Source organism: Ambystoma mexicanum, chromosome 7p (genome assembly GCF_040938575.1).
Source record: "Ambystoma mexicanum isolate Mex_15411 chromosome 7p, UKY_AmexF1_1, whole genome shotgun sequence".
Taxonomy (NCBI): domain Eukaryota; kingdom Metazoa; phylum Chordata; class Amphibia; order Caudata; family Ambystomatidae; genus Ambystoma; species Ambystoma mexicanum.
In genome coordinates this window covers 901274048-902427480 of record NC_090939.1, presented here as the reverse complement: position 1 = coordinate 902427480, position 1153433 = coordinate 901274048, and the positions used below count along the sequence as shown (strand labels likewise).

Below are 1153433 nucleotides of genomic sequence, written 5' to 3'. Positions count from 1 at the left end.
TCTTGATCCGACGTGCAGAATGAAACAGGCCTGTGACAGGCAAGCGTCACGCTGGCAGCCGAAGAAAACGCTAAGCACTGGGTGTGGCCCACGGCGGGGTTTATATAGCCCTGGGCCCACCCAGAACCAGTAGACCACCATAGAAACTAACACAGTGGACCTCTAGGGGCCATGTTGAATGTCACTGCCTGGTTCAGCCTGGGGGCCATCTTGGAAGGGGCTAAAGGCATATATAAGCCTGTGTCTGCGCCAGACAGCCAGTTTCTCGGTCCAGGTGCCTCTCTGAGCCTTAGGGGTTCCCAGAATCATGACAACCCCCTTGTATCCTTCTTGTTCCCATATTTTATCTACTCGCTCCCCTATTATTGCCGCAAACAAGCTTTTCATATCTCCAATCGCTAGGGAAACCCCTGCTGTCTCCTTCTCAAGAGCGCGTATCCACTTACTCCTGCCATAAGCGAGGTCAAGTAGAATATATCAAGTTGTCTCTGTCCATCAGTTGCCACGGTATGTAGTGTGTGTCTCTACTCCCTTTCTGCAACAGGGGCATTTGTGTTGCCTGAGGTCTTGGGCCCTCCCTGCACCTCGGGGCCTTCACCACTGCTATCTTCACCTTTCTACCGCAGAGGCTCCTAGACCAGTCCCTGGTCGTTCTCCCTCGATCCCCCTTTTTCTATTGTTTCTGCCCCCTCTCTTTCTTTCTGTCCACAGCTCAGCACTCGTCATCCCTGCTACTCTTACCTCGCTCCTTGTCCCCATTCGAGGTGAGTGAGTCCTCTTCAGGCGAGTTCAGCCCTCCCCTCGTCATCGGCCACCTCACTGTCCAATTTAAACATTATCTTTCCTAATGTCCACCCAGCTGTTCCCCTGGCTGCCCCATGTTGTTTCTCCTATCTCTTCACCTCCTTTTCTATTACCCTCTCGGCCTCCTTAAACATAGTGTCCAACTGTTGCTGAATGCTCTTTTCTATATCAGCCAAATACTTTTGGTCGCCCTTGTCCTTTTGTTCCCCTGCACTAGTCCCCTCAAGATTCCCTTTCCCCTTATCTGATTCCACCTCCCCTTCTTGGGGACATGCGCCGTGGGTCGATATACCCAGCAGCAGGTATCAAAACTGGGTTCAATGTGTAGGGAGGGGGCAGAATGCTAGGTGGCCCCGCATGCCACTGTCCTGCCCCCCCTCCTTTGCAGGCTCCTTCTTTTTCTCTTCGTAAAGCTTCCAGAGCCCTAGGACATTTTGCCTGCTTGTTAGTTTGGATCCTTTATAGGTGGCTAGTAAATATGAAAACATGCTTTCTATTATTCCACTTTGATATTGGGCAGCTTATTATAGTAAATGATCCAGGGGCATGTTCATTCTGAAAGCCATTCCCACCCCTTCTGTGCTCCGACTGTTCTATCGTCCGAAGCGCCCTCATCTTTTATTTTGAATTCCACTGTGTCCCAATTACCTTTTTCTTCTCACCTCCCCAATCCCCACGTCTCACTCTCACCTTTCATGCTGCCTTGCCATTTCCTCATACACTCATACTGACCATTCCTCCTGCTCATATCATATCCACATTCACTGGCCCCCTCGACGAGCCTGCCCACTCAAACTTGTCACTCTCACCGGCCTTCTCCACAAGCCCGCCCACTCACATAATGTTAGTGCATCAATGGACTTCTCCACCGACCACGCTGTTCCCAAATATGTGCTATGTTAGTAATCAAATACCTGGCCACACCCTCCTCCGGCCTCGTATTTACCACTACCTAGGCAAAGCGCAAATATATAAACACGTTAGCTCTAGTGTCGACCTCTCCACCTCTGCCGACCCCGACATAAAACACCAAATACTTCAAACACTTAATCCCATAAACTGCCAAAAACAAAGACAAACATGCCCAACAGCTACTATCCTATTGCAGTCCCCCCCAAATCACCAACACCCGCCCCCATACATGACACAACAATACAATCGCCTGCACTACACACAACTCCCATCTAATGGAGTCTGCCACCGTCTACGAACTTGTTGCTCTAATGCAGATGTGCCTGCCACACACCCACTCCTTATCAGAGGGGTGGAACACAAATCTAAGACTACTACGGCCGATCATACTCCCCCCTGTAGGATCTGTAGTAAACACCTTAAGAAATCCCTCCCTCCTCTGTGGGAATTCAACCACAGTATCGCGTGTTCATGCGAGGGTAGACTCACATGTCCTAGACAACCTCAAGTCCTCCCAGCACCAAGCCTTACCGATGGCTGGCACCTCCATATGAGCGTGGGTGATGCTAGCGACCAGGCAGATCTTCGTGTACTCGGCATCAGCCAGGCCTCCTCGGAAGGGGCGGACGGAATAACCTCAGCTGGCCGAGGGAACTGAAGATCTCACTGGGGCCTCCAAATGTATCAGGGTTCTTCCAAGGCAAGTAATGACTGGAACACGAAAGTAATCCAAAAAGGAGTGTACACCAAGAAGGAAGTAACACAGTTTATTTAGGCCCAGGCGCAGCTGGGAGAGAACGGTTCAAACAACACGGTGGAACACAACTGACTGAAGAGAGCTGTCAACTGCGGGCCTATTTTCTATACACAACCAACATCATTTGCATTCCTAAATTTTTATCATTTGTTACATCATCCTACGAAGCTAATTGGTGGGACTACATCAGACCCCTATATCTAAGCATACATTGAATAATGATGATTGACTCCTGCGATCCTGGTCCCCTCACCCAACACCACCCATCGTGATGTCACAAACCTTCCCACAATGACGTTTTAAAGCATTACGTGATTGTGCTGACAATGGAACTTTATTCATCTGCTATTGGTAAGTTCCCATTGAACACACAAGACAACCTGAGTTTGGCGAAGGGGAGACATTTACACGGCTTCCGACCAAGGAGGTTCCCGGCGGACATCGACAAGGTCACAAAACACTGTTGCGCCCTAGGCACATCAAAAGCTCTCGCAGGACTGGTTCCCCTTTGCTGGAACCCTCACCCCAAAGCCCTCTTCTATAACTATCTGCCAGGGGCTGATTTGAATCTGCTTACCCCAACATGGTTTGGACTTTAATTGCCTGTATTTAATTTGTAATCCTCTACACTTCCCAGCGAGCACCCAGGTGCCTGGCTTGCTGGCCTTGAATGTATCTGTTGGCTCCATTCCCCTGTGGCTACGTTCTCCTGAAAATAGCCAACTTGCAACATTTCTCCAGCACACTGCTGCTGCTGAGTGCTCGAGAAATTCATGTTTGCTAAGGGCACAAGGCCTACAGCTACGAAAAGACAAATGTTTTACTTACCTGCGGCCTATACTCCAAGATGGCTGTTATATTGTTCATATTGGGATACTATTATTTCTACCCACTACCCCTGCCCCTTATCCCTGTGCAGCATGCTCCCTTTCCCCATGCCTCCCTTGGTTCCTCCACTCTTCCCCACAGACTTCTCTGGCTGCACCTGCACATGGCGCATATATTACACAGCACAGCGGTCATGTGATGTCCTCACCTTCCGGTGTGCCCCCTCTCCTGCCCCACTGCATCCCCGGATTAGTCACGTAGGCGATAGGTACGCACCCCCTGGCAGCACTGAATTTGCACCTTTACCGCACTAATAACTCATACCACCCAAATAAAAATATGCCTGACTAATTACATTTAAAAAGGTGATATGTGTGCTTGTAATATCATCTTTGTGTATCTCTAGCATTATAGTATTCCCCTTCCTCCCGTTGCCACAGTGACTCATCTCATGGCCATTTAAAATCATTCTCCAAGGCATAATAAAAACAAAGTCTAGAAATCTCAAATGCACAGCTAAAGTTAAACAAAATGTAGGCAATGATTAAAGATTGTATTTTTCTATTGTCCTTTAAATAGTTAAGGGTGCTGGAGAGGTGAAAACATATCTAGCACACAGGAAGAATGACAAATGTGAAAATCTAGTATTCTTAAATTCAGGATACTCCTATCCGTTGCACACCATCTCACTGTAATCAGTCAAAGTCTTGAATGGATTATTAAAAGTGGTCAGGGGACTATTAGCAGCCTCCCGATGTACAGGCACGATGAACTTGGCCCTGTGAATCCCCTGCACCAAGAATGGGAGACTCAGCCATAGAGCAAAGTTCAACTGTCTTTATTACGCATTCAAATGGCAGGGATTGCAGCATGAACAACGTAACATTCTCCACGCTCACTCTCTGTCTAGGCAGTTGTCAGCTGGTTTTGTTCACAAATTATGTCACTAAATGCAGTTTCATCTCAGAAAACCTACCATGACATGGGTCAGAGTCAGTCGTTTTTCGACTAAACGAGCTATGGGTAGATCTTTTTTCGGATGGGGCCTTCCTCTGGAACAGCCTCCCTGCTACTCTGAAACTTGAGGAGAACCATCTCCAGTTCCGGAAGCACCTCAAGACCTTCCTCTTTGCTGCTGCCTTCTCTCCTCCACTCCCCTGTTGATCTGTACAGTCTCGGTATCGTGCACCTGGTCGCCCCTCTGTCTTTTGGGCCCAGGTAATTGCTCTCCCTGCCACCCACCCGCACTGCCTCCGGGTGACCCCTTGCACTGGCGTCTGTATCTGCAACTCTACAGCCCCCCCTTTCTCTTTCTGCACTTATTCAGACACACCCTGTCTGTTGCCTTATTCCTAGCACTTGCCACTTGCTGGCTGCACTACCGTTGCTTTTTGTTATTTATTTATTCGTGTTTTATTTTCTTATCCTTATTTTTGCTCAGCACTTTCCACCTCTCCCCCGTCCCTTGCACTTACCCCTCTGCCCCTCCCATGCACTTGAGCGATCTCATTGTCACTTGGCCTAGTAAGATTGTGGTCTCTGTCCTCCCTATGTTCCCCCTTCCTTGCCTCTTCACGCCTTGAAACACTTGTGTATAGGCACATGCACTAACACATATAGAAATGTTTATGTAGCTCATCTTATTGCTATTTTATTTGTATCGCGCTCATACACAAGTGTTTCAGAGCGCGACGAGGCAAGGGAGGGGGAACAAGGGAGCACAAAAACAATGATCTTGCTAGTCGCAATTAAAGTGTCTCTTACTAGTTTGCCACGGAAAGGAGTGATGGAGATTGGGCAATAGTTAGCAGGAGGGGTCGACTGAGGGTTTCTAAAGAGGGGACACAAGAGAGTGCTTCAGGGGGGAAGGGAAGACTCCAGTGGTGAAGGAGTGTTTGCAGAAGTCAGCCAGGGCATTAGCGAGGGTGGCAATGTGGTCCTTGATAGTTTTGGAAGAACAGGGAAGAACCTGTTTTGACAAGACTTACATAGATCGGACTTGTCTATAAACCTCATCAGGGGAGAACAGAGGAAAGGAAAAGAAAGGGGGAGGAGAGGTGGCCACAGGGGGGCCAGAGGTAGAGGAGAGAGTAGAGGGAGGAGGAGAGGACAAGAGGGTGGACAGGATGTCCTGGGTTTTAGAGATGAAATGAGAAGCCAGGGCAGTGCAGAGGGACTGGGAAGGGGACAAGAGGTGGAGACTGCAGCAGGATTGGCCTGCTTCCTGCAGACTGTAAAGAGTTTGGCCGAGTTGTTTGATGCTGCAGAGAAGCGGGCTTGGATGTGGGCTCTCTTCTTAGTGCGGACAGAGAGCCGGTATTGCCTTTGGAGCAGGCATATGTGGTGGCTCCTTCTGAGATCACCTCCAACAGTATCAAATACAAAGTTGCAGATTAGTGAAAGGTGGTTGGCCGATGCAAATTTATATAAACTCATCGGAATAGGTGACTAGGGATTGGACAAACCGGCTCTTCTCAGCCTTTGATCCTTGGACAGATACCAGGCCAGGTGCAACATTCAAGGTGGTGGGAATGACTCCAATGGTGCTGCATGTTCCCAATAAATTGCCTTCTCTGATCTCCTGTGGCGTGAGACAAAACAATTGTCTTTGAACTTTTGATACATTTGCAACTCCCTGTAGTCAGTCCAGTGGGGACAGCAATCTCTACCTAGATCGAATGAATAGGCACCATTTAGCAGGTTCAGCTCACATGTGTAGGGACCACGAAATGGCTTTCTTCACACTGTAATTATGTGGATTTTCTCCTTATCTAGGAACGTTCCTTCCCTCTGTGTCCTTGGGTATCGGTGCACAGTGGCTCTGCTCGCTCGGTCTGTCAGCTTTCTCAGTGTCTCGAATTCTCAAAGCTTCTCCCATTCAATCCAATGTACCTATGTCGTCCATCTTTATTTGTATGGCGGTCCTTGTTATTTGCATTAAGCTTCAGCAAGCTGTCCATGTGTAATGTTATGTTTATAAAGATGGGATAATTGTATTTTGCCAACCAAAGACTTAAAAGTAATAATGCCAGTTGCTAATAAAGAAATTTCTTTCCAATCTTTAATTATTTGTTGAAAAAGAAAGATGTTTTTTTTTCAGTCTCTCAACAAGTGTTTCACCATTCACTGTTCAAAATGGCTCATCAGGAGAGATGTATCAATTGTCCATCAATATAGTGATCCTAAAGGAATTTAAACAATAAATTACATACTCAGAAAAAAAAATGATCCCACATAGGTTAATTCTTCCTGTAAGGATGATTCTTGTTTTCAAGGATCAATCAAATTCTTTTTCTATATTCACAAAAAAGTCGAGTATTCATTAACTGGCAATAAACCTTTGGTGCCCCAGAGAAAGAACACGAGAGAAAATTACAGTATGTAGGTTAAAGTGTAAGAGGGAGTTGGGGGGAGATTTAGGGAGGAATTATATTGCATTTCAATTGGTAGCTCTAACATTTATATAAGTTCAGTATTGCACAATAGCTTGCTAAATAAGGCTTACCTTAGGTTTCTATTTTAAATATTCAAGAAAGAGGCTTTTGTTCGCCTGGCTGCATTCTGATGCTTCCTGTTGGAGGCATAGTTATGAAGTGACAGTTTGTGCTTTTTATAGCGCAATCCTGGTGTTTTTATGTGTAATGGCGTCATGCGCCGCTGCACGTAGTCGTGCAGCGACATCATGACATCATCGCACAATGGTCTCGCAGCCATTTTTTGTTTAATAAAGGCTGTGCGCTCAGAGAAGGAGAATTCATTTTTTTTTTGCAGGTTTTTTTGTTTATTATTTCGTTGTTTACTTTTTATGAAGGGGAGCTAGGTTCTCATGGACAAGAAACCTTAAATCCAGATAAAGAAGTAAGCTCATAGTTCGAAAGGGGAAAAATACACAGTGAAAAAATGTGATAATCAATAAAGTAGATATATAGAGGGATTATTAGATTGAATAAAGCAGAACATAGAGATGATAGAAAGAAATTAAAAGATATTGAGTGAAAGAATGTCAGCATTTTGCAGATATACAGTTACTTTTTGGTTGGCCAAGATTCAAAGTAACACATTTTTTAGGGTTAATTCGACATTTCTAAATTCTAACCAAAAATAAAATAAATAAAAAGATTTATAAAGAAGTTACTTATTTGGTGGCCTGAAATCAAAGTGACACTGTTTTAGAGCCAATTGTACATTTCTTAATCACCATTCAGACCACCTGCGCACAAGTCCATAACACAAATCCATTTTGCTTCCTTTTGACGCAGAAGGGTTACTCTATTCCCTCCTCTTGGTGGCTTTCTGATGCTTTCCAATCCAAACACTTTCAGGTTTTCAATTTTGAAATGTTCATGGTCTGAGTGCATGTAATGATAAGGGGTATCTAAGGTGCTCGTTCCTTATTGCCCTAAAATGCTCAAAGATTCTGATTTTTAACTCTCTTATATTGCTACCTATATAGATTTTCGTGCATGTACATTTAATCTAATCCCATATATAACATGTTACACTACGGCACCCACTCGGGGGGTCTTCTGTGTCTGTCATCGCACAATATGGATAGACCTAATATCAGGTCTTTCAGGCGAAGATTGTATGCTGACACGAGAGCCTCGTTTTCACCTGGTCACGCTTCCTCCCTGATTTAGTGAATGGCAGCTTACAGAACGCTGCTTCTGTTTGCAGTTTGCTAACAGGCACTTTCCTGACCTCCGTGTCAATACTTTTCGTACATCCTGTTTCTTGTGTACCAAACCCTGCAAAATGTTCACGGACTGCCTTTGGTTTCTGATTAAAAAAACTCATTTGCTTCTTGTGTACCGAACCCTGCAAAACGCCTACGGTTTTCTCTGGATTCTGATCAACTGCCGCTCGAGTCCTTGGAACTGATTTAGTCATAAAAGCGGGAGGTCAGACTGTCATTACCTCGCTCTCATTGTAAGCTGGTACAGCTCCCTTCTGCTGACTCTGTGGATTTGTTACCTAATCCTTACCGTCCACATCACCTCCTGTGTCCTAACTTTGGATTATACTGCGTTACCTGGAAAGCCTACATTTCAGTGCACACTGGGACGCTCTGCTGAAAGTGCACCATCCCGTCCCTAGTGCGCTCCTCGTGTCGCCCGGGCAAAAGTCACCTTACTAACCTTCCCCATTTCTTTTTTATACTTTTTTATACTTTCGTTGTTTTTTTCTTTGGATATTCAATCATCCATTTTCTCCAGCAGTGGTAAGAAAATCATATCCTCGTTATCCTTAAGGGGTATACTGTCTGATGGTCTTCTCTATTACTAGGGGGTGGCTATTATCCAGTTCGTGTTCCATCAGGATAGGGGGGAAAGGCATAAAGGTAACAATAGTCAGTTATTGACCTCATTATTCTTGGTCACTCATCACTATTCCTTTCTTTTCAGCTGGGTCTGTGGCAGTGCAGTTCTCTCCGCTCTTTTATGTGATCGGTCTCTCTGGTGGTTGCAAAGTACTACAGAGGGCCATATCGCAAAAAAAAGGTCCTTTTGCCCTCACAGAGAGGAGGCTTGGTTGGAGGCTCTAACCAGCCTCTTCAAGCAACTATCTGAACAATCCAGGCATGTTGCCTTTGGGTACTCTCCATCCGGTCAGTAACACATGTGTTGTGTTGCAATTTAAAAATTGCCTGATGTTTTTCAAATGTCCATTAGGGAGTAGGATATCTTTAATTCCATGATTCATCAAAGGGCATAGTTTGCAGTTACCGCATTTGTAGTTTCCCATTATTGGGTTCTGTGTAAACATTTCAAATGGTGTTGTTTTTGTAGTAGAACTCAGAAAACTTGGGCTAATTGTATTCCTTATTGTTGGAGCCCGACGATAACAGATACTAGGATGATCATCCAAGTGTTTCTTAACATTGGGATTGGTTTGGAGAATATTCCAATGATTTTTGGTATTTTGGTAATAGTTTTTGCTTCCGAGTTATAAATTGTAATAAACTTTGGTTTAATATTGATGGTGTCCACCTTTAGTTTATCAGTGAGAAGAAAATTCCTTTGTCTTTTCCGCTTTGCACACTGCTTTTTGTATAATTCCGGATCATATCCCTGTTTGAATTTAGACACAGTTTGACTAGGTTCTCTTGATATGTTGTGTTCATGCTGCTGTTTCTTTTAATTCTCAGAATCTCTCCATACGGAATATTATTTATAACATGTTTCAGGTGGTTGAATGTTGCAAATGATAGGTTATTACCGGCAGTTGGCTTAGAATAAAGTCTTGTTTGGATTTCAGAATTTTCCACATAGAGTTCCAAGTCCAGGAATTCTATATTTGTCGGGCTCTCTTTTTTTGTGAATGAGAGATTATACTCATTGATGTTGTGGTACTCCACATATGTATTCAAGGTTTCTTTATCAAAATGTCATTGAGATGCTGGAAATGCATTGGAGGGACAGGGCCTCTGAATCCTTGTCCTTTATTGCTTTATCATGTGTACTGTCTTGTTGGCGGTGCTGCTCTTCCTCTTTTTGGTTTGGTGAACAGACCGTTGGGATACCCTTATGGCACCCAGGGGTGGGGGTACGAACCTGTACTCCTAGTGTATGTTTTTGGGCACCTGTGTGTGGCCCACAGAGCAGGATACGGGCTGGTGGCAACTCCGTGCTGAATTGACATGTGCCCATATCATCCTCCATTTTGGGATGCCCAGTCCCTTTCAGTGGATTCCTGATAGGAAACAAGATGGCCCCTGTGGTCTCTTGCTTTCAATCGCCTTTTACCTTACTTTTCCCAAAGTCCCGGGAAGTCCTGACTCTGTCCTTTCCCCCTGACTGGCATTTTGAACATTGAATGGTGCAACACGTGTTAAGAGACTGAAAATAAACATCTTTCTTTTTGAACAAATATCTACCAAAGACTGGAAAGACATTTCTTTATTAGCAACTGGCATTATTACATTGAAGACATCGGTTGGTGCAAAATACAATTATCCCTTCTTTATAAACATTGTCTTTTTGCTGTGTGGCAGTCTCATAAGCGGGATAAACAATTTTGCATGACAACCATCTAATAACCTACATGTGGAATCGCTGTGTGCCAGCTTTTATAGACTGCACATTGATAGAAAAATTGCATGTGTAATCGTATGCGTCTTGCGATTTTGTACTTAGCAAAAGGTGTATGCGTCTGTCTTCATACTATGTGGGTCATGAGCATATCCTTCATATCTATCAGCAATACACAAAAATATCTGCGTAGCTAAGTGCAGGAATGCATATGTGCTTCATGTCTAATGTATCTATGTCATGATGTCAGTTGTGACGTCATCAGCTCTATGTGGCTGCAGTCAGTCAACTTTCTCTGTAGATTGCAGGCTTGTCTCTTCTGTGACATCATCTGGATATGGTCTGAATGGCTGTCTGAGTGAATAGCATCTCTCACACACCTGTGATACACCATCGATGAAGGGGAGGAGGGGCCATGAAGATGTACATCTCTGGTTTCTTTGTCAACGGGCTGAAAGTGGGATTAGGTGTAACTAGGGCGATGTTTAGATCTCCCCTCGTCAGATTCTTATTAAACAAGGTATTACGAATTTATATATTCGGCTGAATAAGTAAGCAAAGCAATTATTTAAACAATGATACTTTCAACAGATAATGTTGAGTAATATCCATGAAAAAATATTAAGAGAAGTCCATTGGAATTTGTAGAAAATATATTTATATTCAATCAGATTAGTTTAACAGAAAATTATCAGCGCAAGGCGTTCCATTAACATACATTAGATTCACATCAAAAGATATAGCACCGCTCAAAATCCATAAATTCAGAAGGGACACTTTCGATTATTTTCATGACATAGTTTATAGTTGGCAGGATTATTACTAACAGAATAAATCCACTAAGGCAAACAAATTTCTTCCTAAAAAAATACCACAAGATAATGGTGATCAAAGCAGTGAAGCGTCAATTAGTTTTGGGGAAAATACAAACTCAGATTGTTTCAGAGGTTTCTTCAAAAACAGAAGATAGTGACAGACGCCTTATCTACACAATCTACAACCCAAGGGCATACTGCATATTCTTTTTTAGAGTGCAATAAACAAGGCGAGGTTAAAAGAAATCTACGACCCAAGGCCAAAAGTGTGATTCCCTCATAATAAACATGTCCAGCAAACATCTCACCACCTAACAATTGAATTTAGCTCTTCCATTTGCACCTATCTGTAACACAACATTATTCGAGAAACGTTTTAATCTTTACAGATTAATTTGCAAAACGAGACTTAGTGGTTTTTGATTTACAACCTATTGATGATGATACCACTGTTAACTTTGATTATTCGGAAACTAAACCCAAAAGCACATTTAGCCCTCATATTAATAACCTGGTTCTCAACATGTTTGAATCGAAAGTAATAGGTGAATTGTAGAATGTTAATTGCAAGAGAAATAAAGGAAGTAACATCAAAAATAAACAGATGCAACTTATCAAAAACCTGTCAGATGACAATTTATTACTATTAAACAGGCTAGCAAAGGAGGAGCCATTGTTGTTAAGGACACAACCTTCTATGCCACAAATTGTTTGGATTGGGCAAAAGCAATATGACATACATGGAATTAGATACAGACTCTAAAGGTGAGGTTAAACAACTCATACAAGATGGCCTCAATCCTGCTGAAAAATAGGAGTGGATTACGCCCAAAACTAAATAGATTTTAAAATAGAGATTTGTCCTATTCTACATGCATTCTATGCTCTCCCCCAAAATACAGAAACATCCCACTAAGCCACCTCTTACCCAATTGTAGCAGGCACAGAAGGCATATTTGATCATCTGGTGATATAGTTATTTTTTACAGCCAATGGTCCAAAAACGTCCACACATTTCATATACCTCCCATTTCTTAGACATTTGGAACAAATTAGTTGATATACCTGAGAGTTGTTTCTTTTTTTCTTTAGATGTTCAAAGTGTATATACATCTATTGCACTCAATGAGGACTTTGAGGCATTTGAATGGCTCTTATTATAAGAGAATATATTTCCATCTGATTAGTATTAACAGTCGAATAACAAAGATTATTCTATTTAATAATTATTTTAGCTTTCCAGATAAATACTTTCTACATCTCTTCAGCACATTAATGGGACCAGCCATGGCCACAGTACACGTCAATATATGTATCATTTTGCAATTACGTTTGTCTTAAATCATCATACGTGGGCACCTAAACTATTGTTATGGAAATTATATATCGATGATGTCTTTGGAGTTTGGACTGGTTTGGAATAAGAACTAGCACATGTTGTGAGATACCTTAATGATGTTTGTCCTAGGATCAAGTTTCGTCGAGAAATTGGTACTCGTACCTTACATTTTCTTGATGTGAATATAAAATTGACAAAGGGGACCATATTGAGTAACATTTATCGTAAGCCCCCCGATGTTAACAATGTATTACATTATTGTAGTTTCCATCCATGTCGTATACAAAATAGTTTACCTTGCAGTCAATTCTTAAGACTAAGGAAAATTATTTCAGATCCAAATATTTTTGACACTGAATGTAAAATGTTTGATCATTTTCATTCAAAGAAGTTACCAACATGACATAATTGCAGATGACAGCATTGAACCAGGATAGAAAGCATTTACTTGTGAGTAAACCTAAAACAGAATCTATCCCTTTTTTACATGTTATGAAATATTCTAGCCAAATGCGATTATATTATTAGAATCATAAAGAATTGGAAAATGATCCAACTTGACCCACAACTTCACCAATTATTTCCACAACCACCTTACATTTGGCTTAGGAGCAGGGCCGAAACTTTCATGACTAATTGGTCAAAGCTGAAAGAAACTCTGGGCGCAAACGGACATTATGGTAAACTTCCAAATATGGTACTTTCTATTGGCTGAGTTGCAGCAATTGCAATAACATTATCAAAGATGAATACATAAGGCATCCAAGATCTGCATTTAAGAATAGATTACATCATTATACAATGTACAACATGTTGAATGTTTTTTGTATGGCCTATGCTGTATTTGTGGCCTTTATTATGGGCGTCAAGCATCCTGCAGAGCTGGGAAAAGATGAACGAAGCACATGTCCAATATCCACACTAGCAATTTGAAGTCACGAGTCACTCTGCACTTCATAGATAAAAAGCATAATATCGCACAGTTAAGATTTGTAGTTCTTGAGGTTGTACACAAACCACTGATGGGCCGTGACATGGCCCAAAAATGATTGCATGCAAATTATACTGGATTGATAGTTTCTATACAAAATACCCTTTAGGTAGGAATGATGATTTTAACGTTGGACCCTTTGACAAAAGGAGTATGTTCACTAACCTAATCTGCATTGACGATTTCTATACTATCAAATATATTTATTTAGTCTTAACATTCATAGACATTGACTTTTTATTTTCAGTATTATTATTGAATAATATGGTATATTAGTAACACATTCTTATGCTTATTCATATATCTCATTCAGTTCAGAAATCAGATTTGAAAGACTAAGTTTTATTCTGATACATTCATCCATAAAAGCAAAACATAAGTATCTCAAACATCATAAGAATAAGAACATCTTCAATAAAACATAATTACAATACAATATGTAAACATTGATAATGTAATACTAAGCTGATAGAACATTTTCCATAAAATGATCCCATGTGTACCATGCAGCATCTACAAAATGTGCAAAAGAAAATGACCTCAGGGCAGGTCAAAACATTATAGAACATAACAGGTTCCCAAGCACTGTAAATATAGTTGTAGACAATGCAAGGTATCTGATCTTTTCTCCTCATATTTTTATACAATGGGTAGTAGAACACAACGTGGTTCTGAAATTCCACAGTTGATTTGCAATGCAGAAAGCGGACATATCTTTGTTCAATTTTGCCCCTGTTTCTCCTAAGGTAAGTAAATCCCTCCTAAACTTTGTACATTTTTAACAGGCAAATTAACAAGTTGAGGTAGTTTACGCAGCCCTAGTACACTTTGCCATATAGCTACTTAATATACATATGTCACGGGGCAGGGCCTGACAGGAAATGAGGTTAAAAAAAAATACCTCTTTAATCTTAAATTGTCTTTGGTAAAACCACTACTTTAGTCTATAAATGAAACTGATCTAGAACTTTTAACATTTTTCTTTTTAACAAATTTGTCCATTTTCATTCACATCCCCTCCTTCTCGTTACTAAGTTCCCATAACATAGGTTTTTGGATTCTCAGTTTGGCTCTTGCATTTATGTGAAACCAAAACTGCAGCACTCTTTGCCAAATTGCATACTGAAGGAGTCCACACAATTTCTTAATATACTGGGATAGTAGGTGCTGGGAGAGTAGTAGCACCTTTCAGAAGACAAAGAGGATGTTTTAAAAGACTTTCCCCCCTAATTCTTTAATTCTTTCATTCCTTTAAACTTGAAAATCCCTATACTTCCACCCCATAAAGTGCTGATGGTCGTGCTTGCAATTTATACAGTTCGATGGATTCTATTGCAGCCCTCCCTCCAAACTTCTTAGAAAAGGTTAGGGTAGCACCAGATCATTGCCTCTACACTCATCTATTGTGTTCCATTTGTTTGCCCCAAGAACCATTTGCTGACAGACACCCAAATATTCTAAATGGTTGACCTGACCAATTTAGTAACCCCTAAATTTAAAGGTGATCTTTGATCTACTACTGATGTACAGATATTCCTGCTTGAGAACACTCTTGGCCTTTAGAATAATTATTGAGGATTCGGTCTGCTCTATACTTTAGAATAATGTATCTTAAGTGTGCTTTATTTCGCCCGTCTATCCAGACAATGAATTGCTTTACATTTGATTGTAAGTGAGAAATATTACTTTATGTTCACTAGTGTCTCAATTTTTTATAATTTCGGTCATAATTAATCTTGATATGTATTCGTTTTTTATTTTAGCATTTTTTCCCAGACCTCTTCTTTACAATGAGGATTTGATGACGTCATCACGTCATGTACGTCAACTCTGTATTTAAATTTGGCCATTTTGTGTAGTTTGCAATACAGCATTTAGTACTGATGAACTCACGGTTCATCAAAGTTTTGTCTTAAGCCTTTTACTTACTTGTAGGGTATGTTTCTTCCCCCAAATGGTTAACTCTGGATAGTATACTCTATATATCTTTTAGTATCCAGTTTACCAATTTTAAAAAATAAGTTTCTCGCATAGATGCTCCACTGAGTTTTATACAAACTCTCAAGTTGATTCTAACTTGAAGAAAGACATATTTATATACTCTTTTGGTCATTCCTGATATGTTTGACAACTTAACTTGTTTCCTATAGTAAAGAGTCATATTACTCCTCATTCTTTTCAGAGGAAGATTCCCTCACATTACTTTCCATGAACCATCAGGTATTTTGACACTGTTGATCACTCTGAACTCCTTATTACTCTTTCTTTTTGGGATTCACGATCAAGCCCTGGCCTGGATTGAATGCTACTTTGCACCTCGCCAATTCTCCGTCTCCTGGAGCAACAACACCTCTCAACTCACTCTTCCAACAGTTGGTCTTCCACAAGGCTCTGTCTTGGGTCTGCTCCTCTCTACACACTACACCTCTGCTCTTGGGGCACTAATCTCCTCCTTTGGGTTCTCGTACCAACTCTTCATGGACGACACACAAATCATCTTCTCTTTTCCTGAACTCTCCTCTGATCTCTCTACATTTCCAACTGTCTCGCTGCCCTTAAATATTGGCTGGCCTCACACACTCTGATGTTAAACTCTACCAAAACTGAGGTGCCCCTCTTCCCTGCAAAATGCTCTCTTGTATTTCTTCCTCTGCCTATCCAGTTCCCACCTGACACACTTCCCTACTCTTCTTCAGCTAGAAACCTCAGCGCCTTCTATGACCCTTCTTACACCTTCACTACTTTCATCTCCAAAACTGGAACAGCAACTCGCCACAGCTTCCTAAATAATAGGAAAATTGAGCACCTCCTTCCTTTCAACGCCGCTAAGCATCTCTTAACCACTCTTGTCTTCTGTAAAATGGACTACTCTGCCAGCATCCTCTTTGGTCTCAACAACTATGCTTTCTGTCCTCTCAACAAGATCAATAACTTCGCTACCAGGACTCTTTGAACCCCCTCACACCTACTTCTTTGTACCGTCACAAGGCTGGATGGCTAAGGATGCAAAACCGGGCCAGATTTAAATGTCTTCTCCTGGTTCACAAATCTATCCACAGTAAGGCACCACTGTATTTACCCTCCTATATCCAACTCTCGAAGCCGTCTCATAATCTCTGCTCTGCCTCCGCGACTACCGTTGTCGTTCCTCGCCCTCCGGTACTTCCTCTCGCTTCCGCTCCTACTTTCTTATTACTCCACTTGCATGGAATTCTCTTCGTCTGGACATCTGAGAAACAGTCCATGTGGATTTGTTCAAAACCAAACTAAAAGCCTACCTCCTCTCCTCCAAGTTACCCTCTTAACCTACTTCTCATCTGCCTGCTAGCTAACACTTTTCCCTCACCTCTAACTTGTCTGTTAGAATGGATTTCTGAACTCTGCTCTGGTGAAAAGATGTTCAGGAGGCCACCCTAGTTTAGTGAAACAGGGAACAATTCCGCAAAGTTAGCCAGGACAATTCAAGGTAGCTTAGAGTGCAGTCAAGGCTATCTTACGCTCACCTTGTCTCTGCAGAGGCGTTGGGTCACGGTTGCAGCCCTCACGGGGGTGAGGTCGCTTGGGTCCGACTTCGCCCTCTGCGCTTATGTGGTGACTGGTGGTAATAGGTGATGTTGCTCAGGACTGCTCCTGCATGGAGGATAGGGGGCGCGAGTATGCCAGCTTGTGCGCCTGGTCCCCTTCCAGACCTCTTCTCCCAAACCATGGTACCCCTGGGATGCGCTGTCCCTGGAAAGCTCACCTGTTGATTAGTTTTGGTGAGCACTCTGTCCTGCTGCTTCTGGCACAGGCGCTTGTATGATCTGGACTGAATTCCTTCACTGGTCCCTTGCATGTGGTAGTACAGTCCTGCTGCAACTAAGCCACTATACTTCAGGTACGTATTCCTGTTTGCCTTTGTCTTTCCTTGTCTGTTTTTGTTGTATTGTAAAGTTCGTTGTCTTGTATTGCTGTCCGTTCCACTTTTGATGTTTGCTCTTTTGCTTTCTTCCCTTGCAGGTGATGTTGCCGGCCCTGCAGCAGCTGAGGAGCTCGAGGCAACAGAGGGAATGAGGAACTAAGCTGCAGCGCTACAGTAGCTGGTAAGTTGTTAACTAGGGGGCGCACAGGGTTCAAATGCGGCACGGCCCTAGGACGGATGTTCTGACATTTTCTTTCTTCTTCTTCATAGGGTCCGAGTTTGTGGATGCAGAGTGTGGTGTCGGGATCAAGATTACTGGATGTCAGGAGATGAGTCTGCAGATGAAACAATGAAGCACCGGTTTCCTGGAAGCGAGTATGCAGGAGAACGCCTGGTTTCAAAGGTAAGTAAACTGGTCCAAGTGGCGGTAGGCATAACATTGCATGCGAGTGCACAGTAACGCGAAGCACGGGCCTTAAGGATGGAGCAGCTTATATAGCTGAGCTTCTGAAGCCACACCCACCAGGTTCAGCCTGCCTGCCACACCCTGCCACACCCAATGAGTCAGCACATGAGGATGTTCTCTGGAATAAAGGCTTTCAGCTCCTGGAAAGTTCTTGTAAAATAAAAGCACTCCTGCACTGAAATAAAGTAAAAGCACTCCTGCACTGAAATAAAGTAAAAGCACTCCTGCACTGAAATAAAGTGTTCCTACTCACATCTCTATATGAGTCTGGCACCAAAGGTTCCAGGACTGAGTCCAGGCAGGGCCCCTGTGTATATAGGTCCCAAAGGGACATAAGTGAGTCAAGTGACCCATTGCCCCATCACTAGATGGTGTAGGTTTTTGTGTTCTGTGGCCATGACAGGCTAAGACTCTGGAGTAGTGGGGGTGATCTTAGGTCTTGGATGAGCACACACAGTAGGACACAAGAATTACTCTTAGACAGTTTTATATCCAAAAATATACAATTTATTAGTCCTTTAACAAACGCATGTGAATAAAGAGGAACACAGTAATACCACTACTTAAATACACACTATGTAAAATATATGTACAGTCACTTTTCGGTCAATGCGGTGAAGTGCGGATTCCCACTAAAACCTGTGAGGAGGGAAAACACACAAACTTTAACACAATGGCCAACTCCAGAAATGGATATACCTAACTTAAGAAGCCCAGCCCTACGAAGATTGGAGCCTTGTGCTCAGTGTTATGTTTGCGCGTAAAAGCGCTTGTCGATGCATAAAGCCAACAAGGGACAAAGTTCAATGGAAAGGAAAAGTTAGAAGAGGACACTGGAGTGTGAGGAATTTGCTTCCAAGAGTCCGAGGTGGGTCTGCTACGGAGAACAAAGCTGTCCCCAACTTTCGGACGACTATAGGAAGCAAGAGCCACCCAAGTCAAGACAAGGACCACAAGGCACCCTTTGTGCGTAAAAACAATATGGATGAACAAGGGGACACCGGTAAGTAGTATGATTACTCACCGCCCTTAGCTCACTTCGGGATCAAACTTGGCAGGTTTGAAGAAGATCGCCTGGACTAAGAAATCCCCTCCTTGATTACGCTTCAAAGTGCACAGGCATTGTGGATGCGGCTCTGATTTACATCAGAAGCTGTATCTCTCGTCATGAATGCAGGACATTGAAAACACTGATGCAGCTGGTCTCAGGACACTTTAAGAAAGGTGGGAAAGTCACCAGCAGCGACTGCCACTGTTGCACAGTGTTGCAGTAGCACCCAAGTCTAACACACGCTTCTCTCTCCCAGACAAATCAGTAGGAACAACGAGATTTGGCAAGAAGGTGCCTTGCAGTCGGAGCTAGGGTTCTCCCAAAGCTTGAACCGAAACTTGACCTAGCAACACTCCAGCATGGGTGGTGCCCAGGGAAAAGCTGGCCAGTCCACTGGAGGGCCCAGGGACACTTCAGAGAAATCTCATTTTCAAGGCACCAAGGAGACATTGAGAGTGATTGTTCCCACCACTCCAAAGGGTTGAAGTACCTTTGCAGGTCTTTGGAAACAGAGCGCTCTACCGGGACGACAGCGGGCTCAGGGTGCCAAACCTTTTCTGCGTGGTTCCGGACATTCCTTGGGACTGCTTTGCTTTCCAAAGCGAGCGTCTGAGCCACAGAGGACACCATCTCCTTTCGAGGCGAGCATACTTTCATACTCCAGAGATCGAAGCCCCAATTTAGAGGAGCCTAGTGGGACCCCCACAGATGAGATTGGGTCCCCATCAGAGTGCCTGTGGCCATTTACTCCCATAGCACTCAACGAACATCCTATTCATACAGTACCCCGTCCTGAAGAAGGCCGTGTCAGATATGAGGCACATCAAGCCCACATAGACGGCTGAAACACCTCGGTGTAGACGCACCTTTTAACTACAGTGTATCATTCGTGTTCCCCGAAAGAAGATTTTTTGTCACTCATTATGTTGTTCTTTGTCACAAATGTTCACTTGTTCCCTATACAATACTGTCTTTCAGACAATGACAGTAAAGGACTTGCACCTTTTTCTAATACACAAGCAATTGTATCTCTGAGTTTGTATGCCCTTGTGTTTTTTTTTCCTGTATGACCGGTATAAAACACCCAGCGATGTTGTAACATTGTACCCCATTTTTATGTTGATTCATGCAACTTTATATAAAATCAAGAATCTGTCATACCTGGGTACAACTGATTGAGAGTTTTTTTCACAAACTCCTATGGTGACTGGGAAAAGGAGAGTGCCTGAGCAAAACCTCCCTGACCTATTCAAGTGTTTCCTTGTTTTCTTTGCTTTTTCAGGATACTTGGCTCGTGTATAAGTTGATTCAGAACTAGGGTGATCTGCGATCTTCACTCGTATCCCCTCCTCATATTCTAGAGTCCAGTGTGTGCTTGCACCCCAACTGGCCAATGAGGAGATCAGCCCCACTCCTGCATACTAGCAGTGGTCCAATCAGGGACCACTGCAGCTCTTATGCACACCAGACATCCTGGCACCAGTAGTGTGGTTTGGGACCAGACAGTCCCAGACCACTTCCTGGGTAGCCACGCATGTAACATGCAGTAGCATGCGAAAAGTGCTGGGTTTTATGGGTGAATGCATGCACAAATAAGGACTTCCCATGTCACAAAGAACAAGGGGAAGGCCAAAGGACAAAATGGCCAAAGGAGAAGACAAAAGACCTTGTGGCACGGTCTTGACGGACACTAGCCACAGTCATGAGCCAAATACGGTAAGCGCGATATGGCGCTGTAAAAGTTAATAAAAATACACGAAAAGCTCCTGCTTCCACTAGTCTACTCCTAGGCACATGTCCAATTACCGAAACATCCTTAAGGGATGTATACGCCTAAAAACGCAAGGACGCCAGTGTGCAGTTCTGTAATGTAGTTTTACGCACTAAAATACAGTTGCCAAAAGTGGCAACAAAGTCTTAAGACTAAGGGAAATAATGTTTCCCTGTACTGACTGCCAGAAGGACAAGTCGGTTTCCTCAGAACAATGAGCAAATGCCCAGTGAAGCTCAGCTGAAGGTTGCGCTTCCCTGGCAGAAAGTCAGGACAGGAGGCTGAAACGAAAGCAAAATGTTGTGGGGGTCCACAAATATAGAGGTAAAACAGCAGTACGTGATATTGTACCCAACACTTGCCCCTCCCAGACTAAGGACAAGGGGACTTTATCCACCCCTGGATGAGTCTCATGTTCAGGTAGGTTATACATTCTGGACAACGCATCAGCATTGCTATGACGGGCACCTGGCCAATGCTCAATAGTGAAGTCAAAGCCTTGGAGGCAAATGGACCTCCTGAGCAATTTAGGGCTTTCTCCATTCATCAGCCACTTTAAGGGCTTATGGTCAGTCTGTCATTCTGCACAATGTAGTGGGTCCCACAGAGCTAGGGCCTCAGCTTACATAGGGCCCACACAATAGAAACACATTCTTTATCTACAGTAGACCACCTGAGCTTGCTGTCCTTAAGCTGGTGACTGATGAATCCAATAGGGTGTTCCCTGCCTTTCTCATCTAGCTGTGATAAAACTGCACCCATCCCAGTGTCAGAGGCATCTGTGTGCACAATAAAACATTTCTGATAGTCAGGAGCCATGAGAACTGGGGCCTGGCACAAGGAGTCCTTTAAGCCTTGAAAGGCCTTCTCACACTTTTCAGACCAAGAGACCTTCTTGCGTTTCTTTTGGAGTAGTGAAGGCAATCATGGGGGCAGCTATGGTACCATAATCTGCCATGAAATTCCTGTAGTAGCCAGTAGGGCCCAGTAAAGCTCTCACTTGGGTTTGGGTTGTGGGGGTCAGCCATTCTTGTGCTGCTTGTACTTTATTGGGAAGAGGCTGTATTCTACCTCCACCAACCTCATACCCAAGGTAGACCACAAAGCCCTGTCCAATGGGGCACTTGCTGGCCTTTATGGTCAGGTGGGCCTTCTGAAGAGCCTGTAACACAATCCCAAGGTGTTTTACATGTTCCTCCCAAGTGGGTCTGAAGACTGATATATCATCCAGATATGCAATGCCGAATTCATACAACCCATTCAGTTGGGGGCGGGCGGTCTACAAATAAAGAGGTAAAACATCAGTAAGTGAAATGTTACCTAACACTCCCTGTCCCTCACTTCTTCTGCCTTCACTCTAGCAGGTAGGCTGTACCGCCTACCTGCACTTAAAAATGTCCAATATTCGTAGTCCTTAATCTATGTATGTCCTGTTATGTATTGTCCACAGTGACTGTTCCATTTACTCACCTCCACAACATGGTCAGAATGTCCCTCAAACTCATCCCATTTCAAGAAGCTCACTGCTTCCAGTCGAATTTGATTTCTTATCTATTGTACTTTCTTTTGTGATCAAAAGAGCCTTGTAAGTCCTGCATATAACTAAATAAATAAATATTTATCTTTAGCTTTCTTTGAAAGGTAATTTGATCTCATAAAATACCACATCTGACCCCTGTATATTTATTTAATGTTTGACATTTATATAGCAATTATTAGGATGTTAAATTTAAGTAACTACTCTTGAAGGTGTATGTATGTGTGGTTTATAAAAACATTAACGTATTCTATTTGTATACTGTTTAACAGATATGAAAACACTTCTCCCGATGAAGGGATAAGTCCTAAAACACGTTGAACTGATCATCTCATGTTAAACTAATCTGATGGACCATGAATATATTTCCTACAAATTCCAATAGACTTCTCTTTATATTCTTTCTTGGATATTACGGGACATTATCTGTTGAAAGTAACATTGTTAAAATAATTGCTTTACTTACTTATTCAGACAAATGTATACTACGGGTAATATCTTGTTTAATAATAATCCATTCAAGACTTTGACTAAATACAGTGAGATGGTGTTCACCAATACCCAATAAATTCTGAGTTGGGACCTCAACAAAGAATGTGATCTTTGGTCTTTAGGTTTCCACTCCCAACACCATCGTTTTAGCCCTCATGCGCAGCCAGCCCAACTTTGTGCCATCAATGACGGCCACCCTTGGCCATCTTTCCATAGTCCTCTCCCACACAGTAGAGTAAAAGAGATAACACAAGTGTATCACATATTAGGCAGGCTACATATTGTATAGAAACTGATGAGGGGTTATGGAGCGAGAAAGAGGGTACATTGTGAGGAATTAGCAGGGTGTTACCAATGGAAGGATTAAAAGCGGGGTTATCTTAAAATATCCTTATAACATAAGGTATGAAAATAACCCCATACCTTACGAAGATATTCCTAGTCACTGTGCAGCTTTGTGACCAAATAGAGGAATTAAGCCAAAGGGCAAGTTCGTTTATAAGGTCACAGAACTCTGAGGTGACTTGAAACAGCCTTTTTACGTATGGTAGGGTATATGTTACTCCTTATACTACATGGACAGGCACTGTCATGTCCTTTAATACATGGCCTCTTGCTTATTTTAACGCAAGAGATTTTTCATTTGCTGACCCATGTAATCAATGTAGACTCTTGGTTTCAAAAAAGCTAATATGCAACTACTAATGGACTGCAGAAAAATAGTTTGTCATTTAAGAATATGCATCTAAAACAAGTTTTTATTTTCTGCTTCAAAATAAGTAATAACATGCAGATTCTTGTTCACTGCTCCTAAACTCCAGCAGTGCACAATGTAAACATGATACTATATGTAGTTCATTGTCAATGAATGCTGTAAAGTGTCACAGAAAACTATTTTACAAGGAAGGAATTTGAAAAGCTTGTCACCGATTTAATAAAATATAGTGATGCTCAGTGACAGCCGGAATTCTGCTCTGTGCTGACTCATGCATTGTGACATCACAGCTGAAGCGTTATAACTGATTACAGAGCCTAGTGATGTCATAACTAACCTGTGATACAATTACATTTATACGGCTGTTGCAGGCTGCCATGTATTATATTAAAACATATTCTATGTGGTTTTAAAAACACAGAGTGAATTTTGCTCCTGTGGATTGGACATGGAGACCCACACATTAGAGCAGGTTACATTGAAGATTAGAATGGGGATGCTATATGAATGGTGGAGGGCTATAACTTTAAATATATAAGCAAAATATGCATACCTTTGCCCTACTGATTAGCCAAATGTAGCTGCTTAAACTTGCCGGTATTCTTTGATTTTCCTGCATTATAGTTTTGGGCTACAGAATGTGGGTCGGTGTTTGTTAGGCAGAAACCTGTGCAGTTCCCTTAGGGACCACTGCAAAAGATTTAAGACTACAGGTGTTTGGCAGTAAACCCACTTGGTAGCAGTCTGTACCACACAGATTCACTTGGTAGCTGTGGCTGAGCAGTGGCTTATCATTTAGTCAGACTAAATTGGTATGATAAGTTCAAAACACAATCACTATTATCATATGTACATCCTTGATTACTTGTTGGACAAGTCTTAGTTAACACCACTTATTTCCAGACAGAGGTGAGCGCTTAACGTTCGATGGCACTCCAACAAGTTAAATAAAAAGGGAGGGAAAAGCAGAATTATGGAAGTATACACACTAAACACTTTTTAAAGAACCACAGCAAGTTTAGGAAGGCACAGTCTACTGGTGAGCAAGGAAGTTTAGGCACCAGGCCCACTTTCAAGGGAGCCGGGCGGAAGATGCCCAAGATCAGACAGTTACACAGAGTCTTCGAAGTTTGTGGAGGTTGTTCGAAAAAGGTTTAGTTCACGCAGCAAAGTTAGCTAAGGTGTCCCAGGCTAACCCAGGTTCGAGAGACGAGGATTTAATACACCCCATTCAAACGGTTGCAAGGGAAGCCAGGCGGAACACAGTACCTTAAATGGAGAGGATCCTCCAGTGGGGGCAGTTGTTCCTGGCAGCGGTTGCAAGTCACAGCGCCGTCTAGAGGAAGAGAAGATCTCGTCGTGGAGGAAGGATGAAGGTCATTGCACTGCCAGGGAAGAAACCAGTCGCAGAGTTCTCCGGTACAAAGGTACTACCCTTTCGGTTCGCGGTAGTGGTGAAGACGTGGTATCCCGGTTGCCGGGGTGCTTGGCACAGGCAAGGCGGCCATGAGATGCTCCAGGAAGGCGAAAAGAAGGTAGACTGGTTATCCCCACCAGTCGAAGGAAGAAGACTCTCCGGGCTGGAGATCTCCTCTGTCGTTGGGAAAAGTGGTGAGACGGTTCAGCAGGGCTCCGCCGGTGGTGTCGTCGTTGCAGGCTGGCTCAGCTTCTCCCTCCTCAGATTCTTAGGTCCTGTGGCGACTTCTGAAGTTCCAGTCCCCAAAGCCCTGCTTTTATGCAGCCTAGCTGTCAATCAAACATGCTAAGTGGTGAGCCGGCCGGCTCACCACTTGGGCCAATCACACAAGAGTGCGACTTGAGTTACCAAGGTAACTCAGTCCAGGGTGCCTAAACCCCCTCCCACACCCCCTGTGGTACCCAGACGGAGTGCCACCACTTTTGGAGGCTTCTGTGGAGAAGCCCGCCAAAAAGTGGAACAAAGGGCTCGACTTGGGTTGGAGTCACAGAAGAGAACACAAACGCCATTTTAGAATCGAGTTCTGGCAAAAAATACCAACCAGCGAATGAATATTAATTAAATAAACCGGCGGTATGTTCGAGGCTATAAGAATTAAATAATTAAAGTTGGTAGCCTCGAACAATGGGAAAATCCCATAGAGATATATTCGCAGTCGAATATAAAAAGTAGTATCCACTGCCACCAGCCAAAACTCGATCAGGGGGGAAGGAGACTTGCCCCCTCGAACAACAGACCCCGGCGCAATCGAATTGCCCCGACCAGTTCGTCCATAATATGATTGTTTGTACTGGTTTCTGTTCATAATTTGGGACTAATAAAGCCAATGGTGACTTTACATGCCCTGAGGGACAGTAGTCAGTCCCAGGGTATGGAGTCTATGTTGGGGGGTCGCTACGACACCCCTGGGTTACGGCACGGAGGGTGCTGTGTAACTCGCATCAAAAAACACATGAGACCCTATGGAGTAAAAGACCCCATAGCCCATAAAACACATGGAAAGTTAAAGGAACACCTCAAATCATGTTTAAGAGTGGGAGCAAAAGAATCTCACTCTTAGCAGGAGAGAAAAAAATAAACCCCGAGAATCCAGCAAAGCTGCTGGGGGACTCACTAGGTTTGGGAAATTAGCCTTACAGAGAATTCTCCCTAACAGTGTTTTCAACAATCCTCCATGCTGGACAGCATGCACCGTCATGAATGAGCAGCTATGCTACTGTTTAGCCTGGCCGTCGTTTACTGGACTCAATGGGAGACGTTTTTAAGGGAGGGCAAAAGGGGCACTTGCCCAGGGCCCCCACCTTGGAGGGGTACCCCACAAGGCTGCCTGATCTAAAGAAGTAAGACTCATTGTTCACCAGACTTAAACAGCACACGTCAGGATATCTTATTGCATGCTGCTGAGGCTCTAAACCTATTGCCTTTCTGTTTTGACAAGTACATTCTGCCTTGATCAATTAATTATGTAATGCTTTCTATGTTCACTCTGGTATACATATTATGTGTGTTACTTATGGCAAACTCCTGTAGCATTCTTTCCTTCCTGAGGGAATTATGCTGAACATGTGCAGTAGCCAAAGTTGAAATGCATATTGATGTATTGAGTGCTGCAATGGTTCAGAAGTTAGCTCAGTGTGTTAAGCACTCATTGCAGGGATGTGTGTTCATATGCAAGATTGGAATAGCACATTCCAGCAAGGCTGGCTGAGCCTGTCCTATGTTTGAAGTGTATAAACCTGCCTGCATATGTACTTTGTTTTGCAACACAACAGGTGCTATTATCAGCAATGTACCTGCATCAGATAGGAGTTGCTATACAAACTAACATGTCATCTGTATGATGAAGGTCTAGAAACTGGTTTGTTCAGATGGGGTGTTGTAAAACTAGGCAATCACCTCCAATGATGAGCATAAACGTTTAGACCAAGTGGTGAATAAGTATCCAAATTCAAGGCTGTGCAACCAAAGCGTTCCTGCTTGTATCCTGGCTTTGCCAGAAGACGATACAGTGATCCTGGGCAAATCATGTAATATCTCTTACTAGTTACTTCTGTGATGTTTGCCTTCTCGCATGCTGGTGGCATTGTTTAGCCCATTACCAGTGGTACAAGTGTATGAAAAGAAATAGTGGAACTATGTTCCCTGCTGGCCTGCCTCCACACCCCACAAACCCCATCACCAAGTTACGCCCCACGCGCAATATAACCCCCCAAACAAATGTGCCTGCTGTTTAAGGGAACATTCAGTGCACTGCAGTGCAAGCTCCAACTTCTTCCTACACTTACATTCCGGAATGGTTTCTTTTTAAAAGAAAAGTATAGGAACAGTAAATCTTAATTAAAAAGAAAGTAGAGGAACAGCGCTCCCAACCGCTCCTGCTTTCATTGACCACTGGCCATTAGTTGATCTTTTTTCTTATGGAGGCCATTTCAGTGGAAGGCGTCGTAGTGTTACGCTCACCTAGCTCCCACAGGGGCGTTGATCGGAACTGGACAGCTGCGGTCTCCACCAACGTGACACGTAGTGCAGAGATGACAGATTGGACTGGCCCTCCTAATTTCGTCTGCTTGATCCGTAGAAGTATTTTCCTGAAAGTGGAGAAAGGGAATTAACCACCCGTGAATTTGAGTGATAACACCCCACTGTTCTTCCCACTAATCACCTCCGATATCTCCTTTCATAGTCTCCCCTTATGTTTATAAAAGATCAGCTCTCCATCCTGCGTGGAATGCAGGGGCGCGTAGATAACCAGTTACTTCACTGGTCCGAAGGAGTTGGGAGAGTTCCAGACAAATATTGACTCTGAGGTCCCTGGCGAGGAACCGTACGTATATAGTTCGTAAGAGTTCAAAAATGTCTGATATTCACTCTTGTCCGATTCCTTTTATCTTGCAGCTTGACCCAAGAGAAGATTGCCTCGTGGCAGCTGGTAGCGTTCAAGTAAGAGTCTGTATTACCCAACACTGTCCGGTAAATGATACCTGTGTTTAATCTGTTGCTTTCCCTCCTTTTACAGGTGCGGCGTGAGAAATTATGACGTCTTGATGAATAATGCCTCTGGCGGTAAAATCAGGTAAGTCTATGGTGGTAAACAGATTGTCTTTGTTCATTCTCTCGGCTCACCTTGCTGTTCTTTTGTTCCCCTTAGGTGCCGGAGTTCGGCGAAGATGAGATGGTTACTGCGCCGGACCGTGGAGATGAAAAATGCCTCCGGCGGTAAAATCAGGTAAGTCTATGGTGGTAACAGAGATTGCCTTTGTTTATTCTCTCGGCTCACCTTGCTGTTCTTTTGTCCCCCTTAGGTGCCGGAGTTCGGCGAAGATGTGATGGAGACTGCGGCGGATCGTGGAGGTGCTGCGAAGGTTGGTGAGAATAGTGCGGCGCTACAGCGGGCGATGCAACGCGTATAAAATTAACGTCTCTTTCCTTGTTTGAAGGCGCGATGGATCCGGAATCAGGTGAGAAATAGAAGTAATGTTCTTGTTCTAATCTTTCCTTCTCCTTTCTAGGAGCTCCAGACTCGAGGCAGGCGTGGCAGAAGGCTGGAGGCTGACTTGCAGGCACGGTGAGCGTTCCGCTGCTGGATGCAGAATAACGCAAAGCGTGTGCTGGTCTTCGGGCTTAAATAGCCTTCAAAGTAGTCCCAGGTAAGAAGTTCCCCCAAGACTACACCCGAGTAAGAAAATAGTCCCTGAAGTAAAGTAGTTCCTTCAGGCTTCACGTTGGCTTGGATTCTTAGCAGCATGGTCTGCATGAGGTAAGTGTAAGCATATGAGCCTGGCGCCTATGGCACCAGGACTGACCCCTTCTATGAGCCTGGTGCCTACGGTGCCAGGACTGTACCCAGATAGCCCCTAGCCGGGGCTGCTGGGCTTTTCCTAAGCATCTGGATGCCTGCTCCCAGGGCTGACGGGCCTGGCCCGGATGCCCGGAGCTAGGCATCATGACACATAGACAGAAGAGAGCTGACCAGATGTTGCAGGCGTCGGGCAAGCATATTTTAAGGTCTGCTCGGTTGACACAAAAAATGGTTTGCCTTTTTGTAAAAGTCAACGTTTTTTCTGCAAATGTATAAATTACAATTTCACAAATCAGTGTTTTGGAAGTATTTAATGCTTTAAAATACAAAAGACAACCCCAGATTAAATCTGTTAAATCACATTAATTGGTTCGCTGGTACTTATAAACTTCCCTTGGTGATGGAGAGAATGAAGCTAGAATCATTCCCATTTTGCGTAACACCCTTTCATAATACTTAGTTTTTAAAAATTGGCATGTTTGGTAATGTGTTTGTGTACTTTCCAAGTCAGTTTTATAAAATTAGATTATTTTAGTTCATGGTAATAACCGGAAAAGAAATTGTTCAAATGCAGAAATTGCAGAGTTGGGGCACATCACAGCTTCACCCCTTAACCAGTGTGTGATCCTGGGCATCTCATTTAATCTTGTATGGCCTAACTTCTCAAAATTGCCAGTCCCTAAACCTTTCAAAATTGTGAACCCTGCAGAGTGACTTCCTTTTTTTTAGGATATAATCTTCAGAAAAGCAGCACTCATGGTTTCCCTAGCTACAGTGTTGCTTACACTCTAATAGTGAGGATTGATACATTGCACACTACAGGCTAATGACAACACTATTTGAAAACAATGTCCCACTTCTAATCTCAGTCTGTCTGGATACAGACCCCTTACTGATAGCTGCTTCTAATCTGCATCCACTATCCATGCTATGGTATGGTATGTGTAGCATTCTCCTTCCTGGAGCCCCACAGGTGAGCCCCCATAATATCTTGAAGGCCCAAGGTCCTCTGTGAGCCCCCAGCAGCCCGCTCCCACCCCGCGCCCAGTTCCTGCTTCCCCAGCCCTCCCGACCCACCCATTCCCGCTCCCATTGGTCCTCGGACCGTGTGAGGGGAACCTAGCCCCACTGCTAGCGTCTCCATTAGCAGCAGAGTGCAGCAATGCCTGGAGCCCCACAGGTGAGCCCCCATAATATCTTGTAGGCCCAAGGCCCTCTGTGAGCCCCCAGCAGCCCGCTCCCACCTCACACCCAGTTCCTGCATCCCCAGCCCTCCCACCTCCCGACCCGCCCATCCCCGCCTCCATTGGTCCTCGGACCGTGTGAGGGCAACCTAGCCCCACTACTAGCGTCTCTGTGGCTCCATTAGCAGCGGAGCGCAGCTCCATTAGCAGTGGGAGCCCCACAGGTGAGCCCCCATAATGAGCTCCCACCCCGCACCCAGTTCCTGCTTCCCCAGCCCTCCCGACCCACCCATCCCCGCTCCCATTGGTCTTTGGACCTTGCACGCTCATATTGGGCCTCGAGCCTGTGGCTGCCGGGGTCCAGTGACCCAGCTCACACTGGTTTCCCCACCCACAGCGAGGAAGCCGACATGAGGTGAACCTGCCCATCTCTGGGCACTCAGTGTTCATTTGATGCCCAAACTAGGCCACAACGCCACCAGTAGCGCCCCTCGCCCATCCTGCACCCTCTTCCTTGTCTCTCTCTCCTCCCGCCCACCTGCACCCACTGCTCCACACGGCCCTCATCACTGCTCCCCCCAGTGCAGCCTCCTGCCCATGCAGCCCTGCGACTAGGGGCCTAGGGCCAGGGACGGCATCAACAGAGGTGTGTCCAGGAAGTGTCAGCAGGTGTCTGCAGGGGAAGCAGTGGCCAGCCGTCAACCATCATCTACAATGACCAGTAAGGTAGGAGTGGCCTGGGTCAGGAGTAGAGCAACTACTCTACCCTAGACCCGAGCCACTTACCAAACGCAAAGTAAAGAGGGTAATTAGCCCCCTCAGCATCTCGTTCCCTCGCCCTCGAACTTAATCATTATTTAATACTGTACCAATCTAGCCAGGCACAGACGCCTTTCCTCTGTATAGACCTATACAGGTTTCTCCAGTTCACCAGGGGCTCTGTCTCCAAATTGCATTGTATTATGTTCAGATTGCATTGACAGGCCTCTCTCCCACTATACAGGTCTCTCAAACTTAGCAGGGGTTCTGTCTCCAAATTACATTGTGTGATGTTTAGACTGCATTGATAGGCCTCCCTCCCGCTGTGCAGGTCTCTTAAGTCTAGCGGGGGTTCTGTCTCAAAATTGCATTGTGTTATGTTTGGATTGCATGGTTAGGCCTCTCTCCCACTGTACAGGTCTTGGGTTTGGCAGGAGCTCTGTTACCAAAATTGCATGTATGAGGTTTAGATTGCATTGATAGGCCTCTCTCCCACTACACAGGTCTCTCAAATTTAGCAGGGGTTCTGTCTCCAAATTGCATTGTATGACGTTTAGACTGCATTGATAGGCCTCTCTCCCACTACACAGGTCTCTCAAATTTAGCAGGGGTTCTGTCTCCAAATTGCATTGTATGAGGTTTAGACTGCATTGATAGGCCTCTCTCCCACTACACAGGTCTCTCAAATTTAGCAGGAGTTCTGTCTCCAAATTGCATTGTATGATGTTTAGATTGCATGGTTAGGCATTTCTCCCACTATACAGGTCTCTCAAATTCAGCAGGGGTTCTGTCTCCAAATTGCATTGTATGACGTTCAGATTGCATTGACAGGCCTCTCTCCCTCTATACAGGTCTCTCAAATCTAGTTGGCGTTTGTGTCCAGATTGCATGGTATGATATTTAGTAAGTCCTAGCTGCGCCTCAAACTCACTCCTCAACCCGTACATGACCCCTGAACCTACATGCCTAGCTCACTGCGGTTAACCCAAGGGAGACGCCCACTGTGCAGGACTCCCAGATATAGCTGTGTCTGGTATCGCGCTCCACTGCTTCAAATGATCCTCAGGTCTAGCTGTGCTTGGTATCGAACAGTACTACTTCAACTGACCTCAAATACAGTTGCTCAGTCTGATACCCTGTTGCTCTTCTAGGCGTGGGCCTCCTCCCTACGGTGCAGGACCCTTGAGTCCATCTGTACTTAGTATCGTGCCCCGCTGTCTCGGCTGACCCTCAAATCCACCAGTGATAGGTCCAGAACTCTGTCAACTCCTAAGTGTAAGCCTTTCTCCCATTATACAGAGCCCCAATCTAACTGCGCTTAGCTCAGTACTCTATTAATCCCGGAAACCCATCACTAGCTAGCTTAATCAAGTCCCATCCCACCAGACCGTTAAAAACCTAACCCTACCCGAAGGTGCACCCTTAGGAAACACACCCTACCCACTGACAGAAACGACAGACTGAGCTAGAAAGCACCCCAGCGTATCCAGAGAAGGAAAAAAAAACAAGATCACTGCGCCTGCACAACACAGCATAGAGGACCAACTACCCTACTATGCCTGCACCTTAAACTGAAAAATGACCCGAACCAGAAAAGGGTGCTGAAAAAGAGAACAAGATCGTGCAACAAGAGACGCGAACACACAACACCGACAGAACACAGAAGAAGCAGCCCCATTGGAAGGAAACCCGCCTAAAGCAACCACAACCGGAACAAAATCTGTAAGAGAAAAATCCTTATACCTCACACCTTACCTCGCGACAACCGCGGAACACCGACGCCTCAACACGGAAACCTCGAGTCATGCAAAGAATTTCCCGAAACACCAGGAAAAATGATGGGAGCACTCAACAAAAGAGTGGGAGAGCTCCAACGCCTTACATTACAAGTACAGAGGGGCACCATTGATTTCCACAACATCCCACACAATATGGCGAAGCACCGACAACCAACAATGCTATCTCCGACCCAACAGTCGGACTCAATGAAGAAGCCATCACTGACCTTCATCCGAGCAGCGTCACAGCAGAAACACCACGACTGATCAGCCCTGTTATCAACCTATTGGATCGATTCAATGAAGAAACAGCCATCAATGTTCTTCAACCTACCAACACCAATGCAGAAACACCACGACCAGACACTACAAACTTGAACAACGAATAACCACAAAACAAAATCACACCAAGAGAATCCACTGTAACTTAATAAACGCAAGGTCAATGTCCAAACATTCAACGGAAATATACAACCTCCTACCAGAAGGAGCCATAGACATCCTATTTGTAACCGAAACATGGCTAGACGACAAATACAAGATCACCCTCAACAACTGCCTGCCTGAAGACTTCAAATGCATCCAAGCAAACAGGAAATCCAAAAGGGGGGGGGACTAGCGATCATCCACAAGGAACAATTGGCCATCAAAGTGGAAGATCCTCTAAACATCGATAAATGCGAATCCTTAATACTACGGCTATCAGTAAACCCCAAAACTGACCTGAAATTCATACTGATATACAGACCACCAACCTACAATGCGACTTTCATAGACGCATTCACGGAAGCAATCACCATCCTAACCATCAAGTACAATCATCTGATCATCCTCAAAGACTTCAACGTCTGGTTCGACGAAGAAACCACAACCACACAAAAATCCTTAACCGCCCAACTAGCAGCCATGAACCTACAACAACTAGTCAAAGGAGCAACACACTCAGCAGGGCACACACTCGACGCAATCTTCACCAACAAGGATCTCATCACCAAGGCACCCCCAATTCAAATACTCTGGAGCGACCACCTCATCATTCCATTAATAATCACAACGGCCGCTCCAACAAAAAAGCAACAAGAAAAACCACTGATCATGATGAAAAGAAACTGGAGAACAATAAAAAAACTCCAACCTAACCGAGCTCCTAGAACTCAGCAAACCACAAGCATCAACCATGGAAGAAGCAGACCTAGACAAAAAAAGTTGCCCTGCTCCACACCTGGATCGCAACAACTCTAGAGAACATCGCCAAAGAAAGCCCTTCACCCCATCACGTAAGAAAACAACAGAAAAATGGTTCACTCCACTACTCAAAGCCATGAAAAGAAAAAACCAAAAACTAGAAACTGAATGGAGGACCAACAACACCACTGCAAACAAATTGAAATTCCTGCAACAGATTCGCTCATATAAAAAGGAAATACAAAAAGCAAAGAGGAAACATTACAACAACCGAATCTTCAAAGCAACAAACGCACAAAAAGAACTTTTCAAAATCAGAAAACGAAATAAAAAAACCACCGGGCTGCAACAACACACCAATTCCATCAATGAAATTTTGCGATGACCTAGGACAAACACTGAACCCAAAGAACCGACCACACAACAGACCATAAGATATCATGGAAAATAGCCATAAAAGGAGACCTCCAGAGACTGATCACATACTTGGACCCTGACGAAAGCCCTAAATGTCTCACTGACTCCCCCCCCCGGACGGACCATATCCAAACTGGCAGATGCATTTAGATAGAAAGTTTGAGAGGAGTCCGCTACACCAGCCCAGCACCCTAGGAGGAGAATAGACATCCAACCAGATTAATCAATCCATCAGCATTATAACACCTACAGAGCTGGCTAGAATAGAACGGCGAGGAGCAATCATAACACTTACAAAGCGTGTTAGAACAGCACAGGGAGCGCCCCACATAAACCAAACCCTGCCAGGCGTAGCCCATTTGCCCAACCGATGAAATTGGGAGGATTAGCGAATGCCACACTCGGACAGATTTCTGAATTTCTGTTAACCTTCATACAAACCGACTAACAAAAAACTCAGCATTTCTGCAGACGTATCTCACTCAAAAATCTCACACAACCATCTCTCGCACAACATCCCGCATGCACTTCACAACACCGCAACAACACATAAGCAACACCAACAGCACACGAAGACTGACATCGATCCAATACTTGCACCGAAGCTCAGCACCCGGTGTATACCGAGTTGAAGTTGCCAACAGAACACCACTCCTCTCACTATCCTACTCCCGCTTCACCTACTAACCCATCCCACCTTCTCATTTGCAGATCCGCCAGAGCGCCTGGGGACCAACTCTGTTGGTGACGGTGCGCAGTACAAATACCTTTAACATTTAACTTCCATCCATTTTGTCTCCTCTATCAATGCTTGAGCACTTTTACATTCTGTAATGCAGATAATGCGAGTTCTCTATTCTGGGTTACATGTACCTTTTACATAAGGTCCTGAATTAATACTACATACAGGCTGCATACTTTCCTGGATGTTATTGATAAAATGTATCCTGCATCTATACTAGAACAGAAGTAACCACTTCATAGACTGCTAATGTTGGTCTTCAAGTGCTACTTGTTTATCATTCTGATTAGAGCAAGAATGAAGAGGGTAAGGAGACTTAAAGGGAGTAAAGATGCTTATTTTGAATCACCTCATTTATTTGGTTTGCTGGGGGCGGGGCAAAGATATCCGTGCCCAGGGCCCCAAAAATTCTTAAAATGGCCCTGCTCAATGGGAGATTTTAGTAAGTTAACCAGACGTGCTTATTTGTTTGACTTCTTTTGGGAGAAACTCTCGCTGTCTTGTGGCTCGAGCAAACAAAAGGCTGGATCTAATGATTTTCTGGGGAGGCCCTGCTCAGCCCCTGGTGTCAAAGTGAGACAGATGGGCACGGCGTACGTCGCAGGCGGCCTTTTAAAGCTCGGGGCCTCGCCCAGGCCGCGTCTTCGCCACACAAGTGAGAGGAAGCATCAGACACGGAGCAGCGCACAGCAGCTGGGCAGAGACCACTGGAGAGCCGGGAGGAGAGCATCGACGCCTGGCAGGTACCGTGCTCCTTCAGCGCCCATATCAAAGGCCTTGCTTACATTTGTGAAAATTATAAACGATACTGTTAAAAGAGCTGTACTGGTAGTTATTTTGTGTCCACAAAAGGATTAAAGGCAGAGTTGACTGCGGTGATCTGGCCATTTTGTAGCACACCCAAACTGCTATGTTGTTTTACCGGGTAACACATTTTTTTACTTTCAAAAAACCTCTCTCCTAGTCCCTCACCTCGCCGTTTCCCTCAAACACGGTTCTTCGCGTCGTAGACTTCCTAGCTGCGCGTATTTATTGCGGCCGGCTTTTGTTAAAGCAAGTGCGTAGGCGCTGGAAACGGAAGATCCCATTTTTTTGTGTGTTCGAGGCAAACTTGCTCATTTCTCTCTGCAGATATTTCTATCCAACAAAACGAGGCTCTGGCGCACGCGCCCAAATATAACAACTGCAGGTGGTGTGGAGGAACTGTTTCGTTACTAGCGTTGTAACTTTAATCAGTACTGCGTCATAAAATCTACCACACAGAGATTGCTGTAACTTTCGAAATGATTGATACAATGAATGTTATTCCTACGTGTGAATGAACCGTGACAAGAGCTAGATGTTGGAATCTGTTCATGCACGCGTAATTATATGATGTTTATGTGTCGTGTTTGCCTCTTCGAAGCGCTATAAGGGGTGGGGTTTCGGGGCAGTTTCATTAGTTTGATGTACCCGTTTTAAACCTACGATGCTAAAATTAAGGATATAGTCATGTAGCGTACCGTATTAACATTTTAATTTCAGCACTGAATGACTGACACTGCTGTGTTTTCATGACATTGGGAAAGGGACAGCACTCAGCTAGTTTTGTTCAATACTATTTCTCGGGAAATCGATTAGCCCATATCCATTACATACTGAAATCTCCATTCGAAGCCTGTCATTATACAATGCACCAACAAATCAAGCAAACAATAGGTGAAATGTATATTCAAATTGCACAATTTGTCAACGGTTACATACCAGTTTAACATCACATTTATAAATCTGTTTGCCAAAAGCACCCAACACAAACGAATGCATAGCCTCACAAAAAAAATATATTGTTATATGTTACCCCAAGTTCAATTCCCGTTGGCTTTCAAATGTATATCCTTTTATCTAGTTAGAGATGCAATGTTTATTGAGGATTTACAAGTGGCCCTGAACAGGAGCCTTTTTCGTTTTCCGGTCATTTTTCTGGTCCTGCACTGCATCAGTGCAGGCCGGGTCGGACTGGGGCATGACATTGTCTCGGGCACAAATGATAAAGTGGCTCACAGTTGCAAATGGCAATTCATTCCTTTCGTGACAGTCTGTTTGAGTAGTACCCACGGGGTAGGTTTTGGAGATGTTTTTGTAAAAATGTGATGCAAATTGTGCATTTTAAAGAATATTCATTCAGTAACACTGGTCAAAATTAATAGCTGCATGGCAAAGTAACTTTTCAGTGTGGTCCACATGGCCCAACAAAATGTGGCCCACTTTGAGCCAAAAAACTGGCCCACACTAGCATTTTGCGTTTTTGGTTCGGGCGTTGCCCTATTGTGCTATAGGCCAGTCCACATGTCTTAGCATAGTAGGGACTGGTCACAGCCTTAGTTTCGAGTGCTCTGTCTTATTTCTTCCTCGTCCAAACACAGTTGCAGGCTAAAACATGCCTCCTTTTATTCAACGACCCAGATCATTGATTCTACTGTTGTAACCGATGGTCTGCCATTCACCCAACTGATTTCAAATGTTTTTTAAAAATCGGATGACGCCCTGGTAGGTCCATCCCATAACTTCTCTGAATTTAAGGAGAAGATGGCACCACTTATTCCCAGTAATAATAATGTATTTCTAATATAGCGATACACACCCATAGGTCTCGGAGCGCTCAAATAACAGAAGACATTATTATCCCATAGAGGGGTGCTCATTTTACCTACATCAGAAGGATGAAAGGCTGAGTTGACCCAGCCAGGATTCGAACCTTCATTGCAGGCTGCACACAGATATCAGGGGCGAGCGCTTAGCTCGCTGTGCTATCTGACCGGAATGTCAATGTTTTCCGTCTCTTAGTGCTCTGCTCCGCCATGTAGAGTTTGTGGAAGTATTTTAAGGGCAGTCCTACTTTCAGAAGTGAACTCTCTATATACAGACACATGAAGAGAGATGGAAAGCTTCAATAGAGGTCCATTTAGGCAGCCCTAAAGCTGGATTTAGGTCTGCCAGTTAGTCTTCCAAATCCCAGAGGTTGACCCCATACAGCAGCATGGGACTAATCCTATGAATACAGGCACTACACAAGTGCTACAGCATACCCCCCCCCCCCAATATGTCAGATACAAAACTTGAGCGATTGAGGGCAGGTTTTGAATTGGTGATTATCACTGGCACTGCTCTGAGCAACCCTTCAGAACATTGTTTTTCAGCCTGCCGTGCTATTACAGAAAGGGACAGGACATATGAAAATGAATAACCACCGAGGAGGGTGTTTTGTGGCCTGCCAATGGGCTGGAGCCCAAGTTAAAGGACAAAGCAGAGGGAGGGCCTTAACCTGTGCCCTGTGCCCTGGGGCAATTACCATGTGGTAATGCACCCCACGGCGATGCCTAGCTGCCACAACCATTCTCTACATCAATTTAAAAAGAATTTGTAGGATTATAACCCTTTCACATTTTTTGTAATATTACTTCGGACGGTCCTGGGATACAACAAAAAAACACTACCAATTAACCTCTTTGCATTTAAAAGTAGTTACAGCTTTATAAATACATCACGTTAAAATAACCTCACAATATCTCATTACAGGGTGTGCTCGCCTCAGAAATAAAAGCTGCGAGTCATGAACCCCTTTCCATTTTATGTTGTGATATTTGTATAGCGCCTGTCATGTTTTCAAAGCACTTCAGGTGCGCTGTGAGTTCTTTAGACTGCAGTCTGAACAAACATGATGCATTGAGTGCGAACTTTGCAAGATACATATGCCATGACATGCAAGTAACGCTTTTTTCACAGGTGACTAGTGCTGTGACGTTGGGTGTGGGGTTCTGTGTGATGTGTTATGGCAGTGAATGTGATTGTTGTCATCCTGCTAATCTGGAATGCTTCAATAAAAGGGGAGGGGGCAAACGACTGATGCAAGCGAGAGTAACCCTAGGGCAGTGGTAGTCAAACTTTTTTCCAAAGTTTTTTAAGCTTTTATTTTATTTATTATTTATCAATGGAACCGCAGATTGTATTCTTTTGTGTGGCTACTTTTTCTGTAATTTAGAATCCCTGCATAGCCCAATTAATGTGTCTACCTGTCCGTAATCGCAAGTAACCTGCTTGAACAGGTCGGAATGGACATTATATTTGTATATAGGTTGCAACTTTATAGAGATTATGTACACCAAGTATAAAGTACATAGCCTTGCAGAGGCTCTCCTGATATCTCCATGAAATGTGCTACTCCCGTGGCACGCCTCCCGCCATTAAGTGGGGCGCGCGCTGCAGGGAAATCAATGCAGAGTCCATCTGGAAATGAATCTACTGACAGCAGTGCCCGGGCGCAGCTCATTTATAATTTATCCCGCTCGCGACGAGAGGCCCGGTTCACACCAAGGTTTTTCTACTGAGGTCATGCACGCAGTGGCAGCTCTAAATAACACCCCGCCCCCAAAATCAGACTCTTGCTTCATATTTGTCTTTCGCAATATTGACAGATCAATGCTGCATAAAATGGACTCCTGCTCTTCCCCAGATTTGTTAAACAGTGCCACGTCTCCACCAGCCTAGCTGGCTTAATTAGGCAAAACATTCATGCTCGCAGCAGCACTGATATTTCGACACTTTCTCTCTTTCCCTACTGGGTTTCTTTTTTCGAGGAATCTTTTGCAAACCCTCCCGAAACCTGTCTGGCATTTGTGTAATGCATTTTTTTGTTCAACCTGGCCAGGCATATTTTTTGCCAGTGAAAGATGACAATGGACCAACTGACGGATTTGCGAACCGAGGAAAGGCTGCAGTGCCTATATTTTGCAATTTGAATAAGACTCCGTTCCAGCTTTTAATGATTTTGAAGCATGATCTGAAAGTGTATGCCCCAAAATCCAAAATGCTAACCATGCTCGGGGGTGCACAGCTTAAAAGAAATATAGGGGAGGCTATGTTATCCGGCGCTATAACCTGAAAACACTCCTACAGCTCTCATAGCCGGCAATAGTACCTTTGAGGTTACTAAACTGATATCTGAGATTGCAGAAGAGCACACAGTTCTGCTAGCTGGCCTTGCTCCTGCTGGAATACAAATATCGATATCCATTGAAATGGCATATTCGGTTATCCGGGCATCTGTCTTTTATATTGCACATGGATAACCATTCCTTAGGCTAGTGACTTTCAGTTTTGTGGGATCTGGTCTGAAGACCACTTTCTGTGAGAATGAGACGATCAGGAAGGGTTAGTCATTATATGCCAGACCACAAGGGGGTTACTTTACGTTGCAGATAACGTGCTCTGTTAGTGGTCGGATTAATGAATGCTGGGCTAATGCATTGCATTAACATACTGGATCTTGGCACTCAAGCAGTTAAGGTTTCATTTGCAAAGCCAGTATGAGCAGCAGAACAGTGATTTGGGCTTCTAATTGGACTTGGTTATTTATAACGCGCTTAATACCCAGAGGTTTCTAAGCGCGGACCCGGGGATCGAACCTGCGTTGCCACATGTCGTCTTGCTTCCAAGGCGTGCACGTTGCCCATTAGCTTTCCTACCTTGTCGGCCTCCATCCCACTAGGCTAGTTTCCACTTCATATACATTATTTGCAAACATTTTAATGAAAATAGTTATTAAAAAACAGGAATAGACAAAGCAAATAGGACCTGCTTTATGAAATTCCATTTGAAGCCTCACGTGTCCAGTGAATGCATCACATGCTCGGGGGCAGCCTTGTCTATTCAGATATTGCCATCATGTTTCAGATGCAGCCTCAAATACCCAGCTAGTGCCATTATATCTGGGTTAATCCATACATGCCGATCTAGACCCAGCACACATTATGCCAAGGATAGGATCTAAATTAGGCAGCATCAGTGAACGTTAATAATGGGGTAACTTGTGAAACAGATTTGCGAACCGAGGAAAGGCTGGGGTGCAGATATTTAGCAATTTCAACAAGACTCCATTCCAGCTTTTAATGATTTTCAAGCATGATCTGAAAGTGCATGGCCCCAAATCCAAAATGCTAACCATGCTCGGCGCAACACATCCTAAAAGAAATATAGGAGGCTATGTTATCCGGCACTATAATCTGAAAACACTACCTACAGCGCCTCTTTAATCCTTTAAGTTAACGGGACATGTTAAATTTGTATAGTGAAAGGAGATCTCGCTGCACAAATGGGTTTATAACGGTTCCATGTGTTCATATCCCTGCAAAAATATCGCCATACAAAAATATCGCCATATTTTTGCGGCAATATTAAGGTATGGAACCTGCGGGGGACACCCACGCAACCTCAGCATTATTTTTAAAGGAGTGGGGGACGCCCCCGCAACTTCCGCTCCCAAAACCCCCAAAAATATTGCCTATGGCCTACCAGACGACCAGATATACGACAATATTTTTGGTGGGGATAATATGTAGTGATACCGTTTATAACATGCTAAAATAGGCCCCGGACCAAGTCCAGGCTTGTATGCAGAGGTACAGTCATCATACGCCAGTTACATCCTCGTTTCGATTGCTACCATTTTTCAGAAAGAAAGTGGCTTTTTGATTTTTGAAGCAGAAATAAGCCTGTTGGTCTCTGTTATTTGTTCTATTTTCAAAGGCTAATTTGGAGGGTATTACAGTTGCCAGTAGTAGTTACATATTTTGCCTAACCAACATATTGAAAAGAAAGTAACTGCCAACATAATCCGATAGTTTAGGATAACATGCACAAAAATAGCATTTAAATAATATAAGATATTGTTCTCCAACTAATATAACGTGCTGTTTTCCATCTCACATGAGGCCTACATGCTTTCCTGACAGGTTGTTATAAAACAAGCATTCACCCCGGAAGCAAGGCTGGTTGAATTCAGCACTAAAAAGGTAGCTTCTTGATCTACATGAAGCCTGCAACTGTCGTTCCATAACCGATCCGTTCCTTCAACAACAAAAAAACCTTGACAAAACTGCCTCAGTACAACTGCAGGCCTTTACAGAAAATGGATGACGGAGGTCTTCGCCTCTTAATGCTTTTTTGGGCAGAATAACATTTTTGGGTGGTTGGCTGTTCCATTTTAGGGGACCCCTAAACTGTTTGCTTTCCCCCCTTTGTTTTCTAGGATCTCTGGCTTATTTCTGTCATCAAAGGGACTTCTACTGTAGTTCCCCCTACCGCTGCATCCCCTATTCATAGTATATGGTCCTAAGGTAGCCCAAATAGCTCATTTTGGCGCTAGGGTGATTTTACCACCTGGCTCTATTGGTATTGAGTAGGCTGGTGGCAGATATCATTTACTTTTGTCTTTACTAGGGGTGCAGCTGATTTTACCTTATTAGTAGCACAATGAACCAAGTCATTTCTTTTAAGTCCTGCTCTAGGACATTTTGTTTTTGTGCTAGTCTTTTGTTCAGGGAAACTACAAGCCTGGCCTAAATGGCAGTTGTGCAAACATGGGCTCACTCTATGCCCAGCCCTGCACCCTCTTATGTGGTTTGCACTAGTCCGCAGCCCTAGACAAGCCAATACACCTACTTTGTGTGTTTGATAGTTGTTGGGGCCTGCTTGAGTGGCTGGCTAACAAAAATCTTTGTGTGTGCGCTTTTATGTCTGATAGGAGGGCTGACGTAGGCCAGCACATGAAGGTTTGCTTTTATCTGGGTAGACCAAGACTCTTATTCAATGCTGTTGGAAATTTCAAAGGTTGGTTACCTGCCTTCTGGAGGATTTTCACCTCAGAGCCAGGTGCTGCAATTTTAGGACCAGGTAGGACCATACTGGCTGGGTCCTGTGTCCTTGCCCTTAGCTCTGGATTATGTTTTTTTGCTTCTGGACCCTCCCCGTCCTTCCTTGGTTTTCCTCACTGGCTTAGCTAGGAGTCTTGTTCTGGATCTGTTTCTGTGCCATTTTACTGCTGTCAGTCAGAGTTATCCCCTTGGTCGTGCGCCTTGGGATAGGAAGCTGCTGTTTACTAAAACGATGGTGGGGACACTACACCACCTCCTCCATTGTTTCTTTTGTGGGCCTGTTATCTTCTGGCTGGCCTACCCTCTTTGTACTTTAAACTGTCTGCATCTGCTTGGTGGGATTCCTCCATCTTACAGGGTTGCTCTTTGCCATTGTTTTCACTCCTGCATGGTTTGTTACCCTCATGAAAAGGCTCATCGCTCTTCTTTTTGGTCACCATTTGTCAGAGGTTCAAGTCCCTGGGTGAAAGGATCTCCCCTTCTCATATTACCACGGTAATAGTGCCTGTCTATGGACTCCAACATTGGTGTTATGTTCAGTTGACTTATACTGCGCACTGTTAACATTAGCATGGTCTCCAGGTGCTCACGTAGTTCTGTAAGAAAGTGGGTTGGGTAGGTTAGTGACGGAAGTCCGAGTAGGATAGAGGGTGTGCTTTTCTGTTGGTGCTTGTAGAACCAGGAGAAACTGGCGTCTGTGCAAGTTGGCTTTCTAGGGGTGTTTGCATTGTGCGCATTGGGGTTATTGTGTCCATAAGGGCAATGTCCAGTGACTGGGATGCTTGTTTTTGCAACAGTGCCTTTTTATGGTGGATGTGTGGGTTGTGTGTTTGTGTGAGGTGAGACTGATCCTTTAGATTGTGTGCTGTATATGGGGAGTATGCTGGAGAGGAGCTGGTAAGGTTAATGGTTGGTATGGTGTTTGTTTCATTGCAGGTTCCAGAATCCGTACTGTCATTGGATTATCTCGGGTCCCTGGTGATATTGCTGGCAGCGCACGTTTATGTTCATCATTGTGAGTTGAATAACCAGGTTTTCAGTCGTTTTCTGAAGCTGAGGTGCTCTTCTGTCATTCTTATCTCCTTCGGGATTGAGGTCCATAGATTGGCAATTAGACGTGTGAATGCAGTTCCTCCAAACTTCCAATTTTTGTATTGTTTACTTTCTATTTGGAGGTTGTCGCTTGATCTTATGTTTGTTCCTGGTGGGTAGAAGTTGATCTTGGCTTGGAGGGATTCGGCTCCTTGTCCGTGCAGTGATTTGTGGGTGATGCAGAGTGCTTGCAAGCTAACGTGTGTTTTTACTGGGAACCGGTGTAGGCTTCTCAGGGCTGGTGTGATGTGGTCTCTTCTGTCTAGTCTCAGGAGTATCCTTGCTTCAGTGTTCTGGCTGTGTTGGAGTTTTTTAGTGAGCCGTTCTGTCATTCCAAAGTGGGGTCTGTTTGTGTAGTCTATTCTTTATAATACTAGGGAAAGGAATGTGAGGGTTCTGTGTGGGAAGGCGCGGTAGGGCAGGATCACTCTAAGTAGTGGATTCTTTCTTCAGCTTTACTGGGGCAAACACGAATATTGATGCCTAGTATTTCTCAAATTAACATACTGTTTACAGATGCATGAAATTCACTTGCAATTACATTTCCCATCAACATTGTTCAAGAATATATATTTGTAGGTTACGCCAATGACAGCGACTCAGCAAAGGTCACAGCACGGGGAAGCCAGTCCAGACAGCAAGGTACACCGTGGAATAAGAGACTAGAAAAAGCACAGGCAGGACTTTCGGCAGCCTTAAGAAGAAACCGGGGCAAAGACAAAGGAAACCAGATCCAGACAATAAAGCCAAACCAGGCCCTCACATGCAGCAGCCCATTTTGATTGCAGTCCTCCAGCAATTTAGGAATACATCAAATGATTTGAGGAATCTGCACCGTCTTCCCTAGATAAACATTCATTCACTCACGGACCTAGGCCAGCACTCTAATTACACACCAGGCCGCCACAAAGGCTTTGCTGGTAACCAAACCAGGCTAGCCCTTACACTTGCTCATGTTACATTGAGCAAGTGCTTGTGTAGTGCTGTTCTGCTGGCAGGCTATCTTCTCGCGTGACCCCAGTGAACACTATTATTGCATTCCTTTGCAAACTTTGTTTGGACTCCTATTTGAAGGAAAATACCACTACTTTGTGGCTATCTCCGGCCACTCTAGCTCACCCCTCTAAATCTGGCATGCCCGCTTTTCGCGCGCATGCTTGTGAAGTGCTGTTCTGCTGGCAGGCTATCTTCTTCCCTTGACCACAGGTAAGGTGTCTATTGCTGCAATCCACACCATCTGCATGGACTTGGATTCTTGATTGTTTCGCCACAATTTTTTTTTTCTACTGCGAACAATATTATTGCATTCCTTTGTGAACTTTGTTTGGACTTCTATTTGAAGGAAAATACCACCACTTAGCAGCTAACGCTGTCCACTCTAGCGCACCCCTTTAAATTTGGTGTGCGCGTGTGAATTCAGTGAGTGCTTGTGGAGTGCTGTTCAGCTGGTGAGCAAACAGCAGCCAGTGATGCCTCTAGCTGCTCATGTGTACCTAGAAACCTGTCAATTCCATATTACCTTCATTTTGCATCTGAAATCCCAATTTTGGTGTTTCCACCCTCTTTTCAGTCACGTACACACTAAAATCAGCGATGCCTCTGGGTGCGGGTCAAATTGTTAATCTCTCTCCACAATCGGTCCCTCCGGCGACACCTATTCCTGCCGGCCGCGCTCAGGAATTCAAAGTCAAGAAACAACGTTCTAAATCATTATCTACAGACCATTAGGCATTACTGCCAATTGAATGCCTGCTGTGCCCCCACCCAATTTGTTCCACAGACTCCTTGTGCCGCTTCTGTGGAAGCGACAATGTATATACAGTCGAGTCTCAGACTTCCTGTCTTCCACCTGACTGATGACACACCAGTTGCTGTATTATTGGTGGAAATGCCTCAAACAAATCCAGGACCAGTACAGAATCTCTGAACAACTGCGCCTTCTATTAACTACACCAGCGAGGCTTTCCCAATTAGTCATCGATGGACAACTGATGTGCTAATTCATTCAGCAGATTCGCTTCATATACCTATACTTTATTCCCAAATTGTCCAACAGACCAATATCCCCTTGCCGTCTCAACATTTACTTGCTACATCTTTGCTATGTCAAGAACCCCCAATGACAGAAAAATCATCCTCTATTGTGTTACCTTCTGTTTTGTTGAACACTTCTGTGCTGGTCCAGGAAACTCAGAGGGGAATTGTCTGCCCCGCTTTAAACTTGTCTCACTCCCCAGTTCTTTACCATGATTCTAAGAACGCCTCTTTTAATTCCTCATTCAGCTTTCCGGCATAGTTGGTAAAACCTCTTCCGAGACCCTCATTTGGAATGAAGCTTCCGGTTAATCCCCTACTTGAGGTCACTTGGTAGCAAATGGTGGGGTTGTTAGCTCTAACTAAGCTCTTTGAGACTCTTGAAAAGAAAGTCAATGATCAAACACTACTCATTAACACAGTGCTGCAGAAAGTGGACATGATACTGCTGCAATTTGATACACTAATGCATCATTTACTAGAGCATCATGCTTCTTTTACACCCAATACAGATCTAAGTAACACACTTTCTGATATTCCTTAGCTAATTTCTGCTCCTGGAGTTGATCCTTACCAAATATATGCAATTTGTATTATAACTGACTCCCAACAATAACATTTACAAGACCCTATAGTCATTTCTCCTTGCAATTATAACAAATATATCGATGCCCCAGATTAACCGTTATTTGAGCTATTAAAAAATAAGAGACGTCATAAGAAAGGTAAAATAACAGTGTCATGATAAAAAAAACAAGAACCAATCTGCTCCACTCAAATCTACCATAAACGGTTCCATAAAATGTATAGAAACCTAGTATTTCGAAACAAGCAACACACCAGAATAAGTTTCTTGCCCTCCCTACCAAGGGAAAAAGGAATATACAGCGATCTCAAGCTCTTCAACCTTCTTCCCTGCAGGCTGATATATCCTTGTTTACTCCATTGGGTCTGCATGAATTAAATAAATCTTTGGACCCACCTATCGAGGATCAAGAATTGATGGATTTGTCCATCTACTCCAGGAAGCCCCTGTCCCCTTGTTCACCTCCATGTTCTCATTTAATTGCTCATGAGAATTTAGCCTTACGAAACAAGGTTGAGGATAGGAGGACCTTTGTATCCGACAATGATTTTATCACCATGAAACAAAGGAAGCAGTATCTCTTAGCATCATCTAAAATCCCTCAAATTAATTTTGGATCTTTATAACTGCGATAAGTCTTCTTCACAATCCTGGGGTTTTCCAGGTGGAGCAGCTGTTCCTTCATATACTATCCTAGAGAATATATTCAACATAAATATGACAACCGAGCTTTTGAAATCTATCACAACCACTGATCAACCTCAGGCTGCATCATTAGAATTAGAAAACCTAAGACATTCAGATTGTTTACACTTATTAATGAAAGATATGCAGAGGCATGAACCATATCCTAATAGAATGACAATTCTTACTTTACATAAAACAATTCCGAGCTAAAAGCCATTCAGACCGATGGCATTAAATATATTCAATTCGTAGACCACCACAAATTGGACAAAGTTTGATTGATAATTCCCTCGCGGTTAGTCAGGCAACTATTATGGGATGCAAAGGAACAACTTCGACACTCTGGCTTCAGTCTGAATATAGCTAGTGAGACATATCCCTGTAATGTAACCGCAAAAGCCCCCCTCTAAACATTTTTCTCCAAAGAGAAATCCAATTTCCTTAGCTGAACCACTATCTATTACTTGTCACGGTCCCAAGGGGCTCTCGCATGAGATGTAGTTTTCAGACGACCACTGCAAACATCCAGGGACTCTTCCTGGACATGGTTTGTGAAGGAAATCCAAGACAACACTACTCCCTTCACCAGCGGCACTCCTTACAGCCATTAAATTAGGTCTTGGCTATACCTTGTTTCCCTGGGCCTCTCCCCATCCATTTACTCAACTAACCAAACTTTGACCCTTGGCTATCTACCGGCCCCAGACTAAAAACACAGCTATTCTTAATCTGTACATTAACCCCTCTGCTATATCCAATGACAGTTTCTTATCATTTGTTGGTCACATGTTAGATCTAGCAATGTCTGATGACACAACTGATACCATCTTGATAGCTGGTGACCTAAATCTTCCAGGGTATATTCCCTCGCGACCCACCTGGCCCCGTGATTCCCTCATGGCCACGATAGATTAAATCTTTGTCACCAAACATTCTATTTCCTTACTGGAATCATTTGAGGTTCTTTCCATGCTTACGAGCGATCATAATATCTTGATTTTAACCATGCTTCAATCAAACCAATCGCCTTGTGATTATTATAAGCAAATCATACAAGTCCAAGGAGGCCCAAATATAATTAACTTTCTAACTTTCCCTTTGTTCCTCTCTATACTGAAGTTCTTCATCTTTTTACGGAAAAGTCGCTGAGCAGACGCCGCCCACTCTTTATCCATAAACTATCATATGACTATAAGATTGAAGACATGAAGACTTCGATTAGAAGAACTCGAAGGAGAATTGTTCCAGCAAACCTCCCGGATAAAGCCCATAAGCTAAAAAACATGAAAAGAAAGTATATAAATGGGTCTAAGTTGCATAGGTACAATACAATTCAACAAGATGGTGAAGCAATGCTTGTTGCATTAGTCTCCAAGTCTAGTGCCCAGATTTGCTCGCTTCTCAAGGTCGGTACCAACGATGCATCCTTTCTGTTGATGATTAATGTAATCAATGAACTGACTTGGTACCTTCATTTTAGCCCACTTTTTGTGAAACCCCTTGTTACATCCCCTATACCTCGGCTCTTCACAGTTGATCTCCATTGCCTCACTTTTGCACATGAAGATATCTTTTTAGAAATTAAGAAATTGAGCACGTTTAGAGCCCCTGGCCCTGATGACCTTTCTAATCGGACATTAAAAGTCTCGATTTATGGTCATCCATCCTTTTCCTAGTTCTTAATTCTGGCCCTATTCCGCATTCCTGGAAGCAATCTAGAATTATCCCAATATTTAAGAAAGGTGATTGTTCCTTACCATCTAATTATTCATAGATAGCCCTATTGAACATACTGGGAAAAATCTTTGCTCGACTAAGAAATCTCCTAAAATGGCTCTCGGCTGCCTCGTTATTGGACGTACACCGGTCTGGATTTGTTCCTAATGTAGGGACAAGAGTGAATTTATTTCAGGCCAACCACTATATTATGCTTTTATAGATTTTAAGCAAGCTTTCGATTCAATTCCCAGGTAACTGCTTTGGTCTAAATGGTTGAAAGTGGGTTGTCTCACCTATCTTCTTAATTTACTAATGCAATTTCACTCTGGAACCTCCATCTGTGTTAAATTAAATCACAAAGGCCTTCTATCTGAAGCGATTCCCACTTTTCGGGTTCTCAAGCAAGGCTGTATTTAGCATCTGTTCTTTTTAACTTTTTTATCAGAAATATTGGCATGTATTTAAATTCTGTTTCTTCTTTCCCCCCAAAGTAGGACATGTTTCTGTTTCTTGGTTACTTTATGAAGACGATCTTGTGCTGTTATATAAAACCCCAATAGGATTACACAGAACAATTACAAGCCTCAGAGCATTATGCCCTTGACAATTCTCTCTCCAGTAACACAGAACATTCTGACATTCTTATCATGACTACTCATAAATTCAAACGATCAAACCTGTTTAAATGGACCATAGATACCTTAAAACTCAGTGTTGTTCAAGAATACAGATATTTAGGTCAGAATATCCACTCTAGCACAGCAGATATTCCATATAAATTAGAATTGAGGCACAAGATGGAGTCTTCAGTGGCTCAAGCCACTATCATTCAGTGTAAATATGGAATGTTCTCTTATATTCCTATCCTAAAATTTTACAAACAAAATGTTGTTCCTATTATTGTTTATGCAGCACACACCAAATTTCCTGAACATTGGCCAAAATGGGACTTCCTGTCTATCTACCCCGGTCCTTGCCCATACAAATTATTTGACATGAGCTAGGGTTATTGTCCCTGAAAATCATTGTCGCCTGGCATACTCTTATGTTCTATCGGAAATGTGTCTTGAATCATCTCTCATCAACTTATTGCCAGCTCTGGCTTCTTCATTAGAAGACAAATATGAGAATGCCGTAAGTACTTGGAGGAATCATTGCCTTAATTTAATGCTCAGAGCTGACATTGAAGAAAACTTTTTTTTATACACCTTTGAGGGCCAAAAAAGAAACTTTGGAACTATAATTGGCATGTTACTTGGGATGAGTGCAATCAGTATAATTTATTCAAAAACAGGAATTAAGAAATGTTAAAAATGAAAAAGCTTCATCAGATCCCAATGTATTTACAGAAATTTCCTGACCCCAGTTATTGCAGTAATTACATGCGATTCACATTCAATCTTTAGCGGACTAACAACATTTTAGCGACACGCGCAACCACTTCTTGGGCCCAATCCTGGTGCAGATTTTGTACGAATGTTAATCTAACTGAAACATTAAACCATTTAATAGCGCACTGCCCAAATCTAGCAGACCAGAGGAAAAAAAGTTTTAATAGATTTTTCTCTGCATTTGTGCTCTTAACACCTAACTGTATGTGGAATATGATTATTAATGGGCATTCCATTGTGTTAAATTTGGCTGTGATAAATTATCTGCTCAAACTGAATTTGACTAATTAACCCTCCACAAATATTTATCACCTATTTCGGTTTTCGTTTAAATAATTGCATATCTGTTTTTATATCCTTTGTCTCCTTATTTGTCCTGGCTTGGGTGGCTGAGTGATTTTCTCCCCAAATCTCATTTTAAATGTTGTATTCGGATTAATTCAATTGTATTTTTAAATATTTTCGGAAGCTTATTTTCCCTTTTTAAAATGTATTAACAAAAATGTGTATTGGATGTAAATTGTATATTTTATATGTTGTAAGGTTGACATTTCGACCAAATCAATAAACACATATGTCATAATAATAATAATAATAATAATAATAATGATACTTGCTCAAGTCCATCCACACAGGATATGTATTGGCCATGACTTGGGCAGAAAACCAGGCTAACCTAGTTTAAACTGCGTGAGAGTGTGCAGTGTTCCTCTCAGAGTGAGCCCAAATGGGAGAACTGATCTCAGGCATGGTTAGTGGTCCACGAAGACAAAGTCCCAAAGGAAATTGCCAGGGTGGACATAAAAGATACATAAGTACCCCATTTTCTACCATACTATTACATAAGGCTACTAATGGGTATGAAGGAATTCACCCCTAGTGAAGGCTAAACGTAATTGGAATTGCCACCAGCCCCGTCCCAAACAGACTTTTAGGGTTGTTAAGATGGATTTTCAGAATCAACCAAGGGCTGGAGGGTCAGGGGGGTTGAGGAGGGATTCTGAGAGGCCTTCCTATTGTAGTGGAAATAGACTTACGTTTATCCAAACTATCAAGGTAGAAGACTGAGCCATAAGGCCTAGACTCTGGAAGATGTGGCAGTGTTGTATTGTTTCTATGAGCAAGAGTAATGCAACAATTCAAGTTAGACAGTAAAGTATAAAAATACAATATTTATTAGGCTTGAACATACTCATTGCAATGAAAACAGGTAAGTACTATCACTAAATCCACACATGGATGATATGCTGGCCTTCCCTGCAAGAGCACAATCATATTTAAGCTTTGGTTGTTTTGTCTTTTTTGGAGTGGAGCTAAAGTAGCAAACAACCTTCTCTAAAAGCGGACTGACTTCATGCACAAGTTCAATGAAGTCAGACAGGTGACCACTACTAAAGCATAGATTTTCGGTTTGCTGTCATTTTTTTTGTTTACTCCAGCCTTCTTTGTATAAACACCCTCTCATCCCTACTTTGCCATGGGTCACTCGGTCACATGCCCTCCTTCACACTAAATATACTGCTTGCTGTTGTCCTATTGCATGGTAGCGCCACCAGTTTTACAGTGTTGCTTTTTATTTTGTCTGGTCAATCTATCATGCTTTTCTACATCTTTCCTTCCGCCCTTCCTCTGAAAACTCCCCCCTTTGAAGAGCTCTTTCTTCTGTTCCAACACAATATAGTTGTCATCTGTATACAGCGAGTACTTCTCTATGGGGTTCCAATACCCCTATTGGCTGTCTCCCAACCAATGGCCTCCTTGATGCCCTTTCCACTATTATTACTGACATGGTAGACCCTTGTACTTCCCATCAATGGGCCATAGCCAATCATTTGAACAAGAACGGGTTTATAGACCTTCTTTGACTGCTCAAACTGCTAAAATATACCTGCCATAAAAGTTTTTTCTTTTCAAATACGCTTTGTATTCTCTTCTCCCCTGCCCAACCCATTCTTGGACAGGGGAGTTTTAATCTATTGTCCTTTTCCATTAGCATTCCATCCAGCCCCCCCACGGTGGGCTGAATGGTTTAGCCCTACTCAAAACACACACACAGAGGATCTCTGAATAAATAAAACACCCACTACACTAAAAACCTTTATTACCCTGGTGTCTGTGTCTTTATTATTAGGTATTCCCTCAGAGGCAAGCATACAGCCACACTAGCCGGGCCACAGGCTACATTATCATACTGCTTCAATCCCTCCATGGATGCTGGCAACCCTATTCCAGCTTCTACTACAGCAGCCAATGCTGCCACCTTTATCAGCCCCTTGACTTGATTCATAAAAAGCACCATTAGATCAAGCACAATTCAGTTGAACATTATCTTATCAGCCCTCTCCTAAAAAAAGAAGTCCAATCCCAGGTAGGTAAACACTAATTGTGCTCCATTTTAATCCTCATCCTACTTTACCTCTGCCAACCTTGACACAGTGGACAACATTCTCTTGTTTCATCACCTACAATCTGTGGCTGTACAGGGATTGTTACATCATAAATGTCCTTGCAAATCTAAATAATACAGACCACTGTGAGAAATTCAGAATGGGACAAACAGACTTAATACCGTTGGAGAGAAGATCATCTGTATTTATTAAATTTCCAGATATGTCCACAATGTTTTCAGCATAAAATTACCAAATAAATAAGAACCTTCCTATAAACCAATCAGACATTTAGTTTCCATAAAATAACCGATTTTAAAATGAACCCACAATAAAATGCATGTAATTTGCTAAAAAAAATATGTACGAGTTACGATGGACACATTGAGAACATTTAAAGATTTGCAATGGCAAAGGCTTACATTTGACTGAATTTAGATTTGACAGGTCTGTCTATGTGGTTCTGTAAGACATGAGCTAGCAACAGACGTGGGGATATTCTCCCTGTTCCTCCTTTCAGAAATCTCTCTCCTCCCTTGTCTTCCTCTTTTACTCATGCTTTCTCTTCTCGTTACTTTTAATCCTACCCTCATTTCCTCCTCCACTCTTTGTACCTCGCTTTTGCTGCTCATATCTTTCTTTTAGCACCTTAAGGCAGTTTAGCTTGTGCTGGACAAATCATTTAACATACAGATATTTTGATCTTGTGCCAATAAAAGATAGTAGTGTTATTCCTCCTGCACATTTCAACCAACTTCCTGTTGCAGCTACCCTTATACGCTGGGTGAAGTTGGGCAAGTCAATAAAGGCTTATGGCTGGCTCATGCCAGATATCTCTGTATTCCTCAGCGCTAGGCCATGTGTGAAGAGAGAGCCAAACCAGAGCCAAGGCAAGCATTTAGGGTCATGATCCCTCCTTTCACACAGGCCCATTTATGCTGATGGCGGTAAGATACTAGGTGCATAAATGACACCCCGGAGGCTCACTCTGGTCCCTAGATAACTCTGAAACTGTCAAGGCTGTAGAGATGATGCTATAAACATAAGGGTTGAGAGAAACCCATTTGGAGGGTTCAATCAGCATTTTACATTCATTTTGGTTGAAAGATTACTGTTTTGCTGCTGTGGCCCTTCAAATACTTTTCCAGTCCTTTGTCCCTACCTGGAAACTTTTATCGTTGACTCACTGGAGGGTTATTTAGAACATTATTTTGTAAACATTGATGAGTGAAGTCTGCGCAGTACCAGTAGGATACATTGGTGGCCATTTTATAGTCCCCTGGATCAGAAAAGCAAATTGTAAAACAGACGCAAGTCATTTATGCTTTACTTTTATGATCTCTGGCATATTCATGCCATTTTGAGGTGGAGTGGGGGCACAGAACGCAATATATATTGGCATGTCATAATGCTCTCCTGCTCTACATTCAAAGAGCATCATGGTTTTCCCACAGCATGGATTTTCATGCTGGCAGAAAACCAAAGAATTCCTATGGTATCCATATAGAACAAAGAAAAAATCCTTTATACAAAACAAATTAGATTTATTCTAAAAATTTCGCCCATCGCGTACTGTGACTGGAGTGAGACAAGACGCCTCAAGATTTACCAACGAGAGAAAATGTGTGACGGTATGTCATCAGGATCGTGGCAATGACCAGAGATTTGATCTGATCCAGTGCGTTACAATCTGCAGTATTACAAACAAAAAAAAGTCTGAGAGATCTGTCATCAGTCACATAACAGCTCGGCCAGGAAGTAGCCCTTATTGCCTGAGCATTTTAGATTTGATCCACCCGTTTGGACTACCTCCAAGACATGAATTGGAGATGCTGTCTCCTACTCCATGTACCCCGAAGTGCGACATAACGTGTACTCAGCTTCGGTCCTGAGGAAGGTTGGGATAAGAAAGGGTCATATTTCGTAGCCCCGAATAACCAACTGAAACATGGGTCGACAAAAAACCTCTGTTGAACAGATGGACGTACCAACATGAGAAAGGGGTGTTATTATATGCTGTGAATAACATCTGTTATATGGTCATATAAATTATGAAACCGAATGTCAATATGGAGAAATGGGGATCTAGTACGAATATTTGAGTGCGAGGGAGTGAATTTGGAATAGGAGTTGTATTTTACCATGCAATTGGAGCATTTGTTTTTGAAAAGCTTTGTGAATTGTGCTCTACCAAATGTTTATTTGTGTTTAGAATAAATATAATTTGGTTTGTATAAAGGGTACATTTTTTCTTTGCCATCCTCGACCTAACGGTCCACATTTGTGTTATATGAATTTATCTTACCTGGACGATCGTACAGTATCTCAGGTACTCCTTCTATTTCCTAATTCCTATGGTATTCGCCCGACGTTTTCACCTGGTGAAATCAGGTGGTTTCCATAGGAGTCTGTTGTAAATACCTCCTGCAAAGCATAGAATGCAGGCAGCATTTAGATTTCTTTGAAACAGATTGAAAAAGTGAAAAGGGAATGCGATTTTGCCTCTGTTTTACCCTTCACATTTCCACTCCGTTTTGAAAATGATTAAAATTGCATGGAGTGGACCTTTCACATATAAGTGACAAGGGGCATGGTTCCCTCCAGTTCATTTTAGATTTGTTAAATGACCACCATTGTAACATCCAAAAGTGTTGATGGCTCCACATATCATTTTATCGCAAACAATGACATTTTCCCATTACCTGCCGTCATGAAACGTTCAATAGCTGGATCACAAAAACAAAAAGATGAATACTGCCAAATGTGTATTTGTAATGCTCCATCCCTCTGGAACATGCTGCTTTGCTCTCTAAGATTGGGTCTGTTGCTATTCTCCTTTAAGAGATCCCTCAAGACTTTATTTTTCACTTGAAGGGGCTTGGTCTGGTCCTGGACTATTTTTATCCTGCCGATTTGACCATTTATGCTTCTTTGACCTGGAGCATGATTTAGTGATTTTAGTACCGTGTGTTTTATGCTTTTTATTACTGTTTTTATGCTCTTATTGTTTTAGGCGCTTTCTTTTGTGTTGCCTGATTATGATTTGTGCACCCGTTTGGCTTTGGCCCAAAGGAACTTTACAGGTTTCTAAACACACAAATCTATTAGTTTTCTGATGTAATTGAGAGAAATTAGGGTGACCCTGAGAAAATTGTTACCCCGCCTCTCATAAGGCATTGATGTGTCAGTAAGTGAGGGATTTCATTTAAACACTTTCATGGAACATTGTGTTTTAATGTATGATGTTTTAAACTTAAATCATTTTTAGTGTCTATTTAATTTGATACTGTGCATGCTTATTGTACAGCACTCTGATGCATTCATACCGTATTTGTGCCCTATAAAAACCTATAATAAGCATAATATAAATGAATAGGCCTTTGGAGGAATTGTCCCATGTCAACAGTGGGCAGCTTTTTTGGCATTTTGAACATTTCTGTCTAGCTTTTATAGTGGGAGAAGCAAAACTAGAGTAACATGGCCAAGTGATAGTTTAGTGGAAAAAATGAGTGAATCTGAAAAAGCAGCATAACCAGAGGCAGAGAGCTGCTTTCTTTATAGGCTAGCGGGGAACAACTGCGTTAGAGGTAAGTATATGATGGGTCTATCAAATATATACAAATAATCATTATAAATGATTACTTTAGTCTCTGCATTGACAATACAGTCAAAACACAGGCAGTTTAGCCTTGCATTTCTTGTAAGGCAGCATGTTCTGAAAATTATTATGCAGTAGATATTGTGTTGTAGCCGTTATATATTGATATCAGCAATATCTTGTACAGTGATATGGTAGGTTCTGAGTTGGGTGACTGATACCACCTCTGCACAGTTCCTTGTTCGATCAAGATGATTTTGTGACTATAGATCTGTTCGCTGCAGAGCAAGATGTGGAAATTCATGTTCTGTCGACAAGTTTAGAAAGTTGAAAGAATAGCACCACATATTGATGCTAGTTCACGATTTTGCTTTTAGGCGAAAGCTGAAACACCCACCTCATTATGTTCATAACAGGGGCTTTACCAATTAATTATGGAACTTGCCAATTGCCTTGAAAAAACTCCACTATGTCACGAAACATGGCAGCATTATGGCATCATGTAAATAAAAGCAATGTCTTGTGCAAGAATGACTATTTCTAATCTTTTCTTTTACCATCTTGTTTCCCCATTGATTTGCAACATAGCACATTAGGATATTTGCATAACATTTTCTATGAGTCAACCTGAACCTTATTTTTTTATGATTATTTTTGAGTATTTCTTGTGCATGAACCTAGCGTCATAAAGTAATGGAGTACTTTCCATTGGTAGGTGGTATAGGCATACATATGATGGCTATAAGGGAACAATTCTTAAAACACAGTACTTATATTAGAGTTGCAGGGAATAGTGAACAGTTACATGAACGTGGGGTTGTGATTTGGCTGTATTTGCACACCTCCAACTATGAGAGCCTAGTTGAGTGGGGAACAAAACTTGGAGAACCATGCCCTTGTATTGCTTTATGGTAAATTGCCTCACCACTTTAAACAAAGGTTAATATGTTACATTTTGAAGAAAGAGATCAACTTACATTTTGCTGCACAAGATAAAAGAAATTAGTAGCTCGTGTTTTTCACGAAGCTTGTGTTACCAGCAGATAAAGAGGTGGGTCCTGATAAAACTTGCTGTCCATAGTGGCATTAAAGAAGGGGGGGGGGCTAAAGCAGAACAGGGCAATAAAGGTCATTTAGTCTAGGAGAAGACCTCCTTGCAATGTTCATAATGTCTGTAGGGATGCAGCAAGTTTTGCCAGAGCTTAATTTCCCAGCTTGCGCGGTGGAGGGTACAGGAATTGTCACTTCATGGAGAGGAAACAACTTGGATCATGCATACTTTTTTCCCACAATAATCACTTTAATATTCTGACAGTAACCCACCCCTCTGCAATTAATTTCGAATCACATTGTCAAGAATGGTTTGTTCATTTTTCTATGATCATTATGTATGCATTTAATTAACTCATTTAGGCATTCTCCATAAAGGAGAGAAGACCGCTGTAAGTGATTTTCAGTATGTGAACATTTATTGAAAGTATGCAGTTGCTGTTCTCACAGTACAAGGTTTGTAGGGCATTCCTGCAATAAATTACATTTTGATCGATTGGCTGAAACAGAAGCATTTCACTACTGACAGCAAGCCATGTCTGCGTTCCATTAGCAATTAGCAACTCCGGCTCACAGCTAATTACAATCCTCCATTTCAAACCTTGGTACAGAGCCGACAATGCACAATGAATACGATTTTCTGACCACTTTCTAACCTCAAACCCCATTTGTACAGATCGCCTCATTTGGAATCCCTTTGTGTGTATTTATGCTACTTTCAAATTTAACCAGCGCGTTAGGATTTCAATCAAGTGAACTAAACATTGTTTGTCTACATCCATAACTGTGTGTTTCATCCGGATACGATTTTTTAATGGGAGTATTTCACTGATTATTTTTGGAAGTTGAGACTTAAAATTACCCTCAGCAAGGCTACTAGCAAGTGTTTTTTCCCCGAGGTATGGAAATCTCTATAATGAATTTTCAGGGATATACGTTTGAGGTTGGGTAACAACATATTAAAGTGTGAAGCAGCAATAATATTTGTGGTTCGTGCTATATAATGGTATGCAGGCATTGTACCATCAAAATGTTAGCGTTGAGCACATTTTAAAGTACCCATTGTTAAAAATGTAAATCGGTAAGATTAATGTAAAAAAATAAATTTTGAGGAACGGTTTAAGGGGATTTGAGGCAGAAGTGGGGGGAAGGCATGGGTATGAGGGATCCCCCACTAAGAAGGATAGGTCGATAGAGGTGAAAATAAATAATTTGTTAACCTGCTGTTGGAATATTACAGTTTGTGATGATGGTAATCGAATCTGCCATCTCCATTTTAGCTACTTAGTTATAAGCAATAATGATACTGCAGTGAGAAAGACAGCCATTTCACATTCTCTTGCGTTTTTTTTTAATGCTCTGGTTAGTTTAAATTGTTAGGATATAAATCAGCTTTCTTAGTATTTTCCTTGGAGGGTTAAAGTTGGATGTTGAAGAATTGTGCAAAGTGTAGGAAGTCAAACCGAATTCATCAACCAAATAAACATATTCAATATGTTGCTCCTTATATAGTTCTTATGCTTATCTGCCAATCCACTTAACAAAGAAACACCTCTTTGATATGGACTCCGATTAGGGGATTTTTATTCATCAGTCAGAAGGCCTGTCAGCAATGCTGACTGTTTAGCAGAGCTCATCTTCAAATATGCGGCTGGACTGTGCACTCAAATAGACTAAAGAGCTTTTGTTGAAGCAGCAGTTTGAAGTCTCAAAACAGTTAATATCACCTTAATTGCCAGCTACAAGATGAGCTACCCAAATTTGAGATACAAGAGGTTTCAAAAGTATGAGATCCTCGGAGCCAAAACCTTAAAATTGTTTTATATTATTTATACCACGCGTAAGCAAGCCAGAGGCATGATAGCGCCAACATGACCAACAAACATATAAAAAAAATTATCCAAAGGGGCTAGAGAAAAAGAGAAAACGATCATAGAGAATCACAGAGTCGAATTGTTGAAACAGAGGTTACTCAAATAATAGCAGGAATAGCTACATTTGTGAACCTCTTCTTGATGTGTAATTTGAAATGCTTGTGGCGTAGGCAAGGTTTATATTCTACTAGCAGATGTACCCGTGATTCACACAGTAATTCCTACTTCAGTCGTTGTTTGAAGTTTATTTAATGAACTAAACCAATGCTTCTTTGTAGACAATAGTGCTAGTCTTTTCTTTTCTGTAGGAGCTAGTGTGAACAAATTGTCTTTGTTTCGAACTCTGGAACAAGCCACATAAAGCTGACCATGAGAAAAGCATGAATCCCGTAAAACGATTCCAGCTCCTTTGAGTAGGAGCTTTGAGATTGCGTGGCAACATTATTGGTGTCCTGATCTACAGCCGAGGCAGTAGCGACCTCAACATAAGTGCCGTATGTGTAGGGCTTACACGAATGGCTGAAGCATTGTAAGCTTCTTACTGTTGAGATGGCATACATCCGTCAACTCATGTGGGAAACTAAGTTCCTGTAATTATCATGAGAAATCTGCCACGATGTGACGGACAACGTCATTGCAACACTATTAAAGAGACATGCACCGTTTCCTGTCACCCGCATTACTACAAAAGTACTGTTTTGTGTCACCCGCATGACTTCAGAAGTGAGTGCCGCTAATGTCAGATAAAATGCTGATAGTGTGGAAAGGAACAATGAATTGCAGAAGTTTACATAGAACTACGGCAGAACCACAGTGCTGAGAGCCATATGGTAGGGGTAAGAATTGCAGAGCGCTTAAAAAAACATAAACATTAGACAAATGTATATTTGAAACGTTTTACATTGTCTACACCATGGAACCTACCCATGGATTTGTATCATGTCTCACTTATAGCTTTGTCGAATTACTCCAATTGGAATCCATTTCTTCAAGACAGCTTGTGATCCGGTTGGGAATATTTCTGTATTTGGCTGATAAGCTTCAGATCTCTGGTGGCATTTGTGTGACTTGCAGTACTAATATTTTAAGACTTGAGAATACACGTGTATTCCCCTTTTTTTGTGGAAACAATGTTTCTCCTATTCTGTGGAACTCCCTGCTAGTAGCAGTCTGCATTTGTCCATTACACATGTCTGTTAGGAAGGAACAGAATACTTTCCTATCCTGTAATAGGAAACTACCTCTTACTATGGTATATTTTCTGTCAGTTTATGGATACAATTCTTGGGCATTACCCTATAGGTTTTATCTGAGGTAATACATTTAAATCGTTTGAATTTTCTTAAAGTATTGTCCACATTGTGATGTGTGATCCCCCTTTAAGGTGGTTTTGTATAGTTCTATGCTCCTTTACCCTTATGGGTTAGGTTTGCTTACTTTAACTTTATTTGGCTGTTAGGCCATCAAAGTACACAAATACATCATGACCATAACACATTACCCGCATACAATAACAATGACAATTGCCAGCGAAGCCCCCGAGTCATGAAACAAAGTCAGCCTTAAAAACAGCCCGGGGCACATTCCGATGTCAACTGCCTCTGAGGTAGTTAAAGACTGCTTAGTTGACCTCATAAAATGCTCCCAGGTCCATTAGTGGCCCCCATTGCTCCAAAGAACGGTAGGGCCTGGGGCCCAGTTCCTTTAGGGTGCGTGATTCCTGTAAAGTGGAGATTCTTGCAAAGGGGGATGCACTGATTTCAATTGAGCTACTTGGCGATGGGCAATGTCTCATTCCAATTCCTAGTATGTCAGTGGCCACTCTTTGATCCCTTAGTTCAATACAGATAATATCATAAATGCTTCCCTCATTATGACATGATTTTCTACAACTTGTAATGTCCTCTCTAATTAAAAAACGGCATCCATAGACTGTTCTGAGTCATTGTGTGCACTTAGTTATAAGGGATTCCCTGGTTTCAAACTGATTGCCAGGGCTTTTGGGAACTCAGTGCAGAAATACCCCCACCCCCTTCGGGACCCTCTCATATTTGCATGCTCCATGCCTTGGCCTTGAGCATCTTGCGATTTTAAAACACTGTGTAACTGGTTTTGAGACCGCTCTGTGATCTACATCATCAGCCTCACGCCCCCCCCGGATTGGGCCGGGCCCCGTGGACATCCTCCCCACAGTCCACCCACCGGGGCGTTTATACTAGTTTGTGTTGCAAGTTGTTAGTTGCTGGGCAAGTACCGGGTCAGTTTCTTTCCCAGACCCCTTTCTGGAGAACACATCGGTGTGATCAGTGGGGCCAGTCATTTCAGGCTGAGTTACATCCGTTTTTGGGGTACTGTGGGAATTCTCCACTGCTGGTTCAGGCCTTCTTATGTTGGCCTCGTTGATTAGGTGGTGCTCCCCTGAAAAACCTCCTCCTACACCACTGCAATTTTCCAAGATCTGCATTAGTAGTTTCTTCCGGGTCCGCCAGTGTGGTAAGGACAAGGGAACATTTGCAGCCCGATGATGGTTCCTCAGGGGTGAGGGCGGGGGGCATAGATAGAGGACATTCCTGTAGGGGCTGATGTATTGAAGAGATTGGCGCACAGAAGTTCCCTTTTCCAGTAGAGGAGCCCCGCACATCATCTACAAGGTGATCAAAGTCTTTTGGTGCCATTGAAAAACTGGTCCTAGACGGCAAAAACCTGCTCCTCTGTAACCCTATTTCAGAGAGACTGAACAATACATTCAGAGAAATGGCAACTGTGATTCCCTTTAGGTTGTAAATTGCAGGTATTGTGACGGCGGCGGTTCACAGGGTCATTAATGCAGTTCGCCAGGTGCCTGTTCTCAGGGTGGCCCTTCAGAGTTGTAGGAGTGAGGGGGGAGTCGATAGCAGCAAGAGATATAGGGGCTGTTGGTTCAGGTACCCACAAGACCTTATCCACGTCAGACCCCCCTCTTGTTTCAGCAGTTACAGGGAAAAAGCACAGCTTATCACTGGGGTGACTGCAGTGCGCTCCTGGCTACCATTCAATGTGCTATATATCATCGCTATGTAATCTTTCCTTTTGCCATGCATATCAGAACTGTCCTCTCTAGTGCATTCCATTGCATTACTCCCCATAGTGTCTGGGGCACTTCGCTGGAAATAGTTGATCTCAATCAGATTGTTGGCATCACCTGTGATCACCACGGGGCTGCAAGCCCTAATCATGGTGCTGCCTGAGTCAGAGACTAACGTGGGCGGATCCAACAACCTTCCTCTTATGGTGCAAAGCTCAGGAGGGCTTCATGGTGGTGAAAAGGGGCAGGGCCAACATCCTCCATGTCGGCAATTTCCCTCACCATACTATTACAGGTGAAATAAACGCAGAAGAAACAAGAGATTAAAATTAGCCAAGTCCGCATACATTGACAAGGGTAACAGTTTGAATAGGCCCTTCTCCCTTATCACCCTCCTAACCTTGCCTGTGCGATCAGCGGCCAGCAGCCTTCTTCTTTTGGTAAGCAGTGGGTTGCAGTGAGCGAACGGCCCCCTTCGGTCGCTTAACACCCTTGCAGGAGCTCCACACACTGTGCCCTTGTCCCGCCGGGCTTTGCCCTGCGGTTGTTCACAGGTCCTTGTAAGTCCACGGGTGTGTGGCCAGAGGTAAGGCAACAGAACGAATGAGAACTGCACAAGGAGCCCCTGGAGGAGCGCAACACCCCACGTCCCTGTGCTGTGGGCTTCCTTTTTGCACCTACAAAAGCGTATAAATAGTAAACATGGTATTTTTTACAATATTCAAACTGCTTCAAATGTAGTATGCCTGGGAGGATACTTTAACCGCTAAAGACTCGCCTCCCACATGGGGTCAGCTTGCACGTTGTCAGTTCGATTCCTTGGGCATCAGTGACTCAGCCTTTCAACCTTCCAAGTATGAGAAATTGGAACAATTAAATGGGGTAATAATAGCCCTTGTTATTAGAGGACTTGGAAGTGAATGAAATTTGGCATGAATGACTATATAAAAACACAAGCACGTATTTCAACCATAGGCAGATTAAACGCTTTGTACATATATTGGATATATTTACTGTTTCTTATTCCAACAATCTAAAGATATTCTTTGTTACAAAGATGTATGTTAACAGAGCATTTTTCAGGTATTCTAGCGTGTTTCATTACTGCATCCAGAAGGAGCATGAATCTGCTGTAAGTGAGTGACAGGCCATTTTCCCAGATCAGAAAGATCAAGAATTTTCTTTCCTAGACTCAAGCAATATTATAGTTAAATCTTAGCATTTAAATTGGTCTTTTCGTACTTCTAATGGCCAGGGGTGCCAACCTCACCTCCAAAGGTGCTAATGATATTAGCACCCATGGCAGGTGGTGAGTGTTGCCAACAAAGTAGACAAAAAACCTTTGATGGTGGGTCAGAAGTAAAAGAAAACCGAATAACCAAACCGTAGAGTCTCTCTCCCCTGTGCTGGATGGCCATGGGGAGCAGCATCTGCAGAGGGAGGTCGCAAATAAAGCAATCAGTGTGGTCAGGGCTGTTGCACGCCGGGAAACAGCCATTCCAGGTGGCAAAGTATCGGTTGAAGGTTCGCCTGCCCTAATCGTCAGAAGATGTGTACCGGCAGTTGAGAGGAGCAGGCCTCTGACGCAGGGTGAGGAAGAGCAGAGGAGTGACAGCAAAAGGCAGAATCAGCAGAGGAAAATAAGAGCAACTGTGGAACTGTGAGAAAAGGACATCTGCTCTACACGAGCATAAGGATGAATAGGGGCTAAACTGCTCACTCTGCCCCCACAAACCAACAGTGATCCCTTTCATAAAGGTGAAACAGGCACAGCTAAGAGATATACCTCCTTCTGCTTTTGTGATAACATCGCAAAAGGAAGGCTATACTCCCGAGATGTGGTGTGAATGTGAGCAAGAACAACCCAAAAAGCAAAGTACAACAGTTACAAAATGAAGGAATTTCCAATGAAAAGTCTATACAAATATATACTTTTAATTACACAAATCAATTGTACACTCCACTATAAAAGCCACACTTGTAAAGAAAAGAAAAGACTGAAAAATGCAGAATGGAATGATGAAACACCCTGGGTACTTTAGCAGGGAGGAAAAACGGGCAAGAAATGCAAGAAGCAATTCAAAATTATATATTCTTGGGGAAAGAGAAGTGAAAGGGGTTTGGCCAGTCTATAGGGCCCCAAAAGGTGGACCTGGGGTGAGAGTCAGTTCAAAGTATGTTATTCCGAGTTTATGCAGTTCAGTGGTGTCAAGCCAGGCTTCGAGCTGTTGTGCCAGTGGGCTGAACTGGATTCGGAGGCGGCAGGTTGTGGTGATCCCAGGTGGCGATTCTACATTGAGTCTTATTCGAGCAGGTGCTCCTTGCGGTTCGAGGTGGCGTTGAGCAATGCGGGTTGAATTGGTCACCAGGAGTGGTTAGATGATCAAAAATGGTTTGAAACAATGTGTACCACTGTCACGGGTCGATGAGTGACCTGAGGTTCAGATTGAGCTGCGATGCAAAGTCCTGGCAGTGCAATGCTTGGTGCAATGTGGCAGTTTGAAGTAAACTACTGGTGCTTGAGCCGGGCAAGTGATGGGGCTCTGTTGGGGTGATGCAACATCGAGCCAGTAGGATGATGGCAAGCACAGAGGTTTGAAAATCGAGTGAGTGCTGAAGGTAGCCCTCGTGGATACTTCTGGTTCAAGTGCAGCAACACAGCTTGAATGCTGCTCAATCGGTTTGATGCAGTGAGAATGGGGATCTTGGCTGCTCTAGCACTCGGGATGCTGTCAGACCCACTTGTGGTAGCTCTAGAACCGGTTGAGTCCTTTCAGGTTCTGCTCTCCAAACTTACTGAGGTTTATAAAGCTATGTGACTGGTCCTGGCCCTCAGCAAGAGTCAATCCCAATTTGCCCTGGTATTGGGTGGGGTGAAGAGCTTGCCTCGGCCTTGGAACACTGCTTCACCTCAATGGCTGAGGACTTTGAAAGATCAACTCTCCTAAAAGAAGTCCAAATTAATTTTATCATGAGGCCTGAATGGTTCACAAGTGAATCCGAGAAAGGGTGGGAGATGCCTCTTTGATAGGAAAAATGTCCCACAGAATTGGATGAAAGCAAGCCTGCTTTTATGGGTCCAATCCCCATCATTGTGACAAGTCGCCTTTGCCTGGTTAAATCCTACCCAAAGTGCTTTGTGCCAAAGGAAGGATAGGAGACAGGAAAGGTGGTGAGGTACAGAGAAAAACAAAATGGTGGAATCCTTACCCAGCTGTGCTGAGCTCCTTTGCACTGCACTAACACTACGCCCCTTCTCAGACCCATAGCATCATAAGCCCTTTAGTATGCAGCACGCTGGTGTGAGGCTAGTCCTTTTGTTTAGGATGTACCCTTTGATTCCTGTTTCCAAGGACAGCTCATGTTGAGCAGCTGTCCTGCTGGAGAGCGTTGTTCATCAACCTCACAAACGATCAAACGAGGGTCAGCCCCCACTGGCTAGTGCAGCCGGGACAGTCAGTCAAAAGAGCATACTTAAAAAGAATATATGAATTAATTGTTTACAGTTTTACATACCTTTAAAATATATCAGTCACACAAAAAAGGCAAAACTAAAATTCATTTTTTAAACAAATCTTACCAAATCATCACAGCCTCATATCTTAAAAACAACTTGGGGTCATTACTACTCATTTGATGATCTTAAAAAAGATATAAAAGCCAGGAATCAACACAAATATATTTGATTAAATCTCGGTATCATTATTTTTACATTTGACGGCATTAAGAACATTTAAAAGCGAGACAATGACTTGATTTAAGTGCCCAGACAATAAGTATGACCATAAAACCTCATCATTAATAACATTAGGCTTATATATAAAATGTTTGAAATGCACCTTTGGGCACCTAACTACGATGGGCTTAAGAGATTCCACACTATTGGGTTCTCTACAATATCTGCATTTTATAATTTCTTTCGAAAGAATACCCTGTCTTACTTGCACTTCATTGGTGTTTAGAATGTTTAAGCAAAACCTCATAGAAACCTGCTGTGCCCTTCCATTCGGGAATACACCCTTGGGTATGAAGGAAGTATTCCAATCATGTTATGCTCATAGCTAAGATGTTCAAGCGAGTTATATGTGTGTAGGGTCTCAATCGTATCAAACCAGTCTGCAGCAAACATTGCTTTCTTAATTTGCATTAAATTCATAGGTAACTCCTCCAAGGGAAAGCAGAGATCTTCCACAATCTTCGTACAAACAGTTACTAGGCCAGACAATGACTAATGTAACCCTTTTTTTAGAAGGTAACCCATATCCTTAATAAAGAGAATCTTTCGGGGGTCCAAAAATTTCCAAATTAGACTCAAATATTTCCAACTGAGTCTACTTACAAGGGAATTCAAACAAAATTCATACCTAATGAAAGAGATCGATCCACACTGTGGTAAATTAAGGGCTTTCCTCTAGGCTATTGCGTCCAGATGATCCAATTTGTCCGCCACCCAAAACTGCATTGCATCGAATTCATATAATAATTTCGGCACCACTATTCCCACATAGAAGAACAAAAGTGGTTTTACCGAAAATGTACAATACTATTTAACAGGCGTACCTGTGATCCCTTATATTTTAGGAAAATACATAATCTTCTTCCCCTTCGCCGGTTTATTAAAAATCGTGAATCCTAAACAAATAAAACTGTCTGATAATAAAAGCTTCTGATGATTTAAAACCAAGAATAATTTGAGTATTTATGAAAAGAACTAAAATCAATTATCTTAGTTTTACCTGGGTTAATTACAAAAAAGTCTTAGAATAAATAGCAAATGTGGAGATAAATCTGTGTAAACCTAATTGTGTGCAATCAAAAAACATGATATCCACATATGCGATCCAGTGATACCTATACAGTGCAAATTTAAGAGAGGTGAAAGGAAAAGGGGCTATTTAGATCTGATTAATATAAATTAAAAGGACCAGGGGACAAGATGGAGCTCTGGCGCAATCCTGTGTCCGTATATATCTTTTGTGATAGAAGACTGTCATTACTTAACCAAACCTGAATATTAGTGTTGTATGTAAGAGGACAATCAATCTAAGGAGCCCCTCCAGTATCCCCCAGCTTGTCAATTTACCCCAAAGTAAATTCCTATTTACTGAATCAAAGGCGGCAGAGAGATCCATTGAGGCGACAAAGATATGATTATACCTCTTTGATCAGGCCGAATCTTGCAGCAGCCTAATTATAAAACCATTCATCGAAGTGCCCTGTTTTTTTTTTACGAAGGCCCACCTGAGCTTTTTTCAATCTGCCCACCTTCTCAGACCAGGCAATCAGATTTTCCATAATATGACAGCACATATTTGGTCTGCATCCATAATCATTATGGGTCTATAATTACCTGAGTTACTTTGCTCTCCCTTCTTATAAATCCGTAAGAAATATATTTGCCACGAATCAGGAATCACCCAGGAGTTAACAATTTGTCAATCACGGATCAGGGTTGAAAGCCTGCGATCTAAATGTTTGAGGGAGAAAAGACCGAAGATTATTTTTCCGAAATAATCTTTGGTCTTTTCTCCCCTGAACATTTACAACTTGGCGCCCACCCACACCTCCACACCCGTACTTACCATGTGTCCCTGCGACGCCTGTTCCCTTTCACTTCCGTGATCGGGTACCGGCGCCGCAGGGTCCTTTTCTTTCTTTTCTTTTTTTTTCGGGACGGCTGCAGGGTCACTCTGGCAACCCCCGCTCACAATATAGTGGGCAAGTGTGCGGGGGACACCCCCGCAGCCCTCCTTTTTCCCTTTTTTCTTTTTCTTTCGGGATGCCTGCGGGGGACACCCCTGCAACCCCCGCTCACAATATAGTGAGCAAGGGTGCGGGGGACACCCCTGCAATCCCCAGCACTGATTGCGTGAACTTTACGGCTGTTCAGAATTATTTTTCCCAGCATTTTGGCTGATTCCAAAATCACTAAAATGCTGACCCATAGGTCTGGTGCGGCTTTCAATATCTGATTATTAAGGCCATTTGGACCAGAGGTTCTAAAGGAGCAAGGCCCTACAATGACCTTCCATACACGCTCATAGGTTACAATTTCACTAGGTGCTACAAACGCATCACTACCTCTGATCACCTCTAAGGCCACCAACCCCTTTTTTGTAAATGGACACAAAGTAGTCAATCCAGACATACTCTTCAATCGGATTCAATTCTATCCAGGATTGACAATTCTCCATGTCATTCACAACCTGCCAAAAACCAGAAATATTAAGTTGATTTAAAAGTTTTAGCATAACCTCCCCATCATTTTGCAACATTATCCACAGATGACTAATCAGCCCGCCCTTTTAGCCCTGTTTGGCAACCTTTATCTCTGTCTGTTTTTCCTCCAGCCCACCCCACTTTTCTGGATGAAGTGAACATATTGCCTTGAATGTTAGAAAGCCTTAAGAGTCTTAAAGCCTTCTAACATTCAGCAGTCATTGGATCAAAGCCATGAACATCTCTAACATTTAATTTATTCTTCTGTAAAAAGGGATTTATAATTACAATTACTTTCTCCAACATCCTCTTCACATTATAAGGGAATGAGGTCAATCCAATCCAATGTTGAAGAAGATTCTCATTAAGGAAGTGAATTGCTTTATTGGATATATATATCTTGTACCTCCCCCATATTAATCCTTACTTGACCCGCAGTCATAAACTCCCTTCTACCCAAAGGAATATTAAAATCTGTCACCAACATATTGTGGTCACTCAAGTCCGTCTTCACTGCTCTGAAACTCTTACAAAAATCATATAAAACATGATCCTCGAATACATAATCTATAATTGAATTCTAGTTCCCGCTTTCCCAGGTTGAATGTGGGGGCAAATATAACTTCTTTTGACCATTAAGAAACCTCAAACCCACAGACTCCATCATTAATTACCAACTTCCTCCTTGAGTCACTTTTTAGACTTAGTGGCATATACCATAAGATTGTCCTCCTCATCTATGAATGCGCAACTAAAGCAGTCCAAGTCCCCAGCCATTATTATAAGATTACTCCCTTTCTGATCGGACCAATCCAAGATCCAGGCTTCCAGGCTAACCAGCATATCTTTCAAGGGCAGTCCCTTTGTGCCAATACATATTCACAATTAAGCACTTTTAGCTAACAGCCTCTATTGTTATCAAGACGATTATCCCTGTAGCACCCTTCTGGATCATAACCTCTATTGCGCCCAACTCCCAGACAGGTGGCTTGATTTAATCGTAATCACAAGGCCCCCAGATTGGCAGCCTACTCGTTGAAACGTTGCTGATTGTGAAAAAATCCTAAAGCCATCCAACAGCCACGATTCTTGAATAAGGGTTATACTGAAACTCTTTTGCCACCCAATTCAGGGTTAGAAAAGAGATTACTATTTCCCCTAGAATTCCAGTAAATCATACTAAACTCTTCATTGCCCCTCGTGACATCAAAGAGATCGAATTTCCACCCTCTTATTCAAAGAAGAGCCAATCCACAACCAGTCCATTTCCTCTCCAAGAGGCGACATGATGTGCCCAGGAAATCTTACAACTTAGGTACCAAGGTTGTAGCCTTGGTATCTCAGCAAATAAGGCAATAAGGTTTCTACGATTATCAGCCTACTAGCTCCTGAGTCTGAGGTCTTGATACTGGTCTCTTTAGCCCAGGATTATTTCCCCATATCCCCCCCAGTCACCCTTCTAGCAGGTTGATCCCTTACAACGGACGACCTGGCCTCCCTGTAACATACTGGGTGGATTGACACCCCCACTTCACTCTCCTGTAGGGCCCGTCAGCCCCATGATGCTGGATTACCCAACTAGGGCCTTGGCTGCCTGACTGGGTGGAATCCATTTCCTCCCATCTATGGAAAGGGCCCAGGGGTCCTAACAGTATTCCAAGGGCCCTTTTACTAAATTGACCCCTCACTTGAGACCACAAGGGCCCCCTTAATGTGACGGGTAGATTAACGACCACCTTTGCCCCCAGTGGAGGCCCCATGACCTCACCATGCTGGATTACCCTACTCGGGCATTGCCTCCCCTGGGCCAAATCTGCCTGTAGTTTTCTCCCATCACATGTATCATGGTCCCCATCTCATTATCCACCCGATGGATGCACTAGAGGCCATATTAGCCTCTAGTTCACAAAGGCCAGTATTTTCCCTGAAGACCTCCTTAGTTTTTTCCGCAGTTTCCTTAGGAAGGTTCAGATTCCGCAATAACTTCCTCAAGGAATTACTATTACCTTTCTTAATGGTCAGATGTTTCGTTTTTCTGACCTGCTTCTCCCCCTTCTTTGGTACCTGTTTTATAGCTGGGACGCGAGGCATACACTCTTTTTGTGTGACGGTAATATCAATAATTTCTCTATTCAGGGATAATCTATTGACCAACTGGTTAGATGGCAACTTTTCGAGGATGGACCCCTTATCGGACCCTACAAGGGCACCGTCTTCCATGGCTACAATCTCACTTTGAGGGACATTCTGCCAATAATTACGGGTCGGACTCGCTGAGGCCTCATACAAAGATGATACATTATTTATCATTGCAGACTCACTCCATACTAATGCCCCCACCCTGATGCAACCACTTCCCGCTTTTCCATAGAAGGACTAATGATGGACTCCTTACACAGAGCCCTGTCCCCAGACCAGAACTTAAAATGATCCACCAAGTCATTTAAGAACAATGAGTGATGTGACACTTTTTTCAAAAATCTTGTCATATAAAGGTACAAATTCAGTCACGATCCTATTAAGGGCCACAATAGCAGAAGCATTTTGGTTGCCTCCATGCAAGGTTCGCAACATCGAGGAAAGGCCCCTTCGTGGATGTTGCACCAGATATTCCAAATACAAACTTTCATTGTCCTCCATTGATAGTTCTTTAAAAATGGGAGGAGTGTCAATATAACGATCAGTGGCTTGGCCCGAGATCTGACTCGAATTAATGCCCAATAAGTCAGCGTCTGAAATATAACCCTCCGGACCCTTCCTTCAAGGGGACCGCTTTATCCTTACCAATCCAATCAAAGAAAGCGGTAATTTTTGACAAGATTTTACTTTTGTTCGAATCCTGGGGTCTAAGTAACTCCTCCATCGTAGTTAGAATAGCTTCCTCGCCTGGTGAAGTCGGGAGTGGTAAGGCCCTTGCATGTTCCAATTATAGTGCCAAATTACACAGAGCCTTGGGACCCATATTCATTTTCCTTTTCCCATTGTTCCTTAGACCATGTGAGTGCATTTGGGACACTTCTGATCTTTCCTGATGCTGTTGTGTGGCCACACTGCCCGGGTGCTCCCTTTTTCACAGTTCTCCACACAGCAGAATGGGCCCACAATGTCTCAATTAAAATGTTGCTGTGCTAATCATAAGATTTTTCAAAGGTATGACTCAAAGGCTCTAAGGCCCACAGTCACCACCCCATCAGGATGGGCCTGCAATATCTCAATTCATATAATGCTGTCCTGATCCTGTTTTTCCAAAAGGACGGCTCGAAGGCTCTATGTTCCACAGTCGCCGCCCCAGTACCTCCTTATCGTGGACAAGGCACCAATGGATAGTCTCAATAAGCGAGTAGATGTCAATGGGAGTTTGTTTTACTTTCGCGGGACGTCTCAATGGCGTTTAGCCAGCAGTTGTCTTTCCAGAAACTATCGCTCATCAAAATATCGCTAGTTCCACACCGACTAGTAAGGGTTGCTGTCTCACCTGAGACAGTCACAACCACTTCCAGCACCATCGGGCAGATCTCCTCAGATCAGATCACAAGTAGGATCACTTAATGTTTTGTTGATTTTTCAATTTGTTACTGCCCCTGCGATACTCCGGCGCAGTAACCGAAGACCAACCATGGGCCCACCATTACTTGAAAGCACAATGATATGGAGAGCGGGTGCCGGGGGAAAAGCAATCAAGGTTCCTGCCCCCATGGCGCACAGGAACACAAGAACACTCTTCCCGCACTCTGCCTCACTGCGCTCGGCCACAGTATTTCACTGCCTCACTAGTATAGAAACAAGGGACAGGCTTCCGCCATTCACTCCGAGATTACAGCTTGGATACAAAGAAACACAAGAACACTCTGCCCACAGAGAGAATACACAAAGCCTGTCCCAGGCTGGCCTGGGCTCACATTGTTCACATATGTAAGATACTGATCAAATGTGGCTTTAATAATTGTGAATTACAAGCAATCATACCCCAATTCAAATATGGCATATGCTTAAACTTAAACATTAAACTGCCACCAAGATGATAGTTCATCATAGTTATGTCATTTTGCGACAGAGGTGCAGACTTAAAATGCATTCTGTGCTGTCAAGAGGGCATCTGTAACATTTGAAACGGCTTTGTGCCATTGTAGAACAGGGGCTGCAGATCAGGAGACTGATGCAGCATGGTACATGTCACTATGGTTGTTTCATGGATTGTAATGAGGAGGAGGGGTCTGGTTATCAGATCACCCTTTCTGAGGTGGAATTACATGAATCATTTTATTAATTTACAAAAATCAAAAAAGGCCAGGGCTTCTATACCCTTGCCAGATGGCATTTCCTCACAAGAACTTAAAGGCAGCAAATGAGTAAAAGGAGCAGGCAGGCGGGGCGACTGAGGAGAGTGGGTCAGAGCCCGGCTGTCAGAGGGAGACGGGAAATGTTGCAGGGCGATGAGGGACGTTTTTGAGTAGGCAGGCTTTTGTCTGGAGAAAATCAGGGCACTATAAAAGTTTGGTCCCAGGAGCTCCTGGTTCGTAACTGGCTGGCCAGAAATCTTCCATAAAGGGGGCTAAAACTAATTTTGTGATGGAATGCATCATCACTGCACTGCATGGTTATACTACATTACTGCACTACTAAATCAGTGATGCCAAGAGGGAGGGCACATGTGCAACAGACAAACCAGTCCATCAAATAGATCCAATTTGAAATTTGATTTACTATCACCAAGGCCGAAAATGTACCCTCAGGCTTTGTAATTATTAGCAGAGTCATCCATATTGTTAGAATGTAGATCTCTCGACACTTGAGGACGAAAACTCACTATGTTTTTGTCTAGTTTTCAGGATTTTGAAAATCACATGATAAAATGCAATTGCAAAGGCTTTGAGTTGGGCAAACCAATGAGGGCTTGAGTCTGGCGCAAGCCAATTGCCTGGGTCTGGCTTGGCCCTAAGTGTTCTGGAAATCAACAGGCAACCAGCAGCTGAGCCAGACATTAAGGGCTTTGCCTTTCTCTCTTCTCCTGGGCCCTTTTATATTGGGAGGGGTGTTCGCTTGCAGAGAACTTTCACGGCCTTGATTGGTTGTTTTAAAGTTGGGGGTAGGAATGGTGCAGAGAACTTTAGTCAATGTGTTTCACTGTCTTCCAGTATGCACCGCAGCATGGGCCGAACTGCAGGGCAAAAGAGATATTCACATGACTTTGGCCAAAGTGTAGTTCTGGGCATGATGCAGTGAACTTCACCTTCCGCTCTCCTCCAGATTGACGGAAGATCATGGACAGTTCCAGAAACTACTTAAGACCTTTCTTTTCCCATCCAAGCATACACCCTGCGTTTTTCTTCTTTTACGAAAATCTTGTTAATCACTGAACTGGTGCCTCAGGTTGATAACGTGAGTACCCTTTAATAACACAAAATACGACAGCACTCAAAAGTGGAATGAAGCTAGCATTAAGTACTATATAAAAAGGGATATTATCCTATCACCCAGACCCCATCCAGAATATGTGACTGCTGTACAGTTCTATGCAAATAAATAACATTATTTAGTTGTACTCCCTAGAGGATGAGAATGTAGCTTTTTTTATTGTATAGTGTATTGGCAACTACAACATCTCCAGTTACTGAATAACAGGCTGCCTAATTTAACCACATTTTGTCCAAAGCTCTTGGCTGTCTCATGTTTCTACTTATCTCCACCCAGTCGAAAGTGAAATTAATCTTGTGGTAGGACCATTGCGAATTATTGCTTCATTATTAGTTTGGTTACCCTTTATTTCCAGTGCCCCAGTGCCTATAAAATATGCCTTCACCCCAATGCCTATAACTGGGAGATTCTGAATTTGCCTTGCTCTGAGGTTTTTTGGTGAGGGATTTCAGACATGAGTCTGTGCACTCTGGGTTGATGGAAGAAAGGCACCCCTCCTCCTGCCCATAATATACAGGGCTTTTTAATAGGCGCAGTTTCCCCAACCAGCCAGTAACAGGATTACGAAGCTGCAAAGGGGCACCAAAGCAGAGATTCAGTAATTTTCTGTTGAGTGTTTAGGAAGTTTAAACGCCCTGGAAAACATTTCGTCTGTCCCTGTGAACCAGAAATGGGAGCAAATGCCTGTAACTGTGTGCGACCCTGAGTTTAGCACATGGTTGTGATGTGCATTTGTAATGTATGTTGCTTTGTCAGTATAATTGTATTCAACCACATCACAGCATGTGCAGATGCCCCTCCATGTTAAATTGTCCCTTCAGTTATTTACCAATACGCGACTGCCTAATTTACAGGATTCCCCTCCCACCACCCCCAATGGCTAGGCTTGTGGTTGGCCTTTTAGGGGCAAGTCAGTGACTTAGCTCTCGTTAGACATTTCTTGGCTTTCTCATACCTAAAAAGGCTGAGGCTCACTTAACTAACGTAGTGTTTTTTTTTCAGGATGTGGGGACCACGAGCTTTTAAAACCTCCCCAAGAGTTAATTCTGAAATAAATAGTCCCCTGCTGCCCCCATGTGAATTTATTCAGAAATGGAATCTCCACCAAAGAAATATTTTCTCCCCCATGATAATTTAATTTCCCCCATTTTAAATCATCCGCCATCTTTCGTTTTTTGATGCATTGTCTCTTCTGTTCCATTGTGGGGGGATCGGTGGAGGGAATGTAACAAGTCCTGCCAATAACAAAGGAAGGCTTTGTATCAGAATGGAACGTCCACCTTGAAAAGGGGACCCTAAGAGAATGAACTCTCCCCTTGAACGGGAAGGCTCTGACTGTATCTAAACAAACCCTCTCCCCAAAGTAAAATCCTCTAGAGGAGACTGATACCGGCCACACGTTGCAAGGCAATTTAGAGTGGCAGTGACTGGGAAGTGTTTACTTCCGAAGTGGCAACAGTTGGTCTCACTGTATTAAAAGCGTCCTGGTTTTGCACAGGGCTCTCGTTATGAGTACCAGTGCATTTACCTTGTGTTATTTTGAAAATGATGCTTGTGGCAGAAAATGTGTGGTGGTACTGCATTATTTTACCATCCTTTTGTGCTTAGAGATGAAAAAATTGCATTTCTTCTCTACTGGACGGCAACGTTGTTGTCTTCTTATACACCCCCATCATAGGGATGCCAAGGCAATGTGTTTTCTAGCATTTCTGAAATCTCGAATGCCTGGAAGTGTTTCCGCCTCTGTGAATCCAATGGGGTTTTGCTGTGGGAACACAGAAGGAAATACTGCAAGACCCATAATGGTCCATGCCGCTTTTTTTGTGGCGCATGATCTGTATGTATCATTAGGATAATTGTATTTCATACTCGGATATGAACGTATTTTTGTGTCCGGTTTGCTGCAGCTGATGTAGGTTTGATGGTCATTATAATCACTTTTCATGGCTGCTTTGCACGGAGTTGCGATTTGTCATGCTATGCAGAAGTACATCGTCTTGTTCCGGTCACCAACCATGTGTTCTCTGGACAGTGTGAGGGGGAAGGGACGCAGTGAGTTCCCTGCCAGCAGTAATGAAAGCAATCAGAGTAGTGCTGGCCAGGAGAAGCTCCTAGTGCAGCAAATCGGACGCCAGCTCAAGCTGCAGCCAGGGCAGTTTCTAGTCCGGTGGTCTACAACCTTTATGTTGGCAAGAGCTACTTGTAGTTACTGGCCAATAGACAGGAGCTCCAGGGGTGGTGATGTCCATGAGTATGAGAATTTGTACCAAGATTTCTTTGAGCTGTTTATTTTGCTCTTCATTTAAAAAAGGAATAACATATGCATTTACCATAATATTAATAACTTCAAAAAACATCTTTATCTCATTTTTTATTAGTAGCTGCATTCCAAAATTTGTCAAGCATATCAGAATGTGAATGCTGACAGTGCATGCTATCCACCGGTGGTAAGTAATCCAGTGTGTAGCTTGAAAACGCAACAGCATTCTGTGCTGTCAGATGGGATCAACCTTTTGATTTCTGGAAGTTCATGTCTGAAAAGTGCAGACATGCAGGGATAGACAGTCACATTTGCTGCTAGTGCAGATTCCCTCCTGCCAAAGTGTTTGCACCTAACTGCACACCTCACATGGCACAAACATACATTCGGGACAGTTTTTAAAATCTCTTTCACCAGACTCTGGCATGGGAGTCACTGCACCCTTCACAGTTGCACTATCTGTAAAAGTACATTTATTTTTCATCAAATGATTAGCAACTTTGAAGGATGTCCCTGTAACAGCAGTGGTGTTGCAGCATTTAGGATCTCAGCTTCCTTTGGGAAAATTATTTTCATGATTTGTGTGCATCATTGCAAAATGCTTATCAATGTTACCCTATTTTCCCACTGTAACTTGGACACTGTAGATTAAAGATGAACATTTTCTTTTTAACTTGGAAGAAAAAAATTGGTTTCCCACTCTGGATGGAAACTGTACATCTTTTGCCTTTTGTTGGATGCTACGTCTGCCTCCAGGATTTCAAAAAGAGTAGTTTATTTAGCAAACAATTCAGGAAATACCCTGTTCTGTTTTGTCAAAAAAAATCCACTGCCACTTTAGCATATCTCCAATTCATGCAAAATGCTCACATGCCAAGTTACAGAATCCAGACAAGCAAAAGTAAGCCAAAGCTTACTTTATTGTCCTTAAGTGTTTGTTAAAATAATTTGCAAAGACTGTGGGCGTGGCCAAGATGGTGGAGCAGTAAGATCTCTGTCCCGACCCCCTCTGCCCTGGGCCTGGCCTACAGCTATAGAGGCGAACCGGCACATCCTCCCCACAATGCCAACACGGAAATGAGTAGCGGCAGTTCAGAGGCAGCCTGGTTGAGCAGGGAGACCAGTGGCAGCAAGATTAGCAGGCTGAGGAGGGAGGTTAAGTCAACAGCCCTGCTCTCCAAGATGGCAACCGCCACAGACTCAGGACAGCCCTAACGTGCGAGAGAGAGACCCGCACATTGACCAGCGGATGGGCCTGGCGGAAGGCCCCCTGCTGCACTTTGGAGCACCCCCAGCCTTTCCGACACCACCAAAGATGGCGGGACAGAGGCGTGGTGAGTGGCTGCCAATCTGAGTGGGGAGGAGGCTGCAGGACTGTATGGATGTGTCTTCAACTTCCGTCAGTCCAAAGGGGCGCGGTTAGAGAGTCTAGCTCCACTGTCAGCGGTGCCGCCAGGGAGATCAATGCCCTGGGACTGCTGCCTTGGAGATTGACGGGAGAGTGAGCAGTGAGTCAGTGAGTCCCCTGCGCTACCTTTTTGATCTGTTTGGCTGCTGTAATTGAGAGGCAAACATGGAGTCCACAAAGCCAACCCAAGCATACTACACAATATTTTGAAAAAGCGTGATCACAGAGATCACTGTATTCCACTGAAAGAGAGGGGATTTCTAAAAGTTGAGGGACGGGTGGGCTGATTGATAGCACACTCAGCGGCTGAAGCAATAAGGCTGCAAACCCCACCTGCCCTGATAGCAAGGGGGCGCAAGATTCCCAAATATTCCAAAAAGGCAAGAGATGCCAGCATCCAGGTGTTTTTGGCACCACCCGCAAAGCATATCCAGTGGTAATCTTGCGGCAAAAAAGCCACAGCAGAAAAAGCCCATTTGAAAAAAAAATGCATTTTCTGATGCATTTATGTGTGGGGGTGGGTTATGGTTATATATATATATATATATATATATATATATATATATATATATATATATATATATATATATATATATATATATATATATATATATATATATATATATATATATGGGGGGTGGGTGCGAGTGCTCTCCCCCTGTATATAAATGTGTGGAAAAATGCATTTAAAACAGCAGCATTTTCTGCCACAACATTATCACATAGAACCCTGCAAAGTAGATTCCATGACCTGAAGCAATGGAAGAACACACAGGGACGGGCCGCAGCTGCCATCTGGAGCACCACTTCTCACACCAGACTTACTGACCCGGTCTCTCTACTAACTTAGACATGATATTAAGGACTCATTACATTCTGAGATTGCAGAACTTTGCACGGAGATGAAGGATTCTGCTGCCGAAATCAGGAAGGAAGTTGTGACTCTGTGACAGGTGGGCCATAATGAGCGCTCCCTGACCACTCTCGAGACAGAACTGAGAGAGGGCCAAGGAATGGTAGCATCCATCCAAGACAACAGCAATTTCCCGAAAACTAAAGGTAACAATTTAGCGAACAGGGTGAGGCAGGACAACCTCAGGATAAAGTTCCTCTGAGAAGGGACTGTGTGGAGGGGACATGGAAGACTCCGCCTGACAACTCCTCTCCCAGCTCATGCCGCATAACCCCCCCATGAGGCTATTAAGATAGACATAGTGCATAGAGTCGGACTGAGGAGAGAGGAAAATAACCATCCCCCCATGGATATAGTTGTGAAGTTTCATGACTATAAGGTTAAGGAATCAATCCTTCAGGAGGCAAGGAAAGCAAATTGAATTCATATCTTCCAGGATGTCTCCCAGCCCACACTGGTTAAAAGAAGATTGCTGAAGCCTGTCACTGAGGAGCTGCAAGGCCAGGATATCCGGTACCAGTGGACATACCCCTCTGCCTCCAGTTTAAGATGAAGGAAGCACTGCACCTTGTTTTTCACAGTCGAAGAAGGTGCTCTGCTACTGAACAGAACGCTGCACAATGAGTAATCGACCATAACTGCATCACGTAACAAGAGACAGAGGAGAAAGCTCCTGGAAAATGGGGCACTTGGCAAAAAGAGGGTCTTGCAATGAAATGGCATTGGTTCAGCTCAGATCCTTTCACACCGCACCGCTGGGCGATGGTAAGTCATGAGTGCCAAAAATGAGTACTGGTCTGCCTGCCGGAGTTGCTGTCCCCGACAGGTCTGACCCTGCCGGGCACAGCGGCCACGGTAGGCGGACTTGTCACAGGAGCACCGGCACCGTTGTTAACAGTGCCGGTGCTCCCGTGTCCTCATTCCCACTGGACTTGGAATAGCCCAGTGACACCGGGAAGTCAGGCGCCAGTAATTAATTCGGAGTCCGGCACCAACCAGGGTTAACTCCGGACTCGGAAGGAGGCCTTTTGTCTTTTTGGGACAGGAGCTTTTTTTGAAGCATCAAAACATTTATCGTTCTTCTTTTATTTTTACGTGGGGCCAGTGCGTGTGGCTTTAGCCCTGCCTTCCTGAGTCCTGCCCAGCGCATCGCCCTTCAGTCCTTTTCTCTGCGTGATCAGGATTGGACACACTTGTATCGTTGAGATGTTTGTTTTTTCCCTACTTGTCCTTTGTTTGTCTTTATACTGTGGTCCGCGGTCATTTTTATTTCCCTCCGCCTATGCCAGAGCATAAGGGGTTCGCCTTGTGTACTTCCTGCGGGCGTCACTACACAGCAGCAAATCCTCACATTCTTTGGCCCGAGTCCCTGGGCCCAGACCATCCTAAGGACGCATGCTTCTACTGCGACTCCCTCTTGGTCTGGACCCTCGAAACGAGGCTTGTCAGGTGGGAGGAAGTCTTCCACAGCTTGCCTCTGGTACACCTACGGAGCTTCATCAAAGAGAAGAGAAGTTGTCCGGTAAGTACTCTTCTTTTTAGAGCACCCCGCATGTGTGACTCGTTCCCGGTGTCATCCGGTCTTGGTAGGAGTCGCACCGGCTCTAGCGTTATCAGGGTTCGCCCTGAGGTGCCCCAAGCAGAGTCTAATCAGGATACGGGAGTTTCTTCTGAGGTTCCCCCTCTGGGGGCTAAGCGTACCGGGGGTCACTCCCTAGGTTCCCCTGCCGTGGGCTAAACATACTGGGGTCACTCCCAAGGTTCCCCAGCCAGGGGCTAAAAGGATCAGGGCCACTCCTGAGGTTCCCCAGCCAGGGGTTAAAGGTCCAGACGTTCTGCTTAAAGGGGCTAAAAGAAGCACCAGCAAGGCTGAGGTTCCCCAACCTGGTGCTAAAAGGGACCAGATTTCGCCTGAGATTCCCCTCATAGGTGCTAACCATAGTACTGGTCTAGCTGAGGGTGCGAAAAAGTCTTTCATTACCGGCTCTGCCGAGTATTCCTAAATGAGGGCTAACGTTAATCTCAAGGCTCATAAAATTCTAGTCAAGACAACTATGTTTTTTGATAGACCTGTGACACGTGTCACTGTAGTGGGTCTCAAGGGGCACTGTTGCGTGATGACCGAATTGCTGCAGCCTGAGAGAGCTACGGCTTCACTATCCTTTCTTTTTTTCTTGCTTTCCTGACGTATATAACCATACAGACGGCGCAATCTACTGCTCCCTACATTGGTGCTGCGATCTGCTGGGAAAACAGAGCTAGTCGGGCACGTCTGCGGCAGACTGAGCGGGACCGCCCATGGCATGGCCTGGGGGAGGCGAAGATCTCATCGGCATCGGAGTCTCCTGACCCCGTCCCTCAGGTGCATGTGTAGCTCTCCAGACAGGGCGTGCGGCGCCCTCTCCTGTGTCGTTCGTCACTGCTTGTCTGAGGTGTGACCAACGCGTACCCCCTACTCCACACTAAGAGGGTCCGCAGACTGATGTTGGTTGAGCCTCAGCAGGGCTCGAGATGCGCAGAAAACACTGCAGGAGAGTAGCGCCCGTCGTGGCTCGGCTCCTGGTACTCAATGGATCCTGGTAAGCAGCAATAGTGGGGGGAAACTCTCTGGTGCCACACGACAAGCCACATCTTTCTCCCCCCTTGCCCACAAGATAAGGAGTCAGTGGTCCAGCCTCAGACAGGAGCATTGTAATACTAGAGATCACGATGTCACAGCCACCCACCTCACCCTGCTGTGATCGTGTGTGCTGAGGATCCAGGTGGGGACTGGCCCCGGAGCAGAATCCAGGCCATTTAGTCCATCTATACCCGACGCAGTGTATTGCCCGTCGCCCACCTGCAGAATGCTTGTTGTGTGGGGCAGTGGAGTCTGTTGTGCTCTCCAATTGTATCCTTGTGGTTGGCTCGAGGCAGGAGCTGTATCCTTTTGTGCGAGGCACAGTGCTGGTGATCTGGCTTTAGCCACGGACAAACAACTCTGCAACACGGAAGATAATGTACGCTGGGCCCACAGGCTTTGTTGCTGCGGGCAGTGACAGAAAAGCCTAGCACAGTTCCTCCTTGGACACGGTACTCATCTGGGCCCACGAGGTGCGCGGGTTGCCTGTTGAGGCAGCTGCCTGGTAGCACCATGGAGCATTATTGCCACACATTAAAACTTGGGATAAACTGCAGCAGGGAAGGCCATGGTGAACCCTAAGAAACAGGCCAGAATGGACCAGTATGCTCGATCTGATGCAGTAACCCGTCACAGCTTGCTGACCCGGGCCCCTCCCAGCTGGATGTGGCAACCCTTAGCCACCCTTTGCTAGCTTAAAGAACAGCACAGACTCCTTGGGTAAAACAATTGATGCTCTCACTTTTATAAAGTGGATATCTGGGCTGTGCAAATTGACAAATTGTGTGGTCGGATGATGGAAGCAGAAAACCGAATCAGCGAGGGGGAGGATAAGGTGGTGGTTTGCAATGAGAGGTTTTCCAGCTACAACAAACTGTAAAGAAAATTGCAGCCAAAAAATGCCGATCTCGAAGGGAGGTCACAGCGTAATAATGTGCTCATCCTCGGAGTTCCGGAGTCTACTCCCATTGTCAACATGGAGCAATTTGTTGAAAAGATGCTTATGGAGGTCCTGGCCAACCCTCCAATCTCAACAATGTTCCTGGTGGAGCAGGCAGATCGCTCCTTGTGGCTAGACCCCCTCCTGGGGCTTTCGAGCTTTCAATCATTGCCCAAATCTTTAACTACTGGGATAGAGATGTTTTATTCAATGTGGCCAGAGAGAAAGGTGAGTTACGCTGGGGCTCTGCGACACTCTGGCTATTCCCTGACTTCAGTCCCCAAGTACAGGGACAAAGAAATACTTTTATGTCGCTGAAAGACACATTGCGCCCAAGGGCGACCCCTATGCAATGTTATATCCTGCTAAACTTCGAGTGATACATTTGGGCAAAATGTCTTTCTTTACCTCTCCCGTGGCAGGGAGCAATTTGCTTTGGAGCCACCTGACTCTCACCGTTCTCTAACCTCTACACTCTAGTGTTCATTTGGTAGCCATGGGAGGCGACTTGGTGCTCAGATATTTGCTCAAGCATCTCCACTATATACTTGATGCGGGTTCTTATGCTTTAGCATGACAATGTGTTCTTCTCAGGAAAGCTGAATACTGTGTTGCTGATTCCCGCACCACATGGAGCCTGTCAGCCGACGGCGGCACCCTTTTCCCGCAGTCACTGCAGTTGTTGTGGGTTTTACACTTGTTGTTATTGGGTTGTTAATTTGCGGGGATTGTGCCAGTATGGTTCGGCTTCTGGTGTGGGTGGGATAGTGTGGGTGGAGGGGTGGGGGGTTGTTGGGGTATATATTTATTTATTTATTCACATTTATAGAGCGCAGAGCAGCCCAGAGGCATCGTGGCGTTGTTACAGACAGAATGCTTAGTTACATAGTACAATGCATATTTACATTTAGAAAAACAAAATAAAAGTACAATGCATATTTACATTAATAAGATTAAAGGAGGAGAGCAGGGAAGGGAAAAAGGAGAGGACAGAGCGGTGGGTGGAAATGTGTTCAGTTAAAGAGTGTAGCTTTTAGCATTTTCCCGAAGGCTGGGAGGGAGGTCTCAGCTCTCAGAGCAATGGCTAGGGTGTTCCAGAGTTTAGCAGCTATGTATGGGAATCTAATCCCACCTGCGTTGGCCCTGTTGATGTGGGGGATGTGCAGTTGGTTAGAGTAGCAGGTTCTTGTGTGCCGTGTTGAGGTAGTTCTTGCGATGGTTTCCGATAGGTATGACGGGGCTGTGAAAGTTAAGCATTTGTGCGTGAAGGTGAGGATTTTGAAGATTATACAGTCTCTTACGGGACACCAGTGTACTGCCTGCCTGGTTTGTGTAATGTCTCTTTTGGGAATTCCCAGAGTTGCTCTTAGAGCATTATTTTGTGTGTCTTGGAGTATGTTTATAGTTTCAGCCGAGGTGCCGGCTAGCAGGGCATTGCAAAAGTCTAATTTGGCCCCAATGGTGGCTCTTGCTATTGACAGTTTGGTTTGGATATGTAGGGTTTTACTGTATTAAAAGCTTGGTGGTATGAGCGGAGGCCGAGGCGATGGCGCTGACCTGCCTAGTCATGGATAAGGTGGAGTCTATTTAGACCCCTAAAGTCTTTATTGACGGAGGATACGTGATGATGGTGTTATCTATGCTGAAGTTCGAGTATTGGTTGCCAAATCTGGCTAGCGTGGCTGTTGGTCCAAGAATGATGATCTCGGTCTTGTCTCCATTTAGACAAAGGCCGTTCGCTGCCATCCAAGTTTGGATGGTGGCGTAAATTAGATGCAGGGCATTAGCATCTTGGTCATTAGAGCTGGAAAAATGGTAAGAGTACTTGTATCATCAGCATAATTTGTGTATGCTATACCAAGTGCATCCAGCTTGTCGAAGAGAGGTTGGAGCTGTGCTGGTACTCTGTGGGACTCCACAGTGGATGGTGGTGGGAGCTGCACCAGCTTGGTTAGAGAAAACCTTCATGGCTCTGCCTTCCAGGAATGATGTAATCCAGGAGGCAGCTTCCTTGGAGAAATTAGCAGCATGGGTGAGATGTGATGTGAGAATCTTGTGATCCACAAGAGCGAAGGCAGCCGAGAGATCCAATAGTAAGAGAAGTGCTGGCTTGCCTTTGTCCCAGATTTGTGTGATTTGGTTTTTAAGGTCTACCATGCCATGACCTTTGCGGAATCCCGATTGTCTTTTCCCTAGGATAGAATAAGTTGTAAGAAAGTGTTGAATCTGGCTGTGGGCCGATTTATCCAAACATTTTAGGAGGAACGGGACGGTGGTTACGGGTCGGTAGTTATTAGGGAAGGCAGGGTCTAGAGTGTATTTTTTTTTTTTAAGAGGGAGCATACCCTTGCTTCTTTGAGGCTTGTTGTGACGGTGCCTGTTTTGAAGGAAGAGTTGATGAGAGCCGTGTGGAGAGGGGTGCGGGAAACAGCACATTCTTTAATGATATTAGGTGGACAAATGTCACCTTTGCAAAAGGAAGGTTTAAGGTGTTGGAGGAGGTTGTTGATTTTTGGTTCTGTGATATCACGGAAGGAGAATAGCAAGTCATTGGAGTTAACAGTGTTGGGGACTGGCTGTGGGGGCATGTGTTGGTGAGGGAGGGCTTTGTAGTGCTCCTGAATTTTATTTTGAAGTAAATCAATTTTGTTGTGCACAGCAGTCTGTATACTTGCACACCAGGCTTCATCTTTAATGATCTCAACCGGGCTAGTTGGATGAGTGATGAGTTCATTAAAGATGGCAAACATTTCCTTGGTTTGGGAGTTGGCTTTAGTGATCCGTGCGTTGAAGGAATTAGATTTGACTTTAGTGATGGCTTCCTTGTATTGGGTGGAGATCTGTTAGAAGCTTTCCTTGGCAAGGTCACTTGGGTTGGCGTGCCAATTGTTTAGTGCCTATTGTTTGCTCGTACGAGGAGCCTATAATTCCTTGGTGAACCAAGAGTTAGAGTGCAAAGACTTTTTCTCTTTCTTGCATTCGAATGGGGCTATGGCGTCGATAGCTTTAGTGAGGGTGTCCTTGTAGATAGCCGTCAGTGTTTGGGTCATTAGAGAATGGGGGCGAGAGTTCAGGGACTTCCAGGAAGGGGCGACGGTTTTCCTTATTGAGTTTTTTGGAGCTTCTTACCTGTGCTGGAGGCGCATAGGTGAGGGTTTTAGTGGCTGTGGAGATAGTGAATTGGATACAGTTGTGGTCAATCCACGGGTATGCAACATTAAATATGATGGTGGAGGAGCAGTTGTGGTCGGCAACCCAGTCCAAGGTGCTCCTTTGGTGTGGGTGTGGGTAGGGCTAGTGATTTTTATTGAGAAACCCAAGTCATTGAGTTCTTTGGCTAGGGCTGAGCCAGCTTTATCTTTCGGATCGTTGAGACCTAGATTTAGGTCACCAAGAAGGATAGTTTTAGTGGAGCTTTTAATATTATCGCTAAGTAGGTGGATGTGATGTCCTTGGAAGTCTGATGGTAGGCCGGGAGGGCGATATATAGTGTTTGTTAATGGTGCAGTTAGGGGACAAGGATAATTTGGCAGATAGGATGTCAGCATTGCCATCCCAGGGGCGGTTATTCAGTCTCAGAGGTAGAACATCCTTAGAGATGAAAGCTACTCCACCTCCTGACCGTAGTGGTTTATCTTGTCTGAGGATGGAGTATCCAGGTGGTAGGGCTAGTGCAATGGCAGGGCAGATGTCTCGGGCAGCCAAGTCTCCATGATGGCAAGTAGGTCGAGGTCATGGCTATTTAGGAGATTGTTGATTTCCAAGGCAGGAGCAGGGAGGGAGCGAAGGTTAAGCAGTGCACATTTGAGGGGGGTGATGGTATACTTTCCTTCGCTGGGTGAGCAGGGGCGGGCTGTGGTGGGGATGGTGGTGTGTGTTATGGAAGTAAAGGTGGATTTGGTAGCTGGGGTGTCAGACAGAAAAGGGGGTAGTGATTCCAGTGCGGAGAAGCCAATGTGGTGGGAGGTGTGTCTGAGAGATGAGCGAGAGCCTAACCTAAAGTTCCTGAAGGCTGTGAGTGTGGGACGACAGGTGTGTTGTAGAGTTAGGGTGTGGGCCCTCAGTCTAGTAAGTCTGGTGGCTGGGTAGACTGGATGAGACAAGGATGATGAAGCAGTCACTGTAGAGGCAGGGAGGTGCCAGAGGGGGGCCATATGTGTCGGTGGGGGTCATATGAGGAGTAAAGATCGGTGATGGTGCTATGATGCAGAGGCAGTGTGCAAGAGGAGAGGGTAGGGTTAGCAGTCATTAGAATGGGGGAGGCTATATGGAGGAGGGCAGTCCCTATGGCTATCAATACAGTCACTATAACGGCAAGCAGATACATTAATAGTAGCAATCACAGTAGCATTAAGGAAGTGCACTATCAGAACAGGTGCTATAGTGGTAGGCAAGTTACACACGCAGTATGCTTGGTACCGCTGAGAGGCCTACAGGACTGGACAAGGTTAATATATTCGTGAAAGACATGATTGATCAATTAGAATGGATCAGCAGAATACTTGAAGGAGAGGCTTGACTTAGCACACGAATAGGCAGGTGCTATTAGATTGCGGATGCTAGGGGAGCACATATGGTGGAGTGTAAGGCCTTAAGAGCAATTTGTCTCACAAGGCAGTGATATAGCGACAACAAGACAGTGCACGCTCCAGGATAGACAATAGGACCATATTGCATGATGCAGAGGCAGTGTGCAAGAGGAGAGGGTAGGGTTAGCAGACATTAGAATGGGGGAGGCTATATGGAGGAGGGCAGTCCCTATGGCTACAGTGAGGTGCAAGTAAGTGTGGTGAGGAGTGTGCTCAATTGTGTGTAGAGGTAGGAGGCTGGTATATGTGAGAGGGGTACCTGCGATCCTTGGGCAGCATGATTGGGGCAGGTCAAAATGCAGACAGCGCACTAGCAGCGTGCTGATGTAGTGGGAGTGGCAGGCACAGTAGCAGTGGGCAGATATACTAGGGGTGCAATCACAATGGTAGAGGCAGATGCAGTATTAATGGCGATCACAAGAACATTGGGGAAGTGCACTATCAATACAGTCACTATAACGGCAAGCAGATACATTAATAGTAGCAATCACAGTAGCATTAAGGAAGTGCACTATCAGAACAGGTGCTATAGTGGTAGGCAAGTTACACACGCAGTATGCTTGGTACCGCTGAGAGGCCTACAGGACTGGACAAGGTTAGTATATCCGTGAAAGACATGATTGATCAATCAGAATGGATCAGCAGAATACTTGAAGGAGAGGCTTGACTTAGCACGAGAATAGGCAGGTGCTATTAGATTGCGGATGCTAGGGGAGCACATATGGTGGAGTGTAAGGTCTTAAGAGCAATTTGTCTCACAAGGCAGTGATATAGCGACAACAAGACAGTGCACGCTCCAGGATAGACAATAGGACCATATTGCGCACAGTGTCGTGGCGAACCACCAGAGTCAGGCTTCAGTGCGTAATCGTGTGGGCACTCTGAATAAGAGCAGAGATGTGCAAACAGTGAGGTGGATTGTGCAAGAGGTCACTGCCCAGAGGTGCAGCCCAGTCGTGTGAATGTTTGTGGCACATCCAGTAAGCAAAATTAGGGCAATAAGATAGGCAGGTACCGGCAATAACGGATGGCAGAGATAATGAGGGGCTAATAATGTAGGGGAGTACAATATCAATTCTCAAAATTGGATCCATATTTAGAGCCAAACCAAGGTAGGAAATGCCATATGGGTCGTGAAAATTATTGGAAATGCCCGAGGCAGCATGTAAGTGATCTCAACCAAGCACTTCACCTAAGTCAATGCCTAGCGTGGGATGCACAAGTGCAACACTTAATTATATATTTTTGTCTATAAGTTCTTTTATTTCTGAATGATGTACCCTTATATCACGCCCCTCTCTTTGAATCCTCCCCGGTCTCACTGAACCAGGAAGCAGGCTGTTTTGCAAAGTTAAGATTTATTTTATGAATTTGCACAATATATTTATCACACTGTTTAATATTTATACAAGGATCACCAATGGGGTGATGTTACAATCAACAATCTCTTTAATCAGAAGGAGTATGGATAGGAAAACTAATGCAGCATAGAATAATACTTTGTGTGGGTTCAGTCAAATACAATGTCACTCTTTCCCCCTGCACACTACTCAAATTCCCCAATATGCAGTAAAAGATGGAAGGAGAGAAAACAGGTTTCAGGAATACAAACTCAACAAATAGTTTCAATCCCAATTTCCCCCAGCAAACTCAGAGAGAAACAGAAATGATTGCAAACATGTCCAAATGGTTTAAATGTGGCTTTGAATGAATGGTTAAAAACAGAGAAAGAAAATGGATTTCACTAAATTGAGTCAAAACTAGTGGGAGACACTTTGTATAGTTTCAGATAAACACTAGCAATGATTATTGAGTCACTAGCAGATTGAAAACTGAATTCTGAGGTCGGATGCAAAGAACAGCTGTTTTACACGTGATGAAATTGAGGCAAACGAAAAAGTTGCGGCAAACATTTCCGTGCGCGAGAAGCCTGATTGCAGAAAAACTATAAGGAATGACGTTTTGGAATCGTTGGAAAGCTGAGGATGTTAGCTTCAGTTTGACACTTAAATTTTGTTTCTAGCATGCACGGTAAGGAAGTTATGAAGGTTTTAGTAGAGGTCGGTTTTTCTCAGAAAGAGTCAAGATTTGTAAACAAGGTTGCGCTTTTTTAAAATTACAAACAGGTTTCTTATACTAGAGAGTCTATGAAGATACAAGGTACCCAACAGTACAGCCACCAGATCAGTGACGCCTCTGTCTGGCTTTTGCCCGCCGAGACACTTGTCTCTCTTCAGCAAATATATTAGCGCAAAGATGATATGATCACTACCATTATCAAAGGGTTATAGGGATGAGAGAAAGATTCAGGAAAGACAAAAGACTTTCTACAATGCAGTTCTGGATATGATAGAATGGGTTTGGGTAGGATTACTTAAGGATAAGATACTTGCTAGTGACAATTCTATGCTATACTCACTACTACTGTTTGGAATGGGCCCGTCAGGGATCTAGTCAAAGATTTCTGGACTGGAATTCTGCTAGCCCACCGGACAGGATTCAGGGCGCTCGGGTTCTGCCTCAGCGCGGCACTCTGGACACTGCACGGCACTCTGGACTAGATCTGACGGGTTGGTTCTGGTTCACAGCTATCTGGTTACAGCTCTGCTCTACTGGTTTGGATCTCTGGATTCTAGAGAGAGTTCATGGCAAGAAAGCAGAAACAGCACAGCCAGGCTGTTCTTCGTGGTGTTCCCCTTGGACGTCTGGGGTAAAACCTGGTTTCAGGATTTTAAAAGGCCAAGCTGAGAAGGGTTCAGCTTTGGAATTGGGCCTCTCTGCTTGCAAAAGTTCTGGAGCCTTGGATATGGGTTTCTCCTGCAAAGCGCTTCACCAGCAATCAGTTGATGGGTGAATGTGAGTGTTTCTAGGTCCTAAACTGTCTCTATTTATGTATTTCCAAAGGGGTGGGTAGGCTGAATTATACTAGGCACACCCTCTAGGAATCCTACTGGTTAGGGTCTGTCCTCTCCCCTGATTTGAGAAATAAATCTGGTGCCATGATGATGCTGTATTTTACAATCCAGGGAGACCCTCCCCTTTCTGCACAGTAAATCTATTTTTCATATAAGGCATATTTACAATATTTCCAACTTGCTAGCAATAACATGTTTAAATCACAGATGTAGTGAAGCAAGTATCCGTCTGAGTTCCATCTCGCTGAGAGCTTCGGTTCAGATTTGCCAGTTTTTCGTGCTTTTGATTGGGTACCGAATGTCAGATTTGTCCACATCTTTCTACATATATGCGCATGACATCTGGGCATAATCCTGTGAAGTTTCATATTTCTACCATCATCACAATTGCTACAAAATCACAATTTCTGCAGTCATGTCTCTGAACATAGCACAGAGTCCAGAGTAGTTTCAAACTGTGAGCAGAATTCTCATGTTAACAGTATTTACAGATTTTTACAAATTTTTACAAACAAATTTTGCACAGTTCTCTGCAAGTCTTTTTCAAAAGATACTTTTTTGTGGTTTACAGATACACATATCTGTCTGGTCCCTCCCCCAATGTTTTGCTGGGCCAAGAGCTATTTAGGCCTCTCTTCCTGCTGGCAGTAGTTTCTGTTGACACTTGAATTTGCATTCCTTTTCAATCCAGGAAGCCTATTGTGTCTCCCCAGAGAAGCAGAGCAAAATCTCCTCCTCCTTTCATTAGCGTCTAACGGAGAGTTCCTGGGAAGAGAGCAAAAGGAAGGCACTTTTGTTTGGGGCACGCTGTGGAATTTGCCTTTGAAGCTCTGTGGCTGGCATCAGTTCACTTTAAAACACTTTGTTTAAAATTGTCTTTGCTAAAACAAACTTTACATTTTCAAAAAGTAGACACACAGATCTCTAATTCCAGTCTTTTTAAAACATAGAAATTGAATAGTAGCAACCTATATTGCTTTTGATAGCAAGTCTCTTCTTTTCAACAATTTGATTTTAATGTGCAAGTTTAAACTCCGAGTGTAAGTAAATGACAGCTTTGACACAGGCGGCCAGCGGTACTGCGCCCATATCTGACAGGTTTTCCCAGGCAAGCGCCTTTTTATAATGTGGATAGTCTTGTGATGAAATCTGCTTCTCCTGACATTGTGCTTAGGTGGTTTCTTTAAATAAGGTGATGGTCAACACCCAACAAGGATGTTGGATCTTTTCTGATGTTTGGGAACCATTATTTTGCAAATTCAACAGCCAAGGAAAAACGGATTTTAGAGCACTTCTGGGTTTTCCTGGCAATGAAGCACTGCCTTTTCAGGTAGTTCCATTTGACAGGTTTTGGCAGTGGTGTCTCCTGTTCTACCACTGACACAGGCAAATAGATCGGCAGCCTATTTTTCCGGTTTCCCAGCGCACTTCTCAGAGGTTTTTAGCGCGCATAGGGCTTTTTGGCAGCCATCCTGTTGTTTCTGGTGAAAGCAGCTCACAGTGATGTCACAGGGCAGAGCCTAGTGGGTCAATGCATCCCACAAACAGAGTTGGAATTTTTCCTAGTAACATATATATGGAACTGGGATGAGTGAGGTATTGAATATAATGACATAGACGAGCCAGTGGCTGTCCAATAAGAAGACATTTCTACTGGTCATGAACCAAGCTAAGCGCCACAGGATTAATGTCCTCTGCCTGCAGGAGACCCACTTACCTGGAGATGCTGCACTGCCTGGAGCTATGGGATAGGGAATTCATAGATACAGCTCTTCATACACCTCACACTCTAGGGGGGTTGTGACATACATCCACAAATCACAAAATGTCCGCTTACATGTAATGGTCTCACATAAGGTGGGCCGTTTCCTGCTACTGGTGGGAGAGATTTCTGGTAGACCACTTGTTCTGGTTTAACATTTATGCTCTGAATGTCTACTCTCCCGATTTCTATCATGAATATGGTTCTCATTTGTACGGGTTTTACTCCTATGAGGTTGTCTTTGTGGGAGATTTTAATGTTGCTTTGTCACTATCTTTAGATCGGAGTGGATCGACTCTGATTATATTATGCTCTGTATGTTTCTGGCCAGACTGACAGATGAGATGCTAACTAGGACCCTATCCGACCACCCCCCAGTAGTATTTGCGATACAATGCCCTGCTCAGGAGCCAAAGTCACTGCACTGGAGGTTCCGGGCTCGTGACCTGGAAGACACTGTGTTTCGTGACAGTGTTAAATAGGATATACAGGAATTTTTTCAAATTAACGAGGAATCAGTTCCATATCCTAGAGTGGTATGGGAGGCGTTCGAAGTCTACATAAGGGAGTGTTGTATAACAAGGGAGGGTGAGGTTCTAAAGTCCTTGCGTAGAACCTTGGCTAAATTGGAGGGTGAGATTAAGGACCTCGAACTGAGACAAATTAGGGAACATGACCCTGATGTCCTCAAACTATTGAGAGAAAATTGGCAGGAGCACCTATAGGTATCACTTAGGGCGGAGAGATCTGGGTGACCCAATAGTGGCAAACCGCTACGGGGAAGGAGATAGACCAAGTCTGACTCTGCCATGGGCAATTCGTAGAGAGAGGAGAAATGAGAGTATACTTGAGGTGGAAGACTGTGATGGGAACTTAATCAAGGACTCCAAAGTGATCAACACAGTGCTTTGTGAGTGGTTTGTGAGTACCACAAACGGCTGTACTCTGCCCAGACATCCTTCCAGATCGAGTGGGATTCGTTCCGGGTTGATCCACTCAGAACAATTTATGACGACTGTTCACAGTGATGCATAATATAAATGACGAAATTCCTGTAGTGGTTGCAGCACTCGACGCAGAAAAGGCCTTCGACTTCATCGAGCGGCCCTTCCTGTTCGAGGTTTTACGTCGATCCGGCCTGGGTTTGGTGTATTTCAATGGGTCCGTCTCCTTTACACTGCCTCGCAGGCGATGGTATTAACAAACCGAACTGCATCCAATTGCATGTTCTAACTTGATGGGTCCGACTTGATGGTCGTGCAGTTATGTAATGCCTCCGTCCCCAAGTACCGCTCGAGCAGAAAGTAAATTACTGCCCAAGCAATCTTTGAGGCCACAGGTGGGAGTGTTGTCATCAGCCTGGTATCGGGAACGCCGGAAGGACCCCTGAGTACTGTAAGGCAAAGGGTTATAATCAAGGAAAACACTCAAAAAGGCAATTGGCAATGGACAGAAGGAGTAAACAAGATGCAGTGACACCAGCTTACCTAACAGGGGTGGAGTGTAGGTAAGGAACCTATGCAGGGGAACCCACAGCAGGCTGGAATGATGTAGTTAACACTCCTGAAAGCACCTGGTGGAGCAAGACTGGATCCGTGGCAAAGCGTGAAGCAATCCGAGGGTTGCAAAACAGAAGGGGCAATCCAAAAGCAAGTCCAGAGTACAAATAGATGTCAGATGTCCGGGAAATCCGAGAGCACGCCAGAGTCCAAGGGTAATCCAAGAGCAGTTCCAAAAAGCGTTCCGAGGTCGAAGCAAGGAGAGAAAACAAGAAGCAAAGGTAACGCCTGGCAGTCCTCCGTAGAAGTAGCTGTGAAGCAAAGAGTCTTGTTTGCCGGCTTCTTTTGAAGAGGCGAGCGGTATCACGTGACGCATCACGTGACTGCTCGCGCACGTCGCGTGGAGCGCAACGTGGCCAGCGATTGGGGCTGTCGGTACGTCCTGGTATCCTGGCGTTGCCGGCTGTGCTGGAGGCGCCATGGCAACCGCCAACGCGGAAAAGGGCGAAAAGAGGCAGGTCCGCCCAACATGGTATTCCGCCTGCCGTGTTTCCCCCGCTGGTGTGAATGGGAAATACGACGGCGAGAAGCGCCTGATGAAGGAGACAGGTGTGAGGGGGGAAGTGAGAGATGGGTTGCGTGAGAGGGCGTGACATTGCAGTACTCCCACCAGGGGCACTCGCCAGGGCTGCCCCCTGTCACTTATTCCATTTGCTCTTGCAATAGAACCTCTGGCGTGTATTATCAGGGAATATCATGGTTATAGACGGTTCAAGTTATGGTCACAGGTCTCAACCATATCCCTTTACGCTGAAGACATTCTGCTCTTTGTCAAAAATCCAAAGCTAAATCTGGGCCCTCTCATTCATAAAATCATTCAGTTTCGGGTCTAATCTCGGCTCTGGATAAATTGGTCTAAATCCGAAGTGCTGCCACTTACTGCATCGGTTGACCGCAGGGATATAGAAGGGAGCTTTTGATGGTGCCCTAGTGGCATAAGTTACCTAGGTATCAATCATCCCCAGCTGCGCTATACAAGGATAACTACTTTTCAGCACTAACATAACTGAAACACAAGGTGGAGGCATGGATTTACCTCCCGCTATCTCAAGTGGCCAGGCTTTCCTTGGCTAAGATGGTAATTGTCTCCAAAATGTTATATATGTTCAATAATGTACCAATCTTCCCCCCGCTCACAGTTCTGGAAACAGGCCAAGCGCCTGTTGCAGAGGCTGGTGTGGGCTGGCAAGCAGGCTAGGGTTACCCTTGATATCCTGATCCTCCCTTATGAGGATGGTGGATTGGAATATCCTGACTTGTTTACCTATTTTCTGACAGCGCTACTACAGTATGCCACCTAGTGGTGGCACCCATCGTTTGAACTCCCACATACTAAACTGGAAAAAGCAATAGCCTGGCCTGAAGACATGAAAGGGTTGCTTTGGGGGAAGAGGAGTACACTGATGAAACAGGAGGTGCAACTGACTGCTACTACATGTTGGGCCTGGGAAAGAGCCACAGCCATGGGCTCCGACACAGGAAGTTTACGTCCAGGTTTTGCTATATGTGCAGTACAGGGGGTTGGGATAACTCACAAGGCAGTGTTTAAGGCACACTTTCTCAGATTAGGTGTTCACATCCTTGGAGACATGGTACACGAGGTCAGATTCATGACATGGGATAGGTTGAAGGAGAGAGGTCCTTGGGATGCTGTGATGATGTTCTAATACTTTTGGCTTAGGGAGACTCTCCGGGCAATATGGCCGGGCTTCCCCGAAGCGCTGAAACAATCCCCCTTGGTTCAGTTTGTGGTGGCCCCCCAGAACGTCCAGGATGGTATCATCCCTCTATAAATTGATAAAGGTACAGCAAGGGGGGGTACAACATGCCACGTTCAAGACAAAATAGAAGGTGTCCTTGGGGAGGGTACTATCTAACTCCCAATGGCGAGGGATATGTTCACAGTCACAGAAGATATCATTGAATAATAGAGACCATCTCATGCATTTCAAATTCTTACACCAAACATATTACTCCCCTGAGCAATTGAAGAAATACTATCCAGATAGGTCTGCGGCCTGTCCAAGGTGCCAAATGGACCCACCAAACTATATGCATATGGTGTGGGTGTGTGCACGTATACAATCCATTTGGGTGCAGATTAATGGGATAATGGAGGAGATGATCACAATTTACCCCCCCTATCTCTGCCGAGGCTTGGCTGCTGGCATGATTTGAAGGGGTTGCCAAGCAGGAACAGAAGTTGTTGGGGATGACTTCAGTGGTGGCAAGAACCTTAGTGGTCAAAACATGGAAGAAACCAGCATCTCCCTCTGTACAGAGATGGTTGTCGACCTAGAACTTATGTGAGAGACCAGAAGTAGTGTATGCTTCTATGTTACCGGGTGGCAATAGGCCCCTGGACTATTGGCCCCCCCTTGCACTCATAAATGAACAGAGGTGATGTGGGTTATGTAGAGGCTGAGGATCAAGATGTGGCAGTTTAGCAGCTGAAAGCCCTTCCGACCCAATGGGGATGGGTGGGGGGGCGGGGAGGCAAGGTGCTGGTGCATAATTTAAGTGGCAAGAGAAGAGGGTAAGCGACTATATCGGACCCTGTTACAGCTGCATGGTGGGACCTCTGCCCTGCAATTAAGTTGGACAAGATCTAAAGCAGTGACATGATGTGCAATGGTTTGGCATGATTTCTGCATATGTTTGAGAGACTTAAATGTACTGTATCAATGTTTTGGGGTGGGGAGGGTGGTAACAGGGTGGGGTGGGGGCCTTTTGTCCCCTCGGATTTGGGATTTAATGCAGTTGGGAGTTTTGTGCTATGAAACATGAGAAAAGTAATAGAGAAAGTTTTTAAAAAGAGTGTCTCAAAATGGCGCCTCAGCCAGTGTCGACGGCATCTGCCATTTTGTTGGACCCTTCGTGTCGCCCATTTTGTCAGGGCACTCGGGGGCTTCAAGTCTAGAGGCTAGGCCGAAGTCTTTGCCGTTTGGGGAAAACCCTTTCAACACTGCGTTGGACTGAAATACGAGGATCCATCTTCTGCCAACAATATCGCTTCCACCGACATCAACCCGGCTGTACTATGTAGATATGTGAATAGGGGTGCAGCCAGTTTCGACTGACTTGTTGAGGTACAGTCGGCTGGACCACCCGATTCCTATGCCACAGCCTAGGCCCTTTAAAGCTTATTTCAGAGACCTCTTTAGGGAGATTTTCCCCAAGCCTCCAGAGCCTCCGGCCCCTAGAGAGATGCCTTCTCAACTGCCATCTCCGAAGCCAGTTGCAGTGCCTCCTCCACCGCTGCTCCCTCCGGTTGAGCGCCTCAGGAGACAAAAGATCCTGAGCCTGCACACTCCTCAGCGCCTGCTGATGATCTCACCAAAAGGGATAGGTCAGAGGTCGTAGGATAGCGAGGACCCGCCCTCTTCCATCAGAGCATTTCATGATAGCGTGTTGAATTTTATTATTTATTTTAGACATTCCCAACTCTGGATTCTCCAGCTCTGCAGGAGAGGGTTTTATCGGGGGCCCTTTCGCTAAAGTCGCAAGAGCATTCAGGATGCAAAAGGACATTTTGGCGGAAGCCCCTAAGGTGTTGGTAAAACCCCATATGAGCCATCACATAAACAAGAGGATTGACGCATAGGTACAAGCTTCAGGCATCCGAGGAGACTCCTTTGGCTACGTTTCCGCTTCCTTCTTCCACCGTAGTGGCTGCAGCGACTCTCCAGTGCAAATCTTCCTCTTCTTCCTCCTCCGCTTCACAAGTGTTGTCTAAGGAGGACAAAGTTCTACAAAGGGCAGGAAAAAAAGTATTTGCTAATGTGGGACTTCAGCTGTGTCAGGCAACTACAGAGGTGGTCCTAGCTGCAGCTAATCTGAAGTTATGGAGAATGTTGTCCGAGTTTGAGCAATCCATCCCTCAGGACAAACTTGAGGGTTTCAACGCCAGCTTGTCCGACGCCAGAGTGCTAGCCCAAGATTTGCTGGAGACTGCTGTGCATTATGTTCATAGCTCTGCACGCGGCCTTATGATTGGCGTTGATATCACCCGCCAAGCGTTGCTTCATGCAACCAAATTTTCAAAGGATTTTCAATTGAAGGTCCTGGATTTCCCCTTTGAGGGCAAGGAGTTCTTCCACAGGTCCACCAACGAAGGGCTGGTGAAGACTAATGCTAGTACCTTAATGGGCAAATCTTTGTCAGTCCTTGCGAAGCCTCCAACTGCCAGAGTGTCTTTCCCCAGAAGTTGGATTTCCACTTGACATCCTTCTCAGGGTTCTGGGGGTTTCAGGACCACAAGACGCATCAGCCAGACCTTTCTCCAAGCAGCCCTCAGTGCAAGCAGCAAAGGCAGTCTCGCCGGTTTTTCTCCCATACCTCAGCCTCATCTGCCAGGTTAAGTACACCCTCTGCTGATAAATCTACCAAATGATGGTTTCCAACGGTCCCATGTTACTCCGGTGGGGGTGTATCTCCTTGCACCTGGAGGCTTAGAGGTCCACGAAAAACCGATGGGTCTGGTCAGTCACCTGTTCTGGTTTCTGGCTGACCCTTCCAGTGATCCCTCCATCTCATCCTCCTTTACACCAGGCAGGGCCCCCCTCTCTCCGTGCCGAAGTTCAGAAGCTTCTGGACTTGGGGGTCAGTAGAACAAGTTCTTCCGGTGAGTTGGGCATGTGGTTTTATTCCCACCTTTATACAGTGCCAAAACCCAACAGAGACTGCCCTGCGCACTATCTTGGACCTGTCCGATTTCAATCTGCACATTCCCCAAGAAAGATTCAAGATGATCATTCCCACGCAAATCCACTCCTCCCTCCTCAAGGACGATTGGCACTGCATGGTGGATCTTCAAGATGTGTACTTGCATATACCAATTTGGGCCCAGCACCGCAAATACCTATGATTTTCGGTATGGGCAGAGCTTTTTCATAACCAGTTCATCCCCTTCAGGTTGAGCTTGGCTCCATGAGTTTTTACGAAAATAATGGCTGTAACTGCAGCATTCCTTGGGCCTCAGGTAGTCCATGTTTACCCCTATTTGGATGACTGGCTACTACGCAGTCATTGTCCCTGTACGGCAGAAGCCCATTTACAATTGCTCATCTGGCTGCTGTTCCGGCTGTGTCTCTCTGTGAACTGGCGGAAATTGTCAGTGATGGTCTTGCAGGACCTGATTTTCCTGGGTTTTTGTTTCAACACACTCAGTTTTAAGTATATCATGATCACACCATTTCTGATCCCGCAGAGCCTTTTTAATTTTGATTCCAAAGTCCACTAACCATCTATGCTTTAAATTAAAATCTACCCTTTCAAGGTTTTATGTTCTAAGAAGATAAAGGACCTTCACATTGTCCAATCATGATTACAAATATGTGCAACACTTTTGTTTGGGCAAAGGTTTGTACACATCAATCATGTTTTTGATATAGTAAAAGGAAAGTCCAGTCCATAGCCTTAAGCAGCCATTGCAAAGAGGCATCAAAAACATACTCTGTTTCACCATTCCTGGCCGACTGAACAGATCATTCATTTGTGGATTTTTCCAATGAACATTTCTGACATACTTTTTTCAATTGCAATGTTTCATGCCTTAATAATTCCTACACCAAGAACACGTCTCTACTTTGAATCCAGACAAATGATTCTTAGGAGAATGCCTGTTTTGCAAGTTTCTTTGTGCTTTTTCAAAGCTAAATATTATATTTATATATATACATATATATATATGTTAGAAAAACGAAACCTCCTTCAGAATAGAGATGTTAGGCATAGTTCATCATCTTACTTAAAGCTGAGGTAAGCATTTCTCATTAGTCTACGAAATGTAAAATACTTGGAAAAAACATAGGGAAAGGTTGCAGAATGTTTCGGTTATCAAAGCATTTGTCTCACGACATTTATTGGGCCAGGGTTTACTTATTTCACCTCTAATACATGTGATATGTACAACATAAATACACCTCACAAAATCATCTTCTCATCCTGAATTTATTTGACCAAGGCCTCTGTCTTCAGACAAACCCAGTGTCGTATTTAGGCGTTCTGCTGCCCTAGGCCCAATTAAGTGCATGCGCACCTTCACCCGATTCCCCCCCCCCTTCACGAGAGTCTGCCCTCTTGGCCAAACTACACCTCTTCACCACCTTCATGTTCCAGTTTGGCTCTATAACAACATAAGGCTGAGGAGATAAAAAAAATGTATTGCTTTCACTCTAATGCAAGCCTGTTATCTTCTATGGCATGTTCGTTGAAATAGTGTTCTCTGGTCTTCACTGGCAAGGATTTGGAGAAGAAAGGGTGTTCTACTGTTGATTGCACTAGAGCTACTTGTTGAGGCCATTTGACTTCCTTTGGTTCGATAAGAGAACCATCTTTAAGACGAAGAGACCAGAACGTATGCTTTCTGCCAACTGGACCCAAGTAAGAAAGTGTTGAAATGAGGAATTTCGGTTTCAATGGTAATATCTGGTTTCTTGCGAGTTGACTGCTGGCACCTCATGAGAAGCACCTCGACTGGTCTTTAATATGTTTCAGGCAACATAACTAATAATTTCTAAATGTGCTTGTGTCAAATGGTAAAGTTTAAATATGAAATACAGGCAGGTGGTAAAGAAATGTTGATTAAAAAGAACTAAATCTTTTCTCACAGTTCTAATGAGACGTTACTGCTCTTGTGTTAGCAAGGTGCATAACCAAGATAAGGCGGCTGCAGCCCATGCACCTCCAAGCCCTTGGGCTGGAACGCCATTAAAAGATGGAAAAATCACAAGTTAAATATGGAAACTGCTTGGACATAAAGAAATCAGTGGACTAAACACAGAGGGAGATGGTCCTAGGAACCTTTGACTGGGCATCCTCACGGTGGAGTAATGGGTAAGCGTGACTCTAAACATTCAGGGGTGGGTAGCAACAGTATTTCTCATTGCTGTAGTGCAGGCTTCTTTAATCAATTTAGTAAATACTGTTTACATCCTTACCCAATACCCCAATAGTGAAAGTGAGTAATGGGTCGGGCTATGCACACATTACTTTTGTGGGTGTGGTTGGTGTTAATGACTCCAATCAAGCATTCCCACTAAGTCAGTGCCTTGTCTGGGATTGCTCAAGGGAAGCCCTTATTTATATATATTTTATGACAAGTTATAATCTGGATGATGAACCCTTGTATAACGCCCCTCTCTTAGAATCCCCCTGACCCCACTGAGCCAAGAGGTAGGTTTGTTTTGCAAATTAAAAAGGTTTATTTGAAAAATGAAACAATAGATATATATCACACTTTTATAATAAATTAATATTTGATATCACACTTAGACATATGACAGTGATCAACAATGGATGATGTTATACTAGCACACTGGTTTAATTACTTAGGAGTAGTATAGAGGATAAGGTAGCTGAGAATGCTTTATGGTTTCAAGGAGATGCAAAGATGAATAAAAGGCAGTACAGAAATAAACTTGAAATGATTTCAGCAAGAGATAATATGATCACTTTTTCTCTGACAATTCACTCCCCCCTATGCAATGTAAGGAGATGGAAGTAACACACACAGTCTTTAGGAATACAATCACAGTACAATATGAATTCAGTTCCCCCCTAGCAAGCTTATAGCACCAGGGATGATTTTGAAACACAGGCGAAAGACTTTCAGGTGATTTGCAAGGGAGTGAAATATGCTAAAATTGATTTTAATTCCCTCTAGAGGTTCAGGGTGAGTGAGAGATACTTTAAATCAGTTCAGGTCCACACTAACAATGATTAATGAGGGATTATCAGGTTGAAAATGGATTTCAGTAATGGAAGCAAAGGACAGATCTTTCTACATGTGGTTGAAATGAAGCAAAATGTCAAATCGCGGCACTTTTCTTTCGAGTGAGTCGAGCGCAATTACGGAGGTGCTACAAGTTGGTTTAGAGCCTGTTGGAAAGCTGGGAATCTTAGCTTTACAATATAAGTTAAATTTCGTTCCTAGGATGCACGGTTCCAAAGATACAGACGATTTTGTAAAGGTAGGTTTTCAGAAATGAAATTACAGTTTCGGAATGACAGATGCGCTTTGAAAGGTTTCAATCAACAGGAGGAACACACGATTTCTCATGATGCAGTTCTAAACAGATTAAAATGTTTTGAATCAGATTATTTTAAGCTAAGAGATGGGTTCTGCACAGTTCTAGCTGGGTACTCACACTATAAATTCGAAAGGAATGGCCTCGCCACGGATCTGGTCAACAAGTTTAGCTGCGGTTCTCTCTGCTCGGCGGGTCAATCGGGCACCGGTTCTGTTCACAGCGGTCTGGTCTGGGTCTCTGGTTCAAGTGGATTCTGGATACCGCACTGCTTTCTGGGTACTAGTTCTGTTCTGGATACACAGGACTCTTAGCAAGCAGCAAACTGCACAGCCCGGCGGTTGAATAGTTTGCAAAAGATTTTGAAGCCTGCTGAAGAGTTCAGCTCTTTGGAGTTTTTGTTCTGGAGTTAGTCTGGATCTCTGGAGTTCTGGATTCTGGAGTTCTCCGTCAGCGTGCTGCGCAGGAATTCAGTTGAAGGTTGGAAAATGAATGTTCCTGTCCGGCTTCCAGTGGCTCTTTTTATGTCTTTTGAAAATGGGTTTGGATGCTAACTTTCTATGCCCAACCCACTCATGATTTGATAGGTCAAGGATTTCTCTTTGACCTGATTTGAGAAGGGAGCAGTGAGTCATCCTATGTCATCAGGTGTCATGTTTATGGCTCCAAAGAAAGAACACTCCCCTTTGCTTTTACCTTAGAAAATCATTTTCATAACTAAACATATTTCCCAAATACACAAGTGGTTGACATTACATGTACATATCATATATTACTTCGGGTAGGTCTCTGTTCCAACTTTGATGTTTCTAAGAGCCACGGTTCAAAAATGGCAACTTATTTTCGTTTTTAGTTGGTTTACCAATATTGGATTTTTACCAAAAATGACACAGATGTACACCACTTTTCTACACATATTCCAGTAAATTTTCATTTTTCTAGCGTGAACCCCGTGTTTGCAATCTCCATAATTCATGGGGTTTTGCCTCAGAACATGGTACAGAGTCCTAACACCTCTTAAAATGTGTACAGAAAAATCACAAGAATAATGATATTAATTATATAATGTTGACAAGTCCGTACTATGAATTATCCATCTTTTTAAAATTATGCTCTGGCCCAGAGGGGTGTGGTTTCCCAAAGCACATGGTGGAATTTCTGGTTTGTCCACTTCCTCCAACTCAAGTTGCTCACAGAGGCACTGCCCCTCCCAGTTTCTCTCAAGAGGAAGCCATTTACGACCCCCTCCCCCCCTAATTTAACATTTGCCTGAGCCAAGGAAGGCTCATTGTTCTGTTTCCCTCCAGTCCTAGGTGCTCCTCCCCTGATTCAATCAGAGAGGTGTCATCTCCTTTTGGTGGGGGCAGCAGAATGCAGCCAGGCCTGGGAAGAGTGGCTGAGCAAGTTTCAACTCCTCTCGGGGGTAGTTGCCGGGCAGAATTCACTCTCTTCAAGCCAGGCTTCAGCCAAATGTCACTTTTGTTACCAGTTTTTCTTCACTCAAATCAAACTTACAATTTTTACACATGCAGCTAGAATGCTGATTATAAGTTCAAAACTATGACATTTAACAGTTGCAAACTATGTGACACTCAACAGTAGGTCACTCATTTACTTTAAACATTTAGATTATAGTGGCTTTCAGTCCAATTTAACTTAAGCTGCTGACATCCACAGCTCAGCCAGTTTTGTTATAAACATTGTTTTGGGCTCTTCATCTTTCCAGATTTTGTATGCACACAAGACCACATTCTGCCAAATGTCTGCTGGTGTTCATTGAGATTTTTGAATATCTTGCAATGTTTAAAATAGGCATTTTTAGCTTGCATTTCAGAGAACATTTCAAAGCGCTTTCTGAGCTAACAAGCACTGCTGTTTTTCCTTTGGCACCACGTTTCACTCATGGCGCTTCTGGCCCACCACGCTCGCACTGGTGGGTGGCAGGTTAGGCGACCATTTTGGTGTGCGCAAAACCTGCACGGTTTTCCTGGATTCTGGCGCAATGTGGGCTTTTTCGGCCATCTTGGATTTTCTGAGCCCATAGACCCAAATGTTGCAGCATAATAACTTGAATGTGGGTCAAGACACCCAACAGTGGGCTATGGGGCTTGCCAGCTTGCATTTCATGTAATTTAAAATACTTGTTTTGTTAACTCCTCAAAACCTAGGAACATTTTAAAACTTGTGGGTTATGGATATAGAATTTCCTCACTGTCATTTGAGGTACTGATTCACAGTAAACGTCCTACCGGGTATTTAAAATGAATAGCCTTAGCTAATTCATGTAAAGGTTACTTATAAACATAACTCCTATGTGTTGTGTGGCATAATTTGCAGTTTTTCCCCTGGCAGTACTGAGCGTGCAGCTGAATGTCATGAAAGCCCTGGGCAGCTTCTATAACTATGGCATACAGGACAGGGCACTTCAGAAGTTTCTTCTTGATAGCTGTGAAATATGGTATGCATCTTTTGCACCCTGTATTTTTTCTCTTTCACTCTTTAGCTTTGTGTCTCATTACACCAGCTTTTTTATGCAGTTGTGCATTTAGATTTTCTCTTTGCCATTTTAACTTCTGTACATTTATTTTCATGCGTATTCTTTTTGGGTGCCCACAGACCTCTGAAAAGTGGAGCAGGGGAGGGAAAAGTAGTGTTTGCTTTTGAATATCATTTTAGTGCCCACCTGTGGGAACTCTCTGCTTGACTTAAACATAAGCATATTGTAAAATGATGCATCATTTATAATCTTCACTTTTCTGGAGGGTAAATCCTCATTTTGCAATGTCTTAAAAATGCACGTCATCTGTATTTGAACATGCAAATTATGGTGTGTGTGTGTGTGTGTGTGTGTGTGTGTGTGTGTGTGTGTGTGTGTGTGTGTGTGTGTGTGTGTGTGTGTGTTGAAAGAATTCCAGTGAGAAGGGGGAGTTGCAGTAATAAAACAGTGAGGTTCCGGGTGCTTTGCATATCAAGGGGCATTTTGGGAACATAACAATTACAGTATGGATTGTCCAATTAAATTAGAGCAATGATTTGGATATGATGCAACTTTGGACAATGAATTTGGTGCACTTGTGAAGGATCATTTGATGTATCTACACTGTTGCTCTCCATGCGGATTTTGAAAAGGGATTTGGAATACAGATTGAATTGCCTTGAGGACGACCCAGTGGGGGTCGAAACAAGTGTTGGCTGAGCAACTGTGTCAATGGGACAATTAAAACATAATTGAAAGCTAATATTTTGCTGATAACTATATTTAATTGGATGACAATCCATACTGAATTTCTTTTTACAACATGTTTCTCTGATAACCAAAAAGGTAGAGTTCTGACATCCAAGTCTCCCTTTACGGGGGGTCTGTGGGTCTTTGGAATATGCAGCCTCCCGTCTAAGCAAATTATTTTGGGCCCTTAGCGCCTTCCCCTCAATGATCGTACCCGTAGGCGGAGCAGGACGATTAGGCGTGGCCAGTTCGGCAGGGGGCGATTCGTCGCGGGCCGATTCGTCGCAACCGATTCGGCGGGGGAGCCAATAGGGTACGCCCGTTTTGGCGCGCCCAGTTCGGTGCTGCGACGTTTGGCCGCGGGGATGTTTCGGCACGAGGTGGGGGGGTTTGGGGAGATTCTCATATTTTTGCGTGGTTCGGTATTTTTTAATGTAAATTGCACAAATGCTTTACAGTATTTTTTAATGTGAATTGCGCAACCGCATTATAGTATTTTTTATTTTGAATTGCCCGAATGCTTCATTATTTTTTTTATTTTTATTATCAATTGTTCAATCATGGGAGTTAAATATATAACTTTTGCTGCCCCAGGCACAAGGCCAGTTTGGTCTTGTGGTTAAGTTCCAAGCCTCACAATCTTGCAGGCCATGGTTCGTGGCTGGGCTAAAGCTTTTAATTTTATTCTATTTGCAAAATATTGCATTATTTTTATTTAAAAGGGGAAATTAACGAAAGGTTCAGTTTATCCACAAACCATGGCCTGCAAGACTCTGGGGTAGAGAACTTAACGCAAGGCCACTACCTCCAGCGAATTTGGGAGGAGAGAGTTGGTAGTGGGCAGGGGATTAGAGGTGGTAGTTGGCAGGTGGTGGAAGGAGGGAGGTGTTAGTGGGCAGGGGGTGGAGGAGCGAGGTGGTAGCTGGCAGGTGGTGGGAGGTGGTAGTGGGCAGGGGGTGGAGGAGAGAGGTGGTAGATGGCAGGGGGTTAGAGGTGGTAGGTTGCAGGTGGTGGGAGGGGGGAGGTGGTAGTGGGCAGGGGGTGGAGGAGCGAGGTAGTAGCTGGCAGGCGGTGGTAGTGGGCAGGGGGTGGAGGAGAGAGGTGGTAGCTAATAGGGGGTTAGAGGTGGTAGCTGGCAGGTGGTGGGAGGGGGGAGGTGGTAGTGGGCACGGGCTGGAGGAGCGAGGTGGTAGCTGACAGGTGGTGGGAGGTGGTAGTGGGCAGGGGGTGGAGGAGAGAGGTGGTAGCTGGCAGGGTGTTTAGAGGTGGTAGCTGGCAGGTGGCGGGAGGGGGAGGTGGTAGTGGGCAGGGGTGGAAGAGCGAGGTGGTAGCTGATAGGGGGTTAGAGGTGGTAGCTGGCAGGTGGTGGGAGGTGGTAGTAAGCAGGGGGTGGAGGAGCGAGGTGGTAGCTGGCAGGTGGTGGGAGGTGGTAGTGGGCAGGGGGTGAAGGAGAGAGGTGGTAGCTGGCAGGGGGTTTAGAGGTGGTAGCTGGCAGGTGGCGGGAGGGGGGAGGTGGTAGCGGGCAGGGGTGGAGGAGCGAGGTGGTAGCTGGCAGGGGGTTAGAGGTGGGAGGAGAGGGGTGGTAGTGGACAGGGGGTTCTTTTTTATTGTGAATTGCCCAAATGCTTTATTATTATTTTTTTTTATTGGACTGTTCAATCATGGGGGTTAAATATGTAACTTTTGCTGCCTCAGGCACAAGGCCAGTTTGGTCTTGTGGTTAAGTTCCAAGCCTCACAATCTTGCAGGCCGTGGTTCGTGGCTGGGCTAAAGCTTTTAATTTTATTCTATTTGCAAAATATCACATTATTTCTATTTAAAAGGGGAAATTTAAGAAAGGTTCAGTTTATCCACAAACCATGGCCTGCAAGACTGTGGGGTAGAGAACTTAACGCAAGGCCACTACCTCCAGCGAATTTACAAATACTAGAGGGAGGGATACGCAAAACCCAAAACCCAAAGTCTCACTGGCCAGGGCACTTCAAGAAATGGCACACAGATAAAAAAAAACACCCCAATGAAATTACGAAAACACAGGACTGCAGGGATGATATGTTTATTATTGCAATGTGCACAAACACCTTAAAGTAGCGGGAAATGCATCTGTCTACTCCATTAAAAAATTGTAGGCAAGACCGCAGAGGTACCCCAAAACATCACGCTCGCCATAGCTCGCCACAATGTTCTGCACCCTCCTGCTCTGGTCCAGGTATCTCTTGCGCTTTGCAGGTGGGAATTCGCCACAAATGTATTCCTCGTACAGTTGATCTCTGCCCTTTTGTATGAACCGTACCCCATCTACAAATTTCCACAGAGTAGGGTGGTCCATAGCAAACTCAGCCTGCATCCTGCGGTGGGCAGCTTCCGCAAAGTTGTTAGTTCGTGCCTGTTCCTGGCAAGTTCTTTCATACACCGATCACATCTCTGGTGGGAACACAGCGCGGCAGCAGCTACGGTCAGGGTTCTGGCAGCCCATGTAATTGTCCTCGAACCAGCGCAGGACTGGCACCAACTCTTCAGGCATTGCGTTGTCCATTATGATCACGGCTCTGTCCAGGTCTTGAATTGGCACAAAGGCAAGTGCAATGATCATGCGTGCTGCCAGTGTGAATGCCGGTTCATTGTTTTACCTTGGGAGCAGACTGTCACAAATCTCTGATTTGTCTGCAATGTCTAGGTCACTTCCCAAATCGGTATCTTCCCCTGAACCCCTCACCTGAAGAAAGGACCTTCACCTGAAGAAAGGACCTTCTTAATCTTCTTCTTTCTTTCTTTGAGGTAGGTCCTCTTTTTTATTAGATATGGTCTACCGCAAAACGACGCCACAATGGTTTCCGAAAAAGTACCGGAAACCAGTGGCCCCGGATCCGCGATAACCGGAGGGGAAAAAAACAGGTAGGCAAAAAAAAACCAAGACTCCTTGATGCCAGAGGATGGAGTCCCGATAACTTTCAGCGGAAGAGGTTGGTCTTCGAGTATCCACGAGAACCGGGTAGTAGGTGCGGACTTCACCCGCAATGGAATCGAAGTTGTCTGCAGGCGAGGCGGACCAATGAAAGAGAAGGAATGAGGTCCGAGCATCCAGAGAGAAGCCTAAGGTGAGTACAGGCAGAATGACAGGAGAATGCCGGAATCCATAAACAATACGGAAACAGAGAGCCAGAGAGAACCGAGACGGGAGCCAAAGAAAGAAGGACCGTCCGCCTGAGGGGAACGGACGAGAGAAACAGAAGGAACGAGAGGGACGGGCAGGAGCCCAAGGCAGGACAGGGGGGCTCAGCAGAGCCAAGAGAGAGCACTAGCGTATTAACCAGCAGTAAGGAGCTAAGTTGCAACGTGAGTTGCTCGAGGAGTGAGAGCCCTGATAACCCTGGCGGCGGCCATCTTGAGAAAGACGAGCGCGCAGCCAGGCGTTGCGGCTGTAACATGGTGGAACATTTCAATGGCGGCCGAGCCTCCATCGAAACCAATGCCTCGTGAAAAAGGGGCGCATGACACAGACCTCCAGCAGCAAGCTTCTTGCGGACATTGAGGGCTAGGTGAAAGAGGCAGCCATGTAATTGCGCGCCTGGAAATGTTGCTCTTGCAGCCCCAATGGCAGCCTGTTCAAAATCCATTGAAATGGATGCCGGATCAAGATTAGACCACATGTCATTGACAGCCTCAAACATGCGCTGGTAAGTACCCCTTTCCTTGTTGGGCAGCAAGACATAGAGGACCGGCAGCACAAATTCTCCCCGCTCTGCCATCAGTACATAAATCTGCGCAAAGAGCGCTGGAGCCAGGCTGAATGTTCCATCCACATACAACTTCTCCATTTGACCAGCCCATTCCCTGTGCGACTCACGGCCAAATATGAGAATGTGGTTCTCATCATTCTCCCCCGAATCCCAAAGGAGAAAGCGTTCCTGCTGATTCGGTGTGGCATGGTAGACCCTGTAGGCTACTTGTATCCTGATTGCCGCTCGGTGTTGTGGTTGAGGTGGTACCCTGTGGGTTGAATTGCAACACCTCTGGATCACCTTGCGAATTGCGTCCTTCCTTGGCATCTTCCCTTGCAAGGCTGTTGATGTCCCCTGCAGAGCTCCATTGATGGTCGACGCTGGTGACTCCACTGTCCCCATCGCCCGCTCCTTGATCCCTGATAGGATGTGGCACACTTCCCCTTTTGCGGCATCACTGCCATGGCTATGCTCATGCATCCTATTCAACACCTGGTCATCCAGCGTTGCTGTGTGTAGGCGTGCTTTGCATTCACCTTTTTCCTCACAGCGTCAGAATATCTTTGACCGGTCGGCGCTGTGCCTATCAAAGATATACTGGTAACCCTCATGGAGAAAGTTCTGTTTGCCACGCTTGGAAAGTACGCCGGCCATGCTCCTGGAGACAAGTTGGAGGAAGGTTTTTTGCACTGTAACACAGCCCAGTCAGTGCAGCAGACTAAAGACCAACATGTCAGTGCACCAAGACTCCCTAAATACTACCATGGCAGTGACGGGAAAAGGCCTCATTAGTACCTCATTGGCCCAGTACAGTCCAGCAAAGTAGCAGCCCCTCCCACCCCTTCAGACCTTTGGCCTCCAGGTAGCAACCAAAAAATGGATCAGTGTGGGCCCTTGCACTGGTAGACAAATATCTATTTATGTTTATACATTCATTCATATAATGTAGTGTTCCTAAAAATATCATGCACATATACTAGGTGTACATGTACTTATATGTGCTTTACAGATGCAAACAATATAAAAAAGTAAATAAATAAATATCCACTTGCTTCCTGTTTATTTTTTTAGGGAGCTCAGTCTTCTACAAGCTAAATATGAAACTTGGTGATGTCACATCATTGTACTGCCTTTGGCCTAGTGGTTAGGTGTTGTGAGTTGAACTCTGGAGAGACTGCACAGATCTACAATCTAATTTCTTTCTTGCACTCATTGGCGCTTTGATGCAAACAATATAAAAAAGTAAATAAATAAATATCCACTTGCTTCCTGTTTATTTATTTAGTTTTTTAGGAAGCTCAGTCTTCTACGAGCTAAATATGAAACTTGGTGATGTCACATCATTGTACTGCCTTTGGCCTAGTGGTTATGTGTTGCAGGTTGAACTCAGGAGAGCCAGAGCTCAAGACTGCACAGATCTATAATCTAATTTCTTTCTTGCGCTCATTTGGCGCTTTACTTTTCGGGCCAGTAGCTAAATGTCGGCATTTAGCAGCTGCTCATGCCACCCGCTGGGATAAACGTCCCAGGTGCGGTGGTTCATGCTTTGAAAATGCAGCACGTTAACAGGCACTGTACCTGTCAACGTGCCACATTTGCAGAGAATTAAACTTTGGAATTTTTGCTAGCTGCTAAAAGCCAGCATTTAGCAGTTGCCCATGCCACCCGCTGGGGTAAACGTCCCAGGCGAGGTGGTTCATGCTTTGCAAATGCAGCACATTAACAGGCACTGTACCTGTCAATGTGCCACATTTGTAAAGAATTTTGGCGTGAGGGGCCATTGGACTAGCCACAGATGGGGGTGGGGGGAGGAGGGGTTGGTGAGGCACCAGAGACCCCTCCCCAGCATTGCTTCTGGGCAACTGGGCTGGACTTGACCAAGGGCGATTCGGTGTCCATGCCGAGGTATTTCCCGGCTGTGAATGAAAAATGGAGGGCTTGTGATATCAAGAAATCCGTGGCTCAGTGCATAGAGGATTGATGTATCATGGAACCAATGAGCGGCTCACACTGTGTCATGCTTACCACTGCTAGATAGATCCAGGGGTGCGTAGCTGGATATTGGGGAGGATAAACTGGTAAAAAGAAATGCTTGCTCCGCTGCCGTGGTGGGCAGTTAGTGGCTGCATGTAATTAGGGAGTGCACAATGGATGTGCTAGGCGTGGGTGGCATCATATTAGTCTGCATGTTCCCATAAAAATACCTCTATGCAAATAGCCGGTATCCTTACTTGTTCTTTCTGAGTCCTCGAGAGAGTTCACGTCTCTGCTATAGGGAGTGCTCCATGTGAACCAGTGTCAACAAAAGTTGATCGCCTAAACAAAAGTTTATAAAATGTAAGCGTTTATTGCAGGCGGGCATGTGAAGGAACAGGATGCGAATGCTATATCTCTCGTCTCTGCAGTCGCAGTGACTTTTCTAATGGCAGAAATTCGCTCGGCGTGTATGCTGCAAGACGCGGCTAGCGAGTTGTTTGTTCTGTCGCTATGGAAACCATCCGCCAGGTCTCTGGTAGTGGCTCAGGCGAGAACTCTGCCAGTCACTTGACCCCAAATTATTTTCAAATGCAACACGTTGTCAGGCACAGTTCCTGTCAACGTGCTGCATTTGAAAATAATTATGCTTTTAAATTTGGCATGAGGAAGTTTAGATGTGGCTGCAATGTCAGCCACCTCCAAATGTCCCTCGCGCCAAATCGGCGGCGCCAGAAAGGCTCCCGTGCCGAAATGGGCGCGCCAAACTGGCCGCTGCGGCCAAGTGGCCGCGCCGAACTGGCCCGCGGTGAAACGGCGGCACCGAAAGTGGGTGTACCGACCCGTAGGTACTTTCTTTAACATAATAATTACCACAGAACGTTATATCTGTCATATATGTCCGTGAGAGGGGTATGACTGAATCACTACACACTTTATGCACGCTGGGTTTGGTACACATTTCCTCCCCCGTCACCATAACAATAAAGGTTTTGTGAATATCAAGCATATATACTAGATTGGACAGGAAATCCTTTGGCTGTCAAAGTGCATGACTGCTAATATCTAACAGCATCCCCCTAAACAAAAAAGCAGAAAGACCATGAGTCTCTCATTGTGAGAAAGGAAATGTAGTCATCAGCCAGACTGGAGAAACAAAAAAAAGTTTCATTTAAAAACAAACAATATTTTGTAAATAAACAGGTATATAAATGCGGCTTTATTGCAATCTGCCAGCCTAGTCGGCCTAATTATAAATACGTAACTGGGCAAACCCAGTAACACATTTTCACGAAGCATATGCCCACAGTACATGTTAGCATTGTGGCTGCAAAACATATTTTTATGATGCATCTGCCCTCATTATATACCAGCATTTCCACCGTAACATAATGTCACGATGCATGTTTTCAGCCACGCACACTCACCCACCCCTTTGTTACGTATAGTCAGAAACATTGGTATTTTACTTATTTACTTACATGTCTTCTGCCTCACTCAACGGTCTGGTCCCTCAGATCCTCCATCAAGCCTCCAGCTTTGAATCCTGAAGCGTTTTGAGCCTTAAATTTGTGTTCCCTGGGCGTATAGACATTGCTCATCCCTGTTTTTCTGAAAATGTGATTTCCCTAATGCTTCAATGAGCTGTGTTGAGAGGAGGCGGCACAAGAGAATTGCTTCTCCATGCAGCTAGCACGCTAACATAATCTGTGGGCCCTGCCTTTGCGGGAGAGCTATATGTCTGTACAGCAAACCACATGTCACACACACGTCTGTGATGGCTGAACACATTTTCGAGAACATTTTGTTATCCACGCCTTCAAATTTCAACGTTTTTCGTGCCTTCAGATTGCAACTTTTTCTGTGTTTCTTTAGAATCATCGAATCTCACAAGTTTGTTCCCTCGTGAAAACGTACATATCCACAATGCCTGCGTGTATTTTGAACCATGGTTAGAATCCCTTGATAAAGGGTCCTTGGAAGTCTGCTTGGCAAATGGACAATCTTATTGAGCTTTTAATTTCTGATATCATTTTGTGTAATGGTAAAGATATTTTGCAAGCTTTCTCCCACGAAAAAAGTTCATTCCATATTTGGTGAACTCACCTTCATATTTTCCTTTTGTAGATATGGCAAACAGAGGACCAAGTTATGGCTTAAGTCGAGAAGTGCAGGAAAAAATTGAACAGAAATATGACCTGGAACTAGAGTCTAAACTAGTGGACTGGATTATTGCACAATCTAATGATACCAACGGACCCCCACAGCCGGGAAGGGTCAATTTCCAGGAATGGTTAATTGATGGAACAGTAAGTACTGCATATAATTACATAGTCAAATCATAAATGTGTTTAAAAAGCAGTCATCAATGTTTTGCTATTCACGTTCAGCTGACATTAAGCACACATTTCTGTTGGGCACAACTTTTCAGACTTAGATACAGATTGATTTGAAATCAGGCTAATGGTGAGCTCACAAGGCATGTTTTAAGTAATCCTGTGATGTTTGCTAGCTTGAAGCAGTTTGTTCACAGAAAGAATGGATGGATTGGGCTGCAGTTTATTATGTCCATACCATATTTCATAACACCTCACGTTGGTGAGGTAGTTTCCTCCTGAAGGCACGGTATACATAGGCTGTCCCCTCACAGTCAAAGCCATTATTACACTACCACTCTAACTCAACCCAATTTGTGCTGTTTGTGGCATGCCCACAATTCAGATAGTTACTCTGAAGAGCAGAAGACCAAGTGCAATACAGATTACTGGTAGCTAATCAGGCCAATCACTACAGGCCAATCAGGGATGGACTGGGAACCAAAAGGGGCACTGGACATCCTTTTCAAAGTGGCCCCATATTACACATTTTCAGCAAACCCAACCTTTCGAAATACCACACAAGAGACCCAGGTTGCATAGGCCTTCCTGGAAATCTCCAGAGTTCCCTATAGGCCAGCCCACCCCTGATGACTTTAAGTTGTAAACATATGCTCTAAAAATGTGGTCTTGCTTGGATGTATATGTATATGCACTAGCTTGGGGGGGACGTTAAATCCTCTATCCCAAAATTCTGGAGTAACATGTTTTTTCCCGTGATCACTGGTTACCGAGGATGCAAGATTTCAAAAAGGTTAAATTACTGTGTCCCTGATTACAGAATGAGACATATGTAGCCAAATGGTGAAGTACAACAATTATAATGCTTTCTTCTTCTGTAATGATTAATGGTTAAAGAAGAATGTAATATCTTGTTGTTAAAAAAGTTATTTGAGACATATGAGGTTGGATTATTGTCTTGTATTATTTGAGGCCTGGTAGCCATACGTTGAATTTGTTTACTCTCAAGGCCTCCCATATTTTGCAATCGACAATTTAGGACAACATATGTACACTGTAATGGAAGGAGATCCCCAACTGTATTATGCTTACACCAGCCTCTACCCTTCCTGGGTAGCACACCAGTTCTATGAAAGCGATTTGGGAATACATTTTAACAAACAAGAAACTCTATTTGGCCCTTATTTAGTTTGCTGCCCATACAGGAATGAAAAATCTGTGTCTAATGCACTCTTTGCAGAAGGAGAGGCACTCTGTTGTCGTTAGGCTACAGGCCAACAAGAGCTAGGAATATTTATTAAGATGCAACACAAATATTTGGACTAAAACAAAATTATTATCAATTACCCTTACAGAGGTATGGGTGCTCTACATGAACATCTTGCTTTTCAATATTGATGACAGAGCGCTTGAATACATGGACTGGAGGGGGCGTTTCAATAAGCTAAAGGCTCTTTGTAGATGGAACTTCAAATCACAACCTCAGACTCATTATGAGACAATTAAGTAACAGAGGTGGGGTTATCTTCAGAAACATCATTGCTATGTCCTAGTTGATCCAACCTGGACTACAGCCGTTGATCATTTGAAAGACAGAAGGGAACGGTTGATCACACCCTATTAATTGATTGTGCACACTTTTCTGTTTGAGTTTCAACAAAATTCTGAGTTTGATCCAGCTTAAAACAGTATGTTTTTATTTGTTATTTTGCATTAATTGTGTCATCCACATATTTATTTCCAGTAGAACAAACAAATTGAAATCTAAATGCTCTATGCAATTTGGATAGTAAAATCCTAATTCGAGGGCTCATGGCGCTCAAACAAAAAACAATAGTATTGTAGAAAAGAATGCAATGCACATACAAATCACAGTGATAACGAAAGACTACTTCCCCAATTCATTTCAAATGAAATAGCTCTAGATTATTCTCTCAACAATACTTTATGCTTATGTTTAGTAAACTAAAATGGGGTAAATTGATCTTAACAGTCTTTAATCAAAGCTTGTTGGTGAAGAGTCTAAAAGTCGAAAGCTGCAGAACAGTAAATCTGTGTGACAAAAGGATCTTACAGATTGGTTCCTTATTCTTGCATGCATATTTATTCTTCAACCGTAAAGAGTGAGCGGCTATTTCATGTACACTTCTCATTTATCATCTGACTGACAACACATTTGTGTACCATCTTTGCAGTAATGAAAATTGTGTTCTAAGAGTTAATAAAGAGAAACAAACCACATTATCTACCTTGTCAACGTTTGTGAAACTAGCAATGTCTTACAAAGTACGGCCCTTTAGCATCGTAGAACGGTCTTGACATTTTTCACTGGCCCTCTTTCTTCACTGTTCATTATCAACTACAACATTATCCATTTATATGCATCCACTATATAAATAAAAGAGTGTAACATTGAAAATGGCTAGATTTTGTTTCTCAATTCAAATGATTTGCCACAGGTAAGAAGTGGGAAGCCATTCTAATTTATTTTAAGATTTGAAGAATGGACTTTCCTTGCTCTTTCTTACAACATGCATTGCTGTATAAATACATATTCAACCAATGATGAGAATCAGATGTGGATATTTTGACTTTCTCACTTCAAATTATTCACCTAATATATGAGAGTGGAAGTCCATGTCAGTTGGCATGTACATTTTGAAATAGACGAACTTGTGGATTCAATTCTGAAATTATGTGATATGCTGTTATTTTAATTGAAACAACTGCATAAAAATATTTGTATTAAAGAAATTGTTTAAAAAAGACCGCAGCTAATGTGTAGTGTTGGTAAACTAATTCAAAAATTGAATCCCCCAAAGGTGTTCATGCAAGACATACTTATCGAGCTATGCAAATTAGAAATCCTATTCTTCTTTCATTCTTCTGGGTATAACCGCATCTGGCTTATCCACCGAAAATGCTGCACATTGATCAAATAGTTTTCTAATGTCTCATAAATCTGAAATTCTGTTTGATTTTAGTGGTTATGAGCATGAAAATGTCCCACCATTAGACTTGTACTAATTTCAGCATACTTTAGTGCTTATACTTGTCTGTCCCACACAATAAATGGCATAATTTTATCATGGGCTAGTCCTTTTGTGTGCTGCCAATACCTTTTGCGACAGATCTTCAAGACATTCTGTAGAGATTGGCTAGTATTACAAATTCTTCCTGCAAATGCAAATGCAAGGGCATTTTTTAACAGAGTAGTCAGCTTGGTGACATTTTGGAAAACACTACTTGTCCAAAATCATTTTTATAAATGGTCTTGCTTTCTGTTGGATATTTTGATATGTAACTTTCTTGTGGAATCATGTCTACCTTTCTTTGTGCTTCATCTATCTCTGGTTTAGGATAACCATGTTGTTTAAGCTTTACCTTCCTCTTTTTGTACTCTTGGGATCTTGCATAACAAATTGGTCTGAAATGTTTTTGCAATTATATTAACACCTAAAGTACATATACATTTTCTATGCTTGCAAAGGCTATTTTAATGGTAAATTGATTATGTGTGTGTATTGAATTCAGACAATCCAAGTAATCTGAGTTTGCTTTGTGGGCCATGCCAAGCACCAAAATAACATCAATATACATTCTCCATGTCATGAAATTAAAATTGTAAAGCTGTAGATGATCAGGGACCCGATATTGGATTGGGCAATTTCATATAAAACCAAATTGTTACTAAAGACATTTTGGGTGACTTTGCACATATATTTGAACTGTTTAGAGAAAACCTTTATGCTGGTAAAGTGAACAAGAACAGAAGATACTGATCCATTTTCACTGATCTTGTCCCTTAATTAAACACTTTTTAGAAAACACATGGCAGCATCTGGGGAGGTCTATGAATACTACGGGGCACATAGTTCTATTTCTGCTGGAAGCCCTCACAAAAGACCGTGCCAACCTCCACCACTGACCCAACACCCCCAACCGAACTGCGACTCTCTACTGGAAGCACTCAACACCACCCTCTCAGCCTCCATCCACCAATACATGCCTCTGAAACAACACACCTGTAAACCGAAACCGTGAGCAGCCTGGTACCTGCAATAACTTAATCGCAGCAAAAGAGTAATCAGGAAACAAGAGAAAATCCTGCCTCACTCCAGGACCGCATCTTTCACTCATGAAGGCTCTTTTCTTAGAAACCATTAATTCCTTATACTTTAATCACAGGACTCTCAGGATCTGACCATCTTTATAATTTGTTTCTTAGCTGCATGACAGGCTCTGTCATACCAAGATGGCACAACACTGCCCAGGCTCCTCTTTGCAGCTGGTACTACTGTAACAAAAAGGACGAGGATAGAGTTATTGGTGCAGGCGGGGCTCCGGGCGGTGGCATCCTTGTCCGGGCCATATGCGCCCTTCCCACTCTGATCCCTTGTGTGAGTGTTACAGCTGCGATTTCCTGTAGTAGCATGTCTTTTATGTAGTTGGTTGGATTCAGGCCTTCCTCACCCTCTGGGAGTCCAATTAGCCTAACTTTATTCCTTCAGGCCCGAGCTTCCGCCTCTTCTGCCCTGCTTTCAAGATTCCACACCTGTTGCTTCAGTATGGAGACTTCTTGGGAGTTTTCGTTGCAACTGCTTGTTATCGCCTTCACTTCTTTCTCCAACACGCCTGTGTGCTCTGGCAGTGCTTTGACATCTTGTCTCAAGAGATTCACATCTATACTAATAGCGTCAATCTTGAATTCCAGCGATGTCTTCAACTCTGCTATGCCTTGCAGTATTTGTTGATCCATTTGCCCAGACGCTTCCCCTTCTCATGTCCCTTGCGCCGTCATTTTCGCACGGTCTGTCAGCTGTGCCGGTTTGGCAAATGAGTCAATTGACGACTCTTTTCCTTTGCTCTTAATGAATTTAGTCGCCATTATGTCACCTCTCTGCACTTTACTGCTTTTTTCTGTCCCACTGCACATGTTACAAGATGTTTACACTGTCAGCTGAGAAACACATTAATTGTGTTGACTTGTGGGGACTAGCTCTTGCACTCACCCTTTTCTCTTACGTCGACCTCACCGCACGGTTACCTCTGCAGTTGGGGCTTTTAATATGATAACGGGTTCCCCGCATGCCCAGTCTCTTCCTTTATCTCCAGGTTTTGTAGTGGGCACAGTTAGGTCTGACAGTGGGTTCACAGCTCTGTCTGCTTTCTCTGATTTGTTGGCATACCTCTTCTCGCGGCTCAGCTACGTTTCACCCAGGTCTCGGTCATAAGTACTCTGGAGAATCAGCCCCCACCAGTGTGTTTGTTCACTTTCTGGTATAGTTATTGCTGTTCCCTGAGTTTGCTGGGGGCGCTATGGCTATCGGTTGGGTTCGTGCTATCGCTCTCCGGTAGACTTACCCTCTTCAGGGCTTGTTCTGTGGCTGCTGTTCTCCACCAGAACTATTTACAGCTTTGTGATCGACTGTGTCTGTACAAATCCCCTTTGACAAGCATATTCTTGTTTGTACCTGTTTCTGACTCCCAATCACTTGTTCAACTTCTGTGTTGTTTATACTGTCTAGGACCATTCTGCGCCAGTTCTCCTGCACCACAGTGTCCTATTTGGCTGGTGCAGTCTTTATTCAACTTGCATTAGCCTTCTATGTTCCTCTGGTTCTCTTTGCAAGCCCTCTAATCCATTTATTGACTACTCTTAATGTGTGTTGCACTGGCACTCTGGTGGCTATGCCCCCCAGCCAGCATTCAGCTTCTTCCTTATACACTTAGTACCTCTTCCATGCGGTCTTCCCACTGCGTTGTGCAGCCGCTTTCTCTCCACTATATGTGAGCTTTCATGCTGTTTGCTATAATAATAATAATGATAATAATCATAATATTTATTATTTTTGCCAGCTATCATGTCAGTTTCACCTTTGGCTGGCCTGATCACTACTTTTCCGTGTTTGTTACACTGCAACCATCCACCACCTGCGCCACAATATTCTTTTTGCAGACTGCCGGCTTCTATATTGGGGCTTTGTGCTTTCGCAGGACATAAGCTGTTCCATCGGGTGCTTCTGTACTGCCTCAAGCGCTCCGATCTCTGTCTTGCCAGCTCCTTTAATGTGTTCGGAGCCACACACGCCGTATAGCCATTTAGAATCTTTGGAGTGTAACTGCGCAGTCGTTCAATCCTTCCGTAGCTTTTCTGTCCTAATCCCCTGCAATGCGCACCTCGTCCGGTCACTGGGTCTGCTGTCCTCATCTACTGTGCTGCTCGTATGCGCATCACTGCTTCGCACCATTGGGTCAGCTTACCGCTCCAATTCGTATAATGAATCCTGCGCAGGGCTGCTTGTCATGAGGCCATCGTCTGATTCATTGCCTGTCCTATCCACATATATATATATGTGCCATTTAGGGTCGGTACTTGTTGGGCTGTTGCTCGCTCTCTTCCTTATGATCTTTTGGAATAGCTGCCTCATGGCTAATTCCTTTGTTCTGCTACAACTGCCATCTTGTCCATTTTCATAGCTAGGGTCAGACAAACTCCTCGAGCTCCCGATTTACATCCCGTGCTGCAATTCAACTCAGAGTTCGACTTGTGATGTGCTCCATATCTTCATGCTTCTGTGTATGCTTACATACACTGCCCAGTTGACTCTAAGCATCTATATTCCACAGGATCATCGGAAGATCAGCAGTAACTCATTGGAACCACATCCTATTTGTGACCATGTAGCCACGTCCCTCCAGGGACGAGAATAGAGTTGATCATCTCAAAATGTTCCAACAAGGAAAGAGGGGTGCTCTCAGTGGCACAGATCTTTGTTAAATTATTCATTATACTCTCATAGATGACCGATTTCTAGCCTCGTTCGATTACCATTGGCCTTTTTAATTGTTTTCGAGCTGTTAATGAGGCCATGATCCCCTGAGAGGTTTCAATGCGAGACACCATACCCTTTACTTGACTCATACTTATGACAACAGACAGGGTATAATGATCACTTTCAGCCATTCCAATAATTGCAATATCTGAAAAAATGTCCCATTGATCACCAGATACAAAAACATAGTCAAATAATGAAGAACCAGTGGAGCCCTTAAACAATTTCCTTGCCGGTTGGTCCTTTTGAAATCGTCCATTACACACACTCAGATTCAGCCTAGAAAGTATACTTGCTACTTCAGCAGCTAGGGAATGGGTTTTCTTTGGAGTGTCATCGATCAATTCCGGAATTCCTTAAGCCCTGTCTGGGTCTTTCCACAAGTCCACTAGGTTATTCAGATGTTCCACTTGCATATTAAAATCCCCTGCTACTATCACAAGACTGCATCTCCCCTTCAGTTCTCGGGCACTGGCATTCTCATACAACAAATTCAACCACCGCCATTCCCTTTGATCTTGAGGGTCTGTTATAGATGTTAAATAGCATCGCTTGCTTACCATTAGGCTGTTGGATTATCAAGAGTTAGTAAATCTGCTGATGCTCAGTCACTCTCCATCCCAAAGAGGAATCCAGCCATTTCACTTATGAGGGAATAAGCTTCTCCTGTGGGCTTTGTAGCAGACGCAGGTTGAGATGTTATGTCACAAGCGGTCAATAATAAGCCTATTGCTGGTATTTTCTTTTTGACTTTCAGTATTTTCCGTTGGGATAAAGGGACGGGCACAGTCACATTCACAGAATTCGCCAACAATTAATGTATCTCGGGAGTCAACATGGCCAATTAGTTCGCTAAGTGGTCTTTTAAAGTTAAATGTGTATTACACAAATCCTTTCTCACTTGGCCCTGTCACTGTGTCAACAAAGTAAAAAATCAAGGAATAACTGAGTAACTGTGTGACTAAACAACTGGTTTAATGGTCGCGTGGGCTCTCACCTGTCCTCTAGGACAGACTAACGTTTGGCTCAGAATTCGCTCCTAGCTCTTGACTTTGTGTATCCCTTTAGTCCAGACTCCAAGCTCACAAACGGCCATTGGACGTTGACAGGAAACAAATGATTATAGGGCAGAGCTGTTCTCGGCAGGCAGACATCAGGCAGGGTTTTTATCCAGCATCACAAGCGCGAACATCCTTCCCTCGCAGGCTTCACTTTGCAGGGGGAGACCGGGACTGAAGAGCAGAAGGAGGTATGGCCTGTGGTGCAAATTCCTGCTCAGAGGTGAGCTTGATGGCAGCAAACTCCTGTGCCCTTTTCCCCGCGGGATTCACCTTGCGGGGGGAGGCCAGGGCTGAAAAGCAGAAGGGGCGTGGCTTCCTGCTCAGATGCAGGCTTGATGCATTGATAGTTTCCTATCAGCAGATGCCGAACTTGTCCCATGTACATGCTTTACTTGCACTGATTGCCAAGTATGGCAGCACTGATGAGATGTGCGAGTTCTGAATCATCAAACATTTTCCCTCCAGAAAGCTATGTCATTTATGCTACAATTCAAACCTTTTATCTCCATCTTAAACACTTGTCCCTGCATGCAGATGCATGAGCTGACCGAGCTATTGACAGGTTTGGAACTCGCAGGTGAAACATTGATCTGTGTGGCAGGTTTATCAACCCACTGAACTAAGTTTCCTGACAGTCTTAGTCAGGAAACTAACTTGTCTGGAAGGCTTGTAGGGTTGGGGCATCTGCAGTTGCATGCATGGCTTACCTGACATAACTGGCTCGTCTCAAGCTCCATGCCTTTTTCAATGAATTACCCTACACGTGAAGCCGGAGATTTATAGAGGTACTAGAGATTTGGCAGTGTCACACAATAGTCGGACATGGGAGAATCAGAAGTTAGGAAAAGCGTAATACTGAGAGCAGCATGGCTTGAAGCCTACCACAGCAATGCAATCTTTCTCACATTGTCCACCAGCGTGCATACTACCACTCATGAGAATGGAGGAGAGAGCTTAGAGACTGTTTCTCTTCAGTGCTTTAGCTACATACTGAAACTGCAAACACATGTTGGTACAGCGTCATTAGAATGCCACTGTTGAAAAATGCAGGTGCCAAAACATAGCAGTCCTGCTAAGAAATCTGGTAATGATGCCACGAAATGTGCTTTAGCCCTGCTGTGAATAGTTCACATTGTCCCATATGGCAGCTCTTCTGAGTAGCTGCGGTTCTGTGCTTAAAGATATAGCAGAGCTGTTGAGAAGTTCTAGTACAGTCAACCCTACAAAAATATATACAGCAATGTTGGGAAATATTAACCTGGTCTAATTAAAAAAAATAATAGCTTGTCCTGATGGGGTAAGGACTGCTAATGTCCCATTAAAATTATGTAAAAGTCCATTAAAGAATTGCTGGTAGATTTTCACCCTCCCTATCTGTATGAATTATACTTGCTCAGTGCAGGGGACGGTGGGGCAATAAAAGTAACGTTCAGACCACGAGTCCAGCGGTACTTGGTCACTCCGCTGTGACTAACAAGTGAATATGCACTTGCATGTATGCACTCATACAGATGCAAATATGCAAAAACTTGCAATATTTTAAAACTATACCAAATGTATCTACTAATTTAACATCAAATGCCTCAAAATGAAAAATGCCCAACAGCTGCTTGCTCAGATGCTCTCATAAAACTAAAACGCATCAAAAACCTCAAGCCATTGAATGCCATTGATATGATTGTGAAATAAAGAGAAATCATAGTATTTAAATGTACATGCAAATCACTAGTAAACTTAAATAAATTATACTCGAGCAGAACCAACGAAAACAGCGGTAATAAACAACACAAAAATGCAGCCTTGCTAGAAAACACATTTACACTGTACTGCACCAAACTTCCAAATCAGGCTCAATAAGAATGCCAATTCTGATGAAACTTTCCAAAGTGTCAAAGCAATTTGCAATGCACATTAGCGATGCAACATTTTTAATAAACACTGTAACATAGAAAATCAAAGCATTTAAACAAAATGAAAAACACACACTAATGTATTTCCAGGTGTTACACTTTACAGACTCTAGAGGTAGTCACTAGATTAAACAGTCAACACAGGAATGTGTTAAATAAACAGATCATGTCTCAACCCAGTTGGATGTCAGCAGTGAACTCAATGATTTAGGGGGGTGCTGTTAAGGGATAGCCCCTTAATGGATACGAATAGGAAAAATAAAGGTGCCCTATTAACAAGAAATAAGTGCATAAAAAGGCCAGGTACGCACCTTATCTGGAGGGCTGCCAACAATCTTCTCCAAACCTACCAATCTGGGTTCAGACCCAGGTGCACCACGAAGGCAGCAACCATACAGGTGGTCGACGATATCCTCAACATTCTTGATGATGGCCACCCCACCTCCTTTTTCTACTCGACTTCTCGACCACTTTCAGCACAGTAGGCCACCAGGCATGGGGATCATCAATATTGTCATACACTGGTTCAAGTCCTACCCCGTCAACTACCACCAGTTTGTTCAGATGGACTCCTAGATCGCCAATGCTACTTGTTACCTGTGGAGTCCTGCATGGTTCCATCCATGGGGCCACTGGGAGCCCTCCTAGCCACACACAACACCCACATTCACCAAAATGCCAATGAAACCCAGTTGTACCTCAAGATCAACTCCATAAGGGTCATCCACAGGCTCAAAACCTTCCTTTCGCTGATCCAGTTTTGGATGCCCAGTGCATACTTGTAGCTCAACCCCTCCAGAACTGACTTCCTACTCCTCACCAACACCACCTAACACCCAGTCATACAGACCTGGCTATCAGCCATGAACCCTGAGGGGTTCACACCCAAGCTCACCTCCTGTGCCAACTCCACATCAACAAACCCCTCTCCTTCAATACGCACATAGCAAAGAAGCTTGGTATACTCTCTCCCTCCTGTGGAAAGTAAAGCCCTTCCTCCCTCTGGACAGCTTCAGATCCACTGTACAAGCATGGGCCCCTCCCACTTACATGGGGGCAATGCCCTTCTCGAAGGCTTGCGTCATCCTTCCTTGTACCCTTGAGAAGTGTCCTACACATGGCCTCACGACTCATTAAGGTTCTACACAGTTACGACCACATCACCCGATCCTCTTTAACCTGCACTGGCTCCCATTGCACAAGTCACCTTCATCATCATGCTGCATCATCTTTAAAGCAGTAGCCCAGCTACCTCACATAGAAACTCTGCATCTCTGGCAGACAGTGCACCACCCGAAGTCAGGAAACGTGCAGACTTGAAATCTGCTTCTTCAAAAAGGAAACATCAGAAAACAAGCTGCCTCTGCCCATGCACCAAGACTGAAACCATCTTCCCATCACCATCAAACTGGCCCTCATGCTCTTGCAACTCAGAAAAGAACTCAAGACCCACCTCTTCAAAGAGTCTCTCATCCTCAACACCTAGGTCATCATGTTGCCCCTGAGCCACCTAACTGGCTAGAAGCCGTCCACCCCTCTTCTCCAGGCCACCCTGTGCAGCTGTACCGCTCCTCTGTGCCCCTCTGTATTCTACCCACCTCTGTATACCTGTTCAGTTACCCTAATGGCGCTCCATTATGCATCTGTACTGTTGTATACCTCTGTAAAGCACTCCGTTGATTCTCGATGCTTGGTCCGCGCTCAATAAATACCATAATAATAAAATAAAAAGTTCTAAACTGAGCAGGTTGCCTGATTCATAAATAGTAGCTCATACTACCGCTCTAACTTTTCAAGGAAACCCAGGGATGAAATGGATCCATCTATTCTTGTATATATTAACTAGCAGGTACCGGTGCTTCACACAGTAATTCCTACTTCAGTCCTAGTTTGAAGTTTAATTAATTAACTAAACCAATGCTTCTTTGTAGATCATATTACTATTCGTTCCTGTTGGAGCTAGTGAGAACAAATTGTCTTTGTTTCTAACTCTGGAGCATGCCACATAAAGATGACAATGAGAAAAGCATGAATCCCTTAAATCGATTCCAGCTCCTTTGAGAAGGAGCCTTGAGATTGCGCAGCAAAAATATTGGTGTCCCGATCTACAGCCGAGGCATCATTGACCTCAACATAAGTGCCCTATGTTTTGGGCTGAAGCGTGTAAGCTTGAAGTGCCGTACCTGTATGTGTACGGCTGAAGCATGTAAGCTTTGTTCTGTTGAGATGGCATAGATCCATCAACTCTTGTGGGAAACTAAGTTCCTGTAATTATCATGAGAAATCTGCCACGATGTGACTGACAATGTCATTGCAGACACTATTGAAGAGACATGCACCGTTTCCTGTTACCTGTGTTATGACAAAAGCACAGTTTTGTGTCACCCGCATGACTTCAGAAGTGAGTGCCGCTAATGTCAGCTAGAATGCTGATAGTAAGCACAGTTTTGTGTCACCCGCATGACTTCAGAAGTGAGTGCCGCTAATGTCAGCTAGAATGCTGATAGTGTGGAAAGTTTAGGAACAATTAACTGCTGAAGTTTACATAGAACTGCAGCAGAACTATGGAGCCGAAAGCCATATGGCAGGGGTAAGCATTGCAAACTGCATAAAAAAACAAACAAATAGAAACATATATATTTGATACGTTTTACATTCTCTACATCATGGAACCTACTGTAATGCTCACCTGGTTCCCACGGGGGCGCTGGTCTAGTCTGGATTGCTGTGGCCCCTTCTAGCGTGATGCGCAGGACCCGGAACACTGATTGGACAGGACCTCCAAATCGTGCTTGCCTGGCCCGTAGGAATATCCTTCTGCAGATGAGAAAGGGGATTAACAGTCTGCAGAAATAGTGTGCTAGCTCCCCCCTCTCCCCCTTCATTCCTCTCTAACTTCCTCCAAACCCCGGTTTAAGCTCACCTTATGGTTTGGAAGGATGAACTCTCCATCCTGCTTCTGGTGCAGGGGCGCGCGTTCGTCCAGTTACTTCACTGGTTTTCAGAATGGCGCTGGCAAAATCCACTTGACTTTCCTGAGCGATGCGCCGTAAGTATGAAAGTTCAAAGTTCAAGTGAGGCCCCCTTTATGTTGTCTTTCTAACCTGTGATCTGTCCTTTATTTCAGGTGCAGAATGAAGGCGATGCATCGAGGGGTTAAAGTGCCGAGGTGAGTAGTGATGAGGGCGATCCCTCTAAATGTCCTTATCATTCCCCAGAAATGTCTCTTGTCCTTTCCCCATAGGGGCCGGGGTACGGTACCTGCCAACGGGGCGGCGCCGACCCCAAATGTGGAAGAAAAGCCAGTAAGTATTATGGCTGTTAATCAGGCTTTCCTTCTGTGTTCCTTCTGCTCACCTTTTGTTTCTTCCTCTCTCCCCCAGGTGCAGAGATGAGGCATCCGATGCTGACAGCCGCGATGGAGCCGGGAGATGTCTCGAGGACAGGTGAGTAAAGCGTGGTGCTGCAGCGAGCAACGCGATGCTTTTAAATGGAAGTCTTTCTTCAGGGATGCTGGCGAGAAGATTCTGGATGCAGGTAAGAAATTTGAAATAGTCCTTGGTTTTCACCTTTCTCTTCTCTTCCTTCCTTGCAGGTTTTCCAGGTTCGAGGCGGGCGTGGCTGAAGTCCAGGAGCAGGAGCAGACACGGTGAGCGTTAAGCTGCAGGAAGCAGAACAACGCGAAGCATGAGCTGCTGTCTGGGCGTGGCTTAAATAACCTCCAAAGAAGTCCCAGGTATGATTCCTTCCCTGGCCACGCCTGAGTGAAAAAATAGTCCCTATGAAAAAATAGTCCCTTTCAGGTCTCAGGGAGGCCTGAAGCGTGCAGCATGGTCTGCATCAGGTAAGTGCACAAAACACCTCCCTTTATGAGCCTGGCGCCAAAGGCGCCAGGACTGAGTCCAAAGAGCCCCTATAAGGGGCCGCTGGGCTTTTACCCGAGGGCATGATGCCTGCTTCCGGGGGTGCTGGGCCTGGCCTGGTGCTCTGGGGGTAGGCATCATGACAGCACTCCCCCCCAAGGCCCCTCCCAAGGTCGTTCCTTCTGGAGGTTTCGGTTTGTTTGGGAAATTCCGATGGAACCTTTTTACCAGCCGAGGTGCATGTACGTGATCACTGGGTTCCCAAGACCTTTCCTGAGGCCCGTACCCTTTCCAATCAATTAGATAGAAAAGTTTTGATTTTGAGATCTTAGAATCCAAAATGTTCTTCACCTCGAATTCAGGCTCCCCATCTATCTGAATCGGTTCTGGTGGCTTTGTTAATCTGGTTCCTGGGTGCAAAGGTTTCAAAAGTGACACATGAAAAACGGGGTGAATCCGCATATTAGCTGGTAGATCGAGCTTGACTGCCACTGGATTGATTATAGCTTTGATCGAGTAAGGGCCTAAATACCTTGGATTAAAAGTTCGAGGCCCCTTGAGTGATAGGTGTTTGGTAGCCAACCATACTTGATCCCCTATTTGGTATGGAGGCGCCTCTCTTCGATGCAGATCCGCATTCTTTTTGTATTTCCCTTTCGCATGTTGCAAATGTGCAGTTGCATCCTTGAAGGCTTGAGTAATCGTAGAATGCAAATGGTCCACTGCGGGCATTTCAAGGCTCAGAGGTGAGTCCAAGTCTGAAGTACGAGGGTGATGTCCATATAGGGTATAAAAGGGGCTCTGACCAGTTCCAGAGTGTATCGAGTTATTGTATGTATATTCAGCCACCCATAAAATGTCCTTCCAATTACCCTCCGATTGGTGCAATATACATCGTAGATATTGTTCAAGGGTCTTGTTCGTTCTCTCCGTCTGACCATCGGTCTGTGGGTGGTGGCTGGTCGAGAGTCTTACGTCGATTTGTGCCAGTTGACAACACTTTTTCCAAAAATGAGAAATAAACTGGCTTCCCCGATCGGAGACTAGTATGGACGGGAATCCATGCAAACGGATGATATTTTCGAAGAATTCCTTGGCAAGAACAAAGGCTGAAGGTAATCCTTTCAACGGAATAAAGTGGGCCATTTTGGAAAATAAATCCACCACGACCAGAATAGTATTGTAACCATTACAAGAGGGCAGGTCCGTGATAAAATCTAGAGACAGGGTGTGCCAAGGTGCTGGTGGAATGTTTAAGGGCTGAAGAAGACCGGCGGGTGTTGTCTTTTGACCTTTGTTTTGGGCACAAACTCCACAGGACATCACGAAAGATTTAATATCCTTTCGCCAGGAAGGCCACCAGAATTGTCGTTTAACCTTTTCCTCTGTTTTGGCAATGCCAGGATGTCCTTTCATCATGGTATCATGATGACGGGAAATAACCAGTTCTTGCAATTCCTTTTCTGGCAAAAATAAGCGTCCTTGGAAGTAAGGTAAGCCATCCTTGACTGAAAAGTTAGACCCCCTTTTGATCCAATCCTGCAAGGTTGAAGAGTCCAGGAATTGTTTCACTCGTGCTTGAATGTCTTCAAGGGTTTGTAAAGTGGTTATCCCCAAAATTCTTTGTTCGGGAATTATCGGCACAGGTTCTGAGTTTGTGTCTATTTCTTCCATTCCAATTTGGGATAGAGCGTCCGCCTTACCATTCTTATAGCCGGGGCGGTAGGTGATTACAAAATCGAACTCAGCAAAGAACAAAGCCCATCGGAGCTGTCGAGACGATTGAGCCTTGGCAGTTTTCAAATATTGTAAATTTCGGTGATCAGTGATCACGGTGATGGTTTGCCGGGCGCCGAGGAGATAATGCCACCAAGCCTTAAAGGCGGACTTAATGGCTAATAGTTCCTTATCGGTGATCGCATAATTTATCTCCGGCGGCGAGAACTTTCTGGACCAAAATGCTACGGGGTGCAGTTGGTTGGTTTCAGGGTCTCTCTGAGACAGGATAGCTCCCATGGCTAAACTGGACGCGTCGGTTTCGACTATATATGGGAGATCGGGACGCAGGTGCTTCAAAATAGGTGCGGACGTGAACTTAGCTTTCAACTCCTGAAAGGCCTGTTAGGCTTCCTCGATCCATTCAAAACGTTTATTTTTTCGCAAGAGTGCAGTGATGGGTTGCACCACACGTGAAAACTCCGGGATAAACCTGCGATAAAAGTTGGCAAAACCAAGCATGCTTTGGACACCTTTCACCGAACTAGGTGATGGCCATTTGAGGATGGCATCCACTTTCCGTGAATCCATTCTGACGCCTTTAGGTGTCAGGATGAATCCGAGAAACTCAACCTCGGTGGTATGGAAAACACATTTTTCCAGCTTGGCAAACTGTTTGTGCTGGCGCAGTTTCTCTAGGACGGCCCTGACATGCTTTCTGTGATCAGATTCCGAAGAGGAATACACAAGAATGTCATCGATATACACGACAACACAGACATCGATGAGTTCCCGAAGGACATCGTTCATGAAGAATTGGAAGGCTGCAGGCGCGTTGCACAACCCGAAAGGCATCACCTGGTATTCGAATAGTCCATATTTTGTACGGAAGGCCGTTTTCCATTTGTCGCCTTCTTTTATTCGTACCAGATGATAAGCCCCCCGGAGATCTAACTTGGTGTATATGCAAGCGTCCTTCACCTGGTCAAGGAGTTCAGGGATCAGAGGCAGAGGGTAACGATTTTTAACAGTTATCTGGTTCAATGTGCGGTAATCGATCTAAGGTCGCCTTCTTTTTTAGGCACGAAGAACAAAGCTGAGGATGCCGGGGACTTTGACGGGCGAATGAAGCCATTGGCGAGGTATTGATCTAAATATTGTCTCAAATGCAAATTCTCTGGTTCAGTAAGGGCGTAAATCCTGCTACAAGGGGGTTGTGCACCGGGCACCAGATCGATTTGGCAATCGTACGATCTGTGGGGAGGTAACGTGTTGGCCTGTTCCTTTTGGAAGACGTCCTGAAAGTCTTGGTACTCTGGAGGTAGTTGCACGGGGACAGAGGTTACTGATGCTAGATTAATCTTTGGATTTTCTGGGTAGCAGGTTTGTGCACAATCCGGGAAGGTTATTCTCTTCGCTCGCCAATCAATTCGAGGATTATGTGTCTCTAACCAAGGGATTCCGAGAATAAGCTGAAACTGTGGAGCCTTGATTACATCAAACACAACTGCCTCCCGATGGCCATCCGGACCTACAAGTGTCACCTCAGCTGTGGAATGTGTTACCGGTCCAGAGGCAATTTCGGTTCCATCTACTGTGGTGATGACATCTTTGTTGGTTTTAGGACGCAGAGGGAGGTTTATCCTAGAGACCAATTCTCGATCCACATAGTTTCCTATAGCCCCGCTATCGATGTATGCCTTTATAGCATGCAACCGTTTAGGCTGTTCCGGATCTACGAGGACCATTGGCACAATGAAATGCGAGGTCTGAGAGTTAGTTTTCAAGCTCGGCAAGCGGACCCCTACGCTTGCCGGGCGTGGTCGTTTCCCGATACAGAGTTTCCATGGATTTTATCAGCGGCTCCTACCACCTTCTTGGGCGGCTTAACCGGGCAATCTCGTAGAAAGTGTCCAGAGGACCCACAATAAAGGCATAATTGCATCTGTCGTCTTCTTTCCCGTTCTTTTTGAGTTAGGGGTCCTTTAACCCCTGCGATTTGCATAGGCTCCGAGGCATCAGCCCCCTTGGGGTTAGCGTGGGTCTTGGCCAACACCTGGGTTTCAAACTTGGACCGATCTGCTTTTCTGTTTTGCAGCCTGTGATCCAATTGGACCACTTAGTCTATATATTCAGTGCATTCTTGGGGCGGATTTACAACTCGTGCCAGGACATCTTTAAGTTCTCCGCGTAGACCTCGATAGAATAACGTGATTCTTTTATCCTCTGGCCAACCAGTTTCCACAATTAGTCTATTGAAGGTTGCAATGTCGGATAGAAGGTCTTGATTGCCCTGTCGCAGAGATAGAAGTTCGTCATCCAGAGCCTGTCCCTGGGAGTGTCGAGCAAATAACCTTTCCATGCTTGTTTGAAATACTTGAAAATCACGAAGAATCGGGTCATCTTGAGTTACCAGTGGGACTGACCAATCGGCAGCACAGCCGCTGAGAAATGACAACACAAAGGCTACCTTGGTCTGATCATTAGGGAAGGCCCCAGGTCTGCATAGGAAGTGCAAACTACACTGATACATGAATACGGCGAATCGTTTGGGATCCCCAGCAAAGCGTTAGGTGGGGCCAGCGGCATGTTTCCAGGTAGATTAATCTGCACCGGGTTACTGGAAACCACAGGAGCGGGGTTTCCCCCGGAACCGGGTAAAGGAGTTTGTCCAGCTTGACCTTGCAAAAGCTGTCTAGCCAGGTCATCAGCTCTATCCTTTATTACAATCACTTCCCTCCTGAGGGCACTAGTCTCTTGACGAGCGGCGTGTACTTCGGCCCGTAATTCCCCCAGTAATTGGGCCAACTGGTCAGTTTCGGAAGTTTCCATAGCGCCTGGGTGGGAATTTGTAGCAAGGCTTCGCGTTCTGTAACGCTCACCTGGTTCCCACGGGGGCGCTGGTCTAGTCTGGATTGCTGTGGCCTCTTCTAGCGTGATGCGCAGGACCCGGAACACCGATTGGACAGGACCTCCAAATCGTGCTTGCCTGGCCCGTAGGAATATCCTTCTGCAGATGAGAAAGGGGATTAACAGTCTGCAGAATAGTGTGCTAGCTCCCCCCTTCTCCCCTTCGTTCCTCTCTAACTTCCTCCAAACCCCGGTTTAAGCTCACCTTATGGTTTGGAAGGATGAACTCTCCATCCTGCTTCTGGTGCAGGGGCGCGCGTTCGTCCAGTTACTTCACTGGTTTTCAGAATGGCGCTGGCAAAATCCACTTGACTTTCCTGAGCAATGCGCCGTAAGTATGAAAGTTCAAAGTTCAAGTGAGGCCCCCTTTATGTTGTCTTTCTAACCTGTGATCTGTCCTTTATTTCAGGTGCAGAATGAAGGCGATGCGTCGAGGGGTTAAACTGCCGAGGTGAGTAGTGATGAGGGCGATCCCTCTAAATGTCCTTATCATTCCCCAGAAATGTCTCTTGTCCTTTCCCCATAGGGGCCGGGGTACGGTACCTGCCAACGGGGCGGCGCCGACCCGAAATGTGGAAGAAAAGCCGGTAAGTATTATGGCTGTTAATCAGGCTTTCCTTCTGTGTTCCTTCTGCTCACCTTTTGTTTCTTTCTCTCTCCCCCAGGTGCAGAGATGTGGCGTCCGATGCTGACAGCCGCGATGGAGCCGGGAGATGTCTCGAGGACAGGTGAGTAAAGCGTGGTGCTGCAGCGAGCAACGCAATGCTTTTAAATGGAAGTCTTTCTTCAGGGATGCTGGCGAGAAGATTCCGGATGCAGGTAAGAAATTTGAAATAGTCCTTGGTTTTCACCTTTCTCTTCTCTTCCTTCCTTGCAGGTCTTCGAGGTTCGAGGCGGGCGTGGCTGAAGTCCAGGAGCAGGAGCAGACACGGTGAGCGTTAAGCTGCAGGAAGCAGAACAACGCAAAGCATGAGCTGCTGTCTGGGCGTGGCTTAAATAGCCTCCAAAGAAGTCCCAGGTATGTATCCTTCCCTGGCCACGCCCGAGTGAAAAAGGCCTGAAGCGTGCAGCATGGTCTGCATCAGGTAAGTGCACAAAACACCTCCCTTTATGAGCCTGGCACCTATGGCGCCAGGACTGATGTCCAACATGAGCCTGGCGCCAGAGTCCAAAGAGCCCCTATAAGGCTTTTACCCGAGGGCATGATGCCTGCTTCCGGGGGTGCTGGGCCTGGCCTGGTGCTCCGGGGGTAGGCATCATGACACCTACCCACATGCCAAATGCCAGGTGTGTAGCATGTTGCGAAGTATGCTAAACATTTCAAACAGACACACACACACACGTCCACATATGGCAGGGGTAAGAATTGCAGACTACTTTAAAAAAAAATAGAAAATGGATATCTTATACTTTTTTTTTTCTTCAAGAAATAATTTTATTGAGATTTTACAACAAGTTCAGTTCAACATAAACTGTCAGAAACAAACAATACCAATCAAGAACCGAGGGGAATTTCATAGGAGAACAGCAGGAGGCATATTTGCAGTTTGTCATCATAGAGGCAGTCTTACATACACAACCTATGTTATAGGCATTAATAGGGGGGGCATTGGGAGAGGGGTCCCAGGGTGCCCTTGCAGCCCCATTTGCGGGCTGCCGTTTTTCAGCATTCCACTGTGTTTTTGGTAGCCGTTAGTGGGCCTGCGTTCGGGGGATCCTTGGGCTTTGTGATGTGTGGGAGGGTTGTGAGCGGTGCCGGGCTCCAAGTTTCCTCTAGTTCTTCCCAGTGGGGCTGGTTGGTGGTTGCCTGCCATGAGACGGCTTGTGAGAGTTGCACTGCGAGATAGTATCTGGAGATATCCGGCACTCCCAGGCGGCCCGTGCCCGCCCCTCGGAGCATGACACGCTTAGCTACACATGGTTTTTTTCTTGCCCCATACATATTTCCATATCCCCTTCTGTAAGTGTTGGAGCTCTCTCTCGGGGATAGTGACTGCTAAAGCCAGATTAGGATGGATTAATCTTGGGACCAAGTTCATTTTCAGGGCCGTAATCCTCCCTAGCCATGTTACCTCGTGTTTATGCCAGCACTCTACGTTTTTGTGCATTTCCCTGACTAATTGTGGGAAGTTAGCCTGATATACACACTCTATTTTATTTGGGAGCTGAACCCCTAGATAGCTAATGTGGGATTTGGCCCAGGGTATGGGTGTCTACCTGCCAGTGCTTCTCTGTGCTTTTGCAAGATATTAACGCCTAAGGCAGTGGATTTAGTGTAGTTGACCCTAAATCCTGATGCTTTGCCGAATGCCTCAATCTCCTGCCACAGGGCCTCCAGAGAGTTACCTACCTGGGTTAAGGTGAGAAGGACGTTGTCTGCGTACAAGGCTGCGTTGTAATAACTATTGCCCACTTTCAAGCCCTGTATGTGCAGGTTTTCTCGTATTCTAGTCGCAAATCGTTCCATAGAGAATGCAAATACTAGTTGCGAAAGGGGGCAGCCTAGGCGCATGCCTCTGGAGATATTAATTTTGGGTGATATGATAACGTTTATTCTCAGGGAGGTATTGGGATGCTGGTAGTTGGCTAGAGTCCATTTCCGAAATCTCGGGCCAAACCCAAAGTGGATTAGTGTTTCGCTTATGTACCACCAGTCTGGCAGGTCAAACCCCTTATGTGCGTCAAGTGAGAACTGTTAACTCTGTCCCTGTTCTGATTCCGCTTTCTATTAGGTTTAGGGTGCGTCTGATGTCCTGCGTACTGCGCCCTGGGATAAACCCTGCCTCGGGGTGAATCTTTGCCATTCTGGTGGCTAGGATCTTAGAGAAGATCTTAGCTTCGTTATTCATTAGTGTTATGGGCCGATATGAGGCACATTGTTCTGGGTCCTTACCCGGATTTGGGATGAGCACTGTTAGAGATTATTCCATAGAGGGAGTGATGCTGCCTGTTGTTAGGAAGGAGTTAAATAGGGTCGCTTTGGGGGGCCAAAATGTGGGCAAATGTTTTATAAAATCGAGCCGTGAGCCTGTCGGGGCCAGCGGCTATGTTTTTCTGATCTTTGATTGCTTCCACTGTTTCCTCTGTTGTAATTGGAAGCTCAAGGGAATCTAATTGGGGTGGGGAATCGCCTTTCTGGATGACTCAAATGTAGTGGGTTTGTGCCGTTTTCCCCATCAGGGTACCCAACATTATATCCCTGTGGTGGTTTATCATTACTGCTGCCTTGTCTCCCTCCGCATACCAGGACCGCTGTCTGGGCTTTTGAGTTTCTGGGTGTTATTTCGGGTGTGTATCTTTTTTAGTTTGTATACTAGCAGCCGGTTTTCTTTGTTGCTGTTCATATAGTAAAATTGTTTGGTGTAAGCTAGTGCTCGTGCCAACTTATTCACTAATTGCATTTCCAGAATGGATTTAGCTTTTTTAATATCTCTCCCTGTTTTAATGGATTGGTGTTTTTCAAAGCTTTTTTCCAGTTCAGCTGCCCTCTCCTCTAATCTGGTTTGATGTAATTGCCCCCTCCTCCTTTGTGCTGCAGCACAAGGAATCAGGACCCCTCGTACCACTGGCTTCATTGCGTCCCAGACTGTTGCTTCAGAGCACCCCATTGCAGTGTTTCCCTAAAGTAGCAGGTAAGTGCCTCTGATACTTTGGTTCTGATTGCTATGTCTTTATAGTATGGAGTCTTGCAGCTTCCAGTACGTTTCGGGGGGCGGGGGGAGGGCTAGGAGGCCTTGCACTATCACAATAGCCGTCACTGGGCCGTGGTCTGACAAGTCTCTAGAATGGATTTGAACCTCTCCGATACAGGGGAAGAGTGCACTGGACATCAGTCTTGGGTCTATTCGGGAGTGCCCCTTATGGACGTGTGAGCAAAAAGTGTAGTCGCAGGCCCCTTCATTAGCAAGTGTCAAGATATCTATAGCTCCTGTTTCCCTGATGAATTCTGCGAACCCTATTGCCTGGGAAAAATCTTCCCTTGTGGGCGGCAGCGTTTTCTCATTGTGCGGGTCTGGGAATAAGTTGAAGTCACCTCCTATCAGGAGGTGGCCTTCCGTGAATTTAAGTATGGATGGGAGAGCCTTCCGGAGGAAGCGGTCTTGGGCGCTTTTCGGGCAGTAAATGGACGCCACAGTTACTGGTTGCTCCATAACGAGTACCTTTACCAGTATGTATCGCCCCATTGGGTCTAGTTTTACTGTTAATGTGTGAGGGGGAACTGCCATCTGAAGAGAAGGGCTACCCCTCACTTTTTCTTGCCTGCTGTTGTGAAATAATGCCACAAGTATTAGTGGAAGTGGACACGCTTCTCATCCGCCTCCAGAGAGCTGGGCTAGTCTGTGCTCCACCGACTTTCTTTTCCCTGGGTAATTAAGGCCCTGCACATTCCATGTAACCATGCGTAATTCTTTGCCCAGGTCAACTGCCATGTCTGTACTCAGTTTTTATGCTTCGCTGCCACCCTATTATATCTACGTCCCCCAAAGTGTGATCAAGGTTGCCCTTGTTGGTTACCCCATTGCTTCCCTTATTAGGTGATTCCTTGCTTCTGTCTTTCGCTCCTGTGTATCCCCTCGAAACTGACACTCCCCAACTTACCCCCCACTTCCCTCCCCTCCCCATAAAGCAAGTTGTTGAACCCAGCTCTCAACCTCCGGGGCAACTGGCTCAAGCCTGCATACCGACTTTACTGGAGGCCAGCTGAGCCTCATTGCGAGCGTGGGGAAAACATTATACTTGCAGTTAGTTTAGTTTGTTTCATTAGGCGGTCATCACAGTTGTCTTTGTGGTTTTCTCCACCTCTGTTTGTATCTTTCCACCCCGTGCGTGGTGACGACGATTTGGGTGGGAGTTAGTCCAGTTCTTGCGTGACGGATGGTCGCCTTTTTGTGGGTGGAATGTTTAGAATCTATGGGGACATTAACCGTGTGGCCCCAGCGTTGTGTCGCAGCCATCTTTTTGAGGGAGATCCTCTCACTCAGTCTCTATCGCCCATCTTGCTTTTCTGGATCGGACCCTTAATCCTGCGTCTGCCATCCACCCTGATCCAAGGTTTTGCGGCGTCCCTACGTTTAATTTCATCATCTGCCATTCTCTTTTCGATATCTTCATTCTCCCCATTGGGCTTCAGGAGTCTTTCCGCTTCTTTCATGTTGCAAATTTGCCATCACTTGCCCTCTATGGTGAAATTCAATGCAGTAGGGAACCCCCATTGATACAGCACTTTCTTTTCCCAGAGCCATTCTTTTATTGGTTTTAGGGCTTTCCTCTTCAAGAGCGTGGTTGCTGCTAGGTGTTGGTACAGCATAATTGTTGCATCCCTGAATTGGATGCGTGTGGACGTTCTCGCTTCCTGCATGATCACCTCCTGGACCATGTAAATGTGTACTCGTGCCAGAACATCCGGGGGAGTGGAGGCCCACATAGAACAACGTTCTGTGAATCAGGCCCTTGTCTCTGCGGGTTCTGTGGACTCTGTCAAGCTCAAGTGGGGCGCTGTGAGGTAGTGAAGTCGGCTAGTTCCACATCTGTGATTGAGAGTGAGATGCCGGGCAGTGGGATGTTGCGCCGGGAGCGATTCTTTGAGTCTTCTTGCTTGAGTTCCAGAGATTAACATCTTGCTTCCAGTGCCAAGATTCTATCTGCCCCTTCCCCAATTTCAAAGATTTGGTCGCATATTGTGGTCTCTATCTTGGTGGTTTTGCTTTCCATCTCATCTATGCATTTGTCCAGGGCTGCAAACCTCCTCATTACTTGCTCTGTGCCCTTTTGGTACTCTTTGGTCATAACCGCTAGTAGGTCTTGGAGGTCTGCATTAGTTACTGCTTGTGTGGGGGAGACTTAGTGGTTTCTGGGTCTATTATTTGTTTCAGTGAGTCAGCTCATTCCCCATTCTTCGCTTTTTTTATATTGGGGGTTACTAGCAGGGTGGAAATGTCCATTTTCTTTGCTGCTTTAGACTTTTTTGCCATTTTCCCGCCTCAGTTGTTGCAGACTGGACCTTCTGGCTGTTTTTTGCACTTCGTTAGTGCGGGGTATGGAGGGGAACCGAACAGGTCCTTACAGCACAGTGCCCAGGCGCAGTATTTCGCTGCTGTACTTGGTTATGTCTGTGCTGTAGATTCCTTCTTGTGTGGGACCTAGACTTTATTTGCCTGGAATCACGTTCCTGACCAATTCTGCTCCTGTTGCTCTCGCGTCCGGGGTATGCTTCTATAAGGCGGATGTGTGCTGATAACCCTCAGGGTGGGCGTGCGGTTATTGTGCTGCTCAATGGTTCCCATCTAATGAGCAGCATCTCCACTGTTGCTGGTTTTGCGGTGCCTTATGCGCTCTTCATTCCCTCAATCCTGCTCCTAGGGTGGAGTTTCTACGCTAAGTAGGGATTTGCCTGGGTGATTGTGGGTGCCCATGGGCGGTCTCCGTGGCTTCTCCGGTGTGGGTGGGGGTGATGGAGGATCAGGGGAGCGGCGTATTTTCCTCCATACACCCGGTTGCCTTTTCCAGCTTCAAGCTCCCTTAAATGAGGGACAGTGCGCCTATGTGGCTTACCCCTAGGGCTCTGTTACATTAGCGGGTGATACCGAGATTGATGCATTGGTGTGTGGGCGCTTCTTGGACGGATTAGCTTGAATCCCCCATGGCACTCATGCGATGCAGTTGTCTTGGTGGTGGGTGTTCCATGTGGGATTAGGGGCCCCCAGGTGCTTGGGCCGCTCCAACTCGCCGGGCCCTGCTGCTCTGCCGTGCTTCCTCCCACACGCCCAGGACTCTGGGACAGGGAGGGAGGTGGAGTTGCTGTTGAGGACGGCTTTGTTGTTTTTTAGGGACACTTTGAGGGCGTATCTAGGCGCAGGGGCCCAGCGCTCCCTGTGATTACCCCTGCTTCGTCTGGAGGGAATGCTTCGCCCCATGGATCCAGATCTGGGGCCCGGGTATCACAGCCGAGTGCCACGTCAGGGGCCCGGGTATCACAGCCGAGTGCCACGTCAGATCCTACCTGCAACATCGCTCCTCACTTAGGCTCCAGGTTGATGTGCTTCTGATGCTGCTGTTGTGGTCGGGTGTGACCCCGGTGTGCCTAGGTTCACTGCAGACCACAGTATATTCCGAGGACCCGGCTCATGGATCGCTATGCTTTACCAGGTCCCTCTTACTTGTGGCGAGCTGTCCGGGTGCTGCTTCGGAACTACGCTAGTTGTGTGAGGGTTGCAACTCCCCTGCAGTGCTCATCTCCAAGCTGGTTCGCTCCCCCCAGCGGCATGAAGGCCAAAGTTGCATGTGTGGCTCGGCCGTTGGCAGGCACAACGAGCAGCATCAGGCGGTGTTCAGCGCACCGCAGGCTGCCTTTGTTCTGAGATTTCAGTGCGTCAGACCTCAGCCGCAATTTTGTTCGCCCTGTCGGGTGTGTGGCCGCTGTTAATCCACTGCCTGGTATAGCTGCATGGGATTGCTGCGTGTGCCCAAACTTCATCCTTTTATTCTATGTACTGCATATCTCCATATCGCTCGTTTGGGCCATTAATAAGGCATTAATACTGATGCTATCTTGTCGGCAGCAGGGCTCTGGCTGGGAGCTCTCAAGATGCTGTGCCACTCGTCACGGCTCCAAGCCACGCCCTTTTATCTTATACTTTTCTTTTCCAATATAATTTTTATTGAGATACCATACAACAAAGCCTGCACCATGCAACCTACCCACATGCCAAATTTCAGGTTTGTAGCATGTTGGGAAGTATGCTGAACATTTGAAAAACACAGACACACACACACACACACACACACACACACACACACACACACGTCCACATATGCAGGGGTAAGAATTGCAAACCGCTTAAAAAAATAAAATAGAAACATTTGTATCTTATACTTTTTACATTGTCTACACCATGGAAATAACCCACATGCCAAATTTCAGGTTTGTATCGTGTTGGGAATTATGCTGAACATTTGGAACGGATACACACATTTTCCCTTTTATATAGAGAGGAAAAGGAGGTGTATTTATGTGCTAAGACCCTATAAATTTGACTTAATGAAACAAAACCAATTTAATCCAAAATAGAAGATGATTTTGTTTTACAAAAGTTCTCATCAAAACTCCAAACATTCCTTACGTATTCCATATAAAAAAGACATGCATAATACAAAAATACACATACATTAGAAACCTGGGCTGTGTCCATACAATTTTGTGACCTATACCAATCGCTAGATATCGCTGCTGTACAACTATGTAGACGTGTTAACACTTATGACATGTTGTTGATGCTAAAGGTCATTGTTCAGGAGGACTCTCCCTTAACAACCCATATAATAATGTACATAAAATAATGTGTCTTCAAATGCATCGTATTTGTTGCTAAAGATTTCATGTTCAATTTTCTTTATATCTTTAGCAATTAGGCGACGGGCATGTTAGTTTTGATATGATTAATATGATGGTGTTTGAAATGTACGAGTGCATTCTTTGATAGGGTCTCACTGCTAATTAATTATTCTTGTTTATGGTAAATAGTGTGGTCTAAATAGTTGATTTCTACATTCTTCATATTTCATGTAAACATGAAATGCTGATTATGAGCATTAATTCATTGTACAAGGGAATGAGCTGATATGTCATCTCCTGTCCAATGATAGTCATCTATATGGAGTAGGTTATTTGCATAGGGTTTAGTGTCTATATAGTTGACTTTTCAAATGTTTCAACATAGAAATTGGCATAGCTGCCCCTGTTGCTGTTCCTTCAATTTGGGTATGGACCCATGAGGTGAAAATCATCTTTGGTGAGCGCTAACTTAATGAAGCGCATGATGAGAATTTGGAACTGCATGTTGATCTTGTCTCGGCCAAAGTTTTTCTTCCACTACTTATAGGGTTGCCTATTGCGGTATTCTAGTGCATACGGTTTCCATGTCCTCACAAAGTAATATTTCATGTTGGGATCAAAACCTTGTCAACCTAAACTGAGAGAACACCAGTGGAGTCATGTAGGTAGGATTCCATTGGTTTCACGATTGGGCTCAGGTAATCCACAAATTTAGACCGGGGTCCAATACATAAGTTGTGACTGCCACTATATGCTTACCAGGGTGAAATAAAGCTTGATTTGTGTATTTTCGTAACAATCTACAATGTTAGGAGTTTAGATTTATTGCTTATTAATCCATTCAGGTTCATATGCTTTTTTTACTTTTTAATTTCCTAGAGAAAATTTGCAGATCCTCTGTCAATATTTTATAATGATAATTATCTGATCATAAAGATTCCTTGATTTACATGTGTTTGTCTAGGATAATTATAGCACCACCTTTATCCGCCTTATGGGTAACCATATCTTGATTCTTACTTAAGTTCCGGGGGAAGATTTCCTGAAATAGCTTTGTCCACAAGGACAAATAAACCTTGTGCAAAACTAGAATTATAGAACATCGAAGATATCATAAAAATCACATTGAAACTGGGTATTGGTTAAATATTTTATGATGTGTGGCCATACATGAGGTCTTTAAGTGGACTCTAATACAGTAGATTAAAGGGCAGGGTCAAATATATATTAATAAACTTATTGGGGATGAACATTTTTTTAAGGCAGAGTCATGAATATGGTCTCAGTGAGGATATTGAATGGCATAACATCAGATGATATGAATTACATTCCAATGCATTGTAAATAATAGTTGTACTTGCATCAGTAAGGTGGTGGCAATCAGAATCGAAAACTACAATAATAATATAATGACATATGGTCAATGCTTGATGGAGTCCTTGGAGTAGTTGTAATGCCTTTCACACACAGTTCAGATGTTGATTTGTAAGAGTAAGGAAAAAGAGTTTTAACATTAAACTGTATTGAATGACAGCAATGAAGTGTTCACGTATATTTTAAGACTTTATTGATTGTAGAGAACCATCATGATATAGATAATCCATGCTCTGAGAGCACTGTAAGATGGAGTCCACGTAAGTAGTCCGGAGTATCAGTAAGTAGTTCTACATTGCGTGATTACACACTACAATACCCAAGATATTGCTATTATTATTTACTTTCTTTTCGATATAGAAACCATAAAAGTATAAACCAACAGTAAACAAAACTTGAATATGCATAATCACAATAAGAACTGAGGACAACCATTAAAAGATTTGGTAGTGTGCACTCCATTCATAACCGGGTAATTGATTCGGCCTAATTTAATCTGGTTCAGTAAAAACAATTACATCCTACAAGACAAATAAAACACCTTGCTGATCATGATCAAAATTGATTACATATTTGCCATTAAAAATGTTCCACTCTTTTTCCATGCACGCCTCGTATAACTGAGGATCAGATTTTCATTCAGTTGGTAATTTCATTGTTTACAGAGGTCCAGTGCACTACCCACATTCCTTATACCTTCCTGCAACATAAGCAGCTTCCACCATCGAGACCTTAAAGTTTTATATAAAGGACAAAAGAAGAGATTGCAGAATAGTTTTGTCTCTTGTTTGGCAATAGAAGCAATTTTTTGGTACACTAGAATCCCATCTAGAAACAAAATGGCCAACAGATAAAATCCCCAGTCATAATTTCAATAAGAACAGCCGATTCATAGCAACCCACCTATACAGATAGGGCTCAAACTCATTATATTCTTTGCTGCGTAAGTATTCTAAGGCCAAGCTATTCTTTGCCGAACACCTGCAAATCTCTGCATCGACCCATTGATCAAATGCCTTAATGAGACGTGTTTTAGAGTAAGGCCCCATGCATTATGGAACAGGAAAGTAATCTGAAAGGTGGAGTTTAAAAGGCATGTCTTTTACATATTTTAGCCATGATAGCATGGAGGCACGCGGCGACTCTGAGATTACTTAAAATCATCAAATAATCCTTAAGGATATCGCTGGTCCAAACCTTTACCTAGTATGTCCGTGGCTTTAGTTTTACTTTGTAAGAAATGCCAATCTCCAGTAATGTTGGAATCAATTGTGCATTTAGAGGCAGTGAAAGTAATCTTTTAACAATTGTGTTCTCTGTGTTTGTGGTTTGTGGCAATGTGGCCCCCTCCCATTGGGGGGTGGGGAGCATCTGCCGTAAGCTACAAAAAGAATGTTATTAGATCATTAATAAGACATTACATGGATTGAATACAACGATAAGGAAGCAGTTTCATGCGGGACTGCACATAGTGAATGGCAGCAGGCTGATACTGGTCTTGCAGTGTTCCAATTAGTTATAGCGCTCCTGCCGTGCTTCAACTAGCCATATAAAGAGGTAACTGCTAAGTAGAGGTTTTGTCTTTAATTCCAACCCATTTTTGGTATTAGATATTTTCAGTAATTGTTTTCTTTATTACTTTTAGGTTTTCATTGAAAATAAAGTCAGGACCATTTGAGTGCCATTCATAAGCTTAAGAACAGAAGTCCATTTCCAGAGTAATACCTAATGATTTATATAGTTTTATCACAAAACAAACAATATTGATTATTCCTCCTGATTAGGATTTTTCAGAATTAAGTTTCAAAAAAGATATTTATTAAGGACAGTTTCCTTTTTACACTTAATTAAAAGAGCACAAACATAATTATTATTATTTATTCAATGTGTTTAGTATACAAAACTTTGCACATTTTCAAAAAACAAATCTAGAAAAATGACGATTTACATAATTATATACATACAAATGAAGCCTAAAATGACGCCTAAAATCAAACCTAAAATTAATAATAAAATCTTTTCATCAAAGTTTATCCAAATTCATACCATCATAGCTTATTTCGTTTCATTATGTTACGTTCAGTTCATTGCTCTTCATATCAATAACACAAGCAAAATTGAAATCCATCACGCTTTGCAAAAATTAAGACAACCTTAACCTGCCCCATCTAAGCTGACCCGTTTTGACAGCGGCCTAGGGCCAATTTCAAATATATGGCAGATACGGTCCCCTCTTATAAATTACTGACAGACCCAGCCATCTGCAAATGCAGTTTTTCTCAAACTATTAACCAAATCCTAAGTAGGTCTAAATGCATGATTTTACTTTGGGTGTAACAACGTCACCAAAAGGAGTTTGTATTAATTGTGTCCAAACAATGTACGTATTCTCCCAAGTATCGCATATATATGGGACCTAAAGAAAGACACTCAGTTAAAACATGTTGTTGGGTCGCCAACACCATAGGATTTCTTCAAATTCTAAAGTTTCTCTCAGCTCTCGGAACCTTAGTTGAGCTGCCTGACACTGTGAGTAGCGGTAGCAATTTAAACGAAGTAGAAGTATAAATGGTTCTTAGATGGGCAGATGTCCAAGTATGGCTAGGGTTTCTTATAGAGATAGAGCATCTTGGATACAACACCGTAGCTTCTTCATGCAGACAAATGACAAAGAAATTCCCCAGTCCCATAGGTCAATATTTTTAACACAGTTCTTTTTTCAAATCATGAAACCCCTCCAGCCAATTTGGAGACCAACGCAATAATTCAAAGAGTTTAACAATGCTAGACTCATATCTTAAATGTCCTTTTATATTGCAAGTGTCGAGCCCCATGTTATGCAGAAAATGTGGTTCCGAACAGGTCTTTGTCTGGATAAATATTATGGCCTGTTTTTTTCAGAACTGTAGATTCTAAGGAAAGCAGCCCAAGTTCCAGGCTGATGATGGCCATCGGCACACATGAAGGGAGACCCAGCAACTTTCTCCAACATTTCCCCTCAATATGATGTAACCACTCTAGGTCAATTATGGTCTTAAAATGGTCATTATATGTCATAAAATTACATGCATGGTGACATTTTCCAGACCCTATGTAATGGCTGGGACGCAAAACTGTAGGTATAATCGTCTGGCTCCTTCAAGGGTAAACCACCTGTTCGAACTACAAACTGATGAACCAGGGATATCAATTGGGCTGCCTTTATTATCTGTGCAAATTTAAAGGCACTATATCCCTGCGGGGGTCTAATTCAACTCAATACAAAGATATTTGTATTCCGCAAAAATACTCGATTGTTTCTCTCTGGTCAGTCGTGGTTGGGCAGCTTTTTTTGTCGTAAATACCATCAATTTCGTTTGACTTCCGTTTGTACTCAAAGAATTTACCTCTGCATAGTTCCATAATACTTCAGCTGTTCGACTTAGCCGAGAAAATGAAATATATGATCTAGTAATACTAGATCATCAGCATAGGCTAATACTTGACAGTGAACAGTGTCAATCTTAGGAGGGCAGCACTCTGCTTTGGCTAGGTTGTCATGCAAATCAGCCAAGTACGAGTTGAAGAGCAGGGAGCCAAGATGCACCCCTGTTTTACTCCACTACCAATGGGAATGGGTGCTGTCAAGGCTCCCTCACCATCCAACTTCACCTTGACTGTATTATTAACATGAAGGAGTTTCACAAAATGAAAGATCCTGTGTGAAAACCAAATTGTTCCAATTTCGACCATACTTTGGATCTGTCAACAGAATCAAAAGCGGCTCTAAAATCCACAAAGAGATCATATATCCCAGGTGAGTCCGTCTTTTGTGGTCTCTTCATGATATAGCCGATCAGGCTGAGATTATATGACATAGAGTACCCGGGATGAAAGCCACACTGGAATCTATCAATGAGACCTGTATTGTCCACTCAGCTCTATAATCCCATTAGCAGGAATGTTGAAAATAGCTTCCCCATGCAATCAAGCATCGATAGTAGGTGATAATTGCAAAGGGATAGCAGAGACACCCCCTTAAGCACTGGGATCATAATGGATGTGCTCCAAGATAGGGGAATCCTACCTTTGATGGACATTTTTATCAAACATTATCTTCAGGAGTGCTGGCCAGACGTTAGGGTCCTGCTTGCAGATGACATTGGCTATACCATCGGGTCCAGGTGCCCTTGAAGATTTTAATCTGCCTACTCTATACTTTCGGTCGTCTTCATCAATATTGTGGAGGGGGCCACGAATGCTGGCATAAGTTATGCCAACCCGTATGGGCCCTTCACTTGAGATTCGCTCACATAGATGCTGTTCCCATATCTCCTCATTAATGGGATTTAGCACCCTTCCCTATTCTGCTGCCCTAAGCTTCACCCAATTGTGACCTTATATTTTATAGTTACCAGATGCAAGGAACTTGATCGTTCTTTGCCATTGGGTACAAGACTGGGACATATTGCACCATTGCCTCCAATTCCTATAGATGTTTTAACAGCCTTCCTCATGCGCTGTTTCTCAGATATGTTAATGTAACTAGAATTGAGTCTGCGCAATTCCTCTCTGAGTAGGCGCTTTCTTTCACGGATTGCGCTATCGTAGCAGACGTGATTGCCTTCTGTTTGACATTAATAATTCGGCCAGATGTCGCATATTGGCCAGAAAATTCTCGAAACCATGTCTCCAATTCGTCTGTCTTTTCCCAAAACTTCTGTCATACAAGTAAGATCATAGACATTGGTGGCCTCTTTTGCCCGCTGTATATTTTTTAATGACCAGCTAATTCGATTACTAGGGGGACTGACTAGGATTTCCCCACTCGCCTTAGCCCTTTTGCTTGGAGCGCATTCCAGGTTCGGTACCATGGCTGCATAGTCACTCCAAACATTCCATTGGACACTTAACCTGATTACATTTGAGAACGCCCCAGTGCTTACAAAAATTTAATTTAAAGTTGCGCTCCTCTGTCCCTGCCTCCACGTGTAGGCCCCTAGTTTATCCCCCTCAACACGACCATTAAGCATTTTAAAATCCCAATTTTCTGTGAACTGCTTCCAAATTAACCCAAACCTATTATGAATGTGATGTCTCATCTGACTCCGAGGACTTATTGTTTTCCAACCAATCAGTTCATCTCTACAGACACAGTGAGCATTGAGATCAGCTGTTAAGACGGATTTCTGAACTCTGTCCTGGTGGCGCAGAAGTTCAGAAGGCCAACCTAATTACTTGGAACAGGGTAACCTCTGGACAAGCCAGACCAATCAAGGTAGCGATCGCGGCGGTCAAGACTAGGTCTCAAGAGGGGTGAGGGTGACTGAAAGCCCGCAATGAGCACACAAAGCAAGAGCGCTTACAAACTACTCCAAACAGTTGTTATATCAAAAATAGATACACGTTTATTTTAAGGCCTTTAAAATAATGACCGTAGCGAGAAAATCACAATATCACAATATTAAACCAACCCATACCATATCAACACAATATATATACAAATACACAGTCGCAAGCGTTTAAAGCACGAAATATGTAGTCCACCTGAAAGGAAAGGAAAACAGGCAGTGCGATAACGCTTTAGACTCAGTTCGCCTTCAGAGGCACCTAACTAGATGGAAGTCCGAGCCATGCGAAGAGTGGAGCCTTGGGCTCAAAGTACCTGCCACGCCGGTGCCAACGGGCAAAAGGGGAAGCTCTTCGGAGGAAGTCAGGCAGTTCGGGTTAGTGCACAGCAGAAGGAGAACAGGTTCCGCAACTCAAGCGCAGCCTCCACAGCGGGCAGAAGCAGAGCGCGAGTACGGCCAAAAGGGTGCTGTTTTTACACAGCAGGGAAAAGCAATGGGATACTGCAGGAGGGCGACCAGATCCTAGCTAAACTACTCACCTGTCCCCGAAGCAAGCAGACCCAGGCTTCTCCACGTAGATTCAGCAGCTGGCAGGTTCAGAAGAGCAGGGAACGCCTCGTAGTCGTGTAGAGCAAAAAGACGTCCCAATCGACGAAACCAGCACAGTTTGTTGCCGCAGCAGGACAACGGAGCGGCCGTGTGTATTCGAGCCAAATGTACACTCCTCCCTTCAGACTTGGGAACGCCAAGTGTACGAAGCGTGGGAGAGTGACCAGGACTCGAAATACAACACAACCTGGCGGCGGTTACAGAGCAGGACTCCCTTGTAAACTGGTCAGTCAACTGGATGGCCCAGAGACACTTCCGAAGGCTTACTTGGCAGGAGAGGATGAAGTCGCCGGGAATAGCTGTTCCTGCTATTCCAAAGGTCGAAGCACCAGTACAGGCCTTCTGGTTCGATCCAAGGAGGAAAGGGTTTCACAGGACGACAGCAGTGCAAAGGAGGATTCCTTCAGCGGGTCACCAGCGATTCCTCGGTCCAGCCTCTTGGTTGCAGGATACTTGGCTCCTGTAATCCTTCGTTCGTGAGAACTCAGGAGATCGACATGGTAGTGGTGTTTCCAGCTCCCTCTTATCCACGGTTCCCTTCGCGCCAAAACGGAGGGGAGCCAATGGGAGATCCGCTCATCAACACACATATCATACGTGGACCAATCACGAACCACGGTGGTCCCAGGCATTCACACCACCCCAGACTCTCTGGCACCCAGGATGTGTATTGGGACCAGACATCCCAGCCCACACCCTGGAGGCACACAAACGACATGTAGAAGCCCACGAAAGCAACCACGTTTCGCGGGAAAGTACATGCCCAAATAAGGAAGGCCCCGGGTCGCCCGACCTGGGGAAGGTGAAGGGAGCAAGACGGTCAGTGGACAGGACAAAGGAGCCTCGTGGTCTGGCCATTTTGGGAGCCAGGCCACCATTTTGGGTTCAGTGCGAAAAACGTGCTCAGAACGCCAAAAGGAGCTCAAAATAAACAAAACGATCGCTGCCACCATTCCAGTCCCTGAATGACTTGCACCGATCAAAATACCATCCTAAAAGAGTATCTAGGGCCTGTAGAAGGCTAGAGACCCAAGAGAGCTGTAACTTAGCTTACAGTGCCCTCTTGTGTCATGTTGCACTAAAGCCGCAACATGATAAAAGAAACTACGGGAAACAGCATTCCCCGGTACTGACTGTCTTAAGGGCATGTCAGTTTCCCTGTAAGAAAGGAGCGAAAGCCCAGAGGAGTGCGGCAGAAGGCTGCACTTCTCTGGCAAAGTCAAGAACAAGGTGAAAACAACAGCAAAAAGTTTAGGGGTTGCCACATGGAAGGAAAATTCCCTACAATTACGAAATCTTTCCTAACACTCGCCCCTCCCAGACTATGGACAGGGGGAACTAATCCACCCCTGGATGAGTCTCTTGTTCAGGTCGGTAAAACATTCTGGACAACCCATCAGCATTGCTATGTTGGACACCTGGCTTATGCTCAATAGTGAAGTCGAAGCCTTGTAGACTTATGGACCACCTAAGCAACTTTGGATTCTCCCCCTTCATGTTCATTAGCCACTTTAACGGCTTATGGTCAGTCTGCACAGTGAAGTGGGTCCCATAGAGGTAGGGCCTCAGCTTCCTTAGGGCCCACACAACAGAGAAACATTCTTTCTCTACCGTGGACCATCTGAGCTCTCTGTCCTTAAGCTGGCGACTAATAAAACCGATAGGGTGTTCCTTACCCTTCTCATCTACTTGTGATAGTACAGCTCCTATCCCAGTGTCAGAGGCATCCGTCTGCACGATAAAAGGTCTTTGATAATCAGGGGCCCTTAGGACAGGGGCCTGGCACAAGGAGTCTTTTAAGCCATTGAAGGCCTTCTCACACTCGTCGGTCCAAGTTACCTTCTTGGGTTTCTTCGGAGTTGTGAGGGCAGTCAGAGGAGCAGCTATGGTGCCATAGTCTGCCACAAAATTGCGATAATACCCCGTGAGTCCTAAGAAGGCTCTCACTTGGGTTTGCGTAGTGGGGGTAGGCCAGTCTTGTACTGCTTGTACTTTACTGGGTAGAGGCTGTATCCTCCCTCCACCTACTTCATGTCCAAGGTAAACCACTGAGCCTTGTCCATTTTGGTGAGGGGCCACTCGGACACCCTCAAAAGAGCTTTCTGAAGGACTGCTTTTGAACAGGTCGGGGAGAGGTTCAGACTCCTCTTCCTCAACGTCTGAAGCAAATAGCAGTGCTGCGATTTCGCCGCTTGGGACGAAAGCCTTCAGCCTATTCACGGGAAACACTTTTGGAGCCTGTCCAGGCTTTCCAAGGTCCACTGAATAGTTAACCTCACCCAGGGGCTCCACCACTGGGTAAGGGCCTGACCATTTGTCCTGTAAAGCTCGAGGCCTTATGAGATTCATGATCAGGACTTGCTGACCAAGTGTAAAGTTGATGAGGGAAGCTTTCTGGTCGTACCAATGTTTCACCAGCGCTTGCCCTGCCTTCAATTTATCACTAGCCAAGCCCACCAGAAGTACCATCCGTTTTCTGAGCCCTAGCACATAATCAACTACATTGGTAGTAACAGGGGGAGTGGGCATCTCCCATCCCTCTTTGACGATGGCTAAGGGTCCCCGTACGGGATGACCGAACAGAAGTTCGAAGGGGCTGAAGCCAACACCCTCCTGTGGTACCTCTCGGTAGGCAAACAGTAAGCATGAAACAAGAAGATCCCATTTTCTTCTCTGAGGCTCCTCCAGAGCCCCAATCATGCTCGTTAACGTCCTGTTGAAACGCCCCCCCAGACCATCGGTCTGGGGGCGGTATGCTGAAGAGAACCTGTAGGTGACCCCACATTCTTTCCACATAGCCTGCCTATACTTCGAGATAAAGTTGCTGCCATGATCCGACACAACTTCTTTAGGGAAGCCAACCCTAGTAAATCTGCCGAGTAAAGCTTCTGCAACTGACTTGGCAGTTACAGTTTTCAATGGGATGGCCTCAGGATACCTGGTTGCATGGTCGACCAGCACCAGGGTAAACCTATTGCCTGAGGATATTTGCGGGTCAAGGGGACCAACCATGTCGATCCCTACCCTTTCAAATGGTACCCCCACAACTGGGAGCGGTACCAACGGAGCTTGGATTGTCGCGCCAACCTTACCAGACAACTGGCAGGAGGCACAACTCCTGCAGTGACTTTCTACTTGCACCCCCATCTTGGGCCAGTAGAAGTGCATGGATAACCTTTGCTTGGTCCTTTTCATACCAAGGTGACCAGCAAGGGGAACTTCATGCGCCAACTGCAGGAGGAAGGGCCTAACAGCAAGGGGAACCACCAACCTCCTATGGTCTCCTTCTGTAGACTCTGTGGGCTCACTATACAGGAATCCACCTTCCCAATAAATCCTATGCTTCCCAGGAGGTTCAACCTCAAGCTGGGAGCAGGCCTGTCTCCTTAGGCCTTCCAGAGATGGGCACTCACGTTGGCCTTTACTGAATTCGTCCCTATCAGGACCTCCTTCAACTAACAAGTCTTTTAGTTCAGGATGATTGTTGGGGTCGAATACTTCAGGCATCGCCACCTCCTCGTCAGGCCCGGGCGATTGACCAACTTCCTCCACCGCAGTGGTAGGCGAGCTCGGGGGAATATTCTCTTTCCCTTGTTTTGACTTGTAGACTCCTTTCGCCTTGGGTTTCCCCTTCGGCTGGGGCGGCGTATTGGACTTGGCCAATGCTGCCCGTGCTTGAGACCGTGTGTAGGGTCTTTCGGCAGTGTCTCCTACGAGCCCTAAAGCTCTGAGATCATTGCCCAACAAGACCTTTCCCGGGACGTTTCTCTGAATGCTCACTGGAATCCTGACTGCTGTACCATTTAAAGTAAGATTTACAGGGATCACGGGAAACATAAGGAGGGGGCCGTCAGCCAACTTAGTGGGCATCAGAGTAGCTCTGGCAACTTCCTCTGAGTCTACCAAGATAGAATCCACTACAGTGCGACTGCACCCACTATCCCTAAGAGCTGGAGTATCCACTCCATTGATCAGCACACTGTCTTTAAAGTAGTGCTTGGTATTATCCGGAATCCTAGCATAAGCCTCTGCGACTTTAGGCTCCCAGGAACCCAGGGACACTAAAACTACCTCAGCCTCTATCCCGCTGGGAAATGAGTCTGAGGAGAAGGATGCTCCTGTAATCTCTTCTTCCTCGTAGGAGGAGAAGGCCAGATTAGCGGAGTGGACCCCCAAAGGTCTAACCTTACACCGGGGATCCCCCTTCACATGGTCAGTTGCTCCACAAGAAAAACAAGCCCCAGTGGGTCTGTTTACGTAGGGAGGCTTATTGTAACCAGAGTTCTGTTTCGGAGGCGAACCTCCACTACCCTGTGAGTTCTCTTGTGTCTTACCCTTGTTTTTCTTTTTGTGGCCCTTATGGGAAGAAGATTTAGCCGATTCCCCACCCTCCATATCTTTGGACTTTTTCCCTTCCTCCTGCTTACCAGGATGAGTTTTGTCCTTATGGGACACTCGATGTGACACCCATAAGTCCGCTGCAATGGCCAGCTTCTTAGGATCTATCTCCTTCGAATCGGCCAAATGCTGCTTAAGCTCCGGGGAAGAAGAAGCAAAAATGTGTTCTAGCATGACAAGATTTATCATGCCTTCGAAGGTAGAAACCTTATAACCTTCGACCCAGCCAGTTAAGTTTTTCAAAGATTCAGCGACATAAGATACCCAAGTACCACCTTCCTTTTTCTTATACTCTCGAAAACGCTTTAAATATTGGGCCGGAGTCTTCCCAAACTTTAAAATGAGAGTTTGCTTTAACATTGCGAAATCAGCCCGCTCAGCCTTCGACATTTCCATAATGGCACTGCAGCCAGAATGGGGCAGTCTACTGAGCAACCACGCAATCTTATCAGCATTGTCAACTTCTTGAACTTTGCATGCATACTCAAACGCATTCAGCCAGTCCATAATGTCATTCCTTTCTTCATACACACTGAGCAGATCTTTCGGAAACCGTGGATGAGAGGAAGCCCCAGACCCATGTCTAGGACCCTTGGATCCATTTGCAACCTGAAGCTTGGCCAGTTCCAACTGGTGATCCCTGTCTTTCTGTTTTTCTGCCTGTTCGATTTTTAGTTTGGCTATGCTGAATTCAAGCTCCTGCTGCCTAAACCGCAGCTCTTGCTTCTTGAATTCAAGCATAGCCTCCCCATCAACACTGGCAGAGGAAACATTAGACATCACATCCTCCCTGTCCTCGTGGTCGCGATGGATCAGTGCAGCGGCAGAACCGTCGGTTCTACCAGTGAGAGCAGCCCCACCACCTTCTGCACTGTCCTCAGAAGTTATAGCGTCAAGCTGCACTTCTTGCCACGCCACGATTCTTTGGATCATTTCCAATTTTGTGCCTTGAGAGGAAACACCTCTCTCCGCACACATCTTCTTCAATGTTTCTGATTTGGAAGCATTTAAAGTTAACAAGGTATTTGCTTCCATACTGTTTGATAGGACTCTGGCCTTTTTAAAGTTATATTACAACAATTCACTACGTGCAGTGTTTGGAATAACCTGAAATGCCCTAGTTCGAGCGCAACACTGGATACCTTCAGTCGGATCCCACCGCTGTACACCAATTTGTTAAGACGGATTTCTGAACTCTGTCCTGGTGGCGCAGAAGTTCAGAAGGCCAACCTAATTACTTGGAACAGGGTAACCTCTGGACAAGCCAGACCAATCAAGGTAGCGATCGCGGCGGTCAAGACTAGGTCTCAAGAGGGGTGAGGGTGACTGAAAGCCCGCAATGAGCACACAAAGCAAGAGCGCTTACAAACTACTCCAAACAGTTGTTATATCAAAAATAGATACACATTTATTTTAAGGCCTTTAAAATAATGACCGTAGCGAGAAAATCACAATATCACAATATTAAACCAACCCATACCATATCAACACAATATATATACAAATACACAGTCGCAAGCGTTTAAAGCACGAAATATGTAGTCCACCTGAAAGGAAAGGAAAACAGGCAGTGTGATAACGCTTTAGACTCAGTTCGCCTTCAGAGGCACCTAACTAGATGGAAGTCCGAGCCCTGCGAAGAGTGGAGCCTTGGGCTCAAAGTACCTGCCACGCCGGTGCCAACGGGCAAAAGGGGAAGCTCTTCGGAGGAAGTCAGGCAGTTCGGGTTAGTGCACAGCAGAAGGAGAACAGGTTCCGCAACTCAAGCGCAGCCTCCACAGCGGGCAGAAGCAGAGCGCGAGTACGGCCAAGAGGGTGCTGTTTTTACACAGCAGGGAAAAGCAATGGGATACTGCAGGAGGGCGACCAGATCCTAGCTAAACTACTCACTGGTCCCCGAAGCAAGCAGACCCAGGCTTCTCCACGTAGATTCAGCAGCTGGCAGGTTCAGAAGAGCAGGGAACGCCTCGTAGTCGTGTAGAGCAAAAAGACGTCCCAATCGACGAAACCAGCACAGTTTGTTGCCGCAGCAGGACAACGGAGCAGCCGTGTGTATTCGAGCCAAATATACACTCCTCCCTTCAGACTTGGGAACGCCAAGTGTACGAAGCGTGGGAGAGTGACAAGGACTCGAAATACAACACAACCTGGCGGCGGTTACAGAGCAGGACTCCCTTGTAAGCTGGTCAGTCAACTGGATGGCCCAGAGACACTTCCGAAGGCTTACTTGGCAGGAGAGGATGAAGTCGCCGGGAATAGCTGTTCCTGCTATTCCAAAGGTCGAAGCACCAGTACAGGCCTTCTGGTTCGATCCAAGGAGGAAAGGGTTTCACAGGACGACAGCAGTGCAAAGGAGGATTCCTTCAGCGGGTCACCAGCGATTCCTCGGTCCAGCCTCTTGGTTGCAGGATACTTGGCTCCTGTAATCCTTCGTTCGTGAGAACTCAGGAGATCGACATGGTAGTGGTGTTTCCAGCTCCCTCTTATCCACGGTTCCCTTCGCGCCAAAACGGAGGGGAGCCAATCAACACACATACCATACGTGGACCAATCACGGACCACGGTGGTCCCAGGCATTCACACCACCCCAGACTCTCTGGCACCCAGGATGTGTATTGGGACCAGACATCCCAGCCCACACCCTGGAGGCACACAAACGACATGAAGAAGCCCGCGAAAGCAACCACGTTTCGCGGGAAAGTACATGCCCAAATAAGGAAGGCCCCGGGTCGCCCGACCTGGGGAAGGTGAAGGGAGCAAGACGGTCAGTGGACAGGACAAAGGAGCCTCGTGGTCTGGCCATTTTGTGAGCCAGGCCACCATTTTGGGTTCAGTGCGAAAAACGTGCTCAGAACGCCAAAAGGAGCTCAAAATAAACAAAACGATCGCTGCCACCATTCCAGTCCCTGAATGACTTGCACCGATCAAAATACCATCCTAAAAGAGTATCTAGGGCCTGTAGAAGGCTAGAGACCCAAGAGAGCTGTAACTTAGCTTACAGTGCCCTCTTGTGTCATGTTGCACTAAAGCCGCAACATGATAAAAGAAACTACGGGAAACAGCGTTCCCCGGTACTGACTGTCTTAAGGGCATGTCAGTTTATCCGTAAGAAAGGAGCGAAAGCCCAGAGGAGTGCGGCAGAAGGCTGCACTTCTCTGGCAAAGTCAAGAACAAGGTGAAAACAACAGCAAAAAGTTTAGGGGTTGCCACATGGAAGGAAAATTCCCTACAATTACGAAATCTTTCCTAACGTCAGCTCCCATTATTATAGTATCCTCGCCATCAGCCTCCCCCCAAACAATAAATAGCTCCTGTAATATTGTTTGTATATGGTCGCTATATAGCATCCATGGAGGATCATAGATATTGAGAATCAACACAGGACGTTGGAACATGCGAGGTGGAAATTCCACTACCACAGCTAAAACATTTTCTGTATCCAAAGTTGGCATTCTACATGATGTAAGGCTGTGGTAGACTCCCTATAATAATCCTCCATATGGTCTTCCCTTTTCTCCTCTCTTCGCCATAATCTGCTATAGAGCGTACCCATCCATATACATCTCAGACATGAGCCTTGTCTCCTGTAACAGAAAGACTTGATTTTGTACTAACAAATTCACAGTGCCCATTGGATTAAAAAGTAGGGTAAAGCCACAAGTATTCCCAGTCGTCTTAGATATGCCTCAATTCTGACGAGACATTACAGCCGATAGGGATTCTGCCAACCACTTCATACCATGTAACCATTCCTTGTAACTGAATATCCGAAAGTTGGATGTTTGCATTGTTTATATTCAAACAAGGGTTAATAGATCATCCTGGACTTTTAGAAGTTGCCTTATTTAGCAGGAGGGTGCTGTTGTCGTGGTTCTTATCTATGCCCAACTCAACCATGCAACTATAAAGAAGATCCATAAAACTGCCGAGTAGTAACACTGTTTCCGTGTTTTTACAGTGAATCATAGATGCATTTGGATTGATACACTTCAAGGGTTGGAAAAAAATCCAAATCCTCTGTGACCAGAACTTAGTTATGGTATGCGGCTCAACTCTGTTAAACATGTAGAATGACACAGCCACGCTGATCTATTCTTTTGGTTCTGTTTTTTTATTAAGTTTCCATCAGTCTTGGAAAACATCTCTTCAGATTTCGTACCAGTGACCTTTTGCACGGTTACAACTTGCCTCTCTGTCGCTTTGACTGTTGGTGTAAGTGACGCCAGATCTATTGATCCTTCCAAAATGGTGATGTCATAAAGATCCGGAGATAGATCGTTAATCTCTGTGGCAACCACGCACTCCTCTTCTGGTTTCGAAGTAGTTAACCAGTTAATCTGTTTTCTACTGTTGACATTTTTTGTTGCGTCCAATTTTCTTTTTTGCACGTTTGGAGTCCTTCTGCTGGTCACTCATTATAAGACACTTGGTCTCTGCAGGTTGTCTTGGCTACCTTGCCAGTGCTCGCTTGGCCAGACTTGTTTATTTATGGGAATAAAACAGATCTGGTTCTTCAACTGAAACGTTTGCCTCCTCTTGATTATAAATGACTTTGTTATCCGCAGGCCCTATCGGCACAATGAGGATGTTATTAAGTGTCACACAGTCTTTGTGAAACAACATCCTCCAGTTCTGGCAGACTAACTGGCAAAGGTGCTTCCAATTTTACAGTATAAAGATTCTTCCTCAGAGTTACAAGTTATCCAAAATAACTCCTTGCGCGCAGCCATCAGCATACCCAAAAGGCAACACAGCACTCCTGCCAGAAAGCAAGCACACTGGCTACCAATCAGAGAGCGGGTACTCTTCAAAGCCTTAGCATTGACCCACAAATGCATCTACCTTACTGCACCTCCATATCTATCCGCAAGAATACACCTCTCCACATCCACAAGACCGACCAGAACGCCGTACACAAACATGCTCACACTACCCAAAATCAAAAGGGCCAGAGCAGGAGGGGTGACCACTCATGTGAGCTGAAAGCTCTCACCTAGCATTCAGAAAAGCTCTAAAAACGTTGATCTTCACCTGATCACCTCTCAACGCACTCATTTATTCCTCACACACCGCTCCCATAACCTGGGACTCGTACCAAAATGAATATTGTATGATATGTAGCTGCTAGGTATACCATGCGTAAACTTTTTTTATTCTGTATTATATGTAACCTCACTGTCTTCTCACAAATACCATGTAACCATGCAACCATTCCTTGTAACTAAGCTCATCACAAGTAACAGCGCTGCAATGCCCACTGGCTGCCTGTGCGCTATACAAATGTAAAATAAATAAATAAAAAGAGTTTTATAAAAGAGTCTTTAAAGCAAACTGTACAGATTAGTTTATTTATTTATACCGCGTGCCGAACCCTGGGGTAACTGGGCGCCGGAGACTTGGAGTAGGTTACAGAAGAAAATAGACATACAAGATAGTAACAGTAAGTTTGCATTTGGAGCGACCACTATCTGGTATCTGCCAATCTAAAACTGCCTATTTACGTACACCAGCACAATCCCCATATCCAAGTAGTTAATAGAAACTTCAAAAATCTAAACAGGGCACAGATTAAGTCATGCGCTGATGAAATACTGTGTTCCTTTCAGGATCTCGACTCATGCGCAATCCTCTTAGACAAATACAATAAGCACGTTCTTGAGCTGGTGGAGGCAGAGGCCCCTCTCAAATCTAAATTAGCCAGAAAAAACAACAACTGCCAAAAATGGTTTACTAAGGAGCTCCACACTTTAAAAAAGGAAAAACGTACACTGGAGAGGAAATGGATCCTAGAAAAATCAGTGGATAGCAAAAATAATTGGAAAACAAAGGACAAGGAATATAGAGACAAAATAAAGTCAGCCAAGGCTAACTTCTTTAATTCAGAGATAGAATTTGCTGACAACAAGACTAGTAAACTTTTCGACATACTAAAGAGCATTGAAAAACCTGCTAGTCTCACACCCCCGTTTACGCCCACAGAGGAGGATTGTAATATTGTCTCTAAGGCTTTTCAAGCTAAAACTGATAAAGCACGACAAAACATTATCAAGGCTAGAACCTCTGTGAACCAGGAGATACAATCTATAGAAGCAGAGATAACCACAAGAGAACAGACTTTCAAATTTGACCCCATCACTGTAGCAGATTTGTTAGAGGTACTGAACAATATGAAACCCACCACCTGTGCAGAAAATATTCTACCACCTAGCATTATTCTGCAACATAAAGACATTTTTGCCCCCATTCTCCTGAGAATAGTGAATGCCTCGTTCCAGGAGGGTGTAGTGCCAAAGGAACTTAAGAAGGTCACCATCACCCCTCTTGTCAAAAAAGCCGGCCTGGATCCAAAGGACCCTGCTAACCTGCGCCCAATTACAAATTCCAACTTTGTTCTTAAATTACTGGACAAGGTCGCAACGCAGCAACTACAGAAATTTGTAGAGAATCAGGAAGCCTTGCACCAGCAACAATCTGGCTTCAGAGCATCTCATAGCACTGAAACAGCCATGCTGGACCTACAGAATCAGATGTTGAGCTTGCTTGACAAAAATAAGTTAGGGATGCTGATGCTTCTTGATTTAAGCGCTGCCTTCGATCTGGTAGATCATCAACTCCTCATCAAGGCACTCATTGAGAACGTGGGCTGCTCCGAAGGAGCTATTGACTGGTTATTGTCATTTCTATCGAACCGCCAAGCCAGAGTCCACTGGGGCAGCAACTTTTCTGATCCCTGCGATATCCTCTTCGGAGTGCCCCAAGGGGCCAGCTTGTCACCAATGCTGTTCAACATATACATGCGCACTTTGTGCAGCATACTGGTGAATGCAGGCGTGTCGTTTACGAATTACGCAGATGACACTCAATTTATTTTGGAACTGGGGGGCAGCCAGCACGCCGCTGACAGCGAAGTGATTGCAAGGGTTTATAAGACAATAGACGATTGGATGCAGGCTAACTGGATGTGCCTGAATGATTCAAAAACCGAACTGATGCTGTTTGGTTCCAGTCGTCAGTTGGCTAATCTAGGGGCAGAGTACAAATCCTTCCAAATTAAGGAAGCCATCATCTCGGTGGCCCCTAAAGTGAAAACCTTGGGCATGATGGTTAACTCTGCGGTAGATTCTCATGCCCAGACCAGCTATCTCCAAAAAAACACGGCTTATTATCTCAGGCTGATGAGATATATCAAGCCCTTCCTAAATGAATGTAACCTGGCGACCATTGCCAGAGCTATTATTTTATCACGGCTCGACTATGGCAATGCACTGCTGTTAGGGGCCTCGTCTAAGGATTTAGCGAGATGTCAGGTGATCCAGAACAGTGCGGTTAGGCTAGTAAAAAATCTGAAGAAGAAAGATCATGTCACCCCCGATAGGATTTCCCTTCATTGGCTAAGAGTAGAGGAACGTATAAAGTTTAAGGCTCTTTCTTTGGTCCACAAGTGCCTATATGGTAAAGCACCAGAGTATTTGAAAAACAGCCTAGTCCTCTACACACCCAGGAGAAGACTACGATCGGAAGGAAAGTGCCTCATGGTCGTACCCAATTTCAAGCTGAAATCGGGGTTGGGTAGATCTTTTCTGGTACTGGCACCTAAATTGTGGAACAGCCTTCCCGATTCACTGAGGTCAGAAGCAAACCACCTTGTTTTTAGGAAACGGATGAAGACACTCCTTTTCAGATAAGATCTCTAACGCTAGTGGCTGTCAGGTCTTCCATGCCAACTGCTTCACGTCTCTTTATGCCTGCTTTCTTCTCTTCTATGTTGTATTGTTCAAGCGCCCTGATGCCCTCGGGCTACCGGCGCTATATAAAAATATATACATACATACATACATACAAGTGCAATTGACCGGGTTACATGGCGGTCGAGAGGCAAACACAGGAAAACAGAGTACAGTGATTAGTTTGTCTGACAGTGGTAGGAAAGATTGCCTCAGTATATGCTGCCTGACTTTGAGTTGATGCCTCATCAGGCTGTGTGGGGAGGAATGCATTAAAACATTAGGTGACATGGATAATCAATTAGATTCTTTAATCAATTCAAAACTGGCATCCGCTCGAATAACTGGCGCTCCACCACTGTTGTTTACTATGTCAGTGGGCGCTGCCATAGTTTTCTGCAAGGCACAGACCAGATTTAGTAAAGAGTTGATATCAGTGTCATCAAATGACAAAAGATCTTTAGTTTGCAGGCCTTAGTCCATGTTACTGGGTTGACTCGAAATCGTAGGGGTCATGTTTGCGCTAAGTTTAGCAGCCGCAGGAACAGCTGAATAAAATGATGTAATCATACCCCTTTGTTTGCTCGGGTTAATTACTACAGTTTCGGACTGTTCATGCGCTGGATTAGCCACCTTCGATACTAATTCAGGTATTAATGTAGTATCCGTAGGCTCCTTTCCGCCCCTGAAGTTGTATCTAATGGACTTAGTTCTTTTTTTGGACACTCTTTTCATCTTTGTTGATATACGTATAGCAACTGAGACTTACTTGAGATAAGCAATCGGTCTCCACTCTAGCTCCCAGACAGCCGACAGCACTCACCATGCACTCGAGCCACTGCGCACGCGCCAATGCACGTGGAAACTGTAGATATAGCTCTTTCTGGTGAGGAGGCGGGACCAAGTAGCTTCTGGCCAATATATTGAATTCATTCCTTTGTGCAGGCCAATAAGGTTAAGTAATGGTGTCCCAGCAATATTCCCTGCTGGCAGTTTCTAGCAAATGCAAGAAAAGCACGTAATGAGTATACCTGACAGGTAAGCAGGAGCAGACAGCCAACAGCACTCACAATGCACTCAACCAATGCAAGCACGCAATTGCGTGCACAAACTGTAGATATAGCTCTTCCTGGGCAGGAGGCAGCACTAAGTAGCTTCTGGCCAATAGATTAAATTAATTTAGTTGTGCAGGCCAATCGGGGTTTAGTAATGGTGTCCCAGCAAATTCCCTGCATGTAGTTCGTAGCCACTGCAAGGAAATGTTTGAAGCTTGCCGTTATGCACGTAATGAGTATAGCTAGCAGGTAAGCAGGAGCAGACCACCGATAGCACGCACTCAACCCAATGCGCGTAACATAATTGAAGGTCAGGTTATACCAATGGCACTATTAACATGTTGAGAAGGGCAAACCATGAGATGTAGAGTAGAAAATGTTTTTCTTTTCAGATATAAAGAAAATTGAACACACAAGGTTTTTAAACAACAAATCTTATGTTGTAATTGAAGATTATTGTTGTACTTAATTAGATGGGCTACTTGAGTGTCCTACTGCTGAATGCCCTATATTATCAACAATGGACAGAAACATGACAAGGTGTTGCTTCCCGTTATGAACATCTCATAAGTGTAAAAACATCTATATATAGTGTTATAGCAGCAAAATCTAGCTATTGTATATCTTTGCTAAAAATGGGTCCTGTGGAAATTGTAAATATATACAGCCCATGCCTGAGGTTTGTAAGGTATGAGCATTTGTTCATCTCTAGTCTTTTTTTTCATATGAAATGAGTAATTAATTTCTTTAATATTGATATGAATTTTCGTAAGAATAAAATCGTTTTCTATTTTGTCTCGTACAACTATGCCATTCCCAGATGGGTTTGCTTAGCATTACTGGCAGCAACACGTGTGATTTGTGGGGACATAGAGGAACCTTCTGCAAGCCATCTAGTGATGCGAGGCCACATATAAAGGTTCTTCCAATTTGAGCTCTCTACAAATGACATTCATTCGGATGGAAGTTGCTTGCATGGCTTTATTTGGAGGTGAAAAGATGTGGTAATGGATGGAGCGGTTTTTTCACTGTGAGTGAGAACTGGATATTGCCCCGTTTAGTAAAAATAAATAAAAAAATAATCTAGTTTTTCAGAATGTGCTTTCCCAAACACACTGATCACATCGTGAAAACCGATACCAGTGTCCTGCCAAATGTATGAACTTCAACACGAAAACAGATCTATCGTGCATCCCACAAAGTTATATATCTTGTTAATATATCTCCAGCATAGGTCAGGCATCCATTGAGTCACATTATTTTAATGTCCGGACACTAGTTCATACTCCATGATGATTAGGAGTCCACAAGTAAATGCCATGGATGTAAAGGTTAGATGGCTTGTGAGGGAAGGGAAGGGGTACGAGGGGTGACGATAAAAGGGGAGAAAGCTCAAAATAAAAAATCTGGGGAGAGTTCCCCCCATTGTTTATACAATGTTGACTTAGAAGCCGCCTTTTCGCAGCTTAGTTGTGCAGATTATAAACATGTTCTGTTTGTCCTTCATGTGTGTTCAAAATAAGAAGATAGGTGGGTCTGGCTGTGTCAGGGATTTGAACCCTAGGCAGCTGATCCGGCATGTGTGATGCTCATGCCGCATACCTTGGAGATGAAATGTGCATTACTTTTCACGTGTTTACAGTCAGCATTAAGTAAGGCGATCTGCCAAGAAATAAATCATTACTAATGAATTGCATTAAAATGTCTCCAGTCTGATTCAGGCAATGCATTACGTTTTGAGCTATTTTTCAGCCATACTTGGCGCTTCCTGCATCACCTTGCATCGCATAGAAATCAATGTCTTTGTCCTTCAAGACTTCTACAGTGTTTTATTGTGTTTGACACTTTGGTTTGTTGCCATGTTTTAACTTTTTAACTGGGCTTCCTTGCACTGTTAATGGTGATCGCTTTTAACACACCCGATTGGGTCCTTTTGACAATGACAGTGTAGCATTTAATTAAACATTTCTGACATCTTCTTTTACATGCTGGCTGGCTCATACCTGTTAACATGAATTTGTAAAGGGTTTTTTAGCAGAAGATCACACTTATAAAGTATTTGCGCCCTGAGTAGAGCGTGGAATTCTTATGAGATAGTGAGGAATTATAGCTTCCGGGCATTTGCTGGTATGGCGACGTACCTGATGGCCCACAGGAATTCATTTCTTCTCGGGGACCTCTCAGTTCCAGTCCTGTCTCCTCCTTCCTGCTTCTGTGGCTGTCTCGTTGAAGGCTTCGCCAGCACCTCCACATTTCTATGCTGAAAGAGAAAAAGGGGCTTGGCCCATGTGACATGCTCTAATGGGTTCTTGTTCTCTTTTTCAGTGCATGATGACAGCCTCTGCTCATTATTGCTGTGTGGATATGGGGCAATATGGGCCTTTATGGAACTTTAGCCTTCCTTATGCAATCTCTGTTCACTCGGGCCCATAATTTGGTCTTCCGCCCTAATAAAACCGAGGATTGCCTGCAGCTCGGGCAAAAATGTTCAACTGTGAATGGAAGAAGTACATTCTATAGCGCCAGGCTTCCTGCAGAGAAGCACTGTTCTCCATTAGATGCTATTGTTGATGGACTCTGGGGACTTCATTCTAGAAGTCCTCCCGGTTCAGGAATGTAATGGCCCGATTCACAAAGAATTAAGCTTCTCACAAAGGTGCAAATGGTGCACCTCTTGAAATACCGGATTCTTCTAAAAGTCCTGTTCACCTTATCCGCAACAATGACTTGTGCGTTTAGAGGGGACTGTGCAGGCTGGCCCGATTAATCCTTCGGTGTTAGATGCTCACCGGATACTATTGTAATCAATTGCATGGAGAAATCATCTGAGCACTGCAAGTTCAATTCATGATGGCAACCTTGATGGGCCTGTCATGCTGTTTTGTAGAAGGCAGGATAATTTAGATCTTTCCCTGTTAGTGGGGTAGAAATGTATACAGCCTAATGTGACTCATGATACAGCTGTCCAATCCGAAGGCAATTTGTGAAAGGGGCGGAAATTACTCTTCTGTGCGTTCTCTTGTGCACAGCACTACATGGGTATTCTCATGCATGTATGTGTGCATCTACTTAGTGAGCACTCCATAATGCCCTTAGATTTGTGTGCAAATTTGACCATGCACCTAAATGTACCCATCTATGATGGCCACATTCAGATTCTCCTCTGTGAACCTCCTTAATCCTTTGATTACATAACTGTGAAATTGGGCACATTTCTGCATTCATAGAGAATCAAGCATCTCAGAAAGGCACATACAATGTCATCATCCGCTAGGGCACATCCTTGGGTCACAGCATGATGGGGCGTAAAGACCTAACCAATAAAAAAGATGTGTCTCAGGCTAACAAATTAAACATAACACTTTGAAGAAAAAACATTTATTTAGGCACTTCCCCAAAACAAAGACTTGTTACAATACAGTAGATACAAACGGTGTTGATCGCAAAATATCAAGAACAAAAGTGCTTCCCTTATTCCCACAAAGAGAAGTCACAACCCAATAACATGAAATAACATACAATAAAGAAATCGGTTCTCATATGGTCCAGAAATACAATGGTAATGAACCAACTTGCTAATTTATACAGTTGTCGGTCCAACAATATTGATGCAATGAAAGGAGATTTTTGAATCTAGCATTTTAGAAATGACAGGCTTAAAGACCTGTCATGCTAAATGGCAGGAAATGCATTTCTGCCCCATAAAATGTAGAACATTAATTTGAGATAGCAATGGTCCACGTCACTGATGTCCTCTCCTGCAGAAAATGTTAAGAAGAATCAGAAATGAACACTTTAGTGATTTGCCTTGCTCTGTTCCTTTGTACACATTCATGTGCACATTCTACTTTTGAGTACAGTTATACCACATAAATGCATCCAGGTGTGCACAACTACGCACCAAAGATAAAAGGAGCATGTGAATGTGCCTGATGTTTGCTGCACAAGCCCCGCCCTTATGTATTTATTGGCTTCTCCCATCCATGTTGGTCCTGGGATGCAATTCAGCATGGAGGATGTGTGCCTTGTTCTGGAAATCCATTTAAGGAATATCCTCTGCTGGGTCTTTGGGCATCATGGCTCAGGACCTCTTGGCACAGGACCACGCTTTCAGTGTAATTCTGTTTTGGATGCAGTAGCCGATGCATCCATCACCCTGATTTTGCTACTACTTAATCCATCAGGAGCTAAACAAAAATAACATTTATATGACTGGATAGAAAATCGAATACTATGCAAAAAATATAAGAACTTTGACATCGACGTCTTTGGACATAAAGCACTCCGTGAGACGGCGGTATATTTATTAAGATGCCCGTGTCCTTATATTCACCACCAATTTCTGAGGTTCCGATTAAATCTCTGGCCAACAAGAGAGGTCATGGCTAGGCGCAATTTAATTCCAAAAGAACTTAATTACTGCCGTTTTTGTGCTGATAAGTCAGAAAGAGAAACTCTAGAACATTGTATAATGTATTGTCCTATGTTACCCATCCAAAGGAAAACACATTTTAAAAAAGGTCTTCTGAATAGATATAGCAACATGGCATTGGATAGCATTTGGCATGATATATCCAATAATCCCAAATTGGGTATGCGTGTGTCAATAGTGCACTTTCTAGACGCAATCTTTCCAAAATGTCTTTCTGAAGAAGGGTTCATGCAAGCGTAGGTACTCCAATGTATTGACATAAACTAGAGCTTCATGAATTTTGCAAATCTTTTTGGATAAGTGCAGTAGGTCAATGTAACTAGTTGGATTTAGTTAGTCAAGGTTGTTGAAATCGAATATCTTTATTTTTACTGATAATGATGCATTTGGCATCAATGACAATTGTATGTCTTTTATCTTTCATTTTCCTTGTTCGCTAATCTACTTTGTGCATTTGTCTATACATTGTAAGCTGTTGTATATATTGCATTTTATAAATTCGTTTTGTATATTTGAAAGGATGATTGTATTATCCAAATCAAATAAAAAAAATTAAAAAATGCAGCATAAAAGGCCTTCAAGTGATTTTAATGCTAAATCACATGAATTCAGCAAAATGCATTTCTACCTCTGATACAGTGGTAGAAATATATGTGGGACATTGGGCTGTGCACAAAAGGATCAGAAATCACTGTTCTGTGCATTGTGTGAGCATTCCCCTCCACCTATTCAAATAGGCATGTATACGCCTTCCTTTGTGGTTATGTGCACATTCCATAAAAAAAAAAGACTGGATGTATATATACATGCAAATGCATGTTAATCGCCCGCTCAGATATGTTTATGCACAGCAGATACAAAGGGAATCTGAATGTGAGCATCCTTAATACACACCTTCAGGGTCCTCTTTGTTAACCCCCAGAATCCCTTTGGAGTTGGGTCACAAGAATCGGGGACTTGAAAAAAGTATAGATAAGGCATCTGTTTAAGGTGCCTGATTCTGGTAAATTAACAGCGTACTTTATTCATAAAGGAGACCTGCACATTTAGGGAGGATGGAGCAACAACCTCCAAGTGAGGCCCTTATGAATACACTGGTGTCCTGTGCACACGTGTCACTCCTACAACCCACGGTATCGGGTAATATTATCCGCACCAATGATATCGCCATATATATGGTCGTCGGAACTGCCATAGGCGATATTAGTGGGGATAGTTTTTGGGGCAAATGGGAGCAGGGGTTGCGCTCCCTTTAAAATAATATGGGGGTTGCAGGGGTGTCCCCTGCAGGTTCAATGGGTTAATATTGCTGCAGAAATACGCCACCATTCTTGTATGGCGATATTTTTGCAGGGATATTAACACATGGAACCCAATCCACGTGGTTTCATGGAGCACTGTTCAGAATGATTGGCCTGGTAGTCCCTTTCATGGTAAATTGCAAAAATGCAGGCACATAAAGGATAAAGGGCTACATTTATGGACGAGCACAATGGACCATGCTGTTGATAGCCTTGCTTTTCTGATAATACACAGAATTTTGAGAAATTCTCCTTTAGTGGATTGTGCATTCTCATGTACTTTTGTGGAAAGGTGCACATAGATATATTTGTTTTCCCGTGCATTTATTCTCCTTCCAGTTCATGAGCACAGCATTCAGATTCCACTTTGTGAATGCTTACATCTTTTATCACATGCATGTGGGATTCCACAAACGTATGTTTCAGTTGTCTGGAGAAACATCCTTGTAAAAAGCCCCTGTGAGTTGATTTTCAGAGTCCGCTTATAACCCACATTAGATTGGCGGGTGGACTTACATAGAGAGCATTGCTGAAGATCAAGCCAATGATTATAGGGGTAACATTTTTCACTACCAGCCTTGAACAAACAGTGGCTTCCTTGAGAACTCTCCTATGTAGGAAAGAACATAGCTAATTGGGGCAGTAGCTTTTTATAAGAGAGTTTAAGGCGGGTGGCAGTAGCTGTCATGTATTAGAGAACCACCACGTAAGGTGTGCAAATCTGGCTCTCCTAAAGCACATCATCTGAACAGAAGGACGCTGCACATACACACATGAATAGCACTTAGAAGCAGTAATAGTGTATAGAAGTAGTTTTCACTGCTGTACTTGACTAAAAGTAGACAGAAAGCCATGTTGAAAAGGTGTACTGGGTTCGGTATGGCTCAAAATACTCGCCTTCTTAAAGGGCAGTGCTTACATCGATTTCAAATGCTGTTCCCTTCAAGGCTGGAAGGTAGTCTGAGCAGCAAAGGGTAGATTGATACAACTACGGGGCTGGATTGAGGTAAAATCAATTTGCATACAAGTACCCATGCTCCTTATCATCAACCCACAGCAAAACACTTGAGATCTTAGTGTGCCACAGAGATGTCCCATGGATTTAGGGAGATCACTTTGATTGCACATTGGACCCCGTGAGAGAGAGATCTGATGACCATCATGGGCATGACCGGCATTGGGGGAAGGTTGTATCTATACTTAAACTAAGGGAAATATGGAGGTAATATAACCCCAACACTCAGGGTGGGTGGGAAGGTTCTTTTTATTAGTCTCCACACAACATTTACACCAAATTAGATTTTGATTCAAGGGAGATGAACACTTCCAAAAATGTGTAACCGCACAATACTTGTGCAGAACAATATCTGACAATGGTCCTCTACAGAACACGCTTCTATGGTTCCGAAGGTCCAACAGTAATATCAACTTGGAAACAGAGTAGGAGGCCCCGATGAATTCGGCATACTGGAAGAGTATCGGAATACTAGGTAATATGGGAGCCCTTCAAAGTGGTGGTGAGAGAGGAATGCATGGCAATATCTGCTGGGATTAGAGCCACGTTGACGAAGACACTATAGAGAATTGAGAAGATCAACGCTGCAAAGTCTACCTTAGCGTGCATAGAGGAAAATAAACCCTGCCTAATAAACTTGAGACAGGACTTTATGGAAGCCTGGGATAGACTAGACCATAATTATGTTGCATTTTCAGAGAAATTATATGAACAGGGAAATAAGCAAGGTAAGCTATTGGCTTGGTTATTAAAACGTACGATCCCATGGATGAACATAGTGGAGATAATGGACGAATGCGGACAGAAATGGCCAGCTGGTTTTGAGATTTAGAAATTGTATGGTAGAGCGATGCAGGTAGTCTTAGAAGAATTAGAGTATACGCTACAGAGCATCAACCTGCCTAGCATTTCGGAGAGCCAAGCAGTGGAACTAGGTGACCCCATGACTGAACTAGAAACATCATTAACAATATCAGAGGGTGTGAAACCCGCTTTAGGGCCCCCTTTTATATACCTTACCCCAATTTACCATCTATAATTTTGTGGTAAAACAAAGGCAGCAAAAGTGGCATATACATAAAAATAACAGGGGTCTTTTTAAGGTCTTTAATTAGTGAGCAGGCACAAGGTAGCACATGAAAATTAGAACCATACAAGTTTTGAATTTCGTTTGAACCAGTTTGAGAAAGAATTGTTTTCAGAATCTGTTTAGAACCACATAACTTAAGTTGCTATGTTAATCATCTTGCTCAGACCAGGAAAACGTTTTCAGTTAACAAGATATATTGCAATTAGCTTTATGCTATGTTTTGTCTAGACGCCAGTGGTCTTAGTGTGACCGCGGGCCAGAATATATTGGATGCATTGTTGAAAGCAAGAATTACAATCTAATTTTATTGGGAGGGAAAGTGTTGAGTAAAGCAGCAATCTCGAATAAATATCAGAAGGTTTTTATAGTAACTTAGAATACATTGCAAACCTTACACAGTTCAACTACTGTTTTGTTTGTATACCTAATTTCCGGTGACGATCGGCTTATTGCCTCCCTCGATCGAGTCCCAGTGTTATAGTTCCACTGTTATCAGCACGTCTTGCACTTACATTACGACCATAACAACATTTGATACTTGCTTAGGAGTTGTGCATTTAGACTGCGTGCTAACTGTTAAGTTTGATTTGTCTTAAATGATCACATACACATTTGCTTATGTTTGATACAGCTCTGATATATTCTGTATTTTCCAATTGTTGACTTAGTCCATGTTGTATTGATTCGTCATACAATTTATAATTTATTTTGTCCATATTGTATTTTTGTCATACAATTTCTGTTTTCAAGTTTGTATTATTTTCATACACTGGTAGTATCTTGGCACATCCTTATTAAACAAGACTTCAATATGCATCTCTCAACATGCGTTTCCCCAGAGGTGTTCCCATGGTATCTCGGGAGGATAGCTCAGGGCAACGTGCTCGCCTTGGAAGCAAGACGACACAGAGCAACACAGGGTTGATCCTTGGGTCCGCGCTTAGAAACCTCTGGGAATTAAGCGCATTATAAATAACCTATCATATATCATGGCTCATCAGGAGAGAGTCTGTTATATAAGGTAGTGGACATCAACAAACAAGATAGAAAATAAAAAGATAAGAAGAGGACAGAAGGTTATATATATGTTGTAAAAGGCTCTCTTCTTCACAAATGCTTAAATAGTCAAATCACCAGTTGTTTAAGGTCCTCACACCCAGTATTATGGTCTCTTTAGAGATCAAAAGAAGGTGGGTGTTCCTTCATTTTTCTTTTTAGGTACAATTTGGTCTTCTGTAATCAATCACCTATAAAAGTGAATGAGTTCATGTAAGTATTCTGATTAGATCAATTGCTAATTTCCACATGTTATTAGAGGGAACTTGTTGTGTGCTTCACAACACTATGCTGCTTACTATGTGTGCTCATGGATCAAGAAAACGTTCATATTAATAGTGATTACAATTGTAGAGGATCTCCCAAAGTTACATTTGGCTCTGGTCTGTGGTGATCCCTACTAGTCTAAAGTGCTAAACTTAAGCAAAACAAGCTGCTGCTTTACATTAATTGAAACCCCCTCATGATAAAAAAAAAATGTTTTTTACCTTGTGTTTGTAGCTGAATTGGGAAGATACGATTGTCTTCTATCACAGCACCCGATCCGCGTTGTGATCTCCTAGCTGTTTCACTTCCGCTTTTATGTGACAGCAGAGTGACATCATTGCATACGTCAATTTGATGTTTTTGTTACGTTTTGAGGCTTAATTGTTTAATTTCCATGTTCGTTTGGGATTTTTTACCCCCATTACTCCTGACAAGTATTGTAATTTATCCTGTAGATGTATTTTGGCTGTATTTTTTAAGTGTATTTTAGATTTGATTTGATGTGTTTCTTGTTGTTAAGCCTATATTAAAATTGAATGAGGACATTACTTGGCCTCATTCCATTTCAATAAGGAGACATGCTGCATCCATTTTTAATTCCCTTAATACATCTTAGATTTTGGCACTTGCAGTGTTGTGGTTTGGGCCAATTTGAAAAAGGAAAATAAAAGTGAAATTTGAGAAATCAAAGTGACAATAGGTTCCTTAATCATGACCCCAAATTATGCTTTGATACATTTGAAACATGAACTCTGCGGTGAACATTTCAGAGTATTAATGATACATACATTGTATTTGTACTGTATAGAGTATTGTACGTTATATTATATTCTATCTAATGGCAAAACATTTTATGAAACAAACATAATAAAGAGAGTCTCAAACTGAGCCATGTAGTGGGGTTAAAGCCTATGACAGACTTTTTCTTCTTGTCTTGAGTTCAAACTTTATTCTATCTGGGTCATTTGGTGTTCCGAATAAAATGTGTGGCCAACGGATATCTGTAGTCTCATTTTTAATTACTCGCATGTGTTCCATCAGTCTTGTTTTTAGAGCTCCTATAGTGCTGCCAATGTACATTCTGTTGCATACACATATGATGCCAAAAATGACAAATTTGATGTTGCAGTTGATAAACTGGTTGATTAATTTATTATTTCCATTTGGTAGGAATAGCTTATTCTTTCCATTAAGCATATGTGGGCAAATTATGCAGTTTCCACATTTGAACGTTCCTGTTGGTGGTGGTACAGTCAGAAAACTACTCGATGTGCTAGTGGGTACAGGTTTTAGAAAGCTGGGGCTTTCTGATAGATAATAGTTGGATTATTTTCCAGATATTTATTAATAGTATTGTCTGTCTTAAGGATATTGCAATGTTTTTTCAATATGCTTTTTGTGATGTATGAGTTTGTGATGTTGTGTCCCCAGCGCGTACTCTCCCGATGGCCGCCATTCCAATGGACTCTGTTTTCCCTTTCCATGGCGGCGGCCATTTTCTTGGTCGTTTTTTTTTCTGTTTTTTTCTGTTGAAACGCTGCAACATTTCGGGACAGAAAAAAATAGCTTTTAGTACCCAGTCACGCAAATTTTGCGGGCCCGGATACTAATAGCAATAGAACCCTCGCGGCGGGGGCATTACCGACTCTGGTAATGCCCCGGGGCCTTCGGTAAGGCCCTCGCTTCGCTCGGGTGCTATTGCTTAAATAATGTTGTCAGTGTTCTATGCTGAGAAGTCGTGAATGCCTGCAGGCAACTTGATTAGTCACTCATATCAGAATTCAAAGCTATTTCCTGACACCTCGACCATAAGTCTCCATGGGCAGCAACCATTCATGCCATCAGTCCGTTTCAATATACAGGCACACAATCCAATGGGAGGCTGACATGGGTATCCCCAAACTAATCATGTACTCTAAAAAGCAGTTGTTTCAGTAACTTTCCTGCCCTAATTTGAAACAATACTATGCTTCCAGGGTTTTGGTTAAACCAGTTACTCTTTATCCAAAGTAAACCCATACACCCAATAATGAGACAATAATGTAAACAAAATACCAAAAGCTCTAAAAATAGAACGTTTTTAATGGGCTAATACCCCTTTGACAGCTACCTTTATTGAATTGTGATGTGGCCAGTGGTGGCTGATGTGTTGGGGAACAAAGGAGCCACCTCCCACTGCTTGTTGTAGATGAAAAGACAAAAGTTTAGATTCAAATTCTAAATGTGCATCTTTTTCCTATATTAGTTTCTCGAAAGTCCTGATGCTGGTAGTGGTGGACTGGGCTCCATCTCAGCAGGGACGCATCTCCTGCGGTATAACTTTCCTCCCGTTGACAACAACGTGGCCTGTCCATTAAGATGAAGTCTTTTTGCAGGAGGGTCTTGTGTTCCCGGAAAAGGAATGTATAGTCCTCTGCCATATGATTAAGAAACCTCAGAGCATCTACTAGACTGCACTCATCCTTTAGCCTTTTAGGGCCCTCTTGTCTGGGTTGTCCCTAAGCGAGTCAAAGTGTGACCTGTCCATCATTTGGTAAAGATCCTCATTCAAATACCCACCAATCGGCAGGTGACTTGGTGCTTCTTGTAGAGCTTTCTTGATGCCAATCTTTGCCTGTCTGATTTGGTCCATACACCAGGAACGGTTTATAGTGATATTTTCGAATTCAATCATTTGGAATGCATTAATTTCGAATCAATAATGTCTAAAATAAAATGTTGAATTATTGTATTTTTATTTTTTTAATGGGGGGTTACCCCCCCAACCTCCAGTTTTTTTTAAATAACCCTTTTTTACTAGCCAAACCCCCCCAAAAAGCGTAAAATAAAAAAAGAATTTGACATTTTTTTTCGACTTTTTTTTGTCTCGCAATTAATGCATTCCAAATTATTGATTTGACATTTTAACTGCACACCACCAGGAACATCACCCATCTTCATGAGTCATTCAAAAGCATTCTTTAGTGGTGGGGGGCTGCCCGTTTATCAGTACTGAAACTCCATCATTTTTGGCAAATGTAGAGCTATAAAAGATTTTTGCTCAATATCTTTTAGTCATCTTAAAATGTTTGTTAGACTGGTTCTCGGGAAGGAGGACCACATCTTCTTTTCTTGCAGGTGTAGGAAAATATGTTGGTGGAGTTATTATCCCTTGTCCATGTAGCACCTGAGTACATTTAATGCACGCCAAGACATCAGGCATTTGTTCTTGCTCATAGTATTCCCATTCAATGCAAGACTAGAACCACTGTTCAGTTCACCTCGTTAGACTAAAGAGTTGCAAATCTGTCTCCGATCCAGTTCAGGGAAAGCTTGGCGCTCACCTGGTATTTAGTTATGAGATCCACATTGAATTATCCATTGTGTGTCAGACTCTGAGGGTTGTATTTTGATGAATTTTATTTCCTTTTGGGCTTTTGTTTAGATAATATAGAAGTGATGAATGTATAACACAGCTTAAAGACACTGGTGTCATTGCCTATAGTGCGAGTAATTTTGGATCATGCCTGTTCAACCTTTCCTAACTCATTTTTGGGTCAACCTTTTCCTCTAAAACGAGTGAAATGTTCATGGGTGATCTTAATCGGTCTCTTGTTAATTGTCTTTCCATTATTGTTTGTATTTCTTTCAGATTTGCTATGTCAAAGGTGCGGTTGTTGATTTGGAATCTAATATAATCTGGAAGGAACCACCCTGAATACCTTCTGACCTCATTCAACATGTGATGTTTTGCTTTCTGCAATGTACCATTTGCTCAGGGATCCATTTGCCAGATCTTCATAGAACCATATTGCATGGCCTTCCTACATGAGTAATTGTTTCTTCCATACTAATTGTAGAACCTCTCCCCTCACAGCATACTGGGGAAATCTAACCTGGATTACCCTGCGAGATGTTTACCTCATGTAGTCTACGTGCAAGGGTTATGTCTGTCCTGCCAATCACTGTTGGGTCCTTTCATTGTTGATGTAGTTTGGTATACAGGATGCAAGTTACCAACACCCTAATATTACATTCTTCACATCTATCTCGGAAACTGACATCTGACAATGTGAATGTTGTTCCTTTTTTCACATGATTTGAAGTTATGCTGGCATTCCGATAGATCTTGCGTATTGTTTATCAGTTTTGACTGCAATATTTTTGGGGGTATTTATTTTGTCTTCTAGCTTGGCCATACGATTTGCCACCTCTTCTAAGCACATCAGGTCTGTCCCCTGACTGTTATTTCTAATTTTTTAATGTGGCAATGTCATAGACTATGGCTTCCATCAATATGTACATTGTGGCTGTCAATGGGTCAAATCACCCAGAAACCCCTCAGTTTGCATATGTAATTTTTGCTTTAAAAGGCACAAGCCTCAGCACAGTAACTTCCTAGCACCACAGCTATATATCTTCTGAGTGGGTCAGTCCTGACATTTCTTTCTTTGGTTTTTGATCACGCCACAGTTTTTGTATGAGGAGTCGGTCACTCCTACGTCTGAATGACATATTTGTGTTAGCGGACTGTTCACCTATGAAAGTGTCAGTTCAAACAAGGGTAATACATTGCAAGAGTCTATTTCGTTTGCAAGGCATTTGCTACTATGTCACTTTCAAAGTAGAAAGTTATGTTTGTCAGGGTTGTGGCAGGCTGGTATAATCCCCTTTATCAATGCTGGGTTTACCTTTTAAAGGGAATGTTTAATCTCTATGGGAATATCATCACACTGAATATTGAAAAGGCATTCCTGAAGTCTTTCCTCCTTGGTTGGCCTGTCCTATCTCCACATAGTATATTTATTTTTGTGTAACATTGCCGGCCTAACTAAGAACATCCCTGATGATTTGTGGTCCAGGTTTATCGGAGCACACCACATTATAAGCTTTTAGGAATCTTGGGAAATTGAATTGACTAACTTCCCCAGCTGTGCTAATTATGATATCTCTGCATCCGAAGAACCAGGGGGAAGATCAAGTGGGGACCCATGACTTGGATGGATTTATCCTTAAATGTCTCATTTGAATTAGTAGACAGTGGTATTAAGGACTTGCAAGGGATGCACATAAAATTCAGGGATGGCATTGAATTCCTGCTCTTAAATCTGTATATTAGGCAGTGACATGGGAATGGGATTAAAACTATCCATTTTACAAAAACAGGTGTAGACGCCTGGGAGGAAAAACATGCAAGAGATTTGCACATAATTGTTGCAGGTGATATGATCCTCAATTCCAGCCTCAGGAAATAGCCAACGTGCTCTTAGATGATCTAGCGTGGGACATCCCAGGTTTAATGGCTGCATGCCCAAAGTGACAGTATAAGAATTGCCCAAGAGGTGGTGCCTGGTTCTCTTTCCATCTGAAAGCATGCAATGGGAGGGCAATTGGAGACTGAGCTGCAAAGTCAACTTTCTTTCATGGCAAAAATAGAAGCAAAATTAAGTATATTCTTTTTGATGTACTGGCATGGGTATAAATGAAGGGTTTTGTGGTTAGCCATCGATCAGACAATGATTAATGCCATCTCATGCTGTCATTAAAAACTCATTCACATAGTACAATGTTAAAAGCAGAGAATTTGAGGAGCATGCCATTTGGTATTTCCCGATACTCTAGGCATTCCATTAAATGGCATACTGTTGATAAGGTTACAGTATTACCACAAATATATCAAGAAATACTGATGCTTCTGGAGTTGGTGCTTATGGACCCATTGGCACCCAACAAGATAGTTCTGGGATTTTTCAGCCAATGGTCACTAAGCCGTGTAATGTGGATAAAGGATTAGCAACCAAGATGGTAATTTGGATCGTGATGACTGTAGGAAAGCCAAACAGAATCTGCTGAGTTGCGTTAAAAAAGCTGGGTACTACAGAAGGGGACGAATTGTGCCTGGAAAGGTCTAGTTATAAGAAACTGATTACCATGAAAAATAAAGAATGCACAGAAGGTTTGTGGGAGTTACTTCTTGGCGCTGTAAAAAAGGATAGTGCCAAGTTCTGGAAATTAGCGACCTTGGTACTCTAGACTATTCTAGACAATTCTGCGTGGCAACATCTCAGAGAAAACTTGGCATGACCACTTTAAAGAACTCTATAATAAACCAAGATCATCTAGAACACAGATGCATGTGACCCTGAATGCAGAATATCCTCCATCAGACCCCCTGTTGTCTACACTAGAAAATAGTTTCACTGCCGGAAAATTGCAAAGAAAAGTAAGAAAGCCCCCGGACCAGACAGGATACCTGTGGAAGCCGAACCGAGAATGTGGGCACCATTTGGGCACCATGTTTATTACGATTATTGAATGTTATAACTGCTTGCAGTGTAGTGACAAAGTCTTGGGCGAGAGCCAAAAGAGTGCCAATTTATAAAAAGGGCATGAGGAGTCCTCAAAATGTCATCCAATGTCTTTATTGTACTCTTTTGGTAAGATCTTTGCAAGGGTAGTGCTGTGCCACTTAAAGAACTGGTTGGAAGATAACAGACTCATAAATTATCTGCAGGCAAGGTTCCAATGAGGACAAAACACTACCGACCAAAGTATCAGGCTGCTCTTATTAATTGACAGATATGTGATCCTTTGGAACATTTATCTTTATGTATTGTTTATCTACCTCCAAACTGCTTTTGATGGCGTTCCATTAGCAAAATTCTGGAAACCATAAGTCAACTAGGGATTCCCTTACCCTGATCGCAGCCTTATAGTTGTTGTACTCTGGCAATGAAGCTGCATCAAGGTTGAGCTGAAATGGAGACACAACCTCACCGTTTGAAGTCCAGATGGGGGGTGTGGCAGAGCTGTGTATTAGTCCAGACACTTTTAGGCCTTTTCATAAATGGGTAAATCAGAGTATTATATCAGTCCCACTGATGCTCCTACTTTGGGTATGCATACGTATCCTCTGTTATGATTTGCAGATGATGCTATCCTTATATCCCCGACCCCTTCTAGGTTAAAAAACCAGCTTCTGTAATGATAAAGGCTGGAAAATTAATTACTCTAAGGCCAGGTCCATGGTTTTCACAAAAAAGGCAAAAACAGCCCAAATCAAGACGTATGGCTATTTAGGGCTAAGGTTTATGATCACAGGCAAATGGAACCAACAGCTAGAGAAAGCAAGTTTAATGCTCTTCAGGTACAGTGGGACTATTGCTAGGTTTACAAACTAACAAAGAAATGGGGCCGTTAAACCAACCTTGGAGATCTATAAACTGTTGGCAATATAGGCACCGTTTTATGGTCCAGAGCTCTGGGGGGATTGTGATTGTAACACATTGTGTCACAGAGAATGGTTTTCTCCCAAATAATATTGGGGTTATCTAACAGTACCCAAAGTATTCTGTTACAAGTGGAATGTAACCTGTAGGAATTAAACCTGCCTCACATTAGCCGAGCAATCACACGCAAACTCCTCCTGTACTGGTTTAGGCTCTGGAGTGCCCTAGCCCTACTTAAGAATGGGGATGCATCGCAAAGACCTGCTCATGCAGGAAGGTGGAACCTCAATACCATGGTGTCTACACATTCAAAAAATAAACTATTATATTGTTATGAAGAGTTGTGGACAAATCCTGCTGTGAAAAATATCAAGACCAAATGTACTGGGTTCCATGTGATAATGTCCCCGCAAAAAGTCTGTTTGGCAAAAAAGTCGCTGCAAAGAGGGTGTGGTTTGCAGCAACATTAATACTGTAAACCTGCGGGGGACACCCCTGCGAACCCTGTTTAATATGTTGTTTTCTTTTTTCCCCAAGGGGGCAGGGTATAGCCCCGCTACCCACATAAATGGTCACCATATATAATGTCGCCACAGCCTTTCCTGGCGACTATATGTATCGCGACTATTTGTGTGGGGGTAATATTACTGGATACTCTGGGCCTCATTAGGACCCTGGCTCTAAGTGTTTAGCGGCACCGTAAAAGGCTGTGGCGCCGCTAGACTCTTAGCGCCTTACTACGAGGTCCCTTTGCGGGACCCAACCTGAACGGCTGGTCTAGACCAGCCGTTAAAGTAGGGACCCGCAAAGGGACCTTGGTGCTAAGTACGGTACCGTAATTTGCGGTAACGTACTTAGCGCCTTCCCCATTCCCTTAGAGCCCTTTGGGGCGAAAATGGGAATGGGGAAGGGCCATGGTTCAATGGGGAATTACCACCCCGCCAACCTTGGAATGGGGTGGTAATTCCCCATTGAACCATGGTGGACCTGTTACAACACCGGCACCAACCATGGTGCTAATAGCGCCATGGTTTAGCGCCGGTGTTGTAATGAGGGCGTATGTATTGTTAAAGTACATTTTTTAACTATTGATGAAGAATGTCTCATGACTAAAAATCTCTAATTCAACATTGCTTTTTTTTGTACTGGAAGCATACGGTGGTAACGGGTTGCGAGTTATTTTGACATCATAACACCAAAGTTCATGCACTGCTTATACATTAAATTTAGGTTTGCAATATTACTGCTTGCTTATCAAATGAATATTTGAGAGAACACTGTGTTCGATGAATGTTCCTGTGGTAGGAACATAACTGAAACTGATATACATTTTCTGTTAATATGCCCATTATATGCGGGGTACAGAAAATCTTACTTGAAACAAAGGTTTATAGAATAAGAACCACCAAACAAGCAACGGCTCTTTTTGGAAGGACAGATGGTGAGGCTGCAGCATATACAGTGGCTAAATATCTGCACAGAGCCTGGTTTAAGAGGACATTATTTGTAAACTCAGTAAATGTAGACCTAGTTTGCACATCAGAAGTAATAGTAGGTATTTATTGAAGGTAGTATTTTGATTTGTGTGTTTAGATATGATGTGTGCATATGTTGTTAACTGCATTGGTGGTTATATGTGATGTATATGATGTCTTGAACGTTTTTGGATAAAGTTATGTTATATTTTATTTAATTATGAATGGTCTTCACTTTGTTATTGGTTTTTTAATGGATGTGTGTTGCCTGATAAATTTCTGTCGAGTAAAGGGGCAATAAATGAACATGAAGAATCTTACCACTTTTGGATTTCCAGTATGCTTTGGACTGGGAAGGGTATTTTTTCTATTCTATTTGGAATATCGAAATAGGATACTCTAAGATGCCCCAAAGTAACTTGCTAAGCCACTCAAACTAATTCAGAATACAGCAGCCATATGATGATGGGGGAATAAGAGACAGCAACCATAATCCTCAGCCCTGAATCATTTAAATTGACTGCCAGTGTACTAATGTATAATCTTCAAGGTTCTCTGCATTGCCCACAAGGCCTCCTAGATGATTGGACCAAAATATCTGCCCACCAATAAGACATTTTACTTCCCTATACATCTTTGGATTAAATGAAGGGGCTAAACCTAGTTTTGTTTGGTTTCTAAATGACTGTGAAGTAATTTACTTTGAGTAGGCTTCTTCCGTTTATTTCTCTTTTAATGAGGGGTTCACATTGGGAGTTCCTACCACCCACCTACTGACCCACGCCCTTACACTTTCCTACTCCTCTTTAGCCCCTCTCTACATATACCTATTTATTTTACCCCACAAAGTAAATCACAATGTAGTAAATTACCACGTAGTAAATGATTCAGATGAAACCATGGTGTGCACTAAACCGAAATGACATCTGGTCCAGTACATCCTCTATGCTGGGGAATAAATCACCTGAAGATCTGAGACCTTGGAGAGATCACAGAAAATTCAGGAAACTGCTGAAAAAGTAGTTGTTCTCTCTGGCATTCAGACCCCGGTTGGCCTGCTTTGTACCACCCGCTGCTCTTGGAGATGCCGACAGGGTTTTCAGAGTTCTGCAGTCAAGTAGGATCAAGTTCTCTAGCTACGATGCCTAGCACAATGAATGATATGTTAAATGCAATATATTTGGTTTATGTTGGAATGTTTCCCACAGTAGTGCTCTCCCATCCTCCTTTCAACCTGGCACAGAGAGTCTTCATTACAAAAACTTAGCTAATAAATAAATAATTACTAGTTGAGTAAAAACTGTACTGGAGCCGGGCATTGATGGGACCTGAAAAGAAAGTAACGGGAGCTTTCCAGGGACATGTACTACTGTGGATAGGGGCAGAAGTGGGATGGGAAATGGAGGGTGTGTAAGAAGTTAAAAAGTTGACATACTATGTTGACCTATTATGTTAAATATAGTATGTTGGCATTTTGATACACCATTTATGTTTATTAATGTAGATCAACATTCAAGGCCTTGTCGCATAAGATAAGATGCAAGTTATTGCATTGCTAGTGAGGGACTGTTTGTGATGACACCTGTTGCGGTACCTACGCGCCCCGTTGAATTAGAAGGATTTGTCCTTGAGAGTTAAGGTGACGTTGGAGATCTTGAGTCGCACCAGGTTTAGCTACTACGGAGACTTAGAGCCCCTCCACTCCGTATGCGACAATATGTATTGGTTGTGTTGAGCTATACCTTCGTAGTGCGCCGAAAAATAATGGAATAGGCAAGTAGTTATGATCAGAGTTATAAATTCCTTTTATTTTTGTGATATTAGAGCCTTTGTGGATGACACGTGTTTCGGCAGAGCTGCCTTTTTCAAATCCAGGCTTGTTAAATGAAAAGGAAATGGAAAGAAAAGGGGGACTATCGTAAGGGAATTGAGAACACACAAAAAGAAAAATTCTGTATGTATAGGTATAATCATCAAGCTGAAATGTATTATATGCAGAGATATCTAAGGTGCAAAAGTGTAACAGATTTCTGAATTTGTTAAAAAAACACTGTCTTTACAGGTGGTATAATCACCCATTTCACCATTTATAAAATAAAAGAAGAAAATGACAAAGGAAAAATTGGGGTGAGCGGTGAGTCTTGTGCTGAATTATGCATAAAGTTCAGAGCGAAAAAAGAGGGAGTTTAGAATCAGATAATGACAGTGGGAGACAGAAGTCTACCTCTAAATATGAGAGGAATGATCAGGTTGAGGAAAAAATATATAAACATGCACATGGCAGCTAGTTAGTGAAAATGCGGGCACTTTTTCTTACCTATATGGTTAGCTCATAGGTCACTGCATAATGCATGAAGAAGCTGATGTTCACAGGGATGAATCCCTCCTAAATGTGAAACATATGAAAAAGTTGTTGGAATAGGTTCCAGGGATGTGTTTAGTAACTGGTTTAAATGAGTGTTAGAGTTTAAATAGAAAAAACCCCACTATGTAAGCGCGAGCACGCAGTAAATACTATGAGAAAAGCTGTGTCAGTCATATAACATGTTTCAACAGTATAATTCATATCTAACTGGTAATTCGTAAAAGCAACCAGTGTTAATATATATTGTAGCGGTTTTAGAATAATGGCCAGACCTCATGGTTAAATCATTAATAGTTAAGATAGACTGGCTAGTTGGCTGGAAAGTGATAAGGTTTCACTTTTAAAAGTGAAAATGCAAAAACGAAAATGCATGGTTTTAGTCCACGTGCGTTTCGGTAAAGCGCACGTGTGTGGTTTATGAATAGCATCAAGTCTTTAAGGAAGCCCCCGTGCTCAGCACGCACATCAAGCAGGGTCTTACCTGGACAAAGAAGTCCTCCGTATATTCGAGTGTCCTGTGTTTACCGCATTGGGTGCAGTGAATAAAAGTGAAAAGTCCTATGTCTGTTACCATTACTGGCGGCCATAGTTTGGGAATGAAAAGCGTGTTTTGGCTGTGCATAGTGGTGGGTGTCCCATTCTATGATGGGGTTTCCGCATGTTTAAATTGGAAACACATACTAATACGAGTTTTGAGTATGGGGTTAGGCACAAATTATAAGGAATGATGTGCTGTAGTTACCTGTATAGGTGTTAAGAAATAAATAAAGAACACAAATTTAAATGCGAGTACAATTATTTGGATATAGCATGATGAGGCGAATTCGTGGCTGATCAAAACGAAAATAGGGTATTATGGGAAACGTAGTGTGTAACTGTTTATGGTGTTTTCCGCATGAAAAAAAAAGGGGGGATTGTGGGAAATGTAGTCAGACTCCCATGTTTGAATTGAAGGATGGTTTGAGAAAGAAAGGCAGTTTTAGCAAGAGAAATAAGTAAGAAATTGAAGACGTATCAAGTTACATGGTTACCATAGCATAGGTATAAGAGGCAAGAAAAATATATATTTTGGAAACGTTCGTGTTAGGAGCCGAAGAGTCAGCAGGTATTACGTATTATGCTATGTCAGAGAGGAGAATATATAGTAATACATTGAACAAATAAAACAAGTTGCATAATTTCAGAGGAAATGTATCATTTCATTGTCGGAGTTTAAACCCCACTCCACTGCTCGATGATGCCAAATCAGTCTTGCTTCGGCTCTTCTGAGAAAGAGTTCCTGGTTACCACCTCTTGTGGTGGTCTTGATTTTTTGTAGACCAATGAACTGGATGTCCAATTTATTGTCCATTTGGTGCTTTAGTTGCCAATGTTGTGATAGTGGCAAATTACTGTCTTGACTTCCGATTACTGAAAGATGTTCTCTTATCCGAGTTCTTAATTCACGAATGGTGGAACCAATGTAGATCAATTGACATGTGCATTGGATTGCGTATACAACAAATTTGGATCGGCAATTAATTTGTTGTTTGATCAAAGTTTTTATCCCTTTTGCATCTGTGAATACAGTTGTTGGTGAATGAGCATGTTTGCACATGTTGCAGAAGCCACATTTTCTGAATCCCGTCGGTTGTTTGAGCCATGTTTCTTGGGTAATTTGTTCTTGTTCTGGTAAGAAAGAGGGCTGATACACATTTTTAGAGTTTTGGCCTTTTTAAAGATTAGAGTAGGGGGTATCTTTGAGATTTTCTGAAATATGGGGATCAAGTTTGTGGAGATACCAGTTTTTCTTTAATGCTCTTCTGATTTCTTTGTTATGTTCACAATATGTGGTGATGAATTGTACCACCTCTTGCTGTTGTTGTGGTTTTGGTTTTGGAGTTAGTGTCATTCTTCTAGTCATTTGTATGGCCTTGGTTCTTGCCTTGTTAATGTCTTTTTTAGGGTACCCTCTGGCGATGAATCTTGTGGATAGAAGTTCACATTCTGATTGGAAAGATGTGGTATTGGTACAGTTCCTTTTAGCCCTAATAAACTCTCCTTTCGGAATATTTTTGATAACTGGTTTATAGTGACAGCTTGTGGCGTAGAGAGTGGAGTTTGCCTCTGTTTCTTTCCTGTAGGTTTTGGTTGTAAGTTTATTTCCAGAGACAGAAATTTTGAGGTCTAAAAAGTCAATCTCAGAATCACTGGATTTGCCTGTAAATTGAAAACCAAAGGTATTGTTATTGGCTTGTTCTAGAAAGTCCATGAGAGCAATTATTGGTCCGTTCCAAATCAGAAAAACATCATCTATATAGCGCGTCCATTTGACAATGTGATTGTTGTAGCCCGGTAATTTGTAGATAAAGAGGTCTTCAAACATGCCCATTACGAGGTTGGCAAGGGCGGGGGCAAATTTGACTCCCATTGCAACTCCGCAAGTCTGTGCATGTTTATATATTTTTTCCTCAACCTGATCATTCCTCTCATATTTAGAGGTAGACTTCTGTCTCCCACTGTCATTATCTGATTCTAAACTCCCTCTTTTTTCGCTCTGAACTTTATGCATAATTCAGCACAAGACTCACCGCTCACCCCAATTTTTCCTTTGTCATTTTCTTTTTATTTTATAAATGGTGAAATGGGTGATTATACCACCTGTAAAGACAGTGTTTTTCTAACAAATTCAGAAATCTGTTACACTTTTGCACCTTAGATATCTCTGCATATAATACATTTCAGCTTGATGATTATACCTATACATACAGAATTTTTCTTTTTGTGTGTTTTCAATTCCCTTACGATATTCCCCCTTTTCTTTCCATTTCCTTTTCATTTAACAAGCCTGGATTTGAAAAAGGCAGCTCTGCCGAAACACGTGTCATCCACAAAGGCTCTAATATCACAAAAATAAAAGGAATTTATAACTCTGATCATAACTACTTGCCTATTCCATTATTTTTCGGCGCACTACGAAGGTTTAGCTCAACACAACCAATACATAAGATGCAAGTTATTTTAATGCTTGGAGTAGCCTGTTGGAGTAGGATTATAAAAAGTAATCCTGCTATGCCAGGGTAAGCCTGATAAAAGGCTGAGAGGACTATTTTGACTTTGCTTTCCACAGGGCCATTAACCGGAAAACTCTCACCTGGGAAGGGGTCGCATTGTGGTTGAAGGGGATGCCCTAGCTTCTCTTCCCCATTCTTTGAGTTTCACCAATGCCAAGTCTACTCCACTCCATTAAATTGCCTGCTTTTAGACCAGTTCTATGCAGATATACATCTAGGCAGTTTTCACCTGGACTCCACCATCTCTATAGCATTGATTCAGCAATTAGTTGGCGAAATCAGGAGCACAGTGTATTAGCATGCGGCACCCCTGCATACTAATGCACCCCACCAACTCCCATTCTAGCTATGTTTCCTGACAGCTGGCTTTTCCCCCTGCAGCCTGTACTCGCAAATTAACCTGTGCTCCCTTCTAACCTTGGCACTCACACCATTTGCACTCCCAGGTCTCAGTCAGCACTGGCCAATGCTCCGTCAACACCACCCTGGAACACTGACTCATGCACACCTTGCTTGCTCTGGGCACTAGCCCATCACAGAATCTTCAGAAGTCTGCTTCAGCGGTTGATGACAAAGAGGACATGTGTGATGAGGCACAGTGATGGGGTAGTCCTCTCCATTGCAGCAACTGCGGTATAGAAAGAGACCGGACTACCATGTCCCACTACCTCCACTGACCACAATGTAGCTGCCCCCCGAATTGGGGCACTTCAGCACTGCAAACTAAAAGGAATGTTAACGAGGAGCCAGCCGTGAGTGCTGTAACATCCTGCCCGATTGTTAACTATAACCCTGCCCAAATTGCAGTGGCTTAATGGAAAAATGCTATCCTTAAAGTGATGAGCATTTGTGATGTTTTGTTGGACTTGTTTACTCATTTCTACCAGCCAGCAAACAATGCATTGATATAATTTGGATGTCTCTGAACTGAATATTAAAACACTGTTTTATCTTTCTAGCTGCTCTGTAAGTTAATGAACAGTTTGCATCCAAATGGGAAGGAACCCATCCAAAGGATTTCTGAATCGAAGATGGCCTTCAAACAGATGGAACAGATTTCCCAGTTCTTGAGAGCAGCTGAAGCATATGGAGTAAGAACTACAGATATTTTTCAGACTGTGGACTTATGGGAAGGTAACGTGTTAACACATTTTAAAATGGCTGTTTTCGAAATGGTGGTGCTTGAGGGATTGTGAGAGATTTTGCAATGAAAATACTTAATACACAAGTCAGTACGATAATAAAATAGTATTGTGCACCTGAACAGATATAATGGATTAAGGAGGACACAATTTGGGCAAAATTCTACTGTGATGAATGAATTGTGAAAAACAGATTTTGGCGATTTATTTTTATTTTTTGACATTGGGTGGATTATTTTCTAGCAGCTTTTATGAGAAAATATTCTAGCAAAAATAGTTTTGTAGCAGCTTAATTTAATTTTCCTTTGACCATTATTTTGCTTCTGTTTTTCTTACTTTGTACATAGTATTTATGCATGTTTGTAATTTATATAGCACAAACATAGCTAGAAAGCAAAGATTATCGTACAATAAATGGAGTGTAAATAGTGCGGGGGAGTATTATCTTGCCAGACTTTGGTCTACATTTTTTGGAGATCCTTGGATTCCAGTTTGATTATAGCTTTGCTTTTTGTGTTCCGTTGACCTCCTGAGATGGTGAGCCTTTCAGGTGTTATGGTGTGTTGAACAGTAGAGCTATGTTGGTGATGCAGGCGGTCTTGAAGGTGACGCAAGCTTGGAGGAGTTGTGAGTATCAGGAAGGGAAGAAGAGAGTGGGCCCACCCCAAACGCTCCCACCATTGGAAAAACCCCTGGAGGCCGGACACAAAACAACTGCAAAAGAGCAGCGAATAGGTTTTGGCTATTAATTGGTCCTGGGGCTTGTGCCCACTTAGGAGAAGGTCCGGAGGAGGAGACAGAGTGCGGCAACGGACGCCAGCAGAGGTGGAACAAGGTAAAAACCCTGACAGGTCAAGAGGTTACCAGGCCCCCCGGGGGGCAAGTCAGCGGGAACCACGGGGGTGAAGAGGCCCAAGGTTGCGACCCACATCGATTCTAGAGTAATCAGCCAGGAGTAGACGTAAAGATACGTGGAAAATGATCCCAAGGGAGTGGAGTTCAGGGGGTGCAACACACAGAGGAGAGACCCTCTTTCAACACAGGAGGCTGCGAGCGGGACTGATAAGGGCAAGAACTGAATCAAGTATACAAGACCCCACCTGCCCATGGGCTGGAAGGCAAAGTTGGGACAATTTGAATACCAGAGGCCGGGGGCGGAGAGGAACACTGCAGGCCCCACCATGTCGGAGGCAGGGGATGACGCCATGTCCACCAAGAGAGACATTGCCTCCCTCCTGGAGGAGAGAAGGGGGATGCGGGCTGACATAGGAGGTAAAGTGGATAGGATAAATGTCAGGATTGACAAAATGGATGAGAGACTTCAAGCAGTTGAGAACAACCAGACCTCCCTTGAAACAATGGAGATGCAAATAGACATGAGGCTGGTGGAGTTGGAGAGAAGGGAAGGAGAGGTGTCCCTGAATATGGACGATTTTGAGAATCGTGAGAGGAGGAATAACTTGCGATTTTATGGAATCCTAGAGAAGGAGGGAGAATTGGAAACGGCCCTATGGAGAACCATCCACGAAACAGTGAAGGTCCTATTTAAAGATGAAAACATAAAAAAGCCTAAAATCGACAGAGTGCATATAGCAGGAGTGTCAGGGAAGGGGCCAGGATCTGTGCTTGCACGCTTCCAGAACTACCCAGACAGACAAAAAATCCTGGAAAAAGTGAAGGGGGCAGGGCTCAGTGGTCCTGGGTAATGTAAAAATAGCAATCTACCAGGATCTGTCTTCACTAACGCTGACAAAGAGACGCCAGTGTACCCCCTCATGAAATGGCTTAATGAGAAAGGAGTGAGATACAGTAGGTCTTCCCCTTTTGTATATCCTTTGAAAAAGACGGGTATAATTACACATTGGTGACAGAGGACGATATTCAGAGGGGCATGGGAGAACTAATGGGAGGGGAAGCACCAATGATGGAAGGAGAGGAGAAAGACCCAGATGACATGAAACTCAACACTCCCCGAGCTGGTCATCTTGAACTCTAAGATAAAGGCTAGATGACTGGAAATGGGAATTGGCATAGCTGAAGGAGGGGCAGAGCAGTTTGTTTCTTTTTTTTTGGTGTGTTGAACGATATTGTGCTGAAAGGGGGCTCAAGTACAAGGATTTAGTTAAACAGGTCTGGGATAGAGGAGGACCGCTGGTGAGCTAATCCCCTTGGATGCTATGGATCTGAGTGGGTTTGGATGCCATGGTGGGGTTGGGAAGAGGAAGTTAAAGGGTGTTGTTGTTGTAACATCCGGGGTGTGGTGTTTCAAGTGGCTAGGTACACAGCATGGGCCTGGACATTATGGGCTCATACATGGATCTGTCTCGAGGGCGGGGGAAGTTATGTGGCGCTCCGACAACTGGGCATGCCTGGTTCAGGTGAAATGATTATCGGTTCCCTCAACGTCCAGGGGCCTCAACTCACTGAGTAAGCGATCTATGGTGCTCTGGGAATTTAAGAGGGCTCGACTTGATTGGATATGCCTCCAAGAGACACATTGGCAGAATGGTGGTGAGCCTCAACTGCGGTCCCAGGAGGTGGGAGAAGTGATCATGGTCTCTGATGTGAAAAAAGGCGAGGGGTCGTTGCCCTGATATCATCCCGGCTGGGTTTACTAGTGGACTCAGTATTGGACGACCTAAATGGTAGGTATGTGTTTGTTAAAGGTCATCTGCATGGGGTTAGGCTTGTGCTGCTGTGCTCCGTGTATGCTCCTAATGTAGGCCAGTGTTTATTCTGGGAGGGGGCCAGGGACAAGTTAATAGGGTTTGTGGAAGGGCAACTGGTGGTTGGGGATTTCAACATGGTATTAGATCCAATAAGGGACCGCAAGAGAATGGGGGAGAGACCGGCAATGAGGGCAAATATGGGAGACTCTGAGCGCTTTAAGCAGGTCAATGAGGTCTTGGGCCCAGGTGACTCCCTCACACCCCTGCAGGAGGGTGACATGCCATACACCTTTTATTTGGCAGTACATGACTCCTTCTCGCGCATAGACCTGTTCTTGGTAGACTCAATTCTAAAGGCACAAGTATTGGACACCCAGGTCGCCTGATCCCGTGGTCTGACCACGATATCGTGAGAGTTACGGTGGAAATGGGGAGGGTGGCTGGCCGTGCAGGGAGCTGGTGATGCACTGACTTCCTGCTTAAGGACAAGGAAGTGCAGCAGGAACTTCTTACAGGCATCAAGGAGTACTTCCTCTTTAACGATACGGGAGAGGTTTCGATCCAATCGGTCTGGGAGGTCTTCAAGGCAACCATCCGGGGAGTACTGATAAGGATAGGCTCAAGAAAGAAAAAAGAGGGGGCGTGAAGGAGAGCTTGCACTGCCCAAAAATAATGCAGATACAGCTGGGGGGCACCCAGGGAAAACACATATCACCTGCTGAAGCGAAAGAGCTCCTCTGGAGGTACAAAACACAATTGAAGGCCATCCTGACTCAGGACATGGAAAAGAACCTCCTGTTTCTCAAACAGAAATTATAGCCACAAAAGTGATGGGTGGAAGGTTTTGAATAAATCTGAACCACTGGCATTGCTTTTGGCAACCTTCCACACCAACGTTTATTAGCCCGTCTGCGCCATTACAAAAGGGGTCCTGCCATGGATCTGTCTCGAGGGAGGGAGAAGACATAGACCCAAGCTGCTCCTCACGGATGATGCCCAACAAGGCTGAAACATGTCTGGGGATGCATGTGGTCTCGTGCAGAAGGGATGTGACATAGCAGTTCAGGCTGGACTACCCCTTTGGGGGTGGGACCAAACCTGAATTGCATATTGTCTTTTCCCTTTTGTAATGGCTTGGCAGGCAAAGAACACTGGTCTGGAGGGTTACTTAAAACAATGCCAGAGGTTAAGATTTATTCTAAACCTTTCAGCCATCACCACTTTTGCTCTCAAACAGAAATAACATGAGAAAGGTGACAGAGCAAATAAGATCCTTGCATGGAGGTTGAGGGAGGAGAAGAAGCAGAGAACCATAGGGTCTATAAAGACGGAAGAGGGAGGGTCGGTCTATGATGCCAGGAACATTGGGAATTAATTTGCAAAATATTATAATAACCTCTATACATCGGAATGGAAAGGGGATGAGGCACAGATAGACATATTTTTGTAGATCCCCTTCTGGGGCTCCCTAAGGAAATAATGACGAAACTTGAGTGCCCCGTAACGGTAACGGAGGTCCTGCAGGCCATCAAGGGGATGAAGTCAGGGTCAGCACCGGGGGAGGATGGCTTCTCAATGAATTTCTATAAAATATTTAGGTCCCTATTGGCCCCATATCTGGTGAGGGTGTTCAACGCATGCCTGTAAGGGGAGGCCCTGCCCCCCATGATGCTACTTGCAATGATCGTGGAAATACCCAAGGAGGGGAAGGACCCCACCAAGTGTTCCTCCTATCGGCCCATCTCTCTCCTAAATGGGGATGTAAAGATCTTGGTGAAAATACTGGGAACAAGGTTGAAGGGGGGGACTACCACTTTTAGTTCACGGAGATCAAGTGGGATTCATAAGAGGAAGCCATGGATCGAACAACATCAAGAAAACTATTAACCTGATCCATAGTGCCCAAATGAAAGGGCAGGAAGCCTGCCTTGTCGCTGGATTCAGAGAAGGCCTTTGACAGAGTCGAATGGCCCTTCATGATGAAGGTCCTGAAGATGATGGGGCTGGGGTCTAATTTCCTGAGATGGGTAGAGGAGCTCTATAAGAAGCCAAGTGCCAGGGTCCGGGTCAACGGGAGCATTATGGAGACTTTCGTATTAACAAGAGGTACAAGACAGGGTTGTCCCCTCTCCCCACTGCTATATTCCCTGGTGATGGAACCACTGGCAATAGCGATTCGGACTGACCAAATCAAGGGTATAGACAATGGGGAAATAGAATGCAAACTCTTGCTCTTTGCGGACCATATACTGGCATACCTCGCTCCCTCCCGGCACTCATGACTCAGATATGACAGTATGGCCACCATTCGTGACTCAAGATGAATGTAGGGAAATCATGCGTAATGCCGGTTCTGGAATAGAGTCCACTTCTTGACTCGAAAAGGAGATACCAAGGCATGAGGGTCGACCAAAAGAGCATACAATACCTGGGAATTCAAGTGACTAGGGATCTGAAGGAAATTGCCACAGCCAACAACGTCCCCTTCCGGGCACACCTGACGATTTGACCAGAAGAGATGGCACCATCTCATATTGGCCTGGTATGGTAAGATGATATCAATAAAGATGAATGTCAGCCCCAGGTAGTCATTTTTGTTCACAGCCATCCCGAGACAGTTCCCAGAGAAGTTCTTCCTAGAAGAAACAGGAGAGCTTCACAGATTTATCTGGAAAAACAAGACACCTAGAATAGAAATGGTGACCCTGACACTCCCGAGGGAAAAGGGGGCATTTGGGTTCCCTGATACCCGCCTCTACTTTAAGGCGGCCCAACTCAGAGTGATGCTGGAACAAATACGGGAGGACCTGAGGACATATTGGACTTACTTGGAGGACCTAGTGGCCCAACCCCTGAAGGTGAGGGACCACAGTTGGTCCCCAAGCAGGTCCATCCCAGAACGGCAAAGGGGCCACTCTACTTTGGGGGTCTTTTGGGCAATATGGCATGAATCCAAGGACACCTCTGGATACACTACATGTCCCTCCGCTTTGTCCTCTGTATGGGGGCCCCCATTCCATTTGGGCATCAGGGGCTAGCCTTTTCACAAAGGTGGTCAGATAGGGGCCTCAAAAGGGACAGGACAACTATTTCGGGATGGAGTCATCCTGGAATTAGAAGCAGTACAAGAAGTGCTGGGGAGAGATTTGATCTCAGTGTTCGAGTATCTCTGCATAAAGGGTATATTAACGGACCCGAAGTGGGGAATATCAGTGGCAAGATAGTTAACGACAGTGGAGAAGGTAATAGAGCTATCCATCACAAGAAAGGGTATCCTATCAAAGTTTTATAAAGCCATGAATGAGACGTGCCTACAGGGAGACAAACTTTCCAAAGATACTGGGTGAACCTGGTTGGGGACGAGATTTTAGATGAGGACTGGGCACGAATTTACAAAGTCGCCTTTCGGGTGGCCTATTCACCTTAACGATGGACCAAAACTTTAAAATGTTGTTGGGTTGGCCCAGCGACCCCCTGAGGTTATCTAAGATGTTCCTAGGGGCATCAAGCACTTTGAAACACTTCCCATGTGTATAGGCGCTTTACAAATAAACAATACCATACCGTCCCCCATGTGCCCTAGGGGCTCTGGTTTAAAGGGGTCTCTAGCCCACATTTGGTGGTGGTGTCCCAAAGTGCAAATGTTCTGGAAGGAGGTGTTGAGTTGGATGGAAGAGGTCATGGGAATACATTTGGGGCTAGACCCACTGCAGATCTTCTTAGGGCTACCACAAAAGGACAGGAAGAACACAGACTCCCCAAGATGTGGGAAGAAATGTTGAGGGTGGGACGACTGGCCATAGCCCAGTGCTGGATGAGTGACACACTTCCATCGAAAGAAGTCTGGGCGGGGGAAAGTACACAATATGATGATAGTGGAGAGGCTGACTGCGGCAGTGAACGATGGGATGGTTGAGTTTCAAGTAGAGTGGTGTGCCCTGCTGCTCAAATGGAGACTTGCCTGAAGGACCCCAGGGAGTGTGTAAAGGTGAGGCGGAAGGGGACTGGCCGAAGACCATTGCTGAGGCTTGTTAGGTGCTTTTGCTGAGACCCAGGTGTTGGGTCCAAGTGAGAGTACTGATATAGGCCGGCAGGGGTTTCCTTGGCTTCCCGTGGCTCGCCTACTGATTGCAGTGTTTGAATAATCAAGTCAAAGCTCCCCCGAGTGGAACAGGCTGGGTAAGAATACAGACTAAAACATTCATGCAGAATACAGGTTACCACATTGATAATATGAATATAGGAATGTTAGACTTTGAATCTACCATATAACTAATTGAGAGATTACAGTACACTGCAGGCTCACAATCTTTTTTATGGTTTCCCTTGGCTTGGTACAGTCTGTTTCAGCCTATTCAGCAATGGTACAATTCTTCCTTGGACTAAGTGGAGCAGATGGACTAAATTGTTTTTGGTCAAGCGGGAAAGTATACTGAGGCCAAGTGGCTAGAATGGTGTGGAGGGGGTTAATAGGACTTGCTTTTGGAGCTGGCCAGGCACCTTCAAAAGAATTGTCATGCCTGAGGATTCCTTGTGCTCAGGTAGGTCCTTTAGGGTTCTCTTTCCCGTGGCTCGCCTACTGTTTGCAGTGTTTGAATAATCAAGTCAAAGCTCCCCCGAGTGGAACAGGCTGGGTAAGAATACAGACTAAAACATTCATGCAGAATACAGGTTACCACATTGATAATATGAATATAGGAATGTTAGACTTTGAATCTACCGTATAACTAATTGAGAGATTACAGTACACTGCAGGCTCACAATCTTTTTTATGGTTTCCCTTGGCTTGGTACAGTCTGTTTCAGCCTATTCAGCAATGGTACAGTTCTTCCTTGGACTAAGTGGAGCAGATGGACTAAATTGTTTCTGATCAAGCGGGAAAGTATACTGAGGCCAAGTGGCTAGAATGGTGTGGAGGGGGTTAATAGGACTTGCTTTTGGAACTGTCCAGGCACCTTCAAAAGAATTGTCATGCCTGAGGATTCCTTGAGCTCAGGTAGGTCCTTTAGGGTTCTCTTTGAGACCTCTTAAATGGTCAGGTACCTTGAGATTGGAGAACTTTAGGTGTTTCTGCCAGGTGTTTCTGCCAGAGCTGTCAGTTGCTCTGCATTGGTTTCACTAGCAGGTTTCCGGAGTTATTCTGGAGGTCTGGAGGTTCCAGTTGAATTGGAGAATAGCTTCAGATGGATCTTTAACCAAGAGAAACCTTTGGATGCTACATGTAAGAATATTCTTTGAAGTGTAATCTTTGGAGTGTATATACTTTTGGTTGTTACAAGTCTGGTTCTCCAAGTCAAAGGGAGTGTGCACCGTCCTTTGCATCACTACGGTACAGACAGATATGGTACCCCAGTCACTAGGCAGAGCGCCGCTTTCAGGAGAGTCCTTGAAAGGTTTCAGATTTTAGCACCTTTGGTCATGAGGCCTGCATTTCTTTCTAGTTAAGATGAGACCAATAACCCTGATGCATAGTAAGTACAGCTGTGTGGGCATGGAGGGAGGAACCCAGAGAGATAAGGAAGAGCTCATGAGGACACGGTAAGATACCAAAACCGTCCTGCAGAGAAACTGGCGGCATGGGAACCAGTAAGTCACCAAAGAGTGAGGGAAGCCAACAGCACCAGAAAGAGTGACTGCAACCCGACAGCATTTTCAGGAGAGGTAAGAGAAACGGGTGAGCGAGGCCATGGCTGAGACCATACACCAAGCCTCAGTCTTAAGATGACTCACCACTTTTGAGATGGCACCCCCAAGTGACGGATGGCCCCGGTGTGCAGAATGTAGGGAATATTTTGAAGACTTTATTGGTGCCATTGGAGAGGACAACTCAAACAGCAAGCTGAACATTTTCCTGAATGTTGTTGGCAAAGATGTCCTTGAAGTCATCGAAAATGCTGAGCCGGGGCGCTAGAGCCAGCCATTCAGCCCAGGAAATTCATCAAACAGAGAAACAAGGACTTCATATGCATCTTCATTTTCAATCGAATCAAGCAGCTCCAGTACAAAACAATAGACTAGTTACTCATCAGGCTTCAAAAGTTAGTAGACAACTGCGAATTCCATGCTTTTTCAATGAAGAGATAAGGCTCTGGATCATTGAAGAGTACACATCCTAGCCATTCCTCAAACGGTTGCTTAAGAAACCTCTTCCCCTCAAGGATATCATACATCTGGCACACATCTGTGAGAGTTGATACCAAGGCAGCGCAGATGGGGAAGCCCAACAGATGAGAAGTGCTGGCTGTGGCACAGGCCAAACAAAGACAGGAAAGGAGAAATCATGCCTCACCCCAGTAGAGACAACAACTCTGCCCGGTTCTGGATGCCAGACCTGCTGCTGGTGTGGCACTCCTCCCACATGAAGGCCCAGTTATCGTGCAAAGGTGCAGCAAATACAGGAGGGAAACCCATTGCAGATCTCTGTGCCTGGGTGACTGAACAACATACAGGGAAAATCAATATTCGGACAAACAGTCGTTTTCATCCCTGACACCAAAATTCCAAAACAGTATTATCACACCATGGTGTCTTGGTGGAATAATAAATCGACTTATGACTAAATCATCTGACACTAAAGTAGCGCTGTCCCTATAGCAGAAGCACTAGTCCCTAAAAGCAACGCAAATGTCCCAGGGTAGCGGTGGTGCAACGCCTATCTAAAAGAAAAGGAGAAGAAAGAATCTCCCTCCACTAAATCATCAGTAATGCTATTCATAACCCTGATAGAGGTACACAATAGTGGCGTAATTGTGAAGCAACCCAAAACCAATATGAATCTGTTAAAAGCACCTGAAAACCCCAGGACTGCATCCCAAACCCATCCTAGGGCTCAAACAAATAGCATTCCAATGGGGATTTTCATATATTTACTCACCCACACTGTAATATGTTCCAAAGTGTGTGTGCCTGGTGTTGTTAAAAACACCAAAAATACAGACACCTAATGAAAAGTATACTCAAAAAACACAAACAAAAACCCTATAATCCTCAGGGTATCCTAAACCAGTAAAAGGATATCCCATATAGAAATGGTCAACCTGTCATCTTCCTCAGGACCCAAACAACAATACTGGCGATTTACAAAAGGACCCACTGTGCTAATTCACTCTGACGTGCAGCATCCCGTAACCTGCATAAGGGGACAAGAAGGCCCATGTCTGTATTGAAGCCCACATTTGAGTTTCATTATTTCATAACTTGCATTTCTACTTATAATGATTGTTATTTAGGTGCATGGGATCAGGTCCCCTTTCCCCTGTACCCTGCGTACCTTATACCTATCTATCTATCTATGTATCTATCTATCGTATCTATTGTGGTTTTATATTGCGCAATATCGCCCATAGGCCTTAGAGTGCTTACATGGACGAACAACAAAAAAACAAATAATTAGACCTACAGCAGAGAATAGAGCATGGGGGATTTAGTTATTTCCCTCATCAAACAAGTATGTCTTCAATTGTTTTTTAAAGACAGCAAGGGACACAATGTTTTGACATACAAAGCCCATCATTCATCTGTGATTATTTCAGGAGTCGGGCTATGGTTAATGTTCTCCCTGTGCAGAGAAAACAAAAGTCAAACTATGTTTGAGGCAGGAAACATATATATGTACCGTTCGAAGAAAATTATGTATTGCCTCTAGAGCAAAATGTCCCGTACCATTATTGCCAAAGCTCACCTGTCGGTAAATAGCTCCTTTGCAACTCCGCTCCGAGTCTTCATCCGCCTGCATTAAACTAGACACAACTCGGTGCATTCTAATACACTGGCTTGCGTGTGATAGTCATGTGATCGCCACATTATCTCAACCGAGTTGCAGTGGCAGTAGTGCATTTTTCAGGTGCAATGTTGGAATAGTTTGTCTTCAAAGAATTCTGGGAAGTAACTCAATATTGCCACACAGGAATGGAGTTCTCACTGGACTTGCTACATTATAGACATGTGTGCATCATTGACGCCGCAATATTTATAAAGCCAATGCTAGTAGCAAACTTCTCCATCTTATTGTACAAAGTTCAAAAGACTCCACAATGTTTGTGTCACCCACCACAGGAATTTGTGATTCTTGAGGATGTTCAAAAGACCTATTTGCATAGCCTGTCCCCAGTCATCAGCATGGAGCGCAATGCTTTTCATATATGATATTTTGTTTATATCGCACACATACACAAGTGTTTGATGCACAAGCTTGGTACGTTCTGTCAGAAGCGTGGGTGTGGAACCAATCACCTGCTCACCACTATGTCTTATCCGAATACAATGGCGGTTGAGCATTTGATGGGCTAAATATTGGACGAGGTATCTACATGATGAAGCAAATAATCTCGTTCTATGACACCACAAAATTATTGAAAATCCGCTAAGTAGACAGAGGCCATTATCATGTGCTAACTTGACATTGCTTTTTGTGCCATTAAAGTGCTAGCATCCTACTGTTGTCAAAACCATCCGACTCTCCTGATGCTGTCCCATGCAACTAAGCCACTCCTGCAAGTACGAGTCTCCCTGAGAGGACAGTCACTCCCCCATGACTGCCTCATTTTTCCCAGAGTGCTACCTACAGGAGGGGAAGGATGGTGCTGCAGCATCTGTCGCTCAACATCAATTTCTGTGGGTTTGAGCTCCCCCAATTGGTAGGCATCAAGCAATACAAGCAGAGTGTGTCTGCATGATTCTTGAGGCGGTCATGTGGATTCTGCCCAAATGGAGGTGTTCCCACTGCCCAATGGCTTGTTGCCTCCAACCGGTTCTTGGGGTGACTTCTCCGACACATAACTGCTTGTGCTGACAGACACTAGTTACACTGGTAATGATTAGGCAGGGTTCGCAGGTATGGTGGTCATTCACTCCTTTGCACGGAGAGCCCGAGAATGTACACATATTGTGATGACTGCTGGAGGGGGCTGTGGTGTTGCAGTCACAGGTAGGGTGAGCGATGGTGGGGGATTCATGCACCCTGAAAATGTCTTTATACCGCTTGCAAATGTGATTCTGCACAGCCTTTGGTTTGATTTCCCCTCTTCACCCTCTTACCACACTTACCCAGCCATCCACCACACACTGCTCACCCTTGACTGTCCTCCCTGTTGGCAGCTCAGAGTACTGCCACACCCATGACCATGTGGGCTGTGAGGTCTTGGCACCATATGTCTCTCTCACCGGGGACTACTGAGCCTGCCTTGCCCCTCCTACACCGGCAGAATCATGGTGATTGCCGACCACCAGCTCATCCTTCTCCTCTACCTCAGGTAGCTCCAGTGCCTCCAGTGGCACTGGAGACCTCTCCACAACCTGACACTCCCCTAGGACCTTTACTTCATGTGTGCCCTCACCCTGCAGTGTTGCAACCTCCTCCTCTTCAAGGGACCTAAACAAGAGTGTAATTATTTCTAAAAAGCTCCTCCATGTTGCTTGTAGAAGTTGCCCCTTCCTGCTTCATGAACATACCCATGTAATCTTCCTTCGTTAACTGCATCAAGCCTCCCTGCTCCACCACCACACATCCTTTGCCCATCTCCATCCATGCTCAAAGGGGCTACCCCCAATGTCAATACCTCCAATTCCTCCTTTTTCTGAGGCTGCACCAATGCCTCAGCCCCTCCTGTGTCCTTGAGCTGTGGCCAAAACTTGAGGTAGAAATCTGGAATGTCTTTCGTAAATAGAAGAATAGTATTTCTATTAAGTACCAAATGCTCTTTTTTTGCTGAAAGTTGTTCAATCGAAACTCTAGGGAAGGCAAACAGCTGTGTGTTGTTGTCTAAGAGGTTCTGTTCCATAGGGCATTCCACTTGCACTCTTGAAGTAGTTGAGGGTAATATAACGAGAGACTGGGCAGACCCCGATAAGGAAGATGAGGGGTGGTATTTCTCTAGATGCGCCGTCCTTGCTTGAGACCTCTCCTGGGTTGTCATGCTATACTACCCCCTGCAATCACAACGTAGCAGATGCCACAGTTGACGGAACAGGATTCACTTAAGCATCTCTGGCCACTCTTCTGATTGTGACGGGGGAGGTATTGTTTGAGGTGGAGGTGGTGTGGGTGCTGGCATGACCTCCAGAGGGCTCCCCAGATGTGCTGGCAACTGCAGGAGTTGTTAATGCTACACCTGCTGTAGGGGAAGGATGAAACCAGTGCATGCCTACTCTTACATATATTATTACAGATAATTCAAATGCAGGCTTATTTTTAACAGACTTGGGTGCAGGTGAGGTAACACAACCTTGACACACGGATTTGTAATGAGGCCCAAGGACTTACATGCCAACCATCAGATATATCCTCATGTTACCAAGTTAGCCAATGTCGCAATCATGAAAAAGTTAATAACAATTGTGTACAAGGTAACACCTATCAGCCAAATCACCTTTACTAGTTACACATTTCACCACTGAATTTCCCATGTCCTGTGTTTCAGCTAGCTTGGCTACTATCATACATGATCTACTAGTTTTGATTTGAATTTAAGAACATGGGGTAAAAAACACACCGCTCGCCATACCCTTGACGGCCTCTGCTCCCCAGATTTATTGGACGATATTCTATTAGTGTCTCTAAGTTTCCCATTAGCTAGTCTGATCAACTGGAGTTTCTGTTTATATTTAAAGTGTTACCCCAACCAAATTAGCAGCCAAGTCAGACACAAGATGCTTTATCAGTAAATGTCCATTGATTACTACATAATATTTAAATAAAGCTCTGTCTTCAAGGAAAACATGGTGACAAATGATCCATGATTGTCACTTAATACATTTCAAGGGAATTTGCATTCAGACTGGGAGATTATAGCCCCATTTAAATCAGTGGTTTTGAAACCCAAGAGACTGTCACATAAATGATGCACACATGAGCTGTGGCATCTGATGTTGATTTTGAAATTCCCTAGAATTCCAAGATTTTGGTCTAGCTTTTTCATTTCACCCTTGGTTGCTGTCTGCCATTTGCCCTCTTATAGAAAACATATTATTTGCAGACTGGCTGCTTTGCTGGTGACAAGTGAATGACCCCACTATGTGCTGTGAATCCCTGTTGTGAGGCCGTAGAGCAGTGTTGGCAGCTGATGAGGCAACTGCGTGAGACAGCGGTTGGCAGACAGACGCCATGTGGATAGCCGTCTTAATTGGTGAGCAGTATAAGGGTACAGGATGTGTGCTAGGCCCTGGGTATCTGACCTCTTATGGTGATTTGGGAATGGGCTACTTCTGCAAGCAGTGTAATGCTTGAGGCGGCATGGAGTGGAGTGTCAATGAGCAACGTCAGGCCTCTTGGTAGATGGGAGTGCTTCTCAAAACAATTTGGATGGGATGAGCTAGCACCTTGCCCAACCAATGTTGGATGTGGCTCCTGCGCCCCCTACTCAACTCACAGCAGATAATTGAGACATGGCACCGGAACGTAGATGTTGCTTACTGGGCAGAGCGGCATAAGCAATTTGTTATAAGAGAATAAACAGTGTCTTTATATTCATGATAACACAACTGAAAAGCAAACAAACAGCCATAACCTGTATAGTTTCCTGTTTCTCTCCTTTGCTTAGCAGTGGCAGAGTGACCACTGGGGGGGTTCCAATCCAAAAATAAAAAGGCATAGCAATATTGAATCAACGGGTGCCAGTGCAGGCACCAGAAAAGCATGCTCAAGGGTAAGATAGCACTTCTGTGCAGCAGGTGACAGTCTTTCCTGTGTTACATAAGCCCACACTGTGCCAATCTTCCTGGAAGAGACTGCCATACAGTGCATCCCACCACCCACTGTTTCCCTGGTCAACTCAGTCTACCCGCGAGTGCAATGGAACAGGTAGCAAAAGAGTCATACAAAACTGTGAATGCAGGATGTGTGGCCAGCGATGGCAAACAAGGTAAAAGCTTTTACCTATGTATTGTAAGGTGTAAGGAAGGCATGGTATTAAACAGTAATACAGACACAAGTGATCACAGTTCAAGGGTGTTTATTGAACTTCAGTTGGGTTTGAAAGACGCCTATCTAATCCTAAATCTAAAGATGGGCCCAAGCTACGACCATCAAATAATAAAAACACAATCCTAGTTGAGTCTGTCAAAATATAAGGGCCTATACTAATAAACCTATTGCCAATCTTTACTTCTAAATACAAATGGTGTGGGAAACAATGTTATGCAAAAGAAACGTGTTCAAGAAATGATATGTCAGGATAGTTAAGCCGTTGACTTCCCTTCCCCATGTTTTCAGCATGGGACAAGGCGGCGCACTGAATCTTAGCAGACTCTGTGGTTTCTCTAGCATGAGGATGCAGTTAAAAACCTCAACATCAGGGCCTTCTGTGCCAAAGTCTCTTTGCCTTTCAAAGTCACTTATTTCAGTGGGCCTGATACAACACGACAAACATTAAAGTTCCATTCTTCTTAGGATTTCACTTATGCAACTTCTCAGGTGATTTACCGTTCACCGCGGGTCCCCCACCGCAGGGCTCAAACCCAATTTAACAGAAAACCATCAGTTGGTCTCCCTCTGCTGGGCTCGGTCCAAATGTATCTACTTTTCCAAACTTTCTCTACTTCATATAAATCAAAGACTTTCAACTGTGTGCAGGATTTTGCATGACCCGTCGCAGGATCACTTCAATCCACAATTACTCATTCTCTTCTTGATATACCCTTTTTCTCATTTTCACTTTTTCCACTTCTCAACTGGATACCTTACAGAGACCTATGATTGAGCACCCACGCAGTGTCGGACCACTCTGTCAAAGGCATTGTAGCTAACTTTTAAAGTTCAGTCACTCATCAGCAGTTCAACTTTACTTGCGTCCCTCACCCGGGTGATCCTCCCTCACCTTGGCTTCAACACAGTCTCACCAACTCACGGCTGTGTTGATTTCACTGATGCTGCTTTTTGTTCTTGGAGCCAAGGACGGTACCACAGCAGCTGGTGATTCTCCCCACTTGATTACTGACGTGGGAGGGCCCCAGGTATCTCCGGCACACACTGCAGGATTCTTCAGCATGGTTTCCTGGTCTTACGCTTTCTATTCTCACAAATGCGTGACACCTTAGAGCCTCATTTAGATCTGTCAAATAGATGTTGAACAGGCAGGGGGCTAGAATTGCACCCCTTACCTCACACCTCCTTCAGTGATGATTGGGTTGTTTACATTTCCCAGCCCATCTAATCTGACTTGTGAACTAGAATTTTCATGTAAGTGTACGAAGGGAGCCCCCATTTCAGGGACGTCATTTAGGGGTCGCCAGAGGTCGCAACTGCGACCTCTGAGGTTTCCCTTGTGTCCTCTGTGGTCTTCCTTGCGACCACTGTATAAAAAAAAAGTGTTTTCTTTTTTTTTTTCGTAATGCAAACTCCTGGGCTGTGGCCAGCACCATGTGGCCCTTTACTTCTGGAGTGGCTGGATTTCTTGTTCAGGCCCCTTAAAAAAAGAAGAAAAATAAGAACAAGAGTGCCACAAGTCTAACACTTTCAGCACTGACCCTAAATTAGAAAGAATAGGAATACCAAATAATGTGTCTTTCTGGAATTCTATACATTAATTGCTAGACTCATTAAAGGATATTTGAGGCACATTTCAGGGGGTGAGTCGCTGATTTAGTCTGTTCTTAAACACCTCAACTCAGCCTTTCATCCTTCTGGGGTCGATAAATGAGTACCAACACAGGTTGGGTGATATTGGGTGTATTTTTTTTTCTATATAAAGCGCTTAAGCGCAAGTGCTATATAATAACACATCATTATCATTTGGTCATGGACGTCTGCTTGCATTCACAGTAATTTGGTAATATGGGCCTATACACACTGATGTTAACGATACATATGGCGATCCATACTTGTAGGAAATGTACATCACATTATAATGATATCATAACCATATTTTTTGTAGTGCACAATGCTATGTGATGCCACTTCCTGTTTTGTCAACGGGTGAAAGGTCGTGTTCCATCGCTACCCGCGATATCACTTCGGGGTGTGGTCCAATGACCACTTCCTGTGATGTCATCAGGGGGTCAAGGGTCGCGTGATGTCACTTCCGCTACCTCTGGCATTTTGGTGAAATGACGTCCCTGCCCCATTTCCGTAACATATACCAAAGTCGCCCTCTATTGAGGGTATTGAATGCTTTCGATAAATCGATTAATGCACCATAGAGGGGTGGGCTTCCCTTCAACCAAGCAATACTCCTCATGATGTGAATGATCAGGCCATTCAGAGATGTTGACATGCCTTTTCTAAATCCAATACGAGCTTTGTTCAGAATCCCACTTTCAATGGCCCATAGGTCTAGTTCTCTGAGAATTGCTCCTGCAAACAACTTACTGTCTGCATCCAAGAGGGCGGTCGGGCGATAGTTGACTGGATCCGCCCGATCGCCCTTCTTATACATGGGAATTATGATTGCAGTTCTCCAACTTGGGGGGTGGGCATTGTTTCGAGCCAATCACAATATTGAACAAGACCAACAATACCTTTGACCATAGTGCTATATCTGTTTTAAAGATGGTATACTTTAAGCCATTTGGCCCGCAGCTCTTGATGGGGATGATTTTCTGATCAAGTCAGCTATGACCTCTGTGTCCAGTTTTAGCTCCCAATGTCCTGTGTTCTTCCATTCTCAGACATCACCAAACATATTCTTATAAAGGTCCCTAAAGTGAGTCGACTAGACATTTTCAGTGCCACTCAGCCTGTGTACCACCCTCTTGATTTACTAAGGACATTCTGTGAGTTCTTTGTTATGAGAATGCCCAGCATTAGTTTGCCCAATCTTAAGGGAGTGGTGTGCTCTCGCCCAGTTATTATATTGCAGGGACAGTTTCCTTTTCTCACTTTGGTGATCTGTTTTTGATAAATGGCCATTGTTAAGGGCCCAAAGGTTCTTTCTTAATTCTTTTTTCCTGGACCAGGTTTCGAGATCAAAGGCATATTTAAATTTAGCTCTGGCTTTCTGCCCAGTTGGTATCGGTTTATCCATTTCCCAGATTAAATCTAAGAAATGGGAAGGAGAGCATGCTCTGTAAAGCTGATCCCTTGTCAAGGAATTGATCCTATTGCCTAGATTTTTATTCAGCATAATGCCTCCAACTCTAAACTTAGACACTCTGTTTCCTCCAGGATTCACCACTAACCTTTCTTGGAGACCCACCTTGGACCTTGTTTCACTCAGGGAAAATTCGGCAGTCTCCATATTATGATCACTATATAAAGTGGCCCTTATCTCCATGGTTCTACAACAATCAAACATATCTCTTGATAGCACCATGTAATCTATAATCAAACTTGCAGTATCACTTTTCCATGTGTGAGCCAAATGGAGATCTCCCTCTGTACCACCATTCGCAAAGAGCAAGTCCCATTCTTCAAAGTAACTTGCCCATTTTTCCCTTTCTCAAAGGTTGCAGAATTTGTACTTGATGTTAGGCCAAGTAACAGGCAGTATGAATTTAAATCACCTGCTAATATTATCCCCAGTGAGCTATCCGAGGATGATACACTCAAAAATATGAGAGATAGGTTCTCCATGTATACTTTCAAGTTGGAGCACGCAGGGTTCCAATAGAGGTTCACCAGTATTAAGCTTTTCATTTTGTCTTCTACCTGATAATATAGCTAAGGTGCTTTGGGAGTCCATTGATCGAATTTTCGGATTTTATTATTGAATTGCATGATGCAATAATTAATCCCCCAGAAGAGCGACCTCGGTTGTAATGGGTCATATTTTGTTCCAAAGCTGAGAAACCATCTATTTTGAACTCTTTCAATAACCAGGTCTCCTTCAGTAGTGTAACATTATATTTACTAAATATCTCGGTTCTTATGATGTCATTAATGAACCTCCTATGGCCCCTCATGTTCCAATTTAACAAAGAAACTTTTCAATCAACTATAGTAAACCCCACTCTCCCCTAGTTTCCGGAATGAAATCGAAACAGGGTTCATAATTTACTATTACTATCAAATGGGGCGCAATTCTGATTTTGTTCACCCACTCCATTTCCCTGTGTTTCCCTGTCTTTGAGCCTGGTTAGGCCGGTGGCTTCTACAGAATCGATCTCTCCCTCCCACTATTTCTGCTATCATCTGGGAACCTTCTTTTTTCTTCTGTTCTACTATTCGAGATCGCATAACCCAATTTCTGAAACTGAGTTCCTGTGGCTAGAAGAGCATTGACCCTCATTTGAGATTTTTAAACGAACTTCCACAATATTTGTGCAATCATCGTAGGGGAAGTGTATATAGTCAATATCATGAGTTGATAGGAGGTAGAAATCTGGAATGTCTTTCGTAATTAGAAGAATATTATTTCTATTAAGTACCAAATGCTCTTTTCTTTGCTGAAAGTTGTTCAATCAAAATTCTAGGGAAGGCAAACAGCTGTGTGTTGTTGTCTAAGAGGATCTGTTCCATAGGGCATTCCACGTGCACTCTTGAAGTAGTTGAGGATAATATAACGAGATACTGGGCAGACCCCGATAAGGAAGATGCTTGCCTACTGTGGTTGAGTCTTCCAGCACTCAGATGTGTGTGTTCATCTGGTATGATCTCGTCTGTCTCTAATTGACCTGATGTGATTATTTCCCACTGGAGGATCTTTGGGACACTCTTCCCGCGATGGTCTTCACCACCTGTGATGCTCCCGAGCATCTCTGTGTAGAGTTGGTTTTACTTAGAGTTTCAGTCACATACCTACTCAACAATATTCCAAAATAATTTCCGGTGTGATGCATCGGATTAGTACCCTCCACACTCTGTTGGTCAGCATCTTTTATTATGGGTTTCTTCATTCGTCCCTCAGTGTTGCGATCGTGAAGATTTAATCAATTTTGCACAATTTGGCCCATTGGCAACTCACTCCCGCTTCAGGTATCGATCTCCCACAGAGTTACATTTTTGTCCTCGGGCTTCGTTTGGGTACTGCCATCTTTTTCCCCCTCTTTTGTTCTACTTACTGTATGAGAAGGACTTGGTCATAGACAACGAAGACCGGGGAGAAATTGAGCATGACCAGTCCCATCAGTGGCTCTTAATTGTCATCAGAGGTAGGCTCAGTGTCTCTACCAGGGTGAAAGCTGGCTTAGACAAGATGCAGCATGTTTGTTGGGTCAATTACTGGATTTGAGCAGTAACAGCTGACTCGGGGATCTTAGCTAATGCAGGGTGAAGAGAGAAAGGGCTAGGTTTGGAAGGGACCAGGGAGTCCAGAGAGGATTTGTTAAGAGGAGGTGACAATGGCTATTTTAAAGGGTAGTGGAACAGATGCAAGAATGACAAAGGCATGAAGAACCAGGGGTATGGCATGGCAGCAAGAGGAGCAGGGCCAATGTTTTCACAGGCTATAGGTTGAGGGGAGCCAGATTTAAATTTCAGAAAAAGGTGCAAAAAGATTTCAGAGTTCAGAATTCAAGAGTAGGAGTAAGAAAAGGTGGCAGAAGAGAGGGTCTATAGGAAGATGATCAGAAAGAGATTAGAAAAAAATAGCATTGATGTCAGCATCTTTGTGGAAGAGATGGCAAGAGTTCCCTGCCAAGCTCAGCTCAAAGTAAGAGTAGAGTTAATTTAGATCTGAAAAATGCTCTTTTTGAACACCTGAGTGGCTTCAATGTGAGGAAAATACAAATTCTTGGCTGAAGTAATCACTTTTTGTAGTTAACAAGTTGCCATAGGTAGTTCTAGATGGTTTGTATGAGTGGTGCCAGCAACATTCCATGTGTTTTTATAGCAGTTTTTAGGGTGGCAAAATCAGGCTCAGGGTGACTTTATGAAAACCGTGCAGGGAATACGATGTGAGTGAAGAATCAGTAGTGGAATTGATCCAATGATCAAAAGCAGACTGTCCATGCTGAAAGTACGGCAGCTAAGATGAACTGGAGGTCAGCAAGTGAGAATTGGAGGGGGTAAGGAGCGACCATGACAAAAGAGCACTTAGGAAGGTAAATGGAGAACAGAATGCACAGATTGTCTGACCAGATAAGTGGGAATGGGGGTCGGGCGGTTGGAGAGACAAGAAAAGGTGTGCTAAACATCAGATTAAGTGTGTGGCCAGGGAAGTAAGAAGGGAAGTGCACAATTTGCTAAAGGTTAGAAGTCAAAATGTTGTCAGTAAGATGGGGGTAGAATGTGGCAATCTGTCATACCCCTATGTCCCGTCCCCTTTCCTCCATACTTATGGGATATTCCTCTGTCCTGTGGGACGGGACCAGAACACTTTGTAAAAAGCATACAAAGCATAACATTTTTCAAAAAGGTGTCCTTCCTCTCTTTTTACGCAGGGTACCGCATGTGGACATAACCCCGCCCTTCTTAGCTCCGCCCAGCGCATCGCCCCTCAGTCCTTTTCTCAGCTCGATCGGGACTGGACGCACTTGCATCTTTGGAAGATTTTTTCCTTTCAGTGTTGTCCTCTCCTGCTCCAGTTTAGCGGTCGTGTGGCAGTCTGTCTTTGCCGTTTCAGTTAGACTTTCCTATTTGTTCTTCCTATCAGCGACGCTTCGCTAGGGCGGACCCCCATCCTCTTTGTTTAGAGTGTTTGGGTCCGGACCACCGGTGGGACTCATGTTTTTACTGCGATTCCCTTTCGGTCCGGCCGCTTCAACGTCGTTTAGAGCAGTGGGAGGAGGTGTTTCAGCACACTCCCCCTACACACTTTCAAACTTTCATTGACGAGAAGAAGAAACGCCCGGTGAGTTCTTTACTTTTTAGGGCACCCCGGCTGGGGAACTCCTTCCCGGGGTCTTCCCGGTCCGTGAGGAGCATCAAAAGCTCTGTTACTGGGGCTTGCCCTGAGGTGTCTTCTAGGCCTAAAATATGTACCAAAGTTTTCTCTGAGGGTCTCCGTAAGGGGCCTGTTGACACTGGATTACAATCAGAGTCCCCTCCTCTGGGGGCTGTTTGTTGGCCCAGTTCTCCTGAGGCTGTGGGTACCAGAGCTTGCTTCGAGGTCTCCTTGACTGGAGCTTCCCGTAAAGACACCAGGGTTTGCCCTGAGGCCTCTGTGGAGGCTTTCTGTACCGAACTAAAGTTCGAGGCCCGTCGTGAAGAGGCTTTTACCGGGCTCGGGTCCGAGGTCCCTCGTTTGGAGGCTAAGGTGACCGACAGTTCTGAGAGGCTTGTTAAGATCTTGTAGTTAGGTGTACTCTTCATCGTTCCCGCTCAAGCGGTGACACCAGTTCTGTTGAGGGGGCACAGAGAGAGGTCTCTGACCGGAATTCCTCTGTTACCGGCGTTGCCGAGGTCCTTCCGTTGAAAGCTATTCTGGCTGATAGCATGTCTCAAAAACATTCTAGACCACGCAGTTCCCGCTCGGCCGAGGTTCCTTGTGTCAAGGGTAAGATGAAGACCGCTGACCCATCCCCTGGGATTGTCAGATGCCAGGGTCCTAGCGCAGGATATACTGGAGCCCGCGGTGCATCATGTCGACACCTCGACCCGGGGCCTTATGCTTGGCGTGGACTCCTCTCGTCAGGCTTGGGTGCACGCTTCCAAGTTCTCTAAAGAGGTGCAGGATAAAGTTCTGGACCTGCCTTTTGATGGCAAGGAGCTTTTTCACTCAACGACAGATGTTGAGCTGACTAAGACTAAGGACAGCACCCAGACTGCCAAGTCCTTGTCTGTCTTGGTGAAACCACCTTTCAGGGCACAGAGAACGTCTTTGCAGCCTCGGTCTTCCTCTGGTTTTAGGGGATTTCTGGATCGGAAGTCCCGTAGGGTCGATTCCAAAGCACCCAGGTTTCACTGCCACCCGACCGATCTAAATTCCTCTGACCTGACAGGTGCAGGAGATCATTGCAATGCCTCCTGCAGAAGAGAACTAAATTTGAGGGGGAGCATACAAAAGCCAGAGGGAATGGCAGCCAAGATGGGGCTGAGGGAGGACCCTGAGGAATCTTAAAAAAGCCATATTTCTGTAAGAAAGAGAAGGTGAAGAGTACCGTCTGAAAGCAGCTTAACCATTTCAGAGGTGCATTGGAGAAATGTGTTCACATTGATGAGTGTGAAAGAGAGGGGAGGAGTCCATGGCACAGGAAGGGGTGGAGGGACAAGGAGCATCATGGGAATGTAGGCAGGACAGAGGTGGCACTGTGACGCTCAAGGAGGAGGTCTGCATAGGATGGAAGTTGGGCGGAAGATATTGAAAGAATGGGGTTCCAGATATCAAGAAGGCGTGCTCAGTTGTAGGAGTGTAAAAAAGGCACTTACGTGGGAGAATGAGAAAGCATCCCAGGGGAGGTCGTTGCATGTTAAGGAAACATAATGCATATCCCATCCTTTGCAGGGACGTGCCCACATGTGCTTGCTATTTGCACACCTTCAGCATTCACATGGACGTGCTTCTGAGTGGCAGATGTAGGGTGGAAGAGAGGACAGGTGGAAAGTTTGCTAATCCGCAGCCAGTGGGGGCCATCCTAGAATATTTAACATTTAGAACTATTTTAACACAAAATCAAAATAAAAAAAAATGGTGGTGAATGCCAGGCAGCACTATGGTGGTACAAAAAAAGCACCATGTGTAAGAAATACGCATATGTGTTTCAGAGTAGCACATGATTGTGAGGAGAGAGGTCAGGTGTCAGACCTAGCCCATAAGGGGCGGTGACGGCCATCTTAGTGTGGTAAATCTGTAGAATTTTTTTAAACTAACTAAAAACAAAAGGAATGTCTGTGGAGGGCAGGGAGCACTCCAGTGGAACATGTAATAAAATACAGAAAAATAAATGAGTACAGGTAAACCCAATTACTTTTGAAATAACTTGAAATGTGGCATCATGCTTGCATCTAACAGCAGCACTGATTGTATTTGAAGTTCTGGAAAATCTGACTAAATTGGACTGCGTATTACTAACCTGAAAAGGAACATTGGGCATCATTACGAAGTTGCCGTTCTGAAAACAACGGTACCGGTAAGCTTGCCGGTACTGTTGTTTCCGGACCGGCAAACTACGAGTTCTGCGAGCGGGTGCCTTTTGGCTCACCGACCTTGACGGGTGCACCGGCACCATTCACGAATGGTGTCGGTGCATCCGTCCTCCCCATTCCCATTGAGTACAATGGGACTCGAAATGGGAATGGGGAGAAACATATTTAGGCGCCCGGCAATGAGGATTTACCAGGACCGCCGTAATGCCCCAGTAAGTCCCCATTGCCGGGCGCCGGTAAAAAAAAGACTCTGGTGGCAGCTGTGCCTTTTTTACCGGCACGGCTACTGCCGGACTCATAATGAGGCCCAATGATGTGAACAAAATCTTCTGGCACAAAATATTATTCTAAATATTGGCTTTTCTGCATCAGCTTATGATATTCCTTCTGGCCCAGTCAGATCAGACCGGATTTATTCATAACCAGCCGACCAATTTTTCATGAATCTATAGGACTCTATGGGACTTTTTTGGTAGAATTACAGTGGTGGTAATTGCACCGATTTTGCAGATTTTTCAGCAGCGAGTTGGAGGATTCACTGCTAGCACGATGCTGGAGGTAAATCCTCCACTCCAGTGCCATACTTGTATATCGGAGCGGGAACATTGACGGTAATAACGTTACCGCCAATTTTTTCCCACTCCTCCATACTTGCAATGAGGCCCAATGTAACCAAAATACAGTGCGACCTCTGCCAGAATTTTGCTAGAGTGGGTTGCCTAGTGATCCCTCTCTAAATGGCTAAATAGCTATTCTAGATGCTGCAGCCTGTCAGGAATCATTTTGGGTGCATGAAGATGTTGTGTTGACGTATATTCACCTACGACACTGGATTAATCAATGGAAAATCGAAGCAGTATCCCAGCAGCTGACACAGTTTGGTATGCTTGTCAGCTAATGTTTGTCAAGTGCACTTTGATTATTGAATCTATAAAGCACTTAACACAGTCTTAATGCAAAATTGCACTATGTGAAGAAATGAGCTGAAAAGGTGGGTCCAGAAATTCCTGAATCTATGTAGATTTCAGGTCTGGCAGAGAGCAGTCAAGACGTTCGACCGTATCCAGCTCAGAGAAAACCTCAGTACGGCTCTCCACCACTGGTATTTGATTCCCATGTCACAAAATCTATGCTTCATCTCCTCGTCTGTGCTGGGGAACTGCGGTTCACTGGGCACAAACCTCAGTGGGGTTGCCCAATGTTTGTCGTTCCAGAAAGGTGGTATTGTTGGTGGTCAGAAGGGAGTCTTATGTTTCTCTACCATGGGATTCAGTGGTAGTTGTTATTCAGTGTAGTTGATGCGAATGACACTTTCCGACTGTGATCATTCACAAGCAGGCTGATTAGCCAGGTTCTCCTCACACATAGAATCAGTGTAGCCTGTAGCGTGTTGGTTAAAGATAATGGGTACTGCACCAATGAGTTTATTCTGGCAGAAATGGTGGCCCTGTACCAGGTATGAATGGATAAGCTCACCTTTGTGAGTCTCAATTCACACGATTATGTATAGATATACGGTATCCACTATTTTTTTCATTTATCTAAACCATGACAATCTAGACAGAACGGGGACATTGCAGCATTTCTTCCTATGTTTATTAATCCATAGCACTCTGTTGCAAGGATCCTAAGGGCTTGACCACCTCCAACCAGTGATTCCACCAAGACACCCTGAAACTGTGTTGAGAATTTTCTAAATGCTTCCAATTGTGTGGTGCAGTCATAGTCCTGTTCTTGCATATAGATTTTTATCTTTGCATGTGTGTCTTTAGGTTCTATTGTATGTTCTTTTGTTGCTTAATAGCAGCTGTTTATCTCCTGAAGGGTCCTTTTTAGTTTTCCTCTTGAATTACCATACGTTTAATGTACTGATTATCAATTTGAATTAATTATGCTCCAGCAAAAAATAAAAACCTGCTCACAAATGTCTACAATTGCTAGTTTAATTCAACGACAATATAAAAAGTCAAAAGACAACACAAGGTTTGGTGACTAGTTTTCATTGTTGAACAATTCAGCACTGCATAACTTTGCTGTATCCTTTTGTCAGAGACGTGTGTGTAACTCGCATATATATGGTCAATATTTGCTTTAGGGAGTTTTTGTTTTTTCACCAACAGAAGCAAGGTCATTCTGGTGGACTGACAAGAAGACAAACTTAGAGTAACTAAAGACAAGGGACAGAATGGAATTAGTCCTTGTTTGGAAAGGAAATGGTCTCCTTTGTTCATGGGTGATGCTAAAGCCCTCCCACTTTCAGGCATAAAGTATCAATTTGCTGTGAAGCACAATCTGGTCTCTGACGACAACATTTCCCAGAAAGCGGTGTGTTTACTTACTTTTAAAGGGCCATTAACGTCATTTGGCAACAGCATGAGCAAACATACAGTGGCAAAGGACAAAAGCCTGTCCAGGTATCAATGAGACCCACTATGATGAAGCTAAAGGCTTAACTGCTGGTCTCAGCTTTTAGATAGCCTTCTAGGAACGCCCATGCCTCCAATAACTTGCATTGCTTTGTTTAACTAAATAGCCTGTGAGTTGGTGTGAAAGATGCATCTAATCAGCCAAAGGAAGGCTATTCAACCTTTTGGGCTCAGAAGAAGAGTTGTGGAGGTTAAAAGCGCAACGGGTTTAATGGCTCCACTAACTACCAGCTTTGAAAACTTCCATCCAGCCACCCCCAATATTTTGAGGCTGGCTCCACCCCTGCCTGTGTAGAGCATACCTAATTCATTAAATTCATTCCAAACAAAACTTTGTCTTCATTCAAGTTATAAAAATGATTCTATAAGGAACATTATTAGGCAGTTTGATGTCAACAATGTGTTTTCTTTCTTTGTGAAACATTACTGTGTGCCAATGAAGTCATAAATTAAGGGGACAGACTTTGGGTTTCGGGCAGAAATTATTCTTGTCAAATTAGTGTCTGCTTAGCTGACCAAATGATGTGTTATGCATACTTTTCTCCTGGGAAGTGACCAAAGTGAGGGCCCAGAATGTGGGCATTACCCTGTGGTATTTCTCTGCTTTGCAAACCCTTTGTTGCTCCTTTCACTTACCGCTCCCCCACCCGCATTCGCCCAAGCCACTTTTTTGCCTCACCGCAAACCTCCTGGCTTTTCCATTTATTGCCCTGCCACTGCTTACTGCATACGTGTGACTCCTTTGCCCACGCCATCTTTTTCCCGTATGCCATCATGAAAGAAAATTGGGGCTCCATCTTTTCAGATGAAAGACCGATTTCTTCTTTCTGCGGCAGCCATTTTGGGTCTTTCATTTGCTGAAGCTGTGCGAGCTCAGAGTGAACTGTATTTTGAGCTTGCATGCACTGTAGGCTATACAGATCTTTTAATGTTCCTCTTCCCTTGTTAAATCTCTGCTTTGCTCTGTACATTAGATTGGACTTACATGCCATTGTCAGCCAGAACGGTCTGCAGGTGTTGGCTCCGAAGCTATAGTATTCCCACTTTTTCTGTAATGATCAACATGTCACAGCCTGCCTACTAAAGTCAATACTACATGGAATATCATAACTTACAGTATTTAAATTGTGTATTTGTAGGCAAAGACATGGCAGCGGTTCAAAGGACGTTAATGGCACTTGGCAGTTTAGCTGTCACGAAGGATGATGGATGTTATAGGGGGGACCCAAGCTGGTTTCGCAGGTAACAATTGATTCAATGTTTTCAATATTGTTTCACAATTTCGCAATCATAGACAGTTGGTGTCCTCATTAACATATGTTTAGTTAATTTATTTAAATAACTATGCATCAGCTTTTATGAAACCAACCATTTTCTTTTAAATCCAAATGCATACTTTTGAAATGTTTCAATGATTTATCATTATTTACTAGAACATAACTTAACTAGTGCACTTGCTCGAAATGTCATGTATGTGGTGTATTTTGATGATAGTTCTCGAAACTAAATTGAAAAATATTCAGTGGCGCATAAACGTAATGTAACCACACCAGGTAAAAGTTTAATTCAAGAATTAAAATCGCAACAATGTGTATGGAAATAAATGCTTAAGTGCAAAACGTTTTTAGTGCCATAAGGCATACTAGATTTGGCCAGCAAGCAACAGAGATTAGCCCCTCTACTGTTGAAAATGCGTGTGCCACATTTCTGGCACAATATTCCAGTTACGAATGTGACCTACTCGTTCTGAATGCATTTACTTCTAATTGTGCTTAGCTCCGAGGAAAAATGAATGCAGCAGTAACGTGATTAAGAGTAAACGTGCATTGAAGGGTTCCATGTGTTAAAATCGCTGCAAAAATGGCCGTTTGCACAACAAATCGCGGCAAAAAGGCTGTGGTTTTGCCGCCACATCAATGTAAAGGATGCAGGGGCCACCCCCGCAACCCCTAGACCCATTATACCATTTATGGGGAGCGGGGACACCCCCGCAACCCCCGCTCCTCTTAAATGGTATAATCGGGTACAACTTTACCGGGTCAAACCACAGCATTTTTGCCGCAATTCTATTACTGCATACCCATTGAAGTGAACAATGTCTGCATCCATGCCGCCACTTGCCTGGATGGCAAGGAGAACACACTTGGTGAGAAAATTGAAGGTTTCAAAATGCCAGTGCCCAAAGTTTAATGAATCAATTAAGGGGCAGAAGGTTAAAGCAAAGGAACGGTTATGGGAAGAAGTTAAAAAGGCTGTCAGCTTAAAGGACACAAAAGCATTTTGTACTTTTGTGAACCGCAGGACCAAGGATGTTATCCCTGAAAAGGCAGCATCATCATGAGTGCTGGTTGGAAAGAGCATTTTAGAATTCTATAAGGTAGCTTCAGGAGTTTTTATTCCCCACCAAATACCCACTAGGACAGATTGGCTTTTATCCCGCACAGATTCAACAATCTGAGGAAAAACCAACGTTTGCCCGGTTTAAAAAGATGCAAAGCCCCGGGAGAGGATTGGTATCCTGGAGAAGTTTTCATACTTCCCCTGATATCTGGACCCTAACCTATGCAGATACTTTAATTCAATTGTTGGCTCGGGGCTGATCTCCAAACAGCAGCAACTCTGAGTTGGTTCCAACCTTCAAAGAGGGACATAGAGGCCCAGAGTAACTCCTGCACCATCGTGCTTGGTATTGACTGCAAACGTTTTTGCAGAATCATGTTGGGGAGGTTGGTGAATATCCTGGATGAAGGGAGTATCAGTATTAAACTACACTGAGGTTTAAGGGTAGGCTCAGAGATCATCGAGCAGTGCCTGAGATTGTCCCTTTTAGGTATCAAATATTTCCTCCTCAGAGGGCAGCTGTGGCTTTTGTTTGTAGATCGAACGGTGGCTTTCAACAAAGAATAGATGCCTGGCTGATACTTGGAATTTTTTGTAGACATACAGTACAGACAGAAAAAAGGCTAGTATTGCCACTATAATAACATTCATGATGACTTTGTCCAAGTATTTCCAGTATTTACATTTTTAAGGATACACCTGCAATGGCTTTGCCCAAAAGCTGTCAGCCTTTGCCACTGTAAGGATATACCTGTGAAGGCTTTTTCTCAAATATGAACAGCATTTTTCCCTTTAAGCACTCTGCCATGGTAATAGCTCTGTCCCAACATGTTAATGTTAAAGGATATTTGTACCGCACACTATCACCACCGGAGTGGTCCCCTGGTGCTCTGGCGGCTCTGAAAAAGGGAGGGGGGGATGAGTTAGTGGGAGTAAGCTGGAAAAGTGCAAGAGAGCAGTGATGTGCTGTTGGCAGCCTCAGCCCGGTGTGTCCGTTGGCTGGGCTTGGGGTGTTTTGCGGTCGGCAGTCGTCGTGTTCTGTTGTGCAAGTCTGTGTGGTTTGTTTTGTTATTGCATTGTAGTGAAGTTTGTGCAGATTGCTGTGGTTTAGGCTTGTGGTTGTGTTTGGTTAGAGTTTGAGAGGTGTATGCAGAGGGATGAAATTGTTAGTGGATTGGTTAGTTGGCATACTGTCTTTTCAATTATGTCTAGGTGTGATGCTTGCTAACATTCACTATTTCATCTGGGTGCAGCACTTGCTAATTTTCAATATTCTGTCTAGATGGGACGCAGGCTAGTGATCATGATTTCATCCAAGTGTGGCACATGCTAACATTCACAATCCTGTCTAGATGTGACGCAATCTAAAGTTAAGAATTCCATCTAGGTGTGGCGCATGCTAACATTCACCATCCTGTCTAGATGCGACGCAGGCTAAGGTTAAGAATTTCATCTAAGTGTGGTGCATACTAACATTCACAATCCTGTCTAGATGCGACGCAAGCAAAGTTAAGAATTCCATCTAAGTGTGGTACATGCTAACATTTAAAGTTTCATTTAAGTATGGCGCATGCTAACATTCACAATACTGTCTAGATGCGACGCAGGCTAAGGTTAAGAATTCCATCTAAGTGTGGTCCATGTTAACATTCACAATCCTGTCTAGATGTGACACAAGCTAAAGTTAAGAATTCCATCTAGGTGTGGCGCATGTTAACATTCACAATCCTGCCTAGATGTGACACAAGCTAAAATTAAGAATTCCATCTAAGTCTGGTGGATGCTAACATTCACAATCCTGTCTAGATGTGACGCAAGCTAAAATAAGAATTCCATCTAAGTGTGGTACATGGTAACATTTACAGTTTCATCTAAGTATGGCGCATGATAACAATCACAATTCTATCTGGATGCGGTACAGGCTAATGTTCTCAATTCTATGTTTGGATACATGCTAATATTCATGTTCCATCTATGTGTGGCATGTGCTAACATTCATAATCCAATCTAGATGTGAGGCAGGCCAAAGCTAAGAGTTCTAGCTGGATGCGGTGCATGCCAACAAGCACTTTTCTATCAGAGTTCAATCAAGTGTGGTGTATGCTAGTCTTCCTAATTCCTTCTAAGTAGGCAGGTGCCGACTATTGCAAATCTATCTAGATGCGGCGCAGGCTAGCATCCACAGTTCCCTCCAGGCGTGACACTTGTTAACATTGACTAATGTGTTAGGAAGCAGTGCAAGGCCACATTTTAAATACTGTCATGGATAACATCCGGCTGGTGGAACATATCTTTCTAAGTATGCATGGGCTAAGTCTATGGCAGTCTAAGTCATGGGAAGGTAAGGTAGAGTGGCTGGGGCTTTCTGGTGTAGAGTAATTGCTCTACAACCCACCCATGCCACACTTACAGTTTTTGTTGGTGTCTGTTAAGCTGCTAGCTTCACTGGCTTCCGCTGCTGACACATGCAGACGCTTCTTTGGAGCCGCCTCTGTTGGAGTGGTTCTTTTCCTAGGGGTCCGTAGCCGTAGGGGCTGCCAGGCAGAGGGCTGCCCTAGGAGTGTCTGTTAAGGCCTAGATGGAGCACTAATCAGGGGACAGTGGGCGGGGAAGGAGGAGGGAGAAGACAAACAAGGAAGGCAGCGGGGCCTGAGGGGCTGCACACGTGCCTGGGGGCTGTGGGATTTTGCCAGAAAGTTAGATTTTGGGCCTGCTGGGCTTCAGGGGCGCGACACTCACCTGGTAAGATGTTACATACCAGTGATGGGTCCGAGGGGGGCCAGGCGGTCAGAGTGCGTCCGCTCACCTGTTGCCAAGCTGGAAAATGGCACAGTGAGCGGGCGTGCAGCAATATCCACCCCAAACCCACGGAGAAGGAGCTGGCCAATCAGGACCAGGGGGAGGCACAGGGAGGCGGGACTAGGGGAAGGGAAACTCCGGTGCTGCTTGGAAGCCTGCGAGGGCTCTGCCAAAACTGCCGCCGTCATGATGGTTCCGAGGGGGACCAGGGGGTCAGAGTGCCAGCATCTGCCCCCGTTTAGGAGCAACTGTCATTGCTTTGCCCGAAAATGCCAGAATTTGCCCTTGTAAGGACACATCCATAATGGGTATGCCTTAAAATGCCAGCATGTGCCACTTTAAGACACAACTGTGGTTGCGGTTGCTTTGCTCCAAATATTACCAGCATTTGCTCCTGTAAGGACACAACTGAGATGGCTTTGCTCCAAAATGCCAGAACGTACCCCTGTGTCGATGCCCCCCACACCCCAATTACAGCTTTGATCCAAAATACCAGAATATTTCCTGTTACAGAAACACCTGTGATGGATTAGCCCCAAAACACCAGCATTTTGTGACTTGGCGCCACATTGCCAGCATTTCCAGTTGTAAATATACCGGTTATGCCTTTGTCTCAAAATGCCAGCATTTGCCCTTTTAAGGAAACACCAGTAATTCACGACTGTGATGTCTTTGACCCAAAATGCCATCATTTGCCCTGGTAAAGCCAGATCCATGATGATATATCCCCAAAATGCCAGCATTTGCCACTTGAAGGACACATTTGTGATGATGATGCCCAAATATTGCCAGCATTTGTCCCTGTAAGGACACATATGAAATGGCTTTACCCCTAAATGCCAGTAGCAGATGGCTTTACCCTAAAATGCTGTAATTAGGCACTGTAATGACACACATGTGATGGATTTGTCCCTACATGACAGCAGTTATCCTTATAAGGACACACTGTTATGGATTTGCCCCAACATACTAGCAATTGGCAATGTAAGAATATTCAATATTTTTCATTGCATATAGACAATAGTAGAAAGAAGTCAGTTCACCAAGTTTAACTTAATTCTTTCTATTATATCTACGATTATTGCAATAATGTGCAAACCCCAACTTGCACTTACAGTTGAAAAGTATTTACTTGGTATATGGGCTTTAGTTAAGTACTCTGCCAAATTACAGTGAACTCTGAGATGGTGACATCACCATCTCAAAATGCACTGCAATTACACAGAAGATGTACATAATGCCTAGTAAATACCATTGGAGGCTGGAAAGGGTATGCACACTATTACTTTAAGCATAAACATAACAAAAAGACTTCTGTTCATCACAGTGAACAGAATGCTTTTTACCTTGCTTGCTTAATGCAACTATTGTAATGGGGTGGCCCACCACAAATAACCACACTGACCCAGATAGCGAGTCCAAGGGTTTTTATTGATGATTTGACAGATTGATTGGCCATAGAGTTCCTGTTGGCGATCTTAGCGCCTTCCGGATTCTTTAGGATGTTTGGCAGTAAGGCCGTCCCTCACTCTCTACTTCCGACTGGCTTACCCCCTCCCTAGCCCTAGCATACTTAACAGGATGGTATAATTACCACAAGGGAACACCTACCTATCTGTCTTTCTTCATTGTACTACTTGTGGTTTCCAGATGGCTAACTGAACTGGGATCAGGGTTGTTTGACCAAAGTCAAACAGTTTGTGGCGGAATTGGTCGTAGAGTATTCTGCCATCAATCTGGTTGACCTTCCCTGAAACAACCCCAATTCCTGCACTGGTAGCAGCCTCACACTAATCCCCCCTCCCCTACCTACCTTCTCGCCGGCCGCCGGTGTTTCTTCTACAGCCCTGCAGCGTCAGTTCTGTCCCCCTAACGCATGCCAGAGCTAACGCTGCAGGGTCCCTAGTTTTTGGGGGGAGTCCCCTGCAACCCCCAAAGCCCATAATACCGAACATGGGGGGCGGGGACACCCCCGCAGCCCCTGCTCCTCATGTTCGGTATATTAGGCTTTGAATAAAAGGTACACCCGAAATTCAATAAACATGTCCATATGGACAATTTGATTCAAACAAATTGGGTGTTATGCTGAACCGTAGGGGCAGACTAATCTTTTCCTGACCTAACCAACTTAGTCTTCAAGGAAGTTAGGGATAGTGCCTTCTTTCGCTCGGTGTCACTCTCTTGTCTCTCAGACACAGTCTTACTTGACCCTTCACTACACTGGCCTTAAGATGGTCTCCTCCCTCTGTATTACTGTCCCTATGGTCTCTCAGTCTGCCTTTCCGACTCCACCCTTAATTACTTCTCTTATTACTCCTGCTCTTACTATCAATCTTGCCTCCAACTACCAATCCACTGATACCCCCGCTGTTATACTTTCCTCCCTCGTATGATACCCCCTGGCTTCCTACTATTACCAACTCTCCTTTCTTACTGCTAGTTCTACCACTACTCCTGTTCTCCCACTCCATCGCTACTGCCACTGCTCTGCTAACACTACTCCCTCTCGCCATCACTACCCTCTCTACTTCGACTACCACTTGCTGAGACTCACTACCGTCTCCTATTAACAACTGCTACCTCCTACTCTACTCCTCACACTCTCCACTCTCACACACAAATACTCCACCGAACTCCTTTCTTCAATAGCTTCTGCACTCCTTTCACTTTCGCCTCCTCTGGTCTCTTGGACATCCTCCTCCACCTCCTGTCCTCACCCAACTAATCCACGCTGCACAACTCGCATAGACCTCTTTATATGGCCCTCCATCTCCCAGGATTGGCTACTCACCCTGTCCAATCACTTACCTGGCTACATGGGTGTGGCAGGGAAAGGGTTTAGTAGACTTAAAAAAGGGTTTGTAAGCCCACCCCCTTATCCAGGTTTTTTTGCAGCTTTTCTTGTAAAGCAAGTAAAAGACTTTCCGAGGGAGTGGAGTCCCGTTTGATAAGGCCTTCTGGTGGTACTTTTGCTGTTATATTTCCTTGAAAGGCTAGTGGGAGTTTCATTAATAAGGCCTCTCTAGAGGCCTTCCTTCATTAACAAGAATCCCTGGTGGGTTTGTGGTGCTGCACAGGCTCCATTTCTGGACTCGTAGAGTCTCAGCAGCATCCCTTTCTCTTGCGGCCAGTGTTGTACCTCTCGATTCTGCCTGCAGAAAAGTGCAGACCGCTGCAGTGTGGCTCCAGAGTCTTCCCCTGTATTCTCCCCGTCAGTGTTCTCCTGCGGCAGGGATGCCGCCATCCTCACAGGTAAGGAGATGGGGGGGGTGCCTGCCGGCACTCATTTCGGCCCTGCTGGTTGTTTGGTATGCAGGCCTTGTCACTCTATGTTTAGACAACATTTACTTGTTCCCTACCTTATCACCCCTCTGCCCCTAATTTATCTCTTCATGCATGTCAAGGGTACACAGCAGCTCCTACATCTGTCTCTCCATCTGGTAAACTGCCTCCTCACAAATGGGATTCCTCTGCCCATAGGATTCAATCGGATCTGTGATTTTCCCATTGAATACAAAGGCTGAGAGATTTTCCCCATCCGGTGGAAAAGAGTGTCCATCACTCATAAGCCTCAGCGATTTCACTGTTGGTAACTGAAAATTGAAAGAATACTCTGTTAATGTACTAACTTTATTGAAACATGATATTTGAAATATGTGGAATTAGTGGCCAAATTATGATTTGCGCATTAGAAATGTAGTTGAGTGGTTTAAAAAAAAATGTGTAACTTGTAAATTAATACAGAAATATGTGGTCCATTAAACCGACATCCAGTGTATTTGCATATTGTGTTAAGAAGGTGCTGAGCAATCCAGTGTATTTGCATATTCATCCAGTGTATTTGCATATTCATCCAGTGTATTTGCATATTGTGTTAAGAAGGTGCTGTCATGATTAGATGGCAATTGCATGAGCAAGCCCCATTGACAGGGTGCTTTACTTAGTAACAAAGTGGTAATTGGGTAAATTGAGTTCTGGTTTGATGAAGGGACTACATCACTGGCACATGGAGTAGCAAACAGCATAATGCTTGTCAGTGTATTCAAATATCGATGGTACTCATATGCAAGTGAGAAGGGGAAATATGGGAGGTTTGATGTGATGGGTTGGGATATTGATGCTTTCAAGGAAGTGGAGTTGAAGCTTTAGGGCAGATATAACTGTAAGCATTGCTGTGGTATATTTAATGTTGTGGCAGGAAGTTCCAGTCGAAATTGGCAAGGAAATCAAATACAGAAAACTGTGAGGGAGCAAGGTGGGACAAAGAACAGAGAATTTATGTAGTGAAGTGGAGAGATACGTGTGATTATGGGAGAAGCTTTGGCAAGCTAGGAAGAATCTATCCCATGGATACATCTGAATACTGTGAAGTAGCATTTGAAAAAAAGGATTTTGTGTTACATGGAGACACTGTTGGCATTGAAGTCAATTTGCAGAGGTCGGAGGGAATTTGGCATAGAGTATTAGCAAAGTTACAGCGGGGTGAAAGAATGGAGAGGAAGGACAAGGAGAAGGCAAGAACAATAGTACACATGCTGACCATCAGGGTTGAGATTAAACTTTTAGTTGAGTTGTAGGTTAGAAGGTGGCAGATTTTCCTGATGTTCTGGAGGGTGATGCTGGAAGTTGTTGTAGTTGAGGTTATTTTTCTTTGTTTTTTGTTTTGTTTTAGTTGGTTAAACAGTTAAACGTTTAACATTTCCACAATCAATTGCCTTTGGTGCTTATCGTTTGCTGGTGTATAATGTTCATCTTTCAATAGGGCCATATAAATGTCAGTTCCTCGAAAACCATTCATCTCTTCCCATCAGAGTTCCCCTCCCATCACTATGCCCAATTTCAGGGATTCAACACATTTCAAAGCATCTATTGTCCGCCCCACTTTATCCGCTGTCAATAGTCTCTCCCAATATTCTTCTTCCCTCTCTGGTAGGATTCCTGTCACGTAACTCCCCATTTACGTTAAACGTTTCGACCCCAAAGCCGGGCAGTTTAACATCACATGCCTGATACTCTCCAGTGAATCTTTGACTTTACTGAACCTGCAATACGATTCATTCTTTGAGATCAGTTTTCTCCTCAATTGTTCCTCTCTAGAATCCTAGACGCATCTGTAGGTCACTGTAGTGATACAATGGGAACTTCTCAAGTATGGAGGGAGGACGTTCAGGATTTTCCGCTCCCATATAATGTTATGGCAGAGATTTTTCTCCCTTTTTTCGTCTCCTGAGTTTCGTCCCAGTCTTTTTCCTGGAGGTTTCTCTTTGCCTTGTTTGGATTGTATATCAGAAGGTCACCCGGGATGTTTAGCTGTTGTTCCAAAAGGTTTTTGTATTTGCTCTTCCTGCGCTGTAGTGTCTTGTCTCTCTTTACAGACCCCTGATGGACCAAGATTTCAAATGGTGCCAGTGGTTGATCGGGGATACATTTCCGATAGAGGGATAGAGTTTTCCATAATACTATTGAAGCCAAAGATTGCAGCCTTATTTAATTTCTTATAATTTCCACTGACCTGGAGTTTGCTAATTTCAAGATTTTACGCCAGAAATATGACTCAGACACCCCAAATTTCCCACCGGAGGGCCAATAATGCCTCAAATCCATAGGTAATTACTGCTACAACCTTTTGTTTGTAGGAGGTTATGATAGGCGTCAAGTAAAACTTCCCATGTCTTCGATTTATAACTAGTCCATGGTTGGTTAAGGTCACTAGTTTTTCCCGGATCAATGCATATTGCCCCTCTTCATTGCTGTTTTTATTTATCATCACTTCTAGATATAATATTGTGTCTCCACTTCCAGTTTTTGATTATATAGCATCCAGGTGTAGTTTTTCTTTTTACTCTTTTTCCCACGCCACGGCTTGATTTCATTATTAATGATATTGATTTTTTTGTATTGATCTTCATACTATTTTCTGCTAAGTACTCTTTGAAAGCCATTATCCGCTGCTGGAGTCCAATAGCCGTCTGATCGATGAATACCACATTGTCAGCGTATAACACCCATGGAACTTCTGTACCATCGATCTCGGGGCAAACGCCTATACCATTCATTGTGAAGCCGTCATGTCGGCCTTGTATATGACAAACAGGAAAGGTGCCAATGCGCATCCCTGCTTTATCCCACTGAAAGTCTTAATCTTTTTCGTTACCGTCCCCTTTGCTGTTGTTTGGACCTGTATACTGGTGTTAGTATAGAGGGCTTGAATGGCTTCTAATAGGTCACCATGGCCACCCCAGCTTTTCATCTTCAACCATAAACGGTTGCGGTTTATCCCATCGAACGCCTGTTCAAGATCTATAAAGCCTAGATAGATGTTTCTTTTTTCTTATAGTGCTCTTGCTTTCAGTAGGTTGAGTAGGAACAAGTTCAGTGATGTACCAACACCACTAATAAAGGCTGTTTGCCGTTTATCCAGAATTTCAGTCTTTACCTCTCTCCACGATGCTGTAATTTTTCTGGTTCGCCTTATTTGTTGGAACAGCGGAAGTATTAAATCCGTCAATTCTTCGCAACTGTCCTTGAGCATCTTGTTTGAAATACAGTTGAGGTTATGAATTGGTGTCGTTTTAGATTACTGGCAAAGGGAACCACCAGAGGGCATAGAGGATTGATTGTTGATTAGGGAAAAAGAGATGGGGGGACATAAGGAGAGGTGGAGCCCGGGGCACCAGAAGGTAGATTATTTTATTTTTAGAGGAGTTGCGCATATGACTGAAGTACCTTCTGGTGGTGGATAGCAGAGAGACATTGATGCAGATGGAGAGTGCAGGGATGAATAAGTAGTTTTATGAGGTGAGGAGTGGGAGCTGCAGTCTTTACATCAGCGTGCAGTTAGGTGCATATTGGTTTTAAGGCACCATATCTGATCTGAGCATCATGGGATAGCAGGAGTAAAGTTTCAAGATTTTAGGTGGTGTTTGAAAGCCAAGCTAAGAGCAGAGTTGAAATTGATGAAAGCTTGCTTGACCGAAGGGGCAATTGTTGGGGAGAGAGCATGTAGAGAGGACGTGACTGCAGTTTGATAGGGATTTAGGACAAAGGATTTGAACTGACATTTGGTCACTGAGAAGGTAAGGGAAAGATACTGGAGGGGTAAACCTGACCTTGAAGTTGACAAGGGACTGGTCACATGGGGTAGAGGTCAGGGAGAGAATAAATTAGAGAAGGGAGGATGATGGGCACATTAATTGGATTTGCCATGGATAAGGGTTGTTGTTCATGGTAGCAGTTCAGGAGTGGTCAGAGAAGAGAGCATCAAGTTTGATTTGTTGAGAGGAGGATATTTTAGGAAGTCTCCTAGGAGAACAATCAGAGCCTCAATGAGAAATAAGTCAAGAGGTAGGTCCATATCAGGGATAAAGGAAAGGAGGGGAGCAGACAGCTTGCAGATGTGTATGATAGCGTGAGGGGTTGATGTGAGGAGTTGAGTGGCAGTGAATCAAAAGAGAGTGATAGAACATCTGATGCGATGGAGCAGATGGGAGAGTGGGTTAGCCTTATTAATCAGTTGTCCAACCTCTCCATCATGCCTTTTCAGCTGGAGAGGCATCATTTGGCAATTTCATTTTGGAGGGCAGCAAGCACTGATTTGCCTCCAGGAGAGATCAACCACTCTCAAAGCCGTAATGACAAGTGCAGGGTCATGGTACTGGAAAATATCATTGAGGAAGAAGGTCTTGTTACAAAAGGATAGGGCATTTCAGCACCCAATTGTAAGTAGAGTAGATGGTGGTGAGGAGAAGAAGGAAGAAGCAAGAGACTTAGAGGAAGGGAGATGTGAGGAGTAAATCATTTTAGAGAGAAAGAAATGGGGCATGGTGTTTTTTGTGAAAGGGACAAAGTATCAGGATAGAAGGTTTAAATGGGAGGAAGCGCATAAGTGAGTCGGGAAGGGGTGAAGGTAGAATCCCCTGTAAAAGATACGCAAATGATGGTGAGCAAGATTGTGGGAGCACATTGTAAACTGATGACGATACTTGCAAGAGACATTGGATTCCCAGTGCTGACGGACATGCTTTAGAGACCAGCATTCAGGGACAGGTGTATGGGACACATCTCCCTGCCTCTTGACAACCGTACGGAAAGTGCACCGTTCGGTCACTGCAGGCCAGGTCAATCCAGGGCAGTTACTAGAGATGGGTCGAGGAATGAGAAGGTGCCATCTCATTGTGTGCCAGGGAGGTTAAAAGCGGCACAGTGATGTGGGGGGGAATTCCAATAACCTGGACCCTACTGTAGAGCAGTTGTTAGGGGAGCCAGAGCCCCCAGAGCATGTCATCTCCTGGAAGGCAGACCCCTGTTCAACAAGGTGTTCCTCTCTGGAGCTGCTGAGACTCCTAAGATTGTGCAAGTCCCAGAGCATCTTTGTCTGGATGGTCTATTAGACTGAAGAGGTTTCAGGAATATCACAACCGGCACACCAAAGACAATAATCATGGTACCTCGTTGTATGGGGGATATGGGCTAGAAGGCACTGATGAATCCTGTAAGAGACAATGGGCCTCATTCCGAGTCGGGCGGTAAGGGTTAACGGTCACCGGTAACGAGACCGGTGCCGTTAAACCCTTACCGCCCTATTCCGAGTTCCCTTTGCGGGTTGGAACTTAACACCTGCTTTTTGCAGGCGTTAAAAAACCAACCCGCAAAGGGACCTTGGAGCTAATTACGGCACCATAATTTACGGTGCCGTAATTAGCACCTTCCCCATTCCCGTTGAGCCCTATGGGGCAAAAATGGGAATGGGGAAGGGCCCATGGTGAATGGGGAATTACCGACCCCGCCAACCTTGGAATGGGGCGGTAATTCCGCCATTCACCATGGCGGAGTCGGAAAGATAACGGCGTCAACCAAGGCGCTAATAGCTCCTTGGTTAACGCCAGGGTCGGAATGAGGCCCAATACCTTTGTTTTTCTTTAATGCACAGTATCCACTTGGCGAGATCCTGGTTTTCTTTATTGTGTAATAAACCTTAATTTTTTGTAACCCCGATCCTAGTGTCAGCCTCACTGTGCTTTTCACTTAGACCACCCTGTGACAAATAGCGTCAGAAGTCGAATGCGCAAACGCTGTTTTAAAAGCCAATGCAAATTGTTCTAATACATGAAACAAGGAGGGCCAGTGTATCCCAGCAACTAGCTCAGCAGGCCTAGAGTTATTTAGCATGGACCAGTTAGTGATTCCTGTGTTAGAGAGATTTTCCGTAAGTCAGGGTCTTTCAGTATGTATTCTTTGCTCGTACCAGGGATTCCCTTGAGCTTCACCAAGCTCTCTAAGTGGTAGTACATGAGTTGGGTTGTTATCAGGTTTGGTACACACGTTACACAAATACCAAATGAGAGACAGTCCACGCACTATATTTTTATTAAAAATGCATTCTTTATATAGGAAAAAACAAGAGTTAAAATACTTCACTAACAAGTAGTCACATTTTCAAAACAAATATCCAACACAGTAGCAGGTAAGTAGAACGTTTTTTTAGCATTCTCAATAGTTCAATAGAGTCTTTTCTATAAGGGAAAATGCAGTTACAAGCAAGTAAAATGCTTTTGCTACCTAAGGCAGTAAAGAGTATCTAAAGAGACAAAAGCCAACCGGTTTTGCAGATTTGTGACAGGCTTTTGCGAAATGTTACCTTTTGTGAAACGTGTCCAAAGGCGCAGCTTCTGGAGTGTCGGTGGAGGCTAGACAACAGTAGACAGTTGGAGTAGAAGAGGGGAAACTCAGGTAGAGAACCAGCTGAAGAAAGGACTCGCAAGCAGTGTCGAGATGTCAGAAGAGGAATACCCTGGCTCCTACAAGCAGTTCTGCAACAGGTGGGTTCACAGATTCTGTCACTGCGCCTTATGTGGCGACCACTGAGTGTTGTGGCAAAGACACCGCAAGGCAGGCGGGACCCCAAGACCTTTGGAAAGATAGTTATTGATGCTTCAGTATTTCTGAGTTCGATGTTCTGAAACAGAGGAGCAGAAAGGTGTAGAAGCTGCGGTTGGCATTAGTCAGCGATGCAAATGCGATGCAGCTGAAACCAATGAACCAACTGTGTACATTAGGAGATGGAGCGCACGTATGCCTGGGAATACATGCAAACCAAGGAATTATTCAAGATATGCTTTGTACTTAAAACCCAATAAATTACTCTGTGAGTAGGTGGAAATGCAACTAAATACGTACACAACTGTGTGCACTGGGAGAGAAGGGGGATGTGGGGCCCAAGGAATTACACAACTCCGCAGAGGAAGGGTTAATGTGCAGCTCAAAAAATTTACATAACTATGTACACTGGTCTAGGACAGGTGTGACTGCTCAACTTACAGATACACAAGCTGGGGTCACTAGGGATGCGGAGGGAGTATCATATGATTAATGCTTCCCAAAACCTACAACTGTATGCCTGGGAGAATGAACGTACACAACTGTGCGCCATGCCGTGCAGGGAGTGTGAGGTCAAGTTTCTTCAGCGCCAGTGCCCCTCCATTCTAATCTGCCCCTACTCCACTCACCATACCAGGTTCCACTTCCTGCCTATGTTATTCTGCCCCTCACTGTCCTTGCCCGCCCTGTCTCGGGGCGTGGAGCTTCTGTCTACCCCATGCTGGGGTGAAGGTGCTGGGCAAGCAGAGGGCACAGAACAGGACCAGCATGGGTGCTGCCATGGTGCTGCTGTCAGGCGTGGGGTGTGAGCAAGGGGGCTGGAGCAGCTCTGCCTTTGTAATAAAACAAATCACTGGGAGGGAGCAGGCCGGGCTGAGGCAGCCCTGCCGCTCCCTCCCAGTGTTTTGTAACACTGACTGCTGGCGCCATGGTGTCATGGCCTGTCGCATTCATCAAAGAAAGGTAACACTCCAGTGTTGCCTTTCTTTCGTTGACGAATGCGCCGGCGGGGCCGGAAAGGATCTGTAAGTTACAGATTGTTTGCAACTTAAGCGTCTGGCAGCAGCGAGGCCCTGAGGGCCGGTTCCTGAAGCCCACACCTGGGCCGGCCCAGGGTGGGCTTCAGGAACCGGCATTGTCATGATTTCGGCCAGGCCACAGACCGATTGACCGGTGGGCCAATCCGACCCTACCCCACATAACTGCCATGTAAAAGGAGGGTGGAGCTTTGGGTGGAACCCCTCCTCCATTTTGATAGTGGGCTTGGGTGGGCAGTGAGGAGTAGTGGGGTGACGCAGCAACCACAATTAAGGTAAGTAGGGGCTGCAGGGGAGGAGGTTTGGTGGACAGCAGAGAAGAGTGGAGAGCAGGAAGTAATATGGCTAGTGGATGCATCCACTGCGTGAGTTGGTCCGAACGTGGATTTGCATCGTGAGGTTCAGCTCAGGTTTGAAGGAACCTGGTTGGTTGTCGCCCCCGCTGAGGGTGCTAATAAATGACCAGCTAAAAAAACGAGATCCTTAAGCTCTGGAAATCGTCCAGAAAAGGCATCTTCTGAAGACTGGATAACCTGTATGGCAATGCTATTTGCTAGAGAGATAGTATCATATATGAAAAGACTCACAAGGGATGGTCAATGCAACATGGACCCCATTTAACGCACCCCCACATATCAGATTAATGACAATCAGTTGGTTAAAAGCAAATATATGAATACACTAAATCAAGACTAAAAATGTGTTCTCCTTTGAGGAAAATCAAAGAAACAGGTATTTAAATCCCACATTAAATTACTTGCCCATCTTCAAAGGTTTTAGCTCTCCTCAACCATTGCCCCAGTAGATGCATTGCAACACCAAACACTACAGGTTTGTTTTTGGCCCATTTTCACAGGGAAACTGTCCCAATCAGTGTACTAATACCATTGGAGCTACAAACTGGAGTCAACCAGTTTGTCCTTGTTCTTGAATAGGCAGGACACACAATTGAACTGGCATGCAAGGCAATGCCGAAGGACCAACCTGTGGTGTCCTGGACCCAGGGCACAGGGTCCAGGACACTGTTACTGGGGGATCCCATTCTGGATACATGCCGGGCTGATAGGATATGATAGATTATTTAAATAGCGCCTATACACAATGTGTTTCAAAGCACTTCAAGGCAAGGGAGGGAACAAGGGAAAATACATTAACATTCTTACAGGCCATGAACAGTAAGGATGTGAAATTAACTATCATCATCGGCCTGACGACATTTCCGATAGTGCAGGAGCTAAGAAATAGATGAGGAAGGGAGGGGGACAGTGGGAAGGAAATGGAAACACAGGCGACTACCGTACTAGGCCTGATGACATTTCTGGTAGAGCTGGAGAAAAACAAGAGGTGAAGGAGAGGGGTGCAGAAAGGGAGGGGAGGAACAAAACAAACGACTATCGTACTAGGCCTGACAACATTTCAGATAGTGCAGGAAGGTGGGGGGGGACAGGAAGGGGATGGGGTAGCGACAGACGAGGTTGCAATCATACTAGGTCCAGGGACATTTCTGATAGAGTAAGTGGAGGAGGGGAGGAGGTAGGAAAAGGAAGAGGGGAGGGGAGGAGAGAACAGAGAGTAAGCAGTCAAAAAGAGTTGAGAAGCAAGAGGGGAGAGCGAATACAATTGCAGAAGTCAGTAGTAGTAACACATGATGTTGCAAACCAGGATACAAGATGAAGATGGGAACAGCATGATTCAGGGCCACCATGAGTACAAGATGCAAAGGAAGTCCAGCATGTGAGTTGAGAAAGGGTGACGCACCGTGAATCAATGAATTCCATAAAAGTAAAATCCAGCATTGGCCACAAGACGTTGATGGTGAAACCAGAATGTATCAGGACAGACTCCTGTGTGCGGGAAGGGGGAGGCACAAGGGAACAACACGGGGGTGACCAGAGAGGGTGGGGCTGGCCTGTGGGGACAGAGGGTGTAAACACATGTAGTTGCATGCTTACCTGCTGTCTTAGCAGGCGGTCGGACCCTGGATCCTCCTGGTCCGAACAGGTCCAAACAGAAATTGGCCTTTTCTTTGACTGCCCTTCACTTTGGACGCCCGGGCGAGAGACGCCCTTGATCTAAGAGTTAAGAGCAGGAAGGAAGAGGCAGGGCTAAGAAGGTGGGTGGTGCTTAGGCCAGGTGACCTAGATCCACTTACACCTGCTCCCCAGCTGCACCTACACGTGCTGGCTCACAGGGACACGCACCAGCCCCAGGGGCAGGCCCGGCTCCAGAAATGTTTATCTGGTTGGGCCAGGTTTGTGATCATGGGGGCCCAACTTTTCTCAGATCCGTTATCCAGAAAAAAATGCCTTTCTGGATCTGAAAAATCAATTTGCCCTTAATTTGGTTTAGTCTGATAGATTGCTTTATAAGGTGTAGAAGCCTGGATTCAAACCCAGGTTGCTAGGACCAGGGTTGACACAATTACCTGCAAGACTACTTGAATGGCTGATAAAGATCCGTGTTGTTATTGCACTCCCTGGAAGATTGAAGGCAAAGGGATTCTTGGGCAAGGCTGACAGATGGTCCCAGGGAGGTGGGGCATGAGGGTGGAGCTTATGGTGGGAGTAGTTACTCGCTGTCATGAGTGCAACAAATGTTACATGTTTTTTAAGTTGGCTTTTTCTACTATTGTTTAGGGGTATGACTCTGGCTGGAAACAGCCTGTTCACCTCACCAGGTTTTGCTGACATGAGGTGATTTGCCCAGGTTCACTCAATTTGTTCAAATGGGAAATCTGCTCTTGACTTCCACCTACTCATCCCTTCCAAAATCACAAGCTCTCCAGTACCCCTTCCAAAGTCTTCTGCTCTCCTTCCATTTGCTCCTTTGTTTCCTTTCATAAGCTCCCTCAATACTTTGACCTTCCATTAGCTACTCACTTCATCTTCCATACTCTCTGCCATCTCCATAAGGGAAATGATTGCCAAAGCATAAGAAATGAAAGCTGTATACTGGAGAACCCTTAACAGGAGTCTGAGAGATTAATCCCAATTAATCATGCCCTAAAACAAATGCTTTGTACCTTTTTTCAACATAATGCTATAATTGAGATATTAAAAAAGAGAAGCAGAAATAATAGATTGGCAATATCACCCCCTGTCACCTTCCATCAGATCCCCCTGACTACCATTCCCATTTACAATCAATCCCACCTACCCGACCCTTCCCCCACCATGCCTTCTTGGCCTGGGTGGGGAGAATTGAGGATGATGCCGCCACCTCCTCTGCAGGGGCTGAGCAACGTGGCCCCCAGTCCTTATTCCATCTAAGATAGTGTGCGCTCAACAATACCACACTGAATACTGTGGCTACTCCTAGGAGGTCAAGTAGGAGGTGCTTGTGGTCCAGCTATTTTGTTGTGAAAGACAGCCCCCCGCCTCCTCGATAAATATTGAAGCAAGGAATAATATATTTTGTTTCTTAAACAATGACGTTTTGAAGCACATTGTATTTATTGTTGCAATTTTCAGCTAGTTTTAATTGAATTGAGTGTGTGTGGGAGTGCTAGCATGCAGGTGAAAGTGGGATCAGGAGGTAGACAGTATAGGTTGAGGGGTTTCCGGCCTCCTGGTATCACTCTTGGTTGGATGTGGCAGGGAGACGGGGCCGTCGCTCCCCTGCAACCTCCTATACATCATTGTCTGGTACACACCGTTTACATGTTGTTTATAATATGCAATTGTCCGTGATGACTTACTTTGTTTAGCTCTGTCACAATTTCGATCAATACATTTGGCCTTATATTTTACAAAGAAAGATGTGTGTATCTCACCCTAGCTGGCCCTGACCCCTGCACCGCTCATCTATTAAACCATGAGTGCTTTCTTTGGGTTTTTGAATAGCTCATACTTCAAACTGAATCCCTTCTAGGGGCTCCTAATTTTGGCAGGAAACGCACAAAGAGATTAAACGATTTTCCCAGGATTAGACACTTTGGTTAAGTGGTGAAGCCAGAATCTTAGCCTAGCCTGAAATGTAGATACTTGACCACACATCTTCCCAGCTCAAGTTGGTACAAATATGTATTACGGTTTGGTTTTAAATACCTAAAATATTACAATTCTGAGTCTTTGCGCACAAGTCACTTTTTGCACAGAATTTGAAATGGTACGTAAACCCTGCTTATCTTAGCTGGTACTCTGTACATAAACGAAACTTTGCGTGATAGGGACGATCTATAGGGAAACATGTTTTATTGTTATTAATTGCATACTTTTATACCAATGATTGTAAGCCATGAAAATGATATGTTGTTTATTGTAAGTTTCTGAACTCGATTGTTCTCTTTACTGTACTTTTTCCAGTTTTTTAGTTTCTTTTTCTTACTTTGCTAACTTATTTTGTAAAGCTTTGTAATTAACCACAAACAATAAAAAAATACTCCTTTTTATACAGATCACTTTAAAAATGCACAAGTCACATGATAAAACAATCTATTGGGGCCCATTGCGAGTCCAGCGGTAACTGTGCCGTAATAAGGTGGGAACATCTAGAAAATGGTGCAAGTACCTAGGCATATGACATAATTGTCTGGCAAATTCTTGTGTACTACCTATATGTCAAAACAGTTGGCTTTGTGATTGCTTGTTTTAGGATTCCAGTGCAAGGAAGTGATGCAAGGACACCATGTTGCTTTCAAATCTACTGGCTGAAAACACACCATGTTAAGAGATTTTTTATTACAAAGGGAATTCATTTACAGAGGCAATTAAGTCATTACACACTCAAAAGAATGCTTAGATCCAACACAAGCTGGCCCAATACAGCACAAAGTTTGATTTTACTTTGTGGGGGCAGTGAGTTGGTGGGAATACCATAGAGATTAACATGGCAATGGATTTGTAAACGACCAAATGTGTCCATTGAATGTGTTTCCCTCCTGACATCCTTTCTCCACCCTATCTGTGGTCCAACGCAATTGTTCTGTCTTAATAGCCTAATTCAAAACCTTGCCTCAAATCACTTATATTTTACTGTACTGCCCCCTGCGGAATTACATTTTTCTTACTACCGGCCTTATTGTTTTACTTATACTCAAGTTGTTCATGCAGCAGAATATATACCTTGAATGGGATTTGTAAGGGCCCTCAGTCTGATGGATGTAAGTCTCTGAATCAATATTAACCACTGGCATTGCTTTGGTCAGGCTTACATACCGTTATTTGCAAACCAGCCTTGGCCTCCCTGCCACTAATGTGAGCAGCCCTGCCCAAACTGCTGGACCACAAGCCCTAAAAATGCTTGTGTTATCTTGTGTTCCAGTGATTTCAATTTGTCATGCTGTGGCAGGACCAAAAAACATGAAATGTAATGTGATTGTACTTGTTTGGACTGACACTGAAGGCATCTATCGGTATGAGCCATCGGCCACATTTAATGAGTGTGCGACTCAACTGGCTCCACCCCTAGCTCCACCCCTTCTCCTTGTTTTCCTCACTTGTCACTACCCTACCTTCGTCACTCCCAACTTCCTGTGTTTGTTTAGTTTAGTGACTTTGCATTCAATTGGACACTTTCAATTGCCTTTTCCCACGGGCACCTGTCTCCCATACTGTCTTCTTCAGGCTCACACTGATATACAGGGCAATAGAACAATGTCCTCAGTGCAGACCAAACTTGCTTGTGTGGGGAGTTGTTTTGGCCAAAGTGGGTCTGTTTTTATGGCCAAAGTTGACCGTGTTTTGGCTAAAGAGGCCTAGTTTGGTGAGTTACTTCACTGTGCAGCTCTCAATTTTGACCAGTGTTACTGAATACATATTCTTTAAAATGCAGCACATTTTACGAAAAACTCCCCCTTGGGTACTACTCAGTCTGAAGGAAAAGGAAAGAATTGCCATTTTCGACTGTGGGACGCTTTTTCATTGGTGCCCGAGTATGTGTTATGCCCCAGTCCTACCATGGTCTTTTTGGTGTTTGTTCAAATTGATAAACTCAAACCATTTAACTTCCTATGGGCTTCATTATTTAAAATGTTGAGACTGCTAATCCATTTTAATTTCTATTCTTGCATACGTACGTGATCATACAAAGAGGGCGGTGTTATATCCGCCTTATGTCCCGACGCATCAGCAGGGAAGCCGGATCTAACACTGGCGACGAAGGAAGCGATCAGAACGGCACATGCGACGCCGCCGCACAGCATACAAAGCGACAAGGGCGACATTTTCGGACCACGGTGGGGGACCCAACCTCCATCTGAAAAAAAAATATTTTGTTTCCCTCTCAAATTATCCAAAACAACCCAGATAACACAGTGGACTATAACAGTAGTCCCCACAACTGCCACATAATTCAGCCCTGGGAGGCCCGACTCCGAGGGGGCAGACATCTTGGGGCCTATCAGCCAAAAAAAAAAAAAAAGAGGGACAGCAGAAGCCTGGTGCCCAACAATTGGACACACGACGAGGAAGCCAAGTGGAGTCGCCCACAGCACAACAAGGTGAGGGGGCATTGACACAAGTGCGCACCAACAGATGCCAGATCTACGCATTATGGTGACAGGCACATCCACTCCCAGGCCCGGCACGCCCTCCAGAATAGCCGCCAACCTGTCACCATCCGCGCTGCAAGCATGCCCGCAAGGAGGGACAACCATCGCACTCAGCCCCTTCGATCCATACACCGACCCATCATCGGTTGGCCCACGGTGGCAGCTATGGATACAAAAATTTGAGATGGCCATGGAGTGCAAAGACATTACCACGTCAAGGAAAATGAGGTCGCACCTCCTGCTGAACGTCAGGGACGAGGTTCTACGAATATTCAACTCGCTGGCGATCACAGATGGCCTCGAAGTCTACCAACAAACGAAGGATGCCCTGACGGCCCACTTCATGCCCCAGCTCAATCCAGACTATGAAACATTCATTTTCTGCACCACCATTCAACTGGAGGACGAGACACTGGATGCCTATCACACCAGGCTCTGGAAGCTCGTTATCTCATGTGAATTCACCAACATTGAAAAGGAGATCCGACGCCAGCTCATCAATGGAATACACTCAGAGAAGCTAAGGAGGATGGTGCTAAGTGAAAAAGGCATATCCCTGACCAGAATCTTGGAACTTGGCCATGAGAGGGAATTGGCACATGCCAGGGCAGCACATATGGGCACGACCTTACAGAAGCTCCAGCCGGCACGTACAATGGCGACCGTGGCCCAAATCACGAACCGCCAATACACGAGGGAGGAGGCCAATGGAAACAGCACACAATCCAGATGGCAACAAAGGATCCCAGGAACCACGGAATGTGGGTGGTGCGGAGGACCTCGCCACAGAAGACGCAACTGCCCAGCCAAAGGTACAACATACAGTGCATGCGGCAGAAAATACCACTATGCAAAGGTATGCAGATCGCCGGGACTGCCGCTACAACCCCAAACACCACAGGACAAAACCTCCGGAAAGAAAAAAAAAACAAGCCAGCGCTCGCTGAGTCGAGACTGCCATTCGTTGACCGAGGAGGAAGGAGATGATGTGACACGCACCCAACAAGAAGCTGCGAACGACAAATGGAAAAAGGAAAGAAAGTGTACCTGATCTCAGCACTAAATTACAGAGATACAACACCCAAAAGGAAACTGAGAAGGCGGAAATGCCATGTAGCAATCCAAGGACAAGTCACGCAAATGACAATAGACACTGGGCCATCCGTTAACGTCATGCCACTAACCGCATTCAGAAAACTACGGCCACAACCAGTCCTGAAAACAACGGACATGCTACTGTTTGCGTATGGGTGCAAAACTCCACTGCCTATAGCAGGCAGATTCCGGACCACACTCAGCAAGGGTGACAAGTCACTGCAGTCCAAAATCTATGTCATGAACGCAGGAATTGAGTGTCTACTGAGTGGAGACGTGGCAGAGGACCTCGGACTCATAAGCTTCATATGCGAGGTGACCGTGCCACAAGACATCAACAGCATTCTCGGGAAGTACCCGAACCTCCTCAAGGGGATTGGATGTCTCAAAGGAAAGTGCGTCAAGCTGCACATAGACGAGTCCGTCCAACCACAAGCAGTACGACACCGAAGAACGCAGTTCCGCATACGAAACCAGGTGGAGAAAGAGCTCCGGGCACTCGAGAAAGCGGGCATCATTGACGAAGTGACCGGACCAACATCGTGGGTGTCGCCCATGGTCGTCACCAAGAAACCCAAAGAATCCGGGAAGGTGAGAATATGCATTGATATGCGCCTCCCCAATGCGGCGATAAAACGGGAGCGTCACATCACCCCGACCCTCGATGAAATAGTAGTAGACCTCACAGGATCCAAAATATTCTCGAAGGTTGATCTCAATGCCGGATATCACCAACTAAAACTCCACCGTGATTCCAGGTACATCACGTTTTCCACTCACATAGGCCTGCGCAGATACAAGCGGCTCAGCTTCGGGATCTCCTCGGCGGCCAAAGTATTTCAGCAAACGATCCAGCAGGTGATAAGCGGCATCCCAGGGGTACTAAACGTCAGTGATGACGTTCTCATACAGGCAGAGAACAAGGAAGAACACGTACGTTGGCTCCACATGCTACTCAGCAGGCTAGAGAATGCAGGCCTAACAATCCACAAGGACAAGTGCAAGTTCCTAAAGGAAGAGATCTCCTCCTTTGGGTATACTTTCAACAGCGCAGGCATCTCGGCAGACCCCCAAAAAGTAGCGGACATCCAGGCTGCCTCACCCCCCACCACACCAACGGAGGTACGCAGCTTCCTAGGAATGGCAACCTACTGCGGAAGGTTCATCCCCAACCTGGCCACACTGTCAGAACCCCTAAGAGAACTCACAAAGGCCATCACGAAATGGGTTTGGGGCCCCACCTGCCAAGATGCATTCGAACAAATCAAGGCATCACTCTCGCAGACATGGCATATTACGATCCCACATTATCGCCCTAACTGTATGTTGATGCCAGCCCAGTGGGTCTAGGAGCCATCCTCATACAAGTGGCCAATACAGGAGAGTCAATGCCGATCGCATATGCCTCCCGCGCCCTGACACCAACAGAGCAACGGTACTCCCATATTGAAAAAGAAGTGATCGCAGTGTTGTGGGGCTGCCACCATTTTCATCTATATCTGTATGGCCGAAAGTTCAAGGCCTACACGGACCACAAACCGTTACTCCCCATTTTCACTGGCTCTTCCTCACATCCTCCAGGCAGGATCGGAAAGTGGCTACTACACTTACAACAATATGACTTTGAGTTAGCATATCAGCCAAGCAATGGAAAACCAGCTGATTTCCTGTCTAGACACCCGAGATCGGCCACACCAGGGGAAATACACGTAGCGGAAGAAACGGAAGAACACATTTGCCAGGTGATCCACACAATGAAACCATAATGAAACCATGGGCCATCGGCATTGAAGACATTGTAGGGGCCACGCAAGCCGACCCATGCTGTGACTTAGTGGAAGACACGATCATCTCGGGGGAATGGAAGTCTTTCCTACAGAACATCCACAATCGAACAGCCGAAGCAAAATAATTCCTCACTAGCATTTTCACAGTAAAACAAGACCTATCAATCACAGAGGAAGGGCTCATCCTAAGAGGGACCCGAGTCGTCATCCCCGCAAGCATGCAGGACAGAGTCGTGGTGTTGGCGCATGAGGGTCACCAAGGAATGGTAAGAACCAAGGCCCAGATCGGACACCGTGTCTGGTTTCCACAGATCGATGGAAAAGTGGAGCAACTCATCAACACATGTCTCCCATGCCAAATAACGGGGGCGCCGCCCAATCCCGAGCCCGTACTATCAGCGGAGCGAGGGTCCTCTAGATGGGACGCCATCAGCATAGACTTCTGCAAGATACAGGCGACATACTTATTGGTGGCAATTGACGATCACTCCAGGTGAAGTCGTAACCTCCACGGCGGCAGAGGTGGTCATACCCGCGATGGAGAAAATGTTCGCCACTCACGACCTCCCAAGGTGGATGTAGAGTGACAATGACCCACCATTCCAAGGAGAAGAGTTCCGAAAGTACATCACTGAACTCAACATTCAGTACCATCACATAATGCCCAGGTGGCCGCAGGCCAACGGCGACGTGAAATGATTCATGCGAACAATAAACAAAGTCTTGCTCCTGTCACGCATAAACTCAAGCCCCTGGAGAGTGGACCTCTACAGATTCCCAAGGAATTACAGAGTAACACCCCACAGCACAACAGGGATACCGCCAGCAGACATAATGTTCGGAACCATCATCAACTCATCCATCCCACATCACCCGAGCAGGAGCACAGACACGTATGACAGGGCACGCACCGAACTAAGAAGAACCGTGGCTAACGAGCACATGAGCAACAAGAGGAATGCGAGGAGAGGTCCCATCACCGAGTAGGCGACCAGGTGGTAATGATGAGAAACCCATCCAAGTCTAAACTAGACACACACTACGACTCCGTCCCATGGACCAAAACTCAAAGGCATGGGACCATGGTAACAGCCAGGAGGGGACAAAGACAAGTCACAAGAAATGCATCTTCGTTCAAGACAGTCCCAAAAGATCTATGGACGCATGGTGAGCTGCAACATGAAGAAGAAGAGGACCAGCCAAGGGGAGAGGGGCGTGATCCCCAGGAATGCGAAATGACCATGGACGACAGAGTGGAAGAACTGTCGAGTGAACCAGAGTTGGGTGAGCCGAACTATGAAGGTGAGCAACCCGAGGGAAATCAGTGGATAGCACCCAGTAGTGGACAGTATGAACTAAGAACTGCGCCCTGGCCCCCAGCCAGACTCAGAGACTATGAGTGGTAGAAGACCAGCCAGAGAGACTACCAAACCCATTGTCTGAAACAGTTGTCAAAAGAATGAATAATGTTTGTTAATGTTTAGTTAAAATAAAGGAGGAATGTTATATCCGCCTTACGTCCCGCTACGCGGTGACATAAGGCATCATGAATAAAAGCCCCACCCCCGCTCCGCACAGGCAGTTCCAGGGCAGGACAGCAACACACGTGTGTCCGTGTCTTCACTGCTCCCGCTGAAGCTGTGCAGCAGGGCCTTATAGCCCGAGGCACTCATCTCGTGCTTCCTGCCGACGCATCGGCAGGGAAGCCGGATCTAACAGGCGGTATGGGGACCTTCTCGTATTTGTACACGTATGTCTGCCTTCTACTGTTCTTTATGTAAGCGTTCAATAAAAAAAGTATATAAGAAATGAATGTTCATTTCCTATAAAACCATGCTGACATCACATTCATGTGAGTGTTGTCTTTGCTCATGGTCCTGTATCAGATTGAATTCTTTATGAGTCTGGTGGTTAGAGTAAGATTGTTACCACTGGGAACTGGGCGGAATATCGTCGGCCTAGTTGGTATTTTCTTTCTGCTCCCTTTCAGGCCAAAAATCAATCAAATTCATAATGACGACTAACATCTTGACTATCATATGTAAAATGTGTTATGGCCCAGGCCTGTGGCTTCGTATTTATGGAGTCTTGTGTACGCTTCAGTGTTCTAAACAAAGGAGCAACTCATTTGTCATTTGTTTTTATATTGTGCCATGCATAACCTCATACCCCATGTCAGGAAATCTTACTCTGTTGCATACAACATGTTTGGATGAATTATAGCTAAATTAAAATAAGTGACATTTTTTGACACAAAACGGATTCTTGCATTTGTGGATTGCTGTCTACATTTAAAAGGAAATTAGGCTAACCGGGTAGAAAATATGCAAAGTTTAATGTAGCTTTCGGGGCAGATTTTATCATTTTTATTCTTCTGACCTTTTATTGTGACAGGCACTAAATCCTTTATAATTAAAGGTTTGGATCTGTTTAAATTAACTTTTATTTCCTTGTAGTCTACAAAACATTACATTAAAACAATAATAAATAATAATAGTAAAAAGATGCTGGCGAACTGTCTCTCACATCTTCACAGGACCGGAATGTGTAATGCAGCATTTTGATCATCAAAAGTTAGTGTCTGCATCGACATCTGCATTCTATTTGTTATGGAGTATAGTGTAAAATATGCACAGATCTGTGGCATATGAGGATTTACAGATGTTCAGCTTTCAACCCCAGGGATATATTCCACCAGGGGGTTCTGAGGGCATCTGATTGACAACAGTGAAGCTCGAATTTTAAGATGTCACTTGGAAGCCATGAGTTGTAATTGGAATTGGTTATTTATAACGCGCTTAATGCCCAGAGGTTTCTAAGCGCTGACTCGGCGATCGAACCAGTGTTGGTCCACGTCGTCTTGCTTCCAAGGCGAGCAAGTTGTCCCTGAGCTATCTTCCCTGCCCGTGGAATACACCACACAGTTAAAAGCTCCCCATCTGTAATTTCATGTTTTGTATGCTTCTCGCCATCACAAGCAGAGACGTCTTTATGGGAGGGCAAAAGGGATGCGTCTCCCACCTCACCACCTTGGGCCCACAAGTGTTCATGATCTAAATAAGTCAGTTCCTAGTGTTCACTAAACTTGATGAGCACACATCAGCTTATTGTTGGCGTGCTGCAGAGGCTCTAAACCTATTGGCTGTCTGTTGTTGACAGGTACATGCTGCGCTGATCAACTATCCTGTACGGTTTTCATAGTTTGCGTGTTCACTAGGGCACAACTCCTGTAGCATTCTCACCTTTCTGTGTGGATTAAATTGATCATGTGCAATAGCCAAAGTTGAAATACATATTGACACATTTGAGTCATGTGATAGCTCAGTGTGTAAAGCACTTGTTATAGAGATTTGTGATCATGTGAAAGATCACAATACCAAATTCCAGCAGCCTTTCCTATGTCTGAAGTTGATACACCTGTGTATAGATGTACTTTGTTTTGTAGTGCAATATTTGCTATTTTCATCAATATACCTCCTCCAGATAGCGGTTGCTATACAAACTAGCATAGCTTCAGCATGGTGGAGGTCTAGAAATAGGTTCCTTAAGAAGGAGGGGAGTTAAAAACCATAGGTAGACAACCCCAATGATGAGCATAAAGTGTTAGGTCGGATAGGTGATTGGGTACTGAAATTCAAGACTCAAACCAAAGCGTTTATGCTTGTATCCTGGCTTTGCCAGCAGAAGATACATTGATACTGCACAAATCATCTTATTTCGTTGACCGTGTGATGCTGTATTCTGTGAAAAGCTTTGCCTTCTCACATGCTGGTGGCACTGTTTTAGCCCATTACTTCATTTTATTTTTTGTAGACTATTTGAGTGGAACGGGTTCTAGACAGAAAAGAGCGGGCTTTTTTCTGTCTAGAACAGGCTCAGAAAAGAGCGGGCTCTCTGGCTCCCCGTGGGGAGCCCGAGAAACCCAAATGGGAAAGCAGATTCAGGCAGAAACAACGCGGTTGTGTTGGAAAACGCTGCGGTTTTTCTTTCGAAGTTTCTCAGGCTCCTCCTTCCGCAATGCCGCGTTGTTTCTGCCTGAATCTGCTTTCCAATTTGGGGCTCTCGGGGAGCCTGAGAGCCCCAAATGGCAAAGCAGATTCAGGCAGAAACAACGCGGTTGTTTTCCGCAATGCCGCGTTGTTTCCGCCTGAATCTGCTTTCCCATTTGGGCCTCTCGGGCTCCCTCGGGAGCCCGAGAACCCCAAATGGGAAAGCAGATTCAGGCAGAAACAACGCGGTTGTGTTGGAAAACGCTGCGGTTTTTCTTTCGAAGTTTCTCAGGCTCCTCCGAGGCGGAGGAGCCTGAGAAACTTGGGAAGAAAAACCGCAGCGTTTTCCAACACAATAACGTTGTATTTATGTGTTTGCGGTCCCTTCAAAAGCGACCGCAAACATAAATACGTTTCTAAAGCTGCGGTTTTATTTCTAAGTTTTCCGGGCTCCTCCAGCCCGGAAAACTTAGAAAAGAAAACGCAGCTAGTGCTTATTTAAAAAAAAAAAAAAAAATAGCACTTACCGAGATTCACAAAATGGATGCGCCCATGTGCTTGCTTTTGCGAATTTTGAGCTTGAATAGCTCACAATTTTACATAGGAAGTTTTAAAAAAGAGAATGCTAGTATTTTTTTTATGTTGCCTATCTATTTTTTAAATAAAATGTTTTACTAGACCATCCCTTAAGGTTCTTCCGCGAGGTCAAACCATAACTTTCTCCCAACCTACCCGGAAGGTATGCAAGAATAGTCTTAATCCTCCAACTTTCCATTATTCCTTGGGCTATTTCCAAAGTGAATGCCCTGAAGGCGATGATGGCATGGCATCACTATAGAAATCCCATCAATAAATAAAAGTATCAGGAGATTCATGTTGTGTATGGCTTCCATTAGAAGCCACAGCAACTATTTAAATTTCCAAATGTCATAATAATCTTCTACTGTGATGAAACAGCAGAGGAATATGCAAAGTGACATCACAGCAGAGTGATACAACATTTTCTCTGCCTCCGTCAGGTCTCCTAATGCCTGAAGGAAGGGGGCCTGGGGATGTAAGGATGCCGGGCATTCTTGCTCTTTTTTTGGTGGGGTAACTCAATGTTTTACGCTCAATGCAAGTCCCTTATGGCCCCCTCACTGCCCCCTTTGAAGTTGGTCCATGGGATAGCAGAAAAAGGGATGCATGTGGTGAGGGGGAGAGGGAGGGCCATCTTGAGCACGTTTGGGGCCGGGGCAGGACACTTTGGGAGCCCCCATCCACCGACGAAAGAAAATGATGGGATCCAGAATATTTGGTTGCAGCCCCCTTGATGTAATCAAAGCCCATAGCTTGATATGTGCTGCATTGCAGACGTCAAAATAAGCATTGGTACTCCCCATGCCCTTACGCTCATCATTCTTGCTTTAATCAGAATAAATAAAGAGGCAGTGGTGTTAACATTAGAGAGCAAAGAAACAAGTGGCTGTGGTGTTCGATATATCAGTGCTCGCTATTATTATAGATGAAACAACACTATAGCCAGTGAAACCCTGAGTGAGACTTTTTTGAAGATCGTACCCTAAAAGCAAAATCAATTTGAAGGGCTGACAATTTTGAAACGTTTAGGAACTAGCAATTTTAACAGATCAGGCAATACAAGATTAAATGAGATGTCCAGAATCACACATTGGTTAAGAGGTGAAGCTGGGATGTGCACCCAAACTGCAATTTCTGTACTTCTCAACATACTTTTCGAGTTATTACCAAAATGCAAGTGATTCTAACTTCATTGGAGCTCATGTTCATCAGAGCCATAATGTTAATTCAAGGAGTAAAAGCTTTGCATAAGCCCTTCTAAATTCTGCTCACATGTCATGCAGGGTTTGATTGTAATTGGGATCATGGCAAGCGGTGTGCACCCTTAAAATTAAATGCTGATGCCAGGCAGCCTTTACTCACTTTGCACGGCGGAGTGGAAAAGTGCAGGACAAAAAATGGCGTACACTTGTGTATGCCGCTTTTTGGCTTGCACTTTTGCACTCCACCATGCAAATCACGAAAATTTGGCAGCGGGGAGCTGCCTATGTGTATATTATGATTTCATTGACCATGAGCTCCATTGTCTTCATCATCAAGGGAAGTATACAAGTACTGGCATACTAAGTGATGAGATCTTAAATTGTTTAATCTGGGGTTCTCTTTTATATTTGAAAGCTTTGAATGCACCCAGAATAAGGGCTTGTGTATTGAAGTCCATGATGTGCAGAAAACCTTTGAATTGTACAACACAGAAAACCTCATTTAATGTCAAATTCTCGGACCTTAAAATATGCTTGCGAGAGGCCTGTAGTATTTGGCCCAGGGGGAGCCCAAGAGCCCCAAATGGGAAAGCAGATTCAGGCAGAAACAACGCGGCATTGCGGAAAACAACCGCATTGTTTCTGCCTGAATCTGCTTTCCCATTAGGGGCTCTCGGGCTCCCCACGGGGAGCCTGAGAGCCCCAAATTTAGGCAGACACAACGCAGCATTTAGCATTTCCCATTTGGGTCTCTCAACTGGGAAATCAGCTGTAGGTAGAAACACTACGCGGCATGTAAACATAACCACGTTGTGTTTCTGCCTGCTGTGGCTTTCACTTTGGGTCTCCGGTGCTCCCCTGGGAGCACCGGAGACCCAAATTGATAGCCACAGCAGGCAGAAACACACGCGGTTGTGTTGGAAACCGCAGCGTTTTCCAACACAATAACGTTGTATTTATGTTTGCGGTCGCTTCAAAAGCGACCGCAAACATAAATACAACGTTTTTAAAGCTGCGGTTTTATTTCTAAGTTTTCCGGGCTCCTCCAGCCCGGAAAACTTAGAAAAAAAACAGCAGCTAGTGCTTATTTAAAAAATAAAAATAAATAGCACTTACTGAGATTCAGCTGCAGCTTTCCTGCTCTGGTCTCCGGTCCCCGTCCTCCGCCTACAGCACTAATGAAGGGAAAGCCACCCAGCGGTAGCTTTTGTTTACTACAGCTGGCTGGCTTTTCCTTCATTAGTGCCGCAAAAGCCAGCACAGGAGGGCCTCCATTTCACAAAATGGATGCGCCCATGTGCTTGCTTTTGCGAATTTTGAGCTTGAATAGCTCCAAATTTTACATAGGAAGTTTTAAAAAATAGAATGCTAGTATCTTTTTTTTTTATGTTGCCTATCTATTTTTTAAATAAACATTTTTACTAGACCATCCCTTTAGTCCTTATGGACAGCAATTTGGTTGTACAGGTAAAATCACTTTATTTTACTTGTTTTTTTTTCAATTTAAGGGCCCTGAAATTAATTTCTATAATTTGTCAGGATGATAGAGACAGTGCCTTGACTGTACAAGCAGTATCTACCTGGGCGAGCCATGGAATTTGTTGTACAGGGCACATCATTTCCGAACATAGCCTTGGGCTCACATCGGTCTTGTTCACCAGCTTCCAGTTCTTAAGAGTGTAAAAGTTAATGTACTGTTTGTGGTTAATGGGGCTTGTAATGGTCAAGGTCCAACATTCTTTGGCGCTAAAATCTGAGCACTCTTCCCCACCTCCTTTTTAAAGCTCCACTCTGCAGAGCCTTTCCACCTTCGCGTCTGGGAGTCTCACCTGAAAATAGTTCTTCCCAAAAAGGGTACAGAGGATCTGAAACTCTTAAGGGCCCGATTCACAGAAGCGTTTTATAATGGCAAAACCCCATGGGTAAACACTCTGTGAATAAGGGCCTTAGTCTCCAGAGTTATGCTTTTCACCCTCTTCTGTCACAATAGGCAGATAACTATAAAATCATTTTTGTTTTATTGGCTTCTCGCCAAAGGTAACTAAATCTAAATTCTAATCACTGAGACACTCGGTTACACTCACCCACCTGCTTAATTTTCATTTTACTCGGGCAGGCCAGTATCTAGGCTCTCATGTTTACCACTCAATCTTCACCCGAACTATCTCATTCTCTCTTTATCTGAGATTGCCAATTTTTAACATTCTACAACCATTCGCCAATAATTTCCCTTTTTAATATATGCATGTTTATTGTGGTGCCCAAACCTCACCTTGAATCAAGGCAACGTTGTTTTACACAGGAAAAAGGGTCCCCTTGCTCGGATTGAAGAGGGAACATTTCTATAGAATAAGCATTGTGTGCTTCACTATTGTGAGCTTAAAAACTGTGCAACAGGATGCTGCACTATTGACATTCGATATAGGAATCTAGGAGTTGTGCTTTGTTAAGTATTGATTGCATGTTTTAGTCTCTCCTGTCAAGCAGGGGAGTGGTCACTGGAGACCGATAATCCACCAGAAGCAAGGACATGTACAAACTTGACTTCCGCCACTTCAGGAAAGAAAGAACCAGAACACATGCCTCATCGGTCTACACGCCCAGACTCTGGAACCTCCTGCCTGTCAATACAAGACTTGCTCCCTCACTTCTGCATTTCACGAAGGACCTCAAAATCTTCCTCTTCAAGGAATGGCTCCTCCATAACGCCTTGGTCCACACACCCTGACTCCTAAAGACCTTGACACTGTGTGATCTGCTTCTTCCCTGTTTCCTCCCCTGTTTACTTGTGGATCCCTTGGTATCAAATTGCCCCCCCTGCCCGTTGTTATCTCCCCACTCCCTTGTATTGATCACTTACAATCTGCTTTCCTCACAGTGTTCTTCCCCCTATGACTTAAAGCGCTCTGTTGCTTCCCGAAACTAGGGCCACGCTCCATAAAATACCCTAATCATAACCCTAACATTTTTATTTTTGGCTAAATTGGGGACCACTTGGAAAAGAGATGTTGCGTGACAAGTTGTGGACATTATATAAAGGTTACAACCGATTTTAAAAATGTCATTTCATTTTTATAAAACAAGAGTAAAACGTTTAAGAAAGACAGTGTTGAGATAGCATAGGGCCAAGCATGTATTGCTGTCTGTTGAAGGAAGAAGTGTTAGGTTGATAGGAGTATGTAGTTTTCCTTACCCTGTTCATGCTTGATATGATAGGTTATTTATAACGTGCTTGATACCTAGAGGTTTCTAAGCCCGGACCCGGGGATCGCACCTGTGTTGCTCTGTGTTGTCTTGCTTCCAAGGTAAGCATGTTGCTGCTGAGCTATCCTCCCGAAACTTGTCAGTATAGGCCACCGAGAAGGAATTTTCATTAGCACCCTGGCATGGAGAGCCAGCCAATCAGGGGACTAGGAACACAGACCTGAATCAGCGATGAAAGCTCCCATGCCGCCATCTTTCTGCCACCTTCTGTTCCCCTTTTTGTTCATTTCTCCCCACCACAGTACCTTATTTCATGGTGGCAAGTGCCGCTGCCACACCTTCCCCTTTGCTCCCGCAGGCCGCCATGGAAAGGGAAGAAGGGCTTCCCTTGGTGGCCATCTTAAAACTGTATTTTCAGTCATTGAACGAGGCGTCCTGTTCAATGAATGAAAATACTTTTTTTTAGTACCCCGGGTTACCGTTTTGGTAGCCCGGGGTGCTAATGTCCTCAAGCCTGCGTTCCAAGGGCTGGAACGAGGGGGGTAATGGCTCTGAGCCCTCGTTAATGGCCCTTGCAATTAACCTGGACTCCCAGACCATTATCCCCTGTTCCAGCCCTCGGAACAGAGGCATAACTCCACCAAAGCACTTTTCAGTGCAGAAGCGAAGTACATAATTTATATTGTGCACCCTCTGCAACCATTCAATCCACAATTGACCATATATTTCTTGCCTCCCCCCTCAAAGCCTTTCACTGTACACATTCCAGGACTCAATTGTTCATTTTCCACCCTAAACCCCTCTCAATCGAATCCTATCTCTCTGGCAAGGACTTTGCTTTTAACTTCTAAAACCAATAAAATCTCTAAAATTAGTGCACAGCCCCTGCTTTTCTCCCCCTGTGCTTTTCTCTCCCCCTGACCCCCCTCCACCCCCTTTTCTCCTACCCTGCTTTTTCTCCTGCCCTTCACTTATCCGCACTCCTTTCTCCCTCTGATTTTTCACCAACTGCTCTGGCGGAACTGGCTCCAATCTACCTGTCTGCAAACACATTCTTTGCTTATGGTGACCGCTTCACCCCCACTGATCATCCAAGAACTAGCACCTCTTAGCACCTCTAGCACCTACCACTCCCCACTCTGTCCTCTGGTATCCTTTCAGCCTACTTTAAAGAGACCACTGTTTCCACTGATCTTCAATAAACCTCTGAAGAACCACAACAATCCTGCCGTCTATCATTGTCTATGTCTTCTTCCTAACTATTCCAAAATCTTAGAGCAAGTTGCTATTCATCCTCATGAACACCTACCAGAAACACACAGACTTAGTAACCCTCTTCATTCTGGATTCGGCATCCATCTCTGATATTAAACAGCACTCCCTCACGTCATTGACTTCATAATTACTGCTCATTAGTGCTCATTAGGCTCATCTGTCATATATCCTCATCCTTCATGATCTGTATGCTGCCTTTAATACCGTCAACTCCTCATATCTTCTTGCAGCTATCTCTCCCTTTAGATTCCAGGACACTGCCCTTGCCTGGATTGCCTTTTAATTTACTGTTCAATGCTTCTGCATCCCATGCAATGTATAAATATCCTCTCACTCCCTTTTCAGTTGGACCTCGCTGCCTCCTCACAGGAGGAAAGGGTAGCGGTCAAAATAAATTGTAATACGTGTTACTTTACATTTTACAGGGACTCTGCAGAGCAAGACAAAAGAACGAAAAAAGAACATTGTTATCCTTCCCGCTAGGTCCTTTTCCCCACCAAGCGCCTGCAAGAGAAACTTTGCTTTACCTGGAAACCCCCATGAAAAGCTAGAGGGTTGATATCCTTAATGGATGAATGAGTTGAACTGAGGAGTTACTGCTAATATTCCAAATCTTAGCCTGACTATGGTTGTCTCTCAAGGACTCTATTTGGAGATCCTTCTGATTTATTGTTCCTAGGTTTCTGGTGCCTTGCAAGAATGTGAGCTAGGTGCTGGTCTGAGAAGGATGAATGGAATGTAGAATGTGTGGAGCTGGAGGTTCTCTGAGTGACATTTGCTGCGGACTTCAGCAGGGGACCGTGAACTGGAAAGATGTGTTCTCTTTGTGTTCTGATCTGAGCTCAACTGTAACTGAAGAAATAAAGTACATACTTTCCTGTTTGTACTTACCATCTCCTGCGTGGTTCCTGCATTGTGTCCCCATGCTGAATACTACAGTGTTTAGACTAAAAGGAGTTATCTTCTTGCAGTTACACGGAATTACTAGGAACTCCATAGTCCAGTTGCTAATTCTTATCCTATAAATTGACTCTAAACTGCTTGTCCTAGTTTTGAAGTTTTTAAATACGCTGACCTATTCCTTACTAGCTAGTTTCCAACGTTCGCCGACTGTCCCTCACTATAACAATAAAATCAGGATTTTAAATTATTCTCTTTCGAATCTATTCTGCATAATCTTTATAACATAAGCAGTGGAATATTCAGTTTGAGGGAGATGTGTGACATGCAGGACTTACCCTTTTCAGTTTGAGTCAAGAAATTATCGTTGAATGCAAATATTGTTTCAGCCACGTCACAGAGGCACTGTTGTGTCCTTACATTCAGGACTTGTATCAGTGTCGGCGGATGTATGCTAACCACCAGGTTTACTTAACTCATATGCCACACACGGAGCTGCTGCAATGAACTTCTTCTTTATTTTAACCTTGTATTCACTCTGCCCAACCCCTTCCTGTCACATGCACACCTCACGTGTCTATCGTCTTATAGACACAGACAATGAGACAGGACACTACATCTCCCCCTTACATAAATCAATACATGTCACATTACTCCATTTCCTCAATCCACGTGGATGGTTTTCTGACCACTCTTTTGGATGGGCTCCTTGGTGCTGTCACCTCTGTGATTCCACTAATACAACTATCATCAGTGTCTACATCAGCATCCATGAAATCAGGGCAGCTCTTTGGGAACTTGATTACCTCCGGCAATACTTCATGAACTGGAGTGCCTTCTTTCGGCTTCCTAAAGAACGGCGAGTTCCTGGTAATGTAATGCACAGACCCTTCAGCTGATACCATTGACTCTTGAACTGCAGTCACAATCAATGAGTTAGGAACAAGCGCTGAAACAATTTTCTGCAACTGAGGTTGACGTACTAACACAGGATCACCTAGTTGGATGGTTGATTATTTTCGGGCTCTTCTCCGACCATCTGCATAGTGCTTCATTTTCTGTTTACTGGCCTCATCCTTCTTCCGAGCACACTGTTCTAGATACGAGCAGACCTCTGGGTCAGCCACATGCGGCAATCGAGTCCGCAATATCCGACCTAACATCCGTTCTGAGGGACATGCTCCCATGGAGCTGCGTGGAGTGTTCCTGTAATCCCACCTCAGCGTGAAAATGGCTTGCGTGAATGACCCTCGAGTGATAGCACATACTTGAAGAGTTTGTTTGATATTTACCATGAAATGTTCCACAGTGCCATTTGCCTGAGACATCTCATCGATAACCACTAGCACATATTTACCATTTGGCAATGGGCCAAGCATATCGACAGCCACTTCATCCCACACCTTCAGTGGCAATGTTGTCATTTGTAAGGGCTCTGGGAAAGTGTAGGGGGCGCTAATGACTTGCAGAATGTTTCTGTATTTTGTCATCCATTTTGTGAACCCAGACCTTTGTCCTGAGCTGTCTCTTACTGGAGACAATACTTCTGTGTCCCAGATGTGCAAGTTGAATTACTCCTGCAGAGGTACATGAATAATGATTCTATTCCCCTACAGCAGTAAACCCTGTGGGGGATATAGACAGCTCGACCTTCGTGGAATGAAATGTGTTCATCATCTTCCTCTCGTCCTCCCTGAGCGCTTCATCACCTTTGCATGACTCACACCACCTCCCGGACACTACCTTTTCTTTAACTCGAATCAAAATCGCATCTTGGCCTGATTCCCTGACAATCTCCTAAATAGTCAATGTCTTTCGAAGTGATTTGTCCACAATATAGTTGATGTACTGATCCGCCTTTGATGACTGGGCTTCTGCATTTGCTGAAAGTGGGTATCTTGAAAGCAAATCAGCCAGATTATTGTCCTTCCCTGGCGTATGATATCAAAGAAATATTCTTGCAGTCTCAGTTCCCATCTTGCAATCCACAAAGGCATCTTTGCATTACGTTTACCATAGATCGTCATGGGAGCCTGATGATCTGTGATGATGGTGATTACTTTTTTTGCCATACAGGAAAATATGATAATGTTCACATTCCCACACTACAGCCAAGCGCTCTTTTTCAGGCTGTGAATAGGCACTCTCAATAATGGACAAACCTCCACTTGCATACAAAACAATGCATCTTGGTGATGATGAGCCTGGTTTAAACTGTGCTAATTTGGCTCCTAAGCCTAGGGGACTTGCATCCACAGTTAGCTCCATTTCGAGCTCAGGATCATAGTAGGTCATGCAGGATGCTGAAGAGATGTGAAATTCCTGACCCTTGCTTGTGAGTATTCGCAATGGTGTACTGACCGAAGCAAAATCCTTAATGTATCTAGTACAATAACTAGCCATCCCCAGAAATGACCGCACTGCTGAGGTAGAGGTGGGAGTAGGTGTATCAAACAAGGCGTGCACTTCTGATGGGTCAGGCTTTAAACCTTTACTCAAAAATATACGTCCAAAGAATTTCTATATGGATTTGCTGAACTCACATTTGGCAGCATTCAGTGTCAAGTTAGCATCCTCGAGTGCCATACACACTCATTGGAGAGTGTAGTCATGAGCCTCCTGCGTGGCCCCAAAGATGAGAATATCATCACTGTAGTTGAGGCACTGAGGGATGTGTTGGATGACTTTATGAATATCATTTTGAAAAATCTCATCTGCAGATGAGACCCTAAAGCTGAGTCTTTTCTATATACACAGCCCCAAGTGTGTCGTAAAGGTAGTAATACAGCGAGACCCAGGGTGTAGTTCTGACTGGGGATATCGTTTGTTGAAGTGCAGTTCTGAAAATACCTTTGACCCATGCAGAAGATGCATCATGTCAGTCATTCTTGGAGACAGATGCCTTTCCCTTTCAATAGCAAGATTGGGCGCACGCATGTCTACACATATGCACATTTTGTCTCCATTTTCCTTTTTTGGCACTGGGACAATTGAGGAAACCCATGGAGTGAGGCCCTTTGCATGCTCAATGATGTCCTGATCTAGCAAAAATGGCATCTCATCTACCATCTGTTTTTGAATATTCAGGGGGATCCCCTGGTAGTGCTGCACAATGGGCTTAACATTAGGATAAATTTGCAGCTTGATTTGCTTCTCTTTCAGTTTTCCTAAACCTGAACAGTGGGGGAAACATCTTGACGACCATGTCTTTTGAATTTAAGTTGTAGACTGACATTATTTGATACATGATATGCACCAGGCCTATTTGCATGGGTGATTTAAAGCTCAGAACGTTTCCTCATGGTACTTTCCCTTTCACAAATTAAGTGGTCAGCTTCTCTGATTTGTCTTCATATGAGCAAGTTATCTCAAACATCCCCTTACACTTGAGACGCGTGCTCGACTCATACGGATATATATCAACGTGTGCTTTAGCCTTTTGTACATTGTTTCATTAATCACATTGACAGTGGCCCCTGTATCAATCAGAAAATTCCGGGCGCTTCCACTTACTTGAAGCAGCAGTTTAAGACTATATTTGATTGCCGTCTTATTGCCTATGGCATGGTCTTAGCCTCTCTTGCGATCACCACTCCTCCTGGCGTCTTGGTGTGGATGCTATGTATTGTAACTTCTGTTGTGTCAACCTCCTTCTGTGTTTTTCCGGCATGGACTCGTCTCACCTTCCCGTATATTTTCTAGCCCTCTGGGGAGATTCCTGACATCTTTCTGGGGAACATCTTAATATGGAGCGGGAGACCGTCGTTTCCATTCTCCTTCCTGAGGCCTTATGATCAGACGAGAGATGGATGTATTTAATGTTCTTAAACATGGACTGAAAGTGGTTCTCACCCCGCAGGCATCACACGAGTGACCAATGACCAGACACGGCCCAACATGAGGAAAATTATATCCACACCTGTAGCATTTGCGTTGTGGTTTGCTGGCCGCTTTATCGGTTTTTAGAACCTGACATATGGGTGCAGCAGCAGGAATCTGGAGTGATCTTGATATTTCCCAATGACTATACTTGGATGGAAATTGCCATGTGAGCTCTCGCTAGCATTAGAATTTCCTCAAGAGACCTGGTTTTCTGAAATCATTTCTTTTGTAACTCTTGGGGACTCACAGCCCGCTATCACTTGTGATCTCAGGGCTTCATCTTTCGAGTAGTTATCAAAGTTGCAGTATTTGAATCTCTCTTAGCCTCCTGACAAATGTGTCTAATGTGTCTCCTTTCTCCTGGGTGGTGGTGTGAAACAGATGCCTCTCGTAATCAATGTTCCTATGCATGCCAACATTTGTATTTAGTGAGTCAATTATTCAGAAATAATTGTCTGTGGCAACATCTGACATCTCAAACACAGTATCCGGTACTGATGGCCCTAGCAAGCACATTAGTATGCCATGTAATATTCTTTCTTCTCTTTTTTCTGTTGCATCAATGTAGATGTATAGTTCCTTTAACCATATGCTCCATCTGGGGGCAAGACTGCTGGTGTTTCGATATGTCAAAAGGTGGAACAGCTTGCAGTAGTAGAGACTCATGGCCTCCCTCCAACCGGCTTAGCAGGGCTGGCGAGGAAATTTATAGGGTAGCATTGACAGACTCGCTTTCTGACATGATGAGGCTGTGTGCGGGCTAGGCCTGCATCCTTGGGCCCAGTTTCTGACCCTCCTTGGGGTGTAAACCTCTGCAGAAGTACTTTCCCCCGCAACAGGAAAATTCTGCAGTGCCCACTGTAGTATGCCCACTGTAATTGCTGATTAGGGCAATGGAGGTCATGGTATGCGTCCAGCCCCTTTAAAGAATTCCAGTAGGAGCCACGCAACCAACGCGTGCTCTGTTGTGCATCAATTTTGTGTGCCTTTTGAAGTGGTCCACCAGCGGACTGTGCAGTAGACACGTGCCCCTTCTATTTGCGGCCTGCTCTTCACAGATAACGGAGCCCCCAGCTGGGCCGCTCCAAAATTATGGGCAAACGCACACCCGACAGCGTTGTGGGAGACGGCAGGGCCGGCACATAGTAAGGACACTGCACATGTCTGTGAGCCGCAGCCTCATCTGACTATTCGTATTGGGTCCAGCACCACTGTCAGCAGGAGGAAATGGCACATGGCGTATGCTATCGCTCATCGCCATTGTTGTGCCCTTACATGCAGGACTTGTATCATTGTTGGCTGATGTACGCTAACCGACAACTTTACTTAAATCATACGCCACACTCGGAAGAGTTGAAATAAGCATCTTCTTTATTTTAACCTTGCCTTCACCCAGCCCAACCCCTTTTTGTCACATGCACATCTCACGTGTCTATGGGATCATAGACACAGACATGAGACAGGACACTACAGGCACAGAGATGAGATCCCTATCTCCACTCATTCACAGCTTCAGCTACTGCTAGAGTCCAGAGATGAGTGCTGCAGAGCAAATGAAGGTGTGCATTCGCTACATGAAAACGCTGTCTCTCTAGGTCAGACAGGTAGCAACTTACCATTTACAGGATTTCTCGACCCGGTGAAGGAGTTTTGGCTTAAAGAAGGGTCATGTGCCACTGTAGCGATAAGCACTGCCTCTAAAGGAATTTCAGTTTTTACAGCATGAGCTTACAACAGTGGTTCCAGAGACTCACTATGAGACTTTCTGTCAGGACCGTTGCATATTTCTTCTTATGTTCAGTTCCAGGCCAGGAAAAATGAGGAGATTCACCAAATACACCCAGATAACACACACTGGATCAGATAAATGAAAGGCCATTGAGGTTTTTTAAAAATGTCTTATGTCAGAGCTCCTTTTCACTTGCCATCTCCAACTGCAAGATCTGCTTCATCGTTGAATGGTGTACCCTAACACCAACACCTTAATAAAGGAAAAGATCAACTTAGATATCAATGAAAGCCTAACAACCCAAACTCCCCACAAACCTTCTTAAACTACATTCCTCTTTCAGATCAAGAACCTAACATGGAACCATGCATATCGTAACCACTTCTTGACCATAACCACTGCTCTTGTGGGCCTGACATATACTTTCTGATTTACTGGTAGCATTGTGCGAGCACGGAGTATAATATTTTGTTTTCCCAACATAAGATTCTGTTGCCAGGGAATAGTGGAGTTACAATGCTGCTTCCTTTGTCAGTTAATCCGCATCTGGAAGCCGCAGGAAATATTTTTTCTGCAGGACAACCATGTTTTACGTTCCTGCAGATGTTCAAACATAATTCCTATGAGGTGCTGGGTGATCTGGCAACAGTACAAATGTACACACTATCCTCCTCCTCGTACCTTGATCTCACCCGAACAAACCACACTCCCTTGTTCTTCCCATCCCTTTTTATTCTCCTCCTCTACCTTCCATCGGTTCGCCTTCTCAGCTGGTTCCCCAGGCCATTCTCCTCCTTGCTTTTCCCCAGGGGCCAGGTCACAGAGATAGGAAGCTATAAAGCTCCCTTTAAGTCCCACCCCTTTTCAAACACAGATCAGCCGATGTCTCCCAATGATGACCAGCTCTAGCAAAATTCAATTTCAGAATTCGTATTTCAGGGCAGATGAGCATCCTGTTTGCTGGTTCACAATGCGCAACGTTCCGCTGGCTTGATGTTTACCACTTCATCTCTTGCTGGTGGGTTGTAGACTCCTGACCTCGCCGCAAGTACTACTGGGCTTGGTAGATGGAAGAGAAAAACCACTGGCCAGCAAAGGATACGGTTGTTATGGGATGATTGCAAGTGGTACTTTCCAACTGTAACCAAGCACATGTGGAAGGAACAGACTGGGGCCCTCCCAACTCCCTGAACCCACCTATGGGGCAGGACTATCTTTGGCAAAACACCATTGCAAGCCTCCTGCCCCATTTTGAGATGATTCCCCATCCCCTCTTGACAGGGTCAGATTGCAACGTGTCTGATGCTATCATTGGGCCTCATTACGACCCTGGCGCTAAGCGAAAAACGATGGCGGTAAATGATTACTGCCATCGTTTTCCGCTAGGTCCGATTATGACCCTTGACCGTTAACTACGATGCCATTAGCGGCATCGTAGTCAACGCTGCCGCTATCTGCGCCAAGGAGGCGCGCACGCGACCTCCCACACCGTACTTAGCGCCATGGCGGAAAGGTACGCGAATGCCGACCCAAGCGGACATGCACCTAACGCCATCTCCCAGCCCGTTAAGTACCTTACCAACATGGCGCTAAGTACGCCATCGCAAACCAACCGTAAATGGCCATGTAAAGTGAATCCAGCTGCCACAGGTGCACAGAAACAGCATAGGTGGAGGCAATACAGACTCAGGAAGTACAAAAAGAGCACACCCCACCCCTTCCCACACCCAGTCACACTCCACAATGATACCAATACAACTTGCAATGTTGGGGCTGGAGGACCTGATAGCAATGCAAGTGCTACTACAACAACAACAACAGGCAGCACAGAGGAGACGCAGGAGGAGAAGGAGGGCAAGGCAGGGCCAGCAAGCCCCACCAGCACAGCCAGTGCCACCACGCAGGCAGCCCCCAATCCCACGCATCAGAGCCAGTCCATTCAACCTCACTGCTGAGCAGATCCACACCCTGTACCGTTTGGACAGGGACACCATCACCGCCATCGTAGACATGACACACAACGACATCGTCAGCATGATAGAAAGTCCAACCGCCATCCCACCCCTACTGAAGGTAGTGTCTGTACTCCACTTCCTGGCCACAGGCACCTACCAGCACACAGTGGGGCACTTGCATGGCATTTCACAACCATTATTCTCACGTACACTTATCCAAGTGCTCGATGCCCTCCTCAAGCACACAGACGACCACATCTCATTACCACAGACTGCCCAGGAGATTGCAAACACCAAAGTGGGTTTCCATGCACTAGCCGGCATACCTGGTTGCATTGGTGCCATCGACTGCACCTATGTGGAATGCGATGGAGGTACCGTACCGCAACCGGAAACAATTCCACTCAATCAACGTGCAAATGGTCTGTGACTCCAACAAGATCATCACACATTGTTGTGCCCGATTCCCCGGATCAACCCATGATTCAATGGTCCTGAGGAACTCCACAATACCACGCTACATGGAGCGACATGCAGGCCCAAGATCCTGGCTACTCGGTGAGTCTAATGTCATGACCATGGAAATGTGAAGTGGGTAGGTGAACGACGTACCAATGCATACTCCACCTGGCTGAAAGGGGGGGGGAATGATGCATACTCCACCTGGCTGAAAGGGGGGGGAATGATGCATACTCCACCTGGCTGAAAGGGGGAGGGAATGATGCATACTCCACCTGGCTAAAAGGGGGGGGATGATGCATACTCCACCTGGCTGAAAGGGGGGGGGGGGAATGATGCATACTCCACCTGGCTGAAAGAGGGGGGGAATGATGCATACTCCACCTGGCTGAAAGGGGGGGGGGATGATGCATACTCCACCTGGCTGAAAGGGGGGGTAATGATGCATACTCCACCTGGCTGAAAGGGGGGGGGGTGATGCATACTCCACCTGGCTGAAAGGGGGGGGTGATGCATACTCCACCTGGCTGAAAGGGGGGGGGGGAATGATGCATACTCCACCTGGCTGAAAGGGGGGGGATGATGCATACTCCACCTGGCTGAAAGGGGGGGGGGGAATGATGCATACTCCACCTGGCTGAAAGAGGGGGAGGGAATGATGCATACTCCACCTGGCTGAAAGGGGGGGGGGTGATGCATACTCCACCTGGCTGTGAGTAGCAGAGAGAACGGAGACAGATCATACCCTAAAGCAACCCAAACTCCACCCAACACCAGTAAAGCCAATACCCAATGTATGCAGCCCTACCATGTGAATGAGGTTGTGTCCCAACCATGACACAACCATCTGCAAGTGCATTCTACCAATTCAGACCACATTGTCAACAATGAAATGCACCTACATGCACATCACCAAACACCATCAACCGAAAGGCCTGTCCCCCATAACTGCCCACGAAGGAGGCACATGACGAACAGAAACATCAACACACCATTACACAGACAGCAGGGCCCCTAAAATGTCCATATCAACATCAGCATTGCTCACTCGGGTCATGATGAGGCCCACAGCAATGTTGCAATGATGTGCGCATTGACATCACAGGACACGTGCCAGGCCAACAAAACAAACGGCATCAACGGACACAGTGGATGGGCACTCACAATGCACTCCACCCCTCTGCATACATTGGGTGATGGCATGCAAAACAGGCCATGAGAGCCATGACCATATACTGGTCGCATTGTGTGAATCAATTAGTGCATTTAGAAGTGGTCCAAAGTAACAGTTGGATGCAAGCCATGGTGGCACATCATGTTCTTGATCAGACGTCATGACTGACACAAACATTCTCACCTACATACAGGTGATGCAGGCTATCCCCTGAAGAGGTGGCTCCTTACACCAGTCCGGAACCCGCAGAACAAGCACGAGGAGGACTTCAACCGTGCACATACACGTACCCGTGTGGTCATTGAGCAGACATTCGGCCTATTGAAGGCACGGTTCCGATGCCTCAACAGGTCTGGTGGGGCACTCCTGTACCGCCATGAGAAGGTGGCAAAGATGGTCATGGCATGTGTCATGCTACACAATATGTGCGTCAGACGAAATGTGCCCCTGCCCCCTGACGCAGAACTGCAACCACCTGACGATGAGGATGAGGAGGGTGCAGATGGGGCCGCACCTCATGGAGGAGGCGATGCACAGTAGGGGCGTGAAATGCGTCAAAATATCATCAACCAATGCTTCTAGCACAAACGGCTGGTGTGTATCACATGGAGACGGCACTTGGGGCACTGTGTGTCTCTGGGACATGCACACTGTGGACTGTACACCAATAAAGCACACATATGCAATGAAAATGTCCACACATTTGATTTCGGAAAAAGGAAAAAGTGTATTTTAATCATAAATTGTTGTGACACACACCCTCCCCCCTCCCCCCTGCACACCCCAACACACCCCCTGTGAGTGTCTACAGATGCCTGTAACAGTGGGCACCAGGCTATTACAAGCCCCCTCTCCCAGCCCCCGGGGCACCCCTGCCTGTGGAGCGCAGGTTCCGTCCTGAACGTCGGACGGGACTGCTCTGGGCAGAACTGGCAGCAGAGGATGTCCCTGCCTGCTCCCGTGCATACATGTCCTGTAGGGTGTGGGAGAGCTCTGAGAGCACACGGCGCACCCCGGCAAGTTCGCCACAAATGTCCCTTGACGTGGACTGCATTGCATCCCTCACGGTGTCAGTGCTCTGCGCAATTTCGGCCCTTAGGGTCTCCGTAGCCTGTTCGATGGCTGCCCTAGCCCCCACACATTCCGCAGCATGCTCGGTGAGTAGCGTGGACAGCTGTTGCTGCCGTTGAATGATGTCCTCAAGGGACTGTTGCCCCTGCTGGGCCATGCCCATTGCCGGTGGTGTGATGGAGGGGCTGCTCCCCTCCTGTGGACTTCGAGCTGGGCATGGGGTAGATGGCCACTCCTCTTCCTCTGTGTGCCCCTGTGTGGGATCCTCATGGTGGCTGGCATGGGACAAACAGGGGGAATGTGGAAGGTCAGTGGGGCGTCTGACGTCATGCTCCTCAATGTCGGAGTCAGAGCATGCTGCAATGGCAGCTGATTCTCCAATGGTGCTGCTGACCGCAGAACCGGTGCCTTCTGTGGCAGGCAATGTTGGAACAGGTGGTGCTGCTGCTGCTGGCCTGCTGCCCACTGGGGTGCTTGCCGGTGGGCCGTCCTGTTTGCTGGCAGTGGATTGTGCTTGCTGTGGGGTCTGGCTCACTGCAGCTGAGGTTGAGGGTGCGTGAATGGTCATCTTGGCCTTCTTGGCTTTTTTTGTCGCAGGGATGTCCTCGTCCTCGGGGTGTGATTCTGAGCCTGTGGTGGAGCAAAGGAGGGAGAGCGTTATTGATGGGTCTGCGGACATTGGAATGACAATGATTGACATGATTTTGGTCAGTAGATGAGGCACATTTGAGACAGGGGCATGCAGGTTGTCTCCTTTTTGTGTGGAATGAGGATGGAGGTATGTGGGTGCCGGCAGTTAGGGTGTGCATGGTACATGTATACAGGGTGGAGCTCGCATGTGGCTGTGGGCAGTGTCCAGCTGATGTGTTGCATTTACACTCTAGGGCAACATTGTGCTACACATGAATGGACTTCAGTGACAATGGCATGTCTTGATTTGAGGCACCTACCTTCATCGCCTGATGTCGGTACTCCTCTTTCCATCCCTCCGACGCCTTCGATGCCTTCCATGCCTATCGTGCTGGCACATATTTCCTCCCACGGTTGGAGTTTCAGTGGGGATTCAGAACCTCCACTGGTAGCCAGGCCAAGGTTGCGGTTGGCGGAGATGATGCTTCTTAACGCGTAGCCTAAGGTCATCCCACCGCTTCCTGCACTGCTGTGGGGTACGGTCCCCACCGCGCTGACACGCTCTGCCACCAGGGCCCATATGGCCTTCTTTTGGGCTATCGCCGGCCTGGTCATTTGCGTAGAAAAAACTACGGCTGCATTGTCTTGAAGAGTCTCAGCAAGCATGCTCAGTTCCTCCCGGGAGAATCTGTCCTGGCGCTGGCGATCGCATGCCTTCTTGACAACTTTGGGCATTTTTGGGTGGTTAAGTGGGTGGGTGATGGGTTGGGACAGGTGTCAGGGTTGGATCTGGTGTTGTTGGGAAGGATGGCAATGGATTGTGTTTTTAAAGATGGCCGCCGTGCTGTTTCCCGTTCCGCCGCGATGACGCTATTTCCGGTTTTGCTTTTTTACGGTGACCGCTAATTACGGCCACCGCTGATTACGGTGGCCGCTGAGATGGGTGGCGGTAGTGCACCTTGTGTGGCCTACGGTGCCGGTAAGGGCCCTTTCCGCCATGGCGTTATTTACATTACCGCCATGGCGTAATGCTCGTGCGCGATGGGTCGGAATGTGGCACTCTTTCCGCCATCGGTCCACGGCGTAAACGTTCATTACGCCATGGCGGTAATGTCGGCTACTTACCGCCAGGGTCGTAATGAGGCCCATTGTGTGATGAATGGGAGCAATATGGTTATTTTTGCAGCTTGCATTAAAAGGAATGATACAGACAGGTTTTGTTGATGAGCCATATTACATGCAAGATTTTGATATCATAAGCAAAAATAGATCAAATTAATTGTGCACTATTTTGCTGCTATCGTAATTTGAAAAAACGACACTCGGAATGTACCCACTATTTTTTGTCCCAGCTTTCACGTTTGAAAAATGCATCAAAATGAGTTTTGCTCCTTAAGAATCGAGCAGGATATACCCCTTTTTCTGTCCCTACTGAAAATGTGAATAGTATTACCTGCATTTTGTGTGTGGTGATTTTGTAATTGCAGCCCTGCCCGATCAGATTCAGGCAAATATTCATGCAACGGTTTTTGTGAAGCTTCTGAAGTAGTATTTGGTGATCTCAGACCTCTTTTCTTTCTCTACATTCAAACAGAAAAGCGCAAGAAAATCGGAGGGCCTTTTCCACAGAGCAACTTCGCCATGGACAGAATGTAATCGGTCTCCAGATGGGCAGCAACAAAGGGGCCTCGCAGTCTGGAATGACTGGATATGGAATGCCGCGCCAGATCCTCTGAAAACTGTCCCTCCCCGCCATCACAAGGATACATTAGTCTAAGCATGACGCCATTAAAATTACTTTAGGCCCAACCACTATTAGACATCTCTCCTTCAGTAGTATGCCAACTCCAGTGTTTACCACAGAAGATCATTATTTGCCCAATATGTGCCAATACACACTGCGGATTCGTACTTATGGTTCGCTTTCTGACTATGCAAATATTTTTATTTATAAATATTTTTATTTATGTACATGTAAATGACCTTCTGTATGTATTGTGATCATCCGTCTTGTAGACCTCATCGTTGCATGCCCTGAAACTGATCTTATTTTTTTAATTATATCAGTGAATAGCATTAATAAATCAATAAAACATTTTGAAGACATTGTTTTATGAAAGCAACAATTGTATTGTGTTTTTTAATTAAAAAGGTAGTTATACATGTTTCAATTGTGAGCCTAATTCGAAAAAGTGTTTTCTTGAATCTTATTAGGGTCTTGGTTCTATTCACACTACTCACAGTTTTGAGTCTCAATATGTCATCATCCTTACTCCTTTTTGGTCTGCCTGACTATTTCTGCCTCTGCTTTCGGCTCCAATCTGTTAAATCTAATGTACTGTGTTCCTTTCATCAAACACTAGATCTGCCCCCAGAACCCCCTTCTGCAGCAATATCCCTGGATATACAACAACTCATCACAAACGGAGCCTACACTGGTAGAATCCTGTTTCACCTCAGGTTTTCTTAGGTGACTGCGTGCTTCCTGGACCTTGTACGCACAGAAAAGAGGCCAAAACAACCAAGTGCTATTTTCTGATGATTGTCTGAAAGGCATTTCCTTGTACTTTGACACACTGTCCCCCTTCCGCCTTACTTGTGGTGAGTTTCTGCATGCAAGGACGGGACCAGAGCCATTTTCTCAGAAAGAGAAACATTCCTCAATATTAATTTGTTAGCCGCACACATGTTCACTGACCGCACTAGTACTTTTCTCAGTGTCTGATAGAACAGAACCCTCAGCACTTGCTGATCTGCACACATCTGTTCCTAACGCATTTTCTCATTCCCTCCAGTTCCTGCTGGCACTGCCATGCCCCTCGCCTATGCTGTGTAAAGACGGTTTCTCTACATGTGCTGCGACAATCGGGTGACCACTGCAAACCAACTGTAGCTCTGCATGAAATGTCAGGGCCCGGATCATTGGTGGGATCACGGTTGATGCTGCAGAGTGCTCTTGGTTCCATCTCTCACTTGTCGGCTGCAGCGGAAGGAGCTGTGCTCCTTCTCATCACAGCACCTAAGGGACTTACTTGAGACAAAGAACCTGCAATAGGCTAGTACCCCTCTTCCTTTTAAGGCATCCTATCTGAGAGACTCCATCCCAGGAGACTCCCAGTCAGGAGGGTTACTTGTGGTTGCTTGGCTTCTAAAGGTTCAGCTGATGTTTCCTGTTCAGGGACTAAATCGAGGGGTGACCCGAGGCTCCTAGTTCTGGGACTGAATCCAGGCATATGTCTGAGGCTCCACTCTAAGAGGCTAAGACTCGACCAAGCTCCGAAGTTCCCTGGCATGGGGCTAAGACTATGCCATCACCAGAGGATCCCTTGCAGAGGACTAAAACCAAATGGGTTAAGTTGGCCAGCTCCACCAAGAGGGTTGCACCAGTAAAAACGTACAGTACTCGTCCTGAGGTTACCCAGTCATAGTCAGTTACTACTGCCCCTGCATGTGACTTTAGCAGGATTGGGCATATCGTAAGGCTGATCATAAACAGAGCTCCCAGTGAATCTGTTGGCAGTGTTGAGGCCCCGGATTTCTGCATCATGTCAGCAAACTCTGCAGCATCATTTGTCCCTATTTCACAAATGAAAATACTGCTGGTAAGAAAGAAAATTCCAGCAGTAGACATGTGGCCTCCCATATGTGACACAGAGGTTAATTCAGCGAACCTCATAAAGCCCTTGGAAGAAGCCTTTTCACTCATTAGTGAAATTAATTACTTCTTAGGATCATTTGGAGCCCCAGTCAGTATGAGACCCCAGGGGGAGGAGGCAGTGCTGCCTGTGTCACCAACGCCCACATTCAATCTGGAAATACCACCCACCCGTGCTCATTGATTGAAGGCTTGGGAATTGTATCGCAGCCAATGACCGTGGATGCCCCCAAAAACGAGGGTTTATTTATTTATTAATTTATGTTGACACTTGTAGAGTGAACCGAACCCTTAGGCATCAGCTCCACCAGTGGAAGCAAGCTAACCCGTTCCTGATACAAGTCCTAACAATGTAAGTGTTCTGATCTTGATGGTTGTGCCGATTAAAAAATACCTCCATCCCCAAGTACCACACAGACAGTAAAATATCCAATGCCTGTGCAATCTTTGAGGCCACAGGTGTGTAGTGAGCCGCCAGATCTGGAACCAGGAACAGCCAGAAGGACCCCTTGAGTGCTGTAAGGCAATGAGTAATTATTCAAGAGATGCAATGTGGCAGATAGATACAGTAAGAAACAATTGGAGCACCGCTTACCTAAACGGAATGAAAGTACTGCCCAAATGTGATGACAGCAGGGGCCAGGGACAGGGAATGTGAGGCAGGTTCCTGTGAGTGTTATGCGATGAACACCTGAAGCAATATGAAGCGCACACAAAAAACGTAGTTCGTGGCTGTCCAAAGTGCACAACCAGGTAAATGTAAGTAGAAGACCAAGAGCCGAGAGTTCCAAGCAAAGAATGATCCGTTAGACAGTCCGATATGCAGAAATCCGAGGTCGGGTACCAGAATAGTCGTCAAACGATGTTCAAGGCACTGGAATGCAGGGCAAAGACCAAGCAAATCCGTGTAGCAGTCCGTAGTTGAAGAATCAAGAATCCAAAAACGAACAAAGCGCCAACCAGTCCTGAAAAATCAGCTGTGAAGCACTGCTTCCGTGTCTTCCAACGCATTTAAACTGTTAGATGGTAATCACGTGGGAAGCGTGAGGGGTTGTCACGTGATACCAGGTTGTTGTGCTGGTCCTATCACGTGACGCATGGATCTCTGTGAACGATGTCGACTACTCCAAGCAAATGGGAGTCTCCATTTCAGCTGCCAACGGAGGGAAGGTCGGAATACTCCCGGTTTGCCACACAGCGATCTAACATGTCTGGTGAGAGGTCGTTGTTTCTGCGTGCGAGCCCGTGAGTATTGCATGCCCTGGTGGGTGGAGACTGAGACTAAAGGTGGGCTAATTCGTGCACCCTTGGAGTGTGTAGCAGGGTGTATGGTAGGAGACGTGACGGACCCCCCCGTCAAAGGCCCACGACCCTGTGGGCTGGAAGGAAAATCCTGATGAAAATGCGCAACCAGAAGTGGGGCATGGACATCCCGCGAAGGGACCCAAGAGCGATCCTCAGGACCGTAACCCAACCAGTCCACGAGATACTGCAGCCGACCCCTGTGAAAACGGGAACCCAGAATGGCACTGATCTCAAAAACATCAGGGGAGGACACAGAGACAGGGGCAGGAGGAGCACTGATACGGGTAGGAGCAGGGCAAGCCTTGAGTAGGGAAGTGTGGAATACCGGGTGAATACGCCAAGTAGTGGGTATAGAAATGCGCAAAGCCACAGGATTCAGGAACTTGGCAATCTTGTAGGGGCCAACAAAACGGGGTAGCAATTTGCGACAGCCAGGGATATGCAAATGGCGAGTCGATAACCAAACGCGGTCACCCACATGATAGTCAGGGGCTGCCACACGCTTCCTGTCCGCCTTCGTCTTCATTACCACCTGGGCTTCACGCAAATGGACAAGGGTCTGGGCATGAACTGTGACCAGGTCGCGGGCGCAGGCATTAGCAGCAGGAGTAGCAGAGGAAAAATTAGGAAAGGGAAGGGCACGTGGATGTTGGTCATACAAGGAGTAGAAAGGGGAAAAGCCAGTAGATGAATGCCACAAATTGTTATATGCACTTTCAGCAAGATGGAGTAAATTAAGCCAGGAGTCTTGATACTGGAGTGTTAAGCAGCGTAGGTACTGTTCGAGGGCTTGATTCACCCTCTAGGTCTGCCCATCGCTTTCCGGGTGATAAGCTGAGGAGAAGCGGGTATCAACACAAAGGAGTTTTGTAAGGGCTTGCCAAAAACAAGAAGTGAACCGCGAGCCGCGGTCTGAAACAATGACCTGTGGCAGACCAAAGAGACAAAAAACTGATTTAAAAAACAATCGAGCTAGTGTTGGGGCTGAAGGTATACCTGTACAAGGTATAAAGTGGGCCATTTTTGTATAGGAATCAACGACAACACAGATAGTGTCATAGCATTGTCTGCGGGGTAGATTTGTGATAAGGTCCATAGAGACCGTATGCCAAGGTCTGGGGGGAATAGGTAAAGGTTGGACCAAACCCAGTGGATGACCCCTACGTAACTTGCATTGTGCGCAAACAGAGCAGGTGTTTACATAATTCTCTACCTTTCGTCTCATCGACGGCCACCAACGCTGCAATAGTTCCAGGGTGCGTTGTTGTCCTGGGTGTCCATTGATAGCGGCATCATGTGACCAAGCAAGTGCCTGATTACGAACATCACTTGTGGGGATAAATAACTTTCTTTGAATGAATGGCAATCCCTCCTGAAGAACCATATCCCATTCCGCCAAGGCATCTGGATGTTGGGAGACCCATCGTCTGATGATAGATAGCATGGGAGGGGACGGAGTACACATACAGATGACATGGCCTTTACCCTGCAATGTGTCAGGGAACAGAGATAAGGGATCTCCCCCAGGAGAACGGGAAAGTGCGTCTGCCTTACCATGGGTAAGTCCAGGCCTGTGTTTCACTATGAAATCGAATGCTGCAAAGAACAAGTGCCAGCGTACTTGTCTGCTGTTTACGCACTTAAGTGTAGCCAAATCTTGTAGATTTTTATGGTCCGTGTACACCACTGTTTGATGTTTTGACCCTATAAGATGGTGTTGCCATGTCTGGAGTGCGTCTTTTATGGCCAGTAATTCTTTTTCAGTAACCGCGTAATGAGACTCGGCTGGTGTAAACCTCCGCGAGTGATATACCACAGGATGTAAACGGCCCGTGGCTGGGCAAGGCTTGGATAGTATCGCACCTAGTGCGAAAGAGGAAGCGTCTGCTTCCAAGACAAACGGGTGTTCTGGGTCAGGGTGTTGAAGTACAGGAGCGGTGGTAAACCTGGATTTGAGTGCTTCAAAGGCTTTTTGGTGTTCAGATGTCCAAGAGAATGGGACAAGAGGACTGGTCAGAGCAGTTAATGGAGACACGATGGCAGAAAACCCAGCGATGAATCGCTGGTAAAAATTAGCAAAGCCAAGGAATGATTGAAGCTGTTTGAGGTTGACTGGGGCGGGCCAATCTGTGATAGCACAGACCTTTGACAGATTCACGGACAGGCCTCCGGGTGTTATATGAAAACCCAGGAAGTCCACCTCCTTCGAATGAAACAAACATTTCTCCGGTTTGGCAAACAAGGCATTATTTTTGAGGGGAGATAAGACTTCTCTGACATGGACTATATGTTCTTCCAAAGAGGATGAAAAAATCAAGATGTCGTCTAAATAGACCACTACGTATATGTCAAGGATGTCAGTGAATACTTTGTTGATGAAGCGTTGGAACGTAGCAGGGGTGTTACATAGATCGAAGTTCATTACAGTATACTCGAACAACCCTTGTCGGGAACAGAATGCTGTCTTCCACTAGTCTCCACGACGCATGCGGACCAGGTTGTACGCCCCCGAAGGTCTACTTTGGTAAAGATAGAAGCATGTGTCAACCTGTCTAATAGTGTGGAGATGAGGGGAATGGGATACCTGTTCTTTATGGTAATGGCAGTCAGCCGTCTATAATCGACACATAGGCGTAAATCTCCTTCTTTTTTCGGCACAAAAAAGATAGGGCTAGCAGCTTCCTGGGTTCTATCATTGCAGACTTCATAGACACAATCTCCAAATCTACCTCATCCTTCCTCAGAGAATAGTGTCTTTGTGAAATTCCAAGGTCTTATGTACTCTTCACACGAACATCTGGCTTCAAAGGCTACCATAGCCAGCCTGAATTATTTCCTGCATCAGAGAAGGCTACAAATGCCTAAGGTTTACCCCTTCTCGATGTAACCACATTATAATCAGGGGCCACTAAATTGTGAGGGGATATGGTATTGAATGAATTTCATTTAACAATATAATAAAAGGACAGATGTATCTTTGTCCCTGTGTATTTGTCCGATGCAGTAGCTTCGCCTGTTGTCACCGCTAGAGGGTGCTGCTGTCTTAGGATATATAGTGGCCCTTCTGTGTCAATGAAAAGATGCACTTGGCCCGTGTACCTGCACACTAGTATAAACATGTTTTGATATCTACACTTTTCTGTCAAAAGAACAATTAATTACACACCTGTTTTGTGTGCTAAATAATGTGTTGCATTTAAAAACGTACAAATGTGATTTCATATATTTTAATATACCCGTTTGTTTGTGTAATGGGTTTAGAATGTAAAGGGCTACCTAAATGCAGGGATTCTAACTGTAATACATCACCTGTTCACTGTCATTGTTTATCTGTATGTTTAAAGCACTTTGTTCCTGAGAAAAACCCACATATATAAACAGTCACCATTTTAGATTCTCACCGGCCCTTTGCTGATTGGCCATCATCCTAATTGCTGTACTTGGTGTTCTGTGCGAATGAAAGACACAAGCCAAGTAGTGTCTCAAACGGTCCCCGCTCGTTAATGCCTTGCAACGAGTGAGGTGCTCTATTTATTCATGCATGCAGGGTTGTCATAGTCCGCATCTTTCATTTCTGGGCAAAGGACCCGACTACTCACTCTTCTCCCAGGCCGCTCTCTCGCTTGGTTCGGTGGCTTAGACAGGTTATGGAAGAAGCTGGAATTCTGTGTCATCAGCCCTTGACCGTCATCTGCAGTCACTTGGGATCCATGTACTTTAACTACCTTGAGGGGTGTGGGTTCGTGGTTGTGTGACATCTTCCCTGCTGGGTTCCGGGTCTGCACAAGAACTGTGTCCCCTACCGCAAAGTCATACTCCCATAGTCTTCGGCATTCCTTTTTCGTTCGATCAGTGTTTCTCTGTTCACCCACACTGCCTCATTGTCTATGGTGCTTGGCTCCCTCCCTTCCAATTCGGGGAGGAACGTACTTGAGCATTTTTGAAATAACACTTCTGCACTTCCTGTCAAAATATGCGGGGTGGTGCGATATTCGAGAAGAAATTGTAACAAGGCTCTGCATAGTCCTTGACTGCGAGCAATTCGGAAGGTTTTGTTCAGGGTGCGCATTAGATGCTCCGCCTCTCCATTTGCATGTAGCCACACAGGGGTGACCTTTCTGTGTCTGATCCCTTGCTCTGCAAGGAATTCTTCCAGACCAACGCTCTGTAATGGTGAGCCGTTGAAGGAACAAATCATCTTGGGGAATCCATGCGTGGTGAAGATTTTCTCCATTATGGGCACCACGTCAAGTAGGGCACTGCATGGCACAAATTCTACCTCTGGGTAGCGGACCATTGGTCCACCATCACGCGGAAGTGAGAGTCACGATGTGTGGAGCCAAAGTCCATATGTACACATTCCCAAGGTTCTTCGCTCCTTGGCATACATTGTATGGAGGGTTCCTTGTGTTTCAGGGTGCTTGCCTGGCACCATACGCACCCTTTAATGAATTTCTCCACTTTTTGTTTAAGTGCAGGGAACCATACTTTCAATAAGAAGTGGCTTTTCGTCATCGCCGCTCCTTGGTGACTGTGGTGGGCTAGCGCAATCACTATCTCTATTGTTGTGGGCACTACCATGTGGGACCCTCTCAAAAGGAGGCCATCTTCTGTGAAGGTTAGCTCATGTTTTACTTTCCAGAGTTGTTCTAGCGTTGATTTTGCCTCTTGGGTCTTGTTTCCCAGGTTTTCAAGGGCTATTTTCCACTGCCCCTACACTAAGGCTTCTTTCAGGAATTGGAAGCAGCTGTCGCTCATCGACGTTTCTCTCAGCTTGCCCACTTCCATGGACTTCGGTATGGTCCCAGAAGTAACCATCTTCGCAAACTCTTCAGTCCCTGATTTGATCTCTCATGCCGTATCACCTCTGTCATTTGGATACCTGGACAGGTAATCAGCTGCGTTATTCCATCTTGGTCGGTATATCAGATTCACACCATACTCTTGCAGCGCTAGCAGCCATTTCTCAATGCATGGTGGAGGGTTTGTCGAGCCGCCGGTCATGATCGGGAGTAGCGATTTGTGATCTGTTATGACTTGGGCTGGCTTTCCGTATACATATAAATGAAAATGGTGGTATCCTGAGAGTACTGATAGGGCCTCCCTCTCTATCTTAGAGTATCTCTGTTCTGTTGGGGATTGGGCCTGACTGGCATAGGCAATGGTTATGTTACTGCTATTTATAGAGCTCACGGTCGCTCAAAGTCATCATGGCGCTAGAGAGAAAAAGACTAATAAATCCAAAGGAGTACCAAAAAGGAACAGAGCTAAAATAAGTAGGTTTTCAGGGACTTGTGGAAGGCCAGATGGCTCGAAAACAGTTTTAGAGAAAGAGGCAAACCTTTCCAAAGCTGGACAGCTGTAATAGAAAAAGCCCACCCTCCCATCCGAGAATGACAGAAGGGGGAACACATAGCAAGCTAGCCGAGCTAGACCGTAACAGCCGGTTGGGTACGTAATGTTTGATTTAGTGCAAAGGTACTCAGCGCCCTGATGGTGCAGAGCCCTATACAAAGAGATTAAACTGAATGCGTTGCGCCACTGGGAGCCAATGGAGCGTTCGCAACACAAGGGATATATGGGAGCCATACGGGGTCCCTGTTGCCACCCTAGCAGCAAGATTCTGGAGACGTTGTAGTCTGGCAACTAACCCCTTAGGTTGTGCCAGGTACAGCAAATTACAGTAATCCAGCCTGCTAAGGATCATGGCTGCTACCACCGGAGGACACATTGAAGCAGGGATCAAGTGAAGCACTCTCCTTAAAATCTTAAGATGGAAATGCCCCTGCTGACACACTGAGGACACTTGGGCTGTCAAAGAGAGATTGGCTGACAATGGTCCTTGGGGTTCCATCTTGGCCAGCCTGGATGAGTACAGCTCTCAGTCCAAAAGAGTTTGCGTCGTCCATCATTTCGGTGCATCTGCCAGGGTCAAAGAAAACCAAAGTGCAGTCTTCTAATAGAGCTGCCTTTATGTATGTCATCAAATGACATCAGTTCTAGCAGCATCCATTGCCATGGGGTGGACTGTTTTGTGAGGTTCCTCAGGGGTTCTGACATGGTTGCCAGCTCTCTTATGAATCGGCCACAGTAGATGACCATTCCCAGGAAGCTTCTCACCTCAGAGATGGTTTTCAGTTCCTTGGCTTCATGTATGTCTCTTATTTTGGCTGGTTCAGCTGATATTCCGCCTTCTTGGAATATGAATCCAAAAAACTCTATTTTCTTCTTCAGGAATTCACATTTTTCACAATGGAGCATTAAACCCAGTGACTGTATTCTTTCTAGCACCGCCCAAAGACGTTCCAGATGCTCACTTTCTGGCTTTGCAGAGATCAGAATGTCGTCAGTCACGTACAGGGTCCCTTGCAGTCCAGCTAGGGTTCCCCGGATGGTGTTCTGAAAAACATCAGCAGCCAAAGAGATTCCAAAATTAAGCCTTTTGTACCGGTATTTGCTGATGTGAGTCGTGAATGCGATTATGCATCTACAGTCTTGGTGGAGGACCAGTTGGTGATATCCAGATCTGAGATCTAGCTTGGAAAAGAAAGTAGCACCTTCCAGGTCTGCTACTATTTCATCAAGCGTCGGCATTAAATTTCGCTCCCTCTTAATTGCTTTATTTGGGAGCCTCATGTCCACACAGATTCTCACACTGTTAGGCTGTTTTGGCTTCTGTGCGATTACTATTGGAGATACCCATGGTGTTGGTCCTTCTACCCATTTGATGAGGTCTAGATCAATGAGGTTTTGGATTTCTTTTTCGACTCAACTCACGTAGATGGAACGGCACTCGCAGATGTTTTAGCTCTATTGGTTGGATCGTCTCATCTATGTGGAAGCATATGGGTTTCCCTGACATACACCCGATGCCTGTGAATACCTCCTTGAACCTCTTCATCAGTGCTTCCATGTCTTATACGAAGACTCTGTGTGCGAATTGAATCAGCTTCATGGCTTCCACAGCTGCGCATACCAATAGAGTCTGATCACGCACTTTGGACACGTGGAACAGTGCTCTGATTGACTTGTCTTCATGCCTTACCAGCGTTATGAATGCTCCTTCTAGAGGCAACAGAGTCTTGCTCCCAAATGTGAATATTCTTACTTTTATTCCCTGGTGTGGTGGTGGGTTGTGCAGTTTCTGTTAATGGGCTTCCGCCATCATGTTTACTGATGCTCCTGTGTCCAGGAGTACAAGGATGGTGGTGCTCATTATGGTCAATGAACACTTTGGCTGGCGCTTCCCTTTAGCCTTGATGCTGAGTACTGCCGAGATGAAAAAGACATCAGTGTTCTCCTCGTCACCCTGTTGCTGTTCATTCACTACCTCTGCAGAGGTGGCGTTTGCATTCTGCAGTGGTTTGCTTTGTGCTGCACATCTCGTTCGTTCTTTTCTTCGGGATACTGCGGCTGGTGCTTGCGCTCTGCAAACACGTTGTCAGGCTGAGAGTTTTCCTGTGTCCGCGGAAGCTGCTGTACCCCCGACAATCCCCCTTTGCTTGAGTCTTTGGAAATTGACAGCAACTCCTTTATAATAAGCAAACCATATGAGCCTTGACCTTTGCCTTTTAAAACTGTTAATAGTTTGGCAGATTTTAATGAATGCTGATTTTCAATCTTTTCTCTTGGGTTTTAAAACATTGAAATGCATTAATTAAGTATGTTGTTTCTTGAAGGACGTACGCAATCTTGTCCAAAACCGTGCACACGAGCTAAAGAACACACGCGTTGAATAACACCCGTGCTGAAGAACACACGCGCTGAAGATTACACGTGCTGAGGAACACAGGTGCTGAGGAACACACACGCTGAAAGTCACATGCGCTGTAGAACACACGCGCTGAGGAAAACACGCGCTGAAGACCACACACGCTGAAGAAAACACGTGCTGAAGAACACACGCGCTGAAAACACGCACTGACGATCACACTTTCTGAGGAAAACACGCGCTGATGAAAACACGCGCTGAAGAAAACACACGCTGACGATCACACGCGCTGAGGAAAACACACAGCAGACTTGACGTGCACTCAAAACCGAAAATCCACGCGCACCAGTAGATGAGTCTTGCACGCGCTGAAGTCCACATATACGCAAGGAGGTAGACACGTCACACAAGTAGTGTACATTGCGTTCATAAGTCAAACCTCGCAAATACCATCAAGTGAAATCCAAAAGTTCCCGTACTCTTTTAAACAGTGCGAATTAACAGTTCAAAGCTCTAAATGACTTTTTCATTCTTAAAATGACACAAAGAAAAGCTGAACAACAGATTTACATATCCAAATGAAAGTCACTTATCTCTTGAATGGTTTCTAAGAACTTCAGGAACTCTCCTGACAAACTGGATACTTCTCCTGAAAACCTCTTAAAGAGTAGCCGCTCGACTGCTAAGGACCTGAAAGTTCAGAACCACAAGGCCCAAGACTTTAGCAGGAGCAGCTACTAACACGTCCTCTCAGCTGGGGCTACGATGATGAAAGGCAGAGAGTGACAGTTTAGAATGTTCATTGTTGTCCTGCTGTCCTCTCTAGCTAATCAGAGCTTCTATTGAGAAACTCCATCTTGCCTTGGGCCAGAACCTGGACTCTGTATGGAGAAGTTAAGGCCAAACCAACCAAAATAGAAAACTTCCAACCCACTCAAACTAAACCATAGCCATCAAATATAATGGGAGTAATAAAGGAAACCTGAAAATAAAGGGGAATAATTAAAGAAACCTGACAATACCCCCCTCCTAATGCCCAGTCCCTGGGCCTAATTTATGTGGATTTTTAACATGAAACCTAGCAACTATGTTTGGAGCATGTTCATCAGATGAATTCTCCCAAGTACGTTCTTCAGGTCCATATCCCTCCTAGTCAATCAAATATTGCCGCTTTCCTGTAATCCAAAATCTTTTTAACCACAAACTCTTCAGGTGAATCCTCCATAATCACAGGAGGAAGAGGTGTTCTAAATCTGGTGCCTGGAATAACTGGTTTCAAAAGACTAACATGGAAAGTGGGATGTACTTTCAACTGCTTGGGTAACTTCAACCGCACTGCCACAGGATTAATGATTCTCTCAACCTCAAAAGGGCCTACAAAACGAGGACTACATTTATTCTTCCCCTTAATTCTTAAATGCCGGGTGGAAAGCCATACTAAGTCCCCTATCTTGTACTTAGGACTGGTTTTTCTACTCAAATCCGCACACTTTTTATATCTCAACTTGCTTTCTCTCAGTACCCTCTTCACTTTATCCAAATTATTCTTCATCACCAACAAACGTTCTTCCACTCCAGGACTCCCAGAATCTTCCAACACCTCAAAACTCAAAAAACGAGGATGAAATCCACAACCCAACTAGAAAGGAGACATAGAAGTAGCATCCTTATCACAATTGTTGTAAGAAAACTCAGCCAACCACATCAAATCAACCCATTCCTCACCAGCTTGCAGATAACACATTAAACATTTCTCCAATTCCTGATTCACTCTCTCTACTTGTCCATTAGTCTCTGGATGATACCCAGAAGTTAAGCTAACCTCCACTCCAAGTTTCTTACAGAAGGCCCTCCAAAATTTTGAGATAAATTGAGACCCCCTGTCTGAGATAACTTGACTAGGAAGTCCACGCAGCCTAACCACTCCTTGCAAGAAACTATGAGCCAGTTTTTCCGCAGTAACCTCTCCCTCCATTGGTAAGAAATGTGCTTCCTTAGTAAGAAGATCCACCACAACTAAAATAGTTGTACAACCCTTATCCAGAGGAAGATCACAGAGGAAATCCATAAAAATAGTGTGCCAAGGACGAGGAGGAACAGCTAACGGTTCCAATAAACCATGCAGCTTCCCAACTTGACTTTTTTCCTGTGCACAAACTGCACACGTCTTGACGAAGTTCAATGTATCCTGACAAACCTTCTCCCACCAAAAGTGTCTTCAAACTAACTCCAGCGTCTTCCTAAAACCTGGATGTCCAGAACAAGATCGATTCATGTCAATTCTTCAAAACCTTTTCTCTTAACTCTTCTGTGGGTAAATAAAGCTAGTTATCAAAAAATGGTAGACCCTCTTTTAAGCTCCTTGCTGGATCCAGTTTCACCCACTCCTCTATGTTCTGCAAAGACATTGACTGGCGAACGTCGTTCAACACATCCATGCTTTTGAAAACTCCAGCTAACTGAAAACGTTCTGGAGCAATAAGAGGTTCCGGCTCCTGAACCCCTCTTGTCTCACATCCAGGAAATTGACGGGATAAGGCTTTCGCTTTTCTGTTAAAACACGGGGGTTTGAAGGTCACTACAAAATCATAGTCTGCAAAGAATAAGGACCAACGAAGTTGTCATGGTGACAAAGTTTTAGCAGATTTCAAAAACAATAAATTTCGATGATCAGTAAGTACAGTTACTGTGTGTCTTGCCCCTTTTAAAAAATGTCTCCATTCTTCAAAAGCGGACTTGATAGCAAGCAGTTCACAATCTGAAATTGTATAATTCACTTCTGCCGCAGAACATTTTCTTGAAAAATAAGTGACTGGATGCAGCTGACCCGTAGTTTCATGCCTCTGTGAAAGCACCGCCCCCATTGCAAGATTTGAAGTGTCAAACTCCACAAAGAAAGGTTTACTAAGATCAGGATGTATCAAAATCAGACTGGAAATAAACCTTTTCTTTAATTCTTGAAAAGCTTTTTCTGCTTCTTGGTCCCAATCAAATTTTACTCCTTTTTTCAGAAGTTTTGTTATAGGAGCAACTAGCCAAGAAAATACTTCAATAAATCTCCTATAAAAATTTGCAAACCCTAACAAACTCTGTATGTCTTTAACCGCGCCTTGAAACACTTGTGTATAGGGCATTACAAATGCCATATCACATCATATCATAACCCTAGTTGGGGTAGGCCACTCCTGTACTTCTTGTACTTTCTTTGGATTCATTTCCAAACCCTTTGGTGAAACTATAAAACCCAAAAATTCCACAAAATCTGTATGAAATTGTTTTTTTTCCAATTTGGCGAAAAAATGGTTTTCACTCAATTTTTGCAATACCAGACGAACATGTTTCTGATGTTGATCCAAGTCTGAAGAGAAAATCAAGATGTCATCTATATACATGACAACAAAAATATCCCAAAATTCTCTAAAAACGTCATCAATAAAAAATTGGAAAGCCGCCGAAGCATTGCATAAACCGAATGGCATCCCTTGATATTCGTATAGCCCAAACCTGGTCTTAAACAATGTTTTCCACTAGATGGTAAGCTCCACGCAAATCTAATTTAGAAAAAATAGTGGCTCCTTGAATTTGATTTAGCATTTCTGAGATGAGAGGAAGAGGATACCGGTTCTTAACTGTGATTCTGTTAACTGCTCGATAATCTATACAAGTACGGAGGGATCCATCAGGATTTGATACAAAAAATAGAGGAGAGGCTGCAGGTGACTTAGAATGACAGATAAAACCTTTACCCAAGTTCTCAGTCAAATATTCTTTTAAATAGTCATTTTCTTTCTCTGTAAGAGCATATACCCTGCTACTTGGCAAAATTGCTCCTGGCTCTAACTCATTCTTACAGACGAAAGGCCTATGGGGTGGTAACTTTCCTGCCACTTTCTCATCAAACACATCCCAAAAGTCTTGGTAGCACTGTGGAAGCTGTCCGACAACTGCCGCCCCCACATCGTGACCTTCAGCCCCAAACTCAGCCAAAAAACTAGACAGAGAATTAATTTGTTTAACATCTTCCGCAAAAAAACCTTCCAGAGAAACAGTTCTCTTGACAGAAATCAGATTGCATATCAATTGTCCTGGCACTCCAATCAATAAAAGGATTATGAAGAGTGAGCCAAGGCATTCCCAAAATGATTTTTAACAAAGGAGCATCAATTACTCAAAAGATATCCTCTCTCTGTGACCCCCTGTTAACTCCAAAATCAAAGAACTAGTCCTGTGGGTAATAGGACCAGAGGAAAGGGAAGTCCCATCCACGGCTCTAACTTGCTCAACTGCCTCCTTCTGAATAATTGGGATTCCCAAAGATTTTGCAAGACCCCAATCCATAAAATTCCCAGTGGCTCCTGGGGAAAGTCTACATAACTGGAACATTTCCCTTAAATTCCATCTCCAAAAATAAAGATACATTCACTGTGCTATGATGAACAGCAGTCTGCACGGTGTTGGCGATCTCCTGCACCTTGACAGTTGTAGTGGACGTTTTTCTTGGAGTGTAAGGACAATTCACTAAGAAATTGCCACTTCTTCCACAATATAAACACAGATGATTATCTCTCCTCCTAGCCCTTTCTTCCTTGGTTAAAGGACCCTGGAAGATGGATCATTCCCTTTTGTCTTCATTTCAACTTTAGATTTATCTACTTTAACAAGAGTTTTAAAATCACTCTGACTATGACGCTGCTCCGCTTTCCTTTCACTCAAACGAAAGTCCAATTGGATAATCAAATCTATCAGAGCATCAAAAGTAGAGGGGTGTTCAACTATTCCTGACAATGCATCCTTTAACTCATCTCTAAGGCCCCGATAAAACAACAAAGCCTGTTTATCCTCGGGCCACCTGCTTTCTAACACGAGGGATTTAAATTGTGTTATCTAAGCAACCAATTCTCTATTACCTTGTTTCAACTCTAAAAGTTTCCCATCAACCTCCAAAGATATCTGCCTACTGTCAAACATCTTTTTTGAAAGTTTCCCAAAAACTGGAATAGTTTCCCAAAACTGCACTCCTTTGACTCACCAACAACCCCGCCCAAGCAGAAGCCTCCCCAGTAAGATAAGACAACATGAAAGTTACCTTGGAGGCATCCATAGGAAAGATCTCAGGTCTAATCATAAAGTGTAACTCACATTGAGTTAAAAACACCCTAAACCTCATAGAGTCTCCTTGAAAACGTTCAGGTGGAGCCAAGGGAACCGGCATAACCAAACTTCTAACTCCTTCACTAACTTGTGAGGGCCGTACTACATGGGGTAACCGGTCACCTCCCTCCCTTTCTAACTCTGGTGGAGAACCAGCACCCCCAAACATCTCATCCTCTCTCGTTTCTCCCACCATTGAATTTGTGTGACTTTAACGCTCAAATCATCCACCTTTTGGCTAAGAGAAGCATTCTCATTACGGCAAATTTTGAACTCCTCCCTTAACTCCCTGATCAAAGATCCTAAGACCTCCATGGAGATCTCGTCGGGGTTCATGAAAGCTCAGGCAGACTAAGGTTATTGGCCTTTCATTCTGTCAGGCTGAGAGTTTTCCTGTGTTTGCGGAAGCTGCTGAACCCCATGACAATCCCCTTCAAGTGTAATTCTCAGAACCAGATTAAACTCAGCTCTGTTAACTACACCCCTAAGGGAAAGGGGGAAGTGGATAACATAAACAACACTAGGTTGGCAACATCAAGACTAGCTGCTGCTGAACCTGCAGTGAATACAGAAGAAAACACAAATCCTCTATTACTTACTAATGCATCAAGATATAAAGACTCTAAATCCTTAACAATAATGTAAAGAATCATACCTGGTTCTTCTCCTAAAATATCTCCGAGAAGACTGAAGAAATTGCTGAAAAAATCTTTCTACCTCTTTGCTTGCGCCTCTGGAAATTGACAGCAACTCCTTTATAATAAGCAAACCATATGAGCCTTTACCTTTGCCTTTTAAAACTGTTAATAGTTCCAGTTATGATGGATTTTAATGAATGCTGATTTTCAATCTTTTCTCTTGGGTTTTAAAACATTCAAATGCATTAATTGAGTACATTTTTTCTTGAAGAACGCACGCATCCTTGTCCAAAACCGCGCACGTGCTGAAGATTACACGCGCTGAGGAACACACACGCTGAGGAAAACACGCACTGAAGAACACACGCGCTGAAGAAAACATGCACTGACGATCACACGCACTGAGGAACACACACGCTGAAGAAAACACGCGCTGACGATCACACGTGCTGAGGAACACGCGCGCTGAGGAAAACACACAGCAGACTTCACGTGCACTCAAAACCGAAAATCCACATGCACCAGTAGATGAGCTCTTGCATGCGCGGAATTCCACATATACACAAAGAGGTAGATACGTTGCACGAGTAGCGTACGTTGCGTTCATAAGTCAAACCTCGCAAATACCATCAAGTGAAATCCAAAAGTTCCCGCACTCTTTTAAACAGTGCGAATTAACAGTTCAAAGCTCTAAATTACTTTTTCATTCTTAAAATGACACAAAAAAAAGCTGAACAACAGATTTACATATCCAAATGAAAGTCACTTATCTCTTGAATGGTTTCTAAGAACTTCAGGAACTCTCCTGACAAACTGGATAATTCTCCTGAAAACATCTGAAAGAGTAGCCGCTCGACTGCTAAGGACCTGAAAGTTCAGAACCACAAGGCCCAAGACTTTAGCAGGAGCAGCTACTAACACGTCCTCTCAGCTGGGGCTATGACGATGAAAGGCAGAGAGTGACCGTTTAGAATGTTCATTTTTGTCCTGCTGTCCTCTCTAGCCAATCAGAGCTACTATTGAGAAACTCCATCTTGCCTTGGGCCAGAACCTGGACTCTGTATGGAGAAGTTAAGGCCAGACCAACCAAAATAGAAAACTTCCAACCCACTCAAACTAATCCATAGCCATCAGATATATTGGGAGTAATAAAGGAAACCTGAAAATAAAGGGGAATAACTAAAGAAACCTGACACACGTGCAAAGTGGTTTTGGTTTCCACACCTGGTGCACATGTACCCTTTTGCAGGGCAGTCTTTTTCATGAGGAAGGTTGTAACCACATTGCGGGCATGAAGCCGGGGCAGAATTAATTTGCTGTCTCCTCTGTTGCCAGGCTCCTCTGCCACCAGGGTTATTTGCCAGACATTTTTCCACCGCGCATACTTCCTCCAACTTAACAGATTTTAATGCTGACTCTATCTTGGAGGCCCTGACGTCTGCCAATTCGTGGGAGCGCCCCAGCTCAAGTATTCTGGGTAGTGGTATTCCAGGCTCGCAAAGGATTTGTCGGCAGAGTTTTACTGAATGACACCCTTCTATTATTTGTAGTCTTACTTGTTCCTCCTCATTAGACCATGCGCAGGTGGCTTCAAGCTGCCATAGGCGGCTGTGCTATGCATCCAGGCTTTCGTCACTCTTTTACAGAGCTGCCCTCATTACACATTTTATATAATCAGTGTTGACCATTGGTGCAAAGTATTCTGACTTGGCCCCCACCGCTGCACCATTTCAGTTGTCCATTGGATGCAGTATCTTAAACAGTTTGTGGACTGCAGCACCTGCTGACTATATCAGCATGGACTTTTTAGCCATGTCGTTGTGCTTCCTTGTGGCGTTGAAGTACGTGGACCTAGGCTGGCTGGGGCTGCGTCAATGTCGAATTCACATACTGGGGTTAGGAACCCTTGCTGACAGCATGTTCTCTCATGTGTTGTTGCTGCAGGTGCACCGTTCTCTCCCTCAGACATCATGCCACTATTTTCCGAGCCACCTAGTGATAACTGGTGTCTCTGCCTCTTATTACTGGTGGGAGCACAAGCACTCCTCAGGAACCTCAACGCCTTCTCCCAGTGATGGAGGACAAAGGTGACTCCGGTATACCTATGTGGGGCGGGCGCACAAGCACTCTCGTGGGAGAGCAGCCAAAGGGTGGCCTTGGGCGAGAGGATGGCTGTGAATGTCCTGACATGTCAGGCGTTCCAGAAATTGAGGCGAGGGGCCTTTGTTGAGTGTAGAAACTCGTGGTGACAGAAAGAAATGACCTGGGCCCTTACCGTGGGATAACGCAATCTGCAATGAAAATCAGGGCCTGGCAGGGAAGCATAAGCGTGGGTGTTTCGACATTAGACACTCGCTCATAGATGGAGCATCTACTGGACCATGCTCGGAATTAGCTTGTCGCCATTTGTTGTGTGTGACAGTGATCACACTCAGCGGGGGACGCAGTGCCTCTAGGCCGTGCTGCAAGTCACTGCACGAATGAACGACACAAGCCAAGTAGTGTCTCAAACGGTCCCCACTCATTAATGCATTGCGACGAGCGAGGGACGTATTTATTCCTGCACGCAGTGACATGCCACGTCACTGCATGCCCTAACGCCATGTAACACTTGGTATGTCCCAGCAGGGGGACCATTTCTACGGTAAACTTTGTAATTTTCAGCTGTCACTCCTCAGGCAACAGCGTTACATTGTGGAGCCCTCTGGCTGTCTCTGAGAGAAAGCCCACGATTTTCAGAAAGATCTAAGGAGACTGGAATATGAGAGGGACAGCTGCAACCAATCTTCCCGTCAGTTCTTTTCTAGGCAAGCCCTAGGCCTCTCTGCTCCCCTCAGCTGGACCCCATGTTCAAAGGTATCCCTTTGCACCATAGAGCAGAGAAGAGCTACAACAGAGTTAAGGGGCGGATTTCCCTCATCCAAGCTCTGAGCCTTTTCAGATTGTGAAAGTCACCCATGTGATGTGAGGACGTGTATTTTTCAATTGTCCTCGCTTTCTTCCTGTAATAGAGAAAGGAAATATTGATCAACAAAAAGTCTTTCTCTTCGTACTGCATGCCCCAATATGCCCATGTGAGACAATAAACTGACAAAGCGGTCAGACCCCTGTGCTGGCCTTGATACTATCGATTTATAAAATTGATCATGTGTGGGTTTGTGGCAAAGCATTGTTCCTTATAAAATTCCACACCGTTTCACCAATATGTATCACATTTTCCATAGTTACCTGTTAGGACTCTCTGGACATTACTGATTACATGATATGTGGACACCCCACCCCTTTCCCTGGATTTCATCACAAGTCAAAGTCACATTTTAGAAGGGCGAAAAATCGATGGGCAACAGAGGTAGTTTGGAAGTTATTCCTCAGGCTATAGAAGACCAGTTACGTCCAATTGAAAGCAATTTAGATCCGACCCTGACCAAAGTATTTGGGATTTATAAAGTTAAAAACCTTGGTAGGACAAGCAACAGTAGGCTCTCTAAGGTGAATTGTTCTAAAGAGCTACAAGAAGAAATGCAATGCCCTAATCAAGGTGAGAATACACATTTTACTAATTCATTGTGTCTGAAAGTGACCTACCCAGAATATACCTTTGGCAAAAGGCTAACTATAATGGATAGCCATACATTTTATATTCATGAAATATTGCTGAGGTTGGAAAGAAAACTGAACATGATTCTGACTGAGGTAGGGGGTTTTAGTACTCCAGATAAGTTGAAGATTAGTTGTATTGTAATGTGGTATTTGTATATTGCCTATTCCCATTTGTATGACCCCAAAGTGCTGTAGGTGAGCGCCCTCAGGGGACTGAAGTCCATGGTATGAGAGATTTGTCAGAGGAGTTTAGAATGTGTTTGTGCATTTTAGCCAATACGAAGGTAGGTAGAGATGGCGAAGTCCCTGCTAGCGGCCCATGTCAAGCTGGTTTGTGGATAGGTGCTGTGAGTTTGTCAGGACTGTATGCGTGTCCAGGAGACTGATTAGTTGTCCAGCTGACTGAAATCTTGGTCATAGCACTTAGCTGCATTCTAATGGCAGAGGTTGTGTGTGATGTGTCAGAAGGTAGTACGTGATTGCAGATGAGTGCGTGTGAGTGGCCGTGCCTATGGCTCTCTTCCATCGGCATGGAGTTTGATGTATCTTTGAATCCTGGATGGTTTCTAGTTTGGTGCGGCGTGGATCCTGTCCTGCGGTCTGCTGGAGTCCTTTCTCTGTGTTGCTCAGTACATTCTTTGCAGCGCTCATTGATGCGTGACCCTACCTGACAGGGGTTAAATTGAAGGGTTATTAAGGATGCAGGGGGGAATAGCCATGTGTTGAGGGCCTTCTGGAAGGCAAGGTGATCCTCTAAGCAGCGGATGCTAAGGGGAATCATATTCCATACTGTCGGTACTTAGACCAAAAAGGAGGATCCCCCCCTATTCTGGTCGATTTGATGGAAGGGAAGACAAGGAGGAGTGCAGTGCCTGGTCTCAGGTTTCTGGTGAGCTTGTAAGTGCTGAGCTTGTGTTGTATGTATTCTGGGTCTGTCTTGTGGAGAGCATGGTGGGTGATGCAGATAGATTTGAAGGTGGATCCCACCTGAATGGGAGCTAGTGGAGCATACGGAGAGCGGGTGTGATGCACTCTCTGGGGCCAAAGGCTAGGAGTAGCTTAGCTGCAGTGCTTTGGACTCTTTGGAATTTTCTGAGTTGAGATGCAAGGGTGTCCAGGTATAGGGAGTTAGCTTAGTCCAGGCAAGAAAGGACAATAGTCGGGATTGTTGTGACTCTGTGAGGGTAGGGGAAGATGCGTTGGAGAATGCGAAGGTGTAGATAGTATGATTTACATACAGAGTTGAAGTGGTGTGAAAGCGTCGGATCTGCATCCATGGTACATCGCAGGTTCTATACTGAGTTGGATGTAGCAGGAATCTGGCCTAGAGAGTGTGGACACAGAGTGGGTTGAGGGCAGAGGGCAGTCTCCCTGCAGATCATGATATCATTTTTTCCGGGGTTGAGGAGGTAGTTAGCCGTCATCCAGTGGTCGATTTCTGTGATGCCTGAGGTGAGGTCATGGGGCTGAAGTGGAAGAGGTCTTAGGGATCTTGAAGATGATCTGGGTATCATCTGAATAGTTGTAGCAGTTTAGGTTGGGTGTGCGGAAGAGTGCAAGGAGGGGGCTCAAGTAGAGCAGGGGAGATAGGGAGGCGCCCTGTGGTACTCAGTTGGTGGCAGGGTGTGGGGGTCGAGGAGAAAGGATGTAGGTTGGTCAGGAAGGAGGATATGCATTTCAATGCTGTATCCCTGAGCCCGAACGAGTGTAGTCTGTCCGTGACTGTGCGGTGGTCGATAGTATCAAAGGCTGACGTAAGGCAGAGGAGGATAAGTCTGGCACAGCCTTCTGAGTATGTGGGTCTTCTGAGGACATCCCAGATGGAGACTAGGGATGATTCAGCTACTCGTAGGGGTCTGAAGTCTGACTGGGGGGTCAAGGAGGAGGTTGGATTCAGAGAGAAGGCAACGCTGGGAGTAGGCTGTTCGATCAATTAGTTTGGCTATGAAACGGTTGTTTGAGATATGTCTGTAGTTGGCTGGTAGAAGGGGGTCAAGGGAGGTTTTTTTAAGCAGGAGTTTGATGTGGGATGTCTTGAAGATTGATGGGAATGTGCCTGATGTGCCGGAAGAGTTAACAATAGATCTTGTGATGCTACCTGCATCGGTTGAGAAAAGGATATCTTTTCGGAGAGTGGGAGCGCAGGGATCTCCCAGGGATTCTGATGGACGGCTGCAGGCAAGTAACTTCAGGAATTCCGGTGGCGAGATGGGAGAGAAGGAGGAGAAGATAGGGTGGGCAGTGGGACGGTCTGTGTGGTCATACGTGGGTGCAAGCGATCAGAGGGGGAGGGGGAGGGCTGCTAGATTATCAGTGATGGTGCAGTTTCTTTCCACTGATATGTTGTGGAAGTGGTCCGAGAGGACGTCACAGAGTGCTTGGGAGTGGGGAGACAGGAGGACGTGCAGTTAGAGGCCTTCAAGTCCGAGATGATCTTGTGGAGTTCCCTGCTTGTATAAGAGGTGTTAGAAATTCTGTTCAAGTAGAAGGATTTTTGGGCCTTCCAGTTTTCTGCCTTGTAGAGTTTGATCTGACAGGTGTATGTAGCTCAATTCTGGGGTGATGGTTCAGACCACCATTTGCATTCCACGGTGCGGTTTCCATACTTGTCTGGTGGTAGCATGCAGGCAGAGGAGGGGTTGGCAGACCATTTAAGGACTGCTGCAGAAACGACTGAGTCTGGGCAGGCTTGTGTATGCAGGTGTTTGGGTGCTGACTTTGGGACCTTGTATTTCTTCTCAAAGCAATCATTTTAGGGGTTGCCGAGAATGGGTTCTTCATGACGCTGTCCTCCCAAATATTTTCCAACACAGGAATGGCTACCATCGATTTCCTGCTAGACTCTCACTGCTGGTAATACTCGAGGGGAACCTTTGATTATATAAAGAAAGCATCGCTTGGAAAGATGATCATACCATGGAGTGACGGCAAGAAAATGGAAAGGTAATGCTAGGAAAAAAACATGCAACGGTAAGGTGCTTTTAAAAGATAATCCTAGTGGTAACAGTGAGGCAGAGAAAACAAAGAAGGTACGGAGTACCTGCACTGACCAATGTTGTCCAAGGTATCTAGTATAATTGATGTGACTAAGATGAGTTGGCCAGTAGGCACAAAGGGTGCCATTCGTAGAGGACCCACACATCAAAAGAAAGCTGAAACTTGATATTATGGCATGTTAATATGCTTTATAGTCTGCAGCCTAAACATGTATTTGTAGTCCATATGTATTAATGATATGTATATATTGTCAAAATTAATAAACACATTAATACAAAATAAAAAAAAAGAAAGCTGAAACTCTATGTAAGAAAGCAACTCCATTGAAATGTAGACTTGATTTGCCATCCTACTCTGCCCCTCTGGTTGTGGTTCTGACCAATGTCCGTTTTTGGAATCTTCTCAAACTATGGATACCATAGGACTCATGAATAAGGTGATTAATTCTGTTAATTATGCGTGCAATGTTAATTTACTTAGGCAAAGGGACTTGCTGATGGCTAAACATTCTGAGTGGGCAGGCTCCAGGGCAAAGTGTTTCCTTGTTGATTGTAGCACTTTTATAGGAAATCTCCCCACCAAGGACCTTAGGTCTTCTCTATTGGGGTTCACGTGGGCACGTCTCATAATCTGATATTGTTTTTTCCCTCTGTTTTTTTTAAAAATAAATCACAGAAGGGCGATATTTGGCAGTACACATGAATCGATTGAGCTCTCTCTCAGTACAGCGTTGTTTCCTCTTTGGTTGGGGCCTCTTTCAGTATTGCTTTGGTCAACAGGTTCTGTTTCACCAAAGGGTCAAAGATTGCCTTACACCTTGAAAACAGGTTTGCTTATCTACAGTCTCTGGAGATAGATGACCATATTGCAACGGGTATGGGAAATACAAGAATCAGTGATACAGGGCTAGACAGCAATCTTAAACTACCACCTAAAGGTATTTGTATTTTATTGTTTATATACCGCTTTAATCCAAAGTGCTTTACAGTTTAATAACACAGGAACATTAAACATGTAACATAGAAGCAATAACAGTATATATGAGACAAACCAGAAAAACAGCATGTGGAACAATTTGCATTTGAGGAGGAAGAAGAATGGAGGGGGGGCGAAAAATAGGGAGAAAGCGTAGGGAGTAGTGGGAGTAGGAGGGAGGATGGAGATCATGGGGAGACAGGGAAGATAGAGGAACGAGGAAGAGGGTATTGGAAGGAGAGAGAAAAGGTGTCCTGGAGGGATCCTCAAATGAAGGTTATCCAACAGCCCTGAGGCGGATCTCAGGATACTGTGCATACAAACACTTGAAAGCCAATTCTCAGCAATAATGTTTCTGATACCATTTCAAGGGGTTCCTAGTCTCTCAAAATCATAGCATGGAATATTGCAGGCCTAAAATCCCAGTTTTGTGGCACCGAATGGTTACTATTTACTACGGATTATAAGCTGCTTTTTTTTCAGGATATCTGGTTGCTTGATACAATTCATTTATAAGATAACGTGCTATTTCTTTACTCCGGCTGTATCCGGTGGACTATCAATTTTTATTTCGGCAAACTTGGCCTGGGATGCCAGACAATCAGTCAGATCTAATGATAATGTTTAATTCTTGACCTTTAAAAATAGGGGGATTTGAAATTTTGAGCTGGTGGATTTCTCTAACAATATCTTTGAGGAGTTGATAGCTCTCCTATCGTTACCAAAAGGTATTATAGGCTGTACCTGCAGCGATCAGTTGGATGTCTTTATTATTGTTCGAGGTGACATTAATCTCCACCTTGGGACAGTTGAAGATTTGTTCTTGCTCATTGATGATGAAAGGGCCTTTTCTGTCCCTAAACCCCTTTTGGCTGACCCTGTTACCTAGGATAAGGCCCTACCCTTATGGGAGATAACTGCTGAAAGCGGTTACAGAGCTATCAACGGAAGATTTAAGTCAGGTATGACTGGCATTTACACCTTTGATAAGGGTAGATCTCAAATCGTTATTTATTACCTGCTTGCCCTGATGATGATGTGGAGGTGCCGTCAGGGTTTATGATATCCACAGAAGGTTGGAAAGTGACCACAACCCTGATAACTTGGTTGGGCTTCAGAACAGAGCATGACAAGGAATAGGTTTTTTATACTCTAATCCAGGGGGTTCAACAGGCAGGTTGCTCCAGTGGAACCCTATGAACAATAGCTCTTTGAGCAACAAAGTTATTGATGCTATTTGGACAGCTAATGATATGTTTGGATCTTCATGAAGATCCCATTGACATTGTTCATGCTTTTGTGGTGTTCACTGTGATATGCAAGAGCATGTTTAGAACTAAACTGCCAGTTAGTTGTAGGTATCCCCAAAGATCCTGATTGTCAGACAACTGTAAGGCTAAAAAGAGAGCCCTTGTCGCAGTCTTAACATTTTCAATTACTGACAATTAAGCCGAGAATTTAAGGCGGCACTAAGAGTAAGGAGGGCAGAGTTTTCTTATAAGCTCTGGGAAGCGTTTTGCAAAGCTGCTGGGAAGGCTGGCACAAAACCCTTTTGGAACATTGTGACGAAGAACCCAGATGGATAGGACACAGGGTGTTTCCTAACCACTGAAGTCCACATAACAGGGGAGGATTGGGTCAGAGATTTTTAAGAGGTCTATAGTTGTGGAGAGTCTATATCCCATCATGATGAGGGATTTTGAAAATGTCCTAAGCAGTGTAAGGGTGCAGAAATAGGAGATCGACACACAGATGACATGCTTTTGGCTACATACTTTTAGTAAGAAAATGAAAGAGAAATCCCTATCTGACTATAGTTCTAAGAGAGGTTTCCCTGCCTCAACTAAATACTAAGGAGTCTGTCAGGATGTCCGTCTAAAGCAAAATAGTCCACCGTCCTGTGCCCAAACCTATTTCTGACCCTTACGCTATAAACTGAACTAAGGCAAAAGGGTTGTCTTCTTGATCCAGAAGATTGGCTCCCTTTTTCTGGATGACATGCCAAAGTTCACTTGTGGGTCACTCAAATAAAATGTTCTTCTTAAAGGATACAAATCAAAAGTCTCCAAAAGTTCCATGCATTTGAGCTATAGCAAGGCACATAGAAAGAAATTCTCTGATGTTCACAGTGTTCAGTTTTTCAGTGGTTTTCCCACTGCCAGGACAATTAGTGTAACACACAATGCCAAGCCAATGGCTTCCCCATCTTGGCCTCTTTCACAATATTTGTTGAGACTAGGGGATACGCCTCCCTTCCCCTGGTTTTCTTCGGGGTCTTCGCAATGGCTCTTTTCAGAATGTTCATCAGCACCTGGAGATATGCCTCCCTTCCCCTGGCATTTCACAGGCTCTTTAAACTGCCAAGAGAATTACTTTCTTCTTTTGGTTTCTTTCACAATGTTCATCAGCATTCACAGCGTTCACAGTGTTCACAGTCCTCCTGGTTCTCTACCCTGGTACTGTAACTATGAAGATGGTTTTTAGAAGAAGATCACTATTGGATGCGGGTCCTCTACCACTCTTGGCTTTTCACAGCTCCCAGTACATATACCCGGTTCACTATCCTGCCAGGAATTCTCTTTGTCGGGTTCCAGACTACTTTGTATTGATATCCTCTTGATATTGGTTTCTGTCTTGTATCCCAGACCCTTTGGTATTTGCTTCTTTCTCTCAGGTCCAGACTCCTTGGTATTTGCTTCTTTCTCTTGGGTCCCAGACCCCTTGCTATTTGTTTCTTTCGCTTGGATCCCAGACCTGTGGTTCTTCCGCTCTGTACTTGGGCAGACCCGGTTCATCAATCCATCGGGTACAGTGACTATGAGGATGCCTCGGGATGCTCTTTCTTATTGGGTATGGATCTCTGACCCACTTAATATGACTCGGGCAGCCCAGATACCTGTGAGATGCTTTCCAGTAATCTGTGGTCGGTTGCAGGCTTCCCTTTCTGCTCATCCAGATCTTCCAGGGAGGATCTCCTTGCTCCAGCATCTCCCCAGCGTTTCTCATTCTGAGGCTTGCAGTCCCTCGGGCTGTGTGTACCAACTCTCTTGCTCAGCTGGGCACTCGCTTCCTCTGGCTCGGCTGCCTGTGCTTGGTGGATCCTTCCGTGATGGCTACACCTCCTGGTTTCTGCTCTCTGGTTCAGTCTTGCTCTCAGGTTGCCTCTGAGTCTTTCGGTTCCTTCAGGGAGGATTTATCTTCTTGCCATTGTTTCCCTCTTCTCTTTTGAATGGGTTCTGCCCAATCAAAGTTTGCAAAAGACCAAACCGCAAAAGACCAAGCCGCTCACTCTGGTTTTCGTTAGTGCTCTGTGCAGTGCTCCGGATAAGATTTTGAGGTGGGAGTATTTTACGCATGATTTTTCAAATTAGAGCGTAAATGCAATTTCAAGAGAGTAAAAATTAGTTTTCTCCTCTGCAAAAGAGTAAAACTTATCCAACACATACGTTATGGGTATGAACACATTTTAAAAGGGTGTGTGCTTTATTGTGTTGCTCGCTTAGCTGTCACAGATTTGGTCTTTCAGTTGGAATGAATAAATCAAAGCGTACACGGTACGCAGCACAAAATTAAATGGTCCGTATTTGCCATATTTACATGCGTAAAAGGGCAAGATACGCATGTTAACTGGTAGGCTGGCTCTGTGTGCTTCAACACTTCTTCCTCGTCCGAGTACTGATTGTGCGGACTCCCATTGAGTCAGTAGGTCTCTCCCTCATCTCAGTACATAAGGAATATAGGTCCCTGGAGGAGTCCACGCTCTTCTTCCTCCCAGTACTTCCTACTTTACTGGTTTTAAGGAAACAGATAGGAACACTAGAAATGGTGTTGTAGGGGGTTGGTGAGGAAGGTTGGTTAAGGTAAGGTGGGATCTGGGGATACTGCATTCTCCCCAGGTTGTCACTAATCCCATAGGTGGCTTTCCTCCCCATGAGATCCACCAGCTGACTACCACCCCCAGGGGGACTATCGGGTAGTGGCCTCACCTCCCTGGCCTCATCGGAAGGAGCTCCTTCTAGGGGAGAAGTGACGACAACTGGGGATTCATCACAGGAGACAAAAAGAATTCTAATCACCAGTGATAGATGGTGTGCCAACTAACATGTTCTACTTACAGACAGAACTATGATGCCCCTTTTTGGTCCATATCTTTAATTCAATTATTTCCACATATAAATCTCGAGGAGTGAAAATTTCGGATTCTTGTACCCATCTATCTATATGGCCACCTTCTTCTTATCGCCGGGTTACTTGATGGGATGTCAAAGATGTTCTCTGGTATAATCTTGAGGCTGCTTGAAGAGTGGGTGACACAAAGTGGGTGGTATGGATGAAGAACTGAGCAAACAAGTCCTGGTTAACAATGGAATCCAACAAGGATTTGTTCTAGCACCTCTCCTTTTTAATCTTTACGTTAACTTTCTTGCTGCCTACCTGGAGACTACAGAGACAGATGTTCCCTGCTGTCGGGACAGGGGACTGCTGGTTCTCAGCTGTGCTGATGATTTCTCCTGCCAACAGCTCCAAGATCACTGCAGATATTGGTAGAGGAATACTCCTGCGTCAAGGCTAAGGGTTTACGAGTTAACCAGTCCAAATGTTTCTTTGTGTGTTTCTCGGACAAATGCAAGATTCCTGCCAATTGTTTTGGCAGAAACAGCGTGTCCGCTGCTTTTCCTTTGATTACTTGGGGATCAGATTTAAAAGTAAACTGAAATGGGATGGTCATACTTTCAATTAAGTAGTTAAAATGAGCCGAATAACAAGAGGCATCTTTATACTTGACAGGATCTTGCAACATTTTTCAGTAAACCATATGTTAAAGGTTTATAGAGGTAAAGCAGTTCCTGCTGGTTCATATGACAGAGATCTGGGGATATGGAAAAGTGGGACATCTCAAAAAGGTGGAGTATTTCTTTTAAGATATGTATTCATGGTTCCTCCTTCCACCCAAGTATATACAGCCCACTTAGAAACGGCCTCTATCTATCTAACCTCTATCCTATCTTTAGGCCGATTTTAGCATGGCAGGTATAGTGGGCCTGTCAATATGGTGCCTTACCTAAAGACTTGATTGGAAGTCTGCTCTCTATGGGCAACTTCTATCAAGTGGCCTTGTTAGCTCATGATAAGTCAATGCTATATAAAGTATCTCTCATTGTGTATTTCAAGAACCCAGAGAGCGTTACTAGCTTACCAAAACAAGTTAAAATGCGAAGATATAACATTTCTGGCCACGGAAATGAGAAGATACAATGGGCCTCATTACGAATCAGGCGTTAAGGGGTTAACGGTGCCGTAAACGGCGCCGACCCTTAACGCCTGATTACTAGGTCCGTTAGCGCCATGGTGATATTAACGCCTGCTTTTTGCAGGCGTTAAAATCCATGGCGCTAAGGGACCATGGTGCTAATTACGCCACCGTAATTTACGGTGGCGTAATTAGCGCCTTCCCCACTCCCATTATACCCTATGGGGCAAACATGGGAATGGGGAAGGGTAAAATGGGAAATGGGGATTTACCGCCCCACTCACCTTGGAATGGGGCGGTAAATCCGCCATCCACCATGGTGTAAACGTAGTTTACACCATGGTGGTAAGGGTACGACCCAGGCGGTAACTTACCGCCTGGGTCGTAATGAGGCCCAATATATTTTAAACCACTGGACTGGGCAGCAATGTGTCTCTCACAGGTGACCAATACTCAACATAGGCTTCTTCTTGCTAAAGCCAGGTTCAATGTTCTTCCCTTAAGGGCAGTAACATGCAAATGGATAAAGGATCTCACAGAGGAAATAAACCATTGCTGCCTCTGTGGGCAACACAAAACGTTGACCCACTTTGTTCTGTTTTGCCTACTATACTTGGATATCAGGAAACATCTTTTATTTGCAATTCTTTTTTGTTTAATAAATACATAATTTCATATTCACAATACAAAATCAACAGAATACAGTTCTAATACGTAATTAACATAACAAAAGCATGGATTTTTCAGTTACAACTTCACTTCACTACACTATTAACTACCCACTTTTATATCATTTAGTTATATACTCATTGGATGGAGGGGAAACCAACGAGGCGCTATGGAATACAAAAGCAAACTTGAAATTGTCACCCATATAATTCATTAGAAACACCCCCATACCTTATCATAATCTCCTATCTTCCCACTCTTTTGGAATGACACTTTATCCTTGCTGGAAGAATTATTAGAAGGTGCACCCAATCCTCAACAGCGGGTGCACTATTGGACTTCCAGTGTTTCAATATGTACTTGTTAGCCACTATTAGAGCTCTAGAAACCCATCTTAATTTATCATTAGATATACCAGTAGTTGACAGAAGTCGTCCTAACACACAACTGGAGTACGTGGAAAGGAAATATTTAATATTAAGTTAACGCGCTGGATGACCTCTTACCAATAAGTCTTTTCCTTATAACATGACCATAACATATGTAAGGTCGGCCATATCTGTTTTTTATGGGTCAACACATAATGGTGAGTTATAACTTACCCACATTCTCCATGTGGACCAGTATAAATAATGGATGGTTCTTTGATAGGTGTAACGCAAGTTAAGGTCTACTTTGTAACTATCAGTACCCATACATAGTTGTTTCCACTAATTGTCTGTCAAAGTTTGCTTTAAATCAGCTTCCTGTGTTTCTTTTCCTTGTCTCAAAATGGGTTTTTTGAGACAGAAGCCGATAATTGTGTAGCTCTAGTCAACTGTAATAGCTCAAGAAGACTATGCATTTTCTGCGTTTAACAGTGTAAATAAGGTTATAAAAATATCTCGGAGCTGCTGATATCGCTGAATCTCAAGAGAATGTAATTTGTATTTCCACTTCAGGAAGTCAAAATCTGGTATGGTGTGCGCAATACAAACCTGTCCTATTTTCCATATTTCAGATTTTTGCCATGACCTCAGCAAGGCACACAATTATTTGTCAGTGCTCGATTTTTCCTGAGGTAAATACCTTCACAAAGATAGTACTTCTCACCTCTAAGCTGGTTGCTATATTTCCATTCCTGTATTACATGGCTAAAGGTTGCTGCTGTGGTAGCAATTAGGAGTTTTCTGTCGATATATAACAATTTATCCAGTGGGATCAGCTGTACAGCGTCTCTTTCAATGTGAACCCAGTTTGGATTTTCTATTGACTCTACATTAAGCTAGTAATGTAATGTGTGCAAAGTATATGCTCTATGATACAATTTTAATTTAGGATATCCAAGTCTCTCCATTTGAACTAGGCTTCAAAGGATATCTAGCAGAATCTTTGCCTTTACCCACTCCCCTCATAGGAAATTGCTAAATACTTTGTGTATCTCAAAAATTAGCTTTGCTGTAAGTGGAAGTGGGAGCATACTGAATACATACAAGCATTTTGGAAGTCAGGTCCTTTTAATAGCATTAATCTTCCCCCATAAAGTGAGATTAAATTTTCCCCATTTCCTACATAAAACCTACATCTCTATTAATTTCATTTGAATATTATTTGACAGTCACTTTCGCCCTTGAATGTTAAGGAGAACCAAATTGAACGCGGCTAAATCAGGGTCAAAGAATGGCTTCTTCATTACACAATGTCTATGTAGATCTATCAATTTCTTGGCGATTATCTCTAGCTGGCGCATTGAAAGCAGATATTTGCTCAGGCCATGACAGAAAAGTCCAATCGCATACACCTCTGGTTAGAGGGGTTTATGGTGCTGTGACTACTGAAGGAATGTCTGCTGCCTGTTCATCAATTATGATGGCAGATCACTTTGAATTATTACCTCATACAGTGTGTGCACATTAATGTCCCCTGCTTCAATCACTTGTAGGATACCATCACATTCCTCTATTGAAAAAACCCACTCTTGATTCTTCTGTGCTTTCTAATTTTCGGCCTATCTCCTTGTTACCATTTCTGATTAACTTGCTTGAGTCGGGGGGCTTGGCCTGGCTGGAGGTGTGAGCCTGTTGGCTCCAGCAGCCCGGATCCGAGAAAACAGCGAAATTGGCACCGATTTGCAGCGAGATGGCAAGTGCTGCATACATGACTGCATGGGGAATGAGCAGCTGAAATTTGAAAGGAGTCTGCAGCAGAGGAGCACTTGGCAGGGAACAGACTCACAGCCCAACAACCCGGCTGTTGAGCGAAGCGAAAATGGCGTCCGCGCCAAAAAGGCGCGTAAATAGAGCTGTAGCAACCGCAGCCGGGGAGCTCCAGAGCCTGTAGCCCGAACACAGCCATGAAGCCGGCGCTGCCTGTGGCACATACAGAGAGGAAGAGTTGCAGCGGGAGCCCCTCTGGGTAAAGGTGAACACTGCTCTCCCCGGCCCGAGGCGTCCCGAAGTGGGTTTGTCGGAGCCTGCAGCGAACTCGCTGCCCCTTGGTGGAGTGACGTCCCGGCCCCAGGCACTGGGATTCCAGGCCGGGAACATTAAAAAAAAAGAGCAGTCAGCTCCTTCCTCCCATTATCCTTCATCCCTCAGCAGTCAGAGAGCCGGCAGTTCCTTCCTCCTTCCCAGCGCTCACACAGAGCAGCAGGCAAGTTGTGTGCTGATCGGCTGGGTAGTTACGCCCAGCGGACATGGGGAATACAGCAGTGGCGCTGGCTTAGCCTCCATCACACGCATCCTGTGTGAGGTGCGCAGTAATCCGGAAACAGCATCCATGAGAAAGGATTGATTGAAGTGCCACAGTCAGTGTGCGAGAGACAGATGGCTGGAGGGAGAATGCAGGCTGCCTGGACCATTGTCAACCGGACTGACAGAGATCCACTGGGAGCAGGTCTCTAAAGCCCTATGAAGCGAAGGAACTGCTCTAATAGGCACAGCAAGCTTGCCAGCACACCAGCCCTAGAAGAAAGCAATACCGAGCAGATGGCAAGTGGGCAGAGGCTTGAATCATGCCCTGGCAGATGGCAGGATTCCCAGGGATCTGACCCACCCAGCGTATACTAAAAGAGACTGGGCCTCTTGCTGGCAGGGCGGCAGCAGTGATGTTCCAACTGAGCAACTCTGAGGAAGCAGGATGAGCAAAGTTGACGGCGCGAAAGAGTTGGGGGGATCCAAGGCCAGTCCTGAGCTTAAGAGCCTGAGAGAGGCGGTGGTTGAGTCTTCCAATCATAACAGAATCCCACATTTGCCGCATCCGCACCCTCACACCGCCAGACGCAAGATGAAGTCGGGTAAATCTAAGGACAAGCCAGCCCAGTCTATCAAAGAGATGCTTCAACAGGCTAAGTCGGCAACTGACTCGTCCCCAGCCACAGAGGATGAGACCCAATCCGCCACGAGGGGGGATATTGCACGCCTGTTCCAGTCGATACAAAAATTGATGGCGTCCACTACGCAGGAACTGAAAAGCTCCTTCCAAGAACTATCCCGCAACGTGGTGCAGAATTAAGCCAAACTAGGCGAGCTGGAGACGGCCTTCTGCGACCAGGCAAATGTGCAAAATCAGCTAGAGCAGAGAGTTGCAGCACTGGAGGCGTACAGACAAGCAGCGGAAGAAAAGCAAGAAGACATGGAAAACGGCACATGAAGAAATAATATACGGGTCAGAGGCGTGCCTAGGGAGATCAAGGAGCAGGAGCTGGAAGAATACATCAAGGAGTTGTTCCGGGGGATACTAGGCAAAGAAGGCATCGACCTCACATTGGACCGCACGCACAGAGTGTACTCAAATGATCAAACACGGCAGAATCTCCTCCCAGATGTCCTGACGAGAGTCAATTTTTTCTAAACCAAAGAATTGATTTTTTTTTAAATTAGGGAACAACGCAGCCTAGAATATAAGGGGGTGTCCCTTCAACTTTTCCAGGACCTCTCACAAGGGACAATCCATAGGCGGAGGCTCATGCGGGCTGGGGAACAAAGGGGTACACTACAAAAGGGGGTACCCCTTCCACATCATGTTTCAACTTGATGGCACCGAACACCAATTTACCTCCCTTCGTAGAAGCGGTTGAGTCTCTCAAGATACCAGAAGCAGACCTGCACATGCCGAAGGCTCCCAGGGACCGTCATCATCCACTTGGGCCCAACCCCAGTCAACGAAAATAGGAGAAGGGAGCGCCGCCGCCCCTCCATGGACAGTTGAGAAAGGAGTCCGAACATGGAAGGCTCATCTTGAATCTCCACTCCTGGGAGAAAGGACGTCCCAGCCAAACAAGGAATAATGATACGCTCAGGTGCTAAGTTGATGAGCTAATAGCAGAGAATGTATAGGCTGTGTTTAGCTGACTTTAAAATGTTCTCAAGCATCTGAAAGAGCACTAGGAGTGAACACGCTCTTTCAGGCAAGGCGCTTGATGGCCAACCCGCACAGGGTAGTTATGGTTCTGAAATGTATTTTTTGGTTTCTATTATTTGTTTTTTGTTTTGTTGGGTTTGGTGCAGCTCAGCAGAAAATGGTTTAATCAATAGTCCTGGGGACGATGTGCGGATGGCCGGGGGTGGAGGCGCCCAGGTCAAATTGGGGAATGCGTGGAAATGGTTTGCACGAATACTGGGTGATACAGAGCCGGATGCCATAGATCTCACATTTAGCTGTATATGGGGATGGAGGATGTGAAGGTAGTGTCCCTAAATGTGCTGGGGCGGAACTCGCTAAGGAAGAGGAAGAGTGTACTATCTAAATTAGCTGACTTGAAGGCAGATATAGCCCTGATCCAAGAGACCCACTTTTTGCAGTAGGACTGGCCGCGTTTAAGATCTCTGTGCTTTCGCCACCAATACTTTGCATCCACCGCCCAGAAAAGGAGGGCGTTGCAATCTTATAGCAGGGTCCCTTCACTTAGGTAGGACACTAAGGGACCCACTGGGTAGATACATTGGGCTAACAATATGGGTGGAGGGCAGGGATCTGACCTTAGTCTCAATATTTGGCCCTAACCAACACCAAGATCAGTTTTACAGCCACCTATTGCCGTGCATAGCGCATTTTCAAAATGGAGAACTAGTAATGCGGGGGGACTTTAATGTGGTTCTGGAAGGGAACGTAGACAGAACGGGCCCAGCATCCCCCACAGAAGTGGCTAATGCTTCAACTTTAAAAAAGGCAATAGGGGATATGGGGCTAGTAGATGTATGGCAACGATTACACCCTCAGCAGCGGGATTACACTCACTTCTCATATGTCCACCGAAGCTACTCCAGGATCCATTTTTATTTCTTGGTCTCTAGACCCTTCTTTCTAGAATAACTTCAGCTACCATAGAGGTAGCCCTTGTATCTGACCATTCCCCTATAAACTTGAAGCTAGATGGATATGGGTTAGGAGGGAGGAAATCCACAGGTTGGAACCTGAATGACTCCCTGCTGGCTGATCAGGCGGTGTGTACCACCATTACGGAAAACATAACCCAATATTTTTTAGAGAATCTTATGGGAGAGGTAGCCCTGTCTGGGGTGTGGGAAGCGATGAAACCTACAATGAGAGGGGAACTGATCAGATTGGCCTCAGCCCAGAAGAGAGTCGTCATGGCCCAGCGGGTAGAGGCTGAAGTGGTGGTCAAGGATTGTGAAGCCCAATATAGAATACATGGTGCACGGGGGACATATAGGCAGTTGCAGGTAGCGAGGGCATAATTAAAAGCCTTATGGGCAGACAATATCTCCCACAAGCTGCTCAGGACGAAGCATTTCTATTATAGCACCTCGAATAAGGCATCCTGGTTATTAGCCTATAAACTCCAGGCCCAGAGGAACAGAACAACAATCGGGCAGCTGCGGGACGATCAGGGCCATTTGCATGGCGAGGAGTCCACTAAAATTGACCTATTGACCCAATTCTATACCAATTTATATGCAGCAGCACCTCTCCATGGCCCAACACAGGACATGTTTCTGTTGGATTCTCCCCTCCCCCAAATATCCGACGCACACAAACGGGCATTAAAATCCCCCATTACAACAGAAGAGGTCACACAAGCTATTAGGGCCCTGCCTAGAAACAAAACCCCCGGGCCCGATGGGTTTTCGGCCCTGTTCTATAAAATTTTCGGATGTCCTTGCCCCCCGCATGGCCGACCCGTTCAATTCCTTCCTCGAGAGCGGGTCTATTACTCCATCAATGGGGGAATTGACGCTGATGCTGCTGGCCAAGCCAGAGAAGGATCCCTCACTGAGCTCCTCATACCGGCCCATAGCAGTCCTAAACTGCGACACCCGTATATTTTCGAAGATATTAGCTACACGATTGGGGGAGGTACTCCTGGCAGTAATAGCAATGGACCAGATGGGGATCAACCCCGGCCGGCAGGCATTTGACAACATCTGACAGACAGTTGATCTAATGGCCTGGGCGTGGCAGCACAAACAGTCGCTAGCCCTTCTCTCAATCGACGCTGAAAAAGTGCTCGACCGAGTAGACTGACTAGGGTTCCCGCAGGGTTTGGGTTCGGCCCTTGATTTAGCAAGTTGATATTGGCCAACTTTGTTTACCCCTCTACCCGAATTAAGGTAAATGGGGTCCTGACAGGCCCGGTGGAGCTGCGGTGGGGGACGCGGCAGGGGTGTTCACTATCCCCCCCTCCGCTTCGTTTTGGCAATGGAGCCACTGACCTGTCAAGTGCGGTCCACGAGGGTCATCCAAAGGGTACAAGTAGCGGGATAGCACCACAAGCTGGCGCTTTACACCGACAACCTGTTGTTTTATATGCGAGACTCCCTAGCCTCTCTGCTGCACTTCGTCTCCTTGGTGGACAGGTTCCGAGAGGTATCCGGTTTCAAGATTAATTATTCAAAATCCACAATCCTTAATGTTACGGAATCCAGAGAGACAGTGGAGCGCCTGAAATCTGACTTCCCTTTCTCTTGTGCTCCACACTCACTGAAATACTTGGGAGTCGGCTCACGGCAAGCTACACTGACTTATCTGCGGCAAATATCCCACCATTATTAGCATGAGCCAAGCAGGATTTGACACGATGGGGAGCATCGGAGTTCTCTTGGCTGGGTGGATAACAGTGATAAAGATGACCTTACTGCCAAGAATGCTATATACATTCCAGGCGCTCCCACTATGGGTCCAGAGGGAAGCACTGAAGGAAATGCAGATCTTCACATTCATTTGGTCTAAGAAGTTCCCCAGGGTAGCTAGACACACATTTATGACAGCGAGAATAGCGGGGGCTTTAGCGGTGCCGGACATTGAGAGATATCTCTTCGCGGCCCAAATTACACCGATTCTTGAGAGTCAAGCGGCTGGGGGGGAATCAGAAGCATTGGGTCACGATAGAGCAGGAAGCCTTGGGATCCCCCATACACCGATGGTGCTGGCTCGCCCCCACCGCCAGAAGATCGGGTGGGAGAGGGCTGCCAACAATGAGCACTACACTTTAGTACTGGGACAAAACGTCTGACGGTATTGTAGTTTAGCAATGCTTGCTACACCAGCTAATGATGCAGGAAGGATTCTGGAAGAAGAATGCGGAATGGAATGTGGGGAGAGTGGAGCAGGCAGTTGAAGAAGCTGGATGACTCTCCTTTAGCTGCTCCTTTCATATCCCCTTTTTATGTTATGATATGTATTAATGAGTATAAATAAATCCACAACCTTTTCCTAACATATTCTACGTATTGTCATATTTCAGGTATGCCTCTACCACTTTCCCCTCCCCATGACAGGGATATGGGATAACAGTGATTTCCCGCCGGGTCTGCAGGGCGGGCAACTCCTTAGATGGTCAGAGGACAGACTGCACAGACTAGGGCAATTGTTCCAGGATAATCTCCCTCTCACATTTGACGCATGCAAACAATTGTTCCAGCTAAGTGAAACAGATAGATATGGTTACATCCAACTGAGGCACTGGACATCCCGGGCTATGGTAACTACCCAGGGGAAAAGGACCACAACCACCTTTGAGGATTTATTTATAGGGGACCTGCCTGCAGCAAAGCTGGCATCATTATAGAAGGTTCTGAACTCCAAGAGGTTTAAGGCCTCGGATACATGTCTAAGTGGGAGGAAGATGTGGGTAGGCCCATTGATGATCTAGCTTGGTACAACATCTGGACAAGGGCGGGCAAGGCGTCTCAGGTGGTTCACCCTAAGGAAAATGGTCTCAAATTACTGTGTACGTGGTACCTGACCCCAGAACGACTCCACAAAATGAACCCACAGCTCCCCCCCCAATGTTGGCGTTATGGTTCCTCCGCTGGTTCCTTTATTCATATGTGGTGGAAGTACCCTCAGATACAGGGGTTCTGGGAGAAGGTGGTGGCCCAAATTAAGGAGGTTTGTGGATTTGAACTTGAACTCGACCCGCTGGTGATGCTGTTGGACAACGAGGATTCCCAGGGGCATTATAAGATGCGGGCCCTATATATATAAGGGGTCACGCTTGGTCACTCATTTTTTGGTGGCGGCAAGATTGGTCATAGCAAAGCATTGGAAGAGTAAGGACAAGCCGGACATTAGGGAATGGTGGGCAAGGGTGTGATATGTTGCCGCCATGAGCAGGATTGTCGGGGCAATGCAGGGGCGAACGCTGCAATATCTTGCAGATTGGTTTCCACTAATAGAATATGTCAGGGGGCACGCTAACCATGCTATCCATCACATACGCCAGGACATGGCATCATTTTTGCTGCTATACCCCATCGCACAAGACTTAAGGCCCGATTTTACAAAAGCCATTATAGATTGTGTCTCAGGCACATATAGAAGTAGCTGAGGAGTGATCTGCACCTTACTGGAAGGGTGAATTTTGTTTTATGTCATAACATGGATTTTGGTTTGTTTTCTTTTTGCGTTTTCGTTTTTGGATTCTGTTTCTCTCTCACAGTTAATGGACTTAATGCTTAAAGGATCTCCCATACATAGTAGCTAGGTTTACATATGAGTTGGACTGGAGAGCTGTACAAGAAATGTGACAACTGTCACCAAGTTAAGCGAAGACGTAATGCATTGGTCAAAGCTGGATGATGAAAATATACTTAATAAAGTTTAAATAGCAAAAGCAATTGCTTGAGTCGTTGGTATGCCCTCTTCTGACTACTTTCCTGGAGAACTCCTCTTTGCTTCACTCATCCCAGTCAGCATTCTGACCAGGCCACGGCACGGGGGATGTTCTGGTCTCAGTGGTGGATGACTGTGCTCGACTGCGTGATTAAGGCAGCACAGGGGCACTGATACTGCTTGACCGGTCTGCCACCTTTGATACCATCGATCATGTGGTCCTGCTGAGTCGCCTTGCTGGGGCCGGCCTCTATGGGACGGTGTTGTCCTGGTTCACTTCTTTTCTTTTGGATCAATCACAATCTTTCTCTTTTCCCTTTTTGTAAGGTCCCCACAGCACTTTCTTGTGGTGTCCTTCAAGGCATGTCCACCAGTCAGTGAGGCATGAAAACGGCATAGCTTTCACAATGAAAAATAGATTGCTGCTGGATTCAATCTATGAGACAAAATACGTTCTTCATGGTATCAAAAGGTGTTGCACACCTTGCTTCAAAGGGTGCTGAGTCTCTGTAATATCTTGAATACAAGGTGGCTAAATCAGGGAACACTGCTATAATTGAAAAACAACTAGGCTTGATGTCTAATTTTCCAACTCCATTATAGGTGAGATTTAAAAGTTAAAGTTATGTAAGTAACTCTTCAATGATGGAATTTGGCTGCGATAATGAAATAGAATCTGGATTTTAACTTGTAATCTTATATGAATTGGTTTTCACATTGTATTAATTAGCTAGAATGTATATTGGTGTATTTTAAATTGGTTGAATATTTTTATCGATGCAGTTTTGTATGTTTAAAAAGTTTGTCAATGCAATGCACTAATAAAAGAAAGTCTTGCTTTGTTTCATTATTTTCAATTGTAGTTTATTCTAAATCTTCATTTATTAACACAAGTAGACAAATGTGTCAGTTCCTAACCATCTGGCTCCTTGAGTGGAAATAAGCACTCTCTCGGCTACAGTGTGGGGACCATTTTGAATGGGTTTGCGGTGATCCACAGACACCTGTCTTGACCCGCTCTTTTCTGATAATGTGGTCAGGCTGGCCACTCTGGGAAGCTCTAGCGGAACCACTTGGACTTCCTCTCTGTAGTTAAGACCAAACAGAGTCTTCTCATGGCTCTTCTACAGTACTCGTTCCCCTACCTTGAAGGTTGCCTGATTCATGCCTGCAGTTTCCCCTGGCCTGCGTCTCTGAGCAGATTTGTCACCAGCAGTTAATATGGCCTGGAGAGGCAGGTGGATGGATTATGTAGATCAAGCATCAACATGGGAATTCCAAACAACTCAAATGGAGCCTTTTGGTTACACATTGTCTAGTAGTGTGATAGGCTATATATGCTTCCCATTACCCAGGGTATATGCTCGAACCAGTATTGAAAAGGATGCATTAGGTTAATTAGTTCAATTTCCTCTTGCAATGACACCTCTAAAACCTGAAAAGTAGATCCATGCAGTCTTGGCATGTGGCTAACTTTGCACCAGACCGGCAGATTAACTGGCCTGCTGTTAAATCTCAGTTACCAGTTTAATGGTATCTACTACAGAGTGTAATTTGCTTTCTGACTTTGAGTACATTCAGACATGTAATTGCTCATTTTACTATAGCCATTAAGATAGCTATAGCAGATAAGACAGCTCAGTGGGTTGAGCCCTTGCTGCTGCAATGTGTGTGTGATTTGCAGGTTGGAATCCTGGCAAGGCCAACTCAGCCTTCCATCCTTCTGAGGTCGATAAAAGATTACCAACACAGGTTGTGTGATATTGTATATATATTTGTTATATATAAGTAGCTTAAGTGTATGTGCTAAATAATAACACATCATTATCATTTGACCTTGGACGTCTGCTTGCATTCACAGTAATTTGTTTATTTATTTATTTACTTAACCATTTATATATTTATATTTTTTGGTGAGCACTGTGTGCTAATCTGGTGTCTGTCTAGTGTTTGTTTTGGCTTCTGAGGCCGTTTTTCTGGTCTGGGCTGCATCCAAAGGGTGCAGTCTGTGGGGTGTAGTCCTTTGTTTGTGTCTGGCCTTTTCCCAGTCCCAACCTCCTCCCTCCAACCCGCTCTGATTGGTACATTCACCTGGTCATAACTGGCCTTCCCAGGGCAGCCCTCTACCTGGCAGCCCCTGCGGCTAAGGACCCCAAGGCAAAGGGCAGCTCCTGCAATGGCGGCTCCAGAAAGTGTCTGCAGGTGTCAGCAGGGGAAGCAAGTAAAGCCAGCAGTGAACAGGCACCAACAAAACTGTAAGTGTGGCATGGGTGGGGTGTAGAGCAATCCCTCTACTCCAGAAAGCCCCAGCCACTCTACCTTATCTTTCCTTAACGTAAACTGCCATAGACTCACACCATGCACACCTAGAGAGATTTGACCACCAAGCTAAATCCATTCAAGGCTGGACTGCAAATGTTGTCCTGCATAACATACTAACATACTTACCAATGTTAACTTGTGCCACTCCCAGAGACAATGATGAAGATTAACCAGCCTCACACTAAGACAGGTGCAACAATGTTACCAAGAGCCACACTTAGATGGAATCATGAATGATATCATGTACCTCATCTAGACATAATTATGACTGGTAGCATATAGCTCACTTAGTTGGTACTATAAATGACAGATAGAATTGCGAACAATGGCATTTGCCACACCTGAAAGGAATTGTGAATAATAGAATATCATGCACTTAGATAGACTTGTGAATGATATCTAGAGAGGGTGCCCGCCCTAATAGCGTCACTGTGTTAAGGTTGAATCTAGAGAGTGTGCCCGAATAGCGTTGCTGTGTTAAAGCTGAACTTAGAAAGCGTGCCCTTATAGCATTATTAAACTTGCAGCAGATTGTGATTTCTTTTGATTGTTAGCATATCCCACTCTTGGTTGGAATTGTGAATGTTAGCACTTTCCCACTCTTGCTGAACGCTGAATGATAGCATATCACACTCTTAGTTGAATTGTGATTGTTAGCATATCCCATGCCTGGTTGGAATTGTGAATGTTAGCACGTCCCACTCTTGGCTGAACGGTGAATGATGGCATATCCCACTCTTAGTTGGATTGCGATTGATGGCATGTCCCACTCTTTGTTTAATTGTGAATGATAGCATGTGCCACACTTAGACACAATTGTGATAAATGGCATGTGCCCTAATAGCGTCAATGTGTTAAAACTGAATCTAGAAAGTGTGCCCTAATAGCGTCACTGTGCTAATATGGAAGCTAGACGATATTCCCAACATCAGTGTGCCCAATGACATCAGTGTGTTAAAGTTGAATCAAGAAAGTGTCACCATGTGAAAGCTGAATCTAAAAGTCTGACCTAATTGCGTCGCTGTGTTAATGTTGAATCTAGAGTGTGCCCGCCCTAATAGCCTCACTGGGTTAGAGCTGAACTTGGAAAGTGTGCCCTAATAGTGTTGCTATGTTAATGTTGAATCTAGAGTGTGCCTGCCCTAATAGCGTCACTGTGTTAGAGCTGAACTTGGAAGGTGTACCCTAATAGCGTCGCTATGTTAATGTTGAATCTAGAGTGTGCCCTCCCTAATAGCGTCACTGTGTTAGAGCTGAACTTGGAAGGTGTGCCCTAATAGCGTCCTTGTGTTAAAGTTGAATCTAGAAAATGTACCCCAATAGCGTCACTGTATTAGAATTAAACTTAGAAAGTGTGCCCTAGTTGCGTCAATGGGCCTCATTACGACTTTGGAGGTAGCCATGGTGCTATTGGCGCCATGGCTGCCTCCAAAACCGTGTCTGGGTCTGGGTTCCCTGAATGGGGAAATACCAGGCCATTCCAAGTATGGAGGGCCCGGTATTTCCCTATTCAGGGAACCCGGACCTTCCCCATTCGAGCCCCCATAGGGCTCAATGGGAATGGGCAGGGAGCTAACAACGGGCCCATTACAAGAGGGCCTGTTGTTAGCTCCCTGATTCCCTCGCAGGACCCGCTATGGATGTCTGGATAAACCAGACGTCCACATCGGGTCCCGCAAGGGAACCTCATTATAGTGCGGAATGCGTTTAACGGTGCCGGTACCATTACCAGCGCTGTTAAATGCATTCCACATAACTTGTAATGAGGCCCAATGTGTTAAAGTCGAACTTAGAAAGTGTGCCCCAATAGCGTCACCATGTTAAAGTTGAATCTAATAAGTGTGCCTTAAAAATCGTCACTGTGTTAATGTTGAATCTAGAGAGTGTGCCCTAATTGCGTCACTGTGTTAAAGTTGAATTTAGAAAGCATACCAAATAGCATTGCTGTGTTAAAGTTGAACTTAGAAAGTGCGCCCTAGTAGAGTCGCTGTGTTAAAGTTGAACTTAGAAAGCATGCCCGAATAGCGTCGCTGTGTTAAAGTTTAACTTGGAAAGCGTACCCTAATTAGCGTCACTCTGTCAATGTTAAATCTAGAAGATATTCCCAACATCAATGTCTGTGCCCTAATAGCGTCATTATCTTAAAGATGAATCCACAAAGTGTGCATAATAGCATCACTGTGTTAAAGTTAAAATCAGAATGCGCACCCTTGTAGCATCCCTGTCTTAATGTTGAACCTAGACGGTATTCCCAACATCATTGTGTGTGCGCCATTAGCGTCACTGTGTTAAAGCTCAACCTAGAAGCATCCCCTATTAGAGTCACTGTATTAGAGTTGAATTAAGATAGTATCACTAACAACATTGAATGTACCCCAAGAAGAAGCAGCTATCATGCAGCAACCACACCGGCTGCACACATACCTGGTGCGCCCACGCACTTTACGACTCTCTCTCTCAACTGACTTGAACTGCGGTTCCCGAGGGAGTTCAACCTACCAGCGCCTTGAGATCATACCATGGTACATAAGGCGATATACAAATGCAAAATAACATAACATAATATGGGCCTATACACACTGACATTAACGATACATATGGTGATACATTCTTGTATGAAATGTATATCACATTCAGTAATAGCGTAACCATATTTTTTGTTGTGTACTTAGGAACAATGCTCTGTGATGCCACTTCCTGTTTTGTCAAGGAGTGAAAGGTCGTGTTCCACCACTTCCCGTAATGTCACTCCGAGGTGGGGTCAAATGATATCACTTCCTGTGAAGTCATCAGAGGCCAAGGGTCGTGTGATGTCACTTCTGGTAACCCTGGCATTTTGCTGGAAATACATCCCTGCAGCTGCCACACTAAAGTGGTGTCATGCCTGGAGGGAATCTCCTTGGTCAGGCTCCTGCCAACGGCCCTGACTCTACTTGATCAATGTACCCTGCAGCTGGCTCTGGACTTCCTAGGCGGGACCTGGCCTCCCTGCTGGTATACTTTCTGCTGGCTGGTATACCACTTCACACGCAGGTGCCCCCCTCAGAAACGGGTCTATGAACCTTTGCAGCAAACTTTTCGCAGAATGCATTTTCACTGAATTGTGCGCTTTTTTGCACCAAAATGCAGGGGGAGAACCCCCTGCATCCGAATTTACCATATGCATTTTGCTTCCAAAAAAGTGCGAAAAACCACCCAGTGAAAATGCATTCAGCGAAAATTCATTTTCTGCGAAAGTAGGCTAGACCTCAGAAACAGCCCTGCCAAGGCACCTCACCTCTATCGTTGTTTCTTTCCAAAATTGAAGACCACCTTGTTGCCAGTGAAGTGGTTCGGTAGGTGCAGAGGACACAGGATTCTGGAATCATGTATGGTAGGCTTTATTGTCCACTGGTCCTCCAGGCACTAATGAGGTAGGTACACCAGGTTGGTTCAAGGACACAAACCAATGGCCAGTCTACAATCAGCCTGCCCATCTCAGTCACTCCTGGAACACTCACTCTGCCACACACACACATTCCATTCTGTCATCAGACATCACCGACCTTGGGGGATACAGCATGGCAGCCAGAAACATCATGCTACAACGCAATTTCTCAGTAAGAGTCAGATGGCGCAAACAACCTGTGCAGCTTGAGCAGTTGTGCACGGATGTTACTGAATAACACAATCTAACTTCAAACTGAAACTATTGGTGCTCAAAATTCTTAATATCTGTAAGCTTAACACGGATTAGTGTCCTAAGGACAGTGGAATAAATCATGCTTAAATATAGTTCGGGTGTTTGTCCCCTCTTCTCCTTCTCCCTCCCCTTTTTGTCTAAATCCCTGTTTGAGTTCACAGCCTATCTGCAACCTCTGATATTGTATGCGTGGCGGTTAATCATTTGACCAGCTCACTAGTGATTTACAATATATTCAGATCATATGTGCTCATGGCTGTACATATGTGCCCATTAGAGCTGAGCCAGAGGAAGGCTTTCGAAAGTCATTATTCTATTGAGAAAAGCAGCGAGGGTCCCTGTCTCGGTGACATGACTGACAGCTCACAGTAGGGCTTGTGACGTCACTACGACACAACGTTCCCACAGCGTGAGAGGCGTTCAGAGGGTAGTGTTTGAGGAGACTGTTCGGGTTGCTTTTTTTGTACTCCAGACGACTCGATACACTCTATCTTATCCTCAGAGGCCAAGGCCTTCACTTCTGTGGACTCGGTCCACCGATCATTAAGAACTTTGAACATCGACTGTTGCGCAGGTATGAATTCAATATCCTGCTTTATATTTTCACTATGCTTGCTTGAAAATTAACGGTGGGGGGAAAACTGGGGGACAGGGCGATTTCCTGCACCCTGCTAATTCTTGCTTTTCTTTCCGCCCCTTCCTCTGTGCTTTCTCCCGTTCTTAAAACTCTTACTCTGACTCCAACAGCTGCACTCAAAAAAGCAAGCATTGGAAACGGGCGGGTGCCTATTGTCTGGACCGTTATCGTAAATGAATACGCGTTCACCTTGAAATCTCTCCTTCCATTTCTAATTCCTTAGCTTGGTGCAATTCGATGCCCCTTTGGTCCTTCTAAGCATGGTCTTTGCCCACAGGTTTTTGGGGTAGAACATGGAGCCCTTTACTTTTGTTCCAATCTCTTCCTTGAAGGCTCCTACTCAGAAATTATGCTGCTCCGTTCACACACATGAAATGCAGAATGGAGGCACACACACAGTGGCCTCATTTCAGGCCGATTTCACAATGTACAGCAGCGCTTTTATCGAGCAGCGTTGCTCAGAAACCTAATCTTTGACCCTAGTTCATGGCTGAGACATTTTGTGGTTGGAGGTCGTCGGTGCAATTTATATGCTTGTTCAAAATTAATCGAACTGGGTCTCCTCTGTCTATCTGTGAGAGTTATCTTTGTGTTAGCTGCAGTTTTAAGATCTCTATATATTCCACATACATGCTATTATGTAACAGAACAGTTCCCACTTTAAAGTAGGTCACAGGCATCTTGTTTGTTTGAAATGTTATGGTTTCACTGGCTTTAAAACTCAGGTTTTTATTACTGTAAAGATGGATTTGTGGGTGCAAGAAACCATCCTGGTGGATCAGCTGGTGTTCTTGAAATACATTCCAGCAGACCTAATGGTATCCCTTGACTTTCCCTTGGGTAGCATAGACCAAGCTCAAGACTTACACAAAGAAGGTGGTTAGTTGTTCGATCATGTGCAAAAAACTCAGGAAATCACAGGAAAAGATGTATGTTTTTTCAATGTCCAACTTAAGTTAAACATACATTTTTATTAGGTCACTATCAAAAAAAAGTGCAGAAAATGGCTAAAAGTAAACCCAAGAAAATGACTTAAAATGTTTCAATAAACTGAATGGGAGCATCAATTTGCACAAGCTCCAGCAGGGTGCAAAGGTAAACGTTGTTTCTGCTGCAACTAACTGAGCTGCTACCTCCTCTCAAATTGGCATAGTCTGGTTTAGCAGTGGTCCATGTTATCCTTATGATTTATGTTTCCTGATTACCTCATTGTGCACACCTTCTATGCACTATGTCTCAATTTGGACAAACTGCAAAATAGGGATTTCTTTGACTGTGTGTTGCATTGCGCGCTGTGGGGTGGTGCCGTTGACCTCCATCTCTACTCCAGAGTCCTCTGGACTTCTGCCTCTTTAGAAATGTGTTTGTTTTAATAATGGTCCACCTACTGCCACAGACGCAACACCACCTGGGCCCCTGTGCTTCCTCCTTGAGTTGTGATCTGCATTAGCTGAATAAAAAATACTCTGCAAGGCTTCCACCTACCTTACACTGTTCTGTATTTGAGCTAGGCGCACCTATTGTTCCAAACATGGAAGTTACTGGGGCTTTCCTCTGTCAGTTCAGTTGTTGGTCTATAGGGACTGTAAGGGTGCAGAAGTAAGAGACTGACACACAGGTCATGGTTGTTGGCCTACACTTTTATTATACCGGACATGAAAGTGAAAACCTATCTCTCCCTAACTCTAAGAGCGGTTTCCCTGCCTTAACTAAAAGTACTAATGATTCGGTCAGGATGTCTATTTAAATTAAGAGTCCACAATTCTGTGTCAAAAACCCTACTTCTATCCCTTTCTCCTATAACTAAACTAAATAAGTAGTGAGTCTTCTTGTTCCAGACGAATGCCCCCCTTCTTCTGGACAGCTGACCACGGTTTCAGCTGTTCCGTAGGATCTTTGCTTGAGGGAAAGGCTCACTTCTCGTGGGTTTCAATCCCTCTTTGAGATACAAACAAAGTTCCCAATGTTAAGGTCAACAAGCAGCAAAGGTCTCAGTTCAATTCCAACAAAAAAAGGTAAAATTCAGATTGTTAGTTAGATTCTTTACGTGAGGGAATGGCTCCAAAACAGCGTTCCAGTTTACAGCTCTGGGACAAAACATCAACATTCCTTATTGCCCTTGGTAATTTTTCATTATTGAGTTCTTGGGGAATGCTTCCCTTCTCCTGGTATCTTGCTCTTGATACTCTCAAAATGTCAGGGGAATGCCTCCCTTCCATGGGACTCTTCTCAGGCTTACTTTGTAGATCACATCACAATGCCAGCAGGATGACTTTGCAGTTCACAATGCCAGTGGGAATAAATCCCTTCCACTGGCCTTCTTTAGTTTTTTTCTTACACTCTTCTGACTTTGCTTTCACAGTTGACACCACCAGGGGGAATGGCTTCCTTCCCCTGGGCTTTCTTAGTTTGCTATCACCATGCACAATTGTCGGGTCTTTTCCACAATTCACAATACCAGGGGAAATGTCTTCCTTCCCCTGGCCTTTTCTTACTCTTGACATAATTTGCAATATCAGGGGGAATGACTCCCTTCCGCTGCCCTTTCTCAATCTTGCACACATAGACTTGCCTCACAGTCTTGTGGGTTCCAGACCCTCTCAATCTTGCACACTTCTCCCCAAAGTAGACTTGCCTCACAATGTTGTAGGTGTGGGTCCCAGACCTGTAGGACTCTCCATTGAGAGCGTGGAAGACCTGGTTCACTAACCTGCCAGGTATTGTGATAATGAAGATGACTAGCAATCTTCCTTTCTTGTGGATCTGGGTTGCAGACCCACACTTCATTGCTTTCACCATTTTCAGTAGCCCAACCAACCATCCAGCAACCCAAGTACCTGTCTGGGGCTTGCTGGTCTTCTCCGGTTGGTCTTAGGCTGGTCTGTGTTCCCTTTTAGACTTCTCGCTGCTTCCCTTGCCTTCTCTGACACTGGAATGGCTCTGTGGCATCTGGTGGCCAACAGTATGCACGTCTTCACCTGCCTGCACGGTTTCCAGGTTTCTCCCATTTGGATCACTGCTGTTCTGCTTGCCCGGATGGTCCTCCCACACTGGACCATTCGAGAACACATCTGCTCGCTTGCAAAACTTGTCTGCAAGTCCTTTGGTTCGGGGGCAGCTAAAGCATTCCACCACACTCGTGGTTCCTCTGAGGAGTGCTGTTCTTCTCTTCCTCTTTTGCCTCTTCCATTTTGAATCTATTTGGGTGGTCAGGAAAGGTCCCTTTGATTACAAGGGGTTCAGGTTGCAAACACGTATTGCTAACTCGGGGGTGGCGGCAAACTGGGTGTTATGTTGCAATTTTCATATGTATCAAAGTGTAGTTAATTATGGAACGGATATGTTACTTTAGTGTTACTGTTGTCTAGAATGATTACATACTAGCTTGCACGCGCATAGAAAGATAAAATATTTAACCGACCAAAATGTAAAAACATACATGCACATCAATACAAATACATGGGGAATTCATGAATCTAAAACATAGTGGGCTTTTACAAATGAATCAAACCTACCGTAGTTGTTTGCAAGGTAAACTTTGACTGTTAAGGAACTAATTCTGTGAGGTTTTAGAAGCCAGGGCTAATAACTGAATCCACAACCTTCGTGGTCAGCGCAGCTGCAGGAACTGGCAATGATTTTTATGGTTTGATCAATATCACAGACGGCTCAAGTTAATCTCCTGATGAATGCTAGCGTGACACAAGGGGTTTTCATTATTTCTTTTAGCTGACAGTCAAACATGGGGTGATTCAATGCCCTAGGCTAACTAATAAGAAACCAGGAGGTGCAATTGTATTGTCAGATGTGCTATGTGCGATAAAGGGGCAGGATAATTAGATTAGAATGTTCCACTAAGACCAATGACCTGGGGAATGAGATACCATCAAAGAGAAATCATTTACGCAGCCTTCCTCATATCGCTGGGAATATTCATACAAACCATGTGCAAATCAAGAGTTAGGGTTTAAACGGCTTAGGCCAGTTATTGCTAATAATGAATTATGTTTCAATATCAATGTTTAACCATGTGCTGATGTCAGGACCCACCACAACTAATCCTAAGAAGGGGTGTGTTATGAATATGATATGAAGATGACTATTAAGATACAACTGGCCAATGAAAAGGTATGAATTGGGAAAAGATGCAATTTCTTTGAAGAGGTTTTTGTCATGATCTCTGCTTCCAAAAGGTCAGGGTTTTCCCAACTCCCTTGGAAGCAGATCCATAACCCAGGTTCCGAGTGCCAACCAGTCCCAATTGGGACCTTTTGGACCCAGTCCTGGCGCCAGTGGCACCAGGCTCATAAATATGCCCAGTCCCAGCGCTGGAAGCGCCGGGCTCATAATGCTTGGGTGGACCTACCTGCAGCAGACCATGCTGCTTACTTGCCTGCCAGTTGAGCCTCTGATCCTCTTCTGTTTGGAACTACTTTTCCTGTTGGGTGGGGCAGGAGCCACTCCCTAGATTCAGAACACTGGAACTCTTCTGGAAAGCAGGAACTCTTTTCTTACCTAGGCGTGGCTGTGGAAGGAGACACCTAAGCACTACAGGAGGCTATTTAAACCACACCCGATGGATGAATCTTGCTTTGCGTTATTCTGCATCCTCTGCAGCAGAACGCTCATTGTGTCTTCTGCATCTGATCCTGGGCCTAAGGAAAAAGGCTTACCATCCTGAATCCAGTCTTCAGCAACACCTATAAAGACAAGAAAGAACAGGTTAGCATTACAGTCTTCAGTGACAGCTCTTCACTTACCTGGTCCATCGGCTGTCACCAACGCCTCGCGCTGCATTCCGGCATCTGAAAGACAAAGGCTTACCTACTCTTCGTGCGCTCCGGAGGTCTTCACACTGCATTCCGGCATCTGAAAGACAAAAGCTTACCAACTCTTCGCACGCTCCGGAGGCCTTCGGCGCTGCATCCCGCATCTGAAAGACAAAACAAGGTGCGTTTAAAGACATTGGGGAACTTTAATACTCACGTGCCATTACTCCTTTCCACATCTAACCCAGTGGGTATTCCGGCACCCTGCAGCCGCTCCGAACTTGTACCTGCAAAATAAAAAGACAGTTAGAGCGCATCGTGAAGCAGGCAACAAGCGCTTACTTACGTGCTTCCAGGCGCTTCTATTCATCACACGGGCTCCATCTTCAACTCACTTCAGCCCGTCATCCGCCATCGCCGGAACCCTGCAAAACAAGAGACATCATTACTAAAGACTTTAAAGACATTAGAATTACTCGAAACTTACCGTTCGTGCAGTAAACGACGGACAGCAGTCCTCTGAAGTCAAGAGGCCTGCTCCCCTTATCCAGTGAAGAAACTGGTTACAGCACCCTGCCCCGAGGCAGATGGAGAGCACAGCGTTCACTTACCTAAGGTGAGAGCGTTAACCTTTGGGGTTCTACAGGAGAAGAGAAAGGGAAGAAGAGAGAGACATTCAATAACCCAGTTCCTTAATCCCATATTTTCTATCTGCAGACATCTTACCCTTCGAGTCAGACATACAGTGCACAGAGGTCCAGCCCAAAGAGCCAGCCGTGTGTTACACATCACCTTTGAAGATACGGTATACGCCCAGTCAAGACCGGCGCCTCTACGGGAATCAGGTGAGCGTTACAGAACGCAAAGCCTACCACAAAACTCCCGTCCAGGCGCTATGGAAACCTCGGATACCGACCAGCTAGCCCAGTTACTTGGGGAACTAAGGGCAGAAGTGCATGCAGCCCGTCAGGAAACGAACGCTCTAAGAAGGGAACTGATTATTTCCAAGGAGCGAACAGATGATCTCGCTAGACAATTGCTACAGTCACAAGCCGGACAGACCCCGTTACCCGCATCTGGGGGAAATCTTCCTTCTACATCCTCTATGAATCCAGTGCAGATCAACCTACCTGGGAATGTACCTCTGGCTCCGCCCGAACGATTTTCTGGTGACCCAAAGAGGTTTGCAGTATTAATCAATCAGTGCCGGTTGCATTTCTTATGCCGGCCAGCAGCCTTTCCAACTGATCAAGCTAAAGTAGCTTTCGTGCTTTCGTACCTTAGTGGCAATGCGGCAGACTGGTCGATCCCTCTAGTAAATCAAGATGATCCGGTCCTCCATGATTTTCAAGCTTTTCAGCTCAGTATGGAAAAACTGTTCGCAAGACATTCACAGGGGCAGGCCTTGGACAATGAGCTTCTTTCGTTGCGACAAGGTAATCAAGACCTTTTGGCTTATATTGCGTCTTTCAACAGACTGATAGTGGAAACTCAATGGCCTGAGGACAAAAGGGTTACGCTGTTTTATAGAGGTCTACGTGGAGAGCTCAAAGATGTGTTAGCCCAAGTAGTGAATCCCCCACAAGATTGTTCGGACTATATAGACTTAGTCGTTCAAATAGATCACAGACTGCAGAACAGGAAGGCCGATCGTTCCAAGTTTGATGCTCGAGTATTTTCCAAACCGCCAACTCCTTCCAAAGGAGTAGACTCCGGGGAACCCATGCAAATAGGGGGTCTGAAAGGTCCTCTAACACAAAAGGAGCGGGAAAGGAGAAAACAGTTGCAATTATGCCTCTATTGCGGAAACTCAGGGCACTTTCTTCGAGACTGTCCGGTGAAACCTGCCAAGAAGGCAGTAGGAGCTGCAGTTACCAAAGTTACAAACTCTGAGCAGGGAAACGACCTCGCCCGACAAGAATAGAGGTCCTCTTGCCGAGCGTGAAAACCAGTTCCGTGACCTCGCATTTCGTGATACCTATGGTCCTCATTAGCCCTGATAATCCGGATCGATTACATGCAATTGAAGCTTACGTCGACAGCGGTGCCATCGGCAATTATGTGGATCATGAAATGGTTTTGAGGATGAATCTAACTCTTTGTCCCAAGGCTGTAAAGGACGTCATTACTACGGTGGATGGTACGGAGATAGCCTCCGGGCCAGTAACGCATACCACTCAAGAGGTGACGCTAGTAAGTCAAGATGGACACCATGAGAAGATCGTGTTCGATGTGATCAAGGCCCCTCAGTTTCAGATTATTCTAGGAATACCTTGGTTAGAGAAACACAATCCTCTGATCGATTGGCGAGCAAGAACGGTCCAGTTTCCAGAATGTGTCTCTACTTGTCACCCTCCACCTGGTGTTGCACTGGCAGCAATTTCTTCAGAGACTCCCCAGTTACCTCCTGAATACCTAGAATACCAAGATGTTTTCCGGAAGGATCAGGCTAACTCTCTACCTCCTCATAGGTCTTATGACTGCCAGATAGACCTGATACCTGGATCTACTCCTCCTTGTAGTAGAATTTATGCCCTCACCGAGCCTGAGAACCTTCACCTTCGACAATACCTTGATCAATACCTGGCAAATGGGTTTATTCGTCCTTCCAAGTCCCCTGCTTCTTCAGCTTTGTTCTTCGTTCCAAAAAAGGAAGGAGACCTTAGAACTTGTATAGATTATCGCTCCCTGAACCAGATCACCGTTAAGAATAGATATCCGTTACCTTTGATCCCTGAACTCCTGGACCAAGTCAGAAAAGCATGCATATATACAAAGCTGGATCTTAGAGGAGCTTACCACTTGGTACGAGTAAAAGAGGGCGATGAATGGAAGACGGCCTTCCGCACCAAGTATGGGCTATTTGAATATCAGGTCATGCCCTTCGGACTTTGCAATGCCCCGGCCGCCTTTCAATATTTTATGAACGATGTCCTCAGAGAGCTCATAGATGTGTGTGTTGTTGTTTACATTGACGACATCCTCGTTTATTCTTCATCAGAATCTGAACATCGGAAACACGTGAAAATGGTCCTCGAAAGATTGCGTCAACACAAACTTTTCGCTAAGTTGGAAAAATGTGTTTTCAACGTGACTGAAGTTGAATTCTTGGGATTCATATTATCACCTGGCGGAGTGCGTATCGATTCAAAGAAGGTCGATGCAGTTCTCAAATGGCCATCACCATCCTCCGTAAAAGGTGTGCAAAGCATGTTAGGCTTCGCTAACTTTTACCGCAGGTTTATCCCCGAATTCTCTCGAATAGTCCAGCCCATCACTGCCTTGTTAAAGAAAAACAAACGTTTTGAATGGTCTACCGAGGCGGAACAAGCTTTCCAGGATTTGAAGACTAAATTTATCTCTGCACCAATCTTAAAACACCCTCGCCCCGAACTCCCCTACATCGTGGAAACTGATGCTTCAAGCCTTGCCATGGGGGCAGTTCTATCACAAAAGGACCCGGTAACCAATCAGTTGCATCCCGTGGCATTTTGGTCCCGCAAATTCTCGCCTCCTGAAATCAATTACACGATTACTGACAAGGAACTTCTGGCTATCAAGTCTGCCTTTAAGGCTTGGCGGCATTATCTGCTGGGGGCCCGACACACCGTTACTGTGATTACGGATCACCGAAACCTGCAATATTTGAAAACCGCAAAAGCCCAATCCTCTAGACAACTCCGTTGGGCATTATTCTTTGCCGAGTTTGACTTCATAATTACCTATCGACCTGGTACAAAGAACGGTAAAGCCGATGCCCTTTCTCGGATGGGAGTGGAAGAACACTTGATCAACCCTAAACCTGTACCAATCATTCCCGAACAAAGAATTCTGGGTGTAATCGCCACAGAATCCATAGAGGAAGTTAAGGATAAAGCCAGGCAACTTGTAACTCCAGCAGACATACAGAATTGGCATCTGCAGGGAAAGGACTTTGCAGTAAAGGACAACTTATTGTATTTCCAAGAACGATTATACCTACCCAGCACAGATTTACAGAAAAAAGTAATCTCTTGTTATCACGATTCTTTAATGGAAGGTCATCCCGGTATGGCCAAGACCTCAGAAAAGATCAAGCGCTACTTCTGGTGGCCGTCTTGGAAAAAAGATATCAGAGACTTTATAATGTCCTGTGGAGTATGCGCCCAAAACAAGAGTCAAAAGGAAAGACCAGCAGGCCTCTTACGCCCTATTGACATCCCACCTCGCCCTTGGCATACGCTTTCTATGGACTTCATCACCGATCTACCTCCATGCTCCGGATACAATACGATTCTAGTAATCGTGGACTTATTCTCCAAGATGGCGCATTTCATTCCGCTCAAAGGCTTGCCAACAGCAGCAACTCTGGCCCGAGAATTTCTCGAAAACATCGTCCGACTGCACGGTTTTCCTTCGGTTCTAATTTCGGATCGAGGTAGTCAATTTATTTCTCATTTTTGGCGAAGTTGCTGTCGGTCGGCTCAAATTGATGTGAGACTATCGACCAGTCACCACCCTCAGACCGACGGACAAACCGAGAGGACCAATCAAACTCTGGAACAGTATTTACGCTGCATGCTGCAACAAACTGAAAAAACTTGGAAAGACATCCTTTGGATAGCCGAATATGCCTACAATAACTCTGTCCATTCGGGAACTGGGAAAACCCCGTTTTTTCTTTTGTACGGCAGTCACCCTCGAACCTCGGAGTTGGATCCCCTCCAAGATCTTGAAACACCAGCAGTAGACTACCTGCATTCTACAATCACCCAAGCCTTTAAGGAAGCTGTTTCTCACCTTCAAAGGGCTAAAGAACAATACAAGAAAGGAGCAGATCAACATCGGAAGGAAGCCCCTCAATATCAAGTAGGGGATCAAGTCTGGTTATCCACCAAATATCTACCTCTAAAAGGGCCACGCACATTCAACCCAAGATACCTTGGTCCCTATTCCATCACTACCATAGTAAACCCAGTAGCGGTCAAGTTGGACTTGCCCCCGCACATGAAGATACATCCGGTCTTCCACGTCTCTCTATTAAAACCCGTGCAACCTCAAACCCGACTAACTAAATCTCCAAAACCTATCCTAGTTGATGGAGAACTCGAGTTTGAAGTCAAAAGCATTCTGGACTCCAAGATCTCCAAATCTAAACTATTTTACCTAATTGACTGGAAAGGCTACGGCCCCCAAGAGAGATCCTGGGAACCTGCTGAATATGTCCACGCTCCTCGCCTAATCAAAATATTTCACCGAACATTTCCTGACAAGCCAAAACCCCCGGAGAAGCCCGGTTTGGGAGGGGGCTTGAGGGGGGGTACTGTCATGATCTCTGCTTCCAAAAGGTCAGGGTTTTCCCAACTCCCTTGGAAGCAGATCCATAACCCAGGTTCCGAGTGCCAACCAGTCCCAATTGGGACCTTTTGGACCCAGTCCTGGCGCCAGTGGCACCAGGCTCATAAATATGCCCAGTCCCAGCGCTGGAAGCGCCGGGCTCATAATGCTTGGGTGGACCTACCTGCAGCAGACCATGCTGCTTACTTGCCTGCCAGTGGAGCCTCTGATCCTCTTCTGTTTGGAACTACTTTTCCTGTTGGGTGGGGCAGGAGCCACTCCCTAGATTCAGAACACTGGAACTCTTCTGGAAAGCAGGAACTCTTTTCTTACCTAGGCGTGGCTGTGGAAGGAGACACCTAAGCACTACAGGAGGCTATTTAAACCACACCCGATGGATGAATCTTGCTTTGCGTTATTCTGCATCCTCTGCAGCAGAACGCTCATCGTGTCTTCTGCATCTGATCCTGGGCCTAAGGAAAAAGGCTTACCATCCTGAATCCAGTCTTCAGCAACACCTATAAAGACAAGAAAGAACAGGTTAGCATTACGGTCTTCAGTGACAGCTCTTCACTTACCTGGTCCATCGGCTGTCACCAACGCCTCGCGCTGCATTCCGGCATCTGAAAGACAAAGGCTTACCTACTCTTCGTGCGCTCCGGAGGTCTTCACACTGCATTCCGGCATCTGAAAGACAAAGGCTTACCAACTCTTTGCACGCTCCGGAGGCCCTCGGCGCTGCATCCCGCATCTGAAAGACAAAACAAGGTGCGTTTAAAGACATTGGGGAACTTTAATACTCACGTGCCATTACTCCTTTCCACATCTAACCCAGTGGGTATTCCGGCACCCTGCAGCCGCTCCGAACTTGTACCTGCAAAATAAAAAGACAGTTAGAGCGCATCGTGAAGCAGGCAACAAGCGCTTACTTACGTGCTTCCTCCATCTTCAACTCACTTCAGCCCGTCATCCGCCATCGCCGGAACCCTGCAAAACAAGAGACATCATTACTAAAGACTTTAAAGACATTAGAATTACTCGAAACTTACCGTTCGTGCAGTAAACGACGGACAGCAGTCCTCTGAAGTCAAGAGGCCTGCTCCCCTTATCCAGTGAAGAAACTGGTTACAGCACCCTGCCCCGAGGCAGATGGAGAGCACGGCGTTCACTTATCTAAGGTGAGAGTGTTAACCTTTGGGGTTCTACAGGAGAAGAGAAAGGGAAGAAGAGAGAGACATTCAATAACCCAGTTCCTTAATCCCATATTTTCTATCTGCAGACATCTTACCCTTCGAGTCAGACATACAGTGCACAGAGGTCCAGCCCAAAGAGCCAGCCGTGTGTTACACATCACCTTTGAAGATACGGTATACGCCCAGTCAAGACCGGCGCCTCTACGGGAATCAGGTGAGCGTTACAGTTTTTGTTCATTCATGCTTGGGGTGGATTGCAATAAAGTATCTGGGAGTGTTTTAACTGTTACAAAAATGTATAAAAGATGTCAAATGAATTGGTTTGTTGAGACTTGCGTCAGTTTGGTCCTGCAACACCATCTAACTTCTCCTTGGATAAATGCAAAATAAACTTGCTCTATGTACAAAGCATTCACTCATTCTTCAAGTGGTGGATCCGCTTGGGTTGAGGTGATTAAGGGCCCCCCTACAAATCTCTTTCGACCAATAGGATTTCGGGAATCACTAGAATGGTCACTAGTGGTTCTTGGAGGTGTGATGAATCCTACAGAGTCCTCACAAAGATCCTACCTAAGGTCTCCTCCCAGGTGGCCAGGGAAGGCAGCTGCTACCTGATCCTGACCCTGGGAATGGTGTTAGCCAGGAGAATCACCTGGGAGGAGAAGGTCCCCAAGGGAAAGGGAGGACTCCATTGGGAGAGGCGCAGTATTTGTCTTCCTAGGAGTGCCTGTTTGGCCTGTCTCGCTGCCTGTGACCAGTCTCCTCATGTCTGCCTACCTAAATTAGATTGGACTTTTTACAGCAAGGATTTTGTTTCCTAACTCCGCCCACAGGCTCCTCCCCACTCCTCAAAAACACTGTGCAGCGCTCCATTACACGCGCGCCACTAGGAGTGCCTCGTAGTGCCTGTTTGTCTTGTCTCGCTGCCTGTAACCTGTCTCCTCACGTCTGCCTACCTGAATTAGATTGGACTATTTACAGCAAGGATTTTGTTTCCTAACTCCGCCCACAAGCTCCTCCCCACTCCTCAAAAACACTGTGCAGCGCTCCATTGCACATGCGGCACTAGGAGTGCCTCGGAGTGCCTGTTTGGCCTGTCTCGCTGCCTGTGATCAGTCTCCTCACGTCTGCCTACCTGAATTAGATTGGACTTTTTACAGCAAGTAGTACGTTCCCAAAGACAATCATTAATATAGTATTGTTTTATCCCTCTTTCTTTATTTCAATAATATATTTATATATTTTTTTCTTATTTTTAGTTTAGTTTCCTAACTCCACCGACAAGCTCCTCCCCACTCCTCAAAAACACTGGCGCCACTAGGAGTGCCTCGGAGGGACTGTTTGGCCTGTTTGCCAGCTTGCAGGTGGCAGAGGCGAGTTATTTTCTTATTTGTAATCAAGTATAGTTTTTTTTAAATAATCTTTCTGGGTGTGATTCTCTGACATCTGCTGATGCTGCGAAAAGCGGCTGAAGGCCCCGCCTTTGCCACTTCTATGCAGTCCGGGCTGCGTACACGTAGCTTGAGGCAGCAGAGGGTGTGGATATATGATGATATATTATCCGCGCCCCTTCTCTTTACCCCGGTAAAAAATACATTGCATACGGCACTTGCTCTGCCAGTCCCCCTCTCTCCCCCTGATCCAGTGACTCGCTGATGCTGGAGCAGGGGGACCTCATTGATTCTAGTTGAGTCTGGTGTTCCCCTGTACGATCAAGAGGAAGGGATGGTGGCCCCTCTGCATTCAGGGGGATTCGAGAATGGGGTGCATCCATCCTTCGATCGGTCTCTCCTGGACTCACCACCAGCATTTCTGTCCTGCGAGGTCTCGCTCCTCGCCCTGTCCCAGTACCCACTGGAACAGGGAGAGGCAGCGGAAAACCTCTTTCCCTCTGCACAGGCGCAGGCGGTAAGGATGGGAGGGATGTCCAAATAAGAGAAAGAGTGGGCACTACTTATTAATTGATAAGGTAGTCTGTACTTGGTAAGATATTTAGTCCTGTCGCCAGATTCCTCCCCGTTGCTTAGGGAGGTGGAAAATACTAATGTAATGTTGACTGGTTAATTGTCACCAGTCTGCTGGAAGGACTCGTGTGGGTATCCCACTAAATTTCTTTTTAAAGAGTATTTAATTTCTTCAATAATTCTTGAGAGAGTGTTGATAATTCAGATGAATTTATGGTAAAAATATTTTTATTCAACCATTTACATTTTTCTGAGGCCTTTGGCAAACATTATACTGTTCAATGCATTTCGGTCAATGATAGACCTTCATCAGGAACTGTTAATAAAGAAAAAAATAAAAATTAACTAAGGTATTTGTGTAACTTTACATTAACAAAAGAAATAATCATATATTTTGAATTATGCTTAAAGTCAGCTCTACTATACATATTACAAAAAGGGTACCTGTGTAAAACGTTGCTTTAAATCTTTGGCCTGATTTACTGTGCTTCCTTATTGGTAATTGATCCAATTTCTCTTCACTCAAGCATGCTTGTTTGTGTTAGCTGTTGCATGTCCTTAATATCACTTCTTTAACTTCCTGGTGATATAAACAATAACCAATGTATGTTCAAATTCTAACAAATATTATGTGCAAATTGTTCTATCGGCTAGAGTTCAACCTCCCCACAGGGGGAGTCTTACCTGTTGTGTAAGCCAAAGTAGTGGCATTCGGGCACCTTGCTCGCGTGAAAACGCGTTGCTGGTTGTCCTGCTTGCTTTTATATTGAAAAAATGGCGCCGGCACGCAACGCGGTGACGTCATCAACGTGATGACATCATCGCGCGCCGGCGGCCATTTTGGATTGGTCAAAAATCGTTGTTGGATCATTGTAAGTACTTATGCTCATGTATTGTCTACACGTGTATTAAACTCCTCAAGTAAAAACTTCTCATTTCTAAACTCCAAGGAAACCACCTAAAAATTAACATGTTTGACAGATCAATATGAAAATAAACGCAAATTAAAGATATGGTCTAGTGATTGTGTAAACTGTTGTTACTCCACTTAAAGTGATACATGTATTTTCTAAGTCATTAAAGCACAACAATGTACATTTGGTGTTCTTCAATATAAACTGCTAGTAATACAAATGAATTGCTTACTTATTCAAACTCTATTGCCATATGATTCAGCCTTCTACACATATTATTGGACATTTAATAGTTAACAGCATACTTACGTTCTAGAATGCAAGGTATAATTTCAACTTAATAATTTTAAATTTACTTTAGAGAAAACATGCAAAATTACATCCCTCATTGCGACCATCCGGCTGCATGGAGTTAAGTTTTTCAATCCAGAAGGTTTCTTTCTGGTTTAAAAGTCTGTTAATGTCCACTCTCTGTCCTTGGGAAACTTCAAGTACATCCAAAATTTGGAATTTCAATTGCGCTATCTGGTGCTGGGCTTCTTTGAAATGTCTCGCTACTGGAGATTTAATGTTGCCTGTGCGAATGTTTGAACGATGTTCATTCCATCTGATTTTCGCTTTGCGAGCAGTCTGTCCCACATAAAATTTGCCGCATGGGCACTTAATACTGTATATGACGTTCATAGTATCACATGTTGCAATTTTTTTAAAATAGATTTTGCGACCTGTTTTTGGATGAAACACAACATCCCCCTTCTGAACCATGTTGCAATTTGAACAGTTTAAACATGGATAAGTTCCCTTTTTTGTTCTTTGTCTTTGTTCTTGAGCGTCACTACGTATGAGCATATCCTTAATGTTCTTACTTCTGGTATAAGCAAACATTGGTGGAGTAGTATAAAGATATCCCAATGTCCTGTCTTCTGATAAGAAATGCCAATGTTTCAAAACAATTTTCTTGACTTTGTTACTTTCTAAAGAGTATTTAGTACCATAGATAAGCAGAGTTTCTTTAGTTACTGGTGTTTTTGCAAGGATCTCTTGTCTGTTCATTGTGGCCACTTTAGAAATGGATTCGTTGATCTCTTGTGTTGAATACCCTCTTTGTGAGAATCTCATTGCCATCTCTTTAATTTGTTTTCCACATTCCACTTTATCTTGCACTATCTTCTTAACCCTTAACATTTGACTGTAAGGGAGACTGATAAGAGTGTTCTGAGGGTGAAAACTTAAACGATGTAGTAAGTTGTTGCGATCGCTGGATTTACGATACAAAGTGGTGACAAGCTTAGAATCTTGATTTGACACAGTAACGTCTAAAAAACTCACTTCCTTTGTACTATGAGTTGTCGTAAATTGTATATGTGTGTCAATGGTGTTAAGAAATCCTGCAAATTGTATGAACTGTTCTTCACTTCCCTGCCAAATTCCGAATACATCGTCGATGTATCTTCCCCAGTATTGAAGATGTTGTTTCCAGGTATCATGATTTAATATATGTTCTGTTTCGAATGTATACATGAAGCTGTTAGCATAACTTGGCGCCATTGTGGCTCCCATGGAGTTGCCACTTGTCTGCAGATAATATTGATCAAGGTATCTGAAGTATGAATTTTGTGAGATGAAATCCAGAAGGGAGGGAGCAATTAATTACTGGACTCTGATGGAATGAGCTTGGTGTTGGCTGAGCTCAAGGTGCACACTACGTGCCTAACAGATATCATAATCCTCCTGAAAGATTAATAGTAGCAGTAAATATCCCGGGCCTTTAAATCAATATCGGCCAATTCTGAAGGGGTGGGACCAATTATGCTAGGATCAAACACCGTGGGGGCTATATATAGTTCAACTCATGATTCCCACATGCCGGAGCGTCAGCACTCCACTGACAAAGTGACTGAGTCATCGGAGTGCTGTCCTTCTGTTTCTCAAAAAAAGAATAAAAGCAATTGCAAAATCAAAAACATACCCTGGGAAAAGGCTCGAATAAACCGCCTAGAAATTCCTGGAGATCCCTAATAAGGGAGGAGGTGGACGCCTGCGATACTCTTGATCATGGTTTTGATATCGACCAAGAAGAGGAGTCCCTAATTGATATGGGGGAGCGGAGTCCAGCGAAAAAACACCCTTTCTGAAGAAATGTCCCATATAATTCCCACAACCAAATGAGGGGTACCGACCACCTGACGGCGTCCAAGCTGAATATGTCAACTGCTGGGAAGGAAGAGGCGTGTATCAACTCTTTGCCAAAAAATCCAATAAGCAATTTCAATCCTCTTTAATGGATAAATGTAGGGTGGATAACACAGGAATGGAAATAGTGTCATCTGCTTCTGCCATTGAATCTGCTTCATCTGGTTCAGATGGGTCCCCAGTGTCTCTACCTATAAGACAGACACAGAATCCCGTTTCTACTCCGACGGCTGGCATCGATAATGCTACGGGTTGTATACATATGTCTCACCCACCCCAGAAAGTGCCCTCCCCGAGTTTACCTGTGGCATCCCTAGGTGAGGTCTCTCTTCCTCTGTCAACTGGAATGAAAGAAGGCATGCCTCTTACAGAGATTTCCACCTTGGCAGCCTTTAGAAGAACCACAGTGGCGCAGATGCTCGACCAGAGTTCAAGTTCTATTGATAGTGCCAGTCTGGCTTGGCCGTCGGAGGAGCCAATCCACCCACCAGGAAGAGAGTCAAAAGAAGGAGGGTGTGGCCGATAGTATAAGGGCTGTCCTGAAACCTACAAACCCACCGACCCCCGTACGTCAGTAAACCTAATACTGTGCAAGTTTCCACTGATAACATGTGTTCGGACTCCACCCAAAAAGAAGGAACCAGAGGATGTATAATCCTGGCAGATCCGAGTGGGAAGGTTCCCAACTCTTTATTCCATAGTGATCTAAAATCTATTCAGTGGAGGCAGCCTTGTCATCCTTATAACCCTAGCGTTAACTTATACTATTTGTTTGTCTACGGAGGTCCGACCTCTCTGAATAGATGGCGTATCTTGGCTTTAATTAACGAGATTCCCTCTTTGAGACTTCTATCATCTGCTGATATAAAACAAGTGGACTTTATCCACCCAGAGCACTTTGACCATGTACGTCTGGTCTTTCATTCTCGCTCCGTATATGATACTATTCTGTCAGAAACTTACCAATTCAACGGTTTAGGGTACGACATCTTGATCTTTAGCTCGGGTCTGAAGCTCCCTAATTATGGCTCGGAGGCTAGATACACTACTCAAGATACACAGGCCCAGAGTGGACACACCTCTAATCCCAGACCAGAATTGAAGGTTGAGGAGGACTCCAGCTCGAGATGGCTGGCATTATCATTACGTTAATCCATCTCTCAGCTGAAGTCCTTAGAGCAAAACCTTTAACAGGAAATCTGATCTCCTGTTACTATCCTGGAACTCTCGTGGAAATGCCCATTTGACCTCATCTTTAGAATTATGTGCCAGATTAAGGAAAATTACCATTGTATGCCTTTAGGATACGTGGATGGCCACTCCGTTCCACTTGGATGGGTTCGATACACGGCACGAGTTGGCCAAGAAGGGAGCAAGGGGCCGTCCTTCTGGCGGCCTTTTATTTGCCATCCAGAATGGCGAGGGCATTCACATTTTAGACAGCCCCTATCTTTTGGCAGTAGTTGTGGAGGTTAAATCTCGTGGTGCTCCTCTTTGTATCCATGTTTTAAATATATATTGGAGCCCAGCCTTTAATCTAATTGAAAGCATTGGAAAGATCGATGGTCTGATTATGGATCTAATGTTAAAGTATAGAGGGCTCCAAATCCTAGTTATGGGTGACTTAAATGCTGAACTTCCATATGCACCTGACTTGGACCTGTTGCAGGAACTGGCTCTAGGGCTTCTGACATCCTCTTAAGAGGGAGCAAAACCCCTGATAACCTGCGGTCCCCCGGGGAGCTCCAGGAAGAGACTACAGGGCCAGATCTGGTATAATCATTTCAGAAACTGGGGGGTCTACACTCTGTAAATTCCATGTTAGGCCCTGGCGGAATACCCTTGAAGATGAACTGATGTCTGTAGGACCTCGATAATAGATCAAATCTTTATGTCCCTATGTCCCTTCGATGTGTGTCATTCATTTACCATCAATGCTTCCCATTTGAATGATCATCAGATTTTGGAAGTTGCTATATGTGTAAATCAACATAGTATTTCTCACACTCATCTGCCCTTGAATTTGGACCTAAAAAGCTTCAAAACTACAGTCACTTGGCATAACGGCAATGTGTCTAAACTTAATATGGTCTTTGTTTCTGACTTCCATTGCCATTCATTAGACTTGAGGCGCTCCTTCGTTTTGCACCTTAACTTTCCTGTGTATGTAGACACACTAATTGCTAAATCTGTCATAGTTGGGGGGAAACAAACCTATAGAGCCCCTCACCTTCATGTTTATGATGATTTGGTTAAGCAATCCAAAAAGGCATGTAACAGGGAGGTGCATAGGCTTTTGAATGGCAATCTTCCTTGGGAACTTAAGAATGCTGGGATACAGAAACTAAAGCAAAAACTGAAAAACTGGCTTAAGGGCCCTAGGTTAATCATGCTGCAAACTGACAATTAATCTATGCTTTCAGCACTGAAAGATGGTTCCTCCCGCCAATTCTGGCGCCTGATAAATACAAATGAGTCCACTCAAGCTTTATCTAACAGTATATCAGAGGAAATCTGGGCAGGTCATTTTGGCAGTTTATATGCTACCAGAATCCTGCCACTCGCTATTAGTGACTCTATTAGGAATGAAAATTGGAATTGCAATTTTTCCATTTCAAAGATTATATCCCAAATTGACAAGTATAGCTCGTCAAGAGACGCAGGACCGAACCGCTTGGCTAATGTCATATTGAAGGGTAACCCATCAATATGGGCCATGGCTTTAACTTTACTGTTCTTGGATATCGCCAAATCCAAAATGATTCCCTCTACTTGGCATTTATCATATATTGTCCCTGCATATAAAAAAGGGGACATGAGTTTACCCCTAAATTATCGCCCCATCGCTTTGCTCGATGCAGATTCCAAAATCTTTGCAGGCCTCATCCTGAAACAGCTGGAAGAATGGTCCTTATCCAATTCTATTTTATCAAACCACCAGTTCGGCTTTAGAAAAGGGGTGGCGACAGAGGCAAGTGTATTAATCCTCTCACTGTTACAATGGAAGGCATGGAATAAATCTGCTACTCAAAAATATATATATTCAGTAAAAAAACGTTGTTAAAGGGACATTATGGTTAAGTTGCGCTACTAAAAACCTATGAAATTCAGTGAAAAAACTTTGTTAAAGGGACGTTATGGTTCCAAGTAAAACCGAAAACCCCCTGAAATTCGCCAGTTATGGTAAGCTAAGCAACCATAACTCACGCCACCACCGTGCACTGCTAAGACTAACACCGAGGACATCAAAGATGACATCACAAATGTCATTGATAACATCACTGATGACATCACATGTCTGGCTCCCTCTTTTTTCCTTTACTGACATATCTAGGCCACATGGTTTTCTTCAGTAACAGTCAGGAACTAAAAATTGTAAACATACTATATTTGTAGACTTTTCCTTCAAGTAGGTTCTTGCAGTAATTCCCTTAGAGTCCAGTCACATCATATGAAACATATACATAGGGGAAGGCACAAGCTTGAAAGATAGCAATCCTTTCTGTGCATGAAGATAATCAATAGCCTTATCAGCCCTTTCTGATAGTTCTGCTGTTTTTTATGGCTGTACTTTCCCTGTATATGCTCATATTTGTATACATTGTACTCACACTACTTTCCTTAGGGTTCAGTCACATCATGTGATACATATACATAGGGTAAATAGCAGCTTTGAAACAGAGCAATCATTTATTTGCATGAAAATAATCAGTTAGGTTATGAATTGTTTCTGCTACTACTGCTTTTTTGCTTACTTCACTTTCTTGTCTCTTTGTGTTTTGTCTGTAGTAATGCAATTATGTAATACATGGGTTTTATTAGCTAATTATTACATATTTCACAGTACACAAAACTCTAATAAGAAAACATTTATCATTTTATTATTCAACATATCAACATTATGAATTATACCTTCATGTATGCTGCACACAATGCTATGTTTCTGCATGAGTAGCTTAGCATACTAGATAGAACCTCATAATAGAATCCTATTTATATCAATGCATTATTTAATGCACTAATTAGCTTATGATATTTATTGCAATGATCCTTGACACTTTTTTCTCAACATTATATTAAGAATCCCTTGTTCAGAAATTTCATGAAAAGTAAATACTCATGTGATGTCATCAGTGATGTCATCAATGACATTTGTGATGTCATCTTTGATGTCCTGGGTGTTAGTCTTAGCAGTGCACGGTGGTGGCGCGAGTTATGGTTGCTTAGCTTACCATAACTGGCGAATTTCAGGGGTTTTCCGGTTTTACTTGGAACCATAACGTCCCTTTAACAAAGTTTTTTCACTGAATTTCATAGGTTTTTAGTAGCGCAACTTAACCATAGCGTCCCTTTAACAAAGTTTTTTTACTGAATTTCATTGGTTTTTAGTTGCGCAACTTAACCATAACCTCGCTTTAACAAACTTTTTTCATTAGCACGCAGACAATATACAAAGATGGAGTGTAAAAAGCAACTTCTCAGGGATGGCTTTACACAGAATGTTGCAAAGTAAGAATTTATGCTCGTTCACAGTGAAGGTCAGCTGCTTCCATTTTTTGCTCGCGGGCGGAGTGGCCCACGACTCGCACTATAAGGTTCTAATGTTTTTTGACCTTGACAGACAGGGATCGTGCCAAAAGACTTCTTTTGAAGTACGGGTGCAGTAACGTAAGAGACGATAAGGATGACATTTCTGAAACGAAACCGCTTTTATATATTATATCACTATGAGAAAGATTGTTGGCACAGACGGAGTTGTATTTAGGGACTGCATTACGCGTAGACATTGGAAAATGCCAATATAATGTAAGTAACCCTTTATATTATTTTATACCGGAATATAAAACAATAGCGTGGCGTTAAAGCCCGGTTAAGTTGTACTTGTTCGTTCAATGTGGCATATTGTTTTGTACCGCGCACTATCACCGCCGAAGTGGTCCCGTGGTGCTCAGACGGCTCTGAAAAAGGCAGAGGAGAGAGGGTGGGTAAGTGGGAATAAGTAACATACTCCGTTGCACTATCCTCGCTAGCAAATAGTTTCACGCCCTAATAAATAAAATTATTATTTTTAATGAAGATCGGCTGGTGAGACTAATTTATGTTTTTAAAACAGGTACATCCTTCCCTACTGTCAATGCCACGATTTTCAGACCCCGGCCGATGGATTTTTTAACTGCCAGGTGCAGCTCCTAGTAAACAACTTCATGACCCTCACCATTTTATGGGACAATCGCCAAGGATGCCCTTACGCGGTACTAGCGGCTAGAAGCAACATACCAACTGTTATGATGGTCTAATGCCTCGTTGTTGGAACAGCCTTCCGATTATCAGTGCGACCACAGTCCTTTTATCATAAACCAACACCCTGTGTAGCGCAAAGGAACAGCGCGTGACTCAAGATGAACTTTTGCGGATCGACAGCAAGGACAAATGCAAATCGCTGAATATTCTCTAAACATTTGATGTCAAATAAATGTACTTTACGAAATGTACAATCTTGCTGTTTGCTTTTAAATCCCAGTTTCATATTCCGAATTGTGGCGCGCTGTGTTGTGAGATGATCTGTGTTGTTTTCCGGATTCTGTATGAAGTCGCGTAGGAGCAGTGTTGGCAACTCCTTAGTAAGAAAAGTAGCTATTGGCCGTCATATAAGTAGCTAGAAGTAGCTAAATGACGTCATAACCTAATTTGCATAATTCACCAGGTGCATGATGGGTGATTGCCGAGGGCATGGTTGTTATAGCCTCTCATTGAGCTCACCCCTTTTTTGTAATGAAAGTCGCGAATGCACAGATGCAAACTCATTACATCCATATGCATACATTCACATGCAAATGCAGTAGTATTTAAATAAACCCCACAATGATTAGGTTGTTCTGTTGTCGCTTCTTAAACGTGTACTGCCATTTTTAATATGCTAGTATTTTATAATCCATAATGCCTCATTGTTGGACCAGCCTTCCGATTATCAGTGCGGCCATAGTGCTTCTTTTATCATAAACCATCACCCTGTGTAGCGCAAAGGAACAGCGCGTGACTCAAGATGATCATTTGCGGATCGACAGCAAAGACAAAGGCAAATCGCTGAATATTCTCTAAATATTTGATATCAAATAAATGTACTTTACGAAATGTACAATGTTGCTGTTTGCTTTTAAATCACAGTTTCATATTCCGAATTATGGCGCGCTGTGTTGTGGGATGATGTGTGTTGATTTCCGGGTTCTGTGTAAAGTCACGTAGGACTGGAGACGACTGGGCGCGTTTGGCTACGCACCTTGTAACGTCACGGAGAGAGACGGGGAATAGGAATGCTTTGATAATGTCAGTCTTAGGGGCGGGAGATATGATTTAGTGTCGCAAAAGCAGGTCAGCCAGGTCAATGGGGCAAGTGGTAGGATTATCACATAATGTCGGCGCACAGCAGCCTGATTTATCGTTTGTTTAGTGGACAAAAAGTCGGGTAAGGCCCATAGGAAATTGTAATGTCAGCGGACATAAGGAGGGTTCTTAGAACATTTTCAACCTGACAACGAACAATACGAACAGCGTTCTCAGAACACCCCCATTTTGTTTAATTGCAAACATTTCAGGACACCGCAAGTGTTCTTAGAACACATTCAACTTGCCAAAGTACAATACAGACAGCGTCCTCAGGACACCCCTTTTTGTTTATGTACGAACATTTAAGGACACCGCGAGTGTTCTTAGCTCAATTTTAGCTTGCTTGCGAACAAAACGGACAAATACTCCGTCCTCGGAACACCCCACCATTTAGTTTATATAGAAAATTTCAGAACAGCCGCAGACAAATCAAGCACAACAAAAGCGTCTAGCACATTAAAAAAACAGAACATTGAACCTATCTCATACTCCCCCACCCTCCCCAAACACTCTTACACACCAACACACTCCACTAAATACAATTTTGAATCCAAGTTTCACCGCGCTGTCCGTGGTCGTCGGCGAATGCAAGATGGCCGGCGCCACAAAAAATCTGACGCGCTTCACGCACCACGCCGTCCAATCAACGAACACGTCGCATGTCCGCGGACATCACGCAAGCCGCTTGGCCAATCGGGGCGCTGTCCGCGGAGTGAACACAGAAGTCCGTCCGCGGAGCATACGGAGATATCACTCATTTTTTTGCCTTACTTTTTGGTCATTTTAAAAAAAAATACTGGACGGATTTATACCAAATTTGCAAAAGCACGCTTTCGGGACCAAGCCCCCGCTCCTGCCGCAAATTTGGTGTAAATCCGTCCAGCGGTTTGGGTTGTAGGCGTGCGCAAAGTTTTTTCCCATTATGTCTATGGGAAAAAACAAAAGTTTTGGGAACCCCCCTATAACTTTGCTCCCCCTGGACCAAACCTCTCCACACTTTGCAAAGAAATTCAGAGTGGGCCATATACTTTTTTTGCAAAGTTTGGTGAGGATTCGTCCAGAGAGAGCGAAGTGAGAAGCCACCCAAAAAATGCTCTTCCTATGGAAACACCAACTTAACCATAACTACATGGACGCTACCGCGTCCATGTAATATATATATATATATATGGTCATATATATATATATATATATATCAGCAAAGGATTTGTCCCTAGCTTTTGACCTAGTGGATCGATCTCTACTATAGTCTAAATTAGCATCTTTAGGGATTCCTCATGGAATCTTATCTATTTTAATCCATTTACACAAAAGTTCCTCAGTACAGGTTCAACTTAATAGTGAAGGCCTCCTCTCGTCCCTGATTAAAACCACAAATGGCTTGTGACAGGGATGTATTTTTGCCCCGGCTCTCTACAATCTGTATGTGTCCGATGTTGGTCCACATATGGACCACGCATCTTTTATCTCACCTAAAATTGACGGGGTAGGTTGAGCTGGAGTACCTATGCAGATGAATTTTTGTTTGTTGACAATACACCTATAGGAATACAGCATTTACTAACAACCTTTTCTAAGTAAATCAGCGCTAATGGACTTGTTATAAACATTAAAAAAAACTGTAATCATGCACTTAAGTAATCGTAAAAAGCTGACCGCCTATAGCTGGTTTCTAAACAAAGAAAAGCTGGCATTAAGGGCCTCAATGCTATATATGGGATTTCCTTTGTTTGATAATCCTAAGAAAAGCCATTTTCAGAATCATCTGCTGCAGAAAACTAGTTTGTTGATAGCACAAATGAGGATGGTCGAACGCAAATATTGTGCTTTCTCCGTGTCCCCTCTATTGCATTTTTACAAGCTTAAAATGATTCCCAAGTTGTGTTACGGTCTGGAATTGTTTTCCCTCAGGCCAATGACAGATTTGTCCAAGATAGAGTCTAGAATATGGACAGCCTTATTGTTCTGTTTGCCAAAATGCATCCCATTGGCCACTTTGATGTACGAATTGGGCCTCCAGTATGTTTTTAGTTTAGTAGAATGGAGGCTCCTTTCCCTTTACAGGAAACTCAATGCGTAAACAAGTAATAATTTATACTCCGACTTGGTAAATCATTTAAGGCAAGGTTCCCAGGATTCTAATTTTATGTCTCATCTGACAGTTGTGTGTGAATCTGCACTGGAAAAGGATGGTTTGAACAGAGATCTTCTTTTAGCTAATCCTTTGCGGGTAAAACGCTTGTTGCAATATGCAGACTGGGCTGATACTATGTACATTGTGTCAAATTCCTCGCTCTATCATCAACCTGTCTCCAACTATAAATGTTTTGGTACTCCCGAGTCCTATTTGGTACGTTTTCCTAATAGGGCGTGGCGAAAATCTTACATGAGATTCAGATTTAATGTGCTGCTTACAGGTGAAATCCTGGAGATTCGAGACTCCTCCACTAAAGGATCCATTCTCTGTAGATTCTGTAAAAATGGAAATGTTAAAGAAACTCTCAGACACCTTCTTTTAGATTGTGACAGAATTGGTGCCAATCGAGTCTCCAGTTTTGGAAAATGTGTTACGGATACAGAGAGAGTTAATTTAGAATTCTTATGGTGGGACATGTTGCATGGTACTTCTGTTTCCCTTAAGATTGCAGTTGTCAGGATCTTGTCTGATGTATGCGGACTTATTCAGTTGTAACCTCTATCTTGAAGGGGTAGCATCGTATTATTCCGCTGGATTTGCTCTGCATTATCTGCATGATTTTGCAATATTTTAGCTGTTTTAACAGGATGGAATCATACATTTATTGAATAGGATTGATTAATGTAGTTTTCAACAGTTATGAATATTAGCCCCTTTTCTTTTTTTCTTAAATGATCAGAAATGTAAGACAAGTGTTTTATTCCCCTTTTCTATATTGACATGATTCTGTATCGTATTATATGGAAAATGTGTCTAATTTATTTAATAGTTAAGCTCTTTATTTTTCTTCCTCTTCTTCTTTTGAATGGACATTTTTGTAAAGGTTTTTCTTGAATTAAAACCAAAACAAATAAAAAAAACTAAAAAATATTTATCTTCCTCAGAGGACGACGAAGTGTCTGTAATAACGGCATATGTAATGGGTTGTTGTCAGAGGGATATGAAACTGAAGAGCAGGAAGTCCCCACTCTCTGGAATAGGGAATTACAGAATCCAATGTAACAAAAAGAAGATCCAGAGGACATAGTTTATAAACCAGTATCAACACATATTTATTTAATTTATTTTATATATAGTTTATTTATACAGCACTTTTACACAGGTGAAGTGCTTCAACGCACTTCAAGGTGGGAAGGGAAAAACAAAATACAGTAATCATTCTTAGGCCTTGAAAATTCCGAATGATCAAAACAGAAAGTAAACTAGAATACTAGGGCTGACGACATTTCTCCTAGTGTAAGTGCATGAAGTGTTATAGTTGCGACCAAGCACGGGAGGGGGAGATGAGGAACGGTGTGGGAGTTTAGGGGGGACAGGAGAGAGAATTAACTGGTCCTAGAACATTTAGGTAATGCATATGTACATATGGAGGTGTGGGGACGGGGAGGGGAAGGGGGGGAACAAAACGAGGCCGGTACAGTAGGGCCCTGGGTTAAGTGAAGAGAGGTTGCCCCGCTCATGGTGCACAAGCTGAAAGTGCAGTAATGGTGAAAACAGGGCAGCAGCCCTTAGGCAAGTGCAAAAGACTGGCAGGGGAGCCGCGGACCAGTTAGGCTCTGGAGGTGAACCAGGCAACCAGTCAGGAAAAACTTAAAAGAGTTGTGGGGGCGGGAGGAGATAAAGGAAAGGAGGTTATCAAGGGAGAGGGAGAGAGAAGGAGGAAGAGAAAAGGAAGGTCTTGAGGAGTTTCCGGGAAATTAAGGTGTTCCGACTCAAGACGGCGAGAGGCAGGGAGGCTGTTCCAGAGGGAGGCACCTGCAGAGGATAAAGATCTACCCCCAAATCACTGTTTGTGAAAGCGGCTCACCCGCAGAGTTGGAGGATGAGCAGAGTGCTCTGGAGGGAAAGTATTTTGGAGAGAGCGTTGTAGATAGTGCGGGCCCCAATAGTGCAGGCCCCCCAATTTAAATTGATACAAAATTGTGTATGAACTAAATCATGAGTAAAGCATAAAGAACAATAATTCAATCCAAGTAAAACAACATCTTTATGATGGAAACAACATAATCCATTCTCACATATCAGCTGGGTTTCCTGCCTTCATTCTAACATACATATCCATATCTACAACTCACATTCATACCACTCAAAAATCATAATTACACAACATAAATATAAGCAATATTCTAATGGCTCTTAGTTAATTTTTAATGAGGCTCGATCACATTTCCAGGTATTACAGGACCAACCGGTTTCGACGTAAAAGATACAATTTCACCATGTCTTCATCAGGGAACATACAGTACTCTACAAAAAAATATATAAAAACAGTTTCATCAACCTACATCTAACATATATATATAAAAATCTCAGTTCAAGCACATAGGTGTCATTAGCCACCCTTTTTAAGTTCAATATGTGCACAGGAACCCTTGGTTAATACCAATAGTCCTCCAACAACCCTGGTGCCACATAATCCGGGCCCTAAGCGGGCAAGTGCTCCCCAGCTGAAAGAGACCCAACACCACACCAACCTGTTAATATGGGTGCTAGAATATTTTTTACCTAATGTGCTTTACAGTCACTTCCTTCGATGCAAATGAGGCCCAGCATTTGATTATGGCCTAACAAACAATTATTTCACATGTCACAAGGCCCCATTATTTACAGTCCCTTCCCGGGGTATTTCAAAGCCAAACACAACGCCCAAACCAAGATTCCGGTCAGTATGAAAACACAGTCCTAAGGCTCCCTATACTCACCACAAGTCTCTTACTCTAGAGCATGATGGGTTGCACATTACAACTACAGCCTTTGCATTGGCACTTCATGTTCTCAGTGTTTAACAATCATGCAGTACGAATCCTGCAAACACAAACACAATGACAATGGTATGTGTCACGATATCAGTATATCTCTTTAAAAGAAAACAGTTACCTATATTCTCCCAACTAATGCTTGATGTAAGAGTTCGCTCTCCAACAAGCCGTATATCATGTTTGCTTAAAGACAGCAATTATGGGTCACTGAAACCAGTTCTGCCTGTCTGTAATGAACGGCCACTCAGAAAGAAGCGGACCACGTCAATATTGGCGGCCTCTATGGTGTTTACAGTGCCCTTCAAGATTCCAAAAATAGGGTTATATTTAACTACTTACCTTTCAGGGATCTCGGTCTGCTCAAAACCTTTTTTTCCAGCATGTCTTCAATAGGAATCGCAAAATAGAGAGATTTGCATGATCTGGCATATTTCAGTATTTACCGTGGTCATGTGATTTATGGCTTTGCATGTCATCACGTGGTCCGCGACTCCGTTGATGACTAGAATGGTACTGTGTGCTTGTGACAATATGTGTATGGGCATATGGGGCGAGACCTCCTTGTTTAGTTATCGCCTTGTATCTTGTGTGTCCATCATTCCACGTCGTAGCTTGGCAGAAGAATGGAAACAAATAATACCGCACATTTTGTACCTCATGGTGGAATCACATTCAAAATTAATTGAATGGTCTCAGTCATTTGTTTACTTCAACCCATGGGTTCTCTTATCTTTTGTTTTTTCCTTCTGCTCAGCCAGCTGATCTCTGCGAGGAGGGAGGATCAGCTGTTTTTCACCGCCGGAGCATACCCGGCCCTGCATTCTACTTCTGCAGCCTGTTAAGGCATATGTTCCTTCTGATTTGGTCGCACTGGGCCCTTTTTGTGTGTTGAGGCACTCTGCTCACTAAATTTTGAATTTGAGCCTGATTTTCTGAAGTACTATGTTCTAAGCCCTATAGCATGTGGAAACGTGCTTCCCTTTGTTGACCTCTTGTCTCCGACACCATTTTGCCAAACGCTTTCGGCCTTTCCAGCATGGTCGACCTGTTTGTCTGTGCAGCTGCTGCTGCTCGTGTTGTGGCCTGAGGCAGCCCCCGCCCCCATTGGCTACCTTTCCCAACAACAGTCACTCACCATTGCCGGGAGGCGGGAGCCGGCCCTTGCTTCAAAGGCCAACTTCTAAGGCTCCTGTCAGATTCCCTGTCCACTTACAGGCCGCTACATGAGACATCTGCCTCAGCCCAACCCTCCCGGAGGCTCCTACTCCTGGACTATTTGGACTACCATGACTCTTACCACATTCTGCATGGGTAATTCCCTCCTCCTCAACAGCTCTGGCCTGTTATGTACTCAATTTGAAGTTGCTTCTTTACTCACCTTTACCATCAGACTCCCACTTTAATTTCCTACTGGGCACCCATTTAACTGGAAAGTCAAACTTGGGTGTACTTTGTATTTGACTTGAACATCAAACTTGGGTGTATTTTGCATTTGACTGGAAAATCAAACTTGGGTGTATTTTGCATTTAACTGGAAGGTCAAAATTGGGTGTATTTTGTACTTTACTTTGGCCATTGATTGTAACCTGCTAGCCTAGTGACTTTCTCCATTCTGTTGTACTTGCATACTCCTTCCTCTGCCTCCTCTCTCTCTCTCACCCATGGCGCTTTCTGTTTCTCCCATCTATTCCAACTGCTTCTCTATCAACTATCCTTCCCTCCTCACAAAGTCTGGAAAGAAGAAGTTCAAAAAGGATATCTTGGCCTCCAACCCAGGTCTCCCTATTGCTGACACCTATTCCAGCACCTCTTCCAGACAGACCCGCACCGACATCCTCTTTTTAGCTCCTTCGCCAGATCTATGGAGCCCGCATATGATCTCTGTGCTCAGTCCTGTCTCCTCCTCTCCCATTAATTGTAGCACACGCTGGGAAGTTCGCATAGATTCCTTCGACTCCTCACGAGTTATCCTAAATGTCTGCCTTAATGGCACTGTCATGGTCCAAGGCCCTCAGGCCAATCTCCTCCTCCTTTCATCTCCAGCTGTCCCCTCCTCCCACTCCTTTGCGACCTTATCCACACTTCCCTCATCCGCTGCTCTACTTCAGGCTCCCTTCACACCTCTGCAGGCCATGCCTCTGATTTGTACCCCTCCCCGGAAGGTCTTTAAGGCTGGCAACCTTCTTCATCTTGATGAAAGGAATCAGAACTAAATCTGGCCCTATGTGTGCTCTAATCGGAGTGTGTTCCATAATTGGGTGGCAAGAACCGGGAAACTGGTTCTGCCAGCCCTTTTAAGGTTGTCTCTGGGCACCACAAGGCAGGAGGTGTTAGTAGATCTGGTAGTTCTAGCTGATAGTTTTTGGGTGAATTTGTCAGTAATGTAAGGAGGGGCCCGATGGTTCAGGGCTTTGTGGGTGAGGCAAAGGGTTTTTAAGTACATTTTTTCTTGTATGGACAGCCATTTACAATGTTTTCTAGTGGCCGAGATGTGCTCGCTTTTGAGTATGTTTAGTGCCGCTCTAAGCGCATTATTTTGCAGAATCTGCAGCTTGTTGGTTATAGCTTTGTTGGCACCTAGGTATAGGCCATTGCAGTAATCCAACATGGATTGTATAAGTGCTCTGGCCAGTGTAAGGCAGCTGTTGGAGTACAATAATGGTCTGCAAGCCCTGATCAGCTTGCCTTTGTAGGCAGTGGCTGAGGCAGTTATGTTGCCCTGTTTAGTGAGATTACAATTAGCATCGAGGTAAGACCCTAGGATTTTTACATCTTTGGCTATCGGTATATTATTCCCATCTATGTGGATACTAGTATAGTTGGGACTGAGTTTCAGTAGCGTATTTGGTGAGCCGTCTAGGAGCAACTCAGTCTTATCATTCAGGCAGAGGCCATGAGTGGCCATCCATGCCTGAATGATGGAGTAGACTTTGTTGATCCGGGATACGTCTGTGTCATAGTTACAAGATAAAGGTAGGAGTACCTGGGTGTCATCTGCGTAGTTAGTGTAGGTGACACCCAGACGGTCCAGTTTGTCGAATAGGGGCTTTGTAAAGATATTGTACAAAGTGGGCGATACGCATGAGCCTTGTGGGACTCTGCAGGTGATAGGTATTGGGTCTGCTGCTGCTGTTGCCAGAGGGGCTTGCTTGGTATACCCCAAAAGATGTTTGAAGAATACTCTATCAATAAGGTGATCAAGTTTTAAAATCTCGCTGTTACATTCGGTTAAAGCCTCTTTCAAATGACTTCAAATTAAAGATCTATAGCTGTTCCCTGTAGGCTTGTTTATTTACTTTTGTTGTCAGAGGGAGCCTTTCTTTCCCAAGAATAAATATGTAGACGGTGGTGAAAACTGTCACAGCCAATCATGTATTGGGAATTAAAAATCCCCTTTCCAAAATCATTCACACTTATAGAGGTGAAAACTACTATGAACAACAGGGGAATGTTAAAGGTGAATCTCTCAATATTGACATATCAGATTCTGAAATCGTAAATTCCCTTGGAAGCAAAAACCTTCCTTAAATCCTTCTAATGCTCTTTTAGAGAAGTAAGTTGAACATTGGGGGCTTTAAGTCCCACAATGCCCAAAGTACTGGGATGAAGAAGAGGGATGCAGAGACATTGAAATGCAAGTTTCAGGCTAATAGGGTTAATGACCCACACCTGAGGTAAACTGGGAGACATAAAGGGCCCCCTCAGGTGAAGGCCATAGAAAGTAGCAGAGGGAGCAGTAGTGGGAGGTTGAGTGATTGCAGTAACTCCACATTGCAGCTGAAGGAGAGCAGAGATGCTGGAGACGCCGTCATGTGTCGAACGGATGCTGGTTCTGAGAGGGTCTCTTCCTCCAGAGACCTTGATTGCAGAGGTTGCGCAGTGGATAGCGTTCATTTTAAAAGCTTTGCCCCTGAAGACTGTGATGGCAAAGGGTGTGCTGCGGAAAGCGTGAAGTCAAGAAGCCTTCTCCACAACAAGGCGGTCTCCGGTGGCAGGTAAACACCAGAGAGCCTTGGGAGTGAGGAATTCTCCTTTTCTGATTGCTGATGGCTGCGGAAAATAGAAATAAGCAGTTTGTCATGCCTAGCAGGACAGAAGAAGCAGAAGACCCGAAGCGAGTGGAGCAATCGGATGCGCATGCTAAACCCTGTGATTTCACTAGCATATTGTGACCCCGGAGTGCTCCGTAATCGCTTGCTGAACAGGTCTGGGTATTTTAAATACTGAACTAGTGCAAACAGAGTAAAGTGGTAGAAGCAGAAGTGTTTTGAATACCGAACTGATGTAAAGCAGAATAATAACTCTTTTGAATACCAAGCTGTTAGAAAGTGAAGAAAGTGACAACATAATAATTTGACGAGTAGGCCAGCAATGTGTCATTGTCACGGGAGTGATAGAAAATATTTGGGCTCAGGCACTTATTTTTTTTACAAATTAATCACTGCATCAGCCAGTAGTCGTTTAAGCTTAACAAAAGCCTCTTCGGCTTCTGGTGTTCATTGCAGTGGCTCGACCATGTTTAGTTGAGTGGTTTGATTATTTCTTCAAATCCGGATATCCACTGCACGGCAGTAGCCAACAGCATCAATAAATGCTTGCATTTGAGTTACAGTCTGGGGTTTCAGTATATTATACACAACCTCCTTTCATGAACTGGATATCAGCCGACTTCCTTTCATGATATCATGTCCCAGATATCCCAGATTCTGGGGCTCATTACGAGTTGGCTGGTGCCGAATTAATGTGCTGGTATTAACATATATGGGCACATTTTCTGCACCAGTCAATTACAAGTTAAGGCATGGGGGTAAATCGGACACCTTACCAGCAAAATCCCCCATGGAGTCCATGGAATGGGGATTTACAACTGACACCAGCACTTGTAATCCACCGGTAATACCGCCGGACCGAGTGCTGGTATCAGTATTTCAGTTTACCAGGATGCTAGCATATTTACCACCTAGATAAAAGCAAACTTGTAATGAGCCCCAATGTGCCCTGGGGGAGCACAACTGTAGCTTCTTTTTTGAAGCGTAATGTCCTTTCTCTGTAAAAGCAGTCAGTAATAGTCTAGTATCTTCCTTTCAAGCCTCATATGAATGTAAGGCAATCAACAAATCATCAATATATTGTACAAACACTGATTTTCCTGACAATTTGATACTTTCCAAATCTTTCTTACATTTTTGTGAAAAGAGGGTTGGACAATCTGTATACCACTGGGGCAAACAGGTGAACTGGATCCCTATGCAAAAATGCAAACAGATACTGACTATCCTTATGTATGGGAACAGAGAAGAATGCTGAACATAAATCAACCATGGTAAATTTCGTGACCACTGGTGGTATGCAGGACAATAAGGTAGCCGGATTTGGCACCACAGGCCAAGAAGGTATCGCCACAATATTGATAGCTCTCAGATCCTGTACAAATTGATAAACCTCCTTTCCAGGCTTTTTCACAGGGAAAATCGGAGTATTACATATGTTACTGGTCGGCACAATAATCCCCTGGCTAAGCAAATACTCAATGACTGAGGTGATACCTACCTTTGCCTCTGGCTTTGGAGGGTATAAGGGTATACGGGGTAATCGTTTAAACAGATCTAATCTTATCTTTACTGGTTCAGCCGCATGAAAACATCCCACCTCATTTTCATGGGTGGTCCATAAACACTTAAGTATAGAATCAATAATTTCCTGTATATCTTCTGACCACTGTTCACCTTTCTCCGCTACATTCTGTCCATTTCTTTCCCTTAATGCCGCCATCACTGCTATTGCGTTATCTGAGGACGCACTTAAGAAACACACATCCAGCATGAAATAAATAGTGCACCTCATTTTACACAATACATCTCTCCCTAAAAGATTTACAGGTGATGTAGGACTCAAAAGAAATGCATGTTGCTCTAAAATGGGCCCCAAAATGACAGTTATATTTTAAAAACAATGTTATTTGAGAAACCCACTGCTCTCACCCTTTCTCCAGATATTGGGCCATGGGGAAAACTGATTCATAAGGCAGATCTATTTGCCCCTGTATCCACCAGAAATGGCACTGATATATATATATATTTTTTTATTGTTGCATTTTTGGTTTACATAAAACCTTATACAGCATTTCATACACAATACAAATATACATTTCATTAGTTTATAATACAACATATACAATTCTAGACTAATCGAATAAAAAGAGATTTCATACAAAAATCACATAAATACACAAGTATTCCTAAAGAATTTCAATAAAATCCTCTCTCAGCCCTTAATTAATATTGTTCTCTATTTACTTTGTACATTTTTGCATATTAGATTCTTAGTTTCCAATTCCTCCATTATATTTTGAAGCAATGGATTCAATGCTAGGATTAAAGAAACATTTACTTCCCACATGCAACGACTCCAAAACAAATGGCTAGACATCTCAAAATCTCTATTAAATCTATCTTTAAGATAGAATGCTCGTTTGGGCTCAAAATGAGTACAAAAAAGAACAAGGTGCTTTAAAGTTTCTAACATGTTAATTTCTTCACAGAAGCGACATGTTAGACTAATACGATTTTGTTTAAGCACCTCTTCTTTATGTCCCCAGTGCTGAATCCTTTCTAAAGTCGGCTTCTGGTTAAATCTAAAGCTCATATATGTTAATCTCGCCTTATCACACGGGAATCTTTGTAAGTAGAGAGGAATACATTCCCTTGCATGACCAAAGTTAGCATACTCCTTATATGAGGAGTAGGACTCTATACTGTTTACTGTATCCACCCAATCTGCCTTAAATAGAGATCTCTTGACTAGTCCGGGTCGCTCTACCAGATCTTCTAGGCAAAAACCTAGACTATCTAATAAACAATTCATTTTATCACCGAACTTTCTGATGGATTTTACTGACCCGGATTTAACAACCCTATTCAACAGCTCATAGAGGGTGTTTACGGCTGGATCATTTATCTTTCTATAGAAGGATAGCTGCCTCCATAAGTATCTTGCTTTGAGTGAAATAAGACAAAACTCATGTCGAATAATGACATTGGGGACTGCCATAGATAGGCCCAGTACTTCTTTCCACATTTTCCCCTGAACGTTTCCCTCATATCATAGGTGCAGATATCCAAACCATACAAAAGGACCGGCTCACATTTTGCAAGATAGAAACGTCGTATCGGTAGGAGCAAAAATCTACATACCCTGATCTTCATTTGACCCTTTAGTTTTGACATTTTCTCTTCCAGGCTCATTTTCCACATCTTCAAAGTAGATTTGTTAGTAAAGTTATAACATAAATATGTTATTGCCTGGACCTGTTCCACCTGTTCATCTCCCATCTTCCAAATATAGGACTTATTGGTTCTTTTCTTAGTAACCACAATCGTTCCGGATTTGGATGCATTCGGGGAAAGGTTGTTCGCTATCGCGTACTGATAGAAAATATCCATCTTTCTACGCTGGCCACGAGGAGAACGATCAAAGAGAATAAAATCATCAGCAAAGGCCATCCACTCAATAGCCAAGCTCCCCAACCTAACCGGCGCAATGGAAGGGCCCTGCCACATGTCCTCCACATCGCTGACATTTAGGTTGAAGAGCGTGGGAGCAAGTGAACAACCCTGCTTAACCCCAACCTTAGTGTCAATGGCATCAGATAAGGTACCTTCCTGAGTCAAACGAACCCTGACCGAGGTATTGTTATGCAGCAAAGCTAGGAGTTGCACAATCCTATGGGGAAAATTCATTCCTAACATTTTAGTCCACAATCTTGTTCTGATAACTCTGTCAAAGGCATTGGAAAGATCCAGGGATGCCATAAAAACTTCACCCTTGTTAGTTTGATGGACAGTATTTCTCAGATGGGCCAGAATGTTCCCATTTAAATCTGTTCCTAAACCCTCTCTGAAGCCCACCTGAAATTGACTAAAACAGGCATTTCTTCTAATCACTTTATTAAGATCCCTTAAGAGAAGAATGCCAAAGATCTTACTAGCTGCATCTAAAAGTGCTATGGGTCTATAGTTCTAGGGGTTGAGAACATCTCCTTTTTTGAATATGGGTACAATAATACTTTGGGTCCAAGATTTCGGAATGGTATGATTTTTAAAAATATCATCAAATATGGGTTTTAACAGTTTAGCCCACATTTCAGGTGCTGTCTTTATTACAAAAGGAGGAATACCGTCAGGGCCCGGCGCTCTGGATGGTTTGAGTTTATTGATAGCCCACATAATGTCCTCAAAATCCCAGGGACAATCGCCCACCTCTGGAGGACCTAAATCCATGTCCTGTTCCCTAGAGAGGGCAGAAGGCAATGCAAACCTTTTCTTGTAATAAGACCACCATACCTCTGCTTGGATAGGGCAATCAAGTTGGTCTTTAGTCGGCCTCAACATGTTGTTAATAGTAGTCCAAAATTCAACCTCTCTGCCCTTACAGAGATTGTGCATCATCAACTGATGAACTTCAAGATGATGATCGATTTTCAGGGACTTGATCAAATTTTTGTATTTCATGATAATTTTTTTCTTCCTGAGCTGTAACTGAGCAAAAGAGATAGGTAGTTTCTTCAGAATCTTTAGTTCCCTATTTTTGATACACTTGGATCTTTGGACTCTAGGATCACTAATCTTCTCCTAAATTTCAGCTTCTCCATATCACCTACCGTATTGATTTTGTAGACATATGACAATATAATATTGTTGTAGTGAAATCCCCCTAATAAGGGATTTTCTTCCCCACTAATTCGGTGAGACTCTAGGGTTAAGTTTTCTAAGACCAAAGTATTACATTTCTTAATAATTTTCTTATTCCATACAATTCCATACAATCCTTCTCCTGTTATTTGAAACCTTTGCGCCCATCGACATAGGATTTATGTGTGTACCAAAACCTAAAAGCGATCAGGAAAAGCACAGGGGGATGTGATCACCCAACTCTACCTCCATGAGTGTCAATTTTCCACAAGCCTGTTTCCAGCTATTCGATACATAAAAAAAGTCAATTCTGGAACTGTTACTTCCTCTTTTCCAGGTATATATGGGTAAATTCCAATCCGAGGCATGATCTAAGAGTCCCAGGTCCCAATGGTCAAGGAATTTATCCCACCATATACCTCTCTTGAGGTTAGTATGAAGTATTTTAGGGATAACCCCTCTTTCATTTAACATGGCTCCCTCAGCACAGGCCGAATTGAAATCACCTCCTATAATAATACGATTACCATACCCCTTCTCAAACCAACCCCCCAGGATCCCTCCAAGAGAATCCTCCACTGTATCTAAGGGCACCTTTAGTGGATATATTCAACAGGAGGATAGGATCTACGCTATTCTCTGACGATAAGACAATGCCTAGAAGCCACTCACTCTTAAAAATCACGGAGCCATGAAACCCCAAATTACGATCCACAGCAATAATCAGACCACCACTTGGCCGCCCAGTAAGCCCCCTCGATGCTATTGAGGAGAAGGTATAAAAACCTTCTATATACATATCAGACAACATCATAGTTTCCTGGAAAAAATACATACGGGGGCAGGTATAATTTTCCCCTTTAGTCAAAAACGTGTTTAGATGAGATCCCCTGCATGAGTTCCAGGAAATGACATCAATATTAACATAGTTAGGAACATCCATTGCCTTGTCTAAGGGACTCTAAAGTTTTAAGCACTGGTTGCACCCATGACCAATCCTTACCACTGTTTAGAAAACTGGAAATTAGGGCCAATCCTGGATCTAAATTTTCTACTTTTTTCTTATCCATATGGGTGATTTGTTCTATTTGGGAGTTACTTGGCTCCTTATATTGAAGGAAATTGTCGGCCTCTTTATCGTCTGCTAGTGTGATTAGATCATAGCCCAAAGAATTAAGATTTTTTTCCTGGGCACGTACCATATCTGCAACTATCACTGAATGAAAACAACTTACCATTCGATGGTTGTTATAATCAGGTAATGAAATAGCGTCTATATCATCTGTTGTTATAGCCCGCAATAAAGGAATTTTTTTAAACAAATATAAAAGATGTGTTCTATTTAAATTTACCTGGGGGTCAATTTTATTATTATTAATCCAACCCAAAATCTTACCTGTATGGATCGTAGGAAGTGTCTGGGCCAAAGTCGATTGGATCTTTGTATTATCTACAGAAAATTTTGCTGATGCATTTCCCTTAGAATCTTAGAAATCTGCGTATCTAGGGGACTTACCCCCACATTATTAAGGGTAGAACCACTCCCACACTCGACCACATCAATCGGTCCATTAGAGGAGGGCATATTGGAATATAGTATCGGTGCCATTACTTGGGCGATGGGAGGAGGAATTGTTTGTTGCGTACCTATTGATGTTCTAGCATGTTTGGTGCTAATTATTTTACCAAAAGCTGTCATCTTGGTTTGCTTAGTTTGTGGGCGGTCTTGCCTAATTCTCAATAAATTGCTCTCTTCTATATTAGGGTTAAAGTTATTTTCCCCCCCTCATTGGAGGCCCTCTATTACTAACTTCCCCCTGCACCTGGCCTTCCTCCCTATTTAAGCCCTTAGCTACCTCACTATCATCAATCTCTTTTTGGATAGAAATATTCCTAATTGCTTTAAGATTGAAATTTCTGCCTTTAATTTTCATGTTGGGCATATTTTTAGTTTTTTTGAGCATCCTAACTTGTCTTTGTGTTTTTTTACGTCTATACACAGGGGATTGGGATACCTCATTGATGTCATAGTTAGAGCTATTAACAAGACATACTTCAGTGGGCTCCGTCGTTCTACCAGTTTCCGATACCGCATCTACTAAATTTTTCTCCATATGTTTTATCTTTTGTTTACATTTTTGCCCCTTTTTAGTGGGGGTTTGTTGAATAATTATGGCATCTTCACTACTAATATTCAAACATTCCCCCTCCTTGGACATTCCCCTCTCATTCTCCTGAGCACTAAGATTTTCTATATCCTGTTCTTTATTATATTCCCCTGTTCCTTTTACAATAGCATCCAATAGAACCGAAGGACTGTCTGGACAAATCAAATCCTTTCCATAGTTATTATTTTGTAATTTTTTACCTCCTTGTGTAGGGAATTCTTGGTCCACTATCCCTCTATCTGATGAGGTAGGGCAATCCCCGGAAAGCATAATTTCCAACAAAGTGGTAATTTTAGCATCCATGGTTGCCAACCTCCTATCTTGGTCCTCTCTGTATTTCTCATATTGCTTCTGTTCTTTAATGTTATGATCCTTATCAGTCTTACCTTCCACAAGGCCCTCCAAAAATGCCAAACGTGTAATTAATTGATTCAAGGCGGCTTGTTAGCCCACCATGGTACCACCGAGCATCTCTTGGGACTCACCCAGGGTTTTCAAGGCCAAATTCAAACTAATGTGTAGGTTAGATAGGAGTAGTAGAAGAGAGTCTCCTTTATCCTCCCTATCCAAACATGATTTTTCATGTTTATCCTTACCTACAATAGGCCTATCCGATGTTATGGGATCTGATTCAGTGGCACTATCTATTGTTTTAAATCGATTGTGTCTGAGAAATGGCACTGATATCCGTTGCACACTGTAGTGCACAAAGGGACCATCCTGATTAATGGGAATTACCAGAGACACAGATTATGGAACTGCAGGGAGCTGCACCCAAGGAAGAGAAGGAGCCATGGGTGAAGAGTGGGTGCTCAATGTCTCTGACAGACGCCTTATGGCGACAGAACAACACAGGGAAAGTGGTCATGCCACTGGCATTATTGAAGACCGCATTGGCACAATTACACTATCCAACACACACAAGGAAGGAGGTCATTGCTACATGAATTGGAGAAACGTGGTTCTGCCCCAATTTAAATGAACATGTGGCTGAATTTGTGAGTAACAGCTTCACATGTCAGCAGTTTACAGCAGGGCATACATTGAGAGTGGTGAGAGGAGCCATACCAAAACCTGTACGCCCTTTCTGCATCTCCACGTGGACAACGTATATATGATCCAAGTCTTCCAAGGATACCGCCAAATGGTAGTGGTTGTTTGCCCATTCTCTAGGTGGATCGAGGCAGGCCCCTGTTCACATGCTAACGGCCATAGAGCGGCCAAGTTCCTGGTCAGGGCGGTTTTCCCAATATGGGGCATGTTTGAGGTCTGGCGGTCTGACAACAGCCCTCACATCGCCAACGCACTGTTTCAGCACATCACGAGCCTGCTAGGCATCCAGCATAAATTTGCCTGTGCGTACCACCTGCAAGCAAATGGGATGTATGAATGCCTGAATGGACTCCTAAAGGAATAGCCAGGACTCCGCAAAGCACCAAGAAAAATTGGTTGCACTGTTTGCCGCTCGCACTGTTTGCAATGCGCAAAAAGCTAGGGTCCAGCCACCATTTAACGCCCCATGAGGTGGTGACAGCATATGCATCTTCCCCTAGCTCCTCCCACAAGAGCACTGAACAATTGTGAGAATAGTACAGATGTGTTAGGGCAGGAGATGTACGAGTACATTACTTCTCTGGTTGCTAGCGCTTCTTTTATCTCTCGCCAGATACAGCGAATTCAGGGGGGCCCAGAAGACTGCAATGAGATCAACTGCGACAACGCACCACAACACTGTGAACTAAAACACCCTGTGATAGTGGGTGATATAGTGTTGCTGAGGAATTTTATTAATCCCTGGAATGCGCCAAGGTTTACCGGACACAATGAGGTCGAAAAAGTGGCAGAAACTTTCTCTAACCAGTTTGTACACTATGTGAGGAGACATGTATTGTGAGTATTTGGCCCAAACCTAGCCGCAACTTGAGCACGGTGAACACCCAGTGCTGACCATGTTAAGAGACCCATCAGTGAGCTAGGTCTCGGAGGAGGTATTCGCCATTGCCATAAGTGATTATTTGGTCCGCGGGGCTTAAGGGCATTGACACTACTAACACTGTAACGCCTTTTCTACGCATTTCAGGTGGGCAACTGTATCACCAGGCTGCAAGGATCAAGCAGCGTAAGTGGAAATGAAGGGAACAATAAAGAACATTATTGTTATTTTATGTCTATTAATTCCCCAGTGGATTGATGGGATTCATATTTTGGCAATTATATGTTGTTACTGCTACTGCTGTGCCCTCTACTAAGATTCCCCCAACCCAAACCGGTGGAACGACCATGTCAGGTGGACAAGAGAACACTGCTGATAAGGTAAGGAGAGGTAAGCGCAGTGTTTACACAGACATGAACAGAGAAGACATGTATCTCACCGACACTGCTCGAGTGTCTAACAACATGTGGTACAAACACATGACAAAAGTAGGTAAGGAAACTACAGGGGAGAGCTGTTATGTCTTCTCTTTAATCCCCTATGCCATCAGTGCCTCTAGAACGTTCATAGCAACTGAAATACCAGCAGCAAGAGCACAATGCCTGATGTATCTCGCAATGGTAAAAATGCAAGGAAGATTCCAAGCGAAGTCAGCAACATTGAGATGGATATCCAAAGGAACATTCCCATACCAAGATAATTACATCAAAACATTAGACATGTGTCACGCCCCTCGCCCAAAAGCCCCTCTGGAAAACCCATTGGCCAGGTGGAGTCAGGACTCATGCATCTAGAACCTGGCATCCTCTTCAAAAGCCCTCATGGGGCCAGTCCTGGCGCCTATGGCGCCAGGCTCATACACCATGAAAAACAATGTGCTTGGGAACTACTTTATTGTATTGTCAGCCAACATGGAGGCATCCACATAGCTTGGTTCCTAAGATCCAAGCTATGCGGTCTAGTGTTTTGGGTGTGGTAGCCTAGGGACTACTTTACCTGGACTATTTTGTTGGGGCTATTTAAACCACACCCAAGCAAGACAACATGCTTCGCGTTACATTGCAGCTTGCAACGTAACGCTCACCGTGTCCAGTTATTCCCTCGAACCTCGGAGAAGCAGAACCTGCAAGGAGACAAAAGGAACATCATTAGCAGCAGCATCTTACCTCCAGTCTTCATCTTTAAACACTCGCAGCTACTGAGAACAGCTTCCTCGAATCTGCACGCCTCCCGGACAGAACAACCTGAAAGAGGAAGATAGAGGCAACATTAAAGAAAGCAGTAGAGACATTTACAAATTACAAACTGCTCAAAAGGCTTACCTGGATGGTCGCCTCTTGGCTGGCACCACTCCGGACATTCCACTCGCACTGAAGAACACCGCGACCTACAAGGAAGGAAAACACAGGTTAGCAAAGGCAAGACTTTGCAGCGCTGCGCATAGCGCTTACTTACCGCATCATAGTGCTCTTAATGCGCCATCATTTACCACTGGGGCTCAACCAAGCTAGTTTGCCGTGCTGAAGGTCTGCATATCTAAGGTAGAAAAAAGAGACATTTTAAACAAAGAAAGACATGCAGGATAGCAACAAAACTAAAGAACAGCAATAAGACCTACCTGAACAATATCAAACGGGCCGGTGTCAGTTAAGTAACTGGACCGCACTAGCCCATGAAAGACAACGCGCCCCTGCAAAGAAGGCAGAACAGAGAGCACGCCTAATTCTACCACAAGGTGAGGAGAGGGCACCAGAGGGACTGAAATCATACGGGGGTAGAGGGAGGATACTTACCCCAGTCGGTCAGTCTTGAACACAGTCCTCCTGTATTTTCAGGCATAACCTTCCCCGCAGAACATCAGGGCAAAGCTGAGAAGCATACCAGCGAGTAACCCGGCTTGGTAGCGTCCCTGTGGATACCAGGTGAGCGTAACAACATGATGAATAATTATTGGCAGCTTGATGAAGCCATGCAGTACATAACTGACAGACCTGAGAAGGGAGAAACGAAGACTATCACATTGAAGGAACTGCCATGTCCCTGGACAAGAGTTAAGGAGATAGGAGGAGAGCCTGGCTGCTGGGAAAGACCACAGATACTAGTGTACGGACGAGTGTACACAAACAAGGGATGGATGGTGGTGGGAAGCAAGGCACTGACACTGGCCCAGTCGTCAGTGAACAAGGTGCAGGAAGAAAACGACAAGTACCTGAAGGAATGAGACCAGAGCGCAAAGTTACTGAAATGCGTACCAGACCGATGCTGATAATCCTTCTGAAGACACCAGCCCTGTGCTATGAGAACAATGGCGAGGTTGAGTTGGTGAGAATGTTGGGTGCAAAGCAATTGAACAGCTTGCAGCCATGAGTCATGAGGGTGGGAACAGCAGTCCTAATGGATCACTACTGGGTGTGTGGATCGAAAGCATATGCCAAGATGCCACCTGAATGGGCAGGAGTTTCTTCACTGGTACACATCAACATGCCCTCATTGGTCATACCAAAGAAGGATATAAAGCTTTATGAATTCCTTAAAATGAAAAACAATAAGCGAAGAGAGAGATCAGTCGAGGCGGCACAAACTGCCAAGGCAGAGAAGACGGGGAAACGGGAAGGATTGAGCAGAGTGAAGAGAGGGGGTAATTACTACTCGGAAGCATCAGAAATGGCACTGGATGAGATCCCTGCACAGGCTGTTCAGCAAGACACAGATGTTCTTCGCATCAATAATACCATCGGTGCAGACATACAGAAATGCCAAGTGGTTACAGATCACTCGCTGGGAGCTGATGGTAACGATTAACTCTACGGTGAATGGGTTCAACGCAATAAAGGAAGAGCTCAGAGCAATAAGGTTGGTGGCACTACAGAATAGATATATTCTGGATCTTTTCATGGCTATGGAAGGAGGAGTTTGCGCAAAGATATGAAGTTCCTGTTTCACATTCATACCTACTAACAACAAAGATAAGGGAACTCTATCGGATGCAGTGGCACAACTGGCACAGACGCCTGCCAGAATGGAGGATGACGCACGTGGATCGGGAAAGGACAAGAGCTGGTTGGCGTCCATATGGTCATGGATGCCATCATGGCTATCAGACGGAGTGAAGGTGATAGCAGGAGGTCTCATATCGGGAGCAGCATCGATGTGTGGGATCAAGATCTGCATGGCGAGATGCAGCAAAACAGCAGAAGAGGCTATCCGAATGCAGATCCTGATGGATGTAAACATAGGGGGAACAAAAGATGAAATTGTTGCAGAACGGAACAAGATCAGATTGAAAATTGCACAGTGTCCACTGAATCCATGAAGCTGAACAACCCGCGCAATCCGAAGTATTATGAAGAAAGGTGGGTCTGGTGTAACCCTGAAGGAGAGTGCTATTACATGCACTGGTCATTCAATGACCACACAAACAACTATGGACACTCCACCTTGGAGGAATAACAAAGATATGGCAGCCCAGAGCTACAGGACTGTCGTATAAGGATGGGGAAGTCTACCACCACTTCCCACTCCTACCAAATTCATGACCCGGAATAAGGCCAGAAAACATCGCAATCACCTATTCTATTGTCGACGAATCCCCACGGGCCAATGGTTGACAAGTATGTCGAGAGGTACCCTCTCAGCCTGCCCTACAGACCAGGTGCGGTACAAATTTACCCCAGAGTGGACGAGAAGCTCCAAGCTACAACTAAAGACACCTCATTCGACAGTCTCGATTAAAGCGCTGAGAAGCCATGTTGCTGATGTCATTAGAGACACCATGACCTAGCATCGTCAGACATGAAGCACACATGCCGTCCGCACTCCGGGACATAAACTCACACTCGAATACATGAAGAACACGAGCTTACAGTTGTATAGTTAGAGGACAGACGCATATACATAATGTCATTGCTTTTATTATTTTTCTCGTTAGCCAAACACAGCAACACAGAAACCACAAGAATCAAGAGATCCTGAGCAAAGCTTGCAGAGGCTTACATGCAAATAACCTTATGGAACAGCTGGAGCACCTATGGGACCTGACAGAACCAAGTGTGACTAACCTATGGAGAATGTAGTATAGCACGAACACCGTAGAAACCACATTATAATGGTTTAGGAAAATTACAGCAGGCTGCAGGCCACAGGCCTCTCTGCCAGAGCCAAGCAATGCTGATTTCAGGCTGGACAAAGAGCAAAACTTGTGAGATAGCACCCGCTGCCAATTCCACATGATACGGGTGACATTCCATTCCCTGAATGACAAAAGCACCAGCTGCAGTAAATACGAATAATGCCTCATAATTCAGAGCTGCACAGCTCAAAATCAGGATCTCCGAACACGTGACAAGGTAGACGCAGACAATGGACAGCGACCAGCGCTGGGAAAGGGAGCCGATCTCAGGCTACCAGACAGAAGACTGCAACAAAGATGCTACAATGTGAGACACATGTTGCCTAGAGCAAAAATAGCACTCTCATAGACTAAGATGGTACACACAAGTTAACATGTAGACACATAGGCATTCTTATTACCTTGAAAAAGTACGCCAAGAGCTGAGAACCTTTGCAGATCCCAGGTCTGGGGACGTCAGCTCTAGCCAATCACAGTTCAGTATCCTAGGGGTGTGTAGCAATGGGCAAGAACCAATGGTCGGACCCTCACACTGCAACATTGTTATAGATGGTGACTTGGGGATGGACCAGGCCAGCTACCTGACATGGGAGAGCCAGTAGAATAACACATATAGGTTACCATGTAGGTTATTAGGCTCCTGACGGCCAATCCCACACATCAATAGGGTTTTGGAGAGAGGCCTAAGTAGTGACAGAGCAGTGATGCAATTTTGTATCAAAACTGCCCTGCGAGCCAGGAGAAATTGAGACATACACGGATTTCTTCTATCCCTGTGCTGATACATGTTGGTTTTGTCTGTATTAAACCGCAGTTTGAACTTGCCATTGACTGAGTCAATCCTCCGTTTGTCTTGTGTATCGTGTTTGGCCTTCCGAGAGTCCGAACTCCTAGTGGCCCTCTGGCATACCTGGGAGTTTGTCCCAACTATATCAACCTGCATGCGGGTCAGGAGGTCAAGTTTGGTTTCCCTATTTAGGTGGTATATGGTTAGTATCTACCTGTCAGTGAGGGCACAGTGTGTGGCCCTTGTGTGATGGATCACTGCACCCCTCTGCCTCACCACCTGCATCCCCATCATCCTCATCCCCTGCCTCCTTATCTCCCTGGCCTTCAGTTGCCTTGGCTGGTACTTCAGCCCCTGCAGCTGTAGATTGGCATGCAGTGCCTCCCGCTCCATGTTTGCAGCAATGACTGGCAGCATGGTTGTGTTGGAAAGTGTTTTTGGGGAAGCTGTGGCCCTTTTGATACATTGGGTGCACCTGGGTGGATTGTGTGCACCTGTGTCCTTATTTCCTTCATCTGTGTCCATTTACCAGCTGCTTTGAGGTGTTCTTATCTCCACCTTGGTTTTGCCCGTATTACCAGCAAATATCAGCCAGCATTACCGGCAAATCCAATCTCGTAATTTGCTGGTGATACCATTATGCCGGTATTACCAGCGCAGGTTTCCAGACCATCAGGTGTTTCTGTTGCCGGTATTATCAGTGCCGATAATTCCGGATGAGGTGATACCGCCACCAATAATTCCAGCAACTGTGTTCTGGCAAAAATGTACTTTGCCAGACCGGTATTACCGACACTTTTAACATTCACCGGCAAACTCGTAATGGGCCCCAATGTCCTTTCAACCCCAAATCCCACTCTCCCCCAGAAGAGCCTGTAACTTCTGCCTTTTCTCTCTAATATCTGCAGATGTTGCTTCTACAATCAGAAGTTTCCGTTCCTCCTTACATTTGGGTAAACAAGGAGAAGGTGGGAACCATCGCTGGAGAACCTTTTGGAAGGATTATTCGAGCTGGACTCTTCTCCCTCCTAGGGCAATGATGTCTAGATTTAAATCTAGAATGATGATTCCTTGTCCTATACATGTACCTGCTCCTAGATCTGGCCTGATGGCTATAGGTGCATGTCAGCTACTGGTGGGAATCCCTGGATCCTCAGCAGATCTACTGAAGGAATGTATGTCCTTCCTTCAATTTGCTGGATTCATACAAAAGCTGTAACATTCTTATGCTTTAAATAGAAAATGCATGCTTACTCCAAAGACTGCAAACAACTTATTTGATGGGCAGGCTGCCTAATTGATTATAAGCGCCAAGCTCCTTCCCTGCCTTTGGGTCCAGGTGTCCCTCTGGGTGACACCATCCCTAGCACCAGTGACAGAGGGATTGGTGAATGCACAAAGGCCCCACCTCTGCTGTATGTGCGGAAAAGAAATATAATCTTCCTCATGTCTGCATTTCTCTGCCCAAGTGATGCCTGGCCCTGCCAGACACCACCTAGACCACCCACTCATGGATGCCAACATCAGGACCCCTTATTCCTCCAAAAGCCACATATTTTGGAGAATCACACTCCCAGCCATTAACTTCACTCTCACCACTAAACGAAAAAGCAGTTTGAGCCAGGCCACCATGCCCACTTGGGCCCTGATTACAAGTCCGGCGGTCTGGAAACAAGGGTGCCGGTAAACTTACTGGCACCCTTGTTTCCGGACCACCACACCACAAGTCTGCCTGCCGGGGCCGCTACGCCCAACAGGTCTGACCCTGCTGGGTGCATCGGCCCGGTAGGTGAAATCGTCACAGAAGCACCGGCACCGTTTGCAATGGTGCCGGTGCTTCCTTCTCCCCACTCCCATAGAGACTCATGGGACTCTATGGGAAGTCCGGCGCTGGATTCGGTGTTACAGGATTGGTGGCAACACACCGGTTATGCTGGCGGGTTACCTCTAACCTCGTAATGAGGCCCTTTTGCTATGATGGCAATAAGGGGGATACATTTGTATACAGTTTGGTGGATTGGGATGAGGGACAAGTCCAGGGGTAATGGACATTTCCCATCTCACAAATGACTACATTTTCCAGACAATCTTTCACACTCTCTCAGTTGTATTACCTTATTGTATTTATTTATATATAGGTGACAGTGTTTCAACTAGATAGTTAAAGTGATTTGAGAGCGTGTTAGGACTGTGGGTCTTGTGCTAGTGTGTGCGTTGCTATCTTCTTTACGTTGCCTGCCACCTGTCAGGTGGATCTCAGAGGGACCAAGCTCCTAAGGTCCCAATGTTTGCAAGGGTTGTTCTGGGTTACTGAGATCCAAAAACTTGAAATTAGGTGCTGGACAGTGGTTCCTCAGTATCCAGTAAGTATCAATATCCACACACTTTAGGTGTTTGCAACATTTGTTGATTTATTTTTCCTTCAGTAATTCACAAATTGGTTGTCACTTTTGTGACCAACATATTCTTTTCTAAAACTTCATATGTGGTAGAGAGTATGTGATATACTTTTATTTCATTAGTGCTGACACGTGTTTCAACCTTTGAGGTCTTTCTCAAGGCAATTGTAGGGTTAGCGTGTTCCCGGATGGTTGGAATTGAAATTCTTTTTAAAACATTTTTTTTTAAATTATATTTATTGGGTTTTAAACAAAATTAACAAGAACAGGTAGCATCATCAATGCATCGTTTATGAATGCACATATAACTCCCCACCCTTCCCTCACTACCAAGACCACAGTTTGTCCTTCAGTTCTACTATTGCCAGAAGCCATCATGGACTGCATGCTTCTTCTGTGGTAGAGTCCACCACCCTTGGATTAAGTAATGACACTGTGAGCGCCACCCATTGGTGCAAGTCTACGCTGGTGCCTAGCTTCTGCTCTCGCAGTGCATTCTCCCATGCCCCAGTTTCTGTCGTCACCCATTTGTGAAGATCCTCCCACCACAGTACTGCACTTGGGCTACTAGTGCTTTTCCAACCCATGGCAATACGTCTCTTTGCTAGAATGTATGTCAAATCCTTGAGCATGTTTAAGGGTTTGTTCTTCTTGGTTCTTTTATATCTTCCCAGGATGCATGCCGTCAGTGTTTGCACATCTAGATCAATGTTCGTGGAATTGAAATTCTTATGTTCAGCAATGGTAGAGGGTGACACCTCTTACTCTCGGGTGAGTGTGTAGTATCCTTGTCTCGCGGATCTGCTTCAGTCGCTCACTGTTGAAACACATGTCAGCACTAATGAAATAAAAGTATATCACAGCCAGCATGGTGGTGTTCATTGGAAGTGGGAAAAGAGTGGGGGAGATCATAGAGGGATACTGCAATGAAGTTGAGCATTTTGTCCAGTGGGGAGAATGAGTAGAGGGGGAGGCCAAGAAGGAGGTTAGCAAAGTAGTCAAGGCGGCTGGGTACCTGAATAAGCATGAGGGTTTTGGCACCGTGGTAGGTGAGGTGAGGGAAGATGTTCCTGATATTGAGATGGCTTTTCGGAGCAGCAGTCGAGGTAGTAGTAATAAAGTGGTGGAGTTTAAGGTTACCCTCAAAATTAACCCTATGGCGTCCTTGTGGGATGGGAAGACCCGGTCAGGCTGAAAAGAGATAGGTGGAAGAAGGCAAAGTATCAATGGAAATCAGAACCTAGATGCCTTTGCTCTTTGACACATTCAGCAGTGACAATGGAGTAGCATCCAGTGACGGACTGCTTACAGGCATCAGGATCAGGTGTGAGAGTAGGGAAGGAAAAGAACATTTGAGGGTCCTCCACAAAAAGGTAATCAGAAAGTGGAAGATTTCAGTGAGGTGGTTTCAGAAGACTAGCAGCTCAGAAAATCGGACTGAAGAGGGTGTGAGAGGTTAGTGTCCAGATAGTTGAACATCCTGCTAAATATGAGTCTTTCCATGATTTTAGGATAGTGGATGAGGAGCAATAAAGTCAAATACAGCAGAGCCAATGTTCTCAATTCAGTACTGCAAAACTGCTTCTTTTTTGGTCTGACATTTTCTGTTTTTGTAGGTTTGTTGGTTTCAACAATGCAAGCAGGACATTGGCACCATTCCCCTATTTGATGGGTCAATCAATCTAAGGATGAGTCGAATAAAGCCGGTAAGTGTCAATTTGTTTTCTTGAAAGGGACATGTTTTGAGATTGTGGGCATATACCCTGCATTGAGCTTTTAAGTTTTCCCAATGCAACATACACATGTTTGGGAAGCAGGGGATTTTTCCCCACTGTAGCTTTGTCACGCTTCCGAGCATTGACAAACCTCCATTATTATTTAGACCAAATATGAAAGAGCATGCAAAGTAATGTCTTGGCAGATAATGTGTCAAAGTTGCAGTTCTGTTGTCACAGCATTGACGTCTTTGTGTGCAAAGGTCTTTGCTCTCTGAATCCTGTGTTGGCTAATTTGAGTTACAAAATGACAGTGAATGCTTAGATTGTTTTTTCGTCATTATCTGCACATGCTCATTAGCTCTGTCAAGTCTCCTCTGTCCATGGAGATATATGTGAGTCCAGAAGAGAACTCCTGTTATAGACCAAGAGAGAAACTACATAAGAGGGATCGCCATGCAGGAATTAATTCAAGGGTATTTGGGGGAAGTGCCAGTTTAGCAAATACTGGATTGAGGGCACTACTGAAAGAGTTTTAAGGCAGTTGGAAGGACGGTAGACCAAGAGAGGACAACAGCGTTTGACTGGACTGATAAATACCATCACTGGAAGTTGTGGCTTATATGGAATGGGAGCTGCAGCATGTAACACCCATGAAAATAAGACGCACTATTACAAATGACAATGCAAAACTAACGTAAAATCTCAGAGGATGACTACTAGTGAAGCACAGCAGAAGTTAAGAGCATAGACAAACAGTTATGAAGCACAGTCAGGACACAGGAGGTGCTTTATCAGATGGTTTATTACGTTTTCTGGTTACAACCCCCAGCACAGCCTCCACACAGCGATGCAGCTCTTCAACTGAACATCATGGAACCTTGATGCAGCATCATTGCTAAACATTTCCTCCCCTGCATTCTAAGTTCCATCATCCTACTACAAGTAACTTCACAAAACATTGCATGTCCTTCCAACATTTCCCCAGCTCACCTTCGCAATCCTATTTTTATTCCACACTTTTCCTCCCCTTGCTCTCACTGCATCTTTCAGCACCTTCTCTACCAAATCAGGTTCAGAGTATAAAGGATCCCCTTTATCCTCACTATCCCTTTCTTTATCCTCACCCAATCTCCACACTCAACATCAAGCTCTTTCTTCCCTCTCTTCTCATTCTTTCTCGCAATCCTCCACACCTTCTTTACTTTCATCCATCCTCTCTGAACATCCACCGCACAGTCCGGCTCTCTCGTTCTTCCCAACCAAGGCTCACCACCTTGGTATTGGCCTTGCGACCTCTCATCAATTCGAAAGGACTCATTTCTGTTTCCGCATTCGGAGATATTCTCAAAGCATATAACCTCTCCTGAACCGCTACTCGCCTATCCTTACCACACACTCCTGCCATTCTAATAGCCTCCATCACACTCCTGTTAACTCTCTCCACCATTCCATTTCCTTCTGGATGGTATAACGCAGACGACTTATATTTTATCCCACACTCTCCCAAGTACTCCTGCACATATCCACCAGCAAATTGGGCACCATTGTATGTGTGTATGCTACAAGGTAATACTTACCTTGCAAATACCTCTTTTAGAAATTCAACAATCCTCTCACCAAGGGTCTCTCTCAAACTGTTGTATTCAACCCATCTCGACATCATATCAATCAGAACGTCAATGTATTTTCCTCAACCACTCCCCATATCCACCGGTCCCAAAATGTCCATAGCCAAATCATCCCATAGCTTACATGGTACAGTAGTTTCCACCTAGGGTTTGGATTTTGCTACCTCACACTTCCCAGACATCCTGCATTCCAAACAATTATCCAACCTCACCTCCATTTCATGGTTAAACCCAGGCCACCAATAATCACCCCTCAAAACGGCCTTAATATGGGTGATACTTAAATGGCCCTCATGTGCCAAGTCAATAATTCTCTCACAGACGTCTAGAGGCACACCACCACGTTCCCAACGGTATAGCAGCTGTCCACAACAGACAACTCATCTCGTACCACCCAGAATATACTCTCCCTTTGATTAAGCAAACCTTTGGGCGGCCACCCGCATTCTACATACTTTCTGACATTTGTTATGGCTTCATCCCTATCAATGGCCTCTAACTACATACTTCTCGATATGACCCCTTCATAATGTACATAGACCATATCAAAGACATCCTCAAACTCACCATGCTCCTCCACCTGACCTCCTAAATGTGACATGTGATCAGCCAGAATATTTTCACGTTCTGGTATAACTTCCATTTTAAGCTTATGACATTGCAGTCTTGTTACCCAACTAGCAACACTTCTTGACACTTAACTGAGACATTTTGATTCAAATAAGGCTTTCAGAGGCTTATGGTCAGTGCAAATAATTCATTCCATACCCTATAAAAAAATAATAATTTTTCAACCGTTCAATGACATGCCAATGCTTCCTTCTCAAGTACGGAATAATTTTTCTCAGGCCCTTTTAGCACACGGGAGGCATGGATAAATATTTAATCTCTTCCATCCTCTTTAATCTGGGACAAAGCCGCTCGCACTCCCCATCACTGGTGTCCACTGTGACAGCACTCTTTCTCTTAGTGTCGAAACATTTCAGAGCCTTTGCTAAGTCAATTTCTTCTTTAATGCAACAAAATTCTCTCTCACATGCACTATCCCAAATGAACTCTTCCCTTTTTAAAAAAGGTTTTCTAATTTCAACCACTTTATTGGCAAAATTCTTAACAATGTTTTGATAGAACACTATCATGCCTAAAAAGGACCTAAGTTCGCCTTTTGACTTCGGCCTCTCTTCCCTTTTTCATAGCATCCACCATTTCTTACTTGGGTTTCAAACCAGTACTGGAAATCTCATGACCCAAATATTCAACCTTCTCTTTCTTGAATATACTTTTCTCCCTTCTCAGGGACACACCCTTCTTCTCCAGGATAAACATTACACAATGTAGTATCTCATCATGTTCAATTTCATTGTCACTACATACCAGAACATCATCTTGAAAACGGAACACCCCTTTCATTCCACTAAACAAATCGATCCATTACCTTTTGAAATACAGATGATGCAGACACTAAACCGAACGGCATATATCTACATTGAAAAACCCCTTTGTGAGTTATGAATGGCGTCAGTTTTCTACTCTCTCCCTCCAATTCAATCTGATGATAGGCAGGCGTCATGTCTAATTTTGAAAGCACACATCCCTTCTCAATCATCGTCAACATCTCATTCATGTTCGGTAGTGGTTGTCTATCCACGATGACGCACTTGTTCAACTCATGTAAATCGACACAAAGGGCCTCATTACGACCCTGGAGGTAACCATGGCGCTATTAGCGCCATGGTTGCCTCCAAAATCTTACCAATTCCGGCATGGTGAATGGAGCAATTACCGCCCCATTCCAAGGTTGGCGAGGGCGGTAATTCCCCATTCACCATGGCCCTTCCCCATTCCCATTTTAGCCCCCATAGGGCTCAATGGGAATAGGGAAGGCGGTAATTACGGTACCGCATATTGCGGTACCGTAAAAAGTCCCTTCGCGGGTCCCGTCCAGATATCCATTGCACCCCACCTGCTCTCTCAATGATACCCTGCTTTTGCAATTTCATAAACTCACTCTTTACCCGTCCCTCAATAGTAGAGGCACCAACCGTAATCTTGCAGCAACGGGAATACCACCTCTTTTGAGAATAATTTGATGCCTCGTCCCTTTAATTTTTCTAGCACCACACTCAAACACTTTATGAAACTTTTCCCATACAGGCACAGATCACTCATTAACCTACAACCACCTTGTCCACTAAATAGCGATCTAGTCTGATTCGTAACTTCTTTTGCTCACGCTATCCCAGTTGCGCCTTTCTTCGTTACATACATTTTTCCTTGTGCATGTCTTTCATTGAAAACAAACTGGCCAGTAAAGTATCCTCACAATTTTTTTTTGTCCATGTTGTATCAACCATATTTATACAATTCCTTTTTGTTTTGCCTCCCACCATACATCCTTAGGCATTAAGGAAACCTTTGCACCCGAGTCAGCCATTATAGAAACCTCTCTCCCCTTCACATTCACACAGGCATACAGATGTTCACATTCATCATCATCCTCAACATTTTGTATGCCATTCACTGTGATGTTTTCTATCATAGGTTCCTCTTCATCTTCTGAAGAACCTGCTTCCTCTTCAGCAACATATAGCACTTTCTTCTGAGCAAATTTAAAATGTTTGCAGCAGTTTGTAAAGTGTCCTCTTCTGTTGCACTTTGCAGAGACAATCTTGCGACCACAACTGTTAGGAAAGGCAGCAAAGTGTGACAAACACTCACAACGGAAGCATGCTCGGTCAGCCCTTTATGCAATTTACCTTTACTCCCTCTGTTATCGGAATTGCTTTTATTAATCAATGTTCCTTAGGCGTTTTCTTTTGGCTGTTCTCTGACACTTTTAGAACTTCAACTTTCACATCCTTGTTCTCTCATTCTGTTAGTTTTTGCAACAAATGCCAGCAAGTGTTCAACTATACTCGCAATTTCCAGAACCTCATCTAGAGTTGGTTTGTCTTTTAGCCAGAGTTCCTCTCTTATCTTGTTGCAGCTACAAAGGATCATAAATGAATCCCTAATATGTTCATCAAATGTATCACCAGATTTGCAAGATAATGCCAAATAGCTTAACATATTCCTCAACGCCTCCATGTTCTTGAAGACGTACACCAAAATTGTAGCGTTCTCGGATAGTGCTGGTTTTGGGGTTGAAATGTTTGTCCAATTTCAGGAGAGCTACTTCAAACTCATTGGAAGCATCCCCATCACCTATTTCACTTAGGGATTGCAACGTGTCATAAATCCGTTGGCCTTCATACCCCAGAAATCGCATTAGCAAAGATACTTTCCGTTCTTTAGGGAGGGAGGTAACACAGAGTCAATGTACAATTCCTCGTTATCATTAGCCCACATCATGTCCTTATTCCAGTCTTCTCTGGTCGCGGGAGCTTATATTCTTCCACCTCATCAGTATGACCCTTTTAGCGATTAGTAGGCTCACATTTAGCAGTTTACGCCATGTCGGGTTCATCTTTCCCACTGCCCCCAACATACATATTTTCGGGGACCATTCCATTGGCTGATCTGCCATCATGTCCAGTGCTCCCCATACATCTGCCCAATATTGTTTCAATTTAATACAATCCCAAAGCATATGAAATATGTTCACGTTCTCGCTGTTGCATCTGGGGCAGTTGCCGGGTAAGGTGGGATATATTTTCTTGAGTTTGGCTGGGGAGTAGTGTGTCCTATTTGTTATCTTATAATGAATCAGCTTAAATCTTGAGTTGCACGATATTTGTTTGGTTAGTGAGCATATCTGAGACCATTCTTGATCCTCAATCTGTTGTCCCAGATCTTGCTCCCACTTGCCCCTGGCTGAATGATTCACTCTCGGTCGTGTCTGTATTATAATCTTGTATAACGCTGAGGCGGTTATCTTCTGTGTTCCCCCAATGTAAATGTAGCCTAATGCCATGTTGATTTCCGGCTCCTTCAGGAATGAAGGGAACATACCCTGGTGTCCTCCACCAGAGCGTATTGAAGTTTATGTGTATTTGTGTTACCCAGTACGTCTTTCATGTCTTCCCAGAGTACAAACTGCTTCTCCGGGAACAGCTGTCCCCATTGTGTTATTCCTCTCGAGCTCCAGTGTTTCGCTACTACGCTCTCCTCAGATAGAGATGTATAAGGGTCGCCCCAGATTGGCATGCTTGGATGGTATAATTTACTGGCCCCAAACATTTCCGTGATTTTTGCCCATGCCGTGATTGTGACTTTGGTTGGGTTTATTGCGTTGTAGTACTTGGGGGCCGGCCTAGTGATCCTTTGCAGCGCCATCACTGCTTCACGCTCCACTGATATGGGGGGGTGAGGGTCCTGGGTCTATGAAGGATGTGGCCCAGCTCGTTGCATGGTGTGCCTGTGCCGCGAGGTAGTACACTTCCAGGTCGGGTGCCATCAGCCCACCCCCAGGATACGTGTCAGACATAACCCTCCAGCTTAATCTCGGGTGGCCACCCCACGCAAACGCTATACAGGCATACTGGGACACAGAGGTGTTGCTAGGTCTGGAAAAGACCCGGGGCTATGCTGATGTTAGAACTATTGGGACTGGGGGCTAGCTAGCCTTTTGGCTGTAGCTCCTGATATTCTATCCGAGGCTACAACCAAAAGACCAGGGGCTATAGCCCCCTTAGCCCCCCCCTAGCAACGCCTCTGCTGGGACAGCATTGAAAAGGTAGAAAAGTTTTGGTAGAATAATCATTTTAATCAGTGCTATCCTCCCCATCAGGGATATGGGCAGGGCATTCCAACGCTTCATTTTGATGCATAGGTCTTCTACAAGAGAGGAGTAGTTCAGGGCGCGAGACAGTTGGGCCGTCCTTCCTATGTGTGCGCCTAGGTATGTGAGGTGAACCGGACTCCATATGAGGCCGTGCATATTTCGAGGTTGGGCTGTGTTTTCGGTCAGCGGTAATATCTCCAATTTGTTAGGGTTAAGGCGTAGCCCTGAGTACTCGCCGAACTTCTCCACTTCTGCCAGAACCTTATTAAGTGTGCGTTCCGGGTCCCTTAGATATAGTAGGATGTCGTCGGCATATAGTGTTATTACAAGAAGTTTACCGCCACTCCGGATCCCAAACGTACTATAACGTGATCTAAGTATGTCTGCTATTGGTTCTATTATTAACGCAAAAAGGAGCGGAGACAGTGGGCAACCCTGTCTCGTGCCACCCAGCAGTTCCAGGACCTCTGTGAATGTTCCGTTGATCCTAATCCTCGCTTGGGGTCGTGTATATAATATTTTGATAAATTTTATGAATTGCGGGCCGAATCCATAGTTTCGCAGCACCCCAAAGAGAAAGGGCCAGGAGACCGTATCGAACGCTTTCCTCATGTCTAGAGAGACTGCTACCGCTTGGGACTCGGGGGGAATGGTGGAGATGATGTGGTGACATCTCCTTATGTTGGTTGCTGTGGATCTGCCCGTTATAAACCCAGCCTGATCCACATGAACCATATATGGCATCAGCGGTGTGAGTCTGGTGGCCAGAATCTTTGCTAGGATCTTAGCGTCCGTGTTTATTAAGGAGAGTGGTCGATACGACCCGCAGTCTTCAGGAGGCTTCCCCGGTTTGAGTAGAAGTGTTATTATTGCCTCTCTTGTGGTTTCTGGGAGCTCTCCTTTTTGTATCGCTTCTATCCATGTTGCATGAAGTCTGGGGACTAGCAATTGACTGAATTCTTTATAGAACTCCGTCCCCAATCCGTCTGCGCCCGGCGATTTCCCGCTGGGGAGTGCCTTGATTGCTTCTCTAATCTCAGCCTCAGTGATGGGTTGTTCTAGCGATTCCCTAGTGGCATCTGCTATGAGGGTCGTGGGTATTTGGGAAAGATACTGTTCTATTTCGGGATCTGTGGCAGTGCTCTGTGGTGAATATAGATCTTTGTAGAATGCATAAAATGTGTCCTTCACGGCTCCATTTTATTTTTAGAGGTCCAGGGGATGCCATGAAAGTGGCAGGACCTGGCACACCAGGCCTGACCATTTTGTATTACTAAAGATAGGATTAACCTGAGGTAGTCCTCCAATAACTGTGTGAATCATTTTTGTAAAATATATATACGAAGCAATATTTATTGCAGTACAGTTGTAACAATGAATCCAGGGTTGTTCTAGAGTGTTGCCCGTCTCCAATGCTCTCTTCGATCAGAACTTTATCACATGCTTATTCGTGAAAGCCTTGCAGGTTGCCGGAGCGCCTTGTCATGCTAACGCCCACAATAGATATGGCTGAGGCATGTTGGCTACGCTTTAAGATCCTTTCTTCTACATGGAGGAGACTTGTGCACAGGCTCGCATGGCCCTCCCGAGTCTCGCTCTGAGACACGCACCCGGTCCAAGTGGCACGCATTGCTCACTGAAACAATATGGGTTGTTATGCGACTTTGGGGAAAATGCAAACCTTGCTTGCAAGATATAAATACAAGGGATTACAGGCAAACCTTGCATGCGGAGCAAGGCGAGAGATTACAGCAAACGCCCCTTCCACCATCCCCATGTCAGGACATCTCTATGGTTCCTTTCTTTCTTTTTTTGTCACTTGTTCACTGCTATGACCTGGAAAAAGTGGAGCGGAGACGTAGTCTCTGGTCGCTCGTCTCCTCATCGTAACGGCAAGTGCAGAGGCCCTGGTACTCTTGTGAGGTAGGACCTGCTGACTGCATGCACTGGGGGTTGTATTAGATTTCCTTCATCATCCCATCCTCGTCGCCATTGTTATAAAGCACAGTCAGGACACAGGAGCTGCTTTATCAGAAGGTTCATTACGTTTTCTGGTTACAACCCCGAGCACAGCCTCCACACAGTGATGCAACTCTCCAACTGAACATCATGGAACCCTGATGCAGCATCATTGGTAAACATTCCTTCCCCTGCGTTCTTAGTTCCATCTCCCACTACAAGTAACTTGACAACACAAACAACCATAAAACACGTGAATGGAGGAATTGTGAATGAATGCCACATAAGATAAACCATCTTGGAAGAAATAATAGTATAGCTTGTTTTCTGTGCATATGTTGTAAAATCTTGAAACATGAAGAGAGATCAACAAATCATATTGCAGTAGTTCTATCTTACAGACAGACTCACCATCTACATGAGTAAAGAGATCTAAGGCTGTCTCTGTGTGCATGAGGTGCTGTAAAGCGCCAACCCAATGGCACCGGATACGTAGCACACTGTACAGATACAAATCAAAGACTCAGCCGACTGAATAAGTCTGGGCTGTACGGATAAAAGACTTGATGAAAGGATTTTAAAAAAAGGTGTACTGGATCTTGCAGTGAGTAAATGAGTCAATAGAAACTAAATCAGAGGTTGAGATACAAAGCAGAAGGACTCGAAGTCCAAGAGAAGGAAATTACAGTGGACTAGCATTGATGAGCTTGGTGCCTTGGACCAGACTGGGAACGGAAACAAGGAGTAAGCAAACAGAGGCATCAGGCTGTAAATGGCATTTAAAAAACCAAGCATTGGCAAAGCCAAATGTTTTGGCTTGTGTATAAGTATTAGGCATTTGCCACGCACTGCTATTAGATGTCCAGGTACACTTTTGCACCTGCTACCATCATTGGCCAGTTAATACCACTACAGCAGTGCCTGGCAAGTGTCTTTCCCATAATCACACAAAAGCCCAAACTGTTAGCATTGCCAATGCTTGTTTATTCCTCATTTTTAGTACCAGTGTGCCGAATAAATGGTCATATTCCCTAGTTTGGACATTATGCTCTGTAAATATTAAACAAATTTGATTTGTGAACTGATACCTGATCCCTCAACACGAGTGGTACAGCCAAAGCTTTTGAGGTTTGGCCTGCCCCACTCTTGGAGACCCCAAATTGTACTCAAGGGAACATGTTATATTTAATGCTCTGCTTTCTCCTTATGTTGCTAGCTCTGAGGGGATTGACACTGCATGCTGCCCTTTTGAAATGTAAACTTCTCTCAATTATTATTATAATTTGTTTAATTATTTTGTAATTTATTTATTGTGTTCATCAATAAAATTATTTTTACAATAGAGTCGCCAGCTTTGTATTCTTTAAGGTCTTTAAGTTTCTTTGTATTCTTTAAGGTCTTTAAGTTTCTTTGTATTCTTTCTTCCGTCAACAAGTTTTTGTTTGTTCTTGCTTATAGTGTCAATTGATCTCTTTACTAGTGCAGTGATTCCTTACACTAAATGCAAAGAAGGGAACCTAAGTCGTCAGTTCTTGTAGGCTCGCCAACATGTTCGTTATTTGTTGTAGAATTTTAAATGTTGCCTATAGCCAAGTAGATTTGTCACCATTCATCATCCGAGACCACCAAACATCTTCGTTGGCTAGTAGAGTATTTGAGAAAAAATGTTTCATGTACTGCGACCTCATCTTTGTCGTACTCAGGCAGTTTAGGAGAAGATGGCGAAATGACTCTTTTTAATTTTCTCTCAGACCAAACATGCAATTGTTTGTCAATGAAAGGCCTCTTATTGCACGAATTTAATTTGTTGGAAGAAGATTGAGGCGTGTCTTAAGAGAAATTCTCGCGCTGGTCTACTAGGACATTTTTTAATGACACCATGCAATTTGTTCCGTTTTTTTATATTTGGGGGTAGATGCGCTGCCAATTTATTTCCTGAAGCTTTTGTCAGAGTCTCAATCCAATCCTGCTCCTTAAGTTTTTTTTTATAGAACTTTAACTGGGTTTTTTATCAGTACCTCTTTGTCGCTTTCCAGAAAGTAGAGGAGTTTGGTGTTTTTTTCTTTCCAAGTTTGGAGCATTTTGCAACTTGAGTTCTGCATTTCACTGTTTATCATTTGATACAACAAGGGACTGTTAGTTATCAGCCATTTCCTAAATAGCATCAGCAAATTGCAGTTTAGGGAGCCTTCAAGTGAAAGAAGACTGAGTTCCCGTCTTATTGGTGCGACCAGTGTAGACTTTGGTACTCCTAGGACTGTCCTCCAAAAATAAGCCTCCAGCTTTGGCGAAATGTCCCTTGGTAAAGTTGGCATCGCTTCCGCTCCACAGGTGATAGATGGAACCACTTTCATTTTATTGAACTTTATTGCAGGAATGGTAGAGAAGCAACCGTATTTCCTGTCGATTGCCTTTCCCTGGGTAGCCAGATTTCTGATTTTTTGTTTAAGTGCGTCTTGTGTGGCAGCTTCCTGTTTTGAGCTATCCAGGTTAATGCCTGAGATATTTGATGGTTTAACTCTCTCGATTTCAGTTGTTTGAAAATGCCATTTGAATTAATGCACTCTTTTGGTGGACTTTTCTAGCACCATGATTTTAGTTTTTTCCTGGTTGATTTCTAGATTGTTTAGTGCTATGTACTGGAGTAAGTTGTTCAGTTGTCATTGTAATCCAATGGGCGTATGGTCGAGAAGTATCAGGTCATCGGCATAAAGGAGTAGACTAATCCTCTGCTGGGCAAGCTTCAGTACAAAAGATTGTATATGAACTTCTGTCGACTGGTAGTCGCCTAAGTAGGCCAGAAATAGTGCTGGAGCCAGTGGGCATCCTTGTTTCACTCCTCTGAGCGTCGCTATTGATACAGATAGGGAACCTTGCTGATTTAGGCAAACTTTCATTTCTGTGTCTGAATAGAGCGCTATTATGGGCTCGAGGATTTCATTTGGGCACTCACAGTTGTTGAGTTTGTTCCAAAGGCGGGCCCTGTCCACCCGGTCAAATGCCTGTGTTAGATCGATAAATGCGCCATACAGTTTTGGACCACCTTCCAGCACCCTGCTTTTTAAGATGTTTAAAATGAAGATGTTGACTATAGTTCACATTGCCTTTTTGAAGCCAGCCTGGAAGTGATTGTTGCAAGGGGCATCCCTTGACCATTGTTGGAACTTCTTAAGGAGCAGGGAACCATTGGCTGGCTTCCCTTTCACTCCCAACTTAAATTTCATTTCCTCTGCCTAGTCTTTAAATCCCTAAACGATCTGGCTCCCCCTTATCTCTCCTCTCTCCTCTCTTTCTACACTCCTTCCCGCTCCCTTTGTTCAGCTGATCACTTCCTTCTCACCGTCCCTCCTCCCCCATGTGGCTCCTCCCGCTTCAGCTCCTTCCAGCCCCTAGACCCTGCTCTGGAACTCCTTACCTCTCTCAATACGCTCTATACCTACCTTTTCCTCCTTCCCTGAAATCTCTCCTTCTCCATTCCCCACCATGAATCCTTCCCCACCTCTCTCTCTGTCCTCTTCCCTTGAATCTTCCCTATAATCCTCTCTACCGTCCCCTTCCCCTTATCCTCCCTCATTTTCGCCCTTATACCCCTTCCCCTTCCCTCCTCCTTCCCTTCCTCACCCCTTCCCTATTCCTCCACAGATTAATTGCTATACCAACTGTTTTTATTGGTTCAATTCATCTATGTATTCTGATGTTATAATGTAAAGAGCTTTGGATGAAAGCGCTATATAAACAAATAAATACAAATACAAATACAAGGGCGTCCAACATTGCGATCGGACTATAGTTTGACGGGTCGCTGCTGTTGCCTTTCTTGAAAATAGGCACTACTATAGCTGACGTCCATGATGGCGGGATAGATTTAAATTCCGCACACCGCTTAAAGGCGACGCTTATAAAACTTGCCTACTCTTCTGGATGTGATTTTAGGTCCAGGTTTGTAATACCCTCTGGCCCCAGAGCTCTCGAGTTTTTCAGTTTCTTTAGAAGATTGAGTTATCTTCTGTGTCGTCAAGGTTTACCCAATTTGTACTGCTGCTCTTAAATCTTGTTGCTTTTGATCCGGTCAGCAGTGCAAAGAGATTTTCGAAATGGGATACCCATGCCAATTCTCCTACTCTGTTTAGGATCGCGTCCCTACATACAGGAGTCGTAGAGTTCAAGAGTGACCAGAATTCTCTCACGTTGTTTGCACATATCGCTTTTAACATTGTTTCTGCGTCTTGTTGGTAAAGCTTCTCACAATGTAGTCTTACCCATGACTCGTAAGTTTTTGTTAGTTCTTGAAGTTTAGCTTTGGCAAGATGAGGCTCAAGGTAATTTGCTCTTCTTTTCTGTTTGCGATACTCTAGCCTCTTAGCAACAAGGGTTTTGTCATAACTGTGCTTCTGGGTAGCCAAAGGAAGTTTCCTGTTTCCTTGAGTTTTGTAGGCTGTTAGCAAAGGACCATAGTCTACCGAATTTTCGGTGGCTTTCCCTTGTTTTCCGTTGTGCTTGCTGGTCAGTTGTTCTTTAATGGAAGTTTCAGTCAGCTTGAGTCTATTCCCTTGGTAGTTAACTTCTAGCTGCAGATGCAGTCTTTCTGCAGTTAGAGGAGCATTTTTCCAAGTTGCAAGAAGAAGATTGTGGTCACTAGCCTTAGTTTGAACGACGTCGAAGGACATTATCAGTTGGAGCAAAGGCCTGGTGACAAATATGTCATCTATTGTTGATTCAACTACGCCATTGCTCCAAGTTGGCAAGCGCTCTTGTTTTCCTAGAACTGTGTCAAGGCTTTGTAATTTTCCTGGCTTCATCAGCTTTAGCCAAGGGATCCCTCTTTGTTCTGCCGGGGATGGTATATGTTTGTCTTTTTGGGTTTGGCAGGTTGCGTTCAAGTCCCCACACACTAAGATGTTAGACACTAAGTGCACAGCCAAAATCTCATCGATAGTCCTTTCCACTTCTGTTAGATATTGGAGGGTATCGATTTTTGCCGGGTTCCAGTAGGTGTTCAGCACTGCTACCTGCGTTGATGTTTGGTCTCTGCCAGTGCTGTCCTTGGGGTTCCAAAGAATTAGTGCTGCCAGCACTGACTGATTTGACACCAACACTTTGTCCACTGAGAGGCCAGAGCTACTACGACAGGCCATGAGAAGGCCAGAGGAGGGACGGCCCATACTACCTTTTTTTGCAGGAGCTAGAATAATTTCATATCCATCTAAGGTGGGTTTGTTCATAAGCCATGTTTCTTGCAGGCACAAGATGTCATAAGATCCCAACTTCACATCTCCAGGGGTCGTTGGGTGGAGAAATCCTCTTGTGTTCCATGAACCCAGACTCAAAACAAGGTCGTCCCTGTCTTTCTCGTAGATCTTCTGTGCGTTGTGTTCAACGTGCTTGGATTGCTATTGATCCCGGTTTGTTGATAAGGCTTTTGGCAACCACGGCCACGGACCTTGGGTCACTGACTTCAAAGTGTTTGTTGGTGCCTTGGTCTTGGAGGTTTTTACGTCTTGCGTGATAGTTATTTTTGTTTCAGGATTTGTTGGACCCCCACTAGGGGGTTATTGGTAGCCTTGTCGGGATCTAGTCTAGAGGTTATTATGTTGTAGTCTGTGTTTTTTTTCCTCACCTGGGGGACTATTAGGTCCCTTTTTGTTGAACCACTTTCTACGGCCTCAGGTCTAGGTGGAGGTCTACTGGTCAAGACCATTGGGTCTTTGTGCAGATTGTTTGTAGATCGTCCAGATTGTTTGGTTTCCGCAGATTGTCTGCGTTAGACTTGAGGCCGATAAGGTGACTTGTTTCTGTAGGAGAAAGACCCTTGTTTTCGAGAACGTTGGAAAATGTCCTTTTCTCTTTGTTCCATCAGGTCGTAACCTAGTTCTAACAAGGATTTGATTTTCTGTCTTAGAAGGTCTTCGACCGATGGCAAGGTTATGTGAAGATAACATATTGCTTTTTAGATCCTCTGTTGTGATCTTTCATAGTCTCGAGGCAAGTTGAAACAAGGTCAGCACTGAGCGTCTATTGAGGATCACTTCGTCATTGTTTTCGAATATTTGTTCTAGCTTAAAAAGCCATTTTGATTTGGCTTTAACAGCTGGGGACCTCTGGTATTTCTCTGTCTTTGATCTATAATGTGTTTTATTTGTTTTCCTCAACTAGCCTCACGGTAAGATGTATTTCTCTGTTTTTTCGGTTCCTTCTTGTTTTGCTCGTTTGGCTTATGACTTTCGTGCTGTTTAAATGAGACTGTTGTTTGTGGGAGTTGTCCCAAAGTTGGAGGTCTCCATGGAGCACCAGTAGATCTCGTTAGTTTCCATTTTTTAGGCAAGCCACGGGTGCTCTCAATTGCTTTGTTGCAACGTTCTTCCAGTGTGTAGAAATGTGTTGGTACTTCAATTTCATCATCAGTTATGCTGATGATGGTGTTAGGCGATGTGGGAATACGTTTTATTTGCCGCCGAGGTAATGTGCTTTGGTCGGGTAATTCTGAAAGAGAAGGCACTTTGTTTAAATATTGACTCAAATTCATTAAAGTCACATCTTCTAGGAAGTCAGCCGTTGTTTTAGGTGATGTCGATAATTTAGCTGGCTCTGCCATTTTTTTGGGGGACTTTCTTTTAGATTTATTGTTTTTTGAGATCTTCATTTTTCTGACGTACTCAGTATGACAGTTCCCCCAGACCACTTTCTTATATGATCCGTCTGTTTTTTTTTTAGCTGGTCCTATGGTTTGCGCGATGTTTGCAGTTTTAACACTGTTAAGTTGAGAATTCGCAAACATCAAATATGTTTGGTTGGAGCTAGGGCCTGTACCGGGATTTCCCCTAAGGTCATTTGGTCGCTCATTCAATAGCCAGCAAGACTTCACTTTTATTTCTGCCGACCCCTATTTCCAAACTTGTTTGTTTTGCGCTACCAATTTCAGTGTTTGTATTTGCCTGGTAGGGCTGGATAGAAATAGTTTGGTCCGTTAGAGTTTGTGCTATGGTTTTGGAGGTGGTTTCATCCTTAGCCTGAGGGCCTGTAAGAGTGGTCAATTCGACTTCAAAGCAAGACTGTGCCTTGTTCACCGCTTGTAAATTTTGGCAGAACTGGTGTGGGTTGTCCTCAGTGAGTTTGGATCTCTCATCCAACGCCGTTACATAGCCCTCTAGGTAAATTAATTTTCTATGTATCATTGCATGGATTGTTGTGTGTTCCTTCAGTGTCTCGTGAATAGATTCATAAAGCTTTGTGAATGGAGCCAATGCGATGGTAATGGCTGACATGATTGAGAAGATTGCAGGCTTTTTTGACGGAGTATCTTTGGTTAAGGATGTCACCTGAACGTGGGATTTAGTTGGAGGAGGAGTTTTCGGCTGGGACCCTAAGGGGGGTCTTCGATGACTCCTTCTTACTGGTAAGTCCAAGGACAGTCTTCGATGTATGTCAATGCCCAACCTGTTAGATTTTGAACGATTTAAATCAATAGTCGGCTGAGTTTCTTGGTTCGGAGACATTATGTGTCGCAATGCCACTGTATCTGGTGGGCTAGAACTTCTTTCACTTTGAGGCGGTCCTTCCAAGCCAATCTCATTGTGCTCTTGACTTAGGGGGTTCTTGGGCGAGCCCGTCGCACCGGCCAAGCTCTTTGCCAAATTGACCGTTTGGTGTTTAGAGACTTTTGGGCTTTGAGGGAGAGAAAAGTCTTCATATTCTGTTGGAGTCTTTTGAGGTAGTGATGTGGCAGGACTATCTAGAGTCTGGTTTACCACTACAGAGTCTGAGCTCTTCTGGGCTGTGGCCAAGTTTTCTTCATAAGCACTGGTTGACGTCAATCTCAAATCCGTGTTTTCTTGTTGGGATTTTTCCCCACTGCCAACAAATGGAAAAGAGGGCTCCTCTGCCGCGTTCACCTTGGGCGTCCCATAACTCATTAAGTCTGGTGTCATAGTCTTCTCCAATTGCCACTCTTTTTGTGGGCCTTGAGGAGCCAATATCCTCTCAGTAGGTGGACTAATGGGGTTGTTTGCCTGTAGAAGGTCCCTATCTTCAGGTCTTCGGCATTTGTACAGCGGTTGGCATTCCATAATGGCTTCCAGGATCTCTAGGTCTGTCAATTCTGTTTTGCTGCCAGCACGTTGCTTAGGCTGACGGTTGAAGAAATTGGTCAAGATAGTATGTGGAGTACTCATTCTCACTTCTATTTTTCTTGTACTGGAGCATTCGCTGTCAATAGAACAATTTCTGTTGGTTGGCAGAAATCTCTTGGAGGTACCGTTTGCTGGAATGTTATTTTTTTCCTGGGACTCTCAGCCCTCTGATAGACTTTTGTCTAAGTGCAGAGGCATTTTGCTGGTTTCGAGGGCGCTTCTTTAAGTGAGCTTGTTGTGTCGGATTTTCGATGTCTAATACTGAAGTTGCCAATTCTTGCGAAACTTGCAGTGAAAGACATTGAGCAGAATCCTCTCCTGGATTTTGACTGCTTGAGTCCGCGTCCTGTCCCCACAAGGGAGCAAGCACCAATGGCAATGCTGGGAGTTCGTCCAGCGTCAGGGTCGAGTGTTTTGTTTTCGTTTTACTGTGGACCTGTGTTGTCACGGTTTGGAGGCCTGCCAAAACATCCCCCTGGAACGCTGTGTCGCAGCGGGCTGGAACTTCGGTCTCTCCTGCGCCAGCAAGGAGAAACTCGTCCACGTCCCGATCTGGCTAGTGGGTCACTGAATCTTCTACTCCGCCCTTCACAGGCTCACCCAACTGAGCTCCGCTGGGTCATTCCCCTGCCAGACCACCATCCTCTGACTCCACCACCTGGTTAACCCCTCCCGAGGCAACCAGTAAGTGGGTTTGGGGGGCGGGGTCCACGGGCTATTGTTGTTTCATGGTGGGGACCGAGCGTTCGGAGGAGCCAGAACTTGGCAGTGTTGAAAGGTCTAATTTTACTGCACCAGTTGCGCGTCTTCTTGTTGAGCTGTCGCACAGATGGGGGAAGCTGGGGGGTGGTTTGAAGTCTCCAGAAGCCGATGCTGGCCCAAAGTCCACTTGTCGTGTTTAACCAAATGTGGTTTACCCTGTTTAGACGGGAGAGCGAGCGATTCAAGATGCGGCCGTACTGCGTCAGCTGTCGTCAGTCTCTCGGATTCAAAACGTGGTCGGGAGGTTCGCAGTCTACAACCTTCTTCTTCTTCCTGGGGTGAATTGAGCGAAACAGTCCTGCGAAGATTGTCTGAAGAAAAACTCTCATGGGTACAGAGAACATGCGCTCCCATATGGACCGAACACATAAGTAAACTCACGTGGGTCAGCGCCATCGAGAAACCCTTCAAGCTGCAAAAAACATTTCGTATGAATCATGTTTTCAGGGAGACGGAAAGAGAAACATGGGAAGAAGCAAGAATTGCAGCAAAACTCTCATAATACCGGACATGAAGAAGGGAACAGCGGCACTGATGGGCACGTATTGGGTTTGGGGTAACATGGCATACCTGCATCTTCCACAATAATGGAAAATAACATGTTCCTTGGCAAATTTGCATTCTGGACTGATGGTAATCCCTGAGAGCCACATCAACGGAGGGAGTAAGCATGCGGCAATTCAAGATGAACCATCCCCAGTGCCGCTCGAGACGTGACCGGCATATGCCATAGATGAAGAAGGTGTCCAAGATCCACATCGGAGAAGGAAACGATCATCCAACTACATCTCAGCCAAGTCCTCCGAGCTCTTGGCCCAAATACCCAACCTGTTTTGACTATTCAGCTCCGTGGAGACATTCTTCGCGTCCCTCATTCCCAGCATCCAGACGAGAGCAAATGCCACGTGGCTCCAAATTACCAGATGGGAGCTCATCTAATTGGCCAGCAACACAGAAGAAGGCTTCAATGTCATTAAAGTGGAACTCAGAGCCTTACGGTTAATGACTTGCAGAATCGATACGTATTGAACTTATTAACATCTATCGATGGAGGTGTTTGCTGAAGAATCGGGAGCACATGTTGCACATTTGTACCTTCTGCAGACGCTGAGAATAGTTCCCTCTCACACGTGATAGCAGCAGTGCACGACCTTGGCGAGCAGATGAAGAATGAAGGAGGGGCACAGCCCAGCACCTGGTTTGACAATCTTTTTTCATGGGTACCCTCCTGGCTTGGAATGATGGTAAACCTCCTCGTACCACTCATCTTTCTACTTCTCATTTTTTGTGTGTTTCAATTGGGACTCCGATGCTGCGCAAATGCAGTACCAAATGGTGCACTGATGATGGTAACAATGGGACGTGCAAATGGTGTGGCACAACTCAAACATGAGGCAGAAGTACAAACTGGTGATTGCACAGAGCCCAAATACAGGATGACCGCCGTATACAAAACAGGACACATAGTGGATAGTTTATATCACACAACCATAAAGGAGCCCAGAGAGTTACAATGGTACAAAGAAGCATGGGTAGATCTGGAGGGTGATAGAGGGTGTATCTATCTGAGCTGCACCCCTGATGAATACGCTAGAAGGGGACACAGTCTCAGAGCAGTATGCAGGGCATGGATGCCAATAAAAGAGACACCTGCATGGGATGAAGCAGTGGCAGAAGAAGAGGAACATATGAGATTGAGACAGTTACAATATTCGTTACTTAAGTAATGAAAGGGGGGAATGAGTGGAAGGAGGGGGCACTTGAGACCCCCCCTTATTCCTACGCTTCCTGGGTAGGCCCAGCCTCGGTTGCTTTGGGTCCAGGGCCCCGGCCCCGGAGCATTTGTGCAGGAACACCTTTAGGAACCGTGAACGGGAATATCTCTAGGTGCTGCAATACCCTTGTGCACACCCTGGCATAATAAAACCAGGAGTGAATAAGACTCCATTTTGTAAATCACTGACTCCATTTTATAATAGTAAATGGCTATTGAGATTTCACTCCAGCCTGCAGCCCTCCCCGTCGAGCGCACACAGTAAGCGAGATTCTCCCCCCACCTCCTCCCCTCTGCCGTTCACACAACTGCCTGGTTCCCATGAGAAGGCTGGCTCTGATAATGCAACAAAATCCACACTGTATCACTTGCCTTCTGACTCCCTTCACTGACTCAGATGTCTCTATAAACCTGCCCCGCACCCCGCAGTCCCTGGCCATAAAAAACATGATCCCCGTGCACTGTATGGCAAAGTCAACAGTTGAAAAAGACCCTTAAATCAGTGAACCTATTTTCCTTTGACACTGATAAAAGTAAGCATGCTTTTTCGGCTTGTGTTAAGTCATACAAATCAGCTGATAAGCTCAGAAAGCCTATGAGTAAACAATGTAAATACATATACGTGTGTAACTGGAAGTTCCTATGCTAACCTGTTATGTTGAAAGCATAATATATGTCGATCTATGATTCTGAAATGTTCATAACACTAAGTGCAATGGTTAACAAAATGTAGATCTGTATGTACTCGCACAATGCTACCTCATTCCCGACAAGACTGAATAACAATGCATGTATAATATTGTATAAGTATAATGTAGAAGCTAATCACTCATAGCGGAACTCCCATAGACCCTTAGCTGCGACCTGCACATTTATGAATAAGTGAACCTCGAATTAAAGGAATGCCTCAATGCTTTGTTATTCATTGACAAATTCTATGTCTCTCTGTTGTAGTAAAAATGCTTAGTTGATTGAAGATAAAAGCATGTTTCAAACCTGTATGACTCAAGTGTAAAACATCCAGCCACGTGCTAAAAAGCCGTAAGTTAATTGTGTCCTGAAAGGCCCTGAGCCACTGCATAGTATAGGGCCAGCCAGCAAAGGGGGCCTCAAGTTACCCCTGTTCATCTCGGTGTCAACAAAGAGTTAGTGATGTTTGGACATTTGAACACTGAACCTCCACAATGAAGTGTATGTATATCATTATATGTCCCTTTTTGTAACCCGGTCATCCTGGCCATATATTCTGAAATTCTCCTTGTTGATGCTGAATAAGACACCTCCGACCATACACTGACCCCTTAACCTCTGCCCCTTGCCTAGTATTTCCTGAATATGTTTGGGCAGGGGAGTAATACCTTTGATATAGATGAATAATTCACAACCAGCAATAAATAAGCCTGCCTTAAAACCCTGTTTTTGCAAATGTTAAGATCCCGGCCTTGTCGCCGGATGAACAGGACAGAGTTCTGAATGGATGAGAATGTGTGGCCACAAGGGCAACATTTTGCAAAGATAGGATGTCAAAGAATCAACGTGGGATGCCAGGCTGATGAGCCCAGCTGAACGTTTGACCCCAAGTTCCATGTCATCTCATCACGTGCCCGCGGACCAATCAGCTATCACTGACCCTATAGCACCTATAGGTGCCTGCTTTTAGTGCCCAATCCTGGCTGACTTTGTGCCCCTTAGGCCTCCCCTTTCTTAGATTACAAAAACTGTATAAAAATTAGTTATAACATATTTCCTACAGAGCGCTCTCGGCGTGAGCAGCGTACATTCTGTTTGCCCTAATTTAGATAAATCCTTTTAACCGCACTCTCGCTTGGTCTTGGTCTTATTCCCTTCTGGGGTGTAATTTTAATGACTCTGTTGGGTAATTTGCCAGCAGCATTGGGGGCCTCTCACCTTCACCGGTTAGGCTGGATCAGACTGCTGGGTGAGGGCTCCCCACCTTGGCGCAGTTACCTCGACTGCACAGCGATGGCAATACTAAAAGAGGACAAGGAAAGCTTAAGAGAAAAATCAAATGGGGATGTGAGTGATGACATGGTAAGGGCGGGAGCAAATGTGTCCAAATTCATAATCTAAAAGTCCACCTGCAAGATAAGTTCTCCTCTCCTGCAATATGGAATTTTATTTATTTACAACCCTTTTTCTCGCACTGCCAATTGTCTGAAGGTGTACATAAGATAGACAAGCCTCTGAGCGACAAAAATCCTGGAAAAGGGGAGAGATTGTGATGCTAAACCTCTGAGAAATCGAATCAGGGTGTTCCTCTCTTATTATAAAAAAAACGATTCTAAACATCCTGGTATATTTGTCTTGCTGATGTAAATTTGTCACACAGAGAAGCATATTACTTGACTGGCAATTCATACCTCCCATACTAGTAAAAGTAGCACTGTCTCTCAAAATCTCCACTGCCTTTAGTCTATTCAAAGGCAATTCATTAGTATTTAGGAGATTCCCTTCCTAGGAAACGTGGTATCGTACGTCTTGTGTGAGCAGTGCCACACCAACACATTACTTTGAAGAGTTCCCTGAATGCTGGCAATAGGGATAATGCAATTGGAAGGCTGTGAGAGGGTTGATGGTCATTGCATCGAATCCCTTGCATCGAGGTGCCTTTGCATCACATTTTTTCCATCTAAAAAATGTGCATCAAATGCATTTTTTTTCTTTTTTTGGACCCCCCAAACCCCTGTTTTTTACTCTTAAAAATCCACCTAAACAAAAATTAACCCTTTACCCACAAAAAAAACATGCATTTGATGCAAATTCTTTAGATGTAAAAAAATTTGATGCAAATGCATTAAATGGTATGGCTTTCGATGTAATGATCACATACCTTGTGAGAGATGTTTTGTGTTTATCAGTTCTGGCAAACGCCACATAACAATGCAAGTTCCATGGTCCCCTACACTGCACTTGGTGTTTCACAATGATCTGGATCATGGATGCTTTTACTGGGATGTGTTGGTAAAAGGCAACAGAGAGATGTGATACCTACTGCTGAAAATACCCTCCTCCCTCTTTGCATTAGTACTGTGTGTGATCTGCCCCTGCCGCCATCTTTTAACAAAGAATCAACAGGAAACAAAACATATTCAGGAAATACTAGGCAAGGGGCAGAGGTTAAGGGGTCAGTGTATGGTCGGAGGTGTCTTATTCAGCATCAACAAGGAGAATTTCAGAATATATGGCCAATATATGCACAATACAATCCTTTTTCTACCTTACATCATCCTGCCCTTGCTAAGAATAACCTCAGTGGAGACCGCCCAGGCATTTGGGCAAGATGGCTGCCTGAACACTGTGGTCCGGCAAACCCCAAGCAGATTAAAGTAGTACCCGGACACCCCAAGGCTAGAAAACTTTCTCTGGCAGCTGGGAGAAGCATGGGGCCCCGCTCCACCCTACATGGTGGAAGGGTCCCCGTTCCCCTTTACAAAAAGCAATTCTGCAGAGAGCCAAGGGTTTCACAGAGTCCTGCAGAAGGGGGGTTGCTACAAGCGTTGCTTACCAAACTCACGTAGATGAGTAGCACTAGGTCTTGAGCCATTCTCAGGGGCAGAAGACTTTGGCTCTCAATGGAACAGGCTGAGAGGCGGGAGCTTAGGGAGGGTGCTGGTCTCAGTGAAGTTGGGGAGGCCAGAAGGTGAATCCAACCTCTGAGCAGTGGTGACCCAGCCAGTTCCGCTAAAGAAACTGCATCAAGGGGATTTGCATATGGCCCATGATGGTGGAGCGTCAAGACCAGAATACATATGAGCAGGATTGGAGTGCCTTAAATGGTGGACTATAAGGTGGGAACAGTAAATAGGAGGCCTCCAGGTTGAGGAATAAGACTTTTTGATAGTCGGGAGAACCATGGAACCCTCCTTGCCCAGTGAAGCCCTGAGATGAAGTAGCTGCAACCCAGCCGCCCTTCATAAAGGTCAAGGCGGAGAAGAGCCACAGAGAGCCCCTCTGATGAGTGCCTACACTTGTACAGGTAACATGGCCCACGCATATAGGGGAGGGGTTACTGGGCTCAGAGCAGCCTGCCAGGGAGGAGGTTCCTTGCCCTGAATATAGGAAGTTATGAAGGGGCAGTGGTGCAGGTGAAAGCGGGGAAGACTGAGTGATCTGACGATCTTGCTTTATGGATAATGGGCCCATGTTCTGGGCCATTACAAAATACACCCCGGTGGGAAGGTGAATGGATGAGGGCCTGTTGATGGTGGCAGAGCACTCTGGAAGAAAGACCCTTAAGAATAGGAAAGGGAAAGCCCTAAAGGTTGATCTTCATGACAGGAACCAGAGACCAAAGGGCTCTAGGGAGTATTCTGTTGCGGCCAACGGTTGTCCGCTCTGGATCTGACCATCAAATCAGACATTTTGAGTGTTCTCCAGGAAATGTAGGCCCTATGCACAGACATACAATTCTCAATATCAGAACTTAAAGGGAGGATGGACACGGTAGACCTGATTGAAGCCCTTGAAAGCAGCCACATGTCTGCAGACATCACTGATTTGAGACTATAGTCAAGGTCCTGGAACAGGGAGTGCAGACTAAAGATGTCGGGCTTAGAAGACTGCGAAATACGAAACAACCTCCATTTTTGGGGGTTGCCAGACAAGGATGGAGAAACCATATGTGAACTAGGAAAGATGCTAACAGATATCATAAGCTCCTCTGAGACAGCGAAGGTGGCAAGGACATACACTTAGATCACTTCCACAGAGGAGGAAGTCGAAGGGGAACCGGTCAGTGATAGCTAAATGTCACTGCCACAAGGGCGAGATGGGTGAATTTGAAAACTCCCGAAAGAAAAAGTACATTGACTTCAAATGCTCCAAGATAACAGTATTCGAAGATCTGTCCGCTAATACATTGGCAACCAGAACGACCTGTAAACTCTAACAGCATGTTGGAATGAAAGGGGTCATTGAAACACTTGTGTATAGGCGTGTTATAAATGCCATATCATATCATTGCTATAAATTATCCTTTCCTTTATCTTTCTAATACAGCAAAGGAACAGCCTATAAGTTACCGGACACTGAAGATCTTTCTATATGTTGAAAGAGATCTGCGACGGGCCAGACACTACCTCTCCTACAGCAGACAAAATGAAAATGGAAAACATTTTTAATGCATTCTGGGGGATGGGGCAAGGAAATAGATGTCTGGTACATGCAAATTCAGAAAAATTACCATCTCTCCCTCTAAAAAGATTAAATACATTCTACCAGTGTATCAGGAAGGCAAACGTTTTTGAATTTAAGTTCAGGGAACCAGTAGGAGAGATGGAGGACAAAATGCTTAAGTGACTTATAAATCACTAAATGATAAACAACTAAGGGGTGTGTGGGAAGGAATTTGCGTCCTGGAATTTATCTTAGGGTCTCAATTTCTGACATTCCAGTTTTTCTTTGCAATAGTCATTAATAATGATAATGCGTTGGAGGTGTTGCTCAAGGCAACCTGTGAGAATGTGCATAATGGGTGGAGAGGGAAGCTCTCTCCTTCATCAAAGTCCCAATAAGGTGGTAAATGATTCCTCAATAAACAGCCCCTATGACTAACCGAGTTATAAAAATTGCTCCTCTTAATGTGAAAGACCTAAACTCTCATGTTATGGTGGGGTGGGAAGACCCAGCCCTGAGCAGACCAGATAGGCTGGGAAATCCTGTGCCCAAAAACTGAAGTTTATTAATAATCAAGATAAAAACAGGGACAGCAGCAAACACAAATCGTCGCTATGCTCTCATCATTCTCGAGCTTGACAACAGCTTAAAAACCCAAACCACGTCACAACTGACGTTACATGATAATCTTCATTACAAAAACCTACGGTTGCACCTGAGACCACCTCTAACTTGATACAGTGAATACATGTCATCTCTACACTAATTCAATTATAGAATAGAGTTATTGGAGGACAGGGATTGGTTGGCATTGGCTTCACCAAACTTGGCAATTTATCAGGCCATCAGCACATGAGCAACAATGGTGGCCAGGGGGAGCGGCACCAAAGTGCTGTTTTACCCAATTAGGATACCATTTCTGATTCTCTAGGCCACAAGCCAGGATTTTTAGCTTTGAATAGGTATCTTTGATCTGGGAACTCGAGTAGAGTGAAGGTCTCAGCCTATCTGTCCCTGAATCTAACAAATAGTTATTATTCTCCAACTATAAGTCCTGTGTGTGGAAACCACATTTTGGATTATTGTGCGCAGGGTTTACTAGGATTTTAGTCTGCATAAATTTAATGCAGGCGTCTTTACCCTTACTGACCACTTGTTCGACTTGTTCGACTTGTTCGAGCTGCTTTTCTTCTCAATATTAAGCCTTATTTAATGAGCATGTGATCTAAGTTTCTTTACTTAATCCAAGAGAAATGTGTCTTATGCTTTGGAACTATTATCTTCTGTTCTCTTGAGTGCCAGCCCAAACCTCCTTTCCCACAGTAACCTTGGCAAGGGTTGTGTGGCTATTGTCTGGTCTGAATTTTTTGCTATTTCAGCGAGTGGGGTCCTCCTGCAGCTTTGAAGTTTCTTCAATGCTTCCCATTCACTCGAACGTGGCTGTGCTGCCCATCTTTTCCAAAATGGCCGCTCATTACTGTTGCGTTTCTGCATTAAGCAAGCATTATACGTATTCTTATGCGTCTTGCGTTTCAGCGTATATATTGGGCCTCATTACGGGTCGGGCGGTCCGGAAATAACAGTGGCGGTAAACCCGCCGCCACTGTTAATTCCGGACCACCTGATCTTGAGTCCTGCAGGCGGGAGGTGGCGTTCCTGCCAGGTCTGACCTGGCGGGTTTAACACCGCCCGCCTGCAGGCGGACGTGGAAACACCAGCACCATCACGAGATGGTGCCGGTGTTTCCACTTCTCCATTCCCATTGAATCCTATGAGACTCAATGGGAATGGGGATTTACCGAATTCCGCCTCCGGAATTCCCGGGACACCAGGGTCGTAATGGCCTGGTAATTCCGGGAGTCACGGAGGCGGAAAGGTAATATGAGTCCGGCGGTAACCGAGCCGGAAAAACCGTCTGGTTGCCGCTGGACTCGTAATGAGGCCCATTGAGTATATCTTTTTAAGTGTCTATTGGATGCAGGTAACATTCTTCATGTCTAAGTCCAAGTTTGACGCATTGTTTGTGTATCTTCATGGTAGGTGAATATCTGCTTCCTGTCTAATGCGTCAACGCGTGTTAGTTTCAGCAATTACGTCACTTTCGCAATTGTAGGGTTACCGAGAGGAAATGGAGTGCTTCAAGTTCATCCTCTGACAAACTCGCCTGCTGCAAAGGCAATACCGGCTCTCAGTCCTCACCAAGCTGATACTCTGGATATCCTTGCCCCTGTCATGAGAATCCGCCTGAAGCCCAAAGCCAAGTGTAACTCCTGGTATGACTCAGACCTCGTCACCCTAAAACGCAAGTGTAGCGTTGCAGAGAGGAAATGGCGTGCTTCAAGTTCATCCTCTGACAAACTGGCCTGCTGCAAAGGCAATACCGGCTCTCCGTCCTCACCAAGAAGAGAGCTCATATCCAAGCCCGCGTCTCTGCGGCATCTAACAACTCGGCTGAACTCTTTAAAATCTGCAAGGAACTGGCCAATCCTGCCGCAGTCTCTACCTCTCCTGTCCCTTCCCAGGCCCTATGCACGACACTGGCTTCTCACTTCATTTCAAAAACTCAGGACATCCTGTCTGCCCTCTCCTCCTCTCACCCCCCCCCCCCGCTATTCACTGCTCTTCCCCTGGCCCTTCTGCAGCCACCCCTCCTCCCTCCATCTCTGCCTTTCCTCTTTTCTCTCCAGACAAGGTTTCTAGACAAGTTCGATCTCTGAAAGTCTTGTCGAAACAGGTTCACCCCTGTTCCTCCAAAACTATCAAGGATCACATCGACTCCCTGGCTCCTGCCCTGGCAGATTTCTGCAATCACTCCTTCGCCACTGGAGTCTTCCCTTCCCCCCTGAAGCACTCCCTTGTGCGCCCTCTTCTTAAGAAACCCTCTGCCGACCCCTCCTGCCCGGCTAAGTATTGCCCAATCTCCATCACTCCCTTCCTGGGCAAGCTCCTGGAGAAACTGGCCATCTCCCAGCTCAGTCTCCACACTGAATCTGTTGGTTGTCTTCATGACCATCAGTCTGACTTCAGAGCTGCCAGAAGCACGGAAACTGATCTCCTGAACATCCGTAAAGACCTACTCACCAACCTCGACTCTAACATCCCTTGCGTTCTTATCTTGCTTGATCTCTCTTCTGCCTTTGACACTGTCAACCATGCCATCCTGCTCAACCATCTCCGTGATAAACTGGGTATCACTAGTCAGGCTCTGGCGTGGCTGACTTCTTTCCTCTCCGACCGACCCTCCCAGGTCCAACTTGGGTCCTTACTCTCCGACATCTTTTTTTCTACCTGTGGTGTCCCCCAGGGATCTAACCTCTCTCCCTGGCTGTTCAACCAATATCTGGCACTCCTTGCCCACCGCATCGCTGCTCTCTGTCCCAAATTTCAGTGCTATGCGGATGATACCCAGCTCATTTTCAGGCTACCCTCGGCCTCCTCCTCCTGTCCTTCCCTCATTTCTGACTGTCTGTCTGCCATCCAGGAATGGTGTGCCGCCAACAACCTCTGCCTTTATGCCAGTAAAACTGAGATTCTACTCATCGGCACACCCACTCCCTCGTTCCCTGCAGCTCTCTGGCTGGCCTCTCTTGGCCCTCCTCTCACTCCCACCTGCAAGGCTAAAAACCTCGGGTCATCTTCGACTCTGCACTCTCCTTCTCCCTTCACATCTCTGACGTCTCTAAGAAGTCACACTACCAGCTGCACCTCCTTAGAGGTATTCTTCCTTTCCTCTCCTTCCCCCAGAAGCTCACTGTCTCCAGAGCCCTGTTCCACTCTAAGCTGGACTACGGTAACAGCCTCTATCTAAATCTGCCTTCCTCCACTCTCCGCCCTCTGCAACTTATCCAGAACAGGACTGCGAGGCATGTCCTTGGCCTCAAGCCCAGGGATCGTATCTCTCCAGGACTGAAATCTCTGCACTGGCTCCCAGTGGCTGTGAGGATTAAGTTCAAAACCCTCTGCATTGTACACAAGGCCTTCTGGGGTCTGGGGCCGCAATACCTTCAACTCTCTCTTCCTAAATATCTTCCTTCTCAAGCTCTTCGCTCATCTGCCTCCAACTCCCTCAGGGTCATTGGCTTCTCCAAGTAACGAGTTGGTGGCAGATCACTCTCTTCGGCAGGGGCCTCTCTCTGGAACAGCCTTCCTGCCTCCCTGAAACTCGAGGAGAACCATCTCTGGTTCCGGAAACACATCAAAACCTTCCTCTTTGCTTCTGCTTTCTCTCCTCCCCTTGCTGAATTCCTGACTGAAATTGCACTGGTTACTTGGCCACCCTTTTCTGATCTCTGGCACAGGCCCCGTCAATTGCCCACCTGCACTGCCTCCCTGGGAACCCCTGCACTTGGGGACGGTTTTTCTGTATCCCTTCAGTCCCCCTACCAGCACTTATGTCTGCATTCCTTGCACTTGCCACTAACTGGCTGTTTTATTTGTCTTATTTTATCTTATTTATTGCACTTTCCCATGTACTGCACTTTGCCCTCTCCCTTCCCCCCGTGCACTTTTCCTTTTTCCCCTTCCCATGCGCTTGCACGATCTGAATGACACCTGGCCTAGTAGGATCGTTGTCTGTCCACCCTTGTTCCCCCCCTTGCCTCGTCGCGCCTTGAAACACTTGTGTATAAGCGCGTTATAAATGCCAAATCATATCATATCATATAATCATTGCTCTCGTCATTTTTGGTTACAGCATGTCCAGGTCTACTAGAAATTGCAAGTCCATTTCTTCTTCGACTGACCCAGGATAAGGTTGGTAGGGCTGCCTTAGAGAGTAGCATCTCGTATCTGCGCTATGGCGGCGGAGAGGGGGCGGGTGCCATAAACGATGCACTCATTTTGTTTCTATGATATTGAGGCGGGGGAGTGGCTGACGCAATAAAGGATGCATTAATTTGCCTCTCGACACTCCAATTAAGAGATCCTTGCTGTGGTGATTTGCAGGACCAAACTATTCATATTGTTGGTACAGGAGACACCCTATATTAAAGGGAAAGAAAATAACATTTGGGTCCATTGGCCTCCCGCTTGAGATAAAACAAGGTGGTAATGGGCTTCCAAGTCCAGGGAAGTGAATACAAACTGGGACTTTTTGCAGATGACGTGCGGATATTTATTAAAGACCCAGCCACTAGAATAACTTTAGTTCTGTAAGAAATTGAGACTTAAGGTCAGCGCTCCGGTGCTTAAGGTGAACCTCACGAAATTGCTACTTTTTCCCATGGGTGTGCTCTCCAATTCTATCTGACAATGGATGAACACTCTCCCCTTCCTCTACGAGAAAGACAAAATCATTATCTAGAGGTTGTCATTGCAAGATTATTGAAAACCATGTTCTGTGAGAATCATCTCGCAGTATGGAGGGTTATTGAGATAGATTTGAGTAGTTGGATGAAGATGCCCCTTTCCTGGATGGTTTTTGTGAATGTAATTAAAATGAGTCCACTCTCCAGGCTCCCCATCTCAGTCCCCGGTTTACACAGACTTATTTGCCTAACTGTGTAAATAGTTGTTGAGCTTTTTATGGAACAATTTTATGGAATAGCGCAACACCTAGAATTGTATATGAAACCCTCATCCTCCCCAGGGAGCAGGGTAGAGTGGGGTTTCCAGATTTGTAAAGCTTCTACAGGGCATCTCAACTGAGAATTATTAATGATCATCTGGATCCATGGGCCCCTAAGGAATGGATATCTCTCGAAAACGCAGTGATGTCCCTCTTAGCAAATGGACATGGGGTTCTAAAAGGTCCTGTGGGAGTTTTTGGAAAGAGCCTATAGAAACTAGGTGGCTATCGATGTGGTCCTCACCTGTGAGCTGTATTTGGTCACCCCCAGAGATGTGGACCGCAGAAGAAATCAACTATGGTATGAAGGATGCCTGGAGAAATGTGGGTAAAGGTTAGTGTGATAGGCCAGATGTAGGAGATGAACAAAGAAACCTAGTTCAAAATGGTTCTGTTATTTAAAAAAAAGAAAATGCCTCACCTAACCCTATTGCTACGATGAAGGTTTCCGAATACGAGAAACCTTGGACGGCTCTACACTACCAAGCACAGTTCAAAGTACCACTACCTTATCATGATTATCATTCCCAATATAAGCTGAAAACATTTGGGCATTGGTACTAAGGTGCAGATTTGTGCACTGGGCAGTCCTTGTCCCCTAAGGGGTGTCACTCCAGTGAGATCCCACCTGCCGTATCCACTAGGGAGGGTTTTGCATAGGGGGCTACCCTCCCTAGTCTAAAAGGGGGTGGCTCCCCCTTGGAAAGAAGGAGCAAACTCTCTGGATTCATCCCAGTAGATATATGTCCATGGCCCAATTGCAGGACACACTAAATGTGGACCCACCCTCAGTATTCATATACCTCCAGCTAAAACACAATGCAATGTTCACTTTCTTGATGCCACATCATGCCTGATGATCCATTTTTGATTCTTTTGTGTGCATCTGATGGATGTGTCACTGTATGCACACTATTTAGATGCACCTATATTTGCTCCATTGTCATGCCATTATTTGTGGTTTGCTGCGCTGAGCACATTTTTGGGTCATTTTTCTATGAATATGTGCAGCACAATGAGATGCGCGATGGCGCAGGCACATACATGCACTATTGCGCTTCTCATTGAGATGCACATGTTTTTGAGATTCTGCCCGTGTGTCTTTTTAATAATTAGGGCAACAGAATGTGGGCATGGCCGAAGGTTGTGGGTGCTGGCCATGGCCAAAAGTTGCCCATTGACATCGGCCTTGGCTGGTGGGATCTGGGTAGGTACTAGAGAGGGTGGTTTTGGTGTCCTCCTCTTCTTAAATCATTAGTGCAACTATTACAGTGGTCACGGCTGACAGCGATGTGGTCAGGGCCAGTGGGCCGTTTATTTAACAGAGTATATGTGATTTATTGCAACAAAACCCATGAAATTCAGCGGGTATGGGGAGTGATGACCCTCCTAACTTGGCATCCCCCCATTGTAAAGCCCATGAGCACATACATAATATCACAGAAGGGATTCCCAATGAGATAAACATGAGATACAACAGTAAACAACTTCATGAAGCACATTATTATTCAAACCCAGCATGGGATTACAGTAGCTCAGAAGGTCTTCTTTAAAATATGGGGGACATCAACTGAGGGGACGTCGAGTTCAAATTGTGATCACTTCCCACACCCGCTGAATTTCAAGTGTTTCATTGCGACAAATCATATTGCCTAAATGCTCTCTTAACTAAAGTTCCCCGCTGAATTTTATATATATATATATATTCAGTGAAAAAACTTTGTTAAAGGGACGTTATGGTAAAGTTGCGCTACTAAATACCTATGAAATTCAGTGAAAAAACGTTGTCAAAGGAACGTTATGGTTCCAAGTAAAACCGAAAAACCCTTGAAATTCGCCAGTTATGGTAAGCTAAGCAACCATAACTCGCGCCACCACCGTGCACTGCTAAGACTAACACCCAGGACATCAAAGATGACATCACAAATGTCATTGATGACATCACTGATGACATCACATGTGTATGTACTTTTCATGAAATATGTGTACAAGGGATTCTTATTATAATGTTGCGAAACAAGTGTCAAGGATCATTGCAATAAATATCATACCCTAATTAGTGCATTGAACGATGCATTGATATAAATAGCATTCTATTATGGAGTTCTATCTAGTATACTAAGCTAGTGATACAGAAACATAACATGGTGTGCAGTGTACAAGATGAAGGTATAATATTCGTAATGTTAATATGTTGAATAATGAAATGATAATTGTTTTCTTAATAGATTTTTGTGTACTGTGAAATATGTAATATGTAGCTAATAAAACATTACTGTAGACAAAACACAAAGACACAAGAACACATCCCAATATGGGTATATACAGGGAAAGTGAAGTTAGCAAAAAAGCACAAGTAGTAGCAGAAACAATTCATAACTTAATTGATTATTTTCATGCAAATAAATGATTGCTCTGTTTCAAAGCTGCTATTCACCCTATGTATATGTATCACTTGATGTGATCGGACCCACAGGGAAAGTACAGCCATAAAAAAAAAACAACAGAACTATCAGAAAGTGCTCATAAGCCTATTGATTATCTTTATGCACAAAAAGGATTGCTGTCTTTCAAGCTTGTGTCTTCCCGTATGTATATGTTTCATATGATGTGACTGGACTCTAACAGAATTACTGTAAGAACCTACTTGAAGGATACGTCTACAAATAAAATAAAATGTTTAGTTTCTGACTGTTACTGAAGAAAACCATGTGGCCTAGATATGTCAGCAAAAGAAAAAAGAGTGAGCCAGACATGTGATGTCATCAGTGATGTCATCAATGACATTTGTGATGTCATCTTTGATGTCCTGGGTGTTAGTCTTAGCAGTGCACGGTGGTGGCGCGAGTTATGGTTGCTTAGCTTACCATAACTGGCGAATTTCAAGGGTTTTTTGGTTTTACTTGGAACCATAACGTTCCTTTGACAACGTTTTTCCACTGAATTTCATAGGTTTTTAGTAGCGCAACTTTACCATAACGTCCCTTTAACAAAGTTTTTTCACTGAATTTCATAGGTTTTTAGTAGCGCAACTTAACCATAACGTCCCTTTAACAAAGTTTTTTCATTGAATTTCATAGGTTTTTATTAGTGCAACTTAACCATAACGTCCCTGTAACATTTTTTTTTTACTAAATTTTAAAGGTTTTTATTAGTACAACGTGACCATTACATCCTTTTCAATAGATGAAGACCACTAACATCTTATGTCCTCAAAGTGGGAATGCCGGGTGTTAAAAAAAACAAAAAGATTTTCCTTCCTACGCCGGGACGCCTGCGGCGTAGGAAGGAAAATCTTTTACCAAGATGGCCACCATGGAAAGGGAAGGCGGGGTGTATAAAGAACACAACGGCGCATGAGCGGGGTTGGGGGGGCACAGGGGAGACACATGGGCATGAGCGGGGGTGAGAGGGAACAGGGTACAAACGGGGCATGAGCAGGGGGGTGGGGGGAAAAGGAAGGAAATACAGGGCATGAGCGGTGGTGGGGGGAACACAAGAGAGACACGGGGCATGAGCAGCGGGTGGGGAGGAACACGAGGGAGACACGGGGTATGAGCAGGGGGTGGGGAGGAACACGAGGGAGACACAGGGCATGAGCGGGGGGTACAGGGCACATACTGGACATGAGCGGGGGTGGGGAGGAAAGGAGAGAGACAAGGGGCATGAGCGGGGGGTGGGGGGAACACGAGGGAGACACGGAGCATGAGCGGGGGGTAACATGAGGGAAACACGGGGCATGAGCGGGGGGTGGGGGGAACACGAGGGAGACACGGGGCATGAGCGGGGGGTGGGGGGCAACAGGAGACAGACACGGGGCATGAGCGGGGGGTGGGGAGAACAGGAGACAGACACGGGGCATTAGCGGGGGGTGGGGAGAACAGGAGACAGACACGGGGCATGAGCGGGGGATGGGGGAAACAGGAGACAGATACGGGGCATGAGCGGGGGTGGGGAGAACAGGAGACAGACACGGGGAATGAGCGGGGGGTGGGGGCAACAGGAGACAGACACGGGGCATGAGTGGGGGGCGAGGGGGGCAACAGGAGAGAGACACGGGGCATGAGCGTGGAGTGGGGGAATGCAGGAGACAGACACGGGGCATGGGTGGGGGCAACAGGAGACAGACACGGGGCATGAGCGGGGGGTGGAGGGAACAGGAGACAGACACGGGGCATGAGCGGGGGGTGGGGGGAACAGAAGACAGACACGGGGCATGAGCAGGGGGTGGGGGGGAACAGGAGACAGACACGGAGCATGAGCGGGGGGTGGGGAGAACAGGAGACAGACACGGGGCATGAGTGGGGGGTGGGGGGCAACAGGAGACAGACACAGGGCATGAGCGGGGGTGGGGGGTACAGAAGACAGACACAGGGCATGAGCGGGGTAGTGGGGGGCAACAGGAGAGAGACATGGGGCATGAGCGGGGGGTTGGGCGGTACAGGAGACAGACACGGGGCATAAGCAGGGGGTGGGGGGAACAGGAGACAGACAGGGAGCATGAGCGGGGGGTGGGGAGAACAGGAGACAGACACAGGCATGAGTGGGGGTGGGGGGCAACAGGAGACAGACACGGGGCATGAGCGGGGGGTGGGGGGCAACAGGAGACAGACACAGGGCATGAGCGGGGGGTGGGGGGTACAGAAGACAGACACAGGGCATGAGCGGAGTAGTGGGGGGCAACAGGAGAGAGACACGGGGCATGAGCAGGGGTGGGGGGCAACAGGAGAGAGACACAGGGCATGAGCGGGGGGTGGGGGGTACAGGAGACAGACACGGGGCATGAGCGAGGGGTGGGGGGCAACAGGAGAGAGACACGGAACATGAGCGGGTGGGGGGAACAGGAGACAGACACGGGGCATGAGCAGGGGGGGCAACAGGAGACAGACATGGGGCATGAGCGGGGGGTTGGGGGGGTACAGGAGACAGACATGAGCGGGGGGTGGGGGGGTACAGTAGACAGACACGGGGCATGAGCAGGGGGTGGGGGGCAACAGGAGAGAGACATGGGGCATGAGCCTGGGGTGGGGGGAACAGGAGACAGACACAGGGCATGAGCGGGGGGTGGGAGGAACAAAAGAGACAGACACGGGGCATGAGCGGGGGGTGGGGGGCAACAGGAGAGAGACACAGGGCAGGAGCGGGGGGCAACAGGAGACAGACACGGGGCATGAGCGGGGGGTGGGGGGAACAGGAGACAGACACAGGGCATGAGCGGGGGGTGGGAGGAACAAAAGAGACAGACACGGGGCATGAGCGGGGGGTGGGGGGCAACAGGAGAGAGACACAGGGCAGGAGCGGGGGGTGGGGGGCAACAGGAGACAGACACGGGGCATGAGCGGGGGGTGAGGGCAACAGGAGACAGACACGGAGCATGAGTGGGGGGTGGGGAGAACAGGAGACAGACACGGGCATGAGAGGGGGTGGGTGGCAACAGGAGAGAGACACGGGACATGAGCGGGTGGGGGAACCAGAGACAGACACGGGGCATGAGCGGGGGGGCAACAGGAGACAGACACGGGGCATGAGCGGGCGGTGGGGGGTACAGGAGACAGACATGGGGCATGAGCGGGGGGTGGGGGGAACAACAGAGACAGACACGGGGCATGAGCGGGGGGTGGAGGGCAACAGGAGACAGACACGGGGCATGAGCGGGGGGTGGGGGGCAACAGGAGACAGACACGGGGCATGAGCGGGGGGTGAGGGGTAACAGGAGACAGACACGGGGCATGAGCGGGGGGTGGGGGCAACAGGAGACAGACACGGGGCATGAGCGGCGGGTGGGGGGCAACAGGAGAGACACGGGGCATGAGCGGGGCTGGGGGGCAACAGGAGAGACACGGGACAATAGCGGGGGTGGGGGGAACAGGAGACACACGGGGCATGAGCGAGGGGTGGGGGGAACAGGAGACAGACATGGGGCATGAGCGGGGGGTGGGGGGAACAACAGACACGGGCATGAGCGGGGGTGGGGAGAACAGACACGGGGCATGAGCGGGGCGGTGGGGTGCAACAGGAGACAGACACGGGGCATGAGCGGGGGGTGGGAGGAACAGGAAAAAGACACGGGGCATGAGCAGGGGGTGGGGAGAACAGGAGACAAACACTGGGCATGAGCGGGGAGTGGGGGGCAACAAGAGAGAGACACGGGGCATGAGCGTGTGGGGGGAACAGGAGACAGACACGGGGCATGAGCAGGTGGGGGGAACAGGAGACAGACGGGGCATGAGCGGGAGGGGTGGGGGGCAACAGGAGATAGACACGGGGCATGAGCGGGGGGTGGGGGGAACAGGACACAGACATGGGGCATGAGCGGTGTGTGGAGAGAACAGGAGACAGACACGGGGCATGAGCGGGGGGTGGGGGAAGGGGAGAGAGACACACGGGGCATGAGCGGGGGGTGGGTGGGAGGGAGAGAGACACACGGGGCATGAGTGGGGGGTGGGCAGGAGGGAGAGAGACACACGGGGCGTGGGCGGGAGGGAGAGAGACACACGGGGCATGAGCGGGGGGTGGGCGGGAGGGAGCGGGACACACGGGGCATGAGCGGGGGGTGGGTGGGAGGGAGCGAGACACACGGGGGCATGAGCGGGGGTGGGGGGAGGGAGAGAGACCCACGGGGCATGAGCGGGGGGTGGGGGTAAGGGGAGAGAGACACACGCAGCATGAGCGGAGGGTGGGGGGGAGGGAGAGAGACACACGGGGCATGATCGGGGGTGGGCGGGAGGGGGAGAGACACAAGGGGCATGAGCGGGGGTGGTCGGGAGGGTGATAGACACAGGGCGTGAGCGGGGGTGGACGGGAGGGTGATAGACACGGGGCAAGAGCGGGGGTGGGCGGGAGGGTGAAAGACACGGGGCAAGAGCGGGGGTGGGCGGGAGGGTGAAAGACACGGGGCAAGAGCAGGGGTAGGCGGGAAGGTGAAAGACACGGGGCAAGAGCGGGGGTGGGCGGGAGGGAGAAAGACACTGGGCAAGAGCGGGGGTGGGCGGGAGGGAGAAAGACACGGGGCAAGAGCGGGGGTGGGTGGGAGGGAGAAAGACACAGGGCAAGAGCGTGGGTGGGCGGCAGGGGGAAAGACACAGGGCAAGAGCGGGGGTGGGAGGGAGGGGGAAAGACACGGGGCAAGAGCGGGGGTGGGCGGGAGGGGGAGAGACACGGGGCAAGAGCGGGGGTGGGCGGGACGGGGAAAGAGACACGGGGCAAGAGCGGGGGTGGGCGGGAGGGGGAAAGAGACACGGGGCAAGAGCGGGGGTGGGCGGGAGGGGGAAAGAGACACGGGGCAAGAGCGGGGGTGGGCGGGAGGGGGAAAGAGACACGGGTCAAGAGCGGGGGTGGGCGGGAGGGGGAAAGAGACACGGGGCAAGAGCGGGGATGGGCGGGAGGGGGAAAGAGACACGGGGCAAGAGCGGGGGTGGGCGGGAGGGGGAAAGAGACACGGGGCAAGAGCGGGGCTGGGCGGGAGGGGGAAAGGGACACGGGCCAAGAGCGGGGGTGGGCTGGAGGGGGAAAGAGACACGGGGCAAGAGCGGGGGTGGGCGGTAGGGGGAAAGAGACACGGGCAAGAGCGGGGGTGGGCGGGAGGGGAAAAGACACACGGGGCAAGAGCGGGGGTGGGGGAGGGAGACAGACACACGGGGCAAGAGCGGGGGTGGGTGGTAGGGAGACAGACACACGAGGCATGAGCAAGGGGTGGGGGAAGGGGAGAGACACGCGGGGCATGAGCGGGGGGTGGGCGGGAGGGGGAGAGACACATGGGGCATATGAGCGGGGGGTGGGCGGGAGGGGGAGAGACACGGGGGGCATGGGTGGGGGGGAGAGAGACACACAGGGCATGAGTGGGGGGTGGGGGGAAGGAGAGAGAGACACATGGGGCATGAGCGGGGGGTGGGCGGGAGGGGGAGAGACACGCGGGGGGTGGGCGGGAGGGGGAGAGACACACGGGGCATGAGCGGGGGTGGAGGGGAGGGAGAGAGACACACGGGACATGAGTGGGGGGTGGGCGGCGGGTGGGGAGAGACACACGGACATGAGCGGGGGTGGGCGGGAGGGGGAGAGACACACGGGGCATGAGCGGGGGGTGGGCGGCGGGTGGGGAGAGACACACGGACATGAGCAGGGGGTCGGCGGCAGGTGGTGAGAGACATACGGACATGAGCGGGGGGTGGGCGGCAGGTGGGGAGAGACACACGGACATGAGCGGGCAGCGGGTGGGGAGAAGCACACAGACATGAGCAGCGGGTGGTAGAGACACATGGGGTGGGAGAGACACACGGGGCAAGAGCGGGGGGTGGGCGGTTGGGAGAGACGAGCGGGGCACGAGCGGGGGGTGGGCGGGAGGGAGAAAGACACACGGACATGAGCGGGGGGTGGGCGGGAGGGAGAAAGACACACGGACATGAGCGGGGGGTGGGCGGGAGGGAGAAGGAGGGAGAAAGACACACGGACATGAGCGGGGGGTGGGAGGAACAGGAGACAGACACGGGCATGAGCGGGGGTGGGGGACTTACTGTGCAGGCGGGATACAAAGCCTCTCATGCGAGGAACAAAGATGGCGGGCGTCTCTGAAGCCAGACGCACTGCACGCTTTCACGCATCCAATGAGAGAGCACGTCAGATGTCCGCGGACATCACGCAAGCTGCTTGCCCAATCACCGTCCTGTCTGCGGAGCGAACAGGGAAGTGTGTCTGCGAAGCGAGCACAGATACCACTAATTTTTTTCACTTACATTTTTGTCATTTTCTTAAAAACTACTGGACGGATTTACACCAAATAAAGCAAAGCATGCTTTCGGGACCAAGCCGCCGCTCCAGCCGCTAATTTGGTGTAAATCCGTCCAGCGGTTTGGGCTGTAGGCGTGAGCAAAGTTTTTTCCAATTATGTCTATGGGAAAAAAAAGTTTTGGGACCCCCCTATAACTTTGCCCCCCCTGGACGAATCCTCACCAAACTTTGCAAAAAAATTCAGTGTGACCCAAATACTTTTTTTTGCAAAGTTTGGTGAGGATCCGTCCAGGGAGAGCGAAGTTATAAGCCACCCAAAAAGTGCTCTTCCTATGGAAACAGCAACTTAACCATAACTACATGTTCACTACCGTGGCCATGTAATATGTATGTATATGTATATATCTTTAACCCAGAGATAAATAAGAGCTACAATAACACAAGAGTTACTTAATCCCATTTTATTTTGTGAACATCAAAAGATTACATTGTAAATCAGTCATCACGCCATTACAACCTGTGGTGTACATTTTACCACAGGCAGGTGATTTGAACTGCTGATGTAACTTGACATCTCCCTGTTATTTTCCTCTGCAGATGTTCAACTTCCTTTGGAGAGTTTTCTGTTGTGGACGGCCCCCTTGGACTAGAATTGGTAAGATATTATCTAGAGCAAGCCAGTCAACTGTGAGGATGTCTTCCCATTTTAGATGGGTACATTTCCAAACTTAAAGGAGCATAGATGGACACCCTTTGATTGGCAGGTTTTACACCATTTGCCTTATTTTCTTTCATTCATGCCCCTGAGCCTGAGTTTTTATCACACTTTTAAGGGCTCTCTCCTGTCGTCCCTACTCCCCTTTCAACCCTACTTCCACCTCTCCCCTTTTACTCTCGCCTCTCTCGCATCCATGTATAGAGCCCATAGCATCAAAGTGCTTATCCCCTGCCCCATGTCTTGCAATTAGTTGGTCGGGTCGCTGACCTTTCAAGTACCCTGGCTTTCTCCTAACCCTTTAACTGCCATGGGTTCCTCCCTCACAAGTGCCAAGGCCTTTTTTGGTGATTTCGGTATTTCGCCATTCAATGCCTTCTAACACTTTCTCTTTCATTAACCCCTCAAGTGCCAAGGACAAGGTATCTCGTCCTTGGCAACAGGGAGGTAATCCCAAGGACGAGATACCTCGTGCCACTTGGCTTTTTTTGTCTCAGTCTCATTCTCATACACAATTCCCCACTCAACATTTCCATGCAGAACCTCATGAACCTACACCTTGCTTCCGGGAAGCTAACCTGAGGGCTTTTGACACTTCCCATATCAATGTTATATTTCAGTATTCATTCAGAATAGCACCTTGGCATATTTTATCTTTAGCTTGCCATCAACTAACACCTTGCTCTGTTCCTCATCTATTGTCCCTATTCGTGGTCAAACTATTCTTCTACATGCATACCTTCTGTGGCATGTAAGAGGCACCCGTGTCATTCAGTTAATGACGTAGTGTGTGAGGAAATCGTATGTGAAGGACTGCACCAGTCGCTGGGAGAGAGGTGCATGGAGATGAGACCAGACAGGATGTTCTCCCCAGATGTCCCGCTCACCAGATGGTACTGCATCTTCTTGAGAACTTAAATACACCCTTCTACAATCTTCACATCAGCGTAAGATTTTATTTAGGGTGGGTCCTTCAACACCACATTGATGACAAGTTTGCATCGCAGTTGGGGACCCGTTCTACTCTGCAAGAGCCATGCATAGCCCCCTCACTGCCTCTGCTGTTCCTGTCAAGTCTAGGAAGCATACAGTACTATACAGTGCCTTTTTAGAAACATGAAGTTTCGTGGATAGTTTAGAGTCCAGAATAAATCCAAGTGATTTTGCTGCAAAATTCTATTTTGGCCTGCAATTACCAATTGTGAGAGAAGATGACCATCATTGTATTTGATTTGAAGATTTCTATTGATCAAACCAGAGGAGTTCTGCCTTATTGAATTTTAAATGAGCCCTATCCATGCAATCTTTTGTGGCAAACAGGCAATGCACCAGGCAGTGAATTACATCCTTCCTGGTCACAGAATATACAATTCAGGATTGCACATGACGGTTTTTGCCTCTGTGTGTTTTAACTTGGCCTGATTTAACTATTTCTTCATATCTTTTGAAGATGCTTTTATTTCCTTTTAGGCACTGTGCTTATACCCGGGCCGTGGCTTGTGACGGGGCATCTCCCACTCGCATTCAGGCTTCCTTGTAGCAAATGTATTTATTTTGTGTACATTTTACTTTTTCCACGATTTTACCTACGCAAGTATGCCTGGCCACAAAAGTACACCGAAACCCGTGCTCTGTGATCACTGGTCTTTCTTTGTTTTCTTTCTCGTGTGCATTGACTGTGGACAGTCTGTTCTCACTGCCTATTGGCAGTGAGTCCGGATTGGTTGTTGTGGAGCTTTAGGCTCTTCACTCCAGGAACTCTGTGGATTGCACAGTATGGCTTTTGCCTCTGTGTGTTGTAACTTGGTTTGATTCATCATTTATTTCCTTTTAGGCACCGGGCTTATACCCGGGCCATGGCGCGTGTCTGGGTGCCTCCCACTCGCATTTACGCTACCTTGTAGCAAATTTATTTATTTCATGTACCTTTAACTTTTTACATGATTTTACCTACCTTGCCTTACTGATCGTTTCCTTGTATACCAGTACGCTGGCTGATGGTTCCTGGCCTCAAAGGTGCACTGAGGCCTGTGCTCTGTGATTACTGCTCTTTCTTTGTTTTCTTTCTCGCATACACTGATTGGGGACTGTCTGGTCTCACTGCCTATCAGGAGTGAGACCGGATTGGTTAACGTTATAGTATGCTTCCATTTAACAGGTGTGTCTACAGAAAGCGCAGTGGTCGTGTGCAACAGGAGCATGCCTGTTGCACCAAAGTTGCACCAAAGTTAAGCCAGTCTGTGCCCGTCTGGGCAACGTGTAGGGCAGACAGGGCTACGGGTGCAGGACTTAACCATAAGTTAATAAGGGACCTGGCTCTCCCTGATGCATTATTTCTTACTAATTGGAATCATACCTTGGTTGGTAGTTTGACCTTTGTGGAAGAGGTGGGGTCTACCTTTAAAGTCATTTTTATCCAATGTACGTTCCTTAGTAGCCCATGCAGCATTCGCCTCCCAATTTTATTAGCCTAACCGAGATGTGGCTTGTGGAAGGTTCCACGTCCATGTTGGTACAGGCACTCCCACTGGGGAGATGGTGTTGAGATCATATTCAGATCCAGATTTAAAGTGTCACGTATCCCGCTACCACATGATGTTGATATGGAAGCTCTGTCACTGTTCCCCCACATTCTCCTTGCATTTCCTGATTGTGTGTAGGCCACCTGGTGCCCATTAACCCTTTCATAGATTTTTACAGCTGAATTCCAAGTGAACTTGGTTGTTCTGAGCGACTTTAACAATAAGTATAATAGTCTGCGCGCCCCATTCTTACTCATGTTTTGAGTCGCTCTCTGATTTGGGTCTACATCAATTTGTCACTGAGCCCACTCACACATTATGGAATACTCTTGATATAGTGTTCTCTGATGAGTCTACAATCAATTTCCTCCATGTGGAGCTGGTGGTCTGGTCAAATCACCATTTTATGTTGAGGCTTCTTGTACCTCCTTCCAAAATCCCCCCTCCACTGCCATGTGGCGGAACTGGTGGTCTGTGTACCGGAATGCCCTATTGTCTATTATCAAAAAAGAGCATAGCACAAGCTCTATGGTTAACCTGTCGTAAAGTCTGAGTGGCTGAGTCCTGCGGCTAATGTAGTTGCAAACTGAAATCTCGGATAACTTTGTATGCACCCTTCAAAACAATCGTTTTCAGATTAACTCAAAGCAACTCACCTCAAGGCGAGGCCGGCCGAACGCAAATGGCCTGACACCTATGGGGCGGCTGAGAAGGCAGTGAACCGTCAACTCACTAAAGACTCTCATGCTGCCATTTATGAAGCCATGCAAGCTTTTTTACCAACAAAATCGAAAATGTAGGGGGCTTGGCTAGCCACGATGTGAGAAAGACGTGTTTCTCGTGAGCTCCCTACCAGATCCACACAAAAGAGATATTCCTGTGCTTCAAATTGACTAGAAAAGCTTACATTTGTAAACCGCAACAACATACAACTGAAGCAGCACTAATATAGTCGCAAACTCAAATCTCGCATAACTTTGTATGTGCCCTTCAAAACCGTGGTTTTCAGATTAACTCAAAGCAACTCACCTCAAGGCAGGCAGGCCGCACGCAAATGGTGACACACCTATGGAGCGACTGAGAAGGCGGCGTACCGTCAACTCACTAAAGATTATCATGCTGCTATTTATGAAGCCAAGCAAGCTTTTTTTACCCACAAAATCGAAAATGTAGGGGGCATGGCTAGCCGCGATGTGAGGAAGGAAGACATGTTCCCCGTGAGCTCGCTACCAGATCCTGACAAAATAGATGTTCCTGTGCTTCAAATTGACTAGAAAAGCTTTTATTTGTAAACCGCAACGATGTACAACTGAAGCAGCACTCTCCAAGCTGTTATCGAAAGTCACAGCCGCCTGAGTGAAGAGAAATCGGCAATAGTCGCTGGCATGTGTTTCCACCAAAATGGCAGCTGCGACTAGGTGAGAGGGAGAATACAGAGATAGCCCTTTCAGAACAGAGCCTGAGCAGTCCGAAAGGTCCCCGCAGCCCTGCGCTGAGGAAGATGGATAGGTTGCAGAGTGAAGAAAACTCACTGTAATTGCAAGTGAGCAGGGTGCCGGCCCTGGACCACAGATTGGATAGCAGATATACGCACTACGGAAAAGCAGTTGGAGAAAGGTTAAGGGGACTGGAGATTGCAAGCTCCCAACTCACTAAAGACTCTCATGCTGCCATTTATGAAGCCATGCAAGCTTTTTTACCAACAAAATCGAAAATGTAGGGGGCTTGGCTAGCCACGATGTGAGAAAGACGTGTTTCTCGTGAGCTCCCTACCAGATCCACACAAAAGAGATATTCCTGTGCTTCAAATTGACTAGAAAAGCTTACATTTGTAAACCGCAACAACATACAACTGAAGCAGCACTAATATAGTCGCAAACTCAAATCTCGCATAACTTTGTATGTGCCCTTCAAAACCGTGGTTTTCAGATTAACTCAAAGCAGCTCACCTCAAGGCAGGCAGGCCGCACGCAAATGGTGACACACCTATGGAGCGACTGAGAAGGCGGCGTACCGTCAACTCACTAAAGATTATCATGCTGCTATTTATGAAGCCAAGCAAGCTTTTTTTACCCACAAAATCGAAAATGTAGGGGGCATGGCTAGCCGCGATGTGAGGAAGGAAGACATGTTCCCCGTGAGCTCGCTACCAGATCCTGACAAAATAGATGTTCCTGTGCTTCAAATTGACTAGAAAAGCTTTTATTTGTAAACCGCAACGATGTACAACTGAAGCAGCACTCTCCAAGCTGTTATCGAAAGCCACAGCCGCCTGAGTGAAGAGAAATCGGCAATAGTCGCTGGCATGTGTTTCCACCAAAATGGCAGCTGCGACTAGGTGAGAGGGAGAATACAGAGATAGCCCTTTCAGAACAGAGCCTGAGCAGTCCGAAAGGTCCCCGCAGCCCTGCGCTGAGGAAGATGGATAGGTTGCAGAGTGAAGAAAACTCACTGTAATTGCAAGTGAGCAGGGTGCCGGCCCTGGACCACAGATTGGATAGCAGATATACGCACTACGGAAAAGCAGTTGGAGAAAGGTTAAGGGGACTGGAGATTGCAAGCTCCCAACTCACTAAAGACTCTCATGCTGCCATTTATGAAGCCATGCAAGCTTTTTTACCAACAAAATCGAAAATGTAGGGGGCTTGGCTAGCCACGATGTGAGAAAGACGTGTTTCTCGTGAGCTCCCTACCAGATCCACACAAAAGAGATATTCCTGTGCTTCAAATTGACTAGAAAAGCTTACATTTGTAAACCGCAACAACATACAACTGAAGCAGCACTAATATAGTCGCAAACTCAAATCTCGCATAACTTTGTATGTGCCCTTCAAAACCGTGGTTTTCAGATTAACTCAAAGCAGCTCACCTCAAGGCAGGCAGGCCGCACGCAAATGGTGACACACCTATGGAGCGACTGAGAAGGCGGCGTACCGTCAACTCACTAAAGATTATCATGCTGCTATTTATGAAGCCAAGCAAGCTTTTTTTACCCACAAAATCGAAAATGTAGGGGGCATGGCTAGCCGCGATGTGAGGAAGGAAGACATGTTCCCCGTGAGCTCGCTACCAGATCCTGACAAAATAGATGTTCCTGTGCTTCAAATTGACTAGAAAAGCTTTTATTTGTAAACCGCAACGATGTACAACTGAAGCAGCACTCTCCAAGCTGTTATCGAAAGCCACAGCCGCCTGAGTGAAGAGAAATCGGCAATAGTCGCTGGCATGTGTTTCCACCAAAATGGCAGCTGCGACTAGGTGAGAGGGAGAATACAGAGATAGCCCTTTCAGAACAGAGCCTGAGCAGTCCGAAAGGTCCCCGCAGCCCTGCGCTGAGGAAGATGGATAGGTTGCAGAGTGAAGAAAACTCACTGTAATTGCAAGTGAGCAGGGTGCCGGCCCTGGACCACAGATTGGATAGCAGATATACGCACTACAGAAAAGCAGTTGGAGAAAGGTTAAGGGGACTGGAGATTGCAAGCTCCCAACACCTTGTTGACAGCAAAGCTGCCACGATCCGTTAGCAGGGAGCAATCGAAAGCCAAGCTCCACTGACACCCTCCAGTGCACATCAAGCACTTCTTCAGCAGGGACGAGCGATCCAGCAGACTGGAAATAGTTGCCACCCATACAACGTCCTTGCAGGACAACAGAGCACGCAATAAAAGGACAAACCTGTAAGCAAGTGCTCAGCGACTAGCGGATTGTGTTCATCCAATCCGGGAGGAAGAAGAAGGGGAAGAAAAAGTAGCGGGACAGCAAAAGCACTACCGGATTCACACAGGCATAAGTGGGTGTGATAGGGGGCGTGGCTACGAGAGCCATGTAGGAGGACGCGTTCTGGAGGAGCTCCCGAGATCCTACAACGATCCGGGCAAATGTGTGCGGTACGACGGACCACTGACCACCGACGATACACATGCTGGTGTGTGAAGGTGTTGGCCACGCACTGTGAACTTCTGGAAGGCACAGGATTAACGGCGACGGAGATCGGTGACGATGAGTTAAAAGACGCCGGGAACAAAGGGCGACTCAAAATGGCCGACCAGGATCCGGGACAGGAATAGAAGCGAGCTGCACGGTGGCCCAGCTGTGAAGGTGCACTGTACGCACACTTGCTACTTGAGCAGCTGGTTGATTCCCTGAGTCATGTCGAGCAGGCCAGTGCGACCGAAGGCGAAACAGCCCACCTTAGACGACTTCACTAGGACGTCCCCGAGCCAGGACACTACCAAAAGTAAGGATGCGCTGGCTGCGACTAGCGCGACGCCTTCGTGCACCAACCAAGAAATCCTGGCGGCGATTGCGGATCTGAGGGCGGCCTGGGAATCAAAGCTGGAACTGGCCGTCACTGAACTAAAAATGGCGCTGGACCTCAAGGTTGGAGAGGTCCAAGAGGACGTTAATTTGCTACGACAGGATGTCAGGGCCCTGGCGGAGCGCACGGAGTCCCTCGAAAAAGAAGTTGGCCCGAATACTGCAGATTGTGCCACCCATAAGGCCGATCTGCACGCCCTGACACAAAGGGTGGGCAACCTGAAGAGCAGAGCGGAGGAGGCAGAGGGACGAGCCCGTCGCAACAACATCCGTATCGTGGGCCTACCGGAGGGGATGGAGGGCCGTGACCCTACGGATTTCATCGAATCCATGTTCTTACAGGAGATACCTGGAGGGGCCCTATCTCAAGGATTTGCAGTAGAAAGGGCACATAGAGCCCTAACGAGGAGGCCGCCTCCGGGGAACCCGCCTAGGCCTATGATCGCCAAAATTCTCAACTACCGCGACCGGGAGAGGATACTGGAATACTTCCGTAAAGGAGGGACGATCACGAGAGGAGCGGCAAACATCACGGCTTACCCAGATTATACCTTGACTGTACAACGTAGTCGCATGAACTTTGGGTCTGTAAAGCGGAGGCTGAGAGAAGCGGGCCACAAATACATGTTACTTTATCCTGCTAAATTGAAGGTCATTCATGCACATAAAACTTTGTTTTTTGAGACCCCGAAGGATGCCATGGGATGGCTCGATGCGCAAGGATGCCCCCAGGAATCAGAAGTTCAGCCTAGAAAGGGCTCGGAAGAGATACGGGAGGCGTAAAATGGCGTCGCAAGATGGCGTGGTTCGTGGGACTTGAATATAGTCGGTGCGACACCTTCGGTAAAGAAGGTCAGATGATTGCACTATTTGTCAAGGACACTGTGATTAATGTTTATTTGACCGGGAGCCTTACAGGGCGATACTCTTTACCCCACGATAGTTTTAGGTGGGTGGCCACTAGGGTGACCTCACCCTACTGGGCTCCGTGCACCGACCGGTGCTTGCGGAGCTAGATGTGGGGGTGCCTGAGCTCTGAGGCTGGAGCTGGGTAGCAGTTGGGGTGTGTGATGTTGGGGAAGGAACGGGAGGGGGGAGGGGAGGGAAGTAGGGGTTTTGTTGTGTGTATAGTTAAAGGGAGTTTGAGCTTATATGAGGAGCTACTGGACTGGGACGCCGTCTGTGTCACGTGGGCAGCTGGGAACCGCTACATGGGAGGCAGGAAGATACGTACTTGCCATGGGAGACCTTAAGATTGTCACCTGGAATGTCAGGGGACTTAATAGTTATTTAAAAAGGAACAAAGTCATGTTGTACCTCAAAAGACAGAGGATTGACATTGCGCTCCTGTAAGAAACACATCTGACCCGACACAAGTTGGAACTGGTGGGGAAAAAGTGGAGTGGCACGGTGGTGGGCTCCCCGTACTCTGCCTATGCCAGGGGAGTGCTAATCTGGGTGGCACCGCACGTTCCGCTTAGAGTCACACGGGAGGTGGTGGACATGGAGGGAAGGCTGGTCATGCTCAGAGCCCTGGTAGAGAACAGAGAGGTTTGCATTATTAACACATATGCTCCCAACCAGAATGCTGCTGCATACTTTAGAACCCTATGCACTCGTCTGGGCACGTGTGTGGGAGGAGTGATTATTTGGGGAGGGGACTTTAACTGTGTTCTCGACCCAAGGGCGGACAGGTCCGACGGTAAGATTGATCGGCCCACCCCGGCGGCCAGAGTATTACAGACATTGCTGGGCGACTTTGGGCTAGCGGATGTTTGGAGACTGAAACACCCTAATGCCTCGCAGTATTTTCACTACTCTGCCCCACAGCACTTACACACGAGATTGGATTACTTCTTTGCCACGTCAGAGGTGGTGATGGCGACCACTCAAATTGAATATAGAGCGAGGGTCCTGTCGGACCACTCGCCCTTGGTGTTGACCTGGCAGTATGGCCGCCCACGTGCGCGGATACCAACATGGCGCCTCCGTGCGGAGGCGCTTAGGGACTCGGTCTTCAGGGAGGACATCAGGGAAGCGATTAAGCGGTACTTTGAGGTGAACACGGGCAGTGTAGATTCGGCTGGTACACTTTGGGAGGCATTCAAGGTCGTGTTGCGGGGTGACGCCATTTCCAAGTCAAGGGGTCTGCAGGGTGGGGTTCTGACAGAGCTAGAGAAGGCGGAGAGACATCTGGAGCGCGAATGCAGCAGGGCAGGAGGGGACGCAGATTTAGTACTCGAGCTGCAGCAGCGGTGTTCGGAGCTTTGGGAGAGGCTCTGTAACCTTAACTACAGAAAATATGTTGAGAGGCAGCATGCGGGTGGAGACAAAACTGGCCGCCTTCTGGCATGGCTATATAAGAGAGAAACCCCCAGGCCCCCGATCAGGATGATAGCTAGAGAGGATGGGGAGGAGGTAGACACCCAAGAAGGAGTTAATGAAGCCTTCTTTGATTATTATAGAGCACTGTATGAGGACAAAGGGGGAGGAAATCAGGCAGAGATCAGAAACACATTGGAAGACATAGAACTACCCAGGATTAGTGATGAAGAGAGGGAGGAGCTGGACACACCTATTACACTGGAGGAACTAGAGGAGGTAGTGAAACGATTGCCCACCTGCAAGACCCCGGGCACAGACGGACTCCCGAGTGAGTTTTATAAAGTGTATAGGGCAGAGATACTCCCCCCGATGCTAGAGATGTTCAACGAATCTTTCGAGAAGGGGCGGTTACCGGAAACGCTCAGAGAAGCGCTGATAGTGCCGCTCCCCAAGCCTAACAAACCGAGACAATGCTGTGGCTCGTATAGGCCGCTGTCGATGCTGAACCAGGACAGCAAGATCCTGACGGCGGTCCTGGCCAATAGGCTACGAAGGGTCATCAGTAAACTTATACACCCGGATCAGACAGGCTATGTCCCCAATAGAAATATAACTCATAATCACAGGCGACTCCACCGGGTGATTGAAGAGGGGAACAGAAGTGATGAAGAGATGGTGGTAGTGTCCCTAGATGCAGTTAAGGCATTTGATTCAGTGAGGTGGCCGTGGTTGCTGGCGGCCCTGGAGGGGTACGGGTTTGGGCCTGGCTACGTGGGGTGGGCGAAACTGCTGTACAGCGAACCACTGGCCAGGGTTCACACGGGATCAGTGATATCCAAGAGGTGGCGACTCAGTAGAGGCACCAGACAGGGATGCCCCTGGTCTCCAATGTTGTACATATTGGCCCTAGAGCCCCTAGCGGTGTACCTCAGACAACAATATGACTTGGTTGGCATCGAGGTGGGGGGAGAAAACCATTTGATATCCCTATATGCTGATGATCTGTTATTGTACCTGAAGTATCCGGAGGAAAACCTCCAGTACATTTTAGAGGTCATGGAAAAGTATGCGGAACTGTCCGGCATAGCGGTTAATCCCGGTAAATCGAGCATGTTTCCACTGGGGAGCTTCGCAGGAGTCCCTCTGGAACGATTGCCGGTGTTGCCCGTGCCTTGGGCAGTTGAGTCTTTCCGCTACCTCGGAATTGATGTATATCATACTGTGAAGGAAGAACACTTGCACAATACCGAGGTGGCTGTGAAGAAAATCCGTGAGTCTATGCAGTTCTGGGAGAAGCTGCTGCTGGCAATGATGGGCCGGGGGGGCGATGCTTAAAATGGTGGTCCTGCCTAGGCTATTGCACTTTTTCAGTAACATACCGTACCTGATACCCAGGAAGTTCTTTGTCAAACTTGACAGTGTATGCAGGGACTTCCTGTGGCACGGCATCCGCAACAGGGTGGCCCTATGGAAACTGCAAAATTTCCACGATAGGGGAGGCATCAAGCTGCCGAACTTTGAAGCCTATTATGTGGCCCGCCAATTGCAATACGTGACTAAATGGCTCTCTGATGAGGAAACTCCTGAGTCTAGGCTGGTTGGGCGGGACTGCGCCCCGTTTTTACCTAAAAGAGATCATCTGGGTCCCTAGATCAGACCTGAATGGACGCCCAAGTATGTTGCTGCTGGGGTGGAGAATTTGGCGCAGAGCGTGCCAATTGATAGAGAGCCCGTGCCCGTGTTCCCCACAGGTGCCACTGGTCGCCTTAACTATGGGGGACAGCCAGTTTAGGAAAATAATCAGGACATACTGGGAATCGGTTGGGCTGGCCACATTGGGAGACATATGGCAGGATGGGGCCATCAGGGAATTTGAAGACCTGGGAGAAGAAACAGGGCTGCACGCGGGCCAATATGTTACATACCTAAGGTTGGTACAGATCATCCGTAAGACTTGGCCGGAGACGGTGCTGGCGGAAGATCCGGACGCACTGATCGGAACGATATATGATATATCAGAGGGCGGACATGAGATCTCTAGATTATATGAGGTGGTGATGACCCGGGTGGGGAAGGACTTGATGGATTTGAGGCTGGACTGGGAAGCGGAGGTGGGGGCGCAGCTGACTGATGGGATGTGGGAACGGGCCATGGGATATCATAAGAAAGTGTCCAGGAATGCTAGATTGCAGCAAATACAGCTATACATTACGCATAGAGCATATATGACCCCGAAGAAAATAGCTAAGTTTGCGAACGCAGGTAGACAAGCATGCCCGAAATGCGATGAAGAAGACGCAGACATGACACATATGTTCTGGTCCTGTCCAGTGATTGAAGGCTTTTGGGGGGAAGTGGCACAGAAATTAGCAGACAAGGGGGTCCTGCTACGCATTGACACTGCCTGGGCCTGCCTCCTGGGAGGGTTCCCCAGACAACGGAACACCAAACATCTCGGGAAACTGAGAGACCTGGCATATGTACTTGCTAAGAGAAGGATAGCCTTGAGTTGGAAGCAATGCCATGGGCCAAGAATAGAGATATGGTGGCGGGACCTGCAGAAGTGGGCGGAGGCTGAAACGGTGGTATGGCAGGAAGCGTGTAGCAATTGCGGGGAAGAAGATGTGGGCAACCTAGCGGCTTGGTGGATGTTAATTACGGGACTGTTTGGGGGGGGGTTTGAAATGCAGTAACATGTGATTAACTGATGTTTACGGTTGTGTTGTATAATGCTGCAAGTTTGGTTTGTATTGTTCTATTTTGAAAATAAAAAAATATTTACAAAAAAAAAAAGTGGGTGTGATAAATAGAGTTGTTCTTTAGGGTGGCAAGGAGGCAGTTACTACATCAGAGTCGGAGGGTGGTCTAAAAGTCCACTGAGAGACATTGAACCAAGATGGAGGACACCCAGTACCATAGCTCAGCAGTGAGTTAACGACCCATCCGGCGGTCAGGCGTGGAGAGGAAACATACGCACAGACCAGATACAGGCAGCAAGTCATACCGGGACTACTGTAAAGAGACACCATCATTCGAGTCACCCACAGGGATACCTGCAACACACACAGGAGAACAATGCCAGAGGGAGGGAAGAAAAAGACTGCCGTGCCATTGAAACAAACCACGTTGGAAACATTTGCAAAAAGGAATGACCAAATACCAGATTCCAAGGCCTTGGATGAACACTTGAGGGGAAATGACCCGGAGCCTCAGCAAGAGGAGGCTGACAACAGAATTCTGGAAGCAATTGCGGCACTGAGAGCGTCCATAGAGACTCACATAGGAGAGGTGAAAAGTGATGTGGTCCTATTAAGTCAAGATGTGCGTAACCTGGCTAGCAGAGTGCGGGCACAGAAAAAAACATGGAGAACGTCTCAGCCCCCACAAAGGAATTGCAGGAAACAATCCAAGACTTGAAAACAAAAGTCCAGTTGCTGCAGGACCGGGCCGAGGATGACGAAGGGAGGGCGAGAAGAAGTAACGTTCGGATCCTGGGGTCACCGGAAGGGACAGAAGGCAGGGACCCCACCACTTACATAGAAACTATGCTCCTCCAGGAAATAGGACCAGGGGCTCTATCACAAGGGTTTACGGTGGAAATGTCAGGTACTGTCAGGATACAGTGACATATTCTGAATTACATTAGGTATGGGGAAAATTAGTATAGAAAGGTTTTTGGAAGTTATGATGAGTTTAATTTTAAAACAGCCAATTTTGCCCTTAACAGTCATTGCAGTCTATGGAGAATGCCCCTAGCCAAGATGGAGGTCCTCAGTCTAAGTTCTGATTGGCTGGTGATTGTTTATAGGGAAGACAGTGAACATTCTAAACTGCCTTTCATCGTCTTTGCCCAGTTGAGAGGTCGTGTACTAAGCTGCTCCTGCTTAACTTGTTCAGGGGTTTCAAGTTTCAAGCAGTCGAGCGGCTTCTTTGGAAAAGTAAACAGGAATCTTACGGAGCTTCATTTTGTCACTGAACAGGAGTAAGAAGATTTCGAGTTATCCAAGAAAATAAGTTTCCAAGACTCTTCACAAGATAAGTTCTTTTAAAACTCAAGACTCTTTTTATAATGTCACTTTAGAAGAGTTAAACTGATTTTCAAGTTCATATGAAAACATTAATTAAGAACTATATTGCTGTCGTATGTTTGGCTTTGCTACACTACGTTATCTATCAGGCGCGTGGTTTTTCCGTTAACAGAAGCCTGCGCGTGAAAGTCTTGGCTTGAGAATCTAGCGCGAGCTCTTTGGTGTCGCGTGATACTATTGTGCGTGTGTTTTTTCTACCCGCGGTTGGTTTTCTGCGCGTGTGCGTGTGCTCGCATCTTGGACTAAGCGAGTGTGGATTTTTCCCGCGGTTTCGACTTCAGCGCGTGTGCGTGTGCTCGCATCTTGGACTAAGCGCGTGTGGATTTTTCCCGCGGTTTCGACTTCAGCGCGTGTGCGTGTGCTCGCATCTTGGACTAAGCGCGTGTGGATTTTTCCCGCGGTTTCGACTTCAGCGCGTGTGCTCTCATCTTGGACTAAGCGCGTGTGGATTTTTCCCGCGGTTTCGACTTCAGCGCGTGTGCGTGTTCTCGCATCTTGGACAAAGCGCGTGTGGATTTTTCCCACGGTTTTTGATTTCAGCGCGTGTGAGTTTTCTCGCTCCTTAGATAAGCGCGTGTGGTTTTTCCCGCGGTTTAGTCTTCAGCGCATCTACGTTCTTCACTCAGTTTGGATTCTTATGCATGTTCAAGATATTTCCACGTGAGATTTTTTTTGTTGCAAGTTTCAAGAACAGTTTTATTAAGTAAAGACACTCTAAAAATAATAAGAAGAAATATAAGTTCTTTCCAGAAACACTAGAACTTCCTTTTACTTTTAATGAACTTAAGACTTTGTTCAAGCTTCTTGAGTTTAAAGAAGATTACCTGCAAAGTTAATTTCACATTCATGGACCTACTAAGAAGGCTGAATGATCGTTGAGATTCAAGTCAACTAGTAAGGAAGTCTAGTCAGCTTATCACTTCTCTGGGCATTTTGTTGAGAAGTTCCAGGTATGGTTTTTACTTTATTTGGTAAAGGATATTGATAATTAAGGTTAGTATAGTACTCCATGAATAACAAGGTGTATTATATGTTTGTTTTACTACAGGTGAAGAAACAGCTAGCCTTTAGCTTCCAGCCTGGTGTTTGTTAATTTGTCCCTTCCCCCTTTCCCCTGGAAGTGAGGTAAACTGAGCAGTTTATAGTATCAGCTCAGAGTGCCATATTTTGGGTGGATTGTCGGGGGCTCAGCAGCTTCTGCAGACACCAGGATCTCAGCCTGACAGAATGAAAGGCCTATAAAAAAAAAAAAAAAGTCTGCCCAGGCTGTATGAACCCCGACGAGCCAGCCATGGAGGCGTTGGGAGAAATGGTTAGGGAAATTAGAGAAGAGTTACGGGTGGCTCATCTGGAATACTCAAATCTTAATAAAAGAATAGATGAGTTAAATTTAAAGGTAACACAAATACAAGAAAAAGAAGTGGAAGTTTCGGGAGGTGCAGGAAACCCACCTGAGTTGGTGAGAGTAGGGGAAGAACAAGAACATAGGCTTCCAAGGGAAGTGGTGGGTGGTTTAGGAACTTTAGTTATGCCAGTTCCTTTGGCTGCACCTGAGCGTTTTTTGGGAGATTCGAGAAAGTTTCAAATTTTTCAGACTCAGTGTGAATTACATTTCTTAAGTCGTCCTGAGTTATTTTCAACGGATGCTTCCAAGGTCACATTTACATTATCTTATTTATCAGGAGAAGCCTCTGCGTGGGGAAGTCTTTTGGTGAGTCAAAAGAGTTTGGCTTTGAATAATTATTCCCTGTTCCAGGCCGAATTTAAAAAGATGTTTGATAAGAGACAGGTATCTTTAGAGGTAGATGGAGAACTACTGGAGCTGCGTCAGGGAGGAAAGGAGTTGATTTCTTATATCACTCAATTTAGAACTTTAATTTTAGAGAGTAGATGGCCAGAGGAGAAGAGGGCTTCCTTATTTTATCGGGGCTTAAAAGATGAATTGAAAGATGCTTTGGCTGGTGTTTTGGAACGACCAACTACTTTAGATGCTCTAATTGATTTGGTAGTTCGGTTAGATTTTCGTTTAACCGAAAGACGTTTAGAGCGTAGACGTTCTCAGGGAAAAGTTAGGTTTCCAGGAAGAGTAGAGAGATCTAAGGTTGAGGTGGTGAACAGGGAAGTTAAGTCAAAGGTAAATGAGCTGCAGAGTCGGGTGAGAGGTCCGTTGTCAAAGGAAGAGAAGACAAGAAGAAGGGAGAATAATTTGTGTCTATACTGCGGTAGGAGTGGTCATTTCCTTGAAAACTGTCCTTTTACCTCCAAGAAGATCTTCAATTCTTCAGGCAGAGTACAACAAGTTGCTAACACGATACAGACAGCTGTTCCCCACATAACTGTGAACGTATCCTTAATGTTTGAAAAGAAAATCTTAGGTTCTGGGCCAATTATTATTGATTCAGGGGCTACAGGAAATTTTATGGACAGAGGATTGGCAAAGATTCTAGGTGTTCCTTTAGTGGCTAAGAAAGAAGTGGAGCAGGTAAGGGCAGTTAATGGTACATCTCTTTCTTCAGGTCCAATCACTCATAATACAGAGGTACTTGAGATGGAGTTAACTGGAGGTCATAAGGAAACTATCTCTTTTGAATTAATTGACGCTCCAATCTTGAAAATAATCTTGGGTATGCCCTGGCTTACTCTGCATAATCCTAGAATAGATTGGAGTGCAAGAATTGTATCCCTAGAATCAACTTTTTGTAAGGAACATTGTTTCTTAGGAAAAAGTCATGAAGAGGAAGAAAGATTTGTGAATTCAGTTTCGTTTTCACTTGCAGAAAGAGGGGCAATAGGTTTTGATGTTGGAGCAGTAGTGGGTGAACTTCCTACTTGTTATCAGGATTTTTGAGATGTATTTGATGAAAAGGAAGCTGGAGAGTTGCCTCCTCATAGACCGTTTGACTGCAGGATAGATTTGGAGCCTGGAGCTATTTTACCTTGCAGTAGGGTTTATGCCCTGACAGAAAAAGAGAATGACTATTTGAAAGAATATTTAAAGGAAAATTTGGCTAAGGGCTTTATTCGGCACTCTCAATCGCCGGCTGCCTCACCATTGTTCTTTGTGCCAAAATCTGACGGTTCCCTCAGAACTTGCATAGATTATAGGGCGGTAAATAGAATGACAGTAAAAAATAGGTATCCGCTCCCTCTCATCTCTGAGATGTTAAATCAAATCCAAGGTGCCACCATTTTTTCTAAATTGGATTTAAGGGGAGCTTATCATCTTGTACGAGTTCAAGAGGGGGATGAGTGGAAGACGGCATTTAAGACCAGATTTGGCCTGTACGAGTACCAAGTGATGCCATTCGGTCTTTGCAATGCCCCAGCGGCTTTTCAATTTTTTATCGATGAGGTTCTCCGGGAATTTCTTGATATTTTTGTTATCGTTTATATTGACGATATTTTGATTTTTTCCCAAACTTTGGAGAAACACAGAATTCACGTTCGACAGGTCTTGAGAAAATTGAGAGAGAATAATCTTTACGCTAAATTGGAGAAGTCAGTTCCATACGAATTCGGTGGAATTTTTAGGTTTTGTGATCACTCCTTGTGGTCTGGAAATGAATCTGAAAAAGGTGGAAGCGGTTCGTGATTGGCCTACTCCAACGAAGGTGAAGGAGATCCAGAGTTTTTTGGGATTTGCCAACTTTTACCGAAGATTCATTGAAGGCTTCTCCAGTTTAGTAACTCCAATTACTCGACTTTTGAAGAAAGGAGTTCCTTTTGTTTGGGACGTTAAGGCTAATGAGGCTTTTCAAAAATTGAAGGAGAAATTCATAACTACTCCTATCTTGATTCATCCTGATGCTTCCAAGCCATTTTTTGTAGAGGCTGATGCTTCCAATGTGGCAATGGGAGCAGTGTTGTCGCAGAGGCATAATGTTACTGGACAATTGCATCCAGTGGCCTACTTTTCTAAGAGGTTCTCACCAGCGGAAGAAAATTACACCATTTCAGATCGCGAGCTTCTTGCTATCAAAACAGCATTTGAAGAATGGCGACATTTTTTAAAAGGAGCACGTCATACTGTGACAGTATTAACTGATCACCGAAATTTACTTTTTTTGAAGACAGCAAGAACTTTGACACCTCAACAACTAAGGTGGTCTTTATTTTTTGCAGATTATGATTTTATAGTTACTTTTAAGCCAGGAAATCAAAATAAGTAAGCAGATGCTCTGTTACGGCAATTTCCAGAAAGTGAAGTTAAGTCGGTCTGTGAGTCACTTCCTCTGATCGCTCCAGAACGTTTTGTTCTTGCTGGAATTGAGAAAGAAAACGAAATCTTCAAACAAGTACGAGAATCCATTTCTGAGACACAACTTGAACATTGGGTTCGTTTGGATCCAGCTCGCAAGATTAAAGATGGTTTGCCTTATCTAGACGACAGACTCTATTTACCATCTATTGAACTTAGAGAAAAGATTTTGAAGGAATGTCACGATTCAGTTCTGGCAGGACATCCAGGATATCGGAAAACACTAGAGTTGGTCAGAAGACATTTTTGGTGGGAAAAAATTCGACAAGATACTCTTAATTTTGTTAAGACCTGTGAAGTTTGTGCTAGATCCAAGAACCTCATCGGAAAGCCTTCTGGGCTATTGGAACCGTTGCCTGTGCCACCGCGGCCTTGGTACTCAGTGTCTTTAGATTTCATCATGGATCTACCACTAGATAAGGGGTGTACATCAGTATTGGTTGTAGTTGATTTACTCACTAAAGAAGCACATTTCATTCCAATGAAGGGAGAGGTTACCGCCGATAGTTTAGCTCACAGTTTCTTGCAAGAAGTAGTAAAACTGCATGGAATTCCCAGTCAGGTCATCTCAGACAGAGGGTCTCAATTTATTTCTAAGTTTTGGAGAGCTTTTTGTAAGAGATTGGGAGTTGAGGTATGTCTATCATCCGGTTACCATCCCGAAACCAATGGGCAAGTGGAAAGGATAAATCAGGAGTTGGAGAAATATTTGAGGTGTTATCTACAGACAGGGGAAGAGTGGGTAGATATGTTGTGGGTGGCAGAATTTGCATATAACAACTGTAGTAAGGATGCCACCTCAATGTCTCCATTTTATTTGGGACGAGGTTTTCATCCTCGTTTTCTTAGTATAGAGATCAATAATGATGCTGGAAACCCGGAAGTGGAAAAGAGACTAGAAGTCATGAAAAGAAATTTGGAAAAGGCAAAAGGGGTGTTGGTGGAGAGTAAATAAAAATATAAAAGATTTGCGGACCTTAAAAGAAAGACTAGTCCCCAGTATAGGGAGGGAGATTTGGTATGGTTATCAACCAAATTTTTGAGAATTAAAGGAAGAAATAAGTTTTGCCCTCGTTTTGTAGGACCGTTTGTTGTTGAAAGGGTGATAAATCCAGTGGCTGTTCGCCTTAGATTACCAAGACATATGAAAACTCATCCAACTTTTCATGTTAGCTTGTTGAAACCTGTGGTTAAAGGAACTAGATTGACACCTACTCCTTCAGCAGTTGTATTTGAGGAAGATGATTCAGAAGAATTTGTAGTTAAGAAAATTCTGGACTCTAGAATAGTGAGAGGAAAGCTACAGTATCTCATTGATTGGGAGGGTTTTGGTCCTGAAGAACACACTTGGGAAAAAGCAAGTGATGTACATGCTCCTCATTTGGTTGAAAGATTCCATAAGAAATTTCCATTGAAAAAAGGCCCAGGGACTGGGCGTTAGAAGGGGGGTACTGTCAGGTACTGTCAGGATACAGTGACATATTCTGAATTACATTAGGTATGGTGAAAATTAGTATAGAAAGGTTTTTGGAAGTTATGATGAGTTTAATTTTAAAACAGCCAATTTTGCCCTTAACATTCATTGCAGTCTATGGAGAATGCCCCAAGCCAAGATGGAGGTCCTCAGTCTAAGTTCTGATTGGTTGGTGATTGTTTATAGGGAAGACAGTGAACATTCTAAACTGCCTTTCATCGTCTTTGCCCAGCTGAGAGGTCGTGTACTAAGCTGCTCCTGCTTAACTTGTTCAGGGGTTTCAAGTTTCAAGCAGTCGAGCGGCTTCTTTGGAAAAGTAAACAGGAATCTTACGGGGCTTCATTTTGTCACTGAACAGGAGTAAGAAGATTTCGAGTTATCCAAGAAAATAAGTTTCCAAGACTCTTCACAAGATAAGTTCTTTTAAAACTCAAGACTCTTTTTATAATGTCACTTTAGAAGAGTTAAACTGCTTTTCAAGTTCATATGAAAACATTAATTAAGAACTATATTGCTGTCGTATGTTTGGCTTTGCTACACTACGTTATCTATCAAGCGCGTGGTTTTTCCGTTAACAGAAGCCTGCGCGTGAAAGTCTTGGCTTGAGAATCTAGCGCGAGCTCTTTGGTGTCGCGTGATACTATTGTGCGTGTGTTTTTTCTACCCGCGGTTGGTTTTCTGCGCGTGTGCGTGTGCTCGCATCTTGGACTAAGCGCGTGTGGAAATTTCCTGCGGTTTCGACTTCAGCGCGTGTGCTCGCATCTTGGACTAAGCGCGTGTGGATTTTTCCCGCGGTTTCGACTTCAGCGCGTGTGCGTGTGCTCGCATCTTGGACTAAGCGCGTGTGGATTTTTCCCACGGTTTCGACTTCAGCGCGTGTGCGTGTGCTCTCATCTTGGACTAGGCGCGTGTGGATTTTTCCCGCGGTTTCGACTTCAGCGTGTGTGCGTGTTCTCGCATCTTGGACAAAGCGCGTGTGGATTTTTCCAGCGGTTTTCGATTTCAGCGCGTGTGAGTTTTCTCGCTCCTTAGATAAGCGCGTGTGGTTTTTCCCGCGGTTTAGTCTTCAGCGCATCTACGTTCTTCACTCAGTTTGGATTCTTATGCATGTTCAAGATATTTCCACGTGAGATTTTTTTTGTTGCAAGTTTCAAGAACAGTTTTATTAAGTAAAGACACTCTAAAAATAATAAGAAGAAATATAAGTTCTTTCCAGAAACACTAGAACTTCCCTTTACTTTTAATGAACTTAAGACTTTGTTCAAGCTTCTTGAGTTTAAAGAAGATTACCTGCAAAGTTAATTTCACATTCATGGACCTACTAAGAAGGCTGAATGATCGTTGAGATTCAAGTCAACTAGTAAGGAAGTCTAGTCAGCTTATCACTTCTCTGGGCATTTTGTTGAGAAGTTCCAGGTATGGTTTTTACTTTATTTGGTAAAGGATATTGATAATTAAGGTTAGTATAGTACTCCATGAATAACAAGGTGTATTATATGTTTATGTTTTACTACAGGTGAAGAAACAGCTAGCCTTTAGCTTCCAGCCTGGTGTTTGTTAATTTGTCCCTTCCCCCTTTCCCCTGGAAGTGAGGTAAACTGAGCAGTTTATAGTATCAGCTCAGAGTGCCACATTTTGGGTGGATTGTCGGGGGCTCAGCAGCTTCTGCAGACACCAGGATCTCAGCCTGACAGGAAAGAGCCCACAGAGCGCTCACAAGAAAGCCCCCTCCAGGGCACTCCTTCGGCCTATTATTGCCAAAATTTGAATTACTGAGACAAATAAATATCTTAGCCTTTTCCAGGTCGAGGGGAGAAATTTGTTGAGTCAGCGACATTAGCAATCTACCCAGATTTTACTATACAAGTCCAAAAGAGAAGAGGCCAGTTTATCCCGACAAAAGAAAGACTCTGATGCCAGGGCATAAAATTCATGCTCCTTTACCCCGCAAAGCAAAAGAATAATACACAAGAGGAAGTCCCTGTTTTTTGAGACCCTGGAAGAGGTGAACGCTTGGATGGTTGAGAATTTAATGGAGCAGATGCCGGAGAAGAAAGAAGACACGTGAAGAGCTACCAGATGAAACGATGCAGTAATGTATACGTTTGACATTGAATACACGGCCCTGATATGAATATATAGGTGGGGAAGCCAGGAACTTGGTTGCAAGACCTTATCTTAAAAGGAAAAAAGAAACAGCTTAGATCAAATCTCCTTGGGGCTTAGGGGTGTATTGTGACTGGGAATTTCCACTCCTACGTTACGTTTTCCCTTCATGTGTTTGGAGGTTCTGTTTCTGCTCATCTTCTGAGGAGTATTTACAGTACTGAGTACTCGGCCACCAAATCCCAAGGTATGCAGAGAACACATGGTAGTTGAGCCTTCTTAGGAAAATCCTGGTGGGCGGTGTGTTCAAGTTTATGTCGGGGAAAGTTCATTTCATTTACGACACAGCTCAATTAATTTCACAACTGAAAGCATGGCAGAAACCCATGGGCTGGCGAGGTGGCAGGAAGGGGTGTCGGAGCTTCTAAATGGGATTAGGAGTGTGGAAGGAGAGGGTGAGGACCCTGATGGCAGAGATGCTTAGAATCTTCTCCTGGCATGTAGGAGGGCTGAATAACTATGGTAAGAATGGCAATGTACCTGCGTTGCAAAGGGATCCACATACCCCTAGTACAGCAGACACATTTAACATCAACAAAACAGTCTGAAGTAAGAAAATGGGGTTGGGGTTGGATCGGTATATTCTAATTATGCAAGAGGAGTCCTTATTTGGCTAGCCCCCACGTGCCCATTCAGCAAATAGGAGTTCATACATATACAGAGGGGAGACTGCTACTGGTACACAGGTTTCTGGATAGGAAAGCAGATTGTTTAATCAATACCTACAAACCCAATGATAGCACAGCCACCTTTTTTCACTCCCTATTTCCCCGACTAGCCCCCTTTAGAGGTATGACATGGATCTGGGGAGGGGACTTTAACTGCACATTAGACTAAACGCTGGACAGGGCAGACAGTAAGCATTTATTGCCGTCCCCTCCGACTAAGGTCCTGAGAACGCTGATGAAAGAATTAGAACTACAGGAGATCTGGAGATGGTTACATGGACCAAATAAAGAATTCTCATTCTACTCGGGTGTGCATAAAATATATACACAAATAGACTACTTTTTCACAGGGATAGATCAACTAGGAGACTTTGTGAGTGCCTCCTATGAAGGGAGGACTCTCTCAGATCTCTCACCTCTAGTGGTGGAGTGGATGCTCAGCAATCGGCCTGCCCCAATACCCTCGTGGAAATTGAGAGCAGAGACCCTACGAGATGGTCCATTCAGGGAAGAACTGAGTCAGAAGATAGAAGACTATTTTGGTTTCAATATGGATAGTGTTAAAAGAACAGGGACTGTGTGGGACGCTTTCAATGTGGTAGTAAGAGGTGCGGCAATAGCCAAGGCAGGAGGCTAAAATCAAGCAGATAGAGGGATCTAGGACCAAGACAATGCAATTAGAAGGGAAGCTTATCTAACTCAGTCAAGAATGTGTAGAACACTGGGAACGGCTGGGAAGATACAGCTATGCAAAGTATTCCAAAAAATTGCATGGGCAAGGGGACAAGCCAGGTAGGCTGTTAGCCTGGTTAACCTGAGGCACAGAAAACCAGTAAGGGATTATTGAAATAACAGATGAATGTCCTTTTACCAAAGCCTATATGAGGACTCGAGAGACTGCAAAGCAAAAGAAATAGTAGAGACCCTGACTGACATCGGACTGCCCACACTTAGTGCAGAGCAAAGAGAGATGCTAGATGCGCCACTCACGATAGAAGAGTTGAGGGAGGTGATAACTATGTTGCCCATGGGCAAAACTCCAGGGGGGGATGGCCTCCCAGCAGAGTTTTATAGGGAATTTGTAGACATGGTGGCCCCAGAATTACTCCTAACCCTCAAAGAAGCATACGAGATAGGGGAACTACCCCACAGCTTGGAAGAATCCATAATACTCCCGATCTTGAAGCCCAGAAAAGACTCCTACAGACCAATTTCACTAATCAACCAATACACTAAAATCCTCATGGCAGTGCTAGCTGAGTGATTGAAAAGAGTAATAGCAACATTAATACACCTGGACCGAAGGCTGCACGTGATACTAGACAGAACACGAAAATGGCCGGAGGGCTGCACTGTGGTGGCACTAGATGCCATTAAAGCTTTTGATCTGTCAGGTGGGAATGGCTGTTTGCATCCGTAAGAAGCTTCAGAATAGGGGTACGTTCATAAGATGGGTCCAGATGCTCTATTCCAACCCAGTTGCTAGAGTGCATACCAGTAGATCTATATTGATAAAGTTCCTGATCCGCAGAGGCACTAAACAGGGGTGCCCCTGTCCCCCATGCTGTATATTTTGGCACTAGAACCCCTTGCAATATTTTTGAGGAAGGCATTTAAGGACACAGGACTTCATGTGGATGGGGTACACCATGTGATATCGCTTTATGCAGATGACATGCTGTGCTGTCAGGGATCTCGATTAGCAGGACAAAATCCTGTTGATTCCCACAAGCGGGGTGAGTTGGGGCAGAAGAGGGACAACTCCCATGCTTGGGGTTACAATGGAAGGTCCACACCTTCCAAGTACGTAGGGGTTGATATTCATCATGACACAAAAGATACACATCAACACAATACATTGAAAGCGAAGTCCGGATTAGAAGCCTCTATCAAATTCTGGAGAAGTTGGCAGTCTCAGTAATTGGCAGAATAGCACCCGTTTGTTGTACCACTTTGTGAATGTCCCATACCTTATACCCAGGGCCTTCTTTAAAGAGATGACCTCGACAATAGGAAGCTTCATATGGGAGTGCGGCAGAAGGAGGATAGCCTTGAACATTTTACATAGAGAATATGCAGACGGTGGGCTGCGCCTCCTGCACTTTTAACTGTATTATCTGGCAGGGCAACTCCAGCATATGGCGGGATGGCTGACTGATCTAGAAATGGGTGAACATGCTCTGATGAGTCCAGGAATAGCCCTGTTTTTCCTAAAAGAGGTGCTGTGGTTGAGAAAAGATAGGAGCAACGACCCCGCGGGTCTCTTGAAGTTAGGCAGGCAAATGGGCCAGAACCAAGGTGATACTAAAACTTAAAGAACCCTACTCCCCCCAGATCCTCCTGGCAGCCATATAGGGAGAAAACAAAGAACATATAGCACAGTGTAGAACGTAATGGGCGGACATGGGCATAATAGTGATTGGAGATTTGCTCTCCACAGAGAAGCTCTTGACATTCCGAGAACTAGGAGATACATTTGGGACACACAGGGGCCAGTCCATAACGTACTCCAGAATAATATATGCAATCAAGAAAAAATTGCCAGATTACCCGAACCAAGGAGAAGAGAATAAGGTACTGGGACTGTTCTTCAACGTGTCATAGGTTGAACACGCAGTGTCCAGGTTGTATCAAGGACTACTAGAAACATTACCCAAGGATCTAAGCAGAGGGAAAAGCACATGGGAGGCAGAGATGGGCAGAGAGCTCACAATAGAAGAGCTGTCAAAAGCGTTATTATACCTCAAGAAAGTTTTAAGAAATGAAAGACTAAAACTGACCCAATACAACATACTTCATAGAGCATACATGACCCCTCAGTGGGTATTGCGCTTTTCAATTGCAGGGGTGAAGAGATGCCCAAGGTGTGGAGCAGAAGGGGCAGATATGGGGCACATGTTTCGGTCCTGTCCTGTAATCCGTGTGTTCTGGTGGTGGAAAAAAGAGGCATAATGGGATATGAATGGTCACCAGAAGCATGTGCTCCAAAAGGGCTAAGCCGGAAAATAAGATGATATTTCTGGCCTGGGTGCTAGCAAAAAAGGAGAATTGCAATGGCATGGAAGTCACAAGAAGGCCCAAACATAGATAGATGGTGGGATGATCTAAAAAGATGGTCAACGGCAGAGGATGCAGTGTGGTATGAAGCACTCCAAATGGGAAGAAGGGAAAGCTCGGAAGATATAACGACCTGGAATGCCCTTTTACGTGCTCTTTTCACCTCATCCGATGACAAACCCCCGACTTAGTGGGCTTATGAGAAATGAATGATGGAACAGAGAAGGGTAGTAACCCAAAGAAGGGAAGGGTAGTAAAGAGCTCAGTAGAAGATCTCAAGCACCAATGGGAAGAATATGCCAGAGATCTTTCAGAAGAGGATAGCCCTGTCTACAGTCCTAGTTTGGTTGGGGTTAGGGAGGGATCTACGGAAAAGGGTGGGAGGGGAAGAGAAATGTGATCTATATGAAATGTAAAATCTTGAACAGGATACTGTACTGTAACGGAATGATTGGATTATGTTATAAAAAAATAAAATGAACATATTTAAAAACAAAAAATCCAAAATGTTTTAAACCAGCCTAAGGAACTGTTCTTTATGGTTAAATCTTTGTCCTCCAACACTAATTCTATGCCTACAGTTATGCCGACACAAATTGCTTTGCAATTCTCTGTCTCATTATTTGATCACTAAAATCAACAATACACGCACTGATATCCACCCGTACACCAGGGTGCTGCCAGCATGGACCCTGCTGAGGTAAAAGTGTGCTCACAACATGCTTGGGCAGAATTTCCCGTGTTCTCAGACAAAACTGGGGGAAAGGGGTAATGCAACTTAAATCGGCTGCTCCTTCTGATCCAGTCCCCTGGCATGATTACATGGGTCTGCCAAGCAGTCAATCTTTCATGCCAATACCACTGCATCCCAGTAGAGCTTAAACAGGCCATTGTAGTTCCCCTTTTAAAGAAACCGTCACTGGACCCTTTGGTTCCTGCTAATTTTCGCCCAATCTCCCTTCTGCCCTATTCTATGAAACTGTTAGAATCCCTGGTGTCTCCTCTTCTTTCTTATTTTCTTGAACCCTCTGGGTTCTTCGACCCCTTTCAGTCAGGCTTCCGTCCGAGACGTGGCATGGAGAGGGTCCTAGTATCGGTTGATGATGATATGGCCAGGCTGGTAGACAGCAGAGGAGTGGGTGCCCTGATATTGTTAGATCTTTCAGCGGCATTCAACACTGTCTAACACCCTATTCTGCTGTCCCACCTGGCCGTGGTGGGTCTCTCGAGGTCTGTGCTAGCTTGGTTTTCCTCCTTCCTGGCTGATAGGGGCCAATCACTTTCTCTTCCTCCCTTCTCTCCTCTGTCTCAACCTCTGTCATGTGATGTTCCTCAGGGCCCCGCTTTGCCCCGTATGCTTTTGCTTTTTAACATCTACATTCAGCCTCGTGTCTGTCTTGTCTGCTCCTTCGGCCGCCAGTGCTACTCATATGCCAATAACACCTAGATCCTGGTTCGTTTAGATCTTAACCATGTAGAGGTTTGTCAAGCTTGCGTCAGTGCCTGACTGCTGTGGGAGGGTAGAAGAAGGGAACATCAGTTGGCTGAGGTTGAATGGGGACAAGAGAGAAGTCTTGGTGGTGGCCTCTGCTCCTAGTCCTACTCTTTGGACTGCATCTTTCTGGCCTGCAACACTTGGTGACTTTCCTATGCCAGTGACGGTTGTTAGGAATCTTGGAGTTGTTCTATCTTCTACCCTTTCGATGGTTCGTCAGGATGGGGCAGTCTGTAAGGCTGTATTTGTATTTGTATTTTTATTGTGCTTTATATTGTGCCTTTGTCCAAAGCGCTTTACATAGAGAGAATCAACGGTACATCAAAATCAGCAGTGCAAATCAACATTCAGATACTACCGGTAACAATCAATCAAGGCCACTGAAGCAGGTGAGTTTTTAGGGAACAGCGGAACAAAGAGTAAGAAGTAATGGAGTGGAGAGACAGGGGGAGCATGTTCCACTGAAGAAGAGCAAGAAGCTGAAAAGAATGGAAGTGGGACTGAGCACAAAGAGGACAGGGAACACTCAGAAGAACGGAGAGAGCGAGAGGGAGTATAGAATGAGAGAAGAGAAGCAAGGTAGTCATGGGCAAGCCTGTAGAGAGATTTAAAAACTAAACTAAGAAAGTGAAACTTAGGTTGAGAATGGAAGGACAGCGAGCCAAGTGAGGAAAAAGAAGAGAAAAATGGACTCCTGATAAGAAAGAAGACAAAGTTAGCGAATAGAAGAATGGTAGATTGATTTGAGAGGAGCAAGATGTGAGCAGTGAAGACCAAAGAACATGACAGACAATAAAATAGTCGAGAGAAAATTAGTGAAGAGATGAGTTTCGTAGCATGAAAAGTGAAAAAAGGGCGGACTCTACAAATATTATAGAGAGGAAATCGACAGGAATGAGAGGTGAGAGAAATATGGTGAGCAAAGGAAAGATTAGAATCGAAAGGGAGACCAAGGTTATGCGCAGTGGAAGAGATAGATAGAATAGAAGGAGGTCAGGAAATAGGAGGAGGAGGGGAATGTGGAGGGAGAGTACTGGCTGGAAAGAATAAGACCTCAGTCTTCTTTCCGGAATTAAAAGTAAGGAAATGGGAGGCCATCCACGATTTGATGGCAGAATGACAGGTCGAGAGAGTGTGATGAATATCGAGAGTGAAAGATGAAAAGGATAGAAAGAGCTGAGTATCATCATCATAGAAGTGATGTGATAGTCCAAAAGAATAAATTATAGGAGCAAGAAGAGAGGTATATAAGGAAAATAGAAAAGGACCCAAGACTGAGCCTTGAGGAACAGCGTGATAGAGAGGAAAGGGGAAAAAGTGTTACCACCCCAGGAGACAGCGAAAGCTGGTCACTTCCACCTCATGATATTGCTTAAGGTTCTACCATTCTTACCTACTCACTTGCAACCTTTGGGAGTGGTCTCAATGGTTTCAAGCGGAATAGATTACTGCAATGCCCTGTTCCTGGATCAACCAGTGGGTCTCATCCATCGGTTGCAGGTGCTGAAAAACCTGGTGGCCTGAGTGGCTGCTAACTCACTGTATTGCGCCCATATTACACCCATTTTGCGCTCTCTCCACTGGTTCCCAGTGGCCAGACGAGTGGAGTGCAATGCTCTCTGCATGACTCATGCCCCTGTCTATACACACGAGTGCGTGCAGGGGCTGACAAGAGTATGCGAAGAAGGAAGTGAGGTAAATGTGTGTGTGTCTGTCTGCGTGTCTGTGTGTATATTGTGGTGTATGGAGTGTGCGGTGTGAGTTTGTGTATATGTTAGTTGAGGGAGGGTTTAGGGATGGATCTATGTGATCACTACGACCCCCAAAATTCCGATTTTTTTTTATCCCCTTTATACCACATACATATGCGGGGAGAGACCCCCTGCAGCACCCCCATACTGCTATTATATCCCATATACGTGGTGTAAGGGGGATCAAATTCTGAGGGCGACATTTTGGCCCATTACCCTAGGGATGATTATGGGGAGAGAGGGTGCAGGAATAATGGGGGCCACCCCCTACCCCCGATTTAACAGGTGAGGAGGGCCCGGGAGTTGAAAAGTAATATTTGGCAAATATTAAGGGCCGTACGAAATCTGCCAAAATAAATCTTTGTGGGCGGCCATTAACATTCAACAATATTACATAGAACAATGGAATCATAGCCCTTTTTTGGAACATGCCACTGATATTGTGAAAACAGTAGAATAAACCCTTTGCTACATGAAGGAATCCACTGAGGCTGTCTTCTCTGAGGAAGTGTCCACTCTGAGACTCCAATCAGCCGATGTCCACCTGCATTGGACCGATAGGAGGCCCAAAGCTGCTGCTGAAGGGGCAACACACAGGGCAGGTAATCCCATGGATGGTAAGCACGAGTGATTCAGGTATGGCAGTTAAAAACACATTGCAAATCACAGGGATTGTCCTGCATGCAATAAAAAATGTACCAACTTTAAGAAAATAGGCAATTTTTTATCCTGGGGGCCAGATGAGATGTTCCTGGACAGTTGCAGCAGCTGAAGAGCATTCTGGTGAGGGGTCCTAATATGATGAAAGAACCAACCAGGTTCTCTGAATTTTAAATGGGATGGTGATGCAGTGTAGAAAGAGCCTTACTGCTTCATGGTGGTCAACAACGTTGCCTCAAGCTATTGCCAGATTACAGATAGGGCCACAATATTATCCTAGAATCCGTGTTCCTTCGAGTCTTCAAAGACCGACTTAGTTTCTTGAATTTCCCTGATTTCTGGCATGGTGCCTATAAGGGACACAGGATCCATCTGATGGGATTTCTACCATCATACATTTGCTTCAAGGGACAGAAAGCTACCTGTAAGCTGTACATCTCCATACGTGGCCTTGCCATCCTGGACTGGGATGAACAATTTTCCTTGGCCATTAGATTAACCTCTGCTTGGCCAACAGATTCTTTCAGGCACTTCTCCATCCAGCCATGACATTGTTCAAACAGACTCCTCTTTGCTTAGGAGCCAAACAGGGTTTCTCTGTCAGGGTGAGTCTTGTCTATAGATCTGCAGAAGCTGCTGAACCCCGACAGACCCTCAACTACCTTAACTACAGCTGAGTACACCACACCCCCGGGCAAAGGGGAAGTTGAGAAAATAACAAAGTAACAGACTCCTTCTGGACCCTCAAGAAAATCTGCAGCAGAGGAGGGAAGCAAAGATTATGACAGTTATCACATTCACGTAATACTTTCTGATTATTCAGCAGTAATATTAAACTGAAGTACCTGTTATTCCTCAGCAACTAGCCCAGAGGAAGAAATGGCTTTATCTGCTCAGACACAAGGAGTTTCTACAATGTAACTGTGTTACTTGAGTGCAGTTTATCCCACCTGTGAACAGATATTCTCAATTCTTGCCCCTTCAGATGTGCGTAGCTTTGCTTAAAATTGACCTCCTGTCAAATTCATCAGCGAAAGTATCACTTTAATGAGATTAAAGTGAGGAAGTTCTTTGGTTCAAGTCAAGCACTGTGGGCCTCATTACGAGTTTGGAGGTAGCCATGCCCTTTACAAGGGCATGGCTACCCCCAAACCCAGGTCCGGGTTCCCTGAATGGGGAAATACCAGGCCATTCTGACCTTGGAGGGCCCGGTATTTCCCCATTCAGGGAACCTGGACCATCCCCATTTGAGCCCCCTTAGGGCTCAATGGGAATGGAGAGCATGCTAACAGTGGGCCCGTTAATGACGGGCCCGTTGTTAGCATGCTGGGCCGCTCGCGGGACCCGCTAAGGACGTCTGGTAAAACCTCATAATGGGGCGGTAAGGGGTTAACGGCTCTGGCACCTTTACTGATGCCGTTAACCCCTTACTGCCCTCCTCATAATGAGGCCCTGTGTCTTCTTATTCAGTTTCTGTCAAATTACCGGTCTCCATCATTTTGGGAAGAGTCACTGTGCTTCCACATGACCAGATGCTTTCTCTCAAAAGTCTTACTGGACCTTAAAATACACCTTTGCCAAAGTGCGGTTCACATCTGCTTCTAATTATTTCATAACAACAAATGCAGCACTTTGAGAACAATAAACTATTTACATTAACTGCGCTTATTCGCCTCCTTAGGTAGCAAAAACAACAGGGTTGGCGATTGCAACCAAAGAATTAAATATTAGATGATTCGCCTCCTTCCATACTCTGGGCCTCATCACGAGTTGGGCGGTAACGCCGGCGCTATTAGCGCCTGCGCTAATAGCCCTACTACCAAACCCCCCAGGGCTATTAGCGCCGGATCACGGGTTTGGCGGAACGGTTATTCCCCATTGGGCCCATTCAGGAATTCCTCATTCCCCATTGGGCCCAATGGGGAAAATTTGTGCTATTACCGCTAGCGGATTTCCCGCCGGCGGTAAACGCACCGAAAATCAGCAAATATGCAGCGGATTTCCCCCCCAGCTCAGAGCTGGGGGGAAATCTGCCACGGTCATGATCTGGCAGACCCTTAAATGTGGTGGTAATAGCGCTACTGCCGTATTTAAGGGTTACCCCCGAAACTTGTGATGAGGCCCTCTATCTTAAATGGAAGGTTGCAAAATAACACGGTCGGCGATTGCAACGGAAAAATTAAATATGAGATGCTGGCTGCTATAAACACGCTGCGCTGGCTTGCCAAGCGAAGCAACAGCTGATTGCAGTCAGAAGGAAATCTGACACTCCCCTGTCACAGCGGCTGTTGGGGGAAATGAGTAAACATTAGATTTCACATAGATAAGCCCCACAGTAGTGCGGTGGGCGTTTAGAAAACATATTTGCTGAAAATGGAGCGAAACGAAAACCCTTCGTGAGCGTGGACAGTCAAGCACTGAACATTTTACACGCGCACGCATGCTTTGAAAGTCAACAGTTTTAGAATACAAGACAGAGGGCCTCATTACGACCCGTACAGAATGGGTTAACAGGTTCCGCTAATGGATGCGGACCCGTTAACACCATTCCGCACGATTGTGAGGTCCCCTCGTGTGACCCGGTAAGGACGCCTGGTTTTACCAGGCGTCCTTACCGGGTCACGCGAGGGGACCATGGAGCTAACAACGGGCCGGTCATAATCGGCCCATTGTTAGCTCCCTCTCCCATTCCCATTGAGCCCTATGGAGGCTCAAATGGGAATGGGGAAGGTCCGGGCCCGGGCCCGGGTTCCCAGAGGGAGGAATTACCGGGCCCTCCGAACACGGAATGGCCAGGTAATTCCCCTTTCAGGGAACCCGGTAAAGGAGCCCGGTTTGGAGGCAGCCATGGTGCTAATAGCACCATGGCTGCCTCCAAACTCGTAATGAGGCACAGAGTATTTACATTACTAAGCTCTGCAATCCGTTTTGAAAATAAAACTATTTTTCTTACCTTACAAAAGGATATTATTTCAGATAAAGTTTACGGTTCACAGTTCCAAGAACTTGCAGATGAGAACCAAAGGATAGATAACTTCACTTATATTTTTTAATGAAAATGTCACCGCTTTCAGACAGTCTTGTTCTTCAGCACTTGTTGAAAGGTTTTTCCTGACACCCTGAATCCTGGATAGGCACCTGGACCTAGGCCTTGTATGATATGATATGGCGTTTATAATGCACCTATACACAAGTGGTTCAAGGCGCGACGAGGCAAGGGAGGGGGAACAAAAGGAAGACAGACAACCATCTTAATAGGCACAGTGTCATTCAGATTGCGCAAGTGCATGGGAAGGGGAAAGGGAAAAGTGCGAGGGGGAAGGGAGATGGGAAAGTGCAGTACATGGGATAGTAGAATAAATAAGATAGTAAAACGGCCAGATGGTGGCAAGTGCAAGGTAATTGCAGACGTAAGTGCTGTTAGGGGGACTGTAGGGATACAGAAAACAGTCCCCAGGTGCAAGGGTTGCCAGGGAGGCAGTGCAGGTGAGCAACTGGCGGGGCCTGGGCCCAAGATCTGGAGGGTGGCCAGGTAACCAGTGCAGTATCAGCCAGGAATTCAGCAGGGGAGAGGGGGAGAGAAAGCAGAAGCTGTCAGGCTTTCTCAAATCTGATGTTGTCCCCGGAAGCTGCTGAACCCCCGCAGTCCCCTTTGGATGCTAACCTCTTAACTGGTATCAAACAGTTCAGTTGAGAGCACCCCCAAGGGAAAGGGGGAAAATGGGACAAAATAATAAACTTCAGGTTTTGCTCAGCTTCTTTATCTGCCAACCTGTTGGTGAAAATAACAACAATTCACTTTAGTCACTAACCTTTGAATTCCTTGGCTCTGACTTCTCTTTATAAATTTAAGTAAATAAACACGCCACCATACCTGATTATCCTATGTGAATAACGTAGAGGACGTGTATGAATTCTACTGAAGAAAACATAAAAATAGAGTCTTAGATGCTCTTACTGATTTCTTCAATTCGGTTTTGCAAAAAAAACTGCTAATTTCTCTCAGTTTAATGAGTTTGTCTTCAAGCAGTTCAACTGTCTTTTACCCAAACAACCCGCTGGAAATATTATACATGTAGTTTGTATTGGTGTCTAGCTTCAACAAAAATTCCAAGAATGACACTCTAACTATTCAATTTAAAATTGTTTGTTTTCTGAATGTGTAAAAGTGTTCATTAATTGGATCTTTTGCTTGAAGCGTTCCTTTTACCAGAATATGCGCATGCGTGAAGATATTGTTTACTCCTTCTAAAATGGAAGCGCACATAAACCAGGAATTGAGTTCAAAAATGAAACTGGCTTGGGCGCATGCGTAAAGGAATAGTCTTCCACTCTTCTTAATATGAATTGCTCAAACATGAAAGGAGAAATTCCTCAGTTCCGGAAACTAATCCTTGAAGAGGCAGCCCAGTGAAGATCACGCGCCAGGTTAGAATGTTAGTAAATTAAACATAACGCCTCGGAGTCGCGTGACTACCACACTGTCTCTTGCGCAGACAGTGTAAGATTTCTAACGCTAGTCCGACGCTAAGAAAAGCACTGTTACCGACAAAAGGTACAGTACTCAATAAACTTCTATACGGCCGAAAAAAACACACGACGCTAAAATGAATAACAGACCTCCACACTCCAATTTGCCAGGTGCAAAAAAAATGTGACGCAGTTCAATTAATTTAAATACAGTTCTAGAAGTTCAAAAAATAAATTCTTGAAAGAACAAAAAGAACTACTATATAAACAAAAACTAAGAAAAACAGGAACAAGTTAATTAATAGTTTTGATATTTAACTCCTGCTTGATAATCATAAAATTCCATAAAAGATAATGAAATCACTTAGCTTGCTTCTTTCTTTCACCGGAACGTTTTCTAAGTTTCTTTTTAAATCTCCAACACTTTCCTGGTCCAAATAACTAATATTAGGCACAAGGGCCTAACTAAAGTTTTCTAAAACTTAAGAGCTTCAAACATAAGACCTTCCAGCTGGGCTTCTGACAATGAAAGGCGGTTTAGAATGTTCCAACAATGCCTTTCTTTTACTTCTGACCAATCACTGATCCTTTTGGAATTCTCCATTTTGACTTGGGAAGCTCTCCACACTCTGCACAGAAAGTTAAGGCCCAAACCATACTTTATGTTAATCATATCCTCATTCCACCACATTCATCCAAATCCCACGAAACCTGACAGAAGCAAAGAGGAAGGTTTTGAAGTGCTTCTGGAACCGGAGATGGTTCTCCTCGAGTGTAAGGGAGGCAGGAAGGCTGTTCCAGAGGGAGGCCCCTGCCGAAGAGAGAGATCTACCACCAACTCGTTGCTTGGAGAGACCCTGAGGGAGTTGGAGGTGGATGAGCGAAGAGCTCGAGAAGGAAGATATTTAGGAAGAGAAAGTTGAAGGTATTGCAGCCCCAGGCCCCAGAAGGCTTTGTGGACAATGCAGACGGTTTTGAACTTAATCCTCACAGCCACTAGGAGCCAGTGCAAAGATTTCAGTCCTGGAGAGATACGATCCCTGGGCTTGAGGCCAAGGACAAGTCTCGCAGTCCTGGTCTGGATAAGTTGCAGAGGGCGGAGAGTAGAGGCAGGCAGTTTTAGATAGAGGCTGTTACAGAAGTCCAGCCTAGAGAGAACACAGGAACTCCCAAATTCCTGACCTGCTCAGCTGAATGTTAAGAATGAAAGGCAGTTGAGAACTCCTTCCAACAGTACAAAAGGAGTTTTCAACCAATCCGATCACTGACCTGATTCTCCATCTTGGCTTGGGCACTTGTCAATGCTCTAATCAACCACGTTAAGGCCCAACCTACATTATATGATTAAATTAACTGAAAACATTATCTAAACCATTTCTCAACCAACCATCATCCAAAGCATGAAACAACGTGGCCATAATATAGCAATCCTGACATTCTCAAATGCTACTTAGATGAGCTAAAATCAAAATCACACTCCCCTTCCAATCAAGCACAAGCTGTATTGTGTGCCTTTCACTGCTCTCAAAGAGGTCTGTCAAGTGTTCATGGCTGATCCCATAATTGAGCCCATAATTGAGCCCATGGAGGCAACTGAGTGGCTCAGCCATGTGGTACTCTTTAACAATTCTGATAGCATAGGGTGGCCAATCAGCATGGAACTTGGGATATTGAATGCCAATATCATCTTGGGCAGCTTTCCCCTCTCTACAGCACATTCCCAAACTGATCCTCCTGTTGACAAATACCAAATGTGTTACTGCGACAGGGCCAGGGACTTGGGCAGATCAGAGGGTAAGTTAGTGCAAGCCTTGCCACAGAGATAGGGATGGGGATTTGGGGAGAGGTCCAGTCCTTGACCCCTCCCTCACGTGCCAAAGTTGATGATGCTGTATACACTTTCTGTCACCCAATGCCACCCAGTACATTTTCTGGCCAGTATTCTTTCTTTTCTGTTTCGGGATAACAACTACCAGATACCCCTGGGAGCAATCAACAAAAGAGAATCCCCAGTCTATTCCGTTCTTGTTCTCAATGCCATTGCCCTGATTCCGGTCTGTGCTAAGTTGCTGTCCGGAATCGGGGAAAATAGAAATCAGACACCTAACACCCAACCTACCAACCCAGATGGACCCCATGTGAAACCTGGGGCAACAGAAAACAAACTGGGAACGAGGAGAGACTGCAAGGGAACAGGAGAGCCATGGAAATACTCCACAAACTGAGTTTGAAACAAAACTCACCAGCACAGGAAGAACACTAAATGGAAAACGAGCAACCTGACCACCTGGTTACTTCTCTGCAAACAGAGATTGCAAACAGAATCGTGCTGGAAAAGAGGGAGGCGGTTACAGGTTCTTTTAAAGCCTTACATCTGTGTAACTCAGCCACTGGGGAAAATATATATTGGCCCAAAGAGTCCTATAAGCGCTGGATCCGTCTGGCGGTGGGGGAGTCAAGACCAGAAAGAAATCAAAGTGCACGTGCGCTATTGTTTATGAGAGAGAGTGCTGCTGTTTTCGTAAGAGTGAAGTAGCGAGTGAGAGAATGTTTGTGAGGGTAGTATTGAGGGAAGAGTGGGAGATAGGAGTAGGGGACTGAGGGTAGTAGGTAGGGTGAAAGAAAGTGGCTACTGATTAGAGTAAGGAGAGGAGTACAAAGAGAAGGGTGCAGGAGAGAGTGATGGAAAGAGAGAGAAAGAGAGAGAGAGAGATCTCTTCGTGTGTGGGGCTATTGGAATAGCATGGAAGAGTTAGGAGAGAGAGGAGTAGTAACACCAGAGAGAGGAATGAAAGAGAGCGAGTGAGAAAGAGAATGGACTGAGGCACCGTTACTGGCACAATCTTGATGACATAATTTGATATCTAGCCACTAAGCTTTCAGATCATAGGGGTTGCTCATCTCTAGTGACCATCATCCTGGGGATTAGGGAACACTGGCAACGGTGGAGGGAGACCATGGGAAGATGAGAGAGAGAGAGAGAGACAGGGGAACCCCTATGAGAAAAACATTCTCAAGCATACATTTTGAAAATCCTAATAGAATTAGGATTATCTTTGGGAATTTGTGAGGTATTAAGGCCATCTGTGACATTACCAAATTGGCCTTGAAGAATGCCTACCATCTAGTACACCTGCATCCAAAGACCATCCATTTTCTAAATCAATAATGGCATTTGTCGCCTCTAATCAGGTGTTCCAATAAACCAATATGCTTTTTTGGACTGTCCTCTACAGCGTCTATGTTTCAGTGACCTTTACCATCGGGAAGCAGGTGAGTGCTGCGCAGGGCAAGCTGACCCCAGATGCCCCCCACAAAGGAATTTCTGTGCCCCCAGGCCCCTGTACCCTCTTTGCGTCCCCGCTCCTTCCTGGATCCCTGCTCCCGCCTCCCATCCCGCCCCCCGTTCCCCATTGGCTAACTGGGCCCGTGGGTTCGGGTCTAGCGACCCGCGGCAGCCTCCCTGCTTCCTTTACCATCGGGAAGCAGGTGAGTGCTGCGCAAGGCAAGCCGACCCCAGATGCCCCCCACAAAGGAATTTCTGTGCCCCCAGGCCCCTGTACCCCCTTTGCGTCCCCGCTCCTTCCTGGATCCCTGCTCCCGCCTCCCATCCCGCCCCCCGTTCCCCATTGGCTAACTGGGCCCGTGGGCTCGGGTCTAGCGACCCGCGGCAGCCTCCCTGCTTCCTTTACCATCGGGAAGCAGGTGAGTGCTGCGCAGGGCAAGCCGACCCCAGATGCCCCCCACAAAGGAATTTCTGTGCCCCCAGGCCCCTGTACCCTCTTTGCGTCCCCGCTCCTTCCTGGATCCCTGCTCCCGCCTCCCATCCCGCCCCCCGTTCCCCATTGGCTAACTGGGCCCGTGGGTTCGGGTCTAGCGACCCGCGGCAGCCTCCCTGCTTCCTTTACCATCGGGAAGCAGGTGAGTGCTGCGCAGGGCAAGCCGAATCCAGATGCCCCCCACAAAGGAATTTCTGTGCCCCCAGGCCCCTGTACCCTCTTTGCGTCCCCGCTCCTTCCTGGATCCCTGCTCCCGCCTCCCATCCCGCCCCCCGTTCCCCATTGGCTAACTGGGCCCGTGGGTTCGGGTCTAGCATCCCGCGGCAGCCTCCCTGCTTCCTTTACCATCGGGAAGCAGGTGAGTGCTGCGCAGGGCAAGCCGACCCCAGATGCCCCCCACAAAGGAATTTCTGTGCCCCCAGGCCCCTGTACCCTCTTTGCGTCCCCGCTCCCCGCTCCTTCCTGGATCCCTGCTCCCGCCTCCCATCCCGCCCCCCATTGGCTAACTGGGCCCGTGGGCTCGGGTCTAGCGACCCGCGGCAGCCTCCCTGCTTCCTTTACCATCGGGAAGCCGGTGAGTGCTGCGCAGGGCAAGCCGACCCCAGATGCCCCCCACAAAGGAATTTCTGTGCCCCCAGGCCCCTGTACCCTCTTTGCGTCCCCGCTCCTTCCTGGATCCATGCTCCCGCCTCCCATCCCGCCCCCCGTTCCCCATTGGCTAACTGGGCCCGTGGGTTCGGGTCTAGCGACCCGCGGCAGCCTCCCTGTTTCCTTTACCATCGGGAAGCAGGTGAGTGCTGCGCAGGGCAAGCCGACCCCAGATGCCCCCCACAAAGGAATTTCTGTGCCCCCAGGCCCCTGTACCCTCTTTGCGTCCCCGCTCCTTCCTGGATCCCTGCTCCCGCCTCCGATCCCGCCCCCCGTTCCCCATTGGCTAACTGGGCCCGTGGGTTCGGGTCTAGCGACCCGCGGCAGCCTCCCTGCTTCCTTTACCATCGGGAAGCAGGTGAGTGCTGCGCAAGGCAAGCCGACCCCAGATGCCCCCCACAAAGGAATTTCTGTGCCCCCAGGCCCCTGTACCCCCTTTGCGTCCCCGCTCCTTCCTGGATCCCTGCTCCCGCCTCCCATCCCGCCCCCCGTTCCCCATTGGCTAACTGGGCCCGTGGGCTCGGGTCTAGCGACCCGCGGCAGCCTCCCTGCTTCCTTTACCATCGGGAAGCAGGTGAGTGCTGCGCAGGGCAAGCCGACCCCAGATGCCCCCCACAAAGGAATTTCTGTGCCCCCAGGCCCCTGTACCCTCTTTGCGTCCCCGCTCCCCGCTCCTTCCTGGATCCCTGCTCCCGCCTCCCATCCCGCCCCCCGTTCCCCATTGGCTAACTGGGCCCGTGGGTTCGGGTCTAGCGACCCGCGGCAGCCTCCCTGCTTCCTTTACCATCGGGAAGCAGGTGAGTGCTGCGCAGGGCAAGCCGACCCCAGATGCCCCCCACAAAGGAATTTCTGTGCCCCATCCCCCCCCCATGCCACCATTTTGGGGCCAGGAGGCCCTTGCTGCCTCCCTTCTGCACGGCAGCTTTCCTCCCTCAGTCCCGCCCCCTTTGTCCTCCCCTTGCCCTGATTCGTCCACCTCCCCTTTATCCCCGCCTTTCCCAGGGCAGCCCTCTGCCCGGCAGCCCCTCTGGTGAAGGGCCCCAAGGCAAAGGGCGGCTCCTACAGAGGCGGCTCCAGGATGTGTCAGCAGGTGTCCGCAGGGGACGCCAAGGAAGCCAACAAACACCAACAAAAACCGTGAGTGTGGCATGGGTGGGGAGTAGAGCAATCACTCTACTCCAGAAAACCCCCGCCACTCTATCTTACCTACCAATAACATAGAGTGCCGTAATACTAGCATGTCCACTCTTAGATGGAATTGTGAATGTTAGCATGTCCACTCCTTGATGGAATTGTGAGTGTTAGCATGTCCACTCTTAGATGGAATTGTGAATGTTAGCATGTCCACTCCTTGATGGAATTATGAATGTTAGCATGTTCTTAGATGGAATTGTGAATGTTAGCATGTCCACTCCTTGATGGAATTGTGAATGTTAGCATGTTCTTAGATGGAATTGTGAATGTGAGCATGTCCACTCTTAGATGGAATTATGAATGTTAGCATGTCCACTCTTAGATGGAATTATGAATGTTAGCATGTCCACTCCTTGATGGAATTGTGAATGTTAGCATGTCCACTCCTTGATGGAATTGTGAATGTTAGCATGTTCTTAGATGGAATTGTGAATGTTAGCATGTCCACTCTTAGATGGAATTGTGAATGTTAGCATGTCCACTCTTATATGGAATTGTGAATGTTAGCATGTCCACTCCTTGATGGAATTGTGAGTGTTAGCATGTCCACTCTTAGATGGAATTATGAATGTTAGCATGTTCCACTCTTAGATGGAATTGTGAATGTTAGCATGTCCACTCTTAGATGGAATTGTGAATGTTAGCATGTCCACTCCTTGATGGAATTGTGAGTGTTAGCATGTCCACTCTTAGATGGAATTATGAATGTTAGCATGTCCACTCTTAGATGGAATTGTGAATGTTAGCATGTCCACTCCTTGATGGAATTGTGAATGTTAGCATGTCCACTCCGTGATGGAATTGTGAATGTTAGCATGTCCACTCTTAGATGGAATTGTGAATGTTAGCATGTCCACTCTTAGATGGAATTGTGAATGTTAGCATGTCCACTCTTAGATGGAATTGTGAATGTTAGCATGTCCACTCCTTTATGGAATTGTGAATGTTAGCATGTCCACTCCTTTATGGAATTGTGAATGTTAGCATGTTCTTAGATGGAATTGTGAATGTTAGCATGTCCACTCTTAGATGGAATTGTGAATGTTAGCATGTCCACTCCTTGATGGAATTGTGAGTGTTAGCATGTCCACTCTTAGATGGAATTATGAATGTTAGCATGTCCACTCTTAGATGGAATTGTGAACGTTAGCATGTCCACTCCTTGATGGAATTGTGAGTGTTAGCATGTCCACTCTTAGATGGAATTATGAATGTTAGCATGTCCACTCTTAGATGGAATTGTGAATGTTAGCATGTCCACTCCTTGATGGAATTGTGAATGTTAGCATGTCCACTCCTTGATGGAATTGTGAATGTTAGCATGATCTTAGATGGAATTGTGAATGTTAGCATGTCCACTCTTAGATGGAATTTTGAATGTTAGCATGTCCACTCTTAGATGGAATTATGAATGTTAGCATGTCCACTCCTTGATGGAATTGTGAATGTTAGCATGTTCTTAGATGGAATTGTGAATGTTAACATGTCCACTCTTAGATGGAATTGTGAATGTTAGCATGTCCACTCTTAGATGGAATTGTGAATGTTAGCATTTAGAAGTACGCCGGATAGCCCTCTGAGAAAGATACACTAGAATTTGCATTTAGAAGCTGTCCCCAATTAGCCTCTCTGTGATAGTTGAATTTAAAATTGTTCCCACCTGCATTTAGAAGTGTTCTCAGTTGCATTCAGAGGCTGCGCCGGATAGCCTCTCTGAGAAAGTTGAATTAGAATTGTTCCCTCTTGCATGTAGAAGTGTACCCAACGGCATTTAGAAGTGTACCCAATTGCATTTAGAAGCTGCACCCAATAGCCTCTCTGAGAAAGTCGAATTTAGAATTGTCCTCACCTGCATTAGAATTGTACCCAATTGCATTTAGAAGCTGCGCCCAATAGCCTTTCTGCGAAAGTTGAATTTAAATCCGTTACCACCCGCATTAGAACTGCTCCCACCTGCTCCTGGAAGTGTATCCAATTAGAGTTGGAAGTTGCGCCGGTTAGCCTCTGTGAGAAAGTTGATTTAGAACTGTTCTCTCTTACATGTAGAAATGTACCCAACGGCATTTAGAAGTGTACCCAATTGCATTCAGAAGCTGCACCCAATAGCCTCTCTGTGAAAGCTGAAATTTAGAACTGTTCCCACTTGCATTTAGAAGTGTACCCAGTTGCACCTGAAAGTTTGCACCCAATAGCCTCTCTGTGAAAGTTGAATAAAGAACTGTTCCCACTCGCAACTAGAACTGTACCCCGCACCTCCTCAGAGAAAGTTGAATTAGAAATTGTACCCTCTTGCAATTAGAAGTGTATCCAACAGCATTTTAGAAATATACCCAATTGCATCTAGAAGCTGCACCCAATAGCCTATCTGATAGCTGATTGTAAAACGGTTCCCACCTTAATTTAGAAGTGTACCCAATAGCATTTTAGAAGTGTACCCAGTTACACTTGAAAGTTGCACCCAATAGCCTCTCTGTGAAAGTTGAATTCAGAACTGTTCCCAGCAGCGTTTAGAAGTGTACGAGGGTGTGAACTAGACGATGATAATGACTGAACGAATGTGTGGAGCGGACGAATATGAGGAACGGACGAATTTGTACAACAGACGATGCTTAATATGCTTTGGAATGAAAGAAACACTTGAAAACATACATCATACCAAACCCCACGCTTACTCTCCCTCTTACACCACCACTCATCTAGAACACAGAGATACTATGACACCATTCGGTATAACTGTTCTCATATCCACATCTCTCTCTTACTCCACATCACTCTAAGTAATCATTGCTGGATTCACCCCCCCCAGCCAGGCGTTCTCCTCAGGCCTAACGCAGCCACACTCGTTCTGGGTAAAACCGACCAGAGCAAACACATACTCCTGACCTCTCAACCACCACACGTACAACTAAAAAGCAGCTACCACTCGATTTCCGCACCAGCTGCACACATACCTAGTGCGCACACGCACCTTTGGACTCCCTCTACTCTCTATACTGACCTGAACTTCGGTTCCCAAGGGCGTTCAACCTACCAGCGCCTTCAGACCATACCAATGGTATATAAGGCGCTATATAAATGCAAAATAACAATAACAATAACTTGTAACCCATCTTCTGACTGGCATTACCAGAGTTATTTTCTTTCAGCACGACTTTCTGGTGCAAAGGGCCTGGGAAGATGGCCAAAATGCTACCATGGGGCCTACTGTAGAGAACTAAATCCAGTGGCATGACTCTTTGCAGTCGACATGGCAGCTCTTCAAGCAGAAGTCGGAATACCTTAACTACGATCACTCTGCCGACATGATTCTTCCCAAAGTCTCACTTGTTGATGCCATCAAGAAATTGCAAGTACCCGTGAACAAGAAACAACTGCTTTCTTTCACGGGACTCATTGAGTAATTTCTCTTCCAAGATAGAAATGATGCAGGCGCTGCGCTACTAAAAAGTGTATTTCTGCTGGAAGGATGAGTGTCGGGGAGCTTCTAGTGTGATCAAACGAGAAATTGTGCATATGTCATGCTTTAAGCCTTTCATCCTGATGCCCTCACCACCAGTGCTGTAGATGCCAGTGTCATGGGGCTTGGTACAGTCATATCACAATCCCACATAACAACAGACATGGGGCCCAATTTATGTAATTATCTGCGCAGAAAATCGGGACTTTGCGTGCCTAACTTTGTGCAAAATCCCATTTGTCGATTCATGGAACCGACTGCGCTGCACTTTTTTGTACTCTTCGGGGACTTTGCGCACGCTCGGCACATCACTGCGAGAGGCCGAGTGCCTTGTGCGAGACACCATGCAGAGCATCGATGTGGCTTGCGTGCGCAGAGGACAGTGTAGGGGGCGGAATTTGGAAAATGAGGAAGAGCAAGGGAAACTCTGTGCGTACGAGGCACGGCCCATAGGCAGTCCATTGCATGCCCACTATTGCGTGGAATGATACGTATTAATGGATCCGAGCGCAAAACCTCTCGGTGGGGAAATAGCCACGCAAAGCCCACATACTATCCACCAGCAGAAGGCAGGCGTACAGACACCTGCGCATACGATTCACTGCGTACAGGTAAGATCGTTGTGTCTGATTTAGGGGTGTATGTACGCAGCCGGGACTCCGAACTAACTTAGGAGTGCGTGTACACAGTGTAGTGGGGTGCACGAATGGTTTACGGGGTTGGTACGCAGATTTTCTGAGTTTAACCCGGGTTATGAAAATTCATGCGCATGTTGTCGGGGTGCCGGGAACAGTTACGGAGGACCCCACACAGGGTTCCTGGGATACTGGCCTACTCGTGAGAACCAACGCACTGTTTTGAGGGTGCATGTATTTGCACCTGGGGAACACGCAAAGGTAGCTGTTCATGGCTGTTTCTGCTTTGCGTGGGGGCATGTCTGGGGCATTCCGGCTGCAACTTGCATATACGGTTACTTTGGCCAAACAATTCCAGAACATGCAGATGAACTTCTGCGCGCAGGCCCGTGCATGGTCGTTTTCGGCGTGCAGGCTTTGCGGGATCAATGTGCACTTTTCCATGAATCGGGCCCCTTATGGTTACCTTTCTTTCCCATTCAATTATGGCTCCTTAAAATAACCATTTAAGAATTGAGCTTGTGCCGCAACGAAAATGTTTTCTTTTACATGTGTGGTCACCGTTTCCATCTTCGCACCGACCACAAACTGCTTATCCATTTCTTTGTGCCTGCTGTAATGAAAAAGACCTTGCTTAGTTTGGGTTTCTTGTGGGTCACGTTGCACAAATACAGCTTTGAGATCAATACACTACAGGTTGGAAAAACCAACAAGCTGACTCCCTCTCCAGGTTACCTGTCTCCACCGCTTCCTCCATGCCATGGGATACACATGAATGTGTAGTGGCCTGCCTCTGTTTATGATGTCTTCCTGCAATCCGATCACCAATGTAGTCAGCAAGACTTCTTGGTGTGATCAGACTGCAGAACATGCTGTGTTAGTGACTAGTGACAAATTCATTAAAAAATGTGTGCCTTCAAAAAAATGTCCACCCATTGGTCTGCAGTCCTACTAGATAGTAGAAGATACACTGGCCGAAGAGTCTGGCCTGGTGTGAGAGTTGACACCCTAATTTTGCTCACCTTCGTCTGGAACATGCTTATCACCATGGCTCATGAGGTGCATCTAGGTGTAATCCTCACCAATCACAGGCTGTTGAATACATATTGGTGATCTGAGATGGATAAAGATGTAGAAAGTGGCATTCACACATTTGCCACCTGCAAGAGAGGGGACACATGGATGGTGACCCGCATCCCGTTGAGGACAAGCATGGAATCTGGGAAAAGCTGGGAATAGACCCTATTGGGCCCTTGACTACATGCTACTTAGTCAAAGGGATGCAGTGGTGCTAAATCCCTCTTTTCATGCTGCATGCAGATTTGCACCAAATCAGATCTGCTCTATATCACTGGGACTTAATGACTGGGCTAAGAGGGTGGATAGATCCTTAAAGAAACCTCAGCAGTTGGCCAATCTGCGAGTGAGTGACTGCCACTATGCTCTACACTGTGCCATTGGCGCCCATAGGGTGACTGCTTCTCCCACCATGGGAGTTTTGAAATTTGGCCTAAAGAGTGAATGCCCAACGAACACCAGATGTCTGACGCTTGGGCACATTCTACATGCATCTCCTTCGTTCCATCTCCAGAGTGTTCTCGGTAGAAGACACGCACTGCTTCGTGCAAGGCACGCCATGCCCGGCCCCACATGATTTCCACATCGGTGACTGGGTCAAGCTGAAGCTGCAATGCCAATCCAAAGGCATCATGTCAAAGTTCAGCACTCCTTTCTACATCATTCAAGTCATGGGAAAAGCTGGAGTGATGAAAGGGGGGGAAGGTTGTGTGGTCTGTGTTTATGACTGGCCTCTACCAAGCAGGCCCAAGGAAAGACAATTTAAGCTTGAACCCCAGTCAACTTTGCACCTTGAATAAGGATTCCTATCCTACTTAAAGAATGCTAAACCTATTTCCCATTGCCAGTGAACACCAGTGCACAGGAGCTTGCTGAATCGAAAGACAGCCACCATCTTTCTCCCAGGGATCAAAGTGTAGTAGTACAGGAAGCCAAACAAGTCCCTTGTCTTTTGAGTGGTGTCCAGTTTGTCGTCTTTGGCCGCTTACGAGTGCATCTTCCTACGCCCACATCGACAGTCTGACTACTATTTTCCCTTTTTGTACTCTCTCTGCATTCGTCACGCAGTGGGCTAGCAGGAGCCAACATGTTGTATTCCCTAAAGTGTCACTTTACTCCGCCCTCAAATACATCTTTGAGTTCAGTGTCGTTATTAACCTCATTGTGCTTTTTGTAGTTGCTCCCAGTGCCTTTTATCAGCCTAAATATTATCATTTCGGAGTTGGTGTGTGCCTTTTTCTGGGCGGTGACATTTTGGGGAAATTTTCTCTAAAAGAGCCAGTTCATTTACCCCATTGCATTCCTCCCTTTGCTGCTCTAACCTCAACGTCTCCAATGGCATGGTAGTGCAGGCTGCGGTGGAGCCGGACAGATAACTCAGCGAATTAAGCTTGTACTTGAGTTCTGAGTGCCACCCAATTGTGATGCTGTAGAGTCCAATATAGCCCTACAACGTACCTACCGATGAATTATGTCCCTCTGGATTGGGTAATAACAAGACCGGTTGTTAAGTGGAAGGAATGGTGCACGAGGAGCAAATTATCATTAGTACCAGATCAAACTGGAGGAAGTAGTGTGCGTGAGGCTGATTGAAAGAAGATTCCAGGATGTGGAGGAGCCACCTCAGGACACACTCTGACCTAGGTGGATATAAGGGACCTTTCAAACTATATTCATGGTCATGAGTGGGACCAGAAACCTTGGGACCAGAGGCCTTTCTAGGGTAGGTGGGAACTCATGTTCGTTAACGGCCAGAGCCGCAACGAAGCAAACTCGAGAAAACAGGTTTTCATGAATGTGCTTCAATTTCCTACATGGTTTTGCTAACTTTGTTTATGACTGATTATCACCTGTGATCCCTGTCTCCATACGCACCTGCCAATTATTTTGCTGTATTGCTTTTCTTATCAATAACTGTTTATTTTTGTGAACAGGTGAACAACGCGTTCCATCAAACACCAAAATCCTTACATTTCTGGTGAGTCTTCTCTTCTCTCCTCTCCCCTCTTCTATTCTCCTCTTCTTCTCTCTCCTGCTCTCCCCTCCTCTCCCCGCATATGCCCCCTACCCTCCTCATCCCCCTTAATCTTCCTTCCCCTCCCCCATCTCCTCTTCCGCTTTTCTGATTCTAAATTCCTGTATATTACCAATATGTGCCTACATATTTCTCTCATCGGCCCTCCTTTCTCTGATTTTACTGCTTATTTATTTCATTATAGATTTATTTATTTATTCGGATTTGTAGAGCGCGCAACAGCCTGAGGGCATCGTGGTGCTTGTTACAGACAGTTCTTAGTTAAAGATGCATGAACATTTGCTTATTTTTACTCATCCACCCTACTGTTTCCTTTTTGGGTGATGGGTGTACTCGTATTCTGATGTTTCAGGTCATCGCATCGCATCCCTATGTAGAGCAGACCATTTGGCATGTGAGATCAGTGAAATTTCTCTCTGATGAAGGAGTGCCTGCCCTGAAACGCATGATCGCATGGATCTATGTACACTGCCCCCCTCTGGAGGACATCATCATACCCAGGATCCAAAAACTGCTGAATTACTTATACAGTGAGTTAGTCCTAATGCCAACATACAGTCACATACTAAGCACTGACTATCGCAGTCCATCAATGCACAGTACTTCCCAGATGGTGGGATGGGATTTGTATGGATCAATGGTGTTGGTTAAAAGCTCAGGTTTTACTCATGGACGCAGATGCCTTGGTAGTGAAAATGTTCCCGCTCACCCTCTGCATATATAAAGAAAATTCTCTGTGTTGGCTCTTAGTGGGTTTAATCACTTTTCACAATTATGTCTTCTTTTGAAGGATGCACCCATAGAATGGATCTTGACATTTGGACTGAAAAGTTATACACGGTAAGGGATTTCACCTTCAGCTTCAGTCCATCTGTGCCCTATTTATATATGTGTTGGTGCAATGCATGATGCACACCACCCAGTAACAACTTGTTTGTATACAGATGTGTTTATTATTAGTCCTTTCACCTGACAGTGTCAATGTTTCTGGTTTCTACTTCTGTGAACTGCCTGTGACCCCTTTTGATCTCTAAAGTTATTGCACTAAGCCTAATGGGTTGTACTGTTGCTATGATGCCACATGTATGTGGTTTGCATTGGCGCATGCTGCAGGCAATGATGTTGCATTGCCTTGTGTTTCCATAACTCGCCACTGTCCTCTCACTCTTCTGACTCTTTCTGAGAAACTTGACAGGTTCCCCTTACCTAATATAGGGGAATTGATATGTCTCACAGCCAGTGCTAGAGGATAGAGTATTCACCACTTTGGACCTTGCCTCTGCTTACCACCAGGTATTGTTGCGCTGCGGCTTGACTCGAGACCTCATGGCATTTATTACTTACAAAGGGACATATGTATTCAAAGATTGCCATTTGGCCTTATTTTGGCAGCAGCATTCTTTCAACGTGCCATGAAAGCAATACTTGGTGGAGTAGAGGGTGTGATCTTGTATCAAGATGACATATTGGTGATGGGGACAACTGTGGATGAACATGATGACAAATTGAATGTTGTGTTACAAATCGCATGGAGCAGGACTCACGCTACAGAGGAGTAAATGTTGTTTCAGAGTACCAGAAATTGGTTATATAGGGCGTATACTTACTGGAGAGGGCGTCTCGGCCAAGGAAAGTCTGGTGGGTTCCATTCTTGGATGTAAACCTCCAAAAGATAAGCAGGGAGTGTTATCATTTTAGGAGTAGTTTGGTGCTTAATTTGTAAGAAAATAAGTGCCAGGGCCCAAATATTTTCTAGCACGCTTGTGACACTTCGGCGGGCAGTTCCCCACCATTGCTGCCACCACCCACAGGTGCTCCCTACAGTGTCGACACATTTGGGGTTAAACTACAGCTCGCACCTGCTCATTGGGATTGATGGATGCTCTGGCTATCCGTACTCCATAATCAATCTGAGTCTGAGACAATAAGTGCCGGTACTCGGAAATAAGTGCCAGTGCTGAGCCCTGGAAAACACCCCCACAAATTAAGCACTGGAGTAGTTGAATATTGCTCTATGTTCATAAGGAATTTTTCTGATGGCTGCAAAAAAATATCAGGGCACTGAGCAAAAAGGATACCAAGTTTGAATGGACAGTGGTGCGTGGACAGGAATTTGTTGGAATAAGAATGCTATCTCAACTGTGCCAATTTTGGCATGTTTTGACACTAAGAAAGAGAGATATGTCCTGACAGATGTGAGTGGGACAGGGCTACGAGCTGTACTTTTACAAAGAGACAACAGAGTGGAGAGAATTTTTGCACTTTCGTCAAGGGTCCTCAATGATACTGAGCCCAGATATTATTTTTTCAAAATTGAGGCTTCATGTGTTTTGTGGGTCATAAGAAAGTTTAGAGCATTTCTGTGGGGAAGGAGGTTTACCATTCTAAATTACCAGAAGCCTTTGGTGTTGGTCTTTACATCTAAGGGACTCGATAGAATATCACACAGAATTGCACCTTCAGGAGCATGACCTCTCGGTTGAGATTGTACCTGGCAAAGAGAATGTAATTGCTGATCATTTATCCCAAAATGGATCAGGTGCTACTCAAGTGTCTGATGAAGGAGAATCATCACAAGAGTTGTTTGTGGTGTGTGAGGACACCATTTCTCAGGATGACTGGGAGGAAGCAAACAGGGAAGATGCTGAATTTTGCAGGGTGAGACATATGGTCAATAATGAATGGTCACATTGGAAAAGTGAGTCCATTTTGGAGGCATTTCATAGAGTTAAAGATGACTTGAGTTGGAGGACGGTTGTGTCCTATGGTTCAGGTTGCAATGTTACCCCTGCAGATGTAAGGAAGAGATTATTGGAGTTGGCTCATGGTGGGCATCTGGGGATGAGGAAGACTAAGGGTTGCCTGTGGGCAGACTGTTGGTCACCAGGACTAGACAAAGAGATGGAAGAGTAAATCAAGGAGTGCAGAGAGTGCCATGCTTCAGACAAGGCTCTTAAAACATATGTGCAGCCACTTAAACCGCTGGATTTTCAGAGGATGCCTTGAGATTATGTTGCATTGGATATATTGGGGCTGATCTGGTCGAGGGGTGGGATACAAAATATGTGTTTGTCTTGGTTGACAAAATGGATGGAGACCAAGGTTGTTCAAGTGAGAGATTCATGGGTGGTTCTACAATTTGTTGATGACATTTTTCAAAGAGAGGGATTTCACAGCAAACATTTAATTGACAATGGAGTACAATTCACCTACAAAGTTATAAAAGGATTCTTGCAGGGGATAGGAGTAAAACAAAACACATCTTCATTGTTCCATTGAGCCACCATTGGAGTTGTTGAAAGATTTAATAGAACGCTTATGCAGTGTATTGGCATGGGGATTCAAGGAAGTAAAAGCTTGGAAGAAAATATAGACAACGTGGTATATGCATATAGATTAGCTCCACATGTGACCACAGGGTTGGTTCCTTTTGACGTTTGGAGGAGGAGAAAGGCATCCACTTCAGTCTGTCCTCCATGGTTAGGTAGGATGAAGTTTGTGGATTGGGAGGAAGAGGCGCTTAGAGGAAGAGTACTTTCTAAATGTGAGGACATGAAACAAAGATATGATAACAAGAAAAAGGCCCGAATCACCAGAGTAGACGAAAGGGATAGAGTTTGGGTACGCAGACCTTGCGGTGTGACTAAAGGGGATAGTTCGTTTGCTGGTCTGTGAGAGTGTGTAGATGCTGTAGTACTAGAAGATGGAAGGACCTGGAATAAAAGTGTGATTACAGTGAAACTCTCAGTAAGTGGGGCTAGTGGTTGAGTAGTGAAGTGATGTGATGGTACGCTCCCATGTGATTCCTTACATGTGTAGGACGAGGGAGGTGTGCTAGGCCATTGCATCCTAATCATTCTAAAAATGTTTGCATTTTAGTTTTATTTCTTTCATGTATGTATAAGGAGGGATATGTGTTATGTGTTTACATTTTAATATGGATGTAACTGCTGTGGGTGTATTTACAGCTATGCATAACATGATGTGTTTACATTCAGTCCAGATTGTTCAGCACACTTGGGCTGAGTTTGTGATGGATTGTTTATCCTGTCTCCAGGGGAACCTGTTAACATTCTAGGTTCTGTGCATGGCTTAAGAAGGGCTCTGCTGCTATGTGAGTGACAGTTAGCGGAGCTGTTGGATCAGGGGGGCCTCTTATTTTATATGAAATAAATGCTTCAAAAACTCACCTTGTGCCAGGTGTGGTAGAAGGTCATCCAGCATATCTCCTTCCATGTCAATAATTTCATTCATTAAGCAAATGTGAAACGCTGGCCTTCTTTCATGTCCTAGTTCATGCAGGAGTTCTTAGAGTCTACTGATGAGGCCTGGAGGTCCGCTCTGATAGATGAATTCCCCCCCTTGGCCGTGGAATATTCACACTGCAGATTGGAGAGAGTAAGTGTTTTCCACCACTATTTACTATTAAAAATGTCACCTAACTATGCATGAAAAGTAATGTTTTCCCCATTATTAATCAGGCACAATCTATTATGTTTCTGCTGGAAAGATACTGCTTAGCTGTCTTCTTTTTTCATTCAGCATTACTATTTTAGATTTGAATGGCCTATGAAACTGTAATAATGGTACTTCTGTACACACTTGTAGCTTATTAGCATAACTTTATTACAAGTTACAACAAGATATTATGTAGGGAACCACTGGGTCCCATCACCCAGACTCAACTGACTTGAGCTGGAACCTTCACACTACATTCATCACCAAACATTCCGCTGCCTCACATCAGCATTCCATGCATACAGAACAAGTACTTCGCAACAGAAACCTTATGCTTTCTACTAGGTTATTTGCACGTCATACCATTCCCCCACCAACTGATGGCAGAGCCGAAACGTGTGAAATCGCACAGTGGTACATAAATTGGTTCTAAAAAGAAATGGGGATGTGCCGTCCAGATGCAAAATCAGTTTGCAAATACAGTACTAATTCTGGTGTTGAGATTTGTTCAAAATGTTTACTGTTTTCTTGACCAGATGCATATCTTTTCCAGATTTCTGATATTTCCCCTAAGATCCAGTGCTACACAATTTAGCCCCACAACATTACAGTTCATGTAAACAATGTTTATGATAGCACAGCTAACGGTTGTGGCTTTATCCATCCCCTAGCTACCTGGTTAACCTGTTCAGTAGTGTACGTGTCAGGGGAGAAGTTCTGGTAATTTATGTGCCAAGGCAGAAGATGCAGCTAGCTTGAAAGAGAGGTGATTGGGACAGAACGGCATCTGTGGCGGTGGACTAGTCAGAGTTTGTTTGATTTGTTAATGTAAAATAATCAACTTATTCTGTCCCTGAAAGTGAGACCTTCTAACCAGATCCCACTTTCATAATTCTCTATGATGAAAAGTATAGTGCAAACTGGTAACTTTGCGGAGCCTGTCTTCTGTCATCTCTCAGCAGATGGCCTACAATCTGGCAACATGGCAGTTCAGAGTGACGTGGATTCCTGTAAGCAGCCTGATGGAACCCAAAGTTCCAACATCCAGGAACTGCCTTTAACAGTTAACAGCCCTGATCTAAATTCTATAACTGTGCAGTCTGAGGGTCAAGTGGCAGATTAAAATACAAGCCATGTCTAGTTTTAACATTGAGGCCTCTGGGAGCCTAAAATTATACTAGCTAAAACGTTTTGATGTCATTTTATTGTCAGCTTGGTTGCTAGTGACTCATTCAATGACAGGGCTTTATTTGTATCAGCCGTATAGGACTGAGTTATACAAAAAACAACCATTTGAGCCCAACCCAGGAACCCCCAATCTTCCCATTTTGATCTTTCTGGGAAGGTGTGTCACCCTCCTCAGAAGGCAGGAAATATTCCTGAGGGTTAGCTGGTAACCATTCCTTCAAAGGCAAGGAGTGCTAGGGAAATGGAGAGCTCACACCAGGGTGGTGAGGGCACAGAATTGCAAGGAAAGTTTTGCCAGTCCACAGAAGGGATCCATCATCTTGGAATCTCCCAAAGCTCCCACACTTCCTTTTCCCACTCTCCACCTCCTGCAGACAAACCACTCTGACACTGACATCACCAGGCAAAAGATCTGAACAAAGCAGGCAAGATTGGACCCCTTACTGAAGGCCAGAAGGGGACCAGTCCACTGTAGCAGATTGCCTATTTAAGAGGGTGAGATCACTCCCTCTGTTGAATCATCTTTGGACTACTGAAGGATTATAATTGGAACTTTATTGGAGGTGTGCAATATGTCCCAAAGTCTGCTTGCATAGATGTGAAGATTAAGACATCTAAGAAGAAAGCAGCACCCACTTTCTCTCCAGCTATCCCAGGGGAACATCTGTGGGTGACCTGCTTTCTTGACAAGGCCTATCTGCAGTACAGACCACTGATAACCAGTATCCTGCTCAGTGGAGGTGACAGCCTCTGCAAATCCTTTCTGGCAATCAGATGGTAGTTGTCTGAATTGCACTCGCTTGCACTCACTTGCTCAAGGAATAAAATCAAGATAGTATGTCACTCCACATTCCTTTGATGCACTATTTCCTCCCTGCCACACCACTATACATTGCGCCTTGAAACACCATTTGCTGTATAGGCACATTCAAAATACCCAATAAATAAATATACCTCATTTGTCCCATCAAGTCTAGTCTCTTATTTCTGTAGTAGTTATTTCTACTGTGCTCCATTTTCCTCACTAAAGTGCCACTCTTTCCAAAACAATGCACCTACCAATGTCTCTCACATGAGTCCAGGTGCAATAGATCAATAACCACTCTAATAAGCAGCCTGCCCACAACTGGGTTTGCAGGAGTACATCAACTAGCGACAACACTAGCCTTCAGAAGAGTCCAGGCTGCAACATCTTTGCAATAGACTACTGTGTGTGTTAGCAGCAAAACTTCAAAAGAACAACCAATTCCTCCTCTGATGGGTTTTCATAAAAACTCAGCTGGTGGGTTGGGAAGAATGACAGCTGCTGGCTCTCTTCGGATCACCCCCATACCGGTCAATGAATTCATTTTAAAATGTTGACTGGGTCTTGACAATGCAGCATCATCCAGCACCTGGATATTGCCTCAGCTCACAGGAACTGGCAGAGCCTCAGGTAGAGGACCCATCGCCATTCCAGTGGGAATTTCACAGGGACTCAATCCTGTGACCCAATATAAGGTTTCCTGCATGCTCATTAAAGCCAGAAGCAGCCATTTGGCCACATCAAACCAGTTTCTGTGTATATTTTGCAAGTTTAATTTTTCAGGGTTCCATTTTGTCTTTTTACTGCCTCTGCTTGTCAGTGATAAGGGATGGGCAGCGTTTTCTGAATATTCAGTACATTCGGTATCACTCAGTTTCCCCAGGAAGTGTGTTAATCGGTCATTGTTATTGCTCTCTGGCACGCAAAAATGAGGAATAAAGTCCCATTATGGAGGCTTTATAACAGCCTGTGTGTAAACTTTGTGAGTCGGATTCATCTCTATCCATTTTGAAGCCATAACAATCAAAACAAGAACATACTCACAGCCTGCCACTTTTGGCAGCTGGATGAAGTCACACTGCAACTGAGCAAAGGAAATCTATAGGGCCAGGGTGTGCTACATGCTCTACATGTACGCCCTTTCCCATGGTCTATTGTTGGCAGATTTAATAGCGATGGCAAAACTGCTCTGATGCTTGCAAAAAACCTGGGTCATACCAGTGCTTCGGTAGCTTGGTTACTGTTGAAGGGTGAAAGTGAGCGTGCCACCTTAAGTGAGGGGCCACCTTAAGGCGAGGAGGAAGGACTTGACACGAGGGACAGGGGAGGAAGAGAGGTGCTACTAGAGCCCGGGATGGAGGTATGTATAGGGCAGTCAAGGAGGTTGTTCCATAAGCTGGCTCCTGCGTGTGTTTGTATGCTATGGCCCCCTCGGGGCCCACAGGCGCAGGGGTACATGCTGACACCATATTGTGGTACAGATAAGGACTACAACAGCTACCATTCCCCCTTTTGCAATGTGTGCCACACCATGGAGCACAGATGCAAAATAAAACATAAGTGCTTTGGGAACAACTAAACTGCCTTTACACGGTCACCAGAGCTAATCACTGTGAAGATAATTCCTTACTCAAGAGCACATTATTGTATTTCTGCTCACTTGCCAAGTGTTGAGTAAAGCAGAACAATGACTGCACATGCCGTTGGGTGCATTATTTTTTCTGACAGGCTAAAAGAGGAAAGGACAGTGCTCCTCGCTGATTAGTCTGAAAACAAACATACAAGTGCTTTATACATAATACTCCTTGTCGGGATAAGTCTTGGCATGTTCTAGTAAGTGCTTCTGTGGTTAAAAGGTAATCATGGGAGTCACAGGGTCAGTAGACTGCCCCTGTCACAAGGGGATGGGGACTGTGATGACCTATTACACGAGATCTTGCAGAGCCGACATCTTGCGAGACTACGCGCAGGAAGCACTCAACGGGCCAGAAACCCGGCAGACATGGAGCAAGGCACCAGGAGGACTGTCTGACCACAGTGCTTCTGCTTCAAGAGGGCAATCAGCTCTAGAACTAAAGTCTGCACCATATGCGGATCCATGCACCTGCAGAGCGTAATTCCATGGCTGAAAGTAAGCCTTGTGGGAGATCTAGCAGGTAGAGGATGTAAATACCATCCACTGTATCATAAGTGCAGTGAAGCCACCTTGACTGCTGCAATAAGACTGAACTGTGAGTACTACTCTATGAACTGTGAGGACCTTTGTTTATGCAAGGTGTCAAAATAAACACCTCCACCCCAATCCAGTGTCCTGTGTTCATTGGGGCCACCACAGGGACCCCTCTAAGCCTCGGGTTGGAAGGCTACCACTGTGCAAGCCAGAGCCACTGCTATCCCAGAGGTGGCGAAGAACTACGTGCAGCCTGCAGACCTGGATGTATATAGTTGGAGCATGACCACAGGGCAGCTCAATGACATGAACTTGTGCTTGCTACAATTCAAGTCACTTATCCATGGCTCTTGGTCATGACCTTGCGCCCATTACGCAATCACTTTACCTCTGATATGGCCACAGTGCGGCTCCACACCATTTACTCTGCGCTGTTCCATGCCGGCTGCCATTGCTGGAAAGCTTGCAGCCCACAAAATAGAAAAGGGTGGGGCTTAGCCCCTATTTTATGCATTTATCATCTGTAACCCATCCCGTTCAGGGACAAATAGACAGGATTGAGCAGGCGAATTAAGCGGGGAGGACCAATAAAGAGAAGGAGGGGGAGGATGAAGCCAGGAACAGGAAATTGGAAGGTATGGGTTGTTTGAGTGAGGTCAGAGGAGGCACAGGTGGTGGCCCAAGAGACAAGAAGGAGGAAGGATTGTTGAAAGGAGTGTGAAGGTGACTTGCAGAAAACATTAGGCATTAGTTGGTGAGAGAAAATGGTACTGGGTTGTGAATAAGGATGCCTTGAATGGGGAGAGGGTGGCCCTTGTTGCCCATTTGCAACCTGTGAATAAAAACCCTTGAGCTGTCCTTGGGAGTTGATATATTATTGAGACCATCTGTTACATGGGGCTCCCCATCTGTCGGGCAAGGTATATGTGATGCTGGATTGAGCACTGGGCATCATGTTAAGGTTACCTTTGCTGAATTTAAGACAAAAGTGAATGTTTATTTTTCTGGCTGCAGATACATGGTGTGTCTTTGTTTTGAGCAACAGTGCAGTTACTGCATGCTGCATTACCACAATGAGGGATGATCTTATTACTATTTTCCAGAGCTCTGCACTGCTAATGGGCTGTGGGCAATAATTACAGACTAAGGGACAATGCTGTCACCACTGCATCTAACACAGTGATTTACTATGCAATCGCCTGATGTTCATCATCATGCTTTGCGTCAAAACCCCCTGAGAACACCCCACTTTCTTGGACATGACAATACAAGATTAATGGCTTTTGGTAATTGGGTAAACCAAGTGTAGGTGCTGTGAAGGCATCGTGAAGAAAGACACAGAAAACAGACTTAAAGTTCAAAATAAAATACTTTATTAAATCAAATGTCAGGATGGTAGAATGCCAAACTTTCCCTATGCTAAGGTGGGATTTCCCTACCTGAATAAAACTAAGGAAAGTCTGTGTCCAAGAGTTTAACTTAAAAGTCTGTCTGTGTCCAAAACCTACACTTGCCTTCACAACTAAAGCTAAACAATGTGTAGGGATATCAATAACAAAAAGAAATAGTGTATAACCCACAATTTGGAGCTTCTTGCAGCTCCCGGCTCTCTTCCAGTTCCCCTTCCCCAAGTGTAAGCAAGTTCCGCAAAAGTCTCAAGATCACCTTTCTCTAGCTCAAGGTAGTAGAGTTCCAAACAATCCTCTATGTTCCCTTTCCCAAGTTCCAAGCAACAAAGTTCAAAAACAAAAGGTCTTGAGGCTCCATTCTGAAAAGAACACATGCAGTTCTTCATGTCTCACGGTTCCCTTCCCCAAGACTTTATCTTCACCACTTATACTTCAGTATTTTCAAAAAGTTTAACATAACTGGGGAGCGGGACCTCAAGGAGATGGCAGCCTGACTCCTGAGCTCCACAGCCCGGCGCTGCTTTCACTAAATGCTATTGCTCAACAGGCAACGATACTGCCATAAACGTGCTGCTGACTTCTGGAGAAGACACAGAGGCGAGACTGCTTTGGCTGTCCCCCATGATCACCACCCGGAAACTGCTGTGGCTTACTGCTATCCCGCTGCTTTGGTTGCGGCCTGTTGAGGCCCTGTCCCTGTCCTTGCTGGGACCCGCCACGGGCTGCGCTTTCCCTGGTGTGCCTTCACCGTGCTGAGTGGGAGTCCTCCAGCCCTGCCTGGGGCTTCTTGAGGCTGCCTCCTTGTCGGGCGCACCATCATTGAGAAAGCGGCACCCCTATACTTTGGCCGTGGGACACCACACCTGCTTGCTCCAGGGTCGGACCTGAGGGGGCACACCCTGGCACTGTTGCTGATTCAGCCAAGTCCTCTGGTGAGTCTCCCATGCTGGATCCTCCACCCGACTACAAGTCCTGGCTGCCCGCGCCAGAGTGCAATAGTGCACTGCAGACAGTGCTATCTCTCCTGTGCCAACCCAGTGTTGGTGTGGCTCCCTCCCCCTCCCAGCCTGCACTCGCACGGGTGGCTGAATCTCCTTGGGGCCTTCCCGAACAGCTACCACGGAAGCGGCGGCCCTGCTACCCAGTGCCACCCCTTCATCTCCCCCTCCACACGCTACGACCTGGGGCTGCCTGCGCTGCCAACCCTGCTCATCCAGAATGCACGGTAAGCATTCAGCCAGTGCACCATCAGGGCCTCACCTCCCCTGAGCCACGTGTTGTGGCGCCCTCTCTTGACAGGCCCACTACCCTGGCTGACAGTGCATTGCCCTAGAAAGTGATCTGCACGGCCAACTGGAGCCCTCCTGTGCTGTATTCTGACCAATGTTCTCTGTGTGAGGCAACCTAGCTGCAGTCTTAACATGCTCGACACTTAAGACAGTAGTACGTGCTACTGGCCTCAAGGCAAGTTGTGACTGCCAACACAGCATCTCCCGGTACTCTGGAGCAACGTTACTCCACCCTGCAGCACTCCTAAGCCTGTGTCTATTAGAGGCCCCTGCTTCTATTAAACCGCACTGCTACACACCTCAGACGCCTGGTTACAGCGGAGTCGGTGTACCCCACTGTTGATCCGAGGCCCTCAACTTCTACTTGGAGGGGAAAGTACCTGCTGGCCATAGCATTGTCAGCATACTTAACTGGATTAAAGGCCCAAGATAGCGAGGGGCTCTCTGATCTGGCAACGATCGGGCGCCAGCATCTCACTGGCCCAATTCCATCTCAACCCGCTGCGCCTATCAATCCCTAATCTGAACCGTCTCAACTGCCTGTTCACAGTTGCTTCAACTCCCCTCTCCCTGTGGCAGATTCTGTTGCGGCCCACTGGTGCATCTGCCCTATACATCACAAGAAGCGGCACCCCTGGACCAGCCTTGCAACCTGCAGGCACAAATACAGACGCTTTGGAACCAACCCTGTATAACCGCTCCCAGGACCTGCCCTACAGCCTCTCCGGGGTCAAAAGACTTCCCCACCCCAGTGACTGACTGCAGTGCTTCGTGTCTACAGCTTCAGCTGACACTATGACTAAAGGTGCAGGCAAAAATCAGAGTTCCATCAATATGTTCGCCAAAACTGCTTCCAAACCTGCAGAGGACAATTCCGGCACAGAGGGGTTATCATGCAGCGAAGCAACTCGTCACGAGCCCAGTGAACTACACAGGATGATGGAGTATATGCAAAAGGGATTCAATGCCCTCCACGCCAAACTGGACGTCATGAGCGGTGCAATCAGCTCGATTAAGTCACGCCTGGACAGATCCTACGCCCGCATCACAGAAGTTGAAACTAGAGTCAGCACCATCGAAGACGAGGTTCGTAAACTAAGAGCAGATGTCACCTCCCTATCAAGCAGGTGCTCGCTATTGGTAAAAAGAATGAAGACCTTGAATCGAGGTCCTGATGTAACAACATGTGTATCATAGATGTTCCGGAAGGTAACATCACTGAGTTTGTGGAACGCCTCCTATTATCACTGTTGGACAATCCCAAGCTGTCACCTCACTTCACCATCGAGAGAGCACACTGCATGCTCGCTCCCAAGCCAAAACCTGGCGCCCCACCTCGCTCAATTATTGCATGGGTATTTAATTACCGAGACTGAGATGCCTTGCTTCGTTCATCCAGAGCCAATGGGGAGCTACTACTGTGCTCTAACAGGATCCACTTTTACCCAGATTCCTCGACGAGTGTGCAGCAGGAGGGTAAATCCTTTATGGCCACCAAGAAGAGGCTTCACGAACATAACGTGAAGTACGCCATGCTCTTCCTGGCAAAACTGAGAACCGAGCACCGCAGCATGGTATACTTCTTCACCCGGCCAGAGGAGGCAATGAGATTCATGGACGAACACTTTCCGGGGGGGCCTCAATCAACGTACACCTTCAGTGACCAACCTTAATATGCAGATCCTACCACTACCACGCTGAGAAAGGTGCCACATAGGGCTATGCCCTCCTTGACCTTAGATTTTTATAATGGTAACCAGTGGGGTCCCGCTACAATTTCAGTACTGCGCCTAACGCCATGATTAATACACACTTTAAGTTGAGCGGCTGCCGGGCTGCTGATGGCTATCAGGCCCCCATGCAATTTTGCAGTTGATGTCGGGTTGTTTTAAAGGGAATGATTGGGACAGGGGTGGGGGTGGGATCCGGGGTTCTGTTTTCATTAAAGAAAAAGTGCCTGACATGCATGAAATAATTGACAGCAAACATGAGATTTGTACCCCTAGCCCAAATAAGAGGGCTAGAGCCGGGCTGACGAGGCCCAAACACTACAAGAAACCCTGGCCGGATGGCGGGTGATCCCCTTAGGTTTAGGAGCTGGAATATACAAGGGCTGGGTAATCCGACAAAGATGCACCGTCTCCAGCCTTACACTGAAAGGCATAAAGTCCACATACTATTTCTCTAAGAAACAAATGCACTGACCGCACAGAACAAAAGTTTTGCTAAGAGCTGGGGCAGTCAGCGCTATTACACCACATACTCTTCCCAAAGTAGGGGTGCTATGATCGTTGTTGACAAATCGCTGCATTTCACCTGCATCAAATGATACCTGGAACCCCTGGGGCGATATGTGCTACTTCGGGGCACTGTTATAGGCTGCAAACCCTTATTGCTCAATGTGTACGGCCCGAATATCGATGACCCTGAGTTTTATACTGAACTACTGGGTCTACTCGCACTCCCTGACCCCTGTGATACTCGGAGGTGATTTTAACACCATAACGAACGTTACCCTTGACAGGTCTGTCATCAGACCCCGGCATCTCACAAAATCTGCCCAGGTGCTACAGCATGCCATGAGCAATAGGGGTATGGTTGATGCCTGGAGGACACTGAATCCTACTCTACGCAAGTATTCATTATATTCCACTGTCCATGACTCGCATTCCCGAATAGATCTGTGGTGGGTATCGGACACATTAATCGGCCACCTAACTGAAACAGATATCCTTCCCAGATCATTCTAAGATCATTCTCCCATCACCATTTCATTGTCATGATGCGGCGGGATGATACAGACGGCAGCGTCTTAAACCGCAGACACTATCAGACCCTGTTTTTGCAGCCGACGTGCGTAAAGATAAATGTATAAATGTATAAACGAATACTTTGACATAAACACGGGTTCAGTGAACAGCATAGCAACCCTCTGGGAAGCCTTTAAGGCTTATATACGAGGTGTTCCCCATGCGATGAAATCTGGTATACTTAAAACTATACAGATGGACATTTAATCCAGCGTAATCCAATGTACGCCTCCTAGAACAGGCAAATGAAGCCAGACCGGAAAGCACGCTACTAAGAGACATTGGGCCTCATCACGACCCAGGCGGTAAGTTACCGCCTGGGCCGTGACTTTACCACCATGGCGTAAACTACGTTTACGCCATGGTGGTTGGCGGACTTACCGCCCCATTCCGACCTTGGCGGGGCGGTAAGTCCCCAATCCCCATTTACCCTTCCCCATTCCCATTTTTGCCCCATAGGGCATAATGGGAGTGGGGAAGGCGTTAATTACGCCACCGTAAATTACGGTGGCGTAATTAACTCCATGGTCCCTTAGCGCCATGGATTTTAACACCTGCTAAAAGCAGGTGTTAAAAGCGCCATGGCGCTAAGGGACCTCATAATTGGCGGTAAGGGGTCGGCGCAGCTAACGCTGGCGTTAACCCCTTACCGCCAGGGTCGTGATGAGGCCCATTAAGGCAGAACTACACGTGTTCCGAGGACATGCTGACAGGGAACAAAAATTCCTTGACAACCCAGGCATCGCCAGGAATTACAGGGAGGGTGAGCTCCCTGGGAAGCTTTTGGCAGGGATGGTTAAGCAGGCACGCGGTCACCAGCAGATCCCATTAGTCTAAAATGTGTTGGGCAAGGTGGTCCACTCGGCATCTGACGTGAACCAAGTGTTTCGCGCTTTCTATACTGCACTGTACTCCAATTCTGACAAAGCCACACTATCCAAAATAGGGACGTTCCTCGATAACCTCCAGCTGTCCATACTATCAGAGGAGGCCAAATTAAATCTGGATCACCCAATCACCCAATCACCCATCTCGTGCCATCGATTGTCAGGCTGAGAGGTCCTGTGTCTGCGGAAGCTGCTGAACCCCCGACAATCCCCCTGAAAGGTAACTCCCAGAACTAGATATTAATTCAGCTCTGCAAACTACACCCCAAAGGGAAAGGGGGAGTGGATAACATAACAACACCAGGCAGACTGCGTCAAGGCTAACCCAAGCTGAACCTGCAGAGGATATAAGAAAAGCAGATACAAATCCTTTTATTACTTACTTAACCTTTAGAGTTGGAAAGACTTTAAATCCTTAACTAATAAGTAAGAATAATACCTGGTTCTTCTCTTGAAATTTCTTAGAGAAGCTTTTAAAGAAGCTGAAAATCTCTCTTACTTGAGTCTCTTGAAATTCACAGCAACTTCTTATTTTGGGCAAACCTGGAAAGTTTTGCTCTTTGCCTTTTTTCCAAAATTCACTAATTGTCCAGTTAAATTGTCTTTAATATTTTCTTTCTTTTTCTTTCAAACTTTTCTTTAGTTTCCAAAACCTTTTTACAATTCAATAGAGTTTGAGAATTCTTGAAGAAACACGTGCTAAGCACACACGCAGATGATCTCAATGCTGAAGATTCGCACGTTGAAAACTTCCCGCGCTGAAGAACACGCGTACTGTAAGAAAAGTCCACGCGCAAAAAACACACGCGCTTGTAAACACACACGAAGCAGAATTCACGCGCAAACAGATTCTCGCGCAGATAACACACGCGCTTGTAAACACATGCGCAGTTGAACTCCCGCGCCTAATTCCCACGTGCCTTAAAACCCACGCGCAAAAGAGTTCACACGCGGTCGGGTTCACGCGTTAAAAAGCACACGCGCTGGTAATCACACGCGCAATTCAGTTCTCGCGCAGAAGAACACGCGCTTGAAAACACACACGCAATAGAGTTCTCACGCGGAAGCACACGTGCTAGAAAACACACGTCTTAAGCAGGAGCAGCCACTACACACGTCCTCTCAGCTGGGGCTTAGATGATGAAAGGCAAAGAGTGACAGTTTAGAATGTTCATTGTTGTTCTGCATTGTTTTCTAACCAATCAGAGGTGTCACTGTGAAACTCCATTTTGCCTTGGGTCAGAACCAGGATTCTGAATAAGGAAGTTAAGGCCAAACCAACTACAATAGAAAACTTCCCACCCACACAAGGCTAATCTAAAAAAGGATAATAAAAGAGAAATAATGGGAAAGAAACTTGAATAAGGGAAAATAGCCTGAATAGGGGAAGGAAACCTGACAGTGATGCTCTCCCGTCTAGTAGAGACCCTTGCCCGGACCGTCTCACAATGCAGTTTTGCAAACATTTTAAATCTTCTTTAGTTCCCAGGTTGCTCTCCCTATGGGAATAAGCTTGCACCACAGGGATTCTTCCCCCTTCCCTCCATGAAGCAGTGATAATTGTGTTACTTAAGACAGACAAACCTCCAGAGCAATATGGATCATACCGCACCCTCTCACTAATAAACTCTGATGTAAAACATTTTGCCAAAATACTGGCAATGCACCTGGCCCCGTATATGGCCCATATTGTTCACCCTGATCAATCTGAGTTTGTCCCTGGCCGCTCCACGGGCCTAAACTTAAGACGTCTTTTGTGACGTCTTTACAGGCCGCTGCACTAGACGTACAAAAGGCATTCGACTCGTTCTCGTGGCAGTTTATGTAGGCTGTGCTTGAAAAATGCAACTTCGGGATTTATATCATGGGTTCACCTGTTGTATACAATGCCCACTGCAAGGGTAAATGTAAATGGTGTTCTCTCCCCCCCTATTGAAATAAGCAGCGGGACTAAACCGAGCTGTCCACTGTCTCCCCTGGTGTTTGCAATAGTAATGGAGCCGTTCGCCAAGGCCATCTGTAGTAGACACTCACATAGGGCCATCCACATGATGAGGGAATCAGAGATCATCTCGATGTACACTGACGACACCCTGCTATATATCCAGGACCCAGTTCGGCACCTGGTGCTGATCATGCGGGAAGTAAACACCTTTGGTGCCCTGTCGGGACTGAGGGTAAACTGCGATAACTCGGAACTGTTCCTTTTGACTGATTCTACTGCTCCCCCGCCCGACTTGGGTTTTGTTTGGTCCCCGCTAGAGATGAAATACTTAGGGGTGACAGTAACACAGCATACCACCTCCCTATATACCCACAACTATAGGGTAAATCTACCTAAACTAGAGGCCAAACTCAATCCTGGGCTAGTCTCCCACTCGCCATAGCGGGCCGCGTCGCTCTCTTCAAGATGATTATCCTCCCCAAGCTATTTTATGACTTTATAAATATTCCATTATGGCCTGGAAAGAAGTTCTTCGACTCATTCAAAAAGGTGATTGACAGCTTCATGTGGCACTCGGGGGCAGTTCAACTTAAGTGGGACACCCTGACATGGTCATACACACAGGTGGGTTTTGCCACCCCCAACTTCCAGTACTATTGGATAGCAGCGCATGGGCAATATGCGGCCTACTGATTCGACACAGACTCAATACACCCACACCTAAAGATCGAACAACTTTCTGCGGGCACACGTGACATTCGCGCACTGACTCTACCATCAAAACAAATTCGCTCCGACCCTACACTGGTGACAGCACACGCCTGGGAGTTGATATGGAAGCTGGTAGTCAACCCCTACCTCTATCGCATAGATATTCACTTGTGGAATGTCTATCCCTCCCTCCCCAGCACTAATGGGGTAGAATCAGCTAGGTGGGCTGCGGATGGTTACAGTACAATAGGCGACATGTATAGGATGGAAACCTTTATCTCCTTTCAGGAATTGCCCAGCCCCCTCGCATGTGTGGACAATGATGGTTGCAATACTCAGGGCTGCACCGAGCCGCCAAAAAAACCTGGACCCGAATTACCCATACAACCACACAGACGAACCGATACTAGGAACTGTAATAGGGTACCACTGTAAAAAGACGAGTAACTACATTATACAATGCACTACAGAGCCGTAAGGGTGCACCTTTGACGCCTGTGCAGGAATCTTGAAATTACCATCACAGACGAAATCTGGGAATCCATGTGTTCGTAGACCCAGGCAGTGTCCTTCAACTCTAGGTTCCGACTAATCCAATTTAAAGCATTACACAGATTTCATTACACCCCGGCTAAATTGCATTTATTTTCCCAGTCCCATCCTGATCACTGCCCTAGATGTCGAGCCGAGAATGCAGGTTACTTTCACATACTCTGGAGCTGTCCCAGGCTGGGGGACTACTGGAGAGTGGTCTGTGGGATCATGTCAGAGATTGTCAATAGGTCTATTGAGCCTACCGCATTAAAGAGTCTGTTTCACCTTAACGACCAATTTCCATGAAATTATCACAGGTTGGTTAGCCTCTGCTTGCTTTTAGCTACTTAAGAAATCCTGCTACTCTGGCTCTGCCCCACCACCCCCACCATGACGCAGTGGCTGCGCGCAGTTACATGGGCCTGAGACATTGAAGAACAGTGGGCCTTATTGCAGCCCTCTAATAGTAAACCCAAAGAGATATGCCCCCTTCCACAGTTATCTGTTACTAACTCAAGACCCTGATCAATAGTTTTAAAGGCATCTTGTGTCTAAGGACCCACACATCCAGCGAATGTTTTATCATATAGCTGTGTTCTATACCCTCCTTCAGAATGTTTTAGTAAATATTTTATGTTGTAAGCTCTGCACGATTAAAAATAATATTTGCCAAAATGTACTTGGTGTTATCAAAAAGTCGAGCTCTGATTCTGTTGTAATATCAGCACATAATAAATTATAAGTTACACAAAATAAAAGAAAAAGTTTAACATCACTCAAGGTCGACCTGACCCTCTCTCTGGCTTACCTCACTTACTGTGCTTTTCATTGGTTTGGTTCACAATGTCCTTGGTTTTCAGCATTCAGGGCTCACTGGTCTAGGCGCATACTTGCCAACCCTACCGATTCAGGCGGTAGGCTACCGCTATTTAAGCAGTCCTAGCGCCTACCGCTTTGCCTGTTAAAACCTACTGATTAATGATGGCTCCACTAGTCTTGGCTGCCAGGCCCAGAGCAGCATCCTCCAGTCAGTGTATTGAAGGTGGGCGTAATGGCCTATCCATTTTGATTGATGATGACATGCTCAGTGCCTAGAGTGAAACAGTCACTCTCTGCCCTGCGCTCCCTGAGGTCAGTATCAGAGCGTCAGCATGGCTGCGCCATGCCGTGCCTTTGAGATGCCTGCCTCATCGCTGTGTTTGGTCAGCACTCCGAGCTGGTGTCTCACTAGAAATTCTTCTGAATTTATGGAGGCTCATCTACTGGAGTTTGCACGTGCAGTACAGCCACATCGATGAGTGTCACTCTTCAAAGGTGAACGTCTACATTTTACATAGATGTGTAGACTTTCTTGTTATGAACAATAACAGAAAGTGCCTTAAACAGTTGCCAATAAGAGGCCCGTTCTAGGGTCGGAAGCTGGGTCTGTGGTGTGGGGGTGTGATGAAGCTGTATGCGGTAGGAAAAGTTCTGGATTCATTTTTGGTAACGTGTTACAAAAAAACATTCTCTTGTGCAATTAAAAATACCTTGTGTCACAAAACGACTACTGCAGAGTCTAGCGTGGGAAGGGGGAGCCTGGACAATACCAGAGAGGGGCCTCTAATCGGAGGCTTCCGAAAAGAAAATGATAGAGAAAAAAAGCGAATACATTAATTGCAATAGAATGATTTGGTGATTATGCTCGGTTTTCATGTTTGAAATGTTTGGCTCAAAACATAATAGTTTCTAAATGCAAGAGAATCCTCTTCTAGTCTGTTTATGTGTGGGCTTTGTAAGGTATTCAGGAAGCGGGCAAGGGCGCGCTGGGATTGCTGCATGAGCGGCCAACATAGATGCGACCAGATTCCATGGAGGCTACACATAAACTGCTTTATTGGAGTGCTGTGTGCCCGCACTTTACCCTTGGTCACTTGACCGGGTTCATGCATCGCCATGTCCCACATGGTGATGTTGCGCGATGCTACATCTCTCCCCAAATAAGTATTGTCCTACCCCATTTCCTCAATCCATTGTTGAGGTCTTTGAAAAATGCCGCAGGGGCTGCCTTGTCACTGCGATTTGACATACTTGTTCAGATTTTCCCCCATGCTGCTGTGCTCTTTTCTTTCCGGTTAATCTTCGTCAGCCGAGTATCCTGACCCCCCCTCGTATGTCATCTTCTTCTTCGTCACTCCATTGTTAATTTATTCAAACTGTATCCTCTCCTGCTTTTCTGAAGAATCAACTATTTCTTGTTATGACACAACCATCTCTTTCTGCTGTGACCATGGATCCTTGATGTGGGAGATCTTCATGGGCCATGGATCAAATGGCGGCATGTCCTTGTGGACTTGTACTTGTCGTACCAGTACTTGTTCCCTTACTGCTAACTCTGCAGCTCAGGCTCTTCTTCTTTTGTCAGCATAGTCCTTCATTCTGTTTTTCTTGCTTGGTTGTCTCTTTCCCTTGCTTCCGCTATCACTACGCTCTCTTCCACTGCCTGGCCCTTTTGGGGGACGCTAGACCTGACGGGACATGCAAACATGAGTTCTGCTGGACATTTCCTTGTGGAGCCATGTAGTGTGTTGTTTTGTGAGTGCTCGCAAGGATGCATTGGTGGTGGTGAAATCTGGGAGGTATCTGGTGCAATAACTTGCCAGACCCAAGAAGGATCTTACTTATGCCACGTTCACAGGTCAGGGAGCTTCCGTCAGCACTCGGATCTTGTCGTGGTCGGGTTGAATTCCCTTTTGCGAGAAGATGTGACTGAAGAATTTAAGGGTACTTTTGTCACATTGTTCTTTTATCTGTGTGAGATTTGTGTCATTTAGTGCTGCGCACACCTTCATCAGCATGCCATCATGTGCTTCCTGAAAGTGTCCAAGTATTAGAATATCATCACTATAGTTGATGCAATGCGGTATGTGACGAATGATGTTGCATATTTTCTCTTGAAAAATTTTGGCCAATGATGAGCTCCCGAAACTTTATATCGGGAAAAAAAAGCCATAGGTCCATGGTGAAGATTGTTATGTAGTGCGACTCCTCACTGAGCTCAATTTGGTGGCATCCCTTGTTCAGATCAAGGCGGGAAAACACTGTGGCTCCATTAAGAAGGTGCATCATATCTGTGATGCAGGGTGATTGGTGGTGTACTCAAAGGAGTGCTTGGTTCGGGGCCCTCATGGCAATGCATAACCTGATTTGGCCATCCGCACTGTTCTTCGGCTTGGGATGATGGGCAGAGACCCATGTCGTGGGCCCTGTTGTGTGCTCTATGACGTTTCCTTCCATTAGGGACAGCAATTCCTATTCATCTTGTTGCTGAATGTTAAACGGGATCCCTCTAAAATGTTGCGTGATGGGCTTCACCGCTGGGTCAATATGTAGTTTTCTTTTCTGTTGTTTGAATTTCCCTATTACCTTGAGGAGGCGTGGGAAGTTTTCCGCCACTTTGGCCACCGGGGACACGTATTTTCCTGCCATTATTTGGTACAAGATGTGGATTAGGCCCATTTGGACCACCGATTTAAAACTTAAAACACAGCCGCTCGCGGCCTTTGTTACCAGGGCATGCACTGTTATTTGATCTTTCTTGTCTTTGTGGTGTCACAACGTTCTGATTGCGCCCAGGCATGGAAGGGGTTCGTTGGCCCCATATGCATAGATGTCCTCATGTGTTTTACGTAGTCTTGGTTTGCACTTGAGTTCCTGGAATTCCGATTCGGGAATGCCATTGATTGCGGCTCCTGAGTCTACTAATAATTCAAATTCCTTATTTTGCATGGTCAGTGTTAGAGTGCGGCTGTGCTATGTTGCAGTTGGATTTCCCAGAGCATATAGGTATCCCTTTTTGCATCTATTAGTGCTTGATTGTGATTCTGTCTCGCTGGTGGATGGCGTGGATGTATGTAGTCTGTGTATCCTTCTTTGCCCTTTTTGACGTCCCTCTGGGGACTTCAAGTGTTTCCCTCTGGTGTGGCGTCTCTCCTTGTAGTATCTTCTTTCTGTTCCTTTTGCCCTTTCTTCCTTTTGGTACCTGGGTGGGGTCCTATGACGGAGCAGTCCTTTGTCTGTTGAAGTGACCCTCATTGCTTTTGGATGACAGAAATTCACTCAATAGTGATCCTCACCCCCCATAGGCTGAGCATATCTGACCGATGGCTGGGCATGATCCGTCATGGGGGAGGTCATGTCCTCATCAGAAGCACTGTTTTTTCTTGCCTGGTGTCATGTAGCGTGAGAGGTTGCGACGTCATTTTATTTATTCCTTCTTCTTTGGTGACTGGAGCCGTGATGTGTGTCTTGCTCAATGTGGATATCTGTAGGCATAGATGTACTTACAACAAGGCCGATTAGGCGCAAGTCCTGGGAGTGGCAGATTGACAGAGAAGCGTGATTTTATTGCAGTTTATTTTTAATTTACTAATTGTCATTTTTTAAATATAAAGCCAACTTTGTTTCTCTGAGTCTGGCTGATCCACAACAATGCGATTAATTATGAGCTTTTAGCAGTTTTTGATGGCTAAAAATGCCCTTATGCTTGATATTTAAAAAAGCGTTATTGTTAGGATGACTTTTTCTTTTTTTTAAAGGAAACGCGTACCAAAAGCTTGCTTTAAGCATTTGATGATTCGGTCATACAACTCTCACAGACATATATGATAGATATAAAGTTCTTTGGTCATTCTTATCTTCTCCAAATGTTTTATAATATGCAAAACAGCCAAAGCCTCACTGGTTTTATTAGTGCCACTTCACATTATCTTTGGAGTTCTTTCTAATCAATACCCACATACACTTTGTTAAGCTGTCACTTTTATATTCAAATACAAGACCTGCATTTTCTAAACCATTGAAAAAATTAGGGGTTTGCCTTCAGAAATATGAAGGTTAAAAATGATGCTTCATTTTACAATCTTAAACATGCCTATGCTTGAGTCAAGCACAGAGTACCCGCAGGCGGCACTAAAATGATGTTCAGAAGCAAGCACTAATTTCCCTGGCCGGCCCCACATTTCAGAGGTCTGTGGCCACCCAAAAGGTGCAAGCATGAAATAGATCATAGAGAAGGTAAAATGGCAAAGAGTAAATCTGAATGCGCACGTGCACCAAGAAACTTATGAAAGGAAACCCAAAGCCATAAAAGGGTGAGATCAAAAACTGTGTGCCAAAGGTACACACTGTTTCACAGCTGTAAAGGTGTCCCGTAAAGATATCCATTCAGCCATCTTTACAGAAGCTGCTCAGTGCTAAGCAGGCAAATGGCACCTGTGCTGGGTTTAACACGTGTCTTTGATGACATTTGCTGAACGCTCAGTACTATTAGGAGAACCAACTGCAAAATATGTCACAAAATGCATAAATGTGATGTTTATAAGTAATCTTTACATTAATTATATTTTAAATACAAGGTAGGACTTTTACTGTGAAACAGTAATTCAAACGACAGCAGGGGATCTATATCTATACCCACACATCTCAAAATGTTCCTATGTATTGTACAGCCCAACTCTACGGAGTGAACACATATTTTAAATTACCTTAAATGCAAACTTGCAAGTCCCATATCCTAAACCACACCCACAAAGGTAACATTGTTGCTGGAACGCCCGATCCATTGCTTAATTTTATTCCTGGAGTGTTTGGTAATTTGAACAATTGCACAAACCGCAATGATGTAAACAGAATGTACCACTACATTTGTCAGCAAAGGTGCCTGCATTGTGCAGCTATGAGAAAGGCTGTTGCTTCCCACACATGATTGTTCATGGTCGCCCTTATCCATTGCTCCAATGTGACAATGCACAGCCAAAGACTCCAAGAACCTTCTTCAACTGTCTTTACTGTACTGAGGTGTTTATGCCCAGGCAGAGTTTACGAACTTTATTTGTGATTTTGCTATATTTTAATGGCATACCAGCCCAAAGGATTGGAGGTACCAGCAGATAACTTGCCTTATTTCCATTTTGCCTCTGCTAACACCAGTGCTGTTACCATGAGAAGGGGGTTGAGTTATTTGTATTCACCATTTGTTTAAGATGTGCATGTACCACGTGCATATATTTCATATGCAAAAGTTACCATTTGACAAGATGTAAACATTTAGTTATGTTGCATTAATATTACAGACCAGTCTAGGTGCTTGTGATAGAGTGACAGCAGGCAATTTGTGAAAGAAACCAGACATTAGCATTGAAACCAAAATTCTTTGTTCCAACCTTCTCTCACTTGTGTCTAGTTGGCAGACAGCCTATGCTCCTATCGTTTCCAATAAAAGATTGTTTTCGGACCTAACCGAAAGTAGACAATTAGCCGTAACAATTACCTCCAGTGCACTGGTTTGGATGTGTGTAAATAAGTCATCTCTTGCAGTGGATTCACAATCAGAGCATACCCTAGCATTCATTGCTTGCGATACTGAGTTATCCCCAAAAGGACCTTATTTGACTGATTATAGTTGGCTTGAGCAATTTCTAATTGGCTTCTATTTGCGAATATGTAAATACTTCCACTTCCCCCTGAAATGTCGTGTCCTAGGTTATGTACCGTTTGTTTGCACCACTGCAGTTTCTGTATGGATGCCTTATGCCCTTAGTATGCCAGCACGGCTAACAGCACCCACAAGTCCCGCTTTCATGCCTCATAAGAAGGTGACGTGATTAGTAGATTGTCAACATATTGTACTAGAACTGAACCACCTGATAATCGAATATCATCTAGGTCTTTTTTCAATATTTGAGAGAAGAGGGTTGGGCCCTCAGTGTACCCTATGGGAAGGGACACCACCTGAGTCACATAGCCAGTAAAGGGGAGCAGAAACTGACTATTATCTAGGTGTTTAGTAATAGAAAATAATGCAGTAGGTAAGTCAACTCCTGGATTAGGCACTATTGGGAATGTGGATTGAACTACTGTATTCACTGCTTGTAAATCTTGTATAGATCTTCATACATCTCTTCAGGTTTCGTTATGTGCAGAATTGGAGTGTTTCATGGGCTGCTTGGTGGGACAATTATCCCGGGTGCAAATAATTATTTGATTACTACGGAAATACCCACATTGGCTTCTGGCTTCAAGGAGTATTGAGGCTTTCTTGGTAGAAGCTTTGTGGTGTCTACTTGAAAGCATACTGGCTCGGCAGTACAAACTAGCCCACCTCATTTGCATACTGGGGCCATCATTTCTAAGGTAGTTTTAACAGTAAGGAATTGATTCATAGTTGGGCAGATTCTTTTTGATGAAATAGTGCTGGAGGAAGTTACAACCCCTTCTACTAGTAGTTAAAAAAATAACTAATCTTCTATTCTGTAGAGTAAACAAATTGGGGCTACTTTGGATTGTTTATCCCACCTCTGAGATGGTTACAAATAGTAATTGACTAAATTCTGAATTAGACAGATGGGCCAATAGACACCATTAGGGGTTTGGTCACAGAATGGTTATGGCATATTGGTAGTGCCTACAGCTCACAGAGTTTCAGATGATAGTAGAACATTTGAAAAATGCTTACTCTTAATTGCTGAAAGGTTTCCCCCTGAACATATCCGACATGGTATATTTTTTGCATTCATTTTGCATTTGATAAAAGGACCATCTTAAATACTGGTATTAATGTATGGAAAGAGGCATCATTTTCCATATGGTGTTCCTAACCATTCATTTGTTGCTTAGGATGCAGATGAAAGCCATTCGCTTTCACATTTGCAATAGGAGGGGCAGTGGGAGTAACAGATACTGCATCTTGAAGTTGAGGCTGATTCAGACAATTAAACTTCCAGTGTCCCTCTATTTGATATAGTGACAGACAGTATTAATAGTCACAAAAACACGTTGATTGCTTTGTGGGTCGGAGACACCACCTCCACAACCTTTACACCTTCACCTTGGTGGTCTTGTTCCTCTCGCAGCTTCCTGCTCTCCACCAAACACATTCACAAGCACTGCCTGCCCATTGTCCTGCTTGTTTAAATTCTGTAATTCAAGTGCCAAAAGCGTACACTCACTCAATTCTTTTTTCTGTCTCTAAAAAAAACAGTGATTTGCCACTGAAAGCAGTTCAGAGGGGGGGCTTTGTTTGCTACCCCACAAAATACTCTAATTGCGGTTGAATATTAGGTGAGAACCCCTGAACAAAAGCAGCTGTCAGTGCTCCTTGTGCTGCTTTGGCAGGGATATTTGTAAAAGAGTGTAAAAACAACCTTCAATCGATTGTGACAAGGCCTGCGTACAGCCCTATCAGGGGAGAGAGGGAACCCACCACAAACAACCGGCGGTGCCCGCGCATGTGTGTACAGGCCCCTCTCCTACACACCTTACCTGTGTTGATGGTGGCGTCCCTGCCGCAGGGGAGTACCGACGGAAAGAAGCTGCAACTGGCAGCAGCTGAAGGAAGACACTTCGCAGCAGTATTCCGTCCTTTGCCACAGGATGCTGCAAGCAGCATAACACCAGTTGCAAGAGAAAGGGATGCCACGGAAACTCTGCAAGTCTACGCGGTGTCCAGAAATAGAGGCCTTATTAATGAAACTCCCACGAGCCCAGCAGGGAAATTAACATTAAAAGGCCCACCAGAAGGGCTTATCAAACAGGGACTCCAGTCTCTCAGAAAGTCTTTTACTTTCTTTACAAGAGATGTTGCCAGAAAAGGGGCAGGGCCTACAAGCCCTTTTTTAAGCCTATCTAATCACTTCCCCTGCCGCTCCCTGTTGAGGTAGGTAAGTGGTTGAACAGGGTGAGTATCCAATCCTGGCAGGGGTGGGGTATTTAAGAAAGTGCAAGTGAGTTGTGCTGTGTTCAATAAGGCTGCAAGATCCATGATATAAGTTCAATGCTTTATTTTGCATTAAGGTTAGAGTTAGAGCATAGTGACTGCAGTATAATCCTTCATCTTCTCAAGTCAGGACCAACTGACTTTCTCCTTCTAGTTCTCATCCCAACATTCCTATGTTCCACCCCAAACATTCTGATCTAGTCACAGTAAAACACATTCAAGATTCTATGAAGTATTACCATATATAACACTGTGTGGGGTAGTTGGGTGAGTACAGGAGGTGGAGGACGATGTCTGAGAGACCACAGGTGGCAAAAGGAGTGCAGAGGCGATTGGTGAGAAGTGGGTCTGTGCAGTGTTTGTGTTTGAGGTAAGGAGTGTGTGAAATAGCAATAGAGTAGACATTAGTAGTAGTTAAGAGTGGTGGTAGTAGCATGAAGTGGCAGTTGGTAGTAGTGGACTACTGGTAGCAACATTATTCGAAGTGACAGTAGCAGGAGAGAGAGGGAGTAGTGAGATTAGTAGTAGGAGTAGTAGGGACAGCAGCCTTGTAGCTGTGGTAGCATGGAAGTAGTGGTAACAGTGGAGTGGGATTAGAAGATGGAGTAGTAGTTAGGAGGAAGGAAGGAGACAGTAGCAGAGGTGGTTGGAGATAGAGCAATACGTAGAGTGGTAACATCTAAGGGTGGAGGAAAGGAGGAGTGTGGGAGCAGAGAGACAGTAGTGTGCCGGGAGGGGAATTTCCTGGGGCCCAGTGCAGTGAAGATTCAGGAGAGACTGTGTGTGCAAGGAGAACAAGTGGAACTGGGTGGAAGGAGGCACCAACCCATATCTCCCATAGAGTACTAGGCGGGGCAGTCGGGGACAACTAGAAGACCCCTGGGGAGGTAGCCAGCCACCGTTTTAGGGATACCCCTTTTAGCCTAAGGAAGAAACGCAGACAGTAGGGGTCACTGAGCGAAATCTCTATACCAGGCATCCATTACAGATGCCTGTCTAGGGAGGAGGAAAAGGCAGGTGTAGTCGAGTTAGAGAGGGACAACCCTAGCACCAAAAATCCTAAGAACCAAGTATGCCCTAACAGCTATTTTGATTGTTGGAATAGCTACAATAAAGACCCTTGGAACATATTCCTGTCTCCGGAGTGGTATTTCTGGCGGGTGCCCGTCACATGATCAAGATACTCGGCAGGTGGCTAATCTTTCTTCTGTTTACATTTGTCTATTTTGGCCCAATCTGTCCTTCCTGGACACACTGTTCAGTTTTCTACGTCAATGCATCTCTTGCTTGTACCAATACAACACCAGTTCCCATGTCCTTACCATGCCACCCTGTCTCTTGAGTCAAACATTTACATACTCTGCCCGCATTATCACCCTGATAAGCTGTATATGTGATTTATGTGATTGCAAGAAGATCAAAGCATTGGAACACTTATATTTAACTCCTCAATAAACTTTCCAGTTTCAACCCTAAATTCCTAATTTCCAAGTGTCCAAGCACCCACACCTGGTAGCTGTCTCACTGTGGATCATAGTTATGCATTCACTCAACCATAAATTGCATCTGTGTGGGTATCCGGCAGATTTACAGTGGTGGAAGCACTAGTTACTGGCCCGGCAAGACGTGGGGCTGGCGGTGTGCATTCGCGATCACCACGCTCTGAGAATGTGCTTGCTGGGCGCTATGGGGATGTGCTTGTGTTGCGTATGCACATACAGCATTGTGATTGCGAGTTAAGCTTGAGGCACCTAGCGTCTCCTCAATATATGTTTCTTCCTACCTGTCCTCTTCTTTATATTTATTTTTCTGTCAATTACAGATATAGCAATGTAATCGGTTGTATGGAGGGGGTGAGCTACACTTTGGCTCTCGATCTAAGACAGGACCACACGGTAGGCTGCATAAATCCGGACTGGCGCCAAGACGTCAGTTAAGGTGGTTCCTTTATTTTCCTGCTCCCGCCCCCTGACACGTGACCGGGCTTTTCCCTGGCACGTGACATCACACTCTGTTTATGTAGCTTCTCTCACTTTCTTCTTAGTTTTGCGTTTGTGTCATCCAGACCCCTTAATCTTGACTCCCCAACTCTCTTTGACCCTTCTGCAAACCTCTGGTTTCAGTTTCCTTCCTTTATTCCTTAAAGTACGTTGTAAGTGCAATAGATGAATCGAGTAAAATATCCCATCTGCTGGGAATTGATGTCATCTTACCCCCAATTGTGTAAGCAATAACAAGTCTCTAGTTGATGATTAATGTACATGAAGTACACACTTTCAGCCCTGTCTGGATCACTAGCCTCTCTCGACTGATTCTTCTGCATTTTCTGCCCCAATTAATTTCCTTTACATACTTCGAATAGCACTTCTCCTAGGTTCTAGTTAATAGTATCCGACCCTCAATGTACTTTTAGTCGGTCATTCTAGCACAGACTCAAATGGAACAACAGTCTTTTACTCAAGGCTCCTGTCTACAGCATCTTTGCATCTCTGACTCAGCTACCTTCTCGCTCTTTCCCCATCTACCTGTGGTGCTAAATGGTATTGTGGCTGCATTCTTTATTTTCTCCCTTATTTTTCGGTCATTCCACTTCATGGAACTTAAGCCAATTTATCCTACCTTTCCCATGTCTCCTCATGCTGCCCTTTAAATCAAATAATGTAGGCTTCCGTGAAGCGCAAGGAGAACCACCATCCTGCATGTGCAACTCTCATTTGAAACCCCTGAAAGAGGTTTCAATTAGACCTCTTTCCTATTTGTTATGTGCACAGAGGGGTTAGAAGCGAAGCAGCATGCTACTTGCACTATCATCTCAGTTGGGCATGGCGAATCCAAGGCGTGACAGCACCACATTGTAGAATACCAACCCTGTCACCAAGTAATCCTGTAAGCAACTTCAGGCAGCAAAGGGAGAGGTTTATTTCAATACAGCTGTGCAGAACTGAATAGGGAACAGGGAAACTGCCAGAGTATCCCTGTTCCAAAATGGTGTCCCTTGCACACAGAGCGGTCAGGGGTTTATAGTGTTTCACATAATGAGCCCTTATACAGAAGTGTTGGTATGCTATAATTAGTCAGTTTCCTCAACAATGGACTTCCAAACAGAGCATCCCCCTACATGGGAAAGCATAGCTTCATAGCACCATCCAAGACCTGGACAATTCTGCTTGATCTGCCCACATGATACAAATAACGCTCTAGCAGATCTTTCCATTACCTGTAAGAAGACCTGATCATGCACCCAGGCTCACATGACCCCTCCTTCGTTCCCCAAGCAGCTAAACATCTGTTCATGTGACTCATGACATGTTACTGTCATACCCTCATGTCCTTATCGACTCATATGTACATGCCAACTAAAAGAATCTCTCTCTGGACTACCTACCCAAACATGGCTGTGGTCACTTCGCCATCTCCCAGTAGGGCTGCAATTCTTCTCTTTCCGCAGTTCATCAGAAATAACATACTGTTGGTTTCAAATAGGTGGCACTGAGAGAACCAGTAGTACTTTACAACTGTAGCACAGTCATTCTCTGGACAATGAGGTTATCGGCACAGGGGATCCTTAGAAAGGCCAGCTGGCAGTGACCCAAATACTGGGCCCGGTACAATGGAGGGGGTAAAGCAAGAGTATGACCCTCCCTCAGTCGGGTAACACTGCAATGACCCACCCAAGTTGCTACGGCAAGGAACGGAACACAGGAGAAACAGAAAAAAGATGAATTACCGACTCAAGCTGCTTAACTGCTTGGATGCTTTCTAGTGCGGATTCTTGTGGATTCGGAACTCCAGTAGTGGACCTTATGGCCAGTGTTAAACCATGTAAACAAGCACATCCAAGCAAGTTCGATAAGAACAGATGGGTGGTGCCTACATTTCCAGGTAGGCAGAGGTTAGAGCCAGTCCTAGTCCAGATCTGGATCCATGCCAGATCTGAATGACTGGAAAGTCAGCTCTCAGACATTCTGCAACTGATTAATGTTGCAAGAGGCTCCATGGAACAGAAGCTAGATCTCATAACTCTGGATTTTGGATTCCTCAGTCGTGACATGTGGAACGTCTCATCCTGCACGGCTGAAGTAGAGGTAGGTTGAAGACTTCGGAAATTTGTGGAAGATCAGCACCACGTGAAGTGCCTTGAAGATGGAGCAGGGAAACAAGGCCAGCTGAGTCGGTGCGACAACCGGCTGGTAGGCCTACCAGAGTCCACAAAAATGCCTATCTGGAGATATCTCAAAGATTGGTTCAAGAAGGTGATTGGGCATGTCACGGCTGTTCTCCTCTGTGGAGAGAGTGCACTGTGTGTCGATGATGCCACCTCTGCATTGTGTGCCACCAAGTACCAATGTTGCAAAACAGCTTCTCTTTAGAGACAGCAAAGCAATCCTGCAGTTAACCAAAACAAAGGGTTTTATGGTGATGGGCAGTTTTAGGTTTGCAACCTTCCCGGACAATACAAGAAAGGCAGAGAAGAATACTTTGAGATGGCGAAGAGATGATTACATATACCCTCGCTTGTTTCCTTCCTGTTTCAAGGCAATGGCGAATAATATAGGCTGATCCACAGGAGGCATGGGACTGGATATCTAGGTACTGCAGAGAAGGCCAGGGCGGAAAGAGCTGGGGAAGCATGCCGCAGCAGACCCTATGCCGAGAAGGGGAATGGACACTAGTACACTGAAGGATGTTAAAGGGCTGCATCAACTACAGGACATCATAAACAGCAAGACTAGGCCACATGGACACAGTAGGGACTTGAGTAGTCTGGTTGGGCTGAATATTATCCTCCTATTACTGGCAAAAGGTTTGGGGTATTGTAGAGCAAAAGATTTCCTGGAGCCACACAAATGTTTTTTCACTTACAATTTTGATAACCCATGCTTCTGGGTTACAGGAGTTATGGGGACGGCAGTTATGGGAGAAATTGGTTGGGATGATGGACATCACAATTCACCTATCGTGTGAAGGAGCAAGGGGGGCTGGCATTTGTGGACTTATGAATGAGCCTTGGGGGGTGCAGAGTTGTTTTTGAATGATAATGGACTAGGAGAGCTTATTTCTTTCTTTGTGATATGGTTTCAATTAAACCTTTCACAGGTCATTAGCTTGTAATTGTCAGGTTATGCTAAACAGGTTGAATGAGTGGTTGCAAGAATGAATGTTCCCCTATGTAATTGGTTGGGCCTTAACTTTATTGTTCAGAGTGTTGAGAGTTTCCCTGGCCAAGATGGAGGTTCTCAGCCATCTCTCTGATTGGATGGGAGTGAATGAAAGGCAGAATCCAAACATTCTAAGCTGCTTTCATTGTCAGCAGCCCAGCTGATGGGATCTTTGTCAAGAGCCCCAGTGAACTTCAATCTAGATTGGGCCTTTACAGTTTATCTTGGATACAGGAATTACAGGAAGAAGTCAGGAGATCCAAAAGGAAAAGAAAGGTAAGTTGTTTTAACTTCAATTAGAAACTAAATACTTGCAATGCCTTTTTATAATGAGTAAATAGTTTTCATTTTTAAAAGGTTAAGAAACTTTGGTTAAGAAAGCTTCAGTTTGGTTAACATTATTCTTTATACTGGATCTTAGTATATTCATTTTTACTAAATAGAAGAAGATTTGTTTAAATTTCCTTTCTTCATTTAAATCCGTTGAGAGAGAAAGAATCTGCTTGTGCTGTTGCTAGGTGACTGTAACCCCTTCAGAGCAGCTTATTACAGAGACGCTTTTCCCTTAGTGTACGGTTCGGGCTCGAGCCTTTTCTGCGAACTCATTATACGAGTACTCATTTCGCCGGTAGAAGTCTTACACTGACTGCGCAAGTGTCAGTGTGTTAAGGGAAGTTTGCTTTGTGTGCGCGTTATTTCGTTTCGTTTGTTTATTAATATAACATGTTTACATGGAAGGCGTGGGACTAGTTAGGTGCTTCCACTTATGACTAAAAACAGTTGCGGACTGTAATGGAAGCATTTCCATGTATTTAATCTGTTGCGTACTATACTTTATATGCGCGTGCGCAGAGAAAAGACTGTCTGAAGCTTGTGAAGAGCATGCGCAGTAAGAATTGGATCGGAACCTTTACGCGCATGCGCAGAAGAGGATTTATTATTAACATGACGAGCCTTCCTTAAATCTCTCAGCGCGCATGCGCAGAAGTGTGAACTAATAGTAAAATACATTTTAAAAAGGATTTTCTTCGTGTAAAAGAACGGAAGAGAATTACAAAGGAGTGCAGTCCTGAGGTGAAGATTAAACTGATTATTCCAATAAAAAATGTTTAAAAAATAAACTCCTATAAATCAGGTTTCTTATTTCTGGAGGAATCTTAAGTGAAAGGAGAAGTCATCTGCTACATGGAGTTCAAGCACAGCAGTAAGAGACTTATTTCTTGTTACTACCTCCAATATAGAAAACTCCTCTAGGCAATCAGAAGAGGAGAGTCAGGTATGGTGATTTAATTTATTAATGGTGTGAAATGATAAGAAGAGTGATAAGTTAGAAGAAAAGGTTAGTGTTACAAATTTGTTATTTCTTTTTTCCTTAATAGGTTGTGAGTTCAGCAAGTGTTTCCAGACCTGACCTTTATTATTTTGTCCCATTTTCCCCTTTCCCTTGGGGTTGCATCCAGCTTAGCTGTTTACATTCAGTTTAGATGGGTGCATCTCCGGGGGTTTGTGGGGGTTCAGCAGCTTCCGCGGACAAAACCATATGCAAGATATGCAAGCCTGACAGTATGAAAGGCCATCAAAAAAAAAAGTGTGTACAAGCTGTCATGAACCCCAAGTCATCCATGGAGGCGTTAGGTTCTCTGATTAGGAAGTTACAGGAGGAATTGAGGATGGCTCATAAGGAAAACATGAATTTAGGAAAAAGGGTAGATGAGCTTTGTGAGAGAGTTAATCAGATTCAGGGGGTGGGTGAAGGAAGAGCGGATGACGCTTCTCTGGGAGCAGGGTCTCCTCCTGAGCTAGCCCGGGAAGGTGAGGAGCAACAGCGAGTTTCAAGTGGAGGTATGGGAGCGGAGGGAGGTCTTAGGTCTTTGGTAATGCCAGTTCTGTTGGCAGCGCCAGAACGTTTCCTATGGGAGTCAAGGAAGTTTCAGGTATTTTTGACTCAGTGTGAGTTACATTTTTTGAGTAGGCCTGAATTGTTCCCTACTGACGCTTCCAAAGTCACTTTCATGATGTCTTATTTTTCAGGCGAAGCATATACCTGGGCTGGGTTATTGGTAAGGCAGAAAAGTGCTGCTTTGAGAAATTTTTCACTTTTCCTGGAAGAGTTTAGGAAAATGTTCGATAAGAGGCAGGTCTCATTGGAGGTTGATGGGGAGTTGTTAGACTTGCGCCAGGGAAATAAAGATTTGATTACCTACATTACTCAGTTTAGAACTTTGGTGTTAGAGAGCAAATGGCCTGAAGAGAAGAGATATTCACTCTTTTATAGAGGATTGAGGGAGGAGCTAAAAGATGCTTTGTCAAATATAGTGCAGCGTCCCAATTTCCTGGGACGCTTTGATTGATTTGGTGATGCAATTGGATTTCTGCTTAAATGAAAGGAGGATAGAGCGGCATCAGAGTGCTCAGAGGGAAGTAAGAGTACCTTACAAGGGGGATCGACCAAGGTTGGAAGTTGCCAACCGAGAAGTTAGATTGAAGGGTAGTGATCAACAGTCTAGAGTCAGGGCTCCGTTAACTAAGGAGGAAAGAGCTAGAAGGTGAGAGAATAATTTGTGTTTGTACTGTGGTAGAAGTGGCCATTTTTTAGGGAACTGTCCTTTTACTCCAAAGAGGTCTTCTACAACGTTGGGCAAGATGCAACAGATTGCTAATACCACACAGGCAGCTGTACCACATATCACAGTGAACGTATCTTTGTTTTTAAATGATGAAGTTAAAGGGACATGTCCAGTGGCTTTGGATTCAGGGGCCACAGGGAATTTTATGGACTGGGGGGTTGCTGAGGCTTTGGGAATCCCAGTGGTTTTGAAGAGTGAGATTGAACAGGTCAGGGCGGTTGATGGAACTTCTCTCTCATCAGGTCCTATTACACATGAGACTTGTGCTCTGGTTATGGAATTAGCTGCAGGTCATAGGGAAGTGATTTCATTTGATTTAATTGATGCTCCGCTTTTGAAGATCATATTAGGAATGCCTTGGCTTACATTGCACAACCCTAGAATAGATTGGGGAGGTCGAATTGTGGAGTTAAAATCTAGTTTCTGTTTGGAGCATTGCTTCACAGGGTTCGAGCTGGGGGAGAATGGTAAACAAGTAGGGTTGGTGGCTTCCTTTTTGGCAGAAATTGGTTCAATAGGTCATCATGTTGGAGCTACGTTGGGGCATCTTCCACAATGTTATCAAGATTTTAAGGATGTCTTTGATGAGAAGGTAGCTGGTGGTTTACCCCTGCATAGAGAATTTGATTGCCGAATTGATCTAGAACCTGGGGCCTTGTTGCCTAGTAGCCGTGTTTATGCTCTTACAGAGAAAGAGAATGACTATCTAAAGGAATACTTGGCAGAAAATCTGGCGAAGGGGTTTATCCGCCACTCTGTCTCCTGCGGCATCTCCTCTGTTTTTTGTGCCGAAACCTGATGGCTCTTTAAGAACTTGCATTGACTACAGAGCAGTGAATAGGGTGACAGTCAAGAACCGGTATCCGCTCCCGCTCATTTCTGAAATTTTAAATCAGGTCCAGGGTGTGACAGTTTTTTCAAAGCTTGATTTGTGTTTGTATTAATTAAGACACTATTCATCTTAGCATGGGTGCAGCACAAGTTTACATACCGTTAAAGTGAAAAGAGACATTTCTTGCTTCACCCACATGCAATTCTGAATCCAATTGAAAAGTTTGGATAACTTAACATGGATTAGTTTTCATGAAACTTTACAGTTAACTTTATAAAAAGCAATGGTGAAGAAGACATATTGAAAACAAATTTTTAAAAGGAACTCAAATTGTTGATGGCAAAGTTTATAGACTGCAACCAAGGAACTTAATCTGTTTCTGGCAGTTCCTGCAGCCATCATCATCTAAGGAGTTCTGCATGTAAATACCTCTCTAGGCTCTAGTAGAGGAGGACCAGCTATGGTGTTTATTATAATTTCTTTAATGAAGTTTATGGGAGAACACCTGAATTGAAGGTTAGTGATTATTAAATGTTATCCAACTTTTCCCTCTTAGGTAAAACGGTAAAACACATACCAAGCAGACGCAGACCTGGTGTATTTATTATTTTATCCCATTTCCCCTTTTCCCTTAAAGGTGCTGTCAACTTAACTGTTTGTAATATCACTTGAGAAGGAAGCATTCATGGGGGATTATGGGGGCTCAGCAGCTTCCCCGGACCAACAATTAATTTAATTGGACATCAAGCCTGACACCGAGACAGCTAAGATGGTCTTTGTTTTTTGCCGACTAAGACTTTGTGGTAAAGTTCATGCCAGGTAAATGAAATGGTAAAGCGAATTGTCTCGCCAGTTCCCAGGGAGTGAAATCAAGTCAGTGAGCGAACAAGTACCTGTGATAGAGCCGGAGCGTTTTATTTCGGCTGGAATACAAGAGTGTGGTGGAGTTTAGGAGGAAGTTCGCAAATCTATGTCTTTAATTCAAATGGAGAAGTGGGGTGGTTAGATCCAGTTCGTTGTATAAGAAAAGGTTTACCTTATTTCGAAGACAAACTTTACCTTCCCACAGTGGAATTGAGAGAGAAGGTGTTGAGAGATTGCCATGAATCGGTTTTCTCCGGGCATCCAGGTTTCCGAAAGACGCTTGAGCTGGTAAGGAGGAATTTTTGGTGGGAGAAGATTAGACAAGTTACCTTAAACTGTGTGAAGACTTGTGCAGTTTGTGCTCGAGCAAAGAGTCTGGTAGGAAAACCGTCTGGTTTGTTGGTTCCCTTACCAGTTCCTCCGCGCCCCTGGCACACGATTTCTTTGGACTTTATTTCAGACCTTCCTAAAGATGCACGTCTATCTTGGTGGTGGTCGATTTGTTCTCAAAGGAAGCCCATTTTATTCCAATTGAGGGAGAGGTTACTGCGGATTGTCGGCATGTATTTTCTTGCAGGGAATTGTCAGGTTACATGGTCTTCCCAGTCAGGTCATCTCAGACAGAGGATCTCAATTTGTTTCGAAATTTTTACGAGCTTTTTGCAGGAGACTGGGGTTGGAGGCGAGTTTAACTTCAGGTTGTCATCCCGAGACTAATGGGCAAGTTGAGAGGGTTAACCAGGAACTGGAGAAACATCTCAGATGTTATTTGCAAGCGGGAGAAGAATGGGTAGATTTGATCTGGTTAGCAGAATTTGCTTATAATAATTGTGCTAAAGATTCCACTTCCGTGACTCTGTTTTATTTAGGGAGAGGTTTCCATCCACACTTTTTGAGTTATGATTTATCTGAGGTATCTGAGAATCCTGGAATAGAGGTTCATTTGCAAGTAATGAAAGACAAATTGGAAAAAGCAAAAAAGGTGCTGTTGTATAATAAGTTGAAATATAAGAAATTTGACCAATCGGAAAAGAAAGTCTAGTCCGGAGTTTAAAGTGGGAGATTTGGTGTGGCTCTCAACAAAACACTTAAGGATCAAGGAAAGAAAGAAATGTAGTCCTCGTTTTGTTGGTCCATTTGAGGTGGAGAAGGTGATTAATCTGGTGGCTGTCCGATTGCATTTACCTAGTAATTTGAAGGTACATCCCACTTTTCATACTAGGCTTTTGAAGCCTGCAAATCAGGGAACCAGATTGTTGTTGCCTCCTCCTCCGGTGATTTTGGAGGATTCTTCAGAGGAATTTGTGGTGAGAAGAATTGTTGACTCAAGAAGGGTTAGAGGAAGGTTGCAGTATCTTATCGATTGGGAAGGTTTTGGACCTGAGGAGCGTACATGGGAAGATGAATGTGATGTGCATGCTCCACTTCTGGTGGCAAGATTTCATAAGAAATATCCATTAAAGGCTAGCCCTGGGGCAGGACGTTAAGGGGGGAATACTGTCAGGTTTTGCTAGACAGGTTGAATGAGTGTTGCAAGAATGAATGTTCCCCTATGTAATTGGTTGGGCCTTAACTTTATTGTTCAGAGTGTTGAGAGTTTCCCTGGCCAAGATGGAGGTTCTCAGCCGTCTCTCTTATTGGATGGGAGTGAATGAAAGGCAGAATCCAAACATTCTAAACTGCCTTTCATTGTCAGCAGCCCAGCTGATGGGACCTTTGTCAAGAGCTCCAGTGAACTTCAATCTAGATTGGGCCTTTACAGTTTATCTTGGATATAGGAATTACAGGAAGAAGTCAGGAGATCCAAAAGGAAAAGAAAGCTAAATTGTTTTAACTTCAATTAGAAACTAAGTACTTGCAATCCATTTTTATAATAAGTAAATAGTTTTCATTTTTAAAAGGTTAAGAAACTTTGGTTAAGAAAGCTTCAGTTTGGTTAACATTATTATTTATACTGGAGCTTAGTATATTCATTTTTACTAAAGAGAAGAAGATTTGTTTAAATTTCCTTTCTTCATTTAAATCCGTTGAGAGACAGAGAATCTGCATGTCCTGTTTCTAGGTGACCACAACTCCTTCAGAGCAGCTGATTACAGAGACGCTTTTCGCTTAGTGTACGGTTCGGGCTCGAGCCTTTTCTGCGAACTCATTATACGAGTACTCATTTCGCCGGTAGAAGTCTTACACTGACTGCGCAAGTGTCAGTGTGTTAAGGGAAGTTTGCTTTGTGTGCGCGTTATTTCGTTTCGTTTGTTTATTAATATAACATGTTTACATGGAAGGCGTGGGACTAGTAAGGTGCTTCCACTTATGACTAAAAACAGTTGCGGATTGTAATGGAAGCATTTCCATGTATTTAATCCGTCGCGTACTATATTTTATAAGCGCGTGCGCAGAGAAAAGACTGTCTGAAGCTTGTGAAGAGCATGCGCAGTAAGAATTGAATCAGAACTTGTACGTGCATGCGCAGAAAAGGATTTATTATTAACTTGATGAGCCTTCCTTAAATCTCTCAGCGCGCACGCGCAGAAGCGTGAACTAATAGTAAAATACATTTTAAAAAGGATTTTCTTCGTGTAAAAGAATGGAAGAGAATTACAAAGGAGTGCTGTCTTCAGGTGAAGATTAAACTGATTATTCCAATAAACATTTTTTTTTAAAATAAACTCCTATAAATTAGGTTTCTTATTTCTGGAGGAATCTTAAGGGAAAGGAGAAGTCATCTGCTACATCAAGCATAGCAGTAAGAGACTTATTTCCTGTTACTACCTCCAATATAGAAAACTCCTCTAGGCAATCAGAATAGGAGAGTCAGGTATGGTGATTTCATTTATTAATGGTGTGAGATGATAAGAAGAGTGAAAAGTTAGAAGAAAAGGTTAGTGTTACAAAATTGTTATTTCTATTTTCCTTAATAGGTTGAGAGTTCAGCAAGTGATTCCAGACCTGACCTTTATTATTTTGTTCCATTTGCCCCTTTCCCTTGGGGTTGCATCCAGCTTAGCTGTTTACATTCAGTTTCGAGGGCTGCATCTGTGGGGGATTGTGGGGGTTCAATAGCTACTGCGGACAAAACCATATGCAAGATATGCCAGCCTGACAGTAATAAAACTGCAGGTTCAGCACGGTAGGAAGGAACGCACTTATCAGCTGCGAGAGTAGCACTGTAAAAGGGGAGGGGGCTCTTTTCTGATGCTACTGAAATAATAAAACTAATCCATAAACACTGAGACACAGGTTATTATATTCACACTTAGTGGTAGAACGAAACGTGGTAAATAGGCCTTAAAAGCTTTCTTTGGCAGAACATGTGTGTTAGCATTTTAGATGCGGCAAAGACCGCTGTGGCGGGTGGTTTAGTGCAGAGTCTGCGATCATAAGCCAGTGCTGAAAGAAGTACTCATTGGTTGTTATTTTTCAAGGTCATAGATTAGAGCTCACAGGTTCCGCCAACGAATAAGCGAAACATGACCATTTTATAATTCAAAATCATTTATGAAATGCGATTTCCTAATGGAGCCGAAAAGAACCACAGTGGTTTCAAATCACCCCATTGAACATTTTCCCTGGCAAAAGGGTTAGAGTGTCCTTTATGCAACATTTGTGCAGCAGTATGTCCGTGGTTCAAGGCTCTTGTGGTGTTATGGTGGGCAGCCATTTACATGGGAATCAGAGGCAACCAGGGCAGTTTATTAAAGTTCTGCTGGTCGCCTGAAATGTTTCAATGACTAATTTTGTGCTGTGGGAATTAGGGGTGGATTGTGACAGCACAAGATGTAATTGAGGGTTGTGTGGGCAAGTTTGTGGACCCAAGAGTTTATTGCAATGAATGTTTTTCTATAAGGGTTCAAAGTGCGAAGTCCATTCAGTTCTGTGTGGGGAGATTTTTTCCTGTCGCACGATAGCAAATGCTAATTACTTTGCTTTGTACAAAAGTTTAACTTTAGGGGCGTTCCTTTGACAGCGCCTTTACATGCAGTTCTGTTCCACGGTTTATTTGAATTTGCTGTCCCAGCTGCGACTGGGGCCCTGAATAAAACTGTGTTACTTCTTGCACCGGCGTACACTCGTTTTTGACTACTTTTGTAATTGTTTGGTGAGTTTTAAGAGGCGCCCCCCCCCCTCGACACATTTAACTGCAGAGCCACTCATTCCCCACATTCTTTCCCCCACAGTCTTCACAAAGCAAACTGCTTCATTATGGCCTATTACATTTCTTTTAAAAAACATTTTTTATATATAGGTGTCTCAAAAGTGCACCGGGGCCCTGGAGGTCTCCAAGTCAAATCTTAGCCAGTATCGTCATTTAAAGTACTTGCAGGTTTTTAGTGCATATTTTGTCAGTAAAGACAAAGTGCCCTCAGGACACTCAGGGCTTCTGGGTGTAATCTGCATATATCCAGGAGAGGGGCAAAACACAAGATCACATAAGATTTTTAAATGTCTGAATGACACGTCAGCATGAGTATGTGTCTGTGTTCTATTAAGAATACTAAAAAATGTGTTTCCATCTTTCATCTGAGGATTTTAGATAACCCACTTCAAACAACATTTCTAAAATGAAAACTTACCCCACAGGTATAATGGACTACCTTCTGAGTGGAAAATACATTCATTTGTTAACTAAATAGGCAGGCACTGGACTCCATTCATGGACATGCACACGTTTTGAAAATGATACACGTGTGGATTCTTTCATCTGTGCTCAGACAATGGGCCTCATTATGATTCTGGCGGTAGCCATGGCGGTAAATACCGACACGGCTGCCATCGGAGTCATGAATTTACCGGCACCCGGCAATGGGGATTTACCGGGGCATTAAAGCTCAGGCGGACCTGGTAAATCCCCATTGCTGGGTGCTGATAATTATTACTCCCCATTCCCACTTGAGTCCCATTGGACTCAATGGGAAAGGGGAGGCCCGTACACCTGCCAGCTCAGACCTGCGGGTGGGAAGACACCCGCGAGAAGACGTCGTAGTTTGCTGGTCCGGTAACAACGGTACCGGCAAGCTTAACGGTACCTTTGTTACCGGACCTGCAAACTTGTAATGAGGCACAATGTCATCAAGCCATTACATCCTACTACAGAGCTGCTACCCCCAGCCTCAGCTGTTCTGTAGACAAATAGGCAAAATGATGATGGCCCCTGTGCATCGTTTAAATTGCTTGTAGACGCATCTCCAACAGTAGGGTGGTACATTAAAACATCCTGGGGCTGAAATGAAGGTGTACTAATGTAGAGGCAAAAATGCTTCGTTGAACAGTGAAAGTAATATAACAGCAACAATAAGGACATTTTAAACGAAGAAAGTAAAAATACCTACATTATTTTCTTACAAGGAAATTCCATGCAAATATATGTATTCATTTAAAATGTGTTTTCGATTTCTTAATAGTTTAGAAGGTCAATTGATATCTCCCATATCACCCCAGCTAAACCAATCACCCCCTTATTTGCACTTATTCTTTTTCCAGCTTTGAAGGTATACTTTACAAATGACGGAAGCCCCCGTTTCCCACCACTTCCACACTCCTCTATCCTCCTCACCTGCTCTGAACGATAAGGATCCTAGCTAGGATCTTTTCCTTTTTGTTTTGATATATTTTATGATTTTTTTTAAATTAAACATTAAAGTTGGAATGTGTTGGGATGTGTTTTCTGTATTCCCTTTTACCTTACTTATTTTCATTAAAAGTTGTTTTTACCTCTTAATTCTCAGTGTTCTTCATTTTCCTGTTTTTTTTAACACTGTGCAAATAGGGGTTCTATGCTGTAACATGCTCCTGTAGTGCAAAAGGGGCTGATTTGCAGAAGAGGAGATCCCACCTTAAAACCCTGCTTATTTTCTCTCAATAGGCCGGACTAACCGCTCTTCTTAGGAGGAAATACCTCAATACAACTAAGGAGAACACTCTACCGGGAAACTTGATATGAAATATAGCAACACTCACTGTCCACCAGTGATTACCTAAATAACTGAAAATGATCACCTCTTACATCCGAGTGGCACCATTGCTTTTATGGAATTGAGAAAGTGGATAGTCCCTCCTAAGTTGTACTAAATATCACAGCGTTGCATGGAGCTCTGTAATTAATAAAAAAAAAAATAAATAAAGCAAGTGCTTCCTTCTAGAGAGGTCTGCCCTTACCTTCTAGCAATGAAAATAAAGCTTTGAGGAGATGCTATATGTGGGAGGGGACTGTGAAAACATACACCCACTTACCCTCTTTTGGGAGGGAGGGCGGTGAAGGCAATTGTAAACAGACACTCTCCAGAAACTAAAATTCTGAGTGAATGATTCTGGGATCTGTAGAATCCTCACTCTACGAAACACTACACACGCTCCACAATATATAGTAATGTATCTCCCCTAACCAATAGGGGGTTATAAATCTTTGCTATTCAGTCTTTTAGTCTTCAGATCAGTAAGTCAATTTCTCATTCTTAGTTTTTCAATTGTCATAACATTACCTGGGGCTGTACTTGGGCTTATTCCCAATTGATCTCCCTTTTGAATGGCATTCCTAAATCCAGCATAAGTCTTTGCCGTATATTGGGGTATCTCTACACACTGTGGTTTGGGTTGGAGGGGTGGAACACCAGCGGGATTCCACAATGACAAAACCTCAAGTATTGGACTATTTAGTCCTCTCCTTACTTAACACTAACCTTAAAAACAAAGGCTCCTTTTCGAAAGCAATCAGAGCCCAAACTCAGAAGTACCCATTGAAGCTTCATGTAGGTACTGAATGAGATTGGACATGCTTTAGAAGGTATCACCAGGCACACTGGTTTGGAAAACCTAGTAAGGAGATGTTTTTCCATAACACACAAAGCACCTACTTATTAAATATTCAGTACATGGTAATACACCCATAACTGGGGGCACAGTTTCAAAAGTGCCATTCAAGTGAGTGCTGGATGTGTCAAGTCCAGTCAAGCCCAAACAGGAGTACATCCAATCCCAGCCCAGCACAATGTCCTAACCAGAGAGGAGCCCAGCCCAAACTCTTGTTGTAGGTCAGCACAGAGTCCAGTGTTGAGGTCCGCCCAAAATCCCGCTCCAGAGAACTGCTCAGCCACTAGTCTCGTCCATAGCCCAACTTGGAGCTCGCCTCAGAACCCAGCCCAGTTCTAAGCTCGGACAAGTTGAGAGCTCTGAGAATTGATAGAATTCAAGCTCTGGAAGAATAGAGGTATTATAAGGAAAAAAAGGTCTTGGTTCGACAGGATATTATCTCGAGAAGAGTGAACAGTAAGTCTAGGTATTATCAGAGGTAGACCTCTTTTGGGGTTTATTTTCAGAATCCAAGCTCAGAAAGATCTATGGTCACAGGAAAAGCCTGCTCGCTCCCTGAAACTCTTGTATGGAGGCGCATTATAAATGCCATATCATATCAAAGGTTTGTGGTCATTTCATCTAAAACCATTGCATCTAATGCCATTCCATTGAAATTGTTCCAAACAATTTCCATCTAATGCATTTTTTTCTTTTTTTACCCTTTAGAATACACCTGAACAAAAATTAACCCTTACCCCCCCCCCCAAAAACATGCATTAGATGGACATATTATTTAGATGGAAACATTTCGATGGAATGGTATTAGATGGAATGGTTTTAGATGAATTGACTAGATACCCATATCAACTATCATATCATGATCAAGAAGAATAAAATTGTGCAAGTAAGAGAAGGTGTTTAAAGTCAGTGAAAGATGCCATATGGAGGTGCAAACAAATAGATACTCTGACACAGAGGGCGTGTAGTGGAAAGACAGTGGAAAATGACAACGCATCCACAAAAGGATAAAATGCTGGGGCACCGAGATGGGTCAAAATCCCTTCTTCACTCACGGTGCATATCATTTTCACATATTGGTTGGCAGGTGGGCTGCAATCCAATAGACATTGGGAATAAAAAAGATTGCAAAGGAACACAAATTAGAACTAACAATGCCATTTGAGTTATAGTGATGCCCTATCTGGCAGTGATTACTGTGCAGCCTTTTATCATTGCTTGTGTGATGAGACTGATATTTATCGATTACTTTTTAGGTGTACATATATCTCACACAAACGCTCTCTCTTTCCTCACACTAACCCCAGCCTTCGTCTTGTCCTCCCACATATAGACCTTCCTTTACAGGTGCATGGGAGCCATTTTTGCATTTAGTGAAAACAAAGACGCAGTGATAAAGATCCTGTTGAAAATGTGCAGCACCATGCCTTTGCACAACGTCAAGGAGGATGTTGCGGTAAGTGCCAGAGTGCTTCGATTTATTTATTTATTTATTTATTGTCAGTTCTTGTAGAGCGCTACACGCCCATAGGCCTCAGAGCGCACATGTCTCCTATATCCAAGAAGAAAAAATGAGTTGAATCTTCACATGTGATCACCTTGCATTCCTCTATGCCATAGAATGTCGGCGAGTTCCACAATAATGCAGATTAAAAGCAACATGTACTTCCCTAATTATAAGTCTCCCACCAAAAGCCAACCATTTTAAAGGGATCTTATTATGATCATCTGCAAGCTTCCGAATAAGCGAGCGGGCCTGACAGGACACGTTGAGGGAGAAAGGCGTCCCTATGATCCATCAGCACAATACAAAGTCCTTGAACAGAAACGGCGACAAAAAACTAGGTGCTTCGGGGTTTAGGACACCGTTACTAGTTTGGCGATAATTCTGCATAAATTCTGCCGCGTTATCGGCAAACTCATTTACAGTTACTGCAACTCAGTCACATGGATTTGCCCCGGGTCTACACGTGATGGTTAGGCAGTGTTAATCTCTGTTTTTGGAGTCTGTAGGAATCCACTGGGTTTGTCCATGAGCAGTAATTCTGCCATGGTACATGACCCTATTTTTTGAGCTACATGATGGAGGTGAATTCTCCACTTTGCCACCAAACTCGGTGGATGGTAGTGTAGAAAGTGACGGTAAAGTGGAAGTAATTCCCTTACTGCCATTTTGCCATTTTTTCCCGTACCACTGTACTTGTGATGGGGCCCTTTGTTCTAATTCTGAATAACGCAAACATACAGGTAATTTAGATTGGCTGGAACCACCCAATTTTTGGGTGATTAGGGCCATGGATTAGGCGTGTGGGTAATGTAACATTTGAATGTACCTTTTAAAGCTCTCCAATGAATGAGAAGCACTATAGGGCAATGATGATTTTTTTTTTATTTAAAAAAAAGGATAGTTAATGACCATTGGGGAAAGACACACACAAGCCAGTATGGTTTATTTAGACAAATTTTGAAGGAACTTTTGGGTTGATATCACTTAGAACCCCCGCGACCTGATTAAACGCAAAAATGTGCACTGTCGCATTGGTGTGCCATAGAATGGAGACTTCGAGTTCCTCAACTCCGTTTCTTTAGTTAGGAAACCAGGCTGCTGTGGTCACACCTTATTACTGCGCCAGAAAAATAAAAATTATGCTGGAGACTAAGTCCAATTGCTGTTGTGTGATAAGAAAGTTTAATTGATCTGCCCTATGGATTACACGTGTTTCGGCAAGGTGCCTTTCTCAAATCAGGGCTTATCCAACTTTATTTCTCTTGATCATTACCACTTGGGGCAACAAGTAGGGACCACAGCAACACTTCGCTTGAACGCGGGACGCGGCAATGATATTTGCAGTTGGGATTGATCCCTGTTATTACACTTCCAGTAATGATCAAGAGAAATAAAGTTGGATAAGCCCTGATTTGAGAAAGGCACCTTGCCGAAACATGTGTAATCCATAGGGCAGATCAATTAAACTTTCTCATCACACAACAGCAATTGGACTTAGTCTCCAGCATAATTTTTATTTTTCTGGCGCAGTAATAAGGTGTGACCACAGCAGCCTGGTTTCATGGTTTATTTTGAACCTTCACCCTGCTTTCTGTTACCTGAACTGCAAAAATACTAGAACTATTGGCCTATCTTAGATAAGGACATTGCTGACTCAGTAGGTGATTCAATCCATTCACATTTTCCAAAGCACCTTCGCTAAAAAACATAGTTGCCCCTAGCATGATTCCAAAGTGTGGTAAATGAAAAATGTGCAAGTTAGCAATTTGCACCATACAATTTGAATATCGTTATGCCAAATCATGTGAGAGTAAGCATGAGATTACTTGTATAACCAATTTTGTGGCATATCTGATTGTATGCCCATGTGATTTAGCTTACGTAGGTTCTACCCAATGTCCCTTGAAGGTATGTATTTTACAGCATTATCAGGCGATTAAAAATATTCATGAGAGCTATCTATTGGCCAAACATTTCGCAGAAAAATATCAGAGTGACCCCAATCAGTTGTCTTTTTTGGGTCTGGCACATACCCGAATATGTAAGAAAAGGCAATCAGATTCTGAAGTTACATCAATTCGAGTCCAGATTGATTTTACATTTTGACACATTGTATCCTAAAGGTCACAATGTAGATAATGAATTATATGTTTGTTTAACCAACTAATGGAAACACATTTCACTTTCCAGGTCGGGATTGACATACTTGGTATTGTATCATTAACATCAAATAGTTTGATGTCTTGACCACTGGGGCTCGATTTTTCTTGAAAGTTTGAATCTGCACACTTGGGCTTAGCCATTTTAAATGAAATCATAAGTTGGTGAATTTCGGCGATTGATGTTTGCAATATCATTGCAGCATATGTTGCTTAGGTTTACTAATTAACCTTGGTTTGCAGAGTTTTTGCATTTGTTTGTTCGTGTATCATGCAATTTTGAATTTGTCTGTAGTATCAATGTCATTAATTTTGCCAAGGTTTACTTATCAATTCCGGTTTGCTGAGTTCTCATTGATTTTATTCTCTATAATATTTCCCTCTTTCCACTTTGATTGATGCTTGCCATATTTTGACAGTCAATCATTGTCTATTTTATTCATGCACTGTGCACTTTTTTGGCATGATAATTGAAGATTGACAGATGTCCTCCGCGTGGCTTATATCCCTACGTGAAGTGCTAATACATTGATTATATTGACTTTGTGATCTTCTCCGTGTTGGTTGCCTAACACGAGATAGGCATTTTAAGAACATTACAAATGGTCACTGATGTATGCCGTTCTGGACTTATTCTTTTCTTACGTGGTCCTATTTTGATGAAGCATGAATTTCGTCACAGGCACACTGTGCGGCAGGCTCACAGTGGAGTCAAAATATATTACACTGTTTGCACATACTCTGATATTCTTGCCTGATGAAGCCCCATGTTGGAGTGGAACAGGTGGCTGTTATTTGTGGAAGAGAATTTTCTTTTGCCATGGTTTGTTGCTAATTTTAGCAAGCTGTAACAGCATTAGCCCAGTAAAGTTAGTCTTTGTACTATTCTCCTGTTCGATTGCTCGAGCGTCTTTATGATCTGTTGAAGTACATAGTGCAGCAGTCAGTATAAAGTTCCATAGGAAACCCAAAAATTGAATTGCTGATAACTTTTTGACTCGCATAACGATTTGGCTGATATTTTGCAAACAAAACGTTTGTCACAGGCTTCACCCCACCCCTTAACTCCCCCGTCCTCACCTATACTGGAAATGTTAGGAAAGATTTGTTAAAAAATGAAAAAGTTGTCAAGAAAGCACAAAAAAAAAATGCTTTTTTTGGCCTACTCCAGTTCATTTCAACATAGAGAAAAAGTCCAAATGTCTGCGCAGCACACAGCAAAAATCGCTGGACGCAATTGGACCATGTATGAAATAACTTGGGCATGAAGCATTGACTTGATTTCTGGGAGGGGTCTGGTATTATTCTGTCCAGTAGTTGTTCAAATATTTGATCGAGAAGGGGGTTCCCTCTTCTCCCATTATTATGGCCATTTCTCCCATGGTGTGTTAGATACATCCTCACATTTGTCTTTTGCAGCAGTCTATTCCCTAGGATTGTAGCTAGACATCTGAAGACTTTGTACTGTGTTTTTCCTCCTCTAGATGGGCACCTTTATATTAATTGATCACTGGTGATACACATTTGCATTGAACACATGAGAAAAACAGGAAACACACTCTGTCTGCTTCGCGTTGGATCAGCTTAGAACTTCAAACATGAGTGGTCTCCCTTTAACCTGAAACACCCTTTGACAAGGAAAGCAAATGCATTATAGATATAGCTTCAATTCTGATTTACTTTCCCCTGCTCTTAGCTAACACTGGGTTAGTGGCAAAACTAAGAGTTTGTGAGATTATGGTTTATGGAGATTGTGATTATGATCCCATCTGCATAAAAGAAGCCCCCAACTAATACGTTAGTTCCTGGCAACTTTCTTAGCCCCTTGGTACCAGAAGAGATAAACAGGTTCTGCCTTCTGTGTCCAGTCTGACACATTTGCCCATTACATAAAACCCCACACAAGGGACCCAAATGGATTAATTGATCCTTGCCCTGTTTATACTCACACCAGCACTTTGCTTTTTCGGTTTACAATTGACTCGTCAGGTCCCTTTTGCTGCCAGGTATGATCAGCTTGTCTGCCAGCACTACCCCTGGTTCGACACAGCCTTCCAAGGACTCCATTCTGGAGCTACACCAATCTCCAGAGACACCAGCTGTGCAGCGTTGCCCCTCATTCCTCCAAGCCCAGAAGCAGCACCTCTCTTTCAAAAAGATTCACCGCCAAGGCCCAGCAAGAACCCAGCAAGCCACAGAAAGCACCGGCGGCTCTCTCTCCCATCAATTAACTCCCAAGCAGCCAAAAAGCCCCACCTTCTGCCTTTCTCTCCCCTTTAAAGCTTACCAACAAACCCAACCTCCTTTCATATGGCTCCTATGGATTTTTACATTTTCTCCTCCTATCCTCTGATGTCTCCTATCACCACCTCTCAAAATCTTCAGCCCCGTTCATGAAGTTACTTCCAACATCATCATGTGCCTGAACATTCAAGCACTTTCCAGCACCATCCTGACTCCCTCTCGTGTAATTTTCCAGCCCAGGCTAAGCGACCTTTGGACAGTGTTCGGGAACACACCACCTCTCAATAATGTTGCATCTCCTTCCTCTCTCTTCCTGTTGCACACAATGCACGCTTTATTTTGAAGGCCCTTTTCCTATTATCATCAGCATGCACTGCCTTGCGAGCACCGCTGTTCAGCTTTCAACATTGCATTATTTTTCTGAAACTAGTGATGAACAGTCAGCAATGTTCCTGGCCCTGCTGCATTGTTAGTACACACAGGGGCTGTGGCTTACACATCTATCCCACACAATTCACTCCTATACTACCTGCTAGCACCCAAATTCCCACATGTATTGTCCCTAATGCTAAATGTTAGTACCCATGTTAGTACAACACACAGCATATTCTGCACACATTCTTTAGCGCTTCCTACAGATGCTTTGCAGCAGGGAGGCTTTTTGATAAATTCTCAAAAAGCAAATCACTGCTAACGATAAAGAAACAGAATACTACCACTAATGACTGCGAGTGCACACATTTCTAAAATACCAACACCCTGGTGGACACTAATGAGGGCCAGTGAATTATAAGATGCTTCAGAGTTTCTAATTCTTCCAAGTTATTACAAAACCTGCAGTGCCCCGACTGACCTGAATTACATGGTCAGTTTATTTCTCCCACTGTGAATAAGTTCCATCTGACTCTACATAATTCCACGTTTTCTGTAGAACATGGAAAGAAATTAAGATGGAACTCCAGTGACCCAATCATTTATGATCGAACTGTAAATGTTTACTGGACCTATATCCATGACACATTTCTGTTGTTTCTATCCAGTCTCCTTGCTGCAGGGCATTGTTTACCACAACTGGGGTAGACTGCAGATCTTCTACTTACCTCCCTATGCCCTCAAGATCGTACTGCGAAACCCCACAAATGCATTCAATTCCAAATCCTTCCCTCTACATATTCCCTCTGCGAGATTGTTATATAGAGCATCCGGAGGGGGATTTAAAATTCTGTAAAGAAGCTGCAGATACTTCCATTTGACTCTAAAAGCCAGTGAATTAATCCCCAAGCCAAATATAATGCAGCGGTGGGTACCGCATTCAGCACTTATGGTACTCTGCGCCAGATGTATCTTTCAATTTTATGCAGAGAATCAACATCCCAAGGTTGTATCACTTCTATACCATAAGTGAGTTTAGACACCACTTTGCCTTCATAGACTTTGAGCAGAGGGTCCAGTCAGTATCTGCAGTATTTCAATTTTATTCTCAGTATCTGTGTGGCCATAAGTGTCGCCTTGTGCATTACCAATCAAATGGTTGCCTCTTACAATGGTTGCTTAAAATGAGAAAACCTAAATGTGCAATACTCCTTACCGCCTCCAGAACCTCAGTGTTCAAGTACCTGGAAAAAGACGTCCCGCCACAGCGCCTAGCTATAATCAATATCTTGGTTTTGGAGATGTTGATCTTTAGGGAGTTAGCAACTGCACATTCGGCAAACACTGTGATTAGTCTTTGCAGACCTCTGAGGGTCAAATCAAAAAGCAAGAAATCATCGGCGCATGAAAGGTATCTTATATGTGTATTGTCGATCTTTGGCAAAACCAATGATTTACCTTTCAAATAGTCTCTTACATCAGGCATGTAGAGATTAAAATGACAAGGGGTAAGGGTACACTCCGGCCTCAGTCCTGTACATGTTTCAATGGCTCTGGATAGGGTTCCCTGTTGGTCTAATCTTACTCGGACCTTAGTCTGCTCATGTAACCCCACTATAAGGCCAAGCAGATTCAAGGGGATACCCCAATCCAGTAATTTATTCTACAACGTATTCCTATTCACATGGTCGAAAGCAGAATTTAGATCTATTGATGCCACATTGACCTTATATAAACCCTTACAGGCCTTGCCTTGAAAACATTTCAGGGCAAAGCCATTTAAGCTTGAGGCATGCCTTCTCCTGAAGACTGTTTGTTCTTTACGAATTCTCCCAGTAGCTAAAGCCAGTCCTCCAAATATTGGAGCAATATGCTGGCAGAATACTTGCTGTCTGCGTCCAGTAATGTTATCAGAACGCTTGGCAACCTTCCAATGAATTTATAACCCTCCAAGAATTCCTGACATCATTATGTCTCAGCGATTCGGACATGCGCTCTGCATCATTTTGTTTCAATCTGGCTTGCTGGTGTTTACACCAGTTCTTATGTTGTTGTTTAATATGCATAACTTCCTTAACCGGCTCCTTCACCACAATATTGCATTAGCAATGAACCAACATATTTTGGGGTTTGTATTATGTTAAGCTGGAATCTGTGATTTTCTTCAGGTTGTAGGCGTAAAGTGTCAGTAGTCACTTTTGGTGTCAATGTATCCCCACTTTTGGGGAATTACTGTGCATAATTTGCATCATTCTGAGATATGTTTATGAGTGCATGATAGAAGGTTTGACAGTATGTGATTGTTTATTATGCCATTTGTGCTGTTCTGGGTGAATTGCTTTCTTGTTTGTTTGCAGAATGTTTTACCCCACTACGTACATTTATTAATAGAGGTATTTTTAACATGTATAAACTCTTGTTTCTTTTAGCAGGTTCACTATCAACCCCCTAATTAGATTTGATTGCAGTATCTGTATTCTAGTTGTCGAGCATTCTTTTGTATCGGTAGAACGTGAATCCACAGATGCAACCAAAATAGGTATTTGTAGTTGGGTATATTTCTGTAATATAACCTTTTTTGATTTTGGTAGATTTGGTTAGGGACAATTGCAATTTGTAGGCTTGTGGTGTATTTCACATTCATGAAAACTCCCTACTTTCCACCTATGAAAGGGCAATTTACAAACAAGCCGGGCATACTGATACGTTTTTGGACACATGGGGGAGCTTCCTCGATGCCCATGGCTAATGTGATTTGTACAGTTAGTATGACTTTATTTATTTATTATTTTCCTCTCCTCTTTTTCTTGTCACTTCTTTCTATTCTTCCTTTGCTTCATTGTTAAGTACATTTTTAGCAAGTTCGTGTTTGGTTACCGGGTTTGTGAGTTCATATGTAATCCTGTGTTGAATATTCAAACTTTTGTTGTCATGCATCTTTAGTTTATTATATATATAAAATAAAAATGAAAGCCTGAAAACTCCCTACTTTGTTAGCATGTCCTTTTTATTTTGTTATGCCCTATTATGGACAAATAGGGTTCTTTTGGCACACAGATTAAGTGATGATCTGTGTGCAGCAAGAGCATTGTTTTAAGTGAAGTGGTTTTTATGAGCCGGTGTATTTCACTAGTTCACTCTGTGCATATTTATTTGTGTTTGTTTTTCTGAATTCTTTTTAGGTGCAGTGTTCTGGTGTGGATTTAGTAAATGCATTATATATTCAAACTTTTCCTATGAATCCTCCTTGGACAGGACCTTTTTAGAATAACTATCACCAATGCTTTTCTCAACATTCTTCCCCTTTGCTTAGGACAGAAAACTCAATCCCTGTTGATGTTATTTATATGGACCAGAAGGATAACTTAGGTGGATAGACCTACCTCCTTTGGGAACCTGACACCAGTTTGGCCAATCCTGACACTTTTTTCCTAGATCGTTCCCAAAGAAGAATATCCAGTGTAGCTGTAGGTAACCCCTGATCTTATATGTATTTATCCCAACCACTTCCTGGTTGCTAATACATTGTGGTGGAAACCTCCCTTTTTGAGTAGTATGGTTTACTGATTGACCACAAGACTCACTTGGCATAGCACCAGCTTTTGGGTACATGACAATAGCAATGGCTATGTCTGTTTTTATAATTCAATCCCTACAGATGTCATGCTTCAGTCCTTGCTCAGAGCATTGTGTGGCTTCTGCATTTCTCTTGCTGGTGTCCTGATCCCTTCCTTTAGGGATTCAAGACTCCCCCTATGTTCTCTGGAATTCAAGGTGCTATTTCTGCATCTGTGGCTATCATCATTAGTCCATAGTGCAGAGACCGTCACCGGCCCCTCTCTTTCCACCTAAGGTTAATGGTTCCCTTCCTCTTCATGTAGGCTTAGTTGCTTCCTCTTTACTTGATGTGAAAGTTGAGGCCTTCCCACGTGTAACCTAGACACCTCAGGTCAAAGAGCAGACCTTTGATGTTTCTCGATTTGCGAAAACTTGTATTTTGTATTTTTGTATTTATTTGGCTTATATAGCGCTTTACACCAAAGCGCTCATATATGGCATTGTTTTGGTATAGCTAGAACTCTATCTTCTATTGTGTGGCAGCCGGTTACTTGTGCCTTGCCTATCCACACAGCGTTTCTATTTCACTTTCTCCTGTGTTTTCTTTGTCTTTTCTCTCCCCTGATTGGCATAGGCCCTTTTATACTCCTCTTGCTTTCATGTTACAATTCTTTCCCTCTGGTTATCTAGGTTTTCACTTTCTCCTTCTTCATTCCTTATTCTGTCCACACATGGGCTCCATTGCTTCTTTTCTCCACTGTGTGTTTGTGGTCTGATCGCTGGTGTTGATTTTCATACTTTAATGTCTACTGTCGCGGGCGTCCTCGGATGTCCCTGTTCCTGTGAATTGTACAGTATTTAATCAGGCTCTCCATTCTTTCACAGAATTTCATGGATGCATTTGCAAAGTACTATCAAGCCGATCCAGATAAAAGGCAGAGAGTGCTGCAGTACTGCACTCAGGCCTTTGAATACATGGAGCAGGTAAGCATTGTTGGCTGAACATCTCCTGCAAGCCTCATCGACATGCAACGTGTGGTATCATTGGGGACAGAGCGCTTGGCCCCTAACCCAGCTCACCTGGCTTGTGATGTGAGTACCAGACAAAAGCGCCATTACCAGGTGCACTTTGGTCCACCGTGTCCTCACACGTCCAAGTGAGTCATCCTTCTGATTCTAAACCTGTACATTAGGAAGAATGGTCGTCGTCCAGAAAACGTTATCCCAAAAGATGAACAATTTTAAATGTAGTGTTTCAATTAATATTTTGGGAGAGGCAATCATATAATTCCAAGCCAAAGCATATGAAAGGGGGAAGTCTGGGAAGTCAAAATACTTTCATGCTTAAATATTTTGTGGTAAAATACTTCTGCAACAACAAAATGGAGACGAAAAAGGTGGACAATCTTGCAGATGGCCTTGGAAAAGTCTTGTTCTGTCCATAATGGGGGAAAGCACTGAAGGAAAATAAAAATACTGTCCGTATGTTTAAGAATATTTAGGACCCTGCACAACTGGATGCCATATTTGGAACTTCTGGCGATCTGTTTCATAGCATAACATCACCTACACTGGCAGTGCATGTACCTGGTAGTTCTGAAAAGGAAACATCATTTCAGTTCAATGTCATTTCACAACCTTTTACATTGACTGTGTTCCAGCTTTTACCCACAGGGTGTGCAAAAATCACCTCCCAGAGAGCCTTGTTCAAATAACAGAGGTTAATTTTCAAAGCACATACTTCTAGTAGCCTGCGCATTATCAGTGTAGTTTAATGAAGCAAAGGGATGCTGGCCTATGTGAAATATCTAATTAAGTCAGAGGTGAGCAAATGGATTGAGGAACCATTGTAAAAGTCGCAGGAAAAAATAAGCTTCAGTTTGGTCCATATAGTGTGGGGGTGGGGGCGGTTGCCAAGTACTATCCCGATTCTCAAAATGTTGGTGGAAGCAACCCTGGTACTCTGGTATGAGGAATTGGAGAGGTCCCCCCCAATGCCCAGCCCCATTAATCAGGCCCATTTGGCCCAAAAACTGGGGCTGCTAATGCGAGAGAAAGGTATGGGTAGTAGATTTACCAATCTGTTTGCCATAACAAAAAGCCTGGCCTCGGCACTGATATGGTTTGTATAAAATGGCTGCCCAGCGGTGGAATGGCACATGCAGAAACCTGCAGCTCATCACCAAATAATCCAATAGGGAAACATGCAGCAATGACAGAGACAGGTTGAATTTTTATACAGCTGTGTCGAAATGAAACCTGGTTCTGCCATTGGTGAATGTCTCCCTATTGGATTATTTGGTGGTGAGCTGCGGGTGTCTGCGTTCGGTGCCATCACATCTTGGGTTCGCCATGACCAGCTGAGCCTCAGACGGTAATGAGAATAGCAGACGGCTGCCCCTAGAGCCACTCGGAGCACACCTCGATTGGTAAGAGGCTTAATTGAGCCTCTATAGGGGTTTCAGCGGAGAGCTGCCAGTGAAAACCCTGATTATTTCAATATAAGACAGTGAGGGTAAAACAGGCCATCAACAACAGTTTTAGGTGAACAGTTAAAGAAAAAAGTATAGCAAGACATTCAAATTAAATACGTAATAACGGGGATGTAAAACACAACGGGAATAGTATAGGAAATTAACCCCTTAAGTGCTGTGGACGAGTAGGGTTGTCCTATTTGCATAGAAATGCATAGAGCTCAGCATTTAGGAGTGAAAATAAACATGGTAGATGGGGACTGGGGTTGGGGCCTTGCGAGAAATGGTACAGAGGGTGAAGGTCAACATACCTCCATAAACTAACAAATGGCATTCAATGAGCAGAGGATATTGTAAGACAGGATAACATCGGCATTTGAATATATAAATGAAGGAGGAACGGATGTCGCCAATTGACCTGACGCAGCATGGCTACCAGAAAGATCAGTGCCCGTTCGGTTTGGAAGGAATGCTAGCCATGGATCTGCAACAGCACTGACTGTTCTTCCTTCTTCCTGAACAGCACCAATCTTTTAACTGTCCCCCCACTGGCTTGCTAGAGATCCACTGTCAAACTGCAGTGAGAACATCACTGGCACAGTGGCTCTGATTAGAGACGAGTGCTTCTTCTTCTTATGCTGCCCTATTCCGTAGCCAGAAAAACAAAAGAGGTGATGGCTGGAAGGTTTAGAATGAATCTAAACCTCTGGCATTGCTCTGGGCAACCCTCCCGACCATCGTTCTTCGCCTGCCAAGCCATCACAAAAGGGGAAAGACCATTTGCAAATCAGGCTTGGTCCCACACCAAAAGGGGCAGTCCAGCCCAAACTGCTTGACCACATCCCTTTTGCACGAGAACACTTGCATTCCACAAACATGTTTCGGCCTTGTTGGGCCTCATCAGTGAGGAGTAGCTTGGATCTCCACTCCCGAGCCTGCTGAGCATAGAGACCCAAGCTACTCCTCACTGATAATGCCCAACAAGACCGAAACATGTTTGGGGATGCTTGTGGTCTTGTGCAGAAGGGATGTAGCCTAGCAGTTAAGTCTGGACCACCTCTTTTGGAGTGAGACCATGCCTGATTTGCATGTGATCTTTACCCTTCAGCAATGGCTTGATAGGATGAAAAACGATGATCTGGAGGGTTGCCCAGAGCCGTGCCCATGGTTATGATTTATTCACAACCTTCCAGCCATCAACTTTTGTTTTTTTCTCTATTCTGTAGCCAAGCAGCATTAAAGTGCCTTTATTTTCTTCTATTTGGTGATCAGGTTAGCCAATCATCAGAGGCATACCTGCTTCTCTTGGTATCCGGACTTAATGCAGAAATGGCTTAATGTATTATTTGAGAGTCCTCTGCCACTCTGAGGGATGTCAGTTAGTCATTTGATGTACAGTCTTTCAGCAGGGTATATGAAAAAAAGAAGTCCATGTACTGTAGATGACAGGTGTTTGCATGGAATGTCAGGTACTTAGAACATATGCTAGGAATGACCGCACACGTCAAAAACTCATATTACCCATGTTATATACATTGCCATAGAATTACAAGGATTTACAACAGAGGTCATGTTTTCTAATCCGGGGAAGTTCTTGGATACAACTGGTATTGTGCCATTGATGGGAGTTATGTATGTCAACCCTATATTCCAATCTTCCTCCCTAGTCCTGCTGCAGTAGGCAGAAACGCTGAGAGATAGATGGGTTATAAAGACTGCTGAAGTATGGACCTGCTCTCCTGCTTCCGCCTTCCACCTCCCCTGTCCTGCTGCCATGGTAGCAAGGCAGGGGGGCCATCTCTTCTGTCCCCATAGTCCACTTACTTCCTTGTTCTGCCCCATAGTCCACTTACTTCCTTGTTCGCAGCTGAAATATGTAAGGCACACAGGGTAGGACACTATCAAGAGCACAGTAATCATATCTACCAGTGTGTGGCGCTTGTTAGGGAGATTTATCAGTTGTATGCGTAATCCCCTCTCGTAGTTAGACCCCCAGCACCTTTTGCTGGACTTCTGGACCTTTTTCTTTCTATCCTGAATGAGGGGAGCCTTTTTCCCCTCATTCATTCTTATTTGCTCTGAAATTTGGAACTCTGTTCTCTGTGTATTACCTTTTCTATAGAGTCTGCTTTCCTCCATATCTCTTAAAGCCATCTCAGCACCCTTTGTGCAGTGTTGCTGAGAACCCTTTGGGTTCTCCTTTTAATGTCTTTCTTATTTTCTTAGAACTACTCTTCTTAAGGAAAGAGGGATGCTTTGTAACCTTCCTAAAACATATACTTATGAGAGATTAGCATACACCACTTTATGTGGAGTGCTAAGGGGATACCTACTATCCCCCTTCTCTCTGCTCCTGTGACTTTCTAATCACAGGGACAACCCTGCAGTTATGGCTGGTGGCAGTGGACGTGCCCTACCAACTATTATGCTTTTTGTTACTGCAGAATTTGTTCACGGTCTCGGTTATACACAATGGAACCTATGTTCTAACATGGTGGCTCCTTTCTTATTTTGTCATTTCTCGTGTGGTTGATAGCCCTTCTTCTACCATGCTGGGAGGGGGAGGTCTGTGTGTGTGTGTTTTGCCTTTGGCGGGAACCCTTGGTTTTCTCCACCTAGGCTCCCGTGTGTCTGCAAAGGCAGGAGGTGGAGGGCGAGAGTTTAACACCACCCTGCCCTTTGTCTGCCAGAATGCCTGAATGGAACCAGTTCCCACTAAGGGGCTGGCTGTCCTGATTGGACATCCACCCACCTCTTTCTGTAAAATGCTGCAAGAGTTTGCAGAGGAGTGAGTGGGAAAACCGAATATAATGTAAGGTTCTGGCGGAAGAAGGCAAGTCACCCACTGGAACAGAAGATCCAAAGTTGAAGATGACCAGAGACGCCTGCAGACCCTTCCAGTAACCGTGAAGCAACCACTGCTGTCCTGACCCCGTTTTCCTATCAACCGAGGCGCTCCGAAGAAGACGGCTTCTTCCCTTTGGCTGGTGGAACCAACCAGCCTTAAGACGAACTACAAATGGAGCCATCTCCTGAGATGCTGTGACCTTCCAGAGCTGCAAACCGTGAATACCAGGAGGCCTCCGACCCATTTCTTTTGCAACGTCTTTGCGAGGCTGAATACATCCAGAACTTTGGTGAGCTCCAGTTGGACCTCCAGAGACACAAACCCACTCATCTAAGTCCCCTCGCCAGAGTGCAGGGCTGCAGAATTGAAATAGATCGCAGAGTCCTTTGTTAGAGCTCATAAAGAGGCACCAAAACTGCAGATTAACCAAGGAGACTGAAGAAATCCATGCCATGGGTCCTCTCTCGCGACTGCTGCTGTGACATCCCTCTCAGAGTCCTTCCTTTCATCACTAGACTGAGGAATCAGGAGACCAGGTCCATCGCTGATGCACAGTAGAGAATCCAGCTATGTTTGCTTCTTCTAACCAAGGTTCAGTGGGGCTAAAGGTAGAACTTACCTTAAGTCGAAGAGTTGCTCCAGTGTGCTTGGAGTGAGTTACAAGGTGTTTGGGTGTCCACCCATACCTCTGGTCCAGGCTTAACAGCTTGTGTCCTCTAGGGTGCCCCTCGCAGGTCCCTATAACTTGTGTTATCTTGCTAAGCATTTTGATGCTAGTGACTAATATATCCTCTGGAACCTTGCCTTTCCAGCTGCTACATAAGACTTTGTATCCACTCATACACTAACTTTTTGCTAGTTAGGCATTGGACTTACAAAGCATTAGAAGCCTTTAAAAGTGTTACTAGAACGTCTAAAACTGCTAAAATGTGTATAACCATCTTTTTCCTTCCCACAGGCTTTGTCTGCTGTGACTTTATGATCTGAATGCCATTACCGTGTATGTATGATCTACGCGAGTGTGAGTCTTAACTAGTAATATGGTAGAACTGTCATTAGTATCAGTCTCTGTAACATTTTTAACCGCAAGCAACTACAATTGAAGTAGTCATCATTGAAAAGTATTGTTGCTATTTCCTACCTGTTTTGGTTATCTAAAAAGAGCATTTATCGACTTGCCTGTGTATATAAAATAAAAATATTTTGATATAACTGTAATTGCAAAAGTGTTTCTTTGGACTATTGTATTGACTGGGTTCAGTGTACTTACCTACAGCCCACATCCTCCTCCTAAGGTAAGCCTGGGTGCTCTGCCATTTTCCCGATCCTTTGGGTAGCACAGACCTGTACACCAAGGGATAGTTTTATAGAGGCTTACCTCAAGTGGACTATAGGAAACCTCACCTAACACCCCCTTTTGCCCCTCTGTCCACATGCTCGTGTAACGTGAGCATGAGAGAAAACACACTGTATGCACCACCTTGGATAGAGAAGGGCTTGCAATCAGCACTCTCTTTCCATGAAATGGTGATATTTGGCCTAAGGTTCGTACTGCAGTGACTAGGGGCTTCAGAATGCTACTACAGCACACATAAAACTAAAAAGATGTGGATCAGCCTCTGTTTGGCAAAGATCTATGTCTCTTCTAAACAATTAGCCTTGTCTCCTTTAAGGTATGTCTATGAATTGTTTTAACACTCGGCCAGAGCTCCTGCAGCAGAATGTACTGGGGCTATGTTTAGGGGCTCAGTGACAATTGGTCGCTCTATGATGTAGAAAGAGTGCGTTATGGTGCAAGCTTTGTTTTAGTGCCCGTCATTTTGTAGAACCTAGCGCAACAGTGAACACGTAGAGAGTGTTGCCAACCCTTGCTTTTAAAAATACTGCTTAGTAGATTGGTGGTTTCTCCACTTGTGTGCTGTGTTACAGAGTGGTTAATGAATATGATAAGGCTGACAATCCATAAAAATGTGCTGCTCTATGATGCACAGAGTGCATCTGTATAAACGCACTATGTTCACTGGGGCCAAAAAAAAAAGGCATGACATGTATGACAATGGTATTGTTTGGTTGTGTGTGTCAGCTCCATAATAATGTTTCAAATGGATTGTGTCATCCAACGTATTCCACATCTTTGATATGTAATGTCCACAGCTGTGCTGCTTTGGACATTTTTCGGCAGAGGGCATCCTGCGTCAATGGCGTTGGGTCGATGTCCCTCGAAGGCCTCCGTCGAGGGTGATGTCATTGGATGTTATATGTAGGGCGCACAGCGCCTGTAGCATCAGTTCCATTTTTTCTGCAAACATGTTTGCTTTGTGAACTCGGCATGCCTCGTGTTATCAACTTCGATAATGTCTTCTTCTTCGACTCCTCCACCCTGCGGTCGGGCTTTAAAAAGTGCAGGCACTGTAAGTCCAAGATGTCCATCACGGACCCGCACCATATCTGCTTGTGGTGTCTGGGTGAGTGCCACAACACCAACAACTGCTCGAGGTGCCAGTCGTTGACTGCCAAGGCCTTGCGGGAGCGTAAGGGGAAGTTGCAGGTAGGTCGGGTAGCCAAACCCTGTAAATCCAAGAAATCTGGTCTTTCCACCGACGACTCAAGGGGTGACTCTCCCCATCGTAAGGAGTCCAGGGGATCTCGGTCCCGGAGTGGTTCTCGCCACTCGTCGTCCTCGTCGAGGCACTCCCGGAAGTGGCGTCACTGGTCGCCTTTCCCGTCCTTGTCGGATGATGGCTCTGCGAGGAAAGTGGCTTGCCCCACTAAATCCTCTACTCCGGATGAGTGGGAGGCATTCAGGGAGAAAATGTTGGAGATTTTTCAATCTCAGGGCACTGCCTCATCTGCGCCTTAGGTTGAAGCCGGCAGGGAACGGTCTTGGTCTGATGTTTGCTGGCCTTCGGGCCCGGGCGGTCGGCGAGATAAGCATCGGGAACCGTCGAGGTCCTGTTCGGACAAGGCTCTGGTAGATCGGCAGAGACCTGCCAGATCCAGGTCGAGGTCCTCATCCCCGGCGAGACCGGCAAAGCCTGGGAAGGTGTCGAGGAAGGTGTCGACACCATTAGCGCCGTGCCCATCGAGTGCGGCTTTCGGGGCCTTGCCCTCGACCAGGTCTTCCGAGCCTTCAGCGCCATTGTCGAAGCCGAAGCCGTTGGCGCCCTCTACGCCATTGGGGCCTACAGGTCTGAATTTGCTGGTGGAGGCCCCTAGAGCCCTGTATCCTCAGAGAAAGGCTCTGGCTAAGACTGTGAGGCTCCCTGTGGACTCTAGGTCTACTCCTGTACCTAGTAGGGAGTTCTTTCACTCTCTTCAAGATATTTATGAGGATGAGGAGAGGTCTGATGTGGAGTTGGAGCCTTTTGATGCTCCTGGAGCTCCTGGCGCTCCTGAAGCTCCTGACATGGTTTTCTCTGAGGACAGTCAATTGGAGGATCTGCGTCAGTCTTTACATGACGCCAGTGGCCTGGGCACCTCTCCTGAGATGGAGTTTGGCAGGCCAGAGCCTGGGGCTGAGTCCTCCTATAGGAGGTCGATGTCGAGGGTTACGGAGTACCTGGGGTGGTCCGGCTCTCCAGTCGAATTCGATCAGGATGACCTGACTGACATTTTAGATTAGGGTCCATCCACTGACCCAGTGTTGTCTTTTCACATGGCTTTACATAAAAGGGTGGATGCTGCTTGGAACACCCCACAGTCTCTTCCGTTGGTCAACAAGTCATTGACTAAGAAATACCGCAAATCCTGTAGCGACCACAGCTACCTATCCACTCACCCCACTCCTGAGAGTTTGGTGGTTCAGGCGACCACGGCCACCTCGAGGCAGGCGGCGTAAGCTACCATCCTTCCAGATAGGGATGACAAGCGCTTCGATGGATGGGCACACAAGGTATTTTCGGCTGGGAGTATGGCCCTTAAATCGGCCAACTCCACCTGTGCCTTGGCCAAATTTTCACACACTCTGTGGAATTATGTCTCTCTGGCGGTTGAGCATATTCCCGAAGGGGAATAAAGGAATGGTTTCCTTGCTATTGTACAGGATGGCAAGGATGTCATGTGTGAATCCCTTAAGTCTGGGTTGGACATGGCAGACAGTCTCAGCCGGTCCATGGCTGCGAGCACCGTGATACGCAGGCTTGCGCGGTTGCGGAAGTCGGGATTTGCACTGGACGTGCAGGCCTGTCTTCTCAACATTCCCTTTGATGGCTTTCATTTGTTTGGCAGCAAGGCTGAAGAGAGCCTTGACAGGTTGCAGTCCTCCAAAGCAGCTGCTAAATTTTTGGGTGCAGCTGTGCGTCAACCTCTGCCTTTTTGTCCTAGGGGACAGAAGTGGAGGGGTACCTTTCGTTACTACTCCTCTTTTGGTAGAGCGAGAGGAACGGCTTCTCAAAGGGGCCACCGTAAGGGTCTTCGCGGTGGACGGGGATGAGGTGCCAAAGCCGCTCAAGCAGCTGCCTCTTTGCCTTCAGGCACTGCCACAGCCGCTCCGAAATAGCTATGAGGCCAGTTCTCATTGTTCGCCGGTTGGGGGCAGATTGTCTCAGCATCTCGAAGAGTGGTGAGCCATTACTTTATATGCGTGGGATCTGGAAACAATAGCCCACGGCTACTGCCTACCCTTCCTAAATCGGCCTCACGACAATCCACTGTGGAAACTCTCTTTGAAGATTCCGGATCCGCTCCTTGTGCAGGAAATCTTGACCCTGCTGGAGAAAGGCGCTATAGAACTAGTGCCTGTGGCGGAGAGGAACCAGGGCTGGTATTCCCCATATTTTTTGATTCCCAAGAAAGACTGAGGACTGAGACCGATCTTGGACTTGTGTTGCTCTAGCTAGTTCCTCAGGAAGGACAAGTTCAAGATGGTCACTCTTTCTCAGGTCCTTCAGGCCCTTCGACTTCAGGATTAGTTGGTGTCATTGGACCTACATGATGCTTATTTTCATGTGCCGATCCATCCAAAGCACAGAAAATACCTGAGGTTCGCCGTTGACAGCTTGCACTTTTAGTTTCAGGTCCTGCCATTCAGGTTGACCTACGCCCCGATGGTCTTCAACAAGCTCATGGTGGTGGTTGCAGCATATCTCAGGAGAGGGGGGATTCACGTCTACCCCTATCTGGACAACTGGCTGATCCGAGCGCGTTCTCCCGAAGAGGCCTTGGAGCATCTCAGCCTCACCTGCCACTCCCTTCACAAGCTGGGCTTCTCCCTCAATTTCAAGAAGTCGCATATGACATCTTCCCAACAGCTCCAGTACATCAGGGCTGTGTTGGACACATCCTTGGGGAAGCGCTCGCCTCCGAAGGTGAAGGTTCATCACATTGTCCAGATTGTCGAAAAATTTCAACATGCCCAGAGTCTCCCGGCTTTCGAATTCTTAAGGTTACTCGGCTTCATGGCATCCTGCATTTTTCTGGTCCCTGAGGCCAGACTGCGGATGCGATCCCTTCAATGGGCCCTCACGACACAGTGGTCCCAGTTCTCAAGCAAGATGTCGGATCTCCTTCAGATTCCACTCAGAGATCTTCTGTGGTGGGCCAGCGAAGGGAATCTGATGAAGGGAGAGTCGTTTTGGCAACCGTGACCGGAGGTGATGGTAGTGACGGATGCTTCCCTCACAGGATGGGGGGCTCACCCCAACGAGGTGCCCGCCAGCGGTCTTTGGTCTCCGTCGGAGTCCAGAGTTCACATACATTTTCTGGAGCTGAGAGCCATCAGGCTAGCCCTGAAGGCTTTTCTGCCGTTCGTGCGCAGGAAGAGTGTCCTGATCATGACGGACAACACAGTGGCCATGCATTACCTCAACACAAAGGGGGCTGTAGGGTCACTCCCACTGTGCAGGGAGGTGATGCAGCTCTGGTTCTGGGCAATACAGCAGGGAATCCCACTCTCAGCAGTTCATCTGGCCAGAGAGGAGAATGCAGCGGCGCACGCTCTGAGCATGTAGAGCGTGGTCTCCCACGAGTGGGAGTTGGCTCAGGAAGCCCTTCAGGAAATCTTCACCCTTTGGGGATCCTTTTTAGTGTTCCATTCCGATGGTTCTTTCTTTCTTGCTTTCCTTGGCCCACAAGAGTCTTCAATTGGGCACCATTAAAGGTTACCTGGCAGCGCTGTCTATTTTCAAGCGCTTGTCAGGCTGAGAGGATTCCTGTGTCCCCGGAAGCTGCTGAACCCCCAACAATCCCCCTGAAATGTAATTCTCAGAGCCAAATGAAACTAGATAAAACTCAGCTCTGCTTACTACACCCCAAAGGGAAAGGGGGAAGTGGATTACATAAAAAACACCAGGTTGGCGACGTCAAGACTAGCTGATGTTGAACCTGCAGTGAATACATAAACAAACACAAATCCTCATATTACTTACTTAATATCGAGGTTTAAAGATTTTTAATCCTTAACTAAAGTGTAAAGAATCATACCTGGTTCTTCTCCTAAAATATCTCTGAGAAGACTGAAGAAATTGCTGAAAATCTTTCTACCTCTTTCTTGAGTTTCTTGAAATTAACACCAACTCCTTTTTCTCAAGCAATCCTTATGAGCCTTGACCTTTGCCATTAAAACTGTACATAGTTCCAGTAAATGATAGGCTTTAATGAATGCTGTTCTTCATTCTTTACAGTTGAGTTCAAAACACGCACACGCAATGATTGAGTGCGTTATTTCTTGAAGGTTGCGCGCACCCGCACTAAAGAAAATACGTGGATTTTGTAGAACACGCGCACACTTAACGAAATACATGTAGCAATGTTTATCGTGAACACGCACTGAAGAGAAAATGTTGTTTTATGAAGAACGTGCGCAACCGCGATAGAAAACACGCAGCAAAGAGTTCCGCACACGCATGCTTAAGAAAGTACGTGGATTTATAGAACGCGCGTACACTTGACTAAAAACACGTAGCAACTTTTATCGCGCACACGCGCTGAAGTCACACACGCTGAAGAATACACATAGCAATATTTGACGAGCAAACGCGCTGAAGAATACACGTAGCAATATTTGACGTGCACACGCGCTGATGAATACATGCAACTATATTTGACACGCTGAAGAACACACATAGCAATATTTAACGTGCACATGCGCTGGAGAACACACGTAGCAATATTTGATGCGCACACATGCTGGAGAACACACGTAGCAATATTTGACGCGCACATGCCCTGAAGAATACACGTAGCAATTTTTGACACGCACACCCGCTGAAGAGTACACCTAACAGTAAATCCGCATGCACCAGTAGAAGAGTTCATGCACGTGCAGAAGTCCAATCGTACGCTAGGAGGAAAACACGTCACACGTGCTAAGTACTTAGCACAAACAAATCAAACATTGCACGTACTATCAAATGAAGACCAACATTCATGCGCTCTTTAAAACAGTGCAAATTAATAGTTCAAAGCTCAAATTTACTTTTTTTAAATGACTCAAAGAAATTCTGAGCAACAGATTTAAATATCCAAAGGAAAGTCACTTATCTTAAGTATGGTTTTCACAAGAACTTCAGGATTTCCAATCTTTAGAGAATTCTCCTGACCATCTGGTTACTTGTCCTGAAACCCCAAAAAGAGTAGCTGCTCGACTGCCAAGGACCTGAAAGTTAAAATCCAAAAGGCCCAAGACTTCAGCAGGAGCAGCTACAAAACACGTCCTCTCAGCTGGGGCTACGACGATGAAAGGCAGAGAGTGACAGTTCAGAATGTTCATTGTAGTCCTGCTGTCACAAGTTTCCCCCCTTCTCACCTGTCTGTGTTGTTTATGGGAGTTCCTTGCTGGAGTCTTCTTTCGCACGGTTCGGGTCTTGTATGACCCTGTGCGTACGTCCTCGGGTTCCAGCATGCGTTCAGTCTCCAGGGAACGTTCAGAATGTCCGGGAAAGTCCAGGAAATAGTTGAGAGTGCACTCGGAAACGAGTTCACAGGGATCCGGGATGCAGAAAGGGCTAAAAAAGGGGAGGACAAAAAAAGGAGGTAAATTTAGGGAACCAGGAACCAAGAATCAAAAGGAGTTTCCAATAGTGAACTACGGCAGCACACGTCTAGCCACTGCAAGCGGGAGCGTTGAAACGCGCAGCGCTGCGGGGGCGTGTCTGTTTTAAAGAACGTGATGCGTAAGACGCGGAAACTGGTAAACAGCATTCCGCGTTCGGTGGCCATGTTGGGAGTACTGCAGAGTATAAGCCTCTATGGGTCAGGGACCAGGAAGTCCAGAAGGGACGAGTCCGATGGTTCATGACAGCTGCTGTCCTCTCTAGCCAATCAGAGCTCCTATTGAGAAACTCCATCTTGCCTTGGGCCAGAACCAGGATTCTGTATTACGAAGTTAAGGCCAAACCAACCAAAGTAGAAAACTTCCAACTCACACAAAACTAATCTACAGTCTTCAAATAAAGGGGAATTAATAAAGGAAACCTGACAGTTTTTGCTTTAATGCTGTATGTTGAAACCTATGATTTTTCCTCTTCCAGGAAACTTGCATCTAGGTGTTTTTTGCTTTACTGCTGTATATTGAAACCTAGGCGTTTTCCCTCTTCAAGGGAACTCGCATCTCCACGTTTTTGCTTTTTCTGCTGTTTGGTGAAACCTAGGCTTTTCCCTTTTGCAGGAAACTCTCTTGGTGTTCTTGTGTTTACTGATGTATGTTGAAACGTAGACCTTTCCCTTTATCCTGGATACTTGAAACTAGATGGCTCCATTGCTGTTGTGTTGAAGTTGCTTTGTGCTTCTCTCTCATTTGGCCCCCCCCTCTCCTATTACCTTCCACTCTTCTCTTTCTGTGACTGCACTTGCACCCTCTGAATTGTCTCATGACCTAGTAGGAACGTTATTGTTTGTCTTCTTCCCTGTTCATCCCTATCTCTCACTTAGACTGCTCCCCAGCTCCCCTCACTTCTGTCACTGCATTTGCACATTCGACTTCTCTCATGACCTAGTACAAACATTATTGTTTGTCTTCCCCCAACCTCTCTTCCCCTTCCCCTCAATTCTTGTTACAGCACTTGCACGATTCAAACGTCTCAAGACCTATAGGATAATGTTTTTTTTCTTCCCTATCCCTCCCCCTTCCCTGTCTCGATGTGCTTTTGTCAGGTTTCCTTCTCTTATTCAAGTTTCCTTTTTATTATTATCCTTTTCAGATTAGCTTTGTGTGGGTGGGAAGTTTTCCATTATAGTTGGTTAGGCCTTAACTTGTTGATTCAGAATCCTGGTTCTGACCCAAGGCAAGATGGAGCCTCACAGTGACAGCTCTGATTGGCTAGAAGACAATGCTGAACAACAATGAACATTCTAAACTGTCACTCTGTGCCTTTCATCATCAAAACCCCATCTGAGAGGACGTGTTCAGTGGCTGCTCCTGCTTTAGTATTAGGCCTGGTGGATTTTATCCTTCAGATCTCAGCAGTTGAGCGGCTACTTTCTTGGGGGTTCAGGAGAAGTCTTCAGCTGTCAGGAATTCGTTTTGAAGATAGGAAAAGCAGGAAATCTTTGTGAATTCGCTCAGGAGATAAGTGACTTTATTTCTACTGTAAATCTGTTCATCTTAATAACAGTCTCCTTGAAAATTCGTTAAAAGTAGTGTTTCTACTAAAACTATTGAACTATCGGAGTGCGCTTGTGTTTCCAGTGCGGTGTTCCTTAGCGCGAGATTTTGACTGTCGCGTGCGTATTCAAGTGAGCGCGTGCTTTCTAGCGTGTGTATTCCGAGCGCGAGTAGAGGTTGGTCTCGTGCCATTTTAAACGCGCGTGTGTTTTATTGCGCGGGTGATCCTTTGCGCGAAAAGCTATACGCTGCGTGAGAACTACAAAGCGCGTGTGAAATACAAAGCGCGTGTGAAATACAAAGCGCGTGTGATTTTTAGCGCGAGTGTACAAAGCGCGTGTGAAATACAAAGCGCGTGTGAAATACAAAGCGCGTGTGATTTTTTAGCGCGGGTGTACAAAGCTCGTGTGAAATACAAAGCGCGTGTGATTTTTAGCGCGGGGGTACAAAGCGCGAGAATCTGTTCGTCGCGTGCCATGTGAGTGCACGTGTGTTTTTTCCATCGCGAGTGATTTTGCGCGTGAGAATCTCTTCGTTGCGTTTGAACTCAATAGCGCGGGTGTTCTTATTTCGCGTGTCTCGCAGGAGAACATTATTGCGCGTGTGGACTATTGCGCGTGTGAATTATTGCGCGTGTGGATTTTTTGCGCGTGTGGATTATTTTGATCGCGCGTCTTCATCCGTTTGCGCGTGTTCTTCAACCAGGAAGATTTCTATGTGAAGTTCATCGATAATATTAATGGAAATAACCAGCGTGCGCAGTTAGCACGTGTTTCCTCTTTCTTCAAGGATTCAAAGACTCAAGATAATTATAAATAGTTTGAAAAGTTTTGAAAAGACAAGAAAGAACATTTTAAAGACAATCTAATTGAACTACCAGTGCATGTTGGAAAAAAGTCAAACAAAGAACTAAGACTTCCAGTTTTGCCTAATGTAAGAAGTTGCTGGGAATTTCAAGTATCGCAAGTAAGAGAGATTTTCAGCTTCTTATCCGCTTCTCTAAGAAATTTCAAGAGAAGAACCAGGTAGGATTCTCAATTATTAGTTAAGGATTAATGACTTCCCATTCATAAGGTTAAGTAAGTGAATTAAGGAAGTGTATATGTTATTCTTTATCCTCTGCAGGTTCAGCACTGATTAGCCTTGACGCAGTCTGCCTGGTGTTGTTTTGTTGTCCCATTCCCCCTTTCCCTTTGGGGTGTAGTTTACAGAGCTGTATTGAAAACTAGTTCTGGGAAATACATCTCAGGGGGATTGTCGGGGGTTCAGCAGCTTCCGCGGATACAGGACCTCTCAGCCTGACAGAATGAAAGGCCAATAATTTAGTCCGCCCGAGCTGTCATGAACCCCGACGAATCCATGGAGATGTTAGGATCTTTGATTAGGGATTTACGGGAGGAGTTGAAAATTTCTCGGGAAGAAAATGCCTTACTTAGTCAAAAGGTAGATGACTTAAGTGTTAAAGTTACACAAATTCAACAGAGGGGAGAAAGGAGAGAGGATGAGGTTTCAGGGGGCGCAGGTTCTCCACCTGAGTTAGAAAGAGAAGATCAGTTACCACACATACAACGGGCGCCTTCAGTGGCAGAAGGGGTAAGGAGTATAATTATGCCAGTTCCTTTGGCGCCCCCAGAACGTTATCATGGGGATTCCAAGAAATTTAGGGTGTTCTTAACACAATGTGAATTACATTTTATGAGTAGACCAGAATTATTTCCATTGGATGCTTCTAAGATAACATTTATGTTGTCATATCTTTCTCGGGAGGCATCTGCTTGGGCTGGGTTGTTGGTGAGTCAAAAGAGTGCGGTTTTAGAAAATTATACCAGTTTTTTAGAGATATTCCGAAAAATGTTTGATAGAAGACAGTTATCTCTGGAAGTAGATGGTGAACTTTTAGAATTAAAACAAGGTAATAGAGACTTGATTGCTTATATAACACAATTTAAGTCCCTTGTGTTAGAAAGCAAGTGGCCCGAGGTTAAACAGGCCTCGTTGTTTTATCGGGGCCTTAGAGATGAGTTAAAGGATGCTTTGTCTGGAGTAGTAGAACGCCCTCCTACTTGTGAAGGTCTGATTGATTTGGTTATTCAATTGGACTTCCGTTTGAGTGAAAGGAAGGCAGAGAGACGTCATGGTCAGAGTGATGTAAAGTCTATACTTAGAGTAGATAGACCTAAAATAGAGAGTAAACCCAAAGGGAATAATTCATCTCCAAGAATCAGAGGCCCGTTAACAGTGGAGGAAAAGACTAGGAGGAGAGATAATAATCTGTGTTTATACTGTGGAAGAGGTGGGCACTTTTTAGGAAACTGTCCTTACACTCCCAAGAAGACTTCTTCCTCAGCAGTCAAGGTACAACAGATCGCTAATACGGTGCAGACAGCGGTTCCTCATATAACCATAAATGTATCCTTATTTTTTGGTTTGGAGTGTAAGGGAAATGGTCCTGTAATGATTGACTCGGGTGCGACTGGGAATTTCATGGATTGGGGTCTGGCCAAATCGTTGGGAATTCCAATTATTCTGAAGGAGGTTGTAGAGCAGGCTAGGGCTGTTGATGGTACATGTTTATCTTCTGGTCCTATTACTCATAGAACTGGTTCTTTAACTTTGGAGTTATCAGGAGGTCACAAAGAGATAATTTCATTTGAGTTAATTGATGCCCCTTTGTTGAAGATTATCTTGGGCATGCCTTGGCTTACTCTCCATAATCCCCTAATTGATTGGAGTGCTAGGACAATTAACATGCAATCCGATTTTTGTAAAGAGAATTGCTTTTCAGGAAGTCTCTTAGAGGAAGAGATAAAACAAAGTAATTCCGTGTCTAGTTTTCTGGCTGAGACTGGAATTGGAGGTCATGATGTGGGAGCTGTAGTGGGTCAACTTCCCCAGTGTTACAAAGATTTCTGGGACGTATTTGATGAGAAAGTGGCAGGAGAATTACCACCCCATAGATTCTTTGATTGTAAAATTGAACTGGAGCCAGGAACAATTTTGCCTAGTAGTAGGGTATATGCTCTTACTGAGAAAGAGAATGATTATTTAAAAGAATATTTGTCCGAAAATTTGGCCAAAGGATTTATTCGTCATTCTAAGTCACCTGCGGCCTCTCCTTTATTTTTTGTACCAAAACCGGATGGCTCGCTTAGAACTTGCATAGATTATCGAGCAGTTAACAAAGTCACTATTAAGAACCGGTATCCTCTTCCTCTCATCTCAGAAATGCTTAATCAAATACAAGGAGCAAATATTTTCTCAAAATTAGATCTGAGAGGAGCTTACCATCTTGTACGTGTGCAGGAAGGGGACGAATGGAAGACAGCGTTTAAGACCAGATTTGGGCTGTTTGAATATCAAGTTATGCCATTCGGTCTATGTAATGCTCCAGCGGCTTTCCAATTTTTCATTGATGAGGTTTTTAGAGAATACTTGGATATTTTTGTTGTCGTTTATATCGATGATATTTTGATTTTCTCTTCTGACCTAGATCAACATCAGAAACATGTGCGCTTGGTGTTACAAAAGTTGCGAGAAAATCATTTGTTTGCCAAATTGGAAAAAAGTCAATTCCATACCGATTCTGTGGAGTTTTTAGGTTTTATAATTTCACCTAAGGGTTTAGAAATGAATCCTAAAAAAGTGCAAGCCGTTCTTGAATGGCCCCCTCCTACTAAGGTTAAGGAAATACAAAGTTTCTTAGGATTTGCCAATTTTTATAGGAGATTTATAGAAGGTTTTTCTCGGCTGGTTGCTCCTATAACGAGGCTTTTGAAAAAAGGAGTGAAATTTGACTGGGACCTTGAAGCAGAAAAGGCTTTTCAAGAGTTAAAACAAAGATTTACTTCTAGTCCAATTCTAATTCATCCAGATCTTTCCAAACCTTTTTTTTTGGAGGCGGACGCTTCAAATTTAGCGTTGGGGGCGGTGCTTTCTCAAAGGAATGAAACTACTGGTCAAATACATCCAGTTGCATTCTTTTCTAGAAAGTTTTCTGCTGCTGAAGTGAACTACACAATTGCTAATCGGGAACTGTTAGCAATAAAGTCCGCTTTTGAAGAATGGAGACATTTTCTTAAAGGAGCAAGACATACTGTAACGGTCCTTACTGATCATCGAAATTTATTGTTTTTAAAATCTGCCAGAACTTTGTCTCCACGCCAACTTCGTTGGTCTTTGTTCTTTGCAGATTATGATTTCATTGTGACTTTTAAACCCGGAAGTCAAAACAAAAAAGCTGATGCGTTATCTCGCCAATTTCCTGGAAGTGAAGACAAAGAGATTATACAACCAGAACCTATAATTGCTCCAGAACGTTTTTTGTTAGCTGGAGCCATTAAAGAAATTGATTTTTTGAATGAAGTTCGTCAAAATATGTCCTTGCAGAAGATGGAGGAGTGGGTGAGACTGGATCCAGCTAGAAAGTTGAAAGACAATCTTCCTTTTTTTGATAACAAGCTTTATGTACCTACTGATGAGTTGAGAGAAAAGGTTTTGAGAAATTGTCATGAATCCATTTTAGCAGGACATCCTGGGTTCAGAAAAACTCTGGAACTGGTTCGAAGGAATTTTTGGTGGAAAAAAATTCGCCAAGACACCTTGAATTTTGTTAAAACTTGTGTAGTCTGTGCACAAGAGAAAAGTCAAGTTGGGAAGCCGCATGGTTTATTGGAGCCATTACCTGTTCCTCCTCGTCCTTGGCACACAATTTCTATGGATTTCATAGTTGATCTCCCTCAAGATAAGGGTTGTACTACCATTCTTGTTGTGGTCGATCTTCTTACTAAAGAAGCACATTTTTTACCAATTGAGGGAGAGGTTACCGCGGAAAAACTGGCTCATAGTTTTTTGCAAGGTGTAGTTAGACTACATGGACTCCCAAGTCAAGTTATCTCTGACAGGGGATCTCAATTTATTTCAAAATTCTGGAGGGCCTTCTGTAAGAAACTTGGAGTGGAAGTTAGTTTGACTTCTGGGTATCATCCGGAAAGTAATGGACAAGTGGAGAGAGTAAATCAAGAATTGGAGAAGTTTTTAAGGTGTTATTTACAAGCTAGAGAGGAATGGGTGGATTTGGTGTGGTTGGCAGAATTCTCTTACAACAATTGTGGAAAAGATGCTACTTCTATGTCCCCTTTCTTGTTGGGTCGTGGGTTTCATCCTCGTTTTCTGAGTTTTGAGGTGTTGGAGGAAGATTCAGGGAATCCTAGAGTGGAAGATCGTTTGTTGATAATGAAAAATAACTTGGATAGAGCCAAAAAGGTTCTGGGAGAAAATAAGTTGAAATATAAGAGATATGCCGATTTGAGAAGAAAAACTGGACCTGAATATAAGGTGGGAGACTTAGTTTGGCTTTCTACCCGATACCTGAAAATTAAGGGGAAGAATAAGTTCAGTCCAAGATTTGTGGGCCCTTTTGAGGTAGAGAAAATCATCAACCCTGTGGCAGTACGATTGAAATTACCCAAGCAGTTGAAGGTACATCCTACTTTTCATGTTAGTCTTTTAAAACCAGTTTGTTCAGGAACTAGATTCAGAACACCACCTTCCCCTGTGATTTTGGAGGATTCATCTGAGGAATTTGTGGTTAAACAAATTTTGGATTCTAGGAAAGTGAGGGGAAGGTTGCAGTATTTGATTGATTGGGAGGGATATGGACCGGAGGAACGATCTTGGGAAGATTCAGTTGATGTACATGCCCCCCGTTTAGTGGCTAAGTTTCATGCTAAAAACACACACAAGATAGGCCCAGAGACTGGGCATTAGGAGGGGGGTACTGTCAGGTTTCCTTCCCTTATTCAAGTTTCCTTTTTATTATTATCCTTTTCAGATTAGCTTTGTGTGGGTGGGAAGTTTTCCATTATAGTTGGTTAGGCCTTAACTTGTTGATTCAGAATCCTGGTTCTGACCCAAGGCAAGATGGAGCCTCACAGTGACAGCTCTGATTGGCTAGAAGACAATGCTGAACAACAATGAACATTCTAAACTGTCACTCTGTGCCTTTCATCATCAAAACCCCATCTGAGAGGACGTGTTCAGTGGCTGCTCCTGCTTTAGTATTAGGCCTGGTGGATTTTATCCTTCAGATCTCAGCAGTTGAGCGGCTACTTTCTTGGGGGTTCAGGAGAAGTCTTCAGCTGTCAGGAATTCGTTTTGAAGATAGGAAAAGCAGGAAATCTTTGTGAATTCGCTCAGGAGATAAGTGACTTTATTTCTACTGTAAATCTGTTCATCTTAATAACAGTCTCCTTGAAAATTCGTTAAAAGTATTGTTTCTACTAAAACTATTGAACTATCGGAGTGCGCTTGTGTTTCCAGTGCGGTGTTCCTTAGCGCGAGATTTTGACTGTCGCGTGCGTATTCAAGTGAGCGCGTGCTTTCTAGCGTGTGTATTCCGAGCGCGAGTAGAGGTTGGTCTCGTGCCATTTTAAACGCGCGTGTGTTTTATTGCGCGGGTGATCCTTTGCGCGAAAAGCTATACGCTGCGTGAGAACTACAAAGCGCGTGTGAAATACAAAGCGCGTGTGAAATACAAAGCGCGTGTGATTTTTAGCGCGAGTGTACAAAGCGCGTGTGAAATACAAAGCGCGTGTGAAATACAAAGCGCGTGTGATTTTTTAGCGCGGGTGTACAAAGCTCGTGTGAAATACAAAGCGCGTGTGATTTTTAGCGCGGGGGTACAAAGCGCGAGAATCTGTTCGTCGCGTGCCATGTGAGTGCGCGTGTGTTTTTTCCATCGCGAGTGATTTTGTGCGTGAGAATCTCTTCGTTGCGTTTGAACTCAATAGCGCGGGTGTTCTTATTTCGCGTGTCTCGCAGGAGAACATTATTGCGCGTGTGGACTATTGCGCGTGTGAATTATTGCGCGTGTGGATTTTTTGCGCGTGTGGATTATTTTGATCGCGCGTCTTCATCCGTTTGCGCGTGTTCTTCAACCAGGAAGATTTCTATGTGAAGTTCATCGATAATATTAATGGAAATAACCAGCGTGCGCAGTTAGCACGTGTTTCCTCTTTCTTCAAGGATTCAAAGACTCAAGATAATTATAAATAGTTTGAAAAGTTTTGAAAAGACAAGAAAGAACATTTTAAAGACAATCTAATTGAACTACCAGTGCATGTTGGAAAAAAGGCAAACAAAGAACTAAGACTTCCAGTTTTGCATAATGTAAGAAGTTGCTGGGAATTTCAAGTATCGCAAGTAAGAGAGATTTTCAGCTTCTTATCCGCTTCTCTAAGAAATTTCAAGAGAAGAACCAGGTAGGATTCTCAATTATTAGTTAAGGATTAATGACTTCCCATTCATAAGGTTAAGTAAGTGAATTAAGGAAGTGTATATGTTATTCTTTATCCTCTGCAGGTTCAGCACTGATTAGCCTTGACGCAGTCTGCCTGGTGTTGTTTTGTTGTCCCATTCCCCCTTTCCCTTTGGGGTGTAGTTTACAGAGCTGTATTGAAAACTAGTTCTGGGAAATACATCTCAGGGGGATTGTCGGAGGTTCAGCAGCTTCCGCGGATACAGGACCTCTCAGCCTGACAGCTTTGAAATGCAATTTGCCTGTATAGGTGCATTATGAATACCCAAACAATTAAATAAAAATAAATAAATAAAAAAGTATTTTGATCTTTGCATAACCTTTGGCATTGAGCTCCAAATGTAAAACTGTGGAGGGAAAGAGTAGGAGGGTCAAGCGAATTTCATGGAGCAAGTGGGGCAACTCTTACCTCGAGAATTCACAATGCCTGTGAATTTTGTTTATTCACAGAAAACAGTTCCGTCCGCATACTAGTTGTGTTTTATTGTTAAATTCCATCAGGATGGCTATCAGAAGGTTTCACTTTTGGTAGCTTTTGTAGAGTTCAATCTAGTGGGCCTGTGAAGCTATACAAATGTGATGTAGTATCATGCTGAGAACCTGGTGTCTGCAGAAGCTGCTGAACCCCCGACAATCCACCCGAAATGTGGCACTCTGAGCTGACATATATATAACTGCTCAGTTTACCTCACTTTCAGGGGAAAGGGGGAAGGGACCAAGAAACAAACACCAGGCTGGAAGCTATCAACTCGCTGGTTCTTCACCTGTAGTTAAAACATAAACATGCAATACACCTCATTACTCATGGGTTACTATACTAACCTTAAACTCTATATCCTTCACAAAAATAGTTTAAAAACCATACCTGGTGCTTCTCTTCAGAATGCCCAGAGAAGTGATAAGCAGACAAGACTTCCTTACTAGTGGACCAGAATCTTATAGATCATTCAGCCTTCTCAGTAGGTCCATGAATGTAATTTTTAACTTTGTAGTTAGTCTGCTCAACCCTAAGATTCTTGAACAAGGTCTTCAAATAAGTTTAAGGAAGTTCTTTTAAGTTCTTGTATTTGTTTTAATATTTTCTTTGTAGAGTGTTTTTTACTCAGGAACGAATTTTTAACTTGCGATGGAATCTTCACGTGGAAAGCCAGCACACGCGCTAAAATCCAAAACCGCGGGTAAAACGCAAACACGCTGAAAATCCAAACCGCGGGAAAAAATCACATGCGCTTTTCTCCAAGACGTGGGAAATTCGCACACGCGCTGACAATCCAAATCGCGGGAAAAAACACGTGCTTTTCTCCAAGTCGTGGGAAATACGCACACGCGCTGACAATCCAATTCGCGGGTAAAACGCACTCGCGCTAAAGTCCAAGACGCGATAAAAAATTACACGCGCTTTTCTCCAAGTCGCGGGAAATACGCACACGCGCTGACAATCCAGTTCGCGGGTAAAACGCACTTGCGCTAAAGTCCAAGACGCGATAAAAAAATTACACGCGCTAAGTCCAACCCACGAATAAATACGCATACGCGCAAAAAACCAAATCGCGGGAAAAAGCACACGCGCTTTATTTTATCACGCAGAAAAAACCCTAGCGTAAATGAACAGTAAACGCGAGTCCAAAGTTCACTCTTGCGCTTCACTCTCACGCGCAGAAATACACGCGCGGGCTCAAAATAATGGGAAAAAACTCACGCGCTAGTTTGAATTGACACGTAGCGATAAAAACAAACGTACGCGCTTCAATCTTTTTAGATACAGATTTGCGATTTCAATCCCTTATATAAATATAACCTTTTTACAAAGTTCAACAAAACTGGAAAGTCACTTATCTTGTGATTGAGACTTGAAAACTTCTTTTCTCAGATAATTGGAAGTTTCTGACTCCTGTCCTGTGTCTCCACCAAACTCCATACACGACTCCTGTTATACTTTCAGATTTTCCGCTCAACTGCTAGAAACTTGTCACCCTTGACCAAGTTAAGCAGGAGCTACAAGGCACACGACCTCTCAGCTGGGCAAGGACGATGAAAGGCAGTTTAGAATGTTCATTGTCCTCCCTATAAACAATCTCCAGCCAATTAGAATTTAGACTGAGAACCTCCATCTTGGCTTGGGGCAATTTCCATAGACTGCAATGAAGGTTAAGGGCAAAATTGGCTGTTTAAAAATATAACCCATAATAACTTCCTGAAACCTTTCTATACTAAATATGTGTCTCCCCTGACCCAATGTAAATGAGTATATGATACTGTATGTAAAGAATATGTCACTCCAACCTGACAGTACCTGACAGTACCCCCCCCTCCTAACGCCCAGTCCCTGGGCCACTCTTCAATGGAAATTTTTTATGGAATCTTTCAACCAAACGAGGAGCATGCACATCACTTGCTTTCTCCCAAGTGCGCTCTTCAGGACCAAAGCCCTCCCAATCAATGAGATACTGTAGCTTTCCTCTTACTCTTCTAGAGTCCAGAATTCTCTTAACCAGAAATTCTTCGGAAGCATCTTCCTCAATCACAACTGCCGAAGGAGTAGGTGTTAATCTAGTTCCTTTAACCACAGGTTTTAATAAACTAACATGGAAAGTTGGATGAGTTTTCATATGACTGGGTAATTAATTTAAGACGAACAGCCACTGGATTAATCACCTTTTCAACAACAAACGGTCCTACGAAACGAGGACAAAACTTATTTCTTCCTTTAATTCTCAAAAACTTGTTTGATAACCACACCAAATCTCCCTCACTATATTGAGGACTAATCTTTCTTTTACGGTCAGCAAACCCTTTGTATTTTTGTTTACTCTCCACCAACACCCCTTTTGCCTTTTCCAAATTTCTTTTCATAACTTCTAGTCTCCTTTCGACTTCTGGGTTTCCTGAATCATTATTAATCTCAATACTAAGAAAACGAGGATGAAAACCTCGTCCCAAATAAAACGGAGACATAGAGGTGGCATCCTTACTACAGTTGTTATATGCGAATTCTGCAACCCACAACAAATCTACCCACTCTTCACCTGTCTGCAGATAACACCTCAAATATTTTTCCAACTCCTGATTTATCCTTTCTACCTGCCCATTGGTTTCGGGATGGTAACCTGAAGATAAACATACCTCCACTCCCAATCTCTTACAAAAAGCTCTCCAAAACTTAGAAATAAATTGAGAACCTCTATCTGAGATGACCTGACTGGGAATTCCATGTAATCTTACCACTTCTTGCAAGAAACTGTGAGCTAAACTATCAGCGGTAACCTCTCCCTTCATTGGAATGAAATGTGCTTCTTTAGTGAGTAAATCAACTACAACCAATACCCAAGTACACCCTTTATCTTGTGGAAGATCCGTGATGAAATCTAAAGATACTGAGTACCAAGGCCGTGGTGGAACTGGCAGCAGCTCCAATAACCCAGAAGGCTTTCCGATGAGATTCTTAGATCTAGCACAAACTTCACAGGTCTTAAAAAAATTAAGGGTATCTTGTCGAATTTTTTCCCACCAAAAATTTCTTCTGATCAACTCAAGAGTCTTCCGATACCCTGGATGTCCTGCCAAGACTAATTCTTGACACTCCAACATTTTCTCTCTAAGTTCAATTGATGGTAAATAGAGTCTGTCATCTAAATAAGGTAAACCATCATTAATTTTGCGAGCTGGATCCAAACGAACCCAATCTTCAAGTTGTGTCTCAGAAATGGATTCACGTACTTTCTTGAAGATTTCATTCTCCTTTTCAATCCCAGCAAGAACAAAACGTTCTGGAGCGATCAATGGAAGAGGCTCACAGACCGACTTAACCTCACTTTCTGGAAACTGCCGTGACAGAGCATCTGCCTTTTTATTTTGATTACCTGGCTTAAAAGTAACTATAAAGTCATAATCTGCAAAAAATAATGACCACCTAAGTTGTCGAGGTGTCAGAGTTTTTGCTGTCTTCAAAAAGAGTAAATTTCGGTGGTCAGTTAATACAGTCACAGTGTGACGTGCTCCTTTTAAAAAATATCGCCATTCTTCAAATGCTGCTTTGATAGCAAGAAGCTCTTGGTCTGAAATGGTGTAATTTTTCCTCCGCAGGTGAAAATCTCTTAGAAAAGTAGGCCACTGGATGCAATTGTCCTATAACATTATGCCTCAGAGACAACACTGCTCCCATAGCCACATTGGAAGCATCAGCCTCTACAAAAAATGGTTTGGAAGTATCAGGGTGAATCCAGATAGGAGAGGTAATGAATTTCTCCTTCAAAATTTGAAAAGCCTCATCAACCTTAGCTTCCCAAACAAATGGAACTCCTTTTCTTAAAAGTTGAGTAATTAGAGCAACTAAACTGGAGAAGCCTTCAATGAATCTTCTGTAAAAATTGGCAAATCCCAAAAAACTCTGGATCTCCTTCACCTTAGTTGGAGTAGGCCAATCACGAACCGCTTCCACCTTTTTTGGATTCATTTCCAGGCCACAAGGAGTGATCACAAATCCTAAAAATTCTACCGAATCCGTATGGAACTGACTCTTCTCCAATTTAGCGTAAAGAGTATTCTCTCTCAATTTCCTTAAGACCTGTCGAATGTGAATTTTGTGTTTCTCCAAATTCTGGGAAAAAATCAAAATGTCGTCAATATAGACGATAACAAAAACATCAAGAAATTCACGAAGAACCTCATCGATAAAAAATTGAAAAGCCGCTGGGGCATTGCAAAGACCGAAAGGCATTACTTGGTACTCGTACAGGCCAAATCTGGTTTTAAATGCCGTTTTCCTCTCATCCCCCTCTTGGACCCTTACAAGATGATAAGCTCCACGTAAATCCAACTTAGAAAATATGGTAGCACCTTGGATTTGATTTAACATTTCTGAAATGAGAGGGAGAGGATACCGATTTTTCACTGTCATTCTATTTACTGCCCTGTAATCTATACAAGTTCTGAGAGAACCATCAGCTTTAGGCACAAAGAACAATGGTGAGGCTGCTGGCGATTGAGAGTGCCGAATAAATCCCTTAGCCAAATTTTCCTTTAAATATTCTTTCAAATAATCATTCTCTTTTTCAGTCAAGGCATAAACCCTACTGCTTTGTAAAATAGCTCCAGGCTCCAACTCTATCTTGCAGTCAAAAGGTCTCTGAGGAGGCAACTCTCCAGCTTCCTTTTCATCAAAAACATCCCAAAAATCCTGATAACAAGTTGGATGTTCACCCACAACTGCTCCAATGTCAAAACCTATTGCCCCTCTTTCTGCAAGCGAGAATGAAACGGAATTCACAACTTTTTCTTTCTCTTCAAAAGATTTTCCTGAAAGACAATGTTCCTGACAAAAGGTTGATTCTAAGGATACAATTCTTGCACTCCAATCAATTCTGGGATTATGAAGTGTAAGCCAGGGCATACCCAAAATAATTTTCAAGATTGGCGCGTCAATTAACTCAAAAGAGATATTTTCTTTATGACCTCCAGTCATCTCCATCTCAAGTAACTCTGTATTATGAGTGATTGGACCTGAAGAAAGAGATGTCCCATCAACTGCTCTGACCTGCTCCATTTCTTTCTTAGCAACTATAGGAACACCTAGAGTTTTTGCCAATCCTCTATCCATAAAATTACCCGTAGCTCCTGAATCAATAATTGGCCCAGAACCTAAAAATACCTTTTCGAACATCAAGGATACGTTCACAGTTATGTGAGGAACCGCTGTCTGTATTGTGTTAGCCACTTGTTGTACTCTGCCTGAAGATTTGGAGATCTTCTTGGGGGTAAAAGGACTGGTTTCAAGAAAATGACCACTCCTACCACAGTATAAGCACAAATTATTCTCCCTTCTTCTTGCCTTCTCTTCCTTGGACAACGGACCTCTCACCCGGCTCTGCTGGTCAATTATCTTTGACTTCACTTCTCTGTTCACCACCTCAACTTTAGGCCTCTCCATTCTTCCCGAAACCTAACCTCTCCCTGAGTACGTCTACGCTCTAAACGTCTTTCTGTTAAACGAAAATCCAACTGAACTACCAAATCAATTAAGGCATCTAAAGTATTTGGTCGCTCCAAAACTCCAGCCAGAACATCTTTTAACTCATCCTTTAAGCCCCTATAAAATAAGGAAGCCCTCTTCTCCTCTGGCCATTTACTTTCTAAAATTAAAGTTCTAAATTGAGTGATATAAGAAATCAACTCCTTTCCTCCCTGGCGCAGTTCCAGTAATTCTCCATCAACCTCTAAAGATAACTGTCTCTTATCAAACATTTTCTTAAATTCGGTCTGGTAAAGGGAATAATTATTCAAACCCAAATTCTTATGACTAACCAAAAGACTTCCCCACGCAGAAGCTTCTCCAGATAAATATGATAAGATGAATGTTACCTTTGAAGCATCTGTGGAAAACAACTCTGGACGACTTAAAAAATGCAATTCACACTGAGTCTGAAAAATTTAAAACGTTCTAGAATCTCCTAAGAAACGTTCGGGAGCGGCTAAAGGAACAGGCATAACTAAAGTTCCTAAACCTCCCTCTGCCCCTCTGGGACGCCTAGGTTCTTGTTCTTCTCCTACTCTCACCAACTCAGGTGGGTTTCCTGCACCTTCCGAAACTTCAACTTCTCTTTCTTGTATTTGGGTTACCTTTAAATTTAACTCATCCATTCTTTGACAAAGACTTGAATACTCCTGATGAGCCACCCGTAACTCTTCTCTCATTTCCCTAACCATTACTCCCAATGCCTCCAGGGTTGTCTCGTCGGGGTTCATAACAGCTTGGGCAGACACTTTTTTTTATTGGCCTTTCATACTATCGTGCTGAGAACCTGGTGTCTGCAGAAGCTGCTGAACCCCCGACAATCCACCCAAAATGTGGCACTCTGAGCTGACATATATATAACTGCTCAGTTTACCTCACTTTCAGGGGAAAGGGGGAAGGGACAAAGAAACAAACACCAGGCTGGAAGCTATCAACTCGCTGGTTCTTCACCTGTAGTTAAAACATAAACATGCAATACACCTCATTACTCATGGGTTACTATACTAACCTTAAACTCTATATCCTTCACCAAAATAGTTTAAAAACCATACCTGGTACTTCTCTTCAGAATACCCAGAGAAGTGATAAGCAGACAAGACTTCCTTACTTGTGGACCAGAATTTTATAGATCATTCAGCCTTCTCAGTAGGTCCATGAATATAATTTTTAACTTTGTAGTTAGTCTGCTCAACCCTAAGATTCTTGAACAAGGTCTTCAAATAAGTTTAAGGAAGTCCTTTTAAGTTCTTGTATTTGTTTTAATATTTTCTTTGTAGAGTGTCTTTTACTCAGGAACAAATTTTTAACTTGCGATGGAATCTTCACGTGGAAAGCCAGCACACGCGTTAAAATCCAAAACCGCGGGTAAAACGCAAACATGCTGAAAATCCAAACCGCGGGAAAAGATCACACGTTTTCTCCAAGACGCGGGAAATTCGCACACGTGCTGACAAACCAAATCGCGGGAAAAAACACACGCGCTTTTCTCCAAGTCACGGTAAATACGCCCACGCACTGGCAATCCAATTCGCGGGTAAAACGCACTCGCGCTAAAGTCCAAGACGCGATAAAAAAATTACACGCGCTAAGTCCAACCCACGAATAAATACGCATACGCGCAAAAAACTAAATCGCGGGAAAAAGCACACGCGCTTTATTTTATCACGCAGAAAAAACCCTCGCGTAAATGAACAGTAAACGTGAGTCCAAAGTTCACGCTCGCGCTTCACTCACACGCGCAGAAACACAAGGGCGGGCTCAAAGTAACAGGAAAAAACTCACGCGCTAGTTTGAATTGACACGGAGCGATAAAAACAAACGTACGCGCTTCAATCTTTTTAGATACAGATTTGCGATTTCAATCCCTTAAATAAATATAAGCTTTTTACAAAGTTCAACAAAACTGGAAAGTCACTTATCTTGTGATTGAGACTTGATAACTTCTTTTCTCAGATAATTGGAAGTTTCTGACTCCTGTCCTGTGTCTCCACCAAACTCCATACACGACTCCTGTTATACTTTCAGATTTTCCGCTCAACTGCTAGAAACTTGTCACCCTTGACCAAGTTAAGCAGGAGCTACAAGGCACACGACCTCTCAGCTGGGCAAGGACGATGAAAGGCAGTTTAGAATGTTCATTGTCCTCCCTATAAACAATCTCCAGCCAATTAGAATTTAGACTGAGAACCTCCATCTTGGCTTGGGGCAATTTCCATAGACTGCAATGAAGGTTAAGGGCAAAATTGGCTGTTTAAAAATATAACCCATAATAACTTCCTAAAACCTTTCTATACTAAATATGTGTCTCCCCTGACCCAATGTAAATGAGTATATGATACTGTATGTAAAGAATATGTCACTCCAACCTGACAGTACCTGACATGTAGACATTGAATGAAGGTGTTTGATTGCTTTGGAGAATCTTTTAGTAGTCAATGGAGATCTAAAAAATACTGGATTGGTTGGCTTTGTTTTGGTGATGGCTGAAGATTTGTGGGTGCAGTTGGGGTGGTATTTGTGGCACACTATATTTCATGTCTTTGTGCTTGGGTCATCCATTTGATCCTCTGCTTCCACCTTCTTCCCCATTTTCTCTGTCCTGAGGTACATTTCTACTGCCCTCATTACAAGTATGGCGGTCTGGAAATGAGGGTGTCGGTAGCAACGTACCAGCATCCTTTCTGAACCACCATACTACAATGATTCCGGTAGGGGTCAAGGATCTCCCGGCAGGCCTGACCTGCCAAGAGTTCAGGACCCTCCCAGCATGGTTGTCACAGAAGCACCAGCAGCCAATAGCAGAACTAGCCCCCCACACGCCCCAGCAGTGGTCCAGTCAGGACCACTGGCGTGAACACTCAGGCAGAATACTCAGACACACTGAAAGACACACTGAAACCATTTTGTGCATTGAGACCAGACAGTCCCAGCCCACATCCTGCCAGCAAACACACATAGCCCTCCAGTAGCCTGCCAAAAGCTTCTGCTTTCCCGGGCACTGGAAGTCCATGTGAGGATTTTCCTGGCATCACAGGCCAGGAAGAAGGCTAAGAAGGCTAAAAAACAAGATGGCCAAAGGACAAGCGAAAAACCTTGTGACATGGCCATGTTTGTTCACTAGCCACAGTTAGTAGCCAAACGTGGTAAACATGGTAAGGCTAAAACGAAAAACACCAAACAATGGTAAAAAGACACTGATACCACCAGCTTGACCATTTAGCACACCTGGAGTAACCAAAAATCCTCTGAGTGTTAGTCAAGTGCAAAAACAAAAGTGTATCCCATTGTACTGCATTGTAAGATGCATTGAACAATGATAACAAGTTACCACCAGTGATAACAAGTTACTAAAAGTAGTAACAAAGTAACTAGACTAAGGGAAACGATGTTTCCCAGTATTGACTGCCTGAAGGACATGTCAGTTTGCCTATAACAGTCAGATGAGCAATAATGCTTCACTGCACTTTAAAAAGTACAGGTCAGGATCAAAAATAAAAAGCAAAAGGTTTGGGGGTCCATTAAAATGGAAGGAAAGGTGCAGTAAAGAGAAATCTTTCCTAACAGCCACCACAAAGTGGAGAGGATTTCTGAAAGCGCATTCGCACCTCACGGAATTGGCCCAATGCTGACGGAAGAGTCTTTTCCTTTATACAGACAAACTCTCCATGTCGGATGATGGGCTGCTCATAAGAGTATCCCAGATCATCATCCCTGCCTCGCTGGCAAATCAAGTGGTTTTCCTGGCTGACGCAGGGCACCAAGTTATGTGCAAAACAAAGGTCCAGTTGAGAGAAGAGGTTTTGATTCCTGGGCTCGAACCTGCAGTCTGAACTGTCTTTGCAAGGGGCACACCTTGCAAGCGACAAGTGTGGCTTTGCCCCCCGATGCCCTGCAAACCATGCCCACAGGGCAAAACCTCTGGGAATGCATCAGCACTAATTTTGGATCCCCCCTACATGTGAGATACACTCTGGTAGACATTGATGAATTCTCTCATTACCCAAGGGTCAAAATTGTGGGGTCCAGATCAGCTGCCTCAGTCTTGCCCTAATTCGAGAAGATATTTTCCACGCACAGCCTGCCAGGGAAGTGAGTTCTAAGCTCTTCTAGACCACCTGAGAATTAAAGACAAAAGGATCACCTCATGCTGGCTGTACGCTGAATAAGACGCTTAGCATTGCCACTGAGACCACAGGAAACCAGGAAAAGGGCCATCTTAAATTTCCTGAAGGCATACCGCACAATGCCTCACAGAGCCAGAGGCATTGCCCCCATGCACCACCATACCGACTTTCAACGATTGGGCCTCCTCAGAAGTTAACATTAAGCTCAGTGAGAACCAACACAGAAAGAGAAATGAGGTAGAGATCCTATGCAGAAGGGGCAAGGACCCCCACATAAATATAGGGGACCCAGTTCTATTAAAGAGGGCACAGCTGCAAAGGACGTTTCACCTCCCCTTTGAGACACAACCAATGGTAGTGACAGCGAAAGACTGCACCATGATCACACCCGCTAGGGATTCCACTTCTGTCACACGAATTTCCACTCATTTCAAGCCTCTGAAGTATAGGGGAAACACCACCATCAACACAGGGGAAATCCCGCTTGAGCATGAAATTCCACCCGCACTCAAACCACAAGAAGTAGTGGGGGAAGGAGACACCCTCATGAACCACCTGAATGAATGGGTCACTAAATGAGTCCCTGCACCAACAGTGAAAGGCCCTGCTGTGAAGGCGGACAGCTGAGTGAATTCCGTTACCCACCATTGAGAGCTAGGAAGGTTAAAAGACTTATTTGGTAGGACAGTCCCACATGCACAGTAGTTTAAACATTTTAAAAGAAAGAAGGGTTGTGATGAATAGCCAGGAGAGCTGCACACTCTGCCTGTGTGCATAAATGCACCAACACACGCATGCACATAGTGGCATCAGGGCGTCATGTGTGTGTGTGTGTGTGTGTGTGTGTGTTTGTTTTGTCTGTATCTTGTGATGAATTGAAGACATTCATCCCTTCTCCCCAAGGGAGAGCCCCTGCTGTCAGGATAGGGAGATGAGCCCACTCAGCAACACCCTCCCTAGGTGTTGAGGCAGGGGATAAGGACTCCCATCCAGTGAGGAACTTTCTACACACACTATGGCCTATCAGACAGGGTCTACAATTCCAGAAACCTCTAAAGATAAAGACTGGGGCAATGAAATTCCACAGAGATACCATCTCATAAGAAATGAACATGTCACTTTAAATCAAAGTTTGCAACTCACTCAGATAAGTATGTTAAATAGCGTACCCTGAATGGAGAGCAGAGAGGTAGGGAAACACATACGCGGCCTAGAGAGGGCTCCACGCTGCATAGCATTGAGAGGAGGCGCAGTATGCACCAGAGAGGAGAACCGTGTGTTTGAAACTCACCCGATATGAGAAGCTGGGCTGCCAAAGTCCCGTCTCAGTCCCAGCACGAGAGAGCAACAGGGCAGGAGCCCGACATGAGAGACTGAGATGCCAAACCAAGGCACAACCCCAGTATGAGAGACCAACAGACAGGAGCCCGATACGAGAGGCTGAGATGACAAAGTCATGGCACAGTCCCGACACAATAAAGCTACAGGAAAGGAGCCTGAGATGGGAAGCTGCGACTCAGTGCCAGTACGCAACCCCAGTATGAAAGAGCAGAAGGGCAGATGCCCACTAGAAGGTGGTCGCAAGACCACGGGAAGCCTGTGGTGGACAGCTTGTCCTAGAACTATCGCCGATATCACCACATCTAGAGAAGCAGTGAGTATCCAGCCCTGCATCCGAAAACTGGGACATCGCAGAGAGAAGAGAGACCACAAAGAGAAGTACCCCAAAGAAGGCAAGGTGACCACGCTCTGAGGCCTGCGAAGAGGTTGCCATGGAACAATGCTCCCGAAGACGTTTCCCTTCATAAGAGAATGTGACAGGGAGAACAGGGATAAATGGACATCGAAGAGGGATCATTATATCCTGCAGATCACTCATCCCAGTGGAAATTATAAGAGGGACCTATACTTGGACCATGTGAACCTACATTTTTGGGATACAAGAGAGAGAAATAACATTGTAAGAAAAGATCAGTGGGGAACAATATCCTGGGAAAGAAAGATACAAAACAAATTCTGTAATCCTTAAACTTAAATTATCAGGAAAACAGCAATAGAGACACTATGAATCTGAAGTTAAACTACTAAAACCAGGAATATACCCTGGGAGAAGGGGAAACCCATAAGATAATTCATACCAGAAGAAGAAGATATCAAAAGGAAAATAAATTGTGAATCAGAGAATATACTAGAGAGTCAACTTAATAAGCAAGTAGGACAAAAGCAAGTTGACTTCTAATTCACACAGAAATGTTCGAAATCCATGGGAGCCTTATGCCGGGCTGAACGATATTAAAGACTGTAGGGTCTACGACTTGATTTGTCAGAACGGCAGTCAGAAATGGCCTTTTGAGATCTAATGGCACATAGCCTAAAAGAAAAGAAAGATTTGTAAATGCGGCATACCTCTCATCTCACACGATTTTGGGGGTGTCAACCACCCTTTAATCAGTTTACTCATTAGTTTACTCAGCGGGCTCTTCCCCCAAAAACAAAATTGGGTGTTTTCATCCACACTCTGGGGGCACAAATGTTTGAGAACTATGAATGTGGACACCCAAGGAGCGAGGGCATTAGCATGTTCTCCCACTGGCAATGAAGTATTTGCTTCAAACAGATTGTTCATGAAAAGCAAAGTGTCTAACAACTGTCCTATTTCTTCATTAGTTTTGGAACAAATGAAGAGAGGGACAGGACCCAACAGCTGCTCATTAGTCATAAGCAACAGCAGGTGCTTTAGCAATTTATTGTTGAGTACTAGCTATCTTGTTCACAAAAATAGAGTATCAAAGCCTCTGATGTCTCAGCCAAGGGTTTTAAATCGTGTTTCGTGCAAGGAGGAGCCAGAAAATCTGTTTAAGGATATCAATGGCATTAGTTATTTAGTCTAAAGAAAACATTTTTTTGGCTAAAAAACAAGCTTTTTGTAAGCATTAAAAATCTTTTTTGGTGAACACTGATATGCCAAGGCCCCAGAGTTTCTCCATTTGGCTTCAAAATTGGCTTCAGCAATTTGGCACTATGGGCCTCATTACGACCCTGGCGCTCCCGTAATGAAGGGGCCGGTATGCGACCGGCCCCCTTCATTACGGGAGCGCCTATTACGAGTTTCCCTTTGCGGGACCCGGATCAGACGTCTGGTAAACCAGACGTCTTTTCCAGGTCCCGCGAGGGAAAGAGGGAGGTAACAACGGGACACTTGTAATGTGCCCGTTGTTACCTCCCTCCCCATTCCCATTGAGCCCTATGGGGGCTCAAATGGGAATGGGGAATGGTTCCTGCAAGGAGGTCTTACAGGGTCCTCCTATTTCGGAATGACCTAGTAAGTCCCCATTGCAGGAACCCGGTAATGGAGCCCGGTTTGGAGGCAGCCATGGAGCTAGTAGCTCCAAGGCTACCTCCAAACTCGTAAGAAGGCCCTATGAGTTTTAGTATCACCCTCCATTAAAAAAGTATAATCTAAAATGAAAAGGTGTTAAAGACCATTAAGCTTGAACCCGGGGGGAGGGGGGTCCTTAAATCTGTAACACGTCAGACATGGATGGGGATGCAGAATAACTCTTACACCAAATAAGACTGACTCAGAAATTTGGCAAAAAGTATCCTCTGACTGTTTTAATATCAATTGTCTAAAACAGGGAGCTACAACAGACATCAACAGACAGTCGCTTAAGTTCTCTCAAAGCATTTAATAAAAAACAACATTTATATAGCAAAAATTCGTCATACGTGAAGTCAAACTACGTGCAAATAAGAGAAACCTACGGGGTGATACACTTAAAGGGAATATCTGTCAGGTACTGTTAGGATACAGTGACATATTCTGAATACATTAGGTCTGGGGAAAATTAGTATAGAAAGGTTTTTGGAAGTTATTATGAGTTTAATTTTAAAACAGCCAATTTTGCCCTTAACATTCATTGCAGTCTATGGAGAATGCCCCAAGCCAAGATGGAGGTCCTCAGTCTAAGTTCTGATTGGCTGGTGATTGTTTATAGGGAAGACAGTGAACATTCTAAACTGCCTTTCATCGTCTTTGCCCAGCTGAGAGGTCGTGTATTAAGCTGCTCCTGCTTAACTTGTTCAGGGGTTTCAAGTTTCAAGCGGTCGAGCGGCTTATTTGGAAAAGCAAACAGGAATCTTGCGGAGATTCATTTTGGCACTGAACAGGAGTAAGAAGTTTTCGAGTTATCCAAAAAGAAAAAAGTTTCAAAGACTCTTCACAAGATAAGTCCTTTTAAAATTCAAGACTCTTTCTATAATTTCATAGTAGAAGATTTAATCTGATTTTCAAGTTCATATGAAAAATATTTACTAAGAACTATATTGCTGTCGTATGTTTGGCTTTGCTACGCTACGTTTTCCATCAAGCGCGTGGTTTTTCCGTTGACAGGGCCTGCGCGTGAGAGTCTTCGCTTGAGTATCTTGCGCAAGCTCTTTGGTGTCGCGTGATACTATTGTGCGTGTGTTTTTTCTACCCGCGGTTGGATTTCCGCGCGTGTGCATTTTGTATTAAGCGTGTGTGGATTTTTCCCGCTGTTTCGACTTTAGCGCATGTGCGTGTGATCGCATCTTGGACTAAGCGCGTGTGGATATTTCCCGCGGTTGAACTTCAGCGCGTGTGCGTGTGATCGCATCTTGGACTAAGCGCGTGTGGATATTTCCCGCGGTTGAACTTCAGCGCGTGTGCGTGTTTTCGTTTAATCGCGTGTGGATTTTTTCCCGCGGTTTCGACTTAGCGCGTGTGAGTGTTTTTGCATTTTGGACAAAGCGCGTGTGGTTTTTTCTCTCGCGGTTCGATTTCAGCGCGTTTGAGTTTACTCGCTCCTTGGATAAGCGCGTGTGGTTTTTCCTGCGGTTTAATCTTCAGCGCTTCAACGATCTTCACTCAGTTTGGATCCCTATGCGAGTTCAAGAGATTTCCACGTGAGATTTTTGACGCAAGTTTCAAGAACTGTTTATTTAAGTAAAAACACTCTCTAAAATAAAAAAAAGAAGAAATATAAATACTTTCCAGAAACACTAGAACTTCCATTTACTTTTAATGAACTTAAGACTTTGTTCAAGCTTCTTGAGTTTAAAGAAGATTACCTGCAAAGTTAATTTCACATTCATGGACCTACTAAGAAGGCTGAATGATCGTTGAGATTCAAGTCAACTAGTAAGGAAGTCTAGTCAGCTTATCACTTCTCTGGGCATTTTGTAGAGAAGTTCCAGGTATGGTTTTTACTTCATTTGGTAAAGGATATTGATACTTAAGGTTAGTATAGTACCCCATTAATAACAAGGTGTATTATATGTTTATGTTTTACTACAGGTGAAGAACCAGCTAGCCTTAGCTTCCAGCCTGGTGTTTGTTAATTTGTCCCTCCCCCCTTTCCCCAGGAAGTGAGGTAAACTGAGCAGTTTATAGTATCAGCTCAGAGTGCCACATTTTGGGTGGATTGTCGGGGGCTCAGCAGCTTCTGCAGACACCAGGATCTCAGCCTGACAATATCTCAGTATACTTTCTATATAGGGACGGGTTGTGATTGATTCTGTACAGTCAGGTGGACAACGTATGCCCACCCCCAGTGCAAGTCATCCTCATCAGTTATTAGGTACACATTATATTAATGGCTCTCAAAATATACGGCCCTTCATTATATGGTCCTCTGTAATTGGTTGCCATGCTTATACCCTTCTGGAACATTCGGCTCACTAGCAGCACGTAAACTGGTACCCCAGGTGCCAGTGTGTGGACTTTGACCATGCCTCCCCACCCAATTAGTCCAACATCTCTTTATCGCTCATGCCTTCGGACTTTCAAATTGTCTTTGAACTTGGCCTTGCAAAGTATCCTTATTCCTCGGAATAAAATGAGAGAATAGGCACACAATATCTCAAGTCCAGAGCAGCATGCCCACCTTCTATTTCAATCCTTAGCTCAAGTTACAGGAGACTGTATTTAGGCCTATTTTGCAGCATTTAATTGTCTTTAATTAATAAACTTGGCACTCATAATGTTCTTTCTTTGTAAATTAACACGAGACGATTCAGCATCTCACGGTTACTGTTCTTTTCAGATAGATAACCAGTCCAGTTCTTGGCTACTTCATCTTTTGAAACCAGGCCAGACAGCTCTTCCAGGCCTTTCCATGCTTTTAGCTTCATGCTGCTGCAACACAGATTTTCCAAGCCTTCCTTCTTCGTGGGTCTGAGCTAAATAAACATGTGACACCAATATCCCACTTCTATACAATGGCAGCACCGCCTGCAGTCTATTCACTATGTATAGCTGGCCTTTATGATTACTTAGTCAACTTGCATTGCTGCATCTACACAGATATTAAATGGCTTACATGTTCTGCAGTGCTCTTCACACATGCAATCTTCATCCCGCATGTGAAAGTTTAATTGATTCTTTATTTCGTCATCAGATTCCATAAAGTCGATAAATCTTCTTCTTTGGCCACTCTTCTCAGTGCCTCACGCTTGCTTCTTGTGACGTTACCAACTTATTTTTCTTTCATCTTCATATTCCTTCGGGGATCTCTTCCAAGAGATTGTCATCTCTACGGGGATACATCATATAGGGTTTTCTCAATACATACCTTTTCTCGAAGGCTCTCCGTGGATTAGGCATGATCACTGGTGTCATGCACGTTGTGACAACTGGCTTCCAGCATATAGGAAGGATGGGGGCAGGGCTTCCTGCAGAGGAATTCAGCTGCTCCTCTACACTCCCCCTCTGGTTGATTCATCGACCACTCCTTCCTCAGTCTTCACATCTTGGTATCCTCTCTTGAAGAAGTGCTTCTTTGGAGTCCAGACCTTCATCACTCCCTTCAAGGACCCTGCTGATTTTACATGTTCATCAAACCTCCAGGTCATGTAGCTGCACTGTCTTTCCAGGCTACAATAGATCCATCATCCCACGTACTTCTAATTGTTCTTTGTATATAGGAAATTAGTTCCCTCAGGTGCTACAATGCTGGTCTTTATGCATTCTCTGATATCTAAATCAGTAAACTCCTTGGGCCCAAATCCTGATTCGACATCGATCAGTATATGCATTCCTACTACTTTCTTGGCTATCTTCTTGTACTGTGCGTTGATTATCCTGATCACACAGAATCCAAACATTATCATTACCAGTACTGCTCCAAGAAGCTTAAAGATGTTTGCCATCCACTGTGGCACCCATCAGAAGATAGATGCAAACCAACTGTCATCTGTAATATCGTCTGTGTCATCTTCCATTTTGTTGTGCAGGCTTCTCAGCAACGTTATGGCCTCTGTCAAGGTCCCATTCTCGTCATCGTGAGAAGGTATGAACATGATGGCCCAATTTTGGTGCAAACTCCTCCATCCATTGCTGTAATCATATCAAAGACATATCTGTTCTGGAGGGTAATCAATCTTATAGGCCTCAATTCTTCCCTGATAGCATTGAATCCCTTTATGGTAGCGTTGATCGTCTGGAGGGGCCCCTATCTCATAATCTGCAACAATTTGGCATTGGCCAATGTCTGGATCCCAGGCATGAAGATAGTCGTAAATGCTGAAGCAGTCTTGCTGAACAACCTGTACTCATATGGAATGGAGCCACATGCTTCTATTGATTTAGCTGAAAAGTAATTCCCTCTTCTGATTCGATTGAGAAGTTCAAGCGATCTTCTTTTTCTCAAATGAACATCCACTTTTGGAAATTCTCCAATGTTCAGGTCACTCGAAGAAATCACTAATGCTGGAACATGGATGAGTATCAAGGAATACATTCCTCCCCAATCCTTGGGTAGCTTCATGTAGGCTCTTGACCCACAAGCCCAATAATGATTCATTAAAACAACAGTCTCTTCCTTCATGCCTGGTACATAAAAAATGTGGCCACCCTAGTGATTCTCTCCAACCTTCCTTGTACCATTATTTCTAAAACACAAGGGTGCACTTCTTTAGAGGTAGTATCTGTACTGGTCCAACTTTTTGAGTGCGCTTGAAATTTTGTGCGAGGTTAACGGGTGAACGCTATTTGTTAAACACGTACTACGTGTAATCTGAAACTAACCGTTGAACCTTTGCGCGTGCGAGGGAAATTTGCGCGTGTGTTTTCAAGCACGTTGTTTTGAAGTGAGAACTCTATTGCGCGTGTCTTTTCCAGCGCGTGTACTTCCAGGCGAGAGAATTCAACTGCGCGTGTGTTTTCCAGCGCGTGTGCTTTCTAGCGCGAGAATCTGTTCGCCACGTGAGAACTCTATTGCGCGTGTGTTTTCCAGCGCGTGTGCTTCCTAGCGCGAGAATCTATTCGCCGCATGAGAACTCAATTGCGCGTGTGATTACCAGCGTGTGTGCTTTTTAACGCGTGAACTCGACCGCGTGTGAACTCTTTTGCGCGTGGGTTATAAGGCGCGTGTGAATAGGCACGGGAATTCATCAGCGCGGGAGTTTACCAGCGCGTGTGTTATCTGTGCGTGATTCCGTTTGCGCGTGAATTCTGCTTCACGTGTGTTTACAAGCGCGTGTGTTTTCTGCGCGTGGACTTTTCTTACAGTGCGCGTGTTCTTCAACGCAGGAAGTTTTCAACGTGCCAATCTTCAGTATTAAGATTATCTGCGTGTGTGTTTAGCACGTGTTTCTTCAAGAATTCACAAACTCTATAGAATTGTAAAAAGTTTGAAAACTAAAGAAAAGTTTGAAAGAAAAAGAAAGAAAAAATTAAAGACAATTTAACTGGACAATTAGTGAATTTTGGAAAAAAGGCAAAGAGCAAAACTTTCCAGGTTTGCCCAAATTAAGAAGTTGCTGTGAATTTCAAGAGTCTCAAGTAAGAGAGATGTTCAGCTTCTTTACAAGCTTCTCTAAGAAATTTCAAGAGAAGAACCAGGTATGATTCTTAATGATTAGTTAAAGATTTAAAGTCTTTCCAACTCTAAAGGTTAAGTAAGTAATAAAAGGATTTGTATCTGCTTTTCTTATATCCTCTGCGGGTTCAGCTTTGGTTAGCCTTGACGTAGTCAGCCTGGTGTTGTTTTGTTATCCACTTCCCACTTTCCCTTTGGGGTGTAGTTTGCAGAGCTGAATTAATATCTAGTTCTGGGAATTACATTTCAGGAGGATTGTCAGGGGTTCAGCAGCTTCCGCGGACACTGGACCTCTCAGCCTGACACCCTCGCGGGACCCGGGAAAGACGTCTGGTTTTACCAGACGTCTGATCCGGGTCCCGCAAAGGTAAACTCGTAATAGGCACTCCCGTAATGAAGGGGACCAGTCCCGTACCGGCCCCCTCCATTACGGGAGCACCAGGGTCGTAATGAGGCCCTATAACTAGTTTGTACTGTCCAGTTAATGCTGCTGCTCTGCATACAATCAGGCCATCAGCCCATCCTTCTGGAGTCATCTCTTCTTTATTCTTGCCTTGACAATTTAGCATCTTATTTTCTTCAACCTTTATTCCAGCTCCATTCATTCCAGGCTGTTCATATCTGATTACCCAATGCCTTGTTTCTGGCTTCGCTCTCGATTTTAAATCTTGCACATAATTATCTTCTCTTCGAGATGTCTCCTTATTTACCCATACCAGGGATGATGTTCTGTCTTGGAACTGTACCCTTGTCTGACAGAGTGTGTGATGCGTCACACAATGAGCTTTTTGCACTGGTACTTCTGTAGCTATGAATATCTTGGAAGTTCTCATAGCATACGGTATAAGGGACCACACATAGCAACTCTCCTTAGATGTTCTCTCTCCTACCCTTCTCATGCGCTGATACCACATGTTATCACCCACGTGTACTGAATTGTCTAAATATGTGTTGATCCCATCGTTGTCTTCTTCTGCACTGCCCCTGTATCTCCCTCTCAAAATATTTGCAGCCCATGGAAACAGCTCTAAAGCAGCCTCATGATGGGGCGAGAACACAAAGGGTTTTGGCTCATTGGTAATGGGCAGATTAACAAGAGTTCCTGGAGTGGGGAGGATCAAAGGGACTTCTGCCTTGTTTGGATCAATGAGACAGAAAAGGTGAATCAAAAGAAACAGAAAAACACAAAGCATAATGGTGTATTTGTATATCACAATCCAACTTATGAATCCCCACCACTTATACCATTCTGGAACTTCTTGTGCTTGCTCATTCTCTGAAATTATGTTAACTTCAACAGTTCTCATTTTTACTGCAATTTAAGGAAGAAAAAACACTTTACTCCGGTAACTATAATGAATTTGGCAGCTGCAGTAATTCCTCTACTATTGCTACAAGCATCCTTTTGATTGCAGGGCCATTCTTAGGATCCTGTATAAAAGTGTTGAAGTCCACGTCTCTTCTGACAAGAGCAGGATAAGCTCAAAGGATAAACACAAAAACAGCAAGTACGAGTCAATGCACATCTCCGTCTGACATGACCATAGATTCAGCCAAACAAATGCTCAGTGAGAAACAAATAGGGGTACTGCTCACGTTTCCATTTATCAAATTCGAAATCCAAATCAGGCATATTAGTGATACATCAATGTTTTTCTAAAGTTCATTTTTCAGAATTCCTGTGACACTGTCAGGTTTCCTTCTCTTATTCAAGTTTCCTTTTTATTATTATCCTTTTCAGATTAGCTTTGTGTGGGTGGGAAGTTTTCCATTATAGTTGGTTAGGCCTTAACTTGTTGATTCAGAATCCTGGTTCTGACCCAAGGCAAGATGGAGCCTCACAGTGACAGCTCTGATTGGCTAGAAGACAATGCTGAACAACAATGAACATTCTAAACTGTCACTCTGTGCCTTTCATCATCAAAACCCCCATCTGAGAGGACGTGTTCAGTGGCTGCTCCTGCTTTAGTATTAGGCCTGGTGGATTTTATCCTTCAGATCTCAGCAGTTGAGCGGCTACTTTCTTGGGGGTTCAGGAGAAGTCTTCAGCTGTCAGGAATTCGTTTTGAAGATAGGAAAAGCAGGAAATCTTTGTGAATTCGCTCAGGAGATAAGTGACTTTATTTCTACTGTAAATCTGTTCATCTTAATAACAGTCTCCTTGAAAATTCGTTAAAAGTAGTGTTTCTACTAAAACTATTGAACTATCGGAGTGCGCTTGTGTTTCCAGTGCGGTGTTCCTTAGCGCGAGATTTTGACTGTCGCGTGCGTATTCAAGTGAGCGCGTGCTTTCTAGCATGTGTATTCCGAGCGCGAGTAGAGGTTGGTCTCGTGCCATTTTAAACGCGCGTGTGTTTTATTGCGCGGGTGATCCTTTGCGCGAAAAGCTATACGCTGCGTGAGAACTACAAAGCGCGTGTGAAATACAAAGCTCGTGTGAAATACAAAGCGCGTGTGATTTTTAGCGCGGGGGTACAAAGCGCGAGAATCTGTTCGTAGCGTGCCATGTGAGTGCGCGTGTGTTTTTTCCTTCGCGAGTGATTTTGCGCGTGAGAATCTCTTCGTTGCGTTTGAACTCAATAGCGCGGGTGTTCTTATTTCGCGTGTCTCGCAGGAGAACATTATTGCGCGTGTGGACTATTGCGCGTGTGAATTATTGCGCGTGTGGATTTTTTGCGCGTGTGGATTATTTTGATCGCGCGTCTTCATCCGTTTGCGCGTGTTCTTCAACCAGGAAGATTTCTATGTGAAGTTCATCGATAATATTAATGGAAATAACCAGCGTGCGCAGTTAGCACGTGTTTCCTCTTTCTTCAAGGATTCAAAGACTCAAGATAATTATAAATAGTTTGAAAAGTTTTGAAAAGACAAGAAAGAACATTTTAAAGACAATCTAATTGAACTACCAGTGCATGTTGGAAAAAAGACAAACAAAGAACTAAGACTTCCAGTTTTGCCTAATGTAAGAAGTTGCTGGGAATTTCAAGTATCGCAAGTAAGAGAGATTTTCAGCTTCTTATCCGCTTCTCTAAGAAATTTCAAGAGAAGAACCAGGTAGGATTCTCAATTATTAGTTAAGGATTAATGACTTCCCATTCATAAGGTTAAGTAAGTGAATTAAGGAAGTGTATATGTTATTCTTTATCCTCTGCAGATTCAGCACTGATTAGCCTTGATGCAGTCTGCCTGGTGTTGTTTTGTTGTCCCATTCCCCCTTTCCCTTTGGGGTGTAGTTTACAGAGCTGTATTGAAAACTAGTTCTGGGAAATACATCTCAGGGGGATTGTCGGGGGTTCAGCAGCTTCCGCGGATACAGGACCTCTCAGCCTGACAGAATGAAAGGCCAATAATTTAGTCCGCCCGAGCTGTCATGAACCCCGACGAATCCATGGAGATGTTAGGATCTTTGATTAGGGATTTACGGGAGGAGTTGAAAATTTCTCGGGAAGAAAATGCCTTACTTAGTCAAAAGGTAGATGACTTAAGTGTTAAAGTTACACAAATTCAACAGAGGGGAGAAAGGAGAGAGGATGAGGTTTCAGGGGGCGCAGGTTCTCCACCTGAGTTAGAAAGAGAAGATCAGTTACCACACATACAACGGGCGCCTTCAGTGGCAGAAGGGGTAAGGAGTATAATTATGCCAGTTCCTTTGGCGCCCCCAGAACGTTATCATGGGGATTCCAAGAAATTTAGGGTGTTCTTAACACAATGTGAATTACATTTTATGAGTAGACCAGAATTATTTCCATTGGATGCTTCTAAGATAACATTTATGTTGTCATATCTTTCTGGGGAGGCATCTGCTTGCGCTGGGTTGTTGGTGAGTCAAAAGAGTGCGGTTTTAGAAAATTATACCAGTTTTTTAGAGATATTCCGAACAATGTTTGATAGAAGACAGTTATCTCTGGAAGTAGATGGTGAACTTTTAGAATTAAAACAAGGTAATAGAGACTTGATTGCTTATATAACACAATTTAAGTCCGCTTTTGAAGAATGGAGACATTTTCTTAAAGGAGCAAGACATACTGTAACAGTCCTTACTGATCATCGAAATTTATTGTTTTTAAAATCTGCCAGAACTTTGTCTCCACGCCAACTTCGTTGGTCTTTGTTCTTTGCAGATTATGATTTCATTGTGACTTTTAAACCCGGAAGTCAAAACAAAAAAGCTGATGCGTTATCTCGCCAATTTCCTGGAAGTGAAGACAAAGAGATTATACAACCAGAACCTATAATTGCTCCAGAACGTTTTTTGTTAGCTGGAGCCATTAAAGAAATTGATTTTTTGAATGAAGTTCGTCAAAATATGTCCTTGCAGAAGATGGAGGAGTGGGTGAGACTGGATCCAGCTAGAAAGTTGAAAGACAATCTTCCTTTTTTTGATAACAAGCTTTATGTACCTACTGATGAGTTGAGAGAAAAGGTTTTGAGAAATTGTCATGAATCCATTTTAGCAGGACATCCTGGGTTCAGAAAAACTCTGGAACTGGTTCGAAGGAATTTTTGGTGGAAAAAAATTCGCCAAGACACCTTGAATTTTGTTAAAACTTGTGTAGTCTGTGCACAAGAGAAAAGTCAAGTTGGGAAGCCGCATGGTTTATTGGAGCCATTACCTGTTCCTCCTCGTCCTTGGCACACAATTTCTATGGATTTCATAGTTGATCTCCCTCAAGATAAGGGTTGTACTACCATTCTTGTTGTGGTCGATCTTCTTACTAAAGAAGCACATTTTTTACCAATTGAGGGAGAGGTTACCGCGGAAAAACTGGCTCATAGTTTTTTGCAAGGTGTAGTTAGACTACATGGACTCCCAAGTCAAGTTATCTCTGACAGGGGATCTCAATTTATTTCAAAATTCTGGAGGGCCTTCTGTAAGAAACTTGGAGTGGAAGTTAGTTTGACTTCTGGGTATCATCCGGAAAGTAATGGACAAGTGGAGAGAGTAAATCAAGAATTGGAGAAGTTTTTAAGGTGTTATTTACAAGCTAGAGAGGAATGGGTGGATTTGGTGTGGTTGGCAGAATTCTCTTACAACAATTGTGGAAAAGATGCTACTTCTATGTCCCCTTTCTTGTTGGGTCGTGGGTTTCATCCTCGTTTTCTGAGTTTTGAGGTGTTGGAGGAAGATTCAGGGAATCCTAGAGTGGAAGATCGTTTGTTGATAATGAAAAATAACTTGGATAGAGCCAAAAAGGTTCTGGGAGAAAATAAGTTGAAATATAAGAGATATGCCGATTTGAGAAGAAAAACTGGACCTGAATATAAGGTGGGAGACTTAGTTTGGCTTTCTACCCGATACCTGAAAATTAAGGGGAAGAATAAGTTCAGTCCAAGATTTGTGGGCCCTTTTGAGGTAGAGAAAATCATCAACCCTGTGGCAGTACGATTGAAATTACCCAAGCAGTTGAAGGTACATCCTACTTTTCATGTTAGTCTTTTAAAACCAGTTTGTTCAGGAACTAGATTCAGAACACCACCTTCCCCTGTGATTTTGGAGGATTCATCTGAGGAATTTGTGGTTAAACAAATTTTGGATTCTAGGAAAGTGAGGGGAAGGTTGCAGTATTTGATTGATTGGGAGGGATATGGACCGGAGGAACGATCTTGGGAAGATTCAGTTGATGTACATGCCCCCCGTTTAGTGGCTAAGTTTCATGCTAAAAACCCACACAAGATAGGCCCAGAGACTGGGCATTAGGAGGGGGGTACTGTCAGGTTTCCTTCTCTTATTCAAGTTTCCTTTTTATTATTATCCTTTTCAGATTAGCTTTGTGTGGGTGGGAAGTTTTCCATTATAGTTGGTTAGGCTTTAACTTGTTGATTCAGAATCCTGGTTCTGACCCAAGGCAAGATGGAGCCTCACAGTGACAGCTCTGATTGGCTAGAAGACAATGCTGAACAACAATGAACATTCTAAACTGTCACTCTGTGCCTTTCATCATCAAAACCCCCATCTGAGAGGACGTGTTCAGTGGCTGCTCCTGCTTTAGTATTAGGCCTGGTGGATTTTATCCTTCAGATCTCAGCAGTTGAGCGGCTACTTTCTTGGGGGTTCAGGAGAAGTCTTCAGCTGTCAGGAATTCGTTTTGAAGATAGGAAAAGCAGGAAATCTTTGTGAATTCGCTCAGGAGATAAGTGACTTTATTTCTACTGTAAATCTGTTCATCTTAATAACAGTCTCCTTGAAAATTTGTTAAAAGTAGTGTTTCTACTAAAACTATTGAACTATCGGAGTGCGCTTGTGTTTCCAGTGCGATGTTCCTTAGCGCGAGATTTTGACTGTCACGTGCGTATTCAAGTGAGCGCGTGCTTTCTAGCGTGTGTATTCCGAGCGCGAGTAGAGGTTGGTCTCGTGCCATTTTAAACGCGCGTGTGTTTTATTGCGCGGGTGATCCTTTGCGCGAAAAGCTATACGCTGCGTGAGAACTACAAAGCGCGTGTGAAATACAAAGCGCGTGTGAAATACAAAGCGCGTGAGATTTTTAGCGCGAGTGTACAAAGCGCGTGTGAAATACAAAGCGCGTGTGAAATACAAAGCGCGTGTGATTTTTTAGCGCGGGTGTACAAAGCTCGTGTGAAATACAAAGCGCGTGTGATTTTTAGCGCGGGGGTACAAAGCGCGAGAATCTGTTCGTAGCGTGCCATGTGAGTGCGCGTGTGTTTTTTCCTTCGCGAGTGATTTTGCGCGTGAGAATCTCTTCGTTGCGTTTGAACTCAATAGCGCGGGTGTTCTTATTTCGCGTGTCTCGCAGGAGAACATTATTGCGCGTGTGGACTATTGCGCGTGTGAATTATTGCGCGTGTGGATTTTTTGCGCGTGTGGATTATTTTGATCGCGCGTCTTCATCCGTTTGCGCGTGTTCTTCAACCAGGAAGATTTCTATGTGAAGTTCATCGATAATATTAATGGAAATAACCAGCGTGCGCAGTTAGCACGTGTTTCCTCTTTCTTCAAGGATTCAAAGACTCAAGATAATTATAAATAGTTTGAAAAGTTTTGAAAAGACAAGAAAGAACATTTTAAAGACAATCTAATTGAACTACCAGTGCATGTTGGAAAAAAGACAAACAAAGAACTAAGACTTCCAGTTTTGCCTAATGTAAGAAGTTGCTGGGAATTTCAAGTATCGCAAGTAAGAGAGATTTTCAGCTTCTTATCCGCTTCTCTAAGAAATTTCAAGAGAAGAACCAGGTAGGATTCTCAATTATTAGTTAAGGATTAATGACTTCCCATTCATAAGGTTAAGTAAGTGAATTAAGGAAGTGTATATGTTATTCTTTATCCTCTGCAGGTTCAGCACTGATTAGCCTTGACGCAGTCTGCCTGGTGTTGTTTTGTTGTCCCATTCCCCCTTTCCCTTTGGGGTGTAGTTTACAGAGCTGTATTGAAAACTAGTTCTGGGAAATACATCTCAGGGGGATTGTCGGGGGTTCAGCAGCTTCCGCGGATACAGGACCTCTCAGCCTGACAGACTCCTGGCAAAAATCTGCATGCCTGCTATAATATCTATAAGGTGTGTCCATGGGGAGTCACAGTCCAAATGCAAATCTGCATTAATTAGTTTGTAGTTTTATCCTCCTTCTTCTTTGTCATCGATCGAGTCTGCACATGCTGAAATTCTTCTTGTCTTCGTTTAGATGTATCCACGCTCGTCTGCCTTGGACCTTTATTGCTGAAGGAGTAACATTTATTACAACAAAGGGCTTGTTAAATCTTGGCTCATGCCATTTCCTAGTGAAGTTTTTGATAAGCACGGACGGCATCACAAACAAATACAAATAGTCTTGGTGTTGATAAAAGTTCCCTTGATCCGGTTGCTGGATGTGTTCTGAGACCAACCTCCTGGCGCTTGAGTTGATCTGAAATGAGAGAGGTACTAGCGGTCATACATGTCAAATACACAAGTAACTAATTTCCTAACATTTCTGCTGTACTCTGGGCATCACTTCTACTCCACGATAGAGGTGTAAGAGGCGTTCTCATTCGCCTCCCTGTTACTAATTCCTGGGGTGTTAGGTGGTGGTCTGAACCAGGCTGATTCCTTAGGGCATATAAAGCTAAGGGCAGATAATTTAACCATTCCTTTTTCAACGTGAGCTTGAGTTTGGCAATCCTTTCCTTAAGTAGGCCGTTGAGTCTCTCCCATATCCCGTTCACTTGCAGATGATAAGTGGAAGAAAACTTGTGCTTAATATTGAATAATAATGCTATTTGTTCAAATACTTCATTAACAAAATGTGGCCCTTTATCAAATCTCAGCACTTCACACACTCCCCATCTAGGAAAGAATTCACGTACTAGAAACTTTGCTGCGCAAGTGGCGTCAGGGTGTGTACACAGACCTACCTTGATTCACCTAGAGAAGGGACAAACCACAGTGGTTGTACAGGATCAGATACCTGTATCCACTACACACCTGCAGCATATCAACATAGTCAATGGGCCTCATTACACGGTAGGCGCTAAGGGAAAAACGATGCTGGTAAAGGATTACCGGCATCGCTAACCGCTCCTGACAATTACAACCAGTCTACCCGCTATTAGCGGTGCCTCTAATAGCGGTAAGCTCGCGGGTGCGCGACCCATCATGTCGGCAATAGCGGCATGGTGGAAATAGGAGTCCATCACAAGACATGCGGACATGCTAATAGCGGCATGGAGTAGGCCCAAAAAGCCCATACCGGCATGGCGGAAATACCAGCATCGTGAGCCACCCGTTGAGCGACATGTGCAGTGTTCCCAACTGCCACAGGTGGCCACAATCAGCACAGGTGGAGGCAATGGAGACTGGGGCAGCAAAAAGGAGCACACCACACCCCTTCCCACACCCATTCACACACCAAGATGATTCCAATACTAGCAGCATTACATGGGCTGGAGGACATGATTGCATTGCAGCATCAACAACAACAACAGGCAGCACAGAGGAGACGCAGGAGGAGGAGGAGGGCAAGCAGGCCCAGCAAGCCCCACCAGTGCACCTAGTCATACCACAGAGGCAGCCACCAATCCCCAGGATTAGAGCCAGTCCATTCAACCTAACCCCTGAGCAGATACACACCCTGTACCGTCTGGACCGGGATACCATCACCACCATTGTGGACATGATACAGAACGACATTGTCAGCCTCATAGACATCCGTACTGCCATCCCCCCTCTAATGAAGGTGGTAACTGTGCTCCACTTCCTGGCCACAGGCACCTACCAGCATACGGTAGGGCAGATGCATGACATATCACAACCAGTATTCTCACGCACGCTGAACAGGTGCTCGATGCCCTCCTGAAGCACACAAGTTACATATCCCTGCCACGGACTGCCCAGGAGATCTCCAACACCAAAGTTGGCTTCTATTCACTGGCAGGCATCCCAAATTGCATCGGGGCCATCGACTGTACCCATGTGCAATTGGTGGTCCCACATGCCAATGAAGCAGTCTACCGAAACAGAAAGCAATACCACTCCATCAACGTCCAAATGGTATGTGACTCTAACAAGATAATCACACATTGTTGTGCCCGATATCCCGGATCAACCCATGATTCCATGGTCCTGCGTAACTCAACGATACCACACTACATGGAGCGACATGCTGGACAACTTTCGTGGCTACCTGGTGAGTAGCAGGGCAAGCATGTGGCAGTGTGATGTGATGTGTGATTGGGGGGGATGCATACTCCAACTGGGTGTGGTTTGGGGTGGGGAGAGATGCATACTCCAACTGGGTGTGATTGGGGGGAGAGATGCTTACTCCAACTGGGTGGGATTGGTGGGGGGAGAGATGCATACTCCAACTGGGTGTGGACAGTTGTCAGGATAAACAATGGACATACAGATTTACACCACTGTCCACCGAGGCAGCCCACAATGGACCTGACACACAACCACATGCAAGTAGTAAGCTGCACAACAATGAAATTAATCCATTACCCCAAACATGCCATATCCATCCACATGCACATTGCACATCATACCATATCCTCTATAACACAAAGCAGCTAAATGCAGCTAAAATGGACATTGGAAATGTACGCTGAACAACATCACAATGTATATGCGCCCTTGAGTGCATACAAAGGGATCTCCTGTAGCCATTGTACTGATCCACACCCGTACACCACTACTGAAGTGCTGCTTGACAGCATGGGGACATCAACTTCGGAATGGCAGTACACTAGCAGTGTGGTACAAACGGTGCCAGGACCAAGAGACACGAATGACTTGACCTCACCCAGTACATGGCAATAACTGCCGTAGGCATGCACAGTGCATGTCCACTTGCAAGGACTACCTCACCTTCCCACATTGCAGTTACTTTTATTGCCTCCATGCATGCAGGGATTTGTGGATGTCATTCACAATGCAAAGTTGATTTGTGTGATATGTACAGGTTCCACTTGATGTTAACACTTACACATACGCATTGTTGCACCCATGCAGATGATGCTGGCTATCCCCTGAAGAGGTGGCTCCTTACCCCTGTACGGAACCCACAGAACAGGCACAAAGAGGAATACAATCGTGCACATACCCGTACCCGCGTGGTAATTGAGCTGACATTTGGCCTTTTGAAGACACGGTTCCGGTGCCTCAGCAGGTCGGGTGGGGCCCTCTTGTACGGGCATGAGAAGTTGGCCAAGATCACCATGGCATGTGTCATGCTGCACAATATGTGTATCAGACGGAATGTGCCAATGCCCCCTGACATTGAACTGCAACCATCTGCTGAGGGTGATGATGGGGATGAGGAGGGAGGAGACGGGGCTGTAGGTCATGCAGGTGGTGATGCCCAGGAGGGACGTGCTGTGCGCCAGCATCTGATCGACCACATTTTCTAATACACATGGATGAACTTCGTTCAATGGATGTGGGTATTTGGCCACTGGGTTTTAGGGTGAAATGTACACTGTGCCCTGTCCACCAGTAAAGCACACATACACAATGAAAATGTCCACTCCTGTGATTTCTCATGTCACCAGTGTGTATTATGTATTATTAGTAAAAGAAGTGCATGGACCCGACTACGCAAACACCCTTTCCCTCCTCCCCCCACAACACTCCCAAAACACCCTTTCCCCCTCCCCCCACAACACTCCCAAAACACCCTTCCCTCCTCCCCCACAACACTCCCAAAACACCCCCCCCCACAACACTCCCATAAATGGCTTGTACATCAGTGCTGCATAGCTGTACATGTGTCAGCAACATCTGGCTGGCCCTAGTTCTCATCCCCACTCCCACCATTGGGGGGTTGAGAGGTTGTGCGCCGCATAGCCCACAAGGACCTGCACCGGGGGCTGGTCTGCCTTCAGCTTGCAGAAGAGGAGGTGCACGGTTGGTCCGGTGCCGGTGGGGGGTTCTGCCTGTCCACTGCGTCTGCTATGCGTGTGAGGACCTGCCTCACAAGTGCCATTTCCTCACATAGCCTGTTGGTGCTGCCTTCTATAGCTTGTCTGATGTCCCTTGCATGCTCCCTGCATTCCTCCCTCGCAAGTGCTGCCTCATCCACATGCTGGCCAACCAGCGCAGTGATGTCCTCCTGCCGCTGTCTGATAATGGCCATGTCATGGCCTCTGTGTCTGAATTGTGGGGTGGGTGCCGCACCTTGTTTTATTGGTCCAGCATCAGGTGATGACACCGGTGGACTCCAGCACCCTGCCACTATTTCATCCCAGACTGGCCATGGCTGCTGGAATGTGATGTGGGGCGTGGGCTCGGTTGTTTTGACTGCTGGGGGCTGGGTGTATGTTGTTGAATGGGCGACTTACAAGTGTCCTCAACATCGGACATGGGTGCCGTGGCAGCTGCCTCGCCGGTGGAACTATTGGCAGTAGACAGTGTCCCTTCCGTGGGTGGATCGTGCGTGGGGGGGATTTCTAGAGTGGGTGCTGCAATTGGTTCAGGCATACGTTCACGTCTTGGTGATGTGGGTGGCTTGGTGGGTTTGGCCCTCTGCGGGAGTGCCCTCTTCCCTGTGCCCCTCGACGTGCTGGCCATGTTGCCTGATTCCCCTGGGTTGTTTCTTAGCGGGGGGCCTGCGTCGCAGTGTCCTGCTCATCGCTGTCAGTTTGTGAGCCTGTGGGGGACAAAAAGAGGGATGGCATTGGTGATTGGTCAACGTGCTTCATGCAGATGTTGTTGTTCATGCTGTTCTATGCATTCAGACTTCATGTTTGGCCATACAGGTCTAAGACTGTTGGGTGGGTCATTCTTGCATGAGTCTGGGTGACACGTGTCTGTGGTGATGCATGCATGTGTGTGTGTTGGGATGTGAACCGCATATGGGCAGTGTTGTGTGCATGTATGTTTGATGGCCCCATCCATGAGATGATTTAGGGCTCACATTTGGGGAATGACCTCATCTTTCACAGTGCAGTGTTTTGTGTGGACACTCACCTCCATCTGACGATGTCGGCACACTGCGCTCCATTTCGCCTACTCCCTCGATTGATTCAACCCCAATGGTGCTTGCACAGGTCTTCTCCCACTCCATTAGTTTTATTTGTGATCCTCCACCGCCTCCTGTGCCCATGGCCAGGCTCTGGTTGGCAGCCAGGATGCTGCATACACGGAGGCGGAGATCGTCCCACCGCTTCCTGACATCTTTCACAGTGCGGGGGGTGGAGCCTACCGCACTGACTTTACAGGCAACCTCTGCCCAGATCTCCTTCTTTTTGATTAGGATGGGACGCCGCATGTCATTGGCGAACACCCCCTCTGTGTTGGCAGCAAGCGTGTCAGTTAGCATTGTGAGCTCTTCATTTGAAAAACGCTCCTTGCTCTGCCGCTCTGCTCCTTTTTTTATTGCCTTGGGCATCGTCAATGGGTCTGTGAAGGATTTTGGAAGGCTCCGGTGTGGCTGCAGGTCCTGGGGGCAGAGGATGGCAATGGATTGTGTTTTTAAAGATGGCCGCCATGCTATTTCCCGTTCCTGTGCGATGACGCTACTTCCGGTTCACGCTAATGCCGTGTTGTGGGAGGGCGGAAGTGCTATCAGCGCTTTCCTCGGTGCCGCTAAGTGTCTTTACGGGGCCTTTAGCGGCATGGCGGTAGGGTCCTTACTGGCATGGCGCTAAGCTCATGCCCGCGTACGCGTGATGCCACGTTATTAGCAGCCTACTTCCTATACGGACACGTTATTAGCGCCATGCCGGTAAGGGCGGTAATTTACTGCCTACCGTGTAATGAGGCCCAATATGTAAATGCTGAAATGGACCATTCGGTCGAGGAATAACTCCTCTAGTAGTTCGCAGCGTACGCCCAGCCGTAAACATTTGACATACGATGCAGTTTACTACATAAAATGCAACGTGTTCTAACAGGTTTGGAATAAACCAGTCTTCCGCAATTGTTGCAGCAAGACTCTCCCTAGTTACATGCACAGGGTATTGCAGCTGTTCAAGCGCTACCTTTAACAATGCTACTGCCATAACCAGCTTTCCAGTGCTATCTTGTCGCGATAATGCTGCAGTGGGGGATAAAGAACACCTCCTTTGCTTCCATAATACTCTTACATCCCATCTCCTTTCCTCCATACTGCATGGGCATCCCCTCCGGCACCAGACCTCAGTCCCATTTTCCACGTCCACAGGAACAGGCCGAATTCTCCACTGCTCCTGGGTTTGGCTAAAGGCTGTCCAATAAAGATGCATGCTGCACTGGAGTGCCATCCGCTCTGAGGTAGCCCCTCCTTTTCCAACTTGCTAGCCCTGCATGTACCATTGACATCACATAGGTGGAGTCACTGTACACCATTACTTCCTGCCCTACATGTTTCTCAAGCGTGACAATGAGCACCACTAATTTTGCTGCTTGCGCTGAAAAGTGAGACGATAGTGTAGAACTTGCTACAACTTCGAACTCGCCATTTGCTCTATGCCTCTCGAGACATGGGGTACTGTCTTGCTCGAGGTAAAATCGCTCCTGGTTTCAGCTTTATTTTGGCTTCTCCTACCCCTATTAACAATCCTACGTCAGAAAGGCCTGTAGAAACCTTCTCCAAGTTTTTGTTAAAAAATTCTAGACGCTGCCATATTATCGACATTCGTTGTGGAATCTCTCTTTTCTCTATTCTTATCTGATATGTAATGCTCATAAAGAACACTACTTCATCATCTGTTGGTCCTCTCTAAACATGTCAGCATCAGTAATGTCAGTCAATCTGCACCCGTCTTCAATAGCTATTACTGCTCGCCATGGTCTACCCTTGTCATCTGTCCCTTCGAGCATTGCCATTTCCCTTCGTACTATGGCTGCTTCTAATTCTATAGGGATAGTCTGTCCCCCCTGTTCACCCACTGGTATCTGTGGTCTAAACAAGAATTCGTCCAGTGTTCTCATAGTCTTCCCCACTAAGCCAGGTAACCATGCTATATGAATGCTCACCCCATAAAGGAAAACCTCTAGCTTTACTTGAATGCCTCGTAGAGCTACTTGCCCTGCGAATGCCAATATAAATTCACGCACATTCATCTAGTGTATTCCAGGAGTGGAACACACAATACCTTCTTCAGTAAATGAAATCGTCATCAAATCTATTAACTGGTGTCTGTCGAGAATACAAAAATGGAACAGACATGTCATACTCTCCTATAGAGACTGGTAATTTGTCAGTAAAAGGAACTCGACTTGCATCTCCAGAGAACCCTTGAGCATTCATGGCATTTCCCGACATTGGATATTTTCCCTCTCATATACATGAGTGTGTAACCATAGTGTCTACTAAAAAAGAAAAAGATTTCCCTCCTATCGCCACATCGACCCTTGATTTCTCTTGGGGGTCTGGTGTCACAGATAGTACTGAACACATGAAGTCACCTGTGAGCTGTCCTATTGTGGGTACATGTATACATGTATACTCCTGTACCCGTGAAAGGATTTCCTCCCACTACAGTGACACTCCCTAATCTAGGTGTCAATAATTGTCCTGTAGTTGCATACTGCTGTGTTTGCATAGGGGCGTGCTGTGACTGCCCTTGCAGTGGATTTATTTGTGGTTGCTGTGCCTGTTGCATTTGCGACATCTGTGTTTGATACATTGTCTGATCGTGGGCAAACCCTTCTCTTGCTTGTGAGCTATATGCTGGAGGATACTCTGTCCCCCTCTTAAGAATTGACCATTCTGTACATTGCCTTGGCTCCCACATACGTGTGCAATGTGCTCTGTCATCCAACAAGTCCAACATAAAGGAGGAGCCCATCTGATTAGTCCCCCTTGGTTAAATCCTCCTTGCGCATTCTGATTCTCATTCGGGGCATTCTGAAACCCACCTTGATTGTTTTGGAATCCACCCCTTCCTCTATATCCTTTAGCTCTTCCTCGTGGCATAAACCCATTTCCTCCTTAGTCCATCAGACATTGATTATTTGCCTGTGATGTACCCACTGCTTGCTGTATTCCTAGCCCTTCTCCGCTTGTCAATACCGCCCCTTCTATGGCATATTTTGACAACTTTTTCTGAACTAATTTGGCTTCTTCATGTTTTCTAGCCTCATCCTTCTTCTTGTTTTTCTCTTGCAAGAGCTTAAAGTGTTGTACTATTGTCAGCTGTATCTCAGCCCAAGGCTTAGCTTCTATCCCCACTCATTTCTTCACCTGTCTATGCACTTGTTCTGGCAAACATTGACATAAAAAGTGGTAAAATAGTGCCACTGTTTTTTCCCATGGCTCTTTCGTTTCAAGAGTCCAACGCTCTTGAATATCTTGAATATCTTGAATGTAAGCAATAGGATCTTCTTTCATCTTACGTGTCATAATTGTACCCATGTCTGACTGTACCCTCAGAGCCCTCCAAACATCTGCTCTGCAATGATTAAACAGTGCTCCATCGTGCGCTGGGTTCTGTGCTGTCACACTTGAATAACCTGCTCTTCTCCAACTTTCACATAGTTCCTCCTGTCAAACTCGGGAGCTTGCACCTTAAATTATCCCTGTCCATCTGTGGCCATGGAATATACTGCGGTCTTGCTCCCCCTTTTTCCAATAAGGGAAACTGTGTAAACCCTAACCCAGAGTATGTCCCCATCGTCTGCATATCTATGGTGGGGACAGTAGTCCCTGACCTTCTCCTCCCTGACAATGATCTTAATCTGGTCACATATGGCAGTGAATCTCCCTTTTCTCTATGTGATCGTCCTTGGGGATGCTGTGGATATGCTATGGGATCTGGCATCCTATCCTTAGGTTGCTCTAAATCAGACCATCTTACTCCCTTGTCTGCTTGCAGGCTTCCCTCGGGGCACATGCACCTCCTCCTTCTTCTCCACGGAAGGATTCCCTCTCCTTGTCAGACATATCTAGCTCCCAACTAGTATGACTCTCATCCTCTTCACCTTTATCTAAGGTCAATCTGCTTAAGGATAAGGCCCTATGCTCAAGACTGAATGGAATTTCCTCTTCGCTTTGTAATTGAAATACAGGGGATTGCTCTCCCGTGCCCCGGCTTCCCGATTTGCTACCTTCCCCTTATTCCTGATAAGCCTTATCGATCCTATCCCCGATGTTTCCCATATCAAAGTTCTCTTCTAGGGCCGCTCTAGGTGGCCCTGACGTCGCTCCCTTTAATGGAAGGAACTCCTCTGTTCTGTCCCATCGTATTGTAGGACTTGGTTCCACAAGCTCTTTTCGAATACGATTAATATCAAGCTCCTGTTGTCTCCTCTTACATTCTAACTCTTCATCTAATTCTCTTTGCTTTCTCGCTTCCCATCTAACTCTCTCCTTTTCTTATCTTCTCTTCTCTCCTTACGTCTGCTCTTCTTTCTTCCTCTTCTCTTCGCCTCTGTATTCTTCTGTCCCTTAATTACTATGCGTCCTCCTGTTTTCTTTTCCTTTCTTATCTATCCCGTTCTTCTATTGCTCTCTGCCTATTATCATGCTTTTGTTTCTCCTCTGCCCTTTCTTTTTTCTTTTGCCTCCCCTTCTGATGTATCTGTTCTCATCGTTGTCTGGTCTTTCTTTTATGCTCAACTTCTTTTAATCTTTTTTCTCATTCCCTGCCTTTCTTATCCTGTTTGTCCTGATCTTCCTTTTGCCTTACTTCCTCAATGTTTTCCCCTTTAGTTTGAGCAGTATCTGTGCTCCAATCCATTTGTTCTGTTCGAGCGTTACCTCATCAGCTTTCTCCTTTTTCCCTTTCCATCTCTTAATCTCCCGTTCCATCTCTGCTCAACACCTTCCTCCTTACACTGGTTAAGCATCCACTCGTCAGGTCGTGGATCCTCTCTCTGTTCCTGGTACATTTACCGGAGCTCTAGAATAGCTAACCTCTTCTCTAATTTCTTTCCCGTGTACGCAGCGTGCAAGTAAGTGGTCATGTGTTGCAATACCGCTTTTGACAGCGATCCCTCTTGTGGCCATGGCACGAACATCTTATCTGCTTTGCCTTTCACCCATTCGCACTATACTATTTGAGCTTGGGCATGTGTTTTGGCAATGTCTTACATAAATGCATCAGAGGAGTAATATCTCCCATTGTGACAAGTCTCAATTGACTGTCAATACTTACCAGAATTTATAAAATACCTTTTGCCACTTTTTGATTCTTAAAAACAATAAATATTAGTGCACTCTAACAATCACCGCTCAAAACCTTTATTTCTCCAGTTTCCTCTGTCTACCTCTGGATTGGTACCAACCACTTCCCTAGATAGAAAGTATAACTACTTGACTTTGTCTCAACTCTTACACAACTGTTCGTGTCGCTGCTCAACACCTTAATTCAACACAAACAAAAACAGACAAACTAGTCGATTCTTCACATAAACACCATGGTGATCACCCTTACTCCTTTTTTGGCCCTATTTAATACTCTGATCACAGAGTTTAGGATGGCCCCTTATGTGGATCTGACCTGCACGTAGCCTAGTTTACTCTGATTGGAGTGTGAGACAACCTCTTCTAAAACCCCCTTGGGTTAGGACTCGTGGGCATTATATCTCTTTCTCTCTTTACTTAATGGGCCTCATCACGAGTTGGGCTGTATCCTGGCTTTAATACAGTCCGACTGGCCTTAGCACCGACCAGTCCGGCAGTATTACTGCCGGATCACGGGTTGGGTGTTAACGGTAAATCCCCTTTCCCCATTGGGTCCATTGGATTCAATGGGACATTTTCAGCGCTAATTATGCTGGCTAATATAGCGGGCAGTAATACAGCCGAAAACAGGGGATTTTCACCTCCAGAGAAAGGCTGGAGGTAAAACAGCCCATTTAGCGCCCAACTCATGATAGGGCCAGTCCTTAAATGCAGCAGTAATACCGTTACCACCGCATTTAAGGGCTACAGCCCAACTTGTGATGAGGCCCAATATTTCCTATTACTCCCATTACTCTTGTTACTTTTTAAATGATCACAACCCTGTCCCCTTAGTTTGCCATTCCCCTTAGTCTACTCACTATTCGATCGCTTTGGCTCAAGGCCTTCGGTATCATCTCCTCCTCCAACTGACCACTTTCGCCTTCTGTCTGCAAAGCCCCGTTGTGGAAACTTGGTACGAATTTCATCAAAGAGGGACCTTCCCCACCATCTCGATTTTACGTGCAAGTTTTCTATTCGGCCACCAAAAACCCAGTGATCTTCCAGCTGGATGGCTGAGAATGTCCGATCGTCCGAAACACTGGAGTTCTGACAGGTCGATGGGTCTTCTACTAAACCATTTGACAATGTTACCACGTGATCCCAGGGGAAACTGATATCAGTAACAAATCACACATGGCTGGGTTGCAGAATAACTCTTATACCAAATAAGACTGACTCAGGAAGTTGGCAAAAAGTCTCCCCTTACTGTTTTAATATCAATTGTCTAAAACAGGGAGTTACAACGGACATCAACGGACGTTCGCTTAAGTCCTCTCAGCATTTCATAAAAAACAACATTTATATAGCAAAAATCCATCATACGGGATGTCATACTATGTGGCAAATAAGAGAAACCTGCAGGGGGTTGTGATACGCTCAAAGGGAACATCGAAGTATACTTTCTATATAGGGACAGGTTGTGATTGGGTCTCTACAGTCAGGTGGACAACTTATGCCCACCCCTAGTGCAAGTCCTCCTCATCAGTTATTAGGTACACTGTATATTATTGGTTCTCAAAATATACAGCCCTTGGTTATATTGTCCTCTATAATTGGTTGGCACGCTTGTAGCCTTCTGGTACATTCGGCTCACTAGCAGCAGGCAAGCTGGTACCACGGGTGCCAGTTGGTGAACTTTGACCATGTCTCCCCACCCAATTAGCCCAACATATCTCATGCCTTCTGCCATTCAGATTGTCTTCGAACTTGGCCTTGCAAAGTATCCTTGCTCCTGGGAATAAAAGGGAGTACAGGCACATGCTCTCTCAAATCCAGAGCATCATGCCCACCTTCTGTTTCCATCCTTAGCTCACGTGACTGGAGACCATATTTCGGCCTATTTTGCAGCATTTGTCTTTAATTAATAAACTGGACACTTATAATGTTCTTTCCTTGTACCTTAACACGAGACGATTCAGCATCTCACGGTCACTGTTTTTTACAGATAGATAACCAGTTCTTGGCTACTTCATCTTTTGACACCAGGCCAGACATCTCTTCCAGGCTATACAATGGCGGCACTGCCTGCAGTTTATTCACGATGTATAGCTAGCCTTTATGATTACTTAGTCTACTTGCATTGCTAAATCTGTACAGTTATTGAACGACATGCATTTTCTGCAGTGCTCTTCACACATGCAATCTTGATTCTGCATATGAAAGTTTACACAATTCTTTATTTCATCAAATTCCATAAAGTCTATAAATCTTCTTCTTTAGCCACTCTTCTCAGTGGGTCATGCTTGCTTCTTGGACGTTACCAACTTCTCTTTCTTTCATCTTCATATTCCTTCGGGGATCTCTTCCAAGAGATTGTCATCTCTATGGGGATACATCATATAGGGTTTTCTCAATGGATACCTTTTCTCAAAGGCTCTCATTGTCATAGACACGATCACTGGTGTCATGCATGTCACAACTTCTAGCTTCAAGCATATAGGAAGGATGGGGCGGGACTTCCTGCAGAGGCATTCAGCTGCTCCTCTACCAGCTTGTTTTGGTCCTAAACTTAATTTGATGACAAGGAGCCGTTACGTTGGCACTGCAACTTAAACAGCTACTTGCCGTCAAAAATCCATGCAGGGACAAACGCATTTGTATGGTGGAAAGGAAGGGAGGCGGCAGAAACGCAAGTTGCGTTCCACCCCTTTTCCTTTTGAAGCCATACAAATAATTTAAAATGAGTCCTAACATGAGTGAATGGCGTAAATGTCTCATGCAAGGCTATTTCGTCATTCATTTACATTACAGCTCATTGAACAAAAGCTCCCATGTCCTCAAAAAGAAAGGAATTAAGAACTAAAGAAAATTGAACTTTGTGGACCTTCTCGATCATTTCACAGGAGAGTCCTAAAGACTACATTGTCATTAATTGTGAAATTTAGGGCCAGTGGTTCACCAGAAGCAAAAGCGTTGCGCTCTACAACAGGCCACATTTTGTAGTTTTGTTCTGAAAAATCGTCATTTGGAGCAGACAAGAGCCACTCTGCCCTGAGTTTGTTTGTTTATTATTGTTAGTTTGTATATTAAATCCTTAGGGAAGGAGGGTCTCTGTAGTGGTGGTGCAGTTGTCCCAAACCAGGTCTTGGTTAGGCCAAGAATCTGGATGATTCTTTGGCGGCGCTGTGAATGTTTGTTGCACTTTGATGGCTAATCTGGCATTCAAGGCCTTAAGAGGGTGTCAGATCATGTATTCCTTTTGGGAGGATGTGTGCTTGTGGTTTTCTGATTAGGTGCAGTGCTTCAGATCAGTACCATAGGTTTTAAATTACTGTTGAGAGCTGCAATAATGTTAGGACTAGGGGTCTCTTGGGCTGCGTACAATGTAAGTGTGCTGCAGTGTTCTGACTGGTTCTCCCATGAGGCATTCACTTCTTTGTGCTAAAGGTGAGAGGATGTCCCTGGTTGAGGGTGGCTTTGTCAACCATAAGCGGTTCTTGAAATGGGTGAGAAGATCTGCTACTTAGAAGGTAGCCAGATAAAGGGCCTCATTATAAGTATGCCGGTGCGGTAACAACGGTGCCGTTAAGATATCGGCACCGTTGTTACTGGACCGCCATACTCCGAGTTGTGAGAGCGGGTGCCTTCCCGCCCACCAGATCTGATCTGGTGGGCAGAACGGCACCAGCTTGCAGACCTTGACGGATGCAACGGTACCATTAATAACGGCGCCGGTGCATCCGTCCTCCCCATTCCCATTGAGTCCAATGGGACTCGAATGGGAATGGGGAGTAATTTTTTCCGGCGCCTGGCAATGGGAAATTAACATGACCGCTGGGGCTGTAATGCCCCGGTGAGTCCCCATTGCCGGGCTCCAGAAAACAAATGACTCCAGCGGCAGCCATGCCATTTTTACCTGCACGACTACCGCCAAGATCATAATGAGACCCATTGATTTTTGGGACTTCATGCCAGATTTTTGTCAATGGCTTTCCCTATTTACAATGTTTACAATGTTTTTAAAGTGTGATCGGCTTCTTATCAGGGTGGCTGGGTATGGAGTGTCAGCCCCTTAAACTCCATTATGTGAGATACTCTTGTACGGTTATGTTGTTGCTGTGGAGTTCCCTTTGTTAACAAGGTGAAACACTGCACACATGGTTGGGTTTATTCTAAGGCTTCCTTCTGCATAGTTGAGAAGCAGAAATAATCCTCCCTCTCCGCCTATCTCTACCGCCAAGCCACACCTGTTGTTCCTGTCAGTCACTGGTGTGTATGGGCTACAGGACACAGTGGGCCTCATTATCAGTTTGGTGGTATCTCTGTAGTAAATCTGCTGACATACCACCAAACAGTGTTAACGTACCACCACTTGGTCCAGCGTGATTATGGACGTATTACAAGTAGCAGTATGGTGGTGTGATTCCCCATTAAGGAGTCCATATGACTCCATAAGGATTTCAGCAGAATTACCACCAATGGTAATTCCACCAAAATTGCTGTTTCTTTGGCGGTAAATTGGTGGAATTACCTCCAGCATTTTGCTGAAGGGTTTTCCTCCACCTCACGGGCAAAACCATAAGTGGACAGTGTGGTAATGTGGCAGTAATGCAGCGGTAACCATGTTACTATTGCATTACCTGCATTGTGAGCCGCAGCTCCCAACTCATAATGAGGCTAACTGATGGGTGTTTCACAGATATTGGGGAGCCGTGATATTACCCCTCATAACTGTCAAAAGATAAATGAAGCGTAATGGTCACATGAGAACTAGCGATGTTGGCGGCCAAAAGAAGCATAGATGTCTCTTTTGAGATGTCTGGCAACCCTGATTCATGCTCTGTTACCTTACAGCATTTGTTCAGTTTGTCAGAAAAGTCTAAGCTCTGAAGTAATAATGTTCTATCATTCTCTAGGAACCACAACGCTACGCAAAACTTGCATGCTTGAATCCTGGAACGGTGAGTTTGAGTGCTCTCTGCATTCATGTTATTGTATTCTCCCCCTGTCCTCAAGATCTATGTAAGTGTATCCTGTTTCACTATAAGTTAGTTATTTCATCAACATAGATTACATTAAATTAAACTTGTGTGCTAAGCCCTTAGGAGGGATCCTCCAATACCGAGCTGACGTACAGATTGAAATCCAGTCCCCACAATATAGGAGATGTTAATTTCAAGAGAATTCAACTAATCGATGAATATTGAAACTGGGCTCTTTTCTTTTCCCGGTGGCCACTTATCCAGTGAGAGGCCAAGAGAGGAGTGGCCATGTAGAATGACCCTCCTCCTCATCCCTAGAGTTAATACCTGCAGAATGGGTCAGTTAATTGCATCCCTTCTCCAAGACAGTTCAAAGGAGAGAAGAAAGTATTGTGTCCTTTTGAACATAAAGAGACTTTGGCCCTCTCTCACCTGGGAGCAAATATTATTGAGAATATCTTTTTAGATATGGTCCATGAAATGCACTTACGTTTGAACTTTAAATCCTGTTTGTCTCTTCCCTTTCCTACCCTCACTAGCTCACTGAAAGAATGTCAGTAATGAAGCAAATCCTGCAATTTTGCAGTCAGTGGAACCCGGAAAATGGTAAGCTTGTATTCTAAAAAAAACTCATGTATTGGAGGGGGGGCACTGTACAAAGTCTGTGTGGTCTGAAACCTGCTTCAATTTAGAGCTGATCTGATACTGTTCTTCCAGGATGCTTAGCTTCCATTGAACTCTCAGTATTCCTCCTGGATAGGGCGGGTGAGGGTGAAGTTGAAAAGAACCTCCCGATAGAAAATAGTGACTCAACTGAGTGATGCACATGGGTAGCAATTCGGATTTACAGTAAATATCTCAAAAAGTGGTAAATCACACCCCCAAGTCCTAACCTTCCCTCATCGCAAATATTTTAGTAAGTGCCTCTCCCTAACATGACCTAGTAACTAGGCCCAGCCACTCATCCTATCACTACGTTACCCTCAACATCTGTCTGCCAAAAGTAAAACAACTGATTAGCCTACTAGATTTCTGTCCAAACATCCTTTCCCTTAAATTATTGCTCCACAAATGTTGCCCCCACTGCCCTTTTGAGTCCTGTCTTTGCCGTTCAATATATTGATGCCCCGTAATTTACCTTGTTCCAAAGGAGCCCAAACCAAGCCTCATTCACCACCTCTTGTTGTAGTCCAGTCCTTTATTCTTAGGTCCGTTGGTGAGTTGCACAATTTCAATAGGTCCCTCTGAAAGGATGCAAACCCCAGAACTTTACCATTAACTTTGAACATTAAGAACATTTTTTTCTTCAATATATGCATACAGTAGTTGAGAGTGATTTTGTACATGTTGACGGTATTGGCTACTTACCAACCCATCTTTCTGCTATCTTGGGCCCAGTTTATCTTGGATACATGCCAGACACAGCCTTTCCTCATACTGTTTCTTATTTCACCCTTCCATCTGCAGACCCTGGCCACAATTGGTGGTGGGGTTCTGCGCTGACATGTTCTACCCTCGATACATTGTGGACAAAGGTCTGAACCTGCTATGTAAATCATCAATTGAGCAAAGGCCTCATCAACTTGGTCCCAGATTTTGATCTGCTCCACCATTGTTATTTTAATTATTTATTTATTGTTTTGATGTATCCCCTACCTTTCATTTGATGTGTTTTGTATAAATTAATCTAAGGGTGTTCAGTTAAAAAACAAATTGTGTTTCAATTCCAAGAACTTTTCACAAATGTATAAACAAATTATCAAAACATAAACAAATTATCAAAGTATTATATGCAAAAAACTAAAAACCAACATTGGTACAATACATAGCACAAATCATTCCGTCAACACATGTTACATGCCAAGGTAATAAGTTCACACAGAAGAACCATAATAGCGAGAGAAAACAATATCTACAAAGTTTGTTTAGCTCAACCATAAGTAGCGTCTATGTTATAAACATAGTTTCAGCCCGAACTTTCAAGAATCTTCACAATCACTTCCCACAGTTTAAACAGTGCCATATTACTACGGCTATTTCTGACCATAAGGCAGTTTCTCCAAAAGGATCTCATCTTAATTTCTTCTGGATCACTTACAAATTCTCCTAAGTATGAAACGTACAGATTACTAGTGCTAGTTAATATTCCACATTTCAAAGACAAGTTCAGCAGTGTGAATTGCCAGATTTAGGGCCTCATCCCGAGTTGGGTTGTAGCCCTTAAATGGGCAGCAGCGGTATTATCACTGCATTTGAGGGCTGGCCCTATCATGAGGCTTTTTTCTGCAGGTGAAAATCCCATTTAGCGGCCTGTATTACCGCCGGCTGTATACCTTGTTCAGTAAGTGTGCACGTTCCAGCCGGCACTCATCCTCATGATTTCATATTCAGTCCGGCTGAGGCACTAAAACACAAAGCAACACATAAGGTCACATTATTTACCATTAGCAAATATTAATAAACACAAACACAAGCTAATACTTGTGTACAGGATGGCATAAGGGCAAAACAGTGGAAGATACTTGTGTCTGTCTGTAGCGCAGTACGACCCAACACCCTCCCTACCTACTATACAGTATGGAACTAAAAAGGGCTCCTGCTCGAAGCGTACATACGGTTCAATCAGGTTTTGTCCACAGGGTGTATATTGTTGTTCTATTTGTTTCAAATGCAACAAAATACAATAACAACAGAAGGCCAATTCAAAGGTGTGGGCGGAGGTGGGATTCTAGCCCAGCTGCTCCTCATTCAGAGGCCAGTGCCCTAACCACTTCCCAATCACGCACCATACGTGTAAAGCCCATAGAAATGTACATAAGCAACAACAGACACATTGACAGGTGCTTGGCTCGGCCAAAACCTTGCACATGGGGGTGGGGGGCAGGGTGCGGTTTCCTTTTAGTGTCGCACTGAGGAGAGGTTGGAGAGGTATTGTTCATTTCTCTGTATTCCTATCGGCAGTGGAAAAAAACTAAATACATCACCAATTTAGAGCACATGTGTTCCCTAAATTGCGCTTATTGTACATTATATGGTCAGTCATTAGACAGCAGAGCTATTCCCTAACTTGTACATGCTGTACATTTCCTGGTCGGGCTGATTATAGAAGAGCCAGCCTCTACGTTAAAAGGGTCACTCCAGAGGATACCTTGCAGCAACAGAATATGAATTTAGTAGCTTCTTGGCACTAGCCTCGAAACTCCAGGAAGACCCTCCCCCACAGCCTCCCTTTTGTAGTGTAAATCGTTGTTTATGGGTGTGTTGATTTTTTTCCATGCTCCAGCCAAACCCCTGTGGGGAAGGTCACATCTTGTCAGATGTAGCCCTGACATCTCCTTGCTATCTTTGAAAACCATCCTCTAAAATTAGAAAACTACTGCATACTTGCATTTGCCATGATGTATTCATTCATTCAGAGCTTTCCAATGAGATCTGACAGAGTGCAGTACCTAGTATGAGGTTAGAGAAACGTGCCCATCATGCCCCAAGCCCCATTTATTTAACTCTTCAGCATGCTCTTTTTCACTTCTCTACAAATGTAGCATCCTCTTTAACCCAAGAGATGTGATCCCAGCTTTTTGAGGCACTTTTAGAAATCCACTGTCATGTTGCGAGCGCGACTGATCAGCCCTCCCACATCGTTGTGTGGGACGGCCCGCGTTTGGGCCATGAATCAGGGAAGTGACGTTGGGGTTAGGGAGGCAGGCGGTGGGGGAAGGCAGTTCGGTAGTGATAGTTAAATAAAGAAGACGTGTGAAACCACCCTCCGTGTCCGGCCCCTTATTCTCACCAGAGATGAGACGGCACTTATAGGAAGGACGCTGGGAGGTCCCCGGCTCCTATGGAACCTCACATTGGCGACGAAGGCCGACAAGCACACACAGCAGCAGCCAGCCACGCTGGAGCACGGCGCCACTAGCAGAAGGCCTGGAGGATGCCATCAGCCATTAGCAACGTGCATTGGCGTGCCTCCTCACACTAGGCCCAACCCTCCCCCAAACCATGGAGCGGCCAGCGGCCCCCAACACATGGCACCAATGAGGAGGTAGGGGAGTCCCCTCCCTCCTCATCAAAGGCCAAGGGTCCCACCAGACCTGCAACCACACCCCTGGGCAGATGTTGACTGCAGTGGGGAACGTCACAGCAACGCACCCAGCGGCTATAAACACTCCTCAGAAGGAGATACCTGCCACAGGATACAGCAACAGGGGGACAATGCAAATAGAAAGAAGGCCACAAGGTCCAAGACCAAGGGGTGGACCAGTGAATTCAGGAGGACACAGCGTCCTGACCAGCCACGAAGGCATTGAACACACAAAAAAATGGAAACTGCAAGCAGACTCGGAGCATAAGCCCACAGTGCGGTCTGTATAAACACCCACCATGTCGGACCAGGATGTCTCCTCCACATCAGCGGATGGCACACTGGGAGGTGCTGCAGGACCCGCTAACCCATCCGGGGGTGCCTCACAGGTACTGCATTTGCCCCATGCCTTTGACTTACGGTATGCCAGCAATCTGGGGCCCCGATGGGCAATTCACGGACGACGCACGCCTAAAGAATATCCTGTCCATGGCAGTCAGACTGGTGGTACGAGACATTGCAGAGGAGCTGCTCAATCTGGATACAGCATCATACTGAAACCTACATGAAAAACTCTCAGAGTACTTTGCACCCCACACTAACATGTATTAGGAGAGACACATTTTCCATACAACACGTCAGTACAAAGGGGAGTCCCTCAGCAATTTTGTCATGAGGTTCTGCATAAAACTGAAATACTACGAAGTCCACCGATATTCGAACGAAGAGACCTTACGATCTCAGGTCATAGCCAGCTGTGAGTCGCAAACATTTCGGAAGATGTTACTACAAAAACAGTGGTAGCTAGAGGACATTTTGGCCTTGGCTCGCATGGAAGCGGCGGTGGAGTCCCAGCTTGATAGCTTGGGAAATATCACCATACAGCAAAAGCCTGCCGAAACAGATGCCATTAACAAACTGTTTACCGTGCCAAATCAACCAGGCAGACGACCTGATGCCATGTGCTTCCAGTGTGGGTACGAATATCCCCACACAGGGGCGAATGCCCTGCTCTAGGACAACAATGTGCCGCCTGTGGGGGAGATGACCACTTCCGGGCTGTATGTAAAAATGCATATTTACAGATCTGTGTGCCCCTACCTGTATCTCAAAAGGAATGTACTGAGTTCAAGACAATCCAAACTAATATGGAGGTCTAATTTAGTTTCCCTTGGTCCAGACTCCTTGCTTTAGGGCGTCTATGGACTATTTGTCTGAAGGAGGTAACCCACTTGACTTTTGGTGAACCAACATTGACGGTGAAATAAAACGGTAAAGGGAAAAGAGCTTGTTTGTATCAATAATGCGCCTACAACCCATGTAATAAAATCAAAAAATGATAATCTTTAATTTATGTATGGTTCAAAGGCTTTTTTTCTCTACTTGTTCTGAATACAATATCAAAAAGAAAAGAAGAAAACAATCAGGAATCAATATAAATCGAGAATCAATACAAAACACAACATAAAACAATGTTGATGGTGACACATCAATTAAAATTCATGATGCTCATGGTACATACGTGAGTTCAGAATAAAGGTAGTGTACAGATGGTGATTAGTATAAATGATCATAATTCATTCAACAGTACATCAACTTAGTACTTCAAAATGACATAGAGACTGCAATTCAAAACTTTCAGAGACTGTTCTAATGCATTGAATGCACATTTGTATTTGGAGGATTTCCAAATTGTCCTCCTAGTCCTATGTCTGCGTGGATCCTATTCCAGGGTCTTGTGGTAAAAGATATCTTTGCCAACGTGGTACTTAATGACAAATAAGATTTGGGTGACAGGAGACCATTGGTGAATTGTGGTTCCCTGAAATCTTCACGTTTCGGCGGTCACCAAGTATGTTTAGGCCGCCTTCATCAGGGCGTCAAATTGAGGACCCTGTGTAAGAGTACATAAGGAATATATGAGTGGGACCTCTCAGTCAGTGCCTGTAAATACTAAACAGTGGTAATGAGAATTTATTCTCTAGTACCCGGCCATTGTTTTACCTGCCGGGACTTTCATCCCAGGTTACGGATCCGACCTTCAGCGGCGAACTAGTCAGTCAAATGGGGCAATCATGGTGGATTGAACTGAGGAGGGAGCCTGACGTGGCCTGAAATCTGGTCTTGTAAAAATGCACCTGTCAGCACACCCAGCAGATGAACTTTTCAAGAACGATGAAGAAGCACACGGGCTAGCCTGCCAGGCAATAAACATGGCAGTGAACCCAGAAGTCAAAGGCGGGAAGAACAGGAACACCGAAACACTTATACCCGAGACGACCATTGTGCCTCTGATGGCTCCAGGCGCAGTGTCAGGAGAAGATTCATCTGATACATAGAGATGAGATCTCCATCAAGCACTGATTCCCCCTCGTCAGAAGATGACCAACGAAAGAAAGGCTAGGTATGGGCTCTCAACAACAGACCAGCCACACAGCACAGCCCTGTCCTCACGCTACACGTCAACGATACCTCACTAGAGTTTCTCATCGACACAGGGGCAACAGTCAATATAATTAGTGAAGAGGCCTACAACACCCTCACCCAGCCCCCGAACATATACCCGTACAGATCGCCCATGCCCCTACCAGGCAAGGGCATCATAACAGCATGGTGCACTCACAAGACTCATGCAGTGAAAATCCTGCTACATGTCCTAAAGACAGAAGTTAACAGCGGCTGCATACTCAGCTTCAGGACAGTGGTGGATATGGGACTGGTGCACATCCGATCCCATCTAATGGCCTACAAGTACTCTGCAATTTCGGAAGACGTAGAGGCAGCGTTCCTGAATTTGTTCAAAGGTCTGGGAAAACTTAAACACCGGAAGATACAACTGCGCATTAACCCTGAGATTCGACAAGTGGCCCAGCCCTACCAGGCATTCCCGCCAATATACAGCGGCGAGTAGAGGAGGAGATAGACAAACCCTTACAATAGCAAGTGATCGGACCAGTCACCAGCCCCACTCTGTGGGTCTCACCCATAGTCCCGGTGCCCAAGAAGTCGCCGGACGGGTCCATAAGACTATGTGTAGACAAGAGGAGAGCCAATGAAGCGGTCGAGCGTGAGCGACACCAAGCGCTGAGGATCACTGATATGATACACTTGCTGCACAGAGCCAAGATATTCTCCAAGCTGGACCTCATGAAAGGGTATCACCAAATCGAGATCACACCCGAATCTCGATACATCACCATGTTCGTGGCACACCTGGGGTTGTTTCAATAGAAATGACTCAGCTTCGGCATCTTGTCAGCCACCAAGATTTTTCAGGAGGAGATTCATGAGGTCATACGACACATACCCAACTGCCTCAACTATTCAGACAACGTCCTGGTGTTTGGGAAGTCCAAAGAAGAACATGATGTGGCCCCCTCCCCACAGGGTGTGCTCTGCGCTCAGAGCCGCAGGCCTAACCCTCAACAAGTCCAAATGCGAGTTTGGCAAAGGCTCTCTTATATTCTTCTGACACATCTTTTCAGAAAAAGGTATGTGGCCCGACCCTGACAAGGTGGCAGCATTCAACACCTCAAAGCCCCCCCAAAACACATCCGAACTGCATTCTTTCCAGGGTCTGGCCAGCTATTGTTCCAGATATCTCAAGGACTATGCCACAGTGAGCAACCCTCTTCGACTACTCACCCGTAAAGACCAACCTTTTGAATGGTCAAGAGACCGCCAGAGCGCCTTTTAAAAGATTTGCAATGACATTGCCCGAGCTGAGGACAAGGCATACTTTGACGCGGAAAGAAAGACCGAGGTAATAGTCGACACCATAAAGAAGACGTGTGAAACCACACTCCGTGCCCGGCCCGTTATTCTAACCGGAGGTGAGACGGTACTTGTAGGTATGACGCTGGGAGGTCCCCCGCTCCTTTGGAACCTCACATCCATGTTCCTCTTTTCGTATTTTTTTGCTCCTCATCTCAGGAAACTAACCATGAAGAACACCATGTTTAGGGTTTTCAGCACATTCTGAAACTGAAGGCATGGAGCTGCCTTATCAGTAGGTAAAGGAGTGGGGGGAGAGGGGAAACCATTTTGTAGCCAGTGGCAATGTACACTGTGTGAGAGCGGCTTGAGGCTGACTTCTGTGAGAAACAAGCAGGGATTCTGACTGTGGCATTGATCGCCTTGCAACCTATGTTCACTATTGACATGGGTGCTGCCGTAACAGGCAAACATTACTGCAGGCCTTCTGAGCATAACCTGTGAGTATGTTGGAGTGAGAGTTGAGATAGGTCTCAGCCTGCTTAGCAAAATACTAAAGTAAGTGAGAGAAGCACCTGTAGTTCCTTTATTTCTCAGGCTTTCCTTTCTCTCAAACAAAAAAGTTCTTTGCTTATGGTAAATAAATGGAGTCTTCAGCCTGCCGTTTCCCCTTATTTACATATATATATATATATATATTGCTAAATTAAAATGGAAGCTGTACATAGTGGCCAGTGGTTGGGCTGCCTGGATGAGACCAGGTTGCTTTGCCTTGCTATTGCTAGGCCTTTTGTATCATGCTTTACTATGACTTCCAGTGCTTTCTTATTCTCACCTGATGAAGGGTGCTCAGCCAATCATGTGGCTGGAACAGTGGGTGAGAATACACTATGTACCGCCCGTTGTTTCCAGCCACCCGAGGCCCTTCCCCAAGTGAGAGCCATCTTCATTGTAGGGAGACAATGCCTCCCCACATTCGCTGTTGCCCCCCCAATCCCTCCATATCCTTCCCCCCCACTTACCTTCTGGGTCGGAGCTTTGTGCTCCGGTTCTGGTGCTCCTCCTTTGCTTATGGTTGTGAATATTTAATCTACCCAGTATTTTCTAGAGCTTTGACATTAGTAACGATGTAGCCGGCTCATACTAATTCACTGTTTAACCCTATTTCAATTAGGTATTCTTAGTTCAATACTATACTAGACCAGGGACGTCATTTCACAAAATGCCAGGGGTAGCGGCTGTGACATCACACGACCCTTGACCTCTGATGACATCACAGGAAGTGATGGCATTTGACCCCACCCCAAAGTGACATCACAGGAAGCGATGGAACACAACCTTTCACCCCTTGACAAAACAGGAAGTGGCATCACATAGCATTGTTTCTAAGTGCACTGCGAAAAATATGGTTACGATATCACTGTAAAGTGATATGCATTTCATACAAGAATGGATCACCAAATGTATCATTAATATCAGCGTGTATAGGCCCATATTACCAAATTACTGTGAATGCAAGCAGACATCAAAGGCCAAACAATAATGATGTGTTATTATATAGCACTTACGCTTAAGCACTTCATATATAACAAACATACACACAATATCACCCAACCTGTGTTGGTACTTATTTATCAACCTCAGCAGTGGGCGCTAGAGAGCCACCCAAGATGGCGGCTTGCTGAGTGAGCTCTGTGTGGCTCTTATGAATCCTGCGACATCGCTGCTCCTGCGGTGTCTGGACATCCCCAGCCTGCTGTTGTGTACATTCTCGGTGTCCCGCTGACAAATTTGAGACCAGTCTTGTCTCTGACACCCGACCACAGCCCGAATTGCGAGCTTTTGGATCCGGGGCCTGCTGGCGGCCATACAACGTGAGAGGGGTCCCCTGGAGTTTCGTGCTGCCGAGTGAGGTGGGCATCCGGCTCGGACACAGTTATCCGGTGGACACGCGGTACCGCTCGGAAGGGCGGGTGGACGTGTGCATCTTGAGCACTTGTGAGACGCGGAGGTCTCTGTCCCCGCGGCGGCCTGGCACGGAACCAGCGGTACAGCAGCCCGGGGGGCCGGAACTACGTGGCGATCAAGGTAGGAACGCGCTGCTGAGTGCGCGGCCTGCGGCGCGGCCACAGAGAGGGCCTGCTCCGCTCCCCCCACCTCGGGCGATCACCCTGTGAGACCAGCCGCGGGATTGGGGAGTCCCGATGCGGAAACGCCTGGGCGAGGGAGCGGTCCCTCGCAGAGTCTCCGGGCGGGGCGTGCTCGCTTCCCCTGGGACCTTTTCGGCAGACAAAGACCGGCGGAGCTCGCCCACACCACCATCATAGAGGCATAAGAAACTACTGCTGCAGCCTGCCATGATAACGATCTTTGGGGAGGCAGACAGCTAGAGCGACGGTCGGCGCAGCACAGGCCAGGCGCTGAATATGGCGGAGGAGCCCACGCTCAGAGCCGCCTACTAACGGCTTGGATCATGATACATGGCTCATTATAATCATCTCCAGCAACTGCCGAAGTCACTGCAATTCGGGCGAGACCCGTCCGGGTCAATCAGAGAGTGAGGAACCAGCTCACACCCACTCCACATGACCTGGTGCCGATCTGCCTGGACCGCTGGAACCCACAGACCAGTGGTCGCTTTTCATAGAGATATTGCTCGCGCTGGGGACATACCCAGGCACCCTCACCTCCAGTACCCAACTGCAGCTCCCACATCGCTCCGGTACTTGAGGCACGGCGAGTACCAAGAGGAACCTCACTGTTGCCCATCAGCGCGGCTGGGAAAGGGTGAGCAACCAGATCTGCCGTGAGCCCTCCCCTGGGGGCGCAGCAGTGCAAAAGCACAGACTAAATCAATCTGGGACACGCAGCTCCCCCATAGCAGCTGTGACCATAGATAATCCACCGGGAGAACCCCAGAGTGGGCCACCAAGCTACTGCCCACTGGGTGGCCCGGGAGCTGTGCCCAGCCTGTCGCTCACACCCCACAACGACCACTAGACGATCTGCACAGACCCTCCGACAAACGGAACAAGGCGCCCCTGATATTTGGAAAACAACAAAGTGCTGCCATTGGCCAGGATAAACAAGACCTAGCATTTTCCCACAAGGAACACCCAAAGTCATCATGGGGAAAACTGATAAAACTCAGAAGAAACTGAATTTTGAAACCAGCTCTTTGAATAAACCCACGACCAGCAGCAGATCGGTATCTCCAACGCAGGACGAGGCGCAAGCAGAGGAACAGAGTCAACATTTCGATATCAGGGAGATCCTGATGGACCTAAAAGCCGGCATCAGCGGCCTGGGAAGTAAGCTGACACCCTATCGACGAAAGTAGATCAGCTTCAACATAGACTCGATAAGCATGCAGATAGACTTGACACTGTCGAGCAGCGTGTATCCGACCTGGACGACGGGACAGCGGCACTAACCTCCCGAGTCTCTGCGCTAGAAACCCAGATGAAAACAGTGTGCGCTAAAAATGAAGACTTGGAGGGCTGTTCCCGAAGGAACAACATTAGGATCATCGGAGTAAGAGAGCAACAGCTTCCGGTTAAAAGGGAGGATCAGGTGGAACAGATGTGCATATCACTCTTCGGAAGAGAGATCCTATCTCAGCTTTTTGAGATAGAAAGAGCGCACAGAATCCCGAACACCAGACCGGCCCCAGGCGCAAACCCTCGGCCGATAATAGCAAAGCTATTAAACTATAAAGACCGTGATGCGATCCTCAAGGCAGCCAGAGATAAAGGGAAACTTCAATACGACGGCGACCCCATTCTGTTTTTTCCAGACTTCTCCCAGGCAGTACAGACACAGAGAAGATCATATACAGCGGTCAAGCGCCGGCTGCAGGATAATCACATCCTTTATTCTATGTTGTACCCGGCGAAACTCCGTATCCAACATGAAGGGAAGGCTCAATTTTTCAACACCCCGGAAGAGGCCAGCGATTACCTAGATCGAGCCGGCTGCAGGCCCAGAGGGAACAATCCAAGACCTCAACGTGAGGATCGAATGAGGAGAGACCCTCTGTAATCCATAACGCCAGCAGCGGATGGGGGATATTAGCACCCCCCCCGTTCTCACCGTGGTTACTCACTGCAGGAACAAAATCCTGTTGTCAAAGGGAGCCCGGTACCCTCTTGGCGGCTACTAGCGCCCCTAGCGCAGCAATGTTTTACAGTTCTGTTTCTCAGGGGGGGGTTTACCGTGGGCCAGTTGGGGGTTGCCCACACTAGGGAGGGATTTGAGTTCTACACGATTGCCTTATTCCCCCCACTCTCATGCCACAATAGTCACACCGCGCATCGCTGATTGCTCGGAAGCCAAGCCCTTCCGACACCTACACGGATCGAGATACCAGTCTAGCCCTCACATCCTGTCGAGTATGAACCTACCTGGCACCCTGGATGGCGGTGAGAACATTTAAAATCGCCACCTGGAACATCCGTGGCGGTAACCAACCAGCGAAGAATAGGAGAATCTTCCAGTACCTCCGCAGACACAAAATCAACATCGCCATACTCCAGGAAACCCATCTCCTGCCAGCGACGGAACTTCAGTGGGCCAAATCCTGGGGGTGCCATAGGTATTTCTCATCGTACTCGTCCGACGCCAGAGGGGTTGCAATCTTGATAGACAGAAAGACGAACTTTAGCCTGATTGACTCGCAGAAAGACTCTGAGGGAAGGGCCCTGCTGGTGAGAGGGATAATCGCAGGGAGGGAAGTGGTGATCGTAAACTCCTATGCTCCAAACACTGATGGTCCCGACAATTTTAACTGGGTGATGTCCGAACTTGGAAAGATCAATACAGCAACCATTATATGGGGAGCTGACCTTAACACGCCAATTGATCCCAAACTCGATAAATCCCACAACACAACCGGGAACCCGTCCAGAGCTAGCACTCAAGTTCGAGAGATATGCCAAGCGTTTCATCTATCGGACACATGGAGACATCATAACTGCAATGCGAGAGACTTCACATTTTACTCGCCCATCCACAACACCAGCTCCCGGATTGATTACATCATGGCATCCACCCACTGTCCGTTCTCATGGGGAATGAGTCAAATCCTACCACGCACATTCTCCGACCACTCGATGGTCACGCTTGAGGCCTCCCTAGCAGGCGCAACAGTTCCCGGGCTTAGCTGGAGATTCAAGCCGGGCTCACTTTCGGATGCAGTCTTCGCAACTGAACTGCGCCAAGAAATAATGGCCTTCATAGAGATAAATCAAGGCTCTGTCGATTCGACCAGCACCATATGGGAAGCACTAAAGTGCTTTGTTCGAGGCATATGCTTAGCCAAAGAAAATGGAATATTAAAGCTAATCCGTAGAGAGCTCTCTGACAGTGAACGACGTCTAAAGGCACTAGAGCTGAGAGCCTCCACAGCACTAAACCCTTGATCCAGGCGGAGTTGAAAGAAAAACTCCTGAAGTTCAGGGAAACAGCCGAAAGGGAACTAAAATTCCTTAGCCGCAATCATCAAATCCGACAATATGGAGAAGGACAGAAGCCTGGCGCACTGCTGGCCCGGCTGCTATCAATAGACAAAACCCCAACCCGTGTGGAATGCATTAAAGACGCACAAGGGCAGCTGGTATACTCAGAAGAGGACATCGCCAATGCATTCCGCGACTTCTACCAGAACCTGTACAGTTCCAGGGGTAACTCAGACTCTAAATCTCTACAAGAGTATCTCGACGACACCGAATTGTACTGGGTGGAGGCAGTCCTGCGAGAACCACTGAATGCACCAATAACTGAAGAAGAAATACTGGACGCAATAAAATCCCTTCCGAGCTCCAAAGCCCCGGGTCCAGAAGGGCTCACCAGAGAGTTCTATAAGGTTCACGCGACTATCCTGGTGCCTCTTCTGCTCCACGTCTATGAGGAATCTATTGAGCGAGGAAGTCTTCCCCCCACGCTACCTGAAGCTAACATAATGGTGCTGCACAAAACTGGCAAACCCGCAGATGAATGTGTGTCATACAGGCCGATTTCTCTGATCAACCTGGACAATAAAATCCTTGCAAAAATTCTCGCATCGCGGCTTCTCCCTCTTATGCCGGCTCTAGTAATCGGAGATCAAGCCGGATTCATCCCGGGACTTAGCACTACCTATGGCATAAGACGGCTGTTCGGTGTTATCGAGGCCCTGGACCCGACACAGCAGGCAATAGCGGTGCTTCTCGATGCCGAGAAAGCGTTTGACCTTGTGGAATGGCCTTTCATGCTAGCAACGCTTACACAAATGGGCTTTGGCAAATTCTTCATCAAGTTAGTGTCTCTGCTATATAACGACCCTCGGTCATATATCACTCTGGGTAATACTAGGTCCTCGAGCATAGCATTAGAGCGTGGAATGAGGCAGGGATGCCCACTTTCTGCCCTGATCTTTGCCCTCATTATGGAACCCTTGGCTGGCTTAGAGACTACGGGAATTCCAAATACATATGGGTCTTAAACTAGGTCCTCATAAACTGATTGTCTCCCTTTACGCCGATGACGTTATATTGTTCGTCGGCGACCCCCAAGAGAACCTCAGCCCGGTAATGCGTGAAGTGATAAGGTTTGGTCAAATGTCAGGCCTTAAAATTAACCACTCCAAATCTGTAGTATTTCCCTTGACCCCTAATACAATTGAATTTGTAGACGATCATGGTTTTAAATGGGAGAACTCGAGGGTGCGCTACTTGGGTATTTATATGTCACGCAATCACCACGAGATATATAAAGATAACTATGTTGCCGCGCTAAACGCTATCCAAGACCGAATACATAGGTGGGAGACGCTTCCGCTAACGCTGTGGGACAGAACCTCATTGACGAAGATGGTCATTCTCCCTAAGCGTCTGTATTTGTTCACAAAAATTCCGCTACTACTCCCCAAATCCTTTCTCCTGAAAGTCAAGTCTGCAGTTCTGGATCTACCATGGGCAGGTAAACCTGCGCACGTTGCGTATAGCATCCTAGTTCTACCAACGTCAAAAGGTGGTCTAGCGCTCCCAGACATAGAAAAATACTATTGGGCGGCCCAGGCTCATTTCCTGAGCTACTGGTACATGTCCCATTTCGTTCGCCCACATGTACAGGTGGAACAAGCCCTTGCTTCACCAGACTTGCTCAGTGCCGTTATTATAAGTCAAATCCCAGTCCCGCATAACACACTAAACATGGTCCTGTCCACATATGCAATCTGGAAAAAAATGGCTGTCAAATACGGCGTGACCATAAGATACTCCCCTTTATTGCCAATCAGATTCATCCCAGGCATCCCACTCACGAATTAAAAAGTTTTCTTAATATGGGCCGATAAGGTCAATATCCACTCCCTCGGAGACCTCTTCCCGGGGGGACCTTCCTAACCCCACAAATGGCCAAAGACAGAGGCGGAATCACATCCCTAGACATCTTCCTTTATTTTAGATTACGTCACACCCTACACAAAATGTTTCCCTCATTTCCTAAACAACCCCCTACATGGGATCTGTTACACAACACCATTCAGGCGCAGGGGGAGGGGAGGCTGGTCTCGCTGCTCTACAAATCCCTAGTGGCGGACACCGGGTCACCCAATCCTAAAACACAGCAAAAATGGGAATCTGCCATTCAGGAATCAATAAACGCAGAAAACTGGTCTTATATCCTGCGTCAAACTCAAAAAGTCGCAGTAAATACACGCTATAAACTAATCCACTTCAACTTTGTACACCAAACATACTATACCCCGGTTAAGAAGCACCAGCATCATCCAGAAGCATCGGCCCAATGCGGGCGATGTGCGGCACCACACGCAGACTTCTTTCACCTAGCTTGGGACTGTCTGGGAATACAGCGCTTCTGGGTTTCAGTTTTACAAATAATTGCTGACATCATAGGGGAACAGGTGACTCTGCTGCCATTGGCGGCCCTTCTTGGCCTTACTAGAAACCTACAACCCGCGTCCCGTAAACAAGCAGCCCTTCTTCTGGTGCTGGCCCGAAGACGAATCGCCATGGCATGGAGCCACGGCCCACTACCAAAAATCGAAGACTCGAGGAAAGACATAACATGCTGTCAGGATGTAGAGAGCGAAACTATAAGAACCCTACCTTTACATGCTCGCCCCCTGACATCTGGGGGCCTTATGTCGCATATCTGCTAAATAGTACTGTATCATCTGATTCTGATTCCACCTGAACTTGAAATAGGGCTTTGAGACTGAAGAGGTACTGTATATTCCCGACCACAATCGGGTCGGTGTTAAGCATAGAATGTATTGATATTTGTTTTTGTGGACATGGGAGGGGGGGAGCGGCGTTGTAGTCGAACTCGTTTGTGGGTAATATTATGTAATTTCTTTTCTTGTCCTTTCCTTCTCCTTCCTTTCTTTCTCTTCTATTTCCCCTCCTTTCCTTCTTTTGTTGCTTGGGTGGTGCACCATGTTGGTGCAAATGTATACCGATGGTATGAACATTTTCGAAAATAAAGTTAAAAAAAAATCAACCTCAGCAGGATGGAAGGCTGTTTTGACCTTGCCGGGAGTCGAACCTGCAACCTACATATCACACACACATTGCAGCAGTGAGCGCTCACCCCACTGCGCTATTTTACCAGCTTTAGCTATCAGAAAACCAGCCATTCCAGAAACAAAGATACACATGCTGCTGGTCCCAGTCGAGGAGCCTCAATTTAAAAAAGAAAACGTTTTTTTTAAGGTTTTGTTTCTTTATGGATAGCAAGGGAGACCTCAGGGGTCACAGGTGCAACCCCTGGTAACCCCTAAATGACCTCCCTGTACTAGACTGAACTCGACAATCAAGCCATTGTTACCCATTATAACATTTCATACAATAATCTGTCAGACTATAACACGTGCATACAATTATGCTGCTAGATTTCTACTACATAGAGAATGACAGACACCCACACTTTCCCTCTCCTCTCCCTTTGTTTCCATTCCCCTATCATGCAATCTATATATGAATTGGCCCCACATAAATCCAGGATAGGCAATACCAGTATCACTATGCTTGAGTTTGTTTTGGTCAGAGAAATGAAACACATTCCCTGATAACAAAATACTTCGAAGGGTCCGTTTGAGCACATCTCTAGTCCATTGCACATTCACACATCACAATTATTATCCCATGGAAATCATTATTGCCACCTCTCAATCAATCAAAATGTTCAGAGTGCAGGCAATAACTAGCGGTATTGACTGCATTCTGTCTTCAAAAGCAGATAGAGAAACAATAATGCAATTTCCAAACAAGCTTTCTTTCAGCAAGACACTTCCTCTCTATGATGACCTATTTTTTCGTTGCAACACTCTGTTTAACACACCAAGGTGAAAGCTAACAATGGGAAAATACTTTCACTTTGTTACAGAGAAACTGTTTACTTGTTCATGACACCTAATTGGAACCCTTCATTCATTCTGGGGTTAGCAAAGGTTGTTTAATTGTATAAGTATATAAAATAAATCAAAAAAGGAAAACTCTCTGTTTCCAATTGCATGATATGTCTTTGTAAAATGCTTTGATTTATAATGTGGGGTCCGTTTTGTGTGTCATGTGTTATTATTAGGCCCCTGTGTATAAGTCTGGGTATTTTGTAGTCCGCAATGGATAGGAATTCCATCCTAATTTCTTAATAAAATTCCTGTCATCCATTTTGTCTCATTATTGGGCTCTGTGAGGAACCTGAAGGCATCCGCCCATCTACTCCCCTTGGGTCTTCCTCTAAGGTGGCTAGGGAAGGGTCATTGCTTTTGGATCCCGACCCTGGGGGTGGAAATGCGAGGGAGGATCACTTGGGTGGAGGGACCTTGGGGAGTGGAGGAAATATGCCATTAGGTGAGGCCTGGTATACCACTTCCCCTTGTTAAAATATATCCTCCCCTCCCCCGACCTTTATTGGTTATTACCAATCTTCCGCATTGTCACATACTCCACTTGTCTCCCATTCATATCCCTTTAAGACTGGGACGAGGAGTAGTGCACACTTCCATCTGTGCGCACCACTTTGTTTCTGGGACGAGGAAGAGGACTGTAAAACACCACTCTAAAGGTCAGGCATGTCCCATTCACAGAAGTAATTGGGTTCAGGCAAAGGACTTGCATCTGCAGCCACTTGAGAGGCTACAGGTGCATATAATAAGGAGAAACCCATATGGAGAAAGAGAACCGCCTGGGAAGCCGGGACGACGTGGAGCAGGCTGGAAAGGGGCAGGTGAAAAGGACTCTGATAGTTGCAGGTGAGTGGGAAGGGCACCAAGGCCAGAGGGAGCCACGAGAGAGTCCAGAGCCCTGCAGAGCCCTAAAAAGTATATCCAGAGCCCTAAAAATTCTATTCCCTGCTGGAGCTGGGGGCCACCAAAGTCTCCACTATGCTGCAGGAAGCAGCACGAAATTTCGAAGGTGAGTGAAAGCAGAAGAGGAACGCGCAAGCACCCAGAGGAACAGCCGTACACCGGTGAGTGACGAGGAGAGAGCACTCATGCCAGGGCATTCCAGGGGCTTGGCATGGGCAGAGAAAAATGCTGAGAAAGTTAAAGTGAATAATGAATGGGTTTGGAGACCAAATTAACTTTATTGAATATTGAACAAGTTACAAAGTGCTGAATGAATTATCGAATACCGAGCTAAAGAAAAGCTATGAGAAGCTATGCAAAGTATATGAGAATATCACGAAAATGGAGAGAAAGTGATGTGTATTACTGAAAGCAGGGGAAATAAGGGACAAGCATTTGTGAACAATGTGAAACTATAAAGCCAAGTGAAAACCCAGTAATGTGAGTTTGTGAAGCATGTGAAAGGCAAATAATAAACACTGTTGGATGATGTGACAGCAAGGTGGTGACACAGAAGAACCCCCACAAATTGCATTTGGTGAAAAGGCACATGTTGGCAGAGGCAAGAGACTGCCAATGAAAAACCAGAATACAGATGGACTAATGTCACAGGTGCAGGGAGGAAACCTATGGTGACAAGGGAGTCCATTGAGAATCAGCGAACATGATAAAGTGCCAAGGGTTATCGGTTGCGTGACCTGTGATGGGTGGACTGTGTGGTCCGACAACTGCGCCTAGACCAAGTAACCCCAAAGCTGTGTTGCATAACAAGTGATAACTTGGCTAAAGAGAAGAAGAAGCCAAGTGAATGGTTGAAAAGTGAAGGCAAGTCCCTTATTACACACACTCCAGAATAAAGACAACCCACTAGATAAATAGGCCATGAGATAGCGTTGCAAGAATAACAAGGTTTAATTGTACAGAATACAAATATCAGCAAAGGACTCTGCTGCTGGAGAGCGCTCTGACCCTTACAGTTGCAAACAGGGGCTTAAGAACCCCACACACATCATAATATACAGTACAATTAGGTGCAACTGATTGGAGGTACCCTACACATGAACCTGCTCCGAAGGGGATGCCAGGCCATAATTGGTTAGTTCTTTCTCGTCGGGTGGATCCACGTGGGTCAGCTGGGCTAATCCTCGCAGTGAAGGTCGGTGAACATATTAATACATTCATTCTGTTTAAACTAAACATGCTAAGCCTGGTTTTAATTGTGGCAGGCGCCTGGGCGTCACGGGAAATGGTGCCAGGGGGAAGGGAGGATAAAATAAAGTCACGCTGACCCACACATTGAGGGCTTCATTGATACCGCAGTTCCCGCACTCAAGGTCTCCACCCAGGGTTTTTGATCTTTAAGTTACTCCTCACTGTACCTCGTGTTACAAGGGATATGTTTTCACGTTTGAAAGAAATACAGCCACACATGCTTAGATGTTCTGTGGACACTTGATTTGCTCCAGCCTGGCTGGGTGGGCATTAGAGGCCTAATGGAAGTTTATGGAGAAGAATCGGTGCAGCGCGGATCCTGGTGCTGTCTCACGCTCTTTCAGGGCGCATTCCTTTGGGAAATACTAAATATTCGCAACACTGGAGGAACGAGGGGGAAGTGGACTTCCGTGTGAACAGGGCTCTGCAGAGTCTGTATGTTTTACAGAAATTGGGCCGTGTGAGCCAGCAACGTGAGCAGCACGAGCGGGGCCTAATAGAAAATGGAGTCATGGGCTATGGGTTTTCTAGTGCCGCGCATCTGTCTCTAAGTGCTACAGTGCCTCTACAAGTTGCCTTATAGTGTGGATTACTCCCCCCTTGTATGTTATATCACCTGATATGGTGTTCGCCTTACCTGGAAGCGCGTGGGGGGGGGCGGGATAGGCTAATTTCCATCCGAACAAAAGCCTGAAAGGGTTATAGAGAGGATCTTGAAATAATCTGGCAAACTGAGAAAGTTGAATTAACTGTGAACTGTGTTGAACTTGGGGAAGGGATCCCTGAGAATACTTGGAACTGTGTTAATTTGGAACTTTGGTGAACTTTGGGGAAAGAAACTCCAAGACAGTTTGAATTATGTGGAACTTGGGGAAGGGAGCCCTGAGATCTTTTGTTAAACTGTGTTGAACTTGGGAAAGAGTAAGCTGAAAGTGATCCAGGAGCTGGAAGAAGTTCAGAACTTTATTTTGAACACTGTTTCTTTTGGTTGCTGACATCCCTACACATTGTATAGATTTAGTTGTGAGAGCGGGCATAGCTTTTGGACACAGACAGACTTTTAAGTTGTACTTTATGACACAGACTATTCTTAGTTTCTTTAAGTAGGGACATCCCACCTTAGCATAGGGCAAGTTAGGCCTTACTCCTCCCAGGTTACTGTTTTGCCTTCCGTAGGAGCTGCTGAACCCCACAGTCCCTTACCAGCTGTTCTGTGCCCCACTCGTATTTCACAGTGCGGATCTGATCAGATAGAGGGGGAAAGGGGAATGGGACAAAGCAACAAATGACACAGGAGCTCTTCTTACTTCTGGTTTGCACCCTGCATGGAATTAAATGGCATTAGTACATAATAACACATTCACTTCCATGGAACACTTCCTCTAAAACTCTTGAATTGAACTATACCTGTGACTCCTCCACCACAAGCCTGGAGGAATAGATTTTATTTTGCATAGCAGTTAGTTCAAAGCAAGGTTTCTTAAACTTGTCTTTCTAAAATTCCATCTTTTAAACCTTCAGGTATGTTTGCATTCTTTTAATTGCTGTAATTCAAAAATCATGTTAGAATTCAAAAGTTGTGTTTCCAAGCTCTGCTTTACTTCTGAAACCTTAGTAACTCCAAAGTATCTTCCTTTTTTGGCTTCCAAACTAGATAAGTATTAGTTTTCAAGAAAGAATCTAAACTACGATACCCATAATGCTTGAAAAGATGGCCGCCGTCTCTTAGTTTATGCGCGTGTGCTTACTGAAAGCCTTTTAAGTTTCTTTATTAAACACAAATGTCTTCCTTCTATGTTGCGAGTCACATGGAAATGCTCTTCATATATTACGTATTTCAGGTAAGATATGTCTTCTATTTTTAAAACACACAGCAAGTTGAAGTTCATCTGCTGAAGAATCTTGCCCACGCACGCAGCCAAAGAAGGTAGCTACGTGCTAACCGCGATACTCCTGTCACTTGTTTAATAAGTTTGTACCGCAGCAGGCACGACTTCAGAACAAACAATTGAACAGCATTATCATTCCGCCTACGCACACAGCTTCAAGAGGTAGCTGCAAAGTAAAAGGATCCTTCGGTCACTCGCATGAACGCACGAGGACCGTAGTGCAGTGCAGCTTCAAATAACTGAAATTGACTGAAAGTGAGAATTGCGTTTCAGTCGAAGGCAACAAAGCTGAATGTATTTTTACTAACATAAACTTAAATAGGGAAACACTACCCAGCCAATGTTCTTTGTCTTTTCTAAAGCGCTGCTCGCAATCTCAAAAAGGCTAACGCTGCTTCAAAGTTGAAATGGCAATGCGTGCTGGTCACGTGAAGGCAATACTTTTCAGAATCAGTCTACACAGTTATTAGTTCTTCAGTCTCCACAAACACTCCATGACAATTACGTTTTAAAAATGCGCAGCTTAGATAAACTATCATCAAGTTCAAAGTCTTTACAAAAAGAAATGATTTTGCTGTAGTTCGCCAAAAAGCTCTGCTCCCACCAGATTAAAGTAGATTGTTGTCCTGTTCACATTTGTTTGAATCTTCTGGCTACAAATGCCAAAAGGGGGTAGGCCCTGCTGGAGCTAATTAAAACAAGACTATCTACTCAAAGGAAAATAATGAAAAGGCAGTTTAGAATAGGCTGCCAGGACAATCTGCCCTCAACATTCTAATTGGATATCTGTTCAGGGAATCCACCATCTTGGCTTGGGTTTGAGCCCAGTCCACCATTTTGAAGGCTCAACTCTGTAGATCTCTGGGAAAAGGCATTAAGGAAAATTGATAGCCATTTAACATTGCACACAAAACCACAACCCTCATACTTATGTGCTAAACGGACTCTGTGTGACCTAGTTCTTAACTTAACCTTTCCCACAGGACCCCTGATTTCCCTGACAACTCCATCCTGACATTTGAGAAATAAACATGTCCTTGTAGAAAATTGAATTTGTTGTCTGTGTCTTACTTTGTGATTACTTCACAGCTCCATTATATTTCAGGGGGAGAAGGTGTGTCCCTGAGTTGATTTCACCTTTTATTTTGATACAACTCCTCTACAGGTTTAAGTAGTTTGGCAAGTGCAGGGCGGGAAGAAAGAGCGCACATTTTTTTCAGTGGATGAGAGAGAGGCAGGGGAGTTTTGAGAATCCTCCGGTCAGCATTAGATAGGCTGTTTCTGGGCTGTTTTATTTTTTTGTTTATCCCTCCCAAAAGGGAAGTTGATGACTGACCCAGGAATCCGAGGTCGGCGGGTAGAACGCCTCTCCAGTGTTCTGTCTTTCTTCCACCCGTGCTGTGTTTCGGGCTTGGCCTAGGACTATTATGGGAAGGGTTATGCAGTTTCCATCTCGTGTCCCGTGGATGTGATTGTTTTATTTTTTCCTGAGTAACCCGAGGGAAGATCAGGTCGGGATAGCAGAGAGGGAGAGAGTAGAGACGGTTTGCTTGCTCTTGTGGCATTGCTTCCTGTTTTAGGAGAGGCACAGGGAAAATGAAAGCCTGCAGAAAATGTGAGTGTAGGAATGTCTGGTGAGAGCCTGACAGTTTAAGGTCTGTATGTAAGAAGGTGAGATGCTGACAGCCCAGCCGGCGCTGACAGAAGTGGAGCACCATCCAAACTGGCGGTAAGCCCTCGGTGATCATTCGCACTCCCCAGGGGAAGGTAAGAGAGGATCTCGTGTCATGGGACATTTGAGGTTTATTTCCACATGTCAGTTTCCTCAGTGCCGACACCACATAGGAAGAATGTTCCTGTGTAACGGTGCTGTATTCAGTGTTTAGCTTTCTTTTGCACGGTTTCACAGCTGATCTGTATGATGGTGAGGGTTTACCATTTTGGCTGTATGTACTTCCTCTCCTCCCAAATATTTTACTAGGAAGGCGGTTACCCTGCATCACGAATTGAGTAGCGATAGCACCCTGTGTACCATTTGAGTTTTTAACCACATTCTGTGCCAGCAAGTGAAACCACGATTCACCCTCATTTTAGGTAGCTGGCGCCTCTTTTCAACTGATTTTTCCCATGCTGGCCATGAGCGGAAAGTCAGATTTCAGTCATTGCATATGCAATTGGGGATTTGGTTTCTCAGGTAACGGTTGGATTCTCAGGAGAATGACTTTCTGCTACATATAGAACTTGATATCCGTCAATATAATCTTTCAGCAGGTACTTCGTATTTCCAAAATCGACCTGAGATTGTGGGCCAAGTATAGCATACAGTGACAGTTCTTGAATTGTTGTTTGGTAAATTAACCAGCAAATTGTTGAACCGGTTCTGTAAGTCATACATACAAAGAAGCCATTTCTAGGGGAAAGAAGTTATGTAGTTCATCACTTTTCTTCACTGTGTTATCATATACTGGGCATATAGGCATTGTATGGATTACATGAGAGAGGGAAGTGGTCCAGGAGTCTCCTCACATTTGTAGGTGGTTTTTAGCTGAGTCACTTTCCCTCCTTGTTATTTCTCTCTGTGGCTATGTTTACTGTGTGTCTCTGTGAAGATTATTAGGGGGTATTTGTTTGGTTCACAAGAGGTTTGAAATATCTGAAAATTAAGTTGAGGTTGGGGATTTGAAGACTACTGGCGTACAGACCGGAGGTACCTCATGCTGTGATCCGGACGATGTGTGCTTTCTGATGAAGTGACAACTGTTTATGAGCAGGATTGTATTTCTAACATGTTGGGGAAGTGGAAATTTGCATTTATCACTCAAATGCATGTGACTTTTGGACATAGTCTATGTTGAGTTTGAGGGGGTTGATAATTATTTAACATCTATTAATGTATGTAAAGCACTAATATTTATTTATCCATAAGGCTTCTGTTACCAGGGCCATGTGCTAATGTATGTAAAGCACTAATAGTTATCTATTTATCCATGAGGTATGTATTACCCGGGCCATCTGCTAATGTATGTAAAGCAGTAATATTGATTTATTTATCCATAAGACATCTGTTACCAGGGTGTGAGAAACCTGAAGATGTCTCCCTCACTAGTCCCTGGGGATCTGTCATCCAGGTGGCCAGGACACGGCCATCGCTATTGGATCCAGTTCCTGGGGTTGGACCAGTGAGGGAGGATCACCTGGATGGGGGGTCCTTCGGAAGTGGAAGTGGGACACCGACGAGTGAGACGCGGTATCCCCCTTCTTTCAACACCTTTTCCCCATCTTACCACATAGGATATTCCAAAACACTGCCCCCCCCCTTTTCCGACACGAACACTTTCACACAACATGAAAGACAACAGACTAACATCAGAGTCATTTACCTGGCATGTTCCAATACAAAGGTCAGGCAAAGTCAGGCAATTGACCAGAATCACACACACCTGACAGCCCTTTCCCTTCCCCACAGGGATAAAAGGTGGAGCATGAGAGCACAGGACGAGCAAGGCAGACTGCACAACATGAGAGCTAACTCAGCACAGCAGTTTGAGAGGAGGAGAAAGACGGTGAATACTGAGAGGGTGACAAGGAGAGAAGCAACCTTGCCCTTTCCGACCAAGGCCCATGAAACCTCTGCACGGGGGTGAGGCCTGAAGTCTCTAAGAACAATGTGTTGACAGGAGTGAACCCAACCAAGGGATTTCCATAGTGAACTGTTTTGCAAATGTTGGCAAGAGTGAACCCAGCAGAGGGAGGCTGACAAAAAGGGGTAAAGCCTGAAGAGCTGTTTAAAAAGACATTAAGATTTGTGAATGCAAGGAGCAATATAAGACCAGGAGAAGTGGATTGTCCCCCTTGGCATTTGGATCCAAGCCCGCCAGAGGGAGAGCCCAAAAGAAAGGCCTGAGCTCGATCCAGGGAAGCCTAGGTGTCAAGGTCCGGCTTGACGTAATTCCACAGGAGCTGATGCTGGCCCCACAGGCCCTCACCAGGAGTTCACATCTCAACCCTAAAGTAAAAGCTGAGCTGAGAACCCCAAGAAAGGGAAAGGGGAAGTGGAGAAAACAACAAATGAGACACAGCTGCCCTGCAACCTTCTGGTAGGCTCTGGTATCTGTGGTAAAACAAATATGCTTAATTACTTGTACAATAGTATACATTTCCTTTCTAAACATGTTTCTAAACATATAATTTAACTACTTTACCTCTTAAATCTCTGTTAAGACTTAGAGGTTAATTATTCATGTGGAATACCCAGTACTCTGGTGATGCTCTAATACATCTTGCCAATATGCCATTCACAGTCTCTTTAGTACTCTAAAGTAAATGACTATTGCTAGTACTTATCAGTCTTGGATATTCTTCATTATTTTTCATTACATTAAGCTCTGTAAAGTTTGCATTTTAATGCTTTGAATGAATGTAGTATTTTCTTGAAGTATAGCATCTCCTATAGTGTGAAAGTTACATGAAAAAGGATATTCTTTAACTTCCTTGAATGCTGCTCCTCCTGCGTGTGAATTTTGTATTTACACGCACTTATGCGATGAGAAAAATAACACGCGCTTTACAAAACTCGGAAAATAACTTGCGCTAGTTATTTAATCGACACGCGTTTAAAAATCACATACACGCTTTATCGCACTCACGCGATTAACACACAATGCTACTAGATGTGAAATCTATTCTCGCACTGAAAATGATCTCGTGCACTGCACATCGGTCTCGCGCACACTTTCGCTCAACGCATGCACGCGATTGGTACGCAACCCCGCGCACTGTTCATCGGTCTCGCGTGCACTTTCGCTCAACACATGCACGCACGCGATTTGTACGCACCGCTGCAAAATGTGAAACCTGTACACGCGCTGAAAAACAAACTCGTGCACAGTTTTTCTTTGGACTCGCGAGCTATCGCTTGCTGCACTCGCACTTTGATTACACGCAATGTTACTTTACGTGAAAACTTGTACATGCGCTAAAAACGACCTTGCGCACAATTCATTTGGACACGCGCACTATTGCTCTCCATACCTGCGCGCTCCCATTAATGACGTTGCTGAAGACGTGAAGACTCGCGCAGGCGCTAAAACTGTTTGAAATTTTATCATGCAGAAAACATTATAAACTTGCGCTCAGTCTTAAAACTTCTTTTCTCATTGTCTTAAACTGTATAAATAGTTCTCTCACAGTATATTCTTTAAATAATTTCTAGTCACTTAAATTCTTTAGAATGTGAACATTCTCTGTGAAAGTCTATAAAGATTTAAAGGAAAAATCCCACCTGATGTGTTCTAGTTCTCTCAGGCACAGCAATCAGTTTCCTTACTTCTTTAGTAGATCTTCTGAACTCTGAAAGGCCTTACTTAAGGAGCTTAATAAATGTACAACCAGCCACTGAATTACTATGGATGAAAGGCAGTTTGACAGCGGAGCGAGTGGATGCGTATGCAGCAACCGGGGAGTCCACTATCATTGTGTAACCCCGGAACGCTCCTTGATCACTCGCTGGCCATATATAATAGTTGTGAATACCGAACTGATGTAAAGAAGTTAAAGTGGCAGAATAATAATAACTTTGAATATCAAACTGATACAAAGATGCTAAAATGGCAGAATAAGAGCTTTGGGGACAGACAAGAAGGTTGTAATAATATTATAAAGGTCAAGATAATTGCCAAAGACAAAAGAGTGCAATATTACAAAAAGGTAACAACAACCGTCATTGCCAAAGCCAAGAGAGGGCAATATTAAGAGAAGCTAACACAAACTTGTATTGCCAAAGCCAAGAGACAGCAATTAAAAAGCCAGTGGATTGTAACCCCTATTGCCAGAGTGAGAAAGAGGCAATAGTGGGAAAAGACCTAAACAAGCATTGCCTACCCCAAAGAAGAGCAAGTGTGAGAGAAAGCCATTATTAGCATTTGGTGGATGTAATAGTGGGAAAACCAGATTGGCAGGGGGGCATCCCTCCTGATAGATACTATTCAGGAGGAGAGGAGCATGACCTGCATTGCATGTGGCAATCATAAGGGTGGAACAAACAGCACAAATGTGTCTCATGTCTTCCCAGAAGTAGTAGTCAATATTAATGTTCTTGAAAGTCAAAAGACTTTGCTAGGTTGTTTGAAGTCAACTTTACCACAGAAGTACTTGTAGTAGTGCTAGATATTTTCTTTGAGTCGTGGCAGGCAAGTATACCAGGGTAGGGTCTTTGTAGTCCTGGCAGTTGAGTGGAAAAGGAAGAAGTAATTGAAGTACTGTGTTGTGGTTAAAGGCTGTGAATAAGAAGAGCAATAAAGTATTTTGTGAACTGTTGTGGAATCATCTGGACAAATCATTATTGCTGATGCAAGTATTTTGCGAACTGTTGTGTAAATCATCCTGACAAATCATCATTGTTTATACAGACAAATTGAGAAGTGTTTTTGTTTCATAATTAGAAGTTGTGGTGAACTCTCTGCTACAAGTGGAGAGATAAAGTCTGTTTGAACTGTTGGTCAAAGTCCAAGTGAAAGACGTTTGCAGTACGAAGAACCTTCTAATAAGAACGTAGTTGCAATCAGAACTTTTATATTTTCAACAGTTGAGTGAAAGTCCTGCTTTGTATCTGGGAAGGGAAACTCACCCAGAATACAAGGAGAAACAGTTATCAGGCTCATGTTGAACATAACTGTTATTTCTGTTATATTTGAATTGCCATATATTCCCTTGTTGAGTTTGTTGTATGTATACGTGTGAGGGACGTATTCCTTTTGTTAGAGTGTTTCCTTTAGTTTATTTTGATAGGCAGGGAAATCCTCGTCTGGGTAGGGATAGTGAGGCATTTGTCAAATCCTTTTGAGTTCATAAGATGGCATCTTATGAACAACCTCTACCAAGTGGTCTACCTCACATTTCGTTGTATGCTTCACATTTCTGACCCCTCACAATGCTACAAACAAGAATTCTCCAGCAACAGCTGGTACTTCATTGGCATCAGACAGAAAAAGGCTGGCAAGATAAGATCATCTTTGCCAGCCACATAAACAAATCTTTGATGCAGCATGTGCACAGGCCCAACTTAGTCAAAAGGTAGGCATTTCATGAGCTTGTTCGCCAGGTGACCAAATCTTACCTGATTTGCGCTTTAGCCGTCACTAGCATCTGAGTATGACAACAGTCTCTTCTATTTCACCTCCAAACACAAAATGTTCACAAATCTGCCTCATCTTATTTCTGTTCCTCAACTTGCCCCGTCGCCCCTAGAACCCTGATGTTCAAATTGGAGGCACAAAAAGTTTCATAAACCACCTTTTAGCTATTTCAATCATACTGTTACCTGACAGATTGGCAATGGATCCACAGTGAAAAACTCTCTGACCAACTAGTTCAAGTGAAAACCATACTACTGGCTGCACCAACAATTCCATAAAAAAGATGCCAAAACCCTTTGATATAATCCTGAAATACTAGTCGTCAACACCTACTAACAGAATTAATACTGCCTGTCCCTGACTGCTGACTGGCCATTATCCTATGGAATTCAGGTGGTTTTAGGGTGTCCTCCTCTGCTCAGGCGTAGTTTGGAAGCGATGGGGGCCAAAGAGGGTGCATATTAGCCTTTGGAACTATCGCAAAGTGGTGTTCTACACAAACCAGGCACATTTAACAGTAAGCAATACAACATTTAAAGCATTCAATGCCTTCATCTTTCTGATTCTTATGTTCACCACTCACCTGATACCACTGCTCACTTTTTCCTAGCCTCAATTTACAAAGTATTGCAGGGACTCTTTGACACACCATTTTACTGTCCTCAGATGACTCATGCCACTGCTCAATTGAGTTTGCCTTGGATTTCTCCTTGAGGTATTTAAAGTTAGTGAGGGTCTCCACATGATTAGGTCTTCATCACTGTAGAGCCCGTAAAATAAGCAGGCTTTCAGAACAACTGGTTGAAGTACTTAATAAAATCTGTGGTATAGTTTTCTATTTTTAAAACTAAATCCAATACTCAATCCTGTTTTGAAGAGTGAAATGGATTATGTCCAGGAGCATACTGCTAGTATACCCCCTGGAATTATGCAAGGAAAAGTCGGTGTCCAAGATCCACATTTTCCACCCCCTTTGCACTCTAGCAACTTTTTGTATCTTACATTGCTGCACTAATGTCTACTTCAAAATTAAGGAAAACATGTTTCTTACTGCTGGGAGTTTCAGAGAGGTTCAGTGTTCCCACTCATGATGAGGGCCTGAGCGTTTGATTGTGCCTGATCTTTGCTTGATATGTGTGCCTTAACTGAGATGTTACTGATGTGTTCCTCCATCTATTTGTTTCTATTTATCTTCAAAATAATGTTCTTGCCTTTTCTGAACAGATGTGAAACATTCTAACGATTTCCTTGATCTTCTGGTGAGTGCGCTGCCACTTCTCTCCCCCTTCCCTCCATCAATGTGTTATTCTATACCTGATTCTAAGCCTGTCCTCACCGCCCTCTTCCTGTTCTTCTACAGCCACGTATTGCCTCATCTCTCCACACTTACCCTACATTGGCTACCCCCTCCTCTCTTCCCATGACGACTTAGAGGTTTATCATAATTTGTACTTAACAACGTATTGTGATTTCCCAGTACATTGCAACTAGCCCATTAGCCGCAACGACAGGAGGAATGCATATCTTAAATGCAGATGGAAACACGCTCGCCCTGGAGGCGGTCCTTCAGTGGTTACGAAACTCCGACTCCGTTTTGGATTCTCCTGCTGCCAAATTGTTCCCTGATCTCCTACACTGGTTGAAAGGTGAGGTAATGATAAGGGCAGCACATTATGATTGATTGGTTGGTGACTTTAATATCACACCGCAAATGTTATTGCTTCTTGAGACCCCATTAGTGTCACTGGGAAGGAATGCGCAATACTTATAGTAATAACTTTCAGATTTAAAATATGTGGGAAAGGGTTTGGAGATGTGTTAGTCGAGTTTTAAAATCATGCAAAATCCAAATTCTGATACTTTCTATTGGGCTAACAATGTATTAGGCTAAGATGGTAGTTCCATCAGCTTTAATCATATGGTAGTCGCACGATAAATGAGCAACAAAAAGAAAAAACCACATAGGTCCTCATCAGGAGTTGGGCGGAGCGATGAAAATACAGTGGTGACGCTAGTACTGCTGCATTACTACTCCGCCCAATCCTGAGTTTGGAGGAAAATCAGAGCATTCACCTCCAGCGCTGAGCTGGAGGTGCATGCACCGACTTTCCGCCCATGTTCTGCACAATCACTGTAGCGCAATTACCGCTGTGGTAATTGTGTCGAAAAAGCCCCATTGAGTCTGACGGACTCAAAAAAATGGGGACTTACCCCACCGCTGCAACTTGTGAACCGGCGCTAATTGCGTTGAGCAGTATCCTGGCGGATTTACAGCCGGGATGCCACCCAACTCCTGTCAGAGCCCATACAGAGCTGGAGATCACTTAATCCCTTGCCTTTTTTTCCATGTACAAGTGATCCTCAGCTTTGTGTCTGTTTTACTTTCTTTTTGTTGTTCATTTATCGTACGACAACTATATGCTTAAGAGGTCTCTGAGACCTCGAAAGCTTATGGAACTACCATCTTGGCATAATACTTTGGTAGTCCAATAAAAGGTATACAAACTTGGATTTTGCCTGAGATTTTAAATGGACACTTTTTGATGTTTTGGTCTCCCTTGTTATTATAACCCGGAGACTATTTGTCCATTCCTGACATTGGGAAATCTGTGGGCTTCATGAGCTGATAAGGCATTCAGATTTGTGTAACCTGCAGAGTGTCTTCACACCACAGTGCCAGATAGAGCTTTTATTGTGAAATGCTTATTTATTTATTTTATTTATTTTTGCATTTGTATAGCGCACATACAACCCAGAGGCATTGCTGGACTGTTATTTGTGTCAGTGCTAGTTACATAGAAGTTACATACATAAGAGGTTGCAAACATTTGAATATAAGGGCATATTAATTCAGAGATACAGAAGTGCAGTTTCAGAGGTATAGTTTCAGGGTTTGATTACGTTATGTCATCATTATGCTATGTTAGTGCAAGGAACTAAGAACCTTTCTCAGTACAAATATCTTGTGGTTGACACCCCTTCATTGTCTGAGTGATTTTCCAGGATAAGGTCCAATGTTGATAAGAACCCAAAGCCTTGAACTTCTTGTATAGAGCGAATGATGCTCTATAAGTGGAAGTTTGTTGGCCTTATTGAATTAATTTAATTTTTGGTATACCAAACATTTAAAAACGACCAATCATGCAACAATCCTCTCGCAAATACCTTGTAGTCACAATATTTTAATATTAACTCACAAAGCAATGTTGTAGGGGTTGTGACATGGCTCACTTATTAACTGTTTTCTGTTTTCCAGTCTTAGCGCCATACTATCCAGATAGGTTGTGGCAAACCAACATCCTCTCAGTAAGTATTTATTAATAGTTAATTAAATTGTATTGTATTCCCTTTTTGACCCAACACCTTCTATGGTCTGCCTTCTTCCCCATCCCTGTGTATGAGTTACTGTGTCCCACAATACACAGATGCTAATTTTTAATAAAAGGGCAAATTGCAGACAGGGAACCAGTAACGAGATAGGCGATGTTGAGTCCCCTGCATGCAATGTTTTACTTTCAGAAAAATTAAGTGTGAAAGGTAACACTAAATAGACACAAACACCTTTAATCTTTCTTTTAACGCTCCATTTGTATATAATCTACATACTGCATGCACATTAGTTTGCTGCCGGCATTTGCAGTGGATTCCCTGGACATCCCCTACTTTGAACAGGTGGTAAATGCAGCCGGATTCCCTAGGAATCCATTTGTTTTTAGCCAGTATCAAAATATTACGCTGGCACAAAACAGAGCGGTTTTGTGGGTGGAATGGGAGGTACGAAGAGGAAACCTTTTTCGCTCCCGTCTTCCTCTTCACCTGCAAAACATGTGTACACTTTTCCAGAGCAGTATGGCAAGGCACACTGCTTTATGCCATGGTTTTATGTCTTGCGTTACCACTCATTCACTTATAAAAATGACACCAGAGTGTTCTTAAAAGTACTCATGCCCAGTCTTTTGTTAACAATGTCCGGTGTCAACTTCCATGCCCTATTTTTAAACCTATTTTCACCTCTTCTGGCGTTACATCTCCCTTCCCATCTTTGTGGATAATGTTTCTTTCAATGCCTTCATTGAACAGCTTGTTGAGTGCCATGCCACCAAATATCTTGTTCACTCACTTGCTTTTTCTCTATCAATCTATCTCTCTACAAATATATATATATATATCTATTTGTATTTTGTATTTTTTGTGACGTATATAGCGCTTTACTATAATGAATGCATTGGCTATATGTCTGGCTATGTATTTTTTCTTTTTTATTGCTAAAAAACAGTACTAGTGATTGACAGTTCTTTATTCATAACAAACAGTTGCACATTGAACTCCAGATATCGAACTACACTTACCTGTTCCTGGCTATTGGGGTAGCATAAAGACGAAGGCAAAGAAGTAGTATATGTCGGGGGCCTGGGTATATGTATTGAAAGGTCATGCAGACGCTTCCTGCAACCTTAAAATTACCTGCAGTGGCTATGAAGCAATTAGCCCAGCGACAGAACCTTTCCGCTCCCATCTCCACTACCTATGCAGTATACTTCACTAAAAATTGTAGAATTATTGGCTTTAGATATACATTTTACAGGTTCAGCTAGTGCAACATACCAGATATCATGCCCCTGGTATACAGTTCCACCCTGCAATCCCGAGCACTAAACAGATAGAAAAGTATTTAAAATAATAAAGTAACTTCAACTAGGCTGGTCTCCAGATTTACTTCATGGAAATCATCACAGTGTTATAGGATCAATTGCAATTGTCATTCAAACTAATTTTGCTTGCCTTTAAGAATCTTGCTACTGTACTCTAAACACAGTAGAGTTTCTACTCTACTGTTTCTAGTAGAAACTTTAAACATTTGTATGCTATATTTGCTTCGCTCGAGAACATAGTTTAACTTAATGATATCATTTCAATATGAAGCATGTGTGTTAAAAACATTCATTTGTTTTCAGTATGAAGAAAGGTACGGTGCCAGAGAAAAGTCACTCTGTCTATATCATCGATTTTGATAAACACCTTCTATCTTACTCCCCTTTATGAGTGTGAGGTAGTGAATGCATTGGCTATGTGCAAGTCATTTAGATTTAGGCAATGGCTAGCTTTAATTGGCTTTTGCAGGTTTGAATTCAAAATAATGCTCTCAGGGATTTGTTTGCTCTGTTTTGAACCCAAGTGTGCCTTGTTCTCCTAACATGTGGGTGCAACTTTCTATGAATATGGGTGTGTGGCTTTCACTAAGCACGAGTTTGCTACTTTCCATCTATTTATATGTGCACTTGTCAAACAAGGTATGCATAGCTCTCAATAAGCCTGTCTGTGGTTGTCAGCCTACCTGAGTGTTTGGCTGAAGATATACTATTCCCCATTAAATGATACATGTCTAACTCCCTAACCCTGCGCCCTTTCACATTACACATGGGTCTGACTGGTTTTTAAGAATAGGGTGAATTCTCTACTAATTATTGTTTCCAAAATGTATTGATTATGATTAGACTCCCCCGGAATGCTTGGTGCTTGATATCACATGAGGCGATAGTGTTTCACATTGATACTATGGCTCACTGATTCCCTGTTTGAATGAGTCATGGGTCTATGTAGTAGTATTCAAATTTACAAAAACAGTCTTCATTTAAATGCCCAAAATGTAATCAGTTTGAAACTGTGCCTTTCAATACAACAAAATGGATCCGGTTTTTAAGGAAATAACGCACTTTATGTTTAATGTAGATGGAAGAACACAGGGCACTTGATATATACTGTACCTGTGTTCTTTTTTCTAAATCCATTCACCTAAACCCCCCGCCCTCTATTCCCAGATTTACCCTGGCCAGTCTGTAGGGACAATATGGAGTTATATTTGGGGTTTGTTTTACTAACTTTTTAAAAGTGGATTCTTCTTTTGGGACAATCCTCAGGGACTCCCTCAGTCTGGAATTATTGTCTCTGAAAAGGCATCTGGTTATCCGGAGCTCAATTTACAATGTGTGCGAGGGCTTCTCTTTCCAACCTGCCCTCTGTAAATCAGTCTCCAAAGGTTGCAGCTTTCCTCAGCTATCTAGTTGTTTCCAAGATCATTCCAGCTTCATCTCCCCATATTCTACTCTCTTAATGTCCTCTGTGCATGCAATCATATACTTTTGCTCCTCCTCTGTGTTGTCTAGGAGTGGTTTCTACCAGTCACATGACACACAGACACACAGGGAGGGGTGAATCCACTCCTGATATTAAGATGGCTGTTATGTTTTTCAGACCAAACTTGTGACGTGAAAGTGTGAAATTAATAAAATACAAATCATTGTAATCTAGATATCTCTGCACACCACTGAAGACGCACCATTGCTGTATGTTAAATATTTCAGGAGATAGGTGTTATTGCTATTTTTCCCATAATCTTTACGTGTTAACCTATGTAAAATTTACATGGTTCAGTATGTATAACTTCTATGCTATGTGTTTTTTGTTGATCTGCGCTCGCATCACAGATTTATGATTATTTTAAGATTACATTTGTGATTTATTGCACATTATATTTCTGTTTGTGTTGTAAGGATGAAGCTGCTGACATTATCCTACAGATGGCACTGTTGATACATGAGAAATTAGCTTGTTTCCACTTTACTGCATAGAAAGCTCAACACTCGTAATTGTGAATGCAATACAGTCACGTTTGTCTTGTTACTTCCTTCGACCAGACACCAGTTGAAACAGGATTTAAGCAGTGAAATCTTCTTTGAACATAATAACAAGCTTAGGTCATGATAAAACGTCTCATGGCTGAATTCCAAGAGTGGGAGAAACTAGAGTGAGTTGCATTCTCTGACAGTTTTTAGTTCCCCTTGACTACAATAGGAAAACAACCAGTCCTGTCTCCCTTTGGGTTTCAAGTCCTCCAGGATTACTCAAAGTAAAATAATTGAAAGGCAAAACAAAATGGACCATTAAATGGTACATTTTAGTAAGACCTTTTACATTATTTTATTTAAAATGAAACACGTTAAATACAATCACTGAAATGATATACAGTTTTCTATGCTTCACACGTATAATTTATATCCCTTATACTTGATTCTTGGGACCCAGGTCATTGCACATGGCTGCACACCAAGGATCCGGGTTCTATTCTTTTTAATGTGGCATAATTGCAGTTTGACTCTTGACCTGTCTTTCAGAACAGTCAAGCAGTGGTTGAATGGAATAAAATATATAATCCACACCATTGTCTTTTAAGGTGAAATCAGGCCTGGAAATTATTGCAATCCAAAGGTTACTTTCAACATATTCCAATGTTGTTGGGTGCATGCATTTGTTTATCCCTCTCATGATTCGACAAACATACCTTTGTCATAACAGCCAGCAAGATATTACAAGATTCTCTATTCTGGCCAGTTAGCAGCCTCATGTCATCTAAAGTCAGTAGAGTGCATGGTTGCGGTGCTTCACATTTATAACTCTTGCGGTTGCCAGCTTCTTTCGGATCGGATCAATACATTTGTAGGCAGGGTACTTTCCCTCCTATTATGAGTTTGGCTGTGTGGCCAGAAACTGTGGTAATGCAGTGGCATGTGGTAATGCAGTGGAAAAATGCTATATGTAATTCTGCCACCTTACTTCCAACAAATGGTCTTTTCGCAGAATTACCTCCAGTGAATTACCCCCGGTGGTAATTCTGCCAAAATCCCCATGGACTAACACCGCCATACTGCCACTGGCAATATTTCCACTGGACCAGGTGGCGGTTACGGTAAATAGGTTTGGTGGTATCTCAGCGGATTTACCACTGAGATATCACCAAACACATAATTAGGACAACCAGCCATTTTCCAGATTCTAGATTTCTGATTTTTGTTATCAGAGACAAGCATTACCCCCAACCTGTTTCCAACAACAATAAACAAGACATGATAAATGGCACTGCAATTAACTGCGCTCACCAACCTAAGAATTTCAGTTGGCTTTTCTTCCGCGTCTGCTCTGCCTATTCCTCTGAATTCCCGGTCGTGCCTATCAGTGGTCCCCACCAACGGAACCTACGCTTAAGGGGATCACTGAGAGCATCATCCGGTGACCCTTGAGTTTCACTTCAGGGCAAAGCATCAATCTTATCGTCGAAAATCAACCACAGACGACAGCCACCATACACAGGACAAAAGTAATCCAATGACAATATGATACTCAGCGCAGCAAACGGCCCTCTCTCCAGACACAGATTTTTTCATGCAGGATAGAACACATGCATTTCAATGGAAAGAGATGTTCAGCCGAGATCATCAAGCAACAATGTTTCAGGTGACTGTTCACTGTCCCAGCATACAAATCATAAGCAGAGGCTCTGTTCTCACTTTGGGGAAAGGCACTATCTACATGTCAGCAGAAGACATTTTACGATACATTGTAATTTCTGCTGTGCAAGCTACTTCTACAATTTCCACACGGTTTGGGGCGTACTGGCTCGCACTAGTGACAGTAGTGACTATTTATGTCTGCTAAAGCTGCCTTGCCTAGAAAGGCATCTTGTTAGAATAAGCTTAGGTATGCCAATAGGGAAACGCATCAGAAACGAGAACTGTGGATTCGAGCACTGTCAGGCATTAGACGGCATAGCCTTTTTGGTCAAGACATGCACATTAGAACATAAGGGCTACACAGCAATGGCAATAAGGCACTGTTAAACGTGGCAGTTAGACCTATTATAACCATAAAGACAGCAGAGTACCTGAGGAGCTCATTAAAAAATGTTACATTCTCAGTTCTCCTCCTGTTACTATAGGTGTACATTTAATCTTCATTTTAATATTTTTACATGTTATACAATAACTTATTTTAACGCTTATAATTATTATTTGATAATATTTTGTGCTTATAAGTTTATGGGTGAGTTAAGGTTACCATAATATTTGGTTTTAATATCTATTTTTGTAATTAATGGATAAAGTTAATTATGTTGTTAGCTAAACGTTATCAATTTGTAATGTTTGTAGAGTTTACGTTTTTTTGGTTTAACCTTAACTATTTTGTAATTTTCTTTTTAAATAATTCCAACCTTTTTTAGCTACTTGATTGTTTTTGATTTGTAATGTACATACTCCCTATATACATGTACATTTTGTATAAATGCTACATGTTCATTCTGAGTGTCTGTACTATACATAGTCTACGTGTTTATATGTATATATATATTGTATAAAGGCTGTACATTTATTTTTGAGTATTGTATAGAAGCTGCATGAAAGATGGAATTCATGGTAGGCATGCAACACATATATATAGAGCATGCCTCATAAGAGCGTGTGTTGTAGAAGCACATGTCATAGGAGGGAGTGCGTGTCATAGGAGGGCATGTGACAGCTGTGCGTGTCACAGGAGCACTTGTTGTAGGTGTGTTTGTTGTAGCAGTGTGTGGTGAGAGGGTGTCGTAGGAGCACGTGTTTTAGGATTACATGTCTTAGCATATTTTGTAGGAGCACTAAGCACTCGTTCTAACAGTGTGTCTCATAGGTGCATTTGTTTTAGGAGTGTGTGCTAAGAAGATGTGTTGTAGCGCTGTGTGTTTTAGGAGCGCATGTCTGTCAGGCTGAGAGGTCCTGTGTCCGCGGAAGCTGCTGAACCCCCGACAATCCCCCTGAAATGTAATTCCCAGAACTAGATTTCAATTCAGCTCTGCAAACTACACCCCAAAGGGAAAGGGGGAAGTGGATAACAAAACAACACCAGGCTGACTGCGTCAAGGCTAACCAAAGCTGAACCTGCAGAGGATATAAGGAAAGCAGATACAAATCCTTTTATTACTTACTTAACCTTAGGAGTGGGAAAGACTTTAAATCCTTTTTTAAAAAAAAAATATTTTATTGATTTTATATTTTAGAAAAACAAACAACACACAACACAATACAACTGTTAATTATTTACAGAAACACCAAAGAAAAAAAAGCCCCCCCCCGCCCCCCATCAAGCCAGAGCCGGCTCCCTTGTATCCTCAGTCGGGGCACTGTCAGGTGGAACATTGTCCGTAGGCTCATCTTCCGAATTCTCAGATTCGTCCAAGCCCTGTTGTGGGTTGGTCATAGAGGCCACCAATTGTCGCCAGGCCAGCAAGGGCCCTATCTCCTCCTCGCCCCCTCTAGTGACCGCTTCAAACCATACCACAGATTCAGCCTCTGCCCACCTCATAAGGTCCGCCCACCATAGTTCCACTCTCGGCCTGCTAGCCGATTTCCAGTTCATGGCAATCCTGCGTTTGGCCAGAACATATGCCAGGTCCCTCAGCTTGCTCAGGTGCCTAAAGTGTCTGGGCCTGGCGAAGATCCCAAGCATACACGACCAGGCAGATCCCACGTCCAACACCACTCCCCCACCTGCGAGCTTCATCTTGACCTCCTCCCAAAATCTATACACTTCCGGGCAGGCCCAAAACATATGTAGCAACCCAGCGTCCACCTCCCCACACCTGGGGCATTTTTGAGTGATCGAGCCTCCGAACCGTGCGATCTTCTGGGGAGTCAGGTAGGCCCTGTGAGTAATGTAGAACTGGAGTTGTTGGAGCCGTGCATTTCGGGACACCTTTTTATGATATCCCAGGACCCTCTTCCACTGACCCTCCGTCATGAGTCCACCTATCTCCTCCTCCCATTCATGCCTCAGTTGGGGCAACTCTTTCCCAGCCTTCGTTCTGAGGAGTTCGTATATCCGTGATATTTCATGCCCGCCCTCTGAGACATCATACATAGTTTCAAGGGTGGCATCAGGATCATCTGCCAGTGCCGTCTCCGGCCATCTCTCTCTTACTCGTTTTACTAGCCTGGCATAGGTGATGTACTGGCCTCTGTGCACCCCCGTCTCATCCTGCAACTTTTGAAAGTCCAGCGCCTCCCCCTCCCGCCATATGTCCCCGAGCATGGCCAGGCCCACCGGCTCCCAGTGCCTACGGACAGACTGAAACAGTTGGGAGTCGTTTTCGCACAGGGCCACCAGCGGGACCTGCCAAGATAGCGGTTCTGACTCCCCCATCAATTTCCATGTTCTGTGCCAGACCTCCCATCCCAACCTCAATAGCCGCCCTCTTCCCGTCAGTTTATTCCTTTGTAGCCACACCACCTCTCTCAGGAAGTATGGGGCCGCATCCTCACGCAGCAACCTAGATTCCACCGAATCTTCATCAGACAACCACCTGGCCACATACAACAGCTGCCCCGCCAGATAATATAGTTCGAAGTTGGGCAAGCCTATACCCCCCTTCTCGTACGAGTTCTGGAGCTTCCACAGGGCCACCCTATTCCTGGAGTTACCCCACACGAAGCCCCTACACATACTATGGAGTCGTACAAATAGGCTCGTAGGGATCACGAAGAAATGCAGGAGTCTGGGAAGGACCACCATTTTCAGCAAAGCCGCCCTCCCCATCATGGACCGGGGCAATCTGGACCAGAATGTCATACTGTTCCTGACCCCCTCTATGGCTCTCTCTGTGTTATGCTTGTGTACCGCCTCAGTCCGGTGGTAGATATTTACCCCCAGGTACCTAAACGTGTCAGTCCGCCATGGTATTGGCAACACTGGCAGCCTCTCCAGCGGGACGTCCCTGTACCCGCCCAGAGGGAACAGGCTAGACTTCCTGGGGTTCACTGATATGCCCGAGAGGACAGCGTAATGATCCAGTACTTCCAGTACGTACTGCAGGTTCTCCTCCGGGTAGCGTAAGTAAAGCAGCATATCATCCGCATAGAGAGATATTAAGTGGTTGCCGCTGGCGGTGTTAATGCCCACCTCTCCGTATTGTTGCCGCAGGCATATCGCCAGCGGCTCCAGCGCGAGTATATATAACATGGGTGACCAAGGGCATCCCTGCCTGGTCCCCCTGCTAAGTTGCCAGGCATCCGAGACTGTGGCCCCAGTCTTGACCCTCGCCACCGGGCTGCTATATAACAACTGGACCCATCTGATATACCCCGGACCCACGCCGTATCCTTGCAGGGCCGCTTTCAGCCAAGGCCATCTTACTGAGTCAAAGGCCTTGACCGCATCCAGCGACACTACCTCCATCTCGCCCGTGTCTTCCTTAGTATGGTCGATAACATGGTGCAGCCTCCTATGGTTATCACTGATATTCCTGCCTGGGACATATCCCGTTTGATCTGGGTGGATCAGCTTGCCAATCACCTTCTTCAACCTGTTGGCCAGCACCGCCGTGAGTATTTTGCTGTCCTGGTTTAGCATGGACAGAGGTCTGTAAGATCCACACTCAACCGCCGGCTTGCCTGGTTTCAGTAATGGGACAATCATGGCCTCACGGAGGGACAACGGGAGTTCACCCTGTTCGTATGCCTCGTTAAACAAGGCCAGCAGTGGCTGGAGCAGCTCCTGCACGTACACCTTGTAAAACTCACCAGGCAGTCCATCCGCTCCAGGTGCCTTACACGTGGGGAGGCCTCGGATCACCACCTCCAGCTCATCTGAAGTGATGGGGGCGTCCAGTTCCTCCCGCTCCAGGTCGTCTAGGGTGGGCAGACCAATGTCTTCCAGTGTGTTCAGGATGTCCTGGCTCCTGTCCTCCCCAGTGTCCTCATACAAACGTTTGTAGAACCTGAGGAATTCCTCGTTCACCCCATCCTGAGTGTTGCGAAGACAACCGTCCTCACCACGGATCTCATGAATAACCACTCGGGGGGACTCGCTCTTGTACAGCCAGGCCAGCAGTCTGCCTGGCTTGTCGCCCCCCGCGTGCAGCCGCTCGGTGTATTTCCTATGGTTCAATCTACATAGTCGATCCCAAAGAGCGCTGCACGCCACCTGAAGGTCCCTCATCCTAGTTTTGTCTACCTGAGTGGCGTTCTCGAGACGAGCCAGGCTCTCCAGTTCCCTTTCGGTGTCCTGAAGCTCCCTCCCGATACCCCCTTGAAGTCCCTTGGATTTAGAGATGGCCACTCCCCGCACCACCACCTTAAAGGCCTCCCACAGAGTTCCCGCAGAACGCACGCTACCCGTGTTTATCTCAAAATATTCCCCGATGGCAACCCTCAGGTCTTCCCGGAATCCCTCATCCTGCAGTGCCTCCGACCGGAGCCTCCATGTGGGGACCCGAGGCCTAGGGGGTTGGTGTCGCCACTCTACCACCAGGGGCGAATGGTCCGACAATACTCGAGCCTTGTATTCCGCCCCCACTATTTCGCCCGCTATCTCGGCGGTTCCAAACACATAATCCAATCTCGTATATGAATCGTATGGCGCCGCATAGTGCGAATACTGCCTCTCTGTGGGGTGGAGTTTCCTCCACACATCTACCAGTCCCAGGTCTCCTAGCAATGTCCTGAGCGCCTTGGCCGCCGGCGACATTTTCCCTTTGGTATCAGCGGACCGGTCGATTTTGGGATCTAAGACGCAATTGAAGTCCCCACCCCACACCATCGCACCCCCTACCAAGGGGCCAGGTTTGCCATAGAGGGATCTAAAGTAGGCTGCAGTATCATGATTGGGGGCATACAGGTTGAGGATGTGTACTTCCCTGTTCTCCAGGAGTCCTGTTGTCGCCACCATTCTACCCTCCGGGTCCACTATCGAGTCAAGCACCCGGAACGGCACGTGCGGCGCCACCCAGGTGATGACCCCTCTAGCATACGCCGAGTACGTGGCACCCACTACCTTGCCCTTCCACTTCCTCTTGACCACCTCCAATTTCTCCCTGGTGAGATGGGTCTCTTGTAGCAGGGCTATGTCTATCCGCATCCTCTTCAGGTATAGCATTACCTTGTTCCGCTTGAGGTAACTATTGAGGCCTCGGACATTCCAGGTAACTATGCGAAGACTATCCGATGCCATCGGTTTGGTCTGTATTCAGCCCCGCCCTCCCCACAATACCCACTTGGTCTAACTCTCCGCCGGCTCTTCCGCCCTTGATCCCCATCCCCCTCCCTGTTTCCCAACTACAAACCACAGCAAACAACCCGTCCCACCCCAACAAAAGCCCAGCTCCATCCCTGGATCTCAGGCCCACCCGCGTCTGGACTTATCCCGTATTCAAGGAGTAGGACCCCGCGGGGCGTCGCCGATCTAACAGCGACCTAACTAACTAGATATGTTACTACTGGGGACAAAGGAAGCCTCTAGGAGCTCCCAACCAAGTAACCACGGGTAGGCAGGCCCAATGGGCCAGCCAGTCAACACCACATCATACGCATCATATACCGTATAAATGACTATATTCAAGTCCCAATGTCTCGGCCCCATTGCCCTAGGCGACCCAGCCGTAAGCTACTTATCTTCCGTAGTCTCTGCCTGGATGCTCGATTCTTGAGGACTGCCCAGCGCGTCTAGCCAGTCCATCGCTTCAGTTGGTGTTTCAAAGAACAGGGATCTGTTTCTGTAGAAAACTTTCAATTTGGCCGGGTAGAGTAGCATATAGCGATGGCCAGCTTCACAAAGTCTCCTTTTCACCGCCCCGAAGTGCATCCGACTCTGCTGTACTTGTAGCGTGTAGTCAGGGTAAGCCGTGATCTTGGCCGATCCTCTGTCAATCGTTCCCCCTTTTCGAAAGAATTCAAGAATCCTTTCGCGATCTCGGTAGTTCAGAATTTTCGCGATCACCGGCCGCGGGGGGGCCCCAGGAGGCGGCCTCCTGGTTAGGGCCCTATGCGCTCTCTCGACTGCAAACCCCTGGGTCAGTACCCCGCCGGTGATCTCCTGCAAAAACATGGATTCCACAAATTCCGTGGGATCTGGCCCTTCCGTTCCTTCAGGTAGGCCCACGATGCGAATATTGTTGCGCCTGGCACGTCCCTCCGCCTGCTCCGCTCTGTCCTCCAGGTTGCCCACCCGTTGCCCAAGGGCGTGTAGTTCCTTTTTATGAGCAGCGCAGTCTGCCGTGTTCGTGGCCGTCTCCTTCTCGATGGTCCCCGTGCGCTCCGAGATCGCCCTCACATCCAGTCTAAGCAGATTCACCTCCTCCTGGACGGCACCGATCTTAAGGTTTAAGCCTTCCTGTAGCTCTTTCATGGCGAGGCCCAACTTGGTCTCCCATGACACCTTTAAGTCCGCAATCGCCGCCAGCACCTCCTGTATCGTGCCCGGTGACTCCGCGGCCGTCACGGGGGTCTCTTTGTTCTTGCCTCCTTCCGCCCCTGAGGGGGACTTAGCATAAGCCTCCATCGTGGGCTGTTTGGCCTTGGGTTTCACACCTCTCGTGGCCATGTTGTTGTATGAGTCGGGCGGGGGCACCGAGGGGGAGTCACACCACCACACAGTGCTCAAAGCCTGGCCCGCCACACCATGGGGCATCCAACACGCCCGGAGCACCCCAACCACCGGGCCCACGGTCCCGACGTCACAGCTACATCCGTTCGGCTCTCCAGCTCGCTGGGCCACCGTGCGTCCTAGGCAGCGCTCACGTGTTTTTGTCTCCAAGCAAAGGGACCCAAGGGTCCTGCACTCGTGATCACGATCCTCGGTGTTCGCAGCGTGTCGCCGCCATTTTGTCTTGTCCGCCTGCTCAGGGATCTCTGCTCTGTAGATGTCTGAGCAGCACTTGTACGCATTTCCTTTCTCAGGTGCCGCTGTATTGACAAGCCGGCTGCTCACAAAAGTGCTTTTAAAAGCAGAAGACCCACAGTGTTTAAAGCCCTGACGATGGACGGAAGTCCGAAATGCATAGGATATAATTTTGAAACACTGAGTGGTCAGGAATAAATAAGGAGACTGAAAATCATAATTGGAAATGTGGATCAATGATTTCAATGATTTCATGTATAATCATAAAAGAAACAACTGAATACAATTTTATACTACTTCGAACATAGTTGGAAACCCGAATAGGGGAGTGTGAGAGAGCTCATCCTGAGATGGAAACTGTCCATTTCTTCTTTTTTGTAGATGTTCTGATTACCCAGTGCCTAGGGTATAGGATGAGCTCCCAGACATAAATAAAGAAAAAAACGAACGACACTATTGAATTATTATAAAAATAAAGCGGTGCCCACCCTACCTCACAATAACTCAAAATTTACCGAGCAGATTTTTAATAAAAGGGTTGGCGTGCACCAATTCCTGTTGAAATTCAGCACATGGCAAAACAATTGTGTAAATCGAACCAGTCAATTTTTAGATATTTAGGCTAACATTTTTTTTCTTTTTTCCCTATGGGAAACCCCCCTGGTAAAAGCTGCTCAAAATGTGATCAAAGTAAACATTTTTCAAACTATGAAACCGTTAATTTACAATTCTGAAATTGTGCATACCTCGAAATATTAGTGAAGAATATTTGTACATTTTTTTGCATTTTATTTGTTGCAAGGGTTCAAAGTTATTTATAAAAATATAGAAATGATTTCCTGAAACTCCATAGTGCCTGAGGCATGGCATGCACCCATACTGTCAGGGGCATGGTCAAAGGTCCCGAAGGTCAAGGACATTTATGCCTGTGTGTATAGGTATATATATATGTATATACATTTGTTTTATTTTATTTGTATTTTATTGCTTAAAGTGCAGCACTAGCTTGAGAGCAGCAGAGCACTGTACAGGGATTGGGAATCCAGTGTTTGGGCTGGCATCTTATAACAGTAGGTCGCTACTGTGAATTGTGGTCTATATGTAGGTCTGTGCCTTCATTGGGATTAATCCTTGGTCAGGTGTTGTAAAAAAAACATGTTTGGTGCATTCCAAAATTATATCGGGATTGAGTTCCAGGGGATGGGTGCGTGATGGATTGTTTGTGTGTCCTCACATTGCCAACGTGTTGTGATTCGAGACGGTTGGCCGGTTTGCTGCATAAGGAGCGTGTGCCACCAGATATGTGGAGTTTAGCTGCAGTATGCTGATGTGCGACTTGTTACTCTTTTGTAGATGGTACATGTAGTCATTAAAAGTATCCTGGCCGAGAGGGGAAGCCAATGCAATTCACCTAGGATAGCTGTATGATTCAGTCACATATCTGAAATAAGAAGTCCTGCAATGTGGTGGACAGTTTTTAGGGAAGCCTTGTCAGTAGGGCATTTCCCCAATTGATGAATGAGCCCACAAGGGCCTGCACCAGGGTGCAGAAGTCCTGTGGGCGGATGATATCTATCATTTCAGTTTGCTTGTACCAAGGATAATATAAAAAGTGTTGATACCAAAGAGACAATAGGATTATACTTAATTGGGCTACACACGTCTAAAATTAGCCTAACTAAGGTATCATCCTGTTTTATTTTTTAGGATCAATGCTATATATGTCATACTATATAATAAAAGGCCAGATGTATGTTTATCCAAAGCCATCATGTGGTCACTCCACCGGTTACCACCAATAGAGGCAGCTGTTGCCTTACACATACAATATGAAGACTTCAAGTTCATCTTCCAGGCAAACAAAATGTGTATTCCACTGCTAGAGGGAGCTGTTGCCTTACACACACAATAATAAGACTTCAAGTTCATCTTCCAGGCGTACAAAATGTGTATTTCAGCAAACATGTGTATTCCAACAACAAAAATGTGAATTTCAATAAGGATAACAATCAATTAGCTGCAAAAAAGCCCAAGATAGGGATACCACTTTAACAGCATACTTCAAGTTGCATGAAGAGAACATTGCTGCACATGAATTGTATTACTCTGACAACCCTCGGCATTATGCATTTGAGTCCAAAGCCCATAAGTGGAATCCAAAACAATGAGGAGCACATACAACAATTGGCTGTATCTACTATGTTGATGTCATGATGCCTACCCCCGGAGCACCAGGCCAGGCCCAGCATCCCGGGTAAAAGCCCAGCGGCCCTTTATAGGGGCTCTTTGCACTCTGTCCTGGCGCCGTTGGCGCCAGGCTCATGTTGGACATCAGTCCTGGCGCCATAGGCGCCAGGCTCATAAGGGGAAGTGTTTGGTGCACTTACCTGAAGCAGACCATGCTGCACACTCACCTGATGCAGACCATGCTGCATGAAGAACCAAGCCAAATGAGGCCTAGGAGGGACTATTTTTCTGAAGGAACTATTTTGTTACTTGGGTGGGGCTGTGGAAGAATACTCACCTGGAACTTCTTCCGAGGCTATTTAAGCCACGCCCGGACAGCCACACGTGCTTCCCGTTGTTCTGCATCCCAGCAGCTGAACGCTCACCGTGTTTGCTCCTGCACCTGGACTCCAGCCACGCCCGCCTCGAACCTGGAACACCTGTAAGGGAATAAGAGAAGAGAAAGGTGAATACCAAGAACTTATTCAACCTTCTTACCTGCATACGGAATCTTCACGCCAGCATTCCTGAAGGAAGACTTCCATTTAAAAGCACTGCGTTGCTCGCTGCAGCGCCGCGCTTCACTCACCTGTTCCCGAGACGCCGCCCGGCTCCATCGCGGCTCTCAGCACCGGTCGCCACATCTCTGCACCTAGGGGAGAGAAGAAGAGACAAAAGGTGAGCAAGGGAACACAAGAGGAAAGCCGAATTTTCAGCCATATTACTTAGCGGCTTTTCTTGGTGAACCATTCCACATCTCGGGTCGGCGCCGCATCTTTGGCAGGTACCACACCCCGGCCCCTATGGGGAAAGGACAAAAGACATTACTGGGGAATTATAAAGACATTTAGAGGGGTCGCCCTCATCACTAACTCACCTGATTTTACCACCGACAATTTAACCCCTCAACGCATCGCCTTTGTTCTGCACCTGAAATAAAGGACAGAAAAAACAACATAAAAGGAGGCTCACACTTGAACTTTTGCATCTTCATACTTACGGCGTATCGCTCAGAAAAGTCAAGTGGATTTGCCAGCGCCATTCTGAAAACCAGTGAAGTAACTGGACGAACGCGCGCCCCTGCACCAGAAGCAGGATGGAGAGTTCATCCTTCCAAACCATAAGGTGAGCTTAAAACGGGGGTTTTGTAGGAAGTCAGAGAAGAACGAAGGGGGAAAGGAGGGAGCAAGCACACTATTCAACAAGACAGTTAATCCACTTTCTCATCTGCAGAAGGATATTCCTACGGGCCAGACAAGCAAGATTTGGGGGTCCTGTTCAATCGGTGGTCCGAATTCTGCGCATCACGCTTGAAGAGGCCACAGCAACCCAGACCAGACCAGCGCCTCCGTGGGAGCCAGGTGAGCGTTACAGTTGAACTTTCAACGGATTCTGAGAGATTTTGTTTGAGGTTACTGCTCCTCCACATAAAAGGAGCAAGATCCTTTACAGTTATTTTTTCTATTAACATAAATTACATGAAAATACACCACATAATATATTTACAATCTGAAAATGTCTTCCTTTACGCACATTAGCCCACGTATACTGGCTTTTCCACTATTATATGTATATTCTTGGTGACCTTGTATTTATCGTTAAATTGGCTTTACCATAGAAAGAACACTTTTTGGGCGGCTTATCATTTTGGTGCCTTCCAATGAATCCATATGAAACTTTGCAAAGAAATAGAGACCCGACTCTGCATTTTTGTGCAATGTTTGGTGCAGCTTCGTCAAGGGGCAGCACAGTTGTATGGGGGGTCATAAACCTTTCAAAATCCAGATAGATTTGAATGGGCAGAAAAAAGGAAAGTTTGTCTCCTGGCTATCTTGCTCCAGTAGGTGAAATGATCGTTCTAACACTTTGGTTAATGCGATACAAGATTCGCTTTTATTAATGATAGTATTGAATTGTTTCTTAATATTACATCAGATAAGCGTTAACTACACTCAAAGGCAAGGTGCGCCTTGTTTGTCAGCTGACACGTGTTTCGACCCGTGGGTCTTTATCAAGGCTATTGTCAAAAGCTCTTGAGCCCCCTGTGGGGTCCTGGTCCTTGAGATTGGTGCTGTCCTGTTGACAGCCGTGGCTCCTGTTGGGCCCTGCTGCTGCTTGTATCCTAGGTCCGTGTGGCTCCTAGATTTGAATGGGAACACAATTTTCCTGGGTTTACAGCCGATACCGCTGAATGGATTTGCACCAAGCTTGCACGGGGAATGGTGGCCTTGTCCCAAAAGCATGCTATGAAAAATATGGTGTTAATTCGTCGAGTAGGTTTTTTAGAAAATGCCCAAAACGTAGATAAAAAAAATATTAGTGTTATCTCTGTTCAGTACCGTGGAGTCACTTCTTGATTTGGTGTCCGTTGATGCTGCTACACCAATCAGGAAGACGTGTAACTTTTGCCAAGATCGCATAAAAGTAGTAATTGGTCAATTGAGAAACGTGAGGTGCGTTAACACTTTAGAAACAGACGGCATGTTGGATTAGCGAACTGCACACATAGTACGTGAATGTTGCGGTAAAAAAATATTAACATACACGACATTACACTTGCCTTAGAAATTAAAGGATATCTGTGGAGGAGAGGAGTGGTAAGTATGCAGTGGAATATGTGCAGAAAAGGCTGTCACAAACATCTCGATGTTCGGGGGCATTTCTGGGTGTCTACAATCTTGACAAAGATTCGAGTACATTCATGCATATATATGTACTTATATACAATTCAGGGACAGAAAAGAAAGGCTTTTGGACATAACTTTGATACCGTTTGACGAATCCATATGGAACTTTGTGAGAACGGTATAGACCTGATTTTGACTATTTATGCTAAATGTGGTACAGTTTCATCAAACAGGGACAAAGTTGTAATGGGTTCAGCATAAGTGAAGAGCAGATTTCGGCTGGCTTATAACTTTGGCGCTGTTTGACGAATTTATTCCAAACATTGCAAAAACAATATAGGCCTGGCTCTGAATATTTTTGTAAAGTTTGGTGCAGTTTCGTCAAAGGGATAAAGTTGCATGGGGGTCCAAATATGTTCAAACTGATAGACTTGAATGTCAAAACAATTTGCTTGCAGCTACAGCCCTAACCAAATGCTGAATTTGCACCAAACCTGCTTGAGGATCTTTAGCTAGGTCCTGGAATTGTGCTTTTGCTAATTTGGTATTAATCCATCCAGTGATTTCTTTTTTTTAAAGTGCCAATAGTGATATAATTTACCATTCCTCAAACAATCTGGCCACTGGCCATGTCCACGAGGGACTGGCTGTGCGGTTAGGGCCTGACTTGTGAAGGGGATCAGAAGAGATTACTTTCTTCCATTTTAAGAGTTTTACTCAATGAAATGAAAAGATGTAAACTTCTAACAATCCCTAAGCAATGGGTTTTCCCTACCTAACACAAACCAATTAGGGTGCTCATCAGTCGTCATTGAGTCTCAACGGAAGAACTTTCTTGTGTCCAAATCTAGTCTACTCTGTCCCCCAAAAGAAACCAAGGCACAGGAGATTGACTCACTTCTCCTCTGGTCTGCTTCTTAGCAAAGTCTCTTTAGTAGTCGATTATTTGATAGTTCTTAGCAACTACTTTGATTTTGGACAGTTCAAAATAGGAGTCTTCAGCTTTACAAACTTAATCTTAACACCACACTTTTAACAACACTTTCAAAATTTTTCTCGCTTTCTTTGCACTCTCTCCTATCAATGGGACGAGTATGAAGGTTCCAGTAATAATCCTCACTTGGCTTCCACTCTGTACTCTTTCAGGGACGAGTATGATTCTTTCAGTAAAGGTTACCACTTAATTTCCACTCTTCAATACTACTGGGACGAGTATGATGGTACCAGTAATGATTCTCATTTAACTTCCACTCTTCAGTATTACTGGGACGAGTATGATTGTGCCAGTAATGATTCACACGTGACTTCAACTCTTCACTATTACTCGGACGAGTATGGGTTATATACTTGTTATGTTCGTTATCCCTCCCGGGTCTCTTGCTGTCTCTGTTACCTACTTTACTTGTGGTTAGCATCACCAGGCCTGTCTGCAGGATGGGAAACATTTCTGCTGCTGCAGGTTGGCTTCTGCCTTCTCGCCTATTTGCTCTCGCCCTCTGCATCAATTCCACAATGTGAGAGTCTCTGTGGTCTCTGCCTTGTTGCTGGTCCCTGCAGTCTACTGCATCTTGGACACGCCACCACTCACAGTTTGGTTTCTTCCTTATGGTTCCGTTTCCAGTCTCCCCTGTTTTGAGCGATCCTCATGGCCGTTTCACACACCAGCTGCCTGCAAGGTCTGCACGCAAGACTTCCCATTTTCTGTCAGCTCCTTTTGCAATGCTGACTTGAAACTCCAGGCTTCTCTCCGGGATCGAGCTCCTCCTTCTCTTTTTAATGACATGTAGCTAGGTCTTTCATTTGTGTGTTCTGTATCACTTGATCACTCTTCTTCTTCACAGTATTACACATTTCTGATACTTGAGTGTTCTCTATTACTTCTTCTTCATGGTATTAACAGAAGGGCGAATCCCAAGGTAACTGAAAGCAGCAGAGCGAAGGTGAAGGAGACAGCGAGCCCAGGGAGGAAGGTAAGAGATGGAAGAAGAGCAAGCGGAAAGCCGCCTGAGAGAGAGCGCTTGCGAGGGAGCCAGGAGAGAGGGGAAAAGGAGAAACAGAAGTGGTAACTGAGAGCGGCCAAAGGCTGGAAGAACAGAGGGGCTCAGCGGAGCCAAGGGAAAACGCTTAGAGCGCTGGCAACAAAGCGGAAAGAAATGCACAGTTGCAACGCGACCGCCGCCGGCTGAAAGCGACTAAAGAAGCCGGCGGCGGCCATGATGGGAAAAAAAGACTAGACCACAACCAAGCGTTGTGTTCTAGCGTGATGGAGTAATTCCATGGCGGCCGCTTCTCCATCGATCCCACAATCGCACATAGAAGGGACGCATGACACTTACATACAGTGCTGGAACATCATGAAACGTCTTCAGTTATAAAAACCTTTCAAATTCAGAGAAAAAACATATTTAACGGGAGTTTATCGTTGCAGATCATAATCGAAAAACCAAAAGAAATTAGCCAGTTATGGTGAGCTAGCAACCATAGCTCGGACCCCTGCCATAAATTGTTCAGATGAACACCAAAGACATCAAAGAAGGCATCACAAATGGCATCATCAATGTCTTGATTTCTGGGAGGGGACTAGGGTTATCCCGTCGAGTAGTTTTAAAAATATTTGACTGGGAAGATGGTGCCTCCTTCTGCCAAAATGATTGCTATATCTCCCTTTGCAACAGAGAGGCTGTGAGGCTTTTCAGAAATGACAAAGCAGACATCTTTCCCCAAAATTCTATTCCTAATAACCTTTGTCTATTGTGAAGGCATTATGAAGTACGACACAGACAACAACCTTCAAGTTCAAACAAAATATATATATCAACTTAAATGTCAGGATGGTTGAAGGCCTAACTTGCCCTATGCTAAGGTTGAATTTCTCTATCTGAACGAAACTAAGGAAAGTCTGAGTCAAAGATTTCAACTTAAATGTCTGTCTGTGCCCAAAACCTATCCATGCCCTCACAACTGGAACTAACCAATGTGTAGGGGTATCAAAGTCAAAAGAAACATTTTTCAATGTAACGTTCTGAGCTTCTTCCAGCTTGCAGCTTTCTTTCAACTGCCCTTCCCCAAGTACAAGAAAGTTCCATGAAAAAGTCTTAAGATTATCTCCCTCCCATTCAATGCAATACAGTTCATAATCAATCCTTTGGACACCCTTCCCCAGATTTGGTAACACAATTCAAAATAAAAGGGGCCTTGAGACTCAAGTGTGGTCCCTTAAGTCTCAGGGTTCCCTTCCCCAAGACTTCAACTCCGCCACTTATACTTGCTTTAGGCTTTCCAACGGGAAAGTTTTTAACCAAAATCCAGGTGAACCTGACCCTCTTTCTGGCTTCCCTTTCCAGTTCACTTGCAGCGGTTTTATAGGGCTGTTTCAAAGTGTTCTGCTCTTTCACCATTCAATGCTCTCTGGTCTAGGTGCAGTTAGCAGACCACACGGTCCACCCATCACAGGTCGCGCAACCAGATTCCCTGAGTTCCTCAGCCCACACAGCTTCCTTGGCACTTCCTGCGCATCAAGTCACCTTTACTTAGTTCCTTATATTGGCCCCTTGGTTTTATGTGTATTCTTGGATTCCTCTGGCGTCTCCTTGCCAAACTTGTGGTACTTCCACCGCGTGTCACAAACCTCTTACCAATCTGTGTCCTTGTCACACTGCATTCACTCATAAAAGTAAAGTGATTGGCTCACTTCAGCCTTTGATGTACTTGACAACAAATGCAAATACACTGTTGTTCAACATGCATTTTATATTGTTTTTTCTATTTGTTCTCAGTTCAGTGTTCAACATGCACTTGTGTTGCTTCAATGTTAAGTTCTCATTTAGTTCAGTATAATGTGCACTGATTAGCTTCAATGTTGAATTCACATTTAATTCTGTATTCAATATGCATGTATTTATTTCAATGTGCAGTTTCTATTTAGTTTGGTATTCAACATGCATATATTTTGTTTCAATGTTAGGTTTCCATTTAGTTCAGAATTCAATATGTATATTTGTGTTTCAATGTTAGGTTTCCATTTAGTTCGGTATTCAATATGCATACGTGTGTTTCACTGTTAAATTTCCATTTAGTTCGTTATTAAATATGCCCATATTTGCTTATTTTCACGGATCACTGCTCTCTCGCAGTCCCACAGGAATGCCTCGGTGACTGAGCGCATCTCACTCAGCGGTCTGCTGTGCCTCTTCCCAGTGATTCCTGAGGCTTCCTCTTGGCTTCTGAAGCCAGAAAACAACCTGCACAAGCCCTGCTCGACTGCCGTGTGCTTCCTTCTCCACGGTGGTACCTCCCACGCTGCTTCCTCAATGCGGACGGCATCCTTCCTTCTTTGGGCTTCTCAGCAGCTCCTGCTGCCTCCTCTGGATTACAGAGGCTCCCAGCCTTAGGGAAAATACTCAGGCCACTTTTATCGGGTCCCACAAGTTTACTGGGATAACTGCTGAAATCTTGGGGTCTTCTCTGGTCCCACCATGGCTGCCTCCTTGCAAGGGTCTCCTGCTGGTCTCCCTGTTGCTCTCCAGGTTTCTCTCTCTGTTGCTGGTCTGGTCTCTCTTTATACACCTGCAGCCCCTTGACAGCCTGCAGGTGTGTATGCTTAATAAGCCCTGCCTGACCATAATCAAAGGGACATGCCTGACCTTGATAGCTCTTGGTAGGCAGCTTCCTAGTCCCAGCACTGAAGTGGCGAAAGGGAGTAATCTTCATTTCTCTTAGTTGGCTCATATTCTTCCCAGTACTGTGAAGGGTCATGTGTGGTGACATTTGGGGAGTTGGCTTATAATAGCCCACGAAGGTCGATGGCTGGGTTGGGTTTGTCGTCAGTAGGGAAAGGGGGGTACCATGTCTTGTCTAAGGGTACCCCACTCCCAATCCTCAAGGACCCTCCACCTCAGTGATCCTCCCTCGCTTTTCCACCCCCCAGGGTCAGGACCCAAAAGTGATGGCCTTTCCCTGACCACCTGCGTAGAGGATCCAAGGGGAGCAGGAGTGAGAATACCCCTCAGGTTTCTCACATACCCTTCCCGAATGCAGGTTGGACCGATGTGCTTCACATGGAAAACGGGAGAGGAAGTTTACCTTATCTTGCTTTCAGCCTTGCCAGTCTTCCATTGGGGAGCAACCAGGTTGAAGGTCCAGGAAAGCACGCATATCCCTTAGGTTGGATTCTCTTTGCTGGGATATTGGGTTTATTTCCGCAAAGCTATTTTTCTCCCCATTAGCTCTCCTTTCGAATTTGGGATGTTCCATTTCTATTTGGTGAGGGAGCCCAACTATAGCTGTCTTGGTTTTTACTTGGGCCACCTTCGAAACCCATTGATCACATTGGAGTACATTACTTTCCAGAACTAATTGGGCTTGTAAGTTGGGAATTACTACTACGGTCAGGTCAGCTTTCCTGCCCAAGATGGTAATAGGGATTCGGGTTACTGGGTATCTTTTTGTGTGGCCATGTACAGGCTACCTTCACTCTTCCGACTTCTTCCCATCCCTGAGGAATTAAACCTTCTCTTATGGCACTTTCTTTACTTCCAGTATCCAATATTACCCAGGCAATTTTTCCCTCTATGGTAGCAGGGATATTATATTACTATACAAGGTTTTCCCTCCTGTATATAAAAAGGCATAGGGTCTTCTCTGGTCTCGAAACTTCTTTTCCCTTTTCCCCAGATTCATTTAAGTTTTTCTTCCCCTTTGATGTCACGCCCTGGGATTGAGTGTATAACACCTTAATATATGATGACGTTTCCCCTTTCTCCTAATTCTCTTGAGTCTTGTTTAGTTCTCTGAATGACAGAGGACTGGGAAGGTCCACTACATGCAATGAAAATTTTTTCGCAACATGCCCATATCCTTCACAAGAGTAACACTTTTGATATGGGTCAAGAAGTGGGTTTATCACTGGAGGATAATCTCCTCCATTTGTCTGTTCCCGTGGGAACTTGGCTTTAGCGCAGTTCTGGTTTAATGATGCCATTATCTGGGCAAGGTGAATTGCTACTAGTTCTGGCGAGGGAGATAGAAGGTTAGATGATTACTTATTGGGGCTTTCTGCAGCCTCACAAGAAGTTCCCACCAGACCTAAGTTCTCTCCCTCTGTCTCCCTTATCCCATGGTTCGCGAATTATCTGGGGGAAGTGGATAATTAAAACGAAGTACCTTTTCCAAAGGTGAGTTGTTTTTCCTTTACAAAAAATTAGAAAAAGAATTCAGACTTCCCTTCTCACCAGATGTTTTCCTATGGGCAAAAGATTCCCCTAAGGTTTAGTATCTTAAACACCCCGCCAGTTGACCTCATCTGATCTCAATGGAGTCATCAGAAACATTCAAAAGGGCAATTTCAGTACCTCTTCCCAGGAGAGTATTGGTAGTATCCTCAACCCCCTTTCTCTTGGGGCTAACATATAAATGCCCACACCATATGAACATTTTGTTGTAAGCCTAAAGAGATTATTATTTTGTCCCTTCCTGGCGCTCGATAATCCTGAGGACAAAAAAGATGGAAACCATTCCCATCTATGGACTTTCTTATGGGGAGGATGACGTGTGAGTTCAAAGGCTGAAAGTTTATTTCTCAATGATGCTTTACCTGGTCAGGAAAGTTTGAGTTTCCTCACAGACTCTTACTTTGCAGACTTGACCCATTAAAAAATAGTAGGCCAGTCTCTGCTTTTTGGAATTTTAACCCAATGGCGGGACAAGTATGTGGCATGGGAGTGCTCATTTTCTGACAAATGATACATGCTCGTATAAAGGTTATAACATCAGCATCCATTCCCTGCCCCAAAAATCTTTTCTGTTATATAGATCTGAGGTTTTAAGTGTTCCAGACGGTCTTCCATTATTTGTGAACAATCTCCCTCTAGGATCACTTGTTTATGACTTCCTGGGACCCTGCCATCTGGAGAGGTGCTTCTCCAATAAAGAAAACCATGTTTCAAAGGTAACAAAGGTTTCCCTCTATCACGACCCTCTGGTTCTGAAACCACTTGTAAAAATGCCTCAGGCAGAAGGGGGTCATTTCTTTGGCCTATGGCTAAATCTAGAACTGTAGTTGGTTCTCGCTTACAATCTTTTCAGTGTTCAGGGTCTGGAGGGTCACCAGATGACTCAGCAGCCTTCCCAAAGCCTTGAGTTCCCCGGTCTGTACTTTCTTTCCCAGATTTTTCCTCAAGCCTAGGGAACACGGCCTTTTCAAGCACCCCTTTAGCAACCTTATCCCCTTGGCGAATCTGGAATTTTGTAGCAGTACCTCAACATCACCTCTAAATTCTGGATCTAACACACTCGCTAATACATAATTTCCAAATTTCCATGCCAACCCTGACTTGGGTAGAGGATCCAAGGGCAGTAGGAGTGAGAATACCCTCAGGTTTCTCACACTTGCTTGATGGATTTGGGTGACATTCCAAACAGTATGTTTGTTGTGGGCCTCTCCCCCCGAACCGCACATTCTGGGAGCAATACGTTATAAAATGAAGTTATTCAGAAAACAAACCATCTCTGTTTTCAACCTATTAGTTTTCCCATAGAGAAAAGGTGCAATTTTTTAACAGCCGTAGCGAGAAAACCGCTGGGCAAATTTGGGCCAAATAAGAAACAATTTGGGCACAAAGCATTAACTTACTTTCCTTGACTGGCTTGGGGTGAATCAGTCCAGGAGTTTTTTAAATATTCGACAGAGGAGGGGGTGTACCTCTGCTCCTTAAAACCATGCAGTCCTTGTGGTTTACAGCAGAGAGGCTGAGAGACTTTTCAGAAATGAAAAGCCAATTCTTTTTTGTTGTTGCTCGATGCACGTGATTCATGCGATATTACCGGGAGAAGCCACAGATGAAAGAGAACTCAAAACACTATTTGGAAGAGAATAAAGGATGCCGCTGTAAAGATAGACTGAGAGGCCCAGTATAAGCGGAACAGGTTGTCTGGGAAATCCTGCATCCAATAATGGAAATAGTCAAAGTTAATGGCAAAACCCTACTTTATTAACACATCACATAAAGCAGGGACAGCATACAAACAAAAAAGTTAGGAGCTCTCGATTTTCCCAAGCATGACAACAGTTTAAAAACAGAAAATACATCACTATTGACGTCTCATTACAATCTTGGTTACAAAAACCTACGGGGTACAGGGATTGATTAAGGTCATTGTCTACATATAGAAAATATATGGGTTAGTCCTTCCATTGGTTATACTGCTAACTGATGGCTACCTGAGATCACCTCTAAGCTGATAGTAGAGAGTATATTTCCTCTTCAAGGTTGACTATTGGTTACTGCAACATGTACTGGGTGGCACAACATTAAGAGCTTTCATTGGTCGGTACCTTAGTCACCACCCTTGGAAATGACAGGCCATCAGCACATGAACTAAAATGGCCTATCACTAGGCCATGAGCCAAAATATTCCTTTCTATTTGATCTTGCTAAGCGCCTTCATTCTGAGAGCATGTTTGGAGTCGAGGCGGGCGCTAATGACTAGACACTGTTTTTGAGTTATGGGTCACATGTGAGAAGACCATGTTCTGAATTATTCTGTCTTGTGTTATGTGAGATTTTAGCTTCTATGAACGCAAGTGTTATTATTTTTTCAACCACTGTGGACTTGGTCGATCCATTCTTTACTATTTTTTTATTTATAATTAGTCGACACCTGGCATTCAAAGACTGGTTGTCCTTCAATTAATCTAAGAGAAATAGGTCTTGTGCGTTGGTAATCCGCATCTCATGTTTTCTTATGGACCGTTCAAGCCGTCCTTAATTCTTACAAAATGTTGTAGAGGGGCCATGTAGCCACTGCCTGTACCCTGCATGAATTTGTGTCAGTGGATTCAGCAGTTTGAGTTTTTCATAAGGTTTTGAGAGCTCTATTCATTTCAATGCATGTTCCAACTTCCATTTTAACAAAGATGGCAGCTTTTTACTGTTGCATTTCTACGTTAGTATACTATCTACGTATATCGTTTGTGTTGTGTTTCAGTTTATGCATTGTTTGTTTTATATTCTTCATCTCTTTATGGTGCAAGCAATATTCTTCAGCCCCAAATGCACGTTTGACCGAATGTGTGTTTTTTTTACTGGTGAGTGTGTATTTGCTTATTGTCTATTGCATGTACGACTGTCAGTCTAACGGCAGGTTTGCTTACTCTTGCTATCTTCAGTTACATCAGGCCCATATTTTCCTGTATTGATCCAGGATAAGGCTGGTACGGTCGCCTTAGTGCATAATGTTTCTATCCTTTACGATATTGGGGCAGGGGAGGAGCATTTGCCATTATTGGCATATTCCTCTGTCTCTCGACATCCTCAAACTTTGGAATTAACTCCCCCAGGACCTTACAGAGTCTAATAACATTCTAGACATCAGAAAGAGACTCAAAACACTTCTGTTAATGTAGTCACTCCAAGGGGAACACTGATAGTTTTGAACAGAAGCGCTAATATGGCCTGGCCGTAGGTGGTATATCAATAGCAATCACATCAGGCTAGAGGTCCAGGAGTTGGAAATAAGATACCATGTGAAGTTGGGAATTTTGGTGGTGGGTTAGCGAGGCAGCTATGGGTCGAACATTTTTGGTTTATCTGGCGAAGACTGCAGCAGTATGCAGTATGAATCTTTTTTTTAGAATACCCATGCGTACAAATTTGAATAATATATCACAATACATAAGTGCATGTACTTTGTTTTGCATGTGTTTTTACACACTTCTCATTTAGAAAACGAAACGTTTATATACTATGTTTATAATAAGCACATTATAAAATGTAAATCTGTGCATTTAGCATTTTCTTAGCACTCAGGAGTCAAAATGTTTCTATTTCCATCTATTCCTATTACCATTATTTTACTACTGTATATACACATTATATTGTCTTACAAATATAATTTGCCACAGTCAGGTACATTATTTTTTTAAATTATTAGAATACAGCCAATTGGCTTTATATAAAATACAAAGTATACAAATATAAAAAGCATTCCCCCAAAAAATCTCACTGTCCAGTACAAGTACGACACAGATTATCATCATAGTTTGTTACCACATTCTGAAAATATCTTAACCAGGCTTTTGTAGTATATCAATTTTCTAACGTCCCTACTATCTGTAGAGCAGAAACTGCTACATTTCCTATTTGCGTAATGTTTAAGGAACGACTAGCGTCAGAGGTTTTGCCAACTATCTCCATACTATTTTTGCCTGCCTAGCTAATCTGGGTAAGAAAGATGCACATTTATAGATGCTGGGCCGCTACTGCTTTATTTAGAATGTCAAGCTTAGCCTTAATTTGCAGCCATAATTTGGTAAGGTCGCAAATCAAAGGGAAGTCATTTCCCTCTATTCGTTTTTTCCGTACCACTGACGGACAGCGAGATTGCAAGTCTACTCTCCCTGCCACATATCATTCTTCAACCGATTTTGAGCAATGACAAAAAAATGGCGAGCCGTTTTTTCAGCCAACAAATCCTGCAATTACATTGAGATTTCTCTGGCTTGGACCGTGGATCTAGGAGCGACAGTGTGTTTACCACACTAAACGTTTGTCTCATGTATTCATTGCTCGTGTACGAATTGGGAAAAGTAGAAATACATGTTGCTGTTTGTTGAGGGTTGTATTGAGCATTGATGCAATCTCAACTATTACTCTTGGTCAAGAGGTCAATCCATTCTTGTTCCCTATTGACTTCAAAAAGATGACATTTTATTAGGTACATTTTATGGAATGGACTATTTTAATTGCTTGCTGGTCAATTAAATAAAATATATTTCTAAAATATTAACTACTTATATTTGAAATGTCATCCTTTAAAAAATGCTTCAAAGGAATGCTCCACAAATACTCGTATACATGTGTACCCTTCTATTGTTTTATGTCATGTTCTTATCGTTATTAAGTACACTGAAAGTACATGTGTACCAAGAGAGTGACCCAAACATCTTTAATCAGTGATGTCATATATGATGTAACTAGTGATGTCATTGGTGGTGCAATCTCTGATGTCATCATTATGGTCATACACTGCGCAACAGGGGTGAGTAGTTAAGGTGGCTTTGCCTGAATTGTCTGCGAATTTGAAAGGTTTTGCTATGTTAAATTGTCACCTTAATGGCTCTTTAACTAAGTTTTTTCAGTGAATATACATTTACATATATTTATACATGTACATGTACACTAAAACAAAATGATATCACTCAAACTGGTGGATGGATTTTCACTAAATTTGAAAGCGGAGACGTGTTAACACAAGTGTTCTTTTGCAAAAATGGTGTTACTCCATCCAACATTTTCCTAGTTTCATTAAAGATTGCCAACAAGTAGGGCAAAACAAATGGTGATAGTTCTTTGGTGGCTGCAGCCATGTCCTGGGAAGCCTGGCCACTGAACAGGGTAGCTATGGACTGGTAGTAGGGTTAAAGTTGTCACTGCGCCTGGACACAAGCCAGTAATAAAATGGTGTAAACTCCTGACTATCCCTAAAGTATGGGTTTTCCCTACCTAACACAAACTAACTAGGGTGCTTGTCAGTCATCAGTGAGTCCAAAAGTAAGATCTGTCCTATGTCCAAAACTAATCTGTTCTGTCCCTACCACTATCAAAAGAACTAAGGCACAGAATAATGACTGCCCTCTCCTGTAATCTGCTTTTCAGCAAAGTCACTTATTCATTGGCCATTTCAGGTAACTACTTTCACCAGTTCGTACAGTTCAGAAATAGATTTCCCAGAAAATTAGAGAGGAGGAAGCCAGCGTAGGATAGGTGGGAGGAAATGGACAGGCCCAGCCAAAAAAGAAAAAAAGGGGTACTAAAAGAACTATACAGCAAGAGGGAATAACCCCCTCCAGGACACCTAAAGGTGACGCACCTGCCCAGCCAATTAAGATCTGCGCAAGTGGGCAAAAAGGCCCCCAGAAAAGGTCCAGACACAACAAGAACCCTTCAATACCCTAAAGAGAAAAGTCCAATCAAAGAGGCGAAGATTAGAGAACAGGGAAAGGCCACCAAAGGAGCTTGGGACCCCCACACAATAGCTCATACCCAAGTGAACCTGAATAAATTACTGTAAAGGCAATACTTATAAACCATCCCAATAGAATGATCCCCCAAGATAAGAGGAAAATCCTTAACTATAAAAAAACCCATAAGAGGGCCACAAAAGAAAAGTCAGCAATCCCCAGTGACCCCAGGAACACATAGCAGAGTGGAAACAAAGGAAAAGACTATAAAGCAAGCAAAAAGCCACAGGGGACGCTCCCCACAACACCACCATTGGGCCACCAAGAGGGGAAAGGTGCTTACTGGGGAACCCCCCACAAGAGGCCTGGATAGGCTCCAGCAAGATAGGAGAGAGGAGGCGTTCAAAGCAACGGTCACCCCCAACGTGAACCTCAAAATTAACGATGCTTCCACCAAATAGGACATTGCGGGGCTGATGGCAGAGATCAAGGCCCTACGCTCTGATAGTCAAACATCCATATCGGAATTAAGAGGGAAAGTCGAAAAGATAGAAGGTAAAGTAGAAAATCTGGAACACAACAAGGTCAATATGGACCTGGTGGAAATGAAACTTAACGCAAGAATGATGGACATGGAATTAAAAGAAGAAGAAATCACCCTCAAAATGGATGACATGGAGAACTGAGAAAGAAGACTGAATATTTGAATAATCCGCCTGGAGGAAACAGACGGGGAGACACCCGCTCAGATAGAGATTAAAGTACAGGACATAGTCAACCTCTTATTCAAGGCGGAGGGAGGTAAAATGGTGCAAATAGCGAGAGCACATAGAGGAGGAAGGGCAAATGGAGGAGGGCCACGCTCAATAATTGCGAAATTCCTACACTACAAAGAAAAATCCAACATTCTCCTCATGGCGAAGCAAGTACAAGATATTGAGTATAAAGGCTCGAAAATAAAGATATACCAGGACCTGTCAAACTCCCCATTTGGTCATAGAAGGAAATGCAGACCCCTTACTACTTGGCTCACCGAACAGGGAATTGAGTATAGATGGGGCTATCCCTTTGCAGTCACTTCGAAGCCATAGGAGAAGACTATAGAGTCACCACGCCAGAGGAAGCAAAGGAAGTATTAAAACACCTAACAGAGACCACAGATACTAGGGGCCCCCAAGGGGCCCACTCGCCAAGATCCAAGCACACAGAATCACAACCACAAAGGCGAAAGAGAAGGAAGGTGGGAAGAAAATATGTTAAGATGGGGTCCCCGTCGACTACACAACCGCCCTGAACCGTGAAAGGGGAGGCCGGGCAAAGAACAAAGAAGCCACACAAGGTATGGAGAGAAGGGAAAGGGACTACTCAAGGGTTTCTCCATTGGGGGGTGAGCTCAAAACCTAGTGGCCCTCAGTTTTAAGAGGGCGTCTCGACCCAAGGGACTTCAGGCTGCGGTAGAGGCCGTGGTCACATTAGTTTAGTTATGTTCACCATTACAAGAGGAGGGAGGGGAGAAGACGGGTGGGATTAAAGCTTAATGAAATACATGGGACAGGGTCACATGCAAGGAAAGTGGATGAATGGGGAGGAAGCAGACAGAAAAGAGAGGGGGCCCAACATAGGAATTGAAGGGAATTGAAGACCGTGGCCAGGGACTGCCACTTTAAAGCTGGGCACAGTTACTGTCAAGAGACTGAACTCTCCCACTAAAAGGTCACTAGTGACTAGGGAGTTTGAAAGAGCCGCACTCGACGTGCTCTTTATTCAGAGAGGCCAGAGTTAAAGCACGGGGAAGAAAGGCTGATGAGGGGGAGGGGAGTGAGGCAAACATACTGGGCCTCTGCAGAAAGAGGGGGTAGGCTTAATATGACACAAGCAAGTTGGATTGATAAACCCAGAGGGCACCCATTGATGGGAGGTAGGCTCCTACTCGTCATGGGGCAATGGGTGGGCACCCAGATCACATTAGTGGGAGTATACACACCCACCCAGGGACAAGGTGCGTTTAACGAGCAGGCCCTCGCCACCATTGTGGAAAGAAGCAAAGGCCCCATAGTTATAGGAGGGAACTTTAATACATGGGCGGACCCACGAATAAAACAACAAGAGGTTAGAACCGAAGGGACCCCCAAACGTGATTGGAGATAGATTTAGGGAAAGTTTCAGAGAGGGAGGCCTTGTGGATATCTGGAGATCACTGAACCCAGACAAGAAGGGTTACACATTTAGGTCTAGCATCCATGAAACCTTTACAAGAATTGACTACTTGTTGACTAAGAAGGAACTCCACCCAAGAATCAGTGGAAGCACCATATATCCGGTCGGCTGGTCTGATAATGATATTGTGACCACAACCTTAGACATGGAGGGATCAGGCTGTCAGGACTCCAAGTGGAGCTGCAACGAGCTCCTCTGGCGAGACAAACTCTTTGCACAGGAACTCAAGGCCACAATTGATGAATGCTTCCAAATAAATGACAACGGGAGATGGGAATCACAACAGTATTTGAGGCAGGGAAAGCCACGTGGAGGGGACTCCTAATGAGGGAGTGGGCTAGAAAGAAAAGGGAACGGAGGCACCAGGAGGAGAAACTGGGCCAGGAAATATTGAGTTTGGAAGATAGGTTGCCCACAGGACGCACCGAAAAGAACACTTAAAAACATTCAAACAAAAAAGTGAGGAATTAAAAGCGCTGGGAATGGGGGACACAATGCGAAAATGGAAATTCTTAAAACAATAATTCTTTGAAAAGGGGAACAAGGCGAATAAGATGCTGGCTGCCAGACTGAGAGTTCAGAGGGCTGAGAGATGGGTTGAGAGGATTAGGACTAGGAAGGGGGCTAGCCCACAGCACCAGAGAAAACAGCTAACCACTTTGCTAAATATTATAAGGACCTTTACTCTATCGAGGGCACTGGGACAGAGACAGAGATGCAAGATTACATTGCCAGGGCAAGACTAACACACTTGTCTCAGGCAGAGCAGACTCTCCTAGAATCTCCAACCTCCTCCGAAGAAATAAAGGCGGCAATAAAGAGGCTCCCGCCAGGAGGGGCACCAGGGGAAGATGGATATACCATGGGCTTTTACAAACAATTCTCATACATCTTGACCCCACACATGGCTAAACTATTTAACCACATACGAGAAACGAATCAGGCCCCACCATCCTTCACAATAGTCCACATAGTATTTATTCCTAAAGAAGGAAAAGTCCCTGCATGCTGCAAGTCATACCGTCCAATTTCACTGTTAAATACGGACGTGAAAATCTACATGAGGATCCTGGCCTCCCGCATGGAAGACATTAAGCCTTGCCTGATCCACCCAGACCAGGCGGGCTTCATAAAAGGCAGACAAGGGGCCGGCGCCATGCGTAAGACCCTGGATATCATGGAACACATCGAGGGGATGGACGGGAGGCAGTTGCTACTTAGCCTGGACTCCGAGAAAGCATTTGATCGATCGAGTGGAGTGGGGATTTTTCTGGCCCATACTTAAGAACATGGGCTTTGAACAAGCAAAGGGTGGCAATTGAAAACCACCTGCCAAGGCCATTAACACTAGGGGAATGGCTATGGGCCCCAAAATCATCATTCCCAACCAAGGTTATCAACCATTATGCGGTCGGGTCCCTCCTGAAACTCTGGTGGAACAAAGGAGAAATGAAGGGACACACGACATGGCCTTCGCAGATGAGCCACATAAGCCCCCCCACCCCCCATCAGAAATGAGATCCAGGAGCCACAACGCTTCCACAAATGGTTTGAAGCAGGTCTGGAAAGGGTAGGACTGATGGTAAAAGGAGACCCGATGCATATCCCATCAAGAAATGGAAACCGGCCTACAAATTAAACCCCTTGCAACATTCCTATTCGTGCAACTGAGGGGAGTCCTGACGATTACAAAATGGAAGGACAAACTGCAAAGAGAACTCACACCACTGGAAAAAGTATTACGTGAAATCTCCTCTTCCAAAGGCCTTATCTCCCAGCTTTACAAGAGTCTCCTATGCAGTCAATTTAAAAAGGATGGAGCCCTCAGAAAAAGATGGGAGAAAGACCTGGGCCCCAAGATGAATGACCACTTGTGGAAACAAATGTGTAAATCGGCCGACAAAACCTCCATCTCAGCGCAATACAAACTGCACGGTCTAAACAATTACATAGATGTCACTATGATCCAAGGCGCCTCTCCAGAATGTTTAGTCAAGCTAGCCCTCAATGCTGGAGGGAATGCGGCGACCAAGCAGACTACTGGCACTGTGTCTCCTTTATGTAGGCCTGAAGGCCTACACGTGAGGGCACCGGCCTGCATTCCCTGATGCCATGGGACTCTCGTGCCAGCACGGTGGCAGAGGTCGGCATGGTCAGGGGCATGGCACGCGCTGCCCCAACCCCCGATGGTGCTGATTCCATATAGCACCATGGGGCCTGCCCGATGTCCAGGGCAGGCCCCAAACCCCATAGGCACTAGGCCTGTCATGTGCAGATGTGGTGTGTCAATGGCAGTCCTCCCACAACAACGGGTTCCATAAAAGCTCAGAATAGCTCTAAACAGAAAAATAGTGACGCTCTCCTGGAGACTCATTATAATAGATAATAGATAACAGCTGAATCTTGACATGAATTAAGGGATTAAGCCTTTACAGTAAGCCACAGAGCAAACACATCAGAATGCCAGACAATTGCAGTAAAATTGAAAGTAATTGATAAAGCGAGTCATGCTGCGAGATCGAAGCTCCACCTGAATTGTAACAACGGATAATTTGATGTTTCAGTCAGCATAGCACAGACGTATAATCATAAATATTCACGTAAGTGCATAATTTCAGTCATTTACGTCACTGTAATGTTATCAGTAAATGTTGCGCTCAAGTACGTGATAGAAGAATAAAGAGTTCCAGACAGCTGCCAGTGAAACTAATAACGAGTCAGCTGGTTGTGAAACTGACAATGTTAATTTGAGCGAGCCTCCATTACAAGCTCTGAGAGAAAATTAAACAAACTTGACAGAAGAATTGTCCGAGTAATAGCTGAGCATTCCAGTCAGGGGCTCAACGAAACCTCAATTTCGGAGGAGGGAGGATCTAAGTGGTGAAGGGAGGGGCCACTTCAGAAAATGGACGGGGCAAACGTGGAGGCTCCGTCTCCACTGTTCTACCCCTCCCCCTGGTCTGGTGTTGGGAAAACTATCAAATAATCTATTTTAAAACTCAATATGCAAAAAGGCATGGAAGTCTTCAGCTTTACAGTTTTACTGCATTTGTTCAAGTACATTTTTCTGAACAAACAGTAAAACTTTAACACCGCCAGTTCCAGGGAGGCTACCCTCACCTCTCTGCTTTACAAAATGCAAGTGCACACATCCAAGGGTGCACCTAGGCTAAAATTTAGGGGGCTTTGGGGTTACCTTTTAAATGTTGGGAGAGGCGCTAACTTCAGAGACGGTGGAGGAGTGGCAAACTTACTTGTGTAGGGGCATCTAACTTCTTTACTCATTGTAATGAGACTATTCTAGTGCAGTTAACTCTCTCCTTTAAGTCTGAAAACACCCACTTCTTGCAGATCCTGAAGGTCCTAGAAATTGTGAAAATGGCAGATGGTGTGCAATGAATCACAGCATAACAGTACATTGCAGAGTGTGGGGCAGTACTCTGGACGGCCCAAGCAACTTCACTGGCTGGGAGCAACAGGGGAGAAAAGGGAATGTTGATTGTACCACAGTTAGTCCGCTATATAGAATCTCTGGTGCACAGACTGGCTGGTGAGACTATGGGGGTCATTACAACCCTGGCTGTAGGGGGTTAATGGGGCTGGTAGAGCTGCCGGCCGTGTTAACCCCCTACCGCCTCATTACAAGGTCTGCTTGCGGGACCCGCAGGCGTCCTGAGCGGGTCCCGAGAGCAGGCCAGCATGCTAACAACGGGCCCGTAATTAATGGGCCCGTTGTTAGCACGCTCCCCATTCCCATTGAGTCCTATAGGGGCTCGAATGGGAATGAGGATGGGTTCCCTGAATGGGGAAGTACCGGGCCCTCCAAGGTCGGAATGGCCCGGTATTTCCCCATTCAGGGGACCCGGTACCCGGTATGGGGTAGCCATGCCATGCAAATAGCGGCATGGCTACCTCCATTGTTGTAATGACCTTCTATGTCTGCCTGTCAAATCAAGTGTTACGAGACCGTGGGAGGGCCAGTGCAGCAATAATGCAATTCTATGTGACAGTATTGGAGCCACTAGCAGAGGAGCACCAGTGTACAACAATGTGTCCCTACACTTATTAAACCTGTCCTATTATAAGGTTGTAAACGTAATCACTTATAAGCACTCCAATTGTTGCAGTTGAAGTCAGGGTGAGGTTACATTATTTGCCCAGGATCACACACTTGCGCTAAACAGCGAAGCAGGGGTTTTAACCCACTGTGCAATTTGGACACGGCCACCTTCTTTCACGCTTTACTTGGAACAAATATTTAAGTTTTGGGTGTCAACACCTCCAATAATACTGACCTATATAGTTTACTTGCAAAATACACAAATTGCATAGTAAAGCATCATGACAACATGTAAATCCTTATAGCAGCATGTTGGGCCAAAATAATATCAGTGTACCTTTATTTTCCACATCTTGAATGGAAAACTTTAAGATGCAAAAGGCAAAATATCTATTTACCTACTTTATTTGCAGCGCTTTAAAACACACAATAAAATAAGTTGTGTCATAAACTCACTTAGGTTTGGAGATTTGTCACAAACCTCCAGTGTGTTGTTATGTATGGTTTTAAGAACATTCAACTAAGGACATCAAAGCAAACTTTACTTTTTAGCATATCAAGCTATTAAACATTATGGGTATGAACACATTTTCAAAGGGAGCTTTATTGTGTTGCTCGCTTTAACTGTCACAGATTTGCAAGGTGACTGGAGGTCTTTCAGTTGGAAATTCACCATCATGCATAAGAAAGGCTATGCTACTTATGACAAAAGAAAGGTGTTGTCAAGTTCATTACAGCACTGGCTGCAGAGCCAGGGACACAGCCTGTGTGTCTCAGGGGAACTGTGACTCAGGGAAATGGGCAGTGCTTGATCATCGAAACAAAAGGTTCCCAGAAGCATGTTCCTGATCCTTTGAACTGTTAAAGGACACAGAAGCCCTGCCCCCACCTAGAATTTCAGGGGATGGGGGGACTTCAGCCCTGTCAGCTCAATGACGTTGCACGCCTGGTTCCAGTAAGCCAAATGTGTATTTAGAAGTGTTTACACAGGCGCACTGCTCCAAACACTCACTTAAAACAGAGGTAACAGTCCCATCAAGGCGAAGAAATGAAAGCAGGAGCCGGCATTCAGACAGCACACGCCGGCTACCCTTTGCCCGCACTGGGCAGTGTGGAGAACCGACAGAAGAACATCGATCAGTGTATTCTGGCAAAAAACTCAAGTAACAGGAAAATAAATACATGTAAAACCAGAATAGCCATTAGTGGATAACAAAATGAGTAGGTATGAGGAGAACCTGATTAAGGTGGCCAATTTGTGGGCTGCCAGACATGCCCCTGTTTTTTAAATTGAATTTGTAGCCCCTGCACACGGAGCACCGCAGAATCTTTCCCGGTCCCTCTTTCATGTTTCCCTCCCCTGCTGCCACCACCTCCCGACCCGCCCTGCACCCTGATTGACCATGAGCCTGTTATCTCATTTCGCGCCAGTGTAGCCCCTGCCCATCGCAGCCCCGTGTGGCGAAGGGCCCAGAGGCAAAGGGCAGCTCCCACAGAAGCAGCTCCAGATCGTGTCTGCCGGTGTCAGCTGGGGAAGCAGGAAGCCTGCAGCCGTGCACCTGCTTCTACCAACCAGATAGGTGCGGCCAGGGGTGTAGCAATCAATGCACTCCACTAACTGACCCAACCCTCAAATTATTCCTATGTTGCTACTACAGCACCCTTTAGCACATCTGTTAATTGTATTGTTTAGCCACCCCTCACATTTCCTCTGGAATGTCTCATCTGTACTGCCGCTGTGTTCATAACTAGGCCTTTTTTCACTCATTTTAGGAAAGTTGATCTGGGTGGTTTTTGCATTGTGGTTACTGTTGTACTGTGAACTGTGTCCCATTAGTCTTTTTCCCACTCTCTAAACTCCCCACCCCTGTTGGGGGTACCGTCATACTGTTGTGTGTCTCCTGTCTGCTCCTCCTGTGTGACCACCACTCCCCATCTGCGCTTCCTGTGTTGTGCGGCGCTGGGCTGTGTCTCTTCTTTCTCTCCTTCGTGCCCTCCTCCTCCACTTTCCTCCTCTCACCCTCAATGGTGGGTTCTACGTTATTTCGCCGAATGATTTTACATCGTGGGACTTTTCGTCGCCACCCTTTCATCGCCAAAAACTCCTCTTTTTTATTTTTATTTATGGGGGGGCTTCACCCCCCAAACCTCCTTACTTAAATAATTATACCCCAAACCGCACCAAGCACCCCCCCCCCCATAAAAAAGTTTTTGGTGATCAAAGAGTTGGCGATGAAAAGTCCCACGATGTAAAATCATTCGACGAAATGCGTGTATACCCTATGGTGCTTTCCCTCTCTCCCATATTCTCTAACTGCTACTCTATCTCCTATCCTATCCCTCTCACTAAGTCTGGAAGTAAGAGGTTCAAGAGGGACACCCTGGTCTACAACCCAGGCCTCCCTATCGCTGATACCTCAGTGCTTCCTCCAGACAGACTCTCACTGACATCAGCATTGCATCAGGTATTGACTACTCTAAGATGGCTGCCTGCTTTTCTCAGTGTCTCTCTTTAGCCGGTCCTGGCCCCCTACCCATTGGCTAATCAGTCATTCATCTTCTGATTGGCTGAACCAGAAGGCGAGAGCCGGCCCTTTGTTTCAAAGACCCATTTCTAGGCTCCTGACCTCCTTTAACCTCCAGCTCCTTCACCGTGCAGTTTGTGTGCTGGTCGTGCTCACATTCCCTGTTGATCAGCTGTTTTGTACTCTTTTTCCTGCCCTGCGGTGCCGCGGGCACTCGCAACTCGGATCAGCTGTTTTCCTGCAAGTTTGTGTTTTGCACGCGCTCGCAGCACGCACTTTGCAATCGTGCCCAGCTACATGTGGAAAGCTGCCTGTGGAACAGCTGTTTTGCACCAAGTACTTTGTTACACACGCTCGCAGCGCGCACTTCCTAATTACTGCTGAGCTGCACGTGTAAAGCTGACTTTGTGCTTGCAGCGTCAACATTCGGAACCTTTGATTCATCTGCTGTTTAAAAGGCTCTGCGGACCGCAAGCTAGTAGCGCGTCTGCACAGAGTATCGGATCAGCTGATCCTGGAGATTCTTTTTCTGCACTTTTCTGCATCGAGACACTGTCTGGAAGGTAAGCCTTGTGGCTCATCATTGTTACCACAGGCCCCGTTACAATATCATTTGGGCTGAATTTTGCTGTCAATGATATTGCAATTTTAGCTTTGCCAGATACAAGTACAGTAATGCATCCGCTTGCCTTTGCTGTGCACACGTGTTGACACACATGTTTTTTTCCTGCCATCTAAAGTTGTGTCTGCACGTTGATTTGGAGATCTTCAGACCCATTGGCCAGCATTGCATCAGACATTGACTACTCTAAGGTGGCTGCCTGCTTTACTCAGTGTCTCTCTTTAGCCAGGCCTGGCCTCCTACCCATTGGCTAATTGGCTAATTCATCTTTTGATTGGCTGAACCAGGAGGCGGAAGCCGACCCTTTGTTTCAAAGGCCCATTTCTGTTCCCTGTCCGCTAGCGGGACGATACATGAGGCCACCTCCTCCTGACCCTTCCCTCAGCCATGATAGTAGACTACCAAGACTCTTGAACCTCCCTTTCCATGGGTTAGTTTACCTCCTTTTGCCTACTCTTCCCCTCAATGACCCCTATTCTTCCCTCTGCCTATTCCTATTGGTCTCCCTGGTTGCTCTCAAACGCCCTCATTTTCAGCACCTGCCTCTAACTCATATCTCATTTCCCTCACCTATGTTCCACTATTACTGCTTTATGTAAGTCAAATCTGAGTGTGTTCTGAAAGTCAAATATAGGTTGTCTCTGTAACTGAAATTTCGGGTGTTTGTTTGTTTATTATTTATAATGCACAACATACCCAGGGGTAACAGGGCGGAGCAGTTACACGTATATGCGAAGATTGGTTACAGAGATATATACAGATTACATGCAGGTAGAAATTACATGGTGAGTATACAGAGAAAATATATTTACAGGCCTAATGAGCATCAAGGAAAATAGTGGGCTATTCCCAGAGAGGTGTATACAAAATAAGGTCTGGTGTGGGGATAATTACAGGGTGCAGGGATAAATGCATGAATACTCTCAAGGCAGGGAGCATGTTAGATCATATGAAAGTTACCAGGGTGAGGGCCGATGAGAAACTGGATAGTGGTTATGAGTACTGGTTATTGGATTTCAGCCATGTGATGGTGTTGGATCTAAACTTATGGTATGTTTTGTCTATTCTTAGGCTATGGGGTAACGTGTTCCATAGTTTGGCTGCTTTCACTGGGAAACTGTTGCCTCCAATGGTGGATCGTTTAAATCTTGGAATGGAGAGTTGATCTCTATTAGCACGTCTTACTGGTCTTGTGGAAGTTCGCTTATGAAATCTCTCAGCCAGGTAGATAGGTGCGGCATTGTTGAGGGATTTGTGAGTCAGCAATAGAGTTTTAAGAAGGATTTTTTCGTAAGTTGGGAGCCAACTATTCTGTCGACAGGTTTCTGAAATGTGGTCTCTTCTGGATATGCCTAAAGCCGCTCGAAGCGCATTATTTTGTAGAGTTTGAATTCTTTTGATGGTGACTTTCGGCAAACCTAGGTAAAGGGCATTATAATAGTCCAAACGTGACAAGATAAGGCTCTAGCCAAAGTAATGCAGCTGCTGTCCGAGAGGAAAGGCTTGCCAGTGCGTATCAATTTGCACGTGTAAGCAGTGGATGATGCTAGGGAATTGATCTGTTTGGTAAATGAGAGGTTTGAATCAAGGTAAAAGCCTAGTGTTTTTACCTCATGTTCTACTTTTATGATGTTGCCATCGATTATGAATGATGAGTATTTGGGGCCTAGTTTTTTTAAATTGGGCGGGGTGCCCAGGATGATGTGTTCAATTTTATCATCATTCAGGCATAGACCATGTGTGGCCATCCATGCCTGGATGATAATATACACTCTGTTCACCAAGGCCAAATCCTTTCCATAATCCCCTGAAAGTGGGAGCAGGATCTGGGTATCCTCTGCATAGTTAGTGTAGGTGATACCAAGATGATCCAGATCATCGAAAAGGGGATTAGTGAAGATATTGTAAAGAGTGGGCGAGAATCATGAACCCTGGGGAACACCACAGGTAATGGGTATAGGGTCTGCAGCTGCTAGCAGCGTGAAGACCCTCACTGTTCTGCCGTTTAAGAAGGATCTGATCCAAATAATAGCGTCATCAGAAAAGTGTGCTTCTGAATTTAGATCGTTGCAAAGGATCGTGTGGTCGACTAGATCGAACGCAGCTGAGAGATCTAAGTGTACTAGTAATGCTGATTTACCATCATCTTTAAGCTCATCGATTTGGGTCTTCAAATCGATGAGGGCAGTTTCTGTGCCATGCTGGGGACGGAAACCTGATTGTCTAGCTCCTAGCAGGTGTTGTTGTTCCAAGTGTTTTTGAATTTGAGTGTCGCTACCTTATCCAGGATTTTAAGAAGGAAAGGCACACTAGTAATGGGTCTATAGTTAGTAGGTGTAGATGGGTCGAGAGTCGTTTTTTTTAAAAAAGTGGGAGTACCCATGATTGTTTAAGGTTGGTGGGGACGATGCCAGAAGTGAAGGATGCATTAATGAGTTTGGTGATGAAAGGGGATAGATTACGGCATCATCCTTGATAAGCTTTGCAGGGCATAGGTCTCCCTGACAATTCGAGGGTTTAAGGGATAGAATAATTCTTTCCACTTCAAGGATAGAGACCTTGGTAAAGTTGAATCGCATAGTTTCATGTATGGTTGCCTTACCAGTGCTATTGGCAGCAGGGGGATCATTTAAGGTAGTTCTTTTACATGAGATTTTATTTTGTAAAGTGGCTATTTTATTGGCTAGGGCGAATTGGATGTCTTCGCACCATTTTTTGTCTTTCGTGCATGTGTCAGGTGGTGCTATAGGCGTCTCTATTTCTTTGAGAATTGTGAAAAGTTCCTTTGTGTTAGATTTGGCGTTGGATATGCGTGTATCAAAAGATATGCGTTTTGCTAGGCATATTTCTTTTTTGTAGAGGGAGGAGAGTTCAGTAAGTTTGAGTTTATTGGGTTCAGATGGATGTTTTATCCATGTAGCCTCGCAGTTTCTTTTTTGTTGTCTTACATTTTTTAAGAACAGTGTAAACCATTTATTCAAATTAGTTTTCTGCTTACTTGGTCTTAGTTTCGCAGGGGCGATCTGGTCCAGAGAGGTGGTCTTGATTTTGTTGAATTCTTCAACTAAACTCTCTGGATCAGTGTTGTCAGGGAGTGAGTTAAGAGTGGGGAGCAATCTTGGGATAAGCCTATCCACAGTAATACTCTTTTTATTTCTGGTTAGTGTAGGTGGGCCCTAATGGCTATAGTAGGTGGAGGTCTAGTGGTGGAGAGCACAAAAGACACAAGGTAATGGTCTGTCCACGCTAGTGGTGTGATGGATGAGATGTTGGCCTGGCAATTGTGATCTGCCACCCAGTCCAGTATTCTGCCTTTATTATGGGTGGCAATGTTGCTTCTTTGGGTGAATTCAAGTTCTGATAGGGTGTTAGCTGTGGTTATGGCGAGCTGGTCTGATTGGTCATTAAAGCCCATGTTCATATCTCCAAGTAGAAGTACTTGTGAGGAACCTTTAAGGTTGTTGGATAGGATAGCATTAATGTCATCCACAAAGGTTCCAGGTGGGCCTGGGGGGTGATATATCAGATGGATGTTCAGGGTTTGGGCATTAGTTAAAGGGACTTTGACTGAGAGTAATTTGCACGACTGGATATCAATCTGGGTAGTTAGTCACATGGCAATGCCCTCTTTGTAGATAATAGCGATACCTCCTCCTCTAACGTTAGGTCTGTCATGTCTCAGGATGGAAAAGCCATCATGGACTTCTAGCATGATCATAGGGCCTGCAGCCTGTTGTAGCCAGGTCTCATTAATAGCGAGGAAGTCGAGGTCATTTTTCAGGATCATATTGGCTATTATTATGGCGTGTGCTACCAACGATCTGGAGTTTATTAGAGCTCCTTTTATCTGTGGGCTCGTAATAGATGATGTGTTAGGGGAATGTGTTTGTGGAAGTTTAGGATTGTTGTGTTTGGTTAAGCTTTTTTTATTAATGGGCTTAGGGCCACAGTACGGGGATAAGGGTATGATAGGAAATCTAGGTTCTGGGGAGATATTTAGCAACCTAGTAAGTGGCTCATATATTTTGGCTAGTCTCGCTCTGAGGCGTAAGTTTCTATTCGTGGTTGGGCAGGGCATGCAAGGGAGGGAGTTGATGGTTTCTGCCATGTCTGTGGGTAATGTGGTAGACAGATTTGGTAAGGTAATGGATGTCAGAAAGGGCATAATGTGGAGCGTAATGCTTATAGCAAGGAATATTGTGTAAAAACTCTGGTATATTACTAGAGGGGGCATGCTGAAGCTTAATGCAGGGAATTATATTTGCATAGGACTGTATATCACACAGGGGATAAATAGGCAATGGTAGTACTTAGTATTGTTGTCTCGTAAATCTGGCAGATCGGATGATTATTTGTGGTCCACTGACAGGAGGTAGTAGATTCTGTGTCAGTGGTTCAAGATTTCCAAAAGTTGCTAGATTGGAGTGTGCAGGCACCAATAGTTCACAGTAACAATACAGTGTCAGTAGTTCACCTAGATTCGAAATTATCAAGAATGGCTAACATGCAGTGTGCAGGCATCAGTAGTTCACAGTAACTATACAGCTTCAATATTTCACCTAGATTCAAAATGTTGGCTAAAAAGCAGTGTGCAGGCATCAGTAGTTCACAGTAACTATACAGCTTCAAAAGTTCACCTAGATTCGAAATTTTCAAAAGTGGCTAAAAAGCAGTGTGCAGGCATCAGAAGTTCACAGTAACTATACAGCTTGAATAGTTCACCTAGATCTGAAATTTTCAGAAGTGGCTAAAAAGCAGTGTGCAGACATCGGTAGTTCACAGTACCAATACAGCTTCACAAGTTCATCTAAATGCAAAATTTCCTGAAACGGCTAAAACGCATGCTAGTATGCAAAATAGAGGATATGATTATGTGGGCATATCACAATAATGTCAAGACGCATTTCTTGCAGCGTGTAGGAAGAGGCCAAGAGTTATGGTAGCACAGGCGGAGGGTATGGTACTCTTAAGACAAACAAAGTGGTACCTGTTGATGAGGTCCGACAAGAGATCCATGGCTACTGGAAGGGAGGCAGGGAACAGGCTGGGACAGGAAGAGAGGCCTTAGTGCAGGCCTTCGTGCTGAGGCCGGCTACGCCTCCTGGCTTGCTGGATTGGCCAGTTATGCTTACAAGGCAGCGAATGGGGTTGGCGGATTGGCCTGGGTGTGCCACGGCAGAAATCAAGTGGTGAATGGGACATCAAGCGGCCATCTTGGAGGGTCGCATGAGAATCCCTCGATTTGGGTCTCGATTTGGGTCTCTGTTACTCACCACTCCGAATAGGTCAAAGATGCGGAGAACATGACCTTGGAGATGTTGGTAGCATAGAATTCCGAATTCAGCCTTCCATCCCAGCTCCCCTGAGTACAAGACTCAGGCTTCCTCAAAGAGGGGCTCTTTTCCACAATGTACCTCTCTGCTGTTTCAGTAGAACAGACAGAGATGTCAATTGAATAAAAGAGCGGGGAGAACACACACCGCCAATACCAATGCTGCAAAAGAATACCAAGATATTAGACAGTGTTGATGTGTTGATGTTAAACAAGTGATTAGAACAGTAAATGATTGAACAACTTACCTATATGGATATTGGAGTGGAATTGCGTTTCCCCGGGATAATCTACAAAGAATAACACGAATGAGTGGAATAAATCTAAATCAGTATCGTTTCCCACTTTAGCTATAGAATTGATAACAACTGACCTGAGTAAAGATAAATGGATTAGGAGGAGTCCAGGATTGAAAGAGGAGTTCGGGATTCTGAGGACAACGACAGGAGAAAATAACAAACAGGGAAGTTAGTATAGGTAAGTAACCCCGAACGGCACGAGGGACGCACTAGGGTCGGGTTGGTGCAGATCAGGAAAGCGTTCATATGCACTGAAGAGTAATCTCACAGGAAAGTCACTCAATGTCCCAGAATCCAACAGAAAACAATGTCCATGGAAGACAATAGATATGTACCTGAGTACACGGTTATAGTTGAGTAGTTGTTGAGATGATCCGGATGAAAACAGCCAAAATTGATGTGCAGAGCGGCAACCAGGGAAGAACCGCAAGACACAGAAGAGAGCCGTATCCAGAAGCGTTCCGAGTCCAACAACCAGACGATCACAACAAGAACAAGGGAGGAGACGAAGCAATCCAAATTTCAGGCAAAAGGTCAAAACCAGGAGTTCAGATAAGGATTCGTGTAGGGATACACGAAGAAGAAACGGATGAAACCGCGTGTAGCTGGTAACGCTAATTAGCAGCAACGAGCCCCTTGGAAGACGGTGGTTTTATAGTCGTAAGAGGGGCGTGGCTTGCTGTACGTCTTCCACGTACAAGGCGTGTCAGGTGACCTGGAGTGCGTCGACGTTTGTACAGACGCCATGGTAGCTTGTACCTGGACCATAGAGGAGCCTGTAAAGAAGTTGTATTCTGCAAGGATGCCGGCGGGGAAGTCTGAAGTGTAACAGTCTTGTGGAGAAGCGCTGTGGCGGCAATGAATACAATTTCCTGTTTGATAGGTGTCGTGCGCATTTGGTAGCGCTTTTATTTTCGATTTTTTCCCTTAGGTTGGCGGATTGGGCCGAGGCAGCGGGATGGTCCTGCTGGCCTACCTCTGTTGGAGGGAGAAGCTCCAGCTTCTCACCCACGCGCTGCACTGCTCCTGCAGTGTTTGGCAGGACTCCAACTCCTCCAGTGCGTAGGCTGTAAATTAGGATGCCTGGTGCAGGAAGAGAGGCCCTAGTACAGGCCTTCGTGCTGAGGCCGGCTACGCCTCCCGGCTTGCTGGATTGGCCAGTTATGCATACAAGGCAGCGAATGGGTTTGGCGGATTGGCCTGGGTGTGCCAGGGCAGAAATCAAGTGGTGAATGGGACATCAAGCGGCCATCTTGGAGGGTCGCAAGTGAGAATCTCTCGATTTGGGTCTCGTGGAGAAGCGCTGTTGGGCAAGCGCAGTGGCGGCAATGAATAACATTTCCTGCAGGCATAGGTGTCGTGCGCATTTGGTAGCGCTTTTTCGATCTTTTCCCTTAGGTTGGCAGATTGGGCCGAGGTAGCGGGATGGTCCTGCTGGCCTACCTCTGTATGGCCCACCTTTGTGTGTTTTGAAAGTCAAATTTGGGTTGTCTCTGTTACTGATATTTCGGGTGTGTTTTGAAAGTCAAACCTAGGTTGTCTCTGTAACTGAAATTTCGTGTGTGTTTTGAAAGTCAAATTTAGGTTGTCTCTGTATATGAAATTTTGGGTGTGTTTTGAAAGTCAAATTTGGGTTGACTCTGTAACTGAAATTTCGGGTGTGTTTTGAAAGTCAAACCTAGGTTGCCTCTGTGACTGAAATTCCGGGTGTGTTTTGAAAGTCAAATTTGGGTTGTCTCTACGACTGAAACTGGGTTATTTTGTAATTCTAAGTTGTCCTGTTCTTCTCATTACCTTGGTCCTCATTTGTACCTTCTAGCCCAGTAACTGCTCCATACCGCTGTACTTGCATAATTCTCTACTTCTGCCTCCTCCCTTTACTTGCCCATGGCGCTATCTGTTTCTCCTATCTACTCCAATTGCTTCTCTATTAACTATCCTTCCCTTCTCACCAAGTCTGGCAAGAAGAAATTCAAAAAGGATATCCTGGCCTCCAACCCAGGCCTCCCCATCGCTGATACCTATTCCAATACTTCTGTCGGACAAACCCTCACAGACATTTTCTTTTTCGTTCCTTCACTAGATATATGGACCCCTCATATGATCTATGTGCTCTCTCTTGTTGCCTCTTCTCCCATTAATGGTGGCACACGCTGGGAAGTCCTTGTGGCTTTCTTTGACTCCTCCAGAGTCATCATTAATGTCTACCTGAATGGCTTGGTCATGGTGCAAGGCCAGAAGGCAAATCTCCTTCTCTTTGATAGATGGTTCCCCCGCCTCACCAATTTCCTCTCATCTCCAGCTACCCCCATCCTCCTCCCTTGGCTACCTTGCCCTCCTCTCCTTCCGCTTCTGTCGCATCTCAAGCTCCATCCACACCTCTGCAGGGCATATCCCTGATTTGTACTCCTTCCCGGAACGACTTTAAGGCTGGCAACCTTGCTCATCTTGCCATTCTCAACTCTCGTCTGCTGTCTAACACTGCTCTGACATCTGACACCTCCTTGAAGAACTTGATCTTGATATTCTTGGTCTTACCAACCGAGACTTGGCTCACGGCCAGCTCTTTCACAAGTTTTGACACTCTCCTCCCTGGCGGCTACAAGATCCTCTCCGCCCCCAGATCCAAAATGCCTGGTGGGGATGTAGCCCTGATCTTCCCTGAGTGGTTTCCTGCCTCTGTCATCCCCACTCAGACTTACTCCTCTTTTGAATGCCTTGTCTGCAGGCTCTCCCTCTCACCTAGCCACTCTCTCACTATTGCCACTCTCTACCGGCCCCCTGGCCAAATTACCTCTTTTTCTTTCCGAGTGGGCAGACCTCTCCTCCTCCCTCCTGGCCTCAACCACTCAACTCATCCGCCTTGGTGACCTCAACATAAATCTTGATTCTCCCTGTTCCTCAGCTGCTCTCTTTCTTGACCTCTGTGATTCCCTCTCCATCCTCCCATCGGGCCCTACTCATTCTGCTGGTCACACACTTAAGGTCTTGATTTCCACCGGCCTCCCCCTCTATGCTCCCCTGACCACTCCTCTCTCCTGGAGTGATCGCTGCCTCCTCGCCTCTCAGCTTTCCATCTCCTCCCCCCAAGCCAAGCCTATCCCAAGACTGCCACCCACCTTCTCGGACATCCGGCCTATGAAGCATGAGTCAATCGAGGCTTTCGCTGCCACCTTCTCCGCTCCTCCTGCACCTCAGGCTGGCACACACCCTGACACAGTTCTTGCCCCCGTCATGAAGAACCGTTTGACGTCCAAAGCCAAGTGTAATTCCTGGTATGACTCTGACCTAGGTACACTTAAATGTAAGTGTAGGGTGGCTGAGAGGAAATAGAAGGTTTCCTGCTCATCCTCAGACAAACTGGCCTGCCGCCTGCTCCAAAGACAATACTGTCTAGGTGTCTGCTCTAAGAAGAGAGGCCACATTCAAGCGTGCGTCTCTGCGGCATCCAACAACTCGCCAGAACTCTTTAAAATCTGCAAGGAACTGGCCAATCCTGCTGCAGTCTTCACTCTTCCTCTGGCCTCTGAGGCCCTTTGCAACTCTCTTGCCTCTCACTTTAATTCCAAAACTCAGAACATCTTGTCCTCCCTCTCCTGCGCCCCCCTTCCTCTATCCTTTCTCCTCTCCTTCCCAGCTCGCTGAACCCTCCCTTAGACACCCCCTTCTTTCGCCTCCTTTCCTTTTTTATCCCTGAATGAGGTTGCTAGACAAGTCCGATCTATGAAAGACTATCAGGATTGGCCCTAGAAACCACGGCTTAAAATGTCCAAAAAAGCATTCTTTCACATCACACAAACCTGAATCTTCTATTCGCAAGACAATATCCTATTCTTGTCATAATGCTCTCCACGCGAACATTCCACGTCGTTGTTTTTCTTGGACTCGCTTTCGATCTTCAGAAACTCACGTGGTGAGGTTGCCATGGCGAATATGGCATCCTCTCCATGCTTGTCACGTGACTCGCTCTCGGAGAGGCGGAGTTCGGCAAGTTCGCGGCCACCTGTGATATAGCTTCTGGGTTGCCACACACGCCGCTTCTGATTTTGTTTAGAAATCTTGGCTAACTCTTGTGTACTACTTCGGTACTTCTTGTTCTGATCCTCCCTGTCCTTGTCCCTTCCTGAATTCCTTTCTGAAGACCTCCTGGTTATCGATTACAGCCCGTGCTCTGACTACTCTTTGCCTTCTGATTATAATACTATGCTGCCCGCAGGTTATCGAATCCGGAACGTCTGTGACCATGCTTTTGTCTCCTGAATATAACATTACTCTGCCCGCAAGTGATCGAACTCGTAACAAACTGTGACCACTCTTCTGCCTTCTGAACATTATACAACGCTGCCAGAACATTGCCGATCCCGAAAGTTTTGACCATCCTTGGTTTACCTCCTTCAAGATTATCACCAGTACCTTATCATCACCACTTCACACTTTGACTCCAGCATTTGCACACTGAACTTTCATTGCATTACCATCATCGCAGTTGTGGAGTAACACGTTGAAGGAATAATCTCACACCCCAGAGAGAACCTGCACAACCCAAAAAACTCAGCACATGAACTAGAGACTTTCTACTGGCGCTAAGCCGACAGGCGTCCTCGTTCTGTCGGGACAGGCACTGGACTACAACCTACTGCACCCGCCTAAGCGTCCCCGTGCCTTCGAGTTGTCACGGTTAGGTTGGGTTGTGCAGAGTTGCTCTTTTGATCTCTATCTCCATTCCTCACAACCTGGTAAGTCAATCCTCGATTCTTGTATTGATATACGTTATTACTGTGTAGACTACTGTTACTCTTCTTGCTGCTACTCTCCAGACTTTCTATAGCAATACAGGTCTTTCCGCTTGGTGGTGATCATAGCTTTCTTCCTATCCTGCAGTCAACTGTGGTTGCGTCCTCCGAAGTCTGGCGTGGTGTTTCCATAAAGAACGTCCTCCGAAGTCTGGTGTGGTGTTTTCCATCTTTCGGCTAATTGATTCCTTTGTATTTAATTTGAAAGTACAAAGGGAACATTGGTAGGAAGAACTCTTCGGCTACTCTTCGAGTTCAACTACCGTGTTCTGGATCAAGTTTTGGTTATTGTGACATAATCAGAAGCCACTTTTATACGATGGACACCAACAAGACTTTGGCTAATACCATGCAGCTTATGACCGAATTATGGGCCGATATGACAGCCACGCATACTGCCACACAGGCAAGGATCGATGAGTTGCATTCAAGAACCTCTCCCGCAGCTGTGATCCCCTCACCTGCCGTGGCTTCTGGTTCTGCTGATCCTATCCCTCAAGCAGGGGTTTCCCCTTCGGTGGTTATGGCCACGCATTTTCCGCTGGCTCCCCCCGGGAGGTTTCATGGTGACCCCGATGAATCAATGCCGCGTACATTTTTTGTGTTGCCCTACAGCGTTCCCGGACTCGGCTACCAAGGCAGCATTTGTTTTATCCCATCTAGCTGGTACAGCGGCAACTTGGGCTAACCCTTTGCTGGAGGCTGGTAGTCCTTTACTATTTGATTGTGATGCATTATTAGAGGCAATGGGTCGAGTGTTTGACACTCGATTCAAGACACAAGCCACAGAGTTAGAACTACTGGCTATACAGCAGGGTGATACGCCTCTTTTGGCCTATGTAGCTAGGTTTAATCAACTGGTTGCCGAGACAAGTTGGCCAGAGGACAAGAAAGCCTTTTTGTTCTATAAGTGATTATCTGATACCCTAAAAGATACCCTGGCTACTGTCCCGGTGGTATCTACAGCGTTTCATGAAATGTTGGATCTCGTTCTTCAAATTGATGCTAGACGAGCTGAACGAAAAGGAGAAAAAAGGGGAGCTATGCCTGTTTTGGCTACTCCACCCCTTACTCCCTCTAATGATCCTGAGCCCATGCAGATCGGTGCAGTAAGGGGTCCTTTAACTCTGGGAGAAAGAGAGGGGAGACGGGTAAAAAAACTTTGTTTCTATTATGGTTCTTCTAAGCACCTCCTGAAGGCATGCCCTAAGAAACCCAAAAATTGGGAAACAAGATGACTCGGTAGTAGACGGGGTCCAACTACTGAGTCTTTCACCACAGGACTCCGCATTGATTACTCCCATCCCTTCTTTTCGTCCTTTGTCAGGTTCTTCTTGGTTTGGTGAACCGATTGTCAGGCTGAGAGGTCCTGTGTCCGCGGAAGCTGCTGAACCCCCGACAATCCACCTGAAATGTAATTCCCAGAACTAGATAATAATTCAGCTCTGCAAACTACACCCCAAAGGGAAAGGGGGAAGTGGATAACATAACAACACCAAGCTGGCTGCGTCAAGGCTAATCAAAGCTGAACCTGCAGAGGATATAAGAAAAGCAGATACAAATCCTTTTATTACTTACTTAACCTTTTGAGTTGGAAAGACTTTAAATCCTTAACTAATAAATAAGAATCATACCTGGTTCTTCTCTTGAAATTTCTTCGAGAAGCTTGTAAAGAAGCTGAAAATCTCTCTTACTTGAGTCTCTTGAAATTCACAGCAACTTCTTATTTTGGGCAAACCTGGAAAGTTTTGCTCTTTGCCTTTTTTCCAAAATTCACTAATTGTACAGTTAAATTGTCTTTAATATTTTCTTTCTTTTTCTTTCAAACTTTTCTTTAGTTTCCAAAACCTTTTTACAATTCCATAGAGTTTGAGAATTCTTGAAGAAACACGTGCTAAGCACACACGCAGATGATCTCAATGCTGAATTTTTGCACGTTGAAAACTTCCCGCGCTGAAGAACACGCGCACTGTAAGAAAAGTCCACGCGCGGAAAACACACGCGCTTGAAAACACGCGAAGAAGAATTCACGCGCAAACGGATTCACGTGCAGAAAACGCACGTGCTTGTAAACACACGCGCAGTTGAATTCCCACCCCTAATTCCCACGCGCCTTATAACCCACGCGCAAAGAGTTCACACGCGGGCTGGTACACGCGTTAAAAAGCACACGCGCTGGTAATCACACGCGCAATTGAGTTCTCGCGCAGGAGCGCACGCGCTTGAAAACACACGCGCAATAGAGTTCTCATGCGGCGAACAGATTCTCGCGCTAGGAAGCACACGCGCTGGAAAACACACGCGCAATTGAGTTCTCGCGCGACGAACAGATTCTCGCGCTAGGAAGCACACGCGCTGGAAAACACGCGCAATTGAATTCTCACGCAACTAACAGATTCTCGCGCTAGGAAGCACACGCGCTGGAAAACACACGCGCAATTGAATTCTCATGCCGAAACAACGCGCTTGAAAACACACGCGCTATTTTCACTCGCACGCGCAAGGTTCAACGGTTAGATTCAGATTACACGTAATACGTGTTTAACAAATAGCGTTCACCCATTAACCTTGCGCTAAATTTCAAGCGCACTCAAACAGTTCAAAAATATAAATTCAAAGAAAACATTTTACAAGTTCTCACTAGAATGTCTTTAAGAGAAACAGAGCGGCAGACTAACAATCTCTTAACAAAGTCACTTATCTCCAGAACGATTTCCTAAAGATCTTCAGAATTTCCTGTCTTCAAGTCGCATTCCTGACAGCTGAGAACTTCTCCTGAAACCCCCAAGAAAGTAGCCGCTCAACTGCTAGCGCCTGAAGGATAAAATCCAATGGGGAATTCCCGAATGGGCTCAGCGGGGAATGGGAAATACCCGTTCCGCCAAACCCGTGATCCCGCGCTATTAGCGCCATGGGGTTTGGCGGTAGGGCTATTAACGCTGGCGCTAGTAGCGCCGGCCTTACCGCCCAACTCGTGATGAGGCCCAATATTGATAAGGCACTCAGTACGGGTTCTATCCGCCCGTCCCAATCTCCAGCCGAGCGGCTTTTCCTATGTTTTTTGTACCCAAGAAGGAAGGAGATCTTCATCCCTGTATAGATTACCGTGAACTAATTGCTATCACAGTCCTGAATCAATAATAAGTTATTCACGAAGCTGGATTTGAGAGGAGCTTACAATCTGGTCAGAATGCGTTCCGGGGACGAGTGGAAGACCGCATTCAAGACTAACTATGGTCTTTATGAATATTGTGTCATGCCATTCGGCTTGTGTAATGCCCCGGCTACTTTTCAACATTTCATAAATGATGTGTTCCGAGATGTTTTGGATACATATGTGGTGGTGTATCTGGATGATATTCTCATCTATTCATCCTCTTATGAAGACCATGTCAAGCATGTATCTGCTGTTCTCCAATGACTTACAGACAATCATTTATACGCAAAATTAGATAAATGCGTTTTCCATGTCACCTCTGTCGAGTTCATAGGGTATAACCTCACTGATAATGGGGTGAAAATGAGTGATGCCAAAGTCAAAGCAGTATTGGATTGGCCGGTTCTATCTACCCTCAAACAGCTCCAATCCTTCCTTGGGTTTGCACATTTTTATCGGCGTTTCATTAGGTCTTTATCCCACATTGTCGCCCCTCTTACTTCTCTGACCAGTTCCAAGTAACTGTTTTCCTGGACTCCAACAGCTCAAGAAGCATTTGAGGTACTCAAATCTTCCTTCACTACTGCTCCTGTTTTGATGCACCCTAATCCTGAACTTCCTTATGTAGTAGAAGCAGATGCTTCAGATCTCGCAATTGGGGCTATCCTTTCGCAAGAGTGTAAGAATTCCGGAGAACTCAATCCAGTGGCCTGTCATTCCCGGAAATTGACCACCTATGAGGTGAACTATACCATCACATAAAAAGAATTGTTGTCCATTCAAGATGCCTTTATGGTTTGGTGTCATCATCTATTGGGTACGGCTTTGCCAGTACAGGTGTTTACGGATCATCGCAATCTTTTGGTGTTACAATCAGTGAAATGTACCACCACTAACCATGCCCGCTGGCATGAGTTTTTCTCCATGTACCACTTTCAAGTGACCTATAGACCTGGTTCAAAACACTCTAAAGCAGACGCTCTCTCTCGACTACATGGAGTTCTCCCTCGTCCTATGGACGAACAGTCCATTCTCCTACCACGTCAGGTAGTTTGTGTGTGTGGAATACAAACACCTTTACGTACTGACCTGTTAAAATGGGTTAAGGATAATCAACCAAAAATCCAAGACTCAAACCTAACCCTCATTAGCGGTATTCCCTACCATAACGGGTTAGTATACCTCCCCGAATCAGGAACCCGCAACACGGCCACGCATTGGTGCCACAACGCCAAGTTTGCAGCTCATCCGGGAGGTCAGAAAACCTTGGACTTGTTACGATGTTGGTGTTGGTGGCCTCAGATGTCTAAGGACGTCCTGGAATTCGTGGCCTATTGTGCTGTTTGTGCTCAATGTTAGGTTGTTCCTTCAAAACCCATTGGTTTGTTGCAACCCATGCCAATACCTGAAGAACCCTGGGTAATGATTTCCATGGACTTTATAGTCGAATTACCTACTGATCATGGTCATGATACCATTTGGGTAGTTGTTTACTATTTTTCTAAGTTGGCCTTGTTTATACCATGTAAAGGACTCCCTACTGCTCCTGCATTAGCTAAACTATTCTTGCGCCATGTGTTCAGGTTTTTTGGTCTCCCCCACGTTATTGTTTCAGATCGTGGATCCCAGTTCACGTCTCGCTTTTGGCATGTTTTGACTACCTCGTTGGGTATTGAAGATCGCTATTCTACAGCCTATCATCCCCAGACAGACGGACAAACAAAGCGTTTGAATGCTACCCTGGAACAATACTTACGATGACGCCTTACTTTGCAATATCAAGATTCCTGGTTGTCCATGCTAGTCATGGCCGAGTTTGCCTATAATAACTCGATTCATACCTCCACCGGAATGTCACCTAATAACTCGATTCATACCTCCACCTGAATGTCACCTTTTTTTGCAATGTATGGGCGTCATCCACGTACTCTCCCCATTCAACCCATCCCATCTTCCTCCAGTCCTGCGGCGGGGGCATGTGTGCGCGATTTGGCCAAGGTGAGGGACAACGTATCATCCCAATTACAGAAAGACAAATTACACCAAAAGGCGCAGGCCGATGCCCATAGATCCCCAGCACCCACATATAATGTGGGTTCTAGGGTTTGGTTGTCGACTAAAAATCTGCGAATTCCTGGATGATGCTTCCTTCTCCCGCGTTTTGTTGGTCCTTACAGTATTACTGGCGTCATCAATCCTGTAGCAGTTCGTTTGGACCTCCCGGTTGCTTGGCATATTCATCCGGTCTTTCATGTATCCTCATTAAAACCTTGTCTTCCCTCCACGAGACCACCTTTGCATCCTTCTCCTGTTGACATTCAAGGGTCCGATGAATATGAAGTGAGCAGCATTTTGGACACAAGGGATCCTAGGGGGTTTCAGTTATACTTAGTTGACTGGAAAGGGTATGGCCCAGAGGATAGGACATGGGAACCTGCCGCTAACATACACGCTCCACTTTTGATCTCTGAGTTTTGGTCCAGGAGGGGGTGGCTTCCTTTGAGGAGGGGAACTGTCAGGATTGGCCCTAGAAACCATGCCTTAAAATGTCCACATTTTTTTTTTACATCACACAAACCTGAAGCTTCTATTCGCAAGACAATATCCTATTCTTGTCATAATGCTCTCCATGCGAACATTCCGCGTTTTTGTTTTCCTTGGACTCGCTTTCGCTCTTCAGAAACTCACGTGGTGAGGTTGCCATGGCGACTATGGCGTCCTCTCCCTGCTCGTCACATGACACTCTCTCGGAGAGGCGGAGTTCGGCAAGTTCGGCAAGTTTGCGGTCACCCGATATAACGCTTCCGGGTTACCGCACTCGCCGCTTCTGATTTTGTTTGGAAATCTTGGCTAACTCTTGTGTACTACTTTGGTACTTCTTGTTCTGATCCTCCCTGTCCTTGACCCTTCCTGAATTCCTTTCTGAAGACCTCCTGGTTTTCGGTTACGGCCCATTCTCTTACTACTCTTTGCCTTCTGATTATAATACTACGCTGCCCGCAGGTTGTCGAATCCGGAACGTCTGTGACACGCTTTTGTCTCCTGAATATAACATTACTCTGCCCGCAAGTTATCGAACTCGGAACAAACTGTGACCACTCTTCTGCCTTCTGAATATTATACAATGCTGCCAGAACATTACCGATCCAGAACGTTTTGACGATCCTTTGTTTACCTCCTTCAAGATCATCACTGGTACCTTATCATCACCATGTCACACTTTGACTCCAGCATTTGCACACTGAACTTTCATTGCATTACCAACATCGCAGTTGTGGAGTAACTCGTTGAAGGAATAATCTCACACCCCAGAGAGAACCTGCACGACCCAAAAAACTCAGCGCATTCCGTTGGGACAGGCACTGGACTAGAGACTACTGCACCCGCCTAGGCGTCCTCGTGCCGTCAAGTTGTCAGGGTTAGATTGGGTTGTGCAGAGTTGCTCTTTGGATCTCTATCTCCATTCCTCACAAACTGGTAAGTAAACCCTCGATTCTTGTATTGTTATACGTTATTACTGTGTAGACTACTGTTACTCTTCTTGCTGCTACTCTCCAGACTTTCTATAGCAATACAGGTCTATCCGTTTGGTGGTGATCATAGCTTTCTTCCTATTCTGCAGTCAACTGTGGTCGCGTTCTCCGAAGTCCGGCATGGTGTTTCCATAAAGAACATCCTCTGAAGCCTGGTGTGGTGTTTTCCATCTTTCGGCTAATTGATTCCTTTGTATTTAATTTAGAAGTACAAAGGGATACATTGGTAGGAAGAACTCTTCAGCTACTCTTCGAGTTCAACTACCGTGTTCTGGATCAAGTTTTGGTTATTGTGACAATGACTCATCAAAACTGGTTCATCCATGTTCCTCTAAAACCATTAAGGACCACATCGACACCCTTGCTCCGGCCCTGGCCGATTTCTGCAACCATTCCTTTGCCTATGGATCTTTCCCCTCCCCTCTCAAGCACTCCCTTGTGCATCCTCTCCTCAAGAAGCCTTCAGCGGATCCCTCCTGTCCTGCTAACTATGGCCCAATTTCCATTACTCCCTTTCTGGGGAAGCTCTTGGAAAAGCTGGCCATCTCGCAGCTTAATCTTCATTCCGACTCTCTTGGCTCTCTCCGGGACCACCAATCTGGTTTCAGAGTTGCCAGAAGCACGGAAACTGCTCTCCTGAACATCTGTGAAGACCTGCCATCCAACCTTGACTCTAACATTCCCTCTGTCCTCATCCTACTTGATCTCTCCTCTGCTTTCAACACAGTCAACCATACCATCCTGCTCAACCGTCTCCATGACAATCTTGGTATCACTGATCAGGCTGTGGCCTGGCTGACCATTTTCCTTTCTGATCGACCCTCCCAGGTCCAACTTGGGTATTTACTTTCCTCTATCTCCCTCTCTACCTGTGGTGTTCCCCAGGGTTCTAACCTCTTGCCCTGGCTTTTCAACCAATACCTGGCTACTCTCACCTACTGCATCTCCATGTTCTGCTCAAACTTCCAGTGCTATGCTGATGAACCCCAACTAATTTTCAGGCTCCCCTCTGACACTTCCTCTCCCTCCCTCATCTCCGATTGCCTTATCGCCATTCAAAATTGGTGTGCCACCAACGATCTTTGTCTTAATGCCAACAAGACTGAGATCCTCCTCATCGGTACTCCCTCACCATCCTTTCCCTTCACTCTCTGGCCTGCCTCCATTGGCCCACCTCCTACTCCTACCTACGAGGTTAGGAATCCTGGGGTCATCTTTGACTCCACACTTTCCTTCTCCACACACATCTTTGATGTGTCTAAAAAGTCAAACTTCCTACTACACCTCCTTAGAGGTACTCTACCTTTCCTCTCCTTCCCCCAAAAGCTTACTGTCTCCCAAGCTCTGGTTCTCTGTAGGCTAGACTACTCTAACAGCCTCTTTATAAATCTTCCTGCCTCCACTCTCTGCCCTGTACAACTAATCCAGAACAGGATTGCAAGACTTGTCCTTGGCCTCAAACCCTAGGATCGTATCTCTCAGCACTGAAATCCCTTCTTTGGCTCCCAGTGGACGCAAGGATTAAATTTAAAACCCTCTGTATTGTCCACAAGGCTCTCTTCAACTATCCCTCTGTAAATATCGCCCCTCTCGAGCCCTTCACTCCTCTTCTTCTAACTCCCTCAGGGTCAGTCGTTTTTTAAATAAACGAGCCGGGGTTACATCTCTGTCCTCGACGAGGACCTCCCTTTGGAACAGCCTCCCGGCCACCTTGAAACTTGAGGAGAACCATCTCCAGTTCTGGAAGCACCTCAGGACCTTCCTCTTTGCTTCTGCCTTTGCCCCTCCCCATCTGTTCTGTTTCTTTATCTCTCTCGTAACCTTGCTCCTGGCCACCCTTTGGTTACCTGCTTAACCTCCTGCACTGTCTCATGAGCCGCCCCTTGTACTGGGAATTGTATCTGTACCCATACACTCCCCCATTTTTCTCCTGCACTTATCAGATGGACCCCGTCTGACAAATTACGCACTTGCCAATGCCTGTTTTATTTTATTTATTTTTGCCTTTATTTGTTTATTGCACATATTATTTATATTGTTATCTCCTTGTGCTGCAGTCTCCACTCCTCCCCCTTCCCTGCACTTCCCCCTTTTTCCCTTTTCCATGCACTTGCACGTTCTTAATGTCACTGGGCCTAGGAAGATTGTTGTTTTTATTCTCCCTTGTTCCCCTCCCTTGCTTGGTCGTGCTCTGAAACTCTGGGTATTGAGCGCAATATAAATAAAATATCATATATCATATCATATCCTCTTTGTCGTTCCCTCACCAGACCTATGGACCCCTCATATGGTCTCAGTTCTCTTTCCTATCACTTCCTCTCAGTGGCACTCAATGGGAGGTCCTCTTGGCCTCCTCCCACTCCTCCGAGACCATCATTAATGTCTATCTGAATGGCACCGTCATGGTCCAGGGCCCTCAGCTCAATCTCCTCCTTTTCGAAAGGCGCTTTCTGCGTCTTATCAACTTCCTTCCCTCTCCTGCTACTCCTGCCAGAACCTCTCAAGCTCCTCTGCCACCCCCTGCCTCTGCCGCCTCTCTGACCCCTCCCTCTTCCTCTCTCGCTACTATCCCACCTCCTGCTGCCACCTCTGCCCACTCTCAGGCCCCTCTAACACTTCTGCTGGGTGTATCTGAAGTCAGTACCCCAGCCCGGAAGACTTTCAAATGTGGCAACCTGCTCCACTAATCTTAACTCTTGCTCTGCTGTCAAACACTCCTTTGACATCTGCCACCTCCTCGAAGAACTTGACCTGGATGTCTTCCCTCTCACTGAGACATGGTTCACGGCCAGCTCTGTCACAGGTTTTGACACTCTTCTCCCTGAGGGCTACAAGATCCTCTCAGAGCCCAGAACCAACCAGCCCGGTGGAGGTGGATTGGCCGTGATCTTTCCGGAGTGGGTCCCTGCTTCTGTCATTCCTAAGCAGGCCTACTCCTCCTTTGAATGGTTGGTCTGCCAGCTCTCTATCTCTACAGGCCTCCTCTCAACCTCTCCTCATAAGACAACTCAACATCCACCTGGATGCTTCTAACCCCTCCTCTGGGATCTTCCGCAACTCCTATGACACTCTCTCTTTTCATTCGACCCTCTGGTCCAACACACTCGGCCAGACACACCTTGGATGTAGTCATCTCCTCAGACATCCCCCTCTCTGACCCTCTCACCAGTCTTCTCTCTTGGACTGACCCCTTTCTGCTTTCCTCTCACCTGAATGTCTCTTTCCCTCAGGCAAATCCCACCCCAGCACTGGCATCTACCTTCTCAGTCATTCAGCCCATGAACGGGTGCATTTGCCTCTACTTTCTCTGCTCCTCCGACTCCTACGGCTGACTCACACTCTGACAAAGCCCTCTCTAACCTGCATGCATCTTTCTTTCTCAAACGATGTGGACATCCTTGCACCTGTCATGAGAATCCGTCTGAAGCCTACTGTTAGGCAAGATTTGGAGCAGTGCCCTTTGGGTGCGCTACAACAACCTTGACCTCCTAGCAATGGAAACCCAACCTTTGTTATAAGTCTGTACTACACAGGTTGGTAATGTGGCTGAGCAGCCAGGCTTATCTCAAGAGGGGTAAATGTGAGCATTAGGAAGTATCCAAATAAACTCTTACACACAAGGTTTCTTGATTAAACAATTATTAATGTATTTAACCGTCAGTTTGAATAAGCCTTCTTCAGACGGGGCAATATAATAGTAACACACAAATACACTCCAATATACACACTCTTAGTTTCTCTAAATCAGCAAGTACCCATTTGGGATGGAACACAGACATTTCCTACACCCTCAGGTGACTTAAATATCTAGGACACTGTGGACATTAATATATCACTGGTACATTTAGAGCAATACTTAGGAGCATGTCAAAGAAAAGGTGTTATTAGAATAAAACAAGAGATCACAAAAATATTCTGAAACAGGTAAGTACTTTTGAAAACCCCAATGCAAAGTAAGTTAACCCTTTCCTGGAAGGAAGGCAAAACACGCAATCAGAGGGAAGAAGAGTCATTCAGGGAGCCAAGCCAGGCCAAAGTCAATTGGGCAGAAGTCTAGATGAGCTGAAGCACTTCTTGCAGGTAAGTAAAAGTAATGCACAATGTTTTAGAAGTCTTTGTAGAAAAGGTTGAATCAATGTAGGGCCACAAGCTGGGAGGCTTGTGAGAAGTAGTAGATGCCAGCAACTCTACAGAAGCAACCAAGACAGGTCTTAACTGAGATCAAGTAAGGCTACAACAACAAGAGGCAAGTTCTCTTAGACTGTACAGTACCTTTGGTTAGAAGAAATGGTTCCAGCTATCTTCTGCTCCTTTGTGGCTCTGCAGATCCTTTTGTTCCTGTGCCTCAGTCGTGGGGACAAGTGGGAGGACTTCTGGGGACTCCTGCAACACAACGGGACGGTCTGCGACAGAAAAGGACAAACTTCTATTCAGCGGCACTCATGTCTCAGCAAATAGCACCACCGCAGTCTCACAGATACCACTCTGTACTTTCCTCACATCAGGAGCCCAGCACTCTGTTGCGGTGGCTCGGTCACTCCTGCTTCAAGGGAGTCTGAGGGATCTTCCTTCAGCACGTGTCCACCTTAAAAGTGATGCACTCCAATCTGATGTTCCTCTCCCTGGCACTTCGGTTCCTGCAACAGCAAGGAAATACAGCCAGCTCTGAGAGGATGTCCAGACGAGTTCACTTTGGATTTGATTGGTTCCACCAACTCAAGGGGAGAAGTCGTCCTTGCAGGGCTTCTCTAATCGAAACGAATTCGGAGCTTCACCGGGCAAACCAACGGTCCAGGAGTTGCAGCAGACGTTTTGTCCAAGTTCTTCTTCGGATTCCTTCGTCCAGTGGTCGACTCTGCCTTCCAAGCCAAAAAGCCTCGCCTTTTATGCAGGTTTCTCCCATTCATTCCAGCCTAGCTGTCAATCACACAGCAGGGTGGCTGTCCTTGCCGGAGAGCCAGCCGGTCAATCACCTTTGGGTGTATTTCTATAACCAAGGGGATTAAGCACTATGAGTTTTGGGCACCTCCCTCACTTCCTGCCCCTGCCAGACATACTGGAGCCAGAGGCAGGCTTCACTCACGAATCCTGCCAAAGACAAAATGAACAAAGGGACCAAACCTGCTTTGGCACGCAGAGTAAATCTCAAGAAGGACCTTTCCAGCAAGAAATGGCAAAAAAAGAACAACGGTCCATTTTGACAACAACGGCACCCAAGGGTGCTTTACTGCAGCTGCGAATGCAGCCCGCGGTAAAAACACACCACGGAGTTAAAAGTAAACCACTGCCAGCAGCCATTAATTGTAGAAAGAGTACCATGAAAATGTTACATGAGAAACTAGACAAGGGGATACTAATTAACCCCTCCAGCACCCTATTGTAGGATAGTGTGTGCTGTGTCTAGAAAAGTTACAAATGTAAGTAAAGTCAATTTCACTTCTCTGCTCTTGGAAACAGTAGTTTATCCAAGAGAAGGTATTTAAACCTTTGGGATATCTGGAAGACTTCCGTGTGTCACTGTACTGAAGGTGCTGTGTGGCACAATATAAAGATGATGCCTATGGAGTTTGTCAGACTCCATAACCACAAAGAAACACAGAGTTCAAATAACATAAAGATACACGAGAGAGTCGGAAAAAGGTCTCACTCTCTCCAGGTAAGAAATGAAAAAGTCCTAGAGTCCAGCAAAGGTGCTGGGGGTCTCTAAGGTAGAGAGGAATCAGCACATTTCTGAGAATTCTCCCTAACACTTGTCCCGCCCAGAATAAGGGACAGGAGGATTTAATCCATCCCTGTCAGTCATACTTTCTGGAGAGACCATCAGCGTTTTGGTGATTACACCCTGGCCTATGTTCTATGGTAAAATTAAACCCCTGCAGGCTGATAGACCATCTTAACAATTTAGGATTTTCCCTCCTTATCTGCATTAACCATCTCAAGGGTTGGTGGTCTGTTTGAATTACAAAAGTAGATCCATACAAGTATGGTCTGAACTTCTTCAAAGACCACACAATGGCAAAACATTCATCTTCTATGGTTGCCCACCTTGTTTCCCTTGTTTCCGGGTCCTTCAGTTTTCTACTGACTAAGCAGATTGGGTGTTCCCTGCCTTTCTCATGCAGCTGACTCAGAACTGCACCTATACCTGTATTGGAAGCATTTGTTTGTACAATAAATGATTGGTTGTAGTCAGGAGCTCTTAAGACTGGAGCTTGACAAAGAGCTTTATTAAGTGCTTCAAATGCCTTATTGCATGCCTCATTCCACCTGACCTTCTTGGGGGATTTGGGTGAGGAGATCACATTTAAGGGAGTAGCTGTGGTCCCATAGTTCTCAATGAAGTTCCTATAGTAACCTGTGAGACCTAGAAAGGATCTCACTTGGGTTTGAGTAGTGGGAGTGGCCCAGTCTTGTACAGCTTGTACATTGCTAGGCAATGGCCTTATTTCACCTCCTCCTACCTCATGTCCAAGGTAGACCACTTTACTCTGACCAGTTTGACATTTGCTTGCCTTTATGGTCAGGTGGGCCTGCTCAAGAGCCTTTAAAACATATCCTAGATGGTCAAGATGTTCTTTCCAATTCGGGATGAGCACTGCAATGTCATCCAAGAATGCCATGCAGAAGTCCTCCATCCCATTCAGAACATTATTCACCATCCTTTGGAATGTAGGAGGTGCATTTTTTCGTCCAAAAGGCATAACCTTAAACTGGTAGAAGCCTCCTGGGGTCGAAAATGCACTTATCCCCTTGGCATGGTCTGTCGGAGCTATTTGCCAATAGCCTGAGGGCTAGGTCAAATGTACTGAGGAAATTGGCTGAACCAAGTTTGTCCACCAGCTCATCTGTCCTAGGTAAAGGATGGGCATCAGTCGTGGTGACTGCATTAAGAGCTCTATAGTCCACACAGAATCTGAACTCCTTGGATCCTGCCTTTGGCACTAGTACAACTGGTCTAGCCCACGGACTTGTAGATGGCTCTATAACCCCAAGATCATGCATCCTCTTGACCTCTTTCTTTATGTGGGTTCTTACATGGTCTGATATTCTGTAACTGCTGCTTTTGACAGGGAGACAGTCACATTATCTCATGCTGGCCCCAAGATGTCAAGCCTGGTGTTAGTGAAAATAGGGAGGCAAACCAATTCAACAGAACTTTGAACTCCTCCTGCTGTTGCATAGTCAGATCATAAGAGAGATTAGCTCCTTCTATCTTTCCATCTAAAGATTGTCCCCTGAGGAGGTCAGGTAGAGGTTCACTCTCCTCATCCTCCTCCTCCTCCTCTTGATCAGAGGCTAGAAGCAAAGCTCCCAGTTCTGGCCTAGAGCCATAGGCCTTTAGGTGGTTGCTGTGAAAGACCCTGGTGGCCTCCTTAGGATTGCCTAAGTCCACTAAATAATTGACCTCTCCAAGTTTGCCCACAACCTTGAAGGGTCCAATCCATTTGTCCTGTAAGGCCCTCTGCCTTGTAGGTACCATAACTAGAACTAGCTGGTCTTGAGTAAACTCAATCATGTTGGCCTTCTGGTCATGCCAATGTTTAACCAGAGCCTGACCTGCTTTCAAGTTATCTGAAGCTTCTGTTATCATGTGTGTCATTCTCCTTTGGAGACCTAACTCATAGTCAGTGACTCTCACTGGCTTGTGGAGGAGCACTCTCCGACCCCTCCTTGATTAGGGCCAATGGACCTCTAACCGGATGACATAGAGGAGCTCAAAGGGGCTGAAGCCAACCCCTTCTTGAGGGACTTCTCTATAAGCAAACAGAAGGCATGGCAGTAGAAGATCCCCCCTTCTTTGAAGGGGTTTTTCTAAAGCACCCATCATGCCCATCATAGTTCTATTAAACCCCTCCACCAACCCATTGGTCTGTGGATGGTAGACGGTTGAGAACTTGTAGGTCACTCCACAGTTTTTCCACATCGTCTGCATGTAGTAGAACATAACATTGGTCCCCCTGTCTGAGATAACCTTCTTAGGAAAACCTACCCTGGTAAAAATACCAAGGAGGGCCTTAGCCACTGCCTAAACAGTAACAGTTCTCATAGGTAATGCTTCAGGATACTTGGTATCATGGTCTATCACAACCAATATAAATTGGTTTCCTGAAGATGTGGGAGGGTCTAAGGGACCAACAGCATCAATCCCTACCCTCTCAAAAGGAACTCCCACCACTGGGAGAGGCACCAAGGATGCCACATACTTGGCTCCACTCTTGCCAGAAGTCTGACAAGTGTGACAGCTTCTACAGATGGAATCTACATCAGACTCCATCTTGGGACAGTAGAAATATAGAGAAATCCTTTCCTTGGTCTTCTTAAAACTTAAGTGACCAGCTAAAGGAATCTCATGTGCTAACAGTAGAAACTGAGGTCTGATCTCCTGGGGCACTGCAAGTCTTCTGTAGTCTCCTGGGATAGACTCATTAGGCTCACTGTAAAGGAGGCCTTCCTCCCAGTACAGTGTGTGCTTCCCTTCCTTTGGCCCATCCAACTGGGAAGTTGCCTGTTGGCGAAGTCCTTCAAGAGTGGGACACTCTCGTTGACCTCTGCTGAAGTCTGCCCTACAGGGGCCACCTTCTGCAAGCAAAGTCTGCAGCTCAAGATGGTCTTTAGGATCCAGATCTCCAACAGATGGAAGGGCTTTTTCCAGCTCTGTTTCACCAGTAAGCTGGTTCACCATCCTCTGGTTGGTCCTCCCACTGAGCTTCAGCTGGTGGAGGGGTCACAGGTGTGACCGTGCACTGTCCTCTCGGGGATGTCCTTGTTTTGTGCACAGCGGTGATACTTTTCTTTTTCCCTGAGACCTTGGGTTCTTTCTTCCTGGAATCAGAATGTTGTTCTTCCTGTGGACTGAGAGTTATAGGTACTGCTGTAACTTCCCATTGAGAGTCATTCAAATTTTGCTCTCTGACCAGTCTAGTCTGCTCCTGCTTCCTTTTTTCTGGGAGGTGTGGTATGTATTAACCCACTTATGCTCTGCCCTGCAGCATCACTGTGTGCTGTAAATTGTGCTTTGCAACATGAAAAGATGGCTGCCAAATCTACCATGCGTGTTGTCAGAGGTGGAACAGAGACCTCACTCCTGAAACATGTCATTGGGCTGTCCAACAAGTAAAAATTGAGCACAGATGAAAAGCAGTGCTTTACTGAAAGAAATCCAGAATCTTGTTCTTAAATCCTTTTTCTTAGTTGCTGAAATTACAGAATGCCGGTACAAAACACCATAAACATCCAATATTCTTGCTGGGTGATACAATTCACTTGGTTCAAGAAAACATTAGTTTATTTTAAACAAAGAAAATGTAACAAAATGCCTGCCTAAAACAATTAAACCAGTCCAACAGCTTCTTCCCAGAAGGAGGACACTTACCCCCAGCTGAAACTCACAGGGAGGTGCCAATTGCTGGGGAGCCAGAAGGAGACAATGGACTTCCTCCAGTTCAAAGGCCTGCCAAGTGTGAAGGGTCGTAAATTGCCTGGGCCTCTGGAGGAAATAGGAGGAGATTGCTTCTAACCGCAGAGAGCCAGGAGGAGGCGGAGACAAACAGCCCTTTGGGGCTGGACATTCACAAAGAAACATTTTTGTTAAAGACATATAACTTACCACTGAAAATTGTTTCAATTACAAAAATCACATATTTGTGTATCTAAATTCTGACTGTACATTTTAAGAGGCAGAAAAACCGTGTGACATGTTTTGGGAAGTAGTAGTGGAAACTATGGTCTTGCAGCAAATGTATTTATGTCAAAAGCATTAAACTTCAGACGCTTATGCCCCTATACAATGCGCACAGTTGTGGAAATTTGCTCCGAAATTGGACCATGTGTTCCGGACAAAAAGGGCGGAATTCTGTCAAAAGCAGACCCAAGATCCTACAGCGACGGGGCTTGGAAGAGTATCTGCTCCACAAAATATGTGATCTATGTATGTTATTGTTAGAAAGGTTGCACATTTGTAAATATGTATTGTACTAAAAGTGGATTTTATGTTCAAAGGAACAAGGGGAGGATTCTCTCACTCATAAACTCACACCATCATGGTGACACCCTGTTTTCTTCTCCAATCAAGGCGGAGAATAGATTCTAACCTATAGCCTGCCTAGGGGGTGTGCAATCCAGCACACACTACTCTTTACCAGCTGGGGAGCAGGTGTAAGTGGATCTACGTCACCTGGCCTAAGCCCCGCCTACCTGGTGCCTTCCTGGTTGCCGCTCCTTTTCACCACTTAGCAAGCCCCGCCCACCTGGTGCCTTCCTGCTTGCCACTCCTTTTCACCACTTAGCAAGGCCCACACACCTGGTGCCTTCCTGCTTGCTGCTCCTTTTCACCACTTAGCAAGCCCCGCCCACCTCGTGCCTTCCTGCTTGCCACTCCTTTTCACCACTTAGCAAGCCCTGCCCCCTGGTGCCTTCCTGCTTGCCACTCCTTTTCACCACTTATCAAGCCCCACCCACCTGATGCCTTCCTGCTTGCCGCTCCTTTCCACCACTTACAAGCCCCGCCCTCCTGGTGCCTTCCTGCTTGCCGCTCCTTTTCACCACTTAGCAAGCCCCGCCCATCTGGTGCCTTCCTGCTTGCTGCTCCTTTTCACCATTTAGCAAGCCCCGCCCACCTGGTGCCTTCCTGCTTGCCACTCCTTTTCACCACTTAGCAAGCCCCGGCCCCTGGTGCCTTCCTGCTTGCCACTCCTTTTCACTACTTAGCAAGCCCCGCCCACCTGGTGCCTTCATGCTTGCCGCTCCTTTTCACCACTTAGCAAGCCCCACCCATCTGGTGCCTTCCTGCTTGCTGCTCCTTTTCACCATTTAGCAAGCCCCGCTCACCTGGTGCCTTCCTGCTTGCCGCTCTTTTCACCACTTAGCAAGCCCCGCCCATCTGGTGCCTTCCTGCTTGCTGCTCCTTTTCACCATTTAGCAAGCCCCGCTCACCTGGTGCCTTCCTGCTTGCCGCTCTTTTCCCTACTTAAGGAGCCCTCCAGCCTCTTTTCCTTTGCAGCTGGGGAGCAGGTGTAAGTGGATCTAGGTCACCTGGCCTAAGCCCCGCCCACCTTCTTAGTCCTGCCTCTTCCTTCCTGCTCTTAACTCTTAGGGCGTCTCTCGCCCGGGCGTCCAAAGTGAAGAGCAGTCAAAGAAAAGGGCTATTGCTGTTTGGACCTGTTCGGACCAGGAGGATCCAGGGTCCAACCCCCCTGCTAAGACAGAAGGTAAACTTGCACCAACATGTGTTTACACCCTCTGTCCCAACAGGCCATCCTGGCCCTCTCTGATCCCCCGTGTTGTTCCCTTGTGCACCCCCCCTTCCTGCACACAGGAGTCTGTCCTGATACATTCTGGTTTCACCATCACCGTCTTGTGGCCAATGCTGGATTTTACTTTTATGGGCTTCATTGATTCACGGTGCGTCACCCTTTCTCAACTCTCATGCTGGACTTCCTTTGCATCTTGTACTCATGGTGGCCCTGAATCATGCTGTTCCATCTTCATCTTGTATCTTGGCTTGCAACATTATGTGTTACTACTGACTTCTGCAATTGTATTCACTCTCCTCTCTTGCTTCTCCACTCTTTTTGACTGCTTACTCTCTGTTCTCTCCTCCCCTCCCCTCTCCCTTTTCCCATCTCCTCCCCTCATCCCCTTACTTTCTTCTATGCACTTACTCTATCAGAATTGTCCCTGGACCTACTAGGATAGCAACCTCATCTGCTGCTCCCCTATCCCCTTACTGTTGCCCCCCCTCCCTCCAGCACTATCTGAAATGTTGTCAGGCCTAGTGCTATAGTCACTTGTTTTGTTCCTCCCCTCCCTTTCTGCACCCCTCTCCCTCACCTTTTGTTTTCCTGCGGCTCTACCAGAAATGTCATCAGGCCTAGTATGGTAGTCACCTGTCTGTTTCCATTTCCTTCCCACTCTCCCCCTCCCTTCCTTATCTATGTCTTAGCACTTGCACTATCTGAAATGTCGTCAGGCCGAGTACGATAGTTAATTTCACATCCTTACTGTTCATGGCCTGTAAGAATGTCGTTGTATTTTCCCTTGTTCCCTTCCTTGCATTGAAGCACTTTGAAACACATTGTGTATAGGCGCTATATAAATAAACTGTCATATCAAATCATACCATATGCATAAATAGAGAAAGCTGAGGACATAGAAGGACACCCAGATTCAGCCACTATCCTGATCCTTGCGAAGCACCCTTAAGCAGATCCATCCATATTCCTTGCTCCTGACTCCAGAAACTTGGCAAGCAGAAAGGCCCATTCCATTAGTTAAACCATTTTCAACTAGGCCTTGAATTTCAAAAACCAGAAAGAATTCCCCAAAACTAAAGGGGAACAAAAGAAACAGCCGGGCTGTGCTGTAACTGCTTTCCTGCTAAAAGAATTATTACCAGAACCAAAAGATCCAATCCCGTTGTGCTGTGCTGTGACCAGAGAACCAGGACAGAATAAACCCAATCCTGTGCTGTGCCGTGCTGTGCGATCCTGTCCAGTCCTGTCGTGCGGTGACCAGGGCGCCTTGCTGATTGCAGACCCAGTCTAGTCCGGTATGCCCAGCAGTCTGTCCCTGACCAGAATCCCTGACGGTTCTGTTTGAAACCCATATAGTGAGTATATATAGATAGGACTGTGTAACTAGCATATGTACTGTCCATTGTAATCCCTGTCTTAAACCCACCCTCTCTTATATTCAGAACTGCATTGTTAGAAACATTTTTGAATTGCCTGAACTCTCTATATTATCCCTTCTATCTCCTTCGGTACTAGTATTGTTAAATATTTTTGCACTGATATATTTCATCTGAAGAAGGCAAGCTCCTCGGCAGGCAGTCTCCCTGATCAAGTGGCGCCCTGGTCTAGTGGCTGTGCTTCCGTGTGGTATTTGCTTCTTTATAGTCATCCCCTAGTGTGAAGAAATCCTGTTTGTCTTTTGAAAGCGCGTCCTTGTTTTCCCATTCTTGCACCTATCTCAGAAATACGACCTCCACTAAAACGTCCATAACTTTCTCCGTAACTTTCTCAATTTCTATGCTAGAAACAAAATGTCAACTTCTGCTTGTAGCTAACATCCAACCAAAAACCGCATTCCAAATCCATATAGTTCTCCGGCGATCGCGATTACCGCACACAGAAAAGTTTGCCGGAAATTTCTAACATGTAAAACAGCTTTTGATTGCACCCGACCTCAATTTTAAGTTTGCACATTGCTTATTAGTGTCAAATCATTGCTAGTGTTTGTCTGCAACTATCCAAAGCGGCTCCCATTAGAATTTAAACAATTTCAGTCATTTAAACCATATTTAGTGTTTTACCCAATCCATTCTCAGATAACTTTAAAACCATTTTGACAGTTTGCCAATCAGTTCTGTTTCTCTCTTGTGTTTGCTGGGGGAAAATTGGGATTGACATTTTGTTGAATTCTGCATTCCTGAAACCTTTCTCTCTCCTCCTATCTCATTAAATTGCTTGTTGGGGGTTGAGGGGTGTGCAGGGGGAAATAGTAACCATACTGCTTTTGATCTGAACACACACCAAAGTATTGTTTCTGTGCTGAATTGTTTTGCTCACTATTACTCCTTGCAATTAAAGAGATTGCTTAGTGTTACCTCACCCCATTGGTTATTTTTATATAACCATTAAACATAGTGTGATTATATTGTGAACTACACAAATAAATATTTTAACTTTGCAAACCAGCCTGATTCCTGGTTCAGTGTGACTGGGAGGGGGTTCTAAGAAAGGGGGGGGGGGGTTATATAAGTGGTACATCGTTCAGAATAAAATAACTTTTAGACACAAAATAAATAAGGATTTCAGTTGTGCATTACACGCTAGGCATTGACTTAGTACCGGATTGAAATCACTTACAGATGCCTGGCGGTACTTGATACAAAAACCAAGAGCTTTTAAGTCATTCCCCAAAAGGACTCTCTCAGGCATCTCATTTTGTACACTGACAGATATTCTTATAGTCATATTGTTTCCTCTCGTTGAGAGGTGGTAGTATTGGAACCATCTGGACAGGGCCTCCAGCAAGCTTAGTGGGGCCTTTGATTGCCTTAGCAAACTCCTCAGGTTTGAAAAAGGTTTCATACACGACTGTAATGCTGGCCCCAATGTCTCTAATGGCAGGAGTCTCCTGACCATTCGCAAGTACACTGTCCTTGTAATATTATTTTGTGTTATCTGGAATAGAGTTATACACATCTACATTCTGCTGTTCCGACAGACCCAGGCACGCTAAACAAACACTGGCTGAGACTCCAATGGGGTCTTCAGCCAGTAGAGGAAAGTTTCCATTTGCCATATGAACTTCTCCCTCAGGAATGAAGGTTAAGGAGGCAGTGTGGCTCCTGAAGGTTTACCCTTACATCTGAGATCCCCTTGCACATGGTCAGTTGACCCGCAAGCATTACATTTTCCAAATGTTTTGACAAATGGGGGCTTCTGCTGACATCCCTCTGGTTTAGCACCAGAGGTTTCACTAGACTCACCTGGTTTCCCAAATGGCTTACCCTTCTTATGTTTGTGGCCCTCTTTTGGAAGGGAGGATTTAGAATTCTCTTTGTCATCTTTCTTATGCTGCTTCCCCCCGTCCCTTTTGTGAGTGGCCCCAGAATCCTTGTGAGTTGCCATGTTGGCAACCCACAAGTCAGCAGCTTTTGCTAGCTTCTTGGGATCAATCTCTTTTGAGTCAGCCAAGTGCTGTCTCAGCTCAGGAGAGCTGTCATCAAAAATAGATTCCAACAAAAATAGATTTGTCATTCCTTCAAAGGAGTTCACTCTGTAACCCTTAACCCAAACATCTACGTTTTTCAAACATTCACACACCAAGGTAGCCCAAGGGATACCATCTGTCTTTTTGAGGGTCCTAAACCTCTTAAGGTACTGGAAAGGAGTTTTCCCAAATCTAACTATCAAAGCTACTTTCACATTCTCATACTCCAATCTTTCAAGTTCCCCCACCTCCATTACAGCATCGGTTGCAACCTGGGGGAGCCTAGAAAAAAGCCAAGGAATCAACTGATTCCTTTTGAGACCCTGAATCCCATGATTGTATTCAAAAGCACTCAGCCAATCCAAAATATCAAGTTTCACATCATACATACTCACTGCTTCTTAGGGCAGGTAAGGCCTCTTTGGACTGGAAAACCTAGAGAACTCTCGGATAGAATTATTTTTAAATGGCAATTTCTTCATTTCAAGAGCATGTTGCATTTCCAATTCCCTGAGATTGATGTGCTGATGTTTCTCTTCAGCTTGGACTTGTAACCTTTTAAATTCCAATTCAAGTCTCGTTTTCTCAAGACACATATTCTGGACTCAGTGATGGACCTTGGGGGGAGGGAGGGTCCCAGTGGCTAAAGGTTCAGGCAAAAGGGCCTGTTGAGGCAAAGAGGGGCTCCCTTCCTGGGACTCCTCTCCCTCCTCTGACTCTTCTAAGACATTAGAGTGGGACTCTGAATGATCGTCCTCATTATCAAATTCCACATTTCCTGGGTTAGTAGGTGTGACAGGCCTACTACCAGACGTTGATGATCCAACACTCTTGCAATCAATTCCTTTTTCTTTCCTTTAACAGGGAGATTCCTGATTTTACACATTTCCTTCAGTTGTTCTACTGTTAAAATGATCAGGGCTTCCTGACTGAAGTTAGCCATATTTGGCATGTTACAATTGCTATTCTAGTGGGGCTTAGCCTTGTGACGGTTTTAGTTGAACACAAGCAAAGCAAATACTTAGTGTATCTAAAATAGATCCTCCCCGCCTGCCACCAGTGTTAGGCAAAATTTGGAGCAGAACCCTTTGGGTGCATGACAACAACCTTGATCTCCTGGCAATAGGAACCCAACCTTTGGTATACTTCTGTACTACACAGGTTGGTAGTGTGGCTGAGCATCCAGGCTTATCTCAAGAGTGCTCAATGTGAGCAGTAGGGTGGTTACACAGAGATTCACAGTGACAAGTATCCAATTAACTCTTGCACACAAGGTTTCTTGATTAAACAATTATTAATTTATTTAACAGTCAGTTTGAATAAGCCTTCTGCAGAAGGGGCAATATAATAGTAACACACAAATACACTCCAAAATACACACTCTTAGTTTCTCTAAATCAGCAAGTACCCATTTGGGATGGCACACAGACACTTCCTACAGAAATAGCTAGGACACTGTGGACATTGATATATCACTGGTACATTTAGAGCAATACTTTGGAGCATGTCAAAGAAAAGGGGTTATTAGAATAAAGCAAGAAATCACACAAATATTCTGAAGCAGGTAAGTACTTTTGAAACCCCCAATGCAAAGTGAGTTAACCCGTTCCTGGAGGAAAGGCAAAACACACAATCAGAGGGAAGAAGCATCATTCAGGGAGCCAGCCCAGGCTAAAGTCAATTGGGCAGAAGTCTAGGTGAGCTGAAGCACTTCCTGCAGGTAAGTAAAAGTCTTGCACACTGTTTTAGAAGTGTTTGTAGAAATAGTAGAAACAATGTAGGACCACAAGCTGTGAGGCTTGTGAGAAGAAGAAGATGCAAGGAACTCTACAGAAGCAACCAAGACAAGTCTCAACTGAGATCAAGTAAGGCTACAACAACAAGAGGTACGTTCTCTTAGATTGTACAGTATCTTTGGTTAGAGGAAATGGTTCCAGCTGTCTTCTGTTCCTGTGTGGCTCTGCAGATCCTTTTGTTCCTGTGCCCCAGTCATGGCGGCAAGAAGGAGGACTTCTGGGGACTACTGCAACACAATGGTACGGTTAGCAACAGAAAAGGACAAACTTCTATTCAGCAGCCCTTCTTGGTTTCAGCTCATCACGTCTCAGCAAATAGCACCACCGCGGTCTCACGGATACCACTCTGGACTTTCCTCGCATTTGGGGTCTAGCACTCTGTTGAGGTGGCTCAGTCCTGGTCAGTCTTGATTCAAGGGAGTATGAGGGATATTCCTTCAGCACAGGTCCGCCTTAAAAGTAATGCACTCCAATCTGGTGTTCCTCTCCCTGGCACTTAGGTTTCTGCAGCAGCAAGGAAGGCCAGCCAGCTCTGAGAGGATGTCCAGACGAGTACACTTTGGAGTTAATTGGTCCCACCAACTCAAGGGGAGAAGTTGTCCTTGCAGGGCTTCTCTAGTCGAAATGAATTCGGAGCTTCAGCACAGCAGCAGGGCTTCACCGGGCAAACCAACGGTCCAGGAGTTCCAGCAGGCGTCTCTTCCAAGTTCTTCTCTGGATTCCTTCGTCCAGTGGTCAACTTTGCCTTGCAAGCCAAAAAGCCTTGCCTGTTATGCATGTTTCTCCCATTCCTTCCAGCCTAGCTATCAATAGCACGGCAGGGTGGCTGTCCTTGCCAGACAAGCAGCCGGCCACTCACCATTTAGATACAATTCTGTAACCAAGGGGATTAAGAACAGAGAGTTTTGGGCACTTCCCTCACTGCCTTCCCCCTGCCAGACATACTGGAGTCAGAGGCGGCATTCACTTGTGAATCCCGCCCAAGACAAAATGAACAAAGGGACCAAACCTGGTTTGGCACGCAGAGTAGATCTCAAGAAGGACCTTTCCTGCAAGAAATGGCAAAAAAGAATACCGGGCCATTTTGACAAAAATGGCACCCAACGGTGCTTTACTGCAGCTGCGAACGCAGCCCGCAGTAAAAATACACCACAGTAGTTAAAAGTAAACCACTGCCACCAGCAATTAATTGTAGAAAGGGTTACATGAAAATGTTACATGAGAAACTAGACAAGGGGATACTAAGTAAGCCCTCCAGCACCTTATTGTGAGATAGTGTGTGCTAGGTCTAGAAAAGTTACAAATGTAAGTCAAGTCAATTTCACTTCACTGCTCTTGGAAACAGTAGTTTATCCAAGAGAAGGTATTTAAACCTTTGGGAAATATGGAAGACTTCCCTGTGTCACTCCACTGAAGGTGCTGTGTGCCACAATGTAAAGATGATGTCTATGGAGTTTGTCAGACTCCATAACCACAATGAAACACAGAGTTCAACTCACATAGAAAATACATGAGAGAGTGGAAAAAATGCCTCTCTCCAGGTAAGAAATGAAAAAGTCCTAGAGTCCAGCAAAAGTGCTGGGGGTCTCTAAGGTACAGAGGAATTAGCACATTTCTGAGAATTCTCCCTAACACCTACATCCAAGTGCAACTCTTGCTATGAGTCTGACCTCGCCGCCCTGAAATGCAAGTGCAGGATGGCTGAGAGGAAGTGGGGGGCTTTGGCACATCATCTGAGAATCTGGCCTACTGCCTGCTACAAATGCAATACAGACTCTCTTTTCTGTGCAAGAAGAGAATCCACATTAAAGCCCATGGTCTCTGCTGCCTCTTACAACACGGCTGAACTCTTTAAAATCTTAAAGGAGCTGGCCAATCCTTCTGGAGTCTCTACCTCTCCTGATCCCTCACATGCCCTATGTACAGCTCTGCCTTCTCACTTCACCTCTAAATACCAAGACATCATGTCCTCGCTCTCCTCTTCCTCTCCCTCTAGCTCTCCCGGCTCCCTGTGTCTGCTTCCACCTCTCATCCTCCTTTCTCCCCGTACTCTCTGACAACACTCAATGATGTTTCTAGACAAGTCTGATCTGTGAAATTGTCATCCAAACAGGTGCTCCGCTGCTCCTCCAGAACCATCAAGGACCACATTGACACCCTCATTCTAGCCTTGGCCGATTTCTGCAATCACTCTTTCGCCACTTGATCCTCCCTCTCTCTCCTCAAGCCCTCCCTTGTGCATCCCCTCCTTAAAAATCCTTCCTCCAACCCTAACTGTCCGGCAAACTATCTCCGGATTTCTATCACTCCTTTCCTGGGAAAACTCCTTGAAAAGCTGGCCATCTCCCAGCTTACTCTCCACACTGAATCTGTTGGTTGTCTCCATGACCATCAGTCTGGCTTCAGAGCAGCTAGAAGTATGGAAACCACTCCCTTGAATATCTGTGAAGATCTGCTCTCTAATCTTGAGTCCAGCCTTCCTTCTATCTTCATCCTCCTTGACCTTTCCTCTGCTTTTGACACGGTCAATCACGCCATCCTGATCAATCGACTCCATGTGATTCTGGGCATCACGGACTAAGCCCATGAGTGGTTGACCTCCTTCCTCCTGGACTGACCCTCCGAGGCTCAACTTCGGTCCTTCCTCTCCACAACCTCTCTCTCTCCACATGTGGTTTTCCCCAGGGCTCTATCCTCTCACCCTGGCACTTCAATGTCTAGCTGGCCCCTTTGGCCCACCTGATCTCTTCCTTCTCCTCTAATTTTCAGTGTTATGTGGATGACATTCAGCTCTCTTTCAGGCTTCCCTGAGCCTCCTCCCTTCTCTCGCTCATTGATGACTGTCTATCCACGATTCAGGATTGGTGTGGCTTCAATGATCTCAGCTTTAATTCCAGTAAGATGGAGATAATTCTCATTGGGACCTCTGTTCTCGCTTTCACTCTCTCACTCTGGCCACCTTCCTTGGGCCCTCTTCCTTCGCGCTCCTGTGAGGCAAAAAACCTTAGTGTCATCTTCAACTCCACTCTCTCCTTCTCTCCTCACATCACTGACCTTGCCAATAAAGCCCACTACCAGCTGCACCTCCCCAGAGGTATTCCTCCTTTTCTTACTTTCCCCCAGAAGCTTACTTTCTGGGGAGCCCTGGTTCTCTCTATTCTGAACTACTGCAACAGCCTCTTTCTCAATCTGCCTTTCTCTAATCTCCACGCTCTGCAACTAATCCAGAACAGGACTGCAAGACTTATCCTTGGCCTCAAGCCCACGGACCATATATCTCTAGCCCCAAATCTCTCCACTCGCTCGCGGTGGCTGCACGATCAAGTTCAGGACTCTCTGCATCGTCTCCCTCTCTCTCTGGCGCTGGGGCCCGCACTATATCCAATTCTTCCAAAATACCTTCCTTCTCTAGCCTTTCGCTCAGCCACCTCCAACTCTCTGAGGGTCAGACACTTCTCCAGGCAGAGAGTGAGGGGTAGATCTCTCTCCTCTGCCGGTGCCTCACTCTGGAACGGCCTCCCTGCCCCTCTGAAACTTGAGCCGGAACACCTGAAGTTCCTGAAGCTGCTCAAGACCTTCCTTTTCTCCTCTGCTTTCTCTCTCTCTCTCTCCCCTGCCTACCTACCTGCCTGCTGCACCGACTGGTTGCTTGGCTAGCCCATTGTCTCGCTGGGTACCAGGCTCCTCTATGACCAGTCTCCCCTGCACTGCCTCTGGGCCTCCCCCGCACTTAGGGGCTGTAAGTGTAACCTCCACAGCCCCCTGACTCCATGCACTTACCCAGGCTGCACTCACTCGGAGCATTGCTGCTCTGATTGTACTTCCCCTCTCTCCCTTACCCATGCACTTTTGCACTGTCGTATTTCCACTATCTGAATGACACAAGTCCTAGTGAGTTCATGGTCTTCTCATCCCTCTGCCCCCCCCTTTTCTTGTCGCACCCAGAAACACTTGTGTAGAGGCGCATTATAAATGACTTACCATAGATCATATCATATCATATGTACACATGGTCACACTCTTTAGATGTTTTTCTGGGCTTTACTAACTTCTCTAATGCTTTTGACCGAGTAAACCAGGATAGACAGGAGTGTGTGTTGGCCCCCTGTCTTTTTAACATATATATCTGACATAGATGATTATGCTTTAGGGTCCTTGTGCTTGGGTGACACTAAAATAAAATGGTTAGCACACGCTAATGATATTTTAATTCTAGATCCCACCCAAATTGGCTTGCAGAAGATGCTTTTAGCTCTGCATACGTATGCAGTAGCTGATGACCTTAAAATCATTACATCAAAAACAGCAATTATGAGATTCTTTCCCAAACAAGAAGATGAGGGGATTTTAAATGGGCATTGGACAACGTGCCTATTCTGATCACTGAGCACTTCGTGTACTTTGGTACTCTGACCCGCAGTAGATGAAGTAGTGTAGATATTACAATTTCAATTCATTCAAAAGTGTATTGCTTTATACCGAATATGAAAAAAATTAACAATAAGTATTGGAGGTTCTCCTTGCTCCCTGAAATCAAGTATTACACGATGAAAGTGGTTCCAAAGTTGATCAATAGTCTTGAGACAATGCTATATTTTAGTCAGGAATCCAGGAATCATTTGAAGCCAAATTGTAGAATCTTTAAGTATGAAGGCCTTGATAAGCTTGGTGACTCCTGAAGGAAACCGCAGTTCTTCATCTTAGTCCAGAGTAGTTCCCGATCGATGCTGTCAAAAGCGCACAAGAAGTCAATGACCGCTAAATTCACCTTTCTCCTAGTTCTTATTGCCTCCATTTTTATAAGGTTTATTAGTAGGAGATTCAGGCCACAACCAGCTCCCTTCACAAATCCAGCTTGTCTCGGATACACGCGATCGCTTTCCACGATCCATTTCAATAGTTTATGTTACAGCAACTTTGTGTAAACCTTTCCCAAAACATCCAGGAGGGCTAATGGGCAATAGTCCTTTGGATTCGATCGATTCCTTTTCTTAAATATGGGGAAAGTAATGGCACTTTTCTAGGATTTTGGGGTTGCGCAATTGATGGCAATTCTGCTAAAAAACTCATTGCATATGTCGGCCCATTTCTCTGGGTTTTTCTTTAGGGTATAGTTGGTTAGTCCATCAGGACCAGGGGCCGTGAGGTGGTAGCCTTTTTAATTATATTCAGAATATCCTCTCTGTCAACTTTAGGTTCCAATGCTCAAGTTTTGGCAAGAAGGTTCTTTCCATTTTCCCTTTTTGCTATAGAGTTCGGTATAATGCATTGTCCATACTGCTTCAGTTACCATGTTTGTCATCAGTGCCGATTGTGATTTTAATTGGCTACTGATGGGTGAAATCCAAAATATTCGCAGCAACTCTGAATATACTTGCTCCTGCTGCGGCTTTGTAATATTGATTCCCAGAATGAGACATTGAAAGATTTGTTGGTGGGCTTTGCAAGGCTTTCCAAGGCTCGGAACCGTTATATGGGAAAATACCTATGCTGTGATTATACCCTGGAGTCTGATCTGTTTTGGAATGATGTATTACTCACGTAAAATGGTTCCTTCAAGCAGTACTGAGGTTTGTTAAATATTTAGGTTTTGTTGAATGTTAGGTTGAAATTTGTAATGAAACGCTAGCTATGTATTTATATGAGGACAAATAAAATATATGTTTTTATAGAAATGTCTGTTGTTACGCTTTGTATCAAATTTTGTAACATGTTTTTAACCGTAATGAATTCTGTATTATGCCGTGGTTCTTTTCTCTTGGTATGCACTTTGTGAAAGGTTTATTTTAAACCGAAGCACAAAAATAATAAAGTAGCCTCAGTCACAGTTGGTAAGTCTACTTGTTAAAGGATTGTACCCACTCACATGATTCCCCTGGATATGTCTGAAGGATAAGAGGCGGAGGTAGATTCATAGTGCACAGATCGAAATACTTGTTACTCGTTGAATGCATTGTCTTCACTGCCTCTCACAGTGAGTTGGCGCCATTTCCAATGCTGTTGTTCAGCCAACCTCCTCAAGTGTCAATTGCTGCCCAAATGGGTAGAATGAAGAAGACTTCAACCATCACCGACTTCTCAATCCATGACCCCTTCATGTTTCTCAGTCTCTCGCTCTGTTAGCTTCTCTGTATCAGAAATGAGTGTTGCCAAATATAAAACTCTGTCTTTTTCTCCTGCCTTAGTTCATAAAAGGCCATGTGCAACTCATGTTCGACGAACTAAGGGATCCAATGCTGCTCGAATTTGAAAAGAAAATTGCCCGACCTGAGTTGCGTCATTGTGAGAAAGTAAGTCCTTTATCTATGATTCAATAGTAAGTATTGTACTTTTACAACCTACAACCACTCTTTGTCCTCCCCCAAGAAGGCACAGATAAGGGGGCCCATTTTGGCACTATCCAAGTTGGTTAAGAGGAGAGGGGCTCCAATATCCAACAAAGTGTATATGGTCCAAAGTCTTAGGGATGAGTAAGAGAGTGTGGTGCTGTATCTCTATTCACCCAATTAGGGCACAACTAGGACACCCCTTAATGATATATAGCTACATCTGCAAAGTGGCAATACATTTAGAAAATATACCTTAAAAGAAATGACAAAAATGAAACATGCCATCAATAAATATACACACATAGAAGCCCTTGCAACCTACATTATGTGGGTAAAGGCAAAACAAGGTTTCTAACCATATACCATCTTAATTGTACAACTCAAGCCTTCACTTCTCCAAATGCCAGTGCATTTCTGACCCTCAGATCTAATTGTACCTCAACATAGAAGATAGACCAACGCATGACACAGTTGAGTGTATGCTGAACAAATAGTTAAATATGTTGAAGAAATGTGTGTCGCAGCTGCCATCTGTAACAAAGCAGAAAAAGCACAACAAATGAACAAAGGGAGACAAAATAATGAAAAATTGAAAAAGGTAGTGTTACCCAAATGTCTCGGGGGGGGGGGGGAGGGGGGAAATGTATGGTAGATTTGATTGAATTTTGGCTGTACGAAAATTTCTTACAGCCGACAAATTCGATCAGATTCAACAATCTAAGTACGGTACCATTGTAGTGTACAAGGGCATTAGGGGTGTCCCCTACAGCCTTATGCGCTACAATGGTACCGGGGGTTGCTGGGGTATTACCCGCTTCAGGTACAATAAAGTTGTAAAAAAAATGTTTTAAAAGAGAACCCTGCAGTGCCGGTTCCCAACCACGTAATTGAAGGGAACCGGCATTGCAGCGAGATGGGGGAGTCCTCGGGACACAACGAGGTATGCTGCCAACAGGTAAGTAAGGTGGTGGGTGCGGGGTGGGGTAGGGGATTGCACCAGTGGAATGCACCTGAAATCATGCATGAAATCAGGCATTATCAAATTCGAAATTTTGCAATGCTGTGAAATCAGGTAGCTCCACCAAACTAAATGTATGCCAACTTTTTGTTGGCATACATTTAGTTTGTTGCTCAGTTATGAGAAATTATGGCCTTATAAAACAAAATAGTCTTACTTCCATTTTGTTTTAATGTTAATGTTAACGGTATTTATATAGCACACCGTCAACAACGGAGTTGGTCTCAAGGCGCTCTCCTGGATCCGTAAACAAAAAGGTGGTGGGGTGGGGGGTTAGTGGATGAAGAGGGCGTAGGAAAGTGAGAGGTGGTTTACTGTTGGCAGGTTCAGTTTGGTTTCCACCGTGCGCTGAGCTTGGGTGTGCATATCGGATCGAAGCAGGTCCTCGCGTGCTGTTGTTGCGATCTATGTGTTGATTGTTGTTTGTTGCGGTGTGGTGAAGTCCGTGTGGTTTGCTGTGAGAGAGGTGGTTGTGTGGGTTTTTGTGTGAATTAAGTATATAGAAATTTGAGGTTTGGTCAGTGGGTTGTATGTCTCATAATCCCTGTAGTTTAGTTTATGTATCAGGTTGTCATACTGGGTTTGTATATTCTTTCTCTTGGTTAACTGATTGTCTAGTTTCTGTGGTGATATGGTGGCTGGTTCCAGCAGATTAAATTGGCTTAGTACCCCAGGTTCGGTGAGCATTATCCCTAGTTCGATAGTGGTGTTATATTATCATTAACCAGTTCCTGTCTATTTACTGTCGGTGGTCCATTGGGTGGTATAATCTTCTCTTCCCTTTCCTGACAGTCTAGTGTCGTTTTGCTTCCAAGGCGAACACGTTGCCGCTGAGCTATCCTCCCAAGACTTCTCTTCTAAGTAGTTTAAGGAGCAGTCTGGCGCGTGCATTTTGTATGCGTTGGAGTGTATTTAGGAGTTGTTCAGGCAAGCCTAGATATAGTCTGTTGGCATAGTCTAGTCTGGACATGATGAGGGCGATGACAGCAGTTGTTTTGTTGGTGAATGAGAGGAATGGTAGGATCCCTTTCACCGATCGCAGGAGAAAGAAATATTTCTTTGTTAGGGCGTTTACTTGTGGCTCTAGAGTGAGTTTGTTGTCCATCAGGACTCCCAAGTTTTTTTACAGTTGAGGATGGGGTTGGGGTTTTGCCAAGTTCAGTTGGCCATGGGTTGTACAGTGTGTGTTCTCTGTTTTTTGTGATGATCATTATTTCTGTCTTGCTTGGGTTGAGTTTAAGGTAGTTTTAAGTTCATCCAGTTGTATATTTCACAAAGGCAGTTCTCTAGTGTTTCGTTGTCTTCTTGTGAGTCTTGTATTTTGTAGATTATTTGTGTGTCATCAGCCTAGTTGCAACATGTGAGGCCATTTCTTTCGATGATTTTAATTAGCTGTGACAGGTAGATGTTGAATAGTAGTGGCGAGAAGGATGATTCTCCAGCATGGGGTCTGGCATGGATTCACATGCTCATGAATATTCCCCGTCGTCAGGCTGGGAATCCTCGGTAAAGAAAAAACCAGTATCAGTTTCGTTTCTGATCTGTCTTTCGTAGTAATAACCAATCACTGGTCTCTGCGTCATACTGACCACAGCCAATGACTGCCCTCTACCTAAGCACCGCCTCTGGCAGCCATCTTCAGATTTTTACCGCACGTTCATGTGTTGGGATCCTCGTGCTATTGCTCTCGAGCGTTAGTGCTATTTTTTCGCGCTTTTTCACAAAAACTTCGATTCTTTCGGTCAAAAGAGCCTCAAGCTCCACCGATCCTACATCCGATCAACGGGGACCCGTGTCGGATTCATCTGTGCCCCTCAAGGGTGAAGATTTCGTCGAGCTACACTTCGGAGGACGCCCGGTCTCGGAGATGGCCCAGGAGAAGGGAAGCTCGACGCCCGGAAAGCTGTTCAGGGCCTGCCCTGGATGCCAGCTGCAGAACGTCTTCAAGGAGGACGAACACTCTTTCTGCCTTTACTGCCTTCATGGGGACAAGACGCACGTGGAGAAGGACTGTGCGTTTTGCGGCAACATGTCGGAACGGACCATGAAGGACCGCCATCAACGTCTCGCCAGCTGGCTGGAGGGTAAGAGCCCGTCTGGCGAGAAGAAGAAGAAATCTGAGCGGTCTTCTAAGACCTTTGAGGGCGCCCCGGCGACGGGGGCCCAACATAAGGCCAAGCACCGCGAGTCCGCTGGCACCGGGAGCGCCGAACGGTCGGGCTCTACGGGCGCCAGGCAGGGCGCACCCTCCCCGGCACCATCAACCACGAGCCAACGCTCTGGGTCGGGTAAGAGGAAGGCCGAGCACCCGGCGAAGCTCCTGGAGAGACCCCGGTCGAGCTCTAAGGCAGAGGAGGAGCGTGGCAGTGCCCCCTCCCTCAAGGATAAGGCGGTGAGCGCACCTAAGGTGGTGAAGGCCTTGATCCATTCGACCAAGCCCTCTATCGAAACGGTCGCGGCGGCCCTGGCCCAGCCTGTGGAGGCTGCACCAGTGGTGGCGGCCTAGGGGCCCAGAATCTCCCTGCCTCCTCGGAGGGAGTCTTCTTTCGTGCCCATCGATAGGACCCCCGTGAAACCCTCCGTGGGGAAGAAGGGGGGGCAGGGCGTCGTCGTAGATTCGGCCTCAACCTCAGAAGAGGAACTGATCGAGGTCTTAAGCCACGGCCTAGGCGTGGAACAAGACCAGCCCGTCGGAATGGGCCCCGACGCAGGTGACGACGACGACATCGTCGAGGATACCGACGGGGCCCCTGCTCGCCCGTCGGATTCCCCTCTGCCAGCGCCGCAAGACAACTCAGCGGCCATTTTGTTGGCTATACAGTCCTTATGCTCCGAGATAAGGACGAGACTACCGTTACCGACGGAGGAACCTCTCCCGTCGGGGGATCCAGAACCGGGACCTTCTGGTGTTCCCCCTACCAAGAAAAGAAGGATTCATCCACCGCCTCCTTTTCAACCGTCGCGCCCCGTCCAGCCCTCCTCCCCGTCCACCCGAGGGGATGATACGGGGACTGACACGGCAGCGACGGGTACGGACGACGAGGCATACGACGAGGATTTTCCGTCGTCGCCTCCCACCAGGGCTTCTCCGCCCGACGAGATTGGATCGTTCCACTCAATGATCGCCAGGGCATCCGAGCTTTTCCAACTCTGCCCTGAGGAGAAGAAAAAGGAAGGCTTCCTTTACCAACGGCGCGAGACCAAGAGGAAGACGGTCCTCGCAGTGCCTCTGTTGGACGACATTTGGGATGAGGGCCTTTCCCTCCTCAAGAACCCTTCCACGACGCCAGCGAAAAGAGACCGGTACGAGAAAAAGTACCGGGTCCCGGACTCGGCCCCCCTATGCCTCCGGGCGCAGCCTACCCCGGACTCCGTCGTCTCCGCGGCAGCCAGGAAGAAAGCGGGGGGGGGTGCGGCCTCCACGTCGACTTCCCCGCCGGACGGCGAGGGAAAGAAATTGGATGCCATGGGACGCAGAGTCATCTCGTCGGCGGCGACGACGATTAAAGCGGCCAACGCCTTGGCTATCGTGGCCCGCTACGACAGGGAACTCTGGTACAAGATAGCTCCCCTGCTGGATTTTCTGCCGGACGACAAGAGGGCGGAGGCCCTTGAGATCCTGCAGGAAGGTGAGGTGGCCTCGGACCACGCCATCACCGTGGCGACGGACATCGCCGACACTGGGTTCCGCCAGATGGGCAACGGCGTTTGCCTTCGACGTCGCGGATGGCTCAAGGCTACGGACTTTCGGCAGGACGTCCAGACCAGGGTCCTGGACATGCCCTTCGACGGGAACAACCTGTTTGGGAAGACAGTGGACGATTCCCTTCAGGCCATCAAGGCGGATACTGAGACGGCCCGGGCCCTTGGAGTACTGCAGCAACGGCGGACGCCCTTTCGGAGCGGCGGAGGCAAGGGCGCCTCCAAAGGTTCCGGCGGCGGTTTCGCTTCCTACCGTCAAGCGGCCCGCTCGTCGTCGCAAGAGGCCTACAGAGGACGAGGCAAGTCTGGCGGACCCCGCCGTCGTCGCCAAGGAGGCCAAGGCGGCAAGGCCGCGTCCAAGCAGGATTGAACCGGCCGTGGGGTCGGGCCCCCACCGAAGCACCCCGGTGGGAGGCCGGCTGGCGGGCTTCGTCAGCGTGTGGGAGTCCATCTCCACCGACCGTTGGGTGCTGGACGCCCTGGCCCGGGGCCACGCGCTCGAGTTTCAAAGAAGGTGCCCGCGCGTCCCCCCCGTGGCCAGGAAAGAACTTCACGTCCCTCAACTTCTCCTGGAGGTAAAGGCGATGCTCAGAAAGGGCGCCATCGAACTCGTCCCAAAGAGGCTTCGGGGCTCCGGAGTCTACTCGCGTTACTTCCTCGTGAAGAAGAAGACGGGAGGATGGCGCCCCATCCTGGACCTGCGACGCCTGAACAAGTTCATCAAGGCGCAGAAGTTCCGGATGGTCACCCTCCAGCACGTCCTGGGTCAGCTGGAGGAAGGAGACTTCCTATCGTCGTTGGATTTGGAGGATGCCTACTTCCACATTCCCATCCTAAAGGGGCACCGAAAATTCCTCAGATTCGTGGTCCAAGGGCGTCATTACCAGTTCAAAGCCCTTCCCTTCGGACTGCGGTCGGCACCCAGGGTTTTCACCAAGTGCCTCGCACCGGTGGCGGCGCAGCTGCGCCGCGAGGGGATTCACGTCTACCCCTACCTGGACGACTGGCTCATCCGCGCCAAGACGAGGGAGCTCGCCGTGGTCCACACGGCAAGGACCGTCCAACTCCTCACGGACCTGGGATTCTCCGTGAACTACGCCAAATCCCACCTGGTGCCCGCGCAAGTCGCACTGTTTCTGGGAGCGAGGCTCGACACAGTGTCCCTTCTGGCCTCCCCGTCGGAGGAGAGGACCAGGACCATCCTGGGCAAGGTGCAACGGATGTTGGTGGCCGACGCGGCCAAGGTGAGGTCCATCAAGTCCCTCCTCGGGATGATGTCTTCCTGCATCTACCTCATTCCCATGTGCAGGCTCCGGATGCGCCCGTTGCAAGAGTTCCTGGATGCGCGCTGGATCCAGACGACGGGCAGCTTCGAGGAAAGGATCAAGCTCGACGAGAGTTTCCGACGAGCGATACGGTGGTGGGGCACCCGCGCGCATCTGACGGCGGGCATGGACTTCCAGACCCCAGCCCACCAGGTGACTGTGACCACGGATGCCTCCCTAGAAGGGTGGGGAGTGCACACCGAAAATCTGCACGCAAGGGGACTCTGGCTCCCGACGGAGAAGTCCCTGCATATCAACGTCCTGGAGCTCCGTGCAGTGTTTTGGGCCCTCAGGTCCTTCCTTCCGTCCCTCAAGGGCAAGGTGGTGAGGATCTTCACCGACAACACCACCACCATGTTTTACATCAGGAAACAGGGCGGAACCAGGTCCCCAGCGCTGTCCAAGGAGGCGCAGGACCTGTGGCATTGGGCCGTCGCCCAAGGGATTCTTCTGGTGCCGTTTCATCTGGCAGGGATAAAAAACACCATCGCCGACTCACTCAGCAGGGAGCTGCGCTCGTGCCACGAGTGGGAACTACGGCAGGATCTGGTGGATCGCCTCTTCCGACGGTGGGGCACACCCCAGATCGACCTGTTCGCGACGGCGACGAACACCAAGTGCCGGAGGTTCGCCAGCAGGTTTCCCCAGACGAGGAGCATGGGCGATGCTTTCTCGTTCCCCTGGGAGGGCCTGTTCCTCTACGCGTTCCCTCCCTTGCCTCTGCTAATCTGGCTCGTCAACCAGCTCAAGAGGTCACGGTGCAGGATGATCCTCGTCGCACCTGCGTGGCCGAGGCAGATATGGTTCCCGGACCTTCTGGACTTGTCGGCGTCCCCGCCAATCAAGCTGCCGGCGGACGCGGATCTACTCTCCAGGGAAGGAGACGCCATCCTCCACCACGACCCGAAGTCGCTGAACTTGCAGGCCTGGCTCCTGCAGCGCTAGAGTTTGGAGGATACGACATACCGGCCGATTGCAGAGAGGTTCTTGCAAAGGCCAGGGCGTCCTCGACTCTTAAATGCTACGGACACAAATGGAAGAGGTTTTCTGTCTGGTGCCACGCACAGAAGATTAACCCTCTACGGATTACGGCTCCCCAAGTGCTGCCGTACCTGCTGACGCTGGCCAAAGCTGGTCTGGCACACGCGTCCATCAAGATTCATCTTGCTGCGATCTCCCGATACACCAGAACCACGGGCCGGACGTCCTTGTGGTCTCATCGTCTGGTGAAAGAGTTCATGAAGGGACTGTTCAGATCGTTCCCGCCGGTGAAGGCTCCGGCCCCGGCGTGGGAGCTCAACGTGGTGCTGACCAAACTCATGGGACCTCCGTTCGAGCCTCTGCACTCGGCCCCGTTGAAGTTTCTATCGTGGAAAACAGCTTTTCTCGTGGCCATCACCTCCGCACGACGAGTGGGAGAGATCCAGGCCCTTTCCTGCAAGGCCCCGTACTTGACTTTCCACGACACGAGGGTAGTGCTCAGGACGCACCCCTCCTTCATGCCCAAGGTACCGTCGGACTTTCATCTCAACGAACCCTTGGTGTTACCTTTGTTCTTCCCGTCGCCTTCGTCGCCGGCTGAGAGGACTTTGCACTCGCTGGATGTAGCTAGAGCGCTGAAGTTCTACGTGGACCGCACGAAAGGTTTTCGGAAGACGTCACAACTCTTTGTGAACTTTGGACCTGTCAATCAGGGGAAGGCTCTCTCGAAGGCTTCCATCTCCAGATGGCTCTCCGGCTGTATCATGTACTGTCACCGGTTGGCAAACCGACCGCTGCCTGGCCGTCCGAGAGCCCATTCCACCAGAGCGATCGCAGCTACCACGGCGTTCCTATCTGGTGTGCCCCTGCTGGACATATGCAGGGCTGCTACGTGGAGGTCGACGCACACCTTCACGAAATTCTACTGCGTCGACCGGGATTCCAGGGAGGAGTCCAGGGTCGGCCAAGCAGTGCTGCGCAACCTGTTCGCCTGAGGTGAGCCTGGTGAGGAGGTAAGATGCTTAATGTTGAGTTGATGTGATGCTTAATGTTGAGCCTTTGCCACCTCCCGTGGTTGTGCATGTGTGTACTGCTATGTATTCTTTATTCATGAGCATGTGAATCCATGCCAGACCCCATGCTGGAGAAGGAACAAGTTACTTACCTGTAACTGTTGTTCTCCAGCATGGGTCTGGCATGGATTCACATGCGAACCCTCCCGCCTACCCCTCTGCGGCTCTTCACTTGGTCATACTGCCACTTCACGTGCTTCCAAATCTGAAGATGGCTGCCAGAGGCGGTGCTTAGGTAGAGGGCAGTCATTGGCTGTGGTCAGTATGACGCAGAGACCAGTGATTGGTTATTACTACGAAAGACAGATCAGAAACGAAACTGATACTGGTTTTTTCTTTACCGAGGATTCCCAGCCTGACGACGGGGAATATTCATGAGCATGTGAATCCATGCCAGACCCATGCTGGAGAACAACAGTTACAGGTAAGTAACTTGTTCCTTCTTGTGGGACTCTGCATGATGATTCTCGTGGGCTTGATTTGTAAGGTTTCATCAATATTGTTTTTGTTCTGTTTGTTAGGAAGGATCTGACCCAAAGTAAGGCGTTGTCGGTGAATCCGAATTCTTCCAGTCGCCTGATGAGGATGTTGTGATTAACTGTGTCGAATGCTGCAGAGAGGTCTTAAAGTATCAGAGCGGTACTGTTGTTTGAGTCTGCGTTTGCCTTTAGATCATCCCAGATTGAAATAAGTGCTGTTTCTGTTCCTTTCATCGGTCTGAAGCCTACTTGTGCCTGGTTTAATAGGTGATGTTCTTCTATGAAATCTTGGGTTGTTCTATATATGCGTGTTTCCATGAGTTTAGCTGGGTAGGGGATGTTGGATATGGGTTTGTAGTTGGAGAGGTCCTCTACTTTTCCTGTTGTATCCTTGAGGAGTGGTTTGATGTATGTTGATTTGAAGGCTTGAGGCACTCTTCCTGTTGAGATTGATTGGTTGAGGACGTTCCTTTAGTATTCCATTGGTGTTCCTTGATTGAGGATTGATTTATAGATTTCAGGGGAACAGGGATGCACGGGGAAGCCAAATTTGTTGCTCTGATTTACGAGTTTGATGAAAGTCTCCACTGATATGTGCGGGAAGTTTCGGTGTTTGTTCTGGTGTTCCTTGCATCGGTCAGTGTCTTCAGTGTAGTGGTTGCATGGTCTGTTTTGTAGGGTCTGTTGGATGGTCATGACTTTATTTTTGAAGTGGTCGGCGAGATCACTGCATAATTTCTTCGATGGTATTGGAGTGTTGTTGCAGCCGGGAGGGGTTTTTATTTCGTTTATGATTTTAAACAGTTCTTTTTGGGTGTTTGGTGCTTTGAGGATTCTGTTGTCGTAGTATTTCCTTTTTGCTTTTCGTATTTCCTTTTTGTATGAACAGGCATGTTGTTGAATTTTGCATTTTTTTCTGCAGTCTTTATTGAATCCTCCATTCTAGTTCTAGTTTGAATTTTTTCCTTTTCATAGCGCCTGGTAGTGGGGTGAACCATTTTGCTGTTGCTCTTTTGCGGGATGGATTGAAAGGTTTTTCTTTTGCAGTCTCAGTGATAGTTGTGGTGATTCAATTGTGAAGTATATCAATTTTAGTGTCTAGGTCAGCTTTGCCCATGGTCGTTGTTTGTGGTTTGGTGATCTCCAGTCATTCCGCTAAGTTGGAGTTTTTTATGGTTATCCAGTTTCTTTTCAGGATGATTGGTAGTTTTTCTTGTTTCCTGGTTATTGGGGAGGGTGGTGTGATTACGAAGGGGATGATGAGGTGGTCACTCCAGAGGATCTGAATCGGTGGTGCTGTGGTAATTAGTTTTCTGTTGACGAAGAATTTAGGTATACCTCTACTCACTGGGTGTCTGTTCCTGAATCTTGATCCGCGGGAGCTGCTGAGCCCCACAGTCCCTCTAAGATGTGTAGACGACTACTGATTGTAACAGCAGAAGTCTCTACACCCCAAAGGGAAAGGGGAAAGTGGTTAAACAAAAAACAGAACACACGTTACTCTCTCTCCAACTAGCCGAGCACCTGCAGAGGATGAGAAAACAATAGATCAATGCCTTCCTAATCAAAACACCCCACCTGAGTTCCCCTGTACTTTTCTATACATGTTGTGCTTCCCTTGAGAGCTGGGAAGTGAGTTTTATTTCAGAAGCTCCAAATAGAACAACCTTTTCCTTATGAGAGGTTTCCTTTGGAATAGCTGTTCAAATTAATTCTGTAAATAACAAGGGGAGTCCTGGGAGACTTTCGACCAGACATGAGTCCTGGTTACAAGAGCCTTACCCAGAGTCTTTCACAGAGGAGAAATATCCCAAACATATCTGCCTTTGTCCTGCCCTGGGGCAGTCCAGCACCAAAATGCTAGGCAGTTCTCCGCTGAACAAGAGTACCAACAGCAACCCCAGACACGTGATTCGGTCTGGTTGAACCTCATCAGTAGGGTGTAGCTGTGCCTCTCTAAGAATAGTGAGCAAGGGGTCCACGTCTGGATTCCCCTAGTAATTTAGGGTGAGACCCAAAGTTACTTGAAATATGCAAATAACAAGGGGGTCCTGGGAGACTCTCTGCCAGACATGAGTCCTGGTTACAAGAGCCTTACCCAGATTCTTTAGCTCACTATCTTTCACAGAGGAGAAATATCCCAAACATATCAGTCTTTGTCCTGCCCTGGGGCAGTCCAGCACCGAAATACTAGGCAATTCTTCTCTGAACAAGAGTACCAACAGCAACCCCAGACACATGTTTAGATCTGGTTGAACCTCATCAGTAGGGTGTAGCTGTGCCTCTCTAAGAATAGTGAGCAAGGGGTCCACGTCTGGATTCCCCTAGTAACTTAGAGTGAGACCCAAAGTTACTTGAAATATGCAAATAACAAGGGGGGTCCTGGGAGACTCTCTGCCAGACATGAGTCCTGGTTACAAGAGCCTTACCCAGAGTATTTAGCTCACTATCTCTCACAGAGGAGAAATATCCCAAACATATCAGTCTTTGTCCTCCCCTGGGGCAGTCCAGCACCAAAATGCTAGGCAATTCTCCTCTGAACAAGTGTACCAACAGCAACCCCAGACACGTGTTTCGGTCTGGTTGAACCTCATCAGTAGGGTGTAGCTGTGCCTCTCTAAGAATAGTGAGCAAGGGGTCCACATCTGGATTCCCCTAGTAACTTAGCGTGAGACCCAAAGTTACTTGAAATATGCAAATAACAAGGGGGATCCTGGGAGACTCTCTGCCTGACATGTGTACTGGTTACAGGAGCCTTACCCATAGTCTTTAGCTCACTATCTTTCACAGAGGAAAAAAATCCCAAACATATCAGTTTTTGTCCTGCCCTGGGGCAGTCCAGCACCGAAATGCTAGGCAATTCTCCTCTGAACAAGAGTACCAACAGCAACCCCAGACACGTGTTTCGGTCTGGTTGAACCTCATAAGTAGGGTGTAGCTGTGCCTCTCTAAGAATAGTGAGCAAGGGGTCCACGTCTGGATTCCCCTAGTAACTTAGGGTGAGACCAAATGAAGGAAAGGTCTACCGTAGCACATGCATATTATTATCAATGTCTTTTTCCCTGACAGCAGTCTTTCTTAAAAGCATTTAATGTTCGTGCAGACTAATCTAGAGTTCCTTCAGAGAGAAAATCAACGCTTACAAGTGTGACTGGTTTTACTGCTGTCAGCTGATAATTACAGTTCCTTGCAGAACACTGCTCTCAACTTGGACTCACAAGTGTTGCTTTCTTGGCAACGAACTGACTAAATACCTAAACGAACTAAGAGATTAAAAATAAACTTGCAGTCACTTCTTAACTTCTCATGAATGCAGATTACTTCTTCAGTAGATTTGTATGAGAACTTTTCTCTAGAAATCTGAGTGCTGCGCTCTCACCAGATCTCTTCTTGCCTTGTCCCTCGTTGATCTGGACTCCAACCTGCCCCTTCCCCAACCTGGGCTGAATTCAAAGATTAAAATGGGGCCTACTTTAAGAGATACAAAAAATAGGACCTTCCTGTTAAGGTGAGGAAAATGAAAGGCAGTTTAGAATTCTCTTTCTGTTTCCAAGCCACCTCAGCCTCCAATCATTTTGCGGAATCTTCTCATCCAATCAGGAACCTGCCAGGGACGTCATTTCACTAAAATGCCAGGGGTAGCGGAAGTAACATCGCACGACCCTTGACCCCCTGATGACATCACAGCATTGTACACTACGAAAAATATGGTTACGATATCACTATAATGTGATGTACATTTCATGCAAGAATGGATCACCATATGTAGCGTTAAGATCAGTGTGTATAGGCCCATATTACCAAATTACTGTGAATGCAAGCAGACGTCCATGACCAAATGATAATGATGTGTTATTATAAAGCACTTACGCTTAAGCGCTTTATATAGAAAAAATATACACCCAATATCACCCAACCTGTCTTGGTACTCATTTATCGACCTCAGAAGGATGAAAGCAGACTAAATCAGTGACTCACCCCCTGAAGTGTGCCTGAAACAAAGCTTTAATGAGTCTAGCAATTATTGTACAGAATTCCAGGAAGACACATTATTTGGTTTCCTATTCTTTCTTATTTAGAAAGAGAAAGTGTTAGAAAGTGTTAGACTTGTGGCACTCCTGTTCTTATTTTTCTTATTTTTTTTTTAAAGGGCCTGTACATGAGAGCCAGCCACTCCAGGACTTTGCATTACAAAAAACGGAAGAAAAAAAAATACGATTTTTAAAAAAACATTTTTTTTTACAGAGGTCGCAAGGGAGACCTCAGAGGTCGCAGTTGCGACCTCTGCCGACCCCCAAATGACGTCCCTGGAACCTGCCTCCTCACCACAATGATGGCTTGGGGAACTCTCCTTCTGAACAATGGAAGTTAAGGTACGTTTTAATATGAACTGTGTATGAATTCCGTAAGTAGTTAAATAAACAAAGGATTACTATAAATTACAGCACATCCATCTCAAGAGACAAGTGAACCTGACAGTACCCCCTTCTCAAAACCTGACCCCAGGGACTGGCTTACTTGGATTTTTCCTACGAAACTTAGCCACCAGAATTGGCGCATGAACGTCATCAGCAAACTCCCAAGACCTTTCTTCGGGACCAAAGGCCACCCAATCTACCAAATACTGTATTTTTCCTTGAGATTTCCTAGAGTCCAAAATTGTCCTGACCTCAAACTCCTCTGCATTGTCTTCAGTTAAAACCACCTGAGGAACGGGACTTAATCTGGTTCCTTTAACCATTGGCTTCAACAAACTAACATGAAATGTTGGATGCACCTTCAACCCAGCTGGTAACTTCAGTCTGAACGCCACAGGATTAATAACCCTCTCAACTTCATAAGGCCCAACAAATCGGGGATTAAACTTGTTTCGACCCTTCAACCTCAGAAACTTAGTGGAAAGCCACACCAAATCCCCTATTTCATAATTTGAACTGATGTTACGCCTCTTGTCAGCAAACCTTTTGTAACTCTCCTTACTCAACTGTAAAGATTTAGCCGCCTTAACCAACCCCTCTCTCATGGTTTGTAGTCTCTCCTCCACTGCCGGACTGGACAATTCTCCCTGAACTAGCTCTCTGAGAAATCGTGGATGAAAGCCTCTACTGCAATAAAAAGAAGACATAGAAGTCTTGTTGTAAGCAAATTCTACCATCTAAGCAGATCAATCCATCCCTTTCCATCTTGCCAAAAACATCTAAGATATTTTTCCAGTTCTTGGTTGACGCGCTCAACTTGACCATTTGCTTCAGGGTGATATCCCAATGTAAATTGTAATTCCATACCAAGCTCCTTGCAAGAAGCCCTCCAGAATTTAGAAACAAACTGAGGTCCTCGATCAGAGATTACTCGACTAGGTAAACCATGTAAACAAACCACCTCCTGTAAAAATCTTTGAGCTAACACTGACGCAGTGGCCTTACCCTTAACTGGGATAAAATGAGCCTCCTTGGTTAAGCAATCCACAAAGACAAGAACAACTCCAAATCCAGATCCACTATAAAGTCCAAAGATATTGTGTGCCAAGTTACCATGGCCCTAGCACAAGTCTTGCAGGTCTTCACAGAGTTTAATTATATCAACTCAAATAGTTCTCCACGAAAAGTGTCTCCACGAAATAGTTCTCCACGAAAAGTCTTTCCAAACCCAGGATGCCCAACTAACCCAAAATCATGACACTTCTGCAAAATTTTTTCTTGTAACTTTTCGCTGGGAAGATATAATTTGGTTCCACAATAAGGTAAACCGTGGTCTTCCGTGTGTTGTCGCGTGGCCAGCTTGATGCAGAGTGACTCCACACGTACAAAAACAGCACGTTAGCGTGGAATTCGAGGAAACGCCCTTATGGCGTAAGCGTGCAAGTTGCCTTCGGTACAGGTTAAAGGTCCATGTAGGACACCAGTTCGCTGTACGTGCTTTCGTGGGGACCAACGCGTGTGATTCTTCTTCTTGTGGGTTCACACGCGATATCGATATCTTCACTACGGTTACAGTTCGTACTTCTTGTTTTGGCGGGGGAGTTGCCTACACGCACAGGCGCGTGTGTTTTTCTTTTTCATTCAAGGCAGACTGTGTGTGGCGCACACTTTTTTCCCTCTGTGGTTGCCCCTGTGTGTCGCGTACACCATTTTCGAGGTCAGAGCCTGGGTGTTCCACGCGTGCGCATTCTTTGTGTTGCTGGGTGCCACGGCGTACTGCGGGATGTTTATTCCACGCACGTGGGCTAGCGGGGGGTCGCATGCACATTTATTTTTGTTTTTGGGGTGCCTGAGCGTTGCCTGACCTGTCATTTTTCCCCAGGGGTCACAGACAGCCTTGCAGGAGCACAGGGGTACGTTTACCATCACGTGCCCTGCGCCCTACACCCCAATTGCCCAGGACAATTGTTTTGTGCACCTCCAATTCGCACTAGTCCATCAGTGTCATGGTTGGGAGGCCACCAAGTGGTAAGGGCGGCAAAGCTGGGTGACCTCCCAGAGGTGGCTTTGGTGGGGCATGTGGCCAGGGTGGCCAGGCAGTCCAGGGAGGCCAAGGTGGCCGCGGTGGTGGACGTGGGCAGGGTGGTCCTCGAGGGCAGGATGTCCAGACACATGCTGGGACAGCTATGCCCCCCCAGCGGGTCAGGGTGATGCCGCTGCTGCAGACATCCCCAGCGCCCGTCTGACCTGACAGGCAGCGTTATCTGCTGTCACGAGCCCCCAGGTTGTGGAAGCTGCAGGTGCAGCTGCGGCTACCACCACCCAGGCTTGGGGTCAGCTGTATTGGCACAGGCACAAGCAGATTTCCATGTCGGGAAGGCCAAGGCACGTGTAGCTAAGGTTGCTGTGGCCAAGCCACGTGTATCTGGGGCAGTGGTGACATCTGCTGCCCCGACCAGCAAGGTGGTGGAAGCTGCAGGGGCAAATGCTGCCGACACCACCCCGGCTGGCAGTCAGCCAGCCAGGACTGTGTTGATCATAGCCCTTGGCACCGAGGCAGTCATGGCGCTGGGTCCTGGAAACAGCACCCAGCAGCCAATGCCTCCAGTCAGACCTTCCGTTGCCTTGCCATTGCCTGCTCCCATTGGCCAGTCCACCTGCGCTTCCTACCCCTACTGACCTGAGGGGCAGAAGCCACTCAGGGTCTGCACCACCTACCAAGAGGAGGAAGCGTGTTCCTGCGCTAGAGCCTGGGACCCCAGACACGGTTCAGGCCTCCGGCACGTCAAGGAAGAGGAGTTTCAATGAGGTGGAACTGGACGCACTTGTGGGCTACGTGTCGGGACACGAACACGAAATGCTGGTGACGGCAGGGTACAATAATACGCCTGCCCAGCGTAAGGCCGACTGGCAGTGCAACGCGGAAGGTGTCAGCGCAATGGGATTTGAGAAGCGCACAGCTGATGATTGCTATAAGCGTTGGCATGACCTCCGACACCCAGCAAAAAACAATCAGGTTTCTAATTATGCATCTACTCTGGTGACTGGCAGTGGGCCCGCCACCAGAGGACGATTAACTCACTACGCACAAGGAAATCGCTGCAGGGTTCATCGATGTTTGTCAGATCCAAGGAGTGGGAGACATGATGGATTATGATGCAATGTCCGGGGAGTGTTGATGCGTGTGTGTCCAGCCCATGTGTATTTTGATTGGGTGATGTGTTGTGATTGATTGCCAGTTCAGGCTATGTAGTCGTGACTGCCATGTGTGACCCATGCGATGCTTGACTGATACGTGCTTGTTGTGATGCAGTCTGCATACAGGCCATGTGCTGCACACAGAGCCAATTCTCATCACCACACCTGCACCCTCCTTACATGCCAAACACTCGACATCCTCTCTTGTCTATACCTTTGCTCCCAGACATGTTTGCGGATAGCCTGTGTTGATCTTCCACTTAATACTCAGCCTATGTCATCACATGACTAACGTCTCTGTGAGGTCACCCTGCAAGCTGGTCCCACGCAGGGGCATGCTTCCTTGCCTCTCTGTTCCCCAGCAGCTCACTGTCTCCATGGTACTGGTGATTCACATGTTGGACTACTGCAACAGCCTGTCCCCAAATTCTGTGTATATGCACACTTCCCTCTGCTACTCTGCCAGACCTGTACTGTGCGGTACATCCTTTGACCTTGAAGCAGGGTGTCTCACTTGGACTGTGCAGATGGCACAGGCTCACATTGGACAGGAGTGTTCATTCATGGACCATGTGCATTCCCAGCAGGCCCCTATGGGTCAGTGTCAAGCTACTCATTCTACTCCATCTCCGGTATTTCATCTGTATGATGGTATTTAGTCATCCCTTTCATGCTCACTCAGGGTCAGTTCCTCATCACGGCCCTTTTTTGGGTGCCCTTGTCTGTGTTGAGCGTAAGCCTCCCTCTGGTACAGCCTCCCTGCCTCTCTGCAACTGGTGTTGTAGCTTCTCCCGGTCTGGGTGAACTTCTGATGATTCCTCATGTGTTGTGCTTTCTGTCCTCATCTCATCTGCTGTAGTCTCAGATGACTAAGATGATGCAATTGACACCCCCCACACTGTCTGCTACGACACACTACTCTGATCCACCAGTCTGAGCCATGCACTGCGTCCCAGCCATTCCCCAACATAGGGTGGACTGGTGTTACTGTATCCCTACAACCCACTGCAAACACTTTGCACATGATGACTGCACTTGCCCTTACAGTGCCATCATGACACAACATTGACATGACTGCGTTTGTGTTTCTGTTGATAGTTGAGGCGTACACATGTACTGCACTGCACCCACACACTTCTGAGCCCTGTTTCAGCCTTCTACATGCCTATTCACTTGTGTGATGTCAAAGTCACCTAGCATTACTGTATCCGTGTGCCTTCCTTCACTGTATTGCAACACACTAGCATTGTTGCATCCTGTGACACATGTGTCCTTTTTGTCGTAGTGATTTACATGTACTGTATGGTGACATGCATTTTACATGGATCACGGACAGTACTATTGAACTTCCATCTGGGGCTGGTTGACAGTTCTGCCATGCCTATGCTACGTGCCATCTGTTTGTTGGCATCTGTCATTTTTGTGTAAGGTCTATGCCAGGCAGCAGCTTGTGTGTGATGCAGCTGCTATCCAACATGCAGTACATGTGTTGGCTTCACATTTGACACGCGTCCATGTCTGCTTTCAGGGTCCCCTTCCATTTCATTGCGACTGCATGCATGCCAGAGTTTGTGTCATGCAGGACATGGCTGCTTCATGTGTTGGCTGTCAACATTGTGATGCCTATGTGTGTGGTATATGCTGTTGACATGTGTGCTCATGTGTTCCTTTGGTTATTTGCAGGTGATGAGGCACTGGGAGCAAAGGAGGAGGAGGAGATGGCAGAGAGGGTGGAGGGTTCAGGGCACCAACCAGGCACCAGTGGAGGGCATGGTGTGGTAGCCCATGAGCATTCATTGGTGCTCCAGACCATCCTGTCCACTGGCTCTGGGTACACCTCTGAGAATCTCTTTGCCTCTGATATTGATCCGTCCATGCCGTTGCAGGTGAGTGATTCTGCAGTGGATGCTGTACTGTTCAACACACCTGCATTGTGTCAGGGTCCGGCTTGACTGAATTCCACAGGAGCTGATGCTGGCTCCACAGACCCTCACCAGGAGTTCACCTCTCAACCCTTAAATATAAGCTGAGCTGAAAACCCCAAGAAAGGGAAAGGGGAATTTGGAGAAAATAACAACGGAGACACTGCAGCCCTGCAACCGTCTGGTAGGCTCTGGTATCTGTGGTAAACAAATACACCTGGTTACTTATATGATAAGAAAAACTTCTTTTCTAAAATTATTCTAAATAAACTCTAAACTCTTTACCTCTTAAACCTCAGTAAAAGACTTAGAGGCTAGTAATCTGTGTGGAATATCTTGTAAATATATCTTGTGTTGTGCATATAGTTCAAGCCACTCAAGTCTCTTTAGAATCCTAAAGTGATGGCCTTTGCAAACACCTTTTCAGAACTAGATATTCTTCTTGCTTCAAAGTTCTTTTAACCTTATGTAGTTTTCAATGCTTCCATAAATTGCAGTCTTTCTCTGAAGTATTGAATTCCATTTGCATAAATGACATTAAATAATATTCTTAAACTTCCTGGAATACTGCTTTCCTTCTGCGTGTGAATTGTTTCCTTATTTACACAAAGAACGTATAGTTTCTTCCTTAATAAGGGTGTGCGATAAACACGTGAAATCAGAAGACGTGAAGAATTGTCCTCGCGTTTAAAATACACACGCTATTCTTTACAAAACCCGCGCGCGTGAAAAAATACGTAAACGCGATAAAAAATAACACGCGCTGGTTAAAATGGACTCGCCCTCTATCGCTACCGAACTCGCGTTGAGAAACGAAACGTATTTCACGTAAAACAGTTCACGCGTTTAAAACAACTCGCGCTTCATCAAAATGGACTCGCGCTCTATCGCAAACCAACACGCGCTTTCTCATGAGACGTCTTTCACGTAAAAAAATGTACACGCGCTAAAATTCACTTGCACAATTCTTTTGGGCACGCGCTCTATCGCAAAACAACACGCGCTTTCTCATGAAACGTCTTTCACGTTAAAAATGTACACACGCTGAAATTCGCCCGCTCAATTCATTTGGGCACGCGCTCTATCGCTCTGAATACCTGCGCGCTTTCAAAAACACGTAAACGACGACTTGCGAGCTCGCGCACACATTAAACAGTCTTGAAGAACATTACACGCAGTTAATTAACTTTAAACTCCTACGCACTATCTTCAAGCTTGTTTTCCTTATAATAACTTTAACTGTAAATGTCTCTTTTCTCAAATTAATTTGAAACTTGTTAATCTTTAAGTTTTCTTATAAAAGAAAATGAAAGTTCACTGTGACAATCTTAAAAGAACGATCCCACCTGATGACTTCTTGTTCAAACTTGATCAGCAAACGATATTCTTACTTCTTTGGTAGATTTTCTGAGCTCTGAAAAGGCCTTACTTAAGGAGCTTAACTAATGTACAACCAGCCACTGAATTTCTCTGGATGAAAGGCAGTTTAGAATCTTGCCCACCTCCCAAGAATCAAACCCATTGTCCTCTCCACCAATCAGGCAAACCAAACATATCATTGTTCCTTTAACCAATCAGATTAAGTTTCTTTCGCTCCATCTTGACTTGGGCAAGCACAATGTTAATTCTATGTACAAACTCTTCCTGTTACTATCCCAGCCAGTTCTGAAAGCACAACTAACCCAGCCAGCTCTGAAGGCACAATGTTAATCTTGTTACTCTTCCTGTTACTAACCCAGCCAGTCCTGACACAGTGGGGGGATACCCCTCAAGGGGCCAGTCAGTGTTGGTATGTCCGCCTGTGGTGGTTACGGATGCAGGGCCATGCTCCACACCAGTTGCTCCTGTTCCTGGGGCAGCAGACCAACGGAGGAATGCAGTCCTGCAGCCACAGGCAGCGCCAGCGCAGCAAGGACCAGGTCTCCTTAGGCCCAATAGGTGTGCTGTCCGGCAACGGGGTGGCCGTGTCCTGCCCAGGAACGTTAGATCTACAACTGACCTAAAATCCAGTTGAATAACTAACACCTCAAAGGGAAAAAGGGAATTGGAGAACATTTTTTAAAAACGACGGACGTCTACTTCTGATGGTCTGCAACCTGTAGAAGAAAACATTAAGATTAGTTAAAAACTTAACACACCAATAACTCTTCTTACTTTGTTTCTGACATTAATTCTAACCCCATACCTGGAGGTGTAAGTTCTGATTTCCTGTATTGCCAGAGTAAATACTTTGATAATTCAATTTGAGATAGTCAATAGTCTCTCATAAAGAAAGGTTATTTGTTACCAAGGAACTCAACATCAACTTGAAATTAGTCTTTTCAAGAAACTCAGGTTCAACCCGCAAGAATACAGGAATTATTGCAATCACTTCTTAATTCCACATCTATAGTGATGCTATGTTTAACCTTTAAGTTCTTCCTTGGAAAATTCAGCAGCGTATCTAATGAATTGACATTAAACATTCAGAGCGTTTATGATTGCGGACACTCTATCTTTATCTTCACTCACTCCTTCTGTGCGCATGCGCACTGTACAGTTGTATAGTGAACACAAATGAACATACAATCTCCATTGACTCGCTAAAAATAGCAAATGACTGAACTAACCAGAAGTAACGTAACTTTGTTACTTTCCCAAGCACGTCCGCTTCAGTCTAAACTTTAACTAAAACAACTCAGAAGTGGCGTGCCATGGAAAGGACTCTTCTCCGTCAACTACTGATTCATGACACATGCGCAGACTAAACTGCTCAGATACTGTTCTCTCGCACATTCGCAATATAAATATGAAGAGACAGTTCTCCCTCGCACATGCGCGGTTTCACAGAAGGATTACAGTTTTCTCGCACATGCGCATTTAAAATTTGAAGAGGCAGTTCTCCTTCGCATATGCGTGGATTCATAGAAGGAATGTAGTTATCACGCACATGCGCGATTCATGTTTTATAATCAGATCTCCTTTACACATGAGCTGACTAACAGGCCGAATGTTAATACGTTCTAAACTCTTTACAACTGCGCAATGATCGCTACCTTGAAAGAAACACTTTCCTTTGATGAAATGAAATTGTAGTGTTACAGTTAAGCATACGATTTTACTCTAGTTGAAATACCAGCAAGGTACAGTTTTAGATATCCCAATTGTAGAATGAATTTAACTGACTGAAGAGTTAGCGCTGGATAAATCCTTAGTCTCTTAAAATTTCCTAAATACCTAACTAGCTAAACACCTAAAGTAAACAGAATCCTTAAAGATGAATAGATTCTTTCCTTGCTTGAACTAATACGCAGCCCTCCCACCAAATGATCAGCTGCGCTTGTCCCACGCAGATCTGGACAGCTGAAATTGAATGATTCAAAGTTGTCTCCACCTGAAACTCTCACTTAGGGCCTTGAATCAGGAACTTAACTTAAACAGGACCTTCCCTCATGAATGCGAACAATGAAAGGCAGTTTAGAATCCTGGGAGAAGGCTGAAGTTCATGAAACCACCAATCAGGGACCTGCACCTCCTCCTCCATGTCGGCTTCGGAAGCCCTCATTCTGATGAATGGTAGTTAAGTGCCATAAACCAAAAAGCATTTTAGACATCACATCATTCAGATCTGATTAGTTATCAAGTTCAGAAACACTTTTACACTCTAAACCAAGAATCTTTACCCAAAATCAAAACCCCTTTCCAACCTGAACATCTACTACCAGAGAATCAGACCTGACAGGCCGTGCACCACTGGGGAACACTGTGTGGGAGAATACCATGTATGCCTTTGCACAGCAACAGGGGCATCATGTCAGATGATGGCTCAGGGTGTGGAACGTGTGACCGATTCCATTCTCTCCCCTGATAGGCAGGTGGAGCTCCAGCAGCAGGCAACGCGGTCCACGTGCGGCTCACACAGGCTGGACACGTTGGCCGTCAACAGGGACCGACAGGCTGAACTGGAGGCTCTGCACACAGCCATTGCTGCTGAGGTAGAGGCCCACAGGGAAGCCCTGAGGGAAGAGAACATCTCCCTCAGAACTACTCTGGCTGCACTTTTAATGAGCCAGGATACAGGGGCAGCTGGAACACACCATCTCGGCTGAACTCCATGCAAGCCATGAGGAGGTCAATCTGTCACATGAACTCTGTGCTACATGTGAGAGCTTGCAGGAGGAATCCTGTGCTTCACGTGAGGTGCTACATGGGGACCTCCGTGCCATCTTCCTGCAGGACCAGGCTTACCAGACCCGCATGCTTGCTGCCATGGAGGGGCATGCCGGGGCTATGCGTGTGCAGGCACCCTTACCATGCACACCACCTGATATTCAACCAGAGGGTGACAACAGCGACGACTGATCTCTCACTATGGCCTAGCCGTGCAGACCATGAGCCCATGGAGGATTATTTTTGCAATCTCAACATCCACGCATGTGGGTGTTGAGGTTCACCCTGCACCTCCTCCCTCCTGGGTGCCCCCCCACACTGCTTCCCCTTTCCATGGGCTTGCAAGGATGTCACTGTGTGACAGTAACTTCCACAGAGGCATTGGGCTTCCGTCATATCTGTGGCCAGTCTGAAGTCCAACCTGTGTATTCACCCCTAGTGGGGATTCATGATGGTTTCTGAAGGGCATGGATGGCCTGCATTGTGGTTTGTATATTGTTGTTTGTATATTGTTAAATGTGCATGTTTTCATGTTGCTTATTCATCTATTGCCTTGCATCTCTACATTGTTGATGCACTTCATTCTGTATGTGAAACCCGCCCCCTTTGGCTGTCAGATACACACTCAAGATGGAAGGTGGCCGTGTGGTGGCAATGTCACATTGAGACACTTGTGCTATAGTGAATGGTCACTGTCTGACATTGTCACTGTTGGGTCCTGTGTTCATGATATGTTATGCTTCTGAATAGATAGTCCTGTTTTGGGTTTGCTTTTGATGTGTCAGGGGATCAGTGTGATTTTTGCATCGCTGAGAAGTCCGCGACAGAGAAGTTCTAATGAGAAATGTACACAACACTGAAGGTTTGTACATTTCCCATGGAAACATGCATTGAATACCACTACAATCCCACACCCACAACACACACATGACTGTCAGGTTTCTTTTCCTTTATCTCTTTATTATTATTATTATCCCTTTTAGATTTGCCTTATGTGGGTGGGAAGTTTTTTTATTGTAGTTGGTTTGGCCTTAACTTCTTAATACAGAATCCTGATTCTGACCCAAGGCAAGATGGAGTTTCTCAGTGACTGCTCTGATTGGCTAGAGAACCCTGCAGAATAACAATGAACATTCTAAACATTCTAATCTTTGCCTTTCATCATCTAACACCCAGCTGAGAGGACGTGTGTAGTGGCTGCTCCTGCTTTAGTCTTGGGCCTGGTGGATTTTATCCTTCAGGTGCTAGCAGTTGAGCGGCTACTCTTTTGAGGGTGTCTGGAGAAGATCTTTGTTTGCCAGGAAAGTGATCTGAAGACAGGAAACCCTGAAGATATTTCAAAATCATTTTGGAGATAAGTGACTATCTTTCGAGATTTTAAAGTCGTTTGAGAGAGAACTCGTAAAATGTTTTCTTGGAGCCTTTAACTTTGAATTGTTTAAGTGCGTGAACTTTGGTGTTCGTTTGAAAGTAAGCGCTAGGTTTAACGAGTGTTATGCGTGTGAGCTTTTTATCAGGAGAATTCATCTGCGCGTGAACTTGTCTGTGCGAGAACTCTACTGCTCGTGTGTTACCAGTGCGTGTGTTTCTTAGCACGAGAATTCGTCTGCGCGTGAACATAAAAAGCCCGAGTGTGTTATGCGCGCGAGATTCCTTTCGCGAGAATTCCTCTGCGTGAGAACTTGTCCGCACGAGAACTCTACTGCGCGTGTGTTTACCAGCGCGTGTGTTTCCTAGCGTGAGAATTCTTCTGCACGTGAACTCTGCTGTGCGTGCGTTTTCAAGCGCATGTGTTTCTGCGTGTGAACTCTGCTGTGCGTGCGTTTTCAAGCGCGTGTGTTTTAGCACGTGAACTCTGCAGTGCATGGACTCTCCAGCGCGTGGGATTTTAGCACGTGTGTTCTTCTGCGCGGGTGCCCTTCAACACGTGGACTTTTCAGCGCGTGTGATTTTAGCGCGGGTATTCTTCAGCGCGGGTGCGCCTCAACATGTGGACTTTTCAGCACGTGTGATTTTAGCACAGGTATTCTTCAGCGCGGGTGCGCCTCAACACGTAGATCCTTCAGCACGTGTGATTTTAGCGCTTTTGTTCATCAGCGCATGTGCTTCTTTGCACGCGTTTCTTCAAGAATCTACAAACTCAATTGTATTGTAAATAGTTTGGAACTTAAGAAAAGAATAAAACAAAGGCATTTACTAAAGAAGAATCTAACTGGAACAATATGTCAACTTTGAAAAGGCAAAGAGCAAGTCTTCTCAGGTTTGCCATAAATAAGAAGTTGCTGTAAATTTCAAGAGACTCAAGTAAGAAAGATTTTCAACTACTTCTGCAAACTTCTCTAAGAAATTTTAGGAGAAGAACCAGGTATGATTCTTAACTTATTAGTTATGGATTTAAAGTCAGTTCTAATCCTTGAAGTTAAGTAAGTAATGATAGGATTTGCATCTGTTTTCTTGTATTCTCTGCAGGTTCAGTTTCGGTTAGTCTTGACGCAGTCAGCCTGGTGTTTTTATGTTATCCACTTCCCCCTTTCCCTTAGGGGTGTAGTTAACAGAGCTGAGTTGTATTTCTGGTTCTGAGAATAACACTTCAGGGGGATTGTCGGGGTTCAGCAGCTTCCGCGGACACAGGACCTCTCAGCCTGACAATGACACACCCCCACTCCCAACACCACCCAAACATACCCCCACTCACACTCGACTTACCTTGTGAGACATGCTGTGTCTGTGCAGCGCAAGTTCACTTTCACTTCCGTGATCGTGTACCAGTGCCGCTAGCTCCTTTATTTTTTTATTTTATTTTTTGGGCAGGTGCAGGGGGGGGACACCCCCTCATCACCCGCATTTTCTTTTTTTCTTTTTTAATTACCTGAAATACATGCAACCAAAGGTTCATACTTTGGGTGTTTGAACCTTTGGTGGCATGCATTTACGTCCTTTTAGCATAGATCGGACATTTTTGGTCGGTCATTTCGTCAGATTCCGTGTCAGAGGGAATCGTCTCTGGCCTGGTTCCATTTCTCACGGTGCACTTTGTGACAGTTGTGTCATGTGTTGTGCATTTATTTTGGAGTTTCCACATTGCATGCCATGGCATGGTGTGTCGGGCGGGTGACATGGGGTTTGGGAGGGTTTGAGTGACATACCAGGATTTGGATGTGCTGTTTTTCATGGGGTGGTGGATTATGCACCTTGCATGTGTGACCGTTGGTCACACGGGATTGTTTTTGTTTAAGTAGCTAGGGATGCACACAATGTAGCACTTCCAAGAACACTTTCTCAGGGTGGTAAGGTTGTGACTGTTGACTGTCCATTTGTCATCATCGATTGTCACCTGGAATGTGCCAGGCCTGTGTGCACTCCACAGGGGTGGGATTGTAGGTGACAAAATGTGGCCACAAGCTGGGTACGGGCTGCCTCGCCACGTGCCCTTTGCCCTACCATGCGCAGTGGCCGTGCGTGTGGTTGGGGATGTGGGGGCACCACCATGTCCACCGGTATGCCCTGCCGTGTTGCTACGTTGTGCAGGACACCTACAGGACACAAGCCGGTAAGATAGCTCAGCGGGTTAAGTGCTCCCAGCTGCGATCTGAGTGTGATCTGCGAATCCTGGCAAGGGCAACTCAGCCTTTCATCCTTCCGAGGTCGATAAATGAGTACCAATTTCGGTTGGGTGATATTGTATTTAAATATGTGTTCTGTAAAGCGCTTTGGATTAAGGCGCTATATAAATAACACATCATCATTATCATCATCATTAACATACTGCCACAATGATCCTGCACACTACTGGGGGTGCATATAGTAGCTGTCCACCAGAGCGGTCAAGGGAGCGGAAATGTGACTTGAGCACTCCAAATATGCGCTCCACTATGCCCCTGGTTGCAATATGGGCTGCGTTGTATCTTACCTGGGGTGATGTGGTGGGGTTCCGTATTGGCATCATCATGTAGGTGCTCAGAGGGTAGGCACTGTCCCCTGGGGAGTTGAGAATGGTTGTCATTAGTTGGGTTTGTCTATTTGTCTGTGTGTGACATGCATGCATGTGCACAGACATTTGTACTCACCAATGAGCCATGTGTTGCCATGCCTCCCAGCTTCCAGGTCCCGGTCTAGGGCTGCCATTCTGAATATGGAACTGTCATGGGTGGACCCTGGATAGTTTGCATAGACAGAGGTTATGATTCCCTTGGCATCGCATACAACCTGCAGGTTGATGGAATGCCAGAGCTTGCGGTCCCGATAGATGTGCTCAGTGGCCCTAGGTGGACGTAGGGCCACGTGTGCAATCAATGGCACCAAGCACTTTGGGGAAGTCTGCCACCCCATAAAAGTCCTGGACCACAGCCTGCCTTTCTGCGGGTGTTCTGGGCATGTATATGTGCCTGTGGACTGAGGGGCGTGCAGTCATGATTGCCAACATCTGGTGTAGGCAGCGTGACTGCGTGGGCTGTGAGACGCCCCCAACTATGGCAGTTGTCCGCTGAAATGACCCAGTGGCCAAAAAATGCAGGACATTGAGCACCTTTTCCAAGGGGCTCAGTGCTTGGGAGCACAGGCTGGGTGATGTGAGGTCATCCTCCCACTCAGTGACCAGGTCTAGGATGATATGAGGTGGAAATCTATACCTGCCATAGACCTGGTCATCAGGCATCCCAAAAAGGCTTGTCCTGGGTAGAAAGATGCAGGGCCTGGCTATCCTCCTCCTCCTGCGGTGTTTCACAATCACTGCTGCGAGAAATGGTACATTCATCGTAGCTTTATATGCTTGTTTGTTGTTTGCGTGCACTTTTATGCTGCGCGGGGGCGCTTACGACAGCTTTCGCCTGGCGTACGTGTTCCAGCTTTGCGCGTCTTTTGGTGCCCGCGGGTTTGCCCTGTTGGATTCCATGAATATGTGTTGTTAGCATGCGTGTGGGTGAGGATTTCACAGCGGTACATCCCTGTAACTCCCACATTTTCACGTGTTGTTCCCCATTCTGCGTGTTCCGCCCCCTTTTTAGGTGTGTGCGCTGGACAGTGTGCGCCTTCTCTCGGCGTCTCACGCAGGGCTTCCGTGATGTCACATTGACGTGTGGAAGCTGCACAAATTCAGCACAGGTCGAGGGTAAGCCGCACACAACGTATTCCATGAAAAGGGAAACGGGCATTTGCGCGTGTTTCACACACGTGCGCTGCGATTTTCACGCTTGCGCCCCCGTTTTCGCCGCACATTTATTCCATGAATTACCCAGTATGTTTCTATCAATCAAATCAAATGTTTTCTCCAAATCTGAAAAAAAGACAAAAATAATCTCACTCCCTTAACATTACTGTATTTCTCCATGTTGGTGCTCAGAATGAAGCAGCGGCCCACTTTACTAAGCCCTCCCCTAAAACCTGTTTCAGAGTCCTTCAAGATATTGTTACTTTGAGTCCACTCCTCCAGTCTGAGCAACAAACATTGGAGAATATCTTCCTGGCAATGTCCATTGAGGAAATTGGCCTATAACAGAGGGGGGGGCTGGTGGCCCAAGGAGTACTTGTTCAAAGAGATGGCATAATGCCTGTCTTGACAACTATATTAAACATAAAACAGTTTGGTGTCCTTCGAAAAAAGCTCCCATTGTTTCCAATAAATATTGTTTTTTTGTATTTTGGCAATTTTTATGAGCCATTTTGAAACGATAAATTTGACCAGCCATGTATACACCACTCATTAATTCGTGGTTGAATTTTCTTTTCAAAATTCTTCTTTCTGCATCGAACCATGGGGCATCCCTTTCAATAACCTGGACCTCCTGAACTTGAGGATGCTGTTTGTCAATAGCTCTGTCCCGGATAGTTTCAACCAAAAATTCAAACTGACACTTTCCTTCATGGCCTCCGAACTGTTTAACAGTGTTAAGAGAATATCTTAATTTCTTGTGATTTAGTCATTTTTTCCAATGCCGCTGTGTCGAGCTTAGGCATCGCCAACCATCCCCCTGTGGCTGTCGGCCATATTTTTCGTTGTGCCTACCCGGGCCATTGGAAAATTAACTCAAGAGGATGGTGTTCACTCATTGTTCAAACAAAAATGAAAAATTTCATAACATTCCTGAAGAAAAAAACAATCCACAATACAGTCATCGATGGCTGTGTAACAGTATTGCTGGTCTTGTATGCTTAGGAGTGCACAATTTGCCACTAAAGATCCCAGAAAATCCCTGGCCATAACCACAAGTATCCTGAAAATCAGTGTTCCACTTGTGACTAATTTTACTCTCTAAACATTTGCACTAAATTTCATTATAATATTCTGCTTGAGAACCTGAAACCCCTGGTAATGTTAAATGCAGTCCTATTATATTTTTGAACAACTTGACCCTATGTGTCTAAAAATGTACTACTGACTACACAATTTATCTCAACAATTTCTATAAACAACCACTTAATGTCAAATGAAGTTAAACGCTTTGCAAATTTCCTTTACTAGAATTGCACGTGGTCGGTTCCATGTGATAATTTTGCCGCAAAAATATCGCGATGCAAAAATATCCCCATATTTTTGCAGCAGAATTCACACATTGACTCTGCGGGGGACACCCACGCAACCCCCACATCATTTTTTAATATGCGGGAGAGACCGCCGCTCCCCCTGCTCCCACATAATATCCCCAACAAAAATATCGCCTATGGCGAATCAAACGGCCATATATACGGCAATATTTTTGTTGGGGATATTATTACCTGATACCACGTGGTCTAGCAACTATTAAGTACTGCAATGTAAAGTGTTCTATAAGCAGTGATAAATTTATTACATTTCTAATTTGTGTTGCAATCATTTGTCCACCAACTGAGCGCCGATATATTCAGTCAAAAAATTGATGTTGCTCACCATTTCATTTGATATGCAAATGTTGCTCATTATGCACAAAAGGTTGGGGTCCCTTGGTCTACAGCATGCATCATACAAGTGCAATAATCAACTTCTTCGGATGTTGGATCGTACAATGATGAATGCTTTAGTTTGAGACCTTTCTGTCATGTAACACATGCAATAAGTAGCTACGAATGCCTCTCTTACTACATTACTGTACTACTATACACAACACATAAAGAGACCACAACGTATACAAATAGGAGCATACATAGAGAAAGTAAACAAAAAAGTAGGAGTACCACCAGAAAGTGTTCATACCCTCACCGCTTATGTTCATGCACAGAACTGATTGCTTTGTTTCAGCCTTGCTTCTTCCCCTATGTATATGTTTCTTATGATGTGACTCAACCCCAAGGCAAGTAGTGTCAGAACATATGAGAAGGGTAAGGTCAACAAATATAGCACCTTTGCCACTTTTAGTTCCTGACTCCCAGCGAAGAAAAGCCCTTGGTGTACATGTGTCACTGAACAAAAAAAGAGGGCACCACACATGTGATGAACTGCAGAAAGCAGGGTGTATCACACCTTGCTAATCGGTTGCTCTCTCTTTGTGTGCCTCACATAGAGGTTACTATTACTTCATTATCACATATATAAGTATTATTCCGTAGTCATCAATTTAAATTTCACTAATATTTTCCAGGCAACTATTGGTTTGCTGGATTAATATTAATTATGACTCAATTTTTTGTGGTGATGGTTTGTACTGCTGAGGAAGATACCACATAACCACACTGGGTTGAAATTTATGAGAACTTTTATTGTAGCCAATGCATTCCTGAGAATACAATCTCCTTCATCAGGGCAGTTCTCTTTACTAGCCATTAAAAATATTATCGAATCGATATTTATGACAGTAGATACAAAAAAGATTCCAAACATTACAAACACGTACATGTATGTAAACAATATATGTCACGATTTCAATAATCCATCAGTAAAAATAAAACAAAACAATTTTGTATATATATGTTACATACCAACATTCAAATTGTCCATAGGTAGGAAGAAAAAGAAACAAAAAGAGGAACAGTCATAGGTCAGTTTCACCACAACCTTATTTCACATCAGTTAAATGGCATCGTATTCCTTCAAAAAGTAATACTTCTCAAATACCTGAACGTGGCTTGCAGTGTGTTTATTGCCCGTTCGTAATCATAATCCCTAAAACATAATGAATTTAAATTGATGAACTTATTCAAATGACCTATTATTCTTCAGTAGTCTGATTACAAGGGACAAACACTTACTTTAAAGTAGAAGTGTCTGCTCTGTTCGTGTTACGCTCACCTGGTACCCACAGGGGCGTCGATCGGACCCGGACAGCTGCGGTCTCCACCAACGTGATGCGTAGTGAGGAGATGACAGTCTGGACTGGCCCACCTAATCTTGTCTGCTGGACTCGTAGAAGTATTCTCCTGCAAGTGGAGAAAGGGATTTAGCCACCCGTGGACTTTAGTGATGGCCCCCCCAACTGTTCTCGTTCTCCCCACTAATCACCTCCGATATCCCCTCTTGGTAACCTCACCTTATGTTTTTAAATGATGAGCTCTCCATCCTGCATGGCATGCAGGGGCGCATAGATACCAGTTACTTCACTGGTTTGAAGGTACTGGAGGAGTTCCGGAGGAATATTGACTCCAGTGTCTATAAAGTTCAAAGAGTTCAATATGTCCGATGTTCACTCTTGTTCCATTCCCTCGTTAGGTTGCAGCTGGGTCCAAAAGAATATTGCCTGGAGGCAGCTGATGGTGTTTGGGTAAGAGTCTGTATCACCAAACACTGTCCGGTAAAAGTTGCATGAGTTTAACTTGCTGTTTTCTCTCCCTTTATAGGTGCGGCATAGAAAGATGCGGCGAATTAAAGGATAATACCTCCGGTGGTAAAGCAGGTAAGCCTATGGTGGCAAAGAGATTGTCTTTGTCGGTTTTCTCGGTTCACCTTGTTATTCCTTTTGTTTTCCCCCCAGGTGCTGGGTTTCGACAAGGAAAATGATGGAGGCAGCACCGAGTTGAAAGATGCGGTGGACTGGTGAGTATAACGCGGCGCTGCTGCTGGCGAAGTGACGCATGCTGAAATAATGTCCTTTCCAGGCTCGGAGATGTGCTGGGTCCGGAATCAGGTAAGGAATCAAATAATGTCCGTGATCTAATCTCTTCTCCTTTCTTTTCCTTTTGTCTAGGAGCTCCGGATTCGAGGCGGGCGTGGCAGAAGACTGTATGCTGACTTGCAGACACGGTGAGCGTTACGCTGCTGGATGCAGAATAACACGAAGCATGAGCTGCTGTTCGGGCGTGGTTTAAATAGCTTGCAAAGTAGTCCCAGGTAAGAAGTTCCCCAGAACCACACCCGAGTAAAAAATAGTCCCAGTAATAAAATAGTCCCATCTAGGCCTCACGTTGGCTTGGACTCATTTGCAGTATGGTCTGCATAAGGTAAGTACAGTCTATGAGCCTGGCGCCTATGGCGCCAGGACTGATTTCTATGATGAGCCTGGCGCCGGGGCTGTTGGGGTTTTAATGAGTATCTGGATTCCTGCTCCCGGGGCTGATGGACTCAATCCAGATGCCTGGGGGTAGGCATCATGACCGCACTCCCCCCCCCAAGGCCCCTCCTAAAGTTGTTCTTCCCCTTGGCCCTGGCTTGTCTGGGAAGTCCTGATGGAATATTTTCACCAATCGAGGAGCATGAAAGTGGTCACTAGGTTCCCATGACCTTTCTTGTGGTCCGTAACCCTTCCAGTCGATTAAATAAAAAAGTCTTGATTTAACCATTTTAGATTCCAGGATGTTTTTTACCTCGAATTCAGGTTCTCCATCTATTAGGATGGGGTCAGGTGGTTTGGTTAATCTTGTCACGGGTTGAACTGGTTTTAGAAGTGAAACATGAAAGACAGGATGAATCCGCATATTAGAGGGTAATTCTAATTTGACGGCCACCGGGTTTATAATGGCCTTAATGGTGTAAGGTCCCAAATATCTAGGATTAAAAGTCTGAGTTCCTTTCAGAGGTATATGTCTTGTAGCCAGCCAAACTTGGTCTCCGATTCGATATTGTGGAGTCTCACTTCTATGTTGATCAGCATTTTTCTTGCATTTCTCTTTTGCTTGTTTCAAATGTTTTGTTGCCTCTTTAAAAGCTTGTGTAATAGTAGAATGCAGATGAGTTACTGCCGGTATTTCTAAATGCTGGGGCGAATCGAGTTCTGAGGTTCGAGGATAATGTACATATATGGTATAAAAGGGGCTTTGTCCGGTTCCTGAATGTACAGAGTTATTGTATGCGTATTCAGAAATCCATAAAATGTCCTTCCAATTACTTTCGGTTTGGTGGAGCATACAACGTAGGTATTGTTCAAGAGTCTGGATGGTTCTCTCCGTCTGACCATCGGTTTGGGGATGGTGACTGGTTGATAACCTTACGTCGATTTGTGCCAATTGACAACACTTCTGCCAAAATTGCGAAATGAACTGACTACCTCGGTCAGAGATCAATACGGAAGGAAATCCATGTATTCGAACAATATTTTCGAGAAATTCATTGGCCAAGATTGAAGCAGAAGGTAATCCTTTTAAAGGAATAAAGTGGGCCATCTTGGAAAAAAGATCCACAATAACTAGAATGGTGTTGAATCCATTACATGGCGAAAGATCTGTAATAAAGTCTAAAGACAAAGTGTGCCATGGTGTGGGTGGAATATCTAAAGGTTGTAAAAGACCAGCTGGTTTCTTCTTTTGACTTTTGTTCTGGGCGCAGATGTCACAAGACAGTACAAATGACTTTACATCTTTTCGCCAGGTGGGCCACCAGAATTGTCTTTTAATTTTAGCTTCAGTTTTTGCAATACCTGGGTGCCCTTCCATCAGAGCTTCACGGTAATTGGAGATGACTTGTTCTTATAGTTCCTTGTGTCGTAGAAATAGATGCCCTTGATAGTAAGGTAGGTCATTGACAACTGAATAATCTGGGCCCTTTTTAACCCAGTCCTGCAGGGCTGCTGAATCGAAAAGTTGTTGGATCTTTAAATGAATATCTTCTAAGGTCTGTAGAGTAGTTATCCCAAGAATTCTTTGTTCAGGAATTATAGGTACCGGTTCCGGGTTCGAATATGCTTCTCCCATCCCAATTCGGGATAAAGCATCTGCCTTACCATTCTTACAACCTGGTCGATAAGTGATCACGAAATCGAATTCGGCAAGGAATAAGGCCCATCGAAGTTGACGCGATGATTGGGCCTTTGCTGTTTTTAAATACTGCAAGTTCCTGTGATCGGTGATTACAGTAATGGTATGCCTGGCACCGGGAAGATAATGCCGCCAAGCCTTGAAGGCGGATTTGATGGCTAACAACTCTTTATCGGTAACCGCATAGTTTAATTCGGGGTCCGAGAGGTTTCTGGACCAAAATGCTACTGGATGAAGTTGACCGGTTTCCAGATCCTTCTGGGACAGGACAGCACCCATGGCTAAACTGGATGCATTGGTTTCAACTATGTATGGGAGCTCGGGGCGTGGATTCTTTAAGACAGGTCCCGACGTGAATTTCAATTTCAGTTCTTGGAAGGCTTTTTCAGTCTCTTCCGTCCACAAGAAGCGTTTGTTTTTTCGCAAAAGTGCTGTGATATGGGGTGTACAACATAGGAGAAGTCAGGAATAAATCTGCGGTAGAAATTAGCAAATCCAAGCATGTTTTGCACCCCTTTAACTGAACTGGTGATGGCCACTTGAGAATTGCGTCCACCTTTCGGGAGTCCATTCGGACTCCTTTTGGAGTCAGGATAAATCCAAGGAATTCAACTTCTGTAGCATGAAAAACACATTTTTCCAATTTTGCATATAACTTGTGCTGGCGTAGTTTCTCAAGGACTGCACGAACGTGCTTAACATGGTCTGATTCTGAGGAGGAGTACACTAGAATATCGTCTAGGTATACGACAACACAGACGTCAATGAGTTCACGAAGGACACCGTTCATAAAATACTGGAAGGCTGCTGGTGCATTGCACAACCCGAAGGGCATCACCTGATATTCGAATAATCTGTACTTGGTGCGAAAAGCGGTCTTCCATTTGTCACCCTTCTTTACACGTACCAGATGATATGCCCCTCGGAGATCTAATTTAGTGTAGATGTAAGCATCCTTTACTTGGTCTAGTAGTTCGGGGATCAGAGGCAATGGATATCGGTTCTTCACCGTGATCTGGTTTAATGCGCGGTAGTCTATGCACGCTCTGAGGTCACCTTCCTTTTTGGGCACGAAGAATAAAGCTGAAGATGCAGGGGACTTAGATGGACGAATTAAGCCATTAGCAAGGTATTGGTCCAAGTATTGTCGTAGGTGACGGTTTTCGGGTTCCGTATGGGCGTAGATCCTACTGCATGGAGGTTGTGCACCGGGTATGAGGTCGATTTGACAATCGTATGATCTATGAGGTGGTAATGTGTTTGCCTGTTCTTTTTGGAAAACATCCTGGAATTCTTGATATTCCTGAGGTAACTGCATGACTGGATTAGCGACTGTGGCCAGGCTTTTGTTCAAGGTTTTTTCCGGGTAACAGGTGTGTGCACACACTGGGAAGGTTACTTTCTTCTCTCGCCAATCAATACAAGGATTATGTGTTTCCAACCAAGGTATCCCCAGTATTATTTGGAACTGCAGGGCTTTAATTAAGTCAAACACAATAGTCTCTCAATGCCCAACTTGACCCAACAGTGTCATCTCTGTGGTGGAATGAGTTACAGGCCCAGAGGCAATTTCAGTTCCATCGATTATGGTGATAACATCCGAAGTGGTCTTTTTGCAGAGAGGTAGATTCATCCTAGAAGCCAATTCATGGTCCACATAGTTTCCTACGGCCCCACTATCAATGTATCCCCTAACTGCGTGCATACGTGATGACTGCCTTGGATCAATAAGAACCATTGGTATGCTTAGGTGCAAGGTCTGAGTGTCCTTCTTTAAGCTCGGCAAGCGGACCTCTACGCTTGTCAGGCGTGGTCGTTTCCCGAATCAGGCTCTGTTTGATTTCTATCAGCAACTCCGACTACTTTCTTGGATGGTTTAATAGGGCAATTCCGTAAAAAATGTCCTGAGGCCCCAGTCTACAGACACAACTGCATCTGTCGTCTCCTTTCTCTTTCTTTTTGAGTTAAGGGTCCCTTAACCCCCCCGATCTGCATTGGTTTTGATGCATCTGTTTCTTTCGGAGTAACATTGGGTTTAACCAATACCCGATTCTCGAACTAAGCTAGATCAGCTTTTCTATTCTGAAGTCGGTGGTCTAGCTGGACCACTAAGTCTATATATTCTGCTCAATCCTGAGGTGGGTTCATAACTTTGGCCAAAACATCTTTGAGTTCACCCCGAAGTCCATGATGAAATAATGTAATTCGCTTTACCTCTGGCCATCCGGTTTCCACCACCAACCTATTGAAGGTTGCGATATAAGTAAGCAGGTCCTGGTTTCATTGTCGTAGGGATAGAAGTTCGTTATCCAGGGCTGTCCCTGTGAATGTCTGGCGAATAGTCTTTCCATGCTCAATTGAAAACCCTGAAAATCCCGAAGAAGAGGGTCATCCTGGTTGACTAATGGAATTGACCAATCTGCTGCGCTGCCACTAAGGTATGACAGTACAAAGGCTACTTTGGCTTGGTCGTTTGGAAAAGCTCCTGGTCTGCATAAAAAGTGCAAGCGGCATTGGTTCATGAACACGGCAAACCTTTTCGGGTCCCCAGCAAAGCGTTTGGGTGGAGATAAAGGAATGCTCCCTGGTAGAACCACTTGCACAGAGCTGCTCGATGAAATGGGGGTTGAATTCCCCCAAGTCCAGGTAGTGGTGGTTGCCGGCTTGGTTTTGCAGCAATTGTCTGGCAAGATCATCAGTGCGCTCCTTTGACACAATCAGTTCTCTCCTGAGGGCATTAGTTTCTTGGCGCGCGGATTGCACTTCTGCCCTAAGTTCTCCTAACAATTGGGCTAGTTGGTCGGTTTCTGAGGTCTCCATTATGCCCGGGTGGGGACTTGTAGATAGGCTTTGCGTTCTGTTACGCTCACCTGGTTCCCACAGGGGCGTCAATCGGACCTGGACAGCTGCGGTCTCCACCACCGTGATGGTAGTGAAGAGATGACAGTCTGGACTGGCCTCCCTAATCTTGTATGCTGGACTCGTAGAAGTATTCTCCTGCAAGTGGAGAAAGGGATTTAGCCACCCGTGTGAACTTTAGTGATGGCCCCCCAACTGTTCTCGTTCTCCCCACTAATCACCTCCGATATCCCCTCTTGGTAACCTCACCTTTTAAATGATGAGCTCTCCATCCTGCATGGCATGCAAGGGCGCTTAGATACCAGTTACTTCACTGGTTTGAAGGTACTGGAGGAGTTCCGGAGGAATATTGACTCCAGTGTCTATAACGTTCAAAGAGTTCAATATGTCCGATGTTCACTCTTGTTCCATTCCCTCGTTAGGTTGCAGCTGGGTCCAAAAGAATATTGCCTAGAGGCAGCTGATGGCGTTCGGGTAAGAGTCTGTATTACCAAACACTGTCCGGTAAAAGTTGCATGAGTTTAACTTGCTGTTTTCTCTCCCTTTATAGGTGCGGCATAGAAAGATGCAGCCAATTAAAAGATAATACCTCTGGTGGTAAAGCAGGTAAGCCTATGGTGGCAAAGAGATTGTCTTTGTCGGTTTTCTCGGTTCACCTTGTTATTCCTTTTGTTTTCCCCCCAGGTGCTGGGTTTCAACGAAGAAAATGATGGAGGCAGCGCCGAGTTGAAAGATGTGGTGGACTGGTGAGTATAACGCGGCGCTGCTGCTGGCGAAGCGACGCGTGCTGAAATAATGTCCTTTCCAGGCTCGGAGATGTGCTGGGTCCGGAATTAGGTAAGGAATCAAATAATGTCCGTGATCTAACCTCTTCTCCTTTCTTTTCCTTTTGTCTAGGAGCTCCGGATTTGAGGCGGGCGTGGCAGAAGACTGGATGCTGACTTGCAGACACGGTGAGCGTTACGCTGCTGGATGCAGAATAACACGAAGCATGAGCTGCTGTTCGGGCGTGATTTAAATAGCTTGCAAAGTAGTCCTAGGTAAGAAGTTCCCCAGAACCACACCCGAGTAAAAAATAGTCCCTGTAATAAAATAGTCCCATCCAGGCCTCACGTTGGCTTGGACTCATTTGCAGTATGGTCTGCATAAGGTAAGTACAGTCTATGAGCCTGGCGCCTACGGCGCCAGGACTGATTTCTATGATGAGCCTGGCGCCGGGGCTGTTGGGGTTTTAATGAGTATCTGGATGCCTGCTCCCGGGGCTGATGGACTCAATCCAGATGCCTGGGGGTAGGCATCATGACAGCACTCCCCCCCCAAGGCCCCTCCTAAAGTTGTTCTTCCCCTTGGCCCTGGCTTGTCTGAGAAAGTCCTGATGGAATATTTTCACCAATCGAGGAGCATGAACGTGGTCACTAGGTTCCCATGACCTTTCTTGTGGTCCGTAACCCTTCCAGTCGATTAAATAAAAAAGTCTTGATTTAGCCATTTTAGATTCCAGGATGTTTTTTACCTCGAATTCAGGTTCTCCATCTATTAGGATGGGGTCAGGTGGTTTGGTTAATCTTGTCCTGGGTTGAACTGGTTTTAGAAGTGAAACATGAAAGACAGGATGAATCTGCATATTAGAGGGTAATTCTAATTTGACGGCCACCGGGTTGATAATGGCCTTATTGGCGTAAGGTCCCAAATATCTAGGATTAAAAGTCTGAGTTCCTTTCAGAGGTATATGTCTTGTAGCCAGCCAAACTTGGTCTCCGATTCGATATGGTGGAGTCTCACTTCTATGTTGATCAGCATTTTTCTTGCATTTCTCTTTTGCTTGTTTCAAATGTTTTGTTGCCTCTTTAAAAGCGTGTGTAATAGTAGAATGCAGATGAGTTACTGCCGGCATTTCTAAATGCTGGGGCGAATCGAGTTCTGAGGTTCGAGGATGATGTACATATATGGTATAAAAGGGGCTTTGTCCGGTTCCTGAATGTACAGAGTTATTGTATGCGTATTCAGAAATCCATAAAAGGTCCTTCCAATTACTTTCGGTTTGGTGGAGCATACAACATAGGTATTGTTCAAGAGTCTGGATGGTTCTCTCCGTCTGACCATCGGTTTGGGGATGGTGACTGGTTGATAACCTTACGTCGATTTGTGCCAATTGACAACACTTCTGCCAAAATTGCTAAATGAACTGTCTACCTCGGTCAGAGATCAATACGGAAGGAAATCCATGTATTCGAACAATATTTTCAAGAAATTCATTGGCCAAGATTGAAGCAGAAGGTAATCCTTTTAAAGGAATTAAGTGGCCCATCTTGGAAAAAAGATCCACAATAACTACAATGGGGTTGAATCCATTACATGGCGGTAGATCTGTAATAAAGTCTAAAGACAAAGTGTGCCATGGTGTGGATGGAATATCTAAAGGTTGTAAAAGACCAGCTGGTTTCTTCTTTTGACTTTTGTTCTGGGCGCAGATGCCACAAGACAGTGCAAATGACTTTACATCTTTTCTCCAGGTGGGCCACCAGAATTGTCTTTTAATTTTAGCTTCAGTTTTTGCAATACCTGGGTGCCCTTCCATCAGAGCTTCATGGTAATTGGAGATGACTTGTTCTTGTAGTTCCTTGTGTGGTAGAAATAGACGCCCTTGATAGTAAGGTAGGTCATTGACAACTGAATAATCTGGGCCTTTTTAACCTAGTCCTGTAGGGCTGCTGAATCAAAAAGTTGTTGGATCTTTAAATGAATATCTTCTAAGGTCTGTAGAGTAGTTATCCCAAGAATTCTTTGTTCAGGAATTATAGGCACCGGTTCCGGGTTCGAATATGCTTCTCTCATCCCAATTCGGGATAAAGCGTCTGCCTTACCATTCTTACAACCTGGTCGATAAGTGATCACGAAATCCAATTCGGCAAGGAATAAGACCCATCGAAGTTGACGCGATGATTGGGCCTTGGCTGTTTTTAAATACTGCAAGTTCCTGTGATCTGTGATTACAGTAATGGTATGCCTGGCACCGGAAAGATAATGCCGCCAAGCCTTGAAGGCGGATTTGATGGCTAACAACTCTTTATCGGTAACCGCATAGTTTAATTCGGGGGCCGAGAAGCTTCTGGACCAAAATGCTACTGGATGAAGTTGACCGGTTTCCGGATCATTCTGGGACAGGACAGCTCCCATGGCTAAACTGGATTCATCGGTTTCAACTATGTATGGGTGCTCGGGGCCTGGATGCTTTAAGACAGGTGCCGACGTGAATTTCAATTTCAGTTCTTGGAAGGCTTTTTCAGCCTCTTCAGTCCACAAGAAGCGTTTGTTTTTTCGCAAAAGTGCTGTGATGGGGTATACAACATAGGAGAAGTCAGGAATAAATCTGCTGTAGAAATTAGCAAATCCAGGCATGTTTTGCACCCCTTTAACTGAACTGCTGATGGCCACTTGAGAATTGCGTCCACCTTTCGAGAGTCCATTCGGACTCCTTTTGGAGTCAGGATAAATCCAAGGAATTCAACTTCTGTAGCATGAAAAACACATTTTTCCAATTTTGCATATAACTTGTGCTGGCGTAGTTTCTCAAGGACTGCACGAACGTGCTTAACATGGTCTGATTCTGAGGAGGAGTACACTACAATATCGTCTATGTATACGACAACACAGACGTCAATGAGTTCACGAAGGACATCGTTCATAAAATACTGGAAGGCTGCTGGTGCATTGCACAACCCGAAGGGCATCACCTGATATTCGAATAATCCGTACTTTGTGCGAAAAGCGGTCTTCCATTCGTCACCCTTCTTTACACGTACTAGATGATATGCCCCTCGGAGATCTAATTTAGTGTAGATGCAAGCATCCTTTACTTGGTCTAGTAGTTCGGGGATCAGAGGCAATGGATATCAGTTCTTCACCGTGATCTGGTTTAATGCGCGGTAGTCTATGCACGTTCTGAGGTCACCTTCCTTTTTGGGCACGAAGAATAAAGCTGAAGATGCGGGGGACTTAGATGGACGAATGAAGCCATTAGCAAGGTATTGGTCCAAGTATTGTCGTAGGTGACAGTTTTTGGGTTCCGTAAGGGCGTAGATCCTACTGCATGGACGTTGTGCACGGGTATGAGGTCGATTTGACAATCGTATGATCTATGAGGTGGTAAGGTGTTTGCCTGTTCTTTTTGGAAAACATCCTGGAATTCTTGATATTCCTGAGGTAACTGCATGACTGGATTAGCGACTGTGGCCAGGCTTTTGGTCAAGGTTTTTTCTGGGTAACAGGTGTGTGCACACTCTGGGAAGGTTACTCTCTTTTCTCGCCAATCAATACAAGGATTATGTGTTTCCAACCAAGGTATCCCAGTATTATTTGGAACTGCAGGGCTTTAATTAAGTCAAACACAATTGTCTCTCGATGCCCATCTTGACCCAACAGTGTCATCTCTGTGGTGGAATGAGTTACAGGCCCAGAGGCAATTTCAGTTCCATCGATTGTGGTGATAACATCCGAAGTGGTCTTTTTGCAGAGAGGTAGATTCATCCTAGAAGCCAATTCATGGTCCACATAGTTTCCTACGGCCCCACTATCAATGTATGCCCTAACTGCGTGCATACGTGATGGCTGCCTTGGATCAATAAGGACCATTGGTATGATTAGGTGCAAGGTCTGAGTGTCCTTCTTTAAGCTCGGCAAGCGGACCTCTACGCTTGTCGGGCATGGTTGTTTCCCGAATCAGGCTCTGTTTGATTTCTATCAGCAACTCCGACTACTTTCCTGGATGGTTTTATAGGGCAATCCCGTAGAAAATGTCCTGAGGCCCCAGAGTACAGACACAACTGCATCTGGTGTCTCCTTTCTCTTTCTTTTTGAGTTAAGGGTCCCTTAACCCCCCTGATCTGTATTGGTTCTGATGCATCTGTTTCTTTGGGAGTAACATTGGGTTTAACCAATACCCGATTCTCGAACTTAGCTAGATCAGCTTTTCTATTCTGAAGTCGGTGGTCTAGCTGGACCACTAAATCTATATATTCTGCCCAATCTTGAGGTGGGTTCACAACTTTGGCCAAAACATCTTTGAGTTCACCCCAAAGTCCACAATGAAATAATGTAATTCGCTTTACCTCTGGCCATCCAGTTTCCACCACCAACCTATTGAAGGTTGCGATATAAGTAAGCAGGTCCTGGTTTCCTTGTTGTAGGGATAGATGTTCGTTATCCAGGGCCTGTCCCTGTGAATGTCTGGCGAATAGTCTTTCCATGCTCAATTGAAAACCCTGAAAATCCCGAAGAAGAGGGTCATCCTGGTTGACTAATGGAATTGACAAATCCGCTGCGCTGCCACTAAGGTATGACAGTACAAAGGCTACTTTGGCTTGGTCGTTTGGAAAAGCTCCTGGTCTGCATAAAAAGTGCAAGCGGCATTGGTTCATGAACACGGCAAACCTTTTTGGGTCCCCAGCAAAGCGTTCGGGTGGAGCTAAAGGAATGCTCCCTGGTAGAACCACTTGCACAGGGCTGCTCGATGAAACGGGGGTTGAATTCCCCCCAAGTCCAGGTAGTGGTGATTGCCGGCTTGGTTTTGCAGCAGTTGTCTGGCAAGATCATCAGTGCGCTCCTTTGACACAATCAGTTCTCTCCTGAGGGCATTAGTTTCTTGGCGCGCGGAGTGCACTTCTGCCCTAACTTCTCCTAACAATTGGGCTAGTTGGTCGGTTTCTGAGGTCTCCATTACGCCCAGGTGGGGATTTGTAGATAGGCTTCGTGTTCTGTTACGCTCACCTGGTTCCCACAGGGGCGTCGATCGGACCCGGACAGCTGCGGTCTCCACCAACGTGATGCGTAGTGAAGAGATGACAGCCTTGACTGGCCCGCCTAATCTTGTCTGCTGGACTCGTAGAAGTATTCTCCTGCTACCCTCGGCCTCCTCCTCTCCTTCCCTCATCTCTGACTGTCTGTCTGCTATCCAGGAATGGTGTGCCGCCAATGACCTCTGCCTTAATGCCAGTAAGACTGATATTCTACTCATCGGCACACCCACCCCCTCCTTCCCTGCAGCTCTCTGGCCTGCCTCTCCTGGCCCTACCTGCAAGGCAAAAAACCTCGGGGTTATCTTCGACTCCACACTCTCCTTCTCTCCACATATATCCGACGTCTCTAAGAAGTCACACTACCAGCTGCACCTCCTCAGAGGTATTCTTCCCTTCCTCTCCTTCCCCCAGAAGCTCACTGTCTCTCGTGCCTTGGTTCTCTCGAAGCTGGACTACTGTAACAGCCTCTATCTTAATCTGCCTGCCTCCACTATCCGCCCTCTGCAACTCATCCAGAACAGAACTGCGAGACTTGTCCTTGGCCTCAAGCTCAGGGACCGTATCTCTCCAGGACTGAAATCTCTACACTGGCTCCCAGTGGCTGCGAGGATAAAGTTAAAAACCCTCTGCATTGTCCACAAGGCCTTCTGGGGCCTTGGGCCTAAATACCTTCAACTCTCTCTTCCTAAATATCTTCCTTCCCGATCCCTTCGCTCATCCGTCTCCAACTCCCTCAGGGTCAGCCGCTTCTCGAAGCAACGTGCTGGGGTAGATCTCTCTCCGCGGCAGGGGCCTCCCTCTGGAACAGCCTTCCTGCCTCCCTGAAACTTGAGGAGAACCATCTCCAGTTCAGGAAGCACCTCAAAACCTTCCTCTTTGCTTCTGCTTTCTCTCTCCCTCTCCCCTGCTAATTCTTCACTGAAACTGCACTGAATCTGCAACTGGGCCACTCTCCCCGACCCTGGGCCCAGCCACTCTCCACTTGCACTGCCTCCCTGGCAACCCCTGCACTGCGGGACTGTCTCTGTATCCCTCCAGCCCCCCTTCCCAGCACTTACCTGCACTTACCTTGCACTTGCCACCAGCTGGCTCTCCTTATTTATTTATTATTTATTTTATTCTACTTACCTTGTACTGCACTTCCCCCTCCCCCCTCCCCCCGTTGCACTTCTTCCCTTCCCCCTACCCCTGCACTTGCGCGATCTGAATGACACCTGGCCTAGTAGGATCGTTGTCTGTCTTCCCCCTGTTCCCCCCTCCCTGCCTCGTCGCGCCTTGAAACACTTGTGTATAGGCGCGTTACAAATGCCATATCATATCATATCATATCTGCAAGTGGAGAAAGGGATTTAGCCACCCATGTGGACTTTAGTGATGGCCCCCCCAACTGTTCTTGTTCTCCCCACTAATCACCTCCGATATCCCCTCTTGGTAACCTCACCTTATGTTTTTAAATGATGAGCTCTCCATCCTGCATGGCATGCAAGGGCGCGTAGATACCAGTTACTTCTCTGGTTTGAAGGTACTGGACGAGTTCCGGAGGAATATTGACTCCAGTGTCTATAAAGTTCAAAGAGTTCAATATGTCGATGTTCAATCTTGTTCCATTCCCTCGTTAGGTTGCAGCTGGGTCCAAAAGAATATTGCCTGGAGGCAGCTGATGGCGTTTGGGTAAGAGTCTGTATTACCAAACACTGTCGGGTAAAAGTTGCATGAGTTTAACTTGCTATTTTCTCTCCCTTTATAGGTGCAGCATAGAAAGATGCGGCCAATTAAAGGATAATACCTCCGGTGGTAAAGCAGCTAAGCCTATGGTGGCAAAGAGATTGTCTTTGTTGGTTTTCTCGGCTCACCTTGTTATTCCTTTTGTTTTCCCCCGAGGTGCTGGGTTTCGACAAAGAAAATGATGAAGTCAGGGCCGAGTTGAAAGATGCGGTGGACTGGTGAGTATAACGCGGGGCTGCTGCTGGCGAAGCGACGCGTGCTGAAATAATGTCCTTTCCAGGCTCGGAGATGTGCTGGGTCCAGAATCAGGTAAGGAATCAAATAATGTCAGTGATCTAACCTCTTCTCCTTTCTTCTCCTTTTGTCTAGGAGCTCCGGATTCGAGGTAGGCGTGGCAGAAGACTGGATGATGACTTGCAGACACGGTGAGCGTTATGCTGCTGTATGCAGAATAACACGAAGCATGAGCTGCTGTTCGGGCGTGGTTTAAATAGCCTGCAAAGTAGTCCCAGATAAGAAGTTCCCCAGAACCACAACCGAGTAAAAAATAGTCCCTGTAATAAAATAGTCCCATCCAGGCCTCACGTTGGCTTGGACTCATTTGCAGCATGGTCTGCATTAAGGTAAGTAAAGTCTATGAGCCTGGCGCCTATGGCGCCAGGACTGATTTCTATGATGAGCCTGGCGCCTAGGGCGCCAGGATTGAATCCAAACAGCCCCCAGCTGGGGCTGTTGGGGTTTTAATGAGTATCTGGATGCCTGCTCCCGGGGCTGATGGACTCGATCCGGATGCCCGGGGTAGGCATCATGACAGTTCGTTAATCACACACGATCCTCGAAGCTCAAGTATGTGTCCTTAAACAAATGCATATGCATTCCATTAGTTTTTAAACAGTCCCTGTATCCAACTTAATACTGACAGGATTCTAAACATTTATATCGTCACTTTCATTCCGCATCCTCTGCTTACCTCCTCACTCGTAGCTTCACAGACGAACTGTGCAGCGCGCGCATCCTGCTGGCTACTGTTTTTATCTGTTGTCATAGTAATGGGCTGAAGACATATGAGTCACACTCGCCAGGGCGTGTCATGACTCAGCCATCTTCAGTCCAAGCCTCGCTCGTAAAGCGAGAGCCGGGACGTGCTCGACACTCAAATCTGCGTAATGCATGTTCAATATTGTTCTTCGCTTTGCGTGCAGCTGTATACCGTGAGAGAATCCTAAGACCTCACGTCAGCTGCCTGGCGTAGGGCCACTTAACAGATCATTAGAGTATGTACGTCACCAAATCAGGTGATCAAGTGTTTAAAGGGTGCAATGTGCGGTCTTGTATAAACATTGTCAAGAATAGAGAAAAGCGTTAACAAAAATAAAACCTGATGTTATAATACTTAATGTGGTGTGATATTGAATGTATCTTAAATATTACATTGAATGTAGTGGATATGTGCAGTCACTGTTGATTTAAAAAAAATCCACTATTAGTTGTAGATATTTGACAGGTACCTAACATAAGGAGTACTAGGTATTCTGGGTTAGCATTAATGGTCCCAGTGTTAGAGTGGTGTTAACCTCTCTATTTGTATATATATATCTTCTTGTTGGTCCAGGAATACACGCTAAGCACTCCTTATTCACATTTATATATACCTCGCAGATAATAATGTAACAATGGCATTCATAAGCAGTGATAATAGCAATATGAGTGCATCCACCTTCATAAGCAGTGATAATAGCGATATGAGTACATCCACCTTAACTGCCTTTAATCAGATCTATATAGTTCCCACTTTCTCACAGATTATATTGATAATTGATCTCTTCATTCATACCAAATGGTTTCTGTTATGAAGAGGCTGGCGCAGACAGGTAAGTAATATAAATGTTTTATTTAGGTTATAATAAGAGAAGAAGACCCCTAACATTAAGAGGCTCCTCTCCTTCAGCTCCTTCTCCAACTGACAAACATTAGAACACAGAAACAAGAAATGCTGTCATCAACATTGCATGACATCATACAGGGATGCAGCACACAGGGATGAAGCACTATGAAAAGCATTAAAGACTTTCTTCTCTTCATACTTTTCATAAGTCACCACAACACATCTCCCCCTTTTTTTTTTAACTTCACTTATCATCTAAGTTTCAATTTCAACAAAATAATTCAAAGATGTCACATTGATGACCAAGATAACTCAACAATGGCCCAGTTTACGGCACATAAACTTATATATGACCTCTCTTAACAGTAGCAATTCTGTCTTTATTCCACACTTGTCCTCCAGCCACACGCACGGCCCCTTTCATGACCGCTACAACTCTGACCAGATCCGAATAAAGGGATTCTCCTTTCCTCTTGACAATTCCCTTCTTAATCCTGACCCAATCTCCACGCTCTACGCACAGTTCTTTCTTACCTCTCTTCAGGTTTTCACGCGCAACCCATTCAGACTTCTTCCTCACCAATGACTTTCTCACTTCATCAACAACCAGATCCGTTTCCCTACTCCTAGCCAGCCATGGCGGACACGCCATGGAATATGGCTTCCTGCCTCTCAGAAGCTCAAACGGGCACAGACCCGTTGTTGAATGTGGCGCCATCCTCAGGGCCCAGATCCTATTCTGTATCATGGCCAACTTATTCAATCCGCACTCTTCTCCCATACGAATACTCTCCATCACAAACCTATTCATCCTTTCAACCACTCCATTGGATTCGGGATGATACAATGAGGTTCTTTTGTGATCAACTCCACATTTCCTTAAATAGCTAGTGAAGTTGCCCCCTACAAACTGGGGACCATTGTCCGTCAACAAACTCTCCGGTAGACCTTCATTGGAAAATATCTCCTGCAATGTCTTTATCATGCTTTCTCCAGTGACATCTCTCACAATTTTAAAATTGACCCATCTAGGGAACAGATCTATCACCAGAACTATGAACCTTCCACGTCCATAACCCAATTCCACAGGACCAAGGTTATCCATGGCGAGATCACTCCATATCCTAGATGGGAGACCCACGTCCACAAATGGCTGCTTCTTGGCTACAATTCCCTTCCCACTCTTGACACAAAATTGTCAATTTGCTAAACAATTTTCTATTTCCTTGTCAAAACCCGGCCACCAATAGTCTTCTCTCAACACACCTTTGGTTTTGGTAACTCCTATGTGACCGCTATGTGCCAGTTCTATCACTTTTACCTTATTGGACCATGCCGCAGAAACAACATACAGAATTATTTTATTTATGTTCTCATCGCTCCTCATCCCATCCAACCCCTCCTGTTTGGACACTATACCATCACTATTGACAAACACGAATTCCATTTCTTCACTTTCCACAATACCAGAGTCAACTACTCTCATCCTTGATAAATTGTCAGCCAGTATATTGTCCTTTCCCGGGAATGACCTCCATCTTGAAACAATGTGTCTGCATTCTGGTGACCCACCCTGCCACCCTGCGGGAAACCTTATCAAGACCCTTATTCTCGAATATAGCTTTAAGTGGTTTGTGATCTGTACGAATTACAAACTCTACACCCCACACAAAGTTTCTGAATCGTTCCACAGCCCAGAAACATGCCAATGCCTCCTTTTCGAGAACAGAATATCTCACCTCCGCACCCTTGAGACCCCTCGAGGCATGAGCTATCACCTCTTCAGACCCATCGTCTTGTTTCTGGGATAAAACTGCGCCTAGTCCACATTCACTTGCATCCACTGTGATGATGGATGGCTTTCTCGTGTCGAAACATCCTAATGGTTGGGCTAAGTTTATCTCTTCTTTTATTCCATTGAATTCCGCCTCACACTGACTATTCCACACAAATTCAACACCTTTCCTCAGAACTTTCCTCATTTCATGCACTTTGTCAGCATAATTTACCACATATTTCTAGTAAGATTCCGTCATTCCTAAAAAAGAGTGCAACTCACTCTTATCATTTGGTCTTTCTATCCTCTTTATGGCACTCACCATCTCTTCCTTGGGTCTGATACCATTCCCCGACACTTCATGTCCCAAATAGTCCACTTTTGTCACAGCAAATTTGCATTTCTCTTCTCTCAGCGTGATACCTCTTTGCTCAAATATCTTCAACACCTTACATACATTTCTGTCATGCTCCTCTCCTCCAATGTCACTCCACTCACCAACACATCATCCTGAAAACAGAAAACACCCTTCACCCCCTTCAACAGGCGATCCATGATTTTCTGAAACACTGAGGAGGCAGACGCTAACCCAAAGGGCTTTCTCCTAAATTGGAATACTCCTTCATGTGTAACAAACACCGTAACTTTCCTACATGCCTCCTCCAGCTCCACCTGATGATAGGCTGACGTCATGTCCAGTTTAGAGAAGTACTTTCCCCCACCCATCATGGTTAACAACTCACCCATGTTGGGCAGAGGGTGCCTGTCCACCAATACACACTTATTCAACTCGCGCATATCAACGCACAGCCTCAGATCCCCTGAACTTTTCTTCACAATCACGACTGGGGAAACCCACTCGACCCCCCCAGCTCTTTCAATCACTCCTGATTTAAGAAGCTTCTCCAACTCCTTCTTTACTCTGTCCCTTAACGTAAAAGGGACGGGCCTGAGCTTCGCCACAGTGGGAACACTGCCTCTTTTCAATAATATCTAATGTTGAAATCCCTTCACTCTTCCCAATGTCTCGTCAAATACCTTCCCAAACTCTCTCACATACTTGCTATACGTTGAACATACTTCTGATACTTGTAAAACTTGTTCAGGATGGTTGGGATCTAATCTGATTCCCAAATTCTTTTGCTCTCTCCATCCTAACAAGGATTGACCCTTCTTAGTCACATATACTTTCCCATCACAGCTGCGTCCTTTAAATTCAAACCTACACCAGACATATCCCAGCAAATCAATTTTTTCTTGATTGTACCCCCCAGGACTTATGTCTGGATCTGATAGTTTCGACACTGCCCCTTTCATTTCGCACTCAAATGCGCTTCTGGATATTAACGTGATTTTCGACCCTGAGTCAGCCATCATCGACACCTTACATCCATTCACATTCAAAACAGCATATGGGCGCTCACAATCATCCGGGTTACCATCCCTACTAACAACATTGACTGTGTTCACGATAACATTTTGCAATGCCAGTACAGTGTCATCTTCTGATGACCCCCCCTCTTCCTCTTCGTTCACGTATAGCACCTTCCTTTGACACGTTTGGCCAAACTGATAGTTCTTGCAGCATGTCCCAAAGGGTCCTCTCCTTTTGCACTTATTACAGATAGCCTCCCGCCCTGGACACACTACTGAAGATGCAAAATGTGTCGCACTGGCACACCAATAGCACAATCTCTCATCTTTTTTATCTTCTTTCCTTTCACTTCTTTGCGTCGATTCTTGGTTTCTCCTTTCTTCTGTATTACTCCTCTCCTTTTATCCGACTGCAGTGACCAATTCATCCCATCCTCGTCGCCATTGTTATGAAGAGGCTGGCGCAGACAGGTAAGTAATATAAATGTTTTATTTAGGTTATAATAAGAGAAGAAGACCCCCAACATTAAGAGGCTCCTCTCCTTCAGCTCCTTCTCCAACTGACAAACATTAGAACACAGAAACAAGAAATGCTGTCATCAACATTCCATGACATCATACAGGGATGCAGCACACAGGGATGAAGCACTATTAAAAGCATTAAAGACGTCCTTCTCTTCATACTCTTCATAAGTCACCACCCTAGTTTCACAATCCCCAACTTATCAATCCAAAATGTTTCTCTTTGATCCAACTTAGTGTTGACATCCTCATGTGGATTCTTTATTTTTACCACTTCCAAGATCTGAAATCTTATCTGCGACAAATCGTGTTTGTTTTCTGACCAATGTCTTGCCACTGTAGAGTTCATATTGCTGTTTCTTATGCATGAGCGATGTTCGTTCCAGCGGGTCTTGGCCTTCTCTTCATTTTACCTACGTAGTGCATGCCACAAGGACATTTAATCAGATATATAATATTTGTACTGTCACATGTAGCAAAATCTTTGAGTTTGATTTTTTTGTCCAGTCCGTGAATGGTTGACAATGTCTCCTTTAGCCATAAAGTTACAGTTCGTACAGTGAAGACATGGAAAAGTTCCTTTCCTTTCAGTCATGGGACTCTTCATAGGTGGTCTGGTGGAGACCAGTTCATCACGCAAATTCCTACTTCCTTGATAAGTGAATTTTGGTAGTTCTTTAAATAAGTGTTGTACCCTCATGCATCGGCTACAATAAAAGTTCTCATAAATTTCAACCCAGTGTGGTTATGTGGTATCTTCCTCAGCAGTACAAACCATCACCACAGAAAAGGAAGTCATAATTAATATTAATCCAGCAAACTAATAGTTGACCGGAAAATATTAGTGAAATTTGAATTGAAGACTACGGAATAAGACTTATATATGTGATAATGAAGTAATAGTAACCTCTATGTGAGGCACACAAAGAGAGAGCGACCGATTAGCAAGGTGTGATTCACCCTGCTTTCCGCAGTTGATTGTTTATGTTCCCAGGTGTCTCTGGGTTTTTCTCTGTCTGCACCTCTAAATGAACTAAGTGTTCGTTGTTTATTGAACAAAAGTAACACAAACAAAGGTGGTGCCCGCCATTTTGGCTTTTTTTCACCACACATGTGATGTCATAAGTCATGTCATGAATGACATTTGTGATGTCATCTTTGATGTCATGGGTGTTAGTCCTTGCAGTGCACAGGGGTAGCGCGAGTTATGGTTGCTTATCTTACCATAACTGGCTAATTTTTAGGGTTTTTCGGTTTTACCTGTAACCATAACGTCCCTGTAACAACGTTTGTCCATTAAATTGCATAGGTTTTTACTAGTGTAACTTAACCATAACGTCCGTTTAACAATGTTTTTGTCAATGCATATACTATTTAATATAAGTATTGCATTAGGTAAGCAAATTCAAAAAAGTACTTTAGAAAGAGAAAATGAGGCACATTTTATAGGTTCAGCGGACCAGCAAAACAAAAATAGTGGTAAAAGTGTCAATAAACATTTACTGGCGGTTGTATCGACCCGTGAGATTTTGAACAATTTGTTAGGCAGATTTTGGGACATCACTGCCTGCTTTGCTCTGCCCTCCTTGCAAATTCAGCTGCATTACCACCAGCATATGTTTTCACGCTGGTGGTAATACAATGGATTTCTAAGGCACCCACCTGATTTTATCATATGTTAATAGGCAGATTCCATGCAAATCCATTCTAAATACCTCCTACATTTGTTAATTCCAAGAGACATTTCCACTTTTCCGCAAACCTGGTGGAAAGGTGGAAAGCAAAGGCTAATTCTCCTGTCCTTGTCTCTTTACTTTCCACTACTTGGTGTACAGGTCGAAAATTACACATAGGGGATGTTCTTTTTACTTGAAAGCAAATTGAAGATGTCCCCTTTGTGCAATTTAAGTTTGAATTTGAAATGAAAATAGCCCCCAGAATATGGCAAAAAAGTAAAGGGTCTAACAAAAAGTAATTCACCACAAACACCAGTGAAATGGCGGAAATGGGTAAGTAGAATTCTATTCGCATTGTAGGATACATCCCTGTGAGAAAAGCCATGGAAAATCACTGCCAGGTAGTCATTAAAGTGAAGGGTTTAAAAAGAACCCCTTTTACCCCTAAATCCAATAGGGCCAGAAAGGCAAATTCAGATACAATGTTGTCTTCTTTGGAAGGAATATTGGGACAGAATTACAGTTATTTATCACTCTGAAATGCATTGAAAATCTCAGGATTGCTATCAAATATAAAGTATTGATTCAAAATAACTGGTTTCGGAGCAATACTTTATATTGTATAGCATTCCTGAGATTTTCTATGCATTTCAGAGTGATAAATAACTGCAATTCTTGTTTTAATGTGTAATACTGCAGTTAGAAAGTCAGCAAGTGCCAAACGTCAAACGTACTCGGATCACAGCTTGCAGTGGTTTTATGGCAAAAGTGCAGGAATCCTGGCTGTCTTGGCCCTCAGGTGCAGCCAGTCCTCATCTAGGGACTCAGGGGCAAGAGTAGTCCTTTTTCCCAGGTTCTCAAATACAGAGGAGGCTGGCAGACAACTTCAGCATGCTGAGCTCCTGGATACGAGTGTGGCGGGTCTTGCTGCAGCTGCGGGTCATCCCCAATGTTCCCTGGGGTTAGTTAGGGAGCAGACCCTGCCTCTGCCTTCGACTACCTGTCTTCAACTCACAAATGGAGTACTTTTGCCGGGACTGCGCTCCCAAAAGGGTCCAAACAACCAAACAAATTCTTCTTTAATGGCTGCAGTCCAGAGATGAATAAGAAAAGGTGTGAGAGATCCATTCTTTCAAAACCAAATGTCCACAGGCGATTGGATGGCAGCAAGCCTTCTTTTAGCCCTGGCCTTGAGACATGTGGTCTTTGCAGTGTGACATCATGCACAAAGTGCTTTATGTTAAAGGAAGCAAAAGGGGAAAGAGGGAAGAGAGAATATAGAGAGAAACAAGAAGGTGGGATTTTACCCCATCTGTGTGGAGCTTCTCTGTCTACCCTAACCCTGCCACCATCCCTTATCATTAGTATCAAAAGCCATGCTTGGTGTTCAACACCCTGGTGTGAGTGAAGTTCGTTTTTGGGATGGGTGTGCCCTTTGATTCCTGTTTCCGAGACTAGCTTCTGCTGCAAGGCTCGCTCACTGAAAACCTGACAAAGGGTCAAAAAAGAGAGACATAGATAGCCATCCAGTATCTTGCCCTGTCACTTGGCAGGGCTAGGTTGTCTGACAAGAATACACTAAACCCACCTCGGCCAGAAGAGCCTAAAGGACAGATCGGCAATACATTTGTGGTCAGAGAACCCAAGAACAGCATACCAAGGAAATTGATATGACAGAAACAGATCTGGAAGTTTGGATGCATCAGTTAGATTAGGTGTTGGGATTTGTTGTGAATTTCTACATCTAACCGTCGCCTCTTCTATTGAGGTCGTAAAAGTTCCCCATTGTCGAGGGATTATTTTGCCCTTCTGTTATTCTAGTGCTCGTGGTAGCACTTCGAACCAGTATAGATCACAGATACCTTCTATATGCAATTGAGCATGCTTATTGAGTCATGTCAGATTGTGCAAAAAGACCTCTGAGTAATAGCATCCTCCCTATATTACCCAGATACAGGCATTACTAGGTATTTGCAGAGACTGGTATACCCCTACAGCAGTACACCATAGAACCATTGAAAAGAACCACACAAGCTAAGGTGGCATTTACTGATGCTCCTGCATTAGGTCTCCCTGATTACAAGAAAGGATTTAGCTTGTACTTTCATGACAGGAACGTTCTCACCCAAAAACATGGAATTATCTGCCGGCCAGCAGGTTACTATAGTAAAAAAGAGTAGACCCATTTTTAGCTGGAATGCCACTTTGCTTGCTTTCAGTTGAGGCCCATAGGGAACTCAAGTATCTCAACTGCTGTGTTTGAGGACAACACCACTTGAAGCGGCCCCTTGCATCCTGGGAGCAGAGCTGATGTTCTGTGATGAATGTTCTCTAAAACATAGTTGTCAAGTTGGAGTGGATGGCATGCCTCAGTTGGTTCCTTGGGCATGGCCGCCTTGATTTGTCTGTAGACATAAATGACAGAAAAAATCAAACACTTCACATATTCTAGTTACTTGTCAGGCTTGATTAGTAGTCTCAACATTGTAAGGAACGATTAAGATTCTCATCCCATAATTCTGCTGAAGAGCTGCAGGAGTATCTGAACACGGAATTGCTGAGCATCCGCAAAGATGTGATGAATAACAGCTGGCCAGGAATTCTGGGAACAAGTCAGAAACATTGCTAAACCTATGGCCCTGCACAGACTTCTGGCAGGACAGTGGATGGACCTATATCATATGATATGATGTGGTATTTATAACGTGCATGTACACAAGTGTTTCTAGGCGAGACATGACACAGAAGGGGAAACAAAGTAAGGGCAAAATAATGATCTTAGTAGGCCTTGTGTCATTTCGATCGTGTAAGTGCGGGGATGAGGTAAAGTCACAAGTGCCAGGGGGGAAGGTGAACAGGGAAGTGCGGTTAACTCACAAGTGCAGCCAGCGGGTGGCTCATAGGTGCAGCCAGAAGGCACTGTAGGGTTGCAGATACAGGCCCTTAAGTGCTGGGGAGCCCGGAGGCAGTGCAAGGGCAACTGGACATGCAGGAGCCTGGGCCCGAGTTCAGAGAGTGACAGGTGCACAGAGCAGACCGTGCATCAGCAGGTGAGAGGAAGAGAGGAATCAGAAGCAAAAATGAAGGTCTTGAGTTGCTTCCGGAACCAGAGTTGGTTCTGCTCAAGTTTGAGAGAGGCCGGGAGGCTGTTCCAGAGGGAGGCCCCAGCCGAGGAGATAGATCTGTCCCCAACCGTGCTTCTGCTTCTTCTGCTCTTATTCCATCCTCTGTATGCACGTTAGACAAATTCCTTCTCATCCCCCATTTCACCTGTTTGAATGCCTACCAAGCAAAACTTCTCAGCAGTGTGATTCCATCATTTCCTCTTCCTGATTGCTCTTCTCAAATTCTCTCTCACTACTGGCTCTGCTTTATTTAAGACTGCTCTGCCTGTCATATGATATGCTATGATATGAGAAGTCATTTATAATGCGCCTATACACAAGTGTTTCTAGGCGTGACAAGACAAGGGAGGGAAGGCAGAGGGAGGACAAGACAAACAATCTTACTAGGCCTTGGATCATTCAGACCGCTTAGAAACCCTTCTCTTGATCTTTCACACCCTCCAATTATTAACACACCTACCTCCCTTCTTAAGGTCCCGTCCAAGCCTCAGAAAGCCACTGTCACTGTTTTGCTACAGAATTGTATTGAAGTGAATACTCTTCTTCACCTTTCCAAACACACGTTTGGGCATGTTGTTGTCAGGCTGAGAGTATTCCGCGTCTACTGAAGCTGCTGAACCCCCGACAATCTCCCCGAAGTGTAACACTCAGAACTAGATTATATTCAGCTCTGCTTACTACACCCCAAAAGGAAAAGGGGGAAGTGGAAATGCTGAAGCTGCAGTAAATACATAAAAAAACACAGATTCCCTCATTACTCACTTATTATCAAAGTTAAGAGAGTTTTATCCTTAACTAAAGAATTAAAACATTGTACCTGGTTCTTCTCCTAAAACATCTCAGAGAAGACTGCAACAATTTGCTGAGAAGAGGTTACTGAAATCTTTCTACCTCTTTCTTGAGTCTCTTGACATTATAAGTAACATCTTAACTTTTCCAGCCCTCCATTTTGACCTTGACTCTTGCTTTTTAAACTGTACATACTTCCAGTTATTGTTCGCTTTTATAATAGGATCCTTCTATATTTTGAACTCCAAACATGCACATGCGCTGAAAGAAACACGTAGCTTTTGCAGATCACGCGCACTCGCAGTAGAAAACACGTACCAACAGTTTCCGCGCACACGCGCTGAAGTAAATGCATAGTTTTTGCAGACCGCGTGCACTTGCAGTGGAATATACGTAGCAACAGTTTCCACGCACAGGCGCTGAAGAAAACATGCAGGTCTTGCAGATCGCGCGCACACGCAGTTGAATACACGTAGCAACAGTTATCTCGCTGAAGAAAAAACATAGCTAAATGTCCATGCACATGCGCTGAAGAGTTCACGCAAGCGCAAATGAGTATACACGCTGCGGAGCAGTCCGTACGCATGCATTGAAGAAAACACATCACAGCGAGGCCTCGCACGCGCAGAGCAACCAAACACAATCCCCGCGCGCACTTAACCAAAGCAAATGAGCAAATACACGCTCGTTAAAACAATGCGGATAAATTGTCAAACAATACCAAAGTCTTAGTTTTCTTTAAATAACGATTCAAGGAAATCACTAAGTTTTAAAAAACCAAAAGCAAGTCACTTATCTTAGTATGATCTTCAAACGTAACTTCAGGATTTCTGATCTTCAGAGTTTTTTCTCCTGACAGTCCTGACACATCTCCTGGAAACCCCCAAAGAGTAGCTGCTCAACTGCTAGGGACCTGACAGTTCAGATCCACAAGGACTAAAGCTTCAGCAGGAGCAACTACAATAAACGTCCTCTCAGATAGGGCTATGACGATGAAAGGCAGAGAATGACAGTTTAGAATGTTCATTGTAGACTTGCTGTCCTCTCTAGCCAATCACAGCTCCTATTGAGAAACTCCATCTTGCCTTGGGCCAGTCTCAGTAGTCTGTATTACAAAGTTAAGGACACACCATCCAAAAGTAGAAAACTTCCCACTCACACCAAGCACACCTACCAAACTCTATACTAAGAGGAAACAAGAGGAAACCTCACAGTTGTAGCACTGAATCTGTCTTTCTGGTACCTGTTAACGATATTCAAATGGCTCCTGCCAAAGGGTATGTCACTTCCCTTCTTATCTATGACCTGTCAAGGGCCTTCAATATCTATTACCACTACACCATTATTGATCTCTTCCAACTTCAAAAGCCTGTCCTTTATGTGGCTCTACTCTAGTCGCTATCAAGCTGTTGCTCTGCTTCCTTTCACCACCTCTTTCAGCGACTTTCTTGCAGTGTCCCCTTAGGTATCTGTCTTCGTCCATCTCGTAAATGTTTCTATCATCTCTGGCCTACCTCATTGAATCCTTTGGCATGATTTTCTATACCTATGCTGTTGAAACTAACCTTCTCCTTGGTAAGGCCGGTGGCCAGGGTCTCTCACAATCAGGCGTGCTCATGCATGTGCCGTAACTACTTGGACGTGTGCAAAATACCACAAATTTAAGTCAGATAAAACAGAGGTTTTTATGATTGGTGTTAGTGCCAATCTACGTGCTGCCCAACTTTTGGTATCTAACGTTAAGGTCCTTATCTATGCCTTTGCACACTGCCAAAAAACTAGATTTTAAAGGTAATGATTAGCTTTCTGAGCTCAATCAAATTAAACAGGTTAACTCTTTCTACTTCCATGTTCTTAAGGTACTGTGCCAGCTATTTCCTTTACTCACCTACTCATCCACAGCTATTGTTCAGTCTCAACTTGATTATGGGAATTCCTCCATTCGATCTTCTCAACCTCTAGGCTTTGCCAGCTCCACCTTATTCAAAATTCTGCTAGACTTGTCACCACATGCTTCACTCGATCCTCATATCTCTACTCCTTAAAACTCTTCATTGCCCCCTGAGGGTCTCATTATGAGTTTGGTGGTATCTCGGTGATAAATACACTGAGATACCACCGAACCGTATTACCGTTATTGCCACTTGGTCCGGCGATATTACCGCCGGACTACAAGTAGTGGTAGGCTGTGTTACTCCCAATTAATTGAAGTATTGAAGTCAAGAGGACTCCATGGGGGATTTCAGGGCTGTTACTGCCGAATTGGCCGATTTTGGGCCCCCAAACTCAGTTGGGCAGTGTGTTAATGCGGCAGTATCAGGTATAAGTGCTGCACCATCCAACTCGTAATGAGGCCCTCTGGAGGTAAACTATTGCTATTATGACCCTGCCCACCGCTAAATTGTGGTGTTAATATCACACCCTCTACTGCTCATAGATATGCTAATCGACACCTTCAAGCCATTCCCAGCTTGCTGCAATCTAGGAACGGTGGTAGACATTTATATTCTTTGGTTCTGCATTTACGCAACTCTATCCCTTGCTCGAGTTGCATTACTTGCTGCTAGCGTTCTTTTCCCAGTTCACTTAAACTTGACTTTTTAATTCTGTTTTTCCTAGTCCACCTTCTCCTCAACGTGGCGTTGGCTTTTTTCTCTTTCAGCCCCAAGAAACTATTTTAATAGTGTATGCTGTGCTTAATACCATGAACAGAAACAGAAAACTGGACTTCTCTTTGGAGTACCTGGTCGTAACCCACTTAAAAGTGTGCACAGCCAATAGCAAGACTGGAGAAAGGAAATATGACTTAATATTAACAGTAGTTTTCAAGCACAGAGAACTTTCTTAGCTTTGCGTATTCTAAGCATTACCCCTATTTTGGAACGTGAAGATCATGTGGGACGCCAAAGGAGGTAGACCCCACAGCAGAAACTCAGATGTCTATTGAGCTTTGTAATGTGAAAACACAGTGACCCTTTTTCACAAGTGCACCCATGTTTGGTGATTTTTACATATTCGCTTGGACTGCTCACTAAACATGCATCTATGCAAAAGCAAATTAAGCTGGCTACAGACAGACACACAGCTCTGTTTCTTGGCATAAAAAGCATTACTATTCCTGATTGCATTAATTCAAGTTTGCCAGTGACATTTGTAATGGCCAACAAGTTTAACTGCTTCTTTCTGGAAAAGATTAAAGTGATTAGACACAGCATGAGCATCTGCCCCACTGACATCGACATTGCACTTGAAACAACCGGCTCTAAGAATTTGGCTGTGCCATGCCCTAGTTTCACTTTCTCTCTAGGAATCTATGAAATCATTGGTCTTTTGGAGAAATTGAAACCCACTGAATTGGAATATGATCCAATTCCAGCCTATCTGGCAAAGCAGCATGCTGCTGCCCTTGGCACTGCTATACAAATAATGGTGACCCCTCACTATCTCAGGGTTGTGTTCACCAAGACCTGAAGAAACCCTTCCTTACCCCGCTGCTAAAATAAACAACAGTGGACCATAAAGTTTTATCCAACTATCGTCGAATAGCTCGCCTGCGATGGCCCGCCAAGATTTTAGAAAAAGTTGTGACGAGTCAACTGCAAAGCTATGTCGATGAACATGGAATTCTTCACCCATTTCAGTCGGGTTTTAGACCAGGCTACGGCACCGAGACAGCACTGGTGACAGTTTGGGACAACTTGCTTTCAACTTTGAGATACTCCTAGCCAGACTGTTTTCAGTGGCGCAGGTCTCGGATGAAGCCCTGAGGTGGTTTGTGTCTTTCTTGACCAACCGTGCTCAGCAGGGGAAGACGGGAGCCTATGTATCCAATGCAATTCCTGTGGAATGTGGGGTGCCTCAGGGATCCTCATTGTCACCACTGTTGCTGCACAATGTTGAACATCTTTACTGAATTTGGTCTATCCTACCATTCATACACCGATGACACACAGATGTATGTGAGACTTAAGCAACCTTAGGAATCAACAAATCGAGTTTTGGCATGCGCCAGTAAAATCAAAAACTGAATGCTGACAAATAAACTTCAGTTAAAGGCTCAAAGACAGAGGTCATTGTAATTGGCCCAAGAGACGGGTATAAGATACTTTCCAGTGCACTCTCTGCCCTTTGCTGTTTGGCATCCCTACCAAATTATCTGACACAGTGAGGAACTTTGGCTGCATCTGGCAGTCGAACATGGACTGTAAGTCCCAGATTAGCCAGACAATCAAATCTATGTACTATCAATTAAAATGTATAAAGACTGTCATCACTTATCGCTGAGAAGGACCGCTCAGCTGTAATAGGCATACTCACTAATGCCAGGTTGGATTATTGTAATGCTTTTCTTATGGGGGCCCAAAAAATCATTCATCGGTTGGCACCGGCTTATCTGACTGCAAAATCCAAATGTATTGTCCTCAACGACAACTTTGCTCCAAGGACCAGCATTTTCTGCAAGTCCCACCTACAAGAATAACCACTTGCGGTGACAGGCGTTTGGCCGCTGGTCCTGGAATTCTCCCCCATTGGAACTCCGGGGGATCTGCTCATTGGCTGTTTTTAGGAAACAGTTAAAAACACATCTCTTCTTACAGAAATGGTATAAAATGGTACATCTGACAGGCCTACGAGATAGTGCTGTGCAGTATTCACAGTATTCATTGAATCAGTTATTACATCTGCACCTAGATGCAGTCAATGCCTGGTCCCTTCGGGGTGTGCGCCATACAAATTTTTGATTCAAAACTGTGGTTTACCCATATGAGTTGCATGTGAGTGGTCTAAGTGATGATCTTAGATTCACCAGATTAGTCTATTCTCTCCCATCTGAGCAGACAACAACACATATTTCCAATCTTCTTTTAAAGTCTCAAAACTTCAGCAAAGCTCTGCCGAAAGTGCAATATTCCTTCATATGTATTGAGCAAAATGGTAAGTGCATTGATCAGAAACTGCAGGGATGCTTTTAAGGAGGTCAAAGTAATGGGTGAGAAGGATGAAAATGAAGAGGCGGAGGTTAGGGGGTGATCTGCGGGATAGAATCAATGGGAAGAAAGATTGTTTCATACGTATCGATTATTTACACCGAGTACAGTTCATTGCCTATGAGTGAAACAAAGCTCTGAAGTGGATGATAGGGGTAGATGTCAACCTGTAGGCTTTATGTGCTGTCGGATTTTTTTCTATGAGGATTCCTAGTTTGCCAAAAACATAGGGCATAACTGATGTTATTCACATACCGGGATCATTAGCCAAAGCAAAAGCAGACCTTGGTGCTATACTATTTGCACAATTTCTCCACCATAGTTATATCGGATTGCTAGATAATTTACCAGCTCACCTGCAAGAGGATTTATTTACAACATGAGAATTAGCTTGCCATGATACTCATTCTATCTGTGTCCTAATGGAGAGAATCTTGGACTTTCATACAGTGCTGGACACGTAACATTTTATATCATGCAATGATACTCACACAATGAAAGGTCACACACATTTTTTTATTTTTTATAATAGTGCTCTTTGGCGTTTATCAGTATTTGCTAAAAATATGGACAAGGCCCAAATGCAGCTGAACAAAACACTGCTAGGAATGCATGGAGGATGGAAATGGCCAGGATGCTAACTTGGTTCACATTTCACACGTTGTCTCAGCAGATGCAAAAATATTCTGAAGCCTTTTTTTTACAAGGCTTCCCACAAGGATATTTGTCAGGCCAACATTGAGTTATTTGTGGAACTTTGACCTACTTTCAATGCTTTCGCCAGCCTGCAACGGACTACCCTTGCACAGGAATCATCCCACTGTATTCTATTGCATATAGCATATAGTACCACAAGGATCCTCACTATCTCCACTGTACTTCAACATCTACCAAACCCCAGTAATCAGAATCTTCAAGAAACACAACATCAAATGCTACAACTATGCAGACGACACTCAAATCATCTACAAGATCGAAGACACCCAAGCCGATCATTCAAACTTAACCGACTGTCTAAAAGAAGTCTTCAACTGGATGAATGCCAACAACCTGAAAATCAACCCAGGAAAAACCGAAATCATGATCATATCCAAAGACCAAGAGAAGGAAACCGCCATCCCGTGGCCAACGGAAATGGGATGTACACCATCACCATCTAAGGTAGTAAAAAAATCTGGGAGTCCTGATGGACAACATCCTAACCTTAGAACCGCAAATAAACGCAACAGTCAAGAAATGCTTCTTCCTCCTCCACACTTCAAGAAAAATACTACCTTTCCTCCCCTTCACACACAAAACACTCGCCATCGTCGGCCTCATCATGTCAAGTATCGACTATGCAAACAGCCTCTACCTCGGTATACCGGAATACCTACTGAAGAAGCTACAACGGATCCAAAACACTGCAGCCAGACTACTCCTCAAACTATCCAGAAGAGACCACATCACCCCGGCCCTAAAAACACTACACTGGCTCCCAGTAAAACAGCGTATCATCTTCAAAACAATGTGCATAACGCACAGGGCAATCAGCGGACAAGGAGCAGAATTCCTACAAAAAAAAATAACAATCTACAAGCCAACGAGACCGCTTAGGTCAACCAACGAAATCCGACTGGAACAAAAACCTTACATCAAGAAGAAACTCGGAGGCACCGCTTTCTACCACTTAGCCGCGAAAACCTGGAACAACATCCCAAAAGTAATAAGGAACACCAAAGACCACCTTAAATTCAGAAAATTACTAAAAACCTGCCTCTTCAACACCGGAGACTAAAACCGAAACAACAATAAGACAAACGACTCATCAAAAAAGGACATTGACAAACCCCTAGAACTGACAGAAGTACCCTGGGGACCAGTAGGGCTGACGCTGGACACAGGGGTCCACCCGCGAGACCCAGAGAAATGGATACAACTATTCCAGCCAACCCTTACCATCCCCCACCGCCCGTACAGCCACAACTAGGTTCCACGAGGCTGTGGAACGGACAAGATACCACCAATCACCACACAACCGGGTGTATGGACACTAGCAGCGGCGCTAGTCATGTGGGGGGGGTGAGGAGCATGCAAGGTTATTAAGGGAGCGGGCGGAGGGGACAGCTAGATCCTCAAACGGCCTCGAATGGAAAAACGGGCACGTACCTCCTGAGGCTCAGGGTGTACAAGCATCCCGTCGGGTAAGATTACACGAGCACAACCGGTTCAGTCCAGGATAGAGATGACCAACGAATACCATTAACAATTTCCTTCTCTGCATACACCTCTCAAACTCCAAACCAAACACAACCACAAACCTCTAGCGCAGCAAACCGCACAAACTTCACTACACTGCAACAACAAAACAAAAAAACAATAGACTCGCACATCAGCACACGACGACTAACGGCCGCATACACCCCAGGCCCAGCCGACGGAACCACCGGGCTGAGGCTGCCAACAGCACATCACTGCAATCCTGCACTTTTCCAGCCTCCACCCACTAACCCACCCTCCCCCCCCTTTCAGAGCCGCCAGAGCGCCAGGTGACCACTCCGTTGGTGATAGTGCGCGGTACAAATGACCTTTAACATTAACATTAACATAAAGACAAGGTAATATTCTCATTTGCCACTTGGATGCTTACCAGAAATGCCCAAAAGGATTGTTGCTTGCAGCGCCAGCAAGCGAAGCCACTGTTCCATCGGCAGCACAGCTCAGATTTCCCCTGCACCCTTTCCCTGCTGCAGAAAGCCTCTTCGCAAACGGGCAGCCTGAGCTATCTCAGAGCACACCCAATTTACTTCCTTTCTCTGCAATCCACCTTCTCCCTCTCCTTCGGCAGCCAGAAAGCCCCTCCTTTCCCTGCTTGTGCCTCTTTTCAAGTCTTCTTTTCTGCCGGTCCACTTCATGTATATCCCCCTACATAAAGTATATGATCTCCCTGCCCCTAGCTGTGATGTCATACATCAATCAGACACATCCTCTTGGATGGCCAAACCTCCTGCTTTCCAGAAGCCTCTCTACTCTTCTTCCATTCACCCATGTGCAGATTGAATTCCAGAATCGACATGCAGCATTTTCACACAGGCTTCGTGCGCTTGCAGCCACAAATACAATGTGCCTACTTTAGAGAATTATTCTGCACATTCTTGTGCCTAACGCTCATACTGCAAAGCAGCTTACATTTTACTCATTGGTTTTCAAACCGACATCTTGCCTGGAGGCCCATTTTGCACGCTTAGTTTGCAAAAGCCAAAGCTATCCCATTCTGATCATTAGTTATGTTAATGTTAATGCATTATGAGTTATGGGTTAGTAGGTTAATTATGTTAGGGGTTAGATATTCATCTCTACACTACCTGCTATTGCACTGCCATGCTCGGGTAAAGACCAAGGCATTCCCCATTGGTGCACGCTAGTACCTCACTTCAGCGCTAAGGCACACATATGCTGCACGCCATTACCACCTTCTGTGTATACTGTCATACACCATAGAAGTCTGAGTTGTGTCAACATTTCTGCATGGTTGAAATGCAGAGCATTTCTTACAGTGCCCCTTCCCTGGATAGGAGGAATATTTTGAGACATTTTGTAAGTTTGGCAGATAGGCTGTGTTTTTGACTTCTGGGGTAAGTAGTTTGAGTGTTGAGGGTGCAGGCATGGGAGGCAGCATCAGGAGAGCAGCAAACTGTCAGTTTGAGTAGGGTTTGGGAACAAAAGGATCATCAGCAGAAGATTGAGTTGGCCAGGTAAGGGGTGGCCATAACATGAATGGACTTAAATATGAGGTGGAGTAATTTAAAGAAGACCCTGTGAAGCTAGCCTTTGTGAAGAGGGAGTTCAGCTGTAGAAAAGGAACGTGTCTGGTTGTAGATAGTGCAATTTCAAAAGAATAGGATTTTATCTATATGGCAGAGGGAGAGACGCAGGAGCAAGCTAGTGCAGTTGCTAAGACAGCTGAGGACCATAGTGAAGAGGTGAAAGTGGAATGCTGGTGTCCTGTGAAATGGAAGAGGAAAGAAGAGATACATAGAAGTGATCCAGTCTCAGTCATAATCACCAATGTAAATGTTAGAGAGGGTGAAGGAGAGAGAAGGGTGATCAACAGTATCAAAGGCAGCAGGGAAATCAAGGAGGAGTGAGAAATGAGGAGTGTTTGGTGGTGTGGACAGTTGTAAGGAATTTGGAGATGTTGGTGTGTGTAGTTTCTGTGGAGTGCATGTTGTGAAATACAGTGATGTCACAGAGGACATAGGCCTCCAAGCAGGAAGTCCTACAGTTGACCATTACATTTTCAAGAATCTTGGAGTAAAGAGGGAAAAGAGAGACAGGCCAGGTTGGCGGTTTATTGGTGTCAGCAGAGGGATTTCCAAGATGGGTAAGACAGTATCACTATTGTAGCAATCTGGGTAGATAATGGATGCAAGGGCAAGGTTGAAAAGTGAGGTAATAATAGGAGCAGGTTAGGATTGCTTGTTCTTTAATAGTCTGAGTGACAAAGGGAGTCACAAGAGCACATGAGATTTTGGCAGCCTGGGGGACATGAGCAAGTTCAGGGAGGTTATTCGGAGAGAATCAGATAAGAGGGGGAAGAGGTGGGTGATGGCTGTGAAAAGGAAGGTGGAGAGGAGGGTTGTCGGAGTGCCTCCGCCTTTGGATTTTGGTTAGATGAATGGCTTGAATCATTTTGGAGAGTTAACAGGAATGAGAGCAGCTAAGGGCAACTGGCCAGGTATAGGAGGGTGATTTCACTTAGTGGAAAGCAGTTGAGAAACCAATAGGGGATTCCCTCAATAAGACAAAGAGGCCAGGAGCGTAGCAATTGCACCAACAGCAATGGTGCAATTGCATAGACTGCTCTATCTGATGGATCGTTTGGGACATTTTTGACAGAGGGTGAAAGAGTGATGATACTAGTGGTGTTGGAAGATGAAGGAAATGCTAAATTGAAATCCACAAATGCTTGTTCATTATAGCTGGCCCAGGGTAGAGTGAGGTCAAAGAAGGAAGACCTTCTTTTGACTGAAAAGTGAGCTATGCGGTCTGGATTGAAATTTCATTTAATAATAATGGCCGTAGGAAATATGCAGAAAATAGTGCTACAGAGAAAGATAAATTAAATAAAGCTGAGGGAAGAGGAAGGTAGGATAAGTTCAAGCAGGTTCCAGATTTGAGATTGGGTTGGTGGTTGTGGACCACAAGGGACTGGTCAGATAGGATGGAATCTAGTTGAAGAAACTGAGCCCTGGATAGGTTTGTATGTCTGAAGTCTCCCGTATGGGTAAGAGGGGGCCATGGAGGGAGGGAGTAAGAATGAGGTCAGGAAATAAGGACTTAGGAGCGCCAGGGGCTTCCTAGATGATGAGGACATGGTTGGTGCATGCAGTCGAACTGTAATGGTTTGAATGAGGAGAAATTACAAAGGCAAATAACCTGTTCAGTGGAATAGTATCCATTCTCTGCAAAACTGTGCCTTGGGTCTGTTACAGCACCTTCTGAGGTGGCAAGCTCCAAGAAAACTTTGCATTGCAGGTTAGTTTTTATACATTCACTAAGGTAGAGCCCTAGAACTTTGTATACAACTGTGCTAGGTAGGATATAAATACTGAGTTCAATGGTTATACTAAATGCTGACTCAGCTATGTGTGCCTAGGCATGGGGGAGGGGGTGCACTGTCGTCACATGAGATTTAAAGACTAAAGTGGCAAGTTTGCAGTGGCAGTGTCATGCTCCTTCTGTGAATTGTATTGAGTATAAACAGGCACATTCTGTACTCATATACTATATCAAGACATTTAATGTACAGCTTGTTAAAGAACTTCCATTCAAGGAATTGTATCAACCACAGCCATCTGGTGTTTCGACTCATCTGGGCCTTTTTCAAGGTTGATCAATATTACAACAATCATATATGGTGATTGTGAAACCGTAAATTGAAGTGGTTTATCACCCGAAGTGTGATCCCCAGGATAAGAACAAAAATATGGTTCCAAACAATAGCATGAGTGTAATTGGCAAGATTTATAAAATAACTTCAATTGAAACATTTTTGAAAATGTAAAAGTTGCATGGATGCATAACATATCCATGATTTGAATGATGGTAAACGTGATTTGAAAACCCAATTGGGATCCATAACCTTTGTGGTTTCTATTTCCTTTATATATGATATGATATGGCATTTATAACGCACCTATACACAAGTGTTTCTAGGCGCGACAGAGTATATGGTAACCCTATATCCTTACTCAGGATAACTTGCATTAGAAATTGTCTGATACCATTACAATACCTTCTTCTATTAACTGTAGCATGCCTTTACCTGCTATCAGGCACCAGCCAAACCTTCATAGCAACCTTAATCAAGTTACACCCTAAACATTGGATAAGATATAATTTAGGGTAAGATGCTTCTCCTTTTGGCAAGTAAGTGTTAATGTATTTCTAATCAACACTCACAAAGTTCCAGAATCATATAATGCAATTGACTGTGTCTTCACTCTTTTTTTTCTTCTCCCCCCAAATGGCCTCTCGTGGGACGATGTACATGGATCCCAATTTGGTTTTCAAATCATGTTGTTCATCGTACAAAGCATGAACATGTTATACATCAATGCAACTTTTTAATGTTCGTAAATGTTTCAACATATGACATTTGTTTGGAAATCTTGCAAATTACACTCACGCGATTGGTTGGAACTGTACTCTATCTAGCCTTCCCTGGGGCTCACACGTCAGGCGATAAACCACTTCAATTACGCTTTCACTTCCACCATAAACGATTGTTCTAATATTGTAGGGTCGAAACACGTGTTGGCTGTTGGTTGATACAATTCCTTGAATGGAAGTTCTTTAACAGGCTGTACATTAAACATCTTGATGTGGTATTGGAGTACAGAATGCGTCTGTTTATACTCAATATAATTGAATGTCACAGCGTGACAGTGCCATAGGAAACTTGCCACTTTATGGCAGCCCAACTTCGATAACTAGAAATCGCAGGCAGGTTGCAACTCTACATGAGAATAATAATCACACAAGGTAGTAGCTGTAGAAACTTCCATAATTTCAAGGGCTGCCCTTTATTGTGGTGTGACTGTGAATTGTGAGTGCATGTAACAGTGGTTCATCAGTTACTTGTGCAGCGAAGGGCTTAGGTTCTATTTTCTCACTTGGTACAATGGTACCACCATCGAGCTCAGGAACACCTTTACAGCTGCACTGCATGCATGATCGGGCCAGTGCCAGTGTGTTACTACATCGCAGTTAAACTACAGGCCCTGAAGCACCTTGTAGTATTAGTAGATGATGTATGAGCAATGAGTCTGTGGAAATTCAATATTTGTTTGGGCACTGTGGATGTGAGGATGATTGAGGAGTGATTTGTTATGTTTATGGTTTTTATAAGGCATAGACGTGGTGGAATAGTTTTGGGCTGGTCTTAAGAGCATAAGGAATAGAGAAGATTTTTAGTGTGTTGTCAGTCCAGGTGATTGAGAGTAAGATCTAATACTTTGGTCAGGAATTAATGCAGAACATTCGGTCAAGGCAGTGACCTCCAGCATGAGCCCGATGCTCTTCAAGTTGTATGCAGCAAAGGCTGTCCAGATCACCTCAGAGGTTCTGGGAGTAGGAGTTTGTGTGGATTCCAATCCAGATGTTCATGTGGCCCAAGATGATGGGTCTTTGAAGATGGTAAAGGTGTACTGGAGGAGATTGAGAAGTTCCGTTAAGAATATCGGGTGACATTTGTTGGTGGATAACGGTAACATGGGCCTCTGATATTGAAGTAGTGAGGCTTATGTTGACTCTTCCAATTGTTTATCCAAATAGTCATAGGAGGGACCATGACTTTTCTTTGCACTATGTTTCATTTGTTATGATAATGGCTACACCACTACCACTGCCTGTGCCTATGTTCCTGCAGAGGATTGTATAATTTGGTGGCCGTATGTCTGCCATTATAGACAAGTCTTTGAGACAGGTCTCAGTGAAGGCTAGTATGTGATGTGTGTCTGCGATCAGGCTGTAATGCTTGTGGCAGTCATTATTGGAAATCTTGTATTGATCAGAAGACAGGTGTGGCTCATTGTTGGTTCGAAGGTTTGTGTTATGCCCTATTGATGTTGCTTGGGAATGGCATTGTAATATACGGTAGCCCTACAAAATATCCCCACCAAAAATATCGCCACACATATGACCGTTTGTCTCGACATAGGTGATATTTTTGGGGCGGATATTTTGTGGAAGCAGGGGTTGCTGGGGTGTCCCCCGCAGGTTCCATGGGGCAATATCGCTGCAAAAATATGGCGATATTTTTGTATCGCAATATTTTTGCGGGATATTAACAAATGGAACTGAATATACATGGCGACAAGGAAAGGGTTTTTTCAAAATAATTAACTGGCCATTAGTGCAGTGTTCAGAAAGGGTTTGATCCGCCATGGGGTACCATGTCATATATGACAAAGTAGGGTATCTTCAGCAAGCCCAGATGTAGATAGGCGATTGGGGTTAGCTGTGACTGAGGAGCAATGTGTCCAGTTGGAGTTGATAGTAATTGTTTGAATTATTTTGGAGAATGATAAATGGATTCAATCCTCTGTTTAATAACAGTCAGGTGCTTGATTGACTTGTAGCTTTAATTTCCTAATTGTGAACATCTTCAAAGGTAGGTATAGAGGAAGGTCTCCGGAAGTTGTGGCAGCGAGCACTTTGTCATATGGGATCGTGTATCTAGGAGAAAGGTCTTACATAGCATGCTGGATATGGCGAATAAGATGTCTGTTCTCATGAGACCAATTTTGAGTTGATATACACTTGGCAGTCAATTGTTCCTTTAAAAGTGGTTCAACAAAAAGCAATGTCTAAAGCCTGTGCTTTGTTCTCACATCTACAGCATAATTTATTTACACATCATGGCATAATGCTTGGATTATTAGAAGAAGAAGAGGAACAAAGAAATGCACAGCTGGATATAATCTGTGACAGCATTAAAAGCATAGAGGATGCTTTGGTAAGTCACTTCACCTGCTGAGCTACTCCCCAAACTTCACAAAAACACTTTTATCATGCTCAAATTGATATCCTTGTATATGTCAAGTCTTGTACCTTCTCAAGTCTCGTACCTTATATACATTGGGTCATATTTATTTCTATTTCATTTACATGATTTATAGCATGACAGTTGTGACCTTGGTGATTTCAAAGAGCAATCCTAAAACAAATCATGGAAGAAGAGGCAGCCTAGGCCTGACTGCAGGATGGGCAATGTGTACATTTCTGTACCCAGATACGAAAAGCTCCTGCTTGGAGCAGAAGCTGGCTGCCGAGCTTGGCTGCAGTCATCAATTGGTCGTCTTTCTTGCACATAAAATGTAATGGTGGCAGTGGTGTGCTGAGGGGTTGTAATTCTAGCATGTTTGCTTAAGGGAACATCATGCCCCAACAGTAGGAGGGAATTCCCTGTTAAGCATTTGTAGTTCAGGCACAGGGTTTGGTCTTTTAATACTGCTGATACCGGGAAACGAAGAAGGCCTTTAAATGATAGGGTATGTTATGAGGGGACTACAGAGATGGTTTTAATGGAGTTGGTATGTCAGGAAATCCACTGCCTTTGGGACTGTACTTATTTGGTAGCTCGTGATTCAGTCACACTTGTGGAACATGATGTAACGCTCACCTGACTTCCACGGAGGCGCTGCTCTAGTCTGGGTTGCTGTGGCCTCTTCGAGCGCGATGCGCAGAACTCGGAACACCAACTGAACAGGACCCTCAAATCTTGCTTGTCTGGCCTGTAGGAATATCCTTCTGCAGATGAGAAAGGGGATTAACAGTCTGCAGAATAGTGTGCTTGCTCCCCCCTTACCCCCTTCGTTCTTCTCTAACTTCCTCCGAAATCCCCGATTGAAGCTCACCTTATGGTTTGAAAGGATGAACTCTCCATCCTGCTTCTGGTGCAGGGGCGCCTGTTTGTCCAGTTACTTCACTGGTATTCAGAATGGCGCTGTCAAAATCCACTTGACTTTTCCGAGCGGAACGCCGTAAGTATGAAGATTACAAAAGTTCAAGTGTAGAGCCTCCTTTTCTGTTGCCTTCCTAACCTGTGATCTGTCCTTTATTTCAGGTGCAGAATGAAGGCGATGCGTTGAAGGATTGAATTGCCGAGGGTAAACTCAGGTGAGTTAGCGATGGGGGCGATCCCTCTTAATGTTTTTATATTCCTCCAGTAATGTCTTTTGTCCTTTCCCCATAGGGGCCGGGGTGCGGTACCTGCCAACGAAGCGGCGCCGACCCGAAATGAGGAATGGTCCACCAACAGAAGACCGGTAAGTGTTATGGCAGAAAATTAGGCTTTCCTCATATGTTCCTTCTGCTCACCTTTTGTCTCTTCTTCTCTCCCCTAGGTGCAGAGATGTGGCGACCGGTGCAGACGGTCGCGGTGGAGCCAGAAGAACTCCCGAGGACAGGTGAGTGAAGCGCGGCGCTGCAGCGAGCAACGCGGTGCTTTTAAATGAAAGTCTTTTCTCAGGAACGCTGGCGTGAAGGTTCCGCATGCAGGTAAGAAGTTTGGTAAAATTCTTGGTTTTCACCTTTCTCTTCTCTTCTTTCCTTACAGGTTTTCCAGGATTGAGGCGGGCGTGGCTGGAGACCAGATGCAGGAGCTGACACGGTGAGCGTTCAGCTGCTTGGATGCAGAACAACGCGAAGCGTGAGCTACTGTCTGGGCGTGGCTTAAATAGCCCCCAAAGTAGTTCCAGGTAAGTATCCTTCCCTGGCCACGCCCGAGTGGCAAAATAGTCCCAATGAAAAATTGTCCCTTTCAGGTCTCAGGGAGGCCTGAATCTTTCAGCATGGTCTGCATCAGGTAAGTGCACAAAACACGTTCCTTTATGAGCCTGGCGCCTATGGCGCCAGGACTGATGTCCAACATGAGCCTGGCGCCAACGGCGCCAGGACAGAGTCCAAAGAGCCCCTATAAGGGGCCGCTGGGCTTTTACCCGGGGGCATGATGCCTGCTCCCGGGGGTGCTGGGCCTGGCCTGGTGCTCCGGGGGTAGGCATCATGACAGCACTCCCCCCCAAGGCCCCTCCCAAGGTCGTTCCCTCTGGAGATTTCGGTTTGTTTGGGAAATTCCGATGGAACCTTTTTACCAGCCGAGGTGCATGTACGTGGTCCCTGGGTTCCCAAGACCTTTCCTGAGGCCGTACCCTTTCCAATCAATTAGATAGAAAAGTTTTGATTTTAAGATCTTAGAATCCAAAATGTTCTTCACCTCGAATTCAGGCTCCCCATCTATCTGGATTGGTTCTGGTGGCTTTATTAATCTGGTTCCTGGTTGCACTGGTTTCAAAAGTGACACATGAAAAAAGGGGTGAATCCGCATGTTAGCTGGTAGATCGAGCTTGACTGCCACTGGGTTAATTATAGCTTTGATCGAGTAAGGGCCCAAATACCTTGGATTAAAAGTTCGAGGTCCCTTGAGCAATAAGTGTTTGGTAGCCAACAATACTTGATCCCCTATTTGGTGTGGAGGCGCCTCACTCCGATGCAGATCTGCATTCTTTTTGTATTTCCCTTTCGCTTGTTGCAAATGTGCAGTTGCATCCTTGAAGGCTTGAGTTATCGTGGAATGCAAATGGTCCACAGCGGGCATTTCAAGGCTCAGAGGTGAGTCCAGGTCTGAAGTACGAGGGTGATGTCCATATAGGGTATTAAAGGGGCTTTGTCCAGTTCCAGAGTGTACCGAGTTATTGTATGCATATTCGGACACCCATAAAATATCCTTCCAATTACCCTCCGATTGGTGCAACATACATCGTAGGTATTGTTCAAGGGTCTGGTTCGTTCTCTCCGTCTGACCATCGGTCTGTGGGTGGTGGCTGGTTGAGAGTCTTAAGTCGATTTGTGCCAGTTGACAACACTTTCTCCAAAAATGAGAAATAAACTGGCTTCCCCGGTCGGAGACTAGTATGGACGGGAATCCATGCAAACGTATGATATTTTCGAGGAATTCCTTGGCTAGGACAGAAGCTGAAGGTAATCCTTTCAACGGAATAAAATGGGCCATCTTGGAAAATAAATCCACCACAACCAGAATAGTATTGTATCCATTACAAGGGGGCAGGTTCATGATAAAATCTAGTGACAAGGTGTGCCAAGGTGCTGGTGGAATGTCTAAAGGCTGAAGAAGACCGGCGGGTTTTGTCTTTTGGCCTTTGTTTTGGGCGCAAACTCCACAGGACATCACAAAAGATTTAATATCCTTTCGCCAGGAAGGCCACCAGAATTGTCGTTTAATTTTTTCCTCAGTTTTGGCAATGCCAGGATGTCCTTCCATCAGGGTATCATGATGACGGGAAATAACCAGTTCTTGCAATTCCTTTTCTGGCAGAAATAAGCGTCCTTGGAAGTAAGGTAGGCCATCGTTGACCGAAAAGTAAGACCCCCTTTGGATCCAGTCCTGCAAGGCTGTAGAGTCCAGGAGTTGTTTTACCCGTGCTTGAATGTCTTCAAGGGTTTGTAAAGAGGTTATCCCCAAAATTCTTTGTTCGGGAATTATCGGCACAGGTTATGAGTTTGTGTCTATTTCTCCCATTCCTATTCGAGATAGCGCGTCCGCTTTGCCATTCTTACAGCCGGGGCGGTAAGTGATTACAAAATCGAACTCAGCAAAAAACAAAGCCCATCGGAGCTGACGTGACGATTGAGCCTTGGCAGTTTTTAAATATTGTAAGTTTCGGTGATCACGGTGATGGTATGCCTGGCGCCAAGAAGATAATGCCGCCAAGCCTTAAAGGCGGACTTAATGGCTAATAATTCCTTGTCGGTGATTGCATAATTTACCTCAGGCGGCGAGAACTTTCTGGACCAAAATGCTACGGGGTGCAGTTGGTTGGTTTCAGGATCTCTCTGAGACAGGACAGCTCCCATGGCTAAGCTGGACGCGTCGGTTTCGAGTATATATGGGAGATCGGGACGCGGGTGCTTCAAAATAGGTGCGGACGTGAATTTAGCTTTCAATTCCTGAAAGGCCTGTTCTGCTTCCTCGGTCCACTCAAAGCGTTTATTTTTTCGCAAGAGTGCAGTGACGGGTTGTACCACACATGAAAATTCCGGGATAAATCTGCGATAAAAATTAGCAAAACCAAGCATGCTTTGGACACCTTTCACCGAACGAGGTGATGGCCATTTGAGGATGGCATCCACTTTTCGTGAGTCCATTCGGACCCCTTTAGGTGTCAGGATGAATCCAAGAAACTCAACCTCGGTGGTATGGAAAACGCACTTTTCCAGCTTTGCAAACAGTTTGTGCTGGCGCAATTTCTCAAGGACGGCCCTGACATGCTTTCTGTGATCAGATTCCGAAGAGGAGTACACAAGAATGTCATCGATATATATACGACAACACAAACATCGATGAGTTCCCGAAGGACATCGTTCATGAAGAATTGGAAGGCAGCAGGCGCGTTGCACAACCCAAAAGGCATCACCTGGTATTCGAATGATCCATATTTTGTACGGAAGTCCGTTTTCCATTTGTCGCCTTCTTTTACTCGCACCAGATGATAAGCCCCCCGGAAATCTAACTTGGTGTATACGCAAGCATCCTTCACCTGGTCAAGGAGTTCAGGGATCAGAGGCAGAGGGTAACGGTTTTTAACAGTTATCTGGTTCAATGCGCGGTAGTCGATACAAGTTCTAAGGTGCCTTCTTTTTTGGGCACGAAGAACAAAGCCGAGGATGCCGGAGACTTTGACGGGCGAATGAAACCATTGGCTAGGTACTGATCTAAATATTGTCTCAAATGCAGATTCTCAGGTTCAGTAAGGGCATAAATCCTGCTACAAGGGGGTTGTGCACCGGGCACCAGATCGATTTGGCAATCGTACGATCTGTGGGGAGGTAACGTGTTGGCCTGTTCCTTTTGGAAGACGTCCTGAAAGTCTTGGTATTCCGGAGGTAGTTGCATGGAGACAGAGGTTACAGACGCTAGACTAATCTTCAGATTTTCTGGGTAGCAGGTTTGTGCACAATCCGGGAAGGTTATTCTCTTCGCTCGCCAATCAATTCGAGGATTATGTGTCTCTAACCAAGGGATTCCGAGAATAACCTGAAACTGTGGAGCCTTGATTACATCAAACACAACTGCCTCCCGATGGCCGTCCGGACCTATAAGTGTCACCTCAGCAGTGGAATGTGTTACCGGTCCAGAGGCAATTTCGGTTCCATCGACTGTGGTGATGACATCTTTGCTGGTTTTAGGACGCAGAGGGAGGTTAATCCTAGAGACCAATTCACGATCCACATAATTTCCTACAGCCCCACTATCGATGTATGCCTTTATTGCATGCAACCGCTTAAGCTGTTCCGGATCTACGAGGGCCATTGGCACAGTGAAATGCGAGGTCTGAGAGTTAGTTTTCAAGCTCGGCAAGCGGACCCCTACGCTTGTCGGGCGTGGTCGTTTCCCGAAACAGAGTCTTCATGGTTTTTTTTCAGCGGCTCCTACCACCTTCTTGGGTGGTTTTGCCAGGCAATCTCGTAGAAAGTGTCCAGAGGACCCACAATAAAGACATAATTGCATCTGCCGTCTTCTTTCACGTTCTTTTTGAGTTAAAGGTCCTTTAACCCCTCCGATTTGCATAGGCTCAGAGACATCAGCACCCTTGGGGTTAGCGTGGGTCTTGACCAACACCCGGGTCTCAAACTTGGGCCGATCTGCTTTTCTGTTTTGAAGTCTGTGATCCAATGGACCACTAAGTCTATATATTCTGTGCATTCTTGGGGCCGATTTACAACTTGGGCCAAGACATCTTTAAGTTCTCCGCGTAGACCTCGATAAAATAACGTGATTCTTTTATCCTCTGGCCACCCAGTTTCCACAATTAGTCTATTAAAGGTTGCAATGTAGGATAGGAGGTCCTGATTGCCCTGTCGCAGGGATAGGAGTTTGCCATCCAGAGCCTGCCCCTGAGAGTGTCGAGCAAATAACCTTTCCATGCTTGCTTGAAATCCTTGAAAATCACGGAGAATCGGGTCATCTTGAGTAACCAGTGGAACTGACCAATCGGCAGCACAGCCGCTGAGATATGACAATACAAAGGCTACCTTGGTCTGGTCATTAGGGAAGGCCCCAGGTCTGCATAGGAAGTGCAAACGACACTGATTCATGAATACAGCAAATCGTTTGGGCTCGCCAGCAAAGCGTTCGGGTGGGGCCAGTGGCATGTTTCCAGGTAGATTAATCTGCACAGGGTTACTGGGAACCACAGGAGCGGGGTTCCCCCCGGAACCGGGTAGAGGAGTGTGTCCAGCTTGACCTTGCAAAAACTGTCTAGCTAGGTCATCAGTTCTTTCCTTTGATACAATCACTTCCCTCCTGAGAGCATTGGTCTCTCGACGAGCGGCGTGTACTTCGGCCCGTAATTCCCCCAGTAGTTGGGCCAACTGATCAGTCTCAGAAGTTTCCATAGCGCCTGGGTGGGAATTTGTAGGAAGGCTTCGCGTTCTGTAACGCTCACCTGACTCCCACGAAGGCGCTGGTCTAGTCTGGGTTGCTTTGGCCTCTTCGAGCGCGATGCGCAGAACTCGGAACACCGACTGAACAGGACCCTCAAATCTTGCTTGTCTGGCCCGTAGGAATATCCTTCTGCAGATGAGAAAGGGGATTAACAGTCTGCAGAATAGTGTGCTTGCTCCCCCCTTCCCCCCTTCGTTCTTCTCTAACTTCCTCCGAAATCCCCGGTTGAAGCTCACCTTATGGTTTGAAAGGATGAACTCTCCATCCTGCTTCTGGTGCAGGGGCGCGTGTTTGTCCAGTTACTTCACTGATTTTCAGAATGGCGCTATCAAAATCCACTTGACTTTTCCGAGCGGAACGCCGTAAGTATGAAGATTACAAAAGTTCAAGTGTATAGCCTCCTTTTCTGTTGCCTTCCTAACCTGTGATCTGTCCTTTATTTCAGGTGCAGAAAGAAGGCGATGCGTTGAGGGATTGAATTGCCGATGATAAACTCAGGTGAGTTAGCGATGGGGGCGATCCCTCTTAATGTCTTTATATTCCTCCAGTAATGTCTTTTGTCCTTTCCCCATAGGGGCCGGGGTGCGGTACCTGCCAACGAAGCGGCGCCGACCCGAAATGAGGAATGGTCCACCAACAGAAGACCGGTAAGTGTTATGGCGGAAAATTAGGTTTTCCTCATATGTTCCTTCTGCTCAACTTTTGTCTCTTCTTCTCTCCCCTAGGCGCAGAGATGTGGCGACCGGTGCAGACAGTCGCGGTGGAGCCAGAAGAACTCCCGAGGACAGGTGAGTGAAGCTCGGCGCTGCAGCGAGCAACGCGGTGCTTTTAAATGAAAGTCTTTTCTCAGGAACGCTGGCGTGAAGGTTCCGGATGCAGGTAAGAAGTTTGGTAAAATTCTTGGTTTTCACCTTTCTCTTCTCCTCTTTCCTTACAGGTGTTCCAGGATCGAGGCGGGCGTGGTTGGAGACCAGATGCAGGAGCTGACACGGTGAGCGTTCAGCTGCTTGGATGCAGAACAACGCGAAGCGTGAGCTACTGTCTGGGCGTGGCTTAAATAGCCCCCAAAGTAGTTCCAGGTAAGTATACTTCCCTGGCCACGCCCGAGTGGCAAAATAGTGCCAATGAAAAAATAGTCCCTTTCAGGTCTCAGGGAGGCCTGAATCTTGCAGCATGGTCTGCATCAGGTAAGTGCACAAAACACCTTCCTTTATGAGCCTGGCGCCTATGGCGCCAGGACTGATGTCCAACATGAGCCTGGCGCCAACGGCGCCAGGACAGAGTCCAAAGAGCCCCTATAAGGGGCCGCTGGGCTTTTACCCGGGGGCATGATGCCTGCTCCCGGGGGTGCTGGGTCTGGCCTGATGCTCCGGGGGTAGGCATCATGACACATGACCAGATTCAAACTTTGTGATGGTGAGATGTTGGCCACAGAATTATATTGGCAAACAGCCAGAAACCTAGCCATCATGTTTACCGTTGATAGGGTGACTTATGACTTTGTGTCATTCAGCTGATCCTCCCTCCCAAAATCCACTTGTCCATTGGAAGGTAGAGAATAAAAACTAACTGGATTTAGGGCTTCATGGTCATTAACCTGCAGCTACAATAGTTGGGTTGCCATTAGACATCTCAGATGATGTGCTTTCATTTCATACATGTTCTTTAACCTGTCCCACTCCCTGTTCCACTGCAACCCTTTACCATCTCTCTACATTAACCCTGTCACAAACGCCACTGACAATCAGGAGGGAAGAGGAATCTGTATACCTTTGTGAATGGGGTTTGAATGATCACTGCTCTTGTAAGTATTATGGGTAAACTACTGTTTCCGCCTTCTATTTTTTTATTTTTTTATTTCCTGGTACACCTTTTGACCTTCTTGTGCTGTGGCCTTTGCAACCTGTGCTGTAAAGCAGAAACATGTTATATATATATATATATATATATATATATACATATATATATATATATATATATATATATACACACATATATATATATGTATATTTGATTACCTAGTACAGAACGTACCAGAGGAAGTGTATGTGCTCCAAGTTAATTACCCACAAAAGGCCATTGATTCGCTCTCTCTCAAGAGTGGCTGCCAATCATGCATGACATTCATCCCATGAATGCTAGGTGGCATCATTGTGAGGGTAAACACCATGGGATATCCTCGTCTGTGAGGGTTAGGCTGACATTCACAATGGCATCCTGAGGTTTTGTAATGTGCATACTCTTTTGAATCACAATTAGCAGTCATGGCGTATGGTGTTGGACTGACTAAAATGCTGAACTTGTACAACAACTATTGTCACAAAGACAGATTTTCTGTGTTTTATGCTCTTGTGGATTTAAGAGTTCTCCCTCTGCCCCACTGACTTTGGGGAGGATCTATGTGAAAATACCAAATCTTTTACTGCGAAAACCCCAACTTTATTTTCATTTGTTTGCACTTTTATTGCACAAATGAATGCAGGGGGAGACCCCTGCACTCGTACCCACATCTCCCATTCCCAATTAATACTCCTACCCAACTTACCATCTATATTTGGGTGCATAAGTGCAAAGATTCGACAAAAAAAACCAACTCAATTTTCGGGTTCGCAGAGGGGTGCGATATTTTCGTCCTATCCCCTTTGGGTTTATGCCCCATCTGCCCCTACACATTTCATTGGTTCCATCTCTGTGACTGTATTTTTCATAGGTACCCCTATTGTTTCATGGTTTATGCTCCAGCCCTTTGTGATGCATTGTTCATAATCTGCAACTGTGGATTTCAATAATTGCTCGACCCCTGTGAACTTCAGCAATAAGGAGACTTGTTCTGATCCCTGTCTCTTAATCTTCTAACAGAATGTCGTAGCTGGATACAATAAGGTTGCAGAGTTTCTGGTTATTGACGACACAGATCTGGTAAGTCGTGATCAAATCGTATCTCCTATAATCCAGCTCCATCAGTCTGACATGTTAAGGAAAATGTGGTTCAGCAGACAAGTGTCCTATTTGTATTAAACTAGCTTCTATGAATCAGGATTTCTTGAGCAGAACTGAAGGGACAGCACTTTGAGCAAGGTTCACTAAAGGGGTTTACTTTGGCCAAAGTGCACCATGCCCTTATTTCAGCAAAAGCACCTATGCATTGGATGTTTTTGGACAAATGTACAATGATGATAATGAACAACCATGGCAATTCTTCAAAATATTCATCCTTCACAGTGGTTTCTATGGTGTTATAGCTAATCTACACGTGCAACAAATGGGTAAGCTGATTAACAGATTTCTTGCCTTGAGATATAGTAATGACACGTCCCCTAGATCAGGGCACTTTGCCAGAGTTGGAGTGGACACGTAGGTTTCTATTTCTTTCTGTTATCATTGCCTTCATACTAGAGGCAAACTCATTAAATGGTACGCAGGCCACTTTCACCCCTCCAGGAAATTTGCTATTGCCATATGACCTCAGTTCTACTCAGGGTTGCCTGCCACGCCATTCACTGCTGCGGTGGAGCTGATAAGGTGCCACCTGAGTACTTGCTCAACTTTTTAAGTATATTTATTTAAGGTAAAAGGGTTTTAACCATCAAGTGCGACTTAATGATGAATACAAAAGGTCGTAAATAACATGCTCTGCTGGGACGTCATTTTACCAAAATGCCTGGGGTAGTGGAAGTGTCATCACATGACCCTTGACCTCTGATTACATCACAAGAAGTGATATCCTGTGACCACGCTCCAAGTGACTTTGCGGGAAGTGACGGCACACGACCTTCGGATGCCTCTAACCCCTTTTTTTTTTCTTCCCAGAACATTCAGAGACTATCACATTCCTACTCATTCACCCACCAGTCACTCACTCATACACCTTCTCTTACATCCGCTCTCACTGCATTCTACACACAGGCACACACCCACCCAGAACATTCAAACACACACACTATTACATTTCTTCTCATTCACCCACCACTCACTGACACATAGGACATACATGCATACATCTGACACCCACTTCACACATGTAAAATACACATGACATTTTTTTAATTAAGCCTGCTTACCTGTTTTTCCAGCTTTGGTCCGTCACTCCAGGCCACACTCGACTCCTCCATGCTGCTCACAAACAGGAACCAGGCCTTCTCATGCTGCAAGCCCCGGCCCAGCCTTAACCCTGATTGGTGAGGACTCGGCCCAGGCCCCTGCAGACCTGGTGTGGTGGGCTCCCTGCTAATCCAGTACCCATGATCTTCCATTAAAAAAATGTTTTTAATACAGGGGTAACAAGGGAGATCACAGGGGTAGCAAGGGAGACACAAGGGTCGCGGCTGCTACCCCTGGCGACCCCCAAATGACATCCCTGCTGTTCTGCTACAGTTGAGGGGCGAAAAGTAGAACTCTGGAGGATACAAAGTGTTACAAAAGAGCATATCAGAGGGAGGTAAATATTGAAAAAAATGAGCATGGCTAAAGCTGCATGATTTGGATTTTGAATTGAATCATTTTTGTGTGTTGACACCAAGGTTTTCGTTTTAAAGGCGTACATGTGAAGGTGCTGCAATCACATTGAAGCATTGCCAGCCAATGCCTGAATAATGCCACTCAATGAAAGCTAATGTCTCTTATGCATGAAGTCACCAAACGAAATGTTAATCCTCACATGATGAGCTGCAGGCATCCTATGCCAACCGTAGCCTGAAACGCCCCACAAATGGCACCTAATACCTTATGAGAGTTATAGTCGTCATATGTCCATCTGCCATCATATTAACTTTTTTTTTCTTTTTTTTTTAAACATGATTTTTCAATTGAAACCTTTTGGATGTTTATCTATAGAACATAAAAGCAACAAAAATAAAAGTTTACAAGAATGAAAAGAGGAAAAACAGAAGAGCAAAAACAAGAATTCCAGAATGTTGAATTCTCTAGGCAGAGATTAACATTTGAGTCCTGTGTATGATGGAGATTACTTGGGACTTTCTGTCGTGTTTCATACAACTGATTCCAGAATCCAAAAGGCCTCCTTCAGGAACACAAGCAAGGCCAACATCAATGAAATCCTAGAACCTCTGATCAAAAGTGTCCACCATTCCTCAACTGAGAGGGTATTTGTTTCCTCAAGGAACTTGCCCAAATACTTAAAGCGAAGAGAGGTGAAAGCCGAACAGGTTAACGTAACGTGGAACAGAGATTCACAGGAGTATTTGCAAAGTCTACAGGAAAAGTCTTGGTGTGACTTGTCTTTCCAAAGCTCCACCACTTATGTTGTGGGAAACAAGTTTAAGCGGAATCTCAATAATTGGCTCCTTAGATGGTTACAGGGAAATTTCACTAAATAGCTTGGTAGACATGCTCTCACTCTCTCGTCCAGACACGGTTTGCCAAGAACTTTGAACTTGATCCTACTCTCTAGTGTGTCTGTACAATCCAGCTCAAATAGTTTTAGCTTGACCAGCATCGGGTTAATAATCAATGTGTCTGCTGTCTGATACTCACTGGCTAGTATCTCAGTGCAGACCGCTTTCCAGATCCTCAACAACGGTTCTCTGTTGATGGAAAAAGCTCTTTTGAGTGCACCAAAGCCTCCTTCATTTTGACCCATTAGACACTTATGATAGAGTGATAAGGATTTCCAGATGGTTAAAGCGAACAGTGATCTTAAGCCTAGTTCTGCTCTGATAACCTGGACTGGAGTACCATTGGGCAACGCTAAAACCTTCCACCAAAATAGGCCTTCTAATTTTGGCCAGATATCTGCAGATAAAGAGAATGATGTCCCTGCCCTGTAGGTCAGAATCAGAGTTACCTTCAATCTGTCGATCTCCACGACCGGTAACAGGGTGAATTTGCAGTGACGTGCCATTATCAGGCTAGCCTGAGCAGTACAGCTTTTAACCTTGGTACGTAAGGTGGTCTCTCTATATGAGTCATTAAAGGAATCACTCAGGCAAATGCTGAGGTATTTCAAGCAAGAGACTCCCAGAATCTGCTCACCTTGTAAGAACTATGCATACGGTTTTGATCTGTCTCCCTGTTTGTGACCCAGAGTAAGGATTTTTGATTTTTTTACGTTGATTTTGAGGGAGTTGGCCTCGATGTAAGCAGCCAACGCATCTAAGTGACGTTGGAAGCCTACCTGTGCCTGATCCAATCAAATTAAATCGTCCGCATATAGTACCCTACTCAAGCGTACATCCACAAGACAAGGCGTCCTTGAACGCTGCTTCTACGTCTGATATATAGAGATTGAAAATTGCTGATGCAAGTCGACAGCCTTGCTTTATTCCTCTAGATGTTTGAATGTTTTCTGACAAGTTTCCTTGGTTATCTAGCCTTACTCTCAGAGATGTGTTGGAGTATAAGGACTTTAACACTTCCGTTAGGTCTTGGGGACAAAACCATGCCTTCAGTTTAGACCACAGAATTGGTTGGTCGATCATGTCGAAGGCCTGGGCCAGGTCGATAGAGGCCAAGTAGATCTTATTGTGGTTCCTGCTCTTGGCCCTGGTCTTTAAGACATTTATGATGAAAAGGTTTAGCACTGTTACCATTCCTTGTACAAAATCTGCCTGCCACCGGTCATAGTGTTTGGTACGGGACTACTATGGAGCTCATCCATGATGGCGGGACGTTTTTGATAATCTTAATGTTTTCAAATAATACCTCCATAAATTGGGCCCATTCTTCTGGGTACTTTTTAAGATCTAGGTTTGTAGGCCCATCTGGGCCTCGTGCTCTAGAGTTGTTTAGAGGTCGAATTATGGCAAGAATATCCTCTTTTTCCCTCTTAAACCTCCAAGGTCCCAGGTGGGGGTCAACTTGATGTTCTCTATTGTCTGACAAGGTCGTAAATGTTCGACTGTAACACTCCTCTCAAACTGCACCTGAAACTGGATTTACCATCACAGCTTTCTGAGGGAGCCATCGTGTCATTCAGCACCTTCCACATTTGTGAGGTGTTTTTAGATGCCGTAGATGTTAGCATAAACTCTGCGTCTTGTTGGAGGAGTTGGAATCTATGCTGTTTTGACCAATTCCTATAGGTCTGTCTATAGGTCTGTCTCAGTGTTCTTATGTGTTCCCACAGCCTCCAATGAATTGGCCTTGCTCCACTTCCTCACTTTGCAATGTAGTAGCTTTTTTCTTATAGCTATTTCCAACATCAAAGTGGAATGTCTTTTTGACCAGAGAGAGTAATCCAGAATAGCCCGTTGTTGTGGGGTAACATTATAACAGGGTTCTCCCTGTAGTGCGTGTGTCCACGCTCTGATTTCCTCCTGGTTGATTTTGATCCTAATTCTCCACAGAGCCACATTATGCTTGACCCCAGTCGAGTTCGTAATAGTGGAAATCCAATTGTTGGAAGTCAATTTTAGGATGTTGTGGTCACTAAAGTGAGAGGCTTGCATATCCAAGCGTATCAAGTTGTTGAAAAATCTATCTGAAACAAAGATTTAATCCAGTATTTTATGATCATACCCTCTCTTCCATGGCACAACGCAGGTGAAGAATCTCCATTGATATATCCATTCACTAATCTGATTTTTCTGTAGGCTAGTTGGTCTCTTAATCTTAATTGCAAGCCTCTGACAATTTGTGAGGTCACGTTTGGGAGTGGGTCAGTGATTAAGTTGAAATTGTCATAAAAACTATGGACATTCATATCCCTGCACACTAGTACATCTAAGTTTACCCACATCATCATAGCTTGATCTATTAGGGTCGTGACTTCCTCGACAAATTCCCCAGCACTCAAGGAAGCACTGTTCCACTGTACATTCAGTAGCAGTCCGACCCAGGGGTGCTTCTCGCTGTTTCCAACCTCTTTGATGGTAAGAGCCTGTATCAAGGGTGATAGGTTTTTGGATGAAACCACTTCGAGACCACTGTTGTTGCTGATCAAGGTCAATAGACCTCCCATTGTTCGACCCATACACCCCTTTTCAGCCAGCCATGTTCTGATGAGTTGAAAAGCCCTCCAGGGCAGTGGTGTTCCTGAGCCAGGTTTCCTGAAGACATATGCCTCATCACGACTTTGGCGGTAACCCTTAAATCCGGTGGTCGCGCTATTACCACCGGATTTAAGGGTCCCCCAAATCAGGACTTCGGCGGATTTCGCCCCAGCTCTTGGCTGGGGGGAAATCTGCCAAAAATTTGCGCTATTACCGCCGGCGGGAAATTTGCCGGCGGTAAGAGTGCAAATTTTCCCCATTGAGCCCAATGGGCAATGGGGCATTCCCAAATGGGCTCAATGGGGAATGAGGAATTACATTGCCGCCAAACTCGTGATCCGGCACTATTAGCGCCGGGGAGTTCGGCGGTAGGGCTAATACCGCCAGCGGTAATACCGCCAGCGTTACCGCCAAAGTCGTGATCAGGCCCATTATATCGGAACTGGTCAAATTCAAGGTACCCTTTACCGTAGAGGTGGGAGAAGCCTGCGTGTTCCAGCTTCCCAATACCAGTCAGGATCTTTTCTCCCACGGTATGAGCGAGGGGAAACAGATGCCAGTACTCCAGCTAACCAACTCAAATCTTCCTTTTCCAATTGGATTGGTTCTGAACCTCTTCAACCTGATGCCGGTGCATTGACTCCATTGGCTCTGATCACATTCCGAATGTTTGGCTGTAGTTTTTGTCCATGAGGAGGGGCCCCTTTGGGCTGCCCATCTGGGGATTTACTCATCTTTCCCTGTTTTTTGAAAGTCTCAAATCCCCTTACGGAGGGTTTAGGCTGGGATTTACATAGAAGCAATCGTTCGGGGCCCTGTGGAGTGGCTTCCTGTGTTTCCAGTTTCTTCAAGGGAAAGCCCATGGCCAACAATGTATCTCTCGCAGCAAGTAGCAGATGATTTCTAACTGAAGAATCAAGGTACACCACCACTTTGACCATTCTTGCTTCCTCCGGGAACTCAATAAGGAGAATGTGCTTGGACTTGATTTCCTGAAGTATAGATATACAATAAAATAAGCGCAGGACATTAGCTCTGTTTAGGATGAGTTTGTCCTTTATGTTGAGCATCCTTTCCAGCGAAATTCGAACAGTGTCCTTAACAGTGTCTTTCACCTTAGACGGCTGATGTTTAAACCCGTTCGCCCCTTTTGATCCCAAGGGGCTGGTGCTAGTTGCTGTTGGTAGTTTATTCACCTAATCGAGTCTCTTCCGCTGGAGTGACTTAAACAAAGTTGCTTTTTGTGCCGGTCTTCTTCTGCACCCTCCCACAGGGTAAGATTCTGCACCATGAACCAGTGCGGTAACCGCCCCTCTCCCACTCCCACTGAAATCTTGCTGGAATACCTCGCTATTTTGCGAGTTGGGGAGGTTACTCCACTCATGCTCCTCTCCCAGTGGTACTTCCTCCAATTCGTCTTCTGACTCGGATCCACTCGACAGGTTCCCATCCTCCTGGTTACCACACCTGTCCAGCCTCTGCTGGGTTAGTCCAAATTCAATTGCCCTTGTGTGGGGACTGGAGGCATCCTCTTCTGATGTATAAGTTGTGATATTTATTAGATCCACACTCCCGTCTTCAGCCTCTTGGTTTTCTAAAACATTGATAACAAGTCTTCTTGTCTTCCTCATGAGCCCTTGGTTTGTCATTTCTTGATCCGTTGGTATTGCAAGCTCCCTATTATCATCTTCATTATTTGTAGTGGGAGCACTAGGTTTCTCAGTAAGTACTTTTTAGTCTTAGGGAGGTGACGTTTGTGGTTGATTGATGGCTGTGAGGCTCCATCGGCAACTTGTTTATTTTATTTGCATAAGGTACATTTTAATAGCTTTCTTCTTAAGTGAGGTGACTTATCTGGCGATCTTGGGTCCTATCTCCAATTTGGAAAATATCTCATATTGTTTAGGTACGTTAGCCTGAGCCTTTTCCTTGGGTGTGAATTGCATTGTTTGCACCGAGTTTACTGTACCTAGTCTAATCAATATAGATGAAGTAACTGTGGGCTCGGTAACCTTATCATGGGGACCAGTGTTGTGAATGTTTCCCTTCTTCATAGCGTCTAAAAGAACCAAGGGGGAAGGAGACCCTTATGGTGAGTTATGCTCGATCTGTATAATTTCAAGGGAGAGTATGTGTTCACCTGTGTTACACCTCAAATTAGGGTTGTCCAATTGCATCGGTCTATCCTCTACCCTTATAGTTCCCAAAGGAGTTGCCCAGTCACCCACATTCCTGTTAGGGATCAGGGAGGCCAGGACAGGGATGTCTAGACCTAAGGATTCCAAATCACTGGCTGAATCCTTGTGCTGTTTTTCTAGCTGCGCTCTTCTCTGATTCCTATGGTTAATAATAAGTTTGATGATACTGTTTATGATGATACTGATATGTTGGTTATTTGTTTGGCGTTAGTTTCAGTGTTCTTTTCCAAGTTGCCTTAGATAGCCGTAATAAAGCCCTCAAGAATATGATTTTCGAATGGAGCATCACCATGACTGTTGTTTGATCCTTAATCTGTTCACTCAAGCTCTCATAGAGCTTCATGAAAGGGGCTAGTTTGATGGTGAATGCAGCTATGTGTCCAGCATCTAGCATCAGTTTCTGTGGTACTAGCTCCTCAATTTGGGCTGCAGCCAAATCCAATAAGAGATCCTCATCCATCAAGTCCCTCTCCAAGGGTTTACAGGAATCCCGCTGAGCAAAGGGCACAATTGCCTGAGTTACACTCTGGTTCACAATTGGGGCGTGAGTTAAGTGTCCTGTTCCAGAAGAGCGTATTGCTTTTTTGGGGCCCGTGTCCAGAAGGCCTTTCTGGGTTGGATCTTCAAACAGGCGCCTTTTCCGAACAGGTTCTGGGACCTTGAGTTTAGGTTGCAGGGCCACCGGTGTACTCAGAAAGACCCATTTGGTCATCACCACGTTTTCTGCCTGGGGGTTGTTATCCCCTTCTCGTCTGCCCTTTGGCCTGTGGCTCCTTTGAGGGCTCTGAGGCAGGGACACTCTCCGCTTCAGCAGACTCTATAGTATAGCCCGGGAGCTTTTTCCCAGGGGCGTCCGTTGCTGAGTTCTTTGTTAGAGCGGCCTTAGAGGCCAGTCCCTGGCCCAAAAAGGACTTTGGTCGGTCTGGTTTCCCATAAACAAAATCTTTGTTGTAAAGAGAAGTTGGCTGGAGCCAAACCTTTAGGTTTCCAAACTACTTTTGGAGCCACATGGCCCTGTTTTGTCAATGATCTTCCAAATGTGTAAAGATTAGGTAGGCTCTGTTGTGGGGAAGACCTTCTAATGTCCTCCATGAAAATAGTCATTGTACCGCTGGTATCCGCGTTTCCTTTAGTGGACGGTTGCGCCAGGAGTGATTCAGTGACTTCCTTAGTTATGCCACTAGCCACCGACCTATCCATAACTGTTGGTGTCGGTGTCGATGTCTCCTCAGACCATAACTCATGGGTGAGATTTTCAGCAAACCTTTCCAGCGTGTTACTAGGTGAGGTGGTGTGTGCCCCGATTTCAACCCTTACCTCGAATGGGCAATTTTTGTTGAATACTCGAAAATCGTTCGTTTCGGCTGTAGTCCCTGGAGAGTTGGTTACCGCTGCCTCTCTCTCCATAGGCAGTGGCCCCTGTCCCTCATTGTCCGGAACTGCCACGAGCCCAAGAAAGGATGCTGAATGGTAAAATGTAAGACTGTGAAGGGTATGTCACCCACACCAAGCTAAAAAAAACTCAGGAATGTATATACAGGATGTTTTCAACATGTAACTTGTTCACACCAGCCTTACGAGAGTACAAATGCTAGCGTCAATTTAGACTTACCCCGTACTCTGCCTTTGCGTGTGTGTCCAGATAAGTCTACAACTCCATTCAGCACTGATTCCTGGTGGATGAAGTAAAAAGTTTTTGTCTGCTGTTGTCCCGTTGTACCGCATAATGTTGACTGCAAGCACCACTTAGGACCACTTTGCGATAGCTTCGTGGTGCAACGTGGTCTTATGGGTCTTGTGGGGGGTGGAGCTCTTCCGCTCAACACAGCGTCCCTAGGCACAATTAAAGGTGTAGCTCTTGTTGGATTCAGCAGCTGTAATTCAAGCAAAGCAAAAAGCTTTTCCCAAGTAGCAGCGTAACGCCAAGCAGTCTTTTCCCCCTGCAGACTGCAAACACCACTTATGACCACTTTGCCGCCGCTTCGCTGTGCTGCGAGGTCTTATGGTTGTTGTGGGGGGTGGAGCTCTTCACAGCCTCTTCGCGGGCCTCATGTTCTTATGGGTCTTGTGGGGAGTGGAGCTCTTCCGCTCAATGTGGCATCCCCAGGCACAATTAAAGGTGTAGCTCTTGTTGGATTCAGAAGCTGTAATTCAAGCAAAACAAAAAGCTTTTCCCAAGTAGCAGCGTAACGCTAAGCAGTCTTTTCCCCTGCAGACAGCCAACACCACTTAGGACCACTTTGCGGCCGCTTCGCTGTGCTGCGTGGTTGTCAGGCTTTATCTTCAATCAGGTTGTTGTCCGCGGAAGCTGCTGAACCCCCGCTGTCCCCTTTGGATGCTAACCTCTTAACTGGTAACAAACAGTTCAGTTGAGAGCATCCCCAAGGGAAAGGGGGAAAATGGGACAAAATAATAAACTTCAGGTTTTGCTCAGCTTCTTTATCTCTTAACCTGTAGATAAAATAACAACAAATACACTTTAGTCACTAACCTTTCTTTTCCTAGGCTCTGACATCTGTTTATCGAATTGAGTAAATAAACATGCCACCATACCTGAATATCCTCTATGAATAACCTAGAGGAAGTGTTTCTTTTCTACTGAAGAAAAAATAGAGTCTCTGATGCTCTTACTAACTTCTTCAATTCAGTATTGGAAAACTGCTATCTTTAGTTCACTCTCTCAGTTCCATGAATTAATCTTCTAGCAGTTTGAAATTCCAAAACACACTCATGCCCATCTGGAAATGCTAGATCTGTCTTTTGTGTGAATCTCTAGCTTTAACACTAATTCCAAAAATGACACTCTTGCTTATTCCATTTAGAATTGTTTGTGCATGTGGAAAGATAGGAGTGTTCACTAATTGGATCTTTTGCTTGTGTAAAAATATCGCTCTTCAAAGAAGCGTTCACTTGACTAGAGTTATGCGCATGCGTGAAGGTATTCCTTTTCCTTCTAAAATAATGTGCGCATAGGAACAGAAAATAGAGTTCATGGCATATGCACATGCGTAGTTGATCAGTATTTCTCCCTCCTTAATTTTATTTGTTCAAGTAAGAAAGAGGAAATTACTTTGTTCCGGACGCTAATCCTTGAAGATGCAGCTTAATGAGGTACGCGCGCCAGATTAGAATGTTAGTAAATAAAACATTATGTTTCAGGAACACGTATCTATAACACTGTCACTTGCCCAGACAGTGTAAGATTTCTAACGCTAGCCCAACGTTAAAAGAAAGCACTGTTACCGTTAGAAGGAACAATGCTCAATAATTTTTATACGGCCGAAAAAACACACAACGCTTAAATGATGAACAGGTCTCCACACACCAACTTGCCACGCGCTAACTATGTGGCGCAGTTCATTAAATAAGAGTACTATTCAAGAAATCCAAAAATAAAGTCTTAAAAGAACAAAACGAACTACTCTTAAAACAAAGAATAAGAAAACAGGAACCAGTTAATAAATTGAAAAGAATTGTAACTCCTTTGTGAAGTTCACAAAGTTCAGTGAAAAAATTATAAAGTCACTTAACTTGCTTCTTTCTTTTACCGGAACGTTTCTGAGTTTCTTCTTAAATTCTCCAACACTTTCCTGATCCAAATAACAAATCCTAGGCGCATGGGCCTAGCTAAAGTTTCTAAATCTTAAGAGCTTCGAACATAAGACCTTCCAGCTGGGCTGCTGACAATGAAAGGCAGTTTAGAATGTTCCAACAATGCCTTTCTTTTACTTCTGACCAATCACTGATCCTTTTGGAAGTCTCCATTTTGGCTTGGGAAGCTCTCCACACTCTGCACTAAAAGTTAAAGCCCAAACCATACTTTATGTTAATCATACACTCATTCCACCACATTCAACCACACCCCATGAAACCTGAGCTGTGGCTATGGTAGAACTTGCGGACTTTTTTCAGCTGGCAGTGTGGCACTGCCAAGTGTTCCGTCAATGTCTACGTAACCATCAAAGAGTGTGGTCCCCACAGCCTGAGATAATACCAGGCCTTTGGGCAAGTTGTAGATGTGACTAGATGATTAATCATCATGTCTTGGAGATCCAAATTCCCAAGCGCCCAGTCACTAGGTTGTGACCATTCCTAAGGTGAAACGAGATGTGTGGATTGAGCTGGCAAGTGAATAAACATTGTGGCCTATAGAATTGCTACAATTAAAACGCATGGTCAAGTTGATGCCTGCGTAGGTGCGGACTGTCGAAGGATAATTTTAGTGGGAAGAAGCGGTTAATGGCTTGATGACGAATTGGACCAGAATGTTTGTCACCAATGACAGCTGCATTCACATGTGTCACAAAACTATTAATTGATGTGAATTTCATGTTGATTTCACAGAATGAGAAACATAATATTTACTGGCCCACAGAACTGAAAGCGGAGGCGCATTTGAGATATGAAATTAGTTTTGTCTGGTCATCTATAGTGCCATATCGTTTGAATAAACTACTAGAGTTACTGCCCCAAATATAGCAGATGGAGGACATTAAGCGCAAACTGTATTTGAATATGAGAAACATGCATTCAAACTATCATATCAAACAGTGGTTCTGTGCACATCAAAGAAAATACTGTAACCTGCCACCCAAATGTTCAAACTAGCACCTCATATATGTGGGTCACTTTTCACTCCCAGCACTGGGGGCACGAGGACGTGGCCTGCAAGGTTCCCTGTGCCGATCCTGCTTGCCGCAGTGTTTTGCTGCCTGCACCGTGAGCACACGAGTTAGGCCCACCGCTTTGGTGTTGTTCGCCTTGTTTCATCAGATTTAATTGATAATAATAAAAAAATGCTAACTTAGGAAACATCCCTCGGGAAGTGCTCAGCTGTTTGGCGAACTATGCACAGCCTTCTTTAATCATTGCTCCAGACTCTCTTCCATTTGCGGCGCGTGCATACATGCAACACAAAGACTCTTCATTCCCTGTTTACCTGCTTTCCCTTGTTGCATCTCCAAGATGACCGCCTCCTTTTCTGCACCCATGAAGGAGCCTCAAGTCCTCTCCCACCTCACCTGCCTGCATAGTGGTTGGCCAGGGAGCTGCTGATATTGGCCTATCGGGACCATCAGGCTTTAGCCGGCCCCTATACCAAAGGCCCACTTCCTAAGGTCCTGTCTGCTCCCTGTCCGCTTCCTGTTTGTCCTAGGAGGTCTTCCTTCACCCCTCTCCAGCTCAATGGGACTGGCACACACTCTGCCTAGTGGAACAGGAACGTTTGTACAATTATACTTAAGTGACAATGGGCCTCATTCCGAGTTGGGTGGTAAGGGAAAAATGATGCCGGTAAAGGAATACCGGCATCGTTTCCCTTTACGGCCCATTCTGACCCACCACACCGTTATTTACGGCGTCGTAAAGTACGATGCCGTAAATAGCGGTTTAGTGGCATGCGCACGACACGCCATGCCGTAATTAGCGGCATGGCGTAAACCGGAGCTGATCCCAAGTAAAGCGGACATGGAAAAAACGGCCTCCACAAGACCGCAAAGTACCTTACCGCCATGGAGTAAATACCGGCATCGCTGAGAAGGTGTAAAGGACCCTGAGCAGTGTTTCCAAGAGGAACAGGTGCACTCAATCAGCACAGGTGGAGGCAATGGAGTCTGGCACAGCACAAAAGGAGCACACCCACACACCACACCCCCTCCCACACCAAAATGATACCGATTGTACCAGCATTCCTGGAGCTGGCGGCCCTGCTTGGAAGGCAAGAACAACTACAACAGCAACAACAACAACCACAGCCACCACCACAGAGGATACACAGGAGGAGAAGGAGGGTGAGACAGGGCCAGCATGCCCTACCGGTGCAGCCACCATTACCACGCCGGCAGCCCCCAATCCCCCGCATCAGAGCCACCCCCTTCAACCTCACACCAGAGCAGATCCACACCCTGTACCGGCTTGACTGGGACACCATTACCAGCATAGTGGACATGATACATGATGATATCGTGAGCCGCATAGAAATACGCACTGCCATCCCCCCTCTACTGAAGGTAGTGTCTGTTCTCCACTTCCTTGCCACAGGCACCTACCAGCATACAGTGGGGCAAATGCATGGCATTTCTCAGCCCATATTTTCACGGATACTCAAAGAAGTGTTGGATGCCCTCCTCACCCACACAAGGGAATACATATACCTACCCCAGACTCCCCAGGAGATCTACGACACCAAAGCTGCCTTCCATGCACTGGCAGGCATGCCAAATTGCATAGGTGCCCTCGACTGCACCCACGTTGAATTGGTGGTCCCGCATGCCATGGAGGTGCCGTATCGCAACCGCAAGCAATACCACTCCATCAATGTCCAGATGGTGTGTAATGCCAGTAAATCCATCACACATTGCAATGCCCGATACCCCGGATCAACTCATGACTCCTTGGTTCTGCGGAACTCAACACTACCACGCTACATGGAGGTCGTGCCTGTCTGCTTGGTGAGTCATCTGAATGGGCCATGGCGTTGCTTTGGGGCTGTGAGTAGTTCTGGGAAGGGGGGGAGGTTCATACTCCACCGGCCTGGGAAGGGGGGGGTTCATACTCCACCTGCCTGGGAAGGGGGGGGGGGTTCATACTCTACCTGGCCGTGAAGGGGAGGATGCATGCTCATCCCAGTAATCATCTGTGGCCATGCATGACCTGTACAATTTTCCACCATGAGGGCACACACGATTACCTCATTTCCACTTCCATGCAGGTGATGCTGGCTACCCTCTGAAGCCGTGGCTCATGACCCCCGTCCGCAACCCACAGAACAGGCACGAGGAGGACTACAACAGATCCCATACCCGTACACGCGTGGTGATAGAGCAGACCTTCGGGCTCTTGAAGGCACGATTTCGTAGCCTCAGCCGTTCAGGTGGGGCACTCATCTACAGCCACGAGAAGGTGTCCAAGATCACCATGGCATGTGTAATGCTACACAACATGTGCATCCGTCGGAACGTGCCACTGCCCCCTGACGTGGAAATGCCACCACCAGATGACGATGAAGGGGAGGAGGTAGGAATGGCAGGACAGCAGCCGGGTCCCGATGCACAGGAGGGACGTTCTGTGCGTCAAGCATTGATTGGACAATATTTCTGACTCACAAGTCAGCTGAGGGTTTCAGGATGAGAGGACATTGGGCACGGGGTGTGGGATACATGTACACCATGTACTGTGCGACATTAAAATACACAAGCAAAATGATCAATGTCCACTCTGTTTTAGTGAATGAACAACCAGTGTATTAAAAAGTTTAAGTTTGAACGTGTACAACAAAACCACCACCCTCACCCCCCTCCCCCTCCCCCCAACTCCCAATGACACACCCTCACCCTCCTCCCAACTCCCAATGACACACCCTCACCTCCCTCCCACTCCCAAATGTGTGTGCCAGGATGTTCATTGGCCACTTCCGGAGCCAGGGGGATTCATGTTCTGGCGGCGGAGTGTCCGCATTGACCGGCGGACAGGGCTGGTCTGTGTGGATGAACTTTGTGATGGTGGGTACTCCCACTGGGGATGTGGTCTTGGGTGTGCTGCCTCCAGGGCATCAGCAATCCGGCCCAGCACCTCACAGAGGCGGTTGGTGTTTGAAGTGATTACCTCACCCAGGGCCTGCAGGTCATTGTGGCATTGTGAATGTGATTGACGGTTGTCCCGTAGGAAGTCCTCCAGCAGGGCTGTGATGCGCTGCCCGTGCACTCCATCCGTGGATGGTGTGGCAGATGTGGTAGCCAGCCGTGGTGTTGACCGTGCAGGGCTCTGTGGGCTTTCGGCAGGGGAGGAGGATACAGGACAGGCAGGTGGTGCTCCTTGGCCTGTAAGGATTGGGGTGTCACTCTCCCCAGAGTCGCTGAGTGCGACTTGTGTGTGAGATGGTGTTTCCGGCCTGTACGCTGTGTCACATGTCTCCCCCACGTCAGATAGGTGAACCGATGTAGGGCTCTCCGGCTCGTCGATGAGGCACATGGCAGCGTGCTCCCCTGCCACACTGGATTCCTCCGAGTGGACTGTGGGGTATGTGTCCGTTCCCAGTGCAGGCATGGGTAGGGGTGTGGGTGGGGGTTGTGCAGCTTCCATGGGGGTTGCTGGTGGAGATGGTGTTGCCTGTGGCCTCCTCCTTCCTACAGGCTTCCGGTGTCCCCTGCCTGTGCCCCTGGAGGTGGAGGGCTGGGTGGCTTCATGGCCCTCAGTTTCATGTCCGCTGCCTGTGGGGTGGAAGAGAGAGATGGCATTAGCTATGATTTGGGGGTCAGCATCGCTTCAAGGCTATGGTATGAGAATGGTGTTGCAGCGTTTGGGTGACATTTGGGTGGTGAGTGGGACATTGATCTGGGCTAGGATGGTAAATGCATGCAGGTGTCTGGGTCAATCAAGCTGGCAGAGTACTGTGCTGACTCACAGTGACTGCCTCTTTGTGTGCTATGGGCAGTATGGGTTGTGGCCTTGCAAGTGGCATCAGCCTGGGTCTCACTTGTTACGGCATGATTGGGGGGGGGCGCATATGTGACATGACTGCTTGCCCATCCCTTGGCGGTGGCTTGAATTGGGAATGCATTTACTGTCTTCACTCATGACACTCACCTCCATCTGCGGATGACGGGGCACCGCACTCCATCTCGCCGACCCCCTCGATGGATTCAGGGCCCATCATGTCGGCACAAGTCTGCTCCCAGGGCATCATCTTGATTGGAGATGCTGGGCCTCCTCCTGTCTCCAGGGCCTGGGTCCTGTTGGCCGATAGGATGGCCCGCACCCTGAGACGGAGGTCGTCCCACCTTTTGCGGCAGTCCCTTGTTGTGCGGGGGGTGTTGCCGACAGCGCTCACCCTCTGGGCAACCAGGTCCCATATTTGTTTTTTTCTTGCTATTGTGGCCTTGCGCATATCAGTGCTGAACACCACTTCTGCATTGGCATGCAGGGTGTCTACCAGGACCTGTAGCTCATCCTGTGTAAAGCGCTCCTTGCGGAGGCGTGCGGCTCCTTTTTTCAGTGCTTTCGGCATGATATAGGTGAATGCTGGGAAGTCTCAGGTTCAGAATCTTCCTCCGGGTTCTGTATCAAGGGGATGGCAATGGATTGTGTTTTTAAAGATGGCCGCCGCGCTCCTTCCCGTTCCTGTGCGATGATGTAATTTCCGTATCCGTTAATTAGCGGTGACCGTAATTTACGGTGTCCGTAAATTACGGTCACCGCTAATAACGGATAGCAGAGCTTCGGTGGCGGTGTTGTAACGACCGTCTCGCTTCATGCCGCTAAGGGGTTTTACGGGCCCTTTAGCGGTATGCCGCTAGGGGATTTACCGGCATGGCGGAAAGCTCGTGCCCGCGAAGTCGGAATGGCCTGTAAATTGCGGCGTTGTACCAGACCGGACTCGGTCTTTCCGCCATGCCGGTAAAAACCCATACTTACCGCAAACCTCGGAATGAGGCCCAATGGGTTAGTTGTCCCCCTCAATTGCTCCTCCCTCCCCTTACCTTCCAAACGTCTCTCTCCTCTCTCTGACTCTCACTCTCCCTGCCCTTGGGGCTGTACTGTATTCCAACTGCTGCTAATTTGCATTTAGCTGTGCCCTGTGGTATGTACTGCATTACAACTGCTGCTAATTCACATTTAGCGTTGCCCTTGTTGCTGTACTGTATTCCAACCTGCTACTATTTCACATTTAGCTGTGCCCTTGTGGTCTGTACTGTATTCCAACTGCTGCTATTCCGCATTTGGCTGTGCCCTTGTGGTCTGTACTATATTCCAACTGTTGCTAATTCACATTTAGCTGTGCCCTTATGGTCTGTACTATATTCCAATTGCTGGTATTTTACATGTAGTTGTGCCCTTGTAGTCTGTACTGTATTCCAACTGGTGCTAATTCGCATTTAGCTGTGCCCTTGTGGCTGTACTGTATTCCAGCCTGCTGCTATTTTGCATTTAGCTATGCCCGTGTAGTCTTGTCAGAATCGGAAACTACCACCCCCGAAGACTCCTCACCTGACTCCTTAGAGGAATACTCCTTAGTAGATGTCTTTGGTCTTCTTTTCTCCTCCTTCTTGATATCCTGCGGGTCTTCGTCTGTCTTGGTGCTCTTCCTTCCCTTCTTGTCCTTCTTGCGCTCGTAGAGATAGGGACGAGCTCCGCTTGAGGCCACCCTGACAGTGGTAGGAACAAGCTGTCAGGTGGACCCAGGGGAGCCAGTCCCGTAACGTCAGGGAAAAAGCCAGTAACGGCAGAAAAAACCCTGTTCGATGGTGAGTCCTTGCTGGCAGGGAGTGTTTCGGATGTGGAGGGCTGATGTCGAAAAAGGATTGGAAGAGAGTGCACTGCGATCCAAGGAAGGCTACGCAGAGGCTGTTCACGAGTAGTCAGGAGGAATGGTAAGGCTATAATGCTGGTAAGAGTGAGAGAGAGAGAGAGAGAGAGAGAGAGAGAGAGAGAGAGAGAGAGAGAGAAGAGCGTGATCAGAAGCGGGAGCGAGCAAGGAGGGGAGAGAGCGAAATAGTAAGGAGAGTGAGCGGGAGCGAAGGCGTATGCTCAAGAGTCAGATATCTAGCGAAAGCGAGAGAGAGAGCAAGCGGGAGCGAAAGCGTATGCACAAGAGTCAGGTACCTAGCGAAAGCGAGAGAGAGAGCAAGCGGGAGCTAAAGCGTAAGCACAAGAGTCAGGTATCTGGCGAAAGCGAGAGAGAGAGCAACAGAGGGGCAAAAAGGATGGCTTTACAGTACGGAGCCTGAACAAAAGGAAAGAGCTGAGGAAACAGGGAAGCCAAGGCGGGCTGAGTACTAGGTAGATAAAGTATCAAGGGACCGAGCTCAAAGAGCGGCACTGCAGGCGAAGTTAGCGAAAGGCTGACAATGCGAGTTGCAACGCACAGCGTTGTGGGCGTGGCTACCTTTTAAAGGAAAAAGGACCAAAAAGACTAGAACGGTAAGGTCCGCAAGGTGCCTAAGTAAGCCTCCATCTTTTCCACAGCATCCAGGGTCGCGTTGTGACAAGTCTGTATTGTATTACAACTGCTACTATTTAGCATTTAGCTGTGCCCTTGTGATCTGCACTGTATTCCAACTGCTGCTAATTCGTATTTAGCTGTGCCCTTGTGGCTGTACTGCATTTTTTATTTTGATTGTGCCCAGTGACCGCATTGTGCCACTCTATCCTGCTGTTCCTGTCTTGTTCCACCTCTCCTACTTTCCCCCCTCCACTCTCTCTTCCTCACTCTCCTCCACTTCACCTATGGCTCTCTCTGTTTCTCCTATCTTCTCTAATTGTTTCTCCATTGATTATCCTATCCTTCTCACTAAGTCTGGTAGGAAGAAGTTCAAAAAGGATATCCTGGTCTCTGACTCTGATCTCCCTTTCAATGACACCTACACCAGCGCTTCCTCTAGACAGACCCTCACCGACATCCTCTTTGTCGTTCCTTCGCCAGACCTTTGGACTCCTCATATGGTCTCTGTGCTCTCTCCTTTCTATTCTTCTCCCATAAATGGTGGGACCCGGTGGGAGGCCCTCCTTGACCCCTTCCACATCTCTAAAGTTATTATTAATGTCTACCTAAATGGAACCGTCCTGGTCCAAGGCCCTAAGGCCAACCTCCTCCTCTTTGATAGATGCTCCCTGTGTCACAAGTCTCATCCCTCCTCACCTGTTTCTCCTTGCTTGCGACCTTCTTGGATGTTTTCTTTCACACGGTCCGGGATTTGTACAGGCCCGTGTGCAGGTCTTCGTATTCCAGCGTGAGGATAGCAGTCCTATGCCAAGTAGTGTTCAGATATCCAGGACCGGGAACCAGGAAGGAAACAATGTCCAAACTCGGAGGCACGGAACGCCGTGACCCGAGTACAGGAGAAGATCCAGGAAGAATGCTCAATAGGGTAAGTTCGAGGAAGGGAATAGAAAAGGAAGTAAATTCAAGGAATCGGGAAACAAGACTCGAAAGGAAGCCCCGAGCGAACTCCGGCGACACACGTCTGACTACACAGAGCGGTAGCGTTGAGACACGCAGAGCCGCGGGGCGTGACTGTTTTGTAGGAAGTTGAACGTAGCACGTAAAGGCTGGCAGGCTGCGCACTGCATCAAACGGCCATGTTGGAAGGATCACGGAATTCAGTCCTCTATGGGTCAGGGACCACGATGTCCAGAATGGACGCAATCAGCGGTTCATGACAGTATGCCTCCTCTGAAGCCCGGCACCTCTGGGTTTGCCTGGATGGATGAGGTGAAATCTTTGTATCAGCCGGGGGGCATTCATGTTTGAGACAGGTTCCCAAGTGCGCTCACTGGGAGGATACCCTTTCCACTCGACCAAATACTGCAGTTGACCACGTCAGTACTAGAGTCACAAATTCTAGAGACCTCATATTCGAGTTGGTTATCGACAATCACTGGGGTAGATCTTGGAGCAGTTTCAGAGGGCTGCACATATGGTTTTAACAGAGAAGTGTGGAAGACTGGATGAATCCTTTTCCATGACTCTGGTAGTCAGAGTCGAAAGGCCACTAGATTAACAATTTCTTTTATAGAAAAAGGACTGTAGTACCTGGGAGCCAATTTATTTGGTCGTAGGTGACGAGGAAGGAGTTTTGAGGATAACCAGACCTTATTGCCTATTGAATAGGAAGGACCTGGCCTTCTTTTGGAGTCTGCATACTGTTTAACGTCTCTTCTGGCCTTTTCTAGGTGTTACTTTGCTTCTTGGTGTACATTGATTAGTGTTTCAATCCAGGAATCAACTGCAGGAACTGGGGTAGGATGTGGGAGAACGGATGGTAGGACTGAAGGATGAAATCCTTGGCTACAGAAGAAAGGACTGGTCTTGATAGCAGAATGATCCAAATTGTTATATGCAAATTCGGCCACAGGTATCAAGAGTGACCAATCATCCTGGACTTTGGTGGCATAACAGCGAAGATACTGTGCCAGGGTTTGGTTTACTCGTTCAGTAGCTCCATTGATCTGTGGATGATAGCCCAAAGACAAGGCACCTTGAATTCCCAATATCCGACATAGCTGTTTCCAAAACTGTGATATGTACTGGGGTCCTCTGTCGGAAATGATTTTGGAAGGTAGTCCATGAAGCCGGAATATGTGTTCTAGAAAAAATCCAGCAAGTTCAGATGAGGATGGTAGTTTGTATAGAGGTGTAAAATGAGCCATATGTGTGAACAAATCAATGGTAACCATTATAGTTGTGTAGCCTCTGGAAGAAGGTAGTTCCACGATAAAATCTGTGGCAATGATTTCCCAGGGTCTTGTTGGTAGTGCTGGTTGGTGTAGGAGACCTGCTGGTCTTTTATTGTCATGTTTGTTCTGATTACAGACTGCACAAGTCTGGACATAGGTCTTTATGTCATCCTTCATTCATGGCCACCAAAATTGTCTTTGTATAAGACGGAAGGTGTTGGTGATGCCTTGGTGTCCTGAATGGAGAGTATCATGGCATAAGCTTGTGATCTTTTGTCTCAACCCAGGAGTGGGAATGACCAGCCGAACATCCTTGTCTAGGTATCCGTCTTTTATCTTGAGATTCCACCGATTGTTTCTTTTAAACTCCTTCCAGGGTTCAGAGGACTGAGTTTGGACTCGAATATCCTCTAGGAGAGTAACTGCTTGGGTGACAAATATTGTGTTGGGAAATATTTTGGGAAAGGTCCGTTCCTCAAGAGGTTCATAATCAGGACATCTGGATAAGGCATCGGCTATGCTGTTTTGTGTTCCAGGAAAAATGATGGATTTGAAATTGGTATTGAGCAAAAAAGAAGGCCCAACGAGCTTGGCGACTGTTTCTACACTCCAGGGATTGTAGGACTTGTAGATTCCGATGGTCCGTACAGACTTGTACCGAGTGTTTGGCTCCCAGAAGGAGATGACGCCAATCAGTGAAAGCTTGACGAATGGCTAAAAATTCCTTCTCCAAGACGGAATAATGAGTTTCATTGGGAGTCAAGGTGCGGGAGAGATAGGCGATGTGGTGTTCTAATTTGTCACCAAGTTCCTGTTTCAGGACTGCCCCGATGGCGTAGTTGGAAGCATCGGTCTCAACAAGGAAGGGTCGGTCAGTGTCGGGTTGAGCTAGAATGGGAGCTTGTGTGAACTCCGACTTCAACCGTTGAAACGCAGAGTCTTGAGCTGAGGTCCACTGAAAGGGGGTATCTTTCTTTAATAGTGTGATAATGGGATGCACAATCTCAGACACACGTCTGACTACACGGAACGGTAGCGTTGAGAAGCGCAGAGCCGCGGGGGCGTGACTGTTTTGTAGGAAGTTGAACTTAGCGCATAAAGGCTGGCAGCTGCATTCTGCATCAAACGGCCATGTTGGAAGGATCATGGAATTCAGTCCTCCATGGGTCAGGGACCACGATGTCCACAATGGATGCAATCGGCAGCTCATGACACCACGTGCCTCATCAACTTCCTTCTCCTGCTGTGCCCTCTCTCCTCTCTGGCTTCCTTGCCTCCCATTTCTTCCTCCTCCTTGGCTACCTCGCCCTCTCCTCCTTCCTCCTCTGCCCCCTCTCGGGCTCCTTCTATACCTCTGCAGGGTATACCTCTGATTTCCCCTCCCCGGAAGGCCTTCAAGGCTTGCAACCTTCTCTCTATTGCCACTCTCAACTCACGCTTGGCTGTCAAACACTCCTCTGACATCTGCCACCTCCTGGAAGAACTTGACCTCCATGTCCTCGGTCTCACCGAGACATGGTTCATGGCCAACTCTGTCACAAGCTTTGACACTCTCCTCCCTGATGACTACAAGATCCTCTCCGCGCCCAGATCCAACGGTTCCAGTGGCGGTGTAGCCTTGATCTTCCCTGAGTGGATTCCTGCCTCAGTGATTCCCACGCAGGCCTACTCCTACTTCGAATGCCTTGTCCGTAGGCTTTCTATCTCTCTCCCGGTCACTCTCTTACCATTGTTACTATCTATCGGCCACCTGGTCAGACTTTCTGAGTGGCTGACCTCTCCTCCTCTCTCCTGGCCTCGATTACTCAAATCCTTCTCCTTAGAGACCTCAATATCCACCTGGATGCTTCCTGTCATCTCCCGTACTCTTTCGCAACATCTGCAACTCTTTGTCTCTTTCTATTCTTCCCTCTGGCCTGACTCACTCTGCAGGGCACACTCTGGATATTCTCATCTCTTCTGACCTCCTCCTCTCTAACCCTCTCACCACTCCTCTCTCCTGGAGCGATCGCTTTCTCCTTTCCTCCCATCTTTCCCTCTGTACCCCGTAGGCCAAGCCTGCTCCAGCACTGCCACCCACCTTCTCTGTCATCCGGCCCATGAAGCATGTGCCAGTTGAGGCTTTCACCGCCACTCTCTCTCCCCCTCCTCCAACTCTGGCTGGCTCTCATCCCGACACTACCCTTTCCATGCTCCACACTGCTATCTCTGACACTCTTAATGTCCTTCCCCCTGTTATGCGGATCTGCTTGATGCCCATGTCCAAGTGGAACTCTTGGCACGACTCTGACCTAGTCACCCTTAAATGCAAGTCTAGGGTGGCTGAGACGAAATGGCACCTTGTACATCCTCTGACAAACTGGCTTGCCGCCTGCCCCAAAGGCAATACAGGGCTTCTGTCCACACTAAGAAGAGAGCCCACATCCAAACCTGCATCTCTACAACATCTAAGAACTCAGCCGAACTCTTTAAAATGTGCAAGGAGCTGGCCAATCCTGCTGCAGTCTCTACTTCTCCTGTCCCCTCCCAGGCCCTCTGCACGGCCTTGTCCTCTCATTTCATCTCTAAAACTTAGGACATCCCGTCCACCCTCTCGTCCTCTCCTCCTCTTCCTTCTCCACCACCTCTGGCCCAGCTGCAGCCACCTCTCCTCCCTCCTTCTCTTCCTTTCCTCTATTCTCCCCTGATGAGCTTTCCAGACAAGTCCGATCTATGAACGTCCCATCAAAACAGGTTCTTCCCTGTTTGTCTAGAACAATCAAGGACCATATTGACACCCTCGCTCCTGCCCTGGCTGACTTCTGCAACCACTCCTTTGCCTCTGGAGCTTTCTCCTCCCCTCTGAAGCACTCTCTTGTGCACCCTCTACTCAAGAAACCTACTGCCGACCCCTTCCTTCCGGCTAACTATTGCCCAATCTCTATCACTCCTTCCCTGGGCAAACACCTGGAAAAGCTGGCCATCACTCAGCTTAAACTTCACATTGATTCTGTTGGCTTTCTCCATGACCATCAATCTGGCTTCGGAGTAGCCAGAAGTATGGAAAGTGCTCTCCTGAACATTTGTGAAAACCTGCTCTTCATCCTTGATTCTAATATCCCATCTGTCCTCATCCTACTTGAACTCTCTTCTGCCTTTGACACGGTCAACCATGTCATCCTGCTCAACTGACTCTGGGACAAGCTGGGTATCACTGATCAGGCCCTGGCCTGGCTGGTCTCCTTCCTTTCTAACTGACCTTTGCAGGTCCAACCTGCGCCCTTCCTTTCCTCTATCTCATTCTTTACCTGTGCTGTTCCTCAGGGGTCTTACTTCTCTCCCTGGCTTTTCAACCAATATCTGGCACCCCTGGCCCACTGCATTGCTGCTCTCTGCTCCAATTTCCAGTGCTACGCAGCTGACACTCAGCTCGTTTTCAGGCACCCTTCTGCCACCTCTTCTCCCTCTCTCATCTCTGACTGTCTGTCTGCTATCCATGCGTGGTGTACCACCAATGACCTCTGCATAAATGCCTGCAAGACTGAGATCCTCCTCATCGGCACACCCACAGCTTCCTTTCCTATCACTTTCTGGTGAGCCTCTCTTGGCTCTCTCCCTGCCCCCACCTGTGAAGCTAAGAACCTTGGGGTCATCTTCGACTTCACACTTTCCTTTTCTCCACACATTTCCGACATCTCTAAGAAGTCAAACTATCAACTGCACCTCCTCAGAGGTATTCTTCCTTTCCTATCCTTCCCTCAGAAGCTCACTGTCTCTAGAGCTCTGGTTCTGTCTAGGCTGGACTATTGTAACAGCATCTTTCTAAATCTTCCTCCGCCCTTTGCAACTCATCCAGAACAAGACTGCAAGACTTGTCCTTGGCCTCAAGCCCAGGGATCGTATCTCGCAAGCCCTGAAATCTCTTCATTGGCTCCCAGTGGCTACAAGGATTAATTTTCAGACCCTTTGCATTGTCCACCAGGCCTTCTAGGGCATGGGTCTGCAATACCTTCAACTCTCCCTTTAGAAACACCTTCCTACTCGACCTCTTCGCTCCTCCGCCTCCAGCTCACTCAGGGTCAGCAGCTTCTCCAAGCAACAAGTTGGGGGTAGATCTCTTTCTTCGGCTGGGGCCTCCCTGCCGCTCTGAAACTTAAGGAAAACCATCTTCGGTTTTGGAAGCACATCAAGACCTTCCTCTTTGCCTCTGCCTTCGCTCTTCCTCTCCCCTGCTGATCTCTCTCTGTTTCAGCACTTGGAACCTGGCTACCCTCTGATTTTGGGCCCAGATCCCTGCCTATCCTTCCGCACACTTGCACTGCCTCCTGGCAACCCTTGTACTTGGGTCTGTATCTGCAACCCTACAGTCCCCTTCTTGCACTTATTTTGACACCCCTTGCCTGCACATTATTCTCACGCTTACCACCTGCTGGCATCACTATTTATTGTTATTTTGATCACATGTTCAGCACTCTTCACTCCTCCCCGCCATTTGCACTTTCCCCCTTCCCTCTTCCCCTGCACTTGCACATTCTCAATTTCACTGGGCCTAGTAAGAATGCTGTTTCCCCCCTGTTCCCTCCCCCTGCCTCTTCACACTCTGGAACACTTGTGTATGGCGCAATATGAATAAAATATATCATATCATTGCCGCCGTAGCTGCCTTCTTTCTTTGCCGATGCTTTTCTCTGCATGCACATAAAGATAAGACACTTCCTACGTGCTTAGAGAGCATAGACAATAGATTTATTGAAGAAACAGGATGTAATAAAGGAACAAATGATGGAATTGCAAACAACATGTGCTTTGAGTATATATAAAACATGTATAAAGACACTGAAACACGATAAGTGACATGCTTGAATAAAATGTGTAAAAAAGCTTTCTATAGGTGGGGCAGAAAGTAAATCTCTTCATGATCTTGCCCCTCCCTACCTTTCCACCCTCCTCTCTTTCTACTCTCCCTCCCGCCCACTCCATTCTTCTGACCACTTCCTTCTCACTGTTCCACCCTCACCTTGTGCCCCTTTCATCTCCTCTTAGTCTTCTTTCCGCTCCCCCTTAAAATCCCACCTTCTTCATCCCTCCTCCTGACAGCTACTTACTACTTCCCTCTTGCTTTTCCCCTACCCAGGTTTTCAATCTAATGATCTCGGCAAATTGTTCTGCATACTGTTCTTGATGATTTGACTCAAGTCTTGTACTTATTGCTTCTAATGCATTCTTGTTGTTTTAATGTAAACAGCTTTGGTTTTGTAGGGTATTTTGTGGAGATTTGGGGTCTGACGGTATTTTCTTACCGCCGAAAAATAACTTAGCAACAATCACTCCTTGTATTCAGATTGGGCCATGTACAACAATAATACAGTGAACATGCATTATTTCAGCACACAGACATGCGTATTTTGTATGTGTGGTTGGTATGCGTGGTTGGTGGTATTTTGGTGAGCATAATTCCCTTGTTTTATTTGTGGCCCCAATATCCAGAACCCCTTATTTTTGTTTAGATTTTTCATGTAATCACTAGAGAGACCTCAGGCTTGCATTTCAGGAACACATTTTCATTTTTAGTGTGCCACCATGGGCAATTTCTCTCTGTCTTATCTACGGCAGCGAGCTATCATGTGGTATTTTCACTATCTTATATACGGTAGTGAACTATGTCCCGAGCCTCCCTTTTTGCCGACTCATAGACCTCCGACAAACTACAACACACACAGTTAGTTATAATTGCTCATACTGAATTACATTGTGCACACGGCTGCAGCCAAATTTGATGTTTAGCTACCTTGAAAATGACAATTGCACTGTCTAAACATCTCCCCACATCATCAGCACTGTATTGGTAAATATAAAACACACCACCCGTCTGCTTTCAAATATTTTTGTGTATTATAAAAGTTGCATTTAAACACGATCTCACTCTTTACAGAAATAATTAAAATAGCACAGTAACAGCATTGTCTGTGATACACTGAAAAGAGAGTGGCAGAAACAAGGACTCAATTTGCAACATTAAACATGTGAGTAAAGCACAGGAATCTCTTTTCCTACACTGACTGAATATTCTCGTACACACTCAGCCCCCACACTTCTGTAATTACCTTATCTGTTCAGCATGAGTTTTCTCCAGCTGTTCTCTTTCTGAATTTGGCTCCCTTGAAGATTAACCCCAGTGAAAACAAGCGTCTTTCGTTCTCAAACCGGGGTTATTGCCTGGAATTCTCAGCTTTTGCAGCAGGAATGCTTCAGCCAGGAAACAGGTCCTTCTCCCAGCTCTGCCAAATCTCGATTGTTCTCCCCCTCTCCTCAAGCTCCCCCAGCAAAACTCTAATCACTGCCTCTAGCATGATACTTGCTATGACGCTGCTCCAATCAGAATCAATCATGCCATCTCCTCCCTCACTACACAGTGGCTCATTTCTACAGTAACCATTTGTAACCAACTGATTTCCTGTTCCTTCGAGCTCTTTGCTTCCTGTAGTTATGTGGACAGAGCAGCAGAGAAAAAAAAAAAAATGAATGTGCGTTTAAAAGTTCACTTTCAGAGTAGGACTAATTCTGCAGTGGAGACACATTTTTATTAGTGGGTTATGTTAAATGCTGTTTTATTAGTCAGGTTAGTTATTAATAAGGTTAGTTATTAATTTTCAAATGTGTCTCTTGCACCATAGGCATTTCAGGTGAAAAATAGTGTGCATTTTTGAATGTGCACGTGTGCTTTTAACTGTAAAAATAGATTTGCATCTTATATGTTAAAATCGTTTTTGACTGAATAGCCTGTCTTTACTTATATGTCCATGTTAATCTGGCAACACATATAGCAATGCACCACACCCATGTGGTGGTGCTGCAGCAAAAAAAAATTGCTACCTGTGCAGTAGTGCTGTACGCTGTGCTGTAACACGCCAAATATCCTTACATACCCTCCTTTTGTTTTTAGGACTTGGCTACGATCCAAGCCAATTCCTAAAAACAACTTGTTCTTTTTTTTCTTTTAAAATGCATGTGTATTGGGATATCTTTCTCTTCCTGACGTAGCTAGTAAAATCAGTAACATTTTCATTTTTACTGATAGCACAATCAACCATCCACCCATGATTAGCACCAGGACAGCCAAACCCACTATTGAGCGTTCCCACCAGGTTCCCCAATTAAATCTTTCCACTTCTATTATCCCCAGATTACTAATTGTAATATTGTTTTTTCTCAAATTCATTTTTATAACATGTCTTTCTTTGTGATTCAATAAATATTCCACATCCGGATCTATTGGAAAAGTATCCCTTTGAAAAAAATCGATATTTTCCACTTGGCTTTCCCAAACATCATTTGTTACATGAAACAATGTTAACCCCCCAATTGACACAATTGTATCCTTTGGAACCTGTAAATAAAAAAACATTATATTTCATCTGTTTAACCACGTATGTTCCATGGTTTAAATGTGCTACCGTCATGTTCTTTAAACAGGTGCTGACCAACCATTTACCTCTGACCATCTTTGCCTGTGCCATTTCTTCACTCCCCATATTGCTAATAATCACTTCACATCCCTCTGATATACTTGGGTCAGATTTCAAACCACAAATAGCATCTGTGGCATCAGGAACAAACGGTTTACCTGGACACATATAATTTTGTTCTTTAAATTTTACACATGTTTCCAGGTTTGGTATTAAATAAACTTCAGGTTCCCATGACTGAACTGCCACCACTTCTGGAGTCTTAATCTTAATAAATTTGTCCTCTTGCCAAAATCCCATGTTGTGTACCCACTTAGTTTGATAAATAAGTTCAGGGGCTACATATGGGATGCATAGCAAAAATCCGATCTCTAGTCTTTCCAAGTCCATTTCGAATGCAATTTTTACCTGTATTATATCAATTTCCCTCCTGGTCAATCTTTCTATCTTTTGACGAATAATATCCTGCGAAACAAAATACAAGGGATATGTCCTTGAATCAATTGTGAAACTGCAGTTTGAACTTCTCTCATATAATTCGTTAATAGTCTATCAACAGGACTCATTATGTTCAATATTTCATTTAAAGTTCTGTCATGCTTAAGTATTATTTTAGTCGCACGTTGCATTACATCCGCTTGTTCATTTAGAATGATTGCAGTTTCATTTATGAATCTTACTTGTTCATCCAGTCCCCCTCTAATTCCATCTAATGTTTTTTGTATTATTTCTAGGTCAATACTCAGTTGTTGCGCTTTAGTACTCAGTGTTCCTACCGAAATAGAATTGGCTGTTGATATTGTGGTACCTATTATGGCTCCAACTATAGACATTACCAATGATATCGCGAGCATCACCGCACCTCTCTTTCCTCTCCTCTTCTTAATGTCTGCTGAATTCACGAATGTTTTTTCCAATTGCATTAATATATCTCTTATTGACTGCTTAGTGTCCTCTTTTCTTATTTCCAGCCACTCTTTAGTCTGTTCAATCTTAATTCCGGTATTGTTCAAGTGTTTTTCAACCAAAATCTCAGGATTCAATGGTATGTATATATTTTGGAAAATCATCCTTCTATCACTCATGATGAATCATGGTGCCTCTTCCACCGCGATACCAGATGCTGGTCCAGGTTCAATGACAACCTGTGCTTCTGAATTCTTGAAGATCCCTCCAAATATCATCATCATTAACCATATCATCGGTATCATCTTCAATGCTGATCGCTTTGCAGCCTTGGTCTTCACCCCTTTGGGGCTTTCCCGGAATCCGTCCACGTGGGCTCCAGGACTCCATCGTCTCCCGTGGGCTTTGATCCCGGAACCTCCGACCAAATAATGTTAATTTTCTAAATCAAATAGAAAATAAACAAATTAAGTACATAGCACAATACTAACTTCATTTTGCCAAAAATAAAACATGCTTGGTAAAAATATTTCGTTTTTTTTTTTTTTTTTTTTTTTCTGAAATTAAACACAAGTTAAAAAGAAAACAAGCACATATAAAACAGCATTCAATATTTAATACATTTTCTCTCTGCACACCAACCATGAGCTTCCATTATATATATATATTTATTTATTTTATATTATATATTTTTTATACATATTACAGTATTTATGTGCCATTATAACAATCAACTTTTTAACTTCTTTGTCACTGCCTCCTGATTGTACCCATTTATTTTCTCTTTTTGTGTTCAAGGGACTTTATCTGTTTCTACATGCTCAAGCTGCCTGATCACATGTCTGGGATGGCATGGTTTGATTTGATTTACATGGACAAACTGCTCTATTGCCGTTTCACCTTCATTTTTCAAAATTTTATAAACTACAGGAGAGACCTTATCTATAATTCGAAATGGCCCCTGCCAGGCTGCTAGAAATTTAGAATTTCTCTGTTTACTTTTTCCAAAATGAAACTTGTACACCTGATCCCCTACACTGTATTCCTTTATTGATGTCTTTTTGTCATAATAAGACTTTGCACTGTCAGCAGCTCTTTCCAGATTTCTCTGCACAAAAGCAAATGCATGTTGCAAATGCCTCCTCAGTTCATCAATATATTCATGACTGTGGATGCACTCACAAGTGTCTGCTCATGTGTTCTGTATAGTAGGTGTTGTGGTAACACCATTTTCCTACCTGTCAAGACCTCCTGGGGGCTAACACCTGTTGCTTTGGCAGGAGTTGATCTGATTGCCATCAAAACCAATGGTAAACGTAAATCCCAGCTGGAACCTGCTTCTGCCACAAATTTCTTTAAAATATCCACAACAGACCTATTGCTTCTTTCAACTGTACCTGAAGACGCTGCCCGATATGCGATATGTAGTTTCACACCTAGTATTTGCCATACCTTACTCATTAGAGTACTTGTGAAATGACTTCCTCTGTCTGACTCAATTCTTTGTGGCAACCCAAACCTTGAGAACACATGGTTCACCAGCAATGTGGCTGCTGTTTGCGCACTACAATCTGGTGCAGGAATGTATTCAATCCACTTTGACATCAAACATACCACACTCAAAATATAACGGTTTCCCCTGCTCGACCTTTTTAAAGGACCTACATAGTCTATTTGCAAATCTGACCATGGGAGAGTTAGGCCTCTTTTCATCAATGGTGCTCTATGCATTGGTGAAGCAGGTTTAAATTGGGTGCATACTAGACATCCTCTAGTATATAATTCCACATCTTGGGACATATGTGGCCAGTAAGCATAATCTTTTAGTATTTCTAATGTTTTTTGTGAACCTCTATGGCCTGCAGTTATGGCATCATGTGCATGGTGTAGCATTAGTCCTCTGAATGAAAGGGGTACTTGTAACGCTCACCTGATTCCCACGGAGGCGCTGGTCTAGGCAGGAAGGTGTCTGTGACTCGAAAGGTGATGTCCAGGACTCGGTTGGCTTCTGGGGGAGAGCCTCTTCGCACTGTGTGTCGAACTCGAAGGGTGAGATTTCTGCAGGTGAGAGAATATGGGGATTAATGATCTGGGCAGTTGAGTGTCTCTCTCTCTCTCTCTCTCTCTCTATTCCCAGCTTCCCCGTAGAATCCCCCAGGTCAACGTGCTCACCTTAGATAGGTGAATGCTGGGCTCTCCATCTGCGTCTGGTGCAGGGTGCCGTTGCCAGTTCCTTCACTGGGTAAAACGTAGGCCTCTTAACATCAGAGGATCGCTACCGCCGTTAACTGCACGAGCAGTGAGTTTCCGGACACCTTTTGTCCTTAAAGTCTTTAGGTGCGAGGGCACTTTTATGTAGATCAGGGTTTGGTATAATGCTTTCTCCTATTTGTTTTGCAGGGCTCTGGAGACAGAAGATGGTGTGAAGGGAGCCGAAGCTGGATCCAGAGCCTTGGAATGGGAATGAAGCGCTTGGATTGCGTGAGTAAATGCAAGCGCTCTAACTGTTTCTTTTCTCTTGCAGCTGCGGGTTCGTGCTGAAGAGATGCTGGAAAACGCCGGGGTATTTGCAGGCGTCCTATTATGGCGAGCGCGATGGGCGTAAGTAAATACCTGTCTAATGTCTCTCCTTTTGTCTTTCAGGTCCGGATTGCCGTGTTGGAGACCCAGAGTGCCGGTAAGAAATAACTATGCCTTTGTTTTCACAGGCGGAGATGCAGCGTGATGAAGAGATCGCTGCCGATGGATCAGGTGAGTAATGCGCTTCGTATGAAGGTTGCCGTGCTAACCTGTAGTTTCTTATTTTGCAGGTGCTGCTGAAGACTGGATGCGGGGATGGTAAGTATTGTTCTTGCAGGTTCTGCTGAAGACTGGATGCAGGAATGGTAAGTATTGTTCTTGCAGGTTCGGGCCCGGACAGAAGAAAAGCTGGAACAGACTCGGTGAGCGTTCTGCTGCAGATGCAGAATAACGCGAAGCACGTTTCATCAATCGGGTGTGGTTTAAATAGCCTTGGAGTGCTGAGGCGTCTTCCTCCACGGCCCGCCTAGGTAAGAAAAGAGTTCATGTTCCAGAAGAGTTCCAGTGTTGTATCCAGGGAGTGGAGCTTGCCCCACCCAGGTAAGAAAGTAGTTCCGGCTTACTGAGGATTCCTATGCAGCTGGTAAGTAAGCAGCATGGTCTGCTGCAGGTAAGTCCACCCAAGCATCTTCATATAGATTATGAGCCTGGCGCTTCCAGTGCCGGGACCGATGGCATTGATGAGCCTGGCGCCACCGGTGCCAGGACAAGGTCCAAAAGGTCCCAGTGGGGACCGGCTGGTGCCTAGGATTAAGGTTAGGGGCCTGCTTCCAAGGACGTTGGGCTGGTCCTGACTCCTTGGAAGCAGTGATCATGACAGTACCCCCCCTCAAGGCCCCTCCCAAGCGTGTCTTCTCCGGGGGTTTTGGTTTGTCGGGGTGATTCAGATGGAATTTCTTGACCAGACGAGGTGCATGGACATATTCTGAGGGTTCCCAAGATCTTTCCTGGGGGCCGTATCCTTTCCAATCAACCAGATAATATAATTTAGATTTGGAGATTTTGCAATCTAGGATGTTCTTTACTTCGAATTCGAGTTCTCCATCTACTAAAACAGGTTCTGGGAGTTCGGTCAATCGGGTCTCTGGTTGTACTGGTTTTAGTAAGGAGACATGGAATACTGGATGTATTTTCATATGCGAAGGTAGTTCCAATTTGACAGCTACCAGATTAATTATAGCAGAGATGAGATAGGGTCCAAGGTATCTCGGAATGAAGGTGCGGGGTCCTTTTAGAGGCAGGTGCTTAGTGGATAACCAGACCTGATCTCCTACTGCGTAGTGAGGGGCCTCTTTTCGGTGTTGATCTGCTCCTTTCTTGAATTGAGCTTTAGCTCTTTGCAGATGGGCAGTGGCTTCCTTAAAAGCACGAGTGATCTCAGAGTGCAAGTGATCCACAGCAGGTGCTTCGAATTCTTGGGGAGGATCCAGGTTCGAGGTCCTAGGATGGTGTCCATATAATAGGAAGAAGGGAGTCTTCCCGGTTCCCGAATGAGTCGAATTATTATAAGCGTACTCCGCGATCCAAAGAATGTCCTTCCAAGGATTTTCAGTTTGTTGGAGCATGCAACGTAGATATTGCTCTAGAGTTTGATTTGTCCTCTCGGTTTGTCCGTCAGTTTGGGGATGGTGACTGGTTGAAAGTCTCACATCAATTTGGGCTAAACGACAGCAACTTTGCCAAAAGTGGGAGATGAATTGACTTCCCCTATCGGAGACCAAAACCGAGGGAAAACCGTGTAGCCGAACGATGTTTTCTAAGAATTCTCGGGCCAATACTGAAGCTGAAGGTAGGCCTTTCAGGGGAATGAAGTGAGCCATCTTGGAGAATAGATCCACGACTACTAAAATGGTACTATACCCTGAGCATGGAGGTAAGTCCGTGATGAAATCCATGGACAGGGTATGCCATGGACAGGGAGGGATGTCTAGTGGATGTAAGAGGCCGGCTGGTTTCTCCTTCTGACTTTTATTTTGGGCACATACGCCGCAGGAGATTACGAAGTCTCTAATATCCTTCTTCCATGATGGCCACCAGAAGTGTCTTTTGACCTTTTCCATGGTTTTGGTAATGCCAGGATGACCCTCCATTAGTGAGTCGTGATAACAGGAGATCACTTGTTCGTGTATTTTCTCACTGGGCAAGTACAATCGTCCTCGGAAATATGGAAGGTCTTGATCCACAGAGAATTCTTTTCCCTTTAATTGCCAGTCCTGTAATTCGGCCGGAGTTAGGAATGATTTGACTGTAGTCTTGATGTCTTCAAAGGATTGAGCGCTGACCCAAGCCCAAAATCCTTTGTTCTGGGATTATGGGTATTGGTTCTGGATTGGTCAAGTGTTCATCTATTCCCATCCGGGAGAGGGCATCTGCTTTTCCGTTTTTACTGCCTGGTCGATAAGTAATTATAAAGTCAAACTCAGCCAAAAACAGAGCCCAGCGAAGTTGCCTGGAAGACTGAGCCTTGGCCGTCTTTAGATATTGTAAGTTGCGGTGATCTGTCATTACGGTGACTGTGTGTCTGGCTCCCAAAAGATAATGCCGCCAGGCTTTAAAGGCTGATCTGATAGCTAAAAGTTCCTTGTCTGTAATTGAATAGTTGATCTCGGGAGCCGAGAATTTGCGAGACCAAAAGGCTACAGGATGTAATTGGTGTGTGACCGGATCTCTTTGTGATAAAACTGCCCCCATAGCTAGACTAGACGCATCCGTTTCCACGATGTAGGGGAGTTCTGGACGAGGATGTTTTAGAACAGGTGCAGAAATGAATTTAACTTTTAAGTCCTGAAAGGCTTGTTCTGCCTCGGTAGACCACTCAAAAGGTTTGTTCTTCTTTAACAGAGCGGTGATGGGTTGGACAATTCGAGAGAATTCAGGAATGAACCTACGGTAAAAGTTAGCGAAACCTAACATGCTTTGAACTCCTTTCACAGAGGTTGGAGAAGGCCACTTGATGATCACATCGACTTTTTTCGAATCCATATGGACTCCGTTAGGTGACAATATGAATCCCAGGAACTCAACTTCAGTTACGTTGAAAACGCATTTTTCAAGCTTAGCAAAAAGGTTATGTTGACGTAATCTCTCGAGGACTTCTTTAACATGTTTCTGATGTTCCTCTTCAGATGATGAATAGACGAGGATGTCATCAATGTAGACAACAACACACACATCGATGAGTTCTCTAAGGACATCGTTCATAAAATACTGGAAGGTGGCCGGAGCAAAGTCCAAAGGGCATAACTTGATACTCAAATAGCCCATACTTGGTGCGGAAGGCCGTGTTCCATTCATCGCCCTCCTTTATTCGTACCAAATGGTAGGCTCCTCTGAGATCCAACTTTGTATATATACATGCGTCTTTGACTTGGTCCAGGAGTTCAGGAATAAAAGGTAACGGGTATCTGTTTTTAACGGTGATCTGATTCAGGGCGCGGTAATCTATACAAGTCCTAAGGTCTCCTTCCTTTTTCGGAACGAAGAACAAAGCCGAGGAAGCTGGAGATTTTGAAGGACGAATAAACCCGTTAGCTAGATATTGGTCTAGATATTGTCTGAGGTGAAGATTCTCTGGCTCGGTGAGGGCATAAATCCTACTGCAAGGAGGAGTTGTTCCGGGTATCAGATCTATTTGACAGTCGTAAGACCTATGAGGAGGCAGGGTGTTAGCTTGGTCCTTCCGAAAGACGTCTTGGAATTCCTGGTATTCGGGAGGTAATTTGGGAACCTCAGAAGAGATTGCCGCCAATGAGACATCAGGCCGAGAATAACAAGTGGTCAAACATTCTGGAAACTGAACCGTCTTTGCTCGCCAATCGATCCGAGGATTGTGCTTCTCTAACCAAGGAATTCCCAGAATGATCTGGAACTGAGGGGCCTTGATCACATCGAACACAATCTTCTCCCGGTGTCCATCTTGGCTCACTAACATCACTTCTTGGGTGGCGTGCGTTACTGGTCCGGAGGCTATCTCCGTGCCATCCACTGTAGTAATGACGTCTTTTACTGCCTTAGGGACAAGAGGTAGATTCATCCTTGATGCCATTTCACGATCCACATAATTACCGATTGCTCCGCTGTCGATGTAAGCTTCAATTGCATGCAAACGATCCGGAAGTTTAGGGTTAATGAGGACCATAGGCACCACGAAATGCGAGGTCACGGGACAGATTTTAACGCTCGGCAAGAGGACCTCTACACTTGTCGGGCTAGGTCGTTTCCCTGTTCAGAATTTGTGGCACTGGTATCTGCGGCTCCTACAGCCTTCTTAACTGGTTTCACTGGACAGTCTCTAAGAAAGTGCCCCGAGTTTCCACAATAGAGGCATAATTGCAGCTGTCTTCTTCTTTCCCGCTCCTTTTGGGTTAAAGGTCCTTTCATGCCCCCTATTAGCATGGGTTCCACAGTGTCAGCTCCCCTAGTAGAGGTCTGTGGTTTAGAAAACACTCGGGTGTCAAATTTGGAACGATCAGCCTTCCTGTTCTGTAATCTGTGGTCTAATTGAACAACTAAATCAATATAGTCTGAGCATTCTTGTGGAGGATTCACAACTTGAGCTAACACATCCTTGAGCTCTCCATGCAGGCCTCTGTAAAAAAGTGTTATTCTTTTATCCTCAGGCCATTGGGTTTCCACTATAAGTCTGTTGAATGAAGCAATATAAATCAAGAGTTCTTGATTACCCTGCCGTAATGAAAGGAGTTCATTGTCCAAGGCCTGCCCTTGTGCATGTCTTGCAAACAGTTTCTCCATGCTGGACTGGAAGGCCTGGAAATCATGAAGAACCGGATCATCCTGAGTGACTAAAGGGATCGACCAATCTGCGGCACTGCCACTGAGATAAGAAAGTACGAAAGCCACGTTGGTCTGATCTGTTGGGAAGGCAGCTGGTCGACATAAAAAGTGTAGGCGGCACTGGTTAATAAACACTGCAAACTTCTTTGGGTCACCGGAAAAGCGTTCTGGCGGAGCCAAGGGCACATTACCAGGTAGATTGATTTGCACAGGATTTGAGGATGCTGAAGGATAACTTCCTCCTGGAGCGGGCAAAGGTGTCTGTCCTGCCTGCGTTTGTAGCAATTGCCTAGCGAGATCCTCTGTTCGCTCCTTGGATATTATCGGCTCTCTTCTTAGTGAGTTTGTTTCCTGACGAGCTGCATGTACTTCTGCTCTTAATTCCCCAAGCAATTGGGCCAAATGATCAGTGTCCGAGGTTTCCATTGCGCCTGGGTAGGAGTTTTGTGGTGGGCTTCGCGTTCTGTAACGCTCACCTGATTCCCACGGAGGCGCTGGTCTAGGCAGGAAGGTGTCTGTGACTCGAAAGGTGATGTGCAGGACGCGGTTGGCTTCTGGGGGAGAGCCTCTTCGCACTGTGTGTCGAACTCGAAGGGTGAGATTTCTGCAGGTGAGAGAATATGGGGGTTAATGATCTGGGCAGTTGAGTGTCTCTCTCTCTCTCTCTATTCCCAGCTTCCCCGTAGAATCCCCCAGGTCAACGTGCTCACCTTAGATAGGTGAATGGTGGGCTCTCCATCTGAGTCTGGTGCAGGGTGCCGTTGCCAGTTCCTTCACTGGGAAAAACGTAGGCCTCTTAACATCAGAGGATCGCTACCGCCGTTAACTGCATGAGCGGTGAGTTTCCGGACACCTTTTGTCCTTAAAGTCTTTAGGTGCGAGGGCACTTTTATGCAGATCAGGGTTTGGTATAATGCTTTCTCCTATTTGTTTTGCAGGCTTCTGGAGACAGAAGATGGTGTGAAGGGAGCCGAAACTGGATCCAGAGCCTTGGAATGGGAATGAAGCGCTTGGATTGCGTGAGTAAATGCAAGCGCTCTGTTTCTTTTCTCTTGCAGCTGCGGGTTCGTGCTGAAGAGATGCTGGAAAACGCCGGAGTATTTGCAGGCGTCCTATTATGGCGAGCGCGATGGGCGTAAGTAAATACCTGTCTAATGTCTCTCCTTTTGTCTTTCAGGTCCGGATTGCCGTGTTGGAGACCCAGAGTGCCGGTAAGAAATAACTATGCCTTTGTTTTCACAGGCGGAGATGCAGCGTGATGAAGAGATCGCTGCCGATGGATCAGGTGAGTAATGCGCTTCATATGAAGGTTGCCGTGCTAACCTGTAGTTTCTTATTTTGCAGGTGCTGCTGAAGACTGGATGCGGGGATGGTAAGTATTGTTCTTGCAGGTTCTGCTGAAGACTGGATGCAGGAATGGTAAGTATTGTTCTTGCAGGTTCGGGCCCGGACAGAAGAAAAGCTGGAACAGACTCGGTGAGCGTTCTGCTGCAGATGCAGAATAACGCGAAGCACGTTTCATCAATCGGGTGTGGTTTAAATAGCTTTGGAGTGCTGAGGCGTCTTCCTCCACGGCCCCGCCTAGGTAAGAAAAGAGTTCCTGTTCCAGAAGAGTTCCAGTGTTGTATCCAGGGAGTGGAGCTTGCCCCACCCAGGTAAGAAAGTAGTTCCGGCTTACTGAGGATTCCTATGCAGCTAGTAAGTAAGCAGCATGGTCTGCTGCAGGTAAGTCCACCCAAGCATCTTCATATAGATTATGAGCCCGGCGCTTCCAGTGCCGGGACCGATGGCATTGATGAGCCTGGCGCCACCGGCGCCAGGACAAGGTCCAAAAGGTCCCAGTGGGGACCGGCTGGTGCCTAGGATTAAGGTTAGGGGCCTGCTTCCAAGGACGTTGGGCTGGTCCTGACTCCTTGGAAGCAGTGATCATGACAGTACTACCCACTGTATTTGTCCTGTTATGGACTCTCTAATCATGAGTCCATCCTGTAATCTAATTCGTGTTTTGTTCTTTAATAGCACCCTCAACTCTTCTTTTCCCATACAATCATTTTCTGTTAAAGAATTTTGTTCAGGATCTATCAAATCATTATAATAGATTCCCAAAATGCGATCATTCTTTTGTGCCTCAATCAAATCTTGGTCTGGCGTGTCATGACTCCACTGCACCACCGGTTGATCTACCTCCTTTGGTGCTTTAGAACGTGTCACTGCATCAATTTGTATTTCACCCATTAAATAATCAATAGGTAGCAATTCTCCCATCACAGCCCCAATCTTAGCCAGGTGGTCTGCCTTATAATTTCCCTCCTTATCCTCTCCTGGTGTTTTTAAATGCCCACAAAATTTTCTCCAGTATATTGTTAAATTATTCTCTGACACCAATTTGTCTATGGCTTGTATCATTTTTCCATGTTTAAGTGGCTTTTTGTTGTATGTAACCATGCCTCTTGCTTTCCAACCAGGCAAATACTCCACAAAGCTATTCCATGCATAGTCAGAATCAGTCACCAGGACAATTTCACTGAACTTTATATCAACTGCAGTAGCAATTGCTTTATAAATGGCTGCCAATTCCGCCACCTGACTGCTCCTATCTCCAATCCTCATCCCTATACTGGGGACGCCTTCACATTTCAACCAGACATTTCCTATTCCTGCCACTAATTGTTTATTACTGTCATTTTCAATGTGAAAAGCACAACCATCCACATATACAGTTGGCAAATCCTTGCATGTTTTTTCATCAAAAGCTTTGTGTGGTGATTGTTCAAATTCCTGCAAACTAGTTTCCACTTCCATTTCATTTGGTATTTGTTCAGCTGCACAGTCATGTAAGTCAGCTAACCCTTGAGCAATTGGGTTCTTTTTATTTTGTCCATATCTCACTTCTACTGGAAAACCTTGTAATGCCAGCATCCATGAAGTGATTCTGGATTGCGCTAGATTACCTGATCTAATTCTTTTACTCTCTAAAAATTGCAAAGGTTGATGATTTGTTTCAATAATCACCTTTTCTCCCTGAACAATGGGGCGGAAATGTTGTAGCGCCCACACAGTGGTTAATAGGGCCTTTTCACATTCATTAAATTTCATTTCAACTTGGGAAAATGCCTTACTTGCATATGCAATGGTTTTGTGATTCAAATCGTGTTTTTGTAATAACACTGCTGACATACAATGTTCAGAAAAACCTATTTCTATAAAGAAATCCCTGTCCTTTATGGGGTATGCTAAACATGGTGCCTTTACAAGACATTCCTTTAATTTAGCCACTGCATCAGACTGCTCTTTTTCCCATTTCCAGGGAGTATTCAGTTTAAGCAGTTTAGTCAATGGTTGAGTGATTTCTGCAGAATTTTCAATGAACTTTCTGTCATAGCCTGTCATCCCTAATAAACTTTTTACTCCTTTCACATTTTTAGGATCTTTTAATCTTTGTAGGCCTCTATTTTCTTCTTTTGTGGATTTAGCCCATGTTCAGTCACTTCATGCCCTAGAAAGTTCACTTTTTTCTTGCACCATTGTGCTTTTTGCAAAGATACTTTGGCGCCTGCTTTCTGCAATTGGCCAAGTACATGTCTTATTTCATCAAAATGGCTTTTCAGGCTTTCATTTTTTATCAGGACATCGTCCACATAAACTATTGTTCCTCTTTCCGCTGCATCCGGCATGGCCTTTCTCAAAAATATGCCAAATTCACTCCCACTATTGATGTACCCGAACGGAGCTCTAAGCCAGGCATATTGAGTCCTGTCAAATGTAAAGGAAAATAAATGTTGTATCTCCTCTGCCAATGGCACGCACCAATATCCAGAGGTGAGATCTAATGTGGTAAATACATTTGAACCATGCACCTGAGCTAGGCCCTGATCAATGAATGGCAGTGGCCATCTAGATACTGGTACTCTTTTATTTAACTCTCTCGAGTCTGCACATAGCCGCCATTGACCATTTGGCTTTAACACACCTAAAATAGGTGTATTGGATGTGCTATGAATGGGCCTGATGATTCCCCGCGATTCCAAATTTTTAATAATCTCTGCCAATGATTCTAAACATGCCAGCGGTAGTCTATACTGGCGTACAAACACTGGATTTCTGCTACACCCTTCTGGTAGTGTGGCCACATGTAAATCAGTCAAACCACAATCATAAGCATCTTTTGCAAATACATCCTTAAACTCCATAAATATCTCCCTCAGATTGTCCCTATCCTCATTGCTTTCACACGCATCCGCTAAGGAGATCTGCTCTTCTACCATTTTTGAAAATTCTGGAAAATTTTCTGGTAAGGGAATCTCGGCGCTTTCCTCTAACTGTGTGGCTGTGTCTTTTTGTAAAGCTGCCACTTTTAAATATTTTGGCATATCAGCTTCCACATCAATGGACTGATTTTCTGTTTCATTTTCATTTAAATTAAATATTATGAAATCCTCTTGATGGTAGCACACTGTCTCATTTGAATCATAAGGATACGCAGAATGAATTTTAAATATTCCTTTGGGCTGAGAGTCCAGGTGTTCTGGCAACTCACCCTTGGCATCTACATACTTTTCAGGAATATTTCCAATCACCATGTTATTTAAATCTGCCGTATAATGTGATTTTTGTATGGCCATTCCTAATGGGGAGTTTTCCTCTAAATGAATATCCTGACAACCTTTATTATTTACCATAATTTTTACAGATCCTTCACCAATATCTACCAATGGAATGTATTCATAATCCAGGCCTTGCTGTTTTATGGATTCATTCAGGCATACAAATGCATCAGAGCCTTTCATCTGCTGTCCATTTTTGCATTTCAGTGTTATTGCAAACTGTTTTGTAAACGCAGGAATAATAGTATCTTTCCTCATTTGTAATTCGATTGCATAAGGAACCAGTTGTGCACAATGATAAGCCCTTCTTTTGTCTTCAAATTCAGGTGCCGGACCACCTAGGCGTGACCATATTTTTTGATTAAGGAAATCTAACACCATACACATTCTGTGCATGATGTCATTGCCCATGTAAAATTCATTTTGTGCTCCACTCACTATCCATACATTATGGTAAATTGTTTTCTACCCAATGCTAATTTTAAGCATGCATCTGCCTGCAATTCGGTTTTCAAAGTCTGGACTGTCCAACCCAGAAACATATTGGTTTTTAATCCTAAATCTCAGGATTTCTTCCCTCTCCATTATTTTTTGCAACAATTTCTCATTAATGAAACTCCTTTCATGTCCAAGCGCTAAAGTGGCTTTTATTGTTTTAAAATAGTCATTTATACCAACATGAACCCATGGTTGCTCATCTTCCATGTGTATTTCTGCCAGAGTGTTAATGTGTTTTTCTGAATCTGTTTTAGGAACAATATTCTGTTTGCATGTTTTCTCTTTTAAATAAAAACGTATTGTGTGCTCATCTATGGCAGTCTGCCAATTTTTCCTTGGGTCCAAGTATATTTGTACAGGTAGTTTTTCATTGTCGCTCTGCATTTTGTCTTGACACATTAATATAACAGTGACACTAGTTATGCAGCTATTCTCGAGATATACCTCCACAGCATCATTTGTTTTGGCAACGGTGTGACATTCATTTATATTGCTGTTTTGTGATTTTAGTTTCTTAGGCCTCAATGGTTTTTTGGTTAAGGACCACAGCACTCCATTCACCCCATCTATGAGAGGAGACAATCTTTTCAGGCAATCTGTCCCCATCAGAAATGGAATTTCACAAATAGATGTGATCAATACCTCTTGTTTCATTCTGTGCTTTCCTATTTTTATGTCAACCTCAGTTACACCTATGATGGGCACCTCCTCCCCATTAAAGTTATGCACTGGGCCTTGATTTTCCTTCACTGTGATCTGACTCTGTGGGGGTCTCCCTTCATTGATACTCTTTACCAGCTCCTTAGACATAATTGTGGCCTGTGCGCCAGTGTCAATCATAGCAAAAGTGTGGCATTTTTCTTCTACAGTGATGGGTGCATAATATCTGTCCTCAACTCCCTCTAATACACATAAGAAATGTGAATTCTTACTGATTTCAGGGCTCACCTTTCTCAGGTCTTTTTCACTTTTGGCTAAACACATTGGTAAATGGAAAGACATTTTTCCCTCCTTTTTACCCGTTTCTACGCGAGAGACTTTATTTATTTCTCCATGATCAGAGGTTTTTTTGGAGTGTGGCCACTGTTCGCCCATCCATCTGGGTAACATCAGAGACCACATTACAACCTTCTAACTGAACATGTGTAACAACATCATTCAGCAATTTGTCATTTTTTAATTCTGTGCATTTGTGATCATTTAGTGTGATGACAGCCCTTTCAGCCTCTTCAAAAATATGTGGCTCAAAGAATTCTTCAGGTGATTGACTTGTACCCTCCTTTTGAGTATTTCCTTTTTCTGTCTGTGTTTGGTCATTGTTTTGCTTGCCCAGGGAAGGAGCTATAGTATCCCCACTTACTCCCTGTTCACTGGTATTCCCCATGCATGAGTCATCTTTCTTAAATCTGTCCCTTTGTTCTTTTGGAATTCCTAATGTTTCTTTTTCATTTGTACAAATCTTTACTGTTTTATTTCGCTCTAGGTTAAACCGTACCTCTTTTTTAGAAGTATTTGCACTTTCTGTCACAAGTTCATTTACTGGCACTTTCACATTTAATCCATTAGGCATCTCAGAGTCGTTATGCAAAATTATATCAGAGCAATCTGTCATTTTGGCACTGCAGTTATCATGAGTACTTAGTCACTTTTCGGAAGCCCCCCGGTCATTGCTATGGCCATCAGCCCCCTCTTTGGAAGGTTGTTTTTGCGCTGTACAGAGCTTTCCTATTTGCTCAGCTAACATTTTCACTTGGGCCTCGAGGCACTGGAACCTTTCCATCTCTCTAGGATCCTCTTTCTGTGGCCTAGGTCGATATTGGTTGTTTTCCCCCTGATTGGATCTATTCTGATACCTCTCAGGTGATTGATGTCGGTTGGGATGGTTTCTGAACTCTTGATTCATTTGTGGAGGGGAGCGGGTTGCACCCATCCTTTGATTATAGTCCCCTGGTGGGGAATCATTGTATTGACGTGGATTGTAGTTCACGTTTTGCCTCATGTCCTGTCTCTCAGATTGTGGGTACTGGCCCCTAGGTTGATTTCCATTATCAGTAAATCGATCCACATATCGGGGCCTATCCTGATTACCATATATCATGGTGTTGGGATCAAATCTGCTCTGTGTCCCCTATGACTGGTAGGGACCATCATTTCTTTGATCTTGATTTTGTCTCTGGTTATTGTTCATACCTGCCATATCAGGCCGATATCCTACCCGGGGTCTTTCCCCTAAATACCTAGGGCTGATGTAGCTCTCTCTATTACTAGGATCATGTGATTGGAACATTGGTACAGGAAATGGCGATCTTTGTTGATTACCCCTTTGTTCAGGTGTCACATTATTTTTACCTTGGCTTTGAGCAGACTCAAGGGACATTTTGGCTGACCTGATTTCCATTACTGTGGCTGAGGGTTCTTTAGATTTAGGTCTAGTATCTTTCATTTTATCACTTTCTCTACCCTGACAATAGAGTACCTCATATAGATTTGTGCTTTGATGTACAAACCATTCAAGGGACTTGTCACGGTCAAATTCACGGACCAATTGGGATATGATGTCTTTCTGTAGCCCATAGAAGTATGCAGTTTTAAACTCATTGGAATTTGAGTCAAAAGATACATCAAAGCGAGAAAATGCTCTTTTTAAGTCTTGTAAAAATTGGCGAGGGGATGTATTAGGTCCAGCAGTAATTGTGTAAGCGACTTTCTTTGCCTCCTGCAATGACTGAAAAGGAGAAAAATGACGCCTAACTTCTTTTTCAAACTCCAACCAGGTCATATTCTGCTGTTCATTTAATCCCCTTATGATGCTGGCCGTCGGGGCATCTAAAGTTAAATGAAAATATTGTCTGTACTGTTCCTTAGGTATCTGGAGTGCTTTAAAAATGTCATGCACCGCTTCTAAGTGATCCTCAATGCAGCATTCACCTCCCTTTTTAAATGGTTTGATCAGGGCTTTAATGGATTTCATTATTTTTATGGGGCTACTTGTTGCAATGCATGGAATTGCACTATTTTGTGATTCAATCCTGTTTTCAGGTGTATGAGATTGGTGGCTGCCCCCAATGGGAGTATCAAATCCCCCAAGGGCGCTGCAACCAAGTTCAGTCACCGGCCCAGTCACTGGAGCACTAGCTCTTTGGGCAGAGCTAGAATTCACCTCCACTCCATTGAATGTGGTACCCTGCCGCCTCTCCTGGGACCTGGGAATGCACATTTGCTGTTCTAAGTCCTTACACTTTTTAAGGAGTCTGTTTGCTTCATTTTGCAAATAGTTGTTTTCATCACTCATCTTATTAATCACCTCCTGCATGTCGCACATTTGCATTTGGCATTCATTGAACTCTTTATTTCGCTTGTCTCTTTCTTGAATCATTTTAATCATTTCTTGTTCTGCACTCTGGAGATCACATTCTTTTTGTAAAATATGCATTTCTGAAACAACCTCATCTTTATCTTGTCTAATATGGTCCACTAAGGCTTTTAAGTGTACCAATTCTTGCTCACTATCCTCAAATTGTTTCTAGCTTTTGGATAACTGAGCATCAAAGTCTCTGCATTTTAATTGCATGTCTTTTTGGCATACATCCAATTCTGCTCTTAACATTTCCTGATTTTTACTTGCCCCATCTAATTCAGTCTTTAACCTGTTAATTAGCTGAGTATCATTCTCCTGCATTCGCAGGGACTTATTCAAAATAAACCATATTTTGCCACATAGCCGTATTAAACAGTCTTTCTCTGCACTTTTATCGGCTGCATTCAATAATCTTGTAAGGCAGACCTGAATGATGCTGCCTTCTGCAAAAATATTGTCTAGTTTTTCTTTCTGCACCTCACCCTGAATGCGTTCACGCCATTCTAACGTGCTGTTCGACGACCAAGTCCCATGTGCAAACAACTTAGCCTCTAAATATTGCACTAGGTCTGAGAATGTGGTTTCCCTTTGTGACATTCTGAAATTCGTTTTTAGTGGCACACTGCTATTATAAAATGGGTTCCCTTTAATGTGCAAATGGCAGTGTGAGACACGCTTGCCACGCCCAGTAGGTACTCTATGATCACTTTCCCGGCCTGCAACGCACCATAAATTTGTAGGGTATTTTGTGGAGATTTGGGGCCTGACGGTATTTTCTTACCGCCGAAAAATAACTTAGCAACAATCACTCCTTGTATTCAGATTGGGCCATGTACAACAATAATACAGTGAACATGCATTATTTCAGCACACAGACATGCGTATTTGGTATGCGTGGTTGGTATGCGTGGTTGGTGGTATTTTGGTGAGCATAATTCCCTTGTTTTATTTGTGGCCCCAATATCCAGAACCCCTTATTTTTGTTTAGATTTTTCGTGTAATCACTAGAGAGACCTCTGGCTTGCATTTCAGGAACACCACATTTTCATTTTTAGTGTGCCACCATGGGCAATTTCTCTGTGTCTTATCTACGGCAGCGAGCTATCATGTGGTATTTTCACTATCTTATATACGGTAGTGAACTATGTCCCGAGCCTCCCTTTTTGCCGACTCATAGACCTCCGACAAACTACAACACACACAGTTAGTTATAATTGCTCATACTGAATTACATTGTGCACACGGCTGCAGCCAAATTTGATGTTTAGCTACCTTGAAAATGACAATTGCACTGTCTAAACATCTCCCCACATCATCAGCACTGTATTGGTAAATATAAAACACACCACCCGTCTGCTTTCAAATATTTTTGTGTATTATAAAAGTTGCATTTAAACACGATCTCACTCTTTACAGAAATAATTAAAATAGCACAGTAACAGCATTGTCTGTGATACACTGAAAAGAGAGTGGCGGAGACAAGGACTCAATTTGCAACATTAAACATGTGAGTAAAGCACAGGAATCTCTTTTCCTACACTGACTGAATATTCTAGTACACACTCAGCCCCCACACTTCTGTAATTACCTTATCTGTTCAGCATGAGTTTTCTCCAGCTGTTCTCTTTCTGAATTTGGCTCCCTTGAAGATTAACCCCAGAGAAAACAAGCGTCTTTCATTCTCAAACCGGGGTTATTGCCTGGAATTCTCAGCTTTTGCTGCAGGAATGCTTCAGCCAGGAAACAGGTCCTTCTCCCAGCTCTGCCAAATCTCGATTGTTCTCCCCCTCTCCTCAAGCTCCCCCAGCAAAACTCTAATCACTGCCTCTAGCATGATACTTGCTAAGACGCTGCTCCAATCAGAATCAATCATGCCATCTCCTCCCTCACTAGACAATGGCTCATTTCTATAGTAACCATTTGTAACCAACTGATTTCTTGTTCCTTCGAGCTCTTTGCTTCCTGTAGTTATGTGGACAGAGCAGCGTTTAAAAGTTCACTTTCAGAGTAGGCCTAATTCTGCAGTGGAGACACATTTTTATTAGTGGGTTATGTTAAATGCAGTTTTATTAGTCAGGTTAGTTATTAATAAGGTTAGTTATTAATTTTCAAATGTGTCTCTTGCACCATAGGCATTTCAGGTGAAAAATAGTGTGCATTTTTGAATGTGCACGTGTGCTTTTAACTGTAAAAATAGATTTGCATCTTATATGTTAAACTCGTTTTTGACTGAGTAGCCTGTCTTTACTTATATGTCCATGTTAATCTGGCAACACATATAGCAATGCACCACACCCATGTGGTGGTGCTGCATCAAAACAAAATTGCTACCTGTGCAGTAGTGCTGTACTCTGTGCTGTAACACGCCAAATATCCTTACAGTTTAAAGCGCTATATAAAATTTAATAAATACAAATACAAAAGCTCATATGAGCCCTGGAATATTGAGGGGAAAGAGAAGTACTTAAATGTAATGGAACAGAATAAAGAGAAAATAAAATGTGTACATTGTGCTAAAAAGCACAAGAGGGTGGAAACTGTCAAAACCAACAGTATTTAGCCATAGTTCGCGGGCAGAACCACAACTGTTTTCTTTCTCACAAGTGACTGAAAAACATGTCCTAAACACCATTCAGGCATTGAAACCTTCCAACTGTAAGACTCCCGGCACAGATTGTCAAGCTATGTGCCACAACCATTACTCCCATTATCACTGATTTCGTTAATGCCTCCTTCAAGGCCAATGTTGTGCCTTTCAACATTAAATCAGCCTGGGTCAACACTCTCCTCAAAAAAAATCACTTGACCCTACCTTGCCAACTACGGTCCCATTACCACTGTCCCCTTTTTGCTCACATTCCTCAACTGCATCGCCACCTCCCAAGTCCAACAATTTCTAGACTTTAACCACCTTCTAGGAGCAAAGCAGTCAGGTTTTCGACCCAAACATAGAACTGAAACAGCCCTGGTAGGTCTTAAAGTGCAACTTGACAGCACCCGGGACACTGGCAACCTAGCCATGCTTCTCCTCCTCAACTTCTCAGCAGCATTTGACCTGGTGGACCATGGCACTTTGCCAACATCTGAATTCACACTTTCACTTCTCCACCGAAGTTGTCAACTGGGTCAAATCTTTTCTTAGCAACCACACCTCAAGAGTATTCTTAGGTGACTCAGCAGCTGACCCCATCCCAGTCCCCTTAGGAGTCCCCCAAGTCTCCTGCTTGTCACCCACTCTCTACAACACATACTCTAAGCCTGTATTTGACGCCCATGACTCACCTGGCATTATCTATACGAACCTTGCAGGTGACACCCAAATCCTCATCCCTATAACAGGCAAGGAGAGGGGGGATAGCTCATCGGCAACGCGCTTGTCTTGGAAGCAAGACAATGCAGCGCAACACACATGTTGAATCCCGATTCTGCACATAGAAACTAATTTCTGGCATTAAGCATTTTATAAATTAACAATTATAATTATAATTATAACCACATCGATGATACTGACGACGTTAATATCATTTATGCTATCATCCAATATTGGATGGCCACCCAGAATCTTTGTCTTAATGACGACAAAACAGAGTTACTCAATGTTGGCTACACCCACCACCTCAAAAATCTCAGCACGGCTTTCCCATCATTTCTCATTGATGGTACTGCGATACCGGTCCTCAAGCAGGTCAAAAATGCTGGCGGTCTACCTGGATGCAGAGCTTTCTATCACTAAGCATATCAATGCCCTAGCATCTTCCACGGCCTACACTTTGAAACGTATCTCCTTGAGTAGACAATTCCTTTCACCAAACAACTGCATCACACTCGCAAGAGCCCTTTTCCTCAGCATACTCGATTACTCTAATGCCGTCCTCATGGGCACATCAGCGTCCAATCTGGCCAAACGGTAACTCCTCCAAGATAAATCCTTGCTTGCAGCACTGGGCCTACATCGCTCTGACCACATCTCAGCAAACAGGCGTGAAGCCCATTGGCTACCCATCAAAGCCTGCATTGAGTTCAAAACATTGACTATTGCTCACTGTTGCACTCATAAAGGAGTCCCTCTCTACTTGAATGACAGCATCGGCCAGAAACAGCACTTGCAATCATTACGTTCATCTAACAGCATTTAGCTGGTCACTCCATGGTTCTAAAGCTCCAGAGCAGGAGGTGAACATTTCTGTGTCACTGCTCCTTCCCTCTGGAACTTTTTGCTGCCAAACATTCGAAATGAGTGCTCCTACCCTATCTCCAAGCGACTTGTGAAAACCTGGCTGTTCAACAAATATGATTAACTTCACTCTATGCTTAGCTCTTACTGGATAGCTTTACTGTTGTCTTTACTGTTTTCCCTGTACAAACGCTGTGATACCCCTGCATTTGGACATTACACAAATACTATAAATAAATACATATTAGAATGTGGCCATTGTACGTCAATTTATTCAAGCAGAGAATGGTACATTATTATCTGATTATATGGGAATATTATAAATAACTAATGTTGTTCATCTGGGCTATACATAGTACATGTTTCCACTAAAATCTCCCACCTCCACCACTTGAATCATTACAGAAAGTAAACATCCAAAAAAGAACTGTTTTAATTTCAGTTAAATGCAGGACAAATGGACACCATCACAACCCATTAACACGCTACGCCCTCCAGGTAGGCTCCTTAAATTTAATAGATGCTCAACCCCAAAGACCGAAAGGCACTTACTGGGCCATCCAGCACATTATTCTGCATTCCCAGTAACGATAGACGTATTTGTCCCAAGGAACTAGTCCAACCTTTATGTCCATGTCAATACGGTATCACGTGATGGACCTCTTCATAGTGAACTATCGCAGTGCATACATACTTCCGGTCACATCCTCCTCAGGCAAGGGCTGTAGGGCCTCCACATCCATGACTGGTTCCAAGCACAGATGAACAGTTCATTGTTAGATGCGGCTCAGACAAGCAGGATCTATTGGCACAAAACTGTGGCCTTGCTCCAGTCACCCGAGGCATGCCAAATGTTCATAGGTTGCGATTTAGGAACACATGAACATTCCGGGTTATATGCCTGGTATCAATAGGAGCAGGGCCACCCTAGCCAATAGTGCACATAATAACCTCAGGAGTCCATAGAGTGGCCATATGATGAGCTACCTCAAAAGCCTGTTTGTGTTCATTAAACACTTCGTCTAAAATGTGCAAGCTTTTCTGAATGTTAGTGATCTTCTATCTGTCATTAAGCTTCCAAGCATTTTGAATCTCCTGACCACTACATTGGAGCACTCTTTCAAAAGTTCTATATGAACACTTAGCCAGTCTACAGCAGTCTCTGCACCTATTCACATCGTTGTGTGAAAAAAGCAGGAAGTGCTATTTCTGTTGAGATATTTCTGTCGAGATACACCGCGGAGCGGTGAGCGGAGCTGGGAGCCTGAGGTGGGAGCCAGTCTACAGCAGTCTCTGCACCTATTCACATCGTTGTGTGAAAAAAGCAGGAAGTGCTATTTCTGTCGAGATACACCGCGGAGCGGTGAGCGGAGCTGGGAGCCTGAGGTGGGAGCCAGTCTACAGCAGTCTCTGCACCTATTCACATCGTTGTGTGAAAAAAGCAGGAAGTGCTATTTCTGTCGAGATACACCGCGGAGCGGTCAGCGGAGCTGGGAGCCTGAGGTGGGAGCCAGTCTACAGCAGTCTCTGCACCTATTCACATCGTTGTGTGAAAAAAGCAGGAAGTGCTATTTCTGTCGAGATACACCGCGGAGCGGTGAGCGGAGCTGGGAGCCTGAGGTGGGAGCAAGTCTACAGCAGTCCACTGCAGACACGAAGCCGCAGCCGGATGGAGCCTGAGGTACATCCCTTGAAAACATCTAAAGTCTCTAAAAGTCCCAAATTATTCATGCAAGATTCCCATGAATCTGTACCGAAATTTAAGCCCGGAAAAGAGGAGGAGGAGTAAACCCGATTGACTCCCGGGAAAGGTCTCCTCAAACAATGTCACCATCCATCCTACAATTGCTTACCACGGCTCAAAAAGCCACTAAGTATGCCGTAACTACGGCTGGGAGGAGTGTTAAAGACTTAGCTACGCTGAATGAGACTTTAGCAAACAATAACAAATCAGAAATGGAGGCCGTACCTGATTCGCGGGCGAGGGAGCACGACATGGTAGGGGCCATGACCATGGCGGCGGATGCCCAGCTCCGCCCGCGGTCGGGAACGGACGAGAGTGGTGGAGCGGCGCAGAGGAGAGCGGACGAGCAACTCTCTTGCATGCAGGCGCCGCGGAGAGAGGACAAACCAGCGTCGCATGCCACCCGCAGTGCCCCGAGTGAAAGGGATCTAGAACGGAGCCCGGTGCCGAGGAGTGGGCTTGAGGAAGACCTCGAAAAGGAGTCGAGGGGGGCAGGGGAAACAGGCCGAGTAAGCAACAATGGTCGTTTGACCCGAGAGGGGGGGGGGAGCTGAAAGCCTCGAAAGAGGCTAAATTTAAAGACACAAGCAAGTGCCCGGGAACGCCGCCCCCCTCTAACCCATATACCCCTGAAGAGGTGATATGGATTGGAACCAGGAATGCTATAACACCAAATAGCGGCCAAAGTGGGGCTAAGGTGCTATCGTTGCAAGAAGAAAAAAAAACGGAAAACGTAAAAAAAAATGAAACACCTGTACACCGAATTCCCAGTGAGGAGAGGGTAAGAGGTCTCAGTGTAAAAGGAACAACGGCGCCCAAACTCTCTGGCTCAACATTAATTGAAAACTCTGTCCCTAATGGGATAGCCATCCATCCCATGATCCATGCTACAGAACAGGACTCTGAAAAAGCGGTGCAAGGATTGGGTGCAAACCCACAAAAAACCATGAAAAGCTCGAGTGAAACAAGAGACATGGTACTAAGCCCTTATCCCGACAAGGATACAGATTCGGATGACGAAGATGTGGAGAGTGGAAATCTCTCTGAGGGAGAGCCGGATGATTCTAATAAAGAAACGGATGGTGAACAACTGAAGATGGGTTGTGGCCCGAAAAGAAAAAAAAGAGGCAACCCAAATACACCGGCAAAACCCAGGCCGCAAGGAGTCAAAACTGCGAAAACAAGAGCGCAAAAAAATACTAGTCTAGGTGATGAAAAAGCGAGAAAATCACACAAAAAAGGGCTGCCGATTCCGCTTCTATCACGCCCGCTAAAAGCGTTTTTTACATTGCAACAGAAGAGAAAGCAGAGCATCGATACGGAAGTATCTGATGCAGAGATGTTGGAAATAGCTATACAAACGCAGCCGGCTCAAAAACAGAGGAAAACTGAGCAGCCCACAGGGGAGATAGAAAACCAAGTCCGGCCTATGAGATCTGGGCTGGAAAAAAGCATGGAGGTACACAAACAAACCCGACCCAACGGCTGGGCGCAGGAAAAGAATAGGGTACCCTTACAGGACTCAAGTAGTGACATCGAAAAAGCTAATGGACCGGAACTTCTAGAAACGAGTCCCTTAGACACAAACGATCGCCAAATACCTATAAATGAGATCCCTGAGACCGTAACCAGCCCCAATGGGGTACCTCAAAATATTGAAGAGATTCCCGATTCAGAAAATGATCAGGAAAAAGAGGGTGCAAGGGGTCTACATTATGACCGGGAAATCAATCAAAAGAACCAAACCTATCAAAATAGAGAAGAGTGTCTGGCTTGGACAAAGCCTCATCTACCCAGGAGAGTTCCATCTGTATCTCCTACGTTACCTACGAATACGGGAGCATTGAGAAACCCCTTTGAAAGCGATACAAATGAAAGACCTTTGGGGGTGCGCCAAGACCTTAATTCCTCAGTACCATCGAGAAGACCAGATAAAACCCAAACGCCACCGAAAAAGAGACGACTCAGTGAAATCGCCATGGCCTTACAAAATGAATCGCCAAATAAAAAAACAGAAATGATAGCCATCATGTCGGCAATGACAATCGTCCTGGCCCCCTTTTGTAAGCTGTATGAAACTATCAAAGAGAACGTACAAGTCAATACCGCAATCCTCTCCAACCTAATGATAAAACTAGCCCAGATAGAGTCCAGTTTACCAGGAAACACGGATCTTATGTTAAACCAGAAACTGCAATATGAAAGGAAACTGGAAACATTGGAAAAAAAGATTGAGAACATGAAAATGGGGATGGGTACCCAATCTGAAAGAGCATCAGATAGATCCCTGAACACGTTAAATTAGAAAACACCGTGGGAAACAAAAATTGAAGCTCTGGAAAAAAAGATCGAAAGTTTGGAAATTCTGAACAAAAATTTCTCAACCGATGGTAGGATGTCAGAAGATGGAGCAGACAAGACAGAGACTCAAATCAATGGAAAAAAGAAAACTCTATTGATTCTGGCGCAAGAAAAATCAGATGGCAGGCCGCAGTCCACAACACAAAAGACAAACCCCATAAACATTGAATGGACTAAAACTACAACAAAGTCAAAGAAGGATATCACAAAAATGGACAAAGAAGACCGGAGGGGTCCGGGTCCAAGCCGATCGCCAGAGAGCAAAAATCGACAAGATGTTCGCTCCAAAGTAGAGGCTTGGGGCAGCGAGAGATCTCCAAGAACCACAGAGGAATTCTTAAAATGTAGCGATCTAATGAACATTTCTACTCACTCAGACAATGGCTCTCTGAAACCAAAGGAAATGGACAACGATCAGGGGGGAAAAAGCCCAGTGATCAATTGGATGTATACACAGTAAAGCCTAAAAGAGACAGAGATGGACAGTGACACACAGAACAATTCGTATCAAGTCCGGCAGGGGGAAAGGAAGTGGCCAAAAAATCAGAGCCGGAAAGAGAAAAACCTGAGATAGAGAGGGAGATAACAAGATCAAGCCCTCCTAAACAGCGACAAAGGCGAGAAAGAGAAGACTGTCAAAGAAGTCCTCGTAAGTATAGAGTGGAAAGAAATGTTGCGAGAAACAAAAAGGCATCCAAAGAAACGATACAAGTCTTTAAGCTCGAGCAAACGGAAGTGGAGAAAAACTATGTCATTCTAAACAGACCCACAATTCTCCAGATAACAAAGAAAATGAAAACCCTGAAACAGATCAGGACAGAGGACCTAGTGCTCATTGAACCCTACCACAGAGAAAAGAAGGCCAAAGCTTTCATACATCTGAAAGCATCTGCCATCGATTACATTGATGAGGCGGTCTATAAGGAATTCCATCAATTAGGCCTATCTTTGAAGGAGTACAAGAGATTTACGGAGACCGAAGCACCCAGAGAGATTTTGACAGAGAACTTTAAACGTCAAAATCATTATAGATCCAAAACGGAAGATCTATACCGGCAATCCGGAAGGCTAAATACTCCGGAAAGGCAGGAGACGTATAGTCGTCAATACCATCAAGGCAAGGGCACAAGATACCCCGCAGATTGTAGGGGGAGAGATTACACAAATCAAAGAAACGGTCACCACTCCAGAAAATATTCTGATTGGACAAAAAACCTGATAAGAATCAACAGAGAAGACAAAGGATCCACTGGACATCGTACTAGGTCGGATTGTTTATCCCCTGAGGTTTTTTCGCAAATGGAGTTGACATGCAGCAGAAAAGGATGGAAGAAGAAAGACAACCAAAAGGACCATGGAAATGGCTTATGGCTAACTGGTCAAAAAACAACGGCAAATAGCAACGACCAGGGTTAGCTTGTCGCATTGACGTTAACAAAACCTCCATCGACAACTGCAACGAGCAACCCGTTAAGGGAGTCTATAATCTGGGCTCATGGAATACAAGAGGCCATATGCACCTTACTTCACCTGGAGATGTCGATCTGGGTTCGTTTTATATTCTTTGTTTGCAAGAAACCTGGCTCGTCCACCAACCCGCCCTTGACGGGTACTCAGTGCTGATTTCCCCCGCAGCGAAAGGCCTCTTAGGTAGACCGTCTGCGGGTTTACTAACAGCTATAAAATCGGGTTCGGGACTGAGTGAACCCAAAAAGTGGAAACAATCATATGAAATGTTAGTTGTCTTGACATCTCATTTACAGGGAAAGATCTCAAGGAAAAACGGCCCCCTGCACATGGTGGCAATCATAAACTGTTATTGGAACCCCCAGCAAATGTCTACCAAATTATTCTGCAACAACATCGCCGAAACAATTGATAAGCTTTATGCAGAATTTGAATCAATCGAGCTCATCATTTGTGGAGATATGAATGCCAAATGTACAGAAGCCTGGGACCCCGCCGCTAACTGGCACCGGAGAGACCTGGAGCAGGCCATCGAAAGAGGTAAAGCCTTAAATGAAGTGATCAGTAAAAGAAATATCCAAAATGTGTTGTTACTGTTCCCAAACCAAATAAACTATCCTACATGGGAACGGAACAACTCTAAAGCCACTTTGGACTATATCTTCATTTCCAACGGGCTCATCCATGAACTGACGGGTTTCGAGGTAAAAAAAAACATCAATAGTGACCACAACCTACTCAGCTGCACATGACGTTCTATAACCAAGACACTCAAATCATACGACTGGATGATAGAGTTAAACCAGCAACAGACTCGCCTTCGGCTAAGTGAAAAAGACATTGAGAAAATTAAAAGCACCTGGGAGATGAATATAAGTGTCACGCCACTTTTGGGGAGACCGGGGTCCGTTGCACCCGCTCCCTCTCCCACCTCCTGGCGGATCTACCCGCGCTTTCACGCTTGGGCGTTCGCTGGGGGGAGAGGTGCTGCGGCCGGTGCTAGAGGGCTGCGGCGCATGCGCGGGAAACCACTGTCTCGGTTCCGCGCATGCGCCGTAGATTGGGCCTCCGCGCTGGGAAGGGCTTGCCTTCCAAGCCTCGTTCTGGGTCCGCCGGCACTCAGAGACGAAACAGCTTGCGTTTCAGGCCTCGCGAGTGCCGGCGGCCCATAAGAGGAACCGCGAGCAGTAGCAATTCGCGTCTCAACGCGGTTGCTACGGTCGTGTTGCTCGCTCCTGCTTCTTGTGGTTCCTGTTCCCTGTGCCTGGTCTTGCTTCAGCTCCAGCCTTCTCTTTGGTTCCCCTGCCTTGCTGGTCCCCAGCCTGCCTCGTTCCCAGTCTCCTGTTACCTGCTTGGGTTCTCCTTGGCCCGTGTCTGCTCTATGAGCCTCCCTGGGGTCCAGTTCCCTGTCCCCTTCTTTTCCTTGGGGATCCCTGCTCCTTGTCCTGGGTTCTCCCTGGGTCTTTCTGGGCTTAGCCTCTCCTATAGCTTTCCCGGGGCCCTCGTTCACTGTCCTTGGATTTACCTTAGGGATCCCAACTCTTGGTGGACTCCCCTCCCAATCTGGTTCCCTCTTCCTGTCTGGACCTGCCTGGTGCCTCATCCTTTGGACCTACTGTACCTCGAGCAGATCAGTCATCCCAGACCAGTTACGTGAAGCTGCTTGAACTTGTCTCCCTGTGGACTGGGGGCCTTACCTGGTATTCATCTGAGAGGTTCCTGGACTATCTTGCTTCATCACCGGATCACGTACCTTTGGAATAGACTCTTTTGGACTTCACCCGTATCCAGTAACTTTCCATCAGACTGTGGCCTCTCCTGCCTGTGCTTGCACATTCCCTTCGTCACGTTAATCAGGAGAGTGCCTTCCGTGACGCTGGGAGTTGGTCCATTCACCACCCTGTGTCATTAGGGTGGTGGAGAGGCTGGTTCCCCGAGTCACATGCTCGTCATTTCACTGGAAGCAGCCTGGCGGTCCCAACTAGATCCACTGTCAAGAAAACAGGTACACAGTTCTCACGCACTTCTCTCCTTGACAGATTGAGACGCCTGCCTTCAGACCCAGAGATGGAGGATTCGCAAGAGATGCGGAACGAATTACAAGCACTCAGGGCGGAGATGACCGCCTTACGCCAGGAAAATCAGACTCTACGCCAAATGATGACCCAAGGGGCTATGAGTACCTCGCAGGTTGAAGGATCCTTAGCACATACAACACCAATCAAGTTCGATGGAGATCCACGTCGAGTGGCTGAATTTTGTAACCACTGTCGAATCCATTTCCTTTTCAGGTCGACACATTTCAACAACGATAAAGCCAAGATTGGCTACATCTTGGGGAATTTAACCGGGAATGCTCTGGCCTGGGCGACTCCGTTTGTAGTAACAAACAGTCCGATTCTGAATGACTTTGCAGCCTTTGAAAAAGCATTCCTCGAGGTTTTCCAGACGCCAAACCTGGCCTCCGCTGCGCCGAATCAACTGATGGATTTAAAACAGGGGAGTGCCGACATGATAACATACATCAGTCGCTTCCGCCTATTGGCAACCGATTCCCAATGGCCTGAAATCACACAAAAAACTCTGTTTCGTCGTGGGCTGCGAGAGGAGTACAAGGATGAGCTACTCCACATTCCTGAACCAGAGTCTCTTCAACATCTAATCGATCAGGTGCTCCGAATTGATCAGAGACTGGCAGAACGAAAGGCAGAGAGACGTCGGCTTGAGAGAAGTTCTCCCAGAACGACCAGTTTACCTGCCGGATCGTTTGGTTCTACTGAGTCTGGGCCAGAGCCAATGCAATTGGGTGCCATGAGGGGTCCATTATCTGAGGAAGAGAGAAGACGGAGAAGAACGTGTCGGTTATGTCTCTATTGTGGAGCTGCCGGGCATTATCTGGGTATGTGCCCCTTACAACCCTAGAAGAAGAAAGCGGGAAACTAGAGGACCTGTCGCGTATTGGGAAGGCAGCGACAGGTCCCATTTCCTCCTCAGACCTTTCCCCGTTTTGCTCAGAACTTAATCCCATGAAACCCGTAGTGTTATAGACTTTGAAGATTCAGATCAAGTTGCCTGACAGAACCCTGGAAGTATTTGGCCTGTTGGATAGCGGGGCCTCCGGCAATTACATTGATGAGACTTTTGCTTCTGTAAACCGGATTCCACTCCTGCCCAGACCCACTGCTCTGCCCGTGGAAGTCATCGACGGAACCCCTTTGTCTTTCGGACCCGTCCGTCAATGTACAGTGAGCCTACTTCTTCAGATTGCCGAGCATTTTGAAAATCTCGCTTTGGATGTCATCAAGTCCCCTACCTACAAGGTGGTTTTGGGGTTACCCTGGCTGCAACATCATAATCCGGCAATTGATTGGAGAACGCACACTTTGACCTTCTCCTCCGCAGTTTGTGCCCAGAAGTGCGGTTTGTCCGCTCCGATCCGAGCTTCTTCGACCCCCTTGGAATCTATTGGCAAAGGGGTCAGTGTGTGTTCCACCTCTCAAGTTCCACTGGTATATGCTGATTTTGGACAAGTGTTTTCTGAACCAAGCGATATACCTCTACCACCACATCGCTCGTTTGATTGTTCAATCGAGTTGTTACCGGACTGCGTGATTCCTCATGGGAAACTGTACGCTTTGACACGGGACGAGAGACAAGTGCTTCAAGACTACTTGTCGGATTGTTTACAGAAAGGATACATAGTTCCGTCCAAGTCGCCCGCAGGGTTTCCCCTGTTTTTTGTGAAGAAGGAAGAGGGCACTTTAAGACCTTGTGTGGACTATCAACAACTAAACGACATAACTATCAAAGACCGGTACCCACTTCCATTGATTCGCAGTATCCTGGAAACTCTACACACAGCCCGGATCTTTACCAAACTAGACTTACGTGGAGCCTATCATCTTGTGCGCATCAAGAGTGGAGATGAATGGAAAACGGCATTTAAGACACCTTTTGGGCATTTCGAGTATAGAGTCATGCCATTCGGTCTGTGTAACGCCCCAGCTATCTTTCAACGGTTCATGGACAACATCTTTGGTGATCTTATTGGCTTGTCAGTCTGGGTATACCTGGACGATATCCTGGTTTTTTCCAGAACCATCGAAGAACATGTGGGACATGTACGTGAGGTCCTTCGCCGTCTGTCTCTCAATCATTTATTCGCAAAGGAGGAGAAATGCTGCTTTCACCAGCCCAGTAAAGAATTCTTGGGGTTTGTGATCAATCGGGACGGGGTAGAGATGGATCCCAAGAAAGTTTGAGCTATTCAGGAGTGGAAACAACCCCATGACATAAAATCTTTACAACGCTTCTTGGGATTCGCTAATTTCTATAGGCGCTTTATTCCACGGTTTTCTCAAATCTCAGCGCCCCTCACCAGGCTGACCAGCAGTAAGATCATTTTCAAGTGGGATTCCCTTGCGTCTCAGGCATTCGACACCTTGAAGTCGCCTTCATGGCCGCCCCGATTTTGCGTCACCCACAGGATGACTTACCTTATATTGTGGAAGCAGACGCTTCGAATTTCGCAGTTAGGGCGGTTCTCCTGCAAAGAGATCCAGTTACGTCTGTTGAACATCCAGTGGCCTACTTCTCACGCAAGTTGAATCCCAGCGAAAGAAATTATGCGGTCATCGAGAAGGAGCTGTTGGCCATCAAAACCGCATTTGAGGAATGGAGGCATCACCTACTTGGAGCCCATTTTTCGGTAGAGGTTCGTACCGATCATCGTAACCTGCAGTACCTGCGCTCCCTGCAATGTCGAACGCCCCGTCAGGCTAGGTGGGCCTTCTTTTTCTCTCCATTCGTGTTTCATGTCACATATGTTCCAGGAGCCTCCAACTTGAAGGCGGATGCCCTCTCCCGATCACTGGAAAAAGTGGAAGAAACGTCCAGTTCGAATCAGCCGCTGATTTCCCCTCACCATTTCCTGTTGACGTTGTCTCCTCATCTACAGTCAATTGCTGATGCCACCCGGACGGATCCTGAAAGATCGGCCCTTCTTCGGCGAATGTCGGTATCAGAGCATGACGGGCTCCTGTTTTGCCGGAAGAGGCTTTACATCCCCAAGGGTACGATTCGAGATGGCATATTGCATGGGTTTCATGATTCACCTATTGGGGGTCATCGAGGGGTGAGAGCTACACGTGAGCTGATATCCCGACAGTTTTGGTGGCCTACGTGGGCTACCGACGTCCAGAAATACATCGAGAGTTGTCCCGTCTGTGCCCAATGTAAGGTTTCTAGAAGACAACCTTTGGGACTGCTAGTACCCACAGAATTAGCACCATACCCATGGCATACCATCGCTACGGATTTTGTGGTTGATCTACCTCCTTCTGACGGGTTTACTTGTATAATGGTCGTGGTGGATAGCTTCACTAAATATGCTCATTTCATCCCGTTTAACAGGATCCCTACAGCTACGCAGATGGCTTCAGCTTTTTTCCATGAGATCTATCGACTACATGGTCTTCCTTAAAAGATTATCTCGGATCGTGGTTCTCAATTTCTCTCTGCTTTCTGGAACAAGGTGTGTGGTCATCTGGGAATTCGTAAAGCTTTGAGCTCTGGCTATCACCCGCAGACCAACGGGCTCACCGAAAGGACCAATCAGACTCTGGAGGAGTATCTCCGTTGTTTTGCTAATGCAACTCAGTCCAACTGGAAGGCGTACCTAGATCTTGCAGAAGTATCCTACAACAATACTGTCCACGCTTCTATTGGAGTTAGTCCGTTCTTCTGCTCAGCGGGTCAACATCCCAAGTTGGTGCCATTTCATCCTGTGCCCACCAGTACAGTTCCATCTGCTGATGCCCTGGTCTCTACCATTCAACGACAACAGGAATTGGCTTGCAGGATCCTGAAGGAAGCCAAGGAGCGGATGAAGGCCCAGGCTGACAGGAAAAGGAGTGTGGAACCAGACTTTCGGGTTGGGGATAGGGTTTGGTTGTCGTCCAAGAACCTGCCACTTCGCAATTTACCGGTCAAATTAGCTCCCCGGTATTTTGGTCCGTTCAAAATCACCAAACGGTTGTCTTCTGTGGCCTTTCACCTTCAGCTACCTCCTTCTTGGCATGAACACCCTGTTTTCCATGTCTCCCTATTGAAGCCCTATGTGGTCGATCCCTATGGCCGATCCTGTACTCGCCCAGCCTCTGTCCTTGTGCAAGGGTTCCCTCAATTCGAGGTTCAGGAGATTTGCCATGCCCGCTATCGCAGGGGGGTGCTTCATTTTTTGGTTGATTGGAAGGGGTACCGGCTTGTGATCGTACTTGGGAACCACGTCGGCATGTGCATGCTCCCCGCTTGGTTCGCGAGTTCTATGATCGATTTCCTTGGAAGCCTGGGGCCCCAGGCCTTTCTGGGAGGGGGCATAGTGTCACGCCACTTTTGGGGAGACCGGGGTCTGTTTCACCCGCTCCCTCTCCCACCTCCTGGCGGATCTACCCGCGCTTTCGCGCTTGGGCGTTCGCCAGGGGGAGAGGTGCTGGGGCCGGTGCTAGAGGGCTGCGGCGCATGCGCGGGAAACCACTGTCTCGGTTCCGCGCATTAGCCGTAGATTGGGCCTCCGCGATGGGAAGGGCTTGCCTTCCAAGCCTCGTTCTGGGTCCGCCGGCGCTCGGAGATGAAACGGCTTGCGTTTCAGGCCTCGCGAGTGCCGGCGGCCCATAAGAGGAACCGCGAGCAGTAGCAATTCGCGTCTCAACGCGGGTGCTACGGTCGTGTTGCTCGCTCCTGCTTCTTGTGGTTCCTGTTCCCTGTGCCTGGTCTTGCTTCAGCTCCAGCCTTCTCTTTGGTTCCCCTGCCTTGCTGGTCCCCAGCCTGCCTGGTTCCCAGTCTCCTGTTACCTGTTTGGGTTCTCCTTGGCCCCTGTCTGCTCTATGAGCCTCCCTGGGGTCCAGTTCCCTGTCCCCTTCTTTTCCCTGGGGATCCCTGCTCCTTGTCCTGGGTTCTCCCTGGGTCTTTCTGGGCTTAGCCTCTCCTCCAGCTTTCCTGGGGCCCTCGTTCACTGTCCTTGGATTTACCTTAGGGATCCCAACTCTTGGTGGACTCCCCTCCCAATCTGGTTCCCTCTTCCTGTCTGGACCTGCCTGGTGCCTCATCCTTTGGACCTACTGTACCTCGAGCAGATCAGTCATCCCAGACCAGTTACGTGAAGCTGCTTGAACTTGTCTCACTGTGGACTGGGGGCCTTACCTGGTATTCATCTGAGAGGTTCCTGGACTATCTTGCTTCATCACCGGATCACGTACCTTTGGAATAGACTCTTTTGGACTTCACCAGTATCCAGTAACTTTCCATCAGACTGTGGCCTCTCCTGCCTGTGCTTGCACAGTCCCTTCGTCACGTTAATCAGGAGAGTGCCTTCCGTGACGCTGGGAGTTGGTCCATTCACCACCCTGCGTCATTAGGGTGGTGGAGAGGCTGGTTCCCCGAGTCACATGCTCGTCATTTCACTGGAAGCAGCCTGGCGGTCCCAACTAGATCCACTGTCAAGAAAACAGGTACACAGTTCTCACGCACTTCTCTGCTTGACAATAAGAGACCAAGTATGGGCTGACAAAAAGGAAAGACCGAACTACCTACCGCTACTCCTAGCTTTCCAGGTTAAAGGAGCAGGGAAAGCAAAGATCTCGCCTATTACTAACCATTCGTATAATAAGACGGTGGTGGAAAAAAGAAAAAGCGTACGGCGCTTACGAAGAATTGCAAAGAATTCCAACGATGAGCTTGATTGGGAAAATTGGTGCTTAGAAAATAAAGGCTACAAGAATTGGCACAAACATCACAAAGCAAAGCAATACCAACTGGACGCAGAGGCGATGATGCAAAAACTTCAAACTAAAAAATCTAGCGAGTTTTGGGGATTGATACAAGAAATGAACAAGCCACTCTCGGCCCCAATGGTAAACGCTGTCGCCGAAGAAAACTGGATCCGTTATTTCACCGCAGAATTTGATGGCCCAACTAATGCCATTCAAGGAGCGCACCAAAACCAAGCGTCAACGTGGGTCGATCTTTCCAATCTTGCGGATATTGAATCAGCGATACAGAACCTAAAAACTTCTAGAGCGCCAGGCCCAGACAGTCTCACAAATACAGATTTGAAAATGTCCCCAAAAAAATGGGCTGAAATGATCAGTAAAATCTTTGCGGAATGTAAAAGAACAAACATGGTGCCGGAATCGTGGCAGAGAGCGGTAATTGTCCCGATCTACAAAAAGGGGCCAAGACAAGAACCCGCAAGTTACGACCTATCGCCCTTCTGGATATTTTAGGAAAACTGTATGCCACCCTTCTTCTCGTCCACTTTCGAGTCTGGGAAAATGATAGTCAGGCCAAAGACAAACTACAAACCGGATTCCAGAAAAATGGGTGCACTTCGATAAATCTCCTCATATTGAATATATTGAAAGCAAAAGTTAAAGAGGGGGCGCCTAAAGTGTTCCTGGCATTCGTGGATTTGTCCAAGGCTTTCGATAAGATTGACAGACTGTCTCTGTGGGCAAAGCTAGAAGATTGGAATTGCCCCACTCAAATATTGGAGCCCATAAAAGCTCTCCCTACGAACACCAAAATTAGAGTGAACTCAATTCCCAGGGCTTACTTTCAGAGGAGATCAATGTCAGACGAGGAGTTAAGCAGGGGTGCCCGATGGCACCGGTCTTATTCACGGCTTTCCTAGGTGACTACCAGCGGTCCGAGGAAAAAGTACAATCCTTTCCCCCTAAAATCAGGAAAATGGAGATCCCACGGCTACTCTATGCAGATGACATCATTGTGATTGATCAGACGAAGGTGGGTCTGCAAAGAAAAATCCGTAACTTGGAGTCGTATATCCAGCAGAACAATCTGGAAATTAATAAAGCGAAGACTAAGATCATGGTCCTCGAGAAAGTTCCCAGTAAAAAGATGAAAGATCTAAGGATTACCCTGGCCGAGGCCAAAATTGAAATCGTCACCAGCTTCAAATATTTGGGGATTCAAGTCGACAGTTCAGGTCTAGAAAAGAATCTTGTCGAACAACTCTGGGAAAAGGTGAAAAGGTTAACAACGCAAACCAGAGCAGTGGACCGCAAGTACGGTAAATTCTCCTTGATCCCGGCTATAACTTTTTATAACGCTAAAGCTGTGCCGGCCTTGACCTATGGGACAGAGTGTGCTTTATATCTCCAGCGAAATATCTGGAATAAACTTGAAGGCTACATTTGGAAAACAGTTCTAGGCCTACCGAAATCTACCGCCATGTCTGCTATAAGAAGAGAGCTGGGCCTAATATCGTTAGCATCAACGGTGGATCAAAGTGCCATGCACCTTTATAGACGAATCATCATGGCGGACACCCTTCCCATCTATAACATCATACGAGACGAAATGGAAGCAGGCAAGTGTGTGGCCTTGAACAAATGGGTGAATCTGAGAAAAAATGACTTGCTCAGAATTGGAAGTGCAGAGAATGACCTAAAAGAAAATCCAGAAAGAATGAAAAAAAAGATGGAAGAGATGGATTGGATTGGGACAACAGATGAAGCGGTGGGAAATAAACTCCTGAAACATCTCCCCCCCCACCTTCAATAGGGGGAAAAAACCCCTATTGAATTGTGCCAAGTTTCCAAATAAGAAGATGAGAACGTTGGTCATGAGAGCGAGGCTTAACCTCCTCCCTACGAGAGAGATCATAACTATTAGAAGAGCAGGAACTGAAAATCATTGTCGGTTATGTAAAAACAACCAAACTATCGAGACGTTAAAGCACCTCGTGATTGAGTGTCCCTTCACAATGGAAAAGAGAAAAGCATACCTCCCTTCTTTGGCTGAAAATGTGTGGATCTACCAAGAGGATGAAATCTGGAACAGACTCATTTCGGGAGAAAAGACAAGATGGACGCAGGCTCTGGCCAAAATTATCGATGCGATTTTTGATCAGATAAATACCCTTAGGATTGAGGGAGCCTTGATACGGAACATTGATCCCCAGGGTTAATGCCCACTAGGCTTCGAGATAAGGTCGCCTAACTCGAGCCTCCAGCCGGGCCAGCCTTTCGAGGGAGGTATCTTATGTTTGTATGTAAACACTAGTAGACTGGAATGAGAAGATTTTGACAAAACTCAGTTTTTACTGAGTAAAGCTCAAATAATAAAAAAAATATATATATAAACACTTACAGATTTCATTTCCACAGTTGGCCAATAAACATTAAACTGACTAGGTCCTGTCTGTATAATTAAATGATTGTCAGTCGTTTTGACTGAAACCAACTCCACACATCTATCCTTGCCACGAAACAACCTACAAGTTAAAGATATTCCAGTTGCTTTAACATCCCAACAAAACATGTTACTAACTAACAACACCTGGCCCGTTACTAGCTTATTAAGACATTACAGCTTGGGTTGCTGAAAAGACCACAATGTCCAAGTTTAGCCAATTCCTAACCACACAGAATGGGCTATCCCTGGAATAGAGGTAAGGTAGCCAGAAGTTCACACTTACCACACTTCTCTGTGTGTCACCCAGTCCCAGTAACATCCCACCCAAGGGCTGTATAAGATCCTGCAGTAGGGGCCCTTTGCTATGAAGGGGCATTCTCTGGGAGCGTTGTTCTAGGCTATACAGTCGTTCCTCCAGGGATAGAGGTCTTCGGATACTCTAGAGTCGTTTCTCAGGATTATTGGCCAGCTATTGTGCTGCACATCTTCAATGATGCTTACAAGTTCAGAATTGAGGTAGTCATGTACCTCCTCATGGGCAATGCCCCACTAAAGCATTCTCTCTCTGTTCTCATCTCTCTGTTGACTAGTTGGAGTAAGGCTCATCTGGTCCACTTGCTGATGGCCCCAATGACGTGGAACTCACAAATGTTTGTATTTGTATTGGTGATCTGTCCCCAGAGAAGAGTCCTATTGCTCGTTTTAAGCGGCCATCTAAACGTTGCCTCTTATACACACCCCAAGCTGCAAGCAATGCATTTGCAGCATACCAAATTCGATAGGCTACTTCCATTTTTTGTCTTCCTCTGAGAAACTCCTATCTATGTTGCTGAAGGCAGATGGCAGCCCCCCCCCGGGCAGTTGGAAAACTGAATAGTGACCCGAAACTCAGAGAGGAAGGGTAAATATGATTGTTTGTGATGTGGTGTTCAAAATTACATACCTAAATCCAGACTTATCTATCTTGCTCACTGTATCTTAGCAGAGAGACTGACTTTGCATCTGTGTTTTTCTTATGAACTCAGTAACTTCTAATTTAGGAGACACAAGGTATTTATTAACGTAAAAGTTATATTAAGTCTTCACTATATTGGTGTGCAGCATGTGGAGTATTCGAGGACACCCTTGTCACTACAGTGATTTTTCTTGGATTCAAAGTGGCTAGTAAATAGCAGAACGGCTTCATGAATTAAAAATCCTTTCCTAACACTACAGTTAGGTCCTCTGTGCTGGAGTATGTCTAACAACAGAAGTTTTATTCTTTAGTAACTCATTTGATGTGGGGGCTATCTTTGGGGACTGTTGCTCAGCATTCAAGGCCAGGAGGGAGTCGTAATTAGACAACCAATTTGGGATGGCCTCACATGGTTAAGGAACAACACATTGGGGGCACATTGCAGGTCTTGGAAAAAAGCCCAACCACATTTCTACCCCACATTCCCATGCCCCATTCATATCACATGTTCCTCTCTGCCAGTAGACTGAAAACAACTTTTTTTATTTTATTATTATAATGTTTTAGTTTGCACACAAACTTTTTTACATTTCATTGCTATCAAAAAGTGTAAATCACATTCATGCTAGTTCACTTGTATTAATAAGATAATTTCTTATTTGCCATTTTCGTTTGGCATGACGTTAGTCCAAAACTGAATTATCCTAAAGAGGAGTCTTTTGTTTTCACCAGAAATTATCTGCATCCATCTTTCTTCTGTGTAATATTGTATTCTTTTAAAGGGGAGCATTCCTCCAAATAGATTTCTTTGGTTGGAGAGAGCTGGGCATTCCTTTGTAATATGGTGTATAGTTTCAATTTGACTGGTTTGTTTACAGAATCTACAATTTTTGTCGCCATCAGGAATCTGCCTAGTTTTTGCAAGGTATCCCCGTGTGGGGAGGATGTTGAGATACATGTCTCTGATTTGTCGACAGGGAAATCTTATCAAATATTGCAGGAGTTTGTTTAGCGCTCTGGCGTCCATCTCCAAGTTTGTTAATTTGATACTGAGTCTTCTTGTCTAGAGTTTTTATCCAGTCATTTATTCTGATTTGTTTTTTGACCGCCAATGGCCTATTTATCAAAGTTTCCATTGTCATTTCATTTTTACTTAGCAATTGAATACATGCTTCTTTCCAGAAGTTTAAAGTTTTATCATTCAAAGCTTTGTTTGTTGCTCTCAGTATGTTGATTGCTGGAATGTCATCATCGGCGATTACTTTTCTATACAGATCTATGTATTTCCAATTGACGATTGATTCAATCGATTGGATTGCTAATTTGTTCCGGATCATAGGCATTGAATATGCCGGAGGTAATGGGAGTGTTTTGCGCCAGAAGATGCCTTCGACCAAATTCTAGGTGTGTCAAGAGATGTTAAGTAAAGCATCACTTCCATATGTTAAAATTGCTATAGTTTTTTGTCTTTTGAACCATGGGGTGACCAGCTAAATGCTGTTAGATGAAAGTAATAATAGCAAGTGCTGTTTCTGGTCGATGCTGTCATTCAACAATTGCAGGTTTCGCTGAATATTGTAAAAATTTCAAAATTTCATGTGAATGTTAAAGCCTTGTCTGGCAAGTGTTCAGGCTTTATTTTTCAAATGACAGATAAGTCAATTTCAGTTTCAGATTGATTGAGCCAGATACCAAGATATTTGACTTTTTTAACTACTTCTAGTTGTTTGCCTTTAATGTAAACTGATAGCGGTTTGGCTTTCATTCGTTGGCGAGATCCTATGGTCATCATTTGTGATTTGTTCATATTAATTTTCAAATCATTTCCCTCGACATACTTTTCAAGCATCCTCAATCTTTTTTGCAAACCGACTTGTGTCTTGTCCAGTATAACAATATTGTCTACATACAATATGTAAGGTATTGGTATTGCATTTAATTTTGGCGGATTGGCTATGATGTTATTTTGGTTTTCCGGCAAATCCAGAAGATAGAAGTTCAAAAGTGTTGTGGAAAAGGGGCAGCCTTGTTTTAGTCCATTAGCTGTTTGTATCTCAGATGATAGTGCTCTGTCTTGAGTTAATCGCACTCTGATTGTGGTATCCGTATAGAGTGCTTTTATAGGTTCTAAAATTTTCGCAGGACAATTCTGGCGTTCTGGTTTATTCCAAAGTTTCAGCCTGTTGATGCTATCAAACGCCAGTTGTAAATCTATGAAGGCTGCATGGATTTGTATCTGTATTCTTATTGCTTCCTGCTTTAATAGGTTTAGTATTAGTAAGTTGACATTGGTCCCTACTTTTCCCACGAAGCCAGTCTGGCACAGGTCCTGATTTCCATTTTATTTTGTCCATTCTGTCAGTCTCTTCACAAGAATGGAGGCAAAGACCTTGCCCAAAGGGTCCAACATAGCTAACGGTGTGTCATTTTTGGGTTGTTTCCTTTCGCCTAACTCTTTTATCCACAGTCGTGCTTTAGAAGTAAGTTTATTGTCTGATGTTTCAGTGGCGTTTCCATGAAACAGGTGGATGTTCAAGTCACCAGATATGATCATATCCATTTGTTTGTATTTCATGTATAGATCATCGAAGTTGATGATGATCGCATCGAGGAACTAATCATCAGACATTGTTGGCGTAATCCAGTATATGTTGATAATGACTATCACTTTTAGATCTTCCGATTTGGGATTATCTGTCTCATGAGTTTGTTTGTGTTTTAGAACCGTTATTTGGGTCCAGTGATTTGGTTTCGAGGCTTCACTCAGTTTTAAATTAGCTTCCACTTTCCACAATGTCAGGAGACCTGAATATGGTTGTGCCTTGTTCCTATTAATGCAGGGTTCATGTGGATCATATATCCGTCGCATGTCTCCTATGAGCATATTATTTAATTTTTGAGCAAATAGTTATTTTCTTTTCTAAATAAATGCGAGGAACCTCTGGTGATTCATGAGCAGAGATGCAGCATCTGTTTATTCTTGTTCAAGTGAAGTTATAGCGGCGTTTATTTTAGACTTCTTCCATCATCTTTCTGTGTTTTTTACCATTTTATCGCTTGTATGTTATCTATGTACATTGTTCTACTGTTATTGTTTGATCTCCGTGCACTTCTTCGTTCCTGTGCATTCCTATCCGAGCTTTCATGAGTTTCTATTGAAGGCGAACGTTGTACTCTTGTAGATCTTTCCACTTGTTTCTATCTATGCTCTTCATCTGTCCTTTTTGGTGTCAGTGGAGATACATGATCCAAAGCGTAGTTAGAGATACAGTTGAACCCTAATTGTGTTAAATGTTTTGCATGTTCAATGATTTGGGCAGCAACACAAAGTGAATTGAGTTGAATCTCTATAACGTCAGCTCTTTCATCTCGCAGGAATTCTACCACCTTGATATCCTCAGTTCTAATTGTTTGGAGTGAGGGTACTGCATGCAGTAATCTTAAAAGATGTGTCCTATTCAAAATTAATCCGTCTTGGAGTAACCTTATTCTCTGAACCTTGATCGAATTCTTTGTGAGATGAGGTCGTGGGTCAATGAATGTTGGTTTATTTAGATGGTCATTTACCTGTTCTATTTTGGGAAATGGTACAGTGGGTTTGTGTCCCTTTCCTCTGACATTTCTATTATCAGTAACCTTCTTTTGGTGACTTTCCTCAGTTATTCGAGTTGATTCGTTATAGTAATCATATGTCTCGAGGGGGTGCCCAGATTGTCTATCTGACCAATCTCCTTCGTTTTCTGATACATCTTCGTATGATAGGATGTCCTTTTAGCTTGTTTTTGTATGACCTTCCTTGTATTCATCTATAATGTACAGAGATGATGTTTCATTGTAATCATCCATGATGTATACAGACAGCATTTCTTCAGGCGTATCCATGTTGTCTTCTAAACTAAATTCAGGAATGTTTTCTTCATATGTGGATAGATTCATCATCAACTCCAATTGTATTTGATTTTTTTATTACCTGGTCCTTAGTTCGGTTGAATTTCTCTGCCTCTTTAGTTTGCTTCGTAGTAAACGCTTTTTTCTTTGGGTCCTGTTTGATTTCTTTTGGGAGGTTTAGACACAGTTGGGGGCATCATCAAATTTCTTAGAAATGCTTGAGATCCTCTTTTGGGCGCTTTTGTAGATTTCTTGTTTGCTTTTCCGTCCAAAATAAAGACTTTCACTTTGGAGTTGTTTACTATATTCCTAGTGTTGTCAAAAATAGGAAAAGTATCTACTTCATTTCCCATCGACTGAATTTTACATGGGTTTGTTTTGTCATGTAGACAGTTATGGCTTACATTAGTAGTTTATTTCGTTGTCGACAGGTCTTTCTGTTTAGTGGGCTGGGCTCCTGTGCCTTTCAATGTTTCTTTCTCGTTGTTTCCGTAGGCAATACATTACAGGGAGCACTTTTTTTGACACATTGTCTATTGTTTTGTCTTGATGTCCAGGCCTATTTTCTCTTGTGTTGATCTTTCCATTAGTGTTCGATTTGTTGTTCTCTTGCACTATGTTTGTGTCTGTTTGCCCATAATTTGTCTTTTTCAGTATTCTCCTGTTTGTCTGTTCTCTCCTGTTGTTTAGCGGTGGCTATTTTGATTAGAGTTGTTCTAATGTGTTATTTTTTGGCGCGATCATGTCTTGCGATAACAAAGAGATGGTTCTGCCATTGCTGTGTTGCTTCAGCATCCGTGTCCAATCGGGTTTGAATTTTATTAGCTGGTGTTTACATATAGATTTGCTTTGTATGTATTAGCGCAATCAAAGTGGCTTGGTTGCACATAGTGTGGCTAATAGTTTCATACAATTTGATAAAAGGAATAAGTTCATGACTTGAAGCTGCTATCAATGCATTCTGTCACTCTGCCATGGTTGTTGGGATAGGATTAATGTGTTCGTCCTTTGGGGTTTCACGTTGGCATCTCTGTTTCTCATTTGTGTATTGTGTACGTCGGAATCTGGATGTTATGTGGAGAATGAATATGCCTGTCATACTTGAAAAGCTCTTCATTATGTGTTTTCTCTGGGTTATCGTCAAGTAGAGTTACATTGCAATCAGTTTTATCAAATCTCGGAGTCAAGATCTTTTCCGGCTCCCTTAGATCTAATTTAGCAGGCATTAGATTTCCAAAGACTTCATGTCTTTTCTGGTGGTCGTTCATAAGAGATTCAATTTCTGTAATGTCTAAGGAGAGTCTTGCCAGGCATTGCTTTTCAAGTTTTATCATGGCAGGTTTATAGTCTAAAGTTCTCAGGTGAGTTTTCTCATAGTTCTGTTGCCAGGACTTTTTTGCTTGTCGTGCCTTTTTTTGTTTAGTGTTAAGCAGTGTCGGATCCTTATCATTTGTGTATTGTGTTAAATCTTTTTTTGTTGTTTCATTAGTATTCTTGTCAGTAAATTAATCCTGCTCGTGTTTTACGTCCTTTATCTTTTCGCTTTTAGGGAGTATACCGTTCCATTCACCAATGTCAATTTGTTGTATAGTTTCATCGGGAATAGTTTGGTGATAAGAATCCTCTTGCATTTTTTCTTTTTTTTAGTTGTTTGTATCTCAGTTTTGAATTTGTATTATGCCAGTGCGTCATGAGAGCCGTATGTATTTATTATCCAGATCTCGGCTTCTGCAATTTTGTCAATTAATTCGGTTTCTCCGATTTGAATTATATGTGTTATAATTTCCGCCATTTCTTCACTTTGCATATTTCTAGGCGGCTTGTGAAAGGCTATTTCCGACTCTGCTGTTTGGAGTACAGAGTGGTTTTCACGTGTGTTTTTTTTGCATTTGGACACCGAGGCGGCCATCTGACAGGGTGAAAGGTGAGGCTTGTTGAGAGTGGAAACAGTAACATACTCGGCTGTTTCTGACATTGAGCATTGTTTTGCTCGATATCTGGTTTGCGGGCCTGTGGATGCAACCATGATATCGAAGCGTGGCACACAGCCAAGTAGTGCAGTTCGATTCGGTAATTGGGTTGAAAACAATGTGAAAGTAAAATTGTTCTGAACTTACCCAGAGGGGTCAGATAAAAGCGGCTGCCTCCTCGCTGACTCCTGAAGACTCCTTAAGATTCAGCACCGACTCCGCGCCGCTCTGCGGAGAGTCGGGTGCTTTGAGTCTGTCACTCCTCCTCCTTCCAAATGATAGTGAAAAAAGACTTGCAGTGAGTAATTGGAGCAGCAAAGCGATAGAATAGAGCACTCTCCTCTCTCTGTACTCCTTAAGACTCAGCACCAACTCTGCGCTGCTCTGCTGAGATTCGGGTGCTTTGAGTCTGTCACTCCTCCGCCTTCCAAATGATAGTGAAAAAAGACTTGCAGTCAGTAATTAGAGCCAGCAAAGGGATAGAATAGAGCACTCTCCTCTCTTCGTACTCCTTAAGACTCAGCACCGACTCTGCGCTGTTCCACGGAGAGTCGGGTGCTTTGAGTCTGTCACTCCTCTCCCTTCCAAATGATAGTGAAAAAAGACTTTCTGTCAGTAATTACAGCCAGCAAAGGGATGGAATAGACCACTTTTTATACCAGGATTAGGCCTGGACTTCCGAGGTAGTCCCTATGCTTGAATGATTATAGCGCTGTCTCATTTCAGTGGAAGTACAACCATAATACAGGCTTAAACAGCAGAAGAGCATTAACCAAGAATATTGATCACTTAAATTCACAGGCAGTGTAGCCTGTTAACAATGGGCCCCATGGACCCAAGCCAGGTGCCCCTGCAACTTTACGGTGGAATTTGGCTGCAGAACCTGGAATGGCCTCCTCCAACTTGGAGACAAAGCTGATGATGTATCCTTCCAATCATTTAGTAGAACACGATCGCCTGGTTACAGTGGGTGGCCGGGTACAAGTGGCTCTTTATGCAGAGCTGCCTTAACCTGGTTATGGAAAAACTGACAGAAGAGATTAAGGACTTCACATATCCCAATAATCTGTCAGTCAGTACACATTGTTATCAATAGCTCTAATAGGTGGGGATACAGCCAACCTTTCAGGGACGTCATTTAGAGGTCGCCAGGGGTTGCAACTTGCTACCCATGTGCTCTCCCTTGCTACCCCTAAGAAAAATGTTTTTTTTTAAAAGTTCTTTTTTCAAATGTTTTTATTGCGGTTCCTGGGCAGTGGCCAGCAGCATGTGCTCTTTGTTTCTGGAGTGGCTGGTTTTCTGGTAGCTATAGCCGGTAAGATAGCTCAGTGGGCAGAGCGCTTGCTGCTGCAATGTGTGTGTGATCTGCAGGTTGCAGGTTTGACTCCTAGCAAGGTCAACTCAGCCTTTCTTCCTGCAGAGGTTGATAAATGAGTACCAACACAGGTTGGGTGATATTGTATGTATATTTGTTCTATATGTAGCGCTTAAACTTAAGTGCTATATAATAACACATCATTATCGTTTGGCCTCGGACATCTGCTTGCATTCACAGTAATTTGGTGATATGAGCCTTTACAGACTGATATTAATGATACATATGGTTATCCATTCTTGTATGCAATTTATATCACTTTACAGTGATACCGTAACCATATTTTTCATAGTGTACTTAGAAACAATGCTATGTGATGCCACTTCCTGTTTTGTCAAAGGGTGAAAGGTTGTGTTCCATCACTTCCCGTGATGTCACTTTGGGCTGGGGTTAGATGTCATAATTTCCTGTGATATCATCAGAGGTCCAGGGTTGTGTGGTGTCACTTCCGCTACCCCTGGCATTTTGTTGAAATGACATCCCTGCAACCTTTTGTATTTTCAATAGTTACAGCACCTGCCCCCGGCAGGGGTACACCTCCACCCACCCAGAGAACACATCAAGTATAACATGAAGGTACTGCCAGTTATTGCAGCTAGGCAACTGGAGGCAATCAATTTGGAAGCTCACAAATAGACCGTAATAAGGATGTTGTGCTCCCTGGTTGGTACAGCTTTTCCCACATTGTTTTGAAGGCAGATGGTAAGCATCTACAGTATGCATGAGCCGTTTTAGAGAGGTTGTGGGCAGACCATGATTTGTTTAGTGGTATATCCATCCCTTCTCTTACCACATGAGCATGGCCATAATGCAGGCTAACAAGATGCAACAATAGTATTTGGGTGCCACTAATCAACATGCTCATCTCTCCACAGAGAATCTTCATGTATTTGATAATCCTTTATTATCCAATTGTCTTTCTCAATGGAGGGTTAATTTTCGTGCATGTAAGCCAAATCTTCCAGGTTCTTGTATTGGGAGAGGAGAGGATTGGTCTTAACAGTGCAAATATATCAGTCCTCTGAGTCGGATGGCTGTTTTGGCTGCAAAATTATTGCCGCAACTGGTTTTATCATTCAGGGGTTGGTGTATGACACACTTCATAATGACTGCCCTTTTGGGTAACATAGTGGCATTTATGAGGGTTCCAGAGCTGACCAAAGTTTTGAGTTTTACCGAATGCATAATGAGAGTCAGTATATATGTTGTCAGATTGATTAGCGACTAAGCTACACACCCTTTGGCCCTACTTATTCTGCAGCCTGTGCGGAGGTAGCATTGGGCAACTTTCCACTCTCCACCACCTCCCCAGGGTTACACATCTCAGACCCCATAATCCATTTCCCATCATAATCTCAGTAAGACGTTCCACCAACTAAGTTAACTAGGTCTGCATCAGGGAGGGGTACATCAGTTAGATCAGTTTGGGTTTCAGTATTGAGTCGGTAACAGAAATACAGTCATGAGACTTAGTATCGTAAGGCTCCCCAGCAAAGGATGTGAGGAGCAGAGATGCAGGATTTAGTGCCACACATCTAGTCAGTGTAATACTGGAGGAATTCAGGTGAAGTATCTCGTATTTGTAACCCGGGACACAGACATGTGCTGTGTTTTTCTTTTCTGTAGTAAAGAGACAACTGAATGGAGTACTGCGACCTCTAGGGGAGATCCCAGTACAATATTCTCACATTGTTCCACCACTAGTATGGCTAACACAGCTGATCTGAAACAAATGCAGCATCCCAAAAGACACAGGGTCTAGCTCTTTGCTGTAGCAGTCTTCCAGTTTATGATGTATTCTATGTTTCTGTGTCAGGACGGCTTGGGAAAAGCCCTTACTCTCATGACAGTATAGGGTAAACCCTTATTTATAATCTGGTTATCTTAAAGCAGGTGTATGAATAAAACTGTTCTTTATCTAACTGCTGCAAGGCTTTAACAGTCTCTGCATACCGTAAAATTCAGTGAGTGCAATACCCAACCATGCCCAAAAATGTGATAATTTGAGGTTTTGGAATTGTGTGCAGTTCATCATTGCTAGACGGAGATATTTGTTGGAGACCCTGGGTAATGTTTCGCCCTAAGTAATTAACTGTCTGCCTACATAAATGTGATGTAGTCTGAGAGCCTTGTATAATTTCTCAGCCAGAGCAGTCAGTGAGACCTATGTATCGTGCTTTCACGCCTCATATGATGGTGGGGCAATTAACAAAAAGACACATAATGGACTGAAACTGACTTTCCGGGAAACTTTATATAATCTAGGTCTTTCTTTAGTTGTTGGGATAAAAGGGTAAGGGATTCGCTGCACCTCTCATGTAAACAAGTCCATGTGTATTGCATTCCTCTGAAAATGTTAACAAATATTGTCTGTCCGTATGTATGGGTACAGAGAAAAATGCCAAATATGAGTCCACTACTGTGAAGTGTGTAGCATCTGGGGAATGCTTGACAGTAGTGTAGCCAAGTTTGTCATTGTAGAAAATGATAGGACAACCACTACGTTAAAAACTCTCAGGTACAGTACAAAATGGTAGGTGGTCTTCCCTGGCTTTTTAACCTGAAATACTAGAATGTTGCATGGACTAGTAGTAGAGACAGTTATCCCTTGTTTCAGGAGTGCTCCTATAACACAAGTGATACCCTACTTTGCCTATGGCTTAAGGGGAATCTGAACGATTTGGGCATGTTTCGTGAAATGATGTAACATTATCCAGACTAGTTCAGCAGTGTGGATATACCCTACCTCTTTGTCATGGGCTGACCACAGAGTAGCAGGTATGGAGTTCAAGTCTGACCACTGTTCTTCACATGTCAGTACTTCCTCTGGGTCTGTTTGGAGTGTTTCTAGGAATGTTTTGCCGTTAGTATGTGGGACGCTTTGGAATACCCCATCCGGGGTGCAGAGGATTTCTGCAACTGAGTCGATGTAATCATTCTCTGTCCAGTAGATTTACTGGTGCTAAGGGGCTTAAGAGAAAGGCATCTGTGTAAGTGATAGGTCCTAGTGTAATTGTGAGAGTGATAGGTCGTAGTGTAATTGTGAGGTGCTCTGTGACTGGATGAATGACGGGAGTGTTGGATATGGCTACCGCTTTCATTCTCTCTGTGGCCACTGGTACAGCTGAAACACTATCCATGTGCAGCAAATATTTGTTTGCCCTTGTTTCTACTAGACAAGGTACTGATATCCCCTTTAAACTGTATTATACATATGGGCCATCTTGGTAGATCAGGAATAATGGGTCCATTGAAAATCCTATAATTCTGATGTAGTCAGAATGGATCCCGGTTGCCCTACCTATTGATAGGTGGTCCGGGGGCAAAATCTGGAACATTTAGATTTGGAAATGAGGTTGGGGGTCCCTGGCATGCCAGGGAAGGGGGCAGGATTGCTGGTAAGGGGACATTGAACGTTATTCTGTCTAGATTACTGTCCTGGAAATATGGTCTCTGTGGTCTATATGGGCACTCATTCTTCCAATGCCCCACCTGTTTACAGTAATTACGAACTAATGGATGTGAACCACATTGTCCTTACTGTGCTTGCAAACCCCCTTGTCCCTGCTGGTCCTGTTGCCCTGGGTAGAGCCTGTTGGTCCTCCCAGGACCATTTGTCCTGAGGGGTGGACTCATCTCTACCATTCCATGGTCTGCCTCCTTTTGGACAGGCTTCTGTAACTTTTCTATCTGTCCCTGCAGACTCTGCATCTGGAAGGTCATTAATGTATTCTAAAAAGTCTTTATCTTTTTCTCCTGACATGCTCCAAAGTATTTTGAAACTGCTACTAGCGCCGCTAACGGTTTGGTCTCCCACCATCTCCTCCCCTGGATGCTTATAAATCCCTTGCTGACACATTGCCTGCTCTACCTCTTCCCTGTTTCTCTGTTGTTAGCGCATCATTCCTCTGCTTCCCTCGCAAACTTCTTTCGTCTTTGATTGTAAAGCATTCCATTGCTTTCTGAAGCTAGGTCCATGCTCAATAAATACCATGATAATAATAATAGTTCCTGTGCAGTCCCATCAGGTTTAGCAAAACCCGAATGCTAGACAAACACTACTTTGATCGATCCATATAGTCTGCATGTAATTTCTCTTTGTTCTGCTTCCTGTGTTGGCCCAATCAGTATTTAATGAGCATATGTCAGGGCTGGCAGTTATTACTGGCACCCCTCTAGCCTGGGCAAGGACATACCCAGCACCGGAATCGGTACCCAGCCAGGTGCCCGTTCAGCCACTCTGCATCACCTTCACCTTGGACTGCATCACCCCTCTCATGAGCTGGTTCATATCCACCCAAGATGGATTGACAGTGCGTAGTTCCTCTATAAATCTCTGTGGTTGTTCCCGAATATTGGGGAATTCTTTAGCCAGGTTCTGTAGGTTGCACAATGTCCATAGGACATGTATAGTAGCAATGTGGGCTTGTTGCTGGCTCTCCTCCTTGTTCCCTACTGGCATGTGTCTACGGTGTGCTTGGAAGACCTTAAAGTCTCTGCCGTACACTCTGCCGTACACTGTGCCTTACACTGTGCCTCCCCTTGTCTAAGACAGAGTATAAGGGGGAGGTGTGTCAGGTAAAAGGACTGCCCTTGGGGTCCCTGATTGCTCAATCCAAGTAGTGCAAGTTCAGAGGTCTCAGCACATTGGGGCAGTATCACAACAAGGGGCCCGGAGCTGCTGCCTCTACTCTTTTTCCTGCCTGCCACTGGTCACTCTCACTGCAGCAAACACACTAGTGAACGATCAATTATGTCCTCAGCCGTCTCGCTGTTTTGGTCATCCTGCTCAGTTTCTGTCTTCCCTTCAGGTAGCAGTAGGGAAATAAAGTAAGTAGAGAAAGGAATATGTTCTGAAGATGGATACAGTAGATTTGAAAAGAGGGGGAAGAGCAAATAGTAAGAGGTAGAGAATACCAGTGTTTTGGAGCTGGAAGGACAAAAGAGTGAAAACATGTTGCAGGCAGAAGAGGGCTAAGGTACAGAAAGAAGGAACTGGGGTTGAGACTGAAGATACCTTGGTGGAGAATAAAAGGAGTCAATAGGGAGCACATAGGAAGGGGTAAGACTGTGAGTACATTTCAAACTATGCAAAAGAAGTGAAAGAAAATGCGGGATTCAAATGGTAAAAGAGAAGCAGAATAAAGGGAAGGCGAGATAAATAAATGAGGAGGTAGAAGAAAAAGGAGGGGGATGGCACAGTTACAAGCAGAAATAAGAGAGGTGAGATGAGAGTCTGGAAGACAGACAAAGTATAGCTGTATAGTAGTTGAGGTGGGAGAAAACAAGAGAGGAAATAAGGTTAGTGGCATTGATCGAAAGAAAAGGGCAATCACAGTGTAGATTGTAGAAGTACTAGCACCAAGTTCGAGCAGTATTAGCGATGCGTGTTGAAAAGTATAGAGTAGAGTCACAGATTATGCCAAGATTACAAGCAGTTGGGGAAAGGCAGCAGGGCATGGGAAAAAAGAATACCAGAAGGGACAGAAGAGAGAGGGGGAGAAGTGGCAGGAAATAACAGAATTTCAGTTGTAGCGGGGTTCAATGATGGAAATGAGAGGACATCCAAGATTGGCTAGAGAGCAGACAGGAGGTGGCCATTAAATGGAGAGAGCTGGAAAAAAATGAAATCATCCATGTAGAAGTGACATAAAAAGGTTGAACGATTGGATCAGGCAGAGAAGGTGGCAGAATAGATATAGAAGAATAGTGGTCGAAGCACAGAACCCGAGGGACACACTACAATAGAGGGTGAGAAGAGGAGTGATTACCAGCAAAGAAGATCGAGTAAGATCGTTCAGAGTGAGACAAATCAAACCAAGGGAAAACTTATCTAGAAAAGCCAAGAGAAGTGAGAGAGGTAAGGGGAGAGTAGCAGGATAGACAGAACCAAAAGGCTGCGTAGAGGTTGATGAGAAGTATCAGTGGGGGTTGAGGAAAGGAGGCCAGACAGGAAAGGAGGAAGAAGAGAGTGGAGGTGCAAAAAAGAGGTGACATGGGAATTGAAAATCCTCTCAACGATTTTAGATAGGGAAGGGAGAAGGGAGAGAGGATGAAAATAAGAGGAAAGTGAGGGGTCAAGAGAGGGTTTTATAAGTATGAGAATGTCAATAGCATGTTCAAAGCAGGAGGGGAAAGCAGACAAGGAGAGAGGGGTTAAAGAGCAAGACATGGGACGGGAGTAACTGAGGTTACACAGTAGGAATAAGAGAAGAGGGGAGATAGGATCAAGGGGAGAGGCAGTGGGTGAGCACTAATCTTCCCTAAATTGCCAATAAAAGTCCCTCTAATGCGCGCCTGAACACTCACAATCCTTCCAAATTAAAAGTTAACAGCACCCCACACTCTCTCCTCCGGCACATGTCTCTCAATGTCCCTCCAACTGTTTGCAATCTCCTTAGTGTAACTAGCTAGATGTTTGTTTCTTCTCCTTCCTTGCTTTTATGAGGTGGAAGCAATACGTGGTGCACTAATACATGTAAGTGCAGTTTTTAGATAGTTTGGAGTCTTGAATTGCTAATAGCCTTCAGATGTGCAATAACCTGAGCATCTTCCTTTCCTTTCCTAGGCGAGTGGGAGGCCCGAAGATGCAAAGGCCAGTGCCTGGGAATCCCTTCCGGTAAGTCTACTCCTCTCTCTCTGGTTTTTTCTCTCCCTGGCCGCTGTGCTTCTTTCTTCTCTGGTTTTCTCCCTCTTCTTCCCTGTGTTCTTCTCTTCTTCAAACTGGATCTCCTTTTGTCCGCAGATGATGCAGTTCTTTTTCCCCTCACGCTGGTTGGCCTCAAAGCAGAATTAAGTGCCTTTGTAGAATTCTGTGACACAAATCATCTGTCAGTTAATGTCACAAACACAAAGTCCATGATTTTAAATACTAGTCGTAGGATGAAAAAGAAGACAATAGTTCTTGAGTTAGATGAAGGCCGTATAGAACAGGTCAAAGAATAGGATTATTTAGGCCTGAGAGTTATGGCGAACTGCCGCTGGACTGCACATCTGGCTAAACCGGGAGTCACACTGGCACAGTATAGTGGATCATTGTCTTAATTCTTCTATAGAACACGGGGTGGGGCAGTAAGGGTCTGCCTTGAAGCCTACAAGGCACAAGCCAGACAGGTGGACAAATTTGGCGCAGAACTCTGTGGAAATATAGGATGCCCAAAGCTCATGAGCACAGAAAATAAATATCTTAAAAACATCCTGCATTACCCCATAGTACATCAAATCTGCCAGTGTTTGTGGAAACTGGCATGCAGCCTATAGAATTGTTTTATAACGCACAGCGGGTTTACTATTGGGTGAGGCTTTGGACAACTGATGAGCTGGGGAAATATAGAGATGCAGTGATTGATTTATTATCTATCTCAGGTGGAAGGAAGGTCTCTCCTGTGGTTTGTCCATGTCAAAGATGAACTTGATAGTTTGAGCCTAGGTGAGCTGGTTTGGGTCTATTTGACCTAAAACAGTTGACCTAATCATATTTGATCAAATTTATTTGACCTTTTTTCAGTCTAAAATGCAAAGGGAGGCCCCCGCAACCCCACCCGCTCCCCTTCAACCTAATCTATACCCATATCCACCCCATATATATTTATTAAATTTGACAAAAAAAAGCCAAACAAATTCGATCAATCATTTTAGGTCAAATGTTTTTAGGTCAATTATGCTGATACTAGTGAGCTTTGGTCCAACCCGGTTACTATGACCAATAAAAGCAAACTGGCAGGTAAGAGTGCCTATGAGGCCAAGGTGGAGAAGGCCATCCTGGCTGAGGTTGGGCAATCGTCTCAAGCTATTGGAGGCTTAAAAGAGGATTCTGGTACGAAGAGTACCTTGATTATGTTAATCCAAAAGATGAAAGAGCTTTGTATTTGATACTTCGGCTAGGTACTGCATCACTGGCGAGCATTCGCAATAGATGGAACCCAAATGCGTCAGTGGCATGCCCAATTTGTCCAGGTGGATTTGAGAATCCTGTTCATTGTGTTCTAACCTGCCCACGATGCCTGTCACCAAGAAGAAGAAGATTCCTGAGACCATTGTTTAGGGAACGGTATATCGGAGCCACAGAAGATGCAAAGGCCTTATGTTGTAAAGCTACTGACGGGCCTGCGGTGTATCAACAGTGAAGCGTTTGGCTTGGGCCTGGCGCATAAGGCAAAATCATGTGAATCAGTAGAGTTTTAAGAATCACACTCTATCTGGTCTGATTAGTCTTAGATTCTAAATGGTGGTGCTCCGCCTAACTGTGATGCTTTTTGTGTCCTAGAGCTAACGATATGACCAGGTGTTCTTATGTCTTAAGCAAATGATGTTCTGTCACGCTCATGTGGACGTTGTAGGAAATGTCACTGCTTGCAGTCTACCTGTTGGAGAATGGATTGGTAATTTTATGTACCGATTCCAATGCTGCTATTACATGTCACTGTTTGCACTTCACCTCTTGGAGAAGAGAATGGATCGGTAAATGTATGCACCGTTTTTTATGCTACTATTTTTCTATGTGACTGCTGCTAAATTATATGTTCTGCCGGTATCCAGCCTTTTTAACGAAACTGTTATATAGACAGGCACTTATACCGAAATTTTTACAACGAAAACACATAACGAAAATGTATGTTGGGGGTGGAGTAAAGGGTTAAATCTTGTGGGAAAACGGTTTCCGGTCGGTTTTTAGGGGTGGGCAACAGGGGTTTGGGGGGGGACCCCCCAAAAAAAACAATTTGTTATGTTTTTCATTGTCAAATTTTTGGTAAAATTGCATTCGACATAAAATGTCTCGTTATAAAGACATGCAACTGTTCCGCCATGCTCAGGAAAGATGTATTACTGCTTTAGGATTCATTATCAATTGCTCCTAACCGCTGGATTCTGCGGTTGCTATCACATGATACTGTATTCTATGATACTGTTGTTATCTTATATAACCCCCATATTTTTATAAATATATTTCTATTCTAAATATTTTGATGTTTTATGCTAAATATTTAATGTATTTTACTGTTTTCTTTTATGATATGTTTATATTGAAATAAAGCCGAACGAACGATCAAGGGGAGAGGCAGTAGGGTGAGCACTAATCTCCCCTAAATTATCACTAAATGTCCCTCTAATTCTCATCTGGGCACTCACAATTCTTCCAAATTGAAAGTCCCTTCTGTGGTGAACTGAGTGTGTTTATGAAGTCATGTTGAGTGTAAAAAGTCACAAGCAGTACTGTTAAAGTTAGTTGACATATAACATGCAGGGGAGCCCTTAGGAGGAACCACTGTGACTCAGAGAGACTCTAGGGTACTAGGTCACCCCTAGTAAAGGAACCAATAACACCAAAAAATACCTTTCCCAAAGCGGAATGTGTGAAGCCGTGGCGTTCAGTATCCTAGAATCCGTTCTTGTAAGTGTACTCCTCCCTCTCTGTTTTTCTCTTTCCCAGCCATTGTCCTTCTTTCTTCTTTAGTTTTCTCCCTCTTCTTTCCTGTGTTCTTTTCTTCTTCCAACTGGATCTCCTTTCTTCTTAGTTCCTCTTTGCAGGCCTTGTCTGTTAAGAGGCAGACTTCCTGAAATGTTTGGACCTCGCGCCAGAGGCTGTGGCCTTCAATAGGCTCCCGTTATGATTCTGATGGGATGCCAAGGTCTTGCGAGAGTTCAGCAATTTTAATGGGATCATGTAGATGAGGGGATGACCGCTCCTGGTTCCTCCATCCTCCCATGATGTGTGCAGTGAGTCGTGCTTGTTCCGGCCTCCCCTCCTGAATTCCTGGCACTCTCTGGCTACCCAGGTGTCCTTTCCTGGTGAAATCCCTGCGATGGTCAAGCCAGACCCAGCTAAGGTCACGATAACATGTTGCTTGTGCACCTGGGATCTTTGAGAGAATGCAGCCCACTGGTCCGGTGACATACCACTTTGCACGACAGATCCGAGACATGGCACCAATCTTTGAACGTCAAAAAAGTACCGTCTTAATTTTAAACAATAGATTGTGCAAAATAATGTATTACTATTAGTCTTGCAAGACAAACCGACAGCAACCTAGCTTTAACCCATTCCCAACCCACTATCCCACACCGCCCTCCAAGTCCTCTCCCTAACTTCTCTACAGACACTCGATCCCACAACCTCGAAAAAGCGCTTACCTGTCCTTTCAGCGCACTATTCTTGCATTCTCTGGAGCAATAGAAGTAATTGCCTCAAGGAACAAGTCTGCCCTTTAGTGTATGTCCATGTCCATGAGGAGCTCATCTCGGGGGACTATGGCGGTGCATATGTACTTCTGAACACATCCTCCTCAGGCAAGGGGTCTAGGGCCCCCACCCCCGTGACAGGTTCAGATGCAGATGAACAGTCCATTGTTAGATACTGCTCAGATCATGCCATCCATTGGCATAAACACCTGCAGCCTTTTCCCATTCACCCTAGGCAGGCCAAGTGTTCAAAGTCAGTGGATTAGGGGCTCCCGTGTAGTCTGGATTACAGCAACCAGCAGGGTCTGGTGTCAATAGAAACTGGGGCTCCCTAATCAATGTTTGCTAACATTTTAGGAACAATATTAAAGTGTAAGGGTGCTTTAATGATGGAGTAAACCATTTTCTTTTCATTTTGTTCGACAAAGAAATCTCCGGATCCCACCCATTCGTGTCAACGGTGTACCATTTTGTATTTATTTATTTTTCTGCTCAACATGGGGGACTGCACGTGTGCACAATCCCCGGTATATTGTGCTGTACCTAAAACATTTTCCAATGGAAATATCCCTCTCCTTTTTCTCATGAAAAATGTTGCATTATTCATACAGTTCTCTGCACATTCCTGCTTTGCAGCGTGCATTCTGGAGAACCCGGGGTTTCATGACGTGTGACGCAGCAACGTATTTCAACAGAAACAGGGGATGTGTCCAGTGTATTCCCGCACACAGGGGTCGAAGGCGTGGGCTTTCTTTTGCGTTCCCTAAAGTGCTCACCTCTGTCAGTCTGTCGAGCGTGAGCCTCTAGAGATCTGCAGACGTAATGAGTTAAATTGAACAGCTGCGGTATTTGTTTCTGTATCTATATGCATAGCTCTCAACTCACCCGCTTTTGGCGGGTGTCACCCGCCTTGCAAAGGGCTGACTCTCCCGCCAAGCCTCCTGCACGCCCATTCATTCCAATGGGCGTCTCACCCGCCAGAAACAAAATAGGGTGATTTCACCCGCCTTTGCGAGGCAAATGGTTGAGAGCTATGTATATGTATTAAGTATAAGGCGCCACTAGCCGCCATTTTGTTGGATAAAGCGAAACCACGGATGCGTATTACTTAAAATTATCATTGAAATGCACTGCTGAAGTGACTGGAAAGGACTGCGTATTGCCCGATCAAGCAGATACACCCTTGCCTCAGCTTAATCAGGCAGCTGGTATTGGTGTTTGGCATGGCAAATCAAAAGCCATCAGCGAACGAGAGGGTGGTGTTGGAAAGTGGAAAGGAGAGGGTGGAAGTACACAGCTCTATTTATTGTGCCTTAATAATTCTTTCATTTTCTCTATTCAGCTGAGCTGAACATAAATAGTTTATACTAATTAGGAATCACCCTGTGACGGTTGCAAAGATTTTGCTTGTCACTGCACCACAGTTTATTGGTCGTGTAGTCTGCAACAAACACAGGCTGTAAGAGCTGCAAAAAAAATCCGAGGGACCCTGGCATCCCCACCTTTCACACTGGCCTTCCAAAGTGCCACTGTCCAACTTCTAAGTGGCAGTTTTGCAATTTCAACGTTGTTGTACTTGAGGAAAGAATTTTGGGGTGCCATTCTACACCCGCCCGTAATAACCGTTGGACACAGAGTACAATTTTGGAGTCAATGTGTATAGGGGTGGGCCAAGCCTGGCACATTTTTCTAAGCGGTGGCTTTGGATCAAAATGCTCTACGCTCTAGTTCGGCCATACTGCGGCATTGTGTGTCTTTCCTCGTGCTTGACTCTACTTATATCCGATTCTTTTTTCTGACCATACATTACCCTCAATTTCTTCATCTCCTTCTCCCATGAACACCTCATGGTCCTTGCGTTGCCTCTTTGTCTTGACCTCTTCCTCTCTATATCACTGACTTATTTTCTTGATCTGCCCCTCAATCGATCCACTCTGCTCCTCAAGCCATCTGCTCTTCATTAGCCTTATCCATGCAAACTATCCTCTTTCCCTTCAGGTGTCCCTCATTCACCCCTACCTTTCCTACTCCTTGTCTACATCACTGTCCTTCATCCTCTTTGTCTTTTCTGTTCTCCTGTCTTTTTCTGTCTGTTCTTTTCTTTTGCTCTGTGGCACTTCACCTCTCCCCTCTGCCTTTTATACTGCTCACCCCATCTTAAACTTCCCTTGCCTTTTTTGTCCTATTCTCTCCACCACTCTTCCTTTACCTCTCCTCTTTCTCTCCTCCTTCCCTTTCCATCTCATTCTCCAATCCTCTCCTCCATCACTAATTCCCTGCTCCTCCTCCTTTGAACTCTTATGCCTATCCTTTATCCCCATTTGTCTGTCCTTTCCTTTTTTGGCCATCTTCATGGATGCTTACAAGCTCAGAATTCAGGCAGTCCTGCACCACTTCACAGGCAATGTCCCACTGCAGCATTCGCCCTAACGTCATCACTCCATTGACCTGTTGGATTACGGCCTCTCTGGTCAGCTTGCTGAGGGTCCCAATAACGTGGAAATTGCAATGTTTGTTTTTGTATTCGTGAGATGTGCCCCAGAGAAAGGTCCTTTTGATAATTCTAAGCTTACCTTATCCACACTGGAAGCTGCAGGGACTGTATTGGCAGCATAACAAATTCAATAGACGACTTCTTCGTATGTGCAACCCCTCTCATTGTTGCTGAAGGTAGATGTCAGACCCCTCAGTGCAGTTGGGAAACTGGGTAATGACACGAAACTCACAGAGGAAGCGTAAATATGATTGTTTCTAATGTGGTGTTCAAAGTAGCATACCTAAATCCAGACCTACCTATCTTACTCAATGTATCATGATATGATATGATGTAGCATTCATAGCGCGCCTGTATACAAGTGTTTCTAGGCGCGACAAGACAAGGAGGGGGAAACAAAGGGATGATAAAATAACGATCTTACTAGGCCTTGTGTCATTCAGATCGTGCAAGTGAATGATTGTGTCATACCAGAGAGAGTGACCATGCATCTGTGTGTTTTTTATGAACTCAGTAACATCCATTGTAGGAGACACAAAGTACTGTATTCAAGTCCAAGTTCTATTTTCTAAGTCTTCACTATACTGGTATGCTGCATGTGGTAGTATTCAAACACATCCTTGTAACTTTCATTGGTTTTTCTAGGATTGAAAGTGGTTAGTAAATCACAGTACAGCTCCATGAAGTTACTTTAGTAGCACTACACTCAATGCTATATTCTCCTGGTACAACCACGTGGTGGTATACATAAGGTGGGGCACCACATCAGTAGCCCTGCTACCATGACCGATCTGAGACTTTTCTCTCACCACCACTGTTATGTTGGTTTGGTTCTGATAGTAATATATCATTTTCAGGACTTCTTTTCATCCCGGCATAGAGCACGACATAGAATAACAATAATGAGTTAAATTATAAATGTGAGATGGTTCAGCATATATTTTAGGTGCTGGGGTAAGCCTTATAGCAGGTGTTTCATTCATGCCTCCCTTAAACCTGAGGAGAACCATCTCCGGTTCCGGAAGCACCTCAAAACCTTTCTCTTTGCTTCTGCTTTTTCTCCTCCTCTGCTGACCTCCTTGGTGTTACCGGAATTGCACCGGCTACCTGAACACCCTCTGATCCCGGACCCAGGTCCCTCCCCTGCCCTTGCCACACACCTGCACTGCCCACCTGGCAACCCCCACACTTGGGTACTGTTTCTGTATTCCTACATTCCCCTTACCAACCCTTGGCACCTGATGTCTGCACTTAACCATGCACTTGCCACATGATGGGCGTTACTTACTTATTGTTTTATCTATTCCCATGTACTGCACTGTTCCCTGTCCCTTTCCCCCGCACTTGCACGATCTGAATGACACCTGGCATAGTAGGATCGTTGTCTGTCCTCCCTTTGTTCCCCTCCCTTGCTGCGCATTGAAACACTTGTGTATAGGCGCATTACAAATGCCATATCATATATCATATCATTAGTGACTCCTTTGATGTGAGGGCTAACTTTCGTCATCAGACAACCAATTTGGGAGGCCTCTCATGGCTAAGGAACAACATCTTGTGGCCACATTGCATTGCATGTCCCAGGAAGAGCCCCAACCACATTTCTGCCCCACATTCCCATGCCTTATTCATATCACATGTTCCTCCCTGCCAGTGGACTGCAAACCTCTTTTTTATACTAGGGCTGGCTTGGACATCCAAGGAAGTCACTGTGTTGGAAAGATTATAGCCCTTTCTAAGTTCGGTGGAAGTACAAACTACACAACAAACAATAAAAAACAGGTTGAAGCAGCATTAACAGGCATTTTGTTCACTTCCGTTCAGAGACAGTGCGGCCTGTTAACAACGGGTCACATGGACCCATGTCAGGTGCCCCTGAAACTTTATGCTAGAAGTTGACACATGCAGAACCTGGAATGGCCCCTTCCACCTTGGAGCCAAAGCCGACTTCATCTGATTTATCTTCAGTAGAATAAGATCGCCTGGTAGCAGAGCGTGGTCAGGCACAAGTGGTTCCTTTTCCAAAGCTGCCTTAATCTGGCTCTGAACAACATTGACAGAGGAGATTAAAGACTCCACATATCCCAATAATCCTTCAGTCAAGTAAAAATGATCATCAATAGCTCTAACAGGTGGCGATACAGGCTTTTTCATATGTTGGCCATATAAAATTTCATAGGGCTTGGGGCATGTCTTTCTGCTTGGAGTCTTTTGCATGCTAAACAACAAAAGGGCCTTGGTCCTTGGTTTCCTGGCATAGATTGGCTAGCCTGTCACCCCGTTGCATCGCCCCACTGCTTCTGATGACTGGGGTCGGCGCGTGTACAGGTTTAAAGTGGAGAGTGGAGAGTCAAGATCGTTGTTGAGGCTTAACAAGCACTCCAATCTTGGGTACTAAGTCTCCAATAAGTATTTTCAATAGTTACATCATCTGGCCTATTGCAGGGTTACACTTCCACCTACCCAGAGAACACATCAAGCATAATTATCATTATAATTAAAGATGAAGGTTTTGTAAGGTATTGCAGTGAGGCAACTGGATGAAGCCCACAATGTCCATAAGAAGGAGGGAATGCTTCTTGGGTAGCTGGTACAGCTTTTCCCACATTGCTTTGGAGGCTGATTGATAGACTGATTGCTTTATATACAGGATTAACAATGCTCTTTTGATCACAAAAGAACCTACAATAGATAAGAAACCAGATTTGACAGGAAGCAGTGAGCTTCTTACAATGGGGTGAGTTTTGGGTAATTCTCAGCAGGTTTTGGAGGGGAGTAAATGGAACAGTCATTGGGGACAATACATAAGTGGACATAAATAGATTAAGGAACACCAACATTGGACTTTTTTAAGTGCTGGCCAGCTGTGCTCAAAATGTGACCATGATGGGTGAAGTGCTACACTGGAGGCAGAGGAAGTGAGGGACAGATGGCAAGTTAGAGATAAGGGGAACATTTTTACTTCGCAGGCAGATGAGCGGCAGGTTAACAGGGTAACTCAGAGGCAATAAGGTAGGCTTTTAGTTTGGTTTTAAAACAAATCTGTGTGGACTGTTTCTCGGATCTCCCGGGGAAGAGAATTACATGAGGCTGGAGCAACAAGAGAGAGAGAGTGGAAGCGAGAGGAAGCACAGGTATGGTGATGAGCCACAAGGGTAATCGAGGAGGCAGAGCAGAGATTACGAGAAGGCTGGTAGAGTAGGATAGAGAAGTACAGTGGTGCCCTACTATGGATAAAGTTGTGAACCAGGGCAAGACATTTAAATCTGGCCCTGTTTTGTATGATCAGTCAATAGGTAATAGGTGTGAAGTGAGGGAGTTCAAAGGGAGGTGTGGTAGCGAAGTTAACAATTTTGTTGAGAGGACAGAAAGCATAGCTGGGGAGACCAAAGAGGATGTGGCACAGTAGCCCAGCTTAGAGAACACAAGAGAGGTTAAGAGATGCTTGGCAGTGTTGAAAGGAAAGAGGTGCCTGATTTTCCTAACAATTAGGAGGTTGAGACGTGCTACTGGTGGGGTACGGTTGCAAGCTGTGGTTGGGCAGATGGTACAGCATGTATAGTATTTATGAGCCATTTTAGAGAAGTCAGGGGCAAACCATGATTCGTTTTGTGACACAACCATCCCTTCACTTCCCACAAGAGCCTGGCCAGGATACATCTTAAGAATGTGTAACAATAGTATTTTGGATGCCACTAACCGACCTGGGTCATTTCTCAACAGTCATCATGTAATTGACAACCCTTATCCAATTTTATTTCTTACTGGAGGTTACTTTTTCTTTCATATGTGTCAAATCTTCCATGTTTTTTATGGGGAGGGGACATGATTGGTCTAAACAGGGAAATATATTCATCCTAAGAGTCAGATACAGCTGTTAGTTTGGCTGTTCGGCCACAAAATGATTGCTGCAACTGGCTTCATCATCCTGGGGCTGGTGTGTAGCAAACTTGATAATGTCTATCTCCCGGGTAACATAATGGCATTTAGGAGGGTTTTGGCATACTGTCTATTTTTGATAGGCGATCATTTAGAAGTCAGGGATACTCTTTGCTTCCAGAGCTGACCAAAGACTTGAGCTATCCCACATGCATAACACAAGTTAGTTTATCGGTTGGCAAATTGTTGAGCAGTTAAGTTACATGCTCTTTTAAGCGCTACTAATTCTGCAACTTGGGCGTAGGTAGCCTGAGGCAACTTTCCACTCTCTACCACCCCTCTAGCTCAGATGCCGCATATCCTGTAACCAGCTTCCCATTTTGGTCTCAGTGACACTACCCAACAACAAAGTTAACTAGGTCTGATTCAGGGAGGAGTACATGAGTTAGATAAGTTTGTGGTGTGAGTATTGAGTCAGTAGCAGAGACACATTCATGAGGATCAGTATAGTACAGCTCCCCATCCAGGGATGTGGGGAGCAGAGATGTGGGATTTATTACTGCACATCTAGTCAGTGTAATACTGGAGGAATTTAAGAGCAGTGTCTCTTATTTGCTAGCCAGGACACAGACATGTGCTTTGATTTTGTTTTCTGTAGTGAAGAGACAGCTGAATTTGGTACTGTGACCTCTAGGGGAGATCCCGACACAATATTCTCACACTGTTCCACGGAAAGTGCGGCTAATGCAGGTGATCTTAAACAAGGCAGAATCCCAGCAGAAATTGTGCCTAGTTCTTTGCTGTATTAGTCTACCAGTTTATGATGTATTTCATGTTTCTTTGTTAGGATGGTTCAGGCAAAGCTGTTTCTCTCATGACAGTGTAGGGTACACCATTTCTTATAATCTGGTAATCCTAAAGCAGATGTACTGACTAAACTGTTCTTCCATGCCCAAAAATGTGATAGTTTGGGGTTTGGGAATCTTGTGCCTCTTTCCTAGAGGGGAGATATTAGTTGGGGGCCCCAGGTAATGTTGTACCTTAAGTAATTAACTATCTGCCTACATAACTCTACCTTGGTCTTAGATGCCTTGCATAATTGTTTATTTAGAGCAGTAAATAGGACCTGTGTATCCTTCTTGTACAGTTCGTTTGATAGTGAGACAATTAACATATTGTCCACATAGAGGACTAAAATACTCTGCCATCAAGCCTATATTAATTGAACGAGCTAAAACCCTAGCAAGGCCTGGGGCGGAATTGCCTCCTCTCATTCCAGCTGAATCTTTAGACTCTGTCTCTTCTTTCTTATTGAAGGAGCTATCAGACAGTGAAGTCTTAAATACCGTACGAGGGATGAAACCCACTACTTGTAAGGGTGATGTTTTTCCGGCCTCTCTTTTTAAAGACTTCATGGCCTCATTGGTTCCTTGGGTTACTAGGCTTATTAATATTTCTTTCTTAGAGGCCCAAGTCCCAGACTGTTTAAAAGAGGCTTGAGTATCTCCCGTACTAAAAAAAGACAAACTTGATCCCACTGACCCCAGCAACAACAGGCCCATATCTAATGTGCCTTTCTTGCTAAACATCCTTGACAAAGTGGCCTGCTATCAATATCAGCTTTTTATTTAGCAGCAGGGAATTCTCGCCTCATAGCAATCAGGATTTCACTCAAGACATGGTACAGAAACAGCACTTTTGGACATAAAGTCAAACACAGTAAACATCATAGACAAAGGTAATACAGCGTTGCTCCTGTTTCTTGATCTCTCTGCAGCATTTGATTTAGTGGATCATGTTCTTCTTGCAGACAGACTGCTCGAGATAGGAAAATGCTCTACAGGTGCTGCACATTGGTTTAAATCATTTGTAGGCCCAATAGATGCAAAAGTTGTCTGAATTGATGCTCAATCCTTGTCTGTATCTCTTATTTGTGGTGTGTCGCAGGACTCTCGCCTCTCACTGTTGTCGTTTAACCTGTATACCAGGCCCATATGCAATCTCTTGGATGGTCTGGGAGTGCAATATGCACATTTCACAGATGACATCCAGATCCTCTTTGAGTTATCAAGGACATATTCCAAGGACCTAGAGAGAGTAAATGAGGTGTTCACAGCAGTTCAGTCCAGGATGGCACTTAATTTACTAGCCTTGAACGACAAAAAGACAGAGCTTCTTATTCTTGGAACAAATGCTAAGCTAAAAAAACTGGACCGCCAATACAGTGATTTTCTGATTGCGGGCAATGTCATTCCCATCCTCCAACATGCTTAAACTTTGGGAGTCTATATAGACTCACAACTGACTTTTACTAAGCATGTGTCGTACTTGAGCTCCTCTTGCTCCTTTGTGACACGACTCCTGTGGCAAATTTGCTCGTATCTTTCCGAACAAAATAAGGCTCTGATTGCTGCTGCCACCATAAATAACCGATTTGATTATTGCAATAGCCTCCTCGTTGTTACTGCCCAGGAGAACATTAGAATGTTACAGGTTATTCAAAATGGAACAGTTTGTGTAGTCTGTGGACCTGGACATGGTCCCAAGTGTCCGAAGCCCGCCAGATGTTACACTGGCTCCCAGTAAACCAGAGAGTATAAGATAAAGCAACAACTCTGGTGTACAAATGTCTGGTGGGAAATGCCCCTGCCTGTCTTTGCTCCCGCATCCAGAAGACTCCTATAAAATGAACATTGCATTCAAACAAAGACTATTTGCTCACCTATCTCGCTTCCCTTTGAAAAAATACAGAGATACTGACTTTAATGCCTGGGACCCCTTGATCCGGAATGGCCTTCCTCCCCTTCTCAGATCAGTTCCATTCTTTGCACTTTTTAAAAATGGCCTGAAGACCTTTCTCTTCAATAAGTGCATAGATTGACCTTTCTGATTGTGCCACAGTATCATACAATCCTGTTCCTTGTTGTTAGTCTTGTGAGCACCCTGAGGCCTTCGGGTATGAGGCGCAATACAAAAAATGTATAGAATATTTTATTTACTTATTTAATTGGTTATTTAAAATGTGCTTAATACCCAGAGGTTTCTAAGCGCGGACCCGGGGTTCGAACCTGTGTTTCTCCACGTCTTCTTGCTTCCAAGGCGAGCGTGTTGCCCCGGAGCTATCCTCCCGGCCCATTAGAAGAGAAAACCGACTTTCCAGGAACTTTATATCATCAAGGTCTTTAATTGTTGGGAGTAAAGGGTAGGGGACTCTGTGCACCCCTGGGGTAAATTGGTCCCCTGTATTGCATTCCTCTGGCCAAAAATGCAAACTAATATTGTCTGTCTTTATGTATGTGAACAGAGAAAAATGCCAAACATAAGTCCACCACTGTGAAGTGTGTAGCATCTGGGGGATTGCATGACAATATTGTACCCAGGTTTGAGACTACAGGACATGAATGGACAACCACCACATTATCATCTCTAGGGTCAGCACAAAATGGTAAGCGGTCTTCCCTGGCTTTTTAACTGTTAATGTTAGAATCTTGCATGGACTAGTAGTGGGGACAATTATCCCTTGGTTTTGGAGTGTGTGAAGGTGTAGAAGTAAGGCTGGGACACAATGGCGGCATGTTTTTGGGCAGAAACTTTTATTATATGAACAATGGTTGGAAAAATGCCTCTCTGTCCCTAAAGCTAAGAGGGCTTTTCCCTACCTCTCAGAAAAAGAAGGAAATTGTCAGAATGTCCAAATCAAAAAATCTGTCATTGTCGTGTCTCAAAAAGCCTACTTCTGTCCCTAACACTAACAACTTAAACCAGTTGTACAAGGATGATCTCTTCCTTGCAGATCATCCAACCAACAGAAAAGTTCCCAGTATCTCTGATAGTCATAATGGCAAATATCAATAAGTATTCCAAATTGTAGAACTCCAAGGTTAGGGTCAGAATCCTATCACCTAGATTCCTTTTTATAGCATTTCTTTCCTTTTGGGGCCTCCCGGTCCTGTCCTTGCTCATACAAATGTCATTCGGCAGTTCACAAAACTTTACTATTTATGCTGCTCCTATTTATCCCACCAACCTGGCACACTTCTTTTCCCAAGCGTAAGATTAGTTTCAGTAAGTATTCTTCTCTTATGTTGAGTGTGGGCCCAGACTCAAAGTATTCATACTAGCTTGGTGGTTGTGGTCTCCTGCCAATCAATTGTCCTCTCATGGACTGTTCCTCTTTGGGTGTGGGTCCCATATACGCAAAATAACTGCTTGGGTCACTCTCCTTCCAAGCAGTTATCCTTTCATGAACTTCTCATTTGGGTGCAGGTCCCAGACACTCGCAATATACTAATATGCTTGGTATACTCTCCTGTCAAGCCTTCATCCTCTCATGGACTGTCCTCTTTGGGTGTGAGTCCCAGACGGTTCTACGATCACATTGCACTCTAAAACACTTGTGTATGGGCGTGATACAAATAAAATATCATATCATATCAAAAAAGACAGATTGTTTTCTGCTTTTTTGTGTGGCCCTTAAATTACCAACATATCTTATTCCGGTACTCCCCTTCAACCCTCCCCGCCCTCAGAAGGTGATCCCATCCCCACCCGCACCCTCTTCCGCTAGCTTTCCATTAAATAGTGGGTGTTTAACCCCTGCAAATCCTCCCATTTCCTAACCCAACACCCCCCTCCCTGCCCAACACACACTCCCAAAACACACACACACGCGCACTGCTCCTTTCCTCTCTTGCCCACGCTTGCCAGCCATTACACGCACTCATGCATGGCAGGGGCATGACAGTATGATTTAGAAAGACCGCTTTGTGCGGTCACAGAACAGTCTTTCTAAATCAGTCTTTTTTTCCGACTTTTAAAAAGCTACATTTTCACTTGATACTGTCCCAGACTCGTAATATTCACAGTTGCTTGGTTCACTCTCCTGCCAAGAGTTTGTCCCAGCGAGGACTATCTCTCTTTGGGGACTGGTTGCCGACTCACAATGGCTTTGTCTCAGTTTCTTATATGGATACAGGTCCAAGAATCACAATATTCGGATTGGCTTTTTTCTGGCTTTCATATGAGTACATGTCCCAGACTCGCACTTGGTTTCCAGGGTCCCATACCCTATTGCTCTGGCTTCTGCCTTCACAACCTAGCTCTCGCAGACCTCCTGTACCAATCGGCTAACCCGCCTACTTGTTTTCTTCCCTCTGGAAGGTACCAGTGTTTCCTGAGCAGCTTCTGCATCTCTGGAGACTCCGGTCACGTTCAGGGCTACGTGTTGGTCAGCAGCGGATTTCTTGATGTCTGCTTCTTCCTGGCAGTGCATCCTCTCTCCTGGGAACTTTGCCTGTGCTCTTGGTGCCCAAAGGTTCCACAGGGCAGTAACATGAGCAGTCCTTGCTTCTGGGACCTTGCTTGTGTTCTCCTCCTCCGCTTTCAGCTTACTACTTGCTGGCTCTCACCCTGTCCACCCCTGCATAGCTTGCCAGTTTCCTCCTTGGAGGATTGTTCTCTCGTTGCATCTCAGCTGTGGAGTGTTTCAACTCCTGTGTTGGAAAATGACAGTGCTTTGGGCCAATCACATTTGCTGAGAAGCTAGAACACTCACTCTGCTTCTCCGGCGTGATCCTTGGACTCCTGGTCATCTTCTTCTTCTCAGTACATGCCATAGAATCAGATGTAACATACTTCGTATTTTCTAAGGTTGGAATATTAGTTTAACTAACTTGACAATAACAGATATCGGCTCTATCAGCAAAAGTGGAAGCAGACATTAACTTTGGTGATGAGTTTAGGTGTACTAACGCGGGGGAGTACAGCATTCTCTGAACATAGTTGTGCCTCATCCCATAAAGTGGTTCATCCCCCATGTGATCCTCCCTTGGTGCACCACCCCAAGGGGAAGTATTGTACCATGGAGGCACCTACCTGGGACCATGGGAAAGGTCTCTTCCTAGTTGTGAAGGGACGACATCCTCAGATTTGTCACAAGTGCTTCTGTATCACAAGAGATGCCCTACTCTACCTCTGGATTTAGTGGATGCTGAGAGATTCGGGGACGTATCTTTAAATTATCTACATTTATTCAGACCAGTTCTGCAGTTCTACCTCATTGTCATGGGTTGACCAAAGAGTCACAAGTCTTTTAAATCATATGACCCCTCTCCCTCACGTCAGTATGTCCTCTTGGAATGTTTGGAGTGTTGCTAGAAATGCTTCAGTGTTGTTAGCATGAGGGACGCTTAGGAACGTCCCAGACCGGATGTAGGAGATGGTGCACCTGAGATTACATAATAATTCTCTTCCCAGTAGATTTACAGGTGCTGAGGGTCTTGAGAGAAAGGCAGCTATGTCACTGATAGGACTTCATGTAATTGTGTGGGGCTCTGTCACTGAACGGGAAAGGTGGATATGCCTATTGTTTGCGTGATCTCTGTGGCCATTGGTACATCTGGGAAACTCTCCACGGACAGGGACTATTGTTTGGTATCTGTGTCTTCTAGACTAGATACCAATATCCCCCCTATACTGCTTTGTACATATTGGCAATCCTGGTCAATTGGGAGTATCAGGTCTATTGGAAACCTATCGTCCTCATGTGGTCAGAACCGACTATGGTCACCCTGTGAAATGAGAGGTGGTGCCGGGGCAAAAGCTGGAGCATTCAGATTCAGTAAGGGGGTTCTGGCTTCCTGGTTTATGTCGGGGAAGGGGGCAGGATTGTCAACAAGAGGACCTTGGATGTTAATTTGTCCCTGGCTGCGCTGGAAAAATGGTCTCTGGGGTCCACTTGGGCACTCATTCTTCCAATGCCCTACCTGTCTACAGTAATTACAAACTAATGGATTTTGTCTGTGATCTGCAGTCTTGGCTGTCCCTGCAGAACCCAGTGTCCCTGCAGTCCTTGCTAACCCCATTGTCTCTTCTGTGCTTGTAAACCTCATTCTCTCTGCTGGTCCTGGTACCCTAGGTAGCACCCTGTTGTCCTCCCAGTACCATTTGTCCTCCGGGAGGACCTCCTCTTCCCATTCTGTAGTCTAACACCTTTGGGCATTGTTCTGCATGTTTTGTATCTGTCCCTTCAAGATCTGTATATGGAAGGTCATTAATGTACTCTCAAAAGTCTCTATCCTTTGCTCCTCGCACGCTAAACAGTAATTTGCAACCACCACTAGCAGCGCTAAGGGTTTGATCTGCCACCCACTGCACATGTTCTTTAACTGTGCTTGTCCCTTCGGGCAGAAGTCCAGCTACGTAGGAGTTTTCTATAGCTTCCTAGATCCAAATCCTCCACTCCCCACCCTACCTGATACTGAGCAATCAGATCTCCACTGTGTCCTCCCCTGGTTGCTTCTAGATCCCTTTCTGAAAAATTGCCCGCTCTCCCATCCTCTGCTGTTAGCTCCTCACTCCCTTGTTTCTCTGCTTCCCTCACCATTTTCTTCCTATGATTGTAAAGCACCAAGTTGCTTCCTGAACACAGGTCTGAGCTCAATAAATGCCCTAATAATAATAATAATAATAATAATAATAATCATAATAATAATAATTAATGTGTAGTTTCATGAGATTAAGTCAAATCTGAATGCTAGACAAACACTACTTTTAATCATTCCAGATAGTGTGCAGGTAATTCCCCTTTAATCCACTTACAATTCCCTATCTTGGCCCAATCGGTTTTTCAGGGGCAGATTGATGGCAGTAATTATACCCTCCCTAGCCAGGACAAGGGCATACCCTGTACTGGGATCGGTATTAGGCCTATTAGCCCGATCAACCAGTCTCTGCCTCACCCCAGGCCGAATCACCCGAAGATGGATTGACAGTGCGCAGCTCCTCTGTAAATCTCGGCGGTTGGTCCTGAATATTGGGGAATTCTATGGCCAGGCTCCGCAGGTTGCCCAATGTCCATAGGGAACTGTACGGTAACAAAGGGGGGTTTGTTGCTGCCCCTCCCCCTTGGTCCTTGCCAAAATGTGTCAAACGGGTGCTTGGAGGACCTGTGAGTCTCTCCCGTACACGGTGTGTCCCCTTGTCACAGACGGAGTATAGGGGGGAGATGTGTCGGTAACAGAGCTTCCCTTGGGCTCCCAGATAGTTAGTCCAGTTAGAGAGTTGCAGAGGGCTTGGTGCATTGGGGCGGTATTGCAACAAGGGACTGATCAGCTTCCGTTGCCTGCACCTGCTGCCCCACCTGCCGCTGGCCTGATCTCAGCGCGCACACTAGTGAACAATCAATGATGTCCTCACCGTCTAGGTATCCTGATCATCCTGTTCAGTTTCTTTCTCCCCTTCCACTATTTGGAGGCACTGGTGTGTCGATTTTTCTGACAATCCTCTAGGCCCTTAAGTATTTTATCTGCCCTTGCAATCTGTCATTCACCTCACTTAGCACCTTAACCTTACAGTCATGGTGTAACATTGTCATCTCTCTTCTAAAAAGGTCCCAAATGTCCTCCAAAGTTTGGGGGTTGTCTTACTCTTTTGTCAAAATGCTTCACACAATAAAACTATACAGTGGTACAACAATGTTAGGTCAAATGGCAGGCAAATGATCAAAGGAAGATTCAAGGTCAGGAAGTAGAGAAAGGAAGTCGTTTTTAAGACTTGTACGGAAGGTATGGAAAGAAAGGAAGAGCGAATTGTAAGAGGTGTGGTAATGTATTCCAGTGTTTCAGAGCTAGAAGACTAGAGAGAAGCAAGGCTGTCAGGAGAGGATTTTTTAAGCATGGGAATTATGATAGCATGTTTGAAGCAGCAGGGGAAAGACGAAAAGAGGGAGAGGTTAAAGAGAGAGAGGTAAGGTATGGGAGTAAATGAAGGTAGACAATAGGAAAAAGAGAAGATAACATCAAGTGGAGAGTCAGTAGGGTGAGTACTACTTCTGCCTCAATTGTCACTAAAATGCTCTAATGCTCATCTGAGCACTTCTAATTTGTCTAAATGTAAAGTCCCTTCTATGGGGAAAGAACAAGTTACTCCTTACCTGGTAACATTCTTTCGATGGGATGTTCCTCCGACGTATTCCTTATCTATGATATTTGTATCTCCAGCTTGCTGGCCTCGGAAACATTTTTTCCCAGTAGAGGGCGCTGTGCGTCGACGTCCGTCGAGTAGGTGTTCCTCGACAGCCACCGTATCGACGCCAACGTCATCATGCCTATAAATGGCCACGCGCAGCGTCCGTTGCTCAGTTCCGTTTTGTAGAGTAAGGTAGTTATTGCACGAATGGTTACTACCCTTGAAGGAGCGTAAACTGCAACCACAAGGGAAATGTTACTGCGGGGATGGTTGGGAGGGGCGATAAGGAATACATCGGAGGAACATCCCATCGAAAGAACGTTACCAGATAAGGAGTAACTTGTTCTTCGAAGGGATTGTGTCCTCCAACGTATTCCTTATCTATGATAGACTCCCATAGCAGTGGTATGTGATTGGAGGCGGGAGTAAGAGATGCCATATTACCCTTTAAGAATGAAAAGAGTGTAACACAGCTTTGCCAAATCTAGTCTCTTAACTAGAGGAGGAATCCAGGCTATAAAATTTGGTAAAGTTATGTGCGGACGACCATGTGGCAGCCGCACATATGTCTCTAATTGGTACCCCTCTTTGAAGAGCTGAGGAGGCTGCGATACCCCTGGTCGAATGAGCCCTTAGATTTTGAGGGGGCTCTTTCCCTGCCAGTTTGTAGCATTTCAGAATGGCTAAAATAATCCATCTGGAGATGGTTTGTTTGGTTATTGGTAATCCCAACTTATGTCCTGCGTAACCTACAAAGAGTTGGTCTGCTTGTCTAATTTTAGCAAGTTTACTGATATAAAAACTCAAGGCTCGCTTAGGGTCCAGCCTGTGTAGTCTCTCTTCCTCTTTCCCCAGATGGGAAGGAGGATAGAATGAAGGTAAAGTAATCTTCTGAGTAATGTGAAATTCAGAAACTACCTTTGGGAGGAAGTTAGGCTTCACTTGTAGAACGACTTTGTCCTTGTGAAAAATTGTATGAGGAGGTTTACAAGATAGGGCTTGTATCTCGCTAACCCTTCTAGCAGATGTTAATGCTACCAATAAAACAGTTTTGAGGGTGAGAAACTTCAATGAACAAGAGTGGAGTGGTTCAAAAGGACCACCCTTTAGGAAGTTTAAAACTAGATTTAAGTCCCATAAGGGAACTTGGAATGGTCTTGGAGGGTAAACATTAGTTAGACCTTTCAGGTATTGTATTACCAATGGAATTTTGAAATACGATGGCTCATCTGCAGTGCGCTTAAAGATCGATAGCGCTGCGAGATAGCCCTTAATAGTGCCAACTTGAAGGCCTGAATTTGCCAAATAAAGTAAGAAGGATAACACTGCAGGTGTACCACATGAAAAGGGTTCGATATTCTTTTCTCTGCACCAGCTGCAAAATTTATTCCAACGGCAGCGGTATAGAGTTTTAGTTGCTGGCCTTCTGGCCGAAAGCAACACCTCCATGACGTCATCTGGAAGGTCCTAATCCTTGTACCTCAACATTTCAGATACCAAGCGTGAAGGTTGAGGGTCTTGATGGCTGGATGGAGAACCTGACCTCCCTTCTGCGAGAGAAGATCCTCTCTGTACGGTAGATGAATTGGAGGATGGATGGACATGTCCAGAAGGCCCAGGTACCACGTTCTCCTGGCCCAATCCGGGGCAATTAGGATCATGGTCTTCCGAAACCTTCTCAACCTCCTGATCATTTGAGGAATGACAGGGACTGGAGGAAACGCGTACAGAAGTGGGAACTCCCAGTCCACTACGAACGCGTCTCCTAGAGCTCCTCTCGGGGTAAATTCCCTTGAGCAAAATCTGTCGCACTTCCTGTTGATACTGGTGGCAAACAGATCCACTTGAGGGGTTCCCCAAAAGGCGAAGATCTCTTGAAGGACTTCCTGAGCTATCTCCCACTCGTGGGAGACTGTGTTCTGCCTGCTCAGAGCGTCCACTGTCAAGTTCTTCTCTCCGGCTAGGTGAATTGCTGATAGAGAGATTCCTTTCTGAATTGCCCAAAACCAGGTTCGTTTAAGGGTCTCTCTGAAACAGGACAGCTTCCATGGCTAAGCTGGACGCGTCGGTTTCGACTATATATGGGAGATCGGGACGCGGGTGCTTCAAAATAGGTGCGGACGTGAATTTAGCTTTCAAATCCTGAAAGGCCTGTTCGGCTTCCTCGGTCCATTCGAAGCGTTTATTTTTTCGCAAGAGTGCATTGATGGGTTGTACCACACGTGAAAATTCCGGGATAAATTTGCAATAAAAATTAGCAAAACCAAGCATGCTTTGGACACCTTTCACCGAACTAGGTGATGGCCATTTGAGGATGGCATCCACTTTTCGTGAGTCCATTCGGACACCTTTAGGTGTCAGGATGAATCCAAGAAACTCAACCTCGGTGGTATGGAAAACGCACTTTTCCAGCTTTGCAAACAGTTTGTGCTGGCGCAATTTCTCAAGGACGGCCCTGACATGCTTTCTGTGATCAGATTCCGAAGAGGAGTACACAAGAATGTCATCGATATATACGACAACACAAACATCGATGAGTTCCCGAAGGACATTGTTCATGAAGAATTGGAAGGCAGCAGGCGCGTTGCACAACACGAAAGGCATCACCTGGTATTCGAATAATCCATATTTTGTACGGAAGGCCGTTTTCCATTCGTCGCCTTCTTTTACTCGCACCAGATGATAAGCCCCCCGGAGATCTAACTTGGTGTATACGCAAGCGTCCTTCACCTGGTCAAGGAGTTCAGGGATCAGAGGCAGAGGGTAACGGTTTTTAACAGTTATCTGGTTCAATGTGCGGTAGTCGATACAAGTCCTAAGGTCGCCTTCTTTTTTGGGCACGAAGAACAAAGCCGAGGATGCCGGAGACGTTGACGGACGAATGAAACCATTGGCTAGGTATTGATCTAAATATTGTCTCAAATGCAGATTCTCAGGTTCAGTAAGGGCATAAATCCTGCTACAAGGGGGTTGTGCACCGGGCACCAGATCGATTTGGCAATCGTACGATCTGTGGGGAGGTAACGTGTTGGCCTGTTCCTTTTGGAAGACGTCCTGAAAGTCTTGGTATTCCGGAGGTAGTTGCATGGAGACAGAGGTTACAGACGCTAGACTAATCTTCAGATTTTCTGGGTAGCAGGTTTGTGCACAATCCGGGAAGGTTATTCTCTTCGCTCGCCAATCAATTCGAGGATTATGTGTCTCTAACAAGGGATTCCGAGAATAACCTGAAACTGTGGAGCCTTGATTACATCAAACACAACTGCCTCCCGATGGCCGTCCGGACCTATAAGTGTCACCTCAGCAGTGGAATGTGTTACCGGTCCAGAGGCAATTTCGGTTCCATCAACTGTGGTGATGACATCTTTGCTGGTTTTAGGACGAAGAGGGAGGTTAATCCTAGAGACCAATTCACGCTCCACATAATTTCCTATAGCCCCACTATCGATGTATGCCTTTATTGCATGCAACCGCTTAGGCTGTTCCGGATCTACGAGGACCATTGGCACAATGAAATGCGAGGTCTGAGAGTTAGTTTTCAAGCTCGGCAAGCGGACCCCTACGCTTGTCGGGCGTGGTCGTTTCCCGAAACAGAGTCTTCATGGTTTTTATCAGCGGCTCCTACCACCTTCTTGGGCGGTTTTGCCGGGCAATCTCGTAGAAAGTGTCCAGAGGACCCACAATAAAGACATAATTGCATCTGCCGTCTTCTTTCACGTTCTTTTTGAGTTAAAGGTCCTTTAACCCCTCCGATTTGCATAGGCTCAGAGACAACAGCACCCTTGGGGTTAGCGTGGGTCTTGACCAACACCCGGGTCTCAAACTTGGACCGATCTGCTTTTCTGTTTTGAAGTCTGTGATCCAATTGGACCACTAAGTCTATATATTCTGTGCATTCTTGGGGCGGATTTACAACTTGGGCCAGGACATCTTTAAGTTCTCCGCGTAGACCTCGATAAAATAACGTGATTCTTTTATCCTCTGGCCACCCAGTTTCCACAATTAGTCTATTAAAGGTTGCAATGTAGGATAGGAGGTCCTGATTGCCCTGTCGCAGGGATAACCAGGTAAGGTAAGTATCCTTCCCTGGCCACGCCCGAGTGGCAAAATAGTCCCAATGAAAAAATAGTCCCTTTCAGGTCTCAGGGAGGCCTGAATCTTGCTGCATAGTCTGCATCAGGTAAGTGCACAAAACACCTTCCTTTATGAGCCTGGCGCCTATGGCGCCAGGACTGATGTCCAACATGAGCCTGGCGCCAACGGCGCCAGAACAGAGTCCAAAGAGCCCCTATAAGGGGCCGCTGGGCTTTTACCCGGGGGCATGATGCCTGTTCCCGGGGGTGCTGGGCCTGGCCTGGTGCTCCTGGGGTAGGCATCATGACAGGTCGTGCATGGCCACTGTATTGTCCGTCATTATCAGGACGTTTCTCCCCCGTACAGACGGCAGAAAAGCCTTCAGTGCCAGTCTGATGGCTCTCAGCTCCAACAGGTTGATGTGTAGTCTGGACTCCGATGGAGACCAACGACCGCTGATGGTCAAGTCGTTGGCATGGGCTCCCCACCCCGTGAGTGAGGCGTCTGTGACTACTGTTATCTCCGGCCATGGTTGCCAAAACAGTTCTCCTTTCAAGATGTTCTCTGGAGAGGCCCACCATTGAAGATCGTGGGCTACCTTGTCCGGAATCCGGAGGAGAACTGCCATCCTCCCTGAGAATTGTGACCACTGAATCCTCAGTGCCCACTGAAGGGATCTCATTCTCAGGCGAGCCTCTGGCACAAGGGATATGCAGGATGCCATGAGGCCTAGCAATCTCAAAAAGTCGTAGGCCGGGAGACGTTGGGCATTTTGATACCTGGTGACCATCTGCAGAATATCTTGAGCCCTCACCTCTGGTGGCGAGGCTTTTCCCAGGGACGTGTCCAGGACTGCTCCAATGAACTGGAGTCTCTGTGATGGTATCATCTGTGACTTCTTTAAATTGAGGGAGAAGCCCAGCTTGTGAAGGAAGTGGCAGACATAATCTAGTTGGATCTGAGCTTGTTCCGAAGAAACTGCTCTGATCAACCAATCGTCCAGGTAGGGGTAGACGTGAATCCCTTCCCTCCTTAGACTTGCAGCCACACCCGACATTAGCTTGGTGAAGACCCTCAGGCGGAGGTCAGCCCAAATGGCAGAACTGGAAATTGATAATGAGAGTTGCCAATTGCGAACCTCAGGTACTTCCTGTGCTTGGGATGGATTGGCACATGGAAATAAGCATCCTGAAGGTCCAGAGATACCAACCAGTCCTGAAGCTGAAGGCCCTGAAGGATCTGAGAGAGAGTTACCATCTTGAACTTGTCCTTCCTGAGGAACTTGTTCAATTCTCGTAAGTCCAGGATGGGTCTCAGTCCTCCGTCTTTCTTTGGTATGAGAAAGTAGGGGGAGTACCAGCCCTTGTTCCTGTCCGCTACAGGTACCGGTTCTATGGCACCTTTCTCTAGCAGGTCTACAATTTCCTGCAAGAGGAGCGCATCCGGCACTTTCAGAGAGCTGTTCCCCGGTGGATGGCTCTGAGGGATGCGTAGAAAAGGCAGGCAGTAACCTTGGGCAATGCCCAAGCATCTGACGTAATAGCCTGCCATTCATTCAGATGGTGAGTTAACCTGCCCCCTACAGGTGTCTTGTGATGGGAGACCTCAGAGTGGTTTGGGAGCGGCTGATGCAGTTGGCGAAGGTAAAGCGGCTCCTGCTGATGCGGCTTTCTTTCCTTTACCTCGTCCACCACGGGTACATTTTCCTTGGCCTCTTTGAGCCGGCCGTCCTCTGCCTCTTCCATATGAGGAATAATAGCGAAAGGACCTTCCTCTCCAAGAGGATCCTGAGGGACGAAAATTAGTTTGGCGGATTGCAGCTACTAGTGACTTGGCTGCTGCTTTAGATGTTTGCAGTTTTTCCAAACTGTCATCCGCCTTCTTAGCAAACAGGGAAGAGACGTCAAAGGGCATATTTAAAAGTCTGGCCTGTACGTCAGAAGCAAAGCCAGACTTTCTCAACCACGCATGCCTGCGGATTGTGGTACTTGCCGCCATGGCCCTGCTGATACTGTCAGCAGAATCAATGCCAGTTTGAAGGGACTCACACATTGCATCTTTACCATCTCTGATGATATTTAAAAATGCGTCCCTTTCTTCTCCTTCCTGGAGGCAATCAGCCGCTGATGAAGCACACTCCCAAAGAGTGTGGCTGAACCTAGCGAGCGTACAAGTCGCATTAACAGATTTTAAAGCCATGCTACAGGCCGAGAAGACTTTCTTAGCCATGGCATCATATTTTTTATCATCCCTATCCTGTGGAGCAGTGGGGTATGCAGATGTACTGCCTGATGAAGTTGCAGCCTGGACCACCAGACTCTCTGGAGTAGGGTGCTTAGATAGGTATTCAGGGTCAGCAGCAAATACCCTATATTTCGCTGACAACTTCTTGTTAACCGCAGGGACAACTTCAGGAGTTTCCCAGTTAGTTAAAATCTTTCTTTGTAAAGCAGAATGAAAGGGAACCACAGGATCCTCCTGTGGACCTTTATCCAGAATTTCTGTGAGGTCATCCTGTTGAAAAACAGGTGAAGGCGCAGACCAACCCATGAACTCCATAATTCTTGACATTAGGGTTCTATAAGGGGTTTTAGCATGTTCCCCTGGGTCTGGTTTGACAAATTCCACTTCTGGGGAAGTGTCTAGGCCACTTGCTTCCTGTAATGCATCCTGAAGGTCTTTCAACCTTCTTTCCTCAGAGGCAAAAGTCTCTGGTTCAGGTGATGCGGTCCTCTGCAGCCCAAAAGGCCTTTCTTGATCAGAATCCTCCCTTTCTTCATAAATTGAAGTTAAGGGGGGATGCTCTGGCTTGTGAAATGGTATAAAACCCATCTCTAAAGCAGAGGGAGCCATCATCAGTGGCCTTGAAAAGGTCAATATCATTGACGCCGATGTAAAAATCCTCAAAGGCGCCGACAAAGGCGTCGAGAAAACTGGAAGAGGCCTCGAAGAACTCGAGAGGATCGTAATCCTGCTCGAGGATGTCGACGACATTCTCGACGTCGTGTCGGAGGCTCTCGGTGTAACCGTTGGCTGTGGAGTAGCCGTGGGTTTTTCTTTTATCGGCGTCGATGTCGACGCCGGCGTCAACTCGATCGAGGGATGCGTCGAAGAACCCTTCGATAACGGCGTCCATGGCGCCGATCTAGGTTCGAAGGGGCTTTCGACGATGGCGTCGAAGATGCTTTACTTCCCGATGGCTCATGGCGCTTTCGGGTCGACTCTTTCGCCGGGTGCTTCGACTCCCTGCGTTTAGATTTTTTGGGCTTTTCACCCGGGGTATCACCCTCAGCTGACTTCGAGGGGGTCGAGGCCGCTTTCTCGAAGACGCTTAGCATCTTTTTTCTGAATTCCTCCCACTCAGCCTGAGAGCTGTGTTTTGTGGGGCAATTTACTCTTTCAGGGGAACTAGAAGACGACGACAAAGGAGATCTTCTACGTCTCTTTTTCGAGTGCCTAGACCTCGACGAGTGGTGGGAGCCACTTCGAGACCTAGACCGAGAATGCTTTCGACGGTGAGGAGACGAATGTCTCGACTCTACCGCAGAAACTTTCAAGGAAGTTAAAACTGACTTACCTCTCTCGAGCTTCCCCTTACGGTCCTTCAAGGCTTTCGCCGTCATGGATAGGCATTCCTCACACTCCGAACACTGGTGTTCGATTCCCAGACACCACAAACAGATCCTGTGAGGATCCGTCAACGACATTTTCTTCCCACAGTCTCGGCATTTTTTGAAACCAGACCGAGGAGTCGTCGGGTCGGAGGAGGAAGCCATTGAGTACGAGTCGGTTTTCTCGAGGAAATATGAATATATTTCGACTGACGAACTGAGCAACGGTATTCCGAGGCACACGAAGCGCGGAAAAACGGAACTGAGCAACAGACGCTGCGCGTGGCCATCTATAGGCATGATGACGTCAGCGTCGATACAGTGGCTGTCGAGGAACACCTACTCGATGGACGTCGGCGCACAGCCCCCTCTACTGGGAAACATTTTTTCTGAGGCCAGCAAGCTGGAGATACAAATATAATAGATAAGGAATACGTCGGAGGACACAATCCCTTAGAAAGAGTGTGTTTATGAAGTCATGTTGAGTCTAAAAGGTCACAAGTAGTATTGTTAAAGTTAGTAAACATAATGTGCAGGTGAGCCCGTAGCAGGGAATTCAGTCTGTATCAATTGCCTTTTGGGCATTTTTCATCGCTAATTTTATGGTTCAGTGCCTCAAGCTCAATTACCCAGTACCATTCACTATTTGACTCCACTCCATCGCGGCCCTTAGAGGGGAAAGAGAATTTACCAGTGACTCTGCAGAGTGGTCCTGAACAAAACGAAGGGATACCCAACCTGTAAACATCCGTCTTTCCCTATTTATGTGCTGGGCATTACAATCCCACCAGATCCCGTTATTTCTTATCTACAACAGAAACACAAACAGAGAAGCCTCTTTCAAATGCCTTCACCTACCAGGTTCCGAGCAGAGTCAGACCATGCATACGCCTAAGATCTCAATGACTTACTTTCAGAACCATTCTACATAAATTTGCCAGTCCAAGTATTTTTACAGATCTATTTCAGGGTAGCAAAAATAGATAATCGCCCAAAAAACAGTAACTAAACAGGCAAAGTGAGAATTAAAACAGCATTTTCACAACCAGAATTTCCAAACCAGACCAGGATACTCCCTGAACAAGTCATGCTTTGTCTGTCCATTACGAAAGAAAAACCCCTCAGCTCCCCTAAGTAGTTCCCCCAAAGTAGTTGTTTATGCAGGGCACCGACAAATCAGCTTTACCTCCTCCTTTTAAAACCCATGGACTCCTACTCTTTTTTGTAACATCCAACCTGTTTTCTGACTTCCGGGAGCACAGTGGACCTTGGTTCCAGGTTTGGGATAGATGACTCTGCCCCACCCTCCCATGTCAAACTCCCAGCCATCTGGTGTCAAGACAGATATGGTGAGTGCACTACGAGGGTTTGTTGTAGGACGATGGTGTGTAGGGTTTTTTGTTTTCTGGTGTGATTCTCTAGGATGGGCCTCAGGGACAATGGGGAGAGTTTAGCAGACTTCCTGAGTCTGAGTACACCCTGCTCTTTCGACCCGTCTGAGCCCTGATATTGCCTGCTGTTATCCACACTAAGCCTTGACCAGCAATAGCTGAGTTTGTCCCTTCCAATCAGAGAGTTATTGACTCCCTGTTGTGTCCCACACTCTTTCTCTTGCTGCAAATGTCAGTTAATGGGACTCCAAACTTAAATGGCTTAGTGACCAATATGTCTCCAATCTTTACAATGGTCAAGTCTCTTAACGTATTTGCAATCTCCTTAGCCTAATTACTGTTTCTTTCTTCTCCTTCCTCCCTTTTCGGAGCTGGCGGCAACACGTCGTGCACTGATGCAGGTAAGTGCAGTTTTTAGGTAGTTTACAGTATTAATCGCTACTGGCCTTCAGGCGTGAACTAACATGGGCATCTTACTCTCCTTTCCTTTCCTAGTCGAGTGGGAGGCCTAAAGATGCAGGGGACAGTGTCCGGGAATCCATTCCGGTAAGTCTACTCCTCTCTCTCTGGTTTTCTCTCTCCCTGGCCGCTGTTGTCCCTGTCTTTTTGTTGTTTTGGTTTTCTCCCTCTTCTTCCCTGTCTTCCTCTCTTCTATTTCAAATGGGATTTCCTTTCTTCTTGGTTCCTCCGTGTGGGTCTCAGGTGTTAACAGGCAAGATGTCAGGAAGGTCTGGAAATCCATGCCAGAGTGCATAGCTTTACATATTCTCCCATTGGGGTGGCACTGTTGCGCAACAATGGTAATGGCCGCTGCCTGAGAGCACTCCGGCTCGAGCCCATAAATCCTGTTAATAATCCTAATCTCCCAGCAGCGCAGAACACTGCTGGTTGCTGGTCTCAATGTCTGAAGAACCCAGGCACACATTGCAGCGGAAACCGGAGCCCTGCTCCCTTTATAACAACTGTTGGAGTGTGTGTACCTGCGGCCTACGGGGAAGTGGTGGGCCTTCAATAGATTTGCCTGCCTCCCTCGCTGTGGCTCCTCCTCGCTGATCGAGGCAGTGTGCTCTGCTCTCCTCCCCCAGATCCTTGTTTAACGTTGTGGGAGCATATACGGCTACCCGCCTGGGGGCTGCGAACCACACCTGCATTGCACGTAGGAGAGTCGAGGCTGCGTGGGCTGCGCACGCCCTGTGGGGGGTCTTGGTGCAGCGGTCCCAGAGGATCTCTGGAGTACCGGACATGGCGCAGTGAGTGACTGGAGACCCTATCACCTCGGCGGAGTGCTGGGCTGCCCCTTCCTGTTCTGCCTTTCTCCCCCTTTTTCGGGTTTCTTATTGTGCCGCCGGAGGTGCCTGGCCCCTGCAGCGCCCATACAAGATCTCAGGTGCACGGTAGGGCCACAATCTCTTAAGCTTGTGTGCCACTGGCCCGAATGATTGACGGGTGACCCCATGGACATTGAGGTGCAGGGAGCAGCAGGGAGGGGGTTGAGCTCTGGGAAGACCGTGCATTTGTGATTGGAGTCTGGTGGCCCCAAGAAAAGTGCCCCTGGGTGCAGGAGAGGCACATTTGGTCCGAACTGTGAGCACGCTGTGGACGGGTGAGTGTGGTGGAATTGGAGAACTGGCTTGGCTCCCGAGCATGCAAGGAGACACCATGCTGCATACCCTGGCCGGCGTGGTAGAGGGATTGTGAGAGTGAGTGCATGCAACTAGTTCCCATTGGTGCACACGGTCCTACTCTCCTACCCAGGACCCCGCGCCTTCCTTGCTGCACTAGCGCCTCCACAGCTGATACATTTTATTTTACTGCATCATGGTAAATGCAAAAAAACAGGCAAAAATTGATTAATTTGCCAGGTCTGAAGTGCCTCATCCGCTAATCCTGGCCCCTTGCAGCTGGACCTGGCTGCTCTCAATCAGACTCTGGTGGCTCTTAAAAACAGTACAGACACACTGGGTTCAAAATATGACGCACTTACCTGAAGGTGGACAGATCCACTATACAGACAAACTGTGTAACTGTATGACCGAGGCGGATAGCAGGATCAGCGAGGGCGAGGACAAGGTTACTACCCTGCAACTTGAGGTCTCCCTACTGCAACAAACTGTGAAGAAAATAGCGGCAAAAAATAATGACCTTGAACGGCGGTCCCGATGCAACAATGTGCGTATTCTTGGGATTCCGGATTCCACTCAAATTGAGAACATGGAACAATTCATTGAGAAACTACTCTTGGAAATTCTGGATGACCCCCCCGATCTCAAAGATGTTCTCGTGGAGCACCACATTGTTCACTAGCTGCTATATCGCCTCCTGGGCCGCCTGAGAGACCTATAATTGCACGCATCTTCAATTATCGAGACAGTGATGTCATCCTAAGGGCAGCAAGAGAGAAGGGTGTCCTTCGATGGGGCACAGTAACAATCCGTCTGTTGCCTGACTTCAGCCCCCCAGGTGCAGGAAACTTTTCAAGTTGCAAAAAACACTCTGAGACCAAAGGACAACCGGTATGCAATGCTGTTCCTGGCCAAGCCCTGTGTAACACACAATGGGAAGGTACTCTCCTTCACGACTCCTGAAGCAACAGGACGTTTTGCCCTAGGACTGCCTAACACAGGCAGGCCTCCGGAATAGCTACTGTGGCCTTGTTGGGCCTGATCCTTATTCTCCACTGGGAGCCAAGGCTACTGCAGTTGCAGTTACAGTTGCAGTTTAAATATGACTATGCTGGGCTCCGTGCACCATGTTCTGTATCTATGTCTGCCTTCCGGGAGTTAAATAGGATCTGAGAAGGGCTCTTATATCCCGGAGCCTATTGTCGCCTTGTGCGCCCCGTTTCCTCTGACGTTGCGGGTATTGAATGTTACAGTTGGTTGACTGAGTTATATTTTGATGGGGGGGTGAGGCCGGTTGGTTTTGGTTTCTGGTGTGGGTCGGGGTACTGGGGAAGGGCGGCAGGGCTGGTCTGGGAGGCTAGGTTTAAATGCCAAGTACAGTGCAATGTTTAGATTTTCCACACTTCTGAAACTGAGCGACAAAGCTGGATTCTTACGATTCATGGTGGTACACAGTACCACCATGTGAGATGGCAGGTACAGAAATGACCCCTTCACGAAAGGTGCAGCAGGGAGTGATATTTCATTATCGTCCTAGGATATATGGGGCTTCACACATCTCAAAAAAACCTGACTAATTGCAAACTATGCAAGAACCATATGGTGTAAATGTTTTATGTCTGCAGGAGACTCTCTTAGCCCTGGATGGTAGGCTTCCTAACATGCATGGATGGGGGTTGCACAGATACGGCTCCTCATTCTCTACACATTAATGTGGAGTAGCTACATATATACACCGGCCATTTGCATTTAAACTCCATAATCAAGTTTGTGAAGTCGAGGGGCGTTTTCTACTACTAACTGGAGAGGTTCTTGGCCTCCGAGCTCTCATTATAAATATTCTCACTCAGGTTCTCATATTCTGATGTTCTCTGGGCAGTCGATTTTAATATGGCCCTATCCCTGACACTTGATAGATCCACCCCACAACAGATGGTATTACCAAAGGCGGTGACTAAATGGCTAGAAATTGCGAAATATCATAGACTGCATGCCGGTTGGAGGGTAATGTACCCCACCTCCAGAGCATACTCTGCTTATTCTCGGGTCTACGGTAGCTCTTCTATAATTGATTACATCATGGTCTCCTCGAGTATGCTCTGTTCTATTATGGAAGCACAGATACTTCCATTCTCCTTATCCAATCACTCCTCGATGAGGGTTATTTTCACCCCCTGCCCTAGCCCTCGAAGTCTATAAGGTGGCAGTTTAGGGCCCATGTACTAGAGGATGCACTTTTCCACGACAGTATTAGATAGGACATACAAACCTTCTTTGAGATAAAAGCTAGCTCGGTATCGGATGACAGAATACTACAGGAATTCTTTAAAGTATATGTCAGGGGGTACTGTATGTCTAGAGATGGCGTAGTATTAAAGAATGTTCGTAGACCAATATTTAATATTGAACAGGAAATTAAAGATCTCAAGGATCAACAGGGGTTACGTGACACTCCCTTGGCTCGGGAATCCCTCAGGACAAAGTAGGAGGAACTCTGCCTACTCAAGGAACGGGAGGAGAAATTCCTGGGAGATCAGTTAGGGCAGTAGCATATGGTGAGGGGAACAGTCCCAGCCACACGTTAGCATGGGCGATCAGACAAGAGCGTCAATTAGCGGATATTGTGGAGATCGACGACCCAGGGGGACCTCTAGTAGGGACCCCTTAGTGATATGTGAGACTTTTAGGAAGTATTACAAACAATTATACAGGACACAACTGGAAGTTGGGCATGATTCCACATTGCAGTACCTGGACCAGTCACCCTGAGTTACCTGGGGGCAACCAGACGTGGACTCCCTGCTCACTGTGCTCAGAGAGGCAAAGCTTCACCTCACTGATGAGGCCCAACAAGGCTGAAACACGTGTATGGGGTTGCTTTTGGTACTCTTGTTCAGAGAGGAGTTGCCATAGCATTTCGGTGCTGGACTGCCCATATGGGTGGGACAAAGACTGATATGCAAATGGATATTTCCCATCTGTGAAAGGAATAGTGAGCAAAAAGCGTGTGCTGCAAACTCTCACCTCAGAACAGGTTATCATGCCTTGTTCTTTCTGGAGAGGAGCGCCAGCTACCTTTTTTGAAGTACCTGGACCAGGTAGCCTTTTAATGGCACAAGCCAACTCTATGGGAACAGCTGAATGTCCCCCCGTTGGACAGATAAACACGTACTACTATTCTTGCCCTTCCTAACGGCAAGGCACCGGGTATAGATGGGCTCACTGTGGAACTATATAAGGAATACACTGACCTGATTGTCCCACATATTCACAGTATGTATGAGGAAGCCTTTAATCAGGTACTTTACCTGAACCCACCAGAATGGCTATCGTGGTGATACAGCCGAAACCCAACAAAGACCCCTCGAAGTGTACATCGTATAGACCATTGTCCTTGATTAATAAAGGCAATAAAATTCTTGTGAAAATCTTGGCAGATCAACTTCTCCCACATATGTCTGCCCTGGTGCTTCCAGACCAGGCGTGCTTCATCCCAGGCAGGTCCACACTGAATAATTTACGGTGACTATTCACACTTATGCACAATGTAAATCCTGAAATCCCCATGGTGGTCACCGCCTTGGATGTTGAAAAGGCCTTTGCCTCAGCAGAGTGGCCCTTCATATTCGAGGTCCTGAGGTGCTCTGAGCTGACGGTTGTCTTTTTCTGCTGGATCTGCCTGCTGTATGGAGCGCCCTGAGCAGCTGTGTACGCTAATGGATACATGTCGGAATATATAGCGCATACACGAGGCTTGTAATCTTAGTGAGTACCACACACATCATGGCGTTAAGCTCTACTCCCACACCTCTAGTGTATCACTTTATGCAGACGATATGTTGTTGTATTTAAAACATCCAAGGGAAAATTGACAACCGGTCACAAAGTCGATGCAGCAATACAGCAACGTCTCTGGGTTTCGGATCAACTGGTGTAAATCAGAGGTGCTGCTCCTAACAGCCGTGGTCTCTCCGGAAGATATTCAAAAAGACTTAAGATGTGTCATGCTGAGAACCTGGTGTCTGCAGAAGCTTCTGAACCCCCGACAATCCACCCAAAATGTGGCACTCTGAGCTGACATAAATATAACTGCTCAGTTTACCTCACTTTCAGGGGAAAGGGGGAAGGGACAAAGAAACAAACACCAGGCTGGAAGCTATCAACTCGCTGGTTCTTCACCTGTAGTTAAAACATAAGCATGCAATACACCTCATTACTCAGTAGGTCCATGAATGTAATTTAACTTTGTAGTTAGTCTGCTCAACTCTAAGATTCTTGAACAAGGTCTTCAAGTAAGATTTAGGAAGTTCTTTTAAGTTCTTGTATTTGTTTTTAATATTTTCTTTGTAGAGTGTCTTTTTCTCAGGAACGAATTTAACTTGCAATGGAATCGTCACGTGGAAAGCCAGAAACCGCGGGAAGAAAAAATCACGCGCTTTTTCTCCAAATCGCGGGAAATACGCACACGCGTTAACAATCATGTTCGCGGGAAAAAACGCACTTGCGCTAAAGTTCAAGACGCGATAAAAAATACACGCTCTTTCCTCAAAGTCGCGGGAAATACACACACGCGCTGACAATTCAATTCGCGGGTAAAACGCACTCGCACTAAAGTCCAACTCACGAATAAATACGTACATGCGCAAAATACACACACGCTTATTTTATCACGCAGAAAAAACCCTTGCGTAAACGAACAGTAAACGCGAGTCCAAAATACACGCTCGCGCTTCACTCTCTCGCGCAGAGACACACGCGCGGGCGCAAAGTAACGGACAAAAAATTCATGCGCTAGTTTGATTTGACACGTAGCGATAAAAACAAACGTACGCGCTTCAATCTTTTTAGATACAGATTTGCGATTTCAATCCCTTAGATAAATATAACCTTTTTACAAAGTTCAACAAAACTGGAAGGTCACTTATCTTGTGAATAAGACTTGAAAACTTCTTTTCTCAGAAAAAAATTGAAGTTTCTGACTCCTGTCCTGTGTCTCCACCAAACTCCAAACACGACTCCTGTTATACTTTCAGATCTTCCGCTCAACTGCTAGAAACTTGTCACCCTTGACAAAGTTAAGCAGGAGCAACAAGGCACACGACCTCTCAGCTGGGCAAGGACGATGAAAGGCAGTTTAGAATGTTCATTGTCCTCCCTATAAACAATCTCCAGCCAATCAGAATTTAGACTGAGAAGCTCCATCTTGGCTTGGGGCAATCTCCATAGACTGCAATGAAGGTTAAGGGCAAAATTGTCTGTTTAAAAATATAACCCATAATAACTTCCTAAAACCTTTCTATACTAAATATGTATCTCCCCTGACCCAATGTAAATGAGTATATGATACTGTATGTAAAGAATATGTCACTCCAACCTGACAGTACCTGACAGTATGGTGCCCTGATGGCATGCGATACCTAGGTATACATAAAAGCACCTCCCTGGCAGATTTGTTTGAAAAAAAGATTACATGAAAGCCTTTGAGTTCCTAGAGCACAGAGTTGAGCCTTGGATTACACTGCCCATACTGCAAGTGGTCTGAATTTCCTTGGCCAAGATGGTCATACTGCGAATGTTTTTATATATATTCAACAACGTCCCAATTTGGCCCTCCGTCTACCTTCTGGTCTAGAACACATAAACTGATGACACACCTAATTTGGGCTGGTAGACAGGCCAGAGTATCACTTGATGTTTTGACATTGCCCTATGACCTGGGAGGGTTGGAATATCCTGACCTGTATGTATATTTCCTGGCCACACAAGTTCAGTATTCCATTTGGTGGTGGCCTCCCACGCATGATCTCCCACATGTCTCTCTTGAAAAGGCGATTGCACAATTGCACACCCAGACAACCTGAAGGGAATGCTGTGGAGACCCCCTCCTACATGTCCCTGAGCTGATATCCAACTGATTTTAAATACATGTAAGGCATGCCACAAAGTGTTGAATATTACCCTACTCCCCCACATTTGCCATATGTAAGGTCAGAGGTATACCACTTACCCATGAAAAGATCTTTCAGATACACTTTGAAAGGTTGGGCATAGGTTCATTGGGGGATTTGGTAGTGAATGGACCCTTAATCACTTGGGCAAGTCTAAAAACTAGAGGGGTTTGGGACGGACTATCATTGTTTTGTACTTTCAGCTGCGGAAGGCGATCAGGTTTATGTGGCCGGATTTTCCCAAAGGTGCCCCTGAACCCCACCCACAGCTCTACAGTATGTGACAACATCCATGGCTGCTAAGGCAGAGGCTACTTCAGACCAACACACCCCTCCTAAAATGGGAGTCAGCACTTGGTAAAATGCTGACAGACGCGGCCAGTGGAGAAGTGGAGTGAAGTCGGATCTAGAACTGTAAAAATACTTCCCGGGATGACTTCAGCCGTTGCCAAGACATTCATTGCTAAAACATGGGGGAAACCCACAGTACCAACACTGCGTGAATGGTTGGCCTACATGAATATGTTTGAACAAAGAGAAACACAGTATGCCACCACCTTGCCTGTGCATAGCAGGCCACTGGTTTATGTATGGACTGCATTTACACTAGATGGTTGTAATAATGACAACATATTTTAGGCCCACAAACTAGGGTCTGCGGAAACACCAAGCATGATTCAATGTGTCACTGTGTTACTTGATGTCTATTGTTTCTTTTCTTCTGCTTCAATGATGATGCACTGTATTGCCGTATGTGTGTTTGTTTTTGGAGGGTGGGGTTGAAGGGTAGTTGCGGTATGTTGTGTAACTATGCAAAATAATAAAGAGAAGTTGAAAAAAAAACAATTTATGCTCCCATTGGGGTTCTCATTGGATCCCAAAGTCTCAAGAGTTTGGCAATTGTCACAGAATTTCATCCCATAATCCTGTAGATGCTAAAACGACCCCTCCTGGATCCTCCAACCTCTCCTTATATGTGTTTGTGTGGGTGTGGGGGGGGGGGGTTGTACGTGGTTCCTGCTTAACCTCCTGAACTCTTCGCACACTCTGGCTGCTGAGGTGCTCTCTCCTGGCAGAAGCCCAGAGATGGTCAGGGCAGACCCAGCCAGGGCTCCCATGTCAGTAATCTACCATAAGGATTCTTCCTGCAGTGACCAGGTTTTCTCGGGATGTTGCCCATGGACGGTACAGACTAACCTTGGATCTCTGATTTTACCTGGGTGTGCACAGGATCTACACTCCATAATGTGCCCAGTCTAGAAGATGATATACCTTACCCCTTACTCTCTTAGAATCTAGTATTTTCTTTACTTCAATTTAGGGTACTGTAAGAAACCAGACAGTGTCTCACCCACTGGTTCCCACGGATCAATCTCTCTCTCCAGGACATGGCCATCACCTTTGGATCCAGACCCTGGCCGTGGACCAGTGCGGGAGGATCACCTGGTTGAGGATGCCTCAGGAGTGGGAGTGGGAAACCGGATGGTGAGACGCGGTATCCCTCTCTTCCCTGTAACACCTTTATCCCATCCTACCCGATGGGATATTTAGAAACTAAGCCCCACTCACTCCTTTTCCTGGACAAACACTTTTACACGTACAGCCCGCTCTGGGAGAAAACAGAATCACACCCGAGCCGTGTACCTGACATGTCTCAATACTATCGTCAGGCGAGGTCAGGAAATTATCGACAATCACTCACACCTGACTTCCATTACACTTCCCAATACGGATAAAAGGCAGAGCATGAGAGCACACTCTGAGCAAGGCAAAACACACAAAGGTACAGCAGTTTCGAGTTGGCAGCTGAACGAGGGGAGAAAGACGGCCAGGCATGAGAGGTTCGTGAGAGGGGCAACACCCTTGACCTTTTTGACTGGAAGCCGCTACTTTCAAGAAATCTTCCAGGCAGAGTGGGTGCACTGCAACAACCTTGACCGCCTGGCAATAGGAACCCACCCTTTGGTATACGTCTGTACTACATAGGTTGGTAGTGTGATTGAGCAGCCAGGCTTATCTCAAGAGGTGTCAGTGTGAGCAGAAGGGTAGTTACACAGAGATTCACAGTGACAAGTATTCAAATAAACACTTATACTAAAGGTTTCTTGATTAAACAATTATTAATTTATTTACCAGTCAGTTCAATAAGCCTTCTTCAGAAGGGAGCAATATAATAGCAACCCTCAAATACACTTCAAAATACACACTCTGTTTCTCTAAATCAGCAAATACCCTTTGGGGATGGCACACAGACACTTCCTACACCCTCAGGTGACTTCAATAGCTAGGACACTGTAGGCGTTCATATATTCCTGTTGCATTTGGAGCATTACTTAGAGGAGTGTCAAAGAAAAGGGTTATTACAACAAACAAGAGATCACAAATATTCCTAAGCAGACAATGCAAACACAATGTCAGAGGAGAGAAGAATCATTCAGTGAACCAGGCTAGGCCAATGTCAATTGGGCAAAAATCTATGTGAGTTGAAGCACTTCTTGCAGGTAAGTTCTCTTAGACTGTACAGTACCTTTAGTTAGAAACAAAATGCAGCAGATGACTTCTGTTCCTGTGCAGCTCTGCAGATCCTGGTGTTCCTGGGCCTCAGCAGTGGGGACAAGAGGGAGGATTTCTGGGGACTCCTGCACTGCAATGGGACGGTCACTGACAGCAACCGGCAATCTTCAAACAAGTGGCACTTTGGTGTTTCAGCTCTTCGCGTCTACCGCAAATAGCACCACTGCAGTTCCTGGCTGTCGAGATGGGCTTTCCAGCACTCTGTTAAGGTGCCTAAGGCTTGGTCAGTCTTGCTTCCTGGGAGTCCAGAAGATCTTCCTGGAGCTCTAAGCCACCTTAAACGCAAAGCACACGATCTGGTGTTCCTCTCCCTGGCTCTTCGGTTCCAGCAGCAACTGCTGTGGAAATACAACCAGCTTCGAGAGGATGTCCAGGTGGCTTACTTTAGAGTTGATTGGTCCCACCAACTCAAGGGGAGAAGTTGTCCTTGCATGGCTTCTTTAATCGAGGCGAATCCGGAGCTTCAGCACAGCAGCAGGGCTTTGCCGGGCAAAGCAATGGTCCAAGAGTTGCAGCAGGCATCTCGTCTAAGTTCTTCTTCGGATTCCTTTGTCCAGTGGTCGACTCTGCTTTCCAAGCCAAAAAGTCTCGCCTTTTATGCAGGTTTCTCCCATTCATTCCAGCCTAGCTGACAATCACACAGCAGGGTGGCTGTCCTTGCCGGTCAGCCAGCCGGCCAATCAACTTTGGGTGCATTCCTGCACCCAAGGGGGTTAAGCACAGGGAGTTTTCACTTCCTGCCCCTGCCAGACATACTGGAGTGAGAGGCGGGTTTCCTGCCAAAGCCCGCCAAAGACAAAACGAACAAAGGGATCAAACATTGTTTGGCACGCAGAGTAAATCTCAAGAAGGACCATAACCACAAGAAATGGCGAAAAAAGAAGACTGGGGACATTTTGACAAAAATGTTACCCATGAGTGCTTCACTGCAGCTGCGAATACAGCCCGTGGTAAAAACACACAATGGTAGTAAAAAGTAAACCACTGCCACCAGCCATTAGCCATAGAAAGGGTAACAAAAATGTTACATGAGAAGTTAGACAAACGGGGATACTAGCTAACCCTACCAGCATCGTATTGCAAGATAGTGTGTGCTGGGTCTAGAAAGTTACAAATGTAAGTAAAGTCAATTTCACTTTACTGCTCTTGGAAATAATAGTTTATGCAAGAGTAAGGTATTTAAACCTTGGGAAATCTAAAAGATTTCCCTGTGCCACTGCACTGAAAGTGCTGTGTGACACAATGCAAAAGGATACCTATGGAGTTTGTCAGACTCCAAAAACAAAAGGGCACACTGAGTTCAAATCATGGAAAAATACATAAGAGAGTGGGAAAAAGGTCTCACTCTCTCCAGGTTAAAAATGAAAAAGTCCTAGAGTCCAGCAAAAGTGCTGGGGGTCTCTAAGGTAGACGTTGACATTCTTTACCAATTATTATGTTTCCACGATTCAAAGTAGGATGCCAGTGTTGATATCTGCACGGATAGTGCTTCTTTAATGTGTGCTGTTAGGGCTGCGTGAAAGGCAAAGGTGTCGGCAGTGGCTCCACATATTGTGTGGCCACACTGCATGACTCACCAGGAAGCTGTGCAAAATATGGAGCATGAGCATGTAGAGGTGCTGACTTCTGTTGTAAAGATTGTACTTTGTATTACTATAGACCCCACAGGAGCCTGTCTCTTTGCCACATGATGTTCGGAAATGGAAATGGGAGCAGAAAATGATGCTTTGTTGTTTGACACAGAGGTCAGGTGGCTATCCACGAGAAATGTTCTAAATCACATTTATGAACTGAGGAACGAAGTGAGACACTTTCTTCTGGATTTAGAGAAGAATTAGCACATTTCTGAGAATTTTTCATAGCACGAGTGAAGCTAAATTGCTGGTGAATATTTGAACATTAGAAGAAAGATAAGCTACCATTGACAGAGTGGTCCAGCACTGTGAATGTGCTCAGTCGAAGGTCTCTGTAGGGTATCCTAGGAAAAGGAAATGAAAGTAAAAGATTGATGTGAAGTGTAAATTGAGTGGGGTAAATTGAAGTGGTTCTGCAACGGTCTAAGCAAAACCCATCGCACATTTGAAAGTCTTCGATTCTGGTATCAAAAGGGAATCTGAGCCCGAACGAGGGGGATCCATGATCCGAGCCCAAATGAGGGAGACCAAGTTATGAATATTGTGGAATAGGGGATCTGAGCCCGGATGAGGGGATTCAATGTTCCGGGCCCGAACAAGGGAGACCAAATTATAAACATTGTAGAAAAGGGGTCTGAGCCCAGGCGAGGGGGACCCGTGGTCCTAGCCCAAAAGAGGGAGACCAGTCTTGAACTTGTGGAAGTGAAACCCTGACAAAGGAAAGGAACCTTTGTGTTTTGTTTGCTGCATAAGCCCCTCAGCAATAAGCAATTGTCATTCCGAGAGAGACTTTGGCGGAAGACCCTGATCCCTATGTGTTGAACTGTTACCTCTTAAGAAGCCACATTGTGTGCAAAGCCCGCACGTGCTGCCTTGCCCCATGCTGGAAACGTGGGGAAGGGAAGCTAACTGCGTAACTATCCTGACATATTATTTGTTGAACACTTTTCTTTTGCATACATTAATAATAATAATAATAATAATAATAATAATAATTTGGCATTTATATAGCGCTACGAACCCTCAGGTATCTGAGCGCTGCTTATTATTACCCATGGTGTGTGGTGCTCATTTATCGACCTCGGAGGGATGAAAGGCTGAGTTTGGCCCCGCCGTGATTCGAACCTGCGTTAGCAAGCACTGCACTGATGTCAAACCCGCCGTGATTCGAACCTGCGTTAGCAAGCACTGCACTGATGTCAAAGCGAGCCACTTGACTGGCATTGTATAACATTGTTATCCAACACCATTTTATATATAGAAGTAAGGATGTAAGGATTGGCAAAAAGTTAATGGGCCCTTTTATTTTGACAGACTCCACTAGGACTGCGTTATTATTTGATGTTAGTAGCTTGCTCCCACCTTTAAAGTTAGGTTTAGATAGGCGTTTTACCAACCTATAGAGGTTCAATAAACACCCTTGAACTGTGATCACTTGTGTCTGCCTTCACTGAATGATACCATGCCTTCCTTACAGTACCCTATGAGTTGTGGCCGATGCAGGCCTAAGCGAGGGATGCAAATCTGAATGTACCTTCTTGGTGTGTGATACATGAAATAATGGGTGCATCGGAAGACTTGATGGCAAGGTTAACTTCAAGGAAACTGGTTCAACTCTTTTCTACTGGGAAAGGACCGGTGTATTGGGCTTGGAATTTGTGTGGCCCATTTAGATGTAGATGCTGTGTAATGGGACATACTTTGTCCCCTGTTTAATATCTTCAGGGTGTCTTTGATGCTTATCGGCATGTCTCTTATGGGTGTCTTAGGCATCCTCAACTTTGCTTTTAGTTGTTTCATGGTGGCCTGCAACTCAGCATGGTGATCAGTGACTGAAGAAACACTGGCATATTTTGTGCAATTGAAATTGGTGCTTCTTAGGTGGTATTCCTATAGCACAAAGAACAGAGAATAGCCGGTTGATTCATGAACATCGTCATTAAACGCAAACTGAGCAGCCCATAACGTTTCTGCCCACTTATGGTCTTCTCTTGTTGGTGCTGGTTGTCAGTGCAATTATTGTTCTAATGCTCGGTTAGTCCTTTCTGTTTCGCCATCAGTTTGCAGGTGGTATGTGGTGGAGAGCCGAACGCCCACACCCAATGCACCACAAAACGCTGTCCAGAAACACAATATAAGTTGGCTTCCTCGATCAGCAATGATTGATGGTACTCCGTGGAGTCAAACTGTGCTGCGTAAAAATATTTGAGCTAAATCTGAGGCTTTATGAGGCTTGGTCAAGGGTATGACGTGCACCATTTTAATGAGTAGATCAACCACTACCAGGACTACTCTCTTCCCTTGACTTCTGGGTAAATCTGTGATGAAGTCCATCTAGATGGTATGCCATGGTGTCAGAGATTTTGCCCAAGGTCCTTGGGACCATTGATTGTTGCTTTTGTAGCAAACGCAGGTTGTACACATCTAGACATATGTCCGAACAGCTGGTTGTAGGGTGTGTCGCCAACAATGACGTTGTAGTATGTCTGTTGTGTTTTTGTTCCCTAGGTGTCCAGCTAGTTACTTAGCATGTTCTTGCTTGAGGGCTATAATATGCATTTTGTCATCGATAATAGAACAATTGTCCCTCGTACGACAGTAGGCCATCTTCTTGAGAGTACTTTGGGTCTTGAGTGGCCCATTCCTCCAGAGTTCGTGGGGTGCAAAGTTCTTGGATACCGTGTAGAAGAATTCCCTTGTCCAACAGTGCCCGGCGAAGCAGGTAGGTGGTAACATTTGTGGAGGTTTCATGTTCTTGTGGTGTCGTCATTTGCTGTTCCCAAACATGACAGAGCGTTTGCCTTCCTGTTTTAACCCCTGCCTGGTAGATGATAATAAACTCATATTTTGAAGAGAAATGTGTCCATTGTAATTGGCAAGCAGTCAACGCCTTGGCAGATCATAAAAATTCAAAGTTGCAGTGGTCGTAAACATGGTCACAGTCTACGGTGTGCAGTTGCTGGGTCTGTGCATCTCACAGAGACAGCACCACACCCATAACATGGCTGGAAGAATTTGCCTCTACAATGTAAGGTTACAGTGGATTGGTGTGCTATAGGATTGGTTCAGAGGAAAAGCAACATTTGAGTGTCTGTAAAGATTTTTCTGCCACTAGTCCAAATGAATTTGCACCCCTTATTTAAATAGTCTGTATCTTGAACGCACTATTGAGGGGGAGGTGAGGGATGAAGCAGCTGTAAAGGTTGGCAAAGCCTCAAAATGTTGGATTCCCTTGACTCTATCTGCTTCCTTCACCCAATCCTCCAGGTTGTTCTGTGGCTGTGGCCTCTTCACACACTGATCTTTTTGCATCGGATCAGATATCTACCACAGGCACCAGTGCTCTAGGTCTGAAATATAAACAAAGTTAACAGTAAGGGAGTTAGAAGGGGAACCAGGAGCAAGTAAACAGCACACCGCAAATATAATCTAAATTAGCTGTTGGGAGGAGAATTGGGGGAGGCTGTTGTGATGAATCAGGGATTCAGCCACTTCTCCCCAGCGGGAGTCGTTTCTTGTGAGGCTAGGGAGAAGAGACTCCTGTTGTGATGAGCAACTCCCTTTCCATCCTAATCCTGCCTATCCGGTTGGAAGAAAAGAAGAGCAATCTATATATATTTGTCATACTGGTGTTGAATGTGGAAAACAGTATCTGCCAGGTACTGTGACCAAGAAAGCCACAACAAAAGCCATAATGAGTGGTAACCAGACACTACGAAAGGACTTCCATGAGACACTGGGGAAGCCATACAGCAGTGTCATAAAAGTTGGAGGAGAGAAACCAGGAAGGAGAGAGATCCAGGAGCCTCAAACCAGCAATGAAGGAGACGCTGGTGAACTTGGGAGTACACAGAGTCCCAAGAAGGAGACACACTCAGAGAAACAGGTGCCTGAGTTGCACGTTTCCCAAGACAGATGAGTGAAAATCTGTCATTGTGAGGCTGGCCCCAGGAGGGACTTGCATGGAAAGCAGGAGAGAAGCTGGAAGGAGCAGCTACCCAAGATGCACTACTCAAGTGTAAGACCAGAGAGAGGCGGTCAAACTGACACCTGTCCCAGGACGGACGTGAAGGTTTGAAATGGCAGATGAGAAGGTGAAAGAGGGAGAACATCTTTTGAAGCTGCTACAACTTACCAGAGGGAACACTGAAGAGTGGCAGAAGGAAAAAGGAGCTCCAGTGAAGAAGTCATCCTGACTCGCGAACGAGAGCTAAAGATGGAGAAGGCCAAACCAGTGACACAGCCCCTTACAGAAGTAGGTGATGGGAAGAGCGGGAGACCAGGGGAGAGAGGCGGTCATAACGTTTGGCATCAGTATAATCGTCACAGTTACAGAAACTAACATAATTATTGAAGTCATCTTACACGTCGCAGTGAGAGGACCAGTAACTCGGAGAAAGAGTATTGGTCGCATTATTCTCGTCCCATTGAGGGGACCAGTCACTAAGAGAAAGAGTATAGCGGGCATCATACTCGTCCCGGTGAGAGGACCAGTAACTCAGAGAAAGAGTATCGTGAGCATCACACTCATCCCAGTGAGAGGACCAGTAATTCAGAGGAACAGCATTGTGAACCTCTCCGCCCTCTGCAACTAATCCAGAACAGGACTGCAAGACTTGTCCTTGGCCTGAAGCCCTGGGATCGTATCTTTCCAGCTCTGAAATCTCTCCATTGGCTTCCAGTGGATGCAAGGATTACATTCAAAACCCTCTGCATTGTCCACAAGGCTTTCTGGGTCCTGGGTCCAAAATACCTTCAGCTATCCCTCCACAAATACCTCCCCTCTCGAGCGCTTCACTCCTCTACCTCTAACTCCCTCAGGGTCAGTAGATTTTCAAAGAAACAAGCTGAAGCTGGGCGTAGATCTCTGTATTCGGTCTCCCTCTGGAACAGCCTCCCTGCCACTTCCGGAAGCACCTCGAGACCTTCCTCCTTTCTTCTGCCTTCACTACCCCTATCCCCTGCTGATCTGTTCTCTCTTGGCACCATGCACCTGGCCACCCTCTGTCCTCCGGGCTCAGGTACCTTCTCACCCTGCCACCCTCCTGCACTGCCTCCGGCCACCCCTTGCACTAGGGTCTGTATCTGTACCCATCCGGCCCCCCCCATTTTCTTCCTGCACTTATCAGACCTACTCTGTCTGCTGCCTTAAACCTAGCACTTGCAAATTGCTGGCTGCATTACCACTGTTTGCTGCCTATATTATTTATTTATTATTATTTATTTGTTTCTCTTTTGCTTTGCACTTTCCACTTCTCCCGCCTTCCATGTACTTTTCCCCTCCCCCTCTCCCATGCACTTGCGCATTCTCAATGTCACGGGGCCTAGTAAGATCGCTGTTTTGTTCTCCCCTGTTCCCCTCCCTTGCCTTGTCGCGCTCTGAAACACTTGTGTACGAGCGCAATAGAAATAAAATATCAATATCAATAACCTCCTACTTGTTGTAGTGAGAGGACCAATATCCCAAAGAATCAGTGGTGTGAACAACATAGTCTTCTCAGTGAAAATACTAATAACCAAGTGCGGAAGAAAGCCAATCACCAAGAGAGTGAGAACAGATAATAGGAATATCATACTCATCTCAGTATCAGTAATCAAGGATGGGAGAATCAACCAGAGAAAGAGAGAGTTTTGTATAGTCCTATGAGAGACCAAGTGTGAAGCCAAGACAAAGACAAAGAACTTTGTTCAGAGCAATACTCCAATACCTGGAAAGGGGGACACGAGGAGGCTGGGAGAATCCACTATAAGAACTGAGCAAACCTGTATGAAAGATAGCCAAGAACTATCTCAAGACAAAGCTGCCCAAGGAGAAGGGAGTCATTCTCCTGGACTTCAGTTGTTTTGCATTAGTGGTAGGGTTAGAGTAGCTGAGACGTCGGAAGGAGGACTGACTTTGCTTTGGGCTTTACTACTGATGACGAGCACCATAGTTACTTTCGTTAGGTAAGGAACTCCACAGAATAGGGACAGCCAGGGATTTTTCTATTAATTTAAATAAATCCTTGAGAAAATGACCACATGTAGTCTGTCCCCTACTTCTGATCCATTGCACTCTGTGCTAACTGGAAAGAGAGGAGTCTGCAAATATAGGCAAGTCAAATGAGTGCCATCTGAAAGTGGTGAATGGCTTCCTAGTATTATTGGTAAGGCCATGGTGGCAGTTCTATAATTAATACTTTCTAGTGATCTTTTTAAATTCCAATAACACACATTGTCTCTCTCATACCAGCTAACACAGCAGACAAAGTCCAGTGCAGAAATGAAACCAACAAAAATCATGACGGGATTGGACCAAGGTAAGGATGACTTTTCTTTTTGTTTTTTAGGCGGGTGAGAAATATCGGCAATTCTAAAGGTATCGTTAGGAATTACAGGAGTAGGAGTTACAGCTAAGGATTATAATCCTATTTTTTGAAGCTTTCACCTTCGCATGTGCAGGTGGAGGGTAGGGGGGCGGGAGTGAAAGATTTCATGTCATGTGGAAGTTAGCTCTACAGTGTGCTGTGAACTCCCTCCTCGCTCCCCATCGGTAGCTCTTGTCTACTGAGTGATGCCTGACACCCCAGAGCTGAATTTAGCTCCTGTTCATCTAATCTTAATTTCAAACCCTGAGAAGCATCAGATAGGCCCATGTATCTTTGACAAACTGCTGATTTTCATTGCAGCAGCATCACTCCAAACATCAGCACAGCAGCGTAATCGTCTGTATCACAGCAACCAAGATCCAGACAAGCACTTGGTCCAGTCACGCAGGAAGGTAAGGATTTGTTTTTTCTACGTAGAAGTGGTGAATGTTTACATTGTTTCTGTACAATGTGCATTCAGATGTGCTTTCCTCTGCCATGCCATGAACTGGTGTGGAACTTCACTTTAAAAATAAAGCCAAGCTAGGGCTTGATAACCCAAACATGTACTTTTCTGAAACGTGTATGTAGTAAAAAATGTTCAACCATCAGGTCTGACCATAACATTTTTATAAAGACTTTCATGGTCTTCATTGTAAACCTTTGCATGTGCTGTTTGCCATTTTAAATCTTTTTGTGGGCATTTTTAAGTTCTGAAACCTTAAAACTGCTTTAAAAACCGACATGTCCTAAAATATCTAAAACTTGACATACACTAACATGGGGGTTAGCAATGTGTTCACAGATTCAGGCCACTTTTTGCAATCGATCGCTTCCTAGTTCCCAAAGATGGGAAGGGGTCTCAAATGAAAAGCAGACCTAGAACCGGATACAGACAAAAAATGGCAAAACACAGAAATATAATGATTCTTATTTGGGCTTCATGTTCACATATATCGCACTTGGTGGAGAAGTTAGTCTGCAGTGGTTTGTAACATTGCATTAGCAAATGATAGTAGGAAGCCAACAAAATTAAGGAATCATTTGTAAACAAAATATGTTGATCTGGCAAAAAAGAGTAGGGATTCCTTTTTACGGCAGTGGCAAGCCATAAAAAAAAACAAAAATGCACAGTTATGTGGCCTAGGTTCCTGTAAATGCGTTGAAAGCTTTCTACCGCCAAATGCAAAACTATCCCAATATCAGACACCACAATTTGCCACTGCATTACTGACCTGTTCTCTGATATCATTACAGTATTATTATCACGCTTGAAACGTGATCCGTTTGCCAGACAGTTGGATGAGGCCACTGACATTTCTAAAGAAGCTAATTTGAGTCCCTATGCAAGATATTGCCATGGAACAGACATTTTGGAGGATTTCTTATTTTGTTACCCAATACAGGGCGTTGCAACTGCATCTGAACTCGTTGACATTCTTTACCAATTATTATGTTTCCACGATTCAAAGTAGGATGCCAGTGTTGATATCTGCACGGATGGTGCTTCTTCAATGTGTGCTGTTAGGGCTGCGTGAAAGGCAAAGGTGTCGGCAGTGGCTCCACATATTGTGTGGCCACACTGCATGACTCACCAGGAAGCTGTGCAAAATATGGAGCATGAGCATGTAGAGGTGCTGACTTCTGTTGTAAAGATTGTACTTTGTATTACTATACACCCCACAGGAGCCTGTCTCTTTGCCACATGATGTTCGGAAATGGAAATGGGAGCAGAAAATGATGCTTTGTTGTTTGACACAGAGGTCAGGTGGCTATCCACGAGAAATGTTCTAAATCACATTTAGGAACTGAGGAACGAAGTGAGACACTTTCTTCTGGATTTAGATTTTGCAAGGCATAGAAACCACGTAATTTGCTATCAAAGCAAACATATCAACATTCAAGAAGAAGGTGAAGCTTTGAAAGAGGAGTGTTGATGATGGCATTACCGATGCATTTCCATTATTAGCAGATGCTCTTGAGGGAACCGAGTGTGATCTTTCAGATGTTAATGAAGTGATAAGAAAGTATTTGATTGCTCTCAGAACCAATTTCGAAAAACACTTTCCAGAAGACAATTCTAATCTCAATGACTGTGTGCTTCAGCCTTTCCTAGCAGAGGCAGGGGCCCATCTCGCAGTACACCTCCAGGAGGAACTAATGATGCTTCAAAGAGACTGCATTCTAGAAAACCAATTACAAAAACATTTATTTGGGTGGATTTTGGCTTAATGTGCCTGCAGATTTTCCATCTTTGTCCAAATGTGCAGTTACAGCTATCTTTCACTTTCTCATATCTTTGTGAGATTGAATTATCAGCATTTGCAGCCCTAAAAACAAAGTATCGGACAAAGTTGTAGTGCAACAATGTAACCAAATATTTCAGACCTGCTGCTGAAAGACAGGACCACCATTCACACTATCTCTGCAGGGTGCCACTGTCCAACTTCCAACTGACAGCATTCGCAATCTCAAAGTTGTTGTATTTGAGGAAAGAATTGTAACACCACTTACATGGGAATCTTTACTGTAGGACAGACATCTTGGTATTTTGTTCTGTGGAAAATAAATATCCAATAATTCTGTATTCTATTAAAACATTCCGACCACTGTGTTCAGATTAATACAGATATTTGTCTTCTAATCTGAGTTACTGCAAAGAAATATGATTTTGAAAGAAATTAACCATTGGCAACGGAGTATCATTTTGGAGTTCGCGTGGAGCGGAGGGTGATGGGTGCCCAAGAGTGACACCTTTTTCTAAGGAGGTGGGGGTCTTGGCATCAAAATGTTTGAATGCCACTGCTCTATGCTCTCGTGGGGCTAGACTGCAGCATTGTGTGACTTTCATTGTGCTTCAATCTATTTGGCTCCAATCCTCTTTTGTCACCCTGCCTCACCCACACTTTGTCCATCTCTTTCTCCCATGGACACCTCACGGTCCTTGTCTTGTCCTCCTGGCTCTTTTGTCTTGACCTCTTCCTTTGCATTTGCCTTGTTTTGGATCACAGACTTACTTTCTCGATCTACTCCTGAATCATTTCACTTTGCTCCACAAACCATTCTGTCTGTATTTGTCTTATCCATGCCTGCTATCCTCTTTCTCTACAGGTGTCCCTCATTTACCCCCATTAGCACTCTTCCTCCTCCATGCCAACTTCACTCTTCTTCCTCTTTGTCTTCTCCCTTCTCCTTCTGTCTGTCCTTTACTTTTACTCTTAGCATTTGACCTCTTCCCTCTGCCTTTTATGCTGCTCGCCCTATCTTAAACTATCCATGCCTATAGTTCTCTTTTTCGACATATTCTCCCCACACCCTTCCCTTCTATACCTCTCCTCTTTTTCTCTTTCTTCCCTTTCCTTTTCATTGCTTCTCACCTCCCTCATTAATTCCCCGATCCTCCTCCTTTGCCTGTCCTGTCTACTGTGGCACGTCAGAAGGAGGAAACAGACCAGTAGTTGCCATTTCAAGATTCTTTTATTTTAAATAATAAGAAAAGGACTAACATTCACATGCTATGGATTTCCCTACCTAACAAAACTAACTAGGGTGCTTGTCGTCAGTTTGTGAAGTCCGAATGTAAAGTCTGTCCTCACTCCAAAACTAAACTATGCTGACCCTACCACTCTGACATGAACAACTAAAGACCAGGAGAATTACTCCCTTCTCCTGGAGCAGCTTTATCAGCTCAATTCCTTGTTTTAGAAAATAATTCTCAGATAGTTCCTTGCTATCTTTTGGACAAGTTCATTCAGTTAATGAAGGGGGGTTTCCCAATCTTCCGGCTTGCTCTTCCCCTGGTGTTGAAAGATCACTTTGGTCAAAGTTCTCACTCTGCTTGTTATTCTTTGCACCACTGAGATGAGTATAATTGTCCCAATCGTTATATTCGGTTTTGGTATTAAGCCATCTAAGACTGTGAAAGTCGTTATGGCCACCTCTCTCCCCGGGTCTCCTACTCTTCTTACCTTCCTTGTACAGGGGCTGCATCACTGAGTTGGCATTCTTTGTCTGGACTTTGCCTTCTCACATCAGGATTGCTCTTGTGCTGGGTTTTGTTACTTATCTATATACGCTTTGGTGTACTTGGTGTACGTTGGTATCGGGAATGCAGAGCGTTCTCTCTCTCCTCCTTTCTGGACCACCACCTGTCAGGACAACTCTTGTCCTCAGCTCCACTTCCGTCTCAGGCACGGCTCGGGGTACTCCTTGGGAATTGGTATCAATGCTGGGGTGGTCGTCTGCTCCACCGCCTCTCAGCAGGCTGTCTTTGAAAAGGTGCTTCCAGAGCACCGGTTCCTCCATTCTTCTTCGCTCTGCTGGGTGTCAGCATTCTCTCCGGTTCACCAGTTTCCATCCTGGAGCTGGTTTCAAACTCCTGGGTCTCTCTTTGGTGTTCACTTGCTCCTCCCACTCCTCTGATGCTGTTCTGTGGCTTCCCCAATTTCACATTGGCAGTCTTTTCTTTGTGTTATCTGATAGGTACTTAATATTTATCACTCTTGGGCTTGAAATTGTCTAAATACCAGACAGGCGCTTATGTTCTGCAAAAATATCACAATAGCAGATGTAGGAAGATTCCTCAGGTTTTTTGTCAACAGCCTTTGTTTGAGTGGGCTTCTGAGTGAGATGGAAAGGGCGTTCCTCATCAGTACAGGACTCCTTGTCCCCCTGGGGGCTGGGGGGAGTCTCTCCTTGTCAGGTACTGCTTGCTGCCACCCCTGTGGGGAATATCGCATAGCACGCTCACCAACCTAGCCTCGATTCGTCAAACTATTTGTCCCCACTGTCTTTCGGTTCCTTTTTTGGCTAGCTTTTGTACTGCACATATTCATGGATGCCCACAATTTCAGAATTCTGGCAGTCCTGCACCCCTTCACATGAAATGTCCCATTGCAGTATTCACACTTATGTTGTCACTCTGTTGACCAGTTGGATTAGGGCATTTTTGGTCAGCTTGCTGAGGGTCCCAATAATGTGGTGTTCACCAATGTTTGTATCTGTATTGGTGAGATGTGCCCCAGAGAGAAATACTGTTGCCTGTTATAGACGGCCATCTGAACCTGGCCCTTTATACACCCCCAGAACTTCAAATGCTGTATTGGCAGCATACCAAATTCGATAGGGTACTTCCCAGTTGTATCTTCATCTGCGCAACTCCTCTCTCTGTTGCTGAAGGCAGATGGCAGACGCCCCAGTGAAGTTGGAAACCCGAGTAGTAACCTGAAACTCACTGAAGAGGGGTACATATAATTGTTGCTAATGTGATGTTCAAAATACCATACCTAAATCCAAATGTATCTATCTTTCTGACTGGATCATAACAGAGAGACTGACTATGCATCTTTGTGTTTCTTATGAACTCAGTAACTTCACATTTAGGAGACACATGGTATTGCATTAAAGTAAATGTTATGTATTCTAAGTCTTCATTAAACTCGTATGTAGCATGTGGAGTATATGAGCACACCACTGTCCCTGCAGTGATTTTTCTAGAATTCATAGTGGTTTGTAAATAGCAGTACTGCCCTAGGAAGTTAGTAATAATTACTTCTTAACTCTACACTCTGGTCTTCTATCCTATATTCTCATGCTACAATCACACAGTGTAATCCACAAGGCAGGGTCACAACATCAGTGGCCCTGTAACCATTACCGCTCTACAACCTTTCTCGCACCACCATTGTGTTGGTTTACTATCTGTATGAATATATTATTTCAGGACTTCTTTTCATCCCAGCCTACAGTGCAAAACAGAATAACAATAATAAATATGAAATGTGAGATGGTTCAAGGTATATTTCAGGTGCTTGGGTAGGTCTTGCAACAGATGTTTCATTCTTTAGTAAGTTATTTGACGTTGGAGATAACTCTGGGGACTGTTGCTCAGCATCAAGGCCCAGAGGTAGTCATCATCAGCCAACCAATTTGGGAGGGTCTCACATGGTTAAGGAACAACACTTTCATATCACGTGTTTCTCCCTGCCAGTGAAATACAACCCTCTTTTTATGGTTCTTTGTTCATTCATCGCCTGTTTTCTTTTTGCCGCACTTTTTTGCTGAAAATTCAATTCCCCAATCCCCATTATTTATTCCCTATACACCACCCCACCCCACCCCACCCCACCCTACCCCTTATATGCCCTCCCCCACCCCAGTTTTTTGAGGTTTTTTCGGCAAACCTTTTTCGGCAAAAAGTGCAGCGAGAAAGAAAATGGGTGATGAATGAACATCATACCCTTTTTATACCAGGGCTGTGGCTGGACATCTGGGGTAGTCACTATGTGTGAAATATTATAGCACAGAACCTGGAATGGCCCCTTCCACCTTGGAGCCAACACCAGCTTCCTATGGTGTATCTTCAGTTGAACAAGATTGCATGGTTGCAGAGTGTGGCCGGACAAAAGTGGTTCTTTTTGCAAAGCTGCCTTATTATGATCATGAACAAACCTGACAGAAGAGACTAAGGACTTCACATATCCCGATAATCTGTCAGTCAAGTAAAACGTGTTATTGATAACTCTAACATTTGGTGATGCAGGCAATTGCATATATTGACCATATAATATTTAATCGGGCCTGGGCCCTTTCTTTCTGCTTGTGGTGCTTTGCATGCTAAACAACACAAAGGGAATGTCCCTCCATTTCAGCCCGGTTTCCTGCCATAGATTGGCTAGCTTATTCTTGATCACCCTGTTACATCTTCATACCGCACCTGCTGTATTGGGGTGGTAGGGCCTCCACAACATGTAATGTATGATGCATGGTGAAAGTGGACGTAAGTAGCCCTGATTGTTGTTGATGCTAACGGGCACTCCAAACCTGGGTACAAAGTCTCTGACAAGTATTTTCAATACAGTTACAGCCTCTGCCCCCCTGCAGGTGTACGCCTCCTCAATCCAGCGAACACATCAAGTATAACATGAAGGTACTCCTAGTTATTGTACTGAGACAACTGGAGGAAATCAATTTAGAAGTCTAAAAATGGGCCATAAAAAGGAGGGTGTGCTTCCTTGGTGGCTAGTACAGCTTTTCCCACATTGTTTTCGAGGCAGATGGTACAGGGTCTACGGCATTTATGATCATCAAAAACCAAAAAGGCTATGGGACCCTCTTTTTGGTAACGGGGGCCTGATTCGTGAAGGTGTAACAATGAAAACGAGCAAGTGAGTCAGAGCTACCTCTCCTTTCAAGCGCTAATCAGAGATTGACATGTATCTAGAGCCTAGTGAGAAAACATTAGATTACACTAGTGGGGCACAAAATATAAGAAAAATCTAATTTATTCTGGTTAAGAAGTACTAACATAAAAACAGAACAGGCACAGGCAAGTATGACATAGTCTGGTGTATAAAGAATTGTACATTAAAGCATGACAGGAAAACAATGATTGACATTTGCGTGTGAACATAGAAACCAATTAAAAACTTTTCACAGTGCAAGATTTCCTCAGTTCGACCTCAGTGGTAAACCTGTCGGCATTAGTTCTTGGTATGAAGCTTAATCCTTTGCTTAACAATTCCATTTAATCTGAAGAGAGGATGTGATCACTTGGATTAAAGATAGGAATTATCACATTTGGGGCGGCGGTACCCATTGTCGGGTCCGCATTCTGTGAGATCCGATGGTCTGTTTTTTCCCCTTCGGTTTCTCCCCTGAAAAAACTGGGGACCTTGTTGTTGACCACTAGAAGTGGAGGGGCCAGTGTTGGTGGAATCAGAATCACTACTGTTGGAGCTATTGGAGAATGTCAGAAATGTACGTTGAGGACGGTGTGGATTGAGGAATCCTGTGGTTTGATTTTTATTCAGTTGTTGATAGAAGCCATCAACTAGGTATTGGTAGGTCCGTTCTTCTTTATAATTATGTACGTCATTCTTCAGCTTCCAATTTTTTTGTCAATAGTGAATTTTTTTAAATTCACAATTTCTTCTTCCATATTTTCTAGTAGTTGTATATCCGGCATTACAGAGTCTTTTTTTATGTTCTCTTCTAGGTCTTTCAATTCAGTTTTTCGTAATTCTGCTTGTTCTTGTGCCGTCTCAATGATTAAGATGATCCAATCACGGGAACATTCATTCCCTGCTCCACTGAATTTTACTTTGAATCTGGGATTGTCTAGAAAAACTTGGGAGATATTCTTGACCTGCAGGCCTTTAGGGATAATGTCTGCTTAAGCATAAGAAGTCAATGTGACTCGGTATGCACAAGTTTTTCTTCTAGTTGAGGGTGTCCAGATCAGTAGTGGCTGGAGTAGGGACAGTGCGGGCAGATGAAGGTACTGGACCTAGAAGTGATGGAGTGTCATCCGAAAAATTGACAATATTTACGGAATCCATTTATGGAGTGAATTAATCAAGCCTAAAAACCAATTGTTTGTCCTAAACAGTCAAAAACCTAAAAGGCTATGGTAACCTCTTTTTTGGTAACAGGGGGCCTGATTCGTGAGGGTGTAACAATGAAAACGAGGAAGTTGGTCAGAGCTACCTCTCCTTTCAAGCGCTAAGCAGAGAATGACATGTATCTAGAGCCTAGTGAGAAAACATTAGATCACACTAGTGGGGCACAAAATATAAGAAAAATCAAATGTATTCTGGTTAAGAAGTACTAACATAAAAAAGAGCAGGCACATGCAGGTATGACACAGTCTGGTGTACAAAGAATTGTACATTAAAGCATGACAGGAAAATAATAATTATTTGTGTGTGAACATAGAAACCAATTAAAAACCTTTCACAGTGCAAGATGCATTTAGAATATTGCATGGGTCAGGACTGAATGCATGACTCATAGCAGGATTTGTCGACAGTGTGTGGGGTGTTTCAAGGTCCGGAAGTTATAGTTCCCTAAAGAAGTTTTTCGGTAACATGGTTCATAGAGAAATTCCGAACTATCATCAGGACTGGTCGTGTTTTTAGAAACGCAGAGGTGAGTGGATAGTGGTCGGAAGAGTGCTGTTCTAAACATCATCTAAAAATAATATAAACAGAATAAAATAAGTGGGTGTGCCGCCATGGTATTTGGCTGAGCTCTAGATCGAAAAGAAAACATGTCAATGTACCGTTAGTCAGTGTTTAGGCGCTCTCGGGCTACGGACAGTGATCCGTAATGGCAAGCGTCGGGTGTTCAAATAAAAAAAACAAAAACCTGCAATAGTCAGGTAGGGGTGAGCTTTTAGTCACAAGTATCAATATTGGGTAACTGGTATATGTTAATAAATGGATGGACATTGTACCTGCTTTTCAGAAGTAAATGGAGAAACACAGGATTATCCGCAAATCGACATGGCAGTAGTGTGGTGTCCAGCCAGATTGAAAGGACAGCATTTATGAGGCGTTTTAGAGAGGCCTGGGCCAACTATGATTTGTTTAGTGGTGTTACGGTCTCTTCTCTTCCCAAATAAGCCAGGACAAGATACATCCTAATATTGCGTGTTAGTAGAATTTTGGATTCCATTAACTGACCTTGGTCATCCCTCCACATAGTCGTCATGTAATCGACAACCCTTCCTGATCCAATTGTCTTTCTCACTAGCGGGTGCATTTTCTTGCTTATAAATATGAGCCAAATCTTCCAGTTTCTTGTATGGGAAGGGGGCAGGACTGGTCTTAACAGGAATAATATATTCATCATCTGAGTCAGATACATCTGCTAGTTTGGCTAGTTCAAATTTACTTCTGTAACTGACTTCATCTTAGGCAAGACGATAAGGACGATGTGAACCTTTGACAAAACTTAGTTGTAACTGAGTAAAGTTCAAATAAAAAAAATAAAATAAAAAAAAAACTGACTTCATCATCCATGGGCTGGAGTGCGGCACACTTGATAATGGCTATCATTTTGGGTAACATATTGGCATTTAAGAAAGTTTTGGCATACTGGCTATTTTTGATAGAGGATCATGTTGAAGTCAGGAATCCTCTCTGCCTCCAGTGCTGATCAAAGTTGTGGGCTTTCGCAAATGCATAACTAGAGTCAATAAACATGTTGGCAGATTGTTGAGCAGCTAAGCTGCATGCTCTTGTAAGCACTGCTATTTCCCCCACCGAGGCGGAGGTAGCTTGGGGCAACTTCCAACCTCCAGCCTTGGCCTTAAGCCCTAGGATCATATACCTCCAGCCTTGAAATCTCTTCATTGGCTCCCAGTGGATTCAAGGATTAAATTCAAAACCCTCTGCATTATCCACAAGGCTTACTGGGGCCTGGGTCCAAATTACCTTCAGCTATCCCTCTGCAAATACCTCCCCTCTCGAGCTCTCTGCTCCTCTACCTCTAATTCCCTCAGGGTCAGTCGTTTTTCTAAGAAACGAGCTGGGGGACGATCTCTTTGTTCGGCTGGGGCCTCCCTCTGGAACAGACTCCCTACAACCCTTAAACTTTAGGAGAACCACCTCCGGTTCCGGAAGCACCTTAAAACCATCCTCTTTGCTTCTGCTTTCGCCCCCCTCTCGTCCGCTGATTCTGGTCTGTCTTCGTACTGTGCACCTGGCCACCCTCTGTCCACCGGGCCCAGGCTCCTGCTTATCTTTTCCACCCTCCTGCACTGCCTCCCGGCCACCCTTTGCACTGGGGCCTGTATCTGTACCCACACAGTCCCCCCTCTTCGTCCCTTGCACTTATCAGACCTACCCTGTCTGCTTCCCTCAACTTAGCACTTGCTGGATGCACTACTATTTTCTGTCTTTGCTGCTTTTATCATGTATTTATCAGTATTTATTTCTGCTCTCCCCTTTCTCTGCACTTTCCACTTCTCCCCCCTCCCTTGCACTTTTTCCCTGCACCCTCTCCCAAGCACTTGCGCGTTCTCAATGTCACTGGGCCTAGTAAGATAGTTGTTTTGTTTTCTCCCTTGTTCCCCTCCCTTGCCTTGTCGCGCTCTGAAACACATGTGTATGAGCGCGATATAAATAAAATATCAATTCAATTCACCATCTCCCTAAGGGTTACACACCGCTGTAACCAGTTTCGATTTTTGATACCAGTAACACGATCCGCCAACAAAGTTCACTAGGTGGGCTTCAGGCAGGAGTACATCAGTTAGATTAGTTCGAGGTGTCAGTATTGAGTCAGTAATGGATAAACAATCATGAGGTTCAGTATCGTACTGCTCCCCCAACCAGGGATGTAGTGAGCGGAGATGCAGGATTTAGTACCACACATCTAATCAGTGTAATACTGGAGGAATTCCAGAGAAGGATCTCATATTTGATAGCTGGTCGCATGTTTTTTTTGTTTGTAGTAAAGAGACAACTAAAAGTGGTACTTTGACCCTTAGGGGAGATCTTAGTACAATGTTCTCGCACTGTTCCACCGCTAGTGCGGCTAATGTAACTGATATTAAAGAAGGTGGCATCCCAGAAGAAACAGGATCTAGTTCCTTGTATTAGCAGGCTACCGGTTTATGATGTATTCTGTGTTTTTGTGTCAGTACGGCTAGGGCAAAGCCGTTTCTCTCATGACAGTAAAGGGTAAGCCTAAAGCAAGTGTACTGACTAAACTATGCTCTATCTTAACAATGTCTTCTTCAGCCTCTGTGGACTAATTTAGGCACTCTATAAGGTTCAGTCAGGTATATTTCTGTAAGGGTTTAATGATCTTGACATAACCTAAAATCCATTGTCTGTAATACCCAACCACGCACCAAAAATGTGATAGTTTGAGGTTTAGGAATTATGATGAATCGCAGGAATGTCACTTCTCTCCAAGGGGGAGCCCCCCCTTGAGGCTAGGAAGCTGAGCACAATCTGCAGTACCCTCCCTAGGGGTACAGGCAAGTAAGCCTCACCGGGATAGACTTCCACTGTGGGAACATGAACTTCCGTTCCTGTGAGGAACTCACTAAGTGTCTCTTAAATGTACCTCTTCAACCATACCCAGAAAGGATTTTATCAAAGAAGGAACCAATTGATGTTATTGTAAAACTGAAATTGTAAATTTTCCTCTAAGAGAGGAACTTTATAATACTGAGACGAAAAGGATGAACAATGAAGAGAAATGGCTTCAAGAGGCCACTCGAGGGAATAGGAAAGGAGAGGCTAACCGAGGGAAGTCCCACGGCTTTGTTACCTCTGCGAGGGGAGGGAACTGGAAACTCTGGAGAGCCCAGGAGTTTCGAACAGGCTGTCAAGCCAGAATCGAGAAAGCAGACGCTTGGCATCCTGACTACTGGAAAAAGAGTGAAGCACTAAGTAGGGGCGTAGCCACACCAAGACACTGGTGGACCAGGGTCCTGTCAAGCATGCAAATACCACTGCACAGAGGAAACCACAAAGCAAACCAGGCACTTGTCAGCATCGACGAAACCGAGAATGTGAGGATGGAAGAGAAGGAGGCTGCGGAGGAGTGAGGGAAATACGCGAATAAAACAGAGACCTAGTGATGTTATCACCGAGAGAACCAGGTAACTGGAAAGCGCAAGACCCGGGGAGGAGTCTGTCAATCGTTATATGGACACTTATACTCATCCCAGTCAACATAATGAAAGTATACCATTGAGAAGAAGAGAAGTGAATGAAAATCGTTTTATATAGCCACTCTTACTCATCCCAGTCAATATAATGAGAGTGTACCACTGAAAAGAAGAGAAGTGAATGAAAATTATTATATGAACATTCATAATCGTCGCAGTAAATCAACTGGAAATCTATTAGTTAGAAAAGTGAATGAGAAACAAGATAACAATACCCTTATTCGAATAAGTCAAGATTACCAGAAAATGGCATTGAGAATAAGAGAAGATTGTGATCGAAGTACTCATACTCATTGCTGTCGAGCTAATGAAAATGCAATGGTGAGAACAAGAGAGGAAAAGGGGAATTATTATGAAACTATTCACACTTGTCTCAGTAAAGATATTGGGAACATTATCAAGAGGGACAAAGAGTTTGAGGCAAAACCTCTTAGAATAATCAGGCTTGTTATAGCCACTGTAAAGAAAGCAACAGAGAATGACAGAAAGGTTGGATAACTCTTCCCTGGGAAAAGGGAAGAACAAAGATTGAAAATGGAGTCAAACAAGGAAGTAGTCAACCAATAAAAGACACTGACAAGAGGAGAGATAACAGTACCAAATCAAGAGACCCACATATTAAGAAAGACAAAAAGAGCAACCAGATGTTAAATGAACTGTGTGCCCATATTGAGAAAGGCAAGAAGAACAACCAAGTGTTAAAGGAACTGTGTGAACTAATCAAAGAAGTTTCAAGGAACTATTTGAAGATTAGTTTTTGAACATAACTTTCCGAAGAGCAGGAAAACAGGAAATTGTTAATTGTGATCAATAGTGGTAGAGTCAGCTAGGATTAGTTGGGACAATGGACAGATTGTTTTAAGACAATTCACTGATGACTGACAAGCACCTTAGTTTGTTTTGTTAGATATAGAAATAAGACATACATAGTGGAATGTCTAACAAGAGTCTGCGTCCTTACTCTGACCTGCCACATAATCCTGTCTCTTTCCTAGAAGGAGCTATTAGTTGGAGACCACATGTAGTGTTGTTCCCTATGTGATTTACAATCTGCTTATATAACTGTAACTTGGTCTAAGGTTCTTTCTGTAATTTCTCAGCAGGAGCATTCAGTATCAGCTGTGTAACCTGCTTGCATATCCTGTATGATGGCATGGAAATTAACAAATGGTTCACATAATGGACTAAAGCTGACTTTCCGGGAAACTTTATATCATCTAGGTAGTTCTTTAGTTGTTGGGAGAACAGGGCAGGGGCTCTGTGTCCCTGGGTTAAACAAATCCAGGTGTATTGCATTCCCCTTTGTGTAAATGCAGAGAAATATTGGCTGTCTATAAGTATGGGAACAAAGAAAAATGCCAATCATAAGTCCATTACGGGGAAGTGCATAGCATCTGGGGAAATACATGACTGCATCATAGCCAGGATTGGCAGTACAGGAAATGAAGGGACGGCCATCACATTGAAAGCTCTCAGGTCCTGTATGAAATGGTAGAAGGTCTTCTCTGGTTTTTAAACCGGCAATATTAGAATGTTGCATTCACTGGTAGTGGGACAATTATCGCTTGGTTCAGGAGTACTTCTATAAAAGGAGGGACACCTTGTCTGCCCCTGGCTTTAGGGGGCACTGGGGGATTTGGGGAAGTTTCTTGAAATTATCTACATTAATCCAGATCTTTTCTGCTTTGTGGATATACCCTACCTTGTTGTAATGGGTTGAACACAGAGTAGCAGTTCTGGAGTTGATCAAGTCTTTTAAATTGTCTGACCGCTCTCCCTCACGTGTCAGTTATTCCTCTGGATCTGTTTGGAGTGTTGCTAGGAATGCATTGGCGTTAGTGTGAGGGGCTTTTAGGAATACTCCATCCAGGGTGCAGTAGATGGTGCACCTGAGTTTGCAAAACAATTCTCTGCCCAGTAGATGTATTGGTGCTGAGGGGCTTAACAGAAAGACACCTAGGTTAGTGATAGGTCCTAGTGTAATTGTGAGGGGCTCCGTGACTGTACGTATGATCAAGTGTTGGAAATGCCTGCCCCTTTCACGGTCCCTGTGGCCATGTGCAGGGATTATTTATTTGCTGCTGCTCCTACTAGTCAAGGTGCCCATATCCCATCAACACTACATTGTCCATATGGTCCATCATGGTTAACTGGGAGTATCAGGTCCATTGGAAGCCCACCATCCTGATGTAGTCAAAACAGATAGTTCTTCACCCTGGGAAATGGGAGGTGGTCTGGGGCAAATTCAGGTTCTGAAACAGGTTGGGGCTGCCTGATTTATGTCTGGGAAGGGGGCAGGATAGTTGACAAGGGGACCATGAACGTTATTCTGTCCCTCACTGCCCTGGAAACATGGTCTCTGGCAGGCTCGGTCTGGCCCATAGGGCAATGCCCAATTCAAAAACACAAAATGCTGATGTGGGCCACTTTTTTTTAGTCAAAGTGGGCCACTTTTTTGGCCAATGCTAATGTTAAACGATATTTGTACCGCGCACTAATGTGCGGCAGTTTGATGAGTAACTTCACTATGCGGCTAGTAGTTTTGACCAGTGTTGCTGAATAAGTAATCTTTAAAATGCACAATTTGCATCACATTATATAAAAAGAATCCCTCTTGGGTACTATTTCAAACAGTCTCTCACGAAAGGAATGAATTGCCATTTGCTACTGTGGGGCACTTTTCATTGGTGCCAGAGACATTTTTATCGCCCAGTCCGACCCTGGTCTCTGCGATATTTATGGGGACTCAATCTTCCAATGCTCCACCTGTTTACAGTAATTGCAAACTAATGTATTTGTCTGTGGTCTGTAGTCCTGGCGACCCCTGTGGACTCCATTGTCCTGCAGTCCTGCGAAACCCACTGTTCGTGCAGTCCTTGCAAACCCCATTGTCTCTGCTGTGCTTGCAAACTCTATTCTCTCTGCTGGTCCTGCTACCCTAGGTAGCCCCCTATTGGTCCTCCCAGTACCATTTGTCCTGGGGGGGGGAGGGTCCTCCCCCCTGTTCCATGGTCTACCACCTTTGAGCATTGTCCTGCACATTTTGTATCTGTCCCTTCAAGACCTGCATATGGAAGGTCATTAATTTACTCTCAAAAGTCTATCTTTTGCACACACTACACTGCACAGTAATTTTCAACCACCACTAACACCTCTAAGTGTTTGTTCTGTCTCCCAATGCACATGTTCTTTAACTGTGCTTGTACCTTGGGCAATCGCCCAGCTATGAAGGAGTTTTTTAATAGCCGCCTAAGTCTAAAAACCCTCCACTCACCACCCTCCCTGATACTGAGCGATCAGAACCCCACTGCTTACTCCCCTGGTTGCTTCTAGATCCCTTGCTGACAAACTGCCCGCTCCCCCCTGCAGTTAGCCCCTCACTCCCTTGTTTCTCTGATTCCTTCACCATGTTCTTCCTCCTACGATTGTAAAGTGCTTAGTTGCTTCCTAAAGCTATATCTGTGCTCAATAAATACCCTAATAATAATAATAATAATAATAATAATAATAATAATAATAATTCCTGTGCAGTCTCATCAGATTTAGTAACATCCGAATGCTAGACAAACACTACTTTTAATCATTCCAGATAGTCTGCAGGTAATTCCCCTTTGTTTTGCCTACAATTCCCTATCTTGGCCCAATCGGTCTTTTGGGGGGGCAGATTTCAGGGATTGCAGTAATGATTCCCTCCCTAGCCTGGACAAGGGCATACCCTGTACCAGGATCGGACCTGTTAGTCCGTTCAACCAGTCACTGCCTCACCTCAGGCCGCTTCACTTCTCTCATGAGCTGGTTCATATCCACCCAAGATGGATTGACAGTGCGTAGTTCCTCTGTAAATCTCTGTGATTGTTCCTGAATATTGGGGAATTCTTTATCCAGGTTCCGCAGGTCGCCCAATGTCCATATGGAAATGTACGGTAACTATGTGTGGTTGTTGCTGCCACTCCCCTTTTTCCCTGTCGACAATTGTCAAAGAGGAGCTTGGAGGACTTGTGAGACCCTCCTGTACATTGTGCCTCCCCAAAACACAGACAGAGTGTAATGGGGAGGTGTGTCATGTAACAGGGCTCCTCCTGGGCTCCGAAATTGGTCAGTCCAGGTAGAGCAGTTGCTGAGGGCTTGGTGCATTTAGGCTTAGGTACTTAGTAACTGAGATTGAGACCGAAGAGAAAGTGGTGTAGAATAAAGCTGACAAGAGAGGGCAGATAGGAAGGGGCAAGACTGTGAGTACATTTAAAGACTCTACAAAGGTAGTGTGTCATGATTCCTGCCCCTCATGTCCCCAGCCCTCCAAGATGTCAGGCTGGAGCCAGGCCACGATCACCTACATGGCCCTCAAGGGCCTCTCCATCCCTCCAAAGACCCATTTGGAATCAGACTTGGCGCTTGTGGCACCAGACTCACTCACTCCCATAGGATAACATTGGGGATTGGCCTTATAGTGCATTGATGGGGACAAGATGGATGCCCCCACATATTTCGGTTCCCAGAACTGCATGTGCAGTCTAGTCTTTTGGGTGTGGTTCAGCCCAGAGACACCTGGGATACCCAGAGACTATTTAAGCCACGCCCAGGCTGAGAAACATGCTTTGTGTTTTCTGCACCTGCAGCGTGACACTCACCGTGTTTGGATCGGTCTCCAGTAGGCCTGCATCTTTCTTCTGCGCTCAGCTCCTGCAAGAACAAGAACACCGTTAGGAACAGCCTTAATTTGCAGCGCTTTTGCCCATCATTCATCGCTTCTTCTGTTCTGTGGGCATCTTCGGCGGTGTCATTCCCATCCCAGCACGTCGCTTCCTAAGGTAAAGGGAAAAGAACAGAAAAAAGGCATTAGTAAGCATTCAGCAAATCTTCGCTTATTTTTAAAGACTGGACGAGCTTCAAACACTTACCTGAATCCCAGCCGCTCTGGGGGAACTCTGTCTCCGGAACCTCTCATCCATCTGCAAGAGGGAAAAGACACTCCAGGTTAGCGTGGAAACATCTAGAGGCGCCGCATACCCCGCTTACTCACTGCATTTCTTTTTCATAGCCGACATCCACGCTGAAAACGTTGCGGGACCTAAAAGACACAGAAAAATAACTCAGTTCAATACAAATACGAAAGGGTCGCATCGCGCATCGCGCTGTCACTCACCTTCAGCGCTACCCATCTCAGCAGCACGTCGCCATCCCCGGAGGCCGGCCATCATCTAAGGAAGGAAAGGAACGAAGTTAGAGAACTGTTCAAAAGACTCATTGTACTTACATGTCGGACTCTTGCCAGTGAAGTAACTAGGCAGCAACGAGCCTGCATCAATCAACGCGCCCCTGCGCTGAAAGCAGGATGGAGAGCACACTTTCCAAGAAAACAAGGTGAGCTGTGGATCAAAGGGAAGGGTTGGACCCCGGGGAAGAAGGGGTTCAAGCACACAGAGACAATAGGGAGTTAAACCCTACCAATCCTGTGTTTCAGGCCCAGTCTCCAGTCGAGTAGACTCCAGGGAAGGGTTTGAGGTCGTAAGAGGTCAGAACAGGCTGAGTGACGTCCCCGTGGATACCAGGTGAGCGTTACAGAACACAAAGCCTCACATCAAAATCCACCTGGGCGTCATGGAAACATCAGAAACCGACCAGTTAGCCCACATGTTGGGGCAGCTACGTACCGAAGTACATGCAGTCAGGCAGGAGACCAACACCCTGAGGAGAGAGCTGATAGTAGCCAAAGAACGCACTGATGATTTAAGCCGGCAACTTCTCCAGTCACAAGCAGGGCATGCACCATTGCAGGGAAGCGTGCCCTCGATGCCAGCACCATCAGCCAATCCCGTTCAGATAACCCTTCCTGGGGCACTTCCCTTGGCCCCGCCCGAACGATTTACAGGGGATCCCAAGAGGTTTGCAACGTTCATGAACCAGTGCCGTCTGCACTTCCTTTGTAGACCAGGGGCCTTTCCGAATGACCAATCACGGGTCGCTTTTGTGTGATCCTACCTGAGTGGTAGCGCCGCGGACTGGTCTGTACCCTTTGTGGCCCAAGACGATCCTTTCCTGCATGACTTCAGGGGCTTTCAGCAGGAGATGGAAAAGCTGTTCGCCCGTCGTACTCATGGGCAGGCATTAGACAACGAACTTCTGTCCCTAGGCCAAGGGAATCAAGACCTATTAACATACATAGCCACGTTCAATAGACTTGTAGTTGAAGCAGAATGGCCAGTGGAGAAGAGAACCACATTATTTCATTGGATGTTGCGGGGGGAGCTCAAGGATGTTCTCGCACAAGTAGTGAACCCCCCGAAAGACTGTTCAGAATTAATTGACCTTGTTGTTCAACTGGATCATAGGTTGCAGGACCGAAGAGCAGATCGAACCAGACCGGACCCTCGCCTTATGTATGTACGTTCAAAGGACAATACTGCCCGCACAACGGAAGGTTCAGGAGAACCAATGCAAATCGGGGGGTCAGATACCCCTTGACTAAAGCGGAAAGGGATAAAAGGAGACAGCAGCAGTTATGCATGTACTGTGGAAGGTCAGGTCATTTCCTTAAAGAGTGCCCTGTGAAGCCACCGAGGAGGACGGTAGGGGCCACGGACAAGGAAGATACCATCAAAGAATCGGAAAACTCCCCAGCCCGGCAAGTGTAGGGGTCCACTTGTCGAGCGAAGAAAGTCAACTACAGACTTCCCATTTTGCACTATCTGTGGTCTTGATCAATCACCAATAACCATCTCGGATGCACGCAGTAGGAGCGTACATTGACAGTGGAGCCATTGGGAATTACATCGACCAGGATCTTGCGGCAAAGATGGGGCTTCCGTTACGCCCTAAAGCAACCACCGACGCTGTTACCACTGTCGACGGCACGGAAATAGCTTCTGGTCCACTATCCCAATGCACTGCAGCTTTAACCCTTCTGTGCCAGGATGGACACCAAGAATCTATAGTTTTCGACCACATTAAGGCACCACAGTTCTGGTTGATTTTGGGAATGCCATGGTTGGTAGCTCACAATCCTCGAATCGATTGGCGACAAAAGAATTGGCCTTTCCCGAGACTTGCGCCCACACATGTTATCGCCAAGAGAAACAACCAATAGACGCATGGACTGTGGCAATCGGCACCCTACCATGTGAATACCAGGACTTTCAAGATGTCTTTCAGAAAGAACAGGCTACCCCCTGCCACTGATCCCTGAATTGCTTGATCAAGTCAAAGATGCCCAAATCTACACAAAACTAGGCCTGAGGGGGGCATATCACCTTGTTCGCGTAAAACAGGGGGACGAATGGAAAACCGCTTTTTGCACCAAATACGGCTTGTATGAATATCAAGTAATGCCCTTTGGCCTTTGCAACACGCCTGCAGCATTTCAATACTTCATGAACGATGTCCTACGGGAATGTATTGATGTCTGTGCTCTAGTGTACATCGACGATATTCTAGTATATTCCGCATCAAAGCAAGACCACGTTAAACACGTCTGATCCATATTGGAGAAACTCCGTCAACACCAGCTCTACGCCAAGCTCGAAAAGTGTTCATTCCACGTCTCTCAGGTGGAATTCCTGGGCTTTATTCTTAGCCCGAATGGAATCCGAATGGATGTACACAAGGCAGATGCTATCCTGAACTGGCCATCCCCAAATTCATTCAAAGGGGTTCAAAGTATGCTGGGTTTTGCAAACTTCTACCGCCGGTTCATCCCAGGATTTTCGCAAATCGTGCATCCCATCACGTCATTGGTAAGGAAAAACAACAAAAAGTTCCAGGGGACAACAGAAGCCGAGGAAGCTTTCCAGGAACTCAAAGCAAGATTCACATCTGCCCCAATCTTACGCCACCCTCGCCCTGATCTCCCATACCTGGTGGAAACAGACTCCTCAAGCATGTCTATGGGAGCCGTCCTCTCATAAAAGGACCCCGAAACGGGCCAGTTACACCCAGTTGCCTTCTGGTCGTGTAAATTCACACCCCCTGAACTCAATTACGCTATCACAGACAAAGAACTTCTGGCCATTAAGTCAGCCTTTAAGGCATGGCGGCACTACCTCTTGGGCGCCAGACACACAATCACCGTAATAACTGACCACCGGAACCTCCAGTACCTAAAAACGGCAAAGACCCAATCCTCACGACAACTACGTTGGGCTCTTTTTTTTGCTGAATATAACTACGTGATTACATTTCGACCAGGGGTGAAAAACGGGAAGGCCGATGCCCTTTCCTATATGGGGGTGGAAGAGCAAGGTATCAGACCCCTTACCCAATACCAATCATCCCGAGTGACAAGCTCCTAGGAATCACTGCAACCATAACTCAGAAAGAATTACATGAAGACATCCAAAACCTGATGAGTCCGGAGCAGCTCTCCATCCCTCCAAAGACCCACTTGGAGTCAGACTTGGCGCTTGTGGCACCAGACTCACTCACTCCCATAGGATAACATTGGGGATTGGACTTGTAGTGCATTGATGGGGACAAGATGGATGCCCCCACATATTTCGGTTCCCAGAACTGCATGTGCAGTCTAGTCTTTTGGGTGTGGTTCAGCCCAGAGACACCTGGGATACCTAGAGACTATTTAAGCCACGCCCAGGCTGAGAAACATGCTTTGTGTTTTCTGCACCTGCAGCGTGACGCTCACTGTGTTCGGATCGGCCTCCAGTAGGCATGCATCTTTCTTCTACGCTCAGCTCCTGCAAGAACAAGAACACCGTTAGGAACAGCCTTACCTTTCAGCACTTCTGCCCATCATTCATCACTTCTTCTGTTCTGCGGGCATCTTCAGCAGTGTCATTCCCATCCCAGCACGCCGCTTCCTAAGGAAAAGGGAAAAGAATAGAAAAAAGGCATTAGTAAGCATTCAGCAAATATTCGCTTATTTTTAAAGACTGTACGATCTTCAAACGCTAACCTGAATCCCAGCGGCTCTGGGGGAACTCTGTCTCCGGAACTTCTCATCCATCTGCAAGAGGGAAAAGACACTCAAGGTTAGCGTGGAAACATCTAGAGGCCCCGCATACCCCGCTTACTCACTGCATTTCTTCTTCATAACCGGCATCCACGCTGAAAACGTTGCGGCACCTAAAAGACACAGAAAAAGAACTCAGTTCAATACAAATACGAAAGGGTCGCATCGCGCATCACGGTCTCACTCACCTTCAGCGCTACCCATCTCAGCAGGACGTCGCCATCCTCGGACACCAGCCATCATCTAAGGAAGGAAAGGAACGAAGTTAGAGAACTGTTCAAAAGACTCATTATACTTACCTGTCGGACTCTTGCCAGTGAAGTAACTAGGCAGCAACGAGCCTGCATCAATCAACACGCCCCTGCGCTGAAAGCAGGACGGAGAGCACACTTTCCAAGAATACAAGGTGAGCTGTGGATCAAAGGGAAGGGTTGGACCCCGGGGACGAAGGGGTTCAAACACACAGAGACAATAGGGAGTTAAACTCTACCAATCCTGTGTTTCAGGCCCAGTCTCCAGTCGAGTAGACTCCAGGGACGGGGTTGAGGTCGTAAGAGGTCAGAACAGGCTGAGTGACGTCCCCGTGGATACCAGGTGAGCGTTACATAGTGAGAGATAAGGCGGGATATACATTTTAAAAGAGAAACACAATGAAGGGAAGATGAGATAAAGGAATGAGGAGGTAGAATAAAAAGGAGGCAGATGGCTGAGTTATAGACAGAACAAAGAGGTGAGATGAGAGGAGGAAAGTCTGACAAGGAGAGCTGAACAGTAGTCAAGGCAGGAGACAAAAAGAGGGAAATAAGAAGCTTAGTGGCATGTAATGAAAGAAAAGAGAGAACACTGTGAAGATTATAGAGGTAAGAGCGGCAAGTTCAGGCAGTGTTAGCAATTTGTATTGAAAAGTAAAGGCTAGAGTCAACGATTATGCCAAGATTACCAGACATGAGGGAAAAAGGTAGGAGGGCAGGGGAAAGAGAATACTAGAATGGACAGAGTCTGGAGGGAGAGAGGTGGTGAGAAATAACAGAATTTTAGTTTTAGTGGGGTTGAAGTTAAGGAAATGAGAGGAAACCCAAGATTGGATAGAGAACGAACCGGAGAATACCATGTAATGAAGTCAGTCGGAAAATGAGGAAAAGGAGAAGATCTGTGAATCATTCTCATAGAATGACAGGAAAGGTTGAAAGATTGGATCAAGGATGAGAGGGGCAGTATAGACAGAGCAGGGTAGTGGTCCAAGGGCAGAACCCTGAGGGACAACATACAATAGAGGGTGAAGAGAGGAGAGATTGCGGCCCAGGAGACCAAGTAAGATCTTTCATAGAGATGGTAATTAAACTAAGTGAGGACAGATCCAGAAAAGCCAAGAGAAGGGAGAGAAGTAAGGACAGTGGGGTGATCAACAGTATCTAAAGCCGCAGAGAGGTCAAGGAGAAAGAGTATGGAGGCGAGCTTGTTTTAACATGCAGTACGTAGAGTATTTGAAACATGGAATAGGCCCGCCTAAGTAGAATGTGAGGGATGGAAGGCAAACTTGAGTACAGGAAGAAGAGAGTGGAAGTGCAAAATACCGGAGCGCTCTGAATAGATAATCCTCTGAAGGACTTTAGATAAGAAAGGGCGAATGGAGATGGGACAAAAACTAGAGGGAAGTGAGGCTGTCAAGAGAGGGTTTTTTAAATATGGGAATCTTGATAGCATGTTTGAAGCAGGAGGGGAAAGTAGACAAAGAGAGGAAGAGGTTAAAGAGAGAGGTAAGTCATGGGAGTAAATGAAGGTAGACAATAGGAAGAAGAGAAGAGAAGATAGGATCAAGTGGAGTGTCAATAGGGTGAGTACTATTTGTGCCTACATTGTCACTAAAATGCTCTAATACTCATCTGTGCCCTTTCAATTTGTCAATTTTTAAAGTCCATTCTATGGGGAACTGAGTGTGTTTATGAAGTCTTGTTGACTCTGAAAGGTCACAAGTAGGACGGCTAAAGTTAGTGAACATATAGCGTGCAGGTGAGCCCTTAGGCAGTGCTTCAGTCTGTATCGATTGCCCTTTGCACATTTTCTGTCCCAAATTTTATGGTCAAGTGCACCAAGCTCAATTGCCCTGTACCATTCACTCTTTGACTCCACTCCTTCGCCGCCCTGACAGGGGGAAAGCGGATTTACCAGAGACTCCGCGGAGTGGTCCTGAAAGGGCTAAGGGACACCCAATCTATAAGCATCCGACTTTCCCTATTTATGTGCTTGGCGTTACTATCCCACCAGATCCTGTTATTTTCCTATCTAAACCAGAAACACAGACAAAAAAGGCCTCTTTCAAGTGCCGTCTCCTACATGGTTCCGAGCAGAGTCAAACCATGAATACACCTGAGATCTCCAGGATTTATTTTCAGGAGCATCCTACATAAAATTGCCACTCCCAGTATTTTGGCAGATCTATTTCAGGGTAGCATAAATAGACAATTGCCAAATAAAGAGCAATTTAACAGGCAAAAGTGATAATTAAAACAGCCTTTTCACAACCAGAATTTCCAACCCAAACTAGGATAACTCCCTGAGCAAGTGCTGCTTTGCCTGTCCATTGCGATTGAAAAAACCCTCAGCTCCCCTAAGCAGCTGCGCATACACGGCACTGACAAATCGACTTTACCTCCTCCCAGTAAAACCCATGGAGTTTAAGAAGGAATTTTACCTTTTGTTTTGTAACGTCCAACCTGGTTCCTGACTTCTGGGAGAACAGGGGGCCTCGGTTCTGAGACCGGGATAGATCACTATGCCCCGGCCACCCTTGTCAAACTACCATCCATCTGTTATAGAGACAGATATGGTATATATGGTGAGTGTTAGACAAATGTTGTGGGTTTGTGTTGGCTGTTTTAGGACGATAGTGTGTGGGGTAGCGACACTCTCTGTAGTATGGTCTAAATCTCTATCATGCACCTCAGAGACAAAGAGGAGAATTTAGCATCCTTCCTGAGACTGAGTTCCCCCCACTCTGATCTGTACCTGCTGTATGAACAGGAGAAGCAGGAGGGAATCCACACTAAGCCTTGACCAGCAATGGGTGAGTTAGTCCCTTCCAATCAGAAAGTTATTATCATTCCCTGTCGGGTTTTCGTGTGGCACCACATACTCTTTCTCTTGCGGCAAATGTCTCTTAATGTCACTCCAAACTAAAATGGCTTAGTGACCAATGTGTCTCCAATCTTTACAATGGTCATGTCTCTTAACGTGTTTGCAATCTCCTTACCCTAAACAATGCTTGTATCTTCTCCTTCCTCCCTTTTAGGAGCCTGAGCCAACATGTAGTACCCTAATACAGGTGAGTGCAGTTTTTAATTAGTTTACAGTCTTAAATCACTACTGGCCTTCAGGCGTGCACTAACATGGCCATCTTCTTTTCCTTTCCTTTCCTAGGCAAGTGGGAGGCCAGAAGATGCAAAGGTGAGTGTCCGGGAATCCGTTCCGGGAAGTCTACTCCTCTCTCTCTTGTTTTCTCTCTCCCTGGCCACTGTTGTCCTTTCTTTTTTTGGTTTTCTCCCTATTCCTCTCTTCTACTTCAAATGGGATCTCCTTTCTTCTTGGTTCCTCAGTGCGGGTCCCAAGTGCTACCATGAAAGCTTCCTGGAAAGTCTGGCAATCCATGCCAGAGAGCATGGCCTTAAACATGCTCCCATTCCGATTCTCATTGGATCCCAAAGTCTCTCAAGAGTTTGTCAATTTTCACAGAATTTCATCCCACAATCCTGTAGATGCCGAGACGATACTGCCTGGGTCCTCCAAACACTGCTGATGTATGTTGGTGGGTTGTACGTGGTTTCTGCTTCCCCTCCTGAACCCTTGGCACACTCTGAGCGTGCAGTTGCCCTTTCCTGGCACAAGCCCAGAGATGGTCGGACAGAACCAGCCAGGGCTCCCACGTCATTACTCCCCCATAAGAATTATCGCCCGTGACAGGGTTTTCTCAGGATGTTGGGCATGGAAGGGGCCGACTAACCTTGGATCTCCGATTTTACCGGCAGGTTACCAGGATCGACATGAATGAATGTGTGCAGTCTCAAAGATAATAATCCTTACCCCTTACTCTCTTAGAATCTATGTTTTTCTTTACTTCAAATTCAGGTTCCCGGTGAGTTGGGTCCGATGCATGCTTAGGTGAGGGGCGCAAATCTGCATGTACCTTCTTGGTGAGTGATACATGAAAAACTGGGTGCATCGGAAGTATTGATGGCAGGGTTAACTTCAAGGAAACAGGTCCAACAATGTTTTCTACTGGAAAAGGGCTGATGTATTTGGGTTGGAATTTGTGTGGCCCCTTTAGATGTAGATGAAAAGTGATGCGACATACTTTGTCCCCTGTTTAATATCTTCAGGGTGTCTATGATGCTTATAGGCATGTCTTTTATGGGTGCCTTTGGCCTTCCTCAACTTTATTTTCAATTTCAATTGTTTCATGGTGGCCTGCAACTCGGCATGGAGATCAGTGACTGAAGAAACACTGGCGTATTTTGTGCAATTGAATTCAGTGCTTCTTGGGTGGTATCCCTATAGCACATAGAACAGAGAATAGCCAGTTGATTCATGAACATCGTCATTAAACCAAAACTCAGCTGCCCACAATGTTTCTTCCCACTTCTGGTCTTCTCTTGTTTGTGGTATTTTTCTAATGCTTGGTTTGTCCTTTCTGTTTGGCCATCAGTTTACATGTGGTATGCAGTGGAGAGCCGAACGTCCACACCCGAGGCACTACAAAATGCTGTCCAAAAACGCAATATGAATTGGCTTCCCCAATCAGATACAATGATTGATGGTACTCCATGAAGTCGGACTATTCTGCTTACAATAATTGTAGCTTAATCTGAGGCTTTGGGAGGCTTGGTCAAGGGTATTTTAATGAGCAGATCCAACACAACCAGGATTACTGTCTTCCCTTGACTTCTGGGTACATCTGCGATGAAGTCCATTTAAATGGTATGGCATGGTGTTGTACGTTTTGCCTAAGGATGCAGAAGTACTTCCATGGTTGCTTTTGTAGCAAGCCCAAGTTGTACACATCTAGACATATGCCTGAACATCTTGTTGTAGGGTGTGTCACCAACAATGGCGTTGTAGTATGTGCGTTGTGTTTTTCTTCCCTGGATGCCCAGCCAGTGGCTTATCATGTACTTGCTGGAGGGGCTATAATCTGCATTTTATCGTTGGTAATAGAACAATCGTCCCTGGTACAACATCTTCGTGAGAGTGGTTTGGATCTTGAGTGACCCATTCCTCCAGAGTTTGTGGGGTGAAAAGTTCTTGGATATCCTCTAGAAGATTTACCTTGCCTAATAGTGCCTGACAAAGCAGGTAGGCATTAGAATTGATGGAGGTTCCTCCTCTATTGTGATGTCGTAATTCACTGTTCCCAAGCATGACAGTACATCAGGCTTCCCATTTTTAACCCCTGTACGGTTGGTGATACACTCATATTTTAAAGAGAAATGTGTCCAACGTAACTGGCGAGCAGTGAATGCATTGGCACATCATAAAAATTGAAGGTTGCAGTGGTCGGTAAGGATGGTCACAGTGTGGGTGGCTTCTAGAAGGTAGTGTCACCAATCCTTGAATGCAGAGTCATTGGCTACCATCTCCTTCATTGTAATTGTATAGTGGTACTCTGCTGGTATAAACATTTTTGACCCAAACACTACAGTGTGCAGCTGCTGGGTCTGTGCATCTCACTGCTACACCACCACATCCATAGCATGGCTGGAAGCATCTGCCTCTACAACATAAGGTTGCGATGGATTGGTGTGCCGCAGGATTGCTCAGAGGAAAAGCAACCTTTCGGTGCCTGAGAAGCTTGTTCTGCCACTAGTCCAAATGAATGTCCACTCCTTCTTTAAAAAGTCTGTAATTGATCACACTATTGAGGGAGAAGTCAGGGATGAAGTAGCTGTAAAAGTTGGCAAATGCTAAAAACGTTGGATTCCCTTGACCGACGTGGGAGAAGGTCACTGTGTCACTGCTTTTACCTTTCTTTAGATCCATACGTATGCCTTCTGGTGCAGGAATGTAACCCAAGAATTCTCGATGTTGTATATGGAACATCAATTTCTGTAGTTTTGCAAAAAGACAGTATTTCCTCAGCTGCATAAGGGCCGCCTTCACATTTTGTATGTGTTCTTCCTTGGTTCTTGAAAACACCAAAATATTGTCTATGTACACAGTGTCACAGATGTCAATTAATTCCCTTAGTACCTCATTGATGAAATATTTAAGTGCAGCAAGGGCATTACAGCATTACAAAGCCCGAAGGCCATTATGCAATGCTCCAACAGACCGTATTTTGTGGAAAGGATATCGTCAACTCATCACTGTCCTTGACTCTGACAAGGTGATATGTTCCTAGCAACTCGAGCTTGGTGTAGATGACTGCATCCCTAACTTGGTGCAGTAGAACCGGGTTGAGAGGAATGCAGTATTTATTCTTTATAGTGATTTTATTCAATCTGCGATAGCCAATGCATGTGTAAGTGTCCCTCCTTTTTGGACACAAAAAATAGGGGAAAGGCTTCCGGCAACTTGGACGGTTGGTGAACCCATTGGCCAGGTACTCATCCAGATATTCACCTAGATTCTTTTGCTCTGTTTCACTTAGAGCATACACTCAGCTACTTGACAATTGAAGTACATATGGACGATGCAGGGATAGAGTGTTGGCCATCCCCTCGCTAAATAGGTCTTCAAACTCCCGGTACTCACTTGGAAGGTGATCCACAGCACCCAAGCTCGGTTCTACCGGGACTATTTGGGTTTATAAACAGTGTCTTCATGGTCTTCCACTCTTGAAACATTCCTGGAGGCATGCTGGTGACGACATTTGTAGCGTCTTTTCTTTCCAAGAGATCTGTAGGTCATGCTCCAAAAGGCTTCGTATGCCCAGGATTAGTCTGAACTTTGGAGCATCTATGAGGTCGAATGATAACCATTCAGTGTGGCTATCCATGCACTGCACATAGATCTGCTTGATCTGATACTTAACTGGACACGAGGTCAAGCTAGTCCCATCCACTGCACAGAGGTCAGCTGGTCTTTCCTTGGAAACTACATTAATTCCTATATTGCTGGCATTATATCTATCAATATAATTGCCAATTGATCCGCAGTCAATGTAGGCTGCATCCATAAGTGATTTTCATTTCTGTGGCTAGGAAAGGCACAGAAATTACCTGTGTTTTAATTTTGGATTTCTCAACCATCAGACTGTCTAGTTCTCTGCCTGATCAGTTGTGTGAGCAGTACTGGTTGCACCCACAATCTTCCTAGGCCCTTTGAGCCGCGATGGGCCCTCCCGTAGGAAATGGCTGTATCAAATACAGTAAAGACACAGCTACTGCAGTCATCTCTTCTCATTTTCCTACCAGTTCAATGGCCCTTTTGCTTCTCAGATCTGCATGGGGTCGGACTTCCTTATGGGGAACATGCATTTACTACTGTTGGAATGCATGCTCTGATCACGAGAGGTTTCTTGTCGCCTCGATAGTGTCATGCTGAGAACCTGGTGTCTGCAGAAGCTGCTGAACCCCCGACAATCCACCCAAAATGTGGCACTCTGAGCTGACATATATATAACTGCTCAGTTTACCTCACTTTCAGGGGAAAGGGGGAAGGGACAAAGAAACAAACACCAGGCTGGAAGCTATCAACTCGCTGGTTCTTCACCTGTAGTTAAAACATAAACATGCAATATACCTCATTATTCATGGGTTACCATACTAACCTTCAACTCTAAATCCTTTACCAAAATAGTTTAAAAACCATACCTGGTACTTCTCTTCAGAATGCCCAGAGAAGTGATAAGCAGACAAGACTTCCTTACTTGTGGACCAGAATCTTATAGATCATTCAGCCTTCTCAGTAGGTCCAAGAATGTAATTTAACTTTGTAGTTAGTCTGCTCAACCCTAAGATTCTTGAACAAGGTCTTCAAATAAGTTTAAAGAAGTTCTTTTAAGTTCTTGTATTTGTTTTTAATATTTTCTTTGTAGAGTGTCTTTTTCTCAGGAACGAATTTAACTTGCAATGGAATCTTCACGTGGAAAGCCAGCACACGCGCTAAAATCCAAAACCGCGGGAAAAAATCACACGTGCTTTTCTCCAAGTCGCAGGAAATTCGCACACGCGCTGACAATCCAAATTGCGGGAAAAAACACACACGCTTTTCTCCAAGTCGCGGGAAAAACGCACACGCGCTGACAATCCAATTTGCGGGTAAAAAGCACTCGCGCTAAGGTCCAAGACGCGATAAAAAATTACACGCGCTTTTCTCCAAGTCGCGGGAAATACGCACACGTGCTGACAATCCAATTCGCGGGTAAAACGCACTCGCGCTAAAGTCCAAGACGCGATAAAAATTACATGCGCTAAAGTCCAACTCACGAATAAATACGCACACGCGCAAAAAACCAAATCGCGGGAAAAAACACACACGCTTATTTTATCATGCAGAAAAAACCCTCGCGTAAACGAACAGTAAACGCGAGTCCAAAGTTCACGCTCGCGCTTCACTCTCACGCGCAAAGACACACGCGCGGGCTCAAAGTAACGGGAAAAAACTCACGCGCTAGTTTGAATTGACACATAGCGATAAAAACAAACGTACGCGCTTCAAACTTTTTAGTTACAGATTTGCGATTTCAATCCCTTAGATAAATATAACCTTTTAACAAAGTTCAACAAAACTGGAAAGTCACTTATCTTGTGAATGAGACTTGAAAACTTCTTTTCTCAGAAAATTGGAAGTTTTCTGACTCCTGTCCTGTGTCTCCACCAAAATCCAAACACGACTCCTGTTGTACTTTCAGATCTTCCGCTCAACTGCTAGAAACTTGTCACCCTTGACAAAGTAAGCAGGAGCTACAAGGCACACAACCTCTCAGCTGGGCAAGGATGATGAAAGGCAGTTTAGAATGTTCATTGTCCTCCCTATAAACAATCTCCAGCCAATCAGAATTTAGACTGAGAACCTCCATCTTGGCTTGGGGCAATCTCCATAGACTGCAATGAAGGTTAAGGGCAAAATTGTCTGTTTAAAAATATAACCCATAATAACTTCCTAAAACCTTTCTATACTAAATATGTGTCTCCCCTGACCCAATGTAAATGAGTATATGATACTGTATGTAAAGAATATGTCACTCCAACCTGACAGTACCTGACAGTACCCCCCCTCCTAACGCCCAGTCCCTGGGCCACTCTTCAATGGAAATTTTTTATGGAATCTTTCTACCAAACGAGGAGCATGCACATCACTTGCTTTCTCCCAAGTGCGCTCTTCAGGACCAAAGCCCTCCCAATCAATGAGATACTGTAGCTTTCCTCTTACTCTTCTAGAGTCCAGAATTCTCTTAACCAGAAATTCTTCGGAAGCATCTTCCTCAATCACAACTGCCGAAGGAGTAGGTGTTAATCTAGTTCCTTTAACCACAGGTTTTAATAAACTAACATGGAAAGTTGGATGAGTTTTCATATGACTGGGTAATTTAAGACGAACAGCCACTGGATTAATCACCTTTTCAACAACAAACGGTCCTACGAAATGAGGACAAAACTTATTTCTTCCTTTAATTCTCAAAAACTTGGTTGATAACCGCACCAAATCTCCCTCACTATATTGAGGACTAATCTTTCTTTTACGGTCAGCAAACCCTTTGTATTTTTGTTTACTCTCCACCAACACCCCTTTTGCCTTTTCCAAATTTCTTTTCATAACTTCTAGTCTCCTTTCGACTTCTGGGTTTCCTGAATCATTATTAATCTCAATACTAAGAAAACGAGGATGAAAACCTCGTCCCAAATAAAACGGAGACATAGAGGTGGCATCCTTACTACAGTTGTTATATGCGAATTCTACAACCCACAACAAATCTACCCACTCTTCACCTGTCTGCAGATAACACCTCAAATATTTTTCCAACTCCTGATTTATCCTTTCTACCTGCCCATTGGTTTCTAGATGGTAACCTGATGATAAACATACCTCCACTCCCAATCTCTTACAAAAAGCTCTCCAAAACTTAGAAATAAATTGAGAACCTCTATCTGAGATGACCTGACTGGGAATTCCATGTAATCTTACCACTTCTTGCAAGAAACTGTGAGCTAAACTATCAGCAGTAACCTCTCCCTTCATTGGAATGAAATGTGCTTCTTTAGTGAGTAAATCAACTACAACCAATACCGAAGTACACCCTTTATCTTGTGGAAGATCCGTGATGAAATCTAAAGACACTGAGTACCAAGGCCGCGGTGGAACTGGCAACCGCTCCAATAACCCAGAAGGCTTTCCGATGAGATTCTTAGATCTAGCACAAATTTCACAGGTCTTAACAAAATTAAGGGTATCTTGTCGAATTTGTTCCCACCAAAAATTTCTTCTGATCAACTCAAGAGTCTTCCGATACCCTGGATGTCCTGCCAAGACTGATTTGTGACACTCCTTCAACATTTTTTCTCTAAGTTCAATTGATGGTAAATAGAGTCTGTCATCTAAATAAGGTAAACCATCTTTAATTTTGCGAGCTGGATCCACACAAACCCAATCTTCAAGTTGTGTCTCAGAAATGGATTCCCGTACTTTCTTGAAGATTTCGTTCTCCTTTTCAACCCCAGCAAGAACAAAACGTTCTGGAGTGATCAATGGAAGAGGCTCACAGACCGACTTAACCTCACTTTCTGGAAACTGCCGTGACAGAGCATCTGCCTTTTTATTTTGATTACCTGGCTTAAAAGTAATTATAAAGTCATAATCCGCAAAAAATAATGACCACCTAAGTTGTCGAGGTGTCAGAGTTTTTGCTGTCTTCAAAAAGAGTAAATTTCGGTGGTCAGTTAATACAGTCACAGTGTGACGTGCTCCTTTTAAAAAATGTCGCCATTCTTCAAATGCTGCTTTGATAGCAAGAAGCCCTCGGTCTGAAATGGTGAAATTTTCCTCCGCAGGTGAAAATCTCTTAGAAAAGTAGGCCACTGGATGCAATTGTCCTGTAACATTATGCCTCTGAGACAACACTGCTCCCATTGCCACATTGGAAGCATCAGCCTCTACAAAAAATGGTTTGGAAGTATCAGGGTGAATCAAAATAGGAGAGGTAATGAATTTCTCCTTCAAAATTTGAAAAGCCTCATCAGCCTTAGCTTCCTAAACAAATGGAACTCCTTTTCTTAAAAGTCGAGTAATTGGAGCTACTAAACTGGAAAAGCCTTCAATGAATCTTGGGTAAAAATTGGCAAATACCAAAAAGCTCTGGATCTCCTTCACCTTAGTTGGAGTAGGCCAATCACGAACGGCTTCCACCTTTTTTTGATTCATTTCCAGGCCACAAGGAGTGATCACAAATCCTAAAAATTCTACCGAATCCGTATGGAACTGACTCTGCTCCAATTTAGCGAAAAGATTATTCTCTCTCAATTTCCTCAAGACCTGTCGAATGTGAATTTTGTGTTTCTCCAAATTCTGGGAAAAAATCAAAATGTAGTCAATATAGACAATAACAAAAACATCAAGAAATTCCCGAAGAACCTCATCGATAAAAAATTGAAAAGCCGCTGGGACATTGCAAAGACCGAAAGGCATCACTTGGTACTCGTACAGGCCAAATCTGGTTTTAAATGCCGTCTTCCACTCATCCCCCTCTTGGACCCTTACAAGATGATAAGCTCCACGTAAAACCAACTTAGAAAATATGGTTGCACCTTGGATTTGATTTAACATTTCTGAAATGGGAGGGAGAGGATACCGATTTTTCACAGTCATTCTATTTACTGCCCTGTAATCTATACAAGTTCTGAGAGAACCATCAGCTTTAGGCACAAAGAACAATGGTGAGACTGCCAGCGATTGAGAGTGCCGAATAAATCCCATAGCCAAATTTTCCTTTAATATTCTTTCAAATAATCATTCTCTTTTTCAGTCAAGGCATAAACCCTACTGCTTGGTAAAATAGCTCCAGGCTCCAACTCTATCTTGCAGTCAAAAGGCCTATGAGGAGGCAACTCTCCAGCTTCCTTTTCATCAAAAACATCCCAAAAATCCTGATAACAAGTTGGAAGTTCACCCACAACTGCTCCAATGTTAAAACCTATTGCCCCTCTTTCTGCAAGCGAGAATGAAATGGAATTCACAACTTTTTCTTTCTCTTCAAAAGATTTTCCTGAAAGACAATGTTCCTGACAAAAGGTTGATTCTAAGGATACAATTCTTGCACTCCAATCAATTCTGGGATTATGAAGTGTAAGCCAGGGCATACCCAAAATAATTTCCAAGATTGGAGCGTCAATTAACTCAAAAGAGATATTTTCTTTATGACCTCCAGTCATCTCCATCTCAAGTAACTCTGTATTATGAGTGATTGGACCTGAAGAAAGAGATGTCCCATCAACTGCTCTGACCTGCTCCATTTCTTTCTTAGCAACTATAGGAACACCTAGAGTTTTAGCCAATCCTCTATCCATAAAATTACCCGTAGCTCCTGAATCAATAATAATTGGCCCAGAACCTAAAAATACCTTTTCAAACATCAAGGATACATTCACAGTTATGTGAGGAACCACTGTCTGTATTGTGTTTGCCACTTGTTTTACTCTGCCTGAAGATTTGGAGATCTTCTTGGGGGTAAAAGGACAGGTTTCAAGAAAATGACCACTCCTACCACAGTATAAGCACACATTATTCTCCCTTCTTCTTGCCTTCTCTTCCTTGGACAACGGACCTCTCACCCGGCTCTGCTGGTCAATTATCTTTGACTTCACTTCTCTGTTCACCACCTCAACTTTAGGCCTCTCCATTCTTCCCGGAAACCTAACTTCTCCCTGAGTACGTCTATTCTCTAAATGTCTTTCAGTTAAACGAAAATCCAACTGAACCACCAAATCAATTAAGGCATCTAACGTATTTGGTCGCTCCAAAACTCCAGCCAGAGCATCTTTTAACTCATCTTTTAAGCCCCTATAAAATAAGGAAGCCCTCTTCTCCTCTGGCCATTTACTTTCTAAAATTAAAGTTCTAAATTGAGTGATATAAGAAATCAACTCCTTTCCTCCCTGGCGCAGTTCCAGTAATTCTCCATCAACCTCTAAAGATAACTGTCTCTTATCAAACATTTTCTTAAATTCGGTCTGGAAAAGGGAATAATTATTCAAAGCCAAATTCTTTTGACTCACCAAAAGACTTCCCCACGCAGAAGCTTCTCCAGATAAATATGATAAGATGAATGTTACCTTTGAAGCATCTGTGGAAAACAAAGGAACAGGCATAACTAAAGTGCCTAAACTTCCCTCTGCCCCTCTGGGAAGCCTAGGTTCTTGTTCTTCTCCTACTCTCACCAACTCAGGTGGGTTTCCTGCATCTTCCGAAACTTCAACTTCTCTTTCTTGTATTTGGGTTACCTTTAAATTTAACTCATCCATTCTTTGACAAAGACTTGAATACTCCTGATGAGCCACCCGTAACTCTTCTCTCATTTCCCTAACCATTACTCCCAATGCCTCCATGGTTGTCTCGTCGGGGTTCATAACAGCTTGGGCAGACACTTTTTTTTATTGACCTTTCATACTGTCATGCTGAGAACCTTGTGTCTGCAGAAGCTGCTGAACCCCCGACAATCCACCCAAAATGTGGCACTCTGAGCTGACATATATATAACTGCTCAGTTTACCTCACTTTCAGGGGAAAGGGGGAAGGGACAAAGAAACAAACACCAGGCTGGAAGCTATCAACTCGCTGGTTCTTCACCTGTAGTTAAAACATAAACATGCAATATACCCCATTATTCATGGGTTACTATACTGACCTTAAACTCTAAATCCTTTACCAAAATAGTTTAAAAACCATACCTGGTACTTCTCTTCAGAATGCCCAGAGAAGTGATAAGCAGACAAGACTTCTTTACTTGTGGACCAGAATCTTATAGATCATTCAGCCTTCTCAGTAGGTCCAAGAATGTAATTTAACTTTGTAGTTAGTCTGCTCAACCCTAAGATTCTTGAACAAGGTCTTCAAGTAAGTTTAAAGAAGTTCTTTTAAGTTCTTGTATTTGTTTTTAATATTTTCTTTGTAGAGTGTCTTTTTCTCAGGAACAAATTTAACTTGCGATGGAATCTTCACGTGGAAAGCCAGCACACGTGCTAAAATCCAAAACCGTGGGAAAAAATCACACGCGCTTTTCTCCAAGTCGCGGGAAATTCGCACACGCGCTGACAATCTAAATCGCGTGAAAAAACACACGTGCTTTTCTCCAAGTCACGGGAAAAACGCACACGCGCTGACAATCCAATTCGCGGGTAAAAAGCACTCGCGCTAAGGTCCAAAACGCGATAAAAAATTACACGCGCTGAAGTCCAACTCACGAATAAATACGCACACGCGCAAAAAACCAAATCGCGGGAAAAAACACACGCGCTTATTTTATCACGCAGAAAAAACCCTCGCGTAAACGAACAGTAAACGCGAGTCCAAAGTTCACGCTCGCGCTTCATTCTCACACGCAGAGACACACGCGCGGGCTCAAAGTAACGGGAAAAAACTCACGCGCTAGTTTGAATTGACACGTAGCGATAAAAACAAACGTACGCGCTTCAATCTTTTTAGTTACAGATTTGCGATTTCAATCCCTTAGATAAATATAACCTTTTAACAAAGTTCAACAAAACTGGAAAGTCACTTATCTTGTGAATGAGACTTGAAAACTTCTTTTCTCAGAAAATTGGAAGTTTTCTGACTCCTGTCCTGTGTCTCCACCAAAATCCAAACCCGACTCCTGTTGTACTTTCAGATCTTCCGCTCAACTGCTAGAAACGTGTCACCCTTGACAAAGTAAGCAGGAGCTACAAGGCACACAACCTCTCAGCTGGGCAAGGACGATGAAAGGCAGTTTAGAATGTTCATTGTCCTCCCTATAAACAATCTCCAGCCAATCAGAATTTAGACTGAGAACCTCCATCTTGGCTTGGGGCAATCTCCATAGACTGCAATGAAGGTTAAGGGCAAAATTGTCTGTTTAAAAATATAACCCATAGTAACTTCCTAAAACCTTTCTATACTAAATATGTGTCTCCCCTGACCCAATGTAAATGAGTATATGATACTGTATGTAAAGAATGGTTACCAGACATTTGGTCGAAAAAAATTGGTCGACCAGACAAATGGTCGAACCAATTTGGTCGAAAACCAAATGGTCGAATTTTTTATTTTTTTTATTTTAACCCTTTTTTTAATTTTTTTGGGGGGGTTCCCCTCCCCAACCCCCTTTTTTTCTCTAAAAACCCCTTTTTTTACAAAACGAAAACCCGAAAAAAAAATATATAAATAAAAAAAAAAATTTGACCATTTGGTTTTCGACCAAATTGCGTCGACCAAATTGCAGTCGACCAGTTTGTAGTCGACCAAATGACTGGACACTGTAAAGAATATGTCACTCCAACCTGACAGTACCTGACAGATAGTCCCCTTTCCTCTCATTCAGTTGATGATCCAACTACACCATCAAATCTATATATTCTAAGCACTCACAGGAAGGGTTGGATGTGTGGGCAAGGACATCTTTTAGCTTGGTACTCGGGCCCCTGTTGAACATGATGTTCTCTTCTTCCCTGGCCAATCAGTCTCCAGGAGTTACGTAGGTTAACAATTCTTGATTACCTTGTTTCTACCCCAGAAGCTCATTCTCTAAGTCTTGAGCGTGGGCCTTGCAGGCAAAGAGCTTTCCCATTTCTTCTTTGAATCCATGATAATATTGTAATATCAGATCTTGTCTCTTAACCAGGGGAATAGACAGGTTTGCAGAACTTACCCCCTACATTAAACAGCATAAATTCCACCTTGGTTGAGTAATTTGGAAAAGCGTGATGAGGCAGAAGTGCAACTCGCACCGATTTTGGAACTTGGCATACTTCAGTGGATCTTCATGGAATTTTTCCTAGAGGGGGTAGTCTCAATGGAACTGGGGTTATGATCTGGATGGGTACAGATTTATGCGTGGCAGGAGCCCCCACCCCGAAGCAATTTTGGGGTAGCTTCAAGCTGGAGCACATGTAAGGGTGACATTCTAGCTGACATTGCAGTGACGCTTGCCACCACTGCATCAGTCGCACCTCTGTCAGTGGCTATGTCCTGACGCAGCACATTGGTTCTGGCTCTACTTGCCCTGAACTCAGTGCGCAATTCCTGTAGCAATGATGATATGTCTTCCCCCATTTCTAAGTCCATGATGTCTGGGGAAACCCCACTTCATGGGCCTGATGTTCTGTAATGTCCTGCCCAGTTCCTGGCTTCAAGGAGTGCCGCAAACTTTCGATTATGAATTTGGCATATATGACTACGCCCTGCCCACTGTTGTCTAACTCCCAAACTCCTGGTATCGAGACATGTATGGTGAGTGTTCAACAAGGATTTTGGGTTTGTCTTGGTTGTTGTGGGATGATTATGTGTGGACTAGTGACTTCCTTTGCACCCTGATATGAATCTGTAGGATGTGCTGTAGGAAAAAGGGGATAATTTAGTGTCCTTCCTGAGTCTGAGTTTCCCCACTCTTAAGCACCCACCGACCCCAGCCATGTACCTGCTTCTAGGAACAGGAGAACCACGAGGGTATCTACACCAGGTCCTGACCAGAAATGGCTGAGTTTGTCCGTTCCATTCAGAGAGTTATTATCACTCTCTGTCAGGTCTTCGTGTTATGGTTAACAGCACCCCACACTCTTTCTCTTAGAGAAAATGTCTCTTAATGTCACTCCAAGCTTAAATGGCTTAGTGACCAATGTGTCTCCAATCTTTACAGTTGTCAATTTCTCTTAACGTGTTTGCAATCCCCTTAGTCTAAATAGCTAACTGTTTGTTTCTTCTCCTTCCTCGCTTTTAGAAGCAGGAACCAACACATGGTACACTGACACAGGTAAGTGCAGTTTTAAGATGGTTTACAGTCTTAAATTGCTATTGGCCTTCGGGTGTACACTAACCTGAGCGTCTTACTTTCCTTTCCTAGGCTACCAGGAGGCGAGAAGGCGTGGGGTCTGGTGTCCGGGGATCTGTTCCGGTAAGTCTCCTGTCTCTCTGGTTTTCTATCTCCCTGGCCGCTGATGTTCTTTTTCTTTTCTTTCGTTTTCTCTCTTTTCTTTCCTGTGTTCTTCGCCACTTCTTCAAATGAGATCTACTTTCTTCTTGGTTTCGTCCGCGTTCGTGGTGTTACCAGACAGGCTTCCTAGAACATCTTGCACCCGGTGCTAGAGTGCATGACCTTAAATAGGCACTCGGTTTACTCACATGACTCTGAATTCTCACGAGTGGTCAGCAATTTGCACCGTATTTCATCCCACGATCTTGCAGATGCAGGTATGACCTCTCCTGTCTTTTCCAACCTCCTGTGATGTATGTGAGTGGGTTATGCATGGTTCCTTCCTACCCTCTTGGACCCTTTGTGCACTCTGGCTGCCCCAGTGTCCTTTTCTGGCACAAGCCTAGAGATGGTTAGGGCAGACCCAGCCAGGGACCCCATGACATGTTGCTTACCCATGGGTGGTGTTTGAGAGGATGCAGCCCACTAGTCCAATGGCGTACCATGTTGCACAACAGGTCCAAGACACAGCACCAATCTGTGAACATCAAAAAAGTACTCTCTTAATTTCGAGCAATGGATTGAGCAAAAGAGTTTATTATAGTTAGTCTTGCAAACAGACAGCCTAGTGTTAACCAGCTCCGAACCCACTTAACGACTCCACGCTCCATGTCTGCTCTTAAATTCACTACAGATGCTCGATCCCACAATGACGAAAGGTGCTTACTGGGCCTTCCTGCACACTGTTCCTGTATTCCTTGCAACAACTGAAGTATTTGTCTAAAGGAACAAGTGCACCCTGGACTTTATGTATATGCCCATAAGGACCTCTTACCAGGGGAAAAGGAGGAGAGAGGGGAATAAGGCAGCATAAATGCACTTCTGGTCACATTCTCCTCAAGCGAGGTGTGTAAGGCCTCTAGCACCATGACAGGTTCATGTGCATAAGAACAGCCCATTGTTATATCCAGCTCAGACCAGCGTACTCCATTGGCGCAAAACCTATGGCCTTGCCCTAGTCCAAGTAGGAAGGCAAAATGTTCATAGTCTGCAGATTAGGCAGACATGCGCAGGCCGGATTACAGAAACCCGCAATGCCTGATGCAATAGGGGAACTCAACTAATGTTTTGCCAGTCCCCCCTGTGTCCACCTTGGAGGTCGTTGGAAGAGAGGGAGGCAAGTGAGGACCTAAGAAATGCTTTTTTTGTTATGTTCACTGCACCCCCTGTGACCTTCTCCCCCACTGGCCCATCTTGGAAGCTCTGGGAGGAAAGAAGGGCACCGTGCCCCTTGTATTACCCTCCGCCCACAAACTTACCTTGGTGGCCGTTGGAGGAGAAGAGGGTGAGTGGGTGCCAGAGCACTGCTTTGCTGGTCTCCCTGTATCCGTCTCCCCCAACTAACCCACCTTGGAGGATGTAGGGGGCGTGGAGGGCAAATGGGGAACAGAGAACTACTTTTCTGGTGCCTGTCAACCCTCTCCCCCCAAAGATGCACCTTGGAGGCCGCAGGAAGAGAGGAGGGCAAGTGGGGAACAGTGCACTGCTTTTCTGGTCCCCTTCAACAGTCTCCCCCCACAGACCCACCTTAGAGGCTGCGTTGGTAGACAAGGGCGAGTGGGGATCAGAGCATTACTTTGTTGGTCCTCCTGGGCCCTTCTCCCCCAATGAACCACCTTGGAGGCCACTGGGAGATGAGGTTAACCAGGGATCAGAGCACTAGTTTGACTGTCCCCATGCACCCATCTTTCCCCACTGACCCACCCTCCAGGCTGTGGGGGTGAGGAGAGCAAGTGGGGACTAGAGCACTGCTTTGCTGGTCCCCCGGACTCTTCTCCCACCACAGACCCACCCTTAAAGGCTGCAGGGGGCGAGGAGGGCGACCAAGTACTAGAGCACTGCTTCGTCCATTCCCCTGCTACCCTGTCACTTCTAGGTGGCAAACCCTGAAGCTGCTGATTCATTGCTGCTTATAACTTAATTTATTCATATTTATTAGGGAGAGCTTGTATTTTTGCAATAGTAACACTCAAATAATGTCAAACGGTCTGCTGGGCAGTCCTGCTGTCAGGTGCCTTACAAAAGATTAACCAGCATTGCACAGTTGGTGCATGGATTGTTGGTAATGTCGTTTGAAATTGTACATTGACCTGGGACAAGTAAGCTACATGAAATATACTCAGAAGTTCAGTGAGGGATGATGATGGAAGGTGACAAGTCCAGCAGTGGAAGTTTGGGAGGTTTTGGTGGGATCATTTTGCGTGAGATTGTAGGTGAGCCTTAAAGAGGCAGGAGGTGGATTGCAAGCTGATATAAAATTTCTATTTTGGTGTGTTTTTTTGAAGATAGTGCCCAATCTTCTGTGGTAAGGTGGTAGAACGATTACTCTATCTGCTTCTTTCAGCCAGTCCTCTAGGTTTTTCTGTCGCTGTGGCCTCTTCACACGCTGATGTTTATTTTATTTTTTTTAAAACATTTATTTTATTAAGAGAGCAGGTTAGCATTCAGACCGTCCACAAAAGAAAGAATTTGACAAGGTATTGAGGCATATACAGTATTGGCACATATATACAGAGTAGCAAGAAAAACACATCAAACATCCCACATCATGGCGAAGGGAGAGGCGTAGCATCCTCGTCCGGTATCTGGGAACGCAAATAAATACGCAACAGCGACCAAATGTCTTTGAGCCGACACTGTGTCGGGACCGATAAAACAAAAAGTTCTTCATTGTCGTTTACCAAACATAATCTTTTAAGAAATTGGCTCTGGATGGTGCAGTTGTAGACTTCCATGATTTAAGGATACAGCGCTTGGCGACAACACATGAAATATTAAATAAACGCCTCGTAGTTTCTTTCACCTTACCAATGTCACCAAGCAAGTACTTTAAGGGGGACAGGGTCGCTGGAATCGACGTTATGTCTTCGAGGAGTTCTTCCACCTCCCGCCAGAATTCCATAATCAAAGGGCATGACCAGTACATGTGGTAGGGGCTAGCGTTTGGTGCATTGCACTTGGGGCAGGCTCCCGTGCAACTCTCAGCAAATTTGGCCAGTCTGGCGGGGGCATAGTGGAGCTGATTCAGAACTTTAAACTGGATCAGCCGTAGCCCCGCGTTCATAGAGACGGATCTGGTGAGTTGACAGAAGCGTGACCACCGTATTTCATCAATCTGAGTGCCCGTATCCCGCTCCCAGGTCTCTCTTATCATATTATGTGACGGGGAGTGGGTTTGTACTAGTGAGTATACCAATGAGACCCCTTTATTGTGACTATTAGGGGATACTATTGCCCTAATACATTCATGTACCTGGGTTTCCGACAGGAAAGATGGCCATCTAGCCGCAAAAGCAGTTTTCATACGATGATATTGAAAGCGTTTAAGTGGGCCTCCTCCCACCATCCCGATTAAGTCAGTGAGTTCACAGAATGTGCCATTTGGGAACATGTCCCTTAGTGTGAATAACTTGTTAGGATCCCAGGATTGTTGAATGACTTTAGCAAATGTTGGAGATATACTCGAGAAGTTCCACAGGGGGACCTCCGTGTTATAGGGGGTCTCAAGGCCTAATCTGTTATGTATCTTGGCCCAGGCGCGTATGGTTGTATATACCGGGTCAAACGGGCATGTGTCTCCATAGACAGGGTTAAGAAGAAGTGATCTGATGTCATTGGGGCGATCAGCATGTTTCTCCATGGGGATGTGGGGAGATGTGTCATCAGGGTCAATCCAGTGTTTAACAAATTGAGCCTGTGCAGCCAGACAATATAGTTCAAAATCTGGCGCAGCAATGCCACCCTGTGAGAATGGTTCCACCATCTTATCCCACCCCAATCTGGCCGTCTTCCCATTCCAAAGAAATTAGAGGCGAGCGACTTGAGTTTCATGAAAAAGGACTTGCCGGGCCATATCGGAATGTTGTTAAAATAATATAAGAGTTTGGGTAAGACTACCATTTTGAGAATAGCCACTCTACCATACAAGGACAAGGGAAGGCTAGCCCACATTTGGAACTTGGTCGTCAAACTCAGTAACAGTTCACCATGGTTCTGTGTATATAACAATTGTTTGTCCCTGGCCACCATAATACCCAAGTAACGTACTTGAGTCGGGGTGGGCCTAAGCCCAGCAATTGCAGCGATGTTACCCGTACAATCCGTAAGGGGAAATATTTCGGACTTGGGAACATTGATTCTGTACCCTGAATATTCCGAGAACTCATGTATGTCCGACATTATGTGCTGTACGTTCTCTACTGGGTCGCGGACATATAGCAGGGTATCGTCAGCATATAGTCATCCTAAGCCCTCGATGTGAGTGGTTCTGGCATATATGTTCTGCCATCGGCTCGATAGTAAGTGCGAAATGTATAGGTGAAAAGGGACAGCCCTGTCTGGTACCTCTGTAGAGCCTAAACGAGGGGGACAAAGTGGCGTTGGTCAGAACCTTAGCAGTCGGATGAGTATATAGTAGCTGTACGTATTTGATGAAGTATCGGCCAAAGCCAAATCGTTCAAGCACCGGGAAGAGATAAAACCAGGACACGGAATCGAAGGCCTTCTCAGCATCAAGGGCCACCACGGCAGCCTTTGTTGTGGGATCAATGTGTGCCATAACATTAAACAAGCGCCTCAGGTTGAGAGCTGTAGAACTAGTTGGTATAAAGCCCGCCTGGTCTGGGTGAACAAGGATCGAAATGTACGGCAGGAGCCTGGTGGCTAACACCTTGGCGAAAATGTTCGCATCGGTATTAATGAAGGAGAGCAGTCTATACGAACCTATGTCATGTGCAGGTCTACGGGGTTTCAGGAGGACAGTAATAATAGCTTTGCGCATCGATTCTGGAAGGTTCCCTTGAACCATCGCCTCCTCCCACACCTTTAACAGTAGGGGGGCTAGTTCAGTCCTAAATTCCTTATATAGTTCCGCGCTAAGTCCATCCGAGCCGGGGGCGCGGCTCCCTGACAGAGATTTAATGGCCTCTACGATTTCTTCAATAGTGATGGGCTGATCCAGTATGTTACGGGTCTCAGTGGTCAGTGTAGGGAGGTCTAGGCTATCCAAATACCGGACCGTGTCTTCTTTACTTTTGATGTCATTATTGGAATAAAGGGAGGAATAAAACTCAGCGATGGTGGAATTAATGTCTTGCTCCTTATTAACCAAAGCCCCAGTGGGTGTCAAAATACCAGGGATTGGGCTCCGATGTCTATCTGTTTTAAGCATGGTGGCTAAGAATTTCCCGGCCTTATTACTCCTATCCCCATACCTACGGGCCTTGGCAGGCGCAGCCATGTATAAGACTTCCCTGCTGGCTAACGTGTTGAATTCCTTCAACGCGATATGCATTTGCGATAGTGTTGCCTTGTCCTGTGTGGCGCTATATTCAGTTTGTAACAGGCCTATTTTAGTTTCGACTGCGCCCAGCTCCCGTTTTACAGCTTTAAGCATACCCGTGGACTTGCCCAGGATAGTACCCCGGATCCAGACCTTGAATGCCTCCCAGAGAGTAGCATAAGTGGTTATCTCAGTATGGAGGGCTTCGCAAATATTAGTGTCCCTGAGTATGGCGGGGTGCATTCTCCACCGTCTAATTGGAGGAGGGGCATCACCCAGCTGAATGCCAAGTGTTACTGGTGAGTGGTCAGAGAGGGTGCGGGGGTGTATTTCACAACTGGTGACCATGCCGGCCAGGGGTGAGCTAATGAACCAGTAATCGATACGTGAATGGGAATCATGGACAGAAGTAAAAGGTGAATTTCCTCTCAGAAGGGTGCAGTGTGCGCCAAGCGTCTACCACATCCATCTGTTCCATCAACTGCCGCACAACCAATGCGGCTCTGGAGGGGGCCCTGGGGGCAGTAGAGGACCGATCAAGGGACTGGTCCAAAATAGTATTGAGATCGCCGCCCCAGATTATCAGTGCCTCCCCTGACGTAGTCAGCATATCAAGTATCGTACAATAGAACTGTGGATCGTCCACATTTGGCCCATATGTATTAACAAGTATTAATTGGTATCCCGCCAACTCCCCCCAGACTAGTGCATATCTGTCAAGCGGATCTATTTTACTGGAGTGGTATTTAAAGCACAGCTTGGGGTGTATGAGGGTTAACACTCCCCTAGACTGTGTTGAGTATTCCGTGTAGTATCTCTGGGGGCCCCATCTTGGCAGGAATGCAGAATTGACATTACCCAGTGCGTGCGTCTCTTGAATGAAAAGAATATGAGGATTGTGGCGTGTAACATATGCTGCCACCTTCCTCGCCTTCACCGGGTTGTTAAGCCCGCAAATATTCCAGGAGAGTAGCTTGACTTCTAAGCCCCTATCAGCCTGTGCCATACCCGCATGTTGTAAAAATCATCTGTCCGTAGCCTCGCCCCTGTCGCAAGTGATGCGGCCATTCTGCCATGCAACCGCTCTCTGATTTTAACAATCAAACTCCTTTAAACAGAAACTCCCCAAACCATCCCGATCTGACACCAGGAACCCACAATATCTGCCCCAACTTTGTCCCACCCACCGCCCACATCAACTGCGGAATATTGACCCACTCGCTTGTTTTGGCATTGACCAAACTTCCGGCCAAAGCCAATCTTGTATTCGAATGAAACCCCTTCAGGTGGTCCAAATTTCCACACCAAGAACACCCATTTCCAACCCCTCTTACCTCCCCCCCCACCCTCATCATCACCCCCAACTTGACGATGTACCCAAAAACAATCGTGGAACATTCCCGGGGTGGCCATGTTGCCTCACATGGCCGCCTGATTGGCTCCTATCTCCAATAGTCACATGGAATGGAGCCGCCCTGCTTGTAGGACCCATAAGGCTGCAGTGGATACTACATAATAATACAGACCAATCCGGTCGCCGGAGATCCCTAGTCCTCGGGTCTTGGTCTATTGTTCTATGCCGGCCTGCCCCCCCCCTCGGGGGGAGAGGTATGGAAGTCTCTATATACTGTGTGGCCTCAGTCGGGGATTCGAAAAAATGCGCCCTACCCGCATGTTGGATCCTCATCTTTGCCAGGAACATCAGAGCATATGGAATCTGGCGGTCTCTAAGGAGTCTCTTGACTGGTTCATATGATCGCCTGCTCGCCTGGACCCCAGCAGAAAAGTCTGGCTATATATGTATTCGGCATTCCTCGTGTTGAAGCGTACCAGCCTCCCTGGCCAGCCGCAGGATTGTGTCCCTATCTCTATAGTTAAGCAGCCGTGCAATTATTGTGCGAGGGGGAGCACCTGGTTTGGGGGCCGGGGCAAGAGTACGGTGGGCTCTCTCCACCAAGAAATGTTTGGAGAATGACTCAGGACCGAATAGTGTTTTAAGCAGTTGTTCAAGTTGTTTCTCCATTTGGCCTTTCCCAAATGACTCCGCCACGCCGACCACACGGATGTTATTACGTCTTGATCTAGATTCAAGATCCTCGCATTTATGTTGCATTTTAGTCATGGCTTCCTTAGGCTGAGCGATGTCACGACCATGTTGTGAGATAGCGTCTTCGTTACTACTAATTCTATTTTCTGCATCAGTGACACATGTGCTCTCTTTTTCAACTCTTGCCTTCAGGGAGCCAATGGTAGACACTATATCGTCCAGTTTCATGTTCACTGCTCGGAATCCATTTTCCACAAGCATGGTCAGCTTGTCCTCCCGTCCTTCAATGTCAGCAGGTGGGGTTTCATTAGCGTCAGCGTGCACCTCAGTTATGGCGTCCGGCGCCTGGCTGCCGGTAAATGCATCCATAGGACCCTTCCTCTTGTTACTGGGCGTCTTGCCTCCCTTCCCAGCCCTGTGCGGCTCGCCCATGGTGCCAGCCCCGGCCTGTTGTTTATGGATATTCAGCGAAGCCACCTGGATCAGGACAACAGAGTTTGCCGCTGGGGCAACAGGGGTTCTCCGCCTCACCCCCCTTGCTCCCAAGATGTCTGTAGATTTTCCGGCACGGACCCCAGCACCAGGGCACCAAGGCCCAATGTTAGGCACCAGCGATGGATATTTTCTCCCACGTAGTTAGGTGTCAAAACTCAGGGCGTGCCACAGTTTATGCCAAAGAGGGCCTATATAGATGACTGGGTGTCCACCAGCGCGTGGGGTCGGCCAGGCCACCAGCACAGGGCTTCATGCGCTAGGGCGACCGTGCCTGAAGTCGCCAAAGGTAGTGTAATCTCCTGCGTATGTGCACCCACGACAAACAGATAGTTCTGGATGGGGACCGGGAGGCAAGGACTCCGCAGCAGACTACACGGATGTAGGGCGTGCAATGTAATATCAGGAGCAATGTTGCCCGCTAGTAGGGCGTTTCCGTCAGTCCCCCCTCACTGGCACAGGGGCCCTTCACCTCCCGCTGCTACATGAAGCCGTGGGCTTTGGCCTCCGTAAATTTCTGTAATGTTTAGCGGGCGTGGGCCCGCACGTAACACAGAGACCGGCTTCCCGTCCACCGGGAGTGTCGGATCACTCGGGCCAATTCCTCCGCGCCCCACATGCCGGCTCCCTGCCACGGGCAGCCGCGTAACAGGATGTCACCGCCGTGTCTAGTGGCGTCTACGCCGCAAATTCCAGTGTGGGGCCACAGAAGAGTAGCGGGTATCGTACCTGAGGGGGGCACAACGTCTCCTCGTCTTCACGGCCGAACAGCTCTCAGTCCGCAGCTGCTCAGTGTGGGCGCGAGTCAGATGCGGGCCGCTGACAATGGCCCCGCCCCCACTCGGCCTCCTCCTCGCCAGAGTCCATGGCTCCGCGTTGCCTCTGCCTGGAACTCCGAGCCGGATCGCGCTCCCAACACCAGTCGGGCCAAATTCAGAGCGGCGTAACTTCGGCGCCAGAGTCCGATTTCCACCAGGATTTGGAGACCTTGGGGACCAGACCTCGGCTCGTCTACACAGCCATTTGTGGGTGCTTAGGTGGCTCCAAAACGGATGTTTTCTGGACGGATCTTGTACTGGAGCAGGAGCTCAGGATTCAGGCGGCCATCTTCGTCCTGCGCAACAGCACCCCCCTCACGCTGATGTTTTTGCATTGAATCAGATATGTGCCACAGGGGCTAGTACTCTAGGTCTGAAATATAAACCAAGTTAACAGTAAGGGAGTTAGAAGGGGAACCAGGAGCAAGTAAACAGTACACCACAAATCTAATCTAAATTAGCTCCTAGTAGCTGTTGGGGTGAGAGTTGGGGGAGGTTGTAGTGACAAATCGCAGCATTCAGTCACTCCTCCCCGTTGGGGAGCCTTTTTCTTGTGAGGCTAGGGAGGTGAGCCTGCTGCGCAATACCCTCCCTAGGGGTTGCGGCAAGAGGGACCTTACTGGGAGATGCCCCCCGCCCTTGGGGATAAGGACCCCCCACTCCGATGAGGAAGTCCCTTTCCATCCTAATACTACCATTTCAGAGAAAAGAAGAGCAATTTACATGTATTTGTAATACTTGTGTTGAATGTGGAAATCAGTATCTGCCAGGTACTGTGACGAAGAAACCCACAAGAACCATAATGATTGGTAACCAGACACATAAGAAAGGACTTTCATGAAAAACTGGGAAAGCCACACAACAGCGTTATAAAAGTGGGAGGAGGGAAACCAGGATGGCAAGAGACCCGGGAGTTTCAAACCAGCAAGGAAGGATACGCTGGTGAACTCGGTAGTAAACTGAATCCCAAGAAGGGGAAACGTTCGGAGCAACAGGTGTCCGAGTTGCATGTTTCCCAAGACAGACAAGTGAAAGTCTGTCGTTGTAAGGCTGGTCCCTGGAGGTAATTGCACAGAAAGCAGGGGAGAAGCTGGAAGGAGCAGCTAGCTGAGCTGCACTGCTGGAGTGTCAGACCAGAGAGAGTCGATCAAGCTGACACCTTCCCATGAGGGACGCAAAGGTTCAAAGTGGCATACGCGATGGGGAGCGAGAGAGAACCTCTCTCGAAGCTACTACTACTTACCTGAGGGAAGTCCGAAGAGTGGCAGAAGGAAAAAGGAACTCGAGTGAAGAAGACATCCTGACCCGTGGACGAGAATCAAACAGGGAGAATACCGACCCATTGAGGCAGTCCCTTACAGAACTAGGTAACTGGGAGAGCGGGCGAATCATGGGGGAGAGGCTGTCATAACTATTAGCATCAGTATAATCGTCATAGTGACTGAAACGAATATATAGATTATAGTCATCATGCTCATCCCAGTTAAAGGACGATTAACTCAGAGAAAGAGTATCATGAGCATCACATTTGTCCCAGTGAGAGACCAGTAACTCAGAGAAAGAGTATTTTGAATGTTATTCTCACCCGTGAGAGGACCAGTAACTCAGAGAACAAGTATTGTGAGCATCACACTCGTCCCAGTGAGATGACCAGTAATTCAAAGAAACAGCATTGTGAACCTCCTACTCAGAGGATCAATATCCCAGAGAATCAGTGTTGTGCACAACACAGTCCATTGAAAATACTAATAACCAAGAGTGGAATAAAGCCAATAGCCAAGAGAGTGGGAGCAGATACTGGGAATATCATACTCATCTCACTATCAGTAATCAAGCACAGGAGAATCAACCGGCGGAAGAGAGCCTTGTGTATAGTCCTAAGAAAAGACCAAGTGGATGTCAGGCTGGTAATATCCACATCCAACGCAGGAGCTGCTGAGTCCCACGATCCCACTAAGATGTCTAGCTCACAACTTAACTGAACAGCTGAGTACTAGACACCCCTGGGGGGAAGGGGGAAAAGTGGATAAAATAACAAATCAGATACTGGATCTTCTATCTTCATCCGGTCTCTGCATGAATGAAAATTGTTAAGCATTAAATAATATTACAAAACTAAACAACTATTATTTTATGAATATCAACAATCCTACCTGAATACCCTCTACAAAAAGCCCAGAGGATGATAATTATTTCTATATATTTTTTTTAGTTTTGAAATAACTCCAACTCTTTTACCCTAAAAGCAAACTTTGGTGGTCATGTTTCATAACTGTGCTGCTGAAAACCAATGAACTGAATGTCATTACAAGTGACTAAACTGATGGAGGTTCCTTGTGGAAATAAATGAACTTGAAGAAAAGAAAATGTGTTTCCAAACAATGTCAATAAAACTGTGAACACAAACTCCAGAATGTCTCAAGAAGATGAGTCTTTTGAATGAAGCACACTTGAAAAAATAGTTGAAAACACAGAAATAATCTTTTGTTTTCCTTAAAATGATACTATTTCCTTAATCAGTTCATTCCATTTCATTTACCTCTCTTTATGGAAATAGTTCAACAACCAGAGGAAATACCATTTAATGTTGAGTGCAGTTTTAAAGTAAAGTTATTCCTCAAAAACGTCTTTGCATGTAATGAGATGCATTTGGAAGATTCGTCATATAATATGGTAAACAAGTCTTATATATTTTCCTCTTTGTTAAAAATACCTTGGCTCAAAAATAAATATCCTACTTGGTGCTGCTTTTAAAAAACAAGGTTGCCTGTGCAGTCATTAACTTTAATAGCCTTTAAATACCATGTTTTCATGACTTAATCTCTGATGAATGAGTTTGCCATGTAAAAACACTGGCTTCACAACACAACGTCTTTTAATCCTTGCACTTCAGAGGAGAAAATAACAGAAGATAAGGCTAACTTTGGCAGTTCATTTAGATTAATTATATAAAAAGTACTTAGCTTATTTTTTGCTTTAGAAGACCTCTCAGCATTTTCTTCCACAGGGAAAAAATAATTTCTTTAGAGTAGATGTAACTTGAATGAGTTGTTTCTTTTTCTTTTAGTGTTGAAGATATTTTCTTAAGAGTTTTCCAAGGCCCAAAACATAGGAGATAAACAGAAACATGACCAGCTCAGGAAACTAAACTAATGAAAGGCAGTTTAGAATGTTGGGAGTCACACCATTGTCAACCTGCCACCCAATCAGAACTCCTGCCTCTGCCCTCCATCTTGGCTTGGGGTATCTGCAGTACTCTGAATATGGAAGTTAAGGCCCAACCATTTTAACAGTGAAAGGACTATATTTAGTTTTTAAACCTAACAATGAAATAAACAAAGAACATAAGGATAATAATTCTTTAATTACCACCTATTTACTATGGAACCTGACAGTACCCCTTCTCCAAGCCCTCCCTCCCGGACCAGGCTTGAAAGGATACTTTCTATGAAATTTGGCGACAAAAATTGGAGCATGGACATCACTAGCAAATTCCCAAGAGCGTTCCTCAGGCCCAAAACCTTTCCAGTCTATTAAATACTGAAGTTTTCCACGACTTCTTCTAGAGTCCAAAATTGCTCTGACCTCAAATTCTTCAGATTGAGTCTCCACTAAAACTGGACTAGGAGGAACTCCTAATCTAGTTCCATCAACAAATGGTTTTAACTGACTAATGTGAAATGTTGGATGTACTTTTAAATTTTCGGGAAGTTTCAATCTAACTGCAACTGGATTTATCACAGTCTCAATCTCAAAAGGACCTATAAATCTTGGACTAAATTTAGTTCGACCCTTGATTTTCAAATTCTTGGTAGACAACCAGACTTTATTCCCAACACAAAATTCTGGCCCAGGCTTGCGTTTAACATCAGCAAATCTCTTATAACTAGCCTTACTCAATTGAAGTGCCTTGACTGCTCGTACCAAATTTTCCTTCATAGTCTGTAATCCAATCTCAACTGCTGGACTACCAATGTCTTTCTCTATCTGTTCTCTAAGGAAACGAGGATGGAAACCACGACTACAGAAAAAAGGTGACATAGAAGTAGAATTCTTCATAGAATTATTATATGCAAATTCTGCTATCCAAATTAGATCTACCCAACTGTCTGCTGCTTGCAAGTAACATCTTAAGTACTTTTCCAACTCTTGATTAACACGTTCCAATTGACCATTAGTCTCGGGATGATATCCAGATGTTAATTTAACTTCCACACCAAGACTTCTACAAAAGGCCCTCCAAAATTTTGAAATAAACTGAGAACCTCTATCGGAAATCACCTGACTAGGTAAACCATGCAGCCGAACAATGCCTTGAGAAAAATGCTGTGCCAAACTTTCTGCAGTAACTTCCCCTTTAATTGGAATAAAATGACTTTCTTTAGTAAGTAAATCAACAACAACCAAAATTCTAGAACAACCCTGATCCTTAGGGAGATCAACTATAAAATCCATAGAAATAGTATGCCACGGATGCAGCGGAATTGGAAGAGGTTCTAATAAACCCATTGGTTTACCCACATGTGACTTGGCTCTAATGCAAGTCTCACAAGTCTTAACAAAGTTTAAAATGTCACTTCTCATTGTATCCCACCAAAATTCCCTCCTGACCAACTCTAAAGTTTTTCTAAACCCTGGATGACCTGAGAGTTTTGATTCATGACAATCAATCAAAATTTTTTCACGGAGCTTCTCTGAAGGAAGATATAATCTAGTGTCGAAATATGGTAAACCATTTTTAATTTTTCTCACTGGGTCCTGTCTCACCCATTCATCCATTTGTTCAGAAGTCATACAGTCTTGAATTTCTTTAGAAAAACTTCCTTCATCAAAAACTCCCGCCACAATAAAATGTTCAGAGGAAATCACAGGTTGTTGATCAATCTCCTTCAATTGTTCACTACCAGGAAACTGACGAGACAAAGCATCTGCCTTTCCATTTTGACTTCCAGGTTTAAAAGTAATTACAAAATCATAATCTGTAAAGAATAATGACCATCTTAATTGTCTGGGTGTTAAAGTTTTAGCTGATTTTAAAAATAAAAGATTTCGGTGATCAGTCAAAACTGTCATAGTGTGTCTAGCTCCATTTAAATAATGGCGCCATTCCTCAAAGGCTGCCTTGATCGCAAAAAGCTCACGATCCATGATGGTATAATTGATTTCAGCTGAAGAAAATTTTTTGGAAAAATAAGCAACTGGATGCAATTGTCCAGTGTTTTCATGCCTTTGAGATAAAACCGCTCCCATAGCCAGATTGGAGGCGTCTGCCTCAACAAAAAAAGGCTTAGAAGGATCAGGATGTAAAAGCACAGGTCCTGTAATGAAACGATCTTTCAAAACCTGAAAAGCCTCTTCAGCTTCTTCACTCCAAATGAATTTTACTCCTTTCTTAAGAAGTTTAGTAATAGGAGTAATGATTTGAGAGAATCCTTCGATAAATCTCCTATAAAAATTGGCAAAGCCCAAAAAACTCTGCACCTCCTTAACTTTAGTCGGAGATGGCCATTCTTTGACAGCCTTAATCTTCTTTAAATCCATCTCCAACCCACCAGGAGTAATCACAAAACCAAGGAATTCAACTGAAGAAGTATGAAATTGGCTTTTTTCCAATTTTGCAAATAGGACCAATTTTACATGACTTTGATGTTGTTTCAAATCTTGTGAATAAATCAAAATATCATCGATGTAGACTACAACAAAAATGTCCAGAACTTCATTAATAAAAAACTGAAATGAAGCTGGGGCATTACATAATCCGAAAGGCATCACTAAATATTCAAATAATCCATACTTAGTCTTGAAAGCTGTCTTCCATTCATCTCCCTCTTTTACTCTAACAAGATGATAAGCACCTCTCAAATCCAATTTAGAAAATATTTCAGCTCCTTGTATCTGATCTAACATAACTGAAATTAAAGGAAGTGGATATCTGTTTTTGATGGTTACCTTATTTAGAGCTCTATAATCAATACAAGTCCTCAATGTTCCCTCTTTTTTAGGCACAAAAAATAAAGGAGATGCCACCGGGGACTTGGAATGTCTAATGAAACCCTTTGCTAAATTTTCAGTTAAATACTCCTTAAGATAATCGTTTTCCTTTTCAGTAAGTGCATAAACCCTGCTACAAGGTAAAGTGGCTCCTGGTTCAAGTTCTATCTTACAATCAAATGGTCTATGAGCAGGAAAACCACCTGCCACTACCTCATCAAAGACATCACTGAATTCTTTGTAGCAATCAGGTAACTCTCCCATAACAGCTCCAATAGTATGAGAGTGAAAAAGAGCTCCAACCTCTCCTAAGAACCTTGCACCCTTAACATCATCAATCTGAGTATCTTCAAGGGATTTACCTTCAAAACAATGTTCCTTACAAAAATTGGAATTTAATTCAATCACCCTTCTGCCCCAATCAATCAAAGGATTATGATGTGTAAGCCAGGGCATGCCTAAAATAATCTTCAATTGTGGAGCATCGATAATCTCAAAAATCAACTCCTCTCCATGGTTCCCTGCCATAATCATTAGTAAGGGAGAAGTTTCATGTGTGATTGGTCCTGAAGTTAATTCTGATCCATCCACTGAAATAACCTGCTCAGATAAAACCTTCTTCACTAAGGGAATACCTAAACTCTTTGCTACTCCCCAATCCATAAAATTCCCAGTTGCTCCTGAATCAATAATCACAGGACCACTACCCACCAATTTCTTTTCAAAAATCAAGGATACATTAATTGTTATGTGAGGAACTGCCACCTGAAGAGTATTGGCTACTTGATGATTCTTGCCGTCAGGATTTTGTACTTTCTTTGGAGTGTAAGGGCAGTTCCCAAGAAAATGTCCACTCCTTCCGCAATAAAGACAGAGATTATTATTTCTTCGCCTATCTCTTACCTCCATAGAAAGAGGTCCTCTAATTCTTCCTGAACTTTCTGAATTTTTTGACCTAAAATCTCTATTTACAAACTCCAGCCTAGGTCTATCAAATCTAGGATTAGATTTATTCTCTTGTTTATTGTCTCCCCTCCTACGCTCCAATCTTCTTTCATAGAGGCGAAAATCTAACTACAACTAAATCCATCAAGGCGTCACAAGAAGTTGGTCTATTTACTACCCCAGACAATGCGTCTTTCAATTCATCCCTTAAACCTCTGTAAAAAAAAGGGATGCTCTCTTCTCTTCTGGCCAGTTACTTTCAACAACTAGAGTCTTAAATTGGGTAATATAACTTACTAACTCTCGATTCCCCTGTTTTAACTCAAGCAGTTCACCATCAACTTGTAAGGATTCCTGACGTTTATCAAATAACTTACTGAACTCCTCCTTAAATAATTTAAAATCATACAAAGCTAAATCTTTTTGTTTAACCAACACTCCTGCCCAACTAGCAGCCTCCCCTGAAAGATAAGATATCATAAATGTTATCTTTGACATATCAGAAGAAAACACTTCCGGCCTACTTAAAAAATGTAATTCACATTGAGTGAAAAATGTTTGAAATCTTTTAGCCTCACCAGAAAAACGTTCAGGTGGTGCCAGAGGCACCGGTAAAATTAAAGACTTTAAACCTCCAATTGCTCCTAACCCAGAATCTCCTCTCTGTCTAGAACCTTCCCTTTCCAGAACTGGAGTTTCCAAAATCTGTTCTTCTCTCCTACCTACCAACCTTTCTTCTGACATTTCCTGAATATGTGTTACCTTAATATTTAACTCCTCAATCTTTTTATTTAAAAGGACATTCTCATTTATAGAAACCCTTAATTCTTCCCTCAACTCCTTAATCATATCCCCCAAGGCTTCCATAATTATTCTGGGAAGTGGTCTCAGCAGCTCAGGCGAAGTTAACTACTTGGGCCTTTCATTCTGTCAGGCTGGTAATATACACATCCAACGCAGGAGCTGCTGAGTCCCACGATCCCACTAAGATGTCTAGCTCACAACTAAACTGAACAGCTGAGTACTAGACACCCCTGAGGGGAAGGGGGAAAAGTGGATAAAATAACAAATCAGACACTGGATCTTCTATCTTCATCCGGTCTCTGCATGAATGAAAATTGTTAAGCATTAAATAATATTACAAAACTAAACAACTATTATTTTATGAATATCAACAATCCTACCTGAATACCCTCTGCAAAAAGCCCAGAGGATGATAATTATTTCTATATATTTTTTTTAGTTTTGAAATAACTCCAACTCTTTTACCCTAAAAGCAAACTTTGGTGGTCATGTTTCATAACTGTGCTGCTGAAAACCAATGAACTGAATGTCATTACAAGTGACTAAACTGATGGAGGTTCCTTGTGGAAATAAATGAACTTGAAGAAAAGAAAATGTGTTTCCAAACAATGTCAATAAAACTGTGAACACAAACTCCAGAATGTCTCAAGAAGATGAGTCTTTTGAATGAAGCACACTTGAAAAAATAGTTGAAAACACAGAAATAATCTTTTGTTTTCCTTAAAATGATACTATTTCCTTAATCAGTTCATTCCATTTCATTTACCTCTCTTTATGGAAATAGTTCAACAACCAAAGGAAATACCATTTAATGTTGAGTGCAGTTTTAAAGTAAAGTTATTCCTCAAAAACGTCTTTGCATGTAATGAGATGCATTTGGAAGATTCCTCATATAATATGGTAAACAAGTCTTATATATTTTCCTCTTTGTTAAAAATACCTTGGCTCAAAAATAAATATCCTTCTTGGTGCTGCTTTTAAAAAACAAGGTTGCCTGTGCAGTCATTAACTTTAATAGCCTTTAAATATCATGTTTTCATGACTTAATCTCTGATGAATGAGTTTGCCATGTAAAAACACTGGCTTCACAACACAACGTCTTTTAATCCTTGCACTTCAGAGGAGAAAATAACAGAAGATAAGGCTAACTTTGGCAGTTCATTTAGATTAATTACATAAAAAGTACTTAGCTTATTTTTTGCTTTAGAAGACCTCTCAGCATTTTCTTCCACAGGGAAAAAATAATTTCTTTAGAGTAGATGTAACTTGAATGAGTTGTTTCTTTTTCTTTTAGTGTTGAAGATATTTTCTTAAGAGTTTTCCAAGGCCCAAAACATAGGAGATAAACAGAAACATGACCAGCTCAGGAAACTAAACTAATGAAAGGCAGTTTAGAATGTTGGGAGTCACACCATTGTCAACCTGCCACCCAATCAGAACTCCTGCCTCTGCCCTCCATCTTGACTTGGGGTATCTGCAGTACTCTGAATATGGAAGTTAAGGCCCAACCATTTTAACAGTGAAAGGACTATATTTAGTTTTTAAACCTAACAATGAAATAAATAAAGAACATAAGGATAATAATTCTTTAATTACCACCTATTTACTATGGAACCTGACAGTGGACTGCATCCATAAGTGATTTTCATTTCTGTGGGTAGGAAAGGCACAGAAATTACCTGTGTTTTAATTTTGGACTTCTCAACCATCAGACTGTCTAGTTCTCTGCCTGGTCAGTTGTGTGAGCAGTACTGGTTGCACCCACAATCTTCCTAGGCCCTTTGAGCCGCGATGGGCCCTCCCGTAGGAAATGGCTGTATCAAGTACAGTAAAGACACAGCTACTGCACTCATCTCTTCTCCTTTTCCTACCAGTTCAATGGCCCTTTTGCTTCTCAGATCTGCATGGGGTCGGACTTCCTTATGGGGAACATGCCTTTACTACTGGTGGAATGCATGCTCTGATCACCAGAGGGTTCTTGGCGCGTCAATTGTCCTCTTGCTGCTCATTCAGTTGATGATTCAACTACATCATCAAATCTATATATTTTGAGCACCCACGTGGAGGGTTGGTTATGTGGGCAATGACATCTTTTAGCTTGGTACTCGAGCCCCTGTAGAACATGATGTTCTCTTCTCCCCTGGCCAATCTGTCTCCAGGATTTACATAGGTTAGCAATTCTTGATAACCTTGTTTTCACCCTAGAAGCTCATTCTCTAAGGCTTGGGTGTGGGTCTTGCATGCAAAGATCTTTCCCATTTCTTCCTTGAATCCATGATAAAATTGTAATATCAGATCTTGTCTCTTAACCGGGGGAATAGACAGGTTTGCAGAACTTACCCCCTACATTAAACAGCATAAATTCCACCTTGGTTGAGTAATTTGGAAAGGCGTGAGGAGGCAACAAATGAAGTGCAACTCGCACTGATTTTCAAACTTGGCATACTCAGTGGATCTTTATGGAATTGTTCTAGAGGGGGTAGTCTCAATGGAACTGGGGTTATGATCTGTATGGGTACCGGGTTATGCGTGGCAGGAGCCCCCCAACCCCATGCAATTTTGGGGTAGCTTCAAGCTGAAACACATTTAAGGGTGACATTCTAGCCGACATTGCAGTGACGCTTGCCACCACGGCATCAGTAGCATCTCTGTCAGTGGCTATGTCCTGATGCAGCACATTGGTTCTGGCTCTACTTGCTCCGAGCTCAGTGCGCAATTCCCGTAGCAATGATGATATGTCTTCCCCATTTCCAAGTCTATAATGTCTGGAAAACCCCACTTCATGGGCCTGATGTTCTGTAATGTCCTGTTCGGTTCCTGGCTTCAAGGAGTGCCGCGAAATTCAATTCTGAGTTCGGCATGGATGACTACGCCCTGCCCACTCTTGTCTAACTCCCAACCTCCTGGTATCGAGACATGTATGGTGAGTGTTCAAGGAGGATTGTGGGTTTGTCTTGGTTGTTGTAGGACGATTGTGTGTGGACTATTAACTTCCTTTGCACCCTGGTATGAATCTGTAGGATGTGCTGCAGGAAAAAGGGGCACATTTAGTGTCCTTCCTGAGTCTGAGTTTCCCCACTCTTAAGCCCCCTCCGACCTCTGCCATGTACCTGCTGCTAGTGACCAATGTGTCTCCAATCTTTACAATTGTCAATTTCTCTTAACGTGTTTGCAATCTACTTCGCCTAAATAGCTAACTGATTGTTTCTTCTCCTTCCTCGCTTTTAGGAGCAGGAGCCAACACATGGTACACTGACACAGGTAAGTGCAGTTTGTAGATGGTTTACAGTCTTAAACTGCTATTTGCCTTCAGGTGTACACTAACCTGAGCGTCTTAATTTCCTTTCCTAGGCTAGCAGAAGGCGAGAAGGCGTGGGGTCCGGTGTCCGGGGATCTGTTCCGGTAAGTCTCCTGTCTCTTTGGTTTTCTATCTCCATGGCTGGTGATGTTCTTTCTTTTTCTTTCGTTTTCTCTCTCTTCTTTCCTGTGTTTTTCGCCGCTTCTTCAAATGGGATCTACTTTCATTTTGGTTTCGTCCCCGTTCGTGCTGTTACCAGACAGGTTTCCTAGAACATCTGGCACCCGGTGCTAGAGTGCATGACCTTAAATAGGCACTCGGGTTACTCACATGATTCTGAATTCTCACGAGTGGTCAGCAATTTGCACCGGATTTCATCCCACGATCTTGCAGTTGCAGATATGACCTCTCCTGTCATTTCCAATCTCCTGTGATGTATGTGAGTGGGTTGTGTGTGGTTCCTTCCTACCCTCTTGGACCCTTTGTGCACTCTGGCTGCCCCAGTGTTCTTTTCTGGCACAAGCCTAGAGATGGTTAGGGCAGACCCAGCCAGGGACCCCATGACATGTTGCTTATCCATGGGTGGTGTTTGAGAGGATGCAGCCCACTAGTCCAATGGCGTACCAAGTTGCACAACAGGTCCAAGACACGGCACCAATCTGTGAACATCAAAAAAGTACTCTCTTAATTTCGAGCAATGGATTGAGCAAAAGAGTTTATTATAGTTAGTCTTACAAACAGACAGCCTAGTGTTAACCAGCTCCAAACCCACTTAACGACTCCACGCTCCATGTTTGTTCCTTAAATTCACTACAGATGCTCGATCCCACAATGACGAAAGGTGCTTACTGGGCCTTCCTGCACACTATTTCTGCATTCCTTAGAACAACTGAGGTATTTGTCTAAAGGAACAAGTGCACCCTTGATTTTATGTATATGCCCATAAGGACCTCTTACCAGGGGAAAAGGAGGAGAGAGGGGAATATGGCAGCATAAATGCACTTCTGGTCACATTCTCCTCAAGCAAGGTGTGTAAGGCCTCTAGCACCATGACAGGTTCATGTGCATAAGAACAGCCCATTGTTATATCCAGCTCAGACCAGCGCACTCCATTGGCGCAAAACCAATGGCCTTGCCCTAGTCCAAGTAGGAAGGCAAAATGTTCATAGTCAGCAGATTAGGCACACATGCATAGGCTCGATTACAGAAACCCGCAATGCCTGGTGCAATAGGGGAACTCAACTCATGTTTTGACAGTCCCCCCTGTGTCCACCCTGGAGGTCGTTGGAAGAGAGGGAGGCAAGCGAAGACCTAAGAAATGCTTTTTTTGTTATGTTCACTGCACCCCCTGTGACCTTCTCCCCCACTGACCCACCTTGGAAGCTCTGGGAGGAAAGAAGGGCACTGTGCCCCTTGTATTACCCTCCCCCCACAAACTCACCTTGTTGGCCGTTGGAGGAGAAGAGGGTGAGTGGGTGCCAGAGCACTGCTTTGCTGGTCTCCCTGCATCCGTCTCTCCCAACTAACCCACCTTGGAGGCTGTAGGGGGTGTGGAGGGCAAATGGGGACCAGAGAACTACTTTTCTGGTGCCTGTCAACCCTCTCCCCCAAAGATGCACCTTGGAGGCCGCAGGAAGAGAGGAGGGCAAGTGGGGAACAGAGCACTGCTTTTCTGGTCCCCCTCAACATTCTCCCCCCACAGACCCACCTTAGAGGCTGCGATGGTAGACAAGGGCGAGTGGGGATCAGAGCATTACTTTGTTGGTCCTCCTGGGCCCTTCTCCCCCCAATGAACCACCTTGGAGGCCACTGGGAGATGAGGTTAACCAGGGATCAGACTACTACTTTGACTGTCCACATGCACCCACCCTCCAGGTTGCGGGGTTGAGGAGAGCAAGTGGGGACTAGAGCACTGCTTTGCTGGTCCCCGGACCCTTCTCCCACCACAGACCCACCCTTAAAGGCTGCAGGGGGAGACGAGGGCGACCAACGACTAGAGCACTTCTTTGTCCATTCCCCTGCTACCCTGTCACTTCTAGGTGACAAACCCTGAAGCTGCTGATCCATTGCTGCTTATAACTTAATTTATTTGTATTTATTAAGGAGGGCTTGTATTTTTGCAATAGTAACACTCAAATAATGTCAAACGGTCTGCTGGGCAGTCCTGCTGTCAGGTGCCTTACAAAAGATTAACCAGCATTGCACATTTGGTGCATGGATTGTTGGTAATGTCGGTTGAAATTGTACATTGACCTGGGACAAGTAAGCTGCATGAAATATACTCAGAATTCAGTTAGGGATGAAGATGGAAGGTGACAAATCCAGCAGTGGAAGTTTGGGAGGTTTTGGTGGGGTCATTTTGCGTGAGATTGTAGGTGATCCTTAAAGAGGCAGGAGGTGGATTGCAAGCTGATTTAAAATTTCTATTTTGGTGTGTTTTCTGAAGATACTGCCCAATCTTCTGTGATAAGGTGGTAGAACGATTACTCTATCTGCTTCTTTCAGCCAGTCCTCCAGGTTGTTCTGTCTGTATGGCCTCTTCACACGCTGATGTTTTTGCATTGGATCAGATATCTGCCACACGAGCCAGTACTCTAGGTCTGAAATATAAACCAAGTTAACAGTAAGGGAGTTAGAAGGGGAACCAGGAGCAAGTAAACAGTACACCACAAATCTAATCGAAATTAGCTCCTGGTAGCTGTTGGGGGGAGAGTTGAGGCAGGCTGTGGTGACAAAGTCACTCCTCCCCGTTTCGGAGCCTTTTTCTTGTGAGGCTATGGAGGTGAGCCTTTTGCGCAATACCCTCCCTAGGGGTTGCGGCAAGAGGGACCTTACTGGGAGATACCCCCCGCCCTTGGGGATAAGGACCCCCCACTCCGATGAGGAAGTCCCTTTCCATCCTAATACTACCAATTCGGAGAAAAGAAGAGCAATTTACATGTATTTGTTATACTGGTGTTGAATGTGGAAATCAGTATCTGCCAGGTACTGTGACGAAGAAACCCACAAGAACCATAATGATTGGTAACCAGACACATAAGAAAGGACTTTCATGAGAAACTGGGAAAGCCACAGAACAGCGTTATAAAAGTGGGAGGAGAGAAACCATGATGGCAAGAGACCCGGGAGTTTCAAACCAGCAAGGAAGGATACGCTGGTGAACTTGGTAGTAAACTGAATCCCAAGAAGGGGAAACGCTCGGAGGAACAGGTGTCCGAGTTGCATGTTTCCCAAGACAGACAAGTGAAAGTCTGTCGTTGTAAGGCTGGTCCCTGGAGATAATTGCACAGAAAGCAGGGGAGAAGCTGGAAGGAGCAGCTACCTGAGCTGCACTGCTGGAGAGTCAGACCAGAGAGAGTCGATCAAGCTGACACCTGTCCCATGAGGGACGCAAAGGTTCAAAGTGGCATACGCGATGGGGAACGAGAGAGAACCTCTCTCGAAGCTACTACTACTTACCTGAGGGAAGTCCAAAGAGTGGCAGAAGGAAAAAGGAACTCAAGTGAAGAAGACATCCTGACTCGTGGATGAGAATCAAACAGGGAGAATACCTACCCATTGAGGCAGTCCCTTACAGAACTAGGTAACTGGGAGAGTGGGCGACTCATGGGGGAGAGGCTGTCATAACGATTAGCATCAGTATAATCATCACAGTGACTGAAATTAATATATAGATTATAGTCATCATGCTCATCCAAGTTAAAGGACAATTAAATCAGAGAAAGAGTATCATGAGCATCACACGTGTCCCAGTGAGAGACCAGTAACTCAGAGAAAAAGTATTTTGAATGTTATTCTCCCCCTTGAGAGGACCCGTAACTCAGAAAACGAGTATTGTGAGCATCACACTCGTCCCAGTGAGATGACCAGTAATTCAAAGAAACAGCATTGTGAACCTCCTACTCATCCTAGTGAGAGGATCAATATCCCAGAGAATCAGTGTTGTGAACAACACAGTCTTACCAGTGAAAATACTAAAACCAAGAGTGGAATAAAGCCAATAGCCAAGAGAGTGGGAGCATATACTGGGAATATCATACTCATCTCATTATCAGTAATCAAACACAGGAGAATCAACCAGCGGAAGAGAGCCTTGTGTATAGTCCTAAGAAAGACCAAGTGGACTTCATCCATAAGTGATTTTCATTTCTGTGGGTAGTATATGGGAGTGAGGGGTCCCCAGGCCCTCTCACGTCATACGCTCCTCAGTACAAGGCTTGGACCACGTGCCTCTGGTAGTGGGATTGCCCCTTGCCCTTATGTAAAGTTAAACACGGTTGACTGCTGCATAGATGGGACTACTGAGCAGGACACGGGGCATCCATCTTTTGTGCCCCCTTTCGACTCCATCTTGGGTAAAAAGGCCTCACTGCGATAGTACAGCAATGCTCAGCTCCCCTTTCACCACAGAACCACAGAAGCCAAGGACAGAGACACACACACAAGGCGCGCAGGCAGCTGGCTGACCCCCACCCTTGCACTCCCCATGCGACGGAAAGCTCTGCGCTTCCATTTCGCACGCTGAAGCCGGAGAAAGTTGCAACAATCAATATGCTACAGTTTTCTTCCTCTGAGATCACTGCTTTTCTGAGAACCAGCATGTGAACCAGAATGAGCTAAGCACTTTTTGCTCGATTCATCCCCATAAACGTGCAAGCCACCGACCCACATTAAGAACAATTTATTGCCATCTTGACCCTGCGCTCCCTGTAAGGTATTTTCTTTCAAGTGCCAGACCCTCGCCTGTGCTGCGAAACCCACCCAACACACCCACTACTAACCTTAAGCATCTTACCACAATATATGTTTTTTATTTATACTAATAGGTCTAAAAACTTAGCAGATATGTGAAACTCAGCTTGATTCTTTTACATGCACAATAAGGTCAAGGCCTCCAATTAAAGCCACGAATGACCCAATTGTACTGACAATAATTGTTATGTGTAACTTGTGTAGAAATATGAAAAGTAGCATAAAATGTTTTAGATAATTTGTTATTTAGTGTTTTTTGAATGCAACATATTAGCTTAGGTAGTGACCACAGTGACCGGACCCTGACCTGCGTGGAGCACAAGGTATTTGACGTCCGTCATCTCGTCAGCCAGTCAGCCAACCAGAAGGAAGAGATGCCACCCACACCTACAGCACCACACCGCCTGGCCAATCGGGTCCATTTAGCATTTTTTTTTAGAGTTACTTTAATTAATATATATACAAGCACTGATGCAAATGTTGTTGGGAGTTTTTTGGGTTATTTCCTAGCTGGAGAAATAAACCATCCTTTGAACTCTTGCAGCCGGGTCTCGGTGCCTTCTTCCCCGAAAGGGGTTGCTTATTTTATTTTCTCTCATACGTAGTAAGCCGGGGAAGAGCACCTACATTTTTGGTGACACCCGCGATGTGATTTAGAGAGGTGCCTCGAGGCCTGCACTGCCTGGCAGCGAGATCCAGGGCGCCCCCCAGCAAAACCATCGCCTCCGCGGTTGACCAGACTGTGCACACCAAGAAGAAAGGGTCAAGGGTTGCCGGTTGACGAATACCCGATCGAGAAGGCTGCTCGCCAAGGCAGGCCACGGCTTGGTTGGGGGACAGACCTGAGCGAGGTCCGGCTGTGAGCGGCGTCCCTCGGAGTACCTGACTGAACACTTGGAGTCCCGGTTGCAAAGACCCCAAAGGAAGGTAAGGGGAAATACGGGAAGATGGGAATTAGCAAACAAAGGGAAGGTAGTTAAGAATAGGGTCTGTGTGAGTGACGGTGAGGCTTTTCTGATCTATCCTTTATTTGGCCATTTGGTGTTTTAAGAAGTGAGAAGAAGAGAAGTGGTATCCTAGCCCGTACGGGGTAGAAGGCGGCGCCACATAGCATTTGTCCCGACCAAGTGCAGAATAGATATTGCACATGTACTTACCTAGTCAGATTAACTGAACCTCTGCCTTTGAGTCACTGATTGCATATTGCACATGTACTTACCTAATCAGATTAACTGAACCTCTGCCTTTGAGTCACTGATTGCATATTGCACATGTACTTACCTAGTCAGATTAATTGTCATGATGCCTACCTCCAAGGAGCCAGGTCCGACCCAGCAACCCCAGAGGCAGGCATCATTTCCCCCAGCGGAGTGCCAGCAGGCCCAAGCTGGGGCCCTTTGGACTCAGTCCTGGCGCCTTAGGCGCCAGGCTCATGTTGGACCTCTGTCCTGGCCCCTTAGGCGCCAGGCTCATAAAGCTAGTCATGTGTTCAAGTGTTTTAATGTGCACTTACCTGATGTAGACCATGCTGCCACATCCAGGCCCTCTTGAGGCCTGAATAGGAACTACTTTACCTGTGGGACTACTTTCCACCCGGGTGTGGTCGGGGAAGGATACATACCTGATCGGAGGAAGGATACACACTTGGAACTTCTTCCAAAGCTATTTAAACCACACCCGATCAGCAACTCACGCTTCGCGTTGTTCTGCTCCTCGCAGCTGGACGCTCACCGTGTCAGCTCCTGCATCTGGACTTCAGCCACGCCTGTCAGCATCCTGGGTCACCTGCAAAGGGAGACAAGAGACCTACCAGCTAAACTGCACCACGGAGACATCACACTCGATCCTGAAAGGGAAGACATCATTTTTAAAAGCATTTCGTTACGATAGCTGCTGCGCTGCATTTCACTCACCTTTCCTGGGTTCCTCCATCTTCAGCAGCGATCATCCGGATACACAGCCACTTCCCAGAGCCTAGAGAAAAAGACAAGAATAAAAGGTGAGAGAAGGAAGGGAATAGGAAAAGCTCAGTTTCCTTCTAAGACTTACCTGTTGGGTCATTCCCATTTCATTTCGGGTCTTGCTGTTTCCAAGCAGGACCCCGGCCCCTATGGGGAAAAAAGACAAAGACATTAGATGAGCGAATGCAAAAACATTACCTGAGCGCTCATCTAGGACTTACCAGATCTTTACTGGAACTGCACGTTTCACTTCGGGTCGGCGCCATATCTCCAGCATTCCGAACCCCGGCCCCTATGGGGAAAAGACATCAACATCAGCGCTTTGTTGCAAGAAGTCTCCAAAGGAATCTTCATTCATCACCTGAAAAAAGACAATGAACATTATTATTTAAAGCTTGAACTTTTGAACTTGCAACAGAACTTTTACAGCGCCTTACCAGTATAATCAAGCTTACCTGAACTCCCATCCAACCTCAATGCAGTGAAGTAACTGGGTTCAACGCGCCCCTGCGTCAGAAGCAGGATGGAGAGCTTGTCCTTTCAGACCCTAAGGTGAGACTTCACGGGGAATCGTGGAAGGGTATCGTGGAGGGTTGGAAGAGAGTGGGAGGCTTGAGCATAACTCAGTCAGTAGGTAATACTCCCTTCTCACGCACAGGGGAATATTCCTGCGAGCCGGAGAAGCCAGAGTAGAGGGCCCTTCCTGTCCATCTTCAGAGTCCTGCGCTTCACCATTGAAGAAGCATCAGCACTCGAAGCCAGACCTGCGCCTCCGTGGGAATCAGGTGAGCGTTACATTAATTGAACCTCTGCCTTTGAGTCATTGATTACATTAACTGAACCTCTGCCTTTGAGTCATTGATTGCATTCTGCACAGGTACCTATCTAGTCAGATTAACTGAACCTCTGCCTTTGAGTCATTGATTGCATTTTGCACATGTACTTACCTTGCCAGACTAGCTGAACCTTTGCCTTTGAGTCATTGATTGCATTTTGCACATGCACTTACCTTCCCAGATTAGCTGAACCTCTGCCTTTTGAGTCTTAGGTTGCATCCTTGCACATGTATGCACCTAGCAAACTGCATTCGGACTGCCATCTCCTGGCGGATCCCACCTCTGCCCAGCGCAGAACCCCTCCACATACTTTCTAGTGCTCCCCCACCCCATTGCACAGACGGTCAGGACACCTGGATCACGATATGCGGCCACTGCCATCTGCTAGCCACCCCACTCTTGCCACCTTCGTAGGGTTTATCATTGCCACATTGCTCACATTCTAAACTGTCACTCTTTGCCTTTCATCATCTAAACCCCAGCTGAGAGGATGTGTTTTAGTGGCTGCTCCTGCTTTAGACTTGGGCCTGGTGGATTTTATCCTTCAGGCGTTAGCAGTTGAGCGGCTACTTTCTTGGGGGTTTCTGGAGAAGCTATCCGTTGTCAGGAACTCGTTTTTCTAGACAGGAAACTCTGAAGAACCTTAAGAATTTGCTCTGGAGATAAGTGACTTTGTTTGTACTCTGTTCATCTTAATGACATTTACTTGAAAATTCGTAAAAAGTTATCTTTGAATTTGTACTATTGAACTCCCTGAGTGCGCTTGAACGCTATTTGTAAAAACGCGTACTACGTGTAATCTGAAACTATCGTTGAACCTTTGCGCGTGCGAGTGTATATAACTGCGCGTGTGTTTGCCAGCGCGTGTGCTCCTTAGCGCGAGAATCTGTTTGTCGCATGAGAACTCAAGAGCGCGTGTGTTTTCCAGCGCGGGTGCTCCTTAGCGCGAGAATCTGTTCGTCGCGTGAGAACTCAAGAGCGCGTGTGTTTTCTAGCGCAGGTGCTCCTAGCGTGAGATTCATTTGTCGCGTGAGAACTTTAAAGCGTGTGTGTTTCCAGCGCGTGTGCTTCCTGACGCGATAATCTGATTGCCGCGTGAGAACTTTATAGCGCGTGTGTTTTCAAGCGCGTGTGTCTCAGCGCGAGAATTTTATAGCGCGTGTGTTTTCAAGCGCGTGTCTTTTTAAACGCGTGTATTCGATCGCGAGTGAACTCTTTGCGCGTGGGTTATAAGGCGCATGTGAATAGGCGCGGAAGTTCATCAAGACGGAAATTTATTAGCGCGTGTGTTTTTCTGCGCGTGTTCTCGTTTGCGCGTGAATTCTACTTGGCGTGTTTAGACAAGCGCATGTGTTTTCTGCGCGTGGATTTTGCTTACCGTGCGCGTGTTCTTCAACGCAGGAAGTTTTCAACGTGAAATTCATCTGTATTGAAATAACCCGCGTGTGAGTTTAACACGTGTTTCTTCAAGAATTCACAAACTCTATTGAATTGTAAATAGTTTGAAAAAACAAAAGAAAAGTTTGAAAGAAAAGGAAAGAATAAATAAAGACAATTTAACTGGACAACTAGTGAATTTTGGAAAAAAGGCAAAGAACTAAACTTTCCAGATTTGCCCAAATTAAGAAGTTGCTGTGAATTTCAAGAGTCTCAAGTAAGAGAGATTTTCAGCTTCTTTACAAGCTTCTCTAAGAAATTTCAAGAGAAGAGCCTGATATGATTCTTAATTATTAGTTAAGGATTTAAAGTCTTTCCCATTCCTAAGGTTAAGTAAGTAAATAAAGGAATTGTATCTGCTTTTCTTATATCCTCTGCAGGTTCAGCTTTGGTTAGCCTTGACGCAGTCTGCCTGGTGTTGTTTTGTTATCCACTTCCCCCTTTCCCTTTGGGGTGTAGTTTACAGAGCTGAATTGAAATCTAGGTCTGGGAATTACATTTCAGGGGGATTGTCGGGGGTTCAGCAGCTTCCGCGGACACAGGACCTCTCAGCCTGACAACCTACACCTAATCAACCGTGCACGCTCCAAGTCAGGAATCTTAGACTGGGATCCAGATTGCCTCGTGCCCCTCGTGCCGCAGGCATTCAGCACGCACATAACACCTCCACTACACAGAAGTCACCACCATCCCTTAGCACCTTCACTGCCAAAGAACTTAAGGGTGCCCTCATTAATGCTAGATCTATCACGGCCCACGCATTGGACATCTCCGACCTTATCACCACTCAAAACCTCGATTTTATAGCCATTACTGAAACTTGGTTACACGCAGCCTCTGGCCCACTCCTTGCCCTCGCCATCCCAAACTGTTACTCTATCATTAGAGTTGACCGTCAAACAACATTCAAAGGAGGTGGAGTCGCATTTATACACAGAAACAATATTACACTCAGAATCATCCCCAACACTGAGCTTAGTTCCGCAGAATCCATCTCTGTGAAACTTACCCTATCACTAACACGGCTACTCTCCACCTTATCTATAGACCCCAGGACCACTTGGCTCCTTCATAGATGAGATCACGACCATTCTGACCATCAATACCAAACCCAACTCTAAGGTACTGCTTCTAGGCGACCTTAACTTGGGCCTTCTCGACACCAAGGATCACTTGGCCGCTGAAGTAGCTACTAGATTAGCTAATTTAGGCTTCCAACAACGCATTGACGAACCTACCCATATTAAGGGCAGGACGCTCGACTGGATTACTGACCTTAACTGCAACACATCCATAAGTTCCAACCACGCTTGTGCCTGGTCTGACCACCATATCATCATCTTCCACCTACCAGCGACCAACCCTCACACTACTCCCACGATAGCTCCAGCCATTCCCACAAGGAATAAAAAAGACATCACCAAGGATAAACTCCTCCCTCTCATCCTTCCCATCCTGAACAAATGCGTGTCCCAACATAATGACCCCACAGTCCTACTAGACATCTTCAATCAAACACTGCTCAAAGCCACTGACAATATAGCACCGCTCAAATTACAGAAAGCCAAACAACAAGCCCATTTGAACTCCTGGTTCACCCCGCAGCTAAGAACTTTACGCAAAGAAAAACGGAAGGCGGAATCACTTTGGAAGAGTCACCCATGTGACCCTAACAAAGATTGCCTCATCATCACTACCCACAATTACAAGGAAGCAATTCTACAAGCCAAAAAGGAGACCTATAACCAACGCATCGTACAAGCGGAATCTAACACAAAGGAGTTATTTAAAATCCTTAAAGAATTGGAATCCCCATCCCCTGCGCCTGACACCTGCACTAAAGACAGTAAATGGTGCAACAACATCCAAAACGCTCTCCTCAACAAAATCACCACCCTGCAATCTAAAATTAACGCCAAACAAACTACCCTACTCACCAACCCCTCCACTAAACTTTCCTATACTCTGACGGCCTCATTTACTCACACCCCCTTTAGCTTCTCCCCACTAACCATCCCTGAGGTCGAAAACATTATTTGCAATTTAAAACCTTCTAACTGCCAAGGTGACTCCTGCCCAGCACCCATCATCAAGGAAGCAGCACATGACCTTGCTCCTTTTATAACCGCCCTCATTCCTAACGGGTACAGTACCCAACAACTTAAAGAACGCATGGGTTATCCCTCTCTTATAAAAACCGACTCTAGACCCTGAAACACCAACCAACTATAGACCAATTACCACCGTACCGTTCCTACTCAAAATACTTGACAGAGCAGCTTACCTGCAGATCCAGAACTACTTAGAAAACAATAACCTCCTCGGCTCAAGACAAGCTGGCTTCAGACCGAAGCACAGGACTGAAACAGCTTTACTTGATCTCAAAACTCAAATTGAGGACCTCAAAGACAACGGTAAACTGGCCCTTCTACTATTACTGGACTTATCAGCTGCCTTTGATTTGGTCAATCACCAAATACTATGTTGGCACCTGAAGTCAGCGGCCCACTTCTCTGACAATGCATCTAACTGGATCAGGTCATTCCTTGACAACAGGCACATGAGCGTTTTCTCCCCTACTGCATCGGCCGATCCCACACCAGTCCCCTCTGGAGTCCCGCAGGGTTCCTGTGTTTCCCCAACTCTCTACAATGTCTTCACCAAACCTTTATTTGGCGTGCTTGACTTTCTGGGTGTCACCTACACGAACTACGCTGATGACACCCAGATACTCATACCCATCACTGGTGACTACATTGCTGACTCTAAAGCCCTCAATGACATTTACCTTGTCATACAAGCCTGGATGGCCCAGCATGAACTGTGCCTTAATGATGACAAAACCAAGCTTCTCATCTTAGGCACGCAACAGAGACTTAACAAACTGAGTCACCTGTTCGGCTCCTTTAACATTGATCGTAATCTGATTGAAGTATCTAAAGACACCAAAACTCTGGGTATATTCCTGGACGCCTCCTTGACACTCACTAGACAAACCAATGCAGTGGCCGCTGCGTTTGCAAACACCTGCAAATTGATCTCAGCCTGTCTCCCTTTCCTTAGTGCCCAGAACTGCATTACCTTGGCCAGGACCTTGGTCATGTCCAAACTGGACTACTGCAATGCACTGTACCAGGACACTAACCAGGGTAATTTTAACAAACTTCAAACGACCCAAAACAATGCCATTAGAGCAGCCCTTAACATCCCCCGATCTTCACACATTTCAGAAACCAGGAAGAACCTCAACTGGCTCTCAGTCGCCCAAAGGATCTCCCTGAAAGCACTGGCCCTCACATACAAATGTATTAACCACCAGGCCCCCTCATACCTAGCCTCGCGATTCACTCAATATACACCAGCACGAGCACTCAGATCTACACAAACCCAAGGTCTTGCGATCCCTAGATTCAAACTTCATTCTGCTGGAGGCGCTAGCTTCCCTGTCCTGGCAGCCAACCTCTGGAAAACTGTACCACTCATGATCAGAACGCTACCTTCATTCAACCAATTCAAACACAAAGCCAAGCTCTGGTTAGCTACATCCCACTAACAACCGCTCCTCTGTTCTGGGCGGGCCATCGGGGACCTAGCTCTGTTCTGCTCCGCTATGATATATGCCATGATTTGTAACGTCAATTGTATACTCTGTTTGCAATCTGTTGGGACTATTGTGATGATATGCCCCACCCGTAATGTAATGCTCCATTACCTGTAATGTAATGTTCTACTAAGATATGCGCCCGGTTGCCCTTGGGCCTGGTCTGCGCTATACAAATAAAACAAATACAAATACAAATACAAATATTGAGTAGACTCGGAGTAGTTTTAGAATATTCTTTTTTCCGTGGAGGTAGGAAATCTTGAGATTTAATAAAGGTGAAAGGGGTGGGGAGTGAATGCGAAATAGTAGGCAGAATAGGGAAGAAGAAAAATCAGGGACAGTAACGGGAATAGGGAAAGAACAAACGCGCGTAGGCAGTGCATGTGTATGTTGCATGATTATATGTTTGTCGGTCTGCTTTTGTGTATATGTCTTGTTGAACACGCTAAAGTATTTCAGTACAAGTAAATTGTAATTGATATAAGATAAAGCAAAGAAATAAATTGTGAGAGGTGACCAGGTAACACCTCTCAGAAAGCTAATGCGACATATGGTAATTGTGAGCATTGATAAAGAATGCATTATTTTCCACATATTGCAACTGACATACCAAGTGAGAGGTGGGAAGAGATTGAAGGGTACCAGAATACACAAGAAAGGAAAAGAAACATTGCCATGGGGGGAGTAACACTACTGGCACATATTTACCAGCACCTTCCATTATATAGCGACAGGATACAGAAGTATCACGATCAGTGGATCACTGAGATAAAAGGAGACGGGGTTACACCAATTTGGCCAGAAGGAGGATCATTTGACAAAAGAGTGTTGGACCTAGTATCAACACATTTGCTAGCACGATACAAAGGGAAACAGTTACAGAACCGGAGAGAAGTGTTAGATTTATGGTGAATATTCGAAGAAGTTGCCTCCACGGCAGAGGTAGGTACAAGCCGAATGATAGAAAAGCAGAAAAAACCTGAAGAAGTAGGCGGGACACCAAAAGGGGAATGCTCAACAACTATAAACGTAAACAAAGTAACAAAAATCTGTCCCTTAATGACTAGGCCAGCGGTAGGGTTTAGTGAACCCCTGTATATACCACTCACCGCCACTGCTCAGGGTGGGGCAACAGCCCCCGAACCTCCACCATATGACAAAGGAGGCCTGTACGGCCCTACGAGTGCACCTCCTGTGGACATAGCACATTTAACAGTGATTTGAACCGCCAGTTAGCACACGCATAAATGGAAATAACACAGTTAAGAGCTTTATGTGACAAAGGGCAAATGCTGCCAGGGGGATGGGGAGGTACCCCCGCTATCACTGGCAGATCTCACACCCCGGATAGGGGCAGCAAGCAATGCAACCCCAGCAGCCTCGATATCAGGTCAATCTATAGCATCGCAAGGGACGTCATCACAGCAAAGACAAGAACAAGAGTGGCAGTCAGGACAGTTCCTGTTTCAATTGAATAACAAACCAGTGAGAATTATACACCCAGATACACCGGAGAGTCAACAAAGTGGAGATCAAGATGAAAGACAAGGAAGTGAACCCAAGGAAAACTGGGAGGATAATAACGAGCTAGAGTCAGAAATAGAAGAAATATGGGATGATTTAGATGAATACGTAGAGGCAGCTGCCGCAGAGGGTTCCCCACTGCTAAACTGCCGTTACCCAGACACATTATCACCACCATTATGGCAAGGTAGATTAAGACAATGAACAGGGAGGACAGGGAACATACTGGTAAGTAAAACGAAAAAAGGGAGAACGAGCAAAACGGGAAAGAAACAGAAACTACAAATGCAACTGAAACATAAAGGAGCAGGTAGGCCAAACTATATTCCGTGGGCCCAAATGGACAAAACCAACCTGTTAAAACTCCTCCCCCCGCTGACGGGAGGGGCAGGTAAGTGGATACATGTATTTGAGAAGAACACGGCAGGTGTGCCGTTAGCTATAGGTGATGTGAAAAGCTTATTAGTATCAGCAATCAGGGACCAAGCAGACACAATCTGGGAAAGAGCAGGGTTCCCGGGAGTAACAATGAGCTGTGATCAACACGATGGATCACCATTCAACAATGTTCGAGCACAAGTGTGGGATGCATTGCGGTGTGCATTTCCAATCGTTCCAGATTACATGCAGTGATGCAGTGCACGATGGAGGAGAACGAGGATCCTGCACAATTCATTTTGCGAGTGCAAGACTTATGGAGAAGCGAAACTGGTACGGCATGGAATCAATCAACAGCTTTATTCTATTTTAGGGGTTGCCGAAAGAAGTGCAGAAGGCCTTGGACAAAATAGCTGGGATCGAAGCCAAAGGGTGGCCTGAAATTCAGAGCATAATTGTACACCACTGGAGGAGGATCAAAGAGAAGGAAAAGGAGGTCACGCAAAAGAGGCTGGCTGACGAAGCAAAATTAGTACAGACGAAATTAGTGAAGGTCGCCGCCATTACTGCCAGTGTAACAGCAGAAAGAGGAAATGAAGGAGAGGAAAACGCGGGAGGAAGACCCGTTGGGACAGCAGCACAGTGGGTTGGAGAGGACTAAGGACAGTGGAACAGAGAGGAACAGCCATGCCAAGGATCACCGTGGCAGAACAGACAGGCCCAAGGAAGAGGTGGGTAGCGCGGGCAGAGGGGAGGATACGGAGGAATGGGAAACAGAGGGTATGGTGGGCAAGGACCAAGAAGAGGACAACAGGGTTCGTGTTGGAATTGTGGAAGATGGGGACATTATTCACAAGATTGTAGAATGCAACCATGAGGGTATTTTCAAGGGCAGCAGAAGCAGCCCATGAACAATGAACAGGGGTGGGGCTGCCCACACCCAGGTAGCCCTTGTGGAGCTCCAATGGAGAGGGGGAGACAACAAGATCAGTACTGCTATGACCCCCAAATGCAACAGAGACAGCCAGCCCCACAATAGCAGAACAACCAGCAGAAGCCCACAAAAACACGCCCATAGCACATTTGATAGAACTCCAGAGAAGGGCCTCACTGGAAGAGCAGGAGTTGTGGGGCAAACGAGGATGTAAACAATCAGCCACAGATCTCATTTGGAGACAGGAAACGACAGGCAAGGTAGTGATGCCTGTAGAATTATTAGAAGTAGCATTCCAACAACTGCATTTCCCAGCTCACGTTGCAAAACAACACATTGCCTCAGATATTCAAGAGGATTGGTTTGTTCCTAATCTGCAAGAATACTTGTCTAAATTTGTGATTGAATGTACTACATGCCAAACTTACAATTCAGGAATGACAGTACGAACTCTGCGTGGCACTTTGCCATGCCCTACAGGTCCATTTAGAGAATTACATATCGACTACGCCGATAAGGGAGAAAGATGTAATGGAGCAAGATACTTGATTGTGGTAGTATGCCCTTTTTCACGGTGGGTGGAAGCGGGTCCCTGTCCCCATCTTGATGCAAAATGTGCTGTCAAGTTCCTTGTGCGAGAAGTATTCTCGCGGTGGGGAATCTGTGACGTGATCCGTTCAGACAAGGGCACGCACTTTGTGAATGACCTCTTCAAGGAAGTAACCTCCCTTCTGGGGGTGAAACATAAACTATGTTCGATTTATCATCCAATGGCCAATGGAATTGTGGAGAGGATCAACGGGCTGCTCAAAAGCAATTTATCGAAATTATGCAGCACGTTGAAAAAAAATTGGGTATATTGTCTGCCCCTAGCACTGTTCCAACTCAGAAATCAACCATGCAAGGATCACCATTTAAGCCCGCACGAAATTGTGACGGGGAGAAGAATGCACACGCCGCTCTCTCCTGTTAGGAGGGCGTCTGATGCACACAGGGCTGCCACAGTGCTGGGGGAAGAGTTTAAGGAATACCTAGCACAGCTAACGCGCGCAGTACGCAGCATAGCAAAACAAATTGTTCCACCATTTACTGAAGATGTAGCAACAGACACCTCCATGACGACAGCAGAAAGCCCAGAGGGGCCCTTAATGCCAGGGGAAAACATCTATATTAGAAATTTTGTAAGAAGGTGGAATTCACAAAGATTTCATGGTCCATACACAGTGGTGTACAGCACACCAACTGCAGTTAAAGTGAAGGGGTTGAAATACTGGGTGCACCTCTCAGATGTGAGAAGGGCCCACAGCGTCGTACTTCCCCAAAATGAAACCGACTGTGTGGATGCCATCGCTAGCACAGTCTGACACGATGAAAATTGCAACTAAAACAGGGAAAGTACAGTGGAAAAGCAAAATGTTTTTACATATTTTGTCTCTCTCACTCTCTCTCTTTCTTTCTTTTCTTCTCATATAAATTGTGTTGTTTTTTCTATTTTTCTTCATTATTTTTATGATAAATGAAAAGAAATTCTTAAATGCCTAATTGAGCAAAGAGATGAAAAAGAATGAACAATTACAAATATGTTTCTTTTCATGATGACTTAACGAATTTGTCTAGCCCACATAGGTTCAACATGAGCCAATGCGACGAAACGGCTGAGCAGGCTGAGATGTTAGATAGAAATAGGGATGCCACTAGGGCCAGTAGATTAAATAATTTGGAATGTGTTATAAAATATGCTGCCATACTATTTGCAATAATGATGTTTTATTTTATTTGGTATAACGTTGTTTTATTTGTGGCAAATGAAATGAACAAAGGGGGGAGCGGAACTGATATGACAAAACCAGGGTCTAATCTAATATGGACTGGAGTAACAACTATTTTGAAGGACACTTATAACATTGAATCGAATAGTATAAATACAACGTCACCCTTTGAACAATTGCATGTAAACAAAACTGCTATTCCATTGTTGAGTAATACTATGGCCAAGGAAATAAAACTTGAATGGAATGTAAATGACGATTACTATTGGTAAACTAACTCCAGAAATACAAGCATACACACACACACACACACACACAAAGCACCAGAAACCACTACTGAACACACACGTTACCATGAACAACATAGATGATGCATGGTCCAGAATATTCCCACTGCAATATCAACAAGTTGGTACCCAATTAAAAAACAAAAGGAGGAGGAAAAGGGGGGGTGGGAAAAAACAGATACGATATTTATCATAACCTGGGGTTAGATGAAATAGAGGACCCCCGACACCCTCAAATAAATGGTATTCAGACATGAGCGCCGCAGCAAAGCAAGCAAGTAATGAAAGTTGCTACGTGTGCTCACTTATTCCTCATGCAACTGGAACCCCAAAAATGCTAATCCCACAGGAAGTAGCCTTGTCTGAGGCCCAATGTTTGATTCATCTGATGCTGTGTAGAATAAAAAGACATTTCAAGCACACACAGTCACTATGGAAAAATTGTAAAACGAACAAACTTGCACCAGCAGACGACAAGGAGTAATCTGCCCCCAGGAGCCATTTTTCATCATAAAAGGGACAAGGTATGCAGACAACAAGTGGCATGATGAAACGATTAAATGCAAAGCTGAGGGTCTTTGAGGGCTGCCAGTCGAAACATACGAGTGGGCAAAAGAAACGTGCATCCCCATCTGGTCACAGCATATCACCAAGCTGACATGGGTCACACCCCTGGAGAGGCCCATAAAGATTCAAAGAGAAATACCGCACGAACTTTGCTTCCATGGAGAAGGGAAGGTGAATATGGGAACCGCACAGCAGTGCAATAAGACTTTAATAATGCCAGATATGAAAAAAGGCACTGCTGCATTAATGGACATATACTGGATCTGTGGCAAACAAGCTTACCTTTACCTGCATCTCCCAGCATCCTGGAGGGGCACTTGTGCCCTAGCCACACTTCACTCAGCATTAATGGTGATACCAGAGAGCCACGTTCAGTTAACAGCAAGGCCTTCGGCTGTGTCAGGACTGGCTGGGTTAGTAACAGGAAGAGTAACAAGATTAACATTGTGCCTTCAGAGCTGGCTGGGTTAGTTGTGCTGTCAGGACTGGCTGGGTTAGTAACAGGAAGAGTTTGTACATAGAATTACCATTGTGCTTGCCCAAGTCAAGATGGAGCGAAAGAAATTTAATCTGATTGGTTAAAGGAACAATGATATGTTTGGTTTGCCTGATTGGTGGAGAGGACAATGGGTTTGATTCTTGGGAGGTGAGCAAGATTCTAAACTGCCTTTCATCCAGAGAAATTCAGTGGCTGGTTGTACATTAGTTAAGCTCCTTAAGTAAGGCCTTTTCAGAGCTCAGAAAATCTACCAAAGAAGTAAGAATATCGTTTGCAGATCCAGTTTGAACAAGAAGTCATCAGGTGGGATCGTTCTTTTAAAGATTTTAAGATTGTCACAGTGAACTTTCATTTTCTTTTATAAGAAAACTTAAAGAGTTAACAAATTTCAAATTCATTTGAGAAAAGAGACATTTACAGTTAAAGTTATTATAAGGAAAACAAGCTTGAAGATAGTGCGTAGGAGTTTAAAGTTAATTAACTGCGTGTAATGTTCTTCAAGACTGTTTAATGTGTGCGCGAGTTCGCAAGTCGTCGTTTACGTGTTTTTGAAAGTGCGCGGGTATTCAGAGCGATAGAGCGCGTGCCCAAAAGAATTGCGTGAGTGAATTTTAGCGCGTGTACATTTTTAACGTGGAAGACGTTTCATGAGAAAGCGCGTGTTGTTTTGCGATAGAGCGCGTGCCCAAAAGAATTGCGCGAGTGAATTTTAGCGCGTGTACATTTTTTACGTGAAAGACGTCTCATGAGAAAGCGCGTGTTTGTTTGCGATAGAGCGCGAGTCCATTTTGATGAAACGCGAGTTGTTTTAAACGGGTGAACTGTTTTACGTGAAATACATTTCGTTTCTCCACGTGAGTTCGGTAGCGATAGAGCGCGAGTCCATTTTAACCAGCACGTGTTATTTTTTATCGCGTTTAACGTATTTTTTCACGCGCGCGGGTTTTGTAAAGAATCGCGTGTGTATTTTAAACGCGAGGACAATTCTTCACGTCTTCTGATTTCACGTGTTTATCGCACACGCTATTTAAGGAAGAAACTATACGTTCTTTGAGTAAATAAGGAAACAATTCACACGCAGAAGGAAAGCAGTATTCCAGGAAGTTAAAGAATATTATTTAATGTAATTTATGCAAATGGAATTCAATACTTCAGAGAAAGACTGCAATTTATGAAAGCATTGAAAACTACATAAGGTTAAAAGAACTTTGAAGCAAGAAGAATATCTAGTTCTGAAAAGGTGTTTGCAAAGGCCATCACTTTAGGATTCTAAAGAGACTTGAGTAGCTTGAACTATATGCACAACACAAGATATATTTACAAGATATTCCACACAGATTACTAGCCTCTAAGTCTTTTACTGAGGTTTAATAGGTAAAGAGTTTAGAGTTTATTTAGAATAATTTTAGAAAAGAAGTTTTTCTTATCATACAAGTAACCAGGTGTATTTGTTTACCACAGATACCAGAGCCTACCAGACCGTTGCAGGGCTGCAGTGTCTCCGTTGTTATTTTCTCCAAATTCCCCTTTCCCTTTCTTGGGGTTTTCAGCTCAGCTTATATTTAATGGTCGAGAGGTGAACTCCTGGTGAGGGTCTGTGGGGCCAGCATCAGCTCCTGTGGAATTCAGTCAAGCCGAACCCTGACAGGCTGACACATCAACAACAGGCCAATCGGCTGACACATCGGCAGCAGGGCAATCGGTTGAACCATCGACAGCGCCCCATGAGACAATCACTGAGCCCCCAGCATACAAACTATTGTCAGAAGAAACATTAAGAACCAAGTTGTCACGCAGCAAAAGATCCAATTATATTTCGTCCAAATCGTCAGAACTCCTTGCTGAAATCCCACACCAGTACAGGCTTTTTTCATCTGCAGAGACATTTTTTGCATCATTTCTAGCACCAGGCGTTCAAGCAAGGACAAACGCGAAATGGCTGCAGATAACACGTTGGGAGCTCATCCAGCTGGCTAACGAGACTGAAGAAGGATTCAACATCATAAAAATAGAGCTCCGTGCACTGCGCCTGATGATGATGGAAAACAGATATGTCTTAGATCTTATCACGGCGATGGACGGTGGTGTTTGCAAAAAAATTGGGGGTGCGTGTTGCACGTTCTTACCAACTTCAGATGCTGATAACGGGACACTGTCACACGTGATAACAGCAGTGCATAATTTAGGAGAAAGAATGAGAGCAGAAGGTGGAGCAGACAACTGTCAGGTTTCCTTCTCTTATTCAAGTTTCCTTTTTATTATTATCCTTTTCAGATTAGCTTTGTATGGGTGGGAAGTTTTCCATTATAGTTGGTTAGGCCTTAACTTGTTGATTCAGAATCCTGGTTCTGACCCAAGGCAAGATGGAGCCTCACAGTGACAGCTCTGATTGGCTGGAAGACAATGCTGAACAACAATGAACATTCTAAACTGTCACTCTGTGCCTTTCATCATCAAAACCCCATCTGAGAGGACGTGTTCAGTGGCTGCTCCTGCTTTAGTATTAGGCCTGGTGGATTTTATCCTTCAGATCTCAGCAGTTGAGCGGCTACTTTCTTGGGGGTTCAGGAGAAGTCTTCAGCTGGCAGGAATTCGTTTTGAAGATAGGAAAAGCAGGAAATCTTTGTGAATTCGGTCAGGAGATAAGTGACTTTATTTCTACTGTAAATCTGTTCATCTTAATAACAGTCTCCTTGAAAATTCGTTAAAAGTAGTGTTTCTACTAAAACTATTGAACTATCGGAGTGCGTTTGTGTTTCCAGTGCGGTGTTCCTTAGCGCGAGATTTTGACTGTCGCGTGCGTATTCAAGTGAGCGCGTGCTTTCTAGCGTGTGTATTCCGAGCGCGAGTAGAGGTTGGTCTCGTGCCATTTTAAACGCGCATGTGTTTTATTGCGCGGGTGATCCTTTGCGCGAAAAGCTATACGCTGCGTGTGAAATACAAAGCGCGTGTGAAATACAAAGCACGTGTGAAATACAAAGCGCGGGTGATTTTTAGCGCGAGTGTACAAAGCGCGTGTGAAGTACAAAGCGCGTGTGAAATACAAAGCGCGTGTGAGTTTTAGCGCGGGGGTACAAAGCGCGAGAATCTGTTCGTCGCGTGCCAGGAGAGTGCGCGTGTGTTTTTTCCATCGCGAGGGATTTTGCGCGTGAGAATCACTTCGTTGCGTTTGAACTCAATAGCGCGGGTGTTCTTATTTCGCGTGTCTCGCAGGAGAACATTATTGCGCGTGTGGACTATTGCGCGTGTAGATTATTGCGCGTGTGGATTTTTTGCGCGTGTGGATTATTTTGATCGCGCGTCTTCATCCGTTTGCGCGTGTTCTTCAACCAGGAAGATTTCTATGTGAAGTTCATCGATAATTTTAATGGAAATAACCTGCGTGTGCAGTTAGCACGTGTTTCCTCTTTCTTCAAGGATTCAAAGACTCAAGATAATTATAAATAGTTTGAAAAGTTTTGAAATGACAAGAAAGAACATTTTAAAGACAATCTAATTGAACTACCAGTGCATGTTGGAAAAAAGACAAACAAAGAACTAAGACTTCCAGTTTTGCCTAATGTAAGAAGTTGCTGGGAATTTCAAGTATCGCAAGTAAGAGAGATTTTCAGCTTCTTATCCGCTTCTCTAAGAAATTTCAAGAGAAGAACCAGGTAGGATTCTCAATTATTAGTTAAGGATTAATGACTTCCCATTCATAAGGTTAAGTAAGTGAATTAAGGAAGTGTATATGTTATTCTTTATCCTCTGCAGGTTCAGCACTGATTAGCCTTGACGCAGTCTGCCTGGTGTTGTTTTGTTGTCCCATTCCCCCTTTCCCTTTGGGGTGTAGTTTACAGAGCTGTATTGAAAACTAGTTCTGGGAAATACATCTCAGGGGGATTGTCGGGGGTTCAGCAGCTTCCGCGGATACAGGACCTCTCAGCCTGACAGAATGAAAGGCCAATAATTTAGTCCGCCCGAGCTGTCATGAACCCCGACGAATCCATGGAGATGTTAGGATCTTTGATTAGGGAGTTACGGGAGGAGTTGAAAATTTCTCGGGAAGAAAATGCCTTACTTAGTCAAAAGGTAGATGACTTAAGTGTTAAAGTTACACAAATTCAACAGAGGGGAGAAAGGAGAGAGGATGAGGTTTCAGGGGGCGCAGGTTCTCCACCTGAGTTAGAAAGAGAAGATCAGTTACCACACATACAACGGGCGCCTTCAGTGGCAGAAGGGGTAAGGAGTATAATTATGCCAGTTCCTTTGGCGCCCCCAGAACGTTATCATGGGGATTCCAAGAGATTTAGAGTGTTCTTAACACAATGTGAATTACATTTTATGAGTAGACCAGAATTATTTCCATTGGATGCTTCTAAGATAACATTTATGTTGTCATATCTTTCTGGGGAGGCATCTGCTTGGGCTGGGTTGTTGGTGAGTCAAAAGAGTGCGGTTTTAGAAAATTATACCAGTTTTTTAGAGATATTCCGAAAAATGTTTGATAGAAGACAGTTATCTCTGGAAGTAGATGGTGAACTTTTAGAATTAAAACAAGGTAATAGAGACTTGATTGCTTATATAACACAATTTAAGTCCCTTGTGTTAGAAAGCAAGTGGCCCGAGGTTAAACAGGCCTCGTTGTTTTATCGGGGCCTTAGAGATGAGTTAAAGGATGCTTTGTCTGGAGTAGTAGAACGCCCTCCTACTTGTGAAGGTCTGATTGATTTGGTTATTCAATTGGATTTCCGTTTGAGTGAAAGGAAGGCAGAGAGACGTCATGGGCAGAGTGATGTAAAGTCTATACTTAGAGTAGATAGACCTAAAATAGAGAGTAAACCCAAAGGGAATAATTCATCTCCAAGAATCAGAGGCCCGTTAACAGTGGAGGAAAAGACTAGGAGGAGAGATAATAATCTGTGTTTATACTGTGGAAGAGGTGGGCACTTTTTAGGAAACTGTCCTTACACTCCCAAGAAGACTTCTTCCTCAGCAGTCAAGGTACAACAGATCGCTAATACGGTGCAGACAGCGGTTCCTCATATAACCATAAATGTATCCTTATTTTTTGATTTGGAGTGTAAGGGAAATGGTCCTGTAATGATTGACTCGGGTGCGACTGGGAATTTCATGGATTGGGGTCTGGCCAAATCGTTGGGAATTCCAATTATTCTGAAGGAGGTTGTAGAGCAGGCTAGGGCTGTTGATGGTACATGTTTATCTTCTGGTCCTATTACTCATAGAACTGGTTCTTTAACTTTGGAGTTATCAGGAGGTCACAAAGAGATAATTTCGTTTGAGTTAATTGATGCCCCTTTGTTGAAGATTATCTTGGGCATGCCTTGGCTTACTCTCCATAATCCCCTAATTGATTGGAGTGCCAGAACAATTGACATGCAATCCGATTTTTGTAAAGAGAATTGCTTTTCAGGAAGTCTCTTAGAGGAAGAGGTAAAACAAAGTAATTCCGTGTCTAGTTTTCTGGCTGAGACTGGAATTGGAGGTCATGATGTGGGAGCTGTAGTGGGTCAACTTCCCCAGTGTTACAAAGATTTCTGGGACGTATTTGATGAGAAAGTGGCAGGAGAATTACCACCCCATAGATCCTTTGATTGTAAAATTGAACTGGAGCCAGGAACAATTTTGCCTAGTAGTAGGGTATATGCTCTTACTGAGAAAGAGAATGATTATTTAAAAGAATATTTGTCAGAAAATTTGGCCAAAGGATTTATTCGTCATTCTAAGTCACCTGCGGCCTCTCCTTTATTTTTTGTACCAAAACCGGATGGCTCGCTTAGAACTTGCATAGATTATCGAGCAGTTAACAAAGTCACTATTAAGAACCGGTATCCTCTTCCTCTCATCTCAGAAATGCTTAATCAAATACAAGGAGCAAATATTTTCTCAAAATTAGATCTGAGAGGAGCTTACCATCTTGTACGTGTGCAGGAAGGGGAGGAATGGAAGACAGCGTTTAAGACCAGATTTGGGCTGTTTGAATATCAAGTTATGCCATTCGGTCTATGTAATGCTCCAGCGGCTTTCCAATTTTTCATTGATGAGGTTTTTAGAGAATACTTGGATATTTTTGTTGTCGTTTATATCGATGATATTTTGATTTTCTCTTCTGACCTAGATCAACATCAGAAACATGTGCGCTTGGTGTTACAAAAGTTGCGAGAAAATCATTTGTTTGCCAAATTGGAAAAAAGTCAATTCCATACCGATTCTGTGGAGTTTTTAGGTTTTATAATTTCACCTAAGGGTTTAGAAATGAATCCTAAAAAAGTGCAAGCCGTTCTTGAATGGCCCCCTCCTACTAAGGTTAAGGAAATACAAAGTTTCTTAGGATTTGCCAATTTTTATAGGAGATTTATAGAAGGTTTTTCTCGGCTGGTTGCTCCTATAACGAGGCTTTTGAAAAAAGGAGTGAAATTTGACTGGGACCTTGAAGCAGAAAAGGCTTTTCAAGAGTTAAAACAAAGATTTACTTCTAGTCCAATTCTAATTCATCCAGATCTTTCTAAACCTTTTTTTTTGGAGGCGGACGCTTCAAATGTAGCGTTGGGGGCGGTGCTTTCTCAAAGGAATGAAACTACTGGTCAAATACATCCAGTTGCATTCTTTTCTAGAAAGTTTTCTGCTGCTGAAGTGAACTACACAATTGCTGATCGGGAACTGTTAGCAATAAAGTCCGCTTTTGAAGAATGGAGACATTTTCTTAAAGGAGCAAGACATACAGTAACGGTCCTTACTGATCATCGAAATTTATTGTTTTTAAAATCTGCCAGAACTTTGTCTCCACGCCAACTTCGTTGGTCTTTGTTCTTTGCAGATTATGATTTCATTGTGACTTTTAAACCCGGAAGTCAAAACAAAAAAGCTGATGCGTTATCTCGCCAATTTCCTGGAAGTGAAGACAAAGAGATTATAGAACCAGAACCTATAATTGCTCCAGAACGTTTTTTGTTAGCTGGAGCCATTAAAGAAATTGATTTTTTGAATGAAGTTCGTCAAAATATGTCCTTGCAGAAGATGGAGGAGTGGGTGAGACTGGATCCAGCTAGAAAGTTGAAAGACAATCTTCCTTTTTTTGATAACAAGCTTTATGTACCTACTGATGAGTTGAGAGAAAAGGTTTTGAGAAATTGTCATGAATCCATTTTAGCAGGACATCCTGGGTTCAGAAAAACTCTGGAACTGGTTCGAAGGAATTTTTGGTGGGAAAAAATTCGCCAAGACACCTTGAATTTTGTTAAAACTTGTATAGTCTGTGCACAAGAGAAAAGTCAAGTTGGGAAGCCGCATGGTTTATTGGAGCCATTACCTGTTCCTCCTCGTCCTTGGCACACAATTTCTATGGATTTCATAGTTGATCTCCCTCAAGATAAGGGTTGTACTACCATTCTTGTTGTGGTCGATCTTCTTACTAAAGAAGCACATTTTTTACCAATAGAGGGAGAGGTTACCGCGGAAAAACTGGCTCATAGTTTTTTGCAAGGTGTAGTTAGACTACATGGACTCCCAAGTAAAGTTATCTCTGACAGGGGATCTCAATTTATTTCAAAATTCTGGAGGGCCTTCTGTAAGAAACTTGGAGTGGAAGTTAGTTTGACTTCTGGGTATCATCCGGAAAGTAATGGACAAGTGGAGAGAGTAAATCAAGAATTTGAGAAGTTTTTAAGGTGTTATTTACAAGCTAGAGAGGAATGGGTGGATTTGGTGTGGTTGGCAGAATTCTCTTACAACAATTGTGGAAAAGATGCTACTTCTATGTCCCCTTTCTTGTTGGGTCGTGGGTTTCATCCTCGTTTTCTGAGATTTGAGGTGTTGGAGGAAGATTCAGGGAATCCTATAGTGGAAGATCGTTTGTTGATAATGAAAAATAACTTGGATAGAGCAAAAAAGGTTCTGGGAGAAAATAAGTTGAAATATAAGAGGTATGCCGATTTGAGAAGAAAAACTGGACCTGAATATAAGGTGGGAGACTTAGTTTGGCTTTCTACCCGATACCTGAAAATTAAAGGGAAGAATAAATTCAGTCCAAGATTTGTGGGCCCTTTTGAGGTAGAGAAAATCATCAACCCTGTGGCAGTACGATTGAAATTACCCAAGCAGTTGAAGGTACATCCTACTTTTCATGTTAGTCTTTTAAAACCAGTTTGTTCAGGAACTAGATTCAGAACACCACCTTCCCCTGTGATTTTGGAGGATTCATCTGAGGAATTTGTGGTTAAACAAATTTTGGATTCTAGGAAAGTGAGGGGAAGGTTGCAGTATTTGATTGATTGGGAGGGATATGGACCGGAGGAACGATGTTGGGAAGATTCAGTTGATGTACATGCCCCCCGTTTAGTGGCTAAGTTTCATGCTAAAAACCCACACAAGATAGGCCCAGAGACTGGGCATTAGGAGGGGGGTACTGTCAGGTTTCCTTCTCTTATTCAAGTTTCCTTTTTATTATTATCCTTTTCAGATTAGCTTTGTATGGGTGGGAAGTTTTCCATTATAGTTGGTTAGGCCTTAACTTGTTGATTCAGAATCCTGGTTCTGACCCAAGGCAAGATGGAGCCTCACAGTGACAGCTCTGATTGGCTGGAAGACAATGCTGAACAACAATGAACATTCTAAACTGTCACTCTGTGCCTTTCATCATCAAAACCCCATCTGAGAGGACATGTTCAGTGGCTGCTCTTGCTTTAGTATTAGGCCTGGTGGATTTTATCCTTCAGATCTCAGCAGTTGAGCGGCTACTTTCTTGGGGGTTCAGGAGAAGTCTTCAGCTGGCAGGAATTCGTTTTGAAGATAGGAAAAGCAGGAAATCTTTGTGAATTCGCTCAGGAGATAAGTGACTTTATTTCTACTGTAAATCTGTTCATCTTAATAACAGTCTCCTTGAAAATTCGTTAAAAGTAGTGTTTCTACTAAAACTATTGAACTATCGGAGTGCGTTTGTGTTTCCAGTGCGGTGTTCCTTAGTGCGAGATTTTGACTGTCGCGTGCGTATTCAAGTGAGCGCGTGCTTTATAGCCTGTGTATTCCGAGCGCGAGTAGAGGTTGGTCTCGTGCCATTTTAAACGCGCGTGTGTTTTATTGCGCGGGTGATCCTTTGCGCGAAAAGCTATACGCTGCGTGTGAAATACAAAGCGCGTGTGAAATACAAAGCGCGTGTGAAATACAAAGCGCGGGTGATTTTTAGCGCGAGTGTACAAAGCACGTGTGAAGTACAAAGCGCGTGTGAAATACAAAGCGCGTGTGAGTTTTAGCGCGGGGGTACAAAGCGCGAGAATCTGTTCGTCGCGTGCCAGGAGAGTGCGCGTGTGTTTTTTTCATCGCGAGGGATTTTGCGCGTGAGAATCACTTCGTTGCGTTTGAACTCAATAGCGCGGGTGTTCTTATTTCGCGTGTCTCGCAGGAGAACATTATTGCGCGTGTGGACTATTGCGCGTGTAAATTATTGCGCGTGTGGATTTTTTGCGCGTGTGGATTATTTTGATCGCGCGTCTTCATCCGTTTGCGCGTGTTCTTCAACCAGGAAGATTTCTATGTGAAGTTCATCGATAATTTTAATGGAAATAACCTGCGTGTGCAGTTAGCACGTGTTTCCTCTTCAAGGATTCAAAGACTCAAGATAATTATAAATAGTTTGAAAAGTTTTGAAATGACAAGAAAGAACATTTTAAAGACAATCTAATTGAACTACCAGTGCATGTTGGAAAAAAGACAAACAAAGAACTAAGACTTCCAGTTTTGCCTAATGTAAGAAGTTGCTGGGAATTTCAAGTATCGCAAGTAAGAGAGATTTTCAGCTTCTTATCCGCTTCTCTAAGAAATTTCAAGAGAAGAACCAGGTAGGATTCTCAATTATTAGTTAAGGATTAATGACTTCCCATTCATAAGGTTAAGTAAGTGAATTAAGGAAGTGTATATGTTATTCTTTATCCTCTGCAGGTTCAGCACTGATTAGCCTTGACGCAGTCTGCCTGGTGTTGTTTTGTTGTCCCATTCCCCCTTTCCCTTTGGGGTGTAGTTTACAGAGCTGTATTGAAAACTAGTTCTGGGAAATACATCTCAGGGGGATTGTCGGGGGTTCAGCAGCTTCCGCGGATACAGGACCTCTCAGCCTGACAACAACAACACGTGGTTCGACGATCTGTTCAGCTGGATACCATCATGGGTGAACATAGCAGCGAAGATACTCATTCCCATTATTGTCTTTCTTCTCCTAATATTCTGTGTGTGCCAACTGGGACTAAGATGCTGTGAAAATAATATGCCTAATTCAGCAATGATGATGGTAACAGTGGGCCGACAGACAACGGTGGCTACCATGATAGATGCCCAAGTACAAACTGGAGAATACACCACACCGCAGTATAGGATGACTGCCATCTATAGGCAGTATGGGGACGTGGTTGATAATCTACATTACACTACCATTAAAGAACCAAAGAACTTGCTGTGTTATAACGAGGTTTGGATAGATTTAGATGGGGATGGTGGAATATACTTAATGGTCACTCCAGAAGAATACGCAAGAAGAGGTAACAGCTTAAGAAGTGTGTGTAAAGCATGGATGCCAATAAAGGGTACACCTGCTTGGGATGAGGCTGTGGCTGAAGCTGAGCGCTAGCGAAGGGAGAACAGAACGAACAAGATAAGTAGTTTGTTACTTTCGATGTAACGAAAGGGGGGAATGTATGGGAGTGAGGGTTCCCCAGGCCCCCTCACGTCGTACGCTCCTCAGTACAAGGCTTGGACGACGTGCCTCCGGTAGTTGGATTGCCCCTTGCCCTTATGTAAAGTTAACCACGGTTGACTGCTGCATAGATGGGACTACTGAGCAGGACTCGGGGCATCCATCTTTTGTGCCCCCTTTCGACTCCATCTTGGGTAAACAGGCCTCACTACGATAGTACAGCAATGCTCAGCTCCCCTTTCACCGCAGCAGCCAAGGACAGAGACACACACACAAGGCGCGCAGGCAGCTGGCTGACTCCCACCCTTGCACTCCCCCTGCGAAGGAAAGCTCTGCGCTTCCATTTCTCACGCTGAAGCCAGAGAAAGTTGCAACAATCAATATGCTACAGTTTTCTTCCTCTGAGATCACTGCTCGTCTGCGAACCAGCATGTGAACCAGAATGAGCTAAGCACTTTTTGCTCGATTCATCCCCATAAACGTGCAAGCCACCCACCCCCATTAAGAACAATTTATTGCCATCTTGACCCTGCGCTCCCTGTAAGGTATTTTCTTTCAAGTGCCAGACCCTCGCCTGTGCTGCGAAACCCACCCAACACACCCACTACTAACTTTAAGCATCTTACCACAATATATGTTTTTTACTTATACTAATAGGTCTAAAAACTATGTGAAACTCAGCTTGATTCTTTTACATGCACAATAAGGTCAAGGCCTCCAATTAAAGCCACAAATTACCCAATTGTACTGACAATAATTGTTATGTGTAACTTGTGTAGAAATATGAAAAGTAGCATAAAAGTTTTAGATAATTTGTTATTTAGTGTTTTTCGAATGCAACATATTAGCTTAGGTAGTGACCACAGTGACCGGACCCTGACCTGCGTGGAGCACAAGATATTTGACGTCCGTCATCTCGTCAGCCACTCAGCCAACCAGAAGGAAGAGATGCCACCCACACCTACAGCACCACACCGCCTGGCCAATCGGGTCCATTTAGCATTTTTTGTTAGAGTTACTTTAACTAATATATATACAAGCACTGATGTAAATGTTGTTGGGAGTTTTTTGGGTTATTTCCTAGCTGGAGAAATAAACCATCCTTTGAACTCTTGCAGCCGGGTCGTGTGCCTTCTTCCCCGAAAGGGGTTGCTTATTTTATTTTCTCTCACACGTAGTAAGCCGGGGAAGGACACCAACAGTAGGAAAGGCACAGAAATTACCTGTGTTTTACTTTTGGACTTCTCAACCATCGGACTGTCTAGTTCGCTGCCTGGTCAGTTGTGTGAGCAGTACTGGTTGCACCCACAATCTTCCTAGGCCCTTTGATCCGCGATGGGCCCTCCCGTAGGAAATGGCTGTATCAAGTACAATAAAGACACAGCTGCTGCACTCATCTCTTCTCTTTTTCCTACCAGTTCAATTGCCCTTTTGCTCCTCAGATCTGCATGGGGTCGGACTTCCTTATGGGGAACATGCATTTACTACTGGTGGAATGCATGCTCTGATCACCAGAGGGTTCTTGGCGCCTCGATTGTCCCCTTTCCTCTCATTCAATTGATGATCCAAATACACCATCAAATCTATATATTCTGAGCACCCACGTGGAGGGTTGGATATGTGGGCAATGACATTTTTTAGCTTGGTACTCGAGCCCCTCTTCTCCCCTGGCCAATCTGTCTCCAGGATTTACATAGGTTAGCAATTCTAGATAACCTTTTTTTCACCCTAGAAGCTCATTCTCTAAGGCTTGAGCTTGGGCCTTGCAGGCAAAGAGCTTTCCCATTACTTCCTTGGATCCATGATAAAATTGTAATATCAGATCTTGTGTCTTAACCGGGGGGAATAGACAGGTTTGCAGAACTTACCCCCTACATTAAACAGCATAAATTCCACCGTGGTTGAGTAATTTGGAAAGGCGTGAGGAGGCAACAAATGAAGTGCAACTCGCACTGATTTTCAAACTTGGCATACTCAGTGGATCTTTATGGAATTGTTCTAGAGGGGGTAGTCTCAATGGAACTGGGGTTATGATCTGTATGGGTACCGGGTTATGCGTAGCAGGAGCCCCCCAACCCCATGCAATTTTGGGGTAGCTTCAAGCTGAAGCACATGTAAGGGTGACATTCTAGCCGACATTGCAGTGACGTTTGCCACCACGGCATCAGTAGCATCTCTGTCAGTGGCTATGTCCTGACGCAGCACATTGGTTCTGGCTCTACTTGCTCCGAGCTCAGTGCGCAATTCCTGTAGCAATGATGATATGTCTTCCCCCATTTCCAAGTCCATGATGTCTGGGAAAACCCCACTTCATGGGCCTGATGTTCTGTAATATCCTGGCCGGTTCCTGGCTTCAAGGAGGGCCGCAAACTTCAATTCTGAGTTTGGCATGGATGACTACGCCCTGCCCACTCTTGTCTAACTCCCAACCTCCTGGTATCGAGACATGTATGGTGAGTGTTCAAGGAGGATTGTGGGTTTGTCTTGGTTGTTGTAGGACGATTGTGTGTGGACTATTAACATCCTTTGCACCCTGGTATGAATCGGTAGGATGTGCTGCAGGAAAAAGGGGCAAATTTAGTGTCCTTCCTGAGTCTGATTTTCCCCACTCTTAAGCCCCTCCGACCTCTGCCATGTACCTGCTGCTAGAGACCAATGTGTCTCCAATCTTTACAATTGCCAATTTCTCTTAACGTGTTTGCAATCTACTTTGCCTAAATAGCTAACTGATTGTTTCTTCTCCTTCCTCGCTTTTAGGAGCAGGAGCCAACACATGGTACACGGACACAGGTAAGTGCAGTTTGTAGATGGTTTATAGTCTTAAACTGCTATTTGCCTTCAGGTGTACACTAACCTGAGCGTCTTACTTTCCTTTCCTAGGCTAGCAGAAGGCAAGAAGGTGTGGGGTCCAGTGTGCGGGGATCTGTTCCGGTAAGTCTCCTGTCTCTCTGGTTTTCTGTCTCCCTTGCCGCTGTCGTTCTTTCTTTTTCTTTCGTTTTCTCTCTTTTCTTTCCTGTGTTCTTCGCCACTTCTTCAATGGGATCTACTTCCTTCTTGGTTCCTCTGTGTGTGTCTCTGGTGTTACCAGACAGGCTTCCTACAACATCTGGCACCCGGTGCTCAAGTGCATGACTTAAATAGGCACCTGGGAGTCTCACATGATTCAGAATTCTCACGAGTGGTCAGAAGGTCAGAAATTTGCACTGGATTTCATCCCACGATCTTGCAGATGCAGGTATGACCCCTCCTGTCTTCTCCAACCTCCTGTTATGTGTGTGAGTGGGCTGTGCATGGTCCCTTCCTCCCATCCTGGACCCTTTGTGCGCTCTGGCTGCCCCAGTGTCCTTTCTTGGCATAAGCCTAGAGATGGTTAGGGCAGACCCAGCCAGGGACCCCATGACATGTTGCTTATGCATGGGTGGTGTTTGACAGAATGCAGCCCACTAGTCCAATGCCGTACCATGTTGCACAACAGGTCCAAGGCACGGCACCAATCTGTGAACATCACAAAAGTACTCTCTTAATTTCGAGTAATGAATTGAGCAAAAGAGTTTATTACAGTTAGTCTTACAAACAGACAGCCTAGTGTTAACCAGTTCCGAACCCACTTAACGACTCCACCCTCCATGTCAGCTCCTTAAATTCACTACAGATGCTCCATCCCACAATGACGAAAGGTGCGTACTGGGCTTTCCTGCGCACTGTTCCTGTATTCCTTGCAACAACTGAAGTATTTGTCTAAAGGAACAAGTGCACCCTTGATTTTATGTATATGCCCATAAGGACCCCTTACCAGGGGAAATGGAGGAGAGAGGGGAATATGGCATCATAAATGCACTTCTGGTCACATTCTCCTCAAGCGAGGTGTGTAAGGCCTCTACCACCATGACAGGTTCATGTGCATAAAAACAGCCCATTGTTATATCCAGCTCAGACCAGCGCAATCCATTGCTGCAAAACCTATGGCCTTGCGCTAGTCCATGTAGGCAGGCAAAATGTTCATAGTCAGCAGATTAGGCACACATGCGCAGGCCGGATTACAGTATCCCGCAATGCCTGGTGCCAATAGGGGCACTCAATTAATGTTTTGCCAGTCCCCCTGTGCCCAACTTGGGAGCCGTTGGAAGAGAGGGAGGCAAGCGAGGACCTAAGAAATGCTTTTTTTGTTATGTTTACTGCACCGCATGGGACCCTCTCCCCCCACTGACACACCTTGGAAGCGGTGGGAGGAAAGAAGGGCAAGGGGGGACCAGAGCATAGGCTTTTTTAAAAACGTTTTATTGTTATGTTTACGATGCCCCTTGTATTACCCTTCCCCCACAAACTCACCTTGGAGGCCGTTGGAGGAGAAGAGGGTGAGTGGGTGCCAGAACGCTGCTTCACTGGTCTCCCTGCATCCGTCTCCCCCAACTAACCCACCTTGGAGGCTGTGGGGAGTGAGGAGGGCAAGTGGGGACCAGAGAACTACTTTTCTGGTGCCTGTCGACCCTCTCCGCCCACAGATGCCCCTTGGAGGCTGCAGGAAGAGAGGTGGGCAAGTGGGGAACAAAGCACTGCTTTTCGGGTCCCCCTCTACACTCTCCCACCACAGACCCACCTTATAGCCTGCGACGGTAGACAAGGGTGAGTGGGGATCAGAGCATTGCTTTTCTGGTTCTCCTGGGCCCTTCTCCCCCCAATGACCCACTTTGGAGGCCGCTGGGAGATGAGGTTAACCGGGGATCAGAGGACTACTTTGACTGTCCTCATGCACCCATCTATCCCCACTGACCCACCCTCCAGACTGCGGGGGTAAGGAGAGCAATTGGGGACTAGAGCACTGCTTTTCTAGTCCGTCGGACCCTTCTCCCACCACAGACCCACCCTTAAAGGCTGCAGGGGGAGAGGAGGTCGACCAAGGACTAGAGCACTGCTTTGTCCATTTCCTTGCAACCCTGCCACTTCCAGGTGACAAACGCTGAAGATGCTGATCCATTGCTGCTTATAACTTCATTTATTTGTATTTATTAAGGAGGGCTTGTATTTTTGCAATAGTTACACTCAAACAATGTCAAACGGTCGGGTGGGCAGTCCTGCTGTCAGGTGCCTTACAAAAGATTAACCAGCATTGCACAGTTGGTGCATGGATTGTTGGTAATGCCGTTTGAAATTGTACATTGACCTGGAACAAGTAAGCTACATGAAATATACTCAGAAGTTCAGTGAGGGATGATGATGGAAGGTGACAAGTCCAGCAGTTGAAGTTTGGGAGGTTTTTGTGGGGTCATTTTGTGTGAGACTGTAGGTGGTCCTTAAAGAGGCAGGAGGTGGATTTCAAGCTGATTTAAAATTTCTATTTTGGTATGTTTTCTGAAGATACTGCCCGATCTCCTGTGGTAAGGTGGTAGAAGGATTATTTCACCCAGTCCTCCAGGTTGTTCTGTGGCTGTGGCCTCTTCACACGCTGATGTTTTTGCATTGGATCAGATATCTGCCACAGGAGCCAGTACTCTAGGTCTGAAATATAAACTAAGTTAACAATAAGGGAGTCAGAAGGAGAACCAGGAGCAAGTAAACAGTGCACCACAAATCTAATCTAAATTAGCTCCTGGTAGCTGTTGGGGGGAGAGTTGAGGCAGGCTGTAGTGATGAATTGCAGGATTCAGTCACTTCTCCCCATTGGGGAGCCTTTTTCTTGTGAGGCTAGGGAGGTGAGCCTGCTACGTGATACCCTCCCTAGGGGTTGCAGCAAGAGGGTCCTTACTGGCAGAGAATCCCGCCCTTGGGGATAAGGACGCCCATTCCGATGAAGAACTTCCTTTCCTTCCTAATACTACCAATTCGGAAAAAATAAGAGCAATTTACGTGTATTTGTTATACTGGTGTTGAATTTGAAAATCAGTATCTGCCAGTTACTTTGACGAAGAAACCCACAAGAACCACAATGATTGGTAACCAGACACTTAAGAAAGGACTTTCATGAGAAACTGGGAAAGCCACAGAACAGCGTTATAAAAGTGGGAGGAGAGAAACCAGGATGGCGAGAGACCCAGGAGTTTCAAACCAGCAAGGAAGGAGACACTGGTGAACTCGGGAGTGGGCTGAATCCCAAGAAGGGGAAACGCTCGTAGGAACAAGTGTCAGAGTTGCATGTTTGCCAAGATAGACAAGTGAAATTCTGTCGTTGTGAGGCTGGTCCCTGGAGGTAACTGCACAGACAGCAGGGGAGAAGCTGGAAGGAGTAGCTACCAGAGCTGCACTGCTGGAGTGTCAGACCAGAGAGAGTCGATCAAGCTGACAACTGTCCCACGAGGGACGCAAAAGTTCAAAGTAGCATACACGATGGGGAACGAGAGAGAACCTCTGTCGAAGCCACTACCACTTATTTGAGGGAAGCCTGATGAGTGGCAGAAGGAAAATGGAACTCGAGTGAAGAAGACATCCTGACTCGTAGACGAGAACCAAAGAGGGAGAATGCCGACCCATTGATGCAGTCCCTTACAAATTGGGAGAGTGGGCTACTCATTGGAGAGAGGCTGTCATAACGATTAGCATCAGTATAATCGTCACAGTTACTGAATCGAATATATAGATTATAGTCATCATGCTTATCCCAGTTAAAGGACTATTACCTCAGAGAATGAGCATCAAATTCGCCCCAGTGAGAGGACCAGTGACTAAGGGAAAGAGTATCATGAGCATCACACTCGTCCCAGTAACTCAGAAAAATAGTATCGTGAGCATTAGTCTCGTTCCAATGAGAGCACCAGTAATTAACAGAAAGAGTATCACAAGCAATATTGTCGTCCCATTGAGAGGACCAGTAACTCAGAGAAAGAGTATCATGAGCATCATACTTGTCCCAGCGAGAAACCAGTAACTCAGAGAAAGAGTATTCTGAATGTTATTCTCATCTGTGAGAGAGCCAGTATCTCAGAGAAAGTCTATTGTGAGCATCACACTCGTCCCAGTGAGAGGACCAGTAATTCAGAGAAACAGCATTGTGAACCTCCTACCAATCCTAGTGAGAGGATCAATATCCCAGAGAATCAGTGTTGTGAACAACACAGTCTTCCCAGTGAAAATACTAATAACCAAGAGTGAAAGAAAGCCAATAGTGACATGGAGCTCGACAGTTATAAGCAATACAAGTAAAGGATACTGATGTAAAAGGATACAAGTCCTGATGTCGTCTACTTCCTAACTTCTGTGACGAATCCTCAAGGAAGAACCCTTTCCACTGATTACACCCACTGACCGTTGAAACATACAGCCAGGGCGAGGAATCAATTGAAAGGGCGATAATGAACACTCTCCGATCTATGTGACAAAAACAAGATAAGTAACGTATATAGTATTAACCCAATGTATTTCACTAGTTAGTTATCCCCACTAACCTTGGTTTGGAGAAGTACACAGTAAAGAGTTCCAGGTAATCCACAATAAAACAAACGAAAAGGAAAAAGAAGTTAGTAAGGGACTACACCGAACGGCACGAGGATCGCACTAGAGTCGGGTAGGTTATTATCCAGAGAAAACCTATTTGCCCTTTAAGTAGACATTTAAATTACTGGAAGTGTTCAATAACAGTTATTTCTGTACTCCGGAAAGCAGGTTTTGGTTCACCCTTGAGATAATGAAAAATAAAGACTAACCTCTGGGTACAGGAGCAACCAAAGGTTTGAACTTGATTGACAAATGAAGAATGTTCCCAATGTTACAAATGAATCTATCACCTGGATAATAGAAGACAGGAACTACTAGCTCTTCTGCGAGTTCACTGATTTCAGGAGGCACGGAAATGAACCAGGTGAAGAAGGAATGCAGCTGGAGACGAGGCAGAGAAGACTCCTCTGTTAGAATGCCTCCAACAGACTTAGAATGGGCGAAATGTCCTCAGAGGAATGCCGCCATGAAGAGTTGAATGCGGCAAACGGACTTCATAGAAATGCCGCCCTGAAGCACTGACTGGGGCGAGCGGCCATCACCAGAATGCCGCACTGAAGCGCTGAATGAGGCGAATGGACCTCACACGAATGCCACCATGAAGCGCTGAAGGTGGCGAGAAAGGTCTCTGTGAGTGGATGAAAGGCTCTGCAGTTCAGGACACCAGAATAATGGAGGAAACATAGAAACGCACAGCGATAAGAAAAAGCTAGAATCAACAATCAGAAGCGCCGAACGCTTTGAAGAAAGCACCTAAATACTGTCAGGTTTCCTATGTTTTGTATTGTATTTTGTAATAAATTCCTAAGTAATCCTCCTAAGTACCCTTTTAATCCTTAACTTTCATTATAACAGAGGGATAGTATCCCAGTTCAACATGGTGGTAAGGAAGCAGGGGTTTGATTGGTCATTAGTAAACAGTAAGGTGATTGGATAACAATGAGACAAGGGAGCATCAGCAGGATTCTAAACTGCCTTTCATTGTCACACCTGAAGCAGGAAGGTCTTGTTTCTTATTTAGTCTAAGTTTTGGCCCAGTATAAGTTTCCAGAAGATAAAATATCTTGGATATGAGTCAGCTTTCGAGTTTAACCTTCGTGGGACAAGACAAGCAGTCATTTTGGTGCGAGCGCTGTGCTCTAGAACTTTAGGAAAAAAGACTATTTGCAATTCATATATTTTCAAGTAGTTTCAAGAAGAAGTTGAATCAGAAGGTTAATGAACAAGTTCTAAAATATAGTTTAGGTATTTAGCTAGGTTTAGTAATCAAATTCTGGCAGCACATTGGTTCTGGCTCTACTTGCCCTGAGCTCAGTGTGCAATTCCTGTAGCAATGATGATATGTCTTCCCCCATTTCCAAGTCCATGATGTCTGGGGAAACCCCACTTCATGGGCCTGATGTTCTGTAATGTCCTGCCCAGTTCCTGGCTTCAAGGAGTGCCGCAAACTTTCGTTTCTGAATTCCGCGTATATGACTACGCCCTGCCCACTCTTGTCTAACTCCCAAACTCCTGGTATCGAGACATGTATGGTGAGTGTTCAACAAGGATTTTGGGTTTGTCTTGGTTGTTGTGGGATGATTGTGTGTGGACTAGTGACTTTCTTTGCACCCTGATATGAATCTGTAGGATGTGCTGTAGGACAAAGGGGATCATTTAGTGTCCTTCCTGAGTCTGAGTTTTCCCACTCTTAAGCACCCACAACCCCTGCCATGTACCTGCTTCTAGGAACAGGAGAACCAGGAGGGTATCTACACCAGGCCCTGACCAGCAATGGCTGAGTTTGTCCGTTCCATTCAGAGAGTTATTATCACTCTCTGTCAGGTCTACGTGTCATGGTTAACAGCACCCCACACTCTTTCTCTTGCAACAAATGTCTCTTAATGTCACTCCAAGCTTAAATGGCTTAGTGACCAATGTGTCTCCAATCTTTACAATTGTCAATTTCTCTTAACGTGTTTGCAATCTCCTTAGTCTAAATAGCTAATTGTTTGTTTCTTCTCCTTCCTCGCTTTTAGAAGCAGGAACCAACACATGGTACACTGACACAGGTAAGTGCAGTTTTAAGATGGTTTACAGTCTTAAATTGCTATTGGCCTTCAGGTGTACACTAACCTGAGCGTCTTACTTTCCTTTCCTAGGCTACCAGGAGGCGAGAAGGCGTGGGGTCCGGTGTCCGGGGATATGTTCCGGTAAGTCTCCTGTCTCTCTGGTTTTCTATCTCCATGGCCGCTGATGATCTTTCTTTTTCTTTCGTTTTCTCTCTATTCTTTCCTGTGTTCTTTGCCACTTCTTCAAATGGGATCTACTTTCTTCTTGGTTTCGTCCGCGTTTGTGGTGTTACCAGACAGGTTTCCTAGAGCATCTGGCACCCGGTGCTAGAGTGCATGACCTTAAATAGGCACTTGGGTTACTCACATGATTCTGAATTCTCACGAGTGGTCAGCAATTTGCACCGGATTTCATCCCACAATCTTGCAGATGCAGGTATGACCTCTCCTGTCGTTTCCAACCTCCTGTGATGTATGTGAGTGGGTTGTGTGTGGTTCCTTCCTACCCTCTTGGACCCTTTGTGCACTCTGGCTGACCCAGTGTTCCTTTCTGGCACAAGCCTAGAGATGGTTAGGGCAGACCCAGCCATGGACCCCATGACATGTTGCTTATCCATGGGTGGTGTTTGAGAGGATGCAGCTCACTAGTCCAATGGTGTACCAAGTTCCACAACAGGTCCAAGACACGGCACCAATCTGTGAACATCAAAAAAGTACTCTCTTAATTTCGAGCAATGGATTGAGCAAAAGAGTTTATTATAGTTAGTCTTACAAACAGACAGCCTAGTGTTAAACAGCTCCAAACCCACTTAACGACTCCACGCTCCATGTCCGCTCCTTAAATTCACTACAGATGCTCGATCCCACAATGACGAAAGGTGCTTACTAGGCCTTCCTACACACTATTTCTGCATTCCTTAGAACAACTGAGGTATTTGTCTAAAGGAACAAGTGCAACCTTGATTTTATGTATATGCCCATAAGGACCTCTTACCAGGGGAAAAGGAGGCGAGAGGGGAATATGGCAGCATAAATGCACTTCTGGTCACATTCTCCTCAAGCGAGGTGTGTAAGGCCTCTAGCACCATGACAGGTTCATGTGCATAAGAACAGCACATTGTTATATCCAGCTCAGACCAGCGCACTCCATTGGCGCAAAACCTATGGCCTTGCCCTAGTCCAAGTAGGAAGGCAAAATGTTCATAGTCAGCAGATTAGGCACACATGCGTAGGCTGGATTACAGAAACCCGCAATGCCTGGTGCAATAGGGGAACTCAACTAATGTTTTGCCAGTCCCCCCTGTGTCCACCCTGGAGGTCGTTGGAAGAGAGGGAGGCAAGCGAGGACCTAAGAAATACTTTTTTTGTTATGTTCACTGCATCCCCTGTGACCTTCTCCCCCACTGACCCACCTTGGAAGCGCTGGGAGGAAAGAAGGGCACTGTGCCCCTTGTATTACCCTCCCCCCACAAACTTACCTTGGTGGCCGTTGCAGGAGACGAGGGTGAGTGGGTTCCAGAGCACTGCTTTGCTGGTCTCCCTGCATCCGTCTCCCCCAAACTAACCCACCTTGGAGGCTGTAGGGGTGTGGAGGTCAAATGGGGACCAGAGAACTACTTTTCTGGTGCCTGTCAACCCTCTCCCCCCAAAGATGCACCTTGGAGGCCGCAGGAAGAGAGGAGGGCAAGTGGGGAACAGAGCACTGCTTTTCTGGTCCCCCTCAACACTCTCCCCCCACAGTCCCACCTTAGAGGCTGCGATGGTAGACAAGGGCGAGTGGGGATCAGAGCATTACTTTGTTGGTCCTCCTGGGCCCTTCTCCCCCCAATGAACCACCTTGGAGGCCACTGGGAGATGAGGTTAACCAGGGATCAGAGCACTACTTTGACTGTCCCCATGCACCCATCTTTCCCCCTGACCCACCCTCCAGGCTTGCTCCAAGCTCAGTGCACAATTCCTGTAGCAATGATGATATGTCTTCCCCCATTTCCCAGTCCATGATGTCTGGGAAAACCCCACTTCATGGGCCTGATGTTCTGTAATATCCTGGCCGGTTCCTGGCTTCAAGGAGTGCCGCAAACTTCAATTCTGAGTTCGGCATGGATGACTACGCCCTGCCCACTCTTGTCTAACTCCCAACCTCCTGGTATCGAGACATGTATGGTGAGTGTTCAAGGAGGATTGTGGGTTTGTCTTGGTTGTTATAGGACGATTGTGTGTGGACTATTAACTTCCTTTGCACCCTGGTATGAATCTGTAGGATGTGCTGCAGGAAAAATGGGTGAATTTAGTGTCCTTCCTGAGTCTGAGTTTCCCCACTCTTTTTTTTTTTTTTAAACATGTTTTTATTGGTTTTAAACAAGCAAGTTATACATTACGTCATGTGCAATTAAGGTGTTTCCATCGGCGAAGTCTCGCTTGAGAATACAAATCAAAGAAACAAACATAAAACATAAACACAACAGTAGGTCAGTGAGGAAGGTCTAACTGCATGGGGAGGCCGATGTTTGGTGGGGGTTAGCCCCTCGAGGCCCCACGTCGGATTCAGAACTCCTGGGGGTAGATCATTCTTCAGGGTCAGCTGGGGGAGGGGAGAAGGCCTCACTTAGATCAAGGCTTTTGCTGCTCCGACTCTATTTTGCTAGCAGGGGCTGACCTCCCCAGATGGGTGACCCTGGCTACTCTTCCGTGTTTTATTTCACTCATATTTGTCCATCCAACGTAGAGAGGGAGGCTGTCGGGCCAGGCCTGGGTATGACTGTGCGTAATCCAAGAATGGAGCCCAAGTATGGAAGAATTTGTCTCTGTTCCCAAACCTGAGGGCGGTGATTTTTTCTGCCGCTATTATGTCCCAACATTTAGTCCACCACATTTGAACCGACGGGCCCTCTGGGTTTTTCCAGAGCCTTGCCACTGAAATCTTGGCCGCAGTCAACAGGTGGGAGCAAAGTTCTGCTCTGTGGCCTGATCAAGGGAATTGGCCCTCGCCGCTTGCTCCGAGGAGTACGATCCCTGGGTCCCATGGGATTGCCAATCCCGTGATCGAATTAATTTGCTCTAACACTGCTTTCCAAAATTGCATCTCCTTTGGGCATGTCCAGAGCAGATGGTGTAGTGTGCCTTTATCCGGGCAACCTCTCCAGCACGTTGGTGGGATCGCCGGGTTGCATTTATTGAGAGATTCAGGGGTTCGATACCACCTATAGCATACTTTGAATGCCCCCTCCTTATTGGATACACATTTCGAGCTTCTATTTGCTCTAGTCCAGATCTGGTCCCATTCCTCCGGCTCAATGGGTCTCCCAATGTCTCCATCCCATATGAGCATGTATGGTTCCTTGTGGGTCGGGTCGGTTCTGTCTAGGATCTTGTAGAGGGTAGAGATCTTGCCCTTAGGGGGAGGCAATGTGAGGGTCTGCTCCAGGGCTGTTAGGTCTCTGCTTCCCAGGTATTTCATGCTCCTGTTTGAGAGCCAATGCCTGAGTTGGGTGTATCTGAACCTCTCGTTTTCAGGAACCTTGAATTTCGCCTTGCAGGCCCCGAAGTCCAGAGGATTACCCTCCTCGAAAAAGTCTTGCACTTTCTCCAATCCTCCCTCCCTCCACCTCAAGAAGTCCTTGGGGTTGGTGCCCGGTGAAAATTCCAGATTCAACCAGTTCGGGGTGAGAGGCCCCGTAGTACTGCAGACTCTCCATAGCCGCGCCGCCTTCTTCCAGTTCGCCACTGTGTTTTCGGTTGCTGAGAGCGGGCCCCTGTCCGGGCGGCCGATGGAGCGTTTCATATGTGGTAGTGAGGTTATCGGGACTGGACTCCAGACCTCCTCCAGCTCCAGCCAGCGGGGTTTAGGAGTGACCGGTGGCCAGGCGAATGCGTGCGAGAGCTGGGCTGCTAGGATATATCTGGCAACGTTGGGTGCTCCCAATCCCCCCACAGCCCAACCCCGTAGCATGAGTTTCCTTGGGATCCGTGGCTGTTTTCCATCCCAGATGTATCTCATGATCCACCTTTGTAGTTTCTGTACAGCTTGCTTCGGGATAGCCCTTGGTAGGGCTGAGCAGTGGTAAAGCAGTCTTGGAATAAGGTTCATTTTCAGAGCCGTTATTCTTCCAAACCAGGAAATTTCCTGTTTCTGCCAGCGTAATAGATCGCTTTTGAATTCTTTGAACAGAGGGGGAAAGTTAGCTTTATATAGTTTGTTGGGTGAGCCTGTTAGTTGGACCCCTAGGTATGATAGGTGCTTTTCGGGCCAGGGAATGAGATATTCGTTTGCCATGTCCGAGATCAGAGATCGAGGTAGGTTGATTCCCAGCGCCGCTGACTTAGAAGGGTTAACCTTGAACCCCGATGCTTCACCAAATTCTTTCAGTTCAGTCCACAGAGCTTTCATGGATTCCCTGGGCTTGGTTAGTGTTAAGAGTAAATCGTCGGCGTATAAGGTGGTTTTGTATACTTGGGCTTTGATCGTCAGGCCTTGGATTGCAGCGTTTTGCCGTACTCTGCTTGCCAACGGCTCCATTGAGAGGGCAAAGATCAGTGGGGAGAGGGGACATCCTTGCCTTGTGCCTCTCGAAATGTGGATTGTGTCGGATCTGGTTCCATTAATTCTCAGCCTGGTGGATGGGTGCTGATAGTTAGCTAGTGTCCATTTTATGAACTTGGGTCCGAAGCCAAAGTGCCTTAATGTTTTTTGTATGTAGCCCCAATCTAGCCTGTCAAATGCTTTTAGAGCATCAAGCAAGAGCACCATCAACTCCTGACCCTTCCTGCTGGCTGATTCGATAACATTTATGGTTCTTCTTATGTTGTTGTGAGTGCGACGGCCGGGGATGAACCCTGTTTGGTCCGGGTGTATGATGTCCCAAAGTAAGGGAGCCAGCCTGTTTGCTAGGATTTTGGCAAAGATATTGGCGTCGTAATTCAGGAGCGTGATGGGTCTGTACGAGGCAGAGAGGCTCCGGTCCCTGCCTGGTTTCAAAAGCAGCACTGTTAGCGACTCTTCCATTGAGGGGGTGGTCGTTCCCGACGACAGGAAGGAGTTGAAGAGGGCCGCCAGCTGGGGGGCGAGTATGTATGAAAACTTTTCATAAAATGGAGCTGTGTCATCCCAGGCGATGAGTTTTTCAATTTTGCTATGACCTCGCTCACTTTTTCTATCGAGATAGTGGCTTCTAGGGCTGCCAGGTGAGGGTGTGGGTCGCACGGCTGTATCCCAGCTAGGTATTTTGAATGTGCGTCTGCTGCCGTGGGGAAACCCGACATGATTACTCTATGGTGCGCAGTCATGATGTCTATTTTCTCCGGGTTGGCGTAGTTTAAGCCCCCTTGACCTCTGCCATGTACCTGCTGCTAGTGACCAATGTGTCTCCAATCTTTACAATTGTCAATTTCTCTTAACGTGTTTGAAATCTACTTCGCCTAAATAGCTAACTGATTGTTTCTTCTCCTTCCTCGCTTTTAGGAGCAGGAGCCAACACATGGTACACTGACACAGGTAAGTGCAGTTTGTAGATGGTTTACAGTCTCAAACTGCTATTTGACTTCAGGTGTACACTAACCTGAGCGTCTTATTTTCCTTTCCTAGGCTAGCAGAAGGCAAGAAGGCGTGGGGTCCAGTGTCCGGGGATCTGTTCCGGTAAGTCTCCTGTCTCTCTGGTTTTCTATCTCCCTTGCCGCTGTCGTTCTTTCTTTTTCTTTCGTTTTCTCTCTTTTCTTTCCTGTGTTCTTCGCCACTTCTTCAAATGGGATCTACTTTCTTCTTGGTTCCTCCGTGTGTGTCTCTGGTGTTACCAGACAGGCTTCCTACAACATCTGGCACCCGGTTCTCAAGTGCATGACTTAAATAGGCACTTGGGATTCTCACATGATTCTGAATTCTTACGAGTGGTCAGAAATTTGCACTGGACTTCATCCCACGATCTTGCAGATGCAGGTATGACCCCTCCTGTCTTCTCCAACCTCCTGTTATGTGTGTGAGTGGGTTGTGCATGGTTCCTTCCTCCCATCCTGGACCCTTTGTGCACTCTGGCTGCCCCAGTGTCCTTTCTTGGCATAAGCCTAGAGATGGTTAGGGCAGACCCAGCCAGGGACCCCATGACATGTTGCTTATGCATGGGTGGTGTTTGACAGAATGCAGCCCACTAGTCCAATGCCGTACCATGTTGCACAACAGGTCCAAGGCATGGCACCAATTTGTGTACATCACTAAAGTACTCTCTTAATTTCGAGTAATGGATTGAGCAAAAGAGTTTATTACAGTTAGTCTTACAAACAGACAGCCTAGTGTTAACCAGTTCCGAACCCACTTAACGACTCCACCCTCCATGTCAGCTCCTTAAATTCACTACAGATGCTCGATCCCACAATGACGAAAGGTGCGTACTGGGCCTTCCTGCGCACTGTTCCTGTATTCCTTGCAACAACTGAAGTATTTGTCTAAAGGAACAAGTGTACCCTTGATTTTATGTGTATGCCCATAAGGACCTCTTACCAGGGGAAATGGAGGAGAGAGGGGAATATGGCATCATAAATGCACATATGGTCACATTCTCCTCAAGCGAGGTGTGTAAGGCCTCTACCACCATGACAGGTTTATGTGCATAAGAACAGCCCATTGTTATATCCAGCTCAGACCAGCGCAATCCATTTCTGCAAAAGCTATGGCCTTGTGCTAGTCCATGTAGGCAGGCAAAATGTTCATAGTCAGCAGAATAGGCACACATGCGCAGGCCGGATTACAGTATCCCGAAATGCCTGATGCCAATAGGGGCACTCAATTAATGTTTTGCCAGTCCCCCTGTGCCCAACTTGGGAGCCATTGGAAGAGAGGGAGGCAAGCGGGATCCTAAGAAATGCTTTTTTTGTTATGTTTACTGCACCGCATGGGACCCTCTCCCCCCACTGACACACCTTGGAAGCGGTGGGAGGAAAGAAGGGCAAGAGGGGACCAGAGCATAGGATTTTTAAAAAACGTTTTATTGTTATGTTTACTGTGCCCCTTGTATTACCCTTCCCCCACAAACTCATCTTGGAGGCCGTTGGAGGAGAAGAGGGTGAGTGGGTGACAGAGCTCTGCTTCGCTGGTCTCCCTGCATCCGTCTCCCCCAACTAACCCACCTTGGAGGCTGTGGGGGGTGAGGAGGGCAAGTGGGGACCAGAGAACTACTTTTCTGGTGCCTGTTGACCCTCTCCCCCCACAGATGCTCCTTGGAGGCTGCAGGAAGAGAGGTAGGCAAGTGGGGAACAAAGCACTGCTTTTCTGGTCCCCCTCTACACTCTCCCCCCACAGACCCACCTTAGAGGCTGTGACGGTAGACAAGGGTGAGTGGGGAACAGAGCATTGCTTTTCTGGTTCTCCTGGGCCCTTTTCCCCCCAATAACCCACTTTGGAGGCCGCTGGGAGATGAGGTTAACGGGGATCATAGGACTACTTTGGCTGTCCTCATGCACCCATCTTTCCCCACTGACCCACCCTCCAGGCTGCGGGGGTGAGGAGAGCAATTGGGGACTAGAGCACTGCTTTGCTGGTCCGTCAGACCCCTCTCCCACCACAGACCCACCCTTAAAGGCTGCAGGGGGAGAGGAGGGCGACCAGGGACTAGAGCACTGCTTTGTCCATTTCCTTGTGACCCTGCCACTTCCAGGTGACAAACGCTGAAGCTGCTGATCCATTGCTGCTTATAACTTAATTTATTTGTATTTATTAAGGAGGGCTTGTATTTTTGCAATAGTTACACTCAAACAATGTCAAACGGTCGGGTGGGCAGTCCTGCTTTCAGGTGCCTTACAAAAGATTAACCAGCATTGCACAGTTGGTGCATGGATTGTTGGTAATGTCGGTTGAAATTGTACATTGACCTGGGACAAGTAAGCTACATGAAATATACTCAGAAGTTCAGTGAGGGATGATGATGGAAGGTGACAAGTCCAGCAGTTGAAGTTTGGGAGGTTTTTGTGGGGTCATTTTGCGTGAGACTGTAGGTGGTCCTTAAAGAGGCAGGAGGTGGATTTCAAGCTGATTTAAAATTTCTATTTTGGTATGTTTTCTGAAGATACTGCCCGATCTCCTGTGGTAAGGTGGTAGAAGGATTCTTTCACCCAGTCCTCCAGGTTGTTCTGTGGCTGTGGCCTCTTCACACGCTGATGTGTTTGCATTGGATCCGATATCTGCCACAGGAGCCAGTACTCTAGGTCCGAAATATAAAGCAAGTTAACAATAAGGGAGTCAGAAGGGGAACCAGGAGCAAGTAAACAGTGCACCACAAATCTAATCTAAATTAGCTCCTGGTAGCTGTTGGGGGGAGAGTTGAGGCAGGCTATCGTGATGAATTGCAGGATTCAGGCACTTCTCCCCGTTGGGGAGCCTTTTTCTTGTGAGGCTAGGGAGGTGAGCCTGTTATGTGTTACCCTCCCTAGGGGTTGCGGCAAGAGGGTCCTTACTGGCAGAGAACCCCGCCCTTCGGGTAAGGACCCCCATTCCGATGAAGAACTTCCTTTCCTTCCTAATACTACCAATTCAGAAAAAAGAAGAGCAATTTATATGTATTTGTTATACTGGTGTTGAATTTGGAAATCAGTATCTGCCAGGTACTTTGACAAAGAAACCCACAAGAACCACAATGATTGGTAACCAGACACTTAAGAAAGGACTTTCATGAGAAACTGGGAAAGCCACAGAACAGCGTTATAAAAGTGGGAGGAGAGAAACCAGGATGGCGAGAGACCCAGGAGTTTCAAACCAGCAAGGAAGGAGACACTGGTGAACTCGGGAGTGGGCTGAATCCCAAGAAGGGGAAACGCTCGTAGGAACAAGTGTCCGAGTTGCATGTTTCCCAAAACAGACAAGTGAAATTCTGTCATTGTGAGGCTGGTCCCTGGAGGTAATTGCACAGATAGCAGGGGAGAAGCTGGAAGGAGTAGCTACCTGAGCTGCACTGCTGGAGTGTCAGACCAGAGAGAGTCGATCAAGCTGACAACTGTCCCACGAGGGACGCAAAGGTTCAAAGTAGCATACACGATGGGGAACGAGAGAAAACCTCTCTCGAAGGCACTACCACTAACTGAGGGAAGCCCGAAGAGTGGCAGAAGGAAAAAGGAACTCGAGTGAAGAAGACATCCTGACTCGTAGACGAGACCCAAAGAGGGAGAATTCCGACCCATTGATTGTCAGGCTGAGATCCTGGTGTCTGCGGAAGCTGCTGAGCCCCCGACAATCCACCCAAAATGTGGCACTCTGAGCTGATACTATATAACTGCTCAGTTTACCTCACTTCCAGGGGAAAGGGGGAAGGGACAAATTAACAAACACCAGGCTGGAAGCTATTGACTAGCTGGTTCTTCACCTGTAGTAAAAACATAAACATATAATACACCTTGTTATTCATTGGGTACTATACTAACCTTAATTTTCAATATCCTTTACCAAAAATAGTAAAAACCATACCTGGAACTTCTCTACAGAATGCCCAGAGAAGTGATAAGCTGACTAGACTTCCTTACTAGTTGACTTGAATCTCAATGGTCATCCAGCCTTCTCAGTAGGTCCATGAATGTGAAATTAACTTTGCAGATCATCTTCTAAAAACTCAAGAAGCTTGAACAAAGTCTTAAGTTCATTAAAAGTAAATGGAAGTTCTAGTGTTTCTGGAAAGTTCTTATATTTCTTATTATTATTTTTAGAGTGTCTTTTCCTTTTAAACTGTTTTTGAAACTTGCGACGAAAAATTTCACGTGGAAATATCTTGCACACGCATAATAATCCAAACTGCGTGTAGAACGTACACGCACTGAAAACCAAACCGCGGAAAAATACACACGCGCTTATTCAAGGAGCGAGTAAAAAGCACACGCGATAATGTCCATTCCGCGGGAAAAATACACACGCGCTTTATCCAAGTAACGAGTAAACGCACACGTGCTGAAAACCAACCGCGGGTAGAAAAACACACGCGCTATAGTATCACGTGACACATAAAAGCTCGCGCTAGATTCTCAAGCGAAGACTTTCACGCGCAGGCTTTTGTTAACGGAAAAACCACAAGCTTGATAGAAAACGTACCGTAGCCAAGAAAAACAAACGATAGCACTACAGTTCTTATTAAATGTTTTCATATGAACTTGAAAATCAATTTAACTCTTCAACAAGAACATTAGATAAAGAGTTTTGAGTTTTTAAAGAACTTATCTTGTGAAGAGTCTTGGAAACTTATTTTCTTAGGCAACTTGAAATCTTCTTACTCCTGTCCTGTGCCAAAACGAACTCCACAAAGATTCCTGTTTACTTTCCAAAGAAGCCGCTCGACTGCTTGAACTTGAAACCCCTGAACAAGTTAAGCAGGAGCATTTTAGTACACGACCTCTCAGCTGGGCAAAGACGATGAAAGGCAGTTTAGAATGTTCACTGTCTTCCCTATAAACAATCACCAGCCAATTACAATTTAGACTGAGGACCTCCATCTTGGCTTGGGGCATTCTCCATAGACTGCAATGAATGTTAAGGGCAAAATTGGCTGTTTTAAAATTAAACTCCATAATAACTTCCCAAAACCTTTCTATACTAAATATGTGTCTCCCCTGACCCAATGTAATTGAGAATATGCCACTGTAACCCTCCAGACCATCATTCTTCGCCTGCCAAGCCATTACAGAAGGGGAAGACCATATGCAAATCAGGCTTGGCCCCACCCCAAAAGGGGCAGTCCAGCCCGAACTGCTAGGTCACATCCCTTCTGCACGAGACCACAAGCATCCCCAAAGCAGAAGGGATGTGACCTAGCAGTTCGGGCTGGACTGCCCCTTTTGGGGTGGGGCCAAGCCTGATTTGCATATGGTCTTTCCCCTTCTGTAATGGCTTGGCAGGCGAAGAACGATGGTCTGGAGGGTTGCCCCGAGCAATGCCAGTGGTTAAGATTCAGTCTAAACCTTCCAGCCATCACCTCTTTGTTTTTGCTTTGTCACCCCGAGTGGGACGGGTATGCCCAGACGTGGGTCCCGTGCCTGCTGGGCCTAGAGACCCAAGCTACTCCTCACTGATGAGCCCCAACAAGGGCGAAACATGTTTGGGGATGCTTGTGGTCTCGTGCAGAAGGGATGTGACCTAGCAGTTCGGGCTGGACTGCCCCTTTTGGGGTGGGGCCAAGCCTGATTTGCATATGGTCTTTCCCCTTCTGTAATGGCTTGGCAGGCGAAGAACGATGGTCTGGAGGGTTGCCCCGAGCAATGCCAGTGGTTAAGATTCAGTCTAAACCTTCCAGCCATCACCTCTTTGTTTTTGCTTTGTCACCCCGAGTGGGACGGGTATGCCCAGACGTGGGTCCCGTGCCTGCTGGGCCTAGAGACCCAAGCTACTCCTCACTGATGAGCCCCAACAAGGGCGAAACATGTTTGGGGATGCTTGTGGTCTCGTGCAGAAGGGATGTGACCTAGCAGTTCGGGCTGGACTGCCCCTTTTGGGGTGGGGCCAAGCCTGATTTGCATATGGTCTTTCCCCTTCTGTAATGGCTTGGCAGGCGAAGAACGATGGTCTGGAGGGTTGCCCCGAGCAATGCCAGTGGTTAAGATTCAGTCTAAACCTTCCAGCCATCACCTCTTTGTTTTTGCTTTGTCACCCCGAGTGGGACGGGTATGCCCAGACGTGGGTCCCGTGCCTGCTGGGCCTAGAGACCCAAGCTACTCCTCACTGATGAGCCCCAACAAGGGCGAAACATGTTTGGGGATGCTTGTGGTCCCGTGCAGAAGGGATGTGACCTAGCAGTTCGGGCTGGACTGCCCCTTTTGGGGTGGGGCCAAGCCTGATTTGCATATGGTCTTTCCCCTTCTGTAATGGCTTGGCAGGCGAAGAACGATGGTCTGGAGGGTTGCCCCGAGCAATGCCAGTGGTTAAGATTCAGTCTAAACCTTCCAGCCATCACCTCTTTGTTTTTGCTTTGTCACCCCGAGTGGGACGGGTATGCCCAGACGTGGGTCCCGTGCCTGCTGGGCCTAGAGACCCAAGCTACTCCTCACTGATGAGCCCCAACAAGGGCGAAACATGTTTGGGGATGCTTGTGGTCTCGTGCAGAAGGGATGTGACCTAGCAGTTCGGGCTGGACTGCCCCTTTTGGGGTGGGGCCAAGCCTGATTTGCATATGGTCTTTCCCCTTCTGTAATGGCTTGGCAGGCGAAGAACGATGGTCTGGAGGGTTGCCCCGAGCAATGCCAGTGGTTAAGATTCAGTCTAAACCTTCCAGCCATCACCTTTTTGTTTTTGCTTTGTCACCCCGAGTGGGACGGGTATGCCCAGACGTGGGTCCCGTGCCTGCTGGGCCTAGAGACCCAAGCTACTCCTCACTGATGAGCCCCAACAAGGGCGAAACATGTTTGGGGATGCTTGTGGTCTCGTGCAGAAGGGATGTGACCTAGCAGTTCGGGCTGGACTGCCCCTTTTGGGGTGGGGCCAAGCCTGATTTGCATATGGTCTTTCCCCTTCTGTAATGGCTTGGCAGGCGAAGAACGATGGTCTGGAGGGTTGCCCCGAGCAATGCCAGTGGTTAAGATTCTGTCTAAACCTTCCAGCCATCACCTCTTTGTTTTTGCTTTGTCACCCCGAGTGGGACGGGTATGCCCAGACGTGGGTCCCGTGCCTGCTGGGCCTAGAGACCCAAGCTACTCCTCACTGATGAGCCCCAACAAGGGCGAAACATGTTTGGGGATGCTTGTGGTCTCGTGCAGAAGGGATGTGACCTAGCAGTTCGGGCTGGACTGCCCCTTTTGGGGTGGGGCCAAGCCTGATTTGCATATGGTCTTTCCCCTTCTGTAATGGCTTGGCAGGCGAAGAACGATGGTCTGGAGGGTTGCCCCGAGCAATGCCAGTGGTTAAGATTCAGTCTAAACCTTCCAGCCATCACCTCTTTGTTTTTGCTTTGTCACCCCGAGTGGGACGGGTATGCCCAGACGTGGGTCCCGTGCCTGCTGGGCCTAGAGACCCAAGCTACTCCTCACTGATGAGCCCCAACAAGGGCGAAACATGTTTGGGGATGCTTGTGGTCTTGTGCAGAAGGGATGTGACCTAGCAGTTCGGGCTGGACTGCCCCTTTTGGGGTGGGGCCAAGCCTGATTTGCATATGGTCTTTCCCCTTCTGTAATGGCTTGGCAGGCGAAGAACGATGGTCTGGAGGGTTGCCACGAGCAATGCCAGTGGTTAAGATTCAGTCTAAACCTTCCAGCCATCACCTCTTTGTTTTTGCACTGTAACCTGACAGTACCTGACATTGATGCAGTCCCTTACAAATTGGGAGAGTGGGCTACTCATTGGAGAGAGGCTGTCATAATGATTAGCATCAGTATAATCGTCACAGTTACTGAAACAAATATATAGATTATAGTCATCATGCTTATCCCAGTTAAAGGACGATTAACTCAGAGAATGAGCATGATGAGCATCATATTCGCCCCAGTGAGAGGACCAGTAACTAAGGGAAAGAGTATCATGAGCATCACACTCGTCCCAGTAACTCAGAAAAAAGAGTATCGTGAGCATTAGTCTCGTTCCAATGAGAGCACCAGTAATTAACAGAAAGAGTATCACAAGCAATATTGTTGTCCCATTGAGAGGACCAGTAACTCAGAGAAAGAGTATTTTGAATGTTATTCTCATCTGTGAGAGAGCCAGTAACTCAGAGAGTATTGTGAGCATCACACTGGTCCCAGTGAGAGGACCAGTAATTCAGAGAAACAGCATTGTGAACCTCCTACCCATCCTAGTGAGAGGATCAATATCCCAGAGAATCAGTGTTGTGAACAACACAGTCTTCCCAGTGAAAATACTAATAACTAAGAGTGAAAGAAAGCCAATAGTGACATGGAGCTCGACAGTTATAAGCAATACAAGTAAAGGATATTGATGTAAAAGGATACAAGTCCTGATGTCGTCTACTTCCTAACTTCAGTGACGAGTCCTCAAGGAAGAACCCTTTCCACTGATTACACCCACTGACACTTGAAACACACAGCCAGGGCGAGGAATCAATTGAAAGGGCGATAATGAACACTCTCCGATCTATGTGACAAAAACAACAAGATAAGTAACGTATATAGTATTAACCCAATGTATTTCACTAGTTAGTTATCCCCACTAACCTTGGTTTGGAGAAGTACACAGTAAAGAGTTTCAGGTAATCCACAATAAAACAAACGAAAAGGAAAAAGAAGTTAGTAAGGGACTACACCGAACGGCACGAGGGTCGCACTAGAGTCGGGTAGGTGCACTCCGGATAGCATCCTTTAGTTCTGTGCACTAAGTTCATTCCACATGTATTGACACTTTTCTTGGAATAAGGCCACAAGTTATTATCCAGAGAAAACCTATTTGCCCTTTAAGTAGACATTTAAATTACTGGAAGTGTTCAATAACAGTTCTTTCTGTACCACGGAAAGCAGGTTTTGGTTCACCCTTGAGATAATGAAAAATAAAGACAACCCTCTGGGTACAGGAGCACCAAAAGGTTTGAACTTTATTGACAAATGAAGAATGTTCCCAATGTTACAAATGAATCTATCACCTGGAAAATAGAAGACAGGAACTCCTAGCTCTTCTGCGAAATGAACCAGGTGAAGAAGGAATGCAGCTGGAGATGAGGCAGAGAAGACTCCTCTGTTAGAATGCCCCCAACAGACTTAGAATGGGCGAAATGTCCTCAGAGGAATGCCGCCATGAAGAGTTGAATGCGGCAAACGGACTTCATAGAAATGCCGCCCTGAAGCACTGACTGCGGCGAGCGGCCATCACCTGAATGCCGCACTGAAGCGCTGAATGAGGCAAATGGACCTCACACGAATGCCACCATGAAGCTCTGAAGGTGGCGAGAAAGGTCTCTGTGACTGGATGAAAGGCTCTGCAGTTCAGGACACCAGAATAATGGAGGAAACGTAGAAACGCACAGCGATAAGGAAACGCTAGAATCAACAATCAGAAGCGCCGAACGCTTCGAAGAAAGCACCTAACTACTGTCAGATTTCCTATGTTTTGTATTGTATTTTGTAATCAATTCCTAAGTACCCTTTTAATCCTTAACTTTCATTATAACAGAGGGAGAGTATCCCAGTTCAACATGGTGGTAAGGAAGCAGGGGTTTGATTGGTCATTAGTAAACAGTAAGGTGATTGGAGAACAATGAGACAAGGGAGCATCAGCAGGATTCTAAACTGCCTTTCATTGTCACACCTGAAGCAGGAAGGTCCTGTTTCTTATTTAGTCTATGTTTTGGCCCAGTATAAGTTTCCAGAAGATAAAATATCTTGGATATGAGTCAGCTTTCAAGTTTAACCTTTGTGGGGCAAGACAAGCGGTCATTTTGGTGGGAGCGCTGCGCTCTAGAACTTTAGAAAAAAAGACTATTTGCAATTCATATATTTTCAAGTAGTTTCAAGAAGAAGTTGAATCAGAAGGTTAATGAACAAGTTCTAAAATATAGTTTAGGTATTTAGCTAGGTTTAGGAATCACATTCTTCAGAGACTGTTGTTATGTAAAGATCCTTCTGATTGGAAGTTAATGTGGTTTCTTTTTGATTTTCTGAAGCGCTTGCCATTTCGTTCTGTTTAATATTGCAGTTTTGATAGTAATGCGCAAATTATTAGGAAGAGGTGTCTTGATCAAACACTTCTTTCATTATATGTGTAGGAGAGCCACTGTTCTTATTTCCTTGTGCGTGTTAACTGCAACGAAGAAGTGTTTAATATATTCATGTCTAATTTAGCAATGTAATTCAGGAACATGATGTTCTTTAAATATGAACAACACTATGAGCATAGTATTTTGAATTCTATGTAATTTTGAAACTATTCTTTGAAAGAAATGACATTTAAACATTTTCACTAAAGTAAAGAAAAGGTTCATTTGAAATGAAGATTTAATCTAAAGATTTATCTATCAATTCAAACCAGCAATTTTAGAACTCTTTTGAAAAAGAGACTTTTTAAATGGTTCTCACAGGAGTACTGTCACAGTTTACTTTTCTCTAAGGAAGAAAAGGACAGAAGTCATTTTGGAAGTGAACTATTAGGTGTCTGACAGTTTGAACTTGCAATCTGCTTTCCTAGATTCCATGATTTAAGGTGAATATACATGTGGAACTATTTATTCTGGAAGAATTCAACTCATAAAGCATCTTCTACCAGTTAACTCAAAAAGACAATTAATTTAAAACATTTGCAACAATTATTGTTTATGAGTAAAAGAAGTTTTTTCATCGATTCTAAAAGTTTAAGAACTATCAAGGAAACTTCTTAAATACAAGCCTTTCAGATCTCAGGAAGGCTAAACAGGTATAAATCTCTTCTAGGGGAACTAGGTGGGAGAGAGATATTTTGAGAGAAAGTAACTCTGTAGTTTTCTCGCCCTCTGCAGGTGCTCAGCTATTTCGAGAGAGAGAGAGAGAAAGAGCGACCTGTGTTCTGTTTTTATTTTCTCCCACTTCCCCTTTTCCCTCTGGGGTGTGGAGACTTATGCTGTGACCTTCAGTAGTTGGCTGCACATCTTTGTGGGACCTGTGGGGCCAGCAGCTTCCGTGGAGAAAAGAATCAGGACCTGACAAATACGTGCGTAGAACACGTGACTCGGGCAGAATCAAGTCACGTGACAGAGGCAGTACCGAAGCTACGCTTCAAAGTTTCTTTGTGGGGAGCTTGTTAAAGAGCCTCCTTCTGGTGTAAAATGGTTTTGCTGCCGTCCTAACAGCAAACAGATTCTTACAAGAGGAGGAAGTGTGAGGCATGACAAATAGCCAAGAGAGTGGGAACAGATACTGGGAATATCATACTCATCTCACTATTAGTAATCAAGCACAGGAGAATCAACCAGCGAAAGAGAGCCTTGTGTATAGCCCTAAGAAAGACCATGTGGACCCAAGACAAAGACAAAGAACTTTAATCAGAGGAATACTCTAATTCCAGGGAAAGAGGAAACCAAGAGGCTTGGTGAATCCTCTAAAACAACTGAACGAACCTGTTTGAAAGATAGCTAAGAACTATCTGAAGATTCTTTACTGAAGGAACTGAGCTGAGAAAGCCGCCCTCGGAGAAGGGAGTAATTGTCCTGGACTTTAGTTGTTTTGCATTAGTTGTAGGGTCAGAGTAGCTTAGACTTTGGATGGAGGCCAGACTTTTCTTTGCACTTCATTACTGACAACGAGCACCCTAGTTAGTTGTGTTAGGTAAGGAACTCAATAGAATATGGATAGTAAGGCATTTTTCTATTAATTTAAAAAAATCCTTGAGAAGATGACCACACATAATCTGTCTCCTCCTTCTGACCCATGACACTGTGTGCTAACTGGAGAGAGAGAGAGGAGTCTGCAAATAAAGCTGTGCCATCAGGCAGTGGTGAATGATTTCCAAGTATTATTGGTAAGGTCATGGTGCTAGATCTATGACTAATAATTTGTATTGTACTTTTTAAGATGCAGTAACACAAATTGTCACTCTCATCCCAGCTAAGACAGGAGACAAAGTCCAGAGCAGGAATGAAATCAACAAACATCATGACAGAATTTGATGAAGGTAAGGATGACTTTTCTTTTTGTTTTTTAGGTTGGTGAGAAATATGGGCAATGCTAAAAGGTATAGTTAGGAGTTACAGGGGTAGGAGTTACAGTTAAGGATTTTAAACCTATTTTTTGAAGCTTTCACTTTCTCATGGAGTGAACGTTTTCATCTCATGTAGAAGTTAGATTTACAGGGTGCTGAGTAGTCGCATCTCGCTCCGCAACAATAGCTCCTACCTACTGAGCAGTGACGGGTCCAGGGAGTGTACTATCGCTGGAATCTGATTGGCCACCCCATTACCTAAGCTATGATCAGTATGTGTGTGTGCGCTCATACTTCATGCCACCCCTATATAAGTTAGTGCCCTACTTGGGCCACTCCAGTCAAATGAGTCTGGACACACCACTGATACTGTGTGATCCCTGACACCCAGGAGCTGAATTTATCTCCTGTTCATCTAATCTTAATTTCGAACCCTGAGAAGCTTCAGGTAGGCCCATTTATATTTGACATTCTGTTGCTTTTCATTGTAGCAGCATCACTTCAAACATCAGCACAGCAACGTAATCGTCTGTATCACAGCACCCAAGATCCAGCCAAGCACTTGGTCCAGTCATGCAGGAAGGTAAGGATTTGTTTTTATATGTAGAAGGGCTGAATTTTTACATTGGTTCTGTGCAATGTGCTTTGTGTGAGGGGTCAGAAATGAAAGCCGGACAACATTTTTCATATTTGATTTATAGACTTTTATTCAACTTAAATCGGGTGGGGAAAATGCCTCTGTGACCCTATTCTAAAGAAGAGTTCCCCTACCTAAAATCCCAAACTAAGGATCTGATCTACCCTGGCACTCACACTAAAAGAAAACAATAAAGTGACAAGGGAAATGTCTAAAACCTTGTACTTGCAAAAAGCGTTCTTAAATAAAAGTAGAATATCTCCAACGTAAATGTTATCCAAAAGTTAAAATACCTTAATTCCAGATGGTGAGTCCCTTTCCCTTGGTTCTCCACTGATATCACAAAATGTCTCTTGGACTAACGGTTCCTTTGTGTCTTTCTTGGCCCACAACAATCCTGTTAGACAAACACTGTTCAACCTTGTAAGTTCCTCTTCAACAAAAAGTGTTTTTTTTGTAAAACAAGTTCCTTTCTTGTTTAACAAACACTGTTTCTGCTTGACACTCCTTCTAGATTTGCAATTCGCATGGTGTACTTCCATGCTAGGACTATTGATGCACTTTCAACTGCCTGGTGTACTCTCCTGCCAGCACTTCACTCGCACTCACAGTTGCCTGGCGTACTCCCCAGCCAGGAATGTTCTTGTTTTCACAACCTCCTGGTGTACGCTTGCCAGGACTGCTCTTGTCTTATAGTTCCTTTTATCTTCAAGTAGCCTTTCTTGGTATATCTACTTGACAAACAATTGCTTTACTTTCTGTAATTTCACAATGTTCAAAATCTTCTGCGCCCTTGATTTATGAACAATCTTCTTGCCAATTAGCTTTCTGTAACTTTAAAATGTTCTATTTCTCATTGGCGTGGTCATGAAATGCCCCAGGGTTCCCCCTCTGTTCTGACAGACTCATTGGTTCTCTGTAGTGTTTCTGGGCTTGCTCATACTTACACAGTGTAACTTCCCCACCTGCTACCACTCTGGGTTGCTCTGATGTCTCTTCAAGCTTCCTTGCAGCTCAGCTCCTGCACGCTGGCTTCTCTGGTAAGGACAGCGCTTCCTCTCTTGGGTGCTGGATGCCCAGGGACCCTCTTGCGGTTCCTGGCATCTCCACAGCAAGCCTCGCTCGCATCACATTTCTGTCCTTCTCTGCCAGCGAGCTCACTCGCTCTGCCACACCGGCTTACGTCTCCAGCTTCTGCACTCTGACTAGTTCCACCAGCTTCCGTACCCCGGCTCATGCCTTCCTCCTCCCTCCACCTTCCCTGAAGCCGTCACGTCTTCTCCTGAGCTGCCTCTTACCATTTGGTTCACATTTCACATTTTTAAAGTTCCTCCATACAGGTACCTTTCTCCAAAAACTAGCATACTCAATACACTTGTGTCAATTCCTTTATCCTCCTCGTCTCAGTACTTGGGTGGTTGTGGGAATTGAAGTCCATTGATGGTTTTGGATGCATTTTAGTTGGAAAATCTTTTCCAAGGATACCATATGAAGGATCAGCTCTACATGAAGAGAAATTCTAACTGAAGATGTTTTTTTAAAGGATATTCTTGGAGCTATTAGGTTTTAGACCAAGAATGAGATGCTCATTTGTAGGGTGTTGGAAAAAGCTTTTCTACTTTCCCTAAAGGGTGGAACAGATACATTGTAATAGGCCATTAGGATATTCAGCAACAGGAGTTGTTCATCATGGGAACATAGGAGATACCATGCCTCATCCAATGAAGTCATGACGTCCCCCCTGATAGTTGTCTCCTCCCATGTGATCCTCGCTCATATAGCCACCCGAGAGTCAGGATAAGGTAGCGGCTGCCATCCCCTTGCTACATGGGAGGAGGTCACCACCGAGGAACCCATGATGGCTCCTTTGGATTCATCACATACTCTTCCCCTTAAGAGCTGGTTTCTCAAACAAGTGTTACTACTCTGATGCTGTTCAGCAGCTCCCCTTTGTAAGAAAGGCATACTTTTTCTTTAGATTCCCATCTCCAAAAAGAGCCTTCTGAAGCAAAACCTTTTTCCTTCCAAGAATAGAAAGGGGAGTAGGGGGAGGTGTTTTGTTGGCATTTTTCGGATGGTTTCATATGACAATTATTGTTTCCTCCCGTAACCCCAGAATGACAGCAGCATAAATTGTTGTGGTCTCCCTTTGAACTTGGATAGTAACAGGGGTCTTATGGTATATCTCCTCGTCTGCATGAACACAGTTAACATTTATTGGGGTCCCACTTTTAAGGTTCCTGGTTGCTATTTGATTGTCTCTTATTGCTGTCTGTTTACTTCCTGAATCGGTTAGTGCTTTAACCGATACTCCGTTAACTATAACGGAGTCATGAGTCTTAAATGGAGTAATAATACAAAACAAATTACTGTCAGATTTAATCTCTTCTTGTGGGAAATAACTCTCCTCCCAATCTTCTCCTATCAGATATCCAATCTCCATGGGCTCTTCTTTCTTATTAGAAGGGCATTATCTGGCCAAATGTCGGGATTACCCGCATGAGGAGCATACCATGGAGGTGGGTTTTGGGTGTTAGCCTTCTTCTGGTTTCACCTCTCCTTTTTCTCCGATTATTATAGGTTTTCTTTCACCCTTTGTCAGGTTTAATGTTATGGGCTTAAATGATCTGTCTTGGTTTGTATCTTTAATTGGGAAATGGGGATGGGAAAATCCTCTCGGTTCTCTTTGGGTTCTTCAACAGACAATATTAGACTGGGTCTATTTAATTGAAGAACCACTTTTTGTAGGTGTGGGGGTAATGAGTTTACAAACTGTTTTATGGTAAATGGTTCTAACACTTCTGGTAAGGATTTTTATTTTACTAACCATACAGTTAAGGTGTTTGTAATCTGGCCCCAAGTTCCAATGGTGTTTCATCAGGGTGCATTTATATAATCCTGAGTTTCTGTTTGTAAAAATTATCTGTTTGTCATACTCTCCTCAGTAAACCTTGTTTTATTTCATCAAAATATGTTGTCCCCGAAGGATTTAATAGCTGATAGGAGTTCTGTAATTCCCCCTTCAACAAGGTAGCCAGTTAACAGGTTTTTAGTTCATCCTCCCAGTGAAACTGATGGGCCAATCTTTCAAAATTGAGAAATTAAATCCCCAGATCCCCCCTTCCTTAATATGGCTGTAAAATCCCATGAGGTAGTAAAGGTCTCTGATGAGAGGCAACAATTCTATCTAGTCCAGCTTGGAACTGGATTTCATCCTGGATTTGGTGGGCGGTTAGCTGAGCTAACAGGTCTTCTATGGTAGCCATCTCAATGTTTTTTTCAGGCTTTTCCATCTCACCAAAACCAATGTCCTGTTCAGAATAGTATGAGTCAGGATCTTGACCTGAATCTCTGGCTAGTCGGTCAACAAGGAAAATACCTCTTCTCCTACCATGGTAGGTTGATCTACTGCTATTGGCTCACTTATATCGAGCGGAGGAATAGATTCTGTTGGTCCTTCCCGTTCTGCAAGGACTCGAGTGGGCCTCCTTAGACTAGGTTTGATACCTAAAGAGGATATCTGAGGTAGATCTATCTCGGCTCTAACTATTAGGCTCAGTTTACTATTCAGTCTTATACTCTAGTCTGCTATTTTGAAATAACATTGGCATCTAGTTCCAACACAATTAAAAGTAAGGACCTTGATTAACAAATTGCCTTAGGCTAAAGCACACTTTACATATTCAAATAGTATCAATAAAAGAAAAAAAGGGAAATTAAAGATAAAGGTATACTAAAATAAGGCATATTTATTAGCAAATGTTAGCAGACATAAACCCTCAATAAAGAAAAGAAAAAAAACGCACATGTTTGACAATGATGGATAGAAGAAGGGAAATGCATATTTATACAGGCACTACTGACATTTTAGTTATACAAAATGGGTATTTAGCAATTGTGAAGAAAAGCCAATTTCTTATACATAGGGCACTTTGCTTTACACAATAAATTCTTTAAAACCCAATCAATGTACTGAAATGGACCAACTTGGAGCTAAGGCACCCAGCAGTCTGTAAAAACACTAAGATTCATGTTGTTAGAACCCCAGTCATGAACATTTCAGGCTCAAATCAGACAATTGGGATCACGCAAAAGTATGTGCAAATACTACAGTAATGACAAGGGGTCCAAAAAGTTCATACTTGCGATTCAAATGGATGTACGTGATGTTGAGAAAATCAGAAACCATAGATTATCTACATCAAGTGTTCTAAGATGTCCAAAGTGCCTAGACAAGTGTTTATCTCTTTCAAATGATAGAACAGGACAATGTAAAATAACATGACGTAAAGTTTCTTGCTCATCATTTTTATCACAAAAAGGACAATAACTCCGAGTCTGACTAATAATTTTGCTTTTGGCCATTATTGATCGAGTAGGCCATAAATTGAATCTAAAACGCAAAATAGCTGATCTTGGAGTCGTAGATGGATAAGCAGGTAGATATGGTTCTGTCACACAAAATGTTTTCTCTTGTAATGAAGTCCTTGTACAAAAGACATTGGGCCTCATTCCGAGGTTGGCGCAAAGGGATTACTGGCACCGGTAAGGACACTGGTGCCGGTAATCCCTTTGCGCCCTATTCCGAGGTCCCTTAGCGGGTCCCGCTATGGGTGCCTGGTTTTAGCAGGCGCCCTTAGCGGGACCCGTTGAGGGAATTCAGAGCTAATAACGGTACCGCAAATTGCAGTACCGTTATTAACTACTTCCCCATTTCCATTGAGCCCTATAGGGGCTCAAATGGGAATGGATTATTCAATGGGGACTTACCGGTCCCTCCAAGGTCGGAATGGACCGGTAAGGCCCCATTGAACTAGGGTGGAGTAGGTACCGTTATTGGTGGCAGTCATGGCGCTAATAGCGCCATGACTACCACCAACCTCGGAATGAGGCCCATTGTTTTCGTGTCTCGATCCAATCAGCCAAGTATAATTTCAGTTTAGCTGTTTTCGGATCTGGATCAAGTTGAATATGTAGTCAGACAATGGGCCTCATTATGAGCCGGTAAAACCGGCACGGCTGCCGCCAAACTTGTGAAATTACCGGCACCCGGTAATGGGCAATTACCGGGGTAGGCGGACCCGGTAATTACCCATCGCTGTGTGCCGGTCTGCCCGCCAGGTTATAACTGGTGGGCAGAAAGGCCCCGCGAGCACAACTCGTAGTTTGCCGGTCTGGTAACACCGTTGTTACCGGACCAGCAAACTCATAATGAGCCCCAATGTTTTAAGAAGGTTGTTTGTATTGGCAACTAATATTCATTTTCTGAATAAAGCACACAAACTACATTGGTACAAAGCTTTGAGAGAGATTAGTCCAATTTTGAATCTCAACCAAGCTAATGGGACACACTGAGGGAGAGTCAAAATCTTTTTCCAGTATTTGGCTTCCATTCTCTGTAAGAATTAATTGTTCATTATGGCCCTCGATAATGAATCTAGTCCATACCATAGAAAAGTACTGGGTGGCTTTCTGATTATAATAATGAATTGCCGGAGCAATAGAAAATGTACCATACTTGTATAGTATGATTTTTGTTTGAGAAATTGCAGTTGATAATTTAGACTCCAATGGTTGTAAATGAGCTCTATCGTGTTGTTGATTGTCGATGAGCATACCTAAAAATATGTACTGATTGACTACTTGCAGCTCTGTGACTTGAAGAGACCAGTTAAGTCTATTTCTACCCAAAGATTTCACATTACAAAGCATAATTTTAGTTTTTTCAGTGTTGATGTTTAACTGATTGGCCTCTATATACAACGATAGAGAATGTAGAATCCTTTGTAAACCTATGGGGATCTTGGAAAGCAAGACCAGGTCGTCGGCATATAATAATGCAGACACCTTTTCTCATCCTAGTCTTGGAGCATCGGCCAATACATTCTCAAAAGACTATGGCATGTCAAAAATAGAAAGGATTGAAGAGGGCAGAAGCAATGATACAACCTTGCTTCAGCCCTCTGGCTGTTTGCAAGGGAATTGAAAGCAGAACATCAGTGGTGAGTCTAATTTGGACAGAAGTGTCAGTGTGAAACTCATTTATTATGTCAACTAATGTGGCCGGAAATTCTGCTTTCTGCAATTTATTGATGAGAAGTTGGCGAGAGACAGAGTCAAATGCTGCATGAAAGTCAACAAAAACAAGATTAAGCGGTTGTTTCGTCACATGGGCTTGATGTTTAATAGCATGCAGTGTCATTAAGTTGATAGTTGTCCCCAGTCCAGCCACAAAACCAGCTTGATGTGGGTCGCGTTTCTGGTACTGTGTTGTCCATGTATTAAACTCCTAGAGCACAAAACGCGCAAACATTTTTCTGGGCACATCTAGCAACGCGATTGGTCTATATCTTGGCAAGTGACCAATCTCCTTTCTTATAAATTGGAACTATCACAATTTGAGCCAAGATGTCGGGATGTGGCGTTTTTTCGATGATTTAATTAAATATGTTATTTAGATTAATGGACCACATGTGATGGTGAATCTTTAGCATACCATTGCTAAACCCATCTGGGCCAGAGGCCCCCGATCGACTTGATTTCATAATGAAAGATTGAATATCTTCCTCAGATATTTTCAATTGCCAAGTGGTGCAGGATGTGGATGTCTTTTGTATAGTTGTCAAATGGGTGGTCCATATAATTCTGAGAAATACGTAAGCCACTGCTGCTCTGTGACACCATTTATTTGAATTATGATTTGAGTGTCATGTGTTGTCTGATTCAAGAGGACCCATGTTTGGGCTGTGTTTTTAGTTGCTAATGCCTTTAACATGGTTTCACCATCATGTTGATATAGAAGGGCTTGTTGACCACATACCCAGTTCCTGAATCTGGATTTAATAGTTCTAAGTGCTGCAGGTCTTTCATTGTCGGATAGTTGTTTAACAAGTTTTTTGGAGCATCGGTATTCAGCTTTTCTTAACTGCAGTGCCTCATCAAAACAATGCGTATGCTTTTGGGACTTTGAAAAAGACTTTGAAGAAGTTAAGAGCAGCAGTATAAGGTGTATCATCATTTCTTAATTAGTTGCATAAAAGTTTATCATTGAACTTCAAAAGGTTATTTTCTGTCCAGCGAAAACGCATCTTAGCGTTATTAACAATTAGGTCTTGTTTAAGCCACTTGCTCATCGTAGAGAATGATTCAAGATTCCACGTCAAATGATAAGTTAGCATGTTGTGGTCATTGTGTAGTTGATTAACTACTTCAAATTTGTTTGCCATAGCATATAATTGTTCATCTGTATAGAGATAGTGAATTATACTTTCTGAAGAACTTCGGGACCATGTGCTGCAGGGGGAGAGATCTCCTGGTAATGAGCCAATAGCCATTATGAGTCATATCTCGCTCATTAGTGAGGACCATCTGATGGTGGCATTACTAATCTTTCCTGCAGTTGGCACCAAGCAGCGCAAGTTCAAGTGTCCAATAAGTATGACATTAGATATGGTGGAATCTACAGCAATTGTGTCCAAAAGACAAATCAGATCTTTTTAGAAACAGTCTGAAATGCCAGATGGATTTCTGTAGACATTCACCAGGGATAGTACTCGATCTTGATGAAAGATTTTGACTTAGTTGCATGAAGTTATTTTGAGATATCCACGGCTGCAATGAGAAACCTGTGCTCATTTGTACAGCTACAAGAAGGCCAGAAGTTGGATGGCCCTTTTGAGCTGCTATTGCCGGAAGTAATGCAATACTATTATCATTCGAAATTGGAACATCCGCCCGCCAGGTCTCCTGAAATGCAAGTATGTCATAGTTGTTAATATGATTAGTCGATGCGTTCATGAGATGGACATGGCCTCGTGTATTCCAACTGGCAAGGCAAAAGTTTCTTTTTTTCCTGCTCCTTTCTTTTCAACAGTGCAGAGTTGTTATGCTTGAGGCTCTGTCCAAAGTTTCTGAGCATGTGAATTATGACAAACACATGAAGAGCATTTTGTTGGCAATCTTTATGTGTGAGACGGCAGAGGTGGAGCAATATTGTTGTAAATATCTTGAGCACTTATAAAACCCAACGTAAACACGTTCATTTTTGATAACTAATATGGCATTAAAAACAATACCCAAGGGAATCCATAATCTGACTGTTGTTAGATCATTTTGGTGTATAAATTCCACTTGATAAATGTCCACTGAAGCAATGTCTCCTAGCATTGGTATTTCTTCAAAGATACTCAGTGTATTACTTCTTCATAGAGTATAGGGTTTGTAAGGTCTGTGCCGGCATTTCATTATGAGAGAGTTAAATTGAGATTGTGACTTATTCTGATTGAGACACAGATTGTGTTTATTGTCAGCTGTAGACGGTGGCTTCAAGTTCGGCGAATTCTTTTGGGTGGGGATATGTTCCTCGCATTGGTTATGAGAGGCAGGTCCACGGGTAGGCTTGAACAAAGGTTTTTCCTAAATGTTGGTGGTGCATCCTGGATGCTGTTCTTTCAGTTGTGAAGCCAAATAGGAATCAACGGCTTTCTTAATCTCATCACGTCGTTGTTCAACAGACAGCAGCTTTTCATCTAAGGCCGGAGTTTTAATGATCCGCTTATTTTGAGGCAAGGGCAACCCCTCAAATGGAGTTATAACTTTACCTTCAATTTGTTTTGCCAAATAAGAGTCGACAGGTTTCCTGATCTCAGTACGAATGTTGTTTAACGTACAGTAACTCTTCAGCAGAGAGAGAAGTTTCTTTTCAAGAATGGATGGCCAATTGTATTGTTAAGATCAGTGTGTATAGGCCCATACTACTAAATTACTACGAATGCAAGCAGAAGTCCATGACCAAATGATAATGATGTGTTATTATATAGCACTTTCGCTTAAGCGCTTTATATAGAAAAGATATACACCCAATATCACCCAACCTGTGTTGGTACTCATTTATCAACCTCAGAAGGATGAAAGGCTGAGTTGAGGCGTTTAAGAACAGACTAACGGGGTAATTCATAGAATTGAGCGCACAAGTGGCGCGCGCGACTGGCGCACAGTGTGCGTGTGCGACTTTATGCGCCAGCCGCGTGCGCTAAAATCCATTTCCGCGCACAGCGTATTCATGGATTTTAACATCCAAAACCAGCCGTGGCACAGAGTGGCGCATCGACCCTGCAGCAGCGCCAGTTACGCCCCCAACCCCTCCCCGTGCGCCATGTACAGCGCACAAATCCCGTAAATGGCACACAGGCTCACAACCTCGAAAACGCCTGTAAAACTCCCGCGCACCCCTCCGAATACACATACCCCGCTGCGCGGGTAGTCTCACACACGATTGGCCCTGTGCGAGTGGGGTACGTGTATTAAAGGGGTTCGCATGAAGTGTCACGCGCGATTGGCCCTGTGCGAGCGGGGTACGTGTATTACTGGAGTTCGCGGGTAGTTTCACACGTGATTGGCCCTGTGCGAGTGGGGTACGTTTATTACTGGGGTTCGCGGGAAGTGTCACACGCGATTGGCCCTGTGCGAGCGGGGTACGTGTATTACTGGGTTTCGCGTGAAGTTTCACACACGATTCGCCCTGTGCGAGCGGATACGTGTATTACTGGGGTTTGCGGGAAGTGTCACACACGATTGGCCCTGTGCGAGCAGGGTACGTGTATTACTGGTGTTCGCGGGAAGTTTAACATGCGATTGGCCCTGTGCGAGCGGGGTACATGCATTACTGGGGTTCGCGGGAAGTTTCACACGCGATTGGCCCTGTGCGAGCGGGGTACATGTATTATTGGGGTTCGCGGGAAGTGTCACACGCGATTGGGCCTGAGCGAGCGGGGTATGTGTATTTCTGGGTTGCGCGTGAAGTTTCACACGTGATTTTGCTGTCAGAGCGGGGTACGTGAATTTCGGAGGTGCGCGTGAAGTTTCACATGCGATTTTGCTGTCAGAGCGGGGTATGTGTATTTCGGGGGTGCATGTGAAATTTCACACGCGATTTTGCTGTCAGAGCGGGGTACGTGTATCCAGTGTGGTGGCCGGGAGTCCTACACGTGAATTGGCAGTGTGGGTCCTCCCAGGTGTCCCCTCTACCCCCTCCACAGCCCCTGCAGGCAGCCCACACCACAGGGGACTACCCTGCACCCCTGGTCATGTCCCGCAGGCAGCCCATCCACCATGGGCATGCCCCCTAACCAAGCCACATGTCACGTTGCAATATGATCACCAACTCATGTCCCTCAGCACCCCTACCCCCAGCAGTGAGGGGCACCTGCCAGCAGGCCCCCACTCATGTCCCCCAGCACCCCCACCCCCCAGCAGTGAGGGGCACCTGCCAGCAGGCCCCCACTCATGTCCCCCAACAACCCCACCCCCCAGCAGTGAGGGGCACCTGCCAGCAGGCCCCCACTCATGTCCCCCAGCACCCCCACCCCCCAGCAGTGAGGGGCACCTGCCAGCAGGCCCCCACTCATGTCCCCCTGCACCCCCACCCCCCAGCAGTGAGGGGCACCTGCCAGCAGGCCCCCACTCATGTCCCCCAGCAACCCTATCCCCCAGCAGTGAGGGGCACCTGCCAGCAGGCCCCCACTCATGTTCCCCAGCACCCCCACCCCCCAGCAGTGAGGGGCACCTGCCAGCAGGCCCCCACTCATGTCCCCCAGCACCCCCACCCCCCCAGCAGTGAGGGGCACCTGCCAGCAGGCCCCCACTCATGTCCTCCTGCACCCCTACCCCCAGCAGTGAGGAGCACCTGCCAGCAGGCCCCCACTCATGTCCCCCAGCACCCCCACCCCCCAGCAGTGAGGGGCACCTGCCAGCAGGCCCCCACTCATGTCCCCCTGCACCCCCACCCCCCAGCAGTGAGGGGCACCTGCCAGCAGGCCCTCACTCATGTCCCCCAGCACCCCCACCCCCCAGCAGTGAGGGGCACCTGCCAGCAGGCCCCCACTCATGTCCCCCTGCACCCCTACCCCCCAGCAGTGAGGGGCACCTGCCAGCAGGCCCCCACTCATGTCCCCCAGCAACCCTATCCCCCAGCAGTGAGGGGCACCTGCCAGCAGGCCCCCACTCATGTTCCCCAGCACCCCCACCCCCCAGCAGTGAGGGACACCTGCCAGCAGGCCCCCACTCATGTCCCCCAGCACCCCCACCCCCCCAGCAGTGAGGGGCACCTGCCAGCAGGCCCCCACTCATGTCCTCCTGCACCCCTACCCCCAGCAGTGAGGAGCACCTGCCAGCAGGCCCCCACTCATGTCCCCCAGCACCCCCACCCCCCAGCAGTGAGGGGCACCTGCCAGCAGGCCCCCACTCATGTCCCCCTGCACCCCCACCTCCCAGCAGTGAGGGGCACCTGCCAGCAGGCCCTCACTCATGTCCCCCTGCTCCCCCACCCCCCAGCAGTGAGGGGCACCTGCCGCAGGCCCCCACTCATGTCCCCCTGCACCCCCACCCCCCAGCAGTGAGGGGCACCTGCCAGCAGGCCCCCACTCATGTCCCCCAGCACCCCCACCCCCCAGCAGTGAGGGGCACCTGCCAATAGGCCCCCACTCATGTCCCCCTGCACCCCCACCACCCAGCAGTGAGGGGCACCTGCCAGCAGGCCCCCACTCATGTCCCCCTGCACCCCCACCCCCAGCAGTGAGGGGCACCTGCCAGCAGGCCCCCACTCATGTCCCCCAGCACCCCACCCTCCAGCAGTGAGGGGCACCTGCCAGCAGGCCCCCACTCATGTCCCCCTGCACCCCCACCCCCCAGCAGTGAGGGGTACCTGCCAGCAGGCCCCCACTCATGTCCCCCTGCACCCCCATCCCCCAGCAGTGAGGGGCACCTGCCAGCAGGCCCCCACTCATGTCCCCCAGCACCCCCACCCCCAGCAGTGAGGGGCACCTGCCAGCAGGCCCTAACTCATGTCCCCCAGCACCCCCACCCCCCAGCAGTGAGGGGCACCTGCCAGCAGGCCCCCACTCATGTCCCCCTGCACCCCCACCCCCCAGCAGTGAGGGGCACTTGCCAGCAGGCCCCCACTCATTTCCCACTCATGTCCCCCTACACCCCCACACCCCAGCAGTGAGGGGCACCTGCCAGCAGACCCCCACTCATGTCCCCCTGCACCCCCATCCCCCAGCAGTGAGGGGCACCTGCCAGCAGGCCCCCACTCATGTCCCCCTGCACCCACACCCCCAGCAGTGAGGGGCACCTGCCAGCAGGCCCCCACTCATGTCCCACTCATGTCCCCCTGCACCTCCACCCCCCAGCAGTGAGGGGCACCTGCCAGCAGGCCCCCACTCATGTCCCCCAGCACCCCCACCCCCCAGCAGTGAGGGGCACCTACCAGCAGGGCCCCACTCATGTCCCCATCACCCCCACCCCCCAGCAGTGAGGGGCACCTGCCAGCAGGCCCCCACTCATGTCCCCCTGCACCCTCACCCCCCAGCAGTGAGGGGCACCTGCCAGCAGGCCCCCACTCATGTCCCACTCGTCCCCCTGCACCCCCACCCCGCAGCACTGAGGGGCACCTGCCAGAAGGCCCCTACTCATGCCCCACTCATGTCCCCCTGCAACCCACCCTGCAGCAGTGAGGGGCACCTGCCAGCAGGCCCCCACTCATGTCCCCCAGCATCCCCACCCCCCAGCAGTGAGGGGCACCTGCCAGCAGGCCCCACTCATGTTCCCCAGCACCCCCACCCCCCAGCAGTCAGGGGCACCTTCCAGCAGGCCCCCACTCATGTCCCCCTGCACCTCCACCCCCCAGCAGTGAGGGGCACCTGCTAGAAGTCCCCCACTCATGTCCCCCTGCACCCCCACCCCCCAGCAGTGAGGGGCACCTGCCAGCAGGCCCCCACTCATGTCCCCCAGCACCCCCACCCCCCAGCAGTGATGGGCGCCTGCCAGCAGGCCCCCACTCATGTCCCCCTGCACCCCCACCCCCCAGCAGTGAGGGGCACCTGCCAGCAGGCCCCCACTCATGTCCCACTCATGTCCCCCTGCACACCCACCCCCCAGCAGTGAGGGGCACCTGCCAGCAGGCCCCCACTCATGTCCCCCAGCACCCCAACCCCCCGCAGTGAGGGGCACCTGCCAGCAGGCCCCCACTCATTTCCCCCCCAACATGTCAACATGACCCATAATCATGGCCCTCATGGCCACCAAAATCCCACGGCACGCCACCCCTGCCCAAATAACCAACCAAGCATAAGATACACCCCACATTGAAATGCACATTACATGAAATAACCCAATTGGCATGTATGTACATCAACACATTTCCGTCACACACACAATGGGTGCCAGTGAATGTGAAAACCCACATTGTGACATGCATGAAACCAATGAGAGAATACCACACATTGAAGTACGGGAACAAATGTATTGAACAAAAAATGTGGTGAAAGAAAATCAAATACCGAACAATGGACATAAGGAAAAGAATGCAGAATGTCATATAATGATAAAAAAAGAAAATCAGAATCCAAAATATATGAAATCAAAAATGTCTCCAAAGTATCCTTCCAACAAAGCAAATCCAAACAGAAATGAAAAAGTAAAATCCATTGCTCCATGGAAAAATCAAAAAAGAAAATGGCAACAAATCCACACCAACTATTTACAAGGATGAAATCCTGGGTCCATGAGCCCAACTGTCCAAATAAAAACTACAAAAATACACTAACTAATGAAGAACTATATACAAAAATGTGGGGTATTGTCCAAGCGCCCCAAAAAAAAATGAAAACCAAAATGAAACCTAACACTAACTAACTAACTAACTATTTACAATGGCAGCGGGCTAGTCCAACGGCTCACTTTTGGATGTCCCGGGCCAGGGCATCATCGAACTCACGCTCAATGTCCTGGAGGCGGTCCTCTTCCATGGCCCGAAGGTTCGCAGGGACGATGACATGTTGGCCTCCAACTACCTGCGAATTGCCTCGAGGCACTCGGCCCGCCTCAGTGCCCTCCGCATGGAGTTCTCCGCCCTAACCATTGTGAGCCGTGCCTCTTCCGTCCGCATCTATGGCATGGCCCAACCGCTGCCACACGGAAGACACTTGCAATCCTGGGTCCTCCTGCTCTCTGTCCGATGCCTGCCCCTCCGATGTTGAAGGCCCCGAGCCATCATTGCTCCCGCCATGTTGCTGCTGCTGCTGTGCCTGTGCCTGCGCCTGGCTCTTGTTGCCTGCACGTCCTCCTCCGGCTGGGGTGCAGTTGTCGTGGTGGCCACCCCTGCTGGACATCCGACTCCCAACTGTGGCAGGGATGTGTCCTCCACCAGCCTGGCCGCTGGGTCAGAGGCAGCTCCACAGGGTACCCAGGTGATACATGGGTGGGAAGATGGCATCGAGGACGACTGGCGCGTAGGGGGTTCAGGTGAGGAGGGGGTCGCAAGAAGGTCTAGCACACGGAGGAATCCAGCACTGGTGACCTGTCCCAGTAGGTCAACGCGGTCAAAGAGGCATCCGAGATGACTTGAAATGTCGTCACGAAAACACCGCAGGTCACCTCGCATGCCCCGTTGACGCAACACTATCCCAGCCAGGACAGGCTCAACACAGTCCCGGATAGCCATGTCCGCAGGGAGAGGAAGGCCAGTTGTTGTGCGCCCATCCCCTCCTTGAAAACGGGTCTGGACGTAGGCATCCCTGCTGGTGCCGGATGATGCAGTTACAGGATCAGGGACAGGATTACACACAGGCACCTCCGCGGTGGCCTGTGCTGCCTCCTGTCCCTGCCCCTGCACTGCACCACTGGCACCAGTGGAATCCCCACCTCCAGACCCCGTGTGTGTCCCTCCCACGGCCTCCTCCTCCTCCAAACCCCCCACCAACCTGGATGACTCCATGCCCTCTTCCTCCGTCGGACCCTGTGGGGTCTCAGCTGCACCTTCTGCTGCCGAGGAGTCCATCTCCAACCTCCGCCTCTTGGACCTACCCTCGGCAGCTGCGGCCTGGGATGCGGCACCAGACTCCTCACTCCCCGAAGAGATGACAATCTGGGAGGGGAGCCGGGCCTTGTGTCTCCGGCTGGTGGTGCGATCCCTGCCGCTTTGCTCCACAGCACCCTCTCCGCCCTCTTCATCAGTTGACGCCGCAAACAGGGAAAGATAGAACACAGGCATCAGGGCACTGTACATTGGACTGATACACACATGACAGTTGTACATGAGTGGCAGTGTCAAACTTCAGACATGGCATCACCCTCCCTAACACACATGTCATTTCTACTCACACACATGAGCGATTCCACAGCAATACTGTACCAGGCAGCACCATCCATACACATACAACAGGATCAGCATCCAAAGGTGAGCCTGACGTCACATGAAACACGGGGAGTACACAACACATGCACACACACAACACACTTACATGCATGTGTGCATGTCCACCAACCGTCAGAGTGATGAGATCGCCATCCATGTCACATCTGGCATTCAGCCTTCTACATGTCAGTGCCACATGCATCCATGTTGCATCACAGTTGCACACTTGTGAAATACACACACATGCACATGTACACAGTGCAGATACATGCAGCTGGAACCAACATCCATGTGTGACACCACAACCATGCCAACGTACATACACAGTAATTAAAACATGTGTGCTCACACATGTGCATTTGGCCGGCATGCTTACCCACACATACACCATCCATGTGTCTCACACATGAGAGGACTCGCATGTGTCAGCCTCACGCCCCTGTACATACACATCCATACATGGCTCTACAAAAACACATGTGCAATCTGCACACTACTGGCATACTACAACACGCACAGTGTCCAATCAGTATTCATGTACACTTACCGCTCGACTCCAGACGGGTCTGCCTCTCAAGGACCTGGACATGGAGCGCTGGGCATATGCGTTCCAGGACCCTCATTTGGTGGTCGGACAGGTGGCCCGGCACCCCTTGGCATCCGCTGCCTTCAAGAGGCACCGGGCCTTGTCGAGGGTCCTGGACCTGAAGTCCTCCCAGCGCTTCTTGACATGTTTGAAGTCGCGGACTGCCACCCCCTCCTCGTTGATGGCAGTCACAATGTCCATCCAGATCCTGGTCTGTCCTTCATAGTCGGCGCGAGAACTTCCAAAGAGGGCATCATACTGCCCCAGGACTTGCTCCACTAGGACACCAACTTCCCTGGCACTGAAGCTGGTGGCCCTCTGCCTCTCTGGCTGGGGGTTGCCAGTGGTGCCAGATGGTGGTGTGCCCGACATGGCAACCCCAGAGGCAGGTGTGGGTGGGCAACTGGGTCCTGGGGCTGGGCTGTGGAGCGATGGTATCCCAGTCGGGAGTCTTCCATTCCAGCAGGGGTGGTCACAACAACTGTACCCCTGCAGATGGATGGTGTGCAGGCAGCAAGTAGCAGGGCACGTGGGCAGACGCAAGGAATAGTGAGTCCGGTCTTGAGAACAGAGCCCCAAGACCCTTTTGCTTTTGAACTTTGTTAGATGGAACTTGGGGAAGGAGGAGCTGAAGAAGAGGCTAAGAGCTGGAAGAGGCTCAAAACTTTATGTTGATCACCATTACTTTCATTATTGACATCCCTACACATTGTTTAGCTTTATTTGAACTCTTTGTCTCAGATTTTCCTTAGTTTCATTCAGGTAGGGAAATCCACCTTAGCATAGGTCAAGTTACACCTTCAACCATCCTGACATTTAAGTTAATAAACACCTTTGTTTGAACTTTGAGTCTGTTGTCTGTGTCTTGGTTCATGATGCCTTCACATAACACTCACATAATGTCAAAAAAGTCAAACAGTCGTCTGGGCAGAATTGCAGTCAGGTACCTTAAGACAAGTAAGGTGCATGAAAAATACTCAAGCATTCAGGGAGGGATGAAGGGGGAAGATGACAATATGTCAGCAGTGGAAGTTTGGAAGGATTAGGTGGGGTTCTATTGTGTGAGACTGAAGTTGCTCCTTAAAGATGTAGGAGGTGATGCTTGCAAGCTGATTTCAATTATTCTAGTTTTTTAGTTGTTTCTAATGATACTTCCAAATCTCTTGTGGTGAGTTGGTAGAGGGATTACTCTATCGGCTTCCTTCAACCAGGGAATTCTATGCTCCAATTCAGAAAGCAATGCTCCAATCTTTTTTTGTAAAGTAGTGAATATCACCCTTAGTGCACTCTACCAATGCATGAACACCAGTCCCCCGGGTTGTCCTGTGGCTATGGCCTCTTCATACTGTGATATTTTTGCATCAGATGAGATACCTACCACAGGCACCAGTTCTTCGAGGATCTGAAATGTAAACCAAGTAAACAGTAAGGGTGTTAACAGGGGAACAAGGAGCAATTAAACGCTGCACCGTAAATCTAACTTCTATAGAAGAAGTACACATTAGATATGATCTCTTATGCTCAAAGCTGTACTAGATGAGCCCTAATTCTTCTTTTTTACCTTTCTCAAATACTGTCAATTAATTTCACATATGCAAGCTTGTAAGGCACCAGTTGACCGGGGGAGCCAAAAGTAGCTCCTGGTAGGAGTGTGCAAATATAGGCCAGTGAAATGAGTGCCATCTGATATTGGCGTGTAGCTTCCCAGTATTTTTGGTAAGGTCAAGGTGGTAGATCTGTGAGTAATATTTTTTTATGTATGCTTTAAATTTCAGGAACACAAATTGTCTGCTGTGTCAGCAGGGATGATCGAGCCTAAGTCCCCAGCAGCAGTGGCACCACAAAAAGTTGTGAGATCTGTAGTAGGATTTGACCAAGGTAAGGATGCCTTTTTTGTTTTCTGTCTTTAAGGTGGGCGAGGAAGGTGGCAAATTCTAAAGGTGTAGTTAGGAGTCACAGATAAGGATTTTAAAGCTTTGCCTTTCACTTTCTTATGTCCAGTGAGAGGGAGGGGTGAAAGTGTTCTTTTCATGTGGAAGTTGGATTCACAGTACACTGTGTGAGTACTCCCCAGCAGTAGCTCCTTCCTCTTGGGTTATGCGTGGCACCCAGTAGCTGGTTTTAGCTCCTGCTCATCTAACATTAACTTTGAATCCTGAGAAACCTCAGTAGACCCATCTATCTTTGACAAGCTGTTGCTTTTCATTGTAGCAGCATCACTCCAAACATCATCACAGCAATTTAGCCATGCATATCCCAGCAACAAGGATCCAGCCAAGCACGTGGTCAGGTCACACAGACAGGTGAGGATTTATTTTCATATTTAGAAGTGGTGAATGTTTATGTTGATTTTGTGCAATGTGCAATCAGATGTTGTTTCCTCCAACTTGCCATTATTTGCCACAGACTTTCGCTCCATTCTTACGGGGAAACTGACATGCCCTTAAGACAGTCAGTACCAGGAAACGTTGTTTTCCGTAGTTTCTTTATCATGTTGCAGCTTTCACGCAACATGGCACAAGAGGGTACTGTATGCTAAGTTACTGCTCTCTTGGATCTCTAGTCTTCTACAGGCCCTAGATACTCTCTTTGGATTGTAAATGAACGGTGCAAGTGAATCACGGACGGGATTGGTGGCAGCGATCGTTTCTTGTGTTTTTGAGCTCCTTTTGGCGTTTTAAGCGTGTTTCTCACGCTTAGCCCAAAATGGTGACCTGGCTCCCAAAATGGCCAGACCACGAGGCTCTTTGTCCTGTCCGCTGACCGTCTTGCCCCCTTCACCTCCCCCAGGTCGAGCCGACCCAGGGCCTTCCTTATTTGGGAATGTACTTTCCCGCGAAACACAGATGCTTTTGCGGGCTTCTACAGGCCTTGTGTTGTGCCTCCAGGATGGGGGCTGGGATGTCTGGTCCCAATACAGATCCTGGGCGCCAGAGAGTCTAGGGTGGTGTGAATGCCTGGGACCACCGTGGTCCGTGATAGGTCCACATATGGTGTGAGTGTTTTATGAGTGGATCTCCCATTGGGTCCCCTCCGTTTTGGTGCGAAGGGAACCGTGGATAAGAGGGGGCTGGAAACGCCACTACCATGTCTATCTCCTGAGTTCTCACGAACAAAGGAATACAGGAGCCAAGTATCCTGCAACCACGAGGCGGAACCGAGGAATCGCTGGGTACCCGCTGAAGGACTGCTCCTCTGCACTGCTGTCGCTTTGTGAAACCCTTTCTACCTCGGATCGAACGAGAAGGCCTGTACTGGTACTTCGACCCTTGGAATAGTGGGAACAACTATTCTCGGCACCTTCACCATCTCCTGCACGTAAGCCTTCGGAAGTGTCTCTGGGCCATCCAGCAGACTGACCAGCCTACCCAGGAGTCTTGCTCTGTAACCGCCGTCAGGTTGTGAGTGTATTACGAGTCCTTGTCACTCTCACACGATTCGTACACTTGGCATTCCCAGGTCTGAAGTGAGTAGTGTACATTTGGCTGAAATACACACGGCCGATCCGTTGCCCTGCTGTGGTAACAAACTGTGCGGGTTCACTGCGTTTGGGACATCCTCAACTCAACTTCTGCTGCTGCGGAATCTACACGACGCCGAGACATCCCCTGCTTGTATCTGAACCAGCCAGCACTGAAACTGATGCAGAGAAGCCTGGGTCTGCCTGCATCGGGGACCGGTGAGTAGCATCGCTAGGAACTGGTCGCGCTCCTGCAGGAGCCCATAGCTTTTCCCAGCTGTGTCTAACAGCACGCCTTTCCGTACTCGCACTCTGCTTCTGCCCCCAGTGGAGGCTGCGCTTGAGTCGCAGAGCACTGTTCATCTTCAATTGTTCATCGAACTAAACTGCCTGATTCCCTCGAAGAGACTCCCCTTTTTGCCCGTTGGCACCAGCGTGTGCAGGTACTTTTGAGCACAAGGCTCCACTCTTCGTAGGGCTTGGACTTCCTTTTAGTTAGGTGCCTCTGAAGGCGGACTGAGTCTAATTATTATTCGCACTGCCTGTTTTCCTCCCCATCTAGGTGGTCTACACATTTCGTGCGTCTAACTCGTTAGACTCGTTTGTATTTGTATATATATTGTATTGGTTTGGTATGTGTTGGTTTACTTGAGTTGTATTGTGATTTCTCGCTATGGTCAATGTTACAAAGGCCTTATAATAAATGTGTATATATTTTTAATATAACACCTGCTTGGAGTAATTTGTAAGTGTCCTTTGTGTGCTCATTGCGGGCTTTCAGTCACCCTCACCCCTCTTGAGACCTAGTCTTGACCGCCGCGATCGCTACCTTGATTGGTCTGGCTTGTCCAGAGGTTACCCTGTTCCAAGAAACTAGGCTGGCCTTCTGAACCTCTGCCCCTCCAGGACAGAGTTCAGAAATCCATCTTAACACATTGGTTTACAGCAGTGGGATACGACTGAAGGTATCCAGTGTTGCGCAAGAGCAAAGGCATTTCATGTTATTCCTACCAGGACACGTAGTGAATTGTCGTAGCATAACTTTTAAAAGGTCATAGTCCTATCTAACAGTATGGAAACAAATACCTTGTTAACTTTAAATGCTTCTAAATCCGAAACATTGAAAAAGATGTGTGCAGAGAGAGGTGTCTCCTCTCAAGGCACCAAATTGGATATGATCCAAAGAATTGTGGCGTGGCAAGAAGCGCAGCTTGACGCTATAACTTCTGAGGACAGTGCGGAAGGAGGTGTGGCTGCTCTCACTGGTAGAACCGACGGTTCTGCCGCTGCACTGATCCAACGCGACCACGAGGAAAGGGAGGATGAGATGTCTAATGTTTCCTCTGCCAGTGTTGATGGGGAGGCCATGCTTGAATTCAAGAAGCAAGAGCTGCTGTTTAGGCAGAAGGAGCTTGAGTTCAATATGGCCAAACTACAGGAAGAGCTTGAGTTCAATAGGGTCAAGCTAAAAATCGAACAGGCCGAAAAACAGAAAGAGAGGGATCACCAGTTGGAACTGGCCAAGCTTCAGGTTGCAAATGGATCCAAGGGTCCTGGACATGGGTCTGGGGCCTCCTCTCATTCACGGTTTCCAAAAGATCTGCTCAGTGTGTATGAGGAAAAGAATGACATTATGGACTGGCTGAATACGTTTGAGTATGCATGCGAAGTTCAACAAGTTGACAATGCTGATAAGATTGCCTGGTTACTCAACAGACTGCCCCATTCTGGCTGTAATGCCATTATGGAAATGTCGAAGGCTGAGCGAACGGATTTCGCAATGTTAAAGCAAACTCTCATTTTAAAGTTTGGAAAGACTCCTGCCCAATATTTAAAACGATTCAGAGAGTATAAGAAAAAAGAAGGTGGTACTTGGGTATCTTATGTAACCGAATCCTTAAAAAACTTGACTGGCTGGGTCGAAGGTTATAAGGTTTCTACCTTTGAAGGTATGATAAGTCTTGTCATGCTGGAACATATTTTTGCATCTTCTTCCCCGGAGCTTAAGCAGCATTTGGCCGATTCGAAGGAGATAGATCCTAAGAAGCTTGCCATTGCCGCAGATTTATGGGTGTCACATCGAGTGTCCCATAAGGACAAAACGCATCCTGGTAAGCAGGAGGAAGCGAAAAAGTCCAAAGATAAGGAGGGTGGAGAATCTGATAAATCTTCTTCTCAAAAGGGCCACAAAAAGAAAAATAAGGGTAAGACACAAGAGAACTCACAGGGTAGTGGAGGTCAGCCTCCGAAACAGAACTCTGGTTACAATAAGCCTCCCTATGTAAACAGACCCAATGGATCTTGTTTTGCTTGTGGAGCAACTGACCAGTGAAGGGGGATCCCCGGTGTAAGGTTAAACCTTTGGGGGTCCACTCCGCTAATCTGGCCTTCTCCTCCTACGAGGAAGAAGAGATTACTGGAGCATCCTTCTCCTCAGACTCCTTCCCCAGCGGGATAGAAGCTGAGGTAGTTTTAGTTTCCCTGGGTTCCTGGGAGCCTAGTGTCGCAGAGGCTTATGCTAGGATTCCAGATAATACCAAGCGCTACTTTAAAGACAGTGTGCTGATCAATGGAGTGGATACTCCAGCTCTTAGGGATAGTGGGTGCAGTCGAACTGCAGTGGATTCTACCTTGGTAGACTCAGAGGAAGTTGCCAGAGCTACTCTGATGCCCACTAAGTTGGCTGACGGCCCACTTTGCATGTTTCCAGTAATACCTGTAAATCTTACTTTAAATGATACAGCAGTCAGGATTCCAGTGAGCATTCAGAGAAACGTCCCAGGAAAGGTCTTGTTAGGCAATGATCTCAGAGCTTTAGGGCTCGTAGGAGACACTGCCGACAGACCCTGCACCCTGTCTCAAACCAGGCAGCATTGGCCAAGACCAATAAGTCAACCCAGCCGAAGGGGAAACCCAAGGCGAAAGGAGTGAGCAAGTCAAGACGAGGGAAAGAGAGCATTCCCACGAACTCGCCTACCACTGCGGTGGAGGAAGTTGGTCAATCGCCCAGGCCTGACGAGGAGGTGGCGATGCCTGAGGTATTTGACCCCAACGACCATCCAGAACTAAAAGACTTGTTAGTAGGAGGTGGTCCTGACAGGGAAGAATTCAGTAAAGGCCAACGTGAGTGCCCATCTCTGGAAGGCCTAAGGAGACAGGCCTGCTCCCAGCTTGAGGGTGAACCTCCTGGGACGCATCGGAATTATTGGGAAGGTGGACTCCTGTATAGTGAGCCCACAGAGTCTCCAGAAGGAGACCATAGGAGGTTGGTGGTTCCCCTTGCTGTAAGACCCTTCATCCTGCAGTTGGCGCATGAAGTACACCTTGCTGGTCACCTTGGTATTAAGAGAACCAAGCAAAGGTTATCCATGCACTTCTACTGGCCCAAGATGGGGGTGCAAGTAGAAAGTAACTGCAGGAGTTGTGCCTCCTGCCAGTTATCTGGTAAGAGTGGCTCAACAATCCAAGCTCCATTGGTACCACTCCCAGTTGTGGGAATACCATTCGAAAGGGTAGGGATCGACATCGTTGGTCCCCTTGACCCGCAGACATCCTCAGGCAATAGGTTTATCTTGGTGCTAGTCGATTATGCTACCAGATATCCTGAGGCCATCCCATTGAAAACTGTAACTGCCAAGTCAGTTGCAAAAGCGTTACTTGTCAACTTTACTAGGGTTGGCTTCCCTAAAGAGGTTGTGTCTGACAGAGGCAGCAACTTAATGTCAAAGTATATGCAGGCTATGTGGAAAGAATGTGGGGTCACCTACAAGTTCTCTTCTGCATACCACCCCCAGACCAATGGTCTGGTGGAACGTTTCAACAGAACTTTAAAAAGCATGATTGGGGCTCAGGAAGAACCTCAGAGAAGGAAATGGGATCTTCGTTTACCATGCTTACTGTTTACCTACCGAGAGGTACCACAGGAGGGTGTTGGCTTCAGCCCCTTCGAACTTCTGTTTGGTCATCCTGTACGGGGACCCTTAGCCATAGTCAGAGAGGGATGGGAGATGCCCACTCCCCCTGTTACTACCAACGTATTAGATTATGTGCTGGGGCTCAGAAAACGGATGCTACTTCTGATGGGCTTGGCTAGTGATAAATTGAAGGCAGGACAAGCGCTGGTGAAACATTGGTACGACCAGAAAGCTTCCCTCATCAACTTTACACCTGGTCAGCAAGTCCTGATCATGAATCCCATAAGGCCTCGAGCTTTACAGGACAAATGGTCAGGCCCTTACACAGTGGTGGAGCCCCTGGGTGGGGTTAACTATTTAGTGGACCTTGGAAGGCCTGGACAGGCTCCAAAAGTGTTTCACATAAATAGGCTGAAGGCTTTCGCCCCAAGAGTCGAAATCGCAGCACTGCTAGTGGCTTCAGATGTTGAGGAAGAGGAGTCTGAACCTCTCCCCGACCTGTTCCAAAGCGGTCCTTCAGATAGCTCCTTTGAGGGTGTCCGAGTGGCCCCTCACCTGACTTCTGGTCAGCAGGATGAGGTGAAATGTTTGCTTAGGCAGTTTTCCCCCCTGTTTTCACAGTCGCCTGGTTTGACACCTTGGTGCAAACATAACATAGACACAGGAGACAGTGTACCTACCAAAAGTAGGGGATACAGGATGTCAGACAAAGTACAGTCTTACATTAAGACCGAGGTCAACAAGATGTTAGACCTTGGGGTGATTGAACCCTCTAGTAGTCCTTGGTCCAGCCCTGTGGTTTTGGTTCCAAAGGCGGGCACTTCTGAATAGAGGTTCTGCGTGGATTACAGGGCCCTGAATGCTGTCACCAAGACAGATGCACACCCCTTGCCTTGAACAGATGAGCTGGTGGATACTTTGGGTGCCTCCAAGTACCTCAGCACGTTTGACCTCACTGCTGGCTATTGGCAAATAGCCTTAGCAGAACATGCCAAGGAGAAGACAGCGTTTTCTACTCCAGACGGCCTTTACCAATTCAGGGTAATGCCGTTCGGGTTGAAGAATGCACCTGCCACTTTCCAGAGGCGTGTGAATCATGTGTTGAATGGGTTGGACGAATTCTCTCTTGCATATCTGGATGATATAACAGTTTTCAGTGCCACCTGGGAAGACCATGTGAAACACCTCGGGATTGTGCTCCAGGCTGTTCAGAAAGCACACTTGACCATAAAGGCTAGTAAATGCCAGATTGGACAAGGCTCAGTGGTTTACCTTGGACATGAAGTAGGTGGAGGGAGGATACAGCCTCTTCCCAGTAAAGTACAAGCAGTACAAGACTGACCTACCCCCACTACACAGACCCAAGTGAGAGCCTTCTTAGGACTCATGGGGTATTACCGCAATTTCATGGCAGACTATGGCACCATAGCTGCCCCTCTGACTGCCCTCACTACTCCGAAGAAACCCAAGAAGGTAACTTGGACCGACGAGTGTGAGAAGGCCTTCAATGGCTTAAAAGAATCCTTGTGCCAGGCCCCTGTCCTCAGGGCCCCTGATTATCAAAGACCTTTTATTGTGCAGACGGACGCCTCTCACACTGGGATAGGAGCTGTACTATCGCAAGTAGATGAGAAGGGTAAGGAACACCCTATTGGTTTTATTAGTCGCCAGCTTAAGGACAGAGAGCTCAGATGGTCCAAAGTGGAGAAAGAATGTTTCTCTGTTGTGTGGGCCGTACGGAAGCTGAGGCCCTACCTCTATGGGACCCACTTCACTGTGCAAACTGACCATAAGCCCCTGATGAACATGAAGGGAGAGAATCCAAAGTTGCTTAGGTGTTCCATAAGTCTACAAGGCTTCGAATTCACTATTGAGCATAGGCCAGGTGTCCAACATAGCAATGCTGATGAGTTGTCCAGAATGTTTAACCAACCTGAACACGAGACTCATCCAGGGGTGGATTAGTTCCCCCTGTCCATAGTCTGGGAGGGGCGAGTGTTAGGAAAGATTTCTTAATTGTGGGTAATTTTCCTTCCATGTGGCAACCCCTAAACTTTTTGCTGTTGTTTTCACCCTGATCTAGACTTTGCCAGAGAAGTGCAGCCTTCTGCCGCACTCCTCTGGGCTTTCGCTCCATTCTTACGGGGAAACTGACATGCCCTTAAGACAGTCAGTACCGGAAAACGTTGTTTTCCGTAGTTTCTTTATCATGTTGCAGCTTTCGCGCAACATGGCACAAGAGGGCACTGTAAGCTAAGGTACTGCTCTCTTGGGTCTCTAGTCTTCTACAGGCCCTAGATACTCTCTTTGGATTGTAAATGAACGGTGCAAGTGATTCACGGACGGGATTGGTGGCAGCGATCGTTTCTTGTTTTTTTGAGCTCCTTTTGGCGTTGTAAGCGCGTTTCTCGCGCTTAGCCCAAAATGGTGGCCTGGCTCCCAAAATGGCCAGACCACGAGGCTCTTTGTCCTGTCCGCTGACCGTCTTGCCCCCTTCACCTCCCCCAGGTCGAGCCGACCTGGGGCCTTCCTTATTTGGGCATGTAATTTCCCACGAAATTCGCGGGCTTCCACAGGCCTTGTGTGTGCCTCCAGGATGGGGGCTGGGATGTCTGGTCCCAATACAGATCCTGGGCGCCAGAGAGTCTAGGGTGGTGTGAATGCCTGGGAACCCCGTGGTCCGCGATAGGTCCACATATGGTGTGAGTGTTTTATGAGCGGATCTCCCATTGGGTCCCCTCCATTTTGGTGCAAAGGGAACCGTGGATAAGAGGGTTGAAGCCACTACCATGTCGATCTCCTGAGTTCTCACGAACAAAGGAATACAGGAGCCAAGAATCCTGCAACCACAAGGCAGAACTGAGGAATCGCTGGTGACCCGCTGAAGGACTGCTCCTTTGCACTGCTGTCGCTTTGTGAAACCCTTTCTACCTCGGATCGAACGAGAAGGCCTTTACTGGTACTTCGACCCTTGGAATAGTGGGAACAACTATTCTCGGCATCTTCACCATCTCCTGCACTTAAGCCTTAAGCCTTCAGAAGTGTCTCTGGGCCATCCAGCAGACTGACCAGCCTACCCAGGAGTCTTGCTCTGTAACCGCCGTCAGGTTGTGTTGTATTACGAGTCCTTGTCACTCTCACACCATTCGTACACTTGGCATTCCCAGGTCTGAAGTGAGTAGTGTACATTTGGCTGAAGTACACACGGCCGCTCCGTTGCCCTGCTGTGGTAACAAACTGTGCGGGTTCACTGCGTTTGGGACATCCTCAACTCAACTTCTGCTGCTGCGGAATCTACACAACGCCGAGACGTCCCCTGCTCGTATCTGAACCTGCCAGCACTGAAACTGACATGGAGAAGCCTGGGTCTGCCTGCATTGGGGACCGGTGAGTAGCATCGCTAGGAACTGGTCGCCCTCCTGCAGGAGCCCATAGCTTTTCCCCGCTGTGTCTAACAGCACGCCTTTCCGTACTCGCGCTCTGCTTCTGCCCCCAGTGGAGGATGCGCTTGAGTCGCATAGCTCTGTTCATCTTCAATTGTTCATCAAACTAAACTGCCTGATTCCCTCGAAGAGACTCCACTTTTTGCCCGTTGGCACCAGCGTGTGCAGGTACTTTTGAGCACAAGGCTCCACTCTTCGTAGGGCTTGGACTTCCTTTTAGTTAGGTGCCTCTGAAGGCGGACTGGGTCTAATTATTATTCGCACTGCTTGTTTTCCTCCCCATCTAGGTGGTCTTCACATTTCGTTCGTTTAACTCGTTAGACTCGTTTGTATTTTTATATATATTGTATTGGTTTGGTATGTGTTGGTTTACTTGAGTTTTATTGTGATTTCTCGCTACGGTCAATGTTACAAAGGCCTTGTAATAAATGTGTATATATTTTTAATATAACACCTGCTTGGAGTAATTTGTAAGTGTCCTTGCTTTGTGTACTCATTGCGGGCTTTCAGTCACCCTCACCCCTCTTGAGACCTAGTCTTGACCGCCGCGATCGCTACACTGATTGGTCTGGCTTGTCCAGAGGTTACCCTGTTCCAAGAAACTAGGCTGGCCTTCTGAACCTCTGCCCCTCCAGGACAGAGTTCAGAAATCCATCTTAACACTACGCACTGTTGCTGTTGCTGCTGCTTGCTTCTGGAAATCCAAAGCCATTACAAGAGTGTGTGTCAAGACCCCGAGAACATCATGAAAGAGCAGCAGCAAAGACCTTGTGACAGCCCTCGCCAGATTGTCTCCAAAGTAAGGTGGTTTTTATATATCGTTTTTTTGAACAGTGCACTTTAAGAACTTTGTAAATATTTTTAAAGACTGTTTGTATATTTTTAATATTGGAAAGGACTCTTTTTATATATATATTTATATTTTTAAATCTTTAGATACGCTGCTTTTTAGGATTAGTTTATTTGCATATAGTGGGGCTCATTACTAGTATGCCGGTAAAACGGCAGAAATACTAGCATGCCAGTATTACCGTCACCGACTGGGTGATTGCCGTCATTACGGACGTATTTTGAGTCCACAGGTGCGTGCACATCCTCCTACTGGAAACAGTAATACCGGCATGCTGGTATTACCCACAACAACAACAATTTGACGGTATTACTGGGGATTAGTGCCGGTAATATCTATACCGCCATCCAAACTGCCATTAATTCTGGCTCCGGTATTACCACTGTGGGAAATAGCGATACCACCGGAATCAGAAGGAAGGACGGTGGCAGCTATTTTAAAATCACAATCCACCCTGAATCCCCCAGTTCCTGCCGCCATCCAGTCCCAGAAGTGCTGCCAAAACATGTCCCAGCAAAGAAAGTTCCATGCACCAGCTCTCTGACTCTGCAAGCGGACATTTTCAGATGCGAAGCTCACTACATTGTCAAATACAGTTGTAGAACATTCTGACAAACTCTTTAGTGTTCAGAGGAAGAGTGCCATATGGGCAGAAATTATGGCAACATTGACGGCTGTGGGAACTTTACCCCGCAGTACCAGGGATTTCCGCAAATGCAGAGACGACCTCAAAGCAAGTGTCTGTAGCCTCATTGTAATGCCTAGGAGAGAGTGTGCCATCACAGGAAGAGGCACATTGGACCTTCTCTGCCTCATGTCCTGTGAGGAGACGACCAGCAGCATCCTATACATGGAGGGCATTGAGGGGATAGGGTGTGAAGAGCCTGGAGCAAGGACTCAAGGAGATGGTGGTAAGTAAAACTGCATGCACATGTGCATGTGGTCCCCAATTGGGTGCATCCACCAGCAAAGATGCACAGAATGAGCATGGGAAACAGTTGAACTCATGGCAGGCACAGCAAATTTCCAGTGAGTTCACACACACGTGCCATGGGATGCGGGTAAACATACCAATGCACATGTAATGCAGTCAAAACATGCATGCATGCACATGGACACATGACAAGCACCCATGTGTGCCAAAATCATCCATATCAGAAAGTGATTCCGCACCTCAACCATGACAAAAATCCAATTTGGCAGTATATACACTCAGCAGGTACCACCACCACATACATGCAGAGGCACCCATCAGAGCAATAGCACCCAAGCAACCCCCATGAAATGTTGAACTCTGGGACAACCACGTGAGTGTAATACAAGCCCACAGACATGTCTGCTAGATGGCTAACAGCATGTCATTACATATCCAACAGGAACACAGTCCATGGACAGTGAAGAGGTCGGACCCTCGACCGCGGGCACATCAATTGCCACCGCCCCTGCACAGGCCAAACCACTCACCAGCAGGAGCAAGCAACAGGGCAGGGCTGCATGCCTGGAGCACGGACTCAAGGCCACCACCAGCAACAACTCCACCACCAACTCCACCGCCGCCTCCGCCTCCACCAACTCCCCCACTGCATCCACCTCCACCACCAACTCCACCTCCATCACCACCACCTACCTCTGCCATGGACACACCATCGAGCCCTGAGGGGGACACAATCCCCATGCCAGCAGTCAGTGCCCCCCACGAGCCAGGCAAGTGACACAGCTGTCACTACAGCTTCCAGTGCCATACCACAGCCACTGCCTGTAGTGGCACACACTGTGACCATCACAGCAGTGGTGCACAGACCCCAGGGAGCCAGCATGCCATCATCCCCATCACGTGGAGTGCAGCCACTGGCACATCACGGCAGGGCCATATCCCTACCACTGTTAAGAGGAAGAGAAGGATGATGAGGAGTATGACCACGACATAGGGGATACTGTTCCCTGCTTCGGGTCCCCAACCCTGCCACAAAGGCTGCCTGAGACCAACATGCACACAGTACGTGCCAGGCTGGATGACATTGAGAGGCAGCAGGCAGAAATTCACTCACTTGTGGGCCAGTAGCTGCAAGAAATGCAGACCATGCGGGATTACCTGCAGAGGTGCACCCACAGAATTGCTCGCCTACTCGGCCATGCCACCGGAGCCATGGTAACACTGGTGCAGAGAATGCGCAAGCACACTGATTCTTACAGGTCCTCAGCAGAGTTACAGAACCAGTCTATTCAGCTAACCTTACAGTACATCCGAGCCCAGGAGTCTGAGCCATCCACTTCTGTTACCCCTACAGAGGGCTCTCTGCCCAGCACCCCAAGGCACCATTCACTGCACCAACTCACTGCCAAGGAGCAGGGCCACAAGGCCAATAGGGCACGAAATTACATTTGGACATTGCAGGGGTGTACTGGGGTGGGTGTTTTGGGGAGGGTGATTTTGAGGGTGGGTGTTGTTATAGAGGGTGATGCTGTTGTGGGGATGCTAGTTACACATTGCAAGATTACAAAAGTTCACTTGAAGCAATGACGGGACATTCCTTATTGAGTGCAAGTTTTTAATGTGTACAGAAACATTTTACTTTACAAAGGTGCAAGGGGAGTCCAATTTGGTAGCTTAATCCAAAGAAATTGTCAATAGGTTTCTGGGAAGCCGGTCCCGCGAGCCTGGCGCTCAGTGCGTGCATATGTGGCACCCTTAGCCACCAAGTCAACCTCTTCAGGGGTAGCATGTCCGCATCCGGGGTCAGGGGAATTTTGTGCCGGATGCATATGTTGTGCGACATTGCACATGCCTGCAATATCTGGCCCACCTTGTCCGGCCTGTACACAAGTGCATCCCCAGTCCTGTGTAGTCATTTGAAGCTGGCCTTCCACAGGCCAAAGATGCACTCAACTGTCACCCTAGTGCATATATGGGCCCAGTTGCATGCCACCTCCTGTGCCGTGAGGGGAGTCCTCAGAGGAGTCATAAGCCATGGAAGCTGGGTATCCAGAGTCACATGCAAGTCATGCAAGTCATGGTGACCTGTGGAAGCATTGCCTGTAACAGCAGCATCTCAATTGACAGTCCATGCATATAGTGGAGTGTTTCATGCTGCATTCTGGTACCTGTAGTCCATTGTGTTGGGCTGGTCTGTTGGGAAGCATATCTTGAACATTCACTGATTAATTGTGGGTCATGCCCTACTCCTGTGGGTTGCTGCCGTTCATGTGTTGGGTGTGCGTATGGGTTCTGCCTCACACTCAAGGGAGAGCACTGCTGGGACCCACACCATCAAGGTCCCAGCATGTGCATTCATGATTCCTGCAGCTCCGGAGGACAGGAGAAACCCTGAAAAGATGGCTGCAGTGTAGTTTGCATCTAATAACAGCCGCCTTCCCAGCATATGATTGCCTGGCACCGACCTGCAACCCGATTGGCTTACCCCCTGCACAAAGGACATTCCTTCCCTGAGCCAGGAGGCAAAGCCGGCCCATGCACAAAAGACTAGCTACAAGGCTTCCTGTTCCTGTGTTTGCCTGTCCTTGCATGACCAGCGTGTCCTGTGTCCCAGATGAACACTACACGTCTGCTGATGTAACCTGAACATGATGGCTACTAGTAACTTCTACTCAGCATGTAACCCTCAAGCTGATCTTGCCATGTTAACCTGTTGCCCATACCTGCTGCACTCTCTGTGCCGAAGGTAAGGGGGCACAACCTCTCCTATACGCATTGAGAATATGCTACTCTATTGCTTTGCAATGACCCTATTAACCTGCGTGTACACACTTTATCCCTCCGATATCACTTTTGTTCATCACAACGGTGTGCACCTCCCTGCCTAGTCCTTGACTCCCTTACGTCTGTGCAAGCCTTGACCTCCACCAGAGTATCACGGCCGCAACTGACCCTGCTGATATGCTGGACCATGCCCTCGCTCACAGCTAAGAGGCGCAACTGCTCCTCCTCTACTGTCGTGATCCCTCCACCCCTGGTCCCTGACATGAGCACCATCCATGAACCTGGTCTACTCCCCTCGCCAGCTTCACCCTACTCCCCATGCACAACTGGAACTGAGTTCTCAACTTGGCCCACCCCCACTCTACCTTTCTTCCAACCCCCTGCCACGCATTACCTACGTTGCACCGTCCACACAGCGGTTCGATACACTGGTGCCCCAATGCCTCACTACCATACCTCGCTCCAGCCCCAGGCTACCCAGCACCCTTCCTCCAGGCCATAATAGGCATCCAACAGTAATGACCAACTAGACCACTATTCAAAACCATATGCAGTTAACGCACCCATCTTACCGATATCTACAGTGACATTACTACCTACCTCCACTTTCTCCAAACTCACAGCCTCTACAGTGAGACTGAGCAAGTAGGAAGACACCCACCTATCGTGAACCACACACTGTCCGCATATTGAAACAGCCCCCCGCACCATGAGGTAAGGGTGTGCAAGTTTATAGACTCCCCTATCCACCACTGCCCCTGTAACATCAGGTGCGGTTGTAGAAGTGTGAGCATGTACTTCTATTCTGACTTCATACTTGCATAGTTGATGGAGCCCCGACTAAATGAGGTGTGGCTTAGTCAGTGTGTATGCATGTACTCCTATTTTGACCGTCACACTTGTATAATTGATGTAGCCCGCCGCAACATGAGGCGTGGCTTAGTCTGTTTATGCTGATAATGTTATTTTGTACCCTTTAAGAAAGTTTACTTACCTGCACCTCTGTAACTAGTGCCCTGATGCCTGAGGGATTGGTGCACTGCTATAAATGTAAAAATAAAATACATAAATAGAGTATGCAATCTGTATGTGAGTGTTCCTCCCCATTGCATGTCCCCTGTGCAGCAAGGTTAGTGTGATGGTACATGTACATACACAATATGGTGGTGGGGAGTGCAATGTGCTGTCCCACATGCCGCAGGAGTGCATCCAGCACCTGACCCTGCACCCTGGAGAACACAGACTGTGAGATGCCATGCAGCTGGCACACTGTGTATTGAGAAGTGTCAGTGCCAAGGAAGTGCAGTACCAACACCAGCTTTACCAGCAGTGGTAGGGCTATCCTGATGCCGATCCTGCTCCCTATGTCTACTGAGTCAGGTTGAGGAGATCTGCAATGCTCTCCCTGTCGAGGAGGTACAGGTTGAGGATTTGCATGTCAATGAGGGTCCACGGTTGGTGTGGCCCGTACACAGGGTATGGGCACACACCTTGTTTGGCATCTCCTCCTTGCAATGCTCCTCCTCTCCACTGCCTCTTGTTCCCTCTGGTGGTCCTCCAAACCCTGCAGATCCATGTTGGCCTGGGGCAGCTGCATGTCAATGCTGACTGCGATCAGTTGCAGCATGGTGGTATAGGGAAGTGTGTTTGGGAAAGGTATGTCCCCTTTGGGCTCGTTCATGATAAATTGGGTGCACCTGGGTGCATTGGGTGCACCTGTGGCCACATTTCCCACACCTGAATGAATGTACCACTTGCTTTCAGGTGGAAGTATCCCACCTTGGTTTTGCAGGTATTTTGGGAAAATATCAGCCGGTATTACCAGCAAATTCAATCTCATGATATGCCGGTAATACCAGTTTTCTGGTATTACCGGTGCAGGTTTCCAGCCCATCCAGTATTTTGGTTGCCGGTAGTTCTGGATGACGTGATACAGGTGCCGATAATTACGGCAACTGTGTTCCGGCAAACTCGTACTTGGCCAGACCAGTAAAAGTACTGGTAAATGGTATTACCGGCACTTTGACTGTATACTGGCCAACCCGTAATGAGCCCCAGTGTCATGTGATTTCCCTTTTTGTCAAAATCTCTCAAATCCCTACTGGTGCACCGGAAGTGCAAAGTAGAAGTGAACATATACCAAATAAAAGAACTGTACACCAGCCTTCCTTTGTCTGCCTTTCCTTTTGTGTGCTAGTTACTTTAACCTTGTGTCTTTTTCCTTAGGGGTATTTGGGGATCCTGCCCTAACCTTTTGCCTTTTCCTACCTCCACCATGTTCATAGAGGGGCTCATCGGGGTGATCCTGAACCCAGCAAAGTGGGATTTGGAGACAGGTAAGAGATGGTGTTCAGATGCAGGTGCATCATCCACAAGGGGAGTGCAAGTATCATTTGAGAAAGGTCGTCTAGCAGGGCAGCAGGACCCGGTAGTGATCTAACAGTCACGTGCCACAAGAATGGGAGCAGTACTGGTAACTTTAGGTTAGTAGCTGAGAGATGCCACTAAATAGCACTAGCACACAGTAGTATATTTTGTTTTTAATAACACAGGCAATTGTTGCATTGTGGCTTTGCTTTTTGCCAGCATTGAGGCACATAATATCGTATTATTTGCATGTACTGCTCCTCACAGAGAGGAAGCAGCACATTATTTTTGTTCTAGCACATTGCCCCACATCTGTGATCGGTATGCAGCACACTGCATGGCATCATACCTACTACACTTCGCCTGTATGACATTATTGCAGAGAAATACATGGTGCGTATCACAGCATTCCAGCATGCATCACACTTCATAGAAAACACACAGCACATTGTGTAGCCCACCGGCCCACAATCAAGCTCATAGCACTACATTTTCGTGTTACATGACAGCAGGAGAGACGGTGCATAGGGATCTATGAAAAATAAGTCCAAAAACACAACCCATCCAACCAAAGCCAAATACCTTACCCATTATGGCACAATGCAGTGATTGCATAGATCACTTTGGCCTGCATCCCCTCCCTACTTACCTTCTGGCGGCACACTTCTGTGTGTGCCACTGACTCAGTTCTGTCCCTGCAGCATCAGTTCCCTTGCACTAACGTGGCTAGGAACGGACACGGGGAGAACCCTTTTTAAACATTTTTTTTAACTTTATCGTGCACCACTATCCATATAATGGACACCCCGCAACCCCCGACGCCCTGCAGCCTCTGCTCCCTTTATTCGATGTAATGGTATTCTTTTTTTTTGCATACATCCCGCATTTGTCCCGTACCAACATTTCGACTGCCACTACAATCAAATTTTTGTATGTGGCAAAGGCGGTGTGATTGAACACATCAATCTTTGGAATCAACATTTTTGTACAATACCGGTGCATAGCACATTCAGTCATACCACAGCACACACACACAGCCCATCGCTGTATATTTTCTTTCAGGGCAACTATGTGCCCATTTTGTTTTTGATATTTTTTAGCACAGCTAGGGCCTCACATGTTTGGTGGTATCACACTGGTAAATTCATCAGGATACCACCAAATGGTATTACCGTTATCAGCGCTTGGTCTGCCGGTAATACTGGCAGATTACAAGTGCCAGTAATGGTGGGTATTCCTCATTCCATGGAGTCCAATAGGACTCAGTGGGGGGAATTTCTGGTATTACCGGCAGCAGAAATACCAGTGCCAATAATTCTGGCATTTATTGGTGGTGGAGTGCCAAAATTACAGGCAGCTCAGAGTTGTAGGAAAATCCAGCCACCCCACTACCAAACTTGTAGTTTGCCAGTGCAGTAACGTGCCGGTAAACAGTATTACTGGCATGTTAATACTGCACTGGAAAACATATAATGAAGCCCCTAGCATGGAACACAAAACACGGCAATATTGTGTCTATTGACTGCAAGGATACCAAATACTATGAACAAGAGTTTAGCCATTTTTAAGTAGGCCTCAGTTAGAGGTATTGAGCTGCTATTATAGTGTATTAGGCCATAGTTGTTAGTTGGGTGCACCTGATTGAATTTTGTCTTGTCCTGCAAGCAGGCTGAGCGCTCAAGGGCAGATGGAGAGAGGTATGATATAGTTGCCAGCTTATTATTGCAAGTGACGTGTTTCTCAAGGGACGAAGGCTCAGTCCCAGACAGCAAATGCTGCCTCATCAGATAGGGAAAGAACACATAATGTTTGTGAAGGCCACAGTGAGGGGTGGGATTAGTTCTCAGGCAGCCACAATGAGAAATTGGTTGAATAATACGGAGAAATTAACAAAAATGATGGTCCAGGCGCAGTGCTCAGCAGTGGACCTGTCACGTTTTTTCTAAAAGGCCATTCATATTGTACCAGTATTGGCAACATGTATCACGATAGGGAGCTACATAGTGAGCAGGTGCGCACAGTGGGAATGGGGAATGAATGGAGGAGGTGCGTGCCATATTGGTTTGCTGCTCATTGGTCCATCTTGGTGGGACGTTGTGGCCCCAGTTGTCGTAGGTAGCATTGTCCACTTAGAATGAAGCCCTTTATCAAACTGTTTCCCCAACATGGGATTGGTGCAGTTTTTGCTGACCAAGGGGGCTGAGATCATGGGTGGGTGGTCTTCTTTGTTGTGATGAAATGGTAACTGCCAATAGTTTTTGAACAATGTATAGGGCTGTTTAGGGAATTGGTGATGACCAGCCAATGATAATGGTACTGTGATGTTTTTGTTACATTTCTTTTGCAATATGGGCAATGCTTTGTTTGTGGCTATAAAATGTTCAGCCCACAGTGGGCGTGTGAAGTTGGCTAGGTTCAGTTCATCTTCCCGGCCGTGATCTAGGAATACATTTTTTATTTTGTCATGCAATGTGGTGCACCCTTTTTGAGTTCTGTGGATTACTTTTTTCCTACTTTTGGATCCGTATTGCGCCCTTAGCTCAACAGTGATTCCAGGTCCTGCAGAGCTGGGGGCACTCTGCCGCATGCCACGGGGAGTTGGAGCCAGCCTATAGAGATCAGTTTTGGTGCACACAAACGAGGAGGTATTGCAGATGCCGAGTTACCGAAAGGTCTTCCTTTTCCCTTGGGTGTGGATGCCTGTCTCGGGCGGTGCAGGCATTTGCTAAAGGTCCAGCATTGAGGGAGTTGGAGGACTGACAAACTCGTGAGTGCACCCTCACATTATAGCACCAAGCACAGGGCGGTATTTGGTCTTGTTGACTAGTTCCTTTTTTCTTTTATTATTGAGTAGTGCAGTTAGTTCAGGGATCGCCCAGTAGTAGGGGAAAGGCTGGGTCGTCTAGTAGTGCATGCGGATTGAAGAAGGGTTCTCTCCAAAGGCAGCGAAAGATGGTGCAGCGCAGTGTTGTATGAGGATTTCGTGAAGGGATCTTCGCTCTTCTGAGAAAAGATGATGTCATAAGTAGTTTAGTATTGCATGCATATTATGGAAGAGGATCTCCCCCGTTGGGAGGGAAGATGATATCATAAGTAGAATAGCAGTGCCCCTCTCAAACTTGAGCCAGGCCACCTGAAGTTCTGGAAGTGGCTCAAGACCCTCCTCTGGCTTCTCTCTCTTGCTTCCTTGCTAACCTGTCTGTCTGTGGCACTGACTGGTGTCTGGTACCCTCAGAGTATCACTGGGTACCTGGCTCCTCCTTGACCAGTCTTCCTTGCACTGACTCCTGGCCTACTGTGCACTTAGGGGCTGTAACTTTAACCCTACAGCCCCCCTTCCTCCTTGCACTTACCCAGAGCCTCACTGCGCTGGCCGCACTTACTCGGAGCCATGCTGCCCTGATCGCACGTCCCCGCACTTCTCGTTGTCGCACTTGCATGATCCCAATGGCACAAGGACTAGTAGGATTGTTTGTCTTGTCTCCCCCTGTCTCCTCTCCCTTCTCTTGTGGTGCCTAGAAACACCTGGGTGCAGGTGCATTATAAATACCATATCATATCATATTGATGTGAAGTAATTTTGTGATAATAGTTACCACCACCGCAGAAGGGATTTTCTTATTTGTAGAGGATGAGAAGAATTAATTATGGTATTTAGAAGTGTATAACTTGGAGGTGTATTGTTGTCAATAGGGGTGTGGTTTAAATATGTAGTGTTAGAGAAGAGGTATTTTGTTTGTGTTGAAGGCAACATTGGTTAAGGTATTTGGCTTCGTTTGGATGGGTGTGTTTTTGGATGTATTTTTGTTAAGTTTAGTATGGGACACTGAATTATGGGTATGTGCAAGGAGTGTGTAAAGGTATGTGTTGTGTGGACTTGTAGAAGTGAGGAGTGAAGAGTGTGAGGTGTGTTGAAGATGTCTGGGGAAGCAAGAATAAACAACTGGTTGACAGTTTACATTGTGAAATTAGGGTTTTAAATGTATATTTGAATTGTATTGCATTTGATATTGACAAGGAGGGACCACGCAGAACACGCAGAACACGCAGAGGGAAGAGGTATCGGGCACTGCTGGCACAGTGTCTAAAAAGGATCAGGGGTGGGCACACATCAGCAATATGGCAATTCCATTGGAGCACATGTGTGAGACACTTCCACAGCACTGAGGCAAGATATTGAAATATAATTTTGAGTGGTTAGGAGAAACAGCATGGCAGCTTTTCACACCATGGCCTGGGGAGGGTACACATGTGTGGGACATCTGAGGGTAGATGTACGCATACCTCACATCAAAACATAAGGGGTAAAAGTTGAAGAACAGGCAACGCATTTTGGAGTTGTGGAAATTGTATGAGGAGGGAGCACACAGTGATAAGGGGGAAAGGTGAAGGAGAGCATTAGCACCCCTGCCCAGGCTGACACCACCACCACAGCCTGCGCAGCGGCTGCCACAGTACCATCAGCCACGCCCCTAACTTGGTCCTTTCCTCTAAAGCCTGCCGCAGGTTACACCAATCCCTGATATGCCCCATACAGGCAAAGAGATGAATTGCAAAGGACTACAACCCAGTGTAGGAGTATGTCGAAAGACACTGCTTGCACTACATTAGTTACGGTGATAGGGAAGAGCGTCTGGAGACAGATCGATGAGGCATTGAAGGAAGCGGAGAAGGAGCTTGTGTGCGCAGCAAGGGAGCAGTAGGAGGGGCAGTGATGCATGGCAGTGCCACCCGATCAATGGAGATCAGGACAGATAATGTTCAAACTAGACAGAAAACCTGGTGTCGCTTAAACATTTTCATCACATGGGAAGTCTGACACTAATTCAGTTTGCTGGGCCAGGGAGGAGGAGGAAATGGAGGAATTATGGCAACATTAAAAGAGGTACAACAGACCATGGGATGAAAGACTTAGGAGAAGACACACCCGCATAGCTGTAGTGACGGCTAAAGGGGACGGAGAGATGGGAGAAAATAAGCAGCTGGGGACGCAGCTCCCCTTATTACAGAAAAGTTGTGCAGTTACTCAGTATGTACCTTGGCCGAATATGAACAAAGAGAAATTGATGAATAGTTTGCCTTTCCTCACTGCATGTGTGGCAAAATTTATTTATGCTCCAGAAAAAGAGATGGCAGGGATAACTTTGGCCATGGGTGACATGAAGAGTTTGTATGCCGCCCTACTAGTGAATGCCGCATGGAAAAAGGCGAGGTATGTGGGGATGACAATAAAAAATAATGCTCACAATGGTGCACCATTCCTAGAAAGGAAGTCTTAATAGCTAGAAGTTTCTTGGTTGGTGTAATTGTGTAATTGTGTAATTAACTTCCACCAGTGAAAACATTTTGGAGAAATAGGCCACTGGATGTAACTGACCCGTTTCTGGATGTCTTTGGGACAATACTGCTCCCATGACCAAATTTGAGGTATCGACGTCCCCGAAAAAAGGCTAGCCACAATCAGGATGTAACAGAATTGGTCCCATAATGAAAATCTCCTTTAGAAAATGAAACACCTCCTCAGCCATTGAGATCCAAGCAATCTTCACTCCTTTCCTTACGCATTGAGTAATAGGTGTACCGACCTGTGAAAATCCCTTAATAAACCTTCGGTAGAAGTTGATGAATCCCAGAAAATGTTGGATTTCCTTTACACTTGTGGGCGCTGGCCATTCACTGACCGCTGTGAGGGTGCAGGAGTTAGGTTTGGACATAAATGTGGCAATGTTTTGGTTATACATTTGTATTCATAAAAGTAAAGGGGTTGGAGAAAGGCCTTTTCTATCCCTAAAACTAATCAGGCCTTCCCTGCCTCCAAAAACTCTATGGAATACTGTCAGAATGTCCAAATGAAAATAGTCCTTCACTGTCATCCCCCAAAACCCTACTTCTGACCATAACACTATTAAGGAATTACTAATGTGCTAGAACTCCAAAACGCCTAAGTAAGCTAGTAGTGACAGCTCTTGCCAGTTCAAAGACTTAAGTGTTCAAAGGAAAAACAAATGTTCGATTTCTTAACAATCGATGTCCCAGTAACTAGGGTTTGGCTCAATTCCCCTGTCTTCTAACTGGTTATTCTTAGGCCTTCATGTGGGTGCGACTCCCAGACTCGCAAAGCTCTGTCACTAAACGTTGATTTATTCTTTTGGCAAACATATACTTCCTTCTGGACAGTCTCTGTTTCTTGTAGGGTCCCAGTCCCTCTTATTTGATTCTCATATGAGTGCAGGTCCCAGACTCACAATGCGGCAACACCACGGCTTGGTTTACTCTCCTGCCAAGTACAAGTAGCCCTTTTAAATGTCTCAACACCCTTCAGGGTCCCAAACCCTCTTGTGCCTTTTGTAATTGGTTTCTTACATGGGTGTGGGTCCCAGACTCGCAATATGTGATTACCACTGCTTGGTTCACTCTCCTACCAAGCCCAGGGTTCTCTTATTCTTTCTTCTGCTATTTTGAAGGTCCGAGACCCTCTCCGTCTCTGTTGCTCATGAAGGTGCATGTCCCAGACTGGCATGCTGCTTTCAGGGTCCCCGACCCTTCATAAGTACTTTCCACTCTTCTCCCCATGCTTCCCCGGACATCCAGCCCTTCTTGATATGCTCAAGTACCTATTCTCTTGGTTTGTGTCTCCCCTGGAACAAGGCTTTCTTGCGAGGCTGCAGTAGCTCTCAGGGACTTGGCTTCACTGCTCATCGCTTCGCCTCTTTCTGGGTCCTTCTCACAGTGGCTCTGCTCTGCATTGCAGCACTCCGGTTCAGGAAATGCTCTGTGTTTGCCTCGGGTACTTGCTTGCGGCGTCCCTTCTTCCTCGACTCCCAGCGCCATACCTCGGTCTTCCATGCATGGCACCTCCCCCTTCTTTACTGGGCTTTCCAATGCCGTTCTTGCAGCTGGTCATCGGCTCCCAGCAGCTCTCGACTTTCCTCCTCTGAGGATAGCTCACCTTCTCTGTTTGAGCTGAGCAGTATTTGAACTCCCACACTGCCCTGTTGGGTTGTTCTCGAACAATCACATTTTGCAGAAGTCTAGATTATTCACTCCGGTTCTCTGGAGTGATCGGTATCCTCCTGCGCATCTTCTTCTTCACAGTACTGCTATAATTCTTATATGGAAATCCAATAGTATCCCCTGGTCTTTTAGATCTGAGAAATTAGGTTGACTGACTGTACAAAGAAGAATGTTGGGCCTATCTAAAGATAGGAAGGAGAGGTTGACCTTTGGTAAGAAAGGGGTTTTATGTAAAGCAGAGTTATACTGCATTCTCTGGGAAGGGTCATCTCTAATCACATAAGGGGCTTCCTCTCCCATGTGATCCTCTCCCTGCATACCACCACCAGGGGGACTATTGTGTTGTGGATGCACCACCCTGCCTCATGGCAAAGGTCTCCCATTTGGGGAGAAGGGATGACATCCTCAGATTCATCACATCGCTTGCCTCTTTTGTGAATCCATTTCAACTTCCCGTGGAGAGATGACAATCCCCAAAAACTCCATTATGTCTGTGTGGAATTGACTCTTCTCCAACTTAGCAAATAAGTTGTTTCGCTCAATCATCTTAATACCTGGCTCACGTGATCCTGGTTTAGCTCTGGATTTTGCAAAAGAAATTAAATATTTTCGATGTAGACGATGATAAAGACATCCAAAAACTCTCTCAAATCTTCATTTATTAAGAACTGGAAGGCCTCCGGAGCATTACAGAGTCCAAAATGAATTAATTGATATTCATATAAACCAAACTTTGTCCTAAACGCTGTCTTCCATTCATCACCTTCGCAAACCCATACCAGATGATAAGCTTCATGTAAGTCTAACTTTGGTGCAAATTGTTGCTCCTCTGAGTTGATCCAGCTTGACCGAAATAAGAGTGAGTGGATATCTGTTCTTTATGGTGACCTTATTCACGGCCCTGTAATCAATGCAAGTTCATAGAGATCCATCCTTCTTGGGAGCAAAAAAACAAGGGCGAGGCTGCTGGAGACTGAGAATGATGAATTGATTGATTGATTGATATTTTATTTCTATCGCGCTCGTACACAAGTGTTTCAGAGCACGACAAGGCAAGGGAGGGGAAAAGGGGAGAACAAAACAGCGATCTAACTTGGCCCAGTGACATTGAGAAGTGCAAGTGCATGGGAGAGGGGGAGGGGAAAAGTACATGGAAGGGGGAAGAAGTGGAAAGCGTGAAGCAGAGGAGAAACAGATAAATAACAATAAATAAATAATAAAGGCAACAAACAGTGGTAGTGCAGCCAGCAATTTGCAAGTGCTAGGTTTAAGGCAGCAGACAGGGTAGGTCTGATAAGTGCAGGAAGAAAAAGGGGGGGCTGTATGGGTACAGATAAAGACCCCAGTGCAAGGGCTGGCCCGGAGGCAGTGCGGGAGGGTGGCAGGGTGAGCAGGTACCTAGTCCCGAAGGACAGAGGGTGGCCAGGTGCACAGTGCCAAGAGAGAACAGATCAGCAGAAGAGAGGGGGAGCACAGGCAGAAGAAAAGAGGAAGGTCTTGAGATGCTTCCGGACCCGGAGATGGTTCTCCTCAAGTTTTAGAGTGGCAGGGAGGCTGTTCCAGAGGGAGGCCCCAGCCGAAGACAGAGATCTACCCCCAGCTTGTATCTTTGAAAAACGACTGACCCTGAGGGATTTGGAGGTAGAGGAGCGAAGAGCTCGAGAGGGGAGGTATTTGCGGAGGGATAGCTGAAGGTATTTTGGACCCAGGCCCCAGAAAGCCTTTTGGACAATGCAGAGGGTTTTGAATTTAATCCTTGCATCCACTGGGAGCCAGTGGAGAGATTTCAGTGTTGGAGAGATACGATCCCAGGGCTTGAGGGCAAGGACAAGTCTTGCAGTCCTGTTCTGGATTAGTTGCAGAGGGCGGAGAGTAGAGGCAGGTAGATTTAGAAATAGGCTGTTACAATAGTCCAAGCTAGACAGAACCATAGCTTGGGATACCATGAGCCTCTGGGGGAAGAAGAGGAAAGGCAGAGTACCTCTGAGGAGGTGCAGTCAGAAATTTGACTTTTTAGAGACCTCAGAGTTGTGGGCGGAGAAGGAAAGGGTGGAGTCAAAGATGACCCCGAGGTTCTTAGCCTCGCAGGTGGTGGTAGGAGGAGGGCCAAGGGAGGCCGGCCAGAGAGTGAGGGTAAAGGATGGTGAAGGTGTGCCAATGAGGAGGATCTCTGTCTTGCTGGCATTCAGACAAAAATCATTGGCGGCACACCAATCTTGAATGGCAGATAGGCAATCAGAGATGAGAGAGGGAGAGGAGGTGGCAGAGGGCAGCCTGAAAATGAGTTGAGTGTCGTCAGCGTAGCACTGGAAATTTGAGCAGAAAGTGGCAATGCAGTGGACGAGAGTTGCCAGGTATTGGATGAAAAGCCACGGTGAGAGGTTAGACCCCTGGGGAACACCACAGGTATAGAGGAAGATAGATGAAAGGAAGGACCCAAGTTGGACCTGGGAGGGTCGATCTGAGAGGAAAGAGGTCAGCCAGTCCAGAGCCTGATCAGTGATACCCAGGTTTTCACGGAGACGGTTGAGCAGGATGGTATGGTTGACCGTGTCGAAGGCAGAAGAGAGATCAAGGAGGATGAGGACAGAGAGAATGTTGAGTCAAGGTTGGAGAGCAGATCTTCACGGATGTTCAGCAGAGCAGTTTCCGTGCTTCTGGCAGCTCTGAAGTCAGACTGGTGGTCATGGAGACAGCCAACAGAATTGGAATGAAGGTTGAGCTGAGAGATGGCCAATTTTTCCAGGAGTTTGACAAGAAAGGGAGTAATGAAAATTGGGTGATAGTTAGCTGGACAAGAAGGATCAGCTCTCTGTTTCTTGAGAAGAGGATGCACAAAGGAGTGCTTCAGAGGGGAGGGGCAGGATACTGAGGCAAAGGAGTGGTTGCAAAAATCAGCAAGGGCCGGAGCAAGGGTGTCAATGAGGTCCTTGATGGTTTTAGAGGGACAGGGATGAACCTGTTTTGACAAGGCTTTCATAGATCGGACTTGTGTAGTGACCTCATCAGGGGTGAAAAGAGGAAAGGACGAGAAGGATGGTGGGAGGGTGGCTAAAGGAGGGTCAGCAAGCACAGATGGAGAGGGGAGAGGAGTGGTGTGGGTGGAAAGGGTGGACAGGATGTCGTGGGTTTTTTAAATGAAGTGAGAGGCAAGGGCATTGCAAAGAGCCTGGGAGGCAACAGGAGGGGTAGAGACTGCAGCAGGGTTGGGCAGCTTCTTGCAGATTTTAAAGAGTTCGGCCGAGTTGTTAGATGCCGCAGAGACACAAGCTTTAGTGTGGACTCTCTTCTTGGTGAGGACAGAGAGTCGGTATTGGCTTTGTAGCAGGCGACAGGCCAGTTTGTCAGAGGATGAACAGGAACTCTTTGGCTATATTTCTCCCCAAATATTCCTTAAGATGTTCATTCTCCTTTCAGTTAGTGCGTACATTTCGGCTACATGGTATAGGAGCCTGCGCTTCTAAATCTATCTTGCAGTCATGAGGCTCTGAATATTCTCAAAACTTCCAGTAATCATCTCATTTACAATTTCGTTCCTCATGCAATTTTAGCACAAATAAATCTTAATTAAATTCCACTACCCTCTTTTCCCAGTCTATTTTGGGATTATGTAGAGTTATCCAGAGTATCCCCAAAATAACCATTCTGGGGCATCAATCAACTCAAAGGATATCTCCTTTCAATGTCCATCCCAAACCTGCATGTCTAAGGTTACTGTTTTGTGAGTAATTATCCCTGAAGTGAGTTGTGACCCATCCACTGCTCAAACCTATTTGATGCACTTCTTGAGGATGTGAGGAATATTCAAGGTTTTTACTGCCCCAATCCATAACGTTCCCTATAGCCCATGAATCTATCACCACTGGTCCACACCCCTTCACATTCCCCTTAAGCCACAAGGATATGTTTACTGTAATGTGTAGTACAGCTGTCTGCAATGTGTTGGTGACCTGTTGAGTTCTAAGCATTGAGGACATACTCTGCTTGGGTGTAACTGGGCAGTTCCCTAGAAAATGACCAGATTTCCCACAATAGAGATATAGATTGTTTTGGTGATGTCTATCTTTTTCTTCTATAGATAGAGGACCTTTTGGTCTTCCCTGGGGTTCAGAAACTTTGGGCATAAATTCCCTGTGCACCATCTCATTCTTAGATCTTTCCCCAGACACCAAGGCCCTAGTGCTTCCCGTTCCCACCTGTGCTCAGTCCTGCGTTCCTCTAAACAAAAATCCATTTGCATCACCAAAACCATAAGAGCTTGACAAGATGTAGGCCTATCTACAAGCACTGACAGGGTGTCTTTCAGCTCCTCATGTAACCCTGTATAAAAGAGTGATGCCCTTTTTTCTTCTTGTCAACCACTTAACAAAACTAAAGAGTTGAACTGAGTTATATACATCACCTGTTTAAGTTCCAGAAGCTCTCTAACACTTGTGAAATCTGTTGTCAATCAAACATCTTTTTGAATTCTAACTTAAACTGCCCAATTTCCTTAAGTACTAGACTTCCTTGAGCTACCAACAAAACTGACCATGCAGCTGCCTCTCCAGTTAAATAAGACAGCAGGAATGCAATCTTAGAAACATCAGTAGGAAATGCCTCTGGCCTACACAGAAATTTGAGTTTGCATTGCGTCATAAAAACCTGAACCTTTTTGGATCACAATCAAAGCTAATAGAACTGGCACCCCATGCGAAGGAGGTATGATTGATATCCTCCTTTTCATTTCTGAACTCCCGGCTAAATCATCCCTAACCAATTCCGGGGGTTCCTCCCTTCACCCCTTTGGAAATTGAATTCCCTGTACCTGTAACTCATTTACCTGCAAGGTCAAAGCCTCCATTTTTGCAGAGTCAAAACTGTGTTATACCTTTGAGGAGCACGCAACTCCTTCCTTATTTCCTTAAACATTTCCCCTACAGAATCTTTTTTCCTCATAATTCCACTGTCTTTTTTTTAGCTATCCCAAATTATTAACAACCCTTTTTTTGTACTAGTCTCATGGCCACTGGTGCCTCGCCCCTCCGCCTGACATGTTTGCACAGGCAGGATTTAGTTGGTGCCCTTCCTGCGAGGGACCCTTTACCAGGTCGGACCCGCAAGCTCATGCGCTCTGCCTCCACTGCCTGGAAGAAGACCACGGTCGGGACGGCTGCTCAGCTTGCAAAGCCCTTACTCCCGATCCCTTAAAAATCAGCTTACCAGGTGGAGGGAGCTGTTCTCCAGGTCTCACCTGGAGCACATAAAGGAGTATGTGCGCAGGAAGACAAAGACAAAGGTGAGTGTTCTCTTTAATAAAGCACCCCACAAGAGTGATTCCTTTCCCAGGAAATGGCCATCCGGGAGGGGCCAGGAAGGCCCTGTCCCCAGCTCGGGTACCGAGGCTCATCGAGCTACCGGCCTCGCCGTCAAGAGGTCCTCTGATCGTATCGGTTCCATTGCTGAGGGGCCTGTTGGCTCTGTCACCGGGAAATCTCCTGAGGGGCTTTGCCCTAGTATGAGGCCCACGTCCGAGGGGGCACATGCACGCAACAGCACTATTGGCCCTCAGGTGCACAGCCTACCATGCAGGAGCCTGAGATGCGGAAAAGGCATGAACCTGTCTGGAACAGTATGCAGGGGGGAGGCTACGCCTAATACGACACCTGGCGGGTCGGGCAGGGCAAAATTGCCGTGCAGCAATACTGCACGTGAACCTGCGTGCCAGTTGGAAGGGCGAGGCACAGAGCCCACTTCTATGGGGCAATGGTCGCCCATGGTCACCCCTCAGGTCTCCTAGTGCACGGCATACACGCTTGTGGGACAGGGATGCTGCACAGAGCCCTACTATGCACACAGTGGACAAGGTGCGACAAGGGCGCCTCCATCCATGCCGACCATGCCCACGTCACAGGAGTGTGCATCCCCAGCCTTTGAGGACAGATTCTCCAACAAATTCCTCAGGCTTATGAGAGCCCCGCAGATGGGCACCATTCTCAGGGGCATCATAAAGGACATGCTTCCACAGGCTCCAGTGCCGCCTCAGGCCCCAGTGCAGTGGCAGCAAGCCACCCCTATGGGTGCGGTAGAGTCTCCTCCTGCATTGTTACAGGTACCTACGCATCCTAGCATAGTGGCGCTGCCAGCTACAACGCCCTCCCCCTACTCCAGGACATCCGACTGCACTGCCTCTGGACCCGGCCTCTTCAGGCGCTCCAGACCAGACGGACACAGAGGAGGAGGACCCAGACACCTCATCATCGTCCAGGGCCTTCCATGACAGGCTGCCAGGACTGGCAGAGTATCTAGGAATTTCACAGCCTCCAAAGGAACAGCCTGAGGGGCCAGGAGGTATTAGCAGATGCCCTCATAGTAAAATCAGCCTACAGGTCAGGCATCCCCTTTCAGTAGGATGTTAAAGCCCTAGCAAAAAAAGGTTGGACAAAGCCTCACTCAACAGAACCCACCAAAGGAGACTGGAGGCAAAGAACAGGCAGGCTGAGGGGGATTCCCTGCTCATGTCAGTGCATCTGCAGCCACATTCATCAGTGATAGCAGCAGCATCCATGTGTGCAAAGCCCCAGACCCCCACCTCGGCCTTGTTGGGCAAGGAGGAAAAGGTGCTAGAAGCATATGGGAAAAATATTTTTTCACATGCCGCTCTCCACCTGCGACAGGCAAATGCAGACACCATGTTAGCCGCCACAAAGCAGAGACTATGGAGGGGGATATAGGACTTCCTACCAGACATCCATGTGCACAAACATGCCTCATTTCAAGGCAGGGCTGGCAGAGGCCAAAATAGTGGTGCAAGATCTTCTGAAATCCACTGTCGGACATATTGACATGGCTGGCAGACCACTCTACGTAGCTACATATATGAGAAGTACAGCATGGCTTAGAGCCAAAAAGTTCAACAAGGATGTACAAGACCGTATCCTGAACCTGCTGTGTGAGGAGATCTCTTCCACTCATTCACAGACGAGGAACTAGACAAAAAGATAAATAGTTCTGAAGCAGCCAAATCACTGGCATCAGGCAGAGCCAAACCAAGCCAGACAGGGGAAGGACCTTTAGCGGGTTCACAGGCTTCCAGGATAAGAAGACAAGCCAATCAGACCGGTCCCCCAGCCATCACAAGTTCAAACATCAGCGCACTTCACACAAGGGCTTCTTTCAGTCCCCCTCTCAAGCACCAGCCTCAGACCCAAAGAAGCAATGACGGTCCCATCAAGGTGCACAGTTCTCCAGATGGGGGGCAAGCTTGCTCTCCACACTCAGTCCTGGTGGACTCTCTTTTGGGATCCCTGCATCCTTTCTGTGGTTTTGCACAGGTTTCGTCTCCCGGTCCCTACAGAACCTCCTTTGTCTCTTCCCCTCCCTCAAATCGGGACCCCAACACTCTGAGCAGAGATCCACTCATTGGTAGCAAGTGCGGCAGCGGAGAATGTTCCCCCCTCTCAACGAGGATCGAGGTTCTACTCACAGATTATCATTGTACAGAAAAAGAACCATGCTGGCCTGCGAGTGGGTTTTGATCTGTCCTTCCTGAACCTATCCCTACCCCTCCAAAAATTCAAGATGGTTACTCCAGCTTTGATAGCGGAGTCTCTGTGTGGGGGAGACTGGACGTGCTCCTTCGACTTGAAGGGTGCATATTTACATGCAGGGTCATCTTAAGCACTTTTGGGGCCCGGGGCAAGGACCTCTTTGGGGCCCTACTCCACCGAACCAAATGAATGAATGAAGGGACCCAGAATGTCTGTTCACGCACCCTCTCGTCACCTTCACAGCCCAAAGCTTGATATGCTGCTTCGCAGAAATGAAAATGAGCCGTAGTGAATGCACAAACTATGTATACCACAGTGAACACAGAAAGAAAGCATTACAGGATGAATTGATTAGAGCAGAATGTATTTGCCAACATGAGAGGCAATAGGTTTAGACCCTCAGTAGTATGCCATAAAATATCCTAAAGTGTAATATTTAAGTTTGATGAACAAAGGAAACTGACTTCTTTAGCTCAGGCAGCCTTGTGGGGCCCCCCTACAAGGTGGGGGCCTGGGGCAAGTGCCCCTTTTGCCCTCCCATAAAGACGTCTCTGCTTACATGTCCCTATATGGCAGCCCCACCAATCGTTTCTGAGGTTCAGAGTGATGGGGTTACATTTTCAGTACAAGGTATTGCCGTTCAGGCTAAACGCAGCCCCACGGGTGTTCACAAGGTTGATGAATGCAGTAGCGGCCTTGCTCGGATTGGAAGGCCACTATCCATATCTATATCTCGATGACTGGTTGGTCAGAGAGGAATCGCCCAATGGGGTTCGGCAATCGGCCTCGAGGCTTATGGAGACCCTACACAATCTGGGGTTTTCCATCAACCACAAGAAATCTCAACTGCAGCCCACACAAACCTTGGTCTTCCTCGGGTTGATGTGGGATACCAAACAACAGAGGATTTTTCCCACAGACGAGAAGGTAGCAGCCATCAAAGCGGCTACAGGCCATTTCCTAAGCAGATCGACAACATCGGCCTGGTGGTACCAACACCTTCTGGGGATTTTGCCATCATGTATCCTGGCGATTCCCTACACCAGACTCAGGATGAGGCAGGCACAGCTACACCTTATGGCCTCATGGAACCAAATGACAGGCTGCCCGGATGCCGCAGTCTCCATCCCAGCGGACCTCATACCAGTTCTGTTATGGTAGAGACACAATTCCAACCTCAGGGGGAGCAGAACTTTCAGTCAACCACCACCGGACTCTACTATCACTACGGATTCCTTTATGGAGCGATGGGGAGCCATCCTACACGTGCACAGTGTGCATGGCACATGGACGGGGGAGGAACAGAAAAATCACATCAACTTCCTCGAACTGAAGGCCATCCATCTGGCCCTCCGGGCTATCCTGCCTTTAATAGGCGGTCAGGCGATCTGCCTACAAAATGACAGCTCCCCGTGCATTTTCTACATCAACAAGCAGGGGTCAGCCAGATCGCCCCGCCTGTGTAGGCTCACCATAGAGATATTGGAGCGGGCCACGGCACACCGCATATGGCTGTCAGCGATAGATCTGACGGGGAAGTCCAACCTGAAGGCGGACAGGCTCAGCTAACTCAGGATGAACAACTACGAGTGGCAGCTGGAGGAACAAGTCCTAGCGGACATCTTAAGGAGATGTGGTCGACCCCACATAGACCTCTTTGCCACAGAGCAGAACTGGAGATGTCAGCAGTACGCATCCTGGCATAGTCAGGGGCAAGGCTCCCTCTGGATTGGCTTACACCTCCCTTGGAGCAGGATGCAGGCATATGTATTTCCCCCAATGCCACTCATTCACAAAGTTCTCAGCAAAGTCAGAGTCCTCCAACATGAGCCTGATTCTAATTGCCACGAGGTGGCCGGCGCAGCCCTGGTTCTCAGACCTCATACAGCCGGTGGTGCAAAGTCCAGTGAACCTACCGATTCACGATTGAAGGCTCTTCTGACAGCTAGGAGGGGCGGTGGTTCACCCTGCTCCCGAGAAGCTAGCCCTAGCGGCCTGGTTCCTAAGTAAGTAACAATGCAACATCTCTGTCTGTCACAAGACAACCTGGAAATAATTCAGAAAGCTAGAAGCGAATCCACCTGAAGACAATACAAAAGCAAATGGACCAGATTTTACCTCTGGGCAAAGGGCAAAGGGATAGATCATCTGGCCTCCCTGCTAGATCAGGTACTATCTTTCTCAGCACACTTGGCGCATTCATGGGTGCAGGTGGAGACATGCTGGACCTGCCTGGTCTCCATAGGCGCTTACAGAAATTCTGACCATGAGTTATTCTCTTCCTCCAACCCGGTAGTCAAAAGACGTCTGACGGGGCTGACAAGGCTAAATCCTCCTATCAGAAGACTGAATCTGGTGTGGGACCTCAATGTGGTGCTTGAGGCACTGGCGCATAGGCCCTTTGAGCCCATGGCACTGGTAGACATAAAGCTGATCACGATCAAAACAGCCCTGCTTGTGGGTCTTACATCAGCTAAGAGAGTGAGCAAAATTCAGGCCCTGATGGCCAGAGAACCGTATACCATGTTTCATAGAGACAAGGTGGTGCTTCGCAACCCATCCAGCATTTCTTCCAAAGGTGGTCTTCTCATTGCACTTGAATGAAGAAGTCAGTTGCCAAAAAAAATTCCTAACCCAAAGGACAAAACAGAGAGAGTGGTGCACTTTCTGGACGTTAGAAGAGCCCTGCAATTCTATCTAGACAGGATCAAAGGGTTTTGCAAGACAGAGGCATTAATCAGCACCTTCGGCAGCTCTAAGCCAGGGAACCAAGCCTCTAAGGCCTCCATAGCCAGGTGAAAGACATTCAGGAGGATTATAAATCTCAGTAGAAGGAAGTTCCACAAAACCTGCATGCGCATGCAGTTAGGGCCAAAGCAACGGCAGTCGCCTTCCAAAGGCATGTGCCATGGCAAACCATTAGCAGAGCAGCTATGTAAGCCACTCCATCGGCCTTCTACAAGCATTATTGTCTGGATGGCAGGGCAAAATTGGATGCAGCATTCGGGCAAGCTGTCCTGAGGAATCTGTTTTCTTAGGATCCAAAGCATTGCACCTTCCTTGGGTATCATTCAGTGGTAATCGCCCATCCAGTATGGAGGAAAGGGGACGTGACATAGGAGTAATTATACGTTTCTCACCGTAGTGACTACGGTACTCCTAGTCCATAGTTCCCTTTCCGGTATACATCCCTCCATCCTTCCCCCATTGATAAGATACGTAGTTTAGCAGGTTAATCTGGCTGATGGGTCAAAGGGGACTTTGGTGTGGTGTTGGAGGGTGGAGTCAAGGGAGCACGTGCTCCCGGGGCCACGCCCTGCATGTATACATTTAAAAGGGTATAGACATTGTTCTTGTAAAAATAGTTCTGTTTCCGTCCCTAGCATGGGAAGCCCATACAGTATGGAGGAAAGGAGACTATGGACTAGGAGTACGTTAGTCACTATGGTGAGTAATTTATAATATTTACACTTCTTGCCAACTACAGGCAGTCTGTATAATGCTGCAACACTTCCAGCTAGAACAGAGAAGAATCTCTCCTGCCATGTGCACTCGCTGCTGTCATCTCCCTCACGAGGTTGATTAGTCGCCTTTGCTTCTCTACCAATGCTGCTCTGCTTCAGAGCATGCATGCTGGATCTCTACTAATGCTTGCTTTGTTAGTGCGAGCACACTAGAATTTGATAAGTTTGCTCTTCGGAAAACATGCAATATTTATTCATAATTACTATAACATCACTGATCAACTTAACTTGTCTCGGTTCAAAAGGAAAGAGTTCTAGGTGCTTTTCACTGCTCTTACAATGTCACCGGCACATAAACAACTCGCTACGCTCCCACTGAATATTTTGGACTGATTTTGTTCTTAAACTCGCTTCCACACGACGACTCCTGGTAAGACCTCTTCTGATGGCTTATATTCCTCCTAATATATCTCAATTCGTTGAGCTCACATACACAGGTCTTGTAGGCTTAAAAAGTTCAGATGAAAGGGAGTTAAGAATGTTGCCAACGTTCCAAGCTGCTAGAGTCCCACAACAGCTCTGGCAAGAGCTGCATCTCCTGAATTAAGGTTTAAGGAAAGAAAAAGAGAAAATAAATACACCAGCCCAACTTCCATCCCTCCTAACCCATAGTAATATATCCCTGTAGCTTAACACTCTCTCCACACCACCAATCACCTGATTGTCCCAGAGGATAGCTCAGTGGCAACGTGCCTGACTTGGAAACAAGACGACACGAAGCAACACAGATTCGATCCCCGGGTCCGTGCTTAGAAACCTCTGGCTGTTTAAGTGCGTTATAAATACACAACCAAAAATTCCTGTAACAATGCCTCAGTACCTGCGGGCTGTGTGAGTGCTTTAAAAATGTGAAAAAATGAAAAAAATAAAATGTCTGTGTGCCAAATTGTTATGACCTGAGAGTCTCTGTCCTCCCAATTCCTCAAATAAGAACCAGTCACAAAATATAAAAGGTCTGCATTCTGAAGCGGTATATTATAAAGATCTTTTCGGCGACTATTACGGGTAGAAGTTACATTGATGCAATTATGGGTTTCCTCTTCTTCCCGGCACAACAAGAGAGAAGTGGGATTCAGAGTGGGCAACAAGTTAAAATTATAGTTGCAAAATACGCTTATATTTTGTGAGTCGGGAAGCAGACAAATGTGTTTTTGTTTTCAATAGTAGGTATGTTACTGCATGGGGCACTGCTACAGTGAGGAGTGAAACTAGAGCCAAGTTTTCTGAAGACTTTTACCCTAGCACAGCCAGCTGGGTACAGTGCTGTGCTGTTAAAGGCTGTTGTGTTATTCTTGTCACTGTGTTCCTGTGTCAGTACTGCTTGGACATGCCTATAATTTTCATTTTAAACAAATTGAAAAGCTTCTTGTAGTTTAGAAGTCTAAGGGCTGGAGCATTGGTGACTACTGTGAGAAACTTGAGGGTATTGTCACTCTACTCCTCTTGGATCCTCTACACAGGTGGCCAGGGAAAGGCCATCGCTTTTGAATCCTGATCCTGGGGGTGGACAAGTGAGGGAGGATCACCTGGGTAGAGGGTACTTGAAGATTGGGAGTGGGGTACCTTTAGGCGAGACATGGTATTCCCCTTCTCCTAGTGAAAACCAGTTTAAATCTCCCCTGACCTTTATGGATTACTGTAGAACAGTTCCCCTTTTGTCCCCTCTTGGAGTACCTGACAGTACTGCGAGGAGCAAGAAACAACTGAGATTAATGAACACTCTACACTCTCCCACTCTGGTTCTGAGATGAGGACAAAGCAACTGTGCATGGGCGTAATTTTAGGGGGGGGACAGGGGTGTTTGTCCCCCCCAACTTTCATGGCACACTATTTTGTCCTCATTCATTTGGCTGGGGCACCTTTTCTTCAGATGTCATGTCCCCCCCAACATTTTCTGCAAAGTTGCTCCACTGCAACTGAGAGTAATGAACACCATTTACTCTCCCCACTTTGTTACTGGGATGAAGAAAATGACTAAAGAGGCACACCAGTATACTGAACAGACATGTCCCACTAATAGGTTCAGGCAAAGTCAGGGAATTGAAACTAAGTATGCCTGCCTGCAACCTATTAGAGTTTCAGTAGAGTTTTAAAAAAGCAGTAACAGAAAGGAAGGCAAGCGAGTTGGGAGAGCAGCTGAGACGCCAGAGTTGCCTAGGACCAGTTGATGGCAAATTAGACTCTGAGGTGCCGAGAGTCTGCAGAGTGATGTAGCGAGAGGAAGTGTGGCGAGGGAGCCGTGTCTCCAGGGAGAAGTGCAGAGAAAGGAGTCTGGAGGCGTGTCGATCCCTTATGAAGTAATTACGAAGAAATGCTTGTTCCCCGGGGCTGAAAAGGGAGCCCAGGAGTGTTTAAGGGGCCACTGGTGAGGCCCTGACCTTGGAGAAAAAAGACGTTTCAACAGAATCCAGCTGAAAGCCAAGAATACAAACAGTGAGTTTCGATAATGGGAAACCTGGTACGCGAAAGGGGCAAGTGAATACAATATAGCACAATAATTGCATGTGAGGAAATACACGTTTACAATCCCTGAACAATGCTAAAGAATGAATAATGATGAGCAAAATTCCCAAGAAAGATTGATAAAGAATGAATAATGATGAGCAAAATTCCCAAGAAAGATTGTTAAGAAATAAGGAAACTGCTAATACTGAATATCAAAATTAATGAAAATAAGTAAATGACTAATGTTGAATACCGAACTAAATGAAACAGCAAAACTGCTAACCTTGAATACTGAATTGTTTATTGAAAATGGAACTATACAAACAGAACTCAAGATTCCTGGTTCCGTGACCTGTAATGGGTGGATCGTGTGATCCAACAACTGCGCTAAGTCCAGAAAACTTCTATATGTTGAATAATGAACTGCTAGAGGAGAATTCAAGGTTCCTGGTTGTGTGAGCTGTAGTGGGTAGACCATGTGGTCTAACAACTGACCAAGCCCAGAAAACCCCTATCTGCGAACAAGGAAACCTGCTATTGTGTCAAAAGGAAAACTACAATGTCGCACCTAGGAACACTTATATACAGGCACGTTATAAATGACATATCATATCATATCATTATTGGTGCATATGATACTTTGGGAAGGGAACCCTGAGCTTTGAAGAATAGTTGAAACTCAAGTTAAAGATAAAGCTTCAAGATACTTTTTTTGTAACATCTTTTGATATTCAACTTTGGGAAGGGAATCCTGAGACCTGCTGCCATGGAACTATATTGAATTTGGGGAAGGGCATCCTGATATTTACAAAGGTGTGGAACCTTATGACTTTAAACCCAAAAGAAGGTAACTTAAATATTGTGCTGAACTTTTAGAAATTTGAGGAAAAGATCCTGAAAAGTAGGCCTGAGCTGGAAATAACTTGTGCAACACTATTTAGTTTATGGTTGGCATCCCTACACTTTGTTTCGTCCTAGGGCAAGCATAGTTTTTGGACACAGACAGACTTTTCAGTTGAACTTTTTTGTTACATATTGAATCTTTTGTCTGTGTGTCCTTCCATGATGCCAATATCACTGTACCTAAACAAATGCATTGTCCACTTCTGGGGACCATGCAAGTGGTTTGAGAGTGTTGTTGCGGGCCATTACCTGTCAAGGCTTTACCAAACTAACATATCCTCATAACCAATGTCGGCAATATCCACTTGCACCTAGAAAATATCTAATTTGTGTAACTGTTGTGGAATTAGGTCAATTCAACATAGTTTCTTCCCAGAAGTAAGGAAGGCTATGCACACCTGGAGACATCGTGACCCAAAGAGCGTACCCTAGATTTAAATGACTGTAAGACTTTATACCCTTTTTCAGCAAATTTAGTGAGGATTAACAGTGTGTCTTGCTTGTACGCCTCATATAAATGGGATTAAATGAAGAGGTCAACAACAAACTGTACCATTACTGATTCACTTGAAATGTAATAATGTAACGCTTACCTGATTCTCTGTGACCTTGCAAGAACATCATAGAGCCACCGCCACCACTTGCAGGATTCCCCCAGAGCCTGTTTAACAGCTCTGTGGGAATCCTAGCATCTAGGATTGGGATTGCCTTGAAACTCCTTCTACGTTCTAGCATGTGTGACGTGCCTCTGAATGTAGTGGTATGCTGCAGGGAAATACAAACAGAAGGCTAAGTACCTTTCCCTGTGTAACCCCCTCCAAATCTCCCTTAGGCTTTCCAACAGTACTTTAGGTAGAAGTGAAGGTCGTAATGAAGCTCCTTTTGCCAGTTTCATCACTGCTCCAACAGTGAAGACCTGTTCATGCTGGCTTCCAGGAAGAGCATCAGGTCCAATGTGTTTTCCAGTGTTGATACCACTTGTGGTACCAATGTTAATGTACATGTGGAAGATACCCTCTTAGCTTTAGAAGATAACTCGTTGTCTCTTTTTTGCAGGTACGCAAGACGCAATACGCAGAGGCAGGTGACCAGTGGACAACAGATGCTGTTGCAGGTAATTAGTCTAACCATAAGAGGGTACCGGTGTGTCACAGAAGGTAAGTATGTTCCTGAGTCCCGATGGAGATATGATCCGGATCCACATAGTGAGTAGGGTGTCCAAGTACAGATACATAAAGCAATGTCCAGTCCTAATCCCAATGGTGAGTACAGTTCACCATGGTAAGTAATCTCAGGACTGTGAGGGTGGCAGGAATAGATCTAGCTTTGCAGCGATGTTAACACTGAGCACATGTGGGAGATCGGGAGGTGCTTATATAGCCCAGAATCTAAAATGGCCACTGAGGCGTTGAGATCTCACCTGAAGATGTAACCTCCCTCCGGCAATGTTCTGCCTTACTACATGTGCAGATTTGCACTCTGGGATGCCCTCTTCCAATCGCTCATCAAACGGGTTCAGGTGGTCAGTGCCCCATGTGCCTCTGTGTATGTGTGTATCCTGCATGTTGGGATGTCCTTTTGGTGTCATGTCCTTTGTTTGGAAGTGTCTTTTGGGTGACTATTGTCATGCTGAGAACCTGGTGTCTGCAGAAGCTGCTGAACCCCCGACAATCCACCCAAAATGTGGCACTCTGAGCTGATATATATATAACTGCTCAGTTTACCTCACTTTCAGGGGAAAGGGGGAAGGGACAAAGAACCAAACACCAGGCTGGAAGCTATCAACTCGCTGGTTCTTCACCTGTAGTTAAAACATAAACATGCAATACACCTCATTACTCAATGGGTTACTATACTAACCTTAAACTCTATAAACTTTACCAAAATAGTCAAAAAACCATAGCTGGTACTTCTCTTCAGTATGCCCAGAGAAGTGATAAGCAGACAAGACTTCCTTTGGACCAGAATCTTATAGATCATTCAGCCTTCTCAGTAGGTCCATGAATGTAATTTTTAACTTTGTAGTTAGTCTGCTCAACCCTAAGATTCTTGAACAAGGTCTAAAGTTCTTCAAATAAGTTTAAGGAAGTTCTTTTAAGTTCTTGTATTTGTTTTTATATTTTCTTTGTAGAGTGTCTTTTACTCAGGAACGAATTTTAAACTTACGATGAAATCTTCACGTGGAAAGCCAGCACATGCGCTAAAATCCAAACCGCGGGTATAAACACACGCGCTTTTCTCCAAGTCGCGGGAAATACGCACATGCGCTGAAAATCCAAATCGCGGGTAAAACGCACACACGCTAAAGTCCAAGACGCGATAAAAACTCACTCGCACTAAAGTCCAACCCACGAAAAAATACGCATACGCGCAAAAACCAAATCGCAGGAAAAAGCACACGCGCTTTTATTTTATCACGTACAAAAAACCCTTGCGTATATGAACAGTAAACGCGAGTCCAAAGTTCATGCTCGCGCTTCACTCTCATGCGCAGAGACACACGCGCGGGCTCAAAGTAACGGGAAAAAACTCACGCGCTAGTTTGAAATGACACGTAGAGATGAAAACAAACGTACGCGCTTCAATTCTTTAGATACAGATTTGCGAATTCAATCCCTTTAAATTAATATAACCTTTTTACAAAGTTCATCAAAAATGGAAAGTCACTTATCTTGTGATTGAGACTTGAAAACTTCTTTTCTCAGAAAATTGGAAATTTCTAACTCCTGTCCTGTGTCTCCACCAAACTCCATACACGACTCCTGTTATACTTTCAGATATTCCGCTCAACTGCTTGAAACTTGTCACCCTTGAACAAGTTAAGCAGGAGCTGCAAGGCACACAACCTCTCAGCTGGGCAAGGACGATGAAAGGCAGTTTAGAATGTTCATTGTCCTCCCTATAAAAAATCTCCAGCCAATTAGAATTTATACTGAGAACCTCCATCTTGGCTTGGGGCATTTTCCATAGACCGCAATGAAGGTTAAGGGCAAAATTGGCTGTTTAAAAATATAACCCATAATAACTTCCCAAAACCTTTCTATACTAAATATGTGTCTCCCCTGACCCAATGTAAATGAGTATATGATACTGTATGTAAAGAATATGTCGCTCAAACCTGACAGTACCTGACAGTACCCCCCTCCTAACACCCAGTCCCTGGGCCACTTTTCAATGGAAATTTTTTATGGAATCTTTCAACCAAACGAGGAGCATGCACATCACTTGCTTTCTCACAAGTGTGCTCTTCAGGACCAAAACCCTCCCAATCAATGAGATACTGTAGTTTTCCTCTTACTCTTCTAGAGTCCAGAATTCTCTTAACCAGAAATTCTTCGGAAGCATCTTCCTCAATCACAACTGCTGAAGGAGTAGGTGTTAATCTAGTTCCTTTAACCACAGGTTTTAATATACTAACATGGAAAGTTGGATGAGTTTTCATATGACTGGGTAATTTAAGATGAACAGCCACTGGATTAATCACCTTTTCAACAACAAACGGTCCTACGAAACGAGGACAAAACTTATTTCTTCCTTTAATTCTCAAAAACTTGGTTGATAACCACACAAAATCTCCCTCACTATATTGAGGACTAATCTTTCTTTTACGGTCAGCAAACCCTTTGTATTTTTGTTTACTCTCCACCAACACCCCTTTTGCCTTTTCCAAATTTCTTTTCATGACTTCTAGTCTCCTTTCGACTTCTGGGTTTCCTGAATCATTATTAATCTCAATACTAAGAAAACGAGGATGAAAACCTTGTCCCAAATAAAACGGAGACATAGAGGTGGCATCCTTACTACAGTTGTTATATGCAAATTCTGCAACCCACAACAAATCTACCCACTCTTCACCTGTCTGCAGATAACACCTCAAATATTTTTCCAACTCCTGACTTATCCTTTCTACCTGCCCATTGGTTTCGGGATGGTAACCTGATGATAAACATACCTCAACTCCCAATCTCTTACAAAAAGCTCTCCAAAACTTAGAAATAAATTGAGACCCTCTATCTGAGATGACCTGACTGGGAATTCCATGTAATCTTACCACTTCTTGCAAGAAACTGTGAGCTAAACTATCAGCGGTAACCTCTCCCTTCATTGGAATGAAATGTGCTTCTTTAGTGAGTAAATCAACTACAACCAATACCGATGTACACCCTTTATCTTGTGGAAGATCCGTGATGAAATCTAAAGACACTGAGTACCAAGGCCGCGGTGGAACTGGTAACGGCTCCAATAACTCTGAAGGCTTTCCGATGAGATTCTTAGATCTAGCACAAACTTCACAGGTCTTAACAAAATTAAGGGTATCTTGTCGAATTTTTTCCCACTAAAACTTTTCTTCTGATCAACTCAAGAGTCTTCCGATACCCTGGATGTCCTGCCAAGACTGATTCGTGACACTCCTTCTACATTTTTTCTCTAAGTTCAATTGATGGTAAATAGTCTGTCATCTAAATAAGGTAAACCATCTTTAATTTTGCGAGCTGGATCCAAACGAACCCAATCTTCAAGTTGTGTCTCAGAAATGGATTCCCGTACTTTCTTGAAGATTTTGTTCTCCTTTTCTATCCCAGCAAGAACAAAACGTTCTGGAGCGATCAATGGAAGAGGCTCACAGACCGACTTAACCTCACTTTCTGGAAACTGCCGTGACAGAGCATCTGCTTTTTCATTTTGATTACCTGGCTTAAAAGTAACTATAAAGTCATAATCCGCAAAAAATAATGACCACCTAAGTTGTCGAGGTGTCAGAGTTTTTGCTGTCTTCAAAAAAAGTAAATTTCGGTGGTCAGTTAATACTGTCACAGTGTGACGTGCTCCTTTTAAAAAATGTCGCCATTCTTCAAATGCTGCTTTGATAGCAAGAAGCTCTCGGTCTGAAATGGTGTAATTTTCCTCCGCAGGTGAAAATCTCTTAGAAAAGTAGGCCACTGGATGCAATTGTCCTGTAACATTATGCCTCTGAGACAACACTGCTCCCATTGCCACATTGGAAGCATCAGTCTCTACAAAAAATGGTTTGGAAGTATCAGGATGAATCAAGATAGGAGAGGAAATGAATTTCTCCTTCAAAATTTGAAAAGCCTCATCAGCCTTAGCTTCCCAAACAAATGGAACTCCTTTTCTTAAAAGTCGAGTAATTGGAGCTACTAAACTGGAGAAGCCTTCAATGAATCTTCGGTAAAAATTGGCAAATCCCAAAAAGCTCTGGATCTCCTTCACCTTAGTTGGAGTAGGCCAATCACGAACCGCTTCCACCTTTTTTGGATTCATTTCCAGGCCACAAGGAGTGATCACAAATCCTATAAATTCTACCGAATCCGTATGGAACTGACTCTTCTCCAATTTAGCGTAAAGATTATTCTCTCTCAATTTTCTTAAGACCTGTCGAACGTGAATTTTGTGTTTCTCCAAATTCTGGGAAAAAATCAAAATGTCGTCAATATAGACGATAACAAAAACATCAAGAAATTCCCGAAGAACCTCATCGATAAAAAATTGAAAAGCCGCTGGGGCATTGCAAAGACCGAAAGGCATCACTTGGTACTCGTACAGGCCAAATCTGGTCTTAAATGCCGTCTTCCACTCATGCCCCTCTTGGACCCTTACAAGATGATAAGCTCCACGTAAATCCAACTTAGAAAATATGGTAGCACCTTGGATTTGATTTAACATTTCTGAAATGAGAGGGAGAGGATACCGATTTTTCACTGTCATTCTATTTACCGCCCTGTAATCTATACAAGTTCTGAGAGAACCATCAGCTTGAGGCACAAAGAACAATGGTGAGGCTGCCGGCGATTGAGAGTGCCGAATAAATCCCTTAGCCAAATTTTCCTTTAAATATTCTTTCAAATAATCATTCTCTTTTTCTTCAAGGCATAAACCCTACTGCTTGGTAAAATAGCTCCAGGCTCCAACTCTATCTTGCAGTCAAAAGGTCTATGAGGAGGCAACTCTCCAGCTTCCTTTTCATCAAAAACATCCCAAAAATCCTGATAACAAGTTGGAAGTTCACACACAACTGCTCCAATGTCAAAACCTATTGCCCCTCTTTCTGCAAGCGAAAATGAAACGGAATTCACAACTTTTTCTTTCTCTTCAAAAGATTTTCCTGAAAGACAATGCTCCTGACAAAAGGTTGATTCTAAGGATACAATTCTTGCACTCCAATCAATTCTGGGATTATGAAGTGTAAGCCAGGGCATACCCAAAATAATTTTCAAGATTGGCGCGTCAATTAACTCAAAAGAGATATTTTCTTTATGACCTCCAGTCATCTCCATCTCAAGTAACTCTGTATTATGAGTGATTGGACCTGAAGAAAGAGATGTCCCATCAACTGCCCTGAGCTGCTCCATTTCTTTCTTTGCAACTATAGGAACACCTAGAGCTTTTGCCAATCCCCTATCCATAAAATTACCCATAGCTCCTGAATCAATAATAATTGGCCCAGAACCTAAAAGTACTTTTTCAAACATCAAGGATACGTTCACAGTTATGTGAGGAACCGCTGTCTGTATTGTGTTAGCCACTTGTTGTACTCTGCCTGACGATTTGGAGATCTTCTTGGGGGTAAAAGGACAGGTTTCAAGAAAATGACCACTCCTACCACAGTATAAGCACAAATTATTCTCCCTTCTTCTTGCCTTCTCTTCCTTGGACAACGGACCTCTCACCCGGCTCTGCTGGTCAATTATCTTTGACTTCACTTCTCTGTTCACCATCTCAACTTTAGGCCTCTCCATTCTTCCTGGAAACCTAACCTCTCCCTGAGAACGTCTACGCTCTAAATGTCTTTCTGTTAAACGAAAATCCAACTGAACTACCAAATCAATTAAGGCATCTAAAGTATTTGGTCGCTCCAAAACTCCAGCCAGAGCATCTTTTAACTCATCCTTTAAGCCCCTATAAAATAAGGAAGCCCTCTTCTCCTCTGGCCATTTACTTTCTAAAATTAAAGTTCTAAATTGAGTGATATAAGAAATCAACTCCTTTCCTCCCTGGCGCAGTTCCAGTAATTCTCCATCAACCTCTAAAGATAACTGTCTCTTATCAAACATTTTCTTAAATTCGGTCTGGAAAAGGGAATAATTATTCAAAGCCAAATTCTTTTGACTCACCAAAAGACTTCCCCACGCAGAAGCTTCTCCAGATAAATATGATAAGATGAATGTTACCTTTGAAGCATCTGTGGAAAACAACTCTGGACGACTTAAAAAATGCAATTCACACTGAGTCTGAAAAATTTGAAACTTTCTTGAATCTCCTAAGAAACGTTCGGGAGCGTCCAAAGGAAAGGCATAACTAAAGTTCCTAAACCTCCCTCTGCCCCTCTGGGAAGCCTAGGTTCTTGTTCTTCTCCTACTCTCACCAACTCAGGTGGGTTTCCTGCACCTTCCGAAACTTCAACTTCTCTTTCTTGTATTTGAGTTACCTTTAAATTTAACTCATCCATTCTTTGACAAAGACTTGAATATTCCTGATGAGCCACCCGTAACTCTTCTCTCATTTCCCTAACCATTACTCCCAATGCCTCCATGGCTGTCTCGTCGGGGTTAATAACAGCTTGGGCAGACACTTTTTTTTATTGGCCTTTCATACTGTCATGCTGAGAACCTGGTGTCTGCAGAAGCTGCTGAACGCCCGACAATCCACCCAAAATGTCGCACTCTGAGCTGATATATATATAACTGCACAGTTTACCTCAGTTTCAGGGGAAAGGGGGAAGGGACAAAGAAACAAACACCAGGCTGGAAGCTATCAACTTGCTGGTTCTTCACCTGTAGTTAAAACATAAACATGCAATACACCTCATTACTCAATGGGTTACTATACTAACCTTAAACTCTATATCCTTTACCAAAATAGTCAAAAAACCATACCTGGTACTTCTCTTCAGTATGCCCAGAGAAGTGATAAGCAGACAAGACTTCCTTACTTGTGGACCAGAATCTTATAGATCATTCAGCCTTCTCAGTAGGTCCATGAATGTAATTTTTAACTTTGTAGTTTGTCTGCTCAACCCTAAGATTCTTGAACAAGTTCTAAAGTTCTTCAAATAAGTTTAAGGAAGTTATTTTAAGTTCTTGTATTTGTTTTTATATTTTCTTTGTAGAGTGTCTTTTACTCAGGAACGAATTTTAAACTTGCGATGAAATCTTCACGTGGAAAGCCAGCACACGCGCTAAAATCCAAACCGCGGGTATAAACACAAGCGCTTTACTCCAAGTCGCGGGAAATACGCACACGCACTAAAAATCCAAACCGCGGGAAAAAACACACGCGCTTTTCTCCAAGTCGCGGGAAATACGCACACGCTCTGAAAATCCAAATCGAGGGTAAAACGCACACGCGCTAAAGTCCAAGACGCGATAAAAACTCACTCGCGCTAAAGTCCAACCCACGAAAAAATATGCATACGCGCAAAAACCAAATCGCAGGAAAAAGCACACGCGCTTTTATTTTATCACGTACAAAAAACCCTCGCGTATATGAACAGTAAACGCGAGTCCAAAGTTCATGCTCGCGCTTCACTCTCATGCGCAGAGACACACCCGCGGGCTCAAAGTAACGGGAAAAAACTCACGCGCTAGTTTGAAATGACACGTAGAGATGAAAACAAACGTACGCGCTTCAATTCTTTAGATACAGATTTGCGAATTCAATCCCTTTAAATTAATATAACCTTTTTACAAAGTTCATCAAAAATGGAAAGTCACTTATCTTGTGATTGAGACTTGAAAACTTCTTTTCTCAGAAAATTGGAAATTTCTAACTCCTGTCCTGTGTCTCCACCAAACTCCATACACGACTCCTGTTATACTTTCAGATATTCCGCTCAACTGCTTGAAACTTGTCACCCTTAAACAAGTTAAGCAGGAGCTGCAAGGCACTCGACCTCTCAGCTGGGCAAGGATGATGAAAGGCAGTTTAGAATGTTCATTGTCCTCCCTATAAACAATCTCCAGCCAATTAGAATTTAGACTGAGAACCTCCATCTTGGCTTGGGGCATTTTCCATAGACTGCAATGAAGGTTAAGGGCAAAATTGACTGTTTAAAAATATAACCCATAATAACTTCCCAAAACCTTTCTATACTAAATATGTGTCTCCCCTGACCCAATGTAAATGAGTATATGATACTGTATGTAAATAATATGTCGCTCAAACCTGACGGTACATGACAACTATGAGTGCCATTGGAATCCCATGCCATGACAAAACTCGAATTAAAGACTGTCCTCCCGGCCTGAGTTTATCAGGGTGGTTGTGATGGAATTGCTTTACTAGCTGTGCAACATGTACCCCCCCAGCACTTATGTGCCAGTGTGAGTGGACGCGCAGTGGACGCGTGCAGCAGAAGTGGCTGCAGCCTGCTGAAAGCGCGCTAAAGTCGATCCGTCTCTGCCCGCCCAGTCCAAGAAGGGGCCCTGGGTCCTTACTGCATGCCAAAATGAAGAAATCACATCAACCAACTAGCGAGTTACTAGCCTTGGCACCACCAGACACAATCCGGTACTCAATATTACTTAGCCAATGCCGCTGTAATCTTAGGACTGAGGTGAACACTATTGATACTGCACACATGACTGTTATGATGGTCCCTTTAGAGGTTAAACCTCAGACTGTGTTGGCTGCCCCACCTGCAGCTCTTGCTGGTTGCCTGATTAACGCAAGTTCTGCAGTGGCACATCGCGTTGACATTTACAATCGGTTAGAGGATTCATCCCCTGACTCTTTATGCCTTACCGAAACTTGGTTCATTTCCACCTCTACCCTGTTATTGTGCAGATGCTACCAGCAACATATAAATTGCTGCGGCTAAACAGACCCCCTCCCTCCATAGGAGGCGGCATAGCTCTTACTTATTCAGATCTTTTAACTGTTCCTCAGTTCCCTTGGATCATAATCTGCCTTGCAAACTTCAATAAGTTCGGCTTCAGCACCTTCTCAATCATTAGTTAATTTTGCCAGTGTTTTTATTCGCAGCTCATTGCCGATTTGGTTTTAATTCACCCTAATCTTATTCTTATGGGTGATTTTAATGTTCATCCTAATGATCCTACTGACTCATACGCCAGAATCCTTTAGCCACTTTAGCTGACTGTAATGACTAGAGGTGGCAGGTATGTTCTTAAGAAGCTCCTTTATTAAGTTACAGGATACATCAGGTCAGGTACAGTACGGGTACATATAAGGGTTGAAGGGTACAGGACAGGAGCCCACTGGCTCACAAAACTCACACTTACATCTTCAACCACATGGGTGTGGAACCCCTTTCGTATACAAACATTCTCATCTCTCAACATTTTCACAGTGATATCACTGAGTCAGACACACATGAAAGGCAAAACACAACGCACCTCCCTTCCATCAACAATCATAACAAGGGAGAAGACACAGCACATCTACAACATCTGCATGCAGCAAGAGTAAGACCTACACATAAAATCATCTCACTCACCATCTACAGTACACCTGCATCTCTAAAACAACTTCTGCAACCACCAGAAAAGAGCAAAGCATCTTATGCTCAAGGCTGCCACCCTTGAATGCCAGGCCTGCCACGGCCAAGCACTACCCACCCCAAACTGGGCAACCATACCAAACCACACAAAATCCTCAAACCAAAACGTACACCTTCTACCTGGACTGGCACCCCAGGTCTCGAGTCTGACACACACAAGCGCTTACCTGGAACGTCAGAGTGAACCATGCCGCTCAAACACAAACTGAACTACAATAATGGAAAAGCCAGCAACCAGCAGAGGTGAAACACAAGCAGGAAAACATATCACGCTACGGACATAACATTCACACCACATGCATAGGACATTCAGCTCACACCATTCTTACTTTCTTTAAAACAAAGATGGCAGAAAGAGGAAGTATAAACAAAACATGCCACCAAATGGGTGTGATGGAACAATCTAACCGTGCCACACCAGAAAAAACTCTAAACCATCTTCCCCATCTCAAACTTCTGGCCAGGAAGTTTAAAATCCAGCAAGGTCTGTGACAGACATGACAACCCAACGACTAGCAAAGCAAAGACAGACCATAAGAATGTGGCAAGACCGAACTCCACTGATGTAAAACCAGAAAATTCCTTCAAAAGTGTCAATTCCACTGAGGAAGATCCTGTTCATCCCCTGCTAAAGCTACTGGAGCTAATCAACAAAATTTTCCTGCATTATCGGGCCTACAGACATACTATAAGTTGCTAAGTGGAGACTGACAGTCTTGCCTTTTGTTATATTCCTCCCAGCTCCTCTTAGCTCTCTCCCAAAATGTCTGCAAACTCTCTGTTTTGGGGGTAGGGTACAGCCTCATGCTTTGGCAGGCAATTGCTGGCCAGGACTAATTACTTGCTGGCAAGTGATGGTCAGAAAGCCTGGACTGCCTTACTAAATGCTCTTACTGATGTGGCTTTTGCTCTAGTCTAGACCACAGGCATAGCCAGGATTGTCTAACAAGTGGGCCTGAAGCTGATGTAGTTGGGCCTACCGCAGTGACATTAACATCTGTAAATGGCATGCCCACACAGCGCTGCTGGGTGGGCATTTACAGATTTTGCTTGGGCCTTTCCCGCTCAGGCCCTACCCTGTCAACGCCTCTGGTCTAGACAGTCTTGTTGATCTAAACCGTTGGCACCATGGTTTACGTCAAATCTTTGGGCCTGTTAGCAGGCCTGCCATGGTTTAGAACGCAAATGGCATATTAATTATGATCTGGAAGCCAAACAAGCCTACAAACAGGCAGTGAATCACTGTCATAATGTGATTAAAATAGCAAAAACCACTGCAGCATGCTCCTCACGGGAACACTTTACAGTTGCAGAGGAGCTTTCTTCTCTTCCTCCAGTAGAAAATAATTTCTCTTGCGCTCAAGCTCAATGCGACTCCATCGACACTCGATTTCCAATGGTAGTTTGAATCTGTCTGATTCTAGGCAAGGAGCATCTCCTTCTACTCTGGCTAGCTCAGGGGAGCTGTTTCAATTTGAATGATGAGGCAGTTCTGACCACCCTCAATCAGCTTCGATCAACTTCCCCCATGGATCCTGTTCTTCTTCATATCCTCCAGGCTCTTGACCAGAAAAGTATACCCCTGTTCACTGCAGTCCTTCACTATTCTTTCTCCTCTGGGCTGATTCCTGCTCCCCTGAAACACACTTGGGTCACTCAACTTCTTAAGTAGCCCGATTTGGATCCATCCTCAGTGGCTAACTATAGCCCTATATCATTATTGCCATTCCTCATGAAACGTATGAAAGTAATCATAACCCCACAATTCTCACGCTTTCTCAAAGCCAATAATTGTCAACACTCACACCAGTATTGCTTTAGACCTCTTATGGGTACGGAGTCTGTCATGATCTGACTTTTGGACGACCTTGCAATGCTTTGTGATCACAGGGAGGTTGGGATGTTGAGCCTTCTTTACCTCTCAGCTGCCTTTTATACAGGGGATCATGGCATTCTCTTATGCCGTCTGAAACAAGTTGGTATCTCTGTCATCCCGCTAACTTGGTTTCTACTGAAGGCCAGACAAAGGTGGTTACATCATGGCATTGTTAGATTAATGTAACAGAATATACCTCAGTCAACCATCTTATCAGGTCCAGCGTCTTCAAATCCTCCAGAATTCAGCAGATCTGTTGGCTCTAGATTCACCTAGTCTTACACCCTCCCAGCCTATGTTACGGCTGCTATGCTGGCTGCCTGTGAGTTCTTGAATTAAGTTTGAAATGTTGTGTATTGTTCACCGAGTAATTCACAATACAGGTCCAGATTATATGCAAGATAAATTGGACTGCTATCGTCCTACCAGATGTCTACCCTCAGCCTCACAAAACGTATTAAAAATCCTATGTTATTATAGAGCGCAGGCAGGTGGGAGTACTTTTTCAGTTCTGGCCCTTACTGTGCAATGCTCTTCCTCCTTTATTGTGTGAAATCGAAGACCATCTCCAGTTTTGCAAGGTTTTGAAAACTTATTTATGTTAGCCATGTTTACTGACCAAACGGTTAATTTACCCTCAGCACCTAGATGCATATGGGCTGCAGTTCGCTCTTTACAAATATTCTATCGTATCATCCCCACAAGCGTTCATCAGGTCCGTAGCCCACCCAGTCTACTAGATAGAACAGATTTACTCAAACTTGTTTGGAATTAAGGATGGCCTGTACCTCATACGCTGGTTCTACATCCACCTCCACTGGTTTAGGTGAATTCTTTCTGGGATAAAGGCTGGGTTGCATGGGCTTGACTCTGGACACCTGAAAAACAGGGTGCACATTCATTTGTGAAGGTTGGGGCAGTTTGACTGCCACAGAGCCAATGTGTGTCAATATCGTGAATATGACTAATAACTTAGGGAGTAACTTTCAAGGATCTTTAAGATGCCAATTCTTTGTTGCTAGCCAAAATTAGTCACCCTCTTGATACTCTGGAGTGATTCTACGGGAGCAATCTGTATACTATTTTTATGTGTCCTTTGCCTGTTGCAGATGTATATTGGCTAGGTCCAAGGTGTGCTTAATGTTAGCATGTAAAAACATTATGGCATGTACTGAGACTGCCATGGTTTCATCATAGGTGGTGGTGTGTAGATGCCAGCCATGCAGGCAGAAAAAAGATGAACAACCCATGGATATATGGTGAGTGTTTTATAAGAATACCATTAATCCCATAGAATAGCCACCCAATCTAGGTCAGTTGGTGAGAGTAGGCTACGTAAATATTGTTCCAACACCTGGTTGACCGTTTCAGTCTGGCCGTCGAGTTGAAGATGGTAGCTGGTAGACAGCCTAACATCAATTTGAGCAGCAAATCAACAAAGTGACCAGAAGCTGGAAAGGAATGGACTGCCTCTGACGAAGATGATAACTGACGGAAATCCATAATATTTCACCACTCCTTGTACAAAGGCGTGAGCTTACATGCCAGCATTTGGTAACCCTCTCAATGAAATAAAATGCACCATCTTGGAGAAGTGCTCTACCGCCACCATGATACAGTTTTACTCCTGGAATTTGGGGAAGTGGGTTATGAAATTAATCAAAATTGTGTAACAGGGAGACGGCAGAACCAGAAGTGGCTACAGGAGCTCTTGAGGTTTTTGATGAGTCTTGTACTGGGCAGAAGAGTTGCAAGTGGAAACATACATGGTGACATACTTTGTTAGTGTTGGTCACCAGTAGCCCTTTTGGGTCTTTTGAATACTTATATTTATTCCTGGGTGCCTGGCCAGGAGCGTATGATGGTAAGCTTTCATAATGCTTGTTTGCAATTCTGTTGTGGGCAGGTTCACTCTGTTGCCATAATATGGTAGACTGCCTTTTTGGTTGCGGTGTGGACTCTGCGCAACCCATTGTTGTATGCTGTTGGGGTTGAACTATGATCGGAACTTTTCCAGAAAAGATAGGAATGGTTGTTGTGCTTTGGCTCCAATTCCTCCCATAATCTTGGAGACTGGTATGATGAGAGGTGGGTCTGGGACTCCCATTACCTTTTTCCTCCTCCTCTGGATGCATGCTCATTTAGGATAAGGCCTCGGGTTCACTGTTCTATACTCCAGGCCAGTCGGTTATGATGAAATTAAAGTCTGAGAAGAAGAGAGTCCACCGCAGCTGGTTGGATGACAGTGCTCCTAATAGATGGTGTCTTCACTCCTTGAAGGCAGCCTTAATTGCAAAGAATTCATTATCTGTGATGGCGTAGTTCAGTCTGGTGGTGTGAACTTCCATGACCAAATGACTACTGGCTGAAGCTTGCCTATTACCGGGGATCGCTGGGACAAGACCGCCACCTTGTCCTGTGGCATGCTGGAGGAAAGAATCGGACAAAGGGGTGGCACAGTATAAACAATTCTTACTCTTACGTCCCGTCCCCTTTCCTCCATACTGTATGGGCGTCCCTTCCAAGGGACGGGAGACAGAACCTTTTTCACCAGCAAAAACCTTCTTCCTCTTTAAATTTAGAGGCACGTGGGGGTGTGGCCCAGGGAGCATGCCCTGCCCTGACTCCGCTTTCTGGTACCACACCTCAGTTCCCTTTTCTCCCCGTCGACCGGAACGGGCCAAATTCACCAGCACTCCTGGGTTTGGCTTCGGCCATGTAATTCCACTTGCGGATACTTCTTCTCTTTGTCTTCTTTTTTGTCTTTTTATCATTCAGGTACTCTGGCGTCATGTCGACTTCTACAGGGTTCAGCAGGTGCCATCCTGCAAAGGGCTCTTTCCAACTTCAGACCCCCACGCCTTCTGCCTACGTTGCCTTGGCCCAGACCACGGTTGGCAATCTTGTTCAGCGTGTGACTCGCTGTCCTCGAAAGCGCTGAAGTACAGACTAGTCAGGTGGAGGGAGCTCTTCCAGGAGTCCAGAGGATCTCAAGACCTTTGTGAAGCATCGAACCAGACTCAAGGTAGGGCTGATATTTTCCATCGCACCCCGCAAGGGAGACTGCTTCCCAGGCACTCTCCCGCGCAGGAGGGACCGGTCAGGTCCTTATACAAACGCACGCACTGGGGCTACTGCAGCTTCCGGCCTCCGGGCCGAGGGATCCTCGGAACCTCCCGGTGACAGTGTTGAGGGACCGGAAGGTTCTTTTACTAGGTCTTCACCCGATGGACCCTGTCCTTGTACCGGCACCATGTCCGAGGGGCTATGCCCTATTACAGGCAGTACGTCCGAGGGGGTGCCTAAACGCAGCTCTACCGACCCCCGGGTTGAGGGTGTCACACCTACCGGGCCTAGGCCCGAGGAGCAGGGCCCCGGTGCAGCCACGTCCTCCTGCTCCAGAGCCAACTCTGCAACCTCCGGCTGCGGTCCCTGTTCCCCAGCCTCCGGTGCCACCTACTCCTCCTCCACCACAACATCCTCCAGATCCACAGGATACGGACAAGGAGGAGGATCCGGACACGCCATCCTCAGCCAGGGCCTTCCACAAACGTCTTGCTGGGCTGGCCGAGTACCTGGGCCTACCCCAACCCGAGGTCAAGCAGCGAGCAGAGGGGGTTCTGTCTGAAGACTTCACACAACACCCCTCTGCCAAATCGGGGATTCCTATGCAGACCGATGTAGACCGATGTGGTCTCCCTGACCAAGAAGGGATGGCTCAAACCCCACTCGGCCCAGTTGGTCAATCGACGCCGGGACGCCAAGTACAGGCAGGTGGAGGGGGATACACTCTTGCTCTCGGCCCATCCTCAGCCACACTCCTTGGTGATCGCTGAGGCATCACTATGCTCCAAGCCCCAGTCGTCCTCAGCCTCTTCCTCGGCGGCGCTGCTAGGCAAGGAGGAGAAGATCTTGGAGGCATATGGCAAGAAACTCTATTCCAACACCTCTTTACATCTACGTCAGGCCAACGCTGATGCCATGCTGGCAGCTGCCAACCAAAGATTATGGTGGGAAATTGCGGACTTCCTCCCGGAACTCCCCACCCAGAGCCAATCACGCTTTAAGGCGGGGCTAGCTGAGGCCAAGCTGGTCGCGCATGACCTCATGGAATCCACAGGGGCCCACATTGACACCTTAGGCCGTGCCATCTCTATTGCTATGGTACTTGAGAAGGACAGCCCGCCTCCAGGCAACAAAATTCAACCCGGATGTCCAGGAACGCATACTAGATCTTCCATTCGAGGGGGTGGACCTCTTCCACTCCTCTACAGATGAAGAGCTAGACAAAAAGAAAAACAGCTCACAAACAGCTAAGTCTTTGTGCATCCTTACAAAGACCACGCCCAAATCGTACACTCAATCTCAGCAGTGCTCAGAAAGAGGTTGTACATACAGAGGGTTCCGTGGCTTCCAGGAGTGCAGATCCAGCCCGCCGGACCACTCGCCATCTCAGAACCGGTGCAAGCAACAGAAATGGGGGAGGGGAGTAAGAGATTTTTTCAGTCCCCCTCCTCAGCGACAGCCTCCGAGGGAAAGAAGGCTTGACACGCCCCTTCGGGTCCACGTGTCTCTGGTGGGGGGCAGGCTTGCTCTCCATGCACATCTGTGGTGCCAGAATTCCACAGACTCCTGGATCCTCTCCGTAGTATCCACAGGGTATCGTCTTCCTATCCCAGCCTCTTCTCCCTCCTCCCTTCCTCTCCCACAGGTTGGGACAGCAACTCTTTTGGCGAAGATCTGGTCACTCGTAGAGAGTCCCAGCCTCCCAGTGAGGCTTTGGCTTTTACTCCAGGATTTTCGCCATTCAGAAGAAGAACCAGGCGGGCCTGAGAGTTGTGCTGGACCGTTCCACCCTCAACCTCTCCTTACCCCTGCAAAAATTCAAGAGGGTTACACCAGCTTTTATAGTGGAGACATTGGACAGGTGAGACTGGATATGCTCCCTATATCTGTAGGACACATACCTACACGTCCCGATTTGGCAGCCCCATCGTTCTTTCCTACGGTTCAGGATCATGGGCTATCATTTTCAATACAAGGTCCTTCCTTTTTGCCTCAACTCGGCCCCCAGGGTCTTTACCAGACTCATGAATGTGTTGCGGCCCTCCTCAGAGCACAGGGCCTCCACATCTACCCATACCTCGACGACTGGCTCGTCAGGCCTATATCTCCGGAAGCAGTTCACCACTCTTCCCATGCCCTTATGAACACACTGCACAATCTGGGCTTCTCGCTCAATCTCAAGAAGTCACGGCTGCTGCCGACACATACGCTGACATTCTTGGTCCTCATCTGGGACACATGCTCTGAGAAAGTATTTCCGTCGGAGGACAAAATCTCAGTCATCAAGAGGGCCACCGCCCACTTCCTCAGCAGAGAAGTGACCTCGGCATGGTGGTACCAACATCTCCTGGGTCTTCTGGCAGCGTTCTTATTAGCTGTTCTGCACACGAGGCTAAGGATGAGGAGGATTCAGCTGCACTTTGCGGCCTCATGGGACCAGGAGCAGGGCTCTCAATCCGAGATGATCAACGTTCCTCCATCCCTTCATCCGGACTTGGTGGTCCAGAGACTGCAACCTGCGGAGGGGCAAGCCCTTCCAGCCACCCTCTCCGCAGGCTACCATCACCATGGATACCTCGCTCGAGGGCTGGGGAGCCACCCTGGATGATCTCTCGGTCCACAGCACCTGGACTTGACAGGAGCAGGAATACCACATCAATTGGCCACATCAATTGGCTAGAGCTGAACACCATCTGGCTGGTGCTCAGGGCATTCCTACCACTTCTCAGGGGCAAGGTTGTCCTCATCCAGACCAGCATGTACTATGTCAACAAGAAGGGAGGCACCAGATCCCCTCTTCTTTGCAGACTGGTGATCAGCATGTGGGAGTGGGCCCTGGAAAACAACATTTACTTAACGGCAGTCCACCTCCCGGGGGAATCCAACCTGGAAGCGGACAGGCTCAGCAGACTGGGAGCGGACAATTATGAGTGGCAGCTAAACAACCTCGTTATTCAGGAGATTTTGAACAGGTGGGCTCACCTCCAGGTGGATCTCTTTGCCACTTGGCACAACAAGAAGTGTCCCCAGTTTGCATCCTGGCAAGGTCAGGGCCCCAGCTCTTTGGGCGAAACACTTCACCTCCAGTGGACCGACATGAAAGCCTACGCCTTTCCGCCCACTCCCCTGATTCACAGGGTAATTTGCAAAATCAAGGAGTCTCGGCAACTCCTAATTATTCTAATAGCTGCATGGTGGCCGGTCAGGCCATGGTTTTCGGAGCTGCTCATTCGCTCGGAAGTGCCCCCGATTCACCTCCCGACAGGCCCAGCACATCTTCTGGATCAGCAGGGGTGCAGAGTCATCCATCCTGAACCAGGGAAACTAGCCCTCACAGCGCGGTACCTAAGCAGGTAACGCAGCGCCACCGTAGCCTCTCACAGGCCAATCTGTAGATCATACAGGGCGCCAGGAGCAAGGTTACAAGGGCCCAGTACAAAAGCAAATGGACCAGATTCTGCCACTGGGCAGACTCCAAGGGAATCGACCCCCTGGCATGCACCTTGGATGACGTGCTCTCCTTTTCAGCGCACCTCGCTCATTCAGGTGTGCAGGTGGACACCTGCCGCACATACCTCGCAGGCGCAGCCATTGGGGTTTACAGAAACTCGGAGGAGGGCATTTTCTCTTCCTCCAACCCTATCGTCAAGAAACATCTGACGGGACTGGCAAGGCTCTACCCGCCTGTCAGACCTTAACATAGACTTGGGCGCCCTGGCGCACAAACCATTCGAGCCAATGACGTCCGTGGACACCAGGCTGATTACCATCAAGACGGCCTTACTAGTCTGCCTTAACTTGGCTCGGAGAGTCAGCGAAATCCAGGCGCTGGTCGCCTCTGAGCTATATGCCACCTTTCAAAAGGACAAGGTAGTCCTGCGGACATACCCAGCATTTCTGTCCAAGGTTCTGTCTGCTTTCCACTTGAATGAGGAAATAGTCCTTCCTATGTTTTTCCCCGATCCCAAGGACGAAGCACAGAGAGTGCTGCACTGCCTGGATGTCAGGCATGCCCTAAAATTCTACTTGGATAGGACCAAAGGCTTCTGCAAATCGGACTCCTTGTTTGTCACTTTTGGGGGCTCAAGACTAGGCTATCAGGCCTCTAAGGCTTCCAAATCCTGCTGGATGGTCTCTGCCATCAAAGAAGCATATCATGGCCAGCACAAGCCGTTCCCAGAAAACATGCATGCCCACGCAGTCAGGGCCAAGGCAACAGCCATCGCATTCCAGCGCCATGTCCCTTGGCAAGTCATAAGCAGGGCATCCACTTGGGCCTCTCCCTCGGCTTTCTGCAAATATTACTGTTTGGATGCCGGCTCTAGATCTGATTCAGCTTTCGGACAGGGGGTTCTCAGGAACCTATTTGCTTAAGGAGGGTCTCCTCTCCACCCTGGGGCTACAATCAGTTGTAATCGCCCATACAGTATGGAGGAAAACGGACGGGACGTAAGAGTAATTATAAGTTACTCACCGTAGTGACTAACATACTCTTAGTCCATAGTCTGCTTTCCTCCATACGTCCCACCAACCTCCCCCCTAATAATACTGGTGTCATTAGGCAATCTTAAATCTATTGTCGATGCGTCAATGGGGACTGAGGTGTGGCGCCAGAGGGCGGAGTCAGGGCCGTGCATGCTCCCTGGGCCGCACCCCTGCACAGCTCTAAATTTAAAGGGGAAGAAGGTTTTTTTCTGGTGAAAAACGGTTCTGTCTCCCGTCCCTTGGAAGGGTCGCCCATACAGTATGGAGGAAAGGAGACTATGAACTAAGAGTATGTTAGTCACTATGGTGAGTAAGGAGTACGTTATAATTTATTAAACAAGAAGGAAAAGGCCCTAACATCTAAATCAACAAAAACTCTATTTGGAGGCCAGAAGAATGACTCCCTTCACCAGGTTCACTTGTGATAGTGTTTCTTGACAGTTCTTTATTAGATTTTGTACTTCTCTCCAGGCTTCTTCCAGAGTTAATTTAAATTTTCCTGCTTCACTGTGCTTACTGTTAACTGAAGTATTGTTATGAGGGAGACTACCTCCAAGTCTTTGGTTATCTTTGCCAGAATCATTGAGACAAGGGAGATTACTCATGAGGCTTTGGTAGGTTTACAATAATTACTGCTTATTCCACTTTGCTTCTTCTCATCATAAGTACTGCAAGGAGGGGGACTAGTGTCCAGTTTTGGTTCATCTTGGTTACCCTTATAACAACGACTGAGATAAGGGAGATCCCTCCCAAAGCTTTCCTCACATTGAGTGGTTTCATCACAATTATTGAGATGAGGGAGATCACTCCCAATGTCTTGATTAGATTTGCTGGTATTTCTGAGATGAGGGAAATTACTCCTGATGCTTCGTTCAGCTTTAGAACAATTACAGAGACACTGTAGATCACTCCTGATGTTTTGATCAACTTTGTAAGAATTACTGAGATGAGGGAGATCACTCCTGATGCATTTATTATTCTCCCGCAAACCCCTACCAGTTCAGCCATAGTTTCTGTTGCTTCTTTCTTTCTGAGACCACATCACAAGTTCTTCCAGGGACATTGGGGCCGCTCTTCTGCATTGTTGTTCGTCAACACTCTTTCCTCGCTTCTCTCTACTCCACTTTGCTTCTGCAAGGCCTCCAGTTCACAGGTATCAGCATTGTTCAAAGACCAACTGGTTCACCTTGCTGAGGTCACACCACCGCCAACCAGATTGCCATTTCTGCATTGGCAGGGCCCCCTTCCAGCTCCAGAGGCTTCCTCTGACCAGCCATCCACGTCCTCTCGCCCAAGGACTTGTTTCTCTGTCCATCGTATTGGTTGCCGGGTTTGAACTTCCCAGGCACATACATCTCCCTGCTGGTTTTCCTCTGGTTTCCCTTCTTCCCTTTCGGGCAGTCCTTTGTTTGTTTTTATGGCCGATAGCTGGGTCCTGCCCAGCGCAATGTTAAGGTCCCTTGTCTGTATCAATGATGCACCCTTCAGGTCGCCTCTCGGCCACCTCTTCTCAGTATTCTGGACATCACATAGGTTTAATGGGAAGAAAAGGAGGACTGTCACAATAATATACAGTAGTACTGTCGGAGGCTTTTCTTATTTCCACCATGGACCGGGAGTCACCATCCCCATGAAGGAAGTCCCTCCCTGTGCGGTACTCCCGCTTTTTACCACCCATAGGGGGAATATCGGCCTTACCTCCCTAGCCTCACAAGGAAAGTTCTCCCCCATGGGGAATAGTGACGCGATCCCACAATTCATTTTGACTATAAAAGGGAGAGTTGGATTTGGGTATAATAAAAAACGCACTTTGGGGAAACAGATTTTAAGAGTGCTGAAGGCTTTTTCAGCTTCTTGACTACAATGAAAAGGTTTACCTCTCCGAAGTAATGCTATGATTGGTTGTACTGTCTCTGAGAACCCAAGAATGAATGGCCTGTAAAGATTGGGTCGATGTCGGGGAGGGCAACTGCAGGATGGTATCTACCTTTCTGGTGTCCATCTTTATACCTTGTGGCATCAGGGTGAAGCCCAGGAATTCCACATGTTGGACATGGAAGCAAAACATTTCCAGGTTGGCGAACAACCGGTGGGACCGTAAGTATTCAACACTGACATGAGTAACATGTTCACTGAATGTCCTTGAATATATTAAGATGTCATCAATATAAAAAAAAGGTAAATAGGTCAAGCAGCTTTCATGGCACATCATTCGTAAAATACTGGACTGCTGCAGGGGCATTACAGAGCCCGAAGAGCATCACCTGTTATTTAAATAACCTGTACTTCACGCTGAAGGCCATCTTCCATTCCACAACTTCTTTGATGTAAACTAAATATTATGCTCCTCAAACATCTAATTTGGTGTATACCACGGTACCAGAAGTATGGCAGACGTACTGTACTAGAAGTGCAGTAGAAGTACGGTACCAGAGGTACTGTGATTAGCGGAAGGGGATACCGTTTTTTATAGTTATGTGATTCAAGACATGCTAATCAATACAGGTCCGGAGGTCTCCTCCTTCTTTTGAGAGGAGAAACGCAGCTGGGGACTTAGATGGTTTTATGAAGGTGTTCTCCAGATATTGGTCCAGCTATTTTTTCAGGTTCCCATTTTCAGCATCTGTTAATACATAAATACAACTGCAGCGTATTTGGGCTCCTTGAACCAGATCCATATGGCAATCGTAGGCCAAGTAGGGAGGCAGAGAATTGGCTTGATCCTAACGAAAGACCCTGACTATGCCCAATACCAGAGCATTCTGTGCTGTGGGGGCAGCAGGTAGAAACAGCATGGGTCTACTTAGTTTGTGTTGATAGCAGATTGTTGGCCATACTTCTGACTTAAAATGCAATATCCTTTCTGTTCAGTTAATGACAGGTTAATGGGTCTCTATCCAAGACATTCCCAGTATTAGTTGTGTGTCAATCAAATCAAAACTGGTTTGTTCTTTGTGGCCATACTTGCAGAGCATGGTTACCTCCTCCGTGCTCAGTGTGTCTTGGGATTGCATCAGGAGTGCAAGGCACTGGGCTCTCTTTCGGTCATAGGTACAAAGGATGTGAGTCACCTCGAGTATGATCCGACTTCTGCTCTTAGTGTCAGCAGGCCAACTGTACGACTAGGTCAATATATTCAGGACAGGTTTCAGGTGGGTTCACTACCTGGGCCATGACATCTTTCATTTTGTGTCAATAACACTTGTCGAACAGTGTTGTGCACTTTATCTCGGGCCAAACGGTTTCAGCCACTAGTCAGATGAAAGTCATGATGTACGCTAGTAAATCTTGGGTGCCCTATCAAAGTGTCAAAAATTGATTATCCAGGGATTTGGTGTGCGTCCTGCAGGCAAACAATTTTGCAAGCTCACCATGGAACCCCTGTAAAGCCCTAAGAATGGGATCATCTCTTTCAGAGGTATGGACCAGTTGGCTGTGTGCCCCCCCAGGTATGACAGTATGAAAGCCACTTTTGTACTGTCATTAGGAAAGACCCCAGGTTGACATAAGGAATGGCTTTTGCATTGGTTTATGAAGACAGTGCACTTTTAGGGGTCACCCAGATACCTTTCTGGGAGTGCTAAGTGAACCAGAGGCATTGCTACCACCTGCATAGGGGAAGTAGGCCGGGAAGTGTCCCCTAATAAGGTAACATGGGCCATTACGTAAGCACCGGGAAGAGGGTTGACCACTAACTCCATGTACTTCTGCCCTGAGGTATCTAAGCACTTGAGCTAGGGCATCAACATCTAAGAACTCCATGACGCCCAGCAAAGGAGACAAAGTGGGCTCAGTGTTCTATAACGTTTATATGATTCTCTGTGACCTTCTGGGGACATCGTAGAGCCCCCATCACCGCTTCCAGGATTCGCCAGAGCCTTTCTGACTGCTCTGTGAGAATCCCAGCAGATGGGATGGGGATTGACTGGAACCTTGTGCTTCCAAGTTAAAGCATGTGAGACAGGCATCTAAATGTAATGGTATCCTGCTGGGAAATATAAACACAAGCACCTTTCTCTGTGTAACCTCCTTGGCTTCCCAACCATTGATAGAAGTGAAGGTTGTAGTAAAGCTCCATGGGCCAGTTTTGTCACTACCCCAACAGCGAAGACCTGCTCCCTCTGACTTCCATGCAGAGAATAATGTCCAATGTGTTTTTCAGTGTTGATATTTGTTGTGGTATCAATCTCAATGTTCTTCTGGTAGAACCCTCTTTGCTTCAGAAGGTAACGCACTGTCTCTCTGTTGTAGGAATGCAAGATGGCAGACGCAGATACCGCTGACCAGAGAAACATTGTATGCTGTTGCAGGTAATGGTCTAACTGCATATGGCAGCCTAACCAGAACAGGGTATCTGGGGTGGCACATATGGTAAGTATATGCCCAAGTCTTGATGGAGGTACAGTCCAGATGGTGACTTTGATGTCCAAATACAGATGGAAAAAGCAATGTCCAGTCTGAATCCCAATGGTGAGTACAGTTTGCTAAGGTAAGTGATCTTCAGGTTTGCTCAGGTAAGTAATTTGAGGACCACCAGTGTGGCAGGAACAAATCTAGACGTTAACGCAGAGCACGTCTGGGAAATCGGCTGGGCTTATGTAACTCCAAATCCAAAATGCCCGCTGAGAGGTTGAGATCTCGCGTGAGGATGCAATCTCTCAAGATCTTGCCCCAGCAATGTTCAGCTTTCCTTCATGTGGAGTGTTAAGCTCTGTTCTGCGCTACTCCGATCCCTCACCAAACGGGTCCAGGTGGTCAATACCCATGCATATGTGTATGTCCTACATGTGGGGATGTACTTTGGTTGACGTGTCCTGTGTGTGAAAATGACATTTGGGTGACTATGAGTACCGCCATGACAAATAACGGCCAGGTCCTTCTTCAGGACCTGTGAAATAGTTTTGGACCCTCAGTATACCCATAAGAAAGCCTTGTCCAGGTATACTGCAAACCAAAATTTGTAAAGGTGAATACTTTTTGACTGCCTGGGTATATTGGCATAAAGAAGAAAGCATAAGTTAAATCAACAACAGTAAAACATGTTGGAGTAGGTGAAATGCAACAAAGGATAGTTACTAGATTTGGTATTACAGGGAACATGGGCACAACCACAAAATTTACAGGGTTTTGTGTCCATGCCTGTTTCTTTACACGCACAATCAATGTATTGCATGGACTGAAAGTCGAGATATTAATAACTTATTTTAGCAAAGACTCAATTGCCATTGAAATTCAAATTATTTTATCAATCAACCTTTAGTCTTACATTTGTTACCTCCAGTGGGACGGGCATGGTCAGACGTGGGTCCTGAGCCTGTTGTGCCTAGAGACCCAATCTACACCTCAATGATGATGTGCATTTTAAATTATGACAATTTGACAAAATATTGTGATCAGAGTAACTGCGACTCTTCAATAGTCCTACGTAAAGTACCATAAAAATGAGCAACGATTTTACATTGAAATTTTGTAATACACAGTAAACTAATTGCTGCTTTCACATAGCTAAAGCAGGCTACAATGATGTGAAAAAGTAATGCCTAAGCCAAGTAAACAATGAAAAGCAATTTAAAGACAGTATAGTTAGAAAATGTACTTTACTGTTTAGTTATAAACTCTCTTTGATATCCTTTGTTGTGTTACTTTTCAACATCATGCAATACTACATCTCAGATGTTTTGAAATGTATTTATTTTTTGTGCAAAAAGTAGTCTAGCAATATTGAATGATGTTACTAGAAAAGATCAAAACAGTACAGAAGACTACTTTTTTTATACAAACATAGATGATGTCATTAGTGTCCTCTCGTTTTTAATGGTGTCATCTCATCAATGTCATAAGTGATGGTACATATGATGTAATTCTGATAGAATCTGTGATGTCATTATTGAGCTCATGGGTTGCACAATGGGGTTGGGGGGGGCTCGGAGTTAAGGTGGCATAGCTCATTTCCATATTTCTGTTGAACCATTACCTTTTGAGGTAAGATTTCTTCGCTGTATATATGGAGAGAGAGAGAGAGAGAGAGAGAGAGAGAGAGAGAGAGAGAGAGAGAGAGAGAGAGAGGTTTGTAAAGGCTTAATGTGAATTTAGAATAAGTCGTTTCAGCAAGGCAACCATGCCATGGCTCCACCCAGTATCCATTACTGGAAGTTCACCTCTTGCGCAGTTCTACATGAGCAATGGATTGTGGGCTTGCAAAGTAGCTTAAATGCAAACCCTGTGCTTGTGAAAACTATTGTTGTCTTATAGTGCAGTGCTATTTTATACATGGCGCCTCATTATACATTGGACGGTACAGTAACACTTTGGCGGTAGTACTGTTGCTGCCGTATTAGTGCACCGCCCAACCATGAGTTTGGCAAAGTGGTGGAGGATTCACATTCAGCTAAGAACTGGAGGTAAATCTGCCAGTGGGTGAAAGGGGATGCATGTGTGCCTTTGTGTGTAAGGCCTGGGAGACTGGGAATCACTAGAGCATTTTTGGTACATCCTTTATTGACTTTGTACGTTTTACTGGCTATTCGGGCAAAGTCAAGTTCATGTGTGTCATTACCTGGCTAGACTAGCATTCTGGTGCAGTCAGTCTAGCCATTCATTACTGTGGCATGACATTTATTACTAGGCAGCTTTAAGTTAGATAAGTAGTGTTACCTCGCTAGACTGATATTTTAGTGTAGCAGCCGGTATATCTTTTAATGTAGCATGACTTTTTATTAACTGATCATCTATGATGAATCAAGCATGATAAGTGTTCTTATCGGTCTAGACTCGCTTACATTGGAACCAGTTTGGACAGGTTTTCATATTGTGACATGTCACTTTTAATGGCCAAACCAACGTGAGTATGTTCTTACATGGGAGTACTGGCATATATTAGCAGAGCCAGCTTTATGCCCAGTGCCAGTAATGATACTATAAAACAAATCTTAAAGTGAACATTGTGTTTGGTCTTAGATGGGAATACTAGCATATGCTGGTGGAGCCAGCATGGAAATGTGTGGGCACAGCCAGCATGGAAATGTGTTTTATGCTGGGATATATTGCAGAGACCGGCATGATAATGCACTGGGAAATGCCAGGTGCTCTTTTGGTGACTTGCATCTATTGTACTTTTTTTCATGATTTACCCTACACTCTACTTAACCAATTGTTGGCCTTTTACCCACATTTCCACAGAAAGTGTGCTGTGTAATGCACCATTTTAACCTAGTATTCAAAACATTTTCTCAGGGGAGGGGGAAGAATCCCCTTCAACCCCTCCAAACCCATTTTCGTTAGTTCAGGCTGCCTCGCCACATTCTGTCACAATCGCATACTTCTGGCAAATATTTACACCCTCCAAAAAAACAACTCACCAGTCACCACTGGTGACTGGTATATTTGTGGACCAGGCACTGCCCCTTCTTCTATGCTATGTGAAACATTTAAGCTTTGATTAAAAAACGTATTTACTTATTCACTTGCAGTAGTGCATACCCCTGCAGTGGCATAATCATTATGGACATTGCACACACGTGGTGGTTTGGGCCGGCCCGGGGTGTGGTGTGCCCTGTGCTTTCTTAAGGAGCTTGGGGGCGGCTCACAGCATGGCTTGCATGGGGGCCCCCAGATTTTGGACTACTCCATTGTCTGACAAAGGGGTAGTGTGCAGTGCACGCCTTGAAGTCTGCCTGTGAGTCCTCAGATGAGAAGCAACTCATGGGTGTTTTCAGTTTAAAATAACTGTGTGATGCCACAGATTTATGTGTGCAGCAATGCTATTACATTCAATAGTGGGGGCTTTTAAGTCCTTTGGCACCCAGTATTACGCTGAGATAATAAAAACTATGGGGAGTCTTGGGTATATTGAAAGATCCTTTTACAGGTATTATACTCAAATAACATTATCAGGTGCACTCCCCTGTGTGCACGCAGACCAGTCTAATAGGTTTCTCCTATTATAGTGACAGTTGACACATAGATACATTTATAACTAGGGAATTTTGGTGATACTAAATCCTGGTCAATTGTTTAATTTTCAGGCCTTGCTCGTGCAGCATTATGCTTCTGGCTAAACAGCAGTGCATGCCTCCCTATGCCAGTGCTTTCTTGGCTTGTTTAGCACAGCAACACCACAGATAACGAGTACATCTATGTCCATTGATCTATAGATGTTTCATACACTAGCTGAGCCTGTGTTAGAGACTTCAGTTACCCTGTTACAAGTATTGCATTATGTATGTTTTACTTATAGACCCCATGTCGAATATGGAAAATGACATTCCCCAAATATGTGCTAGTGGACAAATCACACCTTCCTCTGTGCCTCGTTTCTTATATCTGGCTGAAATGAGAGTGCCTGGAAACAAGAGTGCTAGACGCATCTGAAAAATCTGAAGGTTATTTGCCATCACTCCCCGTGATGTCCTTGTGGCGGGGTCAAATGACATCATTTCCTATCAGGGGTGAAGGGTCATGTGATGTCACATCCACTATCCCTGGCATTTGGTGAAATGACATTCCTGTTGAAAAGGTTGCTGATGAAAGGCAGTTTAGAATGTTTAGAACCTTCCAACTACTGCACACAATGGTCATCAACCAATCATTCTTCTCCTGACTTTCTGCCATGTTGTAAAGAGATGTTCACAGCTTCCTAATACAAAACTGGCTAATGAAAATGTTTCTTTCATTTAACTACTTGAACCCAAACATCCATTCACCTAGCCGAAACACTCACCGTTTTACCCAAAACATTTCCTTGCCCTGAGCACCCTGCAGGGCCTTGTGTACCTGTCCTTCCTAGGCATTGAGATGACCGCAAGCAACTAGACCTGACTCTCACTGAGGCCTAACTTATGTGGATAGAGTTTGTGAAATCTTGCTACCAACCATGGGGCATGAACGTCCTAAGCATCCTCCCAAGATTTCTGTTCTGGACAAAAACTCTTCCAGTCCACCAAGTATTGTAACTTTCCCCAGTACCTCCTAGAATCTAATATTGCTTGTACTTCAAATTCTTCCTCCCGATCCACCATTTCAATTAGTGACGCTACAGTAGTCATTCTCATCTCTATTCTACAGGGTTTCTAACAGGCTGTTGTGAAAAAATTGGTGTATTTTTATACTAGAAGTCAAGGTTAACTTCACATTCACTGGAGAAACAACTTGTTTAATTTAAATAGGGCCTAGGAAACATGGACAAAATGTACTCTTACCGTTTAGCTTGATATTTCTTGTTGATAACCAGACTAAATCCCTTTGTGATATTCCGGAGCTGGACAACAATGACTATCTGCAAACTTGGTGTTTTATGAATATAGGCAAATCAAATTAAAAGCTGCAATTGTGACTGAAACCAACTTTAAATAGAGCTAGCACCATCTTTTGACAAAATGGAATCTTTTCAACTCACAAAGACCCCCCAACTCCAGCATACAGGATGTGGGGAAAGATACATTTCCTTCCCAAGCTAATTTAACTATTTGAAGCGGCCCACTGAAGATATGGATCCTCCTTCAAACAGGTGATGCAAACCAGAAGCACTATAAAGTTTAAGTGTTGAGTTTTTTTGTACTTGCCCTGTGTGTATGTTGGGGAATGGGGCATTTAAAAAAAATTAATTCAGTTAAATCTATTGTCCTGCCCAGTCAAATCTATTAACACCATTTTGCATGCCTTCTTGAATGAAAGAATGTAATACTTGACAGGACTACAGGTCTGGAAGCTTCTAAAGAGAATGCTGGACAGAAGTCATGAAACCCCCAAGAATTGCAAATTACAAGGGATGTTACCAAGTAAAGGCCCCCATCATAAATACCTTGCTGCTCTGCATTAACAGCATGGACAACAGATACCAGACAGAACAGCCAAAAATGCTAAGTGATAGTTTGTCTAGTTAATAAAATGCAATACAGGATTCCCTATTTTGCCCATTACTCTTGAACAGAACCATTTAGAACCCTGATTTGTTTTGTGAAATATTCAATGCGAGACTATTTATTTAGGGCAATCAAAACGATGTTTGCTAATGTAAATGTTAATTATGCAAATTAGCCACATATGTATTTTGAGGCATAAAAATGGCATACGCCAGGGAATTATATCTCATAGCTTTTTTAGGGATGAGCCTGTCGCTTTGAGGTGGCAAAATAATTAAAGTATAAATGTAGAAGTGAGTTAAATGGAAAAAGTCTATAATTCAGAAATCATTTATGCTACAATGATATAATCTGCATCAATTTAGTTATGCGAGAGAGAGGAACCTGGTAAGCAAATTATTAAACTGGTCACAGAGGTGACACATTTTAATGCTAGAAACCTCTTAGATGACATCATATTGAATGGGAGGGAAACTAGGTGTAGATGTTACTCCCCTTTCCTTAATATGCCCAATGACTGCAGAGGGGTATGTCTACTGTGATGTCACTTTTAGAACAACGTCCAATCACATTGTCATGGCCACAGGCCCCAGAACACAAAAGCCACACCATCTAGAGATGGGGAAATGGGTCTCTTGACTCGCTTATGTCCCTTTGGGACCCATAAACACAGGGGTCCTGGCTGGACTCAGTCCTGGTGCCTTTGGCGCCAGGCTCATATAGAGATGTGAGCAAAAACACTTTATTTCAGTGCAGGAGTGCTTTTACTTTATCTCAGTGCAGGCATGCTTTTATTTTACAAGAACGTTCCAGGAGCTGAAAGCCTTTATTCCAGAGAACATCTGTCATGATGCCTACCCCCAGGGAACCAGACCAGAACCAGCAACCCCGGAAGCAGGCATCACGTTATTTTGAGCAAGCCCAAAAACCCCTGCTAGGGGCTGTTTGGGTGCGGTCCTGGCGCCTATGGCACCAGGCTCATATGGAGAGTCAGTCCTGGTGCCATAGGCGCCAGGCTCATAGAGTGGAACTTACCTGATGCAGACCATGCTGCAAGCTTACCTGATGCAGACCATGCTGCAGAGCTCCAAGCCAAATGAGGCTTGGAAGGGACTATTTTACCTAGGGACTATTTTTTTACTCGGGTGGGGCTGGGGAGGAATACTTACCTGGGACTACTTTGGATGCTTGTCAGGGTCCGGCTTGACTGAATTCCACAGGAGCTGATGCTGGCCCCACAGACCCTCACTAGGAGTTCACCTCTCAACCCTTAATTATAAGCTGAGCTGAAAACCCCAAGAAAGGGAAAGGGGAATTTGGATAAAATAACAACGGAGACACTGCAGCCCTGCAACCGTCTGGTAGGCTCTGGTATCTGTGGTAAACAAATACACCTGGTTATTTATGTAATAAGAAAATTCTGTTTTCTAAAAGTATTCTAAATAAACTCTAAACTCATTACCTCTTAACCTCAGTAAAAGACTTAGAGGCTATTAATCTGTGTGTGATATCTTGCAAATGTCTCTTGTGTTGTGCATACAGTTCAAACCACTTAGTCTCTCTAGAATTCTAAAGTGATGTTTTTTTGCAAACACCATTTCTGGATTAAACTTTCCTCTTGCTTCAGAGTTTTCTTTAACCTTATGTAATTTTCAATGCTTTCATAGTGGCAGTCTTTCTCTGAAATATTGAAGTCCATTTGCATAAATTACATTAAGAAAATAAGCATTCTTCAACTTCCTGGAATATTGCTTCCTTATGCGTGTGAATAGTTTTCTTTATTTACATAAGAACGTATAGTTTCTTCCTTAAATAGCGTGTGCGATAAACACGTAAAAATCAGAAGACGTGAAGAATTGTCCTCGCGTTAAAAATACACACGCGATACCTAGCAACACACGCGCTCGCGTTTAAAAATCCACACGCGATTTTTAGCAAACACACGCGCACGCTTTTAAAATCCACACGCGATTCTTAACAAACACAAGCGCATAAAAAAAATACGTACACGCGATAAAAATCACACGCGCTGGTTAAAAATGGACTCGCGCTCTATCGCTACCGAACTCACGCGGAGAGACGAAATGGATTTCACGTAAAACAGTTCACGCGCTTAAAACCACTCGCGCTTCACCAAAATGGACTCGCGCTCTATCGCAAACCCACACGCACTTTTCCATGAGACGTCATTTACGTTAAAATGGACACGCGCTAAAATTCACTCGCGCAATCTTTTGGACACGCGCTCTATCGCTCCGAATACCCGCGCGTCTTCAAAAAACACGTAAACAACTACTTGCGAGCTCGCGCACACATTTAACAGTCTTTAAGAGCATTACACGCAATTAATTTCATTTAAACTCCTACGCATATCTTCAAACTTGTCTTCCTTAATAATAACTTCAACTGTAAATGTCTCTTTTCTCAAAATGACTTTGAAATTTGGATAACTTTTTAAATGTTCTTAAAAAAATGAAAGTTCACTGTGACAATTTTAAATCTTTAAAGAAACGATCCCACCTGATGACTTCTTGTTTCAAATGGATCAGCAAACGAAATTCTTACTTCTTTAGTTGATCTTCTGAGCTCTGAAAAGGCCTTACTTAAGGAGCTTAACTAAAACACAACCAGCCACTGAATTTCTTTGGATGAAAGGCAGTTTAGAATCTTGCTCACCTCCCAAGAATCAAACCCATTGTTCTCTCCACCAATCAGGCAAACCAAACATCATATTGTTCCTTTAACCAATCAGATTGAGTTTCTTTCGCTCCATCTTGACTTGGGCAAGCACAATGTTAATCCTATGAACAAACTCTTCCTGTTACTAACCCAGCCAGTTCTAAAAGCATAACTAACCCAACCAGCTCTGAAGGCACAATGTTAATCTTGTTACTCTTCCTGTTCCTAACCCAGCCAGTCCTGACAGTACCCCCCTCTTCAAAGCCCTGTCCCAGGGCCTGGCTTAGTAGGGAACCTCCTGTGAAACTTTTTTATCAATTGAGGGGCATGTACATCTACTTGATCCTCCCAAGATCTTTCCTCCGGACCGTATCCCTTCCAGTCAATAATATACTGCAAGGTACCTCTAACAATCCTGGAATCTAAGATTTTCTTAACTTCAAACTCTTCTTCATTTTCTTCTGTGTATACTGCTGGTGGTGGTTTCCCCAATCTAGTTCCTGACACACAAGGTTTCACTAAGCTGACATGAAATGTAGGATGACTTTTGATACTTGCGGGTAATTTTAATTTGATTGCTACGGGATTTATTATTCTTTCTATTTCAAATGGACCAATAAATCTCGGACTAAATTTAGTTCTTCCCTTTAAACGTAGGTTTTTTGTGGACAGCCAAACTTTTTGACCCACCTGATAATGTGGTGCTTTACGACGTTTCTTATCAGCAAATGTCTTGAATCTTAACTTGCTTTTTTCTAAAGCTTCTTTAGCTTTTACTAAACCATCTCTAATACAAGTCAATCGCTGCTCAACCTCTGAATTAGAATACTCAGATGGCAACACTTCTTTCAAAAATCGTGGGTGAAAACCATAATTGCTAAAAAATGGAGAATACTTAGTAGAATCCTTGACAGAATTATTATAACTAAACTCTGCTAGCCAAAGAAGATCTACCCAACTTCCTCTTTCTTGCCAAAAAGCTCTAATATATTTTTCCAATTCCTGATTTACTCGCTCTGTTTGGCCGTTGGTCTGTGGGTGATAACCTGAAGAAAGTTTTACCTCAATTCCCAACTCTGTACAGAAAGCTCGCCAAAACTTAGAAATGAACTGAGACCCTCGATCTGATACAATTTGTGTTGGTAGACCATGTAATCGTACCACTTCTTGCAAAAAACCTTTTGCCAGATTCCTTGCAGAAGCCTCTCCTTTCATGGGAATGAAATGCCCAGCTTTAGTGAGTAAATCCACAACTACTAATACTGTAGTGTAACCTTGATCTTTGGGAAGATCTACAATATAATCCATAGAGATTGTAAACCAAGGACTAGGGGGTACTGGTAATGGATTTAATAACCCAGATGGTTTTCCTCCTCCTGACTTTACTCGAGCACAGACTTCACATGTTTTCACATAGTCTTCAATATCTTTTTTCATTTCTTTCCACCAAAATTTTCTCTCAACCAGTTCAATAGTCTTACGAATTCCAGGATGACCTACCAACTTGGATTCATGACATTCTTGTATAATTTCCTTTTGCAGTTCCTTGCTTGGAAGGTAAATTTTAGAATGGACACATGGAAATCCTTCAATTAAATGTCTTCCAGAATCCTCCGCTAACCAAGATTGAATTTCATCTTCAGGTAATTCCTTTAGAATCTTTTTAAGAAGCTGATTCTCTTCCTTTGTAGTACTTAGGATACATTTTTCTTCTGCAATCACTGGTTCTGGTAATAATTGATTTTCAACTTCTCCGGAAGATCCTTGTCGTGATAAAGCATCCGCTTTACCGTTTAACCGCCCAGGCTTGAATGTTATCACAAAATCGTATTCTGAAAAGAAAAGTGACCACCTAAGTTGTCGAGGTGATAGTGTTCAAGCAGATTTCAAAAACAGAAGATTTCTATGATCGGTTAAAACGGTTACTGTGAATCTTGCTCCCAACAGATAATGTCTCCATTCCTGAAATGCCTTCTTGATTGCCAAGAGTTCTCTGTCTGTAATTGTGTAGTTCACTTCTGCTGGAAGCAATTTCTTAGATAGATAGGCCACAGGATGCAACTGTCCAGTTTCAGGGTGCCTTTGAGAAAGCACTGCTCCAATTGCAACATTAGAAGCATCTGCCTCCACAAAAAATGGTTGTGAAGGATCTGGGTGTAATAAGATCGGTCCAGATGTAAAACAGTTCTTCAATGTTTTGAAAGCTTGATCCGCCTCATCTTTCCACTCAAATTTCATTCCTTTCTTCAATAATTTGGTGATAGGAGCAACAGTTTGAGAGAAATTTTTAATGAATCTCCTGTAAAAATTTGCAAAGCCCAGGAAGCTTTGGATATCTTTAACACAAGTTGGAGTTGGCCACTGTTCAACTGCCTTCATTTTCTTCATATCCATTTCCAAACCTTTGGGAGAAATTATAAAACCTAAAAATTCCACTTCCTTGGTGTGAAATTGGCTCTTTTCTAACTTAGCAAATAGTTTATTCTCCCTTAGTCGTTGTAACACTTTCTTTACATGTTCTTCATGTTGCATTATATCCTTAGAATAAATGAGAATGTCATCTATGTACACTACTACAAAGATGTCAATAAAGTCTCTTAATACCTCATTTATAAAAAAATTGAAAAGCCGCAGGAGCGTTACACAATCCGAATGGCATTACTTGATATTCAAAAAGACCAAATTTTGTTCTAAATGCTGTTTTCCATTCATCACCTTGACGTACTCGCACCAAATGATATGCTCCACGAAGATCTAGTTTGGTAAATACTGAGGCTCCTTGAATTTGGTCTAACATTACTGAGATTAAAGGTAGCGGATAGCTGTTTTTAATTGTTATCTTGTTTAATGCCCTATAATCTATGCATGTTCGTAAGGTGCCTTCTTTTTTAGGAACAAAAAATAATGGAGAAGCTGCTGGCGACTGAGAGTGCCTGATGAACCCCTTATTCAAATTTTCTTGGATGTAATCTAACAAATGTTGATTTTCTTTTTCTGTTAAGGCATAGATGCGACTGCAAGGAATGTGGGCCCCTGGTTCTAAGTCAATTTTACAATCATACTCTCTATGAGGAGGTAATTCATTAGCTTCCTTTTCACTAAATACATCATTGAAATCATGGTAACATTTTGGTAATTCTCCCATTACAGCCCCTATAGAATGTACTATAGTTCCCAAATTCACCAAACCTTCCACTACTTCTGAACAATTACCACTAGAAACATTTTCCTGAATTATTTCTCTACAACAATTTGTAACACAAAAAGTAGAATCCAATTTCACCACTCTTTTTCCCCAATCAATCTGAGGGTTATGATACGTCAACCAAGGCATTCCCAAAATGATTTTCAACTGTGGAGTGTCAATCAATTCAAACACAATTTCCTCCCAGTGTCCTCCAATTTCCATTTTCAAAGGTGATTGTTTCGTGTGTAATTAAACCTGATGTCAGTTGAGACCCATCCACCGCTCTCACATACTCTGGTATACTTTTTACCACATAAGGCACATTCATATCTTTAACCACATTCCAATCCATGAAGTTACCAGTGGCTCCTGAATCTATTACTACTGGACCACTTCCCTTTAATTCCTCTTTAATATATAAGGATACATTCAAAGTAATATGTGGTACCGCTGCCTGAATAGTATTTGCCACTTGTTGATTTCTGGAACTGTTAGGAGAAGCGGAAGTCTTTGGACACTAAGGGCAATTTCCAACAAAGTGTCCTGATTTCCCACAATATAAACATAAATTATTCTGTCTTCGTCTATCCTTCTCCTCCTTAGTTAAAGGACCTCTCACCTTATTTACTCTCTCTACATTCCCAGTTCTCAATTCTTTATTTACAAATTCTAATCTTCCTTTATCAATTCTAGGGAAAACTCTGGGTTGCTCAACTCCTCCTCTTCTACGCTCAGCCTTACGTTCCCCTAATCTATAGTCAATTTGTATGACAAGATTAATTAAATCCTCACATGAAGTAGGTCTATTAACAATTGTAGATAATGCATCTTTCAATTCCTCCTTCAAGCCTCTATAGAATAAAGAAGATCGCTTCTCTTCTGGCCAATTGCTCTCTAATACTAAAGATCTGAACTGTGTAATGTAAGACACCAAATCTTTGGTTCCCTGTTTTAACTCTAATAATTCTCCATCTACTTCTTGAGATAATTGGCGTCTATCAAACATCTTTTTAAATTCTAACTTGAAGGCTAACAAGTTCTTTAGTATAGGATTCTCTTGACCAACTAATAATACTGACCAAGTTGCCGCCTCACCAGTAAGGTAAGACAGTATAAAAGCTATTTTAGAAGCGTCTGTATTAAAAGCTTCAGGTCTACAAAGGAAATGAAGTTCACACTGGGTAAGGAAAATCTGGCATTTCTTGACATCTCCCCCAAAACGCTCTGGAGGTGCTAAGGGGACTGGACCTATAGGTACATTCAAACTTCCCCTACTTCTTCCCTGAGAACTCGTTCCTTCACCCAAATCCTCTCTGATTAACACTGGTAATTCCCTACTAGTATTTTCTGAATCTCTTGACTCCAAAGAAATTTCTTCACCCTTACGGATAACCTTGGAGTTTAACTCTTCAAACTTAACTTGTAATTCCTGGTTTTCTTTTCGCACAGCCCTCATTTCCTCCCTTAACTCTGAAAACATGTCCCTTATGGAACTTGCTAGTGCCTCTGTGGGATCCATATCAGCTCAGGTGGAAAATATTATCGTGGGCCTTTCATCCTGTCAGGGTCCGGCTTGACTGAATTCCACAGGAGCTGATGCTGGCCCCACAGACCCTCACTAGGAGTTCACCTCTCAACTCTTAATTATAAGCTGAGCTGAAAACCCCAAGAAAGGGAAAGGGGAATTTGGATAAAATAACAACGGAGACACTGCAGCCCTGCAACCGTCTGGTAGGCTCTGGTATCTGTGGTAAACAAATACACCTGGTTATTTATGTAATAAGAAAATTCTGTTTTCTAAAAGTATTCTAAATAAACTCTAAACTCATTACCTCTTAACCTCAGTAAAAGACTTAGAGGCTATTAATCTGTGTGTGATATCTTGTAAATGTCTCTTGTGTTGTGCATACAGTTCAAACCACTTAGTCTCTCTAGAATTCTAAAGTGATGTTTTTTTGCAAACACCATTTCTGGATTAAACTTTCCTCTTGCTTCAGAGTTTTCTTTAACCTTATGTAATTTTCAATGCTTTCATAGTGGCAGTCTTTCTCTGAAATATTGAAGTCCATTTGCATAAATTACATTAAGAAAATAAGCATTCTTCAACTTCCTGGAATATTGCTTCCTTATGCGTGTGAATAGTTTTCTTTATTTACATAAGAACGTATAGTTTCTTCCTTAAATAGCGTGTGCGATAAACACGTAAAAATCAGAAGACGTGAAGAATTGTCCTCGCGTTAAAAATACACACGCGATACCTAGCAACACACGCGCTCGCGTTTAAAAATCCACACACGATTTTTAGCAAACACACGCGCACGCTTTTAAAATCCACACGCGATTCTTAACAAACACACGCGCATAAAAAAAATACGTACACGCGATAAAAATCACACGTGCTGGTTAAAAATGGACTCGCGCTCTATCGCTACCGAACTCACGCGGAGAGACGAAATGGATTTCACGTAAAACAGTTCACGCGCTTAAAACCACTCGCGCTTCACCAAAATGGACTCGCGCTCTATCGCAAACCCACACGCGCTTTTCCATGAGACGTCATTTACGTTAAAATGGACACGCGCTAAAATTCACTCACGCAATCTTTTGGACACGCGCTCTATCGCTCCGAATACCCGCGCGTCTTCAAAAAACACGTAAACAACTACTTGCGAGCTCGCGCACACATTTAACAGTCTTTAAGAGCATTACACGCAATTAATTTCATTTAAACTCCTACGCATATCTTCAAACTTGTCTTCCTTAATAATAACTTCAACTGTAAATGTCTCTTTTCTCAAAATGACTTTGAAATTTGGTTAACTTTTTAAATGTTCTTAAAAAAATGAAAGTTCACTGTGACAATTTTAAATCTTTAAAGAAACGATCCCACCTGATGACTTCTTGTTTCAAATGGATCAGCAAACGAAATTCTTACTTCTTTAGTTGATCTTCTGAGCTCTGAAAAGGCCTTACTTAAGGAGCTTAACTAAAATACAACCAGCCACTGAATTTCTCTGGATGAAAGGCAGTTTAGAATCTTGCTCACCTCCCAAGAATCAAACCCATTGTTCTCTCCACCAATCAGGCAAACCAAACATATCATTGTTCCTTTAACCAATCAGATTGAGTTTCTTTCTCTCCATCTTGACTTGGGCAAGCACAATGTTAATCCTATGAACAAACTCTTCCTGTTACTAACCCAGCCAGTTCTAAAAGCATAACTAACCCAACCAGCTCTGAAGGCACAATGTTAATCTTGTTACTCTTCCTGTTCCTAACCCAGCCAGTCCTGACAATGCTATTTAAACCACGCCCGAAGAGCAGCACACGCTTCACATTATTCTGCATCCAGCAGCGTAACGCTCACTGTGTCTGCAAGCCTGCATCCAGTCTTCTGCCACGCCCGCCTCGAGTCTGCAGCTCCTAGAAAAATGAAGGAACAGAAGGAAAAAAGGTTAGAATAAGAGCAAAACCTTCGATCCTTACCTGAATTCCAGATCCACCGCGCCTTCGAGCTGGAAGAAAGAAGCATTTTACGCGAGCCGCCTCACCTGCTGCAGCGCCGCGCTTAACTCACCGGTGTCAGGAATCTGATATGGGGCAGAGGACGGCGCTTCTTGTTTCCCAAGAGGCGATAAACTACATTTCCTATCAGGCGTTGGGATGCGTGTAGTTCCTCTTTCGCGCGGTACGCCAGCTGCTCATTAGCAGTAACTGTTGAAAACTCACCGCCGCCCGTGCCTCGGTGCAGGTAATTACAGATTATCAGCACGGGCGGCGGCAGCTGAAGAAGCAGGAGCATGCGGGAACGTTTTGGGCGCCGAAGGACTTTTGGAGCTTTCCCCGGGCCGCGACGGTGATTAGCAGCCTAAACAGGAGAAAAAGCAGTCACGGGCCACGGCGGTGAATCAGGCTCCTTCCCAAGTGTTGGGCATCGAACTTCAGGGTCCGGATGTCCTCGTGAGGCATCCGGGCCATCAGTTAAGTGTTCTACAACAGTGTTCATGTTTTTGTGTTAAAGTATGCTTATTTTCGCTCGTTGATTTATGATACGAACACGGCAGGGAGTGTGTAATGAAACACGCCATGTGTAGGATACACGCCATGTGAATCTCAGAACTGACAAAACAGTGCCCTGGGAAAATAGGAGACTATCCTTTAAAGCGCACTTGTTTTGGAATCATCCTTTAGCGTCCACACAGCACAAGGGCATGTGTTTTGTGTATTTGTTCTAACCTTTGTTTGTTGCTTCATTGGGCCCAGTGGGCCATGAGTCTTGTATCTTCGGGACAACCCCTTTGTTTGTGCCATTTTGCTTGTATGCAACCCTATGTGTTTTCAGGAAGTATACGTCCCAAGGCGCATGTTATGTTATGTTCAAGTTCTATGTTCAATGTTATAATCCTATGTTTTGTGGTGTGCAAAGTGGAGTCGTATAGGGCCACTAATGAGGTACACTACTGTGGGTATGTAGCAGGTGCATTACATGTATAGGAGGTCAGGCTAGGTGTTCAGGAAGTAGAGGTACAGGTATAGGAGTATTGCGTATATTGTATGTACTTGCTTGTTTATGTTCCCTTCCTTTCCTTTGTCACTCCATCCCCTTTCCCTAACTCCATCTTCCCCCCATTGGCTGCCACGTGGCTACCTGTGATATCATTTTCAGGCGCCCGTGCCAACCACAGTGGGAGGGGTCAATCTATTTGGCTTCTGTGGTTCGGAAGAGGGTATCGAGACCCCTATTCCCTTATAAGTTTGACAACAGGCCTTCGCAGCATCCTCACGATCCACTGCATCCTTCTGCACGTTCCCGCCGCACTCTGGCACCTAAGGGGAACACAAGAACAGCAAAGGTGAGCCAAGGGAATAAACAGAGGCAATAGTAACTACCCCCATAGACTTACCTGATTACCGCCGGGGGTAATATTCCTCTTCACGGGTCGGCGCAGTCTCCTTTGCATCCTCGCCGTACCCCGGCCCCTAAGGGGAACAAAAGGACAACAAGGTGAGACAAAGGGACAAACAAGGGAAATTCTTCTCACCACAATAGACTTACCTAATTTTACCGCTGGAGGCATTATTCCCCGAACTTCATATTTTCTCTCCACACCTGAATAAGGGAGCAAGTAACAGGTTACATTCTGGCCTTATTTTATTGAACTGTGTAGGATAAGCCAAATCCTTACCTGAACTTCGTCAGCTACCATGAGGAACTCTTCGCTGGGGTCAAACTGCAAACTGCAAGGAATCGGACAAGTCTGAAAGTCAGACATGTGAACTCTTACGAACTACATACTTTTCGGAGTCTATATTGTTCTGGAACTCACCAATTCCATCGAGCCAGTGAAGCAACTGGTTATCAACGCGCCCCTGCGCTCAATGCAGGATGGAGAGCTCATCTTTTCAAACCATCAGGTGAGACTATAAGAGGGAACATCAAAGGTGATCTGTGGAGAGAACAGCAGGGGTGGGGGGATTTACGCTCAACTCCACGGGTGGTTAATTCCCTTTCTCCATTTCCAGAAGAATATTCCTAAGGGCCAAGCAAACAAAGCTAGGTGGGCCAGTCCAGTCCGTCATCTCGGCCCTACGCGTCACATTGGTGGAGACTGCAGCTGTCCAGTTCAGATCGACCCCTCTGTGGGAGCCAGGTGAGCGTAACAGAACGCAAAGCCTACCCACAAATTCCCACCCGGGCGTTATGGATATCGAGTAACCCTGTGCAAATAAACCTACCAGGAAATATTCCATTAGCTCCACCCGAACGCTTTGCCGGAGATCCCAAAAGGTTCGCCATGTTTATGAACCAATGCCGCTTGCACTTTTTATGCAGACCTGGAGCCTTCCCAAACAATCAAGCCAAGGTAGCCTTTGTATTGTCATATATCAGCGGCAGTGCAGCTGATTGGTCAATTCCACTAGTTACTCAGGATGACCCAATTCTTCGGGATTTCCAGGGCTTTCAAACTAGCATGAAAGACTATTTGCCCGGCACTCCCAAGGATAGGCACTGGATAATGAACTTTTGTCCCTACGACAGGGTAACCAGGACCTTCTATCCTACATCGCGACCTTTAATATGTTGATAGTGGAAACTGGATGGCCTGAGGTAAAACGAATCACGTTATTTCATCGAGGGCTTCGAGGAGAACTCAAGGATGTCTTGGCTCAAGTCGTGAACCCACTGTTATGACCGACTCTTGGTCATAGGGTTCACTCCAAGAAACACTCAAGATACTCAGGCCAGGTACTCTTAGCGGTTACTTTATTAGCTTCTTAGGTTACAGGATCAGATGTCATCAAGTCATTAGGCGATAAAGAGGAAAGGGACAAGAGCCCACTGGCTCCCACCACCCAGGCTCACATCTTGTAACTGCCTGGGTTAGAACCAATTCAACTCTAAACATTCTAACCTCACACTCACAGCCTACATTCTAATGATGTCATCGATCCTGGCAAAGCATACATGCAAGCACAGGAGCCAACCCTAACACCTCCTTTCCTACAACAAAACAAACATATGTCAAACTCACCAGAAGGAAGCCAACCCTAACTCCTCCTCCTGTTGCATAAAGACAAACCCACTACCACACTCTGCACATGACTTCCTCGCTCCAACCATGTTCCACTTACACCGGGAAATTGAACCAGCAGGCTTAACTAACATCCTACGACAGACCCAGCCGCCACACCTAACGCTCCTAACCAATCAAGAACAACACAATTCTCCTTCCGTTCCCGCCTGCCACGGGGAACCTCGAACTGCCACTTTCGAGCACTAACCGCCCACCTTGGCAACTACAACAAACGCTACCAAAACCAATCAAACACAAAACTCCTTCCGTTTCTCCCTGCCACAAAGAAACCTCGAGCTGCCACTTCCGAGTTCTAACTCCCAAAACCGGGAAAGACCAGGTACTGTCGTAACAACACGAGACACTTACTAACAACCCAACAATCTACCCGGGTCAACAGAGAACTACACTTACAACTCATGTCACTGTTAGACCCATTCAGAAATTCAAGTGAACACAGCCACACCAGATCATCACTCACTCACTCACTCACTCACTCAATCACACCATAATTAAAGGCAACCAGCTGTCACTAACACAAACACAACAAAACCCAGCTGCAAATGTTGGCCTGACACTTGAGCCCTTCTGAACAATTCAAAACACCCCCATAGTGACCACAGCCGAAGATGAAACATTGCCAAGGTTCTGAGATTGAGCAAGAAGAATTCAATGGCAATCCCAGAAACCACCTAAAAATTCACAAGGAAAAAACACAAGATACAATATCACTTGCATCTTAAGAATTTCAAACGAAATCCCTGAACCTTACCTACTCCATAAGGTCACCAAAAACAACATCTAAGCTTCACATAGCTTCAGGCACTAGTGCTGTGCTAGATGCCTCTGGGCTCCGCAGAACCACAACCCAAAACAACATAAAAGCTTCTCAAAGCTTCATGTGAACTCTGCAGAGCCAGAAATCACCACTACATAAAAGCTTCACACAGCTTCAGGCACTAGTCCCCTGCTAGATGCCTCTGGGCTTCGCAAGACCACAACCCAAAATAACCTAAAAGCTACACTAAGCTTCAAGTGAACTCCGCAGAGCCACAATTTATCACAACATGAAAGCTTCGCAAAGCTTCTGATACTAGTCTGCTACTAGGTACCTCTGAACTCCTCAGAGTTCCTTGACCAGTCATTGGTCATGCACTACATCTAAAATCTCTTACAAACCCCGCAGGGTCCCTTGACCAACCACTGGTCATGCACCAAACACTGAAACTCAAAACAACAACCACAACACTGAAACTATCAACCCATACAAAGAATGTAAAGCTGCTAGTATGCGCTGCAGTTGCTCCTAGCAGAAATCTTGGGACACACATCAATACGCACAAATGACACATCACACCTGCAATACCTCAAAATGAATATTCAACAATAAATCAAACACTTTGTAAATTGCAGTTTACACTTCCTAAAAGTCCATGTTGCAATTTTGCCAGACGCAACACTAAACACCAGTAAATCCTGAAAAAGAAATTGGTTAGACAACATGTTGTGCATCATCAAATTACACATACTCTTCAAAAACACCAAAAGTCTCAAACGACATCATTCATCCCGTGTATCCAACATGTATCAAACAACATCACTGTAAATGTAACCTTGTAATACCATTTTATTGTGGCCTTCCTAAAGACTCTGTTGCATCATTGCAACATAACCTTCCTGCAAATCTTCAAAAGGTTATGCTACTGGTTTTTAAATCAAGGCATTAACACTACATCACACCCTTGCATCACACTATGGTCATAGCTGACACATGCTGCATACAACTACACATCCATCCAATCACACGCTGCTTCACTACGAGCAGTACCCAATCTCTAACGTTCCAAATATAGAACACGGGAATAACATATTTGCAAACACATAATAACAAAAGTTAGGCTTCTCCATCACCATCACCATTCGTCACACGGCTTACAAGACATCCCATCAGCATGCCCAGTTTACTCCTTCCGCAACTCGGCAGCTATTACACTTTCCCAAACATTAGACAAAAACATTGCATTGATTTCTCCATCCACAGTGCGAAAATGTTTCCTATGATCAATGAAGGTGATGATACAAGCTGCAGCGCTGTGCTTTCCTCACATAAAATAAAATGTCATGACCTTCCACTCCTCCATGGATACATGTACCTGTCATGCGCACCATCACAATGATGCTCCAAAAGGCAGGAACACAGGTCACACACTTGAGGAAATCAGCCTTGTGAAATGGTTATTTGTATTTACTAATTTTTGGCACGATGACAACAGATCACGTTCCACTCGGTATCGAATTTGACTCCTCTGTACACGTCATAACGTTAAGCACGTCCTGCAGGGTGCTTTACTTTAATGCGGACATTCCCCTCCGATGACGCTTGGCGCCACTGAGCGAACACTGAAGGGCTAAGCCTAAGGAACGCTGAAACCTTAACACTCCACTCCTTCGCCATCTCCCAGTGTTTCCCGGATACGTCATCAGTCATGATGCAGAGCCGGAGCCTGGCTGAGCTCCACTCCCCCAACAGTCACAACTGGCACAGAATGCTCCATTTACATCAGCACACCTGTCCAGCAAGACGCAAGGCACAGCAGCAACACCCTTTAAAGTCAGCAAGGCAGTGCTATAACACATTTTAACACCAGATCCAGGAAACCAACACCATGGTACAATAATCACTCGAGAGTGCAGCAAACTTAAGGCACAGGCAAGATACTCCTCCCCTGCCACTGGCAGAACGAACACACTCTTGGGAAGGCTTTTTAGCTTAGCTCTGAGCCCCCTCATGTGCCAGGGTGACTACTGGAACAGGCTGTCTGGCAATTCTTCCCAGGGCCTTTCTTCCTGAGTCCCAGGCAGGCCCTTCATCCCAAGTCCTTGCGGGCCTTTCCTGTCAGCCGCTCCTGATCCCGCCTGGCACTGGCAGGAAACTCACGTCCCAGCAAACCCTTAGGACAAGCTTCCTCATTCAGCCCTGGTTGGCTGCCTCAAACATCCCTGGGTGGCGGGCGCTAAACAATCTATGGGGGGCAGTGGGCTCTCCCTCTCTCAACAGTCACTTTTATCCTCTTGCCTGCACCCCCCGCAACAGAGTCCTCTTCTTTTCTCTCACATGACATCACACAGGTAGATGCTTCCTTTTGCTTCACTTGATGTCCACTCCAAGGTCCTCCTTCACCATACCTTGGACCATCCTCGTCGCCAATTGTTATGACCGACTCTTGGTCATAGGGTTCACTCCAAGAAACACTCAAGATACTCAGGCCAGGTACTCTTAGCGGTTACTTTATTAGCTTCTTAGGTTACAGGATCAGATGTCATCAAGTCATTAGGAGATAAAGAGGAAAGGGACAAGAGCCCACTGGCTCCCACCACCCAGGCTCACATCTTGTAACTGCCTGGGTTAGAACCAATTAAACTCTAAACATTCTAAGCTCACACTCACAGCCTACATTCTAATGATGTCATCAATCCTGGCACAGCATACATGCAAGCACAAGAGCCAACCCTAACACCCACCTCAAGACTGCGCTGAATATATAGACTTAGTGGTCCAGTTAGATCACAGACTTCAGAACAGAAAGGCTGATCGAGCCAAGTTTGAGAATCGGGTGTTGGTAAAAACCCACGCTAACCCCAAAGGAGCAGATGCTTCAGAACCCATGCAAATCGGAGGGGTTAAAGGACCCTTAACCCAGAAGGAAAGAGAAAGGAGAAGGCAAATGCAATTGTGTCTATATTGTGGAACTTCTGGGCATTTTCTATGGGATTGCCCTGTAAAACCACCCAAGAAGGTGGTAGGAGCTGCTGATAAAAGCCATATGGAGTCAGACTCGGGAAACGACCACGCCCGACAAGCGTAGAGGTCCGCTTGCCGAGCTTGAAGAAGGATACTCAGACCTCGCTTTTCATAATGCCAATGGTCCTCGTAGATCCAGGGCAGCCATCGCGTATGCATGCAGTAAGGGCATACATTGATAGCGGGGCCATAGGAAACTATGTGGACTATGAATTGGCTTCCAGGATGAATCTACCTCTCTGCCGAAAAACCACCTCAGATGTCATCACCACAGTCGATGGAACTGAAATTGCCTCTGGGCCTGTAACTCATTCCACCGCAGAGATGACACTATTGAGTCAGGATGGGCATCGAGAGACTATTGTGTTTGATCTAATCAAAGCCCCACAGTTCCAAATAATACTGGGGATACCTTGGTTGGAAACACATAATCCTTGTATTGATTGGCGAGAGAAGAGAATAACCTTCCCTGATTGTGCACAAACCTGTTACCCAAAGAAAAATCAGAACGCAGGCCTGGCCACAGTAACCACAGCAGTCATGCAACTATCTCCAGAATACCAAGAATTCCAGGATGTCTTCCAAAAGGAACAGGCAAACACCTTACCTCCTCACAGATCGTACGATTGTCAAATCGATCTCATACCCGGTGCACAACCCCCTTGTAGCAGGATCTATGCCCTTACGGAACCTGAGAACCTTCACCTATGACAATAGTACCTTGCCAATGGCTTTATTCGCCCAACCAAGTCCCCTGCATCTTCAGCTTTGTTCTTCGTGCCCAAAAAGGAAGGTGACCTCAGAACGTGCATAGACTACCGCGCATTGAATCAGATAACTGTTAAGAACCGATACCCATTGCCTCTGATCCCTGAACTACTAAACCAAGTGAAGGGTGCTTGTATATACACTAAATTAGATCTCCGGGGGGCATACCATCTTGTACGTGTAAAAGAGGGCGACTAATGGAAGACTGCTTTCCGCACTAAGTATGGGTTATTCGAATACCAGATGATGCCTTTCAGGTTGTGCAATGCACCAGCAGCCTTCCAATATTTCATGAACGATGTCCATCGTGAACTCATTGACGTTTGTGTTGTCGTGTATATCGATGATATTCTAGTCTACTCCTCTTCAGAATCTGACCATGTGAAGCACGTCCGAGCAGTCCTTGAGAAATTGCGCCAGCACAAACTATATGCAAAACTAGAAAAATGCGTTTTTCATGCCACAGAAGTTGAATTCCTTGGGTTTATCCTGACCCCAAAGGGAGTCCGAATGGACTCACGAAAGGTGGACGCAATCCTTAAGTGGCCATCACCAAGTTCAGTCAAAGGAGTACAAAGCATGCTCGGCTTTGCCAATTTCTACCGCAGATTCATCCCAGATTTTTCACATGTCGTACATCCCATCACAGCACTCTTGCGAAAAAATAAACGCTTTACGTGGACTGAAGAAGCTGAAAAAGCCTTCCAAGAGCTGAAAACGAAATTCACGTCTGCACCTGTGTTAAAGCACCCGCGCCCTGAACTTCCATACATAGTGGAAACTGATGCATCCAGTCTAGCCATGGGAGCTGTCCTGTCTCAAAAGGACACTGAAACTGGCCAGCTTCACCCAGTAGCATTTTGGTCCAGAAAGTTCTCGGTACCCGAGTTAAAATATGCAGTTACTGACAAAGAGTTATTAGCCATTAAATCTGCCTTCAAGGCTTGGCGGTACTATCTTCTCGGTGCCAGGCATACCATTACTGTGATCACCGATCACCAGAACTTACAGTATTTAAAAACATCCAAGGCCCAATCGTCACGTCAACTCCGATGGGCATTGTTCTTTGCTGAGTTCGATTTCATAATAACCTATCGACCAGGTTGTAAGAATGGTAAAGCAGACACCTTATCCCAAATAGGGATGGGAGAGGCAGAAGTGAACCCAGGACCAGTACCTATAATTTCCGAACAAAGGATTCTTGGCATGACTACTCTACAGACACTAGAGGACATTCAGGTAAAGATCCAGCAACTCTTTGATCTTACAGCCCTGCAGGACTGGGTAAAGAAAGGCCCGGACTACTCTGTCGCCAATGATCTGCCTTATTACCAAGGGCGACTATTTCTGCCACACAAGGAACTACAAGAGCTAGTCATTTCCCGGTATCATGATACCCTAATGGAGGGGCACCCAGGTATTGCAAAAACTGAAGCTAAAATTAAAAGACAATTCTGGTGGCCCACCTGGCGAAAGGATATTAAATCATTTGTGATGTCTTGTGGTATTTGCGCCCAAAACAAAAGTCAAAAGAAAAAACCAGCTGGACTCTTACAACCTTTAGACATTCCGCCTACACCATGGCACACCTTATCGTTAGACTTTATTACTGATCTACCTCCTTGTAATGGGTTTAACACCATTCTAGTTATTGTGGATCTTTTTTCCAAGATGGCCTACTTTATTCCTTTAAAAGGACTACCTTCAGCCTCAATCCTGGCCAAAGAATTCCTCGAAAACATTGTTCGCATACATGGATTTCCGTCCGTGTTGGTCTTTGACCGGGGCAGTCAATTCATTTCACATTTTTGGAAGAAATGTTGTCAATTGGCGCAAATCGACGTGAGATTATCGACCAGTCACCCCCCCCAGACCGATGGTCAAACGGAGAGGACCAACCAGACTCTTGAACAATACCTGCGTTGTATGTTACATCAAACTGAGAGTAATTGGAAAGACATTCTTTGGATCGCCGAATATGCATACAATAATTCAGTACATTCTGGAACTGGACAAAGTCCCTCTTATACCCTATATGGGCACCACCCTCAAACCTCAGACCTTGACTTACCCCAACACTTAGGAATGCCCGCAGTGGACCATCTACACGCTACGATTACACAAGCCTTTAAGGAGGCAACTGCACATTTAAAACAGGCGAAGGAGAAATATAAGAAAGATGCTGATCGGCATAGAAGTGATACTCCACAGTACCAGATAGGGGACCAAGTATGGTTGGCCACAAAACACATACTTCTCAAGGGAAAGCGGACCTTTAACCCTAGATATTTGGGACCTTACTCTATTAAGGCCATTATCAACCTGGTGGCCGTCAAGCTGGATTTACCTGCTAATATGCAAATTCATCCCGTCTTTCATGTGTCACTTTTGAAGCCAGTGGAACCAGGGACAAGACTAACCAAGCCACCAGACCCCGCCCTTATAGACGGGGAACCCGAATTTGAAGTTAAGAACATCCTGGACTCCAAGATGGTGAAGTCAAAACTTTTTTATTTAATCGACTGGAAAGGTTACGGACCACAGGAAAGGTCTTGGGAACCTAGTGACCACGTGCATGCACCTCGATTGGTGAAAAGATTCCACCGAAATTTCCCAGACAAACCAAAACCACAGGGAAGAACGACTTTAGGAGGGGCCTTGGGGGGGAGTGCTGTTATGATGCCTACCCCCGGGGAACCAGACCAGGTCCAGCAACCCCAGAAGCAGGCATCACGTTATTTTGAGCTAGCCCAAAAACCCCTGCTAGGGGCTGTTTGGGTGCGGTCCTGGCGCGTATGGCGCCAGGCTCATATGGAGAGTCAGTCCTGGCGCCATAGGCGCCAGGCTCATAGTGTGGAACTTACCTGATGCAGACCATGCTGCAAGCTTACCTGATGCAGACCATGCTGCAGAGCTCCAAGCCAAATGAGGCTTGGAAGGGACTATTTTACTGAGGGACTATTTTTTTACTCGGATGGGGCTGGGGAGGAATACTTACCTGGGACTACTTTGGAGGCTATTTAAACCACGCCCGAAGAGCAGCACACGCTTCGCGTTATTCTGCATCCAGCAGCGTAACGCTCACCGTGTCTGCAAGCCTGCATCCAGTCTTCTGCCACGCCCGCCTCGAGTCTGCAGCTCCTAGAAAAAGGAAGGAACAGAAGGAGAAAAGGTTAGAATAAGAGCAAAACCTTTGATCCTTACCTGAATTCCGGATCCACCGCGCCTTCGAGCAGGAAGAAAGAAGCATTTTACATGCGCCGCCTCGCCTGCTGCAGTGCCGCGCTGAACTCACCAGCCTTCGCAGCATCCTCACGATCCACCGCATCCTTCTGCACTCTGGCATCTAAGGGGAACACAAGACCAGCAAAGGTAACACAATGGAATAAACAGAGGCAATAGTAACTACCCCCGTAGACTTACCTGATTAACGCCAGGGGTACTATTCCTCTTCACGGGTCGGCGCAGTCTCCTTTGCATCCTCGCCGTACCCCGGCCCCTAAGGGGAACAAAAGGACAACAAGGTGAGACAAAGGGACAAACAAGGGGAATTCTTCTCACCGCAATAGACTTACCTAATTTTACCGCCGGAGGCATTATTCCCCGAACTTCATATTTTCTCTCCACACCTGAATAAGGGAGCAAGCAACAGGTTACATTCTGGCCTTATTTTATTGAACTGTGTAGGATAAGCCAAATCCTTACCTGAACTTCGTCAGCTACCACGAGGAACTCTTCGCTGGGGTCAAGCTGCAAACTGCAAGGAATCGGACAAAAGTGAAAGTCAGACATGTGAACTCTTACGAACTACATACTTTTCGGAGTCAATATTGTTCTGGAACTCACCAGATCCTTCGAGCCAGTGAAGCAACTGGTTATCAACGCGCCCCTGCGCTCAATGCAGGATGGAGAGCTCATCTTTTCAAACCATCAGGTGAGACTATAAGAGGGAACATCAAAGGTGATCTGTGGAGAGAACAGCGGGGGTGGGGGATTTACGCTCAACTCCACGGGTGGTTAATTCCCTTTCTCCATTTGCAGAAGAATATTCCTAAAGGCCAAGCAAACAAAGCTAGGTGGGCCAGTCCAGTCCGTTATCTCGGCCCTACGCGTCACATTGGTGGAGACCGCAGCTGTCCAGTTCAGATCGACGCCTCTGTGGGAGCCAGGTGAGCGTAACAACATCCTCATGTGCTGACTCATCGGGTGTGGCTCCCTCGGTATGGTCTTCATGTGCTGACTAATCGGGTGTGGCAGACAGGGTGAACCTGGTGGGCGTGGCTTCAGAAGCTCAGCTATATAAGCTGTTCCATCCTTAAGGCCAGTGCTTCGTGTAACTGTGCCCTCGCGTGCAACGTGTCGCTCACCGCCGCTTGGACCAGTTTACTTACCTTTGAAACCAGGCGTTCTCCTGCATACTCACCTGCAGGAAACCAGTGCTTCATCACTTCATCTGCAGACTCATCTCCTGACATCCAGTGATCTTGATCCCGACGCCGCAGCACCGCACTCCGCATCCACAAACTCAGACCCTGTGAAGAAGAAGAAAGACAAGTTTAGAACATCCGTCCTAGGGCCGCACAGCATTTGAACCCCACGTGCCCCCTAGTTAACAACTTCCCAGCTAATGTACTGCTGCAGCTTCATTCCTCATTCCCTCCAGCTGCCGCCTCGAGCTCCGCAGCTTATGCCGGGCCGGCAACTTCACTTGCAAGGGAAGAAAGCAAAAGAGCAAACATCAAAAGTGGAACGGACAGCAATACAAGACAACAAACTTTACAATACAACAAAAACAGACACGGAGAGACAAAGGCAAACAGGAACACTTACCTGAAGTATATTGGCTTAGTCGCAGCAGGACTGGACTACCACGTGCAAGGGACCAGTGAAGGAACTCGGTCCAAATCATACAAGCGCCCATGCCAGAAGCAGCAGGATGGAGTGCTCGCCAAAACTAATCAACAGGTGAGCTTTCCAGGGACAGCGCATCCCACGGGTACCACGGTTTGGGAGAAGGGGTCTGGAAGGTGATCAGGCACACAAGCTGGCATACTCACGCCCCCTATTCTCCACGCAGGAGCAGTCCCGAGCAGCATCACCTATTACCACCAGTCACCACATAAGTGCAGAGGGAAAAGTCGGACCCAAGCGACCTCAACCCCGGGAGGGCTGCAACCGTGCCCCAACGCCTCCGCAGAGACCAGGTAAGCGTAACACACATACACTGACCAATTGGACTGGGAAAGTATACTCACCTCACAAAGATGGGGTTTTCTGTTCTTTGGAAGGTCAAACACAGACAGACACTCAGATACTCACTCATTGACACTTACTGAAGAAACTCACTTGTTTACTCACTGACTGATGGGGAAGAAGGTGAGAAAGGAGGATTGATAACAACTAGAAGGAGATGGAATAGATTGCTCTCTTTTTGGACCCATTTTGGATTATCTCCAAAGCCCTGAAAGTGACACTGAAAATGAATAAAGGTTCTAGGGCTTCTTCAGTGGCAGAGAAAGCAGACAGGCTGTGGAGAAAAGCTGGTCTTGTCTTACAGGTTTTTTCTTTTTTTTACACTTTATTTAATAGTGCACACAGGTACAGCACATGTATATATATACTTCACAATGTCACTTTGTATTACATCATACACAGTTATTTCCATCTGAGATCTCACTGGCGTTGTTTGCTTTATCTGCGAGATATTGTTTGTATCTTGCCCATACATTTTTGGTTTGGCTGTGGGCAGGACCATTTCTATATATAGTTCTTCTGTGCCTTTTGTCCATATCATGTCTCTTTGGTTGGTGGGATTGCACTTTTCCACCTCATCAATATGGCTCTCTTAGCTATAAGAAGACCTAGCTTCAACAATTTCCTCCATACCGGGTTCATTTTCCCCACCATCCCAAGCATGCAAATCTGCGGGGACCATTCTACCGGTTGGTCTGCCATCTCATCTAGTGCTTCACACACCTGACCCCAGTAGTCTTTTAGCTTTATACATGTCCAGAGCATGTGGTATATGTTTGCATCGTTTGCATTACACCTTGGGCAGGTTCCCGGCATGTCCGGATAAATCCGTTTGAGTTTTGCTGGGGTGTAGTGTGTCCTATTTATTATTTTATAATGGATTAGTTTGTATTTAGAGTTAGATGAGACCTGTTTGGTAAGCTCACAGATCTGGGCCCATTCCTTACCTTCTATTTGTTCTTCTAGATCATGTTCCCATTTGTTTCTAGCTGTGGGTGTGTCTGTTGGACGTGTCTGTAGTATGACTCTATACAATGCTGAGGCTTTGATTTGTTGCGTTGCCCCGGTGAACATGTACCCAAGGCATATGTTTATCTGTGGTTCGTCAGGAATTGTGGGATGTTCTTTTCATATGGCATTACTTACAGTCTCATATTGCTGTTTATATTTGCTTGTGTTTCCCAGTATATCCTTTATTTCATCCCATTGGACAAAGCGTCCATCTATGAAAAGCTGTCCCCATTGCGTGATGCCCCGTGCACTGCAGTGTCTGGCCACTTCCCCTTCCAAGTTGAAAGGTGTTTGGGGGTCTCCCAAGAGTGGCATACTAGGATGGTACAACTTGTTTGTAGCAAATATATCCGCTATTTTAGCCCATGCCGTTATTGTTACCTTAGTGGGGTCTATGGTGTTATAGTGTTTGGGAGATGATCTAGACAACCTGTGTACCGCTGTAATTGCCTCGCGTTCCTTCTGAGTGGGTGGTGGAGTTCCAGGGATGAGGAATTGTGTGGCCCACTGGGCCGCATGATGTGCCTGTGCTACAAGGTAGTATAATTCCAGGTCCGGTGCCATCAATCCTCCCCTCTGGTATGTGTTTGTCAGTGGTGTCTTCCAGCTTAGTCTCAAATGCCCTCCCCAGACAAACTCTGTGCATGCACTGGTCATCTTCGTGAATAAGGCCCGTCCCGGCCAAACCGGTACTGTGCTAAATAGATAATACAGTTTCGGTAGTATGATCATTTTGATCAGGGCAATCCTTCCCATCATGGAGATGGGCAGTGCACCCCAGCATTTTATCTTAGTGCATAGCTTGACCGCCAAAGCGCTATAGTTCAGGGCACAAGCTAGTTGGGGAGTCCTGGCGATGTATGCACCTAGGTATAGAATGTGTGCCGGGTTCCAAATAAGTCTGTGTAGGTTCTGGGGTTGTATTGTATTTTCTGTTAGTGGGAATAACTCTGACTTGTAGGGGTTTAGCCTCAATCCTAAGTATTCTCCAAATTTTTCTACCTCTTTTAAGACCTTCCCTAGTGTGCGATCTGGGTTTTTGAGGTACAATAGGATGTCATCTGCATATAGGTTTATGATTTGTGGGTTGCCCTCCAACTGTAGTCCATATGAGCTGTATCTACATCGAAGCATATCTGCAAGTGGTTCTATTACTAGGGCAAACAATAGAGGCGATAATGGACATCCCTGCCTTGTTCCTCCACGAAGTTCTAGCTTGTTTGTTAATCGTCCATTAATTCTAATCTTGGCGTGGGGATGTGTACATAATATTTGTATCCATTTTTATAAAATTAGGGCCAAACCCGTAGTTGCGCAGTACTCCGAATAAGAAGGGCCAAGAAACAGTGTCGAAAGCTTTGCGCATATCAAGTGATACCGCTATCGCTTGCTTGTCGGGGGGGGGGGGTTGTAACCATAATTTTGTGACATTTCCTAATATTCATCGCTGTGGACCTGCCTTGGATAAACCCTGCCTGGTCATCATGTACCATAAAGGGCATCAGTGATGTAAGTCTAGCCGCTATGATTTTAGCAAATATCTTCGCGTCTGTATTTATTAATGACAAAGGCCTATATGAGCCGCAATCTTCTGGGGGCTTTCCTGGTTTTAGCAGTAGTGTGATCACTGCCTCTCTGGTGGTTTCAGGGAGTTCACCTTTGTTTAGGGCCTCGTCCCATACAGTGTATAATCTAGGGGTTAACTCTTGGCTGAATTCTTTATAGAATTCTGCCCCAAGGCCATCTGATCCAGGGGGCTTTCCCATTGGGGAGTGTCTTTATCGCCTCCACTATTTCAGCCTCAGTGATCGGGGTTTCCAATGTTTCTCTAGTAGTGTCAGATATCAACGTCGTTGGCATCTGAGAGAGATAACGTTGAATCTCTTCCTCAGTAACTTTGCACTGTGGGGAGTATAGGTCCTTGTAGAACGTGTAGAATGTTTCTTCCACCGCTTCCCTTTCAGTGGTCGCTGTACCGTCGGGCTTATGTATGATTGATGGGCCTCTTTCCTCTCTTACTGTTTGGGCTAGTAGTTTCCCCGGGCGTTCCCCTTCTCCGTACCTACGTGCAGTGGTGGGTTTGTCAAAATAACAGATCTCTTGTTCCGCTGCCTCAGTGTATTCATCTAATTTGATCTTTATTTCCGAGTTAAGTTGTGCTGAGGGAGTGTGTGCATATTGTGATTGTAGTGCGTTCAATTGTGTCTCTAGTCGGTCCAGTCTACCCCTGATATCTTTAAGGATATTTAAGTCCTTATTTGCAGAACCGGGCTGTTCTGCGGTCAAATGGGCATCGCGGCTTTGGATTCTGCCGGAGCTCACACGAAAGCAACCATTTTTCTTCTGTGCGCAACAGCACCCCCCTTCCTGTCTTACAGGTTGATGCCCACCTTTTCCTGGAGGGTTCCTGGAGGGTGAGACTTGAAGTAGTCCTTAAGAGGGTGCTTATGAGTTGGGGAACACGCTTGACCTTGTGCTGGCTGACAAATCTGAACTATCCATTTCTCCCACATAACCTGTTCCGTTGTCTGACCATTACCTTGTGAACTTTTCAATGAAATTCCCATGCCCCCCTCCAAAGAAACTTGCTCCTAGAGTTCTGAACTGCAGCTAGTGCTCAGTTGATCTCAAGGCGCTGGTCACCATAATAAGTGCAAAGTCCAGCCTATCCCATGAGGTAGATCTCTCCTGTCCCACTTGTTGGAAGATGCAGCAGACACAGTGGCCCCCCTTAGGCGCACCCAAAAGCGGAGGCTACCAGCTGAAGCATGGTTCTCCGACTAGCTTAAGAAAGCCTGCCTTGAACTCAGGCAGGTTGAGCGGAAATGGTGCTGTACGTACAGTCCCACTCACAGAGCATACTATGGGCAATGTGCCACTGGCTACTATGCTGTAGTTTTGGCAGCCAAGAAGGCCTTCCTGGAACAGAAAAATGACAATGCCCTTAGTAAGCCCAGGGAACTATTGTCAGTGGTTAGATGAGTGTCCTCCAATGCCAACCTCACCACCTTTGTTATCCCGTCACAGGAGCTCTGTGACTCTCTGTCCCAGTTCTTTAGTACTAAAATTGAAAATGTATACTATTCGGGCTAACATCTCACTGGACACTTAGGCTACCGTCCCAGGTAGTACTGCCCCAGGAAATGCTGTGGCAGTATGCCTCCCAAATGGTCATCCTTCCCTCTATTCTCGGAGACGTTGATCAATGCATCAATAAATCAACTAAAGTCGGGAGCGGCTTCAGATCCGGTGCCGCTACCTGTGCTGGAAGATATATCCACTGGTCTTCTGGACGAGATTACCCAGGCCATCAATGTTTCCTGCCAGTCTGGCTACATCCAAGGGAATTTAAACAAACTACCATTATCCCACTTCTTAAGAAGCCCTCTCTGGGGGGGGACTGCGCATGCGCGAGCCGCGCATGAAGAGCTAATCGTCTCGGGCTCCCGGCGGCCGCGGAATATATCCTGCAATTATTCTGCATACCGGAACCACCCGACCTCAAGACACAGCACCCCGGTAGCGGACCTCCCCAGGCAACAATAGCTGCGACCTGGGGCGAAATCGGTCCCGGGAAGGCGAAGAACGCGACCCTGGATTCGCTGGTGCGAGACTTGCCGCCATTGCCGCCCCTCCCCCCCTGAGCCATCGAGGTGCGGGCACTTCATAGAAGGCAGGAGACGGCCCCGAATCGACATCTACAGGCTGCGGCCCGGAGCCCCTCTCCCCCCGTGCCACGCAAGACAGCCGGACGCCTGCCCACGCTGCCGGGCCGCACCGGACGGCATATGAGAGGAAGAGGACGGGGGACGAGGCACGGAGCCGAGACCTCTCCGCCCCTCCCCCGCCACTGGTGAGACAGCAGCATCCGGGGTTGAGTCGCGACGCAGACACGGACAACACAGTGTCGCGCTCCCCCCAACAATACCGATAAGGTACGTGTAGCCTCTTCCCCCCGCCCCACCCAACAAATTGAGGGACAGCACCCCACGCGAAGGAAGGGGCACACCCCCCCCTCCCACGACAACAACGGAGCTGGGTGAAGGGGACTGAAGGCGCTCTCTACCCCCACCTCTAAGAGCACCCTGTACTGGTGCGCATAACCTCACCCTCACACTGCGAAAGGGCTTGAAAGGCCCGGAGGACTGGCCACAAAGCAGCAACTCTGGAACACGATTGCTGGAGGTGCGAAGGCCCCTACTGCAGGACCCGTAGCCCCAGTGGCGAAAGGTTCTAGACACACACCCCACAAAAGGGGAACGGCTCCCGGTGGGGGCGAGCATTGGAGCAACCCCTCCTCCCCCCACAGCTCTACAGGACCGCTGCAGATCGAGGGCCTTGGACACCACTACCGCTGGGAGACCGGGCCCACACCCCACAACCCGGACCCTGGGAAGATAACACTCCTACAGAAGTACACGTGGTGGGGTGTGCGTGACAGCGCCCCTCTGCGCCTCAATCCACTCAGGAACAGTACACATTCGAGACGGTGGGCACGGTCCTCGCATGTACGCAACTACAAGAAGCCCCCCCCCAGTGGACCACAGACTCTCCAACAAGTATACCAGACCACCCAGAACTGGGGATTGGCGCTTAAGCAACCCACGCAGCCCCTGTCCCTGCCGGTGCTTCGAAACAGAGACAGAGTGGCAGAAGATAGACGACCGGTGCGCCCACCCCGACTTGGTCCCCTGGGTGACCCCCGCGGGGCATCCACACGACCCACCCGGGCCTAAACCCTCACATAAACCACTGATTCGGCCATGGGCAAAGACAAGGTCAAGCGGCAAACCCTGCAGAGTAAAATGGACCTTTACACAGTGGAGGCCCCCTCCCGCCAGGAGACACAAAACCCGGCGGAAGCAGGCAACATGGAAGGAACTCAGGACCCCCAACTCTCCCTGAATGACTTAATGAAGGCAATTGGGGACTCGAGAACTTCGCTGGAACTTAAAATAGGAGGTGTCTCCACAGAAGTATCTCTCCTACGCCAGGATCTCCGCAACCTGTCGTCCAGGGTCGGAGAAGCGGAACAAAGGGTGTCGGACACAGAAGATAACGTCCGCCAGTTGGAACAACAACTAGCCATAATAGTCCAGAAAGTCAACCAACTTTAATACCGGGCCGAAGGCAGTGAGGGCAGGGCACGCCGCAACAACCTCAGGATTCTCGGGATCCCGGAGAGAGAGGAAGGCCCTAGTGTCGAACTTTTCCTAGAGGACTGGCTACCTCATGTCTTTGCCCCCAAGAAATTGTCGAAATTCTTCTCTATCGAGAGAGCACATAGGGTACCCACCGGGAGACCCCCCCAGGAGCCCTGCCTAGAACAATAATAGCTCGCCTCCTCAACTACCGAGATCGAGACGCTATCCTGCAGATGGCACAGGCCTCCGGCCCAATCACATACAACGGCTATAGAGTGGGGTTTTTCCCGGACTATACCAAAGAGGTCCAGAAGGCCTGCCAGTCATACGACTCTGTCAAGAAGAAACTCCACTCCTTGTCAATTAAGTTTGCTCTCTTCTTCCCAGCGATACGCAAGGTCCACCACGAGGGCACGACCCATTTATTCCACAATCCCAAAGAAGCATGGGATTGGCTCGAAACACAGATCCTCAATGGGCCCATGGCCCGACGCTCCCCCTCCGGACCGCCTGCGCGCAAACCCGGGCCCGGGCAGCGCTCACCACCCTTCACCCAGATAGACCCGGAAACCGCATCGCCACAGCGTCCCACCCAAAATACCACAGAGAACGGATGAGGTCTGGGCACCACAGAACCGAATTTGCCACGTGACAACACGGAAACGACATCATTGCGGCTGCCACCGTTCAGGTACCACAGTCTCCACAAGGGCTACCACCCTAGGTCGGGTCATCCCGACGCAGTTTAAGTTCACCAAGTTATAAATTCAATGTTTGGGCGACAGGTGCTCCCAGTTGGGGGGGAAGTACAGGGTGGGGGGAGTTCTGAGCAATCGAGGAAACGGAATCACGAGAAAAGAAAGATGGAAACCGACGAGAGCAGACAAGGCAAACCAATACTGTTTTGGGCCAGGACCAGAGACACAAGTACCTGCCAGCCTTCAGGCGCTCCAGTGCGAAGCGGCCCCCGGATGCCCCCCCGAGAGGAAAACGACATACGTCCCCGGGGGGAAAAATGCAACGGCCACTAATCCTCCCGGCTACCCCACCAAATAGACTCACGCAGACAGGATGAACTCCAACAAGGTGACAATACTGTCCTGGAACGTCAATGGCCTCGGCTCTAGCATAAAGCAGAGACTGGTGCTCCAGTACCTAAACCGACACTCGCCGGACATTGCCCTCTTAAATGAAACGCACTTGATAGGCACAAACACCAACTTTTTCAAAAGGTCCAACTACCCGAATGTCTACCATGCCGGATTCACGACAGGAGCCAGGGGCACAATGATTCTCGTTCACAAGAGAGTCCCTCTCCAGGTTAGGAAGGTCAGGGCGGACCCCCGGGGTCGCTATGTACTAATGCTAGCGGACATCTGGGGAGAGAAATGGGGCCTGGCAGCAATCTATGCCCCCCCCACGCTGACGAAAGAACTGCTCGCCGAGCTTCAAAGCTTGCTACTGGAGGAGGAGGCTGACGTGTGGGTGCTCGGAGGGGACTTTAACGAAGTAATGGACATCACAGTCGACAGGACCTACAGGCGAGCTGGAACATGCCCCACCTCCACGCGGCTCGCCACGTTCGCCGAGGCCTCAGGAATGGTGGACGCATGGCGCACACTTCATGGAGACGAGGCAGGGTTCTCCTTCTACTCAGGTGTCCACAAATCATTCTCCAGGATCGACTATGCCTTCATCCCCCGCAACATGACCCACAGGCTTCTCAACGCTGCATTCCTTGCGAGAGGAATTTCGGACCACTCGCCGCTTCTTTTAACTCTCAAAAACTCCTCCTGTCGCCCGGACCGTAATTGGCGCCTAAATGCATATCATCTCCGACTCCCTGAAATTGCGGAGGAGCTAGAAAAGAGGACAACGGAATATTTCGAAATTAATGAGGGCTCGGTGAACTGCCCGATTTCGATCTGGGAGGCATACAAAACCGTCCTACGAGGGGAGGTTATTTCGACGGTTTCCGCCTACCAACAATGCCAAGTCCAGAAGATCAGGGAAGCAGAAACACACGTCCTGGAGTGTGAGCGACAAATCCTTATACAAAACACCCAAGAAGCAAAGGAAGCGATGCTCACGGCGCAAGACGCCCTCAGTAACCTGTCCCTAGACAACGCACGAACTGCCCACCAATTAGTCCGGAGCCAAATATATGAAAGGGGCGACAAAGCTAACAAGACTCTGGCCTGGTTGGAGAGACGCGTGCAAAGCAGGGGACACGTAAGGGCAATCAGATCTCTGGATGGGACATTGTTGACAGAAGACTCGGATATCGTCGAGGCATTCGCCACCTATTACAAAAATCTTCATACCCCACCCATTGGGAATCCATCAGTTGAACCCTCTCGATACCTCGATCACATCGAGATTCCGATACTCCCGCAACACCAATCTGATCTCCTGAATGCTGACATCACTGACACCGAGGTACAAGATGCACTGGCGCAACTCCAACCCGGGAAAACTCCGGGCCCCAATGGGTTCCCAACTGAAACATGGAAGTGCCTCGGGGGCATGCTACCTGCCCACATGCACCGCATGTTTCTACACAGCAAGGAACTAGGAGCACTTCCCCCAGACCTCAGGAAGGCATGCATAGTTGTCATACATAAGCCTGGGAAACCCCCGGAGGAATGCGCCTCCTATCGTCCGATATCCTTGATCAATGGCGAAGCGAAGGTCCTCGCCAAAACACTCGCTAACAGACTGCTGCAAGTGATGGAGACCCTCGTCCACCCAGACGAATGTGGATTTATGCCCAATAAATCAACTCGGATGAACTTACGCAGAGTCCAATTGGCGCTGTCCAGGGCAAAGGAAATACCAGCCCCATTCGCCCTCCTGGCGGTGGACTTCGAAAAAGCCTTTGACTCTGTGGGGTGGGATGCTTTGTGGGAGATCATGGCTAGGATGAACCTGGGGCAGACATTTATATCCTGGGTAAAACTTTTATATGCATCCCCGGAGGCCACGGTGAGGGTGAACGGCAGGTCCTCCAAACCTTTCCCCCTGGGTCGGGGCACGAGACAGGGATGCCCGCTGTCTCCACTCCTCTTCCTCCTTGCCATCGAGCCGCTAGCGATTGAGCTTAGAGCTAACACCAACTGGACTAGTTTTGTCTGGCCGGGAGGGGGAGAAGACCGCCTCTCGCTCTATGCGGATGACCTGCTCATATACCTCAGTAACCCGAGTATCTCATGCCCGGTGATCTCCCGCATACTCAGGGAATATCAATACTTTGCAGGCTTGAAGGTTAATGATGCCAAAACCATCTTCTTCCCAATTCAGGGTGGCGAGTCGGCGATCCCGGAAACCTGCCCATATCACGTCTCTATCAGGGAACTCAAATACCTGGGTATACGACTCGACCCGACGCTTGACGGGTTCCCCCAGCTTAATATACAACCAGTCATAGAGCGGTTCAACAGAGACACCCCCCATTGGCAATCTCTTCCCCTATCACTAATGGGCCGGGCCGCATTATTCAAAATGATGACCCTTCCAAGACTATTGTATGTCCTCCAAAATGCCCCACTCCCCATCCCCCGAGAAACATTTGCACTCATTGACAAGACCCTGCGCACACTACTATGGGGCGGGAAACAATCCAGGATTGCCCTTGATACGCTCCAGAGGTCGGTGTGGGAGGGTGGCATCGGTTTACCCTGCATACGCACCTATTACCTGGCCACACAGATAGGGGTGGTGAATGACTGGATCCACGCGGATCCCACACTCCCGCACATCCATATAGAGCTGGAGACCATGTCCCCGCTAACACCGCTCCAAACCCTCTATGCTCCCCACAATCAACTCCCGGTGCTGCCCAAAATGACCCACCACATCCGGCGCGCATGGCAGGCCGCACACAAACTAATCGGCTGGGAAGAGCAGCCAACACTGTCGCAACCCATATGGCACAATGCGCTCCTCCCGGAACTAGTGAAAATGGGTTCCTTCGGTCACTGGCTGGCAAAAGGAATACACACATTAGCACACTTTATACAAGAGGGTCGCCTCCTGAGCTTCGAGACCATGCGCGAACGATTCGACCTGGCACCCATGGACCGGTTTCGGCATGCGCAACTATCCCACGCCATCCGCACCCAATTCCCCGACACTACGGTCGTACCTCCCTGCTCCCCCATTGAGACCAATATCCTTCCACAGCGCATCTCCTCTAGGGTCACTTCCACTCTCTATCAGGCCCTTAACTCATTTGGGGCTACACAACTCGACGGGCTAAAGGCAAAGTGGGAAAGGGACCTGGGCCCCCTGGAACCTGAAGATTGGGTGGAGGCGTTAATGTCCCCCAGAGAAATTGGAATAGAATCCAAGCTCAGACTAATACAATTGAGGATTCTCCATCGTTCATACCACTCACGCACTGCGATGGCCAGATGGGGTGGAATAGAAGACGGTACATGTGTCCGATGCAGAACTGAACCAGCCACCTTCTACCATATGATATGGGACTGTCAGGCGATACAGGCCTTCTGGGTGGGCTGTGTCAACACAATCTCAGCCGCTCTGGCAACACCAATCCCTAGGGACCCCAAGATGATACTCTTGGGCATTGGGGGTGAAGTAGACCTGTCCAAATATGAGAAAATGTTTTTGGCAATAGCATTGGGGGCAGGCAAAAGACTTATTGTGGCCAATTGGGGATCTGCCGAACCACTGAGCCTGAACCGTTGGACTAATGAGTTGGACAGGTGCGCATCCTCAGAGCGCCGGATCTATAATGCAAGGGGCTGTCCCGGCAAATTCGAAAAAATATGGGGTAAATGGCTAGACGCTCAATGAGCCCCGCGGGTGGGGGTACACCGGTAACGCTGCTAGCATTGTTTGCCTGCCTTGTCCTATTGATGTCTTACGGTCCTCGGCCCTACGGGCCCTGTTGCTATGGATAATTGCCTTCAACGTGTATACCGCTGATTCATGTCTTATGCGTGTACGTTTCTCTATGTTATGTTGTTAAAATTCAATAAACAGAGTTATAAAACAAAAAAAAAAGAAGCCCTCTCTGGACCCCTAAATCCTCTCTTAATTTCCATCCTATTTCACTGCTGCCTTTTTTCATGAAACTCCTAGAGGGTCTGATCTTTCCACTTCTTTCATTCTTTTTGGAGACCTCAGGTTTCTTCGATGCCTTCCAGTCAGGATTCCAGCTGGGCCGAGACACAAAGAGTGACCTAGTGTCGGTCCAGGATGGCATGGCCAGACTGGTTGATGTGGGTGGGGTGGATGCCCTGATTCTGCTTGATCTATCAGCAGCATTTGACACCATTGACCACCCTACCCTGTTGGCCCAACTGGCCCAGGGCACCATTGCCGGCCAATTGCTGGCCTGGTTCACCTCGTTCCTGGCTGAGAGAGGCTAAGTACTTTCACTTCCTCCCTTCTCTTCACTCCATTGTTCTCTTTATTGTGGGATCCCTCAGGGCTCTGCTTTGTCTCCTACAATTTTTTAACATCTATATTCAGCCACATGTGTGTCTCATCCGCTCCTTCAGCGTCAGATGCTACGCCTATGCTGACGAAACTCGGATTCTGATCTGGTTAGATCTTGAGCAGGCTAAGATGTCGTCATGGTTTTTCCAGTGTCTTTCTGCCATGGGAGATTGGATGAACCACAACTGGCTGAAACTCGACAGAGACAGACAGAGGTTCTGGTGGTGGGTGCCCTCCCCACCACTCCTCCCCCCCTTCTGGCCATCTGCACTTGGGTCTCTTACCATTCTAGTCATGACTATAATGAATCTTGGGGTTATGGTTTCCCCCACTCTCTCTATGGATCATCAGATTTCGGCTGTGTGCAAGGCGGGGCATTACCACTTCAAGATCTTGCGGAAAGTGCTCCCCCTTATAACTCTCGATCTCCGGCCACCAGTCGTAGCTGCCCTTGTTCTTAGCTGCTTGGACTATTGTAACACGCTTTATCTCACCCAGCACAAAAGGTCTTATCCAGAGACTTCAGCACCTTCAAAATCTTGCTGCTCGAGTTGCTACTGGATCCTTGTCTCGAGTACCTATTAATCCAGTTCTGCATGCATTGCATTGGCTACCTGTAGCCCAAGGTGTTAAATTGAAATCACTTTGTTTGGTTCACCATGCCCTCCAGGGTCACAGGGCTGAATACCTCTGTGGCAAATTAATCTGCTACCTCCCTAATTGGGAGCTCTGTTCCAGGTCTGCCGGCTTACTCTGTGTGCCCACCTCCGTCACACCAGGGTGGGCGATTGGGCCTTCTCTCTGGCGGTTGCGCAATTGTGGAACACCCACCGCCCCTACTTAGAAATCTTACCAACCATTTGCAATTTAGGCGATCCTTGAAGACCCTTCTTTTTTAGGCCACAGGGTTTTGCTTGCCCCGTGGTATTCCAGTACCTAGTTACCTTCTGGTGACAGTGCGCTTTATAGGCCTTGTTAACATAACATAACACCTGTCTGTGATCCAGCTAAAATAAATTGTGATGTGAGTATTAGCTAAAAGGGAAGTAATCCTGAGTGGAGATATCCTAAAATGGAAATTAGATTAAATCCTGGCCCTGTTCTTTGTTAGTACTGAAGGGTGGGAATGCATAAATTGATTGTGCATCCAAGAAGTTAGGGAACATTTCAGAAGTGTATGTGCTTCTTGAAAAGATATATTTTATCGATTAGGTCCCATGCTTTGGATACAAAGAGATTCACAAGACCCTTTTCCCTGGAGATGACGTCTAGCACAGAAGAACTATTAACGGGGACGTAAAAGTCATCTTACTGTGTGCATACCTAGAAAAACAAGATAACTGAAGTAATTATTGGGTATATCATCAAGCAGAATATTAGCTTATGATAAATGAGAGAGAGTGACTAATTGCTGTCCATTTCTTTCCACTGTTGATGGTGCCAATTGAAAGTTAGAAAGGTACATTTTACACAGAAATTGAATACAAACATCACTGAAGGGAATTTTGCCAACATTCTCTTAAGACTTCATCGATGAAGAACTGAAAAGTGTCTGGAACATTGCAAAATCAAAAAGGCATTAGAAGATATTCATATCATAGCCAAATTCTCTTCCAAATACTTCTTCAGAAACTCGTTCTCGTTTTCCGTAAGGGCATAAATTCAGCTACTAGCTACTTGTGCCCCTGCCTCCAACTCTATCTTGCAATCAAAAGGTTAATGCAGCGGTACATGTTTTGCTTCCTTCTCATCTAAAGCTTCTTTGAATTCCTGATAACAGTCAGGAAATACACCAGCATCTGCACCTTTGCACCTCTTACTTATTTCCTCAGCAAGGCCTACTCTTTCTCCCTTCTCATCCTCCCCAGGATGTCCTTCCAAACAAAACCCTCTACAAAGTTATTGTGACTTAATTTCTACTGTTCACCTGTCCCAATCTATACAAGGATTGTGAAAGGTCAACCAAGGCATTCCCAAAATGATCTGCAATTGAGGGGTATCGATCAATTCAAAGACCAACTATTCTCAATGGACTCACTGAATTTCCAACACTAACCCAATAGTCTCATGAGTAAATGGCCATGAGGACAATTATATGCCACCCACAGCCCTCACCTGTTCAGGTAATTCCTTTCTACAAATGCGTACACCTATTGCCTTAGCAAAATTCCAGTTTAAAAAATGTCCAGTTGCCCTGAATTAGTCATACATGGACCACTGAAATGTAATTCAACATTCCAAAATAAGGATAAATTTAATGTAATTTGTGGTACAGCTGCTTGAAGAGTATTGGTGACATGTCGCAGCGCTTTTCCATATATAACCTACTCCTTCTACTAACCCTAGGACAATTACCAAAAAATGACCAGCTTGGCCACAGTAAACACAAAGATTATTCTTTCCTCTCCCCTACTCCCACTTCATTAGATAAAAGGCCCCAGGTTTGCCTGAATATTCCACCAGTTTAAATTCTCTATGTCCCAATTCCACCCTGCGTCTGTCACTTCTTAACCATGTTCGTCCCTCAGGAATATGTCTCTTCTTTTTGATCCTGCGGTCTCCCAATCTATAATACGCCTGCCCTTACTAACTCTATCAATATTACACATGAAGTGGATCTGTCTACAATCATAGCCAAAGCATCCCTCAACTCATCTCTCAGACCCCTGTAAAACAGAGATGCCCTCTTCTCTGGCCAGCCACTCTCAAATACAAGAGTCTGAAACTGCATGATATAGGAGACAAAATCCCAATGACTCTGTTTCAATTCTAGCAACTCGCCATCTACACTCTGGGATATTTTTTTCCTATCAAACTAAACTCCATTTAAAATCTTTCCCAGTCCTTTAAAATCATGCCTCCCTGGGTCACCAAGGGAATAGACCAGGCTGCTGTATCATCAGACAGGTAAGACAAAATAAATGCCAACTCGGTGGCCTCTGTAGAGAAGGGTCCAGGGCGGCAAATGATATGTAATTCACACTGCGTATGGTTTTAGACGATGCCCTCTAAAACCTTCCTGGGGAGCAAGAGGAGTGGCTTCAAAAGGTGTTCCTACACAACCCTGCCCCTACCGGTAGACTCAGAATGACCCGGTGCGGAAAGGTTTAGGTAAACAATGTTACCAGCACTTTTTTACGGGCCAGGTACTTGTGGTCCTCCTTATTTCTCTGACCTCTTATATAATAAAGTCATTCTCAAGTCATGTTGCTTACTAAAAGTTTCTTCAATAACAAATATGCTACAATATGGTTTAGCTGCATTGAACTGCATTAAACTTTGTGCAATAAACAGGAAAGTTACCACTGGCTTATCTTCCACGAATAACCAGTTTTTTTCTTGACAAGCTGACCCCTGCAATTCTCTCCTGGGTTCTCCCTTAATTCTTGTGATTCTCTGAAGCTGAAGGCCCCAAACTTGGGACCTTCCTGTCCAAAGGTAGCTGATGAAAGGCAGTTTGGAATGTTTAGAACCTTCCAACTGTACACAGAGGTCATCAACCAATCATTTTTTTCCTGACGTTCTTACAATGGGATGTTAACAGCCTCCTAACACGAGAACTGGTAAAAGAAATTGTTTCTTGCATTTAACTACTGAACCCAAACACCCATTCACAACACTCCCTTGCCCTGTGCAACCCCCATAACATTGTGTACCCGCCCTTACTAGGTACTGAGATGACCTCAAGCAACTAGATCCTCCTGACACAGACTCTCACTGACCTGACAGGGGTATGCTCAGCAAACATCAGCAAAGTTACGTAAAATTAGCAGGCTTGAAAACTAACTTCCAATTGAAATGTGAAAGCAGAATAAACCATTTCAGCTAATTCACACCTGGCCCCATGTCACCAAGTAGCAAGCCAGTAATGGCTACTGGATGGCTCTGGGGCATGTGTGACTCAGCTAAAACGCCTTATTCTATTTTCACATTTCAGTTGGAAAGGGTTTTTCAAACCATTGAAATACCCACCATAACTTTGGTGGTGTTTGCTCAAAATACCGCAATGCGCAAATTCGAAGTACATCTGACTATACTAAGCTGATATCCTGGCCGACAGTTCCAACACAGAGCTAATGATAAACTATACTCCACATGTTATATATTTTGTTTGCCACCTTCCAACAGTCAAGCCCATGGACGATTGGCCATCAAAACTGGCAGAAGTGCTGATTTAATATTGACATCTGAGCTATTGGCGCAGATACAAAGCAATGGGTTTATTACAGGGAGGAGTCACAAGGTGGCAGCAGAAGTGACTGCCAACAGCAGGCAATGGCCTACTATTCGCCATTTGGGCTGTGCTCAGCACACTCATCCCACTCTACCAGCCCTCCACTCCCCGCTTATGTTTACGGCAAGACATGGTGCCGTAAGTGAAGGATCAGTTTATTTATTTATTTATTGCATTTTTATAGCACACATACAGCCCAAGGGCATCGCGGCGCTGTTACTTGTGGCAGGCTTAGTTACATAATTACAGGGGATGCAGTACATAGTCATAGCATACTAGAACAGAGCATGAGACAGGGTACATACAATCTGACATCCTTCATATATATATATATATAGGGATTAGTGCAATTTTCTTTCAGAGCAGTGAGTTTCGGGCAGGAATATTGGGCAGGATTTAAGTGAAGAGCACAGTTTTCATGGCTTTGCGGAATGGTAGGTGGGAGACTTCTCTTGGTAGGGGTGGTGGTAGTGACTGTGACGTCTCAGGGTACAGGGTCTCTTCTGCGATGTCTTTCTTGAGTGCTATTCTAAAAATGACTCAGCACTTTTTTCAATAGGTTATTTCTGCCTACTTGGGATGTTAAAGACCAATTAACCTCAATTATTACAATAGCCAATAGTTGTTTTAGCACAACTATTCTGCAAGGCACAAAGCCATGACATCAACTGGATGCAGTGAAACCTCCCAACACCTTGCAATGCTCGGTAGTGTAGTTAGAGTGTCTGCACTGGTGGAGACATGTAGGCATGGCGGGGAGAGAGACGGACATTTTGAGGGCTGGGGGAAAACACATGGACAAGTGGAAAGTCTTTTCACAGCATTCATTCTGTTGATTAATGCATCCATGACATGGTCCCCCAAAGTAGAAAAGCGTTACACTGCTCCAGGCTAGTTGCACATTTTTTCAAAAAGGGTACATTGGCCTTGTTGATTACATAACTGCACAATGTTGTGCCTACCACACTCTGACATGGAAAATGCTGTCTCTGCTTCTGTGATCAGGTGAGTGCAGGCATGAGGTAACCCTGTTAGGATGGATGATGGAGAAAGTGTGTAGCTTTTCACAGTTCCTCGTTGATATTGCACCAGCTGAAGGTGGCATGCTCACCCTGGCCATCCAAAGATCCCGTGCTATGGACCTTTTTTGTTAGTTACAGTACATAACTCCCTCATACACAACACTAATGGCAGTTTTGCCACTTTTCTCGTTATGCCTTTCCGTTCGGTCTGTGTTGTGGAATTATCATGCCTGCCAATGGCGTGTACCACACAGTGTTACTTGTGTATCTGCTCACCAGACACAAGTTAGCCTGCTGACTTTAGAAGTCCAAACAGCTGTCTGACCAAACGTTGAGCTCACTCTGAACGAAGGATAGCACAGGGGCAACGCCCTTGTTTTGGAAGCCCGAGCAACAGAGTTTCGGATCTCGTTCCGCCACGACAATTCATATAGTGACCAGCAAGTCTGTCCTCTTTCTCCCTCTTCTCATGGTTGTCATTTCGCTACTTTAAACCGCACTTTTATTCAATCTTTCGCCTACAATTCCAATATTCTCTCACCATTGGCGATACCACCTGGAGGGTGATTAAAGTTTTGGGTGATGATTGTACAATCTTGGGCTTGTCAAATGTTTTGTACTATAACTATAAACTTCGCAAAATATGGATCTTTAACAAATACTAAACACCAATGTTCTTCCATCCAATGTAAATATTTTGTACCGCTGTAATTATCACATATGTAATAACTAAGTCTGAATATTTACTGAATTGTATATGCAACCACTAAGTCTACGCTTTCCTGTAACTACGCCGTGATACCCCTGGGTTTGGGCATAAAACCAATGCAATAAATAAAAATAAACAAATAAAATAAATAAACTCCCATAAGCCCCGACCTGCATAGTTAATGGGGAGGGATCATGGTAGTGCAAAACATCTGGAGAGCCTTCTGGTTGCAGACCACTGGCCTGGTTTCTCTTAGTTGCATGGGAGTTTTCAAACACAGCCGCCATGTTACGATATTGTGCATAGATTGTGTCTACTGTACACCTGTTGAATAGCAAAATGAAGTAACGCAACTTTCTTATTTCCCACAGGTCTGGCCTTTGACACTTTGCAAACAGACCGAAAAGGAGAGAACTCAGATTTGCACTGCTTCAGCTTTCATTTGTAAATATTGTAAATAGTGATTCAATAAAAAGGTTCCAATACATAAAAAGTACATGAATATGGGAGTCTGCAATCATTAGTGGTGTTTGATGCCGGTGGAGTTTTGGTGGTCAATCTGAGCATTTGGTGGTTCAAGGAATGTCTTGTGTTGGCGGCAGGGACCAGAAAGAGATTTGCAAAAAGGGGGTGCGATGCTAATGCGTGAGAGGAGTGACACAGTGGTAGACAGGTATGTCATTGCTACATCATCTAGAATTAATTTATTATATCATTGCCATCAGATAAAGAGGCAGGAATGCCTTGTTGTCCGACCAATCAAACTTGACTTTTCTCAAAGCATTACAGATGCTGCTCGAATTTGAAATAAATGTTGAACAGAAGGCCGACCTTCTCTCCCGGGGGTTAACAATGACCCTGTGCTGACATTGACCTTCTCATCTTCAGCAGTATTGGATTGCAAAGGATAGTCGGGAAATAGGACATTTGGGCACTTTTTCCAAGGAACCATCAAGAGGCGCTGAGGTATCTGTTCTACCATGGAGAAAACAACAGGGCGTATTCGGACAGAGAGTGCTTTGGGTGGGTGAGCAGGGGAGTTGCTAGGTGTGGAAAAGACCCGGGGCTACGCTGATGTCGGAACTGTTGGGACTGGGGGCTAGCTGGCCTTTTGGCTGTAGCTCCTGATATTCTATCCGGGGCTACAACCAAAAGATCAGGGGATATAGCCCCCCTATCCCCCCCTAGCAACGCCCCTGTGGGTGAGTAAGATGCCATAGGCGATACTGTCAGGGAGAAATTATCTCGAGATGTACTCAAAGTGACACCCTTCAAACATGGAGGTTTTTTGAAGTCAAGAAATGTGTTTAATATCTCTGACCAGAAAAACATGGAGGGTGACTAGATATTTTTTTAAAGACACTATCCAACACCTTCCCCAAATATCAAATTCAAGCATATCAAAACTGGAATTGCTAAATTAAGAGGTAAATGTGGCCAAGACAAAACTAGACAGCATGATAGTTGAAGGGGAAAGGAAATAGGGCGAAAAGTGTGTGATATAATGTGTGCCCATCCTTTTATATAAAGTAGAAGCCTAGCAGCATCATTATTTATAATGTTATATGAAATGTTAAAATGAGTAACACAGGCTTGATTGCCAATTTAAATCTAGCATTGGTTCCTTGCTCGCCCTCATTTTCCACTCTTGCCTTCATTTCTCCCCTCTCCTTCCTTTTCTGACCACCCACCTCCTTCTCTCTTTATTTCTTGGCTCGCTGGTTTAGGGCTCTCTCCCTCATTCTCTTTGCTTTCATAATTTGAATGTTTACACTCCTGCCCTAGCAGGAAGCTGAGTAAGTGTAGACACAAATTGAGGGTTGGGGTGATTCTACAACATCTGCTAACCTCTGATCCGTGTATCGCTTTTCCTTTTTAGTTACTACCAAGGCTCCTTTCCCCTCTAAGAGCTGTAAAAAACGCAAGAAGGAACCTGAAGACTGTCTGAAGTTCCTTCCAATTAGAAGAGTTCCCCTTTTCAAAAGGGTTCCATAGACCTGAGAATCCTCCTCTCTCCAGGGCGCTCCTCAACTGATTCCACTGGTATCATGAAAACCTCTGCACGGAGAGGGTCCACCAGCCTCTCCCTCGGGAGGTTAAGAGCGTTCAGACATCAAGCAAGAAGCTGCACCAGAATCAGCGTTATCTTGATTTCATATAGTCTGATGCTGGATTCCATTGCCTCAGTATGTGATTCACCAGCACCTTCATATGGAATCTGGTAGTGTACTGTCCAACGGAGATGCTGCGTTTCTCTGCAAGGTAGCTGGGTGACTTGAGGGCGACTGCCTTATAGATGATGCAGCAAGACTTGAAGATAATTTGTGCATGCAGTGGGAACCAGTGAAGGTCGACGAGGGTTGGGGTGATGTGGTCGTATCTGCATAGACCCTAGATGAGGCATGCGCCCGCATGTAGGACACTCTCAGGTGCAGAGAGAGGACTTGCATTGCCCCATTTAGGTGGGATAGGACCAGTGCTTGAATGGTGGATCTAAAGCTGTCCGGAGGGAGGAATTGTTAGGTAGAATTCTCTTATAAGGCTAATTTCCCAAACCTAGTGAGTCCCCCAGCAGCTTTGCTGGATTTTTGGGGTTTGTTTTTTCTCCTGCTAAGAGTGAGACTCTTTTCCTCCCACTCTTAGGCATGATTTGAGGTATGCCTTTGACTTTTTGTGTGCTTATGGGCTATGGGGTTTTCTTTCTGCTCCATAGGGTATCATCTATTTTTTATGTGTGTGTTACACATCACCCTCAGTGCAGTAACACAGGGGTGTCATAGTGACCCCCAAACATAGACTCCATACCCTGGGACTGACTTCTGTCTCCCAGGGCATGTAAAGTCACCATTGACTTTACTAGTCCTAAATTGTGAACAGAACCAGTACAAACCATCGTATTGTGGGAGTACTGGAAGGGGTTAATTATATTGCCCCCGGGTCCGTTTTCAAGGGGGCACTGTCCAGTCCCCCATTGTCGAGTTTCTGGCTGGTGGCAGTGGTTACCACGCAAAATATTCCACCTGAATATTCTCTATGGGATTTTCCCATTGATTTTAAACGCACCACTTTTTTGTGCAATGTTAAAGATACCACTGGTTTATTTATTTAATATTAAATTAATAGTTGGGTCTTTTTGCCAGAACTCTTTCTAAAATGGTGTTTGTGTCCGTCTCTGTAACTCTGACCAAGGCCGAGCCCTTTGTTCCAGTTTTTGGCAGGCTTCTCCACAGAAGCCCTCCAAATGGTGCCACTCTGTCTGGGTTCCACAGAAAGGGTGGAGTGGGGAATTGGCCCCCTGGACTGCGGTGCCTCGGCAACCCAAGTCACACTCTACTCTGATTGGCCCAGTGGTGAGCCGCACGTCTCACCACTTAGCATGTGTGATTGACAGCTAGCCTGATGAATGGGGGTTTTTCTGCATAAAAGCAGGGCCTTTGGGAGTGGAACTTCAGAAGTTGCCACAGGATAAGAATCTGAAGATGGAAGAAGCTGAGCCATTTGCAACGACGACACCACCGTTGAAGCCCTGCTGCAACTACCTCACCACTTTCCCGACGACAAGAGAAGATCTTCTGCTGGATGAGTCTTCTTCCTCTGAGCTGGTGGGACCAACCAGTTCGCCCTTTTTGCCTTCCAAAGATGTCTCTTGGTCGAATCGCCCGTGCCAAGCACCCCGGCAGCCGGATAGCCAAGCTTCACCACTTTGACCGCGAATAAAAGGAACGCACCTTTTATTGACAAACTCCGCAGCTGGTTTTATCCCTGTGCAGTGCAACGACTCAACATTTCCACCTCGATGAGATCCTCTCTTCCCCTGGTTGAAACAATGAACTGCAACCACTGCCAGGAACAACTGCCACCGCTGGAGCCTCCTCTCTGTTTAAGTTACTATGTCCTGCCTGGCCTCCCTTTCTTCGGTTTGCCCAAGTTGACCCTTAAATCCGTGGCTTGCCAACTGGGTTGGCCCCAGACCTTCTAACCTTACCTTCTTGCATCACCCCAACCTCTTTTGAATATTCTACAAAGACTTTTTGTGCATTTTAAATCGTGTGATCCTGGGCACATTTCCCTTTAAAGGGGGCCTGGCCTATGAACTTTGGCTCTACAGTATTTACTGCCTTTCTTCCCTTGCTGAGAACTCATAAACGTGTTGGGACCTGTTTTATTTCTATGCTCTGCCTTTTTCTCTCCCTTTTACTGAACTATTGGAGTGCCATCAGGTTATGCGCTCACATCGTGGTGTTTTAACTCTGACTTGTCTGATAGTTATCAAGGGAGGTGTGTATGCTTTACCTGACTGTGTTTTAACTTGCTTTTGATTTAGAGTGCTAGTATATTGCCTAAAGTGTGTTTTAAATAAATAATTATATACTTTTGATACAAAGCTCTGGTCAGTGTTTGTTTGCTCTACTGTGTTTTTAGCCCTATTGTGTATACTCTATATACTGCCCTACTCTGCTTGAGAGAAGTCTGACTGCTCAGCCACAGCTACCAGGTAAATCTGGGTGGTGCAGACTGCTACCAATTGGGTTTACTGCTTACTCCTGTAGTCTTAATCTTTTTTCAGTGTTCCGCAAGGGAACTGCACAGGATTCTGACTAACAGGGATAGCTTGACTTTTTGCAGGAGGGAGAGCTGATACCAAACTGTCTGAGTTTTCTTAGATATGTGTGTCTTGAAGGAGAGGTGTTTGTTGATGTGGATCCCGATGGACTTTGAGCAGGAGGTGAGCTCGGCTGTGAAGCCCTCAGAGTTCATGGTTGATAGCCAGGTCTGTATGTCTGGGTGTTCAGTGTTGTTGTTGAGGAGTAGGAATTCAGACTTGGAGGGGTTGAGCTTCAAGTATGCACTGGACATCCAAGACTGGATCAGCAAAAGGCAGGTTTTGAGCCTAAGTGGATGTCCTTAGTGGAGTTGATCTTGATGTATAGCTGTGTGTCGTCGGCGTATTGGTGAATGTGGATGTTGTGTGTAGCTAGGAGGGCTCCCAGCAACTCCATGTATAGATTGAAGATCATTGGGGAGAGGATGGTACCCTGCAGGACTCCACAGGTGACGGATAACATTGGCAATCTAGAGGAGTTATCCAAACAAACTGCTTGCGGTTGGCGAGGTAGGACTTAAACCGGCGTAGGACAAGGTCGCTGATACCCATGCGCCGATCTAGGGTGTGCATAAGCGCCTGTTGGTCTACATTGTCCAAGGCAGCTGAGAAGTCGTGTAGTACCAGGAGGCGCAGGGGTGGCCATCGTCAAGGATGTTGAGGGCATTGTCGATCACCTGTATGGTTGCTGTCTCCGTGCTGTGTCTAGGTCTGAATCTGGGGTGGTAAGTTTGGAGGAGATTGTTGGTGTTGATGTGTTGCTGCAGTTGTGCGGCTATCGCTTTCTCGATAATATTACCTAGGATGGGAAGATGGGTGATGGGGCGATAGTTACCTAGGTTGTCGGGATCCAGAGTGGGTTTCTTTAGTAGAGGGAGGATTTGTCCTGTTTTTAGGGTTGATAGGAAAGTGCCTTCAGTTAGGGAGCTGTTAAAGATCTCCATGTAGGGAAGGAGAGCTTCAGCAGGGAGCGTCTTGAAGATGGATGCTGGGAGGATGTCGTCTGGATACAATGTTGCTTTGAAGGCGTCCACGGTTTCTACCAGGTTCTCTGTAGAGAGTGTCTTGAATGTTGTCCAGAGTGTGGAATTTCGTGGGGAGGGATGTGCGCTGGGTCCGTGGATGCAGAGTTGGCGTCTATGTGCTGGCGAATCTTGCTGATTTTGTTGATGAAGATGGTGTTGATGGCAGTGGATTTTTCGATGGAGTGTAGTATGGCAGGGTTGGGTAGCAGGACGAAGCAGTGCTTGACTGCTTTCAGGAGGGGCCTCTGCTTTTGTTGTCAGCTTCAGCTATAGTATTCTGATAGTAGGAGGCCTTGGCTGTGTTGATTAGTTGTTGGCTGGTTGCTCAGAGTTCCTTGAGGAGCGCCAGCTCGGATGTGGTTCTGGGGCAGCGCCAGGTTTTCTCTTGTTTACTGATGACTCTTTTGCTGAGGTTGAGTTCTTTTGCGTACCACACTGCTAATGGTTTCGGTTTGCAGGGGGGTTGTTTCAGAGGCACGTGTCGGTGGATCGTTTTTACTATTCTGTTCAGCTTCTGGAAAACCACATCTCCCCTTAGCAAGGTATATGCAGGACCACGTTCTTCGGATACACATCCATCTTCCAGTCTCTTTTATGAATATATCACCTGGAAGCTAATGCAGCAGTACCCGTGGTTGCAGCTGCTGATATGGCATGCGTAGCTGTGTCTAACATTAGCTGGTTTTGCCTTTTCATAATTGCAAGAATGTTAGCACAGTCTGTCTCCGCATCTATCAGAGAATACATCGTTTGGGCATTTTTAAGAGTAGAATGAGCAGGGTAAATCTTATATCTTCTGGCCCAAAGACATAGGTTGAAATGAGCATTTGCCTCCTTTGTAGCAGCATTGACCTTCTGATCCACTGCAACCCTGGAAGCCAGGTCCTCAGTACCAATGGTTGCCTTTCCAGTGAGATTGGGGATCATGGAGTCTTCCTTAATATTTGTTTTAATGCTGATGGCTGTACCTTTAACCAGGTGTCTCTTCAAGAGGAACTTAGAAATTATAGCTTCCTCAGGTCCCAGCCATTCTCTATTCACAATCTTCTACACTGAGTGCAAGACTAGGACCTTGCTGCTAGAAATAATGTTGCAATGACCCAGGCATTCCTTTTCTTCCTGCTTGGCCGTATCTGCTGGGAACTCCAGGTTTTCCCAACATTTTCAAATACCTTTAAATGTGTTTCCTTCGCGATGGAAAGTCCTTTCAGATCCGGATCCCACTCTCCTCCAGGGGAAGCCTGCAACTTCCTTTTCTCTGATTTGTGTGAATGCTGCTTCTCTATCGAGGAGGTTTCGTTTTTCCTTAGATTGCCTCAGATTTGGATAAACCTGGGAAGGGAGGCTCATCTATGGGTTGCGTACCCACTGGAAGGGGAATTACAGCTGGATCCTTCTCCCTACTAGGGGAATCGTGTCTAGATATAGGTCTAGAATATTGATATCATGTCCTATGCTGAACCTGCTCCTGGGTCAGCCATAATGCTGTGGGATCATGTCTGCCAAGGATCAGAGTCCCTGAGACATCCAGCAGATATAGAGGACGAATGTCTGCACCTCCTTCCATTTGCTGGATTCATACTAAAGCAGCAATATTCTAATGATTGAAATCCAGAAAGCAAGCTTGCTCCTAAGACCATGTTCTCCTTACCGGCTATGACTGCTTCCTACTTGATTATAAGCGCTAAGCCCTTTCCCTGTTATAGGCTTCTGTATGTCCCTTTAGATGACACCATCGTGAGTGCCAGTGCCAGAGGGATCGCTCGCAAGCATGAAGGCCCCGTCTCTGTTGGACACACAAGAAAAGAATGATGCCCGAACATCTTTTCTTTATTGTAGATACTCATATTATCATTTATCTTTGGAAGTGATGCCTGGCCCTGCCAGAGCCCACCTAGTCCTACGACACCTCAATTTCTGGTATCAGAACAGTCCTATCCATCCAAGAGCTGGACCTTCAGAGGTATCACTAGCCCTCTTTCCAAAGCTATGCGGTATAGTGTTTTGGGTGTGGCGGCCTAGGGACTACTTTACCAGGACTACTTTGTTGGGCTATTTAAACCACACCCGAACAAGAAAGCACACTTCGCGTTACTTTGCAGACTCGAACGTGACGCTCACCGTGTCCTGTGATCCCTACGAGCCTCGGAGAAGAAGAACCTGCAGTTGAGACAAAAGGGACATCGTTAGCAGCATTTTACCTGCAATCTCCATTGTCAGTACTCGGGGCTGGCAAAGACGGAGAGTGTTTAAATATGCCTCTTAAGCTGGGGAGGAATGGAAACTACAATTCCCAGCATCCTCTGGGTCTGCGTGTAGTTCGACACGCGCGCACTTGGCCAGATGTCTGGGATTAAGGACAGCATATTAACTGGCAACAGCAGCGTGCAGGTGTGGCTTATTGTGATTCAGCAGTGGAGGCAGGCAGGCAGCGTGCGGAAGGAGCGATGGAAATCAGGACTTCATGAACTGCATACGGCCGCATTTCAGAAGGAGCAGGAGAGAGCAGATAAGGATCATGGCTCTACAGTCATTGTCTGGGAAGTCCTGTGGGGCTCCCCAGACCAAAGAAAAGTACTGGGAAAAGCATGGTGATTGCTTGCATTGTCGGGAGTGATTTGCAGCAGGTCACATTTCGTCTGGGAAGTCCCGAGGGGCTCCCAGACTTAAGATAAGTAGCGGCGAACGCTCTTTGAATGTTTGTTCTGGGAAAACACAGTGTGTGCGCTCATTTAATGCTGTGCTGGGGAAAACCAGTGTGTATCAAGCAATAGTTAATCTGCATCTGTAATGGGTATCTATGTGCAATGAAATAGTCACGGACAAAAGACTCTATATGATACATGGGAATTAAGTTAACCAATCTTCACAAGTGCAGTAAACTAGTGGAGGGGGAAATCATTTATGTTATATGTTGCTTTGCTGCCCGAAGGGCTATGTGTCTTGACTGATCATTATGGGAAGTTTTCCTGATGTTTGTTTTCATCATGTTGCTTGCTTATGTGTTCTCTTGTGAACCAGCAGGGGTTAGTACATGTATTAAGGTGTGCTAGTTAGGAAGTGAGTAGGTGGTATTTCATTTTGTTACATGTTGGACAGTGTTACATGTTGGACAGAGTAGGGTTCTTTCCTGGTGCTTCCCCTGTCCTATCCAAAGTAGGAGTTCCTTACCCTCTTTCCGGTGTTCCTAAATTCCCCATCCTATCCACAACCTCTCCCTAACCCATCTTCCCCCCATTGGCTGCCACGTGACGACCTGTTTTATATATCAGGCATCTGTGCCAACCACGGTGGGAGGGTCGAGTTCATTCGGCTGCCGTGGTTCGGGGGAGAGTGTCGATCTCTCTTCCTTTCCATTCAAGTGTAAGTGTGACATCCATCCTGTTCTCCGCTCTCAACTCCAGTGAACAGCTTCTTCTGGATTCCGCATACCTTCCGGACAGAAAGACCTGAAAGAGGGAAGGAGATGACAATATTAGAGAAGGCATATTCTGACAGTGCTAAACCACAAATAGCACAAGAAGCTTACCATGTTGGTCGCCTACCGGCCGGTACCGCTCCGCGGTTCCGCACACGCTGGAGAAGCACCGCAACCTGTAAGGAAGGAAGAAAACAGGTTAGCAAAGGCAAGACAAGGCAGCGCTGCACATAGCGCTTACTTACCGCATTGTAGTGCACATCATACGCCATCATTTACCGGCGAGGCCCAACTCAACCAGTTCGCCACACTGAAGCTCTGCACACCTAGGGGAGAAAAAGACATTATTAGACAAAGAAAGGCCTGTACGAATAACAACGCTATACAGAACTGCTGCAATAAGACCTACCTGAGAGACATTTAAACGGGCACGCACCAGTGAAGTAACTTGGCCACACACGCCCACAGAAGACAACGCGCCTCTGCCAAGAAGGCAGGACGGAGAGCACACCTAATCCCACAACAAGGTGAGGAGAGGGCCCAGAGGGGACTGAAGTCACAAGGGGTATTGGGAGGATATTTACCTCAGTTGGCCAGTCTAGAACCCAGCCCTCCTGTATTTTCAGGCTGAACATCCTCCACAGACAACATCTGGGAAACTGGGGAGAAGATACCTGCAACCAAACCGGGCTGAGTGGCGTCTCCGTGGATACCGGGTGAGCGTAACAGAGTGAGAAGCTAGTAATGCAGGGAGAGTGAAGGGATGGGGTGTTGAGAGTGATCCCTCAATGCTTAGGAGGTAGAGTTTCAGTGCAGGAGTAGTTAGGGGCCTATTTGACCTGGGGCTATAGTTTTCCAGTAGGGAGGAGCAAGAAGGGAGAAAGTCTTATGATTGTTGTTGTGTGTGCATTTGTTTGTACTTTCTTGATCACTCTTATGCCCCCCGGCTTGTCTGTTTTGGCGCAATACAAATAATAAATAAATAAAAGAGCAAAAGAAGAAAGATGTACAGGGTGACCGGGAAACTGAGAGGTGGAGGGGGTGTTTGAATAGAGGTTGGTAGGACGAGTTGGCAAGAAGTGATGCCGGGCAGGTGAGTGGATTTGATCCCATGCGTGGACTCTTAAACAAGAGCTTGGAATTTTAAAAGGGATGGATTTGACTTAGAGCGCCAAGTAACATGGAGTGGTGATGAGAATCTGGAGAAGAGCAGAGGGATTCTAGAGGGAGAGGTTAATCAAGTTAAGTATGTTGTCAAGTGGCGAGTAGGAGTAGAGGGAGGTCCAGGAGGTTAGCACGATAGTAAAGGTGACTGATACCAAGTATTGGGACTGTTTTGGATAAGTGGTAGGTTACGAGAGGGCAGATATTTCTGGTATTAAGGAGGCGAATCCTAGAAGCACTTGAGGTAGTACTAATAAAGTGGTGAAAATTAGGGTGGTTGTCAAAGAGAACCACGTGGCTGTTCCCCTTGTGGGATTAGGAGAGCAGGTCAAGCTGAAAAAAGATAGGTGTGAAAAGGAGAGGGATTATCAGAAGCCAGAGGTAGATGATGTTTCCCTTTGACAGGTTCAACAATGACATTGGAGTGCCATATAGTGGCGGATTACTGTAAAGCAGTCAGAGATGCTTGTAGAGGGATCAGCATGGGAGTAAGAGAGGAGAAGATTTGAGTGTCATAGGCAAAGAGGCGCTATGACAACCCAATGGAGGTTGGAGGAGATAAGATGACAGAAGGAAGAAGAGTAATGAGATGAATAGTAGAGGGCCAAGAACAGAGCCTTGGAGGACTCTGACGCGGAGTGCGATCGGATCCGTAGTGATCATGTTCCATCAGATGGAGAAGGGCAACGGGGTTGTCGACTGTGTTAAAGGCGGACAGGAGAAGGAGAAGGAGAAGGATACATGAGAGTTTCCACTGCTGACCAGAGGTTAGACAGTGGGAAACGTGAGTTTCTCAGAGGCTATTAATGTCGCGGCAGATGGAGATCTTAGAAAAGATGAGTCTTTCAAGGAATGTCTGATACAGGAGATTCAATGCTCTAAATTAAGTACAGAAATTCTGCTTTCTGCTGGGCAGACATTTTCTGTTTTTGAAGCTTTGTGCTTTTCAGCAGTATTCCCAGAACATTGCCACTTTTGTATGCCACCTAAAGCTGACCTTTATTTGATTATTTTATTTCAAGGTGAATAAAATAAAGATGGTAAATTTTAATTAATTTCCTTAAAAATGGACATGTTTTAAGATAATGGGTGCATACCCTGTATTGAGTTTTGAGTCTGGCACGGTGCAATATAAAAATGTTGGTAGGAGGTTTGTCGCCATTGTAATCTTTGACACCCTTCAGAGCAGTGACAAACCACCATGAAGCTTCAGACTACACATGGAAGAGCATGCTTGGTGGTGTCTTGGCAGATACTGCTGTGCCCCCCGCCCTCCCCCAATCCACTAGCAGCTTGTAAAAAAATGTTAAATGCAGTGGGGTAAATAATCCCACAAATATGTGGGAGTGACCAAGCAGAGCAGGAAAACCCTAACCAACCTAGAGCTGTCTGTGGGGCTTCTCTCCCAGCGAGCATCTTTAACAGAATGGGTTAACATGATGCATTTTATGGGACACTTTCTGTGAAACATTCTGTAAAAAGCCACACAGCTTTAGGGTGACAAATGAAAAAAACTCACACCATGCAAGTGACCAACAGTGCACAGCAGCATTTTCATGATGCCTTTGCCCACAATATATGCCAGTATGAAATAAATAATGCTGGTCGTGCTCATGTAAGTTCTTGTTGGCTGCGCCGATCTATGCCAATCTTCCAATCTCAGAAGATACTCACATTTGCTTTGCTCATAATGCCAATAATGATACCATAAGAAACATGTTCATGCTCACTCTGCCAATATATGCCAGTATCCCCACATTTAAGAACATGCTCTTGTTGAGTTTTCCAGTAAAAAAGCCATGCCAGGCGACCAGCAGAGGGTGCAGACGGCAATGGCCACTTGAACTTCTGCTCTGTTACCCAATGGAAGGATATGCGATGAGAACGAGCGTCCATCATAACCCGTTTCTGACTGTAACAGGATACAGCTGCTTGTGAAACGGTGCTGCAGGGAGTGCGGACTCCAGATCCACCAAAGAGAAGACCACGGTTCTGCTGCACAAGGCTGGAAAGAGAGGGCAGGGGCCTGGCGCAGTGACTGCACAGTGAGGAGGAAACCGGAGCGGTCCGGGGCTGAGTGGGGCCCAGGACCGCGCGCAGTGAATGCAGAGATAGCAGTCCTGCTGAGAGGGCATCAGATGATCTTGAGCCCGAGTTCCAGAGTGCACATAGGAGTGCTGCCCGCCTCGTGGGTTGTCCAGGCAGAGCAGGGTAAGAGAGCAGCAGACCCGGGAGGTTTGGGAGCAGCCCACTGACACGCGGAGCCTGGCGCTGCTATCGGAGAGACCCAGGCAAGGGCGCTACGCTCCTGCAGACAGGAAATGGCCTACCACCCTATACTGGAGCTGCAGTATGACAAAGCCCTTCTTGAGCGGAACGTGAAGAGGCAGGCCCCCTCCGAGCACTGATATAGTGCACACTATGGCCAGACTATATCATTTACTACAGTGCCGCGGTAACAGAACCCTCATGAAACTCTGTGAAGCCTGGGCCAAAGACTTAGCTGTAGACATTGCTGATGAAACGTTGGAGGCTATGTGCCTACAGACTCAAACGGTTTCCTTTAATTCCTGGTTTCACCAATACAATTCAAGGTACTGCATAGGTTCCACTACACTCCGGCCGGCTACATATCTTCTCCTGCACCCAATCTGCCCAGATGCCACTCAGACAAGGTGCGATATCTCCACATGTTATGGGACTGCCCTGAACTGAGAGTGTTTTGGGGCAAGGTATGTGATACTATATCTGTGATATTCGGTTGCACCATCAAGCATACCCCATTGAAGTGTTTATTCCACAGGTTTGAGCAGTTGCGACGTGGCTTCCACAAACTGGTGAGCCGCTTTATTTTGCTGGCAATTAGGTGTATTCTGTTACTATGGCTACGCCCCACCTCCCCGTCCGTGACACAATGGCTATGGGCCAACACATGGGCCTCTGACCAAGAATAACACTGGTCCTGGCTGCAACCCACGAACCGTAAACCAATAGACATTTGGCCACCATTTCATAATTATACTGTCTATGTCTTGGACCAGGAGGATCCAGGGCCTGAATTCCTGCTCAGACAGCAGGTAAGCATGCACCAACATGTGTTTACTCCTTCTGTCCCCACAGGCCATCCCCACCCCTCCGGTCCCCCGGTGATGTTCCCTTGTGCCCCCCCTTCTCGCACACAGGTATTGCCTGTTTTACTTGATTCTCCAACCCTGCTTCCCCACCCCCTCGAGCCTACTTCTGCAGGAGTCTGTACTGAAGGAATTCTGGTTTCACCATCACCGTCTTGTAGCCAATGCTGGATTTGACTTTTATGGACTTCATTGATTCACGGTGCGTCACCCTTTCTCAACTTTCATGCTGGACTTCCTTTGTATCTTGTACTCGTAGTGGCCCTGAATCATGGCGTTCCCATCTTCATCTTGTATCCTGGCTTGCAACATTATGTGTTACTACTGACTTCTGCAATTGTATTCGCACTCCCCTCTTGCTTCGCCACTCTTTTTGACTGCTTACTCTCTGTTCTCTCCTCCTCTCCCTTTCTCCCTTTTCCTATCTCCTCCCCTCCTCCTCTTACTTTCTTCTATGCACTTACTGTATCAGAATTGTCCCTGGACCTAGTATGAGCAACCTCATCTGTCTCCTCCATTAGTTGCCCCCCCCCAGCACTATCTGAAAGGTTGTCAGGCCTAGTACGATAGTCGCTTGTTTTGTCCCCCCCCCTCCCTTTCTGCACCCATCTCCCTCACCTTTTGTTTTTCTGCAGCTCTACCAGAAATGCTGTCAGGCCTAGTACAGTAGTTGCCTGTCTGTTTCCATTTCCTTCCCACTCTCCCCCTCCCTTCCTTATCTATGTCTTAGTTCTTGCACTATCTGAAATGTCGTCAGGCCGAGTACGATAGTTAATTTCACATCCTTACTGTTCATGGCCTGTAAGAATGTCATTGTATTTTCCCTTGTTCCCTCCCTTGCCTTGAAGCGCTTTGAAACACATTGTGTATAGGAGCTATATAATAATAATATATAAATAAACTATCATATCATATCATATGCAGGCGAACGCTCAAAACAATGGGGACGCAAACAGTTTTTAGCCCTCCTCTCCCCTCTTATCCCCATTAAGACGACATGTATGTACCATGCCTCAACCTTTATCAAACCAATGTGAGCAATAACAAATGTAAGATTATGTTCCAAACCTTTTTTTTTGCAGCTGCTATTTCTGTCTTCTGTTGCAATGTCGAGCACCATATAAATAAACATTTAAAAAAAAGAAATGTCTGAATTCGTGCCAAAGGCTAAGTTAAAGTCTGCTGCGAAAATGGAAAGCCCCTTAGTGTGGCAGAGCAACTCTATCAATGTCGAGCACCAGGAGTCGTTTTATCCCTCATTTGGGCCATAGGCAGAAGCTATAGTTACCTGGGTCCCATTAAAGGATCTCGTCACAAAGATATATCTGCCCCCCCCTTATCTATTTTACTTTGTTCTAACTAAAAGTGGACATTACGGTTCAACAGTATCTCTACACTCCTTTTCTTTTGCTTGGATGGGGCAAAATATTGAAGCGGGAAGTATTAAAATAGGGCCTGATAGTATCTTCTCTTTTTAAATGGGTCTCCTGGGGGGTGCCATGTCTACTTCACCCTTACTTTTTTAACAACAGTCATATGCTTTCCTTGGGGTCGTTCAGCCCTATTACCTTATTGGTAATTAATGTCATTGGTTACGTAAAAGGTTAGTGCTTTGCTGAATATTGGGCAGGTGAGGTTGTTTTTACATGGACCTGTCAATGTTTAAGCAACAAATCGTGACAGATAAAAATATACCGTAAGTAAAGAAACTTCTCCCTCTACCAGGATTTGAGTCCTCATAACTCTCCACCTAAGACAACTAACAATAAGGTGAACCACACAATAACTAAGGCTAGACGTAGGATTCCTAGTCCTAGTCGAATCATGCCTTTCGGCATAAGATTCCCAAGGTGATCAGATCATTGCCTTCTTGTCATTGCCCTGGTGGGCCGTCCCTCCCATAGCCTAGTGGAGTTTGATGGAACAGTAAGTCTTCCTCATGCTTTCCTTGAGGACGACCTGTATTCAACTCCTTATCTTTCATCAGGGGTAGAGTTATGAAGTTGGTGAGTTCTCAATCCCCTCATTGGTCAGTGTGCTCTGCCGTGAGGGTATCCCTTCCCATCTTCTCTCCTTTACTTCCTCCAAATCGCAAATCATGATCTCTGACGCCTCATCTGGTATGCAACAAAATAGCTGTTTACTTTCCCAACTTAAAAGGACGCTGAACAGAAAAGACCATTAATGCCCGATGATGGTCTTCTGTAGCTTGTCTGTAACTGGGCAAAATGACTGCCTCTTTTGTAAGGTGAGAGCTGCTATGTCTTGCTAAATTAATAATGACAGACCTTGAGAGGCAATGGTCCCAAGTGCTCTAGATTCTTGAACTATGTTCTCCTGGGTGGTATATGCATGGAATTTCATAATAGGATCTTGAGGCTGAGCTTTCAGTCCCCTATAGATGAATCCCACGTTATGGATCCTGTCCAGTATGATGTCATCTATTGCTATGTCCGGGAAGATTTCTCTGAACATTTGGAGGACCCAGCCTCTGAGGACAAACACCTTAGATCCCTGCATCATGCCTCTTAATCTTAGGTTTTCCCTCCTATGTCTGTGTTCCCAATCTTCCATTGTGGCGATGTGGAGTTTAATGTTTTGCTTGAATCTGCTAATACATCCTGGAGATGTACGACATCTTACTGTAGGGATTGCATCGAAGTTTCTGTCTCTCCCATCCTCAAGTTGATCTGTTTCATATCTCTAGAAAGATCTGCTAATTACTTCTAGATGTCCGCTGTACGGCGCACTGTGAGCAGGTATGGTTAGTGTTGTTTTATTAAGTATGTCTGTGTGGATGAGTGTATGTGTGAGTGTATGTTGGGGTGTTTTTTTATGTATGTGTGCATGGCAAGAGGTTGTTTTAATGGTGTATGAATGAAAGGGTATTGTATGAGAGTGTGTGTGTATGTGTGTGTGTGAGAGAGAAGTGGGTGCAAGGCCATTACTTTTAAAGGGGTGGGGGTGATGGGTGCATGGCATTCTTTTATTGCTTTATCCTAGGTGGACAGCAAATATAGTTTACTGTCCATAAAAGGAAAAGCAAACTTGATAAGTGTTATTGTATGGCTAGACTGGCCTTAATTAGTAGTGCCAGTCTGCATTTACTTTCTTAATGTTGCATGGCATTTTTACTTGGCATCTACGGTAAAGCATACATGATAAATCGTATTACGTGGCTTGACTGGCCTATGTTAGTGGTGCCAGTCTTCATTTACTTTCTTACTGTGGCATCTCTTTTTTTAACTTGGCATAAAGGGCAACGCAAACAAAGTAAGTGGTATTACGTTGCTTTACTGGCCTACATTGGTGGTGCCAGTCGGCACTTAATTTCTTACTGTGACATAGCATTTTTTCCTGGGCATCAAGGGTAAAGCAAGCATGATGAGTGTTATTACTTGGCCAGATTGGCCAATATTGCTGTCTCCAGTCTGGACGTATATTCTTAGTGTGTCATGGCACTTTTGTACTGGAAACAAAGGGTAAAAGCAAACAGAAGTGTGATTATGTCGTACATTGGCCTACATTGGTTTAACCAGTCTAGATATACTTTCTTTTTGTGGCCAGGCATTTTTTACTGGCTGTGAGTTCTTATACGGAAATGCTGGCGTATACTGGTGCAGCCTGCATGGACATATATGGGTACAGCCAAGATCAACATATTTTTATACTGGCATATGTTATGGGCAAAATCATCAATCATGAGATTGTGTTGGAAAATGTTCCTGTGCTTTGTAGGAGACGTGTATCTATTACATTTTTTTTCATGTGTTTGCTACCATACAAACTCGATTGCAACATATATGATTTTTGTATCCAATTTTTCACAGAAAATGCTTCAAACTGCACCATTTCAACCCATTATTCACAACATGTTCTCGGGGGAAACCTCCCAGAATCCTCTTGCTGGTTCGGGCTTCCTCACTGCGCTGAGTCGCTCCCACATACTTAGCGCAAATATTTACAACACTCTAATTAAAAAATTCACCAGCCGTCACTGGAATTTAAAACAAAAATTTTTAACGGCGGACTTTGAGCCCACGCAGGTGACAAAAAGTACGCAGTTGACAAAAAGTAAACCGTTTCTCAGGAAGCAGGTCGACTCCTGTATTGTTGTTGAAATAAAGTGCGGACTAGATACACATGCAAATTTTATTGTAATAATTTGGTTCGATGCTAAACACTAACATTTCAAAAATGAAAGCAGTTAAGCGGAAGCACTATGAGGGGACTGGTGCATGCTTAAATAAACCAGGCGGTTCTTATGCTTTCATTTCATTGAAATGTCAAGATAATAGGACGGGAAGCGGAGCTTTCCAATCCAGCCATTTGCCATTTACGACCGGTGTCACCCGTGAGCTATGGGCCCAACATCATCCGCAAAGGTTAAATGTCAGAGCAGATGGCCGTTCCAGTGTAAAAGGGCGTGAGCTAATGACACTATATCCAGGAAGTTATAGCGCCCTTGACATTTATTAGAGGATCAATAGCAGCGCTTTCGCAATTGTGTTGCATCAAGACCTTGACATGGGGTTTCATATTGATGTGAAATTATTCTCAACGAAACCAGTGAAATAACATCTCCAATCACAGCTGACACACAATTTGAAGAGGACTGCAATTCACACAGACAGCCTTTTCTGTGCAAATACGGTACGCATTGAACCCGGGGCAATGTTACCTATGGAGTGATTACATTAAAGCACTTTTGGTGCATACAGAAACTGAAAGCAGGAACTGCTACATACATGCCAGGACATGATCATGGTCGGAGACTCCCACTCGGGGGTTAAAGGAATACTCCCCAGGTTGCCTAGTTCACCATTCAGTTGTCAACACGCACAACAACAACGCAAAATCAGAAGATACACAGTAATACAGTACATAAAGACACATAAGAGAATTAAAGCTGCACCACAAAGACACTACATGAATCGGGATTTGTAATTACCCGCACTACTGTCAGTGGGGCCCGGATGCTATTAAAACATGGAACAGAGTAGTGTGCATTACCTCACGATTACACACTAGCAGCGAAGAAATAGACATTATGAAAAAGCAAATAGCTTTCTTTCTTGCAAAAAAGAATTGTAAATATAACGCTCTACCCAGAGGTTCCTAATGTGGACGGGGGGATCGAACCTGTGCTGCTTCGCATCGTGTTGCTTCCAAGGCGAATTCGTTGCCCCAGAGCTATACTCTCGTATTAGTCCAGTTCGAAAAACAAAAACATAACATTTCGAGTGTTGAAATCTTTTATTGGCCTGAGAAGCTTTTGAAAGTTCAACATAACTTTTTTTATCAGATGTTAACAGGGAGAAGTGAGGGAAGAGAGACCTGCCTGAGAGGCTGCCATGCATGCAATCTAGCGATCTGCTCTCAGCATTTTATCTAAGAGTCGTGGATCTAGAGCATGGAATTAGTAGCGTGCAGATAAAGAGGTTGCAAACAGTACACTGGTCAAAGAGATGAATGAATGCATTTAACGTAGAAAGTGGTTTTAAAAAAAATAAAAAAAAGTTGGCCAAGTGACCTTGCAAGCATGTATAGTTCTACTCCTGGTAAGAATGTCTCACTGTGCAGGTTTCACAAAGGTGCAAGGAACTCGTTTCACATCTCCTATCGCATTGCTGAAAACTCTGCACCAAACACGTGCTTTAAAATCCAGAATGTTTGTTCTGATTGCCGAACACTGGCTGACTTCAGTGGTTGTAACACTTATAACAATTCACAAAAAGGATGTTACGCTGCTATGCAAAGTGCTTGGTCAGTTATTTTAGGTGGGGCAACCGCTGTGTGAACTGCGCCTTGGCAAGGGCGTGTCATTATTTACACCTGCGTAAAGAGTGGGTATGCATAAGGGGTGAGGGTTACATCGCCAGGGTTTGCATGATCTGCGGCCTGAAGAACTAGACCTCAGAGTCCAATATACTGAGACAGGAATCCCACATCTCTACTAAAACCTCTTTCCTTTAGGTTGAGCGTCTTCAAATACATGAGTTCCTGTGTTATTCTGTGCCTTGTATTTGCGAGATCTCCCTTTAATACCAAAACCAGCAGGTCCTTTAGTGTCTGTCCACCCTGAGTAAAGTGATGCCCTACCAGTGCTTCCGTTTTATGGTTCGAAATGGTATATCTGTACAGGTTCATTCTTTTGAACAGTTCCTGGCAGGTTTCACCTTGGTACTTTTCTTGCTGACATTTCTTGCATTGGATGAGGCATATCATGTTTTTGACGATTCTTAGTTGTAAATCCCATCAATCTGTATTGGTCGTTTCTGTGGGATTATTTTAGCAGAGTTAGTTCAGATGTGTTGGCAGGTTTTGCATCTCCTTGTATTGCCTGGGTACGTTCCAGGTCTCCTTTGTTCTTGATCCAGTGGAAATGTCTTTCTGGGCAGGGACTGTGATAGATTTTGTGATTACCAGAATGCAATCAAGGGGTGTTATTGAAAAAGGATTTTTGTTCTTCGTCCCTGCTGGATATTGGTTGAACGCCCTTAATAATTCTGTTCAATTGTGTTGACACTGGATCATAAATGACAACTAGGGGTACTCGTTCTGTAGTCCTGATTTCCTTGTATTGTAGCAGGTTTTCTTGGAATTTTCAATGCACAGTCATATTCCCTGTCTGTCTAAGAATAGTATTTTTGCAGAAAGAAGAGAAGTGAGTTGCTTGTGTCTTATCCTTGTGTTGGAGCATGTACCTGATTTCCTGACTGTAAATGACACATCTTTTTGTGTGGCTTGGTGGATGTAAATTGATCCTGCGCAGTTACTTGTTCCTGTCTGTGGGTTTCTTGTATACAGTTCAACACACTATAAAAACTGTTTCTTCTGCATTTTTTGAAGTTCACTACGACTCATTTTTTTTAGAGCATTTTCCACATGTGTGGGTTTGCCCAAAAGACTGAACTGCTTTAATTGTATAAAGTGAAGCATCTCTTTCAGCAGTGAACTGTTTCTAACTGCTGTGTCTGCAAGCAAGCGTTTCTGTGTTGTAGATCGTCAACTCGGAGATAAGATGATCCAAGAGGAGCACTGCCTTCGATGCATGACAGCCGTGGTCAAATTCTCAGAATGTGCCTCTCCCCTAACTTCTGCCTCTTACCATCTGACGAAGAAGAACTTTGGGAATTTCAAACTCGAACGTTTTTTCCATCGCAGCATAATATTCTCAGCTAGTCCAATAATAGGTATCAAAAGTCGATATCTTCTGATTTATTTTTTAAAGAGAGACCAAGATGGTCCAACCAACCAATTAAGAACTGCAAAATAACATAAATGAGGAAAACGCTACTGGATTTAGGTGCTTGAGAAACTCGGACCGCCACAGCAAACCCTAAACATGAAAAGCAATCCATCTCTTAAGCGAGTGTAGTGAAATCTTTTTGTCATGCATCGTGCAATAATCCTACAGAGACATGTCTACACCTCGATCAGACACCCACTGTAAGGGCAGAAAAAAGGTATTAGCATAATTGACTTAAAAACATTTGACCTAAAACAATTGATCACATTTTTTGGACCTTTTTTTCTGTCAAGTTTAATTAAATATATATACAGGGGTGGGTAAGGGTATAGATTAGGTTGAGGGGAAGTGTGGCGGGGGATGCTGGTGGTCTCCCCCTGCATATTAGACAGAAAAAAGGTCAAATAAATTCGATCAAATGTGATTAGGTCAAATGTCAAATAGATCCAAACCGAAAAAAAAGGGTGGGTGGAATAATGCTTACCCTTGTCTTTAAATGTAAACTAAACCCCCCATTCACAATAGTGAGGGGGTAGGTCATGTCAAGAACCTAATTTTGCTATTATGCAAGTTCAAAGGCCTTGCAAAGCATTATGCATAATAGGATCAATATGTTTATGGTAGAAAGTCTTAAAAGTAGATTCCCATGACCTTCAGCTTCTCTGGGGATGTCCTCCCGCCTCCCTCCAAGGCAAACTAATTTGGAAGCAATGGCACCACTGGTGGAAAGATACCCAGAGGACTTTAAGTCATTCTCCTTCCCAAGGCACCCTGTGTGCAAGGGTGGCAGAAGAGACTGAAAGATGGGGGTTGTCATGTAAAATGAGCAGCTGGGCGGTTGCAGCAGATATAATATGCGTAGTTTTCTGTTCATAACATTGTAATCCTTGTACTAGAGAAAGTTCTGATTCTACGGAAAGGATGGAAAAGAATTGGAGATGATACGGAATGGATGGATAAGAACTGGAGATGATACAGAAAGGATGGATAAGAACTGAAGATGATACGGAAAGGATGGATAAGAATTGGAGATGATACGGAAAGGATGAATAGGAATTGAGATGATACGGAAAGGATGATTAGGAATTGGAGATGATAAGGAAAGAATGGATAGGAATTGGAGATGATACGGAAAGGATGGATGAGAACTGGAGATGATACGGAAAGGATGGATAAGAATTGGAGATGATACGGAAAGGATGGATAGGAATTGGAGATGATACGGAAAGGATGAATAGGAATTGGAGATGATACGGGAAAGATGAATAGGAATTTGAGATGATCATATGCTTAGTCCTAAGTATAGCAAAGACAGTGATGTCATCTGACTCACTCAATCTTCTACCAACATCCAGAGCTTTAATGTCTGAAATATGCTTTCTAAACGTGAAACATAACAACATTATCACTCTTGTCAGCATCTGCTGCAAGGTAGGGGTATCATTGTTGCTCCAGGATTTAAACAAACAAAAAATTACATCCTCGTGCCACAAAATGTAATACTTCGCGTTATGAGGTATTTAAATGCAAATGGAGCACAGTGGCTTTCTAATGAATGAATGCAGCCCGCTTGCTCACCTTTAACCAGAATAGGGCCTGCAGAGATCACAGATCTGGAACAGTTAAATGTTCTCCAAGCATTTCCTTCTCAAACAAACATTGGCAAAGCTAACAGTTTGGGCCTTGCAACTTCTACCATCAGTGACCAGTTAATACCACTATGGCAGTGACTGGTAAGAGCCTTTCCTATGCCTACACAAAAGCCCAAACTGTTGGTATTGCCAATGCTTGTTATAGTGTGCACTGTTTAAAAAGAAAACGGAATCATGGTGAAATAGACAGTAAGGTGTCTCCATATAAAAGTATAACAGCAACTGTACATATATATTGATGTGATAGGTTATTTGTAAAGCACTTAATACCCAGAGGTTTCCAAGCGTGGACCGAACCTGAGCTGTTCCGTGTCGTTTTGCTTCCAAGGCGAGCACGTTGCCCCTCGCCTATCCTCCCGAGATTTCAAAGGTATTGCTTTCTTGTCTTACTGCGGGGAATACTAGTTTTTTTGCAAGTTGGAGTGGGTGCACGTACTTCCTTTCCACAAATCATAGTGGCCTTGGCCTCAGTGCTCTGTGATCTTTCAGCGCTACATTTTTTCCGGAGTTGGGAGACATCTCTGTGGCTTCTACTTTCCCAAGGGAATAAGAGAGAAGGAAAAAGAGAGAGGGAGAGCAGGAGAGGCAGGAGATTGGTAGGCGGAGAGGGGGAGAGAGAAGAGCGAGGGGGAGAAAGAGAGGAGGGAAGGAGAGAGAGAGAGGGAGAGAGAGAAAGAGAGAGAGAGAGAGAGAGAGAGAGAGAGAGAGAGCGCGAGAGAGACAAAGGAAGCGTGTGAAATAAGAAAAAGACAGAAGGAAAAGCTGTTGCGCATGCCACTGCTTTCTGTTTCTTTCACACATCCACAAACCAACAGAAACAGCAGCAATCAAAGAGCAGGCCTAAGAGGCTTAGAAGCCTAGTGCAAATTCCATAACCGTTTTTTCAGCAGGCTTCAATCTTCTGTTTCCCCCTGGCCTGAGGTGACCCGGGGGAGGCAGGATGACCCGGGGGAGCACCATGGGCTCTGCTATGGAATCAAGGCAGTGAGAAATGTTTATTTATTTATTTATGCTTTTATAGAGCGCACTAAACCCTTGGGCATCAAGGCGCTAGTCAATTATTTGAGTTTTTACACAGGAGCAAAGTGACAGTAGCGATCTGGAGGTACAACGTTTAGAAGTGATAGTTGTGCTTTCATTGTGCACCGTACACATAAAAAACAAGCATTGTCAAAGCAAACAGTTCTGGCTCCTTCGTATACGTAGACTAGGCAACAGCTGGAAAATGGCACAAGTACCTGGGCAAATGATAACAGGGCCTGGAAAATGTGTATCTAATACATATACACAAGAAAAATCTGTTGGTTTTGCCAATGCTTGTTTTTAACAGCAATTCATTTCAGTGCAAGGAACAGATAGACCCGAGGACACAAATACTGCTTATAAATCAAGCAGCTGAAGGCAGACTTGCTTAAGACAAATGTCTCACAGCAGTTGTACATTTACAGCTGCAATTACATTATTAACTCTCGGAAGACTGGTTAGAAATAAAACTGGCAGGCCTCGGACATCACAACCTTGCTATTACTGTGCAAGCTTTGCCGAATATAAAAACAAGTCTCTAACTACGAGCATCAGTGACATAGAGAACAGATGCATCACAGCCAGCAACAGTGCAAGCTTCACCTGATACAAAACAGGTCTCGAACTACGAGCATCCGTGACATAGAGCACATAAGCACTACAGCCAGCAACAGTGCAAGCTTCACCTGATCCAAAACAGGTATCGAACTACGAGCATCCGTGACATAGAGCACATAAGCACTACAGCCAGCAACAGTGCAAGCTTCACCTGATCCAAAACAGGTATCGAACTACGAGCATCCGTGACATAGAGCACATAAGCACTACAGCCAGCAACAGTGCAAGCTTCACCTGATAAAAAACAGGTCTCGAACTACGAGCATCCGTGACATAGAGCACATAAGCACTACAGCCAGCAACAGTGCAAGCTTCACCTGATACAAAACAGGTCTCGAACTACGAGCATCCGTGACATAGAGCACATAAGCACTACACCCAGCAACAGTGCAAGCTTCACCTGATACAGCCAGCAACAGTGCAAGCTTCACCTGATACAAAACAGGTCTCTAACTACGAGCAACAGTGACATAGAAAACTAACACAAAACAGGTCTCTAACTACGAGCAACAGTGACATAGAGCACATAAGCACTACAGCCAGCAACAGTGCAAGCTTCACCTGATCCAAAACAGGTCTCTAACTACGAGCATCCGTGACATAGAGCACATAAGCACTACAGCCAGCAACAGTGCAAGCTTCACCTAATACAAAACAGGTCTCGAACTACGAGCATCCGTGACATAGAGCCAGTGGCGCCTCCAGAAATTTTTCATAGGGGTGGCCTGATGAGGCCACAGGAAATCTTGGGGTGGCACACAGGGTGCCAAACAGGGGCGGATCCAGCCTCAACATTTTGGCGGGGCTGGATGGCAGTTTTGAAAACTGTTAGTGAGCCCGGACATTAAACCTATTGGGCTACTGAACCACCCTCGTCCTAACATCCGCTTTGCAAGCCCAGTAGGCTGAGTAGATATCACGCCTTCCTTTGGCCCATTAGATCCATCTTTCACCCCAACTCACCAGAGGCGTAGCCGTTATTCTGTAACAAGTGGGGCCTGGAGCTAATGTAGTAGGGCCCACATTAAGAAGAGCCTGCAGAAGGAAGGGCACTTGTTCTGCCCCCAACCAAATACATAGGAGTGACAGAGTATTGAGGGAGGGCGAACCAATCAAAGGGGGTTTGTCCCCTTGAGAAAAGGTTTTAAATAATGTGTTAAAATATAGTGCATTTTACAGTACACTTTGTGATACATTAGGTAAAAACCACCCAGTTTACAATCGATTTTGTAGGGTAAGACATGAAAAGTATGTTAGATTCCAAGCCACCAACAATGCACCGGAGCATTTTCAAACACATTTTCATAATGCCTTTGTCCGCTATATGCCAGTAGTCTGCAAGTGTAAAAAAGCATTTTCATATTGATTGTGCTCACACATGTCCTTTCTGGTGCACCTATATATGCCAATATTTCCATATATGACAATAATCATGTTTGCTTTGTCCATAATGCCAGTTACAATACTATAACAAAGCATGTGTATGCTAGCTCTCCCAATACGCGCCAAAATCCCCATGTAAGAACATACTCCTGTTGGCTTTGCCTTAATGCCAGTGAAAAAAGAGCCATGCCACATTAAGAAAATATATCCTTGCTGGCTACAAAAATCCCCCACACCACATATAATAACACTCATCATGTTGTATTTGCTCCCTAACGGCAATAAAAAATGTCATGCCACAGTAAAAAAACATATAGCCTTGCAGGCAGCACGAATGCCCCCACCCCAATGTTAGAATATGTATGTTGCCTTTGGCCTTAACACCAGTAATACACTGCAATGCCACAGAAAGAAAAAATGCTCTTGCTGGCAAGCCGGTAAAATAGCTCACCGGGCTGAGCGCATGCTTTTGTAATCCGAGTGTGATTCGCAGGTTCAAATCCAGGCAAGGCCAACTCTGTCTTTCATACTTCAATGTGATCTCTGTGATCTCTACCCTCCTATATGGACCTCGTACTATTATGTTGCTTTTGCAACTTGTTACCTCTCTTACTCTGTACTGTACTGTTTTCCCTGCTCACCAAGTTGTACCACCGCCGTGATACGTATGGGTTTGCGCAATGTCAATAAATGCAATAAATAAATAAAGCTCATTAAATGAGTGCAAACTTCGGCTGGGTGATACATTTGATGTAAATATGTTCTCTGAAAATCACTTTGGTGAAAGCGCTATATAAATAGCATATCATCACACAAATCCCCCCATATAAGAACATTTATGTTGCACACATCATGTTATATTCCCTCATGTAACAATATGTATGTTGCCTTTGACCTTAAACACCAGTAAAATAATAAAGACCCAAGTCAAGATAAGGAAGCATGTGCTCCCAATGTAAGAACACTCATGTTGCCTTTGACCTTAATGCGAGTACAACATTCCATGCCACAGTAAGACCCTGCCAGGCCAGCCCCACTGTAGTATTCTCCCCCACCCATCCCCACTCCAACCCCACCATCTCATACAAACACTCAAGTAGGCTTTCCATTGCCCAAAAATGGCAGTAAAACATGCCATGCACTTAGAGTGTGAGTCTCCCGACTAGACCCTTCTGCAAAAGGTGCACCTGCAGCTTTTGTCATTTATGGCACTATTTATTTAGTGACTATTACTTCAACTCACTGCTTAGGGAAATTGGGGGGCCCTTCTTTCCTCTGATCCTCATCTGAAATGACTTCTACTCTGGGTTTGTTCGTAAGTAAATGCCCTTTCATATATCACTGAAGCATATTCTCCCTACTTTCAGTCTGTAAAACTGCCCTGATGGGCTGCCTCATATGTTTTACCTAGGGAGGGCCATCTATTTACACAGGGTTGCTCCTTTTCACTCTGTTGGCACACTGTTAGTAGCTTTTGTTCCAGGGAAATGGAGCTGGAAACATGCAACTACTATCAAAGGCAGATCGGCAAAGCAAATGATTGTGTTGGACTAAGGACACCAGAAAGTTCTACTACTTAATGTGATCCAATTTCATTACTCGGGTGGCATTGCAGCTTTATGGGCAGAAAGGAGGTGTGTATCAGTGCCCAAAATCTGCAGGACCACAATGTAAGCATGTGTCCCTTAACATTCATTAAGCATTACACATTTCATGTTGTAGACTTTGTTGGACTTCATTTTAGCTAAGAAAGCATTGCTCATTAAGGATCTGGTCTTCAGCAAATGTGTTGCAGCATTTCCAGTGTGTGTGTTTAATGGTGCTTGCTATAGCCTCATATATCTACAACTGGGGCAAGGAAGGTGCTATAGTGTCCACAGGGGATTCGCGTTACTCCAAATCCTACTCTTTCTTGTCACTCTCAATCCTCCTGCTACCCTGCCAAGTAATGCTGCCAGCCTGTGCACATGCTTAGGAGCTTTCTAGCCAAAGAGAGCATTCTGGGAGTGGGAGGAGTGCTATTTGGAGTCCGCATTTGAATTAAACTAAAGTATTATTTGAAAGCTATTTGCTTACATAAGGTGACTCGAAAGGTGAAAGTGCCGCAAGTTTTAAGGACTATGTCAAGGAAGGGAAGGACTTGGTGTATTGAAGCATATTGGCAAGTAATATGGACACTGTCATCCTCTGAAGCATTAGAGAGGGGTGCTCGTTTCTATTTTAATGCTGCATTCTGAAGTGCACACAAGAATGAGGGGAGTCACATCTGTTAGTGGGAAAGTTGATAGTTATTTAATTTAAATGTTTCTAGAAGTCCTATATAGAGGGACCAAATCTAGCTGTGCACAACAGGCCTAGGAGCTCATTTGTTCTGGGTGGTGACAGAATGGTCGGGATTGCGTAAGGAGGTGTAAGTATAAAGAAATTGCGTGTGTGAGGAGAGCAGAATTGTGTAGGGAGATCAGGGCAGTGCAGTGCTGGCCTCGGTCAAGAGTGGGGTGAAGGTGGGCAGCAATCATGTGTCTTGTGTGGAGAGTAGGGCAGTGAAATGCCTCCCACCTGTCGAATGGGCAGGTAGAAGGGCAAAGGTATTTGGGGGTAGAAAGTAAAGGTCACCGAACATGGGCCTCTAGTCCAGGGGACGGCTTTGACAGGAGGGGCCCTGTTTTTGGATAGGCAGCAATGATGGCAGCACTGCTCTTTGCCGATTGGCAAATGACTGCGTGGCAGGGTTCGCATACGACATGGTCTGGCCACGTAGGCCAGATACAATTTAAAGAGCTGCTCTTTCAATTGGCAGGCACCGCAGCAACACGTTTTTGACAAAGGGTGTACTCTTCACGATGGGTACAAGGAGAATGGCCTCACTGAAAGAGACACCGATTATCCTGCTAAGGTGGTCAGCATGCATCTCGCAGCCAGCAGGTACTCTCTTCTTCCAGGGGCGTCTCACCTCCACAATTGTTCTATTTAATAATAATGGGCTTGTTCCTCCCTCCCCCACAATCAGTTTTGTGAGGAGAAAATAAAGCGGTGTGGAGAGCGCCGGCTTGAGGTCAAGCGAGCAGGCCTGTGCATGGCAAATAGGCAGCTGCAGAAGGGGGGGGGGACTTTAGCCCTCCCACACCCATGCCTGGCACCACCCCTGGTGCCACATACCTCAACTCTGAAGTGCTTGCCTAGGACAACCACTCGATCCCTCAGCGCCGCAGCCCAGGTCTCCTTTTCAGTGCCTGGAAGTGAACAAAGCCTGCAAGTGCAAGCCAAAACAGAAATGCGTGCACTCAGGCTGTGTTTATTGTGCGATCAATGGGGGTAGGGCCACCATCATACGTGGCTTGATCCAGTCCATCACGGGTGGTGAGCTGCGGCAACAAACAAAAAAATGTGTTCACACTGAACTGCACATGTGATTATTGTCCATGCACAGTTCAGAGGGGAAGAAAAAAAAGTGTATTTTTTTGCTTTTTCATGGGGTGGCCGATGGGGGGGCCAGCATTTTTATAAGGGTGGCCATGGCCCCCCCTGGCCACCCCTTGGTGGCGCCCCTGCATAGAGCACATAAGCACTACAGCCAGCAACAGTGCAAGCTTCACCTGATACAAAACAGGTCTCGAACTACGAGCATCCGTGACATAGAGCACATAAGCACTACAGCCAGCAACAGTGCAAGCGTCACCTGATACAAAACAGGTCTCGAACTACGAGCATCCGTGACATAGAGCACATAAGCACTACAGCCAGCAACAGTGCAAGCTTCACCTGATACAAAACAGGTCTCGAACTACGAGCATCCGTGCCGTAGAGCACATAAGCACTACAGCCAGCAACAGTGCAAGCTTCACCTGATACAAAACAGGTAGCGAACTACGAGCATCCGTGACATAGAGCACATAAGCACTACAGCCAGCAACAGTGCAAGCTTCACCTGATACAAAACAGGTATCGAACTACGAGCATCCGTGACATAGAGCACATAACCACTACAGCCAGCAACAGTGCATGCTTCACCTGATACAAAACAGGTCTCTAACTACGAGCAACAGTGACATAGAAAACTAACACAAAACAGGTCTCTAACTACGAGCATCAGTAACAAGAACTAAGAGCAGCAGTGACAAACAGAACAGATACCCAGGCAGCAGTGGTGCAAGCTTCGTAGGAACAAAGAGAACAGGTAGAGCATGGATACGGCAATGCAGGCTTAACACACATCAGATGCAGCACAGGCAGAAGCAGTGACCCACAGAGAGGAGCTGTGTGAGCTTCTCCCACACAATGTGCAGTACAGGACATGCTGTAGCAAGAGCAGTTTGAATTTCCCTTAAATATAAAGTGAGTAGACAACACTTAGGGGCCGAGCAAGCTTCCCTCACGCACACACCCATCAATAGCAACAGTCCAGGTTACTCACGCACAAAACAGGCAGCAGCAGTACAAATGCCCCCCTCATACAAGCAACATGCACAACATGAATTGCAACATACAAGTGAATTGGGCATGTGAGTGCGTGCATCAGAGTGTGTGTGTGCGTGCGTGCGCGTGTGTGGCGTACCAGTGATTGTGCACGTGAGGGATTCTTCAGCGTGAGTGAGCTGAGTCTATAGAGTGTGGTAAGAATTTTGGGAGCCGAGTGGGAGTGAGTTAATCGCTTGGTGATGAGATCTGTGTTAAACCTGAAGGTGACACGGTGGAGCCAGTATTGGGCTCACTCTGTATTTCATCCTGCAAAGGTAAAATGAGTACCATTCAAGTGGCAAATTATAACAGTGCTAAGAAACAGTAAGAACCGTGGCATTAGCGCTACATAAAGTGCTGCTATTATGAAGTGTGCACGTGGACTGAGTAGGGGAATGAATGTGAGGGCGTGAGGCCGAGGGAGTGAGATAGTGCAGGTGGTTGTTGGATTGCTATGTGTGACATTTAAGTGCTGCATGACAATTCATGTGGCGGTGAGCGCTACACATGCCCTAATGACTACTTAACAATTGCCAGCCATGCATTCACAAAGCACCCTGTCCCGCCTTGCCAGCTGCTCAGGGCGCTTTAATACTACACACCAGCAGCAGGCTGGCTCCAAGACACTTTTCTTAGGTATACAGCAAGGACTCAATATTGGAAAACAGGCCCATATTCAGATCAACAGCAGAGGCCTACACCCCTCACGTCCACCAGCACGGTGGTCTCCCCTGCCAGCACCGTGCCCATACCCCTCTCCCCACCGCTGCAAGCCCGCATTGCTGCCAAGTGCTAAGCAAGATCAGTCGATTTGTTTTCTTGTTGCACAAACAGAAATGTGAATGGGGAATTTCTATGTCTGGTTTAAAAGTCTTCACTAGTCAATAGCACTCTGCACGGGTGACTCAGTACTCATGACTGGCACAGAGGTAGAGTTCAATATTGCAATAGGGTTTACGGAATGAAAAGCACTGTTTTCAAAATATTTTTGCACATGAGGAAGATTAATGGGGCAGTTCACGCGGCGGAGATGCTTGGTTTTGAACTGTATTGGATGGTGAATTTAGGGGAAACTTTAGCTTGGCGGGCTGCTCTTCATTACTGCACAATGTGGCTAGCAGGCAGGCAGTGTGTGTGCCAGAAAGGCACGACGGAGATGCCTGTGGGAATTGGCTGCTGAGATACAGGCCCAAAGATAGTAGAGAGAAACTAGTGCATAGCTCTCAACCATTTGTGTCGCAAAGGCAGGTGAATACACCCGATTTTAATTTTGGCGGGTGAGAGGCCCATTGAAACGAATGGGCGTGCAGGAGGCTTGGCGGGTGAGTCAGCTGTTTACGAGGCGGGCGACACCCGCCAAAAACGTGTGATTTGAGAGCTATGCTAGCGGAATTACGGGAGGAGAAGTTAACAAGGTTAGTCCATGTTCCGCCCCATCCCACGGACTTCAAACACCATAATGCAGTGGGCAAAACGGATCCAACCCATTGGACTGACAATAACAGTGGATTCATGGTCATTCACTGGTAGATGGGGGTGCAACACGAGCATAAATAAATGGTTGGAACTTTAAAGGGATACGAGTATTGGCGGATTGTATGCATCATGGTAGGAATAATCAAGCAGCCTTGCGTCCAGGTAAACTGCACTAGAGCAAGAACAGGGGTAATAGCCGCTTCGGATAAATGCAACCTGGGATGATGCAGGCATGCAGCACACATCGTGCTGTGGCGGATTAGCAATGCAACACACAGTCAGACTAAAACCAAAGCAGTGTGGGCATCAGGGGCAAAGCGTCCTGCACGGAAGGACGTTCTACCGAACGGGGAGTGTTGTTTTTCTGTTGGGAACCAGTTTTGAATAGTGACAAGGGGTGAGTTGTTGGGATAATGTGATACGAATTGTGGCCAAGGTGGAGCTGGGGAGAGGAGTTGGAGGGCGGCCTCCAGTACTACTTGGTGTGGGGGGAAAGCGAGTTGCCCAGGCTTGCAAAGGGCTAGTCATTTCTCTCTTGTGAACCCGTGAATATTAATGAAGGGAGAGTTTTGCATATAACGGGACGCATATTGTGGTTTAGGTGAGGCAGGGGCGAGAAGTTGGAGGGCAGCTCCCTGCACTATGGGATGTAGGGACAATGAAAGTTGGCCAGCTGTGGTACAGTCATCAGGGAGCAGGCTACTGCCGATTTCAATGGAGATGTAACTTGCAGATTTATTGCCGGGCATCCATTTGCACCTTTAGGCTCTTGGGGCGTGCCTGCATATGGGCAAGTACGGTGCTCAGCCTCCTTCATCCCAAATCTGAGTGAGGCCATGGGAGCCTTTATATTCCCTCCCAGTTTAACCCAGGGGAAGACAGGAGTCACAAACGTGTGCAGGATCTCCCCCCCCCCCGGGGGCACGAATGACACTGGCGGGCTGCATTACAAACTCTCATCCCATACACCCACCTGCCAGTATGCAGGCAGGGGGTTAGCGGTACAGCACTCTCACAAGCTACCGTTCTTAAGCACCTAATTCACAAGAGTGTAAGTTCCCCAAAGTGATGGTGGTGAATGATGTCAGGGCTTGCAATGCCCGGGGCGATAAGCTTTCTGCATTACAATTGCAGTGCAGGGTCGGGTGCTTTCACGGGATGCCAGTACCTATATAGAACTGCAGTAAAGGAGTGAGCGCTCGCTTTGACACCTGTGCAGAACCAGTTGACACAGGTTCGGATCCCGCCAGGGCCAAACTCAGCCATTTAGTAATAATAAGCAGCGCTCAGATATGTTTCGTAGCACGGGTTAGTAGCACTATACAAGTGCTGAATTATATCTCGCCTGGTGAGCAAGACGACACGAAGCAGACCTGGGTCGAGCATCGGGTCCGCTCAGAGAAACTTCAGGGTATTAACATGTTATAAATAACTCATCATTTTATATACCAAGGGTATTTATTTAATGGGGGCAGTGTGTCGGCTTTCATGGACCCCCCCTGGGTTTATCTGATTTGGCCGCGGGGTAAAGGTTCATGAGGTGCCCAGGTCAGTTACTGATCTGTCGAGGTGGATCTGCAAGAGGGGATCCCCCACAAGGCAGGTTGGCCAGGTTTGAGACATGGTGGGGCACCGCATCACTGCAAGGTCTGGTAGTTGTAAGGGACTTGAAGCAGGGGAGAGGGCCCGGGCTACCCATTGAGCTGCAGAAGGGAACAGGAAGGATATGAATACATTCTCAACTTGTTAGAGATTGGGCACTGGGGCCGATCAGTTACAAACCCCAGGGGCGCCAGGCGTATTACCATAGCTCATGGGTACAAATGAGAGGGAGGAGATGTTTAGAGATGTATGGGGGCTTGGGCTGGAGCAGCTTAGCAGGAAAGTAAAGAAAGACGGAGCTAGAAAGGCACAGAAGCTCGCAATAGGCGGAGAAAAGTGGTCTGCAAGGTGGCCATCTGGTGATGTCACAGGGGTTAGCGACATCATCCACTGGGTGTTGGTCATTACCCGGCAGCCTCCAACCACTGTGTGTTTATTACAGAAGAGGTGCGGAAGCTGAAAGGATAGGATGGAAGGACTCTACCGGTTTGAAGAGGACCAACGTTTTTTGAGCAGAGAACTGCACCTAGTGCACTGGGGTGAATTATCGAAGGTGTTCACGGTTTGTAGGCATAAATACTGGCCGGAACGGCTATTGGGAAGCAGAGATATTCACAGTGGTAAGCGCATTCTGCATGGGTGGCTAGGCCCGGGGGGAAGGAAAAAAGATTACTGCATTACAATTGCAGTACTGGGTCACAGGTTTTCGCAGGATGCTGTTTCCATGTAGAACTGCTTAATTGGAGTGAGCGCTCGCTTTTGACATCTGTGCAGAACCTGCACACAGGTTCACATCCTGGCAGGGCCAAACACAGCCTTTTGGGAATAATGAGCAATACCCAGAGGCAGGAGGGTTCCTAGCCCTGTAAAAAGGCTGAATTATTATCTCACTTGGAGAGCAAGAGGGCACAAAGCAGTTCAGGGTCAAACGCTGAGACGGCTCGGTGAAACTTCTGGGTATTAAACAGGTGATAATTAACCCAGCACAATCATATACCAGGGTATTCAATTACCCTGCAGTAGATTCGGGTAGGGAGAGGGGCCGTAGATGATAAGTAAACTGGAAAGGGGGAGCCTCTCTTTTTTAAAATCCAGAAGGTGGTGCTTACATGACAAGTAAAAATTCAGCGGACAAGGGGGCAATTAAGCAGAGGTAAAATGCGAACAAAGGACCAAAAATCCGGCTTCGCCCATCAAGAATGGCGCTCCCACAGTCGGTAACTCCTGCAAGGGCAGGCAGAGCAAGGTTAAGTTGGTGGGAGAGCATTACTCGAATAAATGGGAGATGAATTTCTATGGATGGAGTATGTCAGGAAAAGTGACCACAGAGGGGGTAAACTAGGAGCCGGTGGTTTGAGTTCATGCAAGGCAAAGTGGTAGGGCTGAAGGTTCCCCAGACCAGGTACAACGTTGCCGTAAGTGAGGCACCTGGTTGAATATGCAAAAGAGCACGTGCATTGTTCAAGCAGGGGGCATGAAACATTTTACAAAAATTGGGCGCGAATGGCACTAAGCTCCTGGAGAGGTGGTTCGCAGAGCATACAGGGGCTGAGGTAGGGGCTGAAGGTTCCCCAGAAGAGGCACAACATGGTCAAAGGAAAGCCCTCGGTTGAAGTTACAAAAGAGTGAATGCGCCGGCCAACAGGGGGCATGGTAAAGTTTACAAAAACGGGGCACAAAGTGCTCTAAGCTCCTGGAGAGTTGTTTCACAGAGCGGGCTTGGGCTGACTAACGCAAATTCCCCAGAGTACGAACATGGGGAAGGCAGACAGTTGTCAGCAAAGGGTTTGGAGCTCCTTGGTTGGAAGTCAGCACAAAACTCTTGGAAAGGTAAAATGAGGAAAGGGGGGAGCCACGGTGGACGGTAACCCACCTGTGGCGTGGCTGTGTTTGGGCGACCAAGCACAAGAGACAGACTCCGAATGAGCCAGGAGAAAGCCGGAAGGGTCTTCGCTCTTTTCGGACCAGCGCCTCTTGGGAGCCTAAACGGCAGGGGCGTCTGGTGGTAACAATAAGGGCTCAGCTTCCCCCAAAGAAACGGCGCTCTCCCCACCCAAGAACACCTGCAAGGGCAGGCTAGGCACAGACACGAAGGGTTGGGAGAGTTGGGCCTACGGAGGACTTTGTGGAAAGAAAGGGGGAAGCAGGTTGTTTGACACGGAGCAGTCGCCGCATCTTCAGAACTATTTTCACTAATGTGTACAGTGTTTTTTATGATGATGTGAAAATAAATCTGCGGCCTTTTTATGCCAAAAGGAAGACAAGTCTCACCCTGCACATTTCTTGGGGGACAAAGAATGGGCATGTACAATGTTATTGGTGCAAAATGGACAGATACACGGGTTATAAAAGTGACGACGGAAGGACGAAGGAAATGGAGGAGGCACCCCAATAACCTGTGTGAGGTCCTCCTCCTCCCTCCCCCACCCTCTCCCTGGGTAAGGGGAAGGGTGCCCGCCAAAGCGCGGCAAAACAGGCAAAAGCCCGCGAAGGGCAAACAAAGGAAAGGGGCGGAGGATGCCCCATATAACAGGCGGCCGCTCGGCAGCAGGCAGTTTCCAGCCCCTGCCAACGGACGCCCGCCGGACACAAAGGAAGGATTTCGTTTTCCACCCACCCACCCGACAAGAGGAACAGAGGTTGGGCAAGGCCTGGTCGTCGACGTCGCAGGACGGCGAGGCGATGTGGCGGTGTTTGGGCGACCAAGCACAAGAGACAGACTCCGAATGAGCCAGGAGAAAGCCGGAAGGGTCTTCGCTCTTTTCGGACCAGCGCCTCTTGGGAGCCTAAACGGCAGGGGCGTTTGGTGGTAACAATAAGGGCTCAGCTTCCCCCAAAGAAACGGCGCTCTCCCCACCCAAGAACACCTGCAAGGGCAGGCTAGGCACAGACACGAAGGGTTGGGAGAGTTGGGCCTACGGAGGACTTTGTGGAAAGAAAGGGGGAAGCAGGTTGTTGGACACGGAGCAGTCGCCGCATCTTCAGAACTTTTTTCACTAATGTGTACAGTGTTTTTTATGATGATGTGAAAATAAATCTGCGGCCTTTTTATGCCAAAAGGAAGACAAGTCTCACCCTGCACATTTGTTGGGGGACAAAGAATGGGCATGTACAATGTTATTGGTGCAAAATGGACAGATACACGGGTTATACAGTGGAGAAGGCAAATCGGAGTGGCAGGGTTTGGGCAGGTGGGAGAATTGTACCCTCGTCTATGGCCAGAGACGCCATTGTTGGGATTAAAATGATATATATGGCATCTCTAGACATGAAAAGGTGACACACGTGGGCAGATTGTGACACCCCCAGCAGCAATACACTCTCTGTGTATGCAGGCAGTGGGGATGAGGGGAGGAGGAGGCCTGCCAGCTCGGCAGTCCCGCAACAGTGATCTGTGCCACACCCACCATCCATTCCCCGAGCAACAGAGGAGAGTGCAGCACAATGTTTTCATGCTGCTCGACAGTGAATGCAGCAGTCATCTTGAAAGGAATGTTTGCGACTCACTGCTATACAAACCGAAATGTTCAGACTTAACACACATATCTGTTGAGCAGTTAATAGTTGCAATTTGGAAACATGAATTCACAAATACATATTCTCTTTGGAAAACTAACATATTCTCAAAACATGACCAAGATTTTTTAATAAAAAATTAACAACATCATTTTTAAGCCATACATTTAAGAACAAATGACCTGGTTTTGGTGAATCAAGGATTTGCCTCAAGAGCTAACAATTAAGTGCATCTCCATTATGGCCGCCAGCATGGAAGAGCTTAGACCTCAAAGAGTTCCCATGCAGAGAAGTTGTGGGTGGGGAAAAGCAGGAAGGGGTGGGATTAGCCATAGGCAAGGCAGTGGGCAAGGAATGGGTGGGCTTATAACCAACAGTGGAGTAACTTTGCTGAAACTGTTGGGGGGGGGGGACATGACATCTGAAGAAAAGGTGCCACAGCCAAATGAATGGGGACAAAATGGTGTCCCATGAAAGCTGGGGGGGACAAAAACCCCTGCCCCCCCCCTAAAATTACGCCCATGATAACCAAACAGCACTGTTTCCTTCCACAAATGTAATTTCTCTGTGCCCCTCTTCAAAAGCCCTTCTCCCTATGTATACATGAATCAGTATTTGAATGCAATGATTTGGCCTTTATAGATGTCGCAAGTGCCACCTGGTAGCCCAAACTAAAAAGGGAGACTAGGAAGTTCACCTCCTCTACTGGAGGGTCTGATGCAGGGTTGGCGTGTCCATCCATGCAATGGCCCACTCAATGTGACAAGACTGAGGAATAACCATACTGGGTTGACGTGGCCCAAGATTCCCCGATGATCTAGAATGCATCTTGTGGAAGGCAGGGAAAAGATGAAATCCTCAACCATCAGAGAAAAGTGACCTTGGAATACCAGGTCATGAAATTGACCGCCTGAGGCTGTGAGGAGATGTGAAAGTAATGGAAGAAGTGTGGGGAAATCCACTGATATTTCAAGGAGGGCAGGAAATTGTGGATGGCTGAAAAGGGAGTGATGTGAATTATGGATGGCTGTTGTCTGCGATTTTGTATTCAGCTTCTTGCTATATTGGAGACGAGAGAAATAGAAGATCCCTTCATATGGGAACAGTCTTGGAGGAACAGATCTTTGGTTAATGTATGTGGCTGCCAACTGAAAAAACAGAGAACCTAGTAGTTGAGGCAAAAAGCAAAAATACCAACTTTAAGGCCCGCACATAGATTGAACAAGAGCAGGTATATTGCGGTCTCGCCTCCAATTACTCCTTCCCCAAAGGTACTTGGAATTCCAGTTTGCTTGCACATTGGAAATGCAGGGACGTGTTCTACCTGAATTATTATATTTCTGCCAGAAATATTTTGCTGGGTCTGCTGCTGGTCCCTTGGATTTAATCTCTCCCAGCTGATTGATGTATTTTACCACTGATACATTGTCCATATGAAGAAAGGCGCAATAGTGCAACATCTTTTAGCAGGCTCTCCAGTGCAAAAAAGCAAAGCCAAAGTTCCAGGAAATTTATATGACACGGTCTCTCTTCGTCAGACCATTTACACCTGTAGAAATCTGTCATGACCATGCCACAGGAACAGACGTACAGGGGTCAGTATATCATGTTGAACCATAAAGTAGAGCAGAAAGTCACAGTCACCCTGAGATACACCTCATGGTCTGCGATTATGCATTCCTATAGGAATAAACCTTCCAAGATGGCCGTTGGCATGAAAAAACAAGACAACACCAACATGGCCACCGAGGTAGCCATTCTAAACTAAGGGCAGAGTACTGTATAGCTTCCCGCAGACCCAGGGCTATATAAACGCCACCGTGGGTCGTGCTGAGCACTGGCAAACCACTGAGTGAGCCTGCGAACTGCCACCCCATCAGCCTGCTCTCTGGATTATGGAAGGTCCTGGAGAATGTCCTCTTCGCCCGACTCAGCGACTTCGCCTCCAAAAGAAATCTACTAGCAAAGGAACAGTTAGGATTTTGAAAGGAGCATGCGATGACTCATCAGCTGCTGAGAGTGGTGGACACCATCATCCACGGATTCAACATCAAGAAGTCCATAAGAATCGACTTCTTGGATGTCACCAAAGCATTAGACTGAGTCTGACACTAGGGACTGCTGTGTCACCAAAGCATTAGACTGAATCTGGCACAAGGGACTGTTGCACAAGATGATTGGTCTGGGATTGCCGAAGTACCTGGTGAAGACGATTGCAAGCTACCTGGTAGACTGCACCGTCCATGTCGCCATGTGGTCTGAGATTTCCACATGACATCCCATCCGAGTAGGCGTGCCACATGGATCAAACCTTGGACCCTTCCTGTTCAACATCTTCACCAACGACATCCCAACAGATCTCCACAAGACCGACCTGGCACTGTATGCAAACAATGTTGCAGTCATCTTGCAGTCATTCAGCGACAACGAAGTGGCAAAGAACCTGCAAGCTTCATTGGATACCATCTTGACGTGGTACAGCGACTGGCCGATAGAACTCAACACCAGCAAGACAACTGCAACACTGTTCACCAGAAACAAGATCAAAGAGCACCCGCACATCAGCCTCAACGGAGAGACAATCAAGTGGGAGAGTAGCAGCCGCTACCTCGGTGTGACCCTGGACAGCAAACTCAACTGGGGAAGCAATATTGAGAATACCCAGCAGAAGGCAACAAGAAAGGGGGCAGCACTGTACCCTCTCCTAAAGACCAAGTCCATGCCCCTCCAGACAGAGATCAATGTCTACAAGGTGATCATCAGACCTACCCTGATGAATGCCTCCCCAGCATGTATGACATGCCATGAGCGACACCGGAAGAGTCTTCAGATAGTCCAGAACAAGGCCCTGGATCGGAACCCGAACCCTCTGATCAGAAGATTCACTGCCACCACTGCAAAACCTTTTGACCACTACCCGCCGCCCATCACGGCGAAGACCCTGTGAAACAGGCCCTACTGTGACAAGTCCACACAGACTAAGAAGAATCCTAACCCAAGACTACATACTCAACCCGAGAAGATGGAGATTAAGGCTCAAGCCTCGGTATCCAAAAATAACTGATGATGGATAAAATCTATCAGCAAGAAGAAGACAGACAGCGCCTGTGCTTCATGTTACATTGCGAGGACTCACAGCTTGCACACATGCTTACAATGTATCCGATTCCAGAAACAACTTCTTGTTTCATTCTATCTTGGCTCCAGTGGACCTGCTTACACACCGCTCTGCTTAGCCGCTGTCCTCTTCATTCCGGTAACCTGCAAATAAGAAAAAGACAGTAAAACACCAAAGTTCATACAATTACAAGCCAGTGAAGATAACGCGCATTCCTGTTAACGCTGCCTGAAAAGACGCTCGATTCCAATCGCTGGCATCCGCAGACACAGGTCACTTTGCTCCGCGCAACTTGCAATTTAGACTACCTGAGAAGCTTCATCTCTGCTTTAGGAAGGCAGCAAGCATTCAGCACGGTCATCCGCTTTTTGTGCGACCTGCTGGAAGAAGAAAGGGAAGAGAAAGAAACGTTATGGTGAACTACTTTCAGCAGAGACTTAGTCTCCACTTAACCAAGAGAGACATTGAGATATTCATCAGCAAGTCATTCTGTTACAGAAAAGTATCAAACATTGCAAGACTATTGAGAAAGAACAATCAGTGTTGTGTGCAGCAGCAAGAGGAGACTACAGCTGGTCTATCCAGGGAAGTAAATGGTAAACAGTCCTAACCAGTGACGAAACTGGAAGTGCATGTGGATCACAGCTGCTTTTGATGGTGGGCCGACATTCCAGGGAACATAGATCAAAAATAGGCAGCACAAATTGGTGGCCGGTACACCCTTGTCTTCTGGCCCAGTAACATTGAGTACTGAATCCCTAAACATGTGCCAAGATGGACATAGAGAACAAATCTCTTTCGATCTCATCAATGCTCCGCAGATGTTATTTTGGGTCTACGTTGGTTGAAAAACCATAAATCACATATCGACTATAAAGTGAAACAGTTGACCTTTTCCAGCAATTGTTTACATTTGTGTTATGTCCAGTGATCCAAAATCAGCAAATCTTTACCTGCGGCTACTACTCTCTGATCCTGCTATGAACTTGTGTTAGGACTCATCAGGGAACTTCTGTCCGTAGACAAGAAATATGAAGATGTATTCAGGACGGATCAGGCAAACACTCTTCCACCCCACAGACAACACGACTGCCAAATCAACCTTATACCTTAGGCTCAAGTACCTTGTAGCCATATTTATGTGCTAACTGAACAGGAGAATGAACCTCTTTATGGTTATCTGGACCAGTTCTTGGCCAATGTGTTTATCCACCCGTCGAAGTCCCATGCAGCCTCCCCTCTGTTCTTTGTTCCCAAGGAGGGAGATCTCCGAACCTGCATCGATTACAGAAAATGTAATGATGTTACAGTAAAGAACAGATATCCATTGCCGCTAATCCCAGTTCTCCTGGACCAGGTCAAAGGGGCAGTTGTGTACACTAAATTGGCTCTCTGCAGGGCCTACCATCTTGTGTGTGTGAAAGAAGGCGATGAATAGAAGACTGGCTTTCGCACCAAATATGGCCTCTTCGAATATCCGGTTATGCCCTTTGAATTATGCAATACCCCACCAGCATTCCAGTATTTCATTTACAATCTACTGCATGAATTACTCGATGTATGTGCCATCTTTTATATTGATGACATACTGGTGTAGTCAATAAGCTTGGTCGACCATGTGACACGCGTTTAGGCAGTACTGGAGCGACTAAAAAATAACACTCTTTGCAAAGGTAGAGAAGTGTGTATTCCACATAACTGAGGTCCAATTATTGGGGCTCATTTTATCTCCACAGGGTATACGCATGGACAACCGGAAGGTTGAAGCGATCCTACAGTGCGCTCCACCCCATGTCGGTGAAAAACATCCAGAGTTTCATTGGATTTGTGAACTTCTACAGATGCTTAATTCGGGAATTCTCTGCTGTTGTTCATCCAATTACCTCCTTGCAATGAAAAAAAACAAGACCTTCCAGTGGAGTAAGGAGGTGCAACAGGCATCCCAAATTCTGAAGCAAAGATTCGCCACAGCATCAACTCTACAGCATCCCAACCCTGACCTCCCATACATCGTGGAAACCAGTGCTTCAAACGTAGCTATGGGCACCGTCCTGTCACACCAGGATCCTGAATCTGGGCAGCTATATCCTATTGCTTTTTGGTCAAAATGGTTCACTCCAGCACAGAAAAACAATGTCATAACAGATAAAGAACTCCTGCTATCAAAGCTGCATTCAAAGAGTGGAGACACTGGGCCTCATTATGAGTCTGCCGGTCCGGCAATAAGGGTGTCAGTAGCAATGTACCGGCACCCTTTCCGGACCGGCAGACTACAACTCTGCCTGCCGGAGCAGATGCGCCCGGCAGGTCTGACCTGCCAGTGCATCGGCCCCAGTACGCAGGGTTGCCATGGAAGCACCAGCACCGCTGATAACGGTGCCGGTGCTTCTGTGCACCCATTCCTGTGGAGTCCTAACGGACTCCACAGGAATGGGGCACAACATTTTCCGCCGCCTGTTATCCTGGGCCACTGGGACTTGTAATGTCCCAGTGACACCTGGATCTCCGGAGGCGGCGGCAACAGTGTTACAGGGTTGGCAGCAACCCGCCGGATGCATCGGCGGGTTACCGGCAACCTCGTTATGAGGCCCACTATCTCCTGGGGGCCAAACATCAAGTCACAGTCGTCACCAACCATTGAAACCTGCAGTATCTAAAGTCAGCATAAGCTCAATCATCCAAACAGTTACGTTGGGCAAATATTTTGCTGAATCCAATTTTGTTATTTAATTTGAACCTAGGCACAGAATGGAAAATCAGGCCTGGGATGTGAAAAAGACAAAGAAGACCAAGCCTATGCCCCTCCAGAACCTATGGCTATCATTCCAATCTGAAGGATTATTGAAACCATTGATACAACGACGGAGTTACTACAATTGCAGGAGGAAGTCAAGACCTCCCTGAAACCGGAGGAATTACAGGATTGGGTAGGAGAATGTCCAGAATGACAAATCACAAAGGGACTACCCTACCACTACGGAAGTATGTTTATCCCAACCATCGCAGCCCATAGTCTGATACTGCACAGTTATCATTGTGCTTTGCTAGAGGGACACTCTGGAATCACCAAGACATACAACAAGGTTAGACAACATTACTGGTGGCCCACTTTGCAATAAGATGTCAACCCGTGCGACGTATGTGCGCAACAGAAAACACTGAAAAGTAAAGGCCTGGTCCAACCCATACCTACACCGCAAGCCCCGTGGCACACAGTGTCCTTAGACTGTATAACTGAGCTTCCCATAAGTTGTGGATACAACACCACCCTAGTTGTCATTGATTTACTTTCCAAAATGGCTCATTTATTTGCACTACAAGAAATACCATTGGCTACCATACCAACCAAGGCATTTTTACACCACATTGTCTGGCTGTATTGCTTCCCCTCAGTTGTCATTTTGGATCATTGCAGTCAGTTTATATCATGGTTTTGGAAAGGATGCTGTGCTCTGGCACAGATTGATGTCCATCTATCCACCAGTCCTCTCACAAAAGCTGATGGGCAAAATTAGTGGACTAAACAGACTCTTGAAAAATACTTGCACTGTATCCTACCGTATTCTGGCCAAGAATGGGTGGACATCCTATGGGTGGTAGAATATGCATACAATAATACCAGACATAGCTGCCCAGGGTTCACACCACATTACTTCTTATGTGGAATGCACCCGTGTGAATCAGTATATGATCTGCCTAATGCCTTAGAAATGCCTGTGATACAAACCTTGAATGAAACCACACATAGCACATTACAACAGGCTAAAATCCATCTGCAACAAGTTAAAAAAACCTACAAAAGGTATGCCGATCGAAAAAGGGGTTCAGCACCAATTTACAAAGTAGGGGGATCAGGTGTGATTAGCCACATACCACAGCCCATACCTAGTCACCGCTTTTATCAACCCAGTTGCCGTAAAGTTACACTTGCCTCCAATGTCGCTGGTGCTTCCATGCAACCATTCCTGTGGAGTCCTATTGGACTCCACAGGAATGGGGCACAACATTTTCCGCTGTCTGATAGCCCGGGCCGCCGGGACTTGTAATGTCCCAGTGGCACCTGGAGCTCAGGCAGTGGCAACGGTGTTACAGGGTTGGCGGCAACCCGCCAGGGGCACCGGTGGATTACCAGCAACCTCGTAATGAGGCCCACTATCTCCTGGGGGCCAAACATCAAGTCACAGTCGTCACCAACCATCGAAACCTACAGTATCTAAAGTTAGCACAAGCTCAATCATCCAGACAGTTACGTTGGACCAATTTTTTGCTGAATACGATTTTGTTATTTGATTTCAACCTGGGGCACAGAATGGAAAATCAGAATGGAAAATCAGACACTTTATCACTCCTCCGCTGCTTCTGGACACTTGCCTTCTGGACCTCCAGAACTTCATCTTACAAGCAGATTCATCTAGAATAAAGGTTTTTTATGCCATCTTGGCTTTTTCCCTTTTCGCCTGGTTGTTTTCGGTTAGGGGCCTCCTGCCTTAGCTGTCAACAACAGCAGGCATAGTGGCTTCCCCCCCGA

General features: G+C 45.3%; 2 protein-coding genes across 2 annotated transcripts; both read left to right on the top strand.

Moving 5' to 3' along the window:
* Positions 1 to 35336: 35336 nt before the first annotated feature.
* TAGLN3 (transgelin 3) lies at positions 35337 to 258921 on the top strand. Its single transcript, XM_069637181.1, has 5 exons — positions 35337 to 35494; positions 111601 to 111782; positions 183149 to 183323; positions 210462 to 210564; positions 258390 to 258921. The coding sequence occupies exons 2-5, from the start codon at positions 111603 to 111605 to the stop codon at positions 258529 to 258531; spliced, it is 600 nt and encodes a 199-aa protein (XP_069493282.1). The 5' UTR covers positions 35337 to 35494; positions 111601 to 111602; the 3' UTR covers positions 258532 to 258921.
* A 45288-nt stretch (positions 258922 to 304209) lies between these two features.
* Positions 304210 to 1109962, top strand: LOC138526013 (uncharacterized). The gene is made up of 41 exons (XM_069636306.1): positions 304210 to 304379; positions 353854 to 353943; positions 392951 to 393008; positions 439044 to 439087; positions 439497 to 439674; positions 439935 to 439984; positions 443438 to 443542; positions 483725 to 483847; positions 493117 to 493215; positions 555820 to 555864; positions 556425 to 556491; positions 585493 to 585527; positions 585746 to 585914; positions 587525 to 587574; positions 665795 to 665899; positions 734694 to 734810; positions 744177 to 744236; positions 823540 to 823590; positions 851938 to 851967; positions 852062 to 852112; positions 869577 to 869643; positions 870013 to 870104; positions 894409 to 894441; positions 894537 to 894563; positions 908017 to 908049; positions 908140 to 908190; positions 927875 to 927907; positions 927998 to 928048; positions 959931 to 959963; positions 960054 to 960104; positions 966617 to 966649; positions 966740 to 966790; positions 972108 to 972140; positions 972231 to 972281; positions 984113 to 984179; positions 984698 to 984789; positions 1002398 to 1002500; positions 1002834 to 1002925; positions 1040846 to 1040903; positions 1064008 to 1064066; positions 1109838 to 1109962. Exons 2-40 carry the CDS (start codon positions 353926 to 353928, stop codon positions 1064037 to 1064039), a joined length of 2538 nt encoding a protein of 845 aa, XP_069492407.1. The 5' UTR covers positions 304210 to 304379; positions 353854 to 353925; the 3' UTR covers positions 1064040 to 1064066; positions 1109838 to 1109962.
* Positions 1109963 to 1153433: the final 43471 nt, after the last annotated feature.

Bases quoted from the DNA above. Each gene is read 5' to 3' on its own strand.
- TAGLN3 (XM_069637181.1), top strand. From the start codon at position 111,603: ATGGCAAACAGAGGACCAAGTTATGGCTTAAGTCGAGAAGTGCAGGAA. The intron at 111,783-183,148 runs GTAAGTACTGCA...TTATCTTTCTAG, and splicing joins AATGGTTAATTGATGGAACA to CTGCTCTGTAAGTTAATGAA. The intron at 183,324-210,461 runs GTAACGTGTTAA...GTGTATTTGTAG, and splicing joins GACTGTGGACTTATGGGAAG to GCAAAGACATGGCAGCGGTT.
- LOC138526013 (XM_069636306.1), top strand. The intron at 556,492-585,492 runs GTAAGCTTGTAT...TTTTCTGAACAG, and splicing joins TCAGTGGAACCCGGAAAATG to ATGTGAAACATTCTAACGAT. The intron at 852,113-869,576 runs GTAAGTCTACTC...CTCTCATACCAG, and splicing joins GTGTCCGGGAATCCATTCCG to CTAACACAGCAGACAAAGTC.